The sequence below is a fragment of the Syngnathus floridae genome, chromosome 7 (genome assembly GCF_059516105.1).
Source record: "Syngnathus floridae isolate MCC-2025c chromosome 7, RoL_Sflo_1.0, whole genome shotgun sequence".
In the NCBI taxonomy this organism is placed as follows: Eukaryota; Metazoa; Chordata; class Actinopteri; order Syngnathiformes; family Syngnathidae; genus Syngnathus; species Syngnathus floridae.
The window spans coordinates 9,710,528-10,728,434 of NC_142419.1; the positions used below are offsets into that span (position 1 = coordinate 9,710,528).

At 40.5% G+C, this 1,017,907-nt stretch overlaps 81 protein-coding genes, 14 long non-coding RNA genes, 13 other non-coding genes and 1 pseudogene across 189 annotated transcripts; 57 read left to right on the forward strand and 52 right to left on the reverse strand.

Moving 5' to 3' along the window:
* Window positions 1-903: 903 nt before the first annotated feature.
* On the reverse strand, window positions 904-20,035 carry st3gal4 (ST3 beta-galactoside alpha-2,3-sialyltransferase 4). 6 transcript variants are annotated; one of them, XM_088381117.1, is made up of 12 exons: window positions 19,729-20,035; window positions 19,329-19,404; window positions 15,448-15,518; window positions 11,722-11,809; window positions 11,247-11,336; window positions 9,331-9,428; window positions 8,867-8,930; window positions 8,677-8,772; window positions 7,060-7,249; window positions 6,608-6,739; window positions 1,377-1,529; window positions 904-1,307 (listed from the first exon to the last, which is right to left on the reverse strand). In XM_088381117.1, exons 3-12 carry the CDS (start codon window positions 15,461-15,463, stop codon window positions 1,218-1,220), a joined length of 1,017 nt encoding a protein of 338 aa, XP_088237243.1. In that variant the 5' UTR covers window positions 15,464-15,518; window positions 19,329-19,404; window positions 19,729-20,035; the 3' UTR covers window positions 904-1,217. The 6 variants fall into 6 exon arrangements, with proteins under 6 accessions (XP_088237243.1, XP_088237242.1, XP_088237244.1 ...); XM_088381116.1 differs by lacking the exon at window positions 19,329-19,404; XM_088381118.1 differs by lacking the exons at window positions 15,448-15,518; window positions 19,329-19,404.
* A 5,360-nt stretch (window positions 20,036-25,395) lies between these two features.
* srpra (SRP receptor subunit alpha) lies at window positions 25,396-30,729 on the forward strand. Its single transcript, XM_088381021.1, has 15 exons — window positions 25,396-25,550; window positions 25,661-25,799; window positions 26,093-26,176; window positions 26,263-26,426; window positions 26,825-26,985; window positions 27,079-27,226; window positions 27,447-27,597; window positions 27,673-27,803; window positions 27,880-28,001; window positions 28,076-28,162; window positions 28,253-28,425; window positions 28,573-28,786; window positions 28,949-29,112; window positions 29,398-29,496; window positions 29,569-30,729. Exons 2-15 carry the CDS (start codon window positions 25,677-25,679, stop codon window positions 29,695-29,697), a joined length of 1,950 nt encoding a protein of 649 aa, XP_088237147.1. The 5' UTR covers window positions 25,396-25,550; window positions 25,661-25,676; the 3' UTR covers window positions 29,698-30,729.
* Window positions 30,730-30,778: 49 nt separating this feature from the next.
* Window positions 30,779-41,072, reverse strand: siral1 (SIR2 antiphage like 1). Of its 6 annotated transcripts, none has more exons than XR_015859466.1 (7): window positions 40,570-41,071; window positions 40,209-40,298; window positions 38,869-39,121; window positions 35,044-35,271; window positions 34,224-34,352; window positions 32,706-33,283; window positions 30,779-32,629 (listed from the first exon to the last, which is right to left on the reverse strand). XR_015859466.1 is itself a non-coding variant. In XM_088381023.1 (7 exons), the coding sequence occupies exons 3-7, from the start codon at window positions 40,289-40,291 to the stop codon at window positions 32,948-32,950; spliced, it is 1,029 nt and encodes a 342-aa protein (XP_088237149.1). In that variant the 5' UTR covers window positions 40,292-40,298; window positions 40,570-40,673; window positions 40,825-41,071; the 3' UTR covers window positions 30,779-32,947. The 6 variants fall into 6 exon arrangements, 5 of the variants coding, with proteins under 5 accessions (XP_088237149.1, XP_088237151.1, XP_088237152.1 ...); XM_088381023.1 differs by having other exon boundaries at window positions 30,779-33,283; window positions 40,570-40,673; window positions 40,825-41,071; XM_088381025.1 differs by having other exon boundaries at window positions 30,779-31,540; window positions 32,986-33,283.
* A 1,106-nt stretch (window positions 41,073-42,178) lies between these two features.
* On the reverse strand, window positions 42,179-48,716 carry hacl2 (2-hydroxyacyl-CoA lyase 2). The gene is made up of 14 exons (XM_088381755.1): window positions 48,234-48,716; window positions 47,649-47,850; window positions 46,721-46,848; window positions 46,373-46,623; window positions 45,978-46,077; window positions 45,714-45,811; window positions 45,485-45,621; window positions 45,004-45,138; window positions 44,371-44,485; window positions 44,102-44,271; window positions 43,931-44,001; window positions 43,773-43,844; window positions 43,455-43,560; window positions 42,179-43,373 (listed from the first exon to the last, which is right to left on the reverse strand). The coding sequence occupies exons 1-14, from the start codon at window positions 48,336-48,338 to the stop codon at window positions 43,195-43,197; spliced, it is 1,869 nt and encodes a 622-aa protein (XP_088237881.1). The 5' UTR covers window positions 48,339-48,716; the 3' UTR covers window positions 42,179-43,194.
* A 14,212-nt stretch (window positions 48,717-62,928) lies between these two features.
* b3gat1a (beta-1,3-glucuronyltransferase 1 (glucuronosyltransferase P) a) lies at window positions 62,929-119,175 on the reverse strand. Of its 4 annotated transcripts, XM_088381429.1 has the most exons (9): window positions 118,787-119,175; window positions 93,901-94,120; window positions 80,098-80,247; window positions 77,959-78,101; window positions 74,669-74,737; window positions 74,057-74,568; window positions 68,092-68,388; window positions 66,074-66,176; window positions 62,929-65,246 (listed from the first exon to the last, which is right to left on the reverse strand). In XM_088381429.1, the coding sequence occupies exons 4-8, from the start codon at window positions 78,068-78,070 to the stop codon at window positions 66,090-66,092; spliced, it is 1,077 nt and encodes a 358-aa protein (XP_088237555.1). In that variant the 5' UTR covers window positions 78,071-78,101; window positions 80,098-80,247; window positions 93,901-94,120; window positions 118,787-119,175; the 3' UTR covers window positions 62,929-65,246; window positions 66,074-66,089. The 4 variants fall into 4 exon arrangements, with proteins under 4 accessions (XP_088237555.1, XP_088237557.1, XP_088237558.1 ...); XM_088381431.1 differs by lacking the exon at window positions 93,901-94,120; XM_088381432.1 differs by lacking the exon at window positions 74,669-74,737.
* A 38,273-nt stretch (window positions 119,176-157,448) lies between these two features.
* LOC148395095 (uncharacterized) lies at window positions 157,449-163,236 on the reverse strand. Its single transcript, XR_015859530.1, has 3 exons — window positions 163,154-163,236; window positions 162,866-162,964; window positions 157,449-158,416 (listed from the first exon to the last, which is right to left on the reverse strand). It is a non-coding gene; the product is annotated as an uncharacterized LOC148395095 (long non-coding RNA).
* A 120-nt stretch (window positions 163,237-163,356) lies between these two features.
* Window positions 163,357-163,438, forward strand: trnas-gcu (transfer RNA serine (anticodon GCU)). The gene has a single exon. It is a non-coding gene; the product is annotated as a tRNA-Ser (tRNA).
* Window positions 163,439-164,510: 1,072 nt separating this feature from the next.
* Window positions 164,511-164,592, forward strand: trnas-gcu (transfer RNA serine (anticodon GCU)). The gene has a single exon. It is a non-coding gene; the product is annotated as a tRNA-Ser (tRNA).
* An 8,346-nt stretch (window positions 164,593-172,938) lies between these two features.
* LOC148395098 (sialate O-acetylesterase-like) lies at window positions 172,939-179,613 on the forward strand. 2 transcript variants are annotated; one of them, XM_088380760.1, is made up of 10 exons: window positions 172,939-173,079; window positions 174,685-174,849; window positions 176,127-176,281; window positions 176,801-176,939; window positions 177,013-177,187; window positions 177,274-177,359; window positions 177,427-177,560; window positions 178,016-178,170; window positions 178,658-178,844; window positions 179,012-179,613. In XM_088380760.1, the coding sequence occupies exons 1-10, from the start codon at window positions 173,058-173,060 to the stop codon at window positions 179,291-179,293; spliced, it is 1,500 nt and encodes a 499-aa protein (XP_088236886.1). In that variant the 5' UTR covers window positions 172,939-173,057; the 3' UTR covers window positions 179,294-179,613. The 2 variants fall into 2 exon arrangements, with proteins under 2 accessions (XP_088236886.1, XP_088236884.1); XM_088380758.1 differs by lacking the exon at window positions 172,939-173,079 and adding an exon at window positions 174,113-174,289.
* A 315-nt stretch (window positions 179,614-179,928) lies between these two features.
* LOC148395099 (sialate O-acetylesterase-like) lies at window positions 179,929-184,023 on the forward strand. Its single transcript, XM_088380757.1, has 10 exons — window positions 179,929-180,171; window positions 180,743-180,907; window positions 181,024-181,178; window positions 181,568-181,706; window positions 181,777-181,936; window positions 182,023-182,108; window positions 182,176-182,309; window positions 182,768-182,922; window positions 183,163-183,349; window positions 183,519-184,023. The coding sequence occupies exons 1-10, from the start codon at window positions 180,021-180,023 to the stop codon at window positions 183,795-183,797; spliced, it is 1,611 nt and encodes a 536-aa protein (XP_088236883.1). The 5' UTR covers window positions 179,929-180,020; the 3' UTR covers window positions 183,798-184,023.
* On the reverse strand, window positions 183,892-188,447 carry tbrg1 (transforming growth factor beta regulator 1). The gene is made up of 15 exons (XM_088380756.1): window positions 188,158-188,447; window positions 187,970-188,088; window positions 187,841-187,898; window positions 187,661-187,743; window positions 187,512-187,548; window positions 187,201-187,263; window positions 186,629-186,871; window positions 186,307-186,377; window positions 185,931-186,163; window positions 185,721-185,857; window positions 185,504-185,650; window positions 185,056-185,153; window positions 184,742-184,852; window positions 184,503-184,642; window positions 183,892-184,161 (listed from the first exon to the last, which is right to left on the reverse strand). The coding sequence occupies exons 2-15, from the start codon at window positions 188,086-188,088 to the stop codon at window positions 184,082-184,084; spliced, it is 1,620 nt and encodes a 539-aa protein (XP_088236882.1). The 5' UTR covers window positions 188,158-188,447; the 3' UTR covers window positions 183,892-184,081.
* Window positions 188,448-189,298: 851 nt separating this feature from the next.
* LOC148395101 (collagenase 3-like) lies at window positions 189,299-193,186 on the reverse strand. The gene is made up of 11 exons (XM_088380761.1): window positions 192,869-193,186; window positions 192,244-192,360; window positions 191,995-192,122; window positions 191,363-191,511; window positions 191,159-191,284; window positions 190,897-191,058; window positions 190,489-190,672; window positions 190,289-190,419; window positions 190,051-190,216; window positions 189,605-189,708; window positions 189,299-189,472 (listed from the first exon to the last, which is right to left on the reverse strand). The coding sequence occupies exons 1-11, from the start codon at window positions 192,983-192,985 to the stop codon at window positions 189,369-189,371; spliced, it is 1,488 nt and encodes a 495-aa protein (XP_088236887.1). The 5' UTR covers window positions 192,986-193,186; the 3' UTR covers window positions 189,299-189,368.
* Window positions 193,187-193,887: 701 nt separating this feature from the next.
* mmp20b (matrix metallopeptidase 20b (enamelysin)) lies at window positions 193,888-198,722 on the reverse strand. Its single transcript, XM_088380762.1, has 10 exons — window positions 198,558-198,722; window positions 196,665-196,906; window positions 195,931-196,079; window positions 195,599-195,727; window positions 195,347-195,508; window positions 195,139-195,268; window positions 194,936-195,069; window positions 194,700-194,856; window positions 194,427-194,542; window positions 193,888-194,079 (listed from the first exon to the last, which is right to left on the reverse strand). Exons 1-10 carry the CDS (start codon window positions 198,690-198,692, stop codon window positions 193,979-193,981), a joined length of 1,455 nt encoding a protein of 484 aa, XP_088236888.1. The 5' UTR covers window positions 198,693-198,722; the 3' UTR covers window positions 193,888-193,978.
* A 4,331-nt stretch (window positions 198,723-203,053) lies between these two features.
* mmp13b (matrix metallopeptidase 13b) lies at window positions 203,054-205,986 on the forward strand. Its single transcript, XM_088380833.1, has 11 exons — window positions 203,054-203,211; window positions 203,277-203,384; window positions 203,498-203,625; window positions 203,693-203,841; window positions 204,041-204,166; window positions 204,245-204,400; window positions 204,486-204,606; window positions 204,706-204,839; window positions 204,916-205,075; window positions 205,305-205,408; window positions 205,487-205,986. Exons 1-11 carry the CDS (start codon window positions 203,119-203,121, stop codon window positions 205,585-205,587), a joined length of 1,380 nt encoding a protein of 459 aa, XP_088236959.1. The 5' UTR covers window positions 203,054-203,118; the 3' UTR covers window positions 205,588-205,986.
* A 933-nt stretch (window positions 205,987-206,919) lies between these two features.
* On the forward strand, window positions 206,920-208,309 carry LOC148395104 (uncharacterized). Of its 2 annotated transcripts, none has more exons than XR_015859521.1 (2): window positions 206,920-206,984; window positions 207,776-208,309. It is a non-coding gene; the product is annotated as an uncharacterized LOC148395104 (long non-coding RNA). The 2 variants fall into 2 exon arrangements; XR_015859522.1 differs by lacking the exon at window positions 206,920-206,984 and adding an exon at window positions 207,271-207,315.
* A 4,073-nt stretch (window positions 208,310-212,382) lies between these two features.
* Window positions 212,383-218,442, reverse strand: tsku (tsukushi small leucine rich proteoglycan homolog (Xenopus laevis)). 2 transcript variants are annotated; one of them, XM_088381338.1, is made up of 3 exons: window positions 218,185-218,442; window positions 214,354-214,668; window positions 212,383-214,177 (listed from the first exon to the last, which is right to left on the reverse strand). In XM_088381338.1, exons 2-3 carry the CDS (start codon window positions 214,663-214,665, stop codon window positions 213,434-213,436), a joined length of 1,056 nt encoding a protein of 351 aa, XP_088237464.1. In that variant the 5' UTR covers window positions 214,666-214,668; window positions 218,185-218,442; the 3' UTR covers window positions 212,383-213,433. The 2 variants fall into 2 exon arrangements, with proteins under 2 accessions (XP_088237464.1, XP_088237465.1); XM_088381339.1 differs by lacking the exon at window positions 218,185-218,442 and adding an exon at window positions 217,891-218,132.
* A 2,055-nt stretch (window positions 218,443-220,497) lies between these two features.
* Window positions 220,498-220,569, forward strand: trnaa-cgc (transfer RNA alanine (anticodon CGC)). Its single transcript has one exon. It is a non-coding gene; the product is annotated as a tRNA-Ala (tRNA).
* A 594-nt stretch (window positions 220,570-221,163) lies between these two features.
* Window positions 221,164-229,399, forward strand: gucy2f (guanylate cyclase 2F, retinal). The gene is made up of 19 exons (XM_088380987.1): window positions 221,164-221,604; window positions 221,680-222,462; window positions 222,891-223,189; window positions 223,379-223,733; window positions 223,799-223,883; window positions 223,976-224,072; window positions 224,456-224,581; window positions 224,725-224,805; window positions 225,472-225,648; window positions 226,070-226,226; window positions 226,315-226,464; window positions 226,683-226,831; window positions 226,902-227,065; window positions 227,138-227,330; window positions 227,441-227,615; window positions 227,813-227,911; window positions 227,979-228,073; window positions 228,145-228,230; window positions 228,707-229,399. Exons 2-19 carry the CDS (start codon window positions 221,736-221,738, stop codon window positions 228,810-228,812), a joined length of 3,321 nt encoding a protein of 1,106 aa, XP_088237113.1. The 5' UTR covers window positions 221,164-221,604; window positions 221,680-221,735; the 3' UTR covers window positions 228,813-229,399.
* A 1,412-nt stretch (window positions 229,400-230,811) lies between these two features.
* On the reverse strand, window positions 230,812-234,507 carry serpinh1b (serpin peptidase inhibitor, clade H (heat shock protein 47), member 1b). Of its 2 annotated transcripts, XM_088380989.1 has the most exons (8): window positions 234,359-234,473; window positions 233,883-233,914; window positions 233,299-233,445; window positions 233,033-233,225; window positions 232,489-232,759; window positions 232,241-232,339; window positions 231,927-232,159; window positions 230,812-231,643 (listed from the first exon to the last, which is right to left on the reverse strand). In XM_088380989.1, exons 3-8 carry the CDS (start codon window positions 233,412-233,414, stop codon window positions 231,341-231,343), a joined length of 1,215 nt encoding a protein of 404 aa, XP_088237115.1. In that variant the 5' UTR covers window positions 233,415-233,445; window positions 233,883-233,914; window positions 234,359-234,473; the 3' UTR covers window positions 230,812-231,340. The 2 variants fall into 2 exon arrangements, with proteins under 2 accessions (XP_088237115.1, XP_088237114.1); XM_088380988.1 differs by lacking the exon at window positions 233,883-233,914 and having other exon boundaries at window positions 234,359-234,507.
* A 3,026-nt stretch (window positions 234,508-237,533) lies between these two features.
* On the forward strand, window positions 237,534-262,705 carry gdpd5b (glycerophosphodiester phosphodiesterase domain containing 5b). Of its 6 annotated transcripts, XR_015859370.1 has the most exons (18): window positions 237,534-237,890; window positions 247,219-247,391; window positions 250,903-251,006; window positions 252,397-252,490; window positions 252,587-252,646; window positions 252,920-253,018; window positions 254,249-254,342; window positions 255,509-255,654; window positions 256,332-256,414; window positions 256,940-257,090; window positions 257,202-257,423; window positions 257,846-258,003; window positions 258,079-258,226; window positions 259,345-259,427; window positions 260,227-260,241; window positions 260,717-260,829; window positions 260,944-261,173; window positions 261,883-262,705. XR_015859370.1 is itself a non-coding variant. In XM_088380397.1 (17 exons), exons 2-17 carry the CDS (start codon window positions 247,275-247,277, stop codon window positions 261,969-261,971), a joined length of 1,776 nt encoding a protein of 591 aa, XP_088236523.1. In that variant the 5' UTR covers window positions 237,534-237,890; window positions 247,219-247,274; the 3' UTR covers window positions 261,972-262,705. The 6 variants fall into 6 exon arrangements, 4 of the variants coding, with proteins under 4 accessions (XP_088236523.1, XP_088236526.1, XP_088236524.1 ...); XM_088380397.1 differs by lacking the exon at window positions 260,944-261,173; XR_015859371.1 differs by lacking the exon at window positions 260,227-260,241 and having other exon boundaries at window positions 237,535-237,890.
* Window positions 262,706-262,940: 235 nt separating this feature from the next.
* On the reverse strand, window positions 262,941-266,700 carry hspa13 (heat shock protein family A (Hsp70) member 13). The gene is made up of 5 exons (XM_088380401.1): window positions 266,535-266,700; window positions 266,021-266,361; window positions 265,409-265,622; window positions 265,174-265,341; window positions 262,941-265,103 (listed from the first exon to the last, which is right to left on the reverse strand). The coding sequence occupies exons 1-5, from the start codon at window positions 266,557-266,559 to the stop codon at window positions 264,541-264,543; spliced, it is 1,311 nt and encodes a 436-aa protein (XP_088236527.1). The 5' UTR covers window positions 266,560-266,700; the 3' UTR covers window positions 262,941-264,540.
* An 822-nt stretch (window positions 266,701-267,522) lies between these two features.
* samsn1a (SAM domain, SH3 domain and nuclear localisation signals 1a) lies at window positions 267,523-281,489 on the reverse strand. 3 transcript variants are annotated; one of them, XM_088380396.1, is made up of 15 exons: window positions 281,347-281,489; window positions 279,871-280,026; window positions 278,885-278,931; window positions 278,094-278,130; window positions 277,596-277,680; window positions 277,218-277,312; window positions 276,385-276,496; window positions 275,836-276,239; window positions 271,444-271,524; window positions 271,032-271,160; window positions 270,838-270,937; window positions 270,016-270,167; window positions 269,676-269,921; window positions 269,207-269,354; window positions 267,523-268,189 (listed from the first exon to the last, which is right to left on the reverse strand). In XM_088380396.1, exons 1-15 carry the CDS (start codon window positions 281,368-281,370, stop codon window positions 268,035-268,037), a joined length of 1,971 nt encoding a protein of 656 aa, XP_088236522.1. In that variant the 5' UTR covers window positions 281,371-281,489; the 3' UTR covers window positions 267,523-268,034. The 3 variants fall into 3 exon arrangements, with proteins under 3 accessions (XP_088236522.1, XP_088236520.1, XP_088236519.1); XM_088380394.1 differs by having other exon boundaries at window positions 277,596-277,679; window positions 278,090-278,130; XM_088380393.1 differs by having other exon boundaries at window positions 277,596-277,682; window positions 278,090-278,130.
* Window positions 281,490-283,162: 1,673 nt separating this feature from the next.
* Window positions 283,163-284,638, reverse strand: LOC148395112 (uncharacterized). Its single transcript, XM_088381080.1, has 3 exons — window positions 284,474-284,638; window positions 283,726-283,830; window positions 283,163-283,646 (listed from the first exon to the last, which is right to left on the reverse strand). Exons 1-3 carry the CDS (start codon window positions 284,523-284,525, stop codon window positions 283,567-283,569), a joined length of 237 nt encoding a protein of 78 aa, XP_088237206.1. The 5' UTR covers window positions 284,526-284,638; the 3' UTR covers window positions 283,163-283,566.
* A 479-nt stretch (window positions 284,639-285,117) lies between these two features.
* On the reverse strand, window positions 285,118-291,037 carry LOC148395113 (P2X purinoceptor 5-like). The gene is made up of 12 exons (XM_088381079.1): window positions 290,753-291,037; window positions 290,448-290,598; window positions 290,207-290,278; window positions 288,504-288,579; window positions 287,169-287,265; window positions 286,858-286,935; window positions 286,643-286,781; window positions 286,440-286,573; window positions 286,276-286,369; window positions 285,783-285,848; window positions 285,614-285,696; window positions 285,118-285,539 (listed from the first exon to the last, which is right to left on the reverse strand). Exons 1-12 carry the CDS (start codon window positions 290,887-290,889, stop codon window positions 285,500-285,502), a joined length of 1,167 nt encoding a protein of 388 aa, XP_088237205.1. The 5' UTR covers window positions 290,890-291,037; the 3' UTR covers window positions 285,118-285,499.
* A 328-nt stretch (window positions 291,038-291,365) lies between these two features.
* On the forward strand, window positions 291,366-296,375 carry dhx40 (DEAH (Asp-Glu-Ala-His) box polypeptide 40). Its single transcript, XM_088381078.1, has 17 exons — window positions 291,366-291,717; window positions 291,830-291,975; window positions 292,057-292,176; window positions 292,312-292,548; window positions 292,790-292,856; window positions 292,935-293,066; window positions 293,462-293,561; window positions 293,643-293,729; window positions 293,810-293,992; window positions 294,309-294,389; window positions 294,457-294,614; window positions 294,760-294,874; window positions 294,955-295,063; window positions 295,147-295,241; window positions 295,576-295,645; window positions 295,736-295,964; window positions 296,049-296,375. The coding sequence occupies exons 1-17, from the start codon at window positions 291,546-291,548 to the stop codon at window positions 296,168-296,170; spliced, it is 2,223 nt and encodes a 740-aa protein (XP_088237204.1). The 5' UTR covers window positions 291,366-291,545; the 3' UTR covers window positions 296,171-296,375.
* Window positions 296,376-296,819: 444 nt separating this feature from the next.
* akt2 (AKT serine/threonine kinase 2) lies at window positions 296,820-309,009 on the forward strand. 2 transcript variants are annotated; one of them, XM_088380960.1, is made up of 14 exons: window positions 296,820-297,267; window positions 299,889-300,053; window positions 300,256-300,387; window positions 300,492-300,603; window positions 301,880-302,033; window positions 302,161-302,295; window positions 303,444-303,509; window positions 303,604-303,672; window positions 303,802-303,924; window positions 304,617-304,745; window positions 304,859-305,073; window positions 306,371-306,458; window positions 306,553-306,655; window positions 306,888-309,009. In XM_088380960.1, the coding sequence occupies exons 2-14, from the start codon at window positions 300,008-300,010 to the stop codon at window positions 306,965-306,967; spliced, it is 1,452 nt and encodes a 483-aa protein (XP_088237086.1). In that variant the 5' UTR covers window positions 296,820-297,267; window positions 299,889-300,007; the 3' UTR covers window positions 306,968-309,009. The 2 variants fall into 2 exon arrangements, with proteins under 2 accessions (XP_088237086.1, XP_088237087.1); XM_088380961.1 differs by having other exon boundaries at window positions 302,164-302,295.
* Window positions 309,010-312,043: 3,034 nt separating this feature from the next.
* ccnp (cyclin P) lies at window positions 312,044-315,633 on the forward strand. Of its 4 annotated transcripts, none has more exons than XM_088381004.1 (9): window positions 312,044-312,220; window positions 312,393-312,536; window positions 313,049-313,145; window positions 313,217-313,386; window positions 313,607-313,705; window positions 314,506-314,661; window positions 314,730-314,888; window positions 314,979-315,157; window positions 315,223-315,633. In XM_088381004.1, the coding sequence occupies exons 1-9, from the start codon at window positions 312,164-312,166 to the stop codon at window positions 315,389-315,391; spliced, it is 1,230 nt and encodes a 409-aa protein (XP_088237130.1). In that variant the 5' UTR covers window positions 312,044-312,163; the 3' UTR covers window positions 315,392-315,633. The 4 variants fall into 4 exon arrangements, with proteins under 4 accessions (XP_088237130.1, XP_088237132.1, XP_088237131.1 ...); XM_088381006.1 differs by having other exon boundaries at window positions 312,046-312,220; window positions 312,393-312,509; XM_088381005.1 differs by having other exon boundaries at window positions 312,047-312,214.
* A 919-nt stretch (window positions 315,634-316,552) lies between these two features.
* On the forward strand, window positions 316,553-321,000 carry LOC148395117 (CLOCK-interacting pacemaker). 4 transcript variants are annotated; one of them, XM_088381003.1, is made up of 4 exons: window positions 316,553-316,802; window positions 317,978-318,165; window positions 318,304-318,497; window positions 318,713-321,000. In XM_088381003.1, the coding sequence occupies exons 2-4, from the start codon at window positions 318,000-318,002 to the stop codon at window positions 319,628-319,630; spliced, it is 1,278 nt and encodes a 425-aa protein (XP_088237129.1). In that variant the 5' UTR covers window positions 316,553-316,802; window positions 317,978-317,999; the 3' UTR covers window positions 319,631-321,000. The 4 variants fall into 4 exon arrangements, with proteins under 4 accessions (XP_088237129.1, XP_088237128.1, XP_088237127.1 ...); XM_088381002.1 differs by having other exon boundaries at window positions 317,992-318,165; XM_088381001.1 differs by having other exon boundaries at window positions 316,553-316,778.
* Window positions 320,734-326,813, reverse strand: LOC148395118 (sodium- and chloride-dependent GABA transporter 2-like). 2 transcript variants are annotated; one of them, XM_088380997.1, is made up of 14 exons: window positions 326,588-326,813; window positions 326,376-326,510; window positions 324,930-325,070; window positions 324,465-324,540; window positions 324,225-324,357; window positions 323,987-324,121; window positions 323,806-323,909; window positions 323,429-323,553; window positions 323,132-323,244; window positions 322,930-323,067; window positions 322,306-322,408; window positions 321,914-322,014; window positions 321,366-321,536; window positions 320,734-321,233 (listed from the first exon to the last, which is right to left on the reverse strand). In XM_088380997.1, the coding sequence occupies exons 1-14, from the start codon at window positions 326,739-326,741 to the stop codon at window positions 321,135-321,137; spliced, it is 1,728 nt and encodes a 575-aa protein (XP_088237123.1). In that variant the 5' UTR covers window positions 326,742-326,813; the 3' UTR covers window positions 320,734-321,134. The 2 variants fall into 2 exon arrangements, with proteins under 2 accessions (XP_088237123.1, XP_088237124.1); XM_088380998.1 differs by having other exon boundaries at window positions 324,461-324,540; window positions 324,901-325,070.
* A 667-nt stretch (window positions 326,814-327,480) lies between these two features.
* LOC148395119 (sodium- and chloride-dependent GABA transporter 2-like) lies at window positions 327,481-333,882 on the reverse strand. Of its 2 annotated transcripts, none has more exons than XM_088380992.1 (14): window positions 333,564-333,882; window positions 333,355-333,489; window positions 332,697-332,837; window positions 332,524-332,599; window positions 332,309-332,441; window positions 332,066-332,200; window positions 331,897-332,000; window positions 331,002-331,126; window positions 330,171-330,283; window positions 329,957-330,094; window positions 329,605-329,707; window positions 328,743-328,843; window positions 327,793-327,963; window positions 327,481-327,658 (listed from the first exon to the last, which is right to left on the reverse strand). In XM_088380992.1, exons 1-14 carry the CDS (start codon window positions 333,721-333,723, stop codon window positions 327,560-327,562), a joined length of 1,734 nt encoding a protein of 577 aa, XP_088237118.1. In that variant the 5' UTR covers window positions 333,724-333,882; the 3' UTR covers window positions 327,481-327,559. The 2 variants fall into 2 exon arrangements, with proteins under 2 accessions (XP_088237118.1, XP_088237119.1); XM_088380993.1 differs by having other exon boundaries at window positions 332,309-332,445; window positions 332,524-332,625; window positions 332,682-332,837.
* Window positions 330,525-333,536, forward strand: LOC148395120 (uncharacterized). Of its 4 annotated transcripts, none has more exons than XR_015859459.1 (7): window positions 330,525-330,671; window positions 330,973-331,090; window positions 331,927-332,013; window positions 332,337-332,449; window positions 332,530-332,641; window positions 332,708-332,787; window positions 333,324-333,536. It is a non-coding gene; the product is annotated as an uncharacterized LOC148395120 (long non-coding RNA). The 4 variants fall into 4 exon arrangements; XR_015859458.1 differs by having other exon boundaries at window positions 330,533-330,671; window positions 332,711-332,787; XR_015859460.1 differs by lacking the exon at window positions 332,708-332,787 and having other exon boundaries at window positions 330,538-330,671.
* LOC148395121 (sodium- and chloride-dependent GABA transporter 2-like) lies at window positions 333,855-340,443 on the reverse strand. The gene is made up of 15 exons (XM_088381008.1): window positions 340,283-340,443; window positions 338,998-339,160; window positions 338,789-338,923; window positions 338,000-338,140; window positions 337,502-337,580; window positions 337,276-337,408; window positions 337,077-337,211; window positions 336,896-336,999; window positions 336,016-336,140; window positions 335,769-335,881; window positions 335,436-335,573; window positions 335,191-335,293; window positions 334,889-334,989; window positions 334,267-334,437; window positions 333,855-334,140 (listed from the first exon to the last, which is right to left on the reverse strand). The coding sequence occupies exons 1-15, from the start codon at window positions 340,316-340,318 to the stop codon at window positions 334,042-334,044; spliced, it is 1,776 nt and encodes a 591-aa protein (XP_088237134.1). The 5' UTR covers window positions 340,319-340,443; the 3' UTR covers window positions 333,855-334,041.
* A 694-nt stretch (window positions 340,444-341,137) lies between these two features.
* Window positions 341,138-347,516, reverse strand: LOC148395122 (sodium- and chloride-dependent GABA transporter 2-like; annotated as a pseudogene). The gene is made up of 15 exons (XR_015859457.1): window positions 347,476-347,516; window positions 347,110-347,272; window positions 346,901-347,035; window positions 345,958-346,098; window positions 345,608-345,686; window positions 345,382-345,514; window positions 345,173-345,307; window positions 344,362-344,465; window positions 342,856-342,980; window positions 342,593-342,705; window positions 342,340-342,477; window positions 342,095-342,197; window positions 341,693-341,793; window positions 341,422-341,592; window positions 341,138-341,283 (listed from the first exon to the last, which is right to left on the reverse strand). The product of XR_015859457.1 is annotated as a sodium- and chloride-dependent GABA transporter 2-like (transcript).
* LOC148395123 (uncharacterized) lies at window positions 343,506-344,681 on the forward strand. The gene is made up of 3 exons (XR_015859462.1): window positions 343,506-343,593; window positions 343,661-343,788; window positions 344,392-344,681. It is a non-coding gene; the product is annotated as an uncharacterized LOC148395123 (long non-coding RNA).
* Window positions 345,047-345,887, forward strand: LOC148395124 (uncharacterized). Its single transcript, XR_015859463.1, has 2 exons — window positions 345,047-345,326; window positions 345,416-345,887. It is a non-coding gene; the product is annotated as an uncharacterized LOC148395124 (long non-coding RNA).
* A 724-nt stretch (window positions 347,517-348,240) lies between the features above and the next one.
* Window positions 348,241-355,312, reverse strand: LOC148395125 (sodium- and chloride-dependent GABA transporter 2-like). 3 transcript variants are annotated; one of them, XM_088380995.1, is made up of 14 exons: window positions 355,120-355,312; window positions 354,911-355,045; window positions 354,317-354,457; window positions 353,589-353,661; window positions 353,370-353,502; window positions 353,171-353,305; window positions 352,997-353,100; window positions 352,422-352,546; window positions 351,254-351,366; window positions 351,025-351,162; window positions 350,707-350,809; window positions 350,501-350,601; window positions 349,839-350,009; window positions 348,241-349,679 (listed from the first exon to the last, which is right to left on the reverse strand). In XM_088380995.1, exons 1-14 carry the CDS (start codon window positions 355,277-355,279, stop codon window positions 349,581-349,583), a joined length of 1,731 nt encoding a protein of 576 aa, XP_088237121.1. In that variant the 5' UTR covers window positions 355,280-355,312; the 3' UTR covers window positions 348,241-349,580. The 3 variants fall into 3 exon arrangements, with proteins under 3 accessions (XP_088237121.1, XP_088237120.1, XP_088237122.1); XM_088380994.1 differs by having other exon boundaries at window positions 353,589-353,664; XM_088380996.1 differs by having other exon boundaries at window positions 353,370-353,506; window positions 353,589-353,664; window positions 354,273-354,457.
* A 737-nt stretch (window positions 355,313-356,049) lies between these two features.
* vwa7 (von Willebrand factor A domain containing 7) lies at window positions 356,050-365,412 on the reverse strand. The gene is made up of 17 exons (XM_088380991.1): window positions 365,167-365,412; window positions 364,121-364,394; window positions 363,807-364,040; window positions 363,636-363,732; window positions 363,255-363,389; window positions 361,846-362,041; window positions 361,458-361,627; window positions 360,005-360,117; window positions 359,831-359,947; window positions 359,209-359,418; window positions 359,009-359,141; window positions 358,056-358,208; window positions 357,888-357,980; window positions 357,478-357,773; window positions 357,045-357,181; window positions 356,646-356,805; window positions 356,050-356,565 (listed from the first exon to the last, which is right to left on the reverse strand). The coding sequence occupies exons 2-17, from the start codon at window positions 364,358-364,360 to the stop codon at window positions 356,059-356,061; spliced, it is 2,991 nt and encodes a 996-aa protein (XP_088237117.1). The 5' UTR covers window positions 364,361-364,394; window positions 365,167-365,412; the 3' UTR covers window positions 356,050-356,058.
* trnas-gcu (transfer RNA serine (anticodon GCU)) lies at window positions 362,413-362,494 on the forward strand. The gene has a single exon. It is a non-coding gene; the product is annotated as a tRNA-Ser (tRNA).
* Window positions 365,413-366,220: 808 nt separating the features above from the next.
* LOC148395128 (von Willebrand factor A domain-containing protein 5A-like) lies at window positions 366,221-375,231 on the forward strand. The gene is made up of 20 exons (XM_088381086.1): window positions 366,221-366,335; window positions 367,070-367,153; window positions 367,482-367,684; window positions 367,751-367,973; window positions 368,105-368,271; window positions 368,358-368,472; window positions 368,555-368,703; window positions 369,163-369,251; window positions 369,351-369,495; window positions 370,214-370,293; window positions 370,376-370,490; window positions 370,573-370,731; window positions 371,077-371,180; window positions 371,793-371,995; window positions 372,657-372,689; window positions 373,256-373,300; window positions 373,595-373,711; window positions 373,969-374,105; window positions 374,177-374,300; window positions 374,742-375,231. The coding sequence occupies exons 2-20, from the start codon at window positions 367,111-367,113 to the stop codon at window positions 374,819-374,821; spliced, it is 2,331 nt and encodes a 776-aa protein (XP_088237212.1). The 5' UTR covers window positions 366,221-366,335; window positions 367,070-367,110; the 3' UTR covers window positions 374,822-375,231.
* Window positions 375,232-375,671: 440 nt separating this feature from the next.
* LOC148395129 (WD repeat-containing protein 20) lies at window positions 375,672-380,599 on the forward strand. Its single transcript, XM_088381087.1, has 4 exons — window positions 375,672-376,439; window positions 377,074-377,256; window positions 377,825-379,210; window positions 379,369-380,599. The coding sequence occupies exons 1-4, from the start codon at window positions 376,038-376,040 to the stop codon at window positions 379,414-379,416; spliced, it is 2,019 nt and encodes a 672-aa protein (XP_088237213.1). The 5' UTR covers window positions 375,672-376,037; the 3' UTR covers window positions 379,417-380,599.
* Window positions 380,600-381,906: 1,307 nt separating this feature from the next.
* Window positions 381,907-390,639, forward strand: hif1al (hypoxia inducible factor 1 subunit alpha, like). The gene is made up of 15 exons (XM_088380693.1): window positions 381,907-382,048; window positions 384,401-384,591; window positions 384,673-384,833; window positions 386,324-386,405; window positions 386,516-386,634; window positions 386,782-386,966; window positions 387,175-387,281; window positions 387,371-387,518; window positions 387,928-388,088; window positions 388,541-388,707; window positions 388,768-388,863; window positions 389,247-389,395; window positions 389,506-389,626; window positions 389,707-389,821; window positions 390,056-390,639. Exons 1-15 carry the CDS (start codon window positions 382,011-382,013, stop codon window positions 390,112-390,114), a joined length of 1,899 nt encoding a protein of 632 aa, XP_088236819.1. The 5' UTR covers window positions 381,907-382,010; the 3' UTR covers window positions 390,115-390,639.
* Window positions 390,640-391,147: 508 nt separating this feature from the next.
* On the forward strand, window positions 391,148-395,332 carry LOC148395131 (uncharacterized). Its single transcript, XM_088380700.1, has 9 exons — window positions 391,148-391,293; window positions 391,694-391,781; window positions 391,857-391,980; window positions 392,323-392,471; window positions 393,223-393,365; window positions 393,437-393,623; window positions 393,793-393,926; window positions 393,998-394,160; window positions 395,214-395,332. The coding sequence occupies exons 1-9, from the start codon at window positions 391,205-391,207 to the stop codon at window positions 395,277-395,279; spliced, it is 1,143 nt and encodes a 380-aa protein (XP_088236826.1). The 5' UTR covers window positions 391,148-391,204; the 3' UTR covers window positions 395,280-395,332.
* Window positions 395,333-396,540: 1,208 nt separating this feature from the next.
* Window positions 396,541-401,778, reverse strand: LOC148395132 (sushi domain-containing protein 6). Of its 2 annotated transcripts, none has more exons than XM_088380701.1 (5): window positions 401,616-401,778; window positions 400,606-400,695; window positions 399,803-400,039; window positions 397,821-397,962; window positions 396,541-397,562 (listed from the first exon to the last, which is right to left on the reverse strand). In XM_088380701.1, exons 2-5 carry the CDS (start codon window positions 400,685-400,687, stop codon window positions 397,268-397,270), a joined length of 756 nt encoding a protein of 251 aa, XP_088236827.1. In that variant the 5' UTR covers window positions 400,688-400,695; window positions 401,616-401,778; the 3' UTR covers window positions 396,541-397,267. The 2 variants fall into 2 exon arrangements, with proteins under 2 accessions (XP_088236827.1, XP_088236828.1); XM_088380702.1 differs by having other exon boundaries at window positions 396,541-397,538; window positions 401,616-401,776.
* Window positions 401,779-402,321: 543 nt separating this feature from the next.
* Window positions 402,322-405,069, reverse strand: blvrb (biliverdin reductase B). The gene is made up of 5 exons (XM_088380704.1): window positions 404,865-405,069; window positions 403,896-404,057; window positions 403,249-403,338; window positions 403,033-403,164; window positions 402,322-402,674 (listed from the first exon to the last, which is right to left on the reverse strand). Exons 1-5 carry the CDS (start codon window positions 404,947-404,949, stop codon window positions 402,520-402,522), a joined length of 624 nt encoding a protein of 207 aa, XP_088236830.1. The 5' UTR covers window positions 404,950-405,069; the 3' UTR covers window positions 402,322-402,519.
* A 658-nt stretch (window positions 405,070-405,727) lies between these two features.
* Window positions 405,728-437,031, forward strand: sptbn4b (spectrin, beta, non-erythrocytic 4b). 5 transcript variants are annotated; one of them, XM_088380680.1, is made up of 44 exons: window positions 405,925-406,215; window positions 408,063-408,222; window positions 408,857-409,008; window positions 409,304-409,477; window positions 411,004-411,095; window positions 411,592-411,672; window positions 412,627-412,742; window positions 412,811-412,923; window positions 412,992-413,179; window positions 413,506-413,623; window positions 413,691-413,849; window positions 414,554-414,856; window positions 415,337-415,487; window positions 415,564-415,700; window positions 415,766-415,915; window positions 416,020-416,388; window positions 416,537-416,751; window positions 416,937-417,074; window positions 417,226-417,466; window positions 417,592-417,750; window positions 417,877-418,007; window positions 418,075-418,300; window positions 418,419-418,621; window positions 419,649-419,739; window positions 422,410-422,556; window positions 425,405-425,668; window positions 425,807-426,031; window positions 426,556-426,645; window positions 427,246-427,524; window positions 427,698-427,828; window positions 428,092-428,296; window positions 428,455-428,700; window positions 428,984-429,118; window positions 429,186-429,430; window positions 429,789-429,927; window positions 430,473-430,557; window positions 430,745-430,941; window positions 431,406-431,741; window positions 432,171-432,640; window positions 432,905-432,965; window positions 433,175-433,431; window positions 434,368-434,538; window positions 435,023-435,065; window positions 435,147-437,031. In XM_088380680.1, exons 2-44 carry the CDS (start codon window positions 408,078-408,080, stop codon window positions 435,441-435,443), a joined length of 7,875 nt encoding a protein of 2,624 aa, XP_088236806.1. In that variant the 5' UTR covers window positions 405,925-406,215; window positions 408,063-408,077; the 3' UTR covers window positions 435,444-437,031. The 5 variants fall into 5 exon arrangements, with proteins under 5 accessions (XP_088236809.1, XP_088236808.1, XP_088236810.1 ...); XM_088380681.1 differs by having other exon boundaries at window positions 405,930-406,215; window positions 434,371-434,538; XM_088380683.1 differs by lacking the exons at window positions 435,023-435,065; window positions 435,147-437,031 and adding an exon at window positions 434,193-434,251 and having other exon boundaries at window positions 405,728-406,215; window positions 434,371-434,522.
* Window positions 410,802-413,698, reverse strand: LOC148395135 (uncharacterized). The gene is made up of 3 exons (XR_015859412.1): window positions 413,435-413,698; window positions 412,946-413,272; window positions 410,802-411,088 (listed from the first exon to the last, which is right to left on the reverse strand). It is a non-coding gene; the product is annotated as an uncharacterized LOC148395135 (long non-coding RNA).
* LOC148395136 (uncharacterized) lies at window positions 429,983-445,267 on the reverse strand. The gene is made up of 3 exons (XR_015859411.1): window positions 445,086-445,267; window positions 430,714-430,965; window positions 429,983-430,547 (listed from the first exon to the last, which is right to left on the reverse strand). It is a non-coding gene; the product is annotated as an uncharacterized LOC148395136 (long non-coding RNA).
* On the forward strand, window positions 438,785-443,608 carry LOC148395137 (uncharacterized). Its single transcript, XM_088380692.1, has 5 exons — window positions 438,785-439,312; window positions 439,478-439,800; window positions 440,084-440,153; window positions 440,843-441,276; window positions 441,785-443,608. The coding sequence occupies exons 1-5, from the start codon at window positions 438,946-438,948 to the stop codon at window positions 442,955-442,957; spliced, it is 2,367 nt and encodes a 788-aa protein (XP_088236818.1). The 5' UTR covers window positions 438,785-438,945; the 3' UTR covers window positions 442,958-443,608.
* Window positions 443,567-447,119, forward strand: LOC148395138 (uncharacterized). Its single transcript, XM_088380699.1, has 6 exons — window positions 443,567-443,713; window positions 444,557-444,881; window positions 444,961-445,020; window positions 445,297-445,668; window positions 445,752-446,094; window positions 446,314-447,119. The coding sequence occupies exons 1-6, from the start codon at window positions 443,606-443,608 to the stop codon at window positions 446,855-446,857; spliced, it is 1,752 nt and encodes a 583-aa protein (XP_088236825.1). The 5' UTR covers window positions 443,567-443,605; the 3' UTR covers window positions 446,858-447,119.
* Window positions 447,120-447,306: 187 nt separating this feature from the next.
* Window positions 447,307-452,908, forward strand: LOC148395139 (uncharacterized). Of its 2 annotated transcripts, XM_088380696.1 has the most exons (10): window positions 447,307-447,616; window positions 449,004-449,105; window positions 449,266-449,437; window positions 449,524-449,573; window positions 449,877-449,990; window positions 450,674-450,866; window positions 451,292-451,471; window positions 451,550-452,025; window positions 452,228-452,332; window positions 452,537-452,908. In XM_088380696.1, exons 1-10 carry the CDS (start codon window positions 447,464-447,466, stop codon window positions 452,795-452,797), a joined length of 1,806 nt encoding a protein of 601 aa, XP_088236822.1. In that variant the 5' UTR covers window positions 447,307-447,463; the 3' UTR covers window positions 452,798-452,908. The 2 variants fall into 2 exon arrangements, with proteins under 2 accessions (XP_088236822.1, XP_088236821.1); XM_088380695.1 differs by having other exon boundaries at window positions 451,292-452,025.
* A 1,272-nt stretch (window positions 452,909-454,180) lies between these two features.
* On the forward strand, window positions 454,181-459,538 carry LOC148395140 (uncharacterized). Of its 2 annotated transcripts, none has more exons than XM_088380697.1 (8): window positions 454,181-454,465; window positions 455,391-455,492; window positions 455,593-455,764; window positions 455,940-455,989; window positions 456,674-456,775; window positions 457,602-457,791; window positions 458,250-458,989; window positions 459,067-459,538. In XM_088380697.1, the coding sequence occupies exons 1-8, from the start codon at window positions 454,316-454,318 to the stop codon at window positions 459,328-459,330; spliced, it is 1,770 nt and encodes a 589-aa protein (XP_088236823.1). In that variant the 5' UTR covers window positions 454,181-454,315; the 3' UTR covers window positions 459,331-459,538. The 2 variants fall into 2 exon arrangements, with proteins under 2 accessions (XP_088236823.1, XP_088236824.1); XM_088380698.1 differs by lacking the exon at window positions 454,181-454,465 and adding an exon at window positions 454,534-454,795.
* Window positions 459,539-461,749: 2,211 nt separating this feature from the next.
* Window positions 461,750-484,874, forward strand: mark4b (MAP/microtubule affinity-regulating kinase 4b). Of its 6 annotated transcripts, XM_088380686.1 has the most exons (19): window positions 461,750-462,626; window positions 466,195-466,392; window positions 466,680-466,733; window positions 472,838-472,886; window positions 472,966-473,031; window positions 474,461-474,531; window positions 474,795-474,851; window positions 475,639-475,875; window positions 475,957-476,076; window positions 476,367-476,466; window positions 476,567-476,676; window positions 477,057-477,240; window positions 477,315-477,535; window positions 478,230-478,321; window positions 479,365-479,652; window positions 480,712-480,794; window positions 482,074-482,118; window positions 482,495-482,516; window positions 483,000-484,874. In XM_088380686.1, exons 1-19 carry the CDS (start codon window positions 462,576-462,578, stop codon window positions 483,331-483,333), a joined length of 2,382 nt encoding a protein of 793 aa, XP_088236812.1. In that variant the 5' UTR covers window positions 461,750-462,575; the 3' UTR covers window positions 483,334-484,874. The 6 variants fall into 6 exon arrangements, with proteins under 6 accessions (XP_088236812.1, XP_088236817.1, XP_088236814.1 ...); XM_088380691.1 differs by lacking the exon at window positions 482,495-482,516 and having other exon boundaries at window positions 482,082-482,118; XM_088380688.1 differs by lacking the exon at window positions 482,495-482,516 and having other exon boundaries at window positions 483,000-483,220.
* Window positions 484,875-485,775: 901 nt separating this feature from the next.
* ckmb (creatine kinase, muscle b) lies at window positions 485,776-490,387 on the reverse strand. Its single transcript, XM_088380674.1, has 9 exons — window positions 490,235-490,387; window positions 489,219-489,331; window positions 489,016-489,112; window positions 488,792-488,946; window positions 487,932-488,064; window positions 487,189-487,360; window positions 486,919-487,042; window positions 486,517-486,706; window positions 485,776-486,189 (listed from the first exon to the last, which is right to left on the reverse strand). Exons 2-9 carry the CDS (start codon window positions 489,309-489,311, stop codon window positions 486,011-486,013), a joined length of 1,143 nt encoding a protein of 380 aa, XP_088236800.1. The 5' UTR covers window positions 489,312-489,331; window positions 490,235-490,387; the 3' UTR covers window positions 485,776-486,010.
* A 4,388-nt stretch (window positions 490,388-494,775) lies between these two features.
* Window positions 494,776-500,700, forward strand: klc3 (kinesin light chain 3). Its single transcript, XM_088380672.1, has 14 exons — window positions 494,776-495,021; window positions 495,930-496,164; window positions 496,314-496,379; window positions 496,458-496,625; window positions 496,810-496,882; window positions 496,959-497,110; window positions 497,199-497,281; window positions 497,443-497,530; window positions 497,609-497,710; window positions 498,177-498,350; window positions 498,413-498,512; window positions 498,946-499,120; window positions 499,361-499,427; window positions 499,491-500,700. The coding sequence occupies exons 2-14, from the start codon at window positions 495,949-495,951 to the stop codon at window positions 499,569-499,571; spliced, it is 1,545 nt and encodes a 514-aa protein (XP_088236798.1). The 5' UTR covers window positions 494,776-495,021; window positions 495,930-495,948; the 3' UTR covers window positions 499,572-500,700.
* A 2,118-nt stretch (window positions 500,701-502,818) lies between these two features.
* Window positions 502,819-510,376, reverse strand: ercc2 (excision repair cross-complementation group 2). 2 transcript variants are annotated; one of them, XM_088381760.1, is made up of 24 exons: window positions 510,239-510,376; window positions 509,992-510,091; window positions 509,620-509,697; window positions 509,487-509,549; window positions 509,293-509,406; window positions 508,963-509,079; window positions 508,762-508,878; window positions 508,443-508,566; window positions 508,269-508,365; window positions 508,005-508,138; window positions 507,770-507,938; window positions 507,572-507,690; window positions 507,406-507,475; window positions 506,840-506,909; window positions 506,666-506,767; window positions 506,151-506,214; window positions 505,856-505,977; window positions 505,693-505,785; window positions 505,540-505,612; window positions 505,071-505,141; window positions 504,846-504,989; window positions 504,019-504,162; window positions 503,420-503,542; window positions 502,819-503,026 (listed from the first exon to the last, which is right to left on the reverse strand). In XM_088381760.1, exons 1-23 carry the CDS (start codon window positions 510,241-510,243, stop codon window positions 503,450-503,452), a joined length of 2,283 nt encoding a protein of 760 aa, XP_088237886.1. In that variant the 5' UTR covers window positions 510,244-510,376; the 3' UTR covers window positions 502,819-503,026; window positions 503,420-503,449. The 2 variants fall into 2 exon arrangements, with proteins under 2 accessions (XP_088237886.1, XP_088237885.1); XM_088381759.1 differs by having other exon boundaries at window positions 502,819-503,542.
* Window positions 510,377-510,842: 466 nt separating this feature from the next.
* Window positions 510,843-516,247, reverse strand: LOC148395145 (cdc42 effector protein 2). Of its 2 annotated transcripts, none has more exons than XM_088381820.1 (3): window positions 516,083-516,247; window positions 515,972-516,021; window positions 510,843-513,148 (listed from the first exon to the last, which is right to left on the reverse strand). In XM_088381820.1, the coding sequence occupies exons 2-3, from the start codon at window positions 516,010-516,012 to the stop codon at window positions 512,203-512,205; spliced, it is 987 nt and encodes a 328-aa protein (XP_088237946.1). In that variant the 5' UTR covers window positions 516,013-516,021; window positions 516,083-516,247; the 3' UTR covers window positions 510,843-512,202. The 2 variants fall into 2 exon arrangements, with proteins under 2 accessions (XP_088237946.1, XP_088237947.1); XM_088381821.1 differs by having other exon boundaries at window positions 515,968-516,021; window positions 516,083-516,236.
* Window positions 516,248-522,443: 6,196 nt separating this feature from the next.
* Window positions 522,444-534,407, reverse strand: zc3h4 (zinc finger CCCH-type containing 4). 3 transcript variants are annotated; one of them, XM_088380423.1, is made up of 14 exons: window positions 534,074-534,407; window positions 530,678-530,975; window positions 529,848-529,955; window positions 529,574-529,772; window positions 528,410-528,552; window positions 528,261-528,345; window positions 528,045-528,175; window positions 527,798-527,911; window positions 527,596-527,707; window positions 527,408-527,517; window positions 526,587-527,047; window positions 525,904-526,115; window positions 525,370-525,573; window positions 522,444-524,932 (listed from the first exon to the last, which is right to left on the reverse strand). In XM_088380423.1, the coding sequence occupies exons 1-14, from the start codon at window positions 534,151-534,153 to the stop codon at window positions 523,314-523,316; spliced, it is 3,876 nt and encodes a 1,291-aa protein (XP_088236549.1). In that variant the 5' UTR covers window positions 534,154-534,407; the 3' UTR covers window positions 522,444-523,313. The 3 variants fall into 3 exon arrangements, with proteins under 3 accessions (XP_088236549.1, XP_088236548.1, XP_088236550.1); XM_088380422.1 differs by having other exon boundaries at window positions 525,904-526,118; XM_088380424.1 differs by lacking the exon at window positions 534,074-534,407 and adding an exon at window positions 532,936-534,036 and having other exon boundaries at window positions 525,904-526,118.
* sae1 (SUMO1 activating enzyme subunit 1) lies at window positions 532,493-537,803 on the forward strand. 2 transcript variants are annotated; one of them, XM_088380426.1, is made up of 10 exons: window positions 532,493-532,664; window positions 535,277-535,386; window positions 535,507-535,618; window positions 535,867-536,040; window positions 536,187-536,332; window positions 536,411-536,513; window positions 536,889-536,994; window positions 537,085-537,229; window positions 537,306-537,375; window positions 537,581-537,803. In XM_088380426.1, exons 2-10 carry the CDS (start codon window positions 535,286-535,288, stop codon window positions 537,671-537,673), a joined length of 1,050 nt encoding a protein of 349 aa, XP_088236552.1. In that variant the 5' UTR covers window positions 532,493-532,664; window positions 535,277-535,285; the 3' UTR covers window positions 537,674-537,803. The 2 variants fall into 2 exon arrangements, with proteins under 2 accessions (XP_088236552.1, XP_088236551.1); XM_088380425.1 differs by lacking the exon at window positions 532,493-532,664 and having other exon boundaries at window positions 535,157-535,386.
* Window positions 537,804-537,991: 188 nt separating this feature from the next.
* Window positions 537,992-554,437, reverse strand: bltp2 (bridge-like lipid transfer protein family member 2). Of its 3 annotated transcripts, none has more exons than XM_088380419.1 (40): window positions 554,097-554,437; window positions 553,515-553,627; window positions 553,307-553,433; window positions 553,180-553,229; window positions 552,445-552,589; window positions 552,016-552,134; window positions 551,883-551,943; window positions 551,629-551,818; window positions 551,356-551,479; window positions 551,159-551,283; window positions 551,019-551,086; window positions 550,809-550,945; window positions 550,533-550,687; window positions 550,170-550,363; window positions 549,805-550,090; window positions 549,518-549,723; window positions 548,405-549,443; window positions 547,790-547,981; window positions 547,404-547,606; window positions 547,166-547,284; window positions 546,557-546,780; window positions 546,291-546,481; window positions 546,080-546,179; window positions 545,782-545,981; window positions 545,411-545,708; window positions 544,964-545,121; window positions 544,494-544,700; window positions 544,178-544,277; window positions 543,772-543,954; window positions 543,581-543,702; window positions 543,338-543,493; window positions 542,840-542,961; window positions 542,551-542,731; window positions 542,186-542,272; window positions 540,778-540,888; window positions 540,562-540,697; window positions 540,004-540,128; window positions 539,823-539,924; window positions 539,315-539,449; window positions 537,992-538,953 (listed from the first exon to the last, which is right to left on the reverse strand). In XM_088380419.1, exons 2-40 carry the CDS (start codon window positions 553,583-553,585, stop codon window positions 538,765-538,767), a joined length of 6,738 nt encoding a protein of 2,245 aa, XP_088236545.1. In that variant the 5' UTR covers window positions 553,586-553,627; window positions 554,097-554,437; the 3' UTR covers window positions 537,992-538,764. The 3 variants fall into 3 exon arrangements, with proteins under 3 accessions (XP_088236545.1, XP_088236546.1, XP_088236544.1); XM_088380420.1 differs by having other exon boundaries at window positions 550,533-550,651; window positions 554,009-554,437; XM_088380418.1 differs by having other exon boundaries at window positions 554,009-554,437.
* A 133-nt stretch (window positions 554,438-554,570) lies between these two features.
* Window positions 554,571-557,492, reverse strand: glod4 (glyoxalase domain containing 4). The gene is made up of 9 exons (XM_088380427.1): window positions 557,327-557,492; window positions 557,200-557,249; window positions 557,019-557,139; window positions 556,784-556,928; window positions 556,569-556,705; window positions 555,893-555,979; window positions 555,536-555,649; window positions 554,992-555,078; window positions 554,571-554,834 (listed from the first exon to the last, which is right to left on the reverse strand). The coding sequence occupies exons 1-9, from the start codon at window positions 557,408-557,410 to the stop codon at window positions 554,769-554,771; spliced, it is 891 nt and encodes a 296-aa protein (XP_088236553.1). The 5' UTR covers window positions 557,411-557,492; the 3' UTR covers window positions 554,571-554,768.
* Window positions 557,493-558,008: 516 nt separating this feature from the next.
* On the forward strand, window positions 558,009-559,696 carry mrm3a (mitochondrial rRNA methyltransferase 3a). Its single transcript, XM_088381099.1, has 4 exons — window positions 558,009-558,390; window positions 558,503-558,747; window positions 558,875-559,036; window positions 559,103-559,696. Exons 1-4 carry the CDS (start codon window positions 558,044-558,046, stop codon window positions 559,642-559,644), a joined length of 1,296 nt encoding a protein of 431 aa, XP_088237225.1. The 5' UTR covers window positions 558,009-558,043; the 3' UTR covers window positions 559,645-559,696.
* A 565-nt stretch (window positions 559,697-560,261) lies between these two features.
* nxn (nucleoredoxin) lies at window positions 560,262-584,279 on the reverse strand. Of its 2 annotated transcripts, none has more exons than XM_088381101.1 (8): window positions 583,560-584,197; window positions 567,672-567,789; window positions 565,012-565,145; window positions 564,466-564,566; window positions 564,288-564,394; window positions 562,818-562,997; window positions 561,737-561,861; window positions 560,262-560,781 (listed from the first exon to the last, which is right to left on the reverse strand). In XM_088381101.1, the coding sequence occupies exons 1-8, from the start codon at window positions 583,866-583,868 to the stop codon at window positions 560,599-560,601; spliced, it is 1,257 nt and encodes a 418-aa protein (XP_088237227.1). In that variant the 5' UTR covers window positions 583,869-584,197; the 3' UTR covers window positions 560,262-560,598. The 2 variants fall into 2 exon arrangements, 1 of the variants encoding a protein (XP_088237227.1); XR_015859476.1 differs by having other exon boundaries at window positions 560,635-560,781; window positions 561,639-561,861; window positions 583,560-584,279.
* A 223-nt stretch (window positions 584,280-584,502) lies between these two features.
* Window positions 584,503-586,135, reverse strand: txndc17 (thioredoxin domain containing 17). Its single transcript, XM_088381102.1, has 4 exons — window positions 585,868-586,135; window positions 585,671-585,752; window positions 585,035-585,110; window positions 584,503-584,971 (listed from the first exon to the last, which is right to left on the reverse strand). The coding sequence occupies exons 1-4, from the start codon at window positions 586,010-586,012 to the stop codon at window positions 584,903-584,905; spliced, it is 372 nt and encodes a 123-aa protein (XP_088237228.1). The 5' UTR covers window positions 586,013-586,135; the 3' UTR covers window positions 584,503-584,902.
* A 1,075-nt stretch (window positions 586,136-587,210) lies between these two features.
* On the forward strand, window positions 587,211-603,984 carry kiaa0753 (KIAA0753 ortholog). Of its 2 annotated transcripts, none has more exons than XM_088381839.1 (19): window positions 587,211-587,607; window positions 587,892-588,194; window positions 588,831-588,974; window positions 589,052-589,231; window positions 589,673-590,020; window positions 590,103-590,165; window positions 590,567-590,788; window positions 590,873-591,035; window positions 591,710-591,855; window positions 591,917-592,050; window positions 592,802-592,954; window positions 594,009-594,098; window positions 594,212-594,299; window positions 595,640-595,711; window positions 595,811-595,915; window positions 595,993-596,068; window positions 597,067-597,187; window positions 601,256-601,477; window positions 603,683-603,984. In XM_088381839.1, exons 1-19 carry the CDS (start codon window positions 587,500-587,502, stop codon window positions 603,840-603,842), a joined length of 2,898 nt encoding a protein of 965 aa, XP_088237965.1. In that variant the 5' UTR covers window positions 587,211-587,499; the 3' UTR covers window positions 603,843-603,984. The 2 variants fall into 2 exon arrangements, with proteins under 2 accessions (XP_088237965.1, XP_088237966.1); XM_088381840.1 differs by having other exon boundaries at window positions 591,710-591,840.
* An 829-nt stretch (window positions 603,985-604,813) lies between these two features.
* On the forward strand, window positions 604,814-653,197 carry pitpnm3 (PITPNM family member 3). 2 transcript variants are annotated; one of them, XM_088381449.1, is made up of 21 exons: window positions 604,814-604,895; window positions 606,623-607,106; window positions 612,723-612,818; window positions 622,312-622,419; window positions 627,952-628,022; window positions 628,161-628,384; window positions 634,072-634,261; window positions 635,293-635,427; window positions 635,621-635,808; window positions 638,396-638,559; window positions 638,757-638,927; window positions 642,389-642,556; window positions 642,637-642,785; window positions 645,683-645,799; window positions 647,233-647,349; window positions 647,414-647,562; window positions 648,308-648,457; window positions 648,532-648,715; window positions 648,821-648,949; window positions 649,034-649,405; window positions 649,801-653,197. In XM_088381449.1, the coding sequence occupies exons 2-20, from the start codon at window positions 607,082-607,084 to the stop codon at window positions 649,346-649,348; spliced, it is 2,850 nt and encodes a 949-aa protein (XP_088237575.1). In that variant the 5' UTR covers window positions 604,814-604,895; window positions 606,623-607,081; the 3' UTR covers window positions 649,349-649,405; window positions 649,801-653,197. The 2 variants fall into 2 exon arrangements, with proteins under 2 accessions (XP_088237575.1, XP_088237576.1); XM_088381450.1 differs by having other exon boundaries at window positions 622,315-622,419.
* A 3,579-nt stretch (window positions 653,198-656,776) lies between these two features.
* On the forward strand, window positions 656,777-663,923 carry LOC148395155 (multidrug and toxin extrusion protein 1-like). The gene is made up of 17 exons (XM_088381466.1): window positions 656,777-656,915; window positions 657,293-657,394; window positions 657,982-658,050; window positions 658,127-658,275; window positions 658,354-658,396; window positions 658,717-658,761; window positions 659,849-659,946; window positions 660,023-660,120; window positions 660,300-660,413; window positions 660,630-660,697; window positions 660,776-660,884; window positions 660,959-661,034; window positions 661,676-661,745; window positions 661,849-661,981; window positions 662,057-662,151; window positions 662,232-662,330; window positions 662,517-663,923. The coding sequence occupies exons 1-17, from the start codon at window positions 656,790-656,792 to the stop codon at window positions 662,790-662,792; spliced, it is 1,770 nt and encodes a 589-aa protein (XP_088237592.1). The 5' UTR covers window positions 656,777-656,789; the 3' UTR covers window positions 662,793-663,923.
* A 258-nt stretch (window positions 663,924-664,181) lies between these two features.
* LOC148395156 (multidrug and toxin extrusion protein 1-like) lies at window positions 664,182-670,966 on the forward strand. Its single transcript, XM_088381467.1, has 16 exons — window positions 664,182-664,626; window positions 664,882-664,983; window positions 665,782-665,850; window positions 665,920-666,068; window positions 666,152-666,194; window positions 666,270-666,314; window positions 666,583-666,680; window positions 666,802-666,899; window positions 667,004-667,117; window positions 667,316-667,383; window positions 667,460-667,568; window positions 668,218-668,293; window positions 669,222-669,291; window positions 669,374-669,506; window positions 670,117-670,211; window positions 670,422-670,966. Exons 1-16 carry the CDS (start codon window positions 664,516-664,518, stop codon window positions 670,707-670,709), a joined length of 1,668 nt encoding a protein of 555 aa, XP_088237593.1. The 5' UTR covers window positions 664,182-664,515; the 3' UTR covers window positions 670,710-670,966.
* Window positions 670,967-675,927: 4,961 nt separating this feature from the next.
* On the reverse strand, window positions 675,928-684,004 carry LOC148395157 (Na(+)/citrate cotransporter-like). The gene is made up of 12 exons (XM_088380883.1): window positions 683,820-684,004; window positions 683,199-683,327; window positions 682,404-682,540; window positions 681,783-681,988; window positions 681,529-681,709; window positions 680,726-680,848; window positions 680,448-680,660; window positions 679,616-679,722; window positions 679,433-679,554; window positions 679,095-679,256; window positions 677,465-677,602; window positions 675,928-677,205 (listed from the first exon to the last, which is right to left on the reverse strand). The coding sequence occupies exons 1-12, from the start codon at window positions 683,916-683,918 to the stop codon at window positions 677,080-677,082; spliced, it is 1,743 nt and encodes a 580-aa protein (XP_088237009.1). The 5' UTR covers window positions 683,919-684,004; the 3' UTR covers window positions 675,928-677,079.
* LOC148395158 (uncharacterized) lies at window positions 680,237-682,373 on the forward strand. The gene is made up of 3 exons (XR_015859442.1): window positions 680,237-680,385; window positions 680,460-680,602; window positions 680,718-682,373. It is a non-coding gene; the product is annotated as an uncharacterized LOC148395158 (long non-coding RNA).
* A 111-nt stretch (window positions 684,005-684,115) lies between the features above and the next one.
* On the reverse strand, window positions 684,116-693,846 carry LOC148395159 (mannan-binding lectin serine protease 1-like). Of its 3 annotated transcripts, none has more exons than XM_088380882.1 (14): window positions 693,442-693,846; window positions 690,330-690,583; window positions 689,793-690,021; window positions 689,517-689,718; window positions 689,289-689,420; window positions 688,792-688,988; window positions 688,572-688,719; window positions 688,015-688,133; window positions 687,759-687,846; window positions 687,448-687,522; window positions 687,121-687,368; window positions 686,850-687,035; window positions 686,174-686,440; window positions 684,116-684,555 (listed from the first exon to the last, which is right to left on the reverse strand). In XM_088380882.1, exons 1-14 carry the CDS (start codon window positions 693,442-693,444, stop codon window positions 684,457-684,459), a joined length of 2,247 nt encoding a protein of 748 aa, XP_088237008.1. In that variant the 5' UTR covers window positions 693,445-693,846; the 3' UTR covers window positions 684,116-684,456. The 3 variants fall into 3 exon arrangements, with proteins under 3 accessions (XP_088237008.1, XP_088237007.1, XP_088237006.1); XM_088380881.1 differs by having other exon boundaries at window positions 686,174-686,557; window positions 690,330-690,532; window positions 693,442-693,844; XM_088380880.1 differs by having other exon boundaries at window positions 686,174-686,557; window positions 693,442-693,844.
* LOC148395160 (U2 spliceosomal RNA) lies at window positions 684,478-684,667 on the forward strand. Its single transcript, XR_015859691.1, has one exon. It is a non-coding gene; the product is annotated as a U2 spliceosomal RNA (small nuclear RNA).
* On the forward strand, window positions 685,565-688,194 carry LOC148395161 (uncharacterized). The gene is made up of 3 exons (XR_015859441.1): window positions 685,565-687,375; window positions 687,777-687,869; window positions 687,916-688,194. It is a non-coding gene; the product is annotated as an uncharacterized LOC148395161 (long non-coding RNA).
* On the reverse strand, window positions 690,769-690,874 carry LOC148395162 (U6 spliceosomal RNA). Its single transcript, XR_015859681.1, has one exon. It is a non-coding gene; the product is annotated as a U6 spliceosomal RNA (small nuclear RNA).
* Window positions 691,742-691,847, forward strand: LOC148395163 (U6 spliceosomal RNA). The gene has a single exon (XR_015859683.1). It is a non-coding gene; the product is annotated as a U6 spliceosomal RNA (small nuclear RNA).
* On the forward strand, window positions 692,113-692,218 carry LOC148395164 (U6 spliceosomal RNA). The gene has a single exon (XR_015859685.1). It is a non-coding gene; the product is annotated as a U6 spliceosomal RNA (small nuclear RNA).
* LOC148395165 (U6 spliceosomal RNA) lies at window positions 692,618-692,723 on the reverse strand. Its single transcript, XR_015859686.1, has one exon. It is a non-coding gene; the product is annotated as a U6 spliceosomal RNA (small nuclear RNA).
* Window positions 693,847-694,313: 467 nt separating the features above from the next.
* Window positions 694,314-694,419, forward strand: LOC148395166 (U6 spliceosomal RNA). Its single transcript, XR_015859694.1, has one exon. It is a non-coding gene; the product is annotated as a U6 spliceosomal RNA (small nuclear RNA).
* A 391-nt stretch (window positions 694,420-694,810) lies between these two features.
* Window positions 694,811-694,916, reverse strand: LOC148395167 (U6 spliceosomal RNA). Its single transcript, XR_015859682.1, has one exon. It is a non-coding gene; the product is annotated as a U6 spliceosomal RNA (small nuclear RNA).
* A 273-nt stretch (window positions 694,917-695,189) lies between these two features.
* On the reverse strand, window positions 695,190-695,295 carry LOC148395168 (U6 spliceosomal RNA). Its single transcript, XR_015859697.1, has one exon. It is a non-coding gene; the product is annotated as a U6 spliceosomal RNA (small nuclear RNA).
* Window positions 695,296-695,908: 613 nt separating this feature from the next.
* LOC148395169 (U6 spliceosomal RNA) lies at window positions 695,909-696,014 on the reverse strand. Its single transcript, XR_015859698.1, has one exon. It is a non-coding gene; the product is annotated as a U6 spliceosomal RNA (small nuclear RNA).
* Window positions 696,015-696,524: 510 nt separating this feature from the next.
* On the reverse strand, window positions 696,525-703,158 carry coq8b (coenzyme Q8B). Its single transcript, XM_088381761.1, has 16 exons — window positions 703,034-703,158; window positions 702,376-702,557; window positions 701,712-701,853; window positions 701,337-701,542; window positions 701,178-701,244; window positions 701,044-701,115; window positions 700,779-700,898; window positions 700,598-700,683; window positions 700,150-700,290; window positions 700,004-700,085; window positions 699,335-699,428; window positions 698,804-698,945; window positions 698,554-698,661; window positions 698,406-698,471; window positions 698,054-698,140; window positions 696,525-697,586 (listed from the first exon to the last, which is right to left on the reverse strand). Coding segments are annotated over exons 1-16 (1,902 nt in total). The 5' UTR covers window positions 703,035-703,158; the 3' UTR covers window positions 696,525-697,280.
* Window positions 703,159-704,281: 1,123 nt separating this feature from the next.
* Window positions 704,282-712,122, forward strand: fbxo46 (F-box protein 46). The gene is made up of 3 exons (XM_088380826.1): window positions 704,282-704,706; window positions 708,016-708,628; window positions 708,712-712,122. The coding sequence occupies exons 2-3, from the start codon at window positions 708,149-708,151 to the stop codon at window positions 710,536-710,538; spliced, it is 2,307 nt and encodes a 768-aa protein (XP_088236952.1). The 5' UTR covers window positions 704,282-704,706; window positions 708,016-708,148; the 3' UTR covers window positions 710,539-712,122.
* Window positions 712,123-712,336: 214 nt separating this feature from the next.
* Window positions 712,337-717,059, reverse strand: LOC148395172 (kelch-like protein 12). Of its 4 annotated transcripts, XM_088380829.1 has the most exons (7): window positions 717,007-717,059; window positions 716,840-716,924; window positions 716,408-716,566; window positions 716,113-716,266; window positions 715,887-715,965; window positions 715,524-715,751; window positions 712,337-715,317 (listed from the first exon to the last, which is right to left on the reverse strand). In XM_088380829.1, the coding sequence occupies exons 4-7, from the start codon at window positions 716,264-716,266 to the stop codon at window positions 713,823-713,825; spliced, it is 1,956 nt and encodes a 651-aa protein (XP_088236955.1). In that variant the 5' UTR covers window positions 716,408-716,566; window positions 716,840-716,924; window positions 717,007-717,059; the 3' UTR covers window positions 712,337-713,822. The 4 variants fall into 4 exon arrangements, with proteins under 4 accessions (XP_088236955.1, XP_088236957.1, XP_088236954.1 ...); XM_088380831.1 differs by having other exon boundaries at window positions 716,853-717,052; XM_088380828.1 differs by having other exon boundaries at window positions 716,840-717,052.
* A 152-nt stretch (window positions 717,060-717,211) lies between these two features.
* sars2 (seryl-tRNA synthetase 2, mitochondrial) lies at window positions 717,212-721,489 on the forward strand. The gene is made up of 16 exons (XM_088380832.1): window positions 717,212-717,562; window positions 717,651-717,746; window positions 718,203-718,232; window positions 718,327-718,467; window positions 718,559-718,613; window positions 718,701-718,767; window positions 718,895-719,000; window positions 719,098-719,145; window positions 719,386-719,494; window positions 719,658-719,703; window positions 719,786-719,873; window positions 719,979-720,091; window positions 720,191-720,284; window positions 720,485-720,577; window positions 720,662-720,727; window positions 720,846-721,489. The coding sequence occupies exons 1-16, from the start codon at window positions 717,293-717,295 to the stop codon at window positions 720,984-720,986; spliced, it is 1,563 nt and encodes a 520-aa protein (XP_088236958.1). The 5' UTR covers window positions 717,212-717,292; the 3' UTR covers window positions 720,987-721,489.
* Window positions 721,490-722,268: 779 nt separating this feature from the next.
* Window positions 722,269-728,890, forward strand: LOC148395174 (uncharacterized). Its single transcript, XM_088381424.1, has 6 exons — window positions 722,269-722,462; window positions 724,832-724,872; window positions 724,973-725,042; window positions 725,618-725,683; window positions 726,198-727,078; window positions 727,440-728,890. Exons 1-6 carry the CDS (start codon window positions 722,381-722,383, stop codon window positions 727,506-727,508), a joined length of 1,209 nt encoding a protein of 402 aa, XP_088237550.1. The 5' UTR covers window positions 722,269-722,380; the 3' UTR covers window positions 727,509-728,890.
* Window positions 728,240-732,329, reverse strand: LOC148395175 (inositol-tetrakisphosphate 1-kinase-like). The gene is made up of 10 exons (XM_088381425.1): window positions 732,159-732,329; window positions 731,948-731,972; window positions 731,338-731,460; window positions 730,990-731,107; window positions 730,805-730,906; window positions 730,683-730,723; window positions 730,437-730,602; window positions 729,530-729,597; window positions 729,152-729,314; window positions 728,240-729,078 (listed from the first exon to the last, which is right to left on the reverse strand). Exons 1-10 carry the CDS (start codon window positions 732,239-732,241, stop codon window positions 728,939-728,941), a joined length of 1,029 nt encoding a protein of 342 aa, XP_088237551.1. The 5' UTR covers window positions 732,242-732,329; the 3' UTR covers window positions 728,240-728,938.
* An 11,116-nt stretch (window positions 732,330-743,445) lies between these two features.
* On the forward strand, window positions 743,446-748,568 carry LOC148395176 (homeobox protein otx5-like). Of its 2 annotated transcripts, none has more exons than XM_088381567.1 (3): window positions 743,446-744,166; window positions 744,905-745,068; window positions 746,281-748,568. In XM_088381567.1, the coding sequence occupies exons 1-3, from the start codon at window positions 744,067-744,069 to the stop codon at window positions 746,917-746,919; spliced, it is 903 nt and encodes a 300-aa protein (XP_088237693.1). In that variant the 5' UTR covers window positions 743,446-744,066; the 3' UTR covers window positions 746,920-748,568. The 2 variants fall into 2 exon arrangements, with proteins under 2 accessions (XP_088237693.1, XP_088237694.1); XM_088381568.1 differs by having other exon boundaries at window positions 743,450-744,166; window positions 744,917-745,068.
* A 6,190-nt stretch (window positions 748,569-754,758) lies between these two features.
* On the reverse strand, window positions 754,759-757,828 carry LOC148395177 (histone H3.3A). Its single transcript, XM_088380667.1, has 4 exons — window positions 757,596-757,828; window positions 756,488-756,631; window positions 756,048-756,201; window positions 754,759-755,959 (listed from the first exon to the last, which is right to left on the reverse strand). The coding sequence occupies exons 2-4, from the start codon at window positions 756,613-756,615 to the stop codon at window positions 755,831-755,833; spliced, it is 411 nt and encodes a 136-aa protein (XP_088236793.1). The 5' UTR covers window positions 756,616-756,631; window positions 757,596-757,828; the 3' UTR covers window positions 754,759-755,830.
* A 403-nt stretch (window positions 757,829-758,231) lies between these two features.
* Window positions 758,232-760,603, reverse strand: LOC148395178 (histone H3.3A). The gene is made up of 4 exons (XM_088380666.1): window positions 760,447-760,603; window positions 759,425-759,570; window positions 759,113-759,266; window positions 758,232-759,023 (listed from the first exon to the last, which is right to left on the reverse strand). The coding sequence occupies exons 2-4, from the start codon at window positions 759,550-759,552 to the stop codon at window positions 758,895-758,897; spliced, it is 411 nt and encodes a 136-aa protein (XP_088236792.1). The 5' UTR covers window positions 759,553-759,570; window positions 760,447-760,603; the 3' UTR covers window positions 758,232-758,894.
* A 306-nt stretch (window positions 760,604-760,909) lies between these two features.
* nop53 (NOP53 ribosome biogenesis factor) lies at window positions 760,910-766,390 on the forward strand. Its single transcript, XM_088380665.1, has 12 exons — window positions 760,910-761,322; window positions 761,526-761,611; window positions 761,739-761,841; window positions 762,127-762,329; window positions 762,762-762,817; window positions 762,898-762,993; window positions 763,623-763,724; window positions 763,807-763,971; window positions 764,142-764,317; window positions 765,317-765,383; window positions 765,899-765,975; window positions 766,073-766,390. The coding sequence occupies exons 1-12, from the start codon at window positions 761,120-761,122 to the stop codon at window positions 766,131-766,133; spliced, it is 1,395 nt and encodes a 464-aa protein (XP_088236791.1). The 5' UTR covers window positions 760,910-761,119; the 3' UTR covers window positions 766,134-766,390.
* A 2,532-nt stretch (window positions 766,391-768,922) lies between these two features.
* On the forward strand, window positions 768,923-790,592 carry gjd1b (gap junction protein delta 1b). Its single transcript, XM_088381495.1, has 4 exons — window positions 768,923-769,576; window positions 769,689-769,908; window positions 784,147-785,501; window positions 785,872-790,592. Exons 2-3 carry the CDS (start codon window positions 769,838-769,840, stop codon window positions 784,994-784,996), a joined length of 921 nt encoding a protein of 306 aa, XP_088237621.1. The 5' UTR covers window positions 768,923-769,576; window positions 769,689-769,837; the 3' UTR covers window positions 784,997-785,501; window positions 785,872-790,592.
* A 16,878-nt stretch (window positions 790,593-807,470) lies between these two features.
* On the forward strand, window positions 807,471-809,778 carry dmac2 (distal membrane arm assembly component 2). Its single transcript, XM_088381063.1, has 6 exons — window positions 807,471-807,557; window positions 807,806-807,996; window positions 808,608-808,688; window positions 808,925-809,064; window positions 809,168-809,330; window positions 809,424-809,778. Exons 1-6 carry the CDS (start codon window positions 807,540-807,542, stop codon window positions 809,578-809,580), a joined length of 750 nt encoding a protein of 249 aa, XP_088237189.1. The 5' UTR covers window positions 807,471-807,539; the 3' UTR covers window positions 809,581-809,778.
* Window positions 809,779-810,101: 323 nt separating this feature from the next.
* sirt2 (sirtuin 2 (silent mating type information regulation 2, homolog) 2 (S. cerevisiae)) lies at window positions 810,102-815,607 on the forward strand. Its single transcript, XM_088381292.1, has 16 exons — window positions 810,102-810,270; window positions 810,417-810,463; window positions 810,819-810,867; window positions 811,117-811,227; window positions 811,292-811,333; window positions 811,428-811,534; window positions 811,711-811,767; window positions 811,881-811,949; window positions 812,043-812,172; window positions 812,457-812,516; window positions 812,941-812,996; window positions 813,080-813,156; window positions 813,284-813,335; window positions 813,608-813,675; window positions 814,490-814,556; window positions 814,793-815,607. Exons 1-16 carry the CDS (start codon window positions 810,255-810,257, stop codon window positions 814,898-814,900), a joined length of 1,116 nt encoding a protein of 371 aa, XP_088237418.1. The 5' UTR covers window positions 810,102-810,254; the 3' UTR covers window positions 814,901-815,607.
* A 528-nt stretch (window positions 815,608-816,135) lies between these two features.
* rinl (Ras and Rab interactor-like) lies at window positions 816,136-823,566 on the forward strand. Of its 3 annotated transcripts, none has more exons than XM_088381290.1 (11): window positions 816,136-816,432; window positions 816,560-816,725; window positions 818,466-818,577; window positions 819,004-819,076; window positions 819,226-819,290; window positions 819,364-819,449; window positions 819,640-819,859; window positions 820,481-821,137; window positions 821,640-821,957; window positions 822,039-822,170; window positions 822,287-823,566. In XM_088381290.1, coding segments are annotated over exons 1-11 (2,154 nt in total). In that variant the 5' UTR covers window positions 816,136-816,430; the 3' UTR covers window positions 822,610-823,566. The 3 variants fall into 3 exon arrangements, with proteins under 3 accessions (XP_088237416.1, XP_088237415.1, XP_088237417.1); XM_088381289.1 differs by having other exon boundaries at window positions 816,138-816,432; window positions 819,202-819,290; XM_088381291.1 differs by lacking the exons at window positions 816,136-816,432; window positions 816,560-816,725 and adding an exon at window positions 816,776-817,559 and having other exon boundaries at window positions 819,202-819,290.
* A 3,412-nt stretch (window positions 823,567-826,978) lies between these two features.
* On the forward strand, window positions 826,979-834,876 carry LOC148395184 (uncharacterized). The gene is made up of 7 exons (XR_015859567.1): window positions 826,979-827,171; window positions 827,335-827,416; window positions 828,873-828,979; window positions 832,451-832,600; window positions 832,672-832,768; window positions 832,869-833,013; window positions 833,806-834,876. It is a non-coding gene; the product is annotated as an uncharacterized LOC148395184 (long non-coding RNA).
* Window positions 828,242-839,102, reverse strand: meis3 (myeloid ecotropic viral integration site 3). Of its 4 annotated transcripts, none has more exons than XM_088381638.1 (13): window positions 838,335-839,102; window positions 837,986-838,074; window positions 834,169-834,308; window positions 833,798-833,972; window positions 833,682-833,732; window positions 833,556-833,606; window positions 832,660-832,809; window positions 832,456-832,564; window positions 832,213-832,358; window positions 831,500-831,576; window positions 830,541-830,599; window positions 830,367-830,453; window positions 828,242-829,320 (listed from the first exon to the last, which is right to left on the reverse strand). In XM_088381638.1, exons 2-13 carry the CDS (start codon window positions 837,995-837,997, stop codon window positions 829,121-829,123), a joined length of 1,257 nt encoding a protein of 418 aa, XP_088237764.1. In that variant the 5' UTR covers window positions 837,998-838,074; window positions 838,335-839,102; the 3' UTR covers window positions 828,242-829,120. The 4 variants fall into 4 exon arrangements, with proteins under 4 accessions (XP_088237764.1, XP_088237763.1, XP_088237762.1 ...); XM_088381637.1 differs by having other exon boundaries at window positions 828,242-829,323; XM_088381636.1 differs by lacking the exons at window positions 837,986-838,074; window positions 838,335-839,102 and having other exon boundaries at window positions 834,169-834,374.
* Window positions 839,103-848,511: 9,409 nt separating this feature from the next.
* itm2ca (integral membrane protein 2Ca) lies at window positions 848,512-853,703 on the reverse strand. 2 transcript variants are annotated; one of them, XM_088381646.1, is made up of 6 exons: window positions 853,470-853,703; window positions 851,147-851,293; window positions 850,798-850,986; window positions 850,237-850,347; window positions 849,614-849,764; window positions 848,512-849,503 (listed from the first exon to the last, which is right to left on the reverse strand). In XM_088381646.1, exons 1-6 carry the CDS (start codon window positions 853,560-853,562, stop codon window positions 849,412-849,414), a joined length of 783 nt encoding a protein of 260 aa, XP_088237772.1. In that variant the 5' UTR covers window positions 853,563-853,703; the 3' UTR covers window positions 848,512-849,411. The 2 variants fall into 2 exon arrangements, with proteins under 2 accessions (XP_088237772.1, XP_088237771.1); XM_088381645.1 differs by having other exon boundaries at window positions 851,147-851,296; window positions 853,470-853,701.
* A 696-nt stretch (window positions 853,704-854,399) lies between these two features.
* On the reverse strand, window positions 854,400-863,152 carry cab39 (calcium binding protein 39). Of its 3 annotated transcripts, none has more exons than XM_088381256.1 (9): window positions 862,933-863,152; window positions 859,884-860,039; window positions 859,615-859,779; window positions 858,034-858,152; window positions 857,727-857,895; window positions 857,285-857,344; window positions 857,006-857,071; window positions 856,516-856,659; window positions 854,400-856,275 (listed from the first exon to the last, which is right to left on the reverse strand). In XM_088381256.1, the coding sequence occupies exons 2-9, from the start codon at window positions 859,995-859,997 to the stop codon at window positions 856,087-856,089; spliced, it is 1,026 nt and encodes a 341-aa protein (XP_088237382.1). In that variant the 5' UTR covers window positions 859,998-860,039; window positions 862,933-863,152; the 3' UTR covers window positions 854,400-856,086. The 3 variants fall into 3 exon arrangements, with proteins under 3 accessions (XP_088237382.1, XP_088237383.1, XP_088237384.1); XM_088381257.1 differs by having other exon boundaries at window positions 862,857-862,941; XM_088381258.1 differs by lacking the exon at window positions 862,933-863,152 and adding an exon at window positions 862,533-862,750.
* On the forward strand, window positions 862,455-866,523 carry her8.2 (hairy-related 8.2). Of its 5 annotated transcripts, none has more exons than XM_088381260.1 (6): window positions 862,455-864,807; window positions 864,897-864,942; window positions 865,065-865,192; window positions 865,307-865,402; window positions 865,489-865,567; window positions 865,824-866,523. In XM_088381260.1, the coding sequence occupies exons 3-6, from the start codon at window positions 865,130-865,132 to the stop codon at window positions 866,159-866,161; spliced, it is 576 nt and encodes a 191-aa protein (XP_088237386.1). In that variant the 5' UTR covers window positions 862,455-864,807; window positions 864,897-864,942; window positions 865,065-865,129; the 3' UTR covers window positions 866,162-866,523. The 5 variants fall into 5 exon arrangements, with proteins under 5 accessions (XP_088237386.1, XP_088237389.1, XP_088237388.1 ...); XM_088381263.1 differs by having other exon boundaries at window positions 862,455-863,513; window positions 864,027-864,942; XM_088381262.1 differs by having other exon boundaries at window positions 862,455-864,997.
* A 2,324-nt stretch (window positions 866,524-868,847) lies between these two features.
* her13 (hairy-related 13) lies at window positions 868,848-872,111 on the forward strand. Its single transcript, XM_088380551.1, has 4 exons — window positions 868,848-869,087; window positions 869,173-869,259; window positions 869,350-869,431; window positions 869,716-872,111. The coding sequence occupies exons 1-4, from the start codon at window positions 869,001-869,003 to the stop codon at window positions 870,159-870,161; spliced, it is 702 nt and encodes a 233-aa protein (XP_088236677.1). The 5' UTR covers window positions 868,848-869,000; the 3' UTR covers window positions 870,162-872,111.
* On the reverse strand, window positions 871,907-873,821 carry LOC148395190 (uncharacterized). Its single transcript, XR_015859387.1, has 2 exons — window positions 873,694-873,821; window positions 871,907-872,750 (listed from the first exon to the last, which is right to left on the reverse strand). It is a non-coding gene; the product is annotated as an uncharacterized LOC148395190 (long non-coding RNA).
* Window positions 873,822-874,636: 815 nt separating this feature from the next.
* Window positions 874,637-890,630, reverse strand: LOC148395191 (period circadian protein homolog 2-like). Of its 3 annotated transcripts, none has more exons than XM_088380549.1 (23): window positions 890,477-890,630; window positions 887,177-887,735; window positions 886,254-886,346; window positions 885,923-886,077; window positions 885,668-885,789; window positions 885,350-885,551; window positions 884,289-884,340; window positions 883,517-883,659; window positions 883,279-883,357; window positions 883,081-883,187; window positions 882,810-882,963; window positions 882,572-882,680; window positions 882,222-882,489; window positions 881,807-881,945; window positions 881,587-881,723; window positions 880,639-880,836; window positions 880,186-880,431; window positions 879,933-880,082; window positions 878,204-879,246; window positions 877,311-877,449; window positions 876,980-877,217; window positions 876,707-876,857; window positions 874,637-876,571 (listed from the first exon to the last, which is right to left on the reverse strand). In XM_088380549.1, the coding sequence occupies exons 2-23, from the start codon at window positions 887,617-887,619 to the stop codon at window positions 876,416-876,418; spliced, it is 4,524 nt and encodes a 1,507-aa protein (XP_088236675.1). In that variant the 5' UTR covers window positions 887,620-887,735; window positions 890,477-890,630; the 3' UTR covers window positions 874,637-876,415. The 3 variants fall into 3 exon arrangements, with proteins under 3 accessions (XP_088236675.1, XP_088236674.1, XP_088236676.1); XM_088380548.1 differs by having other exon boundaries at window positions 877,311-877,542; XM_088380550.1 differs by lacking the exon at window positions 879,933-880,082 and having other exon boundaries at window positions 877,311-877,542.
* A 3,697-nt stretch (window positions 890,631-894,327) lies between these two features.
* Window positions 894,328-929,850, reverse strand: pik3cb (phosphatidylinositol-4,5-bisphosphate 3-kinase, catalytic subunit beta). Its single transcript, XM_088381129.1, has 23 exons — window positions 929,620-929,850; window positions 910,168-910,363; window positions 908,889-909,117; window positions 906,336-906,556; window positions 904,708-904,887; window positions 903,962-904,129; window positions 902,736-902,825; window positions 902,268-902,522; window positions 902,094-902,190; window positions 901,864-901,994; window positions 900,990-901,040; window positions 900,226-900,414; window positions 898,985-899,106; window positions 898,674-898,817; window positions 898,382-898,481; window positions 897,665-897,846; window positions 897,455-897,564; window positions 897,295-897,373; window positions 896,846-897,013; window positions 896,637-896,760; window positions 896,378-896,523; window positions 895,808-895,940; window positions 894,328-895,352 (listed from the first exon to the last, which is right to left on the reverse strand). The coding sequence occupies exons 2-23, from the start codon at window positions 910,324-910,326 to the stop codon at window positions 895,215-895,217; spliced, it is 3,216 nt and encodes a 1,071-aa protein (XP_088237255.1). The 5' UTR covers window positions 910,327-910,363; window positions 929,620-929,850; the 3' UTR covers window positions 894,328-895,214.
* Window positions 901,453-905,931, forward strand: LOC148395193 (uncharacterized). Its single transcript, XR_015859487.1, has 3 exons — window positions 901,453-901,687; window positions 901,765-901,816; window positions 903,930-905,931. It is a non-coding gene; the product is annotated as an uncharacterized LOC148395193 (long non-coding RNA).
* A 5,339-nt stretch (window positions 929,851-935,189) lies between the features above and the next one.
* LOC148395194 (uncharacterized) lies at window positions 935,190-969,207 on the forward strand. The gene is made up of 3 exons (XR_015859503.1): window positions 935,190-935,466; window positions 967,759-967,883; window positions 968,847-969,207. It is a non-coding gene; the product is annotated as an uncharacterized LOC148395194 (long non-coding RNA).
* Window positions 938,582-940,404, reverse strand: foxl2a (forkhead box L2a). The gene has a single exon (XM_088381223.1). The coding sequence runs from the start codon at window positions 940,127-940,129 to the stop codon at window positions 939,215-939,217; it is 915 nt and encodes a 304-aa protein (XP_088237349.1). The 5' UTR covers window positions 940,130-940,404; the 3' UTR covers window positions 938,582-939,214.
* Window positions 969,208-987,415: 18,208 nt separating the features above from the next.
* Window positions 987,416-990,298, forward strand: mrps22 (mitochondrial ribosomal protein S22). Its single transcript, XM_088381474.1, has 8 exons — window positions 987,416-987,571; window positions 987,842-987,996; window positions 988,077-988,241; window positions 988,581-988,724; window positions 988,854-988,937; window positions 989,011-989,156; window positions 989,263-989,371; window positions 990,068-990,298. Exons 1-8 carry the CDS (start codon window positions 987,445-987,447, stop codon window positions 990,158-990,160), a joined length of 1,023 nt encoding a protein of 340 aa, XP_088237600.1. The 5' UTR covers window positions 987,416-987,444; the 3' UTR covers window positions 990,161-990,298.
* Window positions 990,299-991,083: 785 nt separating this feature from the next.
* rbp2a (retinol binding protein 2a, cellular) lies at window positions 991,084-992,673 on the reverse strand. The gene is made up of 4 exons (XM_088381475.1): window positions 992,502-992,673; window positions 991,724-991,902; window positions 991,488-991,589; window positions 991,084-991,212 (listed from the first exon to the last, which is right to left on the reverse strand). Exons 1-4 carry the CDS (start codon window positions 992,572-992,574, stop codon window positions 991,159-991,161), a joined length of 408 nt encoding a protein of 135 aa, XP_088237601.1. The 5' UTR covers window positions 992,575-992,673; the 3' UTR covers window positions 991,084-991,158.
* A 17-nt stretch (window positions 992,674-992,690) lies between these two features.
* Window positions 992,691-1,001,965, forward strand: LOC148395198 (uncharacterized). The gene is made up of 3 exons (XR_015859539.1): window positions 992,691-992,840; window positions 993,794-994,003; window positions 1,001,303-1,001,965. It is a non-coding gene; the product is annotated as an uncharacterized LOC148395198 (long non-coding RNA).
* The last annotated feature ends 15,942 nt before the right edge of the window (window positions 1,001,966-1,017,907 follow it).

Consider the following 1,017,907-nt stretch of genomic DNA (forward strand, 5'->3'; position numbering starts at 1 on the left):
CTGTATTCCCAACATGATTTGAATTTTGTGAATCTTATGAAGTTGTAATAGTTTGAAATGCTTGGTAAATCAAGGAAGCTCTAGAACACGTGTCAAACTCAAGGCCCAGGGGCCAGATATGGCCCGCCACATCATTTTATGTGGCCCACGAAGACAAATTGTGCATCAAATTGGTGTGTCATGACTAGAATTGCAAATATTCTTCACTTTTAATATCTTGTTTAAAATATTTGACCAGTTTTTACTCGTCTGATTTGAAAACGAGTTGTTTGTCAGTTTGTTTTGTAGCTTTTACTGTATATAGTAATATGAGGTGCTCATACATTTATTTGGGTTAACAGTCATAATGGCCCTCAGAAAGAAGCTATGACTACAATGCGACCTGCAAAAAAAATGAGTTTGACACCCCTTCTCTACAATGTCAAAAACGACGGCCAAACAGAAATAAAAATTGTGGTACCACTTTTACATTAGCCTCAGTTGAGCAGTCATTCAAAGTTAACTATCATGCACCATAAGCTAAACCAGTTTTTAAATGCCAAGGGGTAAATCATGGCAACACTAATGACTTGACACGTGAGTAGCATTTGCTCAAGGCCCTGATAGCGTAATGTCATTCTGCTCATCCAGATGTCCATGTTGTACATGTGAGCTAATAAGTTTAGTACTGTAATTCAAAATGTTTTTACATCAGGTACATTAGAGTCCAATGAATCTCAATACAAGAATTGGATCAAAAATAAAATTCAAATATAATCATGCTTTTAACTCTTAGCAGGATATTTTACTTAATTGTTTGTCAACTTTTATGCATATAGAGGTTTTGATGTGGAAGCACCCGAAGGAGGCTGACTGCCATCTAGTGGCCAACAGTAATCTTGATTGAACACAAACGCCACTAAAAAAAGTTCATTTTTTTTATTTAAACATTTATTTCATTATGTACAACCAAAGTATCCAGTGGTACTAGTATCAGTCGCATTGCTTTTGAAGAAAAATAATAATAAATAAAAGAAAACAAATTTAATACCTTTCATATTTCCAATATGAGAGGAGACCAAGTGCTGTGTGAATTATTTGTGATTGTGTATTTGTGATGTTATTGAACAATAATAACATACAGTAACAATAATCCTCATCTGGAAAATAACTATGAAATTTCAACTGAGATCAGATGACCTCATGCATGGATTGATTTTGCAACCTATCATACCGTATCATAAATGTGGGTGCAGATAAAGGATGGCACCTGAGTCCTCCAGTCTTTTTAAGGCTTCAGCTTCAAGACCGAGGTCATGGTAAGAGTTCTACAAAAGGGACAGAAATCGGATTAAACTGGTGCTATGTGTATCACTTTAAGGACCAGCAGCATCTACCTTCATTGATTTCATTGTATCATAGCCGTAGTAATGAATTGGGTGCTTGATGCTCCTTGAGTTTGGATACCCAAAACCAGCTAGGTGGACCACATCGCAGTAGTTGAGAGCAACAAAGACAGCAAGGATTCCCGTCGTGGGATGAACTGGCTTCTGGGGGAGAAATGCACATTGGTTTGTTTGAAACCCAAATCGAAATCAATCACACTATCTAATAAATTCAAATTGTTAATATATTGTTTGAGAAACTAACAGATGTTTGCTATGTCCTTACACAATGAACTGTTACCTAATATAATTCTAGAATCGATTGGATTCTTACTTTGACTGCATTCAATGAATGATGGGTGAGATGTAGAAAAAAGACAGGTTCTTTGTGTAATACCCCTAAAAACACCTTAAAACAGCTCATTGGCAATCAGTGCGGTCCTTTGTTGGACTATTCAGTCTTTTAGCTTTGGCTATCATATTGAATGATATAATTCAAAGTGGTGGTATTGGAGAAAATGCAATAACATTTGAAGAAAGGGCATAGAGATGATTGATTTCAAATCAGAGTTTTACGTGATTTAGAAATTTGGACTTCAGCTACAGTTCAATTGACACATACACTCCCATTCAAAAATTTGGAGTCACGTAGAAATGTCGTTATTTTTCAAATAAAATCACTATTTTTTCAATGAGGATGACATTAAACTAATCAGGACTACACCCCATACATTGTTAATGTGGTGAATGACTATTCTAGCTTCAAACGTCTGTTTTTTAATGCAATATCTACATAGGTGTACAAAGGCCCATTTACAGCAACCATCTCTCCAGTGTCTTAATGGTCCATTGTGTTTGCTAACTGTGTTAGAAAGCAAATGGATGATTGGTAAACCCTTGAAAACCCTTGTGCAACTATGTTAATTTTCATGGAAATTGTCTGGGTGACCACAAACTTTTGAACGGTGGCGCATGCAATAGAAATGTATGTACTGTGCTGGAATGTTCAAAATCACCTCTCATCCCATTCAGTATGCTGTTTATGTACGACTGCGTTGTGCCACTAGATGGCAATAGAGGTCAATAGAAAAAAGGTGGTGCAGCTACTGCTATATTTGAAAACGTTTTCAATAAAAGCTTGAGTCTGAATAGGAAAACTTTATGTTTATATTATGGGCAGACACCATAATTTTGGGTTATGTCCATTCTGCAGTTTCTCCACAATTACCCATAATAATAATGGTTAGCACATCCGCCTCACAGTTAGGAGGGTGCGGGTTCGATTCCACCTCCGGCCCTCCCTATGTGGAGTTTGCATGTTCTCCCCGTGTCCGCGTGGGTTTTCTCTGGGCACTCCAGTTTCCTCCCACATCCCAAAAACATGCTTGGTAGGCTGATTGAGCACTCCAAATTGCCCTTAGGTGTGAGTGCGAGTGCGGATGGTTGTTCGTCTCTGTGTGCCCTGTGATTGGCTGGCAACCGGTTCAGGGTGTCCCCCGCCTACTGCCCGATGACGGCCGCGACCGCCGTGGGGACAAAGCGGTAAAGAAAATGGATGGATGGATGAAGTATTTTTTTAACTTTACCAATTTCACTTGACATTAATTGTACTATTAGTCACAAAAACTATTTGTACAGTGAGTGAGTGAGTGAGTGAGTGAGTGAGTGAGTGAGTGAGTGAGTGAGTGAGTGAGTGAGTGAGTGAGTGAGTGAGTGAGTGAGTGAGTGAGTGAGTGAGTGAGTGAGTGAGTGAGTGAGTGAGTGAGTGAGTGAGTGAGTGAGTGAGTGAGTGAGTGAGTGAGTGAGTGAGTGCACAGAAACGTAATTTATTTGCTGATAAATGTCAGGAGAGCAAACATGCAATCTAATCTCAATGTGAACAACAACCGCACCTACAAAGATACCAGTATGAGGATGCCTTAGCAACAGTTTTATTGCAAATAACGTCTTTTAAAAAATGCTACAAAGTTTTGATGAAGGATATCAGTGAAGCCAGTAAGAACAGATATGAAATATTTTATGATTGCAACAGTTTCACCCTGAAATGGGTTATTTCCATTTGAAATGCATTTATTCAATTTTATTAACGGGAATATAATAGAAGGCACAATTTTATTTTTTCAAGCTTAATAAAATGGTCTAAAATGTCTGCAGCAAGGTTTCAGTTATGTTCATTTATTGGTTATATATGTAGAAAATACATTTACTAAAGGAGTGTTGCACATTCTTTTAATAACTTTAATGATCTACTTTTTATTTCTTTACTTTGCTTTTCTAATGTTTGAAATCCTTTAGTTTGTAAATGCTTTTAAATGCTGTATTTATAATGGAAAACAAACTTGTGGTGAATGTCCTTTGTATGAATCCATACTGATAACAAATGAACAACAAGCTGACAAAAGTTGAAATTGATCTCTCCTTAAATTTTAAAAGGCGACCGAAGCAAAGAACATGTTACAAATACTAGTTGTGGTCTTTCATGGTACTATGGGATCAAACTAACGCAAAAGTAATGGGTTCAGACATGTTTGTTGTGTAGTCTTTTATGAGAGGCCCCAAAGGACAGCATCTTAATGATTATCTGTGCTCACAAATAAGAATTACTTCCACATGGGCTGGAGAACAAAATCCTCTCTTTTCTTTTTTGATCATATCTGGTTCGACATTTAGACTGTGCAAAGCTAATATGCATATCCGAGCCCACGATGACCCACTTCAGACATCCTCCAGCTTTGGCTTGACATTAATTAAAACCAAAACTACAGGTTTTTACTGTCTACAAACATGTCTAATAGTTTGGTGTATATTGTGAATGTATGAATGTATTAGCCTCTCTCTAATGAATTGATTCCAATAAGTCTAAAGCCATATCATGTTTGCTTAATCAGAACAAGGTAATCAGAACAAAAAGTTGGCCATGCAGTCATGAACTTTTTTTGTTGTTGTTCTTGGCAAGCAAGTAGAATATCATGGAAGCCCAGTTAGGAGGGGAATGCGTATTTTAGCTTGTAAAATTTGCAAAATGGACTATATGTAGACAACCACACAGACTGTGGAAGAAAGAGCTGAGCCAAGAAATTCATCTGGACAGCAGTTTTAGCAAACCGGTTGGATTTTAATCGATGACGAAGTGACCGTTTTTAAACATAACTAAAAGGATAATCTTCTTGTACTCATGTCATGGACTAACATGCTATAACATACTGTATCAATAAGCAGTAATGGGGTTTTTTTGTGTGTTCATTCACATTATTATGACATAGCTGACATTATGTGTGTATGAGTCTCATAGGGCCGATGCCAGAGCTTTGTGTAGTTTGGACACAGGCCTGAGGAGCCTTGGTGAGTGGGCTGAACACTGTCACTGAACATGCCTGTGTTTTGGGAGAGGGGTGTGAACACACACTGTGAGGATCATGTGGCTTTGTACAAGGGCTGGCAATGCAGATGATGAAGAGGGATCAGCGGTGGACAGTACACACGAATGTGGATTTTTGGTAAAGTGGTCATTTATTTGGCAGGGAAGGAGAAAAAAAACGGCAGTTAAGACTGATGGATGCAGTTTAATACCTTAAGGCTGGAAATGTGGAAGGAATAAATCATTTCATACTAGCACCACTGAGTCTGTTTTTATTCAACTCTGTGGTTTCCCTTGTGGTGCAAGCTTGTTTGGTCAGGTGGTGCTAGGGATGGGCATTTGACTACTGGTAAATGTCCTTGATGGGTAAGGGGGAAATGCCATTGAATAAAGAAGGTGTGCTTAAAGATGTTGTACCTTATATCGTAATTTACACCACAAACTAGTCAAGACCAATGTTGTGGAAAACAAAGACTGGACATACACTGGGGGCCATATTGTAAGCAAGCTCGCACCAATGCAAGGCAATGAAAAGAGTTTCCAATTATTAAGACATAACTTTTTGTTTTTGTTTAACAATGCTGCCAGAAGGGGACAAGGCCCGTGTCAAACAATTCAAACAAGACTAATCTCAATCTGCAGCAAAACAGTACAGCTTCATAAACACCCACTTCTTCTGATCTGCCCCTAATGTCTTTCCTTCCTTCCTTCCTTCCTTCCTTTCTTGGCCCACACCCCGCACCACTCCACAGTTTTGCGCTAATTTGTTGAGTACTTTTTGTGTATTCCTTGAAGGTTAAAAAGAGCTAACACCCCAAGGTTAACCGCTTACAGGCGCAAGTTGTGTCTCAATTTGCATCCCTCCAGATTGGTGCTGGTCCCCTTAACACCATTTTCCCCTTCTGGAATGCTCTATAAAATTTGTGCAGATGGTGCAGAGCTCCTGTGGGCCAAGTCTGATGATTATTGCCTTCCCAGTGCTTGTGCCTCATATACACTATCCTCAGACTAGGGCCTGACTGACATGACTTTTTTTAGGCCAATGTTGATATTTCAAAGAAAAGAAAAGATTATTGATTAATCGGACGATTAATTCTAAAAACACATACTGAATGTATACAATTTTTCTCCAAAAGGATAACCAGGTCTCATTCTTTGACAAAAATGGATAACAAGGCAGAAGCAAAAGAAACTTGGCTTGACCATACAAACAACGGCCCAAGAGATTGAGGAGGTCATTTGGAGGGAAAGTGTTTCAAAGTCCAGGCTCATAAACCAAATAGAGCAGAGGTCCAAGTTTTCAAGTGAAAACAGATCAATGACTCACTGCAAAAAACAAAAACTGCGTCATGTTTTCTTGTTGTCACCATGAATACTGCTTCAAAGTTTCCGATGTGATTTTTTTTTTTATTTCTTGGACTGTCAAATTACTGAGCAACAACAACCAGCTTTTGGGAGTGTTGTAGGTTGTGTCTTTTAGTTGAAATGCAAACCGTATTTTGGATTTCTATGACAAGCAAATTACTCAGCCATTCACTGCTGCAATCTTGATAATGAGGAGGTTTATCTTGCATCGTAAACTGAAGATCTTTCTCATAATTTGTTGTAATTGGATCCCCCCACAAATGACTATTGACCGAGTAACACTTGAACTCAGAGGACGGTTTATCACCCAAGTACCCTTGACCGCTCAGCGGATGCTGAAGCCAGCCTTGTTAACATTCGAGTGGGAGACGTAAGTGGGAACAAACAACACCAATGATTCCCAGGAGGAGAACTTGTGGCTAAGACTGCCGATTGGTCACAGTTAATTGCTACCATCGTTTCGCTTTGCCAAGCTGCCTTACAGATTGATGATTTTCAAAACTGAAAAGTCGAGCCTCACCTGTTTACTCTTCAGGGGAATTTGTAGCAGCTTCTCTGCTGTCTGGTGCAAAAAGTGCGGGTCCAGCACTCGGATTTGACCGACATCACCCAACCAGATTTGGGGAGGGGGTTTCCAAAAGCCTTTCCTGACCTGGATGGAGACATAAACAAGCAGAAAAATAAGTCATTTCCAGTACAAAACAAGAGATACAAGCCATCCACTAACTCCCTCATGACTTGAGGCATGGCCATGTGCATAATTAGCAGCTAATGGCCCAGCAACTGTTAGGACAAGCAGGCTGCAACTACAATGACAGAGGCCCGTGACGGAAAAAGCACTTTGTCAATAGCGTATCAGTACTTGTTCCTGACATGGATGGCTGGCAAGGGTTGGAGAAAGCAGTGTGTGTGTGTGCATGTGCGCATGCAATTGCATAACCGTGAGTGCTCGAGCTTTTTCACACATCGTACCCTCTTTTCGTTGTAGAGTATTTCTTTGAGCCACCGTAGATCTTGTTGTTTAAATGGCACCAAGACCATTAATGTGCCAGGCTCATTGTTCAAGCCTGGATTATAGTTGGCAGACTCAGGGTAGAAGAACCTCATGGTGGTCTTGTTACCGACGTCGTCCTCATAGCCCCTCACCGGAGAGTCGTTCAATCTGTAAGAGAAGATTTGCACGTATAATAAGTTCTCATTTTCAGAATCCCACAAATGTTCATGCTGATTTCCCGCCCATACTTCCCGTCACCAAGAAAAGTTCTGTGGTCAACGCTATTTGTACTGTCAGCAGGACATTCCTCCAATTTCTTTCATATTGACTATATTCACTCAAATGGTGGACAGCCATGGAATTTACTCAATAAGATTTGCGTGACATAACTCCAATATTTTTTTCTGTCATTATGTGCATTGAAAATGAAAAAATCCAAAGTCATGCAATTGGGTAACTTCATCAATTTTCACCTTCTAATGTGGATACATTCAAGGAACACAATTAAATACATTAGAAAATAATGGCTGTGAATTTAAACTACAGTCAATACATGGATTATTAAATGCAGTATATGTACGTTTCCCCACACTACTTATTTCCATCTAAAAACATATTAGTAGAAATGTGGAAAATTGTCGCCATCCTTGTGAAATTTTCTAAATGATAATAAGGTGGCCACTCTCACAAAAGTTAACATTATGACAAACTCATTTTTGGGAACTCTTGTCAGATTGCTACGATTAGAACCTCCTCTCTAATAGACGACCCAGAAAAGTTGACGGAAAGAGTGAAATTATATTTGACGCCGTCATATAGAAGATTCTCGAATTCCAAACTGCCCAATCCTGCTTCTTTCTGTGTCTAACTAATAGTATCAGGCTGACCATCGTTAGATAAGTGTTCGCTTTGTTCTTCAGTAAGATAAAAATTCCAATAGTATTATGAAACCCCTTGACTATTTTTGGTTGCGCACAAGCCTCAGTAGGCTTAATAAAAGTTCAAGTTGTGTTTCAATGACACAAGTCCAATGACGTTTGCTCCTAGGCATGCATTGAATTCAGACCATCAATAACCTACATGTCCCAGGACTGATTAGCTTCGGAGGGAGAGGTTAGGGAGGAGACCCCGGACACGTTGATGTTGGGGAGAAAAATGCATTGTAACCAGGCCAACAGCTTGGCTGTTTGAAAGAGGCTTAGAGCAACTCAGTGTGTGCATGCATGTGTCTGCTCCAAGCTGTAAAGTCAGATTTGTGCTTTCGTGCCTGGCATGACAAAACCTTATCTTTTCTCCCTTAGACAAACCTCACTTTAAATTTTCCCAAGGTTTTCTGATAGTAGAGATTAAATAAAAACATAAAATTGAAGTCTTTATGCTGAACATTACAAAATATTTTTATACAAAAATCCATTTGCTATTTCTGGATTTATTTAATAGGAGTTTTTTTCTTTTTAAACATCCCAACTTTGGGTGATGCTCTTGAATAGGGCGCCTTACACGGCCTGAGCACCCCCTACATATGTATCTTTAACGTACGTAGCTTTCCAATGTAAAGCATATCACCACAATAAATACAAGTCATTTTTTCTTACCGGATGACCACATCATGTTTGTTAATGATGCCTCCGAGGGATGTGTTTTTAATGGCAAAACTGTTGCCTATGACAACACAGGTTCTGCATTCAAGGCTGGAAGAAAAGAAAGGCAAGAGACATTGTTCATCTTTCTGGATGAAATCTAATACAAAACTAAAACCAAGGCACTTAGCCGTGTCACATTTACTTGTCTATGTTGGCCGGCATCTGATCATTTGCTGTTGCTGCGAGAATTTTCAGGAGCTGCAGTTCTGGGAGGAAAAGGCAAAAGGGAGCAGTTTAAAACATAAGATTGTAAGAAAACGAATAAATCAAGAAGCAGGCTGCATCAGGAGGATTAAAGGAGGGGTGGAGAAACTATGGCACGTGGGCCATATACGGTCCAGCGGGAGCGTATAATCCTTTGTGGTATGTAATTCTAAAAACAAATCAAAGTGCAGTATTTGATGTAAAAAAAAAAAAGAAATCTGATGTTGCATCATATCTTTTCATTTGTATGGCCCCTGGAATTTATAAACAGGACAAATGTTCTTTATCAGTTTGAGTCATCAAAGAAACAAAAATACAGAGATTCAGTGTAAAACGAATGTTACATTTCAAAAAACAAAAAGGAAGAAAACAGCACACAATATCTACTTATACTGTACATACCACTGCCCTTGATGCCATAAGGTAGCGCCAACGTTGACAGATGTTCTCGCCAGAAGAAATCTCCTAGTTTTAGAAAGAGCTGCGTCTGCCTGCTAATGCTGTTGGAGAAACATCAATTATTACACAACACCACATGAATCTAATTACAGATTTAAAAAAAAAGAAATGGCAGCAAAGTCATTTTTGTGGTTGTTCAGTGACGAAAAAGCACACAATAGACAATGTAAACTATACAGCCAGTAAACACATCCAAGTGATGTAGAGAACTCCTTGTGCTTGGCTTGGGTAATTCATTAACTTGCCAATGTGCTATGGGTATAGATTAAAAAGGTGAAACACACTCATTATCAGCAGAGCAGACAGACAATTTGAATTGCTATGACCCTCATTAAAATACTCTGTTGGCACGCTTTGGCAGAGGAAAGGGAAAAGAAAACAACGTTCCCAGAGCTTTTGAGGCAAGACAAATGCATCAAATGTTTTTGTGTTCGTCGGCTTTGGATTCAAACTGTTTATGACCTACGATCTTGATAAACAGTTACTAGCATCATATATCAGCGAGCTCGCCATAGGACATGAAGATATACTTTAGGGGAGGGGTTTAATTATACAAAAGATCACTGCAATTACCTGGAAGACCGCCCAGGGACTGTAATGGCTGATGTGAATCGCAAACATAAAAAAAAAAGTGAACTTTTTGTATTCAATGTTTTTCCTCATACAGATTAGGGTTTAAAAAGGTCAACATGTAGAAGTGGGGAATTAAGAGCTGAGGGGAAATAAATAAACTGGTCTTGATAAATTTTGTGATAGACCACAGATGGAAACTATAACAATATTTGGAAAGGGATCAGTAATAAACACTCTGCAGACGCTTCACTTCAGGAGCTACATCTGTTCAGTATAATGACATCCAACAAAAGAGAAGTATCGCAAAGAATTCATGCGTAGTGGTGCTTTGAGATACAAATTTAATTCATTCCGTGACCACACTCAAAACACTCCTATTTCAAATCTTTCCCCCTTAAAATAAATGGAAATACCTTTAATCTGTTCCACCCCACCCCGCCCCCTAAAAATGCATATTGTATGGAAAATTTGATAAGAGAGCGCTTTTTAATATTGTACTATTCTAAACATAGTATATTAGCATAATTATTCTGGAATTAAAAGCCTTAAACCGTTTCTTGTGCATTATGATTTAATGCTGCAATTTTATTCAGTGTGTTGCTCCTCCTGGTGTGCCCACCTTGGCCACTAGCAGGCAGAACTGTATAACGCAATCCTAAAGAATAGATTTCTATGATTAATACTCACTAAGTTTCTATAAAATGATTAATTTTTGTAAAGGATAAAGAATATATGCTTTGGAGTCATGATTATAAAATAATGTAATATGTAAAAGAATTGTCTGTCTATTTTGCCATTTAGATATCGGTTGCTTAAAGCAACCGTCAATGCAGTTAGCATGTCAATGGTATTTTCCATTATATGATGGATGTTAGTGTTCTTGTTCCTAAGGCAATTTAATTTGGCTGTTTTAAAAACTAGGAGTGAGTTTTCTTAGTTTGACAGTAAACGTCAACTGGGAGTGTCATTAAACAGTTTGAAACCTCTTTGTTGATGAAATGTTCACTATTTGCCAAACTGCTGCTCTTTGTTAGCTGAGCTGAACTGAGCTTAATTGCCCAGCTTACTGAGCGCTCGTATCACAAAGTTGAGATATGGCATTTGTCAAGTCAGTCAAAGGTAACATATTAAGAAGTTGAAGCTGAATATGATGGGTGGAACAATGTTATCCAATACAGCCAAGGAAGCAGGAACCTTTATGTTCAAATAATAGAGTTGTCTCTATAATAAGTTATAGACATAAGATATAGACCCCGTAAAAACAAAGCAGACATGCCGTGACGCACTTAAAGTTGAGGCTCTGCCACTTTTTCTGCATCAGCCAGCCACCACACAGAGACTTGCTAATGTTGACAGACTTGCTGGTGCCGGTAAAGCTGTGAAAAGACAGACGCACAGACAATCACCACCACTGGCATGAAACGGAAAACTGCTGCTGAATACGAAAAAAAAAGGAAAAAAAACTTGTGCTTCAGACAAAAACTGAGTCCAGAAGCCTCAAAATGTGCAAAAGTAGGTTTGTATGAGGGTCTGATTGACCAGCAGCTAGGATGGCTTGGACTACTTTACTCTTGGGGACTCAGCACTTTGCAGTCCTTACTTTTAAGTTTTAAAGCAGAGTGGGCATTAGTGGAGGTATGTGACCTTAATACCAGAGCAATGGCAAACGAAATGGTGTGTGTGTGTGTGTGTGTTTGTGTGTGTGTGTGCGCGCGCGTGTTGTGTGTGCGTGCACGTGCTCATGTGTGTAGGTGTCTTTACCTCTGATGTATGGCATAGGAACAGTAGTAGTATGTGAGAAAGGTCATGAAGAAGAGGAGGAGAACTGGTAGAAGCCTAAGGCACCATGCTGGAGTCAAGAAAAAAAAAGAATTACATCAATATTCGCAATATAATATATATTATAAGCACAATTGCACACTCAGCAAAACATCAAGTTATTTGATCAAATTGAAACCTTAAATAAAGTCAACCCACTTTTTTGTAATTCCTCCAAAGTTTTTTTTTTTTTAATACAATGAATATATTTAAGTTTGTTTCAGACTCAAGTTTACCTGCGACCCTAATGAGAACAAGCATCGCAGAAAATGGGTGAATGGATTGATTGCAATAAAACAAATATAAAAAGTATAATGGTAGTCATATAAAAACTAATGACTCTTTAGTATGAGCAATACAATTAATTGCAATAAAACGAATATAAAAAGTATAATGGTAGTTATATAAAAACTAATGACATCAATCTCTTTAGTATGAGCAATATAATTAATTACATGTGAATTTTAACAAGCGTATCCGAATAGAAATACAGTTATTATACACAAGACAACATTTATTAATTCTCACCACTAGCACAGTATAGAGCTTCAAGAGGTGAGTGGTTTTATTTTTCTTAGACACTTGCATGACGGTAGGGAGTACCGAAAATATAAAAACTGCCTATACAGTTTTACGGTGGTAATACTGCAAGCTTGAAACATAAATATTTACTTTAAATCAAGGGAAAATAGAAGTTAAAGTTAGAACCACCAGTATGACTTTGATGGTTGGACTGTACTGCAATTCTCATTTTCATCACTGCCAAAAAGATGCTGCAGACCACAGGAGTTGCATGTGATAGTTGTTATCTCGAGTCAGCTGGGCAGTCTCTTTTGCACTCAGCTAACAAAGCAAGCACGACAGTAAAAAAAAAAAAAGCTCAAGCAATCACAATAATGTATTTTGAAGGCTACATATTTCATTCTTTAGCCAGAGACTTGGTGTCTTAAAATGCTATATGTTATACAGTTAGCAGTGGATATTTGTAAATAATGTATATTGAATCTCAATCATAAATTTTGTTGCACTAATATTGTTAGTGCAGCATCTTTTATCCCAGCCCAAGACATCTACGTGATATTCACTTTACCCTTCACCCTTGTGGCAAAAACTACAGAGGCATGAACGTTAGAGTTTCAGGAAGTGATGTGTGAGGTGCCAACGCTGCCAAACATCCTGCCTTGCCACCACATGCTGACAGCCAAACTGAAGTGACACGCGAGAAGATCAGTAAAGATGAAACAGTGCAAAGATTACCCCACCACTGCAAAACGTTTCCACTTCAAACGATCGTTATTAGGGGGGGGGGAACGACACACACACCTTACTTTGAGTCCAGTGTGAGCAAAATATTAGGACAAATAGCCAATACACCCACAGGAAAATACGAGGTGTCAGAAAAGTTCCAATACTGGTTTCTATTTCTAGCGCTACCCTAACACTTATTCCAATAATCAATTAATCTGTCCATCGCTAACAAAAATAATTATGAATCAGCTATTGGTGTGTGAAAAAAGGCAAAAACCTTGATCATCGTTTTATTTATAAGCAATGGTTTTATTTTAATTCACACATAACAAAGATAAGGGAAATACTTGCTTGAAATATATGTTTTATGTTGTGTGGTGTAGAGTGTCCTGGCACTTTTCTGACACCTCATGTCCAGCCCTTTTGAGGCCATACCAAGTGGGTTCAATGGGGTATTTTGTCCATTCCTCCAGAAGTCAAAGAATTTGAAACCTTTTCTGACTCATCCCAAAGGTGTTTGATGGGCTTTGTAAGAGAAGTTCATCCACATTGAACTCCTCCACCCGAGACTCTATAAACCTCAATTTGGAAAAAAAACATACCTTCCCTAAAACTATTCCCACAAAGCAGACAATTGTCCCAAATGTCTTCTTGCAATATCTCTGATACACAGTGACTGTTACATATGTGGGGTACGGATTGCTGCCATTATCTGCACATTGTTCGATAAAGTAATGAAAAGTAAAAATCTACGATTTCATGTTACACCACACAGTATTACATCAAGTCCATGTTCAAGCCACAGACACACACATAGAGGAAAAGACCTTACTTGTCAGGGACATCTTCACTTTCCCCTTTGCCCTGTCATATCTGCTCATTGCACGATGTGGTTGAGTGCACCAAGAAACAATTCTATGTCAGCACCTCCCTTTGCAGTACTGTCACGTGAGGAGCAGTTTTTGAACCCAGAAGCCGGCATAACAGAAATTGAAAAGCAAAAGTCTTCATATATGAAAATACATCTTCCTAAACCAAAACAAGTAACGAGTCATGTATGGAGCAGAAAATGGACCCAGAAGCAGACATGACATGAAAGTTGAAAAGTAGAAGACTTTATCAATTATGAACTGAAAGCGGGGCTGGACGCAGAAAAAAAAAAGACATTCTACCCGAAAGACAGCTTGACGCACTGATAACTTGTCACAGAGTAACCCGAGTTTATGTACTGTAAAACACCAGGCCTGTACAACAGAATGACGGTAATACAACGAACCACTCAGGACTCGTCCTACACAGCCAATCAACAACAAGATTGCAGCAACATAACACTGCTAGTAAATCAAGAAGAGCCAAAGTTGGAGGGGAACTGAGGATAGGAAAGAAGAACATGCACATTTTACGCCACCAGAGACTGTGGATTTAATGCGAACTATATGACTTGCCCTTTGACACCTGACTTGTCAGCATATAGTAGTTCCCTAAATGTGCAGCAGCAGGTGTTATCTTACTGTTCAGTCACATATTAGGACAGTGGTTCTTAACCTTGTTGGAGGTACTAAACCCTACTAGTTTCATATGCGCCTTCACGGAACCCCTCGTTAGTGATTTTTTTTTTTCTTAATTTAAGACATAGATGTTTTTTACTAATGCACAAAATGAGCTGTGCATGAACATCACCTTGTTCAAAGAACAAAACCAACACAATGCATGAACTCGCAACAAATTACATACTGGCAAATCAGAAGCTACACCATAAAACAGGTTTGTTCGGACTTCCTCAGTGGGGGCTCTGTCGAACCCCTGAAACCGACTCACCGAACCCCTAGGGTTCGATCGAACCCAGGTTAAGAACCACTGTATTAGGATGTGTGCGTCTCTTTCTGAAGACTGTTTTCGTGAACAAAAGGACCTGTGTTATCACACCAAGATTGACTTCAGATTCAGCTGACATGAAAGACAATCACATTAAACACCTATTGTAAGCCCTTCCTGAAGCTCAACTATGCAACAATATGGGACCAGTTTGAGGGAGGAACCTATCTTTTTTATATAGTGCTACATCTATAGAAAAGACGCTTGGATGAGATTGGAGTCAAAGAATTTGAACTTAAGTACCCCATCAAACTTTTAGGACAAATTAATATAGAGAGGTAAAGAAAAAAAGAACAGGCTGTCTCTCAGGTCCAATATTGTCTGAACTCAAAAATGATCCTCTAAATAATTTTGTGATAAAATCTTTCAAAGAAACACAAAGGCATTCTTGGCTCAATTGTAAATATTATTATCTTTAATGCAAAAGAGTGTGGAAAGTCATTCAAAAGAGTGTAAATGCCTTCTTATTTTAATCAATATTATTCATACTAATGGAGTCAAATTTGCTCACCGGTGACGACATTAACTGACCAGCAATTGGTTTACCTTTTCTCTCAGTCATTTCCAGTGACTGTCCACTCTGGGTAAACAACTGATCGGCTTCTCGTGCTCTTGCTCTAGTACAGTAAAAACAAAGAACAGTTAGTCGGAAAGTACTGGAGTAAAGTAGGTCTTAGAGGTTGTGGTATACTATACGTAGTGAGTGGAAATTGGCATTCAAAGAATTTCTTTTTTTAGCGGCTTCCTGCTTATCCTTTTTTCTTTTTTTTTCTTTTTTTTTCTTTTTTCTTTTTATTTTTTTTTGCTCCTTTTATTTATTTATTTATTTATTTATTGTTATTTATTCATTATTTATTCAGCACGCTTTTGTTATACTTGTTTACTTGTTTGTCTGTTGTGGGCCATGTCTTGTCACCGTGGAATAGGGGGGAACAAAATTTCGGTTTCTTTGTGTGTCTTTGGTATGTGGAGAAATTGACAATAAAGCTGACTTTGACTTTGACTATGATCATAAAGATATCCTTACTTACAAGACTACAAGTTGGTTCACACATTATTTACTCAATAGACGACAATCATAAATTGTCTGTCTCAGAGGAAACATTTTTATCGAGTCATAATTGATCAATAGGGGGGAACGAAATTTCGGTTTCTTTGTGTGTCTTTGGCATGTGGAGAAATTGACAATAAAGCTGACTTTGACTTTGACTTTGACTTATCCGGCCGGTGCTGACCGGGTCCCTCGCCTTGGCCTCGCAGCCGCGACCCCTGTGGGACTCCGCTCCCTCGTGCTCGTCAGAACCAACGACCTTCGCCGTGCTAGCCCCATGGAGACCATCTGCACTTACTAGCTTTCTTTGCGGCACCGTTGTGTGGCAGCCTCATGAGAGCCTATTGAGTTGCGCTCATGCCATCTGTGTGTCTTTTGTATACCCGCTCGGTGGTATGAATACTGCTGGGGCCTGAATTTCCCCACCCCCGGGGATCAATAAATGTTCAATCAATCAATCAGCTACACGGATCCGTTTTCAAAGAACTTCAACATTACTGAGCATGAGGTGAGGCTAGTGGGACCCAGTGGCATCAGATCTACCCTTCCCATCAAAGCACTTCCCTTTCAATGATGATAGTCACACACTGGAATGATTAAGAATGATTCAGGAACTTCCCACCAAGTGACTCTGCCTTAAGGATTTCATGGGAACAAAAGTTTTAGCCTTTTTTTTCTTTGAACGGGTGGGTAAACTTCCTTCCAACCAGATTCCCTGTTAAGAAGGTATTCTGAGAAAACTGCAGCACCACTCAGACAACTGTACTTCAAACATGTGCACTTTGCACCTTGGCTTTATCGTATTTTGTGCGCGCAATGACTGCACTTTGCATTTTTGTATTTACATTGTCCCTATAGATTCTGATACTCAGATGATACGAGTTTGAAGGTGATTGCTGCAAATTTGAAAAGACTTGAGAATTACCGTAATTTCTGGACTTTAAACCGCACCTGATTATAAACCGCACCAGCTAAAATGAGGGGAAAATCTTGTTTTGTTCATATGTAAGTCGTACCGGACTATAAGCCGCAGGTGTTTTAATGTTTAATCATCATTTGTTAGAGAATATACATAAAGAGGATTGTCAGGAAAGAGATGTTTCTTTGGGGACTTGTACCTTTTATTAATATAACGTTTATTGACAGAGATTAAAGAGCTCTGCAAACATACTAAGTCTCAGCTACGACCATAATAAACTTAATGTGCAGGGAACACTAGCAACACACAACTAATAATAAATAAAATGGGACCACTTAAAGGGGCAAAGTTGGCAATGCCATACGAGCTGCACATAAAGCAGACCCAGAACAAAAATACTGAAAAGGGTGATGTAACAAGATGACAATAAACAATAGCGCAGTCCCTTTAGTGGCCGGAGGAAACCTCTACAAGACACGCAGCAGCTCTATTTCCTTTGTTTGAGCGTGGTTTCAGCACATTTGAAGACATGCCCACAGCATTTGAGAGCAGAGACAATGGGTTGATTTTTTTCACAATATTGAAGCATTACGAAACACTGCTTGAATGCACAACTGATTAATTCCATGAATCAGAATGACTCGTGTTTGACATTAAAGTTTTCAAAGGAACAAGAACCCATATGTGAAGGACATGAATACCTTTGCATGCTTAACAAGCTCTGTGAGCCATGGATGACGTACAAATGACATACCCATTTCGGACGTTGCTTGAATTTTCGCCCGGGGGGGAAAAAAAAAAAAATCACAATAGAGAATGACCTTGAACACAAACACATAATCCTTTTTTTAATCCAGTCAGACGAGCTAAATCGGGATGTAGCAGTTTAACTACACTTAGTGTGAGGACACAGTCTCAAAAAAGCCTTTAATCAAATCCTTTTGCTTCCTAAATGCATTTTCTCATGGGAGTTATAACCATGTGAACGAAGTGAGTCTCTGCAGGCCATTTTAGAACAGACATCCCTCTTTTCTTCATTGTGTGTTACAGTGCCCAAAACGGAGGGAATAGAACTATATTTAATCTAATACAGCGCGGTCAGTAACACAATAATTTCTTCATTTGGGATGGATTTTGCAACTTTCCTGTTGTTCTCCACCCAGACTATATGAAAAATTGAGTATATTCAAGCTCATAAAATGTAGATAAAATGATCAAATGTTCAGAGTTTGGGTCATGTGAATGCATCAGTGTTGACCTTCTGACCACGTGGTGCAGGGACAACAACCTCCTGCTGAACGTCAATAAGACCAAGGAAATCGTTGTTGACTTCCGGAAGGGTCACACACCACACCTGCCGCTGATCATCGACGGTGCTGTGGTGGAGAGGGTGAGCTGCACCAAGTTCCTGGAGGTGCACATCAGTGAGGACCTCTCCTGGTCCGCAAACACCTCGTCACTGGCAAAGAAAGCTCAGCGCCGCCTGTACTTCCTGCGGAAGCTCAGGCGTGCATGTGCTCCTCAGGCAGTCCTGTCTACATTCTACCGTGGCACCATTGAGAGCGTCCTCACCAGTTGCATCGCTGTCTGGGGTGGTAACTGCACTGAACAGAACTTGAAGGCCCTGCAGAGCATAGTGAATACGGCTGGTAAGATTATTGGTGCTTCGCTCCCCTCCCTGAAGGACATTTACACCTCCCATCTCGCCCGCAAGGCAACCTTGATTGCCAGAGATGTGAGTCACCCGGCTCACTCTTTGTTTGACCTTCTGCCCTCTGGGAAGAGGTACAGGAGCCTGCGCTCCCGCACCACCAGACTCGCCAACAGCTTCTTTCTCCAGGCTGTTAGGGCCCTGAACTCGCGACCCCCTTCTGCGTAGCGTGCGGCACTGTTGCGCTATTTTCGGGAATGTCTGCTGTACGCGCACTTGCTCCTTTTTTTTCTGCTCCTCTTATTTATTTATTTATTGTTGTGTTATTTATTCATTATTTATTCAGCACGCTTTTGTTGTACTTGTTTACTTATTTGTCTGTTGTGAGCCATGTCTTGTCACCGTGGGATAGGGGGGAACAAAATTTCGGTTTCTTTGTGTGTCTTTGGTATGTGGAGAAATTGACAATAAAGCTGACTTTGACTTTGACTATGATCATAAAGATATCCTTACTTACAAGACTACAAGTTGGTTCACACATTATTTACTCAATAGACGACAATCATAAATTGTCTGTCTCAGAGGAAACATTTTTATCGAGTCATAATTGATCAACAAAATTTTATTTCTGGTGTTTTTTTAATTTTTCTAGTTGAGATAAAAATGCACTACTGTATTTGTGCTACCCAATTAAATTTGCAGTCAATTTTAAAGACAAGTGCACTTTTCTAACTTTCTGGGATACTGTATTAGGGCACCACCCTGAATGGAAATAAACTAAATACGTCATCTAAACTTATACTTACACAATTCCCCCAAGAGGAGATATTCAATGACGTGTTCAATTTATCAGGACACAACAGCTACATTGAAGTCAGTCATCTGCACCCAGCAAAATCCAAATCCATAATGTTTGCAGCTCACGTGCAACAAGAGGTGCGATTTGTTTGCGTGCAGTGATTCAAACATTATCCATGCACAGAGTTCATGTTTGACTCTCAAAGCCAATGCAAATCGACTGTCAGAGCCAATGCAAATCAATGCCAGTGATTTGTAAATTTGTGATTGACATAATAACAGCGTGTGAAATAGCTGCCAAATAAAATATTTGACTCTTTAAATCAAAACACGCAAGGCGACAGGTCAGATTGCCGAATACGTCTCCAGTGATTTTTTCCCCCCGCGGATTCAAACAGCTTTACTCACCAATGTGACCGACACCAATATGCAGATTTAATCCGAAGAGAAGAAGCTGAACCCAGTTTTCAGATTTACACCGCCGCTATGGGCGACATTATTCCCACCGTGGGAAAGACGCGGCTCCGCAAGCATCGGCCAAGTACGGCAAGCATCACGTTGCGCCGCGTAAAAGACGAGCCGACAAGCGGACCACCGGGGAAATAACAGCTGGCCAGATTGGTGTGCAGTCCACGGCAGACACATAGCGGCTCGCGCTCCAAGCGCATCCCCTTTCCTTCCACTCCTCCAGAGGCACCTTCCCAACAGCGCCACAGCGCATGCGCAAAAGAAGGACACGCGCATTGACGGCCCAATGACGCACACCGCTGCATTGATGTCTTATCGTTTTCTTCATGCACAAATCCAAATCTGGTCATGAGTGCCACAGCAGTTGACTCTGGAATTCTCGGCCTATGGTTATTATTGTTACTTTTATTTTTGAGTGTCTGAATTAAGCACACTACCGTGGTAGTCATTTCCACATCTACCTCGTACAATTCTGACTTTAAGAGTTTGAGGCTCCCAAATTCTGCCCAAAAGTCCACATGTTGTTGTTGTTGTTTGCAAATGGGGGCCATAGGAATGTCACAATGTCTGTACGTTATTTCCATACAGAAGCACTGCTGTGAGGGATTTCCTCGCAGCACTCTTGAGCAGGGTGTTTATAACTCTGTGGGGGCCCCAGACAAGAAGGACCATGCAGCTCTCCACCCAACAAAAAAGGAGGATGAATGTTACAGCATTGCAATTAGATTCAAGCCTTGACTTTGAATTGACTACCCAAGAAGCATCGGTTTGTTTTTTAAAGGCATTCAGAAGCTGATGTATTTTTGAATGTTGTCGCGACGAAGAACCCAAATGCTCTTCAGCTTGAAAACAACAAACTGATGGGCAAACATTCTTCCTCAGGATTTTCTGGTGAAGAGCACAATTCATGGTCATCCAGTTCCTGATGTAGCAAACCGACCTCAGACCATCACACTACTAGTACCATGTTTGACTGTCACTTGACGTTCTTTTTCTAGTAAAATACAGTAATGAATTAATTCATTTTGGCCCAGTGTTTTCCTCTGTTGTTGAGTCACGAACACAGCCCTTAAATGAGGCGAGGGTAGTCAGCAGTTGTTTAGACGTTGTCTTGGGTTCCATTGTAGCTTCCCAAATGAGTCATTGCAATGCTTTTGGGGTAATTTCTGTAGGCTCAACACTGCTGAAAATGGTCACCGCTGTTCTCAATTTCTAAATAATGGCTTTCATCATGGCCTGCTGTAGCTAATATTTTGCCATTTTGCCACTATGCTGAAATGTCGTGCTGCTGGATTCTGCCTCAACAGCGTCTGAGAACTCCCACCCCCACTGGAAAGCAAAGCGCCAATCAGATTTCATCAAAACACGCACAGAGTTTCACTCTGCTGTTCTGGTTGTTGCACAACAGCAAGTAACAGTCCACTGAAGCATAAACACATGTTGCAGCCTCCAAACTGACTTTTTTGCCAGCTGTGTACGCTACAGCCCTTTTGCGTGCACGCAGCCAGTGCGCTTGTACATGCAAGCTACCCCTTAAGTCATCCTGTATTTGTTGAAGAGTAGTCTGTAATTGTTTTGTTTAAAAAAGGCTGTGCTTGTTGGAAATTACATAGGAAAGTGGGCCTACTTAACAAAATGATAAGTCGCTGGGCCTTATTGGCCTGGAATGAATTGGCCGTTCGGGATTTGTCCCAAATTTACCAATTGCCACTACACCGCTGGCACTGCAATTGACATTGTTGACCATGTACTGCTGGTAAAGACATGGATGAGTCTTAATCAGACTGAATTTTTTTAATATATTTTTTGTGGATAGCAAATGTAATGCATATTGGCCTGAGCTCTTTTGTCCAATGTCAATATTACATGTTATATGGTGGCATGTTATATGGTGGTTCTGAGGCTGAGGATTTGTCTGTTGGCTCTGACCTTCATTTGTGGGGTTTGCATGTTCTGTCTATGTTTGCAAGGGTTTTATTGGGTTTCCTCGTACATTTAAAATATGCATGTTAGATTTGTTGAGGACTCAATCATCCTTAGTTGTGAGTGTGAATGATTGTTTGTCTAAATTACCCTACGATTGGCTGGCATCCGGTGTTTTCAACCAAAGCCAGCTGGGATAGGTTTCAGCACACCCATGACCCTATTGAGTATAAGCAGTAGAGATGATGGGTAGATGGAAGACACACGCTGGTATCAAATAGTGCTGCTACAACAGGAAATAACTGATGTATAACAAACAACCCATTTGACCTTTCTGTGCTTCATTTTAATTGCAGACTTCTCAATGCACTGTTTGGGCTATATCTGTGATTTATGATAAAAACCTTGACAAGATGTTTGGATCTCCTTGTTCTCCTTTAATTAGCACAACTGATGCTTTGCAGTTGCATGGCAAGCTGAATGTATTCGTTCACCGCAAACGCAAATGTTCTGGTCAGTCTGGCCTCACACAGGCAGGACCACCATAGTTACGAACAGCTGAGAGCTTTTTATCTGACTGTTGGTGGTCTGAGAGTACACTGTATACTGGAAAATAGCAGATTGCAAGCCTATACACAGACTCATTCTCTCCTCTTTCAAAGAGCACTGGAATGATGACCACATAATATTGCATTTGATGGCTGTCTTCAGATTCAATAGTAAGCCAGAAACCTGGCGGAATCCTTGTCAGTCTTTCTCATCTTAATGAAGGCCATTATCATGCATATTCATTTCCATCCATTTTGATTGTTAGTGATATAAAATATACTGACATTAACCATGGCTTGTGGTTAGCCTCGATATATACCCTGGCACAGAAAGTGACGATGAATTGCGTTTTGTGTCCTGAATGTGTCGTTCATAGGGAAAAGGAGAAATGAAAGATTGATGCAATATGAGTATAAAACGGCTGACCACTTCTGCTGACAGATGGCATCTCCTATAAAAACAAATACAGTCAAACATCGGTTTTCGAACGTCCCGGTTCTCGAACAAATCGGAATTCGAACAAAAAAATTCGAGATTTTTTTGCTTCGGTTGTCGAACAAATTTCGGAGATCGAACCTCGCGAGATGAGCCGAAAGGACCCGAGAAAACCCGACCGCGCGGACCGGTTGCTGACTGACTCCGTTCGTTATTGTATTTTCGTTACTTTGAGGATTGTATTAACCCTTAATCATGCCTCCAAAGAAAGCAAGTGGGAGCAGTAAAGCCATCCTAAAATACAAAGACGCTCCTAAAGTAGTGTTGGCTCGCTAGTGAACGATTCGTTCAAAATAACGAATTTCTTTTCAGTGAACGAGAGTTAACGAATCACTTCCTAAAGTGATTGGTTCTTTTTTTCAGTTCATATGACTTCAGCCAGTAGTTGTCAGTAATGCGCATTGAAGCTGGTGCCACCTCGCCGTAAAACAAAACGAAGAAGAACATGACGTAACTTCCCGTTCACGAACGAGTCGTGAATTGCATTTCCCGTTCACCAACTGAACAGATCTGTGAGTGAACGAGTCAGTGAGTGAGTGATTTGCATTTCCAGTTCATCGCGAGAACGGATCAGCGAGGGAACGAACTGGCGTGGCCATATATATATATATATATATATATATATATATATATATATATATATATATATATATATATATATATATATATATATATATATATATATATATATATATATATATATATATATATATATATATATATATATATATATATATATATATATATATATATATATATATATATATATATATATATATATATATATATATATATAGGGGGTGGGCAGAGAGAACAAAACAAACTCCGGCCAAATGATTATAACAATATATTCGAGAGAAAAAGCAAGTTATTTTGGCTCATTCAAATCATGCAAAAACTGTCTACCACATCTTATTATCTGAACATTTAAATATGTAAACTAAAGTGCAATCACATTTGTAAATGAATGGCTTCTGGTTTTTGAAATGTAAATAAATCAATCTACTGTGATAAAACAACAAAATTGCAATAACTGCATTAACCATCAAAGTGAAGTCTCACTATAACTGCTCTGTAGGCAGTGCGAGCCCTTAACAATTTCTAGTTTATCTGTAGTAGTATCAGTTAGTTAGAAGTAAGTTTGAAGAATAATAATATAATGTGAATGTAATATATATTATATCATGTACGTATATATATAATACAGTTATGATTACTTAGGACATTTTTAGTTGTGGTGCAAAAATAGATTATTTATTTATGGAGCTCCTGAAGAATTTGTGCTGTATACTGTACTTGCATCAATGTACGGTACTCCTTACAACAGCATGTCCAAAGTCCAGCCCGCGGGCCAAATCCGGCCCCGGTCATATTTCATACGGCCCACAGCTTCGGTCTTATAATGTATTATTCATGGCCTGCCTGCACTGTCAAACTGAATAAAAAAAAAAAAATCATGAATCTTGAACCTGTAATTCCTCCTATTACCAAAAAGTGGCAGCACCAGCCCTCTTCGCTCATTTCTGCCATGGCGACTGCAAAGAAAACGAGGAAAGTTGACATTGAGGGCCGTCGCTGTTAATACTGTTGAAGTTATGAACCTGTAGACGTGACACAAACTATTACTTTCTGAAAAATATTGTAAATGACAAGAGTAAAATTCACTTGTTTTAAGTTTTAATAATAACAGACAACTTTGCATTACTTATAACTCCTGTTTAAAATGTCCATGAGGCAAAAATAATTTTAAACTCTTGTAAATTAAATTATTTTATACAGTTTGTTCAGTCTTATCTGACTCTTCAGATATAAATGAAAGGCAGAATTAGTTTTTTTTAAAGTTAAACAAAGTAAGTAAGTTATAGGCATTACTTATAACTCCTGTTTAAAATGTCCATGAGGCAAAAATAATTTTAAACTCTTGTAAATAAAATTATTTTATACAGTTTGTTCAATGTTATCTGACTCTTCAGATATAAATGAAAGGCAGAATTTGCTTTTTTAAAGTTGCTCACATCTGCCTGAGTGGCTTATATTTGGTTATTTTGTCATTTAAAAAATAAAGACAATTGGGACAATGAAATTTGTTTCATAACAGTATGTATTTGCGTGAAATTTCTGTAGTTAAAAAATGTCTGAAAAAGTATTGGCCCCAGGGCCCCTTCACTTTATCAAATCTGGCCCTCCTTGCAAAAAGTTTGGACACCCCTGCCTTACAATGAGGAGGTCCGAGGAACAGTAAGCAACACCGTCCTCTTTTGGCCGCTTTGGGTAATTGCAACACATCACATGAAGGTAAATGGCATGCCGAGCTAGGAAAAAAAGCACTTCTAAAAAAATACAGTACACCAGCTGTAATTCAAATCACGCACTTCCATCCATCCATCCATCCATCCATCCATCCATCCATCCATCCATCCATCCATCCATCCATCCATCCATCCATCCATCCATCCATCCATCCATCCATCCATCCATCCATCCATCCATCCATCCATCCATCCATCCATCCATCCATCCATCCATCCATCCATCCATCCATCCATCCATCCAAATGTTATTACTTAACATCATCAAGCAACGTACTCAAAAGTAAACGCGTAATATATTTATTACTTAACATTGTCAAGCAACGTACATTAAACGTAAACGCGTCATAGAATTTGATCATGCGCATGCGCAAGACACCACAATACACGTCATTTCCTGGTTCTGAATCTGACGTGTCTTAAAACTGTTTTGCACCAGTGGTGGTTCCAACGCGTGGGGGGGTTACTTTCTATTTAAGTATTTTGGTGAGTTCCCGCAGGGAAAGAATTCCCCCGATAATGTTTTTTTGTCCTGTTTTTGTTTTGTAGGCCATCGATTCGGACCTTTCTAACTCGTTTTACCCTCGCTAATCCAGGTTACGTGGTGTCAAGATGCTTGACTTTTTCACCATCTTCAGCAAAGGGGGGATAGTGCTGTGGTGCTTTCAGGGAACCGGTGTCACCGAGTCCTTCACCGGGCCCGTCAACGCCCTGATCCGCTCCGTGATCCTGCAGGTGAGTCTCGGTGAACGGACGGTCCTCGTCCCATAACACTGGGCTTGACAACGGTGCGAACGGCTAATGCTAACAGGTAGCTGCGCACGTCGTAGTAATGGACTTGTACTGCGTGACATTATCGAATCTGTCACACCAGTACTGCCGTCAACCCTGCGAACTAAAAGATGATCAAAATAGTTTCGGTACATTGTCGTGATTTTTTTTTTTTAAGGAAGTCTGCGGACGATGTGTAGTGTGGGAAAACAATTTTCGAGTTCTTGTTGACATGTGTCCTTCGTGTTACTTTCCAGGAGCGGAGTGGAAATAACTCGTTCACTCACGAATCCCTGAATCTTAAATATAAACTGGACAATGAGTTTGAGTTAATTTTTGTGGTAAGTCAATGAACATCACTGCTAATTAGAAATAATGTGAGCGCGAACTCTGACCTGCACCATCTTCCCTTGTGCTCACTGTTCAGGTGGGTTTTCAAAAGATCCTGACGCTGACCTATGTGGACAAGTTCATAGATGACATCCAGCTGCATTTCAGGGATCTTTATAAGAATGAACTGGAGCAAAAGGGTGCGATGAAGCTTCTTAACCACAGCTTTGAGTTTGGGGATGACTTCCAAATGCTTCTTCGGTAATTACTCACACAGGCTGGAAGACTTGAGACATTGCTGTGATCAAAAAAAAAAAAAGTGTAATTGATATTTCATTGTGAATTGTGTAAACATTCAATGTATTCTATCAACCACTAAAGAAATAAGTTGGGGTCATTCATGAGTCACAATCACCTGAAAGCTGTAACCATATTCCACTAAAAATCATTTTAGAGCCACCTTGTGTTTCCACCCACAATGTAACTAAAAAAAGGTTCCTTGAGTGTCTGATGTGGTTCAAATTTGTTGAAGTAGGGTGGTCTCCACCAACCTTTTTTATCGGTAAAATGCTGTCTGTGACCATTCGACCTGTGTTTGATTGGAAATAATGATATCTTGTCTATAATATAACGTGTATATAATGTCTATTTTCTACCAGAGAGGCAGAACAGAGCAGCAAAGCTCGGAGCCCAGCACCAATGCGCTCCTTTAAGGAGTCTGAAAAATCCCAAAAAACTGTGAAGTCAATGATAGAAACCAAGGGTGGGGACAAAGAAAAGGAACAGGGTAGCAAGAAGAGCAAGAACACCAAAAAGGAAGGTAAGTGTTGTTGGAGGAACCATTATCATCAACGTCGTCATTATTATTATGTCCATGATCTAATTGCCCAATCTTTCCCAATTTCTGTGGTAGACCTTGTCAAAGCAGATCAAGGAAAAGGCACATCTGCCGCAAAACTGGTTGAGAACGGCAATCATGGCCTTAGCCCTGAAGAGATCATGCAGAAGAAGCGAGAGGAGTTCTTTCGCAAGCGTGCAGTGGGACCTGTTGAAAAAGTCAGGTGAGATATTGCCTGTTCTGAAGATAATTTCAAAAATCAAAGACAATCAGTCTGTTTACACTAACTCTATCCAACCCTGTATCCATCTGGTAAAAAAAAAAAAAAAACACTACTGAACGTTCATGCTTTATGTTGACCCAACCTTTTCTGTTTGTCCAGCAAGTCGTGAACTGAAATGTTGCATTTGGAATGTTAATGCAGTGTGTTGTCTTCCTGCTAGTAAGTCTCCAAAGCCTCAGAAGCCCAAGGAGAAACAGAGGCGTGTTTGGGACATGGGTGGCAACAGTACCAAGGACCTGGACTACAGTGACAGAAATGGAGAGGGTTCCCCTAGTGGGTGTGACCAACACCAGGATGCACCTATTGATCCTGTATGTATCAACTCTTCCTTTGGAAGATGTTTACTCGATTAATGGACACTGTGTAATAACGCCTAAATGTTTCAGGGGATGCAGCCAACCTCCATGGTTGGAGATTTGCCATCTGTGGAATGTGATTCCAGTGACGATGGCGAGGAGGAGGAGGAAGAGGAGGAAGAAGAGGAAAGAGTTGTTGTCAATACAGCACTCAAGACAAGGTATGACTGCTTAGCATTTAGCATTGTGTGTGTGAGCACAAACGTTTGTATGGAAAATGTTGTGGAATCTTGTCAGTGCCAAGAAGAGTGGTGGCTTTGGAGGCATGTTTGGCATGCTGAAGGGCCTGGTGGGCTCCAAGAGTCTGAACCTGGATGACATGGAGCCTGTTTTAGAGAAGATGAGGGAGCACCTCATTGGTAGGACAGTGCCGCGTTTCACATCCAACTCTTGGATCACTGATTGATCATCATTGTGGTGTCCTCCTTCACAGCAAAGAATGTAGCAGCTGAAATCGCCTCACAGCTTTGTGACTCTGTAGCCAAAAAATTGGAAGGCAAGGTCATGGGCACCTTCACCAGTAAGTAAACATTCCATTTTTACAAGTTATGTAGTCAAATATCACAGTAAATTACCATATTGAATTGATACAAATCTTGTGTTTATGTAGCTGTTGCCTCAACGGTAAAGCAGGCCTTGCAAGATTCGCTGGTGCAGATTCTGCAGCCCAAGCGAAGGGTGGATATTCTGCGAGACGTCATGGAGGCGCAAAGTCAGAGGAGACCTTTCGTCATTACCTTCTGTGGCGTCAATGGGGTTGGAAAATCCACCAACCTGGCAAAGGTGAGTTTTCAGTGCACAGGTTGATTGAAATTGAAATGAACACTGGCCACATGTAAACGGCAGATGGGAATAGATCATGTCGCATATAAAGGTCACCTTGGTCCATGATCACGGTCGGTACTTACTGCCATCCTCTTCTTGGTCCAGATCTCATTCTGGCTCATTGAGAACGGTTTCACCGTGCTGATCGCAGCCTGCGACACGTTCCGTGCCGGAGCGGTGGAGCAGCTGCGAACCCACCAGCGCCGCCTGAACTCTCTGCACCCTCCGGAGAAACACAAAGGGCGAACCATGGTCCAGCTCTATGAGAAGGGCTACGGCAAGGATGCTGCTGGAATTGCAATGGAGGCTATTGCTTATGGTAAGATTATGTTTCTATTTTAAACTTTGACATAAGATGACTCAACATAGTAACCGCTCAACCCCGCCAAACACACCTGAAAAAACATGTAATAGGTCGTTAACCAAACTTGTAATGAAAGTCATAAATCTAATATCTATGCTACTTTTTTTTTTTTTCTAGCTCGCAACCAGGCTTTCGACGTGGTGCTGGTGGACACCGCGGGGCGTATGCAGGACAATGCGCCCCTCATGACAGCCCTGGCTAAACTCATCGCCGTCAACATGCCTGACCTCGTGCTGTTTGTCGGGGAGGCTTTGGTGGGCAACGAGGCAGTTGATCAATTGGTAAGCCCACCCTACCTTGCAGATGAATTCATACTTCGAAGGGAAATGAGTACAAAACTTATGTATTCAGAAAAGAAAATTCTGAATTTCTTTTCAAAGATCCTAAACTTAGACCACGGTAGCCTTGAAACGTCAGATAACCTGCTGTCAAATACTGTTTAATTTAAGGTCCAACAGAGGGCAGTGTTCCCCTTATCAACTGTCCTCCATCCTCATTGGCGGAAACATCTTGTTGGGCATTAGGGTGTCACTTGTACATATGAACTTCTTTTTTTGGCTCACTAGGTCAAGTTCAACCAGGCTCTGGCTGACCACTCTATGTCTGACAAACCTCGCCTCATCGACGGCATCGTGCTCACCAAGTTTGACACCATTGACGACAAGGTGTGTTCAAATGCGCTTCACGTGTTTGGCTTGAACAGGAACATTTAACGCAGTTTCCTTTCTCCCTCACAGGTTGGCGCAGCAATCTCTATGACCTACATCACGGGCCAGCCAATAGTGTTTGTGGGCACCGGGCAGACGTACAACGACCTGCGCAGTCTGAATGCCCGCGCTGTGGTCAGCGCTCTGATGAAGGCTTAAAGAAGGCCGCACGCTTTTATCTTTGTTGTTGGACATCGCGTGGAAGCCAGCTATCATCTCGCCATGCTGCCAAGAAATGCTCAAGCCCCTACTATAAGCCTGCATTTGCCGTCCTGTTGTGCCGTTCTCTCTATCATGTCTCATTTTCTGCTCTTGACACCATTGTCCCACCTTGAGGGCGGTGTGAAAGGACGGCAGTGCATTTGAAAAACACACAACCAGAGAAGCCTCCCGTTTTCTTTGACACGTATGGATTTGGGCCAAATTGACAAGTACCTCATTATCCACTCGAGTTTTGAATTGATCCCAACTAATGGACCTGTTTACACAATAAGAACTAGTTCAACAACATTTTGTCTTTTCTTCCCTACCTAAATAAGGTCATGTTGACAGCAGCTGCCTGTGCAACGTCTAGTGACCATAGTGCCTAGTTGTCATGGTTACCTCTTACATCAAGGACACATGGAACTTAATCCTACTCAAGAGGAAAAGATGGGACGGTTAACAGTCATGAATTGGAATGAAATGTACACTTCTACATTGTCTTAAGTGAGCTATACACCCTAACAGATTTGACCTGGCCCACCCTGCAGTTTAAAAAAAACCAATACAACCGCTTACTAACTTTTATTAGGAGCCCCAAATCATTTAACCCATAAATGCATAACATTACTTGGATTGCTGAATATTTATTTTCCCAATGAATCTACTATGGTTCCCGACAGGAAAGAGGTTCCCAAACTCTGCTTTAATAACTAAAGTGTTTCTTTCCAGGCTAATTAACAGAATGAATCAGTGGAGACCCAGAAATACTTTTGTAATTGAACAATTGCTCTGACCCGATTTTCCAAGAATGGTTATTTATGTTATCCCTAGGAGTTTCTTAATTGATTCAGGAGGAACTCAACCCAACCCCTCCCTTTAACTTGCAGTTATGCAATATTAGGGAATTTAAGATTATTTGAGCTAATTTATGAGAATGTAAACATTTCTAAATAAAGCTGCTGTATGTGGCATGCATTTTGGAACTTCCTCTCTTGTTGATAGTTAATTTTTTGTTATCCGACTGAACAACAACAAATGGGATACCAAAAGCTTTATTTTGAAAACAGCACTTATAAATACTATGTCACAAACACACGTGAGTAGTTTCAAATACAAAAGACTTACAAAGAACAAGTCTGCACAGGAGTGGCAAGTTTCTACTTGCAGGAGTTTCAAAACCTCGCAAAAGAAGGAACATAGTTATTGGAATCGTCTATGACGTACAAAAATGTACACCAGTCTGTATGCAGTACAGTGTAAATGGAAAACATTACCCTGTTCTTGTGTGGTACGTGTGGCAGATGCCAATTCTGTTGAATGTATGGACCTTGTCACGTGTGCATGTTTTGCGCATATAGAGCAAGTAAGATTCCCTTCCCATACCAGCCAATGTGATGCATATACATATACATCTTCTGGTGTGTCCCAAACTTCTATTCAACTTCCCTTTTAAATAACAATGTAAAGAAAATGACATACATAGGCCAGCCACAATGTTAAGGCAATCAGCTACTATACTTGCAGTAGACTTGATCCTTTGTTGAAAGGAAATGCAAAACATCAATGACAATGGTCTGTGGCACAGACAAAAAAAAAATATCAAAGAATTTCAGTAAAGTTGTTGATGAAGCCAGCTTTCTGAAAGTATGAGAACATCAGCAGTTCTTTTGACCTTGAAGGAGCAAAAAGAGTTTTGGCTTTCTCACCCTCACATAGGGAGAGATCAGTCTCTTGTTTGCTGCAGTGGAAATCTAGTATGTGGCCACAGCTTGATGTCAGCGAGAAGAAGCAATCAGTCCTAACCGTGAAGGAGGTATTTGTGAGTGTTAAAGCCGTTCCGCTGCACCCACCCCCCATTTTAAAACCCTGGAAATACAGATAGAAATATTGTACAGTAAATACACGTAGGCACATCAGTGAAGTCATCAATCAAAAACTAAAAAAGTGCAGTGGAATCACCCGTCCTTAATTTGTTTGTAGAGAAATACAAAAGTCACACCATCAGACATGACACCATGTGCAAAACTTAGCAAAGTGCGCCATACAATTCCTCAATCAATGCAAATTCATTTTACCTTGATTGTACAAGAAAATTCCCCCAAAACGAAATCAGTACTCTAATACAATATTACTTTGCAAACAACTTTGTGTGTCTGCCAGGTGTTTTCAAAACTTGAGTCGTATGACCAATTGTATTAATTTGTTTATTTACAGTGATCCCTCGCCCTTTTGTGCTTCATCTTTCGCGAATGCGCTACTTTGTGGGTTTATAGGTGATGGGAGAACGTTTAAATACACGCTGAGCAATGTGCGTCACTGCGGACTGAGTTCAAGCACAGGAGGCGGCAGCCGGCCACACGCACTGACCGGTGCAGAAGGAGCTGGGACATGGGAAAATATCACGTGTTTATTTACTGTAAAGGTACAACACATGTACAGATCAGTGTGGGAATGGTTATTAAGGGAATAAGAAAGGTTTATGTAGCGTAAAAGCATTGGGGAGGGTTCAAAAAGCTTTAAAATTATGGACTGGACCACAATGCAACAGGAGATTCACTTTGGTTTCACTATGCATGATTGCAAAAGTAAGAAACGCCATGGCTGGAAACTGAAGATTTTAGTCTGGGTTTACACGTCATGCTAACTGACAGCTCAGATTTTTGTGCTTATTAGTAATTACCTAAATTTAGCCTGGATAGTAAAAACACTTGGCAGAACTTCTGTTGAATTGATAGGGGATACACATACAGTAGTATAGGTACTGTATTTTCCGCACTATAAGGCGCACCGGATTATAAGACGCACCTTCAATGAATGCCCCATTTTAAAAGTTTGTCCATATATAAGGCACACCAGATTATAAAGCGCATAGAATAAATAACTCAACCTTGGTCAAACGTTAATGCAATCACAATATAGTAACACTCGAAATAGTGACAATAACAATATATCAAGAACTCAACGTTGCTCAAACGTTAATATCACACAACACACAAAATAAAGACGTAAAGCTTACTTTAATAAGTTAGTCCTCATCCACGAATCCATATGGGTCCTTATATAAGGTGCACCGGATTATAAGGCGCACTGTCGGCTTTTGAGAAAATTGGAGGTTTTTAGGTGCGCCTAATAGTGCGGAAAATACGGTATGCCTTTGCCCTAAACCAAATGTGATGTCACGTAAAAGTTTGCTAATTCCTATCCATCAAACCAGATACGAACACTGTACAGTCTGTACCTTACCCCAGTCATTTGTTGAAACCTCTCGAAAGCAGATCTCGTTGGCCAGCCGCTCTAGGTACTCGGGCAGGTCCGAGTACTCGTCCCCGTAGGAAATGACCTTGATGCCCTTGTCTAACATGTTGTCGCGTAGCTTCTTGAACTCCCCCACATCTTCGCGCCGCACAAGCATGAAGTGCTCCAGGTCAGACTTGTGTTTGACCGCCTCCAAGAACAACGCCTGGAAGGTCGTGTCATCGACGGTACGACCGCAGCCCAGGAAAACAAACGATTTGGTCTCGTACAGCTTCTGAATCTCACGCTGTGGAATCCGGATGGGAATATAGGCTATGTGTTACTATTAGTAATTTTGTACATAGCACACATACACTAACGTTCAAAAGTTTGGGGTCACTGAGAAATGTCTTTATTTTGAAAATCAGAGCAGTACGCAAAAATTAGGGCGAGGTGCAGAAAATTACATTTACATCCCGGCAGTAAGATGTCGCAGTGAGCTAGGCTATGTTCACACTGCCCATTTGAGGTTTCTAGTCAAATCTGATCTTATTTTGTTCCCATTTACATTACTAAAACAGATATGGCGTTGAATGTAAACAGAATACCTCCGCAATGTCACGCGCATGCGTAAAAAGGACGTGATGTTACACGTGTGCGTAAAAAGCACAAATCGAATGACACAGCTAAAAGATGTCATGCGGCAGTGTTCACCAAAGTTAATATGATCCAGCGTGTCGAGGCTTGTCTTTTTATCACCTTGTATTGACAGATGAGCGATGCGGGAGGAAACAATATTTTGTGCATATGAGGCGACGCTTTTCTTTCTTTTGAACAGTCTGCATTTTTGAATTAGTACTATTTATGTTTACAATATCTAGGTCAAGCGGACAAATCTAATCTAGTCTAATCTTTCCTTTAATATTATTTTTTACCTCAAACCCATAGTTTGGTGAAATATTTTGCACTGTATAAGAAATGCACATAAAATGTATTATCATTTGTCTTATTATGATGATTATCATTTTACATAACTCTACCCAAGGACAAAGAGAATATTGATGTTGATTATTTTATAATCACAATGTTTCACTGTTTTGATTCTGCAAATCATTTCCTTCAAATATTCGTACTTCACATGCTCCCGGAAAATCAATGTTTAAGCCATGGAATCAATTGCTCTCCACGGAATCAAATGTCTGTGATGGCCAAAATCATCGTATAAAATAGGGTATCCTCACACTCACCATAACCTCAGTGTTCCTCAGCACATTCTGGTAGCCGGCGGGGTGCAGCACAATACCACACGGGTTCGTGTAAACACCATGGATGTGTAGAACACTTAACCTCCGCTTTTCCTGAGCCCACTCTAAAACCTACACACAAATACACACGGAGAAGAACACACACGTTATAACAGCCCACTGCACACCATCCTGTTCTGACTGGGTAAGGGAGGGTGTAACAGTAAGAGGATATTACAGCCCTGATGGAGACATGACATAAATACCACAACTGAGAGGCACAATGGTATGCCTCCATCAGGACAGTTCTTTGTTTGTATTTTATGATTATGAGATCATTATTTTAAATACCTGGAGGGAGCACTAATATTAAAAAATAAAAAAGATAGCGCAAAAGTATACTTTTGCTTTAGGCTCAGATTTAACCCGAGAGCAAATAGAGCCCAATAATGTAAAACTAGATTCAATCATCGCCCAACTGTTCCAAACAGAAGGCTGTTTCAGGTGTGATCATTATCTGCTGCGCCAATATTGACCCATAAGGAACTTTACTAGAAGGCTGTAACAGTAACTGAAAGGAAAAGACAAAACCATGTTGAACTATTGTAGATTTGTAATTTCCAAATTAAGACATCACATCGCTTTGGTATTTCTAGGTTGTTATTTCGTCAACTGTGTGAGTCAGGCCGACTAATCATGTCTGCTCACGTTCATGCTCCAGTAACCTTTGCTCTTTTTTTTTTTCAAATTGCTGACTGGCTTTAACTACCGTCGGCTAGGCCGTTCAATCAATACCTCAGTATAAGCAAACAGGAACATTTACCTTTTTCTCGTCAGTCAGATCCAAAGACTCCAGCTTGGTGCCTTGGTGGGCCGCGTAGATCTCCAACAGGTTGTCGAAGTTGGTGGTGAGGACCAGCGAGCCACTCTCCATCAACTGCAGCACGGAGCGCAGAAGATGTTTCCCAGCATGCTCCATCTTACACTCCAAATCATCAAACACTTCATACAGGCAGTCCTTGAAGAATGTGGACCGCACATTGCCTGTTCTCTGAAACCAAACCATGACACAATGTTTACAAGCATGTTTAAAAAGAAAAAGTTACTTAATTAAGATAACATAACACCAATACGTACAAATGGAATAAATCCAACCAGATGGATGGATAGAAGTTTTACTTTCCATTACTAATTTATTTCATTTTAATCTTACATGACAATGACCAATGGAGCGCTCGCAAAAACATGACCACCCATACATCTTAATACCAAGTAGGAAACTAATTGGATTAAACTTGAGTTCAAGTTGTTACTTATCCCATCATGTGACCTAAATCAAGATCGCATCAAGTGCCTTAAAATACATTTGCAATGCATTTGTCTACACAAGTTGGAGCCATTACAGCAAAAATATCTCAAGGGCCCTTTTTTTGCAGCCTGTAAACAGCGCGTAAAAGATGGAGGGTTGTAAATCTGAATTAAAAGCTAAAAATAGTGAGCCTTAGTGCATTGCTGTAGCGACCAAGGTGATTCGGGCACAGGGAGACGCTCAACTCTGGGAGATGGACTTGCCATGATTACCGAACTAATGGGCTAAACAGCTTGATTCCTTTCCACAGGAAGAAAGCCATTATACACGTCTAGTGTCTATGGCAGCCAAGTCCATCACCATGTCCTAAGGCCATCAGAGGAATTGAGCAAACACCAAATAAAGTGCAAGTAAACAAGTCCAGTTCTTAAACCAACAGAGAATTAACCGCTTTCACTAGGACTTGCTTTGTCGTAAGTGCAGAGTTTTGCCAAAACGTAGAGATGATATCTTGGTCTTAGAGTTGAGGAATTCCAATGACGTTACAAAAGACACATCCTTAGCTCTATGCGGTCAAAATTGGAGCTGCTTCTAATTTTTAAGAGGTTTAAAGAGATTGTTAGGATGATACATTATGATAGAATTATTTGACAAGTGGAGGACCATAGAAAATATTAGTGTAAAAAAAATTGACTTCTTCCTTAAGTACAATGTTTGTCCTTGAGCCTTTATTTTTCCAGGACCTGAAACTGCAGAGTATGTAAATCCCATGTAGAAGTAGGTCAAACTGCCGCGTTAGTGGATTTTTCAGGATATTAGCATTCTTACAGAGTTCTTGCAAAAATCCAAATTGGCATCATGATACCTACCGAGAGAGAGGTAGAGTACATTTTTGAAAAAGTTCCATCCACACACTGTTGTCAAAACAACACACAGACTGGCAAAAATTAGGTCAGTTTATAATGAATTATAATGCATTTATATGTGCACCAATAAAATAATCTTCTAAATACCAAAAAGTACCAAGGGAGCCAGGCGGGAGGAGGGAGGACAAATGTTTGCAGAAATGAGACTATTGCTCCTTATTGACATCATTTTCTGGAGAATGCAACTAAGACGTAACAAAACAACCATCATCAGCTATTATCGTCACCACATATGTCCACTTTATGCTTTATGTTTGAAGTGGGATTGTATTACAGACCAAGATGATAAAAACTCTTACTCCTCATAACTTTGTGGTTGTGATTGGTCCATCCTGGACAAACCAGACACGAACTGAGTGTTTCTGCAAAACGGGGTCAATTTACTTCATGGTAAATTCTGTTAAGTTATCTTCTCTCTCGTGCAAAAGCATCACTCCAAATCATTTTTTGTAATGTTGAAAAATACCAAATTACACATAATGACAGCTCAATGTCCAAGGCCATTTTTTCCCAAAACTGTTTAGATTATAAATGTTATTAAAAAAAATTAACCTGAAACCTTGTTTTATGGGGATGTTGAAATGTAATGTCAAATGTAATCGCAAACAATTGTCAGCCTTTAGATGGAAATAGCACTGGAATTAATTTTAGAAGCCTTCTTTTGCAAATACGACCATGCTGGGTGTTTAACTGATGCTTTAATTAAATGCAAAGTTACGAATTTGAATTATTTTGATGTTTTTCCGACAGCAACCGGTCTGCACTGCAGGGAGAGGGTGGTGAAAAGATCATGGCTGTTAAAGCCATGAAGTGTTGTTTGCTCCCTTTGGGAGAGCAGGCTGAGGGGCTGACGCAAAGTGAGTTTTATCAGTGTCAAAAGTGCAATGAGACATGACAAACACAGGAGGCAAATGCTATCAGGACCCACCCATCTGCCGGCAATTCCTCAAGCGCAGACTGGTCCAAAAAGGAATATGGGTGTGTCGCTTTTGTCTATTTTTCATTGGAATTAATTAAGCAATCTTGTGTGTGTGTGGGTGTGTGTGTATGGGGGGGATAAAAATCGGTTTCTTTGGCTTTTTTGTGTGTGTTTTAGCAATGCCACAATGTCAATGCAAAGCACTCCTCTCTCCTCTCAAGTACAATACTTTTATTTCGGAATAGTTTAAGCAATTTTAATTCAATTTTATTCATAAGTCATTTGTTTCTGTCAACATGAATACCACATCAGGATTTAAAATGCAATTCCAAGCAAAACCGTTTTATTGTTGTTGCCAAGGCAATGCATGCTTTTATGTCGGTAGTTATCACTAAACGTTTGAAGTGGGAAGTTAGTAAAACAAGTTCCTCAAAGCATAACAAAAGTAATAGTGGATGAACTACTTTCGACTGACCTTGATCGAATCGTCTTTCCATGTGATGTCAACTTGATATTTTATAAATGTAATCATGCTGTTATATCCAGTCACCAATTCCATGCACAAATGGTGGCTACTGATTTCAAGGAAAATTACGTCAAACTTCAAAATTCAAAGGGCCTCAATGTTATAAAATTTGGAAATGGTCAAAAACTACTGTTCACAAGACACACAAAAATGTGGCAAGTCCAATCAATAAATAAATCATGGGTTAAATCAGGCAAAATTTTCTTTCTCCACAAATGAGTTTCACTTTTCTTTGACTTTGGTGTGATTTTGTTGTTGAATGAGAAGAGAACTTGAGTGAGAAGGCAACTTATGCCATTTAAACATGGAACTAAAGCAACATCAATAATAAAACAACAGAATGCATCGCTGTCAACTGTTGAATGTGTAGAAACTCAAGGTGTAATCTCCCTCTGAATGTTTGCCACCAGATTAGAGATACATTACAGTAGTTTGAATGGAGGTCAACTTCTTTACGCCTTTAAAAACTCTACAGACAATGTTACCATTTGAAGTTAAGCACTGTATGATAAAACCATATCAAGATAAAGTTGAACTATTTGCCAAGTACAAACAAACAAGTACAAAAGGTAGAGGGCAGCCAGACCCTTTATGTCACATTAAGGTCCATTTATGGCTCTATGGATTAAATGCACTGCAGTTTTTCAACCTTTCTGTGACTGGTACCACAGAAAAATAAATACATTACTACAATATAAGTACAATTTTGAAACACTCAGCAAATATCAACCGTGATGATGGTTTGAAGTTTTTATTTTAATTGAAGTACAAACTTTAAGTACAAACTAGTACTTCTTCTGTGGTTTGCATATTGTTTGTATCTATTTGAACATTTGCATTGTTGGCTGTCTGGATTTTCACAATTAATATCACACAGTGCATGAAAACAGAAAGTAATAGTTATCTGGAAGTTCGGACAGCAGTTTGGAAAGGACAAGCAAAGAGAAATGATAAAAATGGCGCCTTACCGGGGAAAGTTTCTGAATTAGGTCATGAGCCACATGCACCAAATTTTTATCTTCCTGCATGTGCTTTTGGAAACGTCGGCTCTCCTCTTCTTCTAGCAAGTCAAAGTCATTGGCGGCATCCAGCAAGGCTTGTATGAGACCTTTCCAGGAGCGGAGAGCTGGGACCTGAGGGGCCACGGCGGAGCTTATCCCGGTGCCGATCACCAAGACAAGCTCCGGGGCATGCTTTGTCTTAAGGCTGGGCAGCAGCTTCCTTTTGGGCACACAGATATTATGCATACTATAAAACAGGGCTTTCCTGAATCACGCATCTGAATATATTCGCTGTGTCAGCAAGAACTAGTTACAAATTGTATACTGCAATTCAAATCGTAGAATCTTGTGGCATTACATATAAACTTTAACATTTTACCTGTTGACATAGCTTTCCAAATGGACAGGGTACTCTAACATTGGCTTTTTTTGACTAATGAGACAAATTAGATGCAAGTCGCACTCCCTACAAGTACAGGGAAAACAAGCCGACTCCACACAGGAGGCTCTGAGACAATATTTGAAGCCAGAACCTCACAAATTTATGGGCAATATTTGCACTGCACTAGTTCACTGGGCTGCATTATATTTACTTGATGTTTTTTTTTTTTAGAGGGGGGGGGGGTATTAAGCTATAACATTATTTTGTGAAAAATTCTACATGGGCCTGCTATGATTACTAAAATCTTTAATATTGTTTTGTTATTTTGTTGCAGTGTCACAAAACCGAGAATTCTGAGACATAATTCAAGTCCAGGACTGGTGTCACAAACATCCATCCATTTTCTGAACCGCTCAGTCCCCACGGGGGTCGCGGGCGTGCTGGAGCCTATCCCAGCCGTCATCGGGCAGTAGGCGGGGGACACCCTGAACTGGTTGCCAGCCAATCGCAGGGCACACAGAGACAGACAACCAATCGCACTCACACACCTAGGGACAATTTGGAGTCTTCAATCGGCCCACCAAGCATGATTTGGAATGTGGGAGGAAACCGGAGTGCCCGGAGAAAACCCACGTGGGTCCGGGGAGAACATGCAAACTCCACACAGGGAGGGCCGGAGGTGGAATCGAACCCGCACGCTCCTAACTGTGAGGCGGACGTGCTACCCAGTGTTCCACCGAGCCGCTCTGGTGTCACAAACATTACAGTCCAAATCCAAACTACTAACGTTGAAGGGAAAAGGTTCCAGCATATGAATTGTTCTCGGCCAGGAACTGTCAGATGCTCAGGGCATTGCGAGCAGGTGTGCTTTGCCATGAGAAAGTGTTGACCTATTTGTGATTTTTCAGCCATGTCATGTGCTTACCTAGGCTTCTTTCCATTTGAATCTGCATCCTGTGAGTCAGCTGCAGTTCGTTTCTCAGTTTTCACCGCTACTACAGAGGCCATTCAGCACCTGGAGCCATACGAACAATGGGTGCCATGCCAAACAAACACTTGCAACTTTTCATTTTACCTCACTCACCAGTGACTGGCACTATTAAACAGTGAAATAATAATGATACACATCTCAGTCATGCTACAAACTGGAAGTTCAGCGCGCATCTTTAATAAGCAAAGACTGAGTCACTGTCAAACGCATGTAGCTTGAGCCATTCTAGGTAAAAGATAAGTATAGAAATGTATTTTTCATTGTCAATGCTCTCATTTGCATGAACACGGCTCACCTTTATCTCTGCAGGGAGTAGGCGCCCAATGTTTGAAATTCTGCTCACGGAGAAGTCGTTATAATTCCAGCTCAGTGAGTAACAGTCGTTCTACTGCTTGCAATCTGGTTTTTTTTTAAATCGAAAAAGTCCACGTCGCCAAGGATTTGTAACACGAAGTAACAGGCAAAACCGGGGTTTCAAAATGATAGACTCGAGCTAACTTGACTGTGTGTGATATTCCAAAACAACTGTTGCTATAGCGGTCTTTCTAACCTTGTTTCGAGGCAATCATTTCAGGTTAACTTGCCATGCTGGAGTTTAAAGGCAGCCTTCGTAAACGGCATACAAATGTATCGAGATCAATTGCGCACGACACGGAGGCTCAACTTTTGTCTAATGTTGAAGTTTGTGTGTCGCGTGAGAGCCGAGAGAAGAAGAGGTGGTTGAAGTCGCCGCCTGTGGCGAGCCTGCTGCTTGTCTTATGACGCCTTCACGTGCTGCTCGGACAACAGAGTGCCTGCTTTTCTGTCTCGTGTAAGAAAGAGGTTGTACATGTCGACAGGACAGGTGGCTTCAGTGATACACCCACTTTATATAAATAAATACTGTTTATTGCATCTCCTCTGGAAACTGGTTATGTAAATAGCACTATGCACATTTTATGTATTTATTCCACCTCTCTGTGCCTTTAAGTCACTGGTGTCAAACTCAAGGCCCGGGGGCCAGATACATCATTTTATGTGGCCCTCAAAGACAAATTGCGCATCAAATTCATGTCATTACTAGAATTGCAGATTGTCTTCACTTTTAATATCTTTTTTAAAAAAATATTTGACTCGTTTGTACTCGTCTGATTTGAAAACGAGTTGTTCGTCAGTTTGTTTTGTAGCTTTTACTGAATATAATATGAGGTGCTCATATATTTGGGTTGACAGTCATAATGGCCCTCCAAAAGAAGCTATGACTACAATGTGGCCCGGATAAAAAAATGAGTTTGACACCCCTGCTTTAAGTGATTTAACATAATTGCAATTGTGCATTTTTAATCACTTTGAAGAACAACTATGACCATTTTCAAGACGTTCTAGAATGGAGAATAGCACATTTTCCTGCTGTCCCACACACTTGTACTTTGCCTGCAAACCCAAATTCTGTTCACTTATTAATCAAATCTTATTAAATGAATCAAATAGTGGTGGTTTTCTTGGTCTGATTCTGACGCAACTGAGTCATTCTCACAATTTTCCATTAATACTGACGGAAGGCAAATAAATCTCTTTCCAAATAAGTCCCTTTACCCCCCTCGTCTGCTACAGCGGCTTCTCGGGTCACGTGTCGTATGACTAATATCAAGCAATGGATGCAAGGGAAGGCCCAGTCAACGACTTGACATCACATCCATTACAAACATGGCGCCGTGTATTAAGATAAACCAGGGGGATTATTTTGGCAAATATAAACTTAGACAAAAGAATTCAATATATTGCTCCCTTTACCCATCAATGTGGGAACTCCAGAGGTGCACTTTATGATGCTGCTCGTGCAATCCGACACTAGATAAGTACAAGAGAATGGATGGATGGTTCTGCAAAATGATGCCAATATTTTTTGGATTATAAAAAAAAAGAAGAGTCCAGCTTGTCTTTATTCATCACCAGTTTAACAGATAATTAACTTGAGCATACTTTCTATAGAACGCTGAAAAAATCTCTTCTCACAGCAATGAACAACATACATTTGCCTTGTGAGCAAATCATTTACATTTATAGTGCAATACATACTGTATGATTGTAAAGCAGGAGTGGGCATGAATATTTGATCTGGCCTGCTGTACAATTCTAGACAGTCAACTAAAACCTCAGAAAAAGTGCTCTAAAAACTCCTAAAACACTTGATCCTCAAATGCTCACAATCAACATTGTATTTTTTCAAATATTTAGTATGGAGGACAAACAGAAATGCACCCTGAGATGACAAAGGTTCCCTACCCCGGCTGAAAATGACATCATTTGTGCATATTATTACTATGATATATTAAATAATTTATTCTACAATATACTCTATTAATACTATTATATTTGAACTTACAAAAGGCATATACTTGAAAGCATTCTTTTTTTCTCCCCCAAATTATTCAGTCTCTCGAGAATACTCCACACTTTCAAATGATAAAGTATCAATGTTTCATTCATAACAGGATTAAAGGCATTTGGGTTGCATCTAATTACTAATACATGAAATTATTTTCATTCTGTGTGATTAACAAATGTTTTTTATACATTAAGGACAACGTCAAAGTAATCCCTTTAGCAAAATTTATCACTGACGTCAGGCGGAATACTCATACACGTGGACTGCTGACCAATAGTCTATACCAGTTTAAAAAAAAAAAAAAAAAAAACCCGGGGGAGGGGGAAATTACCAGATTGTGACCAAGGAAATTCCAGCCTGACGCCAGCATTATTTTGCGAGTGTCTTTTATTGAAATGCAACAATTATGGTTTGGGCACTCAAGTAACCCTAGAAGCAGAACATGTTAAACTGTATTATTAAGGCGTTTTGATTCATTTGATTCCACACCGTTTATAATAATAGTAAAATAATCCATTGGTACCGGTTGAATATGCTCAGAGCATATTAACATCATACAGAGATAGAGCCCTCTCTAAAGTTGGTTTTGCCTATCAGGAAATTGAGAAGTATTGCTTTGCCCATCTGGCTCTCCTTTCGAGCCTCCCTGATGACGTCCCTGAGCTTCTCCTCATCCTTGCGCCTTATAAGGTAGCCTTTACCGCCATAGCCATCGGCCACGGTGTGATAATCTGTAAACAGGGAGGTGAATGTCAGTGTAATCCACAATGACGTGCAAAATAGAAACTCTTATTGTACTCCCAAGAATGTACCTGTAAATGCCAGCCCACATGCCACGTTGCTGCCTAATATGGGAACCTGTTCTCTGGAAATCTGACTCCAACATGCGTCATTTCCCACAACAGCAATAACCGGTGTCTGATAAACGAAGAGCAAATATATTTTCTGCAGATGGAGGGGGTGCTTTTATTGCACAAACATTTACATTTTTGGTAATCAAGGTTTTGCTAACGCCAGTTGTGAGTTTTTTTTTCGGAAATATGACAACTGACTGCAAAGTTTCTGCTATATTCCAGTTTCCTAGATTTCTTACAACAGCTATCGTCGACATACGATTGTAATGAATGTACCTTATGACGAGTAAACGTGTCAAACTCAGCGACACTGTATCCTAGGGAACCATCGCCGTAGACAATCCAGACCTAAAACACACAGGGGGTCATATTTCATTCATGAAGCATCACAAGCAGATGGATCCCTTTCATAAAAGCTTGAGTCAGCACATTACCTCTGATTCAGGCCGGCACAGTTTTGCACCTAGCGCAAACCCTCCTCCTACTCCCAGCGTCCCAAAGGCCCCTGTGGAGAATCAGTATTATCAAAATTTACATTTCATGTCAACGGCAATCCCTACTGAGTTTTTTTTATGTCATGTAAAGTCAAGAGAGAAGGAACGGACCTGGGTCGAGCCAGCGCAGTGGTCCCCGTGGCCTCAAGATGTAAGCAGCGCTTCCTACGAAATCACCGCCATCCGCGACAATGATACTGTCTTCTGACATCTCCTCATCCAACATGTGAAGAACTTTTAAGGGGTTCAGGTGATGCTCAGTCTTCTCATTGGCTTTAGCCCTTAAAATGAAAAAGACAATGAGTATGCTTGCTTATATTATTATGAACACACTATAAAGCTGTAGAGTGGCTGCAAGGCATTTTGCAAGGCCTCCTTACTTATTAATGTTTTCTTTGGTCACATCTCCTGCTTTGAGGCTCTGAGGCCATTCTTCCGGACAGCGGTGGCCCTTGAGGCCTTTGTGAAGCCGTACTAAAAACGAACCAGCATCACCTATAATAGACACACCATTTTAGAAATTAACTGTTGAAATGTAGTTTTCAGTTCTATTAGATCACAATTGAGACCCTGTACCAGTAATAAAATGAATTAAAGCAATATACAGTAGAACCCCTGAGGCCAAAGCAAAAAAGTCATTGCAATATGTTCTATTTACCCTCACTCCTAAACACTGTCTTGTGGTTAATGCTGCATTTATGGAATAAGAATTAGGCCATTTTCCGTCATGTCAGGAGGCTAAACTAAAACTGGGGCCAACGTACTCTCTGACTCACATGACCAAACCTAGAAAAACAGGTGAGCTGAGATGTTTGCAGCACAATTATATGTTCATATCAGTCGGCAGCAACTGAGTTCCCCTTTAAAAGTCAACTCATGCGCAGGAATTGCCCTTCCTTTCTATTACACATATCTTCCTTTTACATTTGTATGGGCGGTAAAAAAAAAAAAAAAAAATCCCAACATAGTTGTGAAACAAAATGCTCGTGACAAAAATGACGGTATGAACACACCTTGAATTGCTACAGTTGGTCTCCAGAACATATCAGAGTTTTTGAGCAGCTGCACTCTGTCTCTGTTGACAGCAATGATCTTACTGCGTCTATTCAGAACTTTGCCATAGCCCAGACGGAAGTCGCATACTGTTCCTGCAAAACAAATCAAGCAATTAACCTTTTTTTTTCTTCACACTTCACCTCCTTTCATATCTTCTGTCCTTTCCATTGCCGAATACACAACATAGCTATATACATCGCACGTTTTCAAGATAACAAGCCAAGTGTAATCATGTCTTGACTAATCGAACCTTGTTGTCAGGCTCTATAGCAAAGATCAAGGTCCAAATAAATAGGACTCATCATATGTTTTTTGTTCAAGTGTCATTTTCTCATCCCACCAATAGAAATACTTGAATTTGTGAAACAGCAAAAAATAATAAAAAAAAAAGAGGAATAAATATTATTTCTACAGTAAATACTACATTCAATGTCTGACCTGCGAGAAGAACAACATCGGCCTCCTTCAGAGCATCTCGTCTGTTTTGTCGGATATGGATCGGGCTATCTTTCCCCAACATGCCTCGGGACATGCCCCCAAGGAAGCAAGGAATGCCAAGGGCCTCCAAAGCGCTCCTGTAATACCATCAAATTTATTACAATAGATGATACGTCTAATTTACTTTCATGGCGTACACTGAGTACTTAAAATAATACGTTGGCTTCACCTGAGCTCATCAACTGGCGTTGGTGGTAGCGTGGCTTGGCTTCCAAGGAGGATAACAGGTTTCTTGGCTCGGCTCACCAGTTCAATACACTTTTGTACCTATGTGCATAATATAAATTTTATATATCTATAGATATCCAACCATCCATTTTCTACACCACCTTTCCCCTTGCGCGCACGCACACACAAACACACACATATATTGCATTCCATGACATCAGTAGGTTAAACACACACATACACACACTGTCAATTGTTGGTGTACCTGATCATCTGTGGCTTGTGGAATGTCAACTGGTAAAGGTGAAAGATCTCTTCTCTCCCAGGCACCGGCAAAGATGTTCATGAGGTGGTTGTTAAGGTACCTAGTTAAAATAAATAGGTTTAATAAAGTTTAATACTTCACAGACAGAACATAGAATTCATTTGATTTATAAATAAGTACAGTGGAGACCCGCATACTCGGTAGGTACCACCTATTTGCAGATTTTCTTTTTTTTTGTACAATATTTTTTAAAACTATATACATTTTTGGGGGCGTGTACGCTTGGATGGACAACCCACTAATGGCACTGAAATGAATAATATCAGAATTATAATAATTTAATATAATTATATAATATATAATATAGTTTTTATAACATGATGAAAAATACATACCAGGAGACAATTTTGCCCATCAGGCCTTTGGGAGGGTTTTTAACAGCAAACTCTCTGGACACCAGATGGAACGGGTACAAAGTGTCGATGGGGAATTCTATGAAAACAGGCCCAGGTGTTCCAGACTGGGCAACAGCCAGTGCTTTTCTGACAACTGGCACAATTTCTCGGACTGTTCTGATGGAGGCACAAAACTTGCACAGAGGCTTGAACAGTGACATTTGGTCGATGTCTTGCAGCGCCCCTCGGCCCTGGAGCCACAACAACAAAAAGCAGACAAACATTGGTTATGGAATTTCAGAGCAAGTAGGAACACTCATTTTGTAACACCATAGTAATTTATTGTACCTGCAAAACTGTACCAGCAGCCCCTCCCATGAGCAACAAGGGTGACTCTGCCATTTGAGCATTCTTCACTGCTGTCACCGTGTTGGTAAGACCTGGGCCAGCAGTCACTGCAGCTACACCAATGGTACCTAATAGAAAGACAGTCAGGAAAAGGACACATCATTAGATACAAGATGTGCTTTAACTGCATATTTTCATCTTTAACTTGAGGGTATGTATATTCAAATCCGATCACCGGTGTATAGGGTTGGACATTGCCTTAAGGATTCTGATTTTGTACCTTGTTTTGATTCTGATTCCAAATGATTAGGTTGTTTTAGAGGGCGGGGTAAAAAATATGTTTGCACGGTTCAAATTTAGGGGTGTACAAACTGATCATTCATTTTGCTAACCGCTCTGTCACCATATCATCTAGAACTTGTTTTTCAAACATTCATTAATTCCAGTGAAAGACATACTAGTTTTAAAATCTGGACAAATAAATTGTCAAACTACCTCCTGAATTAGATTGCCATTATTTTGGCTCCCATTCGATTGTGCAGTTGTACCTAATGTTATGGCAGTCCTAGTGGCTCTCTAAAATAATGACAGACCTTTCTTAAGAGGATTGCAAACATGATTGTGGTTTGCATATTTAATGAGTTAATGTATTTATTTTGTGCACGCACAAGGATAGGATTGGGGTTGTCCAAATAAAGACAAGATGTTTTGTGATCTATTTTTTTTCTGATTCATGAATTGGAGTGCTTTTATTCAACTGGCACAAACTTTATTTGGCGTTAATGGGAGGCAGAACATGACTTTTAATCTGAGTGGTTAATTTTGAACACAGCCTACCAAACACAAGAGGGTGCACATCATCTCATTGCCAACCAACCACATTGCCAAATATTCTTTGTAATAGCCATATATTTTGAGATGAATGCACCTGAAAGCCGCGCCACGGCATCAGCTGCAAAAACAGCCGTGGCCTCGTGCCTGGTGTCCACAATCCGGATGCCCACTTTCTCACAGGCCACCAGGATGGGTGAGATATGTCCACCAACCAGAGTGAAGACAAACTTGATTCCATGGGAGCGCAGAACATCTGCCACACTTTCGCCGCCATGTCGAGGGCTTTTTATCTCAGTCTGTGGGATATCAAAAAGGATGAGTTTTGAAAATCTGGGTAAACTGATGTAAAGACATAATATTAACAAGTAAGGTCCTAAATAGTCACCTGTCAAATAGGATTTTTTTTCACAAAACACCCACATTGTTGATGCTCATGGTGTGCTTTGTGCAACATGCCAGGGTGTGATGTTTACCTTTGTGTTAAGAAGCATACAAAGTGTAAGGTTACGTGTGCCTGTGCTATATATTTCATGTCTCATGCTTCAAAGGGAATGATAGTTTGGATGAAGACATAATGTTAGATAATTTGCTCCACTAACATGGCGCTCAACACTCTGTCTTTGTGTAGAATATACCGTGATCAACTCAAAATTCATTTTATAGGTTCATGAACGCTCACCTTGTGGAACAACTGGTACAGCAAGCCAAGTTTGTAGGCAGCAAACACAAGCCCACCTACAGCAAAACATCCAAGACATCCAAGACTGGTTTCAAATAACTCCATGATGGTAGAAGAGAATTAAGTTAAATTTAACAAACAAAACATTAAAGTTCAACTGCTGATCAATGCAGCAGGCTAGGCTAAGTTGCTCAGGAGTCGCTGCAAACAAATGCTACACGCTCAAGGTCGTGATTTTCTAAAGCATTCAATTGTCGAGTTGGCGAATATGACATTAATTGATTGGAACGGTTAAAACAGTGCAGTGGATTCCTATAATGACAACTATGTCGACACTGACAACCATTTACACATGTCGATAACGCTAGCTAGACGTACAGGTTGGATATTCATTTTCAAAATAAAAATCTTATAATGAACATCATGCTACATGCTATGCATTCAAGCCAACTGTCACCAGTGTAAAAAGCATTCTACATAAACTATACAAGTTCTGTTTACCTCCCCCCCCAAATTTTTTTCCCATCTATTCCAATCACAGAGAAAAACATTGCTTTTAATTTGAAAGCCTACAAAACTCATTCCGTTCGAGGCAGTCAATGACTGGCTGTTGCATTATGATTGGTTGCTGCACAACCATGCCGGAAACTGATTGTTTTTATTTTCTATAATTATATGATACATAAACAGAATGATGTTCCCATTTCAGCTGCATAGCGTAGGGTGTGTCCCACCTGGATACAGTAGGTGGTCCCGTGTTGCTTGAAAGGGAGCATAATAATAATAATAATAATAAAAAAAAAAAAAAAAAAAAAATAATAATAATAATAATAATAATAATAATAATAATAATAATAATTCATTTCCACAGGGGACGCAGAAATAATAAGCTTTTTCGATTGTTTTTCTCATTTTTCTAACGTAATATACTTTCTTTCCATGTTTCTTTTTAGTTTTTGTAAGGTCTAACAATTAACATCATAAAAGATAAATCTGTAAAATCCAGAAAGTCTCATTGTTTAAATTGATCTGTTAAAATGAATTGTTTTCCACAATATTCAAACATTGATTTATATGCACCAGTATGATTAGTGCTGACCACCTTCTTAAAAAAATAGCAGAAACTTTACTTTTAGTTCAATGTTCTACACGGGCAAGAATGTAACATCTGGCAGGTGCTCGTTTATATTCTTCTCACCGTGATTGCTTTCCAGCAGTGACAAGTGATGTGCTTTCCTCTCCAAAGGGAATTGAGCAGAGACATGCATTTAAGTCATTAAGGCAGACTTAATTGGCCGGAAAATTAATTTGTTAAATGTTAGGCTGCGTGTGTCCATACAAACTAATGTCATAGCGCTCTTGAATAAATAAATAGTGTAATGCATTTATAAAGGGAATTATTTCATTTATTGCAGGAAAGTATAAATCGTGTATGAGACAGTGACAACAGTACAATTTCAAATTGTAGAGTCAATAATATCCAGCAGGTGGAAGTGTTGTACTACAATTCAATTATGATGAGTGGTTGTATGGGAGCTTAAATTTTATTTTATTTTTTAATATTGAGGGTCATTTTAGTATTTGAGTGCTGAGCAGCTCAATGATCCATTATTGAGCATACAGAGCGTGGGTCGACTTGAGACGATCACTTTGAGATTTTACTTTTATTTATTTGATTTTTTTATGTATTCTCTGCTGTAGCTAGTATATCGCCCATGGGCTGCAACCTCATTACTCTTGCTGCATGGCATATTGACTAAATCTCATTGTTGTCTGTTAAAACAAAAAAGCCAAATGCATTATCAATATTGTAACTCCACTGTGTACAGATTTGTTTCTTTTATATAGCATATTCATTTTAAGAGGTCTGGATAAGTAAACACCCCTTCTATGAATATCAAAATGGATTTAAAGCTCTACATATATTCCTGGCAACAGATAAACTTATGGATGTATCCAAGCAGGGAAAAACATTTGAATATTTTTACTATAACTTGGTATTGGTATGTTACGCTCCTAATTGATGTTAAAAGCAGAGAGCTTAGTGTTGTGTCTTATGACAGTTTCGATTCAAGTGTTGCTACGCATCACCAAACAACAAATGTCTACCATGAAGTTCGACACACAATTTTGACGTATCCTACAAAAGACGACAGGATTTCACAAGACATGCATGGAGGGCATTCCACATCACACAAATGAACCTTCACTGATACATATACACAAAAGTCACTCATGATTCGTTAGCGTTTTCATGAGGTATTACGGAGAACAATAATTGAATCTGACAGCCGTATCTCCCTGAAAGAATGCATTCATTAGATATTGTAATCAAAATAGATTCACACTGATAAAGGGGTGAATGTTGGAGGTAAGTATTTTTGGAGAAGCTTACCTTGAGGGCAAGTGAGATCATGTTTATTTGATCATCATCAAAACAGATATTCATAGGGCCTGCAACGAGGCATAAAACCTTTATTTTGAGATACTCATGCATGGGGTGCAAAAAAAAAACCCAACATGAAATAACTCAACAAAGAAAATCATCAACAACATCAAACCGATGTGTACCAATTTCTAACTTTCTAATTCCAATTTCTAACGGTTCAAGCTATACTGAGACCGATTTATTTGTTTATCGGTTATTTGTTGTACTGATGCACGCACAGAGTTTCCGATTCAAATGTATTTTCTACAAGTGAAGGTGTGATGTAGCTATTTATTAAAACTAAATATAATGCACAATAAATCAAAACATGAATATGTGCTTGATGGTTTTGGCATACTTCATAAATTAAAGATGAAGAATATCAAAATGGCACTTGCATCCTTCAATTTTTTTTTTTAAATGTTTGTTCACCCTTGGTATATGGCATCCAAACCCAGCTCTTGTCAAATACGCAAACTGCATACACTGCATGACCCTGGTGAGTAATCAGATGCATCCTGCACACTTAAATCAGTCAATTTGCATCCACCCAGCAGACATTTTCACTCCATCAGCGCCATGCGCCATTGAACAAACTCTGATTTCCATTTCAAAGTGTTTTTGAAAAGGCAGCTGCATTGAGGCTATAGCGACAGCCAACAGCAAATGCCAAGTCTTAATATGTGTCATCTATTCAATGGCTTGTACGGCCACCGTACTCCAAGGGTCACCTAATTACCACGGTTCAAGTGCTGAATGATATTAATTTGAAGATATCGGACATCCCTTTTGCTAAAGGGTTTAAATAACAAAATCAGCCACAATTCAGTGGAACCTCCAAATGTGAGCATATGTAATCACTTCTGTGATGTTGACTTCCACGTTCTTTTAATTTCAAAACTATCTTTTTTCATTCTTACAACTAAATATTGTTTAGACTCCAAATTTGGCTTTGAGGGACAATTGACTTGAAAGCATCTGCTTCCTCCTATATTCCAAAAGAATGTTAGCTTCATTGCCCATAGCAATAAACATGACTGCGTTTGTCACTACCCTGTGATTGGCTGGCGACCAGTTCAGATTGGACCCAGCAGGAATACTCTGCAATCACATGCGAGCATAACGAAGACAAGCTGTGTCAAAAATGGACGGATGGGTGGGTTCTGCTGTATTTGTTTATCTGATGCAGAGCTGATAGGAAGTGTGGCTGAGGCGAAAGGGGGTCAGGGGAGGCAGCAAGGGCATTTTGAGTCACAATGCCTGATGTTATCCTTTCAGGCATAAATGTTTAGGGGCATCACGGAGATGCTGGAACTGACCTCAGACAAGAAGGGAGGGCTGAGTCTCCAAAGGAGACATTGTCTGATACACAATGCAGTGTGCACGCACAAAGTCAGGCAAAAAGCATGTTGGCAGGGGAAGAATTGTCTTTTCACACTGTGACAAGAGTGACCCAGTGTCAGCTATCGACTGGTCCAAAGGACGACTGTCCCTGTTGGGCCTTGAAAGCTGGCACGAAAAAATGCAGGATTTCACGTTTCGTTTCCTCCTTCCAACCATTGTTCTATACTGATAGCGAGCTTGTTCTCTAATGCGTCTCTTCAATGATTACCAGAACTTTCGAGCAAAACGTCCCTCGGGTGAGAATTCACATGAATGTTTTAGTGCCACATTATCATTTTTTTTCACAAGTCATGCAAGTTAACGTTGGGATATTTGCATATTCTGTGCACAGTCGACAGTTTCAGCCTGATCCCTGTGTGCAGGAGAAGATTATACCGATTTTTTTGCTTGAGTTGGAAGTTCCAGGTGCTAAGTGGAGATGTTTATAGTCCCTCAAAGACAAGTAAAAAGGAATGTGTGGGAGTGAGTTGTTTCTCCAAGCAATAATCTCTTCACTATAGGCTGGCACACCATGGTAAAGCAATGGAATCATGACTGAATAAATTTTTCCCATAGGAAATAATACAAATTGAATTAATCTGTTCCAGGCTCAAACACCATCATAATTATTAACTCTCCTGGTAATATTTAAACTAACATTGAAACCTTGTTAACCACCATGTACCATGCTAAAACTTTGTACTCTTATGATGACAAGTAATGTAACTAAAAATGTTTCTGGAAATGTAATCGAACTTTGTCCTACTATTTTTTTTTTTATCAGATAAGTCATATTTATGTTCCATTTGTTTTATATTAATGACCCATATCATACTAAATCAACCTTTTTTGTTTTAGCTTATAACAATGTTAAAATGCTAACTCCTCCTGGTAACCATGACATACAGTATTATACTATAACTTTCATTACTTTGTTATTTTGTATCCAGCATTCATGCCAGTATATGATGGGATCATATGAGACACTAATCAATTTTGTATTTATCACGTGTGTGCTTAAGGTGAGCTATTGTGTTTGTTAACTGCAGTGGCACATGCCTGAGCATGGACTGTTGGAGCTACTCAGATTCAAAATCTGCGACAACGAGCAGAGCACTGAGAAGAGAGTAAGAGCTGATCTCTGATGATAAAGACCCTGAATATATATATTTTATATTTTATTTATATTATATTTTCTTGTAAAAGATGATCATTTGAGCTGATTATAAAGTTTGGTGCTGAGATTTTGCACTGTGATCAAATACAACACCTTGAAAAGTAAAACAGACCCTCTTGAGGATCTTATAATGCTTCAAGCTGAAGTGCTTAACATTCACATTTTGAACAAATGGAAGATCAGATAAGAACAAATAAAGTGCTATTGAGTTACATAGAAATCCTAAATTTGCCCCTGGGGATCAATAAAGTATCTATCTATCTATCTATCTATCTATCTATCTATCTATCTATCTATCTATCTATCTATCTATCTATCTATCTATCTATCTATCTATCTATCTATCTATCTATCTATCTATCTATCTATCTATCTATCTATCTATCTCTCTCTCTCTCTCTCTCTCTCTCTCTCTCTCTCTCTCTCTCTCTCTCTCTCTCTCTCTCTCTCTCTCTCTCTCTCTCTCTCTCTCTCTCTCTCTCTCTCTCTAAAACCGAAGGCCTTTGTTTTATTTCATGGGTGGCATTGCACAATATAAGATATACTTACAAAAGCCAAATAAATTATTGTTACTATTGATAATCAGTGGCGAAATATATCTTTATTTTAAATGCAACGTTCCCAGGGGTTTTAACATGTACGTGTGTGATATACAATTTGCACACTATATTTGTGTCTTGTCTTTGTCTTGAAGTTATTCTCTTTGAGAGAGCTTAATCTGTCTCATGAAAAGGAGCCAGCTCACATCCTGTCACATATAATGCCGAGCCAATCGCAAGTGCAGATTCCGTTTCCATGACAACTAACTGGCCGAGCTAAGGGTGGATGTTGTCAGTCTAAAAAAGCATTTGCTAACCGTGACGTGCACGCAAGACTCTAAAAAACACCATGACAGTTATTTTCCCTTGTAAAGGCAGCGCTGAGCCCCCAAATTAAATTTCGCTGTATCTGGTGCAACAGACTCAATACAAATAAGGCTTCATCTCACTGATAACTTTCCAGAGCAATCAAGTGAGTGCCACTTATCAGAAGTTAAAGATGTCCAGGGTTGCCAATGCTAATCATAAGTCTATATGCAACAAAACTCAATACAGCTCTACTTACTTTTTGGCTTTGCTGTAGACACTGGCCAGTACTTTAAAGTTGCTTTGGATCTTCACGCTAGCACTACGTCACTGGTGGAAAACTTTAGTGTAAGACAGATTTGTCCAGACACACCTTCAGAACTAGACAGATTACAAAATAATTATTTGGTTGTTTTAATGTCACATTTAAAAGGTGGACAGGTACTCCAAAGACTCATTTGTTTCCATCCACTTTTTATAGCACTTATCCTCATATGGGTTGCAGGTGATGGAGAGTTTGTCTGCACTGACTGGGCAGGTTGCCAGCCAATCGCAGGCAACATCAAGACAAATAATTATTCACATTCACGCATGAACAATTTACAGTTCTCTGTTTTTCCAAGAAGCAAAGTTCTTTTGCCACTGACCGAAGAAAGCCTCTACTGATCAGGTAGTGCACTCCATTTGTAAACAATCGATTATTGAACATGATCCACTCAAAGCAAAAGGGCCCCTGTGAAGTGTTTTATGAGCAAAAAAAGGCACTTCTTCAAATGGCATTGGCTTCAAATGGTTCATCAATATAAGTAAGGGCGCTGTCAGTAGTCCAGCCAGCATGCTGTTAATTTCCCCACAAATATTCACCAGAATGATTGATCATTTGATGATAACGCCCATCAAACAAATACACTTAACACCTTTTTAAATCCCCTTCAAATATCTATCATGGACTGCACAGGTGTTGACGTGCCTCAACATGGAAGAGATGAACATTTGTGACAGCTTTTACAACCATAATCCATATAAACTCAACTCAGCACCATCCATTCATTTTCTCTTTACAGACTAATCAATATAAACTCTAATTCGTTCTCATCACCAATCAGAATGACAGATGCGGTTTTATTGAATTTGGATGCAAACCAAGTCAGATTGCGCAGAAAGCATGCGTCCAGCGTGCCATTATGGTGACTCACGTCCTTGATGCTTGACTGCTCTGTAGTCACAAACATATCCAGCAGTCGGTCACGGCCAGTGGCGCCATTGTCAAAGCAGCTGAGCCCACCTCTTGTCACTCAGCACCCCCTACGGTTATTATTCATCCTGGCTCGTGCCCTTGATTCATACCATTAAAGTCAGTCCAATTTGGTCACTAAAGTCTAAATTGAATTCTTAATTGCTTCACACTAAAGAATCTAGGTAGCTAATTTATGCAGCGGTGTAGGTGTATTTTATGGCTGTATTGCCCCATCGGGCCTAGTAAATTATAATAGGCCATAAAATGCCGCGCGGTTGTGGTCCATCCATGTTTCATTTGGAATAGAATTGAGGGCAATCTCATCATTGAAACTACGGCTCTGCTGTGTCTACACATGCAGATGTAACGATTAATTTTTGTCACCCCAGTGAATTCTTTCTAAACTTTTGCTCTGGTCATCCACATTGATTTACATCTTTTTACATAAACAGATTGTGTCAGTGGTTAGCTATTCACCCATTCATTTTCTGTCCTACTAATGCTAATTAGGGTCACAGATGAGCTGAAACCTATTCCAGTTGACTCCGGGCGAGATGCGGTAGCTAGGCCATCCAATTGTAGGACAAATATACACAATTACTAATATTCACACCTCAGGACAATTTAGAGACTTCAGTGAACCCAACATGCATGTTTTTAGATTGTGGAAGGGAGCCAGAAAAAACATGCAAGCACAGAAATGTTTTAAGACATTTTTTCTTTGCCTTGCAAAATGGTGCACTGTATGGTGGGAGTGAGCTCAACTCACTTTTCAACAACAGCACTTTGGCAAATTGTGAACAATGCTTCAAAAAAGAGGCTTCACGCTGCTTGTATGAGTTGATGTTTACTCTCAAACTAAACATGAAACAAAAAGTACACCCTGTGTATTGAAAACAAACACTAGGTTTTCAGTCCAGTAGCTTTATGCGAACATAAAACAGCATCTATGTTTTGGTGCAAAAAGTCTTTAAACAATGGATTGGATACAAGAGGTGTGTTTTGACAAAAAATCGCACTCAGTAATTTTGTAGTTTACAGCAACATACAGTAATGACATGAATAAGTCATTGGTTATTTTTAGACTTTTCCAATTAATGGTCAACAAGCAGATGATTGTAGACCTGATGTTAGAAGATGTTGATGTTCTTTACAACCGCTTCTCTTCCCACAGGTATATAAATGACTCAGCTCTTGGTGTTTTCTTGCTTTTATTACAGTGAGGCAGACATATTTGAGGCATACATGCTGGGTAAGTATATTATCTGCTTTCTTTTATTCTGTTGTGGAAAATTGCAGATATTTCACCGCAGTCGGGACAAACTTCTCGAACCTTCCCGTTTGTGTTTACTGAATAACTTTAGCAGTTTTCTCGCAACAGAAAGGCTCAATTTTCCATCAAGATACACAAAATGATCCTTTGCTTGCATTTGTCGTCTCGAGATGTTTGATAGGGCCGAGCAGGTGGCACGCTAAGAGGCATCATCCTACCTCCCACTTTCTCCACAGCCCGCTGTTCTGATAGTGCTTTATCTTCCAGATTACGACGTTCCATTATCCAAGGTTGGGGATTACAACAGCAAGGAGCATCTTGTGAGGAATGTATTCCACCACTACTGCACTGTGACTGTAGAGTGTTGATGCATAGAGAGGGGGCTTTTCATCTTCTGTCTCACATCCCTTGCCTCTTCTTTCATCTCATCACTTAAAGTTAATTCTTCTTGTACAATCTGTCCTCTGCAGGATAACTTTGCATATGATTACAAGCACAGATTCGGTACGTTTACTTTGTGTGCATAGGTACGTAGATGTGTGTATTTGTTTGAGAGACTTCAGCTGAAGTCCGAAACCCTCCATTACTGCAGATTGGTAAAATTGCATACCACGTAGCGCTATCTATTGCCTGTTTGCAAACTACTTGGCTGTGTGGTTGCAGGCAGAAGTCTCAAGTGTTTTTCTTGCCAAATGCAGCTTTGGCAATCTGGGTCTGATTCAAGCACAACAAAATCACTATTTGTGCAACATTGCGGTGATTGAAGATGCTTTGAACGGCAGCCTGGGTTGTCATGATTCATCCTCACACTTTGTAGTCCGTTGCACAATGGGCAGCGGCATGGACCGGAGAGTCGGCAAACATATGACCTAGTTTTTTAATTATTTCAGCTTGATTTATTGTTGCAGTTTTTCTACGGGCTCATGCACGTGGTGTCAGGGCCTTTGTTTTGACAGCACTTGGCACAGAGTCAGGTGACTCTGTGGAGGTGTGGAAATTTGACAGAAAGCTGATTCCTAGTTGACTTAAGTCCAAGAGGCAGGGTACACCCTGGACTGGTCGCCAGGCCACATATAGTGAGATGAGGTGCTCTGACAAGCAAAGTCAATACCCTGAATAAAATGGATTTTCTTGTGGATACAAAACTGTCTATAAACACGCTTCTTTTTGACACGCCATTATAGACACAAGCTGGCGTTGAGAACATTTTATGAGCGAATTGTCTGTCATTATCCTACAGGCTTTCTTCAACAGATGCAGCTGTTTCCACTTGGTGCTACAAATGTGCTGTCATAACTTTTCCACAGAGACTGCTGGTGTCTCTGTGTGCTTCCACACCTTAAAAAGCTGTAGAAAGCCATGAACATCCTCTGTTTATTCTTGTAAAAGAGTATACTGACAGGATCCTGTACTGTAAACTGTATAGAGCAATTGTGTGAGAGAGCCATTAACACAAAGTGATCCTTGAGCATAGGTGTCAAACTCGAAGCCTGGGCGCCAGATACAATCCACCAAATCATTTTATGTGGCCCGTGAAGACAAATGGTGCATCGACTTCATGTGTCAATACTAAAATTACAAATTGTCTTCACTTAGCAAAAATTTCTAGAAATATTTATTAGCTTTCATCTTTTTAAAATATTTAAATAGTTTTTAGTAGTCTCTGATTTCAAAATTAGTTATTCATCAGGTTGTTCTGTAGCCTATACTGTATATATACTATAAGGTGTTGACAGTCATAATGGCCCAACAAAGGAAACTATGACTACGATAAGGCCGACGACAAAAATGAGTTGGACTCCAGCAAAACAGTATTTCCTTCCACCAAGTCAAAGTGTGCGTGTACTTTAGTGCACCTATTTTACAGGGAATGAGAGGAGTCACTTCGATTGGCAGCGAAACAAGTCGGCTGTGTTCACGCCCACAACTGCGCAAAAAGATTATTTTAAACTGCGACAAGCTACATGCATCTGTGAAAACGACAATACAAAGTCTGCCTTCCCCCTGCGCAGATTCAGACCAAACTTATGCCAGACTTGTGCTGACTAACTAAAAAAATTTTTCCCAGCAAAGGAAGTGTTTCATTTCTATCACCCCATTTCACAAAGGCCAAAGGAAGGGCAAGAGGGAAAAATAAAATCGTGAAATATAATCTGCTTCTTCCATGAATGACAGCTATTGAAGTGGCCCTGAGCACAATTGCCCCTTGCCAATTTCCCCCAGTGGCCTGCCTAAGGAAAAGCAATAAAAAACGATGCAGTTTTACGACTGTAAAGTTTTTGGTTGCTTTGGGAGTAAAGTAAGAATACCTAGTAAATAAAAAACAAAGTCGCTGTCTGTGAATGGTTCATTTCATTGAGTAGAGATGCAGCATCTCTGGCGAGAGTGGTCAGCATCTTTAATTATTTCTGCTCCCGCCCGAATAATTAACACACAATTACTTTTTTCCTGACCTTCTATGCTTAGCAGCTAGTAGAGGTCTCAAATTGTGTCTTTGTGTTTGCAGGTAGGACGTTAATCGTGTCATAACTGGTTATTGTCTTGCGGGAATGCACAATGCATCTCAGGAGGGCTGAGTAGAGGAATAGTGCTCAATAATGAAAGAATAGACTTCCGAGCCCCTGTCGGGAAAGCTGATTTTTGTTTGTTTGATGTCTGGGAAGTCTTTTTGTAAAGCCTTTACAAGAAAGACAAAATGAATCACAAGAACAGATGACCTTGCAAAACTCATTCCACAAGTAACACAGCGGGGCGCAGGAGCAGAGGCAGACAAAAGATGGGAAGACGTGGAATTCAGGAGCTCAAAGAGAAGCTGCAAGAGACTCGGGAGGCCTGGGAATACCGCTGTACAACAAGCTTCCCTGCTTCCACACTTCCAATCTACTTAACCTTTTTCACACACCCCAGTTTAAGTGCCAGGGAGACCAAAACAAATCATTCCAAAGGTTTTTCCACCATCATGAGAGTGATTATATGTATTCGTCTATTAAAAAAAATCTTTTTGCCTGTGGAAGCAAATATAAGCAGCTAAAATTATTACCAAATTACCCTTTTGTGGTACAAGTCTGTCACTGTGTTTTTTTTTTCTTTTAAAGAACCCATCACTGGAAGGAAGCAGACACTGACATAATCATGTTTGCACAGTCATCATTGCTTCTTATGCATCACACCTCTGATGGGTGTGCGTGTGGAGCACAATTAACAGTCTCAGCCTGATATTATTGACCTGCAGTTAGAAAAGAACTGACTAATCCCAAAGTTTTGAACCCAAAAAACAAAATGTGCAGTTGTTAATTATGTTGGCATCCAAAATGCCCTTTCTTGTTTCATTTTCTGTTCTTGATCCATGTTTTTGTTGGCAGACAGATATGCTGGTGTTTTAGATGATAAGATGAAAGAACCTGCTGCTCTTGATGGGAACGTGAAGGTGCCTTGCATGTCTTTGTGTAGAGACTCTGGCTCACCGCCGACGTGCTCTTATCTTCTTACAAAAGATAAGCTATTTGTGTGATAGCGCACAAAAGGAAATGTGGCGGCAGTGTACGGCTACAGTAATAACCCTGAACTTCAGTCCTGATCGATTACTCAAAGTAGACCTTTGTGTATGATTACAAGGCTATGTATCGAAAAAGGGAATTGCCAAACATGCTTCTGAAGATATCATTTTGCTTTTTTAAATAGGTTTCTATCAGCAATAGTAATACTCATCACAAAAAATAATTCATCCATATGTCCGTGTCATTGTTATCATCATCATCATCATTATTATTTTTATTATTGTTAGAATAGACCTCTTTGGCACTTGGTGGGAGTTAGACCTTCTTCTGCAATCTCGTGGAGAAAGCTGCACAGCTGCGTATTGATCTTTCTGGCATACATTAAACAGTTAAACTGAGAAGGCAGCCTCCTGGTAATTGCTATTAGCATAGCAAGCATTAAAGATAAATAACTGGGACATATCTAACATTATAATTATGGTATATAAAGGCAGTTGTGCTCGTAAGTTTACATACTCAATGTGTGTACATTTATGAGCACAATTGCACATTATCATTTTAAATTGGGTTATCTTTCTACTATGGGTGTTCAGTAACACTTTTTTTTCAGATACCAGCACAAGTATTCACTGGTACTTTGTACTTTGATATGTAAATTTAAATTGAACACAAAAACAATTGTGAACAAAGACCTTTCTGAAGCTGATAATGATTCGCTGATGTGTCAAACTGCTGGAGTATGGCGCCTATGGCAAAGAAGGACTTACTTATGGGGCCTTATGAACAAGTGGCTGGTATCGGCAGCCTCTACGAGTACCGATACCTTAATATAAGGCTGGTATCGGTACTCGTCCACCCGTACTTTCCAGTTCATATGAATGTTTGAATGCAGGCCTAAGGTATATTAGTGTATTGAAAATTCCTGAACACTGTTGGTAATTATGATTAACTGATTTGATTTTTCCTTTATCTGTATGACGCTGCTGTCCATGTTGTGATTTTACAACATCGCACTAAGAAAAAAATCCAATTCTAGAACAGTCAGCCAAGAAACTTTGTAAAGCACAAATCAAGTATATCTCCTTTTTGTTTATTGTCCAATAAAGAGCTCCTTTTTAGACTTTATAAATCTATGGCTTTTACTGCATCATTGAGCAACAGTTGTGATATGTTTAGAATAATGTGGTTGGAAAGATGTGAAGGACTGTCTAAGATGAATGTTGCATAAAGTGACACCTTTAGCTATCCCACAAGAGTCAGCAGTTCCTTCTGAGGCCGTGCATTAAGCACACCTTTCCAAAGTAGGATACATCTACCAGACAAAGGATTTGGAATATATTGCCTGTGGTGCATAAACAGCTTTTCACTTGACCTTTATTGGTCATTGGATACACAATAAATGTAAATAGTTTGATATAGCGCAGGCAAATAAAACAGGTTCAGCAGGGAGTATCTTACGATAAATAATGTAAAGAGCGCGGTGTCTTTCATGAAAGTGTCAGACTCATTTCTTTTTTTTGAAAAGCAATTGCTACGTGCACAGCTTTGTTAAATACACATTCATCAAGCACGCAAGAGGCTGTCTAGATCCCCTGCTTGTTAAATACAATGCCGCATAAATTGATCTTATTTTATTAGCGATGCTTCCTGTTATTTTGCACAAGCCTCTCTGGAATAACAAAACTCACAGATTTGACAAACACTGTGCTGTTTCTTCGATGATCATATGTTTCTTTACATGTTGTTGTTTCTTCGATGATCATATCTTTCTTTACATATTTTTTGAAACTCAAGCCTATTAATGCTATTTTCCAATGTTTTCATGCGGATCAAATGTCATTCATATCTCAGGTAATTGCCAACGAGGGCTTCTCCGCCATCTAGTGTAATTTATATTTTTCTTATGTATTAAATATTTATTTCAATCAGTAAAACTAATGATCTTTCCCATATGTGTTTTGTTTGCCTCCTCTTGTCATGGCACTTTAAAAAACCAAAATAATGCATGACACAAGTCAACATTGATATTGTATTTATTGTTTAAGAACGTTATGAAAGAAGGTAATAAGCTGCATCTACTCTTCTCCATCTCAATGTCCTTGCCAACTTTTCGCATTGTGCGAGCTAGCACTCAATGAGGCAGCTCAACCGCCCACTACATCTGGCCTCGTCTTAACCTCAGCATAGCTGGTAGCTTTCACTTCACGATGGATCATGTCAGTATTCCAGCCGCAGCAAGCAGATGGTAAGATTCTGGTTCAACAGCAACCTCCCATTACAGTACATGGCACTTTGACCTCTCAGCACGCGGGGGCTGGGATACTGACGGGAGAACGAGTGATGCAAGATGAGCAAGCATGTATTCAAAGTCACACCGTCAGCCTTTGCATGGGGCCAGAAAGTTTGAGAGAAAGAGACAGTGGAGAGAAGTGCACTCAAGTTCATGTCTGTTCCCTCCGATGTGATGGATCCCTCGAGAAAACACTGACAGACAAGGGAGGGGCTGCTTTGAATTGTTACTTCCAATGCCTAAAAAGCACCAAGAAAAGTGTAAGGTATCGTAGTTACATCCAAGGGTGGCTAAAGCTTTTCTTCCAAGATCGACAAACAGAAATTCTAATGAAATAGCAAGGGCCGCTCTGATATTCTTCACCTTTAATTCATTTTACACACTAAAATCCAATCCAGTTGCTATATTTTCTATTCTTTTCAAATATCGAGTCCCTAGCATTTCTGTCAATCTTCTGTGGTTGTCTTCTAGCTCAGGGAAACCGTTTTGGGAAGAACATCATAACAATAAACATCACTGCACACAAATATGAATAGAATATCATGAATAAATGAACATAGCAGTCAAGTCAGTCAAGTTGATGTTTATTTTTCTTGATTTTTGAACTACCACCTTCCTCTGAGACAAACTCGCAGAGGCATACGGACAACCTTAAAGAGTCCCATGCATAAAGTGTGATTCACATGAGGATGACTGAGAAGATGAGGGAACAAGGGAGGGCTTATGTGGAGAGTATTGTGCCTTAGAAAGCCTTGAGAGGGCTGTAAATGCATATCAAGTGACATTAAACAGAAAAAGCTGTTCTGCTTATGTGCCGGTGGGTTCTCTTGTGAGCCGCTGATTGACTGCACAATTGGATTCCAAAACTTTTAACATCATTTAAATATACTATTGCTGATTACATATTTGTTGATATGATGATCGATTGATGATCCACACGATGTGTACATGCTTTTTTTATAGTGGGCAGACAGTGCTATGATTTTATTGCACACCCGTACCTTAAATAAATACACAAATAAATAGTAACTTAAAACAAAACAGCAGATCAAACTGCGAAATGTGACGCCGATGGTCGACCCAGTGCACAATCATGCGGTAAACAGAAGCAGCCAGGAAGTCCTTTTTTATGACAGTATCTTGATGTACTCCAATGTAATATTTAGACTGGAACAATCTTTATGCGTTATCCTCCTGCTGTGGGTGATGCACGTGTTTTAGATTTTACTCGACGGCACTACAGAGGCTCAGTGTTTGAATCATCTCCAATTGCTTCTGCCCGGCGCCGTTGAGATAAGCTCTGATTTATCAAGTTGAAAATGTATGCGGATATTACTGACACAGACCATTGAGGCTTAATACACCTGCTGTTGTCTATAGTTGAGTTCATGCACAACAGCTGGATATTCATAAAATGATATCATTAAGAATGCAGAACTTCAGAAGATATGCTCAACTAAATTATTTTGCTTTTCTTAGCCAGCTGTCTCGTATGATAAATATATGCATTTAAAATTGACATTAAGGAAGCCATGTATGAAATGTGTTCTAGTCAAGAATCATTGAGGGCTGTTTTGTGTTTGCCTCCTATACACACTTTTAACAAATGCTTTTAACACAATCCTTATTAATTGAAATTTGGAGTGATTGGAAAATGTGTTTTTAGTTGACTTCCTGAAAATGAAGTGCCATTAAAATGGTTTTAATGGGAAATTGTAGTATTCTCAATGCTTGTAAAAAAAGTTGTGGCCTGACATTTTGTAAATGCTCAACTCTTACACATGCTTTACTCAAATTGTAACGTATAATGATGCGTATATTTTTTGCACAATTTGGAAATGGAAGTTTCAATGAAGAGAATAATTATTCCTAGAGCTGTGCCACAATGCAGCCATGCTCAATTTGTTAAACCGGTTTAGAGTGAATGAACAGCTAACTCGGCTCAAGATGAGATTAAACAGTTCCACAGAACTTGTTGATGATGGATTTATTAATTAGACATGTCCGTCCTTAATTTGCTCCTTTTGGTGAGATTGTGTTTTGGTGTGTTTATACATTGCTAGGCATGGAGAAGTGGAATCCTTTATGTCAATAAAAATGACCCAGATGGGCTTTTCGCTTTGATTTTTCCACACAAATTGCACCTCTGACCAAAACCTTGACTGTGCTATTATTTTTCGGAATGGAGCAACATAAATACAGTAGTTACCATACATTTTAACCAATTCCCGATTGCTCCCATGAAGGATTTTTATTTACACACATTATAACAAAGAAATACCATCAATGTATTTTAAGTGCAGAGTAAAAGGTGCAATGTGTTTTTTTTTAAATGTACATTTCAAACTGCATCATCTTCAAGTGTTCATTACGACTAAAATGCATGGATTATGATAACCCAGGAGTAAATGTAAATGTATGGGTCAGTAGTTTTTTTTCAACACCTAAACAAATTCAATTAAATTAAAGGAAACATTACATTGTTATCAAAAGAACATTCCTTCCCTTCCAGTGTTTTGTTTGGAATAAAATCCAAAAGACAAATAGTCCATATAATGTCATCGTCCTTCCTTTGTGGATGAATTACTCACGTTTTCAATTTCTTCTGATGAAGGTTTATATTTTCTAGAACCTGACTTAGTTGAAATTGTGCTGTCTTTTTTGGCAGGTTGTCATCAATGAGACACCTACATTGTCTGCTGAAGCGTCCTTGACGATGTCTCTTCCACAGACCTCATAAATAAAAGCCACCTCTCCTCAATCTGTGCTTTGATATAATACATTGGCGCGGCTTTGTCCATTTCTTGGAAAATGTCACACCCATATCTCGAACCTCAAAGGCCATCTTCATCAATGCTTGTTCAGGACTCCGAAGACAAACGCCTGCAACAAAAAGGCCATGACACGATAAGAAAGTGTGTTGAAAAAGATTAGAAAGCAGTTTGAGAATCTCTGCCGCAAGGGGAAACAGTATGGGGATTTGACTATTACATATTTGGTTTTGGTGATGCGTCCTTACGCAACATCTTTACACTGTAGTGTGTATAAAGTGCTTCCTACATGAGTGAAAATGCTTTTTTTAATAGGTTGGTCCCGCAAGTGGAAGCTGCCTGTTCAATAAACTAGCTCCATCCCTGGTGGTCATGGCAACAAAAGCCACATTCGGTCGTAAGCGTTGGGGGTGGGGTTTAGAGGAATTTGTCCTCCACTTACAGGGACACCCTCTCAAACAAAAAGCAGGAATTATGTGTGTTTAGTCAAAACTAACATGGTATTGCCTTTATGATAGTTTCTAAAAAGCAGAAGTGATTCACTAGGTTCGGAGGTGTTAGCAGGACAACGTGTAAGTCGGCGGTGGATAAAAACAAAATATACGTAGAACAGTGCTGATGTGATTATCAATCGATCAACAACATATTCAAATGTTTTTTTTAACCTCTCATTTTAGCTTTCTTTCTATTTTGATATCAACCCTTGACAACTGTGTTGAAAAGACACAAAAGGCTTGATTAATAAAATGTGGTGAATAGAATCTCAGCATGGTCTTACAGTTTTGAAGCAAATGCAAATTATGTTAGTTACAATGTTCAGTAATTCTTTTTGTTTTGAATGTTAAGTCTAAAATTAATCAGGTAAGTGGTATCAAATTTTTACAACACATTTCGGTATATAAATTATCATCCTCAGGTTCATTATAAGGTCTGTCTTACCAGAAGAGAGACATGGTTAAATCTCCACATTTGGGTCTGTGAATCCGTTTTTCCCTTCATTTACGAGGACAGGCTTCTCTGTTCTCGTGTGCCAAACAAGTATCTGATGATGAAAAGAAAAACAAGGAAAAATATGAGCAACCTGCGCTCATTCAGTTATCGCCGTCTTTCAACTACACTCTGCGCCATACTGATGCTGTGTTAAAAGCTACTTTAAGGCAGACAGTGTTGAAGATGCGAGTGAGGAGGGAACATCACAGGAGTGTCTGATCAATAGAGAGAAAGTCAGGGTTATAATATAAGGAGTTTTAGATTCTTCATTAGTTACGATCTATTTCATTGTATAAATCATATATATAAGTAAGCTGATTTTATTTTCATTAACTATAACATTTTCGCAAAAACAAGAAGACCAAAGCAACATAAGTGTTAACTAGTATTTGCCCTTTCTTTTCAAAAACTCTTCCAAATGTGACACACTGTGAGGCCACCTCATCGATTTTTAACTCTGTTTAGGTGAGTGAGGTGAATCCAAAATATTTTTCTTCTGGTGAAGCAATAGCAAGCTGCTTGCTTCCTGAGAAACATTGTACGTTATACATTCTCTGTCCCCATTAGATTTATAGGACCGTATGTTGTACCTGACGATATGTTTTTACCTACAAAGAAATACAAAAATGCAAGATTAACAGCGATGTGATATTTTTCACTCTCCATGTTAGGCACAGCTATGTTCAGCTTCATGGCACTGTTTCAAATAACGAGTTAAGATTAAATTGAAATGATAGCTTTTATTTCAACATACATAGCACACAAAAATGTACGCATTTGTTATCCCTTTAATAAAAAGAAACCAAAAGATGTAAGGTTTGTCCAAAACAACAGCATATTTTATAAACTCATACACTTATTATATGAAATAAAATAGGCCTGCCAATTTAGCTATTTAATTATATATCCACACTTTTTGGGAAGGAATTCGAGTCAATCAACTTGGGGCCCATGCTATTTGAGCCAATACAATTGATTATATTTTACAGTTCAAAAGAATTATTAATATTTATAACAACGGAGCCAAGGACGCTTTTTTAAAGATAGACAGAGCGACGTCCTTGCTGTCATCAGGCTGCGACTATACTGAATAATGCATTGAGTCTTTTAGATATGCCGGTAGCTAACTCCCACTTTGTGCAGATATAAACGAGGTTAATAGTCACAATTGCAAAGCAGTCCAATACGCAACTTCACCCGTATTTTGTCTCCTATGTCTAAATCCACACCTTCTTTCAGTCATCCTCATCTGTAATCAGCGCAGTGTCCTGACCTCGCTATTCCCCACAGCTCCTGTTCCGCTCTCTCAGCGGTTCCCCGATTTGCCTGCCTTTCATTTACCCCTGTGGATGGCTGAGGGAGGTCAAGAACAGGCTGGCTGACAGTATCATTTTTTGTCTCTATGCGCTTCGTGTATAGGTGCTGGCAAGCTGAAGCCCTCTGGCTGACTGGAGAGTACTTTTCTGGAGTGCACACTGCCCACGGGCCATGAGCAGGGATGGCGCATGGACACTGCATTATACATTCTAATTGCTTGTATGTCCACATAACCGATGGCAGACTCCCCTCAAACTCTTAGTGCAAGGATGCGGAACATCTGTTCTCCAAGAACCATACTACATTTATGAAAACAATGCTACAATCAAACAAATGGTTAGGATCACAAAGAAGATGGAGTGCCAAATGCAGGATAATCTTCCCCCCACAGGTTCATATCTATGGACAATTTAGCGTTATCAATTAACCTGCATGGTTTTAGATGTGGAAGGAAAATTTGTAGATTATTAAATGAGTATGAAGTGATAAAGTGAAGATAAATACATTACATTAGCACTTAATGTGCATTTTAACGGATCATATCTGTTTTACAATCCTGCCATGAAATTGTGAGGCTTCCTTAACCACTAGCAGCTCAGCGCCAGTAAAAGTATAGTACGAACCATAAAAAAAAAAAAGCATTGAATTACCTTAGTGCAATTGGCTGCTTTGGGTTCCAGGTCGTTGAGTGTGACAAGTTCCCGCAGCAAACTACTCTCCTGGTAGCCTCCCTTCACCCCGCGAAGCTTGAAGTACGCCTGAGGCTTGAAGAGGATGAGCCTCAGGTTGATGGCAAAGCCGGCCATGTCAATGGCAAAGGGCCGATGGGGGTCGAACACTGTCTTCCACCCGTACACTTTCCCGGCCGCGTTGACCTTGGGGGACTCGTAGCGCAGGCCGCCCACAAAGGCCACGGGCCACACGGAAACTTTCTGAGTTGATCGCATCTAGCAAGGAGGAGAGTGAAAAGAGGGAGGGAGGAATTATTCATGTGAAAGACTCTACATGACAGTGAGACTAAACACGTTGATGGAGGACTTTTAGAACTGCAGCTGTTATTCATCGTGAAAGATGGTGACTATTGAGCCGACCATAGTGCAGCGAACAGCTGACACATTGTTAGATGAAGGCCCATGACATGCATTGCTCAACAGCTGGCCCACAATGAAGACAATTAGCAGAGGTCATATTTAAAGAGAATAAGTGTGAACGATGTGGTGCGGCTACACCGTTGGATGGGTTCATCGACTGACCGAGGGGATTGTTTGGGTCATTTGTCTTACTTTGTCTTTTAATTAAACGCCGTGGTGTTTTATATGGAAAGAAATGGATGGGTACCAATCACTTTCTACATAGTGTTGCTCTCCACAATAAAAAGATCAATGTCATTTTTAATGCAAATTCAGTACCATTCAGGGTCCTTGGTAAAATTTTGTTTTAATCATGAATAGAAACATTTGGGTTACTTTGCCACTATAGGAACAGAAATCCATAAAAAACAAAACAGTTTATGGCCAAATGCTGTGTTTTTTTTTCTTTTGAGCTGAAACAAACACACGCACACACACACACACACACACACACACACACACACACACACACACACCACATTATATGTCTGTTGGGGACACGAAAGTTGTCAGGTGTGCTGGACACAGAGCGAAAGAAAATGGCAATGTCAGGAGCAGCATTATAGCATCTATAAATATTTGCCACTTGGCTAGGGCATTTTTTAAGTGTGTCATTCATAATATATAACGTGATTGTTTTGCACTTTATGGCAGGTCATTAAACATTGGTCCATTGTGCTACATTCAAGTTATGAAAGGTTACACAAATTGTGCGTTAATTAGCAATGCCTAGCCATCGAGTAAACAGATTGTGGCTCCACTTTGATAGGCGTAAATAAACAAATGTCTGGCTTCCTGTGTCTTTTTGAGCTTGGAGACATTTAGGTAGGTCTCTATTCATGATCGACTTACCTACGTAGGTTTCAAATGAGTGAATTTAAAAACAAATTGGGAGACGTTACTAGCCAGTGACATGTTCACTTTCACCAGGATGAACATGAAAATTTGTGTATGACAAAACCCTCAAAAAGATTATTTAATTAGACTATGAATAATCACAACTAGATTAACAGATGTCAGTCATAGTTTTCTTTCACTTTCATCACATTAAAACTACACAGGCAAAAAGCAGCTGCAGCCTTAAAAGTTTTACTTCAAGAAAAAAGTTTTTGAGCAAGCAGTAATTTAATCAAAGTCTCTACTGCTGAAATAATGATGTCAGTGCCTCCCTTGTGTATACAAATCAAGGTGCAGTATAAGAAGAGACAGCGATAAGACAGAAAGAATCTGCTCGCCAAACATTTTACATGTGCTGATAATTCACACCATATGCTCTTTGAAACCCTGATGCAAACTGCCTTTCTTTCATTTTTTATTTTTTTTTTAAATTCCATTCTGTGTGTTGGACGGCTGTGTGATCTGTTGGGCTGCTCTGTGGTCAAGCTCACCAGATCACAGCAGCAGAATTTGAACAGCATGAAGCAGATTGGATGCTCGTGGGACTTTAGAGATGGGAGCGTGCTGTGCCAGGCACCTAGATGCAAATTGGCAGGAGCCTTTGTCTTAATGAGCTCTGGGCTTTAATAATAGACGGGAGAAGGAGTGTTTTCATTTGTGCATCCATGTGTTTGTTGCTACTATAATTTTATATAAAGACACATTTACTGTTTTTGACTGTGCATTCCGAACCACTAATGTGGGACATAAAACTAGTACTGAATACAAACAAGTTATTGTACTACAAATAAAAAAAGGACAACTACCACCAGGTATTGTGCAACACACATTTGAGTTACAAGACAATATTAGAAACTCAATTTAAAATTACCATTCATTTAAAGGTCTAAAATGGTTTAAAATATGCCCTCGCTACAATGTGCGCAAACAAGCAGCTTTCCTGCAAGTTCCACTCAAATACAATATAGCACATCATCAAGTGTGGCATAGGGGATGTCAAGAGACTTGACACTTTCCCTTCTGGAATCAAAATGAGAAAATGAGTATTGCTCACCCTAGATTTGGGGAGGGTGGTGATAGTACGAATGGGCTCAAATACACACAAGTAGGCAAGCAGCTTAGCCTTACTGTATGTTTTTAACAGCTGATTTTCTGAAAAAGGCTAAAAAATATACATATTTTTTGGACTGACAACAATTATAATAATTTGGGACATCTTGCTCACCACCAGGTGGTTCTTGATCAATGTTAGTTGTAATAACTTCATGTATGTTTTCTATTTTGTCATTGATTTATGCAGAGTATAAATTGGGGCATAATTTGGGTCTCAGTGTTGACAGTAATGCAAATTGAACACAACTGTAATGGACAATCAAAGAAATTACATTGAGTGACTCAAAGCAACTGAAAAACTCCAACTCTGCGTGAGTGCGATATTTCAGTCATGCCGGTCGGGCGTGTTGCTCGCTGCATGGCAGGGGCATAACATGTTACAAAGGTACAACTAGAGTTAAGTACCAATAAGAGCAATGTCAGGCACCACAAATAAAATGTCTCTCAACAGACATTTTTTTAGTGAAAAAAAAAGAGAAAAAAAAAGACTATTCTGGATCTGTATATCAGTAGAGGTAATAGTGAAAGCTATTATATTCTAATATGTGGCTATAAGAATAAAACTATTATTGTAATATTCCTTGATTGTGTAAGATGGTACAAACGTTGAATGAAAATGACACATAACAATCAGTATCATTTTAAATCTGTTGTGTTGCCAGTACATTGTTGTCTTGCAGAAGGCCATCAGTGTATTAAGTGAAAATGAGAATGCAGCAGTTTTGGAGATGAAAAAATGAAGACTTTATAAAGTATTATCATTTATTTCAAGTAGCATTGCGATATAACTAGTAATATTATACAATGTAACAAATGACATTTTAAAGGCAGTTATGAGAAATATGTAATCATATACAGTAAGGTCTGGTGTTGATGTGACTATTATGTTCAGTCTGCATAATTCTATTTTACATTGTTGAAGCTGTCTGCGCATTAAGATTAAGAGAACGTTTAAGAAAAGTCTGTTCAAAAGAATAGAAGAGAAAAGGCAAGTATTCCATGCACAATCCTTGGGTGCGCAAAGATGATAAGAAAAATCAATTCTGTCTCTTGTGCCTCCTTGCGATAAGCGATTGTCTCAAAACAAATTAAAATATGCTGCAGTTGTTTTAATTTGAGTACCTGATGTGTTGGCCATTCATTTTTTTTATTCTGTTGAATGAACATCACATGTAGCTTTGCAAATGTAGATATGGTTCTCCACTGCAGACGCACAGAATCAAACGGCATCCTTTTTAATTTCGCACAACATTATTGTTGCTTATTTTGATATGCATTCTTAAGGGATGTGACAGAGGCAGCTCTAGAATTGCATCGTTTCTACAGCAGAGTAAATCTAAATTTATTATAAATGATGATAAATAATTTATTTGGGTTGGAAACAAACACTTTTATGGTGACTCAATAACTTGCAAAAAAAATTACAATTTAAAGAGATTCTATTTTGGTTTTAATTATAGGCATGGCCTGAAAATTTGCATTTAGAAAGAGATTAATGACGTTCAAGGCAATAACAGTAATTTACTCACCATTTTTATAGTGTTTGGGATACTACACAGTGGAAAATCTTTGCCTTTGTGATATTTGTGTGGGTAATTGATACTTACTGGAAACCAGAATTTGACAAAAAATGTCAAACATACCAAATTCAAAGATCACAAAATTTGAATTTGAAAAAACGGCATGTGCATCAAAGCGTTTACCGTGGCATTTGTTTTGCTTTTTCTTTGGCTTTTTTTTTTTTTTGCAACAAAGTGACCTCCTCTCCTCATCGGTTGGTGTGGATTTTAAAATGAACAGCAAAACCTCATTTTGGTTGCAGCTTTAGGAAATGCTGACCTCATTTTGAAGTACATACGGCACGCAGACTCCTTTCAACCTTGTTTGCACAGTTGTCAAGCCGCAGACAACGGTTATATTTTCTCTGGTGTCAGCAAAAGTCACTGCAATCGGATTTGTGTCTGACTTTGTTTTTATCGTCCACTCTTCTTCTCTGTCGTCTCTGTCCTTTCAGGGCTGTTACGCCGCCACATAAATGGGCCTGTTGGAGGTGATGGAGCGCTTTGGAAGGAGACTGAGCACTTTGGCTGATTTCCAGGGAAAGGTAACGACAGGCCGTGTCAATACTTGACACTCTGCTCACCACAGGCCCCCCTCTGAATTAATACCGAAAGGATGTGGCTCACGTATAGTCGGGTAATTCAGATGACGTCGAGATGGATGGCTGGTATGTGTTCATTATCTAGCCAATCTTCTTCGCGCGTGTTGGAAGCAAAATAATGACTGCTCTTAAGGAGAATTGTGTGTCATTATGTATCTGTTTCCTACAAAGCAGCCTGACTGAGCAATGCTCTCTATACTGTCATTGGTTTCCCATAAAGCACAAGAGTAACAATGAGCATTCAGTGACAGTATAGGGTCAATAAGGACACTTTGGAGCTGCTGATTATGAGCTGCCTAATCAATGCACCGATCACCATACTCCCAAGCAGAGTGGCCACAGAACTTTTAGGGCTTTTAACCCTTTATTACGTACTCACTGAAAAACGTAAGTAAGTAACATAAGTTCTAAAGTCAAGCACCCTTGAACTGTTTCAGAAAAAAATCCCCCCAAAACAGTGGTCTCTAAATGGCCATCTTGAGTGATGTCACAGTACAGATGTCAACAGACCTCAGCTCAGCCAGCATAATAAAATGTGCTTTGAGACCTACGACGGACCCAATTTAGGAGATTTTTTTAGATACGAGTCATTTTTTGGATGTTGTTTTTTCCGGCTCAACTGATTTTACACCAAGGAGCATCTTGTTCTGAAACAGATCTGAAAAGAGGCTTCAAGCTGTTTATTGCGACTCACAGTCCACTGTCAAATTAAAGATGATAAGGAAGAAGAAACAAAAACAATTGGACTTTGTGTCATGTTATCCAATTGATCTGCTTTCAGTAAATACGTTTAGCATAACGCTCACAAATGATGCAAAGATATTTCTTTGCATCATTTGTGTTGTGTCATGCTGGCTGGTATAATCTTTAAAGCAATAGATAGTTGTAAACAAAAAGTTGATTAAAACCTATTGACTGATAATATGACAATACTCATGGGCATATTCTTTATCCTCCGCAAAGAATGACTCCAAGGAGTTTTGATTGGCTCCAAGTTAATCTGCATTATGTCTGTGTTATACTGACTCCAGGTGGCCAAGGTGCACACACCAGAAGGAGCAAAAAGCAAAAGCAAAAAAATGCAGCACACTATTTTCTTATGTCATTACTGTTATGCTATTTTTCTTACAAAACTGTTAAAATCTCGAAACAACTCAGTATGACCTCATCATCCCACAGTCAAGCAAGCATCAATAGATTAACTTTTTGCTTTTCTTTTCGTGGCTTGTTAACAGTCACAAGAAAGCCTGTTCAGAAGAAAAGTGAGAAGAAAAAAGTGTGTGAAGCAAGCAGACATAAGAAATGAGCACTAACCTCCTCAAACAGCTCCAGACTGTAAGTGTTGTCGTCATCAGCAAAGTAGACTATTCCAGCTTGAGTGCTATTTATGTTGAAGGTCTCCCTCAGCCAGCGGAGTGCCAGATTCCTCTGCATGGTCCCCCGGGGGATTCTAGGGTCCCTTGTGTCTCCGCGTAGCTTATAGTTCCTGGGCGTCTCGACATTTAGGTGGGTGTAGTTGAGGCCCGTTTCTCGGAGGAGGCGCGTGACGAGAGGCGTCCTCCTTTGGGAATCCTCCACCAGGATCCAGTGCAGATTGGGAATGTGGAGGAAGGTGTTGGCCAGCCGCGTCAGCTCGGCCTTTTGTACAGGTCGACTGTACGTGGGCGTGATGATGTGGATGGTGGGCAGCACATCAGACCACGGCGGCGGCCGCGTGTACACATACTCAGTCCTCACCACCTCAACGATGTCCTTATCTGAGGCGCAGTATTCCTTGGAGTCTCCCGCTTGGCCACCCGCCTCCCTCTTGCCTTCAACACCGTCATCTACAGGTTTAAGAAGACACGTCAGGCATTAGTACAATCAAGGGCCGCCCTTGTGTAAGCTTGCCTCAGGTGACTTAAACCCAAAGTGGGTAAAGTGTACCTGAGAGTCGGTGGCGAACCGCAAGCTTCTCTGGAATGATAAAGATCTCTTTTACTAGGTGGTGACATGCTGCAAAAAGTGAAAGCAAGCACCGTGAGAGGACAACACAGCTGACGGAAGGAGAGACCGCATTAGAAGAGGATGGAATGGCAGAAAGAAGCCTTTTAATCCTCAAACATTGACTTTGGAGTTTCCCCTATCAGGAAGGAAAAGATGGTGGATTCGCTCCTCTCATGTTGAAGTGTCAACATGTCCACTCTTATCAACTGACTCGCCTGCTGTGCTGCTGTCACAAATGTTTGTGCTCACATGATTTTTGTGAACGCTATGCATCGTCTAAGGGGCAATGAAAACATTTTAATGTGTAACGAGTTTCATTTTTATAGCCCCTATGCCCATCAAGCAGATGCGTGCCTCCACCCGTTTGCTTCAAGACGAACTGTTTAAGGATTGCAAGATTGAAAGTGCAAAAACAATCCTATAGAAATTAAGTTGAAGCAAACTATCTGTAGTGTTCAGATTACACAAGTCAAGTGGAAACGGAGTGGAAAAGCATGTTTGATAAGTCCCGGATGGGACATAAATAAAACGTGATCAAAAATGAATTCCTATAAAATCTCTCAGCCAAGGAAAACCATATTAGAGCTTCTGAACAAAAAGTTTTATCGAAGTTGATTTTGCAGCTTTTATTCAATCCTTCCAACAACAGACCACTAAACAAAAGCTGCACCTGTTAAACGCTGTACTTTGAGATTGTTCTTTAATAAGCATCCTAAAATTGTTTCTTTTTCAAAACATTAAACCTAGCCTAAAAAGACATTGATAAATTATTTGTAGGAACCGCAGTGGCAATGGCGTTTTTCTAGCTACAATGCAAATTGCGGTCAGACTGTGGGCAGCCATGTGCTCGGTTCCACCTCAAGGGACCAGACCAACTTCTTGAGCTGCAACCCTTGCCGGAACCGTCACGGTCTGTGATCCTGACAGGCGTTCCCATTTGGCAAGAGTGAGGGACCCACGAGCAGGATTGAGCTACTTTGACCTCTGTGTGCTTATTTCACCGAGTTGCGGCACCCCTTCGCTTGAAATCACATTTCACAGCAGCACAAGGATCTTGTCTTCGGTTGATCCTATTAATATTTCAACAGCCTGTCTTGTAGCAGGACACTGTGCACTGTTTTTAAGATTTCTATTAAAACAGCTTTTCTTCGTCTTTTTGTCATTTCTCATGCAAATGCAAAGCCAATTAGAGTTTTTCTCGCTTATCATTTTCATATTGTGGGAAATCCTATTTGTAGGCAGGTTGCTTTTAGCGCTCGAGACACCAACTTAACCGCATTGGCTAATTTGCGATGATCAGAAGTGGAATATTATCCGACATTAATGTGTGACCAGGATGTGTTGTTGTGTATGATTCTTCCACGTATTCCTGAGCTTCTATTCAGTTCACAGAATCAATTACAAAATTGGCAGTATTTCTGTTTTCTTCTGTTTACATCCCATAAAAGAACGGCGAACCAATTGTTTACAAGCTTTTTAAGAAACGTAGTGCTCCTTTATATGGTATAGAAATGAATTTAAAACTAACTAACTATTATGTTCTTATAAGAAATGGATTTTACACAAAAATATCCCTACGGTAGTAAGGTTGTACGTGACAAACTGCATTTTTGAAAATAATATTCCCATCTTTGATTAAATATTAAAAGTATTACTTCTTGAATTTTTCCAACCGTGCCAAATGTTAGAGAACCAAGAATCAGAGTGCCTTCAGTAATCAACCAAAATCTTAAATCGTATCACACATTCACGATGTGATGTTTTTTTATGTTTTATATTTTGCTAGATGGTGATCACTTCCTGTCATCAAGACATGAATGTTAACATTGGAGCATCTAAAAACTAACATTCTAATCCCAACACTGTGGTCATGAAGGAGATTATACAATTATAGAACAGTATTTTATTGAAAGAGAATCGGTGAAGATATAATTTTGCCGTGACTAAAAACAATCTTCGTCAAGAGTTCATCCTCGGAGCTATTCGCACTTGAGACATAAAAGAGGATTTTTTTTTTTCGTGCAGCCATAGATTAACACAATCTGCTGATGGCCAGATGTTCACGACAGCCTGCCAGCGAGAATGGTGCCAAAACCTCCAGCTCCTCTTTATAAGCGCTCACAAAAGCAAGCCTGTGAGCAGTCGGGGTTAAATAACAGTGAGGATATTTGGTTTTGTTTCACACTTGACAGTTTCCACGCTGCTGCATGTGAAGTGATATTTTATGTCACTATATTTGCATTGGTTTTTGTGTATTAACTCCTATTGTATGTATTTTGAGATCATCCATCAAGGACAAAGAAATGTATTGGTTTGCTGTCTATTTAATTTGGCTTTGTTTACCCAGGAGCTTACTTGACATTTCACACTGTGGGTTTGTGGTCTCAGGGGAGAAAGATTGGGAGGCTCATGAGTATGATGCGCTAATGAACTGCATGCTGTTTGGGCTTCATTAAGCTAATTGCTGGACGCATTTATGACATTAAGTACAGCTTAAATGAACTCTGTAATTGAGGAATGGTGAATGTCAGTTGATAAAATTGGGAAATGGTTCAACCCCAATAGATAAAACACATGATGGATTTATGTTTGATTGATTAGGATAGTAAGTAATAGATGTAAAGTGATTGGCAAATTTATAGGCCACCACCAACTATTTGTTTCAGAGATCAGCAAACAGCAAGAACTTAACAGCAGTATGGATTTCCAGTGAGCCGTCAAACTATTTTTAACATTTTGAAGAGGAAGGAGGAATTTCAAACCGAATTTATCTTTTCATGCACACATTTGAGGTGGCTGACAAAGACATTTGTGGGATTCTATACATTTTTAAGTCCCAAGAAACTTTGCAATAATACAAACTTTTTCTTGACAGTTTTATTTCTTTTGGGGTTTTGGTATTTCTGGTTTGTATGTTTCAATGAAAATAATCTGAAACACTGTTTTGTTCTATTTTTTTCTCAATTCTTGCAACGTCATGTTCTTATGTCTTTTTTTTATGCGCATAGATAATAGTGTGTAGATTTTAGTGAAGCATGAGAGCCTCATCATGCACTCCATGACAAATCTACAACTGGATAAGTGTTGTTGAGCCGCGATGAAGCAGATGGTCACGGCAAGAGAGAGCCTCTAAATGAGCAGGCTCCATATCTAAGCTTGAAGCGCGGTGTGAGGTTCGAGGACCCACTTCGGCTTCAATATGGCCTGTAGAGTGTGGCTGCAATGCGTACCCTTGTGGATGGCAAGGAGCGGAGCGATCGCGCTTTGATGCCAAACTGTGATGAGCAGAGTCCAAGGTAGCACGATCAACACGATGGCAAGAATATCTCTTCTCTTCGGCATCTCCAGGATTGGTTATTTGGCACTGCATTACCTGTGGAGAAAAAAAACACCCACATTATCAGCTTTGTCTGAGTTTGAGATCCTCAAAGCTTAAACTAGCATGGACACGTAGAAAATAAACTTCACACTTTAAACATGTTGTTGAATTTTAATTGGTAGAAAATGAGTGGTGCATTTACTGTGCCTTAATTTGCATTTAACGACTCAGGAGCAGCATAATAAGCACTTGAGCTCACCCACATTCATATGGGATGAAATTTGAAGACAACAGAACAACAGGGGGGGAAAGAAGTGATTAATAGACTTGTGTTGTTTGGCAGAAGCTAGTACACATGGGGAATGAGATTGTGGAGCAGCAGAAAATGATAAAAAACAGTGTCTTTTAATGTCTGACTGCCAACAAAAAGAAGGTCAGCACTGCAGGAGGATGCCCTGGGGCAGTAGCCGCTGCCAATCAGTATCATTGAGGAAGGGTCAAGCCCCCTTTGCTAAAGATATTCTCCATACATAATCATGGGAAGAAAGTCACCAGAAGGTGCTTTGGCCCACAGCCAAAGTCCTAACCAGACAGTCAGAACCTTACACATTACAATTTATTTATGCCTCAGCAGCAGTGATAGATGTTGCCGTACGGGTTTGTGGGCTCTTTGTCTTTTTCGTCCCGATCTAATTTTGGCAAGCTTTAACTTGAACACAAGTTTAACCCTATATAGCACGATGAAATTATAATAAAATTAACATTTAAATTCTAGAAATACATTTGGTGCCTAACAACAATTTTGGGGGCTTTGTTGAGTTGATCATGCACCTAAACAAATAAAGTCCCATTTGGTTTCTCTTTCCTCCTTTTATTACAAAGTACAATTTACTGGTAGCTCTCTCGTCCCTCTCCATCTCTCTGGAAAGCATTATTCAATAGATGGCTCAGCTGGCTCCATGTTGAGGTGAAGCTCCTCACGGATGTAGTGTTGTAATCAAAAGTCTGATCACTCCAATCCGTATTCTCTGCTCCGTAGTGGAATAGTGGAAATGGCCCAGAACACAACACCAAAACAGGTGGAGAATGACTCAACTTTGGACCGAAAGCACATTGACTTTCTTAAACTGCTTTCTTTAAACCAACACCGCCATCTACAGGAGTAAAAAAATACAATAACTGGTTCATGAACCAAATTTGAAGCTTCATTTCCCTTCACTGGTTTTAAAGAGACTGCCAGTAGGTGCATGCAAGTGTTGATATTCTTTACTACAAACCAAAAATGCTGAAAACAGTCCAAAGCATGTTAGCACTTGCAATGGGTGAGTACCAATACCAGGTATCGGTGTCGGGCCAGCTACGGCCCAATTTCAAAGTATGGAATACTCATGAAGACTCCCCATACCAGTCCCTCACACCCTCTTGTGGTCATTTTACTATCAGAAATTAAATGGCATGCATGGCTGACAGAGAAGTAGACTGAATATATGTCAAACCTCTCAAACACTCATTAAGATGTAAAATCTGCACACAAATATATTCAGGTTTGCAATGTTTATACTAATGTCTAGAGTGCATTATTTATGTGTCGCTATCACTTTTGAATTCCATTCATGCCCATCCTTTCATATGCCCATTGAGATGCAATTTTATTCATGTATGTATATGGTTTATATTAATACTACATTCGTGTTTTGGTACCAAAGTGTATACATTGAGTAAGTGTATCCATTTATTTTCTACCTTAATTTAACTGGTACGGGTTCACCAATACGGAATTTTATCTATATGCTTTCTGCATTTAGTAGGTGTATCCATTTATTTTCTACCTTAATTTGACTGGTACGGGTTCACCAATACGATATTTTATCTATATGCTTTCTGCTTTCATTAACTGAGAAATATACGTTGTTGTTATTCAGTAAATTAATTACGTCTATTTTTCCTGTTGAATGCGGTACAAGCAACATACTTATGTGTATTATATAAAGTGCTTTGCTTTCTTGTTGCTTATTGAGTTTTTGTACTGACCACTTTTTTTGCTACTCACCCACAGTCACAAATGGATCATGGCATCACAGGTGATGCACAGCTGGGAAGCCCACAGAGCTTGCTGGGTGAGCTACGTAGCAGCAACATCATGCATCTTCTTCCTCATTTACTTCCACCTGCAGTCACTTAGGCAACTCCTTGACCATGTCTGCAGGATGAAAACATTTCTTCAGTCATCATGTCATAATATTCATTCCTCATTAGATGCATTTTGACTTACACGGTTCCCCCCAAACCTCCAAACTATGAGACAGGAGTGTTAACCATCACAATTTATCTTTGAGACCTCCAGACTACAGAAATATGACATCTCTAAAAATAACTTTAAAAAACTGATAAATAAAAGGTAACCGTTTTGTTTTTGAAGTCATAGATGGCTAATTCAGAACGACTATGGAAGAGTGAGTTAACTGAGGCTTGCATCCTTATTGTGGCGCTTGTCAAATAGTGGGAGCATCATGCAGTTACAAAAACAATAAACACAAGCAAATGACAGGAGAATAAAGTAGTGATAAAAAGGTGACTTAAGATGCAATTGCCGCAAGAAACTGTCATATTTAGCCCAAAATAAAAATTGTAAGGAAACGCAAACAGCCTGGGAACATCATATATCACTTGACAAGTCAAAGCATCGTAGAAGCTACCAGCTAATAGGAAAGCTGTTGTGCATTTGTTCAGCTCACACCTTATTTTGCTCCAAACCAAAAATAATTTTATATCTGCAGTCAGAAAGTCCAACTCAATAAAGTAAACAGTGCAAAAGCGACGTCGCTTGCCTAAGGTGGCCTCTTCGTACCTTTTGGCATTTCAACAGAGACAGTCTCCAATATACAATAAAGCTTGACGGCCTTTGATTTCACAACTGCCGTTAAAGCCTGCCGCGATGGTAGAAATGAGACTTTTATTATTCAAATGAGTGGCACAATTATAAGAGTGACATAAAAACGTCAGGTAAGAATGCCATGGATACAAAATGCATACTTTATTAGCAGATTCGCTGTTTTCAACTATGAGGGCAACTTGAACTCGGGAATAGGGAACCATTTCGAAAAACAATCCACCACATTAAAAGGGTTGCCTGAGTTGTCCTGTGAAGACGGAAGACCAGGTCCGGTAATAAAGTTCAGTGCTATGTGAGACCTAAGGTGGGATGTGTTGTCCAGCAAATGCAGCAGAAGACCAGAGGGTGATTAACGAGAATATGTATTACTGGTGTAGACCGAGCAACCAGAGATGAATTTTCGGATGGCCTTGTTAAAGCCAGCCCAGCAGTATCCAAGTTTGATGAGGAATTGAGGAAATGAGGATGGTAGTTATGCCGTATTCATACTTTCAACTTGAGTTCACCGAAAGGTTGCCCTCGTGCTAATTTTGAGTTGAATGCCCCATCACTCCAATTAACACCTGGAGGCTCTTGAAAATGTGATACTCATAAAAATAGCAACGCAGTAAAATCAACTCTGTATGACTACTATGCAAACTTACCAGATACTCTCCTCTTAAAATCGAGATGCAACTAAATCAAATCAAATTATAACACACTGTATGGAATTATGTAAAATTATTAAAAATAAACAATAGTAAATGAAACAAAACTCAAGCCTTTTCCTGCACCACTTGGCCCAATTACTGCAAATGCTACTTTTCAAGCTTGATTTAGGCTGCCAAAGAAATCTTGAATAAGCTATTAGCTGTGAGGATTGGCTGTGATTGATGGCCCGACCGAGTCCATGCCAGGATCAGCCTGCCTCAGCAATGATAAAAGATTTAGGAGCACCAAGCCCAAGGCAGCTTGTTTTCTGCCGATAACCGCATGGGAGAGTGGAGACCGCCCTGAACTTATTCTGACTAATTTATTGAGCTGCTCGCTCAGTCAGGCCACATTTTGAATGTGGGACTTGGTGGGAGCTCGACGTAGCTTCTCATTGCCATCTTGGCTGCGGCTCCAGCAGGACTGCGCAGTCACTGCTACTGAAACCGGCACCCGCCGTGTCGGCTTGACACAGCTCAGCTTGGATCACAATGTAGTCTGGTGTAAATGCCATTTTGAGGGAAGCCACACAGAAGATGTTGGCATCGTTTCAGATTTTGCTCAGTAAAGTGCCATTGGTAGCGTTCAATTTGGTTTGCAAGGGTCTGTTTTTGGATCTGGGGGAGCCCGATCAAAATTGTGTGTAGAGGGAGTCTCATAAATAATCTGAATCATACCATCAAGCCCGTGCATAACTCAGCAATGAATTACAGGATGTTTTCAGTTTACAATGCTTCTGACATTGAACATTTTGAGTTTATGAATAGTGCGCAATGAAATAGTTTGTGCATATAATTAAATCATCACACGTAATGCTCAGTTACTGCTGTAATGACTGTTTTATATTTGAATCCTAGAATTGCTTTGAAAGAATTATTTACTGTAATTATGACGTGTTAATTTATACCTAACGTTTTATCGTTGCAAATATATATGCCATTTATTTGTTGCAGTGTCACCAAACAAAGATGGCACAAATGAACATACCAGTAAATTCCCAAATAATGTCAATCTTGTCTCAATTTTTCACAAATGCTTTACTGTATTTAGTTACTAAAAGCTTCGAGACATTCTAAGCTTGACTTTGTAAGCGAACGTATTACAAGTGTTATTTTAAATGTACAGGACTGTTTATATTTGGCTTGGCCAGAGCCAGCGGAAATTTGCTTCATAGCTGGAGGTTTTTGTTGTAAAATCTCAAATGATATGACATGTTCAGCTGTTGTTTATATTTCAGATTGCTATGAAAACTAGTGGCCATTGATCACCCAGCCACTCATGGAAATTTGTTGAAGAACCCTTTACACACTGCATGACAGTTCACACATGATATCACACAGCACACAAATATCCTGCTGGGAATCACTTTTTTTTTTTTACAATGGACGACAACCCATTCCATGACACTATTTGCGTAGTTGCTCTTTCAAAACGATGTTTCCTATTTAACAAATGGAAAATAAAATTCAATAAAATTAGAATGAATTACTCATTCCACATCAGTGGTGTCCCAATTTGTATCATAAAAAGGTGCTGAGTGGTAGAATATTTTGACATTCCTTGATTAAAACAGGACTGCAAGAATTTTCAAGCATTTAGAGCTTATCGTGAAAGATGTTACATTGATCAAAATGTGGTTTGCTTTTTTTTGCACTACTAAGTTAATGACTGCAACTACGAATCAAAGACTACGTTTAATAAACAACCCCTTTGCGTCGATACTCGTTCATGGTCTCTCTCCTTAGTGTCCTGGTATAAATTCGAAAATGTCATCCTTGATATGCATACTAAACAACATCAATCATTAAAGCAGTCACTTTGGTTGAAAATGCAGTGAATCGATACATTAACACCTTTAGCGAGTCTCTGGGAGTGATTCATGAGTGCGGACTCGAACGCTCCCAGAGCAGGACAGCATTTATCTCATTAAACCATAGGCTTGGAGTCTACTGGGGATTGATCACAACTACTTGTGACATGTTTCTCTGTGCACAGGCTTTTGCACAAGGTCAGAGGTGGGCAGAGGGGGGCTTCCGGATTCATTAGCTAATTAAAGGCCGCCTTCTGAGTGCAAGTTTTGAGGTATTCATCTTTTTTTCATGACATCTTCTTCTCTCATCACCGAGTTTAATGCTGTAATGAGAGGGTCGGGGCCTGAACCTCTCCAAAGAGAGATTCCACGTCAACAAAGTCCTCCAATTATATGCCCCTTTGAGAGGAAAATATATGTTATTATGAATTTGATCATTGTTAATTAAACCGAGGGGATTTAGATACGGTGTTTGAGAAGTCAAGGTTTTTGGGCAACTGCCGGCAGGAAAACAATGAAGTCAAATCGGGGCTTGCTCTCTTTGAGGAAAATGCTTGTATTTACCCTTGTTTTTGACACAAACTGGCATTACAGTTTTTTTTTTTTTTTTAAATCAGAACTCCACATGACTTTTGGCACAGTAACTAACAAGTTAGTTAAACAATAGTTATTCTTTTCCCAATTGCCTGAATTGTTAAAAGCTGGATGGACATCATAAAGACTTTCCAAATAAATGTCCTTTATCTACTAGTTACCAAATATCCAATGTTTAATGTTATTTACTATGTAAATCTTTAAACATGTAAATGAAACTAATCTCTTTTTATATTTATTAAAGCAAAAGAAGGGAAAATTGAAAAGAAAGAAAAGATTTTCAACAAGTAACCCTGATACCTAAATGCTCAATGGCATGTAATTGTGAATGAACTTAAGTAAAAGCTGAAAGTATGCACTTCAAAAACATTTTGACTGCTTAATTTTAAATCCACCGTAGTTGTGCATCAAGACAAAATTATAAGGATGCTGTCATTGTCACTTTGTGTACACGTGTGTGCGTGTTATTTCAGCACCACTTCCTACAGCACTGGTGTCAAACTCAAGGCCCGGGGGCCAGATACAGCCCGCCACATCATTTTATGTGGCCTGCGAAGACAAATTGTGCATCAAATTCATGTCATTACTAGAATTGCAAATTGTCTTTACTTTTGAACATATCTTTTTTTTTTTTATATTTGACCAGTTTTTGCGAGTCTGATTTGAAAACGAGTTATTTGTCAGTTTGCTTTGTAGCTTATACTGTATATAATATGAGGTGATCATACAATTATTCAAGTTGACAGTCATAATGGCCCTCCGAAAGAAACTATGACTATAATGCGACCCGCGAAAAAAAAACGAGTTTGACACCTCTGTCCTACAGGATAACTTTGTGCTATGTATAGGTCACATGCTTTGAACATCACAATTAGGAAACGAACACAGCTGGCAGCGAGTTTGCGTCCTTATCTGGTGTTTATATAATGACATAATTCTCTCATCAAGTGACAGTGTGCGAGTATGTTATTTTCCATCTTTGACGGGCTGTCATTTGCTTGGAAGCTGTCAGTGCCCATGACAGTTATTGGCTTGGCTAATTAACGGCTATACATTGTTTTCGTTGCTTCCTCATGCTCATTGCACACTATTTTGGAAGAGAGCCACAATTCAGAATGTTTGAAATGTCTCTTCAGAATTTTTATTCAAATTTATTTTTTCTTAACATGTACACAACCGTGGTAATTTTTGTTTTTGTTTTGTGTTTTTGCCAGCATAAAAGCGCTGACATTTGGAGATGCCTACTAAAAATGTCAAAGGAGTGACAGTGTTGAAAGAGAAACAGTAAGTTAGCAAAGGTGGCAGCACAGCGTACCAACGAGACATTTTTGACATTTCAAAGTGAGCCTTTCGTCATTTGCCCTTTGCCTGGCTGTGAAATAATTGCTCATCACTGACTATTACTGTTTGTCCTCTTGTGTCGTTTGTATGCGGCCAAGCACACTCAACACAGTACAGTGACAAAGCAAACATCTGCATTTTGGAGGTGACTTTGCAGAGATAACAGGCGCAATGCTTGACTGGCAGCACGCCACCGAATGTATCGGCAGCAGCTTTAAGGAGACTGTGTACAAACTTGCAAACACCACATTCTTATCCTAACACACACTTATCAAACAAGAGCGCACAGTGTGACAGACTGTCACAGCGGTCACGTAGCTCGAAGGGGCTTCTTTATCTTAAATTGGTTTTTTGAAACATGAGGGAAAGCACATTGAACATAAGAACAGATCCACAAAAAATTTGCATGTCAGAATTTGCTTTTAAAAGGCATTTGGGTTGGCTGTAAAAAATACATTTTCACTATATGTATCAAATAACTGATAGATGGGTAGCAAGGTGGACGAGTGATTTTATTTTATTTAATGTTTACTTTCAAGCGATGTCACCGATGTGGTTGTGACGCGTCTTTATGAGCTGATGGATGAAGACGTGGCTCACCTGTCAGGTTTGACAGGTGAGTCACGCCCTCTGCTGCCCATTCACCTCTCCAGAATGCTGTTCCAGGTTGTAGAGAGCATGTAGGCTCCCTCATCCCTGTTGATGGTCCTCGGGCCCCGCTTGCGGATCTCAATGGCCTCCCTGATCCAACGCTGATGTTTGTTTTCTTCAGTGCGGATGACTCTGGCCTTTTCCTAGTCCATGATGTGGTTTTCTCTTTTACAGTGATCCGTAATGGCTGACTTGTAGTGTTCCTGTTCTGCTTGTAGTTTTATTGCTCTTGTTTGTCTTGTTGCTGTCTCCTTCTCACACTCCTTCTTGTGTTCTATTTTTCTTGTGATGAAGTTCCTCCCTGTCTCACCGATGTACGATTGATTGCATGATTTGCATGGAATCTCGAATATAGAATTGTATTTATTTTCCGGGTTAACTTTGTCTTTTGGGTGGACCAGTATTTGACGGAGTGTTGTATGTGGTTTGATAGGTGTGTTTATGTCGTATTTTTTCATGGCTCTTTTGATGCGCTCCGTAATTCCTCTCACATACGGCAACGTCACCATTCCGCTGGGTTCTTGTTTCCGTGTTTGTTTCTTTCTTTCCCCCTGTGTTTTGTATTTTTTTACCTGTTCTGCACCTTTGGTTATTGCTCTCTACAACCTGGAACAGCGTTCTGGAGAGGTGAATGGACAGCAGAGGGCGTGACTCACCTGTCAAATCTGACAGGTGAGCCACGCCTTCATCCATCAGCTGATAAAGACGCGTCACAACTATATCGGTGACACTCTGATGAAGGCGGAAGAAACCGCCGAAACATGTCAGGTAATGCACCTAAAATTATTTGTTTGATATAAAAGAAACCAGTGAAGTGATTAAAAAAGGAAATACAAGATGAACTTAGTACAACTACATTGTACTCTGATGAGTTATAAAAAAAAAAAAAGTCACAGTGTTGCCAGGCAACAAGCAAGACTTACAAAAAAAGACATTATGCTTAAAAATAAAAATGATCCTTAGGTGCTTAGTCAAGTTCTCATAAAACTGGAACAATCTCCCATTTATTGTGTTGTGCCAACTTTGCAGCCAGCTCCCATTGTCCCATTTTTCTTCATTGCCTAGCGTATAATATAAGCAAGTCCTCTTCCTGCAGGGAGGGACACAGACACACCAATGGCTGACTTGCTTCCCTCCTAGACTGTAAGTGTGATCAATAGCCTGGAGGCTGAAGGAAACCTCCCGTATCCATCACTCCTCTGCACCGCAGGACCCTTGTGAAAGGGTGACGAAAGGTCCAGCCAGTATCTATAACAAGCCCCTTTGGGTCTGCTACAATACATGTGGAAATGCTGCAAGTGGGCTATCTTACTGTAAAGTCCTGGGAAGGAGACTTGAACTATGGTAAAAGGAAGCGGGATGAGACTAAGCAAACAATCCAAATCCACATTTAATTGCTTGTGCTGTCTATCACTACTGAAAGAAAAAAGTTGCACAAGTGGATAACTATCCTGATGTTGAAAAAAATAAATATCAGAAATCAAGTAATATTTTACATAGGCTTAAGTTAATATATTGTAAAGGCACAAATCCTTGCGCAGCATAATTCTGCAGAAGACAACAACGGAAGGGAACAGGAGTGATGAACTCGCAGATATTCCTCCTATTAATTCAAATATTTAAATCAAGTAACATTTAAACTGTTTTGCTAAGCACTCAAAGATTTACTTGATTATTCATTTTCACCGTAGACAACAAAGAAAAATCTACTTTTAAAGGCACCTTTGCATTACAATGTTTGATAGGTTTGGTTTTTACAATCAGGGGTGGTCCGTACTGTACAAGTTTCGGAAGTCAACACTCTGTATGTCATCATGACTTTGACAAATTTGTAACTGAAGGTGCATTCGGCCCTCTGGCCCTTTAACCTTTAAATGCAGCACCATGATTTCTAGATGGATGGAGGGCAGCACACAATGTACATTTGGAAAGGTCACAAGCATTCATCTACCACTAATCCTGTAATCATGAAAAACCTTTACTGTATCATGAGTTTTGTAGTTGTTGTTTTCAAATAGTATTGCAGTATTTGTAGACCTTTTTGATTGAAACTCACAAAAATACTGTCTAATGTGCAATTCCCATAACTAGCTATGTAGGTCATGCTGTTTTTTGGAGGGTTAAAAATGATCCTAATGGTGGAAGTTCCACACATCTGCTGTGTTCATTTTGCAAAGAATGCTTCTTTTTCAGCATGAGTTGGGTTCTTATACGAGCAATGTTTATCATAGTACAACTGTACCACGCAATATCTCAGCGACTTGGTTTTACAGAAAAAGCCAACTGTTGTACCCTGAATAATGCAGTGTTGAAGAGGGAAATGTGGGGAGCTTTTTTCTCATTGCAACAATAAAATTGCAAACAGTTGCATCACAGTGCAACACTTTCTCCTCTGCAAATTCACCCGTCTGTCTATGGACATGTTCTCTCCACTGAATTCTTGTCTTGAGCAAATACTCTAACATATCAAATACATCTGTAGTGTCAGGATGGTTTAAATGACAGACCTTTATAAAGTGCAACACAACCCAAACCCTAATCCTAAAATGGACCCTACTACAACACAACAACCATAACCCCAATCATTAACAAACTGATAGATAAATAAATACTTATGTAAATTAACAACGATCCCACGACTGACTGAAAACATCATGGGCCAGTAGTTTGCCTGCCTGGCAGTCAAGAGTTGTGTGGAATTTGGATGTTTGTTGAATTTATGGGTCGAAAGATAATGTGACATAACTTGACATTCTGACTGATTATAAATATCTGTGCAAAATTTGGAATTGCAATTAAACTAGTCGCAGACAATTGGTAACAAATGAAAAGCGGTTAAAGAACGGATACCTGACTGATTTGTTTAGTTGTGTTCGGTCGCATTGCTTGGTGCACGCCGTGCTTTGGATATTTTTAAACGATCACAACGTAAAAGAGATTTGCTGACATTGCACATGATACTGGTTTGAAGTTTGACTTTGGAGGTTCCATTGCATTAGACACACAAATATAGTATGCCCAATAAGAATTGTGCTTATTAAATATAATTCATTACACAAATATATGTGGTTCAGCAACTAAGGTGGCGAATTTGAAATCACACAATGTGGCAGAGCAGGTTTGTGTCATTAATAAACAAAGAGCTTGTGCAAGAACAGGACCAAAGACCTAAGCAATGTGTTTTATGCATTACAAACCTGCATCAATGTCCTAGTTTGCAGGCATAAGGAGAAAATACAATGGGTGTTTTTTTTCTGTTAAAGGTGCAATCCTGCTAAATAATTTATTCTTCTTGTACAAAAACCTCGGTTCGTGCATGTTTATCAGCCAGGCTGAGCAAGCGAGAGACACTGGAACAGAAGGGGAAATGCACTTACTGCGAATAATAATGCCCAGAGGTGGGATGTAGAAAATGACGGTCTATTCTTTATATGATGTGCAGCCTCAGGTGAGGATATACAAATGGTATCTATTTCAAACGTACAATGCCTGGATCTCCATAGCTCTCTATTTAGGAGATTATTGCTGCAAAAGTGATATAAAGACAGAAGAAGATTAAGGCTATGGCCTCAGTCTTTGTGTGCGTGCATGCGTGTGTGTTTCTGTGTGTGTGCTTCTAAATTAATTGTCATCAGCATGCTTGTGGATTTAACTGCTCGGGAATTGTCATATTTGCCAATTTTTTAAGCTCTGAAAACACTATTAGCATTAGGACATTTGTTATCCACAATACGGAATACTGTCTAACACAGGTGTCTAAGTCACGGCCCGGGGGCCAGATACGGCCCGCCACATCATTTTAGGTGGCCCGCGAAGACAGATTGTGCATCGAATTCATGTGTCAATTCCGAAATTTCCAATTGTTTTCACTTTTAAAAAAAAGTAAAGATATTGTTAGCAATTTATTTGAACAGTTTTTATTAGTCTCTGTTTTGAAAACTAGTTATTCATCAGTTTGTTGCGTAGCCTATACTACAGACGTTCATACATTTATTTGGGTTGACAATTTTAATGGCCCTTTGAGGCAAACTATGACTATGATGCAGCCCGCGACAAAAACAAGTTTGACAGCCCTGGTCTAGCATATACAGATCATTTTTAAAATAAAGAGAGAACCAACAGTGCATGTGGAAGTGCATGCCAACACAACAGGTAATGAAGGTGGGCAGATCAATTATATAGACATTATTTGCTATGGGAAAAAAAAGTTCATTCAGGGAAAAAAAAACCATCTCTGAGCCTGCCAGTTAGATTATTTGAAGACTCTGAATTGCATGTGCGTTGTTGTCTGTGTGTCAGTGCTTTGTTTGACAGATGATCAGTCCACAATGTCAGCACGTCCTGCCCCACGTCAGCTGTCACCAGCTTCCGTGTGACCCTGAATAGAATAACTGGTATAAGAACTGATGGATATATTGCATGATATCTCACTGATGGCTCAGGCAAATATAATTATCAGGATATGAAGTAGCCTTGTCAGCTTCCTATCACCTGTCACATTGATAGCTCTGGATCTCCTCTATCAATTCTCTATAGATCTCTCTCTAAAGTTCCCCTATCTGGCCCTCTCTGTCCCCCTCTGCAGACCTACAAGGACATCCTAGTTTAATGCAAGTCAACTTTATAGACACAGCCAGAGGGAACATACATGTCTCATCTGCATATGGTTACTTGAGTTCACATTTGTGTAAGAGAGAGGGGGTGTGTTTTTTGAGCCCATGCATTCGTGCAAACTGGAAGACTTAATACTGCCCACGACAGGCAGAGATGATTGCTGTCTATAAATCTATGACGTGAGACTGCTTTGCTGATTACTGAGTGAGTGCTAATTCAGTTTGCACCAAACGTAGGGGAAGGCAGGCGGATTACAATGATTATATAACATATGCTGTTTGCGATGGTAAGAGAGACTGGAAATTCAACCAATGATGACAATTGTTAGCTGGCATCACTCAGTGAAGCTGAAATACGCCCGACAGGAATATGCCACATGAGAACACAAATACACGATACAGTGCAGCCCAGTAGAAAGAGCAGAACTGATTAACTAAAGTGAATATAAAATGTCTACACACCCCTGTTTATATTTCAGGTTTCCATGACGTAAAAAAAAATCAGACCAAGATAAATTCCACTCAACCTGGCTAAAATTCTCAAAAGATTTGACAATGCAACACTGCCCAGCAAATGAAGTAAACCTTCATACCTACACTTTGGGATTGTTTTTCTTCAGCTGCAGTATCATATATATTGTCATTGAAGAGGTGCGATATGATTCAAGGAAAGTATTTTAAAGTCTAACCGTTCGATTTGATGCACTTACATCTTTTACACTACAACTGTTTTTCCAATTGAAATCGTTTTTTGATACAATAACATATACTGTGCTGTATAAGTGGGTGCCTGTATGTCACTAGTTTTTAATCATTTCATGCTACTCAATCATTTCTGGGGGGAGTAATCACCCTTCTCCTGAGCCCAAAAGGTGGATATCTCTAATTTGCATACGAGGCATGGAAAATGAATTTTAGGTGCATTGCTGAGCTCCGTTATCTCGCACTAGTATGATCCCTGCAGGCCATTATGGCTTACGTAATTGGAGTTTGTGTGTGTGTGTGTGTGTGTGTGTGTGTGTGTGTGTGTGTGTGTGTGTGTGTGTGTGTGTGTGTGTGTGTGTGTTACAAAAACCTTAAACTTATATTGTGTCGTGTTTGAAGTGCACTCATCCGAGGAAATCTTAGTAAAATTAAATTTACTTAACAATCCAAAAGCTCCACCTTAATCTTTGTTCGCCATCATTTTTGGCAGACTTTTTACATTGGATCAAATTAGACTGAACAAATCTTGTTAGATGTTTAATAATGCTTGAATTTATTGAATTAATTCTGAATAAGTTGAAAGTACTTCCAATATTTTCTGAGGTTGGAGGACAGTCAATAAGTCCTTGAAGAGGACTCTTTCATCATGTGTCGCCTTCACACTTTAAGATTATTTCTCTGACTATTCTAATCCACAGCATCGACTCATCTGAGCTCACTTGTACCATCCCAGCGTATACAATACAGTATAGTCACTATATCACAGCCTGGAATGAAATCAGAGCTTAGTTGACTAGTTCTTTTATCACAGACAAATGATTTAGGTTGTTTTATTTACCTGACATGTTTTGGCGTGTATTTCTGCTTCATCAGAGTATCAGTGGTGCAGGTGTGACGCGTCTTTATCAGCTGGTGAATGAAGGTGTGGCTCACCTGTCAGATTTGACAGGTGAGTCACACCCTCTGCTCTCTTCTCCCATCACATCATGGACTGGGAGAAGGCCAGAGTCATCCGCACCGAAGAAAACAAACATCAGGGAGGCCATTGAGATCTGCAAGCGGGGCCTGAGGACCATCAACAGGGATGAGGGAGCCTACATGCTCTCTACCACCTGGAGCAGCATTCTGGAGGGGTGAACGGAGAGCAGAGGGCGTGACTCACCTGTCAAACCTCACAGGTGAGCCACACCTTCATCAGCTGATCAAGATGTGTTACACCTACACCAGTGACACTCTGATGAAGGCGGAAGTACACGCCAAAACATGTCAGGTAAATAAAATAACCTAAATTATTTGTTTGTGATAAAAGAACTAGTCAACTAATCTATAAGTGAAGGAAAAATGACCTTAGTACAACTGTTACGTGAAATCAGAGCTATCAGAGATGGGAGAGTTAAGTGAATGTGTCAGATCATTTTGACCCTGTCCTCCAAATTCATCGACTGGGTGTCTGAGTGAAAATGGAACGTTTATGAGATGTGCTGCAAGACTGAAAATTGTGAGAGCCGTGAGAGAAAGGACTCTCTTTCTCATCTTTTACAAGGCACGGAAGGAAGGTTGCCAAAGGATGTTTGAAATTGATGCTGCACGACTCCACCGGGACAATAGAACCGTTATCACCTAGTCAATCAGCAAAGAACAAAAATTTACTCAATTGGAGAGGTCACGGGGGAAGCCTTCATTTTTACTAACACATATCTGAGGAACAATATATGAAAAGTGGCGTTTCGACAAAGTAAAACGGGGATAATTAATAAGATGTGTCGCTCTCTGAAAAAAGGACAAACACAACAGTGTGTAATGGAACGGCACTATCACCACATAGCATAATATCATCTTTCATACTGCACAGGGGATTCATTTATGGCACGTCGTATGGCGCCACACTTTCATCTGAGAGACTACTGACCCACTGTTGTTATGGTTAAACAACAGATTTCAAATGGTCTCGGCAGTTGAACATTTACCCTCGTGTGAAGCACATATGAACCGACAAAATTACAGTTGTTACCCAAGTATTTGTAATGGCATCCCTTGAATTTTCTACCTTAATGATTTTTATGATATTGTGAGAGGATTTTTTTTTAGTAATATAAGCAATAGAACTTAGGACATTTAATTTAAAACGCTTGTGGCTTATAGTCCAGTGCGGTTTATGAATGAACAGAACAGGATTTTTCTCAACTTTTTGCTGGTGCAGCTTATACTCCAATTATGGTATTTACAACATTGCACTATTTTTGTCTTTAAAGGAAATGGAAAGATACACCTAGGTCTTTAATTCTGATGGTAATTGTCCATCTTCAAACATTTCCACATTTCTCTGGTTAACATAGGAAGGTTACCAGATAGTTCCTTAATTTCATTTTCAACCTTTCAAAATATACTCAAAGGCAGTAGGCAAAGATATAAACGAAACACATTCCAGGCTAATGAGCAAACCTTGCATTCATCGAGCCACAAAAAGACCACATTTCATGCAATGGTATGAATAAAGTTGGTCAGCATGAAAATGTCTGCACATCCCAGCCACATCGTCAACAATAAGATACTCACAGGTCTGCCTCTCGTTGTGTCTGCTGCACCCGCAGCCCCCTCCTCCTCCTCCCTTCGCCGTTGTCGTCCTTTTCCTCTTTCGCCTTGGTGTGTCGTCCGATTCTGTCACAACTTGCCTGGCTCAAGCCCGCCTTAATTGGTGCCGCTTGGAGAGCAGAGATGAGCTCGGTCGAGAGTGCTCAAACGGCGACATCCAAAATCCCAAGAGGAGTTTGGCATACTAGAGAAAGGAGAGACGTGCATAAGAATGGGCCTACTCTTCCTGACACAATGAGGCGCATTGATGGATGGGAATGAAGCCACTGGGTCATTCTCAAAACGCTTGGAATTGGAATTTGTGTCAGGGGGGAAAGGGGACCCCTTTATGAGAGTTGCAACAACTCAAGAACAATGAATAAAAAAAAATGGATAAAGTGTGTGGGTACACACACACAACACCAATGGCAGCGCTTAATATGTACGTTACGCAACATGTGTTTCCCAACAAATTTGTCGAGGGAAATTATCTAAGTCAACTTAATTGGTTGAAAATTATATCCTCCAAATAATGTACCTTTGTTCATCTTAATATGACAGCAGTGAATAATGACAGGCAGAGCCACTAAAGATTGAATAAAAGGGTTGAAAATATGTGCAAAGACTGCGAAAAAATTACTACTGAATTGTTGAGCTACCACGTCACCTTCTCAGTTGTCTGCATTCATTTTTTGCTAAAACAGACCATCTTCCCTGAGATGTTATACCACACACGTCGTACGGAGCGAGCCGATGGCGAGTCGAATATCTGCACTGCAAATTGGGATGCTACTAGCAGCTAGAAACTTATTAAGGGCTGGTGGCCTCATCCTATACTCCATAGTCTCGCTCCATCTGCCACACAATAGAGACACTCAGGAAAATTAACTGTTTATTACATTCGCTAAGCTGCGAGCTCACGAGCTTGCTTGACCGTGGCGCGGTAGGTCAATACTTGAAGCGACTCACTCTGTGTAAAAAAAAGTTAACTGTTTATACAACACAGCCATACATGTTTAGGCTGCAGCTGACAACAGGCAGTTCAGGACATACTGTATAAATGATTGTATTTAATTGACGGTTGAGAGTGGGCTTCAGTGTACACTCCCATTCAATCCTTAAAGCAGAACATATTTTGTATACTTTTTTTAATTCATTCAAACGTTGCATGTTTTTTAAAAATACTGTTCTGTTCAACACTGCACTTTCTGTTTCAGCTTGATCCGCCACAGCGCTGGATGTGCTCACTGCCAGGATAGAAAATGGGCTAATACCATACCATACCATACCACAGAGATTAAGCATACTGTGTGATTATTGGCCTTAATCTAATCAATAACCATTAGCATAGAAGCCATGTGCCCTTTGTGTTTGAGTGTGATCCAGTATTTCATAACACCTCTGTGGTTAAAATTACTCCAGTGGAAAATACATAAATTTATATATATATATATACATTGCAATGTAATACAATATGGGAAGGAAAAGTATGATGATGTGCAATGTCACATACACATCGTTGCAATGATAGAAATTATACAATTTATTTTTTTGACAGTTTTAATCAAAACTGAACTTTTTCATCTTTGTACATACATAATTTATAAATTGGATCTCATTATTATCCCATTATACCCATCATCATTCTGATTAGTGTACCGTAAATCTACTAGGTAATTGCATGAATCTCGCTCTTCCCATTACACTCACTCATCTACATGAAACAAAAGGGAAAAAAGGAAAATAAGCATCGTCAAGACACTGCTTTCACATTTTTAGAGCGTCTTCTTCGACTTTATTGCAAATGGGCCGATTCACGAATGAGATCATAGCCGTAATTAAAAAGAAAGTTGAGACTTTAGAGGGACCAAAGGATGCTTCAGATCTCAAGCTGTACTGGAGCTCGCTGAGGGTTAAAAGCTCAGAGATAAACCTTGGCACTTATCCGAAATGTGTCTTTTGTGCCAAGCGTTGCTATGGTTACCACACTGAATTGAAATGACCATCTGATTGGAAGTGTGATGTAATAAGACAAAAGGCCGCCTCTTGTTTTCAAGTTAGACTGCTTTTAAATGAGGGTAGCTAGTAAAAGTCATGACTGTTTTATGCACGCAGATACGTTCATATTTAATATTTTTAGGAGCACTGCATCTGCCAACAGCACTGTATGGTAAAATTGTTATGGTTTCTTTACAGGGCCTAGCATAGTTATTCATGAGGCCGTGTTAGAGAAAATACTAACTTTTTAAAAGTGTGCATTTCCATCTCCTCATCATGTCACATTTCATCAAATAAAGGATTACAGCACACGAGTGTCATTTTCTGCACTTTAACCACACCTCTATGTCATATAAGAAGTGTAAGGAGCATGCAGTTTTAGACCGAGCTTACAGGCCGTGTGACAGTCTGCGGTGGCTTTGACGTGAGCTGACTTCGCCAATGTGGGCATCTGACAGTGACGGATGTAGGACAAAGCGAGGGGGCGGACGACTAGATTGTGAGAGAGGAGAGAGAACGATGGGCAGAAGATGATGTATTCATTGATGGTGGAGGCGAAAATGTACAAAATGGATCTGCACTTTTCCATGTGTGATAAACATCAATCCATCCGTCATCTGGAAGAGGAGGCAAGAAAACAAGCTTTTAATGGTGCCTCTTGTTTATCATGCGCACGTATGAAGTGCCATGAAGGCACAATTCTTCTCCTAAATGGCCCAAAACTATTTACAGTACATACATGTTCACGTGCTTGAGGGAAAATTTCACTGTAATACACACACACATTTTAACACCCCCAGTGATGTCACATGCATATTTGTACTTCTTTGGCACACTTTTAAGGTGACCCAAAAGTGTAAAAAAAAAAAAAAAAACCTCATTACAGGACTGAAGGATAAGGGAACAAACACCACACGTCAAATACTGAAAAGTAGTGATGGGAAAATAAAGCTTCAAATTTGCTTTCTGAACCATTTCTTTCTTGACTGCTGTATATTGTACTGTAGGTTTCAAGAAAGGGTTTTGCGAAAGTGTGAACAGAGTCGCATCTCGAGGAGTTAAAATTACTATAACCAGATCATTGAGAAAATGTTTACCGTATTTTTACGGACTATAAGTCGCTTCAGAGTACAAGTCGCACCAACCATAAAATGCATAATAAAGAAGAAAAAGACATATATAAGTCACACTGGAGTATAAGTCGCATTTTTTGGGGACATTTATTCGATAAAATCCAACACTAAGAACCGACATGTCATCTTGAAAGGCAATTCAAAATAAAAATAGAAAAGAGGCAACAACAGGCTGAATAACTGTACGGTATGCTAACGTTGTATGACACATAATTCAACGAACTGAGAACATGCCTGGTATGCTAACATAACATATTAAGAGTTATTCAAATAACTACAGCATAAACAACATGTTAACAAGTTTACCAAACCATCCATGTCACTCCAAATCACTAACTCTAATGAAATCTTCATCCTCTGTGTCACTTTTAAACAACTCCACGAACTCTGGACATAGGAGATGCAGCGCATCGTCAGTTGCAGTTCCAATTATTCCACAGGTCTAGAGCTGCCACTTGTGGTTTAGTGTGTGTGTAGTTTAGTCGCTCCTGAGGATAGTTCGCACCCCCGGCCAAACTATGAAAGAAACTGCAACTAGTCCGGAATATACGGTACATGTTCAAATAATAGCTTTCACAACATTCAAATGATGTCAGTCTCCCATTACTATAAGCTACTTTTAGAACAGGGGCACAGGCTACTCATGTGGTCCTTCGAGGATACCTTCAGCCCGCGACCACCATGTTGGGGACATCTGAATTAGATTGTGCAGATGTTGTGATGAGTCTGCATGTGGTGTAGCATGTAAACGTGACTTTTGCTCTCTTATAGCTTTACCACTGTATCTGACAATTATTTGACATTCATTGTTTTGGTGAGGTTAGGAATCGTCATGTGCCTTCAAGTATGACTGTATGATTAATTAAGGATTGTCAGTGGGTGAGTAAATGCTTTATTCGTGTCTAATTGTTCATATTAATAATTCACAAGTCGGTCTTGGTTCAGCATCCGTCTTGTTAACGTTCAATAGACAAGCTAGGTCTCCATATTCCTCACCCCCAAGCCTCACTAGTCTCCATCTACTTTGCGCCTCTAAAAAGTGTCGAATGGCTCTGACACCTTTAGATAGAAAGATGTGGCCCATCAAGTGTAATTGGAGTTGCTGTGGTGGATTGGCTTTCGAGGAGGGAGGGATGGAAATTACAACGTGATCGATCCGCAGGGTAGTGGAAGTGGGCGACCTACCTCCAAAGATCCCCAATGGCTTAATAAAAGCACAGCACAGATTTTTTTTTTCACACAAGAAGAATCATGCATCTAACCCAGAGAATCATAATTAGCTCTTTTACTGATTCTCAACTATAGTGTTAGATATAACATTAACCTTTCATCACACTCACATTAAACAATAAAGAAAAAGGTGAAGGCTAATTATCACACAGGTGATTAATTGGAAACATTTGCCAACAATACTCTTGCTATTGTCCTTCCATGTGTCGGTGAAGTACACGGTGTCATCGCTCATGCCGTTCACAGAAACAATTAAATAGCATGAGACTGATGATAATTTGGCCGATATGCAGTCTACTGGCCGAGTGCTATTCAGGGGGAATAGGGTCTTTTTTCCACCTTCACGCTGTTTTAAGTTCCGGTCTCCATGGTGACATGGAGCAGCTGTGCCTGGCGGTGTGTAAGAACATCGTGGCACAGGTTAAATCCTGAGCTGTTTTTATTTACCCTGCCCTGCTCTCTCTTCACTTGCTGAATTAACTGTATGATGGGGAACTTGTCTGAAGGCAGCCGGAGCACAGCACAGCAATTACTTCAACTTTGTGGTTCTTCACAACACTGTAAACAATAAAAATATACACGCAAACTAGTCTTTTTACTTTTTTCCTGTCAATTAGTTCCCATGTAGTTGTATTCTGTTGGTTAAATATTCAGTTAAGGGTGGAGTTTGCAGTTTTCATGCTGCCAGCAAGATGAGAATAGCCTCAGTTGACTCCTCTCTAATACCTCACATCTCTGATCAAAGTCACGCTCACTACAAACATGCACGTGACATGCATTGTACATACATAATGTGCACCGTATAAAGAGCTGATGTTAACCACAAATTGTTTTCATAAGCAATGCAAATCTTGAGGAACGCGTAGTGTCGATCTGCGTGGAGATGGGTTAGGCATATGCAGGTTGGCATATGTGCGAGAGGGAAGGCTGCGCCACTATGGGAGAGCTCAGTCAACTTCAGTCATGGCCAGTCAAAGTGGCTCATCTACCAAAATAATACACCACTTATGTTGATGATACAGGGCTGGAATGGCAATAGCAAACACGTATATTGTTTCAATTAATATTTTATAGATCAATATACTAGATACTGTTGTTTTAATCAGTGGAGGATAAAACACAATAAATTGCATTGTACCAGTAGTGAAACCAAAAGACTTTTCCTTGCACAGGCATTTTTCAAAAGTCCATTACAACAGCTGAGTACACATAAATGCACACCATATTGACAAATTGTTTCAACTGGCTGTTATTGCTGAATCAGGATGGGGCCTTTTGTCAGCAGGGCAGCTTTTGTGACTGTTATAGTGAAGCTGCAATGATTCATTTAGTCACTGTGACTGCCAAGTTTCCACATCTCAGAATTTGCCCACTGCCATAACAGGCTCTTGGTATTGGGACTCTACCGTCCAGTGTATGTCACAACATGCAGAATATTCTCATGTCCTAATTAACTCCAGTTAATTAAGATCATATTCAAGGTGTTCAGTTAATCGTCTTGGATAATCAACTTAGGGATGTTATACCTGCTTATCTATCCGAAGCAGCGAATAACAGAGGACAGGGGAAGGTTGTGGTTTTCCAGGCAATCCCCGTTATCCTGGTACAGAATTTCCGCAGAGCTGCACAAGAATAACACTGCGGTGTATGCGCTGGTACATTAATAGATCATAACTTTTGCTTGTGCTTGGAACTCTGCAGTCACTTTCTAAATAGACCTACTCCACTGAGTTGATGTGACAGGAGTATTGATTTTACTTACAGTGGCCATTATTTTTCGTCTCTAGCTGATGAAACATAAACGTTGAAGGTAACTATCATTAAAGGAAGCTTCATTACAAGACTCTAAGTGCGCACATCTAATACATTTTTCATAGTGTGCTGCCCAATTGATTTATTGTCTTTCCAACTAAAACATGGAGGTCTCGGAAAATTGTGAAGTCATTGTCAAGAAAAGAAAACGTGATATTACCGTATCCGACAGCTATAGTTAAGGAACTGTAGGAATGTATTACAAGTAATGGCTGTGTCTTATATGTGACAGCAATCTCCTGTTTTATGACTGGTCTATGCTATGCGTTACTCTGGTAATGTGTGGGGGGCTGATAAATTGTTTCTTCAAAATTACAAAACCCACTGTACTGCATTAGCTTGGGAAAACAAGCACTCAATATTCTGATGTATAGGTCATAGCAATCTTGATCATCTTCTACCCTATCCATGGAGCCTGACAAAATGGATAACTGAAGGCTGTCGATTTTGTGGGACATTTCTGGGAAAGCTCTGAACAAAGCAAAGCAAATTCCATAACTTCATGCTCGGGTGAATTTGAAGTGGAAGAACTTCCGATCCCTAAACTCTGTGCATCAAATACCCTTTGGGATTAGCTAGAATAGAGATCCAGGGCCAGGAAATACTTGTGTTTGCACTTTGTCGATCATGTTAAGTGGACAACATTACACCGGGGGAATGCTAAATGTGTCAACAAGCAACACAGGAAGCTGAGCGTAGCTTAACTTGAAGAGAATGACATGTTGACGCTTAAGTGTACATTGAATGTTTTATGAGCTACTATTTTAACATCTGGGTGAGGGGAACATGTCCGTTCTTTTTATGGACTATTAGTCACTTGATGATGATGTATTCATATGTACCGTATTTTCCGGACTATAAGGTGCACCAGACTATAAGGCGCACTTTCAATGAATGGCCCATTTTAAAACTTCGTCCTTATATAAGGTGCACCGGACTATAAGGTGCACCATTAATGCATCATGTCAGATTTTCAATCCAAATCAAATCATTCTCCATTTTGTCTTTTTTATTTCAACTTCAGATGCAACAAATTACTTCATAATCACAAAATAATAATCCATAGTCTTTTTGATTCATGATTCATAGTCTTCAGTGGGCCACTTATGATTGATTTCATGACACAATGATTCGGGCCAGTTTAAATTTAGGAATTTGGTCCATATATAAGGCGGTCCAGACTTTAAGGCGCACTGTCGGCTTTTGAGAAGATTCTAGGTTTTGAGGTGCGCCTTATAGTCCGGAAAATACGTTACACACTATAAACTATCTGCTTTGAATCAAATATCAGACAGTCCCTTCCACAACTTCAGATCATATGACCAATAAGCTATGAAAGTCCAACCATGCATGCGACCCACAGGTGAAATCAAGAATAGGATGAAATAGCTTTTCCATATGCATCAAATAAATTGTGAGCATGTGGCAATCAAATGCCACTCCCTAGGGTTTCCTCCTTGACTTCCTGAAAAAAGGTAATACATTTCTTGCCTTAGAGCCCAATCATATCAGCCACACTCCAAGAATACGTAATTACAAAGGCTTGGGGGGGAGTGACGGGCTCTACTGCCCATATAACAAGGAGCTTAAGTAATCTTACAGAGTGTAGGGAGGCATTAGGAAGAACATGTATGTTCTTGTTAGATCGGTGTTAGAGCGTATTAGATAAAGTCATCGTTAACTTTTCCCTCACGGTGCTTTGTGACACACAGCTGTGCAAGCAGCGTGTTGTTGTGTATCTCTTTTAATTCGATGTTTGCTCAGCTACAACAACACGCAGGTGCAAAAGCAGGTAAACGGCTTCCTGCGCTCGACTCAAGCGCGGACACCTGCGACTTCAACCGCACGCATTTATCCCCGGAAGGATGCCAACTGACAGGTCAGATGAGAAGGGAGACAAATGGCAAGAGGAACCAGCGTTTTCATCCATCTTGTTCAGTAGTCTCATTTAATAGCAAGATTACCTGCTCGCCTACTTATGAAGACTGAGAGTCTCTGGTGGCCAATTGATGATGAAACCATTTTTTTTTAAGTGGAAAATGCAGTCATTAGATGAGATTTGCTCCTCCAATCAAATACTGTGATACTTACATTATGTGCAATGCTTTTTCCTTTACATTTTAATATTTTGCATGCAATATTGACTGTCCACCCTGGTCTAAAATATAAATGCAGGCATGTATAATAACTTTAAAAGAGAGCGTTAATTATATGTGATTTTTGGTGATTAGGCCTGTCCCTATTCCTGTGTGAATTGGAGCGGTCAACTCCAGTTATATGTCTCTAAAATGTCTTGAGTGCAAGTGAAGGGAAAAACAACATGAGCTAACACAATTTCTGTGAGGGTGCATAATAACATAAGTAAAATTAAGAGAGTGTTGCAGGCAAATAAACAAAATAATTGGGAATCACTCAAATGTAAAGCTGACAATGGTGGGTTCGTGTGTGTACGTTTAAGTGTGCATGTGTGTAAAATGACAATACTCTCGTTAAAAAGTTCTGTATATATTTCTTTCAAAACACTAGACTGCAATACAAATGTGTTTTATTAATTGAAATAAAACCCACAAAGAGAAGTAACTATTTTTTTCCCACTCATCATAAACACTTTGGCCTGGTATGTATGTGAAGAGAAGTTAACTACTACTATAAAAAAAAAAAAACTAAAACTAAATCTAGTCATCATTTCAAGATGAGAGGAAACAGCATGGTATTTACAGAAATATACTGTCACTCAAAGTTGTTTTATAAAAATGGAAAAGCATACTTTTTCAAAAAGGAGTAGTTAGCATGCTTTTGCGAAACACAAAAATAAATATGCTATTTGAGCACAGTAAAATCGTACTTTTAGTGTTTGCTTCTGTAACTCAATTACTGTAAATAACAATAAATTTGAAAGAAACCTGAGCCAAGAACCCAATTAAATCAAACCACGCAATGACTTTCCATAGGAGGCTGCATTGCTTTCCGCACACAGTACAATTAAACTATAATGTCTCAGTAAACAAAGCCAAAGTTGCATCAAAGGAAGCAGAGATCCTCAGTGATTATTCACCACCCTGAGCAGACAATAAAAATCCATAACATAAGCAAACATCAAAACCAAACAAGATACGAGACATGCAAGCAAGCCACTGGCGATAAGAATTATCCGGGGAAGACTTTTATGGATTCCTCTACATTTGGGCCACGCTTGGTTTAAGCCGCAAATGAAAGTCACAGTCAAAGTCAGTTCATAATTAAGCGCACATTGTAAGTGTGTGTGTGTGTGTGTGTGTGTGTGTGTGTGTGTGTGTGTGTGTGTGTACATATGTGAGTGTATGTGCATGCTGAATGTGGGTGTTTGTGCATGGGTGGGTGTGCGTGCATGTCCTTGAGTATGTCTTAGTGTGTCCTGTCTGCTCGACTTATTAATGGAGGCGGATCAGCTCGTCCTTTATGAGCCGAGAGATGCATGTTTGACAGCGCTGAATAACGGCCCTCGTAGAAAGACAGACTATGGCGGTACTGCGTAGTAGAAGTAATAACCAGGGGGAAAAAAACGATCCCAGATGGATCGCCTGTTGGGGTGCATGTTGTGCACTTCCAAAAGGATGCGGTATTAGAATGTTTCTCGAGTCATTTTCTGATTTCAATCTACCTGAATTTAAAAATACTGAGACGTTCATGGAGAATCATTTATCAACTCAGCTCGAATAGATGTATTGGGCTTTATTTCACACTTTGACTATTTACACAAGATTTACATATGTTAGGTTGATAACCTTGAATCAAAAACAATAAAGAAATGTGCATAGAATTACTAGTTAGATATACAACAACTAGTATTAGTATTTAGTAATTAGTATTCTAACAGCACAGTCTAGTCTGCATCACAAACAAAGACTCAATAAATACTAGTAAACCCATCTCTGAACTTCTTCACTTTTGTCCCGAGTCTTCACAACTAAGTCTTTGAATACAACACATTGATCACATTCGATGAAGGGACATATTTAAAGTGATTATAAAGTTAAAGTAGCAATCCGGGTCATGGCACAAATTGAAAAGTTCCACCCAGGACTTTTATCTGAGGCCTAATCTAACAGTCTGTAAATAATGTCATCACCATTTTGATTGAAGGATTTAGTCTCTTAGTCCTGAAAGACAGCTGGGATCGCTTTAAGACACTAGCCACTCAGCAACACACACCGTGAACACGTAAATACTATGACACCTGAATATTTTAAATAGATATTTTGAATATACTACATGTTTTTGAAACATCAAATGCAATTGGATTGCAAGTATGAATGATGAGAGTCATCACAACGGCTCTGGCTATAATGGTGACAAATAAACACACTGCTCCCCTCATCAATCACAGACAAGGTGCCCTTAAATAAAATATGGAATACAAAGTAGAAACTGATAAAGTGTTTTCCTCCCGCAACTATGAAGTACGTAGATGTATTATAAAGTCTTTCTTAGTGCATCATACATCTACTGAGTGACCAGTACATATATTAGAACCAGTCACCAGTTTTGCTTGTCCTTTAAACAGTCACAGCTTTATATATGGATGAAAGCTTAATTTCAGACTGCTGAATGCATGCCCATTACGACTTGCCAGTAAAATAAGCAATGATGTTTAGTATGATCTAAAAGAGGCTTGGAGGAGTGTTTTTAAGGTTAATTCATTTGAGACTACATCAGTTTGGACTATATAAAGAGATGATTTTGGAGCAAGGCTTTAAAATAAGCAAGTACTGCTCCCACACAATTAGCACATTTGGAAAGGTAATCATCATTCATGGTGCTTGCGCAGGCATCTGCATTATTGCCTTGCTTGATCGTTGCATTCCGTTTAGCACGTTATTTCTCTTTTCCTCCTCCTCTCGCTTCATCCTACTTCCAGCAAAGCCTTCTCTTTCCAGGCAGCCGCCTCCTCTTTTCACCGTTGCAAATACAAAAAGTGATTTACGTGGCCGTGGGTTCTCTGTGCCGCGTCCATCTAAGTTCCAGCGCACACCTTTAAGAGCCAATTTTGAGTCATTATTGAACCCGCTTGAAAGCACCAAGAGCCATTTGTCACGCAATCTGTTGCTGAAGACAAAAAGTTCAGAGGTGTTTTATGGACTTTGGGCGGAATAAGTGTCCATTTTGGACACCTCTAGTCACATTCAAGAGGTCGCTGTCCTTTTACGGGCAAGCTGGAACTTCTTACAGACATTTCTTCTTACAGGGGACACTTCTTGCAGGGGTGCTTTGGAGGGTCATTTGTCAGTAAGGCCAACAGGCCTGAAGAGCTTGTCTGGTCCTGATGAATGGAGCATGGTGCCTCGCTTCTTACATGGCCATCAATCATCTTCTGTACATACACGCCACTCAAGTCTCAAAACTGTTACTGGATGGACTGCGGACCATCCAGATGTGTTTCAACTATGATGTAACATCAGCATCAGAGCTAATGATAGAGAGAGCTAGTGTTTTAACTCCATATATGTCCGTAATTATGGAACTGTTAATGTGGAGTAACATTTACAGTATGACTTGGCAATGTCGTACAAACATATTTGCAAGTACATTTAAATGTACGTTGGAACGTATTGGCAAATATGTTTGAAAACAGCATTTTCCCCCTAATGGCGCAGGGTATCAATTATGCATGCAGAATAAAAAGAAAAAAGCTTTTTCGGATTGGGCCAACATTATGCCAATACGTTTGAAAATCAAGATGATTTCTATCCATCTGCAACCTTGTCTATTGACTTAGCTCAAGTTACCAAATATGGTTTTGATGTAATGAGCTTGCCAACAAAGGCCGCACATTACTTAAGTGAGGTATCTCTATATAGGCTAGCTCATCAGCTAAGCCACGCTGTAGTGTTTTTTTCTGTAGTTAATGAGGCTAAAAAAAAATGCACTCAATTCTTCCCGTGCACTTGTACATCAAGAGCACAAGTGCAGGCCGCGATCGAGAGCATACTGTGTCCAGAGTCCTTTTTCATAACAGCATTGTTTGTCCTCCATGGTAACGACAGTTATCGTTTTGAAGAGATTTTATACAGAAAATGCCGAGACAAATACACAATATTCCATCAGACTCGATTCTGATCTTTGAACAATTGTCACAGCAACAATGTGGACTTGTAACTTTAGGACTGCTTGACATGACTTTAGAGAGAGACTTCATTTCTGAAAACTAAAGCCTTGTGATTATGCCTTTTAGTTTTTAGTGTGTTGTTTTTGTTGCTGTTTTGTTTTAAAGCCGCTATCGTCCTTGACTGCTTTGAAAATGACCTGTGTTTGGCAAAAATATACCTCTAAAATTTTGTTCAATATTTTGCATGATTTCAGCATTCTTCATTGGACAGAATCAAAGGCTCGGCCTGAGGCTGATGCAGTCCGAGCTAAGCCTTGTTGCATGTTCTGATGAAGCCTGCTCAGATGAGAGGCACAACCAGAACAGTCCGGTTATGATCCATTCAATGCCTTCAGAGGCAACTTCATTTTTACATAATAAGCTACAGAATACATTGCGTCCGTCTATTAAAAATCCTTTGAAAATGTTTTTTTCCCCCTCAACTTGTTATATATTCATGCAAGCCACTCAGTTCCAAAGTCCACATGCTTTATTTAGGATTGCGCGCATCTTATTAGCTGTGTATTTCACCTCCAATGGGATTAGATAGCATCTTGTCCTCTATCTCCCCAATGAGGCAGAGGAATCAACCATATCCATCAAAGTTGTGTGACATTGAATTCACCTACAGGTATAGGTTGATCCCCAGATAAGCTTTGCTATCACGGGATGTTCTGGATCCTATTGCTCTGTCTTCTGCATGCCCCCCACCCCACACACTTCAATTAACAGCAATACTTTGGCCCCTTTGACTTTGTGGCATCAGGTTAGCTATGAGAAGGTGAGAAAACACCTGCATGTTAACAAATGGCTTCCAACTGGTGGCACGATGGTGCAGGGGGGTGCCCTGCAACAGCTGTGCCCCGAATCAAAGCACAACACCTTCAGGCAGAAATGAATCATGTGCAGAAGGAGTCAGAATATGAAGCATCTTACGGTCTGCAAGCACATGTCTGCATTTTCTTGATAAAGACTGAAAAAATAAGAAAGAAGAAGAAAGACTGAATGGAGTGTTTTTGTTTTTTTTTACAGTCCACAGTACTCATCTCAGTCTGTTAGCTGTTGACAAACCTACCATATTCTTCATTTATTTATTCAGTTGCTGCTATTCAGTATGTTTTTGTATATTACTGGAATAGAAATAATAAAAAACAATAATAAAAAAAACTATAAAAATAATAGAAGAATTATGGAAAAATGCAGACACTGCATGAAAGGCAGGCTGTGTCTCTGACTCATGCAAATGTAGAATTCCTCCTTTACATATATGCAGTGGTTAGCTTTTTTTTACACTTGTTTAACAAGTTAGAAAAATATGTGTAAGGCAGTCATGTATTTTGTGTTTGTGTTTTTATCTTAATAGTCCTTACACGCTAAAACCGAGTGTTTGTAATGCCGTAATTTTCCACTGTTTTTTTTTGTTTTGTTTTGAAAAACAGCTCATTGCAATAGATTCTAAAGTAGTCCAAATTTCCATTTAATTACATGCTATATTTGCTAAGCTGCACCGTTGTAAAATATTTTTTCTCCCCGGCAGATTTTTGATCAAACTCTCCTGTCGTTGAGTGTCACAGTTTGTTTGGATTAAGTAGCATGAACAGTATGAGATTCTTTTTCAAATAACACCCTATCACACCACTTGCTTATCAGAATTTTATACTTTATGCATAGAACGGCATTTGGCTGTGGTATATCGTATTTACTGTAATTCGGGATGAGATTGGTCTGTGATTGATTAATTTGTCTGATGTCATAACATACTTATATACTTATACTTGACTGTCTGACACACCTTGCTTAAGAAAATTAACTGTCAAATGAAATACATGCTGTCATAGATGTTTTCTGTTTGTTCTTAATGAAGACTGATGTCATGTTAGTTGAGATATCTAATGATTCAAAATGATTTGTTTTATCTCCTCTTAGAAGAGAGCGATAAATACATAGACAGACAGACTACCTTGTTTATTGTATTCTTAATGAGGGAGCCACCCATGAACAAAACACGGGGCCTTGAGCTCAGCTATTATTTTCATTCTGTGTTCCAGCCATTTTTTTGTGAGTAGGAAACAAAAGCAAATAACCTGAGAAAAGATTCAATAAAGTAGGTAGTACAATTACTGCTGCCAAATAAGAAAAAAAAAACTCTTTTTGGATGAGGAGGGAAACCTGTAAACCCTCAAGCAAGGAAGGTGCAAAATTGGATGAATCTAACACTTCTGACTTTAAACAGTCCGGTGAATAAAAACAAGAATGTAAAGTCATTGTGTGACTATGTGATATGCACCCAAAGCATTGTGCTAACAATGACCTTTCTGAGTTTTTCACCACCTGTGTTTGTGGCTAACACAAATACTGACGTGGTGCTGCTATGTCGCTAATGTCTCCAATCTCTTGTCTTCATTTATTCTTTTCGCACACACCTTTGCTTGCTTTTCTCACACTTTAAGACGCGTTTGTGAGTCCTTGAAAGTGAGAACACCTCACTGACAGTCACAAATGCTTGATGCACTTTGCAGCATGATATATCAAAATTGAAGTTCTACATGGCGATTCATCACGAGCCACACACCCACAAATCCATATCCATTATCCTGGCATGCATGCTTTTCATTTGCACCACGACGTGGTTAGACCTGTATTGATTTTTTTCCCGTTACTAACCCCCAACCTTCCCTTTTGACATGCTGTAATAAAGCCTTTGGCCATTTTGCCTTTGACTTCTGCATGTTCAAAAAAGCTATTATCCATCGCTGTGGGCCATTCCATCACAATTGAAAATGACAAAAGCTGCCAATATCTGTCTTGTCATGATTTATTTTGTCACTAAATACAAAAACCTCAAACTTGAACAAAATCCCTGTCATTTGTCAACCTCTCACTGATTTCATTCATTTCATTTCGATGAGATCAGCAACATTTTGAATAGGCAATACTTTATATCATTAAATGTCATGCACGTGCAGCTTCGTGAAGTGGTAGTTAGCATGTCTGCCTAGCCTTCTAAATTGGTCTCTCGATTTTCTCTAGGTGTGAATGTGCCTTGGGACAGGCTTTAGGTCAACAAACACATTTTAATTGAAAGGAATTTGACAACCAATGAGAATGACATTTGTTAACCTCAAGCTTTCTTGCGGAACAATTAAATATTGCTGCATTTGACCTCTCGTGCTAAAAGTTACAATGGCAAACTGAATCATAAATCATACATTTTCTATTTCGCTTATTAGCCTTATTAGGGTCAAAGGTGAGCTTGAGCGAATCCCAATTGACTTTGGTTGAGAGACGGAGTACATGTACTGTATACTGTAAACAAAGCACCATTAATATTTATTTTGAAACCACCGTAATTCATTGTTCCACCCTGTTTCTTTGACTCGATTATTCAGGTTGACGAGCACTCGGTTCACAGAAACATTGTAAAGACATCTATTTTTTGTTTTGGTGGTTTCATGAGTCTTACCATACAAAGTGAATGTGGGTGAGATATGGTCTAAAGTGTAAATACATGTATTGAAGTGCAGTTCTGTCAACCGGTAGTGATAATCATTACAAAACATGATCAGTTTTTAGGTTTAAGTACATGTTTATAATTATCTATTTTGCTCCATATTATTTTATTTCATGAAACCACTTAACAAATTAAAATTGAGTGAAGTCAACAAAACATTTTCAGTGTGCAAACATCTTCTACTGTATAACAAATTTGCTCATTTGTAGGACAACTTTGGCAACAAGAGGACTTGTGACATTGAAAAACTCTCTTATTTCATATATAGCACTGTTCAATAATTAATGGCACCATAGAAATGACAACTTTTGCACAGCTGTACCTGACCAGTAACATATATGTCAATTTTGCCCTATGAACGTGCAGAAATGTCATACATTAAAGAAATGGGAGCCATGAATAAATATATGGAACAACAGCTCATACCCATTTGAGCAATGTTGCTGCCAAAACAATAATAGTAAAAAAAAAATTGACAATACAGAGAATAACACTTTTATCAGTGATCCAATGACTACAGTGGCCATAATTGACCAATGCATCAATGCGTGCTTTCATCAAGATCACTTCTTTGAGCAAATTATTCCAGAAGGCTGCCTTCAATGAAGCTTGACTTGATTGAAGATGCGGCTTACGCTGTCATTGCTAAGCAGTTCATATTCCATAGTGAGAATTGGAGTGGGTGGAGACGGCGCTTTTCTCGGCCAAAAGTGCAGATTGTTGAAGCTCTTCTCTGTATGGAAGTGTCCACGCATACAGACGTCTACATGTGCCCCTCTCCGACTGAATCAATTCAGCCTCTGTTTATCTCATTAGCTTGTAGTGTGTAATCAATGACACAAGGGCATTTGTTTCGAGCCTGCAACCTGCCGCGCATTAACGTGCAACTTGCTGTTGGAACATTGCACAGTCTACAGTTATCTTCAGCGGTGAGGCTGCACGCTCGGCTGAATGTCAATGAAGCGAGCCTCTTGCCGTTTAAATGATCCCGTCGCAACATCCGTGAGACGTTTGGCGTAAGGAAGTGCAAAATTGTGCACACAATGCAGTCAGGCACACTTCATAGTGACACATAATTTCTGAATCAACGAACTCCAGCTCAAGCAGGAGTAGATAATGAGATGTTCATTGTTTATAAGTGACTTTTCCTTGTGTCTTCCCAAACTAATATTCCCTCCCCAAGCCCTATGTAAATGGAATTGACAATATTTTTGATCACGAATTGGCTTGATGGCTACTGGACAACCGTGCCAATGTGTCACATCAGGACCACAGGTCACTGATGTTGAAACAGACACATACAGACACACACATGTGCCTGCCTTAGGCCAAGCAGCAAATATTGTATTTGCCAAATTCACAGAGCCACTTTGATCCCTGTGCAGCACTTCACACGCACCACCACATCACACAGATGCGTCACCAGACAGCACAAACGATGATAATAATGCTAAAAATAGCATAGCCACAGTGCATTAGATTGATTAGAACTATCGCTATTGTCTTTGTCTACTAATAACATTTCAATATTTTCCTTTTTAAACAAGCAGATTATGCCCAAAAGGCATCAAGTGGCAGCCCACAATACCAACATATTTAGAATTGAATTAGCTTTCAGGAGTAATTGGCCCCTTTTTTTATTTTACAATTTTGCTCATGGGCTCCTTTTAATTTACTCCTTGTGTCCAATCATGAAAGCATGAATAGAACCTAACTGTAAATGGTCCATCGGTATTATTCACCACCATAACAATGATTTAATCAGTTTGAAAACATGGTCAATTCATGGCATAGTCTAGCTTTAAGATACAATATAAAAGTAGGACGCAGTCAAAGCTCCCTATCTTGTTACTCCTTCATATGAAATGAACCTGAGAATGTTGCAGCCCTTAATTGAATTTCTCTGTTTCATGTTATTTTTCATAAGGCAGCAAATGGACACGGATGGGTTAGTTTCGCTTTGAGGTATTTTTTGAGAGGGGGGGCTACCAAGTGACGCCTGAAACAAACTGAGACAAATGTGTTGTGCAACCAGCATCAACCGTGTCACCTTGTCCGTGTTGGATCTTGAGAAAAGACACACACAGGCATGCACGCAACCTGCTCCAACAACAAAAAACTCTCTCCCTTCTGGATGCAGTGGGAGTTTGTCGAATAAAATTTTCCACATGAAGAGAAAACCCGGGGAAGGATAAAAATCGGACTAGGCAGGGTTCTGTCCACGTTTTAACGATGTATTTTCAGAGTTTGTTGGCATTCACCAAGGAAACAGGTGACACGTGTATATTGCATTTGTCTGACTCTCACATGCGACACTTGAGCAAGTAAGGTAATTGGTGCCTAGCGCACATGAAATGCCATGCAAGCAATATGAAAAACAATCGTGCTGACACTGACACTGCCTGACAGCTCAGTGATGCATACATGCATTTTTTTTCGATATTAAATTCTACCTTTTCTTTCATACCTGTTTACAAGTAACTGCGCATCACTGCCAGAGCCAGCCAAGAGGCTGCAAAAGAGTTTTTAGAAATATTACGTGTCAAATAAAAAACAGGCAAACTATGGCTTGTTACTTTAATTGGCTTTTTTCCACCTTTGTTAACGTTTCATACTTTGATTGATTACATGTCCAGCTCATTCAGTCAAATAATTCTGCAAACCAACATTCATTTTATTAATTTTACACTTAGAGGAATATCAGACAAACCTTTCAAGCCCAATCCTATTTCACACTGTTTAGCAGAGATAATTGCAAAAAAAAAGAGTGCCGCTCATTCAGCATCGATAAATAAAAACCTGTCATGGTGTTAACTATATTTTCACAGTGTAGATTAGGAACGCTGACTGATCTACATCTTGTAAATCAGAAAAAAGAGGATGCTACATTGAAGCTCAGTGATCCATGAGTATGTTGTTCCTCTGATTAATCACAATGAAAAAAAGTGATCACTGACTAATTAGAAGCTACAACGAGTGCAATACATCTCAAGCAGACATAATTGGAAATCAATAGGATTCTCACTCTGACAAGATTTGAAAATTATCACGTAGGATTTGTGAAGAATAGGTCAACAAGAAACATCTACCGATTGTTTGACTGGCCAATGGCTATCTCGTGTCACATATGGCTCAAAATCAATAAGCCTTCTCATGAATTGTGTGTGGTAGGTTGAAGAAAATTCATTAACTCTGAGTCAAAGCGTAGACGGACAAAATTGACATTTGTATCTTTCCACTGAATCTGCGTCACTGTCACCATCCTGTAAAGGTTGAAACAATACAATAAATTAGTTGAGAGGCTCTATGCACAATTAAATGCATGCAACACAGCATCTTAGCCAGATTAATTATTTAGCACCTTTATTATTCCGGCAGGCAACGTGATCAGTCAGGGTCATACGATTAAATCAGAAGATGCTTCCGCCGTCTTATTATCGAGGCCGTTATAGGTACACAGTCACGTGTGCAGTGGTGTAGAAGCAAAAACATGTTGGGCGTGTGAAAATACAAACAAATCCCACAACATTACACCCAATTACTAAAGACTTGAGGTCGTTAATGAGCAAATGTGGCCTTACGCTCCAGCATGCTCGTTAGATGGCTGGTTCATGACATCGGGATTTAGAAACATTGTGTTTTCATTGAAACTGGGGGATTTACAACAAAGGCTCAACCATCTTAGGAAGACAATTGAGAGCTTGCCTGTGTTGCAAAAGTAGGGCTGTTTTTGTTGTTGTGTGGTGTCTGTCCTTGCGCATACCTAATCTCCAACTCATTAGTGGAGCTGTCCCTTGAAGGACAGATGTTTATCATGCAGACAACCAAAAACAAGCATGCTGTGTGCCACTGATATTCACAAAGAAACGTCCACAAAACAAAACAAATTAAAAAACCTATTATTTCTATTATTTCATTGCGATTATACTTTAGCCACTTTTAGTTTTCCTTCTACAATTAGATAATGTGCTTCACATGGAAGCTGCTGTGGTGAATGCCATTAAATGAATGAATTAGCTGTTAGGAAAAAAAAGTTAAATAAGCCAGTGAATGATTAATATGTTCTACCAAAACCTCTATTTGAATATTTTTTTTTGCAGTCACTCCAGATAAATCGGCAGATAATTACAAGCAGGTCAAGAAAACACATTTGGAATAAGAACAAACAAACAAAAAACACTCCAGACTACACAAAATGGATATTATTGGTCAAATAGTACATATTATATTTTGTGTATGCTGATGTCTAGTATATCATGTGCCATCAAAGCTTGAGGAAAAGAGTTGAAAGAGTCAAGGGTTTATTAAGTTGCATCTCAAAGATAAGGGCAGAATGTTAAAGCCAGTTGACCTCAGTCGTTATGTCAAATGTTTCTTTCCTCTCCTGATGACCTCCGCTTCCCACTCTTAGATAGAATGTATAGTGGCTACTATATGGTCTGCACTGTATTTCTTGGATATGACACCTCCACCAGACCACAGCGACTGCAGGCTAAGCTCCTTGGCCTTCTTATTTCATGTAATTTAATCAATTCGGGGAGAGATGATGAGGAGTGTGGGGGGGAGGGAGGCGTCTCTGCTGCTTTCATTCACTCTCTGTGTGTATGTTTGTGTATGAGAGAGAGAGCTGGAGGAGCTTTGCTTATTGTTTTTAGCTTTGCCTAAAGGCATAGTAGTAAATGTGTCTTTGTGGGTGTGTTTGTGGGGGCGAGTGTCTTTATATTAATAGACCATGTGACTGCGCCTCCAGTAGCATCCAACCACTGTCTCCTAATCTCTCGCAGGCCTGATGAATGTGAACACAAGTGACACTGCACCGCCAGCTGTCCCTAATACTACCTCCCTATTTCCCAGACAGCAGCACTTGCCTGAGGCTGCATGGCCAAGTACAAATACACATAATGAGATTATGAAAAAACAATCATTAAGCATAAAGGGAGAGGGCTCTTAAATGAATTGTTAGGCGGTGTCTGAATTTGTAAATAGCAATGTGAGGTTCAATGGCAAGATACATGCATATATATTATTAATCTTGATTTTTTTTTTTTATAAAATTTCATTTGTTCTCTTTACGAGCTGGAATTATTTTTGTGTAAAAAAATATTTAAAAAAAAACTGAAACCAAACAATTCGGCAAACAAAAATAATGACGGGTTGAAGATGCCCTTCAGTTCATTTGGCAACAATCACAGGAATGATAATCATCTATTCCCTGATCAGCGTCTTTAACCTAATCCAACCTAATGTTAAAATGTATTTTTTTGCTAAGACTTCCAATTCAACAATACATGTGTTTGTTTGAAATGGAAATTTCAAAGTGCACATGCAGACACGTAGACACACTTTGCCACAGCAGTTTTTTTTTTTCCATTGGATCTCCATCTACTGGATTTGCATCACTGCTCTACTTGGCCTCAATGCAAGCAGAATTTTAATGCCAAACACAATCTTTCATCTTCTACATATGGCCTAGAACTACCATTCAAGAACATTTCTCAGTAATCAATCATGTGATGTCATGCTTTTAACTAACCAACTAACAATAAATCCAAGCCCACATTTTAGCCTCATGCTTTACACACTTGGCAGAGGTGAAAATGTATTCACATTTTGTCTTGCATTATTTATCAGCTTGCTGAAAACAGTGGAGCGAGAAAGCTAACTTCCATCTGACTCGCATCACCTCACTCTTGTGATTGTGATGTTGTAGAGTGCGACTCTTCTTCCTCTTCTCAGACTCTTCACCCTTTCTGTCATGTCCTCCACTCTTGATGGCAGCCTTTGTAAGATTGCTGCAAAATAAACTGATGAATTAATCTGCCGCATGAGATTGGAAAATTCTGCCTCTTATTATTCAGTGTTGCTGGTCAAGCGGCTATGATGCACCTCAGGCAAACTCCTCAGAGGGCGAAAACCTGGCACAGGGAAGTGAACCAGTCTTTTCCAAGCACACGGGCACAATATTGGAATAGCACTGGAGGAGCAAGATATTAAAATCCTTATACGGTATCGTTATCTCCCAGCGTCTTGATACTCTCACCAGTCGACTTTTAAATGTTTTGGTAAGATCGGTTTTCTGTATTTTAGCAATACACTACCAAACAGTCAATGAAAACACATTTTATTCCTTCACTTTTTTCATTTGACTGCATTGCTTTTTGCCACTTCGTGTAATGAAGAGACAAGACTGACTTGACCTTATTTGACATAATTGCACACACTGGTCATATAGTTCATGTTGTGGGCAATTTTTGTTACACAACAGTGTTTTCAATGTTACATGCAATTGTTCTTGGTAGCAGTAAAACAAAAGCAACTAACACCTGCTCTGCAGAGGAGGATCTATTTTCTGTTTCGAGATTTTAAGCGTCCACCGCTTGCATTTTTAGCTTCTTCCACAGCACCCACATGCTGCCCAGTGTTTCAAACTTTCGCAGTCTCGTCAGTATCGCCTCGAACATTTTCACAGAGCCCACCTTCTTGCCAGGCTTCATACATGTGATTACAATGTGCAATGATGTGTGGAATGCTGCGCAGGTATCAGTGATGAGCTCTCTTTGAGCATATGGATGTGTGTGTGTGTACATATGTGTGTGTCCTACACACATGACAATATGCTCTGTAACAACTGCAATGCACCATAGGAGGCAGTGTATAATTTATGTCATTATATTGTTCAGATGCACAATAGAAAATGATATCATTTTTCTGGCTTTTCTTACAGCTGTAATTTAACTCATTCCATGACAAGAACGCTGACAATTTTGAATTAAATTTGACATAGTGAAACTATAAGGTCATAGACTAACCAGGTTTCATTGTCTACATTTTTCATAGAGTTCTGTTTTGTTAAAAAAATTTTAATTCATGTTCATGTGGTGGTGCAAGTCAATTCTATTCTCATGCAAGTACAATAACTGCCGCTTCATGTTATGTATTTGTGGGCCCTTTAGCAATGAACACACATGACATGACAAGGTGTCCACTTCCATAAGTGAGATGTGCATGCTATTTGCTGACATTGGCACACTGAGCAGAACTAAATTCATGCACGGTCGAAGAGTGCGGTACCACAGGAGCACGCTGACACCAGTGTTACAAACAGCCGGGGGCAACACATGCGCACATATAGTATATATAGTACAGAGACTCTTTTCAATGCATGTAAGCTATTGGAGCAGAAGAACAGTCAAGATAAAATGTATGCACTTACTCTATCAGACAAATGAGAAGCAGTGGCAGTTGGATTAGTTGAGTATGTAAATTTCGTAGATGTGTTATTTCGCAGGATGGATTGAATGAGGAGAGAACACAGTAGGACTCATTCCATCGCACAGTGTGTAAGTGACAGCAGTGGATTGAAATCACACACGGACGTGTATAATTATTTCCAAAATGAGATTAACTTAACATTATTATGATGAGTGAATGTACTTGGTTGCATTCATAAGGATCCAAGTGAGTGCTGGTCTCTGTGGCATATAAATTGAAAAAAAAAAGTTGCAGCATATTTTGCCCTGTGTGCTTGATGTCATGCTGGGTGTCAGCTGCCTGTGACTGGACCAGTCAGAACTTCCAGGCAATTGGACTGATGCATACTGACACATGACTAAGGCTTCAAAACTGGAGTTCAGACCTTTGGCACCATATTCACACTGTGCAAGCTTTTCCTATGGCACTAAATGCCTGAGCTCACTGCAAAATTACACATAATGATGAGGTAAATAAATATTTGGATACTAAAATATTAGAGACGCTCATGCGGTTTACCCGTAATGGTGCAGACAGAAGCAAATTAGCCCTTAAGAACCTGCTCTACAGGCTACTCCTTAAACATTAAATTTGAACCTGAAAGTGAACTTCTTATACACTTCTGAGACTTTAGGAATGTTTAAAAAAAAAAAAAAAAAAAAAGCGAGAGAGAGAGAGAGAGAGAGAGAGAGAAATAGATGCATGAGGCACACCTTTTGCATTATTCAATCAGCTCTGGTTATTTTAACACAGATGAACCCATCCATTCAATTTCGATACGGCTCGACCTCTTTGGGGTTGCGGATGAGCTGGAGCATATGCTGACGGCATACCAGCATGCAGACAACCAACCATTTGTCTTTGCATCGTCACCTATAGATAGTTTGGAGGCTTCAGTGAATCAAATTGACATTTTATTTGAATTAAAAAAATGGTTTGACCTTTTGTCTTTACATCATCACCTATGGATAGTTTGGAGACTTGTGAATTAAAATTATATTTCAATAAAAAAAATGTTTAGCAGTTTGACCACGGAATTGCATTTGACTTTTTCGATTCCGCTGTACTTTTCCGTGACAGTGTGAACCCGCCTGGATGATCTAATTCGACAGAAACGGGCTGACAATAAGTTGTCGAAGGCTGTGAAGTGCATCTTATCGCAAAAAAGCAGGTTCTTTCTTGGCAGATATCAGAAAGGCAATCCTACAGCCCACTCAAGCTCTCCTTTTCCTGCGCCTAGTTTTGTTTTCCTCTCCAGACAAGTTGTTAAGCGAGGAAAAGGTAGCTCGCTGCTCCCTTGGGTCATGAGCCAAAGTGGGTCTGTCAGGTTTTGAGCTTGAGAAAACTGCCGGCGATGTGTGCAGCCTTCTCACAGTATTAAACTTCTATCTTTAGATATTGGACTGTGAATCGATCAGCTTAGATCACACAATCCAAATAAGCAGACCTCATGTGCCTCTCCTCAACTGCTCAGTTAAGAGCAAATCGCCACAATTGCTATCTCAGCATGCTCATCCCAAGGATTATCGCCCCATCCTTTTCATCAAGAGCCTTCTTCTTTTCGGAAGCGCTTCCCAAAGCCTTCCTTGCAGCAAGCATGCAAGCAACACAGCTTCCCTCTCGCTCTCGCTCGTGCTCTTCCCCCCCGTGTCATGCTCAACCGCAACCCAGGGACAAAGATGGCAATCTCCTCCTTGTCGCCTGATCAGCATGGAAATTGCCTCATGTCTGTCAAAGCTCCTATGCATCTTTTCAAGTAGAACCGGATCAGACAGAGGAAACGGGAAGATAAATGGAGCTTTTTCTCTTTACCTTTTCAGTGACTTCAGCGTGCGTCTGCTATTCCCAGGCAAGCAGGACTCCCATTCATTCGAGAATTCCTGTTTTTGTCCCTGCTGTGTTTTGTGTCCCTCTTCTTCCGGCATTCAGAGCATCCTTTTCTTTTATTCTCTCATCTTCTTGAAGGAGATTTTTTTTCTGAACTCCCAGGATGTGTTTCCTTTCTTTTCCTCTTTTTCTTTGCGGTGATGTGATTTATTTAGTGGCTTTGCACCCCTTCTTTCTATTCCTCCCACCCTTCTGCTTTTGTCCCCCTCTGCCTCTCTGCTGCCTGCTGGCTGGCTGGTCCACTCTGAAGCCGACCGCTCTATCGAGACGAATGAGGTGGCTCTACGCGTGCGAAGGCATATGTGAATGTGCTTATGCTAAGGGGGGGTGGTTTGGGTTGGGGGGGACTAAACTAGCCTCTTAGCTGAGACTGAGACCACCTCTCTTCCTCCTCCCTTCTAGAGATGGGCTTTCTAATGGCATGTACCATTAAAACCTCAGAATAGGGTGGGTTGCCGCTCTGACGGTAGAGAGAAGAGGGGAGTAGAGAGAATGTGAGCATAAAGAGATGATGGAAAAGGCAAGTGGTAAAACGCATAAAGACCGTCTGTTGAAAATGGGTTCAAAACCCATATCCCACCTCCTTCCTCTCTAGTATTATTATGTCTGTCACTGACGTTGTAATGAGACCATGACATTCTATAGGAGTGTGAGACGCTCACACAATTGTATAATAAAAGAGAAGAATGTTGTTCTTGGAGTGTGTTAATCCTGGTCGACGAATGTGTCATACGTACATAAATTATTCCCTCATTCTTGAATAGCTTCACAGATGCGCACGTCAGGGATTGGGTGGGCCGGTTGACATCTTGCGTTCATGACCAAAACATTCAGTGCACCTGCACTATATAAAAAAAGTTGGAGGTAAATAAATAAATATCTTCCTTCAAATACAGTTTATGGAGAAAGGATATCATTTTTAATTTTTTTTATTTTACACTTTACTTGAAAAGGTTTTTAGGTTAAGATAAATTAAAATAAATCTAATTACAGTCCAATACAAGGCATTCAAAATGAAGCCTTTTCTTAAAAAAAAACTTTGTACCAAACACTTATTGAACATTTTCATCAACTTTCATCCGAATTTATAAAATGTCAGTGCATTTAATCATAATCAAATAATTCTTTGTTGAGAAATTATGTGGTTTTATTGCCTCATGTGGGTCCATTCCTTTTACGTTATTGAAATGTTTCCTTTCCTGATTAGAAACTGCACTAAAGTATTTCATCTCAAAAGATGCTGCCATTTTCAAACTTATAAACACCCATAATTAAAAACTGCAAGTTCCTGTGCCAAACCAGTGAATGTCTTTAAAGAACTGTGACTTCAGTGATTGAGTGTCCTCAATGCCAATTTTGCCACACTTCCATCCCAGAAAGTATCTCATTTCAGGCGTCACTGAATACAGAGCCTGTTGGTGGTGGAGGTGAGACAGCGTCTGGTCGGAGGGTCAGAGGCATCCTCTTGGACAGCTCACCTCCTGTGAGCTAACACAGCAGACTTGGCTCTGCAAGCGGTTCAACTGGGGAAAATAAGACTGAAGCAGTAAAACTGCAGCACATGTAAAAAAGAGAAAAAAAACCTCTGTCTCCCCTCTGTCTTAACGCCCCCACCCCCACCACCTCCACTCTCTCTCAGGGTTTTTTTTTTTTTTTGTGTGTGGTTGTTTTGGTCTTAAGTGGATCTCTTCATGACTAATTTTAAATGAATAAAAATTTCACATAACCCAGGTGGCACAGTTGAGCAACGGTTGGTACATCAGCCACACAGTTCACAGGTACAAGATTTGATTTTAGCTCAGGCCTTCGTCTGTGGAATTTTCATGTTCTCCCGTGCCTGCATGAGTTTACTCCGGGTGCTTTGGTTACCTCCCACATTCCAAAAACATGCATGGTAGGCCAATTGAGCACTCCAGTTTGCCTATAGGTGTGAGTGTGAATGGTTGTTTGTCTATATTTGCCCTGTGATTGGTTGGTGACCAATTCAGGGTGTACTCACTACTTTCATAACATTTGGATTAAGCATGCCTTGATCAGGCATATCATTTTTCTTTTGTTTTATTGATTCCCACTCCTTTAAAATTTTCTTACAATATCACAGGATAATAATTTTTGACAAACTATGAGCATTGCCACAAACTGATACCATGATGCGAGTCTAGACAACAAGCAGCTCTCAGATGATTTAACAGCTGCCTGCAATATTTCACTGCAAAGTGTCAGCAAGTATTTTTGAGCTTTGGTCAGTCGACCGTCTTGGACACTCATTACTCGAGTTGCTGAATCAAAACCTGCAATGATGTGACATGGAGGTTTGATGAAACAGTATTCTAAATTTTGCATTTGTTTCACAGTGGCGTCATCAGGATGTACTCCACCTACCGGCCAAAGACTGCTGGGATATGGATGGTTAAAAAATAAAATCTTAGGGACTTTGTCACAATGATTAAAGTGAATATAGCTACAACGAATAACAAACGGAATGACGGAATGTGCACATGTGCAAGTTTTTGTCCAGCATCATATCAGTGCAGTAGTGTTTCCCACCAATGGTCAGATAACAAATGAGAAGGAGGAGGTATAAGACAGGTGTGCAATCCGACATCCTGAGGGAGCTACAAGAATGGGACAAGAAGGAACTTGAGCTCACAGCGGAAGAGGAGATGTGTCTTATCTTATTCCAGCTGACATTGAGACATTACGGTGGTGTACAGTCTAAAGTGGTCACCAGTCATTTGCAGGACACAAACATCCATTCACTCACGTTCACTCCAACGTACATTTTAAAGTTTCAATTCATCAAAGATGTGCACGTTTTAGCAATGAGGATAAGTCGTTCAAGGGATGGATGGATGGATGGATGGATGGATGGATGGATGGATGGATGGATGGATGGATGGATGGATGGATGGATGGATGGATGGATGGATGGATGGATGGATGGATGGATGGATGGATGGATGGATGGATGGATGTTGACTCATTCAGGACCAAATTTAATTTCGAAATCACTCAAGTCCCTGTTTTAACATTTTCTCTCAACTATTGTATCGTTTCAACTGGAGATACATTGTAACATTTTGGAATTGTTTTTCTTTTCTGACTCATGTAGCAGACGGCTTCTCTAAAACACCACCTGCCATGGATGGATAACACACGCTTGTCCGAGGTGGCTATAAAGAACATTAAACTGATACATGGGCAGGTGGCCATTCCATTAATGGCTCGCTAGTGTGTCCACGGCCTTGGGCTATATCATTTCTTGGAGGTGAGTCCGTTGCCTGGCGACCTCCTATATAGTAGATAGTCGCTGATACCGATGGATCATGTGGATGCACTGGGCCGCCATTTCCTCATGACAGATTAATGGCTGATCTACAATCACAACAGAATGGCAGCTGAGAAAATCTAATTAAATATCATTGCCCCAAAATCTGAAAGTGGCTAATGTGACACCAGGAAAGTATTCAAGCAAGTGAAAGTGTGCTTCATCTAAACCTGAGTTTTGTATTAACTTTCTTTCAAATTACACAATCTTATTCACAGCTCATCAGAAGTACAGTAATTTCTGGACTATAAGCTACAGCCGAATATAAGCAGCATCAGCTAAAAAATGTATTTCCTATGTAAGACAATATGCACAAATTGTACAATATGATCAAAATCATGAAAAAAATCCATAGATAAACCGCACTGGGCTATAAACCGCACTGGGCTATAAGCCACAGGGTTCAAAGCTTGTGCAAAAAGTAGCAGTTCATTGTCTGGAAAATACTGTAGTTCAATCATGCCTGAGTATATTTGGCAAAGTGAAACAAAATTGCTGCTACAACAAAGGAAAGTGAAGCCAGGTGGTAGACAATTGATGCATGCATTAAGGTGGAATGAATAGCTCTATTTTATTCACCAAGTTAACATTTCACCAGATTCCAAATTGCAAATAAGTGTTGTTGTAAAAAAAGCCTGTTGAATAACATGAGATTTACAAGGAGGTGCCATAGGGCGTCAGAGAACTGTACTTTGAATTGATTTAAATTGAAACCGAAAAAATCATTCAGACAGGCAAGAAATATTTTCATTAGGAGTTTAGTGACATTAATTGAGAAAATATTCAATATTCAACTCAATATTTATTTAACGCAATTGCTTTTGTATAGTTGTGTCATTAATGTGTCGAAAATATTTTTAAGGTGTATTAAAAAAATAAATGTATTAATGGATGGATGGATGTACAATACATATTTACAATGTTTTTGTTTTAATATTGTTTTATATCCACAATACATTAATGATAAGTAGGTGAATAAGAATTTATTTTATTACTATTAATATTCAACTAATCAACCAATTATTTAAGAGAGAAATGAATACAAAACCAATTACATTTAGTAAACACATTTAAGGAAAAACAGTTACATTCATGCAACAAATATCACTGGACTTTTAATAATGTAAATGATTAGTGGCACTGAGTTACGGTGACAGTATGTCTGAGTTGCACAGTTTCTATCATTACACAATTGGTGAAGGAGTTTGGATACATAATTTCTAAATTAATCAATCACAATCACTGCATATGATTTTAGATTAAGCTGTACCATAATACGAAAGGGATCACAAAGAAAGGAAAAAAGCATGATCGTGTCAGAACGGAGGAGAGCGGTAGAAAGTCAGTGTTCGGCAAAAAAAATCTGTGAGATCTTTTACCATGCTGACTGACTCAGAATTTCCATCGCTGCACCAGATAATTCAGACATTTTCTCATCTCAGAGTTAACTTCCTCTAGGTTTTCACATAACCTGCTTCCTGGCATACACCCATGAAGCACTGAGACGGCAACATCTCATAAATGTAGACATCTTTGTATCTTGGTATTTAGTCAGGTGGGTGGAGTACAACTGAGAGAAAACGGGGTCATCGTCATATTTACTTCACTGTTATGAAGGAAAGGCTGTCAAATGCCAAAAGGTTGTGTAGCAGTAAAATTGTCCCACTTGACATATTGACAAAACGTATCCACACATGGCACCATGTCAGTACCTCCAGTTGATATGGCAATTAGGACATGTCAAATTATGTTACCACTTTCTTGTCTGAACCGGATATTACCCTGGATGCTAAATGCTTAGGATGAGCTAATATAGTTTAGCCAATGATAGGGGCTGTTCTTAAACAGAAAGCAATAATCTCAGTATAAAGTAATCATTTTGCATCTCTTGATACATTTACATAAAGTTAATCAAAGATGATGTACAAAGAAATGAACTGTATATATCTATAAATGCAACAATGACAGAATTTTCCAAGAATGGTGGCTCGAAAATTACTTCAGTGGAAATTACTTCAGTGAATCTCAAATTACAAAATTGTCAGTTAGCTCAACAGAGTTTAATATACAGTACATGATGTTTGTCCAAGTGCAATTGCCATGGACACTGCAGATTTGGGTTCTTATGCATTTTGAATACTCATAAGGGCCAAATCTAAACAGCGATATATAGTCAAGTCAAGTCAAGTTTATTTGTATAGCCCTAAATCACAAACAGTCTCAAAGGGCTTCACATAGCCAAAATTGACAATTATTCTCAAAGCATCCCCTGATCTTAAGCTCCCAAAAGGGCAAGGAAAAACTCAAAAAAACCCTGCCAGGGGAAAATGAGAAACCTTGAGAAGGGACCACAGATGGAAGGATCCCCCTTTCAGGATCACCAGGTTGTAATGGATGCAGAGAGGGCACAAGTAATACATAATATGAAAATCAATGAAAAAAAATGGATATCAACACGGAGAATCTTAAAGGATGCTAAAAGAGGAGATGCATCCAAAGGGAGCAGCTAGATGAATAAACCACCATACCCCCACTGACTTATATTTGTTTCCATAATGACAATAAAAAAATGTTATGTATGATTTTAGAGTAGCGGCAAAGCCCAATTCTCCAATGAACAGCTCTTTTGAGCAGTAGCAAAAGAAGCAGCGGGCAGGCTGAGGAGACTCTATGTTTACATTGAATGACAGCATCGGATGACATGGTTGTTGCCGTGCAAGCGCCTCATACAGACCATTAAGCATCGCAGACTCACTCCTCCTTCATGGCAATACTGTACTTAAAGCCTTTCTGTACTCTGTGATTCAGCAACTGCTCATGATAACTACAAAATGCTAAGTTTGTTGGTTTGGCATTCTTCCATCCATCCATCCATCCATCCATCCATCCATCCATCCATCCATCCATCCATCCATCCATCCATCCATCCATCCATCCATCCATCCATCCATCCATCCATTTTTTTTACCGCTTAGGGTCATGCTTGAACTGGAGGCTATCCCTGCACCAGCCAATTAGTGGACATGAGTAGCTATGTTGAAGCAAAACAAATAAATGTTAGTCAAATCACATCAGAGTCATAATCTAGACTCCTTTCGACGCACGAACAAAGACAGTTCCTCCAAAAATATAATTTGAAAACCTTTCATTTCATAATTAAACCAGTTTGTTTTTAATGAAATACACAACGGAACAAAAGCATAATTGGCTTTTTTACTTCAGCTCCTGTTAGATCTGGCAATCCCACATGGAGCTCTATTTCGGTTTAGGGACAGCCATTTGCAAACAATGCATCATTCTCTTTGGTTAGAAATGCATAAATGCTAAACCATCCAAAAATGCATCTGTGCATGACTTGGTTTCATTTACATGTTGTTATGATAGTAATAATCATGTATGTATGAAATGTATTGGATATGGGTATCAACCCCAATCAAGACAAGAATGTTTCTTCAGGAATTATGTAAATTCACATAATCTACCTCCTTTTGTCCCTAGACAAAGCGGTTAATCACATGGCGTGACTCTCATTTTGTTTTCTTACACTGCATTATTAATGAGGATAGAAATATGCACGTCTCATTTCAGAGCCACACATGACACTATCTGGGATTATGCGTAATGTAAATGTACATATTATATATTCTTGTTGTCAAAGTCAAAGTCTGCTTTATTGTCAATTTCTTCACGTCAAGACATACAAAGAGATTGAAATTTCGTTTCCTACTATCCCACGGTGACAAGACATATTACACATTCAAGTAAACAATACAAAAAGTAAAAATAAGAAGGCACATACAATAAATGAATAAGAGCAACTTGGTGGAAATATAAATCAGTATAATAGCGCAAAAGTACAGGAGGAGTAGTGCAAGTGGAGTAGTGCAATGCAGCCATCTCTTTCAGTGTTGATGTTTCACTGCCTAAGCACCACTTCCTCTAATAAAATAGCTAAATTGAATTAAAACGTAGGATTTTTCCATCTCAGTATGTGCACAGAGCAATGCTCAGGTTTGGTCACAAATTTGTCCTCGTTTGAAGCTTTGAGTTTTATATCAGACAGCAGATGGGCTGGATTTATTGACTTCATCCGCTGTAACAAATAATGACAGTTACAAGTTGTATTGCATAATTTAGTTCTCGAGTGATTAGGATTTTAGGAAAATAATGATTTTGACACTGAGCCTATTAAATATTGGGATCTCTCTGCACTCATTATATTAAAGTGCATACTGTATGCACCATTGCACATTTAGTATCAAACACATGCTTTCAAACACTGAAAGCAGCTATTTTATCTGAAAAGGTAATGGTCTTATATTTGTTCTAAAATGTTAGCTGTAAAACTGTAAAAATATGATTGAGTAAACTTTGTCTACTGTGCAGACTGAGAAAATGCAGAAAAGGGAAAATCTTCAACTGTTTGAAAACCAGCACAGAATGCTGTGGAAAAAAAAACTGGTTAATATATAATACGTATATCACAATATTAAAAACAACAACACATATAATGCTTTTTGCTCTGCTCTCACATCTTTGCAGACAAACAGCTCAGATGATCAATCTGACACTTGCAGCAGAGATGAAGACAGATGAAGAATTACACATGTATAATTACAACTTGATTCAATATGCCCACAATTGCACCACTCATCCCTCGATGAGCCTGAATGGTTTGCTCAGTAATATTGCATAACAATCTCTGGAGTCAGGCCTAGTTTATTTGAAACACGGCCGAACTCGCAATGTAGTCATCCAACAGTGAGATTTTGTGGGCCATGTGGGTGGTGATGTTAGAGTAAAACACTGCTGGAGGAATAAATATAAGATTAAAAGAACGAAAAAGTTGGTTTATGTGGCTCAGCATCCTTTGAAGGCAAACTCATGACTGTGATGCCAAGGTCAAATTAGTAATTCCATCCACATTATTGATGAAAAGATCAATAGTTTTGCACTGTTCTGGTTTCAACGAATCACAGTATGAATCAAATAAGGAATATAGAAGAAGCCAACAAAGTATTTTGGAGAATTTCCACATTGATATTTTCTTAGTAAAATATTTCCTGTCTTATGTAAGATTATACAAATTCAATCCTCATCAATACTTTTACATCACGGCGGTAGGTGTTTCCCTGTTCTTTCAAAATTCAAACACTACTCACTTGGGAATCAGTTTTTCCACCTAATATGAAGCATTTGATTTTAATAGAGCAACTAAACTGGCTTATTATAGGGGTGTTATCTTTAGAGAAAAAATAATAGACACTGGATTTTTAAATCAATTAGAAGCAAACTGATGGCAGAAGGAACACCGTAACCTAGGCAACCACTGCCGGCCATGAGTTGACAGAGTATTGTTTTGCACCTAGTTTTCAACAGATATTATCAAACCTAATGTGCTAGGGAAAAACAAGAAAAAATTGATTTCCAAATATATACTTGTTGGCTTGCATCTCTCCTTAAAGAAATTGTAAACATGTTGACTTAGCTGCGTTATTGAATGTTCGGCGCCCCGGCGTGTTAAGGTTAGGCTGTGTTAGTGTTAAGCTTAGCGATCCTGAAGGGCACTGTGGACGGGAATCCTTGTGATTGCATGAATTCAAACCTCAGTGGTGCCAAGTCAACAGTCCAGGAAAGCAATTCAGCCTGTGGCCAAGCTCAGCGCTTTATTTATTTATATGAAGCATCGCTTTGTGTCTACACCATAATACAGCAGAGGTCAGGGACATAGGGAGGAGAATTGAGCTGGTGCGAAACAAACAATACACAACAAACAACACAAACACAGCGCCAGCACGGTGTAGTGCAGTCGTTATTCCACTGCTTAGAAAAATAGGGATGACACGTTCAAATGGCCAAACTGCCAGCGAGATCGTTAAAATGAATAAATATTGGTCCCCTGTGAGTGGCGAATGCTGGAAGGGTTGACACTCATCACACTGTTCAGGTAGATGAGAACATAGCGCACAATTTGATGAATTCAGCTAAAGGACAAAACATTTTCTCTCACGAAAATAAGTTGAGCTGCCTCATAAATGGTGTAGCGAAAAAAGCTATCTTAACATTGATTTTATCACTATCCTAACCGCTGGAGGTATTTCTCTCTCCTCTGCTCTTCTAAATGAAAATTCAGGATGTAACAATTTTTCTTAGCACAACATGAGAGCTGACCTGGCTGACCTACCACTCAAAGACAGATTAAAGTAGGCGATGTGTGTTCAACTTAGTTTACCACCCAAAGTTTCTGTGTCAACCAAAATAGTGCCCCCAGTCTTACACATGAGTTCAAATATGGGTTAAGAGATCTGTTACAAATGTCAGAAGAGGGATCCATGGCATGTCCATTTGGAAGGACCTTTGGGACAGGTAACTTCCGGAAAGAAGAGAATTGAGGCATTAGGATGAGAAAACGGCACCTGTGTGAGAGATGAACTCACCTTAAGGGGAAGCTAGTGTGATGGAGCAGGCTGTCACTAAAAGGGTGTACACGATCTGCCAGAAAAAAATGTTGTTTTGTCCTCAGACTAGGTTTTCGGCCCAATCTAACAGACAAGTTCAAAACTGATTATTACGCCTTAGAGTTCCCTGACAAATGCTTCATCTGGCCCGTAAGCTTGGGGCGAGAGATTGCTGGGACACAAGGATGACTGGAACATTTGTGTATAAATCGTATAACAGAACAGAAGTAATTGCTTCTGTTGACTATCTCGTCAGTTCTGAATGTTTTTTTCTTGGACATGCAGCAGGTGTTGAATTTCTTCCACCAATGTGTGATGCTACAAACTGCATACATGCTTTTGATCCTGAAATGAGAGCAGCCAAATAGCCAGGCCTCATCCGAATAACTTGCAAGCATGTTAAGATCCCTCCGGGCCATGATAGCAGCAGGCTAAGCAGGCAGCCCGGGTGTCCTTCTGCCCCTTTTTACTCCTCCTCGGAGGGATTTTGTGGCCTTCTTGCCGCCAGATGGGATGGGGAATGCCCGCAGTGTGCTCTGGGTCTCCTCTTTGCTGGGTGGCATCCATTTTAAATGGCATTCTTGTAACTTGAGATTGTTTTTGTCAGGGACCTCACCCCCTTCCCAAAATATTTGCTAAAGATTGTATGATACCCTTAATAAATTAAATTTCTGTAAAAGATGGGTGATTGGGTTTTATGGTATGAACTAAAGTACCGTGTAAGGAAACTGAAACCAGACGGGACAATAAAGCACAGTTTGCTTTGGTTTTTACATTCCTCTATTCGTCTTTGCCATAAAGATAGGACAGTGTTCAGAACAATTCAGTGACTCTTGACGACAAAGCCATTAAATGAAATACAGGGAGTGTAAAAATAAGTAACTGAAAGTGCAGCGCATGTGAGTAATAGCAGAGGACTGCATGTTCTTTTGTGCTTGCTGTTTTGATTCGCAGAGGAACTTAAATGGGTTCAGCATTTATTAGACTGATAATGAAGAGATAAAGTTAATGTATATATTTTTGGGTTTGTTTCATGCAACATTTATTTTAGCTCATTATATAATGCAGGTTAACCTGCACTATTTGGCTGGTTTAATGTGCTTAGTCTGTTCAATGGTAGTTTTTTGGATCACTTTTCTTTCATTGAGGCTATTTATTTGATTGCTTTTAACTGCACCCATTATCATTTTGAACAAATGACAACACCCACATGTGGCACTGCAAATAACAGAAAGAAATACTTTGAATGGACGTTGTGGGGGAACCCGCATTAAGCTAATGCAAACCAAATTAGTCTAGGACCTGTTGAAGTTGACCTAGACTCAAGGTGATATCATTCTTAACTTCAATAGTTTGTAAAATTGGACAGCTACCCCTTTTTGGGTGCCATCAGTCTATTAGATGATGTTGTTTGTGATCTCCATTAGGACAGATCTGTTATAAATTAGAACAATATTAAGGTATATGAAAAGTTCAGAGTTTTGAACGTTTGATTGAGTTTTATGCAAACAGAAAAAAATCTTCTGTATAAGGAAGGATGGAAGGATATTATTGCTTTTTGCATTTGCCTTAGGACAGACAGAAATTGTCTCCTTGACAAGCTATACTCCTGTGTGTTTTGTTTCATCTTCTAACCGTTTACCAGATTGGCCAATACTGTATGGGCCCGGAAAAAAATAATTTGTCTGATTACATTTGCAAATGATGCTGTCACTTCAATAGATCATTATTGGGGGTCATCATTGTATTTCTGACCATCCACAAAGATGGTTATGGTTGTCATATAATGCTCGTGTCATCTTAAAATGCATTTTAAGATACACAATCATTGTTGGCTTTTACTGCACAGTTGTCGCGGTAAATATTATTTGTTTGGATAATGTAAGTAGCAGTTCAACGCAATTAAAGTGGGGATGTTATTTTTACGGAGTCTTTCTTTCTTGGGATGGCCAAAAGCTTTCAGTAACGGTTGTCTGAATGTTGAGAGACAAAAGTTAAGAGTATAATTAATTACTCTGGTTGAAATATCTCTGTGATTAAACAGTATTAAAAATAGGATATCAGTATAATCAATCCAAAAAGAAATCTTATTTAAAGCTTGTTTTATCAGTTGTATTTGACATGTAAGTTGGTCATCACTACTCCAATGAATGAGCGATAGAAAATGAGCCAGATACTTTACAAATTCAATGAAAGAAATTCAATAATATAATTAATAATAATATAAACAAATACATACATTAATAATAATATAAATACATTATTTAGTACAAATTAATAATATAATTAATATAATTTGTGTGCTACAGTTAACATGAATTGCTCTACTCCTCAGTGCTCTTCTTTTTATCCTCCTCCAATAAAAAAATAAACCTATCACAAAGTTTCTATAAGGTGAAGGCTTCGTGACTATGACTGATTAATGACGAAGCATTCGAACCTGTTCAGACAGCTGAATTATTTCTCACTTCAGGCTTGAGTCTGAGCTGTAGTGTTATAGCGCTGACACAGCCAGCCTGTCACAATCATATTTTTCTACTTTGTCCAAATTTTCACCAAGGCCAGACTGTCTTGCCAAAGCTGGACCTGCTTTCAACAGAACAACCAACACTTGCAGCCCTTCAAAACAACCAGAACAGTTCAACCACCTCAGTTTCCAGGCAAATAAAAATGAGATGAGACTCAAGTAAATTAATGTAAAGAATTAAATTTAATGCAGCTCACAGATTAGGATGACGTTTCATTGCAACTTCTTCTATCCACTATACAAATATCACGTTATTATCGCAAACCTAATTTTAGATGTGTAATTCCTACTTGTGTGTTTCTGAGGATGTTTGTGCTTGGATTTGAACACACTTTGGTTTTTTACAATCCATAAGGGAAGAGAGGGAGCTGATTGTAGGTCGCCTCTGCTGGGACTCTCACAGATAACGCATCCCCCCTCGGAGACGCGCCACCTGCAAGCACATCGTCTCCTACGCTCAGATTCAGTCGATCATATCTGGGTCACAACATTTGGCTAATTAGATACCCCCAAAAAATAGTCCATCATCATTCCATTCCACAACAGAGGAACAATGTGGATCTTCTTCAAAAGAGAATTTGAACGTGACTGAGTGGCTGAGTGGATATTCGACGGGCATTTATTCCTCCGCCGGTGATGTGCCGTATCATATCTCCTGCTCATCTGCACAATCATTTCCTGCAGAAATTACATTGACGCCCTTGGTATTCGGTGGAGGATGTTTATCAGATTGCATGAGGCAGTGCAGTCTCATTTGCATCTTTCTGAGGGCCAAGCTGCATGATTCGAGAGCCTCCATCAGAAACGGAAAGGAAGGAACACACAGTTTAACTTTGAGCTCCGAAGACAATTCCATCTATCCGTCTTTGATACTGCTGAACCTCACTAGGGACACAGGTGAGCTGTAGCCTATCCCTACTAACTGAGGGAGAGGCGGGGTACACCCCAGACAGGTTGCCACATAAAGTACTATATAAAAGCAGGATCTCTTACTCTTACATTTAAGGACACTTTAGATTCTCTACTTCACCTAAGAAGCATACTTATGGAATATGAGGGGTTGCCAGACTACTTGGAGAAAAGCAACGCAAGCGCTGGAAGCAAGATGCAAATTTCACACAAGAAGACCTGAGCCCCAATTTGAACCTACAACCTCAGAACTTTGTATTAACCAGCATTCATCATGCTACCTAATAACCATTTTGCAATCTACCAAATAGACCAGCAGTTTGAATGACAATGATATGAATGCAATACAATTCATTTTTATATATGTATGCATTATATGGGAAAAATAGTGCTGTGCTAATAAGTTCTGTATTACTATCATAAATACTGGTTCAGACTAAGATGTGTTATTTTGTTTATCCTTGCAAAAAAAAAAGGAGAAATTGTGTAGATCAAACACACAAACAAGGTAACGAGGCAGGTGTTTTGTAAAGTCTAAAGACAAATTATTTTCTAATCATAATTTGCATCCTCTTCTGGTAAATGACCATTACATTTTGAACATAAACTAATAAGCAATGGATCTGGATAGAAAGGTACGGATCTGCGCTGACATTTTGCCAGTTTCTAATGTAGAGAGAAGAAATGAGCTATTAGAATCTTTTTTTTTTAATCTATCATTTAATTCATTCATGTTTGTTTTAAAGGGAATTATTTTTAAATAGTAGGTATATACAGTATTTCTGTATTGAAAGCACAGTTTTGCGCAGTCTTTTATGTCTGCATTTATCACTGAATTGGTTAAATTTACTGCATTTCATCGTAAGACTGTGTAATGACTGCTGGACGAAGAGTCTAACAATCGGGTTCTTAGAGCAGATTACGTCCCAGAAGTAAGTGTAAATTGTTGCGGCACATAAAAGCCCAAAGTAGTTATTTCTAACCATACCGCAGCTACTGACCCATACAGAGTGTTTTGCTGTTTGATCTGCAGTTGTTCTGCAACATAGAGCCCTTGCTCCATAAAAAGGTAGCGAAGTGTCTTCTATTTTCTGGCCCAACGGACAGATGGTCGCTTTCTTCTGTGAGCCATAATCTCCCAGTCAAGCTGAGATAAAAAAAAAAAGAGTTTAATACCGCAAAATCCTGGGGTTTTATCCGTGCTCTGGTCATACTGCACATATGGTTCAGGCATTTGAACAGCGGCTGGTCAAAAGTCACATTCAGTGTTCCGACTGCAGCAATTTATATTAATGAGGATAAAAAAAAAAATTAATACTATAATATTTGGCTCCTATTTTGAGAAAATCCTCACCGCCGGGATTATTTTAGAAGCGAAGATTCTTCTTCCACATGTCATGCAAGTTAGGCAGTCATACTTCACTTATGACAGCAGAATAGAACTCAGCTGAATGCAGATACCTGCCCAAGTGGTTTGAGGACCACATCTTTTAAGGACCAATATGCGCCATAATTTTAATATAATCAGATACATAATGAAATGATTGCTCAAATGTGTATATCAGTTTCCATTGGAGAAACCAAAGTGATCATTAAATTCGTCAAAACATCATTACTCAAGTGTGTCATGAAATCCTTAAAATTGGGACAAAACATAAATAAATGCAAATCCCACCCACGAATTTTGCTTCGTGAGCTTGGGAGATCAAATAAATTCAAAACGCAATGCCACGTTGGAATAAAATAGCAAGTTAATTAACAAATAACCCATTTAATGATGCATTTATTAATGCATTTATTTAATTATATTTTATTCATTTATACTTAGTTATACCTTTGGTTCTCCTCACAGTGTAAAATGAAATACAGAGTTAAGTGTTATTTTGAAGAAGGTATTTATTTATTTAATGTTGGTCCCTGTCGATAGATGTCTGCCTACAACTGAGAAACTTTTGAAGAGCTATACAAATATACTTTATGGGCATTGGTCATGTTTTTTTTTTTTGTTTTTTTTATTGCATTACCCTCCTATCTAACAAACACACCTTCTAATGTGAGTGGCAAAGAAAAAAAAAACATTTGCAAGTAATTAATAACATCATAGCAACAAAATCCTGTCAATAACTTGAATGGATTTTCATTAGGGGGAGCAAAGCAGTTCTTAAGTGGTAAACTTGACCATTATCAAATCACATTTCATTAAAATGAAAGCATTGTCTCGTTCCATAACTTGCTAAGCACCATAAACATCTGAACGTCTTCTGCACTGCGGATGGGGTCGCTTTCTGTCTTTCGACTCTCACTCGCTCTCAAGTTCACATAAAAAAAAAAAAAAAAACGGTGTCATGGGTATAATGTGCATTTCATGGTGATATTAAAATGCACAATGCTGCTGTGCACTACATTATGCCCTTGGTTTCATATTCGAGCATAAAATTGTGTGCATTAGTGTTGCTAAAAGCCTACACTCTATTCTTCACAGCCTTGTGCCTTTATTCAAATTTAATATGCAGCTAACCTTGATATGTGCATGACGTCATTGAAACGTTATGGCCATTGGGTTGGATTTTACTTTTGGTGCTGCATTTTAAGAGAATTTGCATTTTTAAAAGTGTCTTTGCACTGTGTGTGGTTATTGGAATTCAATTATGATTCTGAAATTATATTAAACACTATTTTCAAGGGGCAATCACGTCAGTGTCTACTGGAACTCGGTTAACCAGGAAAAAGATCTCATTTCTTAAATTCATCTTTATTCTTCATTAATGAGGTCACAACTCCATTAATTTATCTAAGATGAATGCTATCACATGATTTGGCAGGTGCTGCTGCTTTAGTTTGCGACAAAGCTCGGCATTGAACCAGTAAAAGTCTGTGCGTGTAAATAATAATGTCTAGTCACAGGTACAGGAATAAAAATGGCAACTTCCTTGTTCCTTAATGGTGAACGCATTTTACTGAGTTCAGAGAGCCGTTTATTTATCTTGCATGGATGACGTCCTTAGCAACTAATTAAGGCATGGTGCCTATTTGAGCCATATTTGAGGAAAAGAAAATTTAGCCAATGAAGGTTCTGAGTAAAGTAAGTGAGCACCATCCTTTGCTCTAAAAAAATAGAGGCCACGTCCATAGAAATCCAAAGTGGTCACCATAAAGTACACACGTGACCAAGCGTGTGGGAGAAAATGACAGAGCATGTTGTGATTCATAGAAAACTCTTGAGCAATGAAATATCAGAAGGGGGCTCAGAAGCTGAAAAGGCAAAAGACATTTATTGCTCTATCTTGGAAATGGATTTCACTATTCATTACCCCGTGGAGCAACAACATGACTTTTAATGCTGAATTATTGCAGCATGACTTGTCCTATCCATCTTTCCTTTCAATACTGAGCGGTAAAAAGACGTCGGCCACTGCAACATCTTTGTCCGTCCACGTGAATGCTACGCATTGTGTAAGGTCACTGAGTCTGATATAAAAACTGCTTAGAGAATGGCACCCCACTGAGAAAATTCACTGAGAAAAATCTGTCCTATTCAGTGAAGCCTTCTGTATTGGTGTGTTGCAAATATGTTTTTCTAGATTATTTTTGTGTGTGTGCACAGCCTAGCAACCTATCCAGCCAGCAAGCTAGAGGAGCTTACTATATTTCAAGGATCTACTCTACAGTTGTGAGGCAACAGCATTTACTTTGTCACTTTTTTTTTTTTTTTCAAAAATGAGCTGGATAGTAAAATAATGCAGTGTGATGTATCTCTGGTTTCATCGTATCAGATTGTCGCTGTGGGCAACATACCCCCATCTGTTGGCATGAAAGCAACAGATGGACCTGACAGGGAATCAGACATGGTGGCTGTGGCTAGGGTTGGGGGGGGTTGAAAAGGTGCCTCTCCATAAAGCAGAGGGCCACAGAGGAGACATCAAGGCCAACATGAGGGGAGGAAATGTGTGAGGAAAGATACTTTGCGTTGTCAAGTGTGGTGACATGAGACACACAGATTCATGCTGCAAAGGGCATGTTAAATGGAAGCTTTTGGGCTTTGGATTGTGCTCTTATCATCCCGGCTGCAACCATTCTTGCTTAAAGGCAACTACAAGCACACACACACACACACACACGCGCGTTTCAGTGTCCTCCTGTCTGCTTCACTCCAAAAATCTGTCACATTTTGATAACTGCTCTCCTATGGGTGGCTGTAAACTTTGTATCCAGTGCAATGCTTTATCAGTGTATCATCAATTCGATTCATCCAGAACACACTCATGAAGCAGTTATAGTGTTGTCTCCTGCCATGTATGGATGGTTTAGCACATTTATGAGTATTATTGCTTTTCTCTTATCAATGGCTGCTGGACTTGCTCATGTTGCACTAAAGGTGCAGTAGAAAGATTAAATTGTGCTTGCGATTAGGATCAGTTCAATTTTTTTTTTATTGGAAAATAAAAGTTCTTATAAATGTGGAAGCCAGCGCTTCTTGATGACTGCTTAAAATGCACTCACATATCATTTCCTGAGTTAGAAAACATAATTTATCATATTAAACATGTAGCAGCTGGCGCATTATTCAGCAATTACACTGTAAATCACGGACGACTGTGCAGCATGACAGTGACTGCACACTGCTCCCGATCACTGCCCATCATGATGGGATTGGGTGGGTGTTAAACTTGAAGCACCCTCACCCTCTGCAAAGCCCCCGCCGCTTGGAGTAATACTCTGGAGTCTGGACATAGCTTGTTTCAAAATCTACACTTATACTGTGCTTGGCTGGTTTTTATTAACGGAGCCTTTCCACATTATCCATCATTTCTCTCTGGCAAAGTCCTGACACTTAATTAGATGCCACGCTGGCTCGAGAACTACATTCGGGCATGCATGCAATGCTGAAGTAAAAAAAAATAAAATAAGGCAGAAGTGAAGGAAACACATTACATTAAGGGGGGCGGGGGCAGGAAATAACCATTTCGATTTTTTTAATACATCTCCGGTGGTCAGATTTCCTCAACTGCTGATATTACACTAATTGCAGCAATGATTTCGTGTTTTAATCCCAAACAACCACTATGGTAATTTGACTGAACTTGTTTTCTCTAAATGTCAATGACTTTTCGATCGGACTGCAATCATCACGATGTTCACCTAATGAGCATGGTGTACATCTGTCAAACACTCAGAGAGAACAGAGCTCTGTAAACATTATTACTATTTTGTCAAATCGTGACCTTAAACGCTAACAGTAGGTAACGTTTTGCTGCAAACATTCCTTCTCCTTTTCAGTGTGAGGGGAAAAGACAGGGACAGTGTGCAACAATAAACATTTCTGTAGTTACACCAGAATGAGCCAAGGGGGTATTTTTCGTTTGTTTCATCTGTGCGACTGTTTAATTGCACGGCCTCACTCATATTGCCACGGTACTACTTACTGCACAGACATGTCCCACACATTGGTAACTTATCCTGTTGCTGTGCTTCAGCTGCAGATACTGCACTATTCTTCTTACCAACTGTCACATGCTGAGTAATAAATACAGGAGACTCTTGTGATCCTCTTAATCTTTTATGTTCACATATACGGGCTGGTGCATTCAGTAAGGTGTGTTTTTCATAGCTTCCTGCAATACTATTTGGAGTGGGAAATCGTCTATGTCCGATTAAAACACTACATCCCATATCATCCTTTGGAAGAACCAGCTTAGGCAAAAGGTTAAAACATGTAATGAAAGCCACGTCCATTTCTGCAATGAGACTTACCGACCATGTCACATCTTTGCATTAATGTCACGTGCTTGCATTATTAACATTACACAATTGTATCTATTTAAATCTTTCGGTTACAAGGTTCTACAAAGTTTGACCTGGGCATTAGATGGTCAAATGCCCTAATACCAAACGCATTTTGTGTTGCCATATTTAAACAATTGTCAGATAAAGCAAAGATTCTTAGAATATGAGCGGCTGCGAGGATTGAAAGGACAGAGCGGCTTTTATTTGGCCCACGTGCCGTAGTTTGGACACCTGTGCTCTTGTATTTTTCCCTGCAGGTGGGAAGTGTGAATGTTAACTGGTCCAGTTGTATCCGCCTCTCACCTAAAGTCAGCTGAGATAGGCTCTATTTACCAATGGCCCAAATATGGACAAGTGATATCCAAGATGATTGAATAGAATAACACACCCTAGAAAATATTGATCCTGAAAGGAAAAGAAAGTCAAGGCTTCTAACAAATCTGTTTGAATGTCCTCGTTAATACAGTTGAGGACTGTATGCTGAAATCCATGACAGTATTTATTTAATGAAGCCTCAATGGGGACTTACTTCAAATGTATGCTAGATGGAGAGCTGCATACGTGATCTATCAATAAACTGTCCTACTTTTACCTTCCTATTTTGATGTAAATTTTATAGTGTTGCATACAGACACCATGCAAGGCTCTTGTAATGTAAACATGCTCTAATAAAACAGCAAACAGTCACTTTTATTGGCTGTGAATACCTACAGAGGTAAGCATATCAAAAAACTTCCCAGCCGTGATGTCCCTGAAGAACATGATTAATGGCATGATCTTGCCAGTAAAATATAAATAGCATCAGCCTCAGTGCTGGATTATGATTATCGTGATGTGCAGGATCAAAGTTAAGATGAGGGACTTTTACTATTTGCCAAAGCTTGAAGGGATGTCCGGAAAAAAAAAATGCATTTATCCAACCCTCAAAAATCTACATCAAAACGCCACATCCACTGTTTTTTTTCCTGCTCATTTTTTCCAAGTGGCATCAAATGACTGATAACGGTTTTGTTCACTCGGTTTTCAGATATTCCGATTTGCCTGTGACCTATTTGATGAGGCCTCATGAACAAACAGCCTTTGCTCGGTCGGCCCAGGAAAAGATCAATAAACAAGATCAACTAGGAACTAATTATGAGCAAATTTCTTTGACTGTGCGTGGCTCTTCATTATCGCCCTAAGGGGGTTACAAACAACAGCTTAGTGTGTTGCTCTTGGAAAATAAATTTGGAACATATGCAGTACATTTTAGACGTAATGAATAAATAGCAAAACACTCTCCCTGCTGTATTCTGTAATGCAGTTTCCTTGTACAGGGAAAAAAAATCCTTAACTGCCATCTGTCTTTCAACACACACCTTTAGTATTTACACACACAGACATATAGCTGTAATTCGTTCATGAGTTATTATTGAACGCCCCGTGGTAACTCAAAAAGAAATATAGAATATAAATCTAAGGCAGTGGTTCTTAACCCGGGTTCAATCGAACCCTAAGGGTTCGGTGAGTCAGTCTCAGGGGTTCGGCAGAGGTCCGAACACACCTTATTTAAAGTGTAAATTTGTGATGACGCATATCTGAACTGGTCTCAAAAAAGGCAAAAGCAGAATTCACACTGATTTACAGGTATGTCATTTGTTGTGAGTTCATATATTGTGTTGGTTTTGTTCTTTGAACAAGGTGATGTTCATGGACTGCTCATTTTGTGCATCAGTAAAAACCATCGATGTCTTGAATTTGAAAAAAAAAATTGTATTTTTCACTAAAGAGGGTTTCGGCGCATATGTAACTGGGGGTGTTCAAGGTTAGGGACCACTGATCTAAAGTATCGTCATTCGTGTCAAAATGTATCAGCTGAAATGTTGCAGTTGTAGTTATTAAAGTTGTCAAATGACCGTGAGGTTTGTGATTTGAAATATTCATAACTGTCGTACAGATGTCGCATGTGTGTAAACATAAGTTGCAGGATTCACTTGATTAATATGTAACTGCTCATTTACTCGTATCAACCTAGATCTATCATCTTTGCCGCTATCTAGTTGTGTATTTTGAAAAATCAACGTCACCTCAATCTTGATCCCAGGTGATATTAAATTGCAAGGAAAAATAAAATAGAAATCACCCTTAAACTGGAACGAAACCTTTGAGGGTGCATTTTTGGTGGTCAACTCTCAAATTGTACAAACCAAAACAAACGAAAGAAAATTCACACAGTGAAACCTTGAAAGACAAATGTCCCAAATTGTACACAGCCTGGGACATTAAAAGTTTCACTGTGTGAACATTCTTTCTTTTTTTTTTGAAAAAAAGAAAATGAATGAAAACTTTGACGATCATTTTACTGTGATTTATACTAGCGCTTATATTAATTTGATCCTTACTGACTCAAATGCGTTGGTGCCCCTAAAGTTCAATTAGCCAGATGAAATAAGTTGCCTAAGGCTTTTCCATTCAAATAAAATCTGAAGGTTAAAATTGTGTGCATACATTTCCATAACAACTGCCAAAAATTACTTCATATATTAGTGGGGTTTTACGTGTCCCCTTGGTTTCTAATGTTCCTAATTAACATGGAGAATGATTTTTTTTCTTTTTCATCTTCTTAAAATTACAAATACACATACTAATTCACCATGCACACCTTTGTGACAGTTGCTCAACACGGTGACACGCAACCGTGTCAGCGCCAATGTTTATTAATTGATGTGACGAATGGGTAAAGGAAGTGGCTGTAACCTTAGTGCAGCTTTAAACCTTGGAAGTACAAATGGGACCTTCAAGACCAACCAATTACCATCCCAAATTGAAACATGCACTTGCATATTCATTCTCCTTTGCAGTAGCAGGCAGATGTCACACCGGAGGAGACAATAAGCTTCTGTTCAAGTCCCTGCCAGTTTCATAGAGTATTCTGTCACTCTTGACTCCTCATTTAATTCAGTTTTTTGTTCCAACGAGACTTTCTCTCGAAGAGTATATTAAGTTGTCAACTGAAGAGACCCACTCCTCAGGTGGAAAGCCCTTTCCCCCCTTTTCAGCAGTGACAGTGGTGAGATGGAATGACTTACACAAAGGCAAAGTGAGATGCAAATGGTCATTGGCTGTCTTAATCTGAGGCAATGCTTGTTCAAGATGCATTGCAATAACTGGCGCTGTCGTCATTTTGGTTTCAAGTGGTAATGCTCATGGAAGACTCATCATGAAGGCTTAAAAATAAGTTTCATTTTTAAGTATAAAAGTAGTTTGTAGTTTCGTAAGAGTCTGATTTGAGACAAACAAAAGTCTCGGGTAATGGGAGACTGACACCGGAAATGTGCTATTTACCTCATGAACTGTATAATCCCCCCAAAATGTATTTAAGTCACGGTCATTAAAGAAAATTCTCCTTCACAATGGTGGGATGTAGAAATGGAAGGTTGGTGTTCCAAAATTTTGGGCGGTTTCAGTGCCTCATTTGCAAGCCTGTTGCCACATATTTTGCACTGTATGTAATGATCTGTCAAATGCAGCAGGCAAGACCCATGGAGCAGATACCCCCTAAAATATGATTATTTACAAAAATAGTATGTGTGTGTGTGTGTGTGTGTGTGTGCGTGTGTGTGTGATGGGGGGATTAGGATTAGGTCCAAAAAAAAAAAGTAAAGTAAAAAGCAAATACCAGGAATAGACACATGACTGATTCAGGAACATGACAATTGACAGTAACAACAATGAAACGATGATCCAACAAAGAAAGAGAGAAAGAAACTAAAGACCTATAAGCAAACTCACATGACCATGAGGTACACTGGACATGACACGAATGGCTCGACAAAAGTCGATTGATGAGAACAGGTGGAAACAAATGCCTAACAAGCAAGAGAACGTGAAAAGGGACATGTGGAAAACTAAATCTGATCAAAGTCATGACAAAACTATTTATAGCAATAAAACCCTATTTTAAATAGGGCTGATGATATTGTTTCTTAAATTTTGCTTTCTTCTGCATTAACGCATTCATTTATAACGCTGGGAGCAACATCAGGAAACACACACACACACGGAATGAAATTGTGTGCCCTTACAGAAACATAAAAATCTCTTAACATGACTTTCATAGCTGTCATCAAGCCAGAGAACATGTTGCCATGGCAACTGCATCTCCGGCACAGCCTTTGGTGACAGCCCCTCATTCTCTCTCTCTCTCTCTCTCTCTCTCTCGCTCTCTCTCTCTCTCTCTTTCTCTCTCTCTCTCTCACACACACACGCGCGCACGCACACACACACTCGCACACACACAAACGTGCACACACCACAGACAGACCAGTTTGCTTTAAATCCCTTTGTGTCCAAGTGGGGGAGGAGCATGGAGACTTCCTAAAAGGTGGCATGAAATGCCATGTAAAGGTGACAGCTTGCTTAGATGTCTCACTTGGCATTTAAAGCACAATGTCATGATTTACATCACTGAGAGACCACTTGCGACAACGCAATCTTCCAGTTGTGTGAACTCACACTCTTCTAACCTTGCCACCGTGAAATTGACTTCCTAAAAAGAAATGTGGAAGAAAATGAGGCAACACTTGAGGAAAGGACCCTGAAACTACATGTTGCACATCAAATACTTGCTTCTAGCACGGTGTCATTTAATTTAGTTATTTTTTCAAATTATTCAGTCATGTTGGGCAAAGGAGGGAGGGAAAAATTCGCTAGGCAATAGCAAGACCTGAGTGCAATTAGCACGTCCCCACAAATTGTTTGAGGCTATTTTGTTAGTTAAACAACATGACAACCTCTAAGAACATGAGTCATGACAGCTGAATTAACCGCTCATCTCCCTTATTGTAATGTCACCAAACTAATTAATTTGTCATTTGTTTGACTGAAAGCACCTGTTTTTTAAACATTAGAATTTATAGAGCACTCCCTTTTACTGTTACCTTGTTCCTTCACACCACCACAAGAGAAATTACTGTAAATGTTAAAAGAAAAGCCATTTTCTCTGCTGGGCGCACACTAGCAATGAACTCTTAAGTTGTTTGCGATTTAATCTCTTTTCCATTTATATGCTAAGTCCGCCTGAAAACGATTTTGTGCCAACATCATCTTGGATGATCTTAATCTTTGTGACATATAATGGCAGTGCAGTGCTAGCAGGCGAGGAGTGGCCTGACCCATCAGTGCGTCACTGAATGTCATGTGACCAATGGGAAATCACGAGGAGCTTGACGGACATTTTGGGTGGGCACTCACGGGATCCACCATGACAGAGGGTGCTGGGGGAGAGTGAGAGTAGCGTCTCACTGTGGAAAGAAAGTATTCAGTTCAAGGCCAGGCATTGTCATTTGCACAATTGCGTGTTTCACACACACAGGGAATTTCCCCCAAAAAATGCAGAAGATATTCAAAGGCAAAGCAAAAGGAACAAAAGTAGCTTACTAAGAATGATTAAAAGAATGCACGTTGACAGCAATTAAATGTGTTTACAAGCAAAATATTTAAATGCATTAGAAAATAGAGTAAAAAAGATAAAGAATTGCTTTCTAAAATTACTGACCGTGAAATCGATTTAAATGCTTGAAAGGCTTTCCGTTTTTCCCCTAATCAAACTCATTAAGACAGAATCATGCTCCTTTATTATTCAGTGAACCTGCAGAAAGTATATTTTAGTGGAACTCATTTTGCTGCTGCATACCAACATAAAATTTTAATCCATGTGCTGGAATTTCTGAAGCTTTCTTATTTCATTTATTAGGACGCAAAAGTGGGAGAAGTCCAGGAAGTGAAAGGCGATACAAGCTTCTACGATATTTATGAGCACTCAAATGGACAAGTTAAGTTTTTTATCTATAGACAAAGAACTTGTAAGAAATGTTCTAGTTTGATTCATATTTCATACACTGCATGTATATTCATTCCCCTGAACTTGGTTGATGTGGTGACAATGGCTTTCGTTATGCACCAATGAGCAGGGCTGAAAGGAAAATGTTCATTTGAGGGCGGACAGAAAAGGATATGCAGCAGACCAATAACTGCATTAAAAATGAATTCAGTCTTCAAGACATCAACGTTCACACACGAATGACAGGATTGGTTGTAGAGGGAGCAACTTGCTCATTGCTGAGCCCACCCGTGCTTCTGCATATAATAAATATGCACCCGATACACTCTTGTTTATACCACTAATAAAACAGTCAGTGTGCTGTTGTTCAAAGGTGCATCATCCAGACAAGAGGAGGTTGCTTACTCGATAGTGGAAATAAATCGTACTCTGTTCTATAAGTGTTATTTTGTAGGAGGGTGAAGAAAACAAAATGTAGAAGGAAAACAAAATATTTTGTATTTTATGAGACTTAAAATTAAATTCATGAATTCGTGTTCCTATTTACAAAACCTGTTCAGAAAAATCACATGCAGCGCTCATAAGGCATTGCAAAGGATATTTCAATAAATCCCCCATGTGCTTCATTCGCTACCATTGAGTAGCTTTTCATTTAAAAGCAACTCAATAAAAATCAAATCATAGAATTATTACATAATATCAGGATCAAGTCTCAGTTGGTTTTCTTGCTTCTTCCAGGGTTCATCATGGGTTTACATTTTGTCAACAATACCATGAAAGTAAAGTTAAGTATTACATTGATACACATTTTTTGTTGAAATCAATGTTTCTCTTAAATATATTGTGCCCAGCTTTGCAACCTGTCAGTGGAGGAACATTGATTGTTGCTTATCTGATTTGTTTGTTGAATCACGATATTAAGATTTTTTTTAAAGTGGACTTTTGTTCTACACGAGTGGACAGATTGCCCTGATACCATATCCCACAAATAGCTGTTCCAATGCCATTATGTGTCTTAGTAAGTGCTGCTGTTTTGCTTAGCAATAGAGTTAAATTGAGCCATGCAGTAATCAATTTTTTTTTTCAGATAGGAAGAAGGGTTTTTGTGAAGTTGCTGTTTTTCAGTTAATGATAAACTATGAAACTATATACATAAATATGAAACAATTTGAGAACGAACACAGGATATATAGAAATCATGAAAATATTTAATTGCCACAGTTTCATACAATCTAAATGTCCTATTCTCTTGAGACCATGATATTTATATGACAGCAATACACATCTAGACTGAATGGTGAGTTATTGCACGAGTGCTGGGGAGCTTGTAAATGGTAGTAAACACCCATCTCTCAAATACGCACACACACACGCGCACACAAACACACACAAACACACACTTGGAAGGTGTTTCTTTTAACAAACGAAGGCCCTGCAGCAGTCAATAAAAAGGTAATTAAAAAGCTCCTCTTACCGCAGGACCTAAAACACCCATTAAAAACAAGAATTATAAAGCAACAATGCAGATTGTTGAATCCACACGGTATTGGTGCAATATTTCTTCAATGGCATCATTCCCCACTTGTCTAAAATGCTAACTTGAAATCGAGCTGAGTTAGCATCACATGAGCGGGACTTTCTTAGGGCTATATTTGATGTATTCGAATGGATTGCGGCGCTAGTTTAAAGGAATTATTCATATCAACTCTGCTCAACCTCACTAAGTTAAAATATCTGGGCTAAGAATAAGATAGAAAAGCGGAGATTTAACAAAACAAAACATTCTCCTCATTATCAACATACATATTCCCCAAATCCCAGTAGATGCCTACAGGGAACTCAGAGTCATTCTGTTCTTCGCCTAATCAAAGTCATTGAGGATGAACATTATATTTTTGCATGGTTTTGTTCAAAACAATGTATTCTCGGTCAAATATTTTAGTATTACGCAGACAAGAGTAACTCAACTATAAGATTTTTGCAGGTGGATAGATATATGCAGATTTATTCATTCATTTGGATCAAGAAAATAAAGATACAAAAACAGCAAAGTTTGCAACAATTATTTTATATTTTTGTGTCTACTCTTAATATCTATTTTTGGCTTCTATTATTTAGCTAATTGGCAGTAGTGCACTAGCTGGAGCCTATTCCAGCTGGCTTTGAGGCAAGAGGTGAGTTACACTCAGACTGGTTGCCAGCCAAAGACAGCAATCCAAACTCCAATCACAAGATTAAATATTGCATAATGTATATCAGCTTTTAAACTCATTTTGTCCAACAAATGCTCAACTGAGACTTGATAAGAATACAGTAAAATGAATGGGTGGATAGACTGATAGATTGATGTTGTCACGGATCGGAATGGAGCATGGCGACCAAATGCAGCTCAGACCAGGGTTTATTGAAGGGAAAAGGTAGTTGGAAGGGAGGATATGGGGAACAAGCCAACAGAACGGGCAAACTGACATAACTTAACGGCCTAACAAATATCAACGGGACTGACCGACAAGGCTGGCAAACAAAAACAGAATTGACAGAAACGTGAAACAAGAACCAGCAAACTAACAAAACTTAACGGCCAAACAAATATCAACGGGACTGACCGACAAGGCTGGCAAACAAAAACAGAACTGACAGAGAGGTGAGACAAGAACCGGCAAACTAACATAACTAGCCTAACAAATATCAACGGGACTGACCGACAAGGCTGGCAAACAAAAACAGAACTGACAGAGACGTTAGACAAGAAATAACCCAGCAGGAAGTGAGGGGCAGACAGGGCTTAAATACACGACAGGTAACGAGAGGTAGGTGAGGGTGATTTCACTGATTGTGAGGTGACACAGGAGGGGAGGGGCGACGCGAGCAGAAACCATGGCAACCGGGGACGAGACGTGACAGATGGATGAATATTCATATTGGCATTCAGACACTTACTTGCATGACCTGCATTGGGTTCTTCGGAACCTAGCATCTCTTACTAAGAAACTGAAAAAGTTACAAAAGAGCAGTAAAGGAGGACAGTTCCCCAACTTATTCCAATGTGACGTCTTTAAACCCCCTCTGTGCTGTGTAAACAGTGAACATCCCGCAGGTCAGCCGAGTGAAACTCCTTCAGCGTGTTGAAATCCTGCTGTGCTTCTTGTCTCACTCGACTGCTTTGTCTTATTGGAATCAATGGGAAACGAAAGTTGGCCCACTCACTCCATTAATTTGGTATCATGAAACTACCACAACGTGAACCCTCTCTCACCCCCTTGCCCTCTCAACATAATATAAATCAAATTAAGCCACAGCCAATTGACTTTGGCCATAGGATACTAACAACCATACTAATGCAGCAATCCTTAGTGGAAGGATATGTACCCGACCTGCAAAGTGACAATTCCCTGCCTTTTGTTGCATACCAACCAGCACCACACACTAATATTTCAGTGTGCACACAACAATAACAATATTAGTTTTCATGGTGATATGCAGCATTACAGACAAATACTATATGCATGCAGACATGCTGCAGGCAGTGTCACTTAAAATAGCCTCCATTCTTTGGTGTAGTAGTCAGTGGCATTTTTTACCACTAAAGTCAGACCAACAAAACTACACCAATCTCACTCACTGTCTGATGTGCGTCCTTTGATACACATTTCTTGGTCCAACAGAATTTGGAATTCAACAGAATTGCGAAGAATTTCTCATTTGTCACCTGTTGGATCTGTTGTGTTTTGTGTTTGTTTCTGACAATTTCTTAGTAGTTAACAAAGACTCGTCAATCTAGCTGTCATGCAGTTAACTGCTGAGCCCAATCAAACTTGCAGACTAAAATTTTTTAGCCCATTTTTTAGTTTTAGGATTTTGATGTGTGATCCCTCCACAAAGTTAGGTGAGTCCATGTTTTTGATTCAGGGACATAAATTTATTTCTTCTGTCCAGTCTGCCTTCATGCTATTTCACAGCATATCCACATCAGTAATTTTTATTTAGCTTTAAACTCGAGTTTGACTTGACATAAATAAATGTGCTAGCATAAATAATGGCAGACACCTCCTATGCAACTACTGTTGAATAAGTAAATGCCCCGACCACTCTTGACGCCATCATCAACTGCAATAATAATAATAATAATAATAATATTTATAATGATAATTGTCCAAACGGCGCCATGACTACTTTCACAATCAGGGACACAGGCTGTTCTCTTGTCAACATGGCAGAAAAAGCAGTGGCCATGAAACTAAATGTTCCATACTGCGATGTACCTGAACACCTGAGCATGGACTCACATGAATATAGAACAGCTCAATAGACTATGTGCAATAAAATGCTGCAATAGCAGCCTTAGGTTAATCTGGGAGAATTAGGTTGATGCATTTAAAGCACCTTTGTGAGGCATAAACGACTGTAATCAAAAGCTAATAGCTCATCCAGCAAGTTAATTATTGAAGATGATTCAATTTCAGCATAATGCAACTTAAACTCAGTCATTGAAGAAAATAAATGAGCTGAAAATGACTAATAACTAAATATCTACCTATCCATCATTCATCTTTTATCCTTGATTCAGTTCGGAGTAGCAGGGAACTGCATCCTATACCAATGGACTTTGGACAAAAGGTGGACTGGACTAGTCACCAGTCAATTTCTGGACACATTTAGATATAAGGAAACCTTTCACACTGCCATTCAGTGGGAATTTATCACACGCGACCTTTGCAGAAGTCAGGCAAGAGAACCATTTCATCTACTACTAGTACTTACAGTGCCTTGAAAAGATATTCCTTCTCCTTGAACCTTTTCACATTTAAGATTTTATAGTGACATGGAACAAAATGCTAAGTTTTTTTTTTTTTAATCAATATTTTATTTTAAGTGAAGATATATCTAGACTGACCATTGCCACTCCTCAAAAAATAGCAAAGCAGTCAACTTTGCAAAACTGTGACAATCCAAGTAAATTACATGAGTTTGCGAGCAACAGACTGGAAATTGAAGAGAGGTGCTTTCAGATAGAATATGCCCATCTCAATTTATGTTGTACTCCTCAGGAGTTCTTATTTCAGCCTCCCATCAGTGTTTACTCATCAATGAAAGCAAGCTGAGCCTCTCTACTGACTCTTACATTTTATTAGGGGTTTATTTTACTTTATTTTGTTTTTACAAGACTGTCAACTAGAGAGATGTTTAGAGGACCATGACTGATGTTGACTGTCAGTGTGGTTTTACAAATTAATCTTAGGGCCTGTGCTCTAATTAGGGAGGAAAATAAACAGCTTTGATGTAGTGGGTTTTTAGCAATGTGTGCTATGTGAAAAATGTAAAGATAAGTGAACAAAATCTCCTGTTGTTTTATCATTCCCCACATCTGGAGGTTAAGAGGATCATTGTGTATGTGCTGTGTTAGCAAGGTTTTTTTTTGCATCCAACATGTAACGATAGAGGAACTTGTCTGTTTTTTGTTTGGCCTGCCAAGGTCAATACCTTTACCAATCCCTAACCAACAGCAAATTTACAGGATGAGTTATTTGTGTTTGCTTTATCCTCCGGAGTGAAAGGCTTTCTTTGACAAGCTCACTATTTCTATTGATAAAGCTTAACTCATGAGACGCTTACAATCTCCAGTTGACCTTCCTATTCCAAGTTTCTTCACCACACATACCATGTTGTCATCTCACTCATGTCATCACAATGCTTGACTCAACTCTTATCACAAAGACAATAAACATTGTGTGTCCTAAAAAAGACAGCAAAATAGGAAGGTACAGTGAACTGTGTATACAGTCTTTTCCATCCATCCATTTTCTAAATTACCGAAGTCTATCCTAGCTGATGCATTGTCAACCCAGGAGTAGTGGCCGGCCAAATGAAGAGTACATATATAGAGAGACCAACAATCATCTTCAATGTGCTTAATGTGCAGTTTTGTTTTTTTCTTGGGGGGGGGGGGGGGGAATGTGAGAGGAACTGAGTAAACCCACTCAACGTCAAGTAGAACATACAAACTCTACACGAGAGGGCTGGAGGGTGGAATCAAGTGGTGCAAATTTCTGAAGTGTAAAGTAGATACTGGTACACCCCACCGTGCTGCCAAATTGTTATATTTGTACAATGTTATTGTATTTATTTAATTTGGCTATTTGTGGAAACAATCACATGAAGCGGACAAAAATGTTCTCTGTCCACGTCTAACATCTCTGCGGGAGCACGGCAAAGTATTTAATGGAACATTTAAAAGCAATAAAAGGTGTAAAAGAACTTTTTATTAAATACCTGGCACAGGTTCAAAAGGCAATTTTTGCTTACATATGAATTATCATAAAAGTGCTGGCTTTCAGCTCAAAGAAAGGTTACTGGCGCTGCTACTGCCATATGTAGAACATTCACTCATCATAAGCTCCTCTTGCTTCGAACTTCATAAACGCCTATGCGAAGGGACGAATATACTATAATTCAGTTGTGCCATTTAATAAAGCTTCACAGGACACAAGAAACCATTTTAGCATTCAAATTAAAGTCTCATTCAAAAAGAATAAAGCCATTGGACTGAATGTTGTACAACATCAGTCATATTTCCAAGCCAGATGTTTGTGCAGCTGGTGATAACCTGAGAGGAATTATGATGATGCCATCTGTTGAGTCATTTTACGCAAACACTTGCCGGACACTTCAATAGGGACGCTAATCACATTATTATAAGGGGTGTACATTTTACACATACATATTCCAAAATTCCAAATATTCCACTTGATGGATGGGTATTGATTTAGGATGAGCCAAAAAATATGCAAAAATGTCAAGGAAAAAACTCCACCCAAGAGGATGTTTGTGCCTTGAAAATCAGATCAGAGCTGGTCTCACACTGTGATTTGCATTATCATTTGGCACAGGCAGGGCGCTTGATTTGTTTGAGACCTCATGGTGTGTTTTACAGTGATTGCAACAGTATGGACATGAATGCACACAACAGTCCTTTGTTCATGACCCCCCCTGCCACCCATGGTGTGTGGCAACACATGCATTCATGCTCGGTGGAGGCAATCATGCAATTTGTGCAACTGTGTTGGGCATTTATACATAATGACCACTCAATTATAATAATGCAATCTCGTATATTCTACATAAAATATTATTCATGCTCTGAAACAATTGTCCAGTTAGTGGATGCTGCACTGCATAAGAAAAGGGCACAGGCTAAATTAATGAGTTTTCCTGGCCAGTCAGCAGTTCGGGAATGTGCTATCATTGCACATTAGATTGATCCAAACAAGCACTTAATACATTGCTTTCTGGCCCAAAGCGCACAGGCGTTCCGTGGATGTAAAGCGACAAAGAAATCAATTGGTTTGATTGAGAACAGAGAAGCGGGGCAGAGGGTGATCCGATTGCAGCTGATGACGATTGGTTCCGTAGTAATTAAGTTTTGATATGAAGACCCAGAGGAAATTGGTGAGCTGCTCAATATCCAATCTAATCAGTATCACAAAGCTCTATTCGAAAGGAGCAATTTCTTAAAAAGCATCCATTTCTTAAAGCCAATCTTTATGAAAAATATTTGAAAGACTGTGGGGAGGGTTGGTACGCCCAAGTTACCTTTTGTTGACGCAGCCTTCAGTGAATGAGATGAGTTTTCCATTAGGGTCCCCCTCGCGTTGGAAGCTTTTGCTCAGTCACGTAAGTGAAACAAATAGATTGGTTTCGATTAGAAGTGCTTCAGATGGAAAATGTGGCTCTAATTAAAATGTTTGCACGACATCAATTAGTTTTTGTTCATGCTGCTGTAAGCAGGAAAACAAATAAGATTGTGATTTGGAGCTAGGTATACTGTCTGCTCATCACTAATTGTGTATTTTGGCTGCGATGTTATTGTATGTTGATAAATCTCATGAAACACTATTGACAGCAGATTAACATAATCTGGCATTTTCACGATTGTTTGAGCAAAAAAAGAGGGCATTCTCAGGTTACGCCAGAGTTGCATTCCTAAGGCGACAGAATCACACGGTTTTACACCCCACATGCCAAACATGGACGGGCCACCTATGTGTGCTCTGACATAGTTGAAGCAAACCTCTTGACAACAACACATTTCTCTGACACCATAACTATCAGTGGTTTCAATATTGTTAATGTGTACAAGCCCCCTATTGCCAAATGGGATCTGCAGGTCCTACTTCCGCAAAGTCTACTGGAAGAAATGCGGTGAAACTCTGGATAGGCGTGTTGTCACCGTCCCACTCCACACCATCACTGCAGATGAAGCCTACAACCGCTTCTGCAGCGCTATCTACAAAGCTGCCCACTCAGCCATCCCACGAGGCTACCTACCCCTGTACGTGCCATGCCTGGACGAAGAAAGCGCTGCACTCCTACAAGCCTACAAAACATCAGAGACCCGGAGATAGCAGATCATCTTATTGAATCGCTAACTACAGCTCGGCAAAGGAAATGGGAGGAGACAGTAGCTGACCTGAACTTTACACATTCTAGCAGGAAATGCTGGAGCCTCATCCGCCATCTAGGAGCTGCACAAAAGCCCCCCAGCCAAAACCGAGCATCCGTCACACCCAATCAAGTTGCATCCCACCTACTGGCTATTGCAAAAGTAACTCAAGACAAACCCACCAGAAGAGCAGTTCCATCTGAGCTAAATAAACACCAACAAGTGCTCAGAGAAGATAGAATTGCCGAGCTTTTTGAGGTTGCTGAACTGGAGAAAGTCCTGCAGGGCCTGAAATGTGGAAAGGCAGCAGGATATGACAACATTTCTCCAGAGTTCATGAAACACCATAAGTTTGATGCACAATTTGTCTTCGCGGGCCACAGAAAATGATGTGGCTGGCTGTATCTGGCCCCCGGGCCTTGAGTTTGACACTTGTGATGTAAGGGGACAAATTCAAATTGGCATACCTAATGAGTAAACTAAAGCGGACGTGCAATTTAAAAAACTGCTGACAGTATGAGTGGTGGAGATTAGCGATGGAAAAATTTTGAATGGATTGCCGTGTTTTGTTACAGAAAAAAATGGGAAAAAGTAGGGAATTCCGTATTTCTTATCCCCTAGATCAAATACCTAGGTAAAAAATGGGATTTTTATCTAGAGGAGAGGACCTATCTGACAAAAGCTGACAGTGCCCTTTTGATGCAGTGCATAATGTAAGAGCAGATGGCATTTGGGGAAGTTAAACTAGCTGAGGTGAATGCATGAATGCCCTCGGAAACAAGAGTGAGGCAAAAGGCAGATGTTCCACCTCCGTGGCCTCCAATGTTTTCCTCTGGGAGAAAGCATTCTGCTGTGCACCATGCACATGGACACATTTCCATACACTGAAGCTACGCTAATTGACATTTGTGCATCGATGGTGATTAAGTGGAAAGTGTTTACAAAATTCTGTTAACTGTATTCCCTGGGAGTTCTACAATTAGCATACAAACTGAAAGACAATATCCATTTTGCATCCACTGTGCAGTATGTAGAGTGAAGGGCTTTAACACTTACTAAGTGAGGAGGACTTTATTATGTACCATAATTTCTGGATTATAGACCACACCCAAATATAAGCCGCAGCAGCTAAAATGAGGGGAAATCCTGTTTTGTTCATATATAAACCACACTGGACTATAAGACACAGGTGTGTTAATATTTGATTTCCATATATGAGAATATGCACAAATCATTCAATATCATAAAAATCTTGAAAAATCCATAGATAAGACACAATGGACTATAAAATGCAGGTATCAAATCTTGTGCAAAAAGTAGCAGCTTATAGTCTGGAAAATACGGTACACAAAATCCATCTACATTTCGAAGGCAGTCATTGAATAAATGCGAATCTTTCTCCAGTCGTGGACTTGTGGTGCCATTGTGGTTAACCCATCTGCCTCAAAGTTTTGATGTGAATATTTGTTTTTCTCCAGTTTGGTATGAGCCCTGCAACTGGCTGGCGATCAAACCATGGTGTGTCACCCACACAAAGCCAGCTCGGATAGGTTCCAACCCTCTCATGATTCTTCTGAAGCAGAGCATGATCGAAAATGTATGGAATATACCTAAAAAGGTCAAAGTTGGACTTCAAACCATCTTAATATACATTAGCTCATCTGAGATAGAGTGAGCATCCATACAATTAGCACTAAGTGAACTAACAATTATACATTTGTAATGGTTAGTCCTCTCCATTGTGAATCTTACACGAGGAGTTTTACTTTCCATTTGTTTTATGTTATGTCATAATATAGTGAGTAACTTCTATTTGCATTTGTAACTTCTATTTGTTAAAAAATTTTTGGTAGCCTGCACTGTTAAGGGTTTTATAGTGAACAGATGAATTCACTTGACATTATTTACGATTGGAAACAAAATATATGGTATGACAACAACTTGAAAGTCAACAGGCAAGGCAAGGCAAGTTTATTTATAGAGCACAATTCATACGCAAGGCAATTCAAAGTGCTTTACAGTTACAAAACAAAATAGTCAGATAAAATCATTAATAAAATCAATAAATACATACAAAGCAAACAGACAGAAAATATAAAACAAAATATTCAATAAATAATCAATGAATACATATATTAAACCAAACAGACAGAAAATACTTTCAGTTTTCATATGTACATGTAAAAGGAACTGTGTTCAGTCTGGATTTGAACATTGTCAGATTTCAGGCCTCACGCACCTTTTCTGGGAGTATCTAGTCGTTGTATTCCACTGAAATGTTATTCTACAGACAAAAAAAAATCCCTAAAGCAAAGCGGGTCACCACTTCAGCACCTTTTAATCCAAACAGACGATAGTTTGTAGCCGCTGGTGAAAAATGTAATCAGCTCTCACAGTCAGTTTAGTCACATGGATTAACAGACCAACAGCACTCTAATCAGGACCGGCCGACTGCTAGGAGATGCTAATATGAGGCAATGTGCGCTTATATACAATGCAAATGAGTTGGTATTTCAACACATGCACAATTTTTAAGGTTTTTCTTCAAGCAATGATGACTACAGACCTACCTGGTCCACAAGCTTGCTAACAGAAAAAAAGCAGATCTAGTTTGCACCATGTGTGAATGTGTCAATTTGTATGATGATATTGCTAAATTAACAGCAATATCCTAACAAAATTCTAATGCTGTTAAGAAAATCTATCCATCCATTTTTTAAATCCCATTTATCCTCATTAGGGTCATAAGTGAGCTGCAGCCGATCCCAGTTGAGTTTAGATGAGAACCCGAAACACACTAGGGAAATTTATTCATACACATGGATGGTGTAATTGAATGGTTCAAAATCTTGAAAAATTCCCACTGCCCTACTTTACAGTTGTAAATGATGATGACGTTTTTTTTAAATTATTTTTTCCCTGCCAATCTAGTAAAGCACACCGGTGATTTAAAAACTTAATATAATTTTCATATGAAACATCTGTTCATTATTCAGAGAGAAACAGCCATTCACACATAAGACTTTATTTAGCTCTAGGAACATGTTTTTAAAATGTGAGAAGAATACGCAAACTGCAACAAGGAATGCTTGTATTCAAACACCCAACTTCAATCCTTTGAGCCAAATGAGCTAAATCTAGTCCAGGGTGTCAACGTTCATATGTAAAATTTCTTAAATATATGAGTGACAAATTCACGCTGTATATCCGTGTAGAAGCAAAATCGTGCTGTATCACAATGTGAACTATATATACAGTATATTTTTAACTTTTAAGTGTAACAATGAAAAGAATATTGATTGAGTTGTCAATTTGTAGATATTTGCTAGCATTGGCAAACAGATTTTTGTGGCTGAATATTGTATTGGTTTGTCATTTACCATTTAATTGATGCGAAGTCTGGTGAGTCAATAAAAAAATGCATATAAAAAGTTTAAGATCTAATATCGCAATAAAAATAAAAGATGCATATAAAAAGTTTAGTTAAGATCTAATTTCTCCATCCTATTCAAAAATGTTTTTGCAAGTAAAAACTTTCTACAATGTCATGAGAATGAGCTAATACACAAATACTGGGACTATTGTGTAACTAATTAATTAGTCGTTAACAAGTCTTTTACTTCATGCTCCCACTCACTCACACATAGAGAGGAAAAAAAAGTGAGAAATAGTGATGGAAGTGTGAAAAAGTACCGCCAAGAAAAGTGTGAACCAACCACAGGAAGTCATGTAGAGTTATTGAATCCATTTTATTGGTCAAGTGTTGAAAAATACACAAGGAATTTGACTCCCATTGTTTAAGTAACTCGAGTATGACAGAAACAAGCAAGTATAATAAACAAGAACATGTGGGATGTAGCACATAGGGGCGAACTGTCAAGAATAGCAGTTCATTGTCACCTTTAGGTGAATTAAAAGTACCTAATCAAGTGTCAGAATAAGAAAAGGCTGTTTTGTTCTAAACAGAATATAAAATAATCAATTTTTAAAATATCGTTATTATCGGCCAATTGCAATATGTTGCCTACAACTAACAGTACAGCAGACTGGACGTGAAATTCACTAGAATACATTTTAAATTTAACAGTACAAAGCGTTAAGTATAGGCCTGTCGAGGTATCTGTGCAAATGTCCAAATATGGGTCTGTGTTACATTTTCTTGCTGCCCGAGGCAACAATTAGAGTGAATTCATGACTCCATAAAGGCTATTATGCTCCCATTAAAAATCCATTATGAGATGATGTTGTTGGACGGTAGGAGATGTTTACTGGTCCTCTGGGTATCAGTCACAGATGCTTAAGAGACAAACAATTGGCTCACTTTCACATGTTCACTTGTTTTATTGCTGTAAATCAAATTAGGAAGTGATTGATCCATCCAATAGACATGCAGTCTGACTGTTAGTTTGGATGTGTTATAGATTGTTTAATAATAGATCCATGCTGAAACAGGAATGTGAAATGTGCACAACCACAATTGAGGATAAAGGACATAAATAAGACAAGATGGTTGGTGGGTGGCAGAAGTTGTTTTAGAAGCCATTGGAACGGAGGAAATCAGTAAGCGTAGGACGTTGTTGGCCCGCTGACAACCAGAAGGACAATATCTGTCATCTACTTCATCTGCCTGCTTCAAGGTGTTTTTTTGTTTTTTTTTAATAAGAGATGGGATTATGTGGCATTAAACACAGCAGGTAGACCGGGAAAACCACATTATTGCATGTATCTTACGGTTTACCAATAAAATACAATAACAATAGAATTGTTTTAATTAAAAACAATAAGATAAGCAATTACTCAGTAATGTACTAACAAGGAATAGTTTTACACAAAAAAAGAGAAGAAAGTTTTTTTTAAATAATGCCTGAAAAGGAGAAGATGAAAGTTTTCTGAGAAGCTTCTTTGGTGCCTTTTGCATGCTTAAATATTATGCTATGTTCAAAAACAGTAAGAATTTCTTACCTAGTCCTTGAGCTATATTTTCTGTCTTACTTTCAGATGTGAACATATTTATTTATCTTTAGCTTCATCTTTTTTTGTCTCAGGTCATTCAGGATGCTGTTGTTTACCGCCCAAATTTGCTGCACCATCCACTGAGGAGTATTTGTTTTCATTGTTTTAACGATTACACAAAGCAGGGCTCATTTTTCAAAATCAACAAGAAATGAGATTGTGAGGTATCGTACATCCTTAATCGTGTTTGTCTGGATTCTAGGTCTGCGACTACTGATTGATTTAATAATTATTCAATCTGTCTATTATTTTGTCAATTCATTGATTAATTGGACAATAAAACATGCTTTAATTTCCATCTCTTTATTCAATGATAAGACATTGTTTCAAATTGATAGTACCAAAAACAAGTTATTTATGACCAAAGTCCATTATATGTCGGAAAAGTGGAATATAATGATCAACATATTTATACCTGATTACAAGCAAATATTTTATTCTGTTTACTATTTATTTATTTTATCTTATCATTTCATATATATTTATTTATATTATTATATCTATTTATTCTATTCATTCAAAAAATCAGTCTGCTTTCATGGAATGACAGAAAACAGACAATATCTACTCTTGACAAGTTGAAATTCTGAGGATTTGGACAATTTTAAATGAACAAAATAAACAATTAATGGATGATCAAAAATCGTTTCAATTAATGGATCAATCATTGCACCTCTACTGCAATCACAATGATGTTGGAGGTGTTACTCTCAAACCATAATTAAACCATAATGGTTTATTTCATTCAGATTTTTAGTCTGCTAAATGACCATAAATATCCATTTTTGGATTCAAGTATAACACCTTTGACAATGAACCACATGCTAATTCACCATCAAGAGAGACATTTTTATCTGATGACAGCCATGGCAAATGGCATCACACCGACCACATTAATATCCATTTGACCTTTTGCATAATAGAACTGCACTACTACGACCACTCTAGTTGTTGGATGTGTGCTATAATTCCCTGAATATTATCCAAAGGATAATCTTTTAAAACCAATAACAGATCAAAAGTTCACTTGTTGGTCATTGTAACATTGTGCCAAGCTCGAGTCACTATTCTCGCTTCTGTCATTAGCATGCATTAAAGGATGTGTAGCCAAGAAAACAGAAAACAAAACACTCAGTAATACTGATGCTTGCAGTGGGAGATAGGAGTCCAAAATAAAGGCTTTTAAAGTCTTATCAGGTCTTTGCACAAGCGCATGTGGATGTGTGATCTGTTCAAATGTCTAATTAAGTCTTTCTTTCTCCTGGTGTAAAAGGACTGAAATGAAACACACAAAAAGGAAGGGCAGTCACCATGCTGCTGTGAGCATGACCAGATCGGGTGAGGACCCAAAATGAAAGTACATCCGATTGTAAGCTACATCAGAGGTCCCCAACCGCCAGGCCGCGGACGGATACCTGTCCAAAGGTCACTTGGTACCGGGCCGCCAAGCCGCACAGGAAAAAAAAATATTTTTTTTTATCGACGATCAATTAATTCAGGTCAAGACGCTCGTTCCGGTCACGTGACAAGTTTCCCCAGTCGAGCCCGCAAAGCTAGCAAAAATGAGTAACAAGCTCAGTGCTCCCATTAATTCAACGTAATGGTGATTTATATGAATAGAAATGAAAAAATAATGAATAATTACTAATAAATACATAAATGATTAATAAAAAATATGTAATTTATACTTGTTTTTATGCCAGTCGTATCATTTCATTTCATCGTATTTATATATTTATTATAAATATTATAAATTTTATTATAAATGTATTATTTATTTCCATAAAGGCCAGTCCGCAAAAATATTTCTGACACGTAACCGGTCCGTGGCGCAAAAAAGGTTGGGGACCGCTGGATTAAGGCACCAAAATAAAACTGGCTTTAGTTTTTCACCTTTGATCGCATTAAATGCATGAATACAGTAGATCAAAGTCAGATGAAGGCAATGCACAACACATTGAGGCTTTTTTTGGATGCCTTTTCAAGGTGATTCAAATTTAACAGCATGCAGCGTGATGCCGTGCTTATTTTCTGCGGGGGTGCAGTGAAAACTTGTCTCTTTTTATTCCACCAGCGCTACCTGCACGCACACTATTCTGACCCTTTCCTCTAAGGGGAGAGAGAGGAAGAAGCATCACCAATAGCTTCATCTCGGAGACACTTTCTCCTCTTTATTTTCCACTAATCTTTTTCACTCTGTGATGTTTTGGGTCAGCCATTGGATTGGATATAACTGAGCAATTCTTGAATTGAAGTCTAGTTTTAATATGTAAATAATATGGACAGCCGCCATACCCCCTCCCCAAAGTACATTGATTATGTGAGGCCTAATAGAACATCCAGCTAGTGGTAATTGGATGATTAAAATCTTCCTGGGGGATCCTTAAAAATACACCAAGCATACTGAAAATAAAAAGGATGTGCTATTTCTTTTTGGACACAAGTTTCCACTATCATTATGCTACATGCTATACTAAGATGATGTCTGACTAAAAAAATAACTTCTGTCATTAAATGTATGGGGTTGTGTAATATATATTCAATAGTTTGATGCAGATACTTTTAGGGGTGGAAATAAAAGGTTTTTACAATTCAAAAACAAAGAGGAAACTCCTCCAGCTGACAGCTGTTTTGAAGTTTTGAGTTGCCACATCTTTCTCAGGCAATGCTTAAGCTAATAAATCATTCATAATAACTTTATGTAATGTACTGAAATATTAATAAGTAGCTAAATAAGACAAACTACAGTATTGGATTTGATTGCCTTTAAATATGTTCATTAAACAGCTTTTCAGAATATTTGAATAACAATTAAAAACTATATATCTTCCAACAAAAAGTGCAGGGATTCAGCAGCGTAACTTAAAGGTTAAATGAAAACTTCTGCAGAGAAATAGCTCACCTATATTTTACAGTAAGTGAAGTATTCCACATTTTAATATAACTGAAATGTTCAACTTTCAGTTAGCTTTGTTTTAAGTCAAAACAAAACCAAAAATTTAGTCCCAGGCTCAGCAGCATTGCTTACAAACTTCACCGAAATGTAAATAAACAAATAGTTTCTCGAGACTGACCGAATTGAAATTGAAACCTCCAGCCACTGGATCTTTTAAAAAAAAAAGCCAGATGGAGATATGCATCAAAATGGACAATTTCAGCATCAATTCCACCTTTGAGGTTCCATTATGTTAGTTTGATTCAGTCCGTTAATAAGTACAGTGCATACCAGGAACATGGCAACTGACTGTTCCAGGAAATAATGCATCACATGTGGTGCTTAATATTTAAACAGCGCATGTGGATTCAGAGAACAAAACAGCAGGATTGCAAAGCAGCATCTTCATCTTATTTTAGTATGCAGGGCACATTCTCCTTGCACCTTATGTCCTTCTTTTTTTGCCACACAAAGCTGTTTTTGTTTGCATAGCCTCGCACATTTCGACGACATGACAAAAAGTGATTGACAGTGTCGGAGAGGTATTCTTTGTTTGTTGTTGTCCTTGTTGTATGCAGAGATTTGCATCAACCTTTTTACTACTATTTTCTACTAAGCAACTGTACACGTGTGGGGCAAAAAAAAAAAAAAAAAAGCATCTCAGCTCAGCATGATTGAGTGCAATTCTGAACTACTGTTTGGTACATTACCTTAACTTGCTTATTAATCAAACAGTTATACAGTATTTTGATAGAGCTCTGGTATTAATTCTGTTAGTAAACTGTCAACTGTGCGAATTTGTGTCAGTCATAGGGGCCAGGTGATTAGATTGTCAGAGTAAACCGAGGATGACATCCATTTGTTTCTACACTGTAAAAAAAAAAAAAGAGTTGAGCGCAGCAATGTTACAGCTATGCTTTTCCACATCACATCCTTTTACATAAATGAAAGTGACACTTTCAGGTTGAGCCATAGTACTCCTGTGTATCGGTCTTGGCCAGTAATGTAAGTTACTGTCATACACGAGACCAATGAAAGTGGGCAATGTTGATACACAATATGATGGAAACAATGGTGCCAAAGTTGTTGAACTTGTTGCAGTTCACATCCACATTCCCATTATTTACATTTCAAGCAGATTAGACCTGCAATTGCCTGGATACTAGTCCATTATACATCTTGTCCAAAGTCATTTGTGATAGGCTTCATCTGGCTCTGATGAATCAAAGCCAACCCACCAAAACAACAAATCTGCCCCTGCCTTTGATATGTGCTGCTGAGAACAGGAAGAGTGCTGCTTTGTTTTCAGTTGACCCATATTTGATGCCAGGAGATGCCATCACATTTTTTGGACGTTCAGCTTGGTTACTCTTTAACACGCTCATGGGCTCAGCTACAAAGTAGTTACACATACAAAATCAATGTACCTATAAAAATCAATAGAGTCCTCTAATGCAATGTGATTCAATCGCTCCATGCTTTCCCATCATTTACTGTACATTTAAATTCAAACATGCAATTGAGCAGCTAACAGTCATAGGTGTGCCCCATTTCTTTCCCAATGCCATCTGGAATAAACTTAACAAACTTGACAGATAAATGACATGTAATGAAAATAAATTCCTTACATTCAGTAATTTATGCAATCCAAAGGCTCTTAAGTGCAGTGAGTCACCCAGCACGAGCACATGCTCATCTTGCTGGGACTTTCAACTGCTCCAATCAGAGATCATCACATTATCTCACTTGGGTGATTTGTTTGGCATAGTTTTTAATCCAGTTGCCTTTCCTGAGCAATTTTACACTGACTGGGAATTGAACACATACTACATGAAAGCAGTAGTATGTAAAACTATACTACCAAGTAAGCAAGTACTGCACATGGGAAAAAAAAGAAAAATATTATGGAATAGCTTGCTAAGAAACTTGACATAGCATCAGCACTTTGTCATTTTTTTTTGTATGTTTTAATCAGACAACACTAGCATACTGGCAAACACTGCTAACAAAAAAAGGCCGTGACAAATCAAATGAAGCAGAACGTGCTATTTGATCACCATCTAATGAGACTTATTCAACTCAGTCATACGTGATGAATGGGTGCAACCATGTATGCGCACAACATTTGTCTACGTATTAAATAACATAAACACTAAGTAATGCGTTAATTGTATTTCCCTCAATAATTCAATGTAAGTGGATTGAGGGCAACAATGTTGATCACAGCAATCCCCAGAGATGACACCCCCTAATGGGAATAGTAATTTCCCTCTGTGTCAATAAAGTATTCACTATCAACCTTCAATGAACTTTAGTGCTAGGTCATCTGTATTTGTTCTCAGTATGTCTAGATAGGATCCAATGCTCTGTTACTAATCTGGAATTAAATTTGCACCAACAGGTTGCGCCCCTGTCAGCTGTTGATGATGTTTCGTGGAAATCAGCAATAAAAACAATCCTACATAGCAGAGGTGAAATAAAACAAATTCAAACAAGGTCATAATACCGGGGCTTCCTTTATAAAATGGACCGGTCATACTGGGGCTAAAAAGTCAGAGGATTAATGGCATGGCTACAAAGTTACAAAGTGAAATGAGCACATCAGCATCATCACTAGCTGAGTGCTCTTGGGTAATTAGTTTGACATTTAGAAAAATATTCCTATTGTGCCCTCATTGAGAAGCCACTAAAAGAAAATCCTGGAAGCAGAGCAATATATTTCACAGTCAGAACTGGGCTAAGGCTAATTAAACCAGAGTCCAGAACACGTGCAGATTATTTTCACGTACCTTTCTCTGGCTTGCGTTTAACGGTGTCATGAAGAAAATGAAAGTGGGCCCTGCTTTCTGCTGAGAATGATGTTCAATTCCTTTAATGAGATGTTTTCTCTAAAAGAACACAGAAAGAAATGTCCTTCATAGACTCAATACTACTTGCAGCAAAGACCTTCAAAAGAAAACTCTCCAACTCATTCTTAGAAAAGCTACAGAGGCATGTTGGAATCGTTGTCTTATAGAAAATTTGCTGCAACTGAATTGTGTACAACTGCCTTGAGGAAAAATCTATCACAAGCCTACCGTTTCAGAATATTATGGTTGCTGACATTTGGAACGATGGAGTGCAATCTTCTTGCAGGAAGTGCTCCACCATTCCAACTAACTCACCATGTCACACCTGGCTTTAATTTAATGATCCAAAGGTAATTTGTCCCATCGACTCGATTTAGAGAATAAAGCTTAACTTCTCAACAAAGTTAGACTGATAGACCAGCTTTGGAGAAGATGAGGTGACCGAGTGGTTAAGGTGATGGACTGCTAATCCATTGTGCTTTGCACGCGTGGGTTCGAATCCCATCCTCATCGAGATGTTCTTGTTTTATCCTATATTGAATGCATTTATATAAGGTTATCTCAGGTTTATGTCGATAGGTCATCTGCTTTGCGTGGGAAATTAAATTCCTTAGAGCATTCTGACATGCACCTTTGCAATGTGCTTCATTCCAAAGCTTGGGACTGGCAATGGATGCAGCTCGACCCCCTGTGAGCCTTTGCTGAGTCCACTGTAACTCTAACAACGTCCATCCACCGATCTAAGGCACAGAGCAGTATGGGTGAAGGAACTCAGAGATATAAGATTGGCTGAGATCATTCAAAGATTTGAAAACAAATAACACCGGAAACCAGGAACTCTTATGAGTACTATTCAAAGGGCAAACAGCGGCCTTTTGGACCAACTGGAGACGATTGATGGAGGACTGGCTGACTTCAAAATAAAGAGCACTACAGTAATCCAGCCGAGATGTTACGAAAGCATGAATCACTGTTTGAAAGTGCTGTTGAGAAAGGGGAAGCTTTACATTAGCTTGGTGCCTAAAATGAAAAAAGCTGTATTTAACAACAGCTCCAATTTGCCCATCCAATTTTAAATCAGTATCCAGTTTAATACCCAAGTTCGAGACTGTTGACTTTAGATAAGAATCTCTATGATACATTTAGCACATTTTGGTCAACCACATCAAATTATAAATTTCAAAACTGTATAAGATCTGATGACTTTTTCACTACTATGTTAGAGAGACGCTAATTTGCACCATTTTCCATGCAACATTGGCAAGCGTTACTGTGCAAAAAAAAAATGGATAGCTGCCATTAATGAAGCCCATTCAATGTGAGACTATCAATGGCTGATAAGAAGATTAGTGAAGGGCTCAGAATTGGTGCTTAGATAATGTGCCAGGATCTCTAAGCAGCATGCGAATGATGGAACGATGGAGTGCAATCTTCTTGCAGGAAGTGCTCCACCGTTCCAACTAACTCACCATGCCACACCTGGCTTTAATTTAATGATCCAAAGGTAATTTGTCCCAGTGACTCGATTTAGAGAATAAAGCTTAACTTTCCAACAAAGGTAGACTGATAGATGAGCTTGGGAGAAGATGAGGTGACCGAGTGGTTAAGGTGATGGACTGCTAATCCATTGTGCTCTGCACGCGTGGGTTCGAATCCCATCCTCATCGAGATGTGAATGTTTTATCCTATATTGAATGCCTTTATATAAGGTTAACCCAGGTTTATGTCGATAGGTCATCTGCTTTGCGTGGGAAATTAAATTCCTTAGAGCATTCTGACATGCACCTTTGCAATGTGCTTCATTCCAAAGCTTGGGACTGGCAATGGATGCAGCTCGATCCCCTGTGAGCCTTTGCTGAGTCCACTATAACTCTAACAACGTCCATCCACCGATCTAAGGCACAGAGCAGTATGGGTGAAGGAACTCAGAGATGTAAGATTGGCTGAGATCATTCAAAGATTTGAAAACAAATAACACCGGGAACCAGGAACTCTTATGAGTACTATTCAAAGGGCAAACAGCGGCCTTTTGGACCAACTGGAGACGATTGATGGAGGACTGGCTGACTTCAAAATAAAGAGCACTACAGTAATCCAGCCGAGATGTTACGAAAGCATGGATCACTGTTTGAAAGTGCTGTTGAGAAAGGGGAAGCTTTACATTAGCTTGGTGACTAAAATGAAAAACGCTGGATTTAACAACAGCTTCAATTTGCCCATCCAATTTTAAATCAGTATCCCGTTTAAGACCCAAGTTCGAGACTGTTGACTTAAGATAAGGATCTCTATGATACATTTAGCACATTTTGGTCAACCACATCAAATTATAAATTTCAAAACTGTATAAGATCTGATGACTTTTTCACGACTATGTTAGAGAGATGTTAATTTGCACCATTTTCCATGCAACATTGGCAAACGTTACCGTGCAAAAAAAAATGGATAACTGCCATTAATGAAGCCCATTCAATGTGAGACTATCAATGGCTGATAAGAAGATTAGTGAAGGGCTCAGAATTGGTGCTTAGATAATGTGCCAGGATCTCTAAGCAGCATGCGAATGAAAAGCTGCTGCTAACCAAATCACTTTACTTACTCGGTTGCATTAAGGAGAAGCTAGTGGAAATGCCATTGTGATAATCTGTGATGTCAAATAACGAATAAAAGAAAGCAGGGTGAGCCGATTCGACACAAGAAACACTTTCCTGGATTCACATCGTATCTTTCTTTCAAATGTGTGTGTATCACATCTCATAACATAAAGAGAACAAATAAAATTAAACTCATATCCAATCCTCAAAGTGTTCAATGGCATTTTCACATTGTCCAATTCCATTATAGCAGAGCAGTGATGACTTCACAGTTCAGCAGTAGGTCATGTCAGAGGTTGCTGACCAGGAGCTGGGGGGGGGGGGGGGGAGGGTGATGCAGTACATTCTATTTCCAGTCTCAGAATGCAAGTGGACTGTTGGCATGTGGTCTGAAGGAAGAACAGCCCGAAAAGCACTTGGGCAAAATTCAGTGACGTGGCGCATAATATCACCCCTGGACTGTCACGCCTTTTGTGTCACAGCCAGATGTACTGGACCGTATTTTCCGGACTATAAGGCGCACCTAAAAACCTAAAATGTTCTCAAAAGCCGACAGTGCACCTTATATATGGACCAAATTCCTACATTTAAACTAGCCCGAAGCATTGTGTCATGAAATCAATCATAAGTGGCCCGCTGAAGACTATGAATCGTAAATCAGAAAGACTATGGATCATTATTTTGTGATTATAAAGTAATATGTTGCATCTGAAGTTGAAATAAAAAAGATAAAATGGAGAATGATTTGATTTGGATTAAAAATCTGACATGACGCATTAATGGTGCGCCTTATAGAAGGACAAAATTTTAAAATGGGCCATTCATTGAAGGTGCGCCTTATAGTCCAGTGCGCCTTATAGTCCGGAAAATACGGTACTTTGTTGTAGACTCAGTTGCGTCTCTATGAAGACTTAGTGGACACAACAACAACTACCACAAAATGTAGATATTTTTATTACCTGGAGCAAACAACGCAAATCACAGGGTGAACATGACAACTCCACACAGGAGCTGAGATTCAAACCCTGAGACGGACTTTCAAACCACTCCATGCTGTGATAAAGGAAGAAAGCTTTAAGCTAATTAAAATAGATGTTGTAAACTGTGTGGTGAACAGAATGAACTGCAAGAAGAGAGAAGACAAAAGAAATCTAGAAATCTGAAGTGACAAAGGACACGTCAAATGGAAGAAGAAGAGATGGAGAAAGAAAGAATGAGTGAGCAGCACATTAGAATATATGGTCAGGATGTTGAGTAGGACAGAAGAGGACGGACTGAGTCATCGTTATGATAATTCGGAGGCGGCAGAGTGCTGACTCACTCTAATGTACTTTCACAGAAACATGGAATGTCACGGCGCACCTCAGGGGTGCGATGATCAGTGCAAAGTTAGGAGACACGCAATACTGTAGCGATCGAGCACTGGCACTCTTGTGCTGGTGTCAATTACCGTCTTTAAAAAAGGACAGTGAAATTAGAACTTGGTTTCCAAAACATGAAGCTTGAAGACATATCATTTCTTCTATATTTTCTTTTTCAACAGTACTGGTGACCTTTTATAAATGAATGCACATGTTAGACTCTTTATATCACAGCCAACTTTTTTTCATCATGAATTGTAATCTCTAAGCACATCACAGTTTATTACATACCAAGGTTGGCTCGCCATTGCTTGCCAAACTAACCCTAAATCACTACTATCTTTTCAACTACAAGGCTATCCTATGTATGCTCCAGGCTTAAAAGTGTTCCCTCATTGCGCAAAACTCTGTTAGCTATTATAGCCTCACATCTCAAGAGGTCAAGTCTCTCTATCGAAAGAGAGTGCAACCTTTGTAATACAATACTTGGAAGAATTCATTAAGAACAAGGCAGTCAGTGTAAAATCAAGCCACGTGCTACCAGATCATAAAAATCACCACACACAACATTGAGGCTTTAATTTCTCTTAAGTAGTGAATGCACCTAGCTAATTTTTGGGCCGTGAAGTCTGTTAGTTTAATGAGACTTTGCCGTGTATTATTTTGCATTATACTGCATTGCATTATACAGATAATTAGAAAGGGCTGCAGAAGCAGGATAACAATACTGATGATTTAAATAAGGTGTGTTGCAACAGGGAAACATAGAAAACATGCAGGCGGACCAGAGTTGCCTAGCCATGTACTGAGGTGTGATTTTGGCCCTCTCATACATCTCAGTAAAACAAAAGATGATTTTAGCAAGCATTTGGCGCTGTGAGGTTTCATCAGATAATTTGCATTAATGAGTGCAGTAAATAGTGTTTACTGAAGATATAGCCGAGTCATACTGTAGATAGATTGGTCTACAGTACAGGAATAAGACAGTGCCAGCATGCACTCCTGATGATTTTTTCATGATGTTGAGCCATTACGACTCCCCTAATGACTTCTGAATGAGATGCCAGATGTTAAGACTTTTGAACTGAACAACTCCATGCACATTTATGTGTCCCATAAACCAATGTAATTGATCAAAACAATGCCTTAAGGATTTTTTCTAGTTCATTTCATTTATGTGCATGTCTTGTTAAACGACCGGATTGTCTTTAATGCATTCAATCCATTATTATCTTTCTTAATCAGACATCTGAGTGTCCTTTTACATCAAATTTGTTTTTGATATGAGTTACTGTTACTATATGAGTTAAAATTGCTGTCCCTCTAGGAAAATGAAAATTCTTGGGCAACCCTCAACTAACTCACAACCCTTTGCTGATTTGCCATCAGTGAGTAGATGAGGCATTTGCTTTGACCTTTTCCTTCCCTTTGAGTCATCATTACCTGCGTCAACATTTGAATGACTCAATACTATAAAATTACATTCAACTCAGAGAGGATATTCAAATGAAGCCCATTTACCGCACAGCAACTTATTGTATTTATTATATTCTGAATATCTCAGTGGTAATAGTAAGTGGTTTAGGAGTGCCCTATAGAATTTACTATAATTTTTCTCACAGAAGCAAAGCAAATTATAAAGCACATTTCATACGCGAGGCAATTCAATTTGCTTCACTGACCAAACACCCAACACGGAAAAAGAATTCCATACAAAACTACTGAAGACATTCAAAGGCAAAGCAGCCTTACAAGCTCATGTATTAAATGAATTGACAACAATCTAACCAAGTGAAGAAAAAGAGAATGAAAAATGAATGAAAAGTAACTTTTTCATTCGTCTGTTGTAGTTCCTCTTGTAAATTTGAAAAGTTTTGTTTTTCAAAAAGCACTTTCAGTTTCATTTTATTTCATTACTTTTTTTTCAATTGCAGTTTTAGTTTTCATTCAATAAAATAACCTGAATTATTACTTTGCTAGTCTCCTTGCACTTATTCATAGAATATCAAAAGATAAAAAAAACACAATTCTAAATAATGAGAGCTACATAATGGAAAAAAACAGACCTTATGTCATGTACTGGATACAAGAAAAAATCAAAAATAATCATAAAAAAGACTCTTCAAGTGTGGCTGTAGTAATAGATTTTAGTGTAAACATATTGCAATGTGCAAAGATGAAGGCATTCAAGTGTTTCACGTCACAGAGGTATTGTACACTGTAAACATTAAAGTGAGCAGGAACATAAAGATATCATTTTGCACAGCGTGGTAGGAAGGGATCAAATATTTCTATCCCTCACCTTTCCATCACCTTAAACCATGCTGGCCATATTCTTGTGTGACGTCTGACCTGAGCATATAAAGCTTTGTGTGCAAGTCACTTGTTGAGATCTCCACAGAATAAATGAACCGGTGCTCACATTTGCTAACTGAGCTGAATTCTGAATTCTAAATTCTTACTCATTTTTGCTAGCTTTGCAGGCTCGACTGGGGAAATGTGTCACGTGACCGAGACGAGCGTCTTGACCTGAATTAATTGATCGTCGATAAAAAAATATTTTTTTTTTTTCCCTGTGCGGCTTGGCGGCCCGGTACCAAGTGACCCACGGACCAGTACCGGTCCGCGGCCCGGTGGTTGGGGACCTCTGCCTTAATCAAGTTTAGTCAAACATGAATTGGTCCATCTATCAATTTTCTATATGCTTATTGTAACAAAAAATTATGTTTTTGATATTCATGTCTGGTGGGAATGAGTGTATATGACCTCCAAGCTTCTCAAAGGGGAGCAGAACAGAGTGTTGAGGTTGAAAATGGAGGTTTAAAAAAACAGATAAATAAATGTAAAAACAAACCACAAAACCAGCTAATTCAATCCAGTGTATGACCTTTACCACTGTGGGAGTTCATTGCCTTTTTATTTCACAGAGACTTTGACATGAAGGTTGCTGATGTCGGTTGTTTATAGCGTGTTGGGAGGCAAAGCAATATTTGATTATTGCTGTAAAAGCTGTTCTTCTGCACAGTGTGCCTTCATGATGACGACAACAAATACACAATGCAATGAAATTCCATTTCTGTAGTATGTGCACATGATGCATGAAAGCACAATGCAACAATACGGCTCCCTCAAACAGACTGGAATGTAGAATGAAGAATTATATCGTTAATTAGATAATGCACGTGAAAAATACACACACACTTTCAATTATAGCACATCTGAAAATACGTGCAATAATGGCACCTGTTTTTAAGATGTCGGTTCTAAGTTATTGATCTATACTTGGCCTTATTTGCTTGTTGTACTGCCATGTCACGAGAGTGGCCTCTAGCGGTCATATGTGTGAATAATGAATTGATTTTATCTCTGTCTCTGTGTCGCCCTCTTGCTCTTTATCTATCTATCTATCTATCTATCTATCTATCTATCTATCTATCTATCTATCTATCTATCTATCTATCTATCTATCTATCTATCTATCTATCTATCTATCTATCTATCTATCTATCTATCTATCTATCTATCTATCTATCTGTCTATCTGTCTGTCTGTCTGTCTGTCTGTCTGTCTGTCTGTCTGTCTGTCCACAATATCTTTGCGTATGGACTCACTTGTCTTTAACATTCAATTATTGCATATTCACGCCTTAGCAAACATATCAGTGCTTCAGAAAAGATCAGTTAATGTCTCAGGAGAAGTATTAGTCAAGGAGGATGATGGAATAAATGTTTTTAGGGGCCTAATGTATTAATTGCCTCTTTGTCATGCATATTAAAGGCAGCAGAGGTTAAATTAGCGTAACTTATCCACGGAATTTAGGAGGCAGAATTTACTCTCTCAGGCTAAATTGTTGGTACCCTCTGAATGAAACATAATACCCTTTGTGGATTTCGAAAATTGAATATATGACAGCTCTCTGCATTTCCGCTGGAAGCATGCAACAGTGACTTTATTTTTCTTACTAGCACTGACAAAAATATGGTTGGTACCTTTCTGTTAACAAAAGACAATATTAAGACATTTAATATTGCGTGAGGGAGAGTAATAAGTAACAATATAGTGACACAAAAACCACCAAGTGTGGAGGAGCCTACCATTGAGGGAACTGGACCTGCTCTGAAATATGGTGTTCTGGATCTTTGCAGGGATGGATCAATGAAGGCATGGATGGGTGTGTGGAAGTGTCCTAAATTGTATTATGAAATTTCCTGATGCAAAATGTGCTACACAGTATTAGCTAACCAGCTCATATGTCCTCCATCAGTATAAAAACCCAAACCTTGGTTGCGAAGGTTCATACTGTCTTGTTAAGTACTATTCAAACAGTTCTTTTAGTCAGACAGGGAAGATTATTTCTACCTGCTCTACACATTTTGGCTACTTCCTGTAGCCTTCCTCAGAAGTGTCAAACGAGAGTGATAAAAAACAAATTAACAGTCTATTTTGAAGAGCAGTGATCTGAATCCCATTGAACATGTTTGGAAGAAGCTGAAACTTACTGTCAGGAGATGGCACCCTTGAAATCTGATCATTAAGCCAGCTGTCTCTCTTGGTGACCTTCCCCCTTCCCCTCCATGTTTGTTTGTTCTGGTGGTTAATTGCAAGTTTGGATGCAGACGTGCAGCTGCAGCATCCAGCTTGAGCATACAGTGTGTTCTTACAGCTCATACGATACAGAGATGGAAAAACTATGGAATCAAAATCTGTCTTTACATGCAAGATTGAAGGGATCGTCAACCTTATTAAATGTGAGCGTTGCGGTACTTCTTGGGTACTGTCTACTAATTTGATAAATACCTCTGAAATACTGGTAACTCACTGGTGAGCTATGTTTAGAACAGAACAGCTGGGATATTAAGCTGAGATTTATCGGCAAAGAATATCGCCACCGATGCAAGTTTCCTTTTTTTTTTTTTTTTTGTTTGTTTAGCAATTTTGCTTCAAACATAGTGCTGGCAGCCATAAATTAAAAGTCCTACATATTTTGCAACATACTTACAGGCTGTCTATGAAATGTATACATACAAGATACATGTTGAGGATATTGTAATAAATACATGGCATTATCTCAACCTTCTGGTTTTGGCATGATGACGCCTTCCAAAAATGAGAATCAATGTCAGCACTAGCAGTAGGGGTGAAGCTCCACCTGCTTTCTTGCACGTAATAGCTGCTGAGTGTCGCTAATTTGAGAGCTTCATCACATGACGGATGATGCATCAAGGAACCTACGAGGGCCTCGACAGCGGCCATAAATCTTGGTTCACGCTTGGTGCCACAAACATATCTGCATCCTTCACGGCAGCACATGAAATTAGCTGCGAAATTTGATGGAACGGCCCAGAGCGTATTCCACTGATCACTGAAGGAGCACTTTTTTTTCAAATCCTATTTCGCCTATCTAATTCAAGCTTGGTTTCTGAAGTGATTTTCTTAAAATGCACCTTCAATGTTGTCTAGAGGAACATGATAAGTAAATTTGGAGGTAACACTGAATGATTGCAATGTTTCTTTTATTGTTGTACGGTTAAAAGTGTTGTTTTGAAGTTACTGTAATAAGGAAAGAAAATAATGAGTCAGTATTTATCAGTGCAGCAGCCAATCACAATTAATAAGAGAAAACGCTTTGTCATCCAAATGATGTGTCGCATTACTCGAAGCTGCAGGTTCTTCAATTTTTTTAAAATCATATCATCTGTGTTGTAAATGAGTTACTAAAGTTAATTGAAGAGGCATATGGCCAAGAAACATTAATTATGTTATTAAATATCAGCCTGGGCAGCACAGTGGAACACTGGTTAGCACGTCCACCTCTCTAGAATCTCAGCCTGGTTTACCTCAAGCCATCCAGATTCCTCATTGAAACAGATTTTTCAGCGTGCTGGTTTACCTCAAGTCATCCAGAATTCTCATTGAAACGGACTTTTCAAGGCGAGAACTGGACTGGACAAAGATCTTGGCGCAAATGCAAAATTTAAAAAGAGACAAAGAAGATTGAGATAAAGACGCTTTGATGCCAGTAATGTCAAGTTACAGATGCACTAACCAAGATGTGTTGTTCATATTATCACTGACACCAGCAGCGACACGTGCCTTTGACGTCTATTTCCCTTCCCCCAAACACAAGCAAATTCCCAATCTGATTGCTTGTAATGGTGTCAACAACTGTGTGTTTCACAGATGCTCTGCAGAACGTCGACAGGTTTGACAACTCTGTACACAGGTGTCAAACTCAAGGCCCGGGGGCCAGATACGGCCCGCCACATCATTTTATGTGGCCCGCGAAGACAAATTGTGCATCAAATTGGTGTGTCATTACAAGAATTGCGAATTGTCTTCCCTTTTTTTTTTTTAAATATTTGACCAGTTTTTACTCGTCTGATTTGAAAACGAGTTAATTGTCAGTTTGTTTTGTAGCTTTTACTGTATATAATATGAGGTGCTCATACATTTATTTGGGTTGACAGTCATAATGGCCGTCCGAATGACGCTATGACTACAATGTGGCCTGTAAAAAAAACTAGTTTGACACCCCTGTAAATTTCACCCTGTAAAGGTGAAATTTGGACATATGTTGTACAGTCAAGTAATCTGTGACACAATAAGTGATAGCTGCAGGGTTATCACTTTTATTATTATTCATGCAAAGAGAGACAAAACAATCTGCTTCCATGCATTTCATCAGTCACTCACAGAGATGCAGGGTTCGATTCCGGCTCTGGCCTGCGTGGGAAGGCTCCGGGTACTCAGGTTTCCATATTCCAAAAGCATGCATGATGCATGGAAAGCTGATTGACCACTGCAAATTACTGGTAGGAGTGAGTGTGAGTGCAAATGGTTGGTTGAGCTCTTGCAGCCCCCGTGAGAATATGGATGGATGGATGGATGGATGGATGGATGGATGGATGGATGGATGGATGGATGGATGGATGGATGGATGGATGGATGGATGGATGGATGGATGGATGGATGGATGGATGGATGGATGGATGGATGGATGGATGGATGGATGGATGGATGGATGGATGGATGGATGGATGGATGGATGGATTAGTGTGTGCGCACGTGCTCGTGCGTGTGCCAGTGCCTGCGTTTATACTCATTTGAATGAGGGAGTTCATATGCATGTGAGTCAGGAAATACACTCACTTCTTTCTCTCTCTCTCTCTCTCTCTCTCTCTCTCTCTCTCTCTCTCTCTCTCTCTCTCTCTCTCTCTCTCTCTCTTTCTCTCTCTCTCGCTCTCACTCACTCACTCACTCACTCACTCACTCACTTTTAGTCCATGTTACCTTTTCCAGTGTAGACCGCCTGAAAATTATGGGACTAAGCACCCCAACCGTGTTTTGTGCTTACCAACTTGTTACGTCGGTTTTGATTATTTGGGTATTGATTCTTCAGGTTTTTTCACACGGTGAGTCAAAACGCTTTACATTTTTGGGTTATCAACGTTAGAGTTAAGTGTGTCGTGCTCAGTAATGAACTTTACAAACTTGATTCTTTCATAGGTCGCCAACGTAACTTTACAAGTGAATTCGCACTTTACGAGTGAATTGGGTGTTCTTTCATAATTCATTCTTGGCGACTGAAGGTGTCATTTGCTTTTTCCGCACTGATCGGATTACTTTTATGCGTCATTTTCAGCGAAAATTAGTGAAGACCTAATTGCTGATTATCACGAAAGAACACCACACTATAGTTAGTCACATGACGCTTTTGTGTAGCTTGTTGTTTTGTTGAGCTGTGCAAAGGTTGTGTCAATGATCATGTAAAGCTTTCTTTCAAGAGAACACGTGTCTATGTGTCTAGATAAACCCATTGGTTTTGCCTCCTACTATGGCAACCACATGGTGCTGCAGAAGTCTCCGGAGAGAGCCATTCTGTGGGGTTATGGCAGGCCTGAGGGTGCCCAGGTCACAGTCTACTTGTCAGGACCGAGGAAATACAACAGCTCACCAGTCACTGTGCAGAATGGTAAATGCAGCTTGTTGCTGTTGTGCGGGAGGTTCGATACAAACATCCACAGGGCTGTGATTGGAAGAAAAATAAAGATCTAATCAACCTGATCCTGATACACAAAAACATGCAGTATTCCATTGTTTCCCAACCTTTTTTCATTCACGGCACACCTTTTCATTGGAAAAAATCTCACGGCACACCTTTTCATTGGAAAAAATCTCGCGGCACACCGCCAATAAAAACCTGTTAAGCTCCTACATTAAACTCAGTTATATCACAACGAAAGACGTGAAGTCCTATTCCTATATATGTATGGAGAGTCGAATAACTTAATAGAAATAAATACCAAGTATTCTTTAAATTGTATTCCTTTTTTTAAATAAAAGTGACAGTTTTTTTTTAAAAGGTTTTAGACGGTGTAAGAAATAAACTATTTAAAGTGATTGTGATTAAAATAAAAGAATCAACGTGATTTTGTTTACTGTTTTATACTAGGTCTATAAATATTGCAACAATAAGAAAAAAGTCACTTGCTGTTCTGACAGCAGCTCAGTGGCTATCACAGTCGAGGTGTCTCAACTTGACTGTTTATTTTATGAATGTGAAAAATAACCAATCCAGGTTCTCCGGCCTTGCGCGAACTGACGAGTGGTTTGGCGATCCTGTTTACAATGCGCTCCGTAATTAATATTGGACAATCCCACGGCACACCTGAACGTCTCTCACGGCACACCAGTGTGCCGCGGCACAGTGGTTGGGAAACACTGCAGTATGCAAATTGCTTGAAACTATTTATTCTTTTATTTTTGAGCCAACCCCTGCAGACACAAATGAATAAGGAATTTACAATTTCTGTTTCTGACTTTGCAGGCTCTATTTTATTTTTTTTTATTTTTTTTTTTACGGGGCGCACAGTAGCTTAAATAATGCTCAATCTTGCTGTTTGCTTTGTGACTGAGCAGCAGTGCCAGTGGTTCGGCTGGGAGAAAAACAGCAGGCTCGGGAGAAAATTGATTCTTGGGGATTTGTGAACTCGCAAATACCAATGATAAGAGAGACACAATAACGTATACAGTATTTTCTATCAATCATATGCCTGCATTATGTGTGTGCGATTTTCAAATATGTTTAAAGAGTTAAAAATGCATTTCAATGACTAGATACTTAAAGCATATGTGAGTGGTAAAAACATTTTTATAACAAATGGCTTAGCGTGTGGGTCTGGAATGTACCACATGCAATGCATGTGGCAAAACCGGTAAAGCCTAACTATAACACTATGACACCTGCAGGCATCTGGCGAGTCACCCTGGACCCCATCGAGGCCGGCGGTCCCTACAACGTGACTGCAACACTTCAGAACAGTTCGGCCACTCTGATAGATGTGCTGTTTGGTGACGTTTGGCTTTGTAGTGGCCAGAGCAACATGTACTTTGAAATGTCTAAGGTCAGCAAAAAAAGGAAATTCGTACATGACTGACTGGTTGACAGAAAACGTCGGAGTACACCTTGGAATCAAACCAACACTAATTTACATTATCCGGTACATCCCACAATAAGTGAATCCCTTGACACAGAAATCATCAAGCGAAATAATCCTGAGGCATTTTATAGCATTTATGGCACCTAATTTTTAAAGTCTTGCAAACACATTCCAACAAATATATTTTATTGAGCGAGTGCAATAGTAATCAATAACATAAAAACATTGTACTGCACGGTGAAACAGGGTACCCAGAATACAACTAAAATACATGAGATTTCGTCCACGAGTTAATTGTCCAAAGAAAATAACGTAAGCGCAAAACTAGAACCGGCAATTTGCTGTCATGAGCGTGTCTGAGCAGATTATTCATCCGCGTGCCGTTTGTAGGGTCAAAATGATGAATGGCGGCATCATCGTGAACCCCTTGTACTACCATTATACTCGGTTAAGGATTCAAAATGCTTTTTTACTTCCCATTAGATTTTCAATGCATCCGAGGAACTCGCTCTTGCGTCCAATTACCCTCACGTGAGGCCTTTTATGGTTGCTTTGAAGATGAATGACACTGAGTTGACTGATCTGACTGGAGTAACGCTACCGTGGTTTGTGCCTGAAGCAAGTAAGCAAGTTTTTTATTTGCTTGCCGATATTATGATCCAAAGACTGCTTTTGAGAAGGCAATACGTTTCCAGGTGGTCTGTCGCAGTTCTCTGCAGTGTGTTGGCTCTTTGGACGTTACATGTACGAGAACCTGAACTACCCGATAGGACTGGTGGAGACCTGTTGGGCGAGAACGCCCATTGAAGCCTGGTCATCTTCACGAGCGCTTCAGAAATGTGAACTGGACCAAAATAAAAAGTATAGTAGGTATGGACACGGACTACTTGAGGACTGGAACCACTTTGTGCTTGGGGACCACTGGTCTAAACGGGTGCAAAAAATGTTGTCCTCAGTTCACGGACTGACAACTCTGTCCTGTGGAATGCGATGATCCACCCACTGCTTAACATGACAATCAAAGGAGCCCTCTGGTACCAAGGTAACGTGCACAGTCAGAACCTACTCTGACTATACAATCACGAAGATATTTAACTTTTTGTTTTTAGGTGAAAGAAATTCAAATTATCATCAAAACGAATACAACTGTTCATTCCCTGCCATGATTGATGACTGGAGGATGGCATTTCACCTGGGCTCAGGTGGGCAGACTGCCATGGACTTTCCCTTTGGATTTGTACAGGTACTTTAATGACCAATGTGTAACAGGTAATTGTTTGATTTAAAATGGTCCAAATCCTCAGAAGCTCAGCCTCTTACAGTATCCCTCAATGAAAGCAGACTGATTACATTTGTGTTGAATCAAAACAAAACATTTGTAACATTTGTTTTTACTTTGGAACTAAACTGATCAACAATTTTGCCAATTTTCTGACATATTACGGACAAAACGAGTCACTAAATCACAACTGCAGCATTTTCTTCACTGTCTATCAGAAATAATTCCTTATTTTAAAGGGATGGATATCAAAATGTGTTTTAAAAATCACATCCATCCATTTACCATAATTGTGGAAAGATTCTTAAAATAATTGATAGTTAGAGCCTCATTATTACTTCTTTGGCCAGCGACAACTTTGTCATTATTTTTTTCATGTGCCTTTTAGACAGTAATAATCGATTTCTCTCTGATGTTAGCTGTCCACCAACAAAAGCGGCTCCACGAATAACGCCTTTCCAAACATCCGCTGGCACCAGACGGCTGACAAAGGCTTTGTCCCAAACTCTCGTCTGCAAAAGACCTTCATGGCTGTGGCTTTGGATTTGCCGGATGAAACATCACCGTATGGCACGTAAGAAAACAGTATGGGTGTATACTGAAGTGACTCACACACAGCAAATTAGCGGTGTGACGATTCATCGATAACTAATCAATTATCAAATAAAACAATAATTATTTTGAGACTCAAATAATCATTTGGGATGGAAATGAACATGTTTTTTTAATTGCTCTATCAAATAATCAACAAAATAATTGCAAGATTACTAATCAATTATTAAAATAATCGTAAATTGTAGTGAACGCGTTTTGCTCCATTCATCATTTACAGTATTTCACAAACAGTATGGCTCGCAAGTGATTGTGCTATGAGAAACCTAATCATCTAAGTGTGTGGGGGATGTGTGTGTGTGTGTGTGGGGGGGGGGGGGGCTAAAAGGTGGCTCAAAGAAGAATGGTGCTCATGTTTCTGAACTGACTATGTGTGTGTGTGTGTGTGTGCGTGCGTGCGTGCGTGCGTGCGTGCGTGCGTGCGTGCGTGCGTGCGTGCGTGCGTGCAGAATCCACCCTCGTCATAAGCAGGACATCGCATACAGACTGACACTCGGAGCACGAGCAGTGGCCTACAATGAAACGGATGTGGTCTTCCTTGGACCTTTCCCAAAACAAATACTGTCCACTCCGATGTATATCAACATTACCTACGACCAGGCAGTTGCTGTCAAGTCATCAAAAGACATCTTTGAGGTAATAAATATTAATGAGGTAATAAACATTGACCTTATTGCTTAGAGAACTTGCAGCAGCCTAAGGCTAGTGATTCCCAGCACTGCCCTAAACAATGTATTTGTAATTTGATAAATTGGCTCAAACAAGTGAGTTATCTCTCCTATAAACTGTGTTTTTCCTCCAAGATTTGCTGCTCACAGTCACAGGGCCCATGTGAGCCCAAGTCCCAGTGGGTTCCGGCTCCCATCGTCCAATGGGCTTCCACCAGCATCCAGATGGCAGCCAATGTCTGCGATGTAGCAGCACTACGATATGCGTGGAAAGACTGGCCATGTGATTTCAAAGCATGTCCCGTTTATGGCGCAAAAACTGCATTACCTGCGCCCCCTTTCATTTTTGATCGCTATCAAGTTAATACCTCTGGCTCAACAGATAACAACCAATCTTTTTGGAAAGATGTTTTATAAATCCCTATAAATTAGCTGCTGAGGTGTACGGTGTACTATGCATAAGATTCTGATGACGTTTTTGAAAAACACTGTCAATGATTGCAATGATCCTAAGACTGCATAGGGTCCATGTTTTTATTCAAACACTTTCCCATACAATCACTGTCGTTTACACAATTTGAACAAATAAAAAGGTCAATATTGAGCTACTGGTTTCTATTCACAAAAATAAACGATCAATGTTTTCTGCATTTGTCATCCTTGTCTTGTTCAAAAAGTCTTTTTTCAAACTTGAGTCAAAAAGTCTTTTTCAAACTTGAGTCTTGAAAAAGAGGGGGTCGTCTTATAATCAGGGTCGTCTTATATTCGGGCCAATACGGTACCTTTTTTGTGACAGTTAGGTGTCGGACAAATTTTACGGGGGCGGGGGGGTGACGTCAGTGCCTCCCCAGTCATGAACCTCACCGCACATCACTGTGCTGTAGATAGTTTTGGAAGAACCTTTTACATTATGTGGTTTCCAAACTTCAAAAGCATGCATGATGCTGATTGACCTCTGCAAATTACCGGTAGGAGTGAGTCTGAGTGCGGATTGTTGGTTGCGCTCTTGCAGCCCCCATGAGAACGTGGACGGATGGATAAGTAGTGTGCCCGTCCCTGCTCTATTACGCATGTGAATCAGGAAGTGCACTCACTTCTGTCTCTCTCTCTTTCACCTTCTCTTTCACTCACTCACTATTAGTCCATGTTACTTTTTTCCACTGTAGACCGCTCGAAAATTATGGGACTAAGCATCCCAAGATATTCTTCTTTATTTGCAATTGTGTTTTCTGCTTACCTACTTGTCACGTCGGTTTTGGTTATTTGGGTATTGATTCTTCAAGTTTTTCACCACGGTGAGTCAAAACACCTTACGTTTTTGGGTCATCAACGTTAGAGTTAAGTGTGTCATATTCAGTAAAGAACTTTACAAACCTGATTCTTTCATAGGTCGCCAATGTAAATTTACGCGTCAATTCGTACTTTGGGTGTTCTTTTATAATCCATTCTTGGCGACTGAAGGTGACATTTTCCGCACTGATCGGATTACTTTTATGCGTCATTTTTAGCGAAAATTGGTGAAGACCTAACTTCTGACTATCACGATAGAACACCACATTGTAGTTAGTCCGCATGACGCTTTTGTGCATGTTGTTGTTTTGTTCAGCTGGAGGTAGGGCGAGGTAGCACAATTCAAAATGGCTGTCCAGGATGGCAAAATAAACAAATCGTCTGCAAGAAAACAAGAGCAATATGTCAAGAAAATCCTACTTGAGCAATTGATTTTCATTATTGGGATTAGTCCGAGTCACTTACAGGTGTGTGCTGACTTTGCTGAGGAGTCAATAAGTTCATATGTGTGCAAAGGTTGTGTCGATGATCAAGTAAAGCTTTCCTTCAAGAGAACCCATGTGTCTATGTGTCTAGATCAACCCATTGCCTTTGCCTCCTACTATGGCAATCACATGGTGCTGCAGAAGTCTCCGGAGAGAGCCATTCTGTGGGGTTACGGCAGGCCTGAAGGTGCCCAGGTCACAGTCTACTTGTCAGGACCGAGGAAATACAACAGCTCACCAGTCACTGTGCAGAATGGTAAATGCAGCTTGTTTTTTATAAAAAATGCCTTAGCGTGTGGGTCTGGAAGGAATCACATGCAATGAATGTGGCAAAACCGGTAAAGCCTAACTATAACACTATGACACCTGCAGGCATCTGGCGAGTCACCCTGGATCCCATCGAGGCCGGCGGTCCCTACAACGTGACTGCAACACTTCAGAACAGTTCGGCCACTCTGATAGATGTGCTGTTTGGCGACATTTGGCTTTGTAGTGGTCAGAGCAACATGTACTTTGAAATGTCTAAGGTCAGCAAAAAAAACAAAAAACAAATCCTGTGACACAGAAATCACCAAGTGAAATACTCCTGAGGCATTTTTATAGCATTTGTGGCACCTCATTTTTACAAACACATTCCAACAAATATATTTTAATGAGCGAGTGTAATAGTAATCAATAAAATAATGTACTGCACTGTGAAACAGGGTACCCAGAATACAACTAAAAGACACGAGATTTTTTCCATCATAAGAGTTAAGGGGATTTGCTGTCATATCTATAAATCAAGATAATACAATCTGTTGAAAAACTACAAGTATGGCGGTAACTGAGCATGTCTGAGCAGATTCTTTATCTGCGTGCCTTGTACGATTATACTCGGTTAGAGATTCAAAATGCTTTTTTTACCTCCCGTTAGATTTTCAATGCATCCAAGGAACTCGCTCTTGCGTCCAAGTATCCTCACGTGAGACCTTTTATGGTTGCTTTGAAGACGAGTGACACAGAGTTGACTGATCTGATTGGAGTAACGCTCCCATGGTTTGTGCCTGACGCAAGTAAGCAAGTTTTTTTGTTTGTCGATATTATGATCCAAATACTGCTATTGAGAAGGTAATACATTTCCAGGTGGTCTGTCTCAGTTCTCCGCAGTGTGTTGGCTCTTTGGACGCTACATGTACAAGCGCCTGAACTACCCGATAGGACTGGTGGAGACCAGTTGGGGGGGCACGCCCGTTGAAGCCTGGTCATCTTTACGAGCACTTCAGAAATGTGGACTGGAGTATAGGTATAGACACAGACTACTTGAGGACTGGAACCACTTTGTGCTTGGGGACCACTGGTCTAAACAGGTGTAAAAATCTTTGGTCTCAGTTCACAGACTGACAACTCTGTCCTGTGGAATGCGATGATCCACCCACTGCTTAACATGACAATCAAAGGAGCCCTCTGGTACCAAGGTAACGTGCATGGTCAGAACCTACTCTGACTTTGCAATCAAGAAAATATTTGACTTTTTGTTTTTAGGTGAAAGAAATTCAAATTATCATCAAAACGAATACAACTGTTCATTCCCTGCCATGATTGATGACTGGAGGATGGCATTTCACCTGGGCTCAGGTGGGCAGACTGCCATGGATTTTCCCTTTGGATTTGTACAGGTACTTTAATGACCAATGTGTAACAGGTAATTGTTTGATTTAAAATGGTCCAAATCCTCAGAAGCTCAGCCTCTTACAGTATCCCTCAATGAAAGCAGACTGATTACATTTGTGTTGAATCAAAACAAAACATTTGCAACATTTGTTTTTACTTTGGAACTGCACTGATCAACACTTTTGCCAATTTTCTGACATATTACGGACGAAACCAGGAACTAAATCACAACTGCAGCATTTTCTGCCCTGTCAATCAGAAATAATTCCTTGTTTTCAAGGGATGGATATTAAAATGTATTTTAAAAATCACATCCATCCATTTATTGGCATAATAGTAGAAAGATTCTTAAAATAATTGATAATTAGAGCCTCATTATTATTTCTTTGGCCAGCGACAACTTTGTCATTATTTTATTCAAGTGCCTTTTAGACAGTGATAATCGATTTCTCTCTTACGCTAGCTGTCCACCAACAAAAAAGGCTCCACGGATGACGGCTTTCCAAACATCCGCTGGCACCAGACGGCTGACAAAGGCTTTGTCCCAAACTCTCGTCTGCAAAGGACATTCATGGCTGTGGCTTTGGATTTGCCTGATGAAACTTCACCGTATGGCACGTAAGAAAACAGTATGGGTGTATACTGAAGTGACTCACACAGAGTAAATTAGCGGTGTGACGATTCATCGATAACTAATCAATTATCAAATAAAGCAATAATTATTTTGAGACTCAAATAATCATTTGGGATTGAAATGAGCACTTTTTTTTTTAAATTGCTCCATCAAATAGTCAAAATAATTGCAGGATTAATCAATTATCATTTACAGTATTTCACACACAGTATGCATGCGTGCAGAATCCACCCTCGTGATAAGCAGGACGTAGCATACAGACTGACACTCGGAGCACGAGCGGTGGCCTACAATGAAAAGGATGTGATCTTCCTTGGACCTTTCCCTAAAAAAATACTGTCCACTCCGATGTATGTCAACATTACCTACGACCAGGCAGTCGCTGTCAAGTCATCAAAAGACATCTTTGAGGTAATAAACATTGACACGGCCGGGCTTACATTGACCTTGCTGTTTAGAAAACCTGCAGCAGCCTAAGGCTAGTGATTCCCAGCACTGCCCTAAACAATGTATTTATAATTTGATAAATTGGCTCAAACAAGTGAGTTATCTCACCTATAAACTGTGTTTTTCCTCCAAGATTTGCTGCTCACAGTCACAGGGCCCATGTGGGCCCAAGTCCCAGTGGGTTCCGGCTCCCATCGTCCAATGGTCTTCCACCAGCATCCAGATAGCAGCCAATGTCTGCGATGTTGCAGCACTACGATATGCGTGGAAAGACTGGCCATGTGATTTCAAAGCATGTCCCGTTTACAGCGCAAAAACTGCATTACCTGCGCCCCCTTTCATTTTTGATTGCTATCAAGTTAATACCTCTGGCTCAACAGATAACCAATCTTTTTGCAAAGATGTTTTATAAATCTCTATAAATTAGCTGCTGAGATGTACGATGTACTATGCATAAAATTCTGATGACGTTTTTGAAAAACACTGTCAATGATCCCTAGACTGCATAAAGTCCATGTTTTTATTTAAACGAACACTTTACCACACAAGTCACTGTCATTTACACAATTTGAACAAATAAAAAGGTCAATATTGAGCAACTGGTTTCTTGTCACAAAAATAAACAATTGTTTTCTGCATTTGTCATCCTTGTCTTGTCAATTTTTATGACCTTCAAAGTCTTTTAGGAACCGAAATTCAGGAGCTGAAGTAGGAAGTTGACGGCTTCACAGATGTGGTGGTCGGGTGCGACGCACTGGAACAATGCAATGTCTGTGCTAAAAGACGGAAATAAAATATTAAGAGCTGAGAAATATTTAATAGTCATCATTACAGTCTTTTATAATTACGGCAAAAAGTATGGTTACAGATCTAGTAATATATAAGAATAGGTATTTTCAAAACAACTTATTTGTTCTATTATTAAGGCACTCTCATCTGTAATCAGAACCACTCTGATATGTTCCTTCCAATGACTTTTTAAATTGTAAAAAAACAATTTTGTAAGGCTATTTTCAAGGTGGACTTGAAATGGTAATAAGGTCATAAGTAGCCTTCAAATTATGTAGAAAATTATTGAAAATCCCATTACTTTAAAATCAACATTTGGCAACCAAACCTGGGATTTGCTCCAGCTTGTCACTAAAGCGTCGGTGTCGCTGATAGGCCTCAAAGTTGATGGAGGCGTCGTCCTCTGACAGGCTGTGAGGATTCTGGCCATCGCCCGGGCGACACACTTCAAAACGTATCCATCGGTAGCTATGAGGACATAAGACAGCAAAACTTAAAGCATTTACAAGATGGGAACCACAGAATACAAAACATTAGGAGCATAAAAATTATTTATATATCATGTACTTGTTACACTTCCGTGCGCCAGGACAACTTTGAATGAGATTCTGGATGGTGGGATGTGAGAAGCCAAAAAAGTCAGCTCCAGATGGCACAATTGGGGCAACGGCCTTGGAACTGAAAAAAGAAAGAAAAAAGGTGATATCGTGGGCGTGGAAGTGTCAAAGCTAACTTTACTTTCAACTGAACTTTACAAGTAAAAAAAAAAAAAAACATGACATCACAGACAAATCTTGCAATACCCAATCTCAGTGCGCATCTGAGGCAAGTGGACGTGTATTTTTCTTGTTCTTAGTTTTGATGATTGTTCAGTATTGTACCTGACTGATGCGATGGCCTTGAGTAGGTTGGAGTGGCACGTCAGGGCCGAGGAGGCCACGATAGCATTCTGGGGATCGTCTTCAGGTACAATCTCAAACTAAGCCAAAACAATTGGGAAAAAAATGATTACGTCCCCTCCAATTTTGACTTTTGGTAACCAGCTAGCATCCATGTTTATGGGATGCAGGAAGAAACCTGACTTCCTGGAGAAACTGCAAATTCTATGACACTGTTTTTGTTCTCATAGAAGACTTCATTATTTACAAATGTGTTACATTCTTTATCAAGTTTTTCTAAAGATAATATAACAGTGCTTTTAATGCATATGGGATCATTTTGAATGATGGCCTTTCATTTGTTTTGTTGACTTTGTAAGGCTCTTTGGACACAAAAAAAAAACCCACTAACAAATCATTTGGCTTGTACAGGTGTACCTCCTCGCCTTACCTGCGGTCCGCTTCCTCCATCTTTGATTTGGCATGTGTAGAGGCACTGCAGCTCAGGGTTTTTCATGCTGGCAAAGACCCGCGTGCTGCAGAAGCCCACCGGGTAGATGGCACATTCGTCATGGAAAAACATTCGGTCCGTGATGATCTGGGGGGGGAAGTAGGGAAATGTTTGCTTTTGCCTACACGCCAGCGCAGTGTCTCGTGACTTGACTGACCTCGCCCAAGCTGTACAACGTTAAGCCACCCAACACAATGGGGAAGACGGGACGACCGCAGGAGTCAAGCGGGATGGGTTGCACGAGCTTACGGGAACCGTCAGCCAGTTTTCGCTTCTTTGCCATTTTCTTTGGAACTAAGAATGATGAAATTATTATCAACTTTTTGATACTGATGAAGTCACCCAAATAATTCAAAAAAGCACTCACGCTCATCCTTTCCATTCTCTCTGCCCCGCTCTTTGCGCTCCTTCTTGGGTTTTTTAAGCTGCCCCTCGTCCACAGCCGACGCCACTGATGTGAGCATGTGCGTCCCGCACAGGCTGGGTGGTGCTCCGGGACCGGAGCTCGCCGGGGGAGGCGGCACGGCGGGATGAGTGGTTGAGCTGGGCGTGGGCAGGAAGTCACCCTCTGACAGGGACTGGTAGTGCAACAGCAACAATCTGGGCATATGGAGGACAAGTTTGAAAAAGTTGGAACGTGCTCTTTGGGTGTCATGATGACAAATTTTTAAGATAACAATCTAAAATACTATTATTATTTGAAACAATAATAGAATAAAAAATAATCCAGTGTATTTACGTACTGGCGCTCTTCCTTGGCTCTTAAAAATTTCTCTTCGAGATGGGCAACTTCGTCATGCAAAGCTGCGTTTTCCTGTGAGGGAATAACAACTGTCACGTACACTACCATTCAAAAAAGTTTGAGGTCATCCAGACAATTTAGTGTTCTTCATGAAAACTAACAAAATTGCACAAGGGTTTTCAAATCATTCATTAGCCTTCTAACACAATTAGCAAACACAATGTACCATTAGAACACTGGAGGGATGGTTGCTGGAAATGGACCTTAATAAACCTGTGTAGATATTGCATTAAAAAACAGATGCAAGTCTTAAAGCAACTCACAAATATCATGGCTCGTGCTGCTTTGCGTAGTCGGAGGTACTTCAACCGATACTTTTCATTCATTTTTTTCCGCGCACCTCTCCTCATCTTGGCTTTGTTCTCCGAGGAGATTGCAGGGGACGGAAAAGGGGCAACAGCGGGGGCGGCCCCGGATCCCGAAGCAGAGACGGTGTTCTGCTGCTGTGTGCCCAGGAAGGCCTGAGCGGTGAAGGCCTTTAGGGCCTGCTGCCGCTCAACATCTGTCTGAGGGAGAAGACAGTGAACACCGACAGACTCTTGCAGTGGCAACACTCTCAAAACGATAGATAAAAACAAAAACTAAAATGGAAATGGTGAAAACATAACTGATGCTACGTATGTAAACACAGAAAAAGAGTTTGACTAAATTGGTTTGACTGGGGATCATAGCTGCAAGTATGCTTTAATGTTTACAAAATCCCACAACAAACAAGTACCAATGGGATTTTTGACTGCAGAACAAAAAGCATTGAAGTAATTACATAAGTAGCTGCAATATAATTCTGATATTTGAACGCAGTCACTATTGCATTACTGCCCCTCGTTCAACTCACCAGCAATGCAAAGACTCCATTTCTGTTTTCAATCCTCTTGAATCTCTTGCTGCCTTTTTGTGTCTGAAACATAACGTGAAACTGAGGCAGACACATGGAGGCTAGAGCTGCAGCAGGCCTTCAGTTTACTAAAAACTGGCTTGTGCAGATCAAAACAAAGTTGCCTGCACCATCATATCGAACCCCCAGTTCTGATAACTATGGTGATGTAAAAGGACGGAAGCAATGCTAAATTAACTCAAAATGAAGAATGCGTAGCATCAAATGAACAAAAAGAGTGAATGTACTCTTAAGTGTGAAGTCCCACTTACCTCGCGATACATGACAGCTTCCAGACTTGACTTTGCACTGCAAACATAGCAAAACAGAAATGCAATTTTTGCAACATGCTTAATCTTATTTAAAATAATTGATTCTTGACCATCAATGTCAAATAATATGTGATAATAATTGCCCATACTTGGACTGAACAAGCCCCCGGTCAATGATTCTTTGCTTGATCTCTTTAATGTGCATGGGATGTCCAGCTTCCTCCAAAACTATCTACAGTATGTGTAGAACACAAAATAAAGAAACAATCCAAGTGCATTAACCTTTATCTGTTAACTATTAAAAAAAATGCAAGTGGAAAAGCACCAACCTGAGCAGCATCAAGCCAGGTGAGGTTTGGCTTTTCTGCAATTTCACTGGATGGTTCACTGCAAAAGGGAGTTGGGGTTTCATCGATACAATTACTTTTCATGTCACCTTAACCTCAATTACAACAAACCTCTCCATCGTATCAGCCGTCCCAGACAGACCAGCGATGCTATCCAAAGATGGAAATAGAGAGTAGCTCCCTTGCCCGTCAGGCTCCATCTCTGACTCAAATGTGTTGAGTGACTCCATCTTGTGAGCACAACAAAGAAACAAGCCTGTCAATAATTTTGGACAAAATACGGGCAGAAACAGACTCACCTTTTTAGGAAATGAACTAACACTTATGCTTTTGTGCTGTGCGTTGAGAGTAGTTGTTTAGTTCATTGTTTACATGCAGCTAAAAGGCTAACGTTAGCAAAACCTGAGAGTAGCAAACTCGCGCAAGCGGGGTGGTAACTCTTACGGTTTCGGAGCAAAAAACATAATGTATCTCTGTGTCTCAGAGTCATTTGTTGCCAATAAGCTTTCTTTTTCATTCAATTTGCTGCAAAGAATTTCTCCGACATTTCCGCATTTCTTCGTCTTCTACTCCAAAATTAAATTGTGCTAGCAGACTTATGAAGCATTACCGCCATCTCCAGTCTTACTGTGTGAATTACATTTAGTAGTGATCCGTTGCTAGTGCGTACTTGATGTAGAAAACTGCAAGCTTTATTTTTGTCAGTTATTTCAAATAAATAGTATTTATTATGTCTTCAAATTAAAAGGCGTAGATCCCCTACGTTCTTGCCGCACCTTTTGTGTGTGTGTGTGTGTGTGTGTGTGTGTGTGTGTGTGTGTGTGTGTGTGTGTGTGTGTGTGTGTGTGTGTGTGTGTGCATATATATATATATATATAAAATATATATATATATATATATATATATATATATAATGTCCGCGTCCATTCATTGTTATGCAAATATGTCATCTGCTGTGGGCATTTAGTGGTCTTCTGCAGTGAACAATGCAGATTACAGGAACTTGTTAAAACTAGGACATAAAAATAACATTTGTGGTGTACCTATTGAGTACTTTTTTCATCATATCAGATACTGTATATAGTGAGAGAGATGTTGATGATATGTTACTTTCAAATGGTTTCCTCTGGTTGGCTAAACTAAAACCAGCAGAGGTGACGTTCTAAAAATGTGAAATACGAGCAAAAGATGGAGTCCATGCAAGATTGCATCATGTCACTGCACGACACTGGGGGTGACATTTTGAGAGACGACAAGTACTAATTTGTTTCAAAGATGGTTAATTATACATTTTTACCCATCTTTTGCATGTTCCCACATTTAGTTTTCTTCCTTCAAAAGGTATTCACTTTGAGGTTCAACAAATTAAAAAGTAGAATATTATGTTTGCTTCCAAAACTTGTCATGCTGTTTCCAGTATATAATAAAGAAGCAGAAGCAGTCATTGAGAAGATCCTTTATTGTGTCATTTCCCAACAACATGAAAAAAGTATGTGCTGTGTTCCCACTCTTAATAACAATTGAGCTGGCCATAGTTTAACATCACTCTCGTCACTCTATTTCCTGGCAGGTAGTATTCCAGCAGTTTGGCGCCGACTGAGAAATAAAGGTACGCTGAGAGAGAGAAAAAACAGTTTTATACAACCTCAAATTGGGTAACATTACATTAAAAAAATAATACTAGTCATATTTTAATGGAAGGCATGACTAACAAAACATCTTTTCATGACAACTAGTGTTTCTCACCATAATACTCAAAAACTGCATCAACCTTTGACCCGATGAGAGGAAAGTCAGTAGCAATTAATCGCGGATACCCAGGATCCATTTGGTTTGAAGCCTCATCATAGCTGTGATAAAGCAGAGATATAAAATAAACGGTTGCGTCAATGTTCAACCACAAGCACTTTGTGATTATAAGGGATTGAACAGAACGGATGAAAGCAAAATGTTGAATGGAAAAATATTTTATATTGTATTTTTGCTTGTGCTAACAGTCCCCCCCCCCCCCCACACACACTCATGCTCTAAACTTGAACTGTATTTTAGTACACTTTTTTAAGACATCTTTTAGACCCCCCCAATACATCCCCAAAAATGTGTTTGCATTGTTTTTCATGTGCAAGTCTTTTGACTGGAATTTGAAATCAAAATCAAAAGTTGTATATCTTATTATTGGATTGTGCACTCACCTCCAATACTCTGTATTCACAAAAAATAATGTTTTTCCAGTCTCTACCACGTAGACGGCTGCATCCACCTTACTGACAGTGGAAGGCAGGCCCAGGCTGGTTAGCGGTTTTGGATAACCTGGTATTATTGTCTTTGGAATGGAATATATGCCCCACACCTGATTACCTGGAGAGAAAGAAGCGCTAGAGATAAAGTTAATTCGCATACAATATGTAACCACAATTTCATGACTTTTACCCTCAAAGAGAAAAACTGTGTCTTTGTTTTCGGCCTCATATGCAGCGTCAACAGTGTTGATCGGTGGCCATTTTGTGCTCACTTTAGTAAAACGGATTTCTGGGGATGAGGCACTCCTCCTCCAGTAGTATCTGGGGAGGTATTTAAACGTAAAGATGAAGTACTCTGATGCTTTACAAACACAAGGGGAAAAAAGTTACCCATTTTTGAAGAAGTAGTAGTCTCCCCTGATGGATGTGGTGGCATCAAATACCAAATCGGGGTTGCATTGCTCATCACGAGGGTTTGGAAGAGGGTCTTGCGGGTCTTCTGTTGGATCCTCCGGCTCTGGTTCAAATCGTTGTACGGGTTCGGGGACTTTTGTTGGCTCTTGTGTGCGGCTACCTGGGAGATGGAGAGCAATGCAAAACTCCATCATATAAAACCGGGCCTCCCTGTATTGAACCAAACTCTATATTAAATACAAAATGTGAGAAAGACAATCCAGTTGTGGTGCTCCCCTGTTGCCGTTGTTTCTATTGCATGGATCTATCCACTGGAGAAACCCCAATGCTTTAACAGTGATTATTAATCGTAAAATAAGTCACATTTATTTGACTTGAACTCACCATAGAGCGCCTGAATCTCTTGCCTATCATCATCTGGCAGCTTGTAGTCGTCTGTGTTGACATACTTATAAGTGGGGAACATCAGCGCACCCCTGTCTCTGGAATGGTCTAATCCCAAAGCATGGCCCAACTCGTGTGCGGCCACCAGGAACAGATTCACACCTGTATTCAGGAAGGATAACAAGGCAAACAGAATTATTATTATTATTATAATGACTCGGTGCTCCACTCCGCTTCAATATTCCATGGAGAAGTGCGGTACCTGTTTGGTCTAGTGTCCATTCTTCATCATCATCAAAGTGTGTGTCCCCTCCTTGATTCAGCCCCGGAGAGTTTGCGTGAGCTAAGACTCTACCCGGGCCGTCAAAAGGATTAAAGTCCCCATGAGCTTCATTAAAATAAACAAAGAGGATTAGAAAAGTACTCGTAAATGTGTGTAGGTACACCTTCTTCCATCTGGACTTACATCCACCCTTAAAGACGATCACGATATCCGCAGTGCCATCGTCGATCTGCTTGAAGTCTAGTGGGATGACGTCGCTGTAGAGTTGGAAGGCTTTACCGATGATGTCATCCACCTGTTCCTGGCTCAAATCCGATGTGTATTGAGTGATCCTGTTCAAATCACATGGAATCATTCATCACAACGCAAAAACCAAAGAAGTGGAGCTAGGGATATTTTACAAAGTATTTTCGTCACATATTTACAGTGGATGGGAATTTGGCAGACCGTGGTCTGCCAGTCGGGAAATTAACTCATTGAATGAATTATGATTTTAATATATTTTTAAAAGTACCTCCGCCAGCTGTGGCACAACTACTGTATGTGTGTGATGGTGGTCACATGGATGCATGTGGAAGGGGGTCACCAAGTGCCCAATTTACAGAGGTCAACTTTACATCACCTCCAAGCGGACTTGCAGTTCCTTATGAATGAAAATAGGTCCTCTAGTGTCAGTATTCTGGTCAATGAAACCGATTGGAAATTGTTTTGGTCAAAAACCAAAACACCACACCACTATTCTAATTTGCCACAGACTAGTACTAGTACTAGCCAAGCTCTGCTAAGTCTGACGATTAGCAATCATCCAACTTTACCTGTAAGTTATAAGTTTCTTAGTCCATTTGGGTATCCCAGGAAAGTGTCCATAGCGGCTGATGTCTGACACACCACACCTGGAAGTTTTCATGGTCTCCACCGTCTCCTTGTTCAAGACCCCCGTCACCTGTTTACCAATATTCATGTATGATGGACAAATATCTCATTAACTATGTTTTCTGCCTAAACACAACAAAATTTCACCAACAAAGTCATTCTAATAGGATTGGGTCCGTCATGGTTTGTACCTCCAAGCCAAAGAACGCCTGCATGGTTTCCAGATCCTCGCTAAAGTTGCTCCTAATAGGGCTTCTCCTTGTGGAGTTTCTGGTCCCGACATCATTGTAAAACTGAGCGAGATATTTCTAGTGCAAAGCAAGACACATTTAAGTATTAAACACCTTTTTTTGCCTTGCCTTTCTTGTGAGACATTCCCTGAGAAAGGCCAAATTCAAAACAGAGATAAGAATAAACAATGAAGTAAGAAGACTCACCTTTAAAACAAAAAAAAAAACGCCAGCTTCACACATGTTATGTTGTTCTGATGTTTTTACGATGACTACTTTTTGCACTTGTGTGATGTCAAAAAATTAGACAGGTCCTACGTATGACTATTTACAGTGGTTAACGTATTCTTACACTTAAGAATCTAAAATCAAACTGATTATTTTTATGATATAATGTTTCTAAATTTGACCAAATTTGAAATCAACATTACCCCATAACCAATTGTTCCACTGAACGTAATCCTGTGAAGCAAATCATGAATAGGGATTATTTTATTTTTTGCAAAGGACTCCATTTTTATCAGTCAGTGCTAACCCATTTAGTAGCTCCTAGTTTTGTCAGTTTGTCTACATTATTGTAGCTTACCTCAGCCAGGTCATGATCATCCGGTGAAATGGTCGGAGCGACGGTCGGTGCTGCATGGCTCACTGCCAAAAAACCCACAACGAGCAACAGCGTCCATAGAACTGATCGCAGCATCATGGTTCTCCTCTTTCTGCTCTTCTTTCCTCAAAGAGTATTCAGTATCCTATGTCGTGTTCATGTCAATTATATTAAGACAAACCCGCAGTGTCAGGGCTTCCTCTGATTGCTCAATAATGGAAAATCAATTTTCACTGATCACGATAGCTGTGCAGGGAAACACGATGTACTACATCACATCTGTTAAATCAAATAAAAAAATGAACATATTGTGGAATCTTGTTGTGAGTGCCACAAAACAAGAACACTGCAATCTTTTTTTTTGTTGACAGAGATGGCTTGTACTTTACCATACCCTTTGGTAAATAAAAAACGTAGTCCAGCTGCTTTGGTAAATAGAAGTCCAGTACTGTATTGCGCTATTTGGACTCTTGAAATCTCGGGATTGGATTTTGGAAAAGTGAGTGCGTATTATATTTGACAGAACTTTTAGATGGTAGGACTATAAATCCAAACTATAGTATGAAGTTGCAGCAATAAAGCTGTCTGCTTAAAGCACTGTGAATTCTCCCCATTGTCCCTCATGCGCAGCCATTTTCTTGGATTGAGCCAAGACGATTTTAGTGCCAAAGCTCCGTCCAACAATTTGGAAAAGCTCCACCGTGTTTCAGCATTTTGGGGCGCCGCGAAAGAACATACCACAGGACATGCAGACAAAGTCAGCGTGACTTGCAACACTGCTTGCTTCAGGTTGTAATTAAGACCCAACTATACACGCTCTTGCTTTAGAACATTTCTGCCATGTCATCCTCGTAAGGCTCAAGAGAACCGTGCATAGTGCTCATTACCATACCAGCTAAATATGTTCAGCCATGTGCCGCAGATGTTGGGCAGTTTAAAAGATCAAATCGAAAATCTGATCCGATAGCCATCTGAGTGAAAAATGTTAGTCCCCAGACACATTCTAGGACTTACATTTTTATTTTTACTAAATACAACTTGCAACAGTGTGTTTCTCATGTGATGCGTCGAATCCCAGGTGATTGCTGAGCATCAACAACCAAGCCAGGAATTCGCCCTCTCCATTCCAGCAACACGCTTGTTGGCGTAGTCGTACTTATAGACTTGTGGTCCAACAAAGAAGTAGATGAACCCTGAGATAAAAAAAAAAAACACACCTATCTTTAGGATCACAAAATTAGTTTTTTTTTTTTTCTTAACAGTGATAGGTGTGACCCAATGCATTTTTGTCTTTCTTATAAATGTTTGATTTTTCAAACATATCACTAGGTATTTTTTTGTGTTTAAATAATAAATAAAAAGTGTATAAATAAAAATTAGAGGGTTCCAAATCCTGCCGACTGTCTTTTAAGTGGCACAGCCCCCAGTTTGTCATTCAAACAGCCGAGTGAAGTGCAAAGGTACAAAGTTTGATCACTGGACTAAAGTTGCATCAAAGGAGTTAATGTTTTATTGTGTGACAACAACCAAAGTGGCTTACCTTCTTTGTGAAAGGCTGCATTTATTGTTGATAAATCCGGCAAAGTAAGTCCAGGAAAGTCCTCGCTGATGTACTTGGGGTAACCAAAGTCCATGACTTTTCTGTTTTCATTGAAGCTGTAACAGTAATTGAGGAAAAGAACTTATGACTCCTAAAAGCTGGTACAGACGTTGCCTGAGCAATATTTTCCATCAATATATTGTACAGAAAATGTTTGAATTGACTACCCCTTTAAATAATCATCTAAAACAACCTAGAATTCACTTTTTTTACCTCCAATAAATGTCGTGCATGAAGAAGAGGGTGCGTCCTGTTTTGGCGATGTGCACTGCGGCATCAACATCCTGCACCCAGGCAGGAAAGCCAAAGTGGCACAGAGCTCTGGGCTTTCCTTTCACGACGGAGCCTTTCACCGTCCAGAACATTGATTCTTTCACAACATATGGGATGAAATTTGTAAGATACACAATGAAAACTTTTCCGACTACAATATAGTAAAAGTGATTTACCACGAATGAGGTAAGCAGTCGACCTGCGTGGCACCCAGAAAGCAGCATCAATGCTGGTTTCTATCTTGGGCATGAAGTTGGTGATCGGACCTTCTTTGATATCGTGCGCCTGATTGTGTTTGATCCAAAGATATCTGGATGGGAACAATGTGCTCCGTTTAAGGTTGATCGTAAAAAGTGAGCGACAAAAATGGTCACTGCACCTGTCTTTGAAAAAGATGGTGGCATCCCCGAGTGTGGAGACGGCATCGAATGTCACATCCCGAGCACATCTGTTTTGTGTCAGTCGAGGGAATAGACTTGAAAAGTGATCTGGGCGATTTTGGGGTGGACCTGACATGCACACGAGCAGATGTTTTAGAACCAGGTTTGAAGATTATAAATGTTGATAAGACTAATGGATGAATTTACGGTAAAGTGCATTGATATTGGTGGCATCCTCTCTGGATAGGAGGTTGGGCCCTGAGTGAGAGATTTTGTAGTTGGGGTGCATTAGTGATGCCGGGTTCCTTGAGTGTTTTAGACCCAACATGTGGCCCAATTCATGTGCGGCCACCACAAAAAGATTCAAACCTACACAGACAAGAACAACATGGAAGAGATTGTTGTGTTTTAAGATGAAACCAGTCCCTGGCTTTTTAGGATTGAATGAGAAGAACCAACCAGGTGTTCCTGTTGGTGCCCAAAGTTCATCATCATCAAAGTGAATTTCTCCTGCAACATCCTGTCTTGGACCAAAAGTATGCGCCAACGAGCCACTGGGTCCATCGAATGGATATGAATCACCATGTTCTACATGATATAAACCAGAACAAAGATATACAACATATAGTACAGTTCCAAGACTGGTGCCGCAAATCCAAACAAAAAGTTTCCCCTTTTGAAGTAACCTTTCATTTGAAGAGACAATGACAGTTTTTGGTTTGTCTTGTTGATAAAGCAGTCAGTGAATAACAAAAGTGTAATTCATGTTTGAATTCTCAAACCAAACCCACCCTGGGTGACAAACTCCACCGTGATGTCAGTGTTACGGTTTTGCGAGCAGACAAATGTCAGACCGCTGGCTCGGGCCCAAACGCTGAAAGCAGATTTGAGCAGGGAGTCGACGGTGCTTCGAAGCATGTCTCTGGTGTACCTGCCAATTCTGAAACATGACAAACTCTTAATTGGGTCACCATCAGAATGTGGTCCCATCACAAACTGGTTTGTAGTTTTGTGGAGTTCAGCTGGTTTTAAAGATTTAAGTTGTATACAATCCATCAAGCTTGTCTTCAAGAGGGCCACATCTAAAATCTATCCCTGCCTGTCTTTGAGCAAAGACCTACAGCCTGGACTGGTCGCCAGACGCAGGAGATAAACATTCATACATGTATGGACAATTTCGGACCACAATAAAATTGCAGGTATGTAATGAACGCTTTCATGCAGATTATAAAGTTCAGGTTTTGTGTTTAAGTGTTTAAAATGGATGCTTTGAATTTGACTTGTACTCTGGATGAGGTTGGTGCCACTGAACTGAAAAGTTTTTCTGATCTTATTATATATAAAAATAATTGTATTGTATATTACGGCCTCCAAAGCGATTATTATATATCAACACCCTAAAAACAATACGCGGAGCTTTTACTGTAAAGTGACTGTTTATTACAGGACTGTCATATCATAACGTATGGGTGGTATCAAGGCATTTACTCAATAAAATGTGAAATTATTTTCTATTTTCTCTAACCTGTACGTGATGAGCTTCTTGTTCCATCGTGCACCTTGGATGTGACTGCTATACTCAGCAGAATCTGGAACACCGCATCGAGGCTTCCTCATTACCTGCAGTGTGTCCCGATCTAGCCTTCCTGTTACGTTGAGGCCGAAGAACATCTGCATGTCTTTCAACTTGGATGCAAAGGATAGGCCGTTCTGCTTCCAGCTTCCTGCAGGCTCCTCTCGCAGATCGTAGTAGTGCTTAAGGTATTCCTACAGTACATCAAAGCATATTTTCACTCGCAGAATTCGTCTGATGTCATGTACACTCAAAGATGTTTCATTAGGTATACCTGAACAGCTCTAGAATAGAAACCTGGATTTGCAACAATGACAATAGTAATAATAGTAATAATCAAACACGGTCCAATTACCCAAGTCACATGCTCAGCTGACAACATCATCAGCTTGGGGAGATCTTGCAGTTTACCTGCGTAAACAAACTTTGAGCATGCCGATGTCATGAAAGGACCTAACTTGTCTACTGTATTTCTGCTTCTGCAATGTCAAGCATATGTATGTCTACTTCAAATGTGCAGATTTAAATGTAAATGATGATTAGCCAGGAAAGGGCTACATTCCAGCTTGCATAGGAGCTCAAAAGTGCAAACGCCTCTTCTTCATGGGCAAAAATCGACAAAAGACAGAAATCTCTATCCATGCAGGCAGGTAAATCAAGCCTTGCGCTTTACTTGGCTCGACACAAAAACAGGACCCTTAGTGGGTGTGAGGTGACCAAGGGTGGTAATAAATCATACAGACTCATAACAAAGAGTTTCACAACTACCGTATTTCGGGACTATAAGTCGCTCTGGAGTATAAGTCGCACCAGTCATAAATGCATAACAATGACGAAGAAAAAAACACATGTATGTTGCACCGAAGTATAAGTCGCATTTTTCGGAGAAATGTATTTGACAAAATCCAACACCAAGTACAGACATGAATAGGCAACAACAGGTTGAACGATACGGTATGCTAACGTTACATAAACACATAAATGAGGAACAGAGAACCTGCCTGACGTAGCATATTAAGAGTTATTCAAATAACTATAACAAATAACAAGTTTATTGAACCAGCCGTGTCACTCCAAATCATTAAATCCAGCAACATCTTTGTCCTCTGTGTCACTTATGAACAACTCCACTAACCCCGGAAGTATAAGATGCAGCCTTCCTTTTCTACGTGGCTTACATCAGACTCATCGTCAGTTGCAGTTCCAATTATTCCACAGGCCTAGAGTGCCCTCATGCGGTTTAGTGTGAAAATAATGTGAAATTATATCATGTATTAATCATTTCCCACATAAGTCGCTCTCTAAGTCCTAACTATGAAAAAAACTGTGACTTATAGTCCGGAAAATACGGAAAGTGACTCACTCAGGAAACTAAGCTAAATAATTTATAACTGTGAATATTTATACGTATATTGTCTCAATGGTCTGTCAAATTGCTTCTGGACGTGAAGTGAGTTGAGTATGCTGCCTCAATGTGGCGCTTGATCATATTTTGCTCCCAAGTCAAAGTACAAAACTAGCCAAAAGATGGCTCGTATCTGGAAAAGGTTTGGTCGTATCTCAACGCATTGCTGTTTAAATGACATCACCACATTCACACATACAGGAAATCGTGAGTTTTAACACATTTTCTCTTCGGGCACCATTGCATGAAAAGTAAATGAATAAAAAATGTGCTTAAGTATGGGAAGAAAATAATTTAGAGAGAACAGTATTTACTTACCTCTTATATGTCCCTTGATTTGCAACATATTTCACAAAAACAATGGTTTTGTTATTGCCAAAAGCAAAATTGTAGGGTAAATTTCATACAGTCCTGTCAAGTGCATCTTAACTCCAACTTACTGTGGCAGTTTTCAAGTCAGCGTGTTCAGTAGGGGATAGAGAGGTGGCTTCCTGCGGCATGGACGTGGGTGCCGCCAAACTCGGGGCGGCTATGAATGAGAGCAAAACCCAGATGGAGAGCACCATGACGTTCATTTGAGCACACAGAGATGCCACTTGTGCTTAATGAGGCTTTTAAACTCTTCTACGGCTCGACCAGCCTCAGATCTTACTTGCAACAAGGGAGGAGTTGGTGAGGCAAGAAGCCAAGGAGAACAAAGCCACAACATTTTAACTATATCGATATTGCAGTAAATCATGTCACTTTCTATTATGAAATGGCCAGCAATAAACGTGCGTTAAATGTAAATGATTAATGATATCTTATATAAATTCTGACCTTAAATATATTGTGACTCAAAATATTTACAATTTATCTGAACCAGCAATAAAATATTACATATTTATTGCATTCTATTTGGGTCATTTCAATAATTACATGGAGAACTAATTGTGACAACAGCCCACTAAATATTACAAAATTCCCAAAACACACGTGCCTCATTGAAGATTTCATGTTCTCCATATTTCTTGTCTAAATGTGCCCTGCAATTGGCTGCCTGCCGCACCCTGGTTTACGCGAGCTTTGGTCTTGCCTAAAATTAGCAGACACAAGCGAGTCAAGTTAATTTCTGTGGTACATCCACAAGGCAAATCCTCAGTAGATTTAAATCAAAATAAAATAAGAAATTAAAATAAGAGCATTTTATTAACACAAGGTGCACTTAGATACCAACCCAGATCAATAAATGTGCTTCTCCCAAAATAATCCCATCATTTGCCTGGTCTGAACCTTATCTCATCAGATAGAGAGGGATGCCACTTTTCTTTTTTTCAGCAGGCAGACTTGGGCGGTTCCATCATAACTTGAGTCCACAATTAAGGTTGATGGGCTATTGTGGGCCTTTCTAGGACCATTAACATTCTTCTGCAGGGCAATTTGAGCCCCACATTCCTGTAGGAGGAATTTCTGTCATTCTGGTTTCACGGTTGGAGCACAGAAGCTCTAGTAAAGTCATGTTAAGCCTAAAAGTGGAATAAAAATAAAACCCACCCTTTCTAAACATAACCAAAGACTGCCACCGTTGTATGAAATGACAAGAAGTCACTGGTAATTTTGTTGCATATTCTTGAAAAAAGAAAAAAAAGAATATTTCATTTGAATTGATGTCACATATTCCAGTCATTTGACGCAAGTGCCTCCAACTACATCATCAATTTGACTTGTCAAAAAATATGGTGTCATAGTTTGATATCCTGTAATATGAAATGTTTTGTATTCATTTATGACTTTTTTCATACACAGAATGTGTTCATTGTGTCATGATGGACTTACAGGATGGCTAAAATGATAACATATTAAGAAGATACTTGTTAACAGCTTTGATGTGGTTTAGGGTGTGTTGCAAATTGTTGTTGTTTTTTTTTCTTTCCAAATTTATTCTGACAAATTGTCTCAGAGGTATTATTTTAACAACATATTATGTATGTTGGAAAAGTTACAGGACTACTGTCATAAAATATCTATTTCAAATCCAGACAACAATGTTTTTCCCTTCAAAGTCCCTGGAGTCCAAAACACTGGGAATTTTCTCTTGCGCACTTGGAAGACATTTTTAGGGTTTCTCTGCAGCTCTGTCATCCCGTTCGACCTGGTACAGAGGATAGAGATGAGATTACAATGAAGTGCCACATTTGTAGCCTGTAATATTTTTACATTGTACATTGAAACCTTTCTGACAAAAGTCTACCACATGTTCTTGTGGTTGTTCTTGTTGTTTTTTCACAGTGGTGTGTAACTGCACTGCACCATACCGAGTGTCGTTACTGATATTTTCCTCCTCTCATGGAGCAATATCAGACAACTAAAAGTTTTCATCAAGTCATTGCTGTCATCATTAGTGGATTGTGTTAAATAGTTGCTATCTAAGTTTAATTGCATTTAAGTTAAAGAAAAAAAATCAAATTCCCAATTTTATCTGTTTTGTCTGAGTACAATGCATTTTGCTGTTGTGGTTGAGGTCTTTCACACAATATGATGCTGTGCTGCGGTATTAGTGATAACTAATCAACTCAGAGATGAAAAGCACAGATTTATGGTTTAATTATATTTTTTATGACTAAGTCTGTGTGGCAGTTATGTCAATACTGCAATATAAATGACGGATGTTCTTTCCTTAGGAGCTAAGCTAGGACCAGAGGACTGCAGTCACCTTTAAATCTTTGCCGCCCTCTTGTGTTTTTTTCAATTGGCTGTTGGATATTGTTCTGAGGGCCATTATGGGCATGATTCTATGTGACGTCACAGGAACAGTTTTGTGTGTGTGTGTGGGGGGGGGGGCTATTAAAAGAATACCTGCTAAAAAAAAAATACTGAGCCATTTGTTGTTGTTGTTTTGAGAATCCAGCAAAAGAAAAGCATGCTGAATACTGGAAGCACAAAATAAAGTGCGTACTTGAATCTTCTGTGGAAACTAGCTTCTGTTCAATAACTGCAGAAATCCTCATTTCATTGACTGTAACTACACAGTTTACAAGCAGCATGACGAGCATCGGTCTTACAGCATTGTTTTCTGACACAGCAGTGATACAATTACTCCCTCACACTACATACTTGGGTGTTTTCAGAAAGGGGTTATGGGAAACTACGTTACTTATGTAGAGCAACACTGCTGGAGAAAAAGCTGTGGTAAGTGGAAATGTGAGGACCTAGGCACATTTTGGCTGCGGGGATGGAGCGAATAAAAAGTTCCAAGATATGCAGACAAGAAGTGATGCACTATAAAAACAAAACTTTGCAGACCTCAGCAACCAGTAACCGGCAAACAAACTTGTAACATTGTTTATTCTCTTGACATCGTGTCATCGTCACTTGAAGACATATATGGACACAATCATAGAATTTGAAAATGCACATCAGCAGCTTTAAAATGAGGTGTGTTGAAAATTGATTATTTCGTTTATTTTAAGTGATGCACTCATCTGAACATATAATATAAGATATGAGTATAGTTTGACATTTATTTGGGTGAACTATGACCTCGACCAATTTTGAAAATGGAGATTTTTTTTTCTTAAGGCGTTCTTTGACTTTCCTACATGGTGAACATTTTAATGCTTGCTATGTTAATAATGCAACGGTTAGGGACCCTCAGGTTTGCAGTCATGTTATAAAAGAATGCGCAAAAACACTGTAGGGCAGGAATGTCATCCAGGATTGCAGAAAAGAGGTCACACGTACGCACACACACACACACACACACAGAGACACAAATACAAACTCACACAGCATGTGTGCATTTGTCAGGGACCATTTTAAAATACCATCCAAATTCCCCCTGACGGCCAACTTCCCCTCAATGAGTCACATGGTCCACACCGTCCCCAGCAAGCAGCGATATTGCTCCAAAACATAAAACCAAAGTGTGGAGACAGCATTTGGTAATGACATGGAGAGGATAATAGCATCCTGTGTCAAATGTGATATTTTGAGTCCAACCTCGCCAAAACCCAGTCCAGATAAGTTTCACACGAGTGAAGACAGTTTTGAACTGAAAACGCCATTATGGAGCTTTTAAACAGAACCATTAGTTTCTGAAAATCTGTTTTTATTTTATATATTATATATATATTATATATATTATATATTAAAAAAACGCCTACCAGTGAACATGGTGAACATGCCTCTCTTGGTATGCTCAAGTCAGGTCGCAATCATAATGAAACATCATTTGTACTTAGAACAACAAATAATAGACTCGGACACATCTTTATTATCATCGTTGAATAATCACTAACAAAACTATAAACCTTTAGTCATTTAATAAAAAGTTATACCAGTAACAAAATTTATCAGTAGCAGAAGTTGGAGTCCATTGAATTTTGCATTTTATACCGTTATTAAGTTTCATAAAGTGCTACAGCTCCCCAGGGCCATTAATAGTGAGGCAACATAAGTCTCGCAGCATATGCATAGTTTATGATGTAATGTCACAAATTAATGTGCATGAGAGCAGAGTTTCTTTAAAAAGTGCCGCATCAGCAACTATATCCCTTTTCTTTTACACGAGTCCTCATTTTGCGTAGTTTAGCACATCGTAATCGAGGTGTGTATACGTATGTAGGATTCAAAGTGATGATCCACACATATTATTCCTTTTGTGACATCACTTCTGGCTCAACTACAGCTGTCTGATTGCCTAATAAACTAATCACTGAGTCATTCCCATCACAAAATCTTTTCTTGTTAACTAAAGAAAACAGATCTGTTTATTTTTATCTCATGTGTCCCACCATTAAATGCAACATCAGCATGTTTTTGCCACATTGACATTTGGGTACACTGATTGAGTCAGACCGGCGCATTTCAGAAGCAGGCACTCAGACAAACATGTTAGGAGGAAGTGGCGAGGTGCTTTTACATGAATCACTTGGATCCTTTAAGGGAAAAAAAAAAGAGGAGGTCAAGCATTATAAATACCCCTTAGAGAGGCTCAGCGTCAATAACTGCTCGATAGCCATCATGTTATTTTGGCTGCTCCTGCCGCTGGCCATTCACTCCTCTCTGGCTGGGACTTTGCTTGCCCAGGAAAAAGACAAGCGGCTTTTAGCTGAGGTAAGACCCGAGGCTGTCCGAGCTCCTTATCGTCAATACATTCATGATCTCTTTGACATACACAGAAGTACCTTCGGCGCTTTTATGGCCTTCCGGCTGGTCTGCAAAGTCAGAAGAGGACAGGAGACTTTAAGTTCGCGCTTAAGGAAATGCAGAGTTTCTTCAAACTTAAGGTGAGAAACTCTGTCCAATATCAACTTTAGGTGCCTTTGAGACGTCACCCCCCAAAATTTGAAAATGTTGACATTTCTGGCAAATATTTTGCGTCTTTTTGCCCCTTGTGCAGGTGACAGGTAGTCTGGATGATAACACATTAGACTTGATGACTCAAGCAAGATGCGGTGTCCCGGACATCGGTGAATACAATCACTTCCCTGGGGATCTCAAATGGAAAAATAACATTGTGACTTTCAGGTATGCTTCCCGGAGATGTAAATCTGTATGAAAACAGTTTTGAGAATCTGTCATTCATTTGTTTCAGGATTTTAAATTACACTCCAGATTTGAAGAAGTCCGACGTGGACCGAGCCATCCGCACAGCGTTCAATGTGTGGTCCGATGTGACGCCATTGACTTTTAAGAAGCTGTACTATGGCACTGCTGATATTATGATCAGCTTTGGGAGGAAAGGTACTCACCAAAAATGGTTGCATTCATCCTAATTAACAAGAGACCAGATTAAAGGTTAATTGCACTCTCAATGGCTGTTTGCGAGTGAAAATTTAAATGTTGCACATCGAGTGCTTGACTAAAATCACATTAAAGCGAATGTATCACCACATTCATTCTGATTTTGGTCATTGTAACTAAATCTGCTCATGCTCCACAGAACATGGCGACCATAACCCTTTTGACGGTCCTAATGGGCTGCTGGCTCACGCTTACCCGCCGGGCCAAGGCATCGGTGGAGACACCCACTTCGACGAGGACGAGCACTGGAGCAAAGATTCATCAGGTTAATAACTTACTGTGAAGTAGAGGTAGCATTTCAGGAAAGGAAAAGGTGACTAATGTATGAATTTTCTCATCACAGCTTACAACCTGTACATTGTAGCAGCGCATGAATTGGGCCATGCCCTCGGTATGGCGCACTCCTCGGACCCGGCCGCACTCATGTACCCGATCTATTCATACGCAACAGGGTACCCGCTCGCTGAGGATGATGTTAAAGGCATCCAGACACTCTATGGTGACGACATAAGCAATCATACTTGACCAACCCAGCGTTAATTATTTTGCCTTTTTTCAAAATTGTAATTTCTTTCAATCCTCAGGCCCCAACCCAGACCACAAAAAAGTCAAGCCAAAGCCGGACGCCCCCAAAAAATGTGACCCAGATTTGAGTTTTGATGCTGCGACAGAACTCCGAGGCGAAACCGTCATTTTCAAAGACGAGTGAGTCCATGTGCAAACATATTGTAGACGGACGGAAGGACTTACATACATATGTACGTATGTATGTATGTATGTATATCATCTGTATCAATATTGCAGGTACTTCTGGCGCATTCACCCCCAAATGCTCGAACCCATTATCACACTGATCAAGACCACATGGCCGTCCCTCCCCAACAAGGTGGATGCAGCCTATGAGAACCCAGAGAAGGACCAGGTTATCATTTTTAGCGGTGAGTTAAAAAATGTTTACATATGATTTAAAGAATTCATTAATTTGAATCACAATCTTGCTGTGCTTTTGGGCAGGTATTCGCATGTGGGCTTTGAATGGATACAATCTTGTGGATGGTTATCCAAAGTACATACACAAACTGGGACTTCCCAAGAGTGTGAGGAAACTGGATGCGGCTGTTTACATCAAAGACACAGGGAAAACTCTGCTCTTTCATGATGAACAATATTGGAGGTAGTGTAATGTGACAATAGTAGTGTTTTGTTTAAATATTTTACGTAAACAAACTATGTAGGTTAGCAACATATCAGAAATTCAAATGGAAAATTCGGAAATTGTTCTCAATCACTGCCAGTATTAGAATGTGTTATATCGTATCGCACCGCATCACATCGTATCAAATCGTTTCATATATCCTATCTTATCCTACCCTATATCATAAATATTGTTTTTGAATTCTCAGTTATGATGACGCAAGAGGCACCATGGACAGTGGATACCCGCGTTCCATAGAGAAAGATTTTCCCGGAATGGACGATGAGGTTGATGCTGCAGTTTATCACTACGGTACTGACTTGTTTTTCTGTGTTCTTCAATTTCACTCAAGTGAACTTTCTAAGGATATTTTTTATTGTCATTTTTCAGGATTCTTGTATTTCTTCCATGACCAAAAGCAGTATGAGTACAGTTACAGTGCAAGGAGGGTCCTACGTATCCTGAAAACCAACTTTATCCTCGGCTGCTGAGATTGCAAACGTGTCTTTTAGCACATTCATAATGAAATGAAAATTCATAGGAACGACAGTAGCAAAATTAAAATGTTTATTTACAACAGTGCTGGACACAAACACTTAGAAAATTCCCATCCTTTTTAGTGATGATACTATTTATATTTATTCTTTTTTTTCTACAAGTTTGCCTCTCAAGTATTTGTAGATACTGTAGAATGATAATGTGATACTTCAAAAAGGTTTAAACAGTCTCATATTTTTTAACAATTGGTGGTTTGTATGTTTTTTAAATGTATTACAAAAGAAGGGATTGATAACTTAAAATAATGCCCATTTCTACTACTGTACTTGTCATTTGATTTTAGTGCTATTTATAATGATGAATAAAAATAAAATAAAATTCTTCTCTCTCAACTGGAACATTACTTCACTGATGAATCGTTGTTCTACTTTTTGGTATTTTAAACACCATCTTAGAAAAAACATTTATTATTTGTTAATCTTGTGGTGTACACAGCATATTGCGCTGTTAAATATAAACCAACTTAAATGAGCTATTATTCTTTTATTCATATTGATTATATAATTTTATAGACGTAAAGAATAAAGTTTTGTTCAAACTGTCATTTATATAAGTCCAACCTTTTACACTAGAGGGAGCAAGAATTCAGATTTTGACTGCAAGAAGCTGGCACGCATACATGCAAGTACAGTTGAATCATTTTATAGTAGCAGAAGTATCCCTCTTTACATCTGGGTTTTACATTTGTATTCCAAATCAGATACCGGATGGCGACACAAAAGCAGACGTTCAGTATTTATAAATACCTCATCAAAATTGAGTTATTGTATTTGTTGACTGGATATTTTGTTATTTGAAATGACAACGAAGAGGAACCCAAAAAAGTTTTGCCAATGAAAATATTGCGCATTTTTATTGATTCTACATTTCAAAATTGATCTGACAGAAATTCGAGAATAAACTCTACTTTCTCCTTCTTCTTTACTCTACACAGTTAACTACTGGGCTCATCTGAAGTCTGTTGCTAAACAAAACAGCAGCATCTTTGTGTTATTATACTGCTACTGTATATCAATTTGTGTTTCAATTTATTGTTTTCATTGTCTTTGTATTGTATTGTATTGTATTGTATTGTATTGTATTGTATTGTATTGTATTGTATTGTATTGTATTGTATTGTATTTGTCACGACTCGTCTCCGGTTGTTTTATTATGTGTAGGTTGTCATGGTTTCTGTCCCCGTCTGTGTACTTGCCCCTCCCTTCCTGTGTCTACTCACAATCAATGTACTAATCATTCACCTGCCTCTCGTTACCTGTCTCGTATTTAAGTCCTGTCTGTGTTACTCTCTGTTGGATCGTTGATGTCTTTTTGTCTCGCGTCTTCGTCGGTCAGTTCCGTTTCTGTTATCCTGTCTGTCTGTCAGTCCTGTTGTTGGTTTTGTTAGGAAGTGATGTTAGTTTGTCAGTTCCGTTGGTTTGTCCCCTCATCCTCCCTACCAACTACCTGTTCCCCCAATAAATCCTGGTCCAAGCTGCATTTGGTCGCCCTGCTCCATTCTGATCTGTGACAGTATTGTATTGTCTTTGTCTTTGTCTTGTAACTTTCAGACAAATCTAAATACCCAAATTATAACTTAGAAATGGGTTTCATCCATACAAGTCAGATAGTGTAGCAAAAAAAAATTAGAGACACCACTCCAGTTTTCGACAGTCTCGCGGGTAGGTCGGTTCAAGCGTAATAATCCAGAGGTCAAAAATGTGGATGTGTAATGAAGCGGCTTCGTTTGCAGATTTCCCAAGTTTAAGAATGATTCCTCAGCTCACTAATCCTTTAGTGTGTGTGTGTGTGTGTGTGTTTTCATGTCTGACCACTTTGTGAGGCAAAACTCTTCATTGTCAAAGTTTATGTAAATTTAAACAGTCATTGTTGCTAATTATACTTCCATTATATCAACATATACATTTGATTCAAAAGTTAACAAATGTTATGAAAGATCACCCATATTTATTAATTCAAACATTTATTGTTGTTGTTCAATCCTCTGGTAAAAGTAAGTTGAAAATGACTTGGGCAATACGTTATTAGAGTAATGCACTTTATTTGACTGTACTCCAAGTGCATTTGCTAGCTTTGAATGCTAAGCTCGAAGTGTTATTTTGTGTTGTTCAAATCTTTCAGGTTGTGGCTGCAGCTATGGAACTTTGGCTCGAGACTACAAAAAGACAGTTGGAGGGGAAAAACCAATAAAAGGCAAATGAATACGCAAGCATCCTTGGAGGAAAACCTTCAGATGGACCCGCCTAACTGCAGATGGAAACCAGATGGTGGACAGAAAACGACAAATAAATCATAACAATGACTCCACTTAACTCCTGGAAACTCCCCGTAAGGTCAGCAAGATGAGAGGTGATGATGAAACACCCCTCCACAAAATCAAATCATACATGACTTCCTCTGTGTTCCCTTGGCTTGATTACACACACATGGCCGTGCCGACTTCTTTTTTAAGGCTCAACACAATGAAATCCTATTTCGATGTTGCACCATGAGTGTACCATGTCGACCGAAGGGGTTTCACAAAATAAATAATGATGAGACTTTGGTGCTGATTCGTCACATATGACGTTTATATTATATGGTATGTCAAGGGACACCAACAAGACTGCTGTGTAGTAAATACAGATTTTTCAAATAAAACATTTGCTCAAATTATCTAAATTACACGTTATTATAAATCAATAATATGTTTGTGGAGTTTGTGTCATGACTCAGTCAAAAGTTCCGTTTCCTTACAATTGCAAAGAAAGTAATGCAGCAGCGGGGGGGTTCGAATAAAAAATAATTAAAAATATTAAACCTGACATTTAAATGGTTACAATCCTTAAAATGACAATTTCATCATTTTGATCTGGGATGAAGTGTATTAAGAAATCAAATGTTATCACTTTTCACCTTTTGATATTTCAAAATGAATATTGCCTTGGTAAAGTTTAATCCAAACAAATTAATATCTGAACACATGATAATACATAACCAGTGTAAATATAATAAATAAGTACACTGGACGCGCTAACTACATCTTTCTTTGCACAATGTACTTCTTGATAATACATCTGCGTGAAATCTCGCTAATCTAAATTGATAGTGTTGTGAAAATGCCTGGACCGATCACATTCTTTCCAGAGAACTGATAAGAAGCAGTTTTACAGTTCAGAGTTGTGATTAAGATAGCAAGAAGTGTTGCTATTTGACCTAGTTGTACTTCTTTTGAAAGAGTTTGAATGCCGGGTGTAGCCTATGTTAGGTTAATCTACAACACCATCTCAAAAAGTCAAGAAACCATAGAGGAAAACAATTTGAGAATGTTCTCATGCATACTTGTTGCTGTTATGCCTCAACATGCAAGTCATATCTGTTCCACTTTGAGATCATCACAAGATGGAATGAAGATGCAGGAAACTATTACAAGTACTAACTAATGTTTTCATTTTGTTAACTCCCACTGGTCCTCAATAGACACACCCAAAAACTATTATTATTTCTCCACTTGACTCAACATGAAGGCGGCCTCCAGAAATGTCAACTTTGAATCCAAGAAACAAAACCAGGTGGCCTTGGAGACTATAGTGCAGAGGTGAGCAAACTTTGGTATTTAAGGGCCACATTTTTATTCTTTATTACACTCACTACGTAATTCTATTTATTATTGCTCATGCCCTGTCTCGCAAATCTAATGACTCAGCCAGGCAGTCACATGACCTCACACAGTCGCTGTGGCCACAAAGTGATTCATTTACATGAAACATGGCAGTAATCAATATTTACCTAAAAGAGAGACACCAGCTCACCCCGTGACCCAAGTCAGGACGAGCAGTATTGAAAATGGATGAACGAACAGACTATGAAAAACAACAGCTGTCATCTATATGACAGTGTCTGCATAAAAGTCAGCATTTTAGCCTACAAATAATTCCATTTAGAAATTGAGAAACATACAAGAGGCTGTTTCAGTTTGATTGTGCAAAATACAGGTCATGCTCTGTGGAATAAAATCAACACGACAATCACAGTACGTTAATGGAAATCGCAACTGAGCACTTTCAAGATGAGGAGAGAGAGAAAGCCATCTGCAATGTGTGCACATTATTGAAAAGAAAGAAATAATTTGGTAGAAAACTCAAATTGGTTTTGTCACTTTTGCTTATTAATGTGGGTCTCTAAGTTCATTGAAATGTTATTATACATGGAATTATATACGAGTTAATTATCTTTGCCTGGTGTTTCATGTTTGTGGAAACAAAGACACAATTTAAGACTATTAATTGTGGCCCAGTTTACTTTGGTTAATGTTATTTCATTTGAAAAATGTTTTAAAGTGATGTTGTTGTACAATATTTGTATTTGCATTTTTTAAATATATATTGATATTAATAGAATATATTGATAATATATTGATATAATGATCAGAACAAACTCAAAGGTTATTCAGTGCTTAAGTCTTTTTTTTTTCAACTTTCTACTTAAGGTATACCGAGTAATAGTTTTAGGGAGTGAACTGTTGCCTAATTTCATTTTATTTTTTACACCAACGTGACAGTTTGGAATGTAAAAAAGCCTGATACATGAAGTCAACTGCAACAATGCAACATTTTATATGACTGTTATGTTGTATTATTTTAATGCACACCCAGTAAAGAGTTAAGTGGTTTCATTAGGAAAAAGTCACTTTTTAACCTTGTGTCATTGTGTTCATAGACATCCTGGCTCACAGAACAAGCCTGTCTTTGTGCTTTGCAAGATGAGCCGAGCTTTTGTTTGTCTGACCAAAAAAAAGCGACAACACGCTGATGCGGTTTGTCTGCGTCCTTCATCACCGTTGCACCAATGAGCCAGTGGGCGGTTGGATCAATACCATCAGTGCAAATGCAAACATACTCTCGCTACCAAAGTACATATAAGATGGAAAGGTAAATGTAGTGCAAAGTGAGAATTGAAAAAATATCCCCCACTGTGGAAAAAATTCATGAATGGACGGACGGACGAACTGACCGATGGATGGATATTATTGGATGGATTATAAAATATTGTTTATTTAAGAAAATCTATTGTTTTGGAGTTTTATTTTTTCATTCATTGTATTCACTCCAAACACCTTTCTCCACACAAAATTGCATGGTCACTCCGCCCCAAAACAAGATTCATTAACACAGTCCTCGCATTGCTGGAGGGCAAATTGGGAAGATAAAAGTCTTGCCCCATCTTGTTCAGCAAACTGTTGGTCTAACTGTGATTGCGCAACATGACAATGCTGTATCAGCTCGTGGATTTTGGTGGAAAAAAATCACGACAATTTTGACACGACGCATTTTCGACTTTGTTCACGGGGGGAAACAGAAAAGGCTGCTTGTTCTTTTCAACACAGTCAAGCTGTGAAAGGCCTCTAAGAGTAAAACATGGTATCTGAAGAGAAACCAGCACAAAAACGAGACATGGGAGGTTGGAATAACTACTCTGGCTCCCTGTTTTTTCAAAATCTGAACACTTACAGAGCACTCAGTGGTTAGGCTCCTCCGTACTTGGTGGTCATTTCATTGTTCTGTTAGGCCACTGCGGTCTGCTGACTGCATGCTGTCCGTCACACAAGAATGAAAGCCAAAGATGATAGAGATTTGCAGTCTGTAATGTAAGATTGTGTGCTGGTTGTGATTTTTTTATTTTCACCATGTGAAGCAATCCCTGTTATGATAGAAGTTTGATTGATAGAAAATAAAAAAGACTTTCCCTGTGTTCCACCACAAATGTTTTGTGTTACACATATGCTGGCTTCAAGTCAAGTTAAAACAAAAGAGATTTTGTTTATTAAGCTGATTTGCAGTGAATTCCGCAAACGACTCCATTTTAATGTGGATCGTTTAGCGCAACGGCGCGTTGTGGGTGAAAGTGTAGGAGCACGTTGAGATGGATGGGCTTCAGGCCTAACATGCAAGTGCTTGCGGAAAAAACGCACACATCTGGAAGTGCTTTTTGCATTGGGGTCATTCACTGAGGGCCCACTTACCCTCCTCCCCCATACAACAGAATAGTCACTTTCACAAATAGACGCAGTCCAGTGGGAGACAGGTGGAGGGCAGGGGGGGTGTTTGTGGTTTTCTTAAAGACCTACTCGAGCATTTAAATGAATAAGGGCTAGTTGTCAAATCTCCAATCTCTTATATAACTTGTAAAGCCACACGTTTATGTGAGAACTACTTCTTTTGGGGCCTCGGGTGTTGTCAAGACAAAGGGGGCATCGTGTGAATGTTTGCTTTGAGTGGAGGGTCTTTTGTATTTATTCAAGCCTCTTTCTTTGCTTGTTACCTTGGCAGGATACCAACTTAAACTAGCTGGCTAACATGCCAAACTCCAGCATGCAAGCTTAGGGCTCACTTGACAGTTTCTGAGGTCTATTACACACCAGTGGTCTGTTTGTTGCTCTCAACTAGAAAGCAAAATAAGATTTGGTCTTGGAATCTTATCAAGACTGCTACATTTATATCTCTATGTACGTAGATATGGTAGAATCTGCTCAGACCCAAATGTTATTTTGTTATTTTCTGCTCAGACCCAAATGTGCTTGTTATTTTGAAGCGAGACACACCCTGTCTGTTGCGAAGTAATCATTGTCCTGAGACACATGTACGTATTTTCAACAAAATGACAAATATAGAGTGGATGGTGACACAGTCTTTCCTCATGGGTGTTTTTTGTTACCAGTATTTACAGAGTAGACTGACACACCTAACATGTCAGACAGAAGAGAGAGAAAAAATCTCAATTTATTACACATTTGGAAAAATACAGCATTGTGATGTCCATACAAATATAAATCTCTGCACTGGATCTTTGATTGTACGTGATCTGATCGTATTTACAGCACAAGGACATGACACTTTTAAAGCCAGAACCTCGTTGTTTTGTTGACATTCAAAAATGCAGTCTTGAACCTGGCCATTTCTTCAGTCCACAGGAAAAGGTTCATTTCTCATACGTAATGCTTTAATGGGGACAGTAAAAGGGAAGTGTGGTCAATGTGGTCCCTGATAGTTTCCCTCACACATGCCATGAAATATAGGTAGCCACTTCGTCAAAGGGTATGTGGTGACCTTATGCAACGAAGCGCACATACGGACGTGTCCACGAGTTGGCTTACAAAAATGGTCGTTTTTGCATTTGACATGTTGGTTAGCATTCAATATCTAAGCAAATGGTGGTGATACTATTATTCATTAACCCCTGCTTTCAGCCGCATAATTATTTAGACAATTATGAACTTGTCAGCTATCTTAATTTAGCATGGTAAGAAACTAAGGAAGCACTATGCCGAGCTCTGAAAAAGCAGTAGTTGTGAGGTATGGAACCCGTTGTTTCATACCTTAATGTATAAGTAAGCTAATGTATTTGTGCAGTCTTTAACTTAGAAGAAGTCCAATGCTTTCTGATTAGCATCTAACAGCAGCAAGATCCTTAATAATCTTCAAAATTGGCTAAAATAATGCCTTAACGTGGTGAGTGGTGGTAAAAGCTGTGTGCCATTGACATAATCAGCAGTTCTATAAAGAACCTTTGGCCTACTTTTTTTGTGAGGAAAATAAGTGCAAACACATTGCTAATGTGTGTTCAGATGAAGAATGTTAATATGACATTATGCTTTGGATGCATATTGACCATTTCATGCCCATCATCCATTAAAGGCAACATGACACCTCTTAAAGCTTGGGGAAGAGGTATGTAGTATGCGATTGGAAGGCACAGTGCTGGTATAAAGACTAAAGAACAGACTGGACCGTATGTTCAGGATTACAACACAATGCCATTGCGGTTGCAGTTGAGTACCTCATAGTGTTGGGTCTGACCCAGCTGCCTGTGAAACTGGCCTTGTTTCTGGGTCCTCAAGCAGCGGATGTTCTGTCCTAGCATAATACTTTTTATGGCGGGGAGGGGAGAGAGCATGTCCCACGGTAAGGACGTCACTCCAGAGCCAGATAAATTCAGCTCCTGCAGAGAGTCCAGCCCGGTGAAAACAGACAGGCTTAGTGTCTTCAGATTGGGATTGTTGGAGAGATCCAACACTTGGAGGCTCTGCAGGCCCTCAAAGCTGTGGGCTTCAATTTTCTGAAGCTGATGAAGACTGCTGAGGGACAAGTAAACCAAATCTGTCAAGTGAACAAAGTCTCCCTTTTGAATGGCAATAATGGGGTTGTAGTCCAGATTGAGGTATCGCAGTATCTCAAGTCCCGCCAGTCTTGGTACGCTCGAAAGACGGTTTGCTGTTAGGTTCAAAGTCTGAATGTGTACAAGTTTTCCATGCGGTGTTGTGGAAATAGACACCAGCTTGTTGTGTGATAGGTCCACGCTGACGGGTTTGCCTTTTACTTTAGACACAAACACGTCCATGTTGAAGTCCTGGAAGCTGTTGTAGCTGAGATCTACTTCAGCCAGAGGAAGGCCAAAGAAGCAACCCTGCGAGAGGCCCTCCAAGTCATTGTGGCTCAGATCCAGAGTCTCCAGATAACGCAGCTTGGACAAAGCATTGGGGCTTACCTGGACAGGTAAAAAGAATCTTCAGTGACAAAAACAAAACATTCAAAAAAATCCAGGGTAGAGATAGACCTGGATAGATGTTTGACTGAAACTTTTCAGAGGAAGAGAAATTGACCACAAAACTATTTTATGATCAACCATTGTTGCAAGCATAGTGTTGTTGTGAGTGTACTCACCATTGTAATATGATTGCTGCTAAGGTCCAAACTAACAAGGGTGGTGTAGCCCGGCCCAGCCAGGATGGTGTCTGTGAGGGGGCCTATGGCGTTGGAGGACAGATCCAAGTAAGCAGTATCCAGCGGTATGGGCACAGGCATGGCAGCCCCGGGGCCCAACTCTCGACAGTCTGCCGTGGTCAGGCTGAAGCTGTCGAACAGGCCGAAGCTTTCCACCTCGCAGCGGCAGCCCGGGTGGCAGTTCTTGACGGAGGTGGACCAGACATCCACCACCAGCAACGGCAGACCAAGCCAAAGCAAGAGCGCCATCATGTTCTGCAAACACAGCACATTATTTACAACAATGCAGTAGAACTTACAAAGTCAAATTAAACTAAATGTAAAACTTATCAATAACGTACTGTGGCTTTAATTTTCATATTTTACATTTATTACCTGAATAATAAAAATATATTTATCCTACTGAACCACGGCAACATTATGAACCGTTAAACAAACTTTGCACTTTATTACTGATCCAATCAAAATGCAAGGCACATAAAAAAAGTCTAAAAATAATTTCATATTTTGTTACACTACTCTAGCACTAAATGATGATTGTAAACTACAAAGGCAAACATCATAACACACTTAATTCTCATTTGTGGTCAAATGCTTTTAATTAGTCTACCAGGCCTTTCTGTTCCAGGTCAATTCTTATCAAGCACATCATGTTCTCCAGCATTGATTACAACCAAAAAAAAAAGTTTTTTTTAAAAGAAGATGCCAACTCTGTGTTTACGTCACACAGTTTGTATGGTTTTGAAGGGAGATAGACAGACACAGACTATGAAAAGAGGCTATTGTTGTGACTACAGCTTCTTCTTGTTAGTAACTAACTAAATAAAATGGTCCTTTTATTTCGTCACACAGGGTTGGCCACAAGTTTTTTTCATCTATAAGCTTGAGTAACTCGTGACAGTTACAAGGGGAAATAAAGTGTCACGGTTGAGCGTTGAGCGCCGTGACACAGCAGGCCGAAGCTAAGAGTCATTTGCAAAACGACAGCCACATCTGGCAAAGTAACATTTGGATGGTGAGAAATACACTGACTATGGGAGTCGCTGATGGTGTCGGGGTACACTTGCCTGTCTTGTGTGCCGACACTAAGAGTCCGATTCAAGATTCAAGAGTTTTTATTCGCCATTTTTGAGCGTGCCAAACAAGGAATTTGACTTGGGTACATCACAGCCTCTGTTCAACATTCAGGTGACTAACAACACTCAGGACGTGTGAAAGATGACAAGGTGACATTCTCGCATATGATGGTGTGAATGTTTGTGTGTGCGTGCGTGTGTACGTGTGTGTGAGTGACAAAAAGAAAAATTCCACTGCCTATTGTTTGTAAGGCATGGGATCAGATCAGATAATAACAAGCCCAGCCCTTTTAAGAAATTAATGTTTGCTCACATAACAGGTAATGCAATAAATACTAAGGTTATTAATCAATTTATGTCAAAGACTAATGTTCCACTAGATGGTCAATACTCACGGTTGCTCAAAGTCCACTATTTGTACCTCTGTGCAGTGTTTCTTTTGACCCCTGAACTATAAAGCCTACAGGTTGTGCGTATGCAACAGGCCCTTTTACGTCATGATTATGGCCTCTCACTGAAACGAACTGTCAGCTTTTGGACTTCCACGGCCACATGGTCTGTCGTTGTGAGTTTTACAAGCGGGCACTTAAACTGCAGTTGTGAACATAAAGATGTTAACCACAATAGTTGTCTGGCGGAGAGTGCTGCACTAAATCCTGTCTGAAAACATGATGTAACCAAAAAAAGAGACATCATATAAAGAACATCTCACAATGCTGAGCCGTCCTAAATTCTCAAGCTTTTATGGCTCACCCCAATTGGCTTTGAAATGGCAGAGGAAGGGCTTGGACAGACCCGCCTCCTTATCAAAACACAAAAGTGGCAATTTGCTGACTAAACACAGAGACACGTGGGTGTAACTCAAGTACAGAACATGACCGAGGCATCTCATCACTTCGGTCAGTTGGAACTCTATGTTCACCCTTCCTTCAACCTTTGCTCCATCTGAACATTCCCTACCAGGTGTACTGTTCCCCGCCTCCCCCACCAATAAATCTTCTGTTTCCACTAAATGCCCCTCAACTCACACGCACAAAAAGAAGTGAGAACATCAACACCCCGCCCCAGTGAACAATCCGCTCTGACACCTTCTCACTTTCCGAGCCTTTTATCTAGGATAAGTGAAAGGACAACTTCCTCACTCCGCTGGGGGACATCTGCATTTATGTAAGCAAAAACCACCAGCATAAAAAGCATTAAACCCATTTAACGGTTATTAACCTCCCTGACTGTGATAATCGAGTTGTTATCAGTGCAAATACATGGAATAAAATTGCTTGAAGATACAGAGAAATGATGTAAGGTCAGTCAATATTAATACAGCTGTATTCATTTACTACCAAACTCGTTGAACCTTTGTTCATTGTACTCACAGATTGAAGAGTACTGGGTAATTATAAGAAGAGTAACAGGCTCAATCCTGATGAGCCACTTTTAACGTGCCTTTAAATGCACAAACAATCGGACACGCCTGCAGTTAGAACTATTTGTACATGCGAGGAAACAAAAGAAAAGAAAAACAATGTAAGAGTCAGTGAAAACAGTGAGACTTGATGCCATCTGGTGTAAAAAGTAGGTCTTAAGGATGAATTGTATTTTCAATATAATGGTAAAAAGCTTAACTAAAATTTGCTGATTGAAAAGGCTGAAATGTGTTTTTTTACTGGGAGTGGCGCGGAGAGCTCAGAGCGACATCAACGCAGAATTTCTAGGAGCACTAGAGGCGTTGAGGGGTCCAGTTTTGTGGCCTCAGTAGTATGACGTTGTACGGTTGGCTTCTTCAAGCCTGGATGTCAAACTCTCACTGGAGATGTTTGCAGCTCGTTCGAGATGGAAATCAGCACCTCCAAATCTGAGGACATGGTCCTCAGAGGCAAAAACGGTTGAGTTTGAATGTGCTTTCCAGGTCAGGGAACCTGCCCCAAGTGCAGGAGTTCGAATATCTTTGTGCTTCTTGTGGTCTTGTTCACAAATGGGGACATGATGGGAGTGTGAGATTGACAGGCGGATCGGTGCAGCGTCTACAATTTTCACAAGTTAATGATTCCAACCATAGCATATGGCGTTTCAAGGTATATTTATATTTTCTTACTTTTAAAGCCACTATGTTTATATTGTAGATTTTTCATTCATGTTTTCTTGTACTACATGCTTAAAAGTTTGAATTCAATCATAACACACATTTATTTGAGTAAAAAGTTCAATCACATCCACGAACTCGGTGTTGAACACACGCAATATAGTGACGCTGTCTGGTAAAGTAAGCTCTCTCATCTCAAGAAACTATCTTAAGAAAAAGTCACTTTAAGAGAAGCCCATGCAAGCGTAAAGACAAATGGCTCCAAGTCCGATTTCTCGTTCTTGTACGTGGCAGATATACAGTTTGGTTGATGAAGATCACCTTCAATGAATCGATAATTGAACTGCCCTCGCGGATGTTACAGTCTTGCATGATGCCTGATAAAGTTGTCCGAGCTTGGGGTGACATTGTGCGGTCAGTTGAGTGGTGACACACCGTGGGCGGTTTCTTAAAACAAATGCCAAATGAAACCTGAGCTGACCACTGAGCTCGAAGCGTTTTTTTTTTTAAAACCAAACTCCTACAACAAAAACTTTGAGCGTCTTCTACAAAAGAAGCCAGAAAAGTGGTGACAACAACTTCATTTTTTAAAGTCCACGTAAACTTATTACTCGCCTTTCATCCAGAGTGTCCGCGCTCTTCTTTTGACCGTTTTTCCACTTCACTTCACTGCTCCCATTTTCCAGACCCCCGCTGAGCAGGGCTTCTCTGTGTCCGGGCGGAGTGAGTCTCAAAGCGGCTTCATGAGTTTCGTCAGCTCCGCTCTGCACGAACGAACCGCCAGCGGGCGTTAACACTTAACTGAGACACTCGTATGCTCCCATCCCACTTTTCAGTCCTGCTTCTTGCCTGGCTCGCCTCGTTGACTGGACTTTCGAAAGGTGCCACCTACATGAAAGTTCTAGGTTGTGAGAGATAAACAATTCCGCTTTTTTATTTCAAAGTAAAATACCGGGTTCAGTTTCACCCCGCCGACGGCGTAAAATGCCCCGTAGCACTTGAGAAACCATCATGAGTTGCGTGAGATAAATCACACTTTCATACGACTGTTCCAAAAGTATTTGTTAATTTCGTGAATCCGTCTGTCTGTCTGTCTGTCTTTTCTTTCTTTCTTTCTTTCTTTCTTTCTTTCTTTCTTTCTTTCTTTCTTTCTTTCTTTCTTTCTTTTTCTGTCTGTCTGTCTGTCTGTCTGTCTGTCTGTCTGTCTGTCTGTCTGTCTGTCTGTCTGTTCATCTATCCACTTATCCATCCATCCCTCTCTCTCTCTCTCTCTCTCTCTCTCTCTCTCTCTCTCTCTCTCTCTCTCTCTCTCTCTCTCTCTCTCTCTCTGTCTCCCTACCTACCTACCTACCTACCTACCTACCTACCTACCTACCTACCTACCTACCTACCTACCTACCTACCTACCTACCTACCTACCTACCTACCTACCTACCTACCTACCCACCTACCTACTTAAATGCTTTTATTTTATAAAGGATAGACGCGATATTTCCGGATCTGGTTCTCCTCAATAAAGTTGCGTGGGCAATGTTTAAGGCCGGCCACAAGAGGGCGCCGTAGTTGAATTATTATGGCATTGGGCTGACTGCATTGCAGCTGCTTTTAACCATTTAATTTACCGGAAAGTAAAGCAAAATTGAAGCATTCATTTTCCCGTGTATTTTGTGTATTGCTTGGGCACACTTTGGTTTAGTTGTGACATATTCCAGCTGTCTTTGAGAATTTTGTGATGGCTTTGGAATCAAGAGTTCTAGACACCAGGCAATGTTTTCAACATTTCACATTTTAAATACATAAACCATAAAGTCTCCATCCATCCATCCATGCATCCATCCATCCATCCATCCATCCATCCATCCATCCATCCATCCATCCATCCATCCATCCATCCATCCATCCATCCATCCATCCATCCATCCATCCATCCATCCATCCATCCATCCATCCATCAGTGCTGTTCTGAAAATATTCATCAGTGAAGAGACGTGATTTTCTAAGAATGATGTAGAAGTGATTCCTTTGTTCACATACCCTACATACCCACAAACCCCAAGTGTGGGCATTGCAAAAATGTAAATAAAATCAGAATACAATTATTTCTAGATTAGGTATGGACTGATGACATAGTATGCCATTTGAATATTTATACCCTATTTTAATTTTATGCGCGATATTTATGTTATGTTTATTAGCATGCGTGTGAAATTTGCCTCAGCATGAGCTATGGTGCATTTGCGGCCCACTCGGTAGTGACAGTGCTGAGTCATCATTCATGTCCTATTCTTGCATGCATGCAGTGATGTCAAGCTGTTACATTTAAGAGGCTCATGGGCTTACCTGGGATAAGGGTCAACAAAGGTGGAATCATTTTGCGACTGTGAGAACTGTTTCTGTGCATATAAACTGGAATTATCTTTACAATTCAATCAGAAAATATATGAAAATATAACATATGACATATTGGTATTTAAATTTACCATGTCTGAATTTAACATTTCTTTCATGTCTTCAATATTTGTAAAATCACAAGTCATGTCTACTTTGTAGATATGTTCATTTAGAAACAGAACATTCTTGTTCATGTTTTATGATGAATACTGTTTTTGTAACGTTTGTCACCATGGCAACCATTTCATGCTCATTTGTCAGGTGCCCGCCTCATCAGTTGAGGCGGAGTCTTTTCACAAGCATCCTAAAAGACTGACGCAGTCAAAATCGGCAGTCATCCGCAAGGGACCGTGACACATGAAGGGAGAGTCCTTCATTATTTTTAATTACCCCCACTCCTCTTTGGGTTCCAATTCATTTAATCAGCAGGAGCTGCTGGTGTGAGAGCAATTAAAGCACAGTTCAAGTGTTTCCTGTGTAGCCCCCAGCTCTTTGAGCAAGATATTTTCAAAGGTGTGAATTTCTAAACTCATACACGGGGATGTAGCTCAGTGGTAGAGCGCATGCTTCGCATGTATGAGGTCCTGGGTTCAATCCCCAGCATCTCCATTTTACATGACCGGCATGATCAAGTGGTTAAGGGAGTGCTACACCCACGTTAAAGACCATCACTGCAAAGACACTGATGACCCAAATTGCCCTACAATTAATTCCAAACGCAGCTCTAAGATGGTGTGTACACTTATGCAACCACATGACTTCAGTTAATTGTTTCTTCCCTTCTCAAAAACACTTCTAAAATGACGGTTACACTCCTGGATATAGGCAATCACTTAACAGGAATTAAACATTCTTAATGATCGCAGTTTGTCTTTACATGATCCTTCTTCCATGTTCTTTCAGCATAAAAAAAATAATAATGTTAGTTAACCACAGCAAAATGTCAAAACAATGAAATTTTTCACAGCATTTTACTCTGATAATTGACAAACTAAGAAAAAACTGTTTGACAAACATTGCTTAGATACAATACACTGTTGTGATGACATCAGAGTTTTTGAGTGTGTTAGATGATAAGAAAAAGTAAAGGCCTTGTTGGAGCTCCAGCTGCACCATAAAAAAAAAAGCTTTTGGACTAGACTAAGGTCTGCTGTCAATCCTCTTAGGATGCTCCTCAGTGAAAATGGATTAGCGGGTTACACGTATACGTTTTGGCCCACGGTCACTTTGGAGGATTGGATTGAATGAGCATGTGTCTGGCAATGTTCTCATAATATAATACACCCAATACAATTCTGTCAGTATTTTAAGGTGTTTTTTGCTTTCAACCGGGATTTTGGATTACCTGTTTTTTGAAATTCCAACATGAGTGCAGAGGAGCACAGTTGTTTGTTGTCATCCAGATCCACCTCATGAAGGCAAAGTAGTTAAAGCCAGTGGCTGCGGGGCGTAAGTAACTCTCCAGGGTGCTGAAGTTGTCTCCAAACAGCTTCCTGGTCTCCCCACCTGTCACTTGGCAGCCTGGCGGTTCAGGTGCGATGACTCGGCTCCCAGCTCGCTCAGGGCAAACAGGTAAGCTTGCGAGAATGGTGAGGTGACGCCTGGACTGCAAAGCTGTCCTGATGACTTAAAAAGCGAAGCTAGGTGAGTTATATTACTTTATTAATTTTAATTGTGCTTCAAAGGTGAGCATTCTGAAAATACATGCTTACTTTTCAGATGACTACTCTGCAGTGAACCTAAAACGTCACTACCTCAAATTCACAGCCAGGACAATGCAACATTTTCAACCGCTATGGGAGTCCAACCATCCATTTGGGCCTTTAATTAAAAGCAGGCATACTTTACTGACGCCGTCTTTGTACAACCTTCTCATATGGGTCCTCCTTGGATTGCTGACGTTCCCTTGCTGTGTCCGCTGTTTGGTATTCAAAGTGGGCGTCCTGGGGCCTTGGAACTGTGACCCGGTGTTCTACAAGACGCTGCCGGCCGCCGCGGCAAGACTTGCTGTAAGCAGGATAAACGAGGACCTCAGTTTGAATTTGGGCCTGGAGATCGACTTTGTCATCCTGCAGGAGCCTTGCGAAACTTCCAAAGCTTTGACTGAATTCATACAATACGAAAATATGGCGGATGCGTTTGTGGGCCCCACTAATCCTGGATACTGTACCGCAGCATCACTGCTGGCAAAGAACTGGGACAAGGCCATCTTCTCCCACGGGTGTGTCAATTTTGAGCTGGACCGCATTACGGGATACCCGACCTTTTCCAGGACAGTGCCGTTTCCCTCCGAGGTACTTTTCACGGTGTTGAAACACTTCCGGTGGGCTAACATCGTGGTGGTGTCATCCAATGAAGACATCTGGATGGACACAGCGGAGAGAGTGGCTGCTGCCATGAGGAGGAAGGGGCTTCCCGTTGCCTTGGTTACGTCTGTGGGTATCAACGAGACCCAAGTTGAGAGCACGCTGAGGAAGATCCAAGACGCAGGGGAAATAAGAGGTGAGGGGGCTGATAATCTTGTCAAATGTTTTCCCAGAAGAATGGGAGCGGCTTTAGCTGCAACAGCGGATCAATTTCACATTTTACTCAATTTTTAGTCCGTGTAGGCCATAGGTGTCAAACCCAAGGCCCGGGGGCCGGATACGGCCCACCATATCATTTTAATTGGCCTAATTGTGCATCGACTTCATGTGTCAATACCAAAATTGCAAATTGTCTTCACTTTTAAAAACCACAGATATTGCAAGCAATTTTTATTACCATTCGTCTTTTTAAAATATTTGAACAGATTTACTAGCATCAGTTTGTTGTGTAGCCTATATTGTATATAATATAAGGCATTGATAGTCATAATGGTCCTCCGAAGTGACTGAACACTTCTGCCTGGATAAAATGACCTAACATAGAATTCCCTGTGTGTGTACCAGTGATCGTCATGTGCATGCACTCTGTGCTGCTCGGAGGAGAGCAGCAGGCTACTTTTCTCGTCAAGGCCCAACAAATGGGTTTGACTTCGGGCAAGTACGTTTTCGTGCCCTACGACGCCCTCCACTACAGCTTGCCCTACAACGTCCCCTACTTTCCGCTGCAAAACAACAGCAAGCTGAGTGAGGCCTATGACGCCGTGCTCACAATCACAATCATCTCAGACCCGGTTTCCTTCAACGAGGCGTACACACGGGCCCAAGAGAGCGGGGAAGTGAGGCTGACTGCGGCTGCCGAACAGGTAGGAATAAGCTAAGAAGAATATTTCCAGCATTGTTTTGTAACCTTTATTGACCCAAAGCATACATGAAATAAAAATGGCATACAAGGTGGCTAGTAACATGGCACACTGGTGGGGAATCACATGATTTAGATTAGAATATTCTGGCCTGGACTTTCTCATACTAACCTAATCTGCATTGTATTGCAGGTGAATCCACTATTCGGCACGATCTATAACAGCATTTATCTCCTCGCCAACTCCATCCACAAGACCAGGAGAGCCGGAATGCCTCTGTCAGGCTCAAACCTCGCCTTCTTTACCAAAAACATATCCTTCGATGGCTTCAACCAGAAGGTCCTGGTCGATAATAGAGGTGAACTCAAAACCAGCTACATCATCCTGGACACCAGCGACGCTGGCAGTCAGCTGTACCCAACCTACGTGGTGGATGTTACGTCCGGGCGGCTTCGGTTTGCCGGGAGGTCTATTAGTTTCCCAGGAGGGTCTCCTCCACCGTCCGATTCCAGCTGCTGGTTTGTTAAGAGTGCTCTCTGCAAAGGAGGTAAGGGATTTTGCTTGAAGGTATTCATTAGAGCCTCTATCTATCACTAACTTGTTGTTATGCAGGCGTGGAGGTCACCTACATCCTAGTGGTGTTTGGAGTCATCTTGGCTCTGGCTGTAATGGGGCTTCTGATCAGTTTATACATCAGGTAAAGTTCTCCACTGCTAATTTACTGAACTGGTGTAATCATGTCTCCTATAATCGAATGACTTTGTCATTTTTTGTGGATGTAATTGACAGGAGAAGACTCCAGCAAATCCAACTGGTCAAAGGCCCAAATCGGATCCTGCTGACTTTAGAGGATCTTACGTTCATCAACCCTCAGATTAGCAAGAGGGTGAGTGTCCATGTTGCATCCCACGCTCTTGTTTGGGCAGAATTTGAGATTACAGAGGAGAAAAACTGCTCGGACGTCTCAAAGGTATCCATGGGAAGTGTTGGAACAGGAAATTTGTGATAATACATAATATTCTACATGTTATGGTATTTTATAAAAAAAAAAAAAAGAAGAGCACTACATGTATGAATTGATCGCATGTCTACCTCACAGTTCTGATGTTCGGGGTATGAATCTCGACGTGTTAGGTTATTTGAAGACTCTAAAATATTCATAGTTTTGAATTTGAGTGTGAAATGTGTTAGTCATATGTGTCAATCTTATTTACTGTTTCCGTTTCTTGTCATTATTCGACAACATTTTTTATTTGATTTCATGCACAGAAAATCACTTTAGAGGATATGAGTGAGTCCAGGACTGCTGTGGAAGAGAAATCTGCTGACCGCTCACATTCAGTGAACAGTATGCACACAGCGACGCATGAGACCACCAATGTTGCCGTTTTTGAGGTAAAGAACAGTGAACTAAACCAAAGCCCCTCGCATTTTAACATGTACGTCAACACAAAACAATAGCTTGATGATGAATCAATCAGTTATAACAACATTTCAATATTAGCGCCGTAAAATTTAACATGTGACCTCTCCTCCAGGGTGACTGGGTGTGGCTAAAGAAATTTGAGGATGGCCAGTTTAAGGAAGTGAAACAAAGTGGCACAAGGATTTTTACCAAGGTCAGCGTGATTAAGTGTTACATTTATTCATAAATAGGCACAGAGTTAAGTTATAATCCAAATGCTGTTTAGCAAACTATTGCATTGGTACTTGTAATAAATTATTGTGTGCCTTCTGCAATGTTGAACTGTTGATCAAATCATATTGGCAAAAATGTGCAGATTTGTGTTTGTTAGTCCATTAGTAAATTAGCCGATTACTTCCTGGTTCGTTTTGGTGCCCCACATTTGTGTTTATTTGTCCCTCCATATTAGTTAGCAAGCCACTTCTTGTTTTGTGGATAGTCTACATTTGTGTCCAAGTGACTATTTAATTCTGTACATTCTATTAATTCATGTTATTATTAAATGTATTTATAATGTATAATACTGCAAAGTATTGTTTTCCTTCTAGAAAAAACACATTGTTAAAATGTTTGTTGGGCTTTTTGCAGGGAGGCTGGAACGGATTAGTGGTATTTCCATTCGTTTCAATGGGCACAGATGTTTTACGATATATCAGTATTTTGAGTGACGAACGTGGTCACAGAATGAATTAAAGTCATATCTCAAGACACTATTATATTGACTGATCTTACTTAATGAACCTTTGAGTCATTGAAAAAAGTTGTGTGGTTTTTGCAATCAAAACAATAACAAGGTAATCAAACCTGCTGTCCCTATCAGATGAAAGACTTGAGAAATGAGAACGTGAATCTTTTCCTGGGCTTCTTCACGGAGAGCTCCATGTTTGCCGTGGTGACGGAGCACTGCTCCAGGGGAAGTCTGCAGGACCTGCTTAGGAACGAGGACGTCAAATTAGACTGGATGTTCAAGTCCTCGCTTTTACTTGACCTCATCAAGGTAAACGCCAATCCTCCAGCACGCTGCCTTGCACGTCACGCTTGTCTATTAAGTCTGGCACACTGGAGTCACATTCCCAGAGAAAAAAATGCTGCTTCTCACATTAATCTATATTTCCTGAATAGACAGTTCAACAACATTCCTTATGTTCCACATTTGTTGTATTTCCTTCTTGAACGTGACCAAGCTAATCACAATGTCATCCTTCTTAATGACAAAGTTTGAAGTTTCACAACTTCTGTGATGTTTTACTATCGTGTGTAAAAATCTGTTCCTGCTGTGTAATGTATTTAATGTACCTTCACTTATATTTTAAAAAAAAAAAGTGCAATTTAATTACAGGAGTTTGATACAGACTTCAAAATGATGCTTGTATGCAAAGTTTCTACATTGTAATAAAAAAGACACATTGTGCTCGCAGGGGATGAAATACCTCCACCATCGAGATTTCCCACACGGCCGGCTAAAATCTCGAAACTGTGTGGTGGACGGCCGCTTTGTTCTCAAGATCACAGACTATGGCTTTAATGAGCTACTAGAATCTCAAAAGGCTCCTTTCAAACCACCACCACCTGAAGGTATCATGTCTCCCACAATCATCACAAAACAAGAGTTTGTTACAAAATGCAACTTATTTCGCACTTCATTTCCCTCTGCTTCAATCAGAACTTTTTTGGACTGCTCCTGAATTCCTGAGGGATCTCCCAAGTTCCCGTAAAGGCACCTACAAGGGGGACGTATACAGTTTTTCCATTATTCTCCAAGAGGTGGTGGTTCGAGGACTACCGTACTGCATGCTGGGCCTACCACCCGAAGGTGTGTTTGGACAGTTCCATTTTTGATTTTGGACTTTAATTAAAAATGGTAAATGATAAAAACAGTTATATGTCATGAATTCTGCCAAGCAACAAGCAAGTGGAGGGGCCAAGCCAAAGTGGTTCCTTAATTTACAACTATAATTCATTCCATGATCAAATATTGTTCCTTTGTTGTCTAACCTGTCTGATATTTATATTCTTGTTCTATAATTCTAGAGATCATTCGAAAGGTTAAGAAACCCCCTCCAATGTGTCGGCCCACTGTAGCTCCCGACCAGGCTCCTCTGGAATGTATCCAGCTGATGAAGCAGTGCTGGAGTGAGCTTCCAGACAGAAGACCCAACTTTGATGAGATTTTTGACAGGGTTTGTTTGGGATTTAAGTAAGGTTAGCATTTTCTCTGTTTTCCTACATAATTGTTTCTTTCTCGTGTAGTTCAAAATCATCAACAAGGGTAAGAAGACCAACATCATCGACTCCATGTTGAGGATGTTGGAGCAGTACAGCTCCAATCTGGAAGACCTCATCCGAGAGCGAACGGAGGAGCTGGAGGTGGAGAAGCAAAGGACAGAGAAGCTGCTCTCTGAGATGCTTCCACCGTCAGTTGGCACACACCTATATGTACAAATGAACTTTTTCAAAACCAGCTGATCATCCTCTGCATCCATCAGCTCGGTGGCCGAGGCGCTGAAAACAGGCGCCACAGTGGAGCCGGAGTACTTCGACCAGGTGACCATCTACTTCAGTGACATAGTGGGGTTCACCACCATCTCGTCGCTCAGTGACCCCATCGAGGTGGTTGACCTTCTCAACGACCTTTACACTCTGTTTGATGCTGTGCTCAGCAACCACGATGTCTACAAGGTATTTTCCGTATTTTCAAGATACAGTAAGCACGATGAACCCTCTGTTTATTGTCTTAGAGGATAATCATGATTTTGTAAAAAGAGCTAACGAGCAGATGCGTTATTCAGGTGGAAACCATCGGTGATGCTTACATGGTGGCGTCGGGCTTGCCGAAGAGAAACGGCAACAAGCATGCCGCGGAAGTGGCCAACATGTCTTTGAACATCCTCAGCTCGGTGGGAACCTTCCGGATGCGCCATATGCCCGACGTTCCTGTCAGGATACGAATCGGGATCCACTCAGGTACTTCATCCATGTGGATGGCTTTTGGATCAGCATGAAATTGAATGACCGGAAAATAAATGGCTATGCAATATTCTTCTGAAAATACTAATCTACCAAAATTCAAATTGTGAAGAAGTCTATCAGGTCCAATTTAGTGTTTAATTTTCAAGCCTATATTTCAATCAAATGAGCATCATGAATTTGTGTCTTCCCAGGGCCATGCGTCGCTGGAGTGGTGGGCCTGACCATGCCCCGCTACTGCCTGTTTGGAGACACCGTCAACACCGCCTCCAGAATGGAATCCACCAGCCTGCGTGCGTTTCCAAAATTGCATTTTTAATTCTTTCCCTTATCATTTAACTCTCAATCATCTTCTCTCAGCTTACAGAATCCACGTAAACTTGAGCACTGTAAACATCCTCCGCTCTCTCAAGGAAGGTTATAAAATAGAAGTCAGGGGCAAGACGGAGCTGAAGGTAAGATTGATTTGAAAGATCAACGTTGGGTATCATTATTATCTGTGTAAAACAGTGCTCTTTATTACCAGGGGAAAGGCATCGAAGAGACGTACTGGCTCGTAGGGAAGTCGGACTTTGCAAAGCCTTTGCCAAAACCGCCAGAGATTAAACCGGGGTAAGAGAACTTTCATCTTTCTTGTGTATATTAAATATATTTTCTATACTTTTGATCCAAACTCGCGCAAACTGCACTTGTGCTATCTTAGTGAAGACAATCACGGCCTGAACCCCAAAGACATAGCCACCTACAAGAGAAAGAAGGCCGAAAAAAAGTCTTGACCCGCAGGTAGACGCCTCGCACGGCAGCCGGTGTTGTGCTGTCCTGTGGAAAACATTGGCATGCTTTAATGTGAACGCCATTGATTTCCAAGTCTTCCTTTGTGATCTTTTCTTCTTAATCTCTTGATCTTATCAACTTCTGCCCATAAGCAGATTGTGGAAATCCCTCCTTGTGTAGTGAGTAGTTAACTCTCATGGCGTTGTATTTAACATTTGTGTTGTGTTTGCTATTGGGGTGTCTTGTGGTGTGCTTCTTAAATTGAAATACGTAGCGACTGCTTGTTATTAATTCCAAGCTTTGTCTTTTATTAGTGTCAACTGGCAGGAGATGGTGACGGATGAGATCAAGAGCCTTTTTCGCAAGGCCAACAGGCCAGTGGACAAGCAAAAAATGAGCGTAAAAGAAGGAAAGATGTGAAAGGAATGAAGTCATCGCACAGATTCCTTCTGGGAAAAGGAGAAGCGGGTCCGAGGACGTAAAAGCGGTACCCGGCCTCTCTTCTCGTGGCTTAACGCAGACTCCTTTAAGAGGATTGTCCATCGACTGGCTAATCCGCCTGCAGCCGACACAGCGGAACACGATGGTGCTAATGTAATGAGACTGGTCCTGTGACCTGCCTGCCTGCTGCTGCCAGTAGACCAGGGACTGATCTTTAGTCAAAGATGTATGCACTCTTACTTGCTGCACTCACTGGCCACTGAGGGGGTCACCAAAATGATACAAAGAGGGGATGTTCCCGGATGCCTCATTTAAAATAAGATTTGTATTGTCTGTGTTAGCTTTGACATGAATGCTCTTAATAGGGGACTTAGCTGGCTGGATATTACACAATGATAAGTCCTAAAATATAAAGGCTACTTTTTCTATACTGTAGTACAGAAATTAATATAAAAGAATAATAATTCTTGGAGGGCATAATGATGCTACAAAATGAATAATGAAAAAGTGAGCATCAATAATGGAGAAAAAAAACAACAATAAAAATTAAAAATATATATATATAATTTGCTCTTGGTAATTGCTATGATTATTTACACAATTTTATGCACCCACTGCGTTTGTTAATTTTGATTTAGTTTAAATCTAGTCTAAATTTACCGTGATACCGTAAATCTACAGAAATTGTCTTTTCCCTGTAATTTGATCGTAAATATGTCTTGTAAATTTGACACATCATAGAGAAGTGCCAAGTCACCAAGTAACTACACTTAAATGTCAAACTAATAAATCTATGAAAAATTCGACAATAATTTAACTATCATTATGCTCCTTCCTCAGCGACACTCGAGGAAGGTCTTGACAGAGGTGGGAGAACAGAAAGTCAAAGAAAAACAGCGAACGAGAATTTCCTTAAAATATTTTAGTACTAAAATCTGCTTATTTACACTTTTGTCAGTTGTCTCCATGCAATGGTTAGACAGTCTGATTCACGATTCAAAGGTTCAGGGTTTGAATCTTGACTCCAACCTTCCTGTGTGGAGCTTGCATGTCCTCTCCATGTGTAAACTGAATACTAAATTGTCCATACTTGTGAATGCATGTGAATTGTTGTTTGTCAAAACTTGCTCTCTGATCTGCAGCATTCCTAGTGAGGACAAGCGCTACAAAAGATGAAGAATCATAAAACTGTACTACAGCACCACCTGGTGGGCTTCACTCACTCCAGGAAAAAAATCGTGTTTTATAAATCGGCTAAATTCTAGTTCATGAAGGCATTAGCTAATATCTTTTATCCAAGTGATTTTCAATCATTTGTTTTATATTCGGTTTTATTTTTAAAAAATTACTGCAATGATAACTTCACTAATCCAAAGGCAGTTATCTAATGATTAAATTTTCTTTATTGCTCTTGATTTATATAAAAGTGGGTTGCAACCACGTGACAATAGGAAAATGTGGTTCCCAGGGTGACAACTGCTATAACCACCGGCTCCAATTGCTTATGTTTCAATTCTTATTCTGAGAATGTTCATAATTATTAATGAGCCAAACACTTTATATGTTGTTAACAATCTTGTAAGGCAACACAACAGTGCAATATCATATTCTACTTGAGCAGATGTTACATTTTTCACTTGTTTTTCTGTTCCACACTGATGTAACAAAAGTCAGAACATTAACTCCATAATGTTAATGAACAGACAGGAAGCAAAAAATTACAATGTGCCTCCAGAATGAGTTTCCAGCTCACCATGAGGACCCTACACTCCAGTTTCAACCCAGCCTCTCCTTTGTGCAGGTTATCCCTCCAAAGACTTTTATTTAGTCTAGCAATGGTTGAACAAGTCAAGCCTGACATTCTTGGGATAGCTGACTGCGGCAGATAAGCCCCGGGGTCACATCGCCTGTTCATCCCAAACATAGTGGAAAATTTGTGATGCCTTCTTTATTGGAGCAAAAATGAACAAGTCAAACATTTATCATTTTTTTAAGTTTTATTGAAAAACAACACTTGTTCATAGTCACATAATTCCAACAGCATTTCCGTGGACAGCAATAAACAGGGTGAATGTGCTGAGCATAAATTAAAACCAAAGATGTAACAGGCAGGCTAGTAGAATTCAGTGCAGGCAGAAAGAGAAGTGGCAAGTTGCTGATTTTTAAAAACCACTGTCAAACAAGAGAAATGACAAGTTGTTGAGTTTTAGAAAGCACTCTTGTGATGTTAAAGATAATACGAGCACCATCGTTTGACCTATGCTGTCAATAGCAGGCTGCGGGGGAAATAGGTCACATTTAATATAAGCAAGAAAAATCTTAGTGAAGCTCACATTTGGAAAACAATATTCAAATAAAGGAGTGTGTGTCTCAAAAGTTCAGCTATTTAGTCCACAGTTTGCTTTAATGGAATGTGCTCCTGAGGTTACACTAGACTTTAAAAAACGCACAAAAACAGTTTTCTTGACATATTTTCACAAAAATATTCCTACGCACCAAAATTAACATTATAGCTCGTCACGCATCTTGTCTCCATTGGGTCGAACCACACGGCCGATGTACAGGATGGACTTGGTCTTGTTGTCCTTCACCAGGAAAATGAAGGGGTGGTCCACGTAGAAAAGCTTAGGGTCCCTCAGCTTGCCGGAGCTGAAGATGCTGGTGTCAAACGGGTTGCCTTCCGTGTTCAGCTCCAGAGCCGACGCGTGGAACAAGTCCGAGAGGTACAGGTCCTTCTTTCCGGAGATGTTGGATAGGTCTGCCTTGGCCTTGTCTACCGCCTCGGTCAGGCCGAGCTCAGCCAGATGTTTCTAAAGAGAGAAAGCGAGCCAAAGGCATTCAATAGAGCGTAAACAGATGATCTTCTAGCAAGACAGTAGTTTAGCAGGTATCATCACATCTGCCTTATAGTTTCAATTTGGCTAGAGTTTGCATGCTCTTCATTATGGGGAGTAGGAATCAAATGGCAAAAATATTAAAAATCTGCAGATGATTGACACATTACATTATACCATATTACAATTGTTTATAAATGACAAAAAAAAAGAGAAAATTGCTACAAATGGCAAACATGCGTGGGTTTCCCCATCTTACCTGCAGGTTGTGGCTAACTTCCAAAGAGACTTTGGGCAGCGAGATGGCCACAGCCCTGTTCTCCATCTTGCTGAGCCAAGCGTCAACCTGCGCCTTTGTCAGCAATTTTTCCAGACGTGCCAGGGGCTCCAGATGGTAGGGCATGATGAGGATCATAGAAGCCTGCTTCTGGCCCAGAGGCATGTCCAGAATATAGACGTTGTTCTGCTTGTCTTCATAGAAGTCATATAGACCTGAGGAGGAGCAGGACACAGCGGTCGGAGGACTCGTCTTCAAACCACAACACTGTAAAAGAAACAATGGAGTAAACGTACCTGTGCGGTGCATCATGGGAATCCCAACAGTGAAGGAGCGAGTGACCAAGAAACCACGGTTGTCCACCATACTTTCGTGGAACTTCTGATCCCAGTGAGCTGTAAGAGATAACGCAGACTGCTTAGAATTGAACTCTTCAGACTTTACATTTTGCATAATCATGCAGGAAACATATATTTTTATTCTTCACATCCCACTAGAGGGAGCCAGTCAACCACACTTTCATAATCACTGCCAGTATACTCACGTTTGAAGAACATAGCGTTGACAATCATGGCTCCATCTGTGTTCACCACATCCTTGGTGATTTCGGGAAGCTTGCCGCCCGTCGACTTGGACGCCCACTCATTGATGGAGTTCAATGCGCTCCGCTTGTCGCGGAAGTTAATTTTGGAATGGTCGTAATTGTAATGCTTCTTGCTGGTCTTCACAAAGTTGTCGGCGAATGCCACCGAGCTGGGCCCGTAGAGGCGGTTGTTGATTGTCCATGTGGTGTTGCGCGTTTTGGCGTCACTCACCTGTGGATTAGTTCAAATCTTGGCTCAAGTGTTCGTCTAAACACTTAATTGTCAACACATATTAAAGTCCCCTGCAGTTAACTGATATTTGACATTTTCAACGTTATCTAGTGGTGAACTAATATATTGCAATGACTTAAACTCAAAGTGCATGCTTTCCGAAGAAGGCACACTACGGTGACTCCGATAGACCAAACTTCAAAAGCCTACAATCGATTTGTGACAAAAATCTACACACTGTCCCTTTAAGATACCACGTACTACTGGTCATACCTCTGAGAGCAGCTCTGAGAGACCTTCATGCAGATGCTCGTCCTTGAGTTTGTCTGCATGCAACAAAGATTTGGCCTGCGAGGCGGTTGTCGCTTTACCGCCGAGGGCAACCATTCCCAGTGAGGAGGCCAGCACCACCGGCGAGATCAGGATATTTTCCGTGTCTTTTCCCTTTGCCATGTTGTGGTAGAGGCTGTGGAGAAAAAGAAAGATGGGATTGTTATTTAACATGCAGATGAGATAGGATTCAAATTGTGTCCACTTACTTAAATGCCAGGTTGGCAGTGTTGTCAGCCAGTGAGGTAGCATGGCCGCTCAGCTTCTTCTCTGCAGAGGCCGCCAAGACCAGCAGGCAAATAGCTACGAGGTTGCTCACCCACATCCTGTGTGTCTGCTAAAGTAGCGGTAATAGCCTGCAACAAACAGCATGGCCGATCCCGGTTTAGTTTGCGTGTAAATCCAATCCTGTGTCTTTTATGGGAAGGGGGGGGGGATTGTGCCAGCGTGAGGCGAGGTCAGTAGGATGGCTTCCATCGAGCAGACATGTTGCTCGCCACGTCAGCAGCAGGATCTGGAACTAACGCCCACTCAGTACTCATACCAAGATGTAATCCGATACCTCTGTCTCAGTTCTGTCTTATGTATGAAGTTAAACATTTGTTTGCAGAGGAAATATTTTTTTTTAAACCCTAAGGTCTAAACCCCCCCAATATTAAGGACAGACATCTTTTAAGACTTCCTTTTCTCCAATGTGAATAGGATGCAGGATGTCTCGGTTCCGGAAAAATTGAGAAACTGCAGAAATGAGATGACATTGCTTTCACACACATTTTTTTATGAATATATATACCTTGAGATGTTTTGATGTCTGTGATTTTCATTCTGAAAGACAAGAGTTGTATGTAGTAATCCCCATAGAGTTGGCAGTAAATCATGATGTTTGACTGCCTTTGACTGACTTCAAAATGTACTTTTTCCTCATGTATTTTTTTTTTTTTATAGCTGTGCCACATTTGTGCATTTCCTTTTCAAAAGGGCAACTGAGACCCTGATGGATTTAAGATTCATAGTCAGATTTTTTTTTCTTCTCAAGATTGGAGCATCGTAAACACATTGATTGCTGTGAATAGTTTCATTTCACAATTGAATAGAGTATTATACAATGGAATAGAGTATAATAGAAGAAACCTCAACAACCAAAAGAGCAATGGCAAACATTTCCAAAAACGGACAAATGAGGTGCTGTGATTTTAAAGCAGTCAAGCAAAGCTGCACGCCTTTGCAATCCATCCTTCAAATTAAAGTGTGTTATTTTCTTTTCCTTACCTGGAAAAGTTCTGCGGAGTTTCTCTCAGCTGTGTTCTGCGGATTGGTTCAGATCAGACGAACACACCCTCTATATATGCGCAGAAAAAAGGAACTTTCTAGAAGTGGGAATGGGATATTCAAATGATTTGGTCGGGACCGTGGTAGGCGGTACATCCCCCTTTGGAATGTCGACGTGGCCAACTGACCTGGGTTCAGTTCTGCAACTTTTAGCGAGGAAAAGTCAGGAAAAAAAATGATTCTGGGCCAGTTGGCTTTTTTTGGACAGAACTACTTTTAAACCTCTTCTAGGTCTTAATCCATCTTGCTGACTCAATCTTTAACTTTTGTTTCGTCATGTTTAAAATCGACTATTGAGTATTTAAATATAAACTCAGTCATTATTATGCATGAAAAAAACTTGCAAACTGATCGTGTATTTCGCCAATTTTCTCTTAAAACTGCTGTAAACTCGCTCGAGGTGGTAGGTTTTTGTGAACGTACGTATAAAATACTTAATGAAAAGAAGCAGAAGAAGAAAAAAAGCCGCATCCCTGATCAACCAAATTATTTTATTTTTCACTGGGACGTGAATGTTTTCCTTGCAGTTGCGCTCCAAAGATTTAAAAGCCCTTCCCCCACCAGTGCCACGTCAATCCAACTCCGCTGGATGCAGGGCAGAAAGATGAGGGATATCGAGATTACATAATTTTCTTTGATTCAAATAATCTCGTACCTTCTGCACACCGAAATTAATCAACTAAATCTGAATAATTTAAATGGGACAAAAACAGCGAGAATTTTCCCAAGCAGTAAAGAATTCCTAGAATCTCTCAACACCAAATTTCCTCCTTTGCAGCCCTCGGTTAATTGTTAAACACACCAATTGTTAATTGTTAAACACACCAACATGTCACGTACGTGACTGGTTCTGCAAAAATATTTCATACTCACTAACGTAATTCTGAGTTCTCAAATTTTTGCACTTTTTAAACTGTCTTAAAACCTCCCATTTAGATTGTGCAAATGGAAACGGTGGATAGATGATGCAATTTTTCTGAATCTACGTGTTAAGACTAATTTGAGCCTGTAACTACCCTCCACCAGTTGTTTGTAATCTTATTGGGGGACAACCGTTTGCACTGAAATTCCTCATCTTGTGGTCACAAACAAATCTGGTCAAATCTCCTAATAAACAGGAGGAGTACGTGCAGAGAGTCTTTCGTGGTCCAGTATAGGAATAAAAACCAAGATGAAGAAAAGAAGGAAGCAGAACTGCATGCAAAAACATAATTGCTCACAAATGGTTTTCTCTTTAATCAAGCTTTTGCAAGGGGTGACATTACATAATCTTCCTTTACGTTTGTGTGTGTGCCAAGTGGCACAAGAAGAATCTTCCAGAACCTCAAACAGAAGCTGCTAATTTACAGTTGGACGACAAATGCTGCTGAGTCAAAACGTTTGTACTCCAGAAGCCAAACACAAGTCTTTCAAAATTACAAGTTACAACTAGATTTGAAATGGTTTCGTATTGATGAAACTGATAAATGTCTCCAAAAAATATTATTTGTCGCACCATTCTTTGCTCTTGGGGGTCAGCTTTATACAACCTTTAACACAGCTATGGTTTACTGTATGGAATTTAATATATCTCAATATTTAATTCACTTAAATAAACGTGTTGTGTGTTGTTTAAGAAAAAGGGCTAGCAACTATTAAGGAGAGTGTTTGTTTCTCTTCTGGGGTAAATTTTAGATAGGCCCGTAACAACTTCCATACAATTCTCATCTTTTTGGCTCAAACACCACAATGGATTTGAAATGAAATTATTTTTTTACCATTGAACATAGCCTCTTGTGGTGTCTGATGCCAGTTTTATCAAAACAGGTACACCATTTCATGTGTAAGTCTGCTTTTATTTTTGTTCTAAATTTGTCTCCATATGGCACAGTAATTAAAAAAAAATGCCCTATTGGTTTCTACCAACTTTTGCGTTGCACTACAAAAAAACAGTCGCTAGGTGGAGCTCAAAACATTCAAATAAATGACGCAAGCAACATCTGTAACATTGCATCATTTGGGCAGCTGCAGAATGGAAGTTTGATCATCTGTGAAGTCATTCTAAACCACGTTGTTATTTATCTGGAAATACGCTATAAGATTCCTTCCTGCAATGCACCTAAACCTCAATTCCCACCTGCAGAGAAGAGCCCCTCTTGGCCCTTCCTGTCAGCAGATGCTGGCATTTTGAAGTATGTGAAGATCAATACAAGCTAAGCAGCTGGAACTGCTGACTGATACGCAACCTGTGGAGAGGCACAGGGACTGCAAATGCACAATGCACAGGGACTTCAAATGCACAAGTGCCAATAAGAGCTGGTCAGGGCCAGCAAGGCTGATGACCTGCATTTACAAGCTAAATTCTAATATTTGTTCCATTAGTTTATTGCCAGCAGTCTGTTCATTTTATAGCATTTCTCTTGGCTGCACTACTGTACAGTAGGTCGATGTGGATGCCAGATTTTTTTACCCACTCACATTTCAGATATACATTAGCCTATGTGCTGATTTCACATAGATTTTTTTATAGCCAATACTGTGCATCATTGTGAAACTATCGATTTGCAGATATGCATTTTGAAAATTGATGGTTATTGGTTCATTTAACAATGATGGGAGAGCATTTGTAATCTTTTATTTGGGTCAACTATATAAATCATTGGGTCAGCCTGAGAAACGTATAAGGGTTGAGATCTTTTGAATGGGTGGGCAAAACTCATGTAGACGAGGCATGGGTGTACTCATGGCCTTTCATATAATCTTATCTCTCAATGTCAACAAGGTTTTATTTGATAAACAGACAGTAAACACAGCATGCTTCTTGGCTACTCGCCTGAAAAATGTACCACTGTCGCATTCAGGTACCCTCGGATTTACTGCTATAACAAATTCACGTGACGGTAAAAACACGATGATATGACACACATACCACCGTTAAGAATAGAAATGACATCTTATAAATGCACTCACTGGAATTGTTTACCAAAAGCCGTAAAAATATAGTTGGATTAAAGTTTGAACGCTTAAAGTTGCGGTAGTTTCGATGTTTCCTGAATGCACAAACCGGCCGGGAGTAAAGTCAGTTTGGTGACGCTCTTCGCTGGAGGAGAGCAGCTGATAAAAAGCACCCACACCCCTCCTACCTTTTAGTGCTTTGAATTACTTGGCCAGGCGGACGACTCGGCTCCCACGCCGAGGAGGAAGGAGGAGATACCGTTAACCTTTGCAGGGGGAAGCTGGAAGCGCGTGAAAGAAAATCGCTAATATAAGCAAAAAAAAACAAAAAAGAAAAAGAAAAAAACCCGCAAGCGCTAGTGTTTCTCTTTTGGGGAGGGGACGTCCGGCTGTCAAACTTGGCATTTTTGCCAGCCAACCACCGAAAAAAAAAAAAGAAAAAAAATCACCATCTTCAATTATTTGGGATCTCGCCAGTGAAAAGAAACGTCAAATTCCTCTTTGACCTGGAAGAAAAGTGGTCGCACTGCGCGGACAGGTGAGTGTACCTCCCTAACATTTACATTTACTGGATTTGTTTACACGCTGTGTTTATGTTCCACTTCTGAACGTAACATACTAAAATTATCTGATTAAACCTTAACGTAAAAATAAAGAAACAATGTTTTTAATTGTAGAGTTTAAACAGACACGCCAGCCAAACAATTGTGCAATCTGTCACAGTCATACATACCAATTTTATTGCAACTATATTCCGCTGTGGTGTTTAAACTCCACCCTGACATGTAATGCTACATTAGAAATGATAATGATAACCTAATGTTGAGGACTTATTTATACGGTGTTAGTTCTTTACAATCATCTTGTGGCACATTTGTGCGAAGGAACTAAGTCAAAGGCAGTTGAGGAGCTTCATTTAGGCAAAAGTAGTGCTTTATGCGCTTTATGTCATCTCTAAGCATTTATATGGGAGGCAATGATTACTCATGGAAGTTCAATATTCGCAGTAGGGCTAAAAAACAGTATACAGTGATCCCTCGCTACTTCGCGTTTCGATTATCGTGGCTTCACTACATCGCGGATTTTTTTTCAAAATTAAAAAAAAACATTTAAAAGACAATATAAAACTTCTAAATTGAGGAAAGCCTGCCCAGTACTTCTTGTTGGCAACCGTACTTCGCGGATTTCTCTTATCGCGGGTGGTTTTTGGAACCAATTATCCGCGTTAAAGGAGGGATTGTTGTATTGGAATTCCATTTTTAAAAAAAATCTGCAAGGGACAAGGTATAGTATGCCTAGTCCTTAAAAAATAGTGCACAAATTGTTCCCTAGTGTAGCCAATGTGGAACTAAAACATGACACAATGGACAGTTTACCTGCTTCCACATGCAATTGTGTCCTCTTCAGTGAGTTTCCCTTTGATAATTGCCCTTTAAAAGATAAAAAGACAAACAACACATGGCACCACCAACCATATACCTGTAAACTCAAAGCAGAACCGACTTATCCAGACTACAATTTAAGTACAATAAACAATGACTTATTATCATTGGCTGCCCTACAGAAATGAGGTCACGTTCAACCCTGTGTGACACTCACGCACACTAAAACACAAACATACGCTCATATTCCGTGACTTTTGCCTAGTAGGGATAATGACTTGCTAAAAAGATCTGGAATTTATCTAAATGCATTTGCTCTTAAATTGCCTCCAAGAGACATGTCTGCTTTACGGGTTGTTACAGCTATTAAAGGAGCCATGGCCAACATGAAACGTACATGAAATGAGAGAATGTAATGCACATACAGTGTGTCCTTTTATGTCTCACTTTACCAAAACCAATTGTAAGCTATGCCGGTAAATTTATAGCGACTTTGAAACCGGCAAGCAAGCTGCTTTGTTGTATTCAGCAGCAACTAGCCATTGTTGAGAAATTTGTGAAGCTCCAAACTAAAAGTAGCCCTGTTTTATCATTATTGACGTGATATGAACATTTTTCTCTTTGCTTTTGAGTAAGTAATATATCCAATTGCAATCTGTGCTAATTTCCATTGTAAAATTAAAGGCTTTGCTGTGCTGTCTATGCAAGACTGAAACTTGAGCTGGCTTCAAAGTACTCACATGAACTCAGAGTTGGTGTATATGGCCATGCTGAGCTTCCCTTTTTAAAAATGGTGACAATACCCCCCTTTTAAGGGAAAAGAAATCAACCTGCTTAACTTTCAGGTTTGTTAATAGTACCACCGTTTAAGGTTCCAAACAGCAGAAAAAAGGTTTTCATTCACTTTCAGCCATTTTCAAGACAGCCATTCTCGAGCATTTTGAATGAACTTTCAAGCCCCAAGATAATGTCTGTGACAATACAGTCAAATCCAAAAGTATTGGAACAGCAAACTCACTCCTTAGTTTAAGTTGTATACAGAAGACATTTCATATAATCACTTGCCTTTTCCCGTCAGAGAAAAAATGCGGAGTTGGATAATTGATGACCCCATTTGAACTCTTTGCGTACCAAAACAGCAGGTTTGTCGCCAGTTTACTTTTGTGGTGTTTAAATCTGCCATTTCTTCCAATTACCGATAGATTCAATTTTTTTTTAACACTATTAAAGCTTCTCCCCAATTGGTCCCTCATTTGCAGTCCTAAACAACCACTACATGAGCAAATCGATTTGTAATTTTTAAGCCAAGACTTTGAACTAAATGAAAATATGTAAATAAGGCAAGTTTTGCTTTCCAAGCGTTACTCACATTTCACACACTCGGCATTTTTACCCCCATGTTGCTGTTTTGTGTATATAAGATGGACTAAGCAAAAAGTTCACTTTAGCTTTTAGTATTTGTGCTGTTGGTTCGGATAAAAAAAAAAAATATCTGCTGTTATGTCTCCGATGCGACCATCTCGCTTGCTTTCCTGATAGACAAAAGAAGACGAGCCTTGATGACTTTGTCAAAATTCCTTCTTGGTAGCATCTTCAGTTAACATACCAGACCACCCACCTATGCTACTTTTCCCTCATTGTTATGAAGTAGCCAGGTGTTGAGGGGCCACCAAAGCAACGTGCTGCCTGGTTTGGCCCCGCCAACAACAATGGTTGCCATCATGTCTGTGCATGCCGCGGATGTCTTTGTCAGCTGTTTGCTCTCCCGGCCACACTATCAGCTCTGCAGTTACCTACAGTCAACATGCTTTGTCCAACACCCGACCTGACAGGCTGTCATGGAGACAATAACACTTGGTTCCATCTATTTCCAGCTTGTGGTTTATGTTTTAATGGTTATTAAATGGAGACATTTACAACAAAAGTCAAGACAAAAGGAAAGTACACACACCTCTCGGCTGCATGTGGAGGAAGGTTATGTCGGCATGAGCAAGGTTATGAATGGAACATTTTAGAAGTGACTCGTCAACTCATCATCTGTACAATAAGGTCACTTGTGGGATTGTTGTGTGAACTGAACTACTCATAGTAACACAGCGTCACTTTACAAAAAAAAAAAACCACAAAGGAAAAATAGCGGTAGCAAGTATTACATGTCATTTTGGCTCAAGCGCGCATTTTTTTTTCTTTTTACATTTTGGCAATTTGTGATTTTTTTTTTTCTCAAACTGTATAAATGCCATATTAAAACTCAAAATTAGATTTGGATCATTTAAAATTGAACAGACTATAAATGCCATATTAAAATTCTAAATTAGATTTGGATAATTAAAAGATGAAAGATGAATTGATGAATTAAAATATGAAATAGACTGCCCTCTATGTCCAGCCATGTTCTCAGTTGAAAAACTGGTGAGATAGTTGTGTGTGTTTTTTTGTTTTGTTCTTGTTTTGCCACTGTCTTCATACAAATGCGTCACACCATCTCATTGATGTTAACAAACTTTGCATGTTCATCTGTTTTGAATCCAAAATGTTCCCACACCACTGTAGCATTATGGTTTGGAACTAATTCATGACACTCAACTTTCTGTTATTTTACAACTACAGACGTGGGAAAATTTAGCTTCGAGTACGCTAATTGTCTCCACTTCACTGCTACCGCTCACTCCGTTTGCATGCATGTGAATCTTGCCTCCAAAAGCGGCGAGCAAGTCTACTGATGTAAAAGGGCATGAAGCAGCTTGACAGAATGTTGAAGAAATCGGATTCATCAAATCGAATAATATGATACGATTCAATTTAGTGGAATTATTCGCTGTAGATTTTGTCAAATTTATTCATATGCAACAGCATGTAAAAAAGCCCTGCAAAGCACACACGAGCAGTTAAGTCATCAGTAAACCTTTTTTGTGAACACCTCCGTTAAGTGTTTGTATAGCTGGAACAATGGTAAGAGTCCGATATGCCTTTATTAGGCCTTGATAATCAGCAGTGGAGGGTACATCAAATCCACAAGAAAAAGTCTTCATATAAGGCCTGAATGAGTGGAGATGTTTTACACCTGCTGCATGGCAAGGGCCCATCTTTTAACTCTATTTTAAATTCAAACTGTGCTGAATGAATGATGATGATAATGATGGCTTTTTTTTTTTTTAACTACTTTCTGTCACTTGGGTCCAGTGTCTCACACAGTTCCTCCAGGCCAGTATCTCGCTCAGGTTTGAAAAGTCGGCTGTCAACATTGCTTTGTCATGCACTTTCCGCGCAGCATCCACTCAACCGTTTGAATCAATGCAGCTCTGAAACCAGAACTTCCTCTAGCCAGTGGAAATTATTTTTAACTCAAGAGCAAAGCAGAGAGTGATATTTTTTTTGCGAATCTCCGCCCACTTGTAACACTTCATTTTCAGTTTTATTTGGTATGTTTTACTGTTTGGAATGAATAACTTCCATTGAATGAAGTGGAGCATAATGGGCTGTGAATAATTGGATCTTTTTATGGATAATCTGTGTGCTACATTTTTAGATGGAATATTGTTCACGTTGTCAAGATGTTCTGGTTCAACACCTCCACTAATTATCCTGTTTTTGCAACATTTCTTGCTGCATCTGTTTTTGGTCATTGTAATTTGTGACAAAGAACAGGCTATCAAATGATGCTATGCCATAAATGCTGACTGGGCTTATTTAGCCTCAACCTCCTTGTCCTTTTGTTAGCCCCATTCTTTTATTTTGTAAATGTTACGCACGTGTTAGCTTGCTGTGAAAGATAAAAGCCAGTCTTTTTCCTTTTACTTTGTTTCTTTTTCTTCTAACACCTTTATTGTGGCTTATCCCTCCTACAAAAAACATGCAGTCCGTTGATGCTCACTGAGATGAGAGCAGTTACATTAGTTAGTCTTTTGGACCAATTCCATTTTGGAGATCTTCACGAGTATTCAACGTACGTATTCTAAAATTGATTGTTGGTTAAAATAATGCTGACTTGTAATTTCCTCAGTTAAGTGTTTGTTACTTATGTCATAAATGACTCTGGATGGTTTTGCGAAGCATCCCAGCTGACTCGACAATTTGAGAGTGTTTTGTGGCGATTCTTTTTGAAGGGGGCCTCACCACACTGACTTGTGGGGAAGATTGATGCCAGCAGTTGGCCAGGAAGTATCGAACCGATTGCACTTGCAGCTTGATTGAAGAAATCCATCCACTTGCTATAGTTCTTGTTTTGGGAATTCTGTAGCCAAGTTTGGCCATTGTGACCTGCTTGTGACTTTTTTGACACAACCACATATTGCAATGAGGTGATGGTGTGACCACTGACCGCACATGATTGGATGAAGGCCTAATGGTCCACCTTTTAGATGATGACTCAATAGAGATTATGTAATTAGTCTGAGTCCATTATGTACACCCGGGTTGACGCAGTGGACAGGTCGGGACAGAATTCATGTGCCACTAACAAGCAATGTGAGTGTAACTTGGAAAAAATAATTCACAGAGTAAGCTTGCCAGCACTAAACTGAACACTGTGTTTTGTGCTGCCCAGTTCATAATACCAATTACGCAAATTGTCTGTCCAGCCTGGTTTATGAATTTTTTTGATTAAGTTGTAGCAGTAATTGTGTGATGTGTTCCCAATCTGTTTCATTCTAAAATATTGTCAAGAGTCTTTGTGCAAGTGTTGGCAGTCTATCAGTTGTGAGCAGACTTTAACAGCTCTGATGTAATGACCGTCATATCTTTGTTGTTACAATGGGCTTTATCGCTCATGTGTCACTAATCAACTCCCTCTCCGTCACTTTCTGTTGCCTCCTGGCTCTGAAAAGTCGCCAAGCATGCTGCTTTGTTACTTCATTTGCTTTCCATTTCACATCTCGCCAAGCGGCTGAGATCATTTGAAAATCACGCATGGAACTGTGGATGGCTGAGTTCTTTTGCTTCGAGAATCATATTATGTCAGCGGCTATGGTGATGTCATTGTGCAAGCACTTCTCACCAATTCCTTGCCCTGTCGTACTGTGAGTTACACAGTTACACAAGTTATTTTCATGTACCTTGTTGTCGCCATCTCAGATTGTAAAGGGCAAAATGAGAGGGATGTTTTCATCCACTATTGTCATACCTTAATTTAAGATCAATTTCATCAAACGTTTATGCAAATATTGTTAAGGACGCTACAAAAAGGTATGGATGGGGTGGCTTCTTTGATTTACCTCTTAACCAAAATCAACACCTAAATCTAATGATTTTTTTTTTGTTACAAATAAAGGAAGTCTAGGTGTCAGTATAAGATCATGCAAGATGGATTTTTTTTATGGATTGCGTTATATTTTAACAAAAAAAATTCAAAATCCACATGTTGCTGACCCTAACTCTTAATTCATAAACATTATTGAATATATTGAATTAATTGTTGTTATTTCACTATTATTATTCTGAAAACCTGATATGCTGCTAAAGAAAAAAAAAACAAGGCCAGATTCAGAATCAGAGCAAAAAAAAATCTAGAAATATTTGATTACAAAAAAAGAGTGAACATTTGTTAACCAATGTAGGCTAATTAATTGATTATTTTGAGTTGTATGGTTCTGAGTCAATTAAAGTTTGTGTGTGTGTGTGTGTCAAAAATCACATAAACATAATGACAATGAAAATAAACTGAAATATTAATACTTTTGTTATTTCACAACACATTTGTTTCGTAATTATTTATTTATTTTGCGCCTCCCCTCCCAAAAAAAACCATCCAAAACTGTCCAAATCATTATTCACCTGTGTATACAAAGTAGAGAAATATGACAAAGTTACATCAACAATATTTCTACGATCAGAATTATACAATTTTATCTGGGCACCTGCAAAACTATCAAATGAAGTTAATATATCTGATCAAGTGGTAAGGTTGGAGACCTAACATTAAAGATAAAGCGGTAATATTGTGCTATTACATTCCTCTGAGCAGGTATGAACATGACCTTTCCTCACTCCCCTAATGACTCATTGTTGTTCGAAACATCCAGTCCGAGAGGATCCCTTCATGTTTAGTTTTCTATCGCTCGCTTCACTTACAGCCCCCCTGGTCAGACAAAGACCCTCGTTTGCGGGGGAAAATGCTGAAGCGTTTCCTCAATGTGACTTTTGGAATGAGAGGAAGTGAAGCAGCAGAAAAGGAGGTGACAACAGTTGTCTTACAAATTCAGCCAACTTTTGACAGATGCAGATGATTTGTTGACTTCCTTTTCCTGATTTCTCGCATGAATGGACGTGGTTATCAACTAATAATCTCATTTCCTATATTTCTTCTATCTGACACTTGCTCTAATCTAGACTTTTTTTTTTGTTCCGAAAATGGATGTGACGTCCTCAAGTGAATCACTCGATCCCAGAGAACAGCCTGACTAAATATCACAAATCATGTCATGGCAAGTGTGGCAGAACATTTAGACAATAATTTTAATACTTATTGGCTCATTTTTATTCCAGTCAAATCAGAATTGAATTTATTCTCCACCAAGAAATCAATGTTTTTTGGTCACAGTACTTAATCGGATTGGCCCAAACTAAACATTTTGGTATTGATTTGCCAAGGTCAGTAAAATGTCATTATTATATTGTTCGTTTTTACATCAGAACTGCATTCAGTCCTTTAAGTACAAGTCAGCATTCGTTTGTTGTTACTTGAAAGTGAATGTGTTGAATCTTTCTATTTTGTCTGCACATGGTGAGTCAGTGGGAGTGTGCAGCCTTAAGTTGAGTGCAGTTCTTCCTTTTCTGTGGTCAGCGGTGCTCCGTCAAGCAAAACAGTGTGCTGGATATGACTTAATATAGCACTTAATGTAACTTTCTTGAAAACGATGGGTTGCTGATTTATTGTACTCCAGGTCTTGAATATTTCAATGAGTAAACATAAACCCTTTTTTATTCATATATGGGATAAACAATATGCTAGCTGAATTCCTGCTGGGTCAGACTGATTAATTGCAACACTTGAATTTGTTTTGAGGAAGACAGAGGACCTAAACTACAGTGTGAGTTACTATGCTGCGTTTGTGGTCTGCAATGAGTTGCAATTAAAAGGGCTTGGGCTCCCTTGATGCTTGTCACAACATTACGTGACTTTCATCTTGTGGCAACTCAAAAGCGCTTTATAATGCATTTTCACTTTAAATGGAGCATAACCAGGACTAAGTAAATATAGCGTAATCGGATTTGAGGCTATGAATCTGGATCCGGTCCACCATGTGATTCAAAAGAAATATTTATCTGCTAAGCATAATAGCAATGAAAGAGTGCATGCACTATTGTGTCAAGTTAGCTGCTCGACACAAATCGAGGTGAGATATTGATCGGTAACAACCTTTAGCAGGGGTGTCAAACTCATTTTTTTCACGGACCGTATTGTAGTCATAGCTTCTTTCGGAGGGCCATTATGACTGTCAACCCAAATAAATGTATGAGCACCTCATATTGTAAAAGCTACAAAACAAACTGACAAATAACTCTTTTTTTTTTAAAAAAAAACTGGTCAAATATTTAAAAAAAAAGGTAATTTATTAAAAGTGAAGGCAACTTGTAATTCTAGTAATGACACACGAATTTGATGCACAATTTGTCTTCGCAGGCCACATAAAATGGTGTGGCGGGCCGTATGTGCCCCCCGGGCCTTGAGTTTGACACCTGTGCTTTACAGCGTCCTTTGCAACATCATATCGTGAGCGTATTGAGACGCCTCTTATTTATTCTCTGTTGATTCTGTTGTGCAGTTGGATCCCTGTGTAGGAGCAGTTATGTCAGGAACTTGTGTGGTCCTGCTCGGGGTGGGCCAGGTTCATTATAGCCTCGGCTCCGACCCGCCCTCACCAGAGCAGTTGCGTTAATAACAGGAAACACGGCCACTGCAGCAGATGCTAATAAGCAGCTGCCCAGAGTTTAGACGGTGTGATTATAGCAGGAAGTGTTATCTCGCTTCTCTGAAACCCTTTGTCGTCGATCTCGGGAACAAGTGGTTTTAGCTACGGCCCTATGAAAGTGGCTTTGCATGAGAACACAATTTATGTACAGACATAAAATGTGCCTGGTTTATGTAGTGTATGCAATTGCTCCCCAGGCCACAAATTGACTTTACAGTTTGACAGAAGCAGGTTCAGTCATGTCAAAATAAACTTGTTGTTGGAGTGCATTGGAGAGTCATAATGCTGAGTCAGCAAGTGGGGTTTGATTTATAACGTGGAATATTAACACCCTGCACGTCTTGCTAGGTTACACTGAAGCTTAACAGATATATGCAAAGACCAACAAAGCAGAATTATTTGGCTTTGAATATTTTGATGCCGGACAGAAACTGCGATTTGGCCGACTCACTTTTTTTTCCTGTGTTAGTTTAAACTCTCTAACTATCGACCGTTGGTTTTACTTCTGATGATTTTTATTCCAAAACTTGAATTGTGTCAAATTTTGATCTATTTTCCCAACATTACATTACAGTGTCCTTCTGGTCCGTGGGATGTTTGACTTGAGGAAGCAGGACTGACAGAAGGAGCATGGTCAGACACCAACCCCTCCAAGTCTATGAGCGCCAGCTGTGTTTGTCTTGTATCACCGGGATCTACGGTTGCCGCTGGAAACGTTATCAACGCTCTCACGATGATACCACCAAGGTAAGCAGAAGAAGTATTTGATCTTTGATGCACTCCGAGCATTGATACACACCTCTTGGATGTGAGTGAGCATCAAGATAAATATGAATGATGTATTTTTCATTTGTAATAAGAACTGGTAATTCATTTTCTTTGTTAGCTATTATTTTCTTAACAGTTCATAAAAACAAGATGGCCGTGTAGGAGGTGGAAACAGTACCAAAAAAAAACCCACACGCACAAATGCTGCATTTTGGAATCTCTTCTTGGTTGGAATCCATGTGAGTGCTCTCAGCCCTCAGGGACCTTTTGGTAATTACCTTCTGAGCTAAAGTGTCCTCGCTGGTTTCAGTCAATGACCTTCATCCTGTAAAGCATCACAATGCAGGACCAAAATGTCTAGTATGTGCGTCATCAGTCATGCAGAATGAATTGAAATAATTATTATCTATCACAAGTTGTAAACTATGAGAATATATTGTGATCGTGGAAAAGTGCATGAGGCATTTTTTGCCCAGTCACATGCCATCATAAATACCAATCTCACTTGAGTATTTGTCCTGACCTTTTCCTTTGGATTGTCTTTTCATCTGGACGGCATGCGACCGAGTGTCCACTCTTAGAATGCAACTCAGCACATAATTTTTGCATAAGTGGAAACCTGCAAAACACACACACACCTGATCCAGTCACTCAACCCATCAAACAACCAACGACAATTTACAGGATGCATTAAATCTTCAATAAGGGATACAAGTAAGGATGGTACTTTGCAATCATATGTAAAGTATTTCAAAATAAGTATTGATTTATGCTCTCCTGTTTACAGGAAACTGGACACCGTGTAACTCTATTTCCTGTAGCAAGTGGTAGTCCTCTCCGGTCAACAAATAGTGCTGAGTCAGCATTCCTTCTTTGAGGCGCTCATCCTTTAGTTTTGCACATTTGAACCACTCCACTACACTGCATGTCGTACAAAGTACAATATCGACTTCTGAGGTTGAACACAATCCATTTTGAATGTTGTTTTTTTTCTCTCAGTAGTCCAGCTTCCTTCCTCCTTCTTTGTTTTGTACCATTTTCCTGGTAAAAGCATCCCATATGATGTCACTGGGATGCTTCTAGACATCATATGCAAAGATTTGCTCTTTTGGGAAAATGTGGTTAACTTAAGGTGAGGTTCCACTGAACCACTGAAGAGATTCATGGCATTCCTACCTTGTAATCTCGAGAGACAGTTATACGACCCTGAGCTTTGCCTCGGCCGTTTCCATGACAACGAGTGAAACAAAGCACATCTATCCGCAGCCCTTGAGCCGCAGTTTTATGTTGGAGAATCAACTGGGAAAAGTTTGCAGGACTCAATTGGAAGAGGGGACAAACACAAAATTAGTCAGCAACCCTTAAAGCCGAATGAGAGTGTCAAAACAGCGTCTGTAAGAAGGCCTATCAGTTGCAGGTAACTTGACCTGTGTGCGTGAAAACCGAGGATCTGATGCTGAAACATTTGAGGAAGCATTCAAAGCTCACAAAAGAATGTTTCTTCTGCTCTCATTTTCCTTTTTTTCATCTTTATTCCTGCATTCAGTTGCACATTATGTCCTCAGCCAACCCGCTTTTGTGTGACTGTCTGCGTGAGTGTTCAAGGTGCTTTGGAACTTTCAGGCCAATGTCACAGAGTGCAAGCCGATCTGGCTACTCAGTAATAATTGAAAGTATTTCCATGTAGTCAGTCTTTAACACAAAAGGCTTTAGAAATTGCAGCAACAGTGCTCCTGCTCTGGTGTCATTTGTTTGTTATATCAGAACCAGAGCACTTTGGCATTTTGTCATATCCTCACAAAAATCCAAATCTGAATGACTGAAGTCAAGGAAAATTAAAAAAAAAAAAAATCTTCCTATAAAATAGCAATAACTGTCAGTATACCAGATAAGAATGGCAACACATTCTTTTCAGTCCAACAAGCTGTCTCCTTGCACTTGCACTCACTCTAGACAGTCACTTGTCGCGGTGATATAGCGGCATTGTAGTTCACCCCATGTGAAATTCCAACCAGTTATCTGGAAACGCACAGGAATGCGACAAGGTTCGGAGAGGTTAATTCCAGTCAAGATGAAGTGTGAAGCGACAAGCTATGCGGCGTTCCGTTCACACCGTTCCCTCGCTAACTCCATGGCTGATAATGCTGAACTTAGTCCCCTTTTATTAGTGAATAAAATGTGACCCGCAAGAACGGTCAGGAGCACAATCTGTCAAGGACAAATAGCATACTTGCATGGAATTGCAGAAATGTTTTCATGTAGTGCTGAATAAAGCCAAGGACTTGAACAAACTGTTTTCTAGGGTTGCTTAATAAAATGTTTTGTCAAGAGGAGCAACATGCCCTCAGCAGCCTGATACACAGTGATTGTAACGTTCCCAAGGATTTATATTGCCGCTATCTCGCTTTATGCCACCGGCTCGTCGGGTAAATGCCAGCCAGGCAGAAATGGTAATGTGATGTCACGGGGGCAGGCCTTGACTTCTCGGCCTGTGCTGCTGCTGAGTGTGCTGCGAAACAGCAAGAGAGTGCTTAAATCCAATTTTCAAAACAGACTCTTTTGTTTGATGTTGCTACCACAGCTCAGTACCACCGGATGTTTCATCGTCAAGTATAGTAGACCAAAAGTGGGAGAAATTGGAGATACTTTTTTGGGGGAAAAATGACTGAAACAATTAGAATGGAACTGTGCCCTAGGTAACTTAAGATGATTCCAGTTATTTGGACAAATTATTTTAGAACAAAGGCTCAATATCACTGAACGGAATGCTAATGACAATACGATTTCTCGTCAAATACTAAAATGTTACTTAAAACATCGCAAACATATTTTGTGATTTGCCATTATTTCTTACACGAAGATATCTTGAGGAGTGCGCTCCATTTTTCCTCAATTGCTGCAGAATCTGCAATCATTTCCTCACAATTTCCTCGATTCTTATCAATCAACATCTCTATTTTCAAATATTTATTGGTGCCCATGGGAAGGAAAATTTAAACTTTCCCATACCTGAGGCTGTGGTAACATACAGCTTCACTGAATTTTCTCATAATATATATTTGACACGATTTCTGTTATTTTCAGTTAAGAAATTCAGGTTTCCTTCTTATTTTTTTCCCCCCATGAAACAATAATCGCTCAAAGCTACCAACAGAAATGAGTCAGTGTCCAATTATGCTTATGGCTGTCTTTATCTGAAACTATAAGCCCACATATTTGCCTGGAGTGAAAGTGCAGGACAGTAATTAGCAGCATTGAAAATTTTAATGAGCAGTGTGAATAAGGGAATACTTAATGCAAAAGGTAGCGTCACCTAATGTACTTAACATCAAGAACCCTTTTTATTTTTTTAAGAAAGTTAACTTCTAATGGGCTCTGACACTAAAAAAAAATTGGGATGACACTGTATTTAAGCTCTTTCAATAGATTCTATCAAATAATTAGAAGTTGAGTTGATCTTACTTATGATTGGTTCTGTTTGTGTTCACAGTGGGAACTGCTGTGGTCCCTCATCCTGCTTTTCACCTTCAGCGCTCTGCTGGTCTGGTTCTACTTCTGGTTGGAAGCTCACAATGACTACAATGAGTTTAACTGGTGAGTGGTGGACTTGACCGAGGCTAGTGTGTTTATGTCCATGTTGTGCAAATGCATCTCGTCAAAATATGAACATTGTTAATTAAGCCCAAAGGACATTGTGGATATAGTTAATGGAAATCAAGTGGAACCAATAATTTTTAAAAGGGGTCTACCCTCCGCTTGCTCTCTAAAGACTTTCACAATGTCACCGGTATCCTTTTTTTTTATGACTCTTCTCTCTTCCACTCCCGTGCTCTCAATGTGTGCTGCACAGACACATGTCACATGTCCACTCATGTCAAGAGATCACACTCCCGTTTTATTTGGTGCGTTATCATGGCTTCAAGAGGAAATATAAAAGGCTTGCTTTTCTTAGAGGTGGCGCATGCATAATAATGATGAGGGCGAGTGTCTTGATCCATCTGCAGTGTAAACGTATTGACAGAGGGCTCCGCGTATCTGTGACACTGCAGCAGCTCTGACACTTGAACAGCCCGACATTGGCATTAGTGTTTGGGTCAAAAGGACATGCATGACAACAGTAGTAATGTGTTTTGTACTCATTATGTCACATCCCATCTATGATGTACTATGTATGTACATGCATTGCCAAAAAACCATCCAATGAAAACAAAATCATGTAAAATGAAGGAAACATAGAGATTTATCATTATACTGGTTTGTATGCAAATGTTTGGACACTTTAGAGTGTTATTGACAAATTGTTTTTGTAATATTTTGATATTCTTAACTATGGTCAAGTAAAACTTGGTACAGTACTATTTATGGACGGTCAAATGTCACTTTGTTTTTGTTTTCACTCTTGATATGGACTCTTCAGTTATACTTACCTGCAGCTAACCATATCACATTCTACTACATTTTAATAAATTCCTTTTTTTTTTTTTGTTTCTCCCAACTTGGTGGTGTGACAAATAGTTAAAGAAAAAAAAAACTGTTTTGGAATCACTACACTGAAGTCTTGGAATGTTCTACATCTTCACACATATAGGACTTCATAGTTTTGTATCTCTGCGTCTGCACTTCTTATTTCTCGGAACAGTTTTCCAAGAAAGTGTTAATCAAACATTTCCAGCAATCTCTGTGGGTCGCTGATGCTGCGTTCTGTGTTGTGTCTGCCCTGGCTTTATTGCACCAATAACGTCCATGGGACTTGATAGATGTCTGCCTGTGAGTGAGTCACAGACTTATTTGGAAACTGCGTCTTGACTTTTCATTTTCACTCATAACCTGTAAGCAAGCACACAATTGGGATTGGAAGTTGGGCAAAATTTAATCTAGGCAGCAATATTGAAAGGCGCGCACTTTTGTTCCCTCTGGTTGATATTGATGAAATGCAGGCGAGCACTCAATATGACAACTGTTATAAAATGTCTTGTTGCTGCAGGTCCCTCTACAATCGCTCTGGCAAGTGGAGCGATGGCACCGTTCCAGTCTTGGCCACAACCGCCGCTGGCTTCACCTACATAGCCTTTTTAATGGTCGGTACCTCCCACAAATATCTATATTCATCATCTGTGTGGCATATTTCCTGCACAGCAGCATGTAGCCACTTTTGTGTGTTTTTCCTCTCTCAGGTTTTAGCCCTTTGCCACGTTGCACTTGGTCAACAGCTGAATTTGCATTGGTTGCATAAGGTAATATGTCAACTGTGATTTTTAGGGAAATTGTGTGTCACGCATCGTTGTATTTTTGTGTCACTGGGTGTGTATGCTCATTCAAGGATGACTGAGCTTACAGTTTGAATCTCGATGTCAGCATGGTTATTATGAAAGTCTTGTTGCAGTACGTGATAAATGCAGATGCCAAATTTGGGTCGTGAAGGGGCCACGGGACACTCTGGGTTATTTTGTGATGGCTGTTTGTCTACATTGATGTTTTATTCTCTCCCTCTCCTCCTGTCCTCACAGATAGGAGTCACTGCGGCCCTTCTCACAACTGTTGTCGGGGTGATATCCATCAATCAAACTTGGCAACACGAGTGGGACATCATCCCCATCTCTCTGCAGGTCAGATGGAGCCAGGCAGCTTTATTTTTCTGTATGACAAATTGCATGGGAGCAATTTATATGGTAAAAGTCGTCAACCCATGATTTGTTGAGATTGTCAAACATTTCTCAATTAGAGCCGAAATAGTTTGTTCCAGAGTCTAAACTGCCGCCATTATAGAAGCCAATTAACATTTTAACCTTGTTAACTGTCGTACAAGAACAAATCTAGACTTTAAGCGCTCACTTAATGATGACGAATGATGATGCTGTATCACAAGCATCTCTTAATATGGCAGCTAACCAGCAGAAAGTGCAAGAAGCTAATGGAGATGTGTACGTCGTTATCATACCGTCTACTTCTTGTCAAGGAATACAAACAAATGGATTCAAATGCACAGAAGATGCAAACCAATGAATTCTGTTGTGTTGAATCGAATCAACGCTTCTGCTGACTCATCCACACAATGACTAACGCTCATGATACTGTAACACTTACTGGTCAAACACTATTTTCAGTCTGCGTAGCTTCAGAATTGCTTTTTCAGAATACACATGCTTTGTATTTAAGAAACAAATCTCTGAATTTACTGTACAGGGTTGTGTATTACCGTATTTTCTACACTATAAGGTCCACCGGATTATAAGGCGCACCTTCAATGAATGGCCCATTTTAAAACTTTGTCCATATATAAGGCGCACTGGATTATAAGGCGCACCTTCAATGAATGGCCCATTTTAAAACTTTGTCTAAGTCCATATATTTGGACACGCCTGCCGTAGTGGATCAATATTGGTCTATATATAAGGCACCGGATTATAAGACGCACTGTCGGCTTTTGAGAAAATTGAAGGTTTTTAGGTGCGCCTTATAGTGCGGAAAATACAGTACTCTGCTTTGACAGTTGCATGAGGAACCGTTCAGTTGATAATTCAGGAAATTTCATTTGGTATGTGTGATTTGAATTTGGATGTCAACTGACAATTTAGGATGGAAATGACTCGTCACCTGTGTGTTAACTCTTAAGTAGTTTCAAGAACTCTGTAATTAGCATCCCTTTGTGATCATTGCGGCGGCAGGAATGCGTTGTGTGTAATTGCACTCGAACTGTGACATTTCTTAGGAAATGCCTCTACGAATTACAGCTATTATCTCCTGAGTCTGTAATTCCACCAAAGATATCTTTATCTTGCGCTCTTTTGTCGACATCTACTTTACTGTTTGTATGTCCGCTTATTCCACGCTTACAGGCCACAGGCCCGTTCCTGCACATCGGTGCCGTCGCTGCTGTCACAGCTTTGTCTTGGATAGTGGCCGGACAGGTCGCCCGTGCAGAAAAAACATGTAAGCTTGCAATACTTATTAAAAGGCATGCTTGTTTTTCCGACTCGCGCACAGGAAGAGTGCGCAATGATTAACAGTGTGAAGACTGGCAAAGACCTTCCACTCTGCAAACTATAGATAACAAGCATTCTTTCTGGCTCATGTCAGACAGAGTACTTTTGGGGATTTGTTTTTGCTCTGAAATACAGGAATCCACTCTTATCATTCCTCAATGTGGTCCCAAGAATTTATTTTCTCTAAAATCAAGATGTGTTTTTATGATGCAGACACTTTGGATGTCATCTCAGGTTATAATGAAACGTTATGACTGCTCAGCACACAAACTGATTGTCATGTTAATCATACAATTAAGTCATTTCCTCAAAGGGCACACCCAAAATCACTTTAAATTCCTTGCCTCTTTGCTCTGAAAGTTAAAAAAAAAAAAAATTCAAGAATAACATGTTCCTCTGTTGATAAGGTCCTCTTAAAGCTATACGATTGTTGAGGTGGAAAGGTCTGACAAAATGCTTGTGGCTGTCTCCTTGTGCACACGCACTTGCCTTTCTCCCATTACGCACAAACACACGCAAACACAGCTGACCTTGAAACAAATTCCTCTGTGGTGGTGTCTCTTGCACTCGCTGCTGCAGTTGCTCGGTTGAGCTGTGGTAGAAATGTTCAAACATAACATATTTAAGCATACAAATAATGTTTTAAACCCATTCCGTGACCTAATAATAAAACATAAAAGTAAATTTGTATATTTTAGCAGAAAATGTCACAAAAAAAGTGTTCTTGTTTTAAGAGATAACGAGTTGCGCGTATGTGGCATGCACAGATGGTATGTTGAATTCCCCCAAAACGGAATATTAATAAGTATAAGTGAGGAATTATTTTAAGTGATTCTTTTTTTAATTAATATAAGTCCATTATTTGATTGATTGATCACATTTAATTTGGCCTGCTGTGCAATATTAAAATGCAAAAAATACTACAAGCCCTAAAACATCTAACCCACAAATCCTTGCAAAATATGACTAGTTGTTCAAGCATTGCAACTTTTGCAGTATTTGTTTTCTAAACATTTTTCTATTTTACCAAAAAGACACTACAAATGTAAAAGAACTGTTATTCATAAATATCTCTGACATGTGGTCTAATAGTGGTAACGTGCTGTCTTGCAGCATTCCAGGTTGTGGTGCTGCTCCTGTATCTCAGTTTGTTGCTGGGTCTATACGTGGTGCCGCTGTATATCACCTCGCCTTGCATCATGGACCCCAGCAACCTCAGGCCCCGTCCAAATGTTATTGGTCACCAAGGTGCCCCCATGGTAAGTCAAAATGAATTCATGTGCACTCGTACAACACGTGACCTCACGTATATTTGTATGTACACTCCCTCCACAGTCTGTCTTCATTTGTCCCTTTCTGGTCCATTAGTTTCTGCGTGAAAATGAACTGGAAGAAGTTTAATTTGCGGGAAGCCACATGGAGAATATGATGCCTGCCTAGGCACATTTCATCATCTCCCATTCTAATTGTATTGCTTTATAAGTGATCCGAAGACTGTTTTATGTGCTTGGCACAATATCGCACTCAGTCTTACACAACACTTGGATGGGGGAAAAATGGAACAGACATGGTCATACCACAAAGAAAAACACACAGCCTTCTTGTGGCATCTGAAATTGGGAGCGTTTCTGTGTAACTGTAAAAACAAATCACTTGACTGGACTCGGTTTCCCACAAGTTAACTGTATCGATCATAACATTCCCGCTAGCGTGACTCACTCTGTGTCCATGCACAGAAATGTTTCTTGCAAGTGATGTTCAACCCGTGGGATGACATTGATTTTAGTTAATTTGTAATCCAAAGTGTTGTTTTCCCTCACATTTCACAGCAAATCAAAGTTTTTATTCTCAAGATGTAGCCAAAAATGAATAAGCACACTCGGGGGTAGTAATTTTCTTTTTTATTATAATTTTTTTTCTGAATATGTGTTTTTAGCTTGCGCCAGAAAACACAATGCGGTCCTTTCAGCGAGCACTCCAAATGAACGTCACTGGATTGGAGGCAGACGTTGCAATCAGGTACCCAAAAACAATCTGTCACATTATTTGTGCCTCATTGTTTGTTAAAACATCAAGAACATTTTTAATATGTTTTTAACATTACGTTTACTGCTCATTTTTGGGGCTGACATGTTGATGTGAATTCTTCTTGCTTTTCTTCATGTATGATTCTAAAGATTAGCATGGAGCTTGATTCTCCTCACGCTATGATCACGTGGCCTTGTTTGTACACAGCACACACAATGAGAAGCATCTTCCCCCTCAACATTTAAGATAAAGGTCATATTAGAAGTGGAAAGTCATTATCTCGGAAGGATGGAAGGACGATTATGGAACACCAGTGTTGAGATGACACATCCCTCTCGTTAACATTATTGATCAGTGAGCTTGCTGGTCGTGGAGAGGTGATCTGGTTTCTGCCTTTACAAAGAAGTTGACTGTTATAAACTGCAACACAGTCGTAAACATAAATCTAAACCCGAGTCTCTGAAATTGGGAATAATCAATTTTCATTTTCCCTATTCCCTATTTACTTCTAATTAGTGTTGACGGTGTTCCGTTCCTGATGCGCGACCGCACCCTGCGCAGGACGACCGATGTAGTGAAAATGTTCCCAGACAGGCAGATGGAGGACGCCGCGCTCTTCAACTGGACTGATCTACAGCAGCTCAACGCAGGACAGTGGTTCCTCAAGGTGGGACTGCAGCTTTAAAAATATATATATTTGCGTGTCATACTGAATAGCCTCGATTGGTGCAAAATGTATATTTTTTTTACTTTGAAGTCTTTTGCTACTGTTCTGCAGGACGACCCCTTCTGGACGACACACACTCTATCGCCCCACGAAAGGAACCTGATAGCCAACCAGAGTGTGTGCAGCCTTGAGCAACTGCTAAAACTGGCCTCTTATCATAACACCACTGTGATGTTCAGACTCAGGAGACCCCCTCTGGGGCACCCTTGTTACCATAGCTGGATCAATGACACTTTGCAGGCTGTGGAGCAATCTGGGGTTCCTCAAAGTCTGGTTGGTGTTGTACTAATAAAAGGGGACGTCAACTCCAAAATTTTCTTTGGAATAATACACTCTGTGCAGCCCAGCTAGTTGAAATACAATGTTGTGATTCATGTTGAGTTTGTGGAATATGAATTAAATATGCAAAATCCAGCCCTTTTTATCCAACCCAGGGGGCGGCCATTTTGCCACTTGCGTTCGACTGAAAATGACATCGCAGTTGCTCAGTTGCTGAGCTTGATGACAGCGGGTGGATTCTGCCTGTTTAATTCATATTCCACCAAACTCAACATTAATCAGAATGCCGTATTTAGACTAGTGGGGGCACATATTATTGTAGAGAAAAAAATTGGGGTTGACTTCCCTTTAACATATGATCTTTTCAAGTTTTTCCTTTTGAGTTTAGTATGGTTCAATCTGATTTGTGTTTGAAGGTAATGTGGACTCCAGACGAAGACAGAGATCAGGTAAGAGAGCTTGCACCCGATCTGGTCCAGACGTCTTTAGTGAAGCAAAGTCCTCAAAGCCTCAGAGAGGCGGACATCAGCAAGCTGGTACTCAGATACAACCAGGCAAGCACTCAGGAAATCAGGTGGGAATACACACTCATGATAAACTAGCACACCTCAAATAAGCATATGTTTTCAAAAACACGCGTGTCTTTCAGGGACTTGTCACAGAAAAACATCAGCCTTACCCTCTACATGGTGAATGAGCCCTGGCTGTACTCAGTGCTGTGGTGCAGCCACGTGTCGGCTGTGTCGTCGGAGGCACCGCATATCCTCAAGAAGGTGCCTTACCCCATCTGGCTCCTGGTAAGACATTGTCATCTTATGCTCTGTTGCTTAACCTAACAGGTAGGGTAGGGGTAGGCCCAAGAAGTTTCATTTCCAAATGTATTGTTAGGCGCTGTAACCTTATACACAGTTTCAACACTAATATTTTTTAATATAAGAAAATGAACTTTGGTACTGTTCGAAAAAAATCATTCAGTTACAGAGTATTGCTACAAAAATTGAAAAATGTACCGTATTTTTCGCACTGTAAGGCGCACCGGATTATAAGGCACACCTTCAATGAATGGTCCATTTTAAAACTTTGTCCATATATAAGAACATTTGGCCCGCGGGCCGGACTTTGGACACACCTGCCACACCTGCTGTAGTGGCTCAATATTGGTCCATATATAAGGCGCACCTGATTATAAGGCACACTGTCAGCTTTTGAGAAAATTGGAGGTTTTTAGGTGCGCCTTATAGTACGGAAAATACGGTATCCAATTGTTTGAAAACGCTTCTAAACAATTAAATGTAATGTGCTTTAACACCACATTGAACTGCACTGAACAAATATACTGCAGTGGATTAAAACAATAACTTATGCACAGTTTGAACATTGAACTTAGTGATTCTTTCCCCTACCATTGGACAGAACCTGTTTACTACACCATGGCAAGCATAAAACTGAACATGCATTAAAAAAAAATTCTGACAAATCTTATGGAGTCCATTTATAATTTAGAAGACATTTCCACGCAACCTTTTAGGTCAAGTGCAAAGAGTCTCAACTATATCGAACAGTCGTCTCCTGAATCACAGTACCACTTTGGGTTTTATAGCCTGAGCAGCAGATCTGTCAGGTCTTACTGTTTCGCCCATATGGGAGCTCAGCATGGGAACTCCTGACCTCAGAGTCTCGCTGTGTTTTGGCAAAGTCAAACCTACCAGCAGATGGCGTCAAGAAAATGTGTAATCCAAATGATTAAAAAATATATGTACCAGTATACATTAATTCCTCATTTGCAGCAAAGTCGTAATCCATGCGTTGGTTCTAGGAATGGATCCTTGACCCACAGCGCCACCTAGTGTTGGATAATCATGTTGGCTACCATTATGCTCCATTGTTGGGTACAATATGTTTTTTATTCCTCCAGAGACCAGATGAATACTGCCTGATGTGGGTGTGTGCAGACCTTATCTCCTTTGTGGTGGTCATAGGAATATTCATTTTGCAGAAGTAAGTTCACTTGAGTCAACAACCATGTTACAATGTCGACAAGGTCACGTTTATTTGAATTCCTGCTGTCATACTCGTACTGACTGCTTGTTAACTCCCTTTTCAATGTGTTACTAATTCCATTGCTCCCTATTGCTTATGGTGTGATCAAATCTTTATCGTGTCCCTCCAGAATATGTACATTGGATTTGTAGTTATTCCCTCACAGAACACCAGCCTGTGTTTTTATGGAGAGTAAATACGTGCTTTTGTTGTTCTTTCATTCACATTTAATTTTGGAATGTAGAACGCAAAAACATCCAAAAGATATCTGGCGGGAAACATTGTGGTTGTGTATTTGTTGTTGTACTAACTTTGTGAGGAAAGCCAGAGAGAGAAAAACTTAAATCATTGCGTAAATATGGTTTAATTTTTTTTTTTGTGTGTGTGGTCAATTGTTTTTAATGCAAAAAATATTTAGTTTTTCCTTTTGTCATTTTGTGTTTTATTTCATTTTCAGGAGTGAAAAAACATTGCGGTTTAATTAGCAAAAGTAACGTGTTTTACTTTAACCTTTTACTCATCACCAGGACTTAATTGTTCCTCAGCTAAAACCCCAAGGATATGTTCCGAGACAGCTGATCTGATGATGTCAGACACCGTTTTAATTTTATGGCTTCCCGAGCGCTTCTTCTGTGCCACCTTCTAAACTGACCTCTCTTGTCTCCGGCCTTCTTTTGTCCTTTTCTTTCTTTGTCCTCTCTCTCTCTGCCCGACTGCATGCTCGCCTCCTCTGCTGCATTCTGGCATCTTCTCTCAGCTATCACATGATCAGGTAACACTCTTCTCCGATAACTGCACGAGCCCGGGTTTTTCACGTAACCCTCACTCCTTTTGACCATCTCTTTTCTCTTTTTAATATACATATATATATATATTTGTTCTTTTTCCTCCCTTTGCTGCTCTTTTCTATCCGCTTCTACCCACATAGCACAAATTGTGGTTTTAAACTAAAAGTACTAAATGTCTAAAATGAAGTATGGAAGCCCGTCTAATAAGGAAAGTGGCTCATGAGTCTTTGATTGACACTGATGGACTGCACTTGCTGCTCCTGTTCCACTTCTCTTAATTACAATTAAATGAATGCAGACTCTCTTTAATTAACAGTCACAATATTGAATTAAAATGTTAAATTAACTGGAAATTCTGCCAGATCAATATGATACAGCATGAGCAGAAGCAGCTGCTATTTTTGCCATAGCTTTCTGACTTGACACTTTGGACCTTCCTTCTCTCTGATTGCCTTGCAGGTATCGCTCCAGCAACATGCGCAGCTACAACCCTGAGCAGATCATGCTTAGCGCCGCGGTGAGGAAGTCCAGTCGGGACCTCAACGTCATGAAAGAGAAGCTCATCTTCTCTGGTGAGGAGCAATATCCCCCCCGCCTTCATTTGTTTCGCATTCCCGTCTTTCTCCCAGCATGCCATCTCCTTTTGAGTGTCTGTGAACTTCCGCCTCCTCTTCATCCCATCAAAGGTCAAGCCCTGTAGTGGTCTCAGGCTGCGCCTCACCCCGTATGTGACGTGCCCGCCGTCTGCGCCATCATCCTTTTTTATTCCGCATCTGCCTCGCTACCTGCTGTCCTTTATCTGCATCCGCCATCCCTCCATGCAATCCGCCTTCCACCTCCCCCCTCCCCTCCCAACTCCGCCATGCTTGGGAAGCTTATATGACCCCTGGTTTGTCTTATACTGGGAAGATTTGAGGTAAGACATAATAGAGGGATGATTCAAGGGGCCAATGATTTTAAAATGCATCGATTCATTTTGGTTTGATTCAGTGAGATTACAGTATGATTTGATGTTACGGATGTAGCTTTTGTCATTTTCATTTAATCATGCAACAAAGTTCTCAAAAGCACAAATCATCCAAGTTGAAACTCAAAGAAACTAGGATCAAATGATTTTGAATTGTAACGATTTAATTCAGTACATGAAATCAAAAATGATTTTTCGATTTGAATTTTTAATTACACCCCACCAATGGTTAGGATCGGTTATTGAAAAATAAATAAATGCTTAAAAACTATAACACAATGAACTAGAGGTTCAGCTCAGGTATTTCTTGAAAAACTTTATTACTTACTATAACGCAAATAGCCATCTCTAACAGACATTTGTGCTTTAGTGCCATCTTTTGGCATAGAGGAGCCAAGAAAGTACGTTGAAATGAGGGGAGGAGTTTATTTCGCCAAGTCATAGCCTTGATATATAAAAAAATATATTTTAAAGTTTAGGTTTATTTGTTTTATTTTAAAAACATACATGAGAGTGGTTTTCATTCTAAATAATACCTGATGTAAGGATGACAAATTGTAGTATCAGAAATCCGACGTGAACCCGAGGTCATGTAACTAACTTGATTAACTAACTTGATTGTCATCTGACCGCTTGTATGTCTTTTGGCTCTCTGTAGAGGTGGGGAATGGCGTCGGGAACGGTGAGGAGCTCTACACAGATGGCCCCAATGGCTATGACTACTACACGGAAAGAGGTGGGAGTTAATGATGGAGGAACTGCTTGCCTTGTGTACATTTTGTAAAATAAACTTCGGCTCAACGGATGCTATTTGGACTCAGCACTTTTCAAGCCATGAAAGGTCTCTGGCTTATTTGTCATTTTTAATAGGAGAAGTCCATATTCTTCATTTCAAGCTCATTCAAGGAGTTCTTTCAATTTTAAGCACTGATGCCTGTTTTTAATATTAATATAAATATATGTATGTATATATATAGATACATATATATATATATATACATATATATATATTATACACCATATACATATATATGAACTGTATTTCAGCATGAAAAATACTTCCAGCTCGTCTTCTTGCTCTGCTGTGTTTTGTGATTTCTATCTAAAGTGTTTCACAGTGTAAATGCTTTGTAAGGAAGTCCTGCGGGTGCATGAAACAGTTATGATCATATAAGATGTATGTGAGCTGTAGTCGGGACGAAACGGGACACAAAACTGTTACTCCTCTCTTCAAACCACTTCCAGTATGTATCCCGAGTGGTTTTGTGTGTGTATGTGTGTGTTTAGGTTGTGTGACGTGCATGTGATGCTTTGCTACATAAAACACAAATGTGAGTCATGTGATGGACCTTGTTTCACTTGGCTGTAGTCAAGTCTACAGTGGGTCTTGTTTACAAACCAAAAGCATCTTCGTGTCACTTGCTGCTGTAAAAATATGAAGTGTGAATAAAACTAAGTTAACTAAAGGGACACTAATGGGAGAGCAACTTGCCTTGTGTGTTAATTTACTCATCGAATTGTACTGTGCCTCAGAAGTTAAATAAAATTAAAACAACTTCTAGTCAGTCTACAAATGCTTCAGTTGTTTTCCTTTCAAAAGTGCTTGAATCCTACAAAAGGTACACAGACGATGGAGACATTATTGTATTAGCTTTCAATTTATTCAAATTTTGTTTAGCGCATAATACTGTTGAAGAATGAGACCTAGATAAATAATTTAAAAACCTTTTCCACCATTTTTAATGTTTCCACCATGATAAAAGCCTGTGCAAATTAACTAAAAAAAGTTGTTTCCTGGCATTTGCTTTACAGTAGAAGCCTGAAGTTTCTGTGCAAATACTGTGCATACACATCGTTTTCAGTACTAAATACAATAAAAATAAATACAAAATAAGCTATTTTATCTGTTTAATATCAGGAGTTAAAAGTGCCTCGCACAGAAAACACAAACTCTGCTCAGCCACTTCTTGCTGTTTCATTAAAAGCCTGAGCATTCTAAGCCATTTTAAAACATGCTTGGCCTCATTTGGGTCAAGTGGAGCCTATCCTTGCTGCATTTGAGAGAGATAGGTTACACCCTGCACTGGTTGCCAGCCAGTCACAAGGCACTCAGACCACTGGACAATTTAGTCTTTAATGAATGTAACAGCCATGTTTGGGGAATTTGGGGTTGGGAAGCCAAGCTATACAAAATTAAAAAGAAAAAAAAGATACAAAGGTACAGGGAGAACATGCAAACTTCAAACGGCCGGAGCCAAGATTCATACCCAGGCAGACCTGATGGTGCCTGATAATTTAATAATTGATGCTAACCAGTATGTCGGCAAGAACACATTGTGATTGTGTTCATTACAGGCACATTCTTTACTTCAAGCAAAACATTAAATATGATAACTATACTGTCTTTAATTTACATTGATTTTACGGTGAGGGGCAAGTTGCATGCCCCTCATTACACTTCCTGTCTTTATCGGGTCTTGAACCTATAACCCTGTGGTCCCCCTCCGCCAAGTCTATACTATACATTTCCTGAGATTCTTCATTTCTGTTGGTCCTACCAAAGAGCTGCTTGTCCCTTTTGTCTCCAAGTATGACTTGGAATTTTGGCGATGAAACACAACTAGTCTGTGTTATTGAGCCACTGCAAGCTCGAGTGGGCTAATTATATTCTGGTCATTTTTAAGCTTGATAAATTATGGTTGAATTCCATGCATCCATCCATCCATTTTCTGTACTGCTTGTCCCCAGGGGGGTAACGGGCGTGCTTGAACCTATCCCAGCAGTCATCGGGCAGTAGGCGGAGGGCACCCTGAACCGCTTGACAGCCAATCGCAGAGACGAAAAACGATCCACACTCACGCTCACGGGCGATTTAGAGTGCTCAATCAGCCTACCTGCATGTTTTTTGGATGTGGGAGGAACCCGGAATGCCCGGAGAAAACCCACACAGACACGTAGAGAACATGCAAACTTCACACAGGGAGGGCCGGAGGTGGAATTGAACCCGGACACTCTGAACTGTGAGGCGGATGTGCTAACCAGTGCTACACCGTGCCACCTTGGTTGAATTACATGAATGCCAATTATAACATATAGGAGGTGGTCCCTTATTGCCCTGAGGACTTTTCATAGCTTAAGTGCCAGTGCATCTGCATGTTAGTACAAGCAAATGTTTTTGTCATTTTTCAATTAATAGATGTGTAAACTAAGTAGTTCTCTGCAAAATGACAAAAACATGAGCTGGAGCCCACGCTCATTCACAAGAGGTCCAGATGAAGTACATTCAAGTGGTCTCTGCACTGTTAGGGATTTTAATCTAATTGAAGTTGGTCTTGTGAAGGTTTCTGTTGGGTATTTCGATGGCGCTAACTTGTAACGGCCACGACCCGCTCATGATGCCCGCCTGGAGGGACACGCCCGTCACCACAGCCAGATCGGGGTCCACCGAAGTGTTGGGCTCCTTGCCGAAAAACTCTGCGATGATCCTCCGGATCCGGGGAATCCTTGTGGATCCACCCACCAGCACAATCTCGTCCACCTGATTTTTGTCCAGCTGGCCCTCGGCGAGCACCGTCTCCACCGGGGCCAGGATCTTTTGGAAGAGGTCCTCGTTGAGCTCCTCAAAAAGTTGACGCGTAACCACGGTCTCAAAGAGCACCGAACTGGGGGCCAAGTCCTCACGGGCGAGCAGGTGCAGCGGCACCTTGACTGTGACGCTGGGCTGGAGGGTGAGGTTGATCTTGGCCGCCTCCACGGCCTGGCGGAGACAATGGAGGTCTTCTTTGAGAGTGGGCACAACGCCAAACTCCTGTAGCACTCGTTCTATGGTGTACTGGAGTAACCGTTGGCTGAAGTCTTGACCGCCCAGCTTGTTGTTTCCTGCGGTTTCAGCACAATTAACATAATGCATATGCAGTACAGAGCAGAAAAACAGCAGATCTCAGTTTACCGGCCATGGCTCTGGTGAAGAACATGCCGCCCTGTTTGTCGAGCAGAGACACGTCCAAGGTTCCTCCGCCGAGGTCCACCACCAGAACGTTGAAGACATCCACCTTGTGAAGGCCGTACGCCATGGCCGCCGCTGTCGGCTCATTGATTATGCGCAAGATCTCCAAACCTGTCGGTTTATTGTCATGTTAGTCATGTTTGTGAGATTAGGTCATGACAGTTGTTTTATAGCTAACCTGCAAGGTTGGCAGCTTTGATAGTGTACTCCCTCTGCCTGTCGTCAAACTCTGCGGGCACCGAGATGACGGCTTTGTGGATAGGCATGCCCAATTGCTGCTCAGCCATCTTCCTCATCTTCAGCAGCAGCCGAGAGCCAATGAACTCGGGAGTCACCGTGAATGTGACATTAGTGGTGATCACAAACTCGGCACTTCCATTGTTGTAGATCACCTGGAAAAAGTTTGAAAATCGTATTTATGTAAATTTCAAGGGTTTCATCTACATCTCAATATTTAAATAATACTTTATTTTACCTCTTATTTTTAGCATCACAACATTTTACGTTGTACCTATTATAGATTAATAGTAATATAGTAATCAAAATGTATGTTCCTATATATAACAGGCAGTAAACTTTTTTTTTTAGTTGAATCAGCGCAATATTTACTTTGTTACATAATCAGTACTTTCTCTTTAATCCAAGTCTTTATTGATTTAATAATTAGTTCTTCTAGTTTGGCACAGACTGAGTACTTTTAGCACCAAAAGAGTACCTCCCTGAAATTATCATTCTTTTGTTTATTCATCTATTGGAATCACACGACCTCAAAGTCACGCATACTGCCCACCTCGAAGGGATAGCGGCTACTCTCCTGCTCCAGCAAATGTGGGGTAAAGATCTTCCCGATGAACCTCTTAGCGTCGTAAATGGTGTTATGGGGGTTGTTGTCAGCCACATCCACAGCATCATGCCCAGCCAGCACTGTCGTGTTGGTGAAGGAGACGGCACTTGGGATGCTCTTCCTGCCCTCCTTGTCAGCAATTACCTCCACTTTTCCACTACCAGGGTGAAACACGCCCACGGAACAAAAAGTGGTCCCCAGGTCTAGGCCAATTACTTTGGGCTTTGGTGGGGGTAAGTACTGCTGACCCAAATAACCAGCCAAGAACAGAGCAAGGATCATAGAACCTGTAATATATTTTTTAAAAAAACACAATGTTAGCACGCTCTCTTCTATACATTAGATTACTAGACAGACAGACAGACAGGCAAATATTTGTATTACTAGACAGGCAGATAGACAGAGACAGACAGACAGGCAAATATTTGTATTCATTCAAATCGGTTATTTCTCGACTTACCAAAGATTGACATTTGCCCTGACATCGTCGCGTACTTTAGAGAATCCGTCCGCAGTTGAAATAACCAGAAACTGTTTTTAAACCATCGAATCTGTACTTAACACTTACAATTTCTCGCAACGACGACGCGACAGTCACTTCCTACTAAACATACGTCAGCGTTGCGTACGTGTTGTGGGGGATGCTGGGTAATGTAGTCAGAGAGCCGCACTGTCGACGGGGATTTTTCTTTATTTTCTTTTTGGTAATTTCTTTAGTGGTGGGCTAATCGGTAAGCAGGCGTATCAATGCTATCAAATGTACTGGGGTATATTTGACACCCAATTTGATGGCCTCTCAACGGGGATAAAATAACCGGAATTGTCCTTTTTGACTACATTTCCCACAATGAAGTGCAAGATACAAGCGCAATAAAACACAGAGGTTGTCAACTTGTCACACAGAATGCTTTTTATTCTTTAATATTCATCATCATTGTAGATAATGCATTACCACTAATGCAATAATATTGAGTTTGAAAATATTACGTACAAGTTTGTTCTCTCTGTGAATCTTTGATGTGCCCAAATGAACAATTACAACGTCATAGCTATTTATGTAACGACTTGTTAGGTGATTTTGGTTATCAAGGAAACTTTTGCAATCAGTAATACATTGGTTCAATCAAAGGTACCTATAATAGTGGTTATTTAATACAGTCCAAATTATTCAAAATGTTGTTTGAGCCATTTTTGGATTGTTGTAAACACCGGCGGGGTTGACAGCAAGCAAACGATTTTGGATTGTGTCCAACGCTAAGCAAATACTAGTGTCTTGTTCGCTTTACAAGTTATTTACCGTATTGATTGCTAAAGAAAATAAACTTGCAAGTATTTCTTTCGTATTTTCCAGTGCAAGGCACACGTCCGAACACTCCGTTTAACCGATTCATCAGCTCCGGGAAGCAATTCGAAGCATTTCCAGAATTTTAATAAGAAGAACGACTCAATAAGATAGTTGGCAGTGTTTATTAAGTTATTTACAGAAATATTCACATTAATATATTATTTTCTCTCCCTGCCATTCACACAAATACATTTAACTCACAGCACAGTATAAAGTATGTATATAGAGTACAAGGCAACTTTGGAATTTAAACATTATCCAGTATAACAGACATAATATTCCGCTTACTAACACACTGGCCATTCAAAATAAAGGTGAAAACATGGTGAAAGGGTGTAAAGAGAATTTCGTATGACAATGAATAAAGAAATACAAATACTGAATGACTCGGAATAAAATAAACACAAAAATGTGGGGATTTTAAAGAAAATGTCACACAAATAGCCCCCGTAGAAATCAGAAATAAATGTTGATTATCATTGACTATGTGATTTGCGTCATGATGTGAGTGCGTACGAGTCGTTTGCAAACATCCAGAAGGGCCTACATCTTTTTTCGTTTATTTTTTCATTTTTTTTTTTGCCATATGCTTCTTCTGTCAAAATGAGAACAAAGTTAGGAAGCCACGGTGTCTGCAGGCTGCTCTGTGTCATCCTTACTGTCCGAGCACTCGGACGGGATGAAGCAGCCTGAATCCCTTGGACAGTCGCTATCTTCCTCCTGTGGACCGCCCAACGATTTGCTTTCATCCACATCTCTTACTTCATCACCTGCAGGTGCAAAAGTAAAAATGTTTAATGGAAATGACCTCCTTGGAATGTGTTTTGATGTAACAAGCACAAGCTTTTTTTTTTTTAATATCTGCCCCCTGTGACTTCCACCGATTCATTTCCTATAATGCCAGTGCTTGTCTTCATTTGGGTTATGATTTCAGATATTGATCATTATTGACTTTCCTCTAAAGGGATTATAATAATGAATGCAATATAACCTTCATTTGTACATTTGCTCGGTTTTTAATTCAACCTACCAGCTTTGTTCTGTCTGAAAAGTGATGGTGGCTACTTTTGCTTTCTGCTTGAAGTCAGCAGAGGAACAAAAAACAAAACTTCAGTACTTTCAATGTGACTATGAGGAAGTCACCAAGACGAGAGTTCCGGTAAGACTTGAAACACTTTGGCTTCTTATGTGCCATCTTGCATTTGAAGGTGTCAAAATCATTTCCAACTAACTGAGGGGGAGTTTTAGAGAGAATGGTTGTTTATGAGAGTGCTTAAAATCGTGTGGTGGATGGCATAGGTGGGCAACCTTTTTTTCCTATCAGTCCTCTTATGGTCTCACTAAATATGTGAAGAAATATGATGCCGCAAATGTTTACTGTTAGAATGTACGTATGTTTTGAACACTTTGGTGTTAAATGTTTCGGATCTTTTTGTTACCCATTAACAGTTCACCTAAGGTTTTTTACACAGTTTATGGCCTAAACTGAGCTCTACAGTGGACCCCTGTGAATAACAAAAATGACCGAATATTAGGAGTCACCAAAAATTCATTGCCCAAAAATCCAGAAGTCAAATTTCTTCTTCCCTAGTAATAGTTTAAATCAGTGATTTACAAGGTGTGGTGTACCTGGTGTAAAGATTTTGAGAACCTCTGGTTTAAACCATGAATACCCCCAAAACACACATACACATAATTTTATAGATATTCATGATTTTCATTGAAACGATGAAATTTGAAATGCTGTTGTCATTTGTAATATTAAGTGGTGCTTGTGTGTCGCTGACCATCTGAATAGTGACATTGAGAGGCGGCAAGCAGCTTGCGTCTGTGCTCGGGGTCATTGACGTTGAGCTCGATGAGATGTTTCTCCTGCAGGTGGGTGAGGTCCTCCACCGTCTGGTAGCCATTGAGCAGCAGGGCAGAGGCGTATTCCTTAGAAGAAAGCACACTTCCAAATTATATTCACGAATCATGGCACTAAAAGAGGCAAATACTTGGTGGGCGTTTTTGTGGTAAGAGCATCCTGCATATCTTGCTGCTGCACTTCAAGCAAGTAAAAGCTGATTGCTTTTAATATTTATTTACCTATGCCATCGAGATGTACTGGAGCTATTTTAAGGACTGTCTGTATTTTAGAAAACTGAGTGATATGACTTTTTTCCTTGATGACTGTCTCACTTCTGTTTTCTGCCAACACTCCTCATCCTTTCTCATATTTTTTTTGACCAAATGATTGAATGGAGACACCCTCACCTCTAGATTGAGTCTCTCCAGCAGCTCCAGCAATGTTTTGGGTCGAGGTCTTTTGCACAGTTTTTGTTGTCGTATGTTGGGAGCTTCGTCGTCCCCGTCGTCGCCGTCATCTCTTTCTTCTTCTTTTTTCTCCTCCTCCACCAAAACGTCCACATAGATGAACTTAAAGTTTCCCACCCTGTTGTTGAGCATGCCTGTCCAGATGCCCATTGGAGGCTTACTGATGACGCTAATAATATCACCGGCCTGGAATATTTATGAAAAATAAACATTTGGATCAGACTTAATTATTTTATTTTTTTATTTGCACAAGTGCACTGTATGAATGCATGAGTCTGACCTTAAGTTTGAGAGAATCTGTGTCATACGGGCTGGGGACAAAATCTGTATGGACGCGGGCTCTGCCACAGAACTGACCCTGATAGGAACCGTCCTCCTGCAACCTCAGAGTCTCCCTTTGACCAGAACCATTGGACTCACTGGTTACACCACCTGAAACAACAAATGTATGCATAACGCAAATACCATAACTATATATTCTGAATCTCACTGTATTTCCTATATAAAAATATTGATCACCACAACAGTATTACATATATTGTTGACATGTCATGAAAACATTATAAAATGCATAATGGCATGTTGATTGGTTTGGTGCTTAGTTAAATCAGAAACGATTTTATTGCCATTGTCCTAAAGTTAAGGAGGATCGAACATTTCCATTTAAAATGTATATTTTGCTATTTATTTTGCTATTTTTAACGAAAGGCTTTAAGTTTGTGCACTGTTGTTGCTTTATGAAGTTCAGTTCAATGACTTTTAGTAGTTTGCAGGGCAGATTTGACACATTCAATATGGCAGACGTGTTTACGTCTGTAAACCATTGTCGTGGCAATGCGCATGTCAGGCCGCTAGATGACGTTGTAACGTTGTATTAAATAATACATCTATAGGCATCATATTTAAATACTTCGGTAACCTTACTGTCAAAAACACCAGAGCCATGACTGTATTTACCTGGAAAATTACCAAAAATAGTACGTGACGTGGTACGTACTTCACACATTGCTAAATAAAAAAAAAATAAAAAAAAAAAAAGAAAAGATAGTCCTGTAATGTTGCTTTGCATGAATAATAAAATGTGATGTGATTGCATGCATACTTGAGGAACTTTGGGCGCTGTAAAGACTCTCGAATGAGTTGCTGGCCCTTGTGGGGGGGGTTTCTGTTGCAGGTGTTGTCTCTGTCTCTGTGTCATCATCCTGAAACATAAACCAGGAAAATGTTCATTGCAAAACATTAAACTTAATTTGTGGACAATTATATGTCAAAATTATGCAGTTTGACAAAGCTCACCATCTCTTCAGAGAAGGACTTGGCATGTTTTTTTCCCATTTTTCTGCGCATGGTCAGTGAAATGGCCTTCATTTTCTTCCCAATCCCAGCTGACTTGTTTGGATCCAAGCTCTCACTTTTTTCAGGAAGCTGGAAGAATAAGTTTAATCAAAATTTGTGTCAATTTAACACACACTCTGCATGCCAAATGGGTAAAAATGATCATGTCTTTATCTTCATGACATAAAATGTTTAGTTTCTTAATGAAAAGAAAAAAAATATGACAACAAGGAAAACTTGTGACAGAAATTAGCTTTGTACAGGAAGCAAAAAGGAAAACAAATCAATTAAAATCTGATTTCTGTGGAGGAGGCGGAAGTGATTTCATTTAAAGGTTATCGCCACAGTTTACTGAAAAGTAAAATGAACAAACCATATCTGTTCCATTCTCCTCAACTTTGGCCGGGGATTGGTTCTGTCTGCGACCTTCAAACCTCCCAAAACTTGTGGAGCGCTATGGAAGACAGTTAACATTATTGTTACAATTTAATTTTAGTGTCATTGTCATAACAAACCATAAGTTCTTCTGGTCTGAAGATTATGGAAAAAAGGTTGTTCGGTTCTACCGTATCTTGCTGAGGTGTTTCTAATATTTTGACTCTCACATAGAGTGAATAATGCAACCATATAATTAGAATCAGATCCGAGTTTGATGCAGTGCAGTTCTACACTACGTTACTTTTTTAAATGGTTTAAATTAAGGGGGGGGGAATCGATATTGCAATAAATTATTGTTCTCTCTGTCACAATAAATAATATCTTTTTTTTTTTTTTTTTAATACAACACACAAAGGATTTATCCCATTGTCACCTTCAGTACTTAATCTCTCCTGTCCTGTTTGGGGGGGCGCTAATCACGTAAATGAGGGTATAGTACGCGTAAACAGCGGCCGGTGAAGAAGTCAGTTAACGAAATGCTTAATGGCGGAAAGTATGAATATCGAAAAATAAATCAAAAACCCACTCGCAAGTTTCCACTCGAAAGTGTGGACCCACTTTGGGGTTTACGAAGCAGATGCCAGGAGAACACTGGATAAAGAATATGCAATATGCAAGAACTGTTTTGCTAAAGTAAACTATAACAGCAACACTACAAATCTGCAAAACCAACTGTTCGCGATCATGGCGAACTACTCTCATTTCCCAGGTACTGGACGGGTAAACATAATTCTGCACATAATTGGTTGCATGTGTCCAATATTTAATGTAATTTTTTTGTTATCTTGTTTAGCTATTGTTAAACTAAAACAGGCCAATTTTCAGTCCTATTAAGCACTGTCATGGTTTACAATTTTACACAATGCATGTTCATGCACTTTAATGTGTCCAGCTCTACAGTGTTCATTTTGTGCTTTTTTTTTTGCATTGGAATAAATGTATGAAATGTATTCCTTTTTATGGGTTTATGTTCATGGGTATTTTATCTTTTTGAATCACGTATCGTAAAATATAGTTGGCATTTTTTTTTGCTATTTATCGAAGATTGCAGATATCATGTATCGTGATATTATCGTTATCGTGGACCAAATATTGCCACACTACCGAATTGTGAGTTAGCCGTATAATTCCACCCCTACTTTAAATACACATCATGTATTGCATGTTCTTAGACTGTGCCTAATGTTGAGCCAGGTGAATGCATATTAAGTAATACATTGTCGTGACGAGTATTTATAAATTATCTAATACAGTACCCAGAGTTAAACCATTACGCACTCATGCTTACTTCCCTTTCGCTCTCTGTTTGGATGCTTTATTTTTCAGCACCAATTTTTGGAAAAAATAATGTCATTATAATCTCTTCCAAAATCTCCGTCATCTGAACAAGGGAGCAGCAAATAATTATATTAAAAAAGTAGGCTAATCCCTGGGAAAATCCTGGGTTATGTAAATATGAGCCATGCGCTCCTCGATAGTCCTCTCCTCTGTGGATTGATTTAATGCTGCGACAGGCTGAACAAGATCCAAAAATACAAACAGGCCCGTTGGGGGGTAAATTTAATTCTTAAACCCTCAGCCTAATTTTAATCTAATTCAATCTAATTATATTTTTAAAATATGTACACACAATAATGTAATAAAATTACCCCCAAAAAATTCAATAGTTCTTTTTAGAATATGAATAGATTTTAAATTCTAGATTTATAGGTTCACCTCCTACCTTTGGTTTGCTGCTCTTTGTTTTGTCGGACACATTGGAAGCTGTTCTCTGCAACATTGTCTCCTTTCTGCGCTCCTAGTCTTTTGTTTTCTTATGATCTCCTGACTTTCAATTGCAGACTGACACTGGGGCTGTGTGGCCGTGCGTCTGACTTCCTTGCACAGGATGTGAAGCAACCGACTTTATGTCTGTCGTTGCAGAATTGCTTTTGAAAGGGGAAAATTTAAGCTTTGCGGCCAAGCTCGATTAACACGTCGTCGTCATCACATCCAGGAAGAGACGCATTTTGTTTTGAGGTAAAATGAGGCATAAGGCGAAGTGACATCGCAGATGCCAACAGTTGAATTTTTTTCTTTTATGTATCACTTTCGTTAGATATTATACAATTACGGTATTTGTTCTTTTTGCAGTTTAAAACATGACTGACATTATGCCCCTCAAAAATATGATTTTCGCAAAATAATTCAAAACGATAAACAGCAACCTATTCCTCAAGTTGTGTGGCTTACTAGCCATTAAAGCTTTATTTAAAATATGACAGAACCGAAGGAAGCCTATCTCAGTGACATGGCCCAATATTATAAATAAAAAATTATTTATTGACTCGTGCATTTACATAACAGAGACTCTCCCCACTTAGCTTTTTCAGCCAAGGCGACCAGTGATGACTGTATAAAATAAACTGTACATTATGGAAACTCTTGTATGTAATGAGGCATTGTGGGAGTCATCGTCTTCACATTCCCGTCTGAGGGAGTGATTTAACCTTTGTGTCGTGTCACTTTTTCAGTGCGGTGACGACGCGTGTGTCCATACCATACCACATAAACAATAATGGGGAAGAAGAGAAATTTGGTCTCTCAAGATTTCTCACTATCTGGAGTTAGTGTCAGCTAAAAACAGCAGCATACGCTGTAGTGTCTTCTACAGCACACTATAAGCTCCGTTTTAACTTTTTTCGAAGAGGAATCTGATTGGACTCAGATAAGTCTGAACGCAGCTTAAAAGACAGAAGTCACATCAACGGAACTTGTAAAATCAATGCGAACTAGACGTTTTGTGTGAGATGAGACCCAAGAAAAGCAACTCTAAAGCAAGAAACACAAATTGGTTAAAGTTCATTTATCCCCGAACTACCCTTTTAAGAGTATTGCAGGAACAAGTTGAGGGTACATGATGCCAAAAGATTTTAAGTTATTTCTCTATTCATTTCTTAATGTTGGACTTTGCGTTTGAGGAAGTGCTGATGCATATTGTGTCGAAATCCGTTCTAGTCTCACTTGTTACTTGCTGGATCTTCTGCTTTTGTGGATCGTATGACACACTTGAGGGCTTTCACAGTGGAAAAAAAACATGCGCGCTGGTGTTCCCAGTAGATTACATTGTATTGCAGGAGGATTTCAATTACGCATTTGTTGAAAAGAGGGAATTTGAAAGGCAAATCGGTTTCCCTGCCTTTGCAATCAGACATAAACTCCTGTCAATCCACATTACAGTTTCTGTTTTTTCCTCACGATGACCCGCATGGCAGCCATTTTGTTTACAATTGTTTTTGCGGTTTTTCAATACTTTGTCTCTGAATGTGATTTGGAAAGTGTATTTCCCTAAAGGTATGAACCCAGCATGCACAAGATTTTAAACGAGATGTTTCACTTCATAGTTTGAATTTTGCGCCATATCAAAACACGTATCGCTCTTGTCACCTACTGTGGGTAGTCGGAGGTCAAAACCCCAAAACCCAAATCCCTTGCTTGGTGACAATCGCACAGCCCGTCCGCTTATTTATATCTGTAACTGTCAGACTTGCAATTTCCAGCGCAAGTAAATCTGATCAGTTTAAGTAGAGCATGTACTGTTTTTGCAGTATGGAAAAAAACGATATTTTGCACAGTGTTTCCTTCTCTTGCTTGCCTTTTTGAAAAGTTTCCAACCCTAAATAAAACAACCACCACCTGCGTCTACACACAGTTTTATGTACATTGGCCTAAATATTTTCCGTTTACTTGTATAAATAAAACGTATCTTGTGTAAAAGACCCTCAAGATGCACCGGGGTGGTGACAGTATAGATTCTATAGGAATCTTCTCATCTATGGGCTCAATGGATCATCCTCCTCAGTGTAAACAATAATTGTCATTTTAAGCTTCAGAAAACGTGGCAAAGAGGGCACGTGACCCCTGGGTATTATCGTAAGTTGGGAGAGATGTCGAACAAAGGCATAAAGCTCTGATCTCTGAGGTCAATCAATCGGTCCTGTGACAATCTAAGCTGACTGATCTGGATCTTGCATTTAGAGATTAAGATGCATATGATTCTAAAAATAGTAAACGTGTGACTCAAAGCATAGGTGCGCAAGTGTGTATATGAAATTGACTTATCATAATTGTTTTCACGAGTAATTTTCTTGAATTTGGCTGTATCTAGTATCAGTATGGCTGAATCTAGTTGTGCCTAATTGATGTCACTTAGGTGACTTTTTTATTTAGTTTATGGGGCAGTCACGATCAAACCCTCCACCATCCGCCTTGCAACGAATGACAGCTAATGTGACGTAATTAAGCAAAAGTTCAAATGTATTAGTTTAGTAAATTGCTGAAGACTTACGTTGGCTTCTGACAGATCCAAGTCAGTAGTGGAACGCGTCACCTTTGGGAGAATCGGGGGACCACAGTTCTGCTGTTGCATTTTCTTCTCGTGAGCGAGGCTGAAGTTATTGGAATACGATGACTCCGTGTACAAATACTCCGTGAACGGCCGGCGGCAGTTGTGTTGGACGGTGCCCCAGATGGGAATGTTGTCGGATGGGTTGCTCCAGCGCTGGTTGTGGTACCGAGAAGGTGTCGCGCCACCAGGCAGGCTCATCATATCGGTACAGCGGCTCGGAGTTGCGTGTTCCTGCGTTGGAAGGGTGGAGGACTTGCCTATGTTTAGCCACCCGTCAGACCTGTGGGGCACGTCAAGGAGTTGTGGGGCCATTGAGGGGCTTGTGGCTCCTGCGGGTGGGTACACTGAGGACAATAGGAGTAAATACCATGAGTATCTAATTCTGCAGATAAAAGTGCAAGATAATGTTAGCATCTGTGTCATTTTGATATCCCAGTTTAAGAACATCGATGCTCTACTCAATGCTATTTAATTGTAAAACATTATTACCTGTGGAATTGTGACTTTTCTTGGCCCCCTCTTTCCCATTCTTTCCAATCGGTTTCTTTCCAGATTTGTCATTCCTTTTTGCTGCTGTCGCAGCTCCTTTGGTTTTGATGTTCTGAAAAGAAGTATAGACAGACCCAAAAAATAGTATCGTTTTTTTCTCAAATTTTGAACCCTGCGGCTTATAGTCTGGTGCGGTTTATACAGGATTTTTCCCGTGATTTTTGTGATGACTTGATCACCTTTATACACGTAAAAAGGCTGTGGACCACTGTTGTGCGGTATTTTGAAGAGAAAAAAAAATACTATTTTGAAACACTACTATGGCTGCTGCTTATTCTGGCTGTGTTGCTTGTGACTATTATGAGCTTTAGTAGGAATGCACGCTAGGTGACCTGCGTCAAGGGCTCTAAACCCTTTCTCTTACTCTGCCACGTGACTCAGAGATTACACAAAGCAGTGGCGCTGTTTGGACATCTGCACTGTATTAAAACCCAATCAATCAGCATTTGAATTCAATTCTTCTGACATTTTGCTCACCAAAAACAAGTTGTAATGAATGTGAACTTTTAATGCATTTTATTCAGAAGGTTATTATTTTAAATCTGATATTACTTTGTACAATTTAATATAAAATGTGCCGATTATTTATTTGGTACGGGATTAATGTCATTTCCGGCCCCTATGTATTCATTGTGTGCTTTAAAAAAAAAAAAAAAAAAAAGAGCATGATATATAAGCAAGTCTGTCTTTAAAAATAAAACAGCAAAACGTGCCAAATTTGGAAATTAGACCAATATAGGTTTCAAACGAACTAAAAATGAATAATCATTTACCTGACTTGCAGAATTTTTGTCCTTTTTTTTGGGACCGGATTGATGAGCTGATTTTCCTCCTTTGTTGTCTCCTCTGTGCTTTGTCTTCTTCATCCCTACCCAAAAAAGCGATGTAGTTCAAAACAAATACAGAATTAATCAGGTATTTGGTACCTGAAATTAACATACATCATTCCCTGTTTGCTTGTCCTCATTATTGTTGTGGATGAACTTGAGCCAATCGCCAATGACAATGAGAAATCCTTCATACTCGATGTTGTCTAGTTGCGTTGATAATCATTCAACATTGCAAAAGTTTTAATCAGGGAGGGGGATGGGACATCCTGCTGAGAGCCCAAATGAATGTTGGCCTATAGATCCGATTTATTCTCTATTTACCTTCAGTGTGATGATTGGTGATGTGGTCTAAATCTTCTGGGCTCTTAGCAGTCTTCCAAAACGCCGCATTACCAGCGGTGTTATCTGCTGAGCAGGGGAGAGAACAAATCACATATGTTGAGGATTTTCATTGAAAAGTCTGGGTGAACTACATGCAGTCAATCGTGGAAAGTCAGAAGAGTAGGTCAGAGCTGAGTTCAATCCAAATACGGCAAAGTGCTCCAGGTCTGTATCGGAAGTTATGCAATTGACTTCAATTTTAATAACGTTAAGATAGTGGAAGCATTGGAAGCATTTTTGTTACCATCCATCCACCTACCCATCAATCAATCATCTGAACCACTTTATTAATCATGCATTTATTTAGGGTTCACGGTCATAACGGCCCTTTAAAGGAAACCAAAACTACAATGTGGCCCCTGACAAAAATGTATTCCCAAAGAAGAGAAAATAAATTCACCTCCATAAAAAGAAAAAAACATAATTTCACTCACCCAACGCTTCATTGTCTGATGCAGATTTGGATACTTGTGTTCTGAAAGGATAATTAATAGAATTCAAAACATTTCTTCAATTGCTAGTTTCATCTTTCACTTTTTTACATTTTAGTGTGTAAATACTGTCATTCATCTTCCAACTCGAATAGATCCCTGCACCTCAGAACTGTGAGGCGGAAATGGTACCCAATACCCCTACGTGTATAAACTCAATCATATATTTATTACATAGCCTCAAAAAGGCCAACAAGGAGGCAGTGGAGCAGTTCATAGAAATGAAGGTGTATCGTAGAGTCTAGGGACTAAGTAGGCTTTCAATCCGCTTAGTTCAACAATCCCAAAGCCATAATCTGCTTGATCTATATTCTGCATTACGCCGATCAACTAAATCGTCATAACTCATCGTGTGCAATCTCAATGACTCTTTCTAACAAGCTGTCAGGGCGCCTCCTTAAGGCCTCTTGCAGACCGATGAGGTAAGGATGTGGCAATCTTGTGTTGCCTATTCAGAGCCAGTTCGTTGTGCTACGGAAAGGATTTACAGCATTAGCGTCCACAGAACATAAACATTGAGTATTTCAAGCCGTGTGGGAAAGCCTTGCTTGAGCATTGGCGTGCACATCCCACAGTTCGTGTCGCCTAGGCTCTAGCCTGCTTGGCATGCTGGATTATTATATAGCCATTTCTAATACATACAGCATACATCTGTCATACAACAGAGATATGATGTAGATTTGCCTTTGACAGGAAAATTTAATATGTTTTAGTAGCACGTAGGACCAGGAAGCTTACCTTTTTTTCTTTTTGTGAGCGTTGGTGCCTGGTCTCATTGTCATTTCCTAATGTAAAACATGACATTGTTGACGTTACTTCATGTCATGAATTGGATGGATTTCACATTATAAACAAGAATTAATGGAAATATTTTTAAATTAAAATGCCAAGATCACAGACTATAAGAATACAAAATTAATTTTCCATAAGAATTTGTCGAGGAATGGTGCGCAGGTCAAGAGGAAATTTTTATAGCAATTTATATAAAGGTGCATTTACAGGAATTTTAATCGCCATAAAGCCCATGACAGCATTTTGATATGACCCATTATGCAGATTAAATGAACTATTAGTAAAAAAAATTATACAAAAGTTCTGGAAGTTTTATCTTTTGACTCCTCTAGATGTCATTCTTAGTTCAACATTGGGATGAAAACACATCCAGTTCTTAAACCACTATAATCAAACCGAATCAAAAAAATACAAAACTGGTTCATGACGCAAATTTGAAGCTTCAGTTTCCCATCACAAATTTACAGACTACTTTGTGTAACTTCTGCATGTTGTGGCATGGCGTGTTTTGATGTCAATTGGACTAATTGACCAACTCTATGAAGTGTAACGGTAATATAAGCATTTTTTTTTTTCATTTTTGGGTAATTCCTCAGCTGATAAATAAATTACACTAGTACAAATCTAATGATTCTCCAAGACATTAGCACGGAGCTGTCAATCTCATTAATGAAACTCAGTAATCATGAACTCATAACCCTCTGGTGACCCCAAATATGGTTACTTTCCCAATGAAGGGATATGAGCAAGCCATCTGGGCTAGTTTCACTATGATGGTTTCATAATCAGCTTTGTTATTTAGTTCAATCTGATGAGAAGTTGCCATCTCATCAATTCCTTTTTGAGGTGGTTTGCTCATTTTGCTTTTATGGCAAACCATGCATGAACCCATGTGGTCATATTTTTTCCACAGGCACTTGAACGCCTCTCACCATAGAAATAGACCTTCCAGAAGCCTTCCACCTCACGTTGTCGTCCAGCAGGAGCGCCGGGCTGCACGAGCGGCTGGAGGAGCGACTCGGGATGGGTTGGGCGGGGCTGTCTCCGGAGGTCTGCACAGCCTCATACAGGCTGTCCATTGAACCCTCCTGATGCCATACAAACGTACGTTAGACATTTTGTAACAAATTCCACAGGCAGTATAAACATATACGCAGAACTCATTTGTAATTGGGTTTAGGTCTGGGTTTTGTCTCCTAATGAAGACATTCCTTTGGATGTAAGATTTGGGTCAATGGCATGTTGAAAGGTTAAATTCCTTTCAAAAGTGTTTGTACCCCAAAGCGTCCAATCGTTTTTGGGAGAGGAATTGACTTGGGTTGAAAGTGTAGAAGTGTTGTTGCCTTTAGAAGACACTTTGGAGTCATTTTAACAGATATTTTCCCCCCTCACTTCTCTCTCTACACTCTACTTTATGAATGGATTTAATCTTGTCTGTGTGGTAAATCTGACCGAGTTTCAGCCATGAAATACACATCTTATCCACCAAGCAGCTTTTAAATGTTACACATTTAGGAGGAAGGGTATTGTAGGCGGCAAGTCATCCTGAATGATGTGGATTAAAACCTTTATCATTTCTGGAGTCTCATCTCAGTGAGCATCCAAATTGTTAACTCCACAAGCACTTTGGCCATCTGCATTTTTGTGATGTGTATGCCAGAAATGGAAATTGTAAATACAACTTCTTGTGGCTAAAGAAATGGTCTGGCAGCTCAGTATAATGATGCATAAAATTACACCCGTGCCTTGATTAATGAGTGTATAGTTGTGACCGTGCTCGAAACTCAAAACGGTACTGTTTGACTATAGGGATATAAATGCTAATGTTGCCTCCAAAGTTCTGATGTCAGATTGAAATTCCTCCAAAGAGCTTCGAGGTTGGCCTAAAAATGTGATTGGCTCGTTCACATTCCTTCCATGTTCACATAACCAGTTTTCACCTCACCCGTTTTATGAAAAGGGGGATTTAGAAATAAGAATATGTTTCATAGCCATTCTGTGTATGCTTTGTAATGGCTCATTGTTATGCAACTGCAACAGGTTAATATCCATTCCCATTACGTGTCTTGATTCATTTCCATTCCTTTCTCTTAAAAGCCAGTTCATAATAATAACATGTTTGTCATGTTGACTAACACAGAAAACAATCTCTCCAGAGGTTAGAGAGTAATCCTCATTACCGGTGCACGACCCCAACATCTGTGCACAGTCAGTGCAAGTATATATAAGAAAGCTGTTGTTTATACACACCAAAAATATACAGTAGATGTATTCAGTGGTAAACAGGAGCTCAAAATACTGTACCACAACATTAGCCCCTTCCCATGTTGCATGCTCAATTTAAATGCAACCCTTCCTCTGCAAAAAACTAGCAGCACACACACACAAAATATTGGTATGTTTCTTACCAATGAGAAGCAAAACAAGTTCATGTTGTGTCCTGGTGGCAGTGAAGCAGCGGTTTGAGTGTCGGAATCACAACAACCCAACTGGGTATGAGTCCAGCCTGGGTGGCCGGCTGCTGTCTTGTCAGATTAATACCACAGTGAAATCCCTCCTCTAATCCAATAGAATAGATAGACCACCGTTGCTCTGGCTAGCAGATGAGGCACAATTTGTCAACACACCCACCTGGCTTTCATGCAACAACATTTTTCATTCAGTTTGGATCAGAGTAACTGGGTTGCGGACATTTCTACGTATCATATGTTCTAATATGTTAATATGTATAAATGATTTAATCCCTTCTCAATTGTGTGTAGACAAGTATGTAAAGTATTATTTAAATATCATAAATAAATGTTGTAATTATAACTTATTTCGGACATTGCTATGTATGCTGAGCGTTACTCGTAACTATTCATTTTTTACTTGAACTCTGTGAAGGGAAACTGAATTAATTAACACAAGGTTGTACATTTTTTAAAATAGTACTGTAATACAATCTATATGGTAGACATTGAAAGAAAGAAAATAAACTTAAATCTCTAAATTTAAGAATATAATGTACAAAACAGTGCACTGTGGTTAAAAACAAGCGTTTCAAGTATTTTTTTTGGTTAGTAATTGCACGTTTTTGTTTGATAATACTAAATTTGTTTCCCCACAATTATGCAAATACAATATTGGACAAACTGATAATAACGCATCTATAAGTAGTTTATTAAATTTCGCATTATTTAATACCATGTTTTAATAGGGCTCTCTTCAGGTGTACCATTGACAATATGAAAAAAATTATTATTGCTTTCACTTGTTGGTGCATTCTGTCCTCAGTATTAACTGATGGTGTATTTTAAAACTGGATGTGCAGGAAAAACATAATAGTCACATGACCAAGACTAAGACACTTCTGGGAGTATTGTTAGAGCTTTATTCGGTCTTTATAACACGATTATATGATTACATTCTCAGAAATCAGAAAAGGGAAGGATGTATTTTTTGTCCATCTGAGGGCATCTCATGTTTTACGCTTCTGGAGCAAAGGTTACTCTTTCACAGCTGCTCATTAATCCATCCACCCTTCACCTCTGCAGTCTGAGCTGATCTAATGAGTAAAAGAAACAGCTGGACAGATGAACAGATACTGTATGACCCATATTTGCACACACACACACACACACACTCGTATAGGATGATATCTAACACTGATGTGAAGTGTGAATCCACTCTTCATATTAAAATAAACACAGAGGTCAGTGAGTGTGTCATCTGAGGTCACATTTATAGGCATGAATAGAACTTGCCCTTAGCGTTACTTGCTTACCATGGAATCATCCTGATTCATCTGAATTAAAAAAAAAAAAAAATCCCCTGGATTGCGGCTGTTACTTAACCCTGACGTCAATTCTGTGTTGGTATCTTGGTGTACGTTGCTTCACCTGTTGTTATAAGGTGCGCCTGCTTCTCTGATAACATCCATTGTGTGAAGAATGCTGTTGGACAATAGGCTGACCAAACAAAGGCAAAAGAAGTTAGCTAGACACTATATACACTAGTTTGTTTTAAATCTCAGTCAGCCCAGTCCACTTAATTCCCTTTTTTATTTAAACATTTCATGGTGTATTTATTTATGTAAGTATATATGCTCAGTTTTTCTTATTCACAATAGGCCAAATACTCATTTGTATAGTCCAGTGAATTTAAAAAAAAAAAAAAAAAAAGTCCCCTGACAACATTCAATCACTACTGGGCATGTTATCAGAGGACGGTTGACAGACAATATTGAAATTAGAGGAGGTCTTTTTATTGACATTGGTTTGACTACAGCATTGCAGCAATGACAGACAGTGACCCACATACAAATCAATGACACTATAAGCAATATGAGGAAGAGATTTGTGTGTGTGTGTGTGTGTGTGTGTGTGTGTGTGTATGTGTGTGTGTGTGTGTGTGTGTGTGTGTGTGTGTGTGTGTGTGTGTGTGTGTGTGTGTGTGTGTGTGTGTGTGTGTGTGTGTGTGTGTACAAAATAAATCACAGCTCTTGAACCAGCGAGTTTTATAGTGAAGCCCGTTAGTATATCAATGAAAAATTATGACGGTTAGTGAAACAACAATTGATTGTTGACCCCCATTCGACTTTTTTTGCATTTTCATGTTTCCAATCAGAAGATGACGACGCTCCATGTTCAGCACAGGTCCGATCGACAGCAAGAAGTCTCAAAGTCTTCTTTGCACTCTGCTGCGCAGCTTTTGGTAAGTTGATTTCCTGTGAAAATAATGTGCTACAACTGCAAGGTTCCGCTTTTTTTTCTAGTTTTCATTGATTGGGAAGCGGTCCTACAAACCTGAGCCGACGGTCTTGCAGAATATTTGGTTTTCCTCGCAATTCACCCAGTTGTCACACATATTGCCATCGTCACACGAGTAGGAGAAGCACCTGAGTGTGAGCACTGCTTACCAAACAGGGCAGATAAATAAAGGGTTAGTTCATGAACGATGTGGACACAGTAGCACCCAAACTACAGGAAATCATCACATCATTTTGTGGTCTGAACCTGACTTACTTTCAGCCAACGTAGAATTGAAAGTTGGCAAGATTATTTTTTTCCTCACTGATGTGGTCCATTATGAATACCCACATCAGTTACTAAATGCAATGCTTCCTTAATGAATAAAGATTTTCTTCAAAAATTATTCAAGCAAATATTTGACTTGACTTCATAATTTATGTTAAATATGTGTATCTAACATTACCATAATTTGGTTTTAACTAACATAAATTAATCAAAAACACGAAATGTTTTATTGCCAAATGGTAAATACTTTTATTCTGTTAAACATACATAAACGTAACGACATAAAATTGTGTGTAACCCCAAAAATCTTAACATTAAAACTTAAGGTTTGAAAATGAAAAAGTCCCTCCTTTTTTTTCGTTCAGCATTTAAAAAACAAACATTGACTTTTATCACATCTAACTGTATTGTCTTAAACACACAAAAGCCTTTTGTTTGATTAACCTTTTAGTGGTAAATATGTAATTGCGTGGAACTGTTTAAGATTTTTAGGTGTAACGATCAAATAGTGCCTCACCTTGAGTGCTACACAGCAGCAGGAGCAATGTTGTGAACAGCATGACCTTCATGTTGTCTTGATGGTGTTTCAATGTAGGCAAGTCACCCAGCTGCAGCACTTTTATACTGTCACATCATCTTCTTAATCTCTAATTCACTTCCTTGTCTTCTAAATTCCACTGTACTTTCTTTTTCTAGTCTATTGTCCACTGACGGGAATCTTGAATCAGATACGAGCTTTCGTGTACGTCCTTTCATAGGAATGAAGTAAAGAACAACAAGAACTTGGGTGTGATTGAAACCAAAATATTACTTGCAGTTATCAGTGTGGCACGGCATTACAAATATGTTACTGGATGATAATAGTGCAATGTCTGAAATCATCCATTACCCTTCTTCTGCAATTGTCACAACTGCATTAGTCTAAATAATGACATTTTACTTTAATAACAAAAAAATAAATGACTTTAAACAAGACAATTAGACCTTTTAAGTTGAATTCAATTCTTAAATCATTATAGAGTAACAAATGCAAATAAATAAAATAGTATTAATACCAATTCTTAATTCAAAAAAAATAAGCTAAAGATTGTCATTTAATTGTTTGTGTCCTTATATTATTAAAAAAAACGTTTTAGTGGTGTAATGAAATAAAAACCTTGATAACAATATTGGTGTTTTAATTATTGGTGCAGAAAATAGGCATTTTCATTGTCTTGTTTTACAAAAGTAAAAGCATGATGCTTTGAGGAACTCAAATTCACCAGCCCAGTGACATCTAGTGGCAAGGAAAGGGCAAGTGCAAGAAGGTGTACAGATTTTTGTACATGTATTCATCATGAAACAGTTTTCTCACTTATGTAGAGTGCACCATGATTTTTACACAATTTCACACACGCATTTTTCACTTCATGACAGTATTTCATGACAGTCACTATTTCTTGTGTTTTGTCAGAAGAAAGAAATGAGCGAATTAGGACTTATTTGTATTGAAAGTTAAAGTTCTACATTTGTAACACTATCACAACAAGTTACAAAGTCAAAATTAAAGTACTAAGATGCCAGACTGGTTTTCTGGTGTTTGCCTGTGGACAACAAATAGAGATTAGCATAGCTGCAGTGGTGGTGAGTGGTCCTGAAAGTACTCGCAAGCACTTACTGGGACCCTTCAAACTTCCTCTCTCGATAAGCGGTGCCGTTCTTCAGGATGTAGAGTAGGATCATGTCACACAAGAACACTCCCTGTTCAGTCCAAATTTGCATTATGTCATGTAGCAAAAACAATTTAACAAGAAACAAACTGATAATAAAAAATGGCTGCAACTTACCACTCCCATTAAAGCTAACCCTGAACCGACACTGATGGCTGTAGGGACAATATTGAACATTCCAGCCTATAAGAAAAATGAAACAATTTATTAATCCTGTTCTTTCTTAAAATTGCACGTTTTTATCACATTCATTATATTTTGACAATAGACCCTTTTATGACTGTGTTAGCTAGAGCCAACATGAAACTGATGCTGAACAGAAGTAAATATCGATATTTTTATGTAGACATTTTTTCATGTCATGTGTTTTTGGTTGCCAAAACCGTAAAAGCAAAAAACAAAAACTATATATATACATATATACATATACGTATGTATATATGTATTGATTTTGGTCGACAGGTTACACCCAGTTGTATTTTCCTAGTGAAATACACCTCAAATACAGCCCATGTGTAAATAACCTGTTTTTTGTATTTATTTTTGTAAATGGTAAAAGTAGTGTAAAATGACTTCATGCATGCGTGCGACACCAACACATTTTGCTTACCTTCCCATTCACCATGATGTTGAAGCGGACTCCATAGAATTTGTACAGAGATCGGTAGCTCTCACCGGCTGAGTTTTTAAAATAGCGAGCGTGTCTGTTTAAAAGTAAGAATCAAACAATTAGCAAATATTCAAATGTACAACTTTTCTTAAATTCTAAACAACCTAAAATTGAATCCTGTCGCAATGGTGTTGGAGGCGGTGATGTCCTGCCGAGTAAATGTGTACTGCGGGTGGCACTCGGAGTAACCTTTGTCGAGGTCACAGTCCCACTGGATCTGGATGCCGATGGAGCCACCCTAGTGCAAAGCAATACGTCTATTTAGTGGTAGACCCAAGTACACGATAATAATACCGATAACACGAACAAATGTTGCCATGTCATTGAAGTTGTATCCTGCTCGCGCAGTGATGTCTCCCAGACGGAAGATGGGGCAGTAAGGATGGAGCTTCTCATCATATCTACATTTCAGATAGGACACATCCGTTGTCTCCAGAATGTTGGACCTTAGAGGACAGAGCACGCTGGTACGGTGTAGTTCACTCTTGGATGCTTTGTATTTGATGTGTAGGATGAACTTACTTTGAAAATTTGAATTTGGGAAAATGTATAAAATTCTTGATGTAGATGGTGAAGTTTTCTGCATTTGTCAGCAGAGACCTGTTACAAAAGAGGAAGTCAGTTTTGGTTGATCTATTTTTGGAAGCTGGTGACATGGCATGTGAATGGTTGTTTGTCCACAGCCAGCCCAGGTCTGCCCTACTTCTCGCCCAAAGTCCCCTGCTTAAGTTAAGAGGGCAAGTTCTACAGGTGGATGTGTTTCGATGCCTGAGGAAAGTTCAATCCAATAGCGCTCACTGCAAATAATCCAATGAAAGCAACAAGCTCCTTACTGTGGTTTAAATTTTCTTTCAACAGGACACCAACCAAAGATTTCACAGGTTCCAGGCGCGTTTTCATCCCTGTGTAAGCATCGTCCACTCATGAGTCCTTCGGCAAAAAAAAAAAAAAAAAAAGAAAGAAAAAACAGGAGAATTGAACTTGCTACAGTGCTGACTCCAAAGGCCATTGACACTGAAAAGAGTGACGCAACAAGATGTCATCACTAATTTTAGCTGGTAATAATATGTAGCTTCGAAATTACAGTGTGAAAGATCGTTTACAGGTTCGATTCCACCTCTGTGTGGAGTTTGCATGTTCTCCCCGTGCCCGCGTGAATTAACTCTGAGCACTCCGGTTTCCTCCCACATCCCAAAAACATGCTTGGTAGGCCAATTGAGCACTCCAAATTGCCCCTAGGTGTGAGTGCGAGTGCGGATGGTTGTTTGTCTCTGAGTGCCCTGCGATTGGCTGGCAACCGGTTCAGGGTGTCCCCCGCCTACTGTCCGATGACAGCTGGGATAGGCTCCAGCTTGCCCGCGATCCTCGTGGGGACATGCGGTACAGATAATTGATGGATGTTCCATCTTGCCATGCAATCTATCTAGCACTCTTCAAATGTCAGATTTTGACATTTTAAATGTTGTTAATGTATTTTTCCTCACAAGCTATTCATCAATTTATAAACACAAAATTCAGAATATGTATAACCACTTAAAACTTTATAGATTTTTTTTTCTAAAAAAAAAAAAAAAAAATCCGATAACCGATTAATTGGCCGATATCAAAAATGTCACGAAAAGCATTTTGACATTTTAAATGTTGTTAATGTATTTTTCCTCACAAGCTATTCATCAATTTATAAACACAAAATTCAGAATATGTATAACCACTTAAAACTTTATAGATTTTTTTTTCTAAAAAAAAAAAAAAAAAAATCCGATAACCGATTAATTGGCCGATATCAAAAATGTCACGAAAAGCATTTTCTCTCTTTTCAGTTTGCTCAGCTTCTGCTTTCAAGTAGCAGGCATTTACTTTTGTGTGTCACTATACACCACTAGGATAGATACTGTAAATGAAGAAATACACAATATTTGCAAATAATTATCATGCACTAATTAATAGGACAATTTCTCATGGCACACCTGATGATCTCTCATGACATGCAAATGTGCTGACAACCTCATTGAAAATCACGGTTGCTGTGCGGAGAGATGGTATGTATTGCACAATTAAATGAAATACAAAGTAGTCTGAAACGTAACATCACTCACAAGTAGAGTTCATGTGTATTTTCTTTATAACCCCAAAGGAGTGTTGAACCATAACACTGAGGGATGTCCTACCATGACCAGACACCACGAGCTTTCCCTCTTGACAATCCCCGTCTTGCTGACAGAGTCCATCCAGCACTTTGGGGCTCTAGGAACAAACACAACAAGCACCTAGACTATCAGAAACTTTCAGGGATTCACAACTCGTTTCAGCCTGCGACTCACATTTTCACATGATTATGAAATCTTGACCCACTTTTACATGAGTCAATCAAGTACAGTAAAGAAATATTTGGCTTAGTCTGTACATGTTCAACAAAAAATGATATACTTTGTAAGTAATAGAATGACATAGCCTGGCCACAAAATTAAACATTTCAATCGCTGAACACATTACTCATCATTACTTTTTGTCCAATATTAGTTGATGTTTTGGCAGTTTAAGTTTGGATTGCAAAATTTGGTCCTTGATCTGAAATTCCTAACAAGGCAAAGCAACCCTGCTTTGGAGCCGTAGCGCACTTTGCCCTTGCAAATTAGCAACTGTGTTTAAGTGCCACACCACTTTGTGTAACTGCAGTTTGATTTATAAGAACATAACTGAGTAAGCAGACACAAATGTACACAAGCGCTGCTGTATCACACTGGTACATGGTTTTCTTGGCTGCTGCAAGAGTGACGACAGTGACTGTGCATGCCGGGAACCTTTTAGAAATGTTGAGCTCAGTATTAAAGTAATGAAACTAGACTAGGTTAGCAACTTTAGTCGCGTTTGCATGGAGCAAAAGAACAACATTCACACAAGCGGGCAAAATGCTGCTCCTCCGCATTGAGAGGAAGGAGCCAGATGAGGTGGCTCGAACAGTTTGGAGCCTTGATGTAGAAGATACAAAACTGTTTAAAAATGTAATAATTAATTCCCATGTTTCAATGTCATTTTTCATTAATAATTTAATTATTATAATTTAATTATTGCCTACTAGCCGATGACCGCTGGGATAGGCTCCAGCACGCCTGCGACCCCCGTGGGGACAAAGCGGTACAGAAAATGGATGGATGGATGAATGGAATTCAATTACAACAAATTAATCAATTATTTCATTTTAATGTTAAATGTATAATCAAATTATTTTATTTTACTTTTTGATTATTTACAATAAATAGATTGATGAATTATTATTACTGTTGTTATTACTTAATTAGTTAAATCAATACAAATAAATGAAAATATTAATTAATTTTAATCAACCATTTTTTAAAATAGACACTAAATTAATGCAACAAATATTACAGGATAATTAAAAGCTCTGATAGCTGGATTAAGGAACAGAGCAAGACATTTACTTTTGAGGGTCCAGAGTGTTTGTTATATGGCAGCCTCACACTCAAGGCTGTCCGGAATAGTTTCCAGATGATCAAGCGTTGAGAGAAGTAATAAAGCAGGTTGAAAGTAAACACTCTTTGACAGCTTGGCACATGCACGAGCTGTGAAGAGTTATGAAGAAAGTACAGTACCTTCCTTGGTGCATTGACTTACATGGCTGGATGGAGGCACAAGCTACTAAAATAGGTAAAGACATAAATTTCTAATCATAAATTTCTATCAGTCCGCCGCTCCTATAACAATGAATTCACATTAATTTCTGAGTTGCATAATGTGTATACATACCGTATATACAGGACAGATGAATTTCAATCATCTAGAATATTTTGGAAAACTCTAACTTTGCTGTCGAGAAGTGATTGAATTAAAAACATAAGTGAAATATTCATACCTCAGCACAGTATCCCAGCTTCTGATTGGGTGTCTCTAGGAAATTAGTGACAACAAAAAGAACAGCTTCACCCTGTATGTAAAGAGCAATGAAGGTCATCAAAACAACAAGGAGCATAGACATCCTTGTTATTTTAGAACCTAAACTGCATACATAACGGTTTGACTAAACTTTATCCAAACCATTTTTTGAGCTTATGATGAGCTCAATTCCTCCTGCCTGAGGGTGCGTGTGTTTTTACCTGTGGAGGGATGACGTAGTCTTCTGGTCCCCACATCAGCAAGCCTGACTCGGTGGTGTTGGTCATCGAGACCCCTTTTAGTTTAGTAATCACTGTGCTTTGGATGGCCTCGTCTTTTTCCTGGTAGCCCTTTTTGCTTAAGAAAACCCACCTGGGGGCAAGGAAAAAAAATAAAAATACTGAAATTTCCTTTTAATTCAAATCAAAGCCAGTACACAAATCACTTAACCTGGTGGTGGGATGTATGTATGGATGGATGGACGGACAGACGGGCGGACGGACGGACAGACAAGTGTCTCACTTACCCTATAATGTAACCGATGATAGATAACTGGATGAGTCTGTACAAAACCCCGACTGTTTTATTTTTGGCCACTATGTATTTTTCCGTTCTGTAGTCCAAAAGGGATAAAAGTCGTCCTTTGCACCCATTCGCAGCCATCCTGCGAGCGTCTTCGCGTAAGGTGTTGCTGGAGTGGCCCCTTCTCTGAAGTCAGCAACTCGCTCCTGCCTCATCACTGCAACTGCCTACTGGTTATGACCCCTGGCTATATGTACAACTCTCCCACCCACCACCACCTGCACAGACCTGTCTTGTATTTTTGTTCTGTGTGATGTTTTGAGGGAAGCGGGTGAGGTTGAGCTTTATTATTATACCGTTACGACATCCCCTCATACCTGCGCAGGTAATCAATATGCTCACGAGTCAGTGCTTGTTCAAATTTAACAATAACTCAAAAGAGGGGGGGTAAGAAACATTTGAACTGGTAAATTTTGCTTCAAATTTTCTCTCAATAATTTATTTTAAGTGTGGTAATTACTGGACGTAATTTGTTCCGTTTTCTGTGCATTGTACGGCTCACGAATGAACTAGATCGGCTTCCGTTGTTTTTTTGTCCACGTGACAAATGATTGACCAATAGGAAATACAAAGGAATAGTTTGCGGAAATAAATCGTAAGCGTGCCTTTTCCGAACGACGATCGGTAGTGGCAAAACACTTTTATACCGCAAAACGTTTTAAAGTTTTTAGGGCACGGCAGCAAACCACATTGTTTATTGTTTTGTATTACGCTTGGTAATAACTTACGTACCAGTAATGTCCAAATCGACAGCGAAGCACCCGAAAGAAAACGACTCAAAACAATTGCCAATCTATAAGCATAAAGCTAAACTGGTACAGGCGGTGAAAGAAAGCACTTTCTTAGTGGTCACCGGTGAGACTGGCAGCGGAAAAACGACGCAGCTTCCACAGTATTTGTACCAAGCAGGTATCGTTTTACCGTTATTGTGATGTAATGTGTTTTACATTGTGATCGCCATCCCAGGGCTAATATATGCACCAGTTTAGTTTACGTGGTGTGTGATGTTTTTCTTTGGCAGGTTTTTGTAAAAATGGCAAAATTTGCATCACCCAGCCACGCCGGGTGGCAGCCATCACCGTGGCACAGAGGGTTGCCCATGAGATGCAGTGCACTTTGGGAAGAGAGGTGGGCTACCAAGTGCGCTTTGACGACTGCTCGACGCAGGTGAGCGACCACCTCAGAGCTACGCCTTGCAGAAAGTGTTGTGAGACTAAGTTATGTGATGTTACAATATCATTGATACAGGACACCGTGTTGAAATACATGACTGATGGCTGTTTGCTCAGAGAGGTCCTGGCAGACCCTGGACTGTCTCACTACAGTGTTGTGGTTTTGGATGAGGTCCACGAACGAAGTCTCAACACCGTGAGTCACCACATCCTCTTGAACGCAAATTTTGAATCTGCCCTTGTTTTTTCTGTAGAACATAATAAAATTAATAATAGTAATGAGCATCTTGAGTCTTCAAATGTTCCATACACTTGTGTCTTTTCATTGCAGGACATCCTCCTGGGTTTACTGAAGAAAGTCTTTTCTAATCCAAATGAAGCTATGAAGGGCAGAGCTTTCCCAGTAAAGGTGGTGGTGATGTCCGCCACCATGGAAACAGACAAACTTTCAGCCTTTCTTGGTGACTGCCCTGTATTTACTATCCCTGGAAGGACTTTTCCTGTCACCTGCACGTTGGGCACTGCTGTGGGACCTAAAGACCTTCAAAGCACGGGCTATGTGAAAGAGGTACCCAACTTTTGATGCAACTAAGTGTTATGATATCTTATGGGTAAAATAGAAACAGCTCTCAGTATGGGTTTTGTTAATCTTTTGAGCCTTATATTTGTAATTACATAATATTTAGTTTGAAGTCCAAACTGTACCACTTCGGAGGTTCACCTTTTCCTTTCTTTCTGCCAGTGTCACTCCAAAGTACTGTTATATTTTGAAGATCAGGATTACTAATGAAACTCTTGTTGCTCTCCAGGTTGTGTCTGTGGCCCTGGATGTTCACACCAGTGAGAAGGCTGGCGATATTCTTGTGTTTTTAACAGGTCCGATACAATCATTACTTGAATCATTCATATAAATATGAAGACATCAAACTGTATTGATCTTACTATGTTTGACAGGTCAAGTGGAGATCGAACGGGCTTGTGACTTGCTGTTTGAGAAAGCAGAGTCTATAGACTACCGCTATGATGTACAGGACAAAACAGTGGATGGGCTTCTTATTTTACCCCTTTATGGTTCCATGCCAACTGGTAAATATATATATACAACAGCTGTCATGCACTTTGTTCTATTAAGCATATGAAATATAATATTTTCTCTGGTAAATACGATGGCACTTTGACGAGTTTTCGGTGTAGTTTTTTTTTTTTTTTTTCTCTGCACTCTACTGTCGGTCCTATATTAAGTCGTTTTGCACTGGCCCTGTATATCATGATGTGATACCATAGGTCTCAATTATTTAAAAAATAAATATTTATTAATGTTTAAAAATATTTGGGTAGAGCCCGAGAAACCCTGGACTACTCAATAGTGTCGATCAGCAATCGATTTTGCATAAAATGTAATATGTCTGCCGGTTTATCGGATCAGATATGTTCAAAGTCACTTAGTACCTTTGTATGATCCTTCTTTGTCCTCCTCACAGAACAACAGCGGCAGATCTTTCAGCCTCCTCCTCCGGGAATAAGGAAATGTGTGGTGGCCACCAACATTGCTGCCACATCTCTCACCATCAATGGCATAAAGTGAGCGTGCTGCTTCTATTTATCCGTTTCAGTAATGAGCCATTTAAGAACGCCATTCAAGTTGCCATGTTGTATTTTCAGGTACATCATAGACAGTGGCTTTGTGAAACAACTGAACCACAACTCCAGGGTGGGCATGGACGTTTTGGAAGTGGTGCCAATTTCAAAGTGAGTTATACCTCATGATGGGTCAATCTTTCTTTGCCAGCAACCATAGACTCATTTAATTGGTGATTGTCTGCCGTTAGGAGTGAAGCTCAGCAGAGAGCGGGCCGAGCTGGAAGAACCTCAGCCGGCAAGTGTTTTCGCATCTACACCAAGGAATTCTGGGAGGAATGCATGCCAGAATATACCATTCCTGAGATCCAGAGGACGAGTCTGACTGCGGTGGTCCTCACTCTCAAGTGCCTGGGTGTTCACGATGTCATTCGGTACACTTAATTTGTCTACTCAAGGTTCAAATACATTCGGTTCTGTGAGAGTGGTTGACTTGATTTCAAACTCATATTAAAAGACTACATTACAGATGATTTAATTTTAAAAAATTCTATATCTACGTATCACCACAACATGCTTCCTTGACACCAATTACTACTTGTCAATTATCCAGAGCTTCCGTGACATCTCGTAGCCATAGGAACGAGCACAAAAGTTATGCATGCTCCCTTAGGTGCTCAGTCAACTGCAGTCTCAACAGTTGCTGACAGTTTACGTTGTTTAGCCATGGTCTTTTTTTTTTCTCCAAAGGTTCCCCTATCTGGACCCGCCAGAAGAGAGGTTTATCCTGGAAGCGTTGAAACAGCTCTACCAGTTTGATGCTATCGACAGGTTTGTTTGTGCACCCTTTGCCTTTTTCAACTGAGTTGGTTCTCACAAGAGACTTGTTGTCTGCCAGGAGAGGTCGAGTGACTCTCCTGGGGGAACTGATGGTGGAGTTCCCCCTGCAGCCGGGCCTCACCAGAGCCCTGCTCAAAGCCGCCTCACATGGCTGCCAGGACCTTCTGCTTCCCGTGGCTGCAATGTTGTCCGTAGAGAATATCTTCATCCGGCCTGGTAATGTGGTATTCTGTATCACGTGTCAACATTGCAATGCATCTCAACCGTCTGAAGCTCCTCAACTCAATTCGGCAGGAGCCAACCAACATTTTTTGGTGAAAAAGAGCTTGTACTTCATCTTGCCTGCTTTATGCTCATCTAGGCCATCCTGAGAAGCAGAAAGAGGCTGATAAGTGTCACAGAGACTTGGCGGCTAGTAGCGGCGGTGTAAATGACTTTGGTACACTTCTTAGTGTGTTTCAACAGTGTAAATCCAGGTACTGTTCATAAAATGAGCATAGCTTCTTTGGTCTATTTCATGTTTATGTAATGGTTTCCTTACTCCTGTATTTTCCAGCGAAAGACCGTCAATGTGGTGCAAGGAGAATTGGGTCCACTGGAGGGCGCTCAAGTCTTCTTTTAGTGTGGAGACTCAGCTTCGTGACATCCTCCTCCGCTTGCAACAAGTATTGTTAAGCAATTATTTGAATACATTACCCGGAGCAGTGATGCCTGTTATCTTGTATTAATTCCGTATTTATCATTTCAGAGGAGAGATTTCCCTATGGATAAATTTGATGGCAATAAGAAGGAACTCTTTAGACGGTGTCTGTGCATGGGATACTTCACCAATGTTGCCAGAAGGTAATATTTGGATTAAATGCAAATTAAAGGCTGTTTTTTCATTTTCAGTAGAAGCTCAAAGGTTGATGTTTAATTTTCAATTTGTTCAACTTTCAAATGAAAATTTCCCATTGAAATCAAATTATATTTGGAATCATTTCTTCCAAAGTCTAAAACTGTCCCCACTATTAAAACCTGATTTACCTTGTTTAATTCTCATAAGTAATTAAATGTTCTGTTGCTCAGATTAAGTGGAGTGTAAAGTAGTGTTCTCTATCAATTTATGTTAAGCAGGACTAAAACACTAATTACTCACTTTTTTTTTCTGGCTTTTTTTTTTTTTTACCTTGCGTAGATCTGTTGGCAAAGTATTTTGCACAATGGATGGTCACGGGTCCATGGTTCACATTCATCCATCATCATCGGTGAGATTATTAAAAATGCTTGCGTACCATGTATTAAACTGTCACGGTTTATACTTAAAATGATGTCCTCTGTGACCTTTTTGTTCTCAGTCGTTTGAGAAGGAGATGGAGCTGGATTGGATTCTTTTCCATGACGTGTTGGTGACATCACGAGTGTACGTCAGGACGGTATGTCCCATCCGATACGAGTGGGTGAAGGATCTGCTGCCTAAATTGCACGAGGTAGACGTTTATGAACTAAGCAGCGTGGCCAGAGAAGAAGTCACTGATGAAGAGGTTACCAGGTGGGAGACGAGGGAGGCCGCCAAAAGGCAATCAGGTCTGTAGGATTGTTTTTAAATCCACTATATTTTAGGGAATTGCCACTTTCTTGCACGTGTTGAGTGTTGCCATTTTATTTCAGAGATTTCGGCTGAGGATGCCTTGAAGAAAGTGGAGAAGCGAAACGATGAAAATAGTGTCAGTGATGCACGCGTTCGCTATCTTCAGCGGAAGCTGCAAAGACAACAGAATAAAGTTATCTGAGAATGTGTTTGTCATAATAGTGAGGAGAAAAAATGTACTGGTTCAAAGACAGTACATCACATTAGTAGGATAACAAATGCAAAAATACGTTGCCATATGCATGGATGTAATGGACCCGATTTAGTGTCCAGCAATTTTTAATTACATCTTGACTGTAGATATTTTTTATATATTTTTTTAATAAAGCATATATCTTCATACATTCCTTCCATTTGTGAGGTGCCTGCTTTATTCATTTGGTGACATTGGCTACTTTTGTTGACATTTCAGCTTTGCTTGATATATGCTCTCTGGTGTAAAACATTAAAAATTAGACTTTATCTCTGACACATTAATCATCCATTTACTAATGTGAGACCGGCTTTTAATAAATGTTTTCAATCATGCAGGCCTAGAGTAGTTCATAATTTAATTTTAGTCCCTAGCTTGATTGTGATTCCGTGCGGTGTGTGTGATCCCTCTACTGGTGGAAAAAACAATTACATTTCATGTTTTGTCACTCACACCGTAAATGCGGGAATCGAACTCACGGTGCCGGCACACATGACAGGCGAGTGTACCCCTACATACACGTCCAGGTGATCGCTCGTTTATGGCCTCCACATACGTCACTTCCGACGAGAGCCTGCGGAGCTACTATGCTGCCTGCCTGCTCGCTCACTTGCCTGGCTGGGAGGGGACGGAGCGGAGGCAGGAGACACGCTCGCCTAAACCAACAGAGACGTGGTTTAATATGTCCACGAGTTGAATATTATTTATAGCCGTCTTTTTACGCTCTCTAGTCCACCAAATCGCCCCTCTCTCTCTCTCTCTCGCTCTCTCTCTCTCTCTCTCTCTCTCTCTCTCTCTCTCTCTCTCTCTCTCTCTCTCTCTCTCTCTCTCTCTCTCTCTCTCTCTCACTGGCTCGCTTAGGTTACAAACCGAGCACGCCGCCGCCGCGCTGTTATTGTGAGGAGAAAAACAAGCTAGTCGGCTAAGCTTGTGTGATCATTGACAGAGTTCAATACACACAAGCAGAGAGTGATAAACGGCGGAGGGCGGTTTGCAAAGCCCTACTCGTGGAACTCCTGGAGAAGTGGGAATATTTCTTAGCGGAGGTAAGTAATAAAGTGGGGAAGAGTGGGCAAAAAGACCCGGCGTGGTGGTAGTAATAATAGAACGGCAGACAAGTCAGGAGGCTAGCTCGCGTGCTAAAGTAGCTGTTAGCTCGGGGTGCTATTGTGGTTAGCTGCTTTGTTTGTTCGTAAATGTCACGCACGCCTGCCCCGGAGGCCAGCCTTGCTGTGTGGGAGAAATTTGTTTGAGCGTGGGAAGCAATTTTCCGCCTTCTGGACCCTAAGCGACACTGTTCTCTGACCCGTGCTAGCTTAGCTTTTAGCCTCCACGCTAAACGGTTGGGGACGTGTTATGGTACTGATATGCGACATGCTTTTCACAAGTTAATTACAGCACTCATTTACTCGCTTAGCCGTACAGGTACAATCCGCACTTAAATCGACTTTCAAGAGTGATCGATAATCTATTCTTGCTGCTTTTAGTCAAGTCCTGTTTTGTCACGACGACGGCAAAAGTTTTGTTGTGCTCCATATGTTTAATAGTGTAAAGTCACGCACCCTTTGCCCACATTATGACTGTGAAATTGCCTTTAAATAAAATCTCCCAAACTGGTGCTCTATTAGAAACAATTGTTTTTTCCGTTGGATTTGATTTATTTTTCAAGATACGAATATGAATTTGCACAAACATTCAGAGAAATATCAGATACATTATTTTGATTTATTGACATGAGAATTTGTATTTCCGTTTTGCCAGGAAATATACATTAACCATATTCGTAAATAATAAAGTTTTAAAACGTTTCTCGTAATGTGGCAAGTAGCTGTGAACGTTCTCTTCTCAAATTCATAACAAATAGATTCAGAAAAACAAATAATTACTAAATCACATGACCTATTCTGCTGTTCATTCAGCTCTTCTCGCAAGCAATATTCTATTTGCATTTGGGATACACCTACTGATCGGCCGGCATCAGAATCGGTACAGATTTAATTCATTTTAGGAGATCTCTGATTGGCCGATTCCTGACAATAATCTCCACCGATTTCATCTCCTTCTACAGAGGGATGACAAACACAGCCGCTTGTGCACTTTCAATTGCTAAACGGTAAGAAAGCAAACACATAATGAGCACATTCATACACAAGCTGCTGATGACCACATCTCGCACTGTTATTCAAAATGCCGACTGGCTAACGGGTTAGCCAATTAACAGCCAGACAACTTTATGCACTCCTTCACTGGCACCCATGTCACTCACCAGGCTAGGCCTTTGGCTGTAAGTCACAGATACTACATTAGAAAGTGAGTAAACAATACCAAGTGCCCAAAAATCATGTTACATGCACGTTGTGTGCTTAGAGTCATTTTTGTTATTCAATTACTTGAGTAATTGCTGCTACAATTGACAGAACACTCAATTGTAAAAGTATTCATTAGCTACGGTCCTCGTACAGGTGAGGCAAGCCAGCCTCTGTGAAAATGCGTATTTGCCGCTTGGGTCAGACCTACGATGGATGAAAAGTCTCCATAATGTCCATAAATCAAGTCAGGTATTAAAGGGCACGATGTGCGTTGGACTTCTTTGTTGTCAAAACAATGTGAAAACGATTCAGCTTGTGTTGTCCCTTTCAATTCAGGAATAAAGTCACTCATTTGACAACACGTCTTTTCCAAACTACGGTAGCTCCATATTGTCCGCTGCCATGTTGTTAGTGTCAGTGGGAATGCACTTTGAACTACAGCTGCGAAAAAAAGAAATCAGTTTGGAAGAAATGACAAACTCAAATTGCTCAATGAAATTGATTAAACACCCAGCCCTAACCTACTTATTGCATTTGATGTAAATGTGAAAACACATATTGTGGCAAACATTAATTGGAAGCCAGTAACATTGCATTTAAAGTCTTACTGGCACTGCTTGAATAATATTAATCTACTATCTATAACTTGATACTGAGGAAAAGAAGGTAGATGAGGTATCAGCGGTGAGCACTTTCCCATCATGTTGACGTAAATGTCAGATGGTCAGATAGCAAGGAGATGACGTGCACATTTCAGCACTTTTCTGTGTTGTGGGCTGGTGGCGAAACACAAGTCAAGGTAAGGACATGATTGCAATACAGTACTTTAAGAGTGCTAACCCGCAATTCGCAGAAATGTCCTTTGTTCCAGGAATCAGATTTTGCTTGATGTGTTCACATACACCTCCCCTGGTTGAACTTTAACTCGTTTTAGCACAACCTGACCCATAGAATTAGCAGCTCATACTCAGTGTTTACCTCTCTGTTGTTTTGAGTTGATCCCTGGTACCCGCTGGTATTGTTTTGTCGTGCTTGTCACGGTTACCATTGAGCAATTTGCATAATATGCACTTTTTTGAGTTGCCATTGCTAGCCGATTTTATGCATGCTAAAATCCAACAATGATGTGTTGAAATTTGGAGAGAGTCCATATGTTGAAAGAAGTAACAATATTTTGAGAAATATAATATATGTGAATATGCCAGGCTCAAACACTGGTACCAGCAATCCTCTTGTTAGATGTTCATGCCATTCTGTTCTCGAACACGCATACATGAACTTTTCTGTCAATAATGATGACAAGGTGACTTAAGTTCTTTAACTGTGGTATTTTTTTTCTCTGTCCTTTTCCTTTCCAGGCTTTTTGGACAAGTGTCGAATCTGTGTCAACGTCACCTTCTGGAGCGGTTAGAGTTTAAACAGTTTGCACCAGCTGGTCTGCCGCCCCCTCCCAACCCAGACAGTCTTCTGCCCCAGCATGAATGAAGTCAGCGTTGTGAGAGAGGGATGGCTCCACAAGAGAGGTACTGTATCGCTAATGCTACTGTGTGTTCCCAACGTTGTGAATTTCTGCCAAGCTTGCTCAGCTCTTATGGGCCTCTCACTGATGAGTGACACACAAGTCAGTCTTAATAACTGATTTTCGTGTATATTTGTGCTAACACAAAATCCTGAAACCCTTTTGAAACCGACAAACATGAATTGCGCCCCACTTTTGTTTCCTAGGTGAGTACATTAAAACTTGGAGGCCTCGTTATTTCATCCTAAAGAGCGACGGCTCCTTCATCGGCTACAAAGAGAAGCCCGAAGTATCCAGCGATCACAGCCTGCCACCTCTCAACAACTTCTCCGTTGCAGGTCAGTTCTGCATCCTGACCGTTGTTCAGCTTTGACATGTGTCCTGCCATGCTTTGGTGAACCTCGCCTCTCATCTTCTTTTCTGGTGGTTCTGTGCGTTGTAGAATGCCAGCTGATGAAGACAGAGCGGCCCAGGCCCAATACATTTGTTATCCGCTGCCTCCAGTGGACTTCAGTCATTGAGCGCACCTTCCATGTAGACAGCAACGAGGAGAGGTGGGTTTAAAAAGCAAACTGCCATTGAGACCAGTTAGAGTTTCAATAAGTCCTTATAGTGTCCAAATGTTTATTTCACTACCATACAACCTTTAGTAACTGTGCTGGCAATATTCTAAGTAACATTTGAGCCTATTGACAGTTTTGTAAGCAGAAGGTCTACCGACAATGCACCTCTTTAAGTCACATTCGTCTAGAAATGGCCCAAAATTCATGTCACGCTATAGTATATGGGTAATTTGTGACTGCATTTCATTGGAGTCTTCTCATTGGGCAAATTCATAACATTGAATACACCGTCTTTACCGTGCACCGCTAGTAATAAATATAAAATAAAACCATCCAGTAATGTGATTGGGGATGGGCGATTATGACCTTAAAATGACCTTAATAATAAAATTGCAATTTCTCTATCTCCAAAAATCCCATTTCTGGTTTCAATCAATTTGTTTTGCTTCAATAAAAAAGAAAGCCAAATAAACGACTGTGACATCATTCAAAATTGACCGTTCGAACGCACCCTTATAAAACCTTCTCAATAATTGACAATTGAATTGGCAATTGAACATCCAAATATGTAAAACAATAAATTGGGAACAAAAACAGGTGCTAGAATCTAAAATATTAGTAAGAGTGTTAAACATCTTTTAACAGATGCAACACGTCTGCCGTGTGTGTCTTCCACACAGCTACTGGCAATAGTCTCTGACTATCGAGTCTCGGCTGCCTAAATAAATTCACACCAAAACTTTCATAAACAATTTGTATCTAAATTTTATGAGCTTTAAGACAGTTGCGCAACAAGAGTTGAAGTTCCACTTTAATCTAATGGAGGATGTTTGTGTTGAAACCACGATCCTATCTTGATTTTACCATTGACAAAGTTATCTTGAGAGTTTCAAGTTTGAACCATAGCGGAACGCATGCTCTCGGCCTAAATGAATCACTGTTCTTTAAAGCCAAGGAAATCCATTTTAGAGTGTGATAATTACATTTGTGCTCAAAATGGAATTTGTGGCCAAATTAGACAAGATTACGACCAAGTGGGCACTGTTTATGTAACCTTTGCTAAGTCTTTAAATAACCAACATGGCTTGCTGAGAAATTTTGACAGGTTTGTTTTTTTGCAGTGTATTTTTTTTCCAACTGAGTTTCTTTTTAATGCTTAAATGTATGCCATGATCAATTTCATAATACATTGATTATGGGGACATTCACTATCTGAACATGAGGGGACTTTGTTTTCCCAATGTGTTGATGTGCACTTTTGTTTCAGGGAAGAATGGATGCGATCGATCCAGGCTGTGGCAAACAGCTTGAAGAGTCAGCAGCAGGACGAGGAGCCCATGGAGATCAAATTTGGCTCACCGAGTGATAGCAGTGGCGCAGAGGAGATGGAGATTGCCGTGTCCAAATCTCGCTCAAAAGTGGTCAGCTCAAATTTTATTGAGCTTGTGTTTTCAAGCTTCTTGATTCACACCTCACTTAGGGATTATTTGAGGCGTAAATGTGAATTGACGTGTTTTGGTCACTCTGGCTTCTCTGTCATCGTCTCAGCAGACCATGAGTGATTTCGACTACCTTAAGCTACTGGGCAAGGGGACGTTTGGCAAAGTGATCCTGGTGAAGGAAAAGGCTACGGGCATGTACTACGCCATGAAAATCCTCCGCAAAGAAGTCATCATCGCTAAAGTTAGTGCTTATTTTTGTTAAATGTTTTATAAATACCTGTGGAAAGGGTTTAGAACATGTTTTACTGTCCTAAATGTTCACTTTGCTGTTGAGGAGAGCTATGACAAATGAATCCAGTTGGAATCAATCATTCCATCGATAACTGGTTGTGGTCGAAAAAACAGAGGGGATGGATTTTTTTCCCTAACCCTACTGCTGTGGTAGATTATTCTTATCCTACCAGTATACATTAAATTTGTTTTTGCTGTTGTTTAAAAAACATTTTTATAAACCAATCATTTTTCCTCAAAAGGCCTTCACACTAATCAATCGCACACATCATCATTGAGTTAAACAGGTTAAATGTATAGCCTTAAGTAAACACAAAAATAACAGATAGTGTCCTAAATTGACCATAATAACCTTCACAATGTCGTGATGTCAGCTACCACTCTGTCATTGTAGATGTTGACCACTACTAGTGCAGCACAATTAAGGCCAAAATGATAATCATGATCATTTTGATCCGTGTTGTTTTTTACAGCACTACTTTTAAACAAACAATAATTGTTTCAGTGCAAAATGAAACTTTAAAATGACTGCATAATCGTTTTTAGAATAAATTATAATGAACAAAAATGAGTGGGTTGTATCAGGAAGGACTTCTGGTGGAAACATGCAAGTGACTCAGTCTTCCTTCTGACTGAATAAATATGCTTTTATCTAGTTTAATGTCACTTGCCACCATGGCCACAACAACAGCGACTCTCAGCGTGATGCTCCTCGTCTCCATTTTTGTCCCGTATTTTTTTTCTCTTGCCATAACTCAGCAGGAGCCGATTGCTTACTATTTAGGCAGCTTATTGAAGCTCCTGGTGGATTCAATTAATTGTGCAGACCTTGAACTTTCCCACCACATGCACTGCCTGCTCAGCTGACGTGGCATTTGTAAAGTTGAAGTCAACGGTCGAGAAAGTGCTATGCATAACATTTCACTTTGATTCCCTATAATTGCATTCAAAAAGATGTTGAAGATGAGTCCAATAATATACATTACAGGTCATCATGCCATTTTTATTTTAACGCTACATTATGTAACTTGACATTTAGTGTATTACTTATAGTTTGCATGTGTGCTTACGCTTGTACAAAATGTATGTTTGCTTTAGGACGAGGTAGCGCACACGGTGACAGAGAGCAGAGTCCTCCAAAATACACGACATCCCTTTCTCACAGTGAGTTACCAAACACATTTTGTTCCCCAAAATTCAGCGGTCGTTTCTAATCTGAATGATGCTGTAATGTCAATGTTTTCCCCTTTCCACACAGACACTAAAATATGCTTTTCAAACAAACGATCGTCTATGCTTTGTGATGGAGTATGCAAATGGAGGAGAAGTAAGTTATTCTTTTTTCCTCACTTGCACTTGTGTCTATGAAGTATACCAGAAGCATATTCATGCAATGTAGGGACTTATGATTTGTTGTATTTGGTACATTCAGTGTCATGTCTTGGTTCTTTTGCAGCTCTTCTTTCACTTATCCCGGGACCGAGTGTTCACAGAAGACAGGGCCCGATTCTATGGTGCAGAAATAGTATCGGCACTGGAGTACCTACACTCATGCAATGTCGTTTACAGGGATTTAAAGGTAAAGTGTCACACTGCCATATATTTTCCACCTTGATAAGGAAGTCATGCGTTTGTCCAAATGTTGGTTGGATGGCTTCTTTTTATAGTCAACAGACGAGCATTTGGCAAACTAGGGTCATAGAAATGTTTTTGTGTGCTCAAAAAAAATCCTTTTACATGCTTGAAATTGTGACATACCCTAAACTAGTAAATATCTAGTTAAAGAATACATTTAATAACATGAATGCACTCGCAAAAGTGTTCCGGATCGTCCATAATTGTCCGTAGCGTGTAGTGTTCCGTAATTATTATTATTATTATTATTATTATTATTTTTTTAAAGTCCAAAGTTGGCTCATAGCTAACTATTTGACTTGATCTCGATCGCTGCTCGTTTTAATAGTCATATAGAGTTGTCAAATTTAATTATTCGATCAAGTAATACTTATATGCTGTATACACACACTGCGCTAACAAGGTCCTGTGATAATGTTCTTAATAAAATGTTAAAAATATGTGAATTCAAACAAATTGTTCTGGAAGTGAATTTCAAGGTTGACAGTTTTGTACATAGATTTTTATTAGCCAGATGAGATCAAGCGTATTATTACCATTAATATTATCTACTGCTGTCTTTGACGCATTGTCATGGATGCTGTCCACTTTTTTGTAACTTAATTAAAGAGTAATTTGACTACTTTCTTTTTTCAGCTGGAAAATCTCATGTTGGATAAGGATGGCCACATAAAAATAACAGATTTTGGCCTGTGCAAAGAGGGCATCACAGATGGCGCCACCATGAAAACCTTCTGTGGGACTCCTGAGTACCTGGCACCTGAGGTAACACGCATGCTCAACTTGACAAAAGGTTTCACAGCAAAACAGTGTTTAAAAAAGGATCTCCTGACCAAATGATGGAGTAAAACTTTGAGGCATTCTCTTTACTCTGACAGGTACTAGAGGACAACGACTACGGTCGCGCTGTGGACTGGTGGGGACTGGGTGTGGTCATGTACGAAATGATGTGTGGTCGCTTGCCCTTCTACAACCAGGACCATGAGCGACTCTTTGAACTCATCCTCATGGAGGAGATCCGCTTCCCCAAAAACCTGGCTCCTGAAGCCAAGGCGCTGCTGGCCGGCCTGCTCAAAAAGGATCCCAAGCAGAGGTTTGTCCACAGCCTCAGCCTCCCTTATTGGATTGCATATCTCAAAAGCTACGGTCCTGTTAGTGTGACTTGACAAAGGTACGAGAAGTGTACATTGGAATCTTCTAAGGGAAAATACAACCCATTCTCTAGTGCGGATCGACTTCTCATTTCTTTCATTCTTCTTTAACCATCTGATTCCTAATGCACTTTTCTTCATTAAAGTTGCCAAAGAGTTGTAGCCTATCTCTGCTGACTTTGGGCAAAAGGCTGGGGGCAACCTTGACTGGTCAGCAGCAGTCAGTCCACACTCAATCACACCTATGAACAATTTAGTGTCTTCAGTGAACCTAAATTGCTTGTTTTTTTTTTTATTTTTGGAGGGAACCTGGACAAAACCTACTCGAGCACAGGGGCATAGTATTACAAGCTTCACACAGGAAAACTGGATATTTGAACCTCTAACCTCAATAAAGTGGAGCAGATTTCCTATCCAGTAATTAAAAATAGGAAATGATAGAATGTGAATTAATTCAAAATGTTAGTATTTTGTTATGTATAGGAAAAGAAGGTCACAATTAGAAATATGATTTGAAAATGATTTGGTTTCATTTAGTGGGATTACGATTCCATATAGTACAGCTGCATCTTTTGTTATGTTTATTAATATGTAACAAGTTACACGAAAAAGCAGTTCAAAGCCCAAATTATTCACATTAGTTAAATTTAAAGCCACAGCAGATTCATCAGTACAATCAAACTGCTTTATACCTGTTTGTGCATCTCATAAAAATATACTCGAGCACATTTTGGACCACAGCGGATAAGCATTGATATCACTCATAACATTCTATAGCAAAGTCTAAAATGTTATTTTTCATCTAAATATTTTAAGGACTGGATAGATGGCATTATCTTTTGGCTACACAGATGCAAGATGATGCATCTGTCCCCATTTGCTGCAGTGCAGTACGTCAATAGAACTTAATTAGTTTTGCACGACCTTCTCTCTCATCTTGCCTTCAGCCAGCACCTACGCAGTAAACCACATTATTTAGGCTTTGTTCCTTGATTTGTTTTGTTCGCATTTACGGGCTATAAACAAGGACGTCATTGATTGTTGTTTTGGAGGCAGTTCATCGTTTTTCGGGAACTAAAATAGCGTCAGGGTGCTCTGCCCGCAGGCGAGGAAATTACAGATGAATTTGTCTCAAATTGGCCATAACAAGGGAACAGCACATTTTAAGTGCGTTTATTACACGAGCTGCGAAATCAGTAGGTAGTGATTGCATTGTTTTTACGTTTGCCTTGTTTCCAGGCTTGGGGGAGGACCTGATGATGCCAAAGAAGTGATGACACACAAGTTCTTCACCTCCATCAACTGGCAGGATGTCTTAGAGAAAAAGGTAACACAAAAGGAAAGGAAGGGGCACCGTTTTTCACCTTTTCAGTCCAAAATACTGTCAATGTCAACACTGCTTTGCTTGCTCTTCTGCACAGCTCGTTCCACCTTTCAAGCCCCAGGTCACCTCAGAGACGGACACGAGATACTTTGACGACGAGTTCACAGCACAAACTATCACAATAACCCCACCAGACAAGTGTAAGTATACCTGCGTCACAAATTAATGTAGTAGCATTGTGTGAGACGGGATGGTTCCGTAGGATATCCAGACTAATGCAAAATACAAACAAGAGTAGCGGGAGAAGAAGAAATAGTAAATATTAGTTGCAGAAGCTTCTTGTTATTTGCATTGTGGAAAATATAATATTTCAAAATAGATGTGCTTTATCTACTTTTAATTTGTTTGGCTTTGTGGCTCTCTCTCCTCCAGATGACACTTTAGACCCAGAGGACTCGGATCAGCGTACACACTTCCCCCAGTTCTCCTACTCTGCCAGCATACGGGAATAGTGGCTCAGACCTTTGACCAAGCAGGCAACAGGCAGGCTAACACACAACCCAAATCTCACGTTCACACTTGCACTGCTGAGGACAAATCGAATGACACACATACGCACAGTGGCACAAGACACATTTTCATCCGGTCTTTTCCCCACTCACCTCCACTCACCCAACATGCATACAGACACAAATGCACTCACAAACCAGCAGAGAATCATGTACACAGTGAACACGGACGGAGGCTCTGTGTATTTGCGAGTGATGGACCTCAGTGGGGTTAGATGTGGACAGATGGGCAGCTTTGTCTCCAAACAGCCTCTCAGGGGGACCCCTGCTGCACTACACTGGGCACACTTTGAAACCAGGTTATGCCAGCAAGTACCAGCTCGTTACCAGCCGTAAGACACACAGCCCTGACTCGTAGACTGCATCATGTGTAGACACCTTATATTGACACAATTTTTAAAATCAGAGGAATGGGAGCAAGATTAGGTGGTAATTGACCAATTTTAACTTCATCAATTGATTGGGAGAGAAATTAGGTGATAATTGACCAATTTTAACTTAGAGTGTTACAGTTTTAAAGATAAAGCCATATTTCTGCTATTTTTTTAATAAGTGCTCTTTCTGGAACTTGCTGTTACAAATCAATTGAGTGTGTGTGAGTGTGAGAGAAGATGGGGGTAAGGTTGCCATTTCTGTGGATGCACTGCATGTGTGTCACGTCCGAATGAATGTGTGAGAGAACCTACGAACAATTTTATTTTGTAACCATCCGGTTTGTCTGATTTCATGGATGCTGGAACACGGGCAAGCAAGGACACTACACAGTGATGGCTTACTTAAGGGAACAAATGTTATTTATGGAAAAAAGAAAAAAAGCGAGCGGCTAAGTGTTAAATTGAAGCTTTGACTTCTCTTGCATGGCTTTTTAAATTGTATTGCTTAAAAAATGGTGAGACACTCGAAGGGCCCATGTAGCTTGTGTGTTACAATCACTCAGTAACACGAACAAGTTGAAGGCCACTTGCCCGGTGTGTTAAGAGAGACAACTTGACCTCAGCCATTCACCACCATCAGTCCAGTCATCTTCACTGCCAGGCTTCATTCAGTTTTCTCCCATTTTTTTCTTCATAATTTCAGTGCAAGTTCTTTTTATTTTAATTTTAATGATTTTAAACAAGCCATTTGAATGTTTTCATGTTTAAAAGCAGGAAGTGTTAATATTTATAATACCCCCCCCACCCCCAAAAAACACACACAAAACAATTGACTGACTTAGTGGATGTTCAACACTTCAAATAATTCCACGTTAGATGTTGGTTTTGTGTTTTCTGGGAAATTGTGTCTCCCAAATACTTCAACCTCTATCTGTCTGGAGCATGGAGCTTCAAAACAACCAGATGCCACATGAGCTGCTCGAGCAACCGCAACACAGGGGCATACTAATCATTGACCCCTTCTACACTTGTATTTTTATACCCTTGTCCCATGTCGATCTTCTGTATAAACAGCACCGGCATACGTATAATTGGGGTGGAGGGCAGGTCTACCCAGCAGTTTACTGCCTTACCTACGCCCAGCCTACGTGTTTGTAACGAAAATCCGCAGTTGTGCTGAAAGCAATTATTGCTGTCTGACAAGTGTTCTTTTTTTAGCACACCAGACACAGGCGCTGTTGCAGGCAATATCCTGCTTCGCTGGGTTCTGTGTGAAAGGTAAATGGAGATAAATGCCAGATCTTCTCTAAGGGCTCTTAGCAGGATCTCTGTAAAAGAGTCCCGTTTCAGCTGATGTATAATTTAGTCAAATCAAGTTCTGGCCAGATTTTTTTAGGAAATTGTGCTTATATTTTATTCTTTCTGGAGAACATGCTGGCTAAAATTTGAACTTTGCTGAAGGAAAATCAAGTCCCTTTATTTTTGTTTGTATGTCATTCTTTGTGTTTTGTTTTCCCCTTCTTTTTGTCCATATATTTCTAAAGAAAAATTGGAAAATGTTATGTTAAGCATACATTCTATAAAATATATATTAAAATGTTTTAAACTTTCTTTCTTCATTTTCATTTTATTGGTTTTCTACGGTGGCCCCTGAAGTGCAAGACAACAAAAACTAAACAACACAGCATTTTTTTTAAATGAACAAAAAAACAACACAACAGCAAATGAAAAAAACACTACAAATAGTTTGAGAAAACATTTAAAACTTAGATTCATACACACAAAAAGCTAAACTCAATAGAAAATGAAAGGAATAAAAGCAAAAGATGAACACATCATTAAAACAAAAAATAACAAAATAAAACAAAAAGCATATACAGCAGCAAATAAAGAAAAATACAAACTAAGCACAAAGCAAATCAAAAAGCAATCAACAAAAAAATTCAAAAACGCATCACATCAAATTAAAAAATAAATAAAACACTGACAACCAAAACGTTATGTGAGGGAGGTCAGACTTGTTGCTGATTGGATCACTTGTTGAGTTTTCATTATTTTTTTCTCAACTTGCTGTCATAGTGGGTACGTTATATTTGTTATTTATTCGTAGTTTGTTATATTTAGTTATTTGTTGTTGTGTTTTGCACTTGAGGGCCACTGTAGATTTTCACCGACCACACCTCACATTTCAGCTACTGTTTTTTTTTTTTTTTTACATATTCATTTAAAAATAATGGAAGCCAGCCAGAAATAGATCCTAACCCATGCAGCTCACGCAACATTCTCATGACATTATAATTTACTATCATCCTTTTTATGAGTGATGGTGTGATTGTGAAATGCTTAAGTGAAAGTTAAAAAAAAAAAAAAAGCATCTTAAGTGGGTGCACAAGGCGCCTTGGCTTCATGCGGATGAAGGGGTGGGGAACCATGCAAATCTCTTAATTTACAATCGACCACTAGGACTGTACAATATTGGGAAAATGGGGTATGAATGTTGGCTCTAGCAATATCATATTGAGATTTTTGTATTCAACATGTTCCTACAGAATGACATTTTATTATCTAATTAATATACAAAACAAGCTAGCTCAATGTGCTCTTAGCTAATTAATTGTAATTCCCCAACATAAAGTCCTACTATAAAGTGACAATGTACATTTCTGAGTGGTCGACTTCAGATAAAAGCATACAATTCCATAAAAAGAAATTATTGCATCTTTTTGCAATATGCCCGTTACATAGGCCATTATCGTCATTGATATTTTATATTTTTCGATATATTGTTCATGCAGCCCCACCCCCTTGTTTTTAGTGGAGAAAATAGATTGAACGTTTATCATTGACAAGTCTTGAGGCTTTGTTTTTTTAAGAGAACAATCACAATGTGTGCCAATAATACTTTTTGTCATTTTTTGGTCGACCCGGTCCATATCCCTTGCGAATAATAAATATTTGAAAAACGTTTGTCAAAGGCCCCCCCACACATAGAACCAACCATATACAGCAATGCAAAATGTTTGCTGGTTGCGATTAATTTTCCGAAAGGCCTTAATTGAAATGAAACATCCCCTAATCTGAAAATGGTTCCTCACCCCTGCTGTGATCAAATGGTTTTGAATCGCCTGCTGACAACTGCAGCACCTCGTCTCACCGGCTCAGGCACCACCGTCACAGCCTCTAGCCTTGTGTCCTGCTTTAGAGTGGGTCACCACCTGGACATCAGAACTACTGCACTGATGGACTCCACTGTGGATTTGCCTTCATTTGCTGCCACGGCCATAAGAGGGCGCTGCTAAACATATTTTGGGATATTTATGGTTATGAAGCCATTCACTGATAGCCTGGTAAACCAGACCCAACGCTGTTCCAGCGATTGGTCCAGGAGTCGCTTTGATGCGCATTTCTGAGGTTTGCTAATAGATCATTTGAAGGAACCACTCAGCAAAGAGCAAAAGTCCACGTCTTTATTTCGAAAGACTGGGTTACTGAGGTTTCAATGACTGTGTTTCGAGTTATTACACCGAATTCAAATACCGTCTCTCTGGTGTGCCATTTTGAGTATTGCAAGGATGAACTTATGACACATAAAAGTGATGTACACAAAGGATACATCAAAGCAAGTAAACGAATTTGATTTGTCGGTTCATTATGAGTCAAGACAAGCCACGACGATTGTCCTTTCCACCAGACCCATTCGGTGGTACAGCATTGGGTCTGGCTTGCCATGCCAATACGCTGAACCTCGCTGCTAGCCATGCTTTAAAACATTACTTTACGGCGAAACATACAAGTGGACCTCTCCTGCTGGCACAACAAGTGCCTCCTCACTATCATTGTGTAAAGGGCAGCAACACAAAAAAGCTGATGGAGAATGCAACATAATAAGTGCGGGAGCTGTGCAGCTTTTGTAGAATTTGATTTGCAGCTTTATCTTGCTTCTCTTTGTATTTGAATGTGATCATCAGTCACGAATGTCACACCGGATCCTGGTGTAACAAGACTTTCATTTTTTTCTGTCTTTTTGTTTATTGCTATTAGTTAAGGCTCAGAGAGCTATTAAAAAAAAAAAGCAATCTTTTTAAAGGCAGGAAAATGTCCTATTGGGCAGGACCAGCCTTCCATTTGCAAGACAATGTAACGGGTGAAACCTGCTACAATACAGTAGCTAATGACATTTGCATTGATAATGTGCCAGTAAACATTTTTACTGAACCAGCCTCTGTGTGTATGTGTATTTTGAATACGTCCATTTAAATGTATAGTTTGAGTTCATACATTAACATGTTCTTATGGATCTTCATCACAGCTCTGAGGTTTGATGTTCAAATCTCTGCTCTGTCCTACCTGTACCTGTATGGAATTTCTTCAGGTAATCGGACCAGTTCAAAAGCACTGGCTGGCTGTATATGGCTCACAAGCTGTATGTTTCTCACCGTTGGTCAAAGAAGGTGCAGGATTTAAAAATAAATATTTAGAAATTTAAATCTTAAAAAAACAGAATGCACGTTTAAAAACTGAATACACAAATTAATCCAATTAAGATACAGCGATAGGTGAGACCGGAAGTCGTGATCTGGCTACCTGCAAGTGACGTCATCACGCCAATCATTCCTGTGTGGCCCACCTGCGACGCCTGGCCTTCATTATAATTAACGCCAGTGGAAGTGAGCCATGGCGTCTCTTCGTGTTGCAGCCCTCCGTCGACTCCTGTGCGTAAGTAGCTGCAGTGGCCGGGCAGGGAATTCCGTCTCCGGCTGTGGAAATGGCCAGGACCGGGTTCTGCGACTCCAAGCCCCTGCTGGACTTACACAAGGTCAACGTGAGCTCGAAAATATATTCAACTTGGTCGTGGCGCTTTTTCTCTCCACTTTTTCCCGTCAGAAAATGTTAATCGATGAAATTATCTATCCAACTTGAATTAATTTAATTGATTGTAAGTGCAATCTCCTTGTCACCCTTTTTTTTTTTTTTTTTTTTTTTTTGATCTGTAGGTGGACGAGAGGCGAGCCGTTCTAAGAACTTTGCCGACTGTCTTTGGGACCACCGATTGCTGGCAGCCATTGGAGTCCAGATTGGTGCCTGTTAAGAGGGAGCCAGAACCCAGATGGGTACTTGTGCTGCCCTCCCTCTCTACAGTACAAAACTTCAATTACTAGTCTGAAGTCGTCACATCTATATGTTAAACACTCAGTGTTGCTATCTAAAACTTTAAAGGTTCCAGGCAAGTTATTACATAAATACATTTTTTTAAAATCAACAAAATATTGGCAAATGCAGAGATACTGGATCTCATTTGTCGCATTAACTGGTATGTATTTAAGTGTAAATAGATGTCGACCACTAATGGTAACATGTTAAAATGAGGTTTATTTCAGCTAGATGGTTTGGGTTCCCTGCCATTTTCTGATCTTTTTGCATTTATATTTAAAAAAGTTGGGTTTTGCATGCTGAAGTGAGTTCTAGTGAGGAATGCTGAAGTTCACACATGCTGACCAAGTTATGATTGTTTTTTTTGGGGGGGGGGGGGGGGGATTACTTTTTTGGTTGTGTCTGAATTGTGTGCTTCCATTGTGGAAAGCAACCCATATCCTTTTATAAAACTGTATGTATTCTTTCAGTGCTAAAAGACTATTTTATCTGTTTGCAGGACAAGATGTTATTAGCCAAAGTTAGCAATGGCATTTTTGTGGGGTTCAATGACAAAGCATGGACAGTCTCATCTGGCAGCATCATTCATGCCAAAGGTATTGAATCAAAAATGGAGTTGGATTTGCTTGGACTTTACTGGGCCCGCTTTTCAATGCACATGTACCAGATGGATTTCTGGAGGAGCCTTTGCGACTTTACCCTCGCAGCCTGCAGGGCTTCCACAACCTTCAGGCGCTGGTGCCCAACCTGCTGCGCCATGAAGTTGAGATCGCCTTGGAGAAGTTGGGCCTCGTATGGGACCGCACGTTTGCCTGGGAAATGTTCTTAGATATGATGGTGAGGCTGAGCTTAGAAACACAATGTGCATTTTGTTAACCATTTAAATTGGCTCATTTGTTGCATAGACAACCTCTGCAACCAATCATGTGCCATTTAATCAGAAGCTGTTTAATTTTGTTGGGCTCAGAATCATTCAGTGCAGCTTTGCTTGCCTTAGGTAAATTAAGCCCAGTGTTGCATGAAAGTGGAAAGAAAGATCATTTTTTTCTGTGTGCAGAGAAGTCAAACTTGGCACTCTTTGCCCAACACTGAGCTGCCGAGACACTTCACTGATGCGACTCGAGCTGTCCTGGTTGACTGGCTCATTCAAGTCAATGTGAGTCTACACGGCCTCCATGAAAGAATGTCAAAATGTAGCCTTTTGTTTTTCACCCTGTAAAGGAAAATATTCATTAACTCACTATCCCAGTAATTCTAAAATGAGTTTGACACTATATGCATGTCTCTTACGGAGTTGATATTCAACTTGGTTGTAATTTTGTGAAAAGAAATGTTAGGAGTGGGAGTTTTTTTAAGATGGGACAGTCACTCATTCGCCAGCCCTCTGTTCGCTGAAAAGTACTTTTCCATCTGGCATCTAATTTTCTGCATACAATGTGGTGTCGTGTGAAAACAGAATTATAGTATTTATTGTTTTCTAAATTAATTTAAATAATTGATTAATTGAGTAATTATAATGGAATTAAAGGTGTTCATAAATAAAATACAACTATTGGTATTGTTAAAATGGATTATAATTTAAAAATGTTCATAAATCAACTTATTCATGGTACAAAGTCAAAACAGAATCATCAAAATTGGTATTTTACATACACACTTGACCTATTTTGCTTCTATGGACCATCTGCTTTCAAATCAAATGTTACCCTTGCGCACAAGTTTGAATTATCACTTGAACTATGAAGTGTAACTCGCCCCTCCATTGTTTTTCTGTACTGCTAACCTGACAAGCACAATATTTTCTTGATCATTTAATTTGGAAACTAAATTCCTCCTAAAAATAGTTGAGGCCATCAGATTCTTTTCTAATGTAACAGTAGTTGACCAAACATTAGATTTGATCCACTCGAACGAATGATGCTGAAATGTAAGCCATGTATTCATGTCTTCTCTTAGGAGATGTTACAGTTCCAGGAGGAGACACTCTATCTGGGCATTTACCTCCTCAACCGCTCCCTCCGTCAGGTCAAAGTAAGCACGGCTAACCTGCAGCTCCTTGGCATAGTCTGCCTCTTTCTTGCGGCTAAGAAAGAGGAGTGTCTCCTCCCTGAGGTTTGTTTACTTGAGCCTCCTCATCTGAAAACCAGTTGATTTGAATCTGACCATCTTCTCTTCCTCAGGTATCTGGTCTGTGCTACTTAATGGACCATACCTACACCAAGCATCAGCTCCTACGCATGGAAAGAAAAGTCCTCACTGGGCTTAGGTTTAACTTGTCCTACTGTCCCCCGTTGCATTTCCTATTGCTGCTCGCCTCCATTGCCCGTTGCAGTGCTCAGGTGACTGGTAATTTCTTTTCGATTATTGCCACAGAAAAGGAAATTCTGCCTATCCTAGCAATGTGTCATCACTTTGATTTGTACTACCAGATGGTGTGGATGGCCCGCTACCTGCTCGAATTGTCACTCCTGGAGGGTCAATGTGTGGTGTTTCTGCCCATGCAGTTGGCGGGAGCGGCCCTTTGCTTGGCCCGCCAAGTCCTGCAGGAGCCCCTGACCCCGGAGGCCGAGGCTGCCTGGTGTCTAGCCTCCGGCCTTCACACTGGCAGGTATGCAGATAGCTATTTGTTTTCACATTTGTCGTCGTTTTAATCAGCATCTGCTTTGCTTGTAGTGAGACCGTCCTACTGAGAATAATGCAAATTCTGGCTGGTGCTGCTACCACAGCGCACACCCGAGAGACCTGTGCAACTTTTATCAAATTCTCCTCCCCGGAAACTATGCATGTCAGCAGACACCCTGGTCTTAAGAACGTCTCTGCTCTGATGCGTGTGTGCACTTGACTTGCACTTGTGTCCTTATGCTATACAGTACAGCGATGACACTTGTTCAACTTGACTCCTTTGACCTGGGGAGGAAGAAGGTTGAAAAATATGACAGCAAGCATCGTTACTAGCCTAATGTTTGCTTCCATTTTATGATTGCAGCACATTTAGAAAATATTTGTAATTGTGTTTTTGTGGAGTGGGCTGTTTGTCAAATTTAACTTTTAATGTTGAAAAAATAAAGTGTCTGCTGCAAACTACTTGAGGAATTATGTTGTACCCAAACCAAGTCACTAATATCCTCACAGCATGTTCAAGAGTTGAGTTCTTGTGCAATATACAATGCAATGCCTAAAATGACTTTTGTGTACATTGTGCTTGTTTATGCTGGCGCTGTGTGCAGCCCGTAGTGTTCATGCGTCAGGTTTAGGATACACGGGAGAGGTCATCAGTTTAGTTTTCAATTATCGTTGATTCTCTCATTTAAAGTTTAAGTCAGAAGGGGACATTGATTATTTAAGACAGTTTCGTTTCCATGGTGGAAACGTAACAAGGGATAGAGCAATTAATTTTTTCCCCCCCTGGGGCTACTGGGGGGCGTGACCATTACGTAGATGGGCAGGGGGGAGAATGATGAATGTTTTACAATGAAGACGTTTCACTTCTGACTGTCTTACGTGAGCCAAGCTCTGATTGGGTTTTCCAGTTGTCTACTGACCAATGGACGTTTAGCTCATGCACGCAGCTCTTTTTAGGCTTTTTAGGCTGTCGACTGTCCACCCATAATGGCTTTCGTTTGGGTTATGCAGCAGACACTTGCGAAGCACCTTACGTTCATTTCGATGCCAAGCTCCCCAGCATCTGACCTTGTGTGTGACATGCGGAGCCAAAGCGAGTATGTTGCACTAGTTTGTGGTCGCGTCGGCTTGTATGGCATCAAGTTCACGATAGTGTACCAATTTGGATTTCAAAACAAAAGACATTCGAGGTGCTATTGAAGGTTAAACTTCACGGTATGTGTATAAAAAGTATCATGGCAACATAACTCAGTTTTGCTGCATTTGTAACAGTAATACATGAATTTTCTTTGTAATTTTTACCTTTACGGTTTTTGGGGGTGAGGTGGGTGGATGGTGTAGCTTACTTTTATTTTGAAATTGACCTCGTATGCCACCGTTGCGTTGATCCCATTTTATCCGTCGGACATATCACAACCCGTTTCACTTGCCCATATCAGACGGCCTTTAAAGAGATAAAGCGAAATTAAATATTTGTTTTATTTAAACGCCTACAGATCCTTCCAACATGGCTCTGAGTGAGAAACACTGCGTCGCTTGGCGTCGCGTTATCACGCCGATGGGGAGAACCTACTGTTGCTGTTGTGAATAACTGGCTACATCTGGAGGTAAATTGCGAACATCACGACTAGGTAAAGACATATTACGCGCACACACAGCGACGATAATACACGATATTATTATAGTGCAAAACTTTTTTTCGAGCCGCTCTTTAATTTTTTTCAGTCACGGTCTGTTAACAGCATTTAACTGTTAATGTTGAGGATTACAATAATTGTCTCAGATTTGAGTTTATTTTGCATGCCAAACTGTGGAAAGTGTTTGCGTTACGTAGAGGCAGCTGTGAAGTTGTGTTTGGATTACATAATAGGAGGGGGAGGGTGCAGTGCTGCCTTCACGGACTTGTAATACCGTGCTGATGGGAGGAGATGAGCTCAAACGTGCTTGGAAATGCAGTTTTCAGGACTGCTTTGCAAACATTATTTTAGATGTCAGCAGTGTTGAAGGCCAACATTTAAGGCAATTTGCAGATTCATCTGTGTTGAATAAATGTTAATGTAATAAGTGTAAATATAGTCTATGACTACTTTGACTGACTTTGCAGTGTCCTTTTTGACGCCCATTGAAATGCATTGGAGGGAAAATGTTTTTATATTAATTTTTTTATTTATATTTCAAGGCTCTCTCTCTCTCTCTCTCTCTGTCTCTCTCTCTCTCTCTATCTATCTATCTATCTATCTATCTATCTATCTATCTATCTATCTATCTATCTATCTATCTATCTATCTATCTATCTATATATATATATATATATATATATATATATATAAAATAAATCAAACGTTTGCTTGTAAAGAAAGTAGTTTTCAGTTCCATAAAACATGACACCACTTGTGCACATAAGACACGTAATGGATTCGATTGTGCAATGAAACACGAGGTTAACCAGAATATGACTGAGGACATTTTGCTCTCACTCAGATTCTACCTCCTCTTGTTTAGAGTGATGAAAAGGATTATTATATATTAATCCAAGAAATTTCTGACACAAAAGATGCGTCTGTTGAAGGCTAAAGAACTTTGTTGTGGACATCATGCCATTAAGTGGACATGTTCATGATATTACTCCATGTGAAAGCTGCCGTGGTTACCACAATTTTACATAATCAAACAAAAGATTAAATGTTGTATTTGAATTATTTTCACTCAGCACAGTGATCTAGTGAATAACACGGCTCGCAGGTTTGAATCTTTGGTCTGGTCTTCCTGTGGAGTGTTTTCTTACTCATTCCGCTCTTGGATGGAGCTTTTTGTCTTCAGAAGAAAGTATGGTGAAAGAGGAATTTGGCCCGGGTGAGTTCAGCAGTAAGAATGCCAAAGACAAGAGCAACAGTTCGACTCTGAGGGCCATGAGAGAGATCAAGGACTCCATGAAGGACGACTGCAGTGAGCGTGGCTCTTGCTGCAGCTCGGAAAAGGACTCTGGCTACTCGGGTGAGTTGAAGTTGACAAAAAGTTCACCCGTCTTAAATTGCCTAGTGTTGTTTTTCGCAAGCATTTTGAGGTTTTAAACCACTCATTTCATGAACCATGGTCCTCTTAATCTCTTTCCTCCCAATGCCGGTATTTTAGACAACGGCTCTGATTGGCAGCAGACGGATGTGGATCAGCAAAGCAATAAACGTCAGACGAAAGAGGCTGCTGATGTGCTGGTGTCGAGCCAAGGCCAAGATAGCGGAAAAGCAAAACCTGGCAATCCTCAGCACATGCCAAGAGACCAAGCAAACCAACGCATGTACATCCTCAACAACATAGTACTCAAGCAGGTAAAGACACATTTGAAGGATTTCCGTGTTTCTTGTATAAGTCACGCCATCATATATGTGGCATCAGTCAAGAAATACATCATGAAAACAAGTCAAGATCGCAATTTTGTGGGGATTTTTTATTTTTACTTTCTATACACAAAGGAACTTTTACTACTTTAATTTTGTCCCTTTGTTTCTTTCAAATATAATCGCTGTCTTCTTAATCTCCGCAGCCAGAAACTATCCCAAAAAGTGGTGAGCTTCTGTGGACAAACTCTAGCAGTGGAGCCACTGGTTCCGGTGGCACCCACATGATCCTTTTCCAGCAGCCCAGTTTGATCCACACTGCCCTCCAGCTCCACAAGCCTTCCTCTCAGAAGAACAGCATTGCAGGCAAGAAAGTCACCACCTACTTACCCATCCTCAACTCCTACCCCCGCATTGCACCACACCCCAGTAAAAAGCCCCCTGATAAATCACCATCGAGCAACGAGGTGCCGAATTTGAGCAAGAGGGTGTGCACAGAACACAAGGGAGAACTCGAACCCGTGGCCAGGAGTCTGCGGACGGCAATCGGCACCTCGGAGCCACCCGCTTTGTCCTCCTCCGGTCCCACTCGCGTGTCCTCGAATTCAGCACCCTGCGGTCCGTCCACCACTACGCTCACAAGCAGGGGGTCTCAGAGAAGCGGAAACATTCGCCACCGCCGCTTCCTCAACACAGTGGAGATCCTTCGGCAGTCTGGCTTGCTGGACATCACCATGCGCACCAAAGAGCTCCTGCGCCAGAGCAACGTCACAGAGCGGGAGATTGCCGAGCTGCGCAGGCACACTGAGCTGCTCTGCCAGGCCGCCAGCGCCAGTCCGAGCGACACCGCAACCTGGCAGAGCCTGTACAGAACCATGGCCGAGTCCAACTGCTATGCGGACCTGCAGAACCTGCAGCATCTAAAATTGCCGTCTCATCGGGAATCACCCGGCTATTTGGAAAGTGCTGGTAAAGAGACCACGCAGAGCTCTGGCTCGTCCGGCCATCTCTCGACAACACCGAGACCGAACTGTGAGTGGGCAGAATCACGGCGAGAGCTTTTGTCAAGTGAGGCTTCATCTGAGGAGGTCACCTTCATGGCTCCTGATAGTTCTACTGGTTAGTGTGAGATATAGTGCCTTAGGGGAGACAGCGGCACTCGGGTCCAAGGCTGTACCTGACAACCATACGCTCATTTCTGGCAATTGTGTGTTGTCTGTTCAAGCCTTCAGTGGAAAGCCAAAAATTACTCAAATTTAAAAATTGAAGTCTCATTTTAATACCCTGAGGTTTACGCTCTAATTGCAACTCTGGGAGAGGGGAGGTACCCCAATGCCGTACACTTTGCACTCAGCACTTTGGTGCTGAAAGGGGAAGTCAACCCCAATCCCAAATTTTATTTGTATTGTTTTCTGTGCAGCCCAACTAGTCAAAACGCAGTGTTTTGATTCATGTTTGGTTCGTGGAATGCAAGCTAACTAGGCAAAATCCACCTGCTTTTATCCATCTCAGGGTTCAGCTATTTTGACGCTTGCTGTCAACAGAGAATGACATCACAGTTGCCTGTTCTCAGGTCACGACCAATCATGGATCACCAATTTTCTGAACGCCGATGCACAAACTAGTTCATTGTCACCAGTTTGTAATGTCAACATTGGGATCCGAAGCAAAGGAGCCCCCCTAGTTGCCTTCAGGAATTTTGCATTACACGCGAATGAAGCACAACTCACATCTTCCTGTCAAGCAATGCTGAAAGAGCTGATGTATTGTACGTAACCTAATTCCTTAAAAGCCCATTTATATTTTTGATTAATAAAGCATTTGACGACAATGTGGAAAAATCCAGCCATTTTTATCCAATGGCGGCTGCCATTTTGCCGACTGAAAACGACATCACAGTGGTTTAGGGGTTCAGTTTAAGATCGACCGTCAAATAACCAAATCCAGAAAACAGATGAGCCTTTAGGCGAGGGGTCTTCAAACCTGGTCATCGTGGCCGGTTTCCTAGATGCTTTGTGTCTCTCAGATACAACTAACCTTATTCTAACGATCAGGGTTGTAATCCAGTTTCTGCAGAACTTGCTAGTTGTCTGATCAGTAAATAAAAGCTCCAGGACACCAAAGAGTACATTGTGAGTAGAAAACAAAATACTATGTTCCAATGATAAGACGTGAAAGACCAATAGTGGAATTAAGACTTCTAGAGAAGATGAGCTATTGCCCTCAATGCCTTTTTATTAAGTAGTGAAATGATGCCTTAATACAGTCTCACATTATCACATTGCACAAGTTCAACGAGTTTCCTTTTATGCAGCGGGTGTCGTTTGAGGGTTCATGAGCCTCTTTTTTTTTTAACTAAGCAGGACTCCAAATATGTCGTTTGATTTATTATTATTTTTCCCTGTACACGCACACACTTTCAATTTGTGCACTGCCAACACTGCATGGTTTGTATGACAATTTTTTTTTTTAATAAAGGAAAGGTAAGACAACAGTTGTCAGTGTATTGTTGTATGAAAATGATCCCAAAGCAAATTAAAAACATAGCCAGTGTACTACGGAAAACGGTTGACTTAATTAAACGTATCGTGGGAGTTCAGTTTACCATTTTAGGTGTCAGTGTCAGAATCATTCGAGACCCATCTCAGTGATGTGTTGCAGTGCTGTCTCTCCCTCTAGGCCGCGTGAGCAGTCAGGTGGGTCGGGCCAGCACAGGCCATGGAGACGCTAAGAAATGGATACAGATGTTGTAGTGACAAATGCCAAAATCATGCACAGGTAAACAGTTGAAGATATTTTCATTTTTGACTCAGAACATTCTTTCACAGTGCATGGTCATTAGATTTGGACTCGGCCCACCTGACTGAGGGTTCCTTTGGCAGTGCTCAACTTGTACAACGCGCAGCCTGGCACCATCAGGATGGAGGAAAGGGCCATCATCCAGCCCAACACGTAAGCCCAGGTGGGGTACACGTACCAGCGGTTGTATGTCAGTGGCTGGTACTCAACTAGAGAATATGTAAAAGAGCCCTGGACAAAAATGACATACATTGGGCGGGTCCAAGCATATTTCAGCCTATGGCAGTGTCCACATGGCCCAAAGTATTTGAGTACATTTTAGGGTACATTTTATACCAAGTGTCTCAGTGTATCGCAACAACGTGAAAATCATTAATCCACAGAATCACATTTATCAAACTCTTCTCCTGAATGTGGCAGTGGACTGTGGGGTGGCGGATCTTGAGCCACCATTTAGCCCCTCCCATTTTTTTCTTAGTTTCAGGAATAAAATCTTGTGTGCATGAGGATAGAAATTTACCCACCCCTGTATTAAGATGGTGCAGGTGTACTGAATGAAACATGAGCACATCACAGCTAAAACCTCAAGAATAAGAAATCCCACTCACCAGCGATACCAAGGGGGTCAGGCAGAGCCAGCACATTTTGAAGTACGGGTTGGCACGCTCCCCCGTCATATTCGCTATGATACCGTACACCCGCTCTGCTCCTTTATGGAGAAGAATATACAACATCACATAATAAAGAGTCCATATTGGAGCAACTATAAATAAGAATTGTGACGCCTTTAGTAATGACAAGCATGGCCTAGAAAACCGATCCGTGATCAGTGTTCACTTGATTTGTTTTTTATGGTGATTCACTTTGACCATCACAAGAATTACTATGGTCAAAGTTCACTCTTAAAACAAAAAAAGAACAATCTGTAATCTTTTTTGCCAACGAGTCATAAACGACTGCACAATAATTCTAGCAACAAAGATAAGACCCAGCAACATACCAAATATCCAGCCCATTGCCAAACTCTCAAACACGCAGAGAAAGAGAATGCAGGCTCCATTGCATGCATAGTAGTCAATAATCTGGAAGACGTACATCCCTCCCTAAGGACGACATTGGGGAGTTATTTCAACTCACCGAGCACAATATTAGGGACACCTGTACAACCTATAGTGACTACACCCGTAAATGTGTGCACTGTGCAGGTATGCCTAACAAAGTCACGGATTCATTTCACTCAGTATACAGTATTGTGAGTCGTAACTACACGTTTCACCCTTTTGGAAAATATCTTTTCATGGAACAACACAGAAGAAATTATGTATAAAGTAGTCTGTGTACAACTTGTGTAACAGCTTAAAGGTCATGTCTGTCAAAATAACTTAACACACACATCCATTAATGTCTTAACTGCTTGCATCAAAACTAAGGACACAATTAAGTGAAAATGTCTATACTGGGTCCAAAGTGCGGGGCCAATGTTTTTAGAGCCTAAGGAAGGCCATCTTTTTGTAGCGCAGTAAGATTTTATGTCCTCTGAGAGTTCTGCAGCAAGATGCCATATTATAGTGTATTTTGTGACAGCACAGACTGATTAATTCCAAGTGCCAGCCAATATTCCGACCTCAGTGATCATGAAGAGTTGTGAGCAGAAACACGTGAGGCAGAAGAGCAGCAGGAAACGCTCCCATCTTCCTGGCCGACGCAATACTCTGGGAAATAGGTCAGTGATGGATGTCAACACCACCTCCATTGAAACAAACTGTGCCGAGAGAAAAGCCGTGGTCATGTCAAGACAAAAAGGAAGGGAAAGATGGGCGGCTAACCTGTGTGTCCAGGCCAAGGAGGATGAGCATGACAAAGAAGCAAATGGACCACACATGAGGCAGCGGCATCATGGCCACCGCCATAGGGTATGCGATGAACGCCAAGCCTGGACCTGCAACCAACATCCACGTGCACTATAAGCACCAGCTAATAACATTAGCAACACCTATCAGTAACAAATGGTGTGACCATCAAGGTATCAAAACTTTGCTGTGCACTTGCGTATACACATAGCCAATATCAAGGAGATGAGATTATGAAGGCCAAACTGCAAATTATGTGGAAGTTCACTGTACCTGACTCGGCCACCTCAGCAATTGCAACACCTTGCTGGTGAGCCATGAATCCCAGCACGGAGAAGACAGCAAAGCCAGCAACCACACTGGTGCAACTGTTCAACAAGCACAACCAAAAGCAGTCCCTGCAACACACAAACATTTAGCCTACTGTATTTTCAGAACCACAGGCTATTGACAAGCTGTTGCTCTGCACTACAGTTAAAATAAGTATGTGGTGGATTGCATCAGGTCCCCTCTTCTCCCCGGAAAAAGAAATAGTGGAATTTGTGACTTTCATGTCAAGTCAACCAACTACTTATAAGGCCAATAATTCTATACAGAGGAATAGCATTTCATTGACAATTCAATGTGTGTATTGTTATTGTGACACGTACTTGTAGCAATTGTTTCCTTGGGTATTGTAGCTCCCCAGTACAATCAGCGTGCCCACACCGATGCTATACGAAAAGAAGATCTGCGAGCCAGCCTCCATCCACACCTGTGCAAAAAGACACTCACTGTCACAGGGTGTACCTTCCATATCAGTGATTATATGCAAATTCAACTCAGTCCTACTTGAGGGTCTGCGAGTCGTGACACCTCAGGCAGAAGGTAGAACTCAACTCCTTGTCTGGCTCCCGGAAGCGTGAGTCCCCGGACCAACAAGATGAGGAGCATCACGTAAGGGAAAGTGGCAGTGAAATACACGACCTGGCCAGAAAGTGGAAGAGAGCGAGGTTGTCACATGACTGCCAGGGCCTTAAAATGAAAAGTGTTATTTTTTCAATATTTGTTACACTTGAATGGAACTCACCTTTCCGGTTGATTTGATGCCTTTCCAGATGCAGAAGTAACAAATGACCCACATAGCCAGGAGGCACAGAAGCACCTCCCACCTGATGCTGCCAATCTCCTCAATGCCCCCTGAGATATTCAACACTCGACGTCTAGACGGGGTAAGAAAACAGACCAAAACAAAAGAGGTGAATGTATATATTTCATGTCTCTTAAAAATTTGCCATAGGCGCTATTTTAAGGTATTGATCTCACTTACTCCCAGAATTCCGTTGCTGATGATGTTCCTTTGGTGTGGTTGGTGTGATTCCTCTTTGTAACATCGAAACAATCCACTGACAAAAAGTGCACATGTAAAGATAGATAGATAGATAGATAGATAGATAGATAGATAGATAGATAGATAGATAGATAGATAGATAGATAGATAGATAGATAGATAGATAGATAGATAGATAGATAGATAGATAGATAGATAGATAGATAGATAGATAGATAGATAGATAGATAGATAGATAGATAGATAGACAGACAGAGACAGACAGACAGACAGACAGACAGACAGACGCACGTGCACGCGCACGCGCGCACACACACACACACACACACACACACGCACACACACACACACACACACACACACACACACACACACACACACACACAAGCACACACACACACACACACACACACACACACACACACACACACACACTAACTTCACCTGTGTTCCAGTAGTTGTCACAGGTGCTCCAGGGTAGCTGCGAGTGGAAGGAGAACAGCAGGTAGAACAGAGCCCAGGCCAGAATAATAATGTAGGTCATGCAGCTATACAGCAGGATCAGCTGACCCCCATAGCCGATACCTGACACACATCACACGGTGGTGAATTTTTTCATAACCCGAACATATGTTTATTTTCTGGCTGACTGCTGTTAAGAACTTTCTTGAGGTTATGCCACTGCATCTTGATTGGGTTAAGGTCAGGCCAATTCAAAAAGCGTATTTTCTTCTGTTACTGTGCTACTGTGTAACAATGATGATTCAAATTTTTCTTCATCCATTTTCTTCAAATTTTCTTTTCTTCCTTTCTTTGTGGCACTTAGGTCGTTCGCATGATGCATGACCCGTCTTTTTTTTAGCTTCAATTGGCAGACAGATAGTCCTAAATTCACCTCCAAAATGTCTTTATAATCTTGGGAATTTATTTTGCCGTTGCTGATAGCAATAAGTCCAGGCCCTGAGCCAATAAGCTCCAAAACATGTTATGAAATGTTGATGATACTGTGCCATTTATTCTGCAAACATGAGGCCACATATTCCTTCCAAATAACTCAACTTTGGTTTTATCTTTCCACAGAATATTTTGGAGCATCGAAGTGCTCTTTTGCTAACTTCAAACTTGTAGTAATATCTTTAAGGACAGCAGTGGCTTCCTCTGTGGTGTCCTCCCTATGACATTCATTTAATGTTTTACTTATTGTAAATTTGTCAGCTGAGATGTTACAGAGATTTCTGTAAATATTTAGAAGACACTCTCATCTCCATGGAGAAATCTTGCTCACGAGTGAGAGTGGCAATCCTGCTGTGCTGTCTTCCTTTTCGGACAGTATGTTTTATTTTATTTTTTTTACCATGGACTGATAAATATAAAGTCATTCCAATATACTTGATCCTTGATACATGACCTTTTCCAGATGAATACAAGTTAATTGAAAGTAGTCAATACAGTTATTCTGAGCATGGTTCACATTCGGATAGTATGTTGGGATAGCAAAGTCAAAAGTGGCAGCTTTAACGAACAACTCCAATCTCATTTCAACTCGAGGCTGGCTGTCTTTTGATTCTAATTTGTTTTTAGAAGCGTAATTGGCAAAGGGGTTTGCAAACTGTTGACATACAATCAATTCAAGCAGACTATTTGTCTATTGTTGTGACTTGGCTGAAGACGAGATAGCATTTTGTCACTAATTTAAGCAGAAACCCAGGTACATGTCATTCCAACAGGTTCAGAAATCACACACTTCTCTCATTCTTGTGATCCCAAACAAGCACAGAACTGTCAAAAATAATAGAAAAAGATACAAGTTGGCCCTCTTTGAAAGAACCAGCCCCCCTCATGTTTTGTGCTTCAGAATGGCAAGACAGTACATGGTGGAGTGTTGCACACCTTCAGCAAGTGGGCACACTTTCCTCCAGCAAGTGACGCCTCCCTCTTGGGTGTGCTGGCCCATGGTGGTCTCCAAAAGGAAGAGTGGAACACCGCACGTCACCACAAACACCAGATACGGCAACAGGAATGCACCTGAATGTTACACGTAGACTTTGGTGATATAGTATGTACAACTTCTGAAAAAAGTTCTGGCTGCCATATTTGCTTACCGCCACCATTTCTGTAGCACAAGTACGGAAACCTCCACACGTTGCCTAGGCCCACAATGTTCCCAGCAACAGCCAGAAGAAACTCCACCTTGCTGCCCCAGTGTCCTCTCTCCTTAAGTGCATTTTGGCTTAGTTTTAATTTTTTGTTCCACATTACTTAAAAGCTCAATGAAAATCTGACTTTCCTTTGAGCAACACTGGCTGTCCAGGTTTTCTTGTATATTACATCTCCACCTAGTCACATAATAAGCGACCGGCCGACACGTTAATCAGTTTCAAGGGAAAATATAGATCATTTCCAGAACAGGCTAGTCATGGCTTCATCTCTTCATTTAAATCCACAAAGACTTCTTGTGGAAAATTGAGGCACAGCAATTAGAATAGTGCTCACTATTTTAGAGAGTAAATTTATTTAGTTCATCAAGTTGCCTTTGTTTGTTTTTTCTTAGTATCCCCTGAATTTTGGTTCATCTTATCAAGACTGGGCAGCATGATGGAGAGGTTGTTTAACCTTAAGAGGTTCCAAGTTTGAATATTGTCTCTAGCCATCCTGTGTGACGTTTGCATGTTCTCCTTTAGCTTGCGTGGGGGTTCTCCAGCTATTTTTGCTTCTTTGCACATTCCCAAAACATGCACATTAGGTGGATATCCTAAATTAGGTAGGGATCCTATATTCTCCACAGGGGTGAATGCAAGCAATTTTTTTGTGACCGTGCCCTGTGATTGGCTGGTGACTATATTGGCATGGTTGTATGAGTTTGGTGTGGAAAAAACATGAGAGCCCTGACTTTAACCCCTTGAAACAAACTACTGACATTGTGAGCCAGACCCTGACCTCAGAAATCAAATGAAAATTGATGCTGGAAGATTGACAAGCCCCTTGTAAACCAGAAGAAGATGTCAGGATGGTTGTTTATTTGTCACGGATACATTCATGTACATAAATGCTTCAGGATCAGTTTTTTTTTTAATTTATTCCAGATTCTCCTCAGTGATGCATTGCAGCGCTGGGTCTTTCGGTTGGGTCAGTGAGCAGTCAAGCGGCTCCGGCCAGCACAGGCCATGGAGACGCTAACAAATGGATACAAACAACATTTCCTGAATCATGCCAAAATCCTAAAAACAACCAAATAATTGAAGCGATTGGATGCTTTTTTTTTTCATCCTTTGTTTTACAATGCGTTTCAGTGGTTGACTGGGCCCACCTGACTGAGGCTTCCGGTAGCAGTGCTTAACTTGTAAAGCGCCCAGCCCGGCACCATGAGGATGGAGGACAGGGCCATCATCCAGCCCAATACGTAAGCCCAGGTGGGGTACACGTACCAGCGGTTGAATGTCAGGGGCTGGTACTCAACTAGAGAATATATCAAAGAGCCCTGGAACAAAAATGACAAGTCAGATCATCATCACTTGCTGAGTTTTGTGTGTGTGTGTGTGTGTGTGTGTGCATCTGTGTGTGCGTGTGTGTGTGTGGGCGTGTGTGTGTATGTGGTAAGTCTTCACACTGCTCATATGCTTTTCTGCTGCTGTTTTGGTTAGTAAACAAACTGCGAGTGTGCGGCCTTCATCCCAAAAAACAACTTTCGACCTCTTACCTTTAAGTGATTGTAGTCAGAGCTGCGGTTATCTAAGAATGGCTCTGGAGGGCCACATTCCATAAAATTTGAGACATAGACGTATATTCTGAAATAATGACTCCTTTTGTGATGAACACTACAGTGAATTGGAACTTTTGCTTGGACTTCACTAGATAGTGTGTGTTAATTGATAATTGGGTAATCCAATTGAAATGCTGTGGTATAACCTTAAATAGGTTGCTCGTGCTTGAAACCCGTTTATTAAAGCAATTCTGCTACAATGAGTGGACTAGATGTGAAAGGCTTAATGCCAGTTATAGAGAAGGCCTCACCAGTTATTAGGTTTAAGTAAGGGCACTTTGTCACACAGGTGACATTTTTAGTCTTTTGAATTATAATTTATTACATGTGGCAGCACGGTGACGTAGTGGCTATCACTTCTGCTTCAGAGTGGGGAGGTTCTGGGGTCGAACCTTACATATGTCAGGCCCTCCTATGTGGGGTTTGCATTTTTGCCCCCACGCAAGTGTCTGCATAACGCCACATACACAAACTGAGGAAATAGAAATCTGACTCACCAGTGAAACCAGTGGGGTCAGGTAGCGCCAGCAGATTTTAAAAAAGGGGTTGGCACGCTTGCCCGTCATGTCAGCTATGATGCTGTTCAGCCGTTCTGCTCCTTTGGGAAGAAGTATGCATAACGGCACATATTAGAACCACCATAATAATGTACCTACCAGGGTTATCCTGTTTTGGGATTTTGTACTACAATTGTTTTTTTTTATTTCATTTTTTACCTTTGTTTTTAAATTCTGTTACTTTTAAATATTTTTAGAGCATATTTGTTAGTTTTATTTATTCATTTAAAAAATTCTTTGTTTCGCTTTAGTTTTAATTTTTCAGTAACAGTCAAGTGCATGATTTAAAAAACAAAAAGTATTGAAGTAAACTACAATTCCCAAACAACCTTCATTCTTCCATACGGTGACACCCAATTAAGTCAACCCTGAAAGTTCATGCATACATTTAATTGACAAAAACAAAAAGGAAAGACGCTTTTGTGTTACTGCACTGGACTCATTTTGATTTGATTGTGTTGACAAAAACGTTTTTTTCAATTTGAGTTAAACTCCTTTCATCAGATTTTGCTAACTTTACTAACCTTGGTACTTATACTTACTAATGATAAGCCATTTTAACAAGCACAGTCAGGCCTTGAAGTTATTGATTAATTTATTGATTGATTGATTAATTTGGGGAATCCCCAATGGTCACAGTCCACTCTTCACTGCTCATAACAAGAGATGACTTCATTTCACATCATATTAACCACTGATGAAAACTGTAAATCTTAAGTTCTTTTTGCAAGTAAATTATAAAGTATTGCAAAATGAAGCAAAAAATAAATAAAAAATAAAAAATATACTCTATCAACCTTACCAAATATCCAGCCCACTGCCAAGCTTTCAAACACACAGAGAAAGAAGACACAGGATCCATTGCATGCGTAATAGTCGAAAATCTGGAAGATGTACATTCCTCCCTGAGGATGACATCAGAGAGAGTTACTCATTCACTGGCCACAATATTAGGGACACTTGTACAGTATATCGGAAATCTTGTATCTCATAGGATTGTGCAGGGGTACACAATGAAGAGTTCAGCGTGAGTGCCCACTTTGTTTCACTCAAAATACATGGGCAGTAAGGCCATAAAACAAGATGTTTGTGGTCTTTAAGTGTTTGCTTGACAGCACAGACAGATTCATGGTGATGTGAGTCAACATTCCGACCTCAGTGACCATGACAAGCTGCGAGAAGAAACATGTAAGGCAGAAGAGCAGGAGGAAGACTTCCCGCCTGCCAGCCTGACGCATTACTGTGGGAAATACGTCTGAGAAGGACGTCATCACCACCTCAATGCCGACAAACTGCAAAGAGAGCAGAGCCGTGAAGTCACTCAAATTCATTTCCAAGCAGAACGGAATGCCGAGACGCACGTCAAACCTGCGTGTCCAGGCCCAGGAGGAGGAGCATGACGAAGAAGCAGATGGACCACACTTGAGGCAGCGGCATCATGGCCACCGCCTGAGGGTATGCGATGAATGCCAGGCCTGGCCCTGCGATCAACATTCAACTGCACAATCAGTTTGGAACATTGAAATTATTGGAAGTGGATAAAGCAGCATGGTGGACTATTGTTTAGCACATCTGACTCATAGTCTAAGGTTCAGGGTTTGAATCTTGGATTCTCCCACATGACAAAAACATGCATCTGTCACGTCTCGTACCCAGTTGTTTTATTATGTGCATGTTGCCATGGTTTCTGTTCGCGTTGCCCCTCCCCTCCTGTGTCACCTCACTCAATGTAACCACAGTCACCTGCCTCTTGTTACCTGTTTTGTATTTAAGTCCCGTCCGACCCTCACTCCCCGTCGGATCATTGATGTCGTCATGTCTGTTGTCGGCATGTCTTGATGTCTTCACGTCTGTAGTCTTCTTGTCCCGGTCAGTCAGTCAGTCAGTCCAGTTATTGTTTTGTTTTGTTAAGTTGTGTCAGTTTGCATTTTGAGTTTGCTCAATAAATCCTGGTCCAAGCTGCATTTGGTCGCCCTGCTCCATCTATTCCATGACAGCATTAGCATTAGCTTCACAACAGTTTATTAGTTATCTGCAGAGGTGGACGGAAGGTCCAGCAATCAATCACTGACAGATGCCAGTTTTGCTGACAATTGCCGTAAAACTAAAAAAAAAAAAAGAATAAAATCTGATTTATTTGCTTGCTTAACTTTATTATTTCTTTTCCTAGATGGAGTTTAAAGAGCATTTTGAGTTGACCTGATTCTGCCACCTCAGCAATAGCAACACCTTGCTGGTGAGCCATGAATCCCAGCACGGAGAAGACAGCAAAGCCAGCAACCACACTGGTACAACTGTTCAGCAAACATAGCCACAAGCTGTCCCTGCAACACACAAATGTATTTTTGTTCTCAACTTGGGTTCAAACTATTAAGAGGTTGTACAGCAGAGCAGAGGCTCTCAAGCTGCTTTGAGTTCGAGGCATGCCTTCAATTTCTCCAAAGTGATAATTTTTTTGACCAACAGTCAAGATCCAAAAAGAATCATACAAGTAGGATATGGACAATATTTTGGGTTTGCAGTTTCTTTTAAATTCCGTTTTTTAAATTGAATTCCAGCAACTGAAAAACAATGTCATGAAAAGGTCATTTAAATCTTGTCAGTAGGAGGCGCCACAAACACGTTTAATACTGTTTGTCTATTACTCAACGTGTAATGCATATACCGTCAGTAAATGCCAATTTTATTTTCAGTTAAAAATCAGACTTTACAATTTCATTTGACAATGACTTTACATTTGATGATTAAAATCGTATAAAAATGAAGTAAATGTAAGTATCAGTTTTAATTGAAACTATGAAGGGTATTTATTTTGTGGTACTTATTTTTGTCGAACTGATATAATATAGTAGATAAATAAGTATGATTATAATGAGTATAATAAATGAAATAAGTATTTTACGTATTGTATTTGTATTGGCAGAATCACTGGCCATTCTTGGTGTACTTAATGTTCTGGCTGGTGAATGCATGCATTTGCAGCTTTGTTACTGCACTAACATGGAGCACTTGTTTTTGAGGCAACCCTTGAATTGCATTTCATTGGCTGATGAGAATGTTTGCATTCAGTGTGTATTATTATTGTGACACTTACTTGTAGCAATCGTTGCTTTGGGTGTTGTAGCTACCCAGTACTGCCAGGGTGCCCACACCGATGCTGTACGAAAAGAAGACCTGCGAGCCTGCTTCCATCCACACCTGTTCAAAAAAGGTGCGTTCACCCTCCATCACAGCACATGTAGTATGATGTTCCACAGTCGTACTTGGGGATCTGCAAGTCGTGACACCTCAGGCAGAAGGTAGAACGCAACTCCTTGGCTGGCACCAGGAAGAGTGAGTCCTCGGATCAAAAGGATGAGGAGCATCACGTAAGGGAAAGTGGCAGTGAAGTACACCACCTGGCCAGAAAGTGTTATAGCATTAAATGTTTTGTGTTGGTGTGCGTGTGTTTAAATGATGTATCATCAATATTTTTGTAGCAATTGGTGTATTTTGATGGACTTCACCTTTCCAGTTGATTTTACACCTTTCCAGATGCAGAAGTAACAAATGACCCATACTACCAGGAGGCAAAGAAGCACCTCCCACCTGATGCTGCCAATCTCCTCAATGCCCCCTGAGATTTTCAAAACGCGACGTCTGCACAGGTTAGAAATAACAGCATATTTTATGCCACCTAGAATGGTTAGAAAATGCTATTTAAGTAAATTATTTGCCTTACTCCCAGAATTCCATTGCTGCTGAAGTTCCTTTGGTGTGGTTGGTGTGATTCGTAATTGTAACATCGACACAATCCGCTGCAAGAATGACATTGTCATTAACACTATATGCGGAATAAAGTACGTATATACACATATACACATATATATATACACACACATACTTCGACCTTACCTGTGTTCCAGTAGTTGTCACAGGTGCTCCAGGGCAGCAGGGAGTTGAAGGAGAACACCAGGTAGAGCAGAGCCCAGGCTAGAATAATCATGTAAGCCACACCACTGTACAGCATTATCAGCTGACCCCCATAGCCAATACCTGCATTAGACATTTTGAAGAGTCTCTTTTTTCATCTCAATGCACAGAAATGTGTCCTGGAGCTGCTTACAAATACAAATAATAATCATACATTATGTTCAAACACCAAATAGGGGTGTGCATCACTCCAATAAAAGATTATGTGATGCTGGTGTATGGACAATGTCAAGAAACAAAGGCCAATACTATGTATCACAATATAAATAGTTTATACTGTTGAAACCATACCAATTAACAGATTATAGTGCTGAAAATCACAAAATTTAAATCTAGATCAATCACCACTACTACCATGAAAGTGTTTTGAAACTACTCATCTTTTCGTTTGAGTGCTGTTAATGTTTACCTTAAACTTAGATTGAAATAACATTTGTGTTTATGTTGCAGTCTGTGGGTAATGTGTCACTTACATCTCGCACTTGAGGTGTTGTGACCGCAATAAACATTGAATTGGGGGTCAAAACATCTCTTTGCTTTTTGTCTTAGCTTGTATTACAGAAAACGGACTGTTGCATACCTTCAGCCAGTGGACACAGCTTTCTCCAGCAGGTGACGGCTCCCTCTTGGGTGTGCTGGCCCATGGTGGTCTCCAAAAGGAATAGCGGTACACCGCACGTCACCGCGAACACCAGATACGGCACCAGGAATGCACCTGAATGTTACATGTAGAATTTGATAATATATGTACAACTTTTAGAAGAGGTTCTGGCTGCATTATTTGCTTACCGCCTCCGTTTTTGTAGCATAAGTAGGGAAACCTCCACACATTGCCCAGGCCCACAACGTTCCCGGCAACAGCCAGTAAAAACTCCACCTTGTTGCCCCAGTGTCCTCTCTCCTCAAGTGCATCATGGCTTAGATTTACCTTGTGTTTTTCCACCCACATTCCCTTAGAGTTCACCGTGAATCCAACCTTTCTTTTCGCCACACATACAACACTGGCTGTCCAGTTTTACTTGGAGTCCACATTCTCACTCAAACCACCATTAATGAGCAACTGGCTGAGCAGTTAATCAGTTCTGAGCAGAAATATATGTTCTCTCCAGAACAAATCAAGTTTCATCTCTTTATTTAAATCCACAAAACTAATGAGAAGTGATTGTTTAGGTTTACATGATGATGAAACACAAACTTTTTCTTATAAGGCTGTTGCTGTGGAATGCGCCAATTTCCAAGGAAACAATGGTCATTTTGAGTGTCAGAATCATTCCACATCCTCCTCAGTGATGTGTTGCAGTGTCGTGTCTCTTTCCCGGGCCAACGAAGAGTCAGGCGGCTTGGGCCAGCATAAGCCATGGAGACGCTAACAAATGTATACACACAACACCGTTGAACTGAAACTCACCAAAATCTGAGATTCAGCCATTGCGGCAGGTATTTGCTTTTGTGTTTTCTTTCACTGCGCATTTGAGTGATGTACTCAACCCACCCGACTGAGAGTTCCGGTGGCGGTGCTTAACTTGTACAGCGCCCAGCCTGGCACCAGAAGGATGGAGGACAGGGCCATCATCCAGCCCAATACGTAAGCCCAGGTGGGGTACACGTACCAGCGGTTGAATGTCAGGGGCTGGTATTCAACTAAAGAATATATAAAAGAGCCCTGGAACAAAACCACGTATAGAATTCATCATTGCACCGTTTTGTAAATGGACGGAGCCAGGCCATGGCTGTATAGGACCAGAAGAAACCTTTTGATTATGACACCCACTGTTTCTGCCAATAATGATAGTAAATAATAATAAAATAATCATAAAATAATAAAAAATATAACTGGTTGATTTAGTTTTTGTAAACTAAAAATATAACGACATAAAATAATTTCTAAATGGACTATGGACACTACATAATTGGTTTATTAGAATTTTAACATAACCTTAAATCAAGAAAATTATTGTTTATGATAATACCCATCCATTTTACATAGTTTAGATACACATTGGTTCATTTTGAAATTCATATGTGGAACAACCCAGCATTACCTAATGCAAATGTACACAGTTCATGAAAAGGCTGACAAGCACATTACAGCTCAAAACTTGAGAATAACTCACCAATGACACCAAGGGGGTCAGGTAGCGCCAGCAGATTTTGTAGAACGCGTTGACACGCTCACCTGTCATATCTGTGATAATGCTGCACAGCCGCTCTGCTCCTTTATGAAGTATGTACAATGGCACAAAATTAATGAACACATATTGTGACTACTATAATTATGACAATAATACCTCTAGAAAAAAAGTGCACGACAGGTGTTCACTTAATTTGTTTTTGGTAGTGATTTACTGCTCATCAAGTGAGTCGCAAAGGCCAAAATTCACTATGAAACCAAAATCAAAAACACGACCCAACCTACCGAATATCCAGCCCACAGCCAAGCTTTTAAACACACAAAGAAAGAGGAGGCATGTCCCATTACAAGCGTAGTAGTCAAAAATCTGGAAGATGTACATTCCTCCCTGCGGACGACATCAGAAAGAAATATACGTAGGAACCATTGGCCACAATATTAGCTACACCAGTGTATAATAGCTACAGAATGGACTTTAAATGAAGCACTTTTTGGCATTATAGACAGATTCATAGCAATAATATTCTAACCTCAGTGATCATGACGAGCTGCAAGAAGAAACACGTTAGGCAGAAGAGCAGGAGGAAACATTCCCGTCTGCCCGGCCGACGCAATACTCTGGGAAATACGTCTGAGAAGGATGTGATCACCACCTCAATGCCGACAAACTGCAGGGAGAGAGCCGAGCCACAAGGTCACTTCCAGGCAAAAAGAAACATGAAGTCAGTGTTTTCGAACATTCTAGCCAATTCATGTTTCAAAAAGCATACTGTATATAATGAAAGCTTACGGCCAAGCCTGACAGATTTTATTGAAACCTCTTTAGCGCTGATGAAAAGGTCAGTGATTGTAAGTGGTCAAACCTGCGTATCCAGGCCCAAGAGGATGATCATGACAAAGAAGCAGATGGACCACACATGAGGCAGCGGCATCATGGCCATCGCTTGAGGGTATGCAATGAACGCCAAACCTGGACCTGGAAAAGATATCCACATGCCCGTCAATTTGTAACATTCACATGATCTGAAGTTGATGAAAGACTTAAATGAGAGGTGCTTGCTTCTTCACCCTTTCATTTTATGATGTAAGAATATTTCAAGTTTATTGCACCTGACTCGGCCACCTCTGCGACAGGAACACCTTGCTGGTGAGCCATGAAACCCAGCACTGAGAAGACAGCAAAGCCAGCTACCAAACTTGTACAACTGTTCAGCAAACACAGCCACAAGCTGTCTCTGCGATACACACAAAAACATTATTTTCCAAACAACACGCACAGACAGCAATGCCAAGTAGAAAATATAATTTGGACCACTCTGTGATATTTATTTGTGTCTATTTTGGGTTTCAGTCTCTATGTAATTTTTTATCCCATCAAGGCCGACCTCCCAAGCGACGTTACGGCGTAAGGGTAGGGTCAGGTAAGATTTAACATAAAATGTACTCCTATGAAATGTAGAAATTGATAATCGCTCATGCTTGGTGCATTGTCATCTTCTGTCTCTTGACAGCACTTGTGATCACACGGCAAAAAAAATTATCGCTCAAATTGATACATTGTAAATGTTGAACATGTTCATTCAAATCACAATTATAGGCTATTTATAGACCTTCACGTTATTTTTGATAAGCAAATATTGTCGCATCAATCAGAGTCAACATTTTAAATGGTTTACATTTTCAGTCCTCGAGAACAAGTTTAGTAACATATTTACTCAAATCATCGCTTTCTGTTTGTGCTAATTGGCGTGTTCAAGTGAGTGCGCTGGATGTTTTAGCCTCCAGCTAAGCCGCGCCCCATAAATAACATCGCACCGTTTAAAAACTTAAAAATGTGCCCATTTGAAAATAACGGTATGCGTACTTTAAAAATTGATCATTAGGAAGTGCCAGGAAGGTGTTTTTTGCTGTAGAAAATACTCTACTAATGAAATTAACTGTGTGCGTGTGTGTGTGTGTGTTGTTTGTAATACAAAGTATGAATTTCAACTTGTAGCAATTGTTGCTTTGAGTGTTGTAGCTGCCCAGGACAGTCAGGCCACCCACACCGATGCTATACGAAAAGAAAATCTGCGAGCAGGCCTCCATCCACACCTGTCAAAAAGAGTCACAGAGTGTGCTTATATACGTACCTTCCAGATCAGTCATTATATAATTCAACTCAGTCCTACTTGAGGATCTGCGAGTCGTGACACCTCAGGCAGAAGGTAGAACTCAACTCCTTGTCTGGCTCCTGGAAGAGTGAGTCCCCGGATCAAAAGGATGAGGAGCATCACGTAAGGGAAAGTGGCAGTGAAATACACCACCTGAATAAGTAGAGGAGGGTCAGATTTTTTTTAAAAATACTTGATCCATTTTGATGGACTTCACCTTTCCAGTTGATTTTATGCCTTTCCAGACGCAGAAGTAACAAATGACCCACATAGCCAGGAGGCACAGAAGCACCTCCCACCTGATGCTGCCAATCTCCTCAATGCCCCCTGAGATTTTCAACACTCGACGTCTGGTTAGGGATGGAGGCGGGGAGGAAGACACAATATGTCACGTACAATGTTATTAAGCCGGCTATTTCAGTGTACTGTATTATCGTCCTCACTCCCAAAATTCCATTGCTGCCGAGGTTCCGTTGGTAGTGTGGTTAGTATGGTTCCAAGTTGTAACGTCAACACAATCCGCTGAAAAAATGACAGATGCTGTATTGGCACATTGAAAAGAATAGTGTGTGTGTGTGTGTGTGTGTGTGTGTGTGTGTGTGTGTGCGTGTGTGTGCGTGCGTGTGTGTGTGTGTGTGTGTGTGTGTGTGTGTATGTGTGTGTGTGTGTGTGTGTGTATGGCGTGCGTGCGTGTACTATAGCCAATATCGTGTATATTAGGGTAATGGTAGCCTAAAGTATTTATTTATTTATTTATTTATTTATTTATGCATTCATTTATTTATTTATTATTTTAATGTAAAATAATTATACACTGTGTTCAAGTTGTACACTGACTGTAATGCAGCAAAACATAATTTCCTGTCATTGCATGAAATTATGTAATAAAATATTTCCAATTGTGAGGGTTCCCCTACAGTTTGTTGCTTGTGAGATGTTACCTGTGTTCCAGTAGTTCTCACAGGTGCTCCAGGACAGTGGAGAGATGAAGGAGAACACCAGGTAGAGTAGAGCCCAGGCAAGAATAATAATGTAGGTCATGGCGTTGTAAAGCCGAATCAGCTGCCCTCCGTAGCCGATGCCTGACACAAGTTTGAGTTCAAGGTTCAAGGACATGTATACAAAGGGCATGTATACAAGCAATAATACCACCCCACATACAAAATTAATTAGTTTAAAACAAACTGTCATGGCACCTTGTATCTTTAGCTTACTTTTAATGCTTAAATACAGTTAAATACAGTGTAAGATTATGTTGTCCCGACTTCATTGAAATTGATGTGCCTGGCTTACTTTGTCCCAACCTTTGTTTGCTTATAGTTTTGCAGGCACTGTTTTAAACATTATTTTTTGTGTTAAAGAATGTACTCTGTGGTTGGGTCATAGGTTAAAAGCAAATGACAGAAATAACACTCCTAATTGATTGTTGACGTTTACACAGTATTGTCAGTTATCCTAAGCTGCTTGTGAAACTGCTTCTGGGTGCCAAGCACCTGCTCACAGGTAATGAAGGAGCAGACACATGACAAGACAAGGCGTTATTGCAGCTACTGAACTATAACCATGTGAACTGGGGTCCTAAATCGGTGGAAAGACCATGGGGGTGAAAGTGTGCTGCAGGACAAGTTCAGCTGTCACTTTAGCAAAGGCACAAAATGGAAGTACTAGTTGCCTCATGTTTTGTGCTTCAGAATGGTAGTGAGGCTCACACATGGTGGAGTGTTGCATACCTTCAGCCAGTGGACACAGCTTCCTCCAGCAGGTGATGGCTCCCTCTTGGGTGTGCTGGCCCATGGTGGTCTCCAAAAGGAAGAGCGGTACACCACACGTCACCGCAAACACCAGATACGGCACCAGGAATGCACCTGAATGTTACATGTAGACTTTGATGATATATGTACACGTTTTGAAAGAGGTTCTGGCTTCCATATTTGCTTACCGCCTCCGTTTCTGTAGCATAAGTAGGGAAACCTCCACACATTGCCCAGGCCCACAATGTTCCCGGCAACTGCCAGAAGAAACTCCACCTTGCTGCCCCAGTGTCCTCTCTTCTGAAGTGCACGTTGACCCGGCTTTACGTTGCGTTTATTTTTCCACATTCTCTAAAAGCACAAAATGAAACTGACACTTCCATTCAGTCGCAGACACGCACAACGCTGGTTGTGTACTTTTTCCCATATGCCCAATTTATGCATTGTCATATAATGACACCTGCCCAAGCAGTAAATCAATTTTGAGGGGAAATTTACCTTATCGTCGACACGTAAGATAAGTCATGGTTCTTTTCTTTGTTTGAATGCACAAAGACAACACCTTTAAATAAACCTGCATCAATTAATTGAGGCACAGCATCAACTAGAGTGGTACACACTATGAGGGGGGTTTGCCGATCTTAGTGTTATATACAAGCATGATTGAAACAACTGTGAGGCGATAATTAAAAAAAATGTATTAAATTTTTCAACGGGCACCGTAAAATGAAAACACATAACATGTCAACATTTGTATATCAAAATTGACACATTTTACTTTAACATACAATCAATGTCAATTGATTTTAGTCAGCATCGATTGGTCATAATTGTTAAACCATATTTACTGTATGATCATTTCACAAGACAATGCAAAAATTCAAGGCTCACTAGTTTTTAAAGAAGAAGTCAACCCAAAATATTTTCTTTGCAATAATATGTTGTCTTTGCCCTCACTCATCTAAATTCAGCTTTCTGAATAATATTGTGTTTGTGGACAATAAATTAGGCAGGACAATCCACCCATTTTTATTCATCTCAGGGGGCTAATGAGTCGGAACACAGTGTACTCAATGTGTTCCGACTCATTGGGCTACACAGAACATATTATTACCCAAAACAATCGAGGTTGATTTCCCTTTTAAGAAGTGCATAAAAAACGCACAATTTTCATTTGATTTCTCTCAAAAGGGCACTTTGTAATATAAAATGTTTACAGTTTCTTGATGTCATTAAAAGTAAAGACAATTTGCAATCTTCGTACTTTAGCATTTAGCAACACCATTAAGATGACAAATGATTTGCTTTCATTAGCCACCGAAGTGATGTGGCGGTCAGATCTGGTGCCTGCGCCATGACTTCAACTTGTGTGGTTTACGTTCTCTTTAAAGCCCACACGTTACTACAACACACTGCACATACAGTAACATCAAACTAAAAAAACATGCCGTTAGTGTTTCAAATGCCACTTACCTCACTCGTCCTAGCACAGTGGCAACCTTTCTTCATGCAGTAGTGAAATGGCAACAGATGTACAAAGTGAGCCAAAATGTTACTGCTCTACTCTCTTTGCGCTTTGTACTTGACCTACATTCTCAGTTTGCAAATCAAGGTGTGTGGCAAATGAATTAGCATTACCTACACACTCCAGGGTTAATAACACTTGTATGAGTTACTTACATATTACATACTAATTTCCAGCGTTGTCATGTGATGCAAGGCGGCACGTGCGCCTCACAGTTAGGAGGGTGCAAGTTCTATTTCACCTCCGGCCCTCCCTGTGTGGAGATCATGTTCTTCCCGAGCCTTCGTGGGTTTTCTCCGGGCACTCCAGTTTCCTCCCACATCACAAAAAAATGCTTGGTAGCTGACTGAGCACTCCAAGTTGCCCCTAGGTGTGAGTGCGGATGTTTGATTGTTTGTTTCTGCGTGCCCTGCGATTGGTTGACAACCGGTTCAGGGTGTCCCCCGGCTACTACCCGATGACTGCTGGGATAGGCTTCAGCAGCACGCCCAAAACTCCCGTGGGGACAAGCGGTATGGAATATTGATGGATGGATGGATGGATGGATGGATGGATGGATGGATGGATGGATGGATGGATGGATGGATGGATGGATGGATGGATGGATGGATGGATGGATGGATGGATGGATGGCCAATCTTCTCAGTTAATCAGTTCTGAGCAGAAATATATGTTCTCTCCAGAATATGTATCGTAAATCAAGTTTCATCTCTTTATTTAAATCCTCAAAACTAATGAGAAGTGATTGTTCAGGTTTTCATGATGATGAAACACAAACTTTCTCTTATAAGTCTGTTGCCGTGCAATGCGCCGATTTCCAAGGAAACAATGGTCATTTTGAGTGTCAGAGTCATTCCAGATCCTCCTCAGTGATGTGTTGCAGTGTCGTGTCTCTTTCCAGGGCCAGCGAAGAGTCAGGCGGCTTGGGCCAGCACAGGCCATGGAGACGCTAACAAATCAATACAAACAACACCGTTGCACTGAAACTTGCTAAGATCTGAGATTCACCCATTGTGGCAGATATTTGCTTTTTGACTCATAAAAATTCCTTCTTTCACTGCGCATTTGAGTGATGTACTCAACCCACCTGATTGAGAGTTCCGGTGGCGGTGCTTAACTTGTACAGCGCCCAGCCTGGCACCAGAAGAATGGAGGACAGGGCCATCATCCAGCCTAATACGTAAGCCCAGGTGGGGTACACGTACCAGCGGTTGAATGTCAGGGGCTGGTATTCAACTAAAGAATATATAAAAGAGCCCTGGAACAAACAAAAAAACAACCAAGCCTTACCTAATGCAAATGTAGTTCATGAAAAGGCTGACAAGCACATTACAGCTCAGAACTTGAGAATAACTCACCAATGACACCAAGGGGGTCAGGTAGAGCCAGCAGATTTTGAAGAACGGGTTGGCACGCTCACCTGTCATATCTGAGATAATGCTGCACAGCCTCTCTGCTCCTTTATGAAGTATGTACAATGGCATATTGTGACTACAGTAAATATGACAAGAATAACTCTAGAAAAAAAGTGCATGATAGGTGTTCACTTAATTTGTTTTTGGTAGTGATTCACTGATCATCAAGTGAGTCGCAAAGGCCAAATTTCACTGTGAACTGGTGTAACAAAGTCAACAAATCTGTTTTCAACATACCACATAAAACTGACACGTCAAATAACCCTTGACGATGGCTTAGCAGATCCTTTCTGCCAATAAAGGACCACACTATGAAACCAAAATCAAAAACACGACCCAACCTACCGAATATCCAGCCCACAGCCAAGCTTTTAAACACACAAAGAAAGAGGAGGCATGTTCCATTACAAGCATAGTAGTCAAAAATCTGGAAGATGTACATTCCTCCCTGCGGACGACATCAGAAAGAAATATACGTAGGACTCATTGGCCACAATATTAGCTACATCAGCGTATAATAGCTACAGAATGGACCTTAAATGAAGTACTTTTTGGCATAATAGACAGATTCATAGCAATAATATTCTGACCTCAGTGATCATGACGAGCTGCAAGAAGAAACACGTTAGGCAGAAGAGCAGGAGGAAACATTCCCGTCTGCCCGGCCGACGCAATACTCTGGGAAACACGTCTGAGAAGGATGTGATCACCACCTCAATGCCGACAAACTGCAGGGAGAGAGCCCACCCACAAGGTCACTTCCAGGCAAAAAGAAACATGACTCAGTGTTTTCGAACATTCGAGCCAATTCTTGTTTCAAAAAGCATACTGTAGTGGTCAAACCTGCGTATCGAGGCCCAAGAGGATGATCATGACAAAGAAGCAGATGGACCACACATGAGGCAGTGGCATCATGGCCACCGCTTGAGGGTATGCGATGAACGCCAAACCTGGACCTGGAAAAGATATCCACATGCCCGTCAATTTGTAACATTCAAATTATCTAGTGGATAAGAGTCTCAAACAAGAGGCGCCTGCTTCTTCACCCTTTCAATTCAATTCTTTTGGATAGAGTGAGATGTAAGAAGATTTCAAGTTTACTGCACCTGACTCAGCCACGTCTGCAACAGGAACACCTTGCTGGTGAGCCATGAATCCCAGCACCGAGAAGACAGCAAAACCAGCAACCAAACTTGTACAACTGTTCAGCAAACACAGCCACAAGCTGTCTCTGCAATACACACAAAAACACTTATTTTCCAAACAACACGCACAGACAGCAATGCCAAGTCGAAAATATAATTTGGACCAGTCTGTGATATTTATTTGTGTCTATTTTGGGTTTCAGACTCTTTGGAATTTCTCATCCCATCATGGCCTACCTCACAATTGACGTTATGGCGTAAGGGCAGGGTCAGGTAAGATTTGACATAAAATGTACTCCCATGAAATATTGGAACTGATCATCGCTCATGCTTGGTGCATCACTATCTTCTGTCCCTTGACAGCACTTGTGATCTCACAGCAAAAAAGTCATCAATCAAGTTGTTACATTGTAAATCTTGAACAAGTTAATTCAAGACACAATTATAGGTAGGGTGACCAGTGGCACATCTCGTCCCCAGCCGTTCCACTATGTGTCTGTTGTCATGGTTTCCGTCTGTGTGCTCGTCCCTCCCCTCCTGTGTGCCCATGGTTAGTGTGATCATTCTCACCTGCCTCTTGTTACCTGTCGTGTATTTAAGTCCTGTCTGCCCCTCGCTCCCCGTGGGATCATTGATGTCGTCACGTCTGTTGTCGCACTGTCTTGGTGTCGTCACGTCTTTTATTTCACGTCCCTGTCGGTCAGTCCTCTTGTTGTTTTGTTAAGTCATGTCAGTTTGCCGAGTCTGTTAGTTTTTTTTTTTTCAGTAAACCCTGCTCCAAGCTGCACTTGGTCGCCCTGCTCCGTTCCGACCCACGAGAGACCAGATCCTAATTCACCAGATGGGGGACAAAGGCTGTTTGCGTGAGACAATGTGCGATACCAATGCATCGAGGTAGTCCAATAGAACTTTTGAAAATATAAACATTTCTATTCTGCCCCTTTGCTTAAAACATTACTATGATTTGCCATTTGGTTGATTCAGTAGTACATAATAACTTGCAAACAAAAACTGTGCTGTCCTCCATGTCTCTCTCATCCTGCCATTCTGACTCTGACGTGATTTACATTGTGGGCGCGCATCAGTCCCATCAGTCAGAGTCAACATTTTAAAGGGTTTACACTTGCAGCCCTGGAGATCAAGTTTAGTCACATATTTACTTAAATCAGCACTTTTTGTTTGTGGACATGTGCTAATGGGTGTTTTCAAGTGAACATGCTGAATGTTTTAGCCTCCAGCTAAGCCGTGCCCCATAGATGACATCGCACTGTTTACAAACTTAAAAATTTTCTCATTTGAAACTGAGCAAACTGAGCAAATGAAAATACTGGTATGTGTCATTTCAAAGTTGATTATTAGGAAGTCCCAGGAAGGTGTTTTTTTGACGTACAAAAAACTATTGATGAAATTAACGTGTGCGTGTGTGTGTGCGTGCGTGCGTGTGTGATACAAAGTATGAATTTTAACTTGTAGCAATTGTTGCTTTGAGTGTTGTAGCTCCCCAGTACAGTCAGGGTGCCCGCACCGAGGCTGTACGAGAAGAAGATCTGCGAGCAGGCCTCCATCCAAACCTGTGAAAAAGACACTCACTGACGCAGAGTGTACCTTCCATATCAGTGATTATATAATCCAGCTCAGTCCTACTTGAGGGTCTGCGAGTCGTGACACCTCAGGCAGAAGGTAGAACACAACTCCTTGTCTGGCTCCCGGTAGCGTGAGTCCCCGGATCAAAAGAACGAGGAGCATCACGTAAGGGAAAGTGGCAGTGAAATACACCACCTGAATAAGACAGAGGTGGGTCAGAACACTTATGTTTTTGAAATACTTGGTGCATTTTGATGAACTTCACCTTTCCAGTTGATTTTACGCCTTTCCAGATGCAGAAGTAACAAATGACCCACATAGCCAGGAGGCACAGAAGCACCTCCCACCTGATGCTGCCAATCTCCTCAATGCCCCCTGAGATTTTCAACACTCGCCGTCTGGTTAGGGTTGGAGGTGAGGAGGAAGACACAATCTGTCACGTACAATGTTTTTACGATGGCCATTGCAGTGTACTGTATTATCGTCCTCACTCCCAGAATTCCATTGCTGCCGAGGATCCGTTGCTATGGTTGGTATGGTTGTTATGGTTGGTATGGTTGATATGGTGCCCACACCGAGGCTGTACGAGAAGAAGATCTGCGAGCAGGCCTCCATCCAAACCTGTGAAAAAGACACTCACTGACACAGAGTGTAACTTCCATATCAGTGATTATATAATTCAACTCAGTCCTACTTGAGGGTCTGCGAGTCGTGACACCTCAGGCAGAAGGTAGAACTCAACTCCTTGTCTGGCTCCCGGAAGAGTGAGTCCCCGGATCAAAAGGATGAGGAGCATCACGTAAGGGAAAGTGGCAGTGAAATATACCACCTGAATAAGACAGAAGAGGGTAAGAACCCTTTTTTTTTTCTCTCAAATACTTGGTGTATTTTGATGGACTTCACCTTTCCAGTTGATTTTACGCCTTTCCAAATGCAGAAGTAACAAATGACCCACATTGCCAGGAGGCACAGAAGCACCTCCCACCTGATGCTGCCAATCTCCTCAATGCCCCCTGAGATTTTCAACACTCGACGTCTGGTTAGGGATGGAGGTGGGGAGGAAGACACAATATGTCACGTACAATGTTTTTAAACTAGGTATTTCAGTGTACTGTGTTATCGTCCTCACTCCCAGAATTCCATTGTTGCCGAGGTTCCGTTGGTAGTGTGGTTGGTATGGTTCCAAGTTGTAACATCAACACAATCCGCTGAAAGAATTACAGGTACTGTATCGGCAGATTGAAAATTATAGTGGCGTGCGTGCGTGTGTCGTGTAATGGTAGCCTAAATTTAGCCTTAATTTAAAGTAAAATAATTATACACTGTGTTCAAGTTGTACAGTGACTATAATGTACCAAAACATTTCCTGTCATCGCATGAAATTATGTAATAAAATATTTACAATCATGTGAGGGGTGAGGATTCCTTAGTCAAAACAGGAACACTACTCCTGACAGTTCGTTGCCTGTGAGATGTTACCTGTGTTCCAGTAGTTATCACAGGTGCTTCAGGGCAGTGGAGAGATGAAGGAGAAAACCAGGTAGAGCAGAGCCCAGGCAAATATAATAATGTAGGTCATGGAGCTGTACAGCTGGATCAGCTGCCCTCCATAGCCGATGCCTGACACACATTTGAGCTCAAGGTTCAAGGATATGTATACAAAGGGCATGTATACAAGCAATATCACACCAAACACACAATTAGTTTAAAACAAACTGTCATGGCACCTTGTATCTCTGGCTTACTTTTAATTCTTCATACTCACAGTTCAGCACATTATGTATTGTCAGGCTAACTGATGTGTACCACATGAATGAAACATTGGCGTGAGCCAAATAGGATGCGTGTCATATGCTCATCACCCACATTGAGGGCAAGAGTGCAACAAGAAAAATGACATTTAGAAGTTCTAGAAATGTGAGTCAAAAGTATTTCACAGATACATCATGAAATTTTATTTAGGAATGTTGTGCCAGATGATGTGCTTGGCTTACTTTGTCCCAACCTTTGTTTGCTTGTAGTTTTGCAAGTACTGTTTCAAACATTGTTTTTCGTGTGTCAAAGGTTTGACTTTGTGGTTGGATAATAGTTTAAATAAAAGAGACTCCAAATTTAATATTGATTGTTAACATTTACACAGTATTGTCAGTTATCCTAAGCTGCTTGTGAAACTGCCTCTGGGGGCCAAGCCCCTGCTCACAAGTAATGAAGGAGCAGACACATGACAGGACAAGGGGTTCTTGCAGCTACTGAAGTATAATCATGGGGACTTAAATCGATGGAAAGACCATGGGGGTGAAAGTGTGCTGCAGGACAAGTTCAGCTGTCACTTTAGCAAAGGCACAAAGTGGAAGTACTAGTTGGCTCATGTTTTGTGCTTCAGAATGGTAGCTCGGCTCACACATGGTGGAATGTTGCATACCTTCAGCCAGTGGACACAGCTTTCTCCAGCAGGTGATGGCTCCCTCTTGGGTGTGCTGGCCCATGGTGGTCTCCAAAAGGAAGAGCGGTACACCACACGTCACCGCAAACACCAGATACGGCACCAGGAATGCACCTGAATGTTACATGTAGACTTTGATGATATATGTACACGTTTTGAAAGAGGTTCTGGCTTCCATATTTGCTTACCGCCTCCGTTTCTGTAGCATAAGTAGGGAAACCTCCACACATTGCCCAGGCCCACAATGTTCCCGGCAACTGCCAGAAGAAACTCCACCTTTCTGCCCCAGTGTCCTCTCTTCTGAAGTGCACGTTGACCCGGCTTTACGTTGCGTTTATTTTTCCACATTCTCTAAAAGCACAAAATGAGTCAGACACTTCCATTCAGTCGCAGACACGCACAACGCTGTAGTGTTACCCAAATGCCCAATTTATGCATCGTCATATGACACCTGCCCAAGCAATGAATCAATTTCGAGGGGAAATGTAGGTTTATCATCAACACGTAAAATAAGTCATGCTTGATTTCTTTCTTTGAATGCACAAAGATATCACCTTCAAATAAAGCTGTCACGATCCGTCTCCGTTCGTTTCCTTGTTTTAATGTTGCCATGGTTTCTGTTCGCGTCACCCCTCCCCACCTGTGTCCTACCAGTAAGCACTGTAGTCGCCGTCACCTGCCTCTCATTACCTGTCTTGTATTTAAGTCCTGCGTGTCACTCCCTGTCGGATTGTTCTCGTCTCATGTCTTCTTGTTTCTAGTCTCCAGTCTGTTCTGTTGTAGTCTTGTCCCTAGTCGACCCTCTCGTCTATCTTTTGAGTTCTTCAATAAACCCTGGTCCAAGCTGCATTTGGTCACCCAGCTCCAATCACTTCATGACAAAAGCTGCATCAATTAATTGAGGCACAGCATCAAATAGAGTGGAACCCACTATTAGTGGAGTCATTACTGTGCAATAACATCCTGCTCTCGATGCTTTACCTTTGGATTGTCCATATTATGTGTACTATGTGTCTTCTCTGCATCCATTTTAGCCTGGTCATCCTGGAAGAGGGATCCTCCCATCTGTGGCCTCTTCTCAAGGTTTCTCATTTCCCCTAGTAGGAGTTTTGAGTTTTTCCTTGCCTTCCTGGGAGTTTAAGATCAGGGGATGTTTGAGAATAATTGTCAATTTTTGCACATGTTGCCCTGAATGTTGTACAGAGGCCGAGATCTACCGGAGTCAAATTCCTTGTTTGGCATGCTCAAACTTGGCAAATAAAGATTGATTCTGATTCTGATTCAGAAATGAGGTTGACTTACACTCTAAGAAGCCCATAGAAAATGCACAATTTTAATTGATCTCAAAAGGGGACTTTGTAATATTAAATGCGTACAGTTTCTTTATGTTATTAAAAGTAAAGACAATTTGCAATCTTCGTATTTTAGCATTTAGCAACACCATTAAGATGACATGATTTGCATCCAAGAGCCACCTAAGTGATGTGGCGGTCAGATCTGGTCCCTGCGCCTTGACTTCAACTTGTGTGGTTTACATTCTCTTTAAAGCCCACAATTTACTCCAACACATGACGACAATGCACATGCAGTAACATGAAACGAAACAAAAAACGCATGTCGTTAGTGTTTCAAAAGCCACATACCTCACTCGGCCTAGTACAGTGGCAACCTTTTGTCGTGCAGGAGTGGAATGGCAACGGGTGTATAAACCGAGCCAATTATTGCTGCCCTACTCTCTTTGCGTTCTCAGTTTTGCAGAACAGGAGCAGCAAATGAATTAGCGTTACCTACACACTCCAGGGTAAGTAAACAGCTCTTGTATGAGTCACTCACTATTGTGTTTTGTTGCTGTTTCTCCCGCTTCATTATATACGTACATAATTCCATTGATGTTATGTGATGTGATGCAGGGGCGGAACGATTTGTCCATCCATCCTGGACGGATGCCAATTTTGCGGCCGGAGTTGAGAGATTTTTTTTTTTAAGGACAAACTAAGCAAGGATAGAAGTGGGATTCATCCATCTAATCATTACCAGTTTTGTCCAGCTCCTGAAAGAGTGAGTCCTGGGATCAAAAGGATGAGGAACATTTGTCTTGGAACAAAGGACAGCTAGATACCATAGATTGATTGTAATGCTGATGTGTCAAATGTGTATCATAAAAGAAAACTATTTGATGCATTGGTACTGATGTGTTGATGTTGCCTTATAAAACTAGAGAATGTAATTTCTGGAGAAATTACATGTGAAATCTGATTGGTTGGATGAAAACTTGTGGAATTGTATGGAATGATGTCAAATGACATAGAAGGATATATAATGACCGGGAATGATGTCATGCAACTGCATGACCAGTTTCTATTACCTCTATTACCAAAATAAATCCTCTTACAAAATCATAAAAATCGTGACAATTCCATGAATAAGCCGCAGGGTTCAAAGCTTGTGCAAAAAATAGTGTCTTATCGTCCGGAAAATACGGTAAGTCAGCATAAGACCTCATGCAGTAAATGTTTGCCTAACTCTGACAACCAGAGCAAAATATTTGAGTTTGTGTTTGGATTTCAGTTGTTGGCTAATGATTCATTCCCAGTGCACACTTTAATAAGTGGCGTCATGAGCGGTCACATGTAAAAAGGTACACACTCCGAGCTCAGAATCATTCCAGATCCTCCTCCGTGATGTGTTGTGGTGCTGTGTCTCTCTTTAGGGACAGTGAGGAGTCAGGTGGCTCAGGCCAGCACAGGTGATGGAGACGCTAAGAAATTGATACAAATGACACTATTGTACTGACGTATAACAAAATATTGTATACAAACACTCAGGATTTGCTCAACTGGCTTTTGATTAATAGAAAATGGATTCCCGCTTTTCACAGTGATTTCAGTGGTGGACTGAAATGGTGGACTGGACCCACCTGACTAAAGGTTCCGGTGGCAGTGCTCAGTTTGTACAGCGCCCAGGTCGGTACCAGGAGGATGGAGGAGACGGCCATTAACCCGCCCATTACATAGGCCCAGGTGGGGTACACATACCAGTGGTTGAATGTCAGTGGCTGGTACTCAACTAGAGAATATATCAAAGAGCCCTGGAAAAAAATATATATTATATGTTATTATAGGCATCATCTCCTGCATGGTTTGTGTGTAATTCTGAAAAAAAAAAGTCCAAACTGAGTTGGGCCAAGACTTTTGAAACTGCATGTGTGCAGATGAGCTAAAAAGAAAAATGTTGCAAAAGATAAGGATGTTTTAGGCACCCTTCAGTCTCAAAAAACTATTATACAATAGACTCCTGTAATTAATCAAACCATTTTTTCCCTAAAATTGGTTGGTTGAAATATATTTCTATTTTATTAATTTATAAAACAAATAATTCTATGCAAGTAAATGTATCAAAATAATTCTATATAGTTTGCATACTACTCTACATATTTTTTCCAACTTATACACAAAGGACCTGGCCGATTCTCATTATCATCCATTGTAAAAATGACCATTGAACAAAAATGTACCCATCCTTGCATTATGTGGGCATCTGATAAGCGTATAACAGCTAAAACCCCAAACTCCAACTCACCAGAGAAACCATGGGGGTCAAGAAGCGCCAGCAGATTTTGAAGAACGGGTTGGCACGCTCGCCAGTCATGTCTGTGATAATGCCACACATCCGCTCTGCTCCTTCATGGAGAAATATGTGTTACACTGTAAGCTTGAATTTGCTTCATGAAGCTTTGAATTTGCTTCATGAATGAAGCAATAAAAAGATGTGTCCCATCACCTTACCAACTATCCAGCCAATTGTCAAGCTTTCAAACACACAGAGAAAGAGGATGCAGGCTCCATTGCAAGCGTAGTAGTCGAAAATTTGGAAGATGTACATTCCTCCCTGAGGAAAACATCAGGGAAAATCATTTCTGCTCACAGGCCACTATATTAGGGACATTAGTGTAACGTATTGTAAAATGTCACTCCACCCTGTGTCTCATAAATTTTATGCTGTACGCTAAATAAACTTTCCAAAGGGAGTCTTTATATCAGAACAGTGACTAACCATAACCCCTCACATTTTGTGTAAATATGTGCTTTATAGGACAATACAACCTCAGTGATCATGACAAGCTGCAAGAAGAAACATGTGAGGCAGTAGAGCAGGAGGAAACCTTCCCGTCTGCCCGGTCGACGTAATACTCTGGGAAATATGTCTGACATGGATGTGATCACCACCTCCATGCCAATAAACTGCAGAGAGAGCAGAGCCAGAAGGTAGAGGATTTCTCGAAGCATCCGGATTACTGCTCAAGGCACAGTAATTGAGAAGCTGAGCTCTAACCTGTGTGTCCAGGCCAAGGAAGAGGAGCATGATGAAGAAGCAGACGGCCCACACTTGAGGCAGCGGCATCATGGCCACCGCTCGAGGGTATGCAATGAACGCCAGGCCTGGACCTGTCAATAACATACAAATGATCAGAAGTGGATGAAACTGGGCAGCATGGTGGCCAATGATTAACTCATTTTGCCTCAGTGATATATACGTATGTACCAAGCATCTTTCTGATGGCTCAACTCGGGAAAAATGGTGCCTGTTTCAAAGCTAAAAAATTTCAGAACCAGAATTGTCTGGCACATTTCAAGGTGGAGCTTTCACACATGCTAAAAATAAATTTCTGGGTTATAAGACACACACATCCACACATAAACACACATTGTCTGCCTGACTGAGGGAAAAAAGAAATACATCCTCATAGCGGGCCACAATTGTGTGGACAGTTCGCTAAATTTCAACTGATCCAACACATTGAAGTGGCGTGGCCACAAGATGCTACCCAATTGTTTTCCATATAAAATTTAGGAGAACAGTTAGTGACCCAATCAGAAAAGTTTCTTTAAGGATTGACAATTGTTGAATATTAATGAGAATGAGCAGGATAGTGCTTAGGAATTGTGGTGGTGATTAGTCACAGTTTAAGCCACTAGGTAACAGTAGAATATTACAAATCAAGCAACATTACAATGTTATTCTTTTAGGGCAGGGGTGTCAAACTTATTTTTGTCATAGTTTGCATCAAAGGGCCATTAAAATTGTCAACCCAAATAAATGTATATATAGTCTAGGCTACACAACAAACTGATGAATAACTAGTTTTCATAACGGAGACTAATAAAAACTGTTCAAATAAAATCAAATAATGAAATATTGAAATCAAATCAAATATTTAAAAATAAAAATGATTAAAAAAATGAATGGTAATAAAAATTTCTAACAATATCTCTATTTTTTAAAAGTGAAAACAATTTGAAATTTTGGAATTGACATGAATTCGATGCACAATCTGTCTTCGCGGGCCATGTAAATTGATGTGGCGGGCCGTATCTGGCCCCCGGGCTTTGACTTTGACGCCTGTGTTTTAGGGGGTGAATTTCAGTGCTGACGTGATTTTTATGTACGCGCCAATGTTCAGCCCATCCAAAGGTCCCTTTTAAGAGGATTTTAAGTTTACCTGACTCAGCTACCTCCGCGATTGGAACACCTTGCTCACGAGCCATGAACCCCAGCACAGAGAAGACAGCAAAACCTGCCACCACACTGGTACCACTGTTCAGCAAACACAGCCAAAAGGTGTCCCTACAACACACAACCGCACTTGGGCTAAACAAAACTGGGTCAAAATATTGCTACTGCGGCACTGCCCTACAGTTGGAATAAGCGCAATGTCATGCTGAGCAAAGCCCTCAATAAGTTTGCCTTAAGGATTTTTTTCAACCCACTTATGGAGTGAGACAGGCATAACAAAAGTATAATTTGAACTATTTAATTTATTAATTTACTTAACCTTTATTTATCCAGGCAAGGCCATTAAGAACAGAGCCTCATTTGAAATGGCCACAGATAGCATCAAATTCTTCATATTTTAGTCATGAAATGGACTGGGCATTGAATTCACACACTATCAGTAAATGCCAATTTATATTTGGATAATAAGACCAAAATGATACTCACAAATATGATAATTTGATCATATTACATTTATTGATTAAAATATTAGTACAAAAAAAAAATCTCTTGAATGCTTACTTGTAGCAATTGTTACTGCGAAGGTTGTAGCTGCCCAGTACTACCTGGGTGCCCCCACCGATGCTATATGAGAAGAAGATCTGCGAGCCGGCATCCATCCACACCTGTTTAAAAAAATGCTCACTGCCATTAAACACACTCCAATCCATCTGAGTGCATGTAACTCAGTCCTACTTGAGGATCTATGAGTCGTGACAGCTCAGGTAGAAGGTAGAACTCGACTCCTTGTCTGGCTCCTGGAAGAGTGAGTCCTCGGATCAAAAGAATGAGGAGCATCACGTAAGGGAACGTGGCCGTGAAGTACACCGCCTGGATAAGAGGAGGATTAGAACACTTATTTTTTACGTATTTGGGGCATTTTGATGGACTTCACCTTTCCAGTTGATTTTACGCCTTTCCAGATGCAGAAGTAACAAATGACCCACATAGCCAGGAGGCACAGAAGCACCTCCCACCTGATGCTGCCAATCTCTTCAATGCCCCCTGAGATTTTCAACACGCGACGTCTGCACAGGGTAATCAACAACAACAATGTATTTCATGGCACATATAATGTTTCCAAAGACATTTTTTCGTGTTTTATCTTCCCTACTCCCAGAATTCTGTTGTTGCTGAGGTTCCTTTGGTGTGGTTGGTGAGGTTCTTTGTTGTAATATCAACACAATCTTCTGAAAGAATGACAGGTAATTACAGTTAAGCACATTGAACTACTGTATATAATATTATACATACATATAAGCTCACTAAAGGTGTGAAGATGAGAATGATTGGGTGCTTGAATTAAAAGGTTACACTTGAAATAAAATGCATTGTATACATCAGTGATACTGATCCACACTTCTTTCTTTGGTTTTCTTCACTAGTTAGTTAACTGTGTTCATACACGCTACCCTGGAACTGCCGAGTGAATCCTTTTCTGGGTTAAAATAAGCCGGCCAGCAACTGTGTTTGCCAACATATAAACACAATGTCAAATTTTTCCTAAAAAGTCTTCTGAATTCTGACACAACTAGAAGCTGGGAAGCCGAGAGCATGGTTAAGAATTGAGGATGGATAAATCAGTTCAATTTTGTTGATATTGTAAATGAAAATCAACTTTTTCTGATAGATTTTAGGCTTGAAAATTAAGGCCTTGACATTTATATATCTTCACTGAATTATTTCTTTTTTTCTAATTGCTTTGAGTATTACTACAGTGTAGTACAATGACAAATTCCTTTCACTGTAATTTTTTTCTTAGTGATCATCCCATAAAATGACATAAGAAAATATTTACATTAATGTGAATGGTGAGGGATGAAAGCAGATGCTCGACCTCACCAGTGTTCCAGTAGTTATCACAGGTACTCCAGGGCAGTGGAGAGTTGAAGGAGAAAACCAGGTAGAACAGAGCCCAGGCCAGAATAATAATGTAGGTCGTGCAGCTATACAGCTGGATCAGCAGACCCCCATAGCCGATACCTGATGCACATTATGGTTTTGACGTTCAAGGATTGTCTTTATTATTCTCTCTGTAATGAGAAGTTTGTCTTGAATCAACTGTATCAATAAATCAAAATTACCAGTTACCAAAAACCATTTTGCATTTCAGCTGGTCAGTCGGTTCATTGATGTATTCTCATCCTATTTGTGAGATGTTCTTCTTACTGATTAAGTTAATTAACTGATGGAATGAATTAGCTGCGTTTCTTTTGCTTAATACGACTTAGTGTCTGTGGTCAGATATTTGATTGAATGTAAACTAATTCAATATAAATGAAGGAGCTCTCTGAGGTCTGCTGTGAATGTTTGCCTAGTCCGGCGACCATAGCAAAGCATTTGTGTTTGAATTTCAGTTGGTGCATGATTCACTCTCATGACCTCAATCAAACATTGAACTTGTGCTTTAGAATGGCAGGCTTGTAAATGACATACCTTCAACCAGCGGGCATATTTTCCTCCAGCAAGTGACGCCGCTCGTTTGGGTGTGCTGGCCCATGGTGGTCTCCAAAAGGAAGAGCGGTACACCACAAGTCACAGCAAACACCAGATACGGCACGAGGAAGGCACCTGAATGTTACACGTAGACTTTGATGATATATGTACAGCTTTTAGAAGAGGTTCTGGCTGCCGTATTTGCTTACCGCCTCCATTTTTGTAGCATAAGTAGGGAAACCTCCACACATTGCCCAGGCCCACAATGTTCCCAGCAACTGCCAGAAGAAACTCCAACTTGGTTCCCCAGTGTCCTCTCTCCTCAAGTGCATCTTGATTTGTCTTTAAGACACTTTTTTCCCTCCACATTCCAATTGAGCTCGAGATGTAGACTACCGTCCTTTTGGTCACTAACACCACACTGGCTGTACAGTTGTACTTTGAATTTAATGCCACTTAATGAGCAACTGGGCAAGCAGTTAATCAGTTCTGAATAGAAGTGTCAATTATCGCCAGTATGTGCAATTCATGGCCACGTTGTGATTGTGGAATGCAAAAAGATTATATCTGGTAGAGAAATCTTTGTCAATTAATTGAGAAATAGCTTCAATTAGAGCGGAGCCCACTATTTGAATTAGTTTAGAAAATGAGTTTGCATTCTGATTTCTAGTTCTTCATCTTACCAAGACTTGGCCGCATGGTGCAGGGAGAAACAGAAGAGGAATTCTTCAAATGCTGATTAAAAATATCAAATGAGCACAGGCACTCCTTACAAATGTGGAAAAGTTGCCAGGTCTTTTTTTTAAGTTAGCCATTTGACCACCATCTCTAGACACAAATATTACGTTTTGAATAACTATTCAGACTTGCTTAATGTGGATGATCCTGGCATCACACCATACATTAGATTCAAAATATGGGAATCTAAAATTGATTTTGTTCAAGTAAAAGTCTCAATCGCGTGTTTGGGAATTTTGGCAGACCATCATCATTTTTAAATCCAGAACTATTACATATGTTCAGCCAATGAAAGGTCCTTTCAATGTGTAAATCATTATCTTTAAACTCCAAGTCAAATAGGATAGCACATGAATGATCAAATAAATTCGGTTTATTCTAATATGCTATTTATTTCTAACTGCATGAGATTAAGATAACAGCTGACAGCATAGCAGAATCAACACTAAAAAAGAGAAGCCATTGGGCATCACATGCCTCCCTCCACTATTTTCTGTCCTTGTGTCACTCAGTTGTCTCTGCTGACCAGATGCAAGGTGGCAGCGCTTCAAGTTCCCAAAAGTGTCCCACACCAGCAGCTCAGCCTGGGCCGAGCAACAGCTGGAAGTGTAGCTCACCCACAGGGGCTCCGATGAACCCAGCCCCCACCCGGACACGTTCAAAGGAGGGTCTCTCTCCACTAACGTGGCCTTGTGTCGGACATGCTTCTCCGAATGAGTCTCACCCGGTTTGTCCCCTACGGGCAGTGGGAGTAAAGTCAAAGTGCCTTGTCCTTTGTGTAGTTGGAGAGCAGCCAGACCAGAGCGCCCCCTGTCCCACACAGCCAGTGACACGTTCCAGGTGGACTCATTGCATGGTGGAGAACAGGAGGACTGCAGGCGGGTGGTCGAGCAGGATGGAGGAGATGTGTCAAGATCCTGAAAGGGACATGAGATAAAACACATCAGAGGTGGTCCGAGGAGCCGTTTGTGATGGGCTGAGATGATACTATACTCACAGGTGGGACCACTGTCAGGTAGGCCACCGCGTAGTTTGTGTCTGCAGAGTCAAGAGCGTACACTGACAGTGTAAGCGTGACTGTAGCTCCAGCCTGAGCTGAGGCAGGCGTGTGAAGTCCCACCTGACTATGGAAAAGATTGTGGGCTTCAACATGGAACCTGATGTGAAGAATGACAAACTGCTTTAAGGTCAGGCGTAATCGTCTTTGTCTATCGCTCGTTGCCAACTACTATTTCCGTCACACATACTGCTTTGTTTACCAAAATTGACCAATATTTACATTATGATCAATCAATAGGCAGCTTTTATTTCATGAATTGAATTGTATAAAGGAACAAAAGGCTACACATGTGGTCCTTAGGGGTTATCACTTTGGTGACCCCTGCTCTAATGTTACCTGTGAGGGCCTTTCGTATGAAGATATCCTGCATCATCCTCAGCTGTCAGAGTGAAGAGTCTGTCCGGACCATGGTTCAGAATGTTCAAGTCCACAGTGGAGCTGTGACCAGGTACCAGAGGGGGTGTGGATAGGACCTGAAGAGAAAGGCATCAGCATGACACATTACATAACACTCATATACGTATAGTGGCGGCCGATTGTTCATTGCAGCAATATTGTCTGAGCCTTCAATGTCAATTCACCAAGCATTGGGAAGTGAGCTGAGTTTGGACCGTTGAGAGACAGACTTAACTTACTGGTGTGTTGTCACAAAAGGAATCATGAAAGTCTCAGATAAAGATAATTATTTGAATTTCTAAATTGGCTGTCCATGCTAGTTTCTTGCCGGTATACTCGTGATGTGATGTGGTTATATACAAAGGTGGCTGACCTGTATCTGAACACGAGTGGGCTGCACCATCTCCGTGGCGACCCTCTCCAGTTTATTTCCGCTGCCGTCTCGGCCTGTGAGTCGGACGTTAAAGGGTGCTCTGGGAATGGAGTCCACCCAGCCAATCAGATCCACAGCGGTGTAGCTTGATGACACGGAGGGTGAAGAGGAGGAGTTGAGTAAAACTTTTTTGAGGCTCTCCCCTTCTGCTCCCAGCAGCGTCACATGACTGAAGGAGACCTCTTCGTCATGAGGGGACAGGCCAGTCACAGCCAGCACAAGGAAGGTGGGGACACCTGGAAGGGATGAAAGAACATGCCAGTATGGAGACTAAGTATACGGATTACATACTTAAACGGTTTGGCATAAATTCAGCACAAAATGACCAAGAATAAAGGAACGCCCCTCACCTGCCACAGGACTGCCCTCTACTCTAGCCAATCCAGGGTGTGTCTCGTTGGTTACAGTGGCAAAATAATAGAGGAAATCCACACTGCTATCAGCTGAGTGGATTAGAAACCAGTCGAGTTTGCCGCATTTGAACAGCTTTACATAATTTCCATCATGAAATTCAGTACCGATTACGTTGAATGCGACATGTCCGTCGGCCTTGGCATGCAGGTACCACTGGCCCGGCTGGATACGAGGCAGAAGACGAACTCGATACAGACCGTTGAAGTGCTCCAGAGAAGCGAGAGAGCCTTGCTCACTCAGAAGAGACTGAGTTTGGCCTAGGGGTAAAAGGTGTAAAAGGATTTTAGCAACATTACATTAACCTCCTAAGACAACAAGAAAAATAAAATGTTTGTAAATTTATTTATTTTTTACATCACATAATTTTTAGGGGTGAAAACAAAACATTACTACAGTAAAATAAAAACTCATTTATTTATTACAATATGTCATTTTGAGAGGACATCGGGACGGTTATGGCAAATGTGAAAAGCTTAGGATGTCCTCTGTAAGGGTCAACGGCAACGAATTGAAATAAATTGCTGGGTCTCAGGAGGATATAATGAATGACATTTTGTGAATGTTTTATTAAACCATAAAAATGTGTCAATAGAATAAATGTTTTTTTTAGCAATAGAATCAATTGGTTTTATTTCTTGAATTCACATTGTATAAAACAGTACAAGGAAAAGCTACATTTATACTTTACTGAACTACATACTTTTAAAAGGTGCTGCTGTAGCCTATGGTCATTTTATAAAGTACAATTTTATTAAAATGTATTTGAAAATGTTTCTTTTATTTACTCTATGTAGCACTTTAAAAAGAAGTTAGAAAACAAGATCCCCTTAAAAAAAAAAAAAAACTGAATCCAGCTAATTTTTGTATCGTTAAGATTGGCAATGAATAGAATGGGAACCTCCTGACACACATCACCACTTTTGATGTTGGGCATTTCAATCTCTGTTTTGCTATTCAATATGTAATAATGAGGCACAAAATATTAATTTTGATACGAAAACACTGCTGATTTATCGAGGTGGTGATGCAGTGTATATGATGATTCTCCTTTGTGTACCTGAAGGATCAATAAGGAAGCAGTGGCTTAGTGAACCAGTGATGTGTACAGTGACGTCATTAACGGTGCTGTCGACCCTGAAGGAATGCAAGGACATCTGCTCCTGATCTCTCTCGACATGGAGGAGAGTCACCTGGTGAGGAAGAGATAACTGAACTCACATGACAATAAGCTAGCTCCTTTCTAATTCATGGGCTTACCTTTGCTGCTGCTGTGTTGTCCTCCACTATGGAGGAGACGCTGTGGATGTCAGAGTTGCTGGTGAATATCGTCAGTCCTCCCGACAAGGATGACAGCGCAGAATAGAGGGAGAAGCGATCAAGGGGCAAAGGTTGTCTGCTCCTCTTTCTCCTCCTTGACCCCTTTCTTGCTATGGTGTAATTTGGGTCTTCTGTGAGGAGAAATGTCACCTGTAAGAACATCAGGATGAGTGTGACTGACAGCAAAAGTGTCTTTGTTGTGCTATTGTTATTATAAGTTAGCAACTTGTGCTTTTGATTTTATATACCTCCCTTTCCGTATTTTCAGGTGGTATTTTAAATAGTTTGCAAACCAATGCAGCTTTTTAAAGCCTCTGAAAAGTTGTGAGGGAATTTTGCTGGTCCATTGATTGCTGTTGGTCCAAATAAGCCCCAACAAAGATGCAGGTACATTTTGATGTAAACAGTATATTATTGAAATAGTTAATGAGCTGAAGTGGGAAATCAGACAAAAAACCTCATCTGTGTCATATTTCATTATTGTTGCATTAACACAGATAAAATGATTCAATGATTCATCAATGACCAGCATCAAGTCCAGAGGGTTCACTAACGATCTTACTTTGCTCTGTTTGGCGAGAATGAGGCCCTTCACCACGTCAAACATGTGGGCATCCTTGGGAGAGGCATCGGTGAACACAAAGATCTCCGACATGGGTGGGCTGTGAGTGAGGGCGAGCTGGAAACACGCAAAAATTAGTACTTATACACACACACAACACACACACACACAAACCTGAATGGCTGTCAAGCACATCTCTGGTTCATCTCCTCCTCCAAGGGCCATCAGGTTCTCCATGTGCTCCATAAACTGGTCCGGGTCATCCGTCTCATATACCGGGCCAACTTCTGAACACATTAGTGACATGGATCTATTAAATTAAGTTACACCTTTAATTTAAATACACTTAATACTGGATGTCTTTAGTAAAGAGTTTGACTTCAGCTTCCCACCAGAGGGTGCTGTTTCTCTCTTATTCAGCCAAGTCACATAGTTTACGCACGAAAAGTCTCATAAGACAATGTGGCCTACAGTAAGTGTTCATCAAGAATGAGACTGAGGTTTTATTCCTAAAAAAGATAGTTTTATCATTATATGGCACAGTAACACTGTGCACAGTTTGAACTCTAACACCTATGGACAATTTAAACTACACCAGTCTCTAGTCTCTAGCTTCCTCCATGTTAGACTCTGAATTTCCTAGTTATAAAAACGTCTGTGTGAATAATGTGTTGTCTGTATGGGCCCTGCGATTGATGGGCAACCAGTTCTGGGTGTATCCCACCTCTTGCCAAAAGTCAGCTAAGTTAGGCCTCGGTTCTATGAAAAAGAGATGTATTACCAATACTTTTTCGTGCATACACTTTTAAGAACTTGACCTTTCACTGCAGTATTAATTTGCAAATTTATTTCCTCGTTGTGGTTAGATTAATTGCTGCCATAAGTCTGTCAACATTTTAGAGGTTGGATTGTTGCGGCCGCTGTTTGGTTGCCTGGCAACCTGTCGAGAATTTATTGCTTGCAAACTTTTGTTCTCACAGTGTCCATCTTAGGAAGTCTCACAATTTGCATGCTTTTTAGTAAAGCATTGTCAGCTCTGCCTGGAGACACAAATGTGTCTTTTTGAAAGAAATGCTGGCATTTCCCTGAAAACTAAGCCATCAAAAATGAATCACTGTAAGAGAAATGAAAGTACATGCACAATGTTAGCTAAAGTAACAAACAAGCAACCGCTTAGCAAAGAAACAAGCAGCAACAAAAACACAGCCTCATTGGTGGACATAATAATTTGTGATGGATAATACGGAAATGGTTTTCAATGACGTTACCAAAAATACAAATATAGTAGAACTTGAAGTTAAACACAACCCTTTATGCGACTCTGGTTTATTTATAGATCGGTCTAATTTAAAAAAAAAATGCTTTGTAAAAATAAATAATGTTCCCACACATAATCCGGATTAGTCACCTGGCGATTCACCTCTTCTCTAATTTTCTTTTTCAGGTCATATTATCCATTAATTGTCTAAAAACCTCCAGATTCGCTTTTTGTTGCTGATACGTACCACAATGTTGATCATTTTTTAACACATACTAAATTTTGATTGAACTCTTGAATCACATTTGGGCCACATGAAGTGTAAGGTGCAAAACGCCTATGGACATTATCCCTCGGGTGTTTACTCACGGGGGTCATGGAAGGGTACCAACAAGAAACTTCCAGGTTGCCCAGGGAGGTCAGCTCGGTTCCGGATTATGGCGTGAGCCCGCAGTCGAGCCGCCGTGATTTCCTCAAACATGCTCCCCGTTGTGTCCATGACAAAGACCAGAGCGGGCGCCTGCTTCACGCTGAAAAGCCTGTGAAGGTGGTTGCGTGAGAGACTTGCGTAAACAAACTTTTATAAAACTAAATCTGATTTAATCTCTGTAGTTATTTGAAAATGTACAAAAAAATATGTATTTTCCGTATCAATTATGACTTAGCACAACAACAAAAAAGCTTCTCTACAGTTTCTTATTTTGATGTAACTTCTATAATATTGCACTCCTTTAGTGTTAGATTTCTGTATTCCTACCTAAGAAAGGTTTTGTGGCCCACTGTGTTCCTCAGATCTCTCAAGACAGTCAGCGTGGCGTCGGAGGCCAGCTTGGCTGCTTCCACGTGGAGGAAATGATGAGGGGAGAAGAGAGGTGATGTACTGTCTTTGTTGATGCCCCCTTTGGCCCCCATAGAGCGGCTGCTGTCCAGCATTCCTCCATGACTGCATTTTCCTGACCAACAAGTTACATCTTCTACGTATGTTTTGCCTTCAAGCATTCATTTGTTAAACTTAAGAATTACAACTCTGTCAAACTAGTGGTTAGCACAGCTGTCACACAGTTCTGAGGGTCTGAGTTTGAATCTTTTCACCAGCATTTCTATGCGGAGTTTGCATAATTCACTCCTTGCTAGCATTTTTCGGGCTATTCCAGCTTCCTCAAACATTCCAAAATGTTTCATCCTTCTTGGGTTCATTGAAGACCAAATGAGGTTACCTTTATCATGGTGAATTATTGTAAATATATGCCCTACCATTTACTTTAAATTGGAATAGGCTGCAGCTCACCCCTGACCCAAATGAGGAAAGTACCACAGTCAGATGGATGAGGTGACCGAGTGGTTAAGGTGATGGACTGCTAATCCATTGTGCTCTGCACGCATGGGTTCGAATCCCATCCTCATCGATCTTTAGCTTCAAGTTGATGTGTCATACCATCGAGCACACTGAGAAGCGCAATAGACATGCTGTGTCATGCTTGGCGCCTCATGTCGTACAGCATTGTATCGTAGTGTCACTTAAAAAACTTTAAATTGTTGTATTTATATTAACAAGTACACTGAATAAGGTAACTTCTCATACTGTATTAGCGGCCTCAAACACATTTTATTGCCGTCACATTGTATTGCCTTGTACAGATTCTATCATACCACGTCGTTCATATACATGGCACCCCTGTGCAAGATGAGATGACTAAGTTGTTCAAGTGATTGCGCTTTGCACGCATGGGTTTGAATTCCATCCTCATCGAACTTTGGGTAATGAATATGCTGTATTATGTTTGAATATATTTAGGTGGCTCATGTCACTGTATTGTTTTGTGTGAAATCAGAAGTATTGCATTATATTACACATACGATACTTTGTCTTATACGACACAATATCAATATACCACCCCATTCAATCGACACACATCAATGTATTTGGGAAATGCACCTGATGAGGTGGCCACCTTGTCTTGTGCTTTAGCTAAATGTATTGATAAATACGGTATGTATGGTGTGTGATAAGCCATACACCAAGATATAATATAATTTAAAAAATGACGCGACTATTTATAGTAGAGATACATTTACTGTTGTTCGGCTGATTTTTTACAAGTAGAAATGCAGTTTTTAATACTTTTGTGTACCAACAATCATTCAGGTTTTGTTTTGCTTGCAAACCTTCAGGTTTTGGAGGGAAGGTGCTGAAGTAGCCAGTTGTAAGCAGCTGGACTTCCCGCTGTCTGCTCGTCAGTCTCGGGAGAAGGTTGTCTCGACAAGTAGCGCTGAAGCACTCCATACAGGTAGGGGTGTCACCTGTGGAGAGGACACATTGATGACGAACTAGCTGGAAGGACTGAAATTCAGGATTATTTTCCATATGCATTCAGTTCTCTGAGGCCTATTGAATCTACAGAGATATTTTTCTAAGTTATTTGTTTTATTTTCATTTGAACAAATAACAAGACTGTTCACCATGATCGGAAATAAACTACAAATCCCAATTCTAACGAAGGTGATGAAAGTTCATAATAGTCTAGGTCCTGTATAGGACAGCCTTACCTTCAGCCACAGGGACGGCTGGCTCCTCAGGGTGTAGCAAGTGGAGGTAAATGGACCGCTGACCCATTTCCACCCAATTACTGTGACTGTAGAAGTCCTGGTGAGACATAAAAATAAACATGTCCAAACTCCATCCTATACTGTATCTTTTCAGTCCTTCTTAATGTTTACCTGTAGGGAGTGAAATAGTTGTCCCAAGCTGTGAAGAGCACTTTGGTACTCATTGGCCCTCACTGAAAGCAAAGTTTGAGCCCAGAACCTGCGCAGCATTGCCACGGCACTATCGACACGCTCAGAATCAAAATGATACACGGGGTCGGACCTCGTGGAGCTGAGGAAGTCCATTTCAGCATTGGAGTGAACCACTTCCCCCATGGCCCTCCAGAAGCTTCGTCCCAGTCTGGTCTGAGAAGGAGGCCAAATATAAAACACAAATACGTCCATTTATTATTTATCAGCTAATTACAATGAATGTTCTGTCGCACCTCTTCCTCAGCACGGTGGCCCTGTTGCTGTTGCAGAGTGTCCAGGGTTACATTAAGGATGGCCTGCTCAGTGATGTATTGGTGGGTGTAAGAGTCCCAGGACAGCGTCAGCACCCGCGACCAAAAGTTGGGGAGGAAGCACGTGCACGGTGAAGCCAGGAGAAGGGAAGCAAACATAAACCGGTGCACGATCCTCTCGTTGTCTTTCCAAAATCTCTTTTTTATTCCCTGTGACATCATGGCTTACTTGAATGGTTGGTACGCTGCATCCTACCTGCAAGAAAGTTTGTAAATGCGGCTTTGTATGATTATCCTGTTAGATTATCTTAATTTGGTTTACAGCATACATATATAAATACTTCAATAAGGTTGTCGTTTTGACTTTGCTTATCACATTTCCATGCTGTTGCTTTAGTTTTTATCATAAATTAATGAATTATAAGAACTCAAATATTTTGGATTAAAAATAGATGTTTTGTTGTAATCAAATAGCTAAACAGCATGTTTCTATTCATTTTAATGGCCATTTGATGAATTTCTTTTAAAAATAAAAGTCCTTGTACTTATGAGCATATTAATTTGCAACCCAAACCCATATTGATGGCCCAATTCTGCAATAATATCACCCCGACAAAAAAGAAAAGAACCTCTTCTTTCACTTTTTTCCCCCAGCTTGTCCTGTACTGAGGCCCTATTGTTCTTTTCATCTTTATTCCAATACAATACTTTTGTTCTTGTGGCTTGTGTTTTCTCAAGGGCTCGGCTGAAACAAAGCCTGGCGATCCAGTCACCCTTGAAAAAAAAAAGTGCACCCTTAGCACTCCACTCTGCAAATCTGTTTCAATTAATTGGTGTGGACTTTCCTTGCACCCCAGGAATGGAGGAGCGCTAACTTTTATGCAATTAAAATAGTTCCTCCTTTGCAACAATTGAGTTCATGTGTCATGAAAGAGCAGCACATGCACTTTCTAGACCATCCTTTTTCCTAAAATAGCTTGATTGAAGTTCATAAAGGATGAAAGCAAATCAAGAAAAACAAGTCTCACCCTGCTCTTGTGTTTTTCTTCTTGGCAGTCTCTTCACACTTGTTGCAGACAATCCCACAGTGAGCCTCACACACATTCGTTCATGACTATACGGACTTACACCACGAAGTGACAATTTCCACAGCAAGCATTTGTGCAAAATGTAGCCGTATCTGTATCCAGCTCCCCACTAAATACAAACCACAACGTAGATATGGCTCCGAAAAGTAGTTTCTAGGATTCACATGAGGATCCGTATGACTCTGAGTGGTCTGAGTGGGTTTCTTGGGGTGATTTGTCATAGCCCGCCTTTGGCGCTGTGTACTCCTCCTTGCCCCCCCTTTCATTAACGCACGGTGCATTGATTTCCCACAATAGGGCTGCATATATTACCACCCACAGACCTTGCCTAACTGCACCCCCCTCCATTCTACATCCATCACTCTCCCTTTCTTTCCTCACCACAGTTGATCACAATTACAAACTCAGTACCTTCCAGTTTCCTTGGTTGCCGCCAATTTTAATGACTGTTACTAGTCATCACCATCAAATAGTTGGACCCAGTGTCATAAAAAAGCCCATAATCATTTGTCCTTTTTTTTTTTCATTTGTAGCTACCATTGTGGGGGCGCTGGTGGTGTGGTGGTTTACCATAGATTTTGCACATCTTGCATGGCGTCAGTACCATTGCAGTAATAGTAAGTCAGGCCAAGAAATATCCATAGAATTATCTGTAGTGAATGTAAAAAGATTACACAGCCCTATTCAAATGGAATGTTTTTCTAATGTGTAAAAAAATAATAATCTAATAAAAAAAAGACCGAGATAAACCATATTTTATGTCCTGTAAAATAAATGTCAAAAGAGTATGTGGTTGTTCACATTTGCAAACCACAATAGAATATATTCTATTATATTACAATGAATGTACATAATATGTATTATTACCTGTACATTAATTTATTTTTAACGGTGTTAATTAAAACAGATGTGTTTATCTGGCACGATTATGCAAATTACTAAAGCTGCGTGAACTTGGCCCCCCCAACCTCGCAAAATTGAAACCGAAACTTAACATGAGCGCTTTAGCAGGAATGGCCAGCTTCTCGGAAGAGTGGGCGGGTTTTTCCCCTTCTGCTCTTCCGTGTTTGCTGCCTGTGTGATAATCGACACTCTCAACGTTGCGTGAGGTAGGTAGAAGAGTTATGTTCACATTTACAGAACATTACTTCGATTGTTTTCTGCAGTTATTTGCTTTACTTTGTTATGTGTTACAGGATGTATTTCGAACCATGTTTTCGCTATGTCATCTCCGTTCTAATAATAATACTCATGTTAATATGCATTCGATTGTTCTGCCTGTCAGCTGTCACTATAAGTCATCATCATAGATAGATGAAAAAAAACTATCATGTATATACACTACGTTATCTGAGCAATAAATAGACATTTTCTGACTAATTTAGTGTAATTTATACAGTTTTGAGGCAATAAACACAAAGACCTAATTTACTTAGTGGCATGAGAATGGAACAAAAAGGAATATTTTGCTAGTTGGTTCTGATTTGATTGTTGACCCAAGTCCGTACACCCAGGCCAGAGATGAGATTCAAACCCAGAACCTCGGATATGTTACAAATGCAGATTTGCAAATGACTATACACTGTGCCGCCGACCTGCATTTTTATAGACGATTAAAAATGACAATTATTTTACTGGTTCTTTTATCACAAACAAGATATTTAGGTTGCATTACCTGACATGTTTCGGCTTGTACTTCCACCTTCATCAGAGTGTGTTTGTGATAAAAGAACCAGTAAATAATTGACAAGTGAAAACAAAATGGACATAGTACAATGATTAAAAATGACAATTTCAGTATCTCAAACAATTGTTCATTGTGTTTTTCCTTTGTTGTGTGCAGCAAAACCAACATTAAAAAAAATTACCTGTTGACTGGTCATCATGATGAGATGCTGTGGTCTGCTCAGTGTCAACAAGGAGCCAGGTAGAAGTTCACTGTTCAAAACAAATGGGTGTTAATTACACTATATGCACAAAACTGAAATATTTGTCTTTTAAAAATTACACACGTTTAATCATCCATTTTCTATGCTGCTTGTCATTGGTGTCAGGGTGAGCCATACAGGAAATACATATTAAAATTATAAATAATTATTGATGACTTAGCTAATTTATACTGAAACCAGCCTGAAAGCAGGATTTATGTGTTGAGGTTTTTTAGCAGGATGTAAACAGATGAAGGAAGCACATTGAACAATTGGCAGTAATAACTGACAATTGACTTTTGTGTGATGTGTGTCTGTGTGTGTTAGTTCCTCTGAAGGCCATTGAAGTACAAGTAGAAGTGAAGGACCACGTGGCCACTGTGGTTTCCACACTGCACTATGAGAACAAGGAGGACAAAGCCATAGAGGCCGTTTTTGTCTTCCCTCTGCCTGCTGATGCTGCCGTCTGCCATTTTAGTGCCAAGATTGGACAAACTGAGATTGTAGCTGATGTAAAGGAGAAACAGGAAGTGAGTGAGTTCCTAAAGATGAGCGAGATGAAAAAGACAGTGTGAAAGTTATATCGTCTTCCCCAGGCTCGAGAGGAGTACGACGATGCGTTGAGTTCTGGTCAGCAGGCTTTCCTCCTAGAGGAGAGTGAGCAGAGTCCCGACATTTTTTCTTTGAGTGTGGGAAGTCTCCCTCCAGGAGAGAGCGCCTCCATCAGGCTGGACTACGTCACTGAGCTGGCTGTGGAGGCCGACGGCGGGTTGAGGTTTTGTCTGCCTGTGGTCCTCAACCCTCGCTATCAACCTCGCGGTAGGATTCTCTGTCATTTCTTTCATCACTTCTCACCGACATGTTTTATTTGTGCACAATTCCAGTTTTCAAGACACTATACACTCCTGCTTGATGTTACGCTCATTCTCATGACTATTTCTTGTTTCCAGGAAGTGAAGACAGCGGCGTCCAGGTGATGTCTGTCCCCGCCTCTCAAGTGCCCTACAGTCTGACCTTCGCTGCCAGGTTGTCGTCGCCGCGTCAGGTCTCTAAAGTGGACTCCGCGTGTCCCCTTGAGCCTCTTCAGTATCTCAACAAGGAGCAAACCCAGGCGGTTGTATGTAGAAGACCCATGTGATCTACTGTTACTCACACTTGAGGCATGCTGTTCATTCATGGCTTCTTTGTTTTCTTGGATATCAGGTTAAACTGGCTGCAGGACACGCATTTGATAGGGATATTGAGCTGTTGATTTACTACAAAGATGCCCACCAGCCAGCTGTTGTGGTGGAGGCAGGAAAGGCTTCTGCCGAGCCTGGTGAGTTAAAATAGTTTTCATCCAATGTGTTTGGCTGCTTTCGAATGAATCAGATTCACCTTTCCTGTCTGTTGTGATTCAGGCACACTTATGGGGGACGCGGCAGTGATGCTGAGCGTTTACCCAGAGTTCTCCCAGGCTGTGATGTCTTCACTCGCCACAAGGGGAGAGTTTGTGTTCTTACTGGACCGATCTGGAAGTATGCAAGGTGCTCGCATCGGCAGTGCCAGGGTAATTAATGATGGCATTGGTTAGGTGCCCAGAATACTTAATTTTGCTGTATAGTATGATACACTTGGGTACAGATGAGCATTTCTTATGAGTACTGATACCTAATAAGGCTGATATCGGCACCGATACTGCCAATTGGGTATTTTATGGATTTTCCGTGATTTTTTTTCCAACATTTCCACCTTTTCCCCATGGTGAACACATATTAAATCTTTATCAATGTTTTCTGAAGAATATTTTTTCAGTTTCCCATAGATCTTTTTTGTTTTGCTGCCCCCCCCCCCCCCCCTTTAAATAAGTCTGGTATCAGTACTGACACCTGTTATCGGCCCTCACCCATCCCTAGCTAAAAAACAATCTCTGTCCATTTAATTCTGTGAATCAAATAATTAAATAATAATTCTGAGAATTCTGTGGCAAACCAAACTGAACACTCATTATATCTCACTTTCCACACAGGATACTCTGCTGCTCCTTCTGAAAAGCTTGCCAATGGGCTGCTACTTCAACATTTACAGTTTTGGTTCCTCCTTTGAAAGCATCTTTCCGTAAGAATCGACCCTTTTGTCAGACCAATAAACAACCTCTTTTTTTGTTTTCACCGCATGTGTACACAAGTCCATGTGCCTATGTGTGTTTGATGGCAGTAAAAGTATGGAGTACAGTGAGAAGACCTTGGAAAATGCTCTAAAGATTGTCAAGGAGATGCAGGCAGACCTGGGAGGAACAGAGATACTTCGGCCCCTTCAACACATTTACAGTCAGCCCTGCATTCCCAATCAACCACGACAAGTAATACACACATATTTGCATGACTAATACTGCCCAGTCGGCAGTCGGGGTCACGGCCACCTCAAAGAAAAAAATCCTAGCTCCGCCAGTGGTCAGGGCCTCTTTGCTGGCTTTTAGAAGCACTGACCAAGTTTTACAGCCTAAATTTTAATATTCATCAATATTCATTCATTTATTCCCGACAGTCTACTGTAGCATTTCCTTAAGTTGTATCTGGTACTGCAGATGTATGTTTTATATTTCATCTAATCAGATTTCAGCCTCTTTTAGCGGACATTTCTATCCAATCAGCCCTGGACCTTGAGAATTACAAATGCAGACCGATATAACCTAAACTTTACTGTTTACTGTTCAGACTATGTACATTATATAGATTATGTACATTGAATATATTTTGCTCTTTTTATATAGTTGTAGTGTAATAGTGGTGGATTTCTGAGGCAGATTAGGTCTGGTCATTCCCCAGGGACCGAACGGATGGCCGGGTCACTACGACTGCAAATTCTGTTCTGCGCAAAGACTTTGTAGCTTATAACACACCAGAACACACATTCAAGTTATGTATAACAGGCTGAGCGAGTAGCGGTTGCCAATTTCTTTTGTGTTCACTTTGGCAACTTGGAAAGGACTTATGCGGCTGTCTTGTGACCTTTCTCTGACTGCATAATCATAAGAATGAAGCTGTCACTTTTAAGCCAAATGTAAACTGTCCTTCCAGCTCTTTGTCTTCACTGACGGCGAAGTGGGTAATACCAAAGACGTTACAAGCTTAGTGAAGAAGAATTCCAGTTCCCACAGGTTAAACCACATACAGTATATATTATAAATAGTCACTATGCCACGTCTTGTTTCAGTGTGTGCTTAAACCAAAGTATTGCAGGTGTTTCTCTTTTGGGATCGGAGAAGGGGCCAGCACCGCTCTCATCAATGGTTTGGCTAAAGAGGGAGGAGGTCACGCTCAATTCATCGCAGGCACTGACAGAATGCAAGCCAAGGTTTGTGCCGAATGATGTTGTTAAACGCAAATACAATCGTCTCAAAGGCACACACACTTTGATTAAAGTTTAATTTTACCAGGTGATGCAATCGCTGCAGTTTGCTTTGCAACCGGCTGTGGAGGACATTTTGGTTACATGGGATTTGCCAAAAGGAGTGTCGGTCACACCTCTGTCTCCGCCTCTCACAGCTATTTTCCAGGGTCAACGCTCTCTCATTTATGCGCAGCTTACTGGACAGGTAGGCAACAGCTCTGAGTAAACAAAACACCCAACTTTATCCACAAAAGCAGAGTACCTGCGGATCCTGCAAAAATCTTGGAATCCATGAATCTGAAAACAAGTTCTTGACTGGCATTAAAACATCAAATTGAATTTGTAAAAGTTTTAAAAAAAAAATGTTGACACATGAACAATAGAATGTAAACAGTTTCTAATCTCAAATTAACATCTGTTAAAAATTATGGACTATATTTTACGGAATGACATTTCGCAACCATGATACCAGAACCAAGAAAACAGTGAGTCGGGACATTGGCAACAATGATATACGTAGCATGCCTTTAACCTTGCAATGTTTTCTCAGAGTTCGGAGGAAACAGATGGTTGTGTAACTGTGAAGTACAGCTTAGCAGGCCATCCGTTCCAGAACAAGCTTGCCTTCGCTTTCCATCCCACAGAGGACACTGGGTAATGCAGTCTTTATTCATGCAATACACACAATACTGCAGCACTACCTCACAGTTTTGGGTCTGAATCTCGACTCAGGCCTGACCCCTTTTGGGTGGAATTTATATGTCTGCCCCGAGTTTGTGCGAGTTCTTCGAGTACTCTGGCTTCCTCCCACATTTGAAAAACATGCGTGTTAGGCTCATGAAAGACTCTAAATTGTCCTTATGTGTGAGCGTGAATAGTTTGTCTTTATGTTGTCAAAACTCACTAAAGCAGTTCTTCCAACCTTTATTGAGCCAAAGTGTATTGTTTACATCAGAAAAATCTCAAGCCACTAGAGTTTATTGTATACACGGAAATGATGATCTCATCACAATATACTTAATAATTTAATTTAGTTTAGTTCAGTGTGTGCATGCTATGACTTATTCTGTTGTGTAGATGGTAAAAGTTAGGTACAAAAATTATGTACCATAGTAGACAAGCATATTCATTCTTCAGTCTATCAATATACACTGCTGGTATAGATAGAACAGAGATACGTTATTGTTAGTTAATAAACAGTAATTGTCTGTATTAAATATGAGAATTTGTTATTGTTTTGATAGTGTATACGTCTGTTTTTGGCAGATTAACAATCCACAGGCTCGGTGCTCGAACTCTGATTCGTTGTCTGGAGTCCAAGGAACCAGAGAAGGATGAGGAAGTGAAGAAAAAGGTGGTGAATGTCAGCGTTCAATCAGGAGTCAGCAGCTCCTTCACTTCCTTCATTGCCATCAACAAAGGCAGCAGCAAACCCATGCAGGGACCTCTGCTGCAAAGACGTGTTCCAGGTAGGGGTGGCTACCTTTCACCTTTGAATTGGTTTTGCTCCAATGTTGGTACTCAGTGGTACCAATTTTTGGTACTTGTTTCAAGTTGTTTGTGGTTACAAATGGTAATTTATTTCAGAATAAAATCTTTAAAAATATATATATTTTCCACAACATGAAATTTGAAATAAAAACACAGCCAGAGATTGAGTTAAATTTAGCTATAACATTTTACAATTCCGAAAATATTTAAACAAAGAATTAATATTACAAAATGAGCTTTAGAATGAACAACACTCTGTCTTATGCCGTAATATAAGGAACAAAGATAATTGTATTTGTGTTCTTTGTTCCGTGTGTGGTTGTTTTTCAAGAACACAAGGCCCGCTCCGAAAAAATTACCGGTTTAAGAGGACGTGACAGAGGACAAATTACTATTTGAATGTACACGGTGCTCTCTTTATTTTGGTCACAGGTTTTTGTCATTTTATTTATCTATTTATTTACATTTTGAATCTGGCCACCGGTAAGTATTTTTCTAAAACACATTCCATTCTTTAATTAGATCCCAGCGATCGTCAGTCTGCACACTTACTGGCAATTTTTCTTCAATCATTTGTCCATATGACAAATTATTTGAACAAACTTTTCATGACATATTCTTGTTTTTTTTCTCCCAAAGGGATCATGTTGCGTCCGCCAATCACATGTTGTGGTAAGTAGAATCATGCATTTGTTACAGCTACAATTTAAATTCCTCAGGAACATGTTTTTTTTATTTTAATCAACACAGAAGCCTTTGCATGCACTTCAAGTATTCAAATAAATGAGTGTAAAGTTTGCATAGAGTGTTAGTCAAAAGTTTGGAAACACCTTCAAATTTATACAGTCTCAAATGAAAAGAGGCAAAGAATTACAAGCCATTAACTCTTGAAAATGCACAGCGGTGCAATGAAAGTTATTCCAGGTCAAAAAGCATCATCCACATCATAAAGCTGACTGAGAAAAGATGTACAAAGCTGTTATCGATGCAGAAGTTGCCTACTTTGAAAAATTTAAATTATAAATCATAGTGTTTTGTTTTTTCAAAAAGGTCAACAAATAATTCCATTATTATTTCTTCTTGATGTTGATGACTTAAGTATTCATCTAGAAGTTAGGATTTATGAAAGTGCAGAATGATTCCAAACTTTTGACTGGAAATGTATTATGCACTTGGAAAAAACACCCATTTCCAAAATTGATATGAGGATCATTATTTTTTATGTTTTTCTTTTTTAGCTCCAATGAGGCCTCAAATGATCGGTTGTTCTCTTGACAGGCAAGGCAAGTAGCATCGTGCAAACACGGATTGGAAATATTTACCTATTGAATTCTTAAAATTCTTTATGATGGGGTAATTCAAAAATTATATTGTTGCTAATTCTCATGTAAAATATATTAAAAAATATTATTCAGATATTTTAGCAACTGCCTTTTAAAGGAAAAGGAAAGGTTTTATGTGGCGCTAACAGTGTAGTATTATTGCAGTTTTTAAAAGAATAATTGAACTGCAAAATCATTGAACAAACCAGTAAAGCAACTAAAATACTTTTTCCCCTCCGTTCTTTATCCAACCAGCACCAGAATTTGGGGGGGGTTTGAGGAAAAGGAGTGCAAAGTGTAGTGTACCAAACACCCTGGGTGATGCAGGAGGACCAGATTTCCTCTGTTCTCTGCAGATCAATCCTGGCCCTCGTAAGTTGTACATACACAGATACCACCAAGCTGCATTTAGTTCAATAAAGCACAAGTTCTATTTTCATCCAACTTAACAATTTGGAAAAACAACCAAACCGACACAAATAACACTATAGAAAAACGAATAAAGGTAACAACTCGTTCTAAAAACGATATATTATGACTTAGTTGCAACCTGTCCATTAAGCACCCCCAAAACGTGCACATCAGTGAAGTTCCAGTTGATTATTTGACTTCTTTTCCCAACAACCCAGCTATCCAGCCACCCTCAGACACTTTGCTACAGTTGGTTTCCCTCCAGAAAGCGTCGGGCTACTGGGAGCTCAACCCGGCTCTGGCTACTGCATTGCACAAGACCAGCAAGCAGGTGGAACAGGCCAAGCCGGCAAATGTAAGACCTTGTTTAAATTTTGCTATGACACCTTCTCCACTTGTATGCGTAATGTGTTTTTCTTCAACAAGGTTAACGGAAATGTGTGGGCCACCGTTGTGGCTCTGGTTTGGCTTCATGGGTTCAAGTCAGATGCTGAAGTCGAATGGAAGCTTCTTGCTCGCAAGGCTGTGTCATGGCTGCTGGCTCAGAAAGGTAATTACCTCAGGATTTCCTTTTTTTGTATGTAGCTGGTGAACAGGGCATTAAGAACCTCCCAATTCCATTTTGATTCATTAGGTAGCGATTCAATAAGGCGTAATAATTCACACGTATGATACAATTTTAAAATATTTAATCCTACGAGCACAAGGGTTGTTGAACATGTCAAATCTAAATTACTGGTAAACCTAAATAATATTTATTTCCATTTGGAAATTCTAATTAAAAAAATTAATAGGTGCACTAATTATTTTTGCATATAGAGTAGAAAAAATAGAAAATAAACATGACCGCTCTGGTAGGTGTTGTTGAACCATTTGGAATTGGGATAAGTGTTGAAATACATTGATGCAGTGATATTTTCACCCACCGTGTTCTTTCGTGTGTGTGTGCATGCGTGTGTATGTGTGCGTGTCGGTGTGTGTGTTTTTAAAGTGCCATGTATTGCAGAGTGTGTCACAGCTGGAAACACTCTGTTGGGCTGCAACGTCCAAAAAGACAGCCTCGGTCTTTAAGGTCTGCAACACAGTGAAGGACCTTCTGCGGATTTTTTCCTATGCTCTGCACTATTTGGCATTCTTCCTTATTTGGTCATTGATCAGTCTGCAGCAAGTGACAATTGTATTGTTTTCCTATTGATAATGTAGGCAAAACATTTAAATCAAAGTCAAAGTCAAATTCTGCTTTATTGTCAATTTCTTCACATGTCAAGACACACAAAGAGATCGAAATTACGTTACCCACTATCCCACGGTGACAAGACATAGTACACAATATACATACAAGTAAACAACACAAAAAGTAAAAACAAGAAGGCGCAAACAATGAATGAATAAGAGCGATGACTAAATAATAAATAAACAAATGACATAATAAGATATATATGTAATGTAATGAGTTTGAATAATAAAGACTTCAGATGGGATGTCAGTTATTCTTTTTTTAGTGTAGTCACTCACCTCTGAGTGAAAAATGTGGTGTGTATTTTTATTTATTTTATTTTTAAATGCATGAGTGTAAGTGATGATCATGAACCTCTCCTTTGTGCCGCTAAACGTAAGGCCTAACAACCACGAGCACATTGCTAGGGTGAGGTAGACCTTCCGGCCTGGGTTAGTGTTTTAAAAGAGGGTGACGATTTAAGGCAACTTTAGGGTTCCAAACCATGGTAGCAGTTTTATAAAAGATAGGTTAGTGTTTCAAACAAGGTTCAAGAGTTAACATGCGGGGTTAGGGTTCAGTAGAGTTTCAAACTGTAGTTATAGTGAGTTAGTCATCTTTAAGAAAAGTTAAAGTGGGCCATTTGATGATCATATAAGGTCCAAAATGAGACCCGCGTGCTTCATGTTTACTCAGCCAATCAATCTTGGCTTCAGTGCGCAGCTGCAGCTCCAGGCAGGCGGGCGTGCGCATTTCCGCTCACAACTCTTTTGCGGTCGAGTGGAGTGAGGCAGGGACCGGGTTGAGGATGATGCCGTCGCCGGCTCATAGGGCCTCCCCGTCGGCCTTGAGTCTTCGGCCAGCAGCTCTCTTGTGGCTGGTACGGGTGTAAAATGCAGCAGGTCACACTGGCAGCGCTGGTCGGCCTAGCTGAGCCTGGCTGCTCGCCTCCGCCGCTCCCATTTCAGCTCCAGTAATACTTGCCCCCTCTCCCCTTTAAAAATATAGATATTATCGGGGCTTTATTGTTTTCAGATCAAAAATTTCCCTAGCGGCTCGTTTGGACTAAAAATGGCCGGAGATGGCGGCGCTCTAAAGGATATCAATGAGATTAAGTCGCAGTTCCGGACCAGAGAGGGCTTCTACAAGCTGCTCACCCTCTCCGACTCACAGCAGCGGAGCGGGCTACCAAGGGGTTCATCCGCCGGAGCCACGCTGGGCCCCGCGGCTGGAGCCGGCCCGATTCCCAGCGCAGGGGTCGGGCTGCTGCAGGGGCCCGGAGCCGCCGCTGCAGCCGCAGCCGTCGCCTCCTCGACGAATGCCGCAGCCAACTCCTCCCCGGCGGGTTTTCTGCCGCCTGTGCGGGTCTCCATGGTCAAGCTCCAACCCGAAGACCCAGGCGAGGAGTCGGAGCGGGTGTGCTTTAATATCGGCAGGGAGCTTTATTTCTACACGTACACTAATATCAAGAAGGTGAGCCCCGGCCGGATGGCCCTCTCCCACCCGGGTCACGGGAGCAAGTGGACCGTCGGTGTTAGCCTTGTATGCTAACTAGCCTAGCACATAGCTTCCGTTTCACGGCTTCTGGACGTGCGAATTTGCCGTTTATTTCCTGCTAGTAACAAACACAACGTTTCATTTATTTAAACTGTCTTTGGTGTTACGTGGTGATTCAAGCTAATAGTAAAGAAGGCATCACAATTAGTGTGTTTAGATGCCCTTTGAGGGTGAGTCACGCAGCAGAAGGTGGACAGAGGTGGTTGAGGAGCAAAGATGTCAAAAAGATGCGCTTCATGACTCATCTTAGCTGATTCAAATGAGGCAGTAATCCAAAGCACCTTCGGTGTCATCACACGGTAATAAGCAGGCTAAAGACTTGGAAAAAAAGTTTGGTAAGGGATTTAAAGATGGGGTTCAAGCCCAGAGTTAGGGTTACAATCCTCTGTTAATTTGCTGCAGGTATTTGGTGTCATCACATTTTCTCAAGCTACTTTGTGTGTGTGTGTGTGTGTGTGCGTGTGTGTGTGTGTGTGTGTGTGTGTGTGTGTGTGTGTGTGTGTGTGTGTGTGTGTGTGTGTGTGTGCGTGCGCGCGCACACGTGCATCAGGCAGTGGACCTGAGCAAGCCCATCGACAAGAGGATTTACAAGGGCACGCAGCCCACATGTCATGACTTCAACCAGTACTCGGCTTCGTCTGACAGCGTGGCACTCATCGTTGGCTTCTCAGCTGGGCAGGTGCAGTACTTGGACCCCATCAAGAAGGAGACCAGCAAGCTCTTCAATGAAGAGGTACTGAATGCAATGCAGTTTCTAATGAGGTGTTCAATCCAGTGTTAGGATTTCAAATCAGGGTTAATTTTAAGGCAAGGTTCGGGTTTCTTAAATCAAGATTTAAGAAATTTGATGTAGGGTCTTGTCACGGGGTTAGGTAAGTATGGTTAGGGCTTCATATGGAATCTTGGGTTAAGGTATTAAACTAGGTTTGGGGTTTCAAGCCAAGGCTGGACTTTCAAAATGGTGTTTTGCTTTTAAATTTGAGTTTCAAGATAGGCTTTGGGTTTTCAGTTTCATTCCTGCTTTTGGGTTTCATACTAGGATTTTAAGTCTGGCAGTTTATGTGTAAAGGGTTTGGCTGACAGGTTGATGTTAATTAGGGTAAGTAACTACTGTTTGGGTTTCAAGCCACCAGATTTCAGATAGATTTCAAAGTACAGTATTGAGATAGGCTTAGGGTTTCAAATTAGGGTTTCAAGCCAGGGCAAGTGTTTTCCAGTGTTTGCCTTTTAAAATAAAAATGATTTACCAATGTCAAGGACACTAAGAAGCCTCCAATTTGTCTCCCATTTTGCCTGCGCAGCGTCTTATCGACAAATCCAAGGTGACGTGTCTGAAATGGCTCCCCAAGTCTGAGAACCTGTTCTTGGCTTCTCACGCCAGCGGCCACCTGTACCTCTACAACGTGGAGCACTCGTGCGGCACGGCTGCCCCTCAGTACTCGCTTCTGCGCCAAGGCGAGGGCTTTGCCGTGTATGCCTGCAAGACCAAGACACCCCGAAACCCTCTTCTACGCTGGGCCGTGGGCGAGGGCGGCCTCAATGAGTTCTCTTTCTCGCCCGACGGGGTCCACGTGGCTTGCGTGGGCCAGGACGGCTGCCTGCGGGTCTTTCATTTTGATTCCATGGAGCTCCAGGGTGTGATGAGGAGTTATTTCGGAGGCCTGTTGTGCGTCTCGTGGAGCCCAGATGGCAAGTACCTGGCCACGGGAGGCGAGGACGACCTGGTCACTGTGTGGTCTTTCGCTGAGAGCCGGGTGGTGGCCCGCGGGCACGGACACAAATCCTGGGTCAACGTGGTGGCATTTGACCCTTTCACCACCTCCCTGGAGGACGAGGAGCCTATGGAACTCAGTGGGAGTGAGGAGGACCTCCACCAGGGTGGGGTGCCCAACAACACCGCCCCACACTTTGGGCGGGTGCGCACCAGCAGCACCTTGTCACGGCTCTCTCGGCACAGCTCCAAGGGCGGCGGCTCAGCAGCCGTCACCTACCGATTTGGATCCGTCGGGCAGGACACGCAGTTTTGTCTGTGGGACCTCACAGATGACGTTCTGTACCCTCGCCTGCCGCTTTCCCGCGCTTTTACCAATACTTTTGGACCCACATTGCCCACTTCTGGGGGTGGTGGAGTGGAGGGCCACCACCACCCGCCTGTTGTTGGCACTTCCAACCCTCCTACGCTGCCTCTCCCGCTCCCTCGGTCCCTCTCCCGTTCCAATTCACTTCCCCACCCTGCAGTCGCAAACACCTCCAAGAGCCAGGGCACCACAGAGGGCGGTACTGGGGTAACAGGAAGCGGCACCGGTACGGTGGGTAGCGGCCCAGGTAACGCGGCGCCGTTCAGCATCGGTCGCTTTGCCACGCTTTCCCTTCAGGAGCGCAAGTCGGACAAGTCAGTGGTGGGGGGCGGGGTGGAGAAAGAACACAAGCGCTACCACAGCCTGGGTAATATCAGCAAGAGTAACGATAAGATCAACGTGGCACCGCGGGGTAGCGGTCGCCTTGACGCCGCCAAGGTGCTGGGCACCACGCTGTGCCCACGCATGCACGAGGTGCCACTCCTGGAGCCGCTGGTATGCAAGAAGATCGCCCACGAGAGACTCACTGTGCTCGTCTTTATGGACGACTGCATCATCACGGCGTGCCAGGAGGGGCTCATCTGCACCTGGGCCAGGCCTGGCAAGGCGGTACGTACAGTCGACCTTTGTAATCTGAAGGCTGTTGCCAAAGTTACTAGGTCGCAAGTTTGATGCTAATTGGACAGTCCAAGCCTGTGATGAACACTAACTGTTAACGTCTTGCCATCTAAATGACTTTTTTTTTTGGGGTGTGTTTTCTCTTGCAGAACTTAACAGCACAGAATGGAAACTCTCCAAGTGGCACCGTGGTATAGCTGCACCTTCATCCCTCTACCCACGACCCCAAAATGGAGGGCAACCGTCAAGACCAGACCACCTCACCGATGCAGTATTAAACCCTCCACTCATCCTGCAGAAGCCGCGGCCAGCTGTATTTAAGTAATTTATTTTATCATGAGACTGTGTAGTAATTTATACTGTAAATAGTAAAGTACTCTAATGGCAAAGAGGCTCTACGGGAAGCAATTGAACACATGGCAATGCACTGAATGTCATGACGTCACCGTCTCTTTTAAATTCACGCCGGTTGCTCTTGAAATGCTTCGACGGGTTTTGAAAGTGACGTGTCACACTTGGGTCCAAGTCACATGGCCACACGCAGACACCCACTGTCTCTGGCGGTGTAGCATCATACTGTATGTATGACCGACTCAGTCGTGTTGCACTAGCAAGTGTTGCACAATACTATGGGGATGAAGATGAGAAAAAACTATAGAAGAATAATTCAATCTTGAAATTAAAATCATTCAGGAGGAGTTTCTAGGGAAAGGTCTTTTCGGAAAGTCATTTCTCAAGTTTTTTTCTGCAAAGAAAATAATGCAAGTCTTGAAACTGAAAGATGAGTTTTAAAAGTAATAAATATACAAGCTTCTTTGAAAAATTCACAAATGTTCAAGAAAACTTGCCTTATTTCCCTAATTTAAGCATTTTGCGGGGATACTGGCATAATTTTACGGGAAAAAATACACAATTCCTAAGGAAAAAGACTAATTTTAAATCTTCAATAGTTAAAAAAGTATGTTTGAGAGAATAGCAGATTTTTTTATTTTTTTTTAAGAAAACTCAGTCTTAAAGTGGATTTTTTGTGAAAATAGATTCTTTTCAAGTAAAATGCAAATTTTGGGACAGGAAAAAGACATTTTTCGACAGTGTCACTATTCTGTTGACACATTTTGCTTGTTTTTCTTGTAATATTATGCCATTATTCTGGTAGTATTTCATATTTTTTCTTTCCAGTGTGGCGCCAATCCTTTTTGGTAGTGTTGCACGTGAATTGCCTCTCGCAATAATTTGCACACAGAAAAACAATTCACAGTTCCTCCACGCACTACCTGGTGGACTTCACTCAAAACATATGTAACAGATAAATCCCACACTTCTTTAAAGTGTCCTGTGAATCTTTTATGCTTTGCAGCGACAATAAAGACGAGCCAAGTATGTTTGTGTCTTTCACCATGATGATGTCATTGATGCCTCTCTCGCTCTTATTCCAGATCAGGAAGTTATTCCGATTGCCCTGCTCGATTTCCTTTTGGATAAACATGATACTGTGAGCACGCAGCACATACATGAAGATGATTATATTTTTTATAAAAGTGATATACATGCGCACTACCACAGGAAAACAAAATGTTAAGTACCTTTGTAACCTAAGGGTGACCTTGCAAATAAACACCTTAGTTCTAAAAATCGCCTGGCATTGTGCTGATGATTAGGTGAAACCCCTTTTGTGAACACCATTACAATAAAATATGCCATTAAAATGATACTATTAAAACAAAGAATACAACTTCCATGAAATAAAACTTTAAAATTTAATTTCAATTATATTACATTAGATAAAAACAAATCCATAGAATAAAATATGAAACTCATGGGGAAAAATAGGTTATTCTTGACAATTGCATAAGCACTAAGGTGATGTAGACAAGGCACTATATTAAAGTGCACTCGATTTACCATATTCATAAATGTTTAAATTTTCATGAATCTTTTTCCCAAGAAAAAGTTTGTTTTTGCAAAACAGTTAAAAATGGGGAAAAAAAGTTGTCAGACATGAAATGAAATCCAAGTGTAATTGTTACGATTTACATTAACTATACAACACAATCATTTGATAATTACACTGCCACCGACTCTGGGTATCTAGGATTTTTGTGGCATGTAGTTTGCCCAAGTCATGTTGCCGTACAATTCCCGCCGCAGATCGCTCTTCGGGTGCAGATCGGGTCACCGCGGCTCAACCTTCATTGCACCTTCACTGAAGATAAACAGCAAAGACGAGTGAGGGGTGGGGCGACCACAAAAAAGTTCGCCAATCAATTCGCATACAAAGCGGAAAATGCTTGTTTGCTTTCGAGAATAAAGTCGAATTTAAAACAAAATGTAACCGTTGCTATAAATAGAGCAATTCATATTTTGTTGATTTTTGTTGTAACCTCGTCTGAATATAAAGAAAAGTTCCGAAACTGGTTTGGTTAGTACTCGATATTTTTTACGCGCGACTCTCCAAAGCAGAGGTGGGCAAAATGTGCTCAGTAATATAATTGATAACGTATTAATGTGGATAAAGTAAATAACTGCTCAGTGGGCCTGGTTAAAGAATGCGGTCTAATTTCAGCACATTACACGCCTCTCCTCTAAGGTTTGTATCACTCTCGTGCCCTTGTCTGCTGCTGGGAAGACCTGTGACATGAGCTCCTGGTGACTTCAATCTTGAAAAGGTGCAACCGGAAAAGGTATTTTTCTTGGACACGTCACTCGCCAATGTTCCGGTTTTTTTTTATTTTTATGAACTCCCTGACAAAAACAAGCCACAGGATATACATCTCAGCACCAGCAGACTAACATGGACGACATAGACGAAGCTAATGTGACCGTCAAAGGGTAAGATGTCGTCAAATTGCGCCCTTGTTTTGTTTTTTGTCGTGTACAAACTTTTGAGAAGAATGAGTCGAATGAAGAAATCATGACCGTGACTTCTCACCAAATTCATCGACGGTGACAAAAACCGAGCGTTTAAAGCGACTATTGTGATATTGTGATGGGTGGTCCCTGCTATCGTCTGCTAAAAAAGTTGACATATTTGGCTCCTTGATCCCTTTTAAAGCGTCGTTATGTATTGCCAAATTAAGCATCTATATTGAGTAGTTGTAGTTATAATAGTTGTAGTAGTTATAATCGAATAGTTGTAGACATGTTATGTGAATTCTGAAATACTTATTGAAATGCTGTGAATGATTGAAATGCAGAGGGTGAAACGAGCTCGAATGGTTTGAATCGGTCAAAAAATGTATGCAAGATAAAAACTTGTTGTGCAAATCTGGGGATTGAGAATAAAGCCTGAATGAACTGAAATAAAGTTTCAAATTTGAATGTTTTCAATGGGTCAAAAATGTTGAAGCAGGAGGTTGTGTACACTTTTGACGTGTGGAATGTTTTAAATTGTAAGAACGTTATTAAAACTACCACTGTAAAACTAAAACAAGTTATGTAAGGTTAAATAAGGCTAACCAGTAATGACTGCAAAACTTGCAGAAGTTGAAATATGTATATAGTTATTATATATATCATAAATATGGATGCTTAAATTAGACCATCACAAATCCTTCAAAAGTTTCACAAGCCCAAATGACAAATGAACGATGACATGGATGAGCTTTACGTTTTTCAATTTTATAACTGCTCACTAATTATTATTCTAATAATCAATTCGTTTGTCAATTTGTTTGTTAATTGAGGAATCTAGCAGGGCAGAAAATGCATGCAACTATGTATACCATGATTCAGTTAATGGTTTGAAACGTGCAGTGTTAGGCAAAGGGGGAGGGGACCCTTCACTGCACACAGGCTGGTCGCTTGTTTGTTACAAGCTAAAGGTACAAGATGTAGTCCTGTGTGATCAGCAATAAAAGGCATTGATCAATCATGGATTATTGCCCAAAAATACGTCCGATTGCGATCAGAGGCTGATCTACAAGCACATAGTGAAATATTCTTTTGAAAATAGGCTTTAAGCTGTTTATTTAAACTGTTTACTGACAAACATACTTGATCAGGTTAAAATAAGACTACTGTAAATCCTCAAAGTTGTGTTGTGTAACCCACATGCGCACACAATCACTTCCTGTTTTGATGAACAGCATGTTCCAATCCATGTGGGCCAAAAGTTCAATTTGCTATTCAGTTAAATCTCTGCCTCATGTCCTCTCCTTGAAACGTGTATGTGTGTGCACATGTTCTTGTGTATGAGTGTGTGTGTGTGTGTGTGTGTGTGTGTGTGTGTGCATTTCCTGTCTCCCATTCAGAAGACACGCCAATATAAACAAACCAAGCACCTCTTGTTACTTCTTGCATCATTTCTCTCTCTCGCTCTCTCTCACTCTCTCGTCTATTTCTGTCTGTCCCTCTATTGCTCTCACACACAGACACGAGCCAAGTTGCACAGGGGCTGAGTGTTCCTGCACAACATCAGTTTATTGCGACGTGTGTGTGTGCGTGCCTGGAATGGAATTGAAGTACGTGTGCGTGCGCGCGCGTGCGTGCCTGAAATGGAATTAAAGTGTGTTGTCCTGTCTGAAATGTTTTGTGGTTGCAGGGGATGAGGTGGGGTAAGGGTGAGAAAGGGAGGGATAGGTCAAATGGCGAGTATCCAGCAGTTTGTCAACAACTGAGAAGCCCTTTTAAAGAGATTCTCTCCTCTTTTGGACTTTCCTCTTTTATTTTGGCAATCCCAAGTGTTTGTGCAGCAGAAGAGTTGTTATTCGCCTTTGAGGGCAGAATATGGGATGGGGTCTTGTTCTTAAAGTGTTCCCCCCGCACGCCCAAGGGACATTTTTAACATTCCTGCACCACATAAAGGCTTTTCGGTTTCATTTGAAGGGCTCCATCAGGTGGATGTGGATTCTCAACCGGTGGGTCAAGGCCTGGAATTAGGTCACAGACCTGTGATAGGTGGGTTGTGAACAGGTCCTAAAAAATAAAAATAAAAGTGGTTCCCCAGTTTACGACAGTACCAAAATACAAGGTTACAAATGGTGCGCAATAAACTCCTTTGCACTATGGCGTAAGAATTTGTGGCCATGCAACAAAAGAATGCATGCTCAATTCTGCGCTGGAATTATTGTTTTTCCGCTTCATCAAGTGTTTGTCATACAAATACTTTAATTATGAATTTACTACTATGTTCACATTCCAATAGAAGAACAAATGTTTTATTTTATTCTCTTCCTGGTTCAGGAGCAGCTCAGAGCAGAGAAAGCTGCGTTCTCGCGATGCGGCTCGCTGCAGACGGGGTAAGGAGACAGAGCTATTCTACAACCTGGCTCGAACCCTACCCCTACCCAGACGCGTCTCAACACATCTTGACAAGGCGGCCATCATGAGGGTCACCCTCAGCTTCCTGCGTATGCAACGCTTCCTCCATCCCGGTAGGAACATGCCCTTAAAAATGGCCGCCTCTAATCAAAATGGCTGCATGGACTATATTCAATTCAATGATTTGGTCTCAGGGTCTGAGAGCCCAAGGGCGTCCGACGAGGAGGAGGAAGATGAGGACTTGGCAGATGTCCTGTACGCTCAAGCGCTATCTGGCTTTATTGTGGTGATTTCGGCAGAAGGAGACATCATCTATCTGACAGACAACGTCAACAAGCACATCGGCATCCCACAGGTAACGATGCTTCATATAATACAAAAACGTACGTTTAAAAAAATGCACACGTATTAGGGAATACAATTGGAGAGCAAAAATGACAACAAAAATAGTCCATAAATAGAAGGTGGAAAAAATGTACAAAACATATATGACAAAATAATATATATATATGTATCATACAATAATAAATTAAACTTGTATAACAAATATTGCCACGTACGTTTGCCTCACAGGTCAACAGTTGGTCACGTGTTTGGAAGCAGTTCAAATTACAGCTTTAGGGCATATCACGCGGACTTCAAATGCAGCCTTAATTTGACTTAGACCGCGCCGGTCTGTTGTCTGCTTCTACTTTGTGAGGCCAAAGAGGTGCGTCGCATGTATGTTTGTGTGTGGAGGGTGGTCACCTCGCGTTTGTGCTTGGGTTCATTTTTGAGCAAGTACTTTCTCACTGAAGTCTGTAGCCATCTCGTTAGACAGTTTTCCCCCGCAATTAAAAATGAAACAATACCATGTCGAAGTGTTTTCAGTATTTATACTTTTCTGCAAAATCCGGGGGAAAGGGGACAGGATGGTAAAAACGGGGGTTGGGACCCACAGACGTATTCCACAAAGCAACTCTCTACAAATGCTTTCAAACCGTAGCAATGAGGGGGTGGAGGAGCTTTACGACAGGATGTTCTTTGTCCCCGTGGGCTGTTGAGCTTGTTTAGCATCTTTTAACATTGCACAGTCCAACCAAGAATTCTCAAAATAGTACAAATATGGCCACCATTAAAATACCGCAACAATACACTCATAGAAAAAGTTAATGGTAAAAATAAAGATAATTTAAAATAGTACAAAATAGCGAAAGATGACATATATACAACAATCAGCAAAAACACCCAAAAAAAGAATAATAAATAAAGAAAAAATACAGAATATTTGTTAAATATTACAAATAAGCCACAAAATAGGCTTTACTTAACAAAACCACCAATATTAAACAAAATCACAGAAATGTTAGCTGAAAACTGAAATACAGACATATGACTAAAATGCCAAAGTATTACAAATCCTATCTCAAACCTTAATCCTGGTTTCTTACCCTTCTTTACCCTCTTCTCTTATTCTTCCTGCTCCTTCTCTCCTACCTTGGAACACTTAGTCTCCTCCCTTGCTCCTTCTACTCATTTTTTATTTGCTCCTTCACTTGTCCCTCTTCTTTCACCCCTGTGCCCTATCGTACTTCTTTTACTGCTCTTCTTCCCCAGTTTTCTCATACTCCCCTTCCTCACACTTTCGTTCGTTTCATTTTCCTTTTATTCCTCTCCCTGTTCTTGTCTCTTTTCCCCACTCCTCCTCCCTCTACTTTTCCTCTGCTCCCTTCTCCGCTTTCCGCTGCTCTTCCTGACCCTCTCCCTGATCCTCCTCCTTGCCATTCTCCTATTCTTTTGTTTCTCTTCCTCCCCCTTTTCTATATTTGTAAAATTAATATGATTGTATTTGTTTGTGTTTTCCAGTTGGAGCTTCTGGGTCAGAGCGTGTATGACTTTGTTCATCCGTGCGACCAGGAAGATCTCACGGACCTCCTTCAGCACCCAAGTTAGCTCAACCCAATTATATATTATATATTAATGATGATAATGAAGTTGTATGCAGTGTATACACAGTAAAATCAGCTTAAAGAAAACATCTGCTCTTTTTGTTTTTAGTATGCGGTAAAAAACTGAGCGGGGGTAGTAAGCAAAGCCAGATAAACTTCTTCCTGCGATTGAAGAGCACTTTGACCAACAGGGGGCGCACTGTTAACCTTAAGTCTGCCAACTGGAAGGTATAGTTGCACACACGTATACTCTGTAAATGCTGTGTTTTAACGGATTTACCTAGTTTAAATGTTTTATGGAAAACTACTTTTCAACAAAACAAAAAGTGAAAAGTCGTTTTGTGGTTTTAAAGCCCTCAATTGTCTTTCTGTCAGGTGTTCCACTGCACGGGTCACATGCGTATGCTGGATGACTCGTCTGCAGAGCCCTCCAAGGACGCTGTCATGACACTGCTTTGCGAGCCCATTCCCCACCCATCTAGCGTGGACTTCCCCCTAGACACGTACACCTTCCTCACCCGCCACAGCATGGACATGTACTTCACACAATGCGAGGGCAGGTGAGCACCAAGGCGCCTGTCCCAAACATCCACATGGAATAAAATCTCTGGCAAGCACATGTTGAATGTTTGCTTTTATTGTAATATTAAGTGAATTTTGTTTTTAACTTTTCCCTCAGTTGCGGTTCCAATCGGAGTTTGTAGGAGTAGTTATTCTTTTGGGAATCACAAATGAGGTACAAGTAGTCATTTTGTGTTTATTTACCAGGTTGAGCGAACTGGTGGGATACAAGGCGGACGACCTAATCGGCCGCTCTGTGTTTGAGTTTCATCACGCGCTGGACTCAATTCATGTCAACAACAGCCTGCGCACATGTAAGTTGTTTTGGTATCATCCAAGGGTAGAGAAAAACAATTCAACGTTCCTTCACTTTGATTTACTTTATTTTTCCTTCTTTGTGGAGTGCTGGCCAAAGGGCAGGTGAGCACCAGCCCCTACCGCTTCCTGGCGAGCGGCGGTGGCTTTGTGTGGGCCCAGACTCAAGCCACCGTCCTGTACAACAACAAAACGTCACATGCCGAGGCCGTGGTCTGCCTCAACTTTGTGCTCAGGTACGCTATAGACCAGGGCTGGGCAATTACTTTTCCAAACTGGCCAACTATATTGGCCATTGAGGCACAACCTCGATTGTGTTCTATGTGAAGTCAATGTCTTGAGGTACAGTCGTCAATTCAATGATTGTTGTAGACCCTACTTGTGTAGATATGGTATAAACTGCTTTAATGGTTTAACAAAAATGTTAAGTGGATTTGAAATAATATGAAAATGTTTTTAGATCATAAATTGTTCATTTACATTACAATTTTAACGGTCAATATTGGCAACTCTAAATATTTGAGTCATGCTTTTCATGTCATGGTTCGTTGCTATTTCTAGCAGGGCTTGTCCATATCCCTCACAAATACCACAGAATAATGGATGAATAATGAAATAAGAGTTACACTTCATTGTTCTTGGCAGTGCCGTGGAGCAGTCGGACGTGGTTTTCTCCCCTGAGCAGATCAAATCCGAGAGCCTCGACAAAGACACCGATGTGGGCGAGAGATGCAGCAGCAGCACGCAGGAGATTCTTCTCCCGCCCACACCAGAAGACGCAGATACTGTCGCTCCACTGACAGGAGGTGGGGCGCCATTTTGACTGTATCTATTTTTTATTCCATGCATTTTGTTGTGGCTGGTTGTTTACATTCTTAAGAAGACAAGTAAACAAGAAACAAACACCGCGATTCATTTCTTAAAAATAAAGGAAATTATTTCGACAAATACTGATTTTTGAAAAAAAATAATGGTTGATAGAGATTTATAAACAGTGCTATTTAAAAATGTAAAACAATACCTGCTCATTTCTAAAAAATGACTGATAGATTTGCAAACAGTGATAACAAATTCAAAAAGTGGGAAAAATACTGTCGTAAAATTATTTTTTTTTCAAACCTCCAATATACAAAAAAGATCAAAAGTAAACAAAATCACCTGAGTGTAACAAATCATAAACAATGTAAAATATGAGCAAAAGGAGAATGTACAAAAATGCATTTAAAAAAAAAAAAATCATTGCACTTGTTTTGCGCAGATTTTGTAGCGCTTTCCTTCGCCACACCACAAAGCCCAAGTGACGTCCCCAAGAACCCTCAGGACCTTTGCACTCCCCAGCTGCGCCAGCTCCTCCTTCCCATCTTCAACCCCGACACTCCCCCGCAATCTTCATCCTCGGCATCCTCCTCACCGGATCCTGAGCCGGTAAATCCTAAAATTGCTCCCATAACATGAGACACGAGCTGAAGGGTTGTTTTTGTTCAGAGCGATAACGGCGGAATGGGTGACGTCAATAAGGTTGAGAAGTTCTTTGCCTTTTGGCCAGAAGATGGTGAAAAGACACAGGATAACGTGCAGCAGGTGAGCCGCAGGTTCATTGGGTACACACCATTGACAGGCGATGGAGAGAATAAAAAGTTCTGGGGGATGTTATCATAACAATATGACTTTCATTATACTTGTGAAATTGTAATGTATCATACTTTTGTGGTTTATTTTAAAATAATTTTGAAGTACATATTTTGGTTTCAAAATATACAAAAAGATATTTAAAAAATGTAGGTTTTTAAAAATAATCGAATGCATAACTCCCTTGGCATTTTATTTTGTAAGAAAAATAAAATACAATTAAACCAAGGTAAATATATAACATCAATTTAAAACAGTCATTTTATATATTTACTCTTTAATTATAAAACTAACACAAATACATCAAACCTAAGTAAATGGATGTGTGTTATCAGGTGATGGATGGTATGGATCTGGACATGTTGGCTCCCTACATCTCTATGGATGACGACTTCCAGCTCAGCTTCTTCAACACCATCCCAGAGGCCAATACTGACATTAACGCAGAGCTACCACCTGAGCTCGCCGCCATCAATAGGAAACGGTAACAAACCATATGGAAACATGCAGAAGAAAAAAATAGATATGCAAGATATGCAAAATGATGCTATGATAATAAAGTTGCAATAGTGGCCACCATGTTGTTGTTTTCAGGGCTCACAACCTGGATGAGGATGCTCTGTCCCAGCTGATGGCGGAGAACGTCAAGCGTCACAAGCACAACAGCGATGCCGCCTCCCCGGAGGACCGGCTCTTGCTCAACCATTCGCTACTGGTGAGCGAGAAATGATCTTGTGGTCGGAGTGGAAAATGTAACTGTTATTGAAAGTCAATGCTGCTTTTTTTTTAACACAGGGTAGCCTGAAGGAGAGCCAATCAGATGGGAAGCTGGGCACCAAGGGGCAAAGTCATCTTCTTACTGACAGGGATCCCATCTTGGGGAGCATGAGAGGACTCTGTGACACCACATGTAGGTTTGCACAACTAAAACGGCTTCAATACATTGGAAATACGATATTGCACGTGCAGTATAAATGTTACACAGACATGTACGCATACATATCATTAACTAAGTATTAATAGACATTGAACTACATATGCATAGTCATTAAATATGATGTAAATATTACGCATTGCAGATAAATTGACATTAAATTTCATATGCTATATTGATATGAAATCTAACATTTGACATGTTTGACAGCGCTGCTGCTGGACATCTTCAAATCCCAGCCGCCCCCCGATTTGTCCCCTATGTCCTGACCAAGCTGTCATTATCGTGGTGGTCCCCGTCTTCATCGTCATCTTTTCTCTTATGCGCACACTCAGATGGCGGCCAGCCAACCAGCTACTTTATAAGCTCAGAAAATGATGATGCTTTGCTGATCTAATGCACAAAGGCCTTTGAGTGGCATATTTTTGTATGCTTAATTACCAATCATCTGTACATTTATCAAGTGGAATCACTTTTGAGGGGCATTTATTTGTGTTTCTTCTGAATGAATGCCCTGGGCGAGTGAAATCAGATGATCCAACACTCCTTATATGATCATTTAAAAAAATACAAAAACGTATTCACCTTTTGATTTATACAAGTGTACTATAATCATGCAGTAGTTGAGTACCGAGTTTAGCATTTGCTAGTTTTTGGATTGACAGTAGAAGGAGTAAATTGCCAATTTTGGGGCATTGTTGGTTTTGGAAATGTTTTTCCGGACATGAATTTTTGAACAAGGTTGGTAAAGATTATTTTTAATGTGCCTAATAAAATAAACGGTTTTAACAGCAGCGATATTCAATGTGTCCACACTAACAAAAACATGGTGAAAAATATTTTTCTATCTATAAAATTTTAGTATATAGTATCGATATGAAAAGTCTACCATGTACCAGTGGCTGCAAAAGCATTTTTAGTAGACTGTAGTATACAAATAAAGATGCGGAACAGCATAGTAAATGATACTTCACTGCGTTGTTTTTCACAAACATCAGGTTTCGAAATTAATTTTACCATTTCAGCGAGTTGCTTCTCTATGAAAGAGGATTAGGGCCAGTGAAGAAGAAGAAAAGGGGGTGACAGGATTCTTACTTTTTTTTCTCAGAATTCTGAGAATAAAATCAGAAGAATTCTGACTTTAAAGTGAGAATTCCCACTTTCTGACTTTAAAATCAGAAAGTGGGAATTGAGTCATTCATCTCATTTCGTCCAATATATCTTTGATTTGCTCACATTATTTAATTTATTTTAGATTAGCTTCCTGATCATCTTTGCAGGGGGGTTCATTTCTTTTTTGTTAATTTCATGGAACACGGGGTGGCGCTAATGCATATAAAAAAAAGGATACGGTGAGTGATGTCATCAACAAGCGACAAAGTTTACAGCGCGGGGGATTTGAAAACAAAAATGTCTGACAAGTCAGCAATAACGTCAGCCGTTCGGAAGTAAGTTTGGCGTTTCTTTCTAGATGCTACTTAGTGAGCAGTTTAACATGTTAAATACGCAAGGAACTCGTTGCTAGTTGATGGGATATGTTCTATTTGAACTAGATACTCGTAGGGAAAAAATGTACCCATAACTGAAATAAAAATGTTCTTTTAGAAGTCTTTTAATGTGTTTAATGCGAATTCTAACCGCACCACAGCGACATAAGCAACCTTTACCCCAAAAATAAAATATTAAATAGCTGGGATTTGCTCCAGCAGACCCGCGACCCGTGTGAGAAAGCGATCAGATAATGGATGGCGACGTAATGACGTCATGATTAAAATTATAACACTATTTGTGCTTAGTGCAAATCGAAATGTGTGTGTATATGTTTCTCAGTGTGTATATGTTTCTCAGTGTGTTGCAGCGCTGTGATCCCACCCTTCCGGCGCCGTGTGACAATGAGGAGCTGGACCCTGCAGGAGAGAAATTCCTCATCCTCCAGGTTTTCATCTTCCTCCTCTGATGGTTTTGATCACCGAGATATCCACGTCCTCATTTGTTTTGTGCATGAGTGCAGGATAAACGGCGTATGCAGAAGGTTCTGTGGCGTCAGCTGTTTGTTCTGGACTCCATGATGTGTGAGCTGGAGGGTCTTCCACGTGCCCAACAACTGCTGACACAGCCCTGTCCAATACAGCCAGGTAGCCCCACCTGCCTAGAGAAAGTACAATGAACCCCCATTGATTGCAAGGGAGGTTCCCAGACTATCAAATCTCATCACTTTGAAGAAAATGAAGTCTTGCTTTCACACTTTTCTCTAAGAGGCATAGAGCACTTGCACCAAGCAGTTTGTCAGTTTTTTATCACAAGTTTACTGTAAAATTGACACAAAAAAAACAAATATTTCGCTTTCCTAATCTCAACGTATAATTATGGAACACCATATTGGAGTTTACGAAAATTACCATTGCTATCATAAAGCTTTTCTATCTATTTATTTGTGTATATATGATGTCAGACACCAGTCTGTTTGCTGACCACAGAGGAAAGAGCTCGAAGCCACTGGAAGGCTTTGAAGGCAGAAAGCAGAATGACAGCAGAGAATACGGAGGAGCTGATTGACAGGTTGCAAGAAAATATCATTGACAGACGACACAAAGTCACACAACTACTGCAACACCTGCAAGCTAAGGTACACACACAATATTCCACTAGGTGTGGGAAATTAATTGGTATTAACAATTCATTTGAGTGTATTTTTCAGAATGATATTTTTGTTTTTTAACAACTTCCATAGTTGATATGCACTGCTTGTGAACTTTCATGGGAAGTTGATGCTGTGAAAAATACTATTTGTTTGTTGCTGTTTGTTTTTTGTTTTTTTTAAAAAGGCAAATCTCAGTCAGAAAAATAACAGCAAAACTTGTTTTGAATAATTTTAATTCATCAACAACTAATCAATTATCAGATGAATTGAGAATTAGTTTCACAAATTTTCGATTTCTCATTTAGAGGCTTTGTTTAATTTTAAATTCAACAGTAGATGCCCTCAGTTTTCTGTTGTCCTCCATGAACGCAGACTGATTAGCTTTGTGTGACTCAAAATAAAATATTTGCAGGCGTCTATTTGTACTTTGGAAATCGTTGATTTGAATGATAGTGAAGTTTTCCCCATTTTGTCACGTTACAGATAAAATCCGTAACTGAATCATATTTGTGCAGAAATTGCACGGTTTTAGGGTTGGAAATTAAAACATGTCTTTCCAATCCAATTTATCCATTAATTAACAAAATAATCAACAAATTATTCGATTACTGCTTTAAAATAATCGTTAGTTGCTGCAGTAGAACATGATTCTCAGTAACACTTTACTGTAAACAAAGTGGGGTATCCATTCAAATTAGAAAAGGGATTTTCACGTGGGTGCGTGTGCGTGTTTCAGAAGCAGCAGCGTGAGGATTTACAGGCAAACGTGAACGAGGCACGCAAAGCATTGCAGGAGCGTGATGGTCAGTTGACTCTGCTGAAGGCAGAGCTTGATGCGGAGCTCAGGCCTTTGGATGGCTGGGAGTGTTCCAGAAAGGCGTGAGTGTCATCAAGTCACATGACGGCTCAAGAGACATGAAACGTCAAATAATGCAGCATGCTGTTGTTAGCTTGCAGTCGTGTTTGGCAGCCGTGCAGGAGGTGGCGCATGTCAGCCTGCTGTCCTTCAACCAATCGCAGGTATCTCTCGAGCTGAGGCCACGCCCCCCCACCAACCTGGCTTTCAATGAGCCTGACCCCTTGAAGCTGTCAATCATCTGGAGCCAGGATAACCGCTTCACGCTTCGGGTTGATCCGGTATGAAAAACTCTTGAGTATTGTTTGATTCCATTTTGAAATCAGTTGTGGGTATTCATTTGGACAAAAGAAGCATTTTTCTGCCATCAAGTGGCAGGGGAGTCTATATCACCATAGAAATGATGGAGCACGAAATGAGTGAATGAAGTGTGATTTGTGATATGATCAGGCGAGCTTGACAAAGCAGCTACAGGAAGATGTTTCGGGCCGCCCCGCCGAGCTCAGCGCCGCCCTGGTGGAGGTGGCAGAGAACTACATTGGTCAGGCAGATCTGCTGGCCGAGATTCAGCATCTGAGATCCAGGTGGGTTCCCGTAAGCGTCCTCCTCCTGTTTGTCCGAGACCTGACGCGGACACTCCCGCTTAATTTTTCAGCTTTGCCATTGACTGGTGTCCCGCTCAGCGTGTGCTTGTGTACCTCAAGTCGGCGTCCATCTTATGCCATCTGGAGGTGCAGGAAGGCTACCCCAAGGCCGGAGCCATACGCCTGCGAGATGTACGAAGAGATGGACAACCTCTGAACATCGCCACTTTACAGGTGTGACGCTCACGCATCATTGGCATTCATCATTACCTTCAATTATTAGCACTAATCATCATAAGAAATTTCACCAGTCATTGGAGTATCATTGACAATCGGCACCAATCAATAGCACAAATCATTAGGATAGAATTTAGAGATGTTTGATCCCTGCTTTTTTCAGACCGATCCAGTGTCTCTCTTGGTACCAAATAACCAACACCACTAGCACTTTTGATACTTAGTATGTCAATTAAAACAATGAAAGTTAATTTTAAAGAAAGACCTTTTGTTTATTTATGACAGAACAGTCACCCTGCAATAAAGAATTAAAATGACAATAATAAAACACAAGCAACCCTGAATTTTTAGGATGTGTAATAAAATGACAATATAATGCAAACAAAACTAACAACTACTTGAATTTTAGTATATATAAATATAGCATTTTAGTATAAAATTGAGTTGCAAAATAATATAGTTTCATTGTTAGGCATATAACACTATTAAGTTGGAAAATAGGTTCAGGTAATATGGCAGAAATGTTTCTGTGAAGTTCGTATTTTATATCGGCAAGTGATGATAGTTTTTTTTTTAACCTACTCGAAAAAGCGAGAAAAAATTTGTATTGAAAATAAAATAGAATAAAACACAACTATCCAGAGGAAAAATACAAACAATTCACAGAAAAACATTGTCCGCCACTCAGTGAGTTAGCAAATGAACATGTACATTTTGGTAGCTACGTACTAATAATGCTCTGTGAGCATCTTTATAAACCTTATACATAAAGAAAGAAAGAAATTGCATCCTAATGGGCATATGACAGTATAGGCAAGGATGCAGTTCACAAAAAAAAAAAGCGGTCATTCCATGTCATTTACTACGTCCTGATTGCGCAGCGGCCACAAGAGGGCGCCTCAAACATAAGTGACTGGTATCGGCCCAATACCAAAACCTGGGGATGGCTCATCCCTAATGAATTATTAGCCTAAAATAATTTGTTAGCATCAATCATGTGCCTCAATCGTGTAAACTATATTTTTCTTCTCCGTCCCTTTTTGCTCTCAGCCCCAAAACCCTGATGGCAGCCTCAGCGACTGGCTCATATTTCTTTGCACCAATCCTCTTGTCTGATGCTTTCATCTCATTTGTTATATTCAAATAAATAAAACAAGTGAAACAGTCAAGGGAATGAATATATTAATGTGTGTGTGTGTAAATAAGGACAGTTTTACTCCAAGTACCAGGCAAAAGCGCTAATTTACGGAAAGTTAATTTGAAGAAGTACAGAGTAATTTTACTTCATTTTTGTCGCATACTAGAGTGCAGTCTCATTCCACTTGTATATTCGAGTCGAGTTTGTTAAAATGTTAACTAAAACATGAACCGGGGAATTATTGAATGTGGTGCTCACGCTTGTTACTGGTTATGATGAGCTTCACTCAAACATCCTTCATGGTAGGAGAGTCAAGCCAGAATGATAAGTTACATAAACAAAAGTTGCAGCCACAACTCATCAATGCCCTTTCTTCATTCATGAATTTGTGTGTGTGTGTGTCTTAAGAGTGTATTAGCATATTAGAGAGAGTCTGTGTGCCTGTGGTCACGTTACAAAAAGTCAACTTCATTTAAGGACAAACTACATTCAACGCCAAGCAATTTTAATAATAATAATTGTAAACTGATGTGTTACTGAAAGTGAGATTTGTTATTCTAATGTAGTTTTTTATATTCATCACACTACTAGTCAGTGGGGATTATTTTTTTTTTGTTTGTTTGTTTCCGGCACCACATTAAACCACTCGTTCAGAATTGATTAAGATGAGTCATCTCAGTGTGTGGTTTCTGGTTTCCTGTTTTGGTGGCAAATTCCACTGAATGAAACTAAAATGTCAGAAAGTATCAAAACCAAGCTCATCCAGAGACCGAATCTCCGTTTTAAGTGTAAAAACTCTCCTTCGACCCCGGCCACTGCTAGTGGTAGATGAGGAGGCGAGAATTTATTAAGTCAGGAGCGGGAAAGATTCGTCTGCATTGTAACCACCTCAGTTTTAGGACACCAGTCCCTCCCAAATTATCCAACGCCTGTGCCGAGGCACAATACGTCGGTCTAACCATGTCCTTTTTACAGTGGGTCCTTCCCTATGGTTTTGTTGTACTTTTTAAGACTAAAATATATTAAGCTGTCCTTGTTAGGACTGCAAATACTTGTTACACACACGAGCGTACTGCACTTGTTGAGCCTAGAATAACTTGATAGGAGCATCTAAGTCAGCCCCGATGGAAAGGGTTAAGCTTTAGAAGAACTGAGTAGTTTCAAAAAACATAGATGAGTTTCGGGAAGTAAGAAAGAATATAAGGGAAAGGGGATAAGAACTTTAAATATGACAAAACAGACATGAAAAGATATTTATCAAGTATGTCGATATAATTTACAATATGGCATTAAAGAGAAAAATACATTCAGTGTGCAAGTTGATCTACCTCATATAAATATAATCTCATAAATTCATTCAAATATTCTGTTTGTGGATACAGTAGAAACTCTCAAGTCACAAGCCCGGGTTGCAGTTTTAGATTCAGATTCCAAGCAGGCATGAATTCAGGTTTCAAAGTTAAGCTGAAATTGAGTTAGGTGTAGCTGGTTGCAAATTTGCGTTTCAAAACGGTTAGGTCTTAAAAACCTAGAGTTAGAATTTTAAATTAGGGTTTTAAGTCCGGGTTAGGGTTTCAAGTTACTATTTCAAGGCTTGGCTGGTTCAAGAGGGGTTAAAATTTTGGGTTTCAAGTCAGGGTTAATTTAATTTAACATTTCATGTTGGGCTTGAGAGCTTCCATTGCCCTTCAAATGAATTCGGCAATATAACTTGTTTGAAATAACATGATAAATCCAGGTTGGTTGCCATGAAAACACAGGTTTCTATAACAGCGTGCTCACACTCACTCACTAACACACACACACACACACACACACACGTACAGTACAACATAGGTTAGATGAGTGCAAACTGGCCAATGAGCTTTGGTCAGCCAGCTGCATCTGACCTAATACAAGTGGGGAACAAAGTGCCAAGTCATCACATCCATTAGCTGTCAATCGAAACCATCTCATAGTTTGTCCTTCAAACATCTTTGTCATCCGACAGAGAAACGCGTAGCTGTCGGTTGTCACTCCTTTGTGATTGGACCTCCTCGTAAGGGGGCGGAGAATTGTCAGGGCTGGTTTGATCGCCTAGCGGCTCCCGGGCCAGCAGGAGCTGGGTGGGTCCCGGGTTTGGCGAGCGGGAGGAAGCGAGGGGCTGGCCCCAGCTGCTATACATCGCCTCCTCGTAGGACGGTAGCGAGACAGGATGTACCTCAGCCATCAGGTCTAGTTGGTCCGAAGACCGACGCCTGGCGGGAGACACGTCATGTGACCTGTCATGTGACGTGTAACGGCATGCGATGTCATATGTGACATGTCATGTGATACAAATGACACACATCAAGACGTGAAAAATGCATGATGCGACATGTAACAAGTAACATGTTAAAAACATTACTTGATGTGTGATGTAACATGAGTCATGCAACACATCATTACATGTCAGAGATGTGACAGGTGTCCAATGACACGTGTCATGTGATAGGTGACACGCACTTTGTGACATGTGAGTCATATGTGAGGGACCTCACCTGTGTGATTGACAGGGGCAGAGGCGGGACTTGACCACAAGGCATGCGGTGGTGGTGAGCAAAAAAATGGACACGCTCACAGCCGTCGTGGCCATATTGGGCACGCCAAAGTTTTCTCCACCCGCGTTGACACGAGCACCCCCTGTGGTGACAAGTAGCCGTGTTTCAAGCCAGGGTTAAAGTCTAAAACATGAGTTAAGGTTTCACGACAGGCTTAAAATTCTAATTAGAGTGTCAAGTCCAGGTGAAGGTTTCAAGTTAAGACAAATTTAGGGTCTCAAAGTAGGGTTTGCAATTTGGATTGGAGGTTCAAATGAGGATTAGGGTTTCAAATTGTTGATTAAACAGTATTCCATTTGATTCTATCCGCATTAGTGCAGGGCAGGGTGGGTTTAAAAAAGGATTTCAAGTTAAGGATTTCAATATATGGTCATGGTCTCAAATTAGGGTTTAGCCTCGGTTAGTGTTTCATACTCAAGTGTTATTTGACAGGCTTTCGTTTCTATCACCGCGCTGCAGTGCTTCATCGGTAAAAGAGTGGACAGGTTTTTGATGTCTGAGCGGTTTGTTTGGTGCTTCCTGTCTGTCAGCTTTGTGTTAATTCTGGTGGCCTCTTTCACTTCCTCTTCTGAGCTCTCACTTCCTGCATGTAGACCCACTGACAGAAGAAGAAGACATGGCACCAAAACCACACACAGTACACTGAACACGACAACAATCACCCTTGAGTGATTGGCAGGGTTTAGAGCCAGAGATAATGTTTCAAATTGGGGTTTCCAGTCTAGGTTAGGGGTATCAAATTAGATTTTTGATTTTGAGTTTTAATTAAGGTTTAGGGTTTTGAGTTGTGGTTACAAATGAGTTTACTGAGAATTTCGCCTATCAAGTTGCAGTTGAAAGCCTGGATTAGGGTTTATAACCAGTTATATTTCAAATAAAGGTTTCAAGGTTGGGTTCAAGTTAAGGTTTCAAGATAGTTTTTGGGGGTTCCAAATTGCATTTCAAGTTCGGGTTTCAAACAAAGGTTACAGTTTCAAGTCAGGGTTAGACCTTAAAGCCCGAGTTAAGGTTTCAAATTACATTCTGAAGTCTTTGTTAAGATTTTAGTTTGAAATTAGTTGACAGTTTCAAATTAGGGATTCAAATCTGTGTACAATATAACACAATATAGTGCTCAATATGTGACCTGGTTTCAGGGAGGAGAACCAAGCGACCTAATGAGAGTGAAACTAACCCAGCAGTGGCTTGCGGAAAGACGAAAACAAGAAGTTTTGACAGAATGTAGGTCAGCACGTTTAGCTCCAGGTCCGCGTTATGATACAAATACAGTAGCCCTTTATGGTAAGCCATAAAAATTGCAACCATGAGTCTAAAATGGTCATATTGAATGTGTCATTTTGAATTTTTGAGGAAGACACTGGATCGACTTATAAAACACTTCTATTATGTCTTATGTTGCTAAGTCATACTGGCTTTGGGAGTTGAATGTTTGAAATTTGGTAACAATCAAAATATCTAAGAGAAGTGAGTTGATGTAGGAACTAGAAATGTCTAAAAGGAGTTTAAAATGGTGGTTTGGAACCAAAACAGCAACTTCATGCTTTCTTGAGACATTTTTGTGGGTCTACTCATGGCTATCCGAATTTGTCTTTAAGTCATCTTCAGCTAGTCTTGTGTTTTATGGCGAGTCATCAAAATTTGCTAACATGCACCGCCCACATGCAAAGACCAGAATTGAGCATGAACCATCTGTCCAGTGTAGTAGCAATCAAACAAAATCTGAGTCTAGAATAAATCAGCGTGGAACCCTGGAAATGGCCTACATGATGTTTTGCTGATGTCCTCTTGAGGATTTTTTTGCAAGTCTAGTAATGATAGCAACAACAAATGGCTCAACTTGTTTTAAGAGTAGAATTTTCTAAGTTTGGTGTCATTCGGACCACATCTTGAAAGATATCTAGAAATGAACTGATAAAGCAGACCTCCTGAATGCTCTCCTCTGATGCGGATGCAAGCGGGAATGGGGGGCTTCCAAGCTCCGTGATGGCACCAAGAGACGGGAGACTTGGCTGTGTGATAGCCGTCCTCACAGAACAGGTGTACGGAGCTCCTGTGGGGGAAACCTCGGCAGGGGGAAGGCTCACAGCGGAAGCCCCCGTGCTCCGGCACCAGTGGGTGGGTGCAGTTGCCCATACGGCCTGTAGGGAGCGCATTGGCGTCTGTAGAAGAGGGCAGTGGCATAACTATGTGAATTGAGTCAATTTATTCAGTCTATTTTCTTGATTTTGGAGGATTTGTCTTGGCTGTAGTGCTTCCATGATGTGGATGGTACAAATTTGCAAAACAGTTAAGTGCATTTTTTTTAGATACAGTTCATACAAATAGCAAAACGTCACAGCTAACCTGCAAAAGTTTTTTGCTTCCTCAAAATCCCTAGTACAGCTCAAGAAAGGAAATATTGGTGTCCGTGAACATAACATGGTCAAATTCCTTGGTCATGTTGGCAATATAATATTTGTACTCTGGAGGGAAGTTCGAATGTAAACCGATTATAAATTGAAAGTTACACATTTGTGTATGAGGATGATTGTTTGCAAGACCTTGGGCAAGATTCGCACTTCAGGTTTACTGTTTGCACTGTAATTTGTTGGCAAACCATCTCATTGTGATACAGAACCGAAAAGATAGCACTGCATTGCACGAAGAAAAAAAACTTCAATGCAACCCCACTGAAAGCCCAGGGACCAAATGGTTGACCCACTATGGGGTTTAGGTGTGTGGTTACCTGCAAAAAGGTGTGGTAAGGACGTCAAGAGGATGATGATGATGTGTGGACATGGCCATGGAGACAACGATGATGCAGACATTCAACTTCCTGTGGAGCATGTGGCAATTTTGAGCAGGCATTTTAAGAAGGCTTATGTAGAAATGTTTGACACTTGAATACCACATGTTGCTTTTGACCCAGGCAATAGATACAATCATGATTATGTGACATAAAAACACCATGACATCAAGTTCCTTCTGAACATACCCGTGTACAGTGGACACCGGCATATTCGTAGTTTGACACCTGTGGATTCACTCTTTTGCAGATTTCGGAATGATTTTGTAATTTTGTTTCCCCTTAGTGGAAGGCTAGCCCTGATTTTTCTTGAAATATTCTTATTGGAGGTGGAGTGTACATTTGTTATACATCTATTTTCTTAATTTAAAAAATGAATGTGTCAGATTATAGCTGTCAGTTTCCATCTGTAGTCCCTTGTAGGTTGATTGTAACATTTTAAGTATAAATAGTATAATCAAAACACATAGAGTACTTGAAATGTGAGTGTTTGTGTATAGTGTAAATATATTTCTGCGTGCGTTGTGTTGTCATGTCAACAGATAGGACATCTGTGTGAGGTCAACTCATTACACAGTGCTGATATGTGTCACGTGACCATGTGCTGCGTGGGCATGCAGCAGGTTCGCCACTGAGGCTTGTTGAATATCAACGTGAAATGGAACGCTTGAATTATGTTATCAGGGGGAAAATGTGGAAAAATATAAAACATTAAGAGCAGGTCATTTGATTTTAGAATTGCTTAGCGTTGGCCCACTGGCCATAGGTTGTCCACCCTTACAGGAAGTCCACTACAACACAAAATCATCGTTTTTAAAAAAGAAAAAATGTTTTTACAGTCACATCACATAACAACCAACCCTATGTGGACCATATTATCTTTCGATTTGTCGTCACAAGTGTTAGAAGGTGACATTAACGACAAGATAATTGAACCGTGAAGGTCTCACCTGGAGGCAGCGGAGAGGTGACGAATGAAGCCGACGACCGCCGCTCGCTACTCGGCAACAACAAGTGGCTTCTCGACTTGTCAGCGTCTTGCCTCTTTGGCTTCTTTCCCCACCTCCGCAACCGTTCTAGGATCAGATGCATGAGCAAACAGCCGCCGATGAGACTGATTGGCTTCTGGGTGAGTAGTCAGCCGCGCCCCCCAGCGGAACTAACGGTGGTTGGAAGAAGTGAAACGTACGTAGGAGCAAGACGGAATCTTGTACCGGGTAATATTTTCCACGCAAAAAAGTATTTCTTTCCCCTTCTCACCCTTTTAGCATTTAGGGGGTTTTATAAATTCAAATTGATGCACATTAAACTTAAATAAGGCCGATGTAATGTGTATAAGTTCAAAATAAACCGCTGAATAAAGGCTACGAAGGCGTATTATTCAAAAGAAATGCTACGAGAATAAAGTTTTTTTTCACATTTTTAGGCCTACTTAAAGAATTCAGACATATTTTACAACGTTTACAGCTTAATAGAAAGGAGGAACCCATAACACTTATTTGACAGTAAATAAAAACTGTTCTGCATTTTGGCCGCCAGAGAGCAGCAAAATACTGCGTCAAAACTGATAAACAGTAATAAATTAACTTTTTATACAGTATTTGTATTCAAATAGTCAAGTATGAAATTAAACAACAAAGATGAACATACCTCACGTACAATTTTAAAATTCGATTTATTTGAAATGCACAAAACAGAACATTTGTGATAAAGTTTGGCACTTCAAATGCTAATTTTATAACATGGTGGCTTTGGAAGAGAGGCTGGTGTCATTATTTAAAAATATAGCTTTTGTTCATGGTGTTAGTATTAGCAAATGTTTATTTAGATTTGGAAAAACGGTGTGATTTAAACTTAATTGTAGTCTCCCCACACGCCTACTGCCTTGCCGTCCCACTCGTTGGTGGACAGACACTTGACCATGAAGTGTCCCAGGTCGTGTTTGGAGATGGCTCGGCCCCTCAATGAGTTCTCCGTCGCTGAGTAGCGCTCCGTCAGAGGAAGATCGTCTGTGCGTCACATCAGAGATGAAGCATAAAATATGTTATACGAAGGTATGTATGTATATATACTATATATACGTATATGATGACTTACACTCCTGGGAGTGGCTTATATATGTGTATATATCTCCTTTACTCCACAGTGACTTAGAGTCCAACAAATTCCCATTGTAACAATATTGTATATTGAATTGGTTTTATCGTCATTAAATGTTTTGTGAGTTTGCGCCCCATTTTTCTCTTGTTTTCAGAGAAGTTTTTAACTCACATTATACTGTCAATCCAAGATGTGTTAATCAAAATTTGGAATTACTAAATAACCAAGCATGTCATAATTGTTTGTTTTTGTTCAGTCCACACTCACTGCCAATGTGAGGCGGCATGACGGCCACGTAGTCCAGGCCGGACGATTTTAGGACGTCGTACATCCTGTCGTGGTCTTCGGTGACGGCCAGCATACGCGGCGGCACTTTGGAGCGGTCCCACAGCAGGAAGGCTGACCCGCAGGAGGAGGAAGAACACGGATCAGGTGAAAATATTCAGAAAGATACAAATAAGATGAAAACGGAACGTGTCGTACCTGACATGCAGCCCACTACTTTGCGGATGCCGCGGGCCTTCATAGCCTCCACAATATTTTTGGTTCCTTCAGACATGACGGTGGTCGGGTCTGATAGAAACACACCACAGACAAGTTTGGTTGTCAGTCTGCACTATATTCAAAAGGTGTTGTATAGATCAAATATGACATTTTGCGCACACAGTGGACTTTTGTCAAATGAGAACTTTTGTTAGTATGATTTTTTGGGGTGCACGTTAGAGGTTTTTTTTTTTGGTGTGACCAAAAAACCTTTTTGGGAGTTTTAGTTTTTCACTGATATTTTGAGTTAGTGTGAAAGGTATCTGATTAGTAAACAAGGTTTTGAGTGAGAGAGGATTTTTGGGTGCATGTGAGAGTCTTTTTTTGTGAGGGGGGCTTTTCTGTGCATGAGTTTTTGTGGTGTGCTGCGTGAGGTCTTTGGTGTGTGAGAGATTTGTGATTAGTTTGGATGTGATTTTTTTGTGGGAGAGTTTTGTTTGTGTGTGCGAGAGGATTTTGAAGTGTATGAGAGTTTTTTGGGGCACGTGAGTTTTTGCCATGTGTATATATGGGGGAGGTTTTTTGTGTGAGAGTTTCTGGTGAATAGTGGGCATTCACTATCTGAGTTATTTGTGTTTTGTTCTCACTGAGGTCGTTCCGGGTTCCTAGGATGATGATGACGGCATCCTGGCCCTCCATGGCTTTCTTCACATCGTCCTTGTTGAGCACATCGCCCACCACCACCCTGGAGGCCTTGTGGTCCGCCGGCAGCCTGGCGGGATCTCGCACCAGCACCGTCACATTGTAGTCTGTAGGATGGAGAGCAGGTGAGCGTGAAGTAGGGAAATATTTCACAAACCACGTTTTTTGTTGTTTCTTTAACTTTTTGTTTGTTTTCCTTCAATGAACAGAAAGCGCCCGTACACAGCCAGTCATCTGCTGGTTACTTAGTTGTTAGCACAATAAAAACAACTAAATGAAATCACGAAAAAAACAAATCCTTCTCTGGAAATAGAACCTTCTCTTGATGATTTGACGACCAGCAGATGTACTTGACAACTCATCCTTGTTGATCACCCACACGAGAGCGCACACCCTTACACACACATGCTCGCACACATGCTTGCATACACACCCAAACTGGACTAAACAGTTAGAGTGACATCGCCCCTTCTGTACAAACAAGATAACAAGCATCTATCATCACCATGCCAACCCTATATGACTTTGCAGTTTCTGGACCAGGACAGTCACATTAATTTAAACATTAAGGCACCCTGATTATTGTTTTGAATCTAAATGAAAGCTGATTTTTTAAAACAGATTTACCATTGCCATTAAAAATTAATGGGAAAGTTTATTCGTTTTTCTCCTATTCAAAACCGACGACATTTCTAATTCATTCAACCGCATCAAGTCGTCAGTATTCACATGCAAATTTCGAGTTTGGATGATGATGGTGACCTTTATTATTATTATTATTATTATGCAAAAAAAAAAACATTGGCTCGATATTATTTGAAAGACTATCTTTTTAAACGAGACAGTTATTTAGTTGTTGTTTTTTAACGAGACACAGTTACGTCACGACGTCACGACGTCATCCGTTCTCTCACCTGCAGCCGCTGCAAGAGGGAGGGCGGCCTGGCCGGTCATTCCCGTCGATCCAAAAATGACCACGTTTTTAACAGAGTCCGACATTGTCAACGTTGAGGGCGTGCTGAGAGCCAGAGAGTAAAAAACTAGTCACGTTAAACACACAGATTATACATTCAGACTGTTCAGCCGTCTTGTGCCGCTTCCGTCTAACATTTGGTTCCTCCCCTCAAGTTCATTTAAAGGTACAGTATCCCAAACACCCCACACGCCTTTTAACCCACTTTCACTTCGTCATTTGTATGAGATATGGGTGCACATTTCATCAAGTATGAATCCTGAAGAAAAAAAAAAAATCTTAAAAATGAGGGGGTTTGCAAACTTAATCAAATTTGTACAGCGCTTATTGTTCTTGATTATATTTTAATATTATTGGCTATTGTTCTTTATTACATTTTAAGATTACATAAAAATATTTATCAATATCATATTTTAAGCGGGTGTCTGATTCTGATCTAGATTGGGTTTAAGACAATATTCTAATTCTGTATTGTTTTAAAATGATTTCAATGTCATTGTGTATTTTTTAAGATAATCTTATTCTGTTTTATATTTTATAATATCAATTATGATATCATTTGCATTTATGATTATTTATGATTATATTCTATTCTATTCTCTGGCAATATTAATAATCTAGATCAGATTTTTTATTTGCTTGTTTTTAAGTTTGACCTATAAATCTTGCGCATGACAGATTTTACCATGCGTTGAATATTACTATAACAATCACGTTTCAGAAAAATATCCTCTTGCAGCTAGAACCAACCCGAAATGATACTAAATTCATGACTGTAGGAAATGTATTATTATTATTATTATTATTATTAATACTTGATGGTCTGGATAAAATCGGGTTCATATTCGGAACAAGAGTCCTGGTGTCTCTGATTTAAAATGTATGTTTAAATTTGTTGAGCAGTTACTTTTCTACTGCTAATTGATTTGACATGCGTTTGTTGGAGGGCGCCCTCTAGTGCCGTTGATGTGATCTCTCGCTCTTTCTCGGCCCCTCCCGTCCCCGCTCCTGCTTCTATTTCCCGCATCTCCACGCCGAGGAAGAGGAGGAAGCCAAGGAGGAGGAGGAGGTTTTGTCAGGTGGTAACGGTGGTGGTGGGGTGGAGAGGGTCCGTCCTATGGATGTCATCATCATCCTCAGCAGCCGCAGCCAGGCCAGCACCTCCCGGTCCTGCGCTTAATCGGCGGCCTCATCCGCTCTGCTCGTACTGACTTGCCGGTGCAGAGCAAGCCAGCGACGTGCACTCAATCGCCGGGAGACACAAAGGTCCGTCCTCGGCACACGCGCGGAAGGTAAGACGGGGTACCGCCAGAAAGGGAGAATGAATGGGGGTGGGGTGGGGGGGGGGACTGAGGGGATATGGTTCCACTTGGACCGGTGGGTGGGAGAGTCGGCATCCGGGCATGCGTCAGGCTGCAGAAGTACCGCACCGCAGTAGTCCGGCCGTGCACGGTGCACATGTGATGGATGGCGCACCCGTGACGAGTGTTGACGGTGCACGTCAGAGGGCGCGTGAAAGTGAGAGCATCCTTGTCCATGGAGCAGCAGGCCTTATATATGCAGCATCAGCAGCACACACACTAGCTGCACAGATACTTCTTACTTTCTACTTTGGACATTTTTATGACGAGCAGCATGGTGGGATAATAAGCAAGCCTGCGTTAAAGCTCCGAGACTCTGGTTTGAATTTGGTGGAGTTTGCATCTCCTGCTCCTGCTTGAGTGGGGCTTTCCTCCCTTGTTCCCAAACATTCATGACAGCTTCAAAAAAAGATTGTAAATTGATTAACATGAATGCCAGTTGTTGTCTATATTGTTGGCCCACATTTGATTGGTGACCATTTCATGGTGTTTTCCACATCTCTTGCCCAAAAAGTCCATTTGAGTTATTGTAAGATTCCAAACTGTGATTATGTGTGATTATGCGCATGAGTGCTTGTTTGTCTATATGTGTGCTCTGCAATTACCAGCTTGTATCCCGCTTCTGTCGCCAGAAGTCAGCTCAGATTAATCAAAGACTAAATCAATTTGCATGCGTTATTGTGGCTAGTTGACTGGCTAGCAACAAGTTCGCTCTTTCTCATATTTACTTGTTGCACAACGTATCTTTGTTTTAATTTACCTCCTTTCTCAGATAAATACACGAGACGCAGGAGCCATTTTGATTAAATGTGCATGTATAAGATAGAGGGACCCGTGGACCAACCTCAGGTATTAAGAGGTAATTTATGAGACAACATAGAATCTCAAAGTCACAAATTAACACTACAAAGAAGGACTAACTTCCTATAATTAGCTTGTGCTAGCTTCACTAGGTGCCTTCATAGCAAACAGGGAATTATAGCTTGTACCTTTTATCAATTTCCAACACACTTGAGGTGTAAGTATCTTTATGAACTAAAATTAAACATAGATTAACAAGCCAGAAGTCATCACGGACATGTTTCAGTTGAGCTTGTCCAGCCCTCTGCACATGTTCGCAAGGCCAGCTGTTGGTCAGGTGTATGCGTCATATGGATTTTGCGTTTTGACATTCTTGATGAGAAGTTGACAGCTTTGATGAAGACTTGGGTCAAAAAGGAGGAACATGCCTGCAAGGGACTATGTGAGTGATTGATATTGGCAACTGTCTCGCTCTTTCTTAGCATGTCTGTATGTGATGAAGCAGCATGTGGCTCGCGGGCAGCTTGAATGTAGCCAAATACCAGGCTAGCATCTCTCCAACAACTAGTTGCCATTTTGACGTCGGTCCAAAGCAGGACTTGAATTCTAACTACGTATATCACCCCTAACCATGTCCTTAAAGATGAACATTTCCCCACATATTTACTTTTATTATTTTTTGGTGTTTTTTTATTTTATTTTGATTAACTTAGTCATTTACTTTAGTTCAGTTTTATTGATACTGTTATTCATTTGAATTAGAATTTCGGCAGCCATTTTTGTTTGAAGGTACCTGCTTTTATTGATGGATTTATTTCAGTTTTATTATTCATCTTTACTGTTTGTCTTGGATGGAGGTTTTTGTTCTAATTACATGCTAAAAAACATTTCTTGTGAACATTTTATGCACTTGTGTGTATTGAAAACTGTGTGCGTTCGTGTGTGTGTGTGTGTGTGTGTGTGTGTGTGCATGGTAGGGCGTCGGGGGCGCCATGGCGAATGCCTCCCCAGACCTGGACAACGCCGACGCCCAGCGCCAGCTCAACAACAACAACCGGCCTGTCAGCTCTGCATTTTGGGAAACGGAGTGCACTAGCTCCAAGTTGTTTGAGTGCTCCCGCATCAAAGCCCTGGCAGGTAATCGGAACTAAACCTAGAAGATATAAATAAAATAAATAAAATCGTTCAAAAAGCAAAGGACAGTGACATTCGTCTAAATAATTTTTTTTTTGCTTTATCTTCCGTGATACCAAACCAGCTTTGAAAGTGTTTTTCTCTTGACATCAACTTGACTGAACTTTAAGACAAATATTATAAGATATTTCTTGTAAGAGATAATGTGACGACAAATGTTTTCTCTTTGGAAAAATGTCACTGGTTTTATGAACTGGCTCCTCTCTGTTCATCACGTTGTTGAGAGTAGATGCAGTGCACATCAGTCCAGTAAGGAACACAAACTAAATCGCTCAGGAGAAAAAGAAAAAAGAATAAACCCATTAAATTTAATACAGAAAAAAATACTAAAAATAATTTTTGAAAGTCCACATATGTAAAACTATTTTAAAAGGGCAACATACAGTGAAACACAGTTACAAATATTTAAAATAATAATTAAATCACTTAAGTGTTCTAGATATGAATCGGAATTATTAATAAATACTTAAAGATTTTCTTTCAATTAATTGTTAAAACCAATTAATCACCCAGCCCTATGTTACATTATACTCTTGTCTACACTACGTCCAAATACTCTTTCTCTAAATCCTTTCAGAGGAACGAGACGCCGTCCAGAAGAAGACCTTTACTAAATGGGTTAACTCCCATCTGGCCCGAGTGTCCTGCCGCATCTCAGACCTCTACAATGACCTGCGCGATGGCTACATGCTCACGCGGCTGCTAGAGGTCCTCAGCGGGGAGCTGCTGGTGAGAGTTGTTTCCAAACGTGTCACTTGCCCTAAAAACACTTAAACGGTTCAAATAGAAAATTATTTCTGACAAAGGAATTGTAGGCAGTGGAATAGGTCATGAAATTCAAACATCCACTGTTATTTCATTTATAGAGGTTTTTAAAGGCATTTAAAGTACTCTCATTCCATGCTTCTGAAAATTCCACAAAGATGGCAGCCACTTGTCATGTTGCTAACAAAACGCTGACATGCTATCACTCGGCACGAGCAGCAAATGCTGACGTTATATTTATGTTTTCTCACCGCTCCAGCCGAGGCCGACACGAGGTCGCATGCGCATCCATTCTCTGGAGAATGTGGACAAAGCACTCCAGTTCCTCAAGGAGCAGAGGGTACACCTGGAGAATGTGGGCTCACATGATATTGTGGACGGGAACCATCGTCTCACACTGGGCCTCATCTGGACCATCATCCTCCGTTTCCAGGTACCATGCAAAAACTAATATTAAAGACTAAAATGATAACAAGCAAAGAGCTGATGGGCGAACATGCGAAGAGCCTAATGCCACTGATGCCAAATCTGCAGTAAACAGACATTGGTTTTATTTAAATTTTTTAATTTTTTATGTTAAGCTTTGATGCATTACGACCACTGCTGTGGTGTGGAGGCTTTAGTCTCTCCCTTAAGAAAAGCACAGATGCATACATTGACAACCCCCTCACCCCCAATGTAATAATAGTGTCTCGCCATGTGGTGTCCTCAGGCTGAACTGTATATAGGGCCTCAAAACTGCCCCCAAAACCGCTCAAATGAATATAATGACTTGCCCTTGTAGTCACCCAATCAGCTGCTTGGTATTTTCTGAATGTCAACCACAGCTTGGGGGGGGGGGGTCTTTCAAGGCCTCACACAATAGAAAGAGTCCACACAATAGAAAGAGTCCACTCACACACACACACACACACACACACACACACACACACACACACACACACACACGCATCACAGTGAAGATGTGTGATGCAGGATGGTCCAGGGTGGTCACAAGCTACTGTGTTTATTATACATCAGTGGCACATAACAGTAAAATAGTTATATGGCATCATCTGGACTCTCGCATGGCCTCCCTTGGTCTCAGGGGATTCCCTGCTCTCATGGGAGTTTGATGCAGAGGCCACATGGACCGCTTTACTTTATTAACTATTCTTTTAATTATCAAGATACATGCTAATATGTATATATTTGTAGGAGCCATAGGTCCAAAATTGCTGTATTGATTTACAAAGATAAATAGGTGCATACATGTATACTTGACCACGTTTCCTTACACATGTAGTTCTTTTGTAAAAGAACGTCAACATTTGAGAGTTTCTTTCTAAGGAACAATTCCTTCTCGCACTTCTTGTCTCTGCCTTTCCTCTTTGTGCTTAAAGAAGAATGCTTTGACAGTACACTGAAGAAGACGAGGAAGATGAAAAAGGAGAGGAGATGGAGGAGGTGGAGAGAGTAACTAGAAAATGTATTTTTAGAAGCATGCAGTAAATAGAAGTACGCTTTCAATCTCATCAAGTGTTGAAGTCAAGATCACACAGAGGAGTTTACTGGCCCTTCAATTCAAACAAATGTATTGTGTAGAAGAGAAGAGGTTTTTAGTTGGTCATTCAACATAACCTTGAATAATTAACCATGTGCTTCTTCACAGAGGCATTATTACTTGAGCTCATGCGAAATAATGAAAAATAAAATCCGTTAAGCAGCAAGGAATGATTAAATAACACATGCATTGTTTAAAAAGCGGACATTTTGGAAACTTAGCTTTACTTTTATTCCAATAGTTATGGGTCTGGAGTACCAAGCCACCCACAAGACACAATATGGTCGTCTTTTTGAAACCAAGCTATCATTTATAATTATTTTGTTATTTTATGCAGTCTTGCCAGGAGTCATTGAATGTTGTCTGTCGCCTGTGTCGTAGGGAGTGTTGTTAATCATTGTTGTGTGTTTGCACAGATCCAGGTGATCAAGATCGCCACAGCTGACAACCGAGAGACGCGCTCAGCCAAAGATGCTCTCCTGCTCTGGTGCCAGATGAAGACTGCCGGGTGAGGGGAAAGTCCACATTAGCGCTAACGTACTTAGAGCATTTTATTTTATTTATTCATCTATCTATCTATCTATCTATCTATCTATCTATCTATCTATCTATCTATCTATCTATCTATCTATCTATCTATCTATCTATCTATCTATCTATCTATCTATCTATCTATCTATCTATCTATCTATCTATCTATCTATCTATCTATCTATCTATCTATCTATCTATCTATCTATCTATCTATCTATCTATCTATCTATCTATCCATCCATCCATCCATCCATCCATCCATCCATCCATCCATCCATCCATCCATCCATCCATCCATCCATCCATCCATCCACCCACCCACCTACCCACCTACCCACCTACCCACCTACCTACCTACCTACCTACCTACCTACCTACCTACCTACCTACCTACCTACCTACCTACCTACCTACCTACCTACCTACTTACTTACTTACTTACTTACTTACTTACTTACTTTGCTTTTTAGGTACTCTGAGGTGAATATTCAGAACTTCACCAGCTGCTGGAGGGATGGCCTGGCATTCAACGCTCTCATACACAGACACAGGTTGACATGTTTTTTTTACATCACATTACATTATTCTATGTTGAGCTATTGCAAGCATTTTTTTACCAATCTCCCAGAAAATTCAACCAACTGTTTTTACTGGCATGTGATTTGAAAACTAGTTATGTACTATATGTAATTTTATTTGAGACTATCATACATTTATTTGGGTTCACAATCATAATAGCCCTCCGAAGTAAACCAAAACAACGATGTGTCCCTTGATAAAAATGCATTTGACACCCTGATCGAATATTTTGCCCACAACATTTGCACCAAAATATTGCTAACAGCTTTTAGTGTGATGTTAAGCTGAGATTATGTCTTTTTGACATTTTTTAACATTTTTTTTTACATTTGTTATAACTTTTCTTTTTTGAAATTTTTAAAACATGAGCCAGCAAATAAATACTGGCATTTTTAATGCAACTAAATAAAAATCAAAACTAGTACAAAACCTAGTGTAACATTTACTCTATTGTTTATTTGTTCTTAATAAATATTTTTAAAATAAAAACCATTTGTAAACCATGAAACAATTTCACAATAATAAAAGATAGTTTGAAAATAATAAATATATAAACTTAAATGAAACACATATAAATGAGGAAAAAAGAAAATTAAATGTATTACTTTTATTTGTTATTTTATGGTATATTAATGTATAGATGTTTCTCAAGTAGATCCAGCAATGTTATAGTATGTGCCCTTGTTTACATACGTATGTTATTGGCCATTTACAGTATTTGTACAACCCAGTCTGCATCCTTATTCATTCATTCGCCATAATGGTCCTTTTGTGTTTTAAACTCCTCTTTTACTTGACCTAAAATACCCCACCCATCCAGTCTTCAATTGAGGGAATTCAAATTGTGGGAATGTGTGATACAGAGATAGGCATGCAAGTTAAATGGTTACTTAAAGTGAGTGTCTAAAAGTGTCCTACTTCTCCAGACCAGATCTGATTGAGTTTAACAAGCTGACCAGATCCAACGCCACTCACAACCTGCAGCAGGCCTTCAATGTTGCCGAGCAGAACCTGGGCCTCACCAAACTGCTGGACCCTGAGGGTGAGTACTGGATCTCACTTGTTATTCATGAGTGCTCTAAAAATAAGGTTTGATTTCTTCATGCACAGATGTGAACACAGAGAATCCAGATGAAAAATCTATCATCACCTATGTGGTCTCTTACTACCACTACTTCTCCAAGATGAAAGCTCTCATAGTGGAGGGCAAGAGAGTCGGCAAGGTAACAGACGGTTCATCCCCACCTTATTCCAAACGTGTTTGGGTCCAACCAGTCATCATGTGCTTCAGGTCCTGGACAATTGTATTGAGTCCGAGAAGCTGGTGGAACGTTATGAGGCGCTGGCGTCGGATTTGCTAGAGTGGATCGAGAAGACCATCGCAGTCATTGGCAATCAGAAGTTTGCCAACTCACTAACTGGGGTTCAGCAGCAACTTCAGGCCTTCACCACCTACTGCACTGTCGAGAAGCCCATCAAGTGAGTTGAAGGCCACTCCAAAAAATGCAAGTGTAGAAATTAGATTCAAAGGACAGCCCATTCATCCATTGATTTTCATGAGAAAGTTATTTCCTACGATAACAGAACAGAAAAAACACCCCAAATCAAAATTTGTTTGACAAGGAAGCTTTTTTGGTCTGATTTCACCATGCAATTATTTGACTCACTCCAATGGCATTAGCCGCAACATCTGTAAGGCTGTCTGACTTTGAGGCAGGAGTAAACAAATCTTACCATTGTCCGACAATCTCCCTCAAAGCAACTAAAATGCTGTCCCACGTCAAGATAACTTTTCTTGACCGCAGGTTCCAAGAAAAAGGGAACCTAGAAGTCCTTCTCTTCACCATCCAAAGCAAACTAAGAGCCAACAACCAGAAAGCCTACATGCCTCACGAGGGAAAGCTCATCTCTGACATCAACAAGGTGGTCTTACGAAATATTAGTCTATTGAAGTTAATTTGCCTGTTAGCCTCACGTAGCGTCTTTCCAGGCGTGGGAGCGACTGGAGAAGGCGGAGCATGAGAGGGGTGTGGCTCTGCGCAAGGAGCTGATTCGCCAGGAGAAGCTAGAGCTGCTGGCTCAGCGCTTTGACCACAAAACCACCATGAGACAAGCATGGCTCAACGAGAACCAGAGGCTTGTGTCACAGGTACTGTGAAGAATAACACCTAAGCACCCGAGGCTTCTTGATGTCATAGAATGAATGACTTGGTAGTGTCTTAAAGCTCACCCCGTCAGGAAGTCAGAAGAAGATTCATCCCTGTATGACTTTCCATTAAAAAGTTATTTCCAACCGTAATCAACCGTGAATGGCTGAAACAGCTGAAAATCTTGGCTCGTTTTCGTTTTCCCTTGTCAGAGAAGAAAGCTCACTCATAAAAATGTCAAAGTAGAAGTTAGATTAATCCCTGTGTGACTTTCAGTTAAAAAGTCATTTCCATCTAACAATCCGTGGATTTGTGGAAGGCCGAAACATCCCAAATCAGAAAGTGGATACTTCTCTGTACACCTAGATAGATGCGGGTGGTACTTTCCTTATTTAAATATGGGTGTAGAAATCAGATTCAGTCTGGCATAATTTTCAGTTAAAAAATGTTTTTTATCAACTGTAACGATTTGTGGATGTCCGAAACAGACTAAATGACATTTTCTGACACCGTCGACGGAAACAAGAGGCAACTGGAAAGCTTACCCCTAAATGTTAAATGTGTGAGATGAGGTTAAAACTCATTCCAACTCTAATAATCTAAAACACTCGAGCGGTTGCCTACATCCTTGAAGGGGGTGGCTATTGGGGTAGAAGTTTAACATGTCCACCAAAAAAATCTTCAGAATGTTCTCCGTCCCCACTAGGACAACTTCGGCTACGATCTTCCTGCGGTTGAGGCAGCCATGAAGAAGCACGAGGCCATCGAGGCAGATATTGCCTCATACGAGGAGCGAATCAGTGTGGTGGTGGAGCTGGCCTCCGAGATGGAGGTGGAGAGCTACTACGACATCCGCCGCATCTTGGCCCGCAAGGAGAACATCCTGGGACAGTGGAGTCTTCTGAAGGAGCTGGTTGCAGGCAGGCGAACCCGGCTGGAGAAGAACCTGGCCCTGCAGAAGACCTTCCAGGATATGGTCTACATGATCGACTGGATGGAAGACACACAGGTAGCTGAAATGTTAGAACAATTTACAAATTGTTAAACGTGTATGTAAAAACGTTTTTAATAATAATTCTTATTTAATTCACAATGTAAAATAATTTAAAAGCTTGTGCATGTTATTAATATTTTTCTTTTTATTTTGACAGTATTTTATTCAACCCATTATTTCATAAAATGTATTTAAAAAATGTCAAATTGTTTATTTTATAAATTGGTATGTATTATTGTATTATTTTCAATTAATTTATGAATGACATATATTTATTTGAAAAAATAATAAATAATTTTAAGACAACGATTAAACTTATGCAACAAACTTACATAAAAGGTCTCTTGCTAATGTAAAATGCTCGATGGACCAGAATAAAGAAACCTACTGTATGTGGCTCACAAGCCATAATTTGCCCACCCATTGTCAAGTAACTTCAAGATCCATCTATCTATCCACCGACTGTTACAAACCTCCTTCCCATCTCCTTTGTAGGCCCAACTGCTGTCTAAGGACTTTGGGAAGCATCTTCTGGAGGTGGACGACCTGCTGCAGAAGCACAGCCTGCAAGAGGCCGACATTGGGGTGCAGGCTGAGAGGGTGGAGACGCTCAATGTCGCTGCACTCAAATTTACCACCATTGAGGGTACACATAACACTAATTTACCCACATAGAGGCTAGCAACCAGAAAATGACTGACTTTGTATTTCTCATCTCCAAGGTTATCAGCCATGCGACCCCCAGGTGATCCGTAACCGGGTCAATCACGTTTTGACCTGCCTAGAAGAGCTAAAGGAGTTGGCGGCCAAGCGGCGCTCTGAGCTGGAGGAGTCCAGGCAGCTTTGGGCCTTTTTCCAGGTCTAAGATTGAGGCTCAAATTCTATGCTAAAATGCAAACATGTTAACATGTGTCCTCCAAACAGGAACTGGAGGAGTCTGAGGCCTGGATCCGGGAAAAGAGCGCCATCCTGGGGGCTCAGGGCTATGGCAAAGACCTCAGCAGCGTGCTCAAGTTACTCCAGAAACATAAGACCCTCGCTGGGGAACTGATGGCCCATCGAGCCTTGCTGGAGGTGTGTTTGTTTGCGTGTGTGTGCATGCTTTTGTCCATGTGTGTTTGTGTCCCCTCTGTCAAGCATAAATGGAAAAATGATCAAGCTTTTCAAATTGTCTTCAGGCGACTATCCAGGGCGGTCAGCAGATCCTGAATGAGAAGAACTTGGGTACAGTGGGCATCCAAGAGCGCATCCTGGATGTGACTGACGAGTGGACGCGGCTAGAGGAGCAAGCTGCGCAGCGCCTCGCCCACCTACAGGAAGCGCTCAACTTTTTCCAGTTCTCCACCGAGATGGACGACCTGGTGGCGTGGCTACAAGACTCCTATCGCCTGGTGTCCAGCGAGGACTTCGGCCATGATGAATACTCCACATGCTCACTACTCAAGAAGCACCGTGGCGTCAGCGAGGATATCAACAAGCATCGGCTGCATGTGGTGGCGCTGCGCAAACACTTGACAGTGCTGCCGCTGCGTTACACAGAGCAAGAGGTGTGTGCAATTATTATTATTATTTTTATATTATAATTGATCAGCCATAGTGATAAATAAAGATGTATGGAAATTGGAGAATTGGTTAGTAACTGGTTGATGTTGTCTGATCTCCGTTTTGGTGGCTTCTCCATGTGATTTTGTGCAGGAGGTACAGGTTCGGATGGTTGAGGTGGAGCAATTGTACACAGAGGTGGTGGAGGTGGGCGTCCTCCGCCAACAGTGGCTCCACGACGCTCTGGCCGTCTATCGTATGTTCAGCGAAGTCAATGCGTGTGAGCTGTGGATAGATGAAAAGGAGCAATGGCTGAACAAGATGGAGATTCCCGAGAAGCTCGAAGACGTGGAGGTGGTGACACACCGGTAGGACACTGCCGGAAAGAGAACATGTTTCCACTTTATCTTCATGTATATGTTCAGGTGCTTAGTCATGACATGAGGTTATCTTCTATATTTTTAGAGAGGTGACAAAGTGCTTAGCAAAACAAGCAAACATTACATAGGAAGGGTAACGTTACATTCAACATTCATGTTTTTTTTTTTTACAGGTTCGAGTCCCTGGATCAGGAGATGAACAGCCTAATGGGGAGGATATTGGATGTCAACCAGATAGTCCAGCAGCTTCTGGATGGGGGACATCCGTCCTCCACAGAAGTCAGAGGCTGTCAGGACCACCTAAACTCCAGGTACTGACACAAAAGCCACTTGAGGTTCCAACTGGGGAAGACCTTGAAGGAAGTAAGGTCAAGTAAGGTCTTCAGTAGAATGGAAATAAGGAGAGAAATGTAGATCACACACTATGTATCTGATCTAGTTTACATATTGGTCCCGTGCCAGGTGGAACAGCATCGTGGCTCTGGTAGAGCAGAAGAAGAATCAGCTAGACAGCATGCAGCGTCTTCAGAACTACTTGTTGGAATGTAGCGAAATTAAGTCTCAGATACAGGAGAAGCGCAAGGCCATCGACGCTACCCAGTACGCCGGCAGCGATCTGGGTGGCGTTCTGTCTCTGCAGCGCCGTCTCTCCACCATGGAGGGAGCCCTGTCTGTGCTGGAGCCCAAGCTGATGCACCTACAGGTATGCACGGCGGGGAACGTAAAGATTTTACATTTCAAAAACACTTGAATTTTTCTTTTTTTGTCTATAATGATAGAGAAGCAAAGGAAGAAATGTCAGTCCTAGTTTAATTTTTACGGATGCAGGAGGAAGCAGAGCACCTCGCCACCGCCCATGCCAGTCGGGCCACGGAAGTCCTGCTTCCTTTCGACGGTATCAGCGTGGAGTGGGAGGAGCTTAAACGTACTCTGCAGGGCTGCGAGGACTCACTTATGGTGGCCGGCAGGTTGCAGAGCTTCATCCAGGTAAGCAGATGGCGCTCATACCAGTTAACTGCTAATTACTCAAAGCATTAAACTGTTTATTTAATCCAGAAAGTCAAAAAATACTCCATGTCACACTTTCATTGCCATGTTGCTGCATCCCACCAGGACTTGGACTTGTTTCTGACCTGGCTAGTCCAAACGCAGACGTCTGCTGCCTCGGACCAGCTGCCCAATGACTTGGAGGAAGCTGAGAAACTCATCAACAAACACGCTGCACTCAAGGAAGAAATAGGACGGTGTGTACCTTTGTGTACTCACACAACACTTTATCATAGAAAAGAGTTAACCGGTTATTCTCCGCAGGTACGAGGAGGACTATGAGCGTCTGCAGGCTATGAACGAGCTACTGGAGTCAGAGGAGGCGCCTCTTCCACAGGCCGCACTGCAGCAGTGGCTGCAGAAGCTGGACATGGGTTGGAATAAGCTGTTGGAGATGTGGGAGAGCCGGCGGGACGTCTTGGTGCAGGCACACATATTCCACTTGTTCCTGCGTGATGTCAAACAGGCAGAGTCCTTTATCAATAACCAGGTGAGGAAGGTTAGGGTTTTAACCGATTAGTGATATGTGAAGAAAAAGAACATCCAAATCAAATATTTTAGTCCAACAGAAGCCCTCAATCAAAGTCATTTGTTGCTATGTGATATAGGAGTCGGCACTGGCCCACGTGGAGCTTCCCACCACGGTGGAGACAGTGGAGGCTGCGGTGAAGAAGCACAAGGACTTCACCACCACCATGGAGCTCAACTTGCACCGCATCAAGGCCGTCATCGAGGCCGGCGAGAGCCTCATCAGCCAGAACAACATCTACTCGGAGCGCATACGAGAACGTGTAGACACCCTTGCCAATAGGTACTCAACCTTAAAATGATCTTCATTTATTATGCCCTCTTGCTTAGTGCTAAACCATAATGGAATATGCGATAGATAGGCTTGTGGATAGCATCAGTGTCATGGTGTGATAAACTCTTCGATCAATGGTTATTATTAATAATATTATTTATATTTATAGCTGAGAATATTTTTTTCTGGCCTTTTTGTTATTTTGTCTTTGTCTGTTTTTAAATTCTTTTTTAAAAAAACAACTGAAGGAAAATATGTTTAATTGATTTATAAATAAATATTAAATAATAAATATTTTAAATTAAAATATATTGCAATTATAGATTCAACCTTTTGCATTTTAATAAAAATTCATTAAAATTAAATGAGTTATCATTATAACATGGAAGAATTTGAATCAACTATGTTTTATTATCAATACAAATCAGATACAAATACTCACACAGTTGAAAATTTTTGACCCAATACTTGTGTCGACATAGTGTATTTTCTGTAAACGTTTCAGACAGACAAATGTGATTGCAGCTGTTGCTTTGTTATTCAGCCACTATTCAAAAACGAGCATTTGCAGCCGGAACTGACACCTGCCCATGAAATTTGTCTGAATGTGTGTGTGTGTTGTGTGTGTGTGTGTGTGTGTGTGTGTGTGTGTGTGTGTGTGTGTGTGTGTGTGTGTGTGTGTGTGTGTGTGTGTGTGTGTGTGGTGGGGGCAGGGCTGAGAGTGTTGACGGGCGGAGGGGTTTGTGCGCTTATCCGCTCAATATAAAGAAGCATGTACCGTGATTATTCACTGTTACATTTCAGTGAATTAACAATTCTAATGCATCCATTTATGCTGCAGTTATTATTTTTAGAGAGTCAAATTGTCAATAACATGCACAGAACTTTCACAAGATGATCAGTGTGGGGTTTTCTTCCTTTATTTCTGGAATTTGTGTAATAGCAATTTGTGTAATAGTAAAGTAACAAGGACACATCTGTCCTGCAAAGTTTAGAGCAACAGTGTCAAACTGACATTCTTGCATGTTGGGTTCAGGGGCAACCAGAACCGGGAGCAGGCCCAGCAGTGGTTGGAAAAACTCAATGACCAGTGGGCTCTCCAGAGGTTCCTCCAAGATTGTCACGAGGTGAGTACAATATGTTAAAGACCTTCTTTTGTCAGTGGCTTTGTAAACACTATGTTTTGGTCATATGGTATAAATTGTAAATGTGTCGAAATTTGTCACCCCAAGTCATGCTATCATTTTTACAATTATCACCAAAATATCATATTCGATTCGCCATTTTCCCCAAAAAGCACAACAAAGACAACAGTAAAACATCCAAAAATTCCAAAACAAACTGAATGGGTTTGGATCATACCAACTCCTTTGCTCCAAAACAGTTGGAATCACATGAACCACAACAGTCTCAGAAGAGTCAAAACAAAATCCTTTGTTCACAAAAAGTCAATTTCCAGTGTCCATTAAAATGGATTAAAATGGGCCAATTTGAAAGAATACTTGTCTATTTGCTGGTGTTCAGCTAGATTTTGTTTTATGTTGCATTTGCTTTCTTTTTACATTTCCATGACCAGTCAGGGAAGAGAGCAATGTCACTTTTTATTGTTGTTGTCTTTTGGTGGCATTTTGAATAGCTTGGTTTATCAATTGATCTACAGCAGATTAAATACACATTTGGATTTCGAATACACTTTTGGTCTGTGAATTTAGGAAATCTTCCTTTTCTGGACCTCAAAACTGGTTGAGTTTGTGCAACTTTGTCTCTGCTCAATTATTTATGAGTGTGGCTTCTCATCACTAATTTACTGCATGAAAAGGAATGGACCTCACGCTCTATAATTATACAGTATGGTAGTAGAATGTATGTAAAATACAAGATCTTCAAATACAAGAAATTTAGTGTGAGAAAATGTTTTTTAATTCACTGCACAGTTTTTTCGTCATTCGTGGCACAATAGGTGTGTTCAAAAGTATTTTTGACAGTCACTTGGGTCCTGCTTTACATGCCAAGAGCAAGTTGAGTGCAAAGTGCAGTCCTAAGTGTGTGCATGGGTGAACTCTCTTTTGGTATTTTCAAAGACAGGCACAGTAAGAAATGGCCGTTTGCGCTGTTGTGGGAGTGAACACAGCAGACTTACTTCCTGGCTCTAGTATTGAAGCGCATATAATCGAGGCTTAGCTGTGTGCTTTTTTAGAAACCGCAGTAAGACCTCCACTCGCAGGTGATGTAAAGTTGAGCAGGTCGATCACAAATCACCAACGTGAAGTGGGCACAATATATAGTTGAAAATGCTTTTGTATGGTTGTACAACACAATATATGTGTACTGCTCGCTTAAAAATATTACCCAGAATGCCTCCCTGCCATCGCCCCTGTGCACTGAGGCTCAGCATGTCGGCTGGTTGAGGACAAGTCGTTGTATGATTCCTGCTCGTGCGATGCGACTGCAGTCGGGTGGCCAACTGCAGAGGTGGGGGTGGGGTGTGTAGAAGTGTGTGTCCTTTTCAAAGGAAACACACATACACACTTGCTCCATCATCAGCTGTGTCCGGTAAGCCCTCCCCACTTCCCCCTCCTCCCTTCGCTTCCCACCTCCCTCAATGAAGGTGGGAGGTGCCAGCGCATCATCTCGGGCCGTCTGCCATTTTATTGTTTTGGAATAAGGAGGGGGAGGAGGAGGAGAGCGAGTTGTTTCCCCCCTCTTTCTCCTGCGCACGTGCTCGGATGCGGACCCTGACGACGAACCCCTGCCCCCTTCTCATCCTCTTCCTCCTCCATCTCTTCATCCTCCTTGGGCCATTCCCGTTAAGGAGCGTCGCCGGTAAAAGCCAGTTTGAGTTGAAGGCGATGCTGCATGCGGATTTGAGGATGTTGTTGCCGGGAGACCACGATGCTGTCGTGTGCGTGTCGCGCGTGTGTACGTAGGGATTCCTGCTCGCTCGACATGTGTGTACTTAGTGACGACTTATAAGCATGAGTGTATGACCTTGTCCCAGTATGCTGCTCTGCTGTGTGTGTTTGCTAATGTGTGTTTAAAGTGACTTATGACAACATGGCGTGTGTTTTTGTGTGTGAGTGTGCGTGCGTGCGTGTGTGCTTGTGTGTGTGTGTCTTCAAAACTTGTGCGTGTTAGGGAGGAGCAGTCTAAAAATGCTTTAGTCAGTTGAATTGATTTTGTTATATCACAGTTGGTTTTTTACATTATTCTTTTATAGAAGCAGATACATATATAGAGGAATATCAGAAAGATGCCTGTAAATCTGAGTTAGTTATGATTATTTTGTTCAATTATTTTTTTAACCAAAACATTTTTTTCAAGGATTAAAGGAAGATATTAGAACACACCTTGAATCTAAATACTGTTCTATTTGATGATTTTACATGCATTCCAAGATTTTAATAAAATTTATATATCGGTTACAAGCTTTGTAGGAAATAGAAGAAAAAAAATGCAATTAATCGCAATTAAAAAAAATTCAATAAATTACTTTAAAAGTGTAATTGCCTGACTGCTCTAATATATATGTATATATGTAAATATTTGTACAGCATGTATCAACTAACTTAATAGTTGGTTGCTTTCAAGCAATATCATATGAGGCATCTCTCATTTCTTCATGATGACAAATCTTGATTGATTGGTTGATTGGTCGGTTGATCATTCAATTGATTGATTGATTGATTGATCGATTGATCGGTTGGTTGATCAATCGATTGATTGATCGATTGATTGATCGATTGATTGATCGATTGATGGATCGATTGATTGATCGATTGATTGATCTTTCTCCACAGCTGGGCGATTGGGTGAGCGAGAAGATGTTGATGGCGAGAGATGGAAACCGCGATGACACGCAGAAGCTTCACAAGAAATGGCTCAAGCACCAGGCCTTCATGGCGGAGCTGGCGCAGAACAAAGAGTGGCTGGACAAGATCGAGAGGGTGAGACAAGTTATCCTGATATCCTCATTCATGACAAAAAGCATATCATGCACCGTCTAGGATACATATTGCGTAAACTGCGATTCATCTTCTTTATTCTTTATATCGTAATTGCCTTCCATACGTATTTTAGTTCAAAGTATATCCTGACTTTCCTATTCCTTGCAGCAAGTCACATATATATCATGCGCTGTTAGTTTTAAGCTGGTCCATTTTGTTGTGATTTATCTTTATTGTTACCTTTGTTGTGTTTCATGCTTACTGTCTGTTAGTTCAAAATCAATCCTTACAATCGATCCTACCTTTCCTCCTTCTTTGCAGCAAGCTTATCATGCACTGTCAGGGTTTTTTCTTCATTGTCATTGATACCTTTCACACTTTATTTCAAAATCAATACCATCAATATATCTCGACTTTCCTCATTCTTTGCAGCAATTAACATGTCATGCACTGTCAGGGTTTTTTTTCACGCACTGAGAGTCATTTTCTTCTTTCTCGTTGAGACCCTTCACACTTTTTTAAGTTCAAAATCAATCCTGACACTCTTCCCTGAGTTTTTTTTATTCCTCGCAGCAAGCAGCATATCATCACGGTTATTTTGGCATATTACTGAAAACTGACTTCCATTTCTTTGTTTGAGTTTAAAATCTACCAAAGTCTTTTTTGTACTTTTGTTCCACACTCATTTTAGTTGAAAATTATTCCGGACTAGTCATCAGTATTTTTTTTATTTCTCGCAGCAAGCAGTATATCATACACTTTTTATTGATATAGTACAGTGAAGTGCCTTTTGTCTTTTTATGCTTTCATTGTCTTGATCTGTTTAGTTCAAAACCTATCCTGGCAATCTATTATTATTTTCTTGGTCATCGCATCATGCAACGTATGGGTTGCTTCAGCATAACATTCCAAACAGTCTTTCACCTTCTATATTTGTCCTTTCTTGTCTTTGTTGATGCCTTCCAATGTGTATTTCATTCCAAATTAATATGCTAACATAGTTTCCTCATTCTTAGCAGCATATTACTACTTTCAGTGTGACACTGCAAAAAGTCTTTCTTCTTTTGCTTTCTTTGTTGCCATCTTCTATGCTTGCATTGCCTGAGCTAATTTGGCATAATACTGCATACACCAATAATCCAAATTATAGAAGGAGATACAATTTTTGATTATTTCATGCAAACCGATGCTAATGCTACATTAAGTGGATTGCAGGAGACATTTGTTTCGTGCTAAACGTGTTACTACATGAGTGTCACTCAAGCCACTCTTGAGCTCAACGATTCTAATTGTGAGGATATCAAACTGGGGACTTCTCAGCCGAGGCGCGTTTGCTGAAAACCAAAACGAGGTCACGCGTGCGCTCACTTGTGCGCCGCATCACGCTTCCTCTGCAGTGTGTGAGTGGGCACGGCTGAAACTAAACTCCCCCGCTGGGAGGGCAGTGAGAGAAAATGGCCTGTATACCAACCATGACTTAACATTAAAAGTACAAGTACATTTACGGAAAAATAATGGCATGAAGAGCTCTCCAATCAGACTGGAGAACAGCATCCTGATTAAAGGGCTGCCGTCTTGTTGCGGATCCTACGGTTTTTCGCTGTCCTGGTTGCGTCTCCCCTGAGAGCTTATGACTATTTTTGTCCTCAATGAAGACACAGACAAGGACTCTTTGAAGTCAGAACATGCGTGGTTAACAAGTGATGCCTTGATGGGCCTGAGAGGCACTAAGAGTCCAATTTGAATGTACGGATGCACACAATAGCTTGGTTATGTTGAATACATTCTAGTTTGACAGACTGATTTTGGGATTACATTGCGTGGTGTGCTGTATTGATGGGGTCACATTCATTTTCTAATTGCATTGGTGATTATGAAACGTGAGCATCCAGCTTGTTCACAATTTGCCACATCTCAGAAAAACAAAGCAAACTTCATTCAGGCAAGGGGTTGTCGTTTACCAGAATATTCACTTTGTTGCTTTTGTTTGATAGTGAGGTCACACTTACTTCGTATTTCCCATAATCACTTTAGGCACAGGAAGCTTGTACTTATTTGCTGGCCATTAAGCCTTCTCCTGCGCTGTTGGATTGAAAGCATCATTATTATAGCACAAATGTTGCTTCCACATGGGGAGCCAGTATGTGGAATGAATGACTGTCAGGTTTCTCACACTCAGGGGGTAAATATTGACACACTAGCTGTGAGTGACATTTGGAGGCTAGCAGATGTCTGTCGCTATGACACGCGCAGATCTGTACGTGTTAGCTTCTGTCAGGCGACCTTGTTCACTGTGTTCCGTCTGTGCTCCGGAGATTTCCTCATGTAGTGTTTTTCAGTAAACAATTTTACAATTGCAATTTTGTGATCATGAGGAGTGGAATCACCTTCTATGTGAAACAAAAATTCTGCTTAATTCTGTGCTTTATTGTTTTTAAACATCTTCTGTTTCATGGAATAAACCTGAAAGACAAGTCACTGTATTGTCAGTGGAAAGGAATTTAAATAAAACCAAAAATTAAGATTTTTCGAGAAAAAAACTAAAAAAAAAAATTGTATTACATCACCCCTTTGCTGTTGGCAAAAAGTGAAAATCGTTTGGCTGGGGGATGGGAGGGAGCAGGTGTGTGTATGTGGGGGGGGGGGTCTGTGTGTAATTTAATGGTACATCATCTGCACTCCCCTCCCCCACAATTACCATGCTCTCTCCTTTTCATCTGCAATCCCCCATCACAGATAGACCTACTCATGCACATGATGGCATATGTCTGTGCTGCCTTTGTTTTCATTTAAACACCCACATGACAAGTGCATAGTGTTCTTGACATAACATGATGTAACATCGCAGGAGGGCCAGCACTTGATCCAGGAGAAGCCTGAGCTGAGCCCGCTGGTGCGTCAGAAATTGGAGCAAATTCGTGAGTGCTGGCTGGACCTGGAGAATACCACGCAGGCCAAGGCCCAACAGCTCTTCCAAGCCAACAAGGCCGACCTGCTGGCTCAAAGCTACCGCAGCCTGGACCAGAGACTAGGGCAGATGGAGGGCCAGCTGGCCTACGTGGACCGCGGCCACGACCTGGCCACCGTCAACAGGCAGCTGAAGAAACTGCAGGTAGGGACTGCAATTTAGACTTAACCCACCGACACCTTCCAGACGAGACACATGTATCTACCCACCTAAGCTACCCAATTAACCCATTCAGCTATGACCTATCTACCTTCATGGTTTTCTCTGTCTCTGTGCCTTCAGACCATGGAGTGCCAGATGGAGGAGTGGTACCAGGAGGTTAGTGAGCTGCAGGCTCAGGCAGCCGCCGTGCTGCAACAGACGCGAGCCAAAGAGACAGTGGCTGAGCAGCAGGCAGCAGTCGAGGCTCGCATGGTGCGGCTTATCGAACCCCTCAAGGAACGCAGACGTCTCCTTTTGGCCTCCAAGGAGGTGCATCAGGTGGCACGAGACCTGGAGGATGAGATGGTAAGTTCGTGCAACAATAAAAAAAAATTGAGAATGCCATTTGGGTAATAATAATTCTATCTATAATACTGTTCTGTCATCATATTGTTCACATTTTTCACTCTGCACTTATCTTTCAAGCGTTTCTGTAGAACACAACGGTGATTTCCAACTGTGCAACTTTTATAGGCTTTTATGTGAGAACAATGCTGCCATGCTTCACTGGTGGGTTTTTTTCTGGCTTTTGTGTGACGCTAGTGTCAAGTAAGATTTACTCTTTTAGGCTTTTTTATATTATAGCACACTGCTATCGTGCATTGTTACGCTCTCAGAAACTGAAAAAAAGCAAAATATGAGTCGTTGAGGAGAAAACGGCTGCTAAGTCAATCAAGTGTACTACAAAAAGCCTGGACAAGTACACGTGAGAGATGTGAACAACATGAAGTGTAGTGGCAGGACCGTATGTGCAATGTAGTTCGACTTTCATTGTCTCTTAATGCATGTTCTCGTGTGAACAACGTCTGACTCGTCAATGCATGTTGCAGTTGTGGGTGCAGGAGCGCCTCCCATTGGCCATGAGTCAGGAACATGGTTCTTCCCTACAGTCGGTGCAGCAGCTCATGAAAAAGAATCAGGTGGGATTTATTTATTTTCTCTGTTTAGCAGTATTTAAAATTATTTTAATCTGTAATACAGTGGTGGGCAAAATTTGGATCACGAACCATATTTGGCTCACCCAATATTTATATTATTAAGGGTTTTTTAATGATTTGGCCATTTTACAAAAAAATGTTAAAAACAAATAAATAATTGGTTGATTTATTGTACATACTGATATCACTTTGTTAATGAAAAACATTCATTACATTTAACGATGTTTTAGTCATTTGAATAACTACTGGTAATTGTTTGGTCATCAAAATTGAATTATTAGAAATAATTTGTATTCATTTATCTTATTAAATTATTTGATTTATTGTAAATAGTCAAATAAAAAGTGTTATTGAAATACACATTCAAAAAATATACTTTTAAATAATTGGTTAATGAATTTTGTTTAAATTATAAATATGGATGGATGGATAATTAAAAACTGAATTATTTATTGAACATACTATTGTTATTATAGCAAGCTCTTATACATATACAACTGCCCATTTCAAAGAGTAAAGGTGTCCCTAGACATTTAAATTTGCACATCCCTATTATTGCGTCGCTTCCCTTTCTTATTCCAGACTCTCCAGAGGGAGCTCCAGGGCCACCTAAGCCACGTGGAGGACGTCTTGGAGCGTGCAGCCATCTTCGCCTCGGTCCGCAGTCCCGATGCCAACGCTGTGCGGGCGGGCCATGAGCAGCTATCGCAGCTGTGGGCGCTGCTCTGGGCCGAGACGGAACGCCGGCAGCTGGTGCTGGATGCCATGTACCAGGCGCAGCAGTACTACTTTGACACGGCTGAAGTGGAGGCCTGGCTCAGTGAGCAGGAGCTGCACATGATGAATGAGGAGAAAGGGAAGGTGAGAAGAAAATATGTATTTTTAGGATCCCACAACACAACCCATATGTGACACAATCAGGAAATCACCCAAAAGGCCCAACAGTCGAAATTATTTGAGGCTTGAAAATTATTTTCTGAGTTGCCTCCATAAATCTTCTTCCTTCCTCATCATTTTTGTCTTCTTCCATTCAGGATGAGCCGAGTACCTTGCAGCTGCTGAAGAAGCACCTGGTCCTGGAGCAGACCATCGAGGACTACGCTGAGACCATCGGCCTGCTGTCCCAGCAGTGTCGGCAGCTTCTGGAGATGGGACACCCTGATTGGTTAGCAAACAAACACATTATTACAAGACAGTTTTTGGACAAACTTGAAAATCTTCATAGACTTTTGAAATCGATTAAAAAAAACTTTTTGAAGTAATTGGAGAGTCTTTAAAGACTTTTTGGACCAACTGAGAATTGTAAGAGGATTTTTAGACCAATCGAATTTCAGTCATTAAAAACTGTTTGGTCTAACTAGGAAATCCAGAAGACATTTCTAATTGATCTAATTTATTCAGATTTTATGTCTACTGTTTCTGGCACAGTGAAAAAATCAGCAAGCGTCAGTCGCAGATGGATCGCTTATACGTGTCCCTGAAGGACCTGGTGGAGGAGCGCAAGAGCCGCCTGGAGCAGCAGTACTGGCTCTACCAGCTCAACCGCGAGGTGGATGAACTGGAGCAATGGATCGCCCAGAAGGAGGTGGTGGCCAGCTCGCCTGAGCTGGGACAGGACTTTGAGCATGTCACCGTAAGTTCTGACACTGAGGATTCCGCAATCACCTGCATCAGAAGCATAACAGTAGGTAAATTCTGTCCGAAAGGGACAGCTTTACCGTTATTCTTGTGATGCTGTAATTTGGCAAAAAGGCACTCTTAAAAAAAACACAAATGTCAAATATGTTTTAGTTGCTCCAGGAAAAGTTCACGGAGTTTGCATCAGAGACGGGCAGAACGGGTCAGGATCGCGTGACGGCTGTCAACCAGATGGTGGACGAGCTTATCGATTACGGCCATGCTGAGGCCGCTGTCATCGCAGAATGGAAGGACGCCGTCAACGAGTCGTGGGCTGAACTGCTGGAGTTGATGGAGACAAGAGCGCAAATGCTGGCTGCCTCGCACCAGCTGCACAAATTCTTCACGGACTGCAGAGAGGTGAGCTAGCTGCGCTGCTCAAGTCATACGAAAGAATGGTTGGACTGACGCCCTAATGTGAGAACTTTGAGTGAACATCCAAGAAACACACACTTAAAAAGTCCAGAAAAATCTGATGTTCTTAAAAATTTCTGTGAAGACATTTTCAAAATTCTTCCAATTTTTTATAGTATTAAAATGTTAGAGAAGTATAAAAAAGTTGTTGTCTTTGAATGTCTTTAATCGTCTTTAAATGTCTTATTATTAAAAAAAAATCAGCAGCTTGTGCTTACGTGCTTTCCAGGTTCTTTCTCAAATTGATGACAAACACCGCCGATTACCAGAGGTGCGCATCCGTCAGAGCAGCACTGCCAACCCCAGCACGCTGCAGAGGCTGCTGCAGGGCTTCGAGCAGGACATCCAGCTACTGGTCACACAGGTACGGCATCTTTGTCACCCCTGATCTGAACAGGTAAAGAACTTCTAAAGGCATTGTGGTCCGTCAGGTGCGTCAGCTGCAAGAGAGTGCTGCCCAGCTAAGGACCGTGTACGCCGGCGAGAAGGCGGAAGCCATCGCCTGCCGCGAGCACCAAGTCATGCAGTGCTGGAAGGAGCTGCTCACCTCCTGCGAGGAATGTCGGCTGCAGATCACCACAGAGACGGACAAACTCAGGTTCTTGAGCCTGGCCCGCGATCAGATCATGTGGATGGACTCCATCCTCTGCCAGATCGACACGGGGGAGAAGCCGAGGTACATATGCGTGCGGCACCCTTTGATAGTGTTTTAATAATTATTTGTGTTAATTCTGAACCCACAGTGGTTGTGATTAGGATTTCAAGCTTGGGTTAGGGTGGGTTAGGGTTGCAAACAAGTGTTAGACCTCAAATTAGGGTTTAAAGACAGATTTGGGGTTTTGAAATGTGTTTCACGCCTAAATTAGGGTTATAAACAAGGCTGAGGGTTTCAAATTAGGGTTAAGGTTTTGCTTTGGGATTTTGGGATCAGCACATTTTAGTTAAAAATTGACTTACACTGTCTGAAACTTTAGGAGCAAAATGCCACCATTTCAAATTCTGGTAATCATGTGACGTTGTACTGATATGTTCAGGGATGTGTCATCTGTGGAGGTTCTGATGAACTATCACCAGGGTCTGAGGAATGAGGTGGACGCTCGCAGTCATAGTGTGATGGAATGTATCGACATGGGAAAGATGCTGCTGGCGGCTAGAAACCCGGCAGCTCACCAGGTCTCAACTCAATACTCATACATACTCAAGATTTCTCAACTTTTATTTTTGCCACGTTTTGTATGACAAAAATATCAGGGCACACTACTGAGCAAAAATGGCATCAAACATTTATATAATAGTACATTCACTTGCATTTTTCTAGTTACAATTATTATTTTTTGTTTTATGTTGAGAGTTGCTTGAGTGAAGTGAAAAGAAAATGATGTGCATGTGTGTGTCTTTTATTGTTTTTCTTATATGTATTACACACATACATGGCTGTCTTTCTGGATTACAAATATGCAACATAGGAAAAACTTGTGGTGGTATTTTGGGAGGCTGAAATGGATAGATGGCTGTACACCCTACGTCTACGACGTTATACCATGACAGTGTGACCTTAGCGGGACATTCTATCACATCATCACGTGACATTAGTGTGACATAATGTGACAACATAGTACATTGTACCCTGCTTCCACCCAAAGTGCAAACTTTCACATAATAAAGGTTACACTGATGATGATGATGATGATGATAACACTGATGATTTTTGAGTGCAGATCAAGGAGAAGCTGGACAAGGTGGTTGCTAAGCAACATGAGCTATCTGTGAAGTGGGACAAGCATTGGGAGGCACTGCAGCAACGTAAGCACAAGTACAGTACATTATGGGAAGCGTTTAGTCTCGTAGGACACAGTTGTCAACTCATGACATCGACCAGTCGTCGTCATTTATGGAAAGAATGCTTCCGTGTTGATTCAATACGACACACGTGTACATGTAACAATGTACCGTACTCACAGTATGGTGGCCTCAAACGTTGTCCGTGCAGTGTTGGAGGTTCACCAGTTCGCTCAGGAAGCGGTAGTGGCGGAGGCGTGGCTGGCGGCGCAGGAACCGCTGGTCAGCAGCAAGGAGCTGGGAGCAAGCGTGGATGAAGTGGAGCAGCTCATTCGCAGACATGAAGCCTTTCGCAAAGCCGCCGCCACCTGGGAGGAACGATTTAGCTCGCTCAGACGGCTCACCACGGTACTTTTTTCCTGTAGACCTGTTCTGAACGTTAGAGTGAGGAGTCAAAGTCAGGATTTTTTATTTGGGTTTCAAGGCAGGATTGTCAAATTGGGGTTTCAAGACAGAGTTAAAGTTTAAAAGTAGGGTGTCAAGTCACAGTTCAAAATTTACAAGTTGGATTTTGTTTTCGAATGAGATTTTCATGTCATTTTAAAGTCGTTAGCATTAAGCTTTCAAGCTTGAGTCCAAAAACGGAGTTTCAAATTTTGTTTTCATACTAGGGTTTCAAATTAGGGTTTCAAGCCTGGTTTGTGCTTCAGACTCGGGTGTCAGGTTTCAATTGTAGTTTCAAGCAAGGGTCAGAGCTTTAAGACAAAGTATGGGGTCAATCCTGGGTTTGTTTGGGGGATTGCAGGGATCAAGTTAGGGTTTTAAGCCCTACCGTCATGTCCCTAGTAGATGTTAAGGTGTTGTTCACGCAGGTGGAGAAGCTGAAAGCGGAGCAAAGTAAACAACCTGCAACCCCTCTGCTGGGCCGTAAAGTCTTCCTGGATCCCCAGGATGCCTCCCCGGCTCTCCCTTCTAGCCTCCCCCGCCTGCCCCTCTCCCCCGTCATGAGACAGACCATCTATGAGCAGAACGAGGCCAGCACGCCACCCTCCCCCTCGCCAGCCACACCGACGCCGTCGCCATCGGGGGTCCGACATCCCGTACATCCTGCCCATTCGTCCATCTTGTCCGTAGCTACGGCCGCCATGTTGGTCTCAGCCAATCAGGCGCGAGATAGCAGCAGGAAGGTGGATCAACTTCAGCCCAAGGTGTGTATACTTTGCCGTTTTTCACTACTTTTAACTTTTTACTTCGACTTTTTATATTTTGAATTTGCTCATTTGAATTTGCCTTTAGGGTGCGTTTACTAGGTTTTTATGTTCATGTTTTTGAAAATGCTTAAGGTTCGATAGAAGAGATAAGAGAAAAATGGATGGAAGGATGAGCCTTTGGATAGACAGCCAGTTAAATAGAAGTATGGATTTAAAGATAGTTATAGAGTTATTGTTAGTGGAATTTTTTTTTTTTGAAATGCTTGACGTTAGATGGACTGAAGGCTGGATAGATATTTTGTGTACGGAAAATACTATTTGTTATTGACACATAAACAAAATATTGTTTTCACTATTTATTTTAAAAAAAGAATATTTTTTCAATGATTTTGTTGACTTTGAATCATTCCATTTATCTTTTGTCAGCTCGAAGTGGATGCCAAGCCATCTCCGTACCTCCGCCAACCTAAAATCAAACACCTGGGCGACGCAGTGACGCCGCTTCTGGTTGCCAGCCGGTTGGAGAAGACCCGGGAGAAAGGCAGAGAGATGATGACAGAGAGAGCCGAGGTGGCCGTGATGGCTGAGGTGGTCCTTCAGGAGCCTAACCGAGGTCCCAGGGCCTCCAGGACTAACCCCGAGCCGCAGGTCCAGCCTCAGCTATCCGGCGAGCAACTGATTCAGGCCCGCAAAAACGAGCTTCCTCAGGAGGTGTGGCGAGAACACGCCGAGCGGCGGGAACGGCGGACCTTGGAGAGGCAGACCTCCAGCGAGCAGGAAGGACACGGAAGCCACGAGGGCCGGAGGAGAGAGCGAGACCGGCACCGGCTTGAGAGGCAGGAATCCAGCGAGCACGACACTGGAAAGGAACATTCTGACAGACGCTCAGGAGGCGGGTGAGATGTTTGTTTTAAGGACAATCACTTTTCCAACACCAAGATGCCCATTTTCAGGTGTGTCAAACTCATTTTCAGCACTTTGGGTTCCTTCAAAGGACCATTATGACTAAAGTCAAATCAATGTATAATCATTTTATTGCGGATACACAATTGTGCATATAGCCAATGGAGGTGTTCTGTGGAAACTTGTCTTTTGCTCATGATTGTATTTATTACATAAAGACAGCAGCCATCTTGCTTAGTGTGCTTTTCTTGCCACAGAGAGAGGAGAACCACCATGGCGGAAATAGTGGAGCAGCTTCAGGAGAGAGAAGCAGCACTGGTAGGAAATTTACACAAATTCCGATTTTGTTTTCCATTGGTATTGTATGTACACGTGCGACGTCAATGTGCTGAAAAAATATTTTGACGCGTATGTGGCGTGATGACTTTTTTATGCTATTAGACAACCAATGTAGTGATAACTGATTCTGAACAAAGCTGTGTGTATGAATAAAATATTTACATTTTCCTATCTGTGCCCCCCTCAAGGCCAGAGGCGAGGTTCCCCGCCTGCCAAATGGCATCCCAGAAAAGTCTTCCCGTCCTGATCGGCCTCGAGCCAGGGACAGACCCAAACCCAGGCGCCGGCCGCGACCCAAAGAGCCAGGAGAGACCACGCGGCGATCCCGCTCGGCTCCATCCCAGAGTGGCCCCGCGACCCCCCAGCCACCCGCACACAGCGCACACCACGAGGGCTTCCTTTTCCGCAAGCTGGACATTGAGACCTTGAAAAAGAGCACCAACAGGTGGGTCTTCTGGATCCTGATGCCTGATGCAGGACATGCCTGACAACACTGCAGTTCATCACAGGTGGTCTTACACATCAAACCTATCTAGCAGAAAAGTAATTTCTCTATAGTTTCGACCACAAGGTGGTCGAGACTAAAGACTCTCTTAAGTTGATGGAAAAAAAGCTCTTCCGCCAGTACACAGAGTTTCTGAAGACGATGAGACTTTTTGGTTGGTCTAAAAAACACCCGACTCTCCAGCTGATCCAAAAATGCTCTTAATTCTCTTGAGTTGATCTAAAAGGTCTTTATAGACTACACAATCTCTAAAGACTCTTCAGTTGGTCCACAAAGTCTCTTAAGACTCTCTAGTTGATCAAAAAGGCCCTCAAGATTCAAGTTGGTCTAAAATGATTTTGAATAGTCCTTCCTGCATTAGTCTAAACTCTGTCTAAAGACTTTCCATTTGGGGTCAGACAGTGTTCACACATTTCCAAAAAGGTTGTGAAATTGACTTTAAAAAATCTCCAAGCCCTTTTTATATTCAGGAATTCTTTGGTCATAAAAGTCTCTTAAGACTATTCTGTTAATCAACTTTCATTTAACCAAACTTTTATACTGTTTGTTTCAATCATTGCTGCTGCTGGCTGCCGCCCCCTTCATCACCTCTAAGGTAAGTCCTATTTAAGCTCCCCCTGCTTCACCCAACCTGTATGTAGCCCCCCATCCCTCCACCCTGCATGTTCCCCCATTGGCGTCCGTCTTGTGTTGTTCTGCAGTGTTTTTTCTCCTCCCTTGTTGGTGTTGGTTCTTCTCACCCACCTACCTGTAAGCTCAGGTGAGTGAGGTGTAAGCTTAGCAGCAGGTACTGTGCAGACTCCCCTAACTCTTCACATCTCCACCCCCTTCCCTCCCTTTTCCCTCAACCCCACACCCACCACCTTCCCACCTCAGCAGGTCTTGGGTGAATTTGTACTGCATACTGAACAAAGGCGAGCTGGGCTTCTACAAGGACGCCAAGAACACCGCCACGGCGTACAACAACGAGCCGATGCTCAACCTCGCACACTGCCATTGTGATGTCACCAATGGATACAAGAAAAAAAAGAACGTCTTTACACTCAAGTAAGAGCTCGTTCTCATCCTCATGCTGTAGATTGGAACTTTTAACTCCTAATTGCCTCTAAAGACTCACCAACTGAAGGATCTTCAGAAAAAATCCCTTCAGACTCTTTAGCTGATCTTAATTGTCTTCTCTTGATCAAATTTGTCAAGTATTCTAAAAAGCCTTCAAAGAATTCAGTTTGTCTAAAAAGGTCTCTGAAGGTACTTGGTCTTAAGTTGCTGAAGAGTCTCCATGGACTCTTTTATTCTGAAGACATTTTGGTTTGTCCAATAAGTCTCTCAGAATCTTGAAGCTTAAACGACTCCTAATTTGGTCTGAAAAAATGACCCAAAGACCCTTGGTCTAAAAAGTCTCTTGAGACTTTGATTTTCTAAAGACTCTTCCGTAGGGCCATTTTCTTCTGAAGACTCCCCAATTGAATTCAATCGAGAATAAAAGTAGAATATAAAATAAATAACACTGAATTGTTTACTGTACTCGCAGGACAAAGGATGGCAGTGAATTTTTATTCCACGCGAAAGACGAGGTAAGTCATTCTTGTAATTTTTAATGCAGCTGCGGAACGTGATGGAAATTGACATGTAACTTGTGTATGTGGTGGTGTCAGGACGACCTGAAGACGTGGGTGAGCAACATTGGCAGCAGCATCTCGGAACACGAGGAGATGGCCAAGTGGGGCCAGCCCCAAGCAACTACCTCATCCACTGACGAGGGCACACGGCGCGACGGCAGCAAAGCTGGCTCGGAGCGCGGGGGCGAGCGATCGGACCGAGCTGAGAAGGCAGAAAAGGTAGAAAAGGACAAAGAAAAGGACAGGGGACGGGACAAAGACAGGGGGGAGCGCTCGGAGCGCAGTGGAAAGGCAGAAGCCAAACGCTCAGAGAAGTCCAGTAAGAAAAAGTGATGTCTTCTCATCGCTTCCCACGTGGAAGCGCAAAGATGCAAAATGACACAGGAAGGAAGAACTCTTTGAACTGACTTTTTCTTCTCCTAATGTGTCGAAGCGGTATCGCCCCTCTCCCCCCACTGGCTGTGCAGGGAAGTGGAGCAGGATGATGATTGCTGCTTCTGAGATAGAGTATCAAGTAGCTCGCGCTGTTCCTTTTCTGATTTCTTATATGAGCTGTGTGTGTGTGCGTGTGTGTGCGTGCGTGCGTGTGTGTGGGCATGTAAAGTTCAGAGTAATAGCAGTGGAATTAAGAAAGTAAGTAAAGCCTGTATCTCACTGAGCTCTGAGGGTTTGCGCACATAGTAACGTTGGAATTTCGTCGGGGTTCTTAAATGTTTGCTAACAGTTGCAAACAGTTTTTCTTGTGGAACTGGTGACGAAAATTAGCACTATTGGCGAATGTCTGGCGGGCAACTTTGCGACCGTTTGCAACCTTGAACGAAACCTGTCGAAAACACAACATACAGCACGATAATGTTTGCTGCTTAAATTCTTATAATCGCTTTTATTTCAGTCTTAGCAAATTTATCGACAACACTTTGAATCCAAATAAACGTCAGATAAAATAATGTATTAAACTTGTCATTCCTTGAAGAAAGTTAAGTAAAAAATTAATTTAAGCTGTTGAAAAAAAGAAAAACAGTAGAAAGTGAAAAATGCTTGAAAAGGTTTGCATTTCTGGGATGTAATACAGTTGGTCAAAACCATCTGAAGATTCTAGAGTTAGTCCAAAAGGTCTTTCAGGGATTTTTGAAGAGTCTAAAAAATCTCCTTGATGGTTCAGTAATTTAATATAAATAATATTTCTTGAGATGGAATAATCTATTTTGAAGTTGGACTCCTCTTGGTTTGTCACTTAAAACTCTTTGCTTGTTTAAAAAATCTCTACAAGGCTCTTCAGTTGATCCTAACTTCTTTTAAAACTTTCCAATTGGTCCACAAAGTCTTTGACAGTGTTCCAGTTGATCTAAAGAATCTCAAATTGATTAAAAAAAATCTTTCAAGACTCCAGATGAAATAGACATTCTCTAAAGACCCTCTAGTTGTTCCATGAAATTTCTAGACTCTTCTGGACTAACATCTGGCACATGTGAACTGTTATGCCACACAGATGCAAACCACTTTTTTAAACTCACTGCTATTATATCGAACACATTTGTCTTTTAGTGAAGGAAGCCCTCTATGCCAAACTGATATCATTCATCATCACCCCACTAAAATCATCCAAATCTCGTTTTCTTTCCTTTTTTTATGTTCCCACCCAAAAGGAATCTGGTTGATGTGAACGTCTGTCCATAACTCTCAGGTTTCTTACAGTGTTGTAAGCGTGTGTTTGGGGTGCTCAAATGTCTTCCAGATGCGTGCAAGGTTCCAATCCACTGGAAACGTCAGCAGAGAGTAAACAATGTTGGATGAATGACTGAATGGATGGATGAATGAATGTATGGCAGACCAGAAGCGCTTCAGCTGTCACACCTTATGACTTTGCATGTCTGATTCGGTGTGAAATCACATGTTGAAAAAAATAAAAGCAAAAAATCTATTTTGTTTCATGCCTCTAGACTAAATGTATATTCAAAACAAATTCCCATTTGATTGTTTTTAACAATGTTGTGGCAGACCTCAATACCAGGCCTCACCCAGCAGTTAGGGGTGGGATGATGTGTTTGTCCTTTGTAATGTCATGCTCACTTTGTTGCTTTGATGAATTGTCTCGAGCCACAATTGTTGGCAGACAGTCATGGAATAAAGACGTGCTCCTCACTTCTGCCACATTGGTGACCCCGACGTGATGTCGGCCCACTACAATATGAGGCCAACAGATTAATTCCTGCCATTTGCCAAAGACCTTCACGAGGACCAGCTGCGCATTTTCTCCATTGGAGGTTCTCAAGAAGCGGCCGGGCTGCCTGCTCCGTCACGATCGTCCGCCCACAGGATGATGGTCAGTCAAGCTCAAAACGTCACATGCGTTCCTGCCCATCTGCTTGGCGCCACCCGGAACCTTCCGCCCGCGCCTCGGCGTGCACCCCCCGAGTCAGGCTTTCAGAGCCTTCAGGGCTGCACGCTCTACGGCCAGGACCACCCAAGCCACCCTCTGGCCCGTCCACCTCAACGTGTGCTTCCTGAGTCCGGCCCTAGCCGTCAGGATAGCTGCACGCCTCTGTCAGGACCAGCCTTCCGCAACCCACCAGGCTTTTCCGGCCATCTTTGCTATCTGCGTTGACACAGTTGACTACCTGACCGATGTCTGCAGTCCCACATCGGCTTTACCAACCAGCTCTGCTACTGCGTTGGACCACCTGGCTGATGTCTGCAGTACCTCAACACTTGCCAGTGTGCTGCACCCTCTACTTAAAGACTGCCCTCAGGGAGAGGTCCAACCTTGCCTTCTTCCTCGTGGCCCACCTTCGCCGCATCCCATCTGCATCTAACCCGGCTGAGTGCTTGGGATGCTGCACACACGTTCGCCTGTGTTCGACACCCACAGCCCATCGGAGCGCACCGCTGTCTGCATCTTGCCCAGTGAACTATTACTGCGGCGGTTCATGAACCCTATGTTTTTGTTTTTTTTGTGTGTGTTGAGTGTTGTGGGTGTTTGGGGGGGGGGGGGGGGGGGAGGCGGGGGATCTCAGTATCAGGCCTCTCACCCAGCAGGCCAGCAGTTAGTGGTGGGGTAATATGTTTGTCTTTGCGATGTTATGCTTTCTTAGCGGCTTTGAGGGATGTCTCTAGCAACAATTAGGAGACAGTCATGGAATAAAAACACGTTCCTCACTTCTGCCACGATGTCTTACTCATTGACTGTCTACTTGAGCATTATTTGACTCCTGTTTTCATGGCGAAATCCTTGAATTTTGTCGAGAATGTCTGCTTATAATCAGAGCTAATTATGTGGAATTTCTTAGGAGTTTTTCTAAGCCCTGGAATTTCCCTCAAACGGCTCCATCATGCCAAAATGGCCTCATTGTATTTGAACTTGGGTCCTTGGGACTTTTTATTAATATAATGATGTTAAGAACCTCTTTTAATATTATTATTATTATTATTATTATTATTATTATTATTATTATTATTATTATTGTTGTTGTTGTTGTTACTACTTGCACGTGACCATACTTAACTTTGCACACAAACTGAGTACAAAAACCAAAAGAAAATATTTTTGATTTGTGCGTTATGTGTTTTATCATTGTTTGGGGGTGAGAGTGGAATTGTTAAAGCAATTTTAAAAAATCCCTTCGAAAGAAGTCCAGCTAGGGGCGGAAACAGGAAACGATAGAAGAAAAACGAACCGGAAGCGAAAAAAAACCCGGAAGATTAATAGAGACCCACAGTCCGCCAGTGTCAGCAGTCGACTTGGAGAAGTAACATCAACCCAATGTTATCCCAATACTGACGTATTCTCGATTTATGTATCTTTTAATAGTCGGTTCGGTGTACAGTTGCCACAAACATGGGGGTGAGGTTCGACAGCGAGGTGGTGTCGATGGTCGATATCGCTTTCCGAGCCACTGTGTCGGTCTTCAGGAGCGAATGGGAGAAACAAGCGCCCAATTCGGTGTTAGAAGAGCTCAGCCTCATTGGCGACCTGCGGGAGATCGAGCGCAATCTGCTGGCTCAGCTCCAGCGAGTATTCGCCGAGTTATGCGACGAGAACGAGACGCTAAAGGCCAAAGTGGAGCAGCTGGAGGACGTGATGCAGAGGAAGGCCGGACAGCTGGAACAGGAGCTGAACGTCCGGGTAGGACAACTCGGCAGAGACATGGAGCTGCTGGAGAAGGAGATCAAGAGCATCAGCGATGGAGGGGCTGCGGCAGGAGGCAAGACTCGGCATAATACAAAAATGCCCATCACACACTAGGCCTGAATGGTTTAGTTTGCGTATTTACTCGAAGTTAACTTACTTAACTTGTAATCTTTTGTAATGAATTGAGAACAAATTTAAATATATGCCATGTTATATTTCTCTCTGCGAATGAACACAGAAGTCTCACTGTCGTCAGTCTCCGTCAACCAGACCTTCGCTGACACAGAATCCAGTTTGAATGTCTCGGAAGTAGTTAGTGACGAGGCGGACCGGAGTCCTAAAATGGACCCACGGTCCAAAGTTGCCCAAGCGATGAAGGTCAGCGAGCTCGGTGCCGTGCTTATTGTGGAAGATGGAGGGTCTGCTGTACAGGAGACAACAGAAGAATCGCTCGTGGTGCATCATGACCCCCAACTTGTGTCCTCACCTCAAGATGCTCCAAGTCCCAATTCCTGTTCTCTTAACAGTCAGGAGTTGGCGCAGGAACAGGCACAAAAACAGGTTTGCCGTCTTCGACAGTTGCTTTTCAACCTTTGACACGTATACATCAGCAGCAACATATTTGATTTTCATCATGTAGCTTCTTCAGAGGTTTGGACGTGCCAACATGAGGTCAAAGTTCACCAGTAAAGAAATAAAAAAAAAAAAAAAAAATAGATTGCAACTAACCACATGGAACCAAATTCTATGACAAATTACAGGTCTTGATGAGATAATTAGTTTGTTAATCTGTTTGGCAACATAATGAAGAAAACAAATATTTTGTATTTGGTTTGTCTGGCAGGGCTCAGTGGAAGAATCTTCATCAGGAAGACCGAAAAGAACAAGGAAGCCAAGTTTCAAAGTGGAAATGGGTAAAGATTAAGATTTCCCGGCTGGCCATGTTAAAATTGAACCTATAGACCTGGACAATTTAGAATTCCAACAGGTACAAGGTCTTTAAATTTCTACTGAGTAAATGACTAAAATATTATTTAAATACCATCTTAGACCCACCCAAAAAGAAAAGAAAATTAGACATTTTGAAAATAACTAATAATTCAAAACTATTCCATTGTTATACAACAGAATTATCAAATATTATGACAATAATACCATAAAATAAGCAGTCACAAATATGAACATTGGAAAATAGAAAAAAAAAAACGGTCAACGAAATATATGCAAAAAATATTTGCAAAAAAATGGAAAAATGTGCAAAACATTACACAAATATGGAATATTAGCAGAAAATAATAATAGACCAAAATGCAAGTGTTAATAAAACAATATAAAAAATATATATCTAATATAAATATTTAAAATATAATAAGCATATTTTGTAAAGGTTACTGTTTTTATTGTTGACCTTTTAACATTAATCGTGATTTACTTCTTTTAACACTTGTATGAAAATTGTAGCCTGGAGCAAATGATTCTGTTCTTTTTCAAAATTCAAACTTTCAAACAGCAGTGTTGGATTCATGAGGTTATGTTGTGTTTGAACCATTAGCAGACAAGTTTCTCCTTTGTAAATAAAGGTGTTGGCTTCTGTCCCTTCAAGCTCTCTCAACGTCCATCGACATAAGCGACGACGAAAGAGACTCTGGCGAAGACGAAGATAACCCGAGGAAGAAGGCACGGCGGAACGTGAAGCGCTTTGCATGTGATCAATGTGACGCCGCCTTCTACTGGAAGGCCGACCTGAAGAAGCATGCGGCGCTCCACAAGCAGCCCTTCCCGTGCCAGCAGTGCGACGAGAGCTTCCCGGAGAAGAAGTATCTGGAGGACCATGAGCTGAGCCACCAGGCGGTGTCCAAGACACAGCTACCCTTCCCGTGCCCACGCTGCAAGCGCTCCTACCGCAAGGAGGAGTCTCTACAGAACCACCTGAAGCGCCATCAGCCACTGGCCGAGCCAAAGCCTTTCGCCTGCGAGCAGTGCGGCAAGACCTTTCGTGTAGAACGCTCTCTGGAGAACCACCTGCTGCGCCACCAGGTGAAGCCATTACTGTGCTAAGCTAAAAGCAACACCAACATTGTATTCCAGATCTTGCAATTTTGCAATAATCTTTAGTTGCAACCTTAATTTTGTGTGTTGCACATACTGTACATTGCAGCCATAAAATACTGATTTTGTTTCACAAAGTAGCCATATTTAGTGGCCACAAATTTGTGACCCTATATATTAATTTGTTGTGACAAACTTCTGCCCCCAATAATGTACTCGACAAATTTGCGGCCAAAAAATATTACACTGGTCACAAGTGACTTAATTCTGGCCACATCATACCACATTCGGGCAACAAGATTGGTGTCGCATGTAACCAAAATATAAATTTTTGACCGTTAAATAGTAAATTGTTGCCAGTCATTTGGGAGCACAGATGACTAAATTGTGTTCACGATATACTTATTGCTGACAAAACTGGTGCCATGTGTGCACTAAAGTATGGGAAAAAAAAGAAAAAAATTAAATATTTTACTTGGTCTTGTATTGTATTCAGAAGTGGAAGGAGCCACTCCAGTGCACGCTGTGCAACAAGACCTGCAAGACGGCGGTGCAGTTGCGCGGTCACATGGTGGTGCACTCGGAGGAGCGCCCCTTCAGCTGCGCTACCTGCGGCAAGGAGTTCAAGAGCAAGGACACGCTGCGTTTCCACCAAATGGTTCACACCAACGCCAAGAAGTACAAGTGCAACATGTGCGAAGAGAGTTTCAAGTACGCCCACTCGTTAACCGTGCACAAGCGCAAGCACACCGGCATCACGCCGTTCGTGTGCGGTGTGTGCGGACGCTCGTACCGCACCGGGACGGCACTCAAACGGCACAGCGTGGTGCACACGGGCGAGAAACCGTTCACCTGCCACGTATGCGGCGCCCGCTTCAGCCTTAACAACAATTTGAAGCGACACCTGCGCATCCACACCGGCGAGAAGCCTTTCACCTGCAAGGATTGCGGCAAGAGCTTCTCGGATAACAACAAGCTCAAGTCGCACATGCTGGTGCACGGAGCCCGGAAGCCTTTCATGTGCGACCTGTGCGGAAAAACCTTCCTCTTCAACTGCCGCCTGCAGATCCACCAGAAATACGTACACACCAAGGCGGACGACAAACCCAAGGCGTTCCCTCCGAGGCAGAGGAACAAGCTTCTTGTCAAGCCGTACAGCTGCAAAATCTGCCTGGCCAGCTTCAGTGCGGCCTGCTCGCTCAAGCTCCACGAGAAGGGCCACAGCGAGCATAAGGAGTTCTCCTGCGCTTTGTGCGGCAAGGCCTTCCACAACAAGTACTCGTTCCGCTCACACCAGCGTTCGCACTCGGGCGAGAAGCCCTTTGTGTGCGAAGTGTGCGGCAAGGGATTCATTCACGCCGGTAGCCTCAAGCAGCACGAGCGCATCCACACGGGTGAGAAGCCATACAAGTGCGAGCAGTGCGGTAAGGACTTTCGCACCGACGGAAACTTCTACCGTCATCTGCGCATCCACACGGGAGAGAAGCCCTTCGAGTGCGCCTATTGCCATCGCAAGTTCCACCAGTCCAACCAGCTCAAGTCACACTTGCAGGTGCACACGGGCCAGAAGCTCTACTCGTGCCAGACATGCGGACGTGGATTCTCCGACTCCAGGCAGCTCAAGAAGCACAGCTGTGACGGAACTGTCGTCCCTGCATTGTTGGCATAAAAGCTTTACAAGCTGGAAATATAGGAAAATAATGTGCAACACGTTTTTCTTTTATGGAAATTAAACAGATTTTTTCCCCTAAAATAACAATTCGACAGGAGGCCCATTCTGTAAAAATTTGAAAAACTATATTAGTATCAAAAAAGTAATGAAATATCTGCAAACAAAATGGAAGAATCTAACTTGACATGGTTACAAGGGTTGAGGCGTGAAATCACATCCTCGGGGTTGGAGACAACCACTCTACCACTGAGGACTGTCACCCCAGATAGTTTAAAGAATAGATTTGACATTCTGAAAAGGTCCTAAATCTAGATTTAAATAGTCTCATATTCCCTTGAAAATGTGTGTGTTGCATGAAACTGGCATTAATAATCCAAAAACGACAAATGTACTATTTTCTTAATGTATTTTTCATTTAAAAAAAAGAACTCTTACTGTTTTAAATATTTTAGTATAATACAAGAGTATGATTTATAATATTGCTAGTTGAGTATGTTTTGGAGAATGTACAAAAGAACTTTTATTTTGAAAGTTGGGAACCTTTATTTTGAAATCCTCAAGTCTAACGACCTTCCTGTTGGGTTCAGTTTGCGAACTAACCGAAGATCTTGTTTGAGAGAGAATCTACAATAAATTCCATATACCATGTCTGAAAGTTTAGTGTTTTACTCCCAAACTAACGCCATTTTGGAGACGCTTATTAGATATGCTCTGAATTTAACGGGAAATGTCATAGAAGATCATTCCGCCAAGGTAAACTTTAATTTTTATTGCGTTCGGGAGAGTAGGGGTTTTACAGAGATGTTACAGCTGAATGCAATAACCTGGAGCCTTCTCACTTAGCTTGACAAGCTAAAGTTACCAAAGACGTTATGTTGTGTTGCGGTTGTGTGGCTACTGTATTGTTTGGTGTGATTGGGGTTAATAGTTTCAATGGTTTAGCTTGTGTGTCTCGATTCCTACTGTAAAAATTATGACTGTTAAACTTTGGTTAACTGTTAGCATTTGGTGCTATATTAAACGAATTGAAGCGCTAGCTAGAAATCTCTTCATATATACTGCGCATGTATATATTTCTTCTTTTCCCTTCGTTTTATTGTCACTTAGTATTTTTTTTTTGTTTTTTGTTTTCAGCATGACTTTCACAGATGCCATTGTGTGTTTCTGACGGCCAGCTCTCTGTTTACGTTCTATTTGTGTCGCGGCCTAGTAGCAGTAGCGCCGCCTAGAGACTTGGAGGACGACACCCGAGTACAGTGGGGTGTAAAAACCAAACTAACCACTTTTGGGAGTTCTCCAGAAATTTGTCGTAAAATATAACCTGATCTTCAGCTAAGCTAAAATTATATAGAAACACAGTCTTCTAAAACGAATACTGTTTCACATATAAAAGCGTGTTTTCCATGCTTTTCTGAGACACACGTTTAATCCACAGGTATCAAACTGAAAGCCCTGGTGCCAGATCTGGCCCACGGATAATTTTATGTGGCCCTCAAAAACAAATCATGTCAGATTCCATGTTTTTTGATAAAATCCGTATCAAAATTTTATATGCAGAAAATTACATGTTAATATGTTTGTAACTGCTCCGAACAGGCAGGAATTGACAAAATGGTGGAGCTCCTGGCTCGGGAGGCAAGCAGAAAGATCAACAGTGTTTACCAGCAGCTATTTGACAGCACCAATAAGGAAAAACTGATGCTTCAGAACAAAGTAAGCGAGCTGGAGTGCCAGCTGAAGGCAGTCACGGAAGACTTTGACGTCATCACAATATGGAGGGAGAACGTGTTGAGTGGATGTCCCGTGCTCAATGAGCAGACAGGATGGGTCTTCACCCTGAAGCCTTACGGGGTTTTAGTGAAATCGGATGAGTGGGCAAAGGATGATGCTGAATCCACATCAGCCGTAATCATATGCAAAGGTGTGTATAGTATAATATGCTCAGCTGTGATGGTACTGTCTGAATATTAACCATTTAAAAAGTAAAATGATCCCTTTAGACAAATCTACAATGGAGGGCTTGAATTGTGAAGCTGAGTCATCAGCAGTCAGTAGACAAGGTAAGATCATCAACTTTTCTGACTAATTATTATATTTCCTCAATAAATGTGATGCATCCACCTACCTTGATGCCACACATCTAATTGGGTCATACAAAGACAACACTGAAGTGTGCTTTTCTGAAAGTGCCATTGCTTTTCACTTCTGTTAGAGGTTGTAATTCGATTGTTTTATGTAATGTGTGGCTTGTGCTTCACTTGACTGAATAAATGTCATACAGGACTTACTAGATAGCCATTGTGTAAGAATCTGATGCGTCCAACTGTCATCTACAGACAACGCAGGGGATGACATCGCAGGGGACGACATCGCAGGGGACGACATCGTGATGCTGTCCACAGACTCCAACAATCCTTTGCAATCTGAAGTCAATAAGAAGGTTTTTACATGCGATGTGTGCAAGAAGAGCTTCAGCCGTCAGCTCCACCTCAAGAAGCACTTGGACAGTCATAAGGAGCCTCTGACTTGCCACCAGTGTCCCAGGATCTTCCGACGCAGCGCTGCGCTGGAACGCCACCTGCTGCGTCACAAGGAGAAAACACTTCAGTCCTTCATGTGTCCAATCTGCGACAAGACCTTCAAGAACAAAAAACTACTCAAGGCACACGAGTCGGTACATGGCGACGACGCACAGCCCTTCACCCCTGGTACATGCCGAATGTCCCGAGTGAATGAGCTAAGATTAAATGGGATGAATTCAATAATTTATTCCTCTTTTATTTTTTTTTAGACGTCTCACAGGGTAAGGCGTTCACCTGCGAAACATGTGGTGCCAACTTCACACTGCAGCAGAATCTCAAGCGGCACGCCCGCATCCACACGGGCGAGCGACCATTCAAGTGCCACGTGTGCGGCGCCAGCTTCGTCCAGGACAAGCTGAAGGCTCACATGCTGCTCCACGGTGCCACCAAATCTTTCATGTGTGACTTGTGTGGCAAGACCTTCCTGTACAACTGGCAGCTAAAGAAGCACCAAAAAGTTGCGCACCAGGAGGGCAGTGAAGCAGACATGCAGGAAGGGCGGCGGAAAGTCCGGGCGCGGCGAAAGCGTACCGTCATCTTTAAACGTGACAGGTGAAGGAAAATTCATCCTATCGTAGATTGCTTCCCTTTGGCCTCCACCCCCCTTAAACCCATGACCAACACTGCACATTCATAAATAATTTTATGTTAAACACATTTGTAGTTTGAAATTGTTTCGCTACAGTAGTGGCGTCATAGGATTTTTCTGTGTATGAAAAGTTAGGGCACTTCTGTCTTTGCTATTTTACTAATTTTAATTCTTAACAACAGGACCACCATGGAGTTGGCAGCGTTTGCCTGCAAGACGTGCCGACGTGCGTTTGACTCCGAGGCGGCGCTCAAAAAACACGAGCTGCTCCACACAAGCGGGACCCCGTTCACGTGTGACGTTTGCGGCAAAGCCTTCCTCTACAAGACAACCTTTGACTACCACCTCCGTACGCACTCAGGCGAGCGGCCGTATGCCTGTGACGTGTGTGGCAAGACCTTCATCATCCACCATGCGCTCAAGTCGCACCGGCTACGGCACACGGGCGAGAAACCGCATGCTTGCGAGCAGTGTGGAAAGGCATTCTGTGTTTACACCAACTACCAGAGACACCTCAGGATCCATACGGGCGAGAAGCCGTACGAGTGCGAGGTGTGCGGCGTCAGATTCCGCCAACTCGGACATGTCAAGTTCCACATGCAGGTGCATACGGGTGAGCGGCCATACTCCTGCGCTGCTTGTGGAATCGGCTTTTCCGACTCCAGGCAGCTAAAGAAACACAAGTGTGCTGGCAAGGATCTGGTGAAGACATCGCTAACATCTTGACTCCCAAGGATAATTTGACACAATTCAGGAAAATTTGATATTTTTCCATAACAACTAATGTACCCGGCATGCAGTCATGCCCCCTCAGTGGCCAAGGCAGGCAAACCAGAAAGAGCAGCACAATCTCCATTGAAGTGAAGCAGAAAATGTGGTCAAATATTTACATGCTATATGTTGTACTTAAGTGTTTTTATAAAGCAGAATATATTACAATTCTATTTTTGTTATTAAAATCTGCTTTTTTTTTGGGAGCTGGAACTGACTAATGATATTTCCATTTATTTCATTGGGGAACGATGAGTTGAAAATGAGTTACAAGGCCTGGGTCATGGAACAAATATGTCAAGGCACCATCGAAGCGTGTACTCTTATTTTGAAACGCAATTGGGAAGTACTGAAATACCCATGAATCGCTTTTAATCATTCATAAAACGAAACACTCTTGTTTTGAAACATGACGAAAACGTCACTTCCGTTAACAAGTAAAGCGCGTTTCTTAGGGCCAAATTAACATGGTGGTCCAGTCATGTTCTTTAGTTTATAGTGTTGAAGTAGTCTTTTTTCTTTCTTGCACGTCGTTTCTAGTGCACTAGAAGACAGTGTCAAATGGAGGACTTTGCAGCGCGAACCACTGCCATTTTGGAGGATATGGCGAACAACGCTGTGATAGAAATGTCCAAAGTTGTCCTTTCCACGGACAAGACGGACGAATATTTTTGGAGTGAGAATGACATCGTCCAAGTTTCATATCAAGATAAGGTACATTTTAGGATTTCATGTGATTTTGCGCCTACGCGATCATAGAAATACAAACGCTAGTTTGCTAGCCACTGTAGCATCTGAGTCCAACGATTAGGAACTTTAGAATTTATTTTATAGTTGGAATCTATTAACGTAAGTAGTAAGTATCACTGCCCGTTGTGAAAAAGCCAGGTTTGATTCCTTGGATCTGTTGAGACAAACACAAGACACAAAGTCTACGAGCACCTCAGCCACATGTTATCCTGTTGTGATCACTACAAAAAGTCTTTTAAATGTCAGTAATGCAACCAAATTGGTAGGATTACATGACAACATCCCTAGATTATGACGAGCATAAATTTAACTATCTTTATTGATAACAAAATAAATTCACAAGAGGGAAGAGCACAGACAATAAAATCATTACAAGAACGACTACAAACGCCTACTTCTATAGCGTCACACGTACTTCCGACTGGCAAAAAATCCGATTGCACCATTAAGCACACTTTGAAACGCTGAGAGAAAATAAATGGCCTTAATGAGTTTAAGCCTTTTCCTCTACTGCTGTAGTTTATAAAAAAAAAAAAAGTAGAAATTTTGCTTGCAAGGATGATGGAGTCCCGCTCATCAATTATAGTTCAACGATCAATGCTGAACTCGAGGAGAAAAAGTGCACGAAAACACACTCCTTTGAACTGGAAGGTCTGAGTTGCAAAGTAGTAAAAAAAAAAAAAAAGACCCGGAGTGTACTGTTGTGATGACGGAGAGACTACAACGTGACCTCACTTGACAATCGCAACCATGTGGAGATGCAGTCCGTGAATGGCAAAACTTAACTTCCACGATCATAAACATATATTTAGCTTTATTTATTATTACATTAATTTAGTAATTCAAAACAACTTTACATCATGCAGCATGATTTGTACTGACTGTGTAATTATATGCATTATTTGGTGAAATGAATGAAATTCTTTGAAGATATGACATTTCTTTTGGAAAATTGTGCAGAAGGTTCGCTGGGGCGCAGAAAGTGTGATCAACGAGAGCAACAAACAACCTATTGGAATCAGACATCTTTGTTGTTGACGTTCTCCTTGAGCGCTTTGAGGTCGGAACTGGGAAAAATCAAGTGGGATAACTTCAACTTCCGACCTTCCTCGAATGCAGCACTAGTTGATTCAACGTTAGAACTGGTAGAAATTCTGACAGGCGGTGTTGCGTTTTGTGTCCGTCGTTGAGCAAGGAAAACAAACGTGGAGTGACAGTTGGTTCTTTATTTGCAAGATCTTGGGTTGTTTAATGACAGTCAGTACACAATGCATTTCAGCAGATAAAATATATATATATAATTAAAAAAAAAAAAAAATTAATCTATTAATTATCTATTGTCCCCCATCAGGTGATCCATCTTGCCAACACTTTCATGACATTGCTGGCTCAAGAAGCAGTTGACAACATCTGCCAACTTTTCCATGAATGTTCTGCAATGCTGCGCTTGCAAGTATGTCAGGGGTGTGGTTTCAAATGTTTGGGAAAGATGGCATTCACACATGACATCATAATCCCTCTGAACTTGTAATTCCTTCTCAGAAGCTATTTTGTGCAAAACTGAATATGAATAATAAGAATGAATGTGAACAAGACACCTGTCCTGTGTGCAGGTGACACAGAGTGAGGCGCAGCTGAAGGACCTGAGGATGAAGCTCGAGGAGGCGGAGACGTCGCTGAGTGCGGTGTTACAAAATGCTTGTGCCGTGGTAGTGGAACAGCAGTTGCATGACCTGGTTGTTGTCGGAGCAGTGGACACAATGGAAGGAGAGACGCAGAGCTCAGGTGTCCAGCAGTTCGTCATCAATATTGTTTTACAAAATGTCTGTCGAAGCCAGTAACTGACTCCTTGACATGATTTGTGTTCGCAGCTGTGTCCGTTGAAGTTGAAAACCCATCCAACGAGGACCTGACTTTCGAGGTACTCCAGGCCCTCCAAAAATCTTGCATGTTATCAGTGCTAAATTACTGTCTTATGTTTACAGAGCAGTTCCATTTGAACAGCCACACCTCAGCTTAATCATTGTACCTTCCAGTCCACAAAAAGACTTGCATTTAAATAAAATGACCATAAGCGTTTAAGTCTTACTTTATAACACAGGTTTTAAAAATGTCACCCAAAGCTTTGTAGACTAGTAAAAATATTGGTTCTTTGTATTGCTCAAAAGTGAGAATTACTGCGTTTTCTATACGTTATGAACCGCCTTGTATGTTTGTCTGTTAGGACCATGCGATTGCAGCACTAACACAGGACGCCATTGTTGACCAGACGTCGTGTTACATCATCCAGCAGGAAAATAATACAGACATGGAGAACCACAATGATCTTTACTATCAGGTTGGGATTTGTATCAGTTCAATCATTTCATTTGTTTTACTTGTATTTGTCATTAAAGGGAGGGTAAGCTGGTTCATTTTTCACTAACTAGCCCAGTTCATGTATTTTTTTAAATCAGGAAAATGAAAAAAGTTAGCATTTTTTATTTCACCCATCCATTTTGGAGAAGTAATGAAACAATGAATGCCCTTAAAAACACCCACTTTTAATGAGGAATTGGGCCTTGCAACCCCCCCATGTCTTGGTTGATGATGTCACAGAAGGAAGAGATAACAATATTTTGACTAATGAAAGGAAATAGAAAGACATGACAGGGCACTTCAGCTGCAGAGAGCTCGCTCATTTTTCTTAAATCAGCCACGGAGAGGCGAATCCTTGTGATATGTTCAAGTTGTCATAAGTAGAGATGTCCTTGTAAATTTTGGTGCCAAGAGATACCTGTTTCTGTACATTTTAAGCAATAGTCTTTACAATGATTTCCAAAGAGGGAAGTTCTAATGTCTTTCTTTCGTGACGTAGTCAAGCTGATGTGTCAAATCAAGTAGAGTAAGTGTAACGCCCTTTCGCTCGCCTTTAACAACTTCTTCATTTGAAGAGTGTCTTGTTTTTTTTTCATTATCAAATGTTGTATTTACAATAAAACATCCTTTAATCATTATGACCTTTCTTTCTGTGGGCTGAAGTCAGAAGAAGATGCCCTCAACACCAGCCACAATGCCCAATCCGAAAGCAGAGTTGCAGCTGCCAAGCAGCAAAGAGCACAGCAGGCAGCGCGTCACCTGCCCAAGAACTTTGTGTGCTCACTGTGTGGTTGCAGCTTCCCCCTCAAACGCAGCCTCAACGTGCACATGCGAAAGCACATTGGGCAGCACACAGGTCAGTATTACATTATGTATGCGTTTTGATGAAGTCTTTTGTTTAATCAAGCTGTCTCCTAGAAAATAAGTAGTCACAAAAAAGTTCTCAAGATTTTTTTTTCAACGCTACTAATTATAACACATGGTCAAATATGTATTCGTAAGCTTTTTTTTTTATAGGTCAAACAAACAAAAGAAAAAATTTCAGAAACCTGATATTCTAGAAAATAAGGAATTTTCTTTTGTAGTAGAACATATACGGCTGGATCTGGAGTATGTTGCTAATACTAAAGAAAATAGACAGTTATGTCAGCATCCCTCCACCTTTCACTGTCTATGATTGATTGCCAGTCTGCAAGATGAAACAAATGTTGGGGACCACTGCTGTAGTTTTGTGTAACTTTGGGACGACTTCCTGTTGTGTTTTTTTTTTTCCCCCACCAGCGAAGTATTCTCACACATGCGACAAGTGTGGTAAGGGCTTCACACTCAAGCAGATCCTACTGAACCACCAACGAATGCATAATGAGGAGCGACCCTTCAAGTGCACACAGTGCTCCAAGAGTTTCTACCGAGCAAACGGCCTGAGGATGCACAAACGCTTGCATGCCCCCCGCCGCAAAGGCGAGTACCACTGCCAAGTCTGCAACAAGATCTTCAGTTTCCATTGCAATCTGCAACGCCACCTGCGCATCCACTCAGGTGAGAAGCCTTTCTGCTGCGAAATGTGCGGGAAGAGCTTCAACCAGGCCAACACGCTCAAAAGCCACCAGAGGACCCACACGGGGGAGCGGCCTTTCAAATGCGACACGTGCGGGAAGACATTCAACCAAAAGGGAACCCTGAAGGCGCACGCCAACGCCGCCTCCGTGGCGTGCGTGGCCTGTGGCGTGGTGGTTGCCTGTAAGGAGGGAATGCACAACCACCTGCAGGCGCACGCTGTGCCGTGCATCTGCACCCTGTGCGGCGATCTACTGGCGTCTGTGACGGACTTGTGTTCGCACCAGCGGCATCACAACATGGCCAGTCGTGCGCATGCCTGCCCCATCTGCAATAAGAGATTCAAGTCAGGCACGTACTTGAAGACACACATCAAGTTGCACAGCGGAGTCAAGCCCTTCTCTTGTGACATCTGCCACCGCAGTTTCGCTCTGCAAAGCAGCCTCAAGTTGCACCTGGTAAACTTCTTTCGAATATTACTTTAAAAAAGTTGCTAAAAGATATGCCATTTAATGTTTGTTTTGTTTTAAGCTTTAATCACAACACTGTTTCAACTGGTTAGGCTTCACAGAACGTATTGCAAATATATGTTTGGGTTGATTTCCCATTTAAATGTCATTTAAAGTCCGAGGCAAACCGTATTTGATTTCTCTTCTCCAGGATGTGCACAATGAGGACAAACAGTTCTGCTGCGACGTATGCGGCAAGTTTTTCAGCAGCTTGAACATGCTGATCCGCCACCAGCGCATACACACAGTTGAAAAGGTAAAAACAAAAAGTGAGAGATTGATAGAAATATCTTAGTCTTAAAAGTCCTGTGCAATCAAAATCCATTTTTCCACTGTTATATGCATAACCTAGACCCTGGGAAGACAGGACAGGGTTCTCCACGCTCTCTGCTATTCCCTGCTTAGGCTGCTCACCTCGGATAAGTGAATGATGAATCTGTGAACTTTTTTTCCTCTTCAGAGGGAGTACACAGGCGAGAAGCAATACGTCTGCAACGTGTGTGGCAAAAGCTTTAACCACAATCCCAACCTGATCCGTCACCGCCGTATCCACACAGGAGAGAAGCCGTACATCTGCAGCGTGTGCGGCCGCAGCTTCAACCAGAGTAACAGCCTTAAAGCCCACCAGCAGGTCCACACTGGTCTCAAGAGGTTCATGTGTGAGCGCTGTGGCAAAAGCTACAGTGACAAGAGAGGTTTCAAGAAACACAAGTGTCTCTAATGCTGACGACTCCCGGAATGGTTAAACATGAACTCGCTGGGCGAATTGCTGCTTGCACATAAGGAAAATACTTGTTGGTCATTTTATGAAATTAAGATACTGCTCAGGCTTTGCGATGCTCCCTGGCATTACTGGATAGGTTCAGACGTAATTCTGATTATTGAATGTATCAGCATGGGCCAAAAATATTACAGTATCTTGTGCTTCACAATTTTTATTTATTTCATTTCCTGGTCATTACAAAGAACGGATGGATCAGATGGAAGTAATGCGCTAAATGGCAATGCGGATGTGTATAGCAATGCTCCTCAACTTTTATTGAGTCCACAAACATACAGCATTTTACGTTAGAAAAACCTCATGGCAGATCATCAAATTGAACCCCCCCCCCCCAAAAAAAAAAAAAAGTTCACTGAATAATTAATGACCTTGTCTCAATTCACTCAGTAGTCCCTCTATTGTCGTAGGGGTTGTCCAGGCTGACCCCACAACAGGTAAAAAAAAAAATACATGATTTACCATACAGTATATATTTACTTCATCAACAACAATAAATACAGCATATGCATTATGCAGGTATTATTTACAGCCGTTTGGTGCCATTACTCTCATTCTACAGTTTGGTAATTATGACTAAACGTTCATATGCATTTATGGCGCGTCTGCCTGACTGAATTATTAGAACAAATTATGAGCACAGTATATACTACTGGCCAGCTATTTCCTGGGAACGGCATTTGGTGTACAGTGAAGGTGTCTGTTGAAGCCACTATGTTGCAGCAAATGTTCTTTTGCTTACTGTGCATATTTTGTTACTGTTTGTTTAATAAAGCAATTTAAAAAAAACACCAGCGGCTGTTTTACATGTGTTAGTAGGGGAGGGGGAGTAGAGGTTATTAAATGTGTTTTATTCCAGGGTTGGGGCCACTTTTTGTACACGGGTCAAATGTATGACATGTAACACTTTTATTCTGCATTTTTGGTCTTTTTAATTTGAACACAGTATTGAAACTACAAAAGAATGAGGGGAAAACATATGAGAAAACATGAGACAAAATATAGTTAGGAGTATTATTATCAAAAATTCTAAGTTTTTAGGCAAAACGTGGTTTAAAAAAATAAAGTACTCTTATTTTGAAACACAACCGGAAGAAACATTCGTATCGAGGATGACCTACAAACCCAAAGTGACATAAAATTACACAAATCCCCGGGAACACTGTTCAATCTAATATACATAACACTGATTTAATTTGTAGGACAAACGCCATAAGAAGAATATTTATCATATTCGAATGGATGGATGGATAGTTACCTAATTTGGGACACTTGATACATTCCTAAAACATTTCAAACAGATAAAAACATATTCGTATTTTGAAACAACCGGTGAGAAGAATGTAATTTCCGGGTGTGAGATAAGCGCATTTGTTTTTACATAGAAGTTAACGTTCTTATTTCTCGTTCTCCTAAGTTGACCATACTGCACTTCGTCTTTAGTCCACTTCAAGACCAAAAATGGGGGACTTTGAGGCGCGAGCGACATCCATTTTGGAGCAAATGGCGAACAGGGCTGTGATCGAAATGAGCAAAGTGATCTTTGACAACAAAACGACGCAAGAAATGTCGCTGAGCGAGGACAACACTCCAGTTACATTGACAGATAACGTACAATTCATTACTTATTTTACTATCGTACTTAATTTGTTTGGTTCCCTTCCGCCCCCTTTTCCTGGGTGATCATAGAAATAGAATAGCTAGCTCGCTAGTCATCGTAGCATCCGCCAATTAGACGCATTAGAACTCATTTCAAAACTAAACTGAGTTTTGATGTATTAGTTTATGTGTTTAGATATCACCCAACCCGCGGGAAGAGTCTTAATGTACGAGTTTATGTGTTTAGCGATTACCCACCCCCAGGGAAGAACCATATGCGGCCACCGTTTTTAGATGGGACAAGCACGGATTAGTCTACTCTAGATGTTTATAGGTCTACAAGTACGTCGGACACATGTCACGCCATCTTCATCAATGATCAGTTGGAAAAAAGTCACTATACGATACAACGTAAATGTTATACCGTAATTATAATCACTGATGATACTATCTAGTATTGATCATTATTTTTTTTTGTCAAAAGGTTGCTAAAATGTAAATCAAAGTAATCTCTCAAAGGTAATTAAAAGCCTTATTTTGACTTAAAAGGCCCTGAACCATCTTACACTGTATTTGAACGTCGTATAAAATAAAATGTGAAATGAAGTTGTAATAAGTGTTTTGTACTTGCCGAAATAAACAAATCAATTTAAAAAAGGCGCTGAACCATCTTATTCTGTATTTGAAAAAGGGATAAAACAGTTAGCATTTGAACAAAAATGGTCATCCGAGGGTCCTAGATTTAGGTCAACATTCTTAAAATGTCCTTAAATGAATGATACGAACAAAGAAAGGTTGTCAGAAAAGTACAGTAAGTTGGAGAAGCATCAAAGTGGGAAATTCTCCCAAATGTGATCAAATTAAACTTTTATATTCTTTTAAGTGTATACTTTTTTTGGCCCACCATGTATTAAATTTACTTATTGTCTCCTAACAGTTAATCCATCAGGCCAACACCTTCATGACGTCTCTGGCTCAAGAGGCTACCGACAATATCTGCCAACTATTCCATGAATGTTCATCTCTGCTGCACTTGCAAGTACGTCACACAACCCAACACAGTGACATTCAGGGTACCTGCACAATACAGGTGAATCACAGATTATGAATATTTGAATATGATTATTGCCTTTGTGCAGGTTATGCAAGGGGAAGCGCAGCTAGAGGACCTGAAGAAAAAGCTAGAAGTGGCGGAAACAGCGCTGGATATGGTGCTGAGAAGTGCTCACGCCACTGTAGAGAAAGAGGAAGTACATGTCCAGGAAACAGATGGACAAGTCGGCATGTCAGAAGGAGACACGCATAGCTCAGGTGACCCTCAATTCTTGATCATCATCAATATTGTAATCATTTTTGTTAGTAGCATCCATGCTTTTCTTCTAGCAGACTATATATAACACAGTATAAAAATAATGGAATAAAATGGCTGCCAAACAATGAACACTGGCTTGTTTAACTGAATTACTGACATGATTTGCATTTGCAGCTATGTCTGGGGATGTCAAGAACTCTGCCATCATTTACCTAACCTACAAGGTACTCCAAACCACCTCGATCATGTTAACTTGTTGACATCTGAGAGCATTTTTAAGTTAACAGCAACCCTTAATCTTAAGAATTACAGCACCTTTAAAACGTGAACTAGAATTTTGCACAATGGGACGCAGACCCTAACCAAGGTCCAAAAGAACCAATGAAATTATATCAGTGGTCTTAAAAATGCCCCAAAAAAGTCTCAAATTTGGTCCAAGGGCCCTAAAGCCGTGTACTTGAACACAGTAATCTTTAAAAGGGCCTAAGAAACCTTGAATTGGATCAATAAATCTTAAATTTGATCAAAGTAGGATACTACATTTGACCAGAATACCACCAACATTCTTCAATCTTTCCTTCCCAGAATGTCACCCAGTAGAGCACATACCACCAGTAAGGACCAACCAACCTTAACACACGACCAGCAGCTATAAGCTCTACTCCATATTTTGCTTGCCTTATGAAGCTCTGAGGGAGAGCGGTGAAGATAGTACCACTTAATTTCTGCTACAGATATGGTCCACCCCAAAAAAAAAAAAAAAAATCTGTGACATAACAGGCGTGCAAAACATTTAGCTGCAATTCAGCAGGGATCAATGTGCACCAGTGAAAACATAGTAATGCACAAAATCAATTCCCCCTGACCACGTGAATCAAAAGTGAACATTATTATTGTTTTTTTTACAGGACAGCGTGCAACCAGCGCTGAAGCAGGACATCTTAATTGACCAGAAGTCGTGTGGGTCCAATCAGCAGGGAGGCCCTGATGACGATGAGCCAGACCATCAGGTAAGGACGCACAACTAGTATCACATCAATCAATTTATTGCATTTTAGTTGTCTTTAGCATATCAGTATCTAAGCAGTTAGTATAGACATTGCCATCTGCTGTGCTGCAGGAAATTTTCCAATTCAACTTAATTGGTCTGAAAAACTATTTATTCAATACAAATAATCTGTCTTTGTTCGCCCATGTATGCTAGCAACAAACATATCGCGACAGGCAGAACAGTTAAATGACCTCGGGATCCGTGGTCAACAACCTCCAGGCCGCAAACCCAGTTTCCTTGTACCGGCCCGCACAAATGGGGAAAAAAAGTTTCCAGTTTATTTATTAGGTGAGGATGAAAATTATTTTATTTTGAAAAGGGACTGGATTCTCTGTTACTTTTGTCCATAACTTGTCATGTAAAGTTGTTAATATGAAATCCACAAGATAGCAAACTGAGTATAATAAATGTGTTTGTAAAATTTATTTGCCATGGGTAAAGGCCCAGAGAGGATTCAACACAAAAGCCTCTCTCAAAGAAGAAAAACAAATTATTCACGAACAATACCAGGATGACCCATTTGAAATACGTATTCACAGCAAGAAATGATTACCATGCACAAAGCCCGATTTGCGCCGAGCCGCCTTTAAAACTGATTTGTTAACAATATAAGTGCCCTGAAAGTATCAAACTTAAAACGGCATTGGTAAGGCTAAAAAGGATTCGATCTTGACGGATTCACATTTATTGTTTTCACACTAAAAACATTCAAATTAATCAGATGATTCAATTAATCGGTTGAATAAACCGTAGGGTAATTGATTGTGACCGTTTTTACGGGGCAGGAGACGGAAGATGTCAGTGACGCCAGCCACAGAAAAGGGACCAAACCTGGTGTCCCAGCCAGCAAACGGAGCGGCAGCAACTTCAGCAACAGAGTCCGCCAGACAGCGCTCAAGAACTTCTCATGTTCACTCTGCGGACGCACTTTTGCCCTCCAGCGCAGCCTCAATGTGCACATGCGGCAGCACACGGGTCAGTTCTCACCTTATTGGGTGCTACATGCATGTTACTAAAGTCTTGCGTCCGATAAAGCCGGTCTGAAACCGGTTTTAAAAAAATCTTAAATTACATTCAAATCGATGTAAAAAGTTTCAAATTTGGCCAAAAGAGGCTTTAAAGTGAAAACAAAAACAGACATGTTGCCTTGAGGAATCCAAGACAACACGTGTGGTTTCATTACATAGACACATTTTTGTTTTGTTTTGTTTCTTAGTTTGGTTTGCTCGGCAAAATTCCAAATTTTGGCCCTGATAATCGGCCAGGGAAATAATTAATCCATCACTATATAGATTCATATTTGCACCTAATCTACAAATGATCTGGCTTATCTGTCTGTTTCAATAATGAAATGTGCTCCCTGAGCAATAAAGTTTGGTTTGTGATATTGTGGTCAGGGAGTCAACACGCAACATTTGCTTGTTGTGTTCCAGGTGAGCGTGCTCACACGTGTGATGTGTGTGGTCAGGGTTTCACACTCAAGCAGATCCTATTAGACCACCTTCGAATGCACAATGAGGAGCGACCCTTTAAGTGCACGCAGTGTGACAAGAGTTTCTACCAAGCGCAAGGCCTGAAGATGCATCAGCGCTTGCATGTGGTGCGCCGCGACCGCGTCCATCGCTGCCACTATTGCAAGAAGGCCTTCAAGGTCCTCGGCAGCCTGCGGCGCCACCTGCTCATCCACACGGGCGAAAAGCCCTTCAGATGTGACACATGCGGGAAGAGCTTCAACCAGGCCAGCACGCTCAAGAGCCATCAGAGGATCCACACGGGGGAGCGGCCATTCGCCTGCTTAAGCTGCGGGAAGACTTTCATCCAGAAGAGCACCCTGGAGACGCACACAGACGCCTCCTCGCTGGTGTGCGTGGTTTGCGGCGGCGTGGCGGACTGTGTGGAGGTAATGCGCGACCACCTACAAACGCACGCTGAAGCCTTGCCATGCGTCTGCATGCTGTGCGGCCATCGGCTCACCACGGCAGAGGAGTTGCGCCCGCACCAGCAGCTCCACCATTCGACGGGAGGTGAACACAGCTGCAGCATCTGCGGGAAGACATTCAAGTCAGCAAGCTACTTGAAGATACACTACAAAATACACATTGGAATCAAGTCCTTCTCCTGCGACATCTGCTTTCGCAGCTTTTCGCAGAAAAGCAGCCTCAAGACGCACAAGGTACATGCGGTATTTCGTAGTAACACTGTCCACTAAATTTGTCGATTGAATCTTCGCCTTTTTCCTGTGCTTTCCAGGTGTTGCACACGGGCGAGAAGCCGTTCGCCTGCAACACGTGCAACAAGCGCTTCGGCAACCTGGGCAACCTGACACGACACCGCCGCATCCACACAGGGGAAAAGCCGTACATCTGCGATGTATGTGGCCGCTGCTTCAACCAGAGCAGCAGCCTCAAGGCCCACCAGCAGGTCCACACGGGCCACAAGAAATTCATATGCGACCGTTGCGGCAAGCGCTTCGCCTACAGGAGGAACCTCCAAAACCACAAGTGCCTCTACTAATGAATTGTTTAATGGAACTTGATGGTTGAATGGCAGCTTGCACTGAAGGAATATATTCTTTAGTTGTCATATTTACAGTAAAGTAGTGAAATGGCGCAGAGGCTTTGTGGTACTGGAAAAAGTCTTGAACCTTACCGCACAGCGCATGTCACTGACCTTATGTGGAAATGTGTGGTAGTAAGTTAATAAATTTCCTAGAATCCTTGAATTAGGGTCTAGTCATGATTAATTTACATTGATTGTGTGATGGCCTTTGGAAAAATTGCTGTTTGTCTATGTGTGCCCTGCGATTGGCTGGCAACTAGTTCAGGTGCCCATAGACTGCTGGGATGGGCTCCAGCACGCCCGCGATCCTCGTGAGGATATTTTTAGTTCAGAAAATAGATGGCTGGATGGATTTCCTTCTCTAATTCCACCGGCACCACCTTCAATTGAACTGTAGGTGGCAGTAGTATGCAAATAAAATGCAGTTTAGTTCCAATGCTTCCCAATCTTGATAGAGCTCAGTCATTTATTTCACGTTCAAAAAAACGGCACCCATTATTTGTAGTTTGTAGATTTATGTTTGGAACAAGTGAAATGGGGCAGTAGAGTGTTTGGGAATTCCTATTGTAAGCCACTAGCAACAACCAAATTTTTGCAAAGACTTTAATGCAGCTCACCAGATTGTGCAAACCATTTTTTATATAGAGAATATGTGACTTTCAGGCTGGTTTTGCAGGCAATGTAATGACTACAAAGTAGATGCGTTTGGTCTTTGTGTCTCAAAACAGCTGTTTTAAAATAAATTTTACATGGAGCTCACCTCTTCCTGCTATAAAATCCATTCGCCGTTAAAAGAAATTTGTTTTGCTTCATGGAAACTTGCTTTTGAAGAATGATGTTTGTCTTAGCACACAGCCTTGTGGAGCACCATTAACACGTACATGTGGATTTGTGATCTGGGTATGAGGAAAGTGGTAATTTTGGTTTAAATTTCAATCCAGTTTAAAAAATGTGAGATTTACATGTAACACTCATTGTTAAGAGAAAAATATTTTAGTGAAATTATTTTCATGCCCTTTGTCCAAGCTGCCCACATGCCTCCTATACCCAGCTGGATGTATTGATGATTCCACATCCACTCTTGTTTTTTTTTGCCCTCTAATTGCTTTATCCACAGCTGACCGGACAACTCTGCTGCTACATGGAAATATGGATGTTCTTTCCAGTATCGATCCCCACAGTTGGAGCTGCAAGCTCTCTGCTGTCCACTTTGTAAGCTTCTCTTGACAGATGACAGTGCTGCTTTGGACTCATTTATCTTTTATTTACTTTTTAGTTTGAGGAGTCAAAAACAAGAGGCAACAGCTGAAGGATGAGGCCTTGGATTCGGTCCATGAGATCCAGATCGGTCCAGGTAAGACACTAAAATTGGCGAGTATTTTCAATACTGTTCACAAAAATACACATTGAAATGGTGGATGTGTTTTTAGGCTGAAATATTTTGAGTAAATAATTGGCTGGCAACCAGTTCAGGGTGTCCCCCGCCTACTGCCCGATTACTGCTGGGATAGGCTCCAGCACGCCCGCAACCCCCATGGGGACAAGCAGTATAGAAAATGGATGGATGAATTCCTTTAGATGTTGCATAGTCCAAATGAAATTTCCTCACTGTGTACAGTGTGGTAGTCTGGTATGCTAACTGAAAGTAAGTATTAATTGTTGTATATGTATGTCTCGTAAACTGAGGACTTAAGTTTTTGTTGTGTCCGAACAGAAAATAAGGCAACACCATATGTAAAGCAAACACATTTTAAACTGGTTCAAATTAATTACATTTGTATTAATTACAATTACTTTTATTAAACAGGTCAACACCATAATACCATATGTAAAACAAACGCATTTTAAACTGGTTCAAATTAATTACATTTGTATTCATTACAATTATATTTCTTAAACGGGTCAATCTCAAGAATTCAACCCATTTAAATTATGGCGAGCATGTCAAAGTGGTTTTAAATTTGGGTTTCTCGCCTGTCTTCCTTTTCTCCCCTCTTCCTTTTTTCCTCCTGTCATTCCTTCCTTTTTTCTTTACTGTCAAACCCTACTCCCTTCTGTCTTTCATATTATTCTAAAGTTTAGAATCTAAACCTTTCTTTCTATCCTTTCACACTATTCCTACATACTTTTAAGTCCCTTCTTACTTAGCCTCTTCCTCCATTAAATGCATTTGTTTAAAAAGTGTATAATTTAGCCCATCCTGCGACACTCGTTAGGATAATCGGTTTGGATACTGGATGGCTGGATGATTTCTGTCTCAATCGCAACATAAGCCAAACAAGCAAGCTACCTATGACAATGAATTGCAATTTTCGATTACGAGTTTACATTGAAGGCGTCGCCACCGTGGGAAGACTGATAGACGCCGATTACGAGGCGCCTCTGAACGCATCGCGGCCACCATTGTCGGAGGAGGGAGGAGAATAGGGAGAGTCAGACTGTCTTTCCTTTTTACCGACATCAGTGGACGTCTGCCGGCCTCATTCTAGTTTGTTAAACTAACGGTCTGAGACAGAACGACTCCGTTCAATAGTCCAAAAGACCCCGCTGAGGAGATATTAGCCCTTTGCTTTGTCGCCACACGACCTCCAGACACCGGCTACTTTCCATTCACCGCATCCAGAAGCGGAGCGGAGGGGGGCTTCAAGAGGCTTTCTTGGTGACAAGGCCCTCCGGTACATCAGTGGAAATGGGGACGCTGGATGCGTTATCTTGACATTTCCAAATATAATTCGAATCCTTGGACAAACGCGGCAAACCCGTTAGCCAGCTAGCTTCCTATCCCGCTGTGATTTCGTTCTAGTTTCTCCCGATGTGACTGAAGACTTTGCTTCTTAACCTCCGGGATCATCCTGTTAGCGACGCCGTCTGTCCTCTGGAATGCGGCAATAGAGCTGAAGGGTTTGGAGACAGTGAGCCCCCAGTAAAGTTGGGGTCGAAAGTTGGGCCTCTGTGTACAGTATTTGTTTTTCTCGATGATGCTGAGTTGGTGGAGCTGCGTGGAGCTTACTGGACTCTTTGTCGTGCTGCCTTCACGGACTATCACCATGAAGATTGTATGAGAGTCCCACCTTTCCCCCTCAAATCCGCTGCGTCTGCTGTTATTGACAACCAGAGCGTGATTTGTCTGGCCTTGTGTGGTGAACACAACAGTCTGCTCCTTTACCTTCTTCTGACCGGAATCGCACTCAGGGACGAGCATGTCTTTATTAAGAGCCGCACTGCCCGGAAACGAGCGGAAACCGGATCATGTAAGTGCACGTAAACAACGCGCGCACACACACGCACACACACATTTAGAAAATGATGCGTCCCATCATCCATTTTGAGCTATGTCGCCTCCCATCACCACCACCCTTGCCCAACAGCCAATCAATATTTAATCTAGTTTATGCAAGACCACCCTGAACTAACCCACCCACTTCACTCCTATAAATGACCACAGTGTAATTTAAATAATGTGAAAATGAGGTATATGACAAATGCATGCACTAAAAGTACAAAACAAAGTGCAATTTTTAGCCATTTGCACATTTGAAATTATAAATATCGACAGCCTTGCCTCGATCCCACCAACTTGACGCAAAATTTTCTAAGGGGATTGTCCATGCCCATGACATGTTAGTTCCCGACTGCAGGAATGCAAAAGTGAAATATGGCACTCTTGTCTAGTGTAAACTTGGTAATCTGATTTCAGCACTTTGGCTTCTCATTTGTTGATCGTTGCCTTTATTGTTTGTATTATTACATGACAGAATTACCGACTGACAAACGAGAAGACAAAATAAATAATCAGCACCCAAATATACTTTCGTCTTCCGTGCATGCAGACTCCTGATTTTTTAAGATAGAAATGACTCGCAAGGCTTCAGGTGGTGCTTTTCCATCTTGACTTTCTGACATTACCAGTCTTGAGTCAGTCAAAAAGTTAAAAAACAATTCGCAATTGTGTTTTGTAGCATCCATAAACAAACAAATCTGACGTCTTAATAGTTCTTCATTTGGTTTTGGTGTGCCTTGGATGGGTTAAGCAGTTCCCTCCCCCAGTTTTATGGATCCTCTTCATCCCCAAGGTTCAGCTTCTTTTTTTTGTGGCAATGTTACAATGCCACATAGAGGCTGGGCACATGAAATATCTCATTTGGACATGTTTTAAGAGTGTCTCGTAATATTTCCTAACATGACTTCTCCACCTAAAATCAGGTTAAAAATAAGGTTGTAAACTGGGCCAAATTCACAAGCCATGGTAGTTAGTAACCTTACCATGGCAACAGCCGTAGGGCTTGAGGTGTAAGGAGGGCAATTTTCACGCCCTTGTACGTTTTCATGATCATTCACGAGCTCATCTGCTTGATTTAAAAAAATAAATAAATACAATTCCAAGGTTAAAGTGAGAGCATCAAATCTTTTGCAGTCCTGGCTACAATAACGTGACCTTGCCTTATGATGACAGGTTTATCTTTACAGTCGTTGCTTCAGGACTGAAATATTTTGCTCAAGGCAAGTCATGGGATTTGCTCAGCATTTGTAACGGAAGTCCCAAACTGGGCGTGCGTGGCTTTGTGCCAGTGTGCACTTGTACTTTTTTTTCCCCCCCTATGAAGTCCTCTGTGTGCCAATGATGTTTGATTCTGTCGTTAGTTGAACATACATACAGACGTTTTGAAGACTTGGAATATTCTTGCAAAATATGTCTTTCTTGAGTCGAACCAGGCTCAACAATAAGACCAAAGAAGTGTGCCAGTTTGGATCAAAGCGGCCTTTGTTGTGTTTGGTGGCTCTTGGTAACGTCTTCAGAAATGCTTTGAAATTTCAGCCCGTGAAGCCAATTGCACTGAACAATATGTAGTTGGGTAGGCATGTCAGTCATGAGGAAAAAAATCTTAAGAAGCCATGCCTGGATAAACAAAGGTTTCCATTTTTTGGGAAGGCAGCCCTTCGAAGATGAACTCGTCTTTTGGCCGATGTCTTCCAAACAAGTCCGGCGCACCTCCCAACCGGTTGCTTTAATTTCCCTTTTATGTTTCCTGGATTCACTAAGTTAAGTCCCAGATTTGCTGCCACAACTTGTTAGCCAGCGCTAGCAGCACACCTCAGGCCCTCCATCATGTGCTTCACTGAGGCCCAGTCAGCCATGCATGACGCCTATAAACCTTAATATGAGGTGACCTATGTTTGGTCTTTTGTTTTTCACCCGCACTGTGTGGTAAGGTCAGAGAAGTAGGACAGTCACTGCGACATTTCCGTCTTAAAGCTTGGGCTCTCAGAGGTGATTGAGGTGCCATCTGTTTGCTCTTAGTGTCTCCTACCAAGATGGCCACCTGCAATTTCCTTTCCATTTGCGAACCTCCACTTAATATGACAAACCTCTTTCCTTGTCAACATATTTGCTTTTAATTGTGACTTCACATCTTGAGTCTAGAACCTTCTCCGGGAATCTGTGACATTTTTCAATTTCATCAAACACTCCTCTGATAGAACTTAGTGAACTTAACCGGGCCTCTGTAATGTTCCACAGTAAGGAACACTGTTCTTTTCTTGGAATGCTTCAGTATTTTGCATCTGTGAACCAAAGCCTCAAAAGTGTTGGGACACCCATTGGAAGTAAAAGGTGAAGAAAATGTGAAGTTGCTCACCACTAAAACATTTGGGGTTTGGCTCTGAATTGCCTGGCAACAGGTGACGTGTTTTTGCCGCCGCAACAATGCAACACAACAACACCGTGACAATTAAATTCATTAACAAAATGGATGTGATTTGTTAAATAGCACCTGGTGTCAAGCCGGTGACTCACCCACGTCTATTTTCATCATGCCGAGAGACATTTGTGTGTGAGCGTGCGTGTGAAAGTGACTGAGAGATTTTGTGTGTTTGTGCGCTTGTGTTAGAGACAGACAGAGCATTGTTGTGTCCTGTATGTTGTATGAGTGAGTGAAGAACCAAGGAAGTAAAGGAAACCGGTGTTATTGCGGCAAGGTTGGGAGTTAACTCAAGGTTACGCAATTTTGCTTTAGCTGGGCCACAACGTCACACTTCCTGGAGTCCACGCACTTCCTGTTACAACACAGACTGTGTGACTGCAGGACACTTTTTTTTGCGCCATCATATATAGCTGGTATGCCAGATGTTATCTGTGGCAGACAGTGTCAAAAAACTATTTTGAATGCCTAATCGCTGAAGAATATCAATATCACTGAGGTTGCTTGGGGAACATTGCTGCACAGCCATTTTCAAATTTCTCCCATCATGTACAATGTGAGGATGAATATGATGTTTTTTCTAATTTGCAAAATGATAAAACTTTTTTTCTTGTTGTCATTATGGAGTGTTACGTGGAGAATTTAATCCATTTTGGAATAAGTCTCAAATGTGTGCAAATCGGGAAAAAGTGAAGCACTGTGAATTCTTTTTAGATCCACCGTGAGCTAATGTGAAATGTTGCAATTGTACTTATGAACAGCATTCAAAATCAAATGTGTTTTCAGTAGATTTTTCCCTTGAGGCCGAACATTCAGCACGAACTCGTGATCCAGTTACACTGTCCATTTAAAAAGCATTCACATTTTTCCCTTTTTTTTTTTATTTTGGATAAATTAGCGAAAATTAAAAAAATATATACTTCCCCTCCCCAATAATCTTAATGGGGTGTTTTGTGTAAAATTTTGACAAGAGAAAATGAATGGAATCAAATTTAAAATAAAGGCATACACATGAAAATGTGTAAAATTTCAATCACTGTGAATACTTTGCAGATGCTCTGAATAATTTACTGATGTTTGCCCTTTCCTGATGCTTAGTGTTTGCCTGTTGTCTCCTCAGCATACCTCGCTGTCCAACAGCCGTTCGGACAAGGGTCCAGGTTGGTCCAGCCGCTCGCTGGGTGCCCGATGTCGCAACTCCATCGCGCTGTGCTCAGATGAACAGCCGCACATCGGAAACTACCGGCTGCTCAAGACCATCGGCAAGGGCAACTTCGCCAAGGTCAAACTGGCGCGACACATCCTGACTGGCAAAGAGGTATGTTTTTTTTTGTTTAAGACTTTACATTCAAGGCAGAATTTTCACAGCAGGTCCAAGTTACCAATTCCAATTGTCTGTATCTTTTTCTACGTACATTTCAAGTGACACAACGTATTTTCGTTTTATTTAATGAATAAATGAAGACGATTTGCGGTAGGCTGTTCAATTTTTGTTTTTGTTTTCCTCACCAAAACAACGATAGCTTGTTTATTCGCTGTCTTGATGGAACCTCCTATGTTTTTTTTAATGGTCATTGACATATTTTGCTTTTGTTTGCTGTTTAGGTTGCAATAAAAATAATTGATAAAACACAACTCAACCCTTCGAGCCTACAGAAGGTGAGTGAATTTTATTTGATCATTTAATGCCCATTACGCGTCATAGAAAATTTTCAAATCATCATTACTATTTATGTTGTGTATATATATTTTTTGATTTAAATATTTGTAGTTCTATTTTTCTAGTATTTATATTTTGCGTTTAATTTGTATTTATTCATTTAATTATAATTATCTTTCTTTATATGATTCATGTCTATCTTTGTATTTATTTTATTTGTTATGCATTTGTTTTATTCATGTCTAAATGTTTATTATCAGTGTTTTAAGGGCATCAGGAAATTATATTGAAGTGAGGAGAAGAGGTTTATTTGAGTTAGGCCTCTACAGTCTGCAAATGCTGTACTAATGCTTTTGGGGGGGTTGAGTGTCAATTGCTTGCTAAGTTTCACTATTCACAGAAGTTATATCTCGTGAATCGCAGGGATTCGCTGTAGACTCGTGATCTCAAACAAGGGGGCTATCTGTTTTATTGCTGGTCTGACCTCGTATATTAAGTCTGTTTATGAGAGCAGGCTTCCACCAAGGCAGCACTGTTCCTCATTTCAGCAGTGGCCCTCTTAAAATATTGTGTGTTAGTCCAGATCGTACGTTTTGTTACTTTCAGAGTCTGCTTGCAGACAAACCAACCAGACTGCAAATCAAACAGTAATCTCCTTGAGGGAGATAATAAGAAGCACTGTATTGATTCTGTGCTTTTCATGTTTTTTTCCGGAGGATTGAGAATCACAGTCCATTATTTAATTCTGATTCAGCATTTCCTGTATGGATGGTAAAGGCAGCCTCACTGGTGAAAGTTTAGATTGCTCAAGGTGCCAGTGTACAATCATTTTATCTCCATGTATGTGGATTATTATTTTTTTCTTCTACCCTGTCATCAAACATGAGAATTTTGGTGCTTCTCTTAGCCTCTACTGTTTAAAAACCTTGGTGATGGAATTTTCTCACACTCGGTACACGTTGCTCTTTGTACGAAAAACAATCGTAGCCATTGTCTGATTATCAGTTGACTTTATCATCACCGTCCCAACAAAACGATCCATAAGCTATTACACACAAACACACACGCGCACAGAGCGGGACTATTGATGAGTTCTCTGCTGGTTAGCTCGCAAGTGTTGATAACACCCACGTATTGGCAATGTCTGGTCCTCCCCATGTAACACTGGCTCCCACCTGGCCTAGATACCAATCAAGCTGGTTTCTACTGTGAAAATGCGAACAGTAGTGCAAATTATCTGCAAGATTTTTAATGTAAGCGAAGGAAGATAGGCATTTCACCATCAACAACTACTGGCCTGTTATAGGTATGACAGCCTTTTCACTTCATTTTAGGTATCCAGGTATCATGTGAAACAACAAATGTGAAGCTTTTTTGTGTTGTATGATTTTTGGGTCCTTGTTTCATAAGGGAAATGGTACCTTCTTGTGGGAACACCAAGCCATTCAGAAAAATAATCTAATTGCTTTTTTCCCCCTCAACATTGCAATTTGACCTCTTAGGTATTTTTCCAACAAGCAGAAGGAAAAAATAAATCTGTATTACAAAGAACAATATCAGATTTATTATAGTACACAGGTTTTGGTCCTATAGGTTACGTTTACACAAAAAAAAACAGATGAACCATGAATCAATTAAAATGACAGTTTATGTGCTGCGAATACAGTTGTTCACGAATGGAACATTTTGACTTGCAGTCTTTTAAGCATTCACTATGATAATTTCACAAAATTCTACCAAACAAGTGTAGAGTCAACCAAAGTCAGTAATTAACAAATCACACTAAAACTATAAATCCAAAATGTTTGTGGCTTCATCACTTCAATGTTTCATGCTTCATTAAATGACATGTAAACATTTGGACGTCTTTTCTTTAATACTGAATCTATCACTATATAGAGAAAAAAAGTCTTCCAAAATTGCAGCCTTTGGGTTTTGAAAATTACTACATTCTACTACACTGTGATGTTGATTTGAATTTGATTAATTGTTCAGCCCTTCAACACCCTACCAAAACACTAGACTTTTTCTCTTTGCAAGGATTAACCACCAGCATCTTTTGTTGTTTTTGAATTTCACATATGCAAGCAATGCATATCATTGTCTTGTATCTGGACAATTGCACAATTGCGATTGCAACTTTTCAGTAGATTGTTGTGATGTAAATGTACCCTTCGGCTGCCTCATAGTGATAGTGACACTGATAAAGTGTTTGGAGTCTGTGTTTGAACCGTCATTGAGCAATGCTGGGAAGCTTCTTTTTTTTTTCCTTTTAGTCTCCCCGTGCTGGCCCCTAAACCGGGAGCTGAATTCCAGACAGGCGAACAAAAGGCCGGGTTGCGGAGTTGTGGGGCCTTGGCACGAGACAGGAGAAAGACAAGATAGAGAGAAGACAGACTATGTGGACTTGGTCGTCTCTCCATCTTTTGTCTGCATGTGTAATGCAATTATATGCATTGCTATTGTGTCATATTGTTGGCCCAACGTGCTTTGTTGTGGTTGTGTATGGTGAATATGTAGATAAGTGGGAAGACAGGCTGAGAGCAGCTTTTCCCACAAGCACCATTGAACACAACAATAACAAACTGGCCACACTTTGAGAAGCACTCATCTAGATCCATAGGTGGGAATTTAAGTGTGAATGGTTGCTTGTCAATTTGTGATGTGATTGGCTGGCGACCAGTTCAAATGCCAGTGTCAGTTGATTGAAGACTGTAAATTGTTCATGTCTGAATGTTTGTTTGTCTATGAGCCCTGCCACCAGCTGCGACCATTCCAGGGCGTACCAAGCCTCTCACCAAAAGTCACTTGGGATACGCTCTAGTAGGGCTCTGCAATTAAACAAAATTCCGTTATGATTACGAATATTACACCACGATTAGATTGGCATCCTTATACAAAAGTAATTACCGTATTTTTAAAAATCACTCCAGAGTACAAGTCGCACCAGCCATGAAATGCAGACATGTCATCTTGAAAGGCAATTTAAAATAAAAATCCAATAGAGGCAACAACAGTCTGAAAATTGTACGGTATGCTAACGTTACATGACACATAAACAACAAACTGAGAACGTGCCTGGTATGTTAACATAACATTAAGAGTTATTCAGACAACTATAGCATAGATATCATGCCAACAGGTTTACCATCGCTCCAGTGTACAAGTCGCACCCCAGGCCAAACTATGAAAAAAAATGCGACTTATAGTCAGGAAAATACGGTAGAATAAAATAAATAATTAGTCAAAGTTTTTTTGATACTTACATAAATTAAATTGACTTAGTATTTTTTACAATTAAACATTTTCTTGCTTCATACCAAAAAATAGCCATTTGAATAATTGCGATTTCACTTATTACCAAAATAATCATGATTAACATTTTTTCCATATTCAAACAGCCCTACGCTTTAGCACAAACAAACATGACCCTGATGAGGACAACTGAGATTGAACATGTATGGACTAAATGACATAAGAGAGTATAATCAAATTAAGAAAGTGGAGCATCTGAGTGCTTTAAGTGGAATTAAGGGGATGAGCCTGTCACCTCCACTTTACATTTTCCACATCCCATCAATCAGGAGCCGAGATGAATGAGGTTTACATTTCTCTAACTTTTCCATCCCGCTTTGCTCGTTGAAACCCTGACTGGATAATTTATTTCACATACTGGCCAGCTGCCATGACAACGGCCATGCCGCGTCACGGTTGCCGTGACAATGTCGGGATTAATCCCCTTGAGGGCCACAACACCGGCTGTACACGCAGCTGCTGGTTTACCCATCATATGTGATAAAATTTCAAACCGCTACTGTGGTCCTCGGTTTATGATGGCGTTCTAATCCGACGGGGGTGAATCCTTGAAAAGATCATGAAATTTATACATGGTCCATCCACATTAGCTGACTTCAGCTAACTTGCGATGACGCCTATTCCGTGGGAGGGGTTTGCCCAAAGTGAGTAATTGAAGCCAAAATGGCATTTGGGTCCATGGGCCCTCTTGTGTGTACAGCTTTGCTAAGTATATTAACATAATTTCATGTTGATGGGTAAAAGTGCCTTCAGGGCACCATCTCCTCAAACTTGCCAACAACCCTCAAAATATACGTGAAACTAACTCTATGCTTCACTATACTAGTGCGTCCTGTTATGACACACCTAATTTGTGTTGAATCACTGAAGGCTAATTAAAAAAATAAATTAAGGGCACAACTGACTATTTTTAGTTGCTGTGAAAACCATGTTATTTTTTCGGGGGGCTTGCATGCATGAAAATTCATTTTTGTTCTACTGTTTACAATTTCAAATGTTCAAACAGTGCATAAAGTACCTATTTTAGTATTATTTTTTTTAACTGTATTCAAAATCATTCTGTTGTCTTCATATTAATAACGGGATTATTTTGGTCATGGTAATTGCAATAAGATGTATTGTTTATATTAAAAATTTTATTTACACTAAATTCACACCAGATTACAGCTTCATGCTATTTGGTTACTATGACATCATTTAGGGAGTGCAGCAGAATATTTTGATGCATGCGTCAGTTGATGTCTAGAGACTTTGGACCTGTTCAACCAGGCCAAGTGTCTCCTTTGAGTCACACAAATTGAGAAAAGTGTGATGTTGCAATGAGGAAATAAGGAAGTAAAGCTTCTTTCTGTTCACTTCTTTTTATTAGTTGCAGTTGTATTTTTTTCGCTTTTTTTCCATGTCACCGTTTTGCTTAAAGGCCATTGTAGTTAGGGATTTGACCTAAGAACCTCCACCCCCAACAACAACACCATTTTTTTTTATTTTATTAGAACCCTAACAGAGGTGAGATAAAGGGCTGTCTCGACAGCTGGTTATTGTTGAAAATAACATTGGAACCAAAAGTCACACATGGATAACTGCATACTCAGCTCACTCTGTTCTATAATCTGACCGACAGAGCGTTTGTATTCTCAAAAGTCCCGAAAGGTTGCAGTGATTTTGCAGGTAGTGTTTTTTTTCTTTCCATAAAACTGGTTATCACTCACTTGTCCTGCTTGTTGTGCTGTAAGCAGTCACCTTGACGAGTATCATGCTGTGCGCAACAAGCTGCAGAAATAAGACTTTGACAATAGCCATGTGCTTTCCTGTGATTACTAACAATAGACAATGCAGGTTTGAGTCATTCGTGTGTGGTAGCAGTGTAAAGTAAAATCGAGTACAACTGGATTTGGTTCGATGATGCATGACCACAAGCAAATTAGATGGAAATGTTATTTACAGTGCATTTGGAAAATATTCAGTGTTTCACTTTTTAAACATTTTGTTTGTTACTGCCTAATTCCAAGAAGGATTAAATTGACACAAGACAATGATGATGTTTGAATTTTTTTTTCTTTACTTTGTAATTATTATATTAATATATGTATACAAATGGAAAAAAAAAGTGGACATTATTCTCACTTGTGTTACAGCTTTTTCCGAAGATTTTATACTAAATACTTTTTCCCCCTGAAAATTCAGCACATAACACCGTATGTAATCACAATTTGTAAAATATTTTAACATTTTTGCTCACATATTAAAACTAAAATTACGCATCCAAATGTGTTCACATAAATGAATTGACACCAATTCGAAATAAAGCTGTCATGTAATGCAATAAAAAAAACGGAAATGTTGAAACGCTGCGGATACTTTCAGGATGCACTGTGCCTTTCCATCATCATACATTCCACATTCAGTTTCCAGTAACAACAACCCTCTCTAGTATGTCTCACTATGCCACTAATTACCAATCCTTGCGAGCATCACCATCATCGAGCAGGTCTTAAAATGTAGCCTTGTCATCACGTTTGTTTCTCCTGAATTTTATTTTCAGCACGCCTTGAACACAGCCTGCAAAATGCATTGTTATAATGAGGCAGAAGGGCGGGGCAGTGTTGCAGGATGAGACAGCAATGTCGAGAGCACTGTAATGGATGGATTAAGGGGTGGGTGGGGTGTAGCATACTCATCAAAGGCCTACTGCTAGCTTGTACCTCTGTCACACTCTCCTGTGGGCCACCAAAGACTGTGTATTTAAGAATATGAGTCACATGGATGATATTTTCTCTCCTTTTTGCAGCTTTTTCGTGAGGTACGCATCATGAAAACCCTCAACCATCCCAACATAGGTGAATTATCCCTGAGTTTGTCTATTGGTCTTAATGATATCCTTTATTTAGTGTGACCTTTTCTATTTGTGTATTACAGTCCAGCTTTTTGAGGTCATTGAGACGGAGAAGACACTATACCTGATTATGGAGTACGCCAGTGGAGGTGAGTGATGCCAATGCACTTAAGCGAGAATCACACATACATACGTTTTAACAGCTTATCGATTTTTAAAGCGTGAGAGAAGGAAAAAAAATGTCATACTGTGTATTTTTACTGCTCTTCTGAGTCAGAGCACACCACACACATTAGCTTGTATTTCATAGCACTGAACTGTGAGAGGCAGCACATTGCCACAGGGCATCTAGTCTAAGGAAAGAGGAGCAGAGGAGCAAGAAATAGAAGAAGCTGCACTATTACCTTGTTTGGCAACCAGTTATTTTTCTTATGCTAAATGACTTGAGGGATATGTTATACGAACTATCACGACAACTTAGTAAATGCTCCTCTTATTGTGTTTGGCAACAGCACCATTTTGGCCCACCTTGTATTTATGATGGTCGGCCGGACTGCTTTGTGAGGAGCTGGCACTGGATGGAGAAAAAAATTCACTTAAAATATCACACCACAGAATAATTTATCGTAGTACACTCCTCACTATAGCTTACTCGCTTAGGATTATCCACACACATCATAGGATAATCGATTTTAACACGCTGGACGCCACAGGATAATTCAGCGTGACCACACAATGAAGTGAAAACCTTTCCAATTTGAACGCTTCAGTTAACCTTTCTTCTTTTATCCCTGTGCTGCTCTCCTGTTCCTGCTACCACTACCTAACAAGGAGCTTGCACACAAAATGGGAGACCAATGCACACAAACTCAACACCACATGAATTTACAGAGCAGCCAGTGTTAATCTACTCACATAATAAAGAAGTTTACATCACAAACTGGAGTGTACTTGTGACTCCCTGTTCTTTTCTTTTTCTTTTGGTAAATAATAATTATCGTACTGTATGTTAAAGTTAATGACTCACCTTCAGTTGCCTTTCCTTTTCTCCGCCAGATGGATGTTTATTTACATAAATTCCAGCTGTTAACTTGGACTTGTTGGAGCTTGGAAAGATAAAGTGTGCTTTGGTGTATTACTGAATTAAAACCATAAAGGAAACAGCCAAATTAGGCAATTTTCCCCTCACTTATTTTTCTTTTTCACACCCCCAAGTATGGCTTTTGTTGCCATGGTGACGAGGCATGAGGTTCAAAGTGGCTACATGTTAGCCCCAAGTCTAAAAAGTGACAAGCAATTTAACAATCCAGCCACCCATTTGATGAGCTGGAATCTATCCAAGCTGACTTTGGGTCCAAATTAAAAAGGCAATCTTTTGTTTTGTGAAGGGTGGTGTTAACGGATAACAGTTTGCTGCAGCAATTCATTTAGTTTGTAGTCATCTTTAAAAGAACAACAAAAAGAGACCCTACTTCTCTAGCCTTGTTCTTGTTTGTGAGCTGGTTTGATTCTGCAGTATTTATTACTTTACTCTTGTTTGAAACTGCTTGTATTCAGCCTTGTCATCATTATTCACAGGGGAGGTGTTTGACTACCTCGTGGCTCATGGCCGCATGAAGGAGAAAGAAGCCCGCGGCAAGTTCCGACAGGTCGGTTCTAACTTCAACTTACTTATTTTTGTGATCAATTGAAGAAAAAAAAAAAAGATGAATTTGCATCATACACAGTAAAAAGTTGGTGGAGTTGGCATGTAAGCCAGCAAAAATGAGCTGTAATTTAGCAGAGTGTGACGCAAAAGCACCACAGACATTTCCACTGTGGTCCACTGCAGAATAAAATAAACAGCGGCAGTGAAATTCTCTATTGTACATTGTCCACTGTACATGAAGCATGTTTTATTGTCTTTCCACAGATCGTGTCAGCAGTGCACTATTGCCATCAGAAGAACATTGTTCACAGAGACTTGAAGGTGAGCGCACAGCAGAGTGTATTTATAATTTATGGACACAATTTATGGAGCAAAAGTAGTTAGATTTCATCATTGATTAATTGAGCATTAAAGATATTGTCACATCTGGAACATATTGTGGATTAAATGTTTCTGGAAGCCATATATGAATTGTAATTCAGTCTTTCTCCTGTTGTTGACGAAGGAACCAATGTGTTCTTAGAGTTAATCAGTTTCCATCCATTTTCTGAACCGCCTGTCCTCACGAGGGTTGAGGGCATGTTTGAACCTATGCCAACTGACTTCGGGCAGTAGACGGAACTGGTTGCCAGCCAGAGTTAATTAATTAGTTTATTTAATACAATTAAAAAGGCGTAACTAAAAAAATTTCAAGGTTGTAAAGTAATTGTCGTTTTAAACATGTATTACAATAAATCAATAAACCAATAGCTTTTTTATAAATATAAATGAATCAATAGATACAGTTCATTAATACGGTTTAAAAAATACTATTAACTGTGTATATAATTGTAATTATTTCAAAATTGATGTACAATATATCAATAAACCAATTATTTTATTATACATATAAACAAATATACCCCGAATAACCAATTTTTGGTGAAAATCCAATGAAGTATATGTTCTGTAAATGCTTTGTGACTGGGTTTAAGAAAGCCACGGCCAAACTTTTCCCACCTCTGTCTTTGCACATTTATTAGCTATTTCATATATGAAAACCTCTTGGGAGGTCACTTGAATATAAACGTACTACTTTGACATCATGTGTTGTGCTCCACCATTGAAGGCAGAGAATCTGCTCTTGGACGCCAACTCCAACATCAAAATCGCTGACTTTGGCTTCAGCAACGAGTTCATGGCTGGCAGCAAACTGGACACCTTCTGCGGCTCGCCGCCCTACGCCGCGCCCGAACTTTTCCAAGGCAAGAAATACGATGGTCCCGAGGTGGACATCTGGAGCCTGGGCGTCATCCTCTACACCCTGGTCAGCGGCTCGCTGCCCTTTGACGGCCAAAATCTGAAGGTGAGCAAACCTGCCTTATTGTTTTTCTCTCAAGCATAATTGTCTCTGGTTGAAACTTATCAGAATTTGTTTTCCATTCAGGAGTTGCGTGAGCGTGTCCTGAGAGGCAAATACCGTGTGCCCTTCTACATGTCCACAGACTGTGAAGGAATCTTGCGCCGCTTCCTGGTCCTCAACCCAACTAAACGCTGTTCATTGGAGGTAACCATTAATTCGAGTCTGTTCGTGTGATTTATTGTTTTATGTTAGTGTCTTCTGTTGTTCAAAGCACATCACTGTTTATGTGCACTACTCACATTAACAATATATTCTGCAAACACTGCTACTTTACAAATAAACACATTCGCTGTTGCCACTTTTGGCCTCATTAAAATCTTTAGATTTTTTTTTTCTTTCAACAAACCAGGGCATATAGCCCAGCCCTATATTGTAAATATGACAAGATGTAATAAATGCATTAAATACTTATTTTTCTGGCTTCACTTTACCAGCAAATCATGAAAGACAAGTGGTTGAATGTGAGCTATGAAGGAGAAGAGCTGAAGCCTCACAAAGAGCCCGAGGAGGACTTCAACGACACCGTCCGCATTGGTAAGTTAACAACAACACCTCCCACTTCGAAAAGAAGGACCCTTGAAATGATACAAGCACTGAATTGAGACCTGCGTGACTTTGACACTCGGTGTTGCAGATGTGATGGTGGGGATGGGTTTCACCAGAGAGGAGATCCGAGATTCTCTGGTCAGTCACAAGTACAATGAGGTGACGGCCACGTACTTCCTGCTGGCACGAAAGAACGAGGTGAGTGTGGCATAGTGGTTTGAGCGTACATCTGCATGATACACTCAAATTTTAGTATGATATAGTTAATCAAGATGCGATTGAGTGGAGTGAATTAAATTGTCTCATAATCACATATCACATTAGAAATGGAGTGAATCACATTATAATCAGAGTGTATTTTATTGTAATTGCATCCAATCAAATTGTCTCTTACAAAATCACAGCCATTTGTGTTTTTATCGCAACATATCATACCCTACTACATTATAATTGGATTGAATTGCATTGTCATAATTGAGGTGAATCAAAATCACTTCAATTACAATGCAATTTGGTCTGTTTACACTTCCAATACAAGCCTCCTACAAAATTTCATTGCAGTCACTCTGTTGTCTCAGGCCGAAAGCACAGTGTCCCGATCAGCCAGCAGTCTCAGCCTGGCTCGCGCCAGGACTGGAACCATCGCCAACGGTACCAGCAAACACTCTACTTCCTCTTCTGGTGCTTCGTCCTCCTCTTCAGCCCACAAGCCACAACGCAGCGTCTCCACCTATCAGCGCCAGAGACGACACTCTGACTTCTGTATGACTTTTTGACATCACATCCATGCAGTTTCCAAGTGGTCTTCATCTGCTTGCATCTCTTGTCTCTCGTAGGTGCTCCGGCAGCTCCTGGGTCGGCGCATCCCAAGCGCAGCCCAAGCGGGGTGGGAGAAGCATCTGGGCTAAAGGAGGAAAGGCTGTCAGTCCGCAAGCCCAGCAACAGTACCGTCAGTTCTCGGAGCATCCCGACGCCCTCCAGTCCGATGGTCAGCTCTGCTCACAATCCCAACAAAGCCGAGATACCTGACAGACGGAAGGAGGCCAACTCCACCACGGTACGGTCGTAAAACAGTGTTTAAATATTTATATTTTACACTGAGTCCATGTGGCAGATTTTGGGGAACTAAAACAGAAGGCAGATTAACCTTAGATGAACTATTTTATGTGTTTATAATGTTACAGTAGAGATGCTTTGATTGCTTTGCCGACACTTTGATAAGCAATGAAAGCAATTGAGCAATTAGAAAGGTGATATATCATTTACGGTAACAAGACCGCGAGTATACCTTTAAGGGTTTGATGTTGTCGTTTTTGCGATGTGTTAGCCAAGTGACAGAAAGTTAGCATGTGTTCATGGCTCAAATCCGAAGATGGTGCGTGCATAAAGTCAATTCACGCCACTATACGATTCACTTCAAATCCCAAATGATTTGCTACAGTTATGATACAATTCACTCAAATTAGGATTCAATACATTCTAATTATGCAATTTACCCCAGTTTTGCTGCAGTGTGATATGAGACAATACAATTTGCTCCAGGTGCAACACAATTCACTCCAATTATTATACAGTGTGTGTCCCGTTACCTTTTTTTTTTTTAGATTAACGTGGCAGATTTTGGTGAACTCAAGCAGCAACCAGATTAAGATTATGTGATATGATTTGCAACACTTAATCCCACCTCTGATGAAGTGGACATAGTTCTTATTGCCAGCCATTGATGACTTGTTTTCCTCCTGTTTCTCCAGAATAATGTCTCTGCTAGTGGCATGACGCGAAGGAATACGTACGTGTGCAGCGCAGACAGACAGTCGTTGTTGCAAAACGGCAAAGAGAACAGGTGAGAAGCACTTCTAACTTTAAATATACATTATGATGTATGTTTTATGATGAGGCATCTCCTCTCCTATCTGACTATTCAAATGCCCAAATAATATGATTTAAGTACAGGTCGAGAATGACTGGGGCGGATATCATTTCACAAGAGATTTGTTTCGCGTTTGGAGTAGATTAAGAGTTCTAACTGCACAAGTGCGTGCATGTGCGTGTTTATGTGGCCCGTATGAGCTGTGTTTTGTTGTAACAGATGGCCTTGTGCTGCTGAGAGTGTCAGTCACCTCTTGCTGTTCCTTCCACATTTTTCCACTCGGGTTGGCACATTAGCAACATTGAAGTCTCTAAATTGTGAGGGTGATGTCTATGATTTGTCTGATTTGTTGGCGCTCAGTCCAGTGAGTTCATTTGCCAAGCATCAGATGAGGTTAATTGAAGATGCTGAATTGTCCATGGCCGTAAATGTAAGTATACTGGTAATGCTTTGTTTGTTTTCAAATATGCCCTAACATTTACTGCCAACGTAGGATGAGCTCCAGTTTAACTGAATGGATGGAAGTTCCATTTTCAGTTCTCTGGCTGTTTCCCCTGTTTTCTAGAAAAGCAAAGAATCATTTGTTTAGTGAAGCAAGAGTCATAAAGTGAAAGAGGGCACATAATAAAGTAGGAGGAAGCATTGTGGTGATAAAATGGAGACTGGCACAGTGCCCACATCACCAAGCTCCTCCCCCCCTACATTTGCCTCTGAGGCTTTGTCAATGCGATGCCATGCCATGGTGCTTGATGGGGTAAACATGTGCATGCACGCACCCACGCACACACATTATTGTGACATTTTTAACACCTGATAAACAAACCCAGCTGTGCAAATAGACAGATAATGTGTCTTTAGATTTGGTGAAGCAACACGTGTCCCATCGCCCAAGGTTACTTTGCGAATATTGGGACGTTAGGTGCATATTTGTGTCAGTGCTCTATGAGAAGACAAATGTCCTCCCGTCTCTCCATTCAGGAAATCAATGTTTTCTCTCCCGTGTCCTCCCACCCCAGTTCCCTTTCCCACCGGCTGCCCCCCGCCTCTCCCTCTACCCACAGCTTCACAGGCACGTCAGCCTCTTCCGCCTCCTCGACCTCCACAACCTCCTCGCGTCTCTCACGGGGCTCCACGGCCAGAAGCACCTTCCACGGCGGGCAAATCCGAGACCGCCGGCCGCCCTTACACGGGACGGCGGCTTCGCCCACACTGTCGCACGACACAAGTGGCACCCTGCCTGGTGCCAGAACCCCACGCACCCCCAGCAACCTTCTCAGCAAGCTCACCTCCAAGTTGACCCGCAGGTAAGCGGAGAAGCCGCGGGAGAAAATGGCGGGAAGAAGAGGCGTCTGATGACTGTGGACTAACGCTGTGGCTAATTGATTAGCACGCTAAAAACGGACATTTTAAAATGTGCTGGATGATCTTTTACTGTGGACTGATGTTAATGACTTCTACAAATACATAAAGAGCTCATCTACTAACATATCAGCTTTTATTCTTTTTCAGTGAAGCTTGACAAGTTGTCCGCCTCAGGTGTCTATCTTTAGCCTCGTTTCCACCACAATTCTAAGCCAGGTAAATCCTGGTCAGGTTTGAGTTTCTAGCACAGGGGTGTGTTAGCAGGGTGGCGATAACTGCGTAAAAATATCACATCATAGTGTACCAGCCTTGTTTCCACCAGGTAGTACAGTTCAATTTTGTGCAGTTTCAGTCCCATGCCTAACCTATAAAACCAAAACATATTTGTAGAATAAATCTATTGGTTTTTTTGTAATACAGATGAATGTATTGCTTGTGTTGGTTAAAAATACATAGAAAGAGGACCTTGAAAATAATCATTAAATTACAGAGGGCAAAAAAAATCGCAGCTAGATTTTTTATGGAATTTTAGGTGGAAAACCAATGATTCCATTGAAGGTTTTACTACAGAAACATATTAAAATGTGTGTCAAACTGAACAGAATGGTTTGGTGGGAATGAGGCTTTAATTAAAGCTCAGTTCACTCCCACTGGTGTTTGACATCGCTCCCTGTATTGAATTGCATCCCTGTAGTCCAATATATTTGAGCAACTTTGAGACTCATGGCTCGTGATGTCGTTTCTCTGAGGCGGACAACTATTTTCCCACGCGTGGCGTTCCGCTGCTTGTTGTTGCTTTTCCGTGTTTGTTTGATTGTCTAACCACGTTTGCTTCCCCCTCGCCAGTCACCTGCCGATCTGCCATCCTGTCTTCTTCTTCAATCTTCTGCTTTGTTTCCTCTCACCTCCATGTTGTTTTCCTCCCCTCCTCTCCCACTTTCTTTCTTTGCTCTGACACTGCTCTTGTTGTCATTCCACACCTCCTCTTCCTCTTCTTCCAGGGTCACTCTTGACCCTTCTAAGCGTCAGAGTTCAAACAAATCCGTGTCGGGCTGCAACCTCCCGCAGGCCACAAAAACAGTTAGTAAGTCTTCCTTTCCCGTCTTTTCTGGCTGCTGTGTATCTCGCTTCATGTCCGTGTGTCCGCCCATGTGTTTATCTATATGTTCATATCACTGGTGGAGTATCCTGTAGTTATACAAATGTGTATTTTTGTTGTCTGCAGTTTTTTGAGACTTTTGATATTTAGCCTTTCAATTTTGGAATCCGAAAATGTTTCTGATGATAGCTCTAACCAGCAACAACCCAATTGTCCGTCTGCATTGTTACTGTGTCTGACTGTCGCTCTATGAGCGTGTGTATGAGTGTGTGTGCATGTGTTTTCATCTGTACTCATATTGATTGAATGTGGGAAGGGAAGGGGAGAGAGACAGAGAGTCATATGGATGTGGGCTGTGGGTTAAACAAGGTAAAACAGTAGATTGGGTTTTTACAGGAAATGGAAAAATTTCAAATTACAAGCGGAAAATTGTAATATGTTTTTGGAAAAATCAAAAGATGAGATGAAGAATAAACAAGTAACTGTAAAATATTAATTCCGATAACATTACAATTATATTCTTAAAAATACAACTTTTTCTAGTAATTAACCTCTCTGCAAATTTCTAGTAAAATTATGCTGTTTTACAACAAAATATTCTGACTTTAAAAATATTAATCAAATTATTTATTTTTATGAATTCAACTTTATTTTCAGAACATGAGTTCAAAGAAATTGCTGTTGTAATGATTCAAAAATGTTTTCCCTAGTAATTGCTAATCAAGTAGAGGTGACTTTTCAAGTTTGAGTAGTTGCCAAAGAATAGGATTTTGGGTGCGTGTGTGGTTTAAGAGGGTGGCATCTTGTTCACACGTCATCCTCACTAATGTGTGTTCTGTTTTCCAACCAACATCTTACACAACTTTTGCTTTGTTCTACTGCTGCTATTCCTTTTCTTCCTCTGCTGTCCTTCCATCATGCACCTGTACGCTTCTCCACCTTTATTTGGCGTTGTTGTCGTTAACGAACAAGTCACACAACAAGTTTCTGTGAGGTAAAAATAATAATAATAATAATAATACCAACACAGATACTATTTTTTTGGGGGGGGGGGGGGGGGGGTGAAGACACAATGGTCCTCATGTTCATCATGTGTGCTATTTACATCTGCCCACTGATCACTTTGACGGATGAGTAGCCGTGTTCTGTGTTTCAATTGGTGCGCCCTTGAAGTAGAACTTGAGCAGGACATGTTTTTTTATTTTATTGTATTTTTTTTTTTCCTGGTTGTTTTCTAACGGACACCTTTTGTTTTCCTCTTGAGGGTCACAGACGAACCTGAGAGAATCAGCAGATCTCCGGTCACAAGGTGAGTCATGAAAGATTTTCATTGAAGTTAAGTTTAAAGTTTAAGTCAATTTAAGTTAAGTTCCAAATTTTAGACAACGAAAAATACATGCACTCTTGTACTTGTCATACTGTCGGGGAGAGACCGTTTTAGGGGGGGAAATTGTGGGAGAGAATAAGTTACAATTTTAGAGAAAGAAAAATTTAAAGACGAGAATTTATTTATTTCAATCTTATGAGGACAATCTATCTGTGGTCTTTTATCAACAATAGTATTATCTAACATCAATGCGTGCCATCTATTTTAAGTTAGCAAATGTATTTCTGTAAGACAGATAAGAATCAAAGCTTAAATGCACTTTTGCTTCCTAAATGTTGTGTGTGTTTACTCTCATCAGTGTCACAAGCTAGCAGCAGCAGGTAACGTTAGCTTAGTTAGCTGTGTTCGTTGCTTCTAGTGCTAGACCTACCCGTAAGTAAATAAATAAAAATAAATAAAATAAAGCTTTATTTTCATAGATTGTACCTCCTTTTTCACCCTCTTCAGACGTGATGTGGAAAAGTCAAATATTTGTTGTGTATAGAAATGATTCAGAGAACAATATATATTTCCTCAAATAGTGGACTCAGCAGATGCTTGTGTTGCTTGTGACAAAAGTTGCTAAACAATTCAACTATGTCCTGTAGTAAATGACAATCAGAAATATAGTATAAAGCAAATAAATGTCTTAATTTGGGGATATGTATGTGTGTGGGGGGTGCTTTTAGCTTGTAGACATAAAAAGATGCGTTATGTTAATCAATTTTTTTTCCCCTTTTGCTTTCACTCCATCAAACTTCATGACTCATCGAACCTTCATTCACAATCCGCCCTCCACTTTTCACCAACCCCGTTTGGTTCAGTCGCCATATATCTGGGCATCAAAAAGCGGCAGAGCCCCGGACCCCCCGATGCGGCTGGGATGTGAGGGTGCGCAGCCCCCGCGACCCGGCCGAGGTGGTCCTGGCTCTACGGGAGGCGGCCCAAGGCTGCGGCTGCCAGGTACATCTGGCAGGCCCCTTCCTACTGTCCTGCACACACGGAGCGGCCGGTGCCCGCGTGGCCTTCGAGGCAGAAGTGTGCCAGCTGCCCGGCGGGCCGGCGCAGAGCACCGGCGTGCGCTTCAAGCGTCTCTGGGGGGCACCGCTCGCTTTCAGAGACATTGCTACCAAAGTGTCCAAAGAGCTGGAGCTCTGAGGGCTAAGTTGGGAAATTAGGATGGCGGGGAAGAAGAAGTGGGCACAAACTTCTCGCCGTAATGCCGCCAAAGACCCTCGTCCTGTGTCCCATCTTGAACTGCTGAAAACAAGCAAAAAGATTACACACACTTTATTTTATCATGTTTGACTGATCAGCTACCAATGAGTGTTAAGACCACATTCAAAAGAACAATAAAATACTCTGGATTAATACCACCAGAATAAACTCATCATTATAGTAGAATAGTCTTATTTTTCAAGGAAAAACAGGAATCTCATTAGCATTGTCTTTGTTTTTCAAGGAAGTTATGTATTTTTCAGATGGGATAAAAGCAATTATTGAAAAGGAGCCACGTTCTACAAAGTTGTCAAATTTTTACCAAAAAATTATGACAATCTGAATTTATTTCTCTGCCCAAAAATTTATTTCGGAAAAAAGTAGCCCAAAAAAAAAATAAAATTGTTTTCAAAAATTTTGGGGGGAAAAATCTTGATTATTTAGAGGTGGAGAATACCTGTAGTTGGATTTGTTTCAAGAGAAAAGCAATTTTGTTTTAGGGGCAAAAATAGATATGAAAAACACAACAAACCTTTGAGCATTATTTCATTATTTTCATGACAAAATGCTCTTTTCCATGAATTAAATGAAATTTTGTCTTGAAATTTTTATTTTCCAGTACCGTGTTACTATTAGGTGAAGTGAAGATAAAAAAGAATTCCCATTGAATGATTATGATGTTAAATTTCTATTTTTATCTCATAATAATAATAAATTCTTATTGAATATTTACAGTTTTATTATCACAAGATTGTGTTCTATTTCCTCCCCCCAAAAAAGACTTTTGGAAGATCCCAACTTTATTCTGGTTGTGTAGTCTTGTTTTTTTTTTTCTTTCAGTGTGGTCCTAATACCCATTTATAATTAGCTAAGATTCCATCCCGATAAGAGTTCATTCCCGACTGAAATGCTGCTATTTACAGTCACGTTTATCAACTTTTTTGATAAAAAGGAAAGAGAAACAAACAGCAAAAAAGTAGCGATGTTGACCTCTACACTCTAGAGTGAATTATGGTCCACTCATCATCACAGTTACAACCACACAGTTCTATTATAGTTATAATACTATTTCCTGTAGTGTCCCCGCCCCCCAAAACTGAGGCATGATGGATTTGTTGGTTCACAATCACACACCTTTAAGTCGGCCTAAAAAGTTGATAAATTTGACTTTTTCTACATGAAAAACCTTGTCATTGTTTTAATACAAGCGGCTAATTGGACTTCTCAAATGTATTTGTTGATTAATGCTCACAAATTTTTCACAACCCATCACACGACTTATCGCTACTTATGACACAAATGCTGTTTAATGTTAAAAATATATTAAAAATTGTTAATTGATTTCCTATTATTGTCTTAAAGGAGAGAACAAGCATCCACTCCAATTCTGAGGCGTATTTATTGTTCATGCTCACATGTTTGGCTACCTAGCATTCAGCCGCAAATGCAGTCTCACATTAAAGAGTATCCAAAACATCGGACCTGACATTACGTCATTGTCTCCAACCAGTTGTGATTAGCTTATGTATTTGATCATGTATTTTTTGGTTAAGACTAACACCTTTTGCTGCCTAGCATCAAAATGTTAGAATTGGCACAAAAATCCTATTTAGTATTAAAAAAAGAAAATCAAAAATGTTGGACATGATATACGGTCACTGTCCTAAAGTAGTTACAAAGTATCTGGTCTGTTTGCTGTGATATATTTTTAGGATAATGCTAACACACTTTTCACTCCCTTGAATCAGCATTAGCACATGCATGATACTTAAAAACAAAAGCAAACCAGAATATTGGCCATTTATCACGATTAAATAATGTGCCATCAGGATCTTAAAGCAAGCTTTCATTCTGACTGCTGTAATGGTTTTGTTGGTCACGTTGCCACACTTTTGGCTAGCAAACATCAAAACATTAGCATTAAGTTAGCATGAAATAATACAAGAGCTTTATTCTCTTGCTAGCGCCTTAGACACTAAAATGTGTCTTGTTTTGTGCTAACAGCACATTGCTCACATTGGAGCTAACGTAGTTATAATTTGTGTATTTTTAAGGACTTTTTAAATGTATACTGCAAGCAGAATTTAGACTATTTTAATTTTTAAGGAAAAAAATTAACAAAAAACGTTTTGACTCAGAAAAATTGGAAAAGTTATTTTTGGAATAGATTGGGAAAAACCTTTGCTGTAAAGACAACTTAAAAATTCAGAAAATTGTTTGGAGTAACAAAAAAATGACACTAAACTTCAAAATCTTATCTGGTTCAATAGCGAGGCCACCAAGAAAATGTTTTACTGTATTTTTGTGTATTTTCCTCTCATTGGCCAGTCTCCATTTTAAGATTGTGGCGAACAGCTAGCCCAAAAAGAAATCAAGACAAAGTTGTTTTAAATGGGGCATTTGTTTATTTGTCCAGTTCTAATTCGCAACCAGAGAAGTAGAGAGGATTGATCCCAGGATGTTACAGAGGAGAAAAAAGGGAAAATAAAGAAAAAGGAAGATAGTGATGTTCTCAAAGAACAACCAGGCTTTGTTTTGGTTTTGATATTTATATACGTATATAAAAAAACAGCAACAACACAGTCATGGTCACCGTGGTGGTTGTTGATCTTTTCGTTTACTTCTGGGCGGGAATCATGCCGTCGATGGACTCGCCCTTCTCCAGCTTCTTCTCCATCTCCACCATCAGCTTGACGCCATCCACCACCAGCTGAACCTGGTACACCTCGGAGGAGCCAAGACGGTCGGCGTTGGAGATGTCGAAAGTGCCACCCACTGAGGCTGTGTCCACGCCACCTGGAGGTAGGAAGAAAGCTCAAGTTTGGTTGACCACCACGTTCAAAAAGTGATGTACAGTGGAACCCCGTCCGTCAACAGCAAAAACCGCGTATGGCCATTGAAATGAGAGACTTTATTTTTCTGTAATATATGTTGTAATATTTTTGGAGTTATTTTCAGATTTCTGCAGTGATTTGAAGAAATAATACTTTTTTAAGAAATCACATAATTATTTTATATATAATTTTATTTTTATTTTATTTTATATTATAATAATTCAAGGAAAATAAATATCATATGTAAGTGTGATGACCTGTAAATCTTTTGTCATGCATAATGGGGTACCTGTGCCACGTTTCTGCAGGCGCAGTCTGGTGAGGATCTCCTCAAACTTGGGGTGCGTGCTGAGCTTGGGGAGCTTGACGTGGACGCCACCACGCAGGCCGGTACCCAGATTGGACGGGCAAGTGAGGATGTAGCCCAGATGCTCGTTCCACATGAATCCGTGGTTGTGCTTCTTGAAAATCTCCTCGATCTGAGGGAAAGACCATCCGTCAATAAATTCAGTCCCACTCTTCATTCCAATTAACAAACCAATGAATTAGCAATTTTTGTTTCAATCGCAATACGTTTGGGTCATTAATTTGTTATTCTTGAATATCTCTTTGACCTGAGCCGAGAAGAAAGTAGATGGCTCATCACTGTCACCGATTAATTTTTTTTTGTTTTTGTTTGTTCTTTGCTTACCTTCTGCAGACCCACACAGAAGCGTTTGAACACCTCCTTCATGTTGCCGCCCTTCTGCATGGAGATGACACGCAGGTGATCCTCCTCATTCACCCAAACCAAGAAAGTCTTGTTGTCGTTGTGCCTGCACAATCAAATCGGTCAACATCTCACAATCCATCGCTTGATCGACTGATCTATATAATCGGTCAAACAAAAATGAAAACTCAAATGATGATAATAATAATGTCATTGTTCGGTTCAAGCTGGTGAAGACTGTTCTGCCCTTACCAGATACCTCTGGCATCGGGCCAGTCACGGGCCATGCCGGCGCATGTCAGCAGTGGGGACACAGGCTTGTCAAACAGGAAGTGGTCAGCAATCAGCTGCTCCTGCTCGGCATCGGTCATGCCGACCAGGGGGTAGTACTTGCCCTTGAACTCGCCCTCCAGGCTGGCCAGAGCTGGGGGAGGCAGGACAATATTAGGGCTTACATTTTTCATTTGAATAATAAATAATCATTCATATTATTGAATTAAATCAAGAAATCATTTTATTAAAATAATTACCCACTTATTCATTATAGAAAATAAATATTACATATTTGTGTAAAATACTTTAATTGTAAAATAATCATCAATCCTTATTGGATCACATACATATTGATTAACAATATTCAATCTAAAAAATGTTTTCTAATATAAAACATTGATTATGAAATATAAAGTTTATTTTTATAATAAATATCATTCCGAATTGTATAACTATAATGAATTAGCCACTTACCTAGTCAAAATAAAAATTAAATGTGTAAAATATTATAATAAAAAATAATCATGTTTTGTCACTTCTTTAAATTAATGTATTAGTGAGGCTATTATTTAAGCAGAATATTTATATTATTAATGAATGTTTTACTTGATTTTTTTAAATTTACAATAAACCAAATATGTAATGAGATATCTGACTTTCTGCTGTCAACAAATGAACAAATTTTAATTTAAATTTCTGACAAAAGTTGTCCAGCTAGTCACCCTCAATGGACAGCTTCTCAATGGCTCTGCGCTCTCCACGGCTGTTGTGTGGCGGCAGGGTGAAGCCCTTGATGCTACGGCCGGTACGCACACGGCTGGACAGAACGTAGTTGGGGTCCAGGTCATCTCCGCCCTGTAAGAACAATTGCAAGACACATCATTGATCCACCGTTCTACACTAAAATGAACCAAAATGAAATATTTCAAATCAAGTCAACAGAGATATTTCTTCTTACCAGGCATTTTTTGTGTAAGAACAATTCACTTGCTTAAGGCAAAGTCAAGTTAAAATAATTTAAATAGTATTGTATTATTGGTTGTTACCTGAGCCCTGAGCAACTGATTGATAAAATGTTAATATTCCACAAATGCAAATTAGTCAGAATGGTGCATTTAGACTAGTTGGTCCACATGGAACATATTTTTGTAAAGAAAATATTTCACTTGATTCCCGCTTTAAGACTCTTCACTTTGTCCAAAAATAATTTGAAAGGATTTGGTTCTACAGACTCTAAAGAGTCAATTTCCTATTGTATTTGCAGATCATTTTGTTTATATTAGGTGATGTATTCTCTAAACCACACTGTAAAGAAAAAATCTTCCTAAAAAAGGTCATTTATTTTGGAAAAATTCACCCTTTTTATCCATCTCAGGGAGACATTATGTAACTTCTTGTCGACTAAAAATGACTTCAGAGTTACCAGGCCTCAGGTCACAACCAATCACGACTCCGCTTCAGAAAACTGGTGAGACAACTTAATATTTCAAACAAATGTGTTGCCTTAGTTGAAATTTTGAGTTCATTCGACATTTCTGTCTTGTTTTCAAAGTCTGTGTACAGTCTTGGAAGAAGAACTTGCCTTCAGGTTCTGGAAGTTCAGGTCAGTCTTGTGCTTGTCGTTGGGTCCATATCCATTGTGACGGTCGGAGATGACGGGGTCCAGCAGGTCCTTGAAGACCTCATAGGACTCCTCGTCACCGGCCACGCAGCCCACGGTCATGATGAAGGGGTGGCCTGAGAAGGAGCATTCCAAGGTAGGTGGCATCTTTTTATGTCAAAACCGCAACTTGGAACTCTGCTTACCGGGGTTGTCCACTCCGGTCTGGGTGACGTCATCCAAAGTAAAGCCGCTGGGGGTGGACTTGCTCCTCAGCTTACCATAGATTTCCTTGGTCAGCACCTGCATTAAGGAGGACAACCGTGAGTCTGTATTTGTTATAAAAATGAATGATGATTTCATGCAGACAGGCTTGTGTGTGTGCGTGCGGTGCGTGCGTGCATGCTACCTTGGCCATATGGTTATTATGCTGGGACAAATCGGGGAACTCATCGTCCACCGAGAACTTCATCTTGTAGTCATTGTGACAATTCTTGGCCATGGCTGCGACTCCTGCTTCGACTGTAACGAATTATATTCAAAATTACGACCTATTGATTTTTATTTGTTTTTGTTATTTTCAAGGAATGAAGCACCCTGAGCATTGTCTGAGTTCTCTTTGAGTGCGTCAATCGCTTTGTTGATGAGTAAAGAGGACATATCTTCTCATTATTCGCTAACCTCTCCCCCTCCCTCTCTGTTTCTGCGTCACCACCCTGATAGGTAGAAGTGGAAACCAAGTGCTTGCTAAAAGTCAAAGGTATCTGTTTCTCAGGCTCACTCTGTCAATGTCTTTCTCAGCTGTGCCACTTACCCCTCCCCACCAAAAGACCCCATTTGCGTCAGGCAGGATTATTAATAGTCTCAAAGTTGCCACCCCCGCCCCCTTTATAGTACCTTCTACCAGGGAACTAAAAAGGACAAGTGCATCTGTTGCACCTTGTCCAACCTCAGAACATGACTCTTGTTCTGTGGTCCAGCAAAAAATACAATCCAAAAGTATGAGCAGGTATTAAATTACAGTTGTATATTACAACACAACAAGTATTGATATACTATACAAATAATAATAATAATAATTGAACTCTTTAAATTATAAACTGTCTATCTTTTTGGGAAGCTATTTTCCACTCGGTTGCAATACATCCATTGGGTTTTACAATTTAATACTTATTTGTGTTCATGCATCAAAATAAGTTATTTAAGATTTAGTACAAAAATGTAAAAATATCTTAAAATTTACATTATTTTTTATTAAACTAAAAAAAAAACCTCAAAGCAAATCTCACTTGAGGACCCTTGAGGACTTGACATACGGTCATTATGATTTTTGCAGCACATTTCCACCAACAGACTGAGCACATTCAATTCTCTAAATGACAAATTCAAATTTAGTTATTTTAAAGACCATGATTGACTCATTACCTGCTCAGGGAGAAAGAAAGAGGTAACAGATCCCGGGATCAGATCCTGTCCACCAAATGAAGGGGTTGCCCAAGTGTGCCAGGTGTTGGATGATGACTTTTATAGCGCCACCTCTACCCCGACTGGTTGGGAGGACTCGGCCCGCCCTGGTGTGATTGGACGCGGGCGGGCCTGCTGTTGTAAAAGGCAACAAGGAACCGGGGTGGAGGCGACAGCTGCAGGAGGAACGTCGAGACCTTTCACCTCGCGGCCCGCAGCAGTCGGCAGGACCGGCTTGTGCGTGATGTGTTCGCAAGCGTGTTCTCAGTTTCAATTAACCGTGTACACATCATTTTCTCAGCCATGTTCAACTACTGTAATTTCAACTATTTTTAACGATACGCGTTCAACTATGTTTGACACCCTTGTGCTAGGGCCTCACCAATTAATCATCCAGCTGATTTAATTGGCTGATATTAGTGCTTTTAAAATTGCTGATTAACATCAGACAAAGATAATGATCTTCAAATAATCAGAGCAGAATTTCTCTGAAAGGATTTGGTGAAGCTCAATCTCCTTCTAACTGGGTGGGCCACTTGAACAAAAATATGTTTCGCTGGAGCCTCACCAATTGCCGTCCCATGTATGTGGAGCTTGTTTGGTCATTACTTTCCAAAGTAAAAGCAGATGCTTGTAAATGTCTTATTTTGATGAAAACAAAAGATAATCAGTCTGCTGTCAGAAAAGACTACAAAAATCTGAGAATTTCTGCTGTTGGGAGGCTGAAATCAGACGATTTGGACAATTTGAAGTCAAACACTGATTTTAAACAATTAATCAATTCCTAAAATAATTGTCGATTAAAGCAAATCATCGTTGATTAATCTATTAATTTGGACACCTCTTGTAAGCACAGTACTCTTTTGCTGATGAGAAGGCTTGTGTTTATCCCGAACATACTTTTGGAATTATGACTAAAAGGTTCAACTTTGGTTTCGTCGGCCTGCAACACATTTTCTCAAGTGTATGTATATTTTATTATGGTATGTAATTGAGCTCTTTCTAATATTTTGGCAGCTAGTGAACTTTTTCCTGTGAATTATCAGCTTGATATCATTACTCAGCGAGACTCATTACCAGTTTTTGAGCTATGGAACGGATCACTGATGACTGAAGACTGAATATTTTGGGTGGGGGGGACATGGGATGAGCGTCCTAAAATGCCCCCGCTTGTACTGTGAAGCTTTGCTCTAATTGCTCTCAAAGCTCCACTGCTAATTTGATAAACCTCAGTCATCCACCTAACGCTTATTAAATCATTCTCAGATTATGCATACATGTGAGACACCTCACAAGAGACACCACCGTTTGAGACCCTGTACTAAAATAAAATGTTAGCCTGGGGACTAAATAATTTTTGAAAAGTCTGTGGGTTGTGTTGCAGCAGAAGACGTCAGTTTGTTCTGCACATGAGCATCAGGTGTCACGGTCCGTGCTCTAAATCATCCCTCGGGCTCGGGTTTCACCAAAACAGGCCTTGGTGTGGCTTCCTAAATTAAACGCAAAGGCTGATTGCCACGATAACTCCACAACGCTGGCTCATACAAGCAACTTTTCAATATATCGTGTGGATGTAATGACAGCAACTATTTCATGCTGACTTTTATAACACTGCCAATACCACTAAGGTCATATGTGTGCGTTTGTGCGCGCGTTCTCTTGCTCATATGTTACTGTGGCACAGATCCAGTTTCCCACTTTAGATGTTCACTGTATCCGCATACACCCCCACCTAACACACACACACACACTACACCCCCCTTCCTCCACAGTGCCACAGCTGCCCACATTGACGGATCGCAAGGGCAGTTATATAAGCAGGAACAGCATGTCAAGCAATGCTTCACGTTAATTTACAACATTATAGTCAACAACATGAATGCAAATAACCATATGATATGAACCAAAACGCTTCACAACAGTAATACATACAGCATTCTACTGTACATGATGGCAAACAACAACAGACCATTATGATAAAACATTTTGGTATATAACATTATGTGAGAAAACAAAGTGCTGGTCTTAAATTTCCACATCACAGAGAGATTTTGGTTAGCAACCAAATTTGAATGGTTAAAAAAAAAACGGAAAGTAGATCAAATAAGACTTCCAAATTGTGAAAACTTGAATGATATGTGTATGTCCTCTGAATAGCTCAAGCCACGTCCTTCCCAGCTGTTAACTGTCATTCAAATACTATTAAATAGATGCTACTTTGTTTACCTTTCTTCCACCTACACATTAACACGTATGAATCATGAAAATATCTGCTTAAAGAATATATCCCAGCAGGTTGTCACAGGGCTTTTTTCTTGCGTTATAGTGGCCATGCCAGCGGAAAGCCTTTGTCCACATGTCAAGTAAAAATTTTTTCCCTGCAATCCTGACACATCCTTCCCTAATGATGTTTGCGCACTCACAGCCGACAACGAAGCACTCTACAGTACCCAGGGTAGGTTAGGTTTTGGGTAGTATACATGTGTCACATGTGTTTGCCTACATTTTGTATGCTAGTAACATATCTCTGGCATATTATACTTGATTGTCTTTGGACTGCAGCACCCCCTTTGGGGTCACGTTTTAGTAGTCTCAGTGGTCATGCAGTGTATTTTTATGTACATCAGTGTCACATACCACTCTCAAACACCATGTCATGTTTCATCTCTATGGTCACATTCACAGCTTAAGCTTCACTTGTGTATGTGTTTTTTTTTTCACATAAAGTTGTGTTGCTGATTTTGTCTTTTTAGGATGTACTCACTGAACAAATTGATCAATGCACCCCGGTACGACTTTCTATTTTAGTGCCGGCTCCTCCGCCAGACCCGCGATTGGATTGCGTTGACTCAGCTGTCTCTGGTAATGATCCTACACCTCTCTCTCTGTCTGTCTTTCTGTCTGTGTGTCTGTCTGTCTGTCTGCCTGCCTGCTGCACACACACACATGCACGCACGCACACGCACGTACATACATCATGTATCACACGTTTCCCCAATGCATCTCATTGGCCCACGTACTACGCCGCAGTAGAAAGGCTAACAAATACACAACTGCTACATAGTGTCCAACTGTGGGTGTGCGTGAGGGTCATCCCGTGGTGAACAGGTTCCAATGTCATGGATCTTTTTTAAGAAAGTATCAGTTATATCTTCAGCATGCTTCCTCACGCTCAGCTTTCAGGTCTAAATGAAGCAACATTATGCAAAAAACACAATGAAACAAGTGTGTTTGTATGAGATTGTATGTAATGCACACATTTCGGTTATTGTGTTGCCTATTTAGACTTTTTAAAGCACAGTTTTTCCCCAGTACCACAACTATTATGTAGTCTATTAAAGTCCAGAGTTTAAAGTAAATGAATAAAAACCTTAACAAGTTACTGCACTGAACAAAACAAAGCATGGTAATTGTATGCTTGTCAGTTACTGAGGGTGTTGTTGCATGGAAAAGGCCGTAATCAGGGATCTCTTTGTGTGCGATGGAAGAATTCCTCACTCATCTTCCACTTTGATAGTGCAGCCAAAAGTTAGTTCAAAATTTTGCTGCAGCCAGCCTTTTTTACTCCTTACTGGTTCTCACTCACTTACCTAAACTGCCCATTCAGAAAAAGAAGACTATTTAAATCAGGTAAGCCGATGCTCTCATTTCATGCGGCTCTGCCTCCTCCCCAAGCTAAAATGTGATTAATGACTAGTCAACTTCAAGCTCAAAACATTCTGAATAAATTAAGCTGACGAGTCGACAAGCCTGTACAACCCCAGGTATTTGAAGTGACCTCATATGGTCGCCACCTTGCAACTGAGCTGTTGGTCAACGGTCACCCTGGTCCTATAACACATACACACAATGTGACTTTAACGACAATCTGCTCACATTTTTCTATGGATTGGCTGTTTAAGCCCCCGACTAAGTAGCTGTAAGTAACAATAATAATTTCCCCAACGCCTCAGAATCTTACTAGGATTAAAAACACACACACAAAGACAAACACACACACACACAGTTGCATGTTTATTGCATATTTATTTATTTGTCTGTTTGTTTATTTCTTTTTAATTCAACTATAACGCAGGTATATTGCATTCACTTGGAAAAAAATTCTGACGAATATATTTTGGGCTTAGTTTTGGGATTTTTTTAGTTTCTGTTTTTGCAAAAAAAAAAAAAATTATAATAAGTACTATATTATAGTACTTCTCACAATGCTGACATTTGAGAAGCTCATCATCCAGGTGACGTCGTTTAGCTGCGTTGGATGCTGGGAAAAAATGGGATCAGGTAAGCGCTCTTGTCACAAAGCTTGGGGAGAATTACAGGAAGTTGGCAGCTTTTGCCTCCAGAATAAGATATTAATTTATTGTGTATTAGTATTTTTTTAGGTTTATTTCATCTTATGTACGAAACGTAATTACAATTAATATTGTACTTTAGAAGGTGAATATTTTTTTAAATTAGGGCGTTACTTCCCGGTGTTGTGGCGTGCTCTTATAATTTACTTTTTGACGTCATATTCGTAACCGGATGTGGATACCAGCTGATGTTAGCACGACTGCTGCTAGTTGAGGAGGCAGCAGGTGGATCATTTACACCTTTAGTACTTTTTAATACCTACAAGCTTCTCAGCATCGCATAAACCGGGAAAAAATGTCGCACAAATCCTAAATATTATTCACTTAAATGTAAAAACAGCATCTGCTCGCAGGGCATAAAGCAGACGAGGTCCTGGCGGAGTGTGGACTTAGCAGGTAGGCTAAAAATAACTTTTAGTGGGAGTGGAAATGAACCTACGTCTTTGTGTTTGTTTACTTTTGCTGCGAACTTGAAAATGGTTGCATATGTTACTTGTTCTATGGCAAACTTCACTTCATTGTGCCCATAAATGACTCGCAATGTTGAGGTTAGGAGAGTTGTGTGTGAATTATTATTGTTTATCGCTTGCGGGCCCTTTGCACTTAGTGTGAGTGGAGGATGATAAAAGAAGCAGCCTTCTATTAAAGTATGATGTCATTGGATGTAAGTGAAAACTAAATGTTAGAACAAATACATCAGGCAAGTCAACCAAAGCAATTCAATGCAGGAAAGTAACAGTTTTATTACTAGTTTTAAGTGTGTGTGTGTGTGTGTGTGTGTGTGTGTGTGTGTGTGTGTGTGTGTGTGTGTGTGTGCGTGTTTTAAAATAATGAAAAGTATGTTGCAATTTTACTACTATAAATTAAACAAACTACATATTTATAGCATTCAAAATGTTAATAAAAATTTCTAGGATAACATGTTTGGCAATTTTTTAATTTTAATTAAAAATGGGTCACAAATCATTCCACTTTTCCAAGTGCAACAAATTTGTGTGGTATCATTTAACCTTCAACTTTTAACTCTTTCTATTACTATGTTTTGAATATTACAGCATGTGGCAGATGATTTAAAAACACTACACAATGCAAATTGCTGGACTGTTAAATTATACAGAAACATAATTATGTCACGTTTAAAAAAAAAAAAACGTTGAAAAAAATGCCAGCTAATAATAATGCAATGTCAATAATTTGTTAATGGCGTATAAAGAAATTTAACTTGAAAACAAATTTTATTGTTTTCATCGGAATACCCATTTTCTTGTTTTAATCGGAATGTGTCTGGAATTTTCGTTTTGAAGCACACAAGGAGGTGCGGCCATGTTGTCGGCGGAGGAGATCCTGTGCAGCACGCAGCAGGTGATCGCCGGGCTGGAGGCACTTCGAGGAGAGAACCGAAGCCTGCTAGAGAGCCTGCGGGGGGCTGCCCAGAGTCCTGAAATGGCGGTTGAAGGCGGCGGCAGCGTGGAACAAGAGAAGAGCGGCATCATACGACAATCGCTGGAAAGGATCGAGCTGGGACTCAGCGAAGCACAGGTTGAATCCTACACAAAAAGCCAACCAAACTATTACAAAGCCAAACTATGACCTGGGTGCTTTCATGAGGGACGGGCGGATAGAAAAAAAGACAACAAGCAGTAGAAATAAATTGTTATTACTAAATTACTTGTGTGTTGTGCGATCAGGTGATGATGGCGCTGTCAGCTCATTTGAGTTCTTTGGAGGCCGAGAAACAGAAACTGCGAGCTCAGGTGAGCCTGGAGACTGCAGCAGTGAGGAGAGTGAAGAAGACGAGGTGGTTCATCCCATTTGTTTTGCGTCCGTTTCAGGTGCGCCGCCTGTGTCAGGAGAACCAATGGCTGCGTGACGAGCTGGCGGGCGCCCAGCAGCGTCTGCAGGAGCGAGAGCAGGACATGGTGACGCTGGAGGAACACAATAAACATCTGCAGTTCATGGCCTCCATACGCAAGTATGACCAGGAGGAGGCACCGCCACCGGTGAGACAAATCTTAGTAGCACGTAGTTTTATGTACATTATGCCTTTCTAATAGATTTTTTAATCTAGTATTTTGGGTGCTATTTAATGCTTGTCCCTTTTTCACCGATTTAGTTTCCTATTTTTTTTGTGCATTTGTCATAATAGTTGTGTCTTCTGCTGGAATTTTTGTCAAATATTTCCAGGATGACAAGAACAAATCTTCCAAAGAGTCTCTGGATGACCTTTTCCCTGCCGAGGATGAAGAGCCATCACAAAGTAACACTCATGCACACAGACCAAACTGAATGATGAAAATGACTTGAAAATGCACGTGTGTTGTGTGTGCGGCAAGTGTCGACCTCGCAGCACCACCACAGCAGCGCGGCAGCGGCAGCCCAGCAAGGAGGCTACGAGATTCCGGCTCGCCTTCGGACGCTCCATAATCTCGTCATCCAGTACGCTTCACAGGGACGGTACGAGGTCGCTGTGCCGCTTTGTAAACAGGTGACCGCTGCGCTGCCGACGTGGGGGTTAAAATCTGACTGAAATGCGTTTAAGATCATATGACTCAAACTTGAAACACTCCACACAGGCCTTAGAGGACTTGGAGAAGTCGTCGGGCCACACCCACCCTGACGTGGCCACCATGTTAAACATTCTGGCACTGGTGTACAGGTGAGCCTGTTATTAGCATTCCTCAAGCCTTCTTTGGATGTCATCCAAATGTATTACTGACTTGCCATTTACAATCTTTGCTCTTCAAATTAAAACGTTTTTTGTTTACACATTTTTTTTTCATATATATTTATTTTGTAAGATTTATTTTTTATATTTAGAGACCAAAACAAATACAAAGAAGCTGCCAACCTGTTAAATGACGCCCTGGACATCAGGGAGAAAACACTGGGAATGGACCATCCAGCTGTAAGTTAGACACGAACACGCATCATCAAACAGCTTCTGACACTTACTTTGTTTGTGTATGTGCGTGTGTGTTTGTAGGTGGCGGCTACGCTCAACAACTTGGCAGTGCTTTACGGGAAGCGAGGCAAATACACAGAAGCCGAGCCACTGTGCAAGCGAGCGCTGCAGATCCGAGAGAAGGTGAGCGAAGTTGAGCTTAAGCCCCAGTAACCGAGGCCTTAAAATGAAATCTCACGGTCTCTAAATACAAGTTTAGATTGTATCTTCCGCCTTTATTTATGGTCTAAATCTTTGTATTGTCCCCCGCCTACTGCCCATAATCAGCTGGGATAGCCTCCAGCACTCCCACGACCCTCGTGAGGATAAGCGTGTACAGATAACGGATGGATAAATTTAATGTTTCATTTTTTATTTTCTAATATATTGTTCCCATATCGATTTTGCTTTTTTTTGCACACCTCTAATTTTTTCTTGGATTTTGGTTTTCACGCTATTATTTAAGTATTTTTTGTGATTCCCCCCCCCCCCCCCCCCCCCTTATGATGTAAGAACTGCAAAGCACAAAATTTTGCTGACAAATAAACTGCAATGATTGCCTTGAGATCCTGCATTAATGGGCCCAGTGGTACCTTGCGTGGTTTGGCAGGTGCTGGGCATGGAGCACCCCGACGTGGCCAAGCAGCTGAACAACTTGGCGCTGCTGTGTCAGAACCAGGGCAAGTACCAGGAGGTGGAGCGCTACTACGAGCGAGCGCTACACATCTACCAGAGCAAGCTGGGACCCGACGACGCCAACGTGGCCAAGACCAAAAACAACCTGGTGAGTCCAAAGCCATGTTGTCATGTAACCAAAGCCCCTTATCTTCCTCTTCTTGCTGTTAGGCGTCCTGTTACCTCAAGCAGGGCAAGTACCGACAAGCAGAAGCACTCTACAAGGAGATCCTTACCAGAGCGCACGAGAAGGAGTTTGGATCTGTGCAAGGTAACCCGAATTGTTACCCTGACAACTATATATATTGCTTTGCTTGACAAGGTAAACCACTCTTCAAATAAACCTGCAATACACATGTCCTTTAGCGGCCAACAAGAAACACCACTTATTGTACATTTCAATACAATAATGAAAAAGACACAAGTTAATACATGTATCGTTCTATTTCAGGGATCTTTATTTATTTATTTCAATACAATATTGAAAAACACAAATACATATACCCTTCTATTTTGAGAATCTTCATTTATTGCGGGTGGTTCTGGAACGCATCTCCCGTAATAAATGAGGAATCACTGTATCTGGATTTTTTTTTCTTATCTAAAATTTTGTGTTAAAGTCTTATTTTTCCTTGTACTTATTTGTAATCGCTGGATCGTTGTCATAACATCCAATGTTTTTTCCACCCTCTTCGGTTGTCCAGGCGACGCCCAGCCCAGCTGGTCAGGTGGCAGCGACCAAGCCGGGCAACCGGACGGCCCGCTGAGGCGAAGCGGCTCCTTCACCAAACTGCGAGAGTCTATACGGCGAAGCAGCGAGAAGCTGGTACGCAAGCTCAAGGGAGTCGACGTTGAGGAAGCTACCCCAAGGAATGTTGGGTAAAGTAACAGTTGTCTGTACGCAAAGGTAGCAACAAGTCAACAGTCAAAATGAAATACTAACAAGTCTCCTTGACAGTTCTGTGATTATTAAAAATACAATATAAACACTTACATATTGCCGGGAGATGTGAAGTCAGTATGAAGAAAAAAGGCAGCATGAATATTGAGCAGTATTGTATGCAGTGAAACTGAATGAAATTAAGCACTGAAGGTTGTTACGTGGCTTCCTGTTTTCAGGATGAAAAGAGCCAACTCACTCAACGTGCTCAATGTCGGCAGCGGAGAAAATCAGGATGAGAGCCAGGTAAGCAAAAGTTGTTAATGCACACGCCTTGATACCAGTTTGAGTTCTGCTTTTGTGGCTCAGTCCCGCCGCCTGATTGACCATCGAGGACTCAGCTCCAGTACACAGAACCTAAACAGGCGAGGATCACTCGGGACTACTTAACCACAATCAAGCACATCAAATATCCTTTAAGCCCCTTTTATACAGATAGGATTTTTGCACTTTCCGAGGGAGCATCAGAACAGTAACAGAGAGAAAAATGCTAGAAAGGTGTTCTCCTGCTCGACAACTATTTTTCTTCGCGCGACATCATTAAATTATCTGAATGCACAATGTTGTGCTGATGTGTAAAAGTTTGCTGGGTTCTGATAAATGTTATCCGTTATGGCTCTGATGCATCCAATTTTATTTTCTCTAAGAAAAAAAAAGTCTTTTGGGTTGTTTGTTTACATGCCGATGTCATTTTAAAACCTCAAAAGAAAATAATAATGGACGCAGGTGACTTACAATGTACAAAAAAAACTAAAAACAAAGCATCAATGCTGGACCACACTGTTATTTTTTTGTTTTTTTGGACCACACTGTTATTGAGACCACTTTGCTTACACACAAAAGCAAAGCTAAATCTATTTTAAGAATGTGTAGTGTTTCTACATTGCCAACTAGTGGCCTGGCATGCTTATTATCACACCATTTTCAGGGATAATTTCAATGAATGGACTTACGTGTTCATGTGGTTTCTTGAATTTCTGATTAACCGCCGCCTCAACAGGAACTTACATTTCATACATTTGTAGAAAACGTTTTACATTCCGACAATAAATCTAATGGGTTTTTGCCTTTGAATGAAAATTAACCATCATATCCTACATAATTTGTTTACATGGAACACTTGAGTTCCTCCCACACAACTGATGAACTGACTTTTATTCAACTCTTAAAAGCTTATTAGACATTTTAAACTGCAGCAGAAACTACCTTAAATAAAATATTTGTCAGCTGCATTGGAAGTTGAACTCCTAAGACTATTTCAAACTTTGGCATAATAAAACTCACAGGTTTTAACTATACAGTATATTTATATATTGACAGTAGCCTTTCTACTCTTATTGAAAACTTGAAGTTTTCACTGACTTTTTTACTGATTGTAGATTTTGCTGTGGTGGAAAATGTCACAATGGCTGACAGAAACAATGTGTTACATATTACTCAAAACATGCTCATTTTCGTCCATAAGAATTGTTTTATTAGAATAGCTTCATGGGACATTTAAATAAAGGCCAATAACGTATTTTAATGTCTGTGGAGTAATTTTGTTTCATTTCACACCAGTGACGTGCGGTGAGGTTCATGGAGGATATGACGTCACCCCCCCCCCCCCTTCCAGTGATGTGCATTCCATTTTTTTAAGTGAACTGAATCAAAGGAACGATTTCCTTCAGGGAACGAGAGTGAACGAATCACTTCCTAAAGTGATTCGTCTTTTTTCAGTTCATATTACTCCAACCAGTAGGTGTCAGTAATGCCCATTGACGCTGGTACCACCTCGCCGTAAAACAAAACGAAGAAGAAAATGACGTAACTTTCCGTTCACGAGCGAGTCGTGAATTGCATTTCCCGTTCACCAACTGAACGGATCTGTGAGTGAACGAGTCAGTGAGTGACTGATTTGCATTTCTAGTTCATCGCGAGAACGGCTCAGTGAGGGAATGAATCCCGAATGGGTGAACTGCCTTCCCGTGCATCAACGGATCAGTCAGTGAACGTGTTGGCCATGGCATGGCCGTATATATATGGGGCGGATGTATTATTATTATTATTATTATTTTATTATTTTTTTAAATAAACATTTATGTTAAAACTTGTCTGGTGTTTTATTCCTTGTTTTTATATTCGCCAATTAAAACATAAAAATCAGACATTTGGGTGTGGCACTTTTCACTTTTATTTAAGCTTTGACCATGATTTTTCCCTAATGAAGTGGCCTGTGATTAGGTACACCTGAAAATGGCGGTGTACCTAATATAGTGGCTGAATGACGTCACAGATCAAACAGCCAATCAGAAAGTGGGGGTGAGGGTGGGTGTGGCACTTTTCACTTGAACCAGGGGTGTCGACCTCCATTCCTCGAGGGGCTGCGTTCCAACATGTTTTCCAAGTGACCCTCGTTAAGCGCACCTGCGTGAAAAGTTTTAGCTCCTTTCACGTTCTGCAGGAGCTAAAACTTTTCACGCAGGTGCGCTTAACGAGGGAATCACACGGACACTCCATTAGGTACACCACCATTTTTAAGTAGCTAAAAACAGGCCACTTTATTAGGGAAATATCATGGTCAAAGGTCACAGGTGTCAAGCTCTAGTCCTCGGGGCCGCGTTCCAATATGTTTTCCAAGTTACCCTCGTTAAGTGCACCTGGGTGAAAAGTTTTAGCTCCTGCAGAACGTGAAAGGAGCTAAAACTTTTCACGCAGGTGCGCTTAACGAGGGTAACTTGGAAAACATATTGGAACGCGGCCCCGAGGACTAGAGCTTGACACCTGTGACCTTTGACCATGATATTTCCCTAATAAAGTGGCCTGTTATTAGGTACACTTGAAAATGGCGGTGTACCTAATGGAGTGTCCGTGTGATTCCCTCGTTAAGCGCACCTGCGTGAAAAGTTTTAGCTCCTGCAGAACGTGAAAGGAGCTAAAACTTTTCACGCAGGTGCGCTTAACGAGGGTAACTTGGAAAACATATTGGAACGCGGCCCCGAGGACTAGAGCTTGACACCTGTGACCTTTGACCATGATATTTCCCTAATAAAGTGGCCTGTTATTAGGTACACTTGAAAATGGCAGTGTACCTAATGGAGTGTCCGTGTGATTCCCTCGTTAAGCGCACCTGCGTGAAAAGTTTTAGCTCCTGCAGAACGTGAAAGGAGCTAAAACTTTTCACGCAGGTGCGCTTAACGAGGGTCACTTGGAAAACATGTTGGAACGCAGCCCCTCGAGGAATGGAGGTTGACACCCCTGGTTTAAGTGAAAAGTGCCACACCCGCCCTCACCCCCACTTTCTGATTGGCTGTTTGATCTGTGACGTCATTCAGACACTATATTAGGTACACCGCCATTTTCAGGTGTACCTAATCACAGGCCACTTCATTAGGGAAAAATCATGGTCAAAGTTTAAATGAAAGTGAAAAGTGCCACAACCGGCCCCACCCCCACTTTCTGATTGGCTGTTTGATCTGTGACGTCATTCGGACACTATATTAGGTACACTGCCATTTTCAGGCGTACCGAATCACAGGCCACTTCATTGGGGAAAATCATGGTCAAACCTTTGCTGAAAGATAAAAGTGCCACAACCAAATGTCTGATTTTTAGTTTTTAATTGGCAAATATAAAAACAAGGAATAAAACACCAGACAAGTTTTAACACAAATGTTTATTTAAAAAATAATAATAATAAAATAATAATATATCCACGCCATATATATATATGGCCACGCCAGGAGACGCAACACGTTCACTGACTGATCTGTTGATGCACAGGAAGGAAGGCAGTTGACCCATTAACTCGTTCACGAACGGGAAAGTCAAGATCTGTTCCCTCACTGATCCGTTCTCTCTATGAACTGGAAATACAAATCAATCACTCACTGACTCATTCACACATAGATCCGTTCAGTTCATCAAATAAATTGTAAACAATGAAATAATGCAAATGAAACAGTGTAGTGAGTACCAAAATGGTACCATTGTACTGATAAGTGTGCAAATATTTGGCCTCCTGTAATAAGACCTCAGAGTTGCTTTATTCTTCTACATTTTTCATGATGAGTGAGTGAGTGATTGAGTGAGTGAGTTATAAGGACACTAAAGGCCCAAAACAGTGATACTGATCCTGGTGAAATTGAAAGAAAGACAAGATCTACATAATGTCAAATGAACATTTTGAGTAGAAAAATGTCTGCACAACAGACAGTGCGCAAAATGACTTTGCAGTCATGCCACTGCTTTACACTCACAACATGAATGATTAGTCAATTGGAGTTCTCTTAGCTCTGATGAGCCATCTGAGCAATCTTCTTCAGCATGTCCTCTGACTGCAGCTGCTCCAGTGTCAGTAGAGACAGACCCAGCTGGTCTTCCTGTGCAGCAGGTGGCGACATGGTGCACAGAACAATTAACAATATGTGGATAGCTAGTTAAATGTAGCTTATCTTGTCTGCCTGATGAGAAGCAGTAATGCTCAGTTTATTATCACCAGAATAGTCTGTGGCGCTTTACATTTTAGGTTGACATTAAGCTAGGGAACATTGGAAAGACAAAGAATAGAACGGTTGAACAATTTAGTGTTTAAATAATTCAGTTTTATGTGTTGGCTTTACAAAAATTTCAACTGGATGTAACAAACAGCTTGAAGCAAGCATACTACTTATTTGGAAAACTCAGAGTGAGGATAGCCACTAAGGGAATACTTTAAATTGTTTTTACTGAGTTTTGGTATGTTTTGATGATTTTAATCTGTTTCAAGCATGTGGGACTGTCTACTTTGTGGATTATCCCCTAATGCGAGTGTAGCTAGGGCATCGAAATAGGAGTTGACTGTAGTGTGTCGCTTCACCTGTCTGAAGGGCTGAGCCATCTGTCTGAGGAAATGCTTGGACAGTTGAACCGTCTCATCCACAGTGAGGTTGAGACTACCGTCGTTAATGTGCTCCTGGATCCAGCGAGGAAGCTTCCCGCGCTTGTCCGCTCGGGCATAACGCTGCCGCAGAAATAGAAGACGAGGAAGGCCATCACAAATGTGCAAACAGAAAACACAAAATGGATGCGTAGTAGCTACTAATATGCGAGGAAAACTATTTTCTCCTATGTCCATGTGACATATTTTAAAGTCTTGCTGCCACACAAAATATGCATGAAACATTTGAATTAAAGGGCAACTGTCTCACACAATAAAGGAAAAGAAGAGCAAGTACGAAAGAAACTACTGAGACTTAATGAATTATTATTTTTCTAACAGTCTCAGATTTAAACTTTTTCCCCCCAGAAAGACTTTCTTGAAATAAAAATGACAACTTTTATACAAAACACGAAATATTTAATTCCTATGTGATTACAACTATTTTAAAATGTGACTTTCTTTGAAAATAATTTTTCCCTTAGGATTTTGGATGACAAAAATATTTTTTTCTTTGTAGTAAAAGGCTGCATGGCCTCACACAGTAGTAGATTCAAGAGACACGTTTAATTATTTTCGTTGATGATGATGGACAAGTCTTGCATAAGTCACAGCAATGCCATTTGCTGAATGTGGTGGGGCACTGCTCTATTAGCTGCTGTAGCAGGCATGAGGCTCAGGTCTCTAAAAAGCTATCTTATCAGTGTCCTTATTTTGATCCAACAACCAACCTCATGTCTCAGAATGCAAAAAACCCTTCAAATTACCTTATCAGCAAAAATCATGAGCCCATAGTCGGTCTTTCCTCTGATGGCTCGGCCGACGCACTGTGCGGCGTGTCGCATGGCGTCGAAGGTGAGGAAGTCGTTCTCTCGGATCTGGAACTGGTCTCGCAAGTACTCCAGACGGGCCTGCAGCACCGAAGACAGCCGTGCCATGTCAATACGAATTTAGTGTCAATACGCTACAAGAGGAAGGTGGATAGATGTTACCTTGAGGATGCGGCTCTGCGTGTAAACATACGGAACGCCAAACATGATCACGGCTCGGCCAAAGTGGTGCACTAATCACAAACAAAACATTTACTGAATATTTTGCATGTATTTACATATTCTTACGAGTTATGGCTTTTTTAGCTTAAAAAAAAAAAAAAAAAAAATACTTCCCTCAAAAAAAAATGATATAATTTTATTTCTTGCAAAAATATTCACCTAAATCATAAAAAATCCCCCCCCCCAAAAAGAAGTGCCAGAAAATATTTATTCCTAAATAAAAGTAACTAATCTCAAATGATTACTGTCTCCCAAAAAGTACTTAAAAAGCTTATTCTGGGAAAAATATCACCTTTTTCTTTTTAAATTCAACCTTTTTTTTCACGTGGGTCCCTTGATGCGAATTCATCAGGATATTGTTGTTGTACTTTGAGGGAACACTACGACATTCCATTTTTTCCACACTTACCGAAATCAATCCCCTCAGATACTTTCCCTCGTGCCACGGACAGCAGGATGGCTCCTCTGCCGTTCTCGCACGCCTGTAAAGACAAAGAGAGCAGAGCGGGGAGAAGTTGACTGGCGAAGACCCTGTCACGCCTGACCAGGATGTGGATATCACCTCCTGGTACTTTTCTAAGGCCATGCTGGTCTCAGCGGCATCCTGCGTCTCAATGAATATCAGCTTGTTCTTCTGAATGTTCTCCAGAATTCCCTGAAAACACAATGTAGTTGCAAGGTCAGCACAATTTTAACAGAAGCTTATGAGTGAATGAAACACTGACCTGCTCGTACCAGGACGCCACGATGTTCTCCATGTAGACGTAGCTGGTGAAAAATGCAACAATGCCATCAGGAACCACAGCGGACATCTCCAGGAGCAAGTTGCCATAATTACGGATCACAGCTTGGGGAAGAAAAAAAATGTGTCAATGGCACAGCTCAAGACAATTTTCAAATATCATTTTGCAGGGCCCCATTTAACCAAGTTGAAGTTGTTTAATTTGTGCTTAAAATGTACACACACACAACCACACGCTTGTGTTACACTTGAACTAATCATAATGTTTTTCTACTCACCAAAATCCTCTCTGGTCTCAAACTTGGAGCTCAGAGCTACCTGATCGTTTCCTCGCCCGACAATCTGGAAAAACCGAAGGAATGCAAAACAAGTCCAGACGGCAGAAATGCACGGGGATGGGCGGGGGGCTGGGTTGATGGCAGGAACTGCGGCCTCAGTATACATATAATGCATCCACAAAATGCTCGTGTGTGGCCATGAAGTTAAAAAATGAGGCCAAAAATAGGCACCAAGTTGACACAAAATACTAACATTATTCCTGGACAACATTATCGAGGGCATCTTCTTGAGGAAATGTAAGGCAGAGACCACAATGCAGATTGCAGTTCTTAGCAAATATGCACTCCATTAGCTTACCCAGATGTAAAAAATATTGATAAGAATAGACAATAAACTCATAAATGATCATTTTGTGCACACAATAAACCCAATTGGTCACAATTTTGTATATTGAGGCTGCAAAAAAGTCAAAAGTTCACATCTCGAGCTTAATACTGAAGCTTTCCATACACACCAGCGGGCAGAGGCAGGTTCGCGCCAGTGTCATGGTGAAAGACGCAATGGTGACAGGTCGAAAGTCCAAGATGCGAGGGTAGATGTCCAGTGGGGACAGTGTCTGGCTAGGACAAATGTGAAGACGGTAATGAAGAGTTTGAACGAAACCCAAACATGGGGTCCAAAGACTTACCCCTGATGTGATGATGACCGACTGAAACCTTTGAAAGACGGGTTTGATGGCGATGGACGGGTCCATGCAGCTGAGGAAAAAGCAGACAAGTCAGAGATCATGTAGTATGTTATAAAATATTTTTCCTACAAAAAAAACAACAGATTAACCTAGAAAACAATATACTTCTGTACAATCAAACGCCATCAACTAAAAAAACAAATAGGACTTTTTTCACTAAAATCAAAGACTCTTAAAAGACGGTTTTCTCTGAATCTTACATATCAGGTCTGTTTAAAACTAAAATGCGCGGAAAGCCCTCTTCCAAGGTTGAACAATCTGTTCAAAATGTAAATGTTGGTGTGACTGATATGATTAAAAAATATGAGAAATGTCACTGTATTTGGTGTGTAGTTTGTGTCCTCATCAAACGCATGTTGCCCAAACATTAAATCTACAAAACCCTCAACATCAATATGAGACTCAATGTGGTTTTGCTGCAAAAAAGACTTCAACCTCAAACGCTGTGTTACAAATCCCCACCAGTTCTGCAGGTGGCAGAAATGCAAAACTGCGGAGCCACCTACCTGAAGTGCAACACAGGGTTGGCGATGGTTGGCGTTCTGTCTTCAAAAGGCTCAATGATGATGGTGAAACCTTTGAGGAGAAAAGAAAATTCCAGAGTTTGCCTCAAGAACGGTGAATTTTTGAACTAAGCATCAGGGAGGCCCGCAAATCCATTGCTGAGCGGACCTTGACTGTATGTGCTGACAAGCGTGGCAAAGTTGGAGATGAGCGTGATGGCAGAGAAGTCAGCGATGTCCGTGATCTCCAGCGTCCGTAACAGCGACTGCAGACGCTCGGCACAAAACCTGCAAGATACCATCCAATCAGGAGTGAGGAATCATGTCACATGTCACGGGAGAAGTAAGTGAAGGTAGTGGTGGGAACCTGAGTGGCTTGCGGTCGATGCAGACTTTGTCAAAGATGTCTTTGAGGAACTGCGGGGCGCTTTCCTGGACCACATGCTGCACCCTCAGGCGGGACTTCAAGTACTCCATGAAGCGCCTCAGGAAACCCACAAAGTGCTCGGCAGTACGGATAGTACCCGGAATGGCCTCTGTGGCCATCAGGCAACCGATCAGTCAATCGGAAAATTCACAATATTCATATCAGGGTCTTTTACCTTTCAGGATTTCATCAGGCAGCACAGGATTGGCTAGGTAGACATCCGTCTCCCGGGCAACGTTGGCTTCCTTTAAGCCCTCCACCAGCCGTCGATATTCCTCCTTCAGTTTGGCAGCGTCTGTCTCTTTGATTCTGTCAAAGGCAGGAAGGTGATTGCCTCAACTTGTGTCTTCTCCTGAACTCCTAAACTGCATTTCCACCTCAAGCACTCGGAAACCTTGAGTTCCTCCACAAACTAAATCCATAGCTGACACGTTCTTACTTGTGTATGGTGTTCTGCAGCGTATCCACATTACCCTGGCAACGGTCCAACATCCGCCTGGTGATGTTGACGCTCATGGAGTCGATGCACACGTTGTCTGCCGAGGACAGGGAAATGCCGTGTGAGTTATGTGGCAAATTTCAGCTGTACACAAAACAGTGAGGTGACACTGACCGATGTTGTGCGCCTCGTCAAAGACCACCACAGACTGCTTGGCCAGCTCCTTGGACACCAGGTCTGCTATCTTGGGGTCTAGCAGGTAGTGGTAGCTATACACCACGATGTTGGCGTGCAGGATCTGACGACAACGCAAACATGGATGCGATTGGAATCTCCATCAAGAAACTTATGTTTCCGGCATTGTTTATTTCAACAATACCCTGCCTTTGCTGGGTTTTGAGTAAAAATATTTTGTTATGGCTCTATTGGGGTTACTTGACAAGATTTCTGTGTGAAAGAGTTGCTGGGTTAGCATCATGTTTCCTGTTTGTACCGAGTAGCGTGCCAGGTAGTAGGGACACCATCCTTTTCTGCGGCCAAAGTCCTTCAAGTCATCCAGGTTGTAGACGCCCGGGGGAAGGGGCACTTGCCGGCCCACAGCATCAAACTCCTACCGGGTGCAGCGGAGAGTTTTGGTCACATTTCATCAAGCAGGAAGTAGACGAAGGCGTGTGGCATGTGGTGGTGGTTTTACCTCATAGAAGCGACAGACGGGCTGGTTGGGGTTGCTCTGACGTTGAGCGCGAATATACGATGCTGTCAGACTGTGACACTTGCTGTCCACCTCCTTGCCAAAGCGCAAGCTGCTCACCTGCAATAGCAATTTGCAAAGGAATATCAAATCATTGCAGTGTGTGTGTGTGTGTGTGGGGGGGGGGTACAAATATAGTGGACATTTAATAATTTTGTTCATGAAACAGCACTTTTAATTATTTATGTGTGCAGTGAAACCTACTAAATCGTTTAATTATCTACTGACATGGTTTCAGGGTATTTTCACACTGACGAGGGCTTGACAGCTTACCTCCGGGTGGATGCAAAGGTTCTTGCGGGAGGAGAGTGCCAGAGCTAAAAAGTTGTTTTTCTCGCCTGTCTCCTTGGAACAAAACTCCATCAGCTTCCTCAGCTCCTCCACCACCTAAACACATACATCATCAAAAAGTGAACCAGCAGTTATGCCTTCTACTGCATGTGTTTGATGGGGCTGACTTGAGTCACCTTCTCAATCTCGGGGACTGTTCTGGAGCAGTAGATGAGCTTGGTGACTTCCAAAGGGAAGGCCTGAGGAGAAAAATCTTGAAGCTCTCAGGCAAGCAACCGGACCACAACATAAACACTGGGCGGAACTCACCCGTTGGTATGCAACAATAAGCGACAACAGCGAGATGGTCTTGCCAGTTCCTGACGGCATCTCCAGGACGCCATGTCCCTGAAAGTACAACATGAACACAATTAGTTTTTTCCTTTGTAACATATACGAATTGTATGTGCAATGATAATTTACTGTGTTGGGCTATCATTGCGAGTTAGTACATGCATCATATTGTATTGCGGAAGAAAAGGGGATGCAGGTGTGTCACAATAGACTTTTCTGACTATGCTACAGAGAGAGAGCAGAAAAAAAGCCAGAACCTCAACGGACGTGCGTAACAACAACATGCGCTACGGCATATCAGCCCAAGTCATTATTGGTATTGTTAGAAATGGCTTGTACTTCTCCTACCTTAGCGTCCAGCGTCCTCTTGAGCTCCAGCATGTACGAGTATTGTTCAGGATATATGTAATCATAGGGAAAATACACCAACAGACCGTCGATGTTGAGCCTGAAATAGTAATTTAGAAAAGGCTTTTTTTCAATACAAGCTAGCTTCCAGTTAGCACGCGTAGCAAGCTCAAGACCCCGGCCACAGCAGTCACTGCACAGGCGTTTAAATAGAATAAGGTCAATGTTAACCACGCAGAATACTCACTTCATTGTTGCGAAATGTCTCCTCTTCTATGACACTCTATAACTCTTTTTCATTTAGAATCTTTCACAGATGAGTTTGCTGTGAAGGAAGTTCCTGCACCGACATTTGGCTTTTTCTTATTTGCGTTGTAAAATCACGACGCATTTCTTTGTACTGCCACCTAGTGTAACATGGACGTACATACAACAACAAATAGAAACAGTCCTCTTTAATTAATTGAGAAATTTCATCTCGAAAAAATATTTATTGACTAACTGATACACAATATTTAATAATGGTAATTCTTAAATTAATTCAATATTTGTTGTTTATATACTAACATTTTTTACATACTGAATGACATTTTAAATGCATATTAATGCATATTAATGTAAACTTTTTAATTACGAAGGAATGGCTTTCATAAAATGGTTTACATCACTAAATTTTTCTAAGTTGAATTGCCTGTCTATTGATTTAAAGCATTTGTATTTTATGGCATATCATTTGTTTACTGACAGTTATTATATAAAATATAAAAGAGGATAATTATCGCCAAAAGACATGCTACACTTGCCTCATACATAAGAAATATAACTTACATGCAATGAAACATATTAGACTCTTATTTTTACAATTGGAAGATTTTTATTGATACATTCGTAGAACTGTACACAGCATGCATGACTTGACAAACAAGAGGCGACTGTAATTATGGGTCAGTCAACATTAGTTGGACAAGAAGTACTCTATGTATGTAAAAGTGTTATTCCATTAGCTTCTGAAACACTTAAGCTTAAAAGACAATATTGATGGGAGTGGCGAATTTGTTTTGATAGTTTGACAAAAGAATGCCACAGATGTGTTAGTAAAACACCTGGAAAGTGTGTAAATTGTGAAAAATATGTCTATGTTGCCTATTAGGTAGAAAGTATTTGTGTGATTTTTGACTAAAGTCACATCTTCACATGAGATAAAATGTCACTAACGGGTATTGAAGATGTCTGCGATAAGGCTCTTGGGGTCCAGCCTGAGCCTTTCGCCTACCAGCAACGACATATTGCATCTGCAAAGTATTCATAGCGCTTTTATGATTCAACATTTTGTTATAGCCTTACTCCAAAAGAAAAAAAAAAATCCTCCTCAAAATCTATGCATAACACTTCATGAAAAAACAAATGTGGATATTTGGGCTAATTTGCTAAAAATGAAAAAAAACAAAAAGATTTATCACAAGATCCACCAAAGCTCAATTTACATTTTTATGTCTATGTATTTTTTGGAGTAATACATTGGAAAAAAAAAATTGCATTATGGAGTGTTGTGTATAGATTTTTTTGTTTTGCTCTGGAGCACACAATTAGACTTCAGATTTTATACCATTCATTTGCAATAATAATAATAATAATAATAATAATAATAATAATAATAATATTTAATTAAATAATACGTTTTCTGGGGTGTTGTGTGTAGACTTTTTAAGGGAATACATTTTGGAAAAAGGCTGTAACATTAAGTAAGTGAAGCATTGCGAATGCTTTTTAAATGCGTTATACAACTTACATTTGCTAGGCTTTATTAATTTTTGTAACAAACTTACAAAAATGTACATCATATGAGTATTGTGTGTATGAATTCTTATATTCACATTTAATTCATTCTGGAATAAGGTTGTAACACAACAAAATATGGAAAAAAGTGAAGCATGAGTCATTCACAGTGGTTCACCTTTTCCACATTTCATTGTTTTTAACAAACTTGCAAAAATTCAAAAAAGTCATCTTGTCATTTTAGGGTGTTGTGTGGTTACATTTCTGAGGACTAATATAATAGTACATTTAATTCATTTTGAAATTAGGCTGCAACAAAAAATGTGAAAACAGTTAAGAACTTTAAATAGTATCTGGAATTGCTGCATCCAAAATGTCTGCCCTGTCATCAGTTCTTTTAATAAATCAGCTGAGAAAAAGACTTTATCGTCCACCTCACAGCTCACATCGGTGGTCCACGTCCTTGTAACGGTCCATGATCCTCAGAACATCATCAAGGATGGAGGGCCCCAGATCCAGGTCAAGGTCCAGCCCCGCCACAGAGTCCGATCGCAGGAAGAGTCCGCACGGTGAATCGCTGCGCAGGTCCTCGTTGCTCAGACCGGTGTACGAGTCCAGACTGAGGCCTCGCCGCTCATCTGGGGGCCCACAGCCATCTGACCCCGACTCCTCCGACGACACCTCAGAGAAAGATCCGGACGAGGGAACCAGTCGGCGGAGGGACGGCGACAGGGAGATGTCCAGACCACCGTTCTTTGAGGAACGCTGCCCCTGCTGCTTGTCAGGACCATCTGCAGGTTGTCGGTGGCGCTGTTTGACGTCGTCCAGGTGCAGGCGTGGTGGTTTTGGTGGCGCTTGCTCGTGGGCAATGAAGACAGGCATGGAGATGGTGGTCTTCAACAAACCAGAGGATGAATGCTGGTAATGGAATCCGTTGTAGGAGTAGTCCGAGGCGGCGGCCTCACCCCCGTGCCGTCCATCCACGCTGTGCGAGCGGGTGTCGCCATCACGTGCCGGTAACATGTCCATTTTACCCCTTAGGAAGCCCACGTCGCCGAACATGTCCTGCTCACCTTGTGGACCCACGTGGGCGCTGTGGCGCACATCACCTAAAGGTGGACTGATCATATCACCAGACAGAACGTCGCGAAGTTTGGGCTTCTTGCCTCGTTTGGGTGTGGTGGTCTTAAGATATATGGGGGTCTTGGCGGGCATCCTACGGGGCAACTGGCCGCCTCCGCCGGACACCTCAGACCACTCGGGCGTGCTCCGAAGCAGTCGCAGACACCACCACGATGGTACGCAATCGGTCCAAGAAGACTCTTCCACACCCAGGACGGCGCAAAGTTCTCTGGGAGACCTCTTTGTCGTGTTTTGGAATCTGAGCAGAGAGAAAATGTACATTTATTATTATTGTTGTTGTATTAAACCTTTTAATTATGATTAAATGAATTATAACAACGGAATTTAAAATGAGCATGACTTATTCATAAACTTATAAACACAAACATTATATACTGTATAAATGCTCACAATTTTTTTTTTTACCTCATCTTTGAATGACCTGGCCCATTTGTCTATTAAAATTCAAATGTGGCCCCTTTTATTCATTTGATATAACTTGTATGTATTTTATACATCCTTAAATCATTCGATACAATTTTCAAATATATTTAATGTTATTTATATTTAATCAATGGGATTTGTATTAATGTATTTATTTTTAGTAGAACTTTAATAGAATATGATTCCTTCAAAAGCAGCCACCAATGATTTTCCTCAGTAAGCAAACGTTGTATTTGTGGAGTTTGGCCAAGTTACAATCAGTGAGAGAGTTTTCAGTTGATGTCGTCATGGCGATGGCATGTGAAGCTGCCCTGTGAATGTTCACACTCATACACAGTTTTATCTGTTTTGTGTCCAACGGTCCCTGGAATTGTATCAATTGCACACACAGAAAGCCACACGTACTGTACATTCACTGGCCATTTCATTAGGGACATAATAAAATGTCATCCTGAAGACAATGTTAGTGGGTGTGTAAGAATGAAAGTTTTAACACATTGCACGTGAGTTTTGCCTTTTAATTGGCTTTTTGCCATATTCAAAAAGTAGTTGGAAAAAGTTTTAAGAGCAGATGTGTGCACTTCAACTGTCGAAAAAATTTTAATGTTTTCCTCTGACTTTGGTCACAAACAAATAAACAAACAAACAAACAAACAAACAAACAAACAAACAAACAAACAAACAAACAAACAAACAAATAAACACGCGCTCCACCACCTGGTGATGACATCAATATGACATCTGGTTGTGCTCTAAGCATTCTTTTTGGAGCCAAGACCATACGGCCCCCCTTCTTCTCCTCTTTTTTCAGCTGTTGACTCACTTGTCATCCTCTACTTATTAAGATGCACACACGTGAAGGAACGCGTGAGAGCACCAATTACAGCACTTCTGCACCATTAAAGCTAATTTTACATTTTTGTTGCCAGACTTGACAACCTTTCATATTACCCGAGCAAATTGGCAACAAATTTAGCTACTTTTGAAATTTGTATGTAAATGTAAATACATAAAGTACTGTATTGTTGAGACATGCCGAAAGTCCCCACACCATCGGTGGGCATTCTACGCTATTTGTGCTTATGGAAGCTGTCTATTTCTAAATTCCTAGAAATTTACTCACCAACATTATTCCATTTGACTGCCATGAACAGTTATAAGCCAAACACGTTCTCCTTTTTGGATCACGACTCTGTTTTTACAGATTCTTCACAAGCTCCAGAGGTGTTAGTGGCAAGTGGCTCTCCAGGCTAGCGCTCCAACACCACCAAAAACAACTATGCATCAGGATCGATTGACACCAATTGAACTCCCAGTGGACCCGCGCTAAACATCTGTTAAACAATTTGACTCATCCAACAGTGCGGGCTCAGAAGGGAGCGTACCATCTGTAAAAACTGTAGTCGCACTGGTTTCTAGCTGCCACCATCACTGCAAATAAGTCACTCAACTTCAAAGTTGCAAACAATAGACACTGTTAGAGCCCTGACTGAAGTGCAAGTACAAATACAGTACTGCAAACCAATTTTTTGAAAGCTTCACTCAGAAGCTCATTCTTAACTTTGTACCTTAAGGCTCTCTTAACACAAAGTAAACCACAAACAAGTGATGGCTCCTAACATGAAATACTTGTAAGTTGGGGAATTTGTAAATCGAGGTACCACTTTCTTCAGTGGGTTGTTTGTCAAATTCATTCATATGTCTAAATTGCCGATCTCCTAATCTGATAATCGGAGATCGGGGGCCGATCATGCGATTTTCACCAGAACATGGCTTGGGGCAAAAAGATACTTTTTTTTCACTTTTGGAAATTGTAAAGGTTGCAAAACTGATTACAATTCTATAAAGATGTTGTCAATTGGAGCAATAATAGATTATTAATACAATTATTAAATTATAATTTATCATTTACAACAAACACACACACACACACACACGCACACGCGCATACACACGCACATACACACACACACACACGCGCACACATACACACGCACGCGCGCGCGCACACACATGCACACACACACACACACACACACTCGCATGCGGGGTCCACTGTAATGATAAGGGGTGATTTTAACAGTTAAGAACTTCAGCCAACCGTCTACCTTTAAGACCATTGATGGTGACAAAAGCAATTCATCACTCTTCTCTATTCTCCAAAAATGTGACGTCATCAGCCGCCCCAACCTCCTCAAGTCTCCTGATTGGCTCTTTCCATCTGAACTGTCACGCAACATTTGTAACTGTTGTTGTTCTGAGCCTTAAACATATACAATACCATGCATGCATAACAATAAACTACCCTCGTTCTCTTTCCTCCTATTTTTCTGATGTCACCACTTTTTATTCCCACCAACATCTTCACGTGCGTCAGCTCCGTCACAGTAATGCAACACTGACATTTATTTGAGCGAACCAGAGATGTGAGCCTCTTGCTTCTCGCGAAGGGTGTGTCACTGTATGTCCACAGCGCACTCTTAAACGTCTTCGTTATTATTAATGCCAATACAATAATAATAATAATAATAATAATAATAATAATAATAATAATAATAATAATAATAATAATAATAATAATAATAATAATAAAGCCTCGATTTCTTGACTGGTGTGTGTGCGGCAGATATTTACCTACAATGAGATGCGTGGTTCCAACACCATCCTCTTTCCTTTCATAATTTCATCCTGTTATAGAAGAAAGCGTTGTTGTCGTGGTGATGGTGGTGGCGGCGACAGAGTTGTATACCTCCAAGTAAACCTCTTGTAGACAGACTGTCGCTTGACGCTCCTCCCGCGTACCAGAAGTAGAAGAAAGCGTTGTTATCGTAGTGATGGCGGTGGCGGCGACGGAGTTGTACACCTCCAAGTAAACCTCTTGCAGACAGACTGTCGCTTGACACTCCTCCAGACAAAAGTGTGGCGTGACCAAGATAATTGATGGAGACAATCACATCCTATTAGTTCTTTTCAAAATAAAGTATACATCTTTATTTCCCGTTAGTTAAAACACTTATTGATCAAAACATGTCAACCATAATATATACAATACTATAAACATCTATTTATATACTTTTAACAGATTAAAAATTTGTAATCGACAGGTTACTTTTACTATTTATCTTTTACTTTGGCATTTTGATTTGGTTTCTGGTGTGATTTTGTCTGCCTTGATAATCTTGAAAAATGCTAATTAAAGATGGCAAGAGGATTAAGAGGATTCACGCAGGTTATTTGATCAAACAGGTAAACTTGTTAGAGCGCTACAAATGTGTTAATGGCCGTGGAGGGTTTGAAATGACCGCTTTGATTACTACCGGATCTTTTATTGTGGATTGTGTGTGCGCATGGGTTAATTAAGTGTTTGTGATTTAATTTGCTTCGCACCAGGATTGTAGCAACTAAAAAACAAACAAAAATCCAAATCTGGTAATCATCTCATTTTTGATATTTAAAAAAAAAAAAAAAAAAAAGCAGAGAATCACATCCTGAATGTGCACCTTCATACAGATTTGCACCAAATCTGGTACTATATTTTGAGTTGTTTTGTAAAATCTTAGTGTACAGCCACACATTTGTATACTTACTGTAAACCCTTCCATTGTATTATTGTACAATATATCATGTGTTCAGACGGTATACTGCCTAATTACAATGTATAAAAACTGTATAGTGAAGATGCAGGAGCTAACTAGCTATCATGATCAGTCATCATAGTATTTATAGCCTACAGATGCCTGAAGGAATAAGACACTCATATACATTTACAAATCATCTCATGCCTCATACTCTGTATGCGAGTGTAGTGCAAGTTATTTAACACTGGCTCGACTGTACTGTAAAAACCAAAAGTAACATTGTGTATTATAAATTATAATTATAATAATTGTAATAATAATCTATTATTGCTCCAGTTGACAGCATCTTTATAGAATTGTATTCAATTTTGCGACCTTTAAACAAATATTATTTGTACTATTAATATGGAAAGTATGAGTCACACAAACAGCTGCCTTATCATTTGTGATGAGGAAGACGAAGATAATAATTAGGTAGATGTGTGTTGTCAGCAAGCTCACACAGTTAGTTTACAGTCCTCAGAGACGCCTGCGGGGAAAATTAAATGCACACACCTCACAATAATTTGTGTGCTTTGTGCTTGAGTAGCAGCTTTAGTGATGAAGCAGCATCTCTTAAACATCACAACTGTACAGTATCATCCCACCAACATCACAACACCACTACATTATATCATTACAACACAAAATAAATTCACAGTCCCAACATTTTAACACTTGTAGTTTCACAACATCCATCCGTCCGCCCATCCGCCCGTCCCGAATATTGCATGACAACATTGTAACCCAAGATCCTTGTGACATAACGTTAAACATATTTTGACAACCTTGTAACATCTTAACATTGTACGAGCACTTTTTTTCTCATAAGTGTTTGAAAAGTGACTGGAATGTGCAGGTAAGATAAACACAAGGTCTTTGCAGCATGCACTTACATCACGCAAGCACACTTGCGTGCACGCAAACACACACACACACAGACACACACACACACACACACACAGGGGTATGACATCACCTAAATAAATCAAGATGTAATCAGCGCGGCCCTCCACTTGGCCTCATGGCGAGATTCAAGCCCCCCCAGGGTTACCACATGCTGAGACCTCCACACCGAAACCTCCTCCAGCTCAGCCATGTGAGGTCCACATCAGTACAACACAGACTTTCACACTACCCATCAAAGACAACTTTTTCCCAGGTAATTTGTCCTGTGTGTAAGGTACTGATACATAATGGATAACTGAAATTGGCCTGTGTATTTGAACGCTACGACATAAAGTAGTAGCAATGGCATACCACAACACTAAAAAAATAAACTTGGATATTTTTTTTTTCAAAGCCAAATGTTTTGTTCTGTATATGTCGCGACAAAATGCTGTCTCCAGCCCTTTTCACAATGCCCATCAGATAAAATCTCACACACATCACTTCAAGTATTATTTTGGCAACATTCAGGATGTTCTGGAAGTTAAGGGAACACAAGGATGGCAAACAGGAAGTGGTTCATGTTCATGCGCATTTTGTGATGTTGGCACTATGTCAAGTTACCCCCCTTTCCTGCAGTTTTATCTTCTCCAGCTCTGTGCTATTACGCAACAGGTGGAACAGAACCTCTCTGGGAGTTCTGAGCGTCCTCAGTTGTTTTGGATCAAAATGTACACACTCAGAACCTTGACCAAGACTGACATGTGGCTGTGACACCGCAGTGACATCATAATGGGGAATTCTGGGAATCTATGAGTAAGATGTCCATGTGGATCCACTTGACTGTGTGATTGCTGCCAGGACGGGCCCCCAAATGAGAGGCTTCACTTTGCCAGTTCGTGATATTCCCAACCAGGAATGGGGAAGCACAACATACGGATGATGTCACCTTAGTTACGAAAAAAAGAGGGACACGGATCAAATTTGACACTTAGGAAAAAGCTTCCTCCCAAAGTAGCTCACAGAATGTCATAAACGCGTCAGTCCAGATGGAAATCATTTTACACACACACATGCACTCAGACTAAGCCCCTTTTCACACTGACCATCAAAGCAAACTTTTCATTTATTCATATAAGTGTTATTCATCCAGGTAAGTCAATTGAGAACAGATTCTTATTTGCAATTCCCACCTGGCAGCAAAAACCAAAGTGAAACCACGCAAAATAGAAAATACACGACGGGCAAACAGTGAGCCGCTGTTACGTAATGAGTTACATCATTGCATATGCTGAATAAAAGTTTACAGGTTACAGTATCCATAACTAACATTTAAAATGATCTTCTGATTTCAGGGTTTGAAAAGTAACAATGCTCTGATTTCTCTAGCCTTTCATGAAAACAGACATTTACAAACATCTGTTTTTACTTTCGAGACCAATGACCATCAAGCCTACTGACATCAACTGTAGTTTAAGTGTTTTTCAATCAATAATTAATACAAAATAATTAAAAATAGTTTATTAATTAATAGTAATGGGGGAAATGTTTTTAACACAGTTTAACGCAAATAAAATTCAGATTATTCGATTAATCTATGGAATAATCGATGCAATAATTGATTTTAAAAATATTTTATCGTGACAGTCCTAGCCATCTTTATGATTATAATCCACATTTTCAGGAAGAGGCAGTTTGTGGAAGGAGCGACACGTTCCTCTCCTTGTGGAGCGACTCGCATAAAAGCATGAGATCATAAATGGGAAAAGAATCCCTGCTCTTGCTCTCTCCCTCCCGAAGGCCTTCAGGGTCTGACAGTCCCGCCCTTCATCCTTCATTCCCACAATCTGCCTGCCCCCCCCCCTCCTGTTCTGGAGACTCCACGGTAGTTAGGATAGGGTCAGGGACCTTCAGTGACAAACATTCCGAAATAGCTGAGGGGGAGGAGGACACATGGGTTAGTGGCGACCAATCAGCTCAGTCTTGAAAGGGTCTCAAGATGGGGTCAATGGTGAAAACTGTTTTAATGTGTATGTGGGGGTTTGGGAATCTTTGTAATTTGGAAAACAAACAAATGCCACGTGACTCTGAAAGTGTGTGTCTGTACGTGTGTGTGTGTCATGACAAAAACATGTTCCTCGGAAGTGCAGGAGGGGCTTGAATCCCGCGTCAGCGTTTGTCCGGAACATTCCGGGCTGAGGTGGTTTCAAGCTGGTGCTTCACAACAGGAAGCGGAGATGTTGTTCTTGGACTAAAACGCCCAACAGTTGTCTTTATAGTTTATTGCCTTCAAGAAATGGGCGAGATTGCACAGAGTACACATATAAATGCAGTAAACAAGGTCTTGGGGCAAGCAAAACACAGTCACACCTAAAATGGGAAAAGCTGTGAAAAAGGAGTCAATCCACAATATAGAGACCGTGTATATTAAAAAATATATAATTTTATAGCTCCAAGACATTTTAAATAACAAAAAGAAAGGCAAAGTGTGGATATTCCATTCAGTCTTTCCAGTTGAGTGTGAAAACCAACTGGAAATCATTTGGTTCTGAGAAATGTGTGTATTGTATAAAAAGGTGAAGTCATTTTAAAAATGCCACATTCGGTTCAAAATGATTCAAAAACAAGAAGTTAAGAAAATGCATCATGGCTCTTTATGATGACAATACAAAAGTACAGAGAGGACTTGACTATCCAAAGAGGGAAATAAGTAAATGAGGGCCGGATACCGTCTGACCTAAAACCTTCCTCAGACTTTTACGGGAAAGCTACAAGCAGATTTAGCGGAATGATGCATTGAAGAGATGACGGAGGGTGAACTCCATTGTGGGAGCATGAAGTTTGGAGTGACTCCGTTTGATTTTCTCAAGATGTACAAATATGACCGAAGTGTATTTTTCTTTCTTTTTGTGAACATAAGGGTACAGTTCTTTCCCCCTATGTGGGAACTTTCCAGTGTTCTGATATTTACGACACACAAGTAGACATTACGAGATTAAGGCCTCCCGCCAGAGAGTCACGTATCAGCTATTTGAAGCCATGTCAGGATGCAAGCCAACACCTAAGTGGCTACTTTTGTTTCATCGGGTTAATCGAGATTAACTTTACCTCCATTCTCTCTTGATGTCTCATCAAGTTCCATGTTGAAATAAGGCAAAATGTAAAATAATAAAAGTGAAGTGATGTGAATATTTCACTTCCCAAGTGCACTAAGCCCACAAGGTAAATATCAACTGTAGTGCTGCTGCTTAGTACATTTGAGAAACGGGCTCCTGCATGCTCACATGACACCATCCCTAAATGGACTGAAGAAAATGTCTACTATTTATACTGTCACCTAACTCCCTAAACAGCGCCCCCGCAAGATCACAGCCAGCGGCACCGGCATCCTTTGCTGAAGACAAATCTCCAAATCCCGGCCAAAGGTCTAAGAGGATTGCATGTGCTAAATATATATAGATGAACACACTCTCCGCAGGTAGCGGCAGCTAAGAAGATTGGCCACCAAAGAGAATCACACACCAACCCACAGTAACATAATTCACTGTCGCTTTAAAATGGGTAAAAATTAAAAAAAAAAAAAAAAAAGTGATGATTTAAAAAAAAAAAAAGAGAAGTAATTCTTTAAATCTAAGTTATTTGTTTCCAGTTTCAACTTTTGAACACTAATGTTCATACATACTTTAAAGAGGTGACCATTTGAACGTTGTGGCTAACCAAAACAGCAGCAAAAGGCTTGTATATTTTGTATCAGATAATAATAGATCAATTAGAAAGTATGGCATCTTGGCGTAAATGAGTTTATTAGTGTTCCACTGACATTGTACACAACATTGTGTGGGTGGTGTTTGGTTATAAACTCCACCTGATCTTAAGTTTTGCTATACAGTAAATGTGTTTGTAAATGTTTAATAAATTAATCACTTGTTTGTACCAGCAGTATGTTTACTACAAGTGGTTTGTGTGCCTAATTAAGTGACCGGTGGGTGCATAACGCAAACATCAATGGTGGATAATAGTTACGTTTCAATAAATATGAATCTGGGTAGAAAATGTATGACATTTAAGAGATAAAAAAGTTAAACTCATGCAGCATATATCATACTAGTATAATGAGCATCCCAGTTTCATCACCAAATGAGTGTAGGTTAAGTGATGACTCCAAATAGCCCAAAGGTGTTAATGTGCGTGCAAATGCTGCTTTGTGCGTTGCTATTGGCTGGCGGCCAGTGCAGGGTGTATCCCATTTCTCGCACCGAGTCTGTTTAGGCTTATTGAATACTCTAAATTTAGCTACCCGATGTAACAAACAGCCATGGAGTGCATGTACAGTTTTCCAGGAGGAGGTGTGGAGCAGTGAAAGGAAATCTCTGAGGTGCACTCACCAGTCCCACTGGAGCCGACCCGACTAGGATGGGGCGGGGTTACAGGAAGTGGCGGTGAGGGATTGCAGTGAGAACAGGAAGCGGCCCGCACACCGCCGTCGGGAACACAATTGAAAACGATTCTGAAATCAGAAGGCAACTATGAACATGCTCAAATCAGAAATATTTTTTTCTGCCACCCAGTCACAAACAAAACAGATAGCCAGGGAGCTGCGTTGAATCTGGTTGGTGTCTTTATTCAAATACTCACCCGGTGGTGTACAGTTAGAGAACCCACCACTATAATGGACAAGAAAAAGCTCAGATGGATTTTGTTGTCAATGCAAAGAAATGAAAGCAGATTCTGATTTTTTTTTTTTTTTTTTTACAAAACCCAACAACAAAGTGAATAGCAAAACCTAATAAAAAAAATACATTGTGTTAAAACAACAAACGGTAAGTATGTGGAAGTATGTTTTAAGTATAAAAATAAATTAAAAGGAACAATATTTTCTTTTTTTACAAAAAAAGGATCCTATTGGAGTTGGTCTCAAAACTCGTCTCCTGGGAGAACTTGGTGTGTTCTCAATGGCAAGCAGCGGTAAAACATTTGTGATTGTCACGTCGCCATCAAGAACGCCAGAGACGCAACATGAACACTCCCATTCTGAATCTAATGATTTCTCTTCCTCTGCAGAAGGAACAACAGGAATTGGAGGTGGGGAGCTGACGACCTTATTGAAACAGTTAAGGTGAGCAACATTAAAAACTAGGGTCCTCCCTGGGAGGACAGTGCACGGAAGTAGAAAAATAAATACATGTATTGAAAAATGGAAACAAAGCTGGTTATGGGATGATGGGCAGTGGCGCTGCTGGGTTAATCATAACATAAATCACAACGGTTCCAATTCCATTATTATTCAATGCACTGGCTGGAGGTGAGACGAGTGATGTACTGAGCGAATGCTAAAACGCTGTCTGTTGTGTCCATACTTATACAACAGTTCCTCTGTTTAAAATAGACATATAACTCTCCCACATCCCCCAAAATCTATTGCACTCATAGCGTGCGTCCATGTTGGATCAACAACATGTCAGAAGTTGACTGGCATCACTGGCAGAACGGCGACGCGGTAGGATCAAAGCCCTTGAAAACGTCCTTGAGTGACCCATTGTCCTGCTCAGCGGTTGGCTGTTCTGACTGGGCCGGGCTGCTACCCCCAAACGGGCTGCTGGTCCCACCGGGTTTACCGGCCTGCTTGACCACACCAAAGAGGGTGGACACTGGGAGGTTGTGAACGCCAGCGGGCGCCTGTTCAGCCGGGGCTCCAGAAGAGGCCGGACCCCCGGTAGGGGGCCCTCCTTGTGCGGCAGAGTTGGGCGAGGGTGCAGGTTTGGGTCGGGGTCTGTTATAGCTGTTGTACCGGTCGGTGCCTTGCTCGCCGCTTTTCTCTGGCTCAGGTTGCTCCAGCGCAGACTTGCGGACAAACAAAGGCTCTTTCGGTTTTGTTTTACTAGTTGAGGGCTCACTTTGTCGGGACTCTGAGTTGGGGGAGTTGTTGGGGCCACCGGCAGTACCGGGGCTTCCTGGTTTGTTAGTCCGTGGGTCATAGAGACTGATGTTGCTCAGTACATTGGCACCCCCTGGTGCGCCGGGCGCCGCACTGCGTCCAGTTCCACCTGAAGAAAGAAGCCTTGGGTCATAGGGAGCGATAGTGGGTGGCGAGGAACCAGATGTGGCCGCAGTAGAGGAAGAGGATTCAGGGGGTGGGGCCAGAGGCTCAGACGGCTGCTTGAGGGCCGACTTCTGTGGCTGGAGGCGAGGGTCCGTGGGACCTTTCCGTGCCATGCGGGGGTCGACAGGCTTTTCTGAGGGCGTGGCAGGAAGAGGGGGAGGTTGAGGCAGCAGCGCCAGAGGGGGATTGGGGGTGGGTGCCGGCGGAGGGGATGAAGACTGGGAAGGGCTGGAGCTGACTGTCTTCAAGATGCGAGACAGCAGCTCAAAGTCCGGAATGGAGGAGGATGATGGAGCAGCAGAGGGTTCTGAGGTGGGGGGTGCGGCTATGGGAGGAGACTGCGAGTGGGGGTGGACGATGCGGGACAGACGTGGGTCGAGGGAGGGGACCGGAGGAATGCCAGGGGGGAGAGGAAGCAGGTCCTGTTTGGGAAGTGGGAGCGGGAGGAGGTCCTCGGGGGACCAGGTGATGGTTTTGGAGAAAGCGGGCATGTGGAGAACAATATCCTTCTTGATGTGGCTGAACTGTTGCAACTGGGAACGGGGGTCCCTCAGGGCCATTCCCATCAAGGGATCCAGAGGGATTGGGACGGGCTTGTCCCGCAGCACTCGCTCCGTCTCCTCCTCCTCCGCTGCCGGCGCTGTGAGTGGTGGCGGTTTGTAGATCAGAGGATGCTCTGCTTTAGAAACAGTGGGTTGAAGAGCGGCAGAGCTCGCAGAGGCGGCGGACAGTCGGGCGAGCCGTGGGTCCGCCGGTGGGCCCGTTGAGGGTGCGGGCGGTGCCAGGTCTGGTACGGCAGCTCGGGCCAGACGTGGGTCACGAGCCAGACGTGGGTCAGCAGGGCGTGCCTGGGGGATGCCGGTCTTGAGGCGAGGGTCGCTCGGCGTGTCCGTCTTAGGAGGAGCCTGCGTCTGCTGGCGAAGTGTCTTTAGGATGGACGTCACACTACTGCCACCATCCTCATCCTCGCTGGAGTACCAGTTACCAGAGTCACCTGGAAACAACACAATATCCATTTGACATCTATAAAATCAGGGCACTGCCGGGCTTAATGATCTGATCTTACATTACAATGTCCAATTTTGCACAAAGACTTAATTTCCTATTTGATTTGATTTCTTCCCTTTTGCTTCAAGAAAAAAGCAAATGAAAATGACATTTGCACTGTTAAAAATGCTGGGTTAAAAATAACCCAATTTGGGTTAAAAATTGGACTGACCAACATCCTGGGTTGGTTAGCACAAAACCCAAAAGATTGGGTTGTTTTTTGCCAAACAACTCAAGGTTGGGTCAAATTGAACCAACTTCTTGAGTTGGTCCAATTGACAGCCCTCGGCGCATGCCTGAATCAGAGCACTATAGCTTTCAAGACAAGAAAAATGTTAAAAAAAAAAAAAAGAAAAAATGGCAAAGGTGTTGTCAGATATTTACCTTCAGTGTCTCTGCACTTCGCCGTGCCTCCATCAATGCGTCGAGCTCGTTCCTCCTCCTCCTGTTGCTTCTGTTGGATTCTCATAAAGAGGACACGCTGTGCAGGAGGGAGAAGGTCCGAGACAGATATTCCTCCCTGACTTGCTCCGTTGGTGGCGTCCTCCTGGCTACTTAACTTAGCAGCACTTCCTTGATAGTTTTCACCTAGGGGGAATTGCGACATAGGAACTCAGCAAAGGAAAGTTCACTTGAACTAGGCCTGAGCCTTACAGAGGAGGTGAATGCAAGCTTGTGATGTATATCATGCAACTTTCAACCAGACTATTCACTGGTAGAGTGTTGGGACTGGCTTGCCAGGCTAGTGAAGTGGGGATTAAGATGTTTGGCCACATGGAATAATCAATATAATAATTGATTTATTCGTGGCAGGTCGAATTTAAATAGGATTTTTGTGAGAAAAAAAAAAACGATTTTATTTAAGGGCATATCACCCAATTCCAACAGAAAGCATTTCATTCTCATCATTATTCTCACCCTCTTCCACCACTCCTTCCATCGTCATTCCATCTTGATTGAAGAAAGTGTTGAAATAGTTCCCGCCAGCCTGGGGAGGCTGCATGGCACCCCCATGAGGAGGACAATCGCCAGATGCGAACGTACCCATGTTTTCGGTGGGGAAGCTGGTGGGGGGCGCCCCCGGTGCACCAGGTGCTGGAGTTGCTGCCTGGGTGTTGCTTGGTACCTGGCTTCTGAGGGGAAGGACCTCATAAGTGAATGCAAAACAATACGAAAACCACTTCCAAGTCAAAAGAAATCTTTTCAATAACATGTTCAATGCGATTGTCGACTAAAAGTTCAATCACGATTGCTCAGGGCTCAGGTAACGACCAATCACGCAATATTAATCAGAATACCGTCTTTAGAGTAGCAGGGCTGCATATTATTGTAATGAAAATTTTTGACTTGACAGTGAAGTGGGAACAATTATTTGTGTTTGGTGTTTTGTTCATTGCATGAACCCGCACAGTAACTAACTCTCTCAAACCAAGCTTATTTTACCAAGACAAGAAATAACGTGCAAAGCTGCTAACTTTTACCATTGTTAATACTGTACTTTTTAGACCCCTCCCTGCTTTTGTCAGTGTCAACTCCACAAGGAGTATCGTCTGCATGTATCACGGTCTCCTTTAAAAGGAAGTAAATTTGTGTGGACTCACTTAACAGCCAGTTTATGAGCCAGCTGTCCAGTTGGTTGCACTTTGATCTCAAACAAGGAGGGGATCTTCTTTCCGCCACCCCCTCCACCACCAGTGGGCGCGGGGACCATTTGAGGGGGTGGTCCACTGGGGTTCAAGGGTGCTCCTTGGTATGGAGCTCCCTCTGGATTTGGAATGGGAGGACCACCTGAGTTCGGAGAAGGAACCATCCCAAGACCACTGGGGGGAGCCTTGTTAGCGAGGGGTGCCTGGTTGGCAGCTGGGATGCCTCCAAAGTCACCGGATGCGGGGCCTCCGAAATCCCCTGCCCCGGCGTTGGCTTCGAGGGGTGCCGGGCGAGGGGGAGTGGGCAGTAGGCCCACTCCAGGTGGGGGTTTGGGCAGAGGGTTGATCCCCTGCTTCTTCAGCTCCTCCACCTCTTTCTCGTCCTCTGCCCCGGCCTCTGCGTCCTCAGCCAGCATCTGAACGCACAACAAAATGGAGATTATTATTAATGTGTCTCTTCTCAAAAAGTATTGGAACAATGAGGCCTATTCTTATAGTTTTTCAGTAGAGTGACAATACTCTGGAAAAACTGATCTACTTGTTGTTTTATGATATATATAAATACAAAGGTGAAGCTTCGGTGCCAATAAACTGTCGATGAGTTGGGGAACTTAATTTGACAAAAGTAATGCTTTGCTGCTCTCTTGTGGCATCTTTAGACCTTTATTAACCTTTTTAAGAAAGGTGTCAATTGCGCACAGATTTTCAAATAGTGGTGGTTTGGCATCATCAAAATTTGTTATAAAAATGATCATTCGTGCACATGAGGATCTTACCTTGTTGAGCAGCTCCTTGGTATCGTCGTTGAGGTTTTCGTGGGAGAACATGCACTCGTCGCCATTGACACAGTTGCCTGTGGTATGGAACAGCTTGCAGGGGAATTCGCGTGGCGTCAACGTTAAGGCAGTAATGCAAAAACTTAGTCACGCTCAAATAAACACTTCCAAAAATGCTGAAAGGATATCATGCATGTAAGGGCAGTGATTGGCTCGAGCACAGTAACCAGTGATATAAAACTTGCACAACTCTTTGTTCTTGGGCAACTCAATGTCGTGGCTAAAGTTGCAGTATTCCTCCTAGTGATCAAAAGAGTAAGCATTAATAAAATTGCCGATATAATCAGATATAGTACACGCCTAAAAAGCAACTGATATTTTTGGGCTCACCCAGGTGCATCTGTTTTCCATGTAATACTTGCAGATGGCTTTTCCTTTCTTATCCTGGAACTTTTCGTTCTGATTCCTTTTGCCCATTCCTGATCCAGCCTCACCTCCTCCGTCCTTTAAAAAAACATACAAAGGATTTAACTAAGGGTAGAGAGTACATCAAAACTATAAGGACCCTCCCCTCACACTTCATTTTCTATGGTGAATGCTCAAAGTAAAATTTTGAAGCCATGCTTTGAGAACATACCCCATTGTCCATGTCTCCATTGTTGTCGTCCTCGTGGTTGATGTCCCCTCTTCCTCGTCCTCGGCTCCTCATTTTGCCTCTCATCATGCCACGTCCTCCTTTGCCTCGACCTCTTCCACGGCCGCCTCTGCCTGGAGTATACCCAAGGAAACGTGTTCAGGGTGAGGGTGGGGGTGTTAAACTAAATACTTGCTTCTACAAGAGCAAAGGACTTACCTCTTCCTCTGTCTTTGGACCTCTTGTACTGATAGTCGTCATAGTCATCTTCCCCCATGTTGTCATAATCATCATCATACTGAAGCTAAACACACAGATAAATGTCTACCACTCCGCCACAGCAAGAGATGAACATCAAAAGCACTCACTTCCATGTCCTCCACAAAACCATCTCCATCATCATCTCCCATTTTTCCGCCTCGTCCGCCTCTTCCTCGGCTGCCTCCTCGTCCACCTCGCCGCCCGCCCCTCATTCCACCTCGACCCCTCATGTTCCTCATGCGACCACGACCTCCAATAAGAAAAGGATGAGGTCCACTTAAAAACAGTAATGTCTCCATTCCTGACAACAGCTCATCAACATAAATCAAAATGTTCAACCTTGAGCGGCAGATTTGATGCAGAGAACATCACTGAGCCTTCTTCGAAGAATGTCAACTGCTGAAAGTGTCTGCATGCAGATTTTCACTCTGATCCTTACGATTTCAAGCTGTTTTCTTTAAATTTACTGTTCATAAAATACCTTAACATATAGATACATATACCGCCCAAAAATATATTTTTCTCTGCAGTGAAAAAATATCCATGCTGTTTCTTGATGTGTCTATTATTTCTAAGACCTTTAAATGTAAAATTTAGTGACCTATTTTTTTTGAGAAGGTCTTCATTTAAAAAAAAAAAAAAAAATCTATTTACACTTTCTGTGTCGTATTTGTGTTCATGGTTCAATGTGACGCGCCGCATGTTTAATCATCAAGCAAAAGCACAAATGAAAACATGGCTAAACTATTACTAACAAATTTTCTTTTCTTCTCCTTCTAGCCAACGTTTTATAGTCATTTGAATATTGGTAATGCAGCACCTATGTCTGCAAAATAAAAAATTATTTGAAAAATTATGATACAAGGAACAAAATTGAGGCCACAAATTTTTTGTCAGTTTAGAAAACTACAAGTGCACCTCAATAAATAGAAATACTGTGGAAAACAATCAGTTCAATGCAAAACAAAAACTCATTTATTACAAATTCACGAAACACAGATCAAAATATTCTTACAGTTAACAAAAACAAACGTCCCCATCGCAAGAAATTTCAACATTATATAATAGTATCAATTATTGTTACCTTAAAAATTATGAATTGTATTTTTGATAACACTACACGGGTTTTACTGTTTGTATTCAGTTGATGAATGAACTATTCATATTCAAATTCACTGAGACTATTCACCATTTTTTCAAGCACCCAAAACTTTAAAATTGGTTAAATTGCCATGTAATATGAGGAAGGGGAAAATTCCCATTACACTCACCTCGTCCTCCGCGTCCGCCCTCCTTGGCCTTGCGGTACATGTGGAGCTCCTTGGTGAAGTCGTCATAGTCCTCGCCACCCATGTCCTGCTCCTCCTCCCCCTCGTAGTTGTCCTCCTCATAGTCATCATAGCCACCATAGCCCGGCTTGTCCATCTTCATGTAGCCGACCTTCTTGGAGGCGCCATAACCAGGGTGAGGCTGCAGGAGGGATCGGGCGATCACGTGAAGAAACAAGCCTAGGCGATGCTTTCAGTGTTTTACTCGTTGACTTACGGCTGGGGGGTACTGGGGGCTGTATTCTCTGTACTTCCTCTTCTCGCTGGGTGAATAGTCAGAATCATCACTGAAGTCCGAGAAGTCATCATCAGATGACGCGTGACGCTGTGGGAGAACGTAATAGAGAGTTAATGGGGTGTATCAAACTGTTAATACTGAGGAGCTCAACTTTATTGAGTTAGGTCTGACATCAGTTTTTTAACACATTTCTTGGGTGTGGGATGCAAAAGCGGTCTCAGTTTTTCTCTGTCAGCTCATTCCAGCACGAATGACCAATCTTTATTGCACTAACAAACAAAGGTTATTTTATAGTTCTTCAAAACCTCTCATTGGACACCACAGATAAAAGTCCCCCAAAATCCAATAATGGAGGAATAACACTGACTTAGAGTAGTCAATGAAGGTAACGTGTTTTCAAAATTAAGTTACACTGATCAAGAGCAGAGATTTTCAACTGTTGGATCGGACCCAAAATGGGTGGGTTGCAAAATGATAGTGAGTAGGTGATAGTGCATTCAACAGGATTTGTCAGACTTGACTTATTTGGGAAAACAAGATTATTTTTTACTTTCCTAAAAAGAGCTCAGTGCCAACAAGACTTAAATTATGTTTAGTTCATTTTGTGCAATTTTTATAGCTAATTTTATTTGATTCATTTTTGTACATGAGAATGTCATGCTCGCCCTCAATTTCCTAGTAAGGTGCTGTGAAAGGCACTTGGAACATGTAACCGTGATTTAAAAATGTGATATACTGTACATACAATATGTTTTGAGAGGACCTTTCAAAAAATTACTGGATGTGTACCCCGCCAAAGTTTTCCTTACTTTGTGCTTGGACTTGCGTTTTTTCTTTGTGCGCCTCTTCTCTCGCTCCCTCTCCTTCTTCCTCTTGCGCTTGCGCCGATGCGAGCGATCCTCGTCCGAATTGCTGCTGGCGTGTCGCTCCCGACTTCGAGGGGCACGCTCACCGCCACCTCCAGCATCACCTGCCGCACCGGTGTCACCGCCGCCTGCTTCCTCGCCCACCTCTGCGCCTCCTCCTCCAGCAGCTGCGTCGCCTCCCATTTCAACCTCACCCCCATCATCTTCCAGCTCGCCCTCCTCCAGTTCGCCCTCCTCTGGCCTGTGTGCACATGACAGAGATATGCCTTCAGGTAATTACATTGACTACAAATAGTGGATCATTGTCAATACATCTATGCCAGGATATTTTTCCTTATCTAAAATATGTTCCTTTGGCACAATAACAGGTGTACAAACAATTTAGAGCAGTGTTTCCCAACGTCTAAAGTATTGCGCCAAGGCACCCATTTTACATAACAAAATAGATGGGCACACGATATATTAGTAATTATTAAATTATAATTTTCTGACACCCAGATTGGGAATCACTTAATTAAAACATTCAATGAATCTATCAAGTTTGTCAAGACAAAAAAATCCCAAAATAAATACAAAATCAGTTTGATAATTGATACAATCCACCCAGTGCTATTCTAAATTTATTAGAAAACAAGATATACGTTTATATATTTTGAGCACTTGTGGAGGTTTGGGGCTTTTTGTAACAGTCCGACTAATGTTTATTTTTTTAGAATTGCATGGTCTGCTATGTCAAGCGGTGTCATCAGACGGCTTTGGCACAAGCACAATAGGTCGTTCACATTGACACTGTGGATGGCTCAGGTAACGACCAACATTGAAATGCTAATCATCTCAGAACAACATTACATCTTTTGAATGCATACAACATTCATGAGATAACATCATTTGAACAGGACATGTTTGAGACCCACTCCCTGCCCCCAACAGTGATACTATATTTAAAGGACACACAATGCTGGACCCCATGAGTTGAATTAACATGGCTCACATGATAGTGGCGCATCACAGGCTGGTGCCTGGAGTACAATGGGGATATTAATGACAAATTAACAATTAAGCATATTAACAATTATTTCCACATCTCCACGAAAAATATGAAGCTTTGCAAGCATTCAACAATCTATCTATCCATTCATCTTCAACACTGCTTATCCTGCTCAGGGTCGCAGGGGGACCCTATCCCAGCTGACATCGGGCAAAAGGCAAACTATACCCTGAACTGGTCGCCAGCCAGTTACAGGGCATTCAACTAATGGTTTCAAAATGAATTGATAAGTTGAAACTGATTGTCAATTGATTTTCTTTTATAATTTTAAAATTGAAGGTTGTCCAAATTGTCTGATTTCAGGCTCTCAAAAATAATAATTCTCTGATTTCTCTATTCCTTCATGAAAGTAGACTAATTAATAATTTGTTCAATCAAAATAAGACAATTGCCAACATCTGCTTTTACTTTGAACAACGACTATCATTTTTTTCTTGTGATATTGCTTAACTCTTTTTTAGTTGTAATCAGTAAATAATAAACAAAAATGATTGGTTAATAAACAGTAATCAGGGATTTTTAAAAAAAAATCTATTAATTTTTTATTTTATTTGAAATACACTTTAATGCAAACAAAATTGTATCCGACGATTCAATTAATTGGGGTAGGATCAGGGAATGACGAGAATAATTGTTACCACACTTTTGTGGTAAATTGTCTTATCTAACATTTCTGACTGAACATTTGGCTGTGTCTTTGTTGATAGAAGCCACTCTAGCAAGCAACAACAGCCTGACAGTCAACTTTTCACAAGGAATTATATATCCTCAAATTCAGGGATTTTGACTCCATTTTGAAGAAATATTGGCATGACTCACTGCATAAACCTGCCGATGGACCTCTCAAGCCCACACGTTTAAGTGCAAACCCATTTTAACAAGGTTAGTCTGCACTTTGCCTGAAGACTTGGTTTAATATGTCAAACACACAAGTGGACAAAAAGATTTTGATTGCATTTCTATGGAAAAGCAACAAGAGAACAACACATTTCTCCATTATGACTAGTTACCAATCTGCAACAAACCCTCACCAAACTCAAAAAAGATTCAACACAGCACAAGTCTTCTCTATGCAAATTGCACGACTGTGCACAACAGTTAAAGAGGCATAATTAATTAGAGAAGGGCCACGATTAAAAGGGGGGATACTTACTGTGACAGGCCTTCTTCATATTTTGCACCCACAACCATTAAAAAGTCCTCCCGCTAACACTTTGGGGTCACTGGGGGATTTGAGGGAGCTGGGAATTGGATTTACTAAAACATTCAACCAATTTGCCAACTGGGAACTGGGTGGTTACGTTACAAACTGATTTTGGTGTTTGACTTCTGGGATGCTTTGCAGACATTTTACACACAGCGCTGGTACATACAGTTTTTGAACATGTTAGACAAACAGCACAATTTCAGGGATGGGGAAGAGGGGGAAAAGGCAATTTGACTGCAACTATGCCCTTTAAATTAATGTTAAAGGTGACATTGTCGAAAGAATCCAATCCTGTAATGAAATATTCGCAAGGTTAAAGATAACCAGCAAGTAGAACTACTTTGACATCGGGGACGATTGGTGAACTTGGTACAGCGGCTCGTTGATCTATTATTTACAATAACAACACGTTAATATCGTGTTGGGTTCGTAGTGTTCGTAGAACTTTGAGTATACGTGGGTAACAGTGATAATGTCACTTGTTATATGACGTGAGGATGACGAGAAACAAAGTGAGGATCTTTATGGGGGGGAAAAAAAGACACGCTCTTACGATTAGCCGTTACGAAGCTAATGTGGCTAGGTTAGCCGTCAGAACGGGCACACCTTAAATCCACAAGACTTGTTTTCGACACCCAAATAAAAATGTTACTTACAAACATTTAAATTAGTTTGTTTACGCCCCCTCCCCTCCAAAAAATAAATTAAAAAAAAGGCAAAGCCACTCGACGATGGTTTAGCATTCGTCGAAGTGGTCAACGGCCGTGCCAACTAAGTGCGTTGAAGAGTGTCGGCCTGCTCTTTATGCTCGTCATCTAAGTCCGCGTTGATCCAGTTCACCGTCGTGGTGAGCTAACGTAATAAAATAAAGGGAAAACGTTCTCTCCGACATTATTTTGGTCTCCCAGTTGGCGCCGTCGTGCCAGTGCACAAGTCCGTTACCGCTTTACCAGTTTTCCAGAAAAGGCGAGTTTAATCCCTCTTTGACAAAAAAAGAAAAAAAGGTATCCCCGGGCTTTTGTGTGTAAAAAAGCAGTGGACAAATAAATAATTTCATTGAAATATGATTGTAGAATTACTCGACCTTTCGTCAGTCAGGAGACTGTTGTGTTCGTGGTTGGTAGTTGGGGAGTTTGGATGGACAGTCATGCTTTCCACAGCCATTTCCTCTCTCTAACCCTTAGCTAACATGGAGGTGCCCAAAAATTCAATCTCGACACTGAAAATCTACTGGCTTATGCGTCACTTCACAAGGATCTACTTGGTTTTGGATTTAGTTGAGTTTCAGTTCATAGGCAATAGGCAATTCTCCACTGAGAGAAATTTGATGAAATTGAGTCCAGACGTTCTCTTTCCGTCCTACTGAAGCGCAGTGAAATGACGACTGATGCAACTAAAATGGCCGACCGTCTTCTTCAGAGAAATGGGGCGGACTTTCCTCAGCGTGACGTCACTACTCAACGCTTTTGTAATGCGTCTCACGGACATTACCCACTGTTAACAAAGAAATAAACCCTTCATTTTGACTAGTATATGTTTGATTGGTTGCTGTTTTGTATTGTTTTAAATCATGCATTGTAAATTTTACCTATGCAGTATTTATTAACTCAGTCTCGCAGATCACTACTGCTACTCGCACCACACTTGACCTGAACTGCACTAGTCTATCAAGGTCTATTAAGATATTAGTCAGGGCATCATTAGGCTATCAAATTTTCGCGAGGTTGATTTTATTTTTATTTGTCCGTAAATTAAACGTATGTCTATGTATTTATGCCCGTATATATAGTACACAACGCTGCCTGTCTTCAGCACTTGTCAATTGATCCACATAACTCAACAATGTAAAGTCAGAAAACTGTCAATTTTTTTACGAGCATTACCTTCCAATGATGCACCCCGTTTTGCCGTTAGATTTTCCATTTCTCAACTAATCATTTATATTAAACTTAAGACTAGTACACATTTACAGCTGTTCTGACGCTTCAAAATTGTCGCAAGTCATAACGCAGGGCAAAATGCACCCAAACAGCTCCCGGGAATTGCTGAGTCAATATATATTTAAAATTTACATTCAAGTTGTATATGAATTGTTTGATCTGAATTGATCCCACTAGAATCCCATTGTGGAAATAAACATATATAAACAACAAGAAACGTGTAATTTTCATATCATGACGTCATCACTCAGCGCCAATTCAGCGGGACCATCGCGACTTTTGAAACAATCGGCGGTGTAGCTTGATCGAACGATCACACTTTTAAAGTGGTTTCTCTTTTCTGTAAGAGGCCTGACATGATCGATATGATCGAGAAGGAGGACCCGATCATCACTGAGGAAGAGGCGGCTCAGTACGATCGCCAGATCCGACTTTGGGGGTTGGATGCCCAGAAGAGGTGCTTAGCTTGTCATGCTAATAAAATTCGTCCCAGAGGATTCCCATCATGTGTCTCTTTATTATGCATTTAAATGAATTAATATGGAACTTGTGTAATTAATGCGCAATTTGCTTGCAGACTGCGTGGATCCAGAGTTCTCCTGGCAGGTTTAGGTGGTTTGGGGGCAGAGGTAGCCAAGAATTTGATCTTGGCCGGAGTGAAAGGACTCACTTTGTTGGATCATGAAAAGGTAAACGCCCAAAATACAAGAGCGATCCCTCATTAGTTTAAACCCGGTTAGTTTTTTAATGAACATAAGTAAACAATGGCAGAATTATGTCCACTGGATGGGGCCTGTTGCAAATCTCTATTGGATGCAGTAAATCATGTTGTAGTGCAGTCGTTCGCAATTTTTGCACCAATTACCATCTCCAAATAAATAATGATAAAATGCATCAATATGTCCAATGCTAATGTTTGTTGCATTTGTCTCACCAGGTGACGGAGGAGTCATGTCGAGCCCAGTTCCTGGTACCTGTGACTGAGCAGGGCCGGAATCGAGCTGAGGCGTCCCTGGAGCGTGCTCAGAACCTCAACCCCATGGTGGAGGTGCTCGCTGACACGGACAGAATAGAAGACAAACCTGACACTTTCTTCCTGCAGTTCAATGCGGTGAGTGCCCGTGAAGTAGTTGGTGTACAATGAAGCCCAGTTTGTCTAGAGATGATGGTAGTTTGTGTCATTGATTGCTAGAAGAATTGGCTCCATGGTGATGTTGGTGTCCAATTAGAAAATTGTAGCAACTTTTTTGGTCTTAGGTTTGTCTGACGGGTTGCTCTAAAGATGTGATGGTGCACGTGGACCAGCTGTGCTCACAGCACAACATCCTGGTCTTCTGTGGTGACGTCCACGGTTACTACGGTTACATGTTCTGCAATCTCGGACCTGAGCACAACTATGTAGAGTAAGTTTGAACATGAGAGGATAAAAAAGAGTCTATGTCAAGTTAGTTCCACTCTGATGTAGGCTTTGTTTTGTTAAGGGAGAAACCCAAAGTGGTGAAGAAGTCCCCAGGAGACTCCAATGATGGTCCTGAAGCCAAAAAGGTCAAAGTGGACCCCAATGAGACCACCATGGTGAAAAAGGTTAGAGCACACCAGTTATTAACATTAGTCTGACTTTGTTTTGAACACACAAAAATCTGTCTACTTTTTTCAAACATGAAAATATTCAGAAAATCTTTTCTGACTAATCTCATAACACTTTTTTTCATCAGTAACATGTTCAAATATGAAACAATTTCATTACTTCTGTCAAAACCCCAAATTATGTTAATCTTAAAAATATAAATCAGGAGTGTTTTTCTTAGTAAAACCAAATTTCTCTGCATTATGTAACAATGTTCACTTTTGTGCATTAAACTGCAAAAAGCTTGTTATACTGTATCTATTTTTTTTGCTAATGTATCGAGTTTGAAGGAATTCATCAAGTGCGTAGTGACGACATGTTGTTTCAACCAGATGTCCAAGTTCTGCAGGCTGAAGGAAGCTCTGGATGTGGACTGGACCAACGACAAGGCCAAAGCAGCCCTCAAGCGCACGCCTGTTGACTACTTTCTGCTTCACGGTACTCAGCCTTAGTCGTTTTATGGGGGGGGGGGATATGTGACAGGAGACATCCAATCAAACATCCGAAATAACAATCAATGGTCCTTAGTGTTGCTGAAGTTCCGCACGGACAAAGGCAGAGACCCCGACCCACAACGCTTTGCAGAGGACAGCCAACTGCTGAGTCAGATCCGCCAGGACGTCCTGGAGACCTTGGGGGTAGGCAGGGACCTACTGAATGACGATTTTATCAGGTAGAGTACTCATCATTGAGGCAGAAGACACTCTCTGGTTGTTGCTACTCATGATGTCCTGTTGTGTCCTCCTCAGTTTTTGCTTCTCAGAGATGTCACCTGTGTGCGCAGTTGTGGGAGGAGTGCTCGGACAAGAAATTGTGAAGGTAAGCACTCATATGCACAGCTTTGGTCTTAAGTGTTAAACTAATGATATAAATCAATAGTGACAGCTAAACAAGCCCGAGTCCCAAACTAGCTCGAACCTAAACTAACCCTACATACTAAGAACCCCAAACTAGTCCTAACGGAGGCAAAACTCAACCTTTGACACTAACCCTAACCCCCAGTGTTTTTTTTGTTGTTGTCTAGGCTCTGTCCCAGAGAGACGCTCCACATCGCAACTTCTTTTTCTTTGACGGCCGCAAAGGAAACGGCATGGTGGACTATTTTGGACCCAACTGAGTGTGTGAAGACGGGATCATCCTACCAGCTATCCATCGCACATCTAATAGAATTATTTATGGCATAACCCATCGATCTTTTGACATTTTCCTACTTTTGCTAATAAAAAAAAGTATGCTTCAGAAAAGTATCCTGACGTCTTTGTATTTCAATATTTGTTAAAATGATTACCTGGCAAGCAATACCTTGTTTGATTAGTTAATTACAAGGACCACTGGAAAGCTAGAAAAATAAAATTATGGAACCTGATCTTTTGATGTCACTCAATACCCATACTTTTAGATGGGATTGTATATAAATACAAACATCAGAAACAAATACTTTATTCAAATTACTTTATTATATAAAAGAAAGTAAAAAAGCAGTCTGCATCTCAATAAATCAGAATAAACAGAATCCCCTACATACTGGCTGTACCATATTTTTCTTTTAAGGGACTCCTTTATTATTCTCAGAAAAACTACTTTTTTGTGGGCAAGGTGGGCTAAAGTTATCGTGTGTCCAACATAAACATGTTGCTTGACTACCATTTTGTGGCATCAATAGGCAAAAACAATCACTTGTGAGTGGGTATAAATTTTTGCAGCAAGACTCTATAATCATGAATGACTATCAGTCGTTAGCTGTATGTCAAACAAACACATAACTGCCTTTGATGATAAAACCTTCTCAAAATTGCATGTCATGCGTGTACGCACTTTTTAGGATATTTTTGCTTGGTGGTGTGCCAAAGACTTCTTTTTGTAAAATAACTCAAAAGTAGGGGAAACACCGTCTTAATTTATTGAGATGCATCCATTTTTAATAAACTGTCATATTTTTTTTATCTTGTATTAATGCAACTCTTACAGCAGACGACATAGGCGAGGTTTTCACACGTGTTCCTGAACCAGCAGGAAGTGCTCAGAATGTGTTTAACAAGCAATTGTGCTTATTGGCTGAAATGCAGTGACAATGCTTAGTTAGCGTTTGGTCATATTTATAATCAACAGGCACCCGAGGGCTTTGCTTTTTGCAATGTGAATATCAGCAGGATCACATAATACAACGACACAAAACAATGCCTCTGAAAATTAGTGTGGCCCTCCAACTCACTTGCGTCGGCTGAAGATGCTCTTTTTGCCGGAACACTTGTCGGCGGCGCTGAGTCCAATGAGCAGCCGGGCCTTTTCGTCCTCTTCCTGCTGCTGCAGGCCCGAGTCGGCCTTGCCGTCAAACGTCTTGCCACGTGGGTCAGCGCCACCGGCGGCCGGCTTCAGGCGCAGCTTCTCCTTGATCATCTGATATGCAGGAAGAAGATTGGGGAGCATTGTTGAGAATATGTTGAGAAAATGCTCCAGTGTCCAGTAAAACTTGGTGATATGTATTTTAAACAAAATCTCAGATTTCCAACTGATTTAAGATATTAATCAGCATGTTAGCTTCTTGTGCTAGTTAGCCACACACCCGTTAGCGACCATACAGTATCCCATGACTTGCAAAGTTATAACAGTGCTGCTAGTTTTATTCTAGAAAGTAGCTGTTTGTTTTTCTTGTCATTTTCCAACTGACTTGCTACAAGCAACTTTTTTTCAAGAGGACTTTGTACAGATCTGGATCTAGATTATCATGATTGTATGCGTTTTTGGTAGTTTGCCATACTTGTGCAACCAGAGCCTTGCGGCTGTCTCGCTTCACAGCCATGGCGAAGTCCAACCACGTCCAGGTGTTGTTGTGGTACTCCAAGCATGGCAACACCAGGTTGAGGTCCTTCCAGTCCACGCTGCTTTTTTCTCCCTGAGGAAGATCATCACTTATAGTACACTCATGCTCACTGCACATTTCCTTGGTTGATTAATTCTGCAATTAAATTGATCGCTCACGCACGCATGCACACACTATTTTTGAAACTCCAAATCACACCTTTTTTTTTTTTCATAGTTTTGCCGGTCCTGTGACTTCTAGTTACATTCAACTTGTTTGCCACAATAAACATTTACAGCACCAACTTGAGATCAAATGAACTCCAGTTCCTCTGTGAGTTGATCAAAGTCACCCAGTGCTACAATCAATTCACCTCAGTTACTTCAAGATTAAATTAACGAATCAATCAGTTTCATACAATCAATCAGCTCAAAGATGATTATTACATCTTGTCAACATTAGTCACCTTATAGCTAACACAGAGCGGCACTTGAGGAATTTTGATGTAAATGAAGGAGTTGTTCATGGCCGCTCGCTCCTTCATCTTGTCGATGTCATCAACAGGATGCTGGTGAAGGAAAGTACACAGAGCACAATTACAATATTTTGTATCTAACCCTAACATGGTCAACTGCAAGTATCAATACCTCAAGAGGTTTTCTGAACGACCTCCTGACGCCGGTGCTGCGGTTCATTCCTTGGGCAACGCCTTTACTGGGGCCCATCGCACCCATGGTGTCCTCGGAAGACTGACGACTCTTCACGGGGATGCCTGCAATGTGGGGCGTAGAGATAGAACGAATGAAAATTATTATCATTATTATCATTATTTCATCTACATTATTTTTTTTTTACTTAACCAAATATAAAATCAGTAACCCCGTGCTCTTTGACATTATAAAGTGTAATCAGAGATTGATGGATTACGCTCTCCTGTACAATTTAAGCAAGTATATAATATTATTTTCCAAATGAATGATTCCAAACTGATTTGTCTAACTGCTAAATTCAGGTTGACTAGAATAAAGCTTTTAAATGACTTTTTGTCAACTCAAGGACTTTTATCCATCTGTGTTTCTCCTTTAAATCTGCAGACCGAGCTCTGTTACCCGAAAGCTGAAGTCAGGGCTAATGTCAGTTCCACCTCCACATCAGGAATGAGTGTGAAATTACAAAATACACAAGACACAAATGCAAAAACATACCTGTGGTAACCAGTCGGAACTTGTCTTCTTCGTCTGCTACCTCCTCTTCTTCAACATTCCTCCCGGGGAAGAAGAATCCCATCATTCTCTTGAAGAAGTGGTACATGAGCTGGATGGTGAGAGGCACCACATTTACCTGAAAACATGAGATTGTTTTTTTTTTTATTGTCAGTGTGGGGGCTGTGATGATGACGAGGAATGTGTGACTTTCTTCACCTCAAAGTGCTCCTTGACAGAGATCCCGCCCACCGGGGGGCGCACCTTGCTGAAAATGCGCAAGGCAAACTGACGTCCTGACTGACAGGGGCTCTGAGGGCGAAGCACCACCTATTGAAAGAGGTGTCATGAAAAAAAAATCCTTCTGCACTCTATCCTTTTGGACATATTCACTTCACTGTCCTTGGGCCTATTTGACAAATAAAGTCTAATACATTTGGTTAGTGCGAGTGTTCTGTTGCATTATCAGTTTTTCATGATATCAGTCAATTTGCATAATTCAAATGCAATGACTCAAAATGATCCACAATGTCAATTGTTCTTTTGGAAACATATGGCGCAAGGTGAATGTCAAATAATCAATGTTGTTAATGCTCTTCGTGCCACTTATTTATGAAAATTTTAACCCTGCACAATAGAACAACAATGATAAATAACCAATAAATTAAAATAAAAGTTCCCATCCTGGCACATGCATGCAATATATGCATCATGCTTAATGATACTGCCACAATGTACAATGGTAATAAAACTTACAGATATAAAGAAATGCCAATAATCAGTCAAATAATGCGCTCTTGTCACGCACGAGCACATGCAATAAAGGATGACTCATGCAATCGCGCCTCTCGCCAGTTATTCAGGATGATCACCTTGCACAATAGAGATTAACACAAGAAATAATCCATAGGATCAAAAAATGTCCACATGAACATTTCATGGATAAGTGCATCATTCATCTCTCTAGTCAATCGTAATATCTGCAACTTTTCACAATAGAAATAAACACGAAGACTTTAATTCACTAATGGCCTCATGCTTTTAAGACACATTGTAATAAATTAGGCTGGATGATGCTGTTCGTGAATGGAGAACTCATGGAACAGTGGGCGATGTCATGTGGACAAATACGATGGCATCAACAGACCAACAGCGATGTGCATACGTACCCTCACACGCTGCATGCGGGAAACCAGGCAGACAATGTAGACAATTTAAAAAGCATTTTCCACTTTATCAATTTAGTAAATGGTGATAGAATAACATAAATGCTCAAACTTTTTGATTGCAGGGACCAATTATATGGGAGAAATTTCTCCAAGGGCATCCTCACAATTCTACCTCTGGAACTAAAAAATTGAAGATTTTTAAGAAAAAAGGTGAAAAATCAATACATACTTTATCTGCAAATAATCTTTAAGTAATCTTTAAAAAATTAAAACGTATTTAAAAAAAAAAAGTAAAACAGAAAATAATCCTGCATTTTGTTTAAATAAAAAATTTGATCTTCAGTAATAATATACACTTTTAGAAATGGCTTTTTTTTTTTTTTTTTTGCAAAGACCCAAGGCTACACCTGGCAGTTTGATGCTTATGATGAGCATTTAGTGGACTTGATAGACATTACCTTGTAGGCTGCATTGGGCAGCAGGTTGTTCATGGTGAACCATCCCAACTCCAGCAGATGCTCTGCTGTGTCGTCAGACTTGTTGAGCTGTTTGGGGAAAGAATGAGTCAACTCCAGAAGCCCAGCTGAAAGACCAGCATTGTTTTTCCTTGGCCTGGCAATTATTCCGTTCTACTGATTCATTTGGTGTTATTTGTCAGAACTATTTCTTATTTAGTGTAAGAGTCAGTGTTGCCAACTAAACAATTTGGCTGCTACATTGAGTGACTTTTCCTACAGCTTTTTCTCCTAAAAAGCTACATAAAAAGACTACAAGGTCAAGAAATGAAGATTTTATTTTAGGCCCAGCCCTTGTCGTCCCTCACCTTACTGTACATGAACCTCTGCAGCTCCAGTTCAGCGATTCCCAACTGGCCATCCTCTTCCGTCAGACACCAGCGTGCCTGAGCAAAATAGATCTCGGTCCTCCTTGCCACGCTCACGTCCTCCGGCGGCTTGCGCAGCTCTAGCTTGTTGGCCCGCTGCAGTTGGAAGTCCTTAAAGCACCTGAGAAGAAATGGGATATTAAGCACAAGTAGCCCATGTGCATTACTTAGCCCGCCCTTGATTTAGAGTAGACCAAGATCACTGAATCGGCACAGATGTGGTGAGAACCTGATGAGGATGTTAAGCTCCTCGCTCTTCATCTGCATGTCATTTTTCTCCTGGTTGAGCTGGTTCTGCAGTTGCGTATTGATCTCGTTCAGCTCGTCAATACTCAACTCCTCGGGTTGTGCCTTGGAATTGGTGATCAATCAAGAAAGAATAAGACAGGGATGGAGTTAGATTTATGGATAGCTTTAGAATTGACACCATTTTGCATTTTTTAATACTGTCCAACGTAACACAAAAAAATTACACTTGTTCCTAGTGACAAATAAAATACATACATTCCTAATCTTACAAAAAAACTAAACAAAATTGTTTCTGTTCACCTTGGGGTGCCACTTTCCCCCAATTAAACATATGAGGCAACATTCTCACCTTTTTACTATTTTCTATGTAGGGTGCCTTGCTACTGAATGGATAACTCCAGTATGTGTCAATATTAATGTTGGATAATGACCCTTGCTAGAACCCTTGCAAAGTGCAAGGCAACAATGTACAACTCACCCTAATGTTGGAGTAAATCTGCTTTTCCAGGCGTCTTATCTGGGCCAGGTGCTGCCTAACCGCCTCCTGGAGATGCAAGATGCTGCTTCGCTGCTCCTCGGGGTTACTAGAGATCTCCAACTGGAAGCGCACACGCTGCTTCTTCTCACTGTGCTCCTGCAGGGGGAACATTGAAGGAAGGCAAAAAAACACCATCAGCCAAGAAAAACATGGATAGGAGCAGCTGCTCTCGTACTGCCCCACCTTGCGTCTTGGCTCCACATGGAGCAAGAGGTTGTTCACGATGTCCAGAATCATGGCATATTGAATGGGGTTGGTGGATATTTCCAGGTCGTGATGAATGAGGGTGAATGTGTCCACAGCACCTTGGAAATTATTAAATCGGGAGTAAATTGATGCTAAAATAGCAAAATCTGTATGGGAACCATACACACCAGCCTGCTTCTTCAGCAGGTCTTCCTTCTCATGGTGGTTTCTCAGCTCAGGTGGTTTAATCTGTGTGGCGAGCTCCGGGTTGATGTCGTGACTGTAACTGATGTAGTGCATTCGGCAACTGCAGCGGGAGATGATGCGCTGGACCTGCTGGGCCTCGTTCACCTGCGCCGGCTGGTTCCAGTCTGTGCCCACACATACAAAGGTCGCACATCTTGTTGGTTGAATCGGGTTTATAAGCTCCTCAGAAAAAAAGTCAGTCGTCAGATGAATTGCAAGATCACTCTAAAACATACTATAACATTTACAGGTGAACTTAATTTGTCTCTGTTTTCAGTGTTTCAGTGCTTTTTGCATCATTTGCTTTTCACTTCCAAGTGAGAGAAGTCTGTGTGTCATCAGTCATACCTGTAGTGGTGCTCACCATTCCACCCACGGCCTGGCCACTTTCCATCAGCTCCAGCACCGAGTCAAGATTCCGCTGCCGATGCTCCTCAATGTTTTTTACCTGAACACAAAGTCGCAAAAAGCTATATGGGACACTTCTTTTTTATCAACTGCATGAAATTTCTACAATGAGTCCGTCTTTGAACGATCCCTGGGAGCTGTTAAAATCTGATGAAATCAAATAGTGAATTTTGAAAGCACCTCTGGAAATGAGAGAAGCAACATTTAAAACAGAGCGACCTCCAAAGTCTCAATACTCAGCAAGAATTTAGCCCACCTCCAACCACAGCTGCCAGTCCTCCTGCTCCGATGGGTTGGGCTCCATGGTGGCAAAGTACTGCATGCCATCCAGCAGGCAGGTCCAGGTGGTCTTTTGCTTCAATGTGTCATTGTACCAGGCCGGGTGGTGCTCACACTGCAGCAATTGGGCCTTGGCTGCAGACACCAGCACGCAGCCGGCTGTCTCTGTCCCACGCAGCATCATCTGCGAGTGGCACATTTGATTTTTTACAACTCCGGGAAAAGTACATGCAAACAGATTTATATAGCACATTCAGTGTGATCACTTTAAACTCAATTTTTCCTTTGCGGCACTCTTCTAAATTTTCCATGATGAAAAGCATCAAAGGTAGCAAAAGCCTCTTTTAAACACAGAGGTCTCACTGTTTGAGTGAACATTCAATTTGGAGACTGCTATTTGGGATCTTATTAAATTAAGCTCTCAGCATGGTTTTGAAGGTAGTGTACCTGGCAGTTGACCAACTCAATAAACCAGTTTCGGTTGTAGACGTCATCAGTCTGACAGGCTGCGATGCCGCACAGCTGGTCACTGACGCCCGAGTCCTCTTCGGAAAACACCACAAACTTGTCTGTTTCTTCAATAAGCTTCTGGAGCATGGATGTTCCTATAGTGAGAAGGAGCAAAAGAAGAAGAATTACTGCGACTTTCCCTGACTTTGTGGATTATTCCCGTTGTTATGCTTATTTCCACTGTACTCAATAGTGGTTCAACAAAAAGAGCTGCAGAGTGGAGTGTTTGCATCAATATGTTATGCTTGACAGAGAATTTATTTTGACTGTGGATTTATTTGGAGTTTATTTCTATGGATTCTATCACATTCAATCACATAATGATATGATTTGGTATGTTGTACACTGTATTTTTTTTTTTTTTAAATGAAGTAAAGTCCTCACCCTCATGTGGACTTTTCTCAGCTCGACTTAGTGTGGACACAACAGGTGTGGTGGGCGCAGTGGTGGGTGAATAGTTTGAAGGTGAGCGCTTCAGCTTCTTGGCCTGTAGCTGCGTGTCAATTCGCAGGCCCTTCAGCGCTTCCGTGGAGAGGTTTCTCTTCAGGACTGAGGCTTTTTTGTAGCCGTCATACAGCCCAAATGCTATGTTCCTATTGGTGGTGGTCCAGGAGGCACGCAGGTCCACAAGGCGCAGCTTGTGAGTGTACGTCGCGTTGGTCTCATCCTTTGGGTTCACTTCCTGTCAAGAACAAAAGAACACATTACACAAAAACACCACAGCAAGATTGATGCTTGTAGATGTACAGCATCACCTCTTCCACACGGTTGCTCTGTCGCTGGTAGCTCAGGGAGGACAGGCTGAGCAGGTGGGTCTTGTTCACCTGAGCGTTAATCTGGTGGTCGGCCGTCTCGTCCCATGTGGAGGCCATCAGGTGCACAGTCACCTGCGACAACTCACTCACCATCTGAGTCACATTCCATTCCGAGATCAGCCTCCTCATGACAGTGCCAGCTGTTTGAGCAGACATGCATGATATAAAAGAGAGTTGCATCAAATAAAAAAAATAATAAAACATACTAAACATTCATTTTGAAAGGAAATAAAAATACCCTGCGGAATTAGTCTTTGAGCCCCTCGAGTGAAGACGTGGCCCTTTTTACACTCCACTTGAATACCTCTTTGCTGGGCAAAGGATGCCCAGTAGTGAACCTGAAGAACACACAAATCCAATGCCATATGACACAATACTGCACCCAAGGACAACTATAGCACAGATGACATGACTGCATACATAATCCAATGAGGAGAGGCAACATGTACTTGTAATTGTGGGAAGGCAGCTGTGTAGGACATCTGCTTGTAATGCTGACCCAGCTTCCTTCGCACGGGTTTGAGGCTATGAAAGAGCTTTCCTCTGCATATGGGCCGAGACACACCGGTCCAGGTGGCCCAGAAGTTCTGCATCCAGCGCAGAGTGCTGCTGTACAGCAAGATTCTCGGCTGGGATGATTCTGGAAAAGAATGCAAAACGGAAGCTTTTCATATGGCACTCACACACATGCACGTACACAAACACTCACTCTCACCAGAGCCACAGTGCTGGTTAAGGTCCATTGTGATAGACAAGTTGAGATTCTCCGAGCGAAATGCCCTGTAAGAGTCATGCGGCTGTCCCGAGGTCACACTCGCAACGTTCTCTGTCGAGCAAAGTGTGACGGCATGGTGATCGTGAGGGTTGCCATGGCAGAGCCACTGTAGGTCGAGAGTCATGCACAAATTGGGAAGGTGGAGAAAGCAGATGTCATCATACCTAAGATGGAAAAAGAAGAAAGAAAGTTATATCAAGCACGCACGCACGCACACACACACACGCGCGCACACACTTTATTCTTCTGTTCTTTTTTTTTCCAAGAGTCCTTTATAGTAATCTGAAAAGTAGTTAGATATGGAATCAAAGATGTTAAATTTAGTGTCGAAATTGTTAAAAATAGTACGAAATCACTATATTTAGTTCAAAGTGACTAGGTTGGCAATGTTAAGTACACAACCAGGGCGAGAAGTGGAGGTAAGCAAAAGAGAAATATTTCTTTAACTTGTGTATTTTGGGAAAATAATGCCCGAAAGCTTTCGTTATGATATCTGGGCTCTGTTTTAAAGTAAGAAATTAAAGATTGATTCAAACTAAACATACTCACTTTGATGCCGTCCTGACATTGACATTTAAATCTCCTTTAAACACAAACTGGCCGGGGTTCCAGTCAAAGTTGAGCTTGCTCCATTCCCAGTGCAAGTTCTCTGTGGTGTTGTAAGGGTCCTGTATCAATGCAAAGTTCTTATATTAGACCGGGTAAAAGGATGGAAGGAAAGATATTTTGTTAAAATGTTGTTGACATCTGGATATTTAACAATGAATGATATACGCTGGAGTTTTACCTCTGTGGCAAGCTGGTGAAGATTGGCCTGTTCAATGTCCATTACAAAGCGTCCATGTAGCAAAAGGCGACTTTTGTCCCACCAGGCGAGAAGAGGTGAGGGATCTGCCGTCAGTTTGGTGAGCAGGTCAACCGACTGGCCGATCAGGGTCCACGCCGGGTCCCAACACGGCCCCCAGACGATGGTGTAGAGGCAAATGTTGGCTGCATATAAATAATGAGACCACAGCAAATTCAGTCTTCTGTAAAGCTGGTACACTCATTTAGTGATTTGTAAAAATTTAGCCCGATTGCCAAAAGGAGGAAAAATGCTACGATTTGGTTATGTGTGTACTGTACTGAAGTTAGCCCCAATATGGGGGACATGGTGAAACCACAGGAACTCACATTTGAAGTCGTAGTAGAACTTTAGGGGTGGCATGTTCCTGTGCACCGTCACATCTCCCCATGGCAGGCCTAGCGAAACCGTTTCTTTCCGGTGAGCTCTGACCTGTCCGTCCTGCTCAGTACCGATAAGGCGTCCTGACAGCGACCAGTCCCGGATCTCAAACAGGTAGCGTGGGTAGTCCCGAATTCTCACTGAACAGACAAACAAATTTAACTATGAGACATAGACTAAGTAATTATTCATTGAGATTTTGTCAAACTATAAATGGTGGGACGTAATAAAGAATTTTTTTTTTTACTTCACTTAAGTAGATATATTCTTTCAACTTGTTACTTGAGTATTTTTTTTTTCAGATAAATGTACTTTCTACTCCTTTTTTGTAAAAGTAGGCTTTTTACTCTTTTCAACCTCCACAAAGATGGGCACAATTTAAAAAACACCTCAAGTCAGAGAAAGGTAGTCAAGGAGTGATTTCAGAGTCTTCACTTTTAACTTTCACTTGAATATAAAATCTGTATTAGTACTACTTTTACCAGTCTTTTTTATCACAAGTGTATGGGACTTTTAAAATATAAAGACTGTGTGTGTTTTTTTTTCAACCTCTGGAAACGAACCCAAAAATGAAGTCAGTTTGAACTTAACAACGCGGCACCACTGGACAACCAAGTGGAGTCCCTCTCTGGGGAAGGGGCTGATCCTGTCGATGTCCCTCAGCTGTTCTTTCACACGTTCTGGACCGTGAAGCGACTGGTCAGCCAGGACAACCAGCTCCAGGTCGGACACCGTCCATGTCAGCAGTGACTTCCTCATGGGGGTGTTGGCGTAGAGTCGTCGTGAGCGCTGAATGTAGATCTCAATGTGTTTCTTCTCCAGCGAGCTGTACAGCTCCTCAATCTTTCTGGCCGGCAGAAGCTCGCCGTGCTGCTTGCGTAGGTCGGCTACCTTCTTGTCCAGCAGCTGCAGACGCTTGGCGCTCTCTTTGCTCTCGTCCTTCATCAGCTCGTAATTGTCACGCAGTTTGATCTCAAAGATGTCGTCCAGGAAGACGAAGGAAAACTGATTGATTTTGAAAACGAGGTCTGGTGGTGGACACAGCTGAGTGGAGGAGGTCGAGCCGGGTGGGCGGTGCAAGGTCTTTAACCACTTCTGCACGCTGATAGCCCTGTCGAAGGTGTCGGAGAAGTTGTACTGGTAGGGGAACTCCACGGAAAGGAGTGGACAGGTGAAAACCCAGATGCGGTTGTGAGGCGTGGTGAAAGAGGGGAAACTGTTCCTGTGCAGCTGCACTTCTGGCAGCTCGCCGTGCGTCGCCACATCCAAGCCATTGAAGGTGATGATATCATGGCCGTCAAAGTTAAACGCCACTGAAGGTGTGCGCATGTGCACTGAGCCAGCGTGCTTGGAGAGGGACAGCGTTTCGGTGTGGAGGAGAATGCAGTTGTGCTCGCCCACATGAGCTGTCACGCGAGCTGCACCCAGTTCTAACAGCACACTTAGACTACTTTGATTGCCTTCATCTGGTCTGATTAGGCACTGATCTTCTCGTTCGCCGCTGAACATATGGCAGCAATCCAATGCTTCAGTCATGTGCTGATACAAAAACATGTGGTCTGGGGGTGTCCATATCACGGCCAGACCATTTTCACACTGAACCTGTTCGGGAAAACACATTAAGGACTCATTAGGATTTCCCATCACACCCGATCCCATCCATCTAAAAAATTTACCTGCAATGTGTGGGTGCTGACGTGATAGCAGAGTGCCATGGCGGTGAGACTGACAATGGGCTCATCAATCTGAGAAGAAGGACAGCATGTCTCAGTGTTTTCCGTGAGTGTCTTAATGACGGAGAACCCAACGCCCTGCAGAGACAGCTGCGAGCTCTCGGCCGAGGTCATCGCTCTGATGGAATCCATCCTTAAAGACAGAGCTCCTAAATGGACAGTAAATACGTAGGCCTAATTATTAATTCACAGGAGACAAATTCTTTAAGGCTGTTTAAAATCAAACCTGCCTGCTAGATTGGAAACCGTGAAAACGTTGACATCCTCCAAATGGAAGTCCAGTTTGAACAACAGAGGCAAGGAAGAGGTGGGTTGTCCCACATCAGCAGTAGTGGGAGGCACTAAGGGCTCATCTGACAGCCTGCCTCCAACTGGAGTGGAGATGACAGAGAGCAGACGAGACAAACACAGCGCGCAGGTCTCAGACAGTTCCACTTGGAGTCCCTTCAGGCTGGACTCCACACTCAAGGATGGAGTGCTGCCATTCAACTCACTGATGGCTCGATTCCAGCTCCCCTTGATTGACAGGACAGTTATGCTTAATTCAACACCCAAATAAATGCATCATGACTGGACCTTATTGAATTTTTCCTACCTGAAGATCGAGGGAGTCGAGAATGAGTGCTTCACCCCACACGTGTTTGCCGGGAGGATGTGGGGCTTGCTGGATATGAGAGCCTTGGCCCACTCGCCACCAGAAACTGTCCAAGTTTAATGAGGCCCGCTGGTGCACGTTGCGGGACTCTAGGCTGTCTTGGTCCACTTTAAAGTCCAAAAGATGTCGTAGTTCTGCACATACAAAAGCACAAGTAAAAAAATATATCAAATACAACTGAAACAGCAATACTGGATAAATTATACTTTTACACAAGTAGTAAATAAAATATTGAGAAAATAAAATATAAATAAAATATTTTGCTTTACTGCCACAACACGCCATGACATTAGACTGTAATACCTGCACTGGCAGAGAGGAAACCAAGGGTAAAAGGTGTGGTGTCTCCAAGTTGCACAGACACATTGAGGTTGGACACAGAGGAAGAGATCATCACAGGGGCGTCCAGATGGGGCAGGCGTCTGAGGAAGAGGAGGATGGGAAAAAAATCGAATGGACTACGCACAACAGACAGAATGATGCGGTTGTGGATAAAACACACAAAAAGATAGCTTATCATTATTATATTATTATAGAAGAAATAATTACAGTAGTCGTTCCCCTCCCATCAGCACTTGCCTTTTCCGACGTGACGCCTTTCTGTGGATCAACTGTCCCCTTGGCAGAAGATTGAGCCAGTGGGAGAACTCATGGTGACGGTAATGGACGATGCAAGTGTTGACAGCAAAAGAGCCAGAAATGTCCATGGAAGTGACCTACAGCAAAAAGAAACTCAAGTGGCAAATCTTTCTAGTTTTTCCTCAGACAACAACAAAAAAGTGTCCTTGCCTGCAGGGATGTTTTCAGTGTGTTTACACACAGAATTCTTTGCCTGGTTTGTGACAAAAGCAGTCCATCTGGCCCAAAAAATATTAAATGTTATTTGCAACTCTCTATTCACTTCATGTGAAGTCCAGATGTACACTGACCCTCCAGAAGGAGATCCAGGCTGCTCTGGGGAAAGCTCAGCTCGGGGGTGAAGCTCTTCAGAGGAAGCTGCTCACTGTCACGAGTGTAGCAAAGCTTTAAAGACTTGAGCGTCCAGTTCAGGTGTCTGCAAAATTTGGGTGAGTGGGGGTATGTGTCAATACCAGATTTCGGAACACAAAATCAAACCATGACTCACCTTTTTTGACTGTGCATGGACAAGGTTATATTTGTGTTGTCAAACTCCACGTTGGCCTTGCGCGGGACGACACTGTGAAATTGTTCAACAGCTTCCGTTTTGATGAATTCCGCGTCCAAACACTCTGGGCAACCCCAAAAAATTCATGTTAAAATTGCACTTATGCAATGTTTACAACACGATCGCTCCAATCGCCAGTTATTCTGCTGACCGCCACCTTGAATCATAGAAACATTGTGAAAGTAAACTTGTTAGTTCAGTGGAATGACTTACCTTGCAATTGCTCACCAGACGGGTCTTGAGTCGTCCTTTGTGTTACCAGTACGGGGCTGAGGAAGAGGCCCTCGTGCAGCTCAGCCAGCAGCGTCCTGACGCGTAGCGACAGCGAGCCAGGCCTCATCTCGGGGAGACTCACATCGCCCGACAGCAGCAGGTTGAACGCCACCTCTGCCAGACAAATGTCCTGCAAAATCGGATCCCACATTAGGCATACTGACGTACAATTCAGTCCGTAATGGGACACTCACCAGCTGGCTGCTTTTGAGAACTTTGCTGCTTAATTGTCCCACCGAGAAGTCCCATGCGAGCCTGTAAGGAACGACACGTTTGTTCGCAAAAAGTAATTTACCACATTTATGCAACCAGAAAGTGGTTAGTCACCTTTTACTGTGGTGGTCCAGCAACAACGTGACAGACGTGATGGTCATGTGCCACAGCGACTCGGACAACGCCATGTTCAGGACCATCACGTTGACTGAGCTGATGTGGAAGGACAGCAGCTGCGGAGAATGGTGTGGGCAGTGAGTTGCTTTTTCGAGCTACTTATGTATGTCCTGTACTGTCCATCACCAGTTCTAGATATTCAGCTTTTGGGTGAAATTTCAAGCTGCACCGAAATGCACTACAACTTTGAATGTCTCTGAACATCTGAGACTCTTCCTTTCCGTCTCTGTATCTCTAAAAATGATGATGCAATATTTTCCACTGGTGTGAACGCTTGCTTGGTCATTGGTGCTCTAACCAGTCAGGGAATACCCCGTTTTTCACCCCAAAATGGATAAATGAGTTCCACTGTATTTTGGTACATACTTGTGATAGTAAGCGAAGTGTTGTGACATTGATGGAAACCGTTCCCGTTTTTTCCCCATGGCTCGTCCTCTTCGTTAGCGGTCCGAGAGGAACTTGTAAGTCGAAGCGAACTCTTGTCTCGCCCACGCACAATGCCAGGTATTTCCTTAAAAAAAAAAAAAACATAGTGAACACAAAAACTCCACTCCATTTTTTTATTTATTTACTTATTTATATCAATTATATTTAATTGGTGAGGGGCGAAATCACATAATAACAATAGGACACATACAGTATTGTACATTGCAGGGAGGACTAGAGTTAGATTATTGCAACTTTTAGACTCAGTGGATGCCTCATGGTGTGTTTATCTTTTTTTATTATGTCAGGTGGCAGTTATGAAAAATTGTTCAAACACGATCTTATCATAGTAATTGCACGGCACATTGTACACAGGTATGTGCCCGTGTGCGCGGGTGGTTATGTATTTCTTTTGTGCAACAGGGTGGTTTTGAATAATAACTTTTGAGGCGCCATCATATTTACATGAAACGCCTATGTTGCACAAGGTCATGTGTTTGTGCATGTACTGTGGAGTTGTATTTAATTCTCTGAATGATTTCTGATTACTTTGTTTATATCTATTGGGTAAGGAGTCTGTCATCAATAAACACAGGGAACAATTGCGAATAAGCCTTAAAGAACCACAACATAATATCAATATGTTCAGGCAAAACACACAATGTTTTTACTTACGGTAAATCCTGATTCAGAAGTTTGCTCGAAATCCATATCCTATCAATTTCCTGCCATGAAGAAATAAGTATAAGGGCCACATGGGAAAAGCTGCAATCATGTCCCACTTAGACAGTGTGTCACTTACCACAGTGTGCAGCGGGTGAAACTGGATACTGACTCCTTGGACTGAGAACAGTCCCACTGATTTTATCTTCAAGTCTGCATTCAGCTTTGTCTGGAAGACTCGTACTGCCAGAGTGTTGACTAGCCATCTTAGAATGAAAGTGGAAATAATACATCGTTTCAACGAGGATAGCCAGTAGTTGGATGCTCCTAAAGTGAGGAACACTTACCGGAATATGATGCATGACAACACAATGACAAGAAACAGGATTGTGAGGAAGGAAATGAGCAGGAAAGACATGACGTCTCAAGTTGTGTGGACATGGAGCTATTTTATCAGCTTCTGTCATGGAAAGAGAGACACAAGTGTTTGAACTTGACAACTTTCTGTATTCAGAAAGGTATGAAACGCCCCCTCCCCACAAAATGAAATTGTCAGAGGTAATATTTCACTGCTAACCCTGAAAGCAAAACAACAAGTACCTTGTAACGGTAGCAAATGATTGTGTACAAAAACAGTACAACACGAATTAGCATCAAGCTAATAACACCTCGGGAAAACTTACTTGTAACGTGCTTGTAAAAATGACAGTACACATTTTAGTCAGACAGATAACTTTAGAATATCTAGTTACCCCAAACTCGTGCGACGCGTCATCAAACAGAAAAAAAAATCTGCAGTAAATCTGTGCTAGCAGGCTAATGCTAAGGCTAATGCTCTTACCTTCTACCATGCAAGAGGAAGGAACTTTCTTGCAGAGTAGAGACTCGAGAGGGTGTCTGTTTTACCCGTCCAAGTTTTATAAACTCACCTAGCCTGGCATTTTTATGGTGAATGGGCTCCGTGGCACCGCAAAATAGAGCGGTGACAGCTGACAGTTTAGCCCGCAAAGTAAGCGTCAACACTCCGCCCCTCTCGGCTTGAGAAGAGGCGACGTTGTGCAGAAATTACGTATTCAAAATGCAAAAAGTTTTTTTTTTTTTTGTTTCATACGCACACCGTCATATGCGGGACTCGAACTCACGGTGTCGGCACACAAGACAGGCCAACGTACGCTTACACCATCAGCGTTAAGAATGAACTTCAATCAAAAATAGTTTTGATTCACTGTACTGTAATTATAATTGTAATGCGAAAATTATGTAATGAGAAAAATTATACATCTTCTCTTTTCAAGCCAAAAATTGTTGGGTGAGTCTCACAGTTCTATCGGTCAATTTCCAAAGTTGCAACACATGCAAAGCAATGTCAAACTATTGCTTGCTGTTAATACAAATCATACAAATGCAATGGTATGGTTTATTATAGGATTTTTTCAAAATACAATAAAAACTGTATTTCCCCATATCCTTCACTTTTCCAGAAAATGGTTGTCCATCTAATTTCATGATGTCAAAATGAAGAGTTTTTGTCCTTAAGTGCTATATAATTGAAATTGAAGGACTCTGTGAAAGTTGAGTTTTTCCAGACTGCATTGTTCACTTCATGCAGCAGCTTTCTGTCTATTGTGCTTGGCAAACCACTCGTTGCTTTTGTCATCAGCCATTCCCTGAAAAATAAGTAAAACACCAAATTTATTAGGGCACTTCAATCTGATGGGTAGAAGGATCAGAAGCGTTCAGGTGTTTGTGCTCCCTGCAACATGTTTTACATTATTGTGATCATTTGTCTTACACTTACAAATGACCAGTAGGAGAATCACTGACCTTATCCAGGAGCTCATTTCCTTTGGGGTCAACCATGGAAAGTTGTCGAAATGCTTCATCGCCCACAAAGCAAATTTCATGGCCATCCTAAAAGGAAAAATAAAGAACAAATAAATTGAAAGTAATACTATGACTTACCAATTTACTTGTGTTCATAACAGATTAGTAGATTAAAATCATTTAATTTTGTTTCCCTAATTTGAACATTTAATTCTTGGGCATCATATTATTTTTAACTCGAGTTACATGTCAAAATGAATAATAATATGTTGCCTTTAAAATAAGTCATAATGAGAACTACATTCATACGGCTTTGCCTATGATTTAAAATTTTAAATTCAATGGATATCAATCGCTCAGTTTCTTAGGACCCATGTTTGGAAAAAAGACATTTGGCAAAATACCCGCACAAAACCCCTCAGAAAAACATCAGCACAAAACAACACATTATCATGTACCCAACAGACTTGTAAGTTGCGGTATGAATAAGTCAAGTTACCAATTGTTTTTCACAGATTATTCAATAAATTCAATATTCACTTACTGGGTCGGCTAGAATCACCACCTCCACAGTAGCTTTTCCTGGGGTGTCCAAACTCACTAACGGGGTGAGAATATTCTGTTTCTCCTTTTTCATCAAGGCTTCCAGGTCAGGAAGCTGTGGAAATTGACAACATATTAATATTGAGGAGTAATATTTGTGATAATAGCATGAACGTTAAGCCTCACTGCAGTAAACAGTGATTTAAAAGCTGATTTCAGACAGCAAGACTCATGCATATAAAAGAAAAAAGGTTTTAAATATCTCTTGTAGTGGTCACTATGCTAAGACCACTAAGTTTTAATTAATTAGTATCACAACTCATTTATTAAATAATACCAATAATCAAATGTATGTTACTTGATCCCGGGGGCATGAAAAGGCAATCCTCCCAAATGCTGTGCCATGGTTTACAGTCCCATTGATGTCGCGGAGCTCCAGCTTACACTTCAAACACAAATATGTACCAAAATTAAGTCAGAGTCTTTTAAAGTCCAAGTCCAAATTTAAAGAGGAAAAAAATATATATATATATCAAAAGCTAACTTCTTTCTTCCTCTATAATTATGTCTATTTTAGTTATATTACAGCTTTTTTCACACAAAGGCTGTATTAGACTTTGACTCGACTTTAATTATCCCTTGTGATTACTCCCTCAGGAAACTCTAAAAGATATTATTCTTGAAAGACTAACTATTTTCATCAGTGTATTTAATATTTTGGAAAAATAATTACTTTACTCCAATATGCTTATTTTCCTTGACTTTATTTCATTAATATTACACAATTTCCCAAAGAAAGAATGACTATTTTGAAAAATAATTCTCACTAAATTATGCCTTGACTATATGCTTAACTATAACTACGTATTTGTTCAGAAAATAATATTTAATTGTAATATGTTTACTTTAATTCTTTGAAAAATATCAGTATTTTGGAAAAATTAGAACGTCGTTCTCGCAATACTGTCCTTTATATTGAGAAAATAAAAGAAATAAAATAAACATGTCATCTAATCAAATCCATTTATAGTTACCTGTGTGTCTCCGAATCCCAGTAGGGCTGTTTTCTTGTCGTCGTTCTTTTCCATCACAGTCATTCCCAACAATTTTGACCAGTAATGAATGGACTTGGCGAGGTCTGATACTCCGAGGCAAACCTTCTGCACGGGATCTGGAGTGCAGTAATCAGCATTGCAGCAATGCAAAAAAAATAAAAAATACTCACACAAAAGTAGCCCATGACACTCACCTGTGGAAGGCTGTTCTTTGTCCACCAGGTAGAAGCAATACCCTCCTGGAGCCTGCGTCTGGTAGAGGCTGTCCCCCACCTGAGTGAGGGGCCAGCCCAAGCGTTTGGCATTACTAACAGCCTGACTTGACTGAAGGGTGAGCCCCTGCACAAATACAACAACAATAATAACAATAAATCACGACCGTATAGTCACTTTAGCATATGTTTACATCCCACATATCATCAAACTTACCAAAAAATCATTTCCAAGTTGATACTCAGCCATCCCATAATTGTAGGTCAGCTCAGCAACAAAATGGTCATCCTCTGGACCAAAACCAACCATAGTCTTGCTCCATTTGCCATCATAGGGGCTGTATGGAGAGCAGAATTCAACACTTTATAATGTGTACAAAGTTAAGGGTGCAACTCACCCGTTGCATGTTGCTTTGCAGCCTTCGACAAATTCCTCGTGACGCAAAACCTGCAATTCACATGAGATTACTTAACACGTCCATTGACCAAATTGTGCAAGAATGTGGGAAAAAAGAGGGAACCCACCTTCATGCCCAAAACATCTCGGTAGAATGTGGCCGTTTTGGGTCGGTCGCCAACTTTAAAAACAAAATGTAGCGCTCGTCTCATGTTTTTAGAAAGACGATGTCGTTGTCTCTCTATTATTATGATTATCTGGGTCACGTGAATGCGACCGAATTTCCGCGTTGATCGATTTCTCTGCCATCGATTAACTACAAGCAAAGCCCCAACAAGACGGCACATGTACATCTATTTCGTCAAATGTTGATATGTCATTAAATAAAAAGCCCGGGTAATATTATTGAATATTTATATAACTTATATTTGATTGATTGAACATTTAACAATTTCATAAAAATTTAAAAATTATCTCGAAGATTCTCGAGCGTTCATTCATCTGGAGAAGACAGCGAGTGTTATTAGAAATATTACATACGTTTGAATTGTGATATTATTTTAATATTAAATCAATGAAATACTAACCATAGTATGTAAAGCTCATTCACTCAGTGAAAATTAATTAAAATAGTTAATTAAAAAATAATCTCACTAAAAGTACATTACACTAAAACGGGTGATTATTTTACAGACGATGTCATAACTTAACACGGTGATTAAATATTAAATCGTACATACAGTTGTTTCGAGCAGTACCAGTAAACTTTCGCTAGACTTCAGTTGGCGCTGTCAGTTAACTAGGCAATAACATTCAGATAGGGAAGAAGAAGAAGACAAAGCAGCATGGCGACTTACATGGGCCGTATGAGGTGCCTCTTCTCCTTGGAACGAGCTGTTTTCTTGTCACGGGGGAACATCTTCAGCGTGGAAACAAAACGATACGTGCGTGGATTAAGAAGGAAGCCGGTTAGGGTGATATTTCCAGAAAATGAAAAATATAAAGGAGACGTAAAACAGGCAATTTCGGCGGAGAAGAAAGAGGCAAAAGTCCCATTGAGGGCAGAGCAGCATCCCGGAGACAGAGGTGATTTGAAGACCAGGAATAGCCAAATATCATCAGCAAAAGTTAAAAGTAATGAATTTGATGAAGTCCCCTTTGAGAGGGCTTTGCCTGGAGATAAGAGACTGGCGTGAGTATCATTAGCACACAATGACCATTTTCTGAAATCTGTAATTGGGGCCACCAATTGAAAGTAATAAAGTACAACTGATTGTGGTACCGTTGTGTCATTTGTCTTGCAGGAAATTGGTGAGTGTGGCCCGTTCCAGAACATTTCGGGAGCAGCAAGGCAAAGTCCTCCTGGAGGGTCGTCGCCTGATCTGTGACGCTTTGAACGCAGGCGCTGTCCCTCAGACCATCTTCTTCAGCACCCTTGAGCGCTTACGTGAGCTTCCTTTGGACAAGCTGAGGAGGGCAGCGCTTGTCAAAGTCAAGTTTGAAGACATCAAGCTCTGGTCTGACCTTGTGGCTCCGCAAGGAGTCATAGGTGAGTGTCTTAAAACAACCCTACAAAAAATAACTACACAAACAATATTATGGAGAGTTCTATTTTTGCAGTATGGCCCTAATACTACTATGCATTGTTGTTGATTTAGCTTTGTTTGTGTTTGCAGGTATATTTTCTCGTCCTGACGCGTCTCGACTAAGATTTGAGGCCAGCAAACACTCTGTACCTCTCTCACTCATATGCAATAACATCAGAGACCCTGGAAATTTGGGCACCATGCTGAGATGTGCTGCTGCTGCTGGCTGCCACCAAGTGCTGCTCACTAAAGGTGTCACTCAAAATATTAAAATTGTATTTTTTCTATAAAATAATACATGTTTCCCTCCACCTCCAGGCTGCGTTGACATTTGGGAGCCCAAAGTTCTGCGAGCGGCGATGGGCGCCCACTTCCACCTTCCCATTCATCCCAGTTTGACCTGGGAAGAAGTGGAAGATCACCTCCCCGAGCACGTGGGTGTCTATGTGGCTGACACTCAGAAAAACCTGGAAGTTAACTCCTCCCACAAACCCAGTGATTTCGGCTGGATCAGCACGACACGGGCTCACCGGGATTCCCACTTTGAAGAGTCCGACAGTGACGAGGAGGAACTCTCCCTGCCCAAAGTTGATGCTGCAGCGTACCACGATGACTGGGCACGGAGTCCAGTTGCCTTAGTAGTTGGAGGAGAGACGTACGGGATTAGTGTAGAGGCGCTTCAACTGGCAGAAAAGAAGGCGGGATGTAGACTTTTTGTTCCTATGGTTCCCCACGTGGACAGCCTGAACTCTGCCATGGCGGCCAGCATTCTGTTGTTTGAGGGTAGAAAGCAATTGTTGAACTCCACGCAAAACTCTGGAAAGAAGCGGAGAACAAACGCCGGACAGCGTGTTTCATAATGTTTGGTATTGTCATATGAACTGAACTTCAAAATTAAATGTTATAATTCAAGCACTTTTCTTGAGTAATTATTTTTGCTTTAAAATACTACCCAAATCAATCATTTGAACCTTGCTTGAGCCTTCATAGGGTCCTAATTGTGTTCCCAGCGCAAAGTGCAGTATTTTAGGAAGTTCTCTATTTGTAGTTTTGTACATACATAGGTGAAGGAAGAAAGGGGGAATTGTGCCATTATGGGAGTGAACACTGCCAGCTTGTTTCCTGACCAATTGAAACTGCTCCACTCATTGTCTTTAAATTCAGCACAGGAGAGGTGTGCACAATGTCTTTCACATTGCAAAAGCCTAAATAGACTGGAGTTCATGCAGAAAATTGAAGTACACAAGGGTCATTTAACAAGGAACTACAAGCTCGGTGATTCAAGGTCTAGTTTTCTGTGTATGAAAATAGAGTGAAATTACGGCAATGCTTGGTTACCAATCGGCAAGGTATGAATATTGCGATTACTCCTCCCCTTATTCATGACAACCACTAATACAACAACCCAGTGCAAAAAAAAATAAATCCCCGGCTCTTTTTGTTAGTAGTTGCAATAATTGCCAGCTTGCACAACAGAAACAAAAAATGCAATCACTTTATTCTTTTTTTTGTTTGTTTTTTGTTTTCAATGCTCCATGGTGCAGATGTGAGAAAGATGTCAGTGATAAGTAGGTCCGCTGGGCTTCGTTAGAATCCAGAAATGGTATTTATTAATGTCATAATGTGGAAAAACAAGAGAATATTTGTATATATTAACTGTAGGGGCTATAGAGTCAATGCAAGGCACCACGGGAGACAGAGAGAGTAAAAAAAAAAAAAAAAAGTTAAACTAGTAAAAATTGAATGATGACGCAGGAGTGCATTAATGATGATTGTGAAGAGTCCCATTCTCATCCATATTAGGACTTTCTGTCTCAGATGGGATCGGGTTTGAGCTTGTCTGCCAGGAAGTCGTCGACAAACTGCTCCACCACGTCCGGCGTGATTTCCTCCACATCGCGCACGTACTTGGCTCGTGCTGACATGTCCAGGATGGTGAGCAGCGGCGCAGCCTCTGGCAGATTGGTGTAATCACGCAAGGAGTCGCTCATGTCATCCTGCAGAGACAATGAAGAATTTAAGGCCTGTCGTGTCCTGTAAACTGCAGCAATGATCTGCCATTCGTCTCCCTCAAAGAAAAGTTCAGTGTCAGGGTGTTATGGCCCTTTAAAGAGAAAGTCAACCCCAAACTTCTCTTTACAATAATATGTTGTATGTGCCCCCACTAGTCTAAACACGGCATTCTGATTAATATTGAAAATGTAGAATACGAGTTAAGCAGCAAAATCCACCCGTTTTTATTAATCTCAGGTTCGGACATTTTGCCACTTGCTATTGACTGAAAATGACATCACAGTTGGGCATGGTATCATAAGCAATCACGGCTCAGCTTCAGAAGACTTCAGAAAACAGGCAGCTGGGGTAAAGACAGGAAATGAACTGAAGGCTTTGTGGATGTAAAAATATCTGATTTGGCATATTGTTTTGGCTCATAAAACCAGGACATTTAAATCTCGACGGACTGCAGACACATCCACCCTCCCTTCCTGGATTATTTCTATCGCAAGATGGAGATCATTACTATGGAACGGAGGATCTTATTACAGTAACTTTATGACACTTCTACACTGTGGGTGGGATTGTGAAAATTGCATTCTGCCACATTGCAATGATAATTTGAATTTAACCAATTATTCAAGCCTACTTTTTTTTGATGGAATTCTTTCTAATCACTTTATTTCTTCAGTGCACAGCGGCGGTTATCAGACATTCAATTCTGAGTTCTAAAGGCTGAAAGCCGAAAGTAGGGAGTTGCTTCAAAGCAAACAACCTGAAGAAGTTTTTTTAGAAGTTAACTTTTTGCCCCAGTCAGATTATAGAGTGAAATACAAAGTGTAAACTACAAATGACCTACCACAGCTCTCATATTTGCTTCAGCCAATCTTGATCTTTTGCAATTGTGCGCTAAATACCATTCACCCCATTATTGAAGGGACATTTTCTTTTCCTCACCTCTCCAGCCACAAAGAAGAGCAGCGGCGTCTCCTCCTCCTTGGCTTTATACTTAGTCATCAGCTTCTCAGCGATGGGCCGGATTAGCTCCTTGGCCGGCTCCAGCTCGCCCTCCTCCTCTGTGTCTGAAGAGAACAACAGATGGTCCACGTCTTGTTTTGCTATACGGTTTGACCTCGACACACATCAGGGGGACGTTGAATTTAGCCAGTACCTGCAAAATACTCTGGCTTCTTCAAAAATTTGGAAGACATGTTGACTCTATGTGCACACAAGTTTCAGGAAGCCTTACTTGAAAACACACAGGAAGCCGACCATTTTGGCATACTTCAATGATGAACTTGACCTAGATTTTATGTGATTGCTACCAAATATGAACCACTCATACTTGACAAGGGGCCTGCAACCACAAGACATGAAAGCCCCATGTAGCGCTTTCATCCTTTTGCTTTGACCCTCTGTGACTTCGAAAAAAAATAAATCCGTATTTCATTGAAATTTTAAACGCTTGCTTTTCATGTGTAATTCTAAATATGAAAATTATGGTGCTCTTGTAACATTAAAGTAAATTAATATTCACTCAAAGTATATAAAAACATGGAAAGAGCACTTCAAAAATCCTCAAAGAAATGATTACAAAAGTATAATTGTTTTAGTATCCATACTGCTATTCGCATGACATTTGTGCTAAAAAAACCCAAAAGCTAGTAAAGTTGAGTTTTTAGCGGTTTGAAATGTCAGCTCTTGGTATTTTGGTCCATGCGAGCTTATTGGAAGATGTATTCTCATTGAATGTTGTCAGCTAGAGAAGGTAAGCAAAAAAAAAAGTAGCACAAAACAATAAAGGGTCAAGGGTCAATTTACACTATTCTACTCTAATTTAAAGGTGCCGACTCAAAAAGTCTCAAGACGTCAAGTCTGGAAATCTACGATTTAGAGCATCCATTTTAGCCATTTTCAGGGATCTTTCAAACAGTAATTGTCCTAGAAATTTAGTTTGACTGCAAATAGGAAATATGTATACTAGACAGGTGGGCTGCATGAAAGATTTGACAAATATTTACAAGGGCTGCCGACTCACCCACAAAGAGGACGAGGCAGGGTCCCTCATGAAGCTGAGCGGCGTTTGCCTCGCTGAGCTCCAGCACGGGGCGAGGGTGCCACGGGAACAGTCGGCACTCGGGGTCATTCAGCACCTCCACGCGGCCCTGTCGCGTGATCATGTGACCCTCGGTGTCTAACAGGATCAGGGTGGGGATACCTGGGGAGCGATAAAGTACGTTAAAAGAGAACGGCGGATAATGGCTCATTTTCTTGACAGCGTACTTTGCTAACGTTGCTGTTGTAACATCTGTTTAAGTGCAAAGAACACCATTTGTATTTTTTTACATTGTGCAGTCTAAAATTAGACCACCCCAGAGCAGGGATGATTTTTGCTATGTTCATTTTATGTCATACAAGAAGATAAACATCAAGTGTATTTTGGATCCATCTATTTTATTCCGCAATAGGCTCACAGGTGAGTGGACCCCATCCTAGCTGACTGGTTGATTTGTAGTAGGGCCTGGACTGATCCAAACAAAAAAAGTCACAGAGTTAAAGAAAGTGGACGCCCTGCACGGATTGTTCCCCGTAGCACTGCTTGTGATTTCTGTGATCACAATCTGTCAGCTTTATCAGAAACAGCCGGGATGCAGGAGCACAGCCGGAGCAAGCGTCACAATTCATCCTGTCTGCTCATGTGGACTGAAGGCAGGCCAGGGTGGGTAGAGGGTGGGGGGTGCAGTGTTGACATCTCTGTGCATTCCTCACATGCTTTGCAGGAAAAAGTACCAACCCCCCCCTCCCCTCACTTATTCCAGGCAGGGAATGAGTGAGGAGTGTAGAAGCGCAAACATGATGACAGATCAAATCCAGGAGCTCATAAAAATTCCGAGCTGCAATGCAATTCTGACAAGAAGAAGTCTACCTTGAAAATGCAAGAGTGGATGCTATAGCAGGGATGTCAAACTCATTTTTATTGTGGGCCACATCGTAGTCATAGTTTCCTGCGGAGGGCCATTACTACTGTCAACCCAAATAAATGTATGAACTCCTCACATTAGTATATACAGGCTACACAACAAACTGTCAGAGGCTGTATATTATATAATATTTATAAACTGTATTATATTTGAAAAAGATTAACGGTAACAAAATTGCTAGTGATATCTCTATTTTTCAAAAGGGAAGATGATTTGTTTATTTAGTATTGACACGTGTAGTCAATGCGCATTTTGTTTTCGAGAGCCACGTAAAATGATGTGACGGGCCGTATCTGACCCCCGGGCCTTGGCTTTGACACCTGTGGTATCGTAGATTGTTTTTTTTTTTTTAGAGAATTGCTTTACTTCTAAACTGCATACAGCAAGCTTAAGGAGGGCAGAATAGACACCATGGTGCGGGGAAAAAAAAAGAAGAAGCTAATTTGTAGTTCAAACTTTGGCATGCAACCCAAAGAGAAAATAAAATAAAATCACTTGTGTGTGCTCTGTGAGAGGTGATTGATTACCTTGAATCCCAAACAGCCTGTTGAGCCGCGAGCGTCGAGCCTCGTCTGAATACGGCACTGCCAACCAGGGCATTTCGCTGAAGTACTGCTGGAAAGACTCCTCTGACCTACGGCAAGGATAAATTATGAGTGTCTTAATAAATGGACACCATATAGTCGACTGTATAAGGTATCTCACCTGTCAGCGCTGACAAACACAATCTCAAACTTTTGACCCGACTCTTTGACTGTGCGATACGACTCCACCAACACTCGTGTCAAACTGCGGCATGGTGGACACTAAAAGATATCAAACAAATAGACTTTGTATTTCGTAGTCATGGAGTAATCAATATTTTCTTCAAAAAAACAAAATGTAACAGTAAAGTGTTGCGCAAAGAGGAGTAAAGAAAATTCACTTATTTTCAACCATTAATAAATGCAAGGTTGTGGCTTGTTTTTTTTTCTTCAGTTATGGACTTATCCTCAACCAATCTACAACCGTTGCCAAATCTTGTAATTACACGTTTTCACCACTTGGAGGTGCTTTACAGTATATGACAGAACTGCTTTATCTTAGTGTCATGTGGGATTGTGGTTTGGGTGAGTCAATCCTTCACTAGAGGCTTTCTGGTTCTGGCAGATTCAGGGCCAATTGGGCCCAGTGCCTCCCCGCCAGTGTTGGGATTCAAGTAGAAATGCTTTGTAGTTTAAAATAAAGAAATAAAAAAAATAAAAAGGTTACCCAGTGTGCCGAGAAGTAGACCCCAACGTAATGCCCCTCCAGGCAAGCACTGTCGATCGACTGCCTGTTGCTCCTGAGCAGAGGACCCGCCACCACCTCTGCAAATGGCTTGGGCCCCCAGGGGAACTCCAAACCTGTGAAGAGAGACAGGGGACGACATTCATTATAAGGCAGCGTCAATGAAAACAATTGCACATAAAAGAGATTGACCAATACTTAAAAGTCCAAGGAACTTAAGAATGAACGATTTAGATTTACAAGCGTTTGGAAAGTGGGAGGCATTTTTAAACAAGAGCAGATTCCATGATCACTTCAAACAGTTGTACGTCAATGGATTGACCAATAAACAAAGGGGAAGGAACTCTGTGGAAATCTAAGGATGAGAATTGCAAATTTCCACACTGTGGGAAAAGTTTTTTGGAGCCATTCAAGTTATTCGAATGTGTCAGCACTTCACCAAGGTCTGGAAAACACTAAACATTTAAGATTACTCACTGGATGAAGACAAAACATTAGCGTCTATTGAGAGTCTTTGAAGATTAATAACAAACATGTTTCCATAACCATCAAAAACAATGTTCTGACTTTGAAGAGGCTACCGCACATTGTGATAATATCTGGATGTTTTGATGAGTTTGACGTGAATGTTGTTTAAATATTGAGAAGAACAGATTCTCAAAATCCAAATTTAATTAGTGTTTTCTACCTGTCTAATTATGGTAGGAATCAAACAAATCTCTAGTTCAAGTTAGTCTAAACAACCCCATCAAATTGGATCTAGATAGGTCAAATCATGTGAGATGTGAGGCAGTTCATCTCCTCCTTTCCAGCTCTGGGTCATTCTTTCACTTCCTTTTCATGGCATCGTCATTGTTAGGCACCAGAAAGTGGAGTTCTACAGGGAGGGCGGGGGCGGCGGAGGTAATCCTAAATAAAGGCCTGTATGGCCGCTTCATAATGGCGTCTTTATGAGCGAGCCTTCATTAGGCAGGAATGACACGTCTGCAGCGCAACAGCCGCTCATTGTGGTCCTGAAGCTAAAAGGCCACTTTCACACTGGCAGCAGGCACTCCAGTCAGCCTTTTCATCCATACGGAGAATGTTCGCCACCATCATTCCTACACCCATAACATGGCAGCTGCTGTCACACTTCGAATAAACGTGGAGCCAGACGTCACATTTTGTACAGTGAAACACCAAGAATTGTCTTTCTAGTTTAATCCTTCCAATGAAAAGGAGAAACAGTGCAGACGTATAAGATCTTCTGACCTACACACCAAATACTGTCACACTTTTACGACACATTAACTTTTTTGCGGTGATCGACATACAATTATTTACTGGGAAAAACCAAAAAGTTGTTTTTGTATTTTATTCCTTGCCAGAAAAAGGGGAGATTGTACAGAGAATATATGACTAGGTTTTTTGACGAACTCACCAGCTACTTTTACTCTTCACTGATGTACTATTATTATCCAATCATGCCTGGTTGTCTAATTTTTCACTTGCCATAAATGGGGTAAAACGCTTGCACATGCACACACATTTAATGGAGTCATTTTTCCTTTTTTTTTTTTTTATAATTCTGTTTTTCATTATTTGTTATTAGATTATCTTTCTTAATCTGTTGCTATTTATGTTGAGTAAATAAATTATGTATTTGTAGCTATTGTATATAATTTGTTGACATGTTTATTTGGCAATTGTATCAGTTAACTATATTCTTTTGGGGGAGAATGCAATGATGAATTAATAAGTTAATTTGAAATAAATGTGAAAAAATCCTGCTGACCACATTAAAAAAAAAAAAAAAGAAGGAAAACCATACCCAGAAACTAAAAACTACATATGTAAAAAACTGTACTAATGAATTATATGTGTCTGTACTATAGCTGGAGATTTATGTCCTCCCCACCGCCAACTCGTTTACAAGCGCAGTTAATGAATCATGCAAATAGCACCGCAGGCTTGTTCTGGCTTTCATTAGCAGAGACAGTAAAAGCTGTCAAAAAGAAAAGAAATCCACTCTGGATGTCCACTGTGTCGCCTTTAGCATGCAATTCTCTCACATGACTAATCGCTTTTTAGTGCACCATTACAGCCACGAAGGCATGGAAATTAATGTAAATGTTATGGTAATCTTAATACTTGACGGCAGTGTGCTACACAAAAGCCTGAAAAAGAGGTACATGATGAGGGAAGGGACAAAATTAAACAGCAGAGTACTCGCAAAACCTTGAAAAATTATCACAGAAAGAGGAAAAGCACGACGGGCTTGTACGTTACAGAATCCTGAAAACGAAGCATAGTTTCATAGTGTGACGAAAGCCAGAAAAAGCAGCAGTGTGAGCAGAGTGAGAAGAGTGACAGCAGAGTGTGACACATAAGCCTGAAAAAGAAGCATAGAGACAGAAAAGCAAAAAAAAAAAAAAGACTAGAATGTGCTACACAAATGCCAAAAAGGAAAGCGCGGAATGAGACCATGCAAGTTACGGGATCTTAAAAAAAGATGAACAAAAAGCACAAACTTGAAGTGTCCCCAAAGCAATCTGGAAAAAGAAGCACACTTGAGAGCAACATGGGAGCAGCTTACGAGATAAAACATCAGGAAAAGCAGCAGACTGACAGTGCACCACAAATGGGCTATCACGTAGGCTCACCTTTGGGATCGTCCCTGACCACCAGCAGACCGTTCCGACAGACCACCTTCCCCGTGGCGGCGTCCACGAACACCAGTGACGGGATGCTGGTCACCTTGTACTTGTTCCACAGTTTCATCTGCAAACACACCAAAGAGGACAAAAATACTGTCTTCCAGTTTTAAACACACAGCTCAGCGTTTTCTGCCCTCAAACCACTCGGACACAAGACAGAGAGCACAGACAATAGCTCTCAGAGTGAGAGTCCCTCCAGGAGATGATAAGCGAGAACAATCCCATGCCGTATTGATCCACTGCCACCCCTACAAGCATCATTTCATTGGATGCTATTACAACCAAAGCAATAAATACAGCATCATGTCTCCAAAGGAAACAAAGTATCCATTCTAAAGAAAACAACGACAGCTGGATGAAATATACTTTTGTCATCTACAAAATGTCACTTCACTTATAAAAATGACTGCTTCCGTCAAGGCCATAGTAATACGATGAACTTAGCTTAAGCTTTCAGGCAGACGTCGATGAAATCCACATTTATAGTTGTTGTGGTGTCGCGTATTGAGACAATTAAATTCCTAGCGATGACAATTTCTTTCACTACAAAAGGGAACAGTTTTAAGTCAGAAGCAAAGAGACTGCACAAGGACAGGGAGCTGATAAAAGAGGCAGCTAAAAGCTAAAGCTTTGCCGGACTAACTTTCTCCCCCACACAGACTGTTAATGCAATTGCAAAATTTGCAAACATAAGAGTATACATCAAGTTTATGATCATTTTATACTTATGGTATTTCCCATGTATTTTTGTTAAACAGGCAATAAATTAATCTGTATTATAACAAATAATCAGACTTATTGAATATAAATGTTTTGGTCTTGCAGGCTAGGCTTACTCTAAAATGATAATTAATATGAAAGTCAGTTTATCTGTACTTCAATTATAGATGTAAACTTAGTGGTAGTCAAGACTGTAACATTCAATTTTTAAGTGTTACCTCTAACAATTCCCCAAAATTCCACCATTCAAGCCCATTGTAATCTTTTTGATTTGAAAATTGCATTCTACTACACTTTGATGTCGATTGGAATTTGATTTATTGTTCAGCTCCAATGTATAGCTCCGCTCCCCACTCTTGCTCACCCCTTAAAGAGGCCGGACACAAAAATGGCTCGTCACGGTTACAAAAGGGAGGATCCGCCCGACACCTCTTCTGCTAGCGCGTGCTACCACTTCAGATCCTAGCCGCTGGCCTCCCCAGGGACAGATGCAATGTTTAACCTTTTGGAACTCCATCTCATCACATTCTTCACTTGTCATCTTCTCGAAGCGTGCCGTCGATCCGAGCGCTATCATGCAGGGGATTTCCCCACTCTCTCTGCATCTTTGATTAATCTGCTCATTTGACTGGGCGGGAAAGCGGCGATTGCATTTTTCAATGATGATGACTGCCCTCTTCCCCCCCATCCCCTGTCTCGCCACCTTTACCATTGCTCCTGTTGCCACGGCAACCCCCTCCAACACCCCTCAGTGCCAAAAGAGCGTGTATTGTGTGTGCTCCCCCCGCTTAATAATTCAGTGATAAATTAATGGTTTTGTGACGGGAAACAGGTGCTAGAATGTCAGGGTGCTTGGGGGGAAAAATGGAGGTGCACCACCTCCGTGCAGCCTTGTGTGCAGGCACAAAAGCAACCTGATTGAATAGAGGTGCTAAACTTTGCTTTTGTATAGAGACCACTTTTAATGGAGTTTAAAAAAAAGGGCAAGGGGGGAGGAATAAAAGAGTACAAAAGCTCTCAGCGGCTATGTGCTGCATTGTGAGGCAACCTGCACTCACAATGGCAGCGGGTTTAATATTCTTTGCGCTTATCTACTCTTTGTTCCTCAGTTTGATCACAAAGAGCATGAAAAGAGTTTACATGCGCAGTAATGTGGAAACTATTTGAAACGGGCCAGTGGGGAGGGTGGAGGTGCGCGGGACCGAGGGCTCTGTGAGAAGTAAGATTGGAAGATAGTGTTTGAGCCGGTTTTGGGGTTTGTCCACATTACCTATCTCCACTCCCTTGCGTGCAAAATTGTAACAGTAAAACACAATTTGCTAGTTTAAAAAAAAAAAAAAAAATCAATAGCTACATTTGGTTAATTACATCAAGTGATTAAAATTGTCCTTAGATGATAGAAATAAGGCCTGCTCTGCCAAGTTATACTCTGGACCAGCTGAAACTGACCCACGGTTTGAGTTTTGTCTGGACCAGCTGGACGCTCTCCATGTATTACTTCAGGCCCGAGTGTGGTGGGCCAACTCGTGGCTTGGAAAGCCAGGTGCATTCTTTGTCTGCCGGCAGTAACACGAGCAGATAACACGTAAAAGGCTGAAAAGAAAAGCAGTTGGTGTAAAAACCTAACGTGGCCTCGTTTATGCCTTCATGACAATTTAATAATCGCACAAAACACATTAATGAGCTTCATTTGCACGGTTTGCCGCTCAATTAGTCGCAGTCAGCATTCATTTCAGGCACACGTACATTTGCACATGCACACACACACACACGCACAGACACACACACACATGGGAGAACTCCACAAGAAGAGGGTGGGGGTGGGTTGGAAAGCTTCCATGCCATGACCTCCATTTGACCCTGAATCTTAAGCCCCCCCCAGTTCCTCCTCCTCCTCCTCCTCCTCCTCGCATGCTCTCGACATCACAACACATGAATATTGATGTCACTTTAAAAGGCGAACATTTCACACGCTTTTAGCAGCCTTTTGAGCTGAATTGCGGCAGCGAGCGATCATTTGAAAAATGAAAATTAATTTACAGTTGCAACGATTGACGGACACATTCAATTATGCTGCTAGACTAGAGGGTTTCAAGACTTTGAAAGGCTTGGTTTTGAACTCAGAATTTCAAATTAAGGTTTGAACAATGGTTTTAAATTAGGGTTTTAAACTTGTCTTGGGGTTTCATATTGCACAGTTATAGTTGCAGAGAATTTCAGTTTAATTTAGGCTTTCAAATAAAGTCAGGGTTACGGTTTCATTAAGGCTTCAAGATATGGGTTCAACTGATTTAGGGTTTCAAATTAGGGTTTCAACTCTGCATTAGGGTTTTAAACAAGGACTAGTTTTTTAAAGATATGGTTTCAAGCCAGATTTAGATATTCAAATTAGGGTTTGAAGACAGGAATTGGGTATCAAGACAAGATAGGGTTTTTAATTAAGGTTTCAATTGATGCAGTGTTATGATTTTGAATTTGGATTATAAAACAAAGTATCAAATGAGGATTAAGGGTTCAAGTTAGGCTTGCACGTCACTGTGATCTTGTCAAATTGAGATTTCAAGACAAAATTGGGGGGTTTAAAATAGGGTTTCAAGACAGGACTGAGGTTTGAATTTCAAATTAAGCTAGGGAGTTCAGGCTGTGTTATGGTTTTCAGGACTGGGATTCAAAAACAAGGTTAGACTTTTCAAGCAATCATTAAATTTTCAAATCAGTGTTTCAAGGCAGTATTAAACAAAGCATATTTTCCACAAACAGCTGCCACATTATGAAATGGATGTCATATTGGTAACCCGCTTTTTGTCCTCTTCCCATAGTGGACCTCGCCTCATAAATCACAGTGACACAGTTCTCTGCTTGTCATAAAAAAGAGCACACAGAGAGCTCCAAGGCTTAGTATGTCAACCTGCATTCAAACCTACTTTATTTATAGGCATGTCACATTGCTTTGCTTTTCCACTCACAATGCAGGCGGGCTATCCTTTTGTTAGGGCCAGAATGTTAGCTGTGTGTGCATTACCAGGGCCCAGTAACATCACGGCATCAAGTGACATGTTATGCCCGCTCGTTCAGCCCTTTCCTCCCCTTGTTAAACCCTCACATCTGTTTGCCTCCTGCATGCCTGTTTCCATGTTCAGCCCACCTCATGCATTGCCTTCCAAAGACTGAATGAAGAGGAATGTAACCCTCATGTGCGGCTTCAATAGTGTTTCAAACAAGGGTTGAGGGTTCAAGTTAGAATTTTAATTTTGGGTTAGGGTTCCAAATTAGGGGTTCGCTTCTGACAGGCGGCACACGCTAGAATGTTGGTTGAGGTTGTCAATGTGGTGGTGATGAGGGATACTGTGCTGCATGCACATGAAAGGATTTCCTTCACTTACTATGTATAATTGGGCTCCATGAGGGAAAATACAATCCATGGTTTTAATCTCTCTTGCATGTGCTTCATTCAAAACCCTTTTTTCTAAGATTATGGCCAAAAGATTCTTTTTCAGTCCATAGGTGTGTGTGTGTGTGTGTGTTATTTTTGCAAATGTTTTACTAATATGAAGTGTCAAAAACGGCCTGCTCTCTTTGACAATACAATATTAATAACTAAACAAACAAGCAGTTTTTTGGTTTCCTGAAATGTGATGGTTTTGGAATTCTGCTTGAGTCTACAATGTTGAGTCACAATTGTTTCATAAACCTTTACTCCTGGTTAAGTGACATGGGTGGGTGTTATTTTATTATTATTTTTTTTTTTTCATAAATGACCAATCTTAAGTGTTGAAAATGTTTTGCTCTCTTCGGAAAAGCACGTTTGGAAAGCACCTTACTTTTTAAGCGTGTAGTCATAATTAAATGCAACAAAATAAAAATTACCCTAGTGTCTAATCTGTGAAAACTAATTCATATTTTCCAGGCGAAGTGGTCAGGGAAAAAAAACAAACTTTCCAAAGTAGGCAATAGCATTAAAGTGAGGAATGCTCTGCTTAAGAGGAAGTTAAGGAGGCCGACTGACCCAACGTGACTCGTGGTAGGTCACAAATGAGTCGTAAAACAACAGAAAATTAAATGAAAGGCATTGGTAAAAAAAGATAACCAACAAAGGAGAAATAAGAATAAACAATGACCATCGGAAGCATGTTTCCCCTTTTGTTTTTCTTGAGGGTGCCCACAAAGAGGACGTGCACGGTCTGTGGCAGCCCGGAATGTTCTGAGGCTTTACTCACTATAAATAACGAGGCACAAGGCAGACACGCACACAAAAAAAGCATTTGGGCTCGCTGCATCAGTTCACAAAGGACTTGTGCCACCAAGGTAGCTATCAGCATAACAGCTGGAGCTATGGCCCCCGATTTGCATCATGTATGATAATTACAACAACTTTTTATACGTCACTAGCCATGTATTATGTATTATTTCACAATAGACACAGTTAGACTTTAGGTCACAGTATTTATAATTTGTCCTTCAACACTTTTTTTTAATAACATGATTTTTAGCTTTTTTTATTTTACTTTAGTCCATTAGTCATCGCTAAAAGCAGGCTGCTAAGAATAACAAGCGAGTGGCTACTCTCCATGTGTTTTATAACATTCATATATCGACTTTATGGACACATTAATGGCGCTGCTCCATATTTCCATGTCAATTCGAAATGAAGAGTGATTTATTTTTGGGAAATAGTGACACAACTCGGCGGCAAGGATGCGGTGCTGGCCCTAAAGACATTATGCGGGTAATCAATCTGCCACATAGTAAGCCTTCATCCCTCTGGGCCGAGATAGACATCAGCCTGCTTTTTATCCATCGGGCCCAACCAGCGAGGAATGCATGGTGCTGAACAATAGCCAGTCACACTGCCTCTGAATAATTCCTGTCGTACGAATGGAAAGTGAAGGCAAGGGGCGTGAAGTCCTATTTGTCCCAATGTGGAAAATTGGATTGTGCTCGCAAAATGTGACCCACTTTTTCTTGCTCCATACAAAGAAGGAAGTACATCCATGTGGTTGGCTCATTTGACCAAAGATTCTTCAACACGGCATGACCTGCTCGCCAATTAACCTTAGAAGCTAGTTTTAATCATGCATGTCATTATTCACGATTATGTGTATATCGACACAGAGGGTACCATAGTCCTATCAATTAACACAATAGTAAAACCATACAATAATTACAGTGAGTAAAAAGACTTGGATGAACGGACAACTGTGGATGTTACTCTTTCCCAGTAAACAATTGTAAGTATGTTTGTGATTGCCAGGCGGCTCCATGTTTAGTACAATACAAGTGTGTTGGTGCAAAGACCTAGTGTAGTGGATTCCATGTTTCTGCTCTGTATAAACTCTCCTCAAGTAGCCTGCGGCTCACATAGGCTATTTAATTTTTTTTCAGTAAACAATTGAAGCAACATTGATCATGAAGCAGCAGGGTTTGGTCTATGGCAGCAGCTGCAGTGTTAGTCAAAGGACTGTGTTCTGAATCATGGACTACAATTTTTGTAATTACAATGAGATAGCTTGATGTTGGGTATTAGTTTGAGGTTAGAGAAGCCTGTACACTGATCACCATGCAACTTCTCCTTAGCCAGCATGCGGTTTATTAACCAAGGTTATTTTTTGTACTCCCTGTTCGAATTAAGTTTAAACAATTTCATGTTTGTAATCATGAGATAGCACCGCCAGCCAGATGGCCTTGTGTACTGCATACCTTCCATTTCTTGTGAAAAATAAAATAGAAAAATGATGTTTCCTGCTAAAAAAAAAAAAAAAAAGGTAAAAAGATGTACCAGTACTGAATTCTGTACCATGACAAACATGAACTGAATTGCCGGTTACGACTTCTCCAATGAGACATTCCGTTGCCATAGCAACATGAGACTGTAAACAAAGTTGTTCCTCTACAGTCCATTGTGCTCTTGATGTAGCCTGCTCGCAGTCATGGTGTTCCAGTGACATTATACAAACGTAGCGGCCAGATGCATAGCGGATCTAATTGGTCGCTGTTCCACACTAACAGGATTGACCGCTGCCAGCAGACTGCTGAGTGGCACTCGGTGTAATGCGTACAAGCAGGAACAAGGGCTTTTTTTGCCGGAATACACGTCTCGCCGGGTAGAAAGAACAGAGCCAAACAAGACAACCGTGTATTGCGGTTGGTCGGACATAAAGGCCACCAGAAGGGATCGTCAAGCTAATAATTGCATTTTTATCTTCACTTCTTAATCCAGGGATCTTCAAACTTTTTTTTGCAAGGGCCATATATGGGATTTTTTTTTGTTTATTTGACAGGGACAGTGTACATCAATGAACATTTCTGTAGATGCACCAAAATTAGCCAAGGGCTATCATTTAAAGAAAGCGAAGGCGGCCCACATTAACATTCTTCACCTGATATGTCAATGTTAAAATATGCATGTCGAAATATTGTTGTTATATTAAATATTAAATTTGTTGTCACTGGTTATCATTCTTGTTCATTATTTCTATTAAGAAAGATACAGAACAGAATACAGAACAGTCTTCAAGGTAGCTTCTGTCACACTTTTATTAAATGTCAAGCCAGAAATTGAAAAGAGAAAAGTGCTTAATGTCATACAGGGCCGACAGAGATAACAGGGTAATGAGCCTTGAGCTGCTTCTCGCACACATTATGATACGAGCTCAGATTGCAGCCTGCTCTGGTAAATTTCCACACTGAAGTCAATCTCTGCATTGATGCTCAATAAAGAGCCCCCACCTCTCCCCTGGGGGTCTTTCTTTCAGCATGGTGGGATCTTGATGAGGCGCTCCGGGAGAGCAGCATTCCGCAACAATGCGCTCACAGCCACACGCACACACACACTTCCTGCCAGACATCACCTGGAAAAAGCACAAATGCTCATCTTGCCGCCACTTCCTCCTTTCGACTAATGATTAAACTCCCCCTAAGCACTGACTTGTTTCAAGTGGATCACTACACCATGTTCTGCTCAGAATGAAGCAGAGCAGATGTACTGAAAGCAGAGCAAGAACAAAAAGCAGGGTCACCACAGTAAACCATTTATACCTTGGGAGAGCCCCCTCCTCACGTGAGCTACAATTACCGTTTTGCCCCAAAGGCAGTTTCATCACTTTTGGTATTGCATCATCTTTGTAGACCATCGAGGAATTTGATTTTGTTGTTTTACACGACATTAAACTTAGTATAGTTGTGTCTATTGTCAGAACACTCACAAAAAACTCAAATTCTGTCATTTACAAAAGTCCTTCAAACACTGAGTTGATGTAAAGAACCTGATTGAACAAAATTTGATCCTCATAGAGTAAAAAGATGAGTGGCACAGTACTAATTGCCAAATATTTGCATTTTCATCAGAGCATTGGTTCTGAGCTTGGTAGAAAATTAAAAAAATTTGACAATCGAAAATTCAGTCCCAAGAAGTGAGTTTCACTTAGCTCCATGAAGTGTGACATGCATATCTATTATGATTCATGAGTAAACCTACAAAGCTGGAAGCCAATCAACTGTGTCTATTTTAGGGTAAGTTTGGCCGTTTTCTGGTGCCCTAGATATTTTATTTGCTAAAAATTGTGAATGGTAGGCAATTGGACAATGCCAAATTGAGAGAAATTTGCGATTTTGTCATTGCGCATGGGTGAATCATGGCGAACGAGTTTGACGACTCTGCACTAAAACACAATTCTAACAAGTCAGCTCCACAAGGTCAGAGCTTGACCAAATGTTGAGGTTACTGAATGAATTTGCTTCGGTTCTCATGGGTCACTGATGACAACACAGTGGAGCAACGGGGGTAAAGAGCGGTAAGTAAAAGAGTGGTATAATGAGGATTATGAGGCTCTTTTGTGGGACACTGAGAAAAAGTTCAGGAGTGCACCTCAGTGTAAATGGAAACATACCCACTAACGAAAACATTACAAAAGGTAAAACGACAATATAAGCTCTGTTGGCAAGAGTCAACACAAAGTAGATGGCTTTTCTGCCGTCCGTGGAATAGGAACACTAAAAATAATTTCATCTTTCTTCTACTTTAGCCATTTACTGTGACAAACATTTGCCTTGCTCGTACTAACTAGAACAACCGACGTTGGCGATGGTGTCCCTGCATTAAATGTGAAATTTCTGTTTTAGTTCAAGTTAAAATGAAGAGAAAAAAGTAATAGCTTCCGGATGAATATTGGTCTATATCAAGGTATAGTTTGAAGTTTGACATACAGGGGCAGTCCATCTTTACACTCAACACTTTTCCGGGTTCATCATCAGTGCAAACAACTGGGCAAAGTCCGATTTCCAAGATGGTCGCTCACAAAAACAAAAGGAGATTCCAAGAAATGCACATTTGCAGAGAACTCAGGGCTTACTTTTAGGACTTAGTTGCTTTTTTGCTCTTTCGCCACCTCTGCCAATCACTCACAAATGAGATGTGAATACGCCAGTGCATGACACAGAAACCTGACCCACTTTGAAAGTCCTCTCCTCTTTGTGTCACTAAGAGGAAGACGAAGAAACGACTCTGGGGGTTTGACAAATATTACGATGGTCCGTTCTGATTTCATATGACATGGGAATTGTAAATGTTTTAAAAATTCTAGGGAAAATACCGCAAAGTAGCTTTAATTTTGCTCAAAAAAAAAAAAAAAAGAAAGATCTCCAAGTCACGATTTTGAAATTCTTTGTACAGACAAAAGAGACAGCTGCATCTCAACGCCGTTGACTCAACGGGCATGCGGCAGCAATTATATCCAGCATCCGCTTACAGCTGCCTGCCACACACACAAAAGACCAGGATGTTGCCTCTCAGTTGTCGGCTCGACTGTGTGCCACTGGCGTTAAACTGTGCCGGCCATCATCCGAAACACTTCACAAACAACAAATGCTAGTGTGTTTCCCTGCAGGATGTGTGAAGATAGCATCTTAGATATCAAATGTTCATTGTTACCCATCCTTTGTATTTATAAATGTGGAATGGTAACACAAAAGTAGCATAAAAAAATCTCTGAGGGTTCCATTATTTCATCAGATCAGATTATTTGACAATATTTCTCAGTCATATGGAAGCTACAAAGCAACAAAATTGATTAATCTTTATGTATGTCAAATTTTGACTCAAAATCTGTACGACTAATGTTGAGCAAATTTTATTCAAGTCCTTAAATTACCTTTGAGCTATGTCCAGACTATTAAAACAATAATCTTAATCTGTGTTAAATCCATTCACAATTTCCACAAATCAAAAGTTAATCAATCCATTTGTTCTGACCTTTTTGTCTTGATGCTGGTTCCATACAAACATACAAATGTAAAAATGAGATAGCGTTGTTTATGTATGTATTTAGATAGTGTGGATTAAGTAAATCTAAATAAACATCCTGAACATCAAAAATCAGATACAGGATAAAAGATCTTTTTCATCCATGCACTTCAGAGAACAAAAGGTGAAAGAGTAAACCATGTGACTCTTCTGGCTTTCTGTTCCGCCTGATTAAAAATATTGTGCTTGGTTTCATAGTCAAAAGCAACTCAAAATTCCCATAATAGAAGGGGAAGAAAATGGAATAGCAGAGCTTGAAGATCAACTGACCAAATGTGTTTTGCAGACGTTTGTGTTCAAGCCAGAAAGTTAGCATGGGCTAAAATTTCATGAAAAAGCAGGGTCTGCCGCTGTCTGATCTGCTACCTCGGCACACACATCAGTGAACACACACAATATTTTGCTGGAATAACATCCTGCACTTTAAAGGCCACTGCCAAACGACCGTGTTTACCTTGGCTCGAAAGTCAAGCGTATAGAACTTTTGTTGAAAAACACAGTGTGCTACATGATCCAATCTCTTATCTTTGGGAAATGACAACTTCATAAACATACGCCATCATTTTGCACGACAGGAAGAACCTGTGAAAACATCTTGATGATGATAATGATGACGTCTTTCCTCTTCTGCACACCTGAAGCAACAAGGGGATGCGACGAAAACACCTTTAAGTGTCTGTGTCTTTTGGACAGAACTTGCGGGATTTTGCAATTGTCTAGTTTAACAGTATTGAGTTGTAACAGTCTGAGATGGCATAAGGAAATCCATTAAAGCATTTAAAACTCATTTACTACCACTGACGGCTATAGAAGTCCAAGAAGATCCATTTGAACTGGGCTGTCAGTAAATGAGTATCAATCAGGACCATGTTCTCACTACTAAAATAAATCACATTAGTGGAAAGACTAAAGTCAACTCGTAGAACAACTAAAGTGCATATAAAAATTCAACACACTCCTTTTTAAATTCCACATTTTGGGTACATAAAAAAATATGGTTGCAATGGTCACATGCTTTTTTTCCAAATCACAAAACCCAACAAAATTACAAAACAAACTGCGTGCTACTACTCGTGATATACAATTGCACAAGTTAATAGCTAGCGCATCACTTGTACTGGTAATGAACAGATGTGAACTAATGCCCTGATACAACTTTTTCACTTCTGATACAATATCGATATTGCACTCTAGAGTACTGTCGGATACCCATCTAAAACAATATCAACAGGAATGATATGTGCTTAGTGTATGAGCGGAGTCTTTAATGCACTGCTTGTATATGAATTCTGACATGGTGTCAACATAAACTGTTTTTTTAGCTGATATCGGACCGATATCAGATATCAATATCAGATCAAGACATTCCTAGCTCTGACTCTGCATCGGTGTCTCACGGATAGTACAGCGAACAAGCAAAAAAGTCAGGAATAGGCTTGGATGGCCAGTGAGTAAAAGCCTGACTTCACATATCAGATGGAATTAGGCCAACATTCCTCACAAGAAACATTTTTTATGCTTTCTCCTTGTTAATCCGCTTTATTCTTGCAGCAGGTCATGTGCACAAGAGCATTTGACTGTGATTAAATACACGCACTCTGGATGATGCCGCACTGCGGTCACCACAGAAGTTGTCATACTCATCAGAGCTGAAAAGCATACCTGCTGCTATCAACACAACAGCTATGCTATTAACATAAGCAGGTGGCGAGTGATATCCAGGTGAGCTACTAAAATGAAAAAGCATCCCAAGGACTCGGTCGGCCTTTGTGGATTTATTGTGTTCATTTCGATTGTGCAAGATGTTGATTATAATAAGTAACTGCAGTCATCAAAAGTTCATTCATCCGCTGATCATTCCAAATACGACTGAAATTCAGTAATAAACTGTGTGTGTGTGTTTCTTTGTAAGAACCACTGTCTCTAATTGGCCATACGCTTGTGTGTGAGTCCTCAGAGGATGAGACCTTTGCTGCTCCTTACAACAGGCTTAAGCTGATGAAAGCCTTTCATGCAACATGGCCGCCACATCACCACGCCGTGTGAACAGATTGGGCGAGAAAAGACCAATCGAAGCGACGATTAGCCCCCCGACAAGGCGGCTGAGAGAGCCTCAGCAGGGGGTTGGCTCCTTAGACTCGCCAGCCACTTACTCCACTTTGCAATAAAACATTTCAACAGAATTTTTAATATACATGTGTGATGGGTGAACTTAACATTATTTTTGATTTATTTCTACCAGTTATCATGAATAGCTGTATTGCATCCATCATATGACAAACCCTTGGTTATTTCTATTGTGCAAGGTGGGGAGTTCTGATGAATGATTGGTTAGTGGCGTGATCGCATTAATTATTACATGATACATACAGTACATTTTACACCTGCATGGACTATTTTTATATTTAGTTCAGGCCATTCTGGTTTTTTTTCTAATTTCTAATGTGCCCACTGCCTAGTAGCAGTTTTGACAAAAAACAGGCGAGAGGAGCCATTGCATTTATTGAATGACGCATTAACAAGTGCACTTCTTGTAAGAGCATCTTCATTTGTTTAGCTCATGTACGGCCAACTCACAGAATGGTATGACTCATACATACGCGCATTAATGTGAAAGATGTCCAATGGAGAAATTTGCATGAATCCATTTTGTTGCGACAAAAGTTTCAGTTTATTTCGAGGAATACGGCTGCAGATGCTGCTGTATTACACTCCTTATAAAATAAAGGAAATGATTAAATAATCCATATGCAAATAGTTTTACTCTCCCCAAGGTATGCGTGCAGTTATAAGAAAAATAATAACTGAGCTAAAGGCCATGATGATCTTAAGATGGATTAGTGGTTGCTTTTAATAACAAACATTAACTGCTTCAGCTGCTTCAACTGGGGCACTGCGGCCATGCTGCAGTGCAGTTGGCACTCCTTGAGCCTCCATGGTGGCACCATGGTGGTACCATGTGGGACTCTGCTTGTGCCCCCACAATAGACGTCCGGCGGTCCGGACTCAAACAAGAACGCCTTTCTCTTGCTGAATGCCCAGATGAAAGTGCCCACTGCAGCAGTCACTCCCTTGGCCGCGGCTTCTAATTGATTCACACACGACACCCCAGTAGAATGAATCCATCATGGTAAGGCCATGCCAACAGGCAGACGGCTTACCTATGTGTGTCAAATTTGGTAGCAAATCAGACAAAAATATCCAGATGTTTTTGTAGGGGAAAGAGCCTAGAAAATGGCCACTTAAAGTAATAACCAAAACAGCCGACTTCATTATTTCATTTGTAGAGTACTTTGAAAATCATGTGCAGATGCTGGACATAAGATCAAATATTGATTCATTCTCTGGACGACTATTCCTCACTGGGGTCAAGCAATATACATATTAGCTCTTTTTTTTTTTTGCGCTTTCAAAACGGCTTTTGCTGTAACAAAACGCTTTACAAACAATACAACTGAAAATATCACATAAAGTCATAAACCGTTAGCAATTATACAAATACAAATATAACATTAATAAAAATAATGATTACATAATTTATTCTACTTCATGTCCCTTTCCACAACTATAGAATAAGTTCATCTTTAAAAGACCCCTGAAATTGACAAAAATTACCCCTAAATGGTTGCTTCAAACCAAAATGGCTAACTGTGTTTTTGGTTTGTGTTTGTGTTTACTCATGATAGATATGCCTACCAAAGTTCAAAACAGCTTCAGGGGAGAACCAGTCAACCGGCCCGTGTGTGTCATCGCGTCAGCGGAATCCGATAACGACGCCAAGCGACATGGCAAAATTCCACTTTTCAGTAATTTGACAAAATCTCTAAAATGAGTCAGTCTGTGAAGGACCTTTGAAAATGGCCCAAATGACACCTTCTTTAGACTAAAATGGTGGACTTCCTGTGTATTTTCACACACGGCTTCTTGAGACTTCTTTTCTGGATGTACTCGTGATAGACATGCTTAACAAATTTCATGATTACAAGTTCCAGCTAATTTTTTTTTTTTTTACCACATTTTTAAACCTGGTTTCAATTGATTGAGTGCACTAGTACGGTTTTCTTTACTGGATGTAAACATACCGAATGACTAATGTTTCCCGCAGTGGGAAGGCTTGAATGGATAACCCCAGATAACCTTCCATGATGTGTGTGTGTGTGTGTGTGTGTGTGGGGGGGGGGGGTATAGTGAAGGCAGAGCCCACAGCAGGGAGAGGAGGTACAGTGTGAGATTCCAGAAGGGGGGTGCTGGGCGGTGGTGTAAACAATAGAAGATAAATTGCTGTGCTGGAGCTGAGCTGAAGAAAACAGAGTCTGGCAGGAGGCCTGAGGTGGTCACATGACCATTGGGTCAACAACAGCAACCGCTGACTAGTTCTGTTAATATCACACACTTTATTTTATTACACTAACAGGGCCGCCAATATGGAGATAATAATATTACACTATATATATATATATATATATATATATATATATATATATATATATATATATATATATATATATATATATATATATAAAAATGATTGCGTTATCTTAAATTAAATATTTTATTATACTGACCACAATTAAAAATAACAAAATATAAAACATATCAGAAGAGTAAATTATTGAAAAATAATGTTGTTGTTTAGTAATGTAATTTTAAAACAATTGTTATGCTGCGGAAATATCACATGTTTGAAATATTACTGATTGTTGCATCTGAATACAACAAAAGGCAAAAAAAAGAAGAAAAAAACCCCTACAACCAGTTATGCAGGCCTGTGTATGGAGCGGACATTGCTTATGTCCAGCAGGAAACCCGGCTACATCCTTCCACAATGGCTCTTCTGTTGATAACACAGATTTTTGCCACAAGTTTAATAACAAGTCTGCACAATAGTGGTGGAGGTACTGCTGCTTTCAAGCTGGACAACAACAATGACTTAACAGCTTTGCAGTGTGACCCCCCTTAATGCTGGACTCAATTAAAAACCATCACTGCATATTGAACTGTACAAAAAATAAAGAGCAGCACAAAATCACACAATTCCTACTTACACCTGACATATGAAAAGGGACAGTTTAAGTACTTATTTGCTAAAAATGTTATAATAGTATTTGTGTATCATTAAGTAAAGAACCAAATTATTGTATTATTTAATTGGAAATTGCTTGAAGCTAAATAATTTACTTGTACAGGCCTTATCATTTGTGCACGATGCTATGCTTTTTCTCCTCTATTGTTACTAAGCCAATTTAGTTTGACATTTATAAATTTTCTAATTACAATAAAATGTGGGGTGATTTAACTGTATTGTGCTTCTAGTCAGTGAAAAAAGTAGTTATCGTTGTTCTAACAATTATATTCTTCTAAAAAAAATACAAAATATGCAAGTCCAATAAGTACTAGGTGACAGTAACTAGAGTAGCCAACCAATATCATTTCACCCAGAGAGAAAAAAAAGTGTTGATTTAAAAATGTAAAATAAATTACATCAAATACTTTGTTTCAAATAATATTTAGCCTTTGGACGTTTTAAATGATGATTTTAACGCGTGAACCATCTCAGTATTGCAAGCGTGAAGACATCATCATAATAAAACAATCATGTGTTGTTCACTACGTTGCATTATTGTCAATGCTGACTGTTGTATATAAAGAAAACATGTTGCGGGGATGAAGAATAAACAAATAAAGAGCCCCCAAGCTCTAAGTTTCGAATTGAACCGTGCAAGTTTTCTATTTGATTGGGTTGAGGGGAACCAGATTGTCTGCAATATATACATGCATATAAAAACGCCCATGCTTGGAAATTGTCCACTTCTTACCTTTTTGTGTCTGTCTTTGAATGGCAAGGCGGGCCAGGGCATCTCCTGCAAAAAGTCCTGCCACTGCTTCTGCTCCTGGTCCGACGAGACGAACACCACCTCCAGTTGGTCTCGGTGCTCCGAAGTCTGCTTGAAGCGGCCGTAGAAGTCACACAGGCTGCCGTTAAACTGCCGGCACGGCGCGTTCAGGCTGCAGCCGAAGAACAGGCCGAGCAGCGACACCCGTTCACCCAGCGCCTGCACGTCCACCTCGGCTTTCTCTCGGTTGACAAGCCGCTCCCCGAGCACGCTCAACAGAAGCTCCGACATCTCCGCTCCCTCGGCCCTCAAACCGCGTGCAGGTCGCTGATGAATCCCCCACCGAGCTCCTCGCGGTCTGACGTGAGTTTTGCTTTTGGGGTGAGCTCCTCCGGCTCCCCCTGCGAGGCGTCGCGTGGTGTCTCCCCGCCCGTGAGTCTTCCTTCGCGGGCACCGTGCACAGGAATGCGCCGCACTTAAATGTCTCGCTTATAGTGAGTTAAGGATCGATACCGAATGTCGATATACATAACCCTTCTCATTTGTCAATACCCATGATTTAAAGTAACACTTGTAACACTGATTTCTGCGACCACGTACAAATATCAAAAACTTTCATAATAAGACTGGTGGTATTGATCTTAATGCATTTCAAAATTATATCAATACTGTACTTAGATATCAAATACTTATTGGAATTAATTTAGTTAACTTAACTTATTGTATTTACACGTATCTTTATTTTTATTTAGCAGAATGAGCAGCAACAGCGTGTTACTTGTCCATAAAAGGTATTGGCACCAGTATCGTCGTGTAGTATCGCAGACCACTTGAATGCAGAGCTGCGGCTGCGCGGTTCTTTGCACTCACAAGACATCCTGTCACGTGATGCTTCATAATAAAACCACATCATACGCAATACAGGTCGTGAATATTAAAGGTTTTAATCACATACTCACTTTGTTTTTGTGTCATCTTTGTCGTCTTTTTAGCCCCCCATTTTACAAAATTATTCACGGTACACAGTATTGTTCAGCGTGTGATGTACTTGTAAAACATGGTGATAGTTCGCCATCTAGTGTTTACAGAAGCAACCTACACGTGTTAGGTATATTTATGTCCAGTTATACGTTCTGAAATTGTGATTTTAATTTAAAGAAAGTGACAAATTTCTGCATCAGGCATGACTATTACATGTTACAACACATGAACAAAGACAATTTAAAAAAAGCACAACATTGTCACTAAATTGAGTACCATTAAGAAGGGCCATTGTTGTCTTTCTTGATTCATTTGAGAGCATCTGAAGGCACATGTTGTCTCTCTTAGTCTTCAGTAAACATCATCTTCACTAGATCTTCTTTGAAGCATTCCTCTTCCACCAGCTTCTGAGGCTGAAACATCACACATGAAAGATGTGACTACAGCGTGTGAGTGTGAGTGTGTGCGAGTCTTACAGTGCCGTATCGCAGCAGTGTCGGCACCCCAGTCAGCTTCAGCGTAGTCTTGAATTCGTTGCTTGGGTCCTTCCAACTGCATGAAAGATAAGCAGCATAAAATTCACACACCAATAAGACAATCATTCTAAAATAACATGATCATTTTTCAACCTAAAAGTATTCTTATTGGTATCGCCGACACTGGTGCCAGTATTTACTTGGTATTCGTCAATACCAAAAGCTCAGGTATTGCACAACTCTATTATTGTCATTTCGTTTGTATTTGATCAGAACGTGTTTGTAATGATTAAAAAAACAGAATGACTTGTGACTATTTCATAATCCCGTCTGCAAACAATCCTCTTCACTATTAGGAAAAACAATGTCACTCCCAATGAGAACACAAAGTCCACATTACAGAAAAAAGAGGAACATATTGCATTACAAAAAAAATATCTACAAGGGAGAAACACAATCAAAATACGTAAATGCGCACATGTATTTATTCTAATATATTCCACAACAGAATTACCCATAATTTGAGGCTGAAATTTTAGATTTTGGTAAATAAAAGTATCAGTAGTTGCATATTTGAACAACCGAGTGACTCATTTTTTAATTATATTTTAAGATAATTAGGAAACATATACTAACTAGTTCCTTTCACCAACTTGACAGTAGATGAAGACTGAGCCCTGGGGGAGGACACTCATTGCTCCCTTTAAGATTGGCTCAGCTGCAGGCAAAAAAGGGAGAACCGTTATAGAAATAGAGCATTCAAATGGTGATTTGACCTTTGCACGATTCAAATCATTTGTTTTCCCCCAGGTTGCATTATAATAAAAGGTTACCTCTGACACAGTCTGGGCACCAGCTCGTGCCATGTTCGTCTTTGTCACCACAAAAGTAAGCAAAAATAGCTTTGCCCGGTCTGTCTGCCACAGCCTTGCAAAATTCGCTATAGCCGCGAACGTTCACTTGTTCGTACTGCGCCATGGGTTGGTTCGGCAAAGATAGTAGCGTGAAGACGAGTCAATAAAGTGAAAATTAAGGAAGAAGTGGCGCCAGTGACTTGTGTGAGAGTGTCATATGATGTTGCATTTGCCAAGTTAGGAAAAAAGACAACCTGAAACGTCACGAGAACTTCCGGAGCACGTGTTCCTCACGTTTTGTTGTTGTGTGGATTAATGTAATGATTGTTTCCAAACGGAATTTTGATTGACTTTTATTTAAAATAGGACATTAGTGAATGAGTTCAGTGGTTAAATAAAAATGTTATTTACTATTTTTTAAAGGCAATTCTCGTAATTTTTGACCACCGTGACTTGCTGTACTACAGATGAAAGCTTATTTTACTTGAAAGAGCTGTATCATGCTGTTTTAAGTAACATTTTCACGGTTACATCTAGGTATATATATGATAAACTAATTTCTTCTGAAATGAGTATTGTAATTTGGCTATTTTTCCACTCGAAAGCAACACCGCTTATTAAATGCCCGCCTCTGATTTGAGGTGCGTCCAAGGACCGCTTACAAAGTAGGACCAATGAATATCACATAGAAAAAGCTTATTTAATGCGCCAAACAGCAATGACTAGTGTTGAGCACACTGTAAAATGTAGCCTACTTGACTTGACCTACTTATAATTAGTCGATGCAACGCATGTCAACTCAAGTTGCAAGGACTGCTGCTCTGAGAAATCGGCAGTGTGCTTCGTAACGGGCATTGAGCGGAGGAAAACGTCATTCGGGTGCTTAAATGCTTTTTGCCAGTTGATAAATATAGAAGGCATAAGCATGGAACAAACTGCAATAAATCTGATATTTTTTTTATTTATTTTCATTTTTTTATGTAGTACAAGATATTATTTTTATATTACTACTTTACTACTACTACTACTACTGATACTAACTTTGAAACACGACCCTTGTCGTACTTAACACTGTCTGAAATAACGTTTCTTCCTGTAAAAACAGGTGACAGTCGTCAACAACAGCCCTTTTGTAACAGTTTGGGTTATCATAATATATTATTTTATATATATTAACACAAAATAATATTAATGTTATAAATGATTCATGTTATGAACACAATTTAATAAAAAATAAACGTTAAAACAAGTTTTTTGAGTACTGAGGGGCTTATATTACTTCCGCAAAAAAAAAAAAAATTCATATCATTTTACCTCTTTCGCTTTCCGTACTTCTTGCTTCCCGTCAGCAACCATTTGTTGTTGTCATGGCGGCCACAGTTTAAATTCACCGAGTAGTTTGTACAAGTTTAACTATTGACTTTAAAATACTGTATACCGTTGCGTAAGTGCACAGTTAATCATCATACAGGTTTCGTAAACATTTTGTTTGGATTAATTTTATGGACAGAAACTTTCACACAAATGCGATGTTAGCTATTGTGGCGTTAATTTGACACAACATGGCGGTCGTTTTTGCGATGAGGGATTGTTTAAAATACTAGCGCCGCGATGATTTCCATTGGTCAACAAACAAATGGCATGGAATGGGTTGTTATAGCTTCCAAACAAAACACCAGCAACGGAGGCTATTTTACAAATCAGACGTCCCAAACCAAGGTAAACAATGAATTCATATCGTGTGTTGTCTAGCAGGTTCAGTCTTGCATTCAGTCAATGCATTTAATCACATTAGAAAATAATGACCATCACATACCTCATCTCAATTTACTCCAACACTTACTGCATGAGAGCCTTGACTCATCAATTTTAAGAAATTCGCAGATAACTGAAGATGCCCTTGTTATTTAATTTTATACTTGATGGGTAGGCATGCACACTGTTACTTGTAGTTTACAAATGATCACATATAAAAATGTTATGCTGTGTCCCCTTGAACGCAGCTATTGTTCAATGAAGCCGTGCCTGCCAACTCCAGGAACCGTGCCACAGCTGTGGGTCCTCCGGCTGCCATTGTCATTGAGAAGCTACTCCACCTGCCTCCTGGAGAGCAGCTGAAAGACACTGACGGCAGTGTGAAAAGCTCACTCAGCTTCAGCAATCTGTCTGAAGAGAAGCTGCAAGCTGCGGTCGACCTAGCCAAGAGGGATCTAAGACGGAGCCGTTTCCAGGCCATGTGCAGGTTGTCTGCGGAGCCTTTGGGAGAGGCGTCTGTGTCGGACATTTGCAATACGACGCTGCCTCAGGTAATAATTGTGGATAAAAGAGTGCATAGTGAATTGCCTTTCACAAATTCACTTAATTCCACTTTTTACCAAGGAATTTATCCCCAGTTTGAAAAAAATGTGTTATTGTTTCTGTGCTATTTCTGTAATGCCCTAAAATGGTGCCAAACTTCTGGCAAAACAGGAAAGTAGTAATTGTGTCACAGAAGTATGGTGAAGTAGTTCATCTTGATTGAAAGTCAAGCTTTTTATGCTGGGGAGGTGCTATGTTTAGCCTGCGATGTTCATGGAATTTATGGAACGTCCTCACTGCATATGTACAAACAGTCTTCTGATATATTTTTTCTTCTGTTTTCTTTTTTATAATCAAAGGCACCGTTTATTTTAAAGGGGAACGTGTAAAATGAGGTTGAAATTATATTAAATGATTTGTGGCTCATAGTTTTTGGTATATTCATTGTTTACCAAAGCAATTGAACCTTGACTTAGGTGTGCACCAATTTATGAGTTACGAGCAATTGCTTGATTTTTAATTTGTTCGTCTTGTACTGTGAGCAAAATTGGGGAGGTAGCAAGACTTGCCTTGATTTAGTAATTACTTCCTTCCCAACCAAACTGGGTCTGAATAAGAGATTGACGAGACCTGTATCCAAACAGACATCTTCCAAGAAGCGTCCTGTGCCTTCCAAGCAAAAAGGCCGACCGCCCACCTCAGCAAAGCTGGTGGCAGGTACGGATCAGTACGATCTGTTCAGAAAGGAAGTGCGCAATCTTCAGAATGAACTCAAAAATCTAAAAAAGGTACCTGATACCAGCATTTATATTTGGTTTATCCATTCGATCTGCTGATATGTCCTATATGACTTATTTCTTGGCAGGGCCTGACTCCAGACATAAACCTACTTGGAGCCAGACAACCACGGTACATGGGCAAGAAGGCCACCACGCCATCCGTACTGCACATTCATCACCCGCCTTTGGATGTCCTGGACCAGCAAGAGCTCCCGAGACAGGAAATATTCCAGCTCCAAAATAACTCTGACAGTGCATTTGTGCAGGTACTACATTATTTTATTGAATCTATGGTATAAAAAAAGCACAGACACATTGTTGTGTGAAGTACTTGTTGTTTCAATAATGCAATAAGTCATCTCAGCAACTACAAAATGTGGATCGATTAAGTAATCGATTAATTGATGATGAATTGATTATCACAATTCTTGATAATTGATGAATCATTTAGATATCATTATCAATTGAAAATAAAGCATTTGCTTTTAATTTTGTAATACAATGATAAACGTTTTTGCCATAATGCACATAATGATTTTGAATAAAGGAATGAAAATTGAAAAACAATTTCCATAACCGATTCATCGATTAATTGATGAAATAATCTACAGATTAGTTGATTATTAAAATAATCGTTGGTTGTAGCCCTACTCCATAGATCTTATAACTGAGTCACATCAATGACTGAGTGATTTCTTTGCTCACAGGATGGGACAACCAATTGCAGCGAGGCTTCCTCTCCCAAGAAAAACACAGATAACCCTTCCAAAAAACGTCTGGTTGCTTCCAAGTCGTCATGGATGCAAGTTCCTGTCTCGAAGCCACCAGGGCCCATGGGTCAGCAGGATCTCTTAGATCGAGAGATGCAAAAGCTTGACGCTGAGCTGGAAAACTACATGCGGCAAGTGGAGAAACTTTCTGACAGAGACATGGCCTGCAATAATGAGCACAATAAGGAGGAAGAGCTGGAACCCGACGAGCAGGAGAAAGCAGAGGTGCGCTGGCAGAAGCAGTCTGCGAGTTTGGCGCGGACCATCTACGCGCTACAACAGCAGGTACTTCAGTTTGGCTATCCATGAATTCAAAAACCTCATTCTCGGCCTCTTGAATAACATTTGTATTTTTTTTTTTCTTCAGATGAAATCAATACAACAGTACATCGAGAATCTGCACAACCAGGGCGTGTGGGATGATAGAAAGGTTAGTGTCAAGAGTACTATCAGCATCAACCTGTGACCGGTGACCTGTTCAGGGTGTCCTACTGCACAAGGTCAGCTGGCATAGGCTCCAACACACCCACAACCCTTGTGAGGAGTAGTGGTTCAGAAAATGGATATAAGGAAACATTTTATATTGTATACTTCCATTATTTTTAGTGAGCATTTTTTTCTATTCAGGCGTTGCAACCCCCACATTCCTAAGAATCTAAATAAATAAGTAAATAAATAAATACAATGCAACAGCTTGTTTGTTGAGGGTTGCAGGTTTACTAGTGGTGTGCATGTTCCCTTATTTGCTTTGTCTATCATTTTTGGACAAAGGTATTGATAAAAGTATTATTCCCAAGAGTTGCAAATTGATTTTCTGTTTTCAAATCATAGTGCACAGCCATCCAACGTGTTGCAGGCGCCCATCGCAGCACCCTGAAAGCCTTGCAGGTGGTCACCCGCCAACTTGCCAATCAGTTTCACAACAAACTACCGTCTTATTGTGGAGAACTGAGCCGGCTCATTTGCCAGCTCTCTCTGTGCTCGGCCAAGATACAAGTTGAGCCGGGCTCGCCCATGCCGGAGACTGCTCTCGATATCCTGCGGAAGCTAGAGGTGAAGGAAACATGATCATAGCGATGATGGTGTCTCATCAGACTCAAGTGTACAAGTGTAGCTGATGATTATGTCCCCCCTTAGATTTTGGACCACACAATCAGCAAACACGAGACACGGCAGGCCATGCAAGACCGAGCTTGCCCTTCACAGAAGAAGTCCACTCATCCCAGCATGTTGCCTGCCTCCAGAAGCAGTGCTCCTCGCGGACTCCCTAAAGCCACCAAGCCACCGAGAAGTAGCCATGGTGAGAACACTGCATGCAGCTGTATGTCAAAATTAAATTAATATAAAGGCAATTCAATTCAAGAAATAAAATGAAATAATTAAATTGTAAAATAATCTATTAATTATCATTTGAGGACTAGGTAATGATTACGTATGTCAATATGAACCTTCTAATTATTTAATGTGTATTAATTATTTAATTGATTTAATATTTTTTAAAATATTTAATAGAATTTGCATTTGTTCAATAATGTTTTATTTCTTCAATTGCATAATGGGGCTTTTCCCTGATTTCATTGCAATTTCATTTTATTTAATGTATTTAATTTTCGTATGTAATTTTTAATTATTTAATTCGCACTTATATAACAAAGGAGGAACATTTGTAAAATGTAATCACATTTTAAAGTTTGCAGGTAATTACATTTTTTCAAAAACAATGTCATTGTGACATTTATGTTTGTTGCTGTGCCCATGATATTTTTGTAATATCTGCTTTGGCTCAATGAAGTTTGGGAAATGCTGATTTAAATGCTCAGGGAGCTGAAGTTTCACATGATTTGCTGACATGATATGTGGTTTTACTTTTGAGGTACAACTGTGCTTTCAATGGCCCTCCTGCTGTTAGTTAATTTACCTCCCTAAATTAGTGTGGGCACCTTGGTAACTGTCAACCATTTGTCATGTTGCCAGCTTCGCGAATGGCGGCACAGAAGCTGCGCAAGCCAGACCGGCCATTCCGGCCAGTCAGCCTGCAGAGGGCACCACAGCAGCTCAAGAGAAACTCCCCTGGGAAAAAAAAGCACCAGGCTACAAAAGTGAAGGTATTTGTGGGAATTGTAAGTGCCACAATTATCCCATGCTGACACGCAGCTTATGAAATAGTTTATATGCTGTTAGGTCAATCTTGGGAAGGAGGACGCCCATTTCAAGGAACCCACAGTGGCCTCTCGCCTCCGAGTCAATCAGCCCCCTTCTAAGGAGACGTCAGTGCCTTGGATACCGGCGTCGTCACATTCTCTCTCGCCGTCGCGGTGAGCCTCCTGTTGCCTATTCCTTTCATATGTTGTGATTATGCAAGCCCCAGTTGAATTTATACTTAACTCTCCACTCTCATGGGAATTCTGGCGGTATACACTCCATTAGGTACACCTTGACATACTGAATGGTTGCAAACGGGCTATTTCAATGGAAAAAAAACAACTTATTACTGTATGCATATTATTGTATTTTTTATGTAATTATGTAGAACAGTATTCATCTTGAAAAATGTCAAGTCAAAGTTATGCTGTATTTTTCCAATATAGTCTCAAGAAGCCATGCCTGAAAACACAGGAAGTCTTAAGAAGGCTTATGTTGCTCACTATCAGGAGTCCTTTAGAAAAGACCTGCTTCCAGAGAATTCATCTTCTGCCGACCAAATTTGAACCACACATATGTATGGACGATGCAAAATTGGAATGATTTTTTACTTTTTGTCATGGCTTGTTGGAGCATAGCAGCAAATTTTGACAACATGCCTAAAAACATCAACATCATTTTCTTTTTAAATTCTGCCATGAAACCAGTTTCACTGAGCAACATGAAATCTAGTAGATTAGCCCCTCAAAAACTATCAACAATCCATACTTGAAAAGACACATGAAGTCAGCCATTTTGGTTTGTTTTGTCCTTTTTACGGTGAATTTAGCCATACCCACTGAAGGTGATGCCATAGCCATAGTATGCCATTTTGCCTCTGTTGCTTCAAGATGCCATTAATCAAAATCTCTGTCGCTTCGACAGCTCTGGTCACAAGACAACACATGAGCCAAGATGCCTCTCGTCTCCGGCCAAGTTGACGTCATCCTCAAGCCCCCAGAAAGTGCCCGTGAGGTTCAGCGAAGAGGGCCAGCCGAGCTCGGACAACAAACGTCAAGCCCAGAATGAAGCACTAAGGTAACATTCATTCTTAACAGAAACCCTTTATTTGTATTACATATTTAAACAGGTTTGAATTAGGGTTGGTTTTACAGCTGTCCTAGTTGGCACAAAAAAATAACAAATCTGGAAGAGATGACAGTTTAATGAGTCCTTTGTTTGTATTTATTTCCAACTGCCAATTTTTACTTATTCGCACCCGCTGGCATTACTCACCAATCACTTACTCGTCTACTTTCCCTCCACAATAAATTAATCAAACCGCTTGCTCAATTCTAAATCGAGGTCATTTGTCTTTGTGGGAGATTAATTCACAGCTTGCTTTTCTGTTCCACATATGTCTATTTAATCAAAACAGCTTTACCACGATTGGGCCACCCAAAGAATCAGGAGCCTGTGCAAATGTTTTAAATTGCATTTTATTAAGAAACAATTATAAAGAGAAGCTAACAAACGTATGTAAACAAACAATTAAATTACCGTACTTTTATTAATAGGCAAATATAAAGAGAAGCTAACAAATGTATGTAAACCTAAAACTAAAATACAGTACAACTATTCACGCCTGAAAGACAGAAGTGGAACATGTTATATGCAATATGCAAGTTATTGCCTTTGCCCATTTCCTGTGCTGTGATTATCATGCCACTTTTTGTGGTTATGTCTCCAAAAAATTGGAGAAGAAAAGTAATAAGTAAAACTAAGATAAAGTAAAACTACCCACTAAACCTACTGCGCTCTTTGAAAATGGAGGGGGAGGGGCAGTAAAAAACTAATTTTTACACTAGTCATTATGTTACAGACGATTTGCATTTGACACAGTCAAATTAATATGTGTGTAACTAATGCAGTAATTAATAGCATTGGTCACTGATGGCATACTGGTACATTCGTACGACTTAGCTGCAGGTAATAAAGGTTCACTTCCCACTCAGTGACTGTGTGAATGGTTGTCTGTCTCAATATGTTCCCTGTGACTGGCGAGCGACCAGACCAGTCTGAAATTGGGATTTGACAGTGTTATTACTGTAAAAGAAAAAAAATGAACACACAACATTTTGTTCACTTGTAGAGGCGCCTGGTTGGACAAGATAACCACGCAACGACTAAAGGACCTTAACGAGCTGACACGAGAGGAGGCCGAGCGCATTCAACGTTTGAGGTGTGGTTAAAGGCAGCAGGCAGATCCCCCCCCCCTAATTGCTACCTTGTCGCAAGAGAGAACACATTCAATACCAGATAACAATGAAAGTAATAAACTTTTTTGTTGCACAGGGATGAGGTTGTCTCACCGACCCAATGGGCTGAGAGGGCTGAGCAGCAGATGCGAGAGCGAATTAAGCCGCTTCTGGATGAGGCCAAGGTTGGGTGATATCTCACTTTACATATATCTTAAATTGGAAAACAACTTTAAATGCATTGCTGCCACCTTCTGATTGTGTGGGGCTTTCTAAACATTACACAACCTCCTAACCCGACTCAAAAATAGAAATAGAAAATTGAAACTTAACTCACAACTTCTCTGTGAAAATGTATTCTGTATTCAAAGCTACTGTCTGACCTCTTAGGTAAATAATTTGTTGTTAGTGTATGTAGTTCTTGTGTCTTCCATGTGTTCAGCACAATACCCCAAGGATTAGAGCTTTTTTCTTTTTGTTTTGCTCATGTGAAATTGGGTCGTTTTACAGGCAGCTCTGTCTCATGCTATGAGCCAGCCCTCATCACACCCCAACATACTGCTGGGCCAATGGCAACTTCAGCTTTCATTGAATTGACCACCAATGGGCTGGGTCAGACGATGCGAGCAAGCAGGACAATGAAAGTTGATGATGGTCTCAAGGTCACGCTTTGCAGTTGGTTGTCTAATTTCACACTTGATGAGTGGACAAGCACTCAAGCGAGACAACTGTTTTGTAAACAAGACATTAAAAATACAATTTCCCCTTTTACGCAAATAAAATTCAAAGCATACATATCTACATTCATGGCCTCGGCAGTAAAACCAATCTTGATTTGCCAGCTGCATTTGTTGACTTTTGCATGAATAAATTAGGAGTAATTGCAAAGCGATCGTGTCACTAATGTTCGCTACAACAACAAAATGTTAGACACAACAGGTTTGAATGGGGGGTTAGAGCATCAGCATTTCTCAACCAATTCAAATGCAATTAAGAGACAACAATGTGAATTAGGTCCACTACAAATGTGGTCTTGCATTATTTCTCAGCAAATTCCACATTGTAGTTACTCAACATTTCCCCTCGGAGGTCAAACAAATGTGCCTGTTGTGCATCTTCTGTTACTGTTTGGCTTCCCAAATGTGACTATACTGTCTAGCAAACTATGATTCAGATTCAAAAACATGCATACCATATGTAACTGAACCAAGCTTGCTCCAAAAGCTGCTCGAATATAGACTTTTCCCACTTGATCATCTAAAACAAGATCCGGTGGATAAATAACAGTGCCATGTCTGGGCAGAGGATTTTCAAGAGCAGCCAAGACCCTAGGGCTATCGGGGTGATGTCATCGCCCATTTCCGCTTACAGCTCCTCAGGGGGCATATTTGGTCGTTTCTGCGGTTTGCTACGTATGACGTGTTGTGATTCATTATTTGGCAGTAACGTGCCTCTCTGTGGCTGTTTTGGGCTTTTGTAACAGTGTTTCAAGTGCCGTTTATCTTCATCTGTGTGTTTACCTCAGCATCTCGGAGAGTCCAGGAGCAGGAGCAACTCGTCGCTGAGGAATAAGCTGTCAGAGCAGGCTGCAACGAGTGTAAACCACAAAGGCTATTCTTAGCCGGGCAATTAAGCAAGGCTCGGATACACTTAAATTCAATTCCCTTCATGTCCCTTAATGGTTCACGTTCCTCAGGTGGCTGAGAAGGGCGAGGAGGCAGATCTCTTGGATGAGGCAGCACTGCGGTTTGTGCAAGCCCCCACCCTGGAGGTAATGCTGCAGCGCATGGAGGAAATACAGGTAAAGGTCGCCGTGGAAACGCCCAACCGCTGGTAGCGGTGAGGCTCAGCGCGTTTACCAAATGTGTTTCCGAGCAGAGGGACCAGGAGCAAGTGAGGAGACGAGTCGCTTCGATCGCCTACTCAGATACTCTACAGTGGGAACAACCAGCAGGTACTCTTCACACGCAGGCATACTAAACACTCCATTAACTGCGCTCAGGCAATTAGGACAAGCTCAACCTGGACATCATTTGGGCCTACTTGACACCTAAACTCTACTTGAATAGTTTGAGTGTTCTTATGCCTGCTCAAGATTGGTACACTTCCTCTCCTCTGTCATGCATGGAGATGGGCCAGAAAAAATCCTCAGTCTCACACAAGTATATGCACAACATATGTAATCTGATTCCTCTTTTCTTCAGTTATTACTGATTATCACCACTTGAATAATAGCAATAAATAGAACGGCTCAAAATCTTCAGAAATATTCCTGGAAAAACTGGAACACCCCCAAAAGACAAACACTAGTAAAATAAGTCTGTGACTATGTGAATTCACAAGTGCAAATATGTAAGGGGCATTGTAATTTTATATTGTAAAATCAACTTTCACCACTAGATGGCAGGCCTGCTTGTTTGCAATTTTACTGGGTCTTTTACTCACCGATATTTATGTAATCTCGTGTGAGTAAATATTTATGTAATCTCGTGTGAAAAGTAGTGACAGCTTATTTGCTGGTGCGGTAGTTCAGATCACACCAGCGTGAGTAACCATAATAATTTTTTGTGCATTTGGAATGATATGCAGGTCAAAAAGTGCCTCAATATTACAGGTTTGAGGCAGTTGATTTTTGTGAAGAAAAAAAATTGGGTAAAATGACTTCCCTTGCTGTGTAGCAGTTTTCAGCGGTTAATTTTATGCAAGAGAGCCATTTGCACTGGAAGAAAAACACAGTATGTTATTTTATTGTTTGCTTCAGACCTTTTTAGTGATGGATCTTTTTTACACGCATTGAGAAATGTATTATAAGAAAAAAATTATATTAAGACCACATATGCCCGGACTTTGTTTTCTTCACTTTCCCTCTTGGTGGAGAATGTGTTACAGTGGTAATCCAATCCAATTATTTCCTCACAGTCACCATCTCCATCCTCTCTATGCACCTGCTAGGCTCCCGGGTCCAGGTTGCCAGCTCGCGGCCGAGCTCTCCACAGCCCATTAGACTGACCAAACCAGTGCTGAGGCAGCCGCCACTCGCTGATATTGTTCTGGAAGAACCTGTGGAGACAGGGTAGGTTTTTCGCTGTTATTCCTGTCTTTTCATTCTCTTCTATTATACAACCCTTTTAGAAACCAACAAGATTTACCTGTATGATGAGTACAGAAAGTACAAATGGTTACATTTAAGTACAAAAATACACTCTCCAGGGTACATTACTGTAAGGTAGATTGTACCTTGGGGGGCAGATGTGGGCCCCTGATTGTGCAAATAGCCACAGGATGCCACTGACTAGTTTCCATAATTAGGCCTCCTGACTGAATGAAATGTTTTTTTTGTACAGCACTCTATGTTGTTCCTGGTGAAATGTCACTGTAAGTGCTTTCTCATGAGGAGGCTTTGTTTCTTTCTTTGATTGGTGGGAAAAAAGGTTACTTTGCAGTCACCTCACCTATACGCAAAGGAAAAACCCATAACTTCCTCAGAATATGCTTGCAGCTGCTCGACTGCTGGAAGTAATAAAGACGGTGTAGTTCACTGATAGCAAATGTTTAAGAAGCTCTGCGGAAGAAGAAGAAGAAGACAATATTGATAAAAACCAAAGAATTCAAGAAAAACAAAATATTAGGAAATGTCGGTTCATGGATAAAGTTATTTTTTTCATAAATTTGTCAAAGTAGGATAAAAGGATGTTATGTTTTGTTCACATTTCAATTGTTAAAAACATCCAAAAGAACAAAAACAATCCTTTATTTTGGGGTGCATAAACCAAGGCTGTGGACTCGGATTCGGGGACTCGGACTCGGTCGGACTCGGTCGGACTCGGTCATTTTTGCCGGACTCGGACTCGGTGCTGATTTTGACCGACAATTAAAAAAAAATACGTTCAATTTTATTTTCATCATGCTGCTGAGAATGCGCGTAGGAATACTGTCCACAGCCCTGCTTACGATCAATGCGGCCACGTTGAGTTGCACTTAGGCTCATGTTTACATTATGTACCAATGTCAAGGATGATTATGTCACCCAGCTTATATCATTATTTTGATTTTGATCTAAATTAGCCTTGAATAAAGACTAAGCAGTCACATGAATTAACAGAAAAAATGGACAGCCGGACTCGGACTCGGACACTGACTCGGACTCGGACTCTGACTCGGTGGTCAAGAGGCCGGACTCGGTGCAAAAATCCGACCGAGTCCACAGCCTTGGCATAAACCATATAAAGCAAAACACAAAAAATACATATTTGGCTCTTTATATTACAGGGGATTTCTAACACATATCTGCATAATATTCATGATATTTAATGATCACTGCCACCACTCTAAGTACTCCTAAGTGCTACTACTACATCAGCATCGTCGTTGACATCAATCCATTCAGAGCTTTTAGCAGAAGGACTGACTTGTTTTGAAGAGAGAACAGCAGCAGAGTCTCAAGTCATGCAATGTGCATGAAGCAACATGGTTCTTACAGAGTGAAGTGTGTGCCAGGCTCATTCGAAGGCAAATAAGTTGAACACAGGGAGTCAGTGGGGGTGACATGGCTGGAGGAAGTGTGAAGTAGATGAGGCCTTTGGAGATTGCAAGTTGCTGCTTCTTAAGATTAGCGTGTGCACTTAAGTGATCAAATATGAGCTTGATTAGACATTCATCATAGAACGCTGAAAAAAAAATGTCATCATCCTTAGGGACACGTCACACAGTCCTCAAGAGGGAATAATCGGACTTGAGTTTAGCAGCCTGAAGGAATGAGCTGCTGTTGTGTGTGCAGTTAACGTCTATGCTAAAATAACACTTTGTAGAGCTAATGACAGCGTATAGCTAATGTATGCTTTTGTTGAGAACAGTTTACAATGTTAGAGCAGCAATAACAGAAATATAACTGTTGTCCATTCCCACTTTTCGTCAAATCGGTTTTCATGAATTGAAAAGACTCAAAACAGCTAACCAACACAACTAACCAACCTTTTTTTTCCCCTCAACAACTTACCAATGAAAATTCATACCAACCAACCAAAATAGTGAAACATAGTTTGTACCAACCCAAAAAAAACAACAACCGAGTTTGAACATTCAACCAACAAAACATTCAAACCAACCCAACCAGATTAACCAATCGATGTTTTATACCAACAAATCAACAAAACGGCTCCTTGTTAAGCGTAACAGCCGGGTGCCGTATTAGTCAGATTCTTGCATTCTGTCTGTACCGTCTGTCCTCTTTCTTCCAAGGAATAAACTAGAATGATGACTCCATGTATAGACGCTGATACAATAGTGAGAGATTTCATGTTTCAAGATAAGATTTATGTCTCCATAGTGAGTCCAGACACAGACGCCCGGGCAGGCCGCCACCCTGGCTGACCCTTGACGTCTTCCATCAAAATCGATAGATGGAAGACCCACTCAGTAATATTCCAAAGCTTTCATGCATTCTTTTTTTTTTTTTTTTTTTTTTTTTTTTTTTTAATCCCTTTGCCTCTATTGTTTGAGGGGCTGCAGTTCCAAAAAAGGTGCTCTCCACTTCCACACAATCATTTTAGCACATCATTGATTGCCCAGCATTTAAGTGTTTGTCAGTGTCAAAGCTGAAACAATAACACTTTTTTTTTTTTTTTTACCTCCGTATTGATTTTTTTTTCACTCTTCAAAGATCAGCAGACTTTCAGTGAGCTATCCTATTTTGAAGTTGTCTTTACGGCCTTCTTGACAAATCCTTGAGTCAATCGAGACTCCTCTGGTGGAAATACAAATTCTCTAAAATAAACTATCAAGGATAATATGCTTGAAAACCTGCGGAAATATATTTTTTTTATTCCCGACCAGCACAAAAGGACGTCCTTCTAGTGTAACGTTTGGAAGAAAGGAAGAAATTCAAAAGAACTTACAGAATTCAGTTCACAGTGTATCCTCACGTGGCCACAAAGCCGTTAATGTCTCTAAGCATGTCAGCACAATTATTGACTAAAGTAAACAACCTTGAACCAAGACGTTATATTAGTCAGACTTGGTAGACTGCATTCTGTGTGTCTGCTCTGTACAACCTCTCCTTTTTCTTGCAAGGAATAAACGAGGTTGGTGTTTACCAGTAAACAGTTTGATTACTATGGGAAGCTTTATGTAAGTTTGATAGCAGCGGTCACATTTTTTGAAAGAGCATCTTTATTGCGTTCTGCATATCCACGCAATCTCTTCTCTTTCCGGGGGGGGTGATGTGATGAATCAAGATCTAGAATGTTTTGGGCCACAAGTCAGTTTTTAGTAGCACGAGTGGCTCTCGAGAAAGGCGTGCGTGTGGGAACTGCCGCAACACTAAATATAGCTCAGAGAGCACAAGAAGCAGGCCGATCCGTCCAAGTAGGGAGGATTAGAAAGCGCTCAGCTGTGCCCAGCTGAGCCCTCTGCAAACCGTCGCTTTACAAATTCATCATCGTGACCTCAGACAACGCCACCTCTAAATAAATTGGTGTCAGATTCAGCTCATACTGTCCATAATTCCATATGCGTGTTTGAAAGGGGGGTGAAAGTATGGCCCACTCCGTTGTCTAATCCGACCCACCCAGCATTTCAATTATCATGTGTCCTGTAATATTTGTTGTACTTGTAGCCATGAACTAATTTGCTAACTGACTGATTATAGTAGCTAAGCCTCTATACACAGCTATACACATTCAAAATGTTTTATTACATTTAATAATCAGTTCATTAATTAAAAACAACCCAACTTTGGTTAAAAATTGGACTGATCTGGGAAATTGGGTCAATCTGACCCAACATTCTTCTTTTTTTGGTACAAAAAAAACCCCAATTGGGTTGTTCCAAATAGATCAAATTGATCCAACTACCTGGGTTGGTTAAATTTGTAACTCATTGATTTTAAGTATACTGGGTGGTGGCCGTGCCTCAGGCAGTAGAGTCGTTCAGGAACTGGAGGGTTGGCGGTTCTAACCTAGCTCTGTCCGGTATTGCAAACTTTACATCCACATTTTTTTACCTCAGCTACAAATAACATGATGCATCTCTCTGTTTCAAAATCAAACGTGGCCCTTGATCAGGAGTGTTTGCCGACCTCTAGTGTGAAGATTCAAAGTGACATTGTGACACATGAGCATCTGCCTGTTTTCTCTTACGACAGAGTCCTTTCTGACAGCAGCCTGGTGGACGGGGCATCCCAGAAAGATGGCCTTCTGATATTCCCTGGTCCGAAGGACGGTGGCCCGGCAAGGACTGTCATCAGCGTGCCAGGCAGCATGCTGAGAAGCATCCGACACTACCGGGAAGACTACGATTCGCACATGCGCCACGCGGCTCACGAGGGCAGCAGCGGTGATGTCCACTTCTGGTCCATTGCGGACAGGTAACAAGATTCCTAAATGCTTTTGATGCCTTTGTAGCAAGCTTCGTCTGAAAATGCCATCACTGTTGCTTAGAGCTCAGCTAATGACCAATCACCAAACACCTCCAAAATTCCCTTGCGACAAGAAAACTATAGGTGAATCTCTGGCCACAGTTTGGCAAACATTTGTGACTTTGAATGAACTGTGACAAACCCTGACTAGATTGCAACATTTGTGTCTTTCAAAAACACTTGCAGTTGCACAGCTCAGTGGGATAGGAGCTTTAGCAAAAACCCTGTGCGTGGTTTTCCTACTTAGAAATGTATAAACTGCACTGCCGGGGTGGGTTTGTCAATGACATGGCATTCTCATTCCCAGAGAGGATGAAAAGGATTTTTATAGTTCTCTTTCTCTCCGTCTCCCACATCCCCCTCCCTTCCTCCCGCCCCACCAAGTCTCCCATTTACATGCTCAACAGAATCGTTGAGTTGCTGCAGTGCAGAAGATAATTCTCTCCCCTACTCCCATCTTTTCTGATATTCAAATGTCCTCAGAGATTCCTCATCTTGTTTTCTGCGTCGGGGCACAAACAGACCAATGAGCCCCTTATTACAAGTCCCTCGCTAATATTTGGAGAGACACATCTGCGCTGCGTGTCACGCTTAATATGCAGAAGCACTTCAACAATGTCAGCACGTCACATCTGCTTGCCGCTCGAGTACACAAAACACTCGTTTACTTGCTTATTTCTTTGACTCGTTGAATATTCACAAACACCCACCTAGGCGTGGGGCTCGGGCAAACAAGTGTGTTGCGTAAACAAACTCGGAGCTCATTTTAGATGTGCTATTTTGCACACATGGAGCTTTCAGACAAAGCTGTTTATTGTCAGGTTGTCTTAAATAACTGTTATAAAACGTTGTTTTTTTTAAACTTTTGCACCCATTCTTGCTGAGGTGCAAAACTCAATTGAAAAATATATGAAATCTTTCACAGCGGTAATGTTAAATCAACAACTGAGATAATGTGATTGCCCAAGTGTGCACATCTTCTTATAACTGGGGATGTGACTGTGTTCAGAAATAATCAGTCATTTAAATTCATGATAAATGGTAGTCAGCTAACACCTGCCAACATTTAAAGTGGTCCTGATTAACACCCAAAATATTCTGATGTTGTAGAAGACATTTCCTGACATTTTTAGTGATATCTGCAGAGAGATTCCACAGTATCAGAGGAATCTCATAGCTCAAAGGTTATCAGTCAGGACAAAGGGACAAAAGAATTTCCAAGGTATTGCCATTCTACAAGTGTCATTGTCAAGATGTGGATGTCCCTCCAAAATTAGCGAAAAGGCAAACGCTGGTTGAGACCGTTGCCCAAAGGCAGCAATATTGAATATTGAAGGAGCCGCAGTAATTTCTGGCAAGTATTGGTTGTTCAATAAAGATGACAGCAATCTCCTGTCTTTGTCATATTTATAGTTTAGCTAGGAGGTGCTTTGGCAAGGCAAAAGCCTCGCATTTTCCAAGCCCGTTTTGCAAAAACAGACTTTAAATCTACCAGACGAATGTGGAAAAATGTGTCAACTTCAATTCCAAAATATTTGGCTCAAACTCATCACCAAAAGAACAGCATAGCTACAGTGAAGCATGGTCATGGAAGGATAATGCCTTGGGGCGAGTTTTCTTCAGCTGGGAAAGGTGGAAGGAATTATAAACAGTTCCACATACCAGCTAGTGTTACCACAAAACCTTCAGGAAAGCAAAAGACTCAGAAAAAGTCGACTGAAAAAGCTAAGATTTATTTTGGGTTAATCCAAAGCACTTTAAATCCTGACAGATGTGTGCAGACACAAATTTTAATGTTCCCTAACCCTATTAGTATAAGAGGGTGTGTACACATGTGCAACCACATTCTCTCTATTTCCATTTTCCCTCTCATCGAGTTTTAGAGGTTAATAGCAAAAAAAGATTTGCCATCTATCTTGGTCTCATGTTATTGATTTTACAAAACTTTGGCATTTGAACCTCCATAGTATGTAAACAGTTGAGAATGATTTGAGAAATATACTTGAATAAATCATATATACGGATGTGGATAGTCTTAAAGAGAACGAAATGTACACAAACACACTTCTCGGTATCTTATCATTTATTTATGACAAGCATTTCAACTCCATGTCTGTGTGCGCATTTGTTGTTGTTTCCTTTGTCACGCTGCAGTCTAGCAGACGAACTGTTGGGGGACATGGTAGAGGACGTGGCGGCCGAGTTCCAGGACGTTATGGAGGAGTGTGCCGAGGCCGTCTTCACAGCTGAGTTCCTGCAATTGATCCACTCACCTCGCCTCACCTCCTCTTCTTCCTCTTCGGTCAACCAATAGGTCTTTGCAGCTCATGCAATTGTCCTTTTAATTTATTTTGTACAGAGGGACTCCAATTAATTGGGAGTGTATGTGTGTCTGTGAGTGAGTGTGTGTTTTTAATATAAAATAAAGCTCCAACAGGGAAGATTTCTGCACTGCATTTGATGTGAGAGCTCTTTCTCTTGCTGCACCATCGGTTATGTGAGATTGTATTCCACAGAGAATATTAGTATAGATAAGCTTGGAGAGACCATTACTACATTATGGCTAAGGGATTAAAAAGATTATAGGATCTATCGCACGGATTACTCACACTTTCTATTTCCTTCTGGGAATGATTGAAATGTGTGATTACGTCGTGACGTCCCATGTTAATTGACATTTCTTTGTCTACCTATGCAACTTAAAGAGGAAGTCAACCGTGAAAATTCTTTGGGAAAATCTGTTCTGTGAAGACCATCTAGTTGTAACACAGTGTGCAGATTGTTTCGTTTTGAATGAAACAGGCAAAATCCACCTGTTTTTATCCATCTCAGGGGGCGGCCATTTGGCCACTTGCTGTCGACTTAAAATGACATCACAGTTACCAGATCTCTGGTCACACCCAATCACAGCTCACCCGCTGGCCTGTGATTGGTTGCAACCTGGCAACTGTGATGTAATTTTCAGTGAATTGTGCTGCTTCACCCATATTTTACAAACGCAATATTAATCAGAATCCCAATCAAAAAACTGAGAAAGGTCAGAGAGACAAAACAGGAAATCAAAGAAATCGCAGGAAAAGTGGTACGATAATGATAATATTCAGACAATCTATTGACTGAATTGAATTGCTACATTGTCAAGCCTTTTTTGCATCCATGTGCCATCTGCTGGATCTTGTGGGGCAGTGTCTCATCTGTCTTTCGTGGAAGAATTATTTGAGAGGTGAGATGAATAGCAAATTCTCAGTTCATTCTTGGAGTGATGTAAGTGTCATTGCAGGTTTGTTAGTGCACTTAATGCGGATCAGAAGGTACCTAAGAATCTTCACAGGGAGTGCTTCTACTGTTCAGCTGAGTGGACCATCTGGTGAGTCATTGGGCATAAAGTAAGTAAAGTTTAATAATTATAAAAATAATAAAGAAATCTCACGTCACACGATTTGTGGTTGGCATGTATAAATCTCAAAAAACAGTTATTCAAAAACATTTTTTCTGTGTGTGTCTTGTGCGTTGTAAAGCCGACCAGCCTTAAATATAATGAAAAGTCGAGCGAGGATATCTGTGAACCCTTTTAAGAAGTTCTTTGTGTGCCTTTAATGTTTGAATAAATGATTTACTAACGAATACTTTGTGTCTCCACATTAAAGGAAAGCGGCGCAATCTATTAGAACGCCGAGTATGTGGAGACAATACATCTTAGAGAGATTTAATTTAATTAACCCACTTGCACTGGGCTCCATGAACGAGCTGACTAAACTTACTTGCCCGCTCACTATGTGTTTTAAGAGATATGTACTATATGTACAGTTCATGTTGTATCAATTGTACTCATTAGTCATTTCTCCACATCAAATTTGCAAAACTTCTCCCTCCCCCAGGGCTGACAGCAAAGTTAAACTGGATTTGGGGACAGAATTTTTAAAAAATGTCATGTTTACTTTACAATTTTCCCGCCACGCCCTGCCCACAGGTAATGATGAGAATTCCAAATCTTAGTAATTTAGTATATCCGCTTGTATATGTTTGTCATATTTAGACCAATCATCTAAAATAGAGTTGATCTTTGAAAAGATCTCAAATCAGCCAAAATTACCTGAAAATAGTCAGATATTATTTGTTTGCCCAGCTCTAGCTTGTGAATATGGTTGCTTGTAATAGAGTGTTCCTCCCCCCCTTTTCTTCTATGGTTTATCCATCCTGGCATGCTGATGAGGTGAGACATGTCATGAAAAGGTGATATGACCTCATTTTGGCGTATGCCGGTGCCGGCATTGAGGTGGTGGACTCTTTTATTTTACAGCCCGAGTGGATCAGATGCAACAGTAGCTGTAAAATTTGATGTCAGATTAGTGCAGATCACTGCTGGATTTCAGGCCAGCCACCTGCTCCATTACTATTACATCCCTAGAAAGTGTAAGAGACATACAGCGGACATTATGCTGGTGTTATTTTAAGCCTTTCGTACTTTGTGATAACGACAATGGAAAGCTAGTCAAAAGCTTTTTTGTTAAATTTTCACCAGTCACTGCAGTGGACAGCAATGGATCTTGATGTCAAAGTTGCACATTAGTCACTATTCACTACAATGGACAGATATTCAAAGTTTTTTTTTCTATATGCCGTACCCACTACACGGAATAGCTCGTTAAAAACTGTTTTTCTCTATATGTATCAATCAATACTAAGGATAATTGATAAAAAAAAAAATTAGACCGATACAAGTATAAGTATTCGCTTTTGAGTACAAGGAGTACTTGAATACTACCAGTACTTGTGATACCTGAAATTTTAGCTCCGTACAGTGACCCAGTACGGGAGCAAATTGCATGGGGTACGTGGAAACATTAGTATGTCCAAGATGGGATTTGAATATGCTCATTCATTTCATAAATCTGGTATTCACTGCAGTGAATGATGCGCGCCTATGTTATCGAGAGAGACACGCGCTCATGCTGTAATCTCAAGGTTTTTTTTTGGTCTTGATAAATGATAGGATAAACTTGATTGACGTAAATAAGAAACGATCTTGCCATGTTCGAGTACTTGTGAAGTCAAACCGCTGTTGGGACTTTTGGTTTTGTTTCTTTGCTGCAGTGTTGGTGGTGACCACCGCGGGGACGGACGCCCTTCAGCCGCGTCGGATGTGCGCACCGCTGGAGGCAGTGGCGCTGCAGACCGGTTCTTGGCTACTCTCTTCTGGATTAACAAGCGCGGGGGGGCTTGGAGAGGAGGAGAGAGGAAGAAGAGCTGCTGGGTGGCAATGTGAGCCAAGTCTGCACAGAGACAACAAACCCTCCCCAAAGTATGCGCGACGGCTGCGGTGGAGCCGGTGCGGGCGGGGGTGGGTGGATGTCCGCTTGACACAGGTGGATGCGTAGCGAGCAGCGCGGCAGCTCATCGCCACGAGGAGAGGCGCACCAGGCGGCTGCGGCGTCAAGCTCGCATCGGTGTGCTCCCAGAACGTTTTGGGAGCGCAGCTCAGCTCAGCCCTCTTCTTCTTCAATTTTGTGAGCGAGTAGACGATTGAGCAAGAGGAGCTCTCTGTGCGACAGCATGTCTAAGGAGGCGAGAGGAAGAGGTAAGCGAACATCTGCATGCATGCCCGCTTGCCCGCCCTGTGTGCCGTTAACAGGTAGCATACCTCCTCCGTGTGCCTCAATCTGCTGGAATGTGAACCTCTTTGGGTGCTTCTATTGCACACGCATTTTTTGATTATTATTTTGCTGTAGTTGGAGTGTTACAGAAGTAACATTGACAGAGGTGAAGCACAATTTAGGCTTCTCGCTTGGGTTAAGATTTCAAATTAAGCTTCCAGGGTAAGGTTGGAGACTTAAGTCAGGTTTAGGGTTTGGAGGTGGCGTTAGAGTTTTAAATCGGGGTTTGAGGGCAAGTTTAGGGATTTAAATTAAGATTTAAAGACACGGTTATAGTGTAAAACCATGCTTCTAGGCTTTCCAAAAGGTTTCAAGAGAGCATTGAGGTTTCAAAGTAGGGTTGAAGGCAACATTAGGGTTTCAAATTATGCTTTTAAGACATGATTATGGTATCAACCTTATGGGTTTGATGGCAAGGTTAGGGCTTTAAGATTTATACAGGGTGGGGGTTTTAAAATAGACGTCCAAGACAAGGTTGGGGCTTTACTAGTTTTTTTTAAATGTTTGATTTATTTTATTTGTTTTTGAGCAGGTCATAACATCATTTTTTTCTGACAATTGTGCAAAGCATTCATGTCAAACAAATGTGGAAAAAAATGAAGAAGAATGACCATGGCAAAGGGAAAAGAAAAATACATCACTATTTGCAACAGCTCCTCAAAACAGGAGTGGGAAGAAGAAAATCATATTATATCCTACCCCATTTCTATTATACGCTTTCCTCATGATTAGGTTACGCCAATGCACATCCAACTGGTATAAATAACATTAAGAAAATTGATGTGTTTTACGTGTAGTTACTATCAAAATGATTTAAAATAGTATATTCCAGCAGTAATTACATGCCAACAGTAGTAATAGAAAAAATTACATAGCAAGCACATACCAACAATGCTAAGAAAGAGCCAGTGACTGAGCAAATAATACTAAGCCTCGCCCTCCTTGTAAGGAGCCCAGACCATATGTTTATAAGATTCTTTAAAGCTATGGTGTTGCTTGTAGTGTTGGTCCAGTCTGCTTCAGTTTTAGCTCACCTACAGATGCACAAAACCTTTTCTTGGTACTACCAAACTTTGGCATTGCAAAATTTCCAAAGCCTTGCACGCTAAGTCCAAAAAACTAAATCTGTACATTATTTTTTAGTGTTTTGTTAAAGGCTGTAAATAGGTATAGAATTTCACAAGGTCATGAATCTTGAGTAGGTCTGATTAAATAAACAAATTATTAGTATGTGCTAGAACCTTTTACATAATGACTAAAGGATTTAAGGAACACTGATAATTATTTACCCATATTTGCATACAATACAGTAGATGATATAAGAAACAAAATACTATTCAAACAGCATCATTTATTCACGATTGAGAGAGACTTGGAAAATGTTGTCCTTATATGTGTTCTGTGGGGATTACACGACATCTTGTCAATTATGAATTATTATCAATTATTACTCTTTGAATGTTTTTCGTGGTGTTTTTTCCAACCATTTCCACCAAATTCCAAAGACTGCAGTCATCAATTTTTCTCCCCCCGCCCCCACATAAGGGGAGTTTTTGACAATTCTCTGCACGTCAAAATTCTTAATCTCATCATGTACTGTTGGAGAAGAGATACCAAGGTCTTTGGAGAAGGCTTTATACACTTTGGAGGTCTTGTATTTGGGAATCGTAGCACGTGTGATATCCTCAAACAGCTCCTTTGTTTTCACTATTGTGTCAAAGGAAAGGGGGATAACAGGTGGCATTTTAAAACTTGAAAGGCATCAGTTGTTGGTTTATTCCTGTCACATGGGCACAGACAATTTAGAATAACCAATTCTCATTTGTTATCTACCAAAGGAGAGTCACAATGTGTTGCCATACTGATTTGTAGGAAAGGGTGCCAATACCAGTGACAACACACTTTGAGTTTTCAATTTTTTCCTCCCAATATTTATCGTTTTGAATAGTTTTCATTTACTCTTTAATCAAAAAATTCTTAATAGGAAATATATTTTTTCTCTTGATTATTTTTTTTCTGAAAGTCCTGCATTATGTACTTTAACTTAATGAGTGCCAATAATGGTGAGCACGACATCATTTCACCCACCGGCGGCGCATGTAATTAAAACGTGCTTTTAGCGGGTCTCTCAAGACAAAATAGACATTCTTATCCGTTTTAGTGACCGATCAGCACTACATATCCTCTCCTCAGGCCATATTTCCTTTATTCAGCCAATATGTCTGCCAGCAGCAAACAATATTAGGTTTTCTTTCCAATTTGCTCACAGTCATCTTTGTCATCGGTGCAGCTCGTCCTCCCTCTCACATCCACTTAATAGTGTGAGTTATAGCCCCCCAGAGCATTTTATATTTTTCGTATTAAATGAAAGACCATCACTCTGGAAGTTTGCCTTTTTATTCGTCTCCCAGTTGAATAAATGGGCATGGACTTGTTGTTCTGTTATGCGGCTGGCTAAAAATAGCAACGCCTATAAATCCCCGTCTGTGTTCTGAATGCTAACGTGCCACTTCCGCAAGACATTGCTTATTATTAGCTACACATATAGTATATATAGATATACAGGTACGTTGCGTCGTATGATATTGGCCTGTTTAACAGGCAGCCGGCATTCAGCTCATGCATTCCACCTGTGAGCTTTGCTGCATTGTGTTTGAGCACACGTAACGACCTTAATTGAAACATAATGGATGATTGTCATGGCGAGGCCGCGCTGTCTGTTTCAGGTCAAGGCGACGGCAGGGAAGCGGCGCCCTGGCGATGGCTGTTTTCTTGATCGTTGGATGGTGGGATGGATCGAGTTAATCGGGTTAATGGGTGGATTCAGATGTTTGGATGGATAGATGACTGTGGAATGGATGGATGATTTTTTTTGTGACGATTGTATATGGATTAGTTGGATGAATGCAACTCATGGTGGTATGCATTGATGAGTGGGCAGGTAAATGGATGGCTTTAGATGGGTGAACCGGTTATAGATGCAGGTGAGTGGCTACATGGATTGGTTGGATGGAGGGGTGGATTTATGGTTGGATCCATCGATGTGTTGTTGGGTGAATGGATGGACAGATGTTTGGTTAGGCAGGTAGACGCTGGGACGGATAGATTGGCTTTGTGAGGTGTGCTGATTGAATGGATGGATGTTGAGTAGGTGGAAAGGTAGGTGGGTGGTATATGGATGGATGATGGCTGGATGCTAAAATGGATTGATGGGTGAGCGGGTTGATGGTGGATGAAGGGAAAAGGTGCTCAGTGGCGTGAGGCTTTTCACCGCCTTCCAGCCGACTGATGCGAAACCAATCTGCGAGTCTTATGTGAAGAATAAATTAGCGGACGCATTGTTTTGTATTCCCAATTGATTGGATCAGAGAACCCACATTTCTTTGTTCCCAGCTCTTGAGAAAATTGTGCATAAACAACCTTAAATGGCAAGAGTATTATTGTTACTCTATTTTACCCATTTTGCTCAGCAGCTTACGTAGTTGTGCTTCTTATTACTTAGTCGGAGTCAAACAATACACGGTTTAAGAGGGGACAGACGGAGAGAGAGAGTTGGGGATAAACAAAGAGGACCAAAAAAGAACCATGATGGCAAACAAGGAGTGAAGGAAGCAAAAATCTACAGCAACACCTGTTGGAAACAAGTCAGGGACGGACAAAGAGAAATGTAACACAAGCAGCACCTACAAAGTCAACAACTAAAAAAAAGACACCTGTTGGTTCTAGTTGAGGAATCTGTGAATAAACCACATGAAAAGAGAACCAAAAGCATAACATGAGAACCAAGACATGTTGCTTTGGAGAGCCTTACATAAACGAGGAAGAAAAATAAGAGAACACAAAGCTACAAGTTTGTGACCTTCACAGTGTTCTAGTGTGAACAAGCTATTGAAAGTGACAGCCGCGGTGGATAAAGACATAATCAAAACACAAACGCGCTAACACAACCCAACTGTAGGCTATTTGCAACAAGGTAAATTCAGCAGATGAGCACAAAGAGTGACGTTGTCCGTTGCTGCAGTAGTGAGGACGGTTGGCATCCAGTGTAATTGCCTTCTAGTGCGTGCCAGTATGTGCTTGTGTTATCGTGTGTGTCTGTGTGTGATAATGTCCGCCACTCATATGACACTTTTGGAGGGCAAATTAATGCAGTGTCCACCTCTCATCGACTGCAGCAATTGATTGTGCCGCGATGCGTTTTGATTAAATTGGAGCCCGAGCTATTAATAGCAAGTTTGGGCGGCTCACCAGTCAACTCCGTCCATCGTCTACGGTTGAATTTAAAAAATTGGCTAGTAGACTTTAAGTCTCCTGTGTTTTCTTCAGAGGCCTCCCTCAAGTCCTTTTGGCTTTATTTGACTCCTCCCGATGTACTCTTTTAAGAGGAAGAAGGGAACAGTCCCATGTGTAATCATGCTGAGTCATGCTACACCCCAGACATGATTATTCAGAAATTCAGTGTTAAAGGAAAATGGGTTTTGTTAAAATAAGGTCAAACCTGAATTTTATTTGTAATATCATTATAAAAAAAAAAAGTATTTAAAGGGAAGTTAAAGGGGAAACATTTCAATTGAATAGGACTATTGTATTTTGAGGAATATATTGGAATTATACAAGATCTGCCACATTATTCAGCGTTTAATTCCCATTTCTCCATGAACTACTTTACATGTCCCTCATTTTGTGAAACCAGCCGAGTATTGAATGTTTGGTGCGGCTATCTTTTCATTTGAAAGCTGAATGAGTTCCAGGCATCAATTGAAATGTTTGCATGCATCCAGTGCACACAAATGCCGCAGGCAATCAATAAAATACACCCACCGTGTGTTATTTTTGGACACTTGTGACCCCTTCATAACAAATGATGTTACGTGTAGTTTGGCATTTGTTTTTTCCAAGCTTTTCGCACACAAATGGTGAAAAAAAGAAACGTCACGACAGCTGGTGCTGAATATTGATTTGATTTCATTCATTTCCAACCCAAATACATTTTATTGATCCCACTTGTAATCCGCATTCAAAGTTAGCCATCTTCTCAGGCATCCCGTTCCGATGATATAATTTATAATAAAACTATTTATGGAACTCAAAACACTTGTATGTCAACCCACTTTTACTATTGAAATGAATGGGAAAGCCATTAATCCGCTCGGTGTTTTTAAATATACAAACAAAGCATGATATAATATGGTATTTTATTAAAAATGCAATACCATTAGAGAATATTAAGAATTAAATAGTTTTTGCATCATGATTTTAAATGTCAGTGCCCATTGACATTGTACCACTTGTTATGTGTGTGGCTTGGCCACCTGAGGGTTGTATAAATATGGACATACAAAATGCATGAAGAAGACTTTTACCTCTAAGTGACTGCAGTACAATTTATCATTTTTCACATAGGACTAAGAATACAGTGATCCCTTGTTTATTGTGGGAGATGCGTTTCAGAACCACCTGTAATAAAACCCCTGTGTTGCTGCACCATTTTTGTTCAAATATCCATTGCTCAAAATGTGTGTGTTTGTGTGAACACAAAGGTTCGTCACGGAAGCACAGCGCCACCCACTGGTGTCTGCAGAATATCGCGCAAGAATCTGTGGACAGCTCGGATGAAGAATTTTTCGACGCCCGAGGTTGGTGTTACACTTATTTCCTGATGTTGCCTTTAGCTTTGTCAAATATGTGCCAAAAACGATATAGTAGTAATTAAAGCCCAATACAATACATAGCAGTGTGCAAAATCTAGCAGGGAGCAGGTGACCTCCGGCATCCACTTGAGTCGGGGGCATCCAAACCCAGTCGATTACAAGGCATCAAGTATTGAAGAGGTTGGAAGTTGGAAACAAACATGATTGATTCAAATATCAATGCCACAAAGAGAAGCTGTGCGGTCGCAGTTAGACATGCATTCAGTCAGTGATGCTGAAAATCTGAGCAAGGACACACAAGGTTGTTTCTGCAACTTTAAAATGTGATGCAGCATTTATTTTCCACACAATATAAGGGAAAAAAATGAAGTTACAAACCACTTTGATGTTCTTATGCTTGACTTTGATTTGCTGCCATGTCTGTTTCATGGTACAGCCACCACATCGTTTCTATAAAATATTCATGAATCTATTCATCACTAATCAATCATAAAATGACTTCACTTTAAATTGGCCACAAATTCAATTGATTTGAATGAATCGCTCGTTATTGGAAAACCTTAACTCACAGACTAAACTAACATCTTGAAGATATTTTTTTTTATAATTTTGACTTCTCCAATGTTCAGCATGTGGAAAAAATGCATTGACACAGTCAGCAATTTCCTGCCAGCATTCTTCTCTTGCCTTATTTGCAGAAACATTGTAACGTTTTGCAGTTAGAATTTTTTTTATATTCTTTGTAACCCTCCATGATCGCAATTTGCTCCTCCTGAGTGAAATATGCGGTCCTTGAACGGTCCATTTGTTTTGTTTAATGACGCTCCAAACGCCCCCTTTTATGTGAATGTGCACAAAGCCTGGGGATGAAAGCCTGTCTTAACAAAGCTACCATCGTTGTACCGATTTTCTCAGATTGTGGTTTTAGGCCTTCTTGATCGAGATTACGCAATAAAAACCTGGCTTTGTTGAACTTCCTTTGTAGTATACTCCTCGGACTTGAACTTTTTCTGGCCAGTAATTAAAACAAAAAAAGTATCCCTGTGTGCACATTTATCGACAGCTTTGCTAATAAACAAAAACAAAGCTAATGACATCAGTGGCATGGTTAGTAATTAAGTGCAGCGCACCACAGAGAAGGAGGATTTGCTCGGCCAATAATGAAGCGGCGCTTACGCCAGCTGGAAGCAGGGAGATGCCATCCACATGGGATATTTATCCTTCCGATGGGACATGAGTGCACCTGGAGGGTAATTGACACTGTTAAAGTAAGACATTAATTAAAGGAGTAGATTGGAATGGATCAGTTAGGATAAACTTGAAAACTTGAGTGATTATACTCAATAAAATGGCTTGTGTATTCCCTTGACTTGAATCAATAGTAGAACGTAAAGTGTTATTATTAAAAGCTGTGGATAGGGATCGCCATATATATTTTTATCCCAACACAAAAATGATTTTTGGAACATTATTGGCATTTAAAATTGTTTTAAATAAATATATAAAAGCTATGTATAGGGATCGCCACATATATTTTTTCCCAACACAAAATATTTTTTGGAACATTATTGGCATTTAAATATTTTTTTAATAAATATATAAAAATTCCATCCATTTATTATCTGAACCGCTTTATCTTCACAAGAGTCTCAGATTTGCTGTGTTCTTTTGAGATTAAAATTAGTGTTATACAAGTCATTATTTTATAACTTGTCATTTTTCTTGATAACAAAGTAGTACAATTAGAATTAAGTCTCATAGTTCATATGTTATATTATGAGACTGGATTCTTGTAAAAAGATTTAAAAAAAAAAAAAATAGATACATGTTCTTTAAAAAATAGATGTATATTGTAAAGGGTGACCTTTTGGACTGAAAACCGATTATAAATGTCCTGAATATACACGAAGATGGGGAAGAGTTTTTCTATTGTGAACTGTGAAACCATCATGTCAGGGCAGAGATGCCGCATGTCAACAAGGACGTTTAAACGCTCCGATGCTTTTCATGTTTTGAGACACTTTAATGCATTTAGCCCGTAGCTACAAAACTGATCAAAGCCAAGCTCAATATAGTGTGAAAAGCTTTGTGCTCCCAGGATAATGAATGCACTCATGCGTCGTTTCCTCAAGTGAAGATTGTCATCATAAAATCTTAACTATACAGACAATGTTTTGAGTCTTATTAATATTCGTGGCTGTCCAACAAGTGTTTACAGATGCACAGCTTTCTCATATGCATATGTTCAAAACAATTTAGTGCTCTTTAAATGCTCTCTTAATCAGGGTCAAAGAGTGGCAGTCTATATGTTTATTCAGTGCTCTTTCAGTAATCTTTCAAAGATAAATCTATTAATATAGAGGATTTAAAAAAAAGCATATTTTTAAGAGTTGATTTTCTTGGGTGGGCGTTAAAATCTCGTGACAATTAAAATAGTTATTTCTTTCCCCAATTTTTTTCATTTAGAGAAAAGGAGGTGAAGTCATGATGGTATGAGGTTAGTCTTTTATTTTATTTTCTAGTTTTTTCTAATTCCTAGTTTTTCTAGTCTGTAATATTACAGCAATTAGGAATTTTTGGGGAAAAAAATCTCGTAGGAGAATAGTCATAAGAAGATTTTTTTTTTAATCCTATGAGAAGTTCTATTTATTCAGTATGAGAAGTCCTTACACTGACATTCCCCTGTGGCCCCTGCACATGCACACACACACACAGAAACACTCATACCAACATTCTCCCTTCCATCTCACTATCAGGAATATTGAAAAAAGGGGCTTTATTGTGTCAACATGTGAGAACTCAAATGAAAAACACCAAACAATAACCTAGCAAATATGAAGCCGGATAATAGCAAATGAGTAGTGATTCCTCAAAGACTGCAAGGGAAGCGCAGTATCTCTTCATAACCAAACTATGGTGCTGTACGCCAAGCACAATGATGCGAATTAAAATCCTTAACAATTTCATGGTATCCTCTTCAGTATATGCATCAAATTTGGAAAGAAGGGGACAACATTTTTAGGGCAAGTTTGTCTTTGTTGCTCAGCGAAACAGCCCCTACTGGCTGAATTGATTTGTTTTCAAAGGACTTGCGGAAATTGACATAATTGACTCTACAATGGCAGCTTTAAACCAAATTGGCTGCCGTCATTTTTGTATTTGCTTCTTGAAACCTTTTTGTTTGTTTGCTCATGATGAACCCTCTGAAATTTCTTGTTGTGCAGTCAACTGGCCTCAGGAGCTGCCTTTATTTTTAAAAGGACACCAGAAAATTGCCAACATGACTTAAAATGGATGCTTCAATCCAAAGTAGCTGCCTTGTTATCTTTACAGACATGAGCATGGTGCATGTAACACTAAACAATGTTAACACTGCATTGTACGACCATTTACGGTAAACACATACAGTAAACACATGCTCACATCTAAACATCATTTCCATGCGACAGATTTCCTTTCACGCTCCGTCTGTCAATTTGCGTCATTATGCAAATGGACGCCATCTAATTCGGATTAACAATGTCAAGGACTCGCACTGATAGACAATGTGGCGATTGAATTGGCAGCCTCGGTGGCGATTGAATTGGCAGCCCCGGGGGCCCTGCGGTGGCAGCTCGTCAACATAAAAAATTTCAGAACGACTCAGCAACATATAGTGAGGAATGGGTTGTGCAGTTACGCGTAAATGAAACACCTCTTAAGCGATTCTATACTGCACAGGAAGACTTGAGTGCAAAATCTATTAGAGCACACAACAGGAATGAGCTGACGCCTCACTGTGTTAGGACAAATATTGAAAATTACATCTCACTGAGCCACTGATGAAGATAAGATGCTGCTGGCGGCTGCGTGAAGCTATGAAAGAAGACAATACACACCAGAGTCAGACAACTCAATGCGAGCGACCGATCTGAAAGTGCATCGTGCCTTGGTCGATTTTATTCTGAGGCCAAATGAATCACATCCGCACGACAGTTTTTGAGGGAAATTCAACACTGAAAACCATTTTCAAAAATTTGGCAGACATGTCTTGTACCAACCAAATAGTCTCTTGAAACTAAAACGAAAAATGCACAGCAAGTCTTCCATTTTGATTCAAAGTGGCCATTTTGGAATTCTTTTGGCTGTTTTAAGCAGCCCTTGGAAGGGAAACTTCCAGATTTTGTTTGATTGACGTCAAATTTGATCCACAAAAGTCGTAATAGTTTACGATTTTTATATATTTTTCACCAGTTTCACTAATAACATGAAATTTGGTAGGTATGTCTATTATGATTAGGTGTACAAAAACATCTAGCAAAGCCATGCCTGAAAAGATTTTGGTTTTTTGATGACTTTGGCCATTTCTGACGGTCCTTCAGAGATGAAGCATTCCATGACCTAGAGCTTTTGTCAGATTACTATCAACCGAATTTGAGCCACATATTCTGACGGAGAGGCAAAACATGTTATTGTATGTGGGTAAAGTATAAGAGCAATGCTTTCTAACTCGCAATAAAACACTAAACAAATAATAATTCAGTTCACAAATTTGTGGAAAAGTCATCTCTCAAAGTCAATTTAACTTAATGTGATTTTTTTTATCCATATCTATAATAGGTAGACTTTTTAAAAAACAGTATTGAAATCATGCTGGAAAATACACAGGAGGGAAGTCAGTCATTGTTGGGGATTTTGATTGAACCACATATACTAGACAGATAGATGACAGTAAAGAATGACTAATTGCAGTTTTTGTTTTTGTGCGTGGGCTAACCATGGCAGTGAAACATGATGACTCCACACAATAATTCAGCTCGTGATTTTTATACGTACCACCAAAGCCAGTTTTATTTGGAAACACAAAATCTGGTCGGCAAAACACCTCAAGGAGCTGTGTCTGAAAACACGCATGCCATTTTGCGTTGAAGTGGCCATTTCAATACCATGTGGGCCATTTCCATGGCTCCTTGAAAAACAAATGGCTCATTTAATCTGATTGCTATTAAATGCTAACCAGGTGTCCTGGACAGATGTGGGCACAAATTGCAAGGGATTTTTTTTTTTTTTGCTTGCTGAGTATGGCAGGTAAGTTTGATTTGTTACTATAAAACATGAAACTCCAATCACCCTAGCCTCACATGGTTTTGCTGTGCAGAGATTTATTGGTGCTCCTCAATGGCAGCAGATGTCTGATGTGGCAATTTCTTTCAAATTCACATACTCGCATTATGTTCTGTGTCAGGTATAGGCCTACCTCTCAACTTTAAGTTTGCTCATCTGACAAAACAAAACAAACTGTCCAAAGGTCGCTTACAGTAGCTAGAATATAACATAACATGTTAATGACATGTTAAAGCATAAAAGATCGGAGGATAGCTAAAGTTTCGTCTTTCCCTTCTGTCTTCCATCTTGCTCTTATGTTTGATTAGATCATTCGAGGGAGACACTCAGTCAATAGAGATGTAATGTATTTGTTTTCTTGCTCATAATATTGGAAGGTTAGCCAAGAGCCTTTTTCTGCAGGCGTTGGCAGACAACACATTTGTACGCCATGTACTTTCTCCAATTTGAACACGGAAAGAGAGTCATCAAAAATGTCTGACAGTCCTTGTAGGAATAGTGTTTGTCAAGAGACTTTCATCTCTGCTATTGTCACTCCTTTTACGTCACTCCTCTCAGGACGACGGTCACATCGAAAGACAATTTTTTCTCACATTTGTTAGATCTACTTTGTGACAGCATTGTAAATCTGTGAATAGAAAAAGAGGATCATTGGTGAATGTGTTTCTGAGCTCCTGCATACTTCAACACCTTTGGGATTTATTTGCAGCTCAAGGTGTCTTTGCTTGTTTTTTCTGAGAGTGAGGTTGAATGGCGGGATGTTGTTTCTTTATTGGATTTAATTGAGGAAGTTGGTTCGTGACACCTACCGGTAAATCATTTCAGAGTGGCAAGTCCATTATGCACACCAAGTTCAGGATATGACTTTGTAGAGGTGTGTTAGTTTACTTTTTGTGATGCCAGCAAAAAGACTTTGCAGTTTCAGGTTGGAAATCTGTATAGGAGACTTGGTTCCAATCCACTTGGGTAAATTACTTCGAAATTCCTCAATGTACGAGCCCTGCAATTCACCCACAACAGCCACTTTAGACCAAAGTGCCCAACTTCTTCTGCCTTTCGGGAAAGGGGTTTTGAGATGTTTCTGTGCCTCCTGTTGTGATAGGCCTGTCCACCCAATTTAGTGTCAGTCTGTGAAACTGGTATTGGGGGCTTATTCTTTGAGTCAAGATCTGACCTTGTGGAGCTGGCCTATTAGAATTTTGAGATTTATGGCAGGTCATCTAGCCTTGCCGCTATGCTCTGTGTTGACTTTTCAAACAGCGCTTCTTCTGCTCATGACATATACTGGCTTTGAGGGCTGAATTTTCAAATACACAGAGAATTGTCATTGTTGTATATATTCAATTTAGCATTATCCATCTGTGGTTTAAATTTGGTTCCAAAAGAATAAAATCTATAATAAAAATTCACGTTTGATTAATCTCTGGAAATGGCGTAAATGATAACATTTCCACGTTCAATCAAAATGGAGGCTCACCCAGCCATATCATGCATGGCTTCTGAAGCCTTTTTTTGTAGGTCTGCTTGTGAAAGATATACCAAATAATGCAAAAATAATATGAAAATATGGTTATAAATAAAAAATAATTCCAGCTCCCTAGTGGCCAACAAAAATCGCTGAGGCAAGGCCTTTATTTTTTAGGAGACGCTAGCTGCTGTCATGTTGGGAGTCTAGCAAAGCCATTGGAATACTGTTTTTATGGCCGCCATAAGTGTAGCGGAGTTGTCAAAGCACCCCTTTATCTGCGTAATGACAGTTCGACTACATCATGGCTATCACGGCTCCATCAATGAGGACGTTACATCATTGAAATGACCCTACCCAGGGGGCCCACTCAAGAGGATCTCGATGCTAGTGTACTGTGAAATCACTCAAAAATAATTCCAGAATAAAGAGATGCTATTGTGTACAGTTGTGTACAGGCCAGTTTTAGATCCTGTAATGACAATGCGTTTTTATTTGTCAGTCTTAGTGAAGAACTGTATAAATTTATCTATTAGCAAGTTTTGGGGGGCAAATCTATCTTTCGTGATTTGCTAAGACACTTATTACCTGAGAACAGTCAAGGTGATGTGTAATGCATTGAGGAAATGAGAGTGTTCTGCCGTCTTGTCATTTCTCTGTAACCTTCACACATTAGGGGAAAGTCCTCCTATCTCATTTGACTGTGCGTCATCGGATGTCGATCGAGGCCAAAACAAAAGCTATCACATAATTGCAACTCGTAGCCGTAAGATGAGATTCAAGTATTTCTGGAAATTCATTTAACAATCCAGCTCTGTCCCCCGTGCCCATTCACTGTGCACTGTCAACTTGAAGGATGTCTTGAATATCTTTTATTTTTTTGGCCAATCCTTGGAGGCAGTGTGCTCCTAACATGCAGGGCAAGTCCCTGACTTTCCTCCTTGCTCCTCACAGCCACTTCAAAGCACTTTACTGTTTTGCCTTTCATTCCAAGGCTACTGTCAGCCTCCTTGGAATGTAAAGAAATAAAATAGCCTCCAACAGCAGTTTCATCGATCATGCGATCATTTGTCGGGGTCATTCATGACGGAACACACTAGAAAGTGTCAAGGGCCTGTCTCCAGAAATGAACAGACAGTGTGCTATTATGGTGAAAGAGGCGATTTTTGACCAATTCTAAGAGGTGGTACTTTACCCAACCCCCCTACTCCAATGGGATCTGTTTGCCAAACTGAAAAGGAAGACACTTTTGGAGGACAAATGAAGGCAAAAGCAGGAACGTCTCAAGGACCCATGCCCAAAATTGGAAATTTGTGTGTGTGTATACATATATGATACACATGGAATGGAGTCCGTTAGTCTCGGCAACCTGTATCAATACCTTGCCAGTGTTTTCCTTTTCTACTTTAAACTTGTGTTTTGTCCTGTTTATTATTTGGTTGAAGTGCATCAATGACCTTGGCTGTCCTTGTCCACATGTAAGGGCAAAGTGCCTTAATTTGTATAAAACCACAGGTAGATCAAGGTAGTATTTTACTTTCATCCATCCATCCATCTTCTATACCGCTTGTCCCCACGGGGGTCGCGGGATTGTGCTTTCAGTTAAGTGTTATTATTCTGAGTTGAGAACTTGGCTCGCGTTCTATTTTCTTTCTGTCTCTACATTTGCGGAATCTTGGCACAAAACTCATTGGGTTCAAATTAATTCCAGGCACTGCCAAATCGTCCATCTACCAGGCCTCCAGAGACCACACAAACAAGTTTATATCGATTAAAGTCGGCACAATGGACAAAAATCCATCATTTAATCCATCATGTAGATCCCAAACTCTGTTGGCAGCCAGATTGAGACACAGGAGGAGTCCATATTGTGGATGTACTCCAATTTCGCCCCTGTCAGAAGATTGAATGAAGTGCATTTACTTTGCATTCCCCCATCGAGCAAACGCTGATCCGATATCTAGTGACAAACGGTGACCATTTGAGCCTCTGTTGCGTGATCCGAACAGAGAGCTCCTCGGCGTCCGTGGGAGGAAGAGTGAGAAATGAAAGAATCTGTCATTTTCTGCCCCCCATTTTATGACTCATCCGGAGTGAGCCGACGAAAACACTGACCACTCGAACTGGCTTCGCTTGTACTTGTGCCGTAAGCCTCACAAGTGTCCAATAGACTTTAGGCAATCATTGGCCGTGACAGCCTCACACCTTGCGTTGCAGCTGTTTTTTTTTAGCCGCCACCACAGGGGGCGCTTTCCATTTAGGCTCCTACACGAATACAATGGGACCAGCTAAAACTGGAATCAGGGATATTAGGCCATTATAGACTGCAAACATTTTCATTTCGCAATGTAGGATGTGGGCAGAGGTGTTGATAACACATACATTTCAAATATGAATCACAACAACCATTTTATTTTATGGACGGGAAAATATTTTTGCTTTCCTGTGAATCACTGAACTAGCACTGTGAAACATTATTTCTGGGAATTGCTGGAAATTTCTGTTTCATGGAATCCACCAGCTAATGTCACACAAGGTCCTTTGAATTGCCTTTCCCAGTTTTTATTTGCTACTTTTTTTGAACACACTGCTGTTATTCTCGAGAAAGCCGCAGAGAGAGTAAATATGACAAAAGATCGACATGGTAATGCATCCGATTACTATGCTACAGACAACCAACATCAAATGAAACATACCACAAGGTCCAGTTATCCGATAAAGTTTTTTATGCTTGCCGGCATATTTATTGATTTTATGTTTGTTTAATGGATGTGTTTGTGTTTGCGTGTGTGTGTGTCTGTGTGTGTGTGTGTGTGTGTGTGTGTGTGTGTGTGTGTGTGTGTGTGTGTGTGTGTGTGTGTGTGTGTCTGGTTGTCCATGTATGTGTGTGGTTGTGCGTGTGCGCCCCAGCAGATGTGATGGAGGGCAAAAGTGCCATGCTGTTGGGCATGAGTCAGTGGAACTCCAACGACCTGGTGGAGCAGATTGAGACATTGGGACACATGGACCCGTCTCATGGTAATCATACACAAGATACACGGTGGACTATGTCTTGCAAAACCTGAACACCAACAGTCCTCTATCTCGCTTAGTCCTTTTTGGGAAGTGAAGACACTGTACAGGGCGAACACAGAATGCAGTCTAGAAGGTCTTCTGACCGATAGTCATTTAAACTAAACATTGTGCGGCCTCCATTGTTTGCTGCTACTTGTAACAGAGTGTATGAGACAATTGTGGGCACTGAACCGCATGCTGCTTCACCACGTCAGCCTATACCCGATTACATTGCTGCTTGGTCTTTCTTCATTCCCTGCATCTGTTTGGTACAATCCCTTCTCTTTCTGGCATGGAATTAACTGAAAGACAACTCTCGGTGTTTACTAGTAAAGAATTGTGTTATTAGTGGCTTGATGTGATGGCTCGATGTAAACTGTAAACAGAAGAATCAGAAGATATTATACAGTGCATGGCATTCTGTGCATCGGTTTTGAAAAAAAAACTAGAAAGACAACACAATATTGGTGTTATTCACACTTAATCTCAGCTATATTGCCAAGAGGAATGTATGACTTTTAGATAATAATGTTTCCCACCCTTAATGTGTTTGAATTGATTTAGCATCCCCCCCCCCCCCCCTGCAATTCATTGTTTGCAGCTGAAAATGCCAAAATGGCCTGACCTCACCGTTTCATTTGAATACCACAAGCAATATTCCAAATGTCACTGGCCTCATATTAACATGCAGCCTAGTGGTGGAGGAAAAAAAATAAAAATAAAACACAAAATGAGAACAGGGAGATTACAGTCTGATGCTGCGACTTGATTCTTTTGTGCTTTGGAATAAAAGGAGCTTGAGCATAAGCAGAATATAAGAGGGGTGCGGGAGGTTGGTTGGAGGAGGCACAAATGATGACATGCAAAATATGCAATCTGTTTGAACCTTAGAGCGCTTTCTCTCTTGCTCTCGCCGTCTGTTGGCTTCAATCGCTGCTGCTAGTGGAATAATAGCTTGGAGCTATCTGAAAATGATCAAAACTGCAGCGGTATACTGTACAAGGTCTATTTGACGAACACGCCAGCTCTTGCCACATTGAAACTAAACATGGAATGGCCTCATGATCACATACATACAATTGTTTACTGGGCACTGATTGTTTCCTGAATTATCTTTTGTGTAGATTCCTTGCAATAAAGATGAATGCACTTCTCTATGCAATTTGATGTAAGGTATTAATCCCTAACAAAGCGTTCTATTGAAGAATCCTAATAGAATCCATTCAGGCAAATGTTAACCATCCTGAGTGAGGCATGCAATGTGCTGCTGACACAATGGGAAACTTTCATTTGTCCTCATAAATCAGCTCAGGTTTTTATGGAGATTTATGCACAGTGTTTTTCAATAGAATACTTGAACTTGCTCTGCAGCCACAGAGGGATTTTATCAATTGCTGTGAGGAAATGCTTTGCTATTAATAATAATAATCATATTCGTATTTAAGCCTTCAAGTGTCGCTTCCAGTAACACGGCGTGGTAAATGTAAATACACAGTGCAGCTTCAATTAGTCAATTCTTCTCAATGAAATTCAGCTCAGTGAGCATTGAAGGAAATAACACCATCCTGTGTGTGTGTTTTTAAGTAAGCTTCCAAACTTGGGCTAGTGTTTCAATTTAAGTTTGGTTTCAAGGTCAAGGGCTTCAAATTATTGTTTCGAGCCGGTGTACGATTTTAAATTATTGTTTCAAGATAGAGTCTCAAATTAAGGTTTAATGCATAGGCTGAGATCTTAAATAAGGGTTTTGAAACCAGGGTTAGAGTTTAGTGTTTCAAAGTTGCCTTTGAAGCCAAGGTTAAGGTTTCAAATTAGGGTTTCAATGCAGGCTTTAGACTCATTTAGAAAGAAAATGTAATTACTGACCTGCTTTTAATCGCTCGATTTAATCGCAACCAATTGCATTGAAATTTTGCCGACAGCTAGTAACGTTAATTATGTCTTATTTTTTATGACGGTAACAGCTTGACCCTGGAGTCTTTTCATTATTTCCATTGTGAAAACGTCTTCAAAATACAGGCAAAAAAAAATTAAGCTGTAAAGGTTCTGCAAAATCTCCAAATAAAAGCTAAGCGAAAGCTTTCAATGAGTGAACTTCAGTGGCAAACGTACCGCAGAGATCAAACAAATGTCTCCTGTGGAGATCCTCCACAAAGTGCCTCTTACACACACTCTCTCTGTCTCTCTCTCTCACACACACACACACGCACACACACTCTCACACATAGCAACAGGGGGCCACTCACCAAAGCATCAAGGACCTGTGAAGTGCCCGCTTGTCACACAAGTACTGGACTCTTTTGAGCACTGAGCGTGACCGAATGTGCAATGAACTTTTTTTTTTGGGGGACTATTTTAAGTCGTTGTTTAGTTCTCTTGTGCACTGTGGACCAATCGCATCAAAGTCATTGCATAACATGTCCATTCCCTGCATGACTGTAGAATTTGTTTTGTATCACAAATGACTTGCAAGGATTTTTTTATTTTTATTTTTACTCTCTGTGGCTTATTTCTTGTCTGCAAGGTGCCGGATATCATGAATAACTGTCAAGAGGAGTGATCACATTAATAGCTCCCAGCTGTCCATATTTGAGTCCCATCATCATTTGTGCGCGCGTAATAAGCGCTGACATTAGCTCGGGTCACATCGGAGTGCGGTGCAGGTCGGCCTCGTGGCTTTAAGGGGAAATCTACCCGCAATTAACGCCTGAAAAGTGCAACGGGCTCGTCTCAGTCAGCGCCGCCTATTAAATCTCCATCTATTTGTCGCTTCCTCTGAAGCCTTTATGGCTTCCTTACCTCTCCAATTATTCCTTCAGCTCCATTTTTTCCAATTGTCCCCAGCCTGTGTGCTCCCATTTATTCCGCCACTCTGCTCTTTTCGTAGGTCGCCACTATCGCCATTATGTCCCTCTCTCTGAGGTCGGTTTGCACATATTTGTTACTCTGCTCATCGAAACACTTGGTGGAATACCTCAGTAAAACACGATAATCTGATCAAAGTAGAGGTGGTGGTTTTTAGGTTAGGGTTTCGAATTAGGCTATTACACGAGGTAGGGTTTGTGAGAATCTTGTGTGATTCGTTTGACATAAATTAAGGTTTGAAGCCGTCATTGGTGGTTCAAAATGGATTCCAAATTTTGGCTTTACATGATGATGATAAATCCGGGTTATGGTTTTAAGTTAGGGTTTCAAATGAGGTTCAAGATATTATGGTTTAAAACTTAACCTTCAAAATGGCTTTCAAGGTTAGAGCTTCAATTTAAGCTTTCAAACCTGGTTTAGGGTTTCAATTTATGGTTACATATTAGGGATTCAAGCCAAATCTGAGGGTTTCAAAAGTTTGAATTATTTTGAATTACAAGCAGGACTTCTCATTACGGTGTCAAGCCAAAGTTAATGATGGAAATTTAGGAATTAAAATGTCATGCCCACGTCAAAGTCTTAGGTTAGGGTTAGAAGCAAGGGTTAAATACTGCATCACATTTTGGTTTTATTTTCCTGGTGGCACTGAAAAAAAAGTCTACATGCATTATTCCATTTTGCAACTGCGGAGGAAGTTGCAGCAGGAAATCTTTGAGATAAAGACGAGTACTCCCTCACTGGCTCGCCGGCTTTCCTCACGTCTCCCGTCCTCCTGCGGCGTTCGGCTCAAACATCTGCTCGCCTACACAAGATAAATGTGACACCGTGGTGGCACGAGAGACCAGAGGGGGAACAACTAAGTGAACGGGAAAAGTGCACGCTAGAAATATCACGTTCCAGGAGGCTGTTGTGAATGTGTTATTCATGCCATTTGTGCCAAGAGGGCTCCAAGTTGGAAAGGGGGGGATCAATATTTTCTCATTTCTAAAGTCCTTTCATCTCAAGTCCCGGAAGTCCTTCTTATTTGTTGACTGACTAAAAAAAAGGAGAATAATTTGAAAGGAGACCTCTCTAATACTCTTGAGCTTTTGTCGGGTAGTGCTCAGTTGCAATCTCACGTTGTCTAATGCGGCAAGACACGCACAAAAAAAAATATTTTCTTCACTGACTAATGTTAACGAATCAGATAACCAGATTCAAATGAGCTTGACACCAAATCTTACAGTTTCTGCACAAATTGATCATGCTTCCACCTTCTTTCTTCAAACGTATCCGTAACTGTATTGGCCTTGTATGTACTCGGTATTGGATATCAATAGCAACTCTTGCCGTATAGCACGCTGAAATCCATTCGTCATGCTAATATTGACAGATGGCTGCATTATTGTTGCAGTCATTACACTCCAAGCATATGAAGGCCTCTCATCTTGAAATAGTCCTTGTGTGAGACCCGACAATGTTTTGCCTCCCGGGAATGCCGGAACTTTTCGCTTTCCTCCTTCCCACTCGCTCCCTCCAGCCTTTCTTCCTTCCTCTACTTTTTTTACAAGAAAGGAAAAGCTCCTCTCATTGATTTTCTATTCGTTGTGACCAAAAATAGTGTTGCCGTGCAGCGAGCTCCCTTGAGTGCACCAGGCTAGGAATGAAGGACAAAATAAAGCCAAATAAGCATCCAATTAGAGAGGAAACAGATTGAAATGACACATTGAATAGCAGGCTTTCAGTACTTGGCTGGTTTTCTACAGAAAGGGAAAATGCTTATCAACTGACCAAATAGGAGAAGCAACATCCAGTCTGCAGGTGCAATGTAGACAAATCGAGAGGCATTAGTCTAATATCGACCACTTTCAAAAATCGACTTCCATTTGCAGAGGTGGGAGTAACTCATGTGCACGTCATGCTGCAAGTAAATGGCAAGTCTTAGCTTTCAGCTGTCATGCAAATCTCAGGTTAAAAGCGGGAAAATTAAGTTCAAAGTCCAAAGTCAAGTCATACCATCCTGATAAGAAACAACATACATTAATCACAATACATTGGGGCATTTCATTGTTTGGGTACATTTCCAAGGCGAACCTAATATTGGGATTGATCATATTGTGACATCATAAAACCAAAACGACATAAGACGGGCTGCAGTTAATCAACAGTATCAAGTTGTGCAAAGTGTACGGAAACACTGAAGAGTTGGACAAAAGCTTAGAAAGGGTGAAGAAATTCAGTTCAGCTGTAATTGTCCTCTTGAATTTTAGGTTTAGCCTGCCACTTTCACTTTGGTGTTGTTAATTGAGTTTCACTAGCCACGTGTACATGAATGATTCATCTCACCAACTGAGAGATTCTTTTTCTCAAAACACAATGACTGAATCCAAATGTAACAATTTTTGGAGCTCCCTTCATGATATTTGCCTCGATAAAGGTTTGCACACGTGACATAAAAAAATTTACTTTTCTTTTCAAATGCAACAGGCCTGATTTGTCAAGTTTGAATCGAGTCTTTGGTAAGTTTTAGCCAAACAAGTCCTAAAATTGGCTACATAAGTGTGACTTGAGTCGCTGACCTTTCTATTTGTGCCACATGTGGTTGACCCTTGTCTTATTTTCTGTTCTTGTTTTTTTTTTATCACGTACTTGCAGAGGGTCTTTATCGGTTGGGTGATCCACGCTGTGCTCCACAAAGCAGCATTGAAGGACTTGAGGACATAGAGGTATGACGCTTATAGTGTTTGTCCAAAACATTGTACTTGTGATCTTTAACACCCAATTGTTTCACTAGCAAGAGGGAGTACAAAAAGTAACATTACAACGTGTTGATTCACAGAGACATGGGGTGTGGTCTTTTGCAGAATTCCAAATGTCGGACGCACGTGCTGCTTCTGGTGGTACACGGTGGCAACATCCTGGACACGGTGGGCGGCGACCCCAGCGCTAAGGCAGGCGACGTGGCTACCCTGGCGTCCGTGCTCAACAAGGTGACGCGGGCGCACTTCCAGGCCGCCGCTGAGCATGTGATGATCAAATTGGTGCCGTGCCCTGCGGTGTGCGCTGAAGCCTTCTCGCTGGTGTCCAAGTAAGTGTTTAATCTCGTGGTTGGAATTTGTCACTATGCATAAATGCACATTTTTGTCTTCTTTTCATTGTGTCTCTAATCCGCTTCACTTACTGTCTATGAAAGCACTTTTGCAGTTATTTCTGCTTACGTTTGCAATAGTTTGGTCTTGCTCCAATATTTAACATTTTTTACTGGTGCCATCTTTTTAATGATTCATTTCACCTTTGGGCGTTTTTAAGCAGAGGTTGTGAATTAATGTATCCTGGCAGAGGTATCTTTGTAGGTTCAGTGGTAATTGATGTTTGATTTGTATTCATCTTTCATTTGTGGCATTATTTTTTTAATGGATCTGGACGGCTGGTGTCACCTCGGCCTTCATTATGAATTATACAGCCTCGTGTCCAATAAAACAATTCTTTTGCAGTGCAGAGTGCCTTTGTTGAGGAGAAATACGATAGAGAAATCATATCAGGAGGAATAAAGCCCGTTATGACTCGGTGTTATCTTTCTTAAAGAGCTAAAGGTGTCGTTTCACATTTGGACCACATTGTTTGGTTTTTAACGCTCAGTGTTTTTTGGTTGAATGGTCACAGACAAAATGTGTTTGGCGGTGCAGAAGGAACACAGCAGTCCTTTGGGCACCGTACCGCTGCATAGGCTTGACATACACGTTACAGCCTTCAGTTATTTGCGCATCAAATATTTAAAAAGCGTTCCTGCCGGAATCAAGAGGGAATTCATTATTTTCTCATGACTCGCAAGAATGCGTTGCATGCAGCCATTTATTATCATTGCCATCTGTTTGTTTCAAGCATGGGTTAGGGTTTCAAGTTTGGGTTTCAAATTTATGTTTTAAACCAAGGTTAAGGTTACAAAGTAGTGTTTTAGGTCTGTAATAGGGTTCCAAGCAATGCTTTAGTTAAATGCTTTAACCTAGCAACACAACCGAGATTTTGAAGGTTGGATTAGGGTCTTAAATTAAGGCTTTTACCAAGGATGGGGTTGTAAATATGGGTTCACGTTTGAAATGAGTGTTTCAAGCTTTGGTTTGCTTTTCAATATAGGAAACAAATAAGATACAGTTTTAAATTGTGACATTTTGTGGAGCCTAATTTACGTCTGATGGAGCCCTGCAAATCTGGGGACCTCAGTTTAAAAGAGAACCAGTGTTTTCGGCCATCATGACATCATTCTCAACAGTTATAACTTCCATTGCAGACGTCATTATAGTTTTGGCATTGTCTTGTGTTGCTCAGGTGGGCGTGCAGAGCCTCATTTGACTCACACGACATAAACAAAAACATAGGAGGAACAGGTGGAAAGTCTTCACTGGCTAATTTCCATTTGCAGCCAACAGCTTGGCTGACAAAAATAAAAAAAACATGGCGGAGATGGCACAAGGAAAAAGTTTCACACAACATGGTTGGAAATGGTGCACTGTCGGGCATCCCCGTGGAGACTCTCTTTAGCTTGTTCTGTTGTGTAGACAGCCTGTCGCACCCCCGAGAGGTCCGCCGTTATTATCTTAGCCACAGGAGTTGCTGAAGGTAACCTGTCAAAACAACACAAACTGCGATCTATAAACAAACATTTGTACTAGGGGTGGCTACTTCAAATATTATTTCTCTTCAGATTAGGTTTTCAAAACAAGTTTAGGATTGTAAATTTGAGTTTAGGACTGGATTATTTAGACAATTTTTAAATTTTAATGTCATGGTTGGGGTTTCCAGTTTGAGTTTCAAGATAGATTTTTAAATTATGGTTTAAATGGGGCTAACAAAAGTTAGGTTTTCAAATTAGGGTTAGTGTTTCAATCCAGGAGTAGGATTTCAAGTCAAGTCAAGTCAAGTCAATTTTGTGAGGGTTTTAAACAAAAGTTGGGTTGTCAGATTAGTGTTAGGGCTTTAATCCAAGTTTAGGGTTTCTAAATTAGGATTTCAACACGGAATTGGGTTTTTATATCAGGTCTTCAAATCTCGATTTAAAACTTACATTGGGGTTTTAAATTAGGGTGTCAAGCCATCAGTGAGGTTTCAGATCAAGGTTTGTGTTTCAAGTGAGTATTTGGATTTGGAAACAAGGTTAAAACAGGTTTAGGATTTTAAGGCAGATCTGGGGTTTCAAATGAGGGATTTCAACGACGATGAGGTTTCAAATTGGGGTTTAAAAGACATGGTTAGGATTTCAAATTCTCAAGCCAACATGCCTGACGCTGCTGTCTGAGCCAGAGCAGCATTGGGAAAACGGCTGCACAGTTGAGAATGCTGCTTGGCCAATTAACGGCAAAAGGTTTCCGAATTGATTTCCTTTCACGCCCACCAGCCTTTGGTGCCTGCCCGACGCCTCTGTACCACCTTGACGGAAAAGGAACAGTTGGACTATTAAAAAGCTGATATGAGCGGAAGGATGGAGAGAAGCCTTGGAGGATGGATTAAAAGAGAAGAGATGAAGGTCTACCTTGGACTCTCATTATTCTGGCAGGTGGCGAGTAACTACTGCGCCTATTTACGGTCTCACGCTGTTAATGAAGAGACGCTGAGGAGCACATTAGCTTGTATTTCTACATCCAGAGTGCAATTAAGCCAGACGCTGACACATTTTTTTTTCCGTATGTGAGAGGTTTTTATCTTTTAACAGCATTGAGGGAGTCAAGGTTGATTGGTAGTCTTATCTTCTGCTGTTAATGGAGCTCCATCGTCAGAACCCCTTCGTCAGGCCTGCAAGCACATCTCCAAAGGCCCTCATGTCTATAAAGAGAATTAAGAGAAATTAATCGAAAATGAGGGGAACAAAGTCACTTACATATGTACTTCTTGTGTGACTGCCTTAGCCACCAGAGAGCAGTATAAAACATGATAAAGACGCATATGCGGATATAAGATGCAGTTCTCAAGTCGATTTTTGCAGAGGATAAAGAATATGTGCTTGTGCGTATTATCATATCCTCCAACTGCTTCAAATAATTCAAATATTTATTGCTTAAAGGGTTATAAGTTACTACCGCAACATCAATGCAGGGAGTGAAACAGCTTGAAGTAAGAACTGTATATCATTAGCCTCTTGAAATCATGTCGTAAGTCAAATTTTGCCAAAAATTATTTTTTCCTTAAACATTTACTCAGAATGCTGGCTTCCGATAAAATCAGCTACATCCTTTGTTAAATGAATAATTCTTTACCCCTGAAATAAAATTAATCAAAAATATAATCCAATCAGAATTTGGTTCATATTGGCCATTATTTTAAGAGGGTGACAATATTGATTTGTTGTTTATCTGCGGCTTGTTGCAAAGTCAGCCTATATTAATTTATTAGCTTATATTAGTAAACCCATAACTAAAATTTTGCAGGCTACTAAAAAAATCTTGAAAAATTTGTGAATCAATGTACCGTCGTATTGTGACATATTTTACAAAAAAAACATGACCTAGATTCTTAATGAAAATAAATAGAGTTTTGCCTCCTACTAACACAAAAAGCTTTTACAGCACTTCCTCCTAAGCGTTCCAGTGTTGCACTTGTTCACATTCATGATATTTTCCAATTCTCATGTCCACTATTATCTAACAAGTGTGTTGGGCTCTAAAAGCAAAAAAAAAAAAAGAAAAAAAAACACAATCTCTCTAAAAGGAAGCCTCTGAGAGCGCCAGTCAAGCGGCATCTCTAGAGGTTTAAATGCATCCTGCATCCTAGACAGTCACACATCACACAGTCCATGCATCGTGACGAATCCCGGGATGCTTCACGGCTGTGTGTCCTTCTTGATAACTTCTCCACTGGGACCCCAGCCAGGGTTATAAAAAAAAAACTAATACATTTGCTCAGCGAGTGTTAACAAGTGTAAGTGACAGGAGACGGAGAGCAACTGACAACTGATCTTTTCATCCGCTTTCATTAGTCCGCGTGCCTTTAATTATTTTTGCAAGTGTCTGCGTGTTATGAAAAATGTGCTGTCAGTGCTTTTGTAGCTAAATGAATTCATGCAATACATCAAAAAGAACACAGAACTTCTAGTGATATCATCAAGTCGATTGAAATGACTTTCATTTGATTTGAAAAGATAATGTAGAACTGCGTTTTGCAAACGCAGGTGTGCTGTTAGAAATTATTTTATTATTTCAATTCTTAATTGAATTGAAATGCAGCTACTGTATGTTTTGAATAATGTCATTTGCTTTTTCAATTTATCGGAGGGGTGGAGGCTGTCACTTTTTAGAGGAGGGTGGGGGGAATTCTCATTCTTTTTTTAAAGCCCTATTGCCCATGGGGGTTGGACTAGTTTCATAGCTAACCAAGTGCTGTCTTTCCAAAATGATGACCGGCTTTAGCTCTTCAATGTGCCCAAATCTAATCTTCATCCCGAACTGCGGGGGCCACAATAGTAATTAACTCAACCTTACGTAAAGGTAACCCATACTGCTCAAAGTCGAGTGGGTTACAGTGCGGCATTTTTTAATGTGTAATGTAAAGGCATTTCATGAGCGTGTGGGGTTTAGATGTTATGGTTTGGTTTAGCTATATACACAGAGTGGCAATTGTTTCCTTTTTGTGGAAACTGCTGAAGGATATTGCACATCTCTATTAATTTTCTGGTATAATGTTACATAAAGCAAAATGTTAGGATGACGCTTTGAAAATGTGACCCTTTCTTGTTTGATGCCCCCGAAGGATTCAAATTATAGCCACTACCTCGTTCTCCAAACATTTTTCTCATCTTTTGTGTTCACAGATTATTTTCGCACATGATCTGCGGTGTATGAAGTTTAACAAGATCTGCCAATTAGAATCATTATGACTGCAAGAGTGAGAGACTGTGTGGTTAATGTTTATTGAGTTGTTAACCGAGTGAATTCATGTAGTTATGTTTGTTTTATTGATGCGTCTGTCGCCGCAAGTAGAAAGGCAAACAATTTATTGCAAATTACTTATTCTGCAGAGCCCAAGTTTGACAAGCATCACTATCAATGCTTGGACATGCACTCACAGAGCAGGCACCCCTCCGCCACTGACGCGTTGCAGCCTTGGCCGAGCTTTGCTGCCACTTCCTGTAATCCTGGCGACTGATGGATGGCGTTGACAGTCAGTCGGTGCTCGGAGAGCGTGTCGGGCGATGCCATCTTTCCCCCCGCGCTATCACACCCGTGCACACACATCCATTAAAGTCAACTTGGCTGACACACACATGCAGGCGCTCACTCGCGCAAAGAGATTTTATTCCTTGTGACACAACGAAGATTTTTCTTCTTATCTGTGCCCTGAAAAAAATCCATGTCGTACCAAAATATTCACTCATCCGTCCATTTGCATTTGCTCATTCAAGGTCAGGTCACGAGGGCAGCAGCCTTAGCCTTTCCCCAAGCACTTCATCCACATGTTGCCTTGGGATATTGATATGTTAGGAGGCCAACTGAGCCCTCCAGTGTGTTCTGGGCCTCCTCTTGCTGGGTCATACCCTCAAAACCTCATCACGGAGGTGTCCAGGGGGCAACTTAACTAGATGCCGAAGCCACCTCATCTATCGCCTCCTAATGTCGAGGAGTGGCAGCTCTATTCTGACAAAATTAAGAAGTTAAAACAAATAAAACATAAATTTAAAAAAAGGGTAATAAATCAAAATATACATTTTTGAGAATCAATTTTTTCTTTATGCGCTCTAACGATTTACGGTCCTGTTGATGATTTGTGCATCCCTTCTTGCTCTTCCAGTCTCAACCCGTACAGCTACGACGAGAGCTGCGTGTCGAGCAGCGTGGACCACCTGCCGCTGGCCGCCCTGCCGCTGCTTGCCATCGTCTCGCCGCGCTACCAGGACGCCGTCGCCACCGTCATCGCCCGCGCCAACCAGGTCTACCGCAGTTTCTTAGAGTCTGATGATGGCCAGGGCTTCACAGGACAGGTGCGTGGATTTGCTTCGGGTTTATGCTTTCCTTATTCAGCCAAATATCGCAGGTAACCATCTCATGTCATGTTGTTATCAAAGTTTTGAAAAGGGAGCTTAATTTTTTTTTAAGGATCATCCTAAGTTTGTTTCACAGTAGATATTTAAAAAAAAAAAAAAAATCTCGCAGGGGGTCGATAAAATCTTGATTAGCCAATCAACCAAAGGACAGAATCAAGAGCTGCAGGTTAAAAGTCGCTAAGGTGATTACAAGAAAGGTATAATTACGATCTCACCAGTGGCTATTACTCTTGATTAGTTCGACTCTTGTGGCGACACAGTGGTCTCAGTGACTCTGTGGTACATATTAGATTTGATCTTTCTTTTGTTTTTACACAGTACGGCAAAGAGTTTTACTGAAGAGGATCGATAATTACATTTGCCTTTGCTGATTGTTATAATTGTTCACCACATTTCACTACAAAGGGAACTTAATTTATTTAAAGGTCCCATATTATTAAAATCGAAATGTTTTCATTTTTATGCATAATGTAGGTTAAAATAAATCTGTGACATTAACTTTGACAGATAAGCAGTTCGGCATTTGCATGCAATAGCCTTTGAAAGGCAAAGGCCTGCAAAACAAGTAGAATTGAATTCCGTTGGGTACTTTGGTGACTCATTCAAGTATCTGCCCACTCATCTCAGAAAAAATGGCTGACAGCAATGAGGCAACTGCATCATAGTGCAAAACTAAATCGTGCTGTATTGGCCACATTTTGTGGAGGATGTCTTCATCACAGTAAGCTTTGGCACATGCAACAAATACATTTCGATATGTCAAGAGACTTTTTTAACCTTTAAAATTTGCATTGTAAGATCTTTATCATCAATTATGGATGGTGGCCATTTTTATGAAGCAATGAAAGAAATCGCTTGAGACTTTACTGCTTCCTAGAAATATTTACACCCCTGGAGAATGTTAAAATGTGTCCTTTAAAAATGTGACGGAGCCCTCCTTAAAGCATGTGGATGCGTGTTGTATGCAGGTGTGCCTAATGGGCGACTGCGTGGGTGGCGTGTTGTGTTTTGATGCCCTGTGCTTCAGCAACCAACAAAGACCTGGCAGCCCAAACAACAACACCACCAGTGGCAGCAGGAACAACAGCACTGAAAGCCTCAAGGTGATTGTTAAGCCTACTCAGATAGCCACAACGCTAACTGTAGGAATGCTATCATATGGCAAGAAACCAAATCAAATAAAAAAAGCGGTGAAGCAGATTACTAAGGATTTAAGATCTTGCCCTGGTACTTTTACAAACTATAATTAATAAAATGGTAAGATGCTAGAATTCTATCTGATAGTTCTCCTTTCAGGAAAACCCAGGCCTACTTGGAGAGTCTAGTCCTAGTCTAAGCTCCAGCAAAAGGCTTAGTAAGAGCAACATCGACATCTCTGCACCCAATGAAGGCCGTTGCCAGGGTCCGCCGTCCCTCTGCCGCAAGCAGAGCGACTCGTACGACGGCGACACGTCATCCACCGGCCAGCACGTCTTCTTTTCCAGGTGATATTGCATTATTGGATTCTCACTGGCATCCATGTGGCTAAAGTTAGTGTCATTTACTTATCATAACCCTGCACCCATCCCTTACTGAAGGTGACTAAGCCTAACTTCACCCTGACGTCTCCTGATAAAAAAAAAAAAAACACACACATTGCCATTTTCAAGCAACCTCCCCTATTCATTATTTTCCCTTTTTTCTAGCCTCAAGGGATTAGCTAACTTCAAGATGGCAGTGAAAGCTGTGAAAGTATGTTAGACTCCAGGGGGATTCCTTAGACGGGAAAAACCTGTGGATTTTATTTGTAATATTATCTAACACACCCGGTACCTGCCGTCCAGTATTGCCAGCATTTGCTCTCACTCTCAATCTGTCTGTGTGTGATATGTGTGTTTGGTATTCACATTCCAACCTCATCCTAGTCTATCTGGACCGTCTGGCTCCAGCTTCTCCTCAATGTTTGCATTCTGACTGGCCGTATTCCACCTCTACGTCACTCACCCGTCTGCTTGCGCTATAAATAGTCACTTTGTGTCGTACACCCTCGATCATGTAATATATATGCAGATGGCACCCCATTAATTCACACGGAATGTCACAGCGAGCGCTCACCTTTGGCTTGTGATTTCGTATAGAAGAGGTTAACCTCTGTCCTCGTTTCCTCGGTGGACACGACCGGTCACTCATTACCCGCTCATATTAGATGTTTTCCAACAGCCTTCTTCAATCATATTTTAAAGGCAATGTATTCTGGAAAAGTGACTTCCAGGAAGCACTCTCATGTCAAGGTAGAGCTGCAGTGTTGTTAATGCCCAATAAAATATTGCTTAGCATTATAACAAAATAACTGACCTTTTTTTCCCGACGACTGCATTAAAAAAATGAACCTCTCAGTGACATCCCTCATCAAACGCTACAAAACAGTGCGAACAGTGTGTGTTTATAACACAGAGTTTTGAATTAGGCAATGCCACGATAACTGTAATAAAAGCTTGTCTGATGGGCATATCAAGCACCAAATTGGGCCACTCGGAAGTCTCCCGACATCCAACAAGAAAGTACTTTACATGGGCGACTTCACATCTAATTAGCTCGCATAGATTGTATGCACATTGCTCACGAGCCATAAAGCTCATTTTAGACATCCAAGACTTTTAGCTTCATTTAACTTGCACACTGTCATTGTGTTTTTACAATTTATTCCATTATGACTTGAATGCAAAAGAGCTTATTTGGAAGTTGAGTCAACTTTAATCTAGCATACTGTCGCCATTTGTTAGCTACAGACACAGTGGTGAAGGATAAAAAAATGGTAGTCAGGATGTCTTACGTCTTACTTTGTGAACCAGAAATTGACCTGCCCGAACAAACAAGGACATTTTCAATCGTATTTTTCCCCTTGTTTTTAAATCAATTTCTCCTAACCATAGGGTATTAAATGCCCTTCTGTTAGATGACAGAAGGTACCATAAAGCCGTGTATCGACTTGTTTTCATCCATACAGCTGAAGAACTCATAGCGTTCTGTGAGTATATCAACCTACTGTATAAAGGAGCCCAGATGTCATTTGAAGTCATTTTGTTCAGATGAAATTGATTTCAGGATATATTTGCTTCGTGGTATGCCTTGCCTTAATAAAGGTTGGGAAACACTGCATGAGACATTCACACTGTGGTGCCAGGTGCTTTTGTATCCGCATCAAGAAAATGAAAGTGAACCAAATCCTGGTGCTGTATTGATTTGAAGATGTTTGCAGAAAGTTGGCTAATCCCTTCTTCTTGTACAAGAGTCAATATGGAAACATTGTCTTGCTAGAAATTCTGTCTGTCAGCACAGGGTCGTCACAGAGAATCAACTCACAGGCCCTCAGGCTGGTTGTGTCGTGCGTTAGGCATAGTGCGTATAGGTGTGTGTGCGCGTGTGTATGCGTGTGTGTGTGTGTGGCTGAGTCATAAAGGCGAGACGCTGACGACTGCCACAGAATGCTAAACCAAGACACTGGCTTGAAAAGTGAGCCCCAGATGTGCATCTTAATGTGACTCCACTGTGATCATTAGTCACATTTGGACATAATGATGCAATTTACAATACAAGCAAACTCGTTTACATTCATTCTTTAGAGACCAAATTAGGATTATGGTATGGAATGAGATCTTCAAACCAGATTCCGAGCCAAATTGTGGTTTTATGACTGTGTGAAGATGAATGAGATGAAGATTTAAGCCCAATTATTTTCCATTTCCAATTTTGCGGTCCACCTGCAATACTGCCACGGAACACTAAATAGCTGCGGACCACCAGTTGACATTCTCTGATATAGAATTACTTGCTACCTTGGGTTAGGATTCTATCAATTTCAAACCCGTGTTACGGTATCAAATTGTGTTTTTAGGACATGTTGAGGGTATCATATTAAGGTATGAAGCATGGGTTAGGGTTTTAAAGTAGATTTAGCAACTTGGTTAAGTTTACAAACAATGACTATGGTTCCCACGGTGTCAAAATAAGCAGGTTTAGGCTCCATCTTGGCCACGTGTCTTTGAAGTCGGATCTCATGATCTTCCTTCCGTGTTGTTTCTTTGTGTCCAGTCTGGTAAAGGAGAACGCAGAGGTTCGCACCAGCAGTAGCAGCAGCCCCAGTCTGCTGATCAACCCCGGACGCTTTGACTTTGATGTGTCAGACTGCTTCCTGCTGGGTTGTCCGCTGGGTCTTGTGCTGGCCATGCGTCGCACCGTGCTGCCCACCGTTCGGGGTGAGGCCGTGCAACATGCTATGTACATGCATCAGTCGGTTAACCGTTACTTTCAAAAAGGAAAACATTTTGTTTATTGCGTTTGCAAACTGGGTCGTGTTCAATTATTGAAGTTGTTTGAAAAAACTAACAAAGCATGAGATGGGGTCAAGTCTCTTGCTCACGGCTGTTTTAACAAGCGTGTCACTGTCTGTCAGTGCATCAGCTCCATCCGGCCTGCTCTCAGATCTTCAACCTGTTCTTCCCATCGGACCCTTCAGCCTCCAGGCTGGAGCCTCTTCTGCAGCCTCTTTTTCACAAGCTGCCACCCTTCGCCGTGCCACGCTACCAGCGCCACCCTCTAGGCGACGGACGCTCCTTGGTCATAGGTGAGAGACAGGACCATCCATATGTTGCTTTTTTTTTTTTTTTTTAAACTGTGGATTATTGATTGTTCTGCGACCCCCATGGGGACAATGGATGGATGGATTGATTGTTGTTGTGTTTGCTACTATTGTGCACAGTGGTATTATTAATTAATAATTTTAGGACGCATATATTGCGTGAACTTTGGTGGGTATCAAGAATTGTGCAAGGGTTATAGCACACTTTGCTTGACCAAGGATACCGTGGCTCTTTTTTTTATGTTGTTAGTTATTTCTAAGTATTTTTTTTTTTTTTTTAATCTATTCTGGTGCATTGTGATTTAAGTGCGGTTATTTGTGAAGTGCCCTTTTTTTTGCACAGTGGTGTTTATGCAGTCACATTATTCATAGGAACATTGTGTGTGCATGTGATTTTATGGGCCATGGACCTTTTTTGACAATGTGGATTATTGCAATTGACTTTATCCTATCGTGAAAGGTTGGCATTCCTCATCAATAACTGGTGAAAGAGCATTAATCAACATTAATTATGTTTGCATGACCCAGTGTGCTATGGACTTAGTGTACTAATAGTTCAGTTCATTTCCATTTACGCAAGGTGGCTGGTGTTTATGAATAGCCTGCAAGGAGTAATCAGATTACATTGATGAAGTTTCATGTCCACAATGCTTGTGTGTGCACGTGTGCCTGTGAGTGACCAAGTTTGCTAAGGACTTTTTTTTACTCTGTGGATTTCTTTTCAATGAGGCATTTAGCCAGGCCACTGTCAACCTCTTTAAAGTGCACCAGGTTTGGGGAAAGAGTAAGTCTCAAGGGGACCCAAGCATGGTTTTAATGGCCAAGTCTGACTACAGTTGCTTATTTGCACCTAGCTTTAACTTGCAAATCCTGACAGACAGAACTCAAGACCCTAAATGAGGGTGGGTTCTCCTCCCCACCTAGATGGTCATAAGGATGAAAACCCCGCAAAGCATCAACAGCTCGTCACTAAAGTTTAATTACAGTTTAATAAGTGATGAGCACATTCAAGTGGAAAATGAATTAGAGGATTAATTTTACAGCACAGCTCAAAGTAGTTTGAAGGTCTTCCACGCCCACAAACTTCAGTGTGTCCTATTCGTCGTCTTCTTCAGCACACTCGCACACACGCCTGCAGCTGCATTTAGAAACATGCAGAGAAAATGATTTATTCAGAAATGTTATGGCACATTGACTTTGTATCCGTGTGGCCATGAGTTAATTTGATGTTCAATAAAACCTGGCAAAAATACATTCGTATTTTCAAATAGAAGAGTCTTTAATTAGTTTACATTATTTCCTACATGAAATATTGCTTTGGATTTATTTTGTGTGATTTGGTTTTTGTTGGATTTTTTGGAACGGATTAATCATGAAGACTGAGGTTCCACTGTAGTATGATAGTTTCAATGCATTTACGTACTTCCCCTCATCCAGTATTTTGCAGCAAGAAATGGTCATGCTTGTAGCCCATCTGATCCCCATGCAATATCAAGAAGGGCCCCAGATTCGTTTTTATTCGTTTAGGTTGAGTTTTATTGATGGCAAAGAGAAAATGTGTGACAATGATGTACAAGCAGAAATGAAGCCAATATCATGATGTAGCAACCGCACATGCCCACCAAAAATGAAAGAAGGCAACTAGAACTTCCACAATATTGCTGTGATTCGAGCTAAGGTAGGCAGGCAACGCTTAACCGATTGAATGTTGCCTGGTTTTAAAGATTTTACGCTGGAGGCGGTTTGACCCTTTTGGACCACCTGTCAAAGCAGATGAATGTGCAATATGCAAATGAGCTGTCGCAACGGCTCGGAGGAGCCAATCACGCGAGGGCGCCAACCTGCTTTGACATTCTCATCCATTCTCACTTGAGCTTTGATGAAGATGGATGAATGTAATAAAGAAATCGAGTGAGAAGCTTCTCTTCTTGATTCCAGTGGTCCGCCAATAAGGATTTTAAAAAAGGAAAGAAGAGCATGGGGATTGCATCATATGATTAATGTTGATCACATATCTAATGAGGCTTTATTGAGCATTGAAAGATTATAAAATATACACATACGTGCGTACATACCATGGAATCACTTTCTAATGGATGCGACAGAGAGCTGAGATTCGTTTATTCTTATTTTAACTATGTATGTTGTGTTTGTATTCATATTTTATTTATTGTTATAGTTTAAATGACTCCTACTTGGATTTTTCTTAAAGTTTAACATTTATTTTATTTATTTGTTTGTTAATCAGATATATTGTATGTTCATTTTTATGTTCATACTTTTCTCCAAAGACCAAAGTAACGATGTAAATGACTCTTGATGTACAATTAATTATATATATGTATATATATATGTATTTGTAGGCTATTATTTATTATTATATTTATTATTATATTTATTTAATTCTTTGAAGGCTGGGGCGCATTCAACTCAGCAAGTGAAAACTCAGCTTCGTTTTTCCTTTTTTCACAACCGGTGCGCCAGCCTCTGCGTCAACCGTCAATAAAAAATGAATCGGCGACCTCATTATCTCCCCCTGTTTTTTTACCCCCATCTCTCGTCTTTTTTGTTTGTGCTTGGGAAGTGAGGTGCCTGACGAAATGTCACTCAGGAAGAAGAGTAACGCTCTTCTCTTGACGGGTGTCCTCATTAGCTAACAGTGGCATGATGCATTCACAGTCACATACAAGAGTAAAGAAAAAAAAAAAACAAATACAACTCAAAGAATCCGAGTGAGGTGGTAATCCGCTTTACGCTCTTCCCATCTTCATTACTGGAACAAATCCACTTTGAATGGGGCCTAGACTGAGAGAATTTATTAATCACACCTGAGACCCGAGATCACATGTATGCTCGAGGTCGCAACAAGGAGCATCTGCTACTTTATTTAGAGAAGCTCCAGCTGCCAACTTGTGTTGTTTCCAGCTTGTTATTGTGCTCCAGCACAGTCGTTAAGTCAGTATTTGTGTGTAAGCCACAGGTGTCTTCCTAGTTTATTCCAAACAAGACCAAGGAGAGCAGTAGGGTTCGGGTTTTGAATTAGGAGTTGAGGCCATAAGGTTAGGGTTTCAAATGATGGCTTCAAGCCTGATTTAAGGTTTCACACAAGGGTTGATGTTAGGCTCCAACGATGTTTTTAGAGGCCAGGGCAAGGTGTTTTGTGAAACTGGGTTAGGGTTTTAATTTAGGCTTACAAGTGAGGGTTAGGGATTCAATCACAGCTTCAAAACAAGAGAGTTTCAAATTATGGCTTTAAGTTAGGGTTTCTACTAAGGGTTAGGTTAGGTTTGATTTTGGAGTGGAGATTATTGCTTTGAATTGGGCTTTGAAGACAGGGTTAGAGTTTCAGATAGCATTATATGATTATATAAAGGTTGAGGTTCCAAAGTGGTGTTTGAAGTAAAGGTCAGTGTGTGACAAATTCCTTTCTTTTGTTTTGTGTGAAGGTGAGAGTATCCAGGGCCATCCCGACGTGTTTCTGGAGGGCGAGCAGACCCCTACAGTCCCTCAGTCGTCCTCCCAGGAAGGAGGTCGGCGGGCCAGCGTGACCAGCATGGAGAGCCAAATGTCCATCGGCTCCGTTGGCCGTCAACTGGGCGATGCCATCGCCGACAGTGAGTAGGATGGTGGATGGTGTTCAATCAATCAGCTTGTTTTCTTGTACGCTCATTCACGTTCACTTTGGTTTTTGAAGTTTCTAGCAGCTGGTGGGGCTCCAAGAGGCTGGACTATTCCCTCTACTGCCCTGATGTGTTGACCGCCTTCCCCACCGTGGCGCTGCCGCACCTGTTCCACGCTTCCTACTGGGAGTCGACCGACGTCGCCGCCTTTGTCCTTCGACAGGTAGGCCATTAACCGTCTGAACGGATTAGCTAAGGATTCAAACTTGTAAACTAAGCAGGGTACACCCTGAACTGTAGAGCAAACAACCAGTCACCCTCACAATCACACCTAAAGGGCAATTTGGAGTGGTCAATTGGCCTACCATGCATGTTTTTGGAGTGTGGGTAGAAAACCCACGCAGGCACAGGGAGAACATGCAAACTCCACACAGGAAGGCCGAAGCTGGAATCGAAACCTGTGAGGCGGACGTGCTAACCAGCGCTGCGCCGTGGTGCCTTGTGTGCCAGCCATTTTCATGAATTTATAAAACTTTCCTCCTGAAATGCAATCATTCTTCTGTGAGGACTTTTCACATCTATCAAGTGTGAAGGCTAATCGACAACATTAACAGCATGAAAGCCGCCAAAAGCTTACAAGTTAAATGCCGCCTATCGATCACAGCCGACGTGCCTGAAATCAATTATGTGCTTTTATTTGCTTTCCTTGGGGCAAGTAACAAACATAATGTGCAAAAAGCTTGCTGCGTTTAGAGGTTTTAACAAAGACGAACAGGTTTAGATAATATACGAGAGAAAGTCCACGCTGATGGCGGCACAGTGGAACACTGGTTAACACGTCTGCCTCACAGTTAGGAGGTTGTGGGTTCGATTCCAACTCAAGCCCTAACTGTGTGGAGTTTGCATGTTCTCCCCGTCCCCGAGTGGGTTTTCTCTGGGCACTCCGGTTTCCTCCCACATCCCAAAAACATGCTTGGTAGGGCAATTGAGCACTCCAAATTGCCCCAAGGTGTGAGTGCGAGTGCGGATGTTTGTTCGTTTCTGTGTGCCCTGCGATTGGCTGGCAACCACTTCAGGGTGTCCCCCGGCTACCGCCCGATGACAGCTGGGATAGACTCCAGCTTGCCCGCGATCCTCGTGGGGACATGCGGTACAGATAATTGATGGATGGTCCGTGCTGATGAAAAATAAGTGCAACAAAGGAACAATCACAAGTAAACAAATACACATGGGCATTACAAAATAGGACGTTTGGAATACAAGGGAACAAAGAGCATGACACAATGGGGAAAACACACTGGATCAAAAAGAGGACGCAAGGGAGCAAACATGGAAACAGACTAAGGAAGGCATATATTGAAAAAAACTAGGGAAGTGCAACACAAGGGAACAAACAAGACATGTCCACTGAGCCACGAACATCTTAACGTCTGCCGAACGTCTGCCGTGCGTCTGCCGAACGTTTCCCGAACGTCAACGCCAACCGCTTGGCGGACATTTGCAACCTTGAACCAACCCATGACAAACGAGAATTCAACATTCACTGCCTTCAAAAACACCTGCAATTATTTGACCCTCAGTGGGATAAGGTCGGTTCTGAGCCTTGAGTTTGGGACTGAGGCCATAGAGGAACTCCAAGGGACAGAGAGGGGTTGACAAAGGGAACAAATAGTGATGCAAGGATAAATTATTGCTTGACAAAAGGGACACCGAAAAAACAGGTACAGATGTGAATAAAGAATGCACTTAAAAAGAAGACGCACAAGAGCAATACATTTCTGTCTTTAAAGACCATTCTCTGATAAGTAGGCAAAAAAAAACCTTTATTGACAGTGACAGAGTCCATACTACGCATGTTTTTGTGCAAATCGAGACCAGAATAAGGAGTCAGACCGCGACACGAAGATTCTATCTACACTATTAGTGCACTAATTCAGCTGAATTCTAATGCGACTCGCATCAAAAGGCTTGACGCACGACTCGAGGATCGTGCAGCAGACAAGCTAATTTGAGGAAATCAAGCAGAATCATGTCTTTTTTTATTTTTTCCCCGCTATCTCTCTTGCCTCAAAGAAAGCATCAAGTTTCAAGCCAATCTTAAAACGCACAGCCTGTGCTTCAAGTGGGGAGCCGCAATTTTCATCAAGTATATTGAAATTATCGCTTTTACTTTCAAATGAAACGTCAAGCTTCAAGGTTTCTTCAACTAAAAAACAGTCAACTTTACAACCACCTGACCTCATTACATTTGTATTCAGTGATTCAATACGGGGTGGATATTTGCCGAAGAGATGGGCGACCTCCATTGAGCTCCAACCCAGGACGTTGGGTCGATTTGTTCCAATTTTGGATTATTTTGCAAAAAATAAAACAAGGTGTGTTTTGAGATGTTTTCCAAAAAAATTGGTTGTTTTGGGTTGGTCTAACTTTGAACCCAGGGGTGCACCTAACATAACCTTCGCATAGCCTTTTCTTTTAACCCACTTTAACATCCAACAGAGATGGCAGACCCGAGTCCGCTGTAGGCTACCCCACCAAGAAAAGTTGGGGGGGGGGGGGTTAAACTGTACTAGAATACTATTGTGTTTAATCTTGCACATCCCTAATATGGGAATGACTTGTTTAAAACACGTACAAGAAAAGGCCTTTCGCGTTTTAAGCCACGTGCCATGATGCACCACCCATGAACATGTGTTAGAAAAGGGATAAACATCAAAACAAAATAGAACAAATAGACGATACCACAACTGAAGAAAAAGTTAATTTTAAGAATAAATAGGGTAACAAAAGGGAACAGACGAACAAGTGGATAAATAGCGTAACACAAGCTCACAAGCGTCGTAGCAACTGGGGCAACAAAAAGGAACAAGGGGATGAAAAAGGGGAACAAGCGAAAAGATATGTGAACAGAAAGTGTAACAAGGGAACTAATTTGAAAATGATTGAACACCCAGGGTGCCGAAGGGGCGAAAATAGAGTTAGACAAATACAAAAAAAAAAAACCACTACAAACACAGGGTAACGATATGCACCCCAAATTTGGGAATCCCTCTTTCAAAACACTGACCTGACGGATTTGTCACTGTTTGCATTGTGTCATCTCTGATTATTGGTTCACAGCTCATGCGGTGTGACTTTGTGAAGACGCAGGAAGCGGACAATCTGGACTCGGCTCCCTTCTCGCCCTCCAGCCCTCGAGAAAAGTGGCTGCGACGGAGGACGCACGTCAAGCTGAGGGTACGCAACACTGCCATTGTGTTTATGTTGCATAAACGCTGTCCTACTTTTGAGTGTTTACATGCTGAATAGACTTTATACAGACCCAAGCATTGATGGCTTTGTCATAGCTCTGCTGACTGCAAGTCTTAAAATAATTTGGCCTTGACGTGTTCAAGGTCGGAGACGTTCACGCCACCTCCGAATCTCCACGCCGAGCATAATCAAGATAGTGATGCCCTTCACCCCCTGAACCTCTGTTCAAGCTGCCGCTTTCAAAAGACGGAATTTCATTTAGCCTCGCATTGTCCTCTTCACTCTTCTATAAATAGAATTGTGTCAGCAGAAAACCATAGTAACAGTGCTGCGGTGCGTCCCATTTTTTATAGGAAATCATACCAATAGTCAAAACCGTTTAGACTTGTTTGAACATGAGGGTTGAACCACTTTGGCCTCTTGTTAATGAGGTATATTTTCGTAGAGAGAGAGAGAGACATGAGGAAGGACACTGGCACGGACAGAGGCGCGCAAACGTAAGGTAACGAGGAGACATCAGCATGAGCAGGAATAAAATCTTTGTCTAACACAGATGCCTGTGTCATGAGGAGTCATTTTTCCACGCCTCTCAGAAAATACACGTTTGCTTGGTGGGTCAGGGATCAGGGTCAGAATCGCCCTCTTTTCCCTCCTACAAGAGCAGCAGACACCGGCTGCCATGTCATACGTACATGTCGACACTGTTAGAGTCGAGCGGACCTAATGAAAGAGAACAGTTGGGAATGTTGGACTTTCTGGTTCCGTGTCACATCCTTTAAATCAATTATTATTAACGTTGGCGATGAATTGCGACCCAGTAAGTCGCAATTTTATGGGCCGTTAGTGTTTAGGAATGTGAAATCTGGGATAATGGCTATCGGTTACCCAATAAAAAAAATCTCCAGTTCAAAAAGACACATTTTGGTTTGAGGCAGCTAGTGTAGGCTCAGTTTTCCAGGGCAAATTCCTCCCAAAGAATTTGTCGGATTGCTACCAAATTCTAGGCAGACACAAAATTCTGTGCAATTTGAATGTTCGTCACTGCTTCTCAGAGGAGCACGAAGTAAAATGGCTCGCCATAAAACATGATGAAATTATTGGTAACGCAATCATGATTTCTTTGGCTCCAAATGCCAGTTTCCCCTAGCAAGATGAAATTTGGTTTGCATGTCTATCATGAGTGGATGTTAAAAAAAACTCAGAAAGTCTTCTATTTTGGTACACAGAGGCAATTTCTAGGTCACTTCCAGCAGCCCTTCAAAGGAAAACTGCTTCTAGAGATTGTGTCCAATTGTCACTAAATTTGACCCACTTGTAGTGGAAAGATGGGCAATGTAAAATTGATGCAAGTTTGACTTTTTGGAAGCAAGCTTGCCATAACATTATTAATTAACATCCAAATGTTATGTTGTCGTTAGAACGTGACCGCCAACCACCGGGTGAACGATGTCATCGCCACCGAGGATGGACCTCAGACACTGGTGGGCCGCTTTATGTACGGTCCCCTGGACATGGTGACGCTAACCGGAGAAAAGGTAATGACGCAGCCGCCCCAACACGCTACTCGCTCACAAGAGTATGCACACTTTTGTCCCATAGGTGGACATTCTGCTGATGACGCAGCCCCAGTCGGGGCGCTGGGTGCACTTTGACACGGAGGTTACCAATAGCAACGGCCGGGTGACATACACCATACCCAACGACAAGAAGCTCAGCCTCGGAGTCTATCCCATTAAGATGGTGGTCAAGTAAGTGTGGTTAGTTTAATGAAGCTATCGCACACCAACAGTTGTTGGGGAATATACTTTTTTAATATTTTCACAATCCAATTTAGCCTATTAACTACCACTACACATAAAATTTTGATGTCCAAATAAGAGTTTTAACATATTTTTGGTTGTAGACTAATTCATTTCTGTTGTCATGCATTGTAAAAATCTCATTATCAGCACATTTATCCTCATTTTATAAATTTATTTTTGGACATTTTCTTAGGTGATGGGGAGCTGTTTAGTTTAGGGTTTTTTTGTTTGGTTTGCTTTTTTCTGTGGTATTGGCATTCCCTGAGCATTTCTTTTTTGGTATTTGATTTATTTTTGAATGTATTCGAATTTTTTTATTTATATTTTTTCCCTATTACCTTTTTGTTTTTTGTCAAATGCGTTTTGAATATTCATCTGAGTGTTTTGAAAATACTATCTATTGGGTTTTTTAAAAAATGAGTTTCATTGGCAGTTAATTAGATGTGTGTAATTATGTGCTTGCCCACCATTGCATTTTTCTTTTTAAATTTAATTACCTATTTTTATTATTAATTTATGTGCGTGAGCACCACTGCATTTTTTTTCCTTTTAAATTTAATTAGCTCCTTTTACTATTAATGGTGTAACATTCCAGATCATCATCCCAATTTACTATCAGTTCAAAAGACAATTTTCCAGTACAATAGTTGCGTATGTGAGAAAAGTCTACTGTCGTTTTTCTTCCCTCAAGGGGCGATCAAACATCTGCCGAAGCCTACTTGACAGTATTGCCCCGCGGCATGGAGTGTGTAGTGTTCAGCATCGACGGCTCCTTTGCGGCCAGCGTGTCCATCATGGGCAGCGACCCCAAGGTCCGCCCCGGAGCAGTGGACGTCGTCAGGTCCGTTTCTTCTTCCACTCACCGGACACTTGATTAGGGACACCAGGATCTTTCTGAGACTTGTGTGTGTACAGGCACTGGCAGGACTTGGGCTACTTGATCATTTACATCACGGGTCGTCCCGACATGCAAAAGCAGCGCGTGGTGTCCTGGCTATCGCAGCATAACTTTCCTCACGGCATGATCTTCTTCTCCGAGGGCCTCGTTCACGACCCATTGCGACAGAAGACCATCTTCCTCAGGAACCTCATACATGAGGTACACTAGATACTGAGACGAGACCCAAGACTGAACTGAAGCTTCAACTCTTCGTTCTGCATGGCAAAGCCGCACGTCTCATTGCTTCTTTTCCTCTGTCGTTAGTGTCACATCAAGATCAACTCTGCCTACGGATCCATGAAAGACATCAGCGTTTACAACATGCTTGGTCTTGGGCCCCCTCAGATCTACATAGTAGGAAGACCTTCAAAGAAATACCAAAACCAGTGCCAGGTTGTACTGTTGATCCATTGTTAAATACAATGGTGCTGATTATTAATTTTTGTTTTCTATTTCTTCTTTGTGGGCTCGGTGAAGTTCTTGAGTGAGGGCTACGCGGCGCACCTTTCCACCCTGCAATTTGGCCACCGAGCTCGACCCAAGAAGTCGCCCTCGGTTCGCATGGTCCTCAGGAAAGGCTCATTTGGCCTCACCGCCAAACCGGACTTCCTGTGTAAGCGCACCCACCTACGCAGGACCATGTCTGTTCAGCAGCCCGACCCCCCCTGCGCGCCCAACCCCAAGCCCGAGCGAGCCCAGAGCCAGCCGGAGTCAGACAAGGACCACGGAGGGGGAGGTGGGCAAGGCGTGTGGGGGCGGGGCGTCATGCATCGCGGGGACACCACTCCTTGACGCTGGGCCAGGAGACGGATGGATTGGATGGAGGATGGCGGGAGAGTCGAGGCTCAGGTTAGATCTTAAACTGACATTGTGTGTGGATTGTGCATGGTAGTAAAATGTCAGTACTCGCCAGGAAAAGAAAAATAGCGATTGGCCAGTTCTTGTCGCTTTCAAGACCCCCCTGCAAGTGTTTTGGTTTCAAAGGGGTCATTTTCTTCTAAATTCTTAGTTAAATGTTGCACCATTTGTTTCAATAACAAATCTCCAAAAGGGTTTTGCCTCTGCAAGGGAGTTTCGGAATTTACCCATCAGTTTGTGTTATGCAGCTGACTAAGTAAAAGGGAAAAAGGTCTTATAGGAACCTGAGCAAGAAATGCTATTATTAGCAGCGGCACTTGGCATAAGACGCCGGCGGAATGTAAATGCGCTCATGATTATGTAAGAGCTGATCCACTTGTTTCCAGATCAGGGGACGCTGACTGTGACGACGGCGACGCAATCACGGGCGATGGCGGCATGGTGGCGAGAGCCTGCGGGAGCAAATAGTGCTGACGCGGCCACGCACATTAATCACAACTTTGCCGCCGATGTGACAGACTTCATTAACTCTCGCTCATATTTGCAGCTTGGTGCCGCCTCCTCCCCTCCCTTTTTTGGCGGATGAAGCCTCACTTTTGTCTTATTGCCTCAACTCGCCAAGCATTTGGCATCGGTGAAGCGCAAACTTGGAAAACATCCCCGTTTGGACCAATGGACACCAAAGCACTTTTTTGTCCCACATGTCTGCTGAACATTGTACTTGGCTCTGCCTCTAAAGGTTGCACTACCAAAGTCTGATGCAGTCATTCTGAATCCGTTAGACAGTACGCCAGGTTGTGTTTCAATTTGTTCATTTCAAGGCAGCACAGTGCCCATGTTCAAGGTTTCTCTTGGCTTGCCCCTTCTTGTGTGGAGGTGTTTTCCCTGTGCTTGTGTATCTTTTCTCTGGGTACTCCGGCTTCCTCCCAGATTCCTAAAACAAGCATGTTGGAGCATCATTGAAGGCTCTGAATTGGACAAGCACAACAGAACATGGTTTGATGTTATTTTTTATTATTTTAGAGGGAGCTTATTTTTGTTTATATTTTTAAGATTAAGGTATTTATTTTATTGACATTATCTGTCCTGGACAATGAAGGAACTATTTTAGATTTTTTTTTTTTTTTTTTTAAAGCAGTAGTATTTTTCTGTCTTCATTTTTCTTGTGTTTTTGCTATTTTTCTGAATTTGTTTTTAAAGTGCAAATTTCTTTTTTATTCAGTCGTTCCTGATTTTAAAAACATGCATATTAGGCTGACTGAAGACTCAAAATCAGGGGTGTCCAAACTACATCATGGGGTCTATTTGCGGTCAATCATCCATTTTTCAGTGGCTCTCAGCATACAGTATATTAAAAAAACATCACATGACACGGCCCGCAAGGCGGGTTTTTTTTTTTAAAGGGTAAAAGTGGGCAGAGTAAAAAGGGAGGGTATTGAATAAATAGGTGCCACTATTACGAATAAATAGTTTATATATTGTAGATATTTTCTAGATATGCACATTTACAAAAAGTTATTTCAGACTAAAATAATAACATAAATAATGAGGTGAATAAAGATAATTCAATTTTAGAAGCACATTTATGTCTTCCACTCACTGTTCTTTGTCAATGTCCAATTCATAAACACGAATGATCTTCAAGTAACTGTTTTAAAAATAATGAACTTACTACAGTTTACACTTGGTTTTGTTCTAACTGAGGAGATGGGATTTGGTTGCTGTTCATTGCAGGAGTGGCTCTATTCTAGCGGGAAGCGGGGCTGTGGCCACCCCAAAATCTTGAAAATCCTAAACCATTTGCCTTATCACCTTGAACTGAAAGCTGGTATGTAGCATTGTTTTTCAAATAGTGTTGTAACTAGGAAATATAAATAATAGAATTGCTTGCGTAATTGATTTCAGTATGTGTGACCTTTACATCATTTATACATGGCCCTCAAATGAAAAAGTCTGGACACCCCTGCTCTAAATTGTCATTAGGTGTGAAAGTGAATGCTTGGTTGTCTATTTGAGGTTGTCTATTTGCTTGTCAATGGCATCCAGTTCAGGGAGTGCCTTGTCTTTCATCTAATGTCGGCTGGGATATGCTGCAGCTCACTCACGACCATAATGAGGATAAGCTCCGTTTTCATTTCAAATCATCAGTTACAGGAATAGCAAAGACTGCATATGAGCGATTGTTCATCTTAACACGATGAAAAGCGTAATAAGGCAAAAAGTGTTGCAGCAAGCACAGTTATGAGAGCTAATGTTAGTATCAGTTGGCACAAACTGACACAATTAAGGCTGGCTTGCTTCAGAAAGAGTTTTTAGCATTAGCATTCCTTTTCCAAAGACGGCAGCAATGTCCCCTTCTTTATCGACAAGACTTAAGTGGAACACCATTTACTGTTTATTTTAACAAGAGGAAAAAATGCAAAAAAATATATATGCAAAAATCTATCCAATTTGAAGTATAATTGAGTTGGATTGTTGCATGTATGCAGAGACAAGCTGACTTGGAAAAAAAAACGGCTTTCTGTTGTCTCACAAATTTGACTACAATTTTAGGAGAAAGACAGTGATCCCTCGTTTATCGCAGGAGATGTGTTCCAGAACCACCCGTGAGAATTGAAAATCTGCGACGTAAGAACACATATGTATTTCTAAGAAATTTAAACACCAGTGTATTGAAATTTCCCAATATTGTCCCACTTATTGTTGTCGTTCCTATTCACACACGTGAGGAGTTAGTCAATCCAATTGAATCTGCCTGTGAACGTGTGCATGTGACCACTCTATTTTTCTAGAAGCAAATACTGTAAATAGAAAACAAAATTTCATCATCTTTTGGGGCCTTGGAACAGGTCTCAACTTGTTTCGTTTTTTTGCCTTAAGTCTTATGTAAAGTATTTACACTGCTGTGCAAAGAGTGTTTTCTAGTTGATGTCATTTGTCTGTGTGTGCGTGAGATGGAGTGCAAGCAAGTGAGACGGAATGTGTGTGTGTGTGTGTGTTGTTGGTATTTTTATAGTGTTGAAGGAGGTTTTGAGTGAGCTGCTTGCGATGTGTTTCACATGAATTTGAAGGAAGGGGTCAGAAGAATAAGAGGCAACAATCTGTAGCTCCTTTCCCCTCTTGTACATGCTGTTAGTGTTAGTAATTAGCGAATTAATTATTCTGTGCGTGCGTGTGTGTGTGACTCCCTGGAGTCTAATTGCACCAGTGTTGCGTGTACCATAATGTGTAAATGATTGTAATTGAGTGTACAAAATGTTGCTATAAGCAATTAAAAAATAAAAAGATGGCAAAATATAACAATAGTCATAACATGAAATGATGCGTTTAATTTGTTGGTGTCCAGTTTACTGCCGGTCGGCTGTTAAGTGTAAATACTTTTGTGGTGAAAACTGTACATGTTGAATTTGAGTGCTTTAATTTATGCTTTGAAAAAATTGTAATTTTTGACAGTGTCAGGCTGAAGACATTGTGCTTGCTGGACACTTTCTGAGGTAACACGTCTAATGGTAAGTCAAAAACATTTCAAATAATTCTAAAGTTTTGTAAAGATAACTATTGCTGTGTTTAGCAAGGCTACAAATTGAGCAAAATGTTCATGATTGTTTTATTCATTCCTTGCAAGTGTACCTCATGTTGTGGTCACAAAGTGTACACGGTGTTGTATTTACAAATATGAATACATTAAAGATGCAGTCACTCTTCCACCACCAATTGATACTTTCTTTGTGCAAAAATGGATTGATTGTTTCGTACAATAAATTGGTGTGATGGTGAATGTCATTGTGGGTTTTGCTGGACTTGTTTCATGATAGCTGAAGATGTTTTTAAGGAAGGATTGAAGGTTGTTTGCTCATTTATGGTTATTATTCGGTGACTCCACAACACATCAAGGTTAGAAGCGTTTGAGATTTACAGCTAGTTTTTGACTTTACTTTGTTTATGTTTTTAAATTTTGTTCATTTTAATTAGTTTTTAGAGCAAGATTTTATTTTTTACAAAATGTTTTGTGTAGTTTATATTAGTTTAGTGTTCATTTTAGGTTTTTTTTAATATAGAGAGTATTTTTTGATTGCATATAAAGGTCAATAAGTTTTGTGTATAAACGTACAATTCCCAAATGTCCATTTGACCTTCTTTCTTCTATATGGACGTACAACAATACCAAAACAAATGTTGTTAAAATGTTTTTGGGGGGGTGCTTCGATTCTCTTTGAGAGTGCTCGGAAACACCTAAAATGGGCTAGACACACCCACGGATAGGTGGGTGCGTGCAGGTCACATTTATGGTGGTCTCGTTTTATTATATCACAATAACTTGGCAATTAAAAAGAGCTACGTAGACTTTTTATATGTACTGCATGAAGAGTAATGGCAGTGTAAAGTACAGAAATGCTTAAATGTTTGCGCTAATGAGTTATAATAATCCATCATGTGAACAGAGCATTAATATTTAACTATGCGTGATTTGCACAAACGAACTGCTGTGCCTTTACATTCAAAGTACAATCTGTCAAACGAGGCTGACCAGCTCAGTAGCTTGATAACGCACCATTTAATTTTGTAAATTATTATACAAGAGCCTGTAAAAAATACCTTCCTTGAAGATATCAATGGAAGTGCAGACTTTGAGTAATATTCAACAACTGAAAAGTAAACAACCAGATTGCTGGAGAAGCATAATTTTCTCCACTGTACTTTGTGCAGATGTACCTAATGCATTCATTTTGTTCTGGCTTGAGTTTCTATTTAACGTTGGTGTAAACATTGTTTGATACTTGATGAACGTCATGTTGAAACACAATGATTTTGTCTTTGATTGCTTCACCAAAGTCTCAAAATCGACCTTACTCAATGGTATTGATTGGTCAAATGATGTCTGGTCATTGGAATCTAGCTCAATAAATGATATGTGATCAAATTAGCAACCAGCCTAATCCCATTTTTATTGTTAGCCTGCATGGTTGGATTTAAAATATATAAATATATATAAATACAAATAAATTACAATATGAAAACAAAATGCAAGGAGTGTATTTTGGGGGGGGGGGAAATCTTGATGTTTAGCATTACGCCCATGGGTTAAATGAGCCACCTTTCTGCCTGACAAGATTCAAGACACGACGTGCTAGCAAATGACAAGTGACACATCCAAATGGGCGGAGCTGCTCAGTGCACATGACGGCTGTGTGGCATTTATTAATTGATTTAAAGCCAGAAGGTCTTTGGTCTTGTCACATTCTTTGCCTGTCAAAGACAAAATGCTACCAGTGGACGCGTTGTCATTTTGTGCCGAGCAAAAGTGTCAGTTCCACTCAGCGTCATTCACTTTGCCCTGATTAGGCATCACAGTGCTTGTTTTTGTATTATATATTACTATTATATGGGCTGTCTGAATTGCTTTTGTTTTTAGATAAGCTTATGAATGGAGATTTTTTTTAAGCATTTACTATAACTTAATGGTCCTTGCTGAAATACCTGTAGACTATGGCCTAAATCAATTAAATACCACATAGATGCCTTGTGGTGTCACTAGGTGGGTTTTATGACCTTTACAATGACACCTGATCCCACCACGTGTCATATAAAGTCAAAGTCTGCTTTACTGTCAATTTCTTCACATGTCAAGACACACAAAGAGATCGAAATTACGGTTCCCACTATCCCACGGAGACAAGAAATATTACGCAATATACATACAAGTAAACAGCACAAAAAGTAAAAACAAGAAGGCACAAACAATGAATAAAGAAGAGCAATGAATAAATAATAAATAAACAATCATATCGCCTTAATAGTCTGCTACTCAACTAAATAAATATGAAAAATAATATATCTAAACATTACCTGGTTTGTTGTCCAAAGGATTGCTAGTTTGACGTAACACCTCACATGTCTCTTAATTAACTCGCTAGGTTGTGTCTCAGCTCGTTACTTTGCCGGTCTATTTCTTCATTAGTGGTTGTTGTAGCTTTTATTGTGGCATCTACAATAACACCACCACCATGTGGCACCTTACCCCAACAATATGAGTTGGCCACGTCAAGTAAGAGCTTCACCTTAAATACTCGCCGGCTAAGTTCAGTAGTGCTTTAGTTAATGATTTGAGTGAGTAAGTTTGGCACATCATATAGATGACCTGACTTCCTTGAATCAACTCTGGCAGTAAAACATTTTTTTCTTGAATTAGGGTGTTGCCATTATACATTACAACCTCCTCCACCTTATGGAGTTTTCTGTTGCCATGGAGACAGCAAGGCTGCATATTTGGACCCTTGTTATTTACTTCACATTGCACTGACGGCTGAAATAACGTCCTCCAACATACACCACTGCATATTTGTGCCCATCCAGTGAAAATGAGATTTCTCCAGAGGAGGGCTTCAAGGCCCTTTGGAGCGCATCTCAACAAGAGCCAATCAAACGAGGCGAGAGACAGCACTCAGTCACGCATGGAAATCATTTTGTGCATTTTATAGCCACCTGTGAGAGTAATAATAGTTCCCAAAGCCACAGTCGGTACAAGATTGCATATGCTGTGGCAAAGCCAGATGCCATTTGGCAAGAAGTGGAGTGCATCATCATCATCATCAAGACACCAGACGTGGAAAGGATGTTTTGCTATCTGGGAGCAGGCACGCGATGATGGGTTGCTGTCACTTGGTGGTAACTGCTTCACTTTTGCTGCAACCATTTATCCATCTGCAAATCCCACAGGTTTCACTTTAGAATGGACAAAAAGGGAAGCCAAGCCGCAGCATGTAGTAGCAAAGGATGTGTATGACTAAATGTAGTCACATAGTTAACTGCTGATCCCATTTGAAATGTGTTGTTAGCCAAAACAGCAGCACTGAAGCCTATAAGATGAATGCGTGGCATAGTAGAATTAAGTTTAACTTCAACTAACTTTATCAATGAAACATTTGCAAGCTGAGCACTGTGATGTCATTTTTATTTGACAGCAAGTAGCAAAATGGCCGCCCCTGAGATGGATAAAGACGGGGAATTTTGCCGCTTCCACAAATGCAACGGGAATCAGAATACTGTGTTTAGACAGCGGGGGTGCGAAAAACATTTTGCAAGGAAAATGTTAACTTACCCAGTATCAGTATATTGATATACTCTGGTTGTATCTTACATATTGCAATGTTTCATTTTATTCAATTGTAGTTTCAAACTTTCCCCTACATCGGCAGAATACATTGACGACTGAAGGGTGTCATGTCAAAACTGTTTCACTGCTGGCTGGCTGGGTTAGCGCAGCGGCTAACTGCCTCGCCTACCGCTGATTAATTAGTAACCTTTAAAGTTTGCATAACAAGAGGTGATCTCTGTACAGAGGACAAATGAGGGTGCGTTCAAGAGAGGGAGACACATGCTCTACGCAAGCATGGAGGAAGCCACGAGTGACAAGATATTCTGCTGCAGATGGATGCGTCGCAAGCTCCCCAAGGCCCTCAGGGAGGAGGTGTACCACCTCTTGAGGATGATGGGGCCCCTGGTAAGCACGCTTGCTTTACGGCACAATGCATTAGAGCATCGGTGTCAAACTCAAGGCCCGGGGGGCAGATACGGCCCGTCACATCATTTTGTGTGACCCGCAAAGACAAATTGTGGATCAAATTCATGTGGCAATACTAAGATTGTCTTCACTTTTAAAAACTACAGATATTGCTAGTCATCTTTTTAAAATATTTGAACAGTTTTACTAATTTCTGATTTCAGCTAGTTGCGTATATTATATTGTATATAATATAAGGCATTGACAGTCATAATGGCCCTCAGAAGGAAACTATGAGTACAATGCGGCCCGCGACAAAAATGAGTTTGACACCCCTGCATTAGAGGATCACTCATCCATCCATTGTGTCTTCTTAGTTGGTGGCTCGAATCCTCAGTTATTTGCTTCCGTTTGTGGTGACCATGTTTTGCGGACACCTGACGAATGAAGTGATGGCTGGCTACGGATTAGCATCTGCTGTGAGTAGGAATGCCCAATGGCTGGGCAAGACGATTATATACTACATGAAGTCTTTTCCTGTTCTTTTTGAGGTGTTATTGGCATTTTTCAAGGAAAATTGTGTATCTCCATTTGTTTGCCTCCAAAGATTACTTGGACTTAGCTGCTTTGCATTGGAGAATTTTCTTTCTTTATATATAAGAAAACAGCCATTAGTAAATGCTGTTCTACCTAGGTTTTTTTTTATTTGTTTGAGATTTCGATACCTATTTCTCCAAAGTGAAACCAGTAGAAAAAACACTCGGTCGTACAGCTCCAGTCAGTCAGAATGATTTCTACAGAATGAAAAAAACATGTCCAAACTTTTGACTGGTAGTAGTAACATTTTTTTTTTTTTTTTTTTTTAAATGCAGGAAAATGAATTGCTCTTGTTTTTTAAATTGATCTGTAGTTACATACTTTTTATTGGACACACTGTTTTTACTTTTGCACATACATGCTCTTCATTTGAGCTATTACATATGCATTTTTGTGGAGATAGATGTTTTTGTTAGATAAAGTTGTGATGCAATCAATGAGCAATGTGTTTGTTGTCTTTCTTTTGTAGACCATCAATATCACCACTGCAGCGACAGGCCTGGGTTTGGGCTTTGCACTTGATACTTTGGTCGCTCAGGTCTGAGAAATCTCACTTATACATTGACACCCCTCTTACCCAACCTTGATCACTAAATAAAATCAACATGCAACAGACCTTTGGCAGTAGGAACCTGCTGCGCGTGGGCGTGATCCTGCAGCGAGGCATCATCATCCTGCTGTTGTTCTGTCTGCCCTGCTGGGGTCTGCTCCTCAATGCACAGAGTCTTCTGCTGCTTATGGGCCAAGACCCCGAGGTCACCCGGTAACTAATGTGACCACTTCGCAGCACAATCAATCATCAAAGTGTGATGGTCTACAACGCTGACTATTGTGATTTCAGGATTGCGCAGTTGTATATCACGGCATACCTCCCAGCAATACCAGTAAGTTGTTTTCAGTGTTGGACTTGTTTCTATGTTTGTGATGATGTAGTAGTGCTCAAAGAAATTGGCTTAAGTCAGGTAATTGAAGACCCAAGTAGCAAATGCACGCCCAAAGAAAAATTTATTACATTATTGTTATTCATCAGAGGGATCTTTCAAACTGTGCTTTGTTTGGTCCCCCACCTCGGACTTATTCGCCATGCTTGCCAGAGGCGTAAAGCTCCTGGAATCATGGCTCAGGAAGGTGTCACTGTTTTTTTTCTAGGCAAAGTTGACCCTTACTGTCTTCTGTGACTAATAAATGTCTATCTGTCCTTTAGGCAATGTTTCTATATCACCTGCAGCTCTCCTATCTTCAAAATCAGGTGCACAAATACACATGCTCCCATCATATTCCTTCGTCATTGTTACTTTACTATGTCAAATGACATTTTGAGGGCTTTTCCGTACTCAAATACGCATTTTGACAATCCTGCCCCATCCAAATCTTTATGACATGCCATAAAACGCAAAACTGTAATAACTCAACTCTCCCTAACCAGTTGAAGAAAAAAAAAAAAAACACTGGAGTGCATCCTAAGTTTATTGTAAGCTTACTGTTGGCTTGTTTGCTGCTCTAATACATACAATGTACAGTGGTGCCTTGGGATATGAGTTGAATTTGTTCACTTAGCAACTCTTCTAAATTATCCTCCGTTGTTGAAATGAAGCCTCACAAAAATGGTAATGATGTGCTATTTAATAAGAAAACTAGTAATCATTTATATTTCACTTAAAAACCAGATAACTAAATAAAATAGAATGAAAAGAATTCAACCATATTTTCTTTTTCTTTTTTTTTTTTGCTTCAACTCAATTAACATTCGGCTGCTCCTTCTGGTGTGCAGACCTTGTCCATCTGCGGCCAATATAATATAGACATAATATAGACAAACTAATCAGTAAGCCACAGTAATATAAGCTGTTCTTCACAGAAGGTAAAAAAAATATATACTGTATGCCTGTGAGTATAGAGACAAAAATTCTTGTTTCCATGTGTAGCTTCACCATTTGTGCTCAAATCATTAGGTGTTTTAGATTGTTATTAATCTAAATGACCTTGCCCAAAGTATACAGTAAAGTAATTATTTTGTTTTATGTTTAGTTTGACAGTAAACTTCAACTGGGAATTACACTAAACAGCGTGAAGCCTCTTTTTTTTGAAGAATTTATCACTGCCAGACTGGTGCTGGTTATGAAGTAAGTTGAGTTCACTCTCATCACACAGCATTTGGATAAAAACAAATTGCACGCTTGTCAAAGCAAAAAATTGGTCAAACAACGTCTCATATCACCCCCCCCCCCCCCCCCCCCAAAAAAAAAAAAAACTCCAAAGTGAGATTGCTGGTATCTCAAGGCACCAATGTATTAGGAGCGACCGGTTCTCACTGTATTGTGCTGTCATCGTTTAAGGGGATAATACTACCACAGATGTACGCTGCCGCCCTGGCAAATGTGGCAAACTTGCTGACTAACTACATCTTCATCAGCGTGCTTGATTTTGGAGTGTAGTAAGTGCAACGCACGCATACACAACCACACAAATGTACAGGATATGTGTTGTGGTATGAGACTTTTTTTTTCCAGTGGATCTGCAGCAGCAAGCACCCTGACAGATATCTACCTTTGTGTTTTCCTGTTTGCTTACATTTGGTGGAAGAAGCTGCATAAAACGACATGGGGAGGTAACATGAAATATTTTTATCCTCTATATTCTTTGTTGCTTATTTATATTTTCATTAAATAAGCGTATGTAAAAGCCGTAAACAAAGCTGGATAATACATCGTAATCTCCGGATGCGCTTCAGTCGTGTACGCGTACGCAATGTTGTCTCCATAAATTCGTGTCTTGCGACCCCTGCAGGATGGTCTGTGGAGTCGCTGCAGGAATGGGGCTCCTTCATGAAACTGGCCATCCCCAGCACACTCATGACGTGTTTTGAATGGTGGATTTATGACTTGGGGGGCTTGTTTGCAGGCAAATATGTTTTTCCTAATTTCAATGTTATACTTTCGAATCATGCTTTTTCATTTATTCTTTTCATTCCGTTTATTGTTTATTCTTTCATGCAGTTTCATTAATTTTATGTTCTACAATTTATGTTATGATATCCAATTTTTTTTTTTTTTTTATGCATCACAATTAATTTCAAGAAGTCACTTTATTACAATTCTTTTGTATCGTCCATGGCAGGGATGCTTGGTAAAGATGAGTTGGCGGCCCATCACGCCTTGATAACAGTGGGAAACCTAAACTACATGGTATAGCCCGTCAGGAAATCTTGTGCAAGTTTTGTGTCTTCATAAAGTCAACTATATACATTTCATACAAAATGGTAGGTGACAGTTGGCATCCAAGTGGCGGCGTGCGCTCGAGTGGGCAATGCTCTCGGCGCTGGGGACACGGCAGGAGCAATTCTCACATGCAAAGTGGCACTGACGCTTTCAGGTCAGAAGCTGGTGTGTGCTGGTTGTCGTTCCCGGTGTGGCGTCATGCAATGTTTTTCTTGTTTTTTTTTCCAGTTGCATTTGCCGTTGTTCAAGCCACCGTGGTCGGAGCGACAAAATCCGTCATTGGCTTCCTCTTCACCTCTGACCCGTGAGTTTCTTGGATTGTGTCACATTTTGTGTAATTCTACAAGTTTCAGCCGTGATTTCATAAAAACGACATGGAATATTCTAGGGGGGAGGTGGTCGTAATAAAATCAGTCGCTAAAAAATGTCATAATAGAGTGTAAAATCAGAACAACATGAGGAAATATTATCATTACGTTATTATAAACGTTTCATTTGTAAAAGGACATTTCTAATGGTGAAGAAAAAAAACGAAATCCTCAGATTCAGAATTTGTGAAAAATTGAATTGCAATAACATGAAGAAAAAGTAACGCTATTATGTGGATGAAGTCATTTAATGAAAAAAAGTTGTTTATTCAGTAGAGGCAATTATTTGAAACTCAAGTTAAAAAATTTATTATACTTTTACAGGGGAAAAGTTGTAATGTTACAAGAATAATTTGCAATGGTTAAGTCGCTATATTACTTACATTTTCCTGTTCTGAAAAAAAACCACTTAAATCAATAAAAAAAACTAACAATTTGTATGAGGGGTTAAGGTAATCTTACAAGAACAAAGTCTTACTATGCCGTAAAATTAACAGCACATAGATAGCATTTATTTTGTCCCCATAATAGGAACCATAAAACATAGAAATAACATTTGACTAACATGACCTTTTAGGAAGATCATCAGTCTGCTGTCTCACTTGATGAGCATTTACTGCGTCCTACAGTTATTTGAAGCCATTGTGGTTTGTAACAAAATCTTTAAATACAAACATTTTTGCATTCAAAATACAAAAAAATACAAAAAATTGCATATATATATATATATATGTGACTGTCCCGTTTCAGGGCGTGTCTGGAGGGATCTTTATGGGATCGGGGAAGCAAAAGATACCCGCGGTGGCTAACTTCATCGGCTACTACTGCATCGGCCTCTCCATCGGTGTCGTGCTGATGTTTGTCTCCCAACTAAGCATTTTCGGTATTGACCTGATGCTTGTTTTGACACAAACAAGACAGAGTCATCTGTCAGTGTTTTTGGTGTTTTTTTTCACAGGTTTTTGGCTGGGTCACCTCATTTGTGTGGTTCTCCAAGCCATCTTCTACATTGTGGTCATATTCAAACTCAATTGGAAGAGCATCACAGAGGAGGTGTGAGTGTGGAGCAGCGATGAGTTCCGAATCATCAAAAAGCTTCAACAAGACTTGCTTATGTGGTTATTGGATTGCAGGCACTGAAACGAGCCCAGGCTAAGCCAAATGTGCCATTACTGAACACAAGTGCTGCGGCTATTGACCAAAATGGAGAGCAGACACAAGTACAGCACACTGTAAGTGAAACACTTTTTTTTACTCACACTACTCAGTATGACTCTGCACTACCCACTACTGAAATGTTACTAACTTGCTGATGATTGGCTAATTAACTTACTAACAGACTAACAAAGAGATGATTGATCGAGCATGCTGACATAATCAATTGTCTTGTGCTTGTATTCTCATAAAATGATAAAAAGTCAATGGAAGGCTTCACGCACGTATGCGACGAATGTCCCGATGTCGATTCAAAGAGTCCGCCCGGCAACAAGGAAGACGCCGGACATCTCTCTGTTTCCCAGCTGGTTCTCCGGCGAGGCATCACCATGGTTACTGCACTGGGCCTCCTGGCAGTGGGCACTTGCGTGCATTTCCTGGTCCCGCTGCCCGAGAGCTCAATGCTGCTCCACGCCAACCTCACGTTCAATAATACCACAAACAGTCCCCTGCAAACTGTTACAATGCTGGACTGGTGAAGACAAGATGAAACTTCAGGAATCCACATTGTCAAGGTCATCCAGAAGATAAGACTGAATACTGATCACTTTTATTCTCAGCGCTATTGTTGGAAGGTCACTTTAAGTGCATTTTTTCTTGTTTGATTTTATTTTCTTTCATTTCCTTTTTTTATTATATATACTTGTGTTGAGCCAAAAGAACTAATAGGACTGAAAGTCTTTTATATTATATGACACAAATAAATGTTGGGAAAGGTGAGTATAACCGTGATGATAATACTACTACTTCAGAAATACTTTAAAAACTATCTGAAAGTCGTAATATCATTTGATGCCTTTTTTAAAACAAATATGAATCCGTCTTATTAAGCCTCGTTTTTTCTTATTCATACATTTGAAATCAACACACAGTGGGCCCTATTGTCAGGCAGGTGTGCTGGCGCCGGGCGTATGTAATAGAATGCGCCTAGTTCGCCACTAGATGGCACTAGATTTCACACAGTCCCTTTAAGAATCATGGGGAAGACCACTGACTTGACCGTTTGTGAAGGGAACTATCAGTGCAAAGGTCTGAAAAAAATGACAAAAGAAGCTCAATGTTCAGAGTGCTGTATAAGAGATCAAACAGTATTAAAAGGAAGGGGAAAAATGTGGCCGGAAAAGAGGGGGGAGTGGCCTGAGGCTGGTGTCTGTGCATCAAGAACCACTAATTACATGGGCTACAACTATAGAATTCCATGTGTCAAGCAACTCCTGAACCAAAAGCAATGTCAGAAGCATCTGTGCTGGACGATGGAGAAAAAGTACCGCTGGGCCAGATAATCTAGCCATGGAAAAGAATTCCAACAATTTCAACCATGCACCTGTAAACAAAGTTGCAGCTACACTGCCCTCTTTATATATGCATACTTTGTATTCCACATTATGTTTCACACTCCATTCCCTCCTACAAAACAGCAATGGAGGAGTGCTTCCTATTTCGTGTACCTGTTGCACAGTCACAACAAAGGTATTCTATTCTAATTGAGATTTTATTTGGTGCAATGCGCTCCATGTACAAATGTCTTTGCTTGCATGCTATTTTTATTATTTTATTTTCCTATATGCACTATTTCTGCTCAAACAATGCAAATTTCCCTATTGTGAGGCTAATAAAAATATCCATCCATCATCTGAACTTCTGATTCCATCAAAATTTGATGCTATTTTATATTGGGGGGTACACGTAAAACACAAATAGTAACAAAAGCAGGGTTGATACAGGAAGCAGGCTTGACATACTGACAACTTGTCCAACCTGACATTAGGCCTATATGACAGAATAAAGGTGACATACTAAAAGGACAAAGCATAAAGAACCCATAAAAAAATGATACAGCAAGGAATGACCAGTTTCTACAAGAAATGCACTATATAAAATACACTGGATTAAAAAAAATTATGAATACTGTACCTTCCTCACTGAACAGACATATGTGTATTTCATTGTTATAATAAATTTGAAAGAGGAGTTACAAGGAGTACTAAAGATGAACTCCTGTGATCTGTTGTTTTGATTGCAGCATGCTCTCTTCTTTTTCAACAATCTCAATTGTTTCAGCTGCCCTTGGCGGGGTTCCGATGGAACCAAGCAAGCACTCCATCCTCATCGACATCCTGGCTTTTGAAGTTATAACAACAGACAGGAACAGTGAAAAGACAAAAGTGTACTTTCCCCAAAGTGTGTGGTGGAGAAGAAGACATGGCGCCGGGATCGAGTGACAAGATGTTCGTTTGCAGTTGGACCTGTCCCAAGATGCCCCTGAGCTACAGAGATGAAGTGTGCCACATCTTGAGAATGGCTGGGCCTGTGGTAAGATGACACACTGACCACAGCTATTGCAATGTGTTGTTTATTATCTATTTGGAAACTCAAATTAGGTCCCACTTGGCCATAATTCTATGTACAAAATTCTCAGGGGCCCACAACAACAAAGAAAACCAACTAAGCTCTAAAAAAAGAAAAAAAATTCTGGGGATCCAATTAATTGAATAACTAAAATGAAAAAAGAAACGAAAAAATTTGATGGAGTAAAATATGTTCTGTGCTCTCATTATTTGTCTCTAGTTGCTCTCTCGGTTCCTTAATTATCTGCTTCCCTTCGTGGTCACCATGTTCTGCGGACGTTTGGGCAACGAGGTGATGGCTGGATATGGATTAGCGTCGTCTGTAAGTGCTTTTTTTATCTTCTATGATTGATCGAATTAATTGGTGCTCTCCACCCCTCCCCCTTGAGAATGCTCCTAGCTTTGTTTATTTGTCAAGAAATCACACTAACACAAAAAAGTATACCAAACCGTCATTACACTTTTAATCTAATGCATAAAATCACATTGATGGCTAGACAGACAGACAAATAAATAAACAAAGAAATAAAAAAATAAAAATAAATGAAAAAGTGTAATTTTTATATGCCATTACATTTTAAATCTTGGGCACCATCTGGAGTGCGTTTTCATAGCGTCACAATTTCTGAAGCCCTGATATGGCATAAATAGCCATACGTAGCTGCTCTATAATTTAGCCTTTCCTCACAAGCCCCACGGGTTTAGTCATCCCTCATATGCTGTATTAAATAGCTGTTACAGTTATCCAATTTTGTGACTTTTATATGTCACACACATCCTTCAGCATTTGTGAAAATGTTGGAGCACTGCTTCCAACCTCAGGAAATGTTCATCTTCAATCTTTTTTATTTTGTGAGGGGAAAGTATTACATTTATCGCGGGGTGAAAAAAAAACATGGAAATGCAAGTGGAATTATTATACTAGCATTTTATTCTACTTTTAATCAGCCACAATTTCCAGTTGATGTAGTGAAAATACTGTGCAAAATTCCACCCTCCCAATTTTTTGAAGGCATGCACGCATGCCCTTTAATCTCTCCCCAGGGTTGGCCCACCCCCTCGTCTTGTATTTAAGAAGGGCAAGAAAATCCACACATGGCATGTTTATGCTTCTTTTCAGACCATCAACATCACCACAGCAGCAACAGGATATGGTCTTGCTCTTGCTTGTGATACATTGGTTGCTCAGGTTTGGAAAGCCGATGATATATTTTCACATAATGCAAATAGCCTATACACCAAACTGTGTCCACCACAGACCTTTGGGGGTAAGAACCTGCTGCGAGTAGGCGTGATCTTGCAGCGAGGCATTGTCATCCTGATGTTGTTCTGTCTGCCCTGTTGGGGTCTGCTCATCAATGCCCAGAGCCTCCTGCTGCTTATGGGCCAGGACCCCAAGGTCACCCGGTAACAGACCAACAGAATATCAACATACACACCTGTATCATACACATATGATTTGAATGCATAAATCATCCTGTTGGTTTCAGAATAGCGCATGTATACATCATAGCCTTCTTGCCAGCCGTGCCAGTGAGTTGCAACTTTACTGTGTAAAATTAGCATGTTATTATTACGATGGTGTCATATTGTATTGTGGTTTGTTAGGCAATGTTTCTGCACCATCTTCAAGCATCTTATTTGCAGAACCAGGTGAGAATGCATGATAGCGGTGAATTTATTAAAGGCTTTAGTGTGGCCTTTTTTCTCTCTCTCTCTCTTTAACTAGAATGGGATCCATGTGATAAGTTTTGAGTATTAAACCCTCCTAAAAAATATTAATGATGAACAAAAAAATAGAAAGTTTCTGATTCTTATGCGAAAGAAAAAGGTCAAATATTTTGTTGTTTTTATTTCATTCTGGCACCAATGCTGTGGTCAGTATCTAAATAGCCTGTTTGTGTCTTTATATGTATTTCAGGGTATAATACTTCCGCAGATGTACACTGCAGCCATGGCAAATGTTGCCAACTTGATGATGAATTATGTGTTCTTACACTGGTTCCATCTAGGAGTCTAGTAAGTTCGCTTTAGTTTCAATCATCAAACCATAACATTACATGCACTGTGTGCAAACATGAGTCTCTCTCCGCTTTTATGCATTTGTGCGTTTCTCTGCCTCTTTGTGTGCGCCACCCAGTGGATCTGCAGCTGCCAACACACTCTCTCAGATTAGCATCTGTGTTCTATTGTTTGCTTACATACGCTGGAAGAAACTGCACCTATCAACATGGGGAGGTGAGTCTTTGATGACCTGGGGGCCCCACCTATACACGTCTCTTTGTTTGTTTGGCCCCATTTGCTGTATGTCTACTTCTCTAAGCCTCAGAAATTTCCTACAGGTTGGTCAATGGAATCTCTGCAGGAGTGGGGCTCCTACATGAATCTGGCTGTTCCGAGCATGCTCATGAAATGTTTCGAGTGGTGGCTCTTTGAGTTGGGTGGATTCTTTGCAGGTACCTACCTACCTACCTACCTACCTACCTACCTACCTACCTACCTACCTACCTACCTACCTACCTACCTACCTACCTACCTACCTACCTACCTACCTACCTACCTACCTACCTACCTACCTACCTACCTACCTACCTACCTACCTACCTACCTTTTTTACCTACCTAGTTTTATCATGATGTCATTTTGCTATTCAGGGATGTTGAGCAAAGATGAACTGGCCGCCCAGCACGCAATAACGATGGTGTCTATTCTCACCTATATGGTAAAATAGTAACGTGTTTTGAAATAAACCACATTTGTATTGGCTTCTTAAATTCATAACCTCTTTGCCTGTTTAGTTGCCTTTCAGCATACAGGCCGCGGCATGCGCACGAGTGGGCAATGCCCTTGGGGCCGGGGACACGGGCAGGGCCATCCTTACCTGCAAGGTGGCGCTCAGCCTCGCAGGTAATTTTGAGTTTTCATTTTATTTCATCTGTGAACATAATGTGTCTAGTAGATAAGAGTATGAAAAGACAAAGAACCCTACAAACTTGATGTACATAAATATATATACACTGTGCTCGCGAGAACCTGCCAGGTGCCAGGCCAGATTAATGACTGACTTTTGTACATTTTCAAAAATACAATGAATCTTCATCTGTATTTTTTGATGAATTTTGTGGATTTGTACAAAAAAAAAAAATTTTTTTCGTGGACCCCTGAGATATCCTTGGCCCCAGTCCATATAACCTTTCATCCAAATAAAAACAATGTTGTTTTCATAAGACTTTGACTATTTTACCTGAAATAAATTTTAGGTTAAGCCTGAGACTTTTACCTTACAGAAAATTGCATTTTTAAAAACTCTTAGTTTTTCCTGGTAAAAAAAAATATTCCTCACCATCACTAAAAATCCACATTTTCCCCCAGAGAATACAAACATTTTCCTTGAAAGAATAATCTTACAAAATATAATTTTCCCAAAGAATAATGTTTTTTTTCTCTCAAGAAGGGACAACTAGATTCTTTTTGTCACAGTATGCAGTATTTTTGTCAGTGTGGTGGTTACCAATACCCTTTGTTAAATCAGAGTTTGTGTTTGTGCTGTCTTCAGGTGCATTTACAGTTGTTGCAGGCATCATTCTTGGCTCCACGAAATCAGTGATTGGCTTCATCTTCACCTCTGATCAGTGAGTGGATACTACTATGTACATTGGTTAATATTTAAAGTTGCAAACCACACGTTGCTGGACTTCTTATATGTTGAATTGGGCAAAAACATCTCCATAAAAACTAAAAAGTAGAAACGATCTCTTGTGGGATCAAACTAACCAAAATAAAACTATTATTTAAATGTACAGACATACATTAAGATTGAATAAATAAAATATTAATTTCTCAAAATGTCTTTTGTACTTTCTAACTCGTCCAAATTGTAAATAATGTAAGAAAAACTAGGGATGTTCAGACCACTTTTTTTCAGTCTGGTACCAATACAAGGATGCAACTCTCAATAGTCACCCATACCGATACCAAGTACCGATACCACCAGTACTTTTGATCCATAAAATTTCCCCAAAAAACAATGACAGATAATTTTTAAGAAATACCTATACAACCCAATGAAAAAATTTTACTTACAACTGCATGAAATTAATAGCAATTTTATATTTTCTTATTTCCAATTTCTAGTTCCTGATCACAAGACGGCCACAGGAGGACTGTTACCTTGAAATAAGACTGATATCGGTACTCATCCGTCCATTAAAAAAAGAAACTGTTTAGTCTCATAAAGTTGCATTCTTATTCCTCAAAAAATTCAGTTTTTCGAAAAATCTAAAAAGATTCAGAATTTCATTCTTCAAGAAATACAATGTAATCCAGTAAAATGACAAAAAATGACATGGGATTTGAAAAATCTTGACTTTTTTAAAATACTATGTCTTCTACTTTAATGTTTACAAGTTTTTTCTGAATTCTTTATTTGACCTACTTTCCACTAAGGTCTTGCCCCAAAAATGTAAAAGAAAAAGTAAAACATCTCTCTTGGTCATCCAAGATGTTTGTCTATGATTTTTTTTTGTACATTGTTAAACAAAATGATATATATATTCACAGAAATATCGTCAATCTGGTGTCGCTTGTGATGAACGCATACATCTTCCTTCAGTTCTTTGACGGCCTCGTGGTGAGTCTTGCGTGCGCTCATTGATGGATCAGAGCAATCAAAATAGTAAATACACTCGTTTTGTTTTTTTCTGTACGGCTAGTCTGTGTGCACAGGCATCTTTCTAGGAACAGGAAAGCAGAAGATTCCAGCTGTGGCTAACTTCATCGGATACTATGGCATCGGACTCACACTTGGCGTTACGCTCATGTTTGTTGTGAATCTCAGAATTTTAGGTAGGTCATGTCTTTATGTTATTGTTGCATTCTGATCTTTTATTTTTCCAACCAGGTTTGAACAGTTGTCGCTTTGTTGCTCCCCCTTACTTGACTTCAGGTTTCACAACCAGTTCCCAGCAGGTGTTATTGCTGGTTCTTTGTACTTGCTATGTTTGTTTTCTTTTTTTCTATCATCAGGTTCGACAAACGAGATTCAAAGAGTTTCTTATTTGTCCCCAGAGCATCATTGTTCAGCTTTCACAATTTAAAATAAAACTACAATAAAACTTCCACTAGATCGTTTTAGTTTGAAACTGTATATTTGAAAGAAAATGAAAACAGGAAGTATTTCAGCGCAGCCTAATTTTTGCTGGAAATTGAGAATTATTGAATGTCAATCTCTGTAATCCTGCTTTTCACACCTACAGAAAGTGACAGCTGTAGATTTATTTTATAATGTGAATCTTTACGCATATTTAAATAGGAAATTTCCATAACATGATTTTCATTTATTGCTGGGGGTAGTCCGGGATGTAAAATAGAAGGGAGACTACTACACATACAGATAACCTTAGAGATTGAATAAATACTGACCAATTATGGATTTTTCTTTCTTTTTTGTTCCAAGGTTTCTGGCTGGGCATTCTGATTTGCTTTGTCTTGCAGTCAATCATTTACATCATTATCATCTTTAAGTTGGACTGGGAGAGAATGACAGAGGAGGTAAATTCCAACGAAATGACAAGCTTACTTGATCATCGAATGTTAATTTGCTCACCCAAATGCTTTGCAGTTTAGTGTTCCCCAACTTTGTTGTATATTTTGCGTAAATTTGGAAGTGGTTGATGAAACAACTTGGGAAGAGTTTGAATGAAATTTCGACAACACTTGCATTCTGTAGTTGCTGGTTTTGTTTTGTCTTTGTCTTTCCAGGCTGTGAAGCGTGCCCACAAGAGCACACACTTGGCCTTAATGAGTCTATCTGAGCAGGAACAGAACAGGATTGATACAAGCGATGGCAACACAGTTACTCAGCAGCAGGCAAAAGCAAACCAGCTCCCTCTGAACCAGCTGCTGCTGAGGCGAGGCCTGACGCTGTTGGCCGCCCTCGCCCTGATGACAACAGGCACTTGCGTGTACTTCCTTGTACCCGTGCCGGTGACCCCGTTTCCTAAAAGTAATCTGACTACAACGGACTCCGGCAATAGCACATGTTGCTGATCATGGAGTCAGATGACGAGCTTGTCATATTTATTTGATTCATAGTTTACACAAAGGACAACTGTTGCAAGATCCTGCAGTTGCACTGTAGTCAAAAATGGTTTCACGTTAGCTTTTTCTTAGGCGATACAAATTAAGACTAGAACTATATTCTAATTTATCTTTATACAGTGTAGGGATTAAAGGCAAGCATCAGTATATATTTTTTTGACATAATTGTGGGAAGAGTGAATAAAAAATAACTAAGGTTCAAGCATGACAGTTGCAGGTGAATCAAGTTCTTATGTCCATTTGTCCACTGCCAGCGGCACAGTCACAACGAGAGGAACTTCAACCGGGCAGAGAGCGCGATACTAGACCATCTCTGACAAATGAAAATCAAAATATAAATGTTTACACTGAAGTGGAAATATTGTTAATATGTAAATGTCAACTTTGGGAAAACTTAAGTCTTATTTGTACAGGCATATTTACCAGTGTCTGAGATTTTCCCTACTAGATTTTGATCAGACAATATTCAGAAAACTGAAACAGGCAATAACGTGCCAAAAAGTATTGCGCAAAGAGCTTTGATATGGTTTGGCATGTTACTTCCCTTCCTATTTATAAATATTTACTGTCTGCATTTTGCCAGGAGATGGAGCCACTGTATTTTTAACACCCCTTAGATTTTAGTGCTGCTATATTTTTTGTAAGCACATTTTCGAACATTTTTAAAATTATTCTCTATATCTGTCTTTCTCAGGGACGTGCGGTCAGAGGTGGCAACGCCTCCCCTGCCATGAAAAGGGGGGGGGGGTTAATTCAATTGTTTTTATTATAAAGTCATTTTCCTTTTAATTTCAATAGTTTTGTATCATTTTAAATCAAAATCAGCAGAATTTTTATAGTTATTTTGAAACCGAAGACGATTCGCTCGGAGGAGCCAACTTCCTGTCTCGCTTCCTCTGAGGATTGCGTCATGACGTAACTTCCCGTTCACGAATGAGGCGTGAATTGCATTTCCCGAGTAAACGAGTCAGTGATTTGCATTTCCAGTTCATCGCGAGAACGGATCAGTGAGGGAACTAATTCTGACTTTCCCGTTCGTGAACGAGTTAATGGGTGAACTCCCTTCCCGTGTATCAACGGATCAGTCACTGAACGTGTTGCGTCTCCTGGTGTGAACGATGTAAGCCAGAATGTAGATTTACGATTTGCCAAGGAAAGAAAGAACCACTCACTGAAACACCACTTCTTTCATGCACGTTTTCTCCAAGCTAATGGCTAACTTTATTGCATGAAGGGATGCGCCGTTACGCAACAGCGGGGAGACTTTGCTTCTCTTTGGGTAACCTTGATTTTATAACAGTTATAGTAGTTTTTAGATAACATGTATGCATATATACGCCTAAATATTGTTATCCAATATATCTACTGCAATTTCACATTGGATTGCTGGTTTGAAATTTACTTTAAACATTATTATTTAATATTTATTATTGTTATTATTATTATTATTATTTGTGCCCTGCGATTGGCTGGCAACCGGTTCAGGGTGTCCCCCACCTACTGCCCGATGACGGCTGGGATAGGCTCCAGCACACCCGCGACCCCCGTGGGGACTAAGCGGTAAGGAAAATGGATGGATGGATTATTATTATTATTATTATTATTATTATTATTATTATTATTATTAAATAAACATTTATGTCAAAACTTGCCTGGTGTTTTATTCCTTGTTTTTATATTCGCCAATTAAAACAGAAATCAGACATTTGGTTAACTGCTTTATATGACAACACATTCGGTATAATAACACCATCAACTACAATCCAACAAACAAAAAATTAAAACATCAATGTTGGCATAACGCGTGTCGGCTGGCATATCAGCAACACTGTCTGTCACTCACTCATGAATCTTCGCGAACGAACCTGAAAATGGCGGTGTACATAATAGTGTTTGAATGACGTCACCGATCAAAGCCAATCAAAGTGGGTGTGAGGGCGGGTGTGGCACTTTTCACTTTCATTTAAGCTTGACCATGAATTTTCCCTAATGAATTGGCCTGTTATTAGAACACCTGAAAATGGCGGTGCACCTAATGGAGTGTCCGAGTGACGTCACAGATCAAACAGCCAATCAGAAAGTGGGGGTGAGGGCGGGTGTGGCACTGTTCACTTTCCGTGAAGCTTTGACCATGATTTTTCCCTAATGAAGTGGCCTGTGATTAGGTACACCTGAAAATGGCGGTGTACCTAATGGAGTGTCCGAATGACGTCACAGATCAAACAGCCAATCAGAAAGTGGGGGTGAGGGCGGGTGTTTCACTTAAACCAGGGGTGTCGACCTCCAGTCCTCGAGGGGCTGCGTTCCAATATGTTTTCCAAGTTACCCTCGTTAAACGCACCTGCGTGAAAAGATTTAGCTCATTTTCACGTTCTCAGGAGCTAAAACTTTTCACGCAGGTGCACTTAACGAGGGAATCTTAGAAAACATGTTGGAATGCGGCCCCAAGGACTAGAGCTTGACACCTGTGACCTTTGAAGTGGCCTGTGATTAGGTACACCTCATGGACACTTCAATAGGTACACTACACGAGGTAAAAAAAAAAAAAAAAAAGATCCATTGGATTACCCCGCCAACTTGGGGGTGGGGCCACCTTATGTATTTACACGTGAATACTTACATTTGTTTGCATATGAGTATGCATACAAAGCGAGGTTCCAATTCTAAAAGCACATTTTGGTATATGCTCACCCCTGGGATCGAACCAAGTTCCTACCGAGCAAGAGCCCGTGCAACTAACCAGTTGGCTATTTTGACATGGCTGACCGTGGCCATCTGCACTCTTTTGTACTAGTGATGTGCATTCCAGTACATTGAATCTTTAGAATCGGTTCACTCAAGAGATCTAAAAGCACAATGAAGCTTATGCTCACGCCTGGGATCGAACCAAGTTCTTACAGAGCCAGAGCCCGTGTTGCTAACCAGTCGGCTATTTAGACCTGGCTACCCTTGAGGGTCTGCACTCTTTTGTACTAGTGATGTGCATTCCAGTTCACGAATATTTCAAATCGGTTCACTCAAAACATCTAAAAGCACATTTAGGTATATGCTCACAGTTGGGATCGAACCAAGCATTTACCGAGCAATGGCCCGTGTAACTAACCAGTCGGCTATGTCAACCTGGCACACCTTGGCTGTCTCTTTTGTACTAGTTATCTGCATTCCAGTACTCATGAATCTTTAGAATCGGTTCACTCAAAAAGATCTGAAAGCTCATTGAACTATATCCTCACACCTAGGGATCGAACCAAGTATCTGGCCAAGTAAGAGCTCGTGTCATTATCCAGTCGGCTACTTCGACCAAGTAAACCTTGGTCGTCTGCACTCTTTTGTACTAGTGATGTGCAGTCTAGTTTTAAGTGAACTGAATCTTTAGAATCGGTTCACTCAAAAGATTTGTTCAAAAGAATCGTTCACCGAATCGTTCGCTACACTTTATTTATTTATTCATTTACTTTTTTTTTTTTTTACCTCGTGTAGTGTACCTATTGAAGTGTCCATGAGGTGTACCTAATCACAGGCCACTTCATTAGGGAAAAATCATGGTCAAAGCTTCACGGAAAGTGAAAAGTGCCACACTCGCCCTCAACCCCACTTTCTGATTGGCTGTTTGATCTGTGACGTCACTCGGACACTCTATTAGGTACACCGCCATTTTCAGGTGCATGTATAATAAATAATATGTTTACTATTAGAAATAAACACACACAAAAAATGCCACCTGTTGCATGTCCTCCATAATTTGCAGTGGCTTGTAGCACTTGATAAAAATGCATCTTATGTGAAATCAAATATATTTCAGCTCATTGGATACAGAGAAAGACCCTCTGTCATACTTTCTGCTGAGTGTAAGCAATCGGGGTACGACAGGACACAAACCTTTTTGTATTGATATGATGTTATCACACAGGAAGCACATTCTAACTTGTGAAACTGATACATGGGATCTTTGGAATGAGACTTTTTTTCACCTCCACGCCAGTCACTCATTAAGCATGCCTTCCCACAGAATGTGCAACAATGTGTTAATAATTAGATGCTTGGCAAACCACCAAAAAAATGGCACAGCTTATATATATGTGGTCATTTTACGCACTGTCTGTGTTAAGGAAAGGGGTCAAAATGTGAGCTCTTTGGACTATAGTCTATTTTGAGTATCGGTCAATCCAACCAACGTACTATATCTGAAAAGCAACCAAAAATTATGTTTGAATGAAAACATTTGTTAGACAGCAACAACCAGCGACCAGGCTAGGCCAGCTACATATACACTATTCATAAAATCTGACGTCACCTTTTAAGAATTAAATTGGAGGGAGAATGGAATGTAATATCTGATTGATCATTCCAAAATTTCACAACTTAACACAAATGAAACTTTTTGTATTTTTTTAACAGAATCTTTTTTAGACAGGAAGACAACAAGTCAGACAAACACAAAAACACTCAAAGGACATGACATCAAGAAACGACAGTATCAGGATCACGAGATAATTTTAAGCATTACTATTTCCAAATTCCGGCCCGCGGGCCAAACCCGGCCCGTGTCTAAACTTAGACCGGTCCGAAGCATCGTGTCATAAAATCGATCATATGTGGCCTTCTGGCACTGTCGCAGGGACCTGCGCGCCCCGGAGCGAGCCACAGAAATGAAACGCGTACGAACAGGAGCGCGCACATAAGCAAGCGCTCATGATTGGGTGTAAGCGAGTTCTCCGCCGTCCCTTCCCAATTCATGCAAACACAGTTTTCCGTTTGCAACATAATCAGTCATACAGACACTATCTTATCCAAATGTGCGCACACCAAGGACTAAGGCGACGCTAAACTCAGAGACGCTGCCAGTGACGCTGCACAGGGAAAGGCAAAATAAGCCACGGACTACTAGTGAAAGCTCTATCCACTTCCTCCTAACTCTACAAACACTGCAGCGCGTCCACACCGCCCACTCACAGCGATAGCAAACGTCAGAAAGACTATATGAATATTTATTTTGTGATTATGAAGTATTTTGTTGTGTATGAAGTTAAAATTAAAAAGATAAAATGGAGAATGATTTAAATCTGACATGATACAACCTGGCCTGTTTACAAAACACCAATATCACCCTTGTCATTAATACAATAACAATAATAAAACAAACTCAATACATGTAATAAAAAAATCATTCAACTTTCATAAAATCGTTCATTTGTATTTATTATTATTTTCATATTTAACTATCCTGATAATGCAATTGACAATAGATTCTCATTTGTAATATCAACCTATCTGCAGACAGCAAAGGATATAGTTATACATATTTTCAAGTTAATTTACAATGGTAATGGTTGGAGGAATGTCAGTCCGAGAATGGTCGGCACCTATACATTTTCATCTCTAAACAAATATGCCCCCCTTTGCAAAATGTTTGGACACCCCTGATGTACTTGTATCACCATTCTGTATTAAATATAAAATGAAAGTCAAATTCCTCATTGGAGTACCATTTATTAGGTTACGAAACAAAAGACTATCATTTTGGTAAATTTCATATCCAAAAACATGTCTTCAGAAAAAAATATATACAACTGTAGAAAAATACAGCAGTTCAGATAGAACACATTATTGCATAATCATAATTGCAAAAAGTCACAAGTACAGCACTAGTTTGAATAGTAAACAAAATTGGAATGTTGGCATAAGTCTTGCTGTTATTCACAAGATACTGCAAAGCTCAAATAATGCTGAGAGGAAGCCCCTCACAGATCAAGCGTAAAAGTTATTGTTTATTTGCTTTTGTGCAAAATGATCCATGCATCAAATTATTGCAGTGTTTCTACTTCCTGGGCCTAAATTTGACACCTCGGTTGGATATCGCATTTTCTTCTTTTAGCAGCCAAGCCATGAATTAAAAATGTCCATCTTGTAGTAGAAAACACGCCATGTAAACAATATGTAAATGTGAGATTAGTGGATTGTTATAACTGAAATGATTAAGCAGCTGCATTTCTAACATCTGGTTGATGTTTGTTTTAAATGCCATTTCAAAATAATTTACCTTCTCGTGTGCAATTGCTATAGTTGTTGGATTAGTCACATAATGTGTTAACATTTGTTTTTCATTGTTTTATGGATAAAGAAGATCTTATTTGTGATCATATTAATGGAAATGAAGGTGTTTCCCTCTACTTCTGATTCGTCATCCACTAGGCTCGAGTGTGGACTTGAAAATAAACATGGCGTGAGACTTGCGTGTCAGCAGCGCAGACCATGTCAGACCATAATGTGGCTCAGACCAGAGAGCAGGACACTGATGAGGCAGGGAACCTGGGCACTATCAGGGCCCAGTCACATTGGCCCATGGAGGAAAGGAGTCCAGGTGAAACATTGCCCGACCCCAGGTATTGATGGACAGCGTGATGCACAATATGCCGATAATGTTCATGACTATTCCAGTCCTAGCCTGAAAGATGAGAGAACGTTGAACAGAGAGGCATGAATGAATGGACAAATGGGTGGACAGACTGTGGGAGCAAATTAACTTAATTGGTAGGTGTAGATGGCAAAATTGCTGGCCGGATGGACGGATGGGTGGATCTACTAACAAATGTGGGGTGGTAGGTACATAATAGACTCACTGACAGACAGCTAGGAAATTCAACTTACTGGTTAGCTATGCTAGTTCCACATAGGACTAACCGAAGCCAATAGACCACACTCACCATGTCCGAAACTTTGAGATATCCATAGGAAAATACGATGGCGTTGGGTGGCGTGGCCACAGGCAACATGAAGGCGAAGGAGGCGCTCAGGGTACAAGGCACCATGACGTACAATGGGTTGATTCCAATGGACTGCGACTGTGGAATCAAACAAGGATCAACTTCAATCCTCCACTCGACGTCAGCTGGTAACCGCCAAAGAAAAAACTGATAATTTAGACAATTTCCTGCAAACTCAGGGCTGACTCATTGCATCTGAAATAGAGAATAAGTGGAACACTGAAAAAACTTTCAACAGACGGGCGTAATTTAGGAGAATTCCTGCAAACTCAGGGCTGACTCATTGCATCTGAAATAGAGAATAAGTGGAACATTGCTAGCAATAATAGCAGCCTGCAAACATGAGTCTGAAAGCATGACACCTCACAAGGGCAGAATAATTTCTGCTTCTTGGAATACATGGTATAGGTAACAGCCCTTCATTGGAACTGTGGCCATACTTATTTATAGGTTGTGGCCACCAACATATGTTATTGAACCCTTCAAGGACTGTTCTTATTGCGTGTGGGAAGACATAATCTTTACTTGAAAGGATTCAACAGCAAATCAAACAATGAAGGGGTTTGCCAAAGGTATAATGAAACAATGCGAAAGGATTTATTTTAATTAAAGCCCCAAAGATAGTTTAAGAACTTGAAATTTGGCAAGCATGTATGTACTGAACAGAACAAAGTCTTGAGAAACCATCCCCGAATCAGCTGGAATAAGCAAAGGAAAAAATCGTTCAGTATCATTTCGGCTATTCCCATTCAAAGAAAAACTCGTGTTCCTCATATTGACACCAAATTTGTGTTCTAGACGGATAGTTGATGTAAAATGACAAGGTATTGTGTTTCCGCCATTACAATTGAGAGGTGCATGGTGGTGAGATTTGATTTCTCACCATAAAATAGGAAACTGTAATAAGTCAACTCCACAAGCTTGACCAAATGTCTTGAATGTGATAATCACATCCCCTTGGAAGATTCATAATGACCCCCTACGAGCAAAGTTATCTAGCTTCAATAACTCGGAACACTTCAAACTTGCATTGAGTCCTCTGTGTGGTAAATTTTTGCTCATCATACATAGCTGATGCAAGAGGAACTCACAAGCTATAACTTTGTCCCACCCCAATCACTTTCAGTTGCTTGTAGCTGAGGAGATTTTCTTTTTTTTTTACTTGTCTTCACCCTGACTAAATATCTCCATTTAACCGGTACCATGTTTCGCAACCCGACTCACTGGCGCTCACTCGTAGTCCCCGACCAAGGTACACAGTAATGCTATTCTTCAGCCCGTGGCGGGGTGGGCTGCATTGCAAGGCCCAGGATTTGAAATGGCGTGTTGGCAGGTTATGAATGGGAGGAGGGGCCCCTGGGGAATGGGACTTAACACATTCAGCTTGAATGAGCAACTACACGGGTAACAAAACAGGCAAACTGCCACTCTGGGGGTGGGGGGGGGGGGGTGGGGGGGGGGGTTGAATGCTGGGCTGCCATTGAGGGAAATCGACTGAAAAGAATCACTTCACCTCGCTGAACCAAACATCAAATGATGTTGTCTTTGAAATTGTTATTCTATTGCTTACCAATGATGCTAAGATGGGCAGGAAGAGTGTCGCAGTGGCCACATTGCTGGCGCACTCTGTGAAAGTTGCAATCAGGAGGCACAAGATAATGGCGATTGCCCATGGTGGGATGCCTTTCAAGGGACTCATTTGATCTCCCAACCACCTGGAAAGTCCCGATACCTGTAAACAATTCATGAACTAATTGTACATTCAAGGTATCAGAGATTGAAGGACATGTTAAAAGTTGTCCTTTGAAAACAGATTGACAGTACAATAAGACTAGCACTAGCATCCGTGCTCAAGATTCAGACTTTTCCTAGGAGCAACTAGTAGTCTCGTGTCTGTCCTCCACCTACCTCACTCCCTTTGGCCAGTGCAAAGCCTCCTCCAAGGAGCAGCACAATTCCCCACGGTAACTTCTTCTGGGTCACCTTCCAGCTGAGCAGACGTGAAGAGGAGCTGGACGTCTGATCGGATGCTACAGAGTGAAGTTGTCAGTGTTGTGTCATTCCACGGCGACAACGTTTCGATGGACCAACCTATGTCGAAACCGTTTGTCTTCCATGAGCAGAAACGTGGAGGTCTTGATGGCAGGACAAAGAGGAGGATGGCAATGAAGATAGCCACAGTGGCATCTGTGACGTACCTGAGTGGAAGGTGATGTTGTCATACGACGTGGACTTCAAGATATAAAGGGCCCTACTTTCGTGAACAAGCGCATGTGTTCTCACTATAAAAACTGGCACTGCCTCATTTTTGTGACATGGCAAGTTCAGTTTATCATTTGGGTTTGGCAGACTGTGCTGTGCCTCATTAGGTATTCCAGTGCACTGTGAGCTTTTTCTAGGGCATGCCCCTGGCACAGCTAACAATTCAGCGACATAGTAGTATTGACAAAACAAGGCTAAACCAGGTCTAAATTGTGGCGCGGATGGTTGTTCCTAGCTATGGCTAACTTTACATCATACACAAATGGAGATCTTCTTGGCACATCTTCACAAACGTACTGATCTCCTGCATGGATTTGACTAAGTCCGTTATGCTTTTACAATGTAGACTGCATCGCTTTCTTGTGCTGACTTTAAAGGGAATAAAGGGAACCCCTTCGATTGGCCGGCAAATGTTGGCTTTGTTGTCCCACAATGGCTCAAACGCCCATTTCTAACAATGATTGTCTATGAAAATACCTAAAGAAAGAAAGTTAGACTGCACTTTGTATTCGGGAATATAGAGCCCGGTCTGCTAATTTGGCAAACACAAGCAGCAAGTCTTCTTCTGAAAATCCGACGGCACTTGCATCACTGTGCAGGTGAGCTGTCTATTAAAATAGAGCCCAGTGTGTTATTAGGGTAAGAAAAAAAAGTTTTGTACTCTGCTTTGGAGTTGAAGATGTTAGTGGCCCAGCCGTGCATAAAGCCAGGGTCCCTGGAGAACCACAGGATCACTAGCAGAACGAAGAGACCCAGGACGCTGCACTCGCCAAAGGACATGGGCCCCAGACGACGATGCTGCTCCTGGATCACTTGGTAGGCGGCCACTTCCTTTTCCGTCTTTTCAGAGCCGCAGCCCCACGTCTTCTTGAAGCTGGAAATGAAATTCCCTCTATGTTCAGTGCCCAAACTCTGCTATGTGGTTTCTCAGTCACTCACTTGAATCCGATGAAGACAAACTGTAGCCACAACCACGCCATCACCAGCATGAGCATCATGTTGGGGAAGGCGAATCCGAACCAGGAGGCGAAATTGATCACGTCACCATTTTCAGGAAATAGTCTGAAAGACAACAATATGAAGGTTAACTTAGTTTTACACTTGAAAACTACGTCTCAGAGTTCACATTCCATTCGGTTGTGTAATGATTAATCAATGCCATTTTATATTCTTGCCAAAAATATTACTTCCCACTTTGCTAAAATTGTACAAATATTACTAAGCATAACTTGACTTTTTTTTTACCTGTGTGGTTACATGCAACATTTGAATAGTCTTTTAATTCCCACTTGGTTGTTCAAGATTATTAATGCATATGTGTGAATATTGCTGCAGTGACAATTTAATTTCGCAGATAGAATGACCGATGTATGGCTTGGTGGCCTTCATTTCTCATATAGGCCAGCTAGATGGCCGACAATAACGTCAAACTCTGATTGGCTGGTTAGAGCAAGCCAAGTTTGATTAGATCTGCAGCCATCTGCACCACAATGTTTCATAAATAGCAACTCTACTGAGTAGGTTTTAAAAATGATGTTTTTAGAGAAATTATTCCAAACTGCTATATAGTGTTTTTGAATTATTCCAAACTGTTATATAGTGTTTTTGTATAACAGTGACAGTTTCTATAGTTGCAATATGATAGTAGAGGTATAAGGGGATGGATTAGGTCTCCATTGAAGGCCCAGGGGTGAAACTGCACAAAGCGCCACTGCCATTTACCAGTCAACCCCAATACTCACTGGCTCATTTGTCCGTTGAGCACCAAGTTAGGACCAGTCCCCGTCAACGTGGCGGTGCCACCGATGCTGGCGGCGTAGCAGACGCAAAGGGTCATCCCTTTGCACATCTTCCGTCTTTCCGCTGCCTCCTTTTGTCGAGTCGCCTCATCGGAGGTGTCCAAGAAAGTCACCACCACAGGACCTTCAAACAGGAGACCAGGGTCTGAGAGGAGCAAGCGATAAACACAGTACCGAAGAGTCCAGCATCCACACACCTGTGACATCTGTCTGTTTCTCCTGGTTGCCGTTCACTTCTGATGTCTGAACCTCCTCTGAGCTCAGGATGGTAGGCATCTGCGCCTCGCTGTTATTGAGCTCCTCCAGGACGGCTTGAACGATGGGCACCATCATGGCTGTGGTGGCCGTGTTGCTGATCCACATGGACAAGAAGGCCGTCACACCCATGAAGCCCAGCATCAGCCTGCCGACAAGGGTCAAAATATCATCTGTGTGTTGGAGCAGTTGTTCTTAAAGAAAGGTCCTCAAATCCTATAATAGTACCTCCTCCCTGTCTTTTAGAATAAAAGCATCTTTCAGTTTTCTTTCAAGCCGTATATGGAAATAAAGTTTTATTTTTTATATCCACTTGCTAAAATATGACTTGTTAAAAAAAATTAATACTACAATATTACTTGAAACTTGTTTTCAAAAAATCATGAAAACTTTCATTCTTATGGCATTTAGAGCACATGGTAGTTATGATGAGATGTTGTTGGAAAATAAAATCTCAGCTGACCCAAATAGTTTGAAAAGCCCTGATTTCGAGGAATAGTCGCGAATGAATCATCAGCTAGGAAAAAAAGAAACTTGGAAACACAACAACCGATGCAACTCACAGCGCTGGTCGTACACCAACGAGCAGGAGCACCCTCAGGGCGATTCGCTTATGCAGGTTCCAGTGCTCCACGGCCACGGCCACCATCAGACCGCCCACAAACAACATGTTGGTGTCCTTCAGGTACTGCATGCACACCTGAGAAACAGCGGCACAGTACTGATGTTGTCGAGAGAAATAAATGGACTTTTTAAAAATAATATTTTGACATTTTTGTCTTCAAAATAATCCCCCACAAAAAATTTTATTTTTCATATGAAATGTGACTAAACCGTGAGGTGATATCCCCCCAAATTTTCTGGATAATTAAAATACTTGCACACCATAATCTCCACACTCTATTTTTCTAATATTTTTTTGCTGTCCTCAATCTCCTCTAATAAAATGTACAGAGGTAACAGCATGAGGTCAGAGCATGTGCCACAAAATACATATTTCAAATTCAAACCACAAACTTCAAGCTTTCCCCTTCACTGTCATTCTGAGTCTGACACACTTTCCCGCATTCTCTGCCATGCTTTGTGCACTCCCTCAAAGAATTTTCACATCCAGCTCTGTTGTCGTGGCTATCTTCAAAACGAAGAAAAGTGTGTTAAAAAAAAAATTACACTGAGCCACTTCAGGTGAGAAGCTCCAGCAAGACAAAGAACATGCAGGAGAAACCTCAGCCAGGAACTGTCAGAGGCATTCTCACCTCTTCACACCCTGAACAAAGCAAACACCGTTGGATCCACACTGAAGGGAAAAATTCACCATTTGGGTATGTGACAAAGTTAAAAAGGTACTTTTCACTTACATTCTTGGACTCCATGACGCCAAAGAGCGGGAAGAGGAGCGCCGGAAGCAGGGCCGTCACCGCCAGTGGGAGAACCTCAGTACACCAATACACCGCCATGAGGATGATCACATAGGCACATGCTGCTTCCTGTCAAAACACTTCAAAATTTACTATCATGGCTCTTACATAATTAACCAATACTATGATTCAAAGGGCGCTGATGGCTGTTATCAGGATTTCAGATGACTTATTTTGTTGATGATTAGTTATAAGACTATCTCCTACGCCAGAACACTTGTTCACATTGTTCATGTACGCACAAGAAGCTCGTGATTTTAAGTCTTATCATAACAAGAGTGTTAGTGCGTGCGTGCGTCACCGTTGTCACAGCGTGGACGCGGAGGGGTTCCCACGCTGGAGAAGACCCCTCATGTTAAAATCACAGCTTATTATATCGAGTCCCGTTCTCACGAATTTCGTGTGTATATAGTGCATGAGCAACAGGTGCAAGTCAAACATATTCGAGTGGAGTCGAGGAGAAACGTTGAGGACTGTTGCGTCATTTTAGCATCCCGTGTTCAAAATGAATCAGTAAGGGAATAATGAAAATAATAATAATAATAGTGTATAATATCTTACCGAAGTGCCGATGGCGAGCGGCAAAGGCAGCAGAAGGAACGGAGTCGCATAGAGGATAAACTCGTTCTTGAACGACAACAGACGCTTGAGCATAGCCATCCTGAATAAAGCCACAATTGGTAAAGTGGCCGTCTCTTTTTACTGCGTGCGTGGAGATGCAATGACGGAGTAAGGAGGGAGATACTAGTCCCATGCGAATGAAAGAGACCGGGGGGGGGGGGGGGGGGGGGTGCGGTGCGCATAATAGAAAGGAGGCGGCGCAAAGTTGTGCAGACAGGGCCAAAAAAGAAAAAGACTGTGTGTATGTAAGCATTTATGCATGTATGTATATTGATGAATATAATTATAAGAATTAAAATGAATCATAATCATCAGTTTTGTACCAACAACAGATTGTTATTGCAAATGACTATTTTTGTCAGCCGTTTAATAAACTATTCTCACGCAGAGATAAGTTTATCGCCGCATTCTATTTCTATTTGAACCACGTGAGTAAAAACATAAACACAGGAGTAATTGACAAACATTTGTTCGATGTGCAAATTGAAAACAACATCAATGCATTATCATTCAAAACTCTATTGAGTTGTTGCTTGACATTTAGCTGATGGGAACTAAAACTTGTCTATGGAAATCCTCACCTTTGATTATTCCGCTTATCGCTCCTCGGCCTTTTGCTTAGATCAAAGGTACTATCTTGTCTTATCAGTAGTATAAAATCTGATACGTCCTCTATCTGGGGACAATATTAAATTGATTATTGAACAGGGAGGTTGATTAGGTACTTGCTCTGTCCACTCCACGCATCAACCTAGTACTGCAATCCCTCCAGGAACGGCACACCTCACAAATGGGGAAAATCTAGCAACATATGTATATAGATTTATGGTCGTTATATATTACATATTCACCCATGGTTGAGAATAATAGAGTTCCTTGCACATTTTCCCACTCAAATTGTGTAATTGGCATTAAAGTCCTACAGGAGGCAGTAGTATTTCAGATACTACGACACATCCAAAAACGCTCATGAGTAACCAGAAGTGTTTGCATATGATCTTCGACAGAAGTAGATATTAGACATTACATTATTTAGTCAAGTTAATTGTCTCTATTTATCTCAGTCGTCGAATTGGCGAACGAATAACTGTCATTGTTTAATTTTTGTCCGTTTGTATTTTATGAATTAGGCACATCAATTCATCGGTTTTCATCCATCTCAGCCATTTGCTGCTTGCTTTTGATTGAAAATGTCCATGTAATCACAGCTCACCTTCCGAATGTCACGTGAACAAACTGAGAAAACGTCATTTTCAGTCAAATCTATAAATTTAGGGTAGTTTACCGTAACATTTCATCGACTTGCTTACTACTCTTGCAAGTGTGCAAAATGTGATGGTTACCTGCAAATTCCTGCCAGCGTGATTTACTAACAAAACATAGTTGGTTAATATTCAGTGTAATTTAATGCAACATGTTCCATGGTTGTGCATGCATGTATCTGTTTTGGTTCCTGCTGACAGGAATGATTGCTAACATTGATAACACGTAGGGCTGATGATACCTTAAAGGAGACACATCATATTTTTTACTCCGTTCACTTTTATCAATTTTCTGTTTCGTATTTTCATCTATTGTGTCAGTCTTTGGGGTGGCACTACCAAATAAGGTAATGGGTGCGGCCAAATGGTTTCACAAATCCGCCACCTTTATGACTCAAGAAAGCCTTTTGGATGCATTTTGAGTAGTTGTATCAGATGAATTGCATCACAAGTGCTGTTTTATTTTTAAATATGAGGGGGTTTATTTTGTTACGTGTTATGTACGGGCAAGTCTTCAACTGTTCACATCTTTTTATCAATCAAAATGTTTGCGACGCAAGTAAATGCTACCTCCGATAGAAAAAACTACAAATATGTCTTGTGGCCTGGAGGGAGCGGGGTGTGAAGTATCTCATTTGCATTTAAAGAGCGCACCAAAATGGCTTGCTTCATTCTGAATGGCTTCAGAACATGAAGAGAAGTAAAGAGGGCCCTGTGATGCTATAAAGGTGAGGAATTCAGACAAAAGCTTTGCTGTTTCACTTTATATAGACCACAACTGAATGAGTAAAATGTAAAAAGGAAGGATTTGTAAGCATGATATTTCTACTTTAACTAATGTGCATAGCCTTGCTGATTTTAGATTGTGTAGTTAGGACTTCGCATGTGATGCTGTTACCTACATGACATGTTATCCACAGCATTCACTATAGTTTGGCTATGGCTAGGTATAAGTAAACCACAGTGTTATCTATATTTAGACTATAGGTGTGCTAGAATTGTATGCTGCGTGTGACATCATCACGGGAATACCAGGAGGTGCTGCTGTATCCATCTCAGGTATTTGTTGACGCGAGTGTAGACGCCATACACCCTCCGGCTGCCGCATTCCTCGGGACCAGCCCATGACACCAGGCCATACACAGCCCACTGCCGGGTGACGGGGTCCTCAGCCACAAAGGCGCCCCCGCTGTCGCCCAGGCAGGTGTCGCGGCCACCCTCGTAGAAGCCAGCGCAGAACATGTTTTCGCTGACGTTGTAGCTTCCCGTGCGGGCAGCGTAGCTGGCGCGACACTCATCCTGCGGGACCACCGGCAGACGAACAAACTGCAGCAGGTCGGAGGTAATGTCAGGGTGCGACACCCCCCACCCAGCGACTACGCCTAGAGAGTTGGGTGGGGGAGAGGTGGCGTCATCCTGTCGGACGTAGAGGTCACAAATGTGAAAGTCGGAAAACATGGAATTGCACGTATTGGAATGGTAAGGTCAATTCCTTTGTGTTTGTTGTATACAGATGACATTTGGGGTATCAGATTAAAAGATGAGACAATATGAAATGAACATCTAAGCATTCATTCATTTCATGGTAGTTACATCTTGATTTGTTAATTAAACAACCCAGAACAGGGTACTTTTTGTCATTTCCAACCTTCATTAAATTAACTTCAAGCAAACAATATTTCATTTTTGGTGGCGCTACTTTGCTTACCTGTGGTGGCGGCGGCAGGCAGACGGGATGGACATCGTGGTTCAGCTCCATCTTGACACTCAGCTTCAGCAAGGCGATGTCATTGTCAAAGTCACTGGGTCGGAAGTCGGGATGGACCAGCACCTGAGACACGGAAAGGACGGCTGATGCCTGCTTGTCCCGCACGTCCACCGCACCCGCCACCACCTGGGAGACAACACAGGTGCTGTCACGTGAGGTTTTTTTTTTCAAAACATGAATGATCAAATCAAATACTGTTGTCTGCCATCACCTTGATGTGTTCGGGGGCCACGGGGACCACCTGGGCGTCGCGGCGGCGAGAGCGCACAACATGGGCAGCAGTCAGGATCCACGCGTCCGACAACAGGGCACCCGAGCCGAACCAGCGCTCCGACGGGACACGGCTGGTGTCCTCCACGCTCAGCAGAACCTGCCAAGGGAAGTTCCCCGGCTCTGCAGCGCGACCGCCGACTATGCGCTTCACCTGGACGGCCAACGGACGTGACGGGCGGCCGCACGCTAGCAGGTGACATAACATGAGACCAGTAAAACGACATGACGTGTAAAAAAAGCAACTGGGTGGTTCGTCACCGCTCACCCGGCACACAGGATGGTAGCTCCACCCCTGCCGCACTGTTAACACTCAGATTGTTTGGGCCGCAGCCAAACTCATCTGACACACGTCGGACAAACCAAAAATTATCACGAGAGTCACATTTGCAAATGACATCTGACACAGTCTGCAACAAACCCAATTATTTCAAAGGTAAGAGGCACCAAATGAGCTTTAAAGGCAAGAGATGTCACCAAACACCAAAAGTGACATCAGACAGAACAAACATAAAGCACAGATGATAACAAACAAAAAAGATTGAACCAAAAATATCAAACAAACAGAGCAACTCTTACTTTTACTTTGACAAACAGGAAGTGTGGTATCCCAGGTGCCATCTTCCTGACAGAGCATCTCAAAGTCTCCATCCACGCGCTCACCATCCTGCCATAGAAAAACACTTAAAGGTATGATAGAGGCATTTTAGCTGCACCCATGCTAATGCTAGCACAGGGTAAGAGGAGACAAGAGATACACTATGGAAGCCAAGATGAGTCAGGTGTATCACAATCATGAAACAATCATGGCTAGAGGCTGGAAGAGGAAGTGAACCTTGATGATCATGAAGCCTGGCGAACACGAGACCCGGACGCGGTCCCCAGCCGAGTACTCGAGCTGGAGTGGGCTCACCGTAACGTTGGCTGGATGCACTGGAGATGCACATTGACTTCCTGTCTTGAGAGAAAAACGCAAGGCAGGAGTTGTCAAAAAAAGAGGATTTGGTCAAGTGGACGCTTGTGTGTTGCAGACGTTTCAAATTTCTTTAATTAATTTTCAGTTTGGACGCTTTTGTGTTGCAGACGTTTCAAATTTCTTTAATTAATTTTCACTTTAAGCGGGTGAGTGAGGGTGAAGAATAGAAAGCATGAGTGTGGTGTGTGTGTAAGTGTGAAAAAATGCGTGTGTAAGAGAGAACATGATTTTAAAATGCCAAAAGCCAGGTGAGCTGTGTTTCCTAAAGGGCGGGGCCTAAAAGAGCAAAATCCTTTATGTCAACATCGAAGATCATCTCTGACCACAAAGAAAAGTCCACTTGACAAAATTCTATCACCTGGATGACTTACACACATTAGCTTAGCATGCTTGCTCTGAGCGTGGGTGCGACCTACCCTCGGAGGTGTACGTCATCCTCCATCCCACATTTTCTCCTGAGTGGTCGCTATGAAACAAGATAATAACTACGTTGGTGTCGGTCTGGATCACACCAGGAGACTGACCACCGCAAAACGGCCCAAACTCTTTAGGCGCTGCTCGGATCTGAAACGCACACATTCACTCTTGGCATGTGTGTGTGTGTGTGCACGTGTAACACTCTGTGTGTGTGTGTACCTTGATGTAGTCATAGGGACAGAGGGCTTCCGGGTGATCCTCCACATCAAACATATCATCAAAGTGGAGGCGAAGCTTGAGTCCCGGCGCCACCCGGATGATATAAGAGCAATTAGTTCTTTTTGGGTATGGTGACGGAAAATTGGGGCTGCTCAGGGAACCCACACGCTCAGAAAACACTAGGTCACTACACTCAACTGCACACATACACAAAATAGGAATACACACTTCATCAATCAACTGTGCATGCCTGTGTGAGTCGAAAAATTCAGTACATGTAAATATTTACAAGTATTCCGCCAGCACTATCAGTCACACAGCGGCCTCACACACACACACATGTAATTGTTTTATCTGTTGTGTAGCGAGAAGGTTAAAAGGTTGTTTGCATGTTTAAACATTAAGGACATTTTGGACCAACAATTCAGCCTTTCACAAGCATTCAGTGATGGGGAGAAATTACTTCAGTGTGTGTGTTTGGATGTGCGTGCTGTGACCTGTGCACGTGCGTTTGTCAGGGTGCAACAGGTAACCATGGCGACAGGAGCAGTAGAAGCCGCCCACATAGTTGTGACACAGGTGGTCGCAGGCGACGTCTTCGTCCACACCCTCCGCGCACTCGTCCACATCTCAGGTTGGCAAAGGGACAAACAAAAAGTTACATTTATGAAATTAAAGTCAAACCGTGAGGCCGACGCGTAGAGGCGTTGTGCAGATGAACGCACCAATTGCACTGTAGTGCGCTTGGAAGCCGGAGAAGTTTTGCGGGTTGGAGAAGTCGGATGAGAAGATGATGCTGACGACGTTGCCAGGAGTGCTGAGCGCTTCGGGACCCGGAACGCTCTCCGGATCCAGAGACTCACTGCCACAGAATATGCCCAGGATGGAAGCCCCGCCCCTGTCCAAGGCCCTGCCACCAGCCTCCACCTGTGCATGTGCACACAAGATCACGTGCCACCGTTTGCTCTTCAAGTTTATGTTTGTTCATATGCGTATCCTACCCTGACGTAGTCGCACTGGCACAAGTCAGAAGGTTCCAGGTCAAAATGGCTGAAGTCCAGTTGGACACGGAAACCGTCGGCAACACGGATTTCCCAGCGATGGCACGTGTCGTCGGGATATGTGGCTGGGAAGTGTGGTGACTGGAAGCTTCCAAAGGGTTGAGTCAGCAACACCACATACTCAGCATCCGCCAGGCCCAGCAGTACGCACGAGAACAAATACACTGACCTACATGCACACACACAATCATGCATGTGCATTTATGCGTGCACAAAAGCATGCAAAACATGGACACACGCACTCAAAAACACATCAAGACATGCACAAAAACACTCAAATGGGCACAAGTCTCACATACATGAAAAGGTGGTTACTTACATTCACACACAAAAATGTATGATGTGCAGACTAGTTTAAGAAGATAACATTTACCAATGGATGAATAGATCCATGAATGAGTGAAAATATCAATCGGTCACACCTTTTATCCCGTCACAGTAAATCAATCAATAGTCAAATATATGAGCGAAACTGACCTCATGGTGCATGTCTCGCCGTTCATTAGTGTGCATGTGCGTGACAGGCAATGAAGTCCATTCTGGAAAGTGACGTCTGGAACAGCGTGGCACGGTGTGCTTGGAGACGAGGGGTCCGGGCGGTGGGACGTAGTTGGAACAGCGTCATCGATATCTCCAAAAGTCATTGAAATATTGTCCTTTGCATGCCTGCCACCTTGTGGCTGCATTGGATACGTTTCAAGAGGGTGATTTGTAGTGGTTGAAACATTCTCCTGCACACGGTTGCCACCTGTGGCGTTAATCCCACCCAAACCTCCAATCCGGGTAAACACGGCAACGCTCAATACATCCACTAGAGAGCAGCATACTCATTTCGTTTGGCGGTTTGGTGATTTTAGTGTCCATTAAACGATGAAGATTATTCTTGGATTTTTTTCCCCCGTTTATGGTAAAATAAGAAAATGAGGAACGCTTCACGAATTTGCGTGTCATCCTTGCGCAGGGGCCATGCTAATCTTCTCTGTATCGTTCCAATTTTAGTATATGCGAAGCCGAAGCGACGCAATTGATGAATGCGACGGTCCAGTATATGTAGGATACACTAAGCAACCCTTCTTACAGTTCAGGTGTCACACTGACCCATACGGACAAGTGAGTGACTGCAGAACGCAGAAAGATATCACTCACACAGTATATCACTCCTCGACAGGCGCAAATTTGATTCGAGTTAAATGTCATGGCCAACGTAATATGATTACAGCTGCCTTGGACATCGATGATGATAAGAGGAACGTTAGCGCTGCAGAAGGAAGGGCCCTAAACAGTAAATATACTCAAAATTGATGCACAACACCGCTAGCATGTTAAACTCACATTGGCCTTTAAACCAAAGGCATTTTAATTTCCCACTGCACTTGAATGCATCAAGCATTCATTGGATGCGCTAGTCAGCCGTGATCGAAATCAACTTGTATGCTTGTAAACTTCAATGATTGTACATATTGTAAAATGTGTAAATTATTTAGATCGTACTGTTGCTACAGTTGTCCCTCCCCCAAACTCGAACACTGCTGTCGCTGCAAGAATGTATGAGAAGCACCCTCCCACACACACTGGCTGCATATCCCATTGGGTGGAAAGGAGGCGAGGCTTTTGGCTGCACCAATGGCATTGAATATATTTACATAATATTTCATGCAGCCAATCAGATTGCGTAGCGTTAGCTAATCTTTTCTATGTATAGTTTTCTGTAAAATTCTGGTTACACGCAATCGCGCAATGATCCGTACATCGTTTGAGTAGCATCCATCTACACTCATGCGGATATTTTAAAGCGAAATAAGTGTCCGTAGAAGTCATTGTGACACCTGAACTGTAGAATGGGTTGCTTAGTGTACCCTTCATATACTGCACCGTCGCTCCACTCTATTGCGTCGCTTCGGCTTCGCATATACTAAAATTGGAACGATACAGAGAAGATTAGCATGGCCCCTGCGCAAGGATGACACGCAAATTCGTGAAGCGTTCCTCATTTTGTTATTTTACCATAAACGGGAAAAAAATACTTAAGAATAATCTTTATCCTTTAGTGGACACCCAAACCGCCAAACGGATTTTTTTGTGAAATTCTGCTTACACACAATCGCGCAATGATCAGCATATCGTCTGAGTACCATCCATCTACATTCATGCGTATATTTTGCAGTCAAATAGGTGTCCGTATGGGTCAGTGTGACACCTGAACTGTAAGAAGTGTTGCTTAGCGTACCCTTCATATACTGGACTGTCACAAGTACCAAATGCGTCGCTTCGGCTTCGCATATACTAAAATTGGAACGATACAGAGAAGATTAGCATGGCCCCTGCGCAAGGATGACACGCAAATTCGTGAAGCGTTCCTCATTTTGTTATTTTACTATAAACAGGAAAAAGAAATCCAAGAATAATCTTTATCGTTTAATGGACACCAAAAATTCAAGACATGGATGTTTTTTACTGGTGCACAAAATGAGCCGTGCATGAACATCACCTTCAAAAATGAACACACAATTGGCAGTCAAAAAATTACTCCACAATGGCAGCTGCCCGCTTCCCAAAAGTACTTTTAGACATTTATTTAAAAGGCCAACCAACCAAACACATCAATACAAAATGTTAACGTTAGTACCGTGAAAGAGTCATTTAACTGAATTCAGTCAGTGAATATATTCATTTAGTGATCAAATGAATTTTGATCGCTAAAGCGAGGCTAGATTAAAGGCTAGATTAAATCTAGAGATTCTTTTTTCCGTTTGTAGTTAATTAAACAAAATGAGGAACGCTTCACGAATTTGCGTGTCATCCTTGCGCAGGGGCCATGCTAATCTTCTCTGTATCGTTCCAATTTTAGTATATGCGAAGCCGAAGCGACGCAATAGTGACAAGCGACGGTGCAGTATATGAAGGGTACGCTAAGCAACACTTCTTACAGTTCAGGTGTCACACTGACCCATGCGGACACCGATTTGACTGCAAAATATCTGCATGAGTGTAGATGGAAGCTAGTTAAACGATATGATCATTACGTAATCTTAAAAAGAATTTCACAGAAAACTATACACAGAAAAGCCCGGTTGGTGCAACACAATCTGATTGGCTGCTTGATGATTATGTAAATACGTTTAATGCCATTGGTTCAGACAAAAGCCTCGCCTACTTTTCACCCAATGGGGTATGCAGCCAGCGTTTGTGGGAGGGCGCTCCTCATACATTCTTGCAGCGACAGCAGTGTCAGAGTTTGGGGGAGGAGCAATTGCAGCAACAGTACGATCTAAAAAAATGAACACTTTTTACAATATATACAATCATTGCGCATGGAGACGATGTGTACGGGCGGTGGGACGTAGCTGGAACATAGATACCTCCAAAATTCATTGCCTTTGAAATGTCCTTTAAACCAGTAGTCCCCAACCTTTGTTGCGCCACGGACCGGTTACGTGTCAGAAATATTTTCTTGGACCGGCCTTTGCATAAATAAATAATACATTTATATAAATAAATATTACATTTATAATAAATATATAAATACGATGAAATAAAATGATACGACTGGCACAAAAACAAGTATAAACGACATAAAAATAAAACTTACCATTACGTTGAATTAGTGGGAGTACTGAGCTTAAAACTGGCCGGTCCCATCCAGGCGTAATCGGAGACAATGACACCCGAAGTGGTTAAGGTTTGTCTTTTAATGCAGAATGCTTGGTCTCCATGTGCCGAAGCAGTTTTGAAGGCTTCGTTGCCTCGTTAGCTAGCCTGTCGCCACTTATGCAGAGTGGGCTTGGCGCGTCATTCACCTGTGGCAATAAATACATATTTAAAGTAGGACTCCAGAAATGTTCTTTTAAATGCAGCTTGTCTTTTCTTAGAAGTCGTAGCCTCTTCTTCTGTCTCCTCATTGGGCTTTTTTCCCTTTCCGAAGAAGCTTTCCAAACATCTCTGTTTCTCGCTCATTTTTGCTTGCTTCGCGGGCTCGACTGAGGTGACATGTCACGTGACGGAGACGAGCGTCTTGACCTGACCTGACGGATGTAATTGGGAGAGAATCGCCAATTTTTAAAAATATTTTTCAAAATAAATTCTTACTCATTTTTGCTAGCTTTGCGGGCTCGACTGGGGAAACATGTCACGTGACCGGGACGAGCGTCGTGACCTGAATTAATTATCCATTAATATATTTTTGTTTTCTGTGCGGTTTGGCGGCCCGGTACCGAGTGACCCACGGACCGGTAACAGTCCGCGGCCTGGTGGTTGGGGACCACTGGTTTAGTGGACACCAAAATCCACAAACTGCCAAGCGGAATGACCATGCTGATTTGTAGTGGATGTATTGAGCGTTGCAATATTTACCCGGATTAGAGGTTAGGTATCCGTATGGTGTGACACCTGAATTGACACCTGAACTGTAAAATGGGTCACTCTGTGTATCCTTCATATACTGGACTGTCGCACAGGTTAGTTGCGTTGCTTCGGCTTCGCATATACTAAAATTGGAACGATACAGAGAAGATTAGCATGGCCCCTGCGCAAGGATGACACGCAAATTCGTGAAGCGTTCCTCATTTTCTTATTTTACCATAAACGGGAAAAAAAATACTTAAGAATAATCTTTTTCCTTTAGTGGACACCAAAAACTCAAGACATGGATGTTTTTTACTGGTGCACAAAATGAGCCGTGCATACATCACCTTGTTCAAAGAACAAAATCAACAAATAATTGTCAAAAAATTACTCCACAATGGCAGCTCCCCGCTTCCCCAAAGTACTCTTAGCCATTTATTGAAAAGGACAACCAAACACATCAATACAAAATGTTAGTACCGTGAAATAGAGTCAGTTAACTGAATTCAGTCAGTGAAAATATACATTTAGTAATCAAATGAATTTTGATCGCTTAAACGAGGCTAGATTAAAGGCTAGATAAAATCTAGGGATTGTTTTTCCCGTTTGTAGTTAAACAAAATGAGGAACGCTTCACGAATTTGCGTGTCATCCTTGCGCAGGGGCCATGCTAATCTTCTCTGTATCGTTCCAATTTTAGTATATGCGAAGCCGAAGCGACGCAATTGATACTTGTGACAGTTCAGTATATGAAGGGTACGCTAAGCAACACTTCTTACAGTTCAGGTGTCACACTGACCCATAGGGACACCTATTTGACTGCAAAATATACGCATGAATGTAGATGGATGGTACTCAGACGATGTGCTGATCATTGCGCGATTGTGTGTAAGCAGAATTTCACTAAAATATCCGTTTAGCGGTTTGGGGATTTTGGTGTCCACTAAAGGATAAAGATTATTCTTAAGTATTTTTTTCCCGTTTATGGTAAAATAATAAAATGAGGAACGCTTCACGAATTTGCGTGTCATCCTTGCGCAGGGGCCATGCTAATCTTCTCTGTATCGTTCCAATTTTAGTATATGCGAAGCCGAAGCGACGCAATGGAGAATAGCGACGGTGCAGTATATGAAGGGTACACTAAGCAACCCATTCTACAGTTCGGGTGTCACAATGACTTCTACGGACACTTATTTCGCTTTAAAATATCCACATGAGTGTAGATGGATGCTACTCAAACGATGTACGGATCATTGCGCGATTGCGTGTAAGCAGAATTTTACATAAAACTATACATAGAAAAGATTAGCTAACGCTACGCAATCTGATTGGCTGCATGAAATATTATGTAAATATATTCAATGCCATTGGTGCAGCCAAAAGCCTCGCCTCCTTTCCACCCAATGGGATATGCAGCCAGTGTGTGTGGGAGGGTGCTTCTCATACATTCTTGCAGCGACAGCATTGTTCGAGTTTGGGGGAGGGACAACTGTAGCAACAGTACGATCTAAATAATTTACACATTTTACAATATGTACAATCATTGAAGATTACAAGCATTTGGATGCATCACACAGCCTATGGCACTTGAAAAAATTAGCTATGAAACAGTCAACAGCAGCATGGTCATTCTGTTTGGCGGTTTGGGGATTTTGGTGTCCATTAAATGACAAAGATTATTCTTGGATTTCTTTTTCCTGTTTATAGTAAAATAACAAAATGAGGAACGCTTCACGAATTTGCGTGTCATCCTTGCGCAGGGGCCATGCTAATCTTCTCTGTATCGTTCCAATTTTAGTATATGCGAAGCCGAAGCAACGCAATTAGACCATGCGACGGTCCAGTATATTTAGGGTACACTAAGCAACACTTCTTACAGTTCAGGTGTCACACTGACCCATGCGGACAAGTGAGTGATTGCAGTACGCAGAAAGGTATCACTCGACAGCCGCAAATTCGTGAAGTGTTCCTCATTTTTTTTAATTTACTATAAACAGGAAAAGTAAATCCAAGAAAAATCTTTATTCTTTATCCAGACCCCCCCCCCTTCTGACTCAAATTAATTTTAATGTGGAAAAAAATGAACAATTACTCAGTTTTAAATAATCAATTGCTCCACCCCCTACTCAGTAACAGCATCTACACATAGCTAAAATGCCTCTTAGTAGGGTGACCAGACATCCTCTTTTTCCCCAGACATGTCCCACTTTTGAGACCTAAAAAAATGTCCGGTGGGAATTTCAAAATGGCCCGGGATTTTGTCCGATTGCCGTTGCGCATTCCAGCGCTATCACCAACAGAATTTATTGTAGTCCATTGTAATATACACAATTTGAGTATAAACACTGCACTTTAATATAGGGAAAACTGTCATCCAATAATGACCTAAATGTCATGCAGAATTAAAACCGAGTATATACATATTTTAACAGAAAAACCGTTGTTGATAAAATACTAATGGATGCAAAATTTACATAAACCGTGACATGTTTTCTTCATAATTTGATACACAGCTGGCATTTTTGGATGATTTAAGTTTGCCCTTGATTTCATAAATACAACATTTTGACTATTTGATTTGAAAGCCTACAACCAATAATTTTTTTTGTGAATCAGAGCCTGAAAAGACAGATTTTTTGGTCCATCCATTTTCTGTACCGCTTGTCTCCACGGACATCACGGGAACCAATTTTTTTATGATTAATAAAAATAAAATGTCATGTTTCCTGTAGCAGTTCACGGATTTCATTAATGCAATGCACTATAGTTTCATATATGGGTGAAAACAGCAACAACAATAACACAGTCTAGATGTCGAGTTTTGTGTCTCATTGGTTTTTTCCCCCCCCTTTTGGTAGATGGTCCAAATAGCTTTTGGAGTCTTTAAGGTTTCTACCCTCTGGAAGATGCAGTCCTGAGATTTTGTAGAACCTTGAAGTGACATTATTGTTCTACACAACCGATAAAGGGGCCAATCGGCAGCCAAACTGAGACTAGAGGAGAACTTGAACACAGTACTCCCGAGAGAACAACAGCATAGAGATACTGTAATTCTTCCTTCTTGGCTGCCAGTCTCCTGGGAGTTGTCTACACACTGGCCTGTGCAACCTGCTCAGCCTGCCTCCTCTGGTTGTAAGCGTTGTACACATCCAGAAACATGTCCTTACATGATATTCGTGCTTTCAGTTTGGAGCAGATGAGAAAGGAGCCGGCCATCTTGCGGTGGAGTGAATAGGTCTCCTCTGGTGGAGGGGTGAGGCGGTGTCTCAGCATGACGGGGACGAGGCTCTGAATGCGTTGAGTGGTGCTCTGGGTGCCAAAGTCAAAGGGCTCGGAAGACGCAAAAGCTTCACCGAGAATCATCACGGCCTCCACGTGAGCATCTTTGAAGGCCTGGTGGCAAACATGTCAAGAATGAGCTCTGCGTGCATTCTGAAATGCACCACCTCAGACTCAAAACAAATCTACGATGCACAATAATAGCCATGAGCCACGAGAAAAAAAATGGACTTGAACCATTCCTCTGAGAAACCTTATGCATACTCCATCTTTCATCATTTAGCAGGACACTGACGTTTGTACGGATCAATGAGTCATAATGCAGTTTGAGTTCAAATGCATTTGACGCACACCTCACGACATCTCTTTCTGATTTTTTGATGAGATGAGATAACATGGACCAATTAATATGTAACAAAGATCTTCGGCAAAAAATATGCACGAGATGTTCAATTGGATGGGGATAAGCCACAACAAGCAGAGGAAGGGGAGGGGTAGTAAAAACAGAGACAGGTGGAGTGTAAACCATACAAAAGTCAATGAGCACTTTGAGCAAAACAGCAGAAACGATTTTGTCTTACCTTGGTCTCAAAGCCTGTCAAGAACTTCAGGTCTTGGGATTTAGCAAGAACAGTGGCTCGGTCACCAATAGAAGCTGCATGCACTACCTGCATATGATTAAGAAAGAAAGACACAGCCAATTTTAAAGTCAAATGACTCCATTTTAAACTGGGGCTAGGCAACTGACATCCTGCGGGTAGTTCAGTTTTGGACGCCGCAATGCATGCTGGGATGTGAAGAGTGGCCTGTTTCAATAAAGGTACAAACTGGAATATATGTACAGTAAAACACTCCCGCGCGCATGTAGCTGATGAAAAATGGTGGCCCTGTCCATTATTTAAGTTGCCCATTCCTGTTTTAGATTCATCTTACCTCTATGTAGTCATTTGTAAATGATTCCGGGTAACTTCTGCATGCTCCGAAATCCAACAGAATCACCTGAGGAAATTTTAATTTGCATACATTAACTGACTTTAATACAAGTCGGCATTAAGTATTTGTGGAACAAAACAGTACTTACCTTGTTGGTGTCTGAATTGTAAAAGAAGTTGGCCCAGTTTGGGTCTGTTTGCATGAACCTGAACTCAAAAAGCTCCCTGAGACACAACTGGAGGATGTTGAAGCAGATCTGAAAAGATGAAGTGAGGCATATGTGTTTCAAACTTTAAATATGATGACGATAATGTGACAGATTTAGAACAAAAATGAAGAACACGCGCACACACACAAAATGTCTCTTTTTATCTGAAACGGGTTGAATTAAGTCAGACCTGGTTTCTGGTCTCTTGGTCCAAGTCCACACAGCAGTCGAGAGGAACCCCCTGCACTAGCTCCATCGCCAATACTCTGCGAGTTGATAATTCATCAATCACCTCAGGAACCTGGAAAAATGCATCTCCCGCCAGCAATGATCTGGAGGCCACAGGTACAAATTTCATCATTATGACAAGGAAGAGGAATTTATCTGGACCTTAACTGCAATTTGCACCAAAGTTTAAAGGGCATCACTCTAGAACTTGCACCACCACAAAGATCTGTGATGTATATTTTGTGGAACCTTATTTACAGTTACAGTATTTAACGCATCAAAGAAACAGATCTTAGTGGCAGTAATAGAAATAAAATTGTTAAAACCGTTCCAGACTCTGCTGAGATAGCACTGTGAACTCGTGGCCAGACATCTTGAGCAAATTAAATGCCCATTGTAATCAGTTTTATGTTTCACTCAATATTTTGACATTTTATAAACTCATAACTGGATTTCAGAGGAAACAAATATATAATCCAATACGCAAACTTACCTAAATTTCTTGGCACACTCAGCTTCTCTCTCGTAGTCACACTCCCATGCCAGTTCTTTCTGAAGAACCTCCAAGCTGCTCTCTGCAAAGAGGCCTGGAAAAGAATAAATATTACATCCAGATTTCCGCGTTTTTAGAAAGGAAAACTTCCCCAATAATTCCTGCTCAAAAGAATGGAACGGAATGCCCAGGCAATAGTTGAGCAACAATAGCACCACAAAGTGGTGTTAACTAGAAATGATCGGAGTTGTCCCATGGGAAATTCTATCAAATAATTTTCATCTAATCAAGACAAGAGATAGAATACGACATAATTCCACAAAAATCCTTGTTGTTTATTCAAGGTGCAACTTTTATGACTGGTAGAACAGCGCTTGAACCAAAAAAGGAAACTACCCATTACCAGATGGCAGGGGTTGATTTGATAAACAAAAAAGACATTACAACAAATTTGTCCATCTAAAGTTATCGTCAGACATGCTCATTAAGCTGTCCCCATAACAAATGGGAATCCTGATGGCACTTTTAAGCAACACATCCATTAGAGAACCAACTATTATGATTATTTGAACTCAGTTGGTGTACATCAAGTTGTTCTACATTACACCAAAATATTGAGGCATTAACCCAGTAAAAAAATAAAAATAAAGATAGAAAAACAAGTGTTACCTTCAGGTAGAACCACACTTAATTTCAGTACTGACATGAGGTTGTTGATGTCACTATGGATACTCTCCGCCACTCCAGGGTACTAAGAAGAAAACAAAAAGAAGTTCAACAACAAGTAAGACAAGAAAGTGACACTTCAAACCTACCTGGATCTTGACTGCGATTTCTCGACCATCTTTTAAAACCCCATGATGCACCTGGCCAATGGATGCTGCGGCAAAGGGTTTGTCCTCAAAGGAAGACAGCTTCTCTCTCCAACCTGGGCCCAACTCTTTCTCCAAAACATTCTATAGGTATGGTGCACAAGAAACTAAGGAATCACATATACAGTACATGCATTGTGCTTAAGTATTCAAAGGCTTTGGCTTGAAATTTAAATGAGTATCTAGTTATTGTCAATAAACATGGTTAAATAAATAAATACGTATACAATTAACAAAAGGTTGTTATTATGGGGGTTAGAATTAGAATTTGGAGAAAAATTTGGAATAAAACTAACAAAAATTCTGGAGATAAAGTGACAAATATGTTACAAATGCACTGTGCATCAAAGATTTTATCTACAGTTAAAAAATATTCCCCCTTCCTGCTTACACTCATTTGCCAGGCTGGCATGAAATCTGCACTCTGTCGGACCCTCTCAAAGATCTTTTGAAGCTGTGGGTTGATGAAGGAGTTGTCTGGGGTGGGGCACAAATACAAAGCCTGTCAGATGAATATATGAACACTCAACTTTAGGAAAGTATGAAGCGGTGATTACACGGGTGGCACGTACCTTGTATGCTTAGCATCTGTCCTATCTTGAGTGCAGCTCCACGTACTTTACAGAGTGTGTTGACGATCCTCTCTGCATTTGCTTCTGACAGGAGGGGAGAGTCTAGCAAGGAATTCATATCTAAAAGGAGAGTGAAGGGTGAGTAGTACATGTAAAAACTATTCTATATATACTATACGATAAAAAAAAAAAAAAAAATTCCAGTGGGGTTGGGAATCTCTTGCAAAAGCCTTTTTCAGAAAATGTTCAGACAGAGGAAAATTACCTTTTTGTTTGCCTCCCAGTGACTGTTTTGCTACTTCTGCAAGGGCACCAATCCCCAGACTGACTGCCAGACCTGTGGCAGAGGCATGTTTGATAATCCGCGGATTGTCAAATTTGAAAAGTAAACATGCATACCTCCAAAATTAGCCAGTCTGCTGATTCTGGTTGCAGGCACTTTCCTCTCTCTAGCACGATCATTAAGCTAAAGGGAGACAAACCACAATGTATTGTAAACATGACATTATCGGTTACAAGCACCGTTAATTTAAGAGTGTGGCGGGTAACTCAACGCACCCTCTGTCGAGCAGGTTTAACCAAGCCCTGCTTGGCCTCCCTGGCTTTCTTGATATCTTCCGGTGTGAGTCTGGTCACCACCGTATCATGTACACATCTGGTTGGCTGGTAAAATCTATTTGAGGCAAACATTGTGTGGAGGAAGCGTTTGTTCTGATCTGGCCAACCAGGACCCGCTGAAGCCGCCTCTGGACTAGGATGCACTCCTATGGAAAGGGAGAGAAAGCACATTAAAGCAAAGACTGCTCTTCAGACATATTATCATCTTATTGAATTACTATTTTAGACTTGGTGTTACTGAGACTTGCTGCATAATTACGAGAAAAATGAATTCCCTAAAATTCTGCTATGATAACTAAAAGGTCCACACATTACCTGGAGCACTGCCGTCTGTCTGTGTTTTGTCATTAGCATCAGGAGGGAAGTCTGAAGCTACAGCCCATTTGGCAGCTTCATCAGCGTCCATATTTTCCCAGCCCTCCACATCAGGAAAAACATCCTCCTTGATCGACTGTTGCTGAGGACATGATTAAGAATTGGTTAAACTAGAAAACTGTGACAGAGCTACAATCTAACCACATCATTTGCTTCAGTAGTTATTGGAAAAAAAATTAGGAATAGAGTTCCTTGCAAATTTTGGAAACTTAAAGTGATGGATGCACTATGAGTAATGTACAGAAAACGATGACATGATGTAAATTGAAATTTCTTAGAGGAGAGATTTTGTATGTTTCTTAAAATCATGAAGATTGATAGGACAGTTTGACACACCTTTTTTTTTTTTGGGCCATATCTTACTGAAATTAACCTGTTTTAAGGGGACCATCCTGTTTCATTCTATTACTGCTGGGCTAATGAAGACAACAGATTTTGTTACAACGATGACTAGAGGTCATGTTGCATGTGAGTCCCCACAAAGACAGAATGTAGTAGTCCAGAGTCAAATATCACTTCATCACAGAGCCACTGATTTGTTTTTGTACGCAAAGTCCTTAGAAATTACATTTGCAAGACAGAAACACAGTATCAGAACTCTTACCGCATTGCTGCCACCCATGAAGGTGCCCATGAGGCCTTCCGCCACTTCCTGAGCATATTTAACTCCTGCTCCCAGTGTGGAGTTGCAGGCCATAAATCTGAGCTGTTCCCCTTGGGTGGCAATCAGAGCACAACCCACTTTATTTGCCCCACGTAGTACCTGCAGGACTTCTGAAAGCATCACTGTGGACAGAGAGGTGGAGAAATTATACCATGAGAAAGGCTGGTAAAAGCACTCAATGAACTTTCCAGTATGTTTGCAAAATGTCGTTTTGTTTTTGATGTTTTTTAATATAATTTTTATTCAGAGTATAAGACCGTGTGCTTTAAGTTTCTGATTCTGCTAGCTGGATGGTTTGTTTACCTAAAAATTAGTCAATGTTTTTGGGGTTATGTCACGTGTCCGCATGACGAACCTAATGTAGTAAGCAATACAGATAATCAATTCATGAATACAATAAATGGGCCGGGAAATAAAAAGCCTGAGTACTGGTAGCTAAGTCAAGCAGTGACCGCCTTTCCTGTCTTTTTCCTGTAGCCATGTTTCTCCCCCAAAGATGACAAGGTACAGGCAAAATTGTCACAAACACAAAAAGCGTATATGCATACACCTCAAAGCGTAACAACAAAGGTAATGTTAACAAAATTGTTATACTTACTTTTTCAGAAGAGATGCGGTTCACCTTATGTATTGCAATCGGCCCTTGAGGTCGTGATCTGTTTGCAAGGAAAACCGTGCGTTTCAACGTTACGGAACCCCGGAAGTGTAGGTTTGGCCAACGTCATAGCAATCCAATCAAAACTTGGGGAGAAAAGGAGCGTGGTTTTTGGGCCAATGAAAGAAATGCATTGCTGACAAAGGGTGGTGATCTCAGAGAGTCTGCCCAATAGCATACGTTATAAGGCGGGACTAAACTGTGACAAGGGCCAATTGGAATTGACGGTATGTTGCCGTTTTAGAGTTGCACGTGCACTGGTGGGACTCAGAGGCACGTCGATCAAGCAAATCGTTGTTGAAGTCTTCTGGACAATTTTCCGGAATATTACAACTAGGAAATATATTTATATCTTAAGTTACAAGAAAAGTTGTGCATAGTTCTTGCTGCTGTTATATTTTATTAAATTTCATTATTTTGAATTGAAATTTTGCGTTTTAAATGAATTTTGGTCAATAAATGTGCACTAACTATGCGATAAATATGCCCTAACTTTGCTCAAAACCTAGTTGTCACACATTTGCACTAGATTTCCACATAAATTATATATATATATATATATATATATATATATATATATATATATATATATATATATATATATATATATATATATATATATATATATATATATATATATATATATATATGTATGTATGTATATATATATATATAATTCCACAATATACATTAGAAAAGTCTCTTTGTGCAATACATTTTATTGATGAACTATTAGATACAATTCTGAGTTCTAATAGTTGACCTATATTGCAAAGCATTTCAAACTTGTTCAAATAAAAGAGAAACTACATTTTTATGTGCACAAATAACACAAGATGGGAATAGTGAAAAAGTAGTTTAAAAATTAAATTAGAAATTCAATTCTCATCTTCGAAATGTACCAAAACAACAGAGAAAAACTGTAATAGGTCAGTGTATGTGTGTTGAACACATATGTCGCATTTCATTAAACGTAACAGGTGTACCTAATACTGTGGTCTTTAAATGAACATGTGGCGATCATAGCAAAATAATGTACAAAGTTAGCGTGAGAGCTGCAACCTCCGTGTCTTAGTAACCTGACTGGACACTTGTGTTGACCAGTGAGTGGTGGTGGGGGGGCAGTGGAGATGGGAAAGGGGAGGGGGGAGTCGTGCAGACGCCATATATGGGCACACCACCGTCTCTAGCTTGCTATTGGCTGGCCGCCTTATGCAGCTGCTTGTCAACAAGATGGCCTTCCTCCCTCTGTCGTTTTGACACTGATTATTTTGGTATCCCAACGCACATACCTTAAGAGCTTTTAAATAGATAGAAGGAGAGGGGCTCCCGAGAGTCCTAACAAGGTAAACAGTCAGCTAGGCTGCGTTCAGGGAACTGACAAGCCTCGATAGCAGCCACCGCTTAAAGAAGGTTGATAATAGAAAGTAGTGTAGCTGCTGTCGACGTTAGCCTGAGCGTCAACTAGCTTAGCTACGTGGACGCGGAGAGTTAAGTCGTGTCACCTGCAATTTCCTACACAAACTGGTTTGCACACAAGAAGTACTACGAGGAAGGTCGGTTTCTCGACGCTTTAAGAGCCAGGACGGTTGCCCGCAAAGGCCAGTGTTGTTGAGGTAAGAGGGCAAAAGAAATCCGAAGACAGCGTTTTTTTATTTTTGTAACCTTGTTAGCTTGCTAGCCACTTTGCAGGTATATTATGACATCAAGTTAGCATGCATGTTAGCAACTCTGTAGTTGTGTATTTACCTAACCTCCCCTATGCTAACTTGCAAAAATAAACATCCAGCAAAGTACGATTACTTCATCCTTAGAATGCCATTAAAGATGACACACACGGAACCGAATGCATAGTTTGTCCTGCACAATAAACAAATGTATAACGCGGTTCTCTGACGCTTCACTTTGCTAACGTGCTACTGGTTTATCAGGACTAGTTAAAGTAGTACGCACATAGAAACCTCCCAATTAACAATTTTGATTGATTTACTTGTATATTAGGTGTAGAAACCACAACCTAGATCACATGGCCTTCGACTATAAACAACATTGAGAACAATGTATTTACTGACACTGCATTACAGCAGTAGTATACGTACACGTACCATCAAACCAACACCTGAAAAAAAGATCTAATACACATATAATGTAGAATATGTATGTGTGCGTGTGTATGTATAGCATAATTGTCCAAGTCGTGTTTCAATATTAATAACACGCTTTGTGGCTGACAATATAAAATGATCAATTAGTAGAACAGTGTCTGTGTGTGCTGATTGAATTTGTACACGTCAGTGTGTGATATAGCACAATGGTTCTTGTGATTGTCAAGTCAAAGTAACTTTTAATAGTGTCATTATGTTGGCCTGTCACGATAATTTGACATATGGTGCAATATTTTTTGATAAATAAAATTGGTACAATAGTTCTTTCCTGACTCGATAAATCGCCAATTACGATTGTTTTTTTGCATAAGTCATCAACATTCAGTCTACCTTTTTGTTTGCTCTCTTGTGATACAACTCACTTGTTCAAAAACACACAGACGACACAAACGAGGTAGAATCAGAGAAAATGTGTGTACTCGAAGCAAAGTTTTGTAGTTGCACCATCACAAAACATTGAGCGGCATAAATGGAATAGCTGCTAACTGTAATCCTGCAGCGGTGTGGAAACTTTTTCCATTAAAGTCAAATAAATGTACAGAGACCACTGTCAGTGAGCTGGTATGATGCATTTGTATTTAAAAAGTCGCAACACAACAAACCTCAAAGTTCATTCAATGTCCAGCTCTGGTCCCCGAGTGTCACTGTCCTGACTGTTTAACAACATAAACCTGATTCAAATGATCAGTTCATCAGCAAGCTCTCAAAAAACCTGAAGAGGTTTCTGGTCATTTGAGTAAAACATGCAGGAAAGCGGCTCTTGACGCCCTGGTTTTACACCCCTGATTGAAAATAACCATCCAACTCAATTTCTGTAGCTGGAAACAAAAAAACATGATGGGACATGGAGACGAGAGCCATCCAGTTTTCAACAGTTTGGGAATTATCACACCTAGGTGATATGAATTTCAGTGTAAGTGAATGAGCCCGTCAACACTGTCAAGAAACCAGCGGTTAAAGAAATACTACTGAAATTTGATCCGCAGTAGGAATCTCCTAAAAAAACCACATTTCCCAAAAGTTCATTACGCTTATAAAAATAACTGATAGTATTGTTTAGCATGATTGGTCTTGAGAGAATGTCAGCCTAAAACATTTATCATGTCAAACCATCCACTTTCATTTCAAAGGTTCTTCTTGAGGAGCTTCTTGTAAATAAAATGCTAAATGAATAACATTTGTGTCTTTCCAATCACCAAACTCTCAAGTGCTTTGTTCAAGAGCACATGGACAGCTTTAAAGTATGTCCCCAAGGTCCCAGCTCTGAAGTGTTACTGGCTGCTTGGCCAGGATTTGGAGGATTAGTTTGATGCAGAAAGCTTAAATCCAAACCTTTTTCAGGAAGTGCGTCAAATAAAGCACGTGTTTAATGTATTTTAGTACTTGAGCTGTCGTGGTTCACCAGTTCATGGTGTATTGAACGTTGATACAATGCTACAATAACCCAGCCGCCCAAATTTTTCAATGATGACCCTAAAACAAATAGTTGCTAAAATAATCGTTGGGACAATGGTACTTTTCTAAAATGCTCTAAATCTGTCATCCAATATATGTACGATCAGATTCAGGTGTAGACTCTGGCTGGGCCATTCCAAAACCTTAACGTTATGGCAAAGACATTCTTTTTTAATTGAATGTGTTCTACATTGTATTCCCGAAAGAAAAAGTTTCTCTTCATCTTTAGATTTCTAGGTTCTAGGAAGGTTTTTACGCTAACACTGCTAACTGGTATTTAGAACGTATGTTGAGTTTTTTGCAAAAGGTAGCTTCACTTGGATGTTTTTTTTCTTTAAAGGACAAAAAGTGGAAATCTGTTCGAAGACAAGCTAATGAGAGACGCAGTTGCTCTTTCATCACATTCTCACTGAAAGTGGTTGCATGTTTGGACTTGCACACATGTGGAAGACTGCACAGATATGACTGTAGAAGTTATACAGTTTCTTTCATGCATTTTTCAACATCCGCAGTCCTCTTAGGTGCCACTGTTACCTGACACATCGGTAATCTCAATTTCAAGGGTTGATTCAATGTTCTCTATTTATTGTTTTGTTTTTACCCAAAGAGTAGAAGAGGTTGCAAGATTGTAACTGTACAATCTATGTGACTTGAAGATGTTTTTAGCAGCAGAGAAAGCCTTTTGCAGTCAGCCAAACGCATTGCTGTAATCCTTCTGTTCTTCCAAGTGTGCCTGCGCATACTGGACAGGCCCCAAAAGATGGCACTGCTGCAGAAGGAAAAGCATTTTGGTTGCACTTGGCCTGGAGTATTGTCAGAATCAAGGGGACAGGACAAGGAGACTGTGGTGGTTTTGCTACGGCTCCGCCCCCTTTGAATCTTTTCTAAAAATAGGTTCAGCATATGCCCGCATGCTCCGTGTTGCCTTCTATTAAGCAATCCTATTGAACAACAGCGATTCAAGAGAAGATTCAATTTTGTTCCGCTCGCTTGCATTTCATCTGCTGGATGAAACTTCAAATTGGATCCTTATAATTTGATTTTGAGGGTAGACGTAGGGAGGGGATATGATTGCTAATTGAGGTTGACTAAAGTTTAAAGTGGAACAGTTGTAGTTTAGTGTGTATTAATTTTGGCGGTAGTTCACTTTTGTCTGGTGTCTTTCATGCCTGAGATAAATGACAATGCCGTGTCTGAATTGCTTTTTCGATTATTGAGCTTTGCACCTATAATCATTATGCTCCCTTTCTCTTTCCTTCCAACCTCATGCTTTGTCCTCTTCCTCTGACTGTCCTCTTAATCCAGGTTCCGTGCCTGATCATAGGGGAGCTCTGCGGCTCAACTCGGCACTGAGATAGGAATCTGACCATGAGCGTGCTGCTTGTGGGTGCCTGCAGGCCGGCGTAGCTGCTGGCATGTTCCAGAGGTCCGCATCCTGATGGACCGAGACACATTCTCTCATATCCGTCTGTGGTGCCCACGCCCTTTCGGCACCTACTCTCAGAACAAACCCAGGAATCCTGGCACGGGGGGCAATGTTATAGCTGTAGGTGGGGCAGGGTCCTCCTCCCTCTGCAAGGGTGATCCGCCTCCTGGTACCAGGAGGGCGGGGGAAGGAGGAGAAGATGGAGGGATTGGCGTGGGCGTGCAGGAAGACAATGTAAAAGTGGGGGATGTGGACTCTGAGAATACACCACCGGAACCTGAACTTAACTCGAGCTCTCTGATGCAAAGCCAGCCTGCTATGACCACGTCATCCCCTTCACCACTCCCATCTTCCGGGACCCAAATGGAAGATGGCCGAGTGCTGCTGGATACCTGGTATGTCATTAAACCAGGAAACACTAAGGAGAAAATCGCCTTCTTCGTCGCACACCAGTTTAGTGGGGCAGGCCAAGGCAGACCCAGTGCCATGAAGGTAAGCTGTGAAACCAAATATGGATGTTTTTAGTTCAAGATATTGTCTGAGTCCCTTTGTCGTTTTTTTCCCCCCCATCACAGGTTAAAGGTAACTGGGCAACTGACTGCAGTAAAGCAAAAAGGCGAAGAAGATGCTCATCCTATGATCCACCAAACCGTACGCATGCCTCAGAAACACACGTCAGCCATGGCTCCTCCGAAGCACCCAATGCACTACTTGTACCTGATCAAGCAACGGTCGATGGGACGAATGAGACTGACTTACTGTCAGTGGCACAGATGGTCGCCTTAGTTGAGCAGAGGACAGCCATGGCCCTTCGGAATATTGTGGCTGTACATGGAAACCAGCACCAGCCGTCAATTACGAGTCAAGAACAGGGCATTACCCCCCTCCAGCACACACTTCTCCGGGAAACAGAATCGCACCCTTCGCATATGTCCTTTGTGTCTGACAGTTCAAAAGAGCAACCCTCCAAAGAAGTCAAGGAATCATCTGCTCCCTTTCAAACGGACCAGGAGCTTGAGGAGCAGCAAGAGTCATGCCGGGTTGCACAGGCCATCGCACATTTTGAGTCTCAAAATCTGGAGAACCGCCTCCATATGGGCGCTGGTTCAGCAATGGGCTTTCCTAATCGAGACAGGGAGTTGAGAGGAGGAGCAGAGTCCAGTCGCGTAGCGCCTTCTCCGCCCCCCAACCATAGCCAAGGTGAGGTGAGGATAGCTTTCAGAGTGTCTAATCTGGACCCACGCTCGCAACTGGAGCCAGCGGGCCGGTCACGCTGTATGTTTATGAGTTGCGGTGGCGGGAGTAGCCAGACGGCAGCCAGATCTAAAGAGAAAATAACCTGTGACCTCTATCAGCTTGTCAGCCCCTCTTCAAGAGACCCCAGTAGCCTGCTGCTTGCCGCCACCACTCCTGCCCCTAAATCAGATGGAGATCATCACTTTGACAGGCAGACCTGCGGCAGCCCAGAAACATCCCAGGAGCCTTCCTCAGGGGAGAAAATATCGGTGGGTGTGGGTCGGGAGCGAGTGACTGGATTTCACGTGGAAGTCGTGGTGACAGGTGCTGTGGACCAATGTGTGTTTTATGGCAAGGACAGTACAGAAAATGTTCAGGAGGAGACTGTGTGTTTTGCTATGCCTGGCGGGGCGGGAACTGTTGGAGGTGTAGCTAGCACTACTGACCATTCAACAGAGGATCCTCCTCCAGGACAGCTCTTTTTCTTTCCATCCCCACGAGTGGCGGAAGAGGAGTCCAACACAACGGGTTCTGGCAGAGGATCAGGATTATGCTCTCTGGACTGTGCTAACAGCAGCAGCCCCGGAGCGGGCCTTACATGCTCAGGAGAGCGTGCACCTCGAGCAGACTCTCCCCTAGCCAGTGTTGGAGAAGAGTGTTCCGACCCATCACTGTGTCGCCTCTATCGCCACGTCTCCCATGATTTCCTGGAGATCCGCTTTCAGATTCAGCGCTTGCTTGAACCTCGCCAGTATATGCTGCTGCTCCCTGACCACATCATGGTCAATATCTTCAGTTACCTGCCTACACGCTCCTTGGCAGCCCTCAAGTGCACCTGCCACTACTTCAAGGTGCTGATCGAGACCTACGGCGTGCGAGCCATGGACTCTCGCTGGAATCAAGACCCTCTTTATCGCGATGACCCCTGTAAGCAGTGTAAACGCCAATATGAGCGTGGGGATGTTTCACTGTGCCGATGGCACCCTAAACCTTACCACCACGACCTGCCTTATGGACGTTCTTACTGGATGTGTTGCCGACGTACGGACAAGGACACGCCGGGATGCCGCGTTGGGCTTCATGATAATAACTGGGTCCAGCAGCCCGCTGATGGCTCTCAGCCCATCCGATCCAAGAGGGAGATAAGACGGGAAGAGGCCAGGTAGAAGAGGAATCAAATCTCTTCTACTTAGCCTGTGTCATTTTTACTCAAAGGATGAGCATGAAAAAAAGGAGTACAAAGAGAAATCATCACTCCAGGACCTTGTTAAATTCCACCTCATGTTTTGTTGTTATTCTCAACCGAGTTGAGTGGTAAACAAGGAATGACTAGAGGTGTGTCACACCATGTTGTTGTTGTTTTTTTTTTTGTCAAATCCTACAGAATTTCTCCCTGCACGGTACTCCAGAGTGGCACATTTTCAAGTGTGCCTAGCAGTGTTGGGGTGTCTTCTTGCTGCTGTCTGTTTGCCCTGCATCATGCCTCTTGCGTGTCAGGATTACTGCCCAACTCCATATCCATTGGATGTTGTCAGAGTTGTTCCTGTGACAACTTTGCAGTGTGTTTGATTGAGATTAGCATTAAGTGACAAATAGAAATGTAATGCCCTTAGAGCCTGTTTTTGTCCCAAGACTTGGTCTATGTTCTATGTTCCAATATCAACTCCATTGAGCTTAGTGCAGCCCATTCAATACACGAACGGCACTGAAGCCAACATGCCAAACCTTTCAGTGTGGAATGTTCAGCGTTGCTATAGAAATGTGATTGTATGCGGCAAACTTGATATTCCAACATTTGAGCTCTGTCCTGCACCATGCATTTCTATTTCTCGGAATGTGCTGTATTTATTGTATGTCGATCAGTCCCCTGATAATGCTGCTGAAACAATTGGCTGTGTCACCAATGTTACTCCTGGAATAGGCATACCATTGGTTGATACAGTCTCATACTTTGTGTGAGTGTGTGTGTGTGTGTTTGTGTTTTCTCCACCCCCAGATTTGAACCTTCTTTAGTGGGCCAGCCATGAACAGGAGAAACAAAGTACTACTTGTGGGAGATACAATGTATAGATTAAGATCAGTGGGATAATTAAAAAAAAAAGAGAATTATGTTGCTTTTTATGATGAGACTGTCTTGCTTGTTTGCCTTTTTTTTATGGGGGTTGGCTTTTTGGGGTGTGTATGAATGTTTGCTGTTCTATTGTATTATTGGACTTCTTATCAACTTGTCCCCCTTGCCCAAACCACAAAGAATGTTTTTGTTTTACTCATCATTGTTTAACTTGCCCATTTTTTTCCTTCTTCGTCCTCCATTTCGGCAGAGGGTTGTGTTGTCCAACGGCGACAATACTTTGTGTGTTAAACAAAAACTAAACAGAACGCAGAAACTCTACACCAGCCTCCAGCCTTAAATTTCCCCCTACCTCTAATTCCCCTGCAGGAGATTGAGGCATCAAATACCTCACACACGGTCAAGAGTATTAGGTGTTGCACCATACCCTTGTTTTAAGGGGCTTGATAGACTTCATCCAAAACTAGTCTTCTTCCTTCAGCTTTCTCCTCTGCTTTTTGACCACCCCATCCCAACAAGCTGACTGGTTGGACATTGTGATGCTGAAACGCTGCATCAAGGTGGGACGATTATTTGATAGTCATGGGAGATACCTGTAGAGTCCAGATATGTATAACTCATAATGGGAAATATCGGCTTAAATATAAGGTGATGATTAAAACTGGAAATGCAACATTGACATGGTTTCTCTGGTGTTTAATTTTTCTAAAGACTTGTGTATATATATCTCACTGATTGCTGATAGATGTGGAATGCTTGGCTGGTTTATGCACCAGTATGAGCCTAAGGACACCTGCAGTGAAGCTGATATGGAACAACCGTGGTAAGTACAGTCATTCACATTTTACCTCGATTACTTCTTGTGATGTAATTAATAAAAAAATCAACACATATCAGCAATAAAAGCATTTATTTGTATTGCTGTTTATGAACCTTCATTGATGGTAGAAAAACTACTTCACTGATTGCTGGTGCACGTGTGCAGTGCAAGGAGCTTGTGTTTAGCAGATTTACACCTCAGAACAGGGAAACCCCTTGTTTTCACACACAAAGCAACAGCATACAAAAAGAAATAAAAAAACCCATCTGAACGTTTCATTTCACAAATTCAGTGTGCGGCGGCAAAACAATTTTGCACACACAATTTTATTTTTGATGTAGTCCCTTGGTTGAAACACAAATTACACTGCAACTCAAAATACAATGAGCCAAAATCTGGCCACTAACTAGGTCTCTGCCTCCAACCCACCCCCTAAAAAAAAAAAAAAATCAGCTATTGCAACCAGAATTTTTTTTGGCTGACACTATAGTATTGCATTTTTTTTATTTGAATGGTTATCTTCTGGCTAAACAGGAAACAGATGACCTTATTTTTTTTTATTTAACTCGATCATCGCTGGTAACTGGAGCATTCTAATAATTCACATGTTACATCCAGCTAAGTGATCCATTCAACAAATAACTAAGTGGCCAATGGATAATTTTCTACTTATCTAAAATTCACATTTTGTCAAAGGCCTGCAAATACAGTATACTGTGCAGCCTTATTAGGCTGACGGCATCTTCAGAGAAACAAAACAACTTTATAAATAAAGTGCAATGCTAATTTGAGCAGGTTAGAAAACCTTTTTACATTCATTCAGAAGTTCAATTCCTGAAGCAAACACACAATGCCTTAAGAGTGGCATCCAATAACAATTTCCTAATAAATCAGAACAGCTACATAACAGGTGCTAACATATAGCAAATGACAAAATAAAATATGTTGCTTGCTGAGATTTAGGATATTCTTCATATTAATTAGCAGGCTCTATTTAGGGATGTGAAGGCTTAACTGGCAGTAATCAAGTCGGGTAATATGATTAGATGAGCGAAACGACTTCTTTAGCCAATTGGTTTGGAACTAATTGGCTGGCAATTAGCTGTTAATGAAATATAAAAGAAAAATTTAACATGCTTTTCACGTAATCATTAACCGCTTTTGCCACTCTGGAGTGACTTGTACTATGAACAGGAAGCTTTAAACAAATACCTAAATGTATCTGCTGTATTGAGTTCACATCATTTGGTTGTGAAGCCTTTCAGGTGTACAACTTATTTGTTAGAACAAAAAAACTCAGTGATATCAAAAATTCTGAGCAGATAACAGTAGCAACATATTTGTAGCAACAGAGCTGTGTAAAATGTGCAACTTTCTGAATGCCAACACTAGATAAACTTCCAGTGTGAGCAGATGATAAAAGTACATTCAGGCGCATTGAAGCTCTTAGCTACACCAATTTTCTACATATGCTGTGGTTGCTAGCAGACTTTTGTGAAATTGTGACCCAGCTTGGTCAACCTGGAGCTCATCTCTAGGTTCAACTGGTTCTTGTCAAGCTACTCATGTGCAATGCAGTTTTCTTTGGCTCGTCTCAGTCTGGACAGGATGTGTTTCTTAGGGAACTTAAGAGTGGTGCACCCAAACTGACTGACGCCTCCTGTGTCACCAGGGAGTTTCTCACGTCTCTGGACCCAGCTTCGCCAGCCGGGCTTCCAACAGTACACGCTGTCATAGAACCGGGAGCCGTTTTCTCCACCCAAAACATAAATCCTCCGTTTCCACCTGGCCACACCCCCGGCTGCAATCCTCCGAGGCAAGCCGGGGAAAACCACCGGGCTGGGGGCTCTGTCGCTAGCCCCGCCTGCGCCGGCACGCTGCTCTGCAGACACCGTAACCCCTCCTCCAGTCACCTCTCGCTCCACACCAAATGCCCTGCCCTCCCTGAAAAACAGCACGCGGCCAGTGGCGTCTAAAGTCTCCAGATTGGTGTAGTTTCCATCCAAGAACTTGGTCGTATCCCTGATGTATCCGCCGATGGCACAGACTCCTCCTCGCACTGCTACACCTCCAGCGAGGCAAGTGGCGCCAGAGTCCAGAGACACTCGAGTCCAGCAGTCTGTCAAGGTGTGATAAATAAGCACCCCTGAATGTACCACAGCCCGGTTCTGTTCAAGTGTTGTTCCGCCTAAAAGGTAGAGTCGTCCTCGCAGAGCTGCACAGGCGAAGGCACGCAAGGGGAGGGGTAACCGAGGACCCGGTGCCCACTTAAGTGTAGCCAGCTCCAGGGTCTCGCTGGAGTCCAGCAGTGCTGAGCGATTGCTTCCCCCCAAAGCGAAGAGCGACTCGCCGCAGCCCAGCAGGCCCAACATACACCGAGGTAGGCCCATGGAAGGGCGTTCTGTCCAGCGGTCCAGCACAGCGTCATATTCGTGCACAGCCGAAGACACAGAGCCCGAGCCCAGAATTCCTCCTGCTACAAACAGTCTTTCGCCCACAGCTGTGCAGCCGGGACTCACCAGTGAGCCCAACGCTGCCAGCTTCTCCCACTTCCCTGTCCGCGGGTCGAAGCAGTCCACAGTGTAGTCGTATGTAAGTAATCTCTCATCTTCCCTCGGTGTCAGGTCCACGCAAACTATTTTTTTCTCAAACATTCCTTCCCTCGGACGTAGGGGCCCTCCAAGACCCTCGCCGGCTGCGGCGGGGCCCAACTCCTGGCTCAGTCTTCGACTCTCCTCCTGTGACAACAGTCCCGGACGCAGGTGGTGAAGCAGTGCTGGCATGTGAGCGTAGCGATCCAACGGTTGGTGCTCAGCCCAGCGCCTCGCTGCATCGTACACCTCCGCCTCAGAATCTACTCCCAAACGGTCCGAACTCAGGAGGCTACCGAGGGTGCCGTGATCAAGGAGGAGGAAGTCTTTGTGGCGGGATACACGAGGGAAGTGCTGGGCCACCAGCCGGAGGGAGGCGCGGAGCAACAACTGGTCATGGTGAGATCGAGCTAGAGAATACATCCCCAGACAGTTGTCCACCGACAGGTGCTCAAATAGAAACCTGGAGGGAATACATTCAGAAGAGAAAAATAACCTTTCACGGCGGTTCTTAACCTACTCGTCTTGAGTCAGAGGCGATGCATCATTTACAGTTACTTGACATCATTCCAGTAAACAGTGAATATATTGATGCTGACATTTTTGCGGTTCAGTTCTTCCAACAAGAAAAAAATCACTGACAACATTAAACCACAGATATGACTTCACCTGGAGCACAGGTCTTGCAGAGGCATGACCTGAAGGCGATTGGCGGCCACAAATAGATCCTCAGCGGTTTCCAGAGACAGCCCGGCTTCCCCAGTGTACACAAACTGGATGACGGTCTCCATGACGGACGGTGTCACTTCCTCCAGCCGGATTTCGGTGAGGCGAGACTCCACCAGGGGACTGGTGAACATTGCCCTGAAGTACGGGCTTACGGCTGCTAGGAGCACCCTGAACAGGCCAACAGACAGATTATCAAGATAATTATCTTGAGCGGCACAAAAATAGCTAGGTACATTCATGAGTGTGTGTTCAGTGTTTAAAAAGGGATGACAATTGACATCTAATGAGTCGTGGCAGGTATACCTGTGACACAGGAACTTCCTTCCCTCAACAACCAAGGTCACATCACACAACTGCTGAGCATCCAACAGTTGCTTCAGTCCTGAAGATGCATAAAGGGAAACACAGAGGGATGTCAGAACCACACTGAAAAGACGAGAAAGGTTGGTCGTAGAGGAAAGGATTAAACTGACTCATCTGCAAGTCATGTCCTTGAAGGGTACCCCCTCTTTATTTGAGCCTGCCTCACCGAGAGTGACGTAGTCTCCCAGCGGAGTGGTGCTGTCATCGGGGAAATCCTCCTCCTCTGAGTCACTGTCTGACAGAGGCTCCCCTCCTCCTCCATCCCCATCCTGCCATGGCTGGGGGCGCCATGTGACTGTGCCCCCACGCACAGCATTCATCTGAAGTGCAGTAAACAAACAGCATGCATATGTAATTAATTTGGAGTAGTCCATTCTAATAATAAAAGGTTCGGAGGCCTAGCTATCAAATAAGGAGAGCAACCCATGATTTACATGGCACACTTTACATATCAACACTACCTTTGCTCTTCTTCTCGTTTCCACTTTGACGGCCGCTTGGGTCTCACTTCGACAAAATGTGAGGCAGGTTGCAGAGGGCTTGTTTGCACCCGAACACCCGTTGCACTGTCACAGACAGGGCTGCACTGCTCTGGGCACAGCCGATAGGTTTCGTCTGGCCTGAGGTGAAGACGCGGTGGTTACACGCTACTCTTCCAGCCACACTCACATCACCAGACATCCGAAAATTAGCAAACAGGAACAATTCACCTCCTGTTCATAACCTGTCCCGTCGTAACAGGTGATACTCCCCGTTATATGTGACTCAATTATGATGACACGCAAAGAAGTAGTTCGGGAAATTCGGACCAAGAAATCTGAACTGAGTTCTAGTCCAGCCAGCCGCACTTGTCATGTCAGACCGGATCACCGCAGCGCTTAGTTTCCGCTCACCTGATTGGCTGACCTTTGGCTCGTGACAATATCTTAGCTTTTTGTCCTCTTCTGTTAATAGTCCTGCACCCAGCCTCTAAGTATACTAATATAGATATATAGATACATGTAAATGTCTAAACAGCTGTACACGCTATATTTACATAATGTTTGTACAAATAAATTACCGGGTAACAGTTGATGTTGTATCTAGTTCTGCTTCCGGAGTCGTGCTGCCTTATAGTACAGCTTCTGTGTGGTTGCAAACAGTACTCTTGTCTTTTCATAAGAGCGGAGAGTTAGTTGCGAATTGCTTTCATATTCTTAGAACGCATTATTATGTCATAACCCTTATCACGTATGATTTTCCATTTTCCAATATCATCCATACGGTATCGCGTGGTTATCAGTGCCAATCACGTGTGTTCTTGAAATTCCCATTACTATGAACGCACCAGCCGTCTTAAATCCAACATGGCGACTTACGTGGTCGCCTTTTCCTCTACTAGAAGCTTTGCAAAGTTTGTATTGTCGCCCGTAGTGCGACATTTCTCAACGCAGAGGGTTTGTTTTATAGTCCCCCGTCGCTTTTCTCATCGCAGTAGCTTGTATGAGCATGTTCGTGAGGGATATAGCGACAAGCCTCAGTTGGACATGAGAGCTGTGTGTGAGCAGACCGACAAAGTCATAGCTAATGTAGAGAGCAGGAAAGGCGAGCTGCGCGGCGAAGATGTCAAGGAAATTGTAAGTGGCATAAAAAAAAGTCATATTTTAGCGTTGTCTTCAATTTAGTTTTCAAGATTTGTTGGCATGGGCGTGTGTTTTCTTTTAGGTGCGTGTGTGGCAGCAGCTCCAGGCAGTGCGAAGGGAAATTGCTGAGCTGGAACAGCAGAAGCAGCTTATTAGTGGAACGGTCAGAGCTTTGGTGGTCAGTACAGCAAAGTCATTACAGTATTCCGTATTACATTTTTTTCATGGTCTCAATAAGGTCCTGTATGATATGTAAAATAACAATTATTGTTCTTGCGTTTATTTTTGAATGCATATTTCTGTTTGTGCAAAAATACGTTCAGTGTGTTTCTACAGTGTCAACCTAGTTTGTAGCAAGTCACAAAGCTGCTTAAACTTTAGTCCAGAAACTTGATGATTAACCAACAGCGCCTCAACAGGTTGAAGCCCAGTAGTACAGCCCAAATTACCTCATTTTTTTTATAATCCTTTCCACAAATCATAATTTTTAGTCATCAGTTAAACATCTATATGCCACACCTGACTTAAATACAGTAATATATCCCCAGTCTTAACCTATACGTTCATGTGTGCATGCGTGTTTCTCTGCGATCAAAAGCCAGAGTCATGAATTTGACGAGTCATCTGTTCTTAGGCAAAACACAGAAAGAAAGCCCTCGCCAATGTAAGTCAAATGTTAACACTCAATAATTCTGTACAGATATCAAATGAAATCACTACCATTTGACTGTTGCTCCTAACATGTGTTCACCACACAGCTTTCAGAGTACAACCAGGCACTGGTCCAAGGTCGAGAGGTCCGTAAAAGACTCAACGATCTCTATCCTAAAGAGACTCAGCTGGATCAGGAACACTATAGCCGAGCACTCCGTCTACCCAACACCACACACCCTGATGTTGTGAGAATTCACTGAAAGGCAGATATGCGCAAGAGCTATTTTATTCTCTATGTGTAGCATGATATCTCTGACATTTCAAATCTTTCCACAGCCCATTGGAGATGAGAGCCAAGCAAAGGTAGTGGAGCTGGTTGGGCAGAAACCTGGTGAGTGTTTTGAGCTGCTTTGACGAGTAAATGCATTCTTTAAATACATGTACAGTGAAGTAAAAAGATTTTCTTTCTTTGTTGAAGAATTTGACTTCGAGCCCAGAGGCCATGTCGAACTGGGGGAGCAGTTGGGTGGCCTCATCAGGCAGAGGTGATGAAGATGACACTCATCGATCATAGTTTTCGTTCTTGATTGACCATGTGAATATGGATGTACTTTTTCAATAATTTCCTAGACGCATACACTTATTTGAGTGCATATCTTTGCTCTGCTTCAGGCATCTCGCTCATGTCTCGGGTCACAGATCTTATTATCTGAGGGGGGCAGGGGCCAGACTTCAGATCGCACTCCAAAACTTTGCTCTCGACACACTGCAACGCCGTGTAAGCTGCTGAAAGATTAGATATTGGTAAAACAAATGTGTCTTTGTGTTTAATATTTGTAATATTCTATTTTTTATTTATTTTTTTGCTCTGACAGGGCTTCATTCCCATGGTTGTACCTGACATGCTGAAGGGTGCAGTGTTTGTAAGTAGCAAAGTCTCCCATTTTTGGTTTCTGTGTTATAACACAATTTAGCCAAACAAAAAGATGAAGTGAGAACATTTGCATCACATCAAGTAGAAGGAAGGCTGCTTCTTCAAAATCTAATTGGAATCAAACCCGAATTAATGGCGTTCAATACATGAATCAATTTGAGCTAGTTATTGATTGACATTGTCTAAGTAACACCTATTGAAAGAACCTCATTGGTTGTCTTATCTGCAGGAGGGATGTGGCATGCAGCCCAACGCCCATCGCTCTCAGGTCTACTCATTGGACCCGGCTCGTTTCCCAGACCTAAACCTGGCTGGGACTGGAGAAGTCGGCGTGGCAGGTCTTCCCTACTGTTTTCTACAGAATTAATTTTCCTCCTACAACAAACTGAACATTATGGCACCACTGCATAGATGCTCATTCCAGTTTTTGACTTGATGACACTTGTAAACAGGGTCCTTGAGATGTTAATTTTCCACATGTGTGATACCTCTCCTCCCCAGGTTATTTCATGGATCACGCAGTTAATTTGAAAGATTTACCTGTCAGGTATAAAGTGCCCTCTTACTTCCAGTGAAATTATGCTATTTGAAGTATTTGTAGTTGACTTGCTGCCTCCTTACTGCTTCAGGACGGTGTGTAGCAGTACATGCTACAGAGCAGAGACAGACACAGGGAGAGAGACCTGGGGCCTCTACAGAGTTCATCACTTCAATAAGGTCAGTAGAGCATCAATTGGCTGCTACAGTAGTAACCTTTACGATCAAATTGCTGTAGAATGACAAATGAATAATAAGTTTAAAATGGGTCTTGTGTGTGTCTAGGTAGAAATGTTTGGCGTAACGGCAAATGAGACGGGGCAGGAGAGCACTGAGCTCCTCGAGGAGTTTGTCTCCTTGCAAAAAGAGATATTTTCTGCTCTGGAGCTGCACTACAGGTCAGAAAAGGCACACAATGAAATCCCGCACCATATTTCTGATCACAGATTTCTTCTTGTAATTATGAGAATGGTTTCCCCCCCCCCCCCCCCCCCCAGAGTGTTAGACATGCCAACACAGGAGTTGGGTCCTCCAGCATACAGAAAGTATGACATTGAAGCGTGGATGCCCGGAAGGAACAGTTATGGCGAGGTCAGCAAAACATTCTTCCCTCCATTATTGCTAATACTGTACATGTAATATTATTGTTTTACTGTTTTTTTTTTTATACAAGAAATCAATTACCTGAACAGAAATATAGCAAAATACAAATTAATATGTCCCCATTTATTAGATTTCATAGCATTGCAAGCAAGCTTTGCAATGTGACAAAAATTCCTTCATCTTTTCAGATTTCTAGTGGGTCAAACTGTACTGACTATCAGAGCAGACGCCTCAACATCCTCTATGAGAGAGACGACGGCAGCTTGCAGTACGCCCACACAGTAAGACTGCTGAGGAGACGCTCTGGTATTTTTCCTGCTGTTTTAGCATTCAGCAAACCTGCTTGGTGTGTGTTTTGTCTTTAGGTGAATGCCACTGCATGTGCCATCCCCAGAACTATTATTGCCATCCTGGAGACTCACCAAACCAAAGTAAGATTATTCCAGTGTTACATACACTGATTTTAAGTTTTCCTATTTTTGTCAAATGTCATTTCTATGCAAAGTAAATTGTTGTTTCAATATGTTATTACATGTTCTGTGCCTGTAGGAAGGATCAGTGCTCATCCCCAGAGCCTTGCAACCATATATGGGTCTTGAAATAATTGAGAAGCCAAAGTGCACTCCTCTGAAATACATTGGTCCCAACCAGCCCAGCCGCCGACCCAGGCCTTCTCCCACAATTACGTGACACCGCTGTTGCAGATAATGTGTGCAGTCACATTACAATTCATCTAAGTCATTTTTAAAACCTATATATTTAATTTTTTTACAGCATTCCATGACTTCACTCGGCACGTATTGGTTCGCTTTTCTGTGACCTGTGCTTCCTGCATGGATTGTATAGCCAGACTCATTGTCACTATACAATACATAATATAGTTAATTAATCATGATGCCACTCAGTCTGTGTTTGGCATGGTAACTTCCAGGATGGCATCATACTGCTTAGTTTTTTTATTTTCGCATTTATTATGATGAATGTTTTACATTTACTGTATTCGGTGGTGGGTTGTGCATTTGGTACACGAGTCTTCAGTGGCCTCTTAACGGAACTGACATAATGCACCTTCACTACCACTTCTATCATGTTTAAATTATAGATACCATTAGTCGGATACGGAAAGGCAAAATGAAGCAGTTCAAAATCAACTTTTGATATAATTAATGCCATAAAATGTTTAAGAAAACATACTCACCAGAGATGTTGATTTTTTTTTTCTCTTGGAATCTCTGCCACTGTAGCAAGTTTTGCGCTTACCAACCAACGACCAAAAATTGCTGACATCAATACTGACTGTGAGAATGATTTTGAATGCGATTGCTTAAAGACATTCTGTATTTCCTGTTATTAATATTTATTTTGCAGTAGTCAATAGAACTGATTCTGAAGGCCCAAAGGTGGTTAAATTGACATTGGAACATAGCAGCTCAAATCTGATTGGAGGGGGGAAAAAATCTAATGTATATCTACTGAGAACAGAGCAATGCAGCCAAGAAAAGTTAGAAAATGATAAGTTTGGAAAAATATTAATACAATCTTCTGATGCAAATATTAGAGTAGGTTGTAAATGTAGGTCACATTTATTATTCAGGCCAGCAAAGAACTAACTACGTCTTGGCTTGTGTATCGTGTTCGTGAACAAGGTGCTGTAATACATCACAAAGGTATTGGGCGATGGTTGCTGTCTGCCTGTGGGGGGCGCTGTAGAGCTCAACACAGCATCGTAAATACTGTACTGGATTTACATCTCGATGCAATAAATGAAAACATGAGAAAAATATATGCCGTAGTGACATTTGTAAGCAAGTTCGATTGTTTTACATATACAAAAGTGACTATTCCGATACTATACCAGTAAATTCAAATTTGGAGTGATGCTATATCCCGTTTTTGTATTGTATTTGCACAATACAGGTGGCATAAGCCTCACCATATTGCAGGGCTACGTCACTTGACCTAACAAACGCGCGCGCGTGCACGCCGCTGTGCAAGCCTCTTGCTCAGTACCTCACTCCTCATCCAGGGTGTTACGTGTGTGTATGTGTGTGATGACTGGCATTCGCATCCAACCCGCGGGTTGAATGATATCTCCTGGAAGGAACAACATTTTGGATCCTATGGGATTGCTGACCGCCGCAGTCTGTCTGTTGGCAGCCGTGGGAGGTCAGTGTATGGTCATATTTCGCTATTCTTGCGTTTGTCGGACACAATGCGGATAACTGTCTGAATCGAGGCTACGTCTTTCCCATACGACTGCCTTAAATCTGTTAGGTAATCAACAAATTCAGCGTCACTGTAAGTCCTAAGCATTTTTAGATTGAATCACATTCTGCTCAATGGAAACAGCTAAAATTTGTAGTCTAGCATGAAGAGAGAATTGGCAACCCACGTGCGTGCCACTGTAAATTTGTCCTGGTATTTGCGTCTTTTTTTTAGGTGTTATATTTCAAGTCCCCTTGCAGCATTCGATATATTTGATGTCCATGCAGTGGCGGTCCTACCTCGAATCGCACCTTGTGCGGAACACCCACAACATCTTGATCCCGCGCTTGCAAACGCACCCACATATAGTTGACCTTATGTCGCAACTATACTAAAAAATACAACTAGTGAAACAGAACTTAAAAAACATTGCATTAATAAATAAAGAAGAAAAAACTAATTTCGCTTACCACATGTGTTGTTGACATCCCTGCACAACTGCAAACATATTCCTGAGAAAATTGGTTGGTTGAAAGTTTTCAACCGCCGGATTATATCCCACCAGGCTGCTGTTGGTGAAAAGATGTGGAATGATATTGGAAGATGGTTCTGATACTGAATGACCAGAATCAACTGTTGGCCTAGTACAGTTTGTAAAAATAGAAGGAATTTCTCTCAACAAGTTTGTGACAGTAACAAGCCTGCAAAAAAATGTGGAGTGATGCTGGTGAAAAATGTCTAATATAATAGTGAAAATTTTGCATTTTGACAATTTCATTACTACAGCCTACCACATTTGACTAATTTGGCTCTTATTTGCATCAAGAAAGTACAGGAACAACATGCCATTAAACCAAAGAAAACAATTTAGTGTGATTTTTTTTAAAATCTTATTTTGTGGCACATTTCTGCCATCAAATACTATGCCAAAAAGATGCCACTAGGTCCAAATACTAGTACGTTCTTTGTCATCAAGAGAAGATATGTTAATCAGATAAATGCCATTGCTCATTTTTTTAAGATCCAGTTTGAGGTCCATATACTTGCTTTTTGTCCTTACTTGTAGGACATTTCTTTTCATACTAATTGGACAACTACATGCTAGTATGGCAAAACTGTGCACCAGTTGACAACTGTGACAAATAATTCTATCAGTAGTTGCCATATAAAAGTTCAAAGTTGGCCTTCTATATTTATGCATAAATGTCATACAACAGTGCAAGCCACTAGAAAAACTTTCCTTGTGCGATTGCCGTTCAACTAGTTGTTCTACTCGTGCACTAAATTGTCTTACTAGCAAGGACACGAGCCTTAACCTGGATATCAAGGATTTTGGAATGTGCTCAAACAGCTTCCCTTAATGTGACTAATCCTGCAGCTCCGAGCACAAGCTGGTACCAACAGTGTAACATTGGGGCCAGTTGTTGACAACTGTTAGCAGTTTTATGCTGTTATTCCAGTGTGTCACAAAGTAGCAATCGTCAGTTTGAATGAGCAATCAGTGGTGTACCCTACCTCTTGTCCAATGTCATCTGGGATAGGCTTAGTCATTCAATTGAAGTTCATGTCATTTTTGTTATAATTTATTTGTCTGTCAGACTTGCTGTTTCTTGCACCACTCTCATAGTTTGCCTTAATATCCCTAGTGGACGCAATTGGCATAAGTAATTTTTATTTTATTTTATTGTGCCTGTCGGCTAATGGGGATTATACTTCATGAATTTTGCCTGAAAGCAGTGGATGGGTAAATATATGACATTACCAGCAAAATAATTTGAGTGTTTCTGTGTATTTATAATTTTAATGCTGTCGCCAACCACTGCATATTGAAATCACTCAATGGTAATATTTATGGCATCGTCAGCATGATCAAACTTTCTTTTGAATATATTGCAAACATGTTTTCCTTTTTTAATCGGTGTATGCATAAGGGGAAATGCATTATGTCCAACAATCTACGGTATGGGCTGACATTTAGCTAGCAGGGAAGTGCTGCACTGCTTAGGTTACCTTTAATGATATAATGGCAGTGAGGGATTGGAGACAGATTTAGCCCCGGATGGAAACTACCTGCAGGCTTGTGCCCCTGGGAACAGTGTGTGTGCATGCGCGTGTTATTGTGAGTGTGTGAGCCCGGGAGAGATGTAAGCTCCTTTGCACTCGCACTTCACTTCACCAAGGGAACAGTGCTTAGCTGATAACAAGTCCTCCCTCTTTGACAGCATCAAACACTGCTTGGTTTTTGTTGTTCTTTTTTCTTTTTTGTTTGTTTGCCATTGTGGCAGAAATTGAAAAGATGTTTACTCTAATTCTCCTTTTTTTTGCACCAGTGGGATGTCGGCCAGTAATATCACCACTCAATGATGCAAAGGTCTGTATTGAGTTTGTGTTTACCTTCTTTTTCTCCTTTATATGTACTGGATATTCCAAATTTTCATCCAAAATTCTTGGGTGGTTTTTTTTTCCTCAAGGTTGAATGTATTATTCAAGAAACGCTGAATGAAGATGGGTCGAAACATGAATGTGGCCCTCAGCTGGCAGGTGATATATAATAGATATCCACGTAGCCACATAAGATGCTCCAGTTTGGAGTCCAAAATATTCATATACTATACCATATGACATTCATATTGCTATGTGATCATTTTATCATAATCAGCAACTGTATATGTTATATCCTTTTGCCTGTAAGCAACATTTGACATCCTAGACAGATGTGCATTACATTAAAGCAGGTGACCCTATAAATGCTATTAAATGACAAATGAGCACGACATAATTCTTGTGTCACAGATAAAATTTATGCATCTTATTAATAGTTACCCGAGTGTGAAGTTAAATCAACAACTTCTCTTCGGCTTTGGATTTTTCCTTGATTCACTTGCTGAAAAACTGTAACTATCGACCACTAATGTTATGTGAAGCTCGTGTTGAACAAAATTATTGCATGACGTTCATAACTTCGATTCGGTTTATTTAGGGACCATCCGACGTTGATCACGCCCTGCATTTGAATTTGAAGTTGCACTGAATTGAATAGGTGGCAACACCCTTGTTTGGTGCGATGCTGTTGTCTGTCTACGATTTTATTATGTGGAGTGTTTAATTTTATGCAGCGGAACTTGATGAAGTGCAAAGACACCAGGGTCTGCTTGAGGAGCTGCAGAGGCTGGCTGATGATGGTACGCCTTTGATTCCTACTGTTTTTCCTTTCTCAATGAGAAATACAGTGAACCACCGTTTATTATAGGAAATACATTGTAAAATTGTAAATATGAATATTATGGTGCTATCCATCCATCCATTTATCCATTTTGTGTCAAATGCCAATGTGTAAAAGCTGACACCAAAATTTATTGAGCTGCTGTACATCTGACGCTATAGGTAAAACATAAATCCAGCACCAATAAATACAGGCAGAGCTTACACAATGACTCAGTAGCATATATTTTTTCTTCTCTATGGGATCAATGACTTACTGCAGCACAGTCGGGAACCATCTCAAGGTAGCACAATGAGGTAATACAGTGAAAGCATGCAACTCTAAATTTAGCCTTGACTATAATCAGTAATAATACAAAAAATTCAGGTGCACAAAAGATTAATTGTGATTATGGTGGAGGGTTCACTGTAATTATATTTCTACAGCTATTGTGTGCAAATTAAAATGAGCAATGTTGTTGCTAACTATTGCAGAGAGAGAGCGGTATGAGTACAATCCAGTTGATGAAGAGGGTGATTTGGAGTCGATGGATGACAAGAGCGATGCGGGCAAAACAACAATGGAAGGTAACCCCAAGAGGAGGGAGATGGATGAGCCAAAGGTTGACGATACGGGGATCCACGATGAAGAGGAGAGAGCTAAGGAGCTTGAGGAGCTGCTAGCTGAAGAGATCAGCAAGAAGGAAAAGGAGGAGAGAAATGATGAAGAGCTCAAAGAGCTGCTGAGAGAGTTGAAGAAAAAGCGTTACGAGATGAAGGAAAGAGGAAGCCCAAAAAGCCAGTCGTCAGAAAATGGCCAGGCGGAAGACGACACCAAGCAAAAGATGGCCACAGACAAAGAGGAATTTCAGCAAAAAAGTTTTGATGACCAGAGGAAGGATGAGTTAGAGCTGAGCGCGGAGAAGGAAAAGGTGGAGAAGGAGCTGAAGGAGCTGACGAGTAAGAATAACCCAGAGGAGGAGAAGGCGAGGAAGGAGAAGCAGGAGGAGCTGGACGAGCTAGTCAAGAAGATGCAACGAGTGCAAGACGAGGCGCGAGCGCAGAAGAGCGATGATGACACGGACCAGAGCAAGCCTGAGGAGGGGGACGGAAAAGAGGGTGACAAGGGCGGAGGTGAGAATGAAGAAAGGAGCGAAGAGGGAGGGGTGGAGATGAAGGAGCCGCAGCAGAAGAGAGTGATGGAGAAAGCCAGCGATGAAGCCACTCGCCAGTTTGAGAGGGAGAGGTTGAAGGACCAGGACGACGACGACGACGATCCGCGTGGGGAGGATGAGGATGATGAGGATGATGAGGATGACTACATCAGAGAGGATGAAGATGATGATGAAGGTGCTTTGGAAGATGATGAAGGAGAGGTACGTCAAAGGAACAATATGTTATTCAGCCATCAAATTTGCTTCATAATCATTTCTACGGTGGTACACGGAGTTACAAATTTTCGTTTTGTTGATTAGCCACACCACAGAATAATAACTTTTATCAAAATCATCCTGTAGTCGTTGGGGTGTCCAGTGGGTTGGCTGGTGAGCAGACAATGGTGGCCACGACTACCAATGGCCACCACATATCTCCGCCCCTGGTATCTTCTTGTCAGTTAATAGTCAAGCACTGTTTGCTATTATCAAAAACTATATGTATCTGGGTACTCGATGTGAGGACTGTAACGTGAAACCTTACACTGTTGTCTTGTTGGCTGTCTCTCCTTTCCATTTGCAGGAGCTGCTGGAGATTGAAGCCCAGTTACGTGAAGTTGCCGCAGAGCTGAGAGAGCTGCGGAGAGGATAAACACCCACGCACACAATAGCTCTTGGTTGCATTCTCATTCAAACATTCAGCTCGCCTGATTCCCATTAACAGCATCTGTGTCCCTTCTTTGGATGCAAAATGATTTTTTTCTGGGAACTGTTTCATCTGTGTCAATGCAATGCTAATTTTAGTTTAGGAGCTCTCAATCCATGGCTTGCTAGAATAACCTGTAAATGTTTAGTCGACAGGTGGAATCCTTCGCCAACTGCCACAGAAGCAAGCATTCAGCACTTTCATTTAAATGCCATTTCTTCCTAGAAATGCCTAGAAATTATAGTGCTGAGTCATCAAAACAGGCACACAGTGCTTCTTGTCTCAGATGTTACGTATATAAGCAATTTGTGTGTATCAGTATCTGTTTTTGTGCAATAACCGATACCTATATGTGAAGTGTTATGACTGTTACGTGATATTTCTACCCAAGGTTAAACATTTATTATTCTAAAAAAAAAAAAAAAGGATTCTTTCATTAGGCTCGTGTACTGTTAAAATCAGACTGTTTGTGACGAACAACAAAACACAAATGGACCTTGTATGCTGATACGTGTGTCAGGTGTACATTTGGTGCGTATGTGCACAGTAGATGAGGATTGATGTATTTAAAGCCTACAGGTCTCAACGTGTCACTTGAGGTTCAGACAGCTTTGCACTCTTAACAAGCCAAGGACGAGGCAGAGACGTGGAAGACACTTAAAGCCATTTTCTTGTCTTTTGTTAACACTAACGCTGAAAATAACCGTAACAATCGCTCGGTGTTGTTACGTCACATTCGCAGTGGTTGCTGTCTTGACTTCTCTGTGCTCGTGTAAATATCATTGCGCCAAGGTCATACAAAGTAAAAGACAAGAGCGCCCCCAAGAGGACACTGTGTCAAATTGCACAAGGTACAGATTTAACAGGGTTACCAAGCGACTCAGTTAACTGCAATAATATTTTACAACGTAGAACTGCGATTGCAATAACGACTACTAAGTAAGCCAATAGAGCAGGTATTTTAATACGTGTTTTAAGTGCACATACAGTACTTGTTTATTAAATTCATTCTCTTTTTTTCTATAGGTGGAGCCAAAAGTTACAATCTGATGTGAACACACACTAATAATTAACACTATTAACATTATTACGATCCATTCCAAAGATTGTTCACTTCACAATTAAAGAATGTTTACTGAACTTTAGAGTTGTTTTTGTACATATGTGTAAGATGTATCAACCAGCAAGGTAGTAAATGAAGGATGTGTCTGGAGGAGAGTCAACCATTAAAATTGGTACAAGTATATTACAGGCCAATAGACTGCTGTATTATGTGCCTGCCGTGTCATCTATGCCATTTATTAATCAATAAAAGTATATGAAGCACATTTGCTGCCCATGTTTTGATTAGAATAACTTAACACGACAATCATTTCTCAGAGGCTTCTTGCCATATTGGAAGTCGCCCCTTTGTGTTCGGTCATCTCAGGAGAGTCTGCAGAAGAAGCTTGTTTGTCCAACACTGACTCAATGTGGCTGAGCAGAGAAGAGAAAAACTGCGGTACACCGTCATAACCTGACAAAAGACAAGAATTCCTGGACAATCTGCCATGGCTGTGTCTTGTGTGCGTGGATGTGCTAGTGTTCACCTGGAAAGATGTTGATATCGATAACTGTGAGAGTGTATGTGTGTATATTGATGATGACATCCACACCAAAGAGGGCCATGCCGAGCTGAATGCGCAGCTCTCTGACCAGGGCAGCAACAGCTTCCTTGCTTGGAGGAGGCAGGCAGGGCATTTGCTCGTCCAGCTTGAAGAAATAAGACATGTTTTGAGACAGATGCTCCTTTTTACAAATACATTGTACAATATTGGCGATCCCAATACAGTCGCAAAATCAGTCCCTGTCACTTGACCTACGGTGCACCCCCCCCCCCCTTATTTAATTGAATATTGGTTACAGAAACAACTGAAGGATGCTTATAAATCATGGCTTTTCATTTAAATATATCACACAATACTCACAGCTGTGAGATCCGAGCTTGACTCTGGTTTGGACACTTGCTGGCTGTTAAAGAAGATGGTCTCTCTGTCTGTAGGCAGTGTGCATAGGGAACAAAGTTTAGTTTAGTTTAGTTTAGTTTAGTTTAGTTTAGTTTAGTTTAGTTTAGAGAAAGCAAAAACACAAAATAGCACAAGCAGACCAGTAGAGGCTTTTAAACGGCAGGGGTTTATAGTAGAAATTGTCAAGAAACACATATATATGCTCTCTGCATTTTGTCGGTGGAAATGGGCCAACATCTGAAAATCCCGATCCAATACCAGCGTCTGTGGAGGTAAATTTATCGTCTACTTTCTCAGTTGAAAACATGCTATTGCTAGCCATAACACGTGGGACATTGACTCCACGAGTTTACCCATGGAAGCCACTGCTGCTTGTTTGAACATGAAAATTAATATACATTAAATATAGAGACACATTCTGAGCTATAGACAATATGCTTCGATGTTTTAAAGGCTGTACTACAATGAAATTAAACACTTTTGTTTCCCTTTTGAAGAAATTGTACATCTCAAGTAGCTTCATTTTCGTGTTATTTTCTTTTACTTTAGTTACTTGTTACTTGAGTTTTATTTTACAATGTATCATTGTCTTCCAATGTTTCGCTAATAGATAGAGCGGATGGCACGCAAAAGGAAAGCGCCAACCCGAAGAAATGTAGACACCCCTGATGCAGCAATGAAAAAGAGGAGAGGGATGACCCCATGCAGCTCCAACAGCCAAACGACAGCTGACCTTCAAATCAATCCTGACACAACTGCAGAGATGGATGCTGCAACAGCCCTTCTGTACCTTTCATCAATGTCAGGTTGGTTGACATGTAATCAATGTGTGAAAAAAGTGAAAAACATTCTGCATTTTCCGACTAACCACATGGCCCAGTAGGGAAGTTCTTGAGTGAGGGCCTCTCCACACAGAAGTGTCTTTCTCCGACAACAAACACCTTGTGAAGGACTGCTCCGTGATTGACAAAACTCTGGAGGACACACGGAGGATGGATCTCCACCAGACTTGGCGCACTGAAGATCAGCGACATCTAAGCACCGAAGCAAAATGACCGAGGAATGCACACAGGTCTACAAATAAAAACAAGTCGAATAATGTGACTGCGCGTACCTCATGGGAGAGAGAACCATGGGCCACTCTTGTTTTACAAACTGGACAATGGTAAACAAATTTATGGGTGTTGTCAACAAAAAAAAAGGAAAGGCAACCAACAATGAGGTGGAAAACCTAACTGAGAGGGAAGCTCAGGTTCTGAGTCATCACTTTCTGCTGAATGGAAGGCATGTCACTTGCACTGTGGACCTCAAGGTATGGAGGACTGCAAATGTGCCAGTCTGTCAAACAAAACAACAGTCTTCACGTTGAAAACATGATGCCGATATTACTATTTTAGTAATATTATCACTGAACATGAGACCTCGGAGTGAATTTTGCAGATTGCTCATGATCCGGTAAGAGGCGAAGCGGTCTAGAATTTGGGTCATGGCAGGCAGGGGATCCAGAAGAATTGTCCTGCTGTGACCTGACACATAAGCCTGCAACATGACACAACAATATATTTCACTTGCAGGCCCAGAGGTATTTTAAGTTTCTTTTTTTTTTTTTTCTTTCACTTGTGCAAAGCGCTCAGTATTATTCTGCCACCTGCTAGTTGGGTAACAAGTGTATGGTAATGCGGAACAATTGATGAGGCTGTATTGCACGATGCATCTTGGTTAACATTTAAAATAACCATGTGATTTAACTTGGTTCTTTTTAGCTCCACCTGGAAATTAACCAGGAGCTGCTTTGCTTGGCTGTCATGCTCCGCCTCCACGATGACATCGGACAGCTTGTGAACTATGACATCGAAGGGTCCCTGGGGCCCAAGTGGCTGAGAAAGATCAATCTGAAAAAGAAAAAGAAAACATTTGATTCTGTATTTATCATTTCTCATGAATCTGCCTTCTTTCCAGCTTATGAAAGAGAGCCTTGTCACAAGATATTGGTTTAATTTTACACAAAAAATGTCAGTAAAATACAAACAAAAAAAATACTCATAAAACTGGCAAATAGTTTTGTACCACACTTAAATGTTTTTTAATGATATCTACTCAAGCAAACTGCACAAAAAGCTAATAGGGGGTGCCTACAGGTGGCTGAGACATGGATTACAAAAGTTGCAGTCATCTGTATATGACGCCTATGACCATGAGTGCATGCTGAAATGTTAACATTAACATTGTAAGCTGGTGTGCATATACTTTAGAATTCAATCAAACACACAATACGTGTAAGACAAATGCAAACAATGTACAAGTCCTGCTTTTATCACAAATTATCAAGGTGAGAAATTACTATAGGTGCCCATCCTTCTATTAACATAAGACAATTACCTCCACCACCTCTACTCCATGGTCCCTGGATGAACAAAAACAAATAATTACTATATTCTAATTGAGAGTAGCCTTCGGCAGTCATCAAAATGGAATATTCATTAATTAATTACATTCATTTTTGCTCAGTCTCTGTTGTTGGGGCTCTGAGCGAACCAACTTTGTGACCCTCATTTGCATCCAATTGGAAATAACAGATCAGGTAACTTACGCACAGAGCTCTGCAAAGGCGTCCAGATTCATCCTCCGGCGTTTCTTGTCACTAAGGCAGAAACCCACTCTGCGGCGTGACATTGGGGTTATTGCTTCTCCTTTGACCCACTGGCAGCAGAGCTGGTCAGATAGGGTGGAATACTCACGCTCTTTGTCCACCGCACCGCCCCCCAGCACCCACTCACATACACACTGCATCCCAAAAGTTCCTCATCTTCACTGTATTCCCCCCCCCCGTTTCTCCTCACATATTCCCAAAACATTCATATTAGAAAGACACTAACTTGTCCGAGGTGTCAATGTTAGTTTGTCCATATGCTCCCTGTGATGTATCTTGTCTCCTGCCCAAAGTCACCCGGGATAGACTTTCGCTCACCATGACACTAATTACAGACTATAAATATTCTGTAGGTGCCTCAAACAGCCAGTAGATGGCGTTATGTGACTACCTGAGTCCATTTCATCCCAACCGCAGTAGCTATGTCATGAGATCATCAATAAATTATACAATTTCACATCTTTTATTTGAAAGTAAATATTTATCAAGGCAGATTTATTTATATATTGCATTTCATACACAAGGTAATTCAATGTGATTCACAGCAATTAAAAATGATATATAATAGCATTTCCAAGCAAAAGAGTTAAAGACATTTCTAAGCAAAGTAAAGAAATGTAGCTTGCTAAAAGAACATACAGTGCAACAACATGATTTTGGAGTAGATCATTTAAAAATGCTTTGAAAGACCTTAATCACAGGTATGGGAAAAGAGAATATAGTTATTAAACTGGATTTAGAATAATTAACACTTCTGTTGGAAATTCTATTTGTGTGCAGCGAAACAGTTAAAAGCTGCTTCACCATGTTTGTTTTGAGCTCTACTGGGTTTATCTTCCAACAGCATTTCTGCAATATAATCAGGACCTAAATTATAGACCTCAAGTTATAGACCAGTAGCAGATTTTTATTTATTTATTCCATAGCTGACTGTGGAAGTCAGTTGAAATGCTTTACAAATTGTTCATCAATCAATGACAGCAAATAATAGTGACAGGCAGAACAATTAATCTCCAGAGACAATTCCAGCTAGCTATGACGACTGTGGCGGTGTACGTGCGGACGGATGTTAGACCAAACCTGACCTGATTCGTGTGTGCGTGCGTGCGTTTAACAGTGACGCGTCAGGATTCGGTTTTACGGATCACTGTCCTTCTCAATTAATGTGGACCATCAAACCAACATGGTGTTTATTACTATCCACAGACCGACAGAATCCGATCCAACCATTTCAATAGATTTCAACCAATGACAGACTGCACCAAATTGGGTCTTCTTTGATTCTTTATTCATAAAAATAATTATTTCTGAAATACAACACAATGTAACATGCACATGTAGGTAAAAAAAATAAAAATTATATATATATATATATATATATATATATATATATATATATATATATATATATATATATATATATATATATATATATATATGGTAATTTAAATGACCTCCAACACTTTATCTCGTATTCCCGTTGCCTACTTTAGGTTTGCAAAGAAGGATGTTGGCTCCTCTCCTCAGACACAATGAGGATTTAGACTGAGAGTTCCGTAACAGTACGAGACTGAGATCAGGAGCCAAGTTAGTCTCCTTAAAGTTACTATAGTGCAAGATGCTCTCAGTTACGTGACTCGACCAGATAATGTAATGCTCTACTGAATCCACTTTATGCTTCCAGGGTGTAGGGATACTGCACAGAGTGCATTTTGTTGTGTGTGTAAGATGCAAACCAATTCATCTCCATCTCAATCTACATTTGTAACTAATGGCAGTTTATGCAATATTTGAATGGTGGTGTCACGACTCATCCCCAGTCATTTCATTGTGTGTACATTTTGTCATAGTTTGTGTTAGCGTCTCTGTGTACTCGCCCCTCCCCTCCTGTGTGATCACCCTCACCTGCCTCTCATTACCTGTCATGTATTTAAGTCCTGTCTGCCCCTCAGTCCCTTTCAGATTGTTCTTGTCTCTCGTCCCACGTCTTGGTCTGGCAGTTCTCTTTCTGTTAGCCAGTCTGTCGGTCAGTCACGTTGTTGTTTTGTTAGGTTATGTCAGTTTGTCCGTTGTCTGTTCCGGCTCATCTTCCCCTCCAACTCCCTTTTGCCTCAATAAACCCTGGTCCAAGCTGCATTTGGTCGGCCTGCTCCATTCCAATCAGGTGGGAGGAGACTGAGATGATTTGTGTACTGTCTGCAGGCTTCCAATTGTCATCTTGGTCTGCATGGATAACCTGTGGCAGGGAAAAACATTTGCTTTTGAGTACATTTCATAAGTGGATGGCAGACAATTTTCCAAATAGTTTAAGGCAGTTTCTTGTTGTCCCATGCGAAGCAAAAGCCATATTTTAAAAACATCCGCCTGATTCTCTGGGCCCAAGTTCATTTAAGAACTGACCCAAAATAAAAAATACAATAGCCATTCTCTCATGTTCACACTGGGTACAATGAATCTGTTTTCATTGTTTGAACAAACTTTAGAATGCATTGTTTCCTGTGATTAATTGTGCAATCAATTAAGACTTATTACATTGCAGTCGACTTATAGTCCTTTTTCAGAATCCATATCTCACTCTGACAGATGGAGTTTTTTCCATGCCCACTATGTCCAACATCTCAACCCTCAAGCAACCCTTCCACTTCTGTTAGCTTGTCACTCCAAACTTGTCCACATGTTTCTGCAACATTTTCCTTCCTCACACCATTCCGTGCTTCCTTCCCCCAGTATGAAAAGTTGACCCTGTGGCTGGTATTGCCTAGTACTGGGACTCCCGGCCAAGCTGAATAGGTCCAGAGCGTCAGGCACTCATGTTGTGTGTGCTTGTGCCTGTGTGTGCCTGTGTGTGTGTGTTGGGTCACGGCGTGGGGATTAGGTGTGTGTGAGTGATTGAGGGTGACAGCGGCCCTAGCATTAGGGGGCCCTGTGGCAGATTTCGAAGTCCTGTTTTAGACACACTAAGCTGGATTTACCCGCAGCAGTGTGTCAGCAGTGATGCAGTTTGCCGGGACCTCCGACAGAACACACATGCACAACAGTGCACACACGTAGCCCCTTGTCACCTGTGACTTCAGTTATTTCTGTGTCGCAAATACTTTTATCCCTCTGCTTTTTTTTTCCATCCTCCAATTGTGTCCTTAAATTTGTTTGTCATATTCACATTTAATACATGGACAAAACTTACTTTGGCCACTGCAGCCAAGCCTAACCTACACAAACAAACTCTTTACTTTACTCTTAACTTTGTTCATTTTCCTATGCCAACAACATATAGTGACAGGCAGGACATTTAAATGTTCCTCCACTAGATAGCAGAAAGTAGATATCAATTTTCTGTGACATTTGTTTGGCGGTGTGCTTTGTTGGTAATGTAATATTGTAAAATAGATGCCTAAATTCAGTTTGGGTTGCGGTATTTTTTTTGACCAAGTAGTTAACCAATGGTCACCAATGAAAGTAGTGCCAAATTCACAATCATGCTAAACTAGACTTAGCATGGTTGTGAATTTGGCAGACCAGGCTGCACATCGCCAGGCCTTCCAGCAAACAGAGGGCATTTTCTATTACACTCCCCTGGCACACCTGTCTATTGGTGAGAAAAAGTAGACTAAAATTTAGACTACCTAAAAGCAGGTCTAAATGGTAGTGTAGGCAGTGCAACACGATTTTGGTGTATTTGATCCAGAGCCAGGGAGAGAGATTTTGGTGCTCTGGGGATGTGTGCGATGGATATGTTGCAAACTATAAGTTTTGAAGGAAGAATATTTTATTATCTGTGAAAAGATATGATTTCTTATTTTTTGATACTATATATTTTATTTTTATGCAGTTCCTCTGTAGGAATTAATTAATTGGATGAACTATAATCATTATCATCTAAAAATATTTTAGGAGTACCCAACCTGACCCATGCAGCACAACTGTTGGGGGGTGGGAGTGGAGGGGTTTGATACACGGATGCATAGTCGCGGGTATAAAATGGTCTCCAATTGCCCACGTCACATGCACAGCAGACATCTGCGTCATCTGCAAAAAGAGATCTTGCAGTTTTCCTCTATAAACGTATTTGCGGCTCAGAGATTCCGATGATTTGGACAATTTTAAGACATCCTCTATAAACGTATTTGAGGCTCAGAGATTCAGATGATTTGGACAATTTTGCAATTAATGGATGATCAAAACAGTTGTCAATTAAGCAATTAATTTTGACAGCTCGACTTTGGACCCAGCACTTTTAAGACTGTTTGCCTTTTTCTAACATGATTTGTTATGTTTGGGATGATTGATTTCAAAATCTTTTACAATTTTATTCTAAACTACAGTTCAATTAAACTTTTTACACTGTAGTAAAAAAAAAACTGGTCTAAACACATACTAATTCTCCACTTTGTTTCCTCATGTATACCTTTGTGTGTGTGTGGCATATTCAGTCGCATGTGTGAGTGTTTGCGCCCAGATCTCTCTTACAGCCCGTCCATTGTCAAGCGATTGTGAGTGTTGAGCAAGACCCCGACCCACCAGCGGGTACTAATCAGACGCATTCCTTGGGATTAAACGGCCAATTAACAATAAGAGAACCATTGTTGCCTTGTCTCCGTTTGCGTCATAGTTAAAGGGTTTTGGGAGTATGGCCTACGTGTTGCAGTGAGTGTGGTTTTGACTCTTTGTGTACGTGTGAGGAGTCTCTTGGTGTGCAAGGTACCGTTCATCAAATACTGCAATTATATGAACTGTCTCGTGTGGGTCTAACATGGAAACAAATCAGGGAGTGTGTGTCTCAGTGTTCTTAACAATGCATGCTAATCCTGCAGGCACCAGTAGCAAGTTCACCGGCCCTTTTTTACATGTGCATAGTCATGCAAATAAAAGGATGAACATTGTTCATACTGTATTGTGTTTGCATGTGTGTGGCTCTCTGCCGGTCATGTGTCTGTGCAGTGTGTGTGTGTGGGCATGCGTGTACAGAGTTGGGTTATACGCATCAGTGTGGCACGTGTCGGAGTGAGGCTGGGGATTAGTGAAGCTCAAGGCCTGTTGCTCCACTTCCATGATTACTACTGCTGTCTACTGCCATATGGGATGATGGGGGTGCAGGTGGAGGTGCATGTGCATGCTACAGGGGCACCATGCTACACCCACTTCACCTCAATATACCCAGATTTACTTGCATGTATTATAGTGTAGTCACAGCAGCAAATAAATACAGCTGTAATTCTGTACATGCTAACCTACTTCTGTCTTTGTGACATTGTAGAACATAATTTATGTTTGGATACAAACAATTTGCTTACTCAAAAAGACAACAATAGATTCTGTGTTCTCCACAAGCAATATAGTAAATCTAATGATGGAATGTACATCTAATATAAAGTAAAATAAAATAAAATAAAATAGAATAAAATAAATAATGCAGTTAATCTCAATAATATCACATGCATGATAATTTATGCAGTTGAAAAAATAGCTCTCTGACTGTTTCAATAAAAAAACAGAGCACTATCACAACAATTGATAGCAATAATATTCAGAAAACAAAGAGTAGGGCTCAATAAGTTCCTGTACTCCTGTTGAACATGTAAACGGCATTCAACTGAAATAATCACTTAATCAATCACCGTCAAAAGGCATGGGGTATTTTTGACTGGATAATTACGAGCACAATTTTTAACATTGTTCTTTGTTGTTGTTATTTTGGTCATGATAATTGGTAGTCCTTGAATTAGATGTAATTAAGTGAATGTGTATCTAATCTGCAGCCAGTTATTGTATCCATCCATCCATCATCCATCCATCCATCCATCCATCCATCCATCCATCCATCCATCCATCCATCCATCCATCCATCCATCCATCCATCCATCCATCCATCCATCCATCCATCCATCCATCCATCCATCCATCCATCCATCCATCCATCCATCCATCCATCCATCCATCCATCCATCCATCCATCCATCCATCCATCCATCCATCCATCCATCCATCCATCCATCCATCCATCCATCCATCCATCCATCCATCCATCCATCCATCCATCCATCCATCCAAACTTACGTAAAAGACATGGTCAATTACTCATCGTAAGTGTATGAGTATGAAGACTTGAACAGGTGTCGCTTGCTAAACTGCAGACTCTAGCCAGGAGGGGGTAAATGATGTTCTCGCTCTCTCACTGTCACACACACACACACACACACACACACACACACACACACACACACACACACACACACACACACACACACACACACACACACACACACACACACACACACACACACATACACACACACGCAGACTGCCCCCCACCTGCTGCTGTCTGCAGTGGATTAGAGGTCTGTCTAACCCCCAGTGGGCAGCAGGACACGCACTTGCACACCACGGGGGGCTGCTGTCTGTGAAATTGATCAAAACGCTACGTTCACAATAATGTGAATGTCACAAGCATGTTAGACAGGCCAGTGTGTCTGTTTGTGCAGCTGAATCTTCTGACGAATATTCATCCATCCATTTTCCAAACCCCTTCATCTACACGTCTTCAGCAATAGGCGGGGTACACCCTGAACTGATCGGCAGTGAACTGCAGGGCACACAGAAAAACAACCATTCACACTCCCATCCACACTTACGCACAATTAGATTAATTGACCCACATGCATGTTCTCATGTGGGAAGCAACCAGAGTACCTGAAGAAAACCCATGCAGGCACGGGGAGAACATACAAACTCCACACAGGAAGGCCTGAGCCAGAAGGGAACCCTGCAGCTCTTAACTGTGAAGTGGATGTGCTAACCAGTGCATCACCGTACCGCCCTGAGTGCAGAATCTCAGCAACAACAAAAAAAAACACATAAATAAATAAATTACCCCTCCATTTAAACACACACCTCTAACTAAAAAATAACTATGGAAAGTACAGTATACTGTATAGGCCACTCATCTTTACAAGTGATCAGATCCTTCTTTTATGCTTTGCTCTGACCCACTAATTCTATATGGGCTCATGCCGGCCTATTAACTGTAAATTCAAGCAGGCTCCTATAGAATTTAAAACAGGCACACACTCAAAACGCATGCTCACCTCTTACAATTATTATGATCTGAAATCTGCATGTATTCTGGAGTTTGATGACATTTCTGAGGAGCAAGTGAGAAATGATAGCCTTTGCACCCCACATGATTCCTTCTGAGGCAGACTGAGATGTTTTGAGGAGCAAACTCTATTCCAGTAGAAAATTGGCGACGTTAAAAAAGTCAACGGGGTGATGTCGGTGCTACCCGGCACTATCAAGCACAGCCGAATATACGTGTGCTCTTCCACTGCAACTCCTTGTCTAATACGTGGCAATCCCGGCCTGAAATGGACCGCTCCGTACAGGAGGGTTTTTTTTGTCCCGACAGCATTTATTTTATTTATATAAAATATATATGTATATAGAAAAAAACATAAATATATATATATATATATTTATAATCAAGCACAGGGGAGAACAAACTCCACAGAGGCGGGAGCCAAGATTCGTACACAGGATTTTAAAACTTGAGACAAATGTGCTGTATGCAATGCGATAGGAGAACATTTGATTCAGCCAGTTGGATCTTTGCTTCATTGTAATGACAATTTTATCTTCACTGACGTTGACATAACGCACTCCACTTCCCACAACTCAAACACTCAAAAGCAGTAGACAAAAGATAGGAAACAGGAGTGTTCCATTGTCGAACAAAACAAAAGCATCCTTCCCACATTATGGAAAACTCCACTGATGCCCCTCCCATAAGCCCCCTTCCTCATCCCTCTCTCTTGGGTCAGCCATGTTTGACTATCTTGCTCTTCTTACTTGCACACCTCCTTCCCACCACACCTATTCTTTACCCAACTTTCTCCCAGCAACATTTCCAACTTCCACCAGCCCTTATATACACAATGCATTTGCAAGCCAGTGGCACACACACACCAGAGGCTCACCCTGCCTTGGCCCTCCCCTCTCAACACACACTACCATTGCAGTTACCTTGTCAAAAGTGATCGATCCGGCCCAAAAAGTGCACGTCCTGCTCTGTACGCCTGCATGTGCAGCCAGTGCTCCATTCTCTCCATCCACCCTTCCTCTGTCAATCTGGCCACAAACCCCTCTTTCCTCCCTTTATCCCGAGGTAAGATACTTACTTTTCAGATAAAGCATATTATGATAAATCGGCTGAACTCTGTGCATGTGTGTGTGTTTATGTGTGGGTGTGTGACTGTCTCACACACACACTATAATCACACAGTGGCTACACAGACATACAAATATGCCGTGGACAGTGTGTGTATCGAACATCATGATGTCAGAGGTAACAGCTGGGAAAGTGTGGGAAAGGTTTGTGTGAACCTGATTTGGTCTTTTTAGGATTGTGATGCTATTTGATTTCACTGACTCAAATGAAATCCTTGTAAATGAAGATATAAACTTCCATAACACATTAAATTCTGTCATCAGGTAAAAAGGCAAATAAATGTATTGTGAGAAATGTGTTCTTTTGGTTCAATTTTAAAACTTATTTTTGTTTGTTATTGAACTTGCATTCTAAATGACAACTCTCTTTCTCTCTCTCGCTCTGGCTCTCTTCAATTTACTGAGAAAGACCCATCTGTTAATGGAATTGCATGAGAGAAATAGTAGAACATATGGGCAAATGTTCGACAAACAAAGTGGAAGGGACGATAAGGTCAACCAGGGAATAAAAGAGTTTGGAGAAAATGAAAAATAAATGAAAATACAATGGCCTACATGGTTACCTCTGGGACGTGTATGCGTGCCTGTCGGAAAATGGGATGTTTATGAAATACTGTGTGCGCGCGTGTGCGTGTGTGTGGGTGTGTGCGTGTGTGTGTGTGTGTGTGTGTGTGTGTGTATAGATTAGATGTACTAAGCCTCTTATGTGCATGGTGGCTGTCCTTAATTTGTTTGAGCTCCGGGTCCTAGTGCGTCCAAACTGCTCCTAAAGTCAGACACTGGGCAGTGTAATTTGCTACACAAACAAATTCACCCTGTCAAAATAACTTCAATTCATAAACAAGTTTAAAAGTTTTGATTTAGATAAAGTGGGAGAGCGAAAAACAATCGAACACTATGAGGGTATTTTTAATAATGCCTTAAATAATGCAACTATTCTAATATTAATTTGATTGGAATGCAGGTATGAACCTTCCGAGAAATTGCTGATTCCTACTTTTGTAACAACAAGAACAAGAGAAACAGCAACAACAACAACAACAAAAACAACACCACCACCATCAATATATAATGAATATTATCGTTATTTTTTATCCGCGTACACATGTTGACAGAAAAACAGACAGAAAGTGAAGGCATGTAATGTTTTGGTAAAAATTGGTCGAATTTAGCTGTATACTGCAAAAGCGCGTGCACACTCTAGTTGCGCGCGCATGGAAGCACCGGCCTCGCAGGCCCCTTTCTATTTTTGTTAAATCCATTTGTTTCTTTTACGAATCGACCTGTTAGTTCATTTAACAATAACAATACAACAACAGCTGTAGCAGCAGGTAGAGTACTAAATAGCACCCCCGCGCACGCGCAACACCCCCTCCCCCCCACACGCACAGTCACGCAGTCACAGGCCTGTAGGAAACACTCACCTCATTGAGTAGATGAAGACATTTGACTTCAGATTTTGAACCATTGAAACACGCTGGTGAAATTCTGCCTGTGGCTCTGTGTGTGTCTTTATATCTCCGCTTTGGCTTTACAGAGCTAGATAAACCCCTTATACACTTTGGGCCGCAGCTACATTGTGCGCTTGTCTTTCATGTCTATGTGTGTGTGTGTGACTGTGGATTTTAAACTATAAGAAAGCCGATTCAATTAACAAGCAATGAGAATCGGCTTTGGACTTCGTGAAATTGTCTCGGCGCATTCGGAACCTGAGAGGACGTATAGTGACAAACCTAAAGAAGAAAAAAAAGTGTAAACATTGACAATACACAAAAACGAAAACATTTGAGTTGATAAAACGCCACCACTTGTGGTTTTGAAACGAATTTCACGAACAATTCTCCCACTCGTTTCTCATTTTCTTGGTTAAGTTCCAGCTGTTTTTCACTGCATCTGCACACAATCTCTGTTTATGAAAGAAATAACGGAACAAACAAATCATGTTACATGCTGGAGCCGTCGTTTGTAATTGTAATATAGTGATAGAACCTCTACGGTGAAATGTTTCACTTAACTTTATTGCGTGAGCGCGTTGTAGTTGCGGTGACTTTATTTGCGCCCGTTAAATTACAATTATTATTATTATTATTATTATTATTATTATTATTATTATTATTATTATTGTGTGTCACGGGCTGGTGGTACCCTGCATGTTGGGATTTAAAGCGGATTTAATTGCAAAACAAGCGCTCTTTTGTGCTGCCTTTAATCCGACCATAGCTCTCTTCTACACTCAGTTAGTCATTTCCATATACAGAGCAATTATGAATACATGCTCGTTAAAGTCTATACAGCACAACATATTTATCTATTTTTGATGCATAATCTTCCATCATTTTTGTCTGTGATTTCCCCATGAACCAATCCTGATTTGCAACAAAAAATGATGAAATGAAATGAAAAGGAAAAACAACGATTACACAACAACCACTTTATATGCGTTGGCAAACTTGTTAATGTCTGAAGAATTAATTGGTTAGTTTGTTAACCGTTTGTATCGATTGATGTGAATCAGTGGACAACATCAGCAAACGCCGTCTCAAATATATTTGAATTAGTTAAGATAGAAACAATATGCCTGTATGCCATTTACAATATGTATTAAATTGAATTAAAAAGCCATTAATAATATTTTTTCTAAACAGTTTGTTCATTCTTAATGAGGGCAAGAGTGTGAAAATGATCATACAAGTTTAGGATGGAAAATTAAATGTGGACGTGCGAGCTATATAGTCTCCGGTATATATTAAAAATCAGCCAACATGACAAATAATTTATATGAATCACATAACATTATTGTACGGGAGAGAGAGGTAAGAAAGAAAGAAAGAGGGAGAGAGAGAGAGAGAGAGAGAGAGAGAGAGAGAGAGAGAGAGAGAGAGAGAGAGAGAGAGAGAGAGAGAGAGAGAGAGAGAGAGAGAGAGAGAGAGAGAGAGAGAGAGAGAGAGAGAGAGAGAGAGGCAAGAGGGAGGGCTGTCTACTTAGGCAAGTTCTAATTAGCCAACCACTTCTTCTCTCGCCTCACTTTGTCCACTCTGCTTCCAAACGCATCTTCTCCAGCCAGCAGCTGAAGCGAGCAAGGGACCACCCGGACCCTACTCAATTTCTCACCATTCATTTGGAACTTCATTTTTCGGCAAAATCGAGCTGGAGACGTGCGCACTGCTGTTACGCATGACGGGGACTGCATAAAAAGACATCTTAGGGTCGTATACAATTACTCTGTAGCGTTCTGTTATAGTGTTTGGCTCGCTTTTGGGTTTTGTTTTGCACCTAAAATATTCAAACGGGTTATACGCGCACGGAGCGTAGCTGCTAATTTTGCAGGTGTCACGCAACAGGTGTATTGCAGACTCCTGCATTGTGAGCATCCCGTTAAGGGACACCGTAAAATAGACTGGAAATTGGTGGAAGAGAATCAGGACAGAGAGAGAGAGGCAAAGAGAGAGAGAGAGAGAGAGAGAGAGAGAGAGAGAGAGAGAGAGAGAGAGAGAGAGAGAGAGAGAGAGAGAGAGAGAGAGAGAGAGAGAGAGACCCCGTGGAGACAAACGAAGACCGTGTCGTGTTGTGAGAGAAGAGGAACAAGTGAGTGAGGGAGTGAGGGAGTGTTTTAAAGCCCACAGGAGGCATGATGTCCTACATTAAGCAACCCCATTACGCCGTGAACGGGTTAACTCTGTCCGGCCCGGGCATGGATCTCCTACACACCACCGCCGTTGGATACCCCAGTGAGTATTAATTGATTATCCTTAAATGGTGTCTTGAGTTTATTATTATCCTTTGATAAAAAAATGAAATGCGTGGAAATAGATCGGAATCAGCGAGAAAAACGCGTGCGATTCTTTACTGTGATTGTGCAATCATAGAAACATGTGTCAGTGTTCACTTGACCTATCAATTTAGCAGATTATAGAGTCAAAAAACAATGCAAAAAGTGTGTGAATAGGAAGACCGTTTGTTCTCACACGGACTTAACATTCAAACAAACCGCAATCTGTTGCATAACCTATATTTGATAAGAGACTCTCTTTGTATTTGGTTTTGTGCTAATCATGCTTTGCAACATCTGTCATCTGTGATGAAGAGATGACAGAAGGCAGGTTGGTAGCCAAGGTTGGCCCTTAATGTACTTGTAAATGCAGTTCGAAAATCAATGTGATGACTTGTGCGAATGTTTTCACTTTGTTTAGTTCTGCACGTTTTATTCGTTTGAAAAAAGTCAGTAAAGCCATTAATTTAGTTGAATGTTCGACTTAGCATGTTGAATATCTATGGGAAACGAATAAGAACATGAGAAAATAACTAGAGACATTATTATTATTATTATTATTATTATTATTATTATTATTATTATTATTATTATTATTATTATTATTATTATTATTATCAAAGATTGATGTCGTAATAATAACAATAAAAACGATTCAAATTCGAACGTTCTAATTTTCCTTTTGATTATTGTGTTGATTTCCATGCAGGTACTCCACGGAAACAACGTCGTGAGCGCACCACCTTTACGCGCGCACAGCTGGACATCCTGGAGGCTCTGTTTGCCAAAACGCGCTATCCAGACATCTTCATGAGGGAGGAGGTGGCCCTCAAGATCAATTTGCCCGAGTCCAGAGTACAGGTAAAGATGTCACATTATTAGGGACACTCCTTGAACTGGCTACAGTTTTTTTTTTATTAGTAGATTTTTTTATTTCTATTGAACCACTGGCTTCTCAACCAGGGCTCATCAACGTGGTGCCCACACGTACCACAGGGTAGCCATTTAAGGACCATATGAGTTTAAAAAAATAAAAATAAAAAAAAGGTCAGCGATGATGAGACATAGTGATTCTCTGGGAATGTTGTACAAATGATCATTTTAAAATGTTAACTGGCAGAGAATTATACACAAACAGTTTTGTAATTATTGTGAGAAATATGCTAATGGTCTTCACATAAATTGATAATAATAATAATAACAATAATAACAATAATAATAACAATAATAATAATAATAATAATATTTGAGCACATTTGTTATTTCAAAACCGTGTCCCATGCAGGTAACCTCACTAATCAGTAGCCAGAGGTAGCTCTCAGTTTGGTGGTGGTTGGTGTCCCCACCTCGGCAAAAACTCACAAAAGAATATTAAAAAGTGGAGTAAATTGAAAAAAAAAAATTAAAATCGATCATCACGGTACAAACCCCGGACAGACAGGTCGCATATCATATTGGTAAGCCACCTGATGTATAATTTCCACTCTATTGCATAACAAATGGGGCAGGAATCTTATAGCTCATTCCTTAATAGAGATGAAAATCACAATAACAGAGCAAACAAAACACAGACAAAACTCACCTATTGTCAACCGGTGGTCCGCGGCCCTCTAGCGGTGTATGATGGTATTCCAGGTGGTCCGCGAAATTGGAAATGGAAAATAATTGTAACATTTTTAAAATTAAAATTGATTTACTATTTAGACTTGTCTTATTTTACAGCTAATTTTGTAAATCATTTACCCATCCAAATTATGTCAAATGTAGCTGAGATTCCCAAAATAGACATACAGATGCAAATAAATAGCCAGTATAAGTCTATACTCCTTCCATGCAAAATAAAATAATATTCCACCAAAGCAGTGGTCCCCAAGTTGCTTCTTGGTTATAATAGTGGTCCCTTGGATAAAACCAGTTGATAACCCCTAAAGTAACGGATTGTTCTGAAGAAAGGTGTACAAAACAATATTAAAAATGATATTTCTCTGTCATTTTTTTAAATGATCAAGATTTCACATGGATTTTGACACTGACGTCAAAATGAAATGTTATGTGATCTTGCTTATCATCCAGGTATGGTTCAAGAACCGCCGTGCCAAGTGCCGCCAACAGCAACAGCAGAGTACAGGCCAATCCAAACCGCGGCCTCCTAAAAAGAAGCCCTCCCCAATTCGGGAGGCCAACACTGAGGCCAGTGCCAACCCGGCCAACGGTCCCTACAGCCCGCCACCGCCTCCTCCGGGCACCGCCATCGCCCCTAGTTCCAGCTCTGCTAGCGCCACAGTGTCCATATGGAGTCCGGCCTCCATATCTCCGTTGCCAGACCCCCTGTCCGCCTCCAGCACCCCCTGCATGCAGCGTACCAGCGCCTACCCCATGACCTACACCCAGGCCCCGGCCTACAGCCAGAGCTACGCTGGCTCCTCCTCCTACTTCACCGGCCTGGACTGTAGTTCCTACTTGTCACCCATGCACCCGCAGCTGTCGGGCACAGGAGGTGCCCTGAGTCCCATCACCGCCTCCTCCATGGGCGGGCCCCTCAGCCAGTCACCCGCCTCGCTCTCTTCCCAAGGCTACACGGCCGCTTCGCTTGGCTTCGGAGCTGTCGACTGTCTAGATTACAAGGACCAAGCTGCCTGGAAGCTCAATTTCAATGCCACAGACTGTCTGGACTACAAAGACCAGAACTCCTGGAAGTTCCAGGTCTTGTAAATAGCATCAAGCGAGAGGTCGGGAAGCGAGGGGATATGGGAAGAAATGTACAGTCAGTCAGAGTTGGGTGAATGATTAAATCACTGTTGTTTATTGTACAAGTTAAGCGAACAAACGGGGCTGGAATAATTTCTCTTTTTTCTGTTGATGATGGGCTCAATTATAAACTATTGAATATTAGCAATAATCATAATGACTAATAATAATCATAGGGAAGAAAGTGATACTGGTCCATCCAAGTGGCGTAGCTGTCATGTCAAGCACATAAAAAAAGACATGTTCAAGGAAAGTGTAGTTATAACAGAAGTATAATCTTTAAATAATTATTTTTTTATGTGACAATATTTTGGGTTAAACTGACTTTTCAACATGTGATCTGTAAAAGACACATTATGTGCTGATTTATTTCATACCACCTAACCGCCTCAATGGCTAAACTGTTTTGAGCAAAATTAATGACAAATTAACACAGTGAGTTCTTTATGTTTTCCTTCAAGATGTGTCTTGTTGTATTCATTGACATTCACTTCTCCAAATAAGACTGCTTTCCATCATTTGAAGCATTGAACCCACCAGATGAGCTTCCCCAATGGGAACCTTCGAGAGGTGCAGATCAAAAGGCCATCCAAGCTGATGATTCCCCAGAAGCCTTGTTTGATATTGACCCTATTCAGCCCGCGTGTGATCCAAGTCAAGAGGATTGATCGAGTCCCCTGAAGTGACTGCAGTACAAACTTGTTGCCTTTGAGCATGCTTGGGGTGAATGGCTCATGCATTGTTAGTTTAATAGGATCAACTCTTGGGCAACAATGGCCCCATTGTGGCAATTGGCACTCAACAACCCCCCCCCTCCTGCTCCTTTTCACGAGAGGTTGGCAGAATTGAAGCAGTTCTGCTAAATGACTGTATTGTTAGATTTTTTTTTTTTTTTCTCGAGACATCTGATGAGCAAAAAGACTGCACCAGGGAATGGGGAAGAAAGTGCCAATGCACCTGCCCGCCCTTAGTACAGAGAGTTTGTTGTCTCTCAAAATGTCCATCCAACATGTAAAAAATGTGATGGGTATCAATATATGTATTTCATGTATCTTATTTTGTATTAGACTTCAATATTGCTGTTTCTTGAAACATTTGTGGAGTTGTCAAAGTAAAAGTAAAACTTGTCGTCATTTGTTTTTGAAGTTGATATTATCAGTATAACTTACTGTGATCAACATCAATGATATTATTTCTTTAGCTGGCACGGCCATTACTTAAATACTTTTTTTTTTGTACATATTCAATCCTGGAAATGCAACCACGTCTCATATATGCACTCCAAGCAATGCATCTCTCGCGCTTAAATCTTAGTAAAATGCCAACTTTTTTCTTTTTTTTCCTTTCGATATTTTTCTGCTTTTTGTCCAACTCAGGGTTTTGTCTGATAAAAGTAGCAGTAATAGGAACAATGCTGGTAATGCTTCTTAATCTCAATTTACTCTACTTATGTCTTTTGCATCATTATATCATCTCTGCTTTATTTTTCTGATATGAATGATTGTTCTTCTTTTATATATTTCATTTGTCTCCTGTATTTGTTTGACCAGTCAGCACCAGTATCCTGCTAGATAGCTTTAATGTTTCAAAGACATTAAACAACCTTGTGTAAATTTTGGGTCTGCTGGGGCTCTTCTTACAGCATGCTGCTGCTGGTGCTGCTGAAGCCTTATGAGATCATCAACGAAGACCTCCATCTCTGTGTGCTGTATCTCTAAGAACCTGAACTTTGCAACCAAAGGTGCAAGGTTTGAGTCCTGCTGTGACCAAAAAGGGTATGTACCCTTTAGAAATGCTGGAATAAAAATAGGACCGACCCAGGAAGTTGGGTTAATTTGAAGGACGGACGGGAGGCTGGACGAACAGATGGATGGACGAACAGATGGATAGACAGATAGAAGGATAGATGGACGGACGGGCAGAGTGAGAGAGACAGCGCTAGATAGATAGATAGATAGATAGATAGATAGATAGATAGATAGATAGATAGATAGATAGATAGATAGATAGATAGATAGATAGATAGATAGATAGATAGATAGATAGATAGATAGATAGATAGATAGATAGATAGATAGATAGATAGATAGATAGATAGATAGATAGATAGATAGATAGATAGATAGATAGATAGATAGATAGATAGATAGATAGATAGATACTGAGGGTCCTGTAATCCCCCTGCAAGCAGCATATGGACAGGGGAGTGCAGAAACACAGACACAGATACACTCTGGACTTAGAAATATGATTCATTTCTTTCCGAGCTCTAATCCTCTCGAAACAAGCTGGCGGCCAGTCTGCTCTGAAGGCACACTGTAATCATGCCACGGGCTGCGAGCGCTGACCAGCCTCTCTATCATCCCCCATGACACCCCCTCCCCCCCATTTTCACCCTCCAGTCCAATTTCATCTTAATCGATTCCTAATCCCGATGCCGCCAAACGTACACGCGCCAAGCATGAGGCTAAGCGCTCGTCCATATACATACATGTTACACACACGGCAACAAATTCACACATGCACAAGTCATTTAGTTGAAAAATGAAAAACATGTATAATCTTACAAAGACACATGGTAAAATTCTGTTTAAATTATAGATGGACCCAAAGCTCATGCAAAAGTACGAAGGGAATATTTTGCTTTGTGGAATCAGGACACAATGTGATTTTGAAGTGCGTTGCGAAGCATAATCAAAAGCATAAGTCATGAAAGAAGATTTGTAATCGTGCAGTAATGCTGCTAAATCACACCTACAGCAGTGTAAGTCGGTTTGAATGATCTGTAGCTAGCAGTGCTAACAGGATCAGCATTACTCTATGAATGGATCAACCAGCGACTGTCACATACACTTCTGATGAGGGCTTTGCTGCAGATTACATTTTTAACACCTTGTTAATATCACTAATAGTAAAAATCAGTGTTTAGCATTTAGACTAATATGCCCCCAAACCAGTTGGATTATAACACTGATTGACCTCTGTACATACATACATGGGCACTCACAAAGGTTATTGTATTTTGTTGCGGCATTTTGGCCCATCTGTATAATTTTTATTGATTTTGTCTTTTGAGCCACAAAACCAAAGTGTAAACATGTCCTGTCTGCTTGACACCCTCTTTTATTTCCCATTCACGCTCAGGCCACATTGGTTTCCTTCAGTCCGGTCATGCCATGCACCTCTCGCGGTGTGCTCCTTTTGCGCCACCTCTCCTTGCAGTTTGTTATTCTTGCTGATCTAATTTAGAGAATGTCCCAAATCCTCTTAGTGTCCTGCGCCCTCAGCGCAACGCTAAGTGAATTAGACAGGATTACTGTCTACCTCTTCCTTCCTTCTCTTGCAATTTCTTGTCATCAGACTGTCACTCATCAATTCATCACTATGACCAACTTTCTCCGGACAAGTCTCATTTAACCAGCAGGATTAAGATTGCGTCAGTTTTATAATGATATTGGTCCCATAAGATGAATGCTCGTCCAGCTCGAAACCTTGTGGAACAGCAAGGTCAATTTTTCTGTATTTGTAAGACATTTGGGTTTCAGATCAAAAGATGAATATGAAACTGATATTTAGAAATCCAGCATTTTTTTGATCATATTTACATCTAGATGTGTCGAATAACTCAATACAGAGCACCTTTAGTTTGAATCCATCCACTTTTCACGTGAGCAAAAGTATTGGAACATGTGATTCTTGTTGCTCAGGTGTTTTAGATTGATCGCCTAAATATTAGATAGTACTTTTTTTGTTTTGGGTTTCACTTGTGTTTTTGATATTTAGCAAACATGAAGACTAGAGAGCTGTTGATGCGAGTAAAGCGAATTATTTTTGGACTCCTTTCAAAGCATCGGAAATGTCCGCCTGTCAAAGGTATCAAAACCTAAATATTCATAAAACAGGATAGATTTCTTTTACAGAATGTGCAGTTGAAAATAAAGTAAGGCCTGGTTTATGTTCCTCCATGTCACTGCCAAGCCTGTTTTTTTTTAGACCTTATAAAACTTTTTTTTTCATCATGTTTTGTTTTGCTCACGTAGTGCATGCAGGTCAGTCGTTTTCATTCTGATACAATTTAGCTTGCAGCATAGCTGTCCTGATAGGGAAACTATTTTGTGCCGAGAATATTTTGTGCCTATTGTGCCTCGGCATCAATATATTGATATATATATTATAGTGATATACAAATTTATTTGTACTTTTTTTTCCTTTTGTACTTCCATACATTTCAGAGTTTGGACTTTTTCACTTTTGCTTAAGTGCAGGTGTTTTACCAGTTGTGCTACTATTACCAGAGTCTTTATTTCCTTATGAATAACTTTCGTTACAAAATCAGAATACTTTTACCTTTGGTGTTAGGCCTCAGGAGTACAACTGTATTGTGTGTGCGTGTGTGTATGTGTGTGTGACATTATTCTTAAAAAAAAGAGCACTTCTACTCTTAGAACTCAGTTTTGTCCAAATAGACACTTTGCTGCAGTTACAGCATCAAATATGACCTTTGCATGTGTTCATGTTCAAGCCCCCTTTTAGAGTAAACCTCTGTCCCCCCTCTCGCTTTGTCTTCCAATGCTCTTTGTCTCTAACACACACACACACACGCACGCACACACACACACACACACACATACACATACATACACACACACACACGATTGCTTTCCTCCCTCACTTTCAGTAATTCCAGCGTTGCCTCTCTCGCTTGCGTAGCTCGTCCTAATCCAGTTTTGACCTCAATCCCGTGATGTAACGGATCATGTGATAGGGAGAAAAAGTGGGAGAAATGGAATAAGGAAAGAGGGGAACAGGACAAAATGTGGGGGAACATGCTTTAATCCTCCGAGATCGAGCCACATCCCAATCCCGCATTGTTGGGATGGGTGAGGGAGTGAGCGAATGCGTCCATTAAGTTACCACATACTATATGATCTTGCACTCTCTCTCACAGAGACACAAACACACACACTCACAAACATGTCCACATGCGAGCACAGACACAATGTGAAAACAAGTCAACATGTTTGTTTCATCTCTTTAACTCAGAGGCTATTAAAGTCTGCATGGTGCCAAAACACAACAACACAACATCCATTGTGTTTGTGACTGAAGGCCACCAGTTGACAAATATTTACTGAATTTGGTCATGCCTACATTTGTATGGCTTTTGTTGTTAAGCCTACATATATGAATTTACCTGGATTTAACCAGATGCATCATTTGTCATTCTATTGATTTATTTTAAAGCTGCGATTGTTGAGTTTTGGCACAGTAATGTGATGTGACACTTGTATATATACATATTTTAATACATAAATAGATACATATTTTAATATATACTATATATAGATGCATATTTTAATATACATATATGCATATATATATATATATATATATATATATAGATACATATTATTATATATATCAAATCTGCACGTTTTATCAACAAAAATGAGATGCACCGTAAATGTTTTGACTGTTTTACATTACTTGAACTGGCCGTTAGGGGAAGCTGTGGAGGCACATCAGCGTTGGTAACTTTTGGTGGAATATTTTCTAGGGCTGCTGCTCAAACACAGTGTTAACAATATCATCGTGCCTCCAGTAATTTTTTATGGCCCACTAAAACAAACCAAGGGTGTTTACTTCATGTTTCATGTTACATTTGTAATTATAAGCATGTTTTTTTTCACCAAATTCCATTTTTTAATTAAAGTGTCTATATTCCATTGACACTAGTTTTCATTAGTTATGATTTCAAATTCTATATATTATAACAATTAAATGAAGTGGCAATTACCTATCCTAATATGATGAGCTGGTTTTAGATTTGTATCATTTTAACAGTCATAACAGCCCTTGGAGGAAACCATAATCACCATAAGGCCTGCATTGTAAATACATCTAAAATCTTTGACCTACTTGCTGAATTTGGTTATCACGGTTTGATGGGTCATAGTAAATAGACATAATGGCATCCGACTGTAACAAAAAGTGAAATATGTTTCTGGCAAATGTGCAACTCTTCATACTACTGACATAAAAAAATTCACACACAGTCACATCTGGTTTGATTCCCCACCCCACAACCTCTCAAGCTGCTCCTGCATTGTACCACTCTAAACTCCATGCCCCTCCTTCCTTGTGTACCAGTTGTGCACTAATCTGTCACCAACCTCTCAACCTGCTCACTCGTCACCACTCAACCCACCATGCACATCTCTCTCTTCCTCAACAGCCGTCCCTATCTTCCACCCCCTCCTCCCCACCACCACAACTCTCCTCCCCACCCCCCCACCCGTCTACCAATCTGAGCACTGTGTTAATCTGGTGCTGCGCTGCTGGTCAGCACTTTGAGAAGCAGACAGACAGATTGGCTGTAATCCCCTGAGTGCCACAGATGGAGGGCCACCACACAGACCTTGGGGAAGGTGAACACACTGTTGTACACGTGCATACAAACACACACACACACATGCACGCACACGCACACAAAGAATTCTCATTAGAATGAAATATGTATGCATGTCCTGGACATGATGTCCTTCATTTAGATGCGTGACTGCATTCGTTTAGTCAATTATATGATGAGGCTGATGACCAATATCAGCACCCATTAGCCATAAACAATACAAATACTCATGCTCATGTTGTTAGTTATTTGGTGACAATGGGTAAAAAAGTTTCGATCTCAGTTGATAGCTTCAACATACAAATATTTTTTCTGTATCATGTAGAAATGTATTTATATACTATGAGACAATAGCACAATAAAACCCCACCAATGTATCATTATTCCAAATTTATGGTGGCAGAGGGGGGCTATAGCCCCATCAGAAATCAGTGTAGTTCGTCAGTGAAGCCCCGATAATATTAAAAAATGGATTTATATATAGTTTTCTCAGACCCCCTATTGGTGAAGCACCCCCTTCAGCCGTGCTGCATCCAGATAATAAATGATTGTTTTGAAGAATTAGACCCACCGCACACAAACGCAAAAAACAATTGTTCATTCATAGTTTATCTGATGTGTGGGTGTGTGTTTGTGTGTGTGCATCTGTGTGCACACAGTGATGTCCATGCAAAACAACAGGATTAAAGTCTAGTGTTTGATTAGATGTTTGTTCATCTCTGAGTATTTCATTGAAATGAGCATAGCCAAGGCACGTTTGTCTACTTCAATGTAATGAATATGGCTGAGGACATGGCTTTATCCCTTTTAATCAAGGAAGTAGAATGATTACGTGAAATAATGTTGAAGGGACATGCATCAACCCATGAAAAGGATATAATGCACACTGGAAAATTAGTTTCCACATCAAATCAATCAGTGGTGGTCCATCAGGGGCTTCAAGGCCTTCTCTGTTGGCCTAAAAATCATCTGAATGAATAACACTGATATTAATTACATTTTGTCCATGAATCATTTCAAAAGGACTGTACTGTATTCCCTGATATGGACTGCTTGGTGCCTGAGTGTCCGGCAAGTAAACAAGCCAGCTCCAGGAAGCTCATTCATCTGCCAGTTGTTAGGAAGCACCAGGACAAGACACGCTGCAGACTTTCTTTCCCAGCTTGTATAGAAATGCCTGAGTAGGAAGTTTGGGCTGCCTTGCTTCAACGGGATGGATGGGTAAGTCTTTTACTGACATCTAGTGGCATACTTCACAACTGCACCCAGGCCAATGGTTTGGCTCAAGTCATTGTGAAGTGTTCTTAATACCAAATTCTGTACTGAACAGAGTAGAATTTATTTGGAACATAATTCTTCATATATTAATAAGAGCACATAAGGAGTACACGTAATAGGCGTGTGTAACATCCATTTATTGCCATCTTATTTGACAAATTTGGAAATTACAAACATTGCTTTATTAAAACATCACCAATGTTTCAATAAAAGAACACGAGAAACACAAAAATTAAGTTGTGGGGTTACAACTAAACAAATAAGACTGATGATCAAACTACTTGGAGGGAGGAAAAAAATAAAAAAGAAGCAGAGGGAAAACTGATAAGAGAGGGGAACAAAATTATTTGAAATAACACTACATCTCACTTTGTCTTAAAAAAAAGAAAGAAAAAAAAAAGAATTGCCTCATAATGGAACCATATAAATCTCCCATCAAGATTTATGTTCAACAAAGAGCCAAGAATCTGAGAGTATTTGCACGAAAGACTCTTTCAAACTTTGGCTGAAACATTTCAAGGAAAGCAAAAAAGAAATAACATTAAAAAAAATGTTTAGGTCCTTTTGTTTTTATAGGAAAAGAGGATTGATTATAAACCTATTTCAGATCTATTTGGGTTTGTTCACCATGTTGCAGTGAGAAGTAATCTAGTGTTATTTGAGGGAAAGAAAATATATGAAGAATACAAATAACCATCAATATTCTAAACATTGTCTCCAGATATGTTGATGGATTGTGTAGAGGAGACCTCTGTGGTGATAAGAGCTAACACTTATGCAGACACATTGAACGGACAGAGAACCCCACCGAGACTGATGTTGAGGTCTCTGCGCACCTGGGAGCTGAGGCTGGTGCGTGATTCAGACCAGAAGCGATCATCTAGTTCCCTGCTGGAAAGAAGCTAGAAGAAGCCCATCCTCTGTCTAAATTAGCACTGGGTTTCCTGGCAGTATTCTTGTCATCATGGTTCCCCCCCACAAGAGAGTGCCCATTCATTACCAAAGAGTTGATACATGCACATAAAAGGAGTACCATGGAAGGCTTCTGCTGAGAGCACTAAGAAAAAAAACACTATTAACTTGATTATTAAACAAACAGTTTCCCTACATACTACTACAAAGAGAAAGGGATGCAAAAGTGAGGATATACTGTACAAACAGACGCGTGAAAAATACAAAGACATTTATTTACGCGCGCTCCCCACGGATGCGACGTGCCAGTTGGATGTCTTTTGGCATGATGGTGACACGCTTGGCATGGATGGCACACAGATTGGTGTCCTCAAACAGACCCACCAGGTAGGCCTCACTGGCTTCCTATGACAGCAGAAAAATATTGAGGCCTTTTAGTGAGATGACATCACCACATTGATAAGATACCAAAGCTAATCTGAATGACACAGACCTGGAGAGCACCAATGGCTGCACTCTGGAAACGCAGATCCGTCTTGAAGTCCTGCGCAATTTCTCTCACCAAGCGCTGGAACGGCAGCTTGCGGATCAGAAGTTCAGTGGACTTCTGGTAACGACGGATCTCACGCAGAGCAACGGTACCGGGCCTAAAAAACATTTCCACAGCAAGAAAATCAATATTAGTTGTGATCTATTTTATAATGCATTTCACACATTTATACTGTTTACTGTAGGGCTGGGCGGTATATCGGTATGACGAGTTCTACTAATATATTTCAGATAGAGATATGTATTTGGGACAATCCCACTATACCGATATATATTTAGGTACTGCCCAGCCCCAGTTTACTATATCCCTGATGTGCCAGCAAAAATTACTCATACAAAATCTAAATATATTTTGACACATGTGAGAAGTTACAAAAAATGCACCTGTAGCGATGGGGCTTCTTCACACCACCAGTGGAGGGAGCGCTCTTCCGGGCAGCCTTTGTGGCCAGCTGCTTACGTGGAGCTTTGCCTCCAGTGGATTTACGGGCAGTCTGCTTGGTACGGGCCATTGCTACTTAAGATTGTCTGAAGATGATGGAAACAATATAAAGACACGTTGCGTCTTGCATCAAATAGTTGGACATGATTATCATTAATTAACAACATACTATGGAAATACTAATTCACTTCCTTCTTTTTTATGTGATAAATGCACTAAGTCAAGATTACACCACCCCAATATGGAGCTCCATGAAGAGTTAAAATATTCAACACGACTGAGTATGATGTGGTGCTCTGCAAACAAAGCCAAACATTGGGAAATTCATATCTCTGAATTATTAGCAAAACTGTGCGTTAATGTATTTTCAAAGGGAAACATTTGGTACAGCTATTGCATTGCATCAGTCTCAATAGTTTGTAAGTATTCATGTTTCGATCAGTATTTTAAGATTTCGAACTTAAAAAAAAAAAGTTTACGTCACAGACCCATGAGACATCAATCAAAGGCGAATAGCTATACAATTGGCCTTTAGTAAACGTAAACATGAAAAATAAGCCAATCAGCGCGTTCCTACTGGTAAGCGGGCGGGCTTCACAGTTGCTTCCAGTCTTTGTGGGCCCGCCCCCTTCGCTCTGATGATGGCGGCGGTTTGATGCGCAAACGGGGTGAAGACCAAGGCAGATAGAGCAGCACGTAAACAACTCAGATTTAACAAGTTGCCGGTGTTTCCAGTTATCGGGAAATACAATTATTACTTGGAAGACATTCCAAGGATTTCCGAAATATTCAAAGCACTCTTGAACGGCCCCACTAGCGGTGCAGAACCGATTTGAATCGGCGCACAATTCGAAACAGAAATTCGCCTCGTCTGAGCGGCTGTAGAAAGACTGCGACTTGACTGTCGTCGTCTCCTCCGCGGCATGTTGTTTTAAAACACCACAAAACGAGCGTTTATTCGCCGAATAAATCAACGCGAGAATTGAGTAAGTTATACTAAAAAATCTAAAGTTAATTGGCAGCTAGAATAGCTTGTAGGAAATGACTTACGTCGAGAAAAAGTGAACCGAAGTGACGAGAAAGCTTTCGCTTGTTATTTTCTTCTTCGTATCCACAATGAGAGGAAGCGTCCAGCGGGTAAAATGGCCGCCGCATCAATCAAGTGTCCCTAAATGCGACAGTATCGAAGTCGTTCACGTTTAATTTGGACTTGACTCAGGACTATCAAACTAGTCTCAGCATGTTTGACCACACTCGCTTATTTTTCCTGTAACAACACGACGCTTTCTTACAAGTTAGTGAGCTGCTTGGTCCTATTTTTAACTTGTCAACATGTATGTGATTTCCGGTCGTAAATTGAGTGGCAGAAAAAAGTTACTTTTACTGTATTTATGGTGGCATGATATAAATGGATGTGAAAGGACTTATTGAAATAAAAACAATTGTAAATTTTGATTTACATAATTAAATTTTTGGACGAACCCGTTACTACCAAACTGTATTTATTTTTAAACGTATTATGCATTTATGCCATCTATTTTTGTTCCTACCTCATCACTCACAATTTTAATCACCATTTTTACTAAATATTACAGCAGCAACGCTGGCTAAAAAAAATCACGAGCTGTCTAAACGCTCATTACTATTTTCTTGTAAATGTTAAAGATAGCATTCAATCACACACTATTCAACCACAATTAGTTTATTCATGTCTGTATGTGAATTTTGGAGTACAAATGTTTTAGCCTTCAAAATGACCAAACACACATACAAAAAAACAGTAGAAAAAAAATAGGTTATCGACCTGAGAGAGAAACCAAAACATCATATAACCTTGCATGGACATAACAGTGTGGTGAAAACCAAGTGTCAATTCAATTTCGGTCTGCTACATATTTGCCGCGTATAAGTGTCAAACCATGCAGTCATTATAGTGCAATGACATTTTAACCAGAATAAAATATTTGGATTCTGATACAATATTAAACACCACCATTGTAAAAATAGAACTGACTGTGTTTTATGTCTTTTAAAAAGAAAAACAGAGGACCCATTATATCATTGTTTGCAGACTGAAAATGTCGACGCTATGTAATATGCTCATTCCAGATTACACACTACTTACTCATGGCTAATAAAAACACCATATTCATATCGATAGATAAAGTGAGGAGTGTAAAGTTTAAACCTAAATGAATATATATCTAAACAAACTCTTCTACTTGTAGCACCAACCAAGACAATCACACATTTACGATTATCACAGTCATAATATATAGAGAACCTCAAACCAAACTACTATCTATATAGGGAGAAGGAAAGGATGGTGATGAGCAGACAGAAAAAAAATTAAGCGCGCTCCCCACGGATGCGACGCGCCAGCTGGATGTCTTTGGGCATGATAGTGACGCGCTTGGCATGGATGGCACACAGGTTGGTGTCTTCAAACAGACCCACCAGGTAAGCCTCGCTTGCCTCCTAAAACGCAAGAAAAATAATGAGGCATTTTTAGTGAGATGACATCACCACATTGATAAGATACCAAAGCTAATCTGAATGACACAGACCTGCAGAGCACCAATGGCTGCACTCTGGAAACGCAGGTCTGTCTTGAAGTCCTGGGCGATTTCTCTCACCAAGCGCTGGAAGGGCAGCTTGCGGATCAGAAGCTCAGTGGACTTCTGGTAACGACGGATCTCACGCAAAGCCACGGTCCCGGGCCTGTACAAGACAGAAAAAATATTGCACTTTGTTTCCTGATGGTCCACATCAGTACATTACAGGAATCCTGATTTTGTCATCTTGTATAACAGAGCAAGATGTTGTTGAAGATTATTAAATTCTTGTCTTGCTTAATTAAAGAGGCACATGGCTCTCACCTGTAGCGATGGGGCTTCTTCACACCTCCGGTGGAAGGGGCACTCTTTCGGGCAGCCTTGGTGGCCAGCTGCTTACGTGGAGCTTTACCTCCAGTGGACTTACGAGCAGTCTGCTTTGTACGGGCCATTGCTACTGTGGATCAAAGCTAAAAGTATACAAAGTTTGGTTTCAGTTAAAGTATGCCAAATTAAAAGTGTCATGTGAATATAGCATTGTGGTTGTGGATATAGAGGGCATGCAAAACTGGAATATTAATCTAAAAGTTGGAAAATGTGTAAAACGATATAAAAGTATGGTATTAACATTACAAACGCTTTTATTCAGATTGTTGTACGCGTTAGGACATGTTTTTCAACAAGGGCAGTTTAGAAACAGAAGGCGTGATGTAATAAATGACAGCCGAGAGGTCCAATCAGGCGAGCACTTGAAAGCTGTTATGGAGGTTTCAACCAATGACACTAGCATTGCAGAAATCCCTCCCATTGCGCAGCGAAAAGGGTATGTTCGCTTAGTTTAAAATGTGCTCCCTGTGTGGCACTAGCGTATATTTTCCTATTGAGAACGAGCTATTTTAGAAGAAACACGAGTGACACCGCCCCCGTTGGCTGCCCTATGTTCGTCCACTAACACACCCTCACATAATGGCTGGCTGCTGCCATGAAGCACGTAAACGGGAAGGAAAATTCACTAGTGTTCGCAATACTGGTGGAGAAAACGATCGAATTGCGTAAACCCCGTTGAATGAAAGTGGAATATTATTTTCGGAGACGATATTAGACATGTCAAGTTTTCACTTGGTGGACATTATTTTGTCAGCAGACTATTTAGTAAAGGCGCACTTCCGAGACAAAATCGAGCAGACCACGAAAGCTTCTTCAGGTTGCTGACTCGCAGCAGGCGGATAAAGGCTCGACGGCTTTGCGTTTTATTTTGGTTTTCAATCAACGAAATATTCGTCCATCCGATATTCAGAACTTCTGGAAATGATAGATTTACGTTCGAATGAAAATATGATACATACCTTTGAATTTTTAGTGAGAAATTGCAGCTTTCAATTGCGATTTAATTTCTTGAGTCTCTTACGCGTTGTTCTCGCTACAAAATGAAGGGAGGGAAAAAAGAAAAAGAATCGGAGCGCGTTTGGAGGCACGTTTCCCATGATGCATTTGGGACAAACATACATGCCACAACATGATTACCAACGAACACGCCATGTGCACTATAAAAACATTCTCAGTTTAAGAATTATATATTTTGTTCATTCATTGAGTTGACTTTAAATATATTTTGGGTTTTAGAGCTGTATTTTACATAGAAATAAAATACAGGTAAATTTGGTTTCTGTAGTCTTTGGCATATTGTTATAAAGCATTTTGTACTTTTCAATATTTTATTTGGGTGTATTGTTGTATCCTCATTTTATTATGTACATACAAACCCAAAGGAACACTTTTGATTAAATTTGTACTTCCAAGAATATGACATTTAAGAATATTTTCTATGATAATTTAATGTAACGTTCAGAAAAACAAGACGTACCAAAATAATAGTGCTGTATGTACTATCATTAACTTTGTCAAATATGATGTGTAGTACGATATTGAGGCTTTAGGTGACGCCAAAGTGCGCTTCCACGCTGTACGTCACAAAAGCCATAAAAGAAGAAGAAACGTTAATTTTTTTTCAGTTCCAACATGGCGGCTGCCCGAAGACTGAAACACATGGTGGCCTCACAGCCAGGCTTTTTAAGTTTGAAGTCCTCGGATCCTACAAGCGGGGTTAGCAGTCGAAGAAAGCGCGTGAGCAAGAATAAGAAAAAGAACTGGAACAAACACAGTGACATTCGAGATGTAGAAGACTTTTTAGAAGACATCAGGCATCAGGAGAGGACTACCGGGTGAGTTGTCCTAAGGTTCACTTATGAAACCACAAAAATTCAACCTCAGAAAACACGTCGAATCGTTTAATGTATCGATATGTTGACCATGTGTGAACACGGTTTCTCATTAACACCATGTGCGCGTGCATCTGTTGTGAAAATATACTGTATAAGTTATTCGTTGAAGTGATGGCCTTTTGTACGTATTGTATTTGTTGCAGTGGGCTGTTGGCTGAGAAATCGGATGACAATTTGTTCTTTGTGGATGTCGGACAACAACAACAACAACAAAAGGATGATCACAAAGGTAGTCAAAGGGCATAACGCAGTATTAATTTGAGTATTACTTTACACTGTCAATTATTTGCAGTCTTTTCTAAATTGTAGTATGATAAACGCTGATTTGAATCTGAAATAAATGTTTGTCTTAAAAGCATCGGAGCAAGTGAAGGACAAGAAGAAGAAAGGGAAGTCACAGCGTCCTCTCAGGATAGACTTGATCCTTCAGCATGACTCACTTGTTCCACCAATTAAAGAGTCAGTATACAACACTTAATGATTTTGTTGAAAATCTTCCCTAACATTAGTCCTGACATTTTTTGATGATCTTAGGCTTGCGCTTCCAGTATTTCCTTTTTTGGAAATGAGAAGACAACACAAGGGAACTCAGGAAACTATTGTGTGAATGGTCTCTTGGGATCTGAGGAGTTGCAAAAGAACAGCTAAATACAATTTTAACCTAATGTTGCTATCTATTAGGTTTTATGTACTTGTTCCCCACACAATAAATTGCTAAGCGCTCCCGTCTGTATGCTTCTCCAGTGTGCTGGCCTACCAACAGCCCAATGCAAAGAAACTTCGTCATCGTCTCAAGAGGCTAGAGCATTTGGCAGCCAAAGGCGTAATACCACGGACACAAAGAAAGGCTCTCAACAGACAGATATCAAACACAACACCTAAAAAGGCAGTGACAGAGGCCAACAACAACCCAAACAGAGACTATTATGACATCTGGGGTCTAGAGTGTAAGTGTTGTTTTTTTCTTGTTTAACAATGTTCTCATACATTTGCTTGCTGTCTGTTTTGTTAATCATGTGGAACTGACCTTTTTTGGGGGGGGAGGGGGCTAAAGTTTTTTTTTCTTCTTCCAAGTGTAGGTGTGCTATTTTTAGTGCAACGCTTTGTTGCAATGGCGCACATTTCCAGTTGTGGGCTCATCTTAAAACATTTGTGCATTATTTGCAGAGGTTTCCGTAGCCACTCTTATTTTGCATATCTGTTTAGTTGTCTAATTCGTTGTAACACTCTTGAAACACAACTACTTTTGTATGATGATAAGAGCCCATTAAACTCTGATGGTGACATGTCACGGGGGGAGACTGACATCAGCCGTAGTGCTTAAATATTTAAAAAACTCAAGTGGTAATCCTCAGTTTTTTTTTTCCCTTCCCGAACAGCCACAAATACAGCAGATCCATGGTACCTTCAGCAGACTGGCAAGAAGCCAGTCAAGGTAAGAAAGCATATTAAAATGTTCATCACAATATGTTGCTGATCAATTTAGTAGTAATCTGTTGGTTTATATCGTGGTAGCGGCCAGAGAAGTTGAATGAGAAGCCATCCATTTTACCGGCAGTGGAGGTGATTGCACCTGGAGGTTCCTATAATCCAGACTTCTTCTCCCATCAGGTAAGTTTTCCTTCTACTGTATTGACTCAAAGGACCATTAATGCATACAACCTGTCAGTTTCAGGTAAAAGTGTCTGACTGTTCAGCTTGTGATTGTTTGACTACTTCCTCAGAAACATGAACAGTCAGGAACTTGAACATAAAATGATTAACTTTCTCACGCTCAAACTGCGGGGGCTTTCTTCCTTTCCCATCGACCTGTATTGTAATTGTTAGAACTCTCAAATCCTTGTTTGAAACTGATAATACAACCTCTGAGGATAATTCATGATAGTGCATTGCAGAAAATACCTTCAAATGGGCTGAATTGGTGATGAATATTTCAGAGATGCGTGTCCAATGATGATCTCATCCTTGCGCTCCCAGTATTTCCTTTTTGGAAATGTGAAGACAACTCACAGGAGCTCAGGAAACTGTTGTGTGAATAGTATCTTGGGATCTGAGGATTTTAAAACAAGCAACAAGCTGCGTAAATTAAATATATATTTCAAGTACGCATACTTGCTACTTTTTGGATGTGAATTGGAAAGAAATCGATTTATCAACATATTAAGGATGTTTACTTTTAAATATGCAGATAATGAACGGAAGACTTGCATGGTTTTTATTTGCTTCCAATTTGAATACAGGCTTTACTACAAGAAGCTCACAACGTGGAGGTTAAGAAAAAGAAGGAGAAAGACAAAATTAACAGACAGCTCACTGTCAAGAAAGCAGATAAAGCGACAGAGGTACTGAGTCCTTCCACTTTTGCTGTCACTCTTGGGTCTCAGTTTGGCAAATTCTTGATTGTAACTGTGTTTGGGTCTGCAGGAGACTGTGTTTCATGAGGAAGTGGAAGGCCTGGTGGAGGAAGATGAAGACGAAGAGATGCCTGCTGTCGGGGAGGAAGAAGGGGGTGGGGTAGGAGGAGCCATCGTGCTGGCAGAGAAGAAAACTGAGAAACAAAGAAAAAAAGAAAAGGCAACGAAGATGAAGGTGCTCACAAAGTTACTATGTACTAAAAGAAGCTTACTGTTGAAATTTGTTTACTGTTGCGACCACAGTTTCTTCTTTTGGTGTTGCAATTCTGGATGCAGCTGGCCATATGTACAAGCGTCCCGAAATAAGTTACCATCTTGCCTTTTGTGCAACTTTTGTTCCATCAGGAGCAACAGCGGCTGGCTGAGAAAGATCAGACCAGCAAACGACAACAACTTTTCCAGCTTCGCTCCATCAAAGATACCATCAAACAGCACGAAAAGAGAACCGCTGCAAGACAGAAAAAACGGAAGGCCAAGATGGAGGCCGAGAAATCTCAGCCTCGACGCCTCGGCAAACTCAAGTATGCACTTAACACGCTCATCAAATCGGTCTCATTATGTTAAAAGCTTTTCTGAGATGACATTAAACTCGCTAGTAAGACCAGTTGCATTATGGGACTTCCATCTAGTCCCTGAATGCACTTTAGAAACCATTAAAACCCACATTTTTTTGATGAATGATCTCAACAGTCCAGTGACAAAATGTCAATATCCCAAGAGGGATAGATTTGATTTATATTACTGTTTACCAGATCATTTACATTTGAGAACCATTTGAAGGAGCTATTTGGCAGCATTTTTATAATAAATTTTTTGTGGCGTTATTGGAAACTTCTGGAGACTGAGAGACTCCTTTAAAAGCAGACACATTTTCAGCAGCTTCCAAACAATTTACTTAGTTGTGTAATTTCATACTTTGCGTAGGCAGGCACACCAGAGTTCCAACTATTTGTAAGCAAGTAAAAAGGCTAAAGAATAATAGTGCAATTAGCATCCACCAGTCATACTGTAATTATTTTTAGTCCCCCCTTCCTGACTTTTCCCTCTCGACTATTTTTCAAAATTGGCCTGCAACAACTTTTTGTGACTTTTTAGATTTTTTTGTGGTGTTATTGGAAACTTCTGGAGACTGAGAGACTCCTTCAAGAGCAGGGGAAGAACCGCTTATTTGCCGACACATTTTCAGCATTTATGTAATTTCACACTTTGCATAGGCAGGCACACCAGAGTTCCAACTATTTGTATACAAGCAATTAAGAAGTCTGTCTTCATCAAAATGACTCCTTTGAAATTTGGCATGCATGATGAAATTCAGAGAATCTGCTGTGATGGTTTTAATGGGAGTTCGTCTTGACTTAAAATAGCTAGTTTTCTAATTTATATTAGAAATAGCTGGCTCTGCATTTTAAACTCAACTTGCCCTCTTCCGCTCACGTCTCTCCAGTTGTAAGCTTATACTGTTGTTTCCCCCCTACCCCTAACTGATGTTCTGGATTTGAGGAGTTTTGTCCATTTTCCAGGTTTCAGCCTGAGGACCTTGAAATCAAATTAAGTGACGAGCTCACCAGTTCCCTACGGCAACTCAAGGTACTGCTTCCCTGTCAAACTTTCTTCTTACCAGTGAGGATAGTATTGTCCTCAATTTAAGGGTTTTGATACATTTTCGATGTTGTTTACCATAATTTCTGACTCTAAGTTGTTCATTTTCCCAGTTTGGGTGGTACTCTGACTTATACTCATTCAGGAGCAAATTATAGATCTTAAAATTAAAGCTAAGGCTCGCACCCAAAATCCCCATTCCCAATTGGTGTTGACTTTCTTTCCGGTGGTTGACAAAGAGTTTTGCTTCATTTCCATCAATGGAAAAAAGGTGGCGGTAATGGCCCGAAATACAGACTTGGTATAATAATAATAAATAATGTCCAATATAATTTAAATTCCCAATGGGGATAAAAACCTTTTGAAAAACATTTTTGTGAATAAGTTTTTGAATAAATATGGGAATTATAATGTGTGTGAGTAATTAAGTATTCAAGGCACTGACTAAAAGAAATGTGTCCTGGCTGTTTTTTGGGACATGTTGCAATGCCCTGCTGCTACAGCCAGAGGGCAGCATCCTCAAAGACCGCTTCAAGAGTCTGCAGAAGAGGAACCTAATTGAACCCAGAGAAAGAGCCAAGTAAGAATATGCTTCACTTTTACATAACATGTCATCCTTGGATCACAAGGACATGCAGATTGTTAAAAATGTACGCCTCTCCACTCCTTTTTTTTAGGTTTAAGAGGAAATATAAGCTGAAGTATGCAGAGAAGAGAGCTTTTAAAGCCATCACTTAACGCCGCGGAGCCCGAGATGACTGGAGCACAGTAAAAGCTTCAAATGCAACATATTGGAACCAGTTGTGTATATATACACACCATAATGACCCGCTGACCTTTTTGGACAATACCTCCAGTTTACACACAAATTATATTGCACTTAATTATTACAGAAATGCTGTGTGATTTGTGTTCGGACAAGTTTATCAGTTCTGACCAGGTAACAATGGTTCTGTTATTTTTTTTAATTGATCATAAATGACTGTTCATGCCAAGTGGTGGTGTACTTCTATTCAAGTGTGATTTCCAACTAAGCACGATGACAAGCTCACTCATGTAAAGTGTAATTGTGCAGCAGATTTGTTCAAATTTGAATTTACTGTTGCAGAAATGTTTGAAAAAATATCTGATATTTGTACTTCATTTGAGGTTTTAGCCTTAGTAACAGTTGAATTGATCTGACTTAAGACTCACTTAAAGATGATGCAAGGTGATGGCATTTAGAAGTCTGTGGTTGTGATAATTGATTTCAGGCCATCAATGTCAAAGCTTAACTGCCTTCGGTCAGATGGGGATGAGGCGCGACCACTTTGTTCTTAGGCGCCTTGAGTTTCAACAAAGCCTCTTAGCCGCTAATCGGTGTGAAAACGTCTTTCACATTTGATAGATGGGTGCACACTTATCAACAGATTTGTTGCTGCTTTTCACACGTATATGGTACACAGGTGCAGTGTGCTAGCGGCGATTTAAATCTAATGCTTCAGTTTATCTCTAAGGAACCAAATCCATATTAAAGGTCACTCAGTTACGTCATTATTAGCTGTAATTAAAAAAAATAATTTTATTTTTTTTACTTTCACACCCTAAATTTAAAAATGGATAACGGTACATATTACCCCTTTTTTGTTGTTGAAATAAGCTCATTACTTTTTTCCCCCAACTGATAACTAGCGAGCCGTTTAAAAACAACAGTGCTTGAGATCTTGAGAGCTTGATGTTTTAAAAAAGGATAACCGCAACATAAATAATAAATCGGTGAATATTAATGACGACTAGGGTGAAGATAGTCCTCATATGACAGGCCTAAACTCTTGGGATTTGTAAACATCAGTAGTTTCAAAATCTATTTAGTGACGGACTGGAAGCCAATGAAGAGCTATTAGAACCTGTGTGATGTTTTCAAATCTTCTCATCCTGGTTAAAATTAGCAGCAGTGTTCTGGATACGTTACAGCTGTTTAATGGTGTTTTTGGGAAGTTCTGTTTAAAGGCCATTACAGAAATCCAGTCTACTAGAGATTAAATAGGACTTTCTTAATAATCTTGAAAAGCACAAAGATTCTCAAGTCCCGTCATTATCCCACACCACATAGACCACAGAACTGAAGAACCTTGGGTTGCAGGTATCTCAGAGTCAAGATGGAAAGACTTAGAAAAGCAGGGTTGTCTGAAGATTGGAAAGACTTAGAAAATCAGGGTTGTCTGAAGATTGCCAAATTAGTATCCATCATCCTCCTTTGTACACACTGTTTCCTGGGCTCTAGTTTTCCAGCGGGTGCTCAATTTCTGTGTTGAGCAAAGCGTTGCCAACCATCTGATTGTGCCATCAATACATTCCCCCAACCAGCAAGTAAAAAAGAAAATTAACTGGAATGAGAACTTTTTATGACAAAAAAAGTAATTAAATCCAAATGTGGGTGCTGCTGTGCACCTCACAAAGCTGTTTGAACATTAAGGGAAATATGTTTGTTTTTCCTGAATGCTCATGCCAGACAGAGGCAGATGGCACCTAAGTTATTTGTGTTTTGCTTTCCTTTTTTACCCCCTTCATGTTGTGTCTCTTTCTTCATGTGGGAGGCAGAGTGCCGCCAGATTGTTTTTGGAGAGTGCCTGTGTTTGTGAGCAGTCATAGTGATTCATTACCAAATATAACCACCTGCCTCTCACTTCTGGACTCTTGTCGAGTTCACAGATGCTGCGTCGGAGTCGGGCACAACGGAGCACATCGACACGCTCCAGATGTGAGCTGAAGCCAGCTGAGGTCAGGTAAACCAATATGTATAATTTAGAACATGCACACGTGTGTATATATATGTGTGTCTGTATTTATGTATATGTATATATATACTATATATATATATGTATATATATACTATATATATATATACATATATATATATATATATATATATATATATATATATATATATATATATACAGTATATATACAGTATACGTATATATAAAGTAAAAAAAAAAAACTTATTTTACTTTTATATCCACTATATTTTATACATTTATTTCAATAATATATCTTAAGCCGTTATGACAAAGCAAAATGTATTGCGTTGGAAATTATGGATATACTGTGCATCCGAGCATGCTCACTGTATAGTGTGCTCCTAAATCCATTGCCATTCCTCACACAGTCAGTCAGTTACTCACTCACTCACTCACTCACTCACTCACTCACTCACTCACTCACTCACTCACTCACTCACTCACTCACTCACTCACTCACTCACTCATTCCAACACATTTTCTCTCTGTCTCGCACTTCCCCCGTGCCTGCTCAGTATCCTTGCATAGCCTCGTTGTAACTCTGGAAGTGGGTAAACAGCAAGCGTTGCCTGTGCAGTGAATCAACGATGCTTGACAAGGTGATGGGAACAGGCGGAAAGCAAAAAAAAAAAAAAAACATTGTGATGAGGAGTTGGTTATTCGTGAATGGTGTGTTTCAGATACTGTATATGTAAAAACGTGTGTGTGTGTGTGAGGGGGGTGCTCGGGGGATAAATACGGTGATGAAGAGTGAGCGAGAGGAGGGGGAGGAGCAGAGAGATGAATCCTTTCTGTAATCCTCTAGACACACGCTCGGTCTGGCTGCCTACTAGCTCTGAGAGCAAGAGAGCGAGAGAGAGCGAAAGCGAGTCAGGTGGAGGTTGCAAACAGAGGAACCAAGTGAGAATGAGAAGATGAGGTGAGGAAAAGAAAGGAGAGCTGCCTCTTGTTAAGAGAAAGAGAGAGGAAGAGAGAGAGAGGAGGCAGTGAGTTGGTAAAGGAGAGGAGAAGCCACTAAAGGACTCTTGCAGAAGCAGTGGAGACAGTGGTGGAGGAAGGCAGAAGGGGGTGATGCCTCTCTTCAACGCTGCCTGAACCACAACCAGGAGAGAGGGAAGTATTACTCCAGCTTGGATGAGAGGAGGAGAAACTGAAGATGGGAGGGGGATCCGTATCTCTTTTCATTCGGGCTCACATGAGTGTGTGGACATGACCCCGGTTTGGTGTGACAAGCTGCTCTCAATGAGTGAGTGGAGGCAGAGTGTTAGTGTTTGGGAGATGGACGCTCATTGGCTCTAATTTCGCCTGCTTCTTGAAAATCATCTGGAGACGAGACGAGCGTGTGATTGGACGCAAACAGGTGCACTCGCAGGAAAAGTGTGTTACCCTCGTGGACGGCGGGTAAGGAACAATTCTCATGCACACACACACACACAACAGTTTTTTAAAATCACTGTACGTTTCGAGTGCATTCACAAACAAATCCAATACATGAGTTTCTTTGCTTATTCAGGTTCGCAACACCACATTAACCTGTACTGCCTCAGCTTCACGCTCAAGTGGACTCAAAGAAAAGACAAACACCAATCCTGGTGTCTTATTGAAAGGTCGAGGATCAGCCTTATCAGCCCTTTCCCCAGTGGATGCCTCCAAACCGCAACCATGGGAGAATGGACCATCCTCGAGCGCCTCTTGGAGGCCGCCGTGCAGCAGCACTCTACTATGATAGGAAGGTGAGTCTGCGCCGATTAAATATCGACACAGTCACTTCACACATCCTCACCAGAGCCTTATCCTTAGTGTGTTGCGTGTTCAATTGCAAGCATACTTGTTGCTTGTCCCGAGCAGGGACCCGGTCTCGCTTCCCGTTAAGTGATTGCCGGTCCGGAGGGGCTGTTGGCAGAGCCAGGGGGGCTTTAGCTTCTTTAATCCCCCTGAGTGACATGATGGAAGATTTAGGCAAACAGGAGAGACACTATTAGCCCACGCAAGGGCTTTGGCTATCGCTGCTAGCCGGGCGGTGTGAGGACATCTCGCATTTCGAGTCCACTGCCTTCATTCACGTTCTCCGCTGTTGCCATACTCCAGTGCATCTCCTTCTTTTCAAACATGCACACACAGTTGCCCCCCTTTTTCACTCACTTGATTATGTCATTCCTAAATATAAATAAAAACAAGTCACTTGAGTAAGGTCATGGAGGCTATGATTTATGTATTTGTTGACATGCCACGATGTCTTGTGCTTAATTTTGAATAACTCATTGTTGTAAGCCGCAGTAGGCGAAATTATTTATGAGGACTTTAGGCCCACAGGCACATCAGCTCAGTAGGCAGTCTAAAACACAACTTTACAACTAGTCGTGGACTTAGTTTTTCTGACTTTGGGGTTTTCTTGGGACAAAAATCCCGTTCAGCATGCATTCATTAGTAGCATGTATGAATTAGCACTTGAAATGAAGCTCCTTTCCCGAAAGCATACTGACTCATTGTTGAGCGCAAACTTTGAATTATCGAGTGATGCCATTTTATGAAGTAACCGACATGTAGATGAATATTCTGCCTAGAGTGTAAAACGTTCTTGAGTCTATTCATGAAACAGAAAAATAGGTTGCGCTCATGTAACCTATGTAGTACTTTGCTACCGTTCAGTTGCTTACATGGAAAATGATGTAATGAACCAACTCTGCCACGCTTATTTGCACATGCAAATTATTATTTAAAGTCAAACATAATCTGTCAAATGAATCAGTTGGTTTTAGTTTGCCGTCAGGGTCCGAATTTGCTTGCATTCCTCCATGAGACAATGAATTGTCACACTGCTGCAGGCGCACTGTGACACTGATATGGAAAAGAGATTGAGAGCGGGAGTGTTAAGCAGTTCAAATTGAGAAGAAAGTCAAAGAATGCTGAACACCAAAAATGAACTGACCAGCTGCAATATGTGGAGAAAAAAAGCGAGTACCGCTGATGGAGATGTAGGCAAGGTGAAGGCGAAGCAAGCAAAGAGCACTTCTTCACAGACAAGCACGCAGGCACATGGCTACTGTCTGCGGGGCGTTGGGAAGAAGCCAAGAGGAGTGTCTCGTCACGAGATGCCGCTGTGCGTCGTGACCTCAGCGGGGCGCCCGGGACACCCAGAGGCAAAAATCCTCCCATAATCTTCTGCGGTTTATTTTTGTCGCCCAGACAGCTGCCATGGTACGATGTGCATGCAAGAGTGGAACTTTAAACATTTAATAGTGACATCATGAAATAAGCGTGTAGTATTTTTTTTTCTTAGAGAGCCATGCTTTCTTTATTCATTTTGTCCAATAGGACTATAAATCTGACTGAAAATGAATCAGAAACAATTTTCAGAAGAGTGAAGAGAGTGACTGAATTATTGCTCTTTGGGACCAGGGTGTCACATTTCTACCATGAGATGACAGCGAGTCTCTTAATACGTGCTGATAAGAGAAAATTGCCGATCCCGAGTGTGACTTCATCACACTGTATAAAACATGACTTTCAATGGATTTACTTAAGCCTAAATGGGTTTCTGTTCAGGGGGGATTCTGTGCGCTTGTGTATTCACCTGTTCCCCATGATTTATTTCTGCCATTACTGGCTGTGGTCCAGCTGTAAATCGACTTCCACGTGACAAACTGGGGGACGGCGTTCCCGTCGGTACACATTGAGGATAAGCATTCTCTATCCAACCGCTGTCAACACATCGCTGGGGATGTCTCTGTAAGCTTACGCCCACTGGTCCCACCGTTGGACAATATAGCTGTGCTAAATATGCAAATGCATCCTCCCACTCTAAGGATATTGATCTGCAGTAATGGCATAGGAAGTGGGAGTTGATTGAAGGTGGGACACTTAATTAAATAGTCTTTGACCTTGTCCATTTGCATTATAGATATACTCACAGGTCACTGCAAATGGAATGCTGAGTGAATAATTAAAGCTTTAAGAAGCTCATGGATGTTTAAGTCATAAAATAACACATCACTGTTATTCTGTGCTCCCTTGTAGGATTTTCCTTATTAATATTATTAGTATGATACGATATCCCCTTGATTTTCCCATTAATACTTGTACTAATATATCTTAACACAGTTTGATGTAATAAGGTACAGGCACTGTTTGTTATTTGGAAATTAGCCATTAAATTCAAATTAACGTGAATGTATGATGTAGTTAGGCCATACCGTATTACTGTTTATGAATTAAGGCAGGGACCGAAGGCATTTTAAAGCATAAATACATTTTACCGGGGACATTTTTGTGGCGAGGTTTTAGGAGACAAGGTAGAAGAGACATTGAAGATAAAGATCTATTGGTGTCTTTTTTTGGTACGCTTCTATGCAGGTGATCAAGAACGTGTTTGTTCTTTCTTACATAAGTTGCTTTTTTTAATCATGACATAGACTGACCCTATCTGCATGACTGAATCAAATGGGCTTCGTCACTCAGGTATAATCTTCCATCTAGGAAAGCGTGCATGCGTGTTTATGCCACATGTCCTCTTTCAGCAGTACTGTGCCACAGCAACCTAAAACCAATATTAATCAGTGAGCGGTATGTGCCTCTGTCTGTGTTTGTTGATGGGCACAGCTCTGTCATCACATGACCTTTAGATCTTTATATGCTTTTGTTTAGCAAATCCCTCATAACCCTCATGGAGGTGATGGATGATTATGTTTATATGGCAGGAAGTTGATCTGGCAAACGTGAGCCGAGGAAAAAAAATGAAAGGCACGACACCAGAATTAGGTATTGCTTTGCTTTTGTCCAATTCCCTTGAGTGATTGTTGAAAAAAAAGTTACAGCAGACAAGTGAGAGTTGTACCTTTCATTCATCTCATCTTTTACTGTGTCTGCTTTCACACTTTCTCCATTTATATCTACATAATAACCCCTGGGGAGTTGTGGGCTGTATTGTCACTGCCTTTACAGTGAGGCTGTAAGAAGCTGATTATTAAAATGACCTAAGGTGATCCACAGGGAGATTACTGGTGCAAAGCATTTGTACTGTACGCCCTATCGCAACTCACGTGTATCATCCTTCTTTAAGCATTTGTCAAAATAACAAAACCATCTTGAATACAAATGTGTGAAAATTTAGAGCTGGGGTTGGAAAATATATATTTTTTGTCATTCATATTCTTTACATAGTCCGCAAGTCAAAGTTAACCTTCCAGGAGCTTTCTCCATGAGGGTGACTCAGCATGGCTTACAGGTTTAGTGTTAGCATCTTATAGCTCATTGTTTAAGTATACTCACATTTGAACTAGCAACATATTAAGACTTATGCAAACATTTCCAAAAAGCTGCTCATTGGAATGTATATTTTAAATTTATGGTGAACTAATATATCACATTATTCTGACTGGTAAAAGAGGTACAATATTAATCCACTGAAAATTACATTAGGTACTCTGCTGCACAATCTCATTTGCTGATAATTTTAGAAACTGTTACCGAGTGTTCCAAGTTCATTTCCTATGGTGCACTTGAATAAAGCACATAATTTTCCTCACTAATTTTCCTGGATTTGATGACTATAATGATTTTTGTGGTGGTTTAGAAAAATAGTCAAATCATGTGCAATTCATGGAAATGGGGCTGTGTGCATGAGACTATGGGATGATGCCTACTTTTGGCTGACATTGTCAGACAGGTGTAACAATGCTGTACATTTATGATTGTAATAGTAGTTTTAATGAGGTCAATGGGTTCGCTTTCTACTCAGAAGTGTTCCTAATATTTTGCCATTCTTATTTACCTCAGTATGCTGGAAATGCAGAATTTGCAGAATTTTGGTTTTTGTAGAGTCCAGTGATTATATTCATCCATCTGCATTTTTGGATAAGATGCTTGATGACATATTAAGATGAAGACATGACCTGTCAGCATCCTCAGTTGTTTGATCTGAATATGATCTTAATTATCAGAAGGAAACAATTATGTCACCAAACTACAGTCTTAATGGCGATATCAATTGTGGTAGATTACTGGACATTGTCATTGTAGTTCTTTAAATACTTGCATGTATAAATTTGAGGTTCGTTAATAAGCATAAGATGACATCCTTTTTGTACGTTCATGCTGATGCTTATAGTTTCATACCCTCGTAAGACCTCTCGGTCACATGCATGGGCATTTTGGGTTATTTGACCACAGAAGTTAACGCTACTTATCTGAAACCTTTTGACCACGTTTCAGGCCCCTCATACTACCATCTAGCCTAAATTGTGGCACAGATGGTGTAACCTGATTTTTTTTTTATTTGATCAAGGTGCAGATTCTGGATACATGTTTGGCAGTTGTCATCACATTTGTTTCATAGATAGGAAAACGCAATGTGCTTCATAGAACAAAAAGTACAACACCTAAGATATTTCTTGTATTTTGGTCACATGGGTGACCGATTGACTGTAATTGGAACATTATAGCAGCACTGAGAAGCTTCATGCCAAATAAAATTTCATTTTAAGCACATCAGCTGAGACAAGAAGTAATTACGATAACAATAGTGAGGCATTTTAATATTGTGACATTTCTTATTATCCGTTTTGTCATCATCCTCATCTGGGCTCTTACTGCATCATTCAGTCATTAATGTGCTACCTCTCACATGAAGATGATAATGATGCAGATTGATTTATTTTTGTTTAACCTCACTCTGCTCAACTCCTGTCATTGGCTGGCTGCATCTTCACACTGGGGTCTCTAATGTTCAAGGATGTATTTAGGCTATTAGAACACTGAGCATGTTTGACTTTATGGACACTATTTTTGTACATAGCGCACATGTGCTCGGCACAAAAACTGTTGGGGCAAGTCTAGTTCATCGTGTTTGGGAATTTGGCAGACTGTGTTGCACGAGACTGAGCCTTCTGGCAGACCAAGTGTGTTTTCTTTTACACATCCCCAGTGCACCTGACGATTTTATGACTGAAAGTAGATTAATCTTTGGAACTGCTAAAAGCAGGTCTAAATTGTGGTGCAGGTGGTGGAATGTGATTATGGTGGATTTGATTGAGGCAACGGCAGATAGATTCTGAATTTTGTCCCGTGGATGTCAATAATAATAATGGATTTTTTATAGGCATTTGATTCATACCTATGACAACGTTCATTGAATCCTTGCAAAGGTAGAGAATTTTCATCTTTGTCTGGATTTGTCCAAGGTTGCAGTCACAAAGATGTCCGCCAGAAATTCCCCAAGAGCTTTTTTAATAGTCGCCGACTGTTTTGAACATGTTCAAAATTTCCTTGTGACAAAGACCACATTAAAGCTGTTGGCAAATATCTGGCAAACTTTGAACAAAAACTGACAAACTCTGACGAGAACTCAACATTCGCTGTCTTCAACCACGGGCAAATCTTTTGAACTCAGTTGGAAGTGGGCTTTGTAAACGTACTTGACACACATCGATCTCCCGCATTGACTCCAGTGATATAGCTTTTCTGCCATATAGACCGTGAACCTCTCCTGACCTGAATTTAAAGGAAATAAGAGGAGTAGCTTGAATTGGCTGCGAAGCAAATCACCCCCACAATGAAGCAAACACCCATTTCTGACTGCATGTGTTTACCCCCCTTCCCCCCCAAAAAACAAAAAAACAACTCCACCTATGCACACAGACTGTGCTTTGCACTTGACCTGCGCTCGGCATGAAAATAGGGCGTGTGTGTGTGCTTCTGACACCTTCCTTAGAGTCACTATCATTTTCTTCGCAGTGTGATTGACTCAACATGAATAAAAAATGTGGAGCTCACTCTGAACACCTTACAGCTTGCGTGTTTGACTCTGGGCAATATATAAATAACACTCTAAGCCAATTATAGATATGTTTTGGGTTTTCAAAAGTTTAGATTTTATAGCAAAACCTTGGCGTTGGATTTCTTTTTAATTGACCGTTCTTTGGTAATTAATGATGTTGGTGACAGGCTATTTAATATTAACCATCAAATCAATGTAATCAGAAGTAAATATTGGGAATTACTTGTACAGAATTTTAATGAGATGGTTCTTCTGAAGTCGTACAGTACCAATCAAAATGCATTTGCTGTCTGCAGCAGTAGTTGCTAAAACCCTCAAGTACCTTTTAGCAAATCAGAATCCTGAAGAAAGCCATTTCTGAAAAATCATAGTGCAATAAGTGAAATTGTGGCTAAGTAGAAGAGAATTATATTTGTGGTGAAATACTCCTCAATATTATACTTCAGTAAAGTGTGAATTAAACCTTAAAGACAAGAACAAAAAAAAACATATCACGCACACATTTCCATCACCACACAGTAACCTCCTTTACCTTGCGTTTTCTGTGCTTTGTCGTTCCATATTTTCCCCTTGTATGTTTGCATTATATTCCCCTTCAAATAAGAGTGAATTAAAATAAAATGATACGTGATGGTGATGCCAATTCTGACCATGATGTGTGTGTGTGTTTGTGTGTGATGGAGGCTCCCAGCATGTGCCAAAGCGCCTGATTTGCGTTGGAGCTTGGCACGGGAGAGCTTCAGAGGGTAGGGAGTTGGCATGAATGCAACACTCTTTACTCGGGATTGTCCAAAACCCACAGTTTTAATCTGGATTATGCCCATCAATTCTCTCTATCTGTGTTTCCCTCCTCACCAGCCCCCCGCCTCCCATCATTTGCCCCCCCTGAGGCTTTTGCTCTCTTTCTCTTTCCTGCTGCTCTTTCTTCTGCTCCTGCTTCTATCTCAACCTTACAAGCAAAATCCTAAACCAAGAACCCGATGGCTGTTATGTTTCCATGGTGACACATCATGTCACTCCTTGTGCTTATCACGTGTGCCATTGATCTACTGTGAATGAGCTCTCGGAAGTATATTTTTGTGAGTCTATTTTTGGTGTGTGTGCTTCTATTTTCACCCTTACTTGATCCCTTAATCTGTTGCCAAGGTAACTACATCTTTTTTTTTTATTTATTAAATCTTCACAGAGACCCCGGTGAACAGTGTTACTGAACGTTTCCCAAACCAAAGCCCTCCAATATTAATCTGTAGTCCATTCATCATTATAACAATACCCGTTTATAGCCATTGGATAGCTCATTTAACCATTCGCCGACAAGTTACGGCTCATTTAATTTCGCTGATATCTGCACTGGTGGTATTTTTAATTGTGTATAATGAAAGTACAGATGTGACTGTGGCAGAGATAGAGATGGACTTCATATGGGCAGACATGAAATATTTAGTTCCACATGCAGACAATGCAAGCATGTCACGATTAGCAGCAGTAATAACAATAATCAGAAAGAATTTTTGAATTTATTTTCTTTCCATCTCTAAAATAGGTACTTGATTTTGTGCACCATGGAATACATACATTGCTATGCTGCTCTTATGTTTGTCCACAGGCATCTATTCCTTATTCTTTATTCTCCGCAAAAAAACCAACTAATAGTATTGCATTTTTGTTGAGACGTTTCATCATCAAATTGTGTAATTTGTCTGTAACTATTATACTTGGTGAAAAAGGCATGCACACACAAGCGCAGCACAGTACGCATTGAATTATGATGATACACAATTTTTTTATAATTATGATTATATTATAATTTATATTACTCTGTGCTTATAAAGTACAGCACTGTAGACCCACAACAGGCTTGACTGTGTGCTATGCATCATTTTGAAACCTGATTGGAACTTCCACGACATTGTTTATTCAAGATCAATTTCGACTGTGTGAACCATAGAATTTGCGAGATGAATGGAAGCTTTGAATTAAATGAATGAAGTTACAAACACAATCGCACACAATAGAACTTAAGTTGAATTACATTATTGTGCAGGTGTTTATTTAACATTGTGTCTGAAATAATCAATACAACTGACGTCAATGAGATTAGTTGCAACAACCTGACAGGAAACCCGTTTTCATTTATGTTACCACATGTTTAGGATCCCAGACAGTCAAAGCTGTACTAAAATAACTATTCCTAGTTGGTATGAAATTTATTTTCATCTTTCACTGAAAGGATTGGGTGAACCTGGCAATGTCAGACACAATCGGCTTTGTGACGCCCTGCAACATCTGGGAGACTTTGTTTCTCTGTGATTAAAAAGTCTTTGTGTGCATGTGAATGAAGAGGTGTCCTTACCATGTCACAGATAAATATTCAGAGTCTGTGATGTAGGTACACTCCATCTTTCTATGCATTTGAGTGTGGTTCTGGGTGTGTGTGCGTGGATGCCTGTTAGGAAAAAGGTGGCCATGCAGTATAAAGGTCTGTCAGCAGGAGAGAGTGCAGCCACATCACTCCTTCTGTCACTGGCCTCAAGCCCCGGAACATCCCTGTGGGCTTATGAGTGTGTGTGTGTGTGTGTGTGTGTGCACGTGTGTGTGTGTTTATAGTTTGATTCCAGATGACCTGCTGTGAACTATGAGCTATTGATAAACCACAGCAAGTAAGATAGTCTAGTAGAGGAGCTATATTGAGAATTCATATTTGATAGGATCAGGATGAATTTATTGATAGTTTGTGTTAGCATGAAAAACCACATGCAGTCTGGTGCCTGAATAAATTAATTAAAAATACACAACAGTAGGTAAGCCTCGGCGTTGTGTGTTTATAGCTGGCTAGAGGCCAAAACATTGTCAGCATTGACCTATATTTACAACCTGAGTTCTAATACAATATTTGTTTCATGAAATTGTTTTAATTTATTCCCAATAGCCTCTTCATTTCAAACCTTTCTCTTGGTTGCACTGCATTCTGTACTGTATATTTTTTTGTGATGCCAATCTAAAGCTACAGTGTAAAGCATATTGATATATATGTATTCTTGTAAAACGCATTTTACAACTTGCTGTCAAGGAAATTGACATCATATGTGCTCAGGGCCTCGGGTAACGACCAATCACGGCTCATGTGACGTTCACAAGCTCAACTGAGATTGGTCGTTATCTGATCTGAGCACATGTGACGTCATATTGATTCCACAGCAAGTGACAAAATGGGTTTTTAGAGCTGTTAATTGTACATGAAAAATTCTGAAGTCATCAAATTATTATTGACAAAATATTAACTTTTTACTGCTGAAAATGGCAAACTAATTGAAGAATCTTTTAAGGATATGCCACAAATGCAAAGTACATAAAGTAATATGATAAATGTAAAAAAAAAAAAGGCTGTCCAGGTTGCTGTGTTTTTTGCTTTATTTTGCAATTAAACCTTAGTCAATGTTAAGTGGAATATTGTATCATGAGGAATGGATTAAAAGTTAAGACCTGAAGAATTTGGGACAAAATGTCCTTAAGCAACAGTCATGTGACATTACATACTATCGACAGCCACCGTTTTTTAGGTTGGATCTTTTTAAGCTGTGTTGTGTTGAACTTCCCAAATGTCTGGAAGGCACCATTGCAGTTGATTCCAAACCAGCACATGCTGCTCCCTAAGTGTACAATGAGTGAACAAGCAACTGACCGTTAGTAACACAACATTCCAGGAAGACGGGCGGTTCTATAAGCAGAAGTCAACAAAAGAGCAAACCAGGAAAGAAATGTAATTAAGAGTAAAGATGGAGACACAGGAGGGACAGAGAGGCAAGCTGCGAAATGGCAAAGCTAAGCAGAGTGAGCAAGTGATGAAGGTTAAAGGTGCCAGTCTAAAAAAAAAAATAACTGGTCCGCCATTACACTGTAGAAGTTTGCAAAAGCTGCCAGCAGAGAAAAATCTCTGATAATAGCACTACCATTAAATGAAATACCTTCAATTTCTTTTCAAAAGGGCACCATTATCTGTGCCCGTTCATTAAGTTTCCAGCAAGCTTTCGAAATGAATTATGCATGAAGTAAAATGAGGGCAATAGGGCCTATTTTCCCTCCAAATCTTCAAAGCATCTTCAACATCGCAGTCAACCGTGCAGCGTGCGGCTGGTCCAATAGAACCCCAGCAAAATCAAGCTGTGTTAGTTTACTTTGCTGCTCGGCGCCACTCTCCCTGCATCTCCTTTCTGCTCCTCGCCTGTTGCCTTGGTAACAGGCAGAAGGAAGTTGAGTGGAGAGGGGATGGAAGGGATGAGAAAACGGCAAAGGAAGGGTGGGGGGGTGGTTTAGATGGGGTTTCTAGGTAAGGAACCTCAGCTGCTCTTCTCCCTTTTCTTCTTATCGCTCATTGTTGATGACTTCCTCTACTTTGCCTCCAACTTCTTATCCCACATTAATGTACAGTTTTGTGTCGCCAAAATGGTATGACATTTTTGTAGTTTGCAGTAATCATAATAAGAGCTGTGTTTAATGTCTCGAATAAAATAAAACAGTAGTTGGCACATCCATAATACTATTCAGGATCATCATTTTGCACAATTAATAAGTATGGTTCACCACATTATACATATGCACAGTGGCTACCTAAATACCTTCTATATAATGAAGAGGGAAAAAAATGAATATATAGTAGCATGGCAAAAACCCAATTGCTGCGCTCGGTTTATGAGATGTGTTGGTGTAATGTTTTTGCATAATCCCCAACGCCTGCGTGGTCACACAGGCAAAATATTATTCAAAGGGAACAACAAACAGCGTCTGCTGGGAGCAAAGGGTGTGAGCGTGTTGAAACATGCTAATATGAATACAAATGTGACCAAAGTGCGGGGAGATGAGGCCTAACTATTGTTGATTGTTTATGGGAGCAAGAATGCCATTCACTAATTTGATGTGTGCAAACAAAAAAAAATCCATTTCTGCTACATGAATTGGTTGCAGAATTTGATTTGTAATTTACTAATTTATTCAGAAGGGTTTCTTGTCTCCTGTGGAGGTGTAAATGTTCTTTCAGATCTATTCTCTGACTCTGAGACAAAAGGGTGATTGGGTAAGGCGAGGATTTTACTGCATGGGTTATGATAATCTCAAGCTATTTGATGGCATTAACAATAAAAAATGCTAAAGCAAGAATCCTCCCTTGGCCCAGTCACAGATTACATGCAGTGGGTTTGCGTGTTGAAACCATTATATAATTCATTCTCCGTGGAGATTTTCTTCCATCACTGGTTTCCTTACTACCCCACTCCCCCCTCGATCTCTCACATACTGTCCTGGCACTGGCAGGTTCCTCTTTTAATTTAAGGAGAAGATGTCTCAGCCTCACTGGCTTTTTTTTTTTTTTTTTTTTTTTGGGTGACTTTATAATCTTTTTATCCCTGTCTGGAACTAATTCATCCTGGAACGCAATTTGATGTCCTTTTTTTCTTGAACTCGGCTAGTTGAAATATTTTGCAGATATACGATATATAGTATATGCTTTGTGTTTAGTGCCGCACTGTCTCTCTCTCTGCTATTGTGAATTATCTGCTCACTAAGCTTCTTAACATGGTCATTACAAGGGCACAAATATTTTTTCTGTTTTTCTAAAATGGAATTGTTCTGCATCCCCCCTTACTCTTGGCAGCTCATCACAGGTGGGAAGATTGGAAAAAAAATGTTCTCATATTTTTCCACTTTGGAGGTCATCAGTGGTCTGTGGTTTGGATGAGAGGCGCATGTCAACTGCGTGCCCTCACGCGCTGGAAAGGATTATCTCCGCCCTGTGAATCCACATCTGTGCCACACAAGACTGGCAAAACGACCGTGATTGGTAGATTTCCCGTCACACTACTAAATTCAATCCAACGGTTATCTGGCAAAGTCTCAAGTTCAGCGGCCAGGGGCCTTTCTGTGGATTCACATTTAACAAAGTAGCAGTGCTTATTGTATTCATAAACAGTAGGATCATCTTCCAGCTACTTAGGACTAAGAGAAAAACAGTAAATTCTTTTATAGTTTGATGTGCTTTTTTCCCCCTACCAAATTCTCTTCTAGGGGTAATGTACTTGTGGGAAAGAAAGTTAAACACACATTTTTTACATTATAATTTTATAATTTAACATAAATAAAAAATGCTTTTCGGAGTAGTTCATAGTGATTTAACAGATAAGATACTGTACTGGTAACTCCAAAGTACACAATATTAGCTAAATGTTGAGCCAAGACCACATTTTGATAACCAGCTAAAAATGATTTTGCCATTAGTTACTGATTATATGGTTGTAAACAATTTATAGGGCTACCGTTTATGTTGGTACCAGTCGTGACTTGACAAGAAGTACTTCAAGGACTATGAAGATGGGCTATTTATATAAATTCATTTAGGAAGTTGATCACCTCTATCTATCACACAATATCGCGACGTACGTATTAGATGTGCTCCAATAAGCAGTGACACTTTTTGAGTAACGGTAAAGAGGTTTTATATATTCTTGATAGACGGTTTCGAGCCCGCATTCAGATGGAAAAAGTCGATGAAACATCTCCCTGTGCAATAATATTATGTGCTGAGTGAAAGAAGCGAGCAAGATGAGGACAGAACCGGCTCATTATGTTCATTTAGACATTCCTAAATCATGTTCAGAAGCCTTTATATGCATACACACACACGCACACACGCACACAGGCACACAGGCACACACACACACACAACAACTTCACAACAGTGCCTGAAAATTCACTTTGATATGTCACCATCTTTTGACTTGTATGCACACAAAACCCATCAATCCATGATTAATGTAATGAGGTCAGGTTTGATGTGCTTTTTTTAATGCTGTGCACTTGGAGTCACATGGAGTAAGAAGAGCCATTCATCATGTTGTTATTCATGAGATTCTCATTAAAATAAATGGTGGTGATTACTGAGAGATGATCTTGTGGAACTGGACTCACACTTCACGGCAACGCTCAATCAGCGGAAATATTCGTGTTTGCATGCGGTTTACCGTGCAGTACAAGTAGAGTGAGACAGCCAAACTTCACACACTTGCAGCGAAATGCAAAAAGCTTGCTGTTGAAGTGCTGTTTGCTTGGCCTTAGATCTGAAAAATAAATGAGGGAAGACAAGAAACAAAGTAAATTATTTCACTGGAGAGGAACAAGAGAAGAGGAAGACTACAACAAACTGAGAGTGTGTTTACTGATTTGTATAAGTGTGCGTGTGTGTTCATGATTAAAAAAGCACACACATGATGATGTAAAGCTATGTTAAGTCAGCATTTGATGCAAATGATTCAAAGGGCATGCACTGCCTTACAAATAGCACATAGATTCATTCAAATGATTAACATTGCATACAGTACAGTATGTGTAACGATATCATGGATGCCGAAATGAACCACACATACCGTACTAGCTTCATGTTTATCTACTTTTTACCATATGGCACTCCCATTTGTTGTGTTCTGTTTATTTTTGACACGATTACCCATAATACATATTTGCAGCTCCACTGAAAACAGAAGAAAGAAACACAAAGCATATGTGAGTCATGGGATTGCCCATGCAAGGACATTTTGTGACATTTTCGACCCTGCTGATGAATCGAATTTTTCTTCCCTGGTGCTCATCAGGATGAACAGTAGCTAAGAAGTGACAGTGTGTCACACTCCATCATGAACGTGGTGTTTTCTATTTCTTTACCTCTGTGACCTAGCTCTTCCTGGTGAAGAGGACCCACAAAGCCTCCTCAGTTGCCTTTTTTTTTTCATTCATATGCATGGGCCATTTCTTTCAGAGCTACTTTGTGTCTAAAGTGTTAAGACAAAGCGGTTTGAGAGTAGGTCACACGTCAGTCAAGATCTTCTTTGTTGACTATAGTACATTGCCTTCCTTTGCAAAGCCACTGTGGTTTGCACACTTTGGTCAAATGATGCGTTCACCGACTAGGAATTCCAATACGAGAAATTGCACTTGAATGCTTGACCTGTATACACATTTATTTTTTTCCCAGGAGAAGAAATAAATATATATTGACCATGGTGTGTTAAATAACGATCCGGTGATGGAATATTTAAATCAAATTCTAGTGGGTTTCCATTTCTCTTTCAATAAACGAAGATCCAGATGGTTGATTGTGCAGGAAAGAATTTATTTCCTCATTTCTCTGTTTTTTTTTTCTTTCCCTTTCTAGGATCCTGCTGACGGTGGTTGTGATCTTCCGCATCCTGATCGTGGCTATTGTAGGCGAGACGGTGTATGAGGACGAGCAGACCATGTTCATCTGTAACACCCTGCAGCCGGGCTGCAACCAGGCATGCTATGACAAGGCCTTTCCTATTTCCCACATCCGCTACTGGGTATTCCAGATCATACTGGTGTGCACACCCAGCCTGTGCTTCATAACCTACTCCGTCCACCAGTCGGCCAAACAGAGGGACCGACGCTACTCGTTTCTTTATCCCATAATGGAGCGGGACTACGGGGGAAGGGATGGGGCGAGAAAGCTCCGCAACATTAATGGGATTTTAGTTCAGCACGGTGGCGATGGTGGCGGAGGGAAGGAAGAACCTGATTGCTTGGAAGTCAAGGAGATCCCCAATGCCCCACGAGGCCTCACGCACAGCAAAAGCTCCAAAGTACGTCGACAAGAAGGGATCTCACGCTTTTACATCATTCAAGTAGTGTTCAGAAACGCACTGGAGATTGGGTTTTTGGCCGGCCAATACTTCCTCTATGGCTTTAGCGTGCCTGGGATTTTCGAATGTGACCGCTACCCGTGTCTGAAGGAGGTGGAGTGCTATGTGTCCAGGCCTACGGAAAAAACGGTTTTCCTGGTCTTCATGTTTGCCGTGAGCGGCATTTGCGTGGTGCTCAACCTGGCCGAGCTCAACCATCTGGGTTGGCGCAAGATTAAAGCGGCCATCAGGGGCGTCCAAGCCCGCAGGAAATCCATTTGTGAGATCAGGAAGAAAGACATGGCGCATCTGTCCCAACCGCCCAACCTGGGGCGCACACAGTCCAGTGAGTCAGCCTACGTCTGATGATGAAGAGTAGAGGAAGAGGAGTGGGATGAATGTGCGAGTGTGAGAATGAAGTCATTATGATTTGAGTGCAATGAAGATATACCGCAGTGGTCCAACTAAATGAATGACTTTCTGTAATGATGGAATGACAACCAAGCGTCCATCTTGATCACTTAGAGAACCGAGTCAGGACTCTAAGACTCATGATGAACACATTTGAATCTCCTTTTGGAGACTGACTGCCATTTTTTACTACGAGCTCCTCAGCCCTCTTGTCTCTCGTAACTGGGAGAGACAAATCCTCGCAGGGCTGGACAGGGAACAAGCAACTGGGGCTGCTTTGTGTTATTTGGGGATACTGCGGGAGAAGATGGCAGTCTTTTGACGCATCCCATGGTGCTTTTCTGGACTATGTCAGCTTCCCTGAAAAAAAGGGACGGGACACGGAGGATGAGCGGCAACGGCACAAAAAGAAGGAACGGAAGACCTGTCAGAGGCAGGACAGGAGAAAGGAGGCGAGTTGGTGAGTGTGAGAGACTGGGGAGGGGGGACATGACGCTTTGGCAAAACGTGTGAATGGGGGGGGGGGGGAGGGAGCGTGTCTCAGTGGCTTCCTCCTGCGGCTGAAAGTGAAGCCAAGCGAGAAGGAGCTGCTTCTGATCATCGTCACCCCCGTCCAAGCCAAAGCCAAGAGAAGAAGAATGATGGTGTTTATGTTTTGTCTCTTGGCAAAATATTATTTTAACACAAACACAGCTAGTACCATGAACACATTTTTTTTTTGCTCCTCTTCCCCATCTCTCGCTCACTCTTACACCAGAGTTGGCAGCTATGTAGAGCCCAGAGGGGCTTTGGATGACAGTAATGACCCTCGCTGTTCTCCTTCTACGTAGATGTTGGAGAGGAACGAATGAACACATGGGCTTGGTGTGTGAACGTTTGTCTCTCCCAAAGCACAAACCAAACGTTCCTCCTAGCTGGATTCCAGGGTGCTGAGGGTCGAGGGAGATCCCAAACAAAAGGGTGAGTGGGAAAAGGGAACCGAAGGAGAGCCGAGGACTTGAAATGTATTCTAAATATCACAATGTGTTATCATTTTTTTTAGAACGCAAAGGTGCCATCATTGAGAGACCAATTTATCGTTGAAAAGATGAGCAGAGTATATGAGTGATATTTATCCATTTAGAGTATATCCAAATAGATTTATTTATCTTTATGGGTGGAGCGTTTGTGACATTGTTGTTTTTGTTCCAAATGTATGAACTGTCTGTTTTTTTCACTGGTGAAACTGTTTATTGGCACGGGGAAGGAATGGTTATGAGCTTTGTTTGTCTTTTTTTTTTTTTTGAGGATGTGCACCTGATTTTGTTTTATGCAATGCTTTTTAAAAAAAACAAAAAAACATGCTAATCTGCATTGTTTTTTCCCATAGAGAGCCTTGATATGCTTTTTGAAAATCAGCTGCACAGCTTCCAGTAACTAAGGCCATGTGAAAAAGGCATGTTTACATGATGCAATGTTATTGAATGATCCAACTGTGTAACCCAGTGAGTTGTAGATTGTCTTGAGCATTTTTATTGTGCATTGATCTCCTGAGTGGATTTCGGCATGCATGCAATGTAAGAGACTAGCAAAAGAGCGCAATGAAAGTATCAGAAAAAAAAAACATTGGAAAGTGTTGCACCTTGATTTTTAAAGACAAGTGGAAGAGTGGTTGACTGAAGGAATTTATTTTGAAAATTACAGTAAATGGGGCAGCACGGTGGTGTAGTGGGTAGTGGTACTGACGCACAGTCGAGAGGTTACGGATTCAAATTCTTGGCTTAGGCTACCTGTGCGCAATCTTCAAGTGGTCGCCACAAGATTTACAAATTGGGTGTGAGCCACACAGTCATGATTTTGAACATTACCTGAAGTAAAATGTATGGACACACAATTCAAACACACACAAAAACATACCAAAAATGTGGAGGCAATCTTGTTACATATTATTGCTGTTAAGATATTGCAATATATTGTATTTTTCAATCAGACACATCTGATAGAGAGGAAACTTTGATGAGTTGTGATTTTTAATAATATTTCTCATCGGAAATAGCAGAAATCAAAGTATCCATCCAAAACCAAACCAAACCAAAACAAAACAAAACAAAACAAAACAAAACAAAACAAAACAAAACAAAACAAAACAAAACAAAACAAAACAAAACAAAACAAAACAAAACAAAACAAAACAAAACTAAACAAATGCTGGTTCTGGTGTAAATTCTTCTCCTTTTATGTATAATTTGATTCATAGGAGAAAAGGGTCTCCGCGTGTCACGATAAATGGGACTATGTTGGCCGATGCCTCGATGAGGCCAGTTCTCCTTTTGTTGCTAAAAAGCCAAAGATGCATCTAAACACGCACATAGTTTATTCTTCGATACTTTCCGATCGGAGCAGTATCACACATTATGCCCTGTCAAATGCCAAGGTTCTGCTCGAATTTAGAGGCTATTGAGGTTCCACCCTACTTCCATTAGTTTTCAGTGGGGCTCTGATGCAAGACTCTTTGTAAAGTCCAAACCTTACAGGATCATTTGGGCACATAGATGACTATAATATAATTGTTGTGGTGAGCCACCATTGGTGAATGAGGATGAAATCAACACCCATTGTCCAACATCCAATAAAATCAAGACTGACGCTTAGGCCATTAGCGTTCCATTTGTAAATCTGTGTCATAACATAACATGGCCTTCTCATGTCAACAAGCACAAGATGTAGTTTGTCTTGGAGCGACAAGAACAAAGGATGTAGCTGACAAAAGACCTCTTCTCCACTCTCTCCCACTCCCATAATCTCTCTGATTCTTCCAGGTGATTATCCCCAGATTTAGACTCTTCCAAGCATCTTTGATGCTCCTCATTTGGGATTGCTGTGTTCCGCTGAAAGTGAGGGGCAGATACACTGACACGACACTCCACAATACCTAATAATAGAATTGCCATCTTGGCTTCCTCTTCAGTCAGAGCTCGTACTTGTAGAAAAGGCTTATCACTGACCTTGAGCCTTAAAGCCAAGCTAATGTCCTGTACTATCTGCAGCTCCTTCTGCAGTCAATGCCCAGAACGGCTCTCATCTCCACAACACAGGTCGTTGGGGTTACACTCTATTTTTAGAGAATGGTGGACACACACGTTGGACATGTATGTAGCTGCCCATGACACACACGTTGCTTGTATGTGTGTGTATGTGTGAATGTGTGTGGGTGGGTGAGTGTAGGACATACTGGGAAAAATGTGTGCTTTTTCAAGCCTTCATTTTGAACACATGATTCCTTGCAGGCCAACTACTGCAACACAAGCGTCAATTGTCCACCACTACCCAAAGTAGGCAAATTTCTTCCAACATTCCACTACTCTCCACAGTCGACTTTTTTATTCATCAATGTGAATTTATGCAAGTTTTTGAAGATCTTATTTGCGTATCTTTATGACATGTGGGTTCATTTTGTTGTCTTTTGCTCTTTTTGTGCAGTAACATGTCAAAAAGGATTTTTTTTGTATGTAAAAGATCAAGAGTTAAAAAAAATTACAAGAGAGCCTAAAAGACTAGAATTTTTTTATATTGCCTCCCTTGCCAAAGTGATATGCAAAATTGATTTGTTTTTTTTAACTGCATGTGTTATGGATAGATTAAGCATGTTTCAGTTTTCCTTCACAATAACTTTAAATCCTTTTTTTTTTTTTTTTAAAGCAAGCTGTTGCATCTCAATGCCAAGTGTGTATATAGATGACCAAGGTGTTCAGACAGTACAGATAACAACAACTCAGTGATTGTAGTTCTACAGACACCCAAAAGATATGTATAACCCCAACAGTCAGCCTTTTACCTTCGGAAGCATATGAAAATACCTTTAAAATATTTTACAAGAGGTTCAGCTTTTCAAGCCGATAAATCCAGCATAACACAGGGTATGCAGTGCTATATAGGGATGCTAACTAGACCAGAACATTCCAAGGTTCAGATCATAGCACATTATTTAATTAATATACCATTTTAAAAGTTTAATTTATTAAATACAAGTTCAGAGAATTACATTTGCAAAATGGTTGTTTCATTCCAACAGACTCAGGAAATAAAGTAGTTGTGATCTTTTGAAACAAAAATCATTTTTATAGAAGTCAAATTTATGGTGCTGGTGCTATTGCGGTTAGACTTCAACTAAATATAGACATCAATGTGGATCTTTTGTTTTTCAGTTTACAAAGCAGGTGTCCTTACAATCAAGTTTGACTGTTACAAATGACTAACAGCACAAACACTTCACCAATTTTATAATACAGCTACTAACAATCAGATTCCTCAGGAAATCATTAAAACAGAGGTGTACTCGGTTATCATGTAATTCTTTATACAACTGCCAAAAGAACCTTAAAGCCGTGTTTCCAGCAAGCAGTTCACCTTTTTTTCCCCATATTAGCAAAAATAATGAAGACATCATTGTTTTGGTACAGTGTCAAAAGAGGAAATACCTGTAAGTTATGTTAGGGGTGGGATTTTCCCCCCAAATATTTTTTTCTGTAACATCCACATTCCAAAATTAATGGAGACAAAATGATAGGCGCCCTCCATTATTGCCCTTTGTTTTGTTGTGGCATATTTCGGGTTTTTTTTTGTTTTTGTTTTTTTAATACACTAGCAGGTTACAGGTGTCATGCTGTTTTTATATATAACTTTAATTTCCAAATTTTTCAATGACAAATGAACTGCACTGTTTGATTGAAAGATGGCTTCAGGTGAATTTAGAAATTTCATTTCTTCTGGATTTTCAGCCCATGTACATCCAAGGGCTTTCGACTTTGATACAAACTTAATGAAGCCATAGTTTAAGAAAGAAAAAAAGTATCTTCAGAGCACTAGATATAAGTAAGATTTTATCAACAGGATGGGGAGAAAAGCTATTTAAAGCACTGCACTGGGGTTTCAACTGCAGGCCATCTTAGATCTATTTCAGCTTTCACTAATCACTAATCTACGAGAGTGACAATAGTGATTACTTTATCTAATTACGGTGAGTGAAAGATTCCGGCACAGTGGATTTGATTGAAGACCCCTGTGCCACAGTCACTCAGGCTCAAGATCGTGATTGTGACCTGTAGTCCTTTTAATTTCTGGACGATCATTTCTACAATAAATAAGTCCAAGTGAGGAAAACATTTTACAAGTTGATGGACCACCGTTGTCTCACTATGCATGCATGCACACACTATAGGAGTGGCTTCTCTTACTGTGAGGGGTGTGAATACTGCACCAATATGTCCCATCCCACAGGTCATTAATATTCAATTGAACATTATAAACAACACAAACAAATCCAGCCCTTGAAATGTGAGCATAGACTTTGTGACCATTATGTGCGATATATGTACAGAATTTAAAAAGGTTCAATAAAAACTGTGACCATAAATCCAACATACAAAACACATTCTTTGTGCTCTTTATGAAAATCTCTTGAACTGCAGATTCGAAGGTGTACTGTACCTGAAGAACCTTAAAGGTTTACTGTATATTCCTGACTGATGTTCTGTATGTAAAGACTGAATTAAACCTTGAATGTTACATCATGCCCAGCGCCATTCCTGATTTATAACTTGTATGTATTTGTGCTATTCAATCTAATGCTTGTATGTGTGTGAGTGTGTGTGTGTGTGTATCACTATTTTCTAGCCATATAATTTTCTATAGGCCAAATATTTGATGCAGCCCTTGTGAACCAGTGCGGCTATAAAGCTGAGTGAAGCAACATCAAGAGCTTTTGCACTTATTTCAGTTATTTCGAAACTGAATTGGCGACAGTAAAACCTTTCAGCAGGATTAAACGCCTTACACCTGATGAGTACTGATGAGACCAGAAGAAATGTGTGTTTGATGTCCCTCCAATGTTTGTCACATTTACTTGACATACTGTAGCCTAGTATACTGTACATGCACGTGCGGGCTCCGAAACTATTTACACGTATGTACAGTGCCGGATGCATTGTATTACATTAAGTGTGCTGTAGTGTGTTGGTGTAATTGCTGAGTCCAACACCGACCCACCCTTCCCCGCAAGGTCACATGGTGGCTGTACTGGACTGGGATTGAAGGCTCGTTGCCACGGCGATAAGCCAGCCGGTAATATCTCTAAGCACAGGCAGGATTAATCTGCTGACAGATGGCTGGCTGCTCAGCGTCACTTCCTGAAAACACGCAAAACACACGCGTACACACCATATTTCAACATCCTCATAGTCCTCAGAGGTTTCATCATCACCTTCAGCCTTCAGTCAAGCAATGTGACTACGAGCATGTCTTCTGATGACACCCTAGCATCATTACCAGCATTATCCATTGCCTCATCAGCGCCATCCTCGTTGTTCTCATCCATTACCATCATCTCAAGCACCTTGGCCATGACAGAAAACTACACTGGGAATCAATAAGCCATCCAACCCTCGCTGTGTAAAGGTTCCTCTTGGTAGAATATGACCCTCATTATTGTAAAAAAAAAAAAAAAAAATTGCCCAATTATATGGTAGTGCGTGTTCTCCAACCTGGTTGATTGGTGGGCGGAGTCCCTGAGCTGCACCTCTGTCCAACCATCCTTGGATAGCTTCACTTCCAAATGAAGAAAAGTTCCAGAGTATCACTTTGCTTCCCATATTGCTTCTTGTCATGACATCATTACTGTTGCATCTATTCTCATTGTTTCCACTAGGTATACATTTAAAGTTTGTGTGTTTGAGCACTACTGTGATTTTTTTTTTTGTTGACATTTTTCTTTTGCTCTGTGCACAATTTTTTTTGTGTAGGATATATTGTCACAAAAATGACCAAACAATCACTGGCCATTTCTGGAGGACAGTTGCACAATTTCATGACATTCATAGTTTCCCAAATGGCCGGTTCATTTGGTCGGTGGAATCCCGCCCATACCACTCCCCACCATCACCAAATGGGTTTCGGAGAATGTCGGTCGCTGTCGGCACCCCCCCCCCCCCCCCTCTGATGTGTATACATATTTTAAAAATTCACATGACTCAACATAGCATTCACGATACAAACTAATTATGCTGTTAAAAGCTGAACAAGGTCAACCACAAGTCAAAATATATTCTTTATGGTTAAGTGCATAAATTAATCAGCACCAGTTATTGATTTTCTCATCTGTTGCACAGTTTCCCATTATTTGCAAAATGTGCAGATCATTGCATAAAGCAATGTAGTCCAAATATGGTAAATGTTATTTACAACAATAATGGTGAAACGAATTCATCCATGATAGAGTCAGCCACAGCCAGCTTAGAGCAGCGTCTCCACAAACAGGATAATGAGCAGAAAATTGCAAGGATAAATGCAGCTTAGATTTCCAATTATTGTTTTTATTTTCATGGTGTAAATCTGTGCATTCATTTCAAAAGAACCTTATTTTAAAACCAAGTTCCATATCAGGCAAATTTCATTTTTATTTTGTGAGAGAGATGACATGTGGATGAATGGTGTGCAAAAGGAAAAAATAGATAACAATAACACTGTATTTAATTATAACATATCTAATATGTTTCATCCTTGTAGATGAAACAGCTCTCTGCGCAATATGATGAAAAAGAATAATCATACTGTGCAATGAATGAATTTGTCAGAATGAGATCGTGCAGGTGCAGAGAGTGCATGTATGCTGAATAGGAAGTCAAACATACGAAAAAAAAATATTTTAAGGGTAATGACCAGAGGTGAGAAAATAACGAAGCACAGCTCTCCAGTACATTTTTTTTTTTTGTAAATGAAGTCATGTTTGGTAATGTTTACCCATTTTTCTGTGTCTCAAGTGATCAACTGGCTCTCAAAATGTTGCTGAACAAGATGTGACAGGGCCGTGGGCAAAGTAAGCATACAAGGAAACCATTATCATATACATGAGCTAATATGTGACACTGCATGTGAGTGGGGGAAAAGAATTATTTAAAACTAAAATAAAAAAAAAATGTTGGGTTGTTTTACAAAAATTGGTTGTTTGGGGCAAAACAACGGTCTAGTTTTTAAACCCAAATTGGGCTCTTTTTAACACAACATTTTTGAGGATGTAAAGAAAAAAGTGGTGGATTATTGGTGATGCTCTGCAAGAACTTTTCATACCATCCAATTATGACTTCACCTTCACTCGGGACCTTTTTGTAGGCAACCGCTTTAGTGATTCAAGGAACCTTCAAGTCAATTCGATCGAACTGAGTCAACCACACATTTTGTTTCTTGCAGGCTAAACACTTTGATCATGCTACCTATTCTAATTTCCTCAATGGAACACCTGGTTCTTTGGTTGCACACCGAGGACTCCAACCAGAGGTGCTCTATATTTTTTATTTATAATCCCACGGGTTCCTTTGACCCTCAGATAGTTTATTCTGTGAAATTGAATTGGGAAGAATAGATTGGAATGTCAATACTAAATGGACCCTGGGGGCATATCTGCATGCTTGTTTTTTATAATAGGCACGGTTTTCAGCTCTTGAAGGTGTATTATACAAATGTGAGGCTTGCTAAAAGTTACCCCAACGTCAATAACAATTGCAATAGGTGCAAACATTTGCCTGCTGACCACACACATAAGTTTTAGTCATGTTCATGTTTTGAAATGTGAGCGGAAGACCAAGTTCTCAGAGAAACATCACACAAACCTGGGGAGGACATGTGAACCTCTTAGAGGAAGTCCCGAGCCTATACTATTTCAATTTAGAGCATCTTGACAATGAGGCAGATGTAGTACTCCTGCCTTTCTATCACGCTGCAATAACAAAACCAGGTAACCACTCACAAATACAGACTCTCAAAAAATTAAGTAGCGATGAGGACAGGCGGTTTAGAAAGACTTTTGCGATAGCACGGCATAGACAACGAGCGGTTGGGAGGGGGGCATGCTGGCCGTTCTGCCTGGCTGCATCTCCTCTGTCTTCAGGGAGAAAAGCTGAGGAGGAGGAGAGGAAGAAGAAAAAGGAGGAGGGGGTGACTACAGATAGAGAAAGGAAAAAGCTGGAGAGGCAGTAAAGTGAATTTGGGAGGTCGAAATGGAGAGAAATAAGTAGTGAAGGATGACAAGATTCTTCATCGAGGATGATGAAGTGGCTGTCAAGCTGTTAAATCCAAAGTGGCCTTGCGAGAGTTGAGAGGTACAGTGAAGAGATACAAATGGATGGTGACTGTGGAGGGAGCATCACCAAAGTGGAACTAAAAGGGAAAGACAGAAAAATAAGGAGGCACGGAAGTCAAATGATATTTCAAAGGCAAGCATAAGAGGCAATGTATGACAGAGAGGATTTCGGGAGAGGCGCAAAGAACGAGTGAGGAAAGAGGAAAAGAAGGACAAGCTGGGAAGGGGATCGTGCGAGAGTGACTGTGAGATGGCGAGGCAGTAGCTCAGGGCAGGGTGAGAGGAAGTGATGCGTACACTGAGAGGAAGGAGCAGATCTCGGCGGCACGCGCCAATCAAACACCAGTCTTTTCCTCGTTGACCGCCAGCACAAACACACTTTTTTACCAGCATGCAAATTATGAATCAGTCATGGGTAATCACAATATATGGACACACACATACACGCACACACTTGGCAGCCTCTCCGTTGCATGACACCGAGTCCATGTCTAGTCTCGTCTGGGAGTGCCACTGAAACACAACCGCTGTCACTGGAGCCTTGCACGCATGACATAATACACTACTCTGAACTGAGAAGTACATGCGAGACTTTTGCATGAAGTTTATGTCACGCAGCAAGAGTCACAGCAACCGGCACTGACAGTACATCATGTCCTTCATTTGTATCTGTAATGGAAAAGGAAGTCACAGAGTGTCCTTTTAATATTTCCTGTTGTACAAAAATGTACTGTACATGTTGTAACCTCTATAGTGCAGTCTTGGCAGCCTGTTTCTCCAGGCCATCGGTCACCAACAGGGTACCCGCAGGCACCAGGTCGTCCCCTAGGACCACATGAGTAGCGCATAGGTCTTTTCTAAAAATATCTCATCGGCAATGGCACATGGAAATTTCCTATAAGAATGTCGTGGTGATTTTTCACAAATGTAAACAGTAGCAGAGATAAAATATTTTGTGTCAAAAAGCAGCTCTCCAAAATAAACACTCACACAGCTGTGTTTTGAATTGTTCCCATTAGTTTTAGCGATTGTCAGCCAATCACAGTACGCAAATGCTCACACGCACAGTCATGCCCATGGACAATTTAGTGTATTCAGTTAACCAACATGCCCACTCTTGGAATTTGGTAAAAAGCCAGAGTGCCCGGGGTAAAACCAAACAAGCACTGAAGAGAACATGCAAAGTACACATAGGAAGATTGATTTTTTTTTTCATTGGTCGAGTAAAAATATGTCATAATGTGAAAATCTTTGCTCTACTCTAATTACTCATTGGGGCAGCCCATCATAAATGTAAAATTAATTTATAATAGAAAACTACAGCATGCTCTGCAATTGACTGGCCCTTTTCCAAAACTCATTTGGGCTCCAGCTCACACGAACCCCATGAGAACAAGTGATACAGAAAATGAATGGATGGAAAATGACAGCATGGAATTTAAAGTGAAATAGCCTTACAACAAATCCCACAGCATTATAATTCTTCTTGATTTTGCATCCAAAATGTTGAAATCTATAGGAATACATATTTTGAATCAGGACAGTAATTGAAATATGAAGGAATCCGATGTTTTAATTGTAAATAAACCAAGTGAACAAAATGCCGTACAGAAAAACATTCATTAGGGTGCAGGAATGCAAATGTGCACATAGGCCACAGCCCATCTTTTATAAACAGAGCATAAGTGGAGGCACGTGACCGTTATCGGGATATTTATGGTCATCCTTATTACGCTACGCAGATTTACAATTCATACGAGCGCGATGTATTCCTCTTAGTTTTCTTATTTAATCCATTCGTATGACCTTCATGTTGCTAAGCAGGCATCATGTGGCTCTTTCTGATGCATATGACGTAAATATCACATATTCAACCTGACATGCCCTTTAAAGCAGCCTCTTTCGAAATGGCTGGTAAAGCACATACACTAATGTTAACATCGTGAGCTCATTGTTGCTGATCTGTGAGCGTTTCTCTTTGGTTTACAGACCCAAGCATCCTTTCAACAATTGAGCTTCCTTCTTTATCCTCCAACGTCACACTTTAAAAAAAGTGTCTCAATGAATTATTCAAAATGACTGTCAGAAGCTGTTCTTGGTTTTGTCCAGAAAGTCAGCTTAACTCAGATTTAACATTTCCCCCCAATGGCCGGTGGATATTACAAATGGTAGAAACTTCATTTCCAACCAAGGTAGTAATTTTTTATTAAAACCTTAAAAGAATATACAAAAACATGCTGAAAATTAATTGGAGAATGGTGTATAATTTTCTTTTTATTATTATTATTATTTCTAGGGGATCAATATTTGATAACTTAAATCAACATTCAAAATGGACCTTTGCACCATTCACTATGGTGTAATTCTCAGAGTCAGTTTATCAGTGCAAAATAGCAATGGAAACGAGTACTAATAATGATACTTTAATATTATTGCTATGCATTCAGAGCTGAAGAGGCAGTAGGCCTACACTACCAGAAAGTAAGCCTGCACTCCCCCCATCACCATCTCTCTTCAATGTGTTTTATATTTAATACAGTGTACTTGTGATTACACAGCAAAATTAATAGGGTAGAATTATAATAGTGCTATGAGATAAATTTATTTTGCCCGTACGTGACGGTTTGACTTCCTGTCCTGTTGGTCTATGGGGCAGAAATTATTGTGCACCACAAATTCTTCCTACCCACAAGTGGATAAATGGATCATGAGCACTTCTGTTAAATCATTGACGATTGTGAACTATTACATCTGTATATCAGTAGTGAGGTTTTCATCATTGTTTGAGTCATAATTCATGTCGGATTAGAAGTCATTGTCGTTATAGAAGAAAAGAAGTCACCCCCACTCCCAAATGTCACTGCTATCACTGAAAATCTAGTCAATTTGTAATTTTCTTTTCCCAAATGGGTTTGCCAGATGGGGCACCTGTGTTTCCTTACATATTACAAAGGAGAGGACAGTGGATATCGGCCAGGAACCGTACTTGCTGCTTCTGGACAGTGTCTGGATCCTCTGGTGACAAGCACACATATACAAGCCTCCACAGAGACATATATTGTATATATCTGAAGAGTCATGCATCCAGCCAACCCGATCTGAAATTATGTACATGTCCCAATCACAGCCTTTCCACAAAGACATATCACACAAATCTACTGTGCATCTCTTTCCTTATGTAATCCCCCAACTAGATCTCATTACCAAGGCTTTAAAGCTTCAATCCGTCACTTTAACACCGACCCCTGCCACTTTGTTTTGGGTACACGGATGATGACGCACACAAGCAAGTACCGTTGACCATGCCAGGAAAAGTTGCGGTCACTTTTTCCTTAAGGCATCTAACAAACCAAGAAAGGTTTTCTCGCGTGCCAGACATTTTCTTTTTCTGTCCTTTTTCTTTCTTAGTCATAAGTTTGTCCCTTGCATCTTTTTTTTTTTTTTTTTATATTGCTTCAAGTTTGCAGTTTTGTTCTTTACGAGTCGGTTAATAACTGAACCAAATTTTTGCATTTCTACTGTTCTGTCAGACAGTCTCGCTTATTTGCTTAGTGGTGGGAACCTGAAGGTCCAGGGCTACTTTGCTAACTCAGGACCTGCACTTGATGTGATTGACCAAATCATGAATTCTGATTTTGACCATAAAATCCAGAGGGAGAATGTTTAGGCATAGTTTTATGACCTCAAATAGGTTTGGGAGTGGCCTAGTCAAAGTCCAGACTCGAATCAAATTGAAAGGCTGTGCTTAACAAAGCCTTTTTTTTTTTTTTTACACAGGTAGCTTTGAGTATTTATTATTTCTTCATTAATAAAAAATACCATTTAAAAACTGCATTTTATGTTTATTAGTTTAAATATCTGACCAACTGAAATTTTAATTTGACTGATGATTATAAACATTAAAGGAAAGTATGCAAAAAATACTTTTTTTCATCACTGTATCTGTAATATTTTTCTTCCCAACTTGATTCTGTGTGTCTTCTTTTGCAATATCACTCCATCATAGTTTTTGTTGTTGCCTTGGCAATTGTAAAGTTTTGTTTTTGGTCTAAATATTTCACTTCTTCTTATTATTTTTTGTTGTTACTAGAGCTGTGGTCCTTTTCCATTATTATACATTTTCACTGCTTCTGCATCTGTTGTCCTATCTTCTGTTTTCACCTGTTGAACTTGTGTTTCAGCCCACACACGCCATTACTCGCCATAATTGGCATCAGTTGTACCATTCCTATACCTTCACTCTACCTCCTCAGCACATTTGAGTCGACGTATTTATAATATTTTTCCTTATCTGTCACCTTTCCATGCCTTCTTCAAACGCTTTCCTCCTCTTAATCTACATCATACTAACAGTCTTATCATCTCTACTGCCCCCCCCACTCTCTATCCAAGCCCATTTGCTTTCCATTCCATCATCTTCTGATAACCAGCTGCTTCTCCTTGCCATCACCGTGCAGTCCGTGCACCATGTCACTAAGTTCCTCCAGGTGTCCATGTTAATAAACCGGTGATCAAGTAAACAGCAAATCCCCTTCTGGTGACATCAGTCTTCTTTTGCATGGTGTTGTTTAATTTTTTTTTTACTCTCTGACTACCTTTCTCTAGATAGGACATCTGCGTGTCAGCAGCCATTTGACATAAAATGTTGCTATGAGCCACATGTCCATTATTAATTATTCCCCTGTAGGTTGATGGAGTGAAAAGGCATGTAGATGGACAGATGAGTCAGTTGCCTTTTCCGAAAGTAAATGGGCATGTCAGAAAGAAGCGTGAAAAGCAAAAATGACATGTGATGGTTTGGTCAGATTGCAGGAAGCAACTGAGAGATTTTTTTTTTTTTTTTAAATTACATACATTGTGCGACGGGAAAACAGTGTGCCTGTTATATGACTCATCCATCCATTTTCTGTACCACCTAAACTGGTCAGGGTCATGGGCAGTTGGAGTCAAGGTAGACACTTATTTAATTTATCAAGGCTTTCATTATGTTCCAATAATGTTCAGTACTTCAAAACATATCTAACTATAGATAAATAACTCTGACCAGAACGGTCTTTTATATTTGATTCATATTTTCATACAGCTCTAATAGTGGATCTCATTAGATTGTGCAAGTGCTCATAATGTTGTAGCTGTTTGCTATACACTGCTTCCTGTGCTTATAAATGGGACATGTGTTTAGTGATGCATGTGCACAGATTGCTTGATAGGTGGAGATCAAATAATGTTTGGGCCGCATGAGGTTTGGGGAGTGTTTCCACAGTCTCCAGCTACTGAGAGATTCAAAACGAATAGCTCACTGTGCTTGCGCGCGTGTGTTGGCTTTGCTGACAGAAAAAACTGGGACAGATATCTGACAGAATTTCTTCTCTCTTAAATCAGTGCACAAAATGCATGCATACTGAGTTTGCTAAATATAATTTGCAATGACTTTGTCATCTTCATATGCCCTCTCTAGTGGTGTTATTAAGAAACCAATGCTTAACTGTAAGAACTGTCTATGTAACGTTGTTGTACATGTTTTTGATATGTTCAATTGCCTAGAAAGCATTATTACTGTGATTCTAAAACTCAGTACTTGGCTCTCTGAGTACCGACCTAATTAGCAACATTACAATACAGTAGTCTAGTAAGCCCACGTCTTCATCAGACACAAATTCCAAAATCTGTAAATGTTGTTGTGTGACACAGGGAAGTAATATGTAAACAGCGATCAGCAAACACTATGTGATACGTAAAATACGTAAGATGACAGCAATGAACCAACCAGAGGACATTACGGTTTATGTAAAATACGTAGGCCATGGCAGTAAACCAATCAGAGAACTGTACGTAATACATAGAGTACGTACCTCCGCCGCAATTGATAATTAAATAAAATTAAAATGGATAAATTCAGTTACAGAAGATGAGGACTTTGATGAATTTGCGTATGAATATCGATTAACAATAATGTGAGTACAATGGAGTACATGGTCAAATAGTAGAATAAAGTACAACCGAGCTCACGTCTTGCTCCCATGACATCTTTTTTTTTGCCATGGGATGCATGCGTTTTATAATGTGTGGATTAAGTATAGAATAGGCCCTTAGGTCTGTGCCTTTTAATTTGAAGTGCTTTATGGAACAGAAAATACGGTATACTGTAGATGTTTGGAGTAATCAGAGATTGATTAATTCATCATTAAAAATCGAATCAGCCATCATTTACAAGCAACTGGAAAAAAAGGATTTGAGTGAGAGCATAATAACATGTCTCAGGCATGGAAGGACAGGAGAAGGTGAGGGATGATGGTGAAGCGAGCGATGAGAGCGGCAGAGTAGAAAAGCCGATGGCTGCAATATGCACTTGCATCAAACTCCTGACTGGTGCTCACATGACATGAAGAACATCACTGAGCAGTTATTAAGAATGACTCTCGTTAATTAGCTTTTAGCCAGCATACTTCAATATGGGGTATGAGGTGTCCTCGCTGATGGCACGCATGGGCGGTGCAACAAGAACTGGGGAGAAAAGGGTGGGGTTGTCAAAGAAAGAAAGAAAGAAAGAAAGAAAGAAAGAAAGAAAGAAAGAAAGAAAGAAAGAAAGAAAGAAAGAAAGAAAGAAAGAAAGAAAGAAAAAGAAAGACAAGCTCTGACACTGAATTCACAAGCAATGCGTGACTTTTTCTGTTTTCTCAGGTATTCCATCCTCAGACTGTTGTAATAGATTTTGTTATCAAACGAATTGCATGAAGCATGTCAAGAAAGCAATGAAGTGCAGCGTGAAGTCAATGAATATGGTTGAGCTGCACGGATGGATGAGGGGTGAAAGAGGGAATTGAGAAGACATTATGGGTAATTCAGAAGGAATATATAACCAGGGTTAGATGGGTGGAAGACGGATGAAGCTGTATGCCAAGTTGAAGGATAACGTTTCATGAGACATTCATTAAGATGAAGCGTTGTTTTCACAGTCAAAGCAACATGCTTCATGCAATCTTATCTAAGATGTGTATTAAATATTCAATTTGCAGTTCCACTAGAAATATATGGAAACCAAATTGTTCTGGCCCCCACAATCTATATTTTGCATTAAAATCTAAAACATCAGCAGTAGTACCCTAAATGGCAGCACTCCAACTCAGGTAGATCAGATGAAGTGTCAAAGTCTTTACAAAGATCCATTTGCGTCCCTTAACGTAAGATCAAATTCAGTGGAAAAGACATCACGATGCTGCGTCTTAATTTGGCTTCAAAGTGACTTCCTAAGTTGCATCAAAATAGACCAACTATTTTAAGCGTATTGATGTGGAAATTTGAAGCTATCTTGGTAAATAAATGGGCCTCAATGTGGGTCTATCATATTTATATGTTTAAATAAAAAAATAAAAAAAATAAAAATAAAAATATAAAAAAATATACATATATATACATAGTCACCACCTAATTTAACTAGCAACAATCAAAATAAGGAGAATTATTTTTTTCTACTCCACCTGAACACTGGGTCAACTCAACATTCAGCTTAGTCTCTAAAAGCCCATGGCTATCACCTCCAATACTAATCCCACCTCTTAATAGCTCATGAGCTCATATCACATTCTGGGGTCATTTGTCAATTCTGTCGCAAGTGCAAGCCGAATGAAAAAGATTACAGCTGCTGTGTGTGTTAGTGTGCTCTGGTTTGCCTAACAAGGCATCTAAATGTAAGAAAAATGTAAAATGTAAATTTCTGCAGTGAAAAGGAGGTTAGAAGCTTGAAGCTACCGAAAGTGGCCAATGAGCATCTGAGACCATGTACTAGGCTGCTGTATAACTTAATGAGACCTGCCAGAATAACAGACTGCTTAAGAGGCATCCTAATGAGAATGCTTTGCTATTTTTGTGTGTTTGCGTGCGTCAGTGTTTGTTTTTTTGTGTGTGTTTTTTTAAATGCACAAGAGAAGATTTTGAGTTTGAGATGTTTTCATATTGTTTCAAATACATGATTTTATGGGTTGACTTAATCATCCACAGGCAGTGTGTGAAATACTAAAAAAAAAAAAAATGAAAAAATGAAAATGAATTCTCACAATTGTTGAAGCTAATCGCCAAATTTAAATGAGTAGAGTTTGGCTCATCTCCATCAGTGTTCCAATTGTGCTTCTGTGGCAGGAGGATGTCATGGCAGTAATCAGCTTATCACGTTGAAAGACTAATAAAGGTTCCTGATTTAGTAGGTGAAATGGAGGGCGGGCAGGGTTTACAGGAGGAGACAAAAAGATTTGGGAGTTTACATAGCAACTCTCACTGTCTTGACTAAATTTCCTCAATTTACTGAATTAATTGCTAAAATTTAACACAAATTTTAGAATTATTAATGATTTATTCAGCATAAATTATATTTGACAAATTTATTACCAAAAACAAGAATAGAGCAGAATTGTTTTAATACGGACTCTTTCAATTACAATGAGATCTTGATGTTCTAATATTTTGAACAACGAAGAAAAAAAAATATTTTTAGGATTATATTTATTTATATATTTATTTTCAAGGTCCAAATTAGAGGAAAAGTGAATATTTCTTAGAAATTAATTACTCATAATGTGCAAAACATACATTAATTAACGTTATTATTAATCATGGGCCCCATTAAAGTACTTATTATTAATCATAAGCCCCATGTAATATTATATTTCACATTACAAATTCGGTATGTCAAAATTAGACCTGGAAAAAAATAATAAAAAAATCATAACACAGAAATGTTATTCAATCTTTCAGAAAACTGGTCAGAAAGAAATGTGCATTTTCACTGTGCGAATTGTATTTATGGTAAATTCTGTTAAAGAAAAAAAAATACTGCTTTTATGAACAGTGATCAGAAAGAAAAAGTGGAAACCCATTACACAGTCAAACTCCCATTATGAAGCCACAGTGGCGTGATAGATTGACAATTATCCTGCATTATGATGGATGATACCAAGAAGAAGAAGAGAAATAGGAAGATGATTAGTTATTCATGATTTGCAGCTGAATCATGGTGCCATTATTAATTTGCTGTCATCTCGCCATTTTCTTCACCTATTCTATTTTTGGCTTATTGAAAAGCTTAGATGTATTTCTGCACCGACTCATCTCAGTGGTGCTGACAACGGGGACAAGAGGGTAGATAAAGAAAAAATGTCGATGGAAACCATCACGACAGCAGAATTTCTAAATTTGAAGTGCTTTTACAGAAGTAGGTTGTTGAATATTGCTGACGTAGGGAAAACAAGACTTTGGCAATAAGAGGAAAGGAGAACCTAAGAAAAGAGGACTTACAAAGGTTAATCAGGCAAATGAAAAGTAATTAGAAATGAAAGGATCTTCAATCATTTTGTGAAATGCTATTAGTAAAGCACTCTCATAAACATTCCTGAAACGCTCTGCTCTTTTTCACTTGGGTCAAGGGGAGCACTTCACTAGTGTTTGTAAAAAGTAATCCTGAATTATTTAAACAGCACCTCATATGCAAAAGAGCCCCCATACTTCCCTAAATCCACATATTGTTTTTGGAAATTGCTTTTCAAAGCTAATGCTTCAAACATCTCATAATTATTCAAATAAGTGTGCGTGCGAAAATCTGTGTCTTGTGGTCCTCATGGATGAAAGAAAGAAGGTCTCCCATGACGGTTCAAGTCAAGCAGAAAACGTTTGCGTTAGTTTACAACTTGCGTCTAATGTATCATAGCTCATGTAACTCTTGTGTGGAAAAAAAGCCTTTTATTTCCGTTGAATTATTCATCTGCTGCTATGTAGCTGACACTTTGGGGTGGAGGTGGGGGGATGGCCGGTATAATGGGAATTCTCGTACAGTATGTACAGTAGTTGTTTTTCCAGGGGAAAATGAGAGAATGAGAAATTCTTTACAGAATAAGATTTAATAAATATATTATACATTTAAATTAATTCAATGAATTCAGAACAAACTATACTTGCTGTTTAAGTATGTGATTGTGAATGCACATGAGTATGTTTAAAGTGGTACAGCAGGCACAAAGGTAACCTTGACCTTTGAACTCCATTTACATTCTGGAGCTTTCCCCACATAGTTGCAGTTATGAGAAAGTTGTTCCTGCACTGATAATGATGCGATGCGTGCATTCACTGAATAGCTGAACATGCACAAGAATTGAATCCACTTAGTATTCGAAGAGAAAAGATGAGATCAGAATACGTTTAATCCCTCTGACATTTTATGTGATTCACAGCTAACGTGCTATCCTGCGTGACTTCATCCTGATAAATAACTCTGCTGTTGTATAATTTTACGGCCTGGGAAAGGAAGAAGAGTTGGCCAGAAGTGCTGTTTTTGTCTCCATAGTAATGAATTCTGCCAATGGAAATCAGTGCAGATGTGTGAAAAAGAATGATAACAAGACGGCACGCTCTGTGCAGACATTCAGTTGAACTTGCTATTCAAAGGTGCTTAAATAATGAGAGAAGAGATCAGGTGACACATCACAATAACAGTACGGCAGTGGAAAGCGCACGTCATTAGCGGAGATTAGTTAATTAGCAGTGATGCCACACAGAGTTACCTTGAAAAAGTAGCTTAGTTACTTTACAGATTATTTACTTGAACAACTATTGTAGTTACTTTACTGAAATTATATTGCAAGTTACTCTATCAGCTAGCGACAACACTGCTTCACATAAAAAAATGACAAAGGATCATGTTTTTCTTTAAATCAAAACAAAGACAACATTTTTGACTGATAATTACATTTATTTAAAAAAAAAAGGATTTTTCTGGATTTCACTTGGCCCAGCGCATCCCGTCCATTATGGCTGTCCTGTCCTTACTACAGAGATTCAAAAACTCCACATGACCTTATTGGAGCAAACCAAACAAACACCAAAGCACCCCTGACAGCTGCTAAAGGTCTTAAGAAGGGTGCAGAAGCTCGTGCATGTGTGTCTGAAAGCATAAGAGCTGTGTATTGTACTTATTTGTGTGTGTGAAGAATCAGTTGAGGTGGTGTGAAAGAAGGCGCAAGACAACCGGGGGCTAATGGCTTCCCCACAGGGCCTTCACTTACTCCAACTCACAGTAAAAAGTGGAAAGTCACAGGGGACCAGCAAAACCTAAGCCTTCTAAATCATTGATGTTTGCGCTGCGTTGGAGACATCTATATTTTTTAAAAAGTGATGAGGATGACTGTAGAACAGATCTTGAAATGTTCTTGAGGTTGCAATTATTAGATTATTAGGGGCTTTTTAAATACTGCTGAAAGTTGTGTTGATGATCTTCAAATGACTCATTTTGTTTTAGTATCTGCGACCCACTTTTGACTCTAAACACGCCAATTGAGCACAACAGCTAGGTGATCACATTTACTCAATTAGGAAAATTTCAAATTTTACATAACAAATTATTTTTCTAAAATATTAGTTCACAAACATGCTTTCAAATCCTAAAACTTAGATAACCAAAAATGTAAGCAATAGTATGACATTCCTTGAAACATTACATTCTTAGGCTAGGTCAAGGGTGCTAAATATCAACCTTCAAAATAAAAGGCTTGACCTCAAACTAAAAAGTTTATTTATTACCCACAAGGTACTGACATATTTGGTTACTGTGACACTTATGCCATAACTGTACTTTGTTGACCTGCTTTTTCAGACATTAAAAAAAATGCTGCACATTGTGTTTCATTACAAAGTATGGAAAGACAACTGCATTCTGTATTCCAGTGTCGGATAACCATCCTTGTAAGTCCACAGACGTTCACACTGGTTAACTTTGATATGCAAAGCTGTTCTTGGGCTGCTTACTACAACTCCCTGTGGAGACTGTATGCTACAAATTCAAAGCCAGTATGCACTTTGCTCACAGCTTAATTTACTGATACAAATCTGAAATCCTAAGGTTGACCACTTGGGAAAACCCTTTTAAACATGCCGCACCCAAATTGGAAAGATGCAAATTTGTCACTCTGAATTTTAGGTTTTAAGGGACAGGGAAAAATACTCTTGATAAATGTTCACATTCAAAGAAGAGTTTAAAACTTAAGGCCATACTGTCGGATGCCACTTTTTTTTTTTTCAGATACATCGTACTGTTGCTATATATTACAACTCATATTAAAAATGGTAAATCTGCATTATTTGAATTATGAAAACACAATTTGTATGTAAGTCAATGTAAACCTGGATTTTTTTGCTTTGTAATTTGCCATATTTTTGGAAGTGGACTCAAGCCCCGAGCCCATGCTGTTCAAGAGTGCTGCATATGTGAAACTATACATTCTTTATGGCTCGAGGCTTTCGAGCACTCAAAGGTCATACGACTACATGTTGCTTTCCATTTAATATCCATCAAGGCCTGGTAAAAGATTGATGAGTACACTCAAATGTTGAGTTTAAAACCACCCAAAGAGTTATAAAAATGGATAATCATTATTACTGTATGAAGAATTCCTAAGGGAAAGACTTTGATACAACTACATGAATGTTCTTGGCACTTCATAACAGATTTACTGGGGAATCAGTGAAATCTCAGAGCTGCATACAGAATATCTAAATGTTCAAGCACATCTCATTAGAATCATCCATCCATATTGCTTAATCCTCACTCGGGTCTGGGGTGTGGAGGAGCCTACCCCAATTGACTTTGGGCAAGAGGTGGTTTACACCCCAAACACAATGCCAGACAATCACTGGGCCCTTATAGACAAACAACCATTCCATTATGGTCAGCTCTGTATCACGCTCTATTATGCTATTATATACCACAAGCCATTCTTGCCACTTCATTCAGCCACTCACTAGTCTGTACAATGACACATCTTCTTGAAAAGGCAGCGTGTGAGCCAATTTCTTTTTAATTAGTGCTATCAACTCAGGAAGTGCCAGACATCTCTCACACGCGTGTGTTTGTGTGTGTGTGTGTCTAATCTAAAATAGTACATTTGCTTACATTATTTAGAAAAACAGAATTAACTCATTGTTTGCGCTTACATTACCACCACCATGAATGTGAGGGTTTGATCATACACTACAGCATTGACCTTTGACGTGTTTTTTTTTAATATTGTCATCACTAAATTTAAACAAACGCAAGTGTGACTTTGAAATAGAACAAAAAAACTGAAAAAAATAGTAGGAAAAATGTTAGCTGTATCCTACTGTATTATTATTATTGTTATTGTTATTATTATTATTATTATTATTATTATTATTATTATTATTATTATTATTATTATTATTATTATTATTATTATTATTACTACAAAATAAAATTGAAATCAATTACTGGTGATTGCCAAAGGCAAAAATGAGCTAAGCCTGTAGCGACACCCTGTGGGTAAAACATAAATTACCTCATTGGCAGAGTATACATTTTTGACCCTCGTGAGTTTCTGTAGAAACACAATCATGTCTGCTCCCTTAGTGGTAAGTTACCCTTGACGTTTGGGCATATTACTCGAGTCCAAAATACGCAACACACGTTTATTTGCAACGAAAAATTTTGCACTTTTAGTCAATACTATTTTAAACCTTGTGCTGTATTTTCCACATAGTGTAGGGGGTTGTCCTGTTAGCTAACGTCCGTAAACAGTCTGCTACAAATACGGTTTTTGTGCATTGCCTTGTCATTAATCGTGGCGGTATTAGTAACTATATTTACCACTGTTTACTAGTCTCTACTCGGGTGCTGTCTACGGTCATCTCGGCTCATAGTTGCTAGGCGACCATGGAGTTCCAGCCCTGTGAGCTCGCCTCCCCTGCACACGAGGCTGCTCCTCTACCTCACCAAGCGCTTCTATGACGTTGAGATGCTTCTAAGATTGAAGTCTCTGATGAAGAGGAGAGGGCTAAGGACGGAGAATGCGTAAGCAAATGTTCATAAAATAGTAGGCAACTTTTTAACCTTCACTAGGGAACTTAATTTGAATCTCTAATCTCTATAGTTTTGTATTTACATATGCAACTGTTCAGTGTTTCAGGACTTAATGCTCAACTTGCTGTTCTCTAACAAGGATCTGAGTGGCAAAATTCTCCATAAATCTGTCAAGATAAATTTTGTTTAAAAAAGATCTTCATCATGCTGTTCACAACCACAAGACCCATAATAACACCTAAAAATCAAGCAACAATACTTTGCCAATGATAGGCTTTCAAAAGGAAGTTTGCAGAGCTCCATGGCCTTAGTGTCATAGTGTACTTTTGTTGCCACAAGGGAATTTTGAACATGCATTTTTGTTATTTTTGGTGAACATCTGGCGAACGTTTTGGGAACATTTCTGACCTTGCATGAACCCTGACGAACTTTGACGTGAAGGTAACATTTGCTGCCTTTGTTCGGGATAGGGACTTTGGGTCTGTACATTGAAAACTTATGAGAAAGTCAAATTAATTTAACCTGTTAAGGTTAATTGTGAGATTTTACTCAAATTGCTAATGTGATATTTTCTGAATCATGAGTCTTTGTGTCTCTCTCAGTTACTACAGTTACACTCAGAGCCTTTATGGAGCTGACATTGCAGCAGCCTACTACACTTTGCGTTTAAAGGGTGGATTCCGGTACGTGCCATTTTTCCTCTTCCGTGTATGGAAACGTGAATATAAAAAATTCTCCCATATATTGAGGACATGAAAGGATGGTTGCCTCATCCTTCAAATGACAAGCAGTGAGGTCATTCTGCGGGTGTCGCTGTCTTGTGTGCTATATTGTTGATTTCTTTTAATTTAAGAAAGAAAACCCCATAATGTAAAGTAAACCTCCCAAGCCTTTTTACAAATCTGTCATGTGTCCTCAGGTTTGCTGGCCATTCAGAATGGTACCGGGCAGACCATAAGGGCAAGTTCAATTGGGATTTCTTGAATTACAAAGACACGCCTCTCGAGGAAGTAGACATGAGTTATACAGTCATCAACTACATTGGACTATCCAATTTGGGTACTAGTCTGTCCCGTTTCAGTTTTTGGGATTTTTCAAATACTATATTTTCCATCATTATTGATTTACTTCATCAGTGTGTTTGGTGCTTTTTCTCTCTTAGAGGGACAGCGGTCTTTGCGGACTCTGTCTGTACGAGGATGTCCTGAGGTGGATGACTGGTTCTTGGCTAGACTCCACGTGTTCCAGGACTCTCTAAAGGAGCTGGACATCTCTCATTGTCCACGCATCACCACAGGCGGCCTGGTTGCCCTGAGGAATCTCAAGTAGTTCACACTCATGAGAGACATTCAACTAATTGACATAAATGTTAATTTTTGTTGTATGTTCCTTTTTTTTGTGTAACTTGCTTATTGAAGGGGACTGCGGCGCCTGGACGTGTCGGCCCTTCCAGGGATTTCGACACCTGGCTTGGTGATCATCCTGCTAGAGGAGATGTTACCACAATGTGAGATCATCGCTTCTGGTTACGATTACAACTTAAAGCAAGTTGAGGAAGAGTGCAGTCAGGGGTAGGAAAAAAAAAATTGCATTGGGAATTAGACACATCCAGAATAAATAAAGAAAAATCACAAGTACTTTGTTGGTTTCAGTATGCATTAGATTATTCAGGTTAGATTAAATTATTCAATTTTGTCTTTGTATGAAAATCAAGGTATTTGTTGCTAAACTGTGTACATAGTATGTTTTTAATAAAGGTTGATCCAATTCGAATCAGTATATTATTTGTAAATGCATGTCGCTTACACTTTAATCTGAGTCCTTGCGAGGCTCGCGTCATGGAGACAAATTGGACGTTCAGTTGCATTTTTGTATATCAACTGTGACTGGGCTCCACAGGAGTTGTGCCCCAGGGCTCGCTCTCTCTTTTTTTTTTTTTTTTTTTACTGGAATTTATATATATATATATATATATATATATATATATATATATATATATATATATATATATGTGTGTATGTATATATGCATTGCAAGGATGAAGAAACACATTGCTCAAGTAGGAACCAATGAAGCCTGTCAACATAATGAACACGGGTGATATATTTTGACGGACAACAACATAGGCGAACTAGCCAATGGCTAAATACCCCAGTTAAAACCTGTCACGACGGTGTAAAACCAGTTTCAGGGTTGAAAGCGGTCCTTATTTAAACCCTTTTGTTTGAAAGGGTTCCATAGGCGAATAAATGTCCGAGGCACCAGGTGAGACATCTGTGATTTGACATCTGTGATGAACAGTGGCTTATAATATATACTAGGCGTGGTTTCGTTTCTCTTGCTAACCTCGGCGTTATACTTGGAAAATTCCCAAAAAGATCCATTTGAATTTGTTTGTTTTGCATTTTTAGAACCTCCTAACACCAAAGAAGGGGAGGAAACCACATCCGAACCAGAGGTAAATAATGATGACGACGTGAAAAACACAGTCTATGCTTGTGACAGCTGCGGTGTCATTAGCTGACACGGCTAATCGACTGCACTAATTTTTATGAAGGCAAGAAACATTTTCATTTTATGGAAAAGATGGAGACTGAAACTTTAAATCATTCAATACAAAATATACAATATCTACAACTGAACTTTTCCTACTTAAACCACCATCAAGCTATCTGATCTGGGTAGTTTCTCGTGTATGCCCTGTGGCAGGGCAAGAAATACCTCAAAAGTGTTTCTGGATAATCCGGTATGAACATGGTGTTTTGTCTGGTTTGAACGATTCAACTGGTAAAATATGTGTATGTGTCTGATAGGAGCCATCTGACGACAGCAGTGAGGAGGAAGCGGCTGGAGATTCTGAGAGTATGTCATTATATTGTTTATTTACTTTTACTGTTTATTGTCTGCCTAGTGAAATCAGTCTGCATTATTTAGTCATGAATAATTTACTGGAAACAATCATCTTTGTTTCCTTTTTCAGTAACATTTGGGGTTTTTGCCCTCAATTTATTACACTAAATGATACCTGAAGGAAAGCGAACTCGACCACAAACATGCTGGCTTGAAGGGTATGCATGCTAACCATCATTTATTGATCTCTTATCCTGCCAGTGGACTTCCTGCGGAACTTGTTCTCCCGCAATCTTGGCATCGGCTCCCCAGAAAAGGTTTTGGATGACTTGACTTTGGAAGGAGTGGCCAAATATATCCTGAGTGGCAAATGTCAGTCTCCTTTTATGTACTAGTGACCTTTATAAATATGTTTACTAAGAAATTCTCCTTACAGGTAAAAACATCATCTGTATGGCTGGAGCTGGTATATCCACTTGTGAGTATTCCACAGAGAAAACGTTTAGTAGAAGTAGACAAGCATTTGGTAATAATGTACTGGTGGCCACCATTTGACATCTGTACAACTCCAGCTGCTGGGATTCCCGATTTTCGCTCACCTGATACTGGGCTGTATGCAAACATGCAGAAATATAACCTGCCCTACCCGGAAGCCATCTTTCAAATAGATTACTTCAAGGTCAGTATGTTATGGTAAAAATAATTAAATGACTACAACATAATATAAAAACATGACGAATAACATAATATGTACATTGTGACCCTATTTTCTGCTCACTCACTTTACTAGTATTTTATGTGTAGGGGCAATATGTTTTTGCTTTTCACTGACCCGGTTTCCTTGTTCTATCCAAGAAACATCCAGAGCCCTTCTTTGCCTTGGCCAAGGAGCTTTATCCAGGACAGTTTAAGGTAGAGTGGAGGCCAAAATAAATACCACAATATCTTTTAAATGCTTTCAATGATATCAGCAGTGGAATGGATTTTTGTGGTGATTGTTCTCCTTTGTTTGACTGTTATTTCAGCCGACCACGTGTCACTACTTCATGAAGCTGCTGAAGGACAAAGGCCTCCTGAAGCGCTGCTACTCACAGGCAGGAAAATAAACTCACTTGGAGCCTTCACATAAAAAAATGCGCTTGCCACCCTGTTCTTTTATCAACCTTGATGTGTTGGTGTTCATTTAGAATATCGACACCCTGGAGCGAGTGGCCGGGCTTGAGAGCAAGGATCTAATTGAAGCTCATGGTACCTTTTTCACGTCTCACTGCGTCAAATTCACCTGCCGCAAAGAGTACAACTTGGACTGGATGAAAGGTGTCTTTATACCATCTTTTGATTATTAATTTATCTGAGATGAACAAAAACGGGTGGATTTTGTGCTTTACTCATATTCCACAATATTACAAAATTAATTATATAATTGTGATTAAAATATTAATCAGAATACCATGTTTATAGTAGTGGGGGTACCTACAACGTATTACTGTAAAGAAAATTTTAGAGTTGACTCCCACTTCAAGGACATGTGACTTTTATTAATTGAGTTAGATTTTTTTTTTTGGGGGTGGGGGACTAAAATCTCTTTCCTTTCTTTGTAGAAAAAATATTTTCTGATGATATTCCCAGATGTGAAAAATGCAACAGTCTGGTCAAACCAGGTCAGTTTTTTCTTCTTTGTCTTTTAATTTCTCCTCCTTTTATTCCTGTATTACGCTTTTGTTCTCACAATACATGTGACAGATGTGTGTATTTACATTTCACTTTTGTACAACTATACAAGACAATGATTTCAAAGTGTGGTATGCCTACCACTGGTGGCACATCATTGAATATTGTTGCAATCAGTTGAGCATATTGTTCATGAGTTCTGTAATTTCTGATTGTCTCAGGTCATAAAGGTAACCAAGTATGATCTGTGTGAATGAAAGGATGACCAAGTGCTGAGCAATAAATACGTGGACTTAACTAATATCAAACACCATCTCATTATTTATTTAATATTACAGTACAGAAGGAAAGCCACTGTGACATTATACAGTTTGAATTCCACTCATAGCTTTATCTTTTTTTTTTTTTACGAAGATATTGTCTTCTTTGGAGAGAGCCTACCAGTGCGGTTCTTCACGTCAATGAAGATGGTGAGTTCATGTGGTAGCTGTTTACATGTTTAGAAATGAGGTATTGCATAGTGTTTGCACTCGTTTCCTTTTTACACCTCCAGGACTTCCCACGTTGTGATCTTCTTATCATCATGGGGACATCTCTGCAAGTCCAGCCTTTTGCAAGTCTCATTAGCAGGTATTAAGATTTCATCCTCTTTAAACTCAGATTATACACAGCAACTTTGCTTTTTATGGTTTGATTTATTTTTTATTTTTTTTATACTTTTGCCAATATTTCTTGTTTTATGTTTTTTTCTTCTTAGGGTTTCCAAAAGCTGCCCAAGATTGCTCATCAACATGGAAAAAACAGGCCAGGTGAGCTGGAGTAGTCCAACACTAGCAGTAGTAAAGTCATTATTACAATGAACAGTTCTAGGCCAGCGTTACTACAAGCAGAAAAGAACCGGTAAGTAGGATGGTAACTGAGCATGCCTTTTGGAGCACAAACTAGTTAAGTGAGCACTGTTTATGACCATCTGTACTCTTGTAAACCAATAACCTAATCACAGTATCTGGTTTTTTTTCAGTTTTTCTTTTAGTTTTAATTGTCGGCTATTCTTTGACCAAAATTATTTTTTTGTGTGCAGGGTGATCCGATGTTAGGTCTGCTGGGTTTTGGAGGAGGAATGGATTTTGACTCGGCCAAGGCTTACAGGTAATGCAATTGTTGTTGTTTTTTGTTAGCATTAACAATCCCAGAAAGCTGACCAATTCATAGAAACACCAAAAAATGGAATCTGCATGGAAAATTTTATCTGGATCAGTTAGTTAGTATGTATATTAGTATATTAATATGTACCTTGTAGTGTATACCAGCAGAGGGCGTTAAAGAACTATTGAATGTGCTCCATATCATTTCTGCAGGAAGGCTCTTTTTTCCTAGAGTGTGTTTATAATCGATCTATTTCTACCACTATAACAAATAAAAATCATGATTTTCATAATTCCAGGCTCATCAAAAATACAAAATAGAAGATGGGCCACTGGACTGATTTTGATTTTAACGTTTTATTGCTCTTGTTTACTTGGCCCCAGATGTTTGATAATTGATCATGACAAGTATTAATGATACGTTCACTTGCTAGTTGTCACAATTAGACTGCACCATGACCATCAGCCATATTACATCAAGAACAAATTCTGTACATCTGAAGTGTCATTGTAATCACCTTAATGGATTTTTTTTTGCAGCAGCAGTTGGAAATGGTTTAAACCGTTTCCTTCTGCTCAGTCATAGACGTTGGATATAAATAGACAGGCTCTAAATCATACTTCAAAGTTTCCAACATATTGGAGGTGGCAAAATGGACCATTGTTTTAATTCACTTGCTGCTTGGAGATGTCGCAAATGTTTTACACTCAAAGACGGGCAAGATTGACTTGTTGAAGACTTTTGATTATATCTGACCATTGTAAAGTCAATTTATGAACAGTACAGATGATATTTTCTGTGTCGTCTCCTTCACCAGAGATGTTGCTCATATTAGTACATGTGATGACGGCTGTATGGAACTAGCTAACCTGCTGGGATGGAAGGTAAGTTACCGTCTACAGAAATATCAACTCGTTTACCTTCTCTTCTCATCTCTTATTTGTTTTCATCTGTTTTTGTTATTTTAAACCTTTTTTGTATTGTGTTATACTAGCTAAATGCAGTAGTACAATTGCCCCACATTAAGAGGTACTGGTATGGGGTATAACTAAATTAAAATGTTTCCCTCTATTCTGAAAATAATACGTGTTAGTGGAAAAAAAAAATTGTTTGTCTACAGGCGGAGTTGGAAGAATTAGTGAAGCGAGAGCATTCCAGGATCGACAGTCAGGATAAGGAAGCAAAGTCAAGTGAGAGCAAAGGTGCAAGCGCTTCAGCAGTGGTGTAAGGAGAAGGGAAGTATTTCTGCATGCTTGGCAGTTGTTCTTGATGAATTATGAGCTATGGATACAGATGAAAGTTTCAGTGCAGGCTTATATACTCCCAGAATTCCTCACATGTCATGCTTTTGTAATTTCTATGCACTTCAGTTAAGATAACTTGCTTCAGATTTTCTATGAATGATGATATGCTATCTCATATCATGCAGCTCTATATAAGGTAATCAGCACGGGTTGTTTTTACCTGATAAACAGTAAGATTTTTCAACTGCTTTGAACAATTTACAAGAAGTTGACAGAGTTTGGACAGTGGAGGGTAAATACATTTACTACAAGAGTGGCAAGCTGGAAAAATCTCCAGATATTTTGGTGTTTGTTTGTTTCTTCATCAAATTATCGAACATAACTTCTGTTGGAATGGTCCTACGTAATTTATTACTTACTAACGATGTCATTGTAAGTAAATGGGATGGATTGTTAATATATTAGTGCAATATGATGAAGAGGTATATATAAGAGGTTATAATGTCTATTTTTAACTCACATGCATTCACTGTTTTGGTTTACATTTGCCCTATTCAATAACATATTGTGCGTGTTGCATGAAATAACACTGTAATTAGGAGTGACTATAAGTATAATTATAACTAATATTGTATATAAAAAGTCATGAAAACTAATATCTGGCAATAAATTTTATCTTTGTAATTCATAATGTTTCTTCTGTCATTGAACTGTTAGTTAAATTAACTGAATCGAATAACTTTGACCACCCTGCTAGAGCTTGCAAAAACATTCATTTACACAAAAACACCTGAAAATTCACTCATTCATCCTACCAAGACATTTTGGAAAATTCTAGTCTTTAAACTCTGGAAAACATTAGGGACAGGCTATTTTGTCTTCTAGCATGGCGGTTAGTTACTCTTGTGAAAAGGAGCCGAAGCGTAACGTTGTGACCAGTTCATATTTTCTTCAGTTTTCACTTCCTGTGGGTAGACGCAATTGCCAGGTGTCCCCAAAACCTTTCCGCAGGTCGTGTATATCTTGCGTATAATTTTTTGCACTTGTTGGCTTCTAATAATTTTATAAATAAATTAGTAAAATAACTAAAATTACACAGACTATTACTTGACTTGGAGTTTAATTGTCTTTGACTGTGGACATACATATAAAAAACTAACGATGTTGCTGCCATTTAAAGGAAAACCACGTTTGTCTATAACCAGGTGCAGTACAAACATTTTATCTGTTCTGCACAGATGTCCAATGCAGGGCTAACCACATGTAGACAGAAAGTAACCATTTCACACTCTGCACTCGTATGTGCAACAATAGGCAGCAGCAGCATGAGCAGGGGACAAAAGATTCATCAGTGGGGCACTTGGAAGATCTTTAACAAAACAGTGAGCTTCCCATTTTTAGTCTGTGCTGAAATAAATTGTGCCATGCAGAAAGGAAGAAAGGATTGCGTCATGTGAAGGCTTTTGCAAAATAGAAGACCAAGTGAATCATCATGAACTGAAGTTACTCAAAACATGTAAGTAGGATTCTTTTCATCCTAAAATCAGAACTCACCGAAGCTTTTTTTGGATACATTGTTTTGTTATTTTTGTGAATGTGCATGATTCGTGCATTGCCTGCTACATACATGCATGTATTTGCAGGGAGGGTCACAGTACACTTAATGGGCCAACATCCATCACATGGAGGAGGAGGAGGAGGAGAATGTCCCGGCTGGAACTCCTTCGAGGCTGTCAGAAAGCCTGGTTCCCAGCTGCACCCTGGGACAGAGAGCGGGCCCATTCGGCCCTCTCGGGAACACCCGCTGGGGTGAGCTGACACCTTACACACGTGATCACAAATGCTCTGTTACCCTTCATAATAGACAATTCAGTGAAACGTGAAAAGTTGTGTCCAAACACAATCTCTGTCCACACATGAATTGTAATATGAAATAAATTTGTAGTAATAGTTTGCAATGGTGTAAAACATTTGGTATTATAGGCCTATACTCTATGTCATGATCAAGAAAAATAGAGCACTGGTCAACAGCACATTTTAATCAGAGATTAATGTGTGTCCCTAAAAGCAAATCAGGTTTTTGAGCTATTTCCAATTTTTTTTTTTAGGATTGACCTATAAAAGCTTGTGCAATGTAGATTTTACCATGCATTGTAATTTATAGCTATGACATTACAGAAAAAAAATCCACCCTTACATAAATGTTACCAAATGTATTACTATAGTACATATTTTATTGTAGTTGTGAAAATGGACATGCTAGCTTGACAAAAACACAGGGCCAGAAAAAGTTTTACTTGCATTTGTTTTTTAAAAGTTATTCTGCGTCGTCATTGGCTCACATGATTATATTTGATCATTTGTTACATTCTCTGCCCTTATTTATATAAAAAACACTTGGAAATTTGCAAACAATATTATGCATTTCTATTCTTTTTTTCATAAACTGTGCAAGTGACCTTCCTTGCCCAGCCCGTACTAAAAACCGCACAAGTCTCAGCACTAAACAAAGAGTTCCCTTTTTTTAGTAGACATCCAATAACAGCACGCGTTACTTTCTGGGTTGATAGCAGAAGTAGTGTTGAATATAGGCAGGCTGACATCAATGCAATGCATGCTGAAAGAAGATGAGGACATACCAAGGTACATTTTCCATTTGTTAACAATGCCTTTGTTGAATTTTAAAAGGTGTCGCGTTGATATGTGCATATATCAAGTGATTGCGGGGAACAGTAAATCTGCTTAAGTATAATGTTGAAGGAAATATGGGGAGCTTGTTGCACAACTACTGTATTATTTCTATTGTGACTTGCACCCGTAACCACTGCTGTGTTTCACATTGCACATAAGCCACTTCCTCTGTCTGCTTGTGGGAAACTAACACATGCAACACTTTGAAGTGATGTAAAACATAAGATCAAGATTAAATTAAATACAATTATGGGGGATCAATATTGCGGTTAAGGAAATGAGACATTATTGAGATGTTTGTAAAAATGATCTTTATCGTAATTTGTTTGGAATTTGTTTGGAACTATGTCAATATATATCATAGTCTATGTAATGTCATCGGGAGAAGAAAATGTATTCCGAAAATACGATAGTCTGGACAATGACGAGTTAACAACCATCAGTTTTCCCACTTTTGCAAAAGCCAGAGCAGCTCATTTTAGATTCTAAATACATATTTACTGCACATGCCATATTACATCTATTATATATGATGCCTCTCTTGATGAACCGATTCAAGTGAGAGCCCTCAGAAAAAGCAAAATCTCTGAGGTTTATTGAGAAACTCAAACACGCTAATGAGCGGGACCATCAAGGATCAAAGCTTTATGAATATCTGTCAACCCACAAAGTGTGGAAAAATTTGAGATGCTTGTGGGACATTTACCGTGCTCAAGTTACAGCAATTGGTTCACTTTCAAAAGCAAATGAACCTCGCCGTCATCCTTTCTACTTGTCTTCTGTTTTCTCATTGCTCAAGTGGTTCTTGTCTAGTTTTTCCTAAAGCACCGGCTGAAATGAGTCATTGTCTCCCTCTAGAGTTTTGTGGTTGTGAGGGACTGTGTGACATCACTGCCCAAGTTCCTGTGCGTGTCTATGGGAGTAGACAATGAAGTTCTTCTTGAGTATCATATCACATGCGCAGCCACAGGTATGGACAAACTTGCTCATTGATCAGATCACAGTGTTAGGAGTATGTCGGATTGAAAAAGTGAGTTGGATGCATAGCCATCAGTTTATCTTCTTCCAAAGAGGAAAACAACCACCACATAATAATTCTTATTTAGCAATATTCAAGCTGAAAGAAAATCTCCTTCATGGTATTTTTTTTTTAGTTCATGAATGTTGTCCCAACATGTGGCATCAATTTTTTTCTGAAAAAAAAGTTGATTGAGTCATTATTTGGAAAAGAAAACAAAACTTCTTTCAGTTTCACACCAAAATAATTGTGTGAAAATTTGTGGTTAAGACCTGTCTTAGCCGCTTGACACTTTTATACTTACTGGTAAAGGACTGTGTTTATCATAAATAAAATTTTTCTTTTAAGGTTTTATCCTGTCCACTATTTCTCTGTCAGTTTTTCAGCTGTCGGGGTCTCGTCTTTGTTTTTCTGATTTGGCTAAGCTGGTGTTCTTCTACTCTTTGACCAGGTGAATCTTTTTTTTTTTTTTATGCCTTATTAATACTGTGACTTAAAAATGTGACCCCTTCAAGGTTTAAAAAATAGAATGCTGAGGGAGAAAAATTATTTCTACTGACTTCTATTTTTTGTCAGAGACGTGTTGGCTCTCTGTCTAAGGATTCCTTGCTGGATGGACAATGTGACTGAGGACACCAAAGATCATCTTTCTCAGCTTGAACCCGGTGAGTCTTGGTTTCATTTTCATGAATCAATCATCTTTTCTAATGAATTTCCTAATACACTTCTGTAATGCAGAAGCCTGGCTCAGCAGCACACCACCTGACCAGATTTCTGATGAAATGACTCACATGGAGCCGACCACCGTCATGTGCTCCATACAGGTACCATGATGCTTTTTTTTTTTTTTTTTTTTTTTTATATATAAACTCCAAACTAAGCTGTTGAAACTGTGCACCTATGTATGTTCTCGTATCCTATGAAAACTGCTCTGTTTATGTGAATGTAAATGTTTTTTTCGCACATTGTCCATAATGCTTTTAATGCTATTCAATGGCTTATGTGTTTCTCTAGCTGACTTCAACCAATGGGGCATTGTGTGTCATCAATCCGCTCTATCTTCATGAACATGGCGATGACTGGCTTTCATATCAGGCAACTGGTCTGCAGACATCAAATTACAGACAAGAACGACGCCTCAGTTCCACTCGAACATGGGCTGGAGCGAGCCTGATGAGCAAACGAACCGTTTCCTTGGACCAGGAACCTTTAGTTGCCACTACTGAGTGCTCAGGTAGACATTTTTTTTTAATCTTCAGTGTGTGTTTTATAGTGTTTGTGTGATTTGTGGACTATGCAAGTGGATGATCAGCATAGGATGAGGGCCAAACAGCTTATTAATGTTCAGGAAGAGCCAAAATGTATACACAGCTTGTTTGGAGTACAGCAATTTGCTCTAACTTCTTTGTGTGAATTTAAATAATGGAAATATGCTCACGCCAAAGCACTCCAGGGGGTACCCCGCCTCTCGCTCAAAGTCAGCAAGGGTAGACTCCAGCTCACTTGTGACTTAAATGTGGACGTTTCCAGAAAATGTCAAAGTCAAACTGGCAATTTTACAACAAAGTTGTCATGCATCCTATTTTCTAATTGCTGCAGTACATGTTATTTACAGCAGCATTCCTCCCTCTTTGGCCTCTATATAGAAAACACATGAGGTGAATAAATAAATTCGTTGAGCTGCTTGTTAGACAACAGCAAGTTGTGCAAAATTACTTAAAGAATGAATAGTTGGACTTGGACATGCATTCAAATGTTTGAAGAAGGTTATGTAATGGATTTTTTATTTTCACCCAAAAGCCAAATATCTCTTAATAACTTTCTGTGACTAGTGTAGTTTTTGTGTTATTTCCAGGATTAATCCGAGCCAAATCAGAAGAGTCCCCGCCATCAGTGTCTGTCCAAGAAGGGGTAGTCCTCAGGCATCCCAGCAACAGTTCCACATCGAGCCTTTCCATGAGAGCCAGCACAGGAAGCTTACCTCTTTCCACTGAGGTGCTGAACCGTGGCAGCCATGGGCCTCACACCCCGCACAGGGTGTCCTGGATCGAGGATGGACTGTGGCCGCCTCCAGCCCAAAGGCCCTCCTCCTTTCTTCAGCCTCCATCGCCTGAGCTCGACTCGCTGTCCATTAGCAGCATCGAAGAAGAGCAAGAAGAGCAGTCGCCAAGCCCCGCGGCGCACCAGCCGTCGGCACAGCGGCTGGCCGACAAAGTCATACATCGCTTCTCAGCAGTAGGCCAGGCTCTCGGCAGTCTGGTGTGTCAGAAGAAGAGGTTGACCAACCGCGTGTTGGATCTTAGCGAGAAGAAACGTGGCTCGTTTGCAGATGCTGTGAGAGAATTTGTGGAGGTGACGCTGCAGAGATCGACTGACCATGGGGGCTTGATGGGGTCAGAGTTCTTACAGGAATTGAGGTCATCGCTTACTTCGCTGAGGGAGACTCTCTTGGACTACCCTGATATCCAGGCACTGCTGGACAGTATGACCGACTTTAGTGACTCAGAGATAGGTGAGGCTGTTGTTTTTTTTTTTTTTTTTAACATTTTCTTTTTCCTCACGAGAGGTTCAATAGTTTTAGTTATGTGGAATGGCATTACAGTAATTCTTTATGTTTCAGTGTGCTTTGGAAGACAAAAATGTTATGTTTAACCTCTCAGTAAAGTCCAATATATTTGAAGAATATTCTGAGCAATGTGGGAGTTTTCATATTTTTATGGGTATTTTTTTTAAATTTACAATTAAAAATAAATTGTAATCGTTGTTTTTTATTTTAACATTCATACATTGATGCTACAACAACTACTAATTACAATCATCATCATCATATTCATACTAATGATGATGATGGTCATCATTACGTATAAGAGGGACTACAGTTTTAAAAAAAAGCAACATTTGAAATGATATTTTACAAGGATCATATGTACAAATGACTCTTGAACAATTTTACTGCCTTTTTGAATTGTCAGTTTCAATCTTCTAATATTTCTATCCGTGTGTCATTTCTTCAGACTCCCTGGTAGAGATGTCAGTTCATAAGGTGGCCCTTAAGCCAGTGTCAGCTCACATCTACTCTTGCATTTACATTTGGCGCACCAATGACGGCAGTCTACAACGACTGCAGAACAAACAGCGTGCTTTAGTAGACAACAGCGTGGAGGCGCTCGGAGGCGCGGCTGGAGTCGGTGTTCCTGACTCCGTCACCCTTGAGCGGATCCAGCAACGGTGGTTGAGTATGCACGAGGCCTATTCCCCAAACAAAAAAGTCCAGATCTTGCTGAAAATCTGCAAGCGTATCTACCACAGCATGAGTAGCAATGCCAGCTCAGGTAGCCTGTTGTTGCTGTCATTGTTTTTTTAAGAGTATTGAAAATCCTTCCCTTTGAGCTCCAAAATGTCCTTTCTTGCAGATGTGGTGTTTGGAGCTGATGATTTCCTGCCTTGCTTGACGTGGGTGCTTTTGCGTAGTGAGCTGGTCAATTTGCAAATAGACACCGACTACATGATGGAGCTACTGGACCCCACACAGCTTCAGGGAGAAGGTATGGAAGAGACAGTCACACGTAAAAGCAGTGCACTACTACCATAACACATAGTTTGTTTGTTAAAGGTCCAAGTGCTTTTAGAATGGTCACTTTTTTTATCCCCTCATCAACAGGTGGTTACTACCTCACAACCCTGTACGCCGCTCTCTACTACATCAGCAGCTTTCGGCCACGCTCGGCCGCCCGTCAGCTTAGTGTGGAAGCCCAACACTCTCTCAGCCAATGGCATCGCAGGCGCACCCATCACAGCAACCAATCCCGTCACAGTTTGCGACGACAGACCATCCGCAGACAGACGAGTCCTAAGAAGTCAGTGCAGGCTGGGGAGACAGAGAGCGGGGATGTACATGAAAGTGGCAAAGATGAACCACAGCAGGAAACAGAAAGCAGTGCAGAGGTTGAAGGCCGAGAGGATGGAGACCTGGACACTGAATGAAGATTGTGCTTTAGAGGAAGAACAAAGGACATAGGATTGAACATAATGTGGGTGATGTTCGCAAAACTTGCTTAACTACATAAAAGGCAAACTGTGGCTTGTTCAGCTTGAATTCTTCTCTCCAAAGTAGGCTCTTATAATAATCCATACTGCAATTATAAGTCTGTACACTGGTTACCAGCTTTGTCTGCCACATAGTACAATATATCTGAATAGGAATAGGGAAATAGGAGAGAATAAGAATAATCTCATAATATAATTGTCTATCATATGTCAAATTACAAACTATTGATCTTTTTAAACTGCATGAAAAGACTGTCTCACATTAATTAGTGGATGATTCATCCTTAATGTTTCAGAGAAAATGAGAAGCGTAGATTTATTTGCTACACGTCACTTGCTTTTGCAGTTGCAGATCTCGAGCCTGTGTCATGGCGCCTTCTGGTTTCAGTATGACTTCTGGTTTTTATGTTGACTATATCTGGTCCGTAAGATGTTTTAAGATTTCACTTTTTCAAAATTGCCCCATGCATCCATCCATCCGTCCGTCCGTCTGACCGTCCTTCCATCCATCCATTCCTTTTCTGACCCACTTATCTTAACTGGCGCGTATTTCTGCCAGAGCCTGTCTGTAAGTATAGTGGAAACACAAAAAAAGCTCTCCGTGTGGTTTCATACTCCCTCTGTAACACTACTACCCACAAAAAAAAAAAAAAAAAAAAATCACACATTGATGTCATTGACAGTTTTACACTTTCTGGAGTCACACCATTACCCCTATTTCCTCTAATTCACCCCTATTTCCTCTAATTTACCACATGCACGTAAGCACGCACGCACACACACTGTTTTGGGTCAATTCAGGAAAAGTCACCAAATTTCACTTTCAAAGAATAACATTAAATGTATTTCTTATTCCTGTCATAAAATTTACCTTGACTGTAGGCTCAAAGTGAATGCTACTGTATATTTTCCAGCCTTTTCTGTTCAGTTAAAAATAAGGGATTTGATATCTTGAGGATACACAAGTATAAGTAAAACTTGGATAACCTTTTTAATTCTGTGTGTAAGAAGAAACATGCATGAACGCAAACGTTTGTAAAAAGACAGTGATACAAATATACCACAAGGAGGCAGTAATGCATCTATGCTGCCATCAATTTTTATACTGCTTGTCCTGTTAGGAGGAGGAAGTGGAGCAGGGATTACCAATTTGGTAACCAAGCAGCAAAACTCCACCTTGCAGGAATAAGCTATCTAATGGAAAGGGTCATTAGTAAATGTAAAAAGAAATTTAAAAAAGAAATTGCCAAGATTTACATTTTGAAAAAGTGTTGTTTTGATGTTTTTTTGATTTCCTACCTCAAATTTGCTATTTTAGAAGTGTGCAAACAGGAAACACTTTGCATTAATCAATTAAAATTGATTTTGAAAAATGCTTACTGCTACAATTGCAGAAGCATGTGTTTTACATGCTTCACAAGCATTGCAACTTTCAAAAAGATTTTCAAAATATAACGCACCTTGTCCTCAGCTATTTTAGTTTTCTACACGAAGAGTTTGCATGGTTCAAGTTCAAGTCAGTGGCAGCGGCTGTTGTGGTTTTTGGCTTTTTAAAACACAAGCTAAGCTGCTACATGCTGATGCTGTTGTTGTCTTGACTTGGCCAGTACAGTAAAGCAGATTCAAGCCAATTAATTCTCTAGCAGTGAAGGCCCTGATGAAGTTAACAAGGAAACTGACTGTGCGCATGATTGGTTTAGGGATTCGTGGAACCTTAAGGACATGGAGAAATTTTTGTGTAAACTCACTTGCACTTGGGAAAAAAAAGAATGTGAGATACAGGAGATTAACTACTGCAGAGCAGCAGATAATATTCCCACGAGTCAGCTGCCAAGCCCTCGCATAAGGGCTCAGGTATTGCACTTGCATTTTCAAGGTGAATTAATTAATAAACAGCAGATGAGTAGGTGAGTCGTGTGTTGAAACCTGCGCCCACGCACATATGTTAATTTTGAAATCAAGGCCAGAGATGCAACAAAAATATGGAGCAAAAGGCTGAGGTGAATTATACTTAGGTTAGGATGTTCTTATTACGTTCATGCCAAACATTGCAGCCTTAAAAAAAAAAAAAAGTAATATAACACCCCCAACGTCTGGAGCCAGTAGTTTTGCCGACCTATTTTGGAAAAAGAAAATGTATATACCAGGAGCTGGAACACACTGCATTGTAATTTTGTTATCAATCACTGTGTAATCAACAGCATGTATGTAATTAATGCATGCACATAAATTGTGCATGAACACATGTGAACAGTTATAGGGGCTCTTATGTAAATGCAACACACAAACAGCTCCATGTACACACATATGGAAACGTCTTAACGCTGAATTGTTAATGACCAAGCCAATCAAATTTGCCTAATGAGACATCTGGCTTTTTGCCTGCATGTTGATGTCAAGCACTGAAACAGCTGGCAACACACACACTCATGCTCACACACACTCACAAGCAAAAGCAAAACTTAAGGATGTGTTAAAAGGAGAATTAGACTGGCACATCGTCTCACATGGTAGCGCCACCATATATTTCAAATGCAATATATTATGCATACATGAGTGTGTGTACAAAATTTTTCACCAACTTCATAAATTAGATATAGGACTGTGTGTGTGTGTGCGCGCGTGTGTGTGTGTGAGAGAGAGAGAGAGAGACAGAGAGAGAGTGCAAAAAAGGGAGGGGGTTAACACAGATGGCTGTGGCCTGAGGCATCTGAGGTACTGCAGCAAGATCATGAAGACTGCAAAACACACATCTGTGTGTGCGTGTGCACACTTAGAAACCTTTACTGTAAAGAAGGCAACGGTTCATCACAAATAAATTAAACTCAATGGGTGACGGAAAGTCCACCTTTTTTTGCAAACTAATAAAATCATAAATTCATCAAATTAGAAATCAATTCAGGAAATTATTACACGTTTACCGGTACACCAAAAAGGGTGATTTTAATATCAGGCCTCCAGTTTACCACAAGGTGTCAGCACCAAAGCAATATTTCTCAATCATAAGCAACATGTATGTTTTTTCCTCACCAAGTCTGCCACTGGCAATGAGAGCATTCGTAAAAAGCTAACAGATAGTGAGCATTTATCTAATAGGCAGACCAGTGAGATTTAGTTTTGTTCAATTTCCTCAATTTTATTATTATTTTATCATTTTATTTCAGTGTTTGCATGAAATTAAATCATATGGATTCAGATACATATTATTAATCCATTTATTTCTATATCCAGGTGATTTTGTTTTGTGCAACCGCTTAACAAAATAAAAATGAGTAAATTCAACTCATGATTTTTTTTTTCAGTCTAGCTACGTTAGAGGTTGATGTGTAACTTTCACACATAAAACATACATGAGTCCATTTCTACTGTGACCTTTCAACGGCTGTCACCATCCGACAGCTTGCCCCTGTCACGTGCACGCGCACACACAATAAAACATGTGGTTTGCTTTGGAACCCTCCTGCCTGCGCTTTTTCAATCTTCTCTACATTTCCCTCCTTTATGCCTTTTTTTTCTCCATTCCCAGCTGCATTCTTCTCTTCCTTTTGTCTTTCCCTCTACCTCCCACTCCCCTATTTACGCCCTCCCTCACCCTCCTCTCCTACTTGCTGAACTCTTGACAGGTGTGTAATTGAATGATTAATGACCAACAGAGTAGCCCCTGTACACACACACACACACACACACACACACACACACACACACACACACACACACACACACACACGCATGCACATTTGTATGCCCTCAGACATCGGCCATGCACATTACACACAGACATTTGTTTGTTATCAAACAGGCCATTGCTAAGCTTAAACCAATGATGGAACATCATTGGCGATTAGTAAATATTTCTGCACAATCAGTGAAATATAGTACTAATATGTATTTTTGTTTTCTTTTTTTGTTTTGTTTTTCGGATTTTTTTACAAGTTGGTGAGTTCTATTCCTAAATATCTTCTTCTACATTTTATACCAATTGCAGCCACATTGTAAAAAACATCAATGTCTTAAAAAAAAACCTATATTTTATTTCTGCACGTACTTTGTGAATTAGATGATTTCTTTTTGCTAACATTTAGTGAATTTGGCCCTGAGTGAGGACAGTGTGTAAGGCAGGGACAAGGAAAAATGAAAAGTATAGGGGCACTGAGGTCAGGACCTTGGAAGCAGGGAGAACAGTCATTTCCTGTTGACCTCAGTTTGAACTGTAACCCTTGAACCCCCCTGCTGCTTCAGGCCCTGCTGGGGGGCAGGGTGAGGTCCAAGGGGGGTATTCAGGTTTGAGGGGTGAATGCATGTTTCTTTATGAGAGGAATAAGTGAGGATGCATGATGCTAGTGGGGCTTGATCTTCATCTTTTGTTATTGATGGCTTTTGTCTGTCTTCTCTTCCACCTTGCTTGAGTCAACTAAAAACAATGACTTAGTGTTATTGTTTATTTTCACACTTGGTCGGTGGACAGGGGCTGCAGAGACCTAATTATATGAAAACAATCAGTAAAAGTCACTTTTCCTTTGGGTTGTGGTTCATACTACATCATTACATATCACAAAATAAGTGCGCCGTGGTGATCTAAATGGATGTACTATAAGAATGGAAGCAAGAGCAACCTTTTGGGGATTCATCCATTTTGTGTCATGGTTTGTTTATTTTGTTCAGGGTCTCGTTGGGGAGAAGCCGAACCCAGCTGAATCATGTGGCGACCATGATGAGCTAATCATCCACCTCACATACACAAAAGGTACATGTCAAGAATAAGTGGAGATCCAAATCTGTGTCCTTTTAGGATTTATAGTTTTAATAGTAACTCAGATTAAATAATACGACTTACATCGCAATCAATTGTGTGAGTGGTTGTTTTGGCAGGTCAGTGAGCTGTGTATATTTAGGGTGAATTGCTAAATTGATTTTGCAATTATAATAACAGTTTCTACAGGTACATGAATATTTGTTTAGCTATGAAAAGAATGATGGCTTCATTTTTAATAATATACAAAGCTCCAAAAGTGTTCATGCAGTGTTTACAATTTAGAGCAGTTGTGCATTTGGGAATTTTTTGCTTGCTTTTGGGGATATTAACAGTAAATTATTTTATCGTGAAGCTTAATAATATACTTTGCATGTATTGGTTTTATGATTTCATCTTTAGTTTTACTTCATTATAATTAAATTTCACTTTATTGAATGCAGCTTTTTTTAATTTACATTATTAGTTTTTTAAATTGCTAGGTTGTTTAAACACAGCAGTTCATTCATCCATCCATTGTGTACAGTTTATCCTTGATGGAGTGTATTGGAGCTAATCCCGGCTAACTTTGGGCAAGAGGCGGAGGAAACACCGTTGCCAGCCAATTGCAGGGCACACAGACAAACAATCATTTACACTCACACCTACAGGCAATCTCGTCTTCAATTAAAGTACCATGCATACATTGGGAATGTGGGAGGAAACTGAAGGAAGGAATTTTCCACTGTTAGGTACAACCAAATGAAAAAAAAGAGACAGTGGATTAAATTGTCTTTAGGTTGAATAACTCAGAACACACTGAAAGATGACCCATCCACGTGTGGTACAAAAAACATTTTAATTCTTTGACCATATCATTCATTCAGAAATATTTCAATACAGTCCGAGCAGAGCAGAGTTGATAGGGAGCAGAATGTTTAAAGTCCTTTGGCTGCAGCTCCCGTCTCACTGCTGCGACACACAGCATGTATGCAAATGCTTAAAGAGCTTGTTTCATCAGTGTGTGTGTGTGTGTGTGTGTGTGTGTGTGTGTGTGTGTGTGTGTGTGTGTGTGTGTGTGTGTCTGTGTGCGCGTGCAACGGACACCTGTTGGCATATTAAGGAGGTCAGTGGTATGAGAGCGAGGCAGACTGGAAATCATTCATCGTGTTTTAGCTTCATGCTGAGGAAGAGCACTAAGATTTCAAACAAGCTTGTGTCAAACTGCAACTGCCATGAGTGGCTCACATAAATACAAAAATAGAATAAGTAAAAACTCAAATCAGCCTTAAATAAAGTGTGGGAAGGGTGTTTGTATGTGTTTTTTTTTTTTTTTTTTTTAAATCTGGGCAGTCACTTGTGCAGGAAGACAGAGCTTGAAGGCATGGTCACACATAGGCTCTAGTCCCATCAGGTAATGTTGTCACATAAAATCATGTCTGGTGATAAATATTGGTCTTGTCTCTTCCAGTGGTCCAACAACACGTACAGTGGGATATGAAGGTTAAAGCATTGGTCTCATCCACGGGACACAGTGGAGATGATGGGAGCGGCGGAAGCACTTCTACTCGGAGAGAGGTATGGCTTAAACCAGTGTATGTGTTGTGTGTGCGAGAGCTACATTGAGGTCATTGTCTTTTGGTAGGGAATGTAAACTCAACTTGTTTTGTTTAAATAGTGTGTAGGAATCATCACACTCACAGAAACTCCCCCCCACAGCTAGTGTGCATGGATGTCCAGTCCTTGTGCAAGGAGGGGCTCTGTAGGATGCGCGTGTGGCGGCGGGTGAAGCAGCATGGCGGCGTGCGGGTGTGGGCCCGGGTAGGGGTGGAGGGAAGGTCCTGGGTGGGCTGGGTAGGCTGCTTGGGACAGCAGAGCACTGGAGTAGTCCCCCTGCAGTGATGGCATTCCTTGAAGACCTGCTTGAGGGGGTAGAGAGGGTATGTGGGTCACTATTGGAGGACGCCCACCACAAGGATGTTTCAAATCAAATACAGGATCCTGCACTGGTGTAAAATGTGTGGAAAATGATACTGCTGAACATATATTGTCAATAATTACATAGCTCTTATATTTGAAATTTTAGGCACAGTATTGCTTGTCTTTTCCACATTTTTATAATGTTTTCAGTTGTAATGGGGTGTTCAATGTTTTTAAATTATATTGCTAAGTTTGGCATTGAGAATAGCAACTCATGCAGGTAGTCTGTTGCAAAATTCAAAACACTGAATTTTTTTTTGCAATTCTGTTACTGTACCCAGAGTTACTACAACTACATTAGTATACAAAACAGAATTAATTTGAATTTTTCCACCATTAAGGATTCATTCAGTCATATTTTTAACAATAGGTTTTTCAGCTACTTGAAAATGGTTGACAGGGAATGCAGCAAAATATATTTGACAAATACCTTATTAAAAGTGTACAAATAAAAAACACATGACAAAAAAAAATAAATAAAAGTAATGGTAAATGGTGGTACTTAAATTCTGGAACAACCAGTTTGTGCAAGTCTTTCCATTGGTTGGACTGTGGGTTTGTGTGTGTGTGTGTGTGTGTGCGTGTGTGTGCGTGCACACATGTGAGCATGCATGTGCATGCTTCAAAGCCATTTACTATAAATCAGCCCCTTCCAAACTGTGACCAACTAAAAAGTTATTTAAATGTACACTTAACCTTTGAATCAAACATGCAGCATGTACTGTTTGACTGTGGGAACTCTGACACAATTAAATTCAATGAAAGGCATTTAAAGAACAAGTATGCAGGCATCCATTGAAAATGTTGGCTCTTAACTACAGCACACCAAGCTATGTACTAAATAATCCCTTGACCATAAATAATTTATTACAAAGTGGTGAGGAAAAGAGTTTTCAGCAGCAGACCACAAAAGTGGCTGCGGAGAATATTAAGACCGCATTTTCAATTTGTCATCAACCCGTCTGTGTTGGCGTAGTTAGTATACCTGCTGCTCGGAGGCTGAGGTGGGCTTGTCCATCAAGTCCGTAACCCCCAAGCGCTGCTCCCTCTGGGCTGTAGGGACCACCCTGACCTGCCAGACGATATAATATAAGCAACCTCAGTACACTGCCAAAAGGTTTTGTGGCCGGCCAACATTGGCTGACTTTAAAACACCAACCTGAGCGATTTGACTGGTCAATCATGGGCTGAACGATTCTCCTCCTGGCATTGATGAACCTGAAAGTAGAGAGTGCCGAGAGCATATAGGGGGTCCCGTTAATGAAGAAAAAGTCTGACCGAGGGACTGTTAACCTTTTCCCTTTTACAACCACTTAACCCTTTCAGAGGCTGGAGTAAATCAACGTTAGGCCTTAGCCTGTATTGATCGCCCTATGATAATTGATTGATCTGCATAGATGGACAACCGCCGTGTGCTTGTGTGCACGCGCGTGTGTCTACCTGTACGTACGTCGTACGTGGTTCCACAAATAAATGAATGTTTGGAATGTGAATGTGGTTTGCCTGTTAAACACAAACATAGCCTTTGAAAGAAGCTCTTTATTGGATAACAGACCATATTTAGTGAGTAAAAATTCAAAATGAATACCACTTTCAGAATTACGTGTTGTTCCTTAGCCAAGCAGTGAAGAAAAGACACATTTATAATAAAAGCAAAGTTTTAATTGATTGGACAAAAATTATATAGTAAAATTTTGAGTGCCTTGTAAAGGGTTAATAGAAAATGGGGATGCTGTGAATAATTTGCATATTGTGTATTGATTTGCTATTCAGTTTTATGAGGTTGGAGTGAGTCGATTTTACTGCAGCGTTGCTCCTGTAACAAAATGCTTAGTAGGATGTTTCATCTCCCTTTTAAATCGGCTTTATTTTTAGAATTCATTGCAGTCTCATAAAACGGCTGACTTTTATTTAATTGACCTTTACCAACAAAATCCCCTCAGTTGAGCTTTAAAAATGTAAAAAAAACAAAAAGCGGACCAAACTGGTTTTATAGTTTATGGCATTGATGTGGCACCCTGCGTTTGAGTAATGCCACTTAATATATCTAAACTTGGCCAAGTGATTATTGATAAACGGCAGCGCTCAAATGGTGGTATCGATTGGCAGTACACTGACCAGTTGTTGACCTGTAAGATGGTCAGCCCCGTGTCCTGTGACAGCTGCTTCTTCTGCTCCTCTGATGGGTACGGGTGCTGAAAGAGGACACAAGCAAGTTCAAGCAAAAAAAAATACCACAAGGCAATTTTTATTATAACCATTATTTAAAAATGTGAGTCAATTTCATTGTCTCTACAACAGGAGGCTCTGTGGGCTAGTTACTGGAGGTTTTAGATTATTTGCAGAAAAAACAGCAGTATGGGAAATCTCAGGCTAATTACCAATGACTTGGAATCAAAATTAACATCTGCGCTCCTATTTTCAGCCTTTCAAGTCCCTGTGTGTGTGTGTGCGTGTGTGTGTGTCACGCGCACCCCCCCTTCCACACACACACACACACACACACACACACACACACACAATCGGAGGGAAGCAATATTTGACCTGCCTCATTTAGTCACTAATTACCAGCCTAACAACCTCGCTGACAATTACTCACCCCATTTATTTCACTTCCGCAATCATTCAATTGCCAGCATATTCACATAATCACTTCATCCCCAGTTCTCCGTTTAATTTAACTGGCCTCCCTGATACACTCTCTAATATTTCTCGCCATGTCAGTAAAGCTGCACCTTTCGCCAATCGTCTTCTTATTTGCTCAAGCTCTACTCTCGGTGTTCACCATAGATGAGCGATGATTAGCAGAAAAGGTCAAACTAATGTCTCACTGTTAGATGCTGGAAGAGCCACGCTCTCATTATGTTTGTGGCCACTTTGGGGAAAATGCCTCTCTTCTTGTTGTTTCTTCTCTCTCTGTCAGACTCGTCCTCTTCTCCCGTGCTGGGGGAGGCCACTCCGGTGTCCAGACCATCGCCTGGAAGGGGACAAATTATTGTGTTAGCTGTTGCTGTGTAAAAACTAACTCTAATGCCAACAACCCTCGAACATTAAGAATTTGTGTTGCAGGGCACCTGTATCGCTACAATTGTCCCCTGTGCTGTGTGAGGGCAGACCACAGGTGCCCGGGGTTCCCAACGGAGTGGCGGCACATTCATCTGGCTCTCGTAACCATGATGCATTCTGTGGAGACAGAGGGAGACAACAAGGGTGAAAAGAGTGAGTCATAAAACCTTCAGCCATTAGGCAGACATATCTGGTTTTGCGCCATAGCTCACCTGTTCCGACAGACTGGTGCAGGATCCGTTAAAGTCCTCCATGTCGGACTTGGAGCCTCCCTCCCGTTCATCCAGGACCAAGTCCGTGGGCATTTTGCCCTTCAGACAGGTGATGTAACGGTGGCAGAAATTATCACATAGGTCATGCACCTAGGAGAAAGAAGACATGATCATTTTCAGGTGAACATTTCACTTCATTTATGTTCTAGAGTGCCAGCCTTTGTTCGACTTCCTGGAGAAAACGCGGCTAAACACACACAAACAAGCTCGCCTATGCAGGCAATTATTTGGCGAGCCAAGCTACAGAGACTCGTGCCGCTCCGTTCGTCATCAAAATGTAACGACTAATAGCAGGTGCCCGTGGTGATTATCTCACTTGGGAAATCTGTGTTGTTCGGCGACATATAGAAAGATAGGTTACTGCTTGTTAGTCCCTTCTCTAGGCATTAGAGCCTTTTCCCTTTGGAATTTCTCAAGACGGTTGGGGCGGGGGGGGGATTAGTCGCAGCGAGTCACAGGTAGGTCATCATTTTTCGGTTACCAGTTTTAGTCCTCCGTTTAAAAAAGTAGCGTTCAAGCAGTTGCTGCTGTCTACTAGTGTGGACTTAATGGGCGGCAATGACAGGGAGATGCCGCTATTTGGAGGGTAATGGCTTGCAACAACAGTGGAGAAAAAAATTATTTGGTTAATTTGTGGAATGGTGAACTTATTTCAAGATTTTGAATGATTGAATATGAACTGAACAAATGAGTGAATCAAAAAACCTTTTTGTCATGATTGATCTCATTCATTGATTGGGCTCAATAAAAACAGTACTGGAACTGTTTGCATTATTTATGTATTTTAAAACTAAAATGTTTGCTCTCCACTCATCTTAAATGAATCATCAACCAACCTTTTCTAACTCCAGTAAATGAAAGCGAAGAACTTGTATTGCTTGAATCATCTATGGAGAAAAGAAAGCTGATTATAGGTTCAACATATCATTACTACGTCTCCAAAAACATTTGACGTATCTTACCAAGTTGTCTAGTTCAGGATTGGAAGAAAATATTGGTTTCTCTGAACGAATCTGCAAAACAAAGTCTCAAAATGAATCACGCTTTTCTGTCATTGGCTCTCATAGCTGTCTCTCACCTGTTTAGCAAAAGCAGCAATGTCATCATTGAAGGATTCCGAGGAGCACACGTCGCTGTGACTTGTCATGCCAGGAAGGTGGGATGTGGCCGACAGGGAGGCGGAGTCTCGGGGTGAGCAGGTGGCAAGCTCACATTTTTCAAAAACTAAGGCCAGCAGTGGAAACAATGGGTGACTGCACACACACACACACACAGGGGAAAACAGTTAACATACTTCACATAAACACAGTGACAGTTGACACACGGTGTGAACGCCAAACATTCACAAGAGGTTTAAGATGTCATTTTATAGCACAGAATTTCTGAAAGTGACAGCTGTAAACGTCGCGCAGGCTGAATGTTAATGTGCTTCACTTGTTGGGAACGCACCCATAGATCTGGTCCTTGTGGTGTTTGAGGGAGTCAGGGATGGCGGCTCCGTACTGAGGGGTTGGAAGTGTTCTGACATCATCCCCGTACACCCCCATCGACATGCCCTCCGTCCCCGAGTAGTGCACCAGGTCTTCATACTGGCAGGCAAAAGAAGACAAATAGAGGACACGTGAGACACTCATGAACATTTAGTGTATTCTTATAGTAGTGGGAGAAAGGTTCCTTTTTTTAATTAAGGGCCTTATTTATTGAAAAAGTGCAAAAGTCTAAGGCCACCACTAACTTTTTAAACTATACTGTCACCATAATAAAAGAGTAGAAGAGTCGCGGGTTCCATTCAATTTTGCACATGAGGAAACTTGCTTTATGTTACATATAAAAAATGAATGCACATTTTTCAGGGGAGGTCACGCTAATTGTCAATTTAACTTGAGAATGTTATTCTATTTTTGTGTGTTTTGCAAACAAGAAAATTGCATGTGGTTATTTAAACATTTCAACAATACACATCAATAATATCTTGGAATGACAAATGTAGCCTATTCCTCTACTACATAAATTATTCTTTTAATGCTGTTTGTATTTGCTTGTACAAGACCAAAAGTGATTAGTCAATATTCAGGCATAGATATGTAAGTGTGGTATACATTAAATCTGCCCTGTTTTCGTCTCAAACGTCATGTTGTCTATAAGAAAAATGTCTATCACAACCACAAACTACCATTCCAGGCAATGAGCAAAATAAAGCTTCATACTTTTTTTTAACAAAGCAATAATGTTTTTTTATATCCACTTAACAGTAAGGCAAACGCTGCACTAATAAAAATCCAAGTTTACCAAAGAACTCATGCAATGAAATACCTGCTACTTTGTGCGCTGTGTAACCCTCAGGAAGCACCCACGAGACTTTTGAGAATGCGACGAGACAACAGAGAGGTTCAGGATCTAAAAAGTGAGGCTTTATTGCAGACTTGATTGGCCATGCAAAAACAGCCCTCATAACCCGCTGTGACTGCCTCACCGGGGTTTGCAATCATGCCCTGAAAATTTGTGGAATTGTGTGTACCCATCATAGACACACACACATTCTCACACAAATAGAGCTGAAGCATCCCCTTAGCAGCACTTGCACACAAAGCATCATCAATATACCGTACATGTGCTCGGCTCCCTTGCTCCAGCCTCTCATCCTCCTTCTCTGCGTTAGTGAGCTCATTTGTGCTCCACTGCAGCTTCCCTCTCTAAGGCTGCACAGGTCAGCACATCTACTTTCCTTCCTGCTGGATTAAAGGGACTCCTGTCGTGGTCCCGTAGGGCACAACACCGACAGACAGCATCTGCTCCGTTGGCCCCAACACCTTCTTCTATACTTCAGTGTTATTTTAAACGCGCCGTAAAAGTTATGATCTGCTTCGTGTAGTTTATGTCTATGATGGATTATTCCCTGTGGCCGGCCACAAAGGTTATGATTTACCACAGAAGTGTGTGACTTTGCACACTGTGGTTGTAGCGGGTACAGCGAGGGCAGTGATCCCCTTACCTATATTAAAAAATATATAATATTGCCTGTCCATCCATTATCTGTGCCACTAACCCTGCCAGTCGCAGGGCATTGACTACAGACGTTTTAAATAAATAAATAAATAAATAAATAGATAGATAAATAAATAGACAAAAAAATAAATTGATAAATAGACAAATAAATAAATAGATAAATAAATGGATAAATACACAAATAAATAAATATGCTAAGAGTCTTTTTGTCGTCATCTGTAGCTGGCTCAAACAATAAAACAGACTATAAACACCCACCAGCGACAACATACGTACGTGTGTGGTAAAAAAAAAAAAAAAATACTGACGCTGTCAGAAACCGACTGATGACAATGGTGTTTATAAATGTTTGAAGGCATTTAGGACTAGGTCTTTACAATATGTTGGTAATATGTTGGTAATCTTAATCAGACCGCCAATATATTGGGAGTGGCTCTTGGTAGAATGCAAGAATTTTCAGTGTCACTTCAAACTACAAGCGCTGCAAGAAATGCATGTAAATTAATATATCTCTTGCAGTGTCAATCAAAACTGAGCTGGGTTGTTTTCAAGGGTAGACTTTTTGATAGCCCTTGAATCGGATCCTAGCAGATTATGGAACTGGCCATAATGGTAAATATGGCCTTAAATTCATTTCGTGACCATTTCTGCAGGTTCCACATTTGCCATATTGCATGACTTCACTGGTCCATCTGGACGTCACCCAAAATAAAGTCCACTTTGGGAACCGGTGCACTGTCCTAAACGGCTGATCAAATTGGTGTGTTTCATAGTCCCATATGGCCATCGGGATCACAGAAAGCACCTGCTCTGAGGCCCTGGTCCGAGACACCTTCTAGTTTTATGGAGGTTGGCTATTAACACAATCACCGCTATCGGATTGCGCCTCTCTTTTACGCATGACCCCGATCGGGTTTCGGTGCGTCAAGCGGATCAAAGCGCAAAGCTCGAGATGACAAATTCCGTGAATTTCCCCCTTTTTAAGTCGCAGAGCTGACAAATGGGCTACAAAAGGCAAGACAGCATTTTCATTGCGAGATGTAATTGTGTTATTTTAACAGATAATGGGGCTCTATAAGATTCAGCCGGCGGCGGATGGAATCCGCTGTAATTCCATCTCAGAGAACTTTGTTTTTATTCAACATGAACACTTTGTTTAGCTCAAACGCTTAAATAAAAGCAACTTCTTTTGTTTGCGGCAAATAAAGAAGAAATTATGTGTCTATAAATTCTAAGCTGTGGACTGGCTTCTGTAATTGAAATGTTTTTACAATGTGCTTTTTTAGAAAAACAGCAATGCTTTGATGTATTTGCAATTACGTGTAATTTTGGGTGAACATTTATGTCAACTTTTCAGGCGTTTTCATTTGGCTACTTCTCATTTTAAAAGTTGTTGAATAGTAATGCCTCGGAGTTAAACGAATGAACAATTATTGAAATTTATGCATGTCAAGAATTCTAAAAGCTGCTTATGTTCCAGAAAATTAGGATGGGTTGTTCCAAAAGACAACAACAGAACTTTTCAAAAATTATACAATTCTTTAAAAAAAAAAACACAGACTACCAATTTCAAAATTTTTACATAATAAAATGATTTTCTGAAGAAGTGGGCGGCAAAGGGACTAAAAATAAAGGTTGCTATTGGACTCTGGTGGTCATCTTGACCTTAACTAATGATGTTCAATGACAGCAAAACCAACAGCAGTTTACAAACTAGCTCACACTTGCTTATAAATTTTTTTTTGAATGTCCAGTGTGTGTGCGTGCGTGCATGCGTGTGTCCATCTCTAATTGCTCCCCTCCTCAGTGAGGTCTCAGCCTGCAGCCTCACTTCTCCTGCTCCATGCCTCTGAATCAGTGTAGCAAAAAAAGTGACCTACTTACCGAGTTGAACAGCCGCCCCGCTCTCCTCCTTTAATGACCCACACTATCTAACCCCTGTGTGCATTTCCCATAGTCGCTCAACCAACATTGTATTTTCACAAAGGGAAAAACCTCCAACATAACCAACTGCATCCTCACAACCTTAAAAGTTCAACTATGGTTTGCTATCATCATGTTTTATCATAACACCCGAAAGCCAAATTTGCAGTTGCTTCGGTCAGCACACCTCAGGTTCACTGGGCCTTTAAATACTGTAGTAGGAATTACATTCTAATTAAGTTTTCACATGCAACCGTTTCCAGTGTTGGTGCAGCTCACTGAACATGAGTAAATGAAATAAAAACACACACAGTAGTGAGTGAGAGCATGGACATACCCTCTTCTCCATGCGACTCGCCAGTCAGTCCTTCCCCAAGATGATGATGCGCTGCCCGGCTACAGTCCAGCAGTCTCAGCCTCCGTGCCCTGGTAGAAATTGAACACACTTTTCAGTGTTTGCAATGAGACATTCAGTAGCAGCTCGTGTGCTTTGCAGTCACTTCATTTGCATTTTATAGCAGTTACGGAGAAAGATGGCATTTTGAGCTCGTAAATAAAGACATATAGCATCCAGAGGGGGTTCTCAATGTGCACAGTGGCAATAAACGCTTCTATAGCCTAAATGCTATAAAAGGCTACTACAGGAGAATGCACTAAAAATTATAGCAATATATTAAATATCCCACCTAAACGAAAATATCTCCTAGTAGTGTTCGAGTCGTGTTTTAAGTCCAGAGAGCAGCGGCTGCTTGTAGATCCTCGCCTCCGCCTGGTGCGCCTCTCGCTCCGGCTACAAGCGGATCGGGATGCTCGCTGCTGTCGGGAAGAAGGGAAGGGTCCAAAAGAGACGGGGAGCTTCCAAAGACAGTGTCCGCGCAGCGTGCGGCGACAGGCTGCAAAATGTCACGGGTGGCAATGAGCGATTGTGTTTTCAGTCTCAAGAAGAGAGGAAGGAGGAGGAGGAGGAGGCGTGATGATGGTGGCGGTGTGCGGGAAGGTTTTGGAGGGTCAATACGCGACGGGGTCTCTTGCTCCCCCTCTCCTCCAATCCCTCCGCCTCTTCCTCTCCCTGGTTTACTCCTCCTGCTTATCACGCCAGAGAAGACCCCACACTCGTTTTCTTTTCTTTTTTTTAATGGCGTCCTCTACAAAATAACTCCTTTCTTGTAAACCTTGCGCCATGACGCATGCTCACTTTAACATGAGATGCAGTTAAAATACTTTAATTATTTTTCTTAATAAATGATGCATGCATCACATTAAAAAATTATGCAATCTGACATGTTTTTTGTGCTCGAGGGTCTTTAGTTTACAGGCTAATTAAGGAGCTAATTGCGATAAAGGTTGGCGTGCATCGTATGTCATAAATAAAGTTAGAGTGTGCTCCGTGACGTGGAATTTAACGGCCGATAATAGCTTTCAAAGTGTTTTATTGTCCGCATATATTCTGAAGTGAACAGCCTTGTGACTCAGCCCAAAGTCGCCGGCTACTCCCCCCTTAATGGTGTGAATGTTTTATGTTCATTTAAAACAGGGGGGAAGATCTCACCCACGTGGTTAAAAAATGGTCTTGTGTTGTTAATGACACGTCAGTAACATAATAATTATTCAAAACGTCCCTCTTTGCTGGGTCCTGCTGCGAGGGGCCAACAGGCTGCTGCACTTCAATCGGCGGCCCGTCCAGAAGCTCCATGGGCGGCACGGAGCTCGAGCGTGCATGTGGCCGCTTTTTGAGAACCCGAAAGGTTCTTAGCGCTGCATGGTGCTGGTTTTCCTGGGGGGGTTGATCACAGCCCCCCGACCCCTCCTACACGGAGGGGATGATACTGACACTAAAGGCTTGAAAAGTTAACATTGAAGCAAAAGGATTAACCCCATCGCAATCTGCTCGAGGTTCTAGTGCGATGCGTTTGAAATTTCAAGGCACCTTCATGTTTTTCGTCCTGTGTTTCTGTTTCTAGAAAATTGTTATTTCTAGTTTGAGTAACAATGTAGATCACTTTAATTAACATCCCAAGCACTCAAAAGTAAAGAGTTTTTTTTTCATCACATCCGTGCGTGTGGGACAACACTTCCTTTTACATGTTAATGAGACATTTGTTGATAAGTTTGTGCTGAGAGTTAAAACGCGACCCCAACGTCAATTTAAGATTTTTTTTCATGCAAAAATCGGAATTCTAAAAAATCTGGTGTTTCATCAGTCAAATTGATGGTGTGAGAAACAAATAACAGGTATTAGTTTGTTCTGGACACTACGCCTATTTTTTTGAGATTATTACTTCACATATAATAATGTTGCGGGGCACCCATGGTTCCCCTCAAATTGTCATTATGACTAAAAACATGCAAATGTATGAATAAAACGACCAGTTGATGGATAGTTTATAAATCATAAATCAATTCAAAGTTTGTTCAACCTTTGTCTATCTTTTTAAAAAATGAGGTTGGTTTAAAAAAATGCTTGCAATATCCTCCAACCAGTCAAAGAGAAAAGACCTTGCAAAAGACAGCAACTTGATTTGCTTTAGTGGGCCACATAAAATCATATAGCTGGCCAGATGTGGCACCCAGGCCTTGAGTTTGACACCTGCTCTTTAGATTACATGTCACATAAGTGTTTATTCAACAATGTTGAATATTGTGGTTGCAGTTCGCAATGGTTGTAGTTTGCACTACATCAGATATGTTGATAATAATTTGGTTCTATAGCTTGTTCAGTTGAGAAGGTGAAACGGTTACACCGTTTCAAAGTAGAAGTACAAAAAAAATCCTTGGCATTGAATTGAGAAATGTTGATTTTGTAAAGGCGATAATATAGCTCAATATTTAATCTGTAGTTTGTGCAAGTGTATGTAACAATTTTGTGATCCATGAGTTATATAAACATGCAATAAACTTGTACACTTACTGTATATACTGAGGAAATGTGGTGATATGATGTTCTATAGTACTGAAAAAAAAGATCTAAATTGCTTGCACAATTAACATTTTTAATGAAGCTCTAAATGGAATGCAACTTATTGAAGTTAACCAAAATAATTTGTGTTTGTCAGTGCTGTCAAGTTTCTTGACATTAATTCGTGCTTGCGTTTTGATGTCAGTTCATTGCAATTGAAATGTCGGACTGTTAGGCTAGTGTTGCTAAATATCATAACAATTTCAAACTCCTTTTTGAGCATGAGTCATAGTAGACAGTTACTAAATACAGCCCATGAAGCTCCACAGTAAAAGTGTTGAAGTCACACTGAAAGTGTGAAAATAAGAGAAAATAGTTTGTTTGTGTGCGTGTGTGTGTTGTGTGCGCGCGTGTGTGCGTGCATGTGTGCACATGTGATAAATGCTAATACAAGAATTAATGTATTTCATTTGATCCTGGATGCAATGATAAGATTTCAACCTGTGTTGACATCGTTACTGAAAGGATATTACTGTGCTGTCTGACTCAGTTGACAGAAATCAAGAGATGTGAAGGCAAAGCCAAGCAGCTCAAGAAATGTGTGTGTTTAGTCTTAGCAGACTGAGCAACAGAAGAGCTAGCCTGCAAGGCCACCCAGCCTACTTGACTTGGGTGACTCGGCCATTAAGAAAATATGGCTGCTGTGACCTTTGGAAAACCTTGCACGAGTACCTAAAACATCAGAGAACTGTGACCCTCCACCACGTGCATGAGTGGGAGGAGAGGTGAGTGCAGAAAGAGAAGATGAGGGGAAAAAGTTAAGGCGGGGGGCAGGGGGGGTTACACAGAGTGCATTTTTATGAGCCTGCGCCTCTCTAGTTTCTGGGTCATCTGGCTGCACGGGCATAAATTTGGAGGCCCTACTTTGCTTGGCCTTCCACGTTTTCCGCACTCTTATCCAGGGCGGCTTGTTTGCAAACTTTTCCTCCAGAGTTGGCTTTGCTCCTTACGATTTAAGCCATTTCTCTTTCTTTATTTCTCCACTTTTTGGAGTATTGACCTTCTCCTCCACCATCTTTCCTTGCAGTCCCCCTCTCCATCTCTTTTTGTTTATAGTAAGGCAACACTACTTCTCTCCCTTCTGTTATTTTCTTCATCTCCCAGCCCGCATCCCTGCCCGCCCGCTTATAGATGGAGATTAACTGGGGAGTGCAGCACCATCCGTCCTCATGACTGTTTGTTGTTAAGGAGATGGATGAAGGTTCCTTCTGCCAGCCCCACGCAGCCGCAATTACACCAGCCGCCATGATGGATGGCGGCGAGGGAAAGGGCGGAGGGAGAGGAGGAGATGGAGAGCGGCTGATAGAGAGAGGGGCATCTATCACGCCCCTTAATCTACCTGTCAGTGCACAGGCATGAGCGAACGGAGGGGGTCGGCTTTACCCCGACTGCTGCTCTGAGGTGTGTTTCTTCTTCGTTACTCGATTTGTTCCGACTCATTTTCGAAGACTCAAGGCTAAAAGGACTCAACTTATTAAATGTCTCTACGTGTAGAGGCAGTATTTATATACATTATGGAACGCAAATGAATAGTTACGTCTACAGTTTTGACTGGCTTTATATGCATGAATTGAACTGTATATGAGAGGTATTTCTAATATTTAAATGAAATTCACATTTACATTCAAAATCAATATGTGGCTTGCACAGACAGCAGGCAGATAAAGTACTATACCATCTGTGAGGTAATTTTAAACATACTGAAAGGAAGTTCCGGACCCTTGGAGACCCCACAAGATAGAAAATGGATGGATGTCTTATATTTACACACTGACAATTCCTTATTGCACAAGCTTAATGACAGCCAATAGGAGTGGAATATGCAGTGTTGGTCAACACCGCTGTAGAGTGCAACCGCCATAATAAACCTCTGTTAAATCAATATCTCACTGGCAGTATCAATCATAAATTACCATTTTTTAAACAGCTAAGTGTATTTTTTTTTTGTAAATTATCCACTCACACGTTTGCACCTGAGCAGTTTTAGTCTCATACCTGTTGATGCCATAAAAGAAACTGCCGGCGATGAACTACAGTGGAAAAAATCTACATACAAATTATTGCCACAATGCTACAGAAACATTATGAAAAGCAATCAGGGGTCGCCTGCCCTCTGCTCCTCCACCCCCTCTCATCCTCATCTTCCTCCCTCATACCGCCTCATCTGTCCAGAGGAGTGAGAGATGGGATGGAGGGATTAATACTCTTCCGCCCAGCCAGCCCTGGGAATGATAGATGGACAGATCCAGGAAGGGAACGGAGGAGGACAAGAAGATTAAAGGAGAGAAGTCTGAAGGTTCATAAATTCAAAGTCGGAGACCTGGCCCACATCACGCACTAATAAGATCTGCAAGGAATCCATGATGTTGGAAAAAGGAGACAAAGGAGAAGAGAGAGAGAGATGGGGAGCAGTATAATAGCATTAGATATAATCTAATCATGGCAATAAGATGTGAATGGATAGCGGTGATTATGTAGAAGAGAGACGGTGGCGCCTTGATGAAGCTTGGAGGTGTGAGGAGAGAACATCGAGCCTGGCCTTTTGCCTCCCAAAAAATATTGCACTGCACCTATGCTACACTTTTTGTTTATTTCAGGTTTCCTCATTCCAATCAAGAGTGGCTTTACACATAAGTGGCTGTGCTGCTGTGCACTTGTTGGTAGATGCTCATAGTACATATTTGTTTTATATTATGGCAAGGGGGGGGGGGGTCAATGCGATGTTAAGCATCCACTGTAAGTGAATAAAGTGCAGTTGTGCGGACGTGACCTGACTCAGATGACATAAAGTGCTCGGTCACCGCCCTCCTCTCATCTAGGACCCCGTATGCTTCCCCCACTTCTAACCCCCGAGTCCACCGGGGCACATTTTTCATGGCCCAGCTGTCGGTGGGCCGTGATTGGTTGGCTCGGCAGACAGATAGCCGATAGGCTCTGATTAATAGTTGAGGCCCAAGAACTTCCTCATTGATCAACGGGACAGGCTGGAGGAGGAGGAGAAGGAAGGCTATGGTGGAAAGAGAAAAAGCATGCCTGTCGCTCTGCAAGTGCTGGCTGATAACCCGGTCTGATAGCGTGCGTGTGCGTGCGTGTGCGTGCGTGTGCGTGTGTGTGTGTGCATGCGCGTGTGTGTGTGTGTGTGCATGTACTTATTTACAAGTATAGATTAAGCGAAGCAAGAAACAGAATAAAATGGAAAAGTTGCTGCTGTATTAAATTTTCGTCTGTCTTACATTGGGGTCAGGTGCCTGGGAGCAGCTGATCACACTCGTGAGACACGCGCATGAAAGGACGACTTGACTATTTAATTTTCTTTGACTTTCACTTGAAATACTGATTTTTGTTTTTGTCAGGCATGATTGACAGAGCATGTTTTACTGTATCTTGGATTGTGTGTGCGTGTGTGCGTGCATGCGTGTGTGTGTGTCTATCTGTCCCTCCTGCTGCTCTGTCCAGCCTCCAGTTGATTGATGATCTCCGCTCCCACAGGGTCAGAAGGGTCGTGACCTCCCACTTTTGACCCCCTGCTGAGAGGGTTTCTCTCTCTCTCTCGCTCTCTCTCTCTCTCTCGCTCTCTCTCTCTCTCTCTCTCTCTCTCTCTCTCACACGCACACACATACAGACACACACACACACCCAGAAATACACGCAAAAAACAGATGGCCTAATGACAACTGGCAGTCCTTCACCTTTCCCAGAGTTTAACTGCACATCCCAACATATAGATACAGTCATTTTAAAATCATTGTTAAATCATTACATCACTGACTTTGATACCTTATACACATACATATACATACTCAAATGCAGTTATCAAACGTTCATTGGAATTGGGCTTATGAAACCATATGATCAAACTGAGCTGCAATCGGATTACATTTTTTCAAGAGTTTCAACCACCCCATGGATATATATATATATATATATATCATCATATATCATATCATATATATATATATATATACGAGCGGTCAGAGGAGATGAAAAGGGGGGGGAAATTCAGTTGTTTTTATTATGAAGTCATTTTCCTTTTAATTTCAATAATTTTGAACCAAAATCGCAGAATTTTTTTTGTTATTTTAAAACCGAAGACTAAGTGTTGGCTCGTGAGTGAACGATTCGTTCAAAAGAATATATTTTTTCAGTGAACGAGAGTGAACGAATCACTTCCTAAAGTGACTCGTTCTTTTTTAAGTTCATATGACTTCAACCAGTAGATGTCGGTAATGCATATTGAAGCTGGTGCCACCTCATGGTAAAACAAAACGAAGAAGAAAATGATGTAACTTCCGTTCACAAACGAGTCGTGAATTGCATTTCCCGTTCACTAACGAACGAATTTGTGAGTGAACGAATGAATGAGTGTGAGTGAGTGAGTGAGTGTGAGTGAGTGAGTGAGTGATTCGCATTTCCAGTTCATCGCGAGAACGGATCAGTGAGGGAACGAATCCTGACTTTCCCTTTCGCAAACGAGTCAATGGGTCAACTGCCTTCCTTCCCGTACATCAACGGATCAGTCAGTGAACGTGTTGCGTCTCCCTCTTGGCGTGGACTATAATGTCGATTTACGATTTGCCAAGGAAAGAAAGAACCACTCACTAAAACACCACTTCTTTTATGTGCGTTTTCTCCAAGCTAACGGCTAACTTTATTGCATGAAGGGATGCGCCGTTATGCAACAACGGGGAGATTATGCTTCTCTTTGGGTAATCTTGATTTTAACACGTATAGTAGTTTTTAAATAACGTTTATGCATATATACGCCTAAATAAGCAGAAAAATAAGTGCGAAAGTGTATCTACTTGTGTTCTGTTGTAGAATTACAGTATATGTTGAATCATTGGTTTAATGGATAAAGTGAGAAAGGGGTAGAATCTAAAAAGCTATGCTTCTTCCTACTCCTTTTCGAGCATTCTTTATTGATTTATTTACTTATGTATTATTATTATTATTTATTTATGTATTTTTTGTTTGTTGTTGTATGGACTTATATGTGGCACTTTAGAGTGTGATTTGTTTTGGTTTTTCTTTTTGTTTTGGATGTTCGAAATAAAGATATCAATCAATCAATCAAAATATTGTTATCCAATATATCTACTGCAATTTCACATTGGATTGCTGGTTTGAAATTTACTTTTAATATTATTATTTTTAATAAACATTTATGTTAAAACTTGTCTGGTGTTTTATTCTTTGTTTTTATATTCGCCAATTAAAACAAAAATCAGACATTTGGTTAACTGCTTTATATGATAATATGTGTAGGTACACCTCACGGACACTTCAATAGGTACACTACACGAGGTAAAAAAAAAAAGAAACAATAAATAAAGGGTTAACTGCACAACTAAAGCATATGTAAACATTTTCTCACACCCGGGATCGAACCAAGATCTCACCGAGCAAGAGCCCGCGTCACTAACCAGTCGGCTATATCGACCAGTTTACCACGCTTGCTTGCACTGATTTGTACCAGTGATGTGCATTCCAGTTCTCAAGTGAACTGAATCTTTAGAATCAGTTGTGTGCGTTTAACAAGGGTAACTTGGAAAACATATTGGAACGCAGCCCCGAGGACTAGAGCTTGACACCTGTGACCTTTGACCATGATACTTCCCTAATAAAGTGGCCTATTAGGTACACTTGAAAATGGCGGCGTACCTAATGGAGTGTCCGTGTGATTCCCTCGTTAAGCGCACCTGCGTGAAAAGTTTTAGCTCCTGCAGAACGTGAAAATGACCAAAATCTTTTCACGCACCTGCGCTTAACGAGGGTCACTTGGAAAACATGTTGGAATGCGGCCCCGAGGACTAGAGCTTGATACCTGTGACCTTTGACCATGATATTTCCCTAATAAAGTGGCCTGTTATTAGGTACACTTGAAAATGGCGGTGTACCTAATGGAGTGTCCGTGTGATTCCCTCGTTAAGTGCAGGTGCGTGAAAACTTTTAGCTCCTTTTGAACGTGAAAGGAGCTAAAACTTTTCACGCAGGTGCGCTTAACGAGGGTCACTTGGAAAACATTTTGGAACGCGGCCCTTTGAGGACTGGAGGTCGGCACCCCTGGTTTAAGTGAAAAGTGCCACACCCGTCCTCACCCCCACTTTCTGATTGGCTGTTTGACCTGTGACGTCATTTGGACACCACCATTTTCAGGTGTACCTAATAACAGGCCACTTCATTAGGGAAAAATCATGGTAAAAAAAAAAAAAAAAAATATATATATATATATATATATATATATATACATATATATATATATATATATATATATATATATATATATATATATATACCTGTTGCTGAACCTAACCCTTAATTCATAAATGTAATATTGCTACATACAAATACAGTGAACAGAACAACAATTGTGGGTTTTTTTGTCTGATCTAGATTTGTGGAACATGAATTGAAGTAGATAAATAAAAGTTCTCTTCTTTCATAATGTAATGGCGAAAATGTTGTGGTCCACCGATCCCATCAATTGCATTTTTGTTTGATACAACCAACAAAATGACCAGTTAATAGGAAATATTGATTTAAGGCACTGTTTTGTGTGAGTATTTAAATGGTTCATGAAGGGAAGGAGGGAATGCTGGAAAATTGTGGGTCTCATCTAAATGTGGCTGGGTCAGCAGTTTATCCAGTCGCGCGTGTGTGCCTGGCATCGTTTTATAACTCAACAGTGACATCTGTTGGTTAAAGATTGTCCATACCAGGGACAGTAACAACATAGTGGTGCTTATTTCCATCTCTTGAAGAAGTAGCGCCTCCCACAGGGAGAAGAGAGAAACAAGGTGAACGCAAAATATAATCAAAATGAATTGTCGTGTATTACACATGTTGTCATCATTGATCCAGGAAATTTGTGATCCAGTGATTGTCTTGTTTTGGAATTTGTAGCAGAAAAATGGCAGCAAGACATGTCAGCATCCTGTGTGGTGAGGCAAAACCCAGGTAAAGTATTAGAGATTACTTATGTTGATATGATAGAACATATCTTTTGAGGGAAGTGTATTTTTGAGTATTATAGTGTTATTATTTTTAATGAATCAACATCGAAAAAATCAAAACACTCTTCACACTGTCACTTCATGTTAATTGGTACAAATAACATTTTTTCAAAGTCCTGACTCAATGTTTGAATGATGAACAGAATAAAATACTGTGAGACTGTATGAGAATAGAAGTTAATAGAGCTTCATCATCATGTTGCATGATACATAAAACTGTTTATATTGCATCATGTGTGCTGTTTATAACTGCCAACAAATGTGAGCATGTCATCATCTGAAATTTCCAAGTACATACACACACACACACGCACACACACGCACAACGCTACCAACAACAGTGAAATCAGCCCAAAGTGTAAATGCTTCGAAAACCACATTAAAAACACAAGTTTTAATTATTTTACAGCATTATTTTGCTTTTTGCACTATACATTCTTTTAGTGGTTTTAGTTTGTTGTTTTTTACCTCTTTATTTAACTTCACTCGTCTTGAACTCTTTCATCAGTAAATCATTTTAAATGTTTGACTTTTAAATAAGTCAAGAACAATGAGTTATCTAGTGCATGAAATGCACCACACAAATAAAACTGCCTTGCCTTAGACTTTGTTACAATGCAAAACATTGAGCTGCAAAAGCTTCTGGTTTGTGTGGCCACCTGCTATGGAATATTGCGATCACAAGAGTTGTAATTAGAAAGGCACCTCTCCATGCAACTAAATCCCGTGTGTGTGTCTAAAGTGTCATGGTAGGGAATCATGTGGTGTCTGGTGACACATGCATGTTAATTATTAGATGTGTGTGGAACATTTGTAGATCTACATTAAAATATGGAGCTCCTTTTATTACAATTGACAGTTCTTGGACATTGAAATAAAAAACATATACACTACTGACAGTCTTTTTAAACTTTATTCACAGACAGAATTTCATAGGCAGGTAATATATACAGATAAAAGTTGGTTGTATTTACCTAACATCAAATATTACGCACCCATCTGTTTTATTAGTAATAACATTAGTCCAGTCTTTGAGTCTGGACTAAGGCGTTATACATCTTACAAAACAGTTTATCAAATAACGAAAACACATGCAAGGGGGGGGGATATGGGTGATATGGGGGACAGATACATTATACTATTAAATGATTCACAAATACATTATTTTAAATAAATTATATTGAAAAATGATGGGCAATAAAACTAATTATGGCTCTTGACTTCTTCAAGGGTGGAAGTCGTGCGCAGTAATGCCCAGCGAAGTTTTCTTTTTTACCAGCAAAATGAAAATGGAATAAGCAAAAGCAAAAATGCAAGCAACTAGTCATCAGTAGTTTGGTCTTTCCGGTATAGAGATCAAGAAATGACAAACTGTAGCGCTTCTTTTAGGCGCTAAAGTTTGTGCGTGTGAGTGCTATTTTTGCGTTTTGTGCTGTGTCAAACCACAGATAATTAGCTTCCAAAGCAGAAGGAGAAACAAAAAGGTCACTTTGACAACACATGGAGAGAGTCATCTCTCCAGAGTCAACTCTCCTACCAACAGTAACCATCGTAGTACTCCCGAAGGGCAGAGGCCAAAAGAATTGGCTACATGAAAATCCTGTGAGAGAACCTGCATCTTATTATTGCATCTTAAGATTGGCTAATGGAAAAAGGGGAGGCAAATAAGCAAGGGATGGAGAAGTACATAAAGACGTCAAATGAGTGGTAAAGTGCAACATGATCAAATCCACAGGGTGCTACAGTAGCTGGGGAGGTGATTAGGATGTACCGTATCACATGTGACCATCCCGCTCACGCCTCCTCGCAGATAACCGTCTCCACCACGAATGTATTCTCAAAATGACGAATGCGGTGGCAGTCCTTTGCCTCTCGCTTGGTAAGGCCTGTGAGAGAAAAGTGTCGGGACACACACACACATGTTGAGAACCTAAGCCATCAGATTACAAAAGCAAGTCAATGACCTCCAAATAGCTTTTTGTGCTCGATTACTCACGTCTGCGGGAGACACGGCGGTTCAAGCGGTACGTGTCTTTGCCGTTGCAAAGGCGGTAGATGAAGGGTCCAAGCTGACGCATGTTGTGCACTTTGCCGGTCACCATCATCTCTTCATGAATTATGTAAGTCTGCGGCAGGTATGTTCCTTTCTACAGGACCCCCCAAAATACAGCAAGAAAACAGTGAATGTGTTTATCACAGGGAACAGGTTCCTGACTGACGCACAATAGATGAAAATATGCACTATAAAGAAACCATATAAAAAAAAAAAAATAAAGATTTATTTTTTATTGCGTTACTCATTTTAAGTGTGTACTCCATGCACACACGGCAGCACACTGCCCCTAAGAGGCCAAAATGTGCATAGCAGGAAAAGCCAGTATTCATATTTATTTATCGCTATTAATTTTAGAATATTCTTGTTTGTACTTCTTTTCTTTTTTATTTAGCATTTTTTTCTGGTTCTTTCAAGATATATTTGTAGTGTAAGGATTTTTTTTCCTGTTCTACCAACGTACACAATTTCACATGATATGGCAAAACCTATTGAAAACAATGAATAATCAATTTTATTAATCGTGATATCAGTACCAGTGAAAGTAATCATGATTAATGCATTACCTTGACATTGATAAGCAATTCCCAAAGGTTACGCGGGGGCATCACAATGGTGGTATTGAGCTCAATCACGTAGCACTTGTCCAGGGCAATATCATGGTAAGCAGTCAATCCCTGCAAAACACAACTGCTTATTGCGGATGAAGATAAAAATATACATATCTTAAAAGGTTTTAAGTCATACAGTATGTTTTGACGTTCCAGCAGCAGGTCTCTGGTAATGTTGCATTTACTTGATTTTCCACAAGGGAAGTATGCTAACAACTCTGAAGCTAGTTTGAAATTATTCATAATATAGATTATAAAGCGAACAGGATCTCAACACAAATGACAGTGAAAGAAAGTTGCAGACCAAACACAAGATGAAATCCTGGATCCTTATAAATGAATGCAAAGAAAGTTGCAGATTAAACACAAGATGAAATCCTGGATCCTTATAATTGAATGCAAAGAAAGTTGCAGACTAAACACAAGATGAAATCCTGGATCCTTATAAATGAATGCATGCTCTATGTGGGTGAAACAAAGTGTACATCGAGTACAAGTACAAATCAAATTGCTCACTCTGTGGAAATCGTGGATTATGTCAGCAGGATCGCTGCCTCCAAAATGAGGCACAGGCACAGTGATCTTCTCATAATTGTCTGCCAAGTAGATGCCAACGTTTTCTGCCAGTTCTTGTCGCCCACGCAGCGGTGCGTACACAGAGTCCTCGTAAACCACCTTGCAGTGGAACAAGTTTTCCTCTGGCGCCTGTTTTCATGCAAAAGCAGGCCAGAAAAATTTTCTCAAAGTTAATCAAAATGACTCATAATTAATAAAACATCAACAAACACCCACTGTTTCATTCCCTAGCTTTGAAATGCGCATTTCACAGTAATGACCAAAAAAAAAAAAAAAAAAAAAGGCCTACGTGTGGTATGAAGTAGTAGCGGTACACATAGATGGAGGAGAGGACCAGGCCGGCCATGAAGACAACCAGGCCGAACGTCAGGCAGCACAGCCCGTTGAGTGGCGACTTCTTGGGCCGCAAAGGCAGGACAAGTTCATCCTCCTCCTCCTCCTGAGAAACGCAAATAATAAAACATTTGTACTGTATATAGGCAAGTCCAAATTTAAAGTTGAGCACTATTTGATGTGGCGTAATTAGAAGGGAAAAAGAAATAGAGAAGGTCCCCCACGATAATGCAGTAAATCTGACAAGATTATACGGTTTTGATTGAACACTTTGTTAAAAACATACTTGGTTCTCTTTTGTTTTATGTGTCAGTTTTACATTCAACTGGAAGTAACAAATATCTTAAAGCTGGTTTTATTCAAGTGTTGTTCTACAAGCCTCCTAATCTTAGAGGTAGGATTTATTGAAGAGTTATTTTAGATTGCTTCAGGGTGTAATTACTGTACACTGCAAGAAGTGTCTGTATTACGACACTCTATAAAAGCAACTAACTTCCGTTTTTTAAGCGGTTTCAAATGTTGCAAGGAACACCGGAAGTGATGAGAGTCCTTGGCAAGGAGACACCCACGATGAGACAAGATCGTGTGAGTCCAGCATAAACGCCTCCAGTCTCACAGCCCATCTGCAAGTGCTGCTTTTTGGCGGGGTGTCACTATGTAGTAGGGTATGAATCAGCAGTGACTCCAACAGAGAAGTGAATTGGCCGTTCTAAACCAACGCTGAATCAGAATTTGCAGATTCCAGTCAGAACAGGTCATATTGAGGCGATCCCCGATTAATCGGTAGAATAATAGGATAATCGATTCCAAAAAGATTTGTTTGTGACAGCTGTGTAAGTTACTGCGTTCGCTATTCATTTATATTCAGCGAACCAACTCGAACCTGTTACTGATTGTACTTTTGACAAAAAACACATCTAAGTACAAAAAAAATGACAAATCCAATTCGATCGCAATGGGAAATGGAGTGCATTTTTATAGTGCTTTATTTATCCCATATTCTATTCAAATCAATTATCCTATCACTTAGTCCAGGGGTGTCAAACTCATTTTTTCACGTGCCGCATTGTAGTAATAGCTTCTTTCGGAGGGCCATTATGACTGTCAACCCAAATAAGTGTATGAGCACCTCATATTATATACACAGTAAAAGCTACAAAACAAACTGACAAATCAAATTCAAATCAGACGAGTAAAAACTGGTCAAATAAAAAAAAAAGATATTAGAAGTGAAGACAATCTGCAATTCTAGTAATGACATGAATTTGATGCACAATTTGTCTTCGCAGGCCACATAAAATGATGTGGAGGGCTGTTTCTGGCCCCCGGGCCTTGAGTTTGACATCGGTGCTTTATTTGAAAACATGAAACTAAACGATCTCAATCATTTCAGTGTTATTCTGTTCATTGTCAATGCTTGAGCTGAGTTTGCTTATTCCTTAGACAAGATGTGCAGTGCCTACTCGTCGGTTCCTTTTCTGTGTGAATGACACTTTGAACGGGAACATTTGGGGAGACTGAGCTAAGTGCGCGAGGACAAGGACACAACTGTGCATGTGTGAACACATTCTGTGATACACGCAACCCTTTGTGTTCTCTCTTCCCACAGAGATGGAGCGTTTTATTTCACACCAGCTGAAAGCGTGACGCACCACGAGGCCTATTTGCCTCCCTTCTGCTCTCTGCAAAGCACATTTCTAAGTCAGCAATGCACAAAAAGCGCTGCAGTTTCTCAATATATTTCGTGTTCATTTGCAATGAGAGACACTGAGGTGTGCAGGAAATCTGCCACCCACGTCATTAGATGACGAGAGCATCGCTCACTAGCTGAGAACATTTAAATATGATCCTGCAGGCAGCTGCATCTGCCATCTTGTCAGCAAATGCTGGTGCATTTCTTCAATCCTGCCTGAGGTGAAAGGCTGCAGTTCTGAAATTTGGGCTAAATCCTCGCAAGTCATTGCAAACTGCAATATCCAATATATAAACTGCAATATCACTGCACACAACTGGCTTTGTGTGTTGTCCTCTGGGGGATAATATATCGCGCATGTGTTTGAAGTAATTCAATGGACGCTGAAATGAGCGCATTGTAAGAGGAAGCCATCACAGCCTAAGCAGGTTTTGGAGTCAACCAAATGGCGTTCGGTGTCATGTTAAGCTTCACACTGGCGTGCAGGTACACGATGTACACTCACACCGCGTTATAATAAATTAACAGGATACATTGTTAACAGCATAACAGTCACTATAAAAAAAGAAAAAGAACGTGAACTCACCATCGGATGAGGAATGAGGATTTCGGTCTTGTCGCCATCATTCTGTTTATCTCCTTTCTGCCCCGCAACAGGCTGGAAAGTAATCTTCACCATGTCTCAGTGTGTTTGTGTGAAGTATGCGTGTTTGTGTGTCTGTTCTTCTGATCGTGGGCACAAACGAAACCTTCACCTTTCAGACGAGAAACCTTCTCACCGCTCTACTGCTTTTTGTTTGTCTCGCTCAACCGGAAGTGGGCTGCCCCCCCCCTCTCTTTTTTTTTTTTCATTTTTAAAGGGGCCTCGTAAGGGCATTGTGGGGTTTTTTTCTCATGTACTTTGTGGTCACTGAAAAACTAGCCATGTCTAGACCTTTAACAGCTTGATCAAGAAAAAAAAAATGGAACCCCAAATACTCGCAGGTCGCCGCCATTCGTGTTTTTTTTTTCCCAAAGCAAACTTTTGTTTTTAGGATATTGAAAGTTTCTCAGCATAGTGTGAGTAGGCCTAATAAAGTATTTTTTCGGACTTGATACTACACGCAGTATACTTCAGTGTAAACAGAAATGTTCAAATTTTGTGTGAGTTGATTTTTGTGATAAATGCACAAGATTATTCATTCATGCACTTGGTATGTTTTATGTACGAGAGCCTTTTATACTTGAGTATGTGGTTATTTTGTGGTTGAACAGTTAATCTTTTATATATACATTGAGAAATGCATTATGAAAAAAAATCAACAGGCTATATTCAGAGAATGTTTGTCCATGTTCAAATTTTTGTTAAACAATTGTGTGGTCCAATGTGCCCCCACCTGCCTCCATCATTTAAGATGCCCATCCCTTCATTAGGGCAATGCAGTTCATGAACTATGTCTTGAACTTTTTGTAACCCCCTAAAAAAAAAAAAAACCAAGTGCATAAACATCAGGGTTGAAGCCATAAAATAACAGCATTATTTCATTTCAAACTTTTTTTCTTTATTCTCATTCGGCTCAGGACTTTTGACACTTCCGAAAGCACCCATATGTTTTACGCTGAAAAGCTGCATACAAGCTGAGTTCAATGTGACATTTCAAAGTTGTTAAATTAACAATTCCAGTACAACATCATTAGTACAGCATCATGCACAGCCAGTGTAGGAACATGCATGTTCAATGTGCGTGGAGGGGCTGGGGGCTGGGCTCTGAGCAGTGCTGTGGCCTGCACTATAGGTATTTATTACCTGTTTGATCTAGATATAGTGGACTATGTCACTCACTGCAATTCTGTTCATAGGTTTGTTTACGTACCATAAGGACAAACCATCACGCCCAATTCTCCCAACCACAAATGCTTAACACTCATAACTGTACTGGATTTATATTCCATTAAAAGACCCTTAGAGGTAGTTGGAAAGCTACCAAGGTCTTGGTAAGTATACCACAAAAGCACTTCCCAAGAAACAAGCCAATAGCTCAGAATGAATGGGGAAATACAATCACTGATATTGAGGAGCGGATATCCCTTGGGGTTCTCTCCTCCAATTTGCAGTTGGTTCCAATTGGCTTTTAACTAAAGCACTACTGATCTCAACCTCCCTTTTCCAGGAGAGATGCTAAAAAAAAAAAAAAAAAAAGACAGAATGGAGCCCTTTCTGAGCCTTTCACTTTCCCTCTTTGCACATTTTATTAATATTCCGTTGGGTAGGAAATATGGGAGCGACCTTTTAAGTTACAAACAAGAAACCAAGCAACCATCTCAGCAGTAAAATGAAATGTAAAAACAATTGCTTAATGAAGGTTTTGAAATTTGATTACCATTAACGTTATGTTTAAGGTAAATACCAATATTATATTCCTATGTTAAGGTTTAACAAACAAAAAAACCTACAAAGCAAAAAATAAGTCCATATGTACATGTTCTCACTATTCCAAAAAATAATAGAGAGAGAACTTTTGGGTTTTCACAAGTTTCATCTCTCTTGCTTTTCCCAAGAATTCTCAGTGCTGGGTTATTTAACAGCACTCAGGAAGTCAAGACTACTGTGCGTCATGGCATTTGCGAGCCCCCCCCATACACACACACACACACCATATTGGACGAAGGCATTGACGCATGCATGTGTATGTCAGTCTGACCAGTCTGAACATGGCAGCAACACTGGCTGGGTCGCGGCAGTGCCGCCATCAGGCGCTGATGCCCCTCCGTCACCTTCCAAGGCAGGCAGCAAACAACCATGTTTCTCGTACCATTTCCATCACAAAGGTTTGAGGCCATAATCTTTCAGAACGTGTGTATGTAAGTGTCGGTCATATACTCATATCTAATGAGTACTCATTACGACTAAAATCCTGACTTCTATGTGTGTACCAAGTAGGAGGTGTTCATTAACTTTTGTTTATGATGAACTTGTGTGTTTTTGGACCGTATTTGGGTTAAGGTGCATGGAAGCAGCAGCATCTACTGTTTTCTTTTGAACTAAAGAAGGGGGTGGGGGGGGGGGGCAAATGTTCACTTGATGGCTGGCAACTTCCCAACAACTTTGAAATGCTTTTTTTGTTCAGAAACCAGAACGGCAGCAGCTGATGGGTCCGTTAAGCAGGTGTTGAGCGGTCGGGAAGTGGTGGCCCTGCCTCCTTCGTTGTCCTTGGCACCTTGCCTCAGGCCTCCTGCGGGGTGGGCCTCTTGAGGTCCCGGATCTGTTTGACCAGGTAGGTCTTTTCATCATTAAACTGTTCATCCTCTGTTCTATCGTTCTGGAACTTGCTGAGGAACTCGATGAGCTTGGCCTGGTTTTTTAATAAGATGTCCAGGATGGGCTGCGTCTTGTTGGGGTTGGCCACAAACACCTGACACAGGAAGCGGGAAAGCACATGTTCAAGTGTGTGCCGAGTGCGGTACCATAAGATGGTTGCCAAGGAGTTTTTTTTTTTTTTTAATCTTATTAAAATTTTTAAGAAACAAAGATGGAAGGATACATTTTGCATAATATAATGCTTAGATTTGTAAATGATTTTCCGACTAGATTGTGACACATGAGATTGTGTTGCCAGTGAAAGTGTTTTTCGTTTTCTTCTCAATTACTTTACCTTAAAAACATGGAACGCCTCAAACTGAATGTTGCGGCTCTTGTCACGCAACAAATTCATCATGAGCTTCAGATTTTCGGGCTTGCTGATGTATTTCGTCATGATGCTGAAGTTGTGCCGGTCAAGAAGCAACTCTCCTAGTAACTGTCAATTCAGAGTGACAAAACGGATGATGATTAATCAATCATTTTTACTTATAGGATTTGAGGGCAAGAGAATACTGACTATAAGAATGTTGGCCACTAGATGGTGCTCATGGGAGGGCTCTTAAAGAACAACTCTTGACACCATGAAAGAGCTAGGCCCCTGATTTGGAAATTACGGACCTTTATTCAACTTTACATTTTTAAGTCAACCTTTAGACAAACTGTATGTGCTTACATGTAGAAATAGAAGAGGTGAATTTCTGTATGTTTGGGGGTTTGCTTTTGTTTGACAAGTGATCAGAATAACATTTTATTACACTGGATTTGTAGACCTGTGCTTTTACCTTGAGAGACTGCCTTTTTGTCACGTAGTTTTCAGAGTGGAGTAACTTCTCGTATTCGCTAAAGAACTACATAGAGGGGAAAAAACAGGACATTAGCTGATGGGCCAACACAGCCTGACAGAGATACTGTATGACTGATAACAGTTGAATAAATTGTTGACGGGTTCAAACCTCAGCAGTAAATGTAGATCATTTATTCCCTTAATGATAATGTCTTGCACACTTTATGTGGATCAATGTCACACATCACAACCAGACAGGCAAACTTAGTACACTTACTTTATCATAATGTTGCTCCAGAAACTCTGCACTCAGTAGCTTGTGTCTTGTAAGGAGGTCCTACAATCAAATTCACAACAAATGTAGATTTGGTCATGACAATCTCTACTTCAATTTTTGCTGACTAGACACCACTGTCTAAGTATAATTTAGGTTAGTGTTTTAGTTATAATTGTAAATAGTAATAAGTGTAAATAAAAACTAAATTTGATGGCTCGATCACATACAAATAAAATTGGGAAACCAGCTCATAAAATATAATTGACTGATGTCTATCATAGCTAAAATTTTGGCCTCTGCTCTTGCATGAATAAATTGATGCATCAAGCAACTTTCTGTCAATGGTACGATCTTACATGACTTCAGGTCCAAAAAAAAAAAAAGTAAAACAGATGTTTGTGGGTGTGCTGCGGTACTTATCACAACAATACAGCCTTCTTACTTTGAAAGTGGCGAACGCATCTGAGGCAATGTCAAACGTGGACATCTCCACATATCGGAAAAAGTCATAAAACTGCTCCGACCACAGTGTGATTTTGGCCAGGGGTTCATGTCGGATGCATTCCCTCAACATGATTCCGCAGTTTAGGGCAATCTCCGGAGACTCGTACCTGCGCAGAACAACAACAGGCCTCCTGAACAACTCATATCAACCCAACACATACACACATAAGAGTATGGTTGCACTTTTTTTTTCCCTCCTCAATAGATTTCTTGTGATTTGAGCACACCCAATAAATGTTTCCTACCCTTTTAATAACATGAAGAGTATATTCTGCTGGGTACAGAGGTACTCCACCGTCGGTGTTCGAGTGCCAATTTGACGTCTCAAGATGTTGTTGAAGATCTGCGCTACATCCTTCTTGCCCTGTGTGTGAAATGATAAATAACCAAGCCATTGAGGTAAGAGCACAGAAATTTAAGATAACATGGCCACACACTTCCATTTTTATTTGGTGATGTGTATTTCTCAACCATACTCTCACAGTCGGAAGTATTCAGGAGTGTGAAAGAAGAAGTGGCAGATCACACAACACAGCCACTTATGACTCAAGTGCATGAGTCATGATGTGGCACATCGCAGAAACACGGGGCTTTGTTATACACAAACCCAGAGAAGGTGTGACTGTCAGTGTTTTTCCAAGACCAAGACTTGACTCAATTCTTTATTTTAATGGAAAAAAACCCACCAAGAATAATCTATAGAAAATGGGACAGGCAACCATGAGATCCACACCTATAATCATTAGTTTTAAGACTGGTTTCAACTGGTTTGTCCAAGGGACCACGATTGTAACCAAGAAGCAACTCGGGACCACTGCTTTGGTGGAATATTATTTTGCACAGGAGGAGGATAAACCTAGACAGGCTATTTATTTGCATCTGTATGTCTATTTTGGGAATCTCAGCTACATTTGACATAATTTGGATGGGTAGATAATTCACAAAATTAGCTGGAAAATAAATCAAGTCTAAATCTCTTATTTTTAAAAATGTTACAATTATTTTCCATTTCCAATTTCCAATACTGCCACAAACCACTAGTGAGCCACAGACCACCGGTTGACAATCCCTGTTTTAAGATGCCTTCTGCTATCTAGTGGTACTTCTTGTAAAAACACATTTGTTCAACGTCAAACAATACCAGGTACCTATCAAACGTCAACCAGTAGAGGCAAAATTGATTGAAAGATTTTTAATGTCCACTTAAAACTAGAAATGTGTGGTTGTCAACATTTAACCAACCGGGAAGTCACTAATTGTTTATCAAACATGTAGAAGAGTGGCTCTCAACTTTCTTACATCACGTACCACCCTAGAAAATGCAGTACTTAGCTTTCAAAGTGCCATTTATGACCGATGCTGGAATGTGTTTCTGAAAAGATTTTCAAAGAAACCTCTCTGGAATTGTACATATTTTTTAAATACAGCCACTGAAAGCTTATTTGCAAAGCGACGGTTCTCGAAACTCCACCTCTCACTCGCACCAGTATTGCACACTACTGACATTTGTGGTATAATGAAGCTCACTTTATTCTTCTTCTCAATGACACAAATATGATGAAGAATGACAAATAGTAACTTCATCTAACTGTAGAGATACCACTGATCTCATGTTTGGATTCCAAGTATTTCTCCTTTGAATGTGAAACAAAAATTGCAACCTGTTTTCTAAACAAACAAAACAAAATCAAGACAGTGGCCCACTGAGCAATACAATAAATCTTGACACCCTTCCAACATACATCCTTTCATATGTAACACAAAGTCATTTTTCATAGATAGGTACATGGTAGTTTGCTTTGTCTTCTTCATCAATAAGCTTTTACCTCAAAGTCAATGAGCTGGAGGTCAGCTATCAATGTGCTGAGCAAGCCGCTGTTGTAAAGCTCCTGAGCGAGTTGGGCCACAGCTTCGGTTTGGGGCTCTTTCTCATTAGTCCCATAAAGGATTTCCTTCATGGCCACCAGGCTCTTTGACACCTCTTCCGTGGCCTGAATAAGTAGATACATGTGAAGACTGAATTAATTACTACATAATGCATAAATGTATGGTATATTTAATAAGCCCAGGAACCATTTTCTGAGACTCAGCTTACCTTCTCAGCCTTTTTGTCAGAGATGTCATGCTTCTCAAGCACCGTCATGCTGTCCTTTAGGTTCTTGACGATGTCTGTCGGCGACTTGTGGGACTTGCCAAAGGGGAACGGCATGGCGGTGGGTTACCACGAGAAACTGATCAGCGCGCGCTCCACCTGAGTTGTCACATAAAGATGGAACCGAAATTGTAATTTATACGGCATGAAAGTAGCATTCTGCCCATGACGACACGTTTCAGCAAGTTCAAGTTAATTGCAACACTGCGTGAAAGGGTGATACACAGAGGTGAGTGTTAAATTATTCCACGCAGACGTGACAGAAGACATGCTCGTACAGGGGCTGACAAAAATGATAACAGTAGATAAAGACCATACCATGTACGTCCATACATAAGTGCAAAGCTAACAACATCAGCACATAATGTGTACAGCATTTTAAATACAAAATGATGATGAAAAATCATATTGGTACTTTAACCATAGGGTCAATGGAGTACTTGTACATCTGGATCTGAAAGGAAAATATAAAAAGAATCTGCATTGACCTGTAATTTCAAATTGCTGCATTGGATGTCAAGAGGAAAAATAAGAAATGCTGTGGTTTTAAACCTCTCCACCTTTAATACTAGTTTAATCTTGTCAGACTGATAAAGCTCAGTACAGCCTCTCCTACAAATGATAATAAATTTGGAATATAGAAATATATATATATATATATATATATATATATATATATATATATATATATATATATATATATATATATATATATATATATATATATATATATATAATATATATATAATAATATAGCACCTCATATCGGTCATCGGTTGACCCTGACCTCTAAATATCGGCATCGGTATTGATTTATAAAAAAAAAAAAAAAAAAAACATTGGTCGACCCCTAATTACAATTATGGTTACAAAAATTAACATGGTCAGTAGTACTATCATGATGTTGATAAAAGAAATGTATGTTATAAATAACACAGCAATGTAAACATACCCACATACAACACATTTTATTTAACACAATGACAACATAGTCAACTAAAACACAATTCTCGTGTTAACTGTGTCAATATCTCTGCTCCTCGAACCTGAACCATGTGACCAAAGACACACATAACAAACAGCTGTTGACAACCTTATCTCACTGGAGCTGGTTAACTTGAGTTACAAAACAAGGCCACTTATCTACATGGGCCCCACCTAGTTACTTTAGACTCACACCAGACAAACATTTTCAACAGATAGCAAGATTGCAAACCACATCTTTGTTGTAATTTTAAATAGGACCTCTTAGGTGGCCAAAATAGTTGCAATGGTAAAATGAAGCTTCATAATGCTTCATGAACCAGTTGGGTTGTTTTTCCCTCTAGATGGCACTATTGGTTTAAAAGTGGTTCGGAAATGTCAAGTGTTGAACAAAGAATGCACTCTAGAGGAGTAAAAAAAAAAACATCTGGTTCGTGAAGCTTCATTTTCCCATTACTACAAAACAGATAATCCCAAGTGTGAATGAAAACTATGACAACAATATTCAATATTAAGTTTGCATCATAGCATGACTCATAGTAATAGGACTCACAGGTTCGTGTCACTCATGGGTAAACACTGGAAATAAACAATTACGGAAAGCTGAAACTGCAACCCATCAATATTCATATTTAACACCAATAAAAGCATCAATTTTAACACGATCGGCCATGAGAAGTTTGCTTAATGTTACATCGTTCATAATCTGGACACACCTCTAGTTTCCCAGGTGGCCAAATCCGTCCTTCACCCTGACTAATGCTTGTTAACATATCCAGCAAGGCAGCCTTTCTACTCCTGACCTGCTTCAGTATCAGTGACGCAAATAGGAAGGTATCACATATGGCAGGTTCCATCAGCTGCTGCTGCTGCTCCAATGACTGCTACTTGGCATGTTGGGGTGATCATTAAACCAAAACCTATTCACACATTTCGAACAGGAAGACAACAAGCTGAAGAAATATTACACAAACAATGCAAACAGTGCCACACACCTGAACTACTATGTGATGCATCACAAGAGTTGCAACATATTGTCTGAGCTGTATTGGTTTCAAATTATATTTTTAGTTTTCTGGGCTGGCTACATCATAATAGAGCTATTAGCATAAAAATGAGACAGTGCACTATTAAACAAGTGAGTAGGATGCAGTGCAATTTCCCCCCAAAAAATTCTGGAATACATCTGTCGGAGTAAGATTGTTTTGTGGGCTTGTTCTGGGGTAGCAATGATGAAGTGAACAAACGATCATCAATTTGTCGGATTGTTATTAGGTTGATATACTTTCTTTAATGGCGTTCTCTGACAACCTTAATTAAATCCAGGGGATAATAAATAAAAGCTAACAGCCCATTTAGCTGTTGTAACATGAAGCTGAGTACCTCCCATCTGTGTTCAACCATGCGTGCTTTGTGATGGGCTAACGCCTGCCAACTTTGCGCCAAACTGGCACAATGCATACTTATTCATTGCGTAGCAAAGACAGTCACAGCATCAAAGCGTAGCCATGGACGTATGTGTCCCGTAGTACGTACTGATTTGGCAGCAAAATAAGAATAATATTTTAGAGATGCAATGCGGCCTATTATGCTTCAATCACAGCTCACCAAACCGCTGGTTTAGGGCTGTATGTGCGTTGTAGCGTGGTTGTCAGCGCTGTGACAGGCCTCCAGCTTCCAAACCATCTCAGGTGCTTTTACTCCTTGGGAGTGTGTGAGAGCAATAGCTGTCAAAATTTGCAGTATGATCGTCGAAGGGTCAACAATACGGTGGTGAGCTAGCTTAGCATGGCCAGGCCTGGCAAAGGCTCCGCGCGACAGCTTGCACAATCAAGCAAGCCTATGACACCAACAACATGTTAAAAGATGTGCTAAACTCCTGACGTCATCAAGACAAATGTCAGTAATTGTAAAGCGTTTTAAATGAGATACCTTTTAGGGCTTCGGATGTTATGTAGTCGCACAATATAATGACAAATTGGAAAGACTGGAAAATGCAGCAGATTACCTCGTGAACGGCGTTTTCACTCGTTCCCCCCAATTCGTCACGTCGGTAAAAGGCAACGCAGGCCCTCCTCGGAACAAAAAGTGCTTTGTTTTCCTGCGTCGTCGTGCCCCCTTGTTTGTAGTGTAGATAGATAGTTGTGTATGTGTAGCCACAGTTTCCCAGTTCCCCCTGCTGACTGTGTCCGGCTGGTAACATTGGTAGAAGCGCCACTGTCACCGTCACGTGTCTCGCGCGCCCCCCTTTGGTCGTCTGATGCAGTGCAGTCATTGTGGATGAACGTCCGCGAGGGGGCGCACTGAACCCTTCATCAAGTCGGTGGTGAACCGCACTGTGGAGCTCCTAATTTGGTTGTTCGCGCAATCATACTCAATCAAAGCGCACATTTCAGGCAACGTGCATCACGTAAATAGATATTTTCAGGACTACACATTTTCATTTTCTTCCATCAAATTTAGTTTGAGTTATTTTGTTAGTTTTTGTTAGCTATAATAACTTTGATTTCCTTGTTCATATTCCTATATGACGTTGCTGTCTTTTTTTCTTGTTTGTCTTATATGGCCATAAACTCTCAATGGATTTTGGTAAATACTCAGTTTATCATTTAAAACATTTCTAAACTCAAACATAGAGTAGTGTACCACAGTACTAGTAATACAGCGTAGAAGTAGAGTTGACTCTGGACTGATAACCAGCTCACCAGATCACCAGGCCGCATCCAGATAAACATCTAGCCACCATGCATCCTTCTTTTCTTTAGTACATGTAATTAGACTGAAATTGATGAATGGATGTTAAATTTTTTAGACACAAATTTATAGATTTATAAAGTTATTGATTATTAATTATCAAATAATTGTTAATTATAACCATTAATTAATAGTTAAATAGCATATTGAATTAATGTTAATAATTTGTGTTGGCACCTCAAGTGTCACTTCAAGATGAAGCTGACTGCTAGCACTGGTCACCTTGCCAGAGGCTCCTCCTCTTCTCCAGCCTCACTGTCCAGCCTCTCTGGGGGTCATTACTCTCTTCATGCTGATTAGGTTTGCATGAATACAAGCCTTTGTTCATCCTCTGTTCCCACGACCCAGCATTCGCCTGGCAGTCGCGTGGCTTCAGTGCACGGGCCCCCGCTTCAACGCTCCGTCCAAAGATAGGTTGGGCATGTGGTCAATCCGACATCTGCTCAGCAAAACGCCTAAAAGCAGATGCTCGACACTCGCCAGTACAAAGTGTGGTCAGTCAGCTGCTCCCTCGTTCAGTAAATTGCACACTGCAGGTATTTAAGTCCGTATCTCACTGAGCAGCAAATGTTTTGCGTATGCTGTTTTTTTATTGTCAGGGTTTATTATTGAATACTGCAATCAGTTGCAAAAACATTAGCCAGACATTCCTAAACAATTTTAATGTTTGCAAACAATTTCTCTTGTCACCATCAAATTTTGAAACACTGTTGGCAACTGTTTGCAATTGTTTGCAACCTTTTAGGAACCCTAACCAAATACCAACATCCGTATGCTTGCAGACACGCGGCTCAGTGAGATTCGGGGTTTGGGGAAGGTGCTTTATCCCCAAGTCAGTTGAACCGGAAACTCCAGAAATAACTTATTTAAGAAAAATACTTTAAATGATCTCACCAGAGAAAATTACATTTCACAATTCAAGGATATTTCACTTCATGACTGGACAATATATGCACTGTGTCACACCCAATGTGTATGCACGTGTGCTGCCCTATTCCCTGGTGATTTGTCAACATTTTGTTTCCGTCTGTCTGTGGCCTTTGGGAGTGGAGCTCTGGTCTCTTTGCAGGTGTAATATAACGTTGCTGCCGCGAAGAATGGCTGAGGGGCTCCCCGGGGCAAATACATGGTAACTGCACACCCTTGTTCATCTCTGGGAGAGCAGGAAACTTGCAACTTTCCATGGGTGGAGGCCTGAAAAAGAGTGCATGGTTTCAGGGTGGACATCTGTTGCTCGTGCTTTTCCCCCGCCTCCTCCAGGCCGGTTGGTTCTCTGAGTGAATCTTTTGAATGGAGGCAGTGACCTGGCAGTCTTGAGTGTGTGTGGGAAAATCCCACAGCCAAAGAATTGCTGTATTCACATGCTAATCGTGTTTGTATAAATAGGAGGGACGTAGCGCGCCGAGGGCCCTAGAGACACACTGAGATTCAGAGAGGAGACTTCCAGCATCATGACTGCTTCATCGATGGCACACGCTGGAGGAAAACACGCTAGTGCAAAAGAGGAACGGAAGGTGTGCCTTCATTTTATACTATTAACCATTCTCTGGTTTGAGACAAACGTACACCTTGTTGCTTAGCTGTGACACATCTTAACTGAGGTTTATTTCCCCCTCTGCTCTTTACAGATGCGGAAGCCTCTGATCGAGAGGAAACGGCGCGAGAGGATAAATAACTGTTTGGATCAATTAAAAGAGACCGTGATCAACGCCTTCAGACTCGATGTGAGTACTTCACGTGTCTTAGCTCTTGATCAGAAAGGCTGAAGAGAAAGGAACTTTATAAAAACTGTCTTTTTGTCTCTCAACAGCAATCCAAACTCGAAAAAGCGGACATACTCGAGATGACAGTGAAACATCTGCAAAATATCCAGATAAATAAACTTAATGGTGAGAATCTTTGCCTGATTTGTGTGATGCAACTTGTTCTATTTAGATAGTGCCTTTGAAGTAATGTTGTAATCCATGTAATTAAAAATTTTTAATATATATGATCATTTTTGGAAATAAAAGCTTGTAGAATATCCGACAAATTGCTCATGACATTATACATGTTTCAATGAGAACATTCTGGGAGGGAACGCCTGATGCACGTTATGTCGTCACCACTAGGGGCGCTATGTTAACCAGCCATCCTCCCTTGCAGACCCTTTGGAGGCCCAACAGAAATACAGCACAGGTTACATCCAGTGCATGCATGAAGTACACAACATGCTCCTCACTTGTGACTGGATGGATAAGACGCTCGGCTCCCGCCTGCTCAACCACCTGCTCAAGTCCTTACCGAGGTCCACTGAAGAGCTACAGCCCACAGCCAGAAATGATGTCCATGGAACTCCAGTCAGTCAAAGTGCTCGACCTCGGCGCGATTCAATCAGGAGGGAGCGACCCGGCTGCAATGCGTCTGCCGTCTCTGGGCGCCAAGATAGAGCTGTGCTCCGCGGTTCCCACTTGGGGATGCTGGAGATGTGGCGGCCCTGGTGAAGCTCCCAATTCAATTCCATCAGCATGTTGTTAGGCCAACCTCTGTTATGTATCTTATAGATATGCTGCTCAGAAGACAAAAGTGGGGCAGTTTTGTTCCAGTCGTTATTGTTTTAGGCGTGCTATAATGTTTCTATAAAGACCTTTGCGCAGTACTTCCCGTCCGAAGTTGACTTCTCGTAGCCTGCATTGTAGAAGGCTCTTATTAATCTTTCATATATTTATTGTGTTAACACGCTATTTATTTGCCATTATAATGTATTTCTTTCCTTCATTCTTTCACTTTCTTGCCATTGCATAGATCTTTGTCTGATCCTTGTGCTGAATTAATATCAATGACAATAAAATATATTATTTACTGAGGTTGTCCTGACTGCAATTTGGTCAACTGTATAAATGGATGTGTTTGCTTTGACTTTTTTGCAAAGACCTCACTCAGACTACAAGAAATAGCCCCATATGCAATGACTCTTTTGTAAAATACCATTGTTGACATTTTTAATATTTTCTATTGCACTGACTTGCTGTTTTGACAAATCAGTGCTGTATCCATCCACCCATTCATCCAACCAACCATCCATTCATCCATCTGTCCATCTATTTTCTATGCTAATTAGCTGAAATAGCACCAGTCATACAACAGGTACTGAACAGGTACTGAAATGAAAAGGAATCCCAACTCCACTCAAATAATGCTGAGTCACACAATTACAATTACACTTAGAACACAGAGAACACGCTGAGCTACAACTACATAATTGTAATAACTTTTATGTCCACTTCTATGGCTATCATCACACTTCTGTGACTGTCATCACTTTGTGTGGTGGTTTTCTAATTGTTTTGAAGTGACACTGTAAGCATTATTTGGGACACTTTGTTTTTTACGCCTGACAAAAGTCTAATCTGTATTAAATATAAATACATTAGGAAAAACAATGTCACTCCCATAATGCAGTGGTGAGACCGACCGCGGTTGTATTCTGGGCAATGATGTTGTAACTCATGAATGGGATTTCAAAGCTGTACATATGGCCCATTCTCCTTCATTATGGTCGTTATGAGTGGCCCCCTTCATGGAGAGGGGGATGCCTGGTCCCTCATCGAGCCCTTCAACAAAGGCTGGTCGGGACAGCTGCTCCCAGTCCGCACCATTAAAGATATGGCGCGGGGATCTGGGGGTGGCGAGGTGCCAAAACCATTCCACTTCAAAGGTCTGAGACGCTTCCTTCATTTGGGGCAGTAGAGTTTTACTGACGCTTCTTGCAGAATGACGCGCAACAGTGGCATTTCCGTGCGTAAACGTGCTCGGTATTTGTTTATCCAAAGACACTGCGCGCATCTCTCATCAAAGCCGCTCCATTGTAGTGCTCGTTTGCATAATAATAGACTGCACAGAACGTTCACAACAGGGCAGAGATTCTATTATGCAAAAAGAAAGATAGGAGAAATAAAAAAATCTATGAATTCGCAATATATTTTAAGTGCGGTCTTAGTAAGTAAAAGCACAATCTTAATGTTAGGAGGTTGATAACGTGGGAATACAGTAGAGTTGCACACAAATCAGAAGTCAACAAACAGGGAGAACAAACGCATATGCAGTAGACACGGGCCATGCAACACCTGTCGCTTTCTTTGGATAAGGGCCCTTAATTCCCCCGGCTGATTCTGTTTGGGCCGAGGGGCCGCCAGCAGCAGCAGCTGCCAACTGAAGGCATCGCATTACAACCACCCAACAGGCGAGGCGATCTGCTGAGGCATGGACACAAAAGCGAGCAAGAAAGGGGAACGGTCGGGCACAAAACTTGCCCAAGGAATCCATCCAGATCCAATACAAGAACATTTCTATTTTTTTTTATTATGACATCTAGAAATATTTGAATATTTAAATCTTATATTCATCATTTTAGATGTAGTTTGCATTGATTTAATTCTAATGTAATTTTAATTATTTAGCTTCAACGTACATCACAGACTATATGTTGTCATGGATGCCATCTCATTTATCTTTTACTATCTCATACAGGGCTGCATATTGTTATGGCAAAAACAAAAAAATACATGGAATTAATTAAGTTAATATACAATCATATGAACTGATTTTTACAACCTTAAGTGGCTGTGTCTTTTAAAACTAAATGAATACAAAATAAAAACACAGTGGAAGAAAAATCAAACATAAATGTGTTAAATACAGCACAATTGCAACTATTGTTAACACAAATACATATGACAAGGATTAATAGACCTTAACTTCCTTATTTATATGCAAAAAAAGTATATATGCATTATTTAATATTGTGCGCCAAACACACTGGTGGGACAAGAGTACGGTATTAAGACTGTCATATTAAAGTAAATTAATTAAATTTTTTGCACATCATATTATAAAATAGGCTTCGCTTGGAGGAAATAGCTAGCCATCTGCCATTTAAGCAATAAATAAATAAATAAATAAATAAATAAATAAATAAATAAATAAATAAATAAATAAATAAATAAATAAATAAATAAATGTGAGCAGTATCGCACGTTCTGTGGCCTTTACTCTTAAGTTTTGCATACAGATGGGGAAAAATGAAGTAGTCGCTGCCTTGACACAGAAAAACTCTCTCATTAAAGTCTGTCCAGCTCTTGCGTTGCTGACCAGAGACAAAGAGCTGCTTGCCTATTGGCTGCTGCCGTGTGCGCTCTGTTGTCCCCCAGCAGGAGCAGCTCGGCCCCTATTCACATGTAAATAAGCCCCTATAAAAACTAACAACAGTCAGCCGGCGACTGCACCACGTCTCACTTGTATTGCACAATAAACAGGAGAGGACTGAAAGCTCGACTGCGCAACATGGCTCCTTCTGCTCGGCACAGCAAGACCGATATTGGCGTGCAAGAGGAGGAGTGCTACTATGGCATCCAGAAGGTGGACAGGAAGGTAGGCGAGAGGACATAGGAGAATATGTCGCGCTGGGCTGCAAAGCGCAGTGGGAATAATCATGTGGAAATGTAATGTGTTGCAGACAAGGAAGCCTCTGGTGGAGAAGCAAAGGCGAGCTCGCATCAACGAGAGTCTGCAGGAGCTGAGGACCTTGTTAGCAGATGCAGACGTGAGTACGCACATGCACGCGCGCTTCATCTTATTCAAATGACATTCAGAATTTACTGTTAATTTCAATTTCCAATCCCCCTATCAACAGTTGCACTCCAAGATGGAGAACGCGGAGGTGCTTGAGATGACGGTGAAAAAGGTGGAGGACGTCCTGAAGAGCAGAGCCAAAGGTTTGGACCTCTTCCATGTCATTCAAATATAAGAGGAGATAAGCAATCATCATTGAAATTCTGGAGGCTGAAATTAAATTCATTGGTGTGGCTCCTTGATATGCAGGCTCTGAAATGAATCAATGTCCGTGATTGCTGCATGGGCTGGATGAGTTCAGTGATTTCCATCATCTGAGATTTGAGAGCTCATAAAAATATCCAATGTCATGTAATATTTATTTACAAAAAAATAATGTCACATTTCCATCACAGTTGAGTTTTTCCTAATCTGCTTGCGCCAACAGAAGCGGACACGCTGAGCCACGAAGCAAGCGAGCGCTTCGCAGCCGGCTACATCCAGTGCATGCACGAGGTCCACATGTTCGTGTCCACCTGTCCCGGCATCGACACGACAGTGGCCGCTGAGCTGCTCAACCACCTTCTGGAGTGCATGCCCCTCAACGAAGATCACCTCCAGGACGTGCTGATGGATCTAATTGCTGACACATCCGGGAACGCAGACGGCACGTGGCGCGGAGGCGGAGACCCGCTTTGTTCGACGCTGGCCTCCCCCGGGGGAAGGAGCGTGTCCAGCGGGTCGTCCTCCGGTACATCCGGCGAGGACTCATGCTCCGATCTGGACGACACCGACAGCGAGCACAACCAGAGCACTGCGGAGGCTTTGGAAAACAGGGAAGCTCTGAGCACGCCCACCGTGACCTACTCCAGGTCCATGTGGAGACCCTGGTAGGAGCCCGCCAGTTTCCATGGGCTGCGTGGATCTATGGGCGCCCTTGAGGAAAAATTCCACCCCAAAACAAACACTTACTAATTACAAATGAACACACTCTTGTACAGTTGCCACTGCCATGGATTTACAAATGCTCTCCACAACTCACCTTCACAATGACACTGTGGATCCTTAGGATGGTTCATGTTTGTTTGTTTTCTGTCTCTTTGCACATGCCAACTGAAAACATCTGCAATTGTCCATTGGATTTTATGGCTTGGTTATTTCAGAAGAGTGGCTTTTCCTTTAGGCAGCACAATGAAGTAGTGGGTAGCGCATCTGCTTCCCAATGCTGAGGTTGTGGACCCCAAGCTCAGCTTTGAGCTACCCGTGTGGTGTTCGCATGTTTTTCCTTTTTAGTCCGACTTACATTCCAAAAACATGTATGCCATGTTAAATGAAGACTCCATATTGTCCACGGATGCAAATTAGATTGTAAAAGGTTGTCTATTTGAGCCCTGGCCACCGGTTCAGGTTGTCTTCACCCATGCTGACCCCAACGAGGAAAAAATATCAATAACACTGATCAACAGCAAATTTTAATCAGAAATAGCTTTGTGTCCCTAAACATATTTTTTACCCTGATTTCAAAAACATCTCATTTTTACCCCTAGCACATCAGGTTTGGCAGATATTTGTATTATTTGTCTTTAAGTTTGACCTATAAAACCTTGTACGATATGGATTTTACCATTTGTTGTAATCTATCGCTCTGACGCTTCCGAAAAGAACCTAACCATTAATTCATAAATATTAATAAATATATACTATAGCACATATTATTATTATTGTTTTGTGAAAACCTTTTGTGCTAGAGAAAAGTCAAGGGCAGATTCTGAATCAATGCCAAAAAAAATCTAGAAAAGTTGACATGTCTGATTAAAAAAAATGTCAACGCGTTGACCAGTATAATGGTTATAATGGACGTCGTTTCCTCAAAGGCATGTGGCCTAACAGTGACACTCTTCCTCACAATATTCACTTATCGTTCTGCCACTAAGGACAAATGAGGAATTGAGCCCTTTTTTATGTGAATAACTTTCATGTACTGTATATAGCATTTGTAAGGAGAGAAGCAAGCTCTTTTAGAAAATGTAAGTTTGGCAGTGCCTCTGATTAATATAAATATTTCTAATGTATTTCATAAAGATTTGTAGTTTATCTGTCCTGTAAACTCCTTTAGAATTGTTGTCTTGCTATAAAGTATAGATCTCTGTATTTGCTTAATAAAATACTTGGATGGAAATGCTTGAGCTACTTATGTGACTCAATGTGAAGAGTTTTGTGTAGAATTTTTTTTGTGAGTGACGAGCTGTGATGAGATTGTTTTTTAAAAGGCAGTGGGAGTCACATCAGAATCATCACGAGTTGAACTCAATGTTGCCAACTTAGAATTTGGATTTAATAGCGTTCACTAAAAATAGCCACAAATATAGCAATTAGCTTGTTTTGCATGTAGTTCCTCGTGTCTGTTTATTATTGGATATAAACCTTCAAAGGCATCCTGCCTATCCTTCTGCCTCCAGACTGAAAATTAATGTGGGAATAGGAAGCATACACAGCAGAGACATCATGTTGATAGCTTGTCCAACTTTAGAAGAGTAAAACAAGGAGAGGGGCCGGTATTTCGAAAAAACATGCCACAAATTATCCAAGCTGATTTTCTTTTGTTGATATTAAAGTGGATTTATTACTGACACCAGTAATTAATTTGAGCACATTTATTTCCAATTCCAATCAACAGAACAATCAGCGTCAGATGTTTTCTTTTTCTTTGTGTTCTGCAATGCTGGCATTACATCAGCAAACAATTTAGTCTGATTTTATTTTGTCATGTAATAAATAAATTGGAATGTAGTGGTGTAAAAGTGGTCCGAAATGTAAATAAAGTACATATATGTGAAAAATCTACTCAAGTACAGAAATTTTTGTAATTGCTTATAACATTCTTGCCATTGTTTGAACACTGCACAAGGGCATTTAATTATTCAAGAGCTATTTTAATCCTTAATAATTGCTTCACATTGAACTTTGCATGGCAAATGTTTTTAGTTCCTGATTGCACAGACATGCACACAGTCATAACAAGCTGTTTCAAAACATGTTTTGTTGAAGGTTTTGTGTCCTTGACCCGCATGCAGTTAGAACGTCACGCATGGTACACAGACAGGGTGTGTCAAAAACGAAAAGAAACTGAATTTCATTCCATATGAAGCCCAGCACGGCTTCATCGTGTATTGTGAAGTCCTTAATCCAATCTTGAACTTGAATCCACTGTTTATTGTGAGCTATTTGACAACAAGAACATTCTTCATTAAATGTATAAAAATACATCGTTCAACAATGCAAAAACTCTTCAACAAAACAACTTTTGCATTGGTTTTCGTTAGATGTTGTAGCTGGTGAATGTGTGTGTGCGTTCCCATTAGCACATCCTCCCCGTCGAGTCGCACTTCTTTTCACATGAGCTCATTGACAAAAAGCTGTTAAATCCTGTCAGGGTTGAATGGACCCACCATCAAAATATACTGACAGCCATCGTCTTCCTTCCTGACAGAAACAAGCAATAGTGAAAAACAGTCTCAGTAAAAGCAAATGTTAGTCCATTTCACACGGCCCAAATTGGATAAATGAATATTTGAATAGAATAGTTGCTGTCAGATGATCTTGAAAGTATTTAAGACAAGTAATTAGCAAGGCTGAGTGTTGGAGAGGGGTGTGAAAGTGACAGGAAACACTCTCAAGGAGTAGCCGTGATCAAAGGTGCCACTGACCATTTGACAGGGAAGCGTCAAAACCTTGCAGAGCTGAAAAGAACTTGGAAAGAATACAAGCTGGCTCAGATTCTTCAAAGGCACAACACACACACGCACATATGCACGCACACACACACACACACACACACACACACACTGAGCCAACAAAATTAGAACAGGCATATGATGATCTCATTTCAATTTACACAATTTGAATTTCTCCATATGAAGCTAGAACCTAGTTGAACCCAAAGTTGATCATTTTCCTCCACCAATGCCATCTTCTCTGTCTCCATCACACACGAGGCAGGACTTAAGCGTCTTCATGCATCAGCTGAGTTTTGGTTCAAAGGTCATCTTACTTAATGCAGCAGTTGGCCCGAGAAAGATTTAACGGGCACTCGGCGGCATATGGCACTGAAAGGGATCCCCTGGGGAGCCCGGCAGCCACCCTCAACTGTCTTTGACTGTGAGAGAACAATCACTTGGAGCAGAAGGCTGAGCACTCCATGTGTGTTTAAAAGCATGCTACTGCATTAATAAGAATCTTTTTTTGCTTTCATTCTGTCAGGAATGATTGGAACCAGGGAGACCAAATGCAGCTTGAACCGGGGTTTATTGAAGGGAAAGGAGTTGGAAGGGAGGTAGGTGGGGAACCGAAGACACAGACGGGATAGAGACTCACAGACAGCAAACAGACAGACAGAAGTCCACTTAGACACAGATAAAATTCTGACCGTGAGCCTTCAGACAAGACCGGGGGAACCCGACGACAGGGACGGAAGATGACAGTAGACACCGACAGGGAGAAAAACACGGGCAGGGCTTAAATACATAAGGTAACAAGAGGAAGCAGGTGACAGACATTACGGCAATGAAGGGGTGTGGCTGAGGGAAGTTGCCGGCCGAGCGTGCTCTGGCATGGACGGGCGTGACACATTGACTCACAGAGGCCAGTGAGCGTGCAGTTGCAGACTGAGGTTGAAGTCACATCATTGTGAGCATGCACGCATTGTTAATTTGTTTTTGAATTTCTTAATTATTTTGATATCTCACTGGTGTTGGGGGCTCCCTGAAAAGTGCTGATTTTGGAGGATTTCATCAAACGTCAATATATTAATGTATAACTATTGTTATCTCAAAATCCATTTTGTCCCCTAAAGTGTCACATGATCATCAAACTAGGCATGTGTAATTCTGCCTAGTAACTATAAAAAATATACCTACTCAAAACTTGGAATTTTTTTAGTCACATAGCACTACAATTTTTATTTTTATATTTTATTCTGAACATTACCGTATGTGTAAAGACATATATAAATTAGTGGCTGCAGAGAACCTAAATCTATTTGCTGATACCAGACATGTTTTCTTTGTTTAGTGCGCAATTAGTTTTGTCGATTTTGTGACGTTGGTCATGTAGTCTCTTTGCCCTTTCAAGCAAACCATTTCTTTGAGGCATTAAGTAAGAAATTCACAAAAAGTCCAACTAGGAAGTGATCACAAATCTGGAAATCAATCATTTTCAATTTGGGCCCCAAGTTCAAAACACAGACGTGCGACTTCCAATCAGTTTCGGGCCACTTCTGCTTTGTATTTTTGAACTAGTTGTTGCTTATTTACGAGAAATATTGATAATTATCTGTGTAATAAGTATCATATGATGCAGTCTTTCAACAGTTTAAATAGTTCTTGTAATTTTATTTGAACATTATGTCAAACTTTCAAACACAAATTCCTACAAACAAAAATGCACAAAACTGCACTATAATTGAATCTAACCAGACTCATACAGTGGCAACAAAACATTGTACGCGACACATTTTCATGTGCCAGTCCTGCTTATGTATATATTTATGCATTTACAGGTCAGGCTGTTTCCTCCCATTCACGCACCAGTCTCATCAGTGTGGAATTAATTGACTTCCCTCTTTGTGGGAAAACAGTAAGGCGTAAAAACATTTTCCATTTCCTATTCCTGATGTATGAACCACATTTCCATTCTCAATGCGGAACGTATCTAAGACCGCTGGGTCATCCTTATCACTGTACTGAGATGAGGTTTCTTTCCTCTCCATGCACCGAGGCGTGGAGCCCATACGCAAGGGAATCATCGCACACAGTCCAATTGCGCATTTAGGGGCAGTTCTTCACTGTTCACAGTAGTAACATGACAGGGGACTATGCCCATCTCCAGCTACACTTGCATTTAAAAGTTTTTCTGCAAATGAAATTAAGTGGACAAAACAGGACCACAGAAACCCATTTAAAATTGAATGAAAAGAACAAAAGAAAAAGACAACCACAAAAACTACTGAGTGGGATGTCCTTGGTCCAGCCTGTGCTACATTCCGAAACCGAACCCAAGTTTGTTGAAGGACCTGAGCTGGTTCCGGGGCACCGAGCATCCTGACTTTATACAAAATAGCAAGGGTTGTTTTGGCAGAAATATTGGATACATATTTCTTTGCTATGGTCCCCTGATTTCCTCTATTATTCTGTATTCACAGAATACACGAGGATTGAATACAGTGCTGGAAACCATCGAGAAATGCACGTCTCTGCTAAGTTAAGTACTCTTCAATTCGTATGGATTTCATACTCTTTGGGGTTTGGGGGGAATAAATAATGGTGCACATTTCCTCTTGTGTGCAGGATTCATACTCCAGTTTAGATTAAATCTCCGACTAAAGTGATATTTAAGGTCCTGTAGATGACTAACATGTAACATACACAGTAGTCAACTGTTAATACAATCTTGAAGTAATTTGGCAGTAGCATAAGAAACCCTGGTCTGGTTTATAACAACTACAAATAAATAAGTTAAATGCACGTCTTGTGGTGTGCATCTGATTGTCACTGCTGAGGCAATTTACAGTCAGACTGCGTGTGTCCCGTCCCGTGGCTGATGAGTGAGTGTGACACTCGTCAGTCGGTTTGCCTGACTACAGAAGTGCTATGTGATGGTCCAAAAACTAGGTGGTATATATTAAAAAAAAAAAAAAAAAGCAAGAGGTCCCTGCTGACAACAGCACATCAGTTCCAATATTTGTCATGGGGAACAAATGTGACAATCATGTCTTCTTCCATTTTAAGTTACTTTCATAAAGTTGAACTACACATTATTAAATGCTCATGTTGTCTCCCAGGAAAACGGGGAATTAAATAAAATGGAAAAGTGTACATTTCATATCTGAGACTGTGTTGAGACAGCTGTACAGCATAAAGGCTCTGTGTTAACAGACTGCTGCGTGATCTCACTTTCTCAGAGTCAACACACAAACACGTTCGCGGCATTCACACAATCATCACAGCTTCAGTTCATCTGTGTTTAAGAGTCTTGTTGAGGACGACCAGGCACACGGTTGTTGCGTGTCACATTTACAATGTTGTGTGTCTGAGTGTTCGTGTGTTAAGGGTCCATGGCTGGTCAAGTGTGTCTCCTCTCCCTCGAACGCTTCATGAGCCAGGGTCCAGTTTGGGCTGCGACTCCTCCGTTTGGCTCTGAGCATTCTCGCATTCTTGTCTCAGCTCCTCGCCCATCTCCCCCATGTCCATTTCAGGGAGGTTCTCCTCGATGTGGTCCTCTGCAGCATCTTTGCAGTACAGACACTCCTGAACGCACACACACACACACAGTCACGTTAAAGGTTTTAGTTGGTTGGCATGCTTTGACTGGCCAACACACACAGATTAACAGTCGTATAAAAACATTTGCGTCTCAAATCTTTTAAGGAATTCACTGCGGACCTTCACATTGATAGCTGCAGGTAGACCCCCTCTTCGCATCCACGGGTGTTCCTCCAGCAGCTCTCGCCGCTGGTCTGAGGAAAAGTGGGGCTGGCTCTTCTGCATCTGTCTGAGCCGTTCCTTGTCTTCCCGCAGGATCTTCTGAATGTCCCTATGGAACACGTCATGCAACATTGTAATGTTCTGCTAATAAGCTTCTGAGGGATAATAAGCCTCACTCAGTGTGCATTTACAATTACAAATCACCACAATTGCTCTGAATTGTTGACTCACCTGCATGGCATTTGATATGTCATCATGACCTTGTCATCAGCATTGGCCATCAGCAGCCAAAGAGGCTCCTGGAGAACGTATTTGATGAAATGCTCGCCCTCGCCCTTGGCCGACGCCTTGACTTGTGACTGGCCATCGCCAGAATCTCCTTCTCCTCTCGCCTTGACTTTGGTTTTAGTCTTTGGGTCGTGTTCCAAAGAATCAATACTGCCAAAGTATTTGCTTGTGTTGCTGCTCCCTACATAGCGGTTTGGAGAAACAAATCTAAGTCAAGTCAAATGGGGCTTCAAAGCAGCTTTCTGTTAGCTTGGATTAGCAACGATGGACAAACCTGTTCTGCTGCCTGAGGCTCCACTTGCTGATGTACCGCAGCCATTGCAACCAGAGCCTGAACCTGAGCCCGATCCAGATCCTGATCCTGAGCCCATGGAGCCAGATGTTGCTGAACCGGTGCCGGAGTGAGAGTCCTCCTGCTCTTGGAGAAGGATATCCAGTAGGTCACAGGATGACGAGTGACCGTCACTATGTGCGCCATCTTCTGGAGAATTAACCTGCATCGTCACCTAACACGAAAACCCCCCGACAAAAGTTGGAAAAGCTGCCATTTGTGCAATCATTCATTTGCAATAAAAGTAACTATTATCTATGTTTGATTGATTGAAGTTTTTTTTTTTTTTTAGTTTCAGGGGGTCGAGAGTCAGCAGCTTGCATTTGTTCATACATTAAGCAAAAAAAGTGGACCATGCTACCTACAGTAACATTACAAGGTGTGATGAGTGACATTCGACACATTTCCCCAAAAAACTGTCATAAAACCAGCTGAATCAAAATAAATACATTTACACTTAAAAAAAATTTAAAATTCTTATGTATGAAATCAATAAAGATGAAAAGGAATGACATTTTGGCTATGATTGGCTCGTTTTGTATCATTTTGTCAACAGAAAACATTTTCATTAATATAATGTTTTTTCATCTCTAATGTTTATTATTTTGTTCATTTAGTTTAAGTATAATAACCTTGTAGTCATTCTACTACCTACTCTTGTACTAGAGAGGATAAAGGGCCTACTGGTAAACGGACCTTAAGCTGAATACCAAAGATAGTGAATATATTGCTAAGTGGCTTTCCATGCGGTTGTTTTATTGATAGCTAGATCTATAGAAGATTATGACTTGAGTCAACATTTCAGTTCAATGCCAACAAAAAAAAAGACCTCTCACCTGCTGAAGATTTTCAGCCTTGGCTGAGGCGGTCGCATTCTTTTCCCCCGCGGGTCCTGCTACAGCAGAACATGCCGCTGGACTGGTGCCTTGAAGTCCAACAGAGGCCACTGCACTGTCCTGCCGTTCTACGGAGCGTTGGCCCTCTTCCATGCTCAGTAAATTGAGCTGCAGGGGCGAGCTGCACCGTGACTCGAAGAGCGTCGGTGAAGTGGTGCGCTCGCGTGCTCCAGAAGCCGGAGTAGAAGAGCGAGAAGCCGCCCCCTCTCTGGGCTCCAGACCTGAGGCTTTAGGGGCTTGGGTGCTTAGGCTATATGGGAAGGGCTGAGGTGGATATGGGGCTTGAGCTACAAATGGAGTCTGGACTGAGAAAGTAGGTTGGGCAGTGAAGGGCTGCTGGGCAGGATAGGTGGTTGGCCGAGCCTGGAATGGCTGCTGGGCTGGAAAGGCAGTCGGCACGGGGAAAATCTGTTGGCTGGTGAAGGGAGGTTGTGTTTGCATGGTGTACGCTGGCTGCGGGGTCTGAAAGGGCTGCTGGCCATTGAACTGAGGTTGCGTCTGAGCCTGCTCCAGGAAAAACGCTGGTCTGGGAGCAGGCCCCATTTGGCCCAAAGGTCCCATTTGAGGGAACAGGTAATTTGGTAGCACATAAGCCACCACTGGCGCAACAATGGGTGCGGGGAAAGGCGTGGCAGGGGGAGGAACTTGGTTGTTCTGGCCCTCAACAAAGCCTGTAGAAAGGGAGGGGTCGGGAGGGGGGACCTGTGCTGGAGCCGCAGGTGCCGGTGGATAGAGCTGGTACGCGGGCACCATGGCTGGGTAGGACACATTGAAAGCTGACAATGATGCTTCAGATGGGGACCATGACGTTTGGTTGAGGCCCTGAAGAGGGGGGCGGGGTTTGCGGTTCGAGACGGCGCTGTCTGACGACTCGGGATGCTTCATGCGTGGCTTCTTGGACTTTCTGTTACGGTTCCCCTTTTTGGCAGTAGTCTCTGGCCGAGTGGTGCCCTGTTTGGCAGCACCTCGTAGTCCCGATGGTTCTGAAGTGACCAATTACAAGGTCAGAAGGTTGTACTTCACAATATCCGCATTTCACTAAGAAGGTCATTCAACACATCAAGGACACAAACACACAAAATACTAGCTCAACTGACAACTAGCTCAAAAGACTATGACAAACTAGAATTAATATTAGTGACCATGTATGCCAAACGTTTCACAGGAGTGGAACATTTTGTTTCAACAAAGCAAAAAACCAACTCCTCATTCTATTCTGTTTCCGCTGAAAGTATTTGTAAAACTAGTTTTGGCACCAAAAGTCGAGACAGCCAAACCAAAGGGCAGGTGAGATTGTCTCTTTCATGTGGTTCAAGACTAGTAAGTAGCTATGGAAATAGGCCATACTTGAATTCAACTTCAGTGCTCATATCCAGGGCCGGTTTGTGCTATGGGCAATATGGGTGACCGCCCAGGGCGCAATCTACGTGGGGGTGCACGAGCGCTCTCAAGATAAAAAAAGAGGGCGGCGGGGGACAGCAGAGGCCGGAGAGGAAAAGGGTGAGGCATTCCAAGGCCACACAACTGCTTCTGAATAAATTGTAAATTGCATTGCATTCATAAAAATAATAATACCGATCCACATGTAATCTATTAGGTTATGTGAAAAATTGACACACAAAAAATAAAAAAAATGGACAGTGCACGCACTATGTTATGGCCGCATTACCTGATGCACGCATACGTGACGTGATCAATGTTAAGTTAAGGTTGTTTGAGGGACCGGATGGTGTTGGCAAAAAAAATTGTTTCCGGGAGGGGGTGCGGGGGCGCCGCGATGCATGGTTCACCCAGGCCGCAAAAGTAGCCAGGACCGCCTCTGCTCATATCAAGTAAAACGCCCCAAGTTAGAGGGAGTGAACTTAGTTAGTGACAATCCATATAAAGTCATTTCATGCTGTCATTCTGAAAATATTGCTTACCTTCAGGGTTGACTGGCCCTTTCTGCCTGTGCAGATGGGTGGAATAGTCCTTCTGGAACGTCCTGGCTTTACAGAGTTCTCGGCAACGAGTGAGGAAGGCCTGCTCTTCTTTCTGCGTGTGTGCTGCCAGCACCTGCTTGGTCAGTCCCAGGCGCTTATAGGCCTCTTTCTCCTGGCTCAGCGGAGATACAACACTAACGGGCGGAGCAGGAGGGGCAGGGCTCTCAGCCACGTCCTCAATTATTTCTGCCAAAACAGCACATTCATAAACGTCAGTCATTAGGATTGCTCCCATCTAAAACCCTATGCTGCTCTTACACTCTCTTGTTTTTTTGCATGGCATTACAACATATTGTTTCGTATTAGCCAGTGTTTCAAGTCCTCATCTCATAGCTTTCTTTTCTCTTCTGTTTCTGAGGGAATTGTAATATTTAACTGCGAATATACACTTACCAGACTCTGGCTGTGGCTTCTTGTCTCCCACATGCACAATGGTGCTGCTATAGCTACACTGAGATGTGATTGACACAACACTTTCGGCCTTGCTGGGTAAGGGAAGGGGTCCCATTGGTGCTCCAACCACTGCGGCTTCGGACTTCTTCAGCGCTTTCATGTTTGACAATCCAGGCTGGCCCTCAAGCATCAAAGCATCTAAAGAACAGAGTCACCCATTGTTCGCTCTGAGTCTCACAAATCTCATCATCCATGCAACCATCCATTTTCTGATAACTAAATCCAATAAAGGCGGCTCGGCGGCGCGCCGGGTAGCACGTCCGCCTCACAGTTAGGAGGGTGCGGGTTCGATTCCACCTCCGGCTATGTACTATGTGTCTACGTGGGTGTGTGGACGTATCTGTGTGGAGTTTGCATGTTCTCCCCCGGCCCGCATGGGTTTTCTCCGGGCACTCCGGTTTCCTCCCACATCCCAAAAACATACTTGGTAGGCCAATTGAGCACTCCAAATTGTCCCTAGGTGTGAGTGCGAGTGCAAATGGTTGTTTGTCTCTGTGTGCCCTGCGATTGGCTGGCAACCGGTTCAGGGTGTCCCCCGCCTACTGCCCGTTGACGGCTGGGATAGGCTCCAGCGCACCCACGACCCCCGTGGGGACTAAGCGGTTCAGAAAATGGATGGATGGATGGATAAATCCAATAAAAGTCATTCACGAGAAATGTAGAGGGGAATTTCTCAAGTGACAGGAAATAATCTAAAAGACACATTAACGATGGTAGTAAATAATAATAATGTTGTGAACACATTTTAGTTATTACCTAACCATACAAGAACCAGAAACCGTGACGGCAAAACTGAGATACGAACCAAACTGTGAATTTTGTAAACCCTTCCACCCCTACTATGTGTCTACGTGGGTGTGTGGACGTATCTGAATGATCAGCCCATACCTGTGTTGGAACCACCAGGAGCCTGCACATTGTCCTCCGTACACTTTTTGTCATCATCTGAGTTGGATGAGGTAGTATTTGAAGAAAACTGGTATTTCCTCTTTACAGTAATGGGGATGTTACAGCTCTCCAGGTACCTGAAATAAAGGTACAGTAGATTATATATCTTGAGAAGGAATACTACACAAACACAGACAGGCACACACTCACAAACACTTACCGGATAACACTGTCAAGGCAGCTAATCTGCTGGTAGGAGCAGACGGTCTGGTCTTTGAAGGTGAATTCATCCATGCTCGCTGCATTACCATCTTTTGGTGCAGAATCCTTCAGACGCACCACTGGACTCTTTTGAGACACTGCCATTGTAGGAAGAGAAACAGAAACTTGTGTCAGAAAGATACACAGCAGGCACGTCAAGAGGTTTAGCACAACTCATGCGTACAAAAGAAAACAAACGAGCTGTCACTCTCTCCCTCAATTTCTGTAGGTAACCTGTCTCAAGACAGTATGCTAGGATTTTTCACAGTAGAAAAGCATCCTGTAACAACATTTTAATTTGCTTTTGACCACTTCTATAGAAAACAGTGACACCTTAAAATGAACACTTTCGATAATTGAAGAATTGAGCTTACCATCAGAGTTCTTCTTTTCGGGTTTGGATGGGTATGGAGCTGGTGAAGGCGGAGGGGAGCGCAGGCACACCTGGGAGTCTTGGTTCTTGAGCATGTGAACTCCCTTACAAATCTCCTGAAATGTCCTGGTGGGCTTGGCCTTGCTTGTCTCCTCAGCTGTGTTCCCGTTGCCATTGCTTTCACTGGATGAGCCATTGCTCACCTGTTGTTCGTGCGAACCGTTGCTGCCGTGGCTACCATAACCACTGGATCCCATGTTGTGAACCGGCTAAGGGTAGAGAAGCCATTACAGAAGCTGGCAAAAGCTTGTGATAAGGTGTGTTTAAATAAACTATAATGTGTATACATACTTGTAGGAGAAGCCTGTGGATCTGCTCACTAATTTCTTGGATGTCTGAGTCCATCATCTTCCCTTCATTGAAAGCCAGGGCTGCAAAAACATCTTCATTCACAGGACCCCTGAAAATAACATCAACCGCACCAGTAAAACAACTTGAATATGGACAACTCCTGTATAAATGATCAAAATCTAAATTCACCATCAAAAGAGGTAACATAACTTTTAAAGTGTGCGAGTAAAAGACTTACATGCGGACTTTGTGCCTGCCGATGACAAATGAAACTTTGCGGCTCCAGGGGTTGACAAAGCTGGACCAGCTGGTGTCGATTGTAATGTATTCGCCATTTCTTGCGCAGAAGCGGATCGAGGAGTGGTCAAAAGGCTGGCCAGCATACTTTAGAACTGTTGGTAGAAGGCAAAGTGTTTATGAGATGACATGGTCATGCAAGTAATTCACAAGTAGTAATTAGTATAGCCAGATGGCGCATATCAAAAACCCAGAAAGAAATCTAGCCTTACTCTTGCGATGCACGGCCAGCATGATAGGCCTGTCACTCGGGTGGAGATTGAGCAGTACAGGTGTCCCGATCAAGTCCTGGGGGAGGTAACCCAACAGCGGAACCGCCCTGATGGAGAATATGAGAATATTAGAAAATATTTCCCACATGCATCAACATAACTTTGTTCATTAAGTTCAAAAGGCATTCTTTTACTCGCCTTTCATCCACATCCTGAAAAACACAGTTGGGGGTGTGTGTGGTGGTGAAAATGCGCTTGTCAGGAGGGATTCTGGGTGCTAGTAACAGAGAACAGAGAAAAGAAAGTCTGCATTAGCCTTTTGCTGAAATCTAACCAATTTAAATCAAGGATGGAAAAGAAGTACATTTTAAATTTAAATTTATATTTCTAAAGCAGGAAGTGAATCATGCTTCTCACATATCATTCGTGGTCTCACCTTCATAACCGGAGTGCACCCTTTCTGCCAGCAGGAGGCAGCAGAACTGTTCCTCAGACAATTCCGCATCTTGAACTTTCATTAGGTAAGGAGTCATGCGGAATGGGTAGTACTGCATGTCCCCATAGTGTTCCTTCCCGCCACTGAAACACATAGATGAATAGTTCAATTAGTTTTGTTTCATTTATATCACAAGCAGACTTGCACTTGGTCATTTTGATGTGTTGTGTCTTATTATTGATAGTTTAAAGTACGGGTCAGCAACATGGTGCAGTTGCTCACCAACTAGTAATTTCCTAAGAATGTTGTAGAAGCCATCATTTAAAAACACTTGCAAAGATTTAGAGAAGTGTTGCGTATTGATATTTATGAATTTTCTATCTTGATAACCATTTTACTATTAAACGGGTATTTTGAACAAATTTAAGAAGTGCGTATAAATCATACATGTAGCCCTCAAATAGTTTCAAAAAAATTGGTTGGTGACCTCAAGTTAAGCCTTTAATGCGGCTTCAAGTGGGTGACCTAGGAGCAGTACTTTTCTGTGGTGGGGAAAAAAAGACCAAGCAGCCCAAACTAAGGCGGGTAAACCCAAGAATAGCTGTGTTAAGCCCAGTAGGGAAGAAAGTGCAAAATAAAAGGGGCTGAATATTAGAAGCTCACAGCACTACCCCACACACTCTCTTTGCTCCGGCTTGGTGCGACTTGTCTTACTCAGGGATTGTTAGAGCAGAAATCTATGAATCAGAATCTGCCGTGCGCTCTCACTCACCTGATGCGGCAAAAGAAGGATTTCTCCTGCATGCACTCCGTGGGAGAAGACTCTGAAAAAAACACAGGGAGGAGGGTGGAGAAACAGGATGACTATATACTCAACAGTGCGCATGACCAGAATCACCCATCCGTTGCAGTTGGATGAGATCAAAACGTCAGTGTAGTTCTACTCAAAAACATCCCCAAACCAACATTTTATTAAGATAACAAATATACCTGCTGTACTGAAGGTGTTAAGTATGATTTTTTGTTTAAAGATATTTGAAAACAGCAGGGGCCAGCATACACTCCATAATATTGGCACCCCTAGTTAAAAGCCTTATGATAATTTTGTTTTTTATTGCTGAAGCATACTCTCTTCTGGAAAATTGTAGTTATGATTCACCAGATACACAAATAAGCTTCTTGAATGGTTATCTCGGTCCCTAGACCTCAACCTCTTCTCCAGGTTGCTGGATGATTTCAAGCGGTTGTGCAAAGAGAAATGGTCGAAAAACCTTCTTCTCTGTATTCTCCTTCATTTGAAACATAGGAGTAAATTAAGTGTTGTTTTGTTAGAAAAAGGGATATGTACTAATTATTAACATCAGGGCTGCTAATAATTGTGGCACATGATTGATGTAAAAAAAAAAAAAAAAACCTTTCCTCAGTGTAGGTTTTTCTTAGCCACTGAATAAATGCATTTGAATTAAAAGGTTGGATTTACTTAAAAAGGGGATAAAAGAACTCATGAAAAGTTACAGAATACATCTTGACGAGGGGTACCAATAATTATGGAGGGCAGTGTATATTAAAGAGTATAATAAAAACAGTGTGGCAGGTGTCTGCATAAATTGGTTTGTGTGGTATTGATCATGCTAATAAAATATGTGCGATGTGTGTACAGGCATGTGTCAGTGGGTGGCTCATGTGAAGGAAACGGATGAGTCTATGTGTGCAGGTGGTGAAATTTAGGTTTCATGTGGGTTTCCCACGTGCCTGGTGCAGCTGGTGGGAATCCAACCTCCATTTAGCGTGTTTGAATGCAACACATCCCACCAGTTTCGAGATTCCTGTTACCTGCTCCAGTGCACATGCTCCACGAGGGCAAGCGGTAAGGAGTCGTGAAGCTGTAGAACACGCTCACGTCCTGAGGAGTCAAGAATTCCACAAACTTGGCATTATGGAACACCTCACGCTTGCAGTTTAAGATGGTTGCCGCTTGATCGGAGATGTAAACTATTTTCCCTGTGATTAGTGAGACAGCCACAGCAAATATGTCCTGCAAGAAACAAACCAGATTGAAAAAAAAATGTGGTCATGACAATTTTGTACAGTAGAAAGAGGCAACCATTGAGCGGCAATGAATAAATGTATGTCAGTGACAAAAGAACTTACAGTGTTTCTGAGGGTGTATTCAGAAGTGATGCTGTTGATCTCCTCAATGGTGTAAGACGACACTTCAAAACCAGGTGGTTGGCTGTCGTTGATCATCAGCATCTGGTAATACTCCTCGTTGGCTGTAAACGAAAAAACACCACATCTGTAAAGCTGTAATTGAAGACGCTGATCCATGACAGCATTTGCCCAACAAACATATACAACATTGATGGTATGTTCTTGTTGCGGACTGACACAAGTTGGAAATCTTACCTTTCACCTGCTTGACACACCGTAGAGCATATTTGAGTGTGTTGACAGTGGTGGATTTGCCCTTGTTCCTCTTCTCCATGGGCAAATGCATCTTCAGTTCCTTAAGGGTCTTGAAGAGCTCCTTCTGTGTCTTCGCTTTAGCCGACTGTTCGCTGCTGCAGAGCGTACACGAGACACATACATGTGCATCAGAGAAAATGTCTCACCGAGGCTGGCATACTCTCGAGCGGGGGGTATAAATTGGCGGAGGAATGATGATGGGAGAGACTGGCACTGAGGTGAGTCAACGTGATGAATTAAGGAGCCAAACATGTGTAAGGTTCATACTAACCTGCAACCACTAGTAGATGGATTGTCCTGCTCGGAGCTCACCAGACTGAAGGCATTGGAGCTGCTTGGTGGCGAGGGGCTGTGAGAGTTTGAGCTGTACAATAAACAACATGGTATGGACAATGTTAAGAGCAAAAGAGCAGCGAAAGGGCCCAAAAAAAAAAAAGTGACGCAACACATCAAGTGATCCAGGAACGTACTAGAATGTGTCGGACCAACAACGTGAAGGTGAAGAAGGCCATTCATTATGCATGGAAGACCACTATGATTTTTTATGGACAAACTTCTCGGTAAATTACGTCGATCAAGCTAATTACGATCCCATTACAGAGTCTTCAATGCGGTGCAAAACACGCTGTGGATGTTTCTTGGACTACCACAAATTAATCGCATTAGAAAAGATGTATTGTATTTTCCATGTGAATTACGACAACAAAGCGCATGCACGAGAAATGCCTGACATTCAATTAGTTGAACTTTCCATGTTAAAAAGTTACCAAGGTGCTTAGGGTCGCAATGGCTCTTCGAGGGCTCCCAAGGAACCCAATTAGTCCATGAAAACCTGTCCAGGATTTGAGTTTAGACATTCCAAAAATTTTGCATTGCGCTTACACGGACCAAAGTGATCAGACTAATGATCAAAAATGTTGTCTGTTACTTTAAATTGGGTCACGGGTGGCTTCATAGGGATAGTTCAGAAGGCAGTACATTAGTTTTAAGAATTAAGGTGCTTGTGAATAAAACTTTGGTGTCACTATCAATTTGAGTCGAAAGAAAGCAAGACAGCGTTGCAGCCATGACTCATACAGGAGAAAATGGTCCCTCTATTAGATTTAATGATCCATACTTCCATGACCTAGATGGTCCGCTTCCACATAACGGCGGAATATTCATACACGATTGAGTGCGTTAGGGTGCTCTCACCTCTTGTTGCTTCCCGATGACTCGTGGAGAGCGGAATCTTTCCCGTTTCCATTTGAGCTGCCCACAGATTCATTGCCGTGAGACTCATTTCCATGCGATTCGTTGCCATGGGACTCGGTCCCACTCCCACTTGAGCCGGCCATCTCTACATCTTCGTGTAAGCGTGTCCGCTTCCTTTCATCGTGGGGAGAACCAGGCGAGGCAGGGTGCTCTTGGCTGCTGTCACTGCCCTCTGAAGCCAAGCCCAACTCTGGCTCCATGTCACCCCCATCCCTCCTGCCACAACCCTCGCTGTAACTGCTGGCCATACGGTGAAGTTGGCTGATGGCGGAGCACGAAGAAAGTTCTCCTTCCTCCACTTGAAGGCCGACCCTTTCGCGGGATCGTTCCCGCCCGTCCAGGGTTGAATAGAGGTAATGCTGAGAGTCACTGCTCTCTGACATGGAATGGGCCAATGGACAGGAGATGGGACTCTAGGTTGTCTTCCTCATGGCAGCACCACAAACGGTATTGTAGTGGGGTGTAAGCGTAGTTGATCCCTCACCAGGAAGCATTCGCTCTACAATAAAAGAAAATAATATGCATTATTATATTGCAATGAGATTTTCATGCGCAGACAACAAATAATCTGAGCCTGTTCGGAGAAGCTGTACATCAAAAGTTCAGTGGTCAGGACTGTGATCAGATCAGATTGTTTGGCATTGGATGCAAAATGACAGGGCACTGTCTTCCAAAATAAACCAACACTCCACCTGCGCATGCACACACCTTCACAGACTACCCATTCCTCCAAAGTTCAATCATCAAAAATAAAAGGGTGAAGCATTTCAATTGAAAGAACAGTATACAACTATGAAATATCTCTACAGTCAAACGAATATTTCAAATACAGTAGCAGTCATAATACATATTTGCAATCATCATTCTTGTACTCTCTAAAGGATAGCCACCACAGAACACATTTGGATGCAGATTTGCTTTCTTGATTGCAGCATTGTTTTTCAATATTAGGTCATCTACTGGAAAACTCAAGTACAACAGCTCTCAGAGAGCACATAATGGTATGTTAATAATGCCTTGGATAGTAATTCTACACAAACGTGGTCAATTATCCATGATTTCACCTTATGTAACGCAGAGATGCGCAGCAGAATTTGCTAGGAGGCGCAATACGATACAGTTGATGTGCCTTCTGTGTGTCTGATAGCAACCATTCCCTAATACTGTACTAACAAAGTTAATGTCAGACATGTTTCTTCACAAGTCAACTTATGTCATGAAGAGATAATACAAATACAATGCAGAAGATTCTTGAAGAGGTACTTACAGTATGTTTGTTTAATCCACCCTGCAACAAGCACTGTGGAAAAAATCCAAGCAAGCTGCAGCTACAATACTTATGTAAACGGTTTTGGGCAATTTGATCATTCTACTCTTTACATAAGCACCTCTGTGCAAAAAAAACAAAAACAGAAATTCAGGTATTTCTCTTAAAACACACAAAAAAGTCCAAGCAGCCACACATCCTGCTGCTTTTCACATGGTCTGAAGTTCAGAGGAGACCTCCTATTGGCTGCAGCCAATAACCAGTCAGGAGAGAACAAGGAGTGTCAACATGTTAAAGTCATATTAGCCAATCAATGGATTTACAGCAAACATCTCCTTTGCTCTCACATTCAAAATAAATAAATAACGTATGTATATTGTATGATACGGTACATTTCTTAAAGAGCATTCTTCACCACAAAAATCCATCCAAACATGCACGACACTATAGAATAACCCACACCTTCTCTAACAAATAGTAAACAGTTTCTAATGCCACTGAATTGCCAATTCATCAAGGAAAACTTCAAAAAACTAGATTTCCATCAGAAGAAAGTAAAAATAAAACCATCAGCATATAATGAAGCATACCCTTGCTTTCCTTGGCAAGAGAAAATGACACACAAGAACCTGGAAAAAATAAACTTACCACAGACTCATTCCACACACAAGCAATGGCAAATAAATAAAATGCCAAGGAAAAAGCTTCAATGTCCCTTAGAAACATGCTCGCAGACGCCCAACTCTCAGAATGACATAATGAAACTAAAGTCAAGCACAGTATTGCTTTAAGCACTGCATCATTATTCAGGGGCTGAACCAGTCATACTAGCCCAGCTATCGCAGCATTATACAACGGCTGCTCCAGTCACATGGATTTGGATCCAGCTACCATAGCCTTGTTTCATAAAACCAAATGTTTTCCACTTCATCCAGGCGTGGCACTTCATCGAACTCATAACTAACAGAAATTATAAGAGTAACATAACAAAAGTCCCAAACACGGAGGGAATATAATTGGAACTTGATTTCTTGTTTGATTTCATTCTATACAGACACAACGTAAACAAGACATAAATAGTTACATAATTCCAAGAATAAGATTGATTTATATTCCAATGTTTTGAAATAATCCTCTGTGACTTCCTGAATTTTAGACAAATGAAAACTGTGTACTCAGAAGTTAAAAAATTAAAACTAGGGAAACACTGTAGCTCAAAGAAAACAATCATAGATTTATAATTAATGAGAAAAAAAAGCTTTGTAAAAGCCGACCTGACTTTCACAGTTCATTGTGGAAGGGAAGGTTTAAGTCTTAAACTATAAGATTTCTGTAAGGCCTCAAGGCCTTAAAATAATGAGTAAAAAAATAGCCGTATCTTAATAATTCCTTCCACTTTTCTATTATGCGGCTGTAGAATTGCCTCACTTCAATCGGTTATCCCCAAACGTAACAGAATGTTGCAATTTTTACATTTCAAATACATTTTTACTTCCATGAATCTGACTATGCCTATTAACCGGCTTCCACGTTGGTAACAAGACATCATATTGACTGACTACCATGTGCTTGTACTTTAAAGGTCAGAAAATATACGATAAAAACGCTTGAAAGGGGCAAAAATCCTCCCTTCCTCCCCCTCACCCACAGTGACCTGCTATTCACAATCCACACACACGTTGACCTGCAATCCACAGCACGGTACACTGACACAGTTATGTAAAAGTGACGATACAGTCCACAAACAGACACAAAAACAGCATTCGCGTGCCCCCAAAGGGCCCATGTCGCGCAAATGGACATAATCTTCCTTTATAGGTATTGACAAAACAATCAAATGTTATTTCTGCCTTAAAAATAGTAAAAATGTAGAGCAAACAGAGTGGCCGCGCATGCGCAGATTGGACTTAGTTATGCAACTTCTTTTTACGCTCTGACTACATCTACAAGGAGGAATTTAAGCAAAAACTCACCTGCTTGATCGAAAAAAAATTCCTCTTTCTGGACGTGTCAGACGACATGTAAAAATAAAGCCGAAAGGCAAAAACAAGACCCACGTAAAGCTCAGTGTTCGTCAATGGGAGACGGCATTCAGACAGGCTGACACAGTAGTCGGTAAGTCCTCCCCCAGTTTCCTCCGGTTTAGATACACCAGCCAATCAGCGAACTCGTAGCGCGACCTCAATTCTCTCCCCGCCTTTACCGTTGTGCGATTGGTCAGAAATCGTAGATATCTGTGGAAAACGTGACGAGTTTACAAAGAGCTGAGCTGATTGCCCGAAGGACCTGCCAATCATTTTATATAAACAAGCCAACCTCCGCACGTGGAATCCCATGTTACGTGTCTCGCGTGGAGCGAGCCGGTTAGTTGAGACTTCTAAACAACGCGTTGTAGACGGGAATTACATAAAAGCAAAAGACTGTACAGACTTTTAATGGAGAGTCACTCATGAAGCCCATTGACGTTTGCCTATTCACCAGTTAAACCTTTCGCGACGTGCGGTCAAAGCACTTAAACTTTAAAAACACGAATTCCTTCACAATTTAAGCGACGACCAAAAAAAGGTCGTCAACCTGAAGCAGTCGTAACCACAACATTAAGTACACTCGCTAAAACCAATAAAGTCCAATAGAAAACTCATTCATACATTTATCCCAGCCGACACCCAGTCAGTCACAGGGCACAGATTAACAATCGTTCATATTGGGATTCACAATTTAGTACAAAGACAAACTCAATTGTATGTCAAAGGCTGTCTGTGCAAGGTAAAATGTTATGTAACTCGCCCTGTTTTTCGTTTTTTTTTTAAAGATAAATTTCATTTTGTTTGACTTAGCAATCGTGCGAAGAAAGGGCAGAATGATGCGCAAGGGGTCAGAAGCGCGTAAAACAGGGACGGCACCAGGATTGTTATCTCCCGGGGCTAAAAGCAGTAATTCATACATACGTGGCTGAGAAAATAATTTGTTTATAAATCTGTGCAGCCCTTTCAGCATTTTCTTTTATATTCTAAAATATATTCATAAATAGTTTTTCTAATTTAGTATTCCAAAGCCAATTCTTGCCAATGTCAGCTTCAACTAGCTACATTTGTAAGGGGGCTTAATGAGGACAAGCAAGTGTACCTAATGATGTGTCCAATGAATGAGCATTATGAGCAGACGGCTCAAGATGTTATCCCATATTTTAATTTGCATAGCAAGTTCCTCCGTTTTATGATGCTTGTGCCATACTGAAGTCCATATTGTGTTTACTTGGCTGCAACACAGGAAAATGAGTCCATCATGAGCGAACATGTGTTGTTTTCCCATGATGTCATGATAGCCACAACATATTTTACACTCCACGAAAGTAAATCGCACAAATATAGCCACACGCTTGGTGAGTAATTGCCAATGTCTGGTCAACAATCTTCCCTGCTGTCTGCCAGCCTGGGTTCCACTTAGTACTCCTCTCTCACATCAACCTCCTTTCACTGCTTGCATGCACCCACCACTTTCAGTGGCATCACACTGAGATGCTAAAAATTTCCAGGTTATGTCGCTAAAGGCTCTCAAGCACAGCGGGGAAGGCTCTCACTTCCAATTTTGTTGTTACTATGGAGTAGGAAATCTCCAGACTGTGTGAGATGATCACTCGACTTGGAAAGATGGCTGCAGTGAAGGAAGGAATTCCAGAATTTGAGGTTCAGAAAGTAAAAAAAAAAAAAAAAGACACAGTTTGGCTTTAGCCACAGGTGCCACAGGTAACCGCACATTTGAGATCCTCAGTGTATCAATGAAATTGAGGTCAGGAGAATGTGACACTGTAGAACCTTCACTTTTTTTCTGTTGTTGCCACTGAAGAGTTGACCCGGCCTTGCTGTACATGTTGGATCATTGCCATGTTTGTAAAGTCTAAGTATCTCTTACTGTCTTCCAAGTTTTCCCAAGAACATGCATTTATCTTGATATCAATTTTGACGAAATCCCCTGTGCCATTGTAGATCACTAATTCCAGTCTAATCAGTTACACCACTTCTTTTTTTAAAGACCATTTGAGCTGACGTTGCTTTTGGTTTTCTGTTTACATCCGTAACAATCTTCATTACAGTTTGGCTGAAATCTTTGTTGGTCTACCCAACCATGGCTTACAATCAACAGAACTACAAGATCAAAAATATTAATAATATAGAACTGTTTAACCAACCCGAGTTGGTTTACTAACCTGAGAGAAAAGAGGAAGAACTTTTTTTTCCCTGTTTGTAACGTCATCCAACGCTTGCTCCAATTTATGCGAGGTGTCATGCGTCTATCAGCCCATGAAATAGGCTCCATTCAATATTCTCCACTCAACACCATCCTGTCTTTTAATAACATCACATCTTCATCACATCATTAGACTGGGAGAGTTTACGTCCCAGTCCACAGGTGGGTGGAATTTTCTGAACAAGTGAGTCACCATGTGGGCAGCGCTGGTGCTTTAAAAGGCACATCTGATTGTCAGGATTATCTAACCAGAAATCCTCTTGGTAATGTGTGTTATTATAACAATATTTCCTGAGACCACTTCTTTTTATTATTGGGTGGCAAGAATACTGACTGGATGACTGGTAAAAGGTTATTTTACAGGTACATATTCCTAGAGTTTAAATTTAGTTGATAAATGCAAAAGAGCAACAAAAAGTGTCATACATATTAAAGCAGAATTTTGTTGTTTTCAAACCGCATTTGATTCTGCTGATCAATGTAAATCTCCCAGTCATATAAATCCTTCATGATTCATGTATACTGAACCCATTTAACAATTAAGCTATCGATACGTTTGTGTTTTCATCCACCTGGTTATATTACATAAGTTGATCGCCAGCACCAGCAGGTAACAGCCACAGAGCAAACATTGAGTTCTCAATCCAAGTGAGCCAATTAATAAGCACTGCATGGCAACAATTTGCAGATAATGAAAAGAACAAAACTGAGAGGACAATTAATACTTAAACTACTGCTAATGACAAGGCTCAGAAATGGAGCTTTACCCAGCTGATTATCAGAGAAATAGTAAGTGTGTTTTTTTAGTTAGGTGGTGGTTTTGTCTCTCTGCTGAAAAGTGTTATAGAAAATGGCTGACTGGTGATAATAAATACATAATGATAATGACCTTATTAATAATTAAATTATGTAGAGTCTTTCAAGGGACACAAGAACACCACTGTCTGTTGACACGAAGAATAACAGTCTAAAATAAAACACGCTGCACACCCAACTAGTGCATTTCAAACAGCTTAAAACACACGACTTTCACAGGACATTACATTTGCATCAATACAAAAACGGAAGTGTTTCATCCATGCATTTTCTGTACCGCTTTTCCCCATGGGGGTCGTGGGCGTACTGGAACCTAACCCAGCAGTTATCGCGCAGTTGGCGGGGGACACCCTGAACTGGTTGCCAGCCAATCGTAGGGCACACATCCATTCGCACTTGCACTGACACCCACTGGCAACTTAGAGTGCTACCATGCATGTTTTTCAGATGTGGGAGAAATTCTTAGTTAAACCCACACAGGCACGGGGTGAACATGCAAACTCCACACAAACACAAGACCATATGCATTATTTTGAATGGACAGGCACCTTTATTGAGGCACATTTGTTCTTGCTGTGATCGATAACCTACACTAGGCTAAAATATTTAGTGCTTCCAGATCTAAAATATTTTTGGCAATGTCATCTTATATGTTTGACTGTTTAATGCCATACTTTGAGCTTTAAGAACAGGGCACGAATTCCGCAAAACTGAAAACATGCACACAATCCCCACGTAATGAACAGACCACAGGAGGAAATGCAGCACAGGGGAAAATAACCTTTAATTAATAAAACTTATTAATAGAACTCCTATGAATAACAGCAAACAACAATAAAATTCTGTACATTTGACAATATCCAGTGTCTAACTAAGACTGTCAATGGCTAGTGGTGCAAACTACAGTTGCTATACAAAAAAAAAAAAAAAAAAAAAAGATAGGCCAAGACTGTAGGAATTTTATACATGTAGATATGGTTTATATACTCATTGATGGATATTGCACAAAATACAGAGACAGATCCTTGGGGGGTGCACCCTGTCAAAATAATCGGCCAATATAAAAACTGCTCCTGGGAAAAAGTGGCACATTCATGAATAAAGTCGGCAACAAAAACATTTGCTTTTTGTTATTTCTCAGCAAGACCAATTGTCGTTGGGTGGCGGGTTATTATTATATATTTTTTAAACAAAATAGATTGCATTCATAGTAATTATTGTTTTGGACTTGATTGGACTTTCGGGGAAAAAAAACCCATCTCACATTTCTTTCAAAAATGTTCCAGTGTTTAAAGGTCCAATTTGATTCAAGTCAACCATTGTAAAACAAGGACAAAAGGCTCACTCCCATCAAAGTCTCAGAGAATGAGGAGAAGAGCAATAAAGACATCTCAAATAAAAAAATACAATCCACCTACAGAAACGGGGTACACTTATAGCCCCACTGCCAAGCTGTACTTCCTGTTGGTGTTGATGGTCCTTGAAAGTATAGAGGAATGTTTGAAGGAGCTTGGGGCTGTGGTGAGACCATGTATCCGTTCACTTCTACAGTACATGTGGCAAAGACATCACACCTAACGCCAAAGAACGACACCGGATCAGCCTGTGATGTGGATGCATCCTTGCCTTCAACGTGTCTCTGGTGCTCTAGGAGCGGTTGTCTTTGGCAACATTGTGGGCCATCCAGTTGACTTTGGTTGTCCAGCTCTCTCTCAGAGCTTCATCAAATTTCTGCCGGAACTGTTTGAGTGCCTCTTCGTCTGTTTTGCCCAAAGCCAAGGAATCCTGTGGGGCGGCGACCATGGACGATAAAGATGATAATATTAAAAAAATATATAAAAAAAATAAAAAAGATGTATACTTATATAGTGAATAAGAAATAAAGAAATTGACAAAATTGGATAAACTGGATTAGTGGCATTGTGACCATTTTTAAAAAAATACACATTTCCCAACTGGATCTTATCTGTGCTGAATTTCCAACCAATATTGTATGGCAGAAGTGAGTGCCACCAGAGCCGTATGTGAAGTACAACACTGCCCCCTGCAGAGTTGTTAGTGTATAACCATACATGTTGCTTATTACAGTAAACAAAAAATGATCAAAACCGGTTTTGAGGCGTTCTAATTACTGTTCTGTCACTCCAATGCTACTGATACCTCATTCATTTTAATTAGGCATTATTGCTATGTCAGCAAGAAATAGTGCTGAAAGGCATGCACACAAGTATCTTAATCACCTTCAGGTATTGGATGTCTTTGACTGAAGTGAGTTCAGGCAGGCCAGCGGTAAGCATGAGAGCAAACAGGTTGATGAAGAGGTTCCCATTCTTCCTCAAGATGAGATAAGCCTCCTCACAGTACTGACGGAAGCTGCCAATACAGTCACACACAATGGAACGTCATTCACAACCGCAATTAACATTGATATTAAAGTGGTTATGTTGAATATGGGTGAAACATGCACATGGAATGTCTCTATGAGCTTATGTTGCCAGTATGAGGAAATAACCTAATGTTCAGCTTCATTCCTGAAATTATTTAAAAAAAAAAAAAAACAGTTTTTGGAAAAATATAACTAATATAAACGTGCCACAAAACCGCACAGTCTTGTCTGCCACCTACTGGTGGCTACGTATACATTACAATAACAGAAGTGATCCAGCTGGTAGATGCCATTCCTTTTTTTTTTTTTTAAATTGTAGATATAATTCATACAGACAAACAATCCTTTAAATATGATGACCAAATTACTTTCCAACAGCTTATTGAGACTTATGACTTGATGAAGGAGACTAAGTGGAACAGACCTGCCAAATTTTTCAGTGTACCCAGTTTTGCCCTGTTGTATGACGTGGATAAAGTCGTGTGTGAGGATGAATGGCACACGTTCCCTCTTTATGCCAAACTTTGACTTGAAGTTGCCCAGTATGTGACCAAAGTCTATGTGGAAGAGCTGGTGGGCAGAAAAAAGGCAGTGAGCTCCAGCTTTAAATCAGTATTAAAAATATTTATTTACTGGTCTTTGAGGATACTGCACACTAAATTATAATAAAATAATTTTCCAACCTGCCCAGTGCTCCGGACCATGATGTTGTCACTGTGGCGGTCCCCAATGCCGAGGACATATGTGGCTACACAGTAGCCTGCACATGACAAGGTGAACTCCTCAATGGCCCGATCAAGAGCATCTCTGTTTGAATGCAAAAATGGATATTTTTCAGAAAAAAAGCACAAGCTATACATAAGAAATTACTCATCCTGTGGTACCATCATACCCAGAGTTGCGTTCCTTGAGCCAGTTGAGCAGAGCATCCTTATTGAATGCGGCAGTGGCTGCCACATTGGAGCTGGTCAACTGGATATTGGCAATTGTGTCAGCCGATGACACAACTTCAATCAGCCCTGCCCGGTCACCTGTCGCTAGGCAACCATATGGTACTACCCTGCACGACATACGGCGAGAGAATCAGGTTTTAGGGTGTAAACACACAAGAACTACCCCAGGGCAGTCACTATCAACTATTTTATCGATTATTCCATCGATTAATCGGATACACATTTATTTGCACCCACTCAATTATTGTTTTTGACACAGTTGTTTTTGTTAATTGATACTATTTAGTGATTAAAGATCAGGGCTTTTCCAGATATTCAGCCACAGGCAAAAGGTAGTTAAGTGCCTCCTGTTTCCTACAAAGCAACAAAAACAAGCAGATGCACTCACCTGAGATCGAGATTAGCCTCCTTCCATAGCAAATCCATTAACCGCAAAATCTGCAGTGTCAACATATCTTGTCTTAGGTCTGGGGAGGAAAAGTGAAATAGGAAATTTAAAGTCTGACAATGGTACAGTAACTAAAAACGCTCCTCTTGATTTTTCTTACCATCCCCATTCTTAAAGATGATTCCTAAGGTGTCTCCTGCCAGCAGCTTGTTGTTGTAAACAATCCAGAGCGGCTTCATCTTGGAGTCCATGTAGCGACACTTTTGCACACTGCCATATAAAGAATGAGTATGTTTAAAATAAATAAATGAAATAAAAAATCCCCCTTTAACACATTGCCCCACACGCGGGTTGTCGACTGTTGTCTCACTTCATGCCTGACAGCAGAATGTTGGGATTTAGAGGAGAGTGCAGGTCCGACAGAGTCTCTGAGTAGCCACTCTGCTTTAGGCAAGTCATCATGGCCTCCTTGGTCAACTTACTCCGAGCATTCTTCATGGTTCCCAGCTTTATTAGCTCATTCACTGACTTTAGCTTACTCAGGGCTTCCACCTAGTTGGAAAATATCCAGAATTAATCAGGGCAAATTATGATTTTGTTGTCTTACTTTTACATTTTTACCAATCAGCATGCGAGTCATATGTTAAACAGTAGGTCATCGATTCCCACTGCTGTGCATGTTCGCCTTAAAAACACAGTGTCAGCAATATGTCAACGCAGTATGTGTAGTGTACTTTTCAAAACAGGAAGTGGCTAATGCACAACAGGGTTGAAAAGGAAGTAGAATGTCCAAGGGACCTTCTGTCAGAGCAGCAGAAAGGGTAAAGGTTAAGGGGCAAGGGGGTGATGCTATTGTCCATGTAAGAATACTATAAATCCAATGTGATAGAGATGAAAACAGATTTGTTTTATTCTGGTCTAATTTATATAATAATAATAATAATAATAATAATAATAATAATAATAATAATAATAATAATAATCATAAAAATAATAAAAATAATAATGCTAATAAAAATCCCGTTTGAATTTCAAGACGATGATTACATTGGTTTGGTGTGAGTTTAGATATGTTAAAAAAATATACCTGTTTCTTTAGAACCTCAATATGAGGGATACTGCCTCTACAGTAGGCTTCAAGCATGAGGGCAAACTGAACTGAAACAGCAGGCATGTGGATTTCTGACCTGTAGGTAGCAGCACACACAAAGACTGATCAGCAAGTGGAAAACTGTCTTGCTACCCAGCTTTCAATTTCATGTTGGAAGAAAAAAAAAGACAACAAAAACCATTTCTCTTTGGTCTGTAAACAAACAAACAAACAAACAAACAAACAAACAAACAAACAAACAAACAAACAAACAAACAAACAAACACACCTTAAGTGCCAGAAGAGGAAGTGCCCAATCTTGCGATTTCCTTGGGCTCGCTCCAGCAGGAAGTGGGTAAGGGCGCAGTCATAATAGGGCTCATAACGCAACACCTGAACCAACTGAAGCAAGTACTGTGACAGCTCTTCGTTACTTAAGAACAACAAGAGGGAAGCGAGAGGTCAGATTCTTACACTCCTGAAGATTGACAATTTGAGAGGAAGCATATAAACATGATGATAGTGGAAATGATGGAAATTACAGAAGAAGATGAGACAAAGGATGAGATTGAAAGGAATTGGGACAGTATTTATGCTTACCTCATATCATACAAGCAGCGTACAGCATACTCTCTGACATATTGATCTGGATAGTTAAAATCCAGAAGCTCCAGTGCGTCTCTTGGACACAGTTTGGGCCAAATCTGAAGCAGTGCTTGCAGCTAAACACAGACAGACATAAAATCAAAATTATTTGGAAATTTCAAACACTTACATATAGGCTGGGGGTATGTAGTGTTGTTATGAATACATTTTACTTCCAGTTAGAAATTAAGATGATCAGAATTATTAACTTTTCATGACAAAAATCTAATGGATTTAACCATAAAATAAAATAAACCAGATAGCAGACAAGGGACAGCAGGTAACTTGTCAAAATGAAACAAAAACTGTGGGATGTTTATCCAGCGTGACATTATGTTATGTGCGTTTAAAATTTGTGGCCTTTTCGTTTTACTTTTACACATGCACTTGTGTCTTTTGTAGGCTAATTTGTTTTGGGTAAATTTGGCATTAAATTTGAGTCCAGCAACATTCATACATGCATTTATCTAGAGCTTTCACTATGAAATATCTTTAGAATCAATTATTCTAATGATTATTCCACCAATAAATCAGTTCAAAAATATCTTTAGCCTTACAGTTTACTGTAAAACTGTTTTTTTCAATGTCCATTTATTAATCAGTTATTGCTGTTTATCTGATATTATTAAATGATGAATGAAAACCAAACAAACAGCAAATAAGCAAGATCTCATGATAGGGAGTGATGTCTTCAACAAATCTTTTGAAACTTAGAGGTACTACTTGGGGACTGATCTATACCACTGTTCGAGTGATACTTCTGAGATGGATTCAAATGCATCTAAATGTCAACTACAGATAATTCATGCTAGATCTTCAAATTGTGTTCCTCATTGTAATAAATTCCATTTTTACATAAATTGATTCTTATTCCGTTTGGTTTGGTAGGTGACATGCCAGAAAACAGGGAAAATGTTGATCACTGTTTTCCACAGTAAAAGCAGATCCTTGCAAATTTGTTTGAAATTTTGATTAAGCACAACACCTCATAAGTTTGCTTTTGTAGATAGCATAAATTTACTTTTTATAGCCTGGAATCAGAGAATTTAGATAATTTTAAGCTAAATAAATAAATAAATAAATAAATAAATAAATAAATAAATAAATAAATAAATAAATAAATAAATAAATAAATAAATAAATAAATACCACCATCCTAATTGTAGCATTTTCTAGAATTTCTTGTTTTTGCAAACCTGGGCCATGTCCTCGTGTTTGCTCCACTTGACGGAGAGCAGCAGCTTGGGCAGTGACTGAGGGAAATTTTCTCGGCAGTCGTGACGTAGTGTCCAGATCAAGTCCTTCTCATTCTCACATAGCTGAGAGAGTGCATCCCGCTCCATGATCTCCTTCAGCTCAATGTGGAACTTCTTACCGCCACGACCCTGAGGAAAGTGAGGTATCGTAAGAGAGAGACGAGGATAGTAAAAAGGGAGTTTGAAAAGTGATTGTAGTTACTATAAATGTCCACTAGAAGGCAGGCGTGTATCAACATTGCCTATTTTTCTAAGCTTCTATAAAAGTATTCAACCTAAAATAAATATGCAAACTAAACAAAACATTCATTTCATATTTTACAATAAAGGTATTAAATGTATTCAAACTATCAAAACTTGCAGAGCTTTGCAGATCACACACTACCTCACAGATTGTGCATTGCAAAAGAAACACAGGACTAATGTTAGGTTCAGGCATGCCAAAGACAAAATTATGTAATGGGCTGTCGACGCCCAGGGGTGGCTTTCAGGTTGACGGATACGTAAGGCAGGAAAAAGCAAGAAATCTGATTGGACTTTCTTTTCTTCTGTTACACGCTGACAGAAAGAAACAATGGGTTTCAAAGGAAGAGCGTTGCTCTCGAGGGAGTGGTCATATTTAATAGCATTATTGCTCATGGTGCCATGGAGTTTTTTCAGTTGACTTTATATGTGCAATTACAACCTACTGTACATTAACTCACCATTGGTGCACAGTCACTTGCTCTAGCAATCTCAGCAGCCTTTTCCAGGATCTGTAAAAAAAGTATGAATGGACATTCACCCACATATCAGAGAATTCAGTGTCTTGAAAAGCTGTTCATACCCCTTGAACATTTTCACAAATCTCTTACAACCAAAAATTCAAATGTTTCATTATTAAGATTTATATGATCAACCTACACAAAGTAGTACTTAACTGTCTGCTAAAGACTGTCTGACTTAAGTATCAAAAGTTTCATGATATAAATTTGATAATGTAACATAGATGCCATGTCTTAGCTGGTTTACAACAGCGCCATACTTTTCTCATATTGAGACGGATGGATTAAATAGTGCTCCTTTTGATGATTCAGAGTAGGGATATATTCTATGCTTTAAATTTCACAACTTGTCTGGTGAGTTCTTTGGTCTTTATGATGTTGTTCATGAGTGTTCTCTAAAAAAAGCGCTGAGGCATTTACAAAACCGGTGTATTTACTGTATACTGAGATTAAATTACACACAATGGAATCTATTCACGAAATAGGAGACTTTTGAAGGGAGCTGATTCACTTTGGACACACCTGCTGTAGTGGTTCAATATTGCTCCATATATAAGGCGCACCTGATTATAAGGCGCACTGTCGGCTTTTGAGAAAATCGGAGGTTTTTAGGTGCGCCTTATGGTGCGGAAAATACGGTAATTTGATTACGTGGTACTTTGTGTGTGTCTATCTAGCACATAAAATCTCAACAAAATACATTTGTGATTCTAAGGTCACAAGATGTGAAGTTCAAGGGGTATCGATACCTTTTCAAGGCACTGCAGGTACTGTACCAAATGATCAACAGTTCAATTGCTTACTGTGGTCTGACCTTGTCAAAGGGAGGGAAAATGATCGGGTGCGGTGAGTATTCGAGGAAATTGATGTGCAGAGCTGTGGCGTTTTCTGTGAATGGATTGGTCTGAATAGTTCCAATGGGATTCAGCATCTCTTCAAGTTCATCTGTCCAAAGCAAAATCATTTCTTGGTTAATTGCTGAACACGCTTAACCAGCTTTTCACTGAAATCAAATAATTAGAAGTGAATGGTTCAGTTTAATACCAGGAAACGAAGACCAGCAGTGAAGGATGATATCGCCCATCTTTAGCTGACCTTTGTAGTCAAACACCATTGTGTTCACCCAGGCTATGGGGTAGTGCTAACAAATAAAGACAGAAGTTAGGGGTCAAGGGTATTGTAAAAGCGGGAAGGGTAGTGAACCTGCTGGCTTCTTACCACTTTCCCTGCTCTGCGAATGGTCTGGTACTTGTTTGGATGGGCGTTTTTGGTAGACTTCTGCTTCTTGACCTTATCCATGACGGCATAGATGGCAAAGCACAGGCGTGTCATCCGCGGCAGGTCACAGACCGAGATGTCAAACTCTAATGTGCTGTCTTTCCACGTGTGCTCTGAGCGGCCGTTGCTCTCGCTGCTCACAGCTGGTTTGCATAAAAGCTCTGTTCCGTGAAAAAGCCCGGCCCTGACCTGGACCTGTGTAGATCATCAAAAAGAAATATGATCTGGTTTAAATTCGTTGGCGCTAGTGACAATAAATATAAATAATGCATTTTGGAGATGGTTATTATTTAGTAAGCTAGGAGTTTCCAATCCAACTACCTTATTTTGTATATTTTTTTTTTACTGTTACTGATTTCTTTATGTTAATAGTAATGCAATACTGTAATGGATGTGTACAAGGTTTACCTTAGCAGTCTCCTCCGCATTCACCTTGCAGCCTTTCAATAGAACTATCTTAAATGGGCTTGGCACGTCCCACACACAAGTCTGTGCTTGCTGTAGGATGAGAAAAACTACAATGAATGCAGCAGCAGCAGCACAATAAACTGCCATACATATATGCATGCATTCATATCCTGGATTGCAAATATGTACATAATGTGTGCATGTGGTGGGCTGTATGTTGCGGTGGGCACGGTACTACTACAACCACAATAATAACAGGTGTGTCTGTGTGTACGAGTGTATGTCGGCGTGTGTGTGTGTGTCTTTATTTTTACGTTTTTGTAACATTTCCATTGTTGAATACTTGCCAATTACAATAACTTGCCCTTTACAATAAGCAAACATGAGAGAGAGACAACACCATTTTTATAGCAAACTGAGCGGTATATTTACTTTTATGTATTTATTTTTTGGGGCAAGGTGGCAAATAAAGGCAGGTAACAAAAAACAGATCGTCATAAAACACAGAAGTTCATGGCGACGCATGTTTGCTTGGTAAACCTGAACACCTGTCAGTTTTTGGATATTTTGTTGAAACAATGATGGCACATGACTGCATAAACATTGGGTTATTTGAACAGAGTATTTAAGTGTGCTGAAGAACATTTACTGTCTACACATCACATCTAAACTAGCTACAAACAAATCATATTAGGTCTTACCCCAGCCCTTTTTGAGGGCCACTGATTTACAATTGTCCATGCACCTACCCCATATATTAATCAATAATGTTTATAAAACACTATAAACCTATTTACGTCAAATATAATAATAACAACACTATTAATAATTAATAAACATTACACCATTTATCCTGTTATGGATCAAAGGAAAGATGGAACATATCAAAGCTGCCTTGGGATAAGAGGATAAATTGATTACCAATCAATGACAGAGTGGACAGTAATAGAGCCTGAAAGGCTGCTATGTGAATTATTACACAAATGCTGCCCTGACAATGATAATCTTTAGAAAATTCTCAATAAGTAAAAACAACAATTCTTAATTTTCTTGAAAAAGCCTTTCCTTATATTCTAATTTTCTAACAATTTCAGAGTGTACAAAGAGCTATAATAGAAATTTATTCATTATTGGGGTTGCAATTTCTATTTGACTGCACTGCATCACACTGTGTTTGTAATGACCTTTTTCCAGCTTCTTGAGAATGGAGCACATGAGTGACTCACCATGGGAACCCTTCTTTTTGGAGGTAGGGGCAGAGGCGGGTTGGAGGACTTGCGACTGACTACTGCTCCAATGGCGGTGATTTCCTTTTCAAACATGGCCTTGACTGTACTGGAGGAAACCAAGGTAAGGTGTGGAGACTCCCTTGCCTGCATACATGTGCGTATATACTACACACAGGAAAGGATACACTACATTGAATAACCAATAACAATTGAATAAACATTTATCTGATACATATTGAAAATGCCATGCTCGGATATAATAAGCAGTACAGCTTTTTTTATTAATTTTATTCTGAGAGCAATATGATTGTATAAGCTCCATATTTTTGTATCGGTATCAGTACTACATGTATTTTGATACTTTTTCCAAATAAGAAGAGGACACAAAAAATTTCATTAATGACTATTATATTTTTCTTCATAAAGTTGATCAGTAAACACAATGAAATGACACAAAGACAATAATTTCATAGCCACACAATTTTCAAATGAATAAAAAAACGATGTAAACCACTGAGATTTTCTTAATGCACTCATAACACTTTTGGAAACAGTGAAAGTACAAGTCTTTTCTTATTGCACTCATTTTTTTTCAAAGTCGAAATACTGGCATATTAGTCCTTCGTGACATTTGTCTCCATGCACCTGTGTGTGTGTATCTGCCTCTCTATCAGTCTCATCAATTTAATCTTGATTCAACATTAAATCTTCATCTTAACTTGCAATCAAATGCACTCACTGACCTTGTATTCACAGAGCGCATGATCTCCACAGAGGAACTCCATGCAATGGCTGACTCTCAGGACATACTGTCCTCTCCATGTCTCCTCCTCATGCCCATGAGTGGTCAACCACTTCCTTACAGCCAGATCTATCAGCTCGGCAGCGTTGCAGGATGCAGGCACTTTCAAACAGGCAGAATCCTTCAGGAAAAAGAATACAAAATATGATTGCGTTTATCACTGCAACACTGTAGTTCTAAAATGTACGTAAATCCTAATGAAGTATGTGCTAGTCTGCATGAAGTGCTATACTAAATGTTTTGTGTTTACGTAAAAATGTAACGACTAAAAACACAGCACATAACACAAGTCACAAATGCGTGTTGAATCAACTCAGACGGACGGGTCAATATGTTCTGAATGAAACAGGGAGGCTTACTGTTGTATTCTAATTATAGCTCAGTACTGACCCGATTCCTGAGATGGAATTATAATTTCCTGGCGATATAATCGAATTGCATCAATAAATTAACAGAAGCGTTTTGGGGAAAATGCAGGCGCATACCGCACAAATCTTTATGTTTAAACAACATCAGCATAGATACGAAAACATCAGTAGAGATCAGAGGCTACATGGTTGACAAACTAAATGAAATCCCTAAAGGAAGACTCACACCAATGAACAATGACCATGTTTGCTTGACAACAATAACACACTTCCTGCCCATATTACATCTTATTGTGTCTGACCTTCCAAATAAAACTTTCTGCCAATTTTCACTTGAGCATAATATGGCCTTTACTTGTGTAAGGGAATACTGTCACGCAAAAGGTCTTGAGGATCACCCCATGATTATGAACTTCTGTGTGTATAACAGAAGGACAGAACGAAATGCTGAGGGAAATGGAACCATGGACCAAAGGCAGGGCTTCAATCCACTGACCTATCCGTCAAATTCAGTGAGAATGTCATAATTATGATGTTAGTTCTGACTCATTTAGACTTGTCACATGACGTACATGACTTTTCTGAATTACACTCATAAGATGACACAGAGCAGAAGAAGCTGTTGAGAGTTGCTACTTGGCAAAAATAAAACAGCCAAATGATCTTCATTTGCAATATTTGGTGTTTTCTTCCTTTAATCTGACAATAGGATGGAAAATGATCTGCTGCTGGCAACAATATGTTGCAGTCAGCTGACTGCTTGACACTAGATGGCATTGTAATAGAATAAACAAACACATACCAAAAAGAGAAAACAAAAAGCTGCCTGTTTTAACTCATGTTTTTTTTTTTCCTCTTTAGTGAGCCACATTATGCCACAACATTTTGTGACAAAGTTTACATTTACTGATTTACTAAGTTTGAGGATGCTGTTGATCATAGGTATGAATGTGAGAGGTCATCTATCTCGATGAGAGCCCTGTGATTGACTGTCTATTATGAATGAGCGTGACAAGTTTTCTATATCAGCCCTGCAATTTACTGGCAATCAGGTCTCGCCCAAAGTCATTATAGAGTGGCTCCAATTTAGCTGCAATCCAAGCGATAGAAACTGGATAAATGGGTATTCATTTCAAACATGAACTAAAACAGTGTTATACACACAAAGTTATGTTAAGGCCGCTGGGCCGTGGAAGCTCACCTGAGATTGGTCAACATGGATGATGACTTTTAAGGTAGCTGAGCGGTCATTGAGTCCATCTTTGCTGATCCAAGGCTCAAGCTGTGGGCAAAAACATGCCTGCAACCACTCTGTCCATGTCATCATCTGGAGACGTTGCATTCTCTCTTCACTGATGCGAGACATTTTACAGCGAAAGTCTTTTACTTCCTGGTCATTCATGCCATCGAGTTCATGAAGGCCTAGCAGAGATTGGGGGGGAAAAAAAAGCAGTTGCAATTTTGTATAATAAAATGCTTCGAAGCATATGACAAATAAAATGTCATACATATCCTATCGATTGTCGACACCATATTTAATTTTGGCATTTTCGGTCCTCCATATGTGGAGAGACTTTAAATGAAAACGTAAGAAAGCAACAAAAGCTCTCCACAGACTAGTAAGTCTAGTAATATTATTCTTCCTGACCTTTCAGTAAACATATGTGGCATTCAGTATGTCAACCCCCCTGGCTCATTCTAATGCAGTACTTCCTTTCAAGTATTTTTTTTTTTTTTTAGTGTTTATTTGTGTGGATTACTATTTTTGTACATGTAGCTTAAACATTCACAATATCACAAATGAGTAACTTTAGAGCCACAAACACCTATTTGGCCCAACATGTACATACAGTGGAGGAACCAATTTTAGAACTACAACCCGAATCTCGTATAGAATTAAACAGACGCCTCCAAATATTAATGCTGGACCTAAATGCCAAAGGTACTGCTTGGGTGATTAAATCTCTTATGACTCAATTTTACTAAAGAGTTTTCAGCACAATAGTCCCTTGCTAATGAAAACATCATGCTGCTATTTAAAGCCATTTAACATCCGCATGATCCCTAGCTTTGATTGAAAGTCTCTGCTCCATCTCACCTACTTTTCCACTTGACTGACATAGCACAAGTTTATTTTATGTTTTTTATTTTTAGAAAGATTCCAAGAACAGAAAATGTCTATTGACATCTACTGAGCTGAAAAAAGGAGACTGTGAAATTTCGTGCCCATACCATACCACCAAATGCTTAACCTTCCCCTCCTATCCAAAGGATATATTTAAAATTCTACGAACATTTTTTGCTATTTGAGTAATGATATACCTGAAGAAGCTTTATCTTGAGCAGACAACAGGCTTATGTTTTGAATGATTACGTCCCACTTTTTAGTAGAACCCCTATTTGGAGCCAATATTCATTTTCAGTAAAAAATAAAACATTTTCAGGATGTCAATTTTGTTTACAACACAAACTCAACACTTTGTTCAAACACCTTAAGGCATAAACAGATTTCAGATTTGTTACACCCATTATCTGAACCACTAATCTTCACGAGTGTCGTGGGCGCGCTGGAGGCTAACCCAGGTTACTTCGGGCAGTGGGCAGGGGACACCCTGGCCTGATAGCCAGCCAATTGCAGGGCACACGGACAAACAAGCATTCACAATCACACCTAAGTGCCCAATTAGAATACCTTGTTTTATTACCAACCCGCATATTACGAGTTTCTCTCTTACATTACAGACATCTTTGACGACAAATTCTAAGAAAAAGTGCGGAAACCTCCCAGGCACAGCAACATCTTAGAAAGTTTAATGGAAGCTTCAACAATAGAGAGAGAGCTACCCAACGTTCTCTACAACATAAAGTGTTCCAAAATTTCAAAATAGTTTAAACGTTAATGTTTAACTTAAACATTATCGAGGGCACCTACGGCAGCTCTTCGCTTTGACTTGGACATCCACTTTTTCATTGATTTTCATATTATGTATTATTTGTGCCCTCTCTGCATCCATTGCAACCTGGTGATCCTGACAGGGGGATCCTTCCATCTGTGGTCTCTTCTCAAGGTTTCTCATTTTCCCCTGGTAGGTTTTTTTTTTAGTTTTTCCTTGCCCTTTTGGGAGCTTAAGATCAGAGGATGCTTTGAGAATAGTTGTCAATTTTTGTCTATGTGAAGCCCTTTGAGACTGCTTGAGATTTAGGGCTATACAAATACACTTGACTTGACTTGACTTGACTTGACTTAACTTTGTGTTAGTTAGTTGAAATAAAAGAAATGTAAGGAGTTACCAAGCTAAGGCTTGCCAAATTTTGTGATCTTTTATTGGAAGGCAGATTAGTTTTTTTAAAGGTCGAGGCTCATATGCGTGAAATGCCAAATACTGGCCCTGACAATCAGCTGAGCCAATGTTCTAACCTGAAGCCCTTTAACACTGAAGTAGAAATTATTTTTACACTAGACCAGGGGTATCAAACTAATTTGTGTCACGGGCCACATTATAGTTACGGTTGCCCTTGGAGTGCTGTTACGACTGCGTATATATAATTGGGCCACTGATTTGAGCAAGCTACAGACAGGACAGCTGGCTGATAAATAAATGTGCGAAATTCTGTAGTGGTGTTGCTGGGGAGGAAGTGCTGAAGGCATGTTGTGATCTGGGAATGATTTCATAGCTAGAACACCAAAGCAACTTCATTATTTTGAAATCGGACTCTGTGTGACAGCTTGAATTGTTTATCAAAGATGTCTTACCCTTGCCAATAAGCACACCAATTTTGGAATCCAGCAGCCGTTCAGCTCGACCGCAGTTGCGTGTCACCAACTTGAGAACCGGTAAGAAGGGACGAACATCACAAAGTCTCCTCGTTTCATCTTCTAGTTCTTCGTGCACGGCCGTCTGGTTGACACATTGGAACATGTGGCTTTCCATCTCGCCCAAGGCAGGAAACAAGGGGAATGTCTGAGCGTGTTTCCATAAGAGCTACAGAAGAGAAGAATTAACTGAGAAAATTTGATGACAAAAGAACTTTTGAATTAGTAAGTTGTCTAGGTGGAGTCTTATACAATGGCCAAAAGTATGTAAATGTGTGTATCTCAATCATAACAGAACTCTTTATGAAATACAGTATTGTCAAAAATCACTTCTGTACAGTATATTTCCCAACAACATTGCAGTTGATAAAAAAGTAACTTTTCCCACCAGTTGATTGAATGAGAGTTGTATTCCAATATGTTTACAAAGATTAAATTAATCATTTCCTAGAAAAACAAAACACGAAGTTTGCATTTAACTTTTTCTACATGCCCTTAATCTGTCTAGCAAAGGTGCTATCCCAATAATTTCTCAAGGCAAGTATCATAAAGCATTTTCAACTACATCTCTTGACTCTTTGATCATTGAATGGGCAATAAGGTAAAGAAAAAAGTTTCTGGTTTAAGTCATATCCTTACTTAACATCTCACACGTGTCCTTATTCATTTGGTGAAACGGCCAAGAGGGTTCTTACTCTGGTAGGCTTCTCTACTGTTTGTCATATGATAATGTAATGGTGCTTTGTCTTCTGTTTAGAGACTTCCTTCGGGGATCACTCTCATATGCATGCTCCACTGACATTATATATTTATAAATATATAAACTCAAAATGATCACATTTTCACAAATTACTCAACAAATGCTTTTGTCAAAGAAAGTAATTTCACATGTGGTGTGCATAAGTGGTGAATCACTTTGGCTTTGCTTAAATGTTATTTTTTTCTGTTTGTCCTGGAGGACAGAACTCTGTTAAAGGGAAGTCAAGTCCAAAAATGTCTTCATTATAGTATGTTCTATACACCCCCAATAATCTAAATAATATATAAATTTGAATTTTCAAACTAAAGAAAGTTTCTGTAAAACAATGCTTAATGGCGATTTTTGGTGACTTGCCTTTTTACGACTTAATGACACAAATCAGGGAAACAAAATTCCACAAATCATTTCTGAGAGGGGTTTGAACAATAATTGTGTTAAACACAAACAAGCTCTTCTTACCAGTTTGATATGTTGAAAGGTGGCCTCGCGTGGAACATCCATTTGAATGTAGATACCAGTGGGAAGCAGGAAATCTACCGTGATTTGGTCCGGGGCATGGCCAGCCAAGGGCGAATGGTCTGCCCATATGTCCAGGAGGTCTGTCATGGCTGGAGGCATGGCAAGAGGTAGCACACACCACCTCAACCATAAGGACCTGCAGAACAGTCAAACAAAAATGTGTGGTGATTTAAAGTGTCTAACTGGAAGACAAAAGAGGCAAACAACTTCCTGAAACAATCCTTGAACTGCTTCTTGTTTGCTACATACAGATGGTTCTGTTTGTTGCCTTCCTTAACAACAAAGTTCGCATAATTCAACGGTTCAGTGTCCACATGGAAGCTGGTGGATTTAACTTGGGCTAAGGCCAGTGCACAGCGGAATGGCCACTAAGCAAACAAAACAGGTCAGCCAGCCCTTCCCACAGTGGACACTTGTCCCCATGCAAAGAGCACACAACAGACATGTTCAGATCAAAATCTAGGACAAAATATATAATCAAACTCACAAGTGGATGTGGGAACTCAAATCCAACGGGTTCTACTGAGTTGCACAAAGAGGACATCCTACTGCTCTCAATTTGTGCTTCTTCAACCACAGCACTTCCACCTGCTCTTTTCCTCATTAGCTTGTCCTCAGATGTTCCTGCACATTAACTTCTCTACTTCGCCACAGATCCATTTCGGCTCAATCAGCCCGTTGGAAATGACAGGCCTGATTGCCTCTAATGTTCTTTCCCTTCCAAGCTAAGTGCTTGAGCAACCAGCAGATGAGCCGCTGTTATGCCACGTGTCTGAGGATGGTGCAATATCTGCAGAGTGTTTGGAGCCACTTGCCATTATCAACTGTACAAATGGAGATAATGTAAAGTATGTTGTTCCAAAAGTAGATTCCTCGGAGAACCTCTCTTTAGACGGCCTTTCTTCGACTGCATGGGATCATGATGAAAGATAATCGGGTAAATGAAATAGACACACTATGGTATTGTATGAAATACCCTGAAAATCCCCTCTATGGATTGTGTGCCACCAGGAAACAGACAAAAGTGACTCTTGAATGTTAAGGGTGCACGATTACCTAAACGACAAGAAACATGAAACCTAGCATGTCTGACTGATTTATTCATAAGACCAAAGGCCACTCGAACAAGATGTGCATGAATATAAAGTCTGAGCTTGTTAATTATAGGCTCTATAAATGACGTTTTCACACGAGACAGCTTGGAGAGTGTCTGCACATGCTGTGATGGCACCACACTGTGCCTCTCTTTCTCTCTCACATACACATGGGTTGGTGTGTGCGCACATAGCCACACAAACGCAGGTGAGTGGGGTTATTAAAAATGTGGCGGCAGAAAGAAAGAAGTCTACCGAAATGTCAGGTTTCAGTGGCAAGCTAAAGTACGAGAGGACAACAAGATTCATGCAGCAACAAGACTGAGGAGCCTGAGGGGCTACAGCCAGCAGACAACCTCCCCTACATTGATAATGGCCTATCTTTGAAAGTGAAGAAATATGAGCCAGTTTATGTTATGTTCTTCTTTTCTCTTTAAAGTGACATAGAATTTGCTTCCTAAACATTCCTTACAGCACACTAAAATTTCAGTTACAGAAGTTTATTTTATTTGTCACTTTTGTGTACACAACAGCTACCTGAGATGTAAATAATTTGGTCACCAATTAAGATCCAGCAAAAGGGTTAGACATATGGTTTGACATATTTTTCTGAATAGGGCAGTTGATCACTTACAACACAGGTGTCAAACTCAAGGCCCGGGGGGCAAATACGGCCCGCCACATCATTTTATGTGGCCCGCGAAGACAAATTGTGCATCAAATTCGTGTCATTACTAGAACTGCAGATTATCTTCACTTTTAATAATATATATATTTTTTAAATATCTGTCCAGTTTTTACTCATCTCATTTTAAAACGAGTTATTTGTCAGTTTGTTTTGTAGCTTTTACTGTATATAATATGAGGTGCTCATACATTTATTTGGGTTGACAGTCATATTGGCCCTCTGAAAAAAGCTATGACTACAATGCGGCCCGCGAAAAAAATGAGTTTGACACCCCTGACTTACAATTATGATTAGTGCACAGTTTGACCCATGCTTTGTGCAAAATGTCTACTCATGGGTCAAGTCAAAGTTAATACAATAACTCACAAGCCAAAGATGATGAGAGAAGTTATTTTAAAGCACTTAAAAACTTGTGGTGAGTGTTTCCATAAGCAGATGCATTGTGGTTCTTTTAACACTCGTGTTCCACAGTACCCTGTCACGTGATCTACATTTGTGTGTGTGCAAATGTTGAAAACAATTAGGCGCCAACACAGTTTGTGTGTAAACAGCGATCAAATGCTTTGTGACGCACTTTCTTCCATAATGTGTTAAATATAAGTCCACAACAACGGAGTCACCTCCTGACTACAAACACCGCACTCTCCCGTAAATGACTGATGACAAATATACTGGCAATATTGTGGGTGCTTGTGTCAGCAAAGTGTGACTGTGTGTTCATGTGTGACTGAGTGTAGGTGGAATGTGAAAAACAGAAGGCTGCGCGGAGGTCATGTTGACGACATCTTGGACGAAGTTACCTCCAATGTTGCTCAAAGAAAAAAGTGTGACTGATTTACTGGAACAATTACAAGCAACGATAATGTCCCAATACAGGAAACTCACACTGTTTATGGATGGTAAAGACAGAGCCAAGCCCTGAAAACTAAAAACAAAAAAAGGGAGTAATTGAGACCCCACCCCACAAGAACGTCTAAAATTGTTTGAGTTGTCAACATACTTTGATGATCCCAAAACAAACATTTCAAACAGATTTTCCAACATTACTCTAAAAAAAAAAGATCTTGTTGAAACAAAACAAAAAAAGAACCGGAAGTATGACAACAATGCCGTGTATCTATCTGCTTTGGAAGTCATAAAAATAGAAATTATCAGGCAAGAATCTACATTGCACGTTAGCTTTTGAAGAAAAAAAAACAAAACATACATGCTGTCGCAAACTTCCCTTAAACACCCAGGCAAAAACGAGCTTCTCCCCAAAAAATAAAGATCTGATCAATCAGGATGCATCATACTTGATTTCTAGCTCGGGTTATGGTGGTCTTTTGTGGCATCATTGAGGTTTATAGAAAGAGCATCTACGAAAACGTGGGTTCACTGTGTACTTTTTCTGACAAGATAACAAGGAAGGAAGAATTAATCCACTTTGGCACTTGTGTGTGTGTGTTGTGTGGGTGTTTTCGTGGCTGAATCAGCAGTCAAAAAACAGCAACAATACCTATATTTAGGATTGTAAATGGGTGGGTAGGTGGTGACTGTTCAGTAAATATCATGTACTTTTCCATTACAGGTTCCAGAGTGGCCATGGCCTGCACCACCCTGGCCTCTCTTGGCCAAGCTTGTTGCTTTTCCATTACAATCAACTGGGAAGGGATCAACTGAATTGTGTAAGCCACTAGGATTAAATAACTGAAGTCACAATCTTGCTCGACCTAACTTATAGAACTAGGCACTGGGGAACGGTTCCATTGTAGCACCGAACAGTGTAATGGAAAAGCGACCACGTGGTGCCAAACAAGATTGCTTTGGGGTATAACCAGTAGAATCTAAGTGGGATGGACAGACAGGAACAACACTTGTGTTTATGGATGTAGAGTTTGTACGCACAAAAAAAAGTTCTGCCTTCTTGCAAATCAGTGATTCAAGCAAACACACTGACTAGTCGTGATTTTTCTCCATTTGTGTATACATAAAAACAGAACACACAATACATCCCAACATGTAGTGTCAATTTTGCAGTGCACACAGCTTGTTTCGGATTAGTACTGCTACTTAAACTGTCAAAAACAAATGATACTTCAAAAAGGAATTCAATTAACACACTTCTGTAAGTTTTGTTGCACACTTGAGAAAATGCTGCGCACTGAGAATCAGAGCACTGGCTTACAGACATGCAAGAAGAATATGTAACTGTGCTGTCATTTTCTTCATTGCTATGTTTTGCTATTATTTCAGAGTTTTTTTAAAACAGACAGTAAGTTGTAAGATGCAGATACATTAAAAATTCCAGCACTAAGCAATAAGAAAACAAAACAAAAGCTTACAGCATGTGACAATGGGGATTTGTGGACAGAGAGTTTTTCTGTATTAGCATAATGTTGCACGTGGCCCATTCATATCTGGATCAAACATCGTATTACACCAACGATCTCCGGTGACACAGAGGCACACACCCACACTCAGGAAGGAAGCAACGACACCAGACAGGGAGTGAGTGACAAATAACAGCCGGTGAAAAATTCCAAATAAGTCATTCATAAAGTGCTGATGAACGCTGAATCAGATGCTTGGCATATGTTTTATTTCATTTTTTTTCCATCACAAATTAAATTTGAACTTGAGTCAAAAACCACTTCATGCCAATCAGTCATTTTTGACAAGACCATATTCTCTCTTTCCTTTTGTTTTTTGGTTCTGTTTTAAAAGAAATCCAGGGCCACTGAATGAAACAAATAAATCAAGACTTGTTTTTAGCAGACTAATATCCTGTGGGGAAGTGATGTTGAACTTGTAAACCACAAAGTGGAGCTTCAAAATAATCATATTCAGGAAAATGCAATGAGTGGGCAGACCAAATAGAATTTTTCCTAGTTTATTGTTGATACTGACATACTATAACAGCCAAAATCTTTAGAGGCAACTGCATGACAGCATCGACATAAAGTACTGTTATCTGTGACATTGATGAGCGACTGCCAGACAGATTGTGGCAGTGCAAGTCTGCAATGTGACAATATTGAGTCTGAATGACATTAGCTCTAATGGCACTACTTGCCCTTATACATCAACTGAGTGGAAAATGAATGAAGACAGGGAGACAGAGGGCAGTCATGAATAGAAAGGGAATACCATGGGCACTAAACATTGGTTTTAAGATCATCCCACAACAGAATAAAAAAATAAATACAAATATCCATCCACCCAATTATCTGTACCGCTTGTCAAACAGTCAAAACTAGAGCTGTGTATGAATCGGTGGTTCACTTGTTCAATTGGGAATCGCATATTAAAAATAGATTTATTATTTGCGGACTAGAATGAGATGATGTGACATTACTGGAACTACTGTTTTGTTCACACTATGAACAGCTGTCACATGCTGTGGCAATGACTGTATGCAGTCAACGAAGCCCAGCGAGACTGTATCAACGATTTTTTTTTAGTTACTTCACTGCAGTCACGTCACGCAGGGATCAAAGGGAAGTTTAGATCATTTGTTGGGTGCCGCTGGAGCGAGAACATAAGCTACGGATGGCTTCCAGCCAACTAGCAAATAAAACAAAATGAGCGGAATGATTTAAAATAACCAGTTCAGGATCAATCAACCCTTGGTTGGCTCCTGTATGACAAGGGATCATGGAGATTAATGTGAATTATTTTAACCTAAAACTAACACGTACACTAATTCAAGCTGCCGGAAGAGATATCAATACATAAAACTTTATTGTTGGAGATGGAGTCCTGCGATGATCTCTTTGTGGTAATAAAATGACACGTGGCTTGCTGTGACAGGAAACTCGTCAATTAGCGTTATTTTGCCGTGAATCGCTTACAAATTGTGCACAAGGCAAAGTGTACCAACTTGTGGTGTAGTGAGTAGAGTGCTCATCCTGAAGTTGCTTATTTGTTTGTTTAATTATCTATAACTAGATTATATTCATCACTATTATTCTACTAACCTTTTGTTTTTTTACTGTTTACCAAGGATGTGTGAGGCTGATACCCAGGGTATGTCACACTCTCCTGGCTGTTTTACTACCAGGAACTAGAAAGTAGAAATTAGAAGAACAGATAAATTACCATTAATTTCATGAAATTTTGGTTTGAAAGTTGGTTAGTACCACCAACAAAATAAGTCTAAAATTAGTGACGCTATTACCGTACACCCTGGTGTAATAAGGAGAGGGTGAAACTGTTCAAATTGAATCCTGCCCAACCCTGGGCAGGATTAAATTTGGAAGTTGTAACGCAACTTGAAAACAGAGTTAAAGGATGTGAGAGACATTCTTAAATTAATGTTTAATCCCTCTAGGGAGAAATTCAGTTTGAATTCTACAGAGAGTGATGTGTGAAAGATGATAAAGAGAGATAAGAGAAACGCCACAGTTTGACTACGTGACACAATGAAGTAACTGTAATGGGTGGACCCAACTGGGAAGAGTGTCCACAATAAGGCTCTGTTTTTGGCAAGTGTGCCTATGTGAACATGCGTGCCAGCAAGGACAGTCCCGTGCCCTGCACAAACACTGCCCTTGTGTTGCCCTTGGCTCACCCAACCACCCCTCCTTACAACATTTCTTTCTTGGGCACAAACACAGACACACAAAATCAAATCAGCTTGACCTCAGCGATCCTCCACACACGCACGTACACACACTTGTACGCACACACAAAGCTGGCTCGCGGGGGCAAAAGGGTCACATGGCGATCATACAGCCCCCCAGACTTCCACAACAAATATTAACACTCACATGATCTGTATTTTGAAGTGTGGATTCCAAAGCCTCAGGTGACTTGCAGACACATTCAGTACCTTGCACCACACACAACCAATAGGATCACAGACATGTAAACAACCTGAGAATATTTTATTGCAAATACACCTAAATCTCGATTTTACGTAGCCTTTGGGGTCCAGAATTTGGGAATTGCGTTAACCCTGAAAGCGCGTTGTATAGAAAGTCTTGGTTTTTTAGAAAGGCATGTTTTTAGGCAGCCGTCTGTCACCTTGAGTGGTCAACACATGTCAAAGTCTATTGGCATTTTAATAAGAAAACCATTATGCAGATGACAATGTCAGGCGGATTGAGTAAGTCATTTTGATGCTTTGTGAATTGGATGGAAGAGAGAATAAAGCAGCCAAGAGAGAATAAAGCAGCATTCTACTAGTGTGTCTGGCCACGCTCTTTAACTTGTGAGTGACTGTGTGGATGAGGTGCTTCCGCGAACGTCCCCCTTTCCGAATCAAAAACAATCCTAGCCTTCCATAACACTGTAATAAAGCAGTCATAAAGACCAAATAGCCTGACTTCTTATCAAACGCCTTTAAATTGGTCATGGAAATTCATTGAATCACTAGCGTTAAGGTTTACGCGCCAGTCATTAGACAGCGGGGTCCTTATATCGTCCATTTAAAATACTACTTGAAAATGTATTTATGAGAAAAAAATTGGGGTCCATAACCAAACCACGTTAGACAGCAAGTCGCGTTGGATCGAAGTGAGTAAAATCAAAATTTAGGTGGAGTTTTTTTCTCGGTCTGCAATAACTCCATCCAGCTTGTAACCAGCTGACATCCCCGAACTGACGTTCTTTTTTTCCCCAATGCTTTTCCAGAATCTCACTGCAGCCTCTACGCATGCTCTGCCAGGGAATTGACTTGAAATTGATTGTCAGACTGCAACCTTTACTTCTTTACCTTAATGAGTGTTTTGGGTCGTTATCCGTCTGGCAGCTAAATGGGCTTTATAAATAAGCATAAATTATTCAACGACTGCCAATATGGTTTCAGAAAATAGCAGATCAAAAGCTCTGGCGTTGACTGACCTCATAGAAGAGATAACGGAGGAAAAAAGTTAACAAAATGTATTCTGTGGGTATATTTGTTGATTTAAGAAAATACTTTGGCTTAATATATCACAATATATTTCTAAAGCAATTGCAATAAAATTTGAGTTGAAAATTGCAAATAACTGATGTGAAATCTTAATTGTCACCATGTCCAGATGAGAAAGTATAGTTCAAGATGGAGGAGGATAAATTGTGGTGTCCCCCAGGGGTCTGTGCTAGGACCTTTATTGAGTTTGTTTTATATTATTCCTCCCAGAAATCTGCAAAGAAAAGTTTGGAAAGGAAACAACCATGACTTGATTTTACAGCCTATTAAGTTGATTTTCCATGGGCATCAAAAAACAATCTAAAAAGACGAGCTATGAAGCAAATTACCTGACCTGGATATTGTAAACCTACTGTATGTAGTCAGATAAAAAGTAAGAATTCAACTAAACTGACTAATTATTTCAATTTTATTTTCTTATTGAAAGAATATTCAGTTTTACAATTCAATAACATTTCCTTTGTCAATATCATGCAGACAATTTATTTCCTTACACACAACAATGACGTGACGTCATCTTTAGTAGACATCTCCATGAAATGAATAGAAATTTATCATATAGCATATTCACTTCCGGAAACAATGTCTTTTTTGCCTGTGACTCGGCGTTATGCTTTATGCACATGCGTATCACATCACATGTTCCGTTTAGATTAGAAGCCACATTTTTTTATATTGTAAACGAGTACACAAAAAGATTCGAATTGAACTTATTTCCTGTTTTTATGACTGCGACATCTAGCTGCCAAGACATTTCAACAACATATAGTGTAAGATTATGCACTCCGCATTGTCTGGAATGTACCATGCCCACTAAATTAAACCGAACTAATCTTATCTCCCAATCACGAGTATTTTGGTCTTCCTTTAAATCTGGAAGACTATTTCTTTCTTGAGGCTTGTCTTTGACAACTAAAATCAAATCTAATGGATTGAGCTCAGATTATTGGCTTTGGCCATAGTACAATAAATAAATAATTTGGGGTGGTGTATAACACTAATGGGACTGCTGGGAATATGATTGTGTACATCATCAAAATAGCTCTTTGTCAGCATTACCACCATTGCAGAGAAGTATCATTGGAAATGATAACTACTACAGAAACCCAAGACACACTGATATGGAAATAAAACTTGTGATCACCAACAAAAGCACACATGAACTACAATTTGGTGTTGAAAAGTAGGAAGTTAAAACATACTGTAACTATAATTACAGTCTGTCAGGCAGTCTCAACAGAACATTAACCACTGGTCATGTTGTGTCACCATGGAAAGATGGGGTGAGACAGCCAAAAATAACACTGAATCGAGGCATTGAATGTTGCAGGGACAGTTTTCAGTATTGGTCTCTCAGCATCTTGCTAAACCACCATTCATCTAAGCACTGGACAAAGGGCCCCACATAGGCAATGAATGACATGCACAAAGACACACACACACTGACAGACACACACTCTTACAGTCTTAAAAATGCTGGGTCAAAAACAACCCAATTTGGGTTAAAAATTGGACTCTAAAACTGACCCAACTTCCTCGGGTGTTTTGTAAAAAAAAAAAAAAAATTCTGGACAGAACAACCCCCAAAATTTTTAACCTAGCAGTTTTAAGGGTGTAAAAAATGGCAGACCTTTGCTGGGACAGCAACATTACAAAACCATCTACAGTTTCTGTCATGACAGGACTAGACTACAAACACTCGTGCAAAAGCAGACTATGTAATGATGCCCAACCCTGTTATATTTTAGTAACAAGAGTAATGGGACAAGAAAAAAAAAGAAAGAAAGGAAAGCCACCCAAACAATGCACTGAACGGAGGGGTTTCCTAGTATTGTAGGGTTGAAACATATGGCTTCATGTTGGTATTTACATCAAAAAGAAATATATTACTGATTACCTTCTTGGTCATGTTGGTGTGTTGGGTCGATACAACACAATATGATCATAAGTAATTGGAGCTATTCTTACATACATGACTAGTAGGGGAATCAGAATGAGCAGGTGGGAAGACTCTGCACCCATTACCCATTTTTGATGCCTGTTGACAGTTTGCAGGAGGAAATGTGGTGCTGCACGCCGTGAGATGCCACACCTGTTTACTGGTTTAGACGTTTACCAGTATTTAGCGGTTGTTGAATGAATGAATGAATGAATGAATTAAATTGTTTGGTTTAAGCTTTGCATAAGCATGTGCAACTTTCACATACAGAAAAGGCAGTTTCACCGATGTCGAGTCACACATCAAGCAAGGCTTCTATGATTTCAACATCAATCAAAATAATCTTGATTTTTTCCCCATATTCTCCTGTCCGGTCAGGAATGTGTCATTTAAAAATCACACCTCGCTGTTTTGATTTTTCATTGTATTTACAAGTAACATTCAAGAAGAAAGAGGTAGTGCAACAGTCATGGCTGTGCTGTGGGGCCTGGAGGAATTAAGAATGACATTTGAACAGCAGAGTCAGCAGCATGACTGATACAGGCGCTATTTCTGGAGGCCCAGGTGGAGGAGAGGGCAATCTGGCCTGATACTGTATTTATTCAACAGTGGGAATTTCAGCAGATGACATTTTTGACCAGCTACTGTGTATCTGGGCCATAGAATTAAAACGTCCCACTGAACTAACAACATTCCCCTTTTTCGCATGTTTGTAGTATTCATCAATTAAGTGTGTACTTCCACTTTATGCTGTGGCTTAAATGACATTCTTATTATTATATTCATCATAAATGATATGATTATTTACAGTCTAATTATAAATCCTAATTCTGCCAAATGACATTGGTGATGATGTATTTGTTGTAAAGTATTACTAAATTGTATTGCTAAAAATGAATACGAGTACATGGCAAGTGAAGTGTGTGTGATAAATTCAGGCACGAGTTTTACTTCTTTTGTTTCATCAGTTCTCACAAATCAGCATTTTCCATTCATGTCTGAAAAAAATGTTTGCATTTGTTTTAACTTCTTCACTTTACTAGAGCCTGTTGATGTAGCGTCAACCTTCATTAGTTCTACAGTACAGTTTTTGAACTAGACTGACACTGGTTGACCTCAAATTAAAAGCTGAAAACCCTCAAAATATATTTAATTATTCTTTTTTTTTAAGTGAAAATAAACCCATGCCAAACCCTTTGCAATACTGTAAATTTATCAGTGTAATACAAATTAAACTACAAAATGACAATGTTGAGTCCCTTAATGGGGTCACTTAAACCAAATACCCCAAAAAATATGGAATTATTTTTTTTAGAAATGTGGAGAATATAATCCCTCTATTTCCAGTATGTAGTAAAATGTAGATCACCCCTAATGTAGATATTTATCAGCCATGGTTTATATGGCATCCACATTTCTACCACCTGCCTCAAGTTCAACGAAAGGAAACCAAAGAGATCAAAATGTGAAGTGACTGATATGGTAACCAACTTTGTACAAAACAACATATAGCAAAGCAGTGCAAGTGATGACACGAAACACGGCTATTCCAGCTAAAGTCAGCCAACTTCCTGTTTTTCTTCAGTGGTTAAGATGCTCTATCTCGCCTCTAACAGATTGTGAAATGCAGCGGTTAAAAAAAAAAAAAACACGCAGTCGTAAATATATGAAAGTCAAATATGTCAAAACAGGCAAAAAAATGATGAGAGTTTAGGTAGTTATGAATTGGAAGAAATTGATTACACATACACCTATGGTGAAACCATACTTGGGTTGGCCAGGAAGTGAGTTGTTTTACACAGTGATAAAATCTCAAGCAAAAGATGGCCAACATTTAACTCTTTGAAAGGACACATTGAAAGCGTCACACAATCAAAAGTTTTGTTTTCTGTGTTTCTTTTGACTTTTAGATCGTTTCCAGAAAACAAAAGTTGCTATGTGATCATCTTTCTGACGTTCTGACGCAAAAAGGATGACGCTGCTGCAACACTCTGCCCTGTCCCTATTGGGCTAAGAAGAGTGAAGAGTCCCCTTATCATTGTGCAGTCACTCCAACAGAGACCAGATTTTGATACAACCTCTGTCCCTGATACCCCTCTCCCCCTTTAGACACACACTCTTCCTTTCCTACACCTATCTTCAAGAGCAGGAATGTTAGGAATGCTGAACGTTAACATGACTCAAAGACTCATCATCATCATCCAAGTCTCTCATGTGCAGGCTTTCACAACACTTTTTGTCTGCAAATACTACCTATATTTGGAATAACATCGGAAATGTGGATTAGTCACTGGATTATTTTGACCCTTCATTCCCGCAAGCAACTTCAAAACTGTGGCCTACTTATTATTCTGTACAGTTTCGGGCATAACATTTTAAAAATTTTGGGGGGCCCTGAAAAGTTTGGTAAACTTTGGAGGGAACATCTTGTTTCACATCATTGTACTCTTGCACAACCTTTCAAATGTTGTATCCACAAAAATGCAATTACTGTCCCACGTGGTTGTAAAGCTTGTAGAGCAGTGGCCTCTCAGTGAGTTGTCCTTGTTGATGAATAAGATTTCTTTGCATGCAACAGTAAAGTGAATAGTATTTCCCAGTTTAAATGAGGCCCAACACTTTGAGCCAATAAATCTGAACTGACTTTGTGTATAGTGTGTTTATCAGCTTAAGAGTCAGGCACCCTTTGGAATGATAGCTAAAAATTACCCAAGCAAAAAACTATGTAGTAAATGAGATTAGCGGAATGAGAAAGCACCAAAACACAGCCATTTCAACTGGATGTGGGCCTGAACAATTAGTTGGCCTGCCGATTAGATCAAACTACGGCAGCCTTTCTAACAGCGGTACAAAAAGTAATTGGCAAATGTTGGCCAAATGTTTCTCTCTTTATACGATATGTAGCTACCCAACTACTGGTGTGATGGACAGTGCGTCACAAGCCTATTGGCATTAAAGAATTTAACTACGATATGCCAAATAAATCAACTATTCATTAGCATCACCCTCACATAAAAAAAGTGTAACTAAATCATGTGCTCGTGCCACGAGTTCTACAAAGTTAATGTAGAGCCATGACACAAAGTGAACACACAATTTCTACTGTCAAGACAAAGGATCTGAGCTGGACTTTTTCTTGAACTGAATTTAGGTTCATCTTTTAATTTTAGCAGCCATTGACAAACAGCTCAAAATGAGTGGCGTGTGAATGAGACTATATGTCACGGTGTCAAACTCAAGGCCCGGGAGCCAGATACGGCCCGCCACATCATTTCATGTGCCCCGCGAAGACAAATTGTGCATCAAATTTGTGTGTCATTACTAGAATTGCAAATTGTCTTCACTTTTAATAATATCTTTTTTTTTTTTTTTTTTAAATATTTGACCAGTTTTTACTCGTCTGATTTGAAAACGGGTTATTTGTTTTGTAGCTTTTACTGTATATAATATGAGGTGCTCATATATTTATTTGGGTTGACAGTCATAATGGCCCTCCGAAAGAAGCTATGACTACAATGCGGACCGCGAAAAAAAAAGAGTTTGACACCCCTGCTATATGTAATCTGGCATTTGTCCCTCAGTTGCTGAAAATTAGCTACCTTTCCAACTGCCTTCCTGAGCAAAGGTCTCACTGAGCACCTGTGGATCCACTTACGGTCAGTCCAGATGACACAAAGACTAAACTTTCTGGCCATAATGACTATTGTTAAATTAGATAGAGAGACAGACAGTGACGTATTGTGGCTGTGTGAAGTCGGGCATGGGTAATCATACTTTGATTCTTAAACCGCTTTTCCACTTCACAGTATCAACATGGACTGGCCCGGTTGTACACAGGAATACAATTCGTATTCAGGGACAAATTCAATGAGATATGACTTCTTGCTCGAATCAGCTGGTGTTACAGTTAAATATTGACGTAATGGTCGCCTACTGGTTCTATTTTACAATGTCCTTTTTGGGTTGAGTCAGTTTGCTCAAAGGCAGCTCCGGGGAGTTTTCCTTGAGCTCTTATTTTAATCATCTGCTATCAATTCATATCAAGTGGTTGTGTGTGATTATCACTCAAACTTTTAAGCCAGTATATTACACTCAAGTGTTGTGTTACTCAGACTAATATGTAAAATACACCTAAATCTCAATTTTACGCTGACTTTTGGGTGCAGAATTTGGGAATCGCGTTAACCCTGAAAGCACGTTGTGTAGAAAGTCTTGTTTTTTTTAGAAAGGCATGTTTTTATGCAGCCGAAGGGTTCCTTTGTCTCCACATATATCAGTCTGTTGACATTTTATCAAAAGAGATGCACTACACAGATGACAATAATAGGCAGATTGAGTATAAGTCATTTTGATGCTATGTGAATTGGATGGAAGAGAGAATAAAGCAGTCTTTTATTCTACTATAGTTTTTTTTTTCCTTGAAGAAAAATAATAGTTTACTATAATCACCTTTCCACATTGTGGTAGTGTGGTCTGGTCACAGTTTTTTGACGCTGGACCCTGATTTGGTTAAAATCACCCAGCTGGGTATGCATCTGATAGAGTTGTCGTTTAAAAAAATAAATAAAAAAAAAAAACATAAAAACAGATTTTGAGCTATATAAATGCAAAATTTGAATCTGATTATTTGATTAATTATTGGAATAATTGATCAAATAAAATCAATTAAAATCAATAAAACAATAAAATCAATTAAAAAAAAAAATGCAATAGTGACAGCCCTAGTAGGTGATCTCTGTAAATAGTATGACATAGTATGAGCCATGCAGCAGGAGTGTATAACCTGCCACTGAATTCCATAGCTGTATTTTGAGATGACCCAAGCCATGAGAACTAGGTTGAAAAAACAAAAAATAAACAAAACAAATAAAAAATAAAACAACCTCAGGGTCTCCCTAATATGTGCTTAGGCCTTGCTGTTCAACCGACTGCATCTGATAAGAAATGGTGAGAAATCATTTACTTCTGCCACACACAGGAAAAGAAATTGCTAATGTAAGCCAGTTACACATTCCTCTCTTATTATAACACAAAAGCCCAGCTCCATTCTCCACACAAGAATTTGTACTTCTTTGAACATGCCTGGTATAATCTGCATACAAGTGAATAAAGCTCCCTGACTACTATTTGAAGAAGTAGAGTGCAAACTATGAAGTTGTGCCCTGCACCTTAGCCAGTCTCTTCACCCACAGTCAGCTAGGATAGGCTCCAGCTTCCCCATGATCCTTGTACATAGTATGCAATGCATTTATTTACTGCCATTACATTTTGTTAAAGGGTAAGATATCCCGCTCACCCTTCCACAAAATAATTAACTATTGTATGTGCCAGGATTAGTCAAAAACTGTACTCTGGTTAATATTGCACTGAAGGAATATGCAAAAAATAGAATTATTTAATATAAAGTGGGCACCATGTGGGGCAAAATCTTCACTGGTCAAAACATCAAAACTATAGTGGTGAATTGTCTGCTAGTGCTAATATATTGCAGTTGCCATTGAATTGTGTCAGTTGACCGATTTTTTTTTTAGAGCGCATCTTTATAGGCTTACAAAACACGGTTGTAGTGACGACAATGTTTTATGTAAATAGCACATAAAATGTTTTCCTTTGAAACCATTACGAAATCCCACATCAACATTGCTGTGTTTGTTTAATATGAGCTCAATGCACGTTTAGGTCAGGTCGTATTGACTACGAAGAAGTTTTAAGTAAATAGCACATGAAATGTCTTCCTTTAAAACTATTATAAAATCCCACATAAACATTGCCATGTTTGTTTAATGTAAGCTGACTGCTCGTTTAGGTCAGGTTGTATTCACTGGAAAAAAGTTTGTTACGAACAACGAGGAGCCAATTCAGAGGAGAGTTTACGACTGGCCGATTTAATAGAAAGGAACTCTGGCTGTGAGGCAGCCCTGCCGGCTGCATGCCAAGTCAAAAGCGAATAATTTATATGTATTACATGTCTCAATCTTATCAGTTTTTATTAACTTGAAGCTAATACAACACGAGTTAAGCACTCGGATATCTTATGTTGACACAGTGTGTAATGTGGTTTACATTAAAGCCGTTTTGCATTCAGTATTTAATAATCAATTATCAAATCATTTATTGATCAGTTATTTATATACATGCTACATATTGTGCTAAAAGTATTGATACCTAGTCTTTCACGGCTAATAATCACCCCTATGGACAAAACAGCAATTGGAAGTTCAAACATTATTGTGTGTTAGTGTGTGTATATTGTGCAGTCTCAGAGTAAACACAAGAAATCAAATAACTATGCGAATAGTTCACTTGTTGGGCGGTCAAATGAGTACAGAGGAAAAAAAACTGCCACGTTTGATATTTTCTTCTTTTTGAAATTCTGTGGGTGTGGCTTATATTCCGGTGCGCACAACAGTCCCAAAATGATGGTATTTAACGTGGCATGGATTCCCAAACTGTGGTGCTGTTGATATATTGTATAAAGGGAGATTATTTGTACATTTATAGCCCAGACCTGCCAAAAACACTTGATAGGTTGAACACAGAGCAGGAGAAGAACAGATGAATGGCTTGGGAATATCTGTATTTGATTGCCATCTCCAAAAACATTTGCATCAAGCCGCATCACTTGATTTTGGTACAATTTGGTAATGACTCTTTACACGCACCTCAACAACTCATTTATGAATAATTTGATTTCAGCATGCCTTCAACCACTTGTCTCTCTCTGTTAGTCTTTTTGTCTTTCTGCCATCTCCTTTGCATTCCTTGGCAGGTCTTGGCCTGCTGTATGTTTGTTACCTGAGGGGAGAATTCCAAAAGGCTCCTCCTATCTCACATTTGTATTTCAAGTGAATTTTCATGTGGATCATGCAAAAAAATATATACATTTTATTTATTTATTTATTTATTTATTTTCTATAAAAAGCTTGGCTTGCAAATAAACATGTGGGTCTGGAAGCCTAAAGTATTGTGAAATGCTCCAACAAGTGAATAAGTCTCAACCGACTCCCTTTCGCTATGCACTCTCGGAGGATGTTACACAAGCCACTAACGGTAATACCAGGAAAATGTCAATACAAAGACCAGGCTGTTGAAGTGTTACACGAGTGTGTCGACGTCACATTTACGGCTGAAGACTATTTAGCCTTCTTCTCTGTTTGACATTTCAACAACAGCCATCTTTAAATGTTAGCATGTTGGCAAGCATGTCGTCTACCAAGCACCATTGTCCAAGCACTTACAGGCTTCAGTTAGATGTGGAAAAAAAATAACTCTTGATTTACGGCGGTGGTGGGGTGAGCGGCATTGTCACAATGAACTTGCCAAAGCAATAAAAGTTTTGATTGGTCACATTGAAGGTTAATACGGGACAGCAGAGTATTGGTTGAGACCATGTGCCTCACAGCCAGACTCTTTGGGCTTGCTTATTCTTTCAGAATAATACTGTATGATGGATCATTGAAGACTGAATTATTCATAGATGTGAAAATGAGTGTGAATGGTTGTTTGTCCACGTGCTTTACAACTGACTGGCGACCAGTTTAGGGTGTACCCCGTCTCACGTTCAAAAGTCTGTAGTCAAGGGCTCCAATTACGTGCAACCCTAATGAGGACAAGCACGATTGGCCTCTATGTGCTATTTCATATTTTACTATACTTAAAATGGGGTTGAACAATTATCGCTATGGCTGCAATATGGAGGGAAAAGCAGCCTAATTTTGATCAGTTGACTACATTATGTACATATGTATGCATGGATTATCTATACGTGCGTGTGTGCTCATGAAGGATTATTTTAAAAATTGATTCATCTAACAATTATTGTTTTGTATCAATTGAAAAATCTGATGAAACAAAACACGGGCATCCATCTACTATTCAAAAACAGGGCATGATTTTCAAATTGATACTGCATAAAATGCACAAACTTATATTATGATTTAGTTACTGGTTTGATCTGTAACTTGCAGTATGCAGCAAAGGGGAAGGGGATGCTACATTGCACACAGGCTGCAAATTATGGGCTTCGGGTGATGAGTTTTGTGATTAGCATTGATCGACATACCGATCAAATACTTTTCCACGTAAATCAAACAATCACGATTGGAGCATCGCTAGTTAACACTGTAGCTGCTTTGTTCACTCATGTCTGCCCAATTACGTCAGTTAGCCTTATCAGTGTTCTGTAAAGTTAAAACAACAGTGGGGGATGGGGTGGGGGGTGGGGGGCAGCTGGCAGTTGCCCCTTCTCAACGCAGGACACAGGGTGGTGCCTGAAAAAAACAACTGTGCCATAAATAACTGCAATGTCACAGTGACATTTTGTTGTTGTTCTTTGTATGTTTGTCTGTGTTTTAGACTTGTAAACATGTTACACACATATGTTTACAAGTATTTTTGTCATTTTGCACTCACAGATAACATGTAAGATTTGACTGACTAAAAACTACAAGTTCTGTCAAGAAGATTCCTAAAGCTTGGCTATATGCTGAAAACCCGAGTAATAACAAATAAATGCTTTGGTCTTGTATGTTTAAATTTATGCTAAAATTAAGGCAAAAGAACCATGAAGTAAAATGAGAGGCAGTTTATCAAATTTAACAAGACTTACCAAAACTTTTAGCAGTCTTTTAAGCATTCAATACAACAACTTCACAAAATTCTACTAAACAAGTCATAAACACCAGTAAGTCATCAATCAGATATGCAAATCAGTTTGTGGCTTTTTCATAAAACCTTTCACATCTCATGAAAAAAATATGTGGACCACACTTCTTAAGCCCTCAACTATCAAGCAAAAACAATCATTATTTTTTTCCATAATCATCCAGCCCTAAGACTTGTAGGTCCTCCACTTTTCCAGTGATATGTTTTTAAAATATGATTGGCATGTCAGATTAAAATTCTCTCACCTATTAATTAAAACAATTTGCACGTTACATCAGTTTAGCCCCCCCTCCCATTTTCTTCATGTGGGGCCTATCATAAAATGTGTCCGCTGCTCCGCTTAACTTTATGGTAGAATGGCTGACAACATCAACAAAAGTTTCACATCCTCTTTGTTTCCATCCAACTGTCGAAGATGTGTGCAGCTGGTATCAGTGACATACATCTTAAATACAAAATACAGTGGTTGACTGCCACAAGCAGCTTGGTAAACATTTCAGAGGTGACAGCTGTGCATCTGCTGTACATCTTAAATATAAAATACAGTGGTTGACTTCCACATATGGCAACAGCCAGCTTGGTAAACATTTCAGAGGTGAGAGCTGTGGCGTTTAAAGTAAATCCTAAAGATCAATCCAGATCTGATCCACTGATGAAAGGAGACTTACATTACAAAATGTTAAGAGTTTGACAAATGTTGCGCTCCTGGTAACATGAGCAGAGGCACAATAAACGGGGAAGGTAGTGGTGATTTAAGATTGCCAGAAGCCAAGAAACGAGTGTTGAAATTTGATTTGAAGGAGGGCAAAATGTCATTTTCTTTGCCCACACGGTATACCAAATACATGGCAGCAAATTCAATTCTGGATCCGAAACGTATCTAAATGTGCTCCACAGATCGGGCATTTTTCCACTGTATAAATAAATTAATTTAAATAAACCTAATCTTACTGCAATTATGCATGGAATTCCTGAAATGCCTAAATGATGCATTTGACTAGAAAGCGTGTCAGTTTAAAAGTCGCCAGATTTATGAGCGGAGTTCGGCGCGACCCCTCATAGCGGGGCAACAACTCAACTTCACTTGAAAGAAGATCGAATGGTGACTTACCTTGGGTCACCCTTCTTGGAAGGACTTTAGACAGCGTTGCAAGAAAACAAACCTCGTCACGGTTTACGACAAGATTAGTATCAGGCGTAAAAGGGTCGAGTAAGAGGCGATCATCTGGCCGGGTGTCTTCAGTCTCAGGTGGAAGCCCCGCACCGCGGACGAGCTTCCTGTTTGTCGCCGGAGGTGAAGCACCGCCGCCGCCACTGATACTTTCTCCGCCAGCAAGCCCACCTCCTCCTCTTGTCAAAGTTAGCGATAGGAAGTTGCACTTCCGGTCACCGTGATTTAGAAACTAACGCTACTTCTCAAAGTTCACTAAACGCTACCAGTAGAGAAAGTACTATAAACTCCATAGCAACATTTGGAGGAATTATTTAGAAAATTCGTGGCTTGGCAATGTGAATATATTTGCACTCATTCAAAACTTCAAATCGCTATAATGTAGAATACCTTTATTTTGAAGGTCTAGTCTCTATTCATATGCTGTTATTCTTTCTCGCCTGTCAGGAGCAGACGACATAGTTTGCGCTAATAACATACGCAGTGTCGTTCCGCTCTTTTTATTTAATCAACAAAGTTTATTTATATTTCAGAATGACGTAATAAAACAAACAAAACAAAAAATAACAAAAAATACAATATGTCTACCGTATCTTCCTTTAGTCCAACTGTAATGCAGCCATTGAACCATTCCTCACGTCAATTATGAGTTTAGTACAGCACAATTGCGCTTCACTCAAATAGATTGCGCCTTGTTTGTAAATACATAATTTTGCTTCCCTTCACTAAAATAGATTGCGCCTTGTCTGTAAATACATAATTTTGCTGCCCTCTGGCGAATTAAATGAATTCTTACCCTTCACGCACAACTACATCATGGAATGAGGCATACAGTACATACAGTTGCATACAGTCCACGTAAATTACAAGAGACACATTTCACCGCGTAAATAACTTAAGAACCAGACAAAACTAGTGGAGGTCCTTACTCGGTATTGATATATTTTGCTGCCATTCAACTTTATCTACTTGTTAATTGTGCGGTTATATATCACATATCTTGGAGGCGTTTAAGATTTTTGAGGAACCGTGAACATGTTTTACTTTTACTCACTCACTTCTTGAACAATATTTTATTGTATCGCTTTTTCCACAAACAGTTAAGTTTTGTTTGGTTGACTCATATGAGAATTCTTCATGGATAACTTTTTTGGTATTCTCGCTATAGTTTACAATTTTATAGACGCAATCGTGTGCTTCTCTTGTAGGCATACGGGTCCTTGGTACGGTTACGACGTAGTATATGACATTTGATTTGTGTTATTATTTTGTAATAACCATATGTGTAGCTGGCAAAGGTAGGCTTTGTCATCACATGTCACATTTGCCTTTTTTTATATATAAATGTTTTTCATATCAATATTTACGTTCCATTTAGATTCCAAATTCCGATCTATAAACGTGTTCGGCTTAGGGCGTGAACTCTGAACCACAAGTAAATAATTATACAAACCACAAGTACTTCCTCGTTAAGCCACAAGGGAGCAGTACAGATCTACGTAGTGCATCCACAATTTCGAAAGGAGCACATTTAGGCGACTTTAAAAGAACATTGACTCCCATCAATGAAAGTTCAATTCATTGATGTCAGCTTACTTGTTACTGCGACAGAATGGAACCATACCACACCACAAAAACCCCAGCATTAAATCATGCTGACACGAACACTGAGACAATTTAGTCACGAATATCATGTAGCGTGTGTGTGACAAAGTAGTGTATCAAGATCAACCCAATTACCTTCTCATTGCCTGAAAACCATTTGTTCAAAGGGAGTAGCTGATAGTCATCCAATCGTTGCTTTCCCTCTTATTTGATTCAAATATCCCACGGCCATTCGTCCAAACCAGCGCTGCAATCTCATCACATATGCGTGTAATAAGAAGCACATTACATTTGAAAAGTTAATTTAAGCGAATGCCAATAACCTTGCTTAATTGTCTGAATGGCCTTGCCATTGGTTTTCCTGCCTGTCTGGCCATAAACCTGCTCTAAAGCGTAAGAAGAAGAAACACAGGTGTTCTTTCTTATCGGCACAGGAATGTGGTTTCATCCTTGATTAATTGTAACGTTAACAGGAGAACGGTTTTTCTAAAAGTTTTTTGTTGCGGAAGTTTGTAAGGGATGGAGAAGAGGAAAGGGTTTTAAAAATAGAACCAGTCAATGCACGATGGGAAAACACATGCCATTTAAATCCCGACAAAGCAATTTGCAGCTCATAATCAAGAGAACGGAAGCATTTTATCTCATTTCCCTTCGCAGTATAAGCCGGCTTGTTCCGGTTCATGTAGAGGCTGGTAAAATTTTAAACACATCAATGCTTTCATGGAGTTGAAATGCCATAAAAAAAAACAAGAGCGTGGTTAAGAACGTGATAGGCTATGTTTGTTTGTTTCTTCCATCAAACATAAATGCACAATTTTAAGCACACTAAAATGTTTATTTATGGTAATTCTTCGTCTTAACTAACAATTGGATTGGAAATGGATCCAATTACACTCAAATATATTATTTGCTTGTCCCAAACAATAAAAAGGAGTTGATGGATAATGGTCGTTGCTTAGGAACTAAATATATGTTGTGATTAATTTTGTACGTGTGGAACAGCTTGATAGATACAAAATATTTGGTAACTCATTTATTTATTTATGTATTTATTTATTTATATTTAGACATCTTTATTAATGGGCAATTTATTTGTAGCTTCCAAGTGTGCATTCATACTTGCAGTTAGTCCATGAATGAATTGGCCTATACAGAGAAACAGTGAAGCACGGAACAGAAAGCGATACTGGACGTAAGTACAACTTGTAGGGCAAGATAAACAAGATATGATAAAATCAAATTAAAAAAATGGCAAGACAAAATGGTGTAAAAAACAATATAGTTAGTCATTTTAAACTAACAAGACTAGCTTTGCAAGCTTTTATTTTATTTACCTTTTGTCACACACACACACACACACACACACACACACACACACACACACACACACACACACACACACACACGCACGCAGACGCACGCACACGCACACGCAGGAATCGAACTCACGATGTCGATGTATCCCTCCACCATCAGCGACTGCCCTGATTTGCAAGCTTCTTAAACTGCACTAGTCACTCATAACGACATGCTTGTCAGCTAATGAGCTCAAATTTAGAGATGCTCTTTTATTAGTTAGAAACAGAGCTGGGAAATCTAGGTCCAGAAAGTAAAAACCCTGCCAGTTTGGCAGTTTGGTTTTACTCATACTTTATTCTACTCAACTGGCAGGCATAATAGCTCAGTTAACCATTGTCACTTTTTTTTTCTTTTTACGGCAGGTGAACTATCTTGTTCACCTGATGGTTGAGTTCAAGCACCGTGGCTTAAGTCACGCCGTGGCAGGGTTCTTACCTTCTTGACCTGGATTTCTCATCTCTGGTTATACAGTAAATACAAGATTATAAATTTGATAGAACACATTAATTCAAAGTGCAGAAGTGGCTCAAACCAAAAAATGAACGCAAAAATTCTTACTGCTGATGAATAATTCAGTAAACTGCTTGGATTCTTTATGATGTCTGGATTTATAAATCTTTTACAATTATATAGTTATTGTTAAGTACTCAATGACAATGTCATCGACAATGACAATGTTAAGTGTTCAATGACAATTTAGTGAGTAGGTTCTACATAAAACATCTTATTGACAGAAAAGCTGTAAATGCATATAGTAAAATTGTGTTACAGCCATAAATTCTTGCAAATAACACTTGGATTTGGGTAAATATTGAATTTTTGATACAGTTCATATAAACTGTATAAACTGTATTTATATGGTGGGCAGATTAGGTCACCTTTTTTAGTCACCTGACCTGGAAGATATACCAAAATATGCTCCAAATGAGAAACAAAAGTTATAACAACGTTTCCTATTGATAAACCTTGCAGTGTATATCAACACACATTATTGTGATTATTTTGGCTTGATAGAGAAATATTAGACGTTGCTATTGTCTTGCCGTCTTGTCATCAAGATAGCAATCAGCAGCAATGTAAAAACATCACGTGAAGAAATCCCTGCATGGGTGAAATGAACCAGAAATGTGGAGGGGACTGTAAGAGTGAAACTTTTAATATTTGACCTCCAAGAAAGGGGGGCGGAAAATAACACTCGTGCTGATTCAAACAATTGCCGGATTTTCTATGAATCAAATGGTTGCATATTTTCCTGTTTGGAGCAGATGTATAGCAAACAGTGGTGACCCCCCCCACTCCCCTTTTCAATTGCTGTGGAAATGCTTGCTCCTCATTCAGACAGAAAGAGAGAATGTCAGCCATTCAATTGTGTGCGGGAAATAGTGTGACTTGACCGGACGGGTTGCATCGCATATGCCCCGTTGAGCATGCGAGCTCTCATAACCGGAATGAGTGCAGGTAGAAGTGCAGCACGGGTTTGCGCATGCGTGCAAAACAAAAGGAAACGGGAGGGTCAAATGCGTTGCTCCTACAGCGACTTGACCTCGTTTGTCGTGTTGATAATAATCTGTCATCTGGGAGCGCACGACAAAGGACACAATCATGGTTATTCATGCGACTATTCAGCGGAAAAGACGCACGCAAACAAAACTACACGTTATTCTAAATTTAGGAGCCGTGGGGGGTGGGAGGGGGGCATGATGAGGATGTGCTTCGTTCAAGCACACGTGTAAAATATAAAATAGAGGCGCAAAGATTTATTTTCAAAATAAATGCAAACAACTCGATAAAGAAATAATGTCCGATTTAGCCGAAAACACTTTCAAAGGAGGTTCACGTTTCATAATGGACACATTTAAATTTTGTTTTGAGGAAGAAATCAAATCTTTTACTTGGGGCTTTTTTTAAAGAATGCCTCATGATGTTTCATCAAGATATCCTCCAAGTATATATAATGTTTCATCCTTCCATCCGTATTCTGTTGAAGTTATTCTCAATGGATGATGTTAATTTCATGAACATCACCAAGTTTATTCATTGGTCATCAGTCTCTGCATGGGGTACAATATGAAAGAATTTAAAATGCAATAATTCCAGAAAGACTCTTCGGGAAGGTGTTAAAATGGCAAAGCATGTAGGCAACTGCATACTTATTCTGTTTAATTAAACCAATGTATTCAGTTGTGGATTTTAAAACGTATAAGCCTACTTAAAAACTGACTGTTTATTTACAAGGAATGTCGACTAATTATAAAAATGTTTAGTTTAATGCAACCACCGGGCCGCTGATCGGTACCGGTCCGTGGGTCATTTGGTATCGGGCCACACAGAAAAAAAAAAAAATATATATATATATATATATATAGTATACATATACATTATATGTTATCGACGATCAATTAATTCAGGTCAAGACGCTCGTCTCGGTCATATGACATGTTTCCCTAGTCTAGCCCGCAAAGTAAGCAAAAATGAGTAAGAATTTATTTTGAAAAATATAAAAATTTGGGGATTCTCTCCCAATTACATCCGTCGGTGCACCTGTGGCTCTTGACACAGGTGAATTCAGGTCAAGACACTCGTCCCGGTCCCGTCCCGAAGCTATCAAAAATGAGTAGAAAAAGACATGTTTGGGAAGAGGAAAAGGCCCTATGTGGAGACAGAAGAAGAGGCTACAACCTCCAAGAAAAAGAAAACTGGATTAAAATCAAGGCAAAATATCCTGAGATCGCCACTAAAGCACTGAAAACCCCGCTTCCCTTTCCAACGGGATTTTCTGCGGTTACAGCGACCAAAACAAAGCTACGGAGCAGATACTTAATGGTGAGTTTTATTCTAATGCGCTTAGCATTTGTTTTTATGCCTGTCGTATAATTCTATTTCATCGTATTTATATATTGATCATAAATTTCCGGTCCGTAAAAATATTGTCTGACATGTAACCGGTCCGTGGCGCAAAAAAGGTTGAGGACCGCTGGTATAATGCATGGCTAATGGAGTTAAATAAGAAGATAAGCCGCGTGCAATAATTTTGCACGAATTAAGCAAAGAATAATATTTATTTATTTTTGGTAATGTCAGTATATTCAGTTTCCGTTGAAGTCTTGCATTTAGAGTGTGGCCCACAGAGTTTGCATGTTATAAAAAACTTAAAACGGTGTTTTTATTGTCTTGATGCGTGCTTCATAACGGCACATGTGTTAGAAACTGCCGAATAACTAACAACTCGCGCAGCATGCTAAAAAGCATGCAGCTATTTTATTGGTTGAGAGTTCCGGATTGAATGTTTTTATGTGATTTATACAGGCAGAGTTTTTCTTTCTAATTTCATTCATATTAATAATAATCTTTTCACGAGTCATTAAAATATACCTGGACAATTGGTTTGATTGACTTAGAGGTCTATAAAATAAAGTTCATCTAGTCAGTCACAGTGCTTAATGTCTGGGGCAAGACCAAATCTAGGCTTGTGGAGCCATGAACCTCGACTAGCCTTATCTCCCCGAGCCCCTGAGACATCCTGTATGCAGGCCCATTGTTCCAGACCTCCCGGGTGAACTATCAACCTCTGTGAGCGCATGCACACCTGCCTTGCGCGCCACACTTCACCGACACGTTCATTAATATACTTCGTCGTTATGAAAACCTTTGTTCTCTTGAGGTGAACAACTTTATTAAATTGGTGGGAATAAATCTTTTTAGACTCGTTGCCCAAACATTGAAAAACTGTCATAAAATGGTAAAGCAAAGGTTGTGTTTTATCGAACCAAAATTCGTTACAGAAATGTTGTAGAAATGCTAAAACATTTTCATGATCGAGTCAATGTAACAGTTACATTATACATATTTCGTTACATTGTAACGGAATATTTTCACGCGTCAAAGCGCCGTCTCATGTGTTATGTATATGAACCACATCCCTCTAAAAACTCGTCGGTGCTAATAGTTTATGTTGCGCGTTGCGCGCATGCTAAAACAGTTTTTAAAACACTCGTATTTGTTGTTCTAAGAAGTGTGTTTGGAATACATTTGTCATTCAAACGCGCCCTTATCTCCTGCTTGTTTATAAAACATAAATGTGAGGAAGCAGAGAATGTACATTGCTACATGCTCCCCGTGTGCACATGGATACACAAGTGTTGCTGCTGGTTGTATTCCGATTGGCTGGTATGTGATGCACGACAGGCAACAAAGTGAAACAGATTCAAATCATTTAACCTTTGAGAGTTTGTCCTTGTAAAACACTGGGAAAGACAAATAAGCGCGATCAATCTCCATGGCTGTGATAAAAGACAGGGCATAATAATAATAATAATAATAATAATAATAATAATAATAATAATAATAATAATAATAATAATAATAATAATAATAATAATAATAATCAAACATATTTGAAAATTAAACTGCTGCAAGGCAAAATCGAATGCTTTCATTGTTAGTGTGCTTCGACTTAAACTTCCATTTTTTCTACTGTCACATATTATGCCATTATTATGCCGTGTAAAATTAATATGGTATAAATTAAATAAATTAAACTGCTGCAAGGCAAAATCGAATGCTTTCATTGTTGGTGTGCTTCGACTTAAACTTCCATTTTTTTCTACTGTTACAAAGTTGCCATTATTATGTTATGACGTGTAAAATGAATATGGTCAACCCAACCACCCTGTAAAAAATACAGCAAATACGTCAGAGGGAAGACTGTTATTCCTGCACATGCACCGTAGATTTAATAAAAATTCCCCTTGGAGCAGACACACGGGAGTCTGTGTGTGTATTGATGTTGCACTTGGATGGAAAGTGTGTTGGACAGTCGTGGGGAGAAAATGAATATGAGTGTGTGTATGCGCCTCAAAATGAAAACATTGCTCAGTTTCACTTTGAACATGGGCGCCAAATTGATGTGATCTCAGAAGGGTGAGCCCATAACTTCATTACCGTTGAACTCCATAAGAGGAAAATAATAGACTTCATCTATCCACTTTCTTCCATGCAAAGACCAAGTTTACACTCAATTTGCATCATGAACTGAATGGAGCCCTACGTATTTATTTGTGACGTCCACCCGAAAGTTCAACTCAAACAGCAAACGTGCCAAACACAACCATTCTTATTATTGAAATTTGATCACAACGTCAATGTGTTTGAAGTTGTAGCACAATATATCGGGTTATTCTGCTGCTGTCACAACACAGCCATGTCCCTGTGGGTGATCTACGGCTGTCACCCAAAAACACACACCCAGAGGATGTAAGTCCTCAGTGTGTATGTCACCTGGCGGGTACGTCAATTGTTGCATGCATGCACATGGAGAGAGCTTATAACAGACACCAATAATAATAATTATTGGTTTTAATGTGGCTGTGGCTTTTGTTATTCCTGTGATCAATGTGCTTTTGGTTTTCTCGTGCATAACTGTTAATGTGATTTTCATCAATATATCTAAAATTAAAAAAGTTGAAAAATAAGATTTTCAAATACAAGTCTTATTTGAATTTGGCTGTTTTTGTAAAAACAGAATTTCACAGTATGCTTCTTCCCTTGAATCTTATTTTCTCTGTAGGCAAGATGAAGCTGTACGTTTCAATGTTCAAATTAAGTATTTTCCCCAATAGTCTTACGATATGTGCCAGGCTGAAAATGTAAACATTATAATGTTAATGTGCTACAGTACAAAACAATACAGCTTTATTTATAGTTTGTGTATATTTTATGATTTCATCATATAAAACAATTCAATTAGCATCAAGGAATCCGGTTATTTGCTTATAGGCAAATTAAAATAATCCATTTGTTTAATTTTGCGCAGATTGTGAAAGGTTCAAGTGAAGTTTTTTTTAATGCTGTTGCAAAAGCTAGATATTTCCAGACATTCTTTCATCAACAGTAGTTACCATTGCCTAATGTTTGAAATAGATAGCGTCATCAACACTGATTTTTTTTAAATCAAATACATGTTTATTAAAAAATTCACAAATCTAGAAAATATGGAAAAGTGCTAATTAAAATTAGACATGGCCCCAAGATCAATGAAACAATATACAGTATCACTTTTCTTAAAAAAATAATGCAAAACCTGGTCCTGGCCTATTTCTTGTTATTAGAAATTAATGTGTGTGTGTGGGGTGTCAACAGAAAATATAGAACAACTAAGTGACGATGAATCATTTTTGTCAACTATAGAGTTACAACCATGAAAGCTTGGCTCAGTTAAAGTTTTTAGAAGCCTGAAGTTGATTCAGTTCTATACTTTGGCTTGCATTTGGGTCAAGCCGTGCGTAAAGTTGAGAAATTATAAATGAATTCCACAACCATTTCACGGTGGAACAATACACGAGTTCGCCACAGCAAAGTCACACACACAGGCAGTCCAATTACACATGTTGCGCTACCTGACGCGCCCTGGTGACCCCGGCGTTTACACTCGAACTCCGGTTTCGCATCATTGGCACCTCCACTGGTTGCAAACAAACATGGTGTGTCCCCCCGCAAAAAACATAAAAAAAAAAAATCAAAATCACAGGAAACGACAACAAGGAGTCAGTTCTTATTTGTACACGGCGCACATTTAAATATCAATCCTCGTGTGCAAGGCTGAGTGTTTGCTCTCGTGTTCCCAATACGAGCAGTGCATCATGGACAGCTCCGCGGGCTGGCGGGAGCAAGCGAACTGAAGGCCGGCTCCGTTGCCGGCCGAGACCGGGGGCGGCGCGGCGGTGGCCGGGCTCAGCTGCTGAGAGTGGTGCGGGTGGGCCGGGTGGTGGTGGTGGCTCATGCCGTTGTAAGAGTTCACCATCCCCGGGAGCGCCATGCTCTGCACCCGCGAGTAGGGGTTGTAGGAGGCGGGGGCGGACAGAGCCTTGACCGGGCTCACATTTCCGCTGGCCATCTGACAGGACGTGTAGGGCATCGGGGTGGGCGGCTGGCCCAGCGACCACGAGTTATTCATGAAGCTGGACTGCAGGTACTTGGGTGGAGACAGATAGCCGTAGCCGTCCCCTCCAAACAAGGACTTCCCCGGCTGAAAGTGCGTGGGCGGCGGCCGGAACGGTCGCTTCATTCGGCGGCGCCTTCGGTAGTTGCCCTTCTCGAACATGTCCTCGCAAGCCGGGTCGAGGGTCCAGTAGTTACCCTTCCTTTCCCCGCCACCCTCCCGCGGAACCTTGATGAAGCACTCGTTGAGACTCAGGTTGTGCCGGATACTGTTCTGCCAGCCCTTTTTGTTTTTCTCATAGAATGGAAACTTACTGATGATATACTGGTAAATACCAGACAGAGTAAGCCGCTTCTCGGAGCTCTCCCGGATGGCCATCGCAATGAGAGCCACATAGGAATACGGAGGCTTCTGAGACGGATCCGGCTTCTCCGCGACTTTTTCCTGGACCGGCTCTTCTTTGGGCCGCTCTTTCTCCTTCGCGGTGTTGCTATCGTGGATCATCAATGCCATTGCGTCATCGTCCGGGTTTTGATATGTGGCCATCATTTCCCAGCGAAACCAAACCGGTCCGGTCCAAAAGCATGCAGAAAAACCAACGCGCTTGTCTCCCGATGCTCCCGTGGTGGTGATGCGCGGACACTGCAGCGATGGGTGCACGAAAAAGTCTTTCGTTTGCGGCTCTTTAGGTGGCCACACATGAGGACCTTCTTCGCTCTTTTTTCCCACCAAATTGGTTTATGACCGAGGCGCAACTCAAGTTGTGATATGTGACTCGGTAAGCCCAACCCTTTCCTCGTTTTTTCCCCCACGTTCATACTTGTGCTGCGTTCGCTCACTGAACGACGTAGTCACTCGTGATTTGTGCACATGAGTTCCGCCTCCGCTTTAACGCTAGATTCAACAATACGTTACACCTACTTCATGAAAGTATAGCCTATGCCACTTTAGCATGCATACTTTCTATTGCCAGCGTTTCAAAACAACATGGCAGTTATTATAATTTTTATTATTATTATTATTATTATTATTATTTTTGCTGCACATAACTAATTTATTTTGTTGCTCACATTTAAACACTTATCAGTTAAAGGGTTAATGATATACATATTGCAATGCAAAAAACATATAAATGTATATTTGTTGCAGACCAGTGAAACCCGGCTGCACTTATGCGCAACTATGTACTTTTGCAAGTCAACTAAAATTGTCAGATATTGCTCAAGATGTGAAAATATTTAAACGAGTAGCCTACTGCTCTGAAAATGCCAAATTCATACTTAATCATACATTTGGAAACGCAGGGACTTGATGCCGCACTTATCATTAAAATGATCTTAACTTCGTGGGACAACATCAACAAAAACATCAGCAACGGACGCAAAAATAAGAGTAATAATAACGTGAAGAATACGAACAAATATTGTGTTCGGTGCGATTTATGTTGCTATTCCGCAAAGACTTACACATACAGACCATCATGTTAAATATTATTCATTGTAAAAGTGCAGTGATGAAAATCTTTTGCAACATTATGGGTCAGCAGCATTACCAGATTGTTTCAAAGTAATTAATAATTTGTTGTCTTCTTCCTAAAAATAATGGCTTAAGTAACCCTTCCCCTCATAAAACACAAACTGAATCATATAACGAATTTTAAACACACAGTAATTCCTCTGCAGTGGAATTTGTCTGTTCAACTTGAAGGTAATTTTAGCAGAGGTAGTTTCAGCGTGTTTATCGTTTTTGCTTTTGTGGTGCGTGTGCGCGTGCGTGTTTGTGTTTGCGTGTGCGTGTGTGTTTCAAAATTGTTTTCGCACATAACTTTATAGTACGGTCACATAATAGGCCAAGAAGCAAATAATATAAGAATGAATAAAAACAATAAAAATAAATATATAAATAAAATAAAAGTGGAAAAACACAATATTTAAATATGTGACACAACTGTTTGTATTCGTAGTCAGCAAAGCTGCGCGAGAAGTAATACCGGTCAGAGACAGCTTCATTATCTCACAATGAGAAGGGAGTACATAGAAAAGCGCTCATTTTCCTGGCCACCCATGAGGGTCCCGCCGGGCTCTCGTGGAGTGTATTTCCGTGTTGTGGGACTGTGCGCAGGTGGAGCAGCATTGGCATATGTGTCATCACCCTGCCGACAGTCTGCACTCTGCAGCTTTGGCCGCAGCAGCTGAACTGCGCCGAGCCAACCGTCTCTCAACGTGCAATTACCGCCGACTGGCACGTTCAAGACTTCCACCATTCGTCTTTCTGCAAGACTAAAGACTTATGACGATCATTTCAATATACTATTATGCAATTGAGCTACATTAAATAAACGGTACGTTAGCTAATAATTTAATATAAACACCGGGCAACACTCTTTTCTTTGGTTTAATTAGCCCACTTTTTAATTGCAATCAGTCCTACATACTGTACTGCATTTAATTGCTTTTTAAAAGTACGCTGCACAGACTATTTTCAAATGATGCTTAAATGTCGTACAGAAGTTCAACGAAACACCCCGTGTTTAATGATTAATGTAAATTACTACGCAGAGGTGAGGGCAATATAACGGCCTCACCACTGAAACATAATTGCAAATCATAAAAATCATATTTTAACATGATGAGAATATTATATATTATACAGAGATGGACAATGAAGGTCAAAACTGCCCACCAAAGTCTCTCTCTCTCTCTCTCTCTCTCTCTCTCTCTCTCTCTCTCTCTCTCTCTCTCTCTCTCTCTCTCTCTCTCTCTCTCTCTCTCTCTCTCTCTCTCTCTCTCTCTCTCTCTCTCTCTCTCTCTCTCTCTCTCTCTCTGTGACATGCGCATCGCGTCACAACAAAGCACGTAAACCAGTGTGTCAACAATGTGTAAACAAAACAAGGGGTTTGAAACACGAACTGATTGAGGCGCTGTGGAATGTTAATTTGACACTAGCTTGTTTTCGTGTCATCACCTAAAAGTCCAAAAATAACATTTGGAATAAAGTCAATAGCTAAGTATTTGTATCATGGGTATAGATTTGTTACTGAGCCAACATGTTTTTTTTTAATGTATGGCTAAGCATTTTTAATTTCTTCTCCAAAAATGCACTTACCTTATTACAACTAAAAACTACTAAATAGAAATCCGAAAACCAAAACCCCTCACAATCAATCAACAAACATTGTAAATGCATCAAAAACACAAAACATAATATTTATTTATTTATTTATTTATTTATTTATTTATTTATTTATTTATTTATTTATATGATGCCCTAATTGTTGCAGACTTGACCATACATAATACTGGAGTGTCAAAATAATTAATGCAGGAACTTTCTTTAAAGTGTCAATGCAGACACTGTAGTCTGCTGTACTTAACCGCCATGAAAAAAAACGGATCAAATGCATGTAGTTTATTAATTATTTCAGTCTGCAATTAACACACAAAGAGGCAACCAACATGCATATTGACGGTTTGAAACAAAATGTTTTTTAGTAACTCCATCCAAGCATAAATAAAAGCAACCATACAAACAACTAAAAACAAAAAAAAATCCCCATAAATCTTTCCTGTCATGAATACCTGACAAAGAACCATTTGTCTTCTTGCCTTATCTTTCCTATATAGGCCTATACGGCCGTCACTGCGAAGGGCCATAATGTAATTTGAAAGAGTGGAATTCCTGTCTTCTTGCACTTCCTGCCCTTGCAGATCTGGGACTAGGATGTTTATCATAGCGCGTGCGGGTGGAATGCGGCGGACGGATTCGCCGGGTCAGGTCGAGACCAGAGAACTACCACCCGGGGTGGAGAGGACTCATCAAGGCAGTGACCTGCATGTTTGCAAATGAAGATAATGAGGTTGTTGATAATTATTAGGACCAATATTAACGACATCATAAATTCTGAGACTGTGACATCACATATCCTGGTGAGAAATGACCTGTATGGATTATTCAAATGGTGTGATTTTATGGATTATAAATTTAATGCAATGGAATTGTTAATGTGCTCAAATCACAGATTGAATTTGTTAATTGAATCTTTCTGAGATGAAAGAAAGGCATGCATGCAAAAAGGAAGGATGGATGAACAGCAGGATGAGGGCGGGGTAAAAAAGGCAATGGGCCCTCAGCCCTCATGTAGTTCCTTCATCATGGCTGTGGTCTCTCTCAAAAGAGATGATAGAGCAAATAAACAGTGACCACCAGGTTTCCTCCTCCACCTCTACATCCCCCCCACAGATTAAGTTTGGGGAGGGATGAGGGTTCCTGGGAACCTATTGTTAAAAAGTTATTTAAATGTTTGCTCTAGGCCACCAACTCATGTGGTGTAAGAGTTTTGTGATGTTGTATATTCATATATTTCCACGAGGACCACCTTTTTGAAAGAGGATGTTCAGTGGGTGGTTTGTGAGGAACATTTCCTTACTTTGTCCAGTCCATCTCCTCAACCTCACACATAGTAGTTTTTTTTTTTTTTACCCCATAACCATTTATTCATTTTATTTGAAGGACAGGTCTAATTTTGTATTCACGGTTCTAAATGGTTAGAAAAAGAAAATCTGTTCCAGAGTGAATTGTCACCATCTTCATAAGCAACATAGATAATTTGTGAGTAAAATTTGAAACATTTTAGTTTTCATACAGATCTGACTGAATTGAGATGGAAAAATAATACAATCTCAATTCCTACAATAAAGCCACGATTATGACGGAAGAATAAAAACCGGAAAACCACTGAAATATGCACCACCCAATGTTGTTTTTTAAATTCACAGACACACAAACCTTAAGAGAAACCCCCCAAAACAAAACGTTGCATGACGTAGTCAGATTTCACCCCCAAATCTTACTAAAATTATCAGTAGTATAAAACCTTAGGGGTGTCTGGGTCTAGAGGTTTCACTATATTGCATGAAAAGGCGATTAAAAAAGAAAAAAAAAGAGCCGATGAAGCCAAGACGAAGACCAAACCCTATGCGAGTCAACACACGGTAATTGTGGTTGGGGCACTGAGCCATGTGCCCCAAGGCAGTGATATGAACCAGTGACCTTCGCATGATACTCCATCCATCGGAATTAAAAAAACAAAACAAAAATTAAAAAAACTACAAAAAAGCTATGTAACTGGAGACATTATTTAAAGCAGAACAATCCTGCAAACATTTTTTAATAGCATACGGCATAAAAATATGAAATGTTCTATCCGGCAAACATTTTTTGTTGCATGCTCAAAAGCAAGAAAATTATTATAAGTTGATGTTGGACTGATGACATGGATAACATGATGGAAAAAAAAATGAGGGACTGGAGGAGAAAGGTGAAAAGAGAAGAGCCACATTGTGTTCTTGCTAACCTTAGAGAGGGTTGAAGTACTGCAGCCTGCTGCCAACAAGCTTTTCTTTGAGGTTTTTTTGAAGTGCTGCCAATACTTAAATGATTCACAGGAGCACATCGACTGTATGTGCGTACTGTACTCAAGTTCAAACTGATGTGGACATTTCTATTTTCTTTTCTGTTTATTCCTGTCCTTAGCATGCAAATCTAATGCAAAAAAAGGATGAGAGGCAAAAAGGCAGGCAAAAAAGGTGTGCCAGGTAGCAACTGTCCAAACCCGGGGGTGGGTGTGTCTAAAAAGAAAGCATCAAGGCGCACACATACTAAGTAAACATGTTCTCCTCACATATAAACGTCCTCACCCGAGTTACTTCTTTTCACCGTGGCAATTTAACAAGCTGCAGCCCCAGCCGTGCTCACGCTTCAAAATCCCCAAGTAACCTCACACCCATCTCACTACCTGATCCTAGTTTGGGATTAGATTTCAGCCCAAATCAAAACAAGTCACTTCGTTAGAGGTAATTACACAGGTAGCCTACCACGCTGGGCAAACAAACATGGCTGCCAGCTGACACTCTGAAGACAGATCAAAGCTGAGGACTGACAAGAAACAGCAGAACATTCAAACAAGGGCTTGTTAACCACTCCAATACTTTCATTTTCCCCTCACACATGCACAGCACTCACACCGTCTTCCTCATACCTCTCTTCAGTCGTCTCCAAATGGACAAATGACTGTGCACAGTTGAAAGATGACCCTGACGTGAATAGAGTGATCTTTATAGTGAGCTGCATGTGAAAACAATAACGCCCAGGATAATGGTGAGGAATAGTAGAGCTGTCTTGTGTTGTGCTGTGCTGCTCTGCTTTGGTGGTCTGCACGTCTTGTGAGGAACAAAATGTTAGACAGTCTTTACCCAGTGGTTGCTGAGGGAATTTTCACCAGGGAGGGTGCTCAGCGGCCACTTCACAACGGCCATCTTAACGTCATCTGCAAGTGGAGTTCTTCCAGTTCCCTGTAAAAGTACTCTGCACATGCCGATCTTGGATGGATGGATAGACACTCACATTCTTGTCATGTCTGGCCTCTCCTGTGCTGAATTAGAAAAAAAATGAGAGGAGCTGCTTCGATTGGCCAGGAAGCAAGTTGGCTATGTTCACTCCCACAGCAGCGCAAACGCCCATCACTAACTGTGCGTGTCCAAAAAAATATCAAAGGAGAGTCCATCCATGCGCATAGTTGGAATGCGCTTTTAATCTTGCTCTGGGTCTCTGAAAATGTCTTCCCTTTCTTATATACACTTCCTTTTCATTGAATAAATGTGATTTTAGCATTTCCCACACACTGTTCTGCTACAGTAAATGGTTAAATGATCCATTTTTGAAACGCAGTTTTATAGCCACAAGTTATTTGTTAAAGCAAGCCATTGTAATCAGATGCATATTTTCACACTCGTATTCAATGTCCCCAAATTTGATGTCTGCCCTGTCATTATTGGGTAACTGCCACTTTAAGAAACCATCTGATGTCTCAGTTACACTTCAACAAGCATTTTGCCTTTCTTCACTGAAGGCTGAAGCAATGGATAATTTTTACTCTTTTGTTTTGTAATTTTGACCACAGTACGCACAGTATGTAAATAGTTGGACATTTTGAAGCTTAACATGTCTACCCTGTCATAGTAAAATATCAATTGATATAAAAGCCTTTCAAATATATTTGTAAAACAGCAAACAGCTAACCTAATTGGTCATTTATGGAGCCCCATACTGTACCCCTTTTATTAACAGTGCAAACACATCAAGCACTCTTACAAGCATTCAGAAAAGCATTGCAAAGAATTCAGGGTCGGTGAGAGGTAGTATTACCATCAATATTTTACTTATTACGTTTATATTTTAGAACAGGACTTTGCTTTGTAGGCATTTTTTTCCTTGCTTTTACAGTCGTGTATATGGCTCTTTCTCGTCATTTTTTTCTCTGTTTTGCTTTCACACACCCTTCAAGTCTCCTCTAAAATCACTGTGTCAGGGCAACCACAAAGATATTTATAATTTAGCCAACATGCCAACCTATCAGTGTTTAATATAACAGAGTGTAGGTAGATTTCAGTGAATACGGTAACTGATGTTATCTGATCATTTCATGGAAAGAAAAGAACCTGAGACCAGTAAAGTCCTCACTAAGCACCAGCTGTCCATTACCGATTAGTCTTTACCTATACCACTCAATCTCACTTCCTTTCTTTTTATTTATTATTTGAAGTTACCGAAGTAGTTAAGTCACGCAAAATCTCTGTTACTTTGATATTGGAAGGGATGACGCTCCAATAGAATCATGCTACAGACTTCATGAATGGTATAATGAATATGGAGTCATTGGCACATTTAAAAGTGAAAACAGTTTTGATTTTTGATTGCTTTGATTTACACATCAGGAGACAATGACAGCCAGTGTTACGACTTCAAACGGACAATCCAGACTGAGTAAAATAATATAGGCACGAGATTTGCAAACCACAAATACACACACACACACCACCAAAGCACACTGTGCTCTGCCAATACTGTGTCATTCTCTGCCGGATCGGATTCCACATAGCGCACCACACAAGCCTCCTCAATTCCAGCTCTACTGCCTCTGTCATGACCACAATAACAAACAGGAAAACCAGGCAGTCGAGCACACAGGCACGAAAGATAACACACGGCGCACGCACACAGTGTGGCAGTGACTGAACAGACATATTTGACCGATTATTTGACTTCTCAAAGAAAATATCTCCAAAAATATTTTTATGACTTTTATTCTTCTTCTTCTTCCTGTTGTTATTTTTCCAATAGTTTTATTATAATTGCGAAATTTATTTTTTCAAATAAATGAAAGCGTTGCCCCACGACTAGCTGCCGTCCAGTCTATGGTGTCTCTCCAAATGTCTGCCGGGATAAGCGCCAGTACCCTAATGAAGACAAGCGGAAGAGAAAATCAAAAGATGGGTACATTAAAATGCCACCGGCATTAGAGCTACATGCATCATAGTGTTTCAATTGAGTACATCTGCACCTTTCTTTTGTTAAGCTGAAAATTTCAGCCAGTGGATTGGCTCTCCAATAACTAATAAATTAGTATTGGAGAAATGGGAGGTACTAAAAGCCATAACAAATGTGATGTAACAACCCTCCTTAAATGGGTGTTAATGGGTTACAAAATTTTCCATTCTTTGTTGAGAGGACAAATGCAATCTTTGAGACTTGTCTGTGATTAAGGGCTGTATAAATAAACTTGACATAGTATCTGTCAGTCATTTGGAGAAGAGCATAAGTAAGTAGGAGAACACATCCCATGGCGAGTGGAGCAATGCAAAGGCAGAAAATGGGGGATAAAAGGGGGAGAGAGAACACTTCCTCTGGTGCATTGTCCCCCGAGGGCAGAGAGGAGGAGAGGGCCTACTCCCCTGACAGATCTGAAGATGTCCTGTTTTGCTTTTCCCCAGCTCTCCCTCTTCCTGCAGGAAGCAACATCATGCTGGGCACCAAAGCTTTGGCAAGTGCAAGACAGCTTTGGTACTGATGTGTGCTGTCCACAAATGGGATGGGACATTGCAGATGTGCACAAGTCAAATGCAATCAATATGAAATGTTGACAAATCCCTCTATATTGCTGAAGTTGTCTTTATTTGGTAAATGGTAGAACGCCATTTTATTAAAAGAGAAGCAATACGCACATGACAATATCAGGTGGATTAAGTCATTTTGATATTATGTGAAATGGATGGAAGAGAGAATAAAACAGTCACTTACTCTACTACTGTGCCACACTCTTCAACTTGTGGGTGACTGTGAAAACGATCTTAGCTATCCGTAACACTGTGATAAAGCAATCATAAAAAAATCCAACTTCTTATTATCAAACGCCTTTAAATTGGTCTCGGAAAGGTTTACGCACTAGTCAGTTAGCTTTGTGCCATCATTATGTTATCCATTTACAATAGTACTTGAAAATGTTTTTATGACAAAAAAATTGGTGTCCATGACCAAACCGCGTTAGAAAGTCGGATAGGATCGAAGCGAGTAAAATTGAGATTTAGGTGTATTATGTGAAGCAAAAGGAAATGAGTAGCAAATAGTTCAGGATAGGACAGAATAAAACAGGACAGGACAGGACTGGGGTAATAACCCAGGCAGTGCCATAAACGCTGTAAAGAATTTGAATACGAACGAGAGGACACTCCAGGAACTTGACATAATCATAAGACTTGAGGGACATAGCCGTCCGTACATGCTGGCAGACTTGATCTCACCCACATCATCAATAAAATCCTAATCAGTGCATAATATCACTCTTACAATAACATTCAAGTCATTTTTATTCATAAACTCAAATGGAAAATGAAATACAATTTCCGTTTTTTGGGCCATACTCAAATCAACTCATTACTGTCTTCTTTCTATTTCCACACATGAGCCACATTGTGCCGCCAATCCTGTCCATTCAGCCACACTGGCTGCCTCTGTGTGCATTTTCCTCTCATTCTTGGTGTGAGACCTTATCTCTGGATCAGATAAGGCTTCAGTACTGGTTTTAAAACTTCAGCGCAGATCTGTCCAAACACATGAGCTCATGCCAAAGCACCGCTGCTGCCTGTTAACTCCATGATCTAATATGTAGTCCATGTGTTGGTTGCTCATGCTGCTCGAAGGTGTGGTGGATTCTTTCTGCATCTCTCACTTCGATTTTCTCCTCCATTTTCCCCACTCAGCGTCCCTCTTTTACCAAATGTGTTTCTTATGTGTCTCTCTTTTGTCTTTCTAATGTCTGTGCTGCATGGATCCAAAGTGATCATGCTCCCGCTATCAGACGTGGGGATCTCAAACACACCGAGTTGTCAGGACAACAAAGCTCGACGCCACACAGGTAGCTCGAGTCTGACCTGCATGATAGTTTCCTTGGTGATCAGCGTCACTTCCTGTAGGTGAGCAAAATGATGCGTCTCAGACAAAAAGCAATTGATGGGCAAAAGGTTTTTACGCCTGCATGTCTATTTCATCACCCTGTGTGGCTGCTCTTGTGGACGTATGCATTATATCTCCGCGGGAGGGGGTTCAGGGTACTAAGGTTACCCCCTGATAGAGGCAGTGTAGGGTCATCTCGTTGCGGGACATCTCTCTGGGGTGACCTCGCCGCCCCTCGTGGCCCCATGAACAGACGAGACTTCTGAGGAGAGAGGAGGAATGGAGAGACCCCCAGAGAACAGGACCCCTGGATTGCCCCAGACCCTAGACCCCAGCTCTAACAGGGTCCGACCCAGGCTCAATGTGTTCCCAATCAGGAGAAACACAAACAATTCTTTTATTAAAGAGATCGGCAGTCAGCCGCACACACACACAAAATCACACACAGTACGCAATGCAACCTGTGATGCATTAACACTGAAACGAGAGCAAAACATTTGAGGTATTTATCAAGAGAAATAAAACAAGCGTAAAACAATGCTGGCAAGCTGCTGTCAAACCACCAATAATGATGACTACCCCCAAAATTTTGTCTTCCCTTTCCTCTTCTGCCCATTTTCTTCTCAGTTCATCTTGGTCTCTATCTGGGAAAACAAACTGAGGGATTAGGGATTTGAGGAGGAGTAATGAGTGCCAGGTGGAGAAGTATGACTGTGGGGGTCCTCTGCCAGATTAGGGGAGATGGTGGGGTTGGGGGCGTTGGGGATGACCCCCCCAATCCCTCACACTCCTTCCTAAAGGCGGCTAATGTTTCTTTTGAAGAAATAATCCTGTTTGGCCATCTAATAGCACTCGGCAATTATGAGCCTTTGCAGGGCATGTATGGTATTACTAGAGGTGGCTACCAGCATGTGCATGGAGGTGGAGTGAACTAGATCAAAAGTCCTGAGAGGGTAAGAGATGTTTTCAAACATGTAACTAAATAGAGCTATATGTTAATTAAATAAAATTACTCACTTTTAAAATCCCTCTTTCGGTGATACGGAAAATGCTTACATTGCAAAAGGGTGGAAATAGTTGGAATCTTTTTGTTTCATTGGTTTTTGAAACAATACTGTATGTGAAAAAGTGTCATTCATATCATCAAACTTGAAGGGAACAATGAATCTTCTGCCCTTTAAATGTAATCAGTTAATGTATTGTTGGTGTACTCAATATTAAAATTAATATTTTTGCAATACCATATATTGAAAATTGCATCAACTGTTGAATCAATAACCATCGCAGAAACTTCAAACCATCTCATGTGCTGACTGTAGATTGTGCCAGTGCATTATTTATCTCAATCGTTAGTAAATCATCCCCAGAATACAAAAAATCCATAAATTAAACGGTTCAATTTATTTTCATTCAAAATGCAACTATCTGTATCTCTGTATAGTGTTGTCCACTCATAATAATTTCCTTATATTGTCCACCAAAAATTCATAGGCTTTTATAATTCGTTTGATTTAATTTTCAATTTCCTATGCACAGTATTTGTTGTTTCTTACATAACTTAGGTCACAATAATTGTATGCGACAGGTTGGGGTTCAAATGTTGCCCCCTTGTGGATCACTTTAAAGCATAAAATGTGTTATTTACCAACTGTGACTGTCCTTCACTATTCCATTTGATCACATAATACAGTACAATACAATAATATCTGTGACGATGCGCAATTGTCAATGCTAAAAGCTATGATTAATTGTTCTCACTCAGAAGAAATAATGTGTTCATGTGAGAAAGACTTAAAAAAATAAAACCTCTTCCTCTTTAATTTCAAGTGAGCTTTATGGAGAGGAAGAATTGGCCTCTATGCAGAACAGGAGGTGAATAAGAAGTCAGACTTTTCACACCCACACTAATCATGTACGCACACACACGCACACACAAGCACACACAAAACGCACGCATTCTCTATGCCAGCCCAAGCGTGACATCCACCAGACGATGGAGAGGTCCATGTATGTGTGTGTTTTTGGGCGTGAGACTCATGTAACACAGCCTTATCTTCCTCTGTCTATTCTACGTCTAAAAAACAGCTGCTGGACGGCATAACTATGAACTTAAGCCAAAGTCGGTTGAATAAACTAAGGATGGCATTCATTTACTTTTCCGTGTTTCAAAATTAAAACGTCTTCTGTATTTTCTTAAATGCTGGCTGAAAGTGTGGTATGATTCACTTTCCAATTTGACCGGATTTACAAGTAGTGAGTAGCCGAAATTCACTGAGACTATACCTAACCAAAATAGCATGCAAAACATCTGAGTAGTCTCTTTGAATTCAAATGTGACATCTAACACATTGCACTTTGGATACTGTAAGCAAGATCTCTACAGGAGTGGTTTGTAAAACTTTTTAAATCAAGCCTTATATAAAAAATAATTAGCCCACCGAGTATCACCATCATGACCAACATTAAAACGCAGGACTGAAGTAGGCCCATGTTCCATCAAAAACGCAACATATAAAAATTATATTGAATACTCTTATTATTATTGCTGTTAGTCTGCATTTTGTAATCAAAATTTACATAATTATAAAACTGATTCTTATTTTTTACAAATAAACATAACTTATCACTGCTCAGTAATGTAATTTTACAGCATGAGTAAATCACATCAATTATTTTATAAGAATTATTTAAAGTGATTTAAGGTGACTACCAAAGTTTCAATTAAGAGAAAGACTAAATATTAAAGTAATATTGTGCAATTGAAACTGAGAAGGAAACGTTCCTACTTCTACCAAAGGCCAAGATTCTTTGTTGAGGGAAGCTTGAGACAAATATTGGTGTGTTATACATCAAAGTCCAACACACGCAAGCGTAGTAACGCCCTAAACGAAAACCATGTAAAAAATAAACATCACCCTTTGTTCTGACAGCTGAGGCCTGTCTCATCCATGATTAGAGAAAGAGCAGGAGAAGAAGAGGATACGGGTGTGCAGGCGACATAATGATTGGCCATATTAGCAGCGTCTAATTCAGTATGGTGAAAAGACCGGAAGTTGTCAGTCAGCAGTGACCCTGTCGCCAGGAAATGTTACTGTGGTGGGGCTATAATGGTGGCACGCCACTGCTAATCACAAATTGCTGATTAGCTCTTCCGTGTATGATAGCCGCTGACGATGGAGTGTGGTTGCCGAGGAGAAATTTCTGAAAAAAAAAAATACTGTACATGGATGGATGTGTAAAATGAATGTTGCTTCATGTTCATGAAGTTGCTTTGAAGTTATTTCCTTAGTGCGTATGTCCAGATTTCCGCTCATGCTTGCTAAGCCAATTCCTCATTTTAGGCAGGTATGATAAATTAAACAGGAAAAACAGTAAACCCCCTGAACGTTCATCTTCCCCCCCTCAATAAATTGTAGTTTTTCATGCAATGCTTTAACATGCTTTTATGGGGGAATATGCAAGTCCAAATTATTATTATTTTTTTAGTCCACACAATCTTTATGCAAGTACTAAAGTCAAGTGACACTAAATAGTGGGAAATTAAGGAAAAAAATTCTTATCTGAACATTGTTAAGAGCTTTAAGTATTTAATTCAGGGAGAAAATCAAAACAAAATGAAACAACACTATAACACTGTGGCCGGGGATATTACATCTGACCGCTGTAAATCAAACACAGGTGGATGAACTCCCTTCTTCCTTTGCCTGACTTCCACTGTGACCCTTCCTTTCTTCTCCTCTGTCAATCTTTATTCTTCCAGTCACTCTACACACGTCACTGAAGAGTATCCTCGAGAACGAAAACAAAGAAAGACATTATTGGAGAATGAAAACATCCACGTAATCACACATTTTAGATGTTAATAGAAAACATGAAGAGTTAGAACATGGTGCATGTGTTTACCGCATCAGCTTTGGCTTTCTTTTTCCTCAAAGGCAATTTGATGAGAACCTAAACATGCAGATAAAATGTATGTGGAACTTATTCATTAAAAAGAAAACAAAAGCACAGGCATGCAGAATATTTACAACCTACTGAGGGCCTGGTGATGAGTGTGATGAGTGTGACCCCCCTCACCCCTGACCCCATAACTGTGTTGCGGGCAAAGAGATTGATTTAAAAATATAATAGATTATAATAATAATGATGATTCAGTGAATCGATTCTACAATGATTCAGAGGATTTGACGCATGATGTTATTATATTTATGAATGAAATACAATTGGAATATGTATGCCCGCACTTCCATCAAATTCTCTGAAATCATGTTACACAACTCGTGTTTCAACTTAGACCATGTTCCAGCTGGTCTAAAGTTTTGTCTACTTCCAGCGAACAATTTGTCAGGTGTGCTCGGGACATGTAATGGAAAAATCAAGATGTACCAGTTTTTACGCCCAAGTGTGTGTGTGTGTTTTTTTTAATTTCTAATACAGTAGTTGCCTGTTTAAAATACTTTTAGGCTGATTAAATTATGTATATATACCACATTCATTCAATCGAGAGCTTGGGTCCTCTATGTACAGTGTGCCCACATTTGTTGATAGAGAGTTGAAAATAACTAAAAATCTGTCTAGAATCTCACTAATTTACATACACACAGACAAGCCCGTAATTATTTATACCCTTGTCAGTCTACTGTATCCTCAGCAAAATTAATAAATGCTCAATGCTCATGCACAGCTCAGATTCTTCGGTGATGTTTGTTCCTCGTCACCATAAAGACCTTTCTTCCATTTATATTATGTAGGCTACAGATGAACAATTTTTTAAAAGCACAAATATTTTTCAAGCTGTTGTTGCTTCTGAGTTGAGGCTAAACATTCCACGCCGAAGGCCATCAGCTCAGACAGTGCCATGTCATGAGTGGTGTACCAATGGGGGGAAGAGATTGTCGCAGACATCAGATATTGAACCAAATGTTCTCCAAGGCTGAAACCTTGATGATATGTCCCACAGTCTGGGGTTTTAGGTCAATTTTTTTCAGACATGACACATTTTTATACGGCATGGTTTGACAGGTGTTCTCATTCAATAGCATGGAAAGTGTGTCAAAACGTTTTGACCATTAATTTATTTATATAACTTAAACTGTGGGCAGTATGGTGGAGTAGTACCTCACACTTGAGCAGCCACAGGTTTGAACCTGGATTCAGGCCCTTCTATGAGCATGTGTGGGTTTTTTGTGGTACACCAGGTTTCTCAAAAATTCCAAAAACATGTCTGTAGGTCAACCGAAGACTTTACATTGGCCATTGGGGGACATGTTTATTTATATCGGTTTGTGCCGTGCAATTGGTCCAGTCCAGCGTGTACCACGTCTCTCTTGCCCCAAGTCAGCTGGACTCAGCACTAGCTCATCTGCAAATCAAACGAGGATTATCCATCCATCCATTTTCTGCTGGAGCACACAGGGAGGGCCGGGGCGGAATTGAACCCGCACCCTCCTAAGTGTAAGACAAACGTGCTAACCAGTGCCCCACCGTGCCGCTATCTAATGCGGATTAGTGGTGTAAAAATTGGTTAGCAATTTTTTATGTGTTCATTACAAGCCAATGCTAAATTTGTGACCTTTGAAAAAAAAACTTGCAATGGGAGTTGAACAATTAGTGCATGTGATTAAATCACCACTTCTACATTTTAACTCAGGCTTGTCACAAGTGTTATGCTGTAGTATTTCTTTTTTTTGTATAACCGTTGAAAGAATAATTTCCTGTGTAATCTTGCCTTTGTATTATGACAGATCCAACACCAATATTTTGACACCCTGGAGTGTTACAAGTTTTTCATTGGTAATGAGGGGGTTGGGCTGGGATCAAGCCAGAAAGTCAATACAAAGATTTGCCAGCTCTATTTGTATTAAATAATAATAATAATCATAATAATAATAAAAATAATAATAGTAATAATAATAATAATGATAATAATAATAATAATAATAAAAAAGGAAAGACTTGCTACATAATCTATGTAAATGCAGCCGGCTATGACAGAAGCCTGGCAAGCATATCCCTTATGACACACTCCTGAGCGGCTGCTACACAGAGTGTTATGAAAACATTTCGACTATTTGATGGATTGAGAGGAGTTTGCTTAAACAAACGCACACTGTCAGTAGTCCTTCAGTTCAGCCGTCGGGTCATTTAAGAGCACATTTTTATGTACAAGGACAGAGGGAGGGGGTTTGCCTCTTAAACGGGAGTGGGAGTCAAGAATTTAGATGGAAGAAAAAAACATTAATTATCGAAGGACAAAAATACTGTATATAGTAATACAGAATAGCAATGCCTAGCAATCTATGGAAATATTTATGCAAAAATATGCTTAATTTGGGACAGATTGTGATGGAAATTGACTGAGATCTTACATTAAACTCATCCAGTTAAATCTATTCTCTTCATTTTAGTTTAATTTATTCTTTTCATGTTACAGTTGTTACAGTTAAAATAAAACGTTAAAAATATAAAATGTCTATTGTTTTTTTAAACAAATTTCATATCAATTTTATTTTAACTTTAAAGGTACGATTCATACGACAGACATAATTTTGTTGTAGTGCCACAGCAGCCAAAGCAGAAGATTTTAAAATGCAAAATTAAATAATAATAGCTATCACTCATCTGTTACATCCTGACCTAATTTTATCTGTCACACTGGGGCTGTTGACACTCACAATGTTCCTGATAATTGGTACAACCATTTCTACAATGCCCCCGAGAGTCCTCCTCACTTCTTCCTCGTCGTTGCCGAGGCCATGGGCCTCATGGGAACAGCCTATCTCTACGCAGTGCCCTATCAGATTGTTGACACAAACAGATATTCCGGCAATGAAAATATTTTGCTTCCCCTAATGCTGACATTGGTCTACATGCTCCTGCATCTTTCCCTCTGTTGGGATAAACAGCTCCTGTGTAGTGTGTATGTGTGTGGGAGGATGTAAATTCTTGTGGGGGTCTGGATTTGCTGACAGGTGCATTAAATACACAGCTCAGCATACTTGATATCACTGAAAGTGAAGAGTTTATAAGTGTGTGTGTGTGTGTGTGTGTGCTCATACAGTAACTTGCTTAAAAACCTAAATTTAAAAGTGCAAATCTAATGATAAAGGACACATACTATGCATATTATTCAAGTTCCCACGTGTGTAAAAGTAATCTGGCATTCTTTGGTCGAAATACTCGATGCAGACAATACAGAAATGTGTGTGCATCTGTGTATCAAATGAGACTGCTGCTTTTAGAAAACAAAGAAACTTAACTATTTGTATGCAAGCAACTAAAAACTGATTTTTGTTCAATAATATGCTGCTGCGTGTCTCTCTCTTTCTCTACCCCTGCATGATATGATGCAAGAACAACTAAAGTAGGAGCTTTCGGCGATATGCTGTAGATTGAAGCAAACAAGATTAAATACAATTGCCATTGTATATTGCCGCGTAAATAAATGAAAATATAAATAAATAAATAAATAAATAAATAAATAAATAAATAAATAAATAAATAAATAATTTCTTTTTTGCATAACTCTCAGTTTGACATGACAGTAGAACATGAGTGAAAGAATCTTTGTGAAAAAAAATTAGTCGACGCTCAGAAATGTATTTGTTGTCATTCGAGTCACACATTTGATACATTGCAAGCTCCGGCAATGACATCACATTTACTGGGTGCAGGTGGATACTCGAAGAATGATAGACGTTGAAAGCTGCATTGTAGTCAGCCCTTAAATGGAATTCATTGCAGGCAGAAACGTCCAATGACATCATTAGCTTGATGGAAATTGCTTGGTAATGCTGGCATACTGGTTTCGCTTATCACCTGTGACACATCAACGACCTTCTTCACCATCAACGCCTTTATGCATGCTTTTCCTTCTGACACTTTCTCTTATTCAACCGATAAGTACAATGTTGGTTGCTAACTCTTCCTCACTATCGCTGACATCTGACTTCATTTAACTTGGCACAAAAGAATTTTATTTTTGAATACGTAATTAAACATGGTTAGAGTCACAGAAGGCCTGATTCTTGTTTATCTATGAAAGGTTAACCAGACTGACAAATCCTCTAGTATGGGTGTGTTAAGAGTGACAATTATTTCCCCATCTGCTTAAGGTTGTGATGGTTGTGACTGACAATCATAAATAATGAAGTTATTTTTTTTGCAAATCCCTTTGTGTACTCAACACTGAGTTTGACTGAATCACCGTCTGTGATTAGGGCGTGAAATGGAACGACAGCCGATAAAGAAGACTTGAAGCTTATGTTGGCAGAGGAACTTGTGAGTGTTGAGTGTGTTGTATAATCTGACAAAATAACCGTTTTCTTAGGTGCTTGTATTTCTTCATTCCACTCTTCTTTTTATTATTGGTCAGGCTTCATGCCCTGTGGCATCATGCCAGGTCAGTCTTATCACACACCATAAGAGCAGTAGTTCTTCCTTGACAAGTGTAAGGAACTCATATTTTCAAAATCAGTTCTGATGGTAAAAATAGGTATGCGTGTTGGTCGCTTGAGTAGGAATTGGTGGGCATTCCCCACTATAACCCACAAACCAGAAGTTGCTTCAACTTTGTCTTATACAGTCGATCCAACACTTCCCCTTGGAGATTCAGCAATAAAAACAAATCTGGACCCAATCGGTCAAATGCATCACTGGGACAACATGATTATTTTTGCCTAACACAGGAAAGAGTCCTCTCATAATAAACGCAGGGCGAGGTGCTGACAGATTGTGTTAACCCCAATCTGAATGAAAGAGGAGGAACCTTAACCATCTCCTCAAAGTTCTTTTGTGATGTTCAGCAGACTGATGAACACTCATGTTTTTTTTTTCTTGCAGTATGACTATCTCGTGTGCTAAATCACTTGATGAATACATATTTCACTGTAATGATTGGTTTACCACACTCTGTAACAACATTAGACGGGCAGGTTGGCATCTTGCATCAGCATGCAGTTGTGAATATTTTTAAATGTCTTCAACGTTGTACATGTTGAAGGCCCCTGGGTTTTGTGTATGTTTGCTCAGTCTAATGCTTTACCAGCTACATCAACAGTAATTTTAGTGCAGCAAGTCACTGACAGATGTTACATGTGCAATGGTGGGTCAATCATACCTGATTCCAATAAATAAACAGTGAGCATATGGTCACAGTATGTGTTGATAGAGAATCTGGTGTGATAACCTTACAAGGCAGGTTATGGCTTTTCTCACTCTTACTCACTCGTGGATCAATCAACACCTCACGTTATAGCAAACCCGGAATATTTTTAATCTGAGTCATTGATGTAAAAACATTGGTCAGAGGATGCTTTTGTAGAGATCTGCACTCAGTGACAGTTAAATCCATACTTGGATGGAGTTTTACATTGGATGATTGTTTTCCCTTTCCATACCACCACAATGAATTTGAAATTACCTGTCCTGAATAAAACCTGTATCGTCGCCCTCTACATATTTTTACTAGCGAATTGATTCACCGATACAGGTGCAGTGTTTTTATAGATGAAAAAAACATTTCCGTGGGGGCAATGGGACCAAGAATATCCGCAAAATTTTTTTTTTACAAAGCCAAAGCATTCTTGAAAAAATGCTGATAAAGTTTCATTATGTGTTGCCTGCAGGGATGGGTGGAAATGTTTAAAAAAATAATCCCCGCTAAATTGTAAAATACCCAATGGTCAATTTTCTGGCCTGGCACCTGGGGCGGCCCAAGCATATTTCAGGGGAAGGGGGCAGTGTCCCCATGGCCCCCTCTAGCTCTGTTAGTACTGGTACTTTGCATAATTCTCAGCATGTCTAGTTGCATAACAATTTCTAATTTCTTGAGCACTGCAACTTTGTCTGCATTCACGATACGACAAGTGATCCAGCAAAAACTATTTCAGCTTCTATTTATTTTGAACTTGGCTGTTCTCCTCGCCAACGTTTCCTTTTGGATTTTGAAAGACACGACTAACATTAAACTTTTTATGTCAAGTAGCGGCCACCAAAATATCATGCTGCAAGCCACAAATGACCCCTGGGTGCAATTTTGAGACCCAAAGATTTAATGACTGAAACATGAAAATTAATAGACAATTTTCCAGTTCATTGATTGTGATTATCTATCTCTAGTCCCACATTGAGCATACCCACATATAAGATATTTGGTCAAATTAGACAGTTCCAGTTTGTCTCTTTAAAAAAAGGGAATAATGTGTAATCAACGAAAAATCAAATTCAACCCCAAAAAAAAGAGGAAACGTCACACTGACGACATTGTGGACTTGGCAGCTGGCCATTGTTCTGATGAGTACCCGTTAGGAAATGAACTGATTCCCTCTCTGAGAGCTTAAACCAATTTCCTGAGGCTTGTCAACTTCTTTGATGAAGGCTGGTACTAAGAGGTTGCGTGTGCCACTGGGTTGCCAAGGTGACGGGACATCCTGGCAGGATAAACAGGACATGAGGCTGATCAAAGACTGATTAAAAGCCCCTTTGCCCAAGAAGAATGGATCTGAGTGGCTAGTGGTAGCATTACCTTCTCAACTTCTATCATTTATGGAGTTTGGATATGCACTTGTAATGTTAGACTTTGGCCTTGTCAAAATTAACACAAATACACTGCCTCAATGCACACAATGCATAATTTAGAGATAGAAAATAATGTGAAAACCCTGCAGAAGTCATGCATGCAAGTATTCTATAATTTTTCATGTTTTATAAAAATCTAAATACTGCTAATATTCGAGTTTTCAAAGTGTTATTTACATGTAAACAGTCATTATTTACATTCCCTACGCTAGTCATCAGTGTCTTCTATTTTTCCTCCCACCCACTCTAGGTCTTTGAAATACCAGTCAGTGATATGGTAAAAGGCTGAAGAAGGTCAATGCAAATTCTACTATCTCTAGCCTCTTTATCATCACTCTTGAGCTCTCTACTGAGACCTTGGGCTCATTATCAGACATAACACCTGGCTACACACAAAAAGGACAAGTACTCAGCAAAATGGAGCTTCCAGAATGAAAACAATTCTTTCAGTGTAACATCTACTCAGAGTAGGAACCAAATGAGATTAAGTCACTCTCAGGTCACTGTGAGTGCCATCTTAACCCTGTGAGTCGCAGTTCATTAATTTGGCTCTCCTCTAAGGACCTTTATGAATCTATGTAGAAAGAATATTGTGTTTGGATACTTAGTAAATCTTATACATGGTCTTATGTACTGTACAATGATATTAAGATGTGTTACAAGCAGTTCTTGTCACGTTACCCAATAATTTATACAGTATGAAATTCGGAGAAGGTCAGAATAAGGGTGGGGCCTTGCTGTATTTGACTGATTTTCTGCAAATTTGTAGGAGGACTTTACATTTTTTATTGAGATATTGACAATGGCACCTGTATTTTCACTGGACTATCCTGATGATATTCTGAAGGTTTTTTTTCCCCACCCAACTTTACTTTTACCACACTCAGCCCTCTCCACCAAAGGTCCCTCAAGATCCGACGACACCTGTAAGAGGAGACAGTGAGGTGGTTGAGTGCTCATCACAACATTGAGCTGCTCATACATGTCCAAGGACAAAGACCCCAACACCTGTGGGTGCAGAGGTCAGGGACTGGGTGGGTGGGTTCTATTTCTATGGATACATTTCAAGACATCTGAAAGTTAGCAACTGTGTCAATTTTATGTAGCCAAGCATGGTGTTTGTAGGTGGTTGATAGGAATTGTGTGATTGAAGCTTAACTAGGTGAAGTAAATGAATGAGAAAGTTTTGAACACCTCTGGATGTCTATGTGTGTGTTGGGGGGGGGGGGGGGGGGGCAGAGGGGATATAACAGCTCTCTGCACATCACTGCCTTTCCATACAGTCCAGGTGTGCATTGTGAGTCTATTGTCACCAAACTGGACTTATCAGCCCCTCTTCTTCTTGACAGCTACCTGGTCTTTGATGTCTGGGAAGTCTTTCACCCTTTTTCGGTGAGGGTCATAGAAATCTCACACAGACACATGCACACACACACTAACACACACACACCTGCACGAGCACACACAGACATGAAGAAGCATGTGCAGAAATTCACACGCACATGCAAACGCTTAGAGGGGAGGGAAGGCAGGAATAACAAGAGAGCAGGAGGGAAGGGAAGTACAAGTAAACACTTGCTCTATCAAAAGCACACGCTTTGAGTCAGCTCGTAGGATGAAGCCTTGTTGGGTGTTCTAGTGGACTGAGGGCGTTTCTTTTTACAAGGCGCACTGCAATAAATCCTGAGAATCCTTGTTGGAATCAATTCATTGGACACATTATTATTAGTAGTATTATCTTTGATATTCTTTAAAAAAAAAAAAACCTGGCCGTCACATGACTAAGGGTAGAATGCAGCCGCAGGGTGGTGGTTATCATATACGGACAAGAACCATTGAGTTGAAGGCGAGCTCCAAGTGGCCACTTCACAGCTGTGGTTTGTGATCTGCAAGTGGAGATCTTCTTGCAGTTCCTTATCCACCTATGTACACAGCTAGACTGTGCTTTAGGCTAGACTTGTGCTGGGCACAAAAATAGAGCTCAAAGAGTTAGTGATAGTCTCAGAATTAGGAACAAACCTCTCAAGTCAAATAAGTATGATCTGGGTTTCATTTGAGGTTCAATTTAATTTGAATAAATATTTTTGGATTCAACAATGAATAAATATTTTTTGAAAAGCTATCAGTCGAAAGTCAAACTTTGAACTGCCATCATCATTCAAGATCTAAGCATGTCTCACACTTAGTTCAGTTATCATCATAGGATGTGTGTTTTTGCGTTTACTTTACTTTGTAACTCTCCACATTAATATAAAAATTGCTGAAATATACTTTGGGAAATAATTATAAGTTGATACTTAACAATTAAACAGCTGCGACTTACAGTGGAGCACATTGTTGCTTGATAAAATAAAACAGTAATTAGTCTCATGGCAAATAAGAATGCAAAAAAAATTTAAACTTAAATAGAAGCTATCATTCATGCGCTTTTAATTGCAGGTTCGAAGTTACTAATATACTGTATAGATCTGTTATGATCTGCCTGTAAACACCATACTGTTTTGTCTACTTGCCACTCCCCCCTCCTCACACTGAGCCAAAGTCTGTGATTATTTTCTTAGTGCTCCTGATGGGCCGTGATGACAGATGACAGACTGTCAAGAGGGTCTCTGATTGCACAAACAGCTTCAGCAGTACACTTTCACTCACAGTTAAAATCACTTTTTCATTTACTGCATAACTGTGTCACCTTACAATTTGAAAAGGGCATCATTTCTTTTTTTTTAACAAAATGCATTACTAAGTGTTATTGTTTTTAACATTTATTTAGACTGCGACCCTCCTTCATAGGAAAATGCCAGGATGCAATTGTTGTCATTTTCAAACCCAAAGCTCTTTGTTGGAATACAATATTAAATAAATTTACATTACAATAAATATATATGTGACATGAGTTATCTGACGTTCACTTATTAGAGTGTGAGGGGGGTGGTCCTCTGGTTCAATTTCACAATTTGACCTTTGAACTTCATGGTGTTGTTTTACACCTCAGGTTAATTGGTGTCCCTGTCAGTATGTCTGCCGCTATGTACGTGTGTGTGTACGTGCCATAATGAGTCTCTCTCTCTCTCTCTCTCTCTCTCTCGCTCTCTCTCTCTCTCGCTCTCTCTCGCTCTCTCTCGCTCTCGCTCTCGCTCTCTCTCACCAGGTGCATAACAGCAGTAGGGAGCTTTTATCCCAGGCATATCCCTGAGAATTTCGGGAATTTCTCCCAGACCCTCCTGGTCACACTGCCCTGGCAGCTCCTGCTCACTCACTCACTCACACACACAAATGCAACACTTACACCACCCCTCCTTCACAACACAATTGATAGACACAGCCCAAAGAGCAGACACCTGGCTGTACGTGCACATCCACCCACACACACCCTGGGGAACCTCAGGGATCAGCAGAAACACTCTAGAGAAACAGGAGAAGACAGAAGGAACCAGATGCAAGATAGCACTCAACAAAACTGACTGAGAAGGGGGCGAAAGGGGGTGTTCAGCGAGGTGTGGGCAAAATTGTGACAGAAACTGACACATAAAGGCAATTGAAATGTCAGTGTGTCAAAAAGCAAATGACGTCAACAATCATTATGTTTAATTTGAATTATTCTTTTTTAAACCAGGATGGTACAAGCACTAAACAAAGTATGCGAAACTAAGTTTAGAAACATCCCACCCTAAGAGTCAAGCCATGAAAGTGTTAACAGTTTATCCATGCTTGTCAGCAAGGGTGCAGCCTACCTGTCATTCTGGAGTTAACACCACCTGAGTGTTCTGTCAGCTTCACTTCCTCTCCTTTCTACTGCTTGCCAATCAAACATCCACCCCACAAAACGCACTTGTGTGCATCCAACTTCAGACCATGCTGTGTGTTCCACAACTTTGGATTCTTTGGGAGTGGACGCTAATGTGATGAAAGCCGAGCCGGCATCAACCAGTCACCGATGACATCATTGATTTTTTTCAGTACAGTACTATAATTTAAAAAAAAAAAAAAAAAACGAAGGAGGGAATCCTTTGCAATAATCAATAGCCACTTAAAACACTACGTTTACGCAAAACATACACATTAGGACAAGTGACTTGGAAACATGTCCATATTCTGGACCCACCACAGCAGTGGCCTCTGAATTGTTGGAAATTGCCCTCTTTGTGTGTGGTGGAATAATTTCCCACTCTCCTCTCACTTTGATTGTGTGGGCTGGCAAAAAAAGGGTTGACCTACTGGAGCCTTCTTGCTTCACCTTCACTTACCAAAGCTGCAAATCAGGAATAGATGACAATCTAACTCAATGACGGTGACTCAGGTGTTACTGGTAGCATCTCTGCCATTCCTTCAAAGATGGCAAAAATATGTGAATAAGAAATGGATAATGGACATTGAGCTCTAAATGTCATTGTGGAGTAATAAGCTTGACTAGTCGATTTGCCTGAATAATGGTGGCCATTCTATTTGGATAGAAACCAAAGTATGCAGTGGATTGAGCGAATGCCATCAAGCGCATGCACGCACACGCACACACACACACACACACACACACACACACACACACACACACACACACACACACACACACACACACACACACACACACACACACACACTCACACAAAGACATGCACACACTATCCAAACACTGCGGGCATAGTTCCAGGATGTGCTCTTCTTCGTTTCTTTCCAACTGTGTCTGCACCTTTGGGGCCAAGGTAAACACGCCAAGCCCTATCTTTGTAAGTTGGTGCCTGTGTGCTCGGCATAAAAACGGGCGCATCTTCATTTTTGTGTTGCAGCAAGTCTAGTATAGCATGTTTGTGACTTTGGCAGACCGTGCTGCGTGTCATGAGGTGTTCTAGGAAGTGACGGCTGATGTTTTGTATTACACTACACCTGGTGCATTTGCAAATTTAATATAAAAGGTAGATTAAGTTAGTACATTTTAGACTTGGTAAAACCACATCTAACTTGTGGCGCAGGTGGTGTAACAGTCGTGCGTGCAAGGTGGTCTCCAAATGTCCATTTCACATGTATTACCGACTATAATTTCCTCAAGGGGAGATCTTGTATGAACATACTTTGCGCATACCAATGACATGCTCATGCACAGACCAGTGATTCTACGTATTTCTGCTTCTGCAATGTAAAACTCGGTTTGCCTCCAATACACCTGACTTTAATGCAAATGAGGGATTTACCAATTGGGCTATTAATCACAATGTGGAATGATGAAAATTCTTCCTTACTCCCAATTCTATCTAGTCTAGGAAAATACCAAAATAAAATACCTATGCACACAATTAGAGTGTGCTAGACTCAGTAATAGGCCCCTACATCTGTGTAATAGTCGTATGTCAGCATCTAGCTCTAGGACAGACCCCCCGCTTCCACTTCTGTGGGTAAACTCAAATTTGAAGGCTTGTACAGTATGTGCGTTTTGTTTGTGATGAAGAGCCCATCATACCTTCAAAGAGAAACAAAATTAAATATAAATTGAATTAAGAACTACAGCTCTAGCTATATGCTATGATTTTAATGGGCTATGCCATGACAAATACTGTTTTTCTAACCTTTGTGCTTCTTTCAGAATAAAAATAAATTAAGTAAATGTCCGAATCCAGTCACATGTTTGCATGTTTACTGACGCTATTATGAATTGCTAAAATGTGATGCTGGATGTAAGATTTCTAAATAAATAATTAACTAAATCATTGCCTAGTGTGACATCTTAAAATAATAATTATAATAATAATAATAATAGATGAGGAAATACAATGATTGACAAATTAACCTTAAGAGAGTGAGGTTTAAAAAAAATACAAAGAGGTCTGCAGCATGCGAGTGACACTGTTGCCACACAGCTGTTTGCTGTCTCCGTCAGTCATCTGGTCTCTGTTTCACAGACAATTCCTCTGTGACTCGCTAATCGACTTACAACCACCCACCCAGCCATCCGTTCAGTCCTGAACTGCTATTGGTTCCCTGGGGTTCTGGGACCTCCTCCACACTTGGTGCACTTAAGGTGGTTGTGCAAAGGTGAAAGATCTAGTCACTGAACAGTGTGTTTAATCATGTGGGAAAAGAATCTTGAGTGAGAGGCCATCATTCCAACATTTATCCTTTATTTTGTAATTTTGAAACAAAAATAAAGAAGAAAGAGCTGAATGAAAATTCTGGCAGTGGTCTGAGGAGGCCTGTCTGTCATGTTTTATGCTGCGGTTTTTAGAAAGCTCAACTTTGGAAACAATTATACATGTTGAACTGTTTTAACACATAAAAATGCAGAGTTTTGACCTCAGATGCTCCTGTTCGGCTTTTTGATACGATGTTCTAGTTGCATAGATGAAGACGGTAACACAAAAGTGGGCGCATCCTCAGGTCACCAGTTGGATGAGGATGCGGGTATACCAAACATTCATCATAATTGAACTGAGCAGTGTCTTCTCCACATTTCCAATAAGTAATACATTTCAGGTGAAGGGCTTAAGGTCATCCCCGAAGTGGGGATTGAAGTAGTAAGCACATCAGCCTCACATTCAATAAGTTCTAGTTTTGAGGGTCTGATGGAGTTCAGTGAAGCCTCTAAATAAGTCGTCAATAAGTGTGATCACAAGTGGCTGTCTTTACAGTATGTGCCCTGTGATTTCTAATGCGCCTAAATTCAGCCGGGATAGATTCCAGATCACCCGCGACCCACAATCTCAAATGGCTGGATGGGTGCTTCATAGAGTTCGAGAAAGAATGGGTTAGTAGGAGGTTAGGGAGTAAAAGACAGCGCTCCATCACAGTGATTTGTCCTGGCAGCGCTCCGACAGGAGGTCTCACAACATGAAGAGAGGGGTACAAGAGGAAGTAGGAGTCAGCCATCCTCGATCATCAATCACCATATGTGGTGCTGACAGTAATTGTTCACAGACAAAAGGGAAATTTGCTGGATACCAGCGGCAATAATATTTTGGCTTGGAAACAGAACTATGAAATCTTGGTAAGATGATACTGGTATTTTATTTTATTTATCTATTCGCTCCCCCCTTGGTTCCTTCATATCAGATTGGATGGGAAAACTGTCACGTGAAAACTGAAACATACTGAATGAGTGAAGAGTGTAATTCATAGCAGTCAAGATAAATGAGGACGAGTGTCAAGCAGACGCAAAAAAAAATAAAATAAAGCTCCTCTGTGATCCTTAAACCAGGCCACTATGTTTCTATGTTTGTATTCTTAAATTTATTATTGCTGGATAATAATTTCAATTGTAATACTATTACTGTAATAAATGTTCCAAAATACTATTGCCTATTATTAACCATGGTAACTCATACACACAGGAAACGTGCTGAACGTATGAGAGGAACTGAGGGGTGAAATTAAAGAAGGGAACTCAAGGACTTTGGCTCCTCACCGAGTGCTTAACAATATCTCCATCATCATCATGTCATCACTCAATTAAAAGGTTAGGCATGTTTATTCTTTCTATTAGCAACATTTACAAAACATCAACAAGCACCTATTACTGAGTCTCTCTGCCTCCAGGCAGTCACCGCTAATTGTGGTTCTTATGTAATGGTCTGCGTGAGAGTGTGTTTGCATTCTCTGAGGATTAGACAAATGGTTACTATTTTAAAAATTATTTTACACAAACCTGTATATTCAAAGAAATTAAATCTCTTTGTCAGCTAAATCAATAAAAAAAGGCACAGTTTAGTAAGCGCTGCAAAATGCTAAACCCACTAACTGTATCCTGAGATAGTCCTATATATAGTCTTTAAATTGTCAACAAAATTAATATAATAATTTTTAAAACATTTTAAAAAATATACATATGCACGTGTATATATAAAATAACCCCCCACCAAAACGCTTCATCATGTTTTGTTTGAGGTAAGAAATTGAAATGTACTATGCTCCTCCCACAGACCAAAGGCCATTCCAGGAAGATCTTGTGGTCGTCCTTCTAACCTTTTAACTGTCGTGTTCATGCATGTGTGTCTGCATTCAATGAACAATAGGCACTCCTTCAATTGTTTTGTTATCAGCGCCCCCCCCCCAAACACACACTCACGGGATCTAGTAAAAGTGCCTGTATACTGAAATACTGTCACTTTAGTTAAAACTTAATATTATGCATTAAATTCAATAGATATCTGTATTGTGCTAAGCAGGAAATGGACCACTATGCAGCATGATGTCTGCGATAATGACGCGTGTGCGAACTTGTGGCTTACTCTGCTGCCAGTGTGTGTGTCTGTATAGTTTAGTCATATGGGGGGGTGGGACCGGGTTCAGTGGTAGGACAATCTCAACCATGCTGGTATTCGTGAGAGGCTCCCAAAACCTCTGATGGTATGAGAAGGGAGTGGAGGTGGGATGGTTGTGGCAGGGATGCGATCAAATCTTGGTATTTTATCTCTTTCAGATGAAAGGAAGTCCACTGGTGAAATGCTGTCATGGAATTTTATTTACTTCCACCAAGGGCGACATGTTAATATATAGTACACACACTTATATTCATATTCATATCTCTCAAACAACACATTGTAGACATGTGATTGATGTACTGTATATTATGTGCACATTTCCATTTTTAATATTTTCATGTCTTTAATTATATACTACATACTATGCAGATCAACAGATGTTTCATTCATATTAGCAGTAGCAGCTGCCAGCAAAATAAATAAAAAAATAATTAATAAAAAAATAAAAAAATAAATAAATAAATAAATAAATGTAGGTTGGTAGGTAGGTAGGTAGGTAGGTAGGTAGGTAGGTAGGTAGGTAGGTAGGTAGGTAGGTAGGTAGGTGGGTAGGTGGGTAGGTAGATGGATAGATAGATAGATAGATAGATAGATAGATAGATAGATAGATAGATAGATAGATAGATAGATAGATAGATAGATAGATAGATAGATAGATAGATAGATAGATAGATAGATAGATAGATAGATAGATAGCACAATTATGACCAAATGTAACCCAATGTAAACCAAGTTCACATGGTTCATCCATATACAGTAGATACCACCTGCGTGTGCATCCATTTAACTATATTTGCTCTGTTTAAATTTTTTTTTTTTTACACACAACAAATAAAAAAATTATACACGGCCATGTACACGTAAACTTGGCACAGGAAGTAAAATAATCAGATTGCTGACAAGAGCCAAAATAAACATAGAAAAACAATAAACATTGAGAGAGAGAGAAGAGAAAGAGAGAGAAAGAGAAAGAGAGTGTGTGTGTACATTTTGCCATATGCTGTATATAAAAGCATCTTTTTTTTCTATTCTCCCTGAAACACCAGCCCATCCTGCATGTATTATGTACTTTGTATGGAAAAATAGTTAATAGCCAAAATTACAAATATAACTTTGTACTTGGAGAAAAAAATCAGTTTTACAATTTATCATTTCAAAGTTTTTATGCAAAACGAGTCTGTCGAGTAGTGACAATTTTATCATAATAAAAAAGAAATTGAGTATTTATTTCAATTTATATCATATAAATTTATATACATTTATATGTATAATTTATTTTTGCTTGAGTGTATTTACCATACAATTTGTCTTTTGTGGTGAGATATCCATTTGCTAGAATTTGCCGCTATTCTTTGAAGAAGTTAAAATAGACAAATGAACAGGTTGAAAAAAAATAGTGCTTACATTGCATGTAGGCGAAGCAAAGCTGTTTGTCTAAGTAAGGCCTTTGTACTCTTCCTTGTGTGAAGTTGGCTACTTGATAAAGACTGCTCGCCTCTTAGATATGGAGAAAAAGAGTGAGGGAGGGATGTCAAAACAAACACCAATATAAACAGAGGGCATCACCCCAAGCGTCTATCTCTCACAAACATTTACTGTACTGTGGCACAACAAATAATAAGTTGACAAGTGAGGAAAAATACAACTTAACACAAAATAGATATAGTATAGGAACTGGTCAAGAATTAAAATGTAGTTTGAATTTAAAGTTTAATCATTCCTTTCAGGTATTTTAATTGCCCAACAGTGAATTGGAGAAGGAAAGAAAACATGAATAATTTAGTGGGCTACTTTTTAGGCCAGAGAACAGGGTCGGAACATGCAGACAAGGAGAAAATGAGGCAGACATACTGTAGATGTCAAGATTAGAAGCAGCGAGAATGGGGAAAGAGCTTTGGTCGGACAGAAGATGGAGAGATAACTAAGCCAATAAGGTCTTGAGATCGGAAGAAAGAGACTTTTCTCTACAGTTCAGGGTTCAGGTTGTCAACCCAAAACAATCCTTGTGCCAAAGGAAACTTTATTCAACAAATATAATAAAAATGGAAAAATGTGATGAACTTTAAGTTGAATTTTTATTTAATTTATGGTTACCGACACTGAGCAGTATATATGTGTGTTATATATATGAACAGTAAATCTCTTTTCTTTCATGCAAATGCGCAACACAGGCTGAAAGCAATACATCTACAAAATCTTGTTTGTTGTTTCACAATTAAGAATTCAGGGGCTAATCAGGTCTTAATGAGGAATTTTCTCAATCACTTGTGATTGGGAATTAGTCTCCCCTTCAATCCAGTAGTGTCAACCAGCTCAACAAGAACCAGATGGGGTCAGTGATTGCTTCTCATCTCCCCACTGCTTGACCCCAACGGCTTCATCAGCAAAGACGCTCAGTATTTGTAGCATACAAACGCACAAACACTCTCTCAGAACAGCATGCCAATTCTGCACTGTTGATGTTATTAATTATATCAAACTCCACTTTAAGTTTATCATACATGACCACACCTGAGCAGTGTTTAATTTCTTGTTTATTTGTGCCCTAAGGCAAAGAAATTAGAAGAGCTTGGAAGCCAGGAAGTGTCCTTTCAATGGGGAAGCAACTTTAAAATATAATGACACACTTCATTGCATCGGACTGCAAATGTGTATGGCACGAGACCTCGGGATAACCCCACATGACCCTTCGAGCCGTTGAACTGCGGCGCCATCAAAACAAGGCCTCACCGGTCGATGCTCTCCTCTCGCTCCTCTTGTTATTCGTTCAGTGTGTAGAACAAATTTCCCCATGTTGCAGTCATATAGGGATCAGCGCGGCGAACTGTGCCCAACCTCGGTTTACCTTTTGGAGCTTGTTACGATGCCGTAAAGTTCATGCCTGACAGATCCAATAACCCCTTCTCTGTTGTTCTCGAAGAAAATTGCTCGGAGCTATCCTCTTGGAGAAAAAAGAAAAAAAAAATCCGCTTGCCTCACCCCACGTTAAAGGTTATGATCCTTATCATAATTAATTCAATAAAGAGGTAATGTGCTGCAAACCCGGCACCCCCACACCTGCTTTGTCCAGTGTGCTGGGCCATATAAGCTTACACGTCCGCGTTCTCTCACTGACTTTAGTGTCAGAAATAATATGGAGCAGACAGCAGTTAGAGAGCGATAGGTATGTCTGCACTGGTGCGAGTAAAGAGCCCTAATTGAATTTGTTTTAGACTTTAAAAAGATACTTTCAGGGGTTTGTGTTAATAACCTAATAATAATAAGAAATGGAAAGCTGATCCGAGGGCAACGGTGGATAGAGGTCATTTCTAATTGGAAAAACTAGAATGGGCTCTTAATAATTTGCTACCATCCTGTGCCATGCACACACACTAGATTTAAGGCTTGCTACAAAATCAAAGGGCCACTTGGACAGGAACCGAAAACTGATTTGATTGGCATCAAAACGTGTATGGACTAACCTTAACTGGGGATACAAAGATAAATTGAGATAACAGATCATACAGTGTTCATTAAAATTTAGAAAAAAAAATAATCTGCATAACCAAACAATAAAGGTTTGTTTTCTTTCTACCCGCACATTTTATCAAGTTTATCCATTTTTCAATGGTTATGATAAAACAATCTAAGAATATTTTCTGTGAAAACAGGATACTATTTGTAATCACAACATTTTAGTGTAATTGAGGATATGACCTGGCTTTAGTTGAAACTAAATAACTGGTTGTGTATATTGTTTGACACGAGCCTTTATTATTGCTCCAGCTTTTAATAGAACTGGAGGAGTGATCCCAATTAATTTCTTTTTACAGTAAAAATAAACTAAAGATATTTGGGAGGCAAAATTAACTTTTGAGTTTTTATTGCCAGGTATCAGCATCGGATAAACAACTTGGAATAATTTGTCCCAAAACATCATGTTTATAGTTGAGCAAAAGTATTGGAACAGATATGATGTATTCAAATTAAATTTCCACAAATAAGAATATTTACTTGCCTATCGTTTGTTTACAATAACTTCTGCAGGCCTGTGGAGCTTTCACACAAACTGTGCTTTAACTGGCTTTTGCAGCAACGTCTTTGAGCGGTCGTTTATGACATTATTTCACTTCTCTTTGGCAGGTAAAAAGCATGCTTTGAGTTCAAGTTGACGTGACAAGTCTTAAAGCTTCTACTTCTTGCCGCCAATACTCAGTTTTTATTGCAGTATTATGAATTCATATATTTTTAAATATATATATTTTTTTCAAATGACCTATTCCCTCCTCTGCGTTTTATCGTAAAAGTTATGTTTTGGGTAAAAGTTCCAGATCCAGATTTACAGTATATATCTTGAAATTTTGAAAATAAAATACTGATCACTCTTCATGTTTCAATGTCACATCTAAATATTTTCAGTCTATAAAAATCATAGTAATAATAATAGTATTTATAATGGCCGATACTTTTTGGTAGTAAGTATTTATATTTTTCCGTGTGAGTTATTTTTGTTTTCTTTTAAACCTTTATGAGGACATTTTTTCTCATTGAGTCCTGGTAGTTTGCAATATAAAAAATGGAGTAAAACATTTTAAACATTTAAATAAAAATAATTTTAAGGGTAACATAACAAATTTGGATAAGTAAAGCCCTTGATCAATTAAACAGGGTGATTGAAAAATGTGAAAACATAACCTATCTTAACTTTTCAACTGTGATAGCTTCCATTCTTCTTTACTCTTTGGAATGCATCTGAGAGAATTTCTGTCCCATTACTTTAGTCCACATGTCATTTAATCCAACATTTAAGCTTACCGTTATATCCTATCCCAGTCAAAAGAAAAAACTGGTACAGCGAGAGCGGCATGCGGCCGCTCGAATATGAACTAAAGAACTTGTACTTGCGTGTTTACAGAGTGACAGTGGATGTGGGGTCGACTTACTTCTTAGTCAGATCAGGTTAACTGACCAACGTTTGCACCCTCACACCACTCCAAGCCTTCCCTCACTGCTAAATTGGATCAAGATGACACCAATAATTGGCTCAAGCTGGGGCCGGTGTGCAGAACCAATGATGCATATCTAACTCCTTTTGTTGCAATGGTGTCCCTTTTCCTGTGCCGTACTCCATTTGGAAGGGTTTACCTTGGCTCCCTCACAAGCGTTTTAGCCCAATCCCCCGCTGAACACAACAGCCGACTGACATCATGAGAGCAACGGAAAGGTTACATTTTTCACAGATGTCTGGGAAATTATCGGCATGCTTGGATTTTGATGGTCACACAATGATTCCCTTTTGTTCAATATCTCATGGGGGGGCACACGCAGAGAGAGGATGAGGTGTTTTGGTATAAAATGTCCTGCCTTGATATCAATATCTGTGACCTTTTGGGGTGAAAATAGATTCAGAGAGCCACATGGAGAATTCTTCCGAGTGCTGAGTAATTGTGGCTAGACTGTGCCATTCATATAAAGTAATTCCAAATGCAAAAATAAACAAGGAATAGTACACTGGGAAGTCCCATAAAATTATATTAACCTAATAATGATTGATAATAATGAAATAAATGTCCCCTTTAAAGTAAAATAGCTGCAGCCAAGCTCATAAGTAGCTCAATGATTCGTTCCTTTCATGAAGCTAATTTATTGTTTTATGGATATGGCAAAGTTAAATGTTTGAAACTGTAATGAATTTTAAGTAAATTGTGAGAAAGTGCGGTGCAGAGAATGTTAGAAAGCTTAATTAATAATAATATACATCTCACATCACCAGCTAGCAACATGTGTTAAATTAAATAGAGATGACATGTTTGTTATGCTTGGACATTCCTGACTACTGGAATCTACTTACAGTCTTCAGGTTGCGAAGTTTCCTGGCCACAGCATCGGCTTGGCCCCCATCTTCTCCTCACTTCTTAAAAGGCTCATGAAGAAAGTCAAATTGTTTGATATTTGATAGTCACATAAGCCAGTGCCTTTGCAAAAAAAAAAAAAAGTGACCTTCCAAAGCACATGGGATGATAACAACTATTTGATGATGTTGCAAATTATCAGTGCACAATCAGTGGTGTGTTTCTCCACCCTTGGCTGATACATTTAAGTAGGTTGTCTGGAAATGTATCTAAAGCTTTCTATTATGGTGATGTTTGTGCACAAAAACTCACCTTGTCAAATGTGATTGAAGCAAAGCCTCATGGATCCCATCGCTTGGTTACCACGGATACTAATCAGATTTCCACCTAGGAGAGCGCACAAAGGATTTTCTGATCAAACACTATGACTTGACCAAGGCGGCTGACCGCCTCCATTATCTAACATGTTTTCTATGTATGTGGGGTCAAGCGCAGTGTAAGGCTCACTGAGAAATTCTATACCTGTCTTTGGGGAGCAAGCTGTGGGTAAAGCCACCAGTTGCATAAAAAGGCAAGAAATTGATCTCAAGAGGGTCAAAGGCAGACCTCGGTTCTACTCACATCAGGGGACAATTGCAAGTAACCCTGAAACATATGACGATCTGTAACAATAGTTTGGAGCGTGAAGAGAGCAATAATGCACGTTGAGCAGATTCATGTAATAATTTCCCGCAATTGGCTGACACCTTGGCAATTACTTATAAAGTACTTGATCAATTCAGGGCTGGTAGTGTGGCTTTAAAAGTGTCAAAGAGGGCTACAGTAATGCTTTCAGTCAGAGTGAAGCCAATCACTTGCTCCTCTGTTTATTGACACACGACTGACCTTTGAGCCCAGCTTGTGCGTGCCAAGATGTACGGTATTAGTCATGGTAACACTGAGTGTGTGTATGTGTGTCTTGGTGAATATAGAGGACATTTGTGTGCGGGGTAAGTTAGCTAAAAAAAAACGTGTCAAAGCCAAAACCACACAAATTCCCCATGTGATAGTTTTAAGAGGTGTAAACAAGCAGAAACTAAAGTGTTATAAAATTTTAGCATTAGAAGAAAATCATTTTTCAACCTGCCAAAATCCGAAACTTTGAATTTGCCTGGCAAGCTACTGTAGATGAGTGGAGTAGTCTAGTTGTGATTAACCCATGGAATAATCATGTTAGAAAATAAAATAGCTCTAAAGGGAAACTACATGAAAAGAATAAATCCAACGCCACCTGGGGTTTTCGTATTAACAACAATCACATTTTCTATTTTAATGATATTTTTAATGACATATTTTAATAACATATTTAATAAGAATGACTAATTGTGATTTCTTCTCATAATATGAGCACAATATATATATAAAGAATTATATATACCATAGATATCTTTATTGTGTACTATGTAGATTAAATGTAAGGTAAGCTGTTGATTTCAACTCAAGTTAGAAAGGAACAAATCTGTTCACTGTTATTTAATAGTAAATAAATATACAATGAAGTTACAGCACAACTAATAAGTATATGATTAATTGATTAAGTAATTGAGTCACCTTGGCCTTTTTTTAGTTTAGTAAAAATCATTTACTATGCTTTGTTTTTTCAGTGCACTGTGGGATGCGTAATGTCAGATTTTTTTTAACGTGTTTATCATGGCCTGATTTTCTGGACTTATCTAAAACTGTTATGTTAACATTACCATCAGCGTACTATTTGAAATTGCGTGAGGTGCATACCACAGAAATTTTGCAACAACTCTATTCATGGAAAGAGAAGTGAGAGAAAGAGGCAGGCAAATTGTTGGGATGGAATAGAAGACAGAAACGCAGAGTGTTGAGTGGTGAGAGTTCGACTGATTCTATTTCACTTAATGTAACCATGGAGTGCTGAGAGCCCGCTCTGGGCTCTTTAATGTAAATAGCCGTCACTGGCCCATCGCTCAGACACATGTGAATGCACCGAAGTCGTGTTATATGACTCTGTCTAACCAAACAGCACTCACGGACACAAAAGTTCTTGCTCCTGCTCGTTTCCCATCACTGACATGAAGAAGGAATGAAGGGAGACAGACGGAGCCAGAATGAGAGAGAGAGAGAGAGAGAGAGAGAGATCATGGCGGTGAGGGAGGAAGCATTTCTTTGGCATGAGGCAAAATACAATTACTAGGGAGACATACTTTTTCCAAGACAGGAAAAAAAATCAATTTATGGAAGCATACAAGGAGACAGAGCTCTCATGAAGTGAAAGGTTCATGATCAGGGTCCCGCGTAAAGTTTAGTCCTCCCGCTGGGGCTCGATGAGGGTCCCATGACCTGACTAGCTGCTTGCCTGATCTTGACCTGATTGGCTGTGGCGCATTCCATTATATGACCAACTTACATTTTTATTGCTCTACCCCATTAAAGAATGAGTTTACTGAAGACAGATAGGAGATGCTAAATTTGATCAATAGAATTTGCAAGCAGTTTTTTTTTGCAAGTAACTATGAAGTAATTCTCTCTTACATAATTGGACTATTCTTTACGATACTGATAAAATCACCCTTACAGAGAGCAGGGAGAAGTTCAACTTTAAGGTTCAGATTAGTTTCCACGCCCACCAGGTCAGCTATACGTCAGTCAGCGTCCTCATCACGTGTCAAACCATGACGTTTGCCTCTGGTAGCTCTCGCATTCTAACCCTACGAGCTAAAACAATAGCACACATCCTTCCATTGTGCTCTGATGCCAAAGCTTCAGAGCAACAGGGCCCCCAGCAATGTGGGCATACATGTGGGTGCCCATCCTGTTCGCAGGCATCATGCCTGGCCACACGCGTCTACCGACAGTTAAGGGAAGTGGACCTTCACACATGCAAGCATAAGTGGGAATCCATTAAGTTCCATGATAAACAAACTCAAAGCGTGCCGCTTCCTTTTCCTATAGTGGAGAATTTTCATCCACTTTGACCTGAAGGCTGACAGCTCGAGGCCCTGAGCCAGCGCATAGAGTTGAAAGACAGGGCAAAGCCTGCGGGTACAGTGTATAGGTGAGAGGTCAAAGACAATACAAATTATCACGCTTGTTACATAGTGATTGATGTGGCCGAGAGGTGGGTTTCTGCGCTCTGAGGGATTCTTGGACTATGTCAAAAGATTTGCTACGTTAATGTCTTATGTTCAGCTTCCGTAATCAACTGTACTTTCCCTTATTCATCTAGTTAGTGAGTTTCCGTACTGCTCATACAAAAAGCTCTCCAAAACCTCAAATACCAAACGTTGTCGCTTGTGCTCAACAACTGGCAGAGCACCAAGAGGATCTTTTGGAATGAAGGAAAGCCAACCCCAGAGGTGAATCCATGTAACAAGTTCTACAAAAGAATTACAGATGTGCATCTGGGGTCACGTTGTGTCCGCCTTTGCTGAACAAAAGGTGATTCTTTACTTGACATCATGATAAGAAGAGGAAGAGGTCTAGTCAAACATCTCCAGCAAATGGAAACAAATGGAAAACTAAAAATATAAAATTCTTTCTACCGCACACTGCAATGACGACAATTTTAACCCACCAATTCAAACATCCCCATCACGCAATGAAGCCCACTTTACACAAGTGGATATTATTCATAACAGTAACAGCAGGTTCTGCCTCTGCAGTGCAGTAAACTAAGCAAGGAATTTGGATCTTATCTGTACCACATCTCGGCTCATTCAAATTTGAACTTCCACTCTTGGTTTTATGGACACGCCTCTGCAATGGCCAAATGTAGCGTAATGAAGATTGCATGTCAGTCGATCAGCCACATTAACACGCCATTTAAAACAGATTTCTTCTTCCAGTTTGCACACACACACACACAGTGTGGTTCTAGCGCTGTCTCCATCGTAACTTGAGACCGGAGAGGACTTTTCAAAGGAAAGCAGCTCAAAGCTAAGTGAGAGCAGCTGATGTTGCATCATACTTCAAACATTCTTCAATTTAACAATATGTCAAAGGGTATGGAGAGTTCCTTGGGGTGCAGGCACACACACACACACACGCACACACACACGCACACACACACGAAAAATCTTAAGGATCTCATTTAAGATTAGGAATAACCCTGACACCTCTACAAATAAGTCCACCCTGTGTGTCAAACACATTGATTCCGCTGAGCGCATCGCACTGAGATATCAACATAATATTAGTAACTCTTTCAATATTATTAACCAATTCTGTTATTCCACTGATATGTTCTTAAGCAGCGGGGGGTGAGATTCTCACCAGTGGTGGACATTGCAGATGTTTCTGGAACCTTCTGAAGCCATCTGTTGCAGTGTTTTCCCACCACATGAAGAGGCAAGGCCAACATCAGTATCAACTGCCCCACTGTGTCACGTGACCCACTTCATGTGACCAAGGCAGACAGGCCTGTACGATGACCGTCATTGCAGCGGTCATCTCAACCGGGTCGGCCCACGCAGGCCCGGGCCACTGATCTGAGGCGAGGCGGAGAGAGGAGGCAACTGTCAGCAACATCAAACGCATGAAACCTCCCACTCGCAAAGCACTCTGCTGGCCTGCAGATATAGACAGCAATGGTGGACACACTGAGGTCAGACACACAAGTGGACACGCGTACAAGCACATTCTTCAACACATATACGCTGAGTTCAACCGGCCAAATGAAGTCTTGTTCTGTCATTTCACTATTGTGGCTTAACGGTTTCTAACAATGAGTCTTTTTGAAAGCTCTCTGATTTTTCAGTTTCCATGAGTACTTACTATTCATTTATAAATAATTACATGGCTTACTGACAAGACTAAGAAAGCAATTTATTGAAAAAAAACATCCAGACTCTCATATATGCATATTCCTTCACGCAGACATTCTTTTGTTGCTGCTAACAAAACTCCTCCAAACATACTTTCTGTCTTAATGTCTAAAAAACATATTTCAAGGAATTACTGGCAGTTACTGTTACATTATTATTGTTTCTGCTATGATAATTTTAGAAGTAGAAATGGAAATGCAACATAGAAAAGCATATAGTTGATACAATATTAGCAGTGGAATTCCATCCATCCTTTTGGTGTTTTTGCAGACATATACGCTGTTGTGGGAGTGAACACAACCGACTTGCTTCCCTGCCAATGGACACGGCTTCTCTCTTTCCCTTTAAATAGCTTTCATCACTAAATGCGAAAGAATCTTAATGCTGAGGGATTTGAATGCGCCTGTAAATGAGACCACTTAGTTGTTCAATTTAAAAACCTCAGTTATCTCTGATTGTTCAACCAGTAAGCGTATAAAACTCACCCGTATGCTAAACAACCTCTCAGCAGAGAAATATTCTCCACTACTTTTGACAACGTTGGACAGGCTTTCACGATTGATGTTGTTGATACTCAAGTTTTAACTTTTAACTCACACTGCTCCGCCATTTTTGATGAGATTGCACTTTTTTAAACTATGTACAATTCCTGCCATTAATCCCAAATCCAGGTTAAAGGACAACATTCCCTGCCTTCAATGCAAATGTCAGCGATTTGATGGAAATCTAGCAAGCTCCTGGTACATAGTTTTCACCCTAAAGAACTGTAAGTTGAATTCAATTCTGTGGTTAGCTTCGCATATTTTGCAAATCTTATCTCCTCCAATACGAGAAATCCAAGGTTCATTTTTGACATTATGTAACATTAGTGGTCTGCAACCACCTGCTCTACTAGTATCTCCTGATAAAGACTGTGGTGTTTTTTTTTTTTTTCATGTCGTTTTGTGAACAAAGTTGCCGATGTCAAGGCTAGGATAACGCCTCCTTCCATATCCTCCCTTCCAAATCTTCCCACGCAACAGCCAACCATTGATAATTTCTCTTTTGCCTCCTTACAAGTCTTAACACCTCATGAGTACAATGAAGACTTCTTCTAGTCTATTAGATAGATAGACCATCTGGAGAAACAAACCCACAATTGAGCATTTCCTCTGCAAATGGCAATAACAACTGTTTTTAGCATCTCGCGTGCAACTCAGTTTCCCTCTCAGCATCAGTACCACTGCATCCTCCTTCTTGTGCGTAATTCAATCGGGACCATCATGACAGTTACAAATCACTGTTTTTTCCGGTTTTGGAAGCTGAGGCTAATCTTGGAGACCGGCTCACTCAGCAGCCTAATTAAAAGCTAGAGTGTGTGTTCGTGTGCGTGTGTGTTTGTGTTTTTGTTGTTGTTGAATCCCATGTGTGACAAAGAAAGCTTGATTCTTCTCTTCATTCTTGACAACGCAATGTTAATCAAATATGTTGACAAGAATGTGTAAAACAAAAATCCTCTTGTCCATGATTGTGCTCACATAAAACAAGTCATATCCATGAGCCTACAAAACATTAAAGGATGTGACGCTTTGCTTGCAAAAAAACATCCTCATCATTGCTTACGTAAGCAAGTGTCCACATGGTTGACTGTGCATGACCATAATAAAATGGCATATTTTACAAAATATTCAAACAACACTTTGGTATCCTAAGTAGAAAAAACTTTTGTCGTTTTTCTCTACCCGAGTCTCACACACACTGCAACACAGAGCTAGAATGTATGTCACCCTTACTGGGAGCAGCAGGAAGCTGGGAGGTGTAACCTGAGTGCGGAAGCAGGGACTGAATGGGGGTCCAGGGAGGGTAGAAGAAAGGCAATGGATTGGTAGGTGGGCAGGCAGGCGAGTAAGCGGTGGTGGTGGTAGCTTGTTTATTTAGTTTTCTTCATGTTGAACAGAGAACAGGTTCAGAGCGGGGTGAAACGGAAAGGTGTCGTGTGCGTGTATGCCTCTGAGAGGGCGCGAGAAAGGGAGTGAGACAGAATCCAAGAGACAATGAGAGACAGAATTGTTGTGTACATTGTGGAAGATTAATTTATGGGATGTGGGAATAGCTAATTCGCTAATTACATGTTGTCGTGGTATAAATGAGCTACCAAGTAAATTGCAATTGCGTCACAGCGCAACTGATGTGAACGAAGGTATAGCATAGTGTAGTCGGTGAGGGGAAACTCATGATGCCACATGACAAAATGTGTCATCTGCCTGTTTTAATCAGGCACCTCCAAAAAAAATCTGAAAATCTGAAATGGTGACTACTGTGGAGTCTATTTTCGCAGACAGGCACATGTGTGTGCTTGCCCTAAAACTGTTGCATTTTGATTTTTGTACTGGAGCGAGTCTTGCTTACTGTGTTTGGGAATTTGGCAGACGGCGTTGTGCCTTGATGAGCATTCTGGCGGACTGAGGTCGTTTTATATTGCACGCCACTGGCGCACATGATAATTCTATGAAAATGCCAAAATAAAGAAACGCTAACTACATTTCTTGCTGGACTTGCCCTGGGCACAAAAATAGGGACTCGCAACAAATCAGTACCTTAATGCATTATTCTCTGTTTTCAGGAATTACAGTTTCTTCAAACATGTTTTTTAGAAACAAATCTTTAATTCAATTCTAGCAAAGATAAGCTTTTTATAAAGTAAATGCACCACCTTATTTATTTTGTTTGGCTTTTGGGGAGCACTTGATAGAAATTAGAAGTGTCTCATCGGTGAGGATGTGATCACACTGTGGAAACTTGCAACATTTTATTTTTTCCTATTCAATGAAGTCTTAAGCAGTAAGGCCATATTGCTTTTGATGCACATAATTTTATATCATACTGTAGCTAGCACTGAGTTGTTGAGTGTGTGTGTGTGTGTGTGAGTGTGTGTGTGTGGGGGGGTGACTATGCACCTGCGTGTGAGACGTTGTGGCTTGAGAGTGAGAACTCAAGGTCGGTCTTATTCCCCCCCTCATCCTCCTCCCTCATAGAGGAGGAAGAATGAGCATGGGGAGAGTGCAGACTGAAGGCTAGAGGAGGCACAATGATAGGAACAGTAAGTGGGGGGAGTTGGGTGATAGTTTGGGTGGACAAGGGGGCACTGTGACATTACTACATCTGGCCTCCAAAAGATCCCTCTGAAGCCACTTCATAATTAGGATGAGTGTGTGCAACACATTACCCTTTTTTTCCCATTAAGATACTGAATGACTAGAGATGTTGTCAGGGCAAGAAATTTGGGAAAAATGGAAATATCAAAATGTAAAATTTACAAATTTTAGGGCATTTGAGTGTAAACTCGAAGGGTGCTGTATTTGCAGATATCGCAGCTCCGCACAAGCATAAAAACTGGCGTATCCTGATTTTTATGTCGACGCCAGCCTCGTTGCGCTTGCGAGAGAATTTGATAGACACGGACACTTAGCCAACGTTATGTATATTATGACTTTGACTTTGACTTTTATCTTCCCTTGGAGATCAGCTTTCAGTTTCTAATAAATGTCTCAACCTATTGCAGGACAAAAGCAGATCAGTTTATCTTTACTCCAGCTATCCCTTGCACATAATTAGGCCACGTTTCACGCCAGACTCTCAATGGGCATGAAAATAGAGTGGTTAGCTTCACAGTTCTGGGTTTGAATCTCATCTCATGCCGGCCTTCTTGCGTGGAGTTTGCGTGTTCTCCCTGTGGTGGGTGCTCCGGCTTCCTTTCATTTTTCCAAAACATGCATGTTAGGTTAATTGAAGACTAAATTGTCCATAGGTGTGAAAGTGAATCGTAGCTTGTTCGTATGTGCTTTCTCATCCCTAGTCAGCTTGGATATTTTACTTTTATGACGACAAACCGTGTAGAAAATTAATGGAGAGTTATGATGGAGGAAGCATCAAAACATATAGAAAGTTGACCAGCATCCCTGAAACAGATTGTGTTAAACCATGGAGTTTTCAATTCATTCACTTTATTTGGAATAAAATACACTCACACATGCACACACAAACCTGACCTTCTGCTCACCTTAGTTCATCAAGTTGAAAGTCAAACCAACCTAGCTACACACACACATCAGAAAGACCTCTGCTTCGCATTTGTTAACTCACGACTGACTGAGTTCACAGGTTTGCATGCAACACGAGAGGCTGCCTGCCAGCCCAAGGACCCCCCTCCCTCACTCTCACTTTGTTATTTTTATAATTTAAGATTGCATTGACCAAGGGATGAAGTGACAGGAGGAGCGTGGCACTGATAAGGCAGTTAATACTCTGCTTTCAAGAAGGTTAAAGGTCACCTTTGCTCCGCTGGGGAATGCATGGGTTGTTTTGAGAGACTATGATAATTTGGAGGGATAAAGAAGCTTCTATCTATCATAGTGTATATACTAATATCTCTATGAACACCCTTTGGGTAAAAACAAGGTGGAGGGTATTTCAGAGCAGAAGTTTTGTCGTATTAGAGGAAATACAGGGAGATTAGTTGTTGGATGTGGTCAGGCAAGTGCTATTGCTTCAGCGTTGCCTTTGTGTTCCATCTGCAGTCCAGATGAAAAAAAAAATAAAAAAAGCTTTTTTCTAAATATGCTGCATCCCTTTATTTTGTCTTTGGTATTGATTAATGTGTGCACTCATTGCCCATAAACTTAATCATTGCAATAATAAAACTCTTGACACGTTTTTTTGTTAAAAAACAGGCAGCGTGTATTATTTAGTGCTTTCTAGTGGTGAATTAATAGAATAAAATGTTCTAAATTTAAAATGCATGCATTTTGAAGCACGGTGCCATACAGAGAACACGTGTCGCAAGCCTTCTCAATAATTTCAGCAGAGGTGCAAGCAAAAGTCATTATATATGACTTCTCGTCATTACAAATTTGTGATGGGGTGATTTGTCTCCTACGGGTATCCGTAAGAGAAAGATGGTGGCGAGACGTGGAATATAATTAGAGGCCGACAATTATACTAGATTATTTATGTTGATGTGTTAGAAGTTTTGTACCTCTTCCCATGTATTACTGAAATTGATTGTGGGTTTTTAAAATGCGTGAACAATGATAAATCAAAGCCGTTTACACACTACCTTTTATTTGAACTTTTATTTGGATTTTAAAGTTGATTAATTCTGTATTTATTAATAATTTAATACTGTCTAGCTTGTGTTCTATAGAGCTAGTGATTTTTTTCTCTGTAAATATTTTCTAACCTGATTTTTTTTTATCTGAGTCTGACAGGCTCCACAAGCATGTTTAAAGCGTTCTTGAAAATTTTCATACAGTGAATGTTACACATGTGCAGATGACTGCATGTCACATTTATTTTGTTTACATATTCATCTGCAATGCAAATATTTAATACATTGAAATAACATTTAAAGACTCCTCCTTGCTGGCCTACAAATTCCAAAATATCGACATTTATATTCACATTCATGCACAGCTTAAATATTTTTGCACAACACACACACTTGACTCGTCCACCTGCATTGCTTCACCACTTTTATACACGTGTTGATCATTCCCTGCTTGATAATTATGTCATGCTCTAGATATGTATGCAATGTGATACTACAGTTCAAAAGTTTGGGTTCCGCTATGTCCTTTTATTCTTTTCAGTGACTGTTTCTTTTTTCAATGAAGATACAGTTAAATTTCCAGCTATATATTGTTGATGTGATAAAAAAAAAACCAACTAAAAGAGACAGACAGAGAGAAAGACAGGCAGCAAGACTGGCTGAGAGAGATAGACAGATAGTCTGACTGACTGAGTTTAGGTCACATGGTTACTTGTCTTCCTCCGTCAGCAGTGTGACAGCTGCATACATCTGGCAGTATAGTCGGGGCCTCTTGCAGCTCAATCAACACATCATTCCACTGGTGTCTGTGCTTCTGGACATGCTGCTGCTAACGATTCACCTCATTACCCACTTAAACCACACCTCCATCTGCCCCAACAATGTATAATTTGGTAAATTAGTGAACTTGTGAGGTAGAGTTGTATACATTTTAAGGAGAACTTAAATCCTGGAGAATATTTGTTTAGCGTCTGAGTGCCAGAGTAACCTATATTTTTTGTTACCATCCATAAAAATCTGTAAAACTAATAAATAAATAAATAAATAAATAAATAAATAAATCCCCGATATATTTGCAAGGAATAGAAGAATATAATAATAATAAATCCTAGAAATAGAATTGATCGGGACTGCCTCAGCCAAAACTTGGCAACCTTGAGCAAGGCACCATGCCAGTTCATCTCTCAGCTCAAGTGGTGCTGCACAGTTTGGATTCCCCTTTCACTCTGATTTCTCCTCGCATGTCTGCATGTGTGCAGTGTTCAACACAAATATAGAGCAGTGTCTGAGTTTAATTATTACAGTAATTAAGAGTAAATAAGTAAATACCATGACTGATGGTGTTGTGGTAGTACATTTGCTTAACTAGTGTGATTGTGAGTGTGAATAGTTGCCCGTCTTCATTGTATATGGGGCCGACATTTGAATATAGTGACCTGCACAAGATTCCCATGACCTTAAACATGATGAGTGGCTGAATTACTGCAATTCTTCTTTACTTCTACTGATAACGGTGGTATAGCTGAAGTGCTACTGTGAAGGAAGAAAGTGGTGAGATTGCATATCATGTGTGAACACGGGAGGTGAAAAGACCTTTGGTGCATCATGTGAAATTCTCTAAGGCAGTGATTCCCAACCAAATTGTAATGTGTTCTGTTTGTTAATGCTTTTAGATGTTGCGCTTTTGGTTGTGTGTAACACAATGACTTGCCCTGCGTATGAAATGTGCTTTATAAATAATTGCTTAATTGTTTTTTGTCATTATTGTTAATTTTTTAATTATTATTGGCTATGTTTGGTTATGGACAAACTCCTGCTGCAGCCCATTTATCAGTAATACAATAAAATTTAGTGTGATTTGAATGTCAACATTTACACAAATCTATTTACAGTTTACACCCCTAAATATTCTACTTGCAGCCGTAAATTTTCAGGTTAGGGTCCTCTGTAGTATGGAGCCCCGCAGTGACGCATTATGACAGGCCGAAGAATTTAAGGTTTTATTATTAAAACAGAAGATGGAATATACTGCCACCTGTTGCCACCAATACAACCATAATGGAATATAATGATGCACTAGACCAGCTTTGAGTTCAATTCAACAGACCCTGATTTTGCACTGTAATTTGTGTTAAACGTATTTGAAAGTAGTAATACGTCAATATTGGTTTAATTGTGGTATGGATGAAATCACTGAAATTGAGACAAAATCAAATATGTCTGCATTCAGAATTGTTTTGAACGTGACGCAAAATGAGTAGTCTGAGTAGTGCATTGGCTTAATAATTGTTCTGACATTTTAGCAAGGAACGAGTGTGACTATAACGAGTAAAAATATTTTAAAAACTCCAATCTAAGGTAATTATGCGCTCCCGTGTTATTACAGTGCCATCTTGTGGACAGAGACAGACAGGAGTAGTGCTTGTAGTGAAATTATTTAATCACCAAGGAAAAATGAATGTGCTGTTCTTATTACACGAGGGTCCCCATAAGAACAATAAGAACAAACAAGAACAAAGAAAGAAAAACAAACAAAGAGCATGGAGAAATACAGGAAAAAGTTTCATGTTCAAATTAGGGAAGTTTATTTATAGCATGTTTTACGAAATTATTTCTGTATACTGTTTATTTCAACATTCTAAACTATCGGTCTGTATAGAACAGCCTGATTTTTCCATTTTTTAAAATTAAAATTCATGCACTTCAATTTCTGCATGTATTCAGAAATAAAAGCACATAACAATTTGAGTTACAAGGGGAATCGTGGAATCAAGCTATAAACCAAAATGTATTTTAAACCTTTGACTCATTAAAGTAGCCACTTATGGGGGCCGATCACACTCATGAAACTGAAAAATAAAGTACATATAATACTGTACAAAAAGGGCAGTCTCCTTAATTGCATTGGGATGCTTCAGAAGAACAGTAGATGGCAGTAATGCAACGACAGCGACAGTGTGCGTCAGCGTGGCGTAAAAGAAGATGAAACCAACAAATAAGAAAGAAAATGGCAGCGCTCGGTACGGCACGGTGCTTACGCCGAGGCTGTTCTTGGCTTCAAAGTGCTCAGAGAAATAAAAACTTGCTCGTAAAATGTAGCACCCGGACTTTTTGCATCGATACGCCGGACAGCGGTATGTATATTACACAGTCTGGATCATAACGTGCAATAGCGCAAACCATGTAATTGTAAAGCTGACCTTGTCGTGTGTCACAAATACAAAACATCCATATTTGGATTCGTCCTACAAACAATTATGTTTACAGTTTACCATCCACAGCTTCTGCATTATTTTCTGTTGCTCAATAACGCACTGCCAACTGGATCTTACAATGAAACATTTTTACAGCGTTAATATTTGGTTGCTAGACCTTGATTATGATTGCATGTTTCTCTTCCATAGTGCAAAACAATGAAAAGCCCCAGTTCACAGATCCAGTTGTGCAGGACATCCTGACCAGGATAACGGGTCTGGACCTGCAAAAGGTGTTCCGATCAGTTAAACAGGAGCTGAAGCCGCCAACGTATAAACTCATGACCGATGAACAGTTGGAGCAGGTAGGTGCCTTGAGTCACACTATCCTTTTCTTGCAGTCTCACACACGACTTGTTACTCAGTAGCCACTGTATGCTTTCAGGCGGTGAAGTTAGCCACAGAGAAGGCTAAAAAGATGCTGCAAATGCCACCGGTGTTACCTGAGAGGAAGCCCATCAGTGACATACTGTCTGTCGACAAGATTCTGGATGGCATGGATACAGCCAAATATGTCTTCACAGACATCACCTACAACATTCCAAACAGGGTAAGTACATTCAGGTTCATTAGATAAACAAAAAGATTAAAAGAAACGTTTTGGATAGACATTACTGCATCCGGTGCAGAACTTTACTGAAAGCCAGTAAATACAATATCAGAAATGTCTCTCAGAATGTTGTACTGTAAGCTGTTCCATTTAAAGTGCAGCAACTATTTGTATCTCATTTCCTGTTGTTAAATAAACATGGATTGTCAGCATATTACTGTGAATCTATTTCAGAAATGTACAAAAATGATCATGTTCCACATCACCTGTATATTGTAATAATTGTTTTTTGCACCTTGTCTTGATGCATGGTTTCTTTTGTGTTTGTTTTGCCCTCAGGAAAGGTTCATTGTTGTGAGGGAGACCGACGGCACATTAAGAAAAGCCACCTGGGAGGAAAGAGACCGACTCATTCAGGTCTACTTTCCAAAAGATGGGCGCAAAATCACTACGCCGTTGCTCTTCAGTGAGGAAAACCTAAAGGTAAAAATATAACCCATCAAAGCTGCTTTTTTCTTTCAAATGCTGCTGTGACTGCCATGACTATTAAAACTCACAACTAGTCCTTTCTTTTTATTTCCTCTTTTGCTTGCATATTTTCTTTTCTATTAGATGGTGTTCTCTCAGGACCGCCACGAGGATGTGTTGGACCTGTGTCTGGTCCAGTTTGAACCCGACTCATCACAGTACATCAAGGTAAACTGAGTGCCTCGCCATAGCAACCGAACTGCGATTGGTGGACTGCAAACCTGACATCCATTTGTGTCAGGTGCACGCTGCCACCTATGAAGATCTGGACAAACATGGGAAATATGAGCTTCTTCGTTCTACCCGACACTTTGGAGGTATGGCCTGGTACCTGGTCAACGCTCGCAGGATTGATGGCCTCATTGTGGACATGCTGAAGAAGGAATTGTGAGTTTAATAGATGACTTTCTTCTATCGCATGTTGCTCTTCTACAGATTTTTTTTGGGTGTTTACAGTGTTTGGTTCAGGCAGAAATGTTTTTGTGTGATTCAGACTGCAGGACGCAGTAAGCCTCGTGTCTCTCTTCCACCTGGTCCACCCTCACAGCGAGTCGGCACTGGAAGCTTCCAGACTTGAGGCTGCAGACACTGACCTTGTCAAGGTGAGAACACTTGGCATCATGACCTTTTAAGATTAGGTTGATATCTCCTACTCCTACTGAGGCAGTACTTTTTAACATTTCTATTTCTCATAGCCTTTTTTCTTTTGTTTTTATTATCAGGTGAACATTTAACCACAAATACTGTGACTTGTTAGTATGCATTTCAGCAAGCACCAGTGTCATCAGTTTCAAATTATTTCAATGATGAGTGTGGGTTTCCAACAATTTTGACTGTGCTGTGTCTACAGACAAACAAATATCTTTTAAGATGCTTTTGTTGTACTCCAAAAACAAAACAATGCCTGATTTTCAATGTTTAATTGTTGGTTTTAGTTGGGGCCTGATCGATTATTTGTTCCCATTTAATCGGCCGATTATAGCTCTTTTCAACATTGGCCCACATTTGACCAATTATTCTATTAGTCTCTTGTAAAACAGTACTCACCTTCTGAAGGGTGTCCTTACACTATTTGTCCAGTAGATAGCGCTGTGACTTCATTTACCCCTCAAGTCTTCCTACCAGTGACAACTACAGCCATAAATCATGTGTCTGACAACGCATTTTTTTTTTTTTTTACCTCACATTGCAAAGGTATTAAAGTTGTTCCACCTGTATAATAACCTCCCTCCAATTTGCAGCAACAAGTTTGTGTTTGCATGACAGTAATAAACAAATCTATATTGCTTTCTCAACAGATCTATGCCAAAAAGGAATCCCAGAGGTCTGGCTACATTGACTTGGCCTTGCAGGCATATGAACAGTCGCAGTCAAACAGCGCTGCTGTCTAATTGACCCATTCTCATTTGGAATTCTGCAATTTATGGAAACAAATACATGCTAGTTGTGCTTAGAGTTTGTCTCCTAACCACATTGTGTACATAACTGAACAAAACTGAAAGTCACTCAATAAAACAAATGTCTTTTTACCTCTGGGTAAGTGGAATATCTTCAGGTCTGCCCAAAGTGAAAAACAACTGACTTATTACATAACACAAACTTCAGGATAATGTCTATCCTCCATCTTGACAAAGACAGTGGTTCTAACTGAAGCAAAATAATCCCCCCTCTAAAACATGATGCTATCATAAAATTTGCAAAATTCTGAGACCTAGACTGAATCTTTGGGTCGTAATCCTGAGGTATATTTGGCAAAACTGATCAAACATTAAGGCCACAGCCTCAGTCAATCCAACATTTGTTTTCATTTTTTTATATTGTCACAAAACCCTGGCAATTGATCAGAAGTGTGTTGACTTTTTATCTTCACTTTAAATACATGACTGCATTTAGCTTTTTTTTTTTTTGCTTGCAAATATATAGACACTCGTCCTCAAAAAGCCCAAAGTCAGTCATTATTATCAGTTCGCTGTAGTCTGAACTCAAATAAACATTGAACACTTGGACCTTGAACCTCAAGTCAATGATGTAACAAATGAGCCAAATCACTTGACACATTTCTCTCTCACTAAACTATTAAACCCGCATTTGAGTTACTATGTGTATGCCATATCCACCCCAAGATCCTCCCAAACGTAGTAGGCCCCGAGCTACATTAAAATAAATAATACAATAACAATGTAAATATGAGAGCAACAATAAATCTAAATAATGCACATTTGTGTGTGTGGTTTGTTTTCGCTCTGGTATAAATAATGAATAAGATCCAAACAAAGTCTTGTGTTTTGGTAATAAAGGCTCGGAGGAAAAAAAGTTCCCTGTTGTCAGTTTATTACTTTGAATGTTATAAATAGATTGTATCGTGCAATTTCGGAGACTTAAGCACATCTTACTGGGCCTTCTTAAAAACTTGGAGGCAGACTTTGTCCAATACGTGGATCTCCTAAAAGAGAGGACAAACACACACCTTTAGACCAACACTGACAACAAATCTTGTCTCTTACATCACCTGTCAGATCTTTTATCTCGAATCTTCTGATAATACAGAATCGTTTTATTATTATTGCCTCAAACTGTGTTCGGAAAGATTTCATCAAGTCATGTTTTACGTGTCTTGCTGTCACTTTCTTGTTTCTCAGGGTAATTAGGTTGGTCGAAATAACATATTTGTATTGTTTTCCTTTGAATTTCTGGATGATGACATTTCTCCTTTCGTACCAGATGTAGCAGATCTCCCTCGATCCAGTGTTTCCAACCTCGGTTTTCCTTTTCCCCCTTCTGAACACACACCAGTTTATCCCCCTCCCAGGTGACCAGGGTCTGTGATGTGGCATCCAGGACAAAAATAAGCATCCATTCATGTTTTCAAGACATCAACTGTGAGTACATGTTCACGAGTTTCTTTACAAAAGCAGTATTGGGGCAACATTTAAAACTCAACCAATCGTCCTTACCATGACCTTTCGGTTGTCAAGACCTTTTGTCTGCTCTTCAAACTCCACCCCTACAGTAAAGTTAACCTCATAGTTTCTGAAGGTGCTCAATGTCTTTGTTTCAAACTTGTCTCCGTTCTGAACCATGATTTTTGTCTGGTGCAGCTTGGAAGCGATTGTTCTGGTGGCAAAGTCGATGTCTGCATATAAGAATGAAGGAACATTGCATGTCGGTAGTGAACACACTGTGATTCCTATCTGCACACTCTGAAAACGTAATCAAAATGTCTTTTGTTAAACTATTTACCAATGCAAAGGAGTTTGAGCTCATTTCAATGAGAATGATATTTGTTAAAGTTGTAAAGCCATGAACTTAACCATGTGGAAAATTGGACACATCATCAGAATTGATGATTAGAAAAAGAACCGTGGGGTAAGAAATAACATTAACCTTTTCTTGTTTAATTACCGGGCAAGCATGCAAATTAATATTTGTGTCTCTGTCCCGTTAATAAAAAGGCACACTTTGCAGGAGTCATATCCCTGTGGCTAAAATAATTCTGTAAGATGGGTGTCACCACCATTGTCCCCACGGGAACCATGGAGCCCCCAAGGACCACGTGAGTACCCCACAGGCTTGTTCTAAAAATCGTTTGAAAATGTAAAAACTAGCAGAGGTTTTTGAAATTACATTTTCCCATAAGTATCTGTCTTTATTATTATATTTTTAGTTCACGGCATCTTCTTTACCATTCACTGCATTGAGGAAATAAGATGATATATTTGAATGGCAACTTACCAAGAGCTTTCATGACATCATCAAAGTTTTTACTGCTCACCATCTCCCACTTTCCATTGTAATCTGCAGGCATGTTGAATATGTGTGTGTGTGTCGAAGTAGTGGTTACTTCTCAAGTTGGTTGTCACGCCGAGAAAGAATTATGCGGTCCAAATCTTTTTGTAGACATTGTTTGTGTGTGCGCGTGCATGTGTGTGGGTGTGTTTGTCAAAGGACAGGGTCCGCCTGATAATTGCCGTGAGCCAGTACATATAGGTACTTTGAGATATCTGAAAGGTCAGGTGCTCCATGAACATTCTACTTCACGACAGAACTGCATGTGCATCACTGCCCATCTTGGTAAATGCTTGTGTGTGTGTATGTGTCTACTTGCATGGACATGCTGGTGAACATTCTAATTCCTACTCCATCCCAATGACCTGGCAGCAAAATTTAACTCGATTGTATTGACTTTCAAGTGTCACATACAATATGGTTTTACTTTGAAGCATATTGGCACATTATAGAAATTAGAGCAGGATATCTGGTCGACAAAATGCCATGATGTAGACGTGCAGATGTCATGCACGCAGAAACAAGTGGCAATTATCTCCTTTACAAAGTTTTATGTTAGTGTATTTTTACAGACAGAAATATTAAAATATTGCTGTAGACATTTTTTTTTTTCGTGATAGCTGATTGATTTTTGACCTGCCTCATGTAATGTGTTGTCAGATATGATAAGATAAGTGATGACAACACAGTGATAACAACTGTCAGAAAATAAAAATGACGTCATTTCCCCTTGGGAACGACAAAGGTCATTGGACACAATATGTGAAGGAAGACCACAAAAATGTCATTGCTGCTCAGGTTGTTTTTTTTTTTTCTTTCTATCTGTCTTTCTATCCCAGTCCTCTTTCTATTAGTTTTGGGAGCAAGAGACAATTACTAGTAAACTATTCTCACTAATAGGATAAAAACGTACAGTAAATTTGTTAGCCAGATGGAAGAACGAAGTTGAACACTACACACCCTATCAATGAAAAAATAGATTAATTTGGTCTTTTTTTTCTTTGTAAGTAGAGTACAGATTCGCTATTGAATTTAAATTACTCGTCATTTTTTTCTTTTAAGAATAACATTCTATTTATGTCATGCACAATTAATTCCCTTCTCTGTGGATAAGGCTTATTGCCTTCAGTTTAATGCTTTAATACATAGCTACATTAATAATGACTATTACTAGATGAATCCATTCATATTCATTTGTTTCTACTTACTTTTTTATGAGTTTTTGCTGTGTCCCTCAGCTCTTTCCCACATTCCAAAAAACACCAACTGGCTGGCGACCAGTCCAGAGAACAGAGTATACACTGCTTCCCACCCAAAGTTTGCTGGGAAAGGCTCCAGCTCACCCACACTCCTAATGAGGACAAGCAGTATAGAAAATGGTTGGATGGATGAGTCACTTTGGCATCATAATGGCACAACCCGTCTGTTGTTCATCCTCCGTGATCCAGGTGAGCAGATGGACAAACAAATGTAAATTAAGCTGCTCTGCGCTTTCCCCCCTTTATTAGCTGTCTGACATTGCAGGAGGGGACGTGATTAATAATATAACAAATAAGAGCAAATAAAAGGTAGCAAATGAATTTTGGCCTGTCACATCTTGAGTGATGGTAAAATTGGTGGGACTATATTGTCATTATTTTTTTCATGTAAAATTTTTTGACTAAAATAAATGTAAAAAAAAATAGTTGCAAATAGAAGTTATTATTTTCCACATGTCCAAATCTTTTTGTAGACACTATTTGTGTGTATAGTTATTATAATTAAGTTATAAGTTAAGTTTATATGGTTCACTTGACCTCCTCACGTTCAGAAGCATAAGTGTTTGTTATATTCTGACCACACGGGGGCAATGTTGCTACACAAGAGCCAAGTCCGCAAGGTTTTGTGCATATGGATAGTCTTAAATTCAGAGTGAAACAGCACCACATGTTATCCTGTGATCAATGTTCAGATGACACAAAACCATCTGCAGACCAAGGGCCAGCAAGGCCGAAATCTGTTCACTGTGGTGTGTAGTGTGAATAGGTTGAGTGAAGCTGCTTTCTTATTATAACTTCTCCTGTGAGGTGAAAACACATTTTTGATTTACAAATGAGATCTCGGATGCATAAATGAATAATCATCTAATGTTTTCAAACACATACCAGACTGTAAATTTAACTGATTGGTATAAATTTCCACATGCATGCAAGGATCTATGCTTATATGATTGCACAGGGCATCCTAAATTTGTGCAAACTGCAATTTGGGAGTATTTTTAATAATGAAGCAGTTTCATATAAAATTCTGCCAAACAGACTCCTAATGGCACATCCTGCACTTCATAACCTTGCAAAGCGCACGCACACACACATGCTTGTTTTCCATATTGCAGTCCCCTGAGTGTTGATCTTTTTAGTCCTCGATCTCAATGTAATCATTCAGCAAAGATGCAACGCTGCACACCTTTAATGTCTTGTGCGATTGGATAAAATTGACTTCATTAACGTGGAGCTCAGTGCTACATGTTTGCATCCCCTATCAACTCCACCACTGGCCTTGTCATCTCTTCTATGTCATTCTTGTTTCAAAGCATCAAAAGGTTTCATGAATCAGTGTCCTCCAAGGAGACAAATGACTGAGAGGTCTGCTCTTTGTTATGAAAGTATACTTGTGTATTCTCAGCAGTGACGCAATAGCTATAAATTTGTCATGAATTTTCATCCCACTCATGGACAAGACTGATGCACGACTTGGATTTTGTTGTGTACTTTGATGTACCGGCACGACAATAAAGAAGCCCAGCACATTTTAATGGATATGCCTTTTATCTTCCTTACTGAAGCTTTTTTTTTTTTTTAGGGGTGGGGGTAATTCAAAACAATAATACAGTATTATATGCATTAGTGCTACCTGAAAAGTAGTAATATGTTTGCTGCATGCAATTACCGAAAATGACAACCACTTTTATTTCAAAACAGAAAACAAATGTGACAAGGTTTGAGTGATTTTTGTTCATGTGTTCATCAAGCAGTGGAAACAAGGTTTACCTACCTAAGTGAAGTTTGAGTTTGCATTTGTTAAACTTGTTGTTCAACTTGTGGTCGGTGGTAGTCACAGACAATTAATGATGCTCAGTCCAAGTTGAGACAATCTTCATATGGTTGAGGATCAAGAATTAAGGAGTGAGGAGGTGTAATCAATGATTTTTACTGGCTTGTGATTTCAAAATTAGTTATTCATTATTTGTGTTTATGTCATATGAGACGATCATACATTGATTTGGGCTCACAGTTATAACGATCCCCTTTTGCTGAATGTTATATGGCTATGAATTACAACATATGGTAAAATCTCTATCGCGCATAGTTTTATGGGTGAGATTGCAAAATAAAAATGAAAATATCTCACAAATCTGAGATGCTAGGGGGAAAAACATGACCTTTTTAAAATCAGTGACAAAAGTACATTTCGGGACACAAAAAGCCATTTCAGATTCAAATTTGCTGTTGTTATAGTTGTCCTTAGGCTCCATCTACCATTTCCAAAGTTAAAGCATTACATTTACGGTTATCGCCTGAATAAATTAACCTCAATGACTACATAAACCATTTATCAAAATTTCAACCAACTCTCTGTTTGATTCAACTTGTTAAAATGTAAATTCAACACACCAGTCTTGAGTTTCCATTTCAAGCAGTTTACCTCACGAGAAATCTTTCTTACATACTACAGCAGCAGAGAAGGTAAAGCCAATCAGGACTATTGTGAATATTAGACTTTGTATACCACCCTGCAAGAAGAAAACTATTCATTCAAACCTCTTTTTAAATTGCCCTGCCTTTGTTTACTCGTGGTTCCATTGGAGAACGCTTTGGTTCTTTTCACCTGGAAGAAAACACATGATTATTGTAAAGTGAAAGTGAATTATTGTTTCTGCATGTTGTTTTTCTTGGTCACTGGTCATAGCTATGTCCACAGTGTATCTTGCCATAAATATTCATGCATGATCCATGCAGTCTTGCCTCTGGGTGTTTATCAGTTATGGATGTTAAATGGCTGAGCCTGCCTGACCACCATCTCTCAGTAACATGCTTGCTTTGATAAATTGCTCACCAGGCTCCATCTGAGGCCTCTCTTCTCACTACTTATAAGCAGCACAAATCAATCCTATGTTCCACCTCTACCAATACCATCCTGTTCCCTCGGGATAAATGTTGCCTTTTAACCTCCACCAATGCATGTAATGTGCCCTCTTCTGCACCATCACTAGAAAGCAACAGCATCCTCATAACCATGTTGAGAAAATCCCATACAAGCACTGCCGTGTGTGTGTGTGTGCCCGCGTGTGTGTGTGTGTCCTCTCATACACAAGTTTTTGGGGAAGTTCGGGATGTTCAGTGGGAATCGATGCTAAATTTTTCATGTTTTCTCAGTAATTCTTTTGGGTTGCAAAGAGGCCTCATTTCCCACAGAAACCATAGGACTGATTGCAGGAACCTGGGAAGAGTTTCTCTATTTTTTGCTTCTCTGCTCTGAAATTGGCCCGGATAGTGATGCATTATGCATTGGGTTTCCTATGTGGAGCAGGAAAGGGCTGCGGGTCCTAAGGGATCAGCGGAGGACAGGGTTCCCAGATTCACATTCTGCTGCATGCATGGGGCCACGCACGTCAAAGAAAAAAAAAAATGGAAGAGAGATTATTTTATTGTACTGTCATGTTTTGCTGTTAGAGGGCAACTGAATGGAATGCTATTCTGGTATTCATTTTAAAGGTGAAATGTGGAAAATGTGATGACACTTTGTCTTTAGATCCGTCCGTCTATCCATCCATCCAGGTATTGTACACAAGAATCTTTGCAATGGTTCCAAAGATTCCAACGTGCAAACAATTTGAATACATGTGCAAAGACAACTAGATGGAAGTCAACATGAGAGGAAAATAAAATGCAGAAAGAGAAGAAAGAAGCACGGAGAAAATAAACCCAAGGAATGGAAGACTTATTGTATATTCCTCCGTAAGGCATGTGAACATCATCAGCACCGCTGATGCGTGGCGTGGGAGTTGAATGAGGAAACTCTGGTCTGGGTTCACGTCTAATTTTTCTTACTTATTTGGCCTTTCCGCTTGCGAAGCTTTCAATCTCACAGGCCTTTAGGGGGTCCAGATTATCTCTTTCGTTTGGAGGAAAATGAGCTGAGCTGAAAGCTACATTACCCCAGCCTTATGTGAGCTCATTTTTCCCACACCGCCATTAGCTCACTAAAGCCATTTGGAGATGCACAGTGAAGTGTCTACATGTTCATCAGAGAGTGCCTGGCATTCCTTCAGTCAATTACCGTCCAAATGGTCTCTGGGTGATTATTCATTCCCCGGGCTTTTGTCTCTGCACCACAGCAACAAATATGTGGATGAGAGTTTTGACTCCATTTTACTTTGACTTTTTATCAAGCCATCATTTCTTCCACACATTAAAAGATGTCTGCATTTCCCATGTGGAGTGAGAGTTGTAGATCCATGTTGTAGTTTAAGTAAAAAATAAAAACGCCATCCATAATCCCCTGATCTCAATCCGATCGAGAACCTGTGGGTGATCTTTGAAGGAAAGATCAGAGGGTGACCGGCAGCATAGCCTCTAGACAGCAACTGTAAGAGGAAATATTTGCATATCATTCGTTATAGGGCTTTTTCTTGCAATGCGGTCTTTTTGCTCTCAAATGGGAAGGCGAGTGCGGTTGGGAAAGACACTTGGCCAAGTATACTCCTACTTTTTGAACTTCTTTACGCATGAGGCATATTTTATTCAGCAATTCCAGAATATAGCTCATGCAAAGGTGGTGTCTCACTTAGCAGTGGCGAATGCTTCAGTGTTTGTGAACTTTTTTGGGTCAGGGTTTGCTAAAGATTTAAAAAGGTTGCAAAATATCTTTAATTCATAATGTCCGTTTCAAAATCGTAACGCAGTTAAATTTAGGTGTTTATATCATTTATATATTTCTACTCTGTAATCAATCCATCTTGCACTTCGACATTAGTACTTTGCCTCGCTATCGTGGATTTGTAATAACAATGGTGTTCTCCTTGAGGTAAGCAGAAAATGCTGTGCACATGGCTTTGTCTTGCCTTGATTATGTTCATATCGATTTCCATTAAACTCAGCCAATATCTTTCTACGCTTCTTTATGTTGCTCTTTTAAAGGCGGTCCAAACACTATTAGGTGATTATCTGTTTTATCCCGTAGTTTTAGCCTTTTAAATGTGCTTCTGTCTTTTCCGGTTGTCCCCGGCCCAGGCTGCACTGTCTTGGCTAACGTTTATTGCCAGTTATGGACTCTATGAATAATTGATCCGGAATCTATTTAAGAACCTGACTAGGACAAATGGTACAGGGCAACACTGGCCAATAATCTCTCCCTCCACTGCACAAATAGGGGTCTTCTATACCAGCATGTCTGCAGTCATTTTTCTTGCCTTTTATATGCTATCATATGCTTTTCTTTCCAATCCTTTCCTATTCTTCTCTTACACCCTAACTTATTCCATTTACCGAACAATAAGTGAAACCATTACAAAGAGCATGCCAACTTTTTTAAAGATGTTGACATGCCTACACCTTTCACGTCACTGCTGTTTCCTTGCGGCCTCCTAGTGAACTGGTCCTTTTGAGTCAAAGCCAAGTGTGAGGATTTAAAAACTGCCTTATAATTCCAAAATAGTGTGTACTGTATGTTGCACAAAGTCCGGCCATCAATCCTTGTTCCCTTCGAACAATGTCATGATTTATATGACCAAGTTGTATTCAGTCTGTCAATAATAAAAAACAGAGACTACCTCTGAAACAACTGTAAGCAACAATGTGATGATGCCTTATCTACTTAGTGTTAATTCTCTTCATCAATACCACTCGATATAAAAAAAAGAGTTAAGTCACATAAAATGAGTACTCTTTAATAAAAGCAATGGTGTACACAAATGAAAAGGATTTGTTCTGTGCTCTGATTTGCCAATGACTTTTTTGGAGGATAAGGCATCTTTTGTGCTATTACAATAAATACAACATTCAAACTCAGACCGAAATAATTAGTCAAAGACCACAAGGGTTCCAAATAAATTCTGGCATGATTCTTTTTGGTGATCCCAGCCAGGTGTTGAGTGTCAGGAAACTAAACCACTAAGCCACCGAGCTCGAGGTACAAGAAAAGAAGAACATTTTGATATTTTATTTTATTTAGATATTAGCGTCTATTCTGTTTATATATAATGTATATTGTACATAGAGTGCATAATATAAATAGCCAGGTAATGTGGTAGATTACATCAAAATGGTCTATCTTCCTTTTATCTTTAGTTGTTTGTCTTATTTCGATCAAGAGACTGATCAAGAATTGTTCATCTTCAGGCAGGTTCCTACAAAAGACTTAACTGGAGCCTAACCCAGCTGACTTCAACCAAGAGATTGAAAATCGTTCAGATTGTTAAAGTGAAATTCATAGCATCTTGATATATATATATTTTTTTACAAGGTCAACTGTGATTTTGAATAATTAAACTAAAATGCTATACTATGGGACTTTGCATTGAGGTGTTATATACGACACGTCTTCCATACCAAATGGACAAAGATGGCACAACTATCCAGGCAACTTTGGCAGTTGCCGAGTGCTGAAAGAAACAAACACACTGACAATAGAATAAAGGATGAAGGCAAATGAAGGCAAATAATCACTCAGGGCACGCAGAAAGTATAAATAAAAAAAATAAAAAAGAGAGGTGCTTCATGGTAACGTGTGTCTGTAACATTATATGAGAAAAGTAATAGTGGCAGTTCATCGCAACACGTAGCAAGTAGTAGTGAAATTGCAGATGAGCTGGAGACAAAATGTATGCTTTCCATTCCTTTTATTTATTTGGTTATTTATACAATGTGACATTTGTTTTTGATGTTGGTAGTTAATTCCATGGATTTTCATCTTCCCTTATCCATTATTCTGGTTTTATGGGGCTTCGTGTGAATTCTTGCCTGGGGGCACCAGGGCGTCTGGACGAGCCCCTACAAATAGCTGTCAGTTTAGATAGCAGGGTACAGTGTGTTAAAAAAAAAAAGCCATCTATAAGTTGCAGCATTCGCTTAAAAATGGTATGGTATAATGTCTGCTCCGATAGTTAGTATCCGGAACACACCTGTGTGCATTAATTTGCAAAAAGAGGCTTGCAGACAGCGTCTTTATCACATTCTCTGTCGTTAGTGAACATGTTGAAGTGACGTCTCAGAGATGAGCACTGATCAATAGAGTCTGTGATAATACCCCAGAGAGACAAAGACAAAGCAGCTTGATTTGCATCCTAAGTGTTACACAGTAATGCATTCCACCTTCGGGTTATTTGCATTGAAAGTGTTTTTTTAGATTCCCGATTTAATTGGGGAGACCGTATTTTATCATGTGTCCGCATGACCGGTACCTTGGACAGCGTATCTCTCCTGCCCCCGGTGGCATTAACATTTCCACACCTGCTCCCAGCTCGTGAACCGCGCTATATAAACCCTCGCACACCCAACCCTTTCTGTTAGTTCCTCCACGCTGCTTCCCTGTCTCGTCTGTTGCCTGCCTTCCCTAAACTAACTCCCGTTGCTGACCTTGCTCGTTTACCTGTTGCTTGACCCAAGTATGACTTCTGCCTGGCCTGACCCTTTGCCTGTTATTTGACCATGAGTTCCGCCGACGCCCTACCTGCTTCTGTGCTTGTCTCTGCATCGTTCTCTGCCCAGGTCTGACCTTCTGCCTGTCCCCAACCACGAGCCTGTTTCACCCTTGCCAGCATCGCAGACGCATCCGATCCACTCCAATGCCTGTGATCCATTTCTCATTTCCCTTCTATACAATAAACGTGAGTACAGCAATGCATTTGGGTGCCCTGTTTGACTCGTTACATTGTTTGGCCAGTTGGAGGTTTGAATCCTTATTCAATAGACCTGCAAAATGTGTCCATTTTAGGAACCCTTGACTTCAGAACCAGGAGGAGTATGTGCACCCGTTCTTTTTACGCTACATAGTATATATCAAAGTCCATTGACATTTTATTAAAAGAGAAGCAATACGCAGATGACAATATCAGGCGGATTGATTAAGTCATTTTGATGCTATGTGAATTGGATGGAAGAGAGAATAAACCAGCCACTTATCACGTACGGTCCTTTTATCATCCATTTACAATACCACTTAAAAATATATTTAAGACAAAAAAAAAATTAGGGTTCATGACCAAACCAGATTAGACAGAAAGTCACGTAGGATTGAAGCGGGTAAAATCGAGATTTAGATGTACATACGTACATACATAATACAAAATTGGATTAAGATATATTAACATTTGCAAATCTGGCTTGACATTCCTGGTTTTGTTTAAGGACGCTTCTCATGCTGATGTCAAAACTTTCAAAATAGACTCAAGAGTCATTGTGCTAAATCAAAAAATTGACTAGTAATCCTGTTTCCTCCTGTGTGTGTGAGGAAGAGAGAGAAAGAGAGAGAGAGAAAGAGAGAGAGAGAGAGAGAGAAAGAGAGAGAGAGAGAGAGAGAGAGAGAGAGAGAGAGAGAGAGAGAGAGAGAGAGAGAGAGAGAGAGAGTTTCATCTTTCTCTGAGTTCCTAACAATTGGTTTATTTATTGAACCATCTGTGTCGACATACTGTTACTACGATGTTGTGCAGCACAACTTTTTGATCCCCTCGTTTCAACTTTGCTGGATTCAAAACCATCAGAATAATTTGGGTTCAGTTATGACAAACGTCTGTGCTTTCCATTCATTGTAAGATTGTGTGCATGTGTGTATACATGAGAGTGTATGTGTAACCATGACGAAAACACTGTTTATCATAAGTGATCGCTCGTCTTTGATTTAGTTTTGTTTTTTATGCTGTTGTACTGTATCTCTGTTCTGCTTTTGCATTTGAACTGATCAGGTTAGTATGTCGAGATACCTTGTGTGTTCAGTGTTCTACGGTTCTTTACATTTTCATCACTCATGACTACAAATCCTCTTACTCCCTGTTGCCTTTTTACTCAATCACATCCAGACTGGCTATGCTGATGAAATGTCAGCATGTCTACTCTTTTTTTGGGCCTAACAAGCTAAGAACCATTTGGCCTTTCCATGAATTACTTTTTGTATGATTCTGTTCTACAGTGGCTATAAAATGTCTACACACCACTGCTCAAATGTTTTTTCTTATATACATAAAAAAGGAGATAAATAATTTCAAAACTTCTTGCAAGAGTAAGGTGACCTATACCCCTTGCTACCCTATATGATATTTTTAACCTTTTTGAGAGGGGCATATAAAAAATAATAATAAAAAAATAAAACAATAAATAAATAAATAATATCTGATTTATTTTTTTAGCTGTGCACCCCTCGTGCAACTGTGATGTGGGTATGTTTAGAATCAAACCATAACATTTAAACTCATGTTATATGGGAATCAGCACACATATGCCACCATTTAAAGTGCCTCCGATCAGTTTAACCTTCAGATATTCTAGTCGTTTCTTCTGGACATTTGCTATCTAGCAGAAGCCAGAATGTTATGTGCTAAAAATGACTGTTAGCATAACATATTTTTCCCTCGTTTAGGTCCAGGTTGCATAAATCCATGCCCTTAGTCTTCATGATGTCAACAAATTGTCGAGCTTTAATGTGCACAGGGCTGGACTGACACTGAAAATCAGCATGCGGTATATTAAACTTCCAGCGACCAGTACAGTTGAACAGAGAGAGCAATAACAACAAATTTAATGCACCTACTCCCAATTCCCACCTAAGATCTTGTAACACTAACAAGTGACATGGCTCCAGGGAGAGAAGGTAGCTAATTGGGCCCATTTTTGACATTTTTCCTTGGTGTTGTACTCATTTGGGTAGCCAGTGGTTTAGCCAATAATGGTTGTCTTGAGTCAATTTTAGGGGACATTAAATTTCCACTGCTATGCAAGCTGTACGCAGACTACTTAATTGTGTCGCAAAGTGTCATTTCGTCAATGTTAATAAAATATTCACAAAAATACACTATTTAAATATACTGTCTATTGGGGTAGTTATAATTTACTTTAAATAATTAGTTGCTATTTTGCATTATAGACATATGTATCCATTATTCATATTTGCATTGCAACTATTTATCAAGGCCTTGAGACATAGGTTTGCATTACATTTAATGTATGACACCCTGCCTCCACAGGTGAAAATACAAATGATAGTTTTAAAGACTGTAAGAGCATTAGGTACTTATCTTCAAAAACAAAATCAAGGTGTAGACATTGAATTTTGTATATGGCAAATGCCGGCGTATCCTGATTTTTGTGCAAGTGCAATCAAGGCTTACGTTGACTGTTTGCCAATTTGGCAGATAGCTCTGCTCCATGCTAGGCTTTCCTGCAAAGTGAGGGCGAGTCCTTCAAGAAACGACCAGTGGTAGAAAGTCGATTGGAAATGTGCTTGAACCACGTCGAAATAGTAGGGGAGATGATTTAATGAGATTTTGGTGAATTTGATTGGGGCACAGGCAAAGCCTTGCTGACATGCCTGTGGATTTTATTGTATTTCATTCATAAATACGACAACAGTGTGAATCAAAGGGCCGACACAAATGTTTCAATTAAAAAATAATGGTCACATTGTGCTGTTCCAGCATTAAATGTCCCTGGAGTATTCTTTATCTTTGTTTGACCAAGCAGGATAAATCCATTGTTGAAGCAGTTTCTGTTGACAGGTTTATCATAACTTTTCACTCATTTGCATAAGTAATCAGCTCAGCGGTTCAAAACTTGTTCAGATTTAAGATGGCAGTAACTAATTAAAGGGAATGCAATAAACAATGCTATCAAAGTCAAAGTCTCCTTTATTGTCAATTCCTCTGCATGTCAAGACACACAAAGAGATCGAAATTACGTTTCTCACTATCCCAGGGTGACAAGACAGAGTTCACAATGCACATACAAGTAAACAACACAGTAAAAATAAAACAAGAAGATGAACATGTAAGAGTGATAGCACGCTAGCCGCTCCCGATGCACAGCAGAGTCCGGAAAGAAGACAGTCAAAACCAGGCCACTGTGAACACGAGCACACAGCAGGCACGCACTGTCCGGTTCGTGGATCCTATCAGGCGAACGCAACCCATCTTGTCGTCCCACGAACGAACGTACGCCAGGAGAATGGCCGGGCACGGCACGGCTGGGCGAGCTGGTTTGGCCGCAAGCCTGGCTCGACGAAAAGTCCCGATGATCGTGAGCAGCAGGGGGGGGCCCCATTTCAACCCCTTACACTGAGTGCCAAGCAGGGAAGAAATGGGTATCATTGTTATAGTCACTGGTATGACTCGGCAGGGGTTTGAACCCACAACCTCCCAATCTCAGGGCGGACACTCTCCTCTTAGGCCACTGAGCTGGTAAACTCACTATTGGTATTGGTATTGGTAAACTATTTGAGGGGGGGGGGGAATAACGATTTGTTTTTCTACAAGCTTATTGAAATATGAGCAGATTAATTATCTTGGCCTAGCTCTTAATACCGAGGATGTCTCATAAGTTCAAATGTACATATTCAAGTTCAAGTTCTGTAACTGCTGACTTCCATATGTGTTCCCTGGTGGCTAAAAGGAAAAAATACAAAAAGTGAGCGTTTTTTTTTTTTTTTAGGAAGTGAGAATGACAATTGCTCACTGTGCTTTCAACACAGAGCCCTGCCCAAATGAATAGACAGCAAGAGAGAAAATAATGTATTTGTCCAAATTCATAACAATGTGTGCTCATCATGACTTCCTGCTAGATGCTCACTCATGAACACCTTTGTGCAGGTCACTCTTAATTTATTTTCACACACTACATTGTGCCACCGCATGTGTCAGGGAACACAGCTCTGTGAGACACCCGCTGGTTATCAAATGGAGATTTTAATGAAGTAAGGACAGTATTGCTACCCTTCCTGGAGCAACAGTATGAAACTTTAGACACACTACTCCAAAACGGACCAGTGTTTTCTTTGAAAATGGAAACTAATACACCAGTAAAGTTCACCAGGGTCTCTTTAGTCCATAGATAAAGTGTATAAAACCTCATTTGAACTACTAATTTCCACAGTTTTTTTTTTTTTTTTTTTTTTTACTTAACAAGCAAACCTTCCAAATAAGTCAGTTTATTTTACTCATTTTTTGAGCTTGCGAATTTAATATTAGCATCATGTGAGTGTCATATATATCAAGAGTCAGATTAGGTCACCTCACGTGTTTTAATGGACCTAATCTGGTCACTTTTTCAAAAAATATTTTTCAAACTTGGCTAGAAAATAAAACGGAAGTTATTTCATTTGTATGGTAGAGAAGATGTGGACAAGTTAAGTTAACTTTAGCACATAGGTGACAAACACAAGGCCCGGGGGGCAAGATACGGCCCGCCACATTGTTTTATGTGGCCTGCAAAGACAAATTGTACATCAACTTTATGTGTCAATACTAAAATTATAAAATCTATTTGCCAATATTTATCACCATTCATCTTTTTATGATATTTGAACAGTTCTTACGCATCTCTGATTCCAAAACTAGTTATTCATCAATTTGTTGTGTTGCCTATACCAGTGTTTCCCAACCAGTGTGCCGCGTCACACTGGTGTGCCGTGAGAGATGTTCACCTGTGCCGTGGGAAATTGTCCAACATTAAATACCGAGCGCATTGTAAACAGGATCGCCAAACCACAGGTCAGTTAGTGCAAGGCCTGGTCAGCCACTAGGGTCCATAAAACCATATATATTCCATGCAATGTAAGCGAGGGTTCCATAGTGTATTGGTTAGTACTCTGGATTCTCACCACAGTGACCTGGGTTCAAATCCCAGTGAGACTTAAAATATTTTATTATTGAAACATTTGCAACACAGTTGCTCGTGTGCTGCCCCATGTAACCATTATAACTATTTGCTTGTGAGCTGATCCATAAAACCATACATATTCCAGATAGCTTAAACAAGGCTTCCATAGTGTAGTGGGCAGTCCTCTGGACTCTCACCCTAGCGACCCGCGTTCAAATCCCAATGAGATCTAAAGTACTTTATCAAAGAAATATTTGCAACACAGTTCCTCGTGTGCTACCCCATTTAACCATTGTAACTATTTGCTTGTGAGCTGATCCATAAAATCACAATTATTCCATGCAATGTAAGCAAGGGTTCCATAGCGTAGTGGTTAGTGCTCTGGACTCTCACCCCAATGACCTGGGTTCAAATCCCATTGGGACCTCAAAAGTTTTATCATAGAACATTTGCAACACAGTTGCTCGTCTGCTGCCCCATATAACCATTATAACTATTTGCTTGTGAGCTGATCCATAAAACCATATATATTCCAGATAACTTAAGTGAGGCTTCCATGGTGTAGTGATTAGTGCTCTAGACTCTCACCCCAGCGACCCGAGTTCAAATCCCATTGGGACCTCAAAAGTTTTATCATAGAACATTTGCAACACAGTTGCTCGTCTGCTGCCCCATATAACCATTATAACTATCTGCTTGTGAGCTGATCCATAAAACCATATATATTCCAGATAACTTAAGTGAGGCTTCCATAGTGTAGTGATTAGTGCTCTCGACTCTCACCCCAGCGACCCGAGTTAAAATCCCATTGGGACCTAAAATATTTTATCATAGAAAATTTGCAACACAGTTGCTCGTGTGCTGCCCCATATAACCATACACCTCCCTAAAGCTTAGGGCTGGGGTTAGAGCTAGAGTTAGGGCTAGGGTTAGGGTTAGGTTTAGAGCTAGGGTTAAGGTAAGGGTTAGGGTTAGAGCTAGGGTTAGGTTTAGAGCTAGCGTTAGGGTTAGAGCTAGGGTAAGAGCTAGGGTTAGGGTTAGAGCTAGGGTTAGGGTTAGACCTAGGGTTAGGGTCAGAGCTAAGGTTAGGGTTAGAGCTAGGGTTAGGGTTAGAGTTAGAGCTAGGGTTAGGATTAGAACTAGGGTTAGGGTTAAAGCTAGGGTTAGGGTTCGAGCTAGGGTTAGGGTTAGAACTAGGGTTAGGGTTAGGTTTAGAGCTAGGGTTAGGGTTAGAGCTAGGGTTAGGGTTAGGTTTAGAGCTAGGGTTAGGGTTAGAGCTAGGGTTAGGCTTAGAGTTAGAGCTAAGGTTAAGATTAGAGATAGGGTGAGGGTTAGGGTTAGAGCTAGGTTTGGGTTAGAGTTAAAGTAAGAGTTAGGGTTAGAGCTAGGGTTAGAGCTAGGGTTAGTGTTAGGGTTAGAGCTCGGGTTAGTGTTAGAGCTAGGGTTAGGTTTGGGGTTAGGGTTAGTGTTAGGGTCAGGATTAGAGCTAGGGTTAGGGTTATAGCTAGGGTTAGGGTTAGGTTAGTAGCTAGGGTTAGGGTTAGAGCTAGAGTTAGAGCTAGGGTTAGAGCTAGGGTTAGGGTTAGGGTTGGAGTTAGAGCTAAGGTTAAGATTAGAGATAGGGTTAGGGTTAGGGTTAGAGCTAGGTTTGGGTTAGAGTTAAAGTTAGGGCTAGGGTTAGAGTTAGGGTTAGAGCTAGGGTTAGAGCTAGGGTTAGTGTTAGGGTTAGAGCTCGGGTTAGTGTTAGAGCTAGGGTTAGGTTTGGGGTTAGGGTTAGTGTTATGGTTAGGATTAGAGCTAGGGTTAGGGTTATAGCTAGGGTTAGGGTTAGGTTTAGTAGCTAGGGTTAGGGTTAGGGTTAGAGCTAGGGTTAGAGTTAGAGCTAGGGTTAGAGCTAGGGTTAGGGTTAGGGTTGGAGTTAGAGCTAGGGTTAGGATTAGAGCTAGGGTTAGGGTTAGAGCTAGGGTTAGGTTTAGAGCTAGGGTCAGGGTTAGAGCTAGGGTTAGTGCTAGGTTTGGGTTAGAGTTAGAGCTAGGGTTAGGGCTAGGGTTAGAGTTAGGCCTAGGGTTAGAGCTAGGGTGAGGGTTAAAGCTAGGGTAAGTGTTAAGGTTAGAGCTCGGGTTAGGGTTAGAGCTAGGTTTGGGTTAGAGTTAAATTAAGGGTTAGGGCTAGGGTTAGAGTTAGAGCTAGGGTTAGGGTTAGAGCTAGGGTTAGAGCTAGGGTTAGTGTTAGGGTTAGAGCCAGGGTTAGAGCTCGGGAGATAGGGTTAGGTTTAGGGTGAGGGTTAGAGTTAGAGCTAGGGTTAGGATTAGAGCTAGGGTTAGGGTTAGAGCTAGGGTTAGGTTTAGAGTTAGGGTTAGGGTTAGAACTAGGGTTAGGTTTAGAGCTAGGGTTAGAGTTAGGGTTAGAGCTAGGGGTTAGGGTTAGAGTTAGAGCTAGGGTTAGGTTTAGAGCTAGAGTTAGAGTTGGAGTTAGAGCTAGGGTTAGCATTAGAGGTTACAGCTAGGGTTAGGGTTAGGGTTAGCGCTAGGTTTGGGTTAGAGTTAGCGCTAGGGTTAGGGCTAGGGTTAGGGTTAGAGTTAGAGCTAGGGTTAGGGTTAGAGCTAGGGTTAGGGTTAGAGCTAGGGTTAGTGTTAGGGTTAGAGCTCGGGTTAGGGTTAAGTTTAGGGTTAGAGCTAGGTTAGGGTTAGAGTTAAAGTTAGGGCTAGGGTTAGAGTTAGAGCTAGGGTTAGAGCTAGGGTTATGGTTAGAGCTAGGGTTAGTGTTAGGGTTAGAGCCAGGGTTAGAGGTCGGGTTAGTGTTAGAGCTAGGGTTAGGTTTAGGGTTAGAGTTAGCGCTAGGGTTAGGATAAGAACTAAGGTTAGGGTTAGAGCTAGGGTTAGGGTTAGAGCTAGGGTTAGGTTTAGAGCTAGGGTTAGAGCTAGGGTTAGGGTTAGTGCTAGGTTTGGGTTAGAGTTAGAGCTAGGGTTAGAGCTAGGGTTAGGGTTAGAGTTAGAGCTAGGGTTAGAGCTAGGGTTAGGGTTAGAGCTAGGGTTAGTGTTAGGGTTAGAGCTCGGGTTAGGGTTAGAGCTAGGTTTGGGTTAGAGTTAAATTTAGGGTTAGGGTTAGAGCTAGGGTTAGGGTTAGAGCTAGGGTTAGTGTTAGGGTTACAGCTCGGGTTAGTGTTTGAGCTAGGGTTAGGTTTAGGGTTAGAGCTAGGGTTAGGATTAGAACTAGGGTTAGGGTTAGAGCTAGGGTTAGGTTTAGAGCTAGAGTTAGAACTAGGGTTAGGGTTAGGTTTAGAGCCAGGGTTAGGGTTAGAGCTAGGGTTAGGCTTAGAGTTAGAGCTAGGGTTAGGTTTAGAGCTAGTGTTAGGGTTAGGGTTGGAGTTAGAGCTAGGGTTAGGATTAGAGCTAGGGTTAGAGCCGGGGTTAGGGTTAGTGTTAGGTTTGGGTTAGAGTTAGAGCTAGGGTTAGGGCTAGGGTTAGGGTTGGGGATAGAGTTAGAGCTAGGGTTAGAGCTAGGGTTAGAGTTAGAGCTAGGGTTAGGGTTAGACCTAGGGTTAGGGTCAGAGCTAAGGTTAGGGTTAGAGCTAGGGTTAGAGTTAGGGTTAGAGTTAGAGCTAGGGTTAGGGTTAAAGCTAGGGTTAGGGTTCGAGCTAGGATAAGGGTTAGAACTAGGGTTAGGGTTAGGTTTAGAGCTAGGGTAAGAGCTAGGGTTAGGGTTAGAGTTAGGGTTAAGATTAGAGCTAGGGTTAGGGTTAGAGCTAGGTTTGGGTTAGAGTTAAAGTTAGGGTTAGGGCTAGGGTTAGTGTTAGGGTTAGAGCTAGGGTTAGGGCTACAGCTAGGGTTAGTAATAGGGTTAGAGCTCGGGTTAGTGTTAGAGCTAGGGTTAGGTTTGGGGATAGGGTTAGTGTTAGGGTTAGGATTAGAGCTAGGGTTAGGGTTCGAGCTAGGGTTAGGGTTAGGTTTAGTAGCTAGGGTTAGGTTTAGGGTTAGGGTTAGAGCTAGGGTTAGAGTTAGAGTTAGAGCTAGGGTTAGAGCTAGAGTTAGGGTTGGAGTGAGAGCTAGGGTTAGGATTAGAGCTAGGGTTAAGATCAGAGCTAGGGTTAGGGTTAGGTTTAGGGTTAGGGTTAGGGTTAGTGCTAGCTCTAAACCTAACCCTAGCTCTAACCCTAACCCGAGCTCTAACCCTAACATTAATCCTAGCTCTAGCCCTAACCCTAGGTCTAACCTTAGCTCTTACCCTAACCCTAGCTCTAACTCTAACCCAAACCTAGCCCTAACCCTAGCTCTAAACCTAACCCTAGCTCTAACCCTAACCCTAGCTCTAATCCTAACCCTAACCCTAACTCTAACCCTAGCTCTAACCCTAACTCTAGCTCTAACCCTAACCCTAGCTCTAACCCTAACCCTAGCTCTAATCCTAACCCTAGCCCTAACCCTAACCCTAGCCCTAGCTCTAACTCTAACCCAAACCTAGCACTAACCCTAACCCTAGCTCTAACCCTAGCTCTAACCCTAACACTAGCTCTAAACCTAACCCTAGCTCTAACTCTAACCCTAACCCTAGCTCTAACCCTAACCCTAGCTCTAAACCTAACCCTAGTTCTAACCCTAACCTTAGCTCTAAACCAAACCATAGCACTAACCCTAACCCTAGTTCTAATCCTAACCCTAGCTCTAACTCTAACCCTAAACCTAACCCTAGCTCTAACACTAACCCGAGCTCTAACCCTGGCTCTAACCCTAACACTAACCCTAGCTCTAACCCTAACCCTAGCTCTAGCCCTAACCCTAACCCTAGCTCTAACCCTAACCCTAGCCCTAACCCTAACTTTAACTCTAACCCAAACCTAGCTCTAGCCCTAACCCGAGCTCTAACCCTCACACTAACCCTAGCTCTAACCCTAACCCTAGTTCTAACCCTAGCTCTAACTCTAACCCTAACCCTAGCCCTAACCCTAGCTCTAACTCTAACCCAAACCTAGCACTAACCCTAACCCTAGCTCTAACTCTAACCCTAGCTCTAACCCTAACCCTAGCGCTAATCATAACCCTAGCTCTAATTCCAACCCTAACCCTAGCTCTAACCCTAGCTCTAACTCTAACCCTAACCCTAGCTCTAACCCTAACCCTAGCTCTAATCCTAACACTAACCCCAAACCTAACCCTAGCTCTAACACTAACCCGAGGTCTAACCCTAACACTAACCCTAGCTCTAACCCTAACCCTAGCCCTAACCCTAACTCTAACCCTAGCCCTAACCCTAACTTTAACTCTAACCCAAACCTAACTCTAACCCTAACCCTAGCTCTAACCCTAACCCTAGCTCTAAACCTAACCCTTACCCTAGTTCTAACCCTAACCCTAGCTCTAACCCTAACCTTAGTTCTAATCCTAACCCTAGCTCTAACTCTAACCCTAAACCTGACCCTAGCTCTAACACTAACCCGAGCTCTAACCCTGGCTCTAACCCTAACACTAACCCTAGCTCTAAACCTAACCCTAGCTCTAACACTAACCATAGCTCTAACTCTAACCCTAGCCCTAACTTTAACTCTAACCCAAACCTAGCTCTAACCCTATCCCTAACCCTAACCCGAGCTCTAACCCTCACACTAACCTCAGCTCTAACCCTAACCCTAGCTCTAACCCTAACCCTAGTTCTAACCCTAGCCCTAACCCTAGCTCTAACTCTAACCCAAACCTAGCACTAACCCTAACCCTAGCTCTAACCCTAGCTCCAACCCTAACCCTAGCTCTAACTCCAACCCTAACCCTAGCTCTAAACCTAACCCTAGCTCTAACTCTAACCCTAACTCTAGCTCTAACCCTAACCCTAGCTCTAAACCTAACCCTAGTTCTAACCCTAACCCTAGCTCTAAACCTAACCCTAGCCCTAACCCTAACCCTAGTTCTAATCCTAACCCTAGCTCTAACTCTAACCCTCACCCTAATTCTAACCCTAGCTCTAACACTAACCCGAGCTCTAACCCTGGTTCTAACCCCAACACTAACCCTAGCTCTAACCCTATTCCTAGCTCTAACCCTAACCCTAGCTACTAAACCTAACCCTAACCCTAGCTTTAACCCTAACCCTAGTTCTAATCCTAACCCTAACACTAACCCTAACCCCAGCTCTAACACTAACCCGAGCTCTAACCCTAACACTAACCCTGGCTCTAACCGTAACCCTAGCTCTAACACTAACTCTAACCCTAACTTTAACTCTAACCCAAACCTAGCTCTAACCCTAACCCTAGCTCTAATCTTAACCCTAGCTCTAACTCTAACCCTAGCTCTAACCCTAACCCTAGCTCTAAACCCAACCCTAGTTCTAACCCTAACCCTAGCTCGAACCCTAACCCTAGTTCTAATCCTAACCCTAGCTCTAACTCTAACCCTAACCCTAACCTTAGCTCTGACCCTAACGCTAGGTCTAACCCTAACCCTAGCTCTAACCCTAACCCTAGCTCTAAACCTAACCCTAGCTCTAAACCTAACCCTAGCTCTAACCCTAACCTTAACCCTCGCCCTAACTCTAGCCCTAACCCCAGCCCTAACCTTTAGGGAGGTGTATGGTCATATGGGGCAGCACACGAGCAACTGTGTTGCAAATTTTCTATGATAAAATATTTTAGTTCCCATTGGGATTTGAACTCGGGTCGCTGGGGCGAGAGTCCAGAGCACTAATCACTACACTATGGAAGCCTCACTTAAGTTACCTGGAATATATATGGTTTTAAGGATCAGCTGACAAGCAAATAGTTACAATGGTTATATGGGGCAGCAGACGAGCAACTGCGTTGCAAATTTTCTATGATAAAACATGTGAAGTACAAATGGGATTTGAACCCGGGTCGCTGGGGTAAGAGTTCAGAGGACTAACCACTACACTATTGAATCCTCGCTTGCGTTGCATGGAATATATATGGTTTTATGGATCAGCTCACAAGCAAATAGTTATAACGGTTATATGGGGCAGCAGACGAGCAACGGTGTTGCAAATGTTCTATGATAAAACCTTTGAGGTCCCAATGGGATTTGAACCCAGGTCATTGGGGTGAGAGTCCAGAGCACTAACCACTACGCTATGGAACCCTTGCTTACATTGCATGGAATAAATGTGATTTTATGGATCAGCTCACAAGCAAATAGTAATGGTTAAATGGGGTAGCACACGAGCAACTGTGTTGCAAATATTTCTTTGATAAAATACTTTAGGTCTCATTGGGATTTGAACGCACAATCACTTTCAATAGTTGATTCCTTACACTGTCTAAAACCTTTTTTCAAAAACTGTCACTTTCATTTACAAAATAAATACAATTTAAAGAATATTTAGTATTTATTTGTATTCAATTATTCGACTCTCCATACATATATAGGAATAGAACTTTACATCTTTTGTTGTAATATAACTGATTTTAATATAGAAGCTGGTGTAACACTTAACAGATTTTTGTTGGTGGTGTGCCTCGAGATTTTTTCCAATGAAAAGGTGTGCCGGGAATGAAAAAAGGTTGGGAAACACTGGCCTATACTGTATATAGAAGACGCTGACAGTCATAACAATGACAACAATGCGGCCCGCGATAGAAATAAGTTTGACATCCCTGCTTCTGCTGTTTACATATTTTTTATTTCTGCCATTTTATCCTTCTTAACACATTTTATTCTTAACACTATACTTGAAGGACCTCAAGCCATTTTACCAGGAACTCTTCCATCTTCTGAGGTAGTATTAGAGACATGTGTAAGTGGAGCAGTAAGTAACACCCAAGACTCACTGCCGCTTCCATGCTGACATTGGCATGCATGTAAATATCTTAAGAACATTCAAATGTCTACGTGTTAGATATCATGCAATGTTCGTTTGCCTCGGGTGGACTCCAGCAGACCCGTGACCTTGAATGCCACAGAAGAGAAATGGATATGTGGAGTATAGCCTCTCTTTGGTATGCAGCCCTCTCATAAAAAATGTCTACATTAGTGCATATAAAACTGTCACAAGTGAGAAATTGCCTGCAGTTGACACCTTGATGATGCAGTTAATTAAACATTTTTTTGCGTTTCATATTTAAACATCTTCTTGGGCGAAAAAATTACTTCTGCGTGATTAATCTTAGAAACAAATTTCCTGCTTTGTAAATTATCGTTCAAGAATATTGTTCCAGATGTTTCTGAGGTCATAGAAATTAATCTTCTTTTTATTTCTTCTTGAAGCTGGAAGCACTGCCGACCAGTAAATGCATGTTGCGTATTTCTGGTTTTATATCAATGGCATAATTTTTGTCAGTGTGTATGCAATATTCTGTTGGATATTTGTATTTTTCTAAAAGCATTGTTAATAGAAACCTAATCACAGTATGTCCCTCTCCCTATCAGCAAGTAATTAATGAACAGTCACAGTGTCCAACTGGTCTGATTTGCTCTGAAGTCTAATGGTATTCAAATTGCAGATATCTGTGTAGACCAGATGCACAGAGTGTCTTACATTTTACAAACAAACCAATTTGGACAGAATAAAGGTTCTGTATCTTTAATGGCGGTATTCTCCTCTCTCGCTAGTTCAAGATAAGTGCGGCTGTCTTTATGTCAGCATGTTGGTTTAACACTACTTGAAGCCAGACTCAGAGGAGGGATAGCAATAAACCCTCTGAGGCACATGTGTATTTTTCTACTTTATTTCTATGGTGGTTGGAATATAATTCCTCTCTCTCTGTGCATGTGTGTGTGTGTTCTGTGTCATTGATGCACAAAGCCGAACAAACCTCTGGTTCAGCCACTGAAGGAGGGTCTCATCTGACAGATATCCTCTTGTGTGTGTCTGGATATTGAGGACTCTGGAGTGATTGAGGAACATTTTCCACTTAGACAGCAGGGGGTAGAACTGGTTGTCTTGGATGTGCTATGGACACTCAGGGCCCTATTTTTGTCAGTATTTCAAGTCGGTATGCAAGGTCTGGTCTGGTTTATACATGTTTTCTCCAAGCTAACGACTTATTGCATGAAGGGATGTGCCGTTATGCAACAACGGGGAGATTATGCTTCTCTTTGGGTAATCTTGATTTTACAACACTTATAGTAGTTTTTAAATAACGTGTATGCATATATACACCTAAATATTGTTATCCAATATATCTACTGCAATTTCACATTGGATTGCTGGTTTGAAATTTACTTTTAATATCATTATTATTTAATATTTATTATTATTATTATTATTTGTGCCCTGTGATTGGCTGGCAACCGGTTCAGGGTGTCCCCCGCCTACTGCCCGATGACGGCTGGGATAGGCTCCAGCACACCCGCGACTCCCGTGGGGACTAAGCGGTACAGAAAATGGATGGATGGATGGATTATTATTATTATTATTTTTAAATAAACATTTATGTTAAAATTTGTCTGGTGTTTTATTCCTTGTTTTTATATTCGCCAATTAAAACATAAAAATCTGACATTTGGTTAACTGCTTTGTATGACAATCTGTGTTCCAATTTTAAAAGCACATTTACAGTATATTCTCACACCTGGAATCAAACCAAATTCTTACTGAGAAAGAGCGTATATCGCTAACCAGTCAGCTATTTCGACCTGGCATCCCTTGGCCGTCTGCACTCTTTTGTACTAGTGATGTGCATTCCAGTTCTCAAGTGACGTCATTGCCTCCCCAGTCATGAACCTCACCGCATGTCACTGGTGTAGATTTTGTGCACTACTTTATTTAATCTCAAAACATGGCCACCTGGTTGGAAGAAAATGTCAAAGCTCCAATCCGTATCTTGAATAATCAACCCATTCAAGCATACATTGGATATTGTCACAGAAGTAAATCCTGTATACGAGACATCACCACACAAGTCGCTACAATCCCTGGAGAAACAAAGAAAAGAGGATTCGACTTTTACCCCGACCTCCCACCACATGCCACTTTAAGCATCTCGGTGAGTTCTTTAAAGCTAACCTTCCAATGTTGGACCTACTGCTGGTCATCTCTTCTATCTTATCATGTTCTGCTTTTCCACCTTGCCCCTGAGAAACATGGTATCTTGATTTCAATGCACTTTGATACAGCGCCACCTTTGCCTGCCTCAGTTGGCTATGAGTGGCTGCCGATGACAAGAAATCTCTCAACAGATGCTGTGCTCATTGGGCTGTGTGTGTAGTGAACGTCCCAGAGAGTGTGGCCTTTTCAACATATCGCACCAGCTTCAATACACCAACCTGCTTTGAATTTCATGGACTGGAAATGCATCAATCGGCAGTAGTTTATTCTGAGCATGCATTAGTGTTGACTCAGCTGGCAGTCAATGTGGCGTCCACTTCTTCAGGTTCACAGACTCGATGAAAAGAACTGAGGGACACCTCAAGGACTTACAACAAGGTTCATGCTTCGTCATTGATCTGCAAATTTTCACAGCACTTTTCTTTCGAATGTCATTGGCTGTTTTATCAAAATATGGAATTTTAAACTTCTCGTATGCCTTGTACCTGCCAACATTTGGCAAGATTCTGTTGATGAATTTTGTTTTACATTTGGTGCAGGTACTTGCGGTCAGGGGAAGCTTGCAGAGTAGGCTGAGGCTCACCAGCACCATGAAAATTTGTTAGTCCTATTGCAAAACAGCATTATACTAAAATTAGTAAGTGTATGCTTATGGGAGACCAAATATTCATTTCAATTGTAATCTAGATGCACATTTCCATTGTGTACATTTCTTGATCTACTGTAATTATCCTAAAGGTCAACCCAATAGATGAATACGCACGATTAACCGTAACAAGTAAACTGGGTGAAGGTGGGTACAACGTCACTTGTTTGATATGAATTATGCTGTATATTAAAACATCTCACACCTCAGGAGTCAGGACAATGTGTGTTATAATGCCAGAAACACAAAAAGAAAACCATACAGAGGAAGAAAACAAGTATTCAACTTTTTTTAGTTGTGCCCTTTGGTGGATGAGATAACTGCATTATGAGAACTACCCATGTGACAAAAAGCCCCATCTGCCCGAATGGGTTTTTAGACTTCTGCATGATGTAGGTAGCACCACCTACACTTCCACTGGGAAAGCTTGGGGGCAAACACCAATGTCTTTACCTCATCCTCCCTTCTTCCATCCAACCTCTCTCACTACAGCCTGTGCCAGCTGTCAGTGGGAGTATCCTAAGTCACTGCTCTTTGTCACACACTGACTAGAATGGAGGCTTGTAGAGGTGCTGATAGAGACATGTGGATGCATTGACAATGGAGTGATTAGGTCATGTGTCGACTAACGGAAAAGGCTGAGACATTGGAGCAGAGTGGCTGCAAAAAGAGATATGGGAAGATAGATGGAACACAGAAATGGTGACTGGGTAACACTGGAAAAGAAGGAGCTCTCTGTTAAGGGGAAGAGGAAAGTGCTAGAGATGGGAGACAAGGGTTAAGAAGAACAAGTTGACAAGAGGAACAATTTGAGAAATAATAGCACATAGATATATGACTCTGACATGTCAAGCAAACTCAAGTTGATTTAAATT

Coding starts and splice junctions, on each gene's coding strand:
- st3gal4 (XM_088381114.1), bottom strand. CDS start 13,907: ATGAGCAGATATGACAGGGCAAAGGGGAAAGTGAAGATGTCCCTGACA. Junction 8,931..9,330: donor TTATGGCATCAAGGGCAGTG/GTATGTACAGTA, acceptor TTTTCCTCCCAG/AACTGCAGCTCCTGAAAATT. Junction 7,250..8,676: donor AAACATGATGTGGTCATCCG/GTAAGAAAAAAT, acceptor CTTCTCTTACAG/ATTGAACGACTCTCCGGTGA.
- srpra (XM_088381021.1), top strand. CDS start 25,677: ATGCTTGACTTTTTCACCATCTTCAGCAAAGGGGGGATAGTGCTGTGG. Junction 27,227..27,446: donor GGACCTGTTGAAAAAGTCAG/GTGAGATATTGC, acceptor TCTTCCTGCTAG/TAAGTCTCCAAAGCCTCAGA. Junction 28,002..28,075: donor GATGAGGGAGCACCTCATTG/GTAGGACAGTGC, acceptor CCTCCTTCACAG/CAAAGAATGTAGCAGCTGAA.
- siral1 (XM_088381024.1), bottom strand. CDS start 40,291: ATGGCCTCTGTAGTAGCGGTGAAAACTGAGAAACGAACTGCAGCTGAC. Junction 39,122..40,208: donor TCAAATGGAAAGAAGCCTAG/GTAAGCACATGA, acceptor TGTGCCCAAAAG/GAAGCTGCTGCCCAGCCTTA. Junction 34,353..35,043: donor ATCTGACTGACGAGAAAAAG/GTAAATGTTCCT, acceptor ATTTGTGTGTAG/GTTTTAGAGTGGGCTCAGGA.
- hacl2 (XM_088381755.1), bottom strand. CDS start 48,338: ATGGAGTTATTTGAAACCAGTCTTGGATGTCTTGGATGTTTTGCTGTA. Junction 47,851..48,233: donor TGTACCAGTTGTTCCACAAG/GTGAGCGTTCAT, acceptor GATATCCCACAG/ACTGAGATAAAAAGCCCTCG. Junction 46,078..46,372: donor ATGGGCAAAATTGTCTCCTG/GTATGTATTTTT, acceptor TATTTTAACTAG/GTACCTTAACAACCACCTCA.
- b3gat1a (XM_088381431.1), bottom strand. CDS start 78,070: ATGCCGAAGAGAAGAGATATTCTTGCCATCGTGTTGATCGTGCTACCT. Junction 74,569..74,668: donor GGTTCGCCACCGACTCTCAG/GTACACTTTACC, acceptor TTAAACCTGTAG/ATGACGGTGTTGAAGGCAAG. Junction 66,177..68,091: donor AAGCAGCCAATTGCACTAAG/GTAATTCAATGC, acceptor TTTCATCATCAG/ATACTTGTTTGGCACACGAG.
- LOC148395098 (XM_088380758.1), top strand. CDS start 174,196: ATGGGACTAAGCACCCCAACCGTGTTTTGTGCTTACCAACTTGTTACG. Junction 174,850..176,126: donor ACCAGTCACTGTGCAGAATG/GTAAATGCAGCT, acceptor TGACACCTGCAG/GCATCTGGCGAGTCACCCTG. Junction 178,845..179,011: donor CATCAAAAGACATCTTTGAG/GTAATAAATATT, acceptor TTTTCCTCCAAG/ATTTGCTGCTCACAGTCACA.
- LOC148395099 (XM_088380757.1), top strand. CDS start 180,021: ATGTTACTTTTTTCCACTGTAGACCGCTCGAAAATTATGGGACTAAGC. Junction 180,172..180,742: donor TCTTCAAGTTTTTCACCACG/GTGAGTCAAAAC, acceptor CTATGTGTCTAG/ATCAACCCATTGCCTTTGCC. Junction 182,923..183,162: donor GAAACTTCACCGTATGGCAC/GTAAGAAAACAG, acceptor GCATGCGTGCAG/AATCCACCCTCGTGATAAGC.
- tbrg1 (XM_088380756.1), bottom strand. CDS start 188,088: ATGGAGTCACTCAACACATTTGAGTCAGAGATGGAGCCTGACGGGCAA. Junction 187,899..187,969: donor ACGGCTGATACGATGGAGAG/GTTTGTTGTAAT, acceptor TCCCTTTTGCAG/TGAACCATCCAGTGAAATTG. Junction 186,164..186,306: donor AGAGCCAAGGAAGAGCGCCA/GTACGTAAATAC, acceptor CCATATGCCCAG/ATTGTTGCTGTTGCACTACC.
- LOC148395101 (XM_088380761.1), bottom strand. CDS start 192,985: ATGATGCTGCGATCAGTTCTATGGACGCTGTTGCTCGTTGTGGGTTTT. Junction 191,512..191,994: donor AAGAAACTTATAACTTACAG/GTAAAGTTGGAT, acceptor TGATTTGAACAG/GATCACTCAATACACATCGG. Junction 190,420..190,488: donor TACTACTTCTTCAAAAATGG/GTAACTTTTTTC, acceptor ATACCTCCCCAG/ATACTACTGGAGGAGGAGTG.
- mmp20b (XM_088380762.1), bottom strand. CDS start 198,692: ATGAACGTCATGGTGCTCTCCATCTGGGTTTTGCTCTCATTCATAGCC. Junction 196,907..198,557: donor CTGACTTGAAAACTGCCACA/GTAAGTTGGAGT, acceptor GATGTACTGTAG/GAATACCTTAAGCACTACTA. Junction 194,857..194,935: donor GACTGCTTACCTCATTCGTG/GTAAATCACTTT, acceptor ATGTTGTGAAAG/AATCAATGTTCTGGACGGTG.
- mmp13b (XM_088380833.1), top strand. CDS start 203,119: ATGTTATTTTGGCTGCTCCTGCCGCTGGCCATTCACTCCTCTCTGGCT. Junction 203,842..204,040: donor GATCAGCTTTGGGAGGAAAG/GTACTCACCAAA, acceptor CATGCTCCACAG/AACATGGCGACCATAACCCT. Junction 205,076..205,304: donor CATGATGAACAATATTGGAG/GTAGTGTAATGT, acceptor TTGAATTCTCAG/TTATGATGACGCAAGAGGCA.
- tsku (XM_088381339.1), bottom strand. CDS start 217,977: ATGTCACCCCAAGCTCGGACAACTTTATCAGGCATCATGCAAGACTGT. Junction 214,669..217,890: donor CAATTATCGATTCATTGAAG/GTGATCTTCATC, acceptor CTGTGTTTGCAG/AACATGATGGCGCTCTTGCT. Junction 214,178..214,353: donor GCAGCAATCATATTACAATG/GTGAGTACACTC, acceptor TTACCTGTCCAG/GTAAGCCCCAATGCTTTGTC.
- gucy2f (XM_088380987.1), top strand. CDS start 221,736: ATGCAACATTTTCAACCGCTATGGGAGTCCAACCATCCATTTGGGCCT. Junction 228,074..228,144: donor GGGGCAAGACGGAGCTGAAG/GTAAGATTGATT, acceptor CTTTATTACCAG/GGGAAAGGCATCGAAGAGAC. Junction 228,231..228,706: donor CCGCCAGAGATTAAACCGGG/GTAAGAGAACTT, acceptor GTCTTTTATTAG/TGTCAACTGGCAGGAGATGG.
- serpinh1b (XM_088380988.1), bottom strand. CDS start 233,414: ATGTGGGTGAGCAACCTCGTAGCTATTTGCCTGCTGGTCTTGGCGGCC. Junction 232,760..233,032: donor TCTCAGAGCTGCTCTCAGAG/GTATGACCAGTA, acceptor ACTAATCCACAG/GTGAGTGACGCCAAAACGCG. Junction 232,340..232,488: donor CAACGCTATGTTCTTCAAAC/GTGAGTATACTG, acceptor TATCTCTTACAG/CTCACTGGGATCAGAAGTTC.
- gdpd5b (XM_088380397.1), top strand. CDS start 247,275: ATGGTCAGACACCAACCCCTCCAAGTCTATGAGCGCCAGCTGTGTTTG. Junction 253,019..254,248: donor TCATCCCCATCTCTCTGCAG/GTCAGATGGAGC, acceptor CCACGCTTACAG/GCCACAGGCCCGTTCCTGCA. Junction 257,424..257,845: donor CTGGGGTTCCTCAAAGTCTG/GTTGGTGTTGTA, acceptor TTGTGTTTGAAG/GTAATGTGGACTCCAGACGA.
- hspa13 (XM_088380401.1), bottom strand. CDS start 266,559: ATGTCAGGGCAAATGTCAATCTTTG. Junction 266,362..266,534: donor AGGGCAAATGTCAATCTTTG/GTAAGTCGAGAA, acceptor AATATATTACAG/GTTCTATGATCCTTGCTCTG. Junction 265,342..265,408: donor CAAAGCTGCCAACCTTGCAG/GTTAGCTATAAA, acceptor ATAAACCGACAG/GTTTGGAGATCTTGCGCATA.
- samsn1a (XM_088380393.1), bottom strand. CDS start 281,370: ATGAACTTGTTTTGCTTCTCATTG. Junction 280,027..281,346: donor ACTTGTTTTGCTTCTCATTG/GTAAGAAACATA, acceptor GTATGGCATCAG/GAGGGTTCAATGGACAGCCT. Junction 277,313..277,595: donor CACCAATCATCACACTGAAG/GTAAATAGAGAA, acceptor TTTTTTGGGTAG/GGATGAAGAAGACAAAGCAC.
- LOC148395112 (XM_088381080.1), bottom strand. CDS start 284,525: ATGAAGGTCATGCTGTTCACAACATTGCTCCTGCTGCTGTGTAGCACT. Junction 283,831..284,473: donor GCTGCTGTGTAGCACTCAAG/GTGAGGCACTAT, acceptor TTTGGTAAGCAG/TGCTCACACTCAGGTGCTTC. Junction 283,647..283,725: donor CTGCAAGACCGTCGGCTCAG/GTTTGTAGGACC, acceptor TTATTTTCACAG/GAAATCAACTTACCAAAAGC.
- LOC148395113 (XM_088381079.1), bottom strand. CDS start 290,889: ATGGCTGCGAATGGGTGCAAAGGACGACTTTTATCCCTTTTGGACTAC. Junction 290,279..290,447: donor ACTACGTCATCCCTCCACAG/GTAAAAACACAC, acceptor CTTTACATACAG/GGTGAAGCTGTTCTTTTTGT. Junction 285,697..285,782: donor GGTTAGCTTTAATGGGAGTG/GTAAGTTGCAGC, acceptor TGGACTGAACAG/GGAGTGTTCTTGTGTGACAT.
- dhx40 (XM_088381078.1), top strand. CDS start 291,546: ATGTCCAAATCGACAGCGAAGCACCCGAAAGAAAACGACTCAAAACAA. Junction 294,390..294,456: donor CAGTTTGATGCTATCGACAG/GTTTGTTTGTGC, acceptor GTTGTCTGCCAG/GAGAGGTCGAGTGACTCTCC. Junction 294,875..294,954: donor TTTCAACAGTGTAAATCCAG/GTACTGTTCATA, acceptor TGTATTTTCCAG/CGAAAGACCGTCAATGTGGT.
- akt2 (XM_088380960.1), top strand. CDS start 300,008: ATGAATGAAGTCAGCGTTGTGAGAGAGGGATGGCTCCACAAGAGAG. Junction 300,054..300,255: donor GGGATGGCTCCACAAGAGAG/GTACTGTATCGC, acceptor TTTGTTTCCTAG/GTGAGTACATTAAAACTTGG. Junction 300,388..300,491: donor CAACAACTTCTCCGTTGCAG/GTCAGTTCTGCA, acceptor TGTGCGTTGTAG/AATGCCAGCTGATGAAGACA.
- ccnp (XM_088381004.1), top strand. CDS start 312,164: ATGGCCAGGACCGGGTTCTGCGACTCCAAGCCCCTGCTGGACTTACAC. Junction 313,146..313,216: donor CAGCATCATTCATGCCAAAG/GTATTGAATCAA, acceptor CACATGTACCAG/ATGGATTTCTGGAGGAGCCT. Junction 313,387..313,606: donor AAATGTTCTTAGATATGATG/GTGAGGCTGAGC, acceptor TTCTGTGTGCAG/AGAAGTCAAACTTGGCACTC.
- LOC148395117 (XM_088381003.1), top strand. CDS start 318,000: ATGGTGAAAGAGGAATTTGGCCCGGGTGAGTTCAGCAGTAAGAATGCC. Junction 318,166..318,303: donor AAAGGACTCTGGCTACTCGG/GTGAGTTGAAGT, acceptor CCGGTATTTTAG/ACAACGGCTCTGATTGGCAG. Junction 318,498..318,712: donor ACAACATAGTACTCAAGCAG/GTAAAGACACAT, acceptor TAATCTCCGCAG/CCAGAAACTATCCCAAAAAG.
- LOC148395118 (XM_088380998.1), bottom strand. CDS start 326,741: ATGTGGAACAAAAAATTAAAACTAAGCCAAAATGCACTTAAGGAGAGA. Junction 324,541..324,900: donor GTGTGTGTGTGTGTGTGTGT/GTGTGTGTGTGT, acceptor ACTTTTTGTCAG/TGGATTGTTTCGATGTTACA. Junction 322,409..322,929: donor AACTCTTCATGATCACTGAG/GTCGGAATATTG, acceptor TGTCGTCCTTAG/GGAGGGATGTACGTCTTCCA.
- LOC148395119 (XM_088380993.1), bottom strand. CDS start 333,723: ATGTGGGTGGAAAAACACAAGGTAAATCTAAGCCATGATGCACTTGAG. Junction 329,708..329,956: donor AGCTTGTCATGGTCACTGAG/GTCGGAATGTTG, acceptor TGTCATCCTCAG/GGAGGAATGTACATCTTCCA. Junction 327,964..328,742: donor TGACCCCACTGGTTTCACTG/GTGAGTCAGATT, acceptor TTTTTGTTCCAG/GGCTCTTTGATATATTCTCT.
- LOC148395121 (XM_088381008.1), bottom strand. CDS start 340,318: ATGAAGAAAGGTTGCCACTGTGCTAGGACGAGTGAG. Junction 339,161..340,282: donor ACTGTGCTAGGACGAGTGAG/GTAAGTGGCATT, acceptor TTGTGCTTTTAG/AGAATGTGGAAAAATAAACG. Junction 338,924..338,997: donor ATGCTACAGAAACGGAGGCG/GTAAGCAAATAT, acceptor TGTAACATTCAG/GTGCATTCCTGGTGCCGTAT.
- LOC148395125 (XM_088380996.1), bottom strand. CDS start 355,279: ATGTGGAGGGAAAAAAGTGTCTTAAAGACAAATCAAGATGCACTTGAG. Junction 353,507..353,588: donor GCAACAACAGAATTCTGGGA/GTAGGGAAGATA, acceptor TGATTACCCTGT/GCAGACGTCGCGTGTTGAAA. Junction 350,602..350,706: donor GACAATTGGCTGGATAGTTG/GTAAGGTGATGG, acceptor TTCTCCATGAAG/GAGCAGAGCGGATGTGTGGC.
- vwa7 (XM_088380991.1), bottom strand. CDS start 364,360: ATGATGTCACAGGGAATAAAAAAGAGATTTTGGAAAGACAACGAGAGG. Junction 357,774..357,887: donor AGAGGGCAGTCCTGTGGCAG/GTGAGGGGCGTT, acceptor CATCCCTTCCAG/GTGTCCCCACCTTCCTTGTG. Junction 357,182..357,477: donor CCACTCGTGTTCAGATACAG/GTCAGCCACCTT, acceptor CTTTCTCTTCAG/GTCCTATCCACACCCCCTCT.
- LOC148395128 (XM_088381086.1), top strand. CDS start 367,111: ATGATGAGATGCTGTGGTCTGCTCAGTGTCAACAAGGAGCCAG. Junction 367,154..367,481: donor CAGTGTCAACAAGGAGCCAG/GTAGAAGTTCAC, acceptor TGTGTGTGTTAG/TTCCTCTGAAGGCCATTGAA. Junction 369,496..370,213: donor TTCCCAATCAACCACGACAA/GTAATACACACA, acceptor CTGTCCTTCCAG/CTCTTTGTCTTCACTGACGG.
- LOC148395129 (XM_088381087.1), top strand. CDS start 376,038: ATGGCCGGAGATGGCGGCGCTCTAAAGGATATCAATGAGATTAAGTCG. Junction 376,440..377,073: donor CGTACACTAATATCAAGAAG/GTGAGCCCCGGC, acceptor CACGTGCATCAG/GCAGTGGACCTGAGCAAGCC. Junction 379,211..379,368: donor GGGCCAGGCCTGGCAAGGCG/GTACGTACAGTC, acceptor TTTCTCTTGCAG/AACTTAACAGCACAGAATGG.
- hif1al (XM_088380693.1), top strand. CDS start 382,011: ATGGACGACATAGACGAAGCTAATGTGACCGTCAAAGG. Junction 382,049..384,400: donor GCTAATGTGACCGTCAAAGG/GTAAGATGTCGT, acceptor TTCCTGGTTCAG/GAGCAGCTCAGAGCAGAGAA. Junction 384,592..384,672: donor GCAACGCTTCCTCCATCCCG/GTAGGAACATGC, acceptor ATTTGGTCTCAG/GGTCTGAGAGCCCAAGGGCG.
- LOC148395131 (XM_088380700.1), top strand. CDS start 391,205: ATGTCATCAACAAGCGACAAAGTTTACAGCGCGGGGGATTTGAAAACA. Junction 391,981..392,322: donor GCCCTGTCCAATACAGCCAG/GTAGCCCCACCT, acceptor TGCTGACCACAG/AGGAAAGAGCTCGAAGCCAC. Junction 392,472..393,222: donor TGCAACACCTGCAAGCTAAG/GTACACACACAA, acceptor TGCGTGTTTCAG/AAGCAGCAGCGTGAGGATTT.
- LOC148395132 (XM_088380701.1), bottom strand. CDS start 400,687: ATGTCTGCATCATCGTTGTCTCCATGGCCATGTCCACACATCATCATC. Junction 397,963..399,802: donor CAGAGGAGAGCATTCAGGAG/GTCTGCTTTATC, acceptor TTGTCACCACAG/GGGGTGCTCGTGTCAACGCG. Junction 397,563..397,820: donor TGCCCCTGTCAATCACACAG/GTGAGGTCCCTC, acceptor GTCACATGACAG/GTCACATGACGTGTCTCCCG.
- blvrb (XM_088380704.1), bottom strand. CDS start 404,949: ATGTCGGACTCTGTTAAAAACGTGGTCATTTTTGGATCGACGGGAATG. Junction 403,339..403,895: donor AGGAACCCGGAACGACCTCA/GTGAGAACAAAA, acceptor TGTTTCTATCAG/ACCCGACCACCGTCATGTCT. Junction 402,675..403,032: donor CATGCCGCCTCACATTGGCA/GTGAGTGTGGAC, acceptor TGTGACGCACAG/ACGATCTTCCTCTGACGGAG.
- sptbn4b (XM_088380680.1), top strand. CDS start 408,078: ATGGCGAATGCCTCCCCAGACCTGGACAACGCCGACGCCCAGCGCCAG. Junction 417,075..417,225: donor CAGGACCACCTAAACTCCAG/GTACTGACACAA, acceptor GTCCCGTGCCAG/GTGGAACAGCATCGTGGCTC. Junction 435,066..435,146: donor TATTCCACGCGAAAGACGAG/GTAAGTCATTCT, acceptor TGGTGGTGTCAG/GACGACCTGAAGACGTGGGT.
- LOC148395137 (XM_088380692.1), top strand. CDS start 438,946: ATGGGGGTGAGGTTCGACAGCGAGGTGGTGTCGATGGTCGATATCGCT. Junction 439,313..439,477: donor TGGAGGGGCTGCGGCAGGAG/GCAAGACTCGGC, acceptor GAATGAACACAG/AAGTCTCACTGTCGTCAGTC. Junction 441,277..441,784: donor ACCACCTGCTGCGCCACCAG/GTGAAGCCATTA, acceptor TATTGTATTCAG/AAGTGGAAGGAGCCACTCCA.
- LOC148395138 (XM_088380699.1), top strand. CDS start 443,606: ATGTCTGAAAGTTTAGTGTTTTACTCCCAAACTAACGCCATTTTGGAG. Junction 444,882..444,960: donor AGCCGTAATCATATGCAAAG/GTGTGTATAGTA, acceptor TGATCCCTTTAG/ACAAATCTACAATGGAGGGC. Junction 445,669..445,751: donor CGCACAGCCCTTCACCCCTG/GTACATGCCGAA, acceptor ATTTTTTTTTAG/ACGTCTCACAGGGTAAGGCG.
- LOC148395139 (XM_088380695.1), top strand. CDS start 447,464: ATGGAGGACTTTGCAGCGCGAACCACTGCCATTTTGGAGGATATGGCG. Junction 449,106..449,265: donor CTGCAATGCTGCGCTTGCAA/GTATGTCAGGGG, acceptor TCCTGTGTGCAG/GTGACACAGAGTGAGGCGCA. Junction 450,867..451,291: donor GCACATTGGGCAGCACACAG/GTCAGTATTACA, acceptor TTCCCCCACCAG/CGAAGTATTCTCACACATGC.
- LOC148395140 (XM_088380697.1), top strand. CDS start 454,316: ATGGGGGACTTTGAGGCGCGAGCGACATCCATTTTGGAGCAAATGGCG. Junction 455,493..455,592: donor CATCTCTGCTGCACTTGCAA/GTACGTCACACA, acceptor GCCTTTGTGCAG/GTTATGCAAGGGGAAGCGCA. Junction 455,765..455,939: donor AGGAGACACGCATAGCTCAG/GTGACCCTCAAT, acceptor TTGCATTTGCAG/CTATGTCTGGGGATGTCAAG.
- mark4b (XM_088380686.1), top strand. CDS start 462,576: ATGTCTTTATTAAGAGCCGCACTGCCCGGAAACGAGCGGAAACCGGAT. Junction 472,887..472,965: donor CCTCAACCATCCCAACATAG/GTGAATTATCCC, acceptor TGTGTATTACAG/TCCAGCTTTTTGAGGTCATT. Junction 473,032..474,460: donor TATGGAGTACGCCAGTGGAG/GTGAGTGATGCC, acceptor CATTATTCACAG/GGGAGGTGTTTGACTACCTC.
- ckmb (XM_088380674.1), bottom strand. CDS start 489,311: ATGGCCAAGAATTGTCACAATGACTACAAGATGAAGTTCTCGGTGGAC. Junction 488,947..489,015: donor GACCGGAGTGGACAACCCCG/GTAAGCAGAGTT, acceptor GCTCCTTCTCAG/GCCACCCCTTCATCATGACC. Junction 486,190..486,516: donor CCTGCAGAAACGTGGCACAG/GTACCCCATTAT, acceptor TCCTACCTCCAG/GTGGCGTGGACACAGCCTCA.
- klc3 (XM_088380672.1), top strand. CDS start 495,949: ATGTTGTCGGCGGAGGAGATCCTGTGCAGCACGCAGCAGGTGATCGCC. Junction 496,165..496,313: donor TGGGACTCAGCGAAGCACAG/GTTGAATCCTAC, acceptor TTGTGCGATCAG/GTGATGATGGCGCTGTCAGC. Junction 496,626..496,809: donor AGGAGGAGGCACCGCCACCG/GTGAGACAAATC, acceptor AAATATTTCCAG/GATGACAAGAACAAATCTTC.
- ercc2 (XM_088381760.1), bottom strand. Junction 506,910..507,405: donor AACCCTGTGTTGCACTTCAG/GTAGGTGGCTCC, acceptor CTTTTTCCTCAG/CTGCATGGACCCGTCCATCG. Junction 506,215..506,665: donor GAACCTGCCTCTGCCCGCTG/GTGTGTATGGAA, acceptor CGGTTTTTCCAG/ATTGTCGGGCGAGGAAACGA.
- LOC148395145 (XM_088381820.1), bottom strand. CDS start 516,012: ATGAAAGGAAAGAGGATGGTGTTGGAACCACGCATCTCATT. Junction 513,149..515,971: donor TTGGAACCACGCATCTCATT/GTAGGTAAATAT, acceptor CTCTCTGCTCAG/ATTCCAAAACACGACAAAGA.
- zc3h4 (XM_088380422.1), bottom strand. CDS start 534,153: ATGGCTGTGGAAAGCATGACTGTCCATCCAAACTCCCCAACTACCAAC. Junction 527,708..527,797: donor TGGAAAACAGATGCACCTGG/GTGAGCCCAAAA, acceptor TTTGATCACTAG/GAGGAATACTGCAACTTTAG. Junction 526,119..526,586: donor GCTCATAAACTGGCTGTTAA/GTGAGTCCACAC, acceptor CCTTCCCCTCAG/AAGCCAGGTACCAAGCAACA.
- sae1 (XM_088380426.1), top strand. CDS start 535,286: ATGATCGATATGATCGAGAAGGAGGACCCGATCATCACTGAGGAAGAG. Junction 535,619..535,866: donor CTTTGTTGGATCATGAAAAG/GTAAACGCCCAA, acceptor TTGTCTCACCAG/GTGACGGAGGAGTCATGTCG. Junction 536,995..537,084: donor TGACTACTTTCTGCTTCACG/GTACTCAGCCTT, acceptor AATGGTCCTTAG/TGTTGCTGAAGTTCCGCACG.
- bltp2 (XM_088380419.1), bottom strand. CDS start 553,585: ATGTCTTTCCTGCTCATTTCCTTCCTCACAATCCTGTTTCTTGTCATT. Junction 550,688..550,808: donor AAGGCGTCACGTCGGAAAAG/GCAAGTGCTGAT, acceptor TGTTGTGCGTAG/TCCATTCGATTTTTTTCCCA. Junction 547,982..548,404: donor CAAACTGACTTCATTTTTGG/GTTCGTTTCCAG, acceptor TTGTCTGTTCAG/TGAGAATTCGGGACTACCCA.
- glod4 (XM_088380427.1), bottom strand. CDS start 557,410: ATGAGACGAGCGCTACATTTTGTTTTTAAAGTTGGCGACCGACCCAAA. Junction 557,140..557,199: donor TGCAAAGCAACATGCAACGG/GTGAGTTGCACC, acceptor CTCTCCATACAG/CCCCTATGATGGCAAATGGA. Junction 556,929..557,018: donor AACTTGGAAATGATTTTTTG/GTAAGTTTGATG, acceptor GTATTTGTGCAG/GGGCTCACCCTTCAGTCAAG.
- mrm3a (XM_088381099.1), top strand. CDS start 558,044: ATGGCGACTTACATGGGCCGTATGAGGTGCCTCTTCTCCTTGGAACGA. Junction 558,391..558,502: donor CCTGGAGATAAGAGACTGGC/GTGAGTATCATT, acceptor TTTGTCTTGCAG/GAAATTGGTGAGTGTGGCCC. Junction 558,748..558,874: donor GGCTCCGCAAGGAGTCATAG/GTGAGTGTCTTA, acceptor TTGTGTTTGCAG/GTATATTTTCTCGTCCTGAC.
- nxn (XM_088381101.1), bottom strand. CDS start 583,868: ATGTCGGAGCTTCTGTTGAGCGTGCTCGGGGAGCGGCTTGTCAACCGA. Junction 567,790..583,559: donor TCAAAGACAGACACAAAAAG/GTAAGAAGTGGA, acceptor GTGTGTTTGCAG/ATGAAACTGTGGAACAAGTA. Junction 564,395..564,465: donor GTGTTTGTCAGCGCTGACAG/GTGAGATACCTT, acceptor TCCTTGCCGTAG/GTCAGAGGAGTCTTTCCAGC.
- txndc17 (XM_088381102.1), bottom strand. CDS start 586,012: ATGGCGCAGTACGAACAAGTGAACGTTCGCGGCTATAGCGAATTTTGC. Junction 585,753..585,867: donor GTGCCCAGACTGTGTCAGAG/GTAACCTTTTAT, acceptor TTTTGCCTGCAG/CTGAGCCAATCTTAAAGGGA. Junction 584,972..585,034: donor CACTGCTGCGATACGGCACT/GTAAGACTCGCA, acceptor GTGATGTTTCAG/CCTCAGAAGCTGGTGGAAGA.
- kiaa0753 (XM_088381839.1), top strand. CDS start 587,500: ATGATTTCCATTGGTCAACAAACAAATGGCATGGAATGGGTTGTTATA. Junction 591,856..591,916: donor TGAAGGTATTTGTGGGAATT/GTAAGTGCCACA, acceptor ATATGCTGTTAG/GTCAATCTTGGGAAGGAGGA. Junction 594,099..594,211: donor GAGCGCATTCAACGTTTGAG/GTGTGGTTAAAG, acceptor TTTGTTGCACAG/GGATGAGGTTGTCTCACCGA.
- pitpnm3 (XM_088381449.1), top strand. CDS start 607,082: ATGTCTAAGGAGGCGAGAGGAAGAG. Junction 634,262..635,292: donor GCCAGGGCTTCACAGGACAG/GTGCGTGGATTT, acceptor TGTTGTATGCAG/GTGTGCCTAATGGGCGACTG. Junction 642,557..642,636: donor GGGCGATGCCATCGCCGACA/GTGAGTAGGATG, acceptor TGGTTTTTGAAG/TTTCTAGCAGCTGGTGGGGC.
- LOC148395155 (XM_088381466.1), top strand. CDS start 656,790: ATGCTCTACGCAAGCATGGAGGAAGCCACGAGTGACAAGATATTCTGC. Junction 661,035..661,675: donor TTCCTCTTCACCTCTGACCC/GTGAGTTTCTTG, acceptor ATGACCTTTTAG/GAAGATCATCAGTCTGCTGT. Junction 662,331..662,516: donor AGACACAAGTACAGCACACT/GTAAGTGAAACA, acceptor AATGATAAAAAG/TCAATGGAAGGCTTCACGCA.
- LOC148395156 (XM_088381467.1), top strand. CDS start 664,516: ATGGCGCCGGGATCGAGTGACAAGATGTTCGTTTGCAGTTGGACCTGT. Junction 669,292..669,373: donor AGTTCTTTGACGGCCTCGTG/GTGAGTCTTGCG, acceptor CTGTACGGCTAG/TCTGTGTGCACAGGCATCTT. Junction 670,212..670,421: donor GGGAGAGAATGACAGAGGAG/GTAAATTCCAAC, acceptor TTGTCTTTCCAG/GCTGTGAAGCGTGCCCACAA.
- LOC148395157 (XM_088380883.1), bottom strand. CDS start 683,918: ATGGCTATGCTCAAGCGTCTGTTGTCGTTCAAGAACGAGTTTATCCTC. Junction 679,555..679,615: donor GACAAACGGTTTCGACATAG/GTTGGTCCATCG, acceptor TTCACTCTGTAG/CATCCGATCAGACGTCCAGC. Junction 677,603..679,094: donor TGCCCATCTTAGCATCATTG/GTAAGCAATAGA, acceptor TTGATTCCACAG/TCGCAGTCCATTGGAATCAA.
- LOC148395159 (XM_088380880.1), bottom strand. Junction 689,719..689,792: donor GCCAGTGCGACTACGTCAGG/GTAGGATACGCA, acceptor GCACATGCACAG/GTGGAGGCTGGTGGCAGGGC. Junction 686,558..686,849: donor GCCTGCCGCCGCCACCACAG/GTAAGCAAAGTA, acceptor TACGTCCGACAG/GATGACGCCACCTCTCCCCC.
- coq8b (XM_088381761.1), bottom strand. Junction 701,543..701,711: donor GACAGACGGCAGTGCTCCAG/GTAATGTGTGGA, acceptor CCCTTTCCATAG/GAGTGCATCCTAGTCCAGAG. Junction 701,116..701,177: donor CAGACTGGCTAATTTTGGAG/GTATGCATGTTT, acceptor CCTCTGCCACAG/GTCTGGCAGTCAGTCTGGGG.
- fbxo46 (XM_088380826.1), top strand. CDS start 708,149: ATGGACCGAGACACATTCTCTCATATCCGTCTGTGGTGCCCACGCCCT. Junction 708,629..708,711: donor GCAGACCCAGTGCCATGAAG/GTAAGCTGTGAA, acceptor CCCCCATCACAG/GTTAAAGGTAACTGGGCAAC.
- LOC148395172 (XM_088380829.1), bottom strand. CDS start 716,266: ATGAATGCTGTGCGTGGGGGCACAGTCACATGGCGCCCCCAGCCATGG. Junction 715,966..716,112: donor GGGAGACTACGTCACTCTCG/GTGAGGCAGGCT, acceptor ATGCATCTTCAG/GACTGAAGCAACTGTTGGAT. Junction 715,318..715,523: donor CTGCAAGACCTGTGCTCCAG/GTGAAGTCATAT, acceptor TATTCCCTCCAG/GTTTCTATTTGAGCACCTGT.
- sars2 (XM_088380832.1), top strand. CDS start 717,293: ATGGCGACTTACGTGGTCGCCTTTTCCTCTACTAGAAGCTTTGCAAAG. Junction 717,747..718,202: donor GAACGGTCAGAGCTTTGGTG/GTCAGTACAGCA, acceptor ATCTGTTCTTAG/GCAAAACACAGAAAGAAAGC. Junction 719,874..719,978: donor GAGTTCATCACTTCAATAAG/GTCAGTAGAGCA, acceptor GTGTGTGTCTAG/GTAGAAATGTTTGGCGTAAC.
- LOC148395174 (XM_088381424.1), top strand. CDS start 722,381: ATGATATCTCCTGGAAGGAACAACATTTTGGATCCTATGGGATTGCTG. Junction 725,043..725,617: donor ATGTGGCCCTCAGCTGGCAG/GTGATATATAAT, acceptor AATTTTATGCAG/CGGAACTTGATGAAGTGCAA. Junction 727,079..727,439: donor TGGAAGATGATGAAGGAGAG/GTACGTCAAAGG, acceptor TTCCATTTGCAG/GAGCTGCTGGAGATTGAAGC.
- LOC148395175 (XM_088381425.1), bottom strand. CDS start 732,241: ATGTCACGCCGCAGAGTGGGTTTCTGCCTTAGTGACAAGAAACGCCGG. Junction 730,907..730,989: donor TCTGCAAAATTCACTCCGAG/GTCTCATGTTCA, acceptor TTTGTTTGACAG/ACTGGCACATTTGCAGTCCT. Junction 730,724..730,804: donor GAACCTGAGCTTCCCTCTCA/GTTAGGTTTTCC, acceptor ACCATTGTCCAG/TTTGTAAAACAAGAGTGGCC.
- LOC148395176 (XM_088381567.1), top strand. CDS start 744,067: ATGATGTCCTACATTAAGCAACCCCATTACGCCGTGAACGGGTTAACT. Junction 744,167..744,904: donor CACCGCCGTTGGATACCCCA/GTGAGTATTAAT, acceptor ATTATTGTGTTG/ATTTCCATGCAGGTACTCCA. Junction 745,069..746,280: donor TGCCCGAGTCCAGAGTACAG/GTAAAGATGTCA, acceptor CTTATCATCCAG/GTATGGTTCAAGAACCGCCG.
- LOC148395177 (XM_088380667.1), bottom strand. CDS start 756,615: ATGGCCCGTACCAAGCAGACTGCCCGTAAATCCACTGGAGGCAAAGCT. Junction 756,202..756,487: donor AAGAAGCCCCATCGCTACAG/GTGCATTTTTTG, acceptor AATGTTTTTTAG/GCCCGGTACCGTTGCTCTGC. Junction 755,960..756,047: donor CAGCCATTGGTGCTCTCCAG/GTCTGTGTCATT, acceptor CTGCTGTCATAG/GAAGCCAGTGAGGCCTACCT.
- LOC148395178 (XM_088380666.1), bottom strand. CDS start 759,552: ATGGCCCGTACAAAGCAGACTGCTCGTAAGTCCACTGGAGGTAAAGCT. Junction 759,267..759,424: donor AAGAAGCCCCATCGCTACAG/GTGAGAGCCATG, acceptor TGTCTTGTACAG/GCCCGGGACCGTGGCTTTGC. Junction 759,024..759,112: donor CAGCCATTGGTGCTCTGCAG/GTCTGTGTCATT, acceptor CTTGCGTTTTAG/GAGGCAAGCGAGGCTTACCT.
- nop53 (XM_088380665.1), top strand. CDS start 761,120: ATGGCGGCTGCCCGAAGACTGAAACACATGGTGGCCTCACAGCCAGGC. Junction 763,725..763,806: donor AAGCAGATAAAGCGACAGAG/GTACTGAGTCCT, acceptor TTGGGTCTGCAG/GAGACTGTGTTTCATGAGGA. Junction 764,318..765,316: donor CGACGCCTCGGCAAACTCAA/GTATGCACTTAA, acceptor TCCATTTTCCAG/GTTTCAGCCTGAGGACCTTG.
- gjd1b (XM_088381495.1), top strand. CDS start 769,838: ATGGGAGAATGGACCATCCTCGAGCGCCTCTTGGAGGCCGCCGTGCAG. Junction 769,909..784,146: donor CACTCTACTATGATAGGAAG/GTGAGTCTGCGC, acceptor TTCCCTTTCTAG/GATCCTGCTGACGGTGGTTG.
- dmac2 (XM_088381063.1), top strand. Junction 809,065..809,167: donor CATTGGACTATCCAATTTGG/GTACTAGTCTGT, acceptor TTTCTCTCTTAG/AGGGACAGCGGTCTTTGCGG. Junction 809,331..809,423: donor GTTGCCCTGAGGAATCTCAA/GTAGTTCACACT, acceptor TGCTTATTGAAG/GGGACTGCGGCGCCTGGACG.
- sirt2 (XM_088381292.1), top strand. Junction 812,997..813,079: donor TCTTCACGTCAATGAAGATG/GTGAGTTCATGT, acceptor TTACACCTCCAG/GACTTCCCACGTTGTGATCT. Junction 813,157..813,283: donor TTTGCAAGTCTCATTAGCAG/GTATTAAGATTT, acceptor TTTTCTTCTTAG/GGTTTCCAAAAGCTGCCCAA.
- rinl (XM_088381289.1), top strand. Junction 816,726..818,465: donor TCTCGGGAACACCCGCTGGG/GTGAGCTGACAC, acceptor GTCTCCCTCTAG/AGTTTTGTGGTTGTGAGGGA. Junction 819,860..820,480: donor TGCCACTACTGAGTGCTCAG/GTAGACATTTTT, acceptor TGTTATTTCCAG/GATTAATCCGAGCCAAATCA.
- meis3 (XM_088381635.1), bottom strand. CDS start 834,359: ATGTTCATGAGTGTCTCACGTGTCCTCTATTTGTCTTCTTTTGCCTGC. Junction 832,565..832,659: donor GCACCAGTCTGTCGGAACAG/GTGAGCTATGGC, acceptor CTGTCTCCACAG/AATGCATCATGGTTACGAGA. Junction 829,324..830,366: donor CCTCAGCCTCCGAGCAGCAG/GTATACTAACTA, acceptor TACCCCCTCAAG/CAGGTCTTCAAGGAATGCCA.
- itm2ca (XM_088381645.1), bottom strand. CDS start 853,562: ATGGTGAAGATTACTTTCCAGCCTGTTGCGGGGCAGAAAGGAGATAAA. Junction 851,297..853,469: donor TCCTCATTCCTCATCCGATG/GTGAGTTCACGT, acceptor TGCGTTTCTCAG/GAGGAGGAGGAGGATGAACT. Junction 849,504..849,613: donor CCGCCGTGTCTCCCGCAGAC/GTGAGTAATCGA, acceptor TTTCTCTCACAG/GCCTTACCAAGCGAGAGGCA.
- cab39 (XM_088381256.1), bottom strand. CDS start 859,997: ATGCCGTTCCCCTTTGGCAAGTCCCACAAGTCGCCGACAGACATCGTC. Junction 859,780..859,883: donor CTGACAAAAAGGCTGAGAAG/GTAAGCTGAGTC, acceptor CTACTTATTCAG/GCCACGGAAGAGGTGTCAAA. Junction 857,345..857,726: donor ATGCGTTCGCCACTTTCAAA/GTAAGAAGGCTG, acceptor ATTTGATTGTAG/GACCTCCTTACAAGACACAA.
- her8.2 (XM_088381262.1), top strand. CDS start 865,130: ATGACTGCTTCATCGATGGCACACGCTGGAGGAAAACACGCTAGTGCA. Junction 865,403..865,488: donor TCAACGCCTTCAGACTCGAT/GTGAGTACTTCA, acceptor GTCTCTCAACAG/CAATCCAAACTCGAAAAAGC. Junction 865,568..865,823: donor CCAGATAAATAAACTTAATG/GTGAGAATCTTT, acceptor CCTCCCTTGCAG/ACCCTTTGGAGGCCCAACAG.
- her13 (XM_088380551.1), top strand. CDS start 869,001: ATGGCTCCTTCTGCTCGGCACAGCAAGACCGATATTGGCGTGCAAGAG. Junction 869,260..869,349: donor CCTTGTTAGCAGATGCAGAC/GTGAGTACGCAC, acceptor CCCTATCAACAG/TTGCACTCCAAGATGGAGAA. Junction 869,432..869,715: donor CCTGAAGAGCAGAGCCAAAG/GTTTGGACCTCT, acceptor TTGCGCCAACAG/AAGCGGACACGCTGAGCCAC.
- LOC148395191 (XM_088380548.1), bottom strand. CDS start 887,619: ATGTCAGAGAGCAGTGACTCTCAGCATTACCTCTATTCAACCCTGGAC. Junction 880,837..881,586: donor TCCTGGTGGTTCCAACACAG/GTATGGGCTGAT, acceptor TCTGTTCTTTAG/ATGCTTTGATGCTTGAGGGC. Junction 880,432..880,638: donor GAAGCCACAGCCAGAGTCTG/GTAAGTGTATAT, acceptor CTGTTTTGGCAG/AAATAATTGAGGACGTGGCT.
- pik3cb (XM_088381129.1), bottom strand. CDS start 910,326: ATGCCTCCAGCCATGACAGACCTCCTGGACATATGGGCAGACCATTCG. Junction 898,482..898,673: donor TTCCTCTTCTGGCACTTAAG/GTGTGTTTGTTT, acceptor TGCTACCTACAG/GTCAGAAATCCACATGCCTG. Junction 895,941..896,377: donor TACACTGAAAAATTTGGCAG/GTCTGTTCCACT, acceptor CTGTATTGGCAG/CTTCCGTCAGTACTGTGAGG.
- foxl2a (XM_088381223.1), bottom strand. CDS start 940,129: ATGATGGCCACATATCAAAACCCGGACGATGACGCAATGGCATTGATG.
- mrps22 (XM_088381474.1), top strand. CDS start 987,445: ATGGCAGCGCTCGGTACGGCACGGTGCTTACGCCGAGGCTGTTCTTGG. Junction 987,572..987,841: donor CATCGATACGCCGGACAGCG/GTATGTATATTA, acceptor TCTCTTCCATAG/TGCAAAACAATGAAAAGCCC. Junction 987,997..988,076: donor CCGATGAACAGTTGGAGCAG/GTAGGTGCCTTG, acceptor GTATGCTTTCAG/GCGGTGAAGTTAGCCACAGA.
- rbp2a (XM_088381475.1), bottom strand. CDS start 992,574: ATGCCTGCAGATTACAATGGAAAGTGGGAGATGGTGAGCAGTAAAAAC. Junction 991,903..992,501: donor TGATGTCATGAAAGCTCTTG/GTAAGTTGCCAT, acceptor TCTTATATGCAG/ACATCGACTTTGCCACCAGA. Junction 991,213..991,487: donor AGGGAGATCTGCTACATCTG/GTACGAAAGGAG, acceptor CCTCTCTTTTAG/GAGATCCACGTATTGGACAA.